Raw genomic sequence first — 969,219 nt, 5'->3', positions numbered from 1 at the left:
GCCACTGCCTAGGAAGCTGCCCTGTAATCAGCAGATGCCAATGTGCCCTAGAATGGCCGCCGAATGCCGATTCACTCAGGTTTATCCTACGCGTTGTGCTTGCAGTTGGGCAGACGTGGCCACATCTCACTCAAACAGCTTCTATGTTCTACATTGGACTCTTTTTTCCTGGTTGCTTACTTTATTGAACAACAATTTGTATTTGCTAATAGTATGTGCTGTGTAAAATGTGGTAGGAGTTCTTCCAACCCCATTCCATGAATCAGTTTGCATCCACTTCATAAAATGGCGAAGAAGTCTGTGAATGCGCCATACCTACTTAGATATGGCGCATTGCTGCTCTCTCCCTGCACTGGCACATTGAGTGCAGCAGAGTGCCAGCAGAGGCACCCTTGCAGCAAAGTCCAATTTTGCCTGTGTACAGCCCCTATTGTTTCTGTGTAGGGAAGGACGCCTTCCTGCACAAACACCATCCTCTGAGGCTTTTTCCTCTTTCTACATGTGCTGCAGAATGCAGCAACCTGAAAAAAAAGAAAAAGCATGAGAGGAAATCAACATTTCTCCTTTTTACACCTCGCATGGAAAAGCATTTTGACTCATACCCAGGTTTATTAGTGTTAGGAAATCTGGGAATGTGCCAAAAACCATGGGTGTAAGCGTGTGGGACACCCATGCTTAACCCCTGGAACGCCTTCCCAGCATAGATTAACGCAACGCAGCGACTTGCGCAGCCTTGCATTTCTCCAGATTCACTATGCCATGCAGAGCCATGCCAGGTGGCTTTGCCTGGCATAGTGAATCTCACTGAAGTACTTGCATTGCCTTGAGCTGCCTTAGGTGGTGCAGTGGCAAAGCAAGGCCTTCAGAAATCTGTGCCAGAGTTTGTTGACCTTTAAATAACTGTTTAAAGGGGCATTGCCCGTACCACTGTACCACTCTTCAGGGATTCCCCACCTTGTACTATAGCAGAGGCGGGCATGTGTATATAGGGCGCAGAGTGTGTTGCTTAGTTCAAAATGACACTTTATTGACGCGGGCAAGATACATTGGGGACTAAGCTGTATATTTGTAATTGTGGGTTGATCAGTACCTATCGAACTCTTGTGTGGTCAATAAAGATTAGAAAGGTGCCAACCAGTATTTAAAGGAATGACTATGCTTTAACCAGTTGTCGGTCTGACATCTGAGACTGGAGCCTAAGAAATGTACATTAAACAGAAAGCATGTTCTTTCGCCTTCTCTAGGTCCCTCTTCGGGGACTTGGGGCCATATGTACAAAAGGATTTTACCCATTCTGTGTCTATGGGAAAAAGCTTTCGTACATATGGCCCTTGGTCGCTTCCATGATGAACTACAATAAATTATTGACTTCAGTGTTGCAAAAGCACAGCAAATTCATTAGAACTCTAGGACAGTCAAGGAATAGACAAGAAGAAGACAATTCAAGCAGCCCCCATTAACAACGACTTTTAGGGTTGTAGTCAATTTTATGATCCAGAAAACTTTGGGGAGAACAAACTAGTTTTGGGTTTAAAATGGCTGAATGATTATGTGCAAAAAGCAAGCAAAGTTCAAAATGGTGTCTCTTCAAACAATAATCCAGTTGATCACCTCAAGGAATTTTCTAACTACAATAAACTTGAAGGACACATACCTGTACATTCCTGTCATCCGGACTTTCAGATGTTTCTCACGTTCGCACCAGAAAATAGCCAAATCCAGTTTGTATTCCTCAGTTTTTGGGCTGCCATTAACTCCCAGTACCTTTACAAATGTTTTGGCTCATTTAATAGGTGAATTACAATTTGGGGCATTCAATTATTTTCAGACTTGAATTATATTCAAGAACTGTTTCCTCTTCTTTAAGGCTCAGAATGACACAAAGATTCTGTTTCAAACACCACAGTAGTTTGGATTCATTCTAAATCTAAACTAGTCAAATCTGGTTCTTGCCCTGGACCATGTTTTCATCGGGATGATATTCAAAATGGACCTTGGGCAGGGTGTTCTTGCTTCTGAATCGTTTAGCAACACCCTACGGGAGCCTATGACGTTGCTGTCAAAAGACTGGACTCAAACAAGTGTGTCTTCAGGTACAAGTATTTATGTCAGTCGCAACCGCTGTGGTTCCATAGCCTCGTCTGTTTTGGCACATTCTAATGCTCTAGAGTACAACAACTATGAATTTGTGGGCAGAGATCCATGTTTTACCTCAAAACAAACTCTGGGTGTGTTGGTTGCTGGAGGAGGGCAATCCATTTGGGGGTGGGAGAGTGTTCCTTTGCCTCTTATCAGTTCGATAGTAATCGTGCCACTGCTGGGGGTAACCGTGGAAACACTCCAGGCCAAGGTCACTATTAATTGGAGGAAACTGGAAACTAAGAGACTTCCAATTGGAAGGAGTTGAAAGTAGTGTTTCTAGTACTGCAAACTTTCACAGTTGCAATTCAGGGTCAAGCGGTGCTCATGGGGACAGACAGTCAGGGAGTCAGTTCGTATGTGAACCATCAAATAGGGATTCTTTGATAGTCTCTCACCAAGTTAGCTCATTCAATTGGGATATGGGCAGAGAAGAATTTAAGGCCCATATTTATACTTTTTTTAGCGCCACATGTGCGTCGTTTTTTGACGCAAAATTGGCGCAAACTTACAAAACACAATTGTATTTTGTACGTTTGCGCCGATTTTGCATCAAAAAACGACGCACATGTGGCGCTAAAAAAGTATAAATATGGACCTAAATTCCCTTTCGGCATGCTGCTATCTAAGAATAGAAAACACTAAGACCTTTGAACTGGGCAGGAATTTCCCATCATTCACACATTTCCATCTGCTATGGGTGTTAGACCTGGCAGTCTTAGGGTGGTTGCCCCCAAAACATTTTGCCTGCTTGCCTCACATTTTTTCTGGTTTCTATTTGTTGGCCTTTGGGCTCTGAGCACTTTACCACTTCTGGCCAGCGCTAAAGTACATGTGCTCTCTCCCTAAAATATGGTTTATTTTGTATATACCTAAATGGCATATTTAATTTACTTTAGTCCCTAGTAAAATGCACTGCATGTGCCCAGGGCCTGTCAATTAAATGCTGCTAGTGGGCCTGCAGCACTGCTTGTGCCACCCACTAAAGTAGCACTCTAAAATATGTCTCAGGCCTGCCATTGCAGCCTGAATGCAGTGTTACACTGCTATGTTGACTTGGCATTTGAAGCCCTTGGCAAGCCTTAAACTCCCCTTTTATTACATATACGACAAGGTAGATCCTAGGTAGCCTATAGGATAGAGGTGCCTTATAACCAAATGTCAGGACATATAGTTTCATGTTTTACATGTCCTTGTAGTGAAAAACTCTCAAATTAATTTTCCACTTCTGTGAGGCCTACCCCTCCCATAGGATAATACTGGGGATTCCTTATTACATTTAAATAACTCCAGATTGGGAAGGGGTAAATCTGTCATGTTTAGTACCTATGGAATTGTACTGATAAATCCTTTTTTAATGTTAAAGTCGGATTTATTGTTACAATTTTGAAAATGACACTTGTAAAAAGTTGCCATTTTCCTGCTCTTAGCCCTATGTGTCTGCAGCCTGTCTCCAATACAGGTCTGGGTTGGGATGACAGATTGACTTGTCCATTCCCTCTAGACAGCCACACACAAAGGGAGCTTAGGTGTGACTAATGGGCCATTAAAATCCTGATGTCCCATCCTGGCAGGATGGGAGAGAGGAGCTGGCCACAGACTCACGCTTACACCTGAATAGGCTGTGCCCCGACCCCACACTAAGGACTGCATATTCCCTCTGTAGTGAGTCTGGAGCTAGGGCAAGAAGGGAGAACCTCTGTGCACTTCAAAGCCCTTCTTTGAAGTCTCCCCCACTTCAAAGGCAACACCGGGTATAAGAACTGGACTTCTGACCCTACCAACTCAGTGCACTTCTGGACCAGCAGATACTCTGCCCAGAAGAAGGACTGCTGTGCTACTACAAGGACTGCTACTCTGCTGGATTGCTGCTCTGGAACAACTGCTTTCTTGCTGACCTGCTGCCCTTCTTGCCTGGGTGAGAAGGATTGGACCCACAACACTTGAACCAAGAACCAAAGTGACTCCAAGTGCTTGCTGGCTTGCCTCCTGTCCTTCTGAACTCTCAGGGACACAAAAGACTTCCAGCTCATCATGACAGCACCTGTACTTTGCCATCTGAGAGTCTTGCCCTGCCAAGTGAGGCAATCCAGTTCTGGACCCTTGGAAGTGGGTATAAAGTGCTGCTCCAGAACAAAATCCATGCATCGACACTGTTCTGCCTCTCGGAACTGGCACAACCCTATTGATGCTGATGCATCGACGCTGCTGCAAGGATCGAGGACACCGCATCGCCACCGACCCATCACTGCTGTTGCGAGGATCAGGAACACCGCGTTGCCGATTGCGCAATCCATTGCCTTCATTCCCTATGCATCCCCTATTTTGTGCGGTTTGAAGCTAATGCATCACCTACATCTTTGGGATCTATGCTAATGCATCGCCTCCTTTGCTCCTCACATCTTGTTCTCAAGGTCGATGCAACTCCGAACTAAGGTACTGTTTTAGCAGGCCAAGACAGGTCCCTGTATCCAACCTGCGCTCCATTGCGGTTGCCCTGATTTTTCAAAGTTGACCTGGTCTAGCGCAACCAGATAACCCCAGTTGACGCTTTATGCTTCTAAGCACTACAACTATGTTTATTCTTTAAAAATTCATATCTCAACTTCTACTTAGGAATTTTTTACATTTTGGTCTTATTTTGTTCAATAAATTAAACTCTATTTTTCTAATCAGGTGTGGTATCTTTTTGTGTGATGTTCTACTATTTGAAGTGTTGCACAAATACATAACACACTGCTCTGTGCCAAGCTACCAGGAGGTGATCACATGTTAATTTAGGGTGTGTTTGAGACTTACTATAACTAGGACTGTGGTTCCTGCTTGAACAGGGTGCATTCCTCTGCCAACGAGAAACCCAATTTCAAACAGATGGGGAGTGGACGCCATGGCGGTATCTGTAACCTGGAAGTAATAATTAATCTATACCTGTCTTAGCAACCTAGATAACAGCGCTGGTATTCTGAGTGCTGAGAACCCTCCTATCCTCCCGAGTAGTGAGCCGACACTGGTACAATTAGCAAGTCCTGCCAATTTGAGCATTAAAGTTAATTGCTGAAAGGCTGTCATTGTCAGCATAGCTCGACAGCACACTTGGTAAGCTGTTACAGTGAGGGCCAGATTTAAGAGGCCCTAGCACCACCTTAGCGCCACAAGAGTGTCATTTTGTTTACCCTAAAGTGGCTTTTAACACACAACATATTTACAAAGTGGCACAATGCATGCATAACACCACTTTGTAAACCCTTGCACCACATTATCCCTGCCCCAGGCATAATGTATGCAATGGGGATATTCCCCTGTTAGGGGGGGCCAAAAAAATGGTTCAAGGAAATCTAAGAGATTTCTTTGCGCCTTTTTTTCAGCACTCTTAATGCCTGCTCAGAACAGGTGTTTAAAGGGGGCATGCAATTGAATACAATGGGCCCCTATGTACTCTGCAGGAGTAGTGCCAAACTTTTGGCGCTACTCCTGCAGAGTACATCAAAAGTGTCAGGAATTCTGACCCTATTGCCCCCTACCCTGCGCCATGGTGTGCCATATTTTAAATATGGCACACACGTGGTGGCGGTAAGGGGTACAATTAAAGTGGGTGCAGCGCCACTTTCCTTAAATCAGGCCCTGAGTATCTTGTTATTAGCACAATTCTGGACTATTTTAGTTGAGCTCTAAAATGCAATTGTTAGCACCCAGGAATATTTGAATACCTCTCTTGGCTGCTTTTGGAATACCTAGGTATAGGACAGCAGCATCCTGGAATATATAAAGAGCAATTACAATTATTAATCTGATACATACATTTCAAAGTGCCATTAACTAGCACTGCATCATTGATATATTATGCTCCGAGTGATGTCACTACTTCTCACAGAATACCCACACGGGATCAGATAGCAACTGCTTGCCTGAAAAACAAATATATGTGCTTGCTATAGCCTCATTGTTTTCCAATAGGGCTCTCCCCCAACAGGTACATACATCCCTGTGTGCTGCGGCAGTTGTGGAAAAAAAAAAATATATATATATATCCTTACTAGAGCTGCTCACCTAAACTTGGGAACTTCCCAGTGTTCTCTATTCTTTTTGTGTATATATATATATATATATATATATATATATATATATATATATATATATACAAACATAACCTTCTTAACATAAAGAAGGGTCCGGACTCCCTGGCACTGCCAAATATAGTTTAATACAAAAATAGATTTATGGCAACCACACCAATATATATATATATATATATATATATATATATATATATATATATATATATATATAGAGAGATATAGATATAGATATGAAACACAGATTCCTTTATCAAATTGAAGGAATAAACCGCACTCCCAAGTTGCCTTATATGCTGCTTCTTTATTTTCTGGGCTTCAATTCGATTACATGCAATTAATGCTGCCTTACGCTTTTCGGTCTGCCAAGAATTTAAACATGCTCAACACTCCTCTTTTTAACCTAAATTTGCATATACACGTTTATAGAGATTACACATTAGGCAAATAAACTGCTTTCTAAACCCTAAAAAACATGTAAAAACAAATCAAAATTAACCATGAGTGAGCACTGTGTTTCCCATTGCATTGTGGATTTAGTAGTTGCCACCCATAAGCTATGTTTATGTGTTTCTGTTTATCTTTTACCCCAAATTTCTTCATGCGCTTGTTATCAATAACACCTTATGTTATATTTCACAATATTATTTCACAAAAGGGAGATATCCACCGCATTTTTGGGGTAATTTTCACCGTATCTGACATGCTTTATGGTTATAAGGGTCCATTGTACACTATGCATAAAAACCTATATCAAAAAGACCAAATGTGAAAAAACACATGTATCAAGGTAAAAATAAAAATAAATGGAGTCTATGTTATTGGCTAAAAATTGTACGACCATTCACAAATGTACAAATAATTCTTCATCCAGATTCATTACCCAAGGGGTCAAGGTGTGAATCTCTAGAATGTATCTTGACTCTAACTGTCGTAATTTCCTTTCCCTGTCCCCTCCTCGTTCATTAATGGGTGCTTGATCAATTGCATAAAATGTCATCGTTTCCCATTGACTGCCATGTGCTTGTTCCATGTGTTTGCCCGTGGCATAGCTTCTGTCTACATTAATGATTGCACGAATGTGTTCCAGTATCCTTTTCTTGGTCTTACAGATGGTACTCCCCACATATTTCAAACCACAGGGGCATTCAATGACATATACTGTGAATCAACTCTTACACGTGATATGGTGTTTGATAAATTTTTTACCACCATTACCTATAGTATACTCTTTTCTGATCTGTATAATGAAATGCACAATTGCACCTCAATGTTCCCAAAACTCTCTTGGGGAGAGTTATTCAAGTCCCTGTCCCCACCCTGTTACAGGGATAGGATATCATGGCTAGGTCCTTGCTCAAAGAAATGTGGCCATTTGGTGTATGTGCTTGGCGAAGCTACCATATGTGGGATTATGACTGAACGCCTCTAAGTCAGAATACCCCCTAAACCGTAACGATACCGCAGTGCTGTGGAGCCTCGGTTGGCCTGGGATAACCGGCCTCTTGGTCCGGTGCGTGGAGCCGCTCGCTTGGGGACCGGAGCGCGGACGGAAGGGGGCCGCCTCCATCGCCCTTAGTAAAGCGCATGTTCGTGGGGCACCCGGTGCTAAATCATTTGTAGACAACCTGATTCTGGGTCAGGGTTTTGTAAGTAGCAGAGCAGCTACCTCGCTGCGATCTATTGAAAGTCATCCTCTGAGCCAAGCGTTTTCTCTCATTTTTGCATCTAATAAACTTGTTAAATTTTGTGCAGCTGAACGGAGTGCGCGGAAATTATTTTTGTCTACAAAATATATATATATATAATCATGGAAGTTTCAACAGTATAACAACTGATCTGTAAAATGAAATGCACAATTGCACCTCAATGTTCCCAAAACTCTCTTGGGAAGAGTTATCCAAGTCCCTGTCCTCACCCTGTTAAAGGGACAGGATATCATGGCTAGGTCCTTGGTCAAAGAAATGTGGACTTTTTGTGTCATTTTGGATGTGTGTTTTTTGCTTTTGTGCCGAGCCCAGTCCTCGCGCCTGCAATGCGCTGCACCCTGCATGACCTATACGCAGGGAGCTGCAATGATGAGCACCAAGAGTTGAGTGACTCTTGAAACATGATGTACATTTACCCTGTTCTCCTCTAGTGCTCTTTCTTCATCTCTGAGCCTCTTATCCTTCCACGATTTCTCCAAGCTAAGGATATTTTGGGGCAAGGAGGAGCCAGGTCACTGGCACTTGAGCTTCTGCAGCATTTCCACTTTACAACTACCCACACCAATGAATCCACATGATCAACGCCGTACAGCAGTGCCTGAATCCTGGGGAGGCTGAAGTTTGCTAAGAAAGAGTAGTTTTGTCCCATTCTGGAGGTAGGGATATCGGTTCTCTGCTGGCATGGTGCCACACCACTCTAGAATTATTTGGTGAAGATTCTGCATCTTTTGAGTGGATACGAGTCCTTCGCACCATCTGTTAAACTGTGTGATTGGTCCATAATGTGTTCAACTTGGCACGTAGATGTTTGTTCATTTTTGAAGATCCCTTTTGGCTCATGGGCAGTGAATCTGTGTACCAATCCTCAAAGCATGAAGGAGATATTGGCTCACTTTGTTGCAAATGTATACAAAGCCACTGGGTGAGAAGACTACAGACAAGGATGGGTTCCTGTTTACTGGAGGGCCAATTAGCCCTTGGTTTGATCATGCACTGGCAGAGCTTTAAATGGGCAGGTACTGTCCGGTACTGAATACCTGCAATTCTTTATTTTGAAAGGGAACTACCTGCACTTCTCAGCACTGCTGCGATAGATCTAATGGGAGAGTACCACCATGTCTCAGGAGCAAATAGGTACTCTAAATTGTGAGTACCTGCACATCTAACTTTCCATGTGAAATATAGGGGGCCAGATTTACTAAGTCTCTGTGTTACCCTTGCATTGTATAAGCAACTCAAATGCATATTTGGGATTTACAAGGCATGCAATGCATAATATGCATGGCATTGCGTGGCTCTGTAAACAAATTTAGCGTGACGCAGTGGCCTGTGCGGTGTTGCGTTATATTTCTTAGTGGTGGGCATTCCAAGGGTTAAACATGGGTGATAAATCCACTTAAGGATTTTAAACAATTCCAGTTGCATAGAAAGAGGAAATACCCCTTTGGACTCTTTTTGTGCCGGAAGGTATCTCTCCCAGCACAAAAGTAATCCTGCCTGTAATGTAGCCACCCTTGCAGCCTGGTACAAGGGTGCCTGCATTGACATTGGGCCACCACAACTGGGAGAGAGCTGAAAAGCACCCTGGGGCATATTTATAAGCTGCTAGCGCCATTTTGCACCACAATAGTTCATTTGTTTGTATGCCTACGTGGCCAGGGGCCAAAATCCTCACGCCATATTTACAAAGTGACACAATGCATGCATTGCGCCACTTTGTAACCCTTTGCGCTACATTATGCCTGCGCAAGGCATAATGTATGCAAAGGGGGCATCCCCCTGTTAGGTTGCCAAAAAACATGACGTCATTTTTTTGGCACTTTTAAGGGGGCTTTCATTATTTATAATGGGCCTCTATGTACTCTGCAAGAGTAGAGCCAATATTTTGGTGCTACTCCTGCAGAGTACATCAATAGCGTCAGGAATTCCGACGCTATTGCCCCCTATCCTGCACCATGGTGCACCGTAACTTAGATACAGCGCACACATGGTGGCAGTAGGGGGATGCTAAGGGGCGCAAGGAAAATGGCACTGCACTAGGTGCAGCTCTACTTTCCTTAAATATGCCCCATATCTTTGTAAATATGGCCCTCTTCAGCTCTCATTCACTCAACGCAGCACAGCAACCTGCCTTGCTGCACTACGTTACGTGAATTCTTAGGGCCATACTTATACTTTTTGACGCAAAACTGCGCCAACGCAGTTTTGCGTAAAAAAAAATTGCGCCGTCTAACGCCATTTGGAAGCGCCATGCGGGCGTCAAATTTATACTTTGACGTACGGCGGCGCAACCAACAGGTGGGAGTCATTATTTCGTGACGCACACAGCGTCGGTCTGTCGTAAAGGAAACCAACGTAAATGCGACGCACATCACTGTGGGTTGATTTACGACAGCGCAATCGTGAAAACGCCGTTTTTTTTCACGCTATTGCGTTACATTTTTGCGCGAAAACTGCCCTTTCAGGAGAGGAGACCCAAAATGGATCCTAGATGCCCCAACAGACCCCAGGAGGATGAGAGCAGACCAGGAACCAGCCAGGAGGAAGCATACAGGAACCAGGACATTTAAAAAAAAAAAAGAAAGTGTCGCTTCAGTGCAGAGGAGCAGGAAATCCTGGTGAAAGAGGTGACGGAACACCAGCACCAACTTTTCATCTCCTCAAAATTGCCACTCAGTAGGAGAGAGGCCATCTGGAAACAAATTGTGGACAAGATTAACAGTGTGGCTGAAGAACGCCGGACATTCACCGAGTGTAAGAAACGCCAGCATGACTGCAAACGTAGGACCAAAGAGAAAATGGCCAGGAACAGGAAGGCAGCAATGCAGACTGGAGGGGGGAGTCCAGCACAACAGGAGGCCCTGGACCACATGGAGGAGATGGTCGCAGCCGTCATCCCGGAGGAGATCGTCACATGGATTCAAGGACTGGACAGCGCAGACTACCACGACGCAACGCACATGCAGGGTAAGTCGCATGGGGAATTCAAATGCAATAATGAGGATTGTAAGCAGGGGGGGGATACCTACTACACAATGCATGTAAGTCAGCACATATATGAAGTGGCATGGGGAAAGGGGCACGGCAGGGGGGCATGCCCAGTACTGACCGAAGCTGGGGCACGACAAAATACAGCAACAACAACAGTCCCACGGGGACATCCCGTAATTACAACAAGAGAGCCAAGGGAAAGCAGTGACAGGTGGGAAGGACACTACCTCAAATCCACATCCAGGCACTTGTCTTGCAAAATCTATTCCCCATCAACTAGGTCCCTACCTGTAATGCTGTAGCAAATACAACAACTGCAACTTAACTGCCACCACAGTTGACAATAACACCTCTCATCTCTGTGCAGCTATAGTACCAAATGGCAGGAACCCCACCCTGGAACATACATACCTAAAATAGGGGGTGAGGATGACATCTGCAATTACTCCTAGAAATAAGACAAAGGTACCAGTACACTCAAATGCCGAATGTCCATAACTGACACATACATAACCCTAAGTAAACAGCAATAGGAGCCACACAGCACTAACGACACACACATGCTGCATACGTCAGGGTCCCTCACATGCCTGGCTAACAAGGCTACATCACTAATGTCATACTGCTCAGACAACAACATTGAGGAGGGGACACAGGCAACTGGTCACTGAGACACATCTGCACAGTCTTACAAAAAAATAGGACATTCATACGATAAACAGGCCAATCCTGTAAGACACACATTATACCCCATCATATACAAACATCAACAATGTTTACATCCATACCACATCCTAACATTGACATGCATAGGTAATGCCACGTAACATGTACAGTTCATGCAATGTGAATAAAAAGTGTATGGGGCAGGGCCTGAGAGGCAAGTGTGCTGGCAGGGCAGTCACAACACCCACAGTCAGTCAAAGTGTAGTGTGGCAAGTGAAACGTATACTTTGCGCATTAGCCTCAGGCTGGAGGTCTTTGTGCATCTTACCCTGAATGTACTAATACTCATTTGCTCACATCTAAGAGCATCAGAGCACTTTGCACTAAATGATTCTCATTGCCCTTCCTATCAGTTAATGTAGCAAATAGTCAGTCCTAGGGTGTTGTTAATTAGTAAAATCACCCTGTTTTGCCTACTTCTGCACTGGAGTTTGCCAGAACATATTCACTCTGTGCCCCAGTCAAGGATACCGTCTGGTACGTTGCTGATAGATGTGGTAGGGTTGAAGGTTTGGCATTCCTGCGTAGGGAAACCTTGTCATCACCTTGACATATGTCTTTTAAATTCACTTCCTCGTCCCAAGACACGCATGGGGGAGTTTCCAAACAGAAATTCACAACTAGATGCTGCCTGCCTTGCTGCTGATGCACAACCAGATCCCAGCCCATTCCTCTGATATGAGGGATGATGTCTCCCCTGTGATTCAGACAGGCAAGCTCCAAACTTAACATGCTGTGCTATACATAGAACAAGCAGAGGGAGAGTAGAAACTGTTAGGCACCATGATAGTTGTGTACTAATGTATTAGTCTCCTGCAGACTATTTCAATTCTAACAGTGTGTATTGTTTGGGTTATTGGGGCTCACACCTAAATTCCTACAAGTCAGTTGTACAATGAAACTTCATATCAAACAAATACTGTCTTTGTCATTTGTGTATGGGAACATACCGGAAAAGATAGAAATGTGTAGGACCTGAGTGACCACCACTTCCCTGCGAAGTTCCAAAGATGTCATGCGCTCGGATGTCTAAACATTCCTTTGATGTGGGAGACCAGAGGCACTGCTAGTTAGTCTGAGCTAAATTGAATATCTGGGTGACAGAGTTATATACAAGTGGGTCAAACTTAGTCCCCCACACCATTAGCTATCCTGCTGCCTAGAAAGCCAAGAATCACATGTAGGATAATGAGAGCCCACCCAACAAAATGTCCCTCCATAACAATAGTGAAACACTGAGTGAGGAGTAGGACAAAAAAACGCCTATTTCTAAATAATTACAAAGCAACACCTAGAGGCGACCTGGCAGACATGTCTGAAAGATCCATATCATACATGTGACACACAGGTGGGCCATAGGCCTACAACAATGCCCTATGACGGACAGCAGATACCAAGACAAACACAGAGTACAAAGTTAAGGCATCCAAAGGCTTGTATCTTAAAGCAAAATTGTCACAACACAGACACACTAATTGTACCCTGTTTCATTGCAGAGGAACACGGATCTCATGCCGATCTGCCTGTCCATGAGTTCCCTGATGACATGGATGACGAGACCATCAACCTCCCACAAGAGACCCTTGACATGGTCCTTGAAAGCCTCCAAACCCCACCTTCAGTCACAAGGAGGAGCACAGAAGAAGCAGCCACCACAGTAGAACCACCCGCCACCCCAATTGTAAGACCTGCCAGCTCCAACACAGCTGAGGACTCTGACGACACTGGCACCAGCTTCGAAAGAACTGTCGTTGGGGTCCAGCGGGAGCTGGCCAAGGAGGTGCGGGTGGGGATGCAAACTATGGCAGCCAGCCTTGAGGGGGTGCGTTCGTGCATGTTGTCAACTGCTGATCAGGCAGCTGCAATGCAAGCCAGAACATCGCTCTTGGAGGAACTTTTAAAAACACAGAAGGAAATCTGCACAGCTGTCATCCAGTTGACACAACAACTCCAACTGCAAGCCAGTCAACGTGTGCACGAATGCAACATAGAACCCCTCAGGGCCGACCTGGCTGCCTACCATCGGGATGTGGCTGCCATTCTGAAAAACCAGCAGGCCCTCCTTGCTGCAGTACTGCCCTTCATTACTCGACAGGGATCAGCCCCCGGGATGTCTGCCTCCATGTCTTCTAACACTGAGGTGTGTGTTGCCCCTTCACAACCAACAACAACAAGGATACACCAGGCAACACACACATCAGAAGAAGAAGACATGGAACAGATAACATTCACACGCAAGAGTACCCGGAAGCCCTAGTCCCTGCACCATGGCCTACTCTGACCAAGGTCCTACGTTTTGACACATGCCAGTCTCACTACAACTACCCTCAATGACTGTTCGGCAATCCACTGTATGACTTGTCCCCATTGGCAGTGAATGTTTCTCTCCTACCATTTGGCAATTCATGTTCCTCTGCACCGTCTGTGACCTCACCCCAGCATGTCAGGAGCATCATCCACACCCCGTCTGTAGGATCACCATGTAAGAATGCACCAGAACGGACTCAGCTAACATTGTGAATGGACATTTTGCATTACACCACCTACAAATAAATATCACTTGCACACCTATTGTGTCTCTGTGTCATTTCACACTTCAACTGTGCAGTAGATAACTCCAAAGTGGCTGTGTGGCAACCATGTCGATTCTCTATACTACTGTCCTGATTTCATGTATACTGAAACATCTGTGCAGTGGCCAGGATTGCATCATAGCTTTACTATACTGAGGAAAATAACTGATGAAGGGACTAAGCACACACAATCATGCTGTGTTGGACAGAATGATGCACCATCTACAGCTATTCTAGACAACTAATGGTGGCTGAGAAATGTAGGCACCATGCGATACTAAAATTGGAAATTATGCTGTAAAATGAAAGGAATGATAAACAAATTACACTGCATCAATCACCCTTACGGCGTATACTTCCATGAAGGAAAGTCATGCTGAATCAGTACACACATGATGTAGGTCAGCAATGACAGCAACAAGACAAGAGTGTGAACAAATCCTCATCTACAAAGCTCTCCCTGAACTTCACAATGCTGTCCGACCTATCTATTTACCTACAATAACAAGTCGGGAAGCACTCTTTGTGAAGTAGGATACATACCAACCCCAAACCTTGATGATCAATGCACACTACCAATGTTGGCTCTCCCACATGGTGGATACTTACCAAGTTAGCACACGGGTAGCTGGCATGTTAAACCTCATTAGCCTGGGGATAGCGAGCATGGAACACAAATGTCATACTAAAACTTTCTGCTACACTGATGTCAAGGCTATGAAAAGGTAGCAACTAACGCATCAGGTAAAGGGTTAACAAATTTTTTATTTCTAAGTAGTAATAAAAGAGGCAACTAAGGGAAAGGTAAACCTACACTAATCTAACCTGACTACTACTAACCCACAACTGTCCCTAACTAACCTAAGCTAAACTTACTCTACACATGTAGCGAAACGATCTAAACATCAACCCCCCACCCACCATTAAGAGACAAGACACATGCAGGACAACACTTACTAACCTACACACATACTATACTATCCTAAACAAACATATATTTTTTTGTATTTTTTTTTTTTTTTTTTTTTTTTTTTTTTTTTTTTTTAATTAAACAGGAATCACAACATTGCCCCCCACCCACCCACCCACACAAAAATATTAGATAGAAAGAATAAGGACCCCCAACCCTCTTACCTAACACTAACTAAGCTAATTTCCTATACTTATCCTATAACTAACCCCCCAAACCCAACTAACAGTATGAAAAAGGAAAGAGGTGAGAGGGGAGGGGTAAAAGTTCAGGAGGGCAAAATGACTACAGATTTGCCCTCTGTAGTGTGCGCCGGATGGAGCGCACCTTCTTCTTCACCTCATTCATGTCCTCCGCAAGGTTGTCAACCTTGCGGATCAATCTGTCCAATTTTCTGGACAATGCCTGGAAGGCTGCAGGGTCAATAGGAGGGTCAGTGCTGGTCTGGGTGCCGGTGGAGGTGGAGGTTGTTGCTGGAGTGGAGTGGCCACGGGACAGCCCTGCTCCCAACACACGGCTGGGTCCAGGTCTGGATGAAGATGCCTGGTCCGTTGCTGTGTCCCCTTGGGCAGACCTGGTGGATGTAGTGGCGGTGGTTGTTGGTGGCACCGTTGGGGGAGCCTGTGGTGTGGCATACCACGCCCCGGAGGCCCGATCCGAATTATATCTGCGGGCCATCCTCCGATACCCACACTGCACCTGCAGGATGTGCCTGTACCTCATTGCATGGCGCTCTAAATGGTTGCGCTCTGCGGCACTCAGGTTTGCAGCTGTGAAGAGAAAAGGCAAATATTGAGCATTGAATTTACAGTGGGTTGAATACCACCATGGGTCATTTGTCCATTACTAGAAATGTATTTTTGGCAGCAATTGTTACAACATAGTTCACGGAAAGGCTCAGAGGAAGTACATGTGAATCCTGCATACCTATGGGCATATCACACCTAGCATATACATGTCTCTACATGATGGATGACATCACCCTAAACTACTCAACCAAATCATACCTAAGGCATGAGACATTATGGCACCAGCTCTTCCGCATACTGACTTCACTACATATGTCATTCTATGTGATAACAATCACACTCCTCACTCAATGGCATTTGGAATTAGTTGTGTGCTAAGATTGAACCCCTGGCCCAGAATCATATGTCCACACTAGGGGTCAGATGTAGGACTCTTGAAATAACAACTAGCAATTATGCAAAGCAGAACGGTGTCTCTGACACCGTCTGCGAGTCGCTATGGGGTCCCGAAAACCCACCTCATGAACATCAATGATGTGGGTTCCAAGTTGCCCCACCGTAGCGACTATGGGCACTCACGGGGATGGAGGCCTGCTGGGACCAGCAGAAATCCATAGACGTGACTGCTTTTAAATGAAGCAAGTAATTTTTCCCCAAGTGTAGGCCGTTTACCTGAAAGCAAAATGAGCTGCAATTAGTTTAAAAACACAACAATTCAACTTGGAAATTTTCACAGTAATTATTGGTCCCTTAGACCACTGGCTGTTTTGTGCAGGATTATTTTGGTCCACTCACAAAGGTGAAGGTTTACAATGAGGACCCCTTCCAGTCAGCAAGTTGGTTACCATCCACTTCAAGTGGATGATAACAGCTACTCACTTTGCAACCACGTACTCGGTTGCAAATGGGATTGCCTACCACTGTGATTTGCAAGTAGGTCTGGTAAACCCCTTTATCATTTCCATTTTGAAAAGCATTTTCCTAATATGTACATGACCACCAAATACATTTTGGAATAGGAAACAGACGTTTGCAAATCACAAACATATATTTATGCCATTTGCAACGTGTAGACATTTTTCTCACTCTGGCCCTAGGTACTAACTCAAGTCACAAAAGGTGTTAAGTACGTGTAACATACTGGTTGCTACAGTCCTAGGTACCCTGTTTCACAGTAACATCCCAGTCTTTGTGGGTGGTGTGGGAAGAACAACCAACAATCCCATGTTCAATGCACACCCAGGAGTGTACAGAAAGTTCAACAAGTATGTGCCTTCACACACAACACCTATGAAGGGCTAGCAACACGTTGTAGTCAGCCCAACCTTGTCACATCCCAGGTCCACACATGTCAAAATGATATGACTTAGCCCAACATAACATACTATTAGTGAGGCATGTTTAACAACACACACAGAGGAGGTAGAACACCCATTCACATGATTCAACTGAACACCTAGGCCATTGCACTCAAGTCACATACACTTCGAGTTCACCTTGTGGAAGTACATGGCCCCGGAAGATCCGACCTACAGTGTACACAGTCCATCCTCAACTAGGAAGAAACACTTGTCATCAAAGCCATGTGCCTAAGCTATCTGGGAGACTGTCAGTCTGATATGCAGACTCAGTTGATGGCAAGTCCCTGACCAAGTCTAACATTGACCAGTGTATTCCAAATGAGTCATACCATTCCCAATTGCCGCCCTAATTGAATGGGCTACAACCCCTCAATCTGAGAGATGACTAGGTATTGCTTTACAGAAACATTATTAAAATTTGATATCACACTAAAACAACAAAGCCAATGAACGGCCAGCACATCAAATCATGAATTCTCTTGAACACACAGTAATCCATCATGCTTCATTACCAAACAATGTAAATAGCACTCAGGCGACACTCACTGTAGGTATCGGGGTCGTCAAAATGGGCCACCTCTCCCACGGTGTACGGGGCTGGTCCACCTGTAAAGCATGAAACAAAGATTATACTCAGACTGGGTGAACGGACAAATAATTTCTGTTACAATGACACTGTGTGAATATGACATGGTAATGATAGACTTTCACACATGCTCATCCTGCATGGATGACTTTGTATTCAACATTATCATTGGATGAGTCTCCTGCTCCAGTGTCACACCCTACTACACTCATGCAGTGGCCAGGACAGTCATGTGTCGTCCAAGTTAATCCTCCATTAGTATGCCCCAACAATAATGTTAACCATACATCTCAGCATGTGCATCCCAGAGAGACATTCCAAAACGGGTTCCATGAGGACTGCATGACCACTCACAATCAAACAGGCTATGTGGACAGGTTCAACACACAGCAACCAGACACACATGTGACATATGTGTGAACAACATGACTAACTTCATGTGACGTGAAGGCAACACACATGTATAGCATCATCATGTGTTTCCAATTTTCTGTCTAGCTATGGCGTCTGCATATGTAGGTATGTTGTTTCTACATGACGTACTCACTGGCCATTATGACCAGTGGAGTACAAATAGAGCAGTTCACGTGTTGCTTTTCTGACACAAATGCAACACTACATTACATGCAGCTACAGGCATCTGGTATGTGTTGCAAAAATGAGCCATCGGACTGGTAGCATAGGTCTTCATACACATTCTGCAACAAATACACATTAGGACACATATGTATACCTTTGTAGCGCAGCATTTGCAACATTTTGTGACGCAGAGAGGGGGCGACTTAGCAAAATACAAATAGATGTTGGATTTTAATGCTGTTATTGCGTGTACATGTGTTGCAAAATATGGGGATTTATGTGTATAACCATGGGCCTAGGTTTCCCTAGCATTACACACAGTCAGCTACTTATTTTGCAGATTGGCTAACAATCATCACATGTTCACACACAGATTTCTATCATTCCCATTTAATTGATTTTTACTCACCAACATGGCCACCAATCCGGAGTCCCAGGTGGTCCAGCAGGTCCTGTTCCCTGGTGATCAGAGCTGCCCAGCGGTGCTTGAGTTGGTGTACATTTCTCTGACTCCCGTAGACCCTGACCAGGTGATGGCGCACCTTCTCCCACCGGATTTTCCTCGCCTCCGTGTGATACCCCTGTATCACACGGCCCCCAGCTTCCAGCATTAGTGGGAGGAAATGGCTTACTAGCCATATGAACCCCCTCAATTCGTCTTCACCCATCCTGGACAGGCGAGGCCTACCTGACATATTGAGAGGACTAATAATGGACAAAATAAATATGAAAGTAAAAGTGGGAAATGGGGAAAGGTAGAGGTGTGAAAGAAAAAGAAGAAGGAGAAAAATAGCCCAACTAACCCCCCAAACTATGCTACCTACAACAGACTCCCACTGACAATACAAACTATCACAGGTATAGACAAAATAACACTAAACAGACTGAGACAATGTTATACAACAATAATAGATTGACACTAAGACAAAATACAAGGCACACAGGACACAAAAGCAGTAAAACACAGGACAACACCTTTCACACAACCACACAGTCTAGATAAATCTGAGACTGCAAAGTGAAAGTGAAAGTTAACTCCCAGTACAGATTTTGTAAACAGGATATCCTATTACATCACTTCCTGCAGAAAATGGCCGCCGTTTTTATTTTCCCGTTATGCGTCATATTTTCACGCATACACAGTTGTGCGTCATTTTTTGTTGACGCATTACAGTGCACATGATGCGGAGTGAAAAAATATGATATGAATATTAATAATTTATAATGTACATGAGATGACCAACATATTGTCCATGTAGCGTCAATTTTACCACGCATACAGCATGGGCGTCATTTTTTTTACACGTACAGTAGTGCACATGATGCGGAGTGAAAAAATATGATATGAATATTAATAATTTATAATGTACATGAGATGACCAACAGATTGTCCATGTAGCGTCAATTTTACCACGCATACAGCATGGGCGTCATTTTTTTTACACGTACAGTAGTGCACATGATGCGGAGTGAAAAAATATGATATGAATATTAATAATTTATAATGTACATGAGATGACCAACATATTGTCCATGTAGCGTCAATTTTACCACGCATACAGCATGGGCGTCATTTTTTTTACACGTACAGTAGTGCACATGATGCGGAGTGAAAAAATATGATATGAATATTAATAATTTATAATGTACATGAGATGACCAACATATTGTCCATGTAGCGTCAATTTTACCACGCATACAGCATGGGCGTCATTTTTTTTACACGTACAGTAGTGCACATGATGCAGAGTCAAAAATATTGTGGATGTAAATTATACTTTGAAGGCGAAATATTAAGACACTTTTGGATACATTTGTATTTGACTCTGCATTGTGTGCACTCATGTACGTGAACAAATTATGACGGCCATGCTGTATGCGTAGAATATGGAGCAAATTTATCCTTATGTCTTCATGTTTTTAGCTTTGGAAAGGTGATTTGTCATGGTCAAACGGTGCGATGTGATACACATTTGTGTTTGTATATGACACATGTCCGTTGTTTTATGTATAGAAGGCATTCACACTGTAATGTTTGGGATACGTTAACTAATGTATTGACCATATTTGACTACATATTTGGTGTAATTGCTGATGGCTATTTTGAAATGATGGATGGGATACCATTATGTATTCCGTCTCCAAAATGTGTCCACATTTATGATGGTGATGCTTTTATCTGTAGTCCTAACGGAGTGGGAGAGTCACTTTCAGTTTTTATGGGGCTGAGCATGTCCCATTATGATTTTGTGTTTCAGATTTGTGTTGGACTTGTGACATGGAGGCCACACATGTGCCTTATGCATGTGTTTAGTTCACAAGTACATGATTCTTGTATGTTTTGGGGGCGGTAGAGGTGGACTTAGGCCCCCAGCACCCTAGGATTTGACCATCCAGAATAGCTACTGTATCCATGGAGTATATTTATTATATCATGGCAAACCTGCAGCAGCGGGCTAATGTAAGGCCATATGGTATGAATGACTGTTGACCATTCATTGATCTCATTAGCCCATTTGACGTTTGCAGTAATGATGAATTGGAGCTAACTTGCATACCATTTTCCTATGACTATGTTTGCAAGACTCTCAGCGTTCCCGATGTGATAATGAGAAGAATATTTTGGTTGTCTGTGTCCCTTTCTGCATAAACTGGTTTAGTGTCATGTTACAATCTTCCTGCTAGGTTCAAACTGGGACACAACTGTGATGGTCTACTTTCAAATATTAGATTGATTGTATGACATATGTGTACATGTGTGTGGGAATGTGGATCCACTATCACCTGTCTGGGTGTATGTTGTCACTGTAACTTCAAGGTCTCCTCCTGAGTTAGTGGCAGCTGATGTTGTAGCTATTGTGTATTGCTCATATCACACACTTGAGAGTAGCCATTGATGACATGGTCACGTACACATGGATGGTCCCACCCAGTCTCTGAACACGTGTAATGTGACTTTCAAATGATCTCCAATTTTGGGCTGGATGAGAGACTGTTTCAGTTGTTTGGATCCGGCATGTGTAATTGTCACATTTGTACTCTTGTTGGGCTCTGTGTATGGTAATGTATCATGTCACATCCTACCCTCTGTGCATACAGTTGTGATGTTTATTTTTGGTGTGATGAATTTTAATGGCATTCTTGATCAATGAGACGACATTCATCTTCAGCTATTTCAAACTAAAGGTGGTCAGAAATGAATAGGCCAAAGCATGATGTGGTGTTTGTTATCTGTGTTTATTTACAAGTGTGGAATACAAGTGATTATAATAACTTAAGTAAAAAGATTGTTCACAAGCTGTTGGCGCCTACGCACTCCTGCTGCCGTGTTAGGTTGTTCCCCCTCCTGTTGCAGGCCAGCATCCTCCTCATCATCATCCTCAGGCATGTCTGGGTCCGGTTCAAGGAGGGGAATGTTCCTTTTTACACAAATATTGTGTAATATGGCACAAGTGAGTATGATCTTACAGACCATCTCTGGGGAGTATAGTAGGCTACCGCCAGTAATGTCAAGGCTGCGGAACCTTAACTTTAGGATCCCAAAGGTCCGCTCCACAATGCTGCGTGTCCTCTTGTGGGCGTCATTGTATGCCCGCTCAGCAGCAGTATTTGGGTTCCCATATGGTGTCATTATCCAAGGCTGGATGCCATACCCCTGATCAGCTGAAAGAGAAACACAGAATGGTATCAATTAGATGTAGGAGGCACTGTTGTACGTATCTTTGATGGAAGTAGTTGTGTTGTGTTGTCTGTGACTATTTTGTGTACTAATGTGACAACCTATGGCTGTTGGTGGAAACTTTGGCATTGTTTTTTTTCCTTGGCTGAGCAAGTGTTTGTTGGCTAACTGTTTGTCAGCAGGATGTATTGGTTTCTCAAGTACAGTGTGCCCTCCCTTGCATTGTGACTTGTGACACAGGTGTCCGTGTGTCCTCACTGGGGGTGTGATGATAGTTCCATGCAGAGTTGAAACATGAAAGTGTATTAGAAACGTTCAATTGAACATACCCAGGCCATCCCATCCCTTAAAACTTATGCATTGTATTAGTGTACAGGTTATTGTGAGACTTCCAATTTGCAAGGTGACATTTAGGCAACCACAGTCATGAATGTCTTCACACTAAGCTGTAGAGTAAATTCCAATGTGTGAGAGGTTCAATGGTGACTTGTGAAACATGGCTAGTGATGTGAGTACCTCAGTGTGTTCCTGTCTAGGTGTTGCTATTGTGGTGTATGGGTTGTTTATCCTAGAGAGTTTCTGTGCAGTGAGTATATAAGTAGATTTTTGTCCTTACCAACAAGTAGTCCATTGCCATACCGTCCATCCTGGAAGTGTTGGTTGATGGTGCAGTGACGGAAGATGAATGCGTCATGTACACTCCCAGGATATTTAGCCACAATGTTGCTGATCAGTCCTTGGTGATCGACTATGGCCTGCACGTTGATGGAATGTGTGTGCTTCCTGTTGCGGTAGAGGTGTTCACTCGCAGCAGGTGGCACAAGGCGTACGTGTGTGCAGTCGATTGCACCAAGGACGTGCGGAAAGCCACTGATGGCATAGAACCCCTGTTTAGTTTCCTGCTGCTTCTGCACTGTGTTAGGGAAGCAGATGTGGCGGGGTGTCAGTCCAATGATGGCATCCAGTACTTTAGGCAGGAATGCAGAGAAAGATGGTTGTGAGATTCCACCAACCAGGGCACCAGTTGTCTGAAAGGAGCCACTTGCCAGCATGTGAAGTACGGCAAGCAGCTTTGTTTCTGTTGGGATAGTATGTGGAGTCACTAAAGTGGGGGCCAATTGCTGTTCAATATTTGTCAGCAGCTGCTGAATGGCCTGCCAGTTCAACCGGTACCTCTGGATGATGTCTCGTTCCCTGAGGCCATGCAGGGTTGTTCTTGGGCGGAATATCCTCTCCTGCCTTCTGCGCTGTCTTTGGGGTCCCTGCTGTTGTTGTTGTGGCTGCTGTTGTTGCTGCAGGGCTCTGCGTCTACGTGCACGCTGAAGAAAAAGCACCTCCATGTCTCCCTGTTGCTGCTCTGCTGCTCTGCTGCTCTGTTGATTGTTCTGTGTGTTCTGATTAAGTACAGGTGTGTTTGCCCCATTTTAACGCCTGCCCTGACCCAGGCGTTAAAATGTCACGATATTCGTGCTTTGCGTGATTTTTTTGCGCCGCCTGCCGCGCGGGAGTGATTTTTGCCCGGAAGCATAAATACGACGCACCGCTAGGTGCGTCGGTTTTTGGACGGGAACGCCTACCCTGCATGTCATTAACGCAGGGCGGGGTGCCGCTTCCAAAAACTGGCGCACATAGCGCCATTTTCCTGGTGCGCCGGATCGGGCGTCAGGGTTTAAATATGGGGCAACGTTTGCGCTGAAAGTGCGTCAAAATTTTTGACGCACATTCGGCGCAAACGGAGTATAAATATGCCCCTCAGTAACTCTGCCCCTGGGTGTTGGGTCAATGCATCAAATGGTCACAGGTCCTTTGGCTTTCTGTAAGAGTCTCAATATGTATAAGAAACACAGGGTTAAATTGACTCTGTTCTAAGAATCAGCTGTGACTTGAAAGTCACAAAGGTGCATAGTGATTCATAATGTTCATTACGAATGGCACTGAACAGATGGCAAACAATTCAAACTTGCATGGGAAATCGGACAGCAAAATGGCGTTACTCTCTTTTTGCTCACAATGTGACTTTTACGACCGCTTATGTAGTCATAAAGCGATTTATGGACAGGCTGCAATCAGTCCCAAGCTGTAAGCGGACATTGTCGACAGCTTGCACTTTGGGTGTGCAGGATGTGGACATCAGCAGACAGCAGTCCCACAATCCACCCCAAGCACCCACCGATGATCATTTCCTAACGTGCAACTGTTTGTGCCATTGTCCCCGTCCCTGTACGAAACAGGCATTGCAAGGTCAGAACATCGTGCATCCCATTCATTTTAATCAGGTGGGCAGTTTATGCCTAATGGTGAACAGTCCCTTTCTGCTGCAAAGGACTGGAAGATCCTTTGTGGCACAAGGGAGAGGCTGGCGGCGTCACAATACAAAGCGTTGTGCCATGTTAAGCCTCTTTGTGTATCGGGCCCCTCAGTGTGCAGGCCACAGTGCTTAGACAACAGTGTAACATGTGGCCATCTGAGCATTCCAGTGTCTACACGGGACTTCAACACGACGATGCTGCCTGGTGCAATAGACTGATGTTTTGTAATTTGGCGGCCTTTGTGTCTCCCACTCAACCCCACGTTTTCATAATGTAGTCGGAAATGAATCAGCGATCCTTCGACTACAGTATTGTAAAACACATCTGAGGTGCTAGTGGGATCGACTCACTCAAACACGAAGACCACAACTCCCAGAATGCACTTAGCTGTTTTCGCAAGTGTTTAGTACCAAAAACTGCATTATAACACAATAAAATGAAACACTTGTGCAGAAATGACACACGTGAAAATCGTTGCTTTGGTTGGATGTGTATTTATTGCACGTTTTCAATACAATCTGTTTGTGTCTCTTGCCCGAGGGTGCTGCTGGCGTTTACATTTCTCATACAGGTCGGTGCTCGGACAAATACAATTAGCCGAGTCCCCCCCCACGGGCTGCATCCTGGCACCGCAGGTGACCGGATCATACCCAGGGCCGTAGCTTGGGGTGGGGGTTGCGGGGTGTTACTCCGCCCCATTAAATGTATTGTCTTATAAATAGCCGGGTCATGTGCTTTCAGTCAGGTTTTGTGAGATGTCACAACACAAAAGGATGATGGACGGAGTGTTGACACTTTTCAAACACTCACCCCCATCACAGATCTGGGTTTAATCCGTCGTTATTTTGCTTTGTGAGATATCGGTTGGATTTCAGCAGGTATTTTTACATTTTCATCCTTCGCAGGTCGATGCGCCTAGTACCCCAGAGTTAAGGTAATAGTAACAGTTGATAGTAAAAAGAGATGCGAAAGTCCCGTAACTGTGGCAACAAGCGCTACATACAAGGAACAAGCTATGGAGTGACCCATGCCTTCAATGCAGGAACGAATGTGCCCCAGCAGAGGAGTACAGAAACAGGGAATGGATTTACATTTTTTCTGAGAGGCAAGATGGACCCAGGGAAGAATCAAGTTGGGGGCGCAATGAAAACACTGGGGGGCCGAAATCCAACAATTACCAGGTGAACAAAGGTAGTTTTGCCTGCGAATAGTATAATTGATTCATAAACCAGAAGAGGGTTGAAAATGAATTTGTGTTTTACAAGGGCTGACAATTCATTTGTGTTTTAATCGATACATTAACATGGACGAATAAACAATATTAAGTCAAACTATTAAGGACATAGTCAAATAAATATACATATAGATATCGCAAATAAATTAACCTTCTGAACTGGTCCTCGCATGACACAATATATAGTTAAGTGGAATCATAAATAAATAACGAGGGGGCTTCAAGAGCCTGCCAGGCTGACGCCGCACTGGTATGAGGCTTTTTAAAGTTCAAGAGACAGTCTTATTCAAGTGCCTGTGCAAAGCGCTTCGTTCAGCTCGACGCGCTCGATCAATGTCCGAGCCCCTGCTTCCTTCGTTGGCACTCTGTCCCGACTTGGTCCGTGAGCAGTAATCCAGTTCACGTCCTGAAGAGCAATATCTGAAGAAAGAAAAGACGGGGTTAGATAAGTATCAGGGCTCAAACAGCACTTTCCGGAGTTCATTTCACGCATGCGCACTTGTGAAGAGAAGGGTAGGGTCCTGCCTCAGGGTTCTGAAGTGCTCGACTCCGGAGCCCAGCTACGCGGAAGGGAGGCCCTTCGTTGCCTATGGTTTATACCAAGGCCATGCCTGGCATTAAGCTAAGATACCCCCATCTCCCAGTACAAACCGAGACCTCTGTGAGGATGTGATGCTTACCGGTGGCCCCGGGCTTGCAGCTCAGCAAGCACTGGTCCCCATGGTGCACCTGAAAAGCACTGCTGTTTGCCGCTTAGCGCAGGAGTCACCTCACACACATTTTTTAGGTTATTCTCGTTTGTTTGAGGCGTCTTCTGTCCTGCCACATTAGGTGCGTGAGCGTCAGGTTTCTAACCTGTCCACAGGAAGACACTGGCCAGCATTTCTTACAGGCTGAACAGCCCTTACATTCTTGGCTAATGCTGGCAAAAACCCTTTAAATCTGAAACCGGTGCCTTATGATGATCAGGAAAACCTTTGGGCCCATATTTATACTTTTTTACCGCCGTATTTGCGCCGCTTTTTGACGCAAAAGCGGCGCAAATTTACAAAAGCCAATTGTGGGCCGTATTTATACTTTTTTTAGCGCCGCATTTGCGCCGCTTTTTGACGCAAAACGGCGCAAACCTACAAAATACAATGGCATTTTGCAAGTTTGCGCCGTTTTTGCGTCAAAAAACGACGCAAATGCGGCGCAAAAAAAGTATAAATACGGGCCTGTATTTTGTATGTTTGCGCCGCTTTTGCGTCAAAAAGAGGCGCAAATGCGGCGCTAAATTAGTATAATTATGGGCCTTGGTGTATACAACGTGTGCGCGAAATGTGGGTTAAGGAAAAGTGTGGAGATAGCCCTCTTAGTGGCTACTTTTTTCTGAGAAATGCTAGTGAGCGCTGCTTCAGAAAATGTTTAAGACACCCCTGCTGCGAGGTGCTGGCACTCTGAGGCCCACAGGTACTCAGTGATCATCAAAGAATCCTAGGGGCAAACCATTTCAGTCTGAGGGCACTGTAACCATCCCGGGTTGGCGTCAATAGTACTAATTCTAGATTATACCGTGAAGTCCGGGCCTTTGTTGTACCAGACTGGGCACAGACACCTGCTCGTTTAAAGTCACGTTTAAGCACTCTACAATGTTTAGCTAGCAGGAATTCAAACAGGTAACGTGCCCCCACCTGATTTCGCCATGAAAGCTTCCCCATAAACCATGTATGTTACCCCGCACTAACGACCTTCCTATACCCACACCTTCCCACGTGATTGTACAATCGGAGGTAACCTGCGGCCACAGGACCAACACGTGGTCAGCCCGGATTCTCACACTTCCAAGATTTAAAAACAAGCAGGGCATTGAATTGGGAGATAAGAAAGCCACAAACAAATTTTTCAAGTACTTTACCCCGACTATAACTGTGATAACATAAAAATATAGATGTTACAGCTCAAAGGAACCCCCTTTTCAATTCAAATCCCTGTGTGTCCGTGGCACCATCCCAGGAGATAGCCACACCACACCACCACAGCCCCGGCTCCCTTCGGATGGTACCCTCGCGCCCCCTTTACTCTGACAGATGCTCACCTCCTGGTCCTGGCTCCCAGCGGTAGGGCCCGGGTGGCTCACACGCACCTCGCCGTGGGCCGCTCCGTGCTGCTGGGGCGCCTGGCGTGAGAGCCCTGGCGGGCCCTGAAGTGCTGGATGGCCTTCTTGTTCTGGAAGTCGATGAGGGCCATGGTGATGGCTGCGTTCCAGCAGCTCTGCTCGGAGCAGCGGAAGTCGATCTCCTTGTTTTCTGTGGTCACGATGGTGAAGTAGATGTACTTGCCGGTGCGCTCCACGCAGTCCAGCTTCTTGATGGAGTGGAAGGGGAGCTCCTTGCAGCGGGAGCGCCGCTGGCCGTCGGCGGAGATGGACAGGCTGTCCTTGGTCAGCACGCACACCTTGCGCTTCCACAGCTGCAGGAGGTTGTCGCTGCGCTTTTCCAGCTCTCCCTCCATGATCACCTGGGACCCCTCCGCTGGCATCCTGGATCTCCCGCTGCGGGAGTGCGCCCTGGAGCGCGGAGTGTCCGCAGCGGAGGGCTGGGAAGGCTCAGGCCCCATAGGGGACCGAGAAGCCAGCGTTGACGGGGTCGAGCTCCCGAACTGGGGGCTCATCTGATCCTTGCAGTCCAGGGGCGGGTGGCACAGCACTTGCCAAAAACTTTGCTTCTTCACTCTTCGTCACAGGTCTTCTGTAGCCCTGGGCTCTTTTTCAGTCACAAGTATTAGCCCTTTTCCAAGTCCGGCAGGTGTGTTCCCTATTGTGTGAGGGCGGGACTGGTGCTGCTGCTCCCTGGCTGCGGAATGAATGAACCTCTTTCTGCTTTCGCTCTTTATTCAAGCCTCTGACAGGCACCGGCTCTTCCGGACCCATCCTCGGCCACTCCCTGCTCTGACGCCGGGGCGCAGGAATGCGGTCCCCGCCCAGCGCTGACTCACCCCCGGCGGCGGCAGACACAGACATCCCGAGCCCTGGAGCGGGCGTGGGGCTGGCAGGCAGGGCGAGCCACCTGCGCAGCCTGGACCATTGGCACCGCCCCGGTCGGGAGCGCCCATTCATAACCGTGAGAGGTGCCCGAGGGCCCCGGCAACAGTGGCTATTCCGCCGCCGCTGCGCTCTGCTCTTCTTTTCTGCTCTCCCTCCCGGCTCCGTCCCTTCCCTTGTTTGCCCACAGACCTCATTTCCAGTATTTTCTTCGCTCAGAAATGGCAGGTGCGGTACGACGTGCTATATAAAAATAGCTGATCGCCCCAGGCACTGTTTACACCCACTCTTTTATGCGCTATGGTAATGAATGCTGGAGTTGGAGTATTTCTCTCCATCGATTGAGCTAATTACACTTGCACTCGTCCTAAGAAACCTTGATAGGTTAGAAGGTTAGGGATGGAAGCGGCGTCTGTGATGACGTGGGGTGAGGTGGGTATCCCCACTCGCCACCTGCGCCCGCCGAGTTGCCGGTAGTCCCCTCCTTGGCTCTCCCTGCGCTGCTGCGTTCCTGTTCAGGCTGGCCTCGGCCTGCATAAACTGGTCCAGAAAGAAAGGAGGCGAGGAAATCCCTGTTCTGATCCTCTCAATGTGAGTTTCTTTTCTTGTTTTCTAAAAAAACACCCACTTGTCCTTCATCGGTGTCTCGTAGAAGTATCTCGTGGTGGCAGACATCCAGCTGGCCCCTGATACTGCCCCCCATCTCTCATCAATTCGCCCAGAAATGTGTTTTGACATGTAGATTAAGTAAATATCCACTGACGCATCCCTTCCCAGTTAGCAAGGTTCATTCGGGTACCTGCAGCCACACTCGGGGTTATTTATATTAAACCTGTACGGCTGTAGATCTGCCAAAGAAGCTGCTACATAAACTCCAAGTGATGCTCAGCGCAGAAGTTAAAAAAAGACTACATTCGGCCATCTCTGTGCCAACTGCATAGATTCTCGTTATATGGACGAGTCGGGCATAACGCTTGAGGACGATTACAGATAAGGCAAAGAGCAAACAAGGGAATCTTTCAGACATTTGAAAACCACTTACTCTGGTTCTTTATTGGATGGTGGAAACACACTCCCCGCACATAGATATGTGAAGAATGTATCACATAAGAGTTAACACATCACTCAAGAGAAGGCGTACAACCAAAAACATTTAAAGAAAAGGGACTCTAAAAGTATGATATACAAAACGTTTCTAAATAAAGGAAGAATGTGTACAGTTTCCCAGCTACCGGGACATACATATCCATTTTGGCAAATGCGCCTTTGAGAACCTCCATTGAGATGAGGCCTGCATGTACTAGGTCCACTCTTGTAAAAGAGAACTATTGCATCAACCATCCCTTAGAGTGGAGAGTGGGTGATCAGGGACTTGATAAATATAAAGCCTCTGTACCTTAGGTATGGAACTGGTGGGCTAAAGCGGCGGATGCACTGTGACTCCTAGATGTTTTGTAATACAGATGATTTCTGGCCAATCAAGTGCTGTTGTTGGGCTTTTGCCTCTCCAACGGAGTTGGATAAATGATGGTTCCCTTGGCAACAGTGCTTGTTTAGGTGTATCTCCTGGTAGGTCAAATGCTGACCTGCTGGAACTGGTTTAGTCCAAGTCTAGCGGGCACAGGGGATCCTTCCTGCTTCATTCAGGGACCGTGATCTGAAATGCAGTCACATGTACCTGGCTTGTGGATTCTACAGGCATGCGGAAATGAGCGACCAGCATGCGGTGCACGCGGGGAAAGATAAGCAGTACTGTCACTAAACCGTAACAAGCATCATATATCCAACCTGTATACAGCCACTTTAAATATTGCGCTACAAAAATTCCGACATTCAAAATCTTGACAAGATAAGTTTAAGTGTACTATACATAACGCCACATATATGTACCTTGATGTCCATTTCTTCAAGGTGAGTAGATCTATAATTACGAGTAGTAAAGATACAATATATACTTAGCTCTACAATATTTTGCATGTCAGTCCTTTCGCTGTGACATTCTTATACCACAATACTTCTGTAGCCGATATTCTGACATACAATTCTGAATAATTCCATGGGCTCCCAACATGTGTAACCCACCTGTTGCCATGCACTGCGCTTTGGAACAATATTTTAACAATGCTATGGCAGCTTGTGGAAAAAGTGGCATCTGTGATTCTGCAATTCAGGCCATTGTCATTTCTTTGGATAGTTTTCACTCACTTTGAAAACCATGTCCTATTTTAAACTACATTTGAACTTTACAATAGCGACACCTCATAGTACACATACACGCGCCAACCTGCACGATAGTGTTTACAAATACATTTTGCTTTTGTTCTTTTATAATTGTTGTTTTGTACTGTAATTTAAAACAGACTTAATCCACAGCTAAACTATAACATTCCAACAATACCATGCAATGCACACAACGTATATTCTTCGTACAAAGCTTTCCATTCCGAAGATTGCACGATCCAGGTTTTATGTCCTCACCATTACATTTGAATTGTGTGCCTTGTTGCCGAGAAGAGTACTCGGGCAGGGGGGAGGCATGACATAATTTCACTCAATCTTTCTAACTTGACCACTAATTGGTTTTGCCAGAAATGTAATTTCCTGGGCAGTGTAGTTAGTCCAGGGCGTGCCATCCGCCTACCCACCGCAAGCAGACAACAGTGCGTTTGTTCCTGCGCTGCTGATTTCATAGGGGGAGGCGCCTTGGGATGGCCCCTGAAGTGGCACCGCACTCTCTCACAATAATTCGGGCCACACAAAGAGTGAGGCTTTAAACAGGTGCAGCCTCGGTCATACTTGCAACAGCTCCATCGCACCCAAGATTAGACATGAACTCGATTCATATAAATCTACTTGGCTGACGTGACTCGGCCCCACCCTTCTCCAAGCAGCGGCCTGGTCACGGGGGGAGCAGCGATACTCACTCCTGGCCAGTATTACCACGGCCTTCACACTCCAGCTTCACTCCTAATTCCTGGGAAGGGGCAACACAGAGGCTTGGCATGTCGGTTACCACCTTCCGAGTGCCCGCTGGCTTCACTGCTGTGTGCTGCGCTGGTTTGTGACACAAATAACACTTCGGGGTGCTACAACTTTCAGGAAATCTTCCAGCTGCGGCTTCATGGGGGCAAATGTACTGTTATTAATGGCCCTACTCTGTTGTGTATGACCGACCGGCCAGGGAGAAGAAACAATGGACCCGACACACAGGAAGAGAATTCCACGCACACCAGGGCCAATGTTTTTATTATCATTATCATTCTATGATAAAACAAGAAACGGATACTTGCGGGGGTGAAAGAAACCTGAACCCCGCGTGGCTTTTTTTTTTTATATACCTGTACACAGTCCGCCGCTCAGATGCCCTGAAGTCATAGAGATGGGGATCGCTGAATGTGGTGGGCCAACAAACTTGGCATGGCGGTGGGCTCCATGCCAAATATTAAATAATACCCTCATGGTATGTACATGTTGGTAAATGTGGGATATGGTATAAAAAAGCTGTACGGCCTATCTGCCAAACCCATGCCTCCCCTCCCCTGAGTGGGATCGATTCACCGCTATTTTAGCAAATGTTGATCCCTTTGAGTTAGAAACATTTTTGTTGTTGTTAAAATCTGGAGATTACGCAGCCGATCTTGATTATGTGGCAAACGCGGCCTAGGCCAGTGTGCAGAAAATGCAACAGCCACATAATCGCACAATTTCAGTAGCCCTGATTATATTCAGTCAGTAAAGTGAACAATATGAAACACAACTAAATACATTATCAACACATTACACTGTCTCTGGTCAGCAGGAGGCCAGAACCGAACAGTGCACTGCCGGATATTGAAAGCCCATTTTAATGTTACCATTCAGGATTTCAACTCAGAAGATTTAAGCAAAGAAGACACATCTCGGCAGCAGCTATTCCCACAGCTGCCACAGAGGGCGCCCCTTGCTCTCAAGCTGCTGCGTCTCATCCCACGAGGAGGCCTCGTTTGATGAAGGCAGTAAGTCTAAGCCGGGCCTGCGCTGTACATGTAAGGGCATGTTCTCTAGCAGGCGTTTACCTCGGTTTCTAAGTAAATATTTCTGCTCGAGTCCTGACTGCCTCCCCCAGGCTTCCCAGACCAAACATGCCACAAGGGATGAATGTTTCCACCTCTCTAATGAAGCAAATGTAAAAATAACCCTGGTTTGAATATGGAGGACGCTTAACCAGACTCCCGCTGATCCCCGGAAAAAGCTGTTTACTCACTGATTGCATTAACTCCGTTTATAGAAACCGCAGTGAAGCCATTGGAGTCGTCCCATTATTCTGGACAGAATTAAAAACGAACACGTCTAAACAAGAGGAACATTTTAGCATGTATTTAACAGCAGAAGTATTTGCATATGCTGCCATTTATTGGGGCGCAGAGGGCTTATTTTGAATCGAATTGATCACCATTATGTTGTAAATCGACACTTTAAAATCCTCAAGAAAGCTCTCAATAGAATTTCTGCCCCAGAATATGCACCGTGAGCATTCAGTACTGCGCAAAATAGAAGGCATTTTGTGCTAGCAAGGTAGTAATCATGCAAATCAGCATTGACAAAGCCCACCTTTGGCATTTCCATAGTGCTGCAGGAGTATCTTGTACATGTGGTCTGAAGACAAGCCATTACATCAGTAGCATTACCTCGGGAGTCATTACATTGCAGATACATATATGAATGTATATCTATCCCTCTCTATGTATAAATCTCTCTCTCTCTCTCTCTCTCTCTCTCTCTCTCTCTCTCTCTCTATATATATATATATATATATATATATATATATATATATTCTGTCTTTAGTGAAATAAACATCACAGTACTCGAGGATCTGGTGCTTGACAAGAAGCAGTCTCCCCTCCTTCTACCAAAGAGACCACTCCTTCGTAACAGTAACAGTCAGCCCTCAGTTTTTAGGTTGAAATATATTGGGTTTTCTAGGGGGGTAGGGTTTTGCGTGGGAAGTGTTTTTTAGGGTTTAGAGGTGAGTAGTGATTTGGGGTAAGTGTTTTTTTAAGGTTCAGAGGTGGGTGGTGATTTGGGGTGTCGGTCTTTTTTAGGGTACTTTAAAAGGATAGATCTGCAAAAAGTAATGAGTGTATAAAACAATGTTAATTATTAGTTATATTACACAATTAGAATTTTTATTAAAGTACTATTAATTAATTCACTGTAACTGGGTGAATTAGTTACTCTGCAATTATGTTATAATAATTAAATAATTGTTTAGCAATATAATTTTAATCACATCTAATTTAAAGTGTATTCATTTAAAAAATACAATTGTAATTTAAAATATTAATTACACTTTCTTTATTCATATAGATGTACACACAGATAAGCGTGCCACACACAAGTAGGGATTAATGAAAATAGACAGTAATGTTTAAAAACTGTAACTAAACTAATTGCATTTACATATAAATAAAAAGATTAGCTATTCAGAGGGCCACAGGGCAAGTAGGAGCTACTGGGCCCACCCAAGGGGTTTGAGGCCTTTTACTCCTGATGTCCCTGGGCCAGGCCTACCATGGATCCTGAGCAACTAAGCAAAAAAAAAACATTCAGCGCTTGACTTTCAGTGGTAGCGTGGATCAAGCAGCCCAAGGTTTCTTGTGGGGAGATAAAAAAGGGGGGGGGAGGGGATAGAACACAGGCTCACAACCCAAAATGCACACCACAGCAGCAAGAACTGATTGTCCAGTCAAATACTTGTTTTTATGAAAAAAGCAGTATTTATATACAATCACAAATCAAAATATGACATTCACAAATAATACAGTCCCCCAAGGTCAGGGCTCTAGTGTTTCGTAGGCAGGTCCTCGAGTGTCACTGCCCTCAAGCTAACCGTAGTGGTTATTCCCCATTCACTATAGGGAACACTCAAATTAAGCTCCATTAGCAGTCCAAGTATCAGGAGTCCCACTCCGACTCCATATTAAAGTTAAAAGTGTTCTAGCATCAAAGTGCTATCTAGCAAGCAGGTTCTCCTGTGGCCACCTGGCCCAAAATCAGACTTACCCACACCAGCAGGATCTGAGCTATTGGAGACTCTCAGCGCACCCACTCTGTGCATGCTGGAGCTGCACAGCAGGTGGTCTTGGATTCCCTGGGTGATGTCTCCTCACCCATCTGAGAGACTAGCAAGCCTTGGCTCCCAGTCCTGGTTACAGGCTGAAGTCTTTCACAGCTTCCCTTTCTCACACAGTCCGAATGGCTGACCATTTTTGGGGTCTCTAGCCAGTGGTGTAACAAAGGCCCCCACAGACCCCACAATGCGGGAGGGGCCCAAACTCCAGGTATTTTTCAGGGCCCCCCTTAAGTTTTGTTAAATCACTGTCTCAAGCTCTCTTTACAGTCCATTTGCAGACACCAAATGTGATTTAGAGTCTGAGCCTGTGAAGTTTATGTTGGGGGGTACGCCTCCTTTTGAAGAGCCCACTTTTCTGTTCTCTCCACCTTCAGAAAGCTGTCTGTCATAGCAGGAGCAATTCCAAACCTGAAGAGCCCCCCAACACAGGCCTTGGGAGTGAGTAGAGGTTGACACCTGGATGTCAGCTACAGTGATATGTGTATCGAAAGGTTACCCCAGGGTCCCAGTTCTACTCTTCATGATTCTTTTTTCAGCCCAATCTCCTTCCTCAGATGTGGCCAGGCTCATTCCTTGTGACCTCTCTCTGCATCCAAGAGCACCCTTTGAAGTATACAGGAGTGCCTGCCTCTCTCTTCCTCCAGTGTGTCCCACCCAGCTTACAGGAATGCAGCAATACACAAAATCTGTCTGAAGGGATTCCTCTATCTCCTCTCCTCATGTTTCTCCATCCAGCCCTGGGTTTTCCAAAATGGGACCCAGGGTTTTCAATGTATTGTATCATTCACAGGCATACATACATTCCAGCACATGCATATAGCATACACACACTTAAGCCACTTCTCCCTTCATGTACTGTACCATTTGCAGGCACACATACACCCAGCACATGCGTATAATATAATGCACTGCACAGCATCCTTTATGTACTGTACCACTCACAGGTACACATAAACTAAGCACATGCAGACAATGTATACACACTGCACAGTACTGCATTATCCCTGTATTGAACCATTCACAGGCACATACACATCCAGCACATGGATACCACACATGCACTGCACAACACTACACAACAAACCACTGTAGACTAAGGGTGACTTAAGCACACAACAGTGGAACTTTAAAGGAGTGATCTTGTAGGTCTCACTCCAGTGGCACACGGTAAAAAGAACCTGTTCACTCCTACTGATTACAACATGGTATGCTGCCACAATGGCACTCGTGCTGTTTAACTCCTGGTAAAGGCAGTAGCTTTTCATATCTATGTGGATTGACCTTTAGGCACCTCCCGGTCCAGCAAGACTTCAATCCATGAGACAGGCCTATGTCAACATGCATTCACATGATCCGTATTTGCCTATGACAAGACAATTTAGCATTAGCGATCTGGACATCATTACAGTTGGAGCACTCAGGGCAGGGGGGCACATCTATCACCATGCAAGGGACTTTTCTGTCCCAAAAGACACCCCTCCCAGATAGAACACCTCAAACCAACTCCTAACCTGGAGAAGTTGGGTGGTCAGATCAGTAAAATGAACAGGAAAGTCTATCATCATTCCTGTGGCTCAATCCGGCTCTTTGCTACGCTGCAAAGTCTAACCCTTGCAGAGAAATGTACCATTTCAACAACATGGGATTCTCTCCCTTCATAGCCATCAACCATTTCAGTAGCTTATGATCCGTTTGCACTACAAACGTAGCACTAAACAAATAAGGACGGAACTTACACAACATCTGCCCCAGTCAAAGCACTGCTTCTCAATAGCTACCCAGTTCTGTTCCCTGGGTAGTAATCTCCTATTAATAAATCCTCTCCCTTTGTCATCCAGTTGAGCTAATCCCACTCCAACTCCTTTGTCTAAGGCATCTGTACAATTAATGGCTAACTATAGTCATGGGAATCAGTTTTGGTTGCCTCATTGAGGGCTCAGTAGTCCACAAAGAACCGCAAGTCAGTAGGCCCTTGCTTTGGTACTAGCACCACAAGACTAGACCACGGACTATGAGATCTCTCAATGAACCCAAGGTCCAATATTTTGGCAACCTCTGCTTAATTCATCACCGAACACTGTCAGACATACTGTACATCCTGCCCTTCACTGGCAGACTGTTTTCTGTGTTTATGTCATGCACACCAACAGGTGTCAACCCTGAGGTCAATGAGAAGTGGTTGGCAAAGTGCCCCAACAGCTCTCTACATTCCCTCTGCTGCGCAGGGGTTAACTCATGAGCTAGCTGAACCCCTTCCACAGTTCCATCCTTCATGTCACTATGTAGCAAGTCAGGAAAAGGCTTACTGTCTCCCTCTACTGCCTCTGGCATAGCCATGACATTCACTGCATAATATCTCTGGAGGTAATGCTTCAGCATTTTCACATGGAACACCCCTTTGGTTACCCTTGTGGCACCTGTGTCCACCAAGTACTTGACTTCAGAAATCTTTTGAACTACCTTTTATGGCCTACACAATTTGTCCTCCCAAGCCCTGGAACAAATAGGATTTAACACCAACACCTCCTGATCTTCCTGACAACCAGACAGCGTAGCTTTGTGGTCATACCAATCCTTCATCAGCACTTGGCTGGCCTGAAGGATTTTCTTTGCACAACTCCTGTATTGCGCCATCAACTTCCTGATGCCGATCACATAGTCCATCACATCCTTTTGTGTAGACTCTGAAGTTCCTTCCTACCCTTCTCTGACTAAGGTGAGTGGATTCCACACCCGGTGTCAATGCACCAGCTCAAAGGGACTGAATCCTGCCCCCTTCTTCGGAAACTCTTGGTAGGCAAACAAGAAACATGGCAGGAGAAGATTCCACTTCGTCCTGAGGTTCTCTGCCAGAATTCCTATCATGCTTTTCAGTGTCTTGTTAAACCTCTCCACCAAACCATTAGTTTGTGGGTATTAAGCTGTGGAGAAGTGGTATGTCACAGCACTTTGCTCCCACATCTCTTTCACATAAGAGAGGATAAAGTTGGTTTCAGGTTAAAAATTAGGTCTTTGAAAATCCAACCCTACAAAAGATACCCAGAGGAGCTCTCACTACCACCTGTGCAGTGAGGTAAATCTTCCAGGTAGCTGGTGGCATGATCCACCACTATCAAGATTATACTTCTTGCCTGACTCTAGGGGGGGTTGAGTGGACCAGTTATGTCTATTCCCACCGGATGAAACAGAACACTTACAGCTGGTAGAGGCACTAACAGTGCCTTAGTTATCTCTCCTATCCAACCGCTCATCCGGCAAGCGGACGGGTTCTTCAGAAGCTCTTTGTGTCTCTGAATATCCTTGGCCAGTAGAACAGCGGGTCCAATCTATCCTGGTGTTTTCTAATCCCTAAGTGTCCTTCTAAGGGCAGTTCATGGGCCAGGTACAATAGGAAATTCCTGGAATCACTAGCCCCTTGTTAGTTCCTGGCTCAGAATTCACCAGCTCACTATAAAGTATACCCCATCCTGCCAGCCAACAGAGTGTTTCCTGACCACTCCTTTGCTGACCTGTTCCTTATCTTTCTTCTGAAGTCCCACAAGCATATGCACTTTTCCTGTGCCTTGCGGAAACATTCATGGGTAGGTTCTCCAGCAGCTAGCAAACCCTGCAGGTCTGTAAGCGACCCAGATTCCAGCAACTGGTCTGCTTCAGGATCCTCATCCTTCCCTCCCTTTGGAGCAGAAGCAATGACCTCGAAGGCCATTGTCTTTCCAGAATCTGCCCTTTCCTGCAAACAACCTTGTCCTGATCCTTGCAAAACAGGAATGTTCCCAGTCCTACTCTGAGACTCATGTTTAGCCTGTGCTCTGGTCAGAACATCTGGCATCCAAGGCATAAAGGCTTCTGGTCTGGGGTCACTAAGCCAAGGCAATCAAATCATTGCCCAAGAGACATCCAGCACCTTGCTTTTCCCTCACCCCGACATCAATCATGGCCACCTTGCCATTGAGCTCAATCTCAACTCTTACAAGTGGATACTCCATTCTCTTTCCACTGGCTACTAATCCTCCATTCTTGGTCCCAAGGAGGATTTACCCAGGCTTAAAGTGCCTCCTCTCAAACATAGTGTGGAAGGCTCCAGTTTCCCTCAGGGCAGGCACTATCCTCCCATTGACACTAACTTCCTGCACAAACCCTATTGTTTTATGTGAATGTGGATCAGAGCATCCGAGACCCTCTCCCAGCTGTTGATAGCTATTGGGTTGAGTGCACCCATGTGTAACATGCTTACCATCATGGGTGTTGCTGGGTCAGTGTCTTTCACCTAACATTCTCTCTTAAAATGTCCCACCTTGGGTCAGTTAAAGCACGTCATCACCTTGGACTTGAAAGAAATTCCCTGCCCTCCCATTCCTTCCTGGACACAGCATTACCATTCCTGTTCTACCTGGGCCCACCTCAAGTCCAATGGGAGTAACCCAGAGACACCATTACCATTCCTGTTCTTCGTGGGCCCAATTCAAGTCCCGTGGGAATTACCCTGACCCTTACCTTCTGGTTTGGAACCAGTCTGTCGAGAGTTCCTCTCCCCCTTTGGTTTAGAACTATGTGGCTATAGCCCTTTGTAAACCCTGTTAGCTAGCCACTTGTCAGCTCACACTGTAAGGTTCTCTGGATCCCTCTCTGTCAAATCAGACAGGTATTGCCTAAGAAGGCGCCCCTCCTTGTGTTGCTCTTTCCCCATCAACTGATTAAGGGACATTTTCTCAGTGAAGCGCTCTTCAAGCAGTTTCACTGTGCCTCAGAAGTGCTCACTGATAATTTGTAGCATCATATTGTGCGGACGACACTCACACTCCATTGCTTCAAGCAGTGGCAGCTGGTGACATTTCAAAGAGCTGTGGCGTATAAGTTGGAGATAAGTGTTACGTCATAAGCAAGCAAAGCAAGCATTAAGCACTGTAAAGACAAGAGAGCATTTATATCACACAGCATACATACCATTCTTTTATATTCATGCCTTCAGACAGTGGCAGCAATACATAATACAATTAATTCTTCAGTTAGGTATGTTTTCTGTTAAATAATGTAACGCATCACTTGCACAATTGATATTTCTCTAAATGAATTATGATGGCTGCTTGTGAATTCTGATGGCTGCTTGTGTATTCAACGAAAGGCCGATAAAGTTAAAATATGTATTTTTTTCAGGGAAGTTCAAGTGTGCGCCCCAGTAGATTACGACTGGAGATGCCTTGATGCAAATGAGGGAAAGTTAGTAAAGTCGCGCCTCGTCTCACATTTAAAGGGCAAAATATTGGGACTAAAATCTTTGCAGTGAAGATTTTAATTGCGGTGTTTCGTTGTTTATTAAATATGAGAGGCGGCACACCAGATGATGGGCCGGCTTTTGGGCGGTGGGAGGGGTGCAGCGGCACAGGGCGCTGACCTCAGGGGGGCGCTGTGTTTAGCAATAGCTTTAAAAGCACCTGCTGAATAGTTCCACTTGCGTCCAGCCTCCAGGAAACAATTAAAGTGTCAAAATATCTCTTGTGATTAATGTTCCTGCTAGGGAGAGGGATGGGAGTTTTGCCTAGGGCAGCTTGAACTCAACGTAAAGTAGATTAGAGGGTTAATATACCTGCTGCAAAAAACAGAACTTGGGGCAATTTAAGAAAAGTGGTGCTGCACAAAGTAAGTGGCACTGCACAAAGTGCAGCGCCACTTTTCTTGCACCCTTTAGCGCCCCCCCAACACCACCATGTGTGCGTGATATTTAAAATATGGTGCACCATGGCGGTAGTTAGGGGACTAGCGTCAGAATGTTTTATGCTAGTCCGGCGCTTTGCAGGAGTAGTATTAAAAATGTTGACGCTAATCCAGCAAAGCACCCAGAAGCCCATTGTAACCTGTCAGATTTCTTTGAGCCATTTGTTTGGCCCCCCCTAGGGGGGAATGCCACCTTTGCATACATTATGCCTGGCGCAGGCATAATGTACCGCAATGGGTTACAAAATGGCGCAATGCATGCATTGCGCTACTTTGTAAATCTGGCACAGTGTTTTTGGCCTCCTAATGCCACATTACCGTAAAAAAATGACATTAATGTGGCATTAGAATGGCTTTAGGGGCTCTTAAATATGTGCCTATGGGGCATATTTGAAAAGCGTGGTGCTGCACACAGTGGTGTGCCACTTTTTGTGCACCGCTTAGCGCCCCCTAACGCCACCATGTGTGCGCTGTATTTAAAATACGGCACACCATGGCGGTAATTAGCGGACTAGCGTCAGAATTTTTGACGCTAGTCAGGTGCTTTGCAGTATTAGCTAAAAAAGTTTGATGCTAATCCTGCAACGCACCCAGAGGCCCATTGTACCTAACGGAAGCCTCCTTTTAACGCCTGCCCTGAGCAGACATTACAAATGCCGAAAAAAATGACACAAAGAAATCTGTCAGACGGGGGAATGCCACCTTTGCATACATTGTGCCTGGTGCAGGCATAATGTAGATCAAAGGGTTACAAAGTGGCACAATGCATGCATTGTGCCACTTTGTAAATATGGCATGGCGTTTTTGGCCTTCTATCGCCATATTAGCGTAAAAAAAATGGGGATCTTAAATATGCCCCTACATTTTATGTGGATAGCTGAGTGGATTAGTAAAGCCAGCCTTTACAAATGCTTTAAAACACATCAATGTATGTGAAAGGGGAGCTATGGAGAGATAATGGGGACATATGTCGGGTGGTAGTTAGTGAAACCGAGGAAGAGGTCATGGGGTGGGGGGGTGCCAAAATTAACTGTAGCACAGGGCACTACCAGTCCTAAAGCCAGCCCTGTGTGAAGCTGTCTTTTTTTGCAGTGTAATATAGCTCAAATAACCGAAAGGTTTACGCCTTACATGAGCACAAATTGCATTGGAGACGGACACATTCATTCTTAGGCAAGGAGAGATTGAGTGATTTGCCCAGGATCACGGGATGTTGGGCCTCCTGCCTAGACTCAAACCCGGTTCCCCAACTTGAGGGGCATCCTCCTCCCCTGCTTTACAACTACAAGCAACTCTACAATAGTAAATTTAAATGAAACAAGAAACGTCCGATTATCAAGCAAATAAAACCGGCCTGCTCAATTTTATTTTTTAATGTCTTCTATACTTTGTTTGGTGACTCAAGGGCCCTAACTGTTACCGTGAAATTTGTGGCTGCTGACGGGCGGATTGTAAAAAGCAGAACTGCGGGTCCCAGGCAAGGCTGGCCTCGCTTCACACCCACTAATGTGCTCCCAGATATGGGACAGCAGAAGGATGCACATTACATCTCTCTTCCACGCGTGCGCAATGCCATTACTGGTGCTAGGCACGAATGGAAGAGAGCAAGGGACAACAAGCAATGCAATGGGTCTCGCGTTTTCTTGAGTTAGAGCTATTAGTGCTTTAAACTCCTAACCGGACTTTTCTTGCCACATAAACTGGAAAGTAAAACAGTTTCACATAAGCGAGCCGGCAGCCGCCATGAGCGCGGAGCAGACACACAAAAGGAAACAGAAGATCGCTCGCAGTGAAACGTGTTGGCAAAAGTGCAATTATCCATGTACCCGGCAAAAGTGCAATTATCCATGTAACAGGGTCAATGTCATGCAAAGCACTCGATTACTGCCTAGCGCGATCGCGCTGCCTATGAAATAAAAATAAAAAGTAGTTAAGAAACCATACGGAAAACATCAAGCCTCGTATGTTTTTAGTAGTTGGCCGGTGCACTCGAGGAAGGCTAAACACCAGAAAAGGCATGACGTGTGCAGGCCTTTCACTAATGAAATCAAGCTCATTTTAAAAGCCAAGCCCACAAACCAACCAAACTGATGACATGACATGGGTGTGGCTAAACGCTCATAGAGAGATTACATCAGGGACAGAGTGCTTTGCGAGCTCAACCCTAAAAAATGGCCAATCACTGCATGGATTCAAAATAAAGTCATACAGTGATTGGCAATTTATGTGAAACTCCCTCCCCAGCTCTCCCACATGTGTGCCTGGACTTAAGGCCTACTCGCATCTCCTCCTGAGCCAATCCTCATGCTGCTCCCTTGCTGTCTTAATTTAGAAACCGCATGCGAGCAGCACTGGGATTGGTTGGGGCAGGCAAACCCAGCATTCCTTAGGAGCCTGGGAGGCTGTGACTGTGGACTCACAGCACACTAACGTTGTGCACGTAGGGAAGCTCTAACGTGCACATGTTGGGTCGGCCACAGAAAGGCACCTGTCCAACCCAAAATGTGCACTTCACTACAGACTGCTTCCCTGCTCAGCCTACAATAAGCCCCACCTTCACCCTCACCCTCACAGCAAGGCACCCAACCCGGCCTGTGCTTTGACTGACGTAAGCGTGCCATGAGCAAAACATTAATTTTACATTTCAGTTATTTAGGGACAAAAAATATAGAGGACGATGCTCCAACGCTCAAATAGAAGGGTCGTCCCTGGCTTCAGGCATTGTGTATGTTGATAAAGGATGTGTATTGTTATCCTTCACTTTATAATCCTTTTCTTCTTTACCTCAGGAAGAAAATGAATTTCAATCCAACCTTACGAACTCAGTAGCCTTGTCTGCTCACAGGGCACTGTCAAGCTTAAGCAATCATTTGCCAAAGCAGTTCTGGTTTCAATGCAAAGAGCTTTTTAAAAATGTGCTGCCAGCTCCTCTAGCCCCATCACTCCTTTATTTTCACAGTCTGCTTGTACAGCAAAACATTGGCTAAAATGAAAATATGTACAGTCTAATAATGGTACGAGACCAACTTTTTTTTAAAGATGTGACTGAGCCGTGCAGCTCCTATTATGATAATAAGATTGCATGTTTAGGGTGGCAGCACCACCGAGTGTGGGGTACTGAGTCAACTCCACATTGTTTGGAAACTGTCGACCTGACTCTTGCACAGCCCGCAGTGCCTCAGCCAACCCTAGGAAGGAACAGTGATTTGTGGCAACCTAAACCTGACACTCTGACTCCTCAAGGAAGTTGTGGTGAACAGATCATATCCCTTTTGCTCAGTTACTCGGAGACTCACACATGTCAAGGCAGAACACAAGATGTGAACTGGATTTCAATGCATTTAGTGAAGCAATTACATCCTAGTATAAAAAGCATGAGCTGCAATAATAAGGCAGATGAAACATAGTACAATAATCATTACAATCAGAGTAAAGAGAATAAACAACCCAATCATGCTGTATGATTCTAGAGAATCTAGAGATTCTTTCTTACATCCTATGTCTAAGTCTCAGAGCATAGCGGCGCTAACCCTTCCGCCTATCCTTATCTAATAGAGTAACCCCAACTGCATACCTGAATGTAATAGCAAGGGTCTGCCTGTTGTCTAGATGGCAATCCTCTTGGGAAGCTGAAGAGTCAGCGTCAGAATCAGCAAAGCTGTCAGTGAATTGATGTGCATTCCAGCACCGCCATGACTGGAATGCCCTCTGCCCCCCATAGGCCTATGTATTGTTTATATAATAATTCATACAGCGTTCTAAGAACAAGCCTGACATATTGACGTGTCTAGAAAAAGGGGACGGACTCCTAAGCTCCTGGAGTGGCAATACAAGTTAGAATGTCATGTAACGAACATGACAACTTGAGCAGGGCACAAAGTGCATTGTGTACAAATGGCTGATAAAATGTGCAAGGCAAACAACTATATCTTCTTGGAAAGAGCAGCCAGCTAAAATCTTGCTGTGCTAAAAATATGAAATGAATAAAATGTGTACAAATTTAAAAGGCACAGGCTATGGGCCTAACTCTAAAATAAGGGCGCTAGAGGCAACCCACAACACTCTGACTCACGGTTCTGTTCCGCATTCTAGGCCCTTCAGAGAGGTAGACTGTCCACATAATTCAAAAACAAAAGTTATTGCAGTTGACACTCAGGCACATACTAATTTTACTTCTCATCACCCTACTACAGATTCAGATGTTGACAGTGATTCGGTCCTCGCAATGGTTTGGTCCTCCAAAAAAAGGCCAGACAATTCATTCCTCAAAATGTAAAACCTCCTCAAAACCTATGAAAGCACCACATTTTTGATCTGGTGAGGAATATAGGGGATCATTCTGACCTCGGCGGTAAAAGTCGCTTACCGCCGGCCAGAAGGCCGCCATAACAACGCCGCGGCCGCGGTAAACCGCCACGGTCATTCTGACCCGCAACAGGCAAACCGCCAAAAACCCGACATCCTCAAAAATCCGCCACACCAAAGGTCAGCGAAAAAATGGCGCTGACCAAACCTCCACCGTCACGCCAACAGAAATACGGCCATACCATTCCGACCCACAAATCCACGCGGTGGTCTTTCAAACGCGGTATTCCATTGGCGGTACACATCGCCGTGGTCAAAATACACACACCCATAGAAAACTCAGCCACATTGGTCAGTTCGAAATACACACACCTGATACACATACTAACACCACTCCCACACACCCAACACAATATAAAACACACACCCACATCACCCACAAGCCCCTACGACCAGAAATCATTGATGAAGGCTAGAGACAGAGCACAGAATAGAGAATCCCACAACACAGAGGCACACAACACCATCACCCACACAGAATCCACGCACCAAACACCACACACCACCACACGCACCACACTCATCACCACAAACGCCACCCCACACCTCAACCACACTACCCCATGGCACCCCAAAGACACCCCAGGTTCAGTGACGCCGAACTCAGGGTCATGGTGGAGGAAATAGTCCGTGTAGAGCCCCAGCTCTTCGGGGCACAGGTGCAGCACACCACAATTGCCAGGAAGATGGAGCTATGGCAAAGGATAGTGGACAGGGTTAACGCGGTGGGACAGCATCCACGCAATCGGGAGGACATCAGGAAGAGATGGAACGACCTACGGGGGAAGGTGCGTTCCATGGTATCAAGGCACAACATTGCGGTGCAGAAGACTGGCGGCGGACCCCCACCTACTCCCCCAGAATTTACCGCGTGGGAGGAGGAAGTCTTGCACATCCTGCATCCTGAGGGCCTCGCAGGAGTAGGTGGAGGAATGGACTCTGGTAAGGCAAATCTTCACTACTGCTTCCCACCCCCACCTGCATGCCAAATCATACCCCCACCCTCACCCCCTCCCCCATCACACCAACCCCTAGCAAAAGGCTCACCATCACAACCCACCCATCCCAACACCAAGCCCTGCATGCGACCCCAAAGCATGGACACCCATCACCAAAGCATGCCCACTGCACACACACATCACCCCCACAAGCCACCCTCACAAAAGCCCCCACAAGGAAATGCCTGCACATGGGTACACGGACACCCACCCATCACACCAAATGCCACACACAGAAGCAATAACCATACCTTTATACCCCTGCAGGACCCGAACACCACCACACCGCCACAGAGGGTCCAGAGATGTCCATCCCACCCCCAGAAGAGGCCCCCAGCGATGACAGCAGCTCTGTCTCCCTGGAGCCAGACGACCAGCCCGGCCCATCGGGGACCTCTGGACAGTCGGTTCCCCACAGACAGCCACAGGCTACACCAGACCCAACCCCCTCTGGGTACACCAGCACAGCTCCCACCCAGCGGGCCCATGCCTCTGTCTCCAGGGCACGTAAATCAGCGGTGTGTCCACCACTACAGGGCACCCAGGTTGACCCACCACCCCAACAACAACAGGGACCTGGGGGCAGTGGTAGTGGGCACACCGTCCAGGGGACAGAGGAACCAGGAACACAGGGGAACTGGGAGGGCTGCTGTGCGACAGGGGGGGGACAGGCCCGGGGAACCGACTCTCCAAGAGGCCCTCTCCTCCATCATGGGAGCATACCACCGCTCCCAGGAGACGATGGCGACGGTACTGGTCCGGTTCCAGGAGATCCAGGAACTGCAGGAGGAACGGTACATGGGGTTCAGGGAGGAACTGAGGAACATCGGTTCCGCAATGGGGACCATCATCCTGGCCCTTACCCAGATCGTCACCACATTGCGGGACCATGTGGCACCCCAAAGGGCCCCTGTCACTAGCCCAGGCCAGGAACAGCCTACCACCTCCGCCGGCGCTGGTGGACAGGAGGCCCCCACACAACGACAGGCCACCAGAACCCCACCTCCTGCAGAAGAAGAACCACCCCGCAAGCGGAACCTGAGATCTCACAAGAAGACAGAGTAGGATTGCAAGACCCCTGTCAGCCTAAAATACCCCCTGATGTCATCCCACTGTCCCACATTGTCACCCTGTCCAACCTTGAACTGCCCCTGCTCCATCCTTCCACAGGCATATGGACAATGCACCTGTGCGACTGAGAACTGGACTCTGCCATGGACATTACTCCACCCCCACCCATCCCCGCTTCCCAATCATTTACCTATATGTAGCACTTAAAATAAATCACTTATTCCACTTAAATAAACAGGAGTCTGCTTGTATTCTTAACAAATGTATTACACATAACGGTTCAATAATGTCCAGTTACTTTGTGCTGACAACATACCAATTTCAATAAGCTTTAGTCCATGGGCAAACAAAGCTGAAGTCAGGCAGTGGGTCATACAGCTCTGAAACACAGACAGTGGAGATGCATGAGGCCTCAAGTAAATGTAAATTGGGGTGGCTGTTTCTTACCTGTGTGCTACTGAAAGTATTGTTGTATGACTGTATCCCTGTTGTCCGTGTCGTCCCCGTCGTCTTCCTCCTCTTCACTCTCCACAGGCTCCACAGCTGTAACAACACCACCATCTGGACCATCCTCCTGCAGAAAAGGCACCTGGCGTCGCAATGCAAGATTGTGAAGCATACAGCAGGCCACGATGATCTGGCACACCTTCTTTGGTGAGTACATGAGGGATCCCCCTGTCATATGCAGGCACCTAAACCTGGCCTTCAGGACCCCGAAGGTCCTTTCTATGATCCTCCTAGTTCGCCCATGGGCCTCATTGTACCGTTCCTCTGCCCTGGTCCGGGGATTCCTCACTGGGGACAGTAGCCACGACAGGTTGGGGTAACCAGAGTCACCAATTAGCCACACACGGTGTCTCTGTAGCTGTTCCATCACATAAGGGATGCTGCTATTTCGCATGACATACGCGTCATGCACTGACCCAGGGAACTTGGCATTTACATGGGAGATGTACTGGTCAGCCAAACAGACCACCTGGACGTTCATCGAATGATAACTTTTTCTGTTTCGGTACACCTGCTCACTTTCATTGGGGGGAACCAAAGCCACATGGGTCCCATCAATGGCACCAATGATGTTGGGGATATGTCCAAGGGCATAGAAATCACCCTTCACTGTAGCCAATTCGCCCACCTCAGGGAAAATAATGTAGCTCCGCATGTATTTCATCAGGGCAGACAACACTCTGGACAAAACCTTAGAAAACATAGGCTGAGACATCCCAGATGATATGGCCACTGTTGTCTGGAAAGACCCACTTGCCAAAAAATGGAGTACTGACAGAACCTGCACCAGAGGGGGAATCCCTGTGGGTTGGCGGATGGGGGACATCAGGTCTGGCTCCAGCTGGGCACATAGTTCATGTATAGTTGCTCTGTCAAGCCGGTATGTAAGTATGATATGTCGTTCTTCCATTGTCGACAGGTCCACCAGTGGTCGGTACACGGGAGTCTCCTCGCAAATCCCAGCAGACGGTGCCTAGGAAGGACAACATGGAGCACAGAGTCAAGCAACCCACAGGTTAGTTCACACTGCTTGCACAGTACACGAATCGCTATGCATGGAACGGCTTGTATGAGTGGCAATGCAAGGCCTAGGCCTGTGTGACGCAGTAGAAATCATGCCATGTGGGCCCTTGAAATGGCGGCTGCCTGACCTGTGAAGTGTGACAGTGGGATGTGAGGTCACTGCGCTGGCTTGGCACACCGTGGCGGTAGGCGGTCGAAGACCGCGGCGCAAAGCAGCATTGGTTAACATTGAACCCTATGGGTCTCAGGAGCCAATGACGATGTGCGCCGGCGGTCGCGGTACGCACCGCCGCGGGCGTGGCCGCCATTTTCTATCTGATTAATCACTCGAGACCTGATCATCCACAGGAGAGGACCTATACTGCAAGTGCTGCTGTGACCTCGGTCTGGGAGATACAATGGCTGCTGCGACTGGGGAAAGGGCCCCTGCCTTGACTGCCGAAGAATTGGAGAAACTTGTTGATGGGGTCCTCCCCCAGTATGCGCTACTCTACGGTCCTCCAGACCAACAGGTTAGTACACAGGGTGCACGTTGAATGGGCTATGCCTGTGTTGAGTGGGGTGTATGTAAGATGGTGGGGAGGGGAGCGAATGAGGAGTGCAACACACGAAAGATGAGAGCATGTGCCACATGGCAAGGTTGGGGAGGGGGGGGCCACTCACATTGACCAGGCAGAAAACTGATGCGATTTCCTTTACCACCCTGTACATGTCACATAGGTCAGCGCCCATCAGAAGATCGACATTTGGCGTGCCATCGCCAAGGACGTCCGGGCCCTGGGAGTCCACAACAGACGGGGCACCCACTGACGAAAGAGGTGGGAGGACATCCGCCGCGGGACCAGAAAGACCGCCGAGTCTCTGCTGGGGATGGCCTCCCAACGTAGGAGGGGTGCCAGCCGGCAATTGACCCCCCTGATGTCCTGGATCCTGGCGGTGGCCTACCCCGATTTGGATGGGCGCGTGAGGACATCACAGCAGACACAAGGGGGTGAGTATCAGCACATTCTGCTATCTTTGCGTGCAGTGAAGGTGTCTGGGTGGGGGAGGAGGGCTGTGACTATCTCCAGGCCAGGGCGCATTCTGTAGGCTAGGCCCCTCCGTTAGACACGGCCCTATGCCCTCGCCCCCCACCTCTGTAGGGTGCCAAGTACAGCTAGCCATGGTCCGGCCCCACCCATGTGTGCATTTGTCGTCCATAGACACGTAGGCCTAGTCACAATACCTGAGTAGTGTACCCCCATTGCGCGGCCTAGTTCAGGGGGCTTCTGTGTCTGTCCTCTCCGCCAACGGTGTTGCCAATGCATGCACTCAACCTGTCTTCATTTCTCCCCCCCCCCCCATTTTCTTTGTCTTCCTGTTCATGTGTGCATTAGCATCATCAGGCGGAGGAGAAGTGGCATCGGCGCACGAGGGAGCTGCATCTCACATGGCCCCGGAGGGCCATACAACAGACTCCGAGTACACCAGTGAGACGGAGGGCGAGTGGAGCTCCACAACGGGGACCCGTGGAGACGTCAGCGACACCGACACGTCCTTGGAAGGGAGCTCCCTAGCGGTGGCGGCAACATCTGTGCCCACCGCCACAACAGGTACAGCTGCCACCCAGAGCACCAGCCCCGCCCTCCCAGCAGCCCCTCAGCCTTCGCTCTGTGCCCGCTCGCCCAGGAAGGCGGGCATCTCCTTCGCCCCAGGCACCTCAGGCCCTGCCCCAGTTACCCCTGCTGCCCTCAGTGAGGAGGTCATTGACCTCCTCAGGACACTCATTGTTGGGCAGTCTACCCTTTTGAATGCCATCCAGGGTGTAGAAAGGGAGGTGCATCGGAGCAATGCATACCTGGAGGGCATTCATTCGGGTCAGGCTGCCCATCAGCGATCGTTCAACCCTCTGGCCTCAGCACTGACGGCAGTCATTGTCCCTGTCTCCAGCCTCCCTCTTCTGACTCCCTCCACCCAGTCCCAGTCTCCTGTTCCTCTGCCTATCCCATCCACACCATCAGACCAGCCTGCACACACCTCTACACCCAAGGGCAGCTCATCCAGACATAAGCACCACAGATCCCACAAGCATTCACCCAAGCAACATCCAGATGCAGACATGCCAACAGTCACTACCACCTCTGTGTCCCCCACCTCCTCATCTCCCTCCTCCCTCCCTGTGACGTCTCCACTCACACCTGCATGCACACCAGCATCAGCCAGTACTTCCATCACCAGCACACCCTCCATTACAGTCCGCACACGTGCAGTCACCACCCCCACTGCCATTTATACGTCCCCTGTGTCCTCTCCCACTGTGTCTGTCACCCCCTCTTCCAAAGCACACAAATGCAGGCAGCCACCCACCCAACAGCCATCCACCTCACGACAGCCTCCGCCACAAGCACCTGCACCCAAAGACAGCACACTTGACTCTCCTACAACCACATCCTCTTCCTCCACTCCCATACCCACTACAGCTACCCGTCCCTGTCCTTCCCAAGTCATTTTCCTTTCCAACCTTGAGCTCATTCCAATCCCTGACCCACCCCCTCCATCTGGTAAGAGTAAAAAAAGCACCTCAGTCACCACCAGCCCTGCATCTACTGTGACCATAGTGCAGGGCTATTGGAGTCCACCAGATCCTAGGGCAGGAACATCGGCCAGCAGCAAGGGGACAGCCAGCCCCCCCCCTGGGAAGAGGACAAAAAAGAAGAAGGCCCGGCGCGACAAGCCTGAGACGGCAGCCACCAAGGACAGTAGCATTGCCCCGTCACCTGCCACATCATTCAAGGGAGGCAAGGGCCACAGAGCTCCAGCGAAGGAGGGCAAGGGCAGCAGGGCGGAGAAGTCAGGCAGCAGGCGAACTGCCCAGGAGGGCCCCACCAGCCCCATTCCGGGTGTGACGGATGACACCCACGGGCCCAGGACTCCATCACAGGAGGGCGCCGCGACCGCAAGTTCGGATGGTGAATGAGCGGGAAGTCTTGGCCAGGTCTGGCTCCCTAGACACACAGGACAAGCACCGTTGAACCGGGCCCCGCCGGGAGGAGCACCGCTGAACAGGGCCCCGCCGGGAGGAGCACCGCTGAACAGGGCCCCACCGGGAGGAGCACTGCTGAACAGGGCCCTGCCGGGAGGAGCACTGCTGAACAGGACCCGCCGGGAGGAGCACCGCTGAACAGGGCCCCGCCGGGACAAGAACCGCTGAACGGGCTCCGCCGGGAGGAGCACCGCTGAACAGGGCCCCGCCGGGACAAGAACCGCTGAACGGGCCCCGCCGGGAGCAGCACCGCTGAACAGGGCCCGCCGGGAGGAGCACCGCTGAACGGGCCCCGCCGGGAGGAGCACCGCTGAACAGGGCCCCGCCGGGACAAGAACCGCTGAACGGGCCCCGCCGGGAGGAGCACCGCTGAACAGGGCCCCGCCGGGACAAGAACCGCTGAACGGGCCCCGCCGGGAGGAGCACCGCTGAACAGGGCCCCGCCGGGAGGAGCACCGCTGAACAGGGCCCGCCGGGAGGAGCACCGCTGAACAGGGCCCGCCGGGAGGAGCACCGCTGAACAGGGCCCCGCCGGGACAAGAACCGCTGAACAGGCCCCGCCGGGAGGAGCACCGCTGAACAGGTCCCTGCCGGGAGGAGCACCGCTGAACAGGGCCCCGCCGGGAGGAGCACCGCTGAACAGGGCCCCGCCGGGACAAGAACCGCTGAACGGGCCCCGCCGGGAGGAGCACCGCTGAACAGGGCCCCGCCGGGAGGAGCACCGCTGAACAGGGCCCCTCCGGGAGGAGCACCGCTGAACAGGGCCCCGGCGGGACAAGAACCGCACCGCTGAGCCTTCCTGTCAAGCACCGCACCGCTGGGCCCTTCATCTCAAGCACCGCTCCGCTGGGCCCCGCATCTCAAGCACCTCTCCGCTGGGCCCTTCATCTCTAGCACCGCTCCGCTGGGCCCCGCCGTCTCAAGCACCGCTCCGCTGGGCCCCGCCGTCTCAAGCACCGCTCCGCTGGGCCCTTCATCTCTAGCACCGCTCCGCTGGGCCCCGCCGTCTCAAGCACCGCTCCGCTGGGCCCTTCCTGTCAAGCACCGCTCCGCTGGGCCCTTCATCTCAAGCACCGCTCAGCTGGGCCCTTCATCTCTAGCACCGCTCCACTGGGCCCCGCCGTCTCAAGCACCGCTCCGCTGGGCCCTTCCTGTCAAGCACCGCTCCGCTGGGCCCTTCCTGTCAAGCACCGCTCCGCTGGGCCCTTCCTGTCAAGCACCGCTCCGCTGGGCCCTTCCTATCAAGCACCGCTCCGCTGGGCCCTTCATCTCAAGCACCGCTCCGCTGGGCCCCGCCGTCTCAAGCACCGCTCCGCTGGGCCCTTCCTGTCAAGCACCGCTCCGCTGGGACCTTCATCTCAAGCACCGCTCCGCTGGGCCCTTCATCTCTAGCACCGCTCCGCTGGGCCCCGCCGTCTCAAGCACCGCTCCGCTGGGCTCTTCCTGTCAAGCACCGCTCCGCTGGGCCCTTCATCTCAAGCACCGCTGGCCCATTGACAGTGCCGGTTCTGTGTCGAGCAGGGCTTCAGGAAGCACTCTGGGCACCATGCCTCCTCCAATAACAGTGGAGTCGGTAATCCATCTGATGGACTGTGGCTTTGCACTCCCCAGGATGGTCCAGTGGGCAAGCCTCCCACTGTAGACACTTGAGAGACTGTGGCTTTGCACTCCCCAGGATGGTCCAGTGGGCAAGCCTCCCACTGTAGGGACTTGAGAGACTGTGGCTTTGCACTCCCCAGGATCGTCCAGTGGGCAAGCCTCCCACTGTAGGGACTTGGGAGACTGTGGCTTTGCACTCCCCAGGATGGTCCAGTGGGCAAGCCTCCCACTGTAGGGACTTGTGAGACTGTGGCTTTGCACTCCCCAGGATGGTCCAGTGGGCAAGCCTCCCACTGTAGGGACTTGTGAGACTGTGGCTTTGCACTCCCCAGGATGGGACAGTGGGCATGGAGGCCCCTCGTGGATCTGGCGTCGTGGACTCATGTGGCTGAGGTGCCCCCCCTTCCCTTCCCCCTGAGGTGCCTGTAGTTTTATCATCTGATGCCCCTGCAGTGTTCTCTCAAATGGTATCTGGTCTCCTGTGTGGGCTTTGCCCATGTGTTTGTGCACATTGGCCCACGGACTATGGAACTTTGACGGAATGTGCAGGACTTTTTGACCAAGGATATATTGTTGACTATGTTCAGTCCTTATTTTTGTATCTTTTATATGGCATATTTGCCATTCCTTCAATGGAGCTATTTATACATATATTTTATAGATCATTTAAATTGTGTCTTTGCATTATTCCGGGGGGTTTGTGTGGTGTCACTCTGACTTGTTGCTCGGCATTGGGGTGTAGGTATTTGTGGTGGGGGGGTGAGTGTATGGCACATGTGTGTGCCCGTAAGCTTTCCTCCTCCCCCCTCGCCTGTGTCGTAGGTGCAGTACTCACCGTTGTCGTCTGCGCCGGCGTTCGTACTCCTGGTAGATGAGCAGGTAGACAATAGCTGGTAGGATGTGTAATTCGGGCTCCATGCTGTCCTCCTTCCTCGTGGAGTGTGTAGAGGTGAGCGTTTTCCCGTTCGTAGTCTGTTTCCGCCGTGTTTTTATCGGCGGGGCTCCCGCCCCGGAAAAGGTGGCGGATTGGTGAGTTGTGATAGGGTGGGCGGTACATTGTCTGCCACCTGCCTGTTGGCCGTGGCGGTCGGAGTGTTAAAGTGGCGGCCTGTGTTGGCGGTTCCCGCCAGGGTTAGAATTCCATTTTCTTTACCGCCGGCCTGTTTGCGGGTTGGCCGCCACTTTATCACTGACCGCCAGGGTCCGAATGACCCCCATAATGTTCAAACTGGATCAAATACAGCACCTCTCTACCTTTGATTGGCTCCCCATGCCTCAGCTAGCTATGTTCATCACAATACCAGAACACCTCTTGACAAACTTGTGATGGTGGTGGTGAGCCCAATGTTAGAACCAAGAATATATTAATTTATGGGCATGTCTGGGAAAGACCACCAAAGGGGTTAGAACATATCTGCATGCCTTTCAAGGATAAATTATTAAACCTAACAGGGCACCTGATGAAAATACTAGACCTGGCGGTGGAAGCCAGACTTTGAGGTATTCCAGTGAACATAGGCATATTATTTAACTCGGCCCAAAGAGCCATCTAAATGTTAGGCGGGGTGAACTGTTCTATCAGCACAGAAAGGAGGAAGGGACTATAGTTCAACATGTATTTAAAATTGGGTGAGCTGACCTCAACAGAGGTTGGACCAGATGCACAAGAACTCCTCTTCAGGCAGGCTTTCATAAAATAGATTGCCAAATATTTTTCAATGTTTGCTTCCTTTCATAAGGGACAAGTTTCACTGAGAAAGCTTTTCAGACTCAATCGTTTTAATAAGGACTGTCAGAGGTTGAGTCCAGCCTGCAAGTCATGTCCCACCTTTCTTCCCATGATCTCAAGTCTACAATAAATTTAATATAATCATATAAACAACAAACAATTAGTCTCACAACCTCGAAACAGAACTCCTTGTCAACGATTCAGAGGCTAGTGAAGATCAGTTTTCAGTGGTAGTGATTACGTCTTTGCTTTCACTTCAATTAGGAGGCAGGGCATTTCACTTCTTACAGAACTGGCCAATATTCACAGTTTTCAGAATATTGGATTCTGCAAAAAGATGGTGCATGCTCTAATCTTTCATGAGATAACAAATCTGAAATAGATCCTTGTGTCTTTCAATCTTCAGGTTTCTTTAGAAATATTTTCTAGTTCACCAAAAAACGGGAAGATAAGACCAATAATATTAATGAGACATGTCAGCTCTTCCATCCTTTATCATCACTTCAAGATGGAAACAAGATTCCATCTCTGAACAGTCTTGTATCTCGGACTGATTCCTGTCCTCCAAAATCACAGATAGTTTCTGCAATTCCAGTGGGATAGTCATGCGTTTACGTTTTCCTCCCCACCTTTCGGTTTCTCTGTGGCAACCTGGGACTTTATTAAGCTCCTAAAATCTTTGACAGTTTTTCTCAGGGAGAGAGGAGTCATCACCAAAAAAAGAAAAAAAACAAGGACCTCAACAAACACCATCCAGAATCCAGGCTCCCTTTTCTTGCCACAATTCTAGAATGTTATGTCACCATTCAATTAAAACTATTCATGAAGGACAGCAACTTGCTTTATGTCTTCGAATCTGGGTTTAGAGACAGTCAGAACATTGAACAAGCCATTTTGTAAACAACGGACGATGCTCTCCGCATCATGGATAATGGAGACTTTTTCCTGCTGATTCTACTTTATCTCTTAGAAGATTTCGTTCCTGTCTACAATGAAACCCTTTATCATAATTAAAAACAATCATATGAGCTTTGAAGAGAAAGATCTGAAGTGGTTCAAATCCTACATACAGAACTCTCACAATTAATTAAAGTGGATCACGTGCTGCTTCACACAGCAGCCACCTCTAAAGGGGTACCGCAAAGAGCGGGCATTTAAGATGTTTAAGTGAGCTCAAATTAGCACGCTGCACCATAGTGTGGCATAGCGCAGTTTTAAGACGCACCAACATTTTAGAAGTATGTTTTGTATAGCGCCCAGTCTAAAAAAGATAGGGATGCATGTTTTCTTTTACAACACCAGTAGAAGCACTAGTGTGGGGAGTGGTTTGCAGTGTTTCACCTTGCATGTTCACCGTATAGTTCCAATGCATATTACAACATAGTTTGTCTTCACGTTTCTTGACATGTTATATAGCTCTAATAGGTTTTTAGATGACTATTGCCACTCAGATGGGACCTGAGTGTGTTCTTTCTTTTTTCCAACCACAAAACACTATAGGTGAGATTCCACTACGGTACAAATAGGGATTAATTGTCCTGATTAATGCTCCATACCAGTACAGGATCATTGTGCAGGAGGATACATGTTGGCTGTCTCAATGACGAGCTGAGTCATCACATTCATGCTTAACATCGACCTTTGCTTTTAACCATACCAGCGGACACCCTTATTAAAGGTAAAATTACCAGTAGAGCGCTAGATATTTTTAGTGACCTGGATCCCAGTATTATCCAGAAAGCTTTATCTAAGAACTTCCTCTGGTAGATCTGAACCAAGAGGTCGAATCCGCCCTGGTGGCATTGTCCTACCAGGGTGGGAAGAGGTGGTCTATGATGAAGCATGGCACAACCAAGTGTCTGAGACCACCTATTCCAAAAAGGAGGAACTCAAATATTATCACTAACACAAGATTGCCAATGAAACTATTATTGGTGTTAGGGTTAAGACTCAAAGGTGCGTACCCACTACAATCAAGCATTCCCCCTCCACACCTTTTGTGTGTATTGATCTCATCAGCAGTCTGACATATTGTATCACACATATGCTGATGATACCCAGCTATACTTAAAAGCTTCATCCCCTGATGACATACCTGACTGGCTTCAATTCTGGATAAAATGCAGTTTTGGCTAATGAAACACCATCTGAAGTTCAAGCCTTAAAAAAAGACCAAGTTTCTTCTCATGTCATCACAGTCATTGTAGGAAGCTGGCCTGGTGTGTGGTGGACACCTATGGTGTTATCTCCATATACCAGGTCCAGGTATCCCCTATTAGTGAAGTGCAGACAGTGTCTAGGAAGCCAGCACTCTCTAGAGGTAGTTGTGGATGAGCAGCCAAGACTTATCTAGGAGACAAACAAAGCTTATGCAATACCACTATAGTCACACAGCACTATCACACATGAAAGAACTACACAGTGTTACAAAAATAAAGATACTTTATTATAGTAACACAAATACTAGAATACTGAATAGGCAGTCTCCCAACTGGAGGAAAGCAAACACACTATTGTACACACATTAGTAATCAGTAAAGAGCATAGAAAGCAATAAGCATTGGCAAAAGCAATAGCAAATAGTGAGGGCCCTGGGGGAGGGCCAAAACATATACTAACAAAGTGGAATGTGAAAGGCAATCCCCCACCCAAGGAAGTGGAGTCAGTAGAAGGGAGCTGGAAGAACTAGGAACCCCAAGAGGTGAGTATCAGAGTGACCCCCAGTGACCAGGAGAGGAGAGGCAAGTACCTGGTTTCTCCAAAACCAGCAGGAGGACTTTGGAAAAGGATTATGTAAAACCCAAACAGGACTGGAAGAACCCAAAGATGGATCCTGGCAGAAGAGAACCTGCAGAGGAAGGGGACCAAGTCCAGTTTGTGATGGAGTGTCCGGTTATGGCAGGAGCCTCTATCCACCCTTCTGTGGATGCAGGACCAGGTTGACGAGGAACGAGGAAGACCAGCAGTGAAGCACTGGGGATGAAGAGGAGTCCCTGAAGTGATGCAGAGGTCATCTATCGGGTTGCAGTCGGTCAGCGGTGCTGTAGAACCACCAACAAGCCTTAGCAAATGGAAAAGAGGAAGAAGACGAGTTGCAAGGCTGAAGAGGACCAGCATGGCCCAGGGGACTCAACCCAAGGAGGGGAGTCCGAATTGACCGTCAGCAGTTGGGAGAGTCACAATAGGAGAAGTCAGCCCAAACAGGCAACCCACTGGCAGCAGGCACAGCAGCCGCAATGAGGCCCACTTAGCACACCTGAAGAGGAGTTCCACATCGCTGGAGCAGCAGAAAGAAGACTGTGCTTTGCTGGAAAAAGTGCTGGGGGCCAGGGCTACCAGGAGCCTCAAGATCCATTGGAGGAGGAGCAAACAAGCCTTGGTAGCTGCAAGAGTTGCAGTACACAGGGGTACTGTCCTGCAATGAGAGGTAAGGACCTATCATCTTCCAAGTTCAACAGCTTGCAGAGAGGTCCAAGGGGACCACTCAAAACCACCACTGTGATGCAGGATCCCTGGAGTTCCGGAGGAGAGCAGATCCAGGCAGCCAGTTGTCATTGCAGTTGGTGCCTGCAGATGCAGCGGGGTGACTCCTTCACTCCAAGGGAGATTCCTTCTTACTTCTTGTGCAGGCTGAAGACTCTTCATCCTCAGAGGATGCACAGCCAGGAAAATGTTGCAGTTGCTGGAAGGAGCCAGGGAAACAATATTGCAGAGCGGAGTTGTCGGTGAAGTTGCAGATTGTCGGTTCCTGGAGGATCCAGTTGCAGTCCCAGTGGCCAGAAGATGAAGTAAGTGATGCAGAGGAGTCCTGCTGGAATCTTGCACGTCGAATCTGAGGACCCACCTAAGAGAGAGACCCTAAACAGCCCTAAAAAGGGGTTTGGTCACCAGCAAGGTGACCACTTATCAGGAGGGGGCTGTGACGTCACCTACCCTACCTGGCCACTCAGATGCTCCCAGGGGCTCTACACATCTTGGATTCAAGATGGCAGAATCAATTGGCCACCTGGAGGAGCTCTGGGCACCACCCCTAGGGTGGTGATGGACAGGGGAGTGGTCACTCCCCTTTCCTTTGTCCAGCTACTCACCAGAGCAGGGACCGGGGTTCCTAGGACTTGTGCAAACTGGTTTATGCAAGGAGGGCACCAAATGTGCCCTTCAAAGCATACCAGTGGCTTGGGGAGGCTACCCCTCCCAAGTCATGTCACACCTATTGCCAAGGGGAGAGGATGTTGCCTCCTTCTCCCACAGGAAATCCTTTGTTCTGCCTTCCCCTGCCTGAGCTGGTGAAGCAGCAGGAGGACAGAAACCATACTGGAGTGTGGCAGCAGCACGGGCTGCTTGCAAAACCCTGAAAGACTAGTAGGAACAATACTGGGGGGTCCTCTAAGGAGCCCCCAGAGCACATGCAATCATGCAACCAATTCTGGCAACAGTATTGGGGTATGATTCTGGCATGTTTGGTACCAAACATGCCCAGGTTTGGAGTTACCATTATGTACCTGGACACAAGTAGTGAGTGACCTGTGTCCAGTACATGGGTAAAATGGCTTCCCCGCCAAGTCCAGTGCACTGGAGCCTGGAGTTCGTAGGGGCACCTCTGCTCATGCAGGGGTGCCCTCACACACAGGTACCAGCACCCTCCCCTCTGGGCTAGGAGGGCCTACCATAGGGGTGTGTTACAGTGACCTGGTGTAGTGACCTGTACTGAAAGAGTGCATGCACCTTTTCACGCAGGCTGCAATGGCAGGCCTGCTGACACATTTTGCATGGGTTCCCATGGGAGGCACAATGCATGCTGCATCCCATGGGGAACCCCTGGTGCCCCCAATGCCCTGGGTACCTACGTACTATATACTAAGGGCTTATATGGGGGCATCAGGATGCCAATTATGGGGCGTGCAAAGTCCTAAGCAACCAAATTTAGAGGGAGAGAGCACAATCACTGGTGTCCTGGATAGCAGGATCCCTGGGAAAGCAGTCAAAGCATAGTGATAGTAGGCAAAAAGTGGGGGTAACCATGCCAAAAAGAGTGACTTTCTCACAGTCATCATACATGCCAGTTCAAGAGTGGCTAAATTCAACAAAAGTACTGCTCCCCGCCTTATTATTGATAACACTAAATCCCTAAGTTGCACTGTAGACAGTAGGCCAACTTTCCGCAACCACACCAACTAGACAGCAAGAAACTGACTCAGGGGATCGAATCCCTTTAACCTGAACAAAACCTAATAGAAGTAATTCAAGTAATGGTCTTATCTGGACTTGACTACAAGAATGTTTTTCTGTCTGATATTCCCAAAACACAGGGCCTCATGGGCCAACCACTTGGATTGCATCACCCTGTCTTTGATTTCCTTAGGTTGGCTACCAATTGAAGGGAGATCAATGTTTTAAGTTGTCTGCTTGGTTCATAAAATTATCCACACTAATATATTGCACTACATACCTAAGAAGCTTTGTGGTGGGTCACCTCAACTTTAGTGTTCCGCTGCTCCACTACTACGCAAAATCCCACCCTTCAGAAACAAAATACAGCCTTGAGTAGTCCTTCTAGATTGCAAAGAATATTCTAAGATGAGACACTATAATACATGCTAATATAATGAGACATAGACCAAAGTGGTCAGGGGGTGTAAGAAAATATTGAGAGATGTGGCAAATTGGCCACACGTGGCTGTTTGCCATCTTCATATTAAGTAACGTTCTACAGCAGACAAAGTGGTAAACGCTGTTTTATGTGTGTCATGCAGTCTGAGACTAGGTCATTGCAGGTAATATAAATCCTTTGTCTCGTCAAAGAGCAGAAAACATTCTGTGGTGTTTCATAATTATCTATGCATTATGAACACTGTCAGTCCAGAGCTGCTCAAGTTAGTTCCATCCCTATTCAAGCATTCTAGAATGTGAAGCCTGTGTTGAGGCTGAATTCTGTGTCAGGACTGAAGGCTTCACAATATGCTTCTCGTTCTTTGTTGTTTATTAATACCAATTCGACAGCAGGCAATCAAAACAGACTTTTTTGATAAACCGCATGTCTCATAAACCATAGCATCACATCAAATCTTGTGCACAAATCCCAATGTCTCTGCACGTATAAATTGCATTGTCGCCATATTGACGTTGTATTTTAATATTCCTTGTATTTGTTTCTATTTTATGAATACTTTTGAACTTTTCTCCCGACTGTATTACATTGGCACCCGAAGGGGGTGTCCGGAGGCAGGTAGGCAGCTCGCTGAAGTGCATACGGTTTCTATCCTGTTTTGACCTTGCGCTCTCTGAGTTTCCTGACTTGTATCGGGCGAAGCGAGTAGGCAGGGGGCTCCGCAAGAGTGAGCTCGGCTCCCGCTCTGTGCGTGAGGTGGAGCAATAATCGCCGCCCCCAAGCCCGCATGCCACGACAAGTAATTCGACTGTAAGGTTCTCCTGAGGGTCTGTCAGGAACCGATTCCTCTGACATCTTGCCTTCACCCACAGCCATCGTAGGGTTGCCCCCACCCCTTTGCCTACCACGGCTTTTCACCGCACTTTCTGTTTGACTGGTTGTTGTTTTTCCTTAAACTTTAGCAGCACCTCAGCACTGTTCTCCCTCATGGCCAGTCGCTGCGCCACTTCAGAAGGATCCCATGACCTCGAGGCTGAACTCAGATGGGCAGGTAATACTGTGGAAGCCTTGGACGCTTCCGTGCCCTAACCCGTCAACGTTGCTGTTGCAAGCGCCTTAAAATAGAAATAAATTGAGGCTGGCCAAGCAGGATCCTGTGAAGAAGTTCTTTAATTTGCCTCAAAATAGGAGCTCACAACCAACATGACATGAGCACAGGTAACAAGGAGAAAACTGGCCAACCGATGTCACACTTACATTTTCAAAACCGGTTGTGCCATTCAAAATACAACATGTTGCCTGCAAACGAGCCATCAGCTTCAACAACCAGATAACAAACTGAAACTCACGAGACTCTCATCAAAGAAAACACACACTATTGAAAATAAACAGAACGTGCTGCTGCAGACAACCTAATGACGTAAACATGCAGCAGACGTCACAGCACGCGCCAAGCAGAGTGCACAACAGCAGGAGCTCATGCTGTGACAGCTGAAACTAAACCAACAGTAACACCTATACAACAGTGGCCTTAGTAGAAGTTCTACAGCCATTCGCCTGATACCTTAGGCAGTATGCTATGTCATGCCATGTCCAGGCAATCATCAGGTCCCACCTTGGTCATCCCGACAGAACACCACGCCCCCTAATAACGAATGATGGCTCAATAGGTCCAAAGCCCTGCCTTATGAACATGCTCACCTCAGGGTCAACCCTTCCACTAGCTTCATCCCCTTACTCCTCCAAACATCAACACTGACAGTTTTGACTCCTCTCCCTCTGATTCAGGCGACGCTTCCACCCTAGGTCACAAACGAGGTTGCTGGAATTCTCAGGGCCAGTCCCAGTCTGCTGCTTTCTACACCCCTTCTGACCCTGACACCTCCTTGGACTTCGATCCTGATGTGTTCCTACATCCCCATTGTTTGAACAGAGTGCCACTGACAATGATATGGATGTCCTTAACAGACTCCACTTCGAACAGACAACCCCGATATGGTAGCATTTGACCCTAATTTGGCCACCCTTTTAAAGCACCCGCTGTTCAAAATACTTGAGATGGTGGATCTCATCAAAGACGCAGATAACTTGGTGGATCCTGACGTCCTTACAGGATGGGCCCGAAGTGCATTGTGTCTACTGGGCTGTGACCATTGTGTACTATCTTCAGAACACTGTTGATGGGTGTTAAACTGCAGTGACTCTTAACTGGCAGAGTTTGCTACCGCAGAGACAGACACTTTAACCAGCAGGGTGCTATCAGGAAACAAGTCTGCCAAAGAGCTAGAAACGCTGGACCACACATTTACGACCCTGGACAAGACCCAGTCGCCCCACTAAGAAATATCAATACAACGTCCTTTGCCATGGCCAGTCGTTTTCATGGGCAACCAACTGGCTGCGCACACGTACCTGGTCCCCAGTCATACCTTCTGCACAAAAGACCGTGGTCCTTCCACTCACACCAAAAAAAACTCATATCTCTATAGGAGAAGTTCCTTCTGATCCCAGGACAACAACACCGGAATAGATTACCAGGGTAAGACTGCATTAAAATTCCTTGTTGTCTTTGGAGGCAAACCTCAGTGTTTTATTTTCCACCTCGACTTCTCTAATTGCTGACCCTTGGGTCCTAGAAACAGTGACAGGATACCAGATAAGGTTCTTCAGTGGAGGAAATTCACCACCTCTGAGATCTCCTCTAGGGAACACTTTGGAGGCTACACCTCGGCTCAAACGATACCTATCTCTTTTCTGATAATTTCCCCTCTAGATAACTAAATGCACAGGTTCAAAACACTCCCCTTCGGCATATCCTCCTCCCCAAATATTTTACTATCATCATGTGTCCGGTAGTCAAGACCCTTTGCACCAGAAGGGTTCATCTGACTATCTGACTTGATGACATTCTCCTTATTGCACAAGATGAGCAGTTTCTGCTCCAACATTGTAGGTATGCAGTCCAACTCCTTCAAGACCTGATCTTCCTGGATCAACGAAAGGAGATCTTTTCTCATTCTCTCTCAATGCATGAAGTTTTCTTTGCTTTCAGATCAACTTCATGTCAGCCCAGTTGCTCCTAGCGCTACAAGGGCTTATGCACTGTCTAGAAGGTAATTCGCTCCACCTTTCACAAAGGCAAGGTGTCGTTGAAAGTATTGGGCAGGATTATCTCTCCTTGGCCCTTCACCATGTCATTCTCTCGGCCCCTCTCTGCTACAGGCTGATACAACGCCTAAAGATACCTCCTTTACAGAAGAGAGTAATTTGCGCAGAGCTGCTTGATCTGACTCCACATATTCGGTCTGGGATTCAATGATCAGATGTCAGTGTGTGGGGGTGAAATTTAAAAACGGAAAGATCTCTACCGGAGTTCAGTGGTCCTCGGAGCTAGCCACCCTTCCCATGAGTTTGCTTGGAGATGATAGGGATCAAGGACAAGAACGCTCTGGTTCCTCTTTTCAGTTGGTGCATTTGACTGAGAATAGACAATATCCCAACTGTCCACTACATAACCAAACTGAGAGGGTCGAGATCCTAGTTTTTAGCAGTAAGTGCTGGTCAGTTGGGCATTATTGCCTTCAAACTTCGGTACCACAGTTACAACAGAATACCATCCAAGTCAGAGCAATGTGGTAACCAACTGGAACCCGACATTTCTCCAAGATTCCAGCAGGTGACAGATGCAGCTCATGAAGTTCAGGAACTCCAGAGTATCTGGGGTTAGTGCCACAGGGATCTAAATTGCATGCACCTGTCCACTCAATTGAGGAAGCTCTTCTCTTAGATACCAGATCCGATGGTCCTAGACACGGATGCCTTCCTTCAGAATTGAAGCATTTCCCTGCATTATGCTTCCGCTCCATTCCTAATCATCCGGAGAGTATCAGCATGTACTCTCCATCACAAAGCGGAACTGATACTAATTACTCTGCTAAGGAAGGCTCACAATGGTTCCCGGTCTTTCTGGGATAACCTTCAATAATCCAGTCAATTTCCTTACTCCCCGATTTTCTTTTTTGATCCACCTGCCCTACAACTCCCATTTTTCTACAGGACCATCTTCATTTCACAACATAGCTCATCCCACGAGATGCTGATTCTTCCCAGACCTTTCAGATCAACAACTCTATGTCCCTTTTATTCAAACCCGGGTCAGATTATACTCACAAGCGGTATACCTCAGCCTGGAATGGGGTGGGTCTGGTGCGACAAACGGGCTTTGGTTCCATAGAAATCCCAGTTGTTTCTTTCATCAACCTCCTACCGGAATTGGCTTCCATTGGATTAATCTAATTTTTCTGTGAACAACCATTGGTCTGCAAATTCAACAAGTCTTTCTCACACAGAGGGTAGACAAGTTGGCAGACTTCCTCTAGTCAATAGAGTCATGCGGGCTACTAGTTTTGCCACTCTTTTCCCTACCAACATATCTGTCCTCTAAGATGTCAATGTCATCATCGGGTTCCCTTGGAGATGGTCTCCCAACTCTAATTTATCCAGAAAACAATTTTGGCAAAATTGACCATTCTATTATGTTTAGTTTCCTGCATACCTGGATACCTAATTCCTGATCACCCTAGGTAGGTTGTTTTTTTCCCCAGACATGGCATCTTTCACCATTACAAGAGGTTCAAAGACTCTTTCTAAGCAGACTATTTTCCTAATTTCCACACAACTCCAGGATGTGCATGGTGTAATGTCAGAAGAGATACGAAGACAATACTAGGGTGTTTCAGAAATAAAATTGGGGTCTCTTCTCAATGGCCCATTAGATATCCTTCATTTCCGACCCTTCTGCTACTTCAGCATGCCAGGTGAACTAGTTTTTCTCCAAAACAGCTGATGATATTTCTAATTCTAGAGCTTACTCAGTCAGAGGTAATATGGCCTCAAAATACTATGGTCAAAGTTCTAAGATACAGGTTATCATTTGAGTAGCAACTTGGTTAACTGGTGAACTTACAAGCGGATCCTGGATGTTGCCTCAATAGTGTTACAAACACCATTGAGGCCACATAAACCTGAACAAACATAAACCAAAGCCTCTGGTGCTGACACAGAATGAAAGAATTCTAGCTAATGCATCAAAACTTTTCGATTCTTTTGAGGACATTAAGGCAAGGATTATCCCACCCTCACTTGTTAAATAATGTTGTTTATCATACTGAAATGTCAGCATGTTGTTTATATTATCTCTCCCTCAGGTACTAATGTCTTCATATGTGTTGTTTTTAATCCTACATGACATTGGGAATTATGTACTGATATATTCATGGCGATGGTGTCAAGGTATTCCTACCCTGCCCCCTTTTCTTTTGTTAGCCAAGGCTGTGCGTGGCACGAGGTTGACTGGTTAATGGGATGTTGGCTGTAGGGCCTGGCCGCAGTGGCTGCAGTGGCAGCCAACACCCGACTCACATGGCTGAAGATCGTGCATGGCACATGGCTGAGTGCTTATTCAGGGTTGGCCGCTGGGCCTGGCTGCAGGCGTACGCAGTGCAGGGCTGGGTGCGTTTAGGGTAGGTAGCAGAAACTATAATTCATGCTCTAAGATATCTATAACTCTCACCATCGCCATGCACTGCTAATTATCCCAAATATTACATCTCTAAAGACATCTTTGATAACATCATTGATAATATCAATGTAACATTTGCAGTAAAATCATTGAGAAGAAAACTGTGCCTTGTGGGGGCGCAACTTATAGTTATCTTAGGGCATGAGTTATAGTAACTTGAGATAACCGTAACTATAACTGCTAAATTTCTATGGTTTTGTGCAAGTAAATTCAGAACCTAACTATAATGCCCTGTAACCTTTGGTTTTTTTAAGTGAATTTCTATGTTTTTCAATTCTATTTCCTAACTATAACGTCCCTGTAACCTTTGATTTTTTCAGTTAATTTCTACAGATCCCTCTGGGACCCCAGCACCAGAGCTAAGAGATCAGTGTGTCCCTACCATGGCTTCTTTTGGGTTTTTTAAAGGTTTTTTTCTGGGACTCAGCTGAAGCTGAGTCCTAAGATGCCTGCCAACACTTCCTTGTTGACGCGTTGGCAGCCAATCAGATCTCAGCACAAGATTGGGAGGCTTTGTGAAGCATTCACGTCCCTTTATATATAAATGTGGATTTTCTACTGAACAGATTTACACCAAATAACAAAAAAGGAGCTTTCTGGACCAAGAGCTACCTTTCTGCTAAATTTGATGTAATTCCGTCCAGTGGTTCAGGCGCTATCGCAGTTCAAAATCTCTATAGAAAATGAATAGGGAAAGCAAGTTTTGGGACCCCCCCTTTTTCTCTCCCCTGCTTGACAGATCACCCCGAAACCTTGCAAACAGATGCTGAAGTGAGTGTTGTATTCTCTTGGAAAATTTAGTGAAGATTCATCAAACGGCACCAAAAGTATTAGCAAATCAAAAAACGTTGTTTCTATAGGAAATTAGGCCACTAGGTAATCTATATATATATATATATATATATATATTTATTTATTTTATGTTTATATACTCAAACATACATATATCAACATACACTATGCAAAAAAGGAAGTAGAAAACTCTGGATAGTTTCATTCTACCATTGCCATCCACGCCGAGCTAGCAGAGGTGAGCAGTTCTCCACCTAAATGTTGGGAACTCCCCAGAGTTGTTCTCACTCTCTCTTTATTTTATATATATATATATATATATATATATATATATATATATATATATATATTCACTGAAAAAAAAAAGGTTACATGGACGTTATAGTTAAGTTCTGAATTTACTCGTACAAAACCATAGAAATTCAGCAGTTATAGTTACCCGAGCTAACTATAAATTGCGCTCCCGTAATACACTGCTTATGACCTCACATATTACATCACTCATGACATGGTCAGTGACATCACTGATGACATCACTAATGACATCTTATATGACATCACTGATGACATCATTCAGTGAGTGTAAGTGGTTGTATCAATGTGTGAGTGGGTGTGTGAGTGTGCTTATGGGTGAAGGAGTGGTTGAATCATTCGTTGTATGGGAGACTGAATGGATGTGTAAGTTGCTGTATACGTGAGCAAGTGACTTTGAGCAGCTGCAATTCATTTAGTGAGTGGGTCTGTGGGTGGCTGCATGTGTGAGTGAGTGGGTGTCAGAGTGGTTGTCTGGGTAAGTGAATGGGTGTCACTGTATTGGTGAGTGACGGTGAGTCACTTGCTGTATGGATGAATCAGTGAATGTCTGAATGGCTGTCAGTATAATTCATTGGCTATGTCAGTGACTGTATAGGAGAGCCTGTTGGTGTATGGGTGGCTGTATCGTAAACTGAGTAGGTGAGTCCGTTTTATATAGGATAGTGAGTGGGTGTGTGAGAACTTGTGTTGGCCAGTGAGTGGCATGGCTGTATGGGTGACTGAGTGGGTACATAAGGGTCTGTTCAGGTGAGTGAGTTGGTGTGTGAATAGTTGTATAGTTGAGTGATTGCGTGTGTACATGACCGTAATAATGAGTCAGTTACTGTGTCAGTGAGTGTATGGGTGAGTGTGTGGGTGTGTCAGTGTTTCTACAGCTGATTAACTGGATGTGTCACTAGAATAGTAATCTATTAATGGACTGCGTGAGTATGAGTGGGTGTGTCAGTGGGTGTATGGGTGTATGAGTGGGTGTGTAAGTAACTGTATGAGTCTGTGAATACCTCAGTTAGTAGCGTATGGGTGAGTGAGTGGTTCTGTCAATGGCTGTTTGACTGAATGAATGTCTGTATATCACTACTTTTATGTATCTCTGAATAAGTATGTAGGTAGATGTGTGTGTGTGGGTATACAAGAGTTTGTATCAGGAAATGAGTCGCTGAATGACAGTTTGGGTGGATGATGTCCTCAGTGATGTCATCAGTGATATCATATGAGATGTCATGAGTGATAAGCAGTGCATGCGGGAGTGCAAGTTATAGTTAGCTCAGGTAACTATAACTGCAGAATTTCTATGGTTTTGTACGAGTAAATTCCGAACCTAACTATAACATCCCTGTAAACTTTGTTTTTTCAGTGAATTTCTAAGTTTTTTAAAATTATTTTTCCTAACTATAACATACCTGTAACCTTTGTTTTTTTCAGTGAATTTCGAAGTTTTTTTTTTATTGTATTTCCTAACTATAACATCCCTGTAACCTTTGTTTTTTTCAGTCAATTTCTTTGTGTTTTTTTTTAACGTTTAGTAATTTTAATTACTATAAATTAATGCAACCACCACTGCACATGGCCTTTGGCCGTGTGCGGCGGCGGTTGGCCACAGATAAGCACCCAGCCATGCACTGCCATCTTCCGTGTGCACTATCGGTTGTCCGCAAGGGCTGGCCTGCAGCCAGTGCCTGCGGCCAACCCCCCTAACCACCCAACCCAATGTTGTGCACAGCCCTTTGCACATGCACATGAACGGCAGAAGTTAACCATGGCCTCTGTGGGTGTGAAAATAGGCGTTAGAGGCTGTATCTGCGGTTAAGAGTGGCTGTCAGAGTGTCTGTCTCAGTGTGAGAGTGCGTACATCAGTGTTTTAGTGCGTGCGTCAATATGTGCACAGGTCTGTGAGTGTGTGAATCAGGGTGTCAGTGGGTGTGTGACAATCTGAGTGGGTGTGTAAGTGAGTGCGTAACTGTCTGAGGGGTCTGAGTGGGTGCATAAGAGTCTGACTGGAGCTGTGAGTGAGTGCATGAGAGTCTGCGGGGGTCTGCGAGTGGCTATGTGAGCGTCTGAGTAGGTCTGTGAGTGGGTGCATGAGTGTCTGATAGGTCTGTGAGTGGGTGCGTAAGTGAGTGGGTGTGCGAGTGGGTGTGTGAGTGGGAAAATTGATTGAAAGAGAGAGAAAGAGAGAGAGTTTTTAAGGCTTTGATGTCTGATATACTTAGAATGAGTTATGTGTCTCCAATTTAAAATAAAAATGTATTTGTTTTAAAAAAAAATATATTTGTTTTCTTATTTAAAAAAAATGGAAATGAGGCCGGCTGGACTCGAACCCCCCATACTGAGCTATGGCGGTTTATTGTTTTTTTAATCTTTTTTTTAGCCCTTTATGGGCTTTCATATTACTTATGTAAAATAAAAATAAAAAAAATAATCAAAAGCCCTTTATGGGCTATCTGGCACCGCGCTGGAAGCCTTATGGGCTCCCCCGCGGCCCCTATATATATATTTTTTTTAATTAATTATTTTTTGTTTTTCTTTTTTTTAAATAAAATGCCCTTTCTGGGCTATGTGGGACCCCGAGGGGTCCCTATTTTTTTAATTTTTGTTTTATTTTAATAAAAGCATTTACAGGCTACCTGGCACTGCGGGGAAGCCTTAAGGCTTCCCTCGCAGTGCCAATGCTTCAGCAAGCACAGAGCTGCTTTGATAGCAGCTCCGTGCTTGCTGAAGGATTTCAACTCTGTCCCCTGCATGCGTGCAGAGGACAGAGATGAAACTTTGGATTTTGACAGCGGGACTTGCTTTAAAGGTCCTGTTGTCAAAACCCGAAGTGTTTGCGGTGGCTTGGCTACAGCCAAGCCACAGCAAACAGCTATGTCCTGGGCATTGGCACCCCCCAGACATAGCAGGAGCCAGCTCTGGGGGTGGCTCTGGGGGTCCCCCACCACCATCAGAGACTCCGTGAGTCCCGGGCGCGGAGGTCCATAGGGACCCCCTTTCTTTTTTCTACACTTTGCCCTAGGGTGTGTTGGTCCCCACGGTGCAGGAGGGCCACGGGTCCCCCGTATTCATTAAATTGAAAGCCCTCCACTTACTTACTTGAAAAAGAGATGCTGCATGCTTCCAGTTAGTGTGCAGTGTTTTAATCATCCACAACAAAGAAGCTCAACATGTTTCAGCTAACAAATTAGCCTTAGTCTTGAGCGAGCGCCACTTTGTAAAGTGCTTTTATCCTCACAGTCTGTTCAAAAACATAAAAGAAAAACTTCACATATTAATTTATTTGAATTTATTAACTTGCCTCGAATACATTAACTTTTCCTCAATAAAAAAGCAAAATCCAACTTCTTTAATAAATTCACGATTTTCAAAAAGAAATCCAATATTGAAATCCCTCCAACACTCTCATCATCACTTCAGATATTGGCAATACTGCTCTTGTAAGCTGGGTTTACTAACTCAAATACTGAAAGAAAAATACTCAAATCAAACATTATCTAATCAGTTTCTTATTTCACTATACATCAAGCACCAGTGGTCTATGTTGTCCCTCTGAAATAAACTACTGCTTTAAATTAATTCCTTTTTCATATGCAAACTTCATGATTCTTTAAAATATGAAAAAAACACAAACAAATCTTTGTCGTGTCCAATTCCAAAATATATTTACTTTCAAGTCTTCTTAGTAGGTTTTCTCTGCCCCTCACTGACCTAGGAATCTCATCCACTGCACTACGACTCAGTAATGTTCCATTCCCCTCGTGCTGGCTTAAAAAATGCTTGGCTACTGGGTAAGAGTTGTCTCTATTCTCAATAGCTCAAGATAACGACAGCATTGATAACAGAATGGTGTACCTCTAAGTTGGTACTGCCTAGGTATCGTTTTGGATAGTGACATGTTAACATTTATACCATATACTCTGTCTTGCTTGTATGGTGGCCTTCTGGTGGCTTTCTTCCCAATGTACTGGGATTCTCCAATATTTTCATATTTACTCAATGTTTACATGCCTTACATTTCAAGCACTTATAAAAACCTAGATCTTTCCTTATCCAGCTCAACTTGTCAACCTCCCCTAATTCACTATGAACTAATCTCTTCCAAAGAGGCTGGTTTCCTAAAAGTTATCACGGGTCTATTGCAGATTTTGCTGCCCAAAATGGGTTATTCCTTTTAAATAGGCCAGTACTTCTGCAAGGCCCTAGAAAACTAAATTAAGTTCAGAATTACATGTTGTGATAAACCTCACATTCCCTTTCCCTACTTCCCTTGTTGTCTTAGATTCCTTGAATAAATAGAATGTCCTCTTTTTTACAGCTTAACCCTTTCTACTACTCGATTGAGCAGAATATATTTGTATCCCTTCTAAACCTTTATATGGTCCCATTCATTTCTTTTGAATATGTAATTTCCGAACTCGTTTTTTTTTTGCACGTAATAATTCCCCTTAGGGGATACTTTCTTTCAAAGCAGTAGGAGGGCAACTATGGGCGTGTAAAATACTGTATAGCTTGAGTCCTGTGAAACAGGGAGTACGGGACCCACATCTTGGCAAAACACTTGAGCTAATGTCGTCACACTGAAGAAATCACAGGAGATAGGTGGAATGCTGGCAAAAGGTCTCAGCCACTGGCAATCACGCTGCTGTCTTTCAATCCATCAATTTACACTTGATACAATGTTGTATGTAACTCCTCATGGTCTTTGTAAAACACACTAATACCACTCGGTGAAGTTGGCACAATAAACAACTTTTAAATAAATAAAATAGATAAGTTTGAGTGTATACGTCTACGTCTGTGTTTGACTCTACCTGAAGCTGTGCCTTGGCTTTTTTGGATGTGTCAGAGCACATGTACTTATTGCAAATCATTATGAAGCAACTTAAAATGGCAGATAAAATGGTGGTAAAAATAAGAAAATGTAAGAGGCAAAAGAAAATAGTGGTTTCACACATTGAAATCAGAGGGCATGGTTGAAGGTTATGCCTTATGGGCTCAGTGTTTAGGCCATTGTACATGGTTTGTGGCCGTGCCTAGTGCCCAATAAACCACAGGGTAACCAACAAAAAAGCACCTCCCTAGTTTTTTCAACAATTGCTTAATAAAAGAATCAATGAGGTGTTCCAATGAGAACAAATACAAAAATATTTCAGATAATAAAAGGAATTTACACTTAATGCTCAGGGCTTAACAGAAAATATATTATATTTTTGGATAAAAAAGGCAGACATCTCAGGTTTATCATTAGCACAGAAAGGATTAACATCAACCCTTACATGACCATCCCAATCACCTCTTTAAATAGACATTTTTCAAAAACAGTTGACCAGATTTACATCATATCATGAAAAGCATGCTTTCTGGGTAAAATGCAAGCTAACTGCCAAATCTGGTGTTTTTCCATTCAGCCACTTTTTTCTGTATCGTCTCAAAAGTTCCTATGGTAATTAACATGGAAAAATCACATTTCTCTCCTGCCCTTTTTTTCTCAGTCCTCGCTTGACAGATCACCCTGATACTTTCCGGGAAGGACAGTGGCATATAAAGAATGCACACCTGAGACAGTTCTTGCAACACAGCCCATGGCATCTAAAATCCTCCATCCATTTTCTTTTAAAATATCACACTTCTTATTCCTCTGCACACTTTTATCATCAAAACCAACTTCATCCAAATACGTAGATTGTAATTGGGGGGAATAGCACCTATAAGCTTTACATGTGCACTGGGGACCTACCATATACATCGAAGGATTGACCGCAAATAAACAGAGGGATTTAGCAACAATGTGAACACTATTCAGTCAGACCTAGTAAGGGGGATATAAAAATATTCTTTAAATGTCTGTTTCGTGAATGATTAAGAATCTATAAAATAAGTATACCCGCAATTCACGTATTTTGTTGTGACGCGGTAGACATCTTTTAATGGAGTCTCCAAAACGTAAGAAACCACTGTGGTCCACTGTGAAAGCATGTGCCTGTACGGTGCACACTTTGAAATGGTTTCGGCTTTGCTGGTGCTTTTGAAGCAATTCAGCAAAACCAAACATAGATATTTTTTGTTTGCCCACGGTGATAGTTTAAGACTATAGGGGCTTGGGGGGAGCAGAGGGCCTGCCCGGTCTCCCCCCGGGCTTATCGGGCGTCAGTGGTACAGTCCACACCCCGAGTTTTTTTGATTGGTAGTAGGGACAGGATGGGCGGGAATTGGACAAGGGGATAAAGGGCAGGGGCTGGGTGTGGGCGGCCTCTTTGGCCGTTGTCACACCCAGTAGGCATGTTGTCCTCGTGGTTCAAAGGGGTAGGCGTTGGTGTAGGCGTTCCTTAAATTTTAAGGCGTTTTATTGGAGACTTGTTGAAGTGATTAGTTTAAAGTTAACTTTGACTTTGGGTTAAAGTGAATTGTTCTTATTGAAAGGTAGTTTTGCATTTGGTAGTTGTTTGATCGTTTTTGCTATGGAGCCTAATAAAGTAGTCCAAGCCCTCAAGACACTGCAGGATGAGGGCAGAGAGGACCTAATTAAGGAAGGGGTTCTCGAGGAGGCTTGGGTGGGCTTGAGGAGGCCTAAGAGGCTTTCTTCAAGAGGCGTGAGCGCCGCGGTGATTGCATGCTCATCGCCGCCTCAAAAATGTAAACATTTTTAATGTAAGAGCGCGGAGGGCCGCAATGTAACACGCTCACCTGAAGTGTTCAAGGAGCGTTTGCCGATGGTCTCAGGGAGTGCGGCGTGGGTAGCGCGTAAGCGGGGGCTGGGCGCTCATCGCAGTGTTCAGACGGCTCTCTGGCGCGAAGAGTGGCTGCTGGTGGGAGAGGGGCGGTCCTTTCTGGTGCGGAGGCAGGTGTCGGGAGGCAGGGGGCGCAACAAGAAGGAGCGCGCGTTGCTGGAGCAGCGCGCGGCAAGCGGGCAGTACAACAAGCCCAATTGCCGCGCGAAAGCATGGTTGAGCCTCAGGCGGCCATTTTAAAGGAAAGAGAGTTGGGAGACACTCTCAAAATGGCGGCGCCCACCGGGAGGTTTTATCCTTTGCCAGTTTCATTTGTAAAAAGACAGTGTTTGGCAAAAAAGGGAATTTCAGCGCAGGAGGGATCTTCAGAAGACATCATAGTTATTTCTGATGAAGAACAGGAGAGAGGTGATACCTTCGGTATAGGCGATGTTGAGGTTGAATTGCAGTCTGTTAGTCAGTTTGATGGGGGTCTGGGAAGGGTGGGTTATTGAACAAAAAGTTTAGATGGGGGTTTGTGTAGGGATTTTAGGGAAGGGAGTTTTGGTTCCCAATCAGCGTTGGAGTTAGGTGAGCATGTGGAATTGGTGGATCAGGATGGTGTTATATTTAGAGGAAGGTTTTGTGGTCAGGCAAGTGGAGAGGTTTATAAAAGTAGGTTTCGAGTATTTCAGGATGCGTGGCAGCGAAATGTTGAGGATGATGGTACTGGGTGTGACGCTCCTCGGTTTTCGGGCGGACTGAGTGGGGTGACGGTGCATCGGGAGGCTGGGCGGCCTTCAGATGGTCAGAGTTTGCCGGTAAAGGTCAGGGCGCCTTTAGTACACCGAAAAGAAGGGAGGGTAAAGTCCGGAGCGGTTTACCCGACAGCGAGGGAGTCAGCGATGCCTGTTTTAATGGGTCAAGGTGCTGGCTCATTTTTAGATGATATGCCTTCCACTAGCTGGGGCGCTATGGGAAGGTGGGAAAATCAAGATGATGAAGAACTGGATTATGAAGATGAGATTGAAGAACAAACTCTTCCGGCTTCTACGGCTCTTGTCAAAGAAGTTACACCAACGGTTTCGGAGGTGGTCCGGGGCGATCGCTCTGAAAATCGTCACCAGGAATTAGCGGGGAATCTACCAAGAGGTGAGGATGAGATGGGGATTGCTATGAATATCAGGGGTGCTAGTGGGGGGCTCATATCAAAGGGTGGAGTGGATGTATCAATTCAAGTGGATTCGGTGGCTGATTCTGGGGCAGGTAAGTCGGAGGTGGTGGAAATGGCTGTTGGTGGCGTACGGAAAGAGGATGACTTGAGTGTTTCAATGGATGCTGTAAAAAACGTTGGGGTTGTAAACTCAGGAGTTGCAGTTAAGGGTAAAAAATTACCTTACATGGGAGTGGCGATGCCTTTGGGGGCGCATCTCACTCAGAGTCTAAAGGAGAGGATCTGGAAAGGGGAATTCGTAGATGTATTTAAATTACTGCATAGAGAAGTTCAGGCAAAAGAAGGGTCGAAAGAAGAAGAATGGGAGTTAGCTAGGAGGCCTAGGGTGCCTACCAATATAGAGAACTGGACGTCAGCCTTTCTGATTTATGCGAGTGTATACTGCGAGCGTCATGTGGATTCTTGCGTGGCTTTGTTTAAATACATGGATGTAGTGCGACGGGCACAAATGGACTATGGTGGTTTCGGTTGGTTTCGTTACGACGAGGAGTTTCGTGCTCGGAAGGCGATGGATCCGTCCAAGGCATGGGGCGAAATTGACAATGAGCTGTGGATGCAGTGGTTAAGGACAGCAAGGTATGCTCCTACCACGCATACAGCCAGTGGTTTGCCAGTGCAATATAAGCCCTTTCAGGGGCGTCCCACCCAGTTTGGGGTGGGGTTTGGACAGCGCAGCCAGTTGCAAGGGAATGGGGCTTGCTGGGCTTTCAACAGTGGTTTCTGTAACAGACAGCCGTGCAGAATTTGACATGATTGCTCCCACTGCGGTGGCAGGCACCCAGCTTATCAGTGTTTCGGAGGCATGCAGTGGGATTGGCAAGGACAGCAGTTCCGAGGTGGTAAGAGAGGTAGGGGTCAGATGCAGCATGTTGTGGGAAAAGGGGCCTACACCTATTAATTGGGAGGTCATTGCGTATTGGTTGCAGTTTTATCCTCGGGTTGAGGAGGCAAAAGTGTTGCTGTATGGCTTTAAGGAAGGTTTTCGTTTATGTTATCAGGGCCCTCGGTTGCGCAGGTGGGCCAATAATTTTAAATCTGCGAGACGGTACCCGGACGTTATTGAGGTGAAATTGAAGAAGGAATTGCTTTTGGGGAGGATTATTGGCCCCTTTTTTGAGTGGCCGTTGCCTAATTTGACGATTTCACCCCTTGGAGTTGTCCCTAAGAAACAGGCAGGAGAGTTTAGATTGATTCATCATTTGTCATGGCCAGCAGGCGTTTCGGTTAATGATTTAATTGCGGTTGAGGACACTGCTGTGCACTATGCGTCGGTGGATGAAGCTGTTGCTTTGGTGAGGCGATGCGGGGGGTGTGGAGATGGCAAAATCAGACATTCAGTCGGCTTTTCGATTATTGCCGGTGCATCCAGACAATTTTTCTTTGTTGGGCATTCAATTTGGGGGCGCAATATTTGTTGATCGGATGTTGCCAATGAGTTGTTCGGTTTCTTGTTCATTGTTTGAAATGTTTAGCACTTTTTTACAGTGGTGTTTTCACTCTCTGAAGGGAGAGTGTTTGGTCACTCATTATTTGGACGATTTCTTTTTTGTTGGAAGGGCGGAGTCTGGCTCATGTGGCAGGTCGTTGTGGGAGTTTGAGAAATTGATGTCGGAATTTGGTGTTCCACTGGCAAAGGAGAAGACAGAAGGCCCATCAACTTGTATTAGTTTTCTGGGCATTGAATTAGATTCAGAGAAGATGGAGATGAGGATACCTCAAGATAAGGTGCAGCAGTTGATTGTGTTGTTAGAAGATGTGGTTAGGAAGCATAAGTTGGAGTTGCGGCAAGCTCAAGCCTTTTTGGGCCATTTGAATTTTGCGTGCAGAGTAGTGAGAGTTGGTCGAGCTTTTTGTAGGAGGCTTGGTTTTTCGATGAGGGGCGCGTTTTTGCTGCATCATCATATTCGGATTAAGGCCCAAGACAAGGAAGATTTGAAAATGTGGATTGTTTTTTTGCAGGATTTCAATGGGGTGTCTATGCTGGTGGAGGATTCTGATTGGTTTTGGCAGGTTGAGATATTCTCAGATGCGTCTGGAGCGAATGGTTTCGGGCTGTTTTGGGACGGCCATTGGGTGGCGGAAGCTTGGCCAGTCAGGTGGAAGGATGCAAAACATAGTATTGCGTTTCTGGAGTTTTTCCCATTGGTGGTGGCTTTGGTTGTTTGGGGATCTCATCTAGCTAATCGGAATGTGGTTTTTAATGTTGACAACCAGTCGGTTGTGGCATTGGTCAATTCACAGAAAGCTAAGAATGAGAGGGTGTTGAAGTTACTGCGAATTTTCCTGTTACATTGTTTGAAATTCAATGTTATGTTTAAGGCTAAATACATTCCATGCATTAATAATGATATTGCTGACGCCCTATCTCGTTTTCAGTGGCAGAGGTTCCGTGGTCTGGCACCGGGTGCGGATTTGCAGAAGACTTTCGTACCAGGGGAATTGTGGGAGATAGGAGATTGAGGCTCTTGGAGCTGGTTCAACTGTCTATAGCTCCGTCAACACGAAAGAGTTATTGTCAGGCCTGTTTGGAATTCTTGGAAGCAGGTGCGGTGAAAATAGTTGGGGGGAGTGATGTCATTGGGAGGAGAAGAGATGAAGCGGTTTGTTTTATCATGCATCTCATCGAGAAAGGTTTGTCTGCGGTTACGATTGCTGGTAAGTTGGCAGGGATCGCATTCTACGGTAAGTATTTTTGGGGTTATGATCCAGTTGAGGGGGAGATTTGTAGGCGGGTTTTAGCAGGTTGGGCTCGGGTGGGGGGTGCTAGGTGGGACAGAAGACGGCTGATTCCGTCACAGCTACTACGGGCCATTTTGCAGTCTTTGGAGAAGGTTTGTTTTTCAGGCTGGGAAGTTCGTTTGTTCTCCTTATGAATGGCGTGGCTATTTCATGGGGCTTTTCGCATTTCAGAGTTGCTGGGGGTGAGGGGGAGAGAGGGTTTATTGCTTTCGAATGTACAGGTAAGTGGTGGGGAAATTGTTATTTGGTTGGGTAAATCAAAGGTAGATCAGTTGGGTAGGGGTCAGGAGGTGGTTTTACGACACATGGGTTCGCAAGATTGTCCGGTTGGGTTGTGGAGGGTTTTTGCAGGTACACTGCCGGAATCTGCAAGGTTGGTATTTCTACATCAGGATGGCTCTGCTTTAACAGCGTCTCAGGTTTTGGCTGTGTTGAAAATGTGCATTAGGGGTTTAGGTTTAGATCCAAGATGCTATGGGACTCATTCTTTTAGGATTGGGGCGGCGACGGAAGCAAGAAGACTGGGGAGGAGTGATCAGGTAATTCAGGAGCTGGGTAGATGGAGGTCTCAGTGTTTCCAACGTTACGTTAGGATTTTTAAGTAATGGGTGGTTTTGGAGATTCTTGGGAGGCTAGTGGCTGTCTTTTTCTTTCCTTATCTTTTCTCAATTCACGCTTTTCCTTTCAGTATTCTGCTGTGGGCTGTTGGCTCTACTTTCTTGGGGCGTAAAGGGTAATGTGTTGGTTTGGAATAACATACTTTTTTCCTTATAGGTTGCGTTGGGGGCCCGGACGGAGTATGTGCGGTTTGGATCGTCGGGCATTCATTTGTTCGCTGGGCGGAGAAGCAGGCAGCTACAAGACATTTTGGTCGCCAATTGGGTTTGGATGGTATAAGGATTAAAGTTAATTGGGTGGGGAAGAGTGGGATGAGGTGGGGGGAGTTATTGTATGTTCTTTCACAGAGGCTGCGGCAAGGGGTTTGTCCGGATTTGTTGGTCATTCATTTAGGTGAGAATGATTTAGTGGCACTCTCTGGTTTATTGAAGACGATGAAGGTGGATTTGCTACGGATTAAGGAGAGGTGGTCGGGAACACACATTGTTTGGACTAGCTTGGTACCTAGGAGGGTCTGGAGGGGGGCCAACTCTTTTAAGGGTATTGAAAAACAGCGTAGGAAAGTGAATAGGGAGATGAAAAATGTTTGTAAGTTGCATGGTTTTTCAGTTTTAAGCCATGATAACATTATTGCTTCATAGGTAGGTCTGTTCAGGCAAGATGGGGTCCATCTTTCCTTTTTGGGCAACGAGCATTATTTGCTGGAGTTGCGTTTGGTTATTGCGGACCTGTTGGGAGTGAGGCTCTGGGATAGATAGAAGGGGTGGGGTGGGGCAGGAAAACGCCTACCGGGTTTTCCTGTGTGGCAGGGGTTTTTGGCCAAGAAGCAGTTCGGGTGGGGAAGGGGATCGATATAAAGATGAGTGGACAGGGATTTACACAGGCAAGGGTAATTTTAGAAGGGATGGGTAAGGGGTAGGTCAGGTCAAGGTGGGATAGGTTAAGGGGTAGTGTTGAATGGGTTTTAGAGGGAGGGGGAGGGGATAGGAGGAAATTAGGGGCATATTTATACTCCGTTTGCGCCGGAATTGCGTCTTTTATTTTTGACGCAATTTCGACGCAAAACTAACTCCATATTTATACTTTGGCGTTAGACGTGTCTAGTGCCAAAGTCCATGGAGTTTGCGTCATTTTTTTGCGTGGACACCTACTTTGCGTTAATTATATGCAAGGTAGGCGTTCCCGTCTAAAAAATCGACTCCGAGGCATGTGCGTCGGATTTATACTCCCAGGCAAAAATCACGCCCGGGAGTGGGCAGGTAAAAAAAAATGGCGTACGGCCGCTTTTGCACCGTTTTTTAGCGCCTGCAAAAGGCAGGCGTTAAGGGACCTGTGGGCTCTGAAGGAGCCCAGAGGTGCCCTCCCATGCCCCCAGGGACACCCCCTGTCACCCTTGCCCACCCCAGGAGGACACCCAAGGCTGGAGGGACCCATCCCAGGGACATTAAGGTAAGTTCAGGTAAGTATTTTTTTTTAAAAAAATTGTGGCATAGGGGGGCCTGATTTGTGCCCCCTACATGCCACTATGCCCAATGACCATGCCCAGGGGACATAAGTCCCCTGGGCATGGTCATTGGGCAAGGGGGCATGACTCCTGTCTTTGCTAAGACAGGAGTCATTTCTATGGGGGCTGGGAGTCGTAAAAAATGGCGCAAATCGGGTTGAGGCGAAAAACTTGCCTCAACCTGACTTGCCCCATTTCTTGACGCCCAAGCTCCATTTTCCCCTACGCCGGCGCTGCCTGGTGTACGTCGTTTTTTTTAACGCACACCAGACGGCGCCGCCGGCTAACGCCGGCTAACGCCGGCTAACGTCATTCAATAAATACGGCGCCCGCATGGTGCTTCAGAATGGCGTTAGCCGGCGCTAATTTTTTTGACGCAAAACTGCGTTAGCGCAGTTTTGCGTCAAAAAGTATAAATATGGGCCTAAATGTATTAGTGAGGTAAATTAATGTATTAGTGAGGTTTACGTAGTTTTGTGAGGCTTTTGCCAAGGTTATTTGTTTTGCCAGACCTGTTCTATTAAAGCGGCCTTTTACCCCTTAAAAAGACGAGTGTTGTGGTCTGTTCACGGTTATGCCCGATTCTATCTTCTGCATGACACTAAAAGCAAATGATTACAACAGCATAAAGCTGTGGGTGCCCGATTAAGAAAATTAGATAAATAACGTTTCAGAATGCCTAGCACACCACTGCCCTCCAAAATGAATTACCATGCAGTGTGCAATGTTGTGTTGAAATTACTGCATTGTTTAATAACATTCTATGGTGCGCGATTTTCCTACCTCCAAAGAGCGAGTAGCCGGTTACTGGAGATACAGAATGGAGCTGAGCCTAAAACTTTGGCCAAGAGCAGATCTCAAGAAATAATGGGAAACGTGTGCCGAAAGATGCATGTAGGTTAGTAGAATAAAGGTAGTGTCGATTTAAAGACACCACAAACACCAGAGTAGTTGAGCAGCAAAAACAAAGCCAATGAAAAATGAGAAATAATCAATGAAGCGTGCACTCTTTCTTTGGAAAGCTCCGCCTGGTGCCACGAGGAGGTGCAGGTTGAGGCGGTTACTGCTATGGGAAGATGGCTGCAGTGGACAGGAGCATGTGGGTGTGAGGGAGGAGGAAGCGGTGCTCGCAGCTGCCTCCCACTACCAACCGCTCCAGGACAAAGTCCCCCACCCGCAGTCAGGACCTGACCTCACGGCCGACTAACGATCCTTCGAGAGTGTCCGTGCGAAGGTGCCAAGGAGTGGTCGAACTGTTCTAGAAATGCCTCGTGTTCAATGGCATCAGTCACAGACTTCCTCAGCCCACAACTGCGAGGCACAGGATTCAAAGAGCGGGAGTTGCACCCCGTTGTCCCCATATGCCATTAGGAACAAGCATTCACAAAGTCAATTTATTGAGCCTCTGAAATCTATTGACAAAGTCAATGCGTTCCTCCCCCTTAGATGACAGTCGTGAATGTAAGTGCTTCGGTTGTGGCCATCTTTGATTGTTTTTTTAATGTGTTGAGAAAGTACAGTTAATAATGTGTTCCGATGACTTGCATTCATCCCTGAAGCCCATCTATGAATCGGGCGTCTTACAATATAACAGAGTGGGTTCAGGCTGCTGGTCTGAGGTGTGAGAGTGCAAGGTGTACGCTAGTGTCTCAGGTGTGTAAGGCGGTGTAAGGTGGGAGATTATTGTGTTTAAATTGTCCTCTAGTCTGAGATGGGACAATGGTTTAAGGTGACTGTGAGGTTTGAGTACTGTGTGCAAATCTGAGGTGTGCGCGTGCTTTGCGTAATGTAACTGCCAGTCTGAGATGTGAGAGGTCTGTGACTCAGTGGCAGCGGCGTTGTGCGCGTGAAAGTGTTGTGTGTAAGGTGACTGTTAGTCTGAGGTGTGAGTGCTGTGTGTGTATATTGGCTGCTAGCCTGAGGTGTGTAAATTAAGTGACTGCTACGTTGAGGTCTGAGAGTCCTTCGTACAAGGTGAGTTTAAGGTGACAGTCTGAAGTGGGAGAGTGCTGTGTGTAAAGTGACTGCTAGTGTGATATTACTACAGTTTGACTGCCAGTCTGAGGTGTGGCAGTGATGTGTGTAAAGTGATTGCACTCTGAGAGGCATGAGTACTGTGTGAAAGGTGGCAGTTATTCTAAGGTGTGTGTGTGCTTTGTGTAGGATAACTGCTGCTCTATGAGGTTTGAGAGTGCTGTATTTAAAGTGACTGGTAGTTTTTACTGGGAGTGTTGTGTGTAAATTGGTTGCCAATCTGAGATGTTTAGGTGCCGTGTGTTAGGAGACTGCTATTTTGAGGTGTGACAGTACTGTATAAGGTGATTACTAGGGAGGCATGAGAATGGGATGGGTAAAGTGACTGCTAATCTGAGTTGTGAGAATGATGTATGTAAGGTGACTGCTAGTCTGTGAGGAGTGGGAGTGCTGTGTGGAAGGAGACTGCTTCTATTGGACATGTGATTACAGTGTGTAAACTGATAGTCTGAGATGTGACAGTGACGTGTTTAAAGTGGCTGCTAATCTGTGAGGTGTGTAAAGTGAGTGTTATTCTGAGGTGTGAGAGTGCTATATGTAAGGTGCCTGCTAGAGTGTGAGGTTTGGGAGCGCTGAGTGTAAGGGGACTGCTAGTCTGAGCTGTGACAATGCAGTGTGTAAGGTCGCTGCTACTGTGAGGCGTGAAAGTGCTGTGTGTAAAGTAACTGCTAGTCATTGAAGTTTGAACGCGATTTGTGTATAGTGACTACCAGTTTGTGGGACTTCAATATGTAAGGTGCCTGCTAGTTTCAAGTGTATGAGTGCAATGTGGAAGGGGACTGCTGGTCTGAACAGCGAGTTTGCTGTGTTTAAATTGACTGCTAGTCCGACCTGTGAGAGTGGTTTGTGTAAGGTGACTGCTAGTCTTTAAGGTACAAGTGGTGTGTGTAAAACGACTGCTAGTTTGGTAGTTCTGTGTTTACGGTGACCACGTGTCTGAGGTGTGAGAGTGCTGTGTGTGAGGAGACTCCTAGTCCGTGAGGTCTGAGAGTGCTGTATGTACGGTGACTGTTAGTCTTAGAGGCTGTGACCTCTGTTTGTAGACTGTTTGCTTGTCTAGCTTGTGAACGTTCTGTATGTAATCTGTGGGTGCTTTCGATAAAGCAATTGCTACTCTGAGCTGAGACTGTGTTGTGTAAGGTGACTGCTAGATTGGGATGTGAGTGCTGTATGTAAGGTGAGTGCTAGACTGAGACGTGAGCGTGCTCTTTGTAATGTGCCTTCTAGTTTGAAGTGTGACGAGTGAGTCGGTGATAATAGAGTGAGAGAGCCAGTGGGTGGAGCAATTAGCAGGCGACTAAGTGAATCCACCAGTCAGCTTGGGAGTGACTGGCTTTGTGAGTCAGTCAGCTAGCATGTGAGTGAATGGGACTGCCAGTACCCAAGTGAGGAAATCAGTTATGCAGCCAAAGGGCGAAGTTACCTAATGCAATTGTGCAGTGGATCCTAAAGAAGTGAAAATGCAAGCACTGCTCTCCAATAACTAGTCCAGGGGACAAAGCTGACAAATATGTATTTATCAAAAGAATATATGTTATGTGTTATTTAGGCCCATATTTATACTTTTTGACGCAAAACTGAGCCAATGCAGTTTTGCGTCAAAAAAATTAGCGCCGGCTAACGCCATTCTGAAGCGCCATGCGGGCGCCGTATTTATTGAATGACGTTAGCCGGCGTTAGCCGCCGGCGCCGTCTGGTGTGCGTTAAAAAAAACAACGTACACCAGGCAGCGCCGGCGTAGTGGGATATGGGGCTTGGGCGTCAAGAAATGGGCAAGTCAGGTTGAGGCAATTTTTTCGCCTCAACCCGATTTGCGCCATTTTTTTCCACTCCCAACCCCCATAGAAATGACTCCTGTCTTAGCAAAGACAGGAGTCATGCCCCCTTGCCCAAGGCAATGCCCAGGGGACTTCTGTCCCCTGGGCATGGTCATTGGGCATAGTGGCATGTAGGGGGGCACAAATCAGGCCCCCCTATGCCACAATTTTTTTAAAAAAAAAACACTTACCTGAACTTACCTAAATGTCCCTGGGATGGGTCCTTCCAGCCTTGGGTGTCCTCCTGGGGTGGGCAAGGGTGACAGGGGGTGTCTCTGGGGGCATGGGAGGGCACCTCTGGGCTCCTTCAGAGCCCACAGGTCCCTTAACACCTGCCTTTTGCAGGCGCTAAAAAACGGCGCAAAAGCGGCCGTACGTCATTTTTTTTGACCCGCCCACTCCCGGGCGTGATTTTTGCCCGGGAGTATAAATCCGACGCACATGCCTCGGAGTCGATTTTTTAGACGGGAACGCCTACCTTGCATATAATTAACGCAAAGTAGGTGTCCACGCTAAAAAATTACGCTAACTCCATGGACTTTGGCGCTAGACGCGTCTAACGCCAAAGTATAAATATGGAGTTAGTTTTGCATCGAAATTGCGTAAAAAAAACGATGCAATTTTGGCGCAAACGGAGTATAAATATGCCCCTTAATTCTAAGACTCTTCTCGCTGGCTGATGAGGGAAACTGAATTTAAGAGACCGCTTTGCTTAATGCTTCCTGACCTCTGCTCAGGGAGCCAAGTTTGGTGCCCCCTTCCATTCCTCCTCTTTGTGTGTTGGAAAAAGTTTGGAGGCGCAGGGGAAAGGCAAGGGGCCAAAATAAAGGACAGCAATGAGAAGTCAAGCAGGCAAAACCAAGACACAGTCACCAGCAGCCTCCAGAAATAGTGTTTAAATGACGTTTCTTTGGGGCCAACTCGGGAAAAGAGTACTAAATGCAACGCCTGCACCCCGGTAAAGGTCTATGACCTTGGCATGGGCCAAGCTCGCACATGCTAAATGCTGGGCCAGGTCATTTCAGACGAAAGAGGAAATGGTGATACCTCATGTTACTTGGTTTTTCAAAGCGCACGTTCACCGGGTTGGTTTCTTGGCGCCAGGGAACAGAAACGACATACTGCTCGCAGAGGCTAAATATAAGCTTGTTTGAAGAGCCAAGTCTACAGAAGTTTCCAAAATCTCATGTAGTTGGAGGTAGATCTGATTTCTGGGGGAAATGCGTTCCAGATTCAAGGGGCAAGAATGGATGCTCCAGACTTAGGCCCATATTTATATTTTTTAGCGCCGCGTTTGTGTCATTTTCTGACGCACATGCGGCGCAAACTTACAAAATATAATTGTATATTGTGAGTTTGCACTGCTTTTGCGTAATAAATTACGCAAATGCGGCACTAAAAAAGTATAAATATGGGCCTTTAGGGCTTCAAATGTGCAGGTACTGAACTGAGTACCTGACTTCTCAATACTGCAGCAATACGTTTAGTAGAAGAGTACCAGCACTTCTCAGGAGCAAATAGGCAGGGCTTTAATAGGGATGAAAAAAAATGGGGGGGGGGTTGGGCAGGGTGGGGGAGTCTCTTAAAGGGGCATGGCCCTCATAATTACAGACGTGGCTTGAAAACATGTAAACTAAAAATCTGTGCTTAGCTTAATGTGCTGCCCGAATGGTATTTTGCCACTTTTTTCTGTGATTTTATCCAGATATATAATACAAGTGACATTACAGCTAAAACATGGCATGGCTTTTGGCTTTGTCATAATATATCTGCATAAGATAACCAAGTACAACAATGGCTTTGTTGTATATAATATTAAAAATGCTTTAGTTCTGAAATGATGAGACTGAAGTAACTATCACAAGTCTCTTTGAAGTTGCATCAAAGGCAGCGAAGGGTGGCACTGCTGAAGATTTAAGATTTTTTTTCATCCTAAGGGTGAGGGCAGAAATGGAGAGCCCAATAGGGACCCGTCTTAGCACCTGTTTTTTTTTAGGACCCAGCCCACTTAAAGCACTGCAAACAGGTACTCTAAAAAATGAGTAGGGCTTTAAGCCGTGACTGTCACTAGCTCTTATTGTGGCGCATGAGACATTACCAATAGCAGGAGAGGGAAAAATACAAAAGCAAAAAGATGGAGGAAGAAAAAGATGGACTAACCATCACAAAGTGAGAAAGCAGGAACCTGCAAGAGTGAAATAAAGGGGAAGAGACATCTGGTAGTGGATTACAGAGGCCTGAGGTGAATTGAAGACTACACAGCTTTGGTATTTGTCGCGCTGACATTTATTTGTACCAGCCGTGGGCTTCTGAGCAGAGCTTTGAGCACTGGCGTTCATTCTGTTACAAGTGAAGCACTGAGAGTGAGTACTGCACATCTATATTTCCACTTAAAGAACTGTGACCAGACTGTAGATCAAGAGTTTATCTATTAAGTACCAGCATTAGATGTGACCAAGTGCGTGGAATTCCGTTCACATAGGGGATGGAATGACATTGTGTTATTCGTATGGGAAGCATAACACCGTACAGCACTTGCCAAATCATGTGAAGCCACTTCTGGTTCCCGGGCGATGGCGACTAGGTATGGGTCAACACCTAGGTCCTCATTTCAAATTTGGCTATTTTTTGTCAAGACCGCATCGAAGCAGGCACCAAAAGACCACCAGTGTTGGCGGCCCGAAGACCATCATATTACGAGGCACCTATGAATTTCTGCCCATAAACAGGTGGAAATCCGACACCGTCTGCCTGATAGATGGCACGTGACAGGCAGTTCCACCACCAGCACTGCCACGTCGAAAGGACTCCGCCCACCATATTACAAGCAGTAATATGGCACGTGGTCCTTGCATGGCGGTGCAGCATTGGTGGTGGAACCACCGACATCCACCCCCTCGCAGACGACCACCGCGACCTGGGCTGCTGTGCGGCCCAGACAGGTAGGTGGACCGACAGGAAAGGTGTGTGTGTGTGTGGTAGGTGCATGTGTGTGGTGTGTGCCTGTATGTGAGCGAGTGTGTGTGTGTGTTGGAATGGCTTTGCGTGCGTGTGTGTGACTGTATGCATGCGTGGTTGTGTGTGTGTGACTGTATGACTGCGTGGTGGTGTGTGTGACTGTATGAGTGAATGGTGGTGTGTGTGCATGAATGTGGAGGTTGTGTGTGTGCATGAATGCGGAGGGGGTGTGTGTGTGTGAATGAATGTGTAGGTGGTTGTGTGTGCATGAATGAGGAGGGTGGGGGTGTGTGTGCATGAATGCGGAGGGGGTGTATGTGCATGAATGCAGAAGGGTGTGTGTATGTGCATGAATGTGGGGGGTGCATATGCATGCGATCGAGTGGGGGTGCGTGTCTGTGTGAGAGCAAGTGGGTGTACATGTCTGTTTGTGTTCAGTTGGGTGGGGGTCTTTGGATGTATCCATGCGGTCTGGTGGGGTTGTGTGTCTGCAAGGGAGTGGACTTGTGCTGGTGACAAGAATGGGGATTCCTGTCACCCGGTGCGTTACCGCCAGGGTTTTCGTGGCGGGGCAACCGCTGCAAAAATCCTGTCGGTTTGCTGCCTCATAATATGGTTGGTGGACTTAGGCATGCCGCCGGCCCGGAGGAGCTCACCGCCAGCCGCGCCGGTCCGACCGCACCGGCAGGACTTGCGGTGTTGTGGCGGTTTGGCTTTGGCCAAACCGCTGTACTTGTAATGCGGCGGCCTTTACTGCCGGGTCAGTGGTGGTAAGACTGCCACCGCGAGTGTGGCAGTCTTAAGATCACCACACTTGTAATGAGGGTCATACTCTCCTTAAAGTGTCTGGGGCTCTAGCAGAGGCCGCCGGTCAATTTCTGTTAAGGGGTGTAAAACTACATGAAGGAAATCTCTGTGAGCGTTACACTCGGTGGGAGCAAACGCAGGCCTTGTCTTTTTGACACACCAGGGGCAAATGGAGAAGCCTGAAGTAGGGGGAACTGGGAAGGGATTAACCCATGCTCTATGCAGCCTACTTAGCAGAAGCTTGCTCAAATTGAGTGTGCATCCTGACATAGGAGACTGTGCAATGCAAAATGATACACTACCATCTCTGCGAAATTCCGTGAGCTGACCTAAAATGTGGCAGATAGCTCATGAAGCCTATGCCTGAACGGGCTTGCTGAACAAGCCAATGACTGAAGAGGGCTCATGGAGCAAATGCCTGAAGGGGGCTTGCTGAACAAGCCAGAGATTGAATAGTGCTGACCAAAACCCTTTTCTACATTTATGCATATAGTGTATGTCGTGCGTGGGGTGTGTGTGTAGTGCCAATAGGTCTTACCTCTAAAGCTGTCTGTTGCAAGACCTAAAAATGTCAGTATGTGAAGAAACCTAAAAATAAGGTATCTGGAGAAGTGGGAGGGAAGGTGAGGGGAAAATCAGTGCACCCCTCTACCCCAATAAAGGGAATGCTGGTGGGGAAGAATGAAACCTATTGAGAGCATGGGGTGCAACGAAGCAAGGATAAAATGCCAGGAGGGGTCCACACACAACACATATGCACGGAGTATACAACCCCTTAAAATATGCTTAAACATTAGTACGTTTCGGTCACTGAATTAGGTATTAGATGACTCAATGTCAGGAAATGGCTGTGCTCTTGTTCTGGGGTTTGATTTAACAAATGAACTCATTCTCTGTGTTATCCTGGTTTCACTTCAATTGCCTATCTCAACTAAAAACAATGATTTGTGAAAGGACGCTGCAGGTCTGGAGCTTTGTGTATTTGGTGTCTTGTAGTCGTCTGAAAACCTCACGCAGATTGATGGTCCACATTTAAAAAAACACAATACGCTATTATTTTACATTAGAATGATATTACAGGTTAACTCAGAGATTCATGACCTTTTACGGCGCTGGACCTGAGCAACAGCGCTGAGTAGCGATAACGCCATGGAGCACTGCAGTGAATTGCAGCATCCACATAATGTGCAGTATGTGGCATTGTATGCCTTATAAAATATCCCATAAAATATCCCATTACACATTCTCAGATACTTTGACGGTTATATATAGTATCAACTAGATACATTTTACGATGTTTGAGAGGCTGCCAGTTAAAATTAGGTACGTTTCAAGATGCATTCTGCTATACATTTTTTTAAGTGGCAGATACTTGGAATAATCAGTTAATGCCTCTCTACATTGACTTCTCAGGTTTAGCGGTCTGTCCGCGACAAAGAGTTTACAATAAAAGAAATGATGAAACAATGACTGTGCCTTTGGCTCCAGCAATCTATGTACTTACTGATGTCACATCCTGTGATAAGGGACCCGCTGTTCATTAATCATCGATGAAAGGCTCAGCAGTGCGCTGTAGCCCTTCCCCAATACCGCAGATGTCAGCTCGCACACCTGCCTCTCAGTGTTTTATGGGGTTTCGGCAGTATGAGGCATGGCCGAGATTACGGAGAAGTAGCTGAGATATGGGACAAAGGTTCAACATCCGAGGGCTGTGGCGGCCGTTCAAAGGAAAGGAGCGGCCCTGGGCAATGGCGAAACATAGAAACGCGCCGAAAAATAGTGTGCACGATTACAGCGTGGTGAGTCGTCAGGAAGAGCTTGAAATAAAAAAATGTGTTGGAGAAAATAACATCGCATTTGCCTGATAAGTGAGTAGCACCTTAACGGTAAGAAAACGTATTGTTAAGTAACAATATGAAATAATGAATCCACGCTCTGGTTAAAATTGATAGATTTAGGGTGGCCTCCCCCCAACATTTTGCCACCTTCTCCACTTTCTGACTGCCTTTTTGATGGCTTTAGGAATCTGTACACTTTACCAGTGCTAAAGCGCTTGGGCTCTCCCTGTAAAACTTGGTGACATTGGTTCATCCCAAATTTGCATATTTGATTTATTTATAAGTCCCGAGTAAAGTGGTACTACATGTACCGAAAGCCTGTAAATTAAGGCCCGTATTTATACTTTTTTTAGCGCCGCATTTGCGCCGCTTTTTGACGCAAAACGGCGCAAACCTACAAAATACAATGGTATTTTGCAAGTTTGCGCCGTTTTTGCGTCAAAAAAACGACGCAAATGCGGCGCTAAAAAAGTATAAATACGGGCCTAAATGCTACTAGTGGGCCTGCAGCACTGATTGTGCCACCCACTTAAGTAGCCCTGTAATCATGTTGCAGGCCTGCCATTGCAAAGCCTGTGTGTGCAGTTTTACAGTGCTATATCAACCTGGCAAAATGACCCTTTTGCCAGGCCCACACCTTTGTGTTTTATACATATAAGTCACCCATAAAGTAAGCCCTGGACAACCCGAAGGGCAGGCTACAATATATCTAAAAGGTTGCACATATGCTTTTGAGTTTTAACTTATTACATCTTATAAGTGTAATACACAATCTGGGAGAGATAAAGGTTTCGATTTTGGTGACTATGGAATCAAAACTTTAAATCACAATTTATGGTGAAGTTGGATTTTAAAGTGCAATTCTGAAAATGCCACTTTTAGAAAGTTAGAATTTTCTTACTTTAGCCATTTGGTGCCTGCTGCCTGTCTCTGATCGCTTGTCTGGAGTGGGGGACAGCTGGGCTTTGTATTAACCAATAGACAGCCACACACAATGGGAGCTTAGGTGTCACTTGATGGGCCATCCTGGGAGGATGGGAGGGAGGAGCTGGACCCAGTCTCACTTACACCTGAACAGGCTGTCTCCTGTCCCCACACAAAGGGCTGCAAACATCTCTGTAGTGAGTTCAAAGCCAGGGAAGGAAGGGCAAGACGTCTTTGCACTTAAAAGGGCTGTCTTTGAAGTCTCCCCCTCTTCAAAGGCCTCCCTGGGTATAAGTACTGGCCTACTGATACCGCCACATCAGTACACTTCTGGATTTGTGAATACTCTACCAGGAAGAAGGGCTGCTGTGCTGCTGAACGACTGCCACTCTGCTGGACTGGTACTTTGCTGGACCCCTGCCTTGATGTACTGCCCTGCTGCCTGCTGTTCCCCTGCCTATGTGAGAAGGACTGGACCTGCATCACTTGAACGCAAAGTGACTCCAAGGGCTAGCTGGCTGGCCTCCTGATGTGAAGTCTCAGGGACATAAAATAGGTCCAACCATCCTGCTTCTGCACCTGGACTCTGCCATCTGTAAGTCTGCCCTGCCGAGTGGTGCCACCCCAGTCCTGCACCCTAGAACTGGGCCGAAGTTTTTCTCCAGCAGAACCAACACATCCTCTGCAGAACCGAAGCACTGTCACTTCTGCGTGATTCAAACCAATGCATTGCCTTCGGAACTGCCACTGTGCAATGTTTTCTCAGGTGCAAAGTCCCCGCAACTCTGTCGATGGCAGCATCGATGACAACAGCAAAACTAAGCATCACAGCTTCACTGCTCAACACATCCTTGACACAAGTCTTTGCATTGCAAGCCCTGTAGACAGAATCCTCCATGTCAACACAGCAATAGTTCACACCGCAACCTTGCAGCATGCCGGAACCGGTGCATTTCCTCTGCTGCACCATGCATCTTCAACCTGAATCCATGCAATGCTCCTCAACCTAAGATGAAGGCCCTTTTATTTAGTGGGTCTAACTGGGTCCCTGTAGCCGGACCATGCTCCATTACAGTCAGCCTGAACATTTGACTTTTTCCTTGTCCGGTGCAACAAGATAACCACTTTTAGTGCTTTACGCTTCTTAGCGCTATTTTTACCTATAATAAAAATCAATGTCTCAATTTATACTTATTGGATTTTTGTCATTTTGGTCTTGTTTTATTTATGTATCTTTTCATGTGGTGTTTTTACTGTTTTGCTGTTTGAAGTATTGCACAGATACTTTTCACACTACTTCTAAGTTAAGCCTGACTGATCTTAACCTTACTAGTGGTAACACGTCCTTTTATGTTAATTTATTACACATTAGGACTCGTTTTAGGCCAATAAATCTTTTGACCCAGTTGAGAGACACCATAGGACGAGATAGCTGATCAATATGTCAATCAATATATCAATAATGTCATCAATATTTATCACCACAATACATTTCACTTTGGTCAAAGACATTAATCAAATTGACAACGCAACCATGACCTTTCAGCCATAAATAACCACACCTTTTAATAGAATTTAATGAAGTTCATTCCCTATTAGTTACAGTCTAAAAGTAAGTGCGTCAATCTCAATGCCAAGAAACACAACAGCATAGTTACGATATGGCAACTTTGGTAAGATTTCAATAAGGCAAGAATCATAAACATTAGAATATAACACGGCGCAAACATAGATCAGAATACAGCAAAGTATCAAATACGCGTCAGTTCAACATAGCATAATGTCGGTCGTTTGTCTATTTGCGTCAATTTGATGATCACCTGTCCTAACCACTAATTAGCATCGGCATGTTGGGCTTCATGCAAAACAATTTAGAACACCAATTTGAAAAACATCTAGCTATGGTCTCTATCAAAATTAAGCAGTTGGTACCTAGAAAGGAAAAGCAAACAGACAAATTACAAATTGCATTTTCATAATTACCCTCCAAGGATTAGGTCAGCACACAGGATCAGTCTTCGTCTTCAGGACATCAGTCAAAACGCCATCAGTCTAAACTCGACTAAAAGACATAGGGACACTTTCCTCTTAAGTAGGAAAGTGTAAAATGGGCAGTCTATGGGTGAGGATGGTTTTAATAAGTCTCAAAGTCACCAAACAGAGTGACAGTTTCTGGATAAAATCAATAGCATTCCCTACCTAGTTCTAATGACCCTTCTGTGACATGGGTTTTTATCCCTTTTTCATAGTACATTCCCCCAAAATTCTATTGGACATTTACTATACCCCACTATCTTTAACCTATCAACTCTAGCATTAGGTAATCCCAATTGTCACCCAACATTAATTCATAGCACTTTGATTGGTCTTCATAATTGACGTCTTCGGAGGTGGCAAGTCCGGTGTTACTTCACTCTTTGGCACGTCTTTTGGGTCAGCAGATCCATTGTCCATTGGTCTAAGCGACCTTGTACATTTTATTAATCTACATTTGTTTCAATTTGCACATATCCTTTTAAACAAAGGCACCAAATATGCGCTTGGGAACGGAATCAACATAGATACATTTGTCTTCAAAGTTGAAGAAAAAGAACATTTGCAGGGTCATGGCTCTTTGCGAGTCAGCTCACTGGAAGACAGAAAAATGCATTTAATATGAGAGCTGGGCAGCTAAAACCCGCAGCTCACGCTAACTTAAGGCCTATAAAGATTTTCAATACAAATGTAATATAAATGTTAATATAAGATTAATTAAACATAACATAAATGTTTTATTTATCACTATTAGTCTGTGTATACATTGGTGGTCATTTACCGTGATCACAATTCAGGTGCACGTTTAAGCAAAACCGCTATTATTATTGTTTTCTACGCAGCATCATTACACATTGATATAAGCATTTTATTTTAATATAGGTTAAGTAAGCTAAGCTCTCTCAGTCCCTCCTCTGATGACGCTTGTCATCACACAAACCTTTCCCTTTAACCCCTTTATTTTAATTTTTCACTTTACGCATAATGCGCATTTCAACATCTTGTCCTTTATGTGAACTCTCCCAGATTTCATTGAACATTTTCTCTCTTTCACTTTCTTCATTTCTCCTGGTTCTTTTGGTCCAATTTCTCTTTATTTTGTCATTAATTTTGCATGCCCCCCATAATCCTAATAGACAGGCCAGAACAATTAATAGACCCATTAGTATTTTGCAATTACCCCATTTACAAATGTTGGTAAACCAGCTCCATACTCTGGCAATTCCTTTTCCAAATTTCTCCCAAACTCCAGGTTCTTTCAGATCCTTCAAATCTGCACTATCTCTAGTTAGGTTAGTAAGCATACCTCTAATCTTTTTACTATTGTCCGGAATGAATGAGCAACAATGGCGCTCGTTGAGCATCTTGCAGACCCCTCCACTCTTTGCTAAAAGAATGTCTAAAGCAAGCCGATTTTGAAGAGTCATAGCTCTTTCTGCAGCAAGTTCATCATCCATCAGGAGTATAGCCCCTGTAAAATTTGTCAGCATGTTATCCACAATAGTAGACAACCTTTGAATCTTCATAGAATTCAAGATAACCCCTACTGAAGGATTATAGCTCCAAATATATCACCAATGACATCAGCCACTGATTCTCGTTTTTGTCTAGCATGTTGTAATTCAGACGTTTTAGGTATTTGTTTTAAGTCATCAATCTGGTAAATCTTTCGGAAGACTATTCCCAAATAACATGTCCCATACCATCCCTTAGGGAGATGGTAATAAGCATTAAGTCCACAGATGTAATAGATCCCAGGGATCGCTGGATCCTGTCCATTCAACATAAATGTCCACATACTCTGAAACAAAAACACATGTCTGCATTCACTCGTTCCCACAAACAAATTATCCTGTTCGGATTTTGGCCTATATATACAAAGCCTACCTACATGCAATGCATCTACAGCTAGTTTGCCTTGTGTTTTGATCGCGGTGTAAGCATAATCATTTGCATATGTGCATTTCTCTAACCCTTTTTCTAATCTTTCTTTCAATGCTTTGCGTCTATCATCAGTGTGATCTAAAAAGCTTTTCTCTACAGGTGACAGTAAGCAGGTCAGATTATTGCGATGTGCATAAGCAGTTCCAAATGTAAGTGTCGGCTCAAAGAATCCTCTAACTATTTTTATATCATGTTCCTTAGCTAGCTTGTTCAGGAATTCAATCACAGGCACAAACGAAAACACAACATCCAGATTTGAATAAAAGTATTGCACATGCTCTTGATTATACAATCTGGTTAATAGCAAGCTACAACTAATCCTGTAAGTTAGCGGTAAACTATGATAGGTGACCCCTTCTTGCACTGATGAAGGAATCTTTGTACACACATAACAGTCTTTCGCATCCATGGTTTCAACGTACTCATTCAGCAAGCGATAGAAGACATTAGTAGAGAGCTCCCCCTTTGAATTAGTCCCCTCATGCAAGTGCCTTGCATCCTGCTCAAACTTTTCCCACGGTGTTAGTGTTGTAGTTTCAGGTTTTGAAGTAGCATTAATAGTCTTTTCCTCCAACCACGGCATTCCCACAATCACTCCCACAATTATTATTGCACACACAATACCTATTATAAGACTTAACCAACCACACACCTTACTTCCCTTGTTTCTACCTCTATTATAAGCCATGTCTGTATATAATCAGATAGCAGAATAACAATCAACTAGAGGATGATTTAGAACTCTTTTCTCTCTTGCACTCTGCATGTATTTACAGCGTTTTCACTTGCTCCAGGACCCCTTTGTCAAATCAGGTTAGCAGCTTGTCGTAATCAGGTTTCTCAAAGTCAAATCTGGTTCTAATGCCACATCCGGTAATTTATAGGTCTTTTTCTTAGTTTTCAATTTCGATTTTAACAAAGTCTTTTCTTTGAACTGATTCAGGTACCGTAATATTGACCTGGTACTTCTCGATCAAAACAGAATGCTAGGAATTCTTTTTGCCATTCAGGTGTTGTAGCATACGCCCATTCAGGACCTGTATATCATCTGTTTGCGACTCTCTTTCTCTTCAGTCTGCGTTCACCTTTAGTTCTCCTTCACTAAGGTCTTCCACTCGGGATGTATCAGTTTCCTCTATTATTGCTTCATCTGGTATGCTTCTTATCCTTAAAAGTGGTTTCTCTGGCCAATTATCACCTTTATGCGTCTTTTTCCGATATACCTTTTCAGGACGCTGGACAGTACCCTCCTCTTGTGATATGGTGTTTTCACTTGATGGATCTGCAACTGGCTCAGGGGATGCTGGTACACTCTGATCTCATTCTATTATTTCTCCTTCTTCTTCTCCTTCTTCTTGATCTGTGATGGGCTCAAGTTCTAACCTGTATCCGTCTACGTCTGGGAGAACCTCTCCTTGGCTTAGCTCTCCTGCCGCCTCTACTGAGATAGGCACTCTGTCACCTCTCTCGAACTCATTCACTGGTTGAGGGACAAGGCTGTTCTCAGTGGGCTCTCCTGCAGTCTCAGTTCCTTCTTGGCTGTTTTCTGGACCTGAGACTTCTCTTCCTGGAACTGTTGTGCCGGAAACTTCAAGTTCCTCGTCAGTTGGGCACGTTACCTTCTTTGTGTGACTGGCATGTATCCAGTTTGGAATGCCCGCACATTTCACAGCAGTGGTTGTTGTCAAGATTACTTGATATGGCCCTTTCCAACGTGGCGCCAAACACGACTTTCTCACGTGCTTCTTGACAACCACCCAGTCACCGGCTTGTAGAGTATGACCTGGATCTCCAATCTGTGGCAATGTGTTAGCCTCTACCTGGTGAGAGAAAGAGCGAATCACATCAGCCAAACCTTTGCAGGAGTCCAACACCATATCATCTGTGATATGCACTAGAGCATTCGCAGGTACTGCTGGCAACCTCATAGCTCTGCCCATGAGGATTTCATGGGGGGACAGTTCTGTTTTCTTATCAGGGGTGTTCCTCATTGACATCAGCACTAAGGGCAATGTATCTGGCCACTTTATATTGGTAGCTGCGCACATTTTTGCCATTCTTGATTTCAGTGTACCATTCATTTGCTCTACTAGTCCTGATGCTTCAGGGCGGTAGCTACAATGCAGCTTTTGTTCGATGTCTAGTGTGGCACACAAGAGTTTAATCACCTCATTGTCGAAGTGTCTGCCCCTATCTGACTCTATAGAGACCGGGAACCCGAACCTTGGTATTGGTTCCCTAAGCAGCAGCTTTGCAACTGTGAGACTGTCATTTCTACGCGTGGGGTAGGCTTCAATCCAGTGACTGAAAACACACACAATCACCAACACGTACTTCAATCCTCCACAAACAGGCATCTCAATGAAGTCCATTTGCATTTTGCTGAAAGGACCACCAGCTCTCCCAATGTGGCTCAAAGTTACCACAGTCCCTTTTCCAGCATTCATCTGTTGACAGATGATGCACCTATGACAGGTAACCTCTGCGGCATGTCTGAACTTTGGGTTGAACCAATCGATTTTAAATGACCTGATCATTGCATCTCTCCCAAGGTGAGCCTGTCCATGGTATAGCCTGGCTAACTGGGACAGAAGGCTGTTTGGCAAGACTAATTTCCCCTCTTCTGAAACCCACAAATTATCAGCCCTCTGTACACATTGCATTCTTTGCCAGGATCATTTTTCCTCTTTGCTAGCACGACCCTGTAATGTTTTTAACTCATCTAGGGTATCGACCACCCTTAATGCAAGGTTCAAGCATGTGTCATTTTCAGTTTGCGGTAACAATTCCCACTGTTCCTTGAACGATATACAGTTCAATGCGCAAAACCTTGCGACTTGATCTGCATAACCGTTTCCCATGGACACAAAGTCTTGTGACTTAACATGAGCATTGCATTTCACCACGGCAATTTCAAGAGGTAACTGAATTACATGTAACAAATCCTTTATTTGTTCACCATTTTTCACAGGAGAACCAGAAGAGGTCATGAAACCTCTCTGCGACCACAGTTGGCCGAAATCATGTACAATTCCGAATCCATATCTGCTATCAGTGTAGATAGTAACTCTCAGATTCACAGCTGCGTGGCATGCCTTAGTAAGGGCAATTAATTCTGCCACTTGTGCGGAAAACACTTTCTCGAGCCAGGAAGCTTCAATGATACCAGCTATGGTACATACAGCGTAACCAGCCCTCAGTGTTCCGACAGAATCTCTTAAACAAGACCCATCAACGAACATAATGCAGTCATTTTCTTTCAGCTGTGTGGCTTGAATATCTGGTCGAGGTTTGGTACATAATTCCGTTACCTCAAGACAATCATGTTCAAATTCTTCCTCATTGTTGACTTCAGTTCCCTCAGCAGGAAGCAGAGTTGCCGGGTTTAACACAGTACAACGTTTCAGCGAAACATTTGGTGACCCCAGTATGATTGTCTCATATTTAGTAAGTCAGGCATTTGTCATGTGTTGAGTTTTGCTTCGAGTCAACAAAATTCAAACTGAATGAGGAACCATTACTGTTAGGGGGTATCCGATGACTATGCCTTCACACTGCGTAAGGCTTTGACCAACTCCTGCAACTGCGCGCAAACAACCCGGTAAGGCTGCTGCGACGGGGTCCAAGGTAGCTGAAAAATACGCTAAAGGGCGATTTGCACCTCCATGGACCTGTGTTAAGACAGACAAAGAACAAGCATCATGTTCATGACAAAACAGTAGAAAAGGTTTCGTATAATCAGACATTCCTAACGCTGGTGCCCTGCACATGCACTCTCTCAATTCCATGAATGACTCAAGTTCTTCTTTGGACAAAGCTATGGTGTATAGCTCATCCTTGATCTCTTTGCCTGTCAGTCTTATTAAAGGTTTTGAGATGATCGAGAAGTTGGGTATCCACTGGCGACAGTAGCCCACCATTCCCAGAAACATCCTGACATCCCTTTTTGTCGTTGGAGGGTTCATTTGCAAAATGGCTGTTATTCTTTCTTTCGATATTCTCCTGGACCCTCTTTCAATTAGATGCCCTAGGTATTTCACTTCTTTCTGACAGTATTGCAGTTTCTTGGGTGACACCTTGTGTCCGTTTTTTCCCAAATGATTCAGTAAGGCAATTGTATCGTATTTACAGTTATCCCTTGTTTTGGATGCAATCAACAAGTCATTGATGTACTGCACTAGAGTCGAATTAAAAGGGAGTACTAAGGATTCCAAATCCTTTTTCAATATCTGATTAAAGATGGACGGTGATTCGGAAAACCCTTGAGGAATTCTGCACCAACTGTACACCTTATCCAGGAATTTTAAACTGAACAAAAATTGACTGTCTTCATGAAGAGGTATCGAAAAGAATGCTTGTGACAAATCTATAACGGTGAACCATTCAGCATCACACGGAACCTGAAACATGATCACTGCCAGATTGGGCACTATGGGGCAACATTTTACCACAATCTCATTTATTTTTCTCAAATCCTGCACAATTCGGACTTTCCCACAGGGCTTTTTCAGACCCATTATTGGAGAATTACATGGACTGCTCAAAACTTATTTCAAGACTCCCTGTTTCAGAAAATCTGCAATTATTTGTGACACTTCGATAAGAACGTCTTGTGCCATATGATATTGTGGCACCTGAGGAAACACTGCATTTGTCTTTACTTGAACTTTAACTGGTTCCACGCCTTTTATTAGTCCCACTTCTTTTCCTGTCAGATCCCACACTCTCTCTGTCACTGTTCCCTGTAACTCGACAGGTAGATCAATCATTGTAAGCATTGGAAACAAGGTAATCGTGGGATAATCCTCATTTGCTGTCCCTTTCTCTTCCTCTGAAAACTGACCTTCGTCTCCCTCATTGTCACTGTTTGTCTGTACTTCGATCCCATCATTGGAACAGGTAATCGAACATTTTGTCTTGCACAGTAAGTCCCTCCCCAGTAGGGATACCGGACTTGAATCACAGACCACAAATCTATGCAGTCCCTGGAAGTTGCCGATCTCAACTTGCACTGGGTCTGTAATCGCGTTTGTCAGGTACTGGTTTGCTACTCCAACTACCCTTATGGTACGCCCCGAAAGTGGTAGTTTCGGAACCTCCGCTCTCCTGACTGTAGAGCGTGTAGCTCCAGTATCGACCAAAAACAAGACTTTATAACCCATCACCTTCCCTCCCACATAGGGACCCCTTTGATCCACCTCTAAGGATACTGCAAGCCTGCACTCTTCACTATCTGAGCTATCATCCGACCATTCTTCATTCATGCCATTTTCACCTCGTAATGGGAATTGCTGCACTGTATCATTTTGACTCATTACCTGACCTGTGACCTGTTGAGGAAGCATGACCTGTTGCTGTCCCATCGGAGCCATTGGTAATTGCATTTGCTGTCTAGGTACCATAGGAACCTGCTGTTGTACTTGTTGCATCTGCGCTGGCTGGAAACGCGGCATTTGTATTTGCTGCATGGGCTGTACCCCTTGCATTTGTACCAGGTTATTTTGAAAATTTGGATTTTGATGTCTTGGTTTCGGACATCTTACATTTTGCAATGTACCAACATTAGTGCTTTGTTGAACGACACCATCCTGCACCACATTCGGGCATTCCCGTTTCCAGTGCCCCACGCCCCCGCACGCGTGACATGGTGACATCTTTTTCACCCCTTGTACGTCATTTTGAACCACAACGGTATTCAAGTCTGGACCACGATTCACGAACCCTCGGCCTCGACCTCTCGGTTGCGCTTGAAACACACCATTCATTTGCGGTAGCTGCTGTATCATCTGCTGGATTCCATTTCCCTGTATTCCTGCCTGTGCAGCCCTTATCTGCATCACCATTCAGCTTTTTCTGCTTCAACTCAATTTCGTCACTACAGTATTTCGCATACTGCAACACTTCAACAATCGGCTTTACTTGCCAACAAATCAAATGATTCTTAATCATTTGACTAACCTCTGGTCTTAACCCTTCAACAAATCTGAACACGAGATGGTTCATGTCCTTCGGCTCAATTGTCTCAGTACCACTGTAGTGTTTGAATGCCTTTAACAACCTTTCATAGTAAGCATGTATGGATTCTTTAACCTCTTGCGAGGTCCGATCGATTTTCTGCCTATCAGTCACTTTCGGCGACACCTTTTGTTTAAAAAATTCAATGACCTTATGATAGTACTTCATCACTTCCTCAGAAGGAGCTCCGGTCACCTTATCCCTTGCCGGTTCCTTCGTTGGCCAGTCTACCCCTCTTTTGCACTCAAGCCACAAATCAGGCGGAACAATAATCTCAAACAAAGTATTCAAGTCTTCCCAGAGACACTTCGCAAGCTTCACGAACCTATCTGTTTGCTGATACCACTCGATCGGTTTCTCCCTCAATCTGGGATAATCATTAGTAAAGGATAGGATGTCTCCTCTGGACCATGGTACATGTACTAAAACACCACCAGCTGTTTCTCTCATGGGTAGTATTTTTACTGATTCTGTATCGGGTGAGGCTTTTGCTTGACTTGACCCTGGACTGTCACCCTTTTCCTTATCTCTTTTCTTTGCCCATCTGCCTTCCCATTTTTCTAATGCACCCCAAATCTGCGCACTTTGCAATAATTCTTTTAGATGCGCTTTCATTCCAGCCGACCTCATGTGCTCAAATCTTTCTAATCAAAATCTAATCTGTAGCTTCTTTTCAAATGTTTAGTGTTTTCAATGTCAATGTTGTACTTGTCGGCTAGATTCGCCAACCTCTGATGCACTTTGCCTACGTCTTTAGTAATCTTGGGGCACAGATACCTCAGCTCTGCTTCTGTGTATGACTCTAATCGGTTTACCCCCATTGTTCCGTTCACTGTTCAGCAGCTTCCACTCCCAATCTTACAAAATTCAGGTACTCGTCTTTTTCTGACCTTTCCGGTTCTACTGCTGTTACTGTAGTCTTTTGCGAAGCATAGGTCTTCTCTAACCACTCATTCAACTGCTGTACTGTAAAGCCTTGCAGTGAAATGTTCCCTGCATGCATCATTGGCAATTGTGAAACATTCGTACTCATCGTCTGTGGGGTCAACAGGCCTAGCCCTGCCTGACGCATTGTTTCCAATGGTGCTTCCACTGGGCTAAGATCTATTAAAGACCTCGGCTTTTCGACTGCTTGTTCTCCAGGGGCCATTAACTGAGGGGTTCCTATGGACCCTCCTCGTATTGCATCTTGGGTCATTACCCACTGATCACATATGCCAGATTTACCTTGTGCATATAGTGGCACTGGTGGACCAACAGTAATTGGTAACGATATTGCGGCAGGTGTCTGACCTGGTCCCAAACTCTGTGGAGCAGTTACTCCATAGGTCTGCTCCAAAGTACCCGGAACAGGTACTAATGGAGGACCGGCTACTGGGTTGTACCCTGGTATCAGCTGTGGCTGTGGCTGGGACAGCAATTTCGGAGTAGACTCAATCTGTACTAACCTTGATTTTGTGTATATCGGGTCTGGCGGCACTATCAGGTTTGTAGTAGTCTCAAGTATTGGGACGTCTGGATAGATTCTCTGTATCTGCGGTGGAGGTTGCAATTGTATCTGCATGTCTGGTGCGGTGGGTACACTGACACCATTCTGTATCGAAGCCGTATCACTAGTCCGTACCGTATCATTAACTCCCTTCTCCTGCGTCTGGTTCCCAAGATCCACGCTAGTGCTTGGAACACTGTCGCTCACCGCATAAGGTGGCGGGCGATCATGTAATAATCGGTCCATGAACTCTTCATCGTCTGAATCATCTTCCTCTTCCCAAGGTCTCTTATTCTCCTTAGGCTTACTAGAATCCTTGTCTGTTTTACAGGAGGCTTTCTTTCCCTGCGTCTCTTCTCCCTGTGCAATTGCTGGGAACAATTTTAATCTGTCAACTATTCCCTGTCTCCGCATTTTGTTCTCATTATCCCACCTAGCTTCTGCGTAAGACTTTTCTGCCCTTTTGAGTCTTCTCTGGCATCTTTCTTGTCTATGTTTAAGAGCCATTAAATCCCAAATCGCTAAAGCCTCATACTGAGCTGGCCTCGGAGGTGGTTTTTGTGTACTTAACATCCACCTTAAATTCTCTAGCACCTTCGGATTGAACGTTCCATGTTCTGGGAATGCTAAACATCCCTCCTTTTCTGTTAATTTGCGCCACTGTTTCATCCATAGACAAGGTGCAACACCCTTTTTCTCCATAACTATATAAGCTGGAGTACCCTCAAGCGGTGTAGGTTCCCCATCAGTTGCCATAATGTATGCGTCTCCTTTCAGAGCACTTTTAAAAGCCTTGACAAAATTCATCTTTGCGTTTTCTCTTATTTGTATTTAATCAGAAATCAGAAAGTGACTTTAATTCCCAGGACACTCTTCACCCACCTTTCTCAACCTATTGCCTCTCACGGACGGCAGCCAATCCGTGCGCGATCCCTCTCGACAACTGACCTATCTCAGCGCGGCACCACTGACGTCACACTCACACACTGCAGCTGACAAAAGTCTTGCGGCTCGTCCGCCCCTCACTGAATTCACACAAAACGAATGCAAAATTATTGCGAGCACCTTAAATGACAACACAAATTTGCCGGTTTACTACAGGAAGGGTAACACATTTGCTTCGGAACTTTACAGAGATTTCACTTGAAGCCTCGGCCGCTACTCTCTCCTTCTCAGTTCCCGCATACGCAAGCAGAATTCGACCCGTAAATCCTACTCTCGACTTGTCAATGGCTCGTCCTAGTGCACTTGAGAACTTGCCAAATCTCCATCTAAGGTTTTCACACATACGTTTTCAACTCAAACTTGATTTGTCAACCACCCCCGATTGACCTATTAAACTGCACAGATTACAACATAAACCCAAGTGTCTCCTACACTTGTCAATATACTCCGGAGTCTTAGACCACGACGGGACCGTACAAAACAACCAACCACGTGGATAATTTTGAGCACAAAGCGCCACACTCATTTGAAGTACGCCAACTTCCCTACTCTCATACTGCGGAGTACGCCCACTCCTTCTAAAACAACATTTACTTGACCTAGATACACACAAACGTCACAATTCACCTGCAGAATGCATAAGCTGAGCAAGCGCAAAAACCCTATACCACACACATTATGACACCGAGAACATCCCCAACTCACTTAGGCAGGCTCCGAGATCCCGGGAAAGTCATGGTAAATTTAGAAACACATCATACCTCCAATTTGCATTATCACAGAAAAGCAATTTAAACAATGATTCTCCGTCCTAGGGCCCCAAAGGGCCAAAACCGTTGCTCTGCTACCAGAACTGGTAACGCGTCCTTTTATGTTAATTTATTACACATTAGGACTCGTTTTAGGCCAATGAATCTTTTGACCCAGTTGAGAGACACCGTAGGCAAGATAGCTGATCAATATGTCAATCAATATATCAATAATGTCATCAATATTTATCACCACAATACATTTCACTTTGGTCAAAGACATTAATCAAATTGACGACACAACCTTGACCTTTCAGCCATGAATAACCACACCTTTTAATAGAATTTTATGAAGTTTATTCCCTATTAGTTACAGTCTAAATGTAAGTGCACCAATCTCAATGCCAAGAAACACAACAGCATGGCAACTTTGGTAAGATTTCAATAAGGCAAGAATCATAAACATCAGAATACAGCAAAGTATCAAATACGCGTCTATTTGCGTCAATTTAATGATCACCTGTCCTAACCACTAATTAGCATCGGCATGTTGGGCTTCATGCAAAACAATTTAGAACACCAATTTGAAAAACATCTAGCTATGGTCTCTATCAAAATTAAGCAGTTGGTACCTAGAAAGGAAAAGCAAACAGACAAATTACAAATTGCATTGTCATAATTACCCTCCAAGGATTAGGTCAGCACACAGGATCAGTCTTCGTCTTCAGGACATCAGTCAAAACGCCATCAGTCTAAACTCGACTAAAAGACATAGGGACACTTTCCTCTTAAGGAGGAAAGTGTAAAATGGGCAGTCTATGGGTGAGGATGGTTTTAATAAGTCTCAAAGTCACCAAACAGAGTGACAGAGTTTCTGGATAAAATCAATAGCATTCCCTACCTAGTTCTAATGACCCTTCTGTGACATGTGTTTTTATCCCTTTTTCGTAGTACATTCCCCCAAAATTCTATTGGACATTTACTATACCCCACTATCTTTAACCTATCAACTGTAGCATTAGGTAATCCCAATTGTCACCCCACATTAATTCATAGCACTTTGATTGGTCTTCATAATTGACGTCTTCGGATGTGGCACGTCCGGTGTTACTTCACTCTTTGGCACGTCTTTTGGGTCAGCAGATCCATTGTCCATTGGTCTAAGCGACCTTGTACATTCAACCTACAACCCATTTTCTATTATGTATATTTCTGAACCCTGTGGATTCAGGTTTCAGTCATAGAGGTGGCTGAGCCAAGATCTTTGTTTGGAGCAAAAAATACGAACTGAACCACCAAACAATTTGCTGCGTCAATGATAGGAATGAATATGAAAAAGTCTCTTTCACATCAAAAATAGGCTATTTCTAGAACACTTGTTTAACTATAGCACATTTATATGACTGCGTTGACTGCCCTGACAACACTGCCATAAATAAACCAAGAGATGCCACTTTGTCATGCGCACTGCATAAATGTCCCATATTGTCCTTGCATGTGAAGCAAACAGTGGCGGCTGCCGCAAATATCAAGGGGAGGGGCAGTGGGGATGATGGTTCGGGGAATAAATAAAAAAATGCAGCTCGTCAGCGGCGCTGCCATCATCTCCTCCTGCCTCACTCGTCCTCCGTGCCTGTTCTGGTGTCCCATCATTTGCTGGGACGCCAGAACAGGCTCCCAAGCAATCCTGGTGCTGTTTATATGCTAAACATAGCATTTAAGCAGCACCATAATTGGTCTGAGCGGCAGTGACTGCCACTCAGACACAAACCTGGGGCCTGTGCAGTTTCTTCAGCCCAGTTTTACAAAGCTGAGCTGGAGAATCCTAAGTGCGCATGTGTGTTTGGACGGTCGTCTTAGGCCATCCAAACACACATGTGTACTCAGCGCACTCTCTCCTCATCCCTCTCCCACCTTCCAAGGCCCAGGCCCGTCCCTCACTGCACATGCTGGCTGAGCCAGCAGCAGAAAAATAAAACAATATCCAAGTATTGTTTTATTTTTCTGCTGCTGGCTCTTAGCCAGTGGGGCGATGCTCCTCTGCCATTGCAGAGGAACCACCCCTGGAAGCAACATTATTGTTTGTTAAACAGTAAGTGAGGGTTTTATATAATGCACCCCCTGACCTGAGTTTCTTTCAGATCATCTCAGATTTGGCACTCAGTTAAAATTCAACAGCAAAGTAAATTGGTTGCCATATTGTGCTACAATAAGAAACACATGCTCAGCCCTTGTGAAAGCAACTGAAATCGTAGAGTTCCTCACTGAAGAAAACAGACGTCCTTGCCATAACTGAGACTTGGTGTACAGAATCTTAATAATTAGCATTCCTTCTGGAAACAAGGCAAACTACAAAAGCGCTCATCTTGTCATACTGAATAAAGGGTATAATTGATTAAAATGGGTAACTGTTTAACTTCATTTGGGCACTTTACTCCCCTGTCACCCCAGTTAACGGCATTTACCCATGACATCGGCCAATAAGTTAATCTTTGCAATAGAAACGTACATCCTAGTTGATATCCCGATTCTGATGGCTCGGAATGAGTATAATGCTGTCTCTTTCCACATTCTAGCATTCTAATGATGCTCTGGCAGTTGTGCAGGCGAGCAAGTGGCGGCTCCTCCAGTATGGCGGAGGAGCATCGACCCCTGCCAGCAGCAACCACTGAAAATCCTTTCACAAGGATAATTATCCTTTCTTTGTGAAAGGGGCAGGGCATTGAGGATGACGAGCAGAAGAGAGTGCACTGTGCACTCCCCTCAAAATGCATGTGTGTTTGGCCAGCTGTCTCGGGCTGGCCAAACACACATGCATAGTAGGCTCTTTCCAGCCCAACAACACAGTTGCCGGGCTGGAGAGAGCCTGCACAGGCTCCCAGTCTGCCTGGGAGTGCCCTGTTTTTTTGTTTTTTTTAAATTGTTATTCTCTCCCTCGTGCGCCACCCCACCCCCAATAATCCCCGCGAGCTGTGACTGAGGCAGGCTACAAGATTCTGGAAAAGGGTCACCGGCAACTGATTGTTTCTTTTGTGGATGGAATTGTTTTGGCTGCTGATCAAGTTGTACCTCTCAAACTCATCTCCTTTTTCTACTCCAAAAGACTTAAAAAAATAGTTCTCCATCTATCTGCATAGTTGTCTAATATATCTGCATCATTATTGAACACATGAACCCTAGATGAGAGGGTAGCTAAAAATACACACATATCATCATGATACTTTTGGTTCCAGAATTTCTGAGGGAATTGTTCTGTGTGTGATGTGAGATAAGCAACTCTTAGGTTTCTCGCCCTCAGTCAACAATTTGTTGATACTCTGTGAAAGCCACTCTAAGCATTCTCACCACCATATTTTAATCCTAACATCTTTTTCCTTCTTTTAATCCCGCAATCGGGGAAGATGCCAAATGAAGCCTTTGATCTAGGTCAGCTCTTTGTATGTGTGTGTGTCTGTGGTTTGGGGGGTGAGGGGTTACATTACTACTATCGAAATATCACACTGCAAAAGTATTGCATCCACAAAATAAATTATCACTATGTGATCAAAGGTAGTAGATGTGGAGTTAGGAATAGTAAATCTGTATACTTCCCCTGTGTATACTTACCATAACGATATAGCGATAGTCAGCAAGAGGGATGCAATATCTTTAGGTCAATATTTTGGAACCAATATTTTTGAAGGGCAATATTTCCACTGCAGTTTTGTGACATGCAACCATTCCATTTCTCTTTTCACAATTATCAGTTGTTGAAACTCACTTACTTTGGTGATTTGTGGATGAATTTCTGGAAATAAGCAATTTAACTTTGCTGACAAACAACTCATACGTGAACCCTACAGATTCTTCTTACGTCAGATTGACCTCAGACCTGGAATGTGTGGTCATTCATGTATCAGGCAACATTTCTGGAGAGCAAGCATTATGGAAATAATCTTTGTTAAAGCAAATCAATTGGCCTTTTAAGGAGGTTGCCGGATGTCCATAATGAATCAGCTTGTCTGTTCCCTGGAACAAAGAAAAACATATTTCTCCTTCATCCCTTTACACAGGCTACAGGTAGAAGCAGTGGTGGCTCGCGGGAGGGAGAAAGGGTGGGTTGGGGCAGTGCGTGGCGGGGGAGAGAAAAAAATATGACCCAAAAGAAACCTTACCTTGATTGCTGCTCCACACTGTGCTGATCCGCTCCTCCATCCTCGACTGCAGGAACAGGCTCCCAGCCTGCCCTGCATCCAATCCTAACGCTGCTTTCATGCTGCTGTCAGCATGAAAGTAAAGTTAGGACTGGACGGAGCGCCAGCCGGGCGCTCCGAGGCAGAGTGCAAGTCTCTGCCTGCTCTCTCCAACCCACCAATGCAGTGCCTATGTTGCTGGGTTGGAGACAGCCCCATGCGCATGTGTGTTTGACCGGCCCAAGACAGCCGGTCAAACATACATGCGCACTAAGGGGGAGTGCTGTGCACTCCCCCTCGTCTCCATCACTGCCCCACGGTTGTGCCCATTTTACAAGAAAACGATAATAAACATAGGCCCATATTTATACTTTTTGACGCACAACTGCGCCAACGCAGCTGTGTGTCAAAAATGTTACCGCCGGCTAACGCCATTCCAACGCGCCATGCGGACGCCTTATTAATGGAATTACGTTAGTCGGCGCTGCGGACTGGTGTGCGTAAAAAAAAATGACTTACACCAGGCAGCGCCGCCGTATGGGAAAATGGGGGTTGTGCATCAAAAAAAGGTGCAAGTCAGGTCTGATGCAAAATTCAGGCCTCAAACCGTCTTTGCGCCATTTGTTTTGACGCCCAACCTCCATTGACATGACTCGTCATGCCCCCTTGCCCAATGGCCATGCCCAGGGGACATGTGTCCCCTGGGCATAGTCATTGGGCATAGTGGCATGTAGGGGGGCCCAAATCAGGCCCCCCTATACCACAAAAAAAAAATCTGAACAAAATACTTACCCGAACTTACCTTTACTTCCCTGGGATGGGTCCCTCCATCCTTGGGTGTCCTCCTGGGGTGGGCAAGGGTGGCAGGGGGTGTCCGTGGGGGTAGGGGAGGGCACCTCTGGGCTCCTTCCAAGCCCACAGGTCCCTTAACGCCTGCCCTGACCCAGGCGTTAAAAAACGGCGCTCATCAGGCTGTGCGCCGTTTTTTAAGGCCCACCCCCTCCTGTGCGTCAAAATGACGCCAGAGTATAAATAAGGGGCACAGGCCTTAAAGTCATTTTTTGGAAGGGAATGCCTACCTTGCATATAATTAACGCAAGGCTGGTTCCCCCTTCCAAAAAATTACGCACATGGTGGAATTTTGACGCCTGCGGGGTCGGGCGTCAAAGTATAAATATGGGGCAGGGTTTGCGCAGATTGTGCGTCAAAATTTTTGACGCATATTCAGCGCAAATAGAGTATAAATATGCCCCGTAGTTTATTATAATTTTCTTGTAAAAGTTTTACAGCTGCTGCTGCTGGCTGGGGTGAGGGGGGCGATGTTCCTCTGCCATAGCGGAGGAGCCACCCCTGGGAAGAAGAACATATTCATGCCTTTGTATACTGACCTTTCGCCTTCCTGAGTTTATTTACAGGGCAAGGGTCATAGGGGCAGGCATACAAGGTTGGAGGGGGAAGGAGTGTCGGGACAAGTGCGAGTAAAGAGGACAGGAATGTGGAGACTCATGTGAGTCTCATGTTGAAAGACTCGGATTTATTATACCCACATGAACTGTTTTGAAATTTAACATATAGCCTACTGTCCTATTACAGTTTATGTAGTATATTTCAAGCAGATAGTATGTCACTACAATGACGATGAAGGTGGTCCTCAGTCACAGTGACATTGACTTTGATGACACACAACTGGGGGAAGGTGTGCACAAGGATAGCAGAATAACAATGAACACCCACCGAACAAGTAAAACATGCCAGTGGAAGATTCATCTCTCGGTACACCGGAACGCCAAAGGCCTTGGTGATAACAAATGTTGGAACCAAAGACAGGTAAGAAAGTTAAAGAAAAGCAAAACCCCCAGTCACCTCACACTTCTCAAGCAACACAAAGGCAACTAATCACATCAGCCAAAGCCAAGTACTACACCAACACCGTCAATTAAGAATCCAAGAGAAGCAGAATGCTCTACAGGATAATCATGTATCAAAAAGAGTGATTCCACAGTTAATCAATAATAATAAAGAACTGGACCCACTGATTAAGTGTTGAAAATATAAAATTAACTCAAAAATCGAATTTCAAACAGATGCTCTGTACTCATGTGTTTACACAGTGTGTAAAACTAAACAAATAAAAAAAGAGTGTGTAACATAAAAAGGCAGTTCATCAAACTAATGGTTGACTGAGCAGGATGTTCCAAATGAACGGCTACTTTGAAGCATTCAAGTGATCCATGATTTTTGACAGGCAGCTTTACTTTAACTCACAGTTGTGGTGGCTTGATTTAATCACCATCGAATTTACTCATTGCTTTTTCAAGTACTTCACTATGGTATTTTTTGAAGCTTTTCTAGTTCTGATGAGGACCCGTTATTCACATTGGGTTGAAACGCTGTTGACACTGTGCACAATTAGAACATTAGATTGGTGATTTATATTGCCAACTATACTTTAGGACCTATGAATTGTTCTGACCTCTGAAATTGTCATTATTGTTGTATTGCCTTTTTATGTTATACACACTTACCTTTGTAGTATATGCTGTGTGCGCTGTGTGATCACAAGAGTCCAGAGCACCTGTTTGAAATTCCACTGTTGAGTTAATTATATGTTTTTTAACACTTAATCAATGGTTCCAGCTCTTTCTCATTAACAGTGGAAAGATGTGAAATTATCCCCATCCTACTAGGAGCCATTGATTTTGATACATCTATATGCCACTGGCTCTAGGTGGTTATTGGGCAGCCCCTGTTCTAATTAACTGCAAGATAATCAATACCTGGCTTGACCTCTCTATCCCACGCTCCACATATAAGTACAACAACATCAACCCCATCTTTTTGAAAGTATATAGAAGATCCAACAGCATGTCAAAAACATCAAACCTACTTCTTCTCTTAGACCTTATCCATATTACAGCATCTGGCAATTGTCCACCTTAAAAGCCCCATGTCTTTTAGGAACAGGAGGAATAGGGTCAAGACTGATTTGCATATGGCTGGGTCCAAACTGGGGTGGCATGGTGAGCAAAAGAACGATGGATTAAACCCAGATCTGTGACAGGGGTTGAGTGTTTGCATTGTTCAGCACTCCGTCCATCATCCTTTTGTGTTGCTAAAGTTGCCCTAAGTGGGAAGGGTATACCCAGACGTGGGTCCCTTGCTCATTGTGCCACTGGATTCAAGCTAGCCTGGCTGATGAAGGGTGAAACCCTGAAACCAGTCCCAGGATGCTTGTTTCTGGTCCAGGGAGGACCTGGCTTGGCAGTTCGGGCTGGACTGTTCCCATGAGGAACAGGGTCAAGACTGATTTGCATATGGCTGGGTCCAAACTGGGGGGGCATGGTGAGCAAAAGAACGATGGATTAAACCCAGACTGGGGGTGAGTGTTTGCATTGTTCAGCACTCTGTCCATCATCCTTTTGTGTTGCTAAAGTTGCAGATCGCGCTGACATACTTAACTCCCTCAAAGCCCCCTCATTTGAAAGTGATGTCTTCCACTCGTCTTTCATCTAAGTTGTCTCCTGAGAAGTTCTTTCATACCTAGTCACCACTATCATCCAGTGTGGATGTAATGAAGGTGAGTAGAACAATTAGCAAGCAGATGTGATAGCAAGATTTTGACACAGTGTTAGTTAAGAAGGAAGGAGAATGATGAAGACATTGCCCTTAATTACGACTTTGGCAGTCTTTTCTCAAAACCGCCAAAGCCGCGGCCACCAGATGACCTCCTTATCACGAGTGCTGAGGGATTTCTGCCAGAAATGAGGCAGAAATCCATCGGCAGTTGTGCTGGCGGTCGCGCTGAAGAGGCGGTCCCACTGTTGGCACCGCCACGCCAAAAGGACGCCACATGCCATATTATGACCAATAATATGGCCTGGCAGTGTCCTGACAGTGGGGCGATGCCAGCGGTGAAAGCGGCGAGACCTGTCCCCTCCCAGACGACCTCCTCGACGAACAAGGTAAGTTGATTGTCCGTCAGGGGAGGGGGGTGGGGTGTGTTGAGTGAGTGTGTGTGGTGTCTGCATGTGTGTTGGAATACGAGGTTGTTGAATGCGTGCATGTGTGAGTGCATGTTTGAATGTATGAATGTGGGGCTGAGTGTGAGTGCATGTTTGAATGTATGAATGCAGGGCTGAGTGTGAGTGCATGTTTGAATGTATGAACGCGGGGTTGAGTGAGGGTGCATGTATGTTTGAATGCGTGAGTGAGTGGGGGTGCGTGTATGCCTTGTGGAGGGGGAGTGTATGCGTGCGTGCAGCAGTGTATGTGTGAGTGTAAATGGGCATGTATGTTGAGTTTGCTTGCAGGAGTGTTTGAGTGCATGTGTGGAGGTATGGTGTTGTGTGTGCAAGTGTGTCCTGGCAACAGGAATGTTTATTCCTGTCACCAGGATGCAAGACTGCCAGCATTTTGCTGGCGGTGCGACCACCATGAAAATGTTGGTGGTCTCCCGCCTCGTAATTCCTCTGGTGGTATTGCGTGGTCTGTCATGCTGGAGGTGCTCACCTCTAGCATGGCAGACCGCAGAAAGGCAGCGGGACTGGCGAGGATTCGGAGGTTTGACTTCTGCCAAACGCCTACCTCCTAATATGAGACCGCCACCGCAGCCCTGGCGGTCTTCGGAACACCAGGGTCTTAATGAGAGCCGTTAAGTATGCCAGTATGTGTTGATGAGTATGCTTGTGTATGTCTGTCTGCGTGGAGTTCTGACTTAGTGACTGCCCTCTGTTGTGGGAGGTGGGGGTAGAGACACTGTTTGTATGTGTTCGGTTATGAGCGTTGTTTCTCTGTGCACCTGTGTTTTTTCTTGCCTGTATGGGGAAGAATGTAATTCTGAAGATGTGTCCTGTTTGTGTGCAGATGTGTGATGGGGGACCCTAACTGTATGTGATTGTTTGTGAAAGGGAGGGTGCTCTGTGTGTGTATCATTTCAATACATTTTCGTGAAGTTTTATAAAGGTCTTTGCGTCCCCTCTGATTACTACAATGTTGATAATATCTTGCAGGGGTTTCTGATGGCAATACCTGAAAATGTGAGACTGTACCTTAACGTATAATAATTAAACCTGGGAAGTAAAAGTATAAAGTCCTAGTCACAAAGGTAAATCTACATCTGTAAGTTTACTATAAGTACAGTTACTTTAAAGCTTTTGAGTAACTTTACTACTTTTGGGGATTTACCATTTAGGAGTGTAAAGTTACTCAAAAGGGTAGAGTTAATTGTCTCCTCCTTCTAAAATAGCGGGTGGAGTCTCTAAAAATGCCAGATAGGACTGTATAGTTACTACTAGTAGTGGTCAGTAAGTCTGACTGACTACTACCAATAGTAGTGACTTTATGACTTTTTTTGATGTCTCACAATCGAAAAAGAAATTTACCAAAAGTGTAAGTTTATTGAACTTTAAAAAATTAGAAGAAATACTTTTTTGTTATATAATAATGTTAGTTAGTCTTATATATTTATTTTAAACATAGAACAACATAAAACCGTTGCAGTATTAATAGTTTAATTTTAAATTACAATTTTAATTATTTAAAATATATTAAAATAAAATTATAAGTCTGAAGTTTAAAGTTTAGATTGAGAAACGAAATTCCCATTTAAAGTAAAAATGTACATATTTTTATTATGTTTCAACAATCATTGAAAGTGATGTTTAGAGCCCTTCCTCTACAGAGGTGTCTGGAATTTGCTTTGTCCTTGACCGGACCCAGCTTGTCTGTGGACTCTAAAGACTAGTACGAAACCCTTTGTGAGTATGTTAAGGCAGGGCCTTCGTGATGTGCAAGTGTGGTAGGTGACAGCTCCTCCACCTCATCGTGACAGAGATGGCCTATCCTGCCATCACCTATTCCCCCTTTGTCTCACTGTCTGGGAATAATACACAAAGACCAACTCCCAGCTACACCTATTCATGTGACACAAGATACAGAGTGCAGGCACCAAATGGTTTTGACCAGAAAAGGCCAACTTTCTAGATGTGGCATTTTCAGAATTGTGACTGAAAATCGAACTTTACCATCAAAGTGGGTTTTAAATGACAATTCTTAGGGGCCAAACTCGACTTTCCTATCTGTTCCCAATTGAATGTTATCACTTATTAAATTTAATAAGGTAACCCAATGTTGCCTATGGAAGAGGTAGGCCTTGCAGTAGTGAGAAACACATTTAAGAGTTTTTCACTACCAGGTCGTGTAAAGGTTAAAATTATATGTGCAACATTTTAAAAATACTGCACACTGCGCTATGGGCTGCTTAGGGCCTACCCTAGGGATGAATCTGATGTTTCAAAAAGGAAGGTTTAGGCTTGGAAAAGCGGTTATTTTGCCTAGTCGATAAGGTAGTTTAAAACTGCACTCTAGGCTGCAATTGCAGGCCTGGGAAAAGCTTTAGGGAGCTATTTTGGTGGGTGGCACAATGAGTGCCCTAAAGTTTCATAGGGTAGGGTGCAGGGTATCTGAAGAGTAAGACATGTATATTTAATATGTTACAAATTCTCGCAGGGAGAAGCCTCCAAAGTTGTTTTCACTGTGGGAAGCCTGATCTAGACATACACTGGTTTCCTTTATTACATTTACTAAGTGCTATGTTCAGTTTAGGAACAGCTAGAAATACTTCTTCAATTTGATTTAATTGTAATTTAAAATCCTCTTTAATGGTAAAACACATTTTAAATTTCTATTTTGGAAATGACACTTTTAGAAAGTTGGGCATTTTCCTGCCTAACAAAAATGTGCCTTTCTGCTAGTGTCCAGGGTGACTGTTGATGGCTCCCCACTGGGAAATTTGTATTGGAACCATACAGTGGACATAGGACCTGGGTGTAGAGGGGAGCAGGTGTCACTGACAGGATGGCCGGGAGGAGCTGTGCCCCTGCCCTGATTACACTTCAAAGAATAGCCTGTGGGCTGTACTCAGCCCTTTCTAACTTCAGAAGAAGCCTACCCTGTCACTGGCAATGCAAGGAAAGGGAAAAACCAACCAGAACTGTCTTGGGGTTAGACAAAGTGGGTGTCCCTACCCACAGTCTGGCACTGGGCATAAAAGAGGCATCCCCAGAGCCTTAAATGAGAACACTCCTGGTACTGTGAAGATCAGAAGTACTATCTTGCTGCCTGAATCCTGAAGGAAGTCTGGACCTGCTTCCCTTGAAACCAAGACCCCAGAGGTGACACCAATGGTCAATTAACTAACCTCCTATATGAGGTACAGGGACAGAACAAGCTTCCAGAGGCGTTTCCTGCTTGGCAGCTGACCAGACCTAACTCATCCTACCCTAATCGCCTCTGCTGGCCTCTGTGGGGTGACTACTGGCCTCCATGTGCTGTCCTTAAGGTTCTGGACCCTTGCCTGGAGTAAGAGTACACTTCTCCCTGCTTAACAGACCAATGCTAATGCAACGCAACTCAGAACTCCGCTCCCCCTGAGCCCCTTGATTGGAAGTCTCACTGGAATTGACACAGTGTAATGTAGAGCAATGTATAGCCTTGCAGAGCTGCCCCACACAGCGCCACACCAAGGCTTCATCTGATCCAGCACTGAGTGACACTGAGTCATGCAGATTCAGACTGAAAGCCTCACTGTAAACAACACAGCATGATGCAGAGTCCTGCAGAGCCACACCTCACTGCCTTCGCCTCAAAGTCAGAAGGCAAAACTTCCAGCCAGACAAATCTGGTCCTGTATTCGCCCCTTGCTGCATCGCAGTTGGCCTGCATTTGTGACTTTGTACAAGTCCAGTGCAACCAGATACCTCCAGTTGACCTTTTGTCACACTTTAAAAACTGATAACTTTGGTTCTACTGATTAGGTCTTTCTCATTTTTGTATCATTTTACTTGTTAACATACTTTGATTTTCTAAATAGTTTTGAGATTTTTCTTGTGTTGCTTTCTCACTTTATTACTGGTTGAGTGCAGCATAAATACTTTACCCATTGAAACTACATTTAGCTTGACTGCTTGAGGGCCAAGGAAACAGAAGGGGAAGCATAGGTTTAATTAGTGACTTTTGTGGTTCACCCTGACAAAGATTGTGATTATACATATGAACCAATAATCCAATTTCTTACATGATGGATGTTAGACCTGGCATCCATGGCATGATTTCCCTCTAACTTTTTGCCTTCAGACCTCCAATGTTTGCTGACTTCATTTTTGCTGTCCTTGGGAGTGCCTATGCTCTCTGCTCCAAACATTGTAACATTGGCTTATTTCAAACTGGCATATTTAATTGACTTATATGTCCATAGTAAATTTCACTACATTTGCCCAGGGCCTGTAAATTAAATGCTACTACTGTGCCTGCAGCACTGATTGTGCCACCCACTTAAGTAGCCCTTTAAACATGTCTCGGGCCTGCCATTGCAGAGCCTGTGTGTACAGTCTTAACCAGCCATGTCACCCTGGCAAACTAAACCTTTTGCCAGGCCCAAACCTTCCTTTTTAATACACACAAGTCACCCCTAAAGTAGGCCCAAGACAGCCTCAAGAGCAGGGTGCAGTGTATTTAAAGTGTTGGACATGTACTGGTAGTGAAAAACTCTTTAATTCATTTTTCACTTCTCTCCCATAGAATAACATTTGAGTTGTGTTATTACATTTTAGAAGTGTAATTTCCAAATGGGAAGGATAACCAGTTCATGTTCGGCGTCTCTGGAATCCTAATTTAAAAACCTAATTTATGAGTAAAGTTGGATTTTAAAGTACTATTCTGAAAATGGCACTTTTAGAAGGTTTTTTTATGGACTAAGGGGTTGGGTCTGTTATCTTAGCACATTTATACCACATAAAATTATAATTACACCATAATACCTTACTGATAATTATTTAGCTAACTCTGTCACTTAATTCTGAACAGGTTAAGAAATGTAATTAACTTGACCCCATTTATTGTGAACATCAAGACTTAAACATTCATTTGTGTAAATGCAATATCCAATAATACATCATAGACATTGGATAACATTACCAAAGTTGTATGAACTATTTAACCAACACTAATCAGATCAGATCAACAAAAGAATAATTTAACACACATAAATATTTATATTACACATAAAATACATTTATACCAGCCTTGAGTTTCCAACAGGGGCAGTATGCTGTTGTATCCTAATTATCCAGACTCCTAGGTGTGTGGCATATAGAGGGGTTGTGACAACTCTGTGCCACTCTGCTGGACTGCTGCTCTAAAGAAACTGCTGCCCTGTTGTGCTGACCTGCTGCCTTCTTGCCTGGGGAAGGAGAACTGGACCTGCAACTCCATCTTGAATCCAAGACCCCAGAGTGACTTAAAGGGCTAGTCCGTGAACCCTCTGATCTGGTTCTCAGGAATATAAAAGGCTCCCCAACAGCTCCTGGATCCATCTTCAGCTAGTTCCTGATCACCAAGTGGTGCCTCCCAGGTGCTGAACCCGTGGTGCAGTTCTTGAGCTCTTGACATCAAGCTTTTCCACCTTTCATGACATCACATGGATCTGTTCACACCACAACTGCATCACTCACTCTGAAAATCAGCACAAGGCACTGCCAGCCCATCACTTCACACAGAAGGATATTCTAATTTGGAAGCACCAATGTTGAATTACACCCCTGAGGGCAGTTATGGAAAAAGATGAGGACTGTCTATCACAAGGGTGTATAATTTTGAAATTAAAGAATAAATAGAAATACTTCTATGTTATGTGACATGTACATTTGCTTTTTGCCTTTTGAGGGGTCTACCATAAAATACTAATTGGTGTTTTAAGTTTTTTTTAGCACTGCTTTCAAATTTTGACATTGGATTGCGTAAGGGTATAAAAATGGAAAATTGTGGTGAACCAATTGTGCAAGGAAATTCACCATGAATGGCAAGCTCATTTCTGTGGTTTCTGTCTGTTTTAAAGAACTATTGATAATTGGTTGACTCTAGGATAAAATAAGTGATCCTGCGGCCAGGCCCTGAGCACAGCCCCTTGTTGGAAGCCAGCCCCCACTGATACGGCCTTTTGATGTGTGGAGCAGAGTTTGGGCTTAAGGCCTAACCTACTGCTAGGCCCTGATCCCAATCCCTTGCTATGAGTCAATCTTGGTTGTCCAAGGCCTTAGGCCCTGCACCCAACATGGTGCTGGCAGCCATAAGCCATGTACACCTCTATGTCCCTATCACCTGTTCCATGGGGTCAGACAGTCATCAAAGTGCCTTCCCTTGCCTTTGGGATTGTTTTCATACCACACAAAAGCAGTGAATCACAATCGATTTGCAAATCATTCACAAAATAGCAGTTGTGGGATCACAATCGTTTTTTGATTTGCAAATATCACACTACAATGTCTTTTCTTGGGATGAGAATCATGTTTTCTAGGCCTCTTGCTACCTCTAAGAATTTCCTTGGAGTTGACACCTCAGTTTAGGGGATTATGAGTAAAATAGTTTCATCTATTGGAAAAGAAAAGGTGGTTAGCCCCCAATACAGTAAAAAAAGAGCAGTTAAGCAGTTTACCCCAAAAGAGAAAGACAATTATTAAAAATATTTTATATATATACATGGCACTATTTTAATAATGAAGTGCAAATAGTGTTGAATGGTTTCAAGATGATGTAACATAATGAATTTGTATAATTTTATTGAATTAAAGTGTATGAAATTGTTTATTGTACTATTTTATTGTCTGCATTTCTACAAGATGTATGTTGCAGAAACAAGGGGATTTATTCAATCATTGTTTTTCTAAGCCATACATCTGATAGAAATATACATCACACATTAATAAAATAAACAATTTCATTTACTTTCATTCACTAAAATCATACAGATTCATTATGTTACATCTTCTTGAAACCATGCAACACTATTTGCACTTAATTTTTAATATAGCCCATCCACTCTTCCTGCTCAGGAAGACCCATCATTACGCAGATGCAGCTGAGTGTCCTGTGTTTATGGCTGTCTGGGTGGTATGCACAAGGGGAGATGTCAACCAGCACATACCAGATGTGGATTGGAGACAGGCTCTAAGGCACAGATAGCAGTACGTGCAGAGAAATGCCTACTTTCTAAAAGTGGATTTCTGAAATAGTAATGTAGAATCCAACTTCACATCCAACTTCACCAACAAGTAGGATTTCTCACTACCATTCCAACCATACCAAACATGACAAGTCTATTCCTCTCAGATCAGAAATTACCACTTAAAAGCAGATATGAGAATTTCTAATGCTGGCCTATGGGAGGAGCAGGCTTCACAGTACTAAAAAACGACTTGGTTTTATTTTTTATTTTTTTACTATCAGGACATGTAAAACTTATGAGTACATGTCCTGCCTTTTACTTACATAGCACCCTGCCCTATGGGTTATCTAGCTCAACCTTAGGGGTGACTTATGTGTAAGAAAAGGGGACATTAATGCATGCCAAGTCAAAGTGGCAGTGAAACTTCACACACAGGCCTGGCAATGGCAGACCCGAGACATGGTTAAGGGGCTACTTATGTGGGTGGCACAATCAGTGCTGCAGGCCCACTAGTAGCATGTAATTTACAGGCCCTGGGCACATCTAGTGCACTTTACTAGGGACTTATACGTAAATTAAATATGCCAATTGGGTATGAGCCAACATTACCATGTTTAGGGGAAAGAGCACAAGCACTTTAGCACTAGTCAGCAGCGGTAAAGTGTGCATAGTCTGTCATTTGGACTCTTGCATTATAACAAGGCTGCTGTATTTGTCGGGCAGCACCTCTGCGTTGTAGGTGGCTGAGTCACTCCCACACCAGTCAACTGCTGTGGACCCAACCCTCCTGGCTCTAAAAAACACCTAAAATAAACAACTGTTAAAGGTGATTTGTGGCAGCCTAGCATTTAAATCTGAAGACCCCTCATGGAAATTATGGTGAAACTAGCCTTACCCTTTTCTCTCCACATACAAGTCTCTTACGCACACATATGCAAGAAAAGAAATGCAGGACAGGTTTCAATACATTTATTGAAAAGACTGCAATCTATGATAAAATAATTGAGCTGCAAAGACTAAGATAGTGAGGAATAACAAAATCAGGATTATGAAAGTCAGAGATGTAAATATGAACAACCTCAACATATTGTCATAATATGAGCACACAATTCTTACCTAAAAGCCTAATCTCTAGCCCTTAGCGAAAGCATGGCAATGTAAGCCAAATCTGTTCATCCAGTGTCCAGGAGAAGCAAACCCCACCCCATTACTTTGGTACAATATCAGACCGCCAGTCTCCAGATCAGGATCCATGGAGACACAAAGGATGAGGTCAAATGAAAAATCGGCATGCTGCATGGATGGAAATTCTGGCTGGAAGCACCTCTAATGCCCTTTATCCTACAAGCTGTTTTTATAGGGGACATGTTTATATTTATGCACAGAAGCCTGACGCAGGTATGTATCTAAGTGCTGGACTGTTTATGTAGTCTTGGGGCTGGCAATACAAAATATTATTCTGTGTGCCTTGCATTCCATTCTTATAAGTCCGAGGAAAATAACATAATGCAAAGTATGTCATCCATAGCACTGATAATGATGCTTTCGCAAAATAGCAGCTGATAAGGAAATTAAAACAATGCCCCTAAAAGAAGCAATAATAAAATGAATAAAAAATGAACACAGGAATACAGAGCATAATAACTAAATAAAAGGGCACAGGCTGCAAGCCTAAGCTAAGCTGTCACTGTGCCCAAGCGTCTAAAATGGACCCACAACACCCTCCCCTACTGCCAGAACAAGGGTGCGAAGTCCAAAGCCTGCTATTAAAAATGCTCTAATTTAAAATCATAACACTCTAAAAGCATAACTAAAATCATACAGTAGAGACAAATGTCTAAATTGATAAGTCAAGTAGGCCAACAGACAGGACAAAAAAAAAGGCAATTTGGTGTTGCATTTTATATTTTAGATAAAAAACTCAATGGTCAAATTTTTAACAATAATCATGTTCTTGTAAAAAATCTCCAATGTCACAGGTGGCATGTTGATCAAGGAATTGGCAGAAGGATCCATGGAGCAGAAGTGTGCAGAAGCCACCAGCGCAGAAATAACTGTGCAGGTAGCAGTGTCCATAGTGCCAGATGTCGCTGGAGCCAGCAAGTCCACAAGCGGTGGCTCATAGGATGCCTCACAAATCAACTGGTGGATGGAACCAATTGTGGTGGTTCATAGTAAACAATGCCATCTGTCTGGGTCAAATTGGAATAATAGCTTTTCACATTTTGAACAGTAATCATCAATGAAGTATTGAAAGGAATCAGCAGAAGCTCATTCTCTGCCCTCCCCTTGCTCAAGGAGGCAATTGTAGCATTGGTGCTGGCTGAAACATTGTTTACTGCTTGTGGAAGTATATCCTGTTGGGTAGTGAGAGGAGAGCGGGTACTACCTGAAGGACCTCTGTGTCTACTGGGCAGGACCATCCACATGGTGCAATTTGATGTTGTTAATAAAAACAAATATGTTCTCTCTGGAACCAGGCAGTGGTGGTATGATGACAGTTCTTGTACCATGTATTCCCAGGACGGGAACTGGTGCTCTGAAGGATGAGCCAAATTCCTTTTTCAAAGCAATCTTTCACACACTAAAACCCCAACTTTAGGAATCCCGCCTATAGATGTTGGTGGGGAAAACCTTATTCCCAAGGTGGCAGCACAGGAAGATGAATTTTCATCACAAAATAGTTGTAGCTTCTGTAAAACAGCGACACATTCATTTATGTCAAATGGTGTATCTGCCACCACCACAACAGAACCATCAAGATCAGGGACATACACAGGCATACCGAAAAGGACCTCATATGGGGTGCGACTCCCCAAGAACCTTTTGGGCAGATTATTTAGTGCTCTCCGGACCCCATATAGGTGATGAAGCCAACTATGGTCTGAACATATAACTCTTCCTGCTAAGGACTGCTTTAAGTCTTGGTTCTTCTTCTCCACAACGCTGTTTCCCTCTGGATGAAAGGGGGAGGAATAATGGAGTTGAACACCCATCGTTCCCATGGTATCTCTGAATGCCCTAATGCTAGGTATCTGGTCCGAGTGGAATGCTGCAACCACATAGATACTGATAAAGACTCGCACATCTTTAATAACAGTCTAAGCATCAGCTGAACGTTGTGGCCATACCCACAGGAACCTAGAACAAGAATCAACAGCAACTAAAATAGATTTGTATGCACTATCAGGTTGTAAGGAACCACAATGGTCCAGGTACACACATTGTAGTGGTTTGTTGGAAATTAGAAAGGATGTCTGCGGTAGGTGTTTAGTGGTAGACCCTTTACTTTGTTGGCAAATGTCACAACAAAGGACATAATGCCTGGTCTGTTTGTAAAGACCTGGCCATCAAAAGCGTTTTTGTCATAGTGATATTGTAGCCGCCACACCTGCGTGAGCAAAGGTGACACCCTAATGCGCTGCTTTGATGAGATCTACTCTCTGGTGTTGTTTGGGGATCATATAATCTCCTACCCCTGGAATGGTTGAAAATGCAATGATCTGGGCACTAAGATGGAAGGAATAGTTTGCAGGGTATGTTTTTGGTAAAGCCTTACCATCAGCTGAAACTTTCACAGCAGCCAGTGCCTCATTCTCCAATCTTATCTGAGAGTGAGTTATTGCAGCAACAGAAGCCGTAGCTACTGCAGATTTAGCAGCTTTCTCAGCCAAAGTGTTTTATACAACATGTACTCCTACACGTTGATGGCCCAATGTATGTACTACATGAGCTTTTAGTAGTCTGTCCCAAAGGTCAGCTACCCTCCACTACACGTTTCTGTGTTTGATAGTGTTCCCTTTAGAATCTCTGAAGCCATTCAGGCACCAGTGATTTAAGTAGTCGTTATTGGACTGAATACAATAATACAAATCACACACAATAAGTGTTAGTTGGTCAGGAACCGTATGTTCCAGTGCCAGGACAAGAGCCTTAACCCCTTCAACTGAGCAATGCAGTCCCCTAGGGTCTGTGTGTAGGTATTTTGAGGTTAAAATGTACCATCCCTCATCACTCCACTTACGACAGTGCAAATGACTGACTATTGATGTTTACTACCTACAGCTGGTTGTGCTGAAATATTAGTGAAAATGGCAGTTGTTCTGCATTGGAATACGTATGTGATTTGTATGCTTGGCTACTGTCACCTTCATTGAATGTGACATTGGTGAAGCCGATGGCACCAGCAATTATTCTAATGGCCTTGTTTGTTTTGTTGTCACATGTGGGTAAATGTTTTGCTTCTACCATGTCCTACTGCAGTTCTCTGAAAATGCTTGTGTGTTATGTTGTCCAGTGTTTGCTTGAAAAATCTGGAAGAATTAAATCATAGAGTGGTTTTATGCATTGTGCATAATCAGGTCTGTGTGTTCTGCCAAAGTTAAAGAAACCCAGCAATGACTGCAGTTTCTTAATGATATTTAGGGGTTGAAGTTGAGCGCATTTTTCTAGAAAATGTGCTGCCACGCTCTTTCCTTCACCTGATAATTTGTATCCCCAAAATATGACACTTAAGAAAGAAACTTTCGTTTTCTTTAAATTGAATTTGTAGACCTGAGTGGCAAATCCTAACACGATTCGATCCCTCCTGGCCAGATGTATGTTGAGGTCGCCATCTGTGAGATAAATATCATCCATATAAGACAATGCCTCAGGATCAATCTCATGATGTATTGATGTTACGTAAGCTGAAAACAACCTTGGGATGTTCTGATACCCTTAAGATAATCAACAAAAGCACTGCTGTGAGTCTAATGAGTTAAAGGTGCTAAGATCCCAGCACTAGATTTTGGCAGAAAAAAACATTTGAAATATCCAATGTTGTTTTGTATTTTGTGCACTCTATGTTGTTAATTAGTGCTGTGCTCTTTGTGTTTTGTATTGCATAGGTGCATGTGTGACCATTTAAGTGTCTATAATCTAAGACTATTCTATATGAATGATCTGGTTTGGGAACAGGGAATAATGGGTTATTCATTGTAGAGACACAGGGCTCAATTACTCCTTGGTACTCAAGTTGTGTGAGAATCTCCCTCACTAGAGCTTTAGCCTTGTATATAATAGGATATTGAGGTTGAGACTGTGGTGAAGATCTAATTGATATTACATGGTAGAGGAAATCTTTATCCAAATCCACCTGGTTGTGGTACAGGGTGGGAGCCTGCGCTAGAGCCCAATCGGTGGCCGAGGCTTCCTTTACTCCATCTGGAACCAGGACTGAAAAAGAAGGCAAAACTACATCTTCCCCATGTGGGATCTTGCGGACAAATTCAGGTGGCCAATCTTTTTCTGCCAATAGAATATCACAGTTTAAATTTTCCCAAAATATGACTTCAATCGTGTGCTGTATGTCTCCCCCGTTTAGATATTTAATTCATAAACCCTGTTGGGTGGGGAGACGCACCTGTCTGCTGTCTCAGTGACAAGAAAGCCATTAGTTGCTGTCACATCCAGATGATCTATTAGATTTTGGTGACAAATTGTGACCTCGGCCACGCTGTATAGCAAAATCACTGCCCACGTCCTGTTCTTCAACAGTGTTCTCTACACGGCTGGCATTTTTGATTGAAATAGCAGCCACCTTTTTCTTCTTAAATTGGGGTTTTTGTTGAGGGGAGTTGTCCTATTTTTTAATGAAAGCTTCTGAGGAACATTGTAAGTTCTTCTTCTGCTCCGTGTAGTCACTTCGTGTTTCAGACCGTCCCACTCTCTCACTCCGTTTGCCCAGTGACTCCTGAGAGGAATGAGAGTGACATGCATCAGTATATTGGTATCTATCCGGAGTTTTTAAAGTTTCTCTATTTTGGAGATTATGGCCCTTATTATAACATCAGCGGTATTCACAGAATACCGTCAATGTCACAAATGCCAGAAGACGGCCAGTGCTGGCGGTCTTATGCCCACCATATTATGGATACTTCAGGATTTGCGCCACAATAAGGGTGGAAATCCAGCAGTAGCCATGCTGGCAGTTGAGGCGCCTGGGGGTGCTACCATCTGCACTGACCCTCCAGTAGAATGCTGCCACCCGTATTTTGACCCAAAAGACAGCCCGGCAGTATCCTGCTGGCAGGGCGCTGTTAGCGGTAGCAGCACCTCTTCCTGTTCCCTGCCGGACGACCTCCTCGCTGAACAAGGTAAGTCAGGCATCCGATAGGGGAGGGGGTTGGGAGGGCGGGGGTGTTGTGTGTGAGTTTGTGTTGTCTGTCTGTGTATATGAATGTGTGTTAGCGTGTGTAAATGTGTTTGTGAGTGTTGTGGTGCATGCATGGTTGTGTGCGTGTGAGTGAATGTGTGTATTAATGGTGAAGTCAGTGCGTGTTTGTATTTCTGTATGAATGCATGCCTGAATGCGTGTTGCTATGTATGAGTGAATGTGCGTATGGTTGAGTCTAAATGGATGAGTGTGAGTGGATGCGTGTATGGGAGTGTAGGTGAATGGGTGTATGTGTGGTGCATGTGGGTGTCTGTGTGTGCGGAGAGGGGGTTCGGGGTGCTGTGACTATAGGGTGTTAGGGGAGTATGGGTGATGTGAGTGTGTGTGGCTGTGTGTGTGTATGGCTGTGGGGGTGTTGTGTGGTGGGTGCGTGTCTGCATGTGTATGACTGGGTGTCGTGAGTGTGAGTGTGTCTACGAGTGAATGCGTGTATGGGGGGCCGAGGTGTTTGTGGATGGATCGGGGTGGGGGTGTTTGTGAATGGATCGGGGTGGGAGTGTGTACATAGGAGGGGGTGGGGAGTGTTTGAATCAGGGAGTGGGAGGGTGAATTTGGATGTGGGTAGGTGCTTGCTGGGGTGGGGGCTGGGGGAGCCATCTACCGGTGACAGGGAAGGAATTGATTTGCACACAAGCACACAGGAATCCGAGACATGCTGTGACTCGAAAGTACTTTACAGTCTATTGTTTTCTTCTCTCTGAGAAAACTGCCTCACAGTGAGGTCTATGCACATCCCACACACCCTACCTGCCAGGCTCTGTGGGCCGGTTAACTGAGGCACTAATAAAACAGGACCACATGTTACCCTGAAGAGCCGGCCCATCGGCAGTTCCCGACTGCTGGCCTTCCGTATCCGACCCTGTGGAGGGGACCCCCTCCGAAACTCACTCAGGCCAGGTGCTGCGGGGTCCTTTGTTACACCAGTGCAGTGGCCATGACGATTAGGTTTGTGCACCTGCCCTTCTCAAAATGCTGGACTGCGCAGTCATTGCTGGTGAACATCAGAAGTTGCTTCCATCATTTATCGAAGCCATATAAGGAGACCATGGGTCGAAAGGGAGCACATGCAGCAAGGGTGATGTCGAATGTTTGTTTGGTCACTTCGACGGCGCCACGCGCACGTGCAGCCAGCTTGGCGCCTGCCATTCTGGCTCCCCTTATCGACTACCTTTTAAGATTATTGTCTCACTACAGTACTCTGGTACCTGAGGCTTGAGCCTGTAAGACTGTTGTAACCTAAATGATATGTTCGTTATTTGAATGTGTCCAAAAACAGTTTGTCATTGTAATATCTAGACTTATTTTAAGTCAATTGCTTTTGAAAATTGTCAAGCGAAATGCAGCGTTTTTGGACACTCGTCTCCCTATTTCTTCGGGAGTGGGGCGGGGGACTGGGATGGCTTCCCAAAATACCTTGGAGCATGTTTGTATCCCTAGACAGATGTTATAGTATTTGAATATTTCATGAATGCCATTTTGAAATTATTGTAATATAGAATATGGCCTCATTTCGTTCAAAGTTTTCTTGCATGGTGAATCCCTTCCTGCCAAAATATCCTGCGGGGGATCAACTAATAGGAGCTGAAGTCTCACTTCACTGAAAATTCACCCGTTACCACTACACTTTGTTCCCTACATATACATTTACAAAGTAGATTAGTTACCGACATTGTGCATTCGGAAACGATATTCTTTCAAGCATACTCAAAGAATGCTGTTAATGACACCAAGTGCACATTGGTGTACAAGCATGTTCCTGAACCTTAAACATGTCTGGGGGATACTAAGATCCCTGTGTGTAGGCACGAATATAAGCAATGGCTAATAGGACCACGTTTGTCTCTGCCAGTCACCCTATATCAGATATGGCGATTGTAAACTCCCAGTTGTGACGTGGGTAATCTGTGTGAAACCACACAGGTGTGAACACAACTGAAGCTGCGCCAATTCTACCACTTGAGTGGCTTTGGCGCTCTGAATATATCAATAAAGGCAATACTCAGGCCCTTCTCTCGTGGCCAAAGTGCGTAACTGGAGGTGGGTAGGGAAATTTCATATTCCATGTAGATATATGCTTATGTATCACAGGTGCACACTATTTCAAGTGTCCTTGTTTTGTCTGAGTGAAGGGTTGGAGAATGCAAACTTGATGGGCAGTGCGCCCCAAACGGCAATGATGTGGCCTTTTCTTGCCAGTACACAGAAAATTACTTGTCTTTCAATGAAATGAGACACTTACTCCATCTTGCTTGTTAAGTTAACCATTGCAGTGACGGAGTTTCTTCTGATCGTAGTACTGTTTCTTTGTACTAAAAGGATGGGTCATTTGAACTGCTCTGCGTCGCAGTGTCTTGATATAAGGACCCATCTATAACAAACATAGACACTCGACCAAACGCTTTTCAGAATGGGATTCCTAGTAGAATAATCTTCCACTGCCTTAATGGGTCTTTGAAAAGCCCTCCGTACTCAGATCAACGCCAATGTAAGAATTATATGGGGTCACTGGTCACAGATACATTCTGGGGCCCCTGCAGGGCATAATTAGTGGTAGAAATGGTATATTTGAATGAGCTCACAGTCATCCACGCATCTTGACCACGATCGCACGACAAACCCACTACAATTAACTCTATCTAACTGCTCCTTCGTCACTTCCCCCTTGAAGCCCCTGGGACTACCACCTTTCACTAGATCTGCAGACCAGACTCCAGGAAAATGTTCATCGAATAAATCAGACCTCACCAGAATTTGATCCATCCTCTAATCCAACAATATTATTTCTTGGAATTCAAAACTCCAGCAAGACTTTGAAAGAAGCTCTATTTAGACAACACAACATCACGGAAAGCAAGTAGCCCTCTGAAACAAACAGTTAATCTCGCCTTCACCAGGTAGACTTCCAAACGACACTGAGCACTCCAAGCTGCCATCTCAACAATCACTCCCACACTAGCCACACACCACTGTCATTCAAAACCCAGCAAACCACAACGTTCTCAATCAAGAACTCCTCGCACTGGTGGCAATCGCAACTAACCCAAAACCAAATGTCAACTTCATTTTACGCTTACCCAACCTCTTGCCCAAAACAGATATCCACACTCACTTCCCTTGAAGCAGTGTTTAGAAAACCAAATCTGTCGACATCGGGTATGACTAACTATTCTATATGTCAATCTCAGAACCATGAATACATTTGAAAGTAACCCCAAGGTAATTAATTGTGGATCCCTATATTTAATTGTTTTTGCATTATTGACAGATGGATTTAGCCGCATTCAATCGATGTTTATATTCATTTTAGCCTCTAGAGGACAATGTTGAGCCATCTACAAGCATTGTTTCCCGTTTTTTGTCACTGCTAAGTTTTCCTGCTTTTTTCTTTTTTAGTACTTACGAGAAAAGGCACTCTTAACCTCACTATATCTTTTTTTGTCTGGTTCCTTCTCCCCTTGTCAATAATCGTATCCATTTTTATTATTTACCTCCTAACAAATTTAATTTTACTTGTACAGTTCAGTTCCTCTGATTTAATTACACCGAGATATTTATATCCTCAGGTCATTAAAACAAATGAACATGTCAAGAACTTAGTTACAGTACGTTAGCTAAAGGCAAAAAAATAAACGTCACAAAACCTAAATCTGTGACTGAAATCTGCTCCGCGAAATAGAAACCTTTATCTCCACAGCCAAATCCATCTGTAAAAAGGCAACCGTTATGTTGCATCTCCAAAGCCCTCAATGCCATCAAGCATTGCCTCAAGTTGGTCTTAGACGCCAATAATACTATCAGCTGTCAAAAGCAATGTCATCATCCATTCACCAAGCCAACTCTCAAGCCAGCATTACTTCAATGGCACAGTTTAAATTCCTGCTGTCCCGCCGGTCCCTTCATACAGTATACCGAAGTGGACCTCCTTAAAAGTGTCTAATTACAAGGAACCTTCTAGCAACGTTACAACCCTCAAGTCTACCATACAGGGGAACACATGCTCTGACCCCCTCTGAAGAAACACTCACATCCCCCAAGCTCGTCACTACGTCTCTCACACCACGGATCTTTCCTTATGCAATTAAATCTGAACATATCTACCTGTTGATGAAAAAGCAAACTTTAACCCCAAAGACGGTGTCAGCCACTGACCGATCCCAAACATGACATTGGTCAAAATCATAGGTAAGTAAGCAGTCCTTATGAAACCAAAAGGCCAAGTTAACCAACTATATCCTAATGAGCACCGATTAGATGGCATCTACCTTATGGTCAGCATCCTCATTATAAAGCAGAACCCCTCCTGGATCCACTGGTCCCACTTAATCTCTCGCTACCTTACGTACCCCCAACCATCAACCAGATCAATAATCTCTTCTCTGACTGCAAAATTAGGGGGGTTTGTGAAGTGAACCGGTTGACAAGCCTTCAGTCAGCACATTTTCATTGAAATAGCCACAAAATGTGTCATTGACATCCAGTTTTACTGATAAAATTATATAGCATACAAACATAAATGTGTGGGATTCGAGTTTCAGCAAACATTTATCATTTGCATATCACCAAGTAAAATATTCTGTTTAGTTTTAATCCTATTAAAATCTTTGTTTCCATCACACTTTGAATTAGAAAAAATATTCTTTCTGAATTGCTGATGTATTTTGAAGTAGCTGTACTGTTAATTTACAAGCTATTTAAATATGTTGTGTGTTAGACCAAACCTTTCCTATCACAACGATTGTAAAACAGTCCACTTTAAAAATCCTCTAACTTCGCATTCAGAGAAAGAAAGGTAAACGCCAATCTCCACTCCAAATAAAATAAGCAGCAATTTGTAAGAAGACAGAAGCTAACATTTGACCCCTCTTTCAACACACAGCAAAAGTGACATTTAAAGGCATCTCCCATGCTCATGCACTTTCCAAATGAACAGAACTCCTGTTCTTCAATTAAAAAAAAAGAAAAAGACAAATCTGACTAACCCTAGATAGTGGGCAGAACATGCAACAAGGCCATCATTCATTTGATGCTCCAACTAAAACGTTTAACCTCTCGCTTTCTCCAGGTAATGCCTCTACAAAGGAAAGGATTTACTGTGCATCGCTCGAGAAAACATTTAGAGAGGTAAAATAGTCCCTAATGCAACACATTCAGGGAATACTCCAATTGTGCTGCCCGATATCCCCCCATGGCAGGGTCATGTGGTGTAGCTAGGCATGTATAACACAGATTTTGTCATCCTTTTTGGTCATTAACAGGACTAGAATTAAATCAGCTGGGGCTGGTAGCAGTTTAAAGAGATGAGCCATATATATGTGCTTCCCTTCCACTCTGGCCACAGCACCCCTGTGGGGATACAAGTGCATGGTAGTGTAGAGGTAATTTGGGGTGCATTCCTAGCAGAATTCAGCACCAAGAAAATGAGTGACAGTCTGCTTGGATAAGCATATAAACCAGGGCTGTTGGCTCCTTAGGAATGATTAGCAAGGATGCGTCATGTTTAGACTTGTTTTAACAAGGCCAGGAAATGTAAGGTGTTGTGCTGAGTCTAAAAATCTTGCATCTTCTTTAATAAGTTTGTCCAAGCAGAGCAGGTTCCATCTAATTAAAAGCATAACTAAATGGGGTTCTTTTCTTATGTATAAGGGATTACCACAATTCTGGGCTTAATGATGGACAAAGGGTACTAATTTGGAGTGTACCACTCTCCACAACACTGTATGAGTATGGGAAGACGATTCTATAGCCTTTTGCAATAGAAAGACAAATGGAACAGTGCACATCTACTGTTAGAAATCAGGACTCTAGTAGGCAGAGGTTTGCACTCCGCCCAAGTATGGACCACAATCCGAGTCAGGGCAAGTACGATACACACTAAAAATGTACCTGTGCTTACCCTCTGGTAGCTTGGCACAGAGCAGTCAAGCTAAACTAAAGAGGCAATGTGTGAAGTGTCTGTGCACACACAGTAACACAGTGAAGACACCACAAAAGGACTCCACACCAGTTTAGAAAAACAGGCAATATTTATCTGAGTCAAACAAGACCAAAATGAAAAAAATCCAACATACGAAAGATTAAATCAAAATGCAGTGCATAGAAGGCAATAACTCCATTGGAACTATCTGGTCGTGCAGGACTGGGGCAAATCCAAAAGTGTAGTCCGACCGCAATGGAGCGTGGACCGGGCACAGGAGTCACACAGACTCGCTGATAGTACCTTTGTTGCGTCGATGCTCAGTGACGATGCATTGATCCAGAGGAGGTGATGCGTTGCGCTTGCAGGCGATGCATCATTTCCTGATTGGGCAATGTCAGTGATGCGTCGAGGTCAAGAAGCAATGAATACTGGTTCTGAAGCATCGGTGCTGTGTCGGCCAAACTGGGTCTGGAAGTGGGGATTGTTGCGTTGCACAATTGGCAGGCGGTATCCATGGTTTTAGTGCAGGCAGCAGCAAAGCGGTGTTTTTGCAGCAGGATGCATCGGTTCTAAGTGACACGCCAGTGTTGTTGCATCAGATCTTGTGTTGCAGCACCACACTCACCTCTAGGGGCCCAGGACTGGATTTGGCACCACTTGGCAGAGCAGGGCTCTCAGCAGAAGAGTCCTGGTGAGGGTTGCAAGATGCAGGTGAAGGCTTTGATGTCCCTGAGACTTCAGAAACAGGAGGCAAACTCAGTTAGGCCCTTGGAAAAACTTTATATTGCAGGATGTAGAAAGTTACATCCAGTCCTCTCACTCCCAGGCAAGAAGTAGCAGGCAGCAGGTCAACACAGCAGAACAAACAGCAAATTGGCAGTCCCTCCTGACAACACTTCGATCCTTCTTCCTGGTAGAAGTGTTCCTACTGTATGTTGTCAAATGGCGAGCACTTATACCCAATTGTGCTTTTGAAGTGGAGGAGACTTCAAAGAGTGTTTTTGAAGTGCCCTGTTCCCTTTCAGCCCAGTCCTGTCTGCCAGGACGGTCTGTGAGTGTTATCAGTCCTTTGTGTAAGGTCAGGCCACTACCATTTGAAGTGTGAGGGCCCCTCCACCCTTTCTACCTAGGAAGACCCATTGGTATGCAGCTGGAATGCAGGGGCAGTTGAGTGTCCTGTATTTATGCCTGTCCTGATGGAATGCGCAAAGGTAGCTGTCACCTACTCTTACACAGACCATAAGCAGATTGGAGGCAGGCTAAGGCACAGGATGATTAAAGTAAGAAAATGACAACTTTCTAAAAGTCATTGCATAGCAATGAGGTAACCCAATGGACCGCAGGACCTGGGTACAGGGCAATACATACAAAAAAAGGTCCTGACGAGTAATTGCAGGATATAGCAAATAAATTGGCCTATTCAGACTCTCTATCAGTAGTCATACAACCTCAGCCCAAAAGAGAGGGAAATAACCAATTTTTTCACAAAAGGAAGAGAATACATACACATTACAACACAAAACACAAATTCTCAAATGACATTAATACAAAACTGTATTAAAGCTGAATATATCCATATACATATTTATCATAAAGAAGTTGCTCCAAAAATAAAATAAAAGTGATTAGAAATACGTGCTTGTGCATAAGTGAAAAGAGATCAGAAATAATACAGTATAACTTGAACCATCTAAAACCTCAAATACATATCATATTAAGCCTCAGATAAATCAGAGTCCATCCATAATGTACAGGCACAGTGTTTGAATAAATACTGTCCCTCCATGGAAGATAAGGCAGTCCAGGCTGGGGGGGGGCAGAGTAGTCGACGTTTCAACCCAAGATGGAGGAAGGTCACTTGCAACCTTAATGGCGGGTCTTCATCAGGACAAAAGGGAGCAACTTGGGAACGCAATAAGTCACATGGAACGAAGATGCAATCAAAAGTGATTAAACAGCAAAGCCCACCAGCTTTTAATCTGTTAGGGTTCAATTGTGTCAGCCTTACAAAGGTCCTCAATACACTTGTGTCTAAACAGGGGGTCTTCTTTATATATCCATTAAATAAAGTGTATGAGCCATCCAAAAATTTCACCGCCTGACTCTCTGTGCCTCAAAGCATCAATGGAAACATCTCGCCTTTGGAAGGCCAACACGGTTGACCCCTAACAGATTAAAAGCTGGTGGGCCTTGCTGTTTAAACCAATTTGATTGCATCTTTGTCCCATGGGAACTATTGTGATCCCAGGTTGCTACCTTTCGTTCTGATAAAGACCCGCCATTGAGGTTGCAAGTGAGCTTCCTCCTTCTTGTGTCAAAACGTTCACTACTCTATCCCCCAAGCCTGGACTGCCTTATCTTCCATAGAAGGACAATATTTATTCAAACAGTGTGCCTGTACATTATGGATGGACTTTGATTTATCCAAGAAAGAGGGTTGTCAAACAGGCTTAATAGCCTATATATTTGAGGTTTTAGATGGTTCAATTTATACTGTATTCTTTCTGATTTCTTTTCCCTTATGCACAAGCACGTTTTTCTAAGCACTTTTATTATACACATAGGAGCAACCTCTTAATGATAAATATGTATATGGATATATTCAGCTTTAATACAGTTTTGAATTAATTTCAATTGAGTATTGGTGTTTTTTCTGTTGTAATGTGTATATATACTCTTCCTTTTGTGAAACAAATGGGTTATTTCCCTCTCCTTTGGGCCGATGTTGTAATACTACTGATACAGAGTCAGGAGAGGATAATTCATTTTATTTGCTATATCCTGCAATAACCCGTCAGGACCAAGTTTCTAAAAGTGGCATTTTCAGACCTTCAATTTAAAAACCATCTTTACCAAAAGATATGTTTCTGAATTGAGAGTCCAGAGATACCACAATCCATTTTCCTACCTTTTCCTAATTGGAAATTACACTTAAAACACAGTCAAAACAGGAGGTCAGAAAGCAAAAAGTCAGGGGAAACTATGCCAAAAGATGCCAGGATGAACATGTACTATTAAGGTTTAGCCTTCCACCACCTGTTTAATTCTGAATAAACAGGGTTTGGGTAACCAATTTCAGTCTTCAAAGGCAAGGCCAACAATGCTGTGTACAGGCAACCAGCACTGAGGGTGCATTTTCAAAATCATACTTGATCAATGCGCCATGAATTGTACCAATGTGAAGGGCAGTAGCAATCTATGAAGCTGGTGATGATAACAGAGGCGCCGGAGAAAATGAACGCTAAGAAAAGAAATGCAGGTCTAATAACATAGGTAATGGTGGGGGGCCTCAGGGCTGGCACTTGCCACCCCTGAGCTTTGGCAGAGTTACTGGGCTATCCAAAGGATTTTGGTGCGGAAGCAACCACAAGAAAGAGCACGAAGGTGGGGGGCTTCATAATAATACCCTGAGTACTTACGGCAGGGCCTCGGGTTGAGATAGAATGTGCCCGCTATCCCAAGGGCAATTATAAGCGTGAGCAAATGGAGGCTTGTCTGGTAACACTCCACCTCTGGCGTGAGTTCATTTTCCCGGTCCAGGTGTTGTATATTCTTGGTGCTTTTGGCCAATCAAGCAGGCAGCCAGCTTAAGTCATACCATCTCTGGCTGCCCTTGGATTGCCCATAAGTTAACCTGTTACCTTATCAAATAAACCTGTAAAATAATGTGCTCCGAACAAAACTGAAGTAGTCCCAGTTATTTGATTGTGGTTTTCTGTTATTGCATTTATCCAGTGTATTAAGTGCCTGTGCACCTTCCTATGGAATATCTGTGCAATGTGGTTGTCTGCGTCACTCCATGTGTCAGGTTCGTGTTCTGGAATGCTCTCAGAGATTGACTTTTCTCTGTTTGAGTTAAAGAGGAAAAACAATTGCTAAAATAAACTATACCCTCTATTCTTTCCCCAGAGACTCACCACCAATAAAAGTGGCCATCATGTAATCCTCTGTGTGGGGGTTGTTTTTGTGTGTTGGGCACACAAGGGTCTGTTTAACGCAGGAACAGCGAGGGGGTGGGAAATTGTGATGTTGTGTGTCTGCCTAGACCACAGTGGGCATTTATGTGTATTGTCAGGGATCCCCTAGGGTGGTCTGGTGTCATTGTCAGGGTGGGTTGTGAAATCTTGGAGATCATATCCCAATGTGAGGGAAGGGAATATTTCCTTAGATTGCAACGGGGGCTTTGGCCATTTCCACTTCATCACCACAGACAGTTTTTCTAGGAGGAGGGAGAGGCCCATAAAGTGAGTTGTTTTTTTATTTTATTTTGGGGTATGGGAACAGACCTAGGTGGCATTGTTGTGTCCAGTCAATCACTTCCTGTTGCCCCAGATGAACAAGTTACTTACCTTCAGTAACACATTATCTGGTAAAGACTCTATCTAGCTGCAGATTCCTTACCTTAGAATTTGCTGGCATCAGCTTGGAATCTGAATGTTTTGCTGAGCAATACCCTTGCGTGTGCCATCAGGTGGCATTGTTCAGACCCGCGTGACGTCATTGGCGTAGTTGGAGCCGTTTGTGATGTTACGTTCGCCTATAAAGGTACCACCCAGGCGCACGTACATCAGTTCCTTTTCCACAAACTTTCACGCCAGAAACGCAGAGCCATGAAAAGAACCAACAGATTGTCTGTGCAAAAACTAGGGCCCTGAAAGGGACAACCTCTGACCCTATTAGATGTGTCCGCAGAGCAGGGAGGCCTGGGTGGGTGTAAGGAATCTGCAGCTAGATACAGTCTCTAACAGATAATGTGTTACAGAAGGTAAGTAACTTGTTCATCTCATAGAGACTTCTAGCTGCATATCCCTTACCTTAGAATAGATACCCAAGCCATAATCTCCTGGTGGTGGGCTCTGGACAGATCTTCTTCACACTAAAAAGTCCTGCAAGACCTAACAGGCAAAGTGTCCATCTCTACGGACCTGATTGTCCAGGCAGTAATGTCTTGCAAACGTGTGCAATGATGCCCACATTGCTGCCTGACAGATATCCAGTACTGGGACACCTTGTGCTGCTAGCCCAGTGGTAGCAGCCTTGCCCCTGGTGAAATCAGCCCTCAAGAGGCTGCTTCTTGGCCAGTGCGTAGCAGATCTTAACGCAGAGAACAACCCAGCATGAAATGGTTTATTTTTGCACTGCCCGACCCTTCTTTGCTCCCACATACCCCACAAAGAGTTGGTCATCCACCCGGAACTCTTTTGTGGGGTCAAGGTAGAACGACAATGCTCTATTTGGGCCCAGTTGGTGGTGTCGCTCCTCTTCCTTAGAGGGATGCCGTGGAGCGAAGAAGGCGGCACGGGTGATGTTCTGACCCAGGTCAAATAGGGTCACCACCTTGAGGAGGAAAGAGGCACAAGTTCTTAGTACCACCTTGTCTGTGAACATGGTGAGGTACTGCGACTTAGATGTGAGAGCCTGCATCTCACTCACCCTCCTGGCAGATGTTATTGCCACTAAGGAGGCTGTCTTTACGGTGAGCAACCAGAGGGGACAGTTATGTACTGGCTCAAAGGGAGCACACATCAGAAATGTGAGAACTAGATGCAAGTCCCACTGAGGCATAACAAAGGGCTTAGGGAGAAACATATGTACAAGCCCTTTGAGAAATCTATGTACAATAGGAGACTTGAATAATGAAGGCTGATTAGGCAGCCGAAGGAACGACGATAGGGTGGAAAGATAGCCCTTGAGAATGCCCAAGACAGAACCCTGTTGGGCAAGGGATAAGATAAAGAGAAGGATGTCAGAGAGAGAAGCAGACAGAAGATCAATAGATCTTTCTGTTTAATAATATACAAAGCGTTTCCAACAGCAGGCGTATACCGTCTTAGTGGAGGGATGCCTGGCTGCCAGAATAACCTTACAGACTTCGGGAGGAAGGTCGAAGGCTGTTGCCACACAATCTCCACACATGAAGGCGCAGAGTTGACAGGTTCAGGTGGAGAACCTTCCCCTGCTGCTGTGACAGAAGATCTTCCCAAAGAGGTAGCCTGATCGGAGGATTGATACTCATTTTCAGAATCTCAGGATACCAGACTCTCTATGCCCAGTCCAGAGCCACCAGGATTACTTGGGCCCAGTCCTTCTTGAGAACTCAGGGCAGAAGTGGTGTGGGTGGAAATGCATACAGGAGGCCTGAACTCCACTTGCGACGAAAAGCGTCACTGAGCGAGTGCTACCTTGGAAACTCCAACGCGCAATACTGCTGACATTGCACGTTCTCTGCGGAGGCGAACAGATCTAACCAAGGATTTCCCCAGTGCTGAAAGAGCCCTTGTGCTGCCTATGGATGGAGACACCACTCGTGATTCGTGAGGCATCAACGGCTGAGTTCGTCTGCCCTGGTGTTCAGAGAACCTGCCAGGTGTTGAATCAGCAGGGTAATGCCCTGCTGTTCCAGCCATGTCCAGGGACGCAGGGCCTCTTGACAAAGGGTCCATGACCCCACACCGCCCTGCTTGTTGTAGTACCACATTGCAGTAGTGTTGTCCATGAACACCTGAACCATCTTCCCTTTTACAACAGAAAGAAATGCTTTCAATGCCATTCTGATCAGCTGGAGCTCTAGTAAGTTGCTATGGAGTTCCGATTCCGCCGATACCAGAGGACTCTTATCTCCACCTCATTCCAGAAGTGACACATCTGTCACCACTGTGAGATCTGGTTAGGGAAGGGAGAGGAGTCTGCCTCTGACCCAATCGCAGTTCACTAACCACCACTGGAGATCTTTTACAGTTCTCTCCAAGATCTGAACCGTGTTGGTGAGATTCCCCTGATGCTGTGCCCATTGGAACTTCAGGTCCCACTGCAGAGCACTCACATGCCATCTGGCATATTTGACTAACAGGATGCAGGAGGCCATGAGGCCCAACATCCTCAGAGTCTGTCACACCGAAATCCAGGATAGAGGCTGAAACATCGGTATCATAACCTGAATATTCTGGACTCGCTGCTCGTGAGGATAAGCACAAAACTGCACTGTGTCCAGAACAGCTCCAATGAAAGGGAGCTTCTGAAAGGGAGTCAGGTGTGACTTTGACTTGTTTATAGTGAACCCCAGTAAATGCAGGAGGTTCGCCGTAGTCTGAAGGTGGCTGACGACAGCCTGGGGTGAAGGAGGCTTCAACAGCCAGTCGTCGTGATAGGGGAAGGCTGGAACCCCTAACCTGCGCAGATGAGCTGCTACCACCACCATTACTTTGGTGAACACCTGAGGGGCACTGGTGAGACTGAAGAGAAGCACGGTAAACTGTAAGTGCTCATGGCCCACCTTGAACCACAAGTAACGCCTGTGGGCAGGCAGAATGGAGAAGTGAAAATACACACCCTGCAAGTCCAGCGCTACCATCCAGCCTCCTTGGCCTAGGGCAGACAAGACCTGAGCAAGAGTGAGCATCTTGAATTTCTCCTTTTTGAGGACGAGATAGATGTCCCACAAATCTAGAATAGGGTGAAGACCTTTGTTCTTTTTGCATATCAGAAAGTAGCAGGAGTAACAACCGCTGCCTACCTCTGACATCAGGACCCTTTCTATGGCTTCCTTGGCCAAAAGAGCTGTAACTTCCCCGCAAAGCAAGACTAAGTGATCCTCCCTCAGCCGTTCTTTTAATGAAAGCATAGAGGGGAGAAAGACTGGAAGGGGAGGGAGTAGCCCTTCTGTATGATCTGCAAGACCCATTTGTCCAATGATATGGACCGCCAGTGAGGAAGATGAAATTGAATCCTCCCGCCAACTGGATGCGTGTGGTCTTGCAGAATCACACTAGGAAGACGACTTGGGCCATGTGGAGGAGGGGGGCTGGGTGGTGGACAACTTCTGGCCAGACCCTATAGGTCTAAAGGTACCACAACTTCATCCCCGCACATGATGCTGACCTGATGGAGGACAGTGGCTGGCCTGTGGATGTCGTGGTACCCTGCCCCTTCCAAAGCCTCAAAAGGGACGAAAGACAGACTGTTGGTGAGGGGTTGCCGAGAGGCCCAAGGACCTGGCCGTAGCACGAGAATCCTTGAACACTGGCAACACTGAGTCTGCCTTTTCACCAAATAGGTGGGACCCATTAAAGGGCAAGGTGTGCCTGGACATCCCCCAAAAGGCCAGATGTACGATGCCAGGAATGGTGACATAGGGTCACCGTTGATGAAATCGCTCTATCCAGCGAGTCAGTCGTGTCCAAACCACACCTAATAGTAAACTTGGCTGAATCCCTCCCATCTTTGACTGCTTGTGAGAGAGTGTCATGCACGCCCTCTGGCACCTGAGGCGGCACCTGCGCCACTGTATCCTATAAGGTATGGGAAAATGGCCCAAAAGGCATGAGGTGTTTACTGACCTCAATGCCAGGCTGGAGGAAGAAAACATTTTCTCCCCAAGTTGGTCCAGCATCCTGGATTCCTTATCCAGGGGAGCAGAAGGGAAGGCAGCATGGGAAGTGGAGTCCTCAACCACCAAGCGCTCTGGGATGGGGTGTTGTGTGAGGAAGCTAGGATAACTAGGACCTGGGTGATGGCAGCGGCCAGTTGCCCTATTTACAGGTGCCTCTGTGCTGGGTTTGGACCATGTCCCCAGCAGAACATCATTAAAGGGTAACATCAGTTCTGATGTGGAAACCCCTGGCTGAAGCACCTCAGTCAGGAGGTTAGTCCTGACCGGCACCGTAATTAGATCTAGGTCCAAGACCTCAGCTGCCCTACGCACCACCACAGCATACGATGCTCCCTCCTTCGTAGCCACAGTAGGTGAAAGCATGCCAGTATCTGGAGAGGTGTCCAGTCCACTGGCTTCACCTAACTCCTCATACCAGTCCATATGCTTCAACCCATACTCTAGAGGTTCTTGACACCCCTACCATTCCTTACCAATGCCTTGTTGAATATAATAAGACTCAGGCAATGATCTGACCCATGTTGGCGCCATCGCGTCATACAACGCCGTTCCGGCTCCAGGTCATCAGGGATTAGAATGAGGCTCGTGCTACCAGTGGGCACCGGTGGCACGGGGAGTGTCGTTGTCAGGAACGACACCAGAGGAGGCTGACTGTGTGGACTCAGTGTCATTCCGGATCTGATATCGGATCCAAGAGACTCCATTGGTGCTGCAGCTGCCGGCTTGGAACCTGATGGGGCCTCTGCTGACTCCACGGGGCCCAAAACGTCAGTGGGGCCAGCCCGATCAAATACGAAATGCATGGCCTTGTAAAACTCTTTGAGCTGAGCGGGGGTTGCTCCGGCTCCCGGGAGAGGGGGAGAGGGGACTCGAAGTCGGCCCTGGCAATGGCTCCACAGAATCGTGCCTGGAGCGTCGACATTCCCAACTCGCTTCGTCAACTGACGGGCAAAGTGAAGTCAAAGTCCGCTCGGGCTTCTTCTTCTTGTGCCTCTTCCCAGAGTGGCCAGAGGACCTTGAGTGAGATGAAGAGGACTTAGGGCTCCTGGAGCAGTCCCACGACCTCCTGCTCGACCGGGACCGTGACCTCGGAGGAGTTGCTCCAGCCAGTGTTGACTGCCAGGCCACCATGAGCTTCAGGAACTGCTCCCTTAAAGCCTTCAGAGCCATGGCCCGGCAGTCAGAACACGTCTTCGAGTCATGGTCTCGGTCAAAACACCAGAGACATACCTTATGGGTGTCTGACATGGCGCGGTGGCAGGTGCCGCATCACTTGAACCTCGTCTTCCTAGATGTCATTCTCTCACAGACTTGAAAGAATCTTCGACAAAAAGGTTGAAAAAGGCCTGTCAAAAAAAAGACAGAGGGTAGCTCGAGTCCAGATCTGCGCAAACCGGAGGGGAAGGAAAAGAACTGAGGTACGCACACCTCACCTGGATGGTGCCTTTATAGGCGACCGTGCTGTCACAAACGGCGTTGACGATGCCATACGGATCCCAACGACGCCACCCAACAGTGCGCGCAAGGGTAGTGCTCAACAAAACTTCTGGATTCCAAGCTGACCCCAGGAATCTGTAGCTAAGACGTCTCTATCAGATATATCTAACAATACCATGCACCAGTAATTCCTCTGTAATCTGCATTTCCAGGATTTATGTACAGCATTTGCTTATTTTACAGCTGGGACTTCATATGGGTTTAGGAGGTAGCTCCGTTGCAAACACTGGAGGGTCAAGTAGGCCCTGTGCAGGATACAAAAGTAAATATATTTAAAACAGGGATTTTGTGGTATCTCACTGGGCTTTAAGCCATTGTGAATTGTGTAGTGCTTGTCCCAGGGAATCCTCCCAGCTAGATCATAAGTTGGTCAATGCAGACTGCGGGTCTTTCGAAAAGGTCCAATATTGCCACGTCGCCAGGTGCCTGCCATGTCACACTGACAGCAGGATGTGTATTAACAGGTCTTAGGCTGGTTCTGGACCCCAGATTAACCAGTGTTTTGTAGTGTTGCCTTGAATGCTCCAGATATCAAGAAGGTTCGCTAGGGAGTTTGGTGTAGAGGTCACAGAGAGTAAGAATGTCGCCAGTCTACCTTAAGAGTGCGTCTGTTAAGAAGTTGGCTATCTATTGGTAACTCCCTCTGAGGTACAAGCGCGGAGTAGGGTCAGACAGCCGTGGCCTGGGGGAATTCTCACTTCAGGTATTCCCACACCGTCCACAAAAGGAGTGGATGTTGACCCTTCTGTTGGTGATCAGGGAGTAATAAGTGATTGAGGTGGCCCAGGTAGATAGTTGTTGAGGGAATCCCTACCTTGTCAATGTGATGTCCGGCCAGTAAAAAGGCCACCCATTGGAGCTGGGCAGCAAGGTAATATTGTGTAAAGTTTGGGGCTCCGATTCCTCCTTTTGCAGGGGGAAAGTTGCCAAGTACATAGTGCCACCTTTTTCTGTCCCGTTCTCCAGATCAGAGTAAGTAAGAGTGAGTCTAAATCCTGAAGGATGCATGTGGGGATAATTACCGGGAGTTTGGAGAAGAGGTAGAGTAGTCGGGCAGAATCACCATTTTTGACAGAGCCATGTGGCCTGCCTCAACAAATGGCAGGGTAATCCAAAATGCCACTTGGGTTCTAAGGGAGCTTGCCAAGGTTTCCTTCCAAGAGGTCCTCCTCCTTGTGGTAGCTCTGTATCCTTAGGTATTTGATCATCTGTGGGGCCCACATCAGTGCCTCATTCCTCAGCTGCACACGTATCTCAGGAGGTGCTCTCTAAATGCAAAGACAATGGATTTATTGTAATGGATTCGGAGGCCAGAGACATCTCCATACCTGTTAAAGGCAGAGGTAAATGAGCCCAGGTCTCAGTAGACATTGTGGAGATAAGGGATCATATCTTCTGCAAAGAGCAAAATGGCGTGCATTTGGAGTCCCACAGGTACTGGTGCTTAGGAAAGGTACCAATGACTCCATGGTCAGCGCAAAAAGCAAAGGGGAAAGGGGGCATCCCTGCCTGGTGCCTCTGACCACCGGGTAGGTATCCAAAATGTTAATGACACATACGGACCCTGGCAGAGAGCTTTATGAAGAGCAATCTAATCCAACCAGCAATATGGGGACCAAAGCCAAACAGGAGAAGTGCCCAGAACAGTTCAAAGAAACAAAAACCTGTTACAGATCACGGGAGAGAAAGGCCGCATGAGCCAGTCTCACGATGCTAGCTCCTTGAAAGGGTAGAGTTGTTGGATGTTCAGTGAGGTATTAAGCCGCAAAATAAAACCATTTTGTTCTGGGTGGGCCAGTGTTGGTAAAAGAGGCTGGATATGGTCTGCAATAATTTTACTGATGATTTCGTAATCAACAGATTGAAGAGAGGTCGGGCCGTCCAGTCACAGCATCTAAAGCACTCCATCAGAGCACCACATGCCTTACTTTCTCTCTCCAAGTCGTGTTTTAGGGCAGGGCTTGTCATGGTCCTAGTCTCCCAGCTCGTCAATGATTTTTTGGCATCCCAGAATTGGTTAACAATGGTCTGGTGGGCTCCCACCATGGGGGTGATGTAAGTCCCTTGTAGTACCACTTCGCTAAAGAGGAAGACGTGGAGCCTGCATTGTCGTGAGGTATGATTTAATTGCATCTGACAATATGGACTTAAATTCTGCATCTTGTAACCACAAGGGTTGGAGTTTCTGTGTGGGGACTGGTATTGGCACTGTCTCCCAGTGTAAATCTGCATACAGTGGGTTGTGATCGGAGTAGGTCTTGCTTAAGTATGCTGTGCACGTAGTCTGTGTGATAAGGTCAGTGGAGCATACTATGCAGTCAAGGCAGACATGTTAGCTTGTGAGGCAGAGAGAAAAAGGAGTATTCTTAGATGTGAAGGTGCTGATCTCGACATGTGGCCACTAGGAACAAGTGCTGCAACCAGTGTGTGAGAGCCTTTGTATTGCTGGTTACCGGGTGCCAGTGAGTGGGGGATGGGACCTGTCCAATGTCGAGTTGAGGACACAGTTAAAGTCACCCCCAGTATCTAGAGGATGGCCACCCACTGGACGATAACAGTGGAGAGGGAAGACAGGAACAAGTGCTGGTCCGAATTTGGGGCATATAAGCTCACCATCATTATTGGTTGACCATCGAGTCATCACCATAAAAAAGCATATCGCCCATCTTTGTCAATAAGGGACTCACCAGGAATGAAGGGGATCATGGGGTGCTCCCAAATGGCTGCTGTCAGAGAAAAAGAAGAGTAAGAGGTACGGAAGAGCTTACCTCGCCAGCGGTGGTGTAGTTGGACACCTTTCTTCTGGTCAAGGTGGGTCTTAGCACGTCTAAGTTGGGAGCGGATTTTGTGCCATTTGCTGGTTGTCGCCATTCCCCTTACGTGCCATGTTATAAATCTTAAGATCTCCCCATGCATGCTAAATAGGGCTTAAAGTTAGATGCAGGGAGAAGACAGTGCCTAGTGGTGAGGATAACACAATGGAAGTCTTGGAACCCCCATAGCACTGCGGTGTGGGTATGGTGGTGGGAATCTCTCACATTAAATCACTTAAAACACCCCAAAATCGCAAAACATGAAGAACGGAGGCCAACAGGCCATCCAACCAAACATTGGACGTTGCGCCCAGTAGAAGACTTCTGGCTTTGTACCATCTCTATTTTGCGAGTCTGTAAATTGTTACCAACTCGCAAAATAGGCATTGCAAGTCGCTATTAGTAAAGGGCGTCTCTTTCTAGAAGCAAGTTGCAGGGCCACGTAAGAATGTTTTGTGAACGGGAATGCGGTCACAAAACATTCTCAGTTACCACCAACTTCATATTGGTGGTAACCCATTCGCAAACAGGAAAGGGTGCCCAAGGGACCCCTTCCCCTTTGTGAATGGAAGCAAAAATATTTTTTCAGAGCAGGTAGTGGTCCCACAGACCACTGCCTACTCTTAAAAAATTCAAAGAAAACTTTTCATTTTTTTGTTTGAAATGCATCCCGTTTTCCTTTAGGGAAAACGGGCTACATTAAAAAAAACTGCTTTATTTAAAAAGCCGTCACAGACATGTTGGTCTGCTGTCCTCAGCAGGCCACCATCCCTGTGAATGCGGCCTTTCCCAATGGGGTCTCAAATTGCAACCTACGTCATGAATATTGATGAGGTAGGTCATTTGCGACCCCATTGGGAATCACTAAATGTATCTGAGACACATTTGTACATTTCATTTATCAAGGCTCTAATTGCAATTCACAATGAGAGGCTCGTACAATGAAATGGTCGTAAATCTGGCCCGGTATACCTGAAAACAATCCTGAATAAATGACTTAATTGAATCTGGAGTGTCGCACATAGTTAATAAGACTCATGTCCTGAGGTCCTTATGCATCATCTTAATTACAATTTTACGTAGTCATATGACATTGCTGACTACTTTGACATCACCAACTTTTACACGTTTTCACTCATCTTGTCTTTTAAGCAATATGGTTTAGCAATAAGGTAAAGGGTGTTGGTGAAGCTAAAGCACTGTTAGGCCTTGGAGTTAGTGTTAGTGGTTTGGGGAGCTGACATTAAAAATAATTTGATATTGAATTGACAATAGTAGTTTTGTGGTGACATAGATTCCTCCCACTACAACCTTTCAGTTTCCAGAATTTGCCTAATGGGCTTTGGTCTTCTTGTGGTATTTTGAAGAGACGAAGACTTGAAATCTTCAGAACCGCAAATGAAGAAGCAGTGGCTTGATGCATCTTTCTTAAGGTAAAGTAGGTGGAAAGTAAATGTGAAAAATCCAGTTTGGAATTTCCCAGGGCAATATGAAGTGTTTTGGCCCTAACTGTGTCAACAGAGGCACCTCGCCTCTAATGTCCTGGGACATCCCATACTGTGGGCCCTCAAACTGAGGACCAAGTATCGCTTTTAGTATATGGCTTCGGTTAATGAGACAGAGTCAAGGTTGACTCATGGAGGTGCTGTGGATAGAAACTCAAACTCAGCAATACACTCGGCTATTGGTCAGTCAGTGTATTTTAATTTAAAATAGAAAATATTTTTAATGGGTACGCAAATTAATGCCATGAACAAAAGTGCACATACGTACACTTTGGAACCCCCTTCTAAATAGATCTAGCAAAATAACCAGGATGCAAATATCGTACCCTAAAGAAGTATCATTGGGGTAAATTAACCCCCACAAATCTAGTATTTTCCTTCTATCTCCAAAGTACTGTGTGACAATTTGAGCACCAGCAAGCCCTAACTCTAAAAAAGCATTACTCCTATGTAAGCATATGCCAAAAACAACACGACTTTTCACTAAATAAAGATCATGCCTACGGGCTTTGTCAGGGATTTTACAGTTAAATAGAAATTCAAAAGGAAACGCTGGCAGTCTTTGACAATTCCATTCAATTCAACCATCACAAGCATATTGGCTTTAAGTGAAAGCTTTTCACCATACAAAAATAAGACCCACATGCATTTATAGTCACCTTTCCCTTTGTTTACAGGTTGTCTAACAAGAGAAGGGACCAGTTGCAACCATAGAAAGTGGTGTACTTGCTGTATGGCTTCCTCTGAGAAAGTGCAGTCATATCTCAGGGGCACCCGCTTCCTAAAATGTGATATTCTTCTCAATCTATGGGAAATTACGGTGCACTCTGCTATTTTTGTTCCTGTCCAGTTCTTTAATTTTATCACTTTTTAAGTTGCAGCCCTGGCGGCCAATTCACTTTTTAGGTCAAAGGCTACAGACAGTGCAGCTGTCTGGGTGCAAAGACATATTGGGGATATGCTGGAAGCTGACCTAGAAATGCATTCCACCCATTTCTAACCATGGGCTTTGCCTTTTGTTACTCACATCTGTATGCTTAATGTTCGCTGGCTTTATTTGTTTTAGCTGTCCAGCTTTAGTTAGTCCCTCATATGGAACATAGCCTTTTAACTACCTCCTTTATTGGTTTCTTCTACTCTTCCATGACTGCTTGCTTTTTGGGAACTCTTTTTCTCTTTTTTTGTGAAGCACTTCAGGAGAATGCATGTTTTAAAGCTGTCTCTCCTTTCAAGGTTCTTCGCCCAAGATAAACACCCCCTCTCTCGCTGTTTTGGTTGTCGCCTCAGTTTGTGAGGTAATTTTGTTTTACAATAAAGTGTGTGTTTTGTTCAGAGGTTGCATTTCACAAGTTATGCTTCACTAGCCGCCACAGTATGTCTTCCACTGGGATGCTAGAAACTGTTATTTTGTTTTAACAACTGCTAAGATTTGTAGGTCAATTAGCCAATGACGAGAGCATGGTGTTATCTTTATGGCACTCCAACAAACTTCCTTGGCTTATTTGCTGCTTGACCAGGGGCCTGAACAGACAGTGAAATATATAAATTGCCTGCTGGTAATGAAATGTGCTACTCTAAAAGGAAGCATCTGAGCACACATTTCTATTTCTTTGGGCAATCTATCAATACTTTGCAGTGATTAACCGTTCAGTTTAGTTTTTTTTTCTATTCTGATGTCTTTCTGTTGGATGCTTATGTACTGTGAGAAAGCACTAATTTAATCTCTTGCAATGTGTTTAGCATAAATTGGATAACTCAATTACTTTCATTTAGTGTTTGGCAACTGAATATGCGGAGTGTTGCCCTTCAGCATTTAATACAATAATAGTATAAATACATATTGTGTTGTTTTCATAATACTAGCTTCTTTCTCATGGCACACGTTGTTGTACATTGTTGTGTGATAAAAACATAATAAAACATTGATCTTTCCTGGAGGGCTTTGGACCCATCATGTAAAATAGACCATGTATTGTTTTTTCGAACACCCATGTTTTTCTTAATAAACACAACATGAATTGATTAGGACCCTTGTATAAAACAGAACATGTTGTAGGTCGCGGGTGACAAGAGCCTGCAGTAAACAGCAGCTCAAGGTTCACATCTGCCTCAGTAATCTATGCAGGTTTATTACCTCGCATAATCCTTTACCATGATGGTAAGTATATTTAAGTTAAATGCAGGGAAAAAGAACAAAGTTAAAATCCCATTTTGGGCATTATGAACAGAGGAGGAAACACATTGGTAAGACCTTTCAGGAAACTACCAACAATAGGAGCTTTAAACAAAGAGGGTTGGTCAGGTAATCTCAGGAAAGTCGAGATGGCAGACTAGTAACCCTTGAGGGTGTTCAAAGTTGAGCCCTGCTGGGCTAGAGAAGAACAAACAAAAGGGCCTCCAATAGAGGGGGAGAGAGGGGGTCAACAGACTTGTCTGTACACCCTGCTACAAATTTGTTCCCACAACAGGTGTATACCATTTTGGTGGAGGGCTGCCAAGACAACTTTACAGACTTTGGGCAGCAGGTCAAAAGCTGTCAACAGCTGCTGCTCAATCTTCACGCAAGAAGTCGGAGACTGGACAGGTTTGGGTAGAAAACCGTCTTCTGCTGCTGCGACAGAAGATCCTCCCAAAGGACATGCTCAAGAGCTCGGGATACCAGACTCTTCGTGCTTAGTCCAGAGCCACAAGAATTACTTGGGCCCAGTCGTTCTTGGTCTTCTTGAGAACTCTGGGTAGAAGTGCTATTGGTAGAAAGGCATAAAGGAGACCTGTGTTCCACTCGAGACGAAAAGCATCACCGAGCAAGTGGCACCCTGGAAACTTTAATACGCCAAACAGATCAGACTGCGTGTTCTCTGCGGAGGTGAACAGATCTAACCATGGCTCTCCCCCCACTGCTGAATGAGACCTTGCGCTACCTCCGGATGGAGATGCCATTCGTGATCGACCTGGCTTTGAGGGCTGAGTTTGTCCGCTCTGGCGTTCAAAGAGCCCGCCAGATGTTGGACACCCAAGGTTATGCCCTGATGTTCCAGTCAGCGCATAGCCTCCTGACAAATGGTCCATGACCACACCACACCCTGTTTGTTGCAGCACCACATAACTGTGGTATGGTCCATGCACATCTTCACCACTTCCCTTTCAGAGACAGAAGGAATGCTTTCAAAGTTAGCCTGATCGCCATGCGCTCCAAAAGAGTGATATAGAGCCCGGACTCCGCCGGAGACCAGACGCCTGTGATCTCTACCTCTCCCATGTGCCCTCCCCATCTCAGGAGTGACGCATATGTCACTTCTGTCAGATCTGGTTCGGGAAGGGAGAGGGATACGCCGCTGATCGAATCACGGTTCAAAAGCCATGACTGCAAAATCATGCGCAGTTCTCTCCTAGAACTGGACAATCTCGGTGAGACTCCCCTGATGCTGCAGCTACTGGAACTTCAGGCCCCACCCCACTGCAGAGCCCAGATATGCCATCTGGCATGTCATAAGCAGGTGGCCATGAAGCCCAGCAGCCTCAGAGTCATTCTCCCCAAAATCCAGGACAGAGACTGAAACATCGGTATTATAGCCTGAGTATCCTGGACTCCCCGCTCGGGAGGATAGGCCCGAAACTGCACTGTGTCTAGAACAGCTCTGATGAAAGGGAGCATCTGAAAAGAAGTCAGGTGTGACTTTTGCACGTTTATAGCACACCCAATCGAAAGCAGGAAGTCAGCCATAGTCTGGAGGTGGAAGACGACACCATGGGGCAAGCCTGCCTTCAACAGCCAGTCACTGAGGTAGGGGGAAGACTGAAACCCCAATCCTGCGCAGAGACCACCACCCCCATCACTTTGGTGAACACCTGAGGGGCACTGGTAAGGCCAAATGGAGCACGGTAAACTGAAAATGCTCGTGGTCTACTGTGAACTGCAAGTAATGTCTGTGGGCAGGCAGCATGGGAATATGCGACCTGCAAGCCCAATGCTACCATCCAGTTTCCTGGGTCCAGGGCTGATAGGACATGAGCCAGAGTGAGCATTTTGAACTTCTCCTTTTTGAGGAAGAGATTGAGGGACTGGAGGTCTAGGATAGGGCGCAGGCCCTTGTCCTTTTTGGGCACCAGAATGTAGCAGGAATAGCAATCATGACCTACTTCTGGCACAGGGACCCTCTCAGTGGCACCCATGGCTAAGAGAGCCGTAACCTAGTCGCAGAGAAGGGCTAGGTGATCCTCTCCCATCCGACTGTAGGATGGCGGCATGGATGGAGGTAGAGAGGTAGTGTCGAAGGGGAGGGAGTAGCCCCTTTGGACTATTTACAAAACCCACCTGTCTAACGTGATGGATTACCAGTGAGGCAGGTGATGGCGAACCCTGCCTGACTGGTCCCTGATGGGGACGCATCAGACTGGGAAGGTTTGGAGGCTGCACCAGGAGGGGTGGTGGACTGGGCCAACCACTGGCCCCCGGATCTACGAGGATGTTGGATCCCACGTCCCCAGCCATGCAGAGGTTGGGCAGCATGTGCAGCATGTTGGCTGGAGGGAAAGGGACGTGGTTGAGTGCCCCTTCCATAGCCACAAAAGGGGTGAAAAGCAGACTGAGGGGGGGCGAGGGGCGGCTGCGAGGCCCAAGGACTGAACCGCAGCCCAGGAATCCTTAAAGTGCTCGAGCAGAGACTCTGCTTTGTCTCCAAAGAGACAGGTCCCATCGAAGGGCATGTCCATAAGCGCAGCTTGGATATCCCCCGAAAAGCAAGACATCCTCAGCCAAGCATGGCACCTCAAGGCCACTGCCTATGCAATGTATCTACCCAGTAAATCTCTTGTATCAAGTCTACATGGTATTGTGAACTTAGCCGCGTCTCTCCCATCAGCAACAGCTTGAGAGAGAATGGCCTGGGCCTTCGCCGGGACCTGTGGCAGAACCTGCACAACCATGTCCCGTAAAGAATGGGAGTAACGGCCCAAAAAGCATGCAGTGTTCACTGACTGCAATGCCAGACTGGAGGAATAAAACATTTTCTTCCCAAACTGATTTAATCTTTTGGATTCTCAATCCGGGGGTGCGGAAGGGAAAGCACCTGGGGATGTAGAGGCCTGGATAACCAAGCTCTCAGGGTTGGGGTGTTGGATCAGGAATATTGGGTCATTAAGTGCAGGCCTATGGCAGCGGGCGATTGTCCTATTAACAGAAGCTCCTGTGCTGGGTTTGGACCAAGTCCCCAGCAAGACACCAGTGAGGGCCTCATTGAAGGGCAAGAGGTGTTCGAAGAAGAAGCCCCAAGGTTGAAGCACCTCAGTCAGGAGGTTGGTCCTGATAGCCACAGAAGGCAGCTCGAGGCCCACGACATTGTTCGCTCTCCTCAATATCATTGAGTACGATGCTCCCTCCTCCGTAGCTACAGTATGGGGAGAAAGCATGCCAGTGTCAGGGGAAAAGTCTACACCACTGGCTTCATCCAGGTCCTGTGCCCAGTCCATGGGGTCATCAAGCTGGTATTCTAAAGGTTTCAGCGAACCCTACATACTTTCACCATACCCATAAGAATGAGGGTCAGGATACAAACTAGGGTGCAAGGTCCCCGTTAAAGTAAGAATCGGCATCTAGCGGCACCGGCCCAGCTCCATGTTGGAGTTGGCAATAAGTATGGGATCAACACTGACCGTGGGCCCAGGTGGCGTCGGGGGCATTGGTGTCTGCACTGTCGTCAAGGAAGGTCGCAGTGGCAGAACAGATGCTAGTGTGGATCTGGAAACGGATTCCTGGGTGCCCTTCAGAGCCGAGGCCAAAGCAGTTGGTGTGGAACCTGCGGGAGCCCCTTCTGACCCCTTGTGGCCTGAAGGCAGTCAAGCAGGGTCAGACTGCCCAAAAATTAGGCGCATGGCCTCACAGAACTCACAGAGTTGAGCAGGAGTGGCTCCGGCTCCTAGAAATTCTGGGAGGCATGGAGCTGACCCAGAAGCAGACTCCTAGGATGGCAGCCTAGAGCGACAACGCTTCTTTTCCTGCTTCGCATCATCCAATCAACGGAGTGAAGTCGAAGATAGTTTGCTCTTCTTTGACTTCTTATGCTTACTCGAGCATCCCGAAGATTTTGAATGGGACGACCAAGAGTGTGGGCTCTGCAAGCAATCTCGGGACCTTCCTCACGACCGGGAGTGACGTGGAGCCGTGCGCCAGGCCACAAGAAGTTTTAGGGACCGCTCCTTCAAAGCCTTCTGGTACATGGCCCGGCATTCAGAGCACGACTTCGGGTCATGGTTGTGCTTCAAACACAAAAGACACACGAGGTGTGGATCGGTTACAGACATCATCCAATGACAAGAGTTGCAGGACTTGAAGCCTGTCTTCCGTGACAACATCTTGACACACCAGAATGTCAAAAAATCTTTGACAAAAGTTGAAAAAGTCAGTCAAAAAGTGACTGTGGAGCGGCGCTTCATCAGATCTGCGCATAGGCTGGCGCATTAAGAAAAGAACGGATGTCAGCACGCCGGGGTGGTGCCAATATACAACCTGTAATCTCAAATCTATCAAACATAACGCCAACAACAGACAACTGATGCCACCTAATGGCACACAGGGGTACTGCTCGAAAAAAAACATCTCCGGATCCAATTTGCAACTAGAAGTCTAGCAGATATTCTTATTAATATGAAAGTCTGAAACTACCTTTGGAAGAAAGCTGGGGTGAGGTCTCATCACCACTTTATTAGCATGAAAAAACGTGTATGGTTCTTCAGAACATAAAGCCTGAATCTCACTAACTCTACGTACGGTAGTGATGGCCACAAGAAAAACTGCTTTCCATGAGAGATGTTGCAAAGAGACATTTTATGGATAGGTTCAAATGAGGCACCCATTAATGTCGAAAGGGCAACATTAAGTTTCCAGGGGGTATGGTGACCTAATTGGAGGGAACACCTTCTTAAGCCCTTCCAAGAAGTATTTGATCACTGGAATTTTAAAGAAAGATGTCTGTAAAGAGAATGTGCTATAGGCTGTAATGGCTGCAAGATGCACCTTAATAGAAGAAAATTGTAGGCCAGATTTAGCTAAACAGAGAAAATAAGGTATAACCACATCTGCTTGGCAAAAGAATGGATTGTGTTGTGTTCCGAATGTACCATAAATAAAACCTCTTTCACTTAAAAACATATGGGTTGCTCACAGAAGGTCTTCTTGCCTCCCTTAAAATGTAATGAACAAAGACAACCACAGCACTCATATAGCGTATTGCTCCGTTACAATAAATATGCAAATTGCATGTCGTAAATCCACAAATAAGTAATGCAGAGTCCTTCGTTGAGTTCCAGTAGACCATTTAATTGAACTGTAGTCATCACTTCACAGTTACATCCAAATAGGTACAGCCAGTACAATCCAAGTAGATACAGCCGACAAGTGTTTCGTCACACCTGTGACTTTATCAAGGCTATAAAAGTTGTACAATGAACGGTAACTCCCAAGAGTATGTATGAGACATATCAGGGAAGGCTGTAAAAAACTGGTGTACAAAGTATATCCAAGTCATAGGAGGATCCGTAGGTAACAGGGAAAGTAACCCCGGGGGTGTAAACAGGCAGTAGTCAGTGTACAGCCCCAGGTTCAGGAAGAGGCGTGGACCCTGGTAAGTCCGAGCGACCGGGATATTCAAGCAACAGTCCGGAGTTATTCACAATATAAGGGCTGTACATTTTGCTTTTACTTATGTGTATGTGCTAGCCCTGTAGTTATGTCACCATGATAAAGAGAATGTTGTGATGGTTCTGAGAACTCCTGTGGGAGATTCTGCCTGGAGTCCTCGGAGCCAACCGGCTGTTCTCTGATCGTACGTTCGTTATCTGAAATATTCAGAAATAAAGAAGTTTTTCCTTCCTCCAACCTTCCTATATGGGTGTCTTTTGTCTACCTTCACCCACACTACATTTTGGTACCAGGAGTGGGGTGTGATTTTGGTGAGGCGAGCCCACGGACGGACAAAAACGTAGTTGTTTTGAAGGAGCTTTTATTATTTCTATTGGTGGGATCATCGGAGTTTCATCGGTGAAGGATTATTCTGAGCGGTGAAGATTATGCACTGCCCTGTGGCAATTTTTAGGAGTGCGACAAGTAAAAGCGTAGCGGCGACGAGAAAAGCACAGCAGATTTGTGAGAGAAGCTGTCAGGCGGTGAGTTTACTTGATCCTCATCGGCAAAGTGTTTTGGTCATAGTGCCGAAGACTGTACATTGCCCAGGTGAGTCTACAAAGCCACGTTGAAACAGTGTGCTGCCTATATTGCCTGATGCATCCTTGCAACTGTTCCTGACTCACTGTCATCTTTTTAAATTTTCTCTCAGCAGCGTTCGTGTCACGCAATCATCTGTGCATCGTACATAGAGTGACGTTTGCACTTGTCATCAGAATGCTCTGCTATCAAGTAAGAAGCTGCTGTGCCTCAATGTGACTCAAGTAGCCTGTCCTCATGTCGGCGGCCTTCTTAAGTGTATTTTTCAACACTTTCTTTGCCGCTTTGCACTCAAACTGTGTTTTTCAATACTTACTTTGTGTAATAATTTCATATTTTCAGATTTGGCACTAAATATTGACAGTGAGTATTATACATATTCGCTACATTTCCATCTGCATTTATAATTTTTAATTTTGTTATCTGCATTGGATTGGAGCTTTCACAAGACTCACAGGTGAGATTCCTTCATTATGGCAAATGTGCAAGGTGCTGTGCAGCCTCCCCCTTTCTTATAAAAAAACAGACAGTAAGTGGAGGCAATGGCTTTGCATTTTTGAAAATTATATTGATGCCAACAATGATCCACCTGCCAGGAAAAAAAGCACTGTTATTTAATTATTTGGGCGTGGTAGGTCAGAGTGTATTTGACAACCTGCCAACAGTGCTTGCGCCTAATGTAGAAAATACGCCATGGAATGTTTTCATTGATGCAAAAAAGTGCATGCTTAAACAATATTCTGAGAAGCCCAGTGATGTCCTTGAAAGGTATAATTTATTTAAATGGAAACAGGCAATTGGAACGGTAGAAGAGTTTGTTGCAACACTAAGAGTTTTAGCTTCAAAATGTGAATTTGAAAATAATGTGGACATCTACATCAGAGACCAATTTGTTTTTTACTGCTAGAAGATTAAAGAACCATTTTGCCAAGCGACTATCAATGGCAGGATTATTTCTTTCATGGCAGACTCTGGGGCACCAGTCACATTAACAGCGGATTCTACATTAAGTGGTGGCTGAAAACACACGATTGATAAAAACAGATATAAATCCCAAGGCATTTGGTGAACAGGATGTGGATTTACTTGGCTATTTCATGTTGTCTCTTCAGTGTCTTGGCAGAGAGATTAACATCAAAATGTATGTAGCAGTTAAAAGACGCTATATTGTAGGGTGAAAAGACTTGGACAAATTAGGAATTTTACCACACCCAGGTCATGAAGAACCTACAATATTAGGAGAGATGCCTATTCTCCACATAGATACGATCTGTGACGTGAAACACTTAATGCAACTAAAATTTCCTGAAGTGTTTTATCAACATTGGTACAGTAATAGGTTTCAAACATGTAATTCAATTGAAAGAGAATTCCAAACCAGTAATACATAAGGTGAGACTGGTTCCCATGAGTGTAAGGGAAGATTTAACAAAACTGCTAGAGAAACTTACTTCTGAGGGTGTAATTGCCACTACTGACTCATCCAAATGGGTTTCTTTCATTGTTCTTACCAAGAAATGTTCTGGTGATTTAAGATTGTGTGTTGACTTAAGTTCACTCAATCAAAACATACTCGTGGATTGCCATCCTCTACAGTGCATCCAAAAAATGATGGCAAATATTGGCGAGTACAAATATTTTTGGACCATTGATCTTCATGCAGCTTTTCAACAGATCGCCCTCAGTTAACATTCGCAATCTCTTACAAACTTTGTCACACCTTACGTGCTTATAAATACTTGATACTTTGCATCAGCTGCAAGTGTCTTCCAAAACTAATGGACAACTTGTTTTGTGAGGAATCTCATGTGTGAGCTTTTCAAGATGACATCTTGGTGTATACTACATCCAAAGAAGAACATATGGTTGTATTGGAAACAGTGTTCCAAATTTTAGAAAAAAGGGACATGACTGTAAAAATGGACAAGTGTACTCTTATGGCACAACAAGTTGAGTATCTTGGTCACAATATTTCAGAAAATGGTATAAGACCAAAAACCTGCAATTTGGAGGCTATTGAAAAAGCTCCACCACCCCACTGATAAAGATGCTCTCAGATCTTTCCTAGGCCTTTGTGAATATTATGCCAGATTTGTGCCTGGTTATGCTCTTCAAGGACAACCCTCACGTTCATTATTGAAGAAAGGGGTAACATTTGTGTGGTCTGCGCAAATTAATCAAGCATTTGAGAACATCAAAGATTTAGTCATCAAAGATTCCACTTTATAACCATATGATCCTTTTGGAAAAGCTTTTGTTACTGTTGATGCCAGCTTAAGAGGTATAGGAGCGGTGTTTGGTTAATGGGTAAATGGGAAAAAGAATACTGTAGCTTTTGCCTCTATGGCTGATTCACAGAGACGAATCACAGTACCATTGAAAGAGAGACACTAGCCTGTGTATAGGCAGTGGAAAAATGTAAAACCTAAGTGTGGGGTACTTCATTTCACCTGTAAACTGATAACAAACCTCTGGTTTACCTTTTGTGTGGTAATGGTCTTGGCAAAGCTTTTTCATGATTGGTTTGTTTGCTCTCTAGACTGCAAGAATATACTTTTGAGATCAAATGTTTAAGGAGGCAAGAACTATTGTGCAGATTGTTTATCACATTTAACATTATCTACCACCGACAAGTTGAAGGATAATGATGAGGAATGCGTAGTGGCAACAATGGATGTAGTTACTGTGTGTGAAGTTATTATCAAAGAGGATGAGTGTGTTTTGGCTACACAACAGGTTGAGATTCTACAGAAACATTTTCATTTTTTAAAGGTTGGGTGGCCATCTAGGAAATCGTTGCCACAGGAATTGAGATGTTTTTCACAAATATCCAGTGAACTAATGTGTGAAAATCACATCTGTTTGCTAAACAATTTACTCGTTCCACCAGCTAGCGTACGTGAGTGCATCATGCTGATGGCCCACACTGATCACCATTTCAGCAACTTGCAAGATATTTTAAAAATATTTCTGATGGGCTGGTATGGACAAATGCGTATCTAATTTGATTGAAAAGTGTCCTCAGTGCTTAAGTGCAAGTACACCCTGTCTAAATGTATTGCCGATTGGTTTAGCCATGATTCACATATTAGATTTACTAGTACGTCCCTAGTAAAGTGCACTATGTGTGCCCAGGGCCTGTAAATCAAATGTTAATAGTGGGCCTGCAGCACTGATTCTGCCACCCATATGAGTAGGGAAAACCACACCAAGAGCTGACAGATCTGACACTGTACCATATGTCTCAGACCTGCCACTGCAGTGTCTGTGTGTGCAGTTTTAAAATGCCATTTCAGTGCAGTGCAGTGCAGCTGTCTGGGTGCAAAGACATATTGGGGATATGCTGGAAGCTGACCTAGAAATGCATTCCACCCATTTCTAACCATGGGCTTTGCCTTTTGTTACTCACATCTGTATGCTTAATGTTCGCTGGCTTTATTTGTTTTAGCTGTCCAGCTTTAGTTAGTCCCTCATATGGAACATAGCCTTTTAACTACCTCCTTTATTGGTTTCTTCTACTCTTCCATGACTGCTTGCTTTTTGGGAACTCTTTTTCTCTTTTTTTGTGAAGCACTTCAGGAGAATGCATGTTTTAAAGCTGTCTCTCCTTTCAAGGTTCTTCGCCCAAGATAAACACCCCCTCTCTCGCTGTTTTGGTTGTCGCCTCAGTTTGTGAGGTAATTTTGTTTTACAATAAAGTGTGTGTTTTGTTCAGAGGTTGCATTTCACAAGTTATGCTTCACTAGCCGCCACAGTATGTCTTCCACTGGGATGCTAGAAACTGTTATTTTGTTTTAACAACTGCTAAGATTTGTAGGTCAATTAGCCAATGACGAGAGCATGGTGTTATCTTTATGGCACTCCAACAAACTTCCTTGGCTTATTTGCTGCTTGACCAGGGGCCTGAACAGACAGTGAAATATATAAATTGCCTGCTGGTAATGAAATGTGCTACTCTAAAAGGAAGCATCTGAGCACACATTTCTATTTCTTTGGGCAATCTATCAATACTTTGCAGTGATTAACCGTTCAGTTTAGTTTTTTTTTCTATTCTGATGTCTTTCTGTTGGATGCTTATGTACTGTGAGAAAGCACTAATTTAATCTCTTGCAATGTGTTTAGCATAAATTGGATAACTCAATTACTTTCATTTAGTGTTTGGCAACTGAATATGCGGAGTGTTGCCCTTCAGCATTTAATACAATAATAGTATAAATACATATTGTGTTGTTTTCATAATACTAGCTTCTTTCTCATGGCACACGTTGTTGTACATTGTTGTGTGATAAAAACATAATAAAACATTGATCTTTCCTGGAGGGCTTTGGACCCATCATGTAAAATAGACCATGTATTGTTTTTTCGAACACCCATGTTTTTCTTAATAAACACAACATGAATTGATTAGGACCCTTGTATAAAACAGAACATGTTGTAGGTCGCGGGTGACAAGAGCCTGCAGTAAACAGCAGCTCAAGGTTCACATCTGCCTCAGTAATCTATGCAGGTTTATTACCTCGCATAATCCTTTACCATGATGGTAAGTATATTTAAGTTAAATGCAGGGAAAAAGAACAAAGTTAAAATCCCATTTTGGGCATTATGAACAGAGGAGGAAACACATTGGTAAGACCTTTCAGGAAACTACCAACAATAGGAGCTTTAAACAAAGAGGGTTGGTCAGGTAATCTCAGGAAAGTCGAGATGGCAGACTAGTAACCCTTGAGGGTGTTCAAAGTTGAGCCCTGCTGGGCTAGAGAAGAACAAACAAAAGGGCCTCCAATAGAGGGGGAGAGAGGGGGTCAACAGACTTGTCTGTACACCCTGCTACAAATTTGTTCCCACAACAGGTGTATACCATTTTGGTGGAGGGCTGCCAAGACAACTTTACAGACTTTGGGCAGCAGGTCAAAAGCTGTCAACAGCTGCTGCTCAATCTTCACGCAAGAAGTCGGAGACTGGACAGGTTTGGGTAGAAAACCGTCTTCTGCTGCTGCGACAGAAGATCCTCCCAAAGGACATGCTCAAGAGCTCGGGATACCAGACTCTTCGTGCTTAGTCCAGAGCCACAAGAATTACTTGGGCCCAGTCGTTCTTGGTCTTCTTGAGAACTCTGGGTAGAAGTGCTATTGGTAGAAAGGCATAAAGGAGACCTGTGTTCCACTCGAGACGAAAAGCATCACCGAGCAAGTGGCACCCTGGAAACTTTAATACGCCAAACAGATCAGACTGCGTGTTCTCTGCGGAGGTGAACAGATCTAACCATGGCTCTCCCCCCACTGCTGAATGAGACCTTGCGCTACCTCCGGATGGAGATGCCATTCGTGATCGACCTGGCTTTGAGGGCTGAGTTTGTCCGCTCTGGCGTTCAAAGAGCCCGCCAGATGTTGGACACCCAAGGTTATGCCCTGATGTTCCAGTCAGCGCATAGCCTCCTGACAAATGGTCCATGACCACACCACACCCTGTTTGTTGCAGCACCACATAACTGTGGTATGGTCCATGCACATCTTCACCACTTCCCTTTCAGAGACAGAAGGAATGCTTTCAAAGTTAGCCTGATCGCCATGCGCTCCAAAAGAGTGATATAGAGCCCGGACTCCGCCGGAGACCAGACGCCTGTGATCTCTACCTCTCCCATGTGCCCTCCCCATCTCAGGAGTGACGCATATGTCACTTCTGTCAGATCTGGTTCGGGAAGGGAGAGGGATACGCCGCTGATCGAATCACGGTTCAAAAGCCATGACTGCAAAATCATGCGCAGTTCTCTCCTAGAACTGGACAATCTCGGTGAGACTCCCCTGATGCTGCAGCTACTGGAACTTCAGGCCCCACCCCACTGCAGAGCCCAGATATGCCATCTGGCATGTCATAAGCAGGTGGCCATGAAGCCCAGCAGCCTCAGAGTCATTCTCCCCAAAATCCAGGACAGAGACTGAAACATCGGTATTATAGCCTGAGTATCCTGGACTCCCCGCTCGGGAGGATAGGCCCGAAACTGCACTGTGTCTAGAACAGCTCTGATGAAAGGGAGCATCTGAAAAGAAGTCAGGTGTGACTTTTGCACGTTTATAGCACACCCAATCGAAAGCAGGAAGTCAGCCATAGTCTGGAGGTGGAAGACGACACCATGGGGCAAGCCTGCCTTCAACAGCCAGTCACTGAGGTAGGGGGAAGACTGAAACCCCAATCCTGCGCAGAGACCACCACCCCCATCACTTTGGTGAACACCTGAGGGGCACTGGTAAGGCCAAATGGAGCACGGTAAACTGAAAATGCTCGTGGTCTACTGTGAACTGCAAGTAATGTCTGTGGGCAGGCAGCATGGGAATATGCGACCTGCAAGCCCAATGCTACCATCCAGTTTCCTGGGTCCAGGGCTGATAGTACATGAGCCAGAGTGAGCATTTTGAACTTCTCCTTTTTGAGGAAGAGATTGAGGGACTGGAGGTCTAGGATAGGGCGCAGGCCCTTGTCCTTTTTGGGCACCAGAATGTAGCAGGAATAGCAATCATGACCTACTTCTGGCACAGGGACCCTCTCAGTGGCACCCATGGCTAAGAGAGCCGTAACCTAGTCGCAGAGAAGGGCTAGGTGATCCTCTCCCATCCGACTGTAGGATGGCGGCATGGATGGAGGTAGAGAGGTAGTGTCGAAGGGGAGGGAGTAGCCCCTTTGGACTATTTACAAAACCCACCTGTCTAACGTGATGGATTACCAGTGAGGCAGGTGATGGCGAACCCTGCCTGACTGGTCCCTGATGGGGACGCATCAGACTGGGAAGGTTTGGAGGCTGCACCAGGAGGGGTGGTGGACTGGGCCAACCACTGGCCCCCGGATCTACGAGGATGTTGGATCCCACGTCCCCAGCCATGCAGAGGTTGGGCAGCATGTGCAGCATGTTGGCTGGAGGGAAAGGGACGTGGTTGAGTGCCCCTTCCATAGCCACAAAAGGGGTGAAAAGCAGACTGAGGGGGGGCGAGGGGCGGCTGCGAGGCCCAAGGACTGAACCGCAGCCCAGGAATCCTTAAAGTGCTCGAGCAGAGACTCTGCTTTGTCTCCAAAGAGACAGGTCCCATCGAAGGGCATGTCCATAAGCGCAGCTTGGATATCCCCCGAAAAGCAAGACATCCTCAGCCAAGCATGGCACCTCAAGGCCACTGCCTATGCAATGTATCTACCCAGTAAATCTCTTGTATCAAGTCTACATGGTATTGTGAACTTAGCCGCGTCTCTCCCATCAGCAACAGCTTGAGAGAGAATGGCCTGGGCCTTCGCCGGGACCTGTGGCAGAACCTGCACAACCATGTCCCGTAAAGAATGGGAGTAACGGCCCAAAAAGCATGCAGTGTTCACTGACTGCAATGCCAGACTGGAGGAATAAAACATTTTCTTCCCAAACTGATTTAATCTTTTGGATTCTCAATCCGGGGGTGCGGAAGGGAAAGCACCTGGGGATGTAGAGGCCTGGATAACCAAGCTCTCAGGGTTGGGGTGTTGGATCAGGAATATTGGGTCATTAAGTGCAGGCCTATGGCAGCGGGCGATTGTCCTATTAACAGAAGCTCCTGTGCTGGGTTTGGACCAAGTCCCCAGCAAGACACCAGTGAGGGCCTCATTGAAGGGCAAGAGGTGTTCGAAGAAGAAGCCCCAAGGTTGAAGCACCTCAGTCAGGAGGTTGGTCCTGATAGCCACAGAAGGCAGCTCGAGGCCCACGACATTGTTCGCTCTCCTCAATATCATTGAGTACGATGCTCCCTCCTCCGTAGCTACAGTATGGGGAGAAAGCATGCCAGTGTCAGGGGAAAAGTCTACACCACTGGCTTCATCCAGGTCCTGTGCCCAGTCCATGGGGTCATCAAGCTGGTATTCTAAAGGTTTCAGCGAACCCTACATACTTTCACCATACCCATAAGAATGAGGGTCAGGATACAAACTAGGGTGCAAGGTCCCCGTTAAAGTAAGAATCGGCATCTAGCGGCACCGGCCCAGCTCCATGTTGGAGTTGGCAATAAGTATGGGATCAACACTGACCGTGGGCCCAGGTGGCGTCGGGGGCATTGGTGTCTGCACTGTCGTCAAGGAAGGTCGCAGTGGCAGAACAGATGCTAGTGTGGATCTGGAAACGGATTCCTGGGTGCCCTTCAGAGCCGAGGCCAAAGCAGTTGGTGTGGAACCTGCGGGAGCCCCTTCTGACCCCTTGTGGCCTGAAGGCAGTCAAGCAGGGTCAGACTGCCCAAAAATTAGGCGCATGGCCTCACAGAACTCACAGAGTTGAGCAGGAGTGGCTCCGGCTCCTAGAAATTCTGGGAGGCATGGAGCTGACCCAGAAGCAGACTCCTAGGATGGCAGCCTAGAGCGACAACGCTTCTTTTCCTGCTTCGCATCATCCACTCAACGGAGTGAAGTCGAAGATAGTTTGCTCTTCTTTGACTTCTTATGCTTACTCGAGCATCCCGAAGATTTTGAATGGGACGACCAAGAGTGTGGGCTCTGCAAGCAATCTCGGGACCTTCCTCACGACCGGGAGTGACGTGGAGCCGTGCGCCAGGCCACAAGAAGTTTTAGGGACCGCTCCTTCAAAGCCTTCTGGTACATGGCCCGGCATTCAGAGCACGACTTCGGGTCATGGTTGTGCTTCAAACACAAAAGACACACGAGGTGTGGATCGGTTACAGACATCATCCAATGACAAGAGTTGCAGGACTTGAAGCCTGTCTTCCGTGACAACATCTTGACACACCAGAATGTCAAAAAATCTTTGACAAAAGTTGAAAAAGTCAGTCAAAAAGTGACTGTGGAGCGGCGCTTCATCAGATCTGCGCATAGGCTGGCGCATTAAGAAAAGAACGGATGTCAGCACGCCGGGGTGGTGCCAATATACAACCTGTAATCTCAAATCTATCAAACATAACGCCAACAACAGACAACTGATGCCACCTAATGGCACACAGGGGTACTGCTCGAAAAAAAACATCTCCGGATCCAATTTGCAACTAGAAGTCTAGCAGATATTCTTATTAATATGAAAGTCTGAAACTACCTTTGGAAGAAAGCTGGGGTGAGGTCTCATCACCACTTTATTAGCATGAAAAAACGTGTATGGTTCTTCAGAACATAAAGCCTGAATCTCACTAACTCTACGTACGGTAGTGATGGCCACAAGAAAAACTGCTTTCCATGAGAGATGTTGCAAAGAGACATTTTATGGATAGGTTCAAATGAGGCACCCATTAATGTCGAAAGGGCAACATTAAGTTTCCAGGGGGTATGGTGACCTAATTGGAGGGAACACCTTCTTAAGCCCTTCCAAGAAGTATTTGATCACTGGAATTTTAAAGAAAGATGTCTGTAAAGAGAATGTGCTATAGGCTGTAATGGCTGCAAGATGCACCTTAATAGAAGAAAATTGTAGGCCAGATTTAGCTAAACAGAGAAAATAAGGTATAACCACATCTGCTTGGCAAAAGAATGGATTGTGTTGTGTTCCGAATGTACCATAAATAAAACCTCTTTCACTTAAAAACATATGGGTTGCTCACAGAAGGTCTTCTTGCCTCCCTTAAAATGTAATGAACAAAGACAACCACAGCACTCATATAGCGTATTGCTCCGTTACAATAAATATGCAAATTGCATGTCGTAAATCCACAAATAAGTAATGCAGAGTCCTTCGTTGAGTTCCAGTAGACCATTTAATTGAACTGTAGTCATCACTTCACAGTTACATCCAAATAGGTACAGCCAGTACAATCCAAGTAGATACAGCCGACAAGTGTTTCGTCACACCTGTGACTTTATCAAGGCTATAAAAGTTGTACAATGAACGGTAACTCCCAAGAGTATGTATGAGACATATCAGGGAAGGCTGTAAAAAACTGGTGTACAAAGTATATCCAAGTCATAGGAGGATCCGTAGGTAACAGGGAAAGTAACCCCGGGGGTGTAAACAGGCAGTAGTCAGTGTACAGCCCCAGGTTCAGGAAGAGGCGTGGACCCTGGTAAGTCCGAGCGACCGGGATATTCAAGCAACAGTCCGGAGTTATTCACAATATAAGGGCTGTACATTTTGCTTTTACTTATGTGTATGTGCTAGCCCTGTAGTTATGTCACCATGATAAAGAGAATGTTGTGATGGTTCTGAGAACTCCTGTGGGAGATTCTGCCTGGAGTCCTCGGAGCCAACCGGCTGTTCTCTGATCGTACGTTCGTTATCTGAAATATTCAGAAATAAAGAAGTTTTTCCTTCCTCCAACCTTCCTATATGGGTGTCTTTTGTCTACCTTCACCCACACTACATTTTGGTACCAGGAGTGGGGTGTGATTTTGGTGAGGCGAGCCCACGGACGGACAAAAACGTAGTTGTTTTGAAGGAGCTTTTATTATTTCTATTGGTGGGATCATCGGAGTTTCATCGGTGAAGGATTATTCTGAGCGGTGAAGATTATGCACTGCCCTGTGGCAATTTTTAGGAGTGCGACAAGTAAAAGCGTAGCGGCGACGAGAAAAGCACAGCAGATTTGTGAGAGAAGCTGTCAGGCGGTGAGTTTACTTGATCCTCATCGGCAAAGTGTTTTGGTCATAGTGCCGAAGACTGTACATTGCCCAGGTGAGTCTACAAAGCCACGTTGAAACAGTGTGCTGCCTATATTGCCTGATGCATCCTTGCAACTGTTCCTGACTCACTGTCATCTTTTTAAATTTTCTCTCAGCAGCGTTCGTGTCACGCAATCATCTGTGCATCGTACATAGAGTGACGTTTGCACTTGTCATCAGAATGCTCTGCTATCAAGTAAGAAGCTGCTGTGCCTCAATGTGACTCAAGTAGCCTGTCCTCATGTCGGCGGCCTTCTTAAGTGTATTTTTCAACACTTTCTTTGCCGCTTTGCACTCAAACTGTGTTTTTCAATACTTACTTTGTGTAATAATTTCATATTTTCAGATTTGGCACTAAATATTGACAGTGAGTATTATACATATTCGCTACATTTCCATCTGCATTTATAATTTTTAATTTTGTTATCTGCATTGGATTGGAGCTTTCACAAGACTCACAGGTGAGATTCCTTCATTATGGCAAATGTGCAAGGTGCTGTGCAGCCTCCCCCTTTCTTATAAAAAAACAGACAGTAAGTGGAGGCAATGGCTTTGCATTTTTGAAAATTATATTGATGCCAACAATGATCCACCTGCCAGGAAAAAAAGCACTGTTATTTAATTATTTGGGCGTGGTAGGTCAGAGTGTATTTGACAACCTGCCAACAGTGCTTGCGCCTAATGTAGAAAATACGCCATGGAATGTTTTCATTGATGCAAAAAAGTGCATGCTTAAACAATATTCTGAGAAGCCCAGTGATGTCCTTGAAAGGTATAATTTATTTAAATGGAAACAGGCAATTGGAACGGTAGAAGAGTTTGTTGCAACACTAAGAGTTTTAGCTTCAAAATGTGAATTTGAAAATAATGTGGACATCTACATCAGAGACCAATTTGTTTTTTACTGCTAGAAGATTAAAGAACCATTTTGCCAAGCGACTATCAATGGCAGGATTATTTCTTTCATGGCAGACTCTGGGGCACCAGTCACATTAACAGCGGATTCTACATTAAGTGGTGGCTGAAAACACACGATTGATAAAAACAGATATAAATCCCAAGGCATTTGGTGAACAGGATGTGGATTTACTTGGCTATTTCATGTTGTCTCTTCAGTGTCTTGGCAGAGAGATTAACATCAAAATGTATGTAGCAGTTAAAAGACGCTATATTGTAGGGTGAAAAGACTTGGACAAATTAGGAATTTTACCACACCCAGGTCATGAAGAACCTACAATATTAGGAGAGATGCCTATTCTCCACATAGATACGATCTGTGACGTGAAACACTTAATGCAACTAAAATTTCCTGAAGTGTTTTATCAACATTGGTACAGTAATAGGTTTCAAACATGTAATTCAATTGAAAGAGAATTCCAAACCAGTAATACATAAGGTGAGACTGGTTCCCATGAGTGTAAGGGAAGATTTAACAAAACTGCTAGAGAAACTTACTTCTGAGGGTGTAATTGCCACTACTGACTCATCCAAATGGGTTTCTTTCATTGTTCTTACCAAGAAATGTTCTGGTGATTTAAGATTGTGTGTTGACTTAAGTTCACTCAATCAAAACATACTCGTGGATTGCCATCCTCTACAGTGCATCCAAAAAATGATGGCAAATATTGGCGAGTACAAATATTTTTGGACCATTGATCTTCATGCAGCTTTTCAACAGATCGCCCTCAGTTAACATTCGCAATCTCTTACAAACTTTGTCACACCTTACGTGCTTATAAATACTTGATACTTTGCATCAGCTGCAAGTGTCTTCCAAAACTAATGGACAACTTGTTTTGTGAGGAATCTCATGTGTGAGCTTTTCAAGATGACATCTTGGTGTATACTACATCCAAAGAAGAACATATGGTTGTATTGGAAACAGTGTTCCAAATTTTAGAAAAAAGGGACATGACTGTAAAAATGGACAAGTGTACTCTTATGGCACAACAAGTTGAGTATCTTGGTCACAATATTTCAGAAAATGGTATAAGACCAAAAACCTGCAATTTGGAGGCTATTGAAAAAGCTCCACCACCCCACTGATAAAGATGCTCTCAGATCTTTCCTAGGCCTTTGTGAATATTATGCCAGATTTGTGCCTGGTTATGCTCTTCAAGGACAACCCTCACGTTCATTATTGAAGAAAGGGGTAACATTTGTGTGGTCTGCGCAAATTAATCAAGCATTTGAGAACATCAAAGATTTAGTCATCAAAGATTCCACTTTATAACCATATGATCCTTTTGGAAAAGCTTTTGTTACTGTTGATGCCAGCTTAAGAGGTATAGGAGCGGTGTTTGGTTAATGGGTAAATGGGAAAAAGAATACTGTAGCTTTTGCCTCTATGGCTGATTCACAGAGACGAATCACAGTACCATTGAAAGAGAGACACTAGCCTGTGTATAGGCAGTGGAAAAATGTAAAACCTAAGTGTGGGGTACTTCATTTCACCTGTAAACTGATAACAAACCTCTGGTTTACCTTTTGTGTGGTAATGGTCTTGGCAAAGCTTTTTCATGATTGGTTTGTTTGCTCTCTAGACTGCAAGAATATACTTTTGAGATCAAATGTTTAAGGAGGCAAGAACTATTGTGCAGATTGTTTATCACATTTAACATTATCTACCACCGACAAGTTGAAGGATAATGATGAGGAATGCGTAGTGGCAACAATGGATGTAGTTACTGTGTGTGAAGTTATTATCAAAGAGGATGAGTGTGTTTTGGCTACACAACAGGTTGAGATTCTACAGAAACATTTTCATTTTTTAAAGGTTGGGTGGCCATCTAGGAAATCGTTGCCACAGGAATTGAGATGTTTTTCACAAATATCCAGTGAACTAATGTGTGAAAATCACATCTGTTTGCTAAACAATTTACTCGTTCCACCAGCTAGCGTACGTGAGTGCATCATGCTGATGGCCCACACTGATCACCATTTCAGCAACTTGCAAGATATTTTAAAAATATTTCTGATGGGCTGGTATGGACAAATGCGTATCTAATTTGATTGAAAAGTGTCCTCAGTGCTTAAGTGCAAGTACACCCTGTCTAAATGTATTGCCGATTGGTTTAGCCATGATTCACATATTAGATTTACTAGTACGTCCCTAGTAAAGTGCACTATGTGTGCCCAGGGCCTGTAAATCAAATGTTAATAGTGGGCCTGCAGCACTGATTCTGCCACCCATATGAGTAGGGAAAACCACACCAAGAGCTGACAGATCTGACACTGTACCATATGTCTCAGACCTGCCACTGCAGTGTCTGTGTGTGCAGTTTTAAAATGCCATTTCGACCTGGCAAGTGCAACCACTTGCCAGGCCCAAACCTTCCCTTTTACTACATGTAAGCCACCCCTAAACTAGGCCCAAGGTAGCCACATCCCTGGGCAGGGTGCAGTGTTTTTAAAAGGTAGGATTTGTACTGTGCGTTTTACATGTCCCGATACTGAAATACTGCTAAATTTGTTTTCTTCACTATTGCAAGGACTATCTCTCCCAATTCCAACTCCATCTCAGGCACAAGACCACATCGGAGTCTGTCATGTCGTGTATGCTAGCTCCATGTCGACACTGAGTTCTGATGATGGTCACGTGGACTGCTTTAGGAGACCGAAACGTTGACTACAAGTCCTCCATGACTGAACTGTTAGCATAAAACTGCGTTAGTCCATTTCCAGGTGTCTTGAATACTGTAAAGACTGAAATGAATGGGACAGTTTGATTTATACTTTTATGTCAGGGGGAAGTTGTTTACCTACTGATCTCCTGGAAAAAGGCTGTGGGATATCCGAGGTGATAACAGTGCTGTTTCTTTACAATATTATTATGTATGGTTTCACTAATGTTTTGAGGGACTACAAGTCCGCCATGACAGAAATGTTAGCATAAAATTGCATCAGTCCATTTCTAAGTGTCTGGAATACGGTGAAAACGGAAATTAATTGGACTGTTTGATTTATACTTTTATGTCAGGGGGAAGTTGTTTACCTACTAATCTCCTGGAAAAAGGCTGTGGGTTATCGGAGGTGACAACAGTGCTGTTTCTTTACAATATTATTGTGTACAGTTTTACTAATATTTTGAGGGGTTTTTATGTATAAAATGATTTATTTTTGCAGATAAAAAACATGTTTGTTTTGCCGATTGTGGTCTTCCTCTCTTCTATTTCATACATTAATTCTATAGTTTTTTTTCATTAGTTATTAGTTTGGTAATTAATTCCTCCGCAAACGTTTGTCCTTTGAATATATTGTGCCCAGTTCTGTGTTATGTGGGGGTTTAGTGGTTTACCCTGTAATCTTTAACACTTTTAGAAAGTGGGCATTTTCTTGCTTAACCATTCTGTGCCTCTGCCTGTCTGCTGAATACACGCTTGGGTCAGTTGTGCTGTTTGTGCATCCACTCTAGGCAGTAACACAAGGGGAGCTGAGGTGTGCCATGCATATACTCAAGGCCCATCACCAGGCAAATAGGTCTTCCTGAGCTAGAGTGATGGGAGGAGCTGACAATTTCACCTGAATAAGGCTGTGCCCATCCTCACACAAAGCCGTCTCCAACCCCCTGGAGTGTGTCTGGGCCCAGGGTAGGGAAAGGCAGGGTCTTGTGCACTATAAAGGCACCTCTGAAGTTTGCCTACTTCAAAGTCAGAAATGGGTATAAGTACTGGACCTCTGACACCACAGAATCCTTCTGGACTGAGGAAATTCTGCCAGGATGAAGAGCTGGATGCTGTAAGAGGGACGGCCACTCTGCCTGTTGCTTTGTTGTGCTGGCCTGCTGTTTGCTACTTCTGTCCTGGGAGTGAAAAGACTGGATTTGCATTTCTACATCCTGCTTCCAAAGGTTCTCCAAGGGCTTGGACTAAGCTTCCCTCCTGTTAAGAAGTCTCAGGGACATCAAAGACTTCATCTGCCAGCACCTGGGCTCTCTTGCTGAGAGTCCTGACTTGCCAAGTGGTGCAAAATTCAGTACATGGGCCCTTGGGAGTGAGTTGTGGTGCCACAAAGAAGAAACTAGTCCACTGACGTCCAGAATGACTATGGAACTGGCACCGCTGTCTGACTCCATGACGCTGCTTGCACCAGAGCAGTGGTCCCCAATGAGTCCAACGACCATGACCTACAATGAAGGCCCAATGCCACTGAAGTCCCCCCACAGTGTGAGTCCAGAGTGGGGTGTCACCGACATCCTTGGCACTCAACTCCACCACAGCACTAGTGGCCACGTGGTGTGGTCACAGAACAGTGAAGTCAACGCCTCGCGTCGTGACCTGCTGGATTCATCGACCCAGTCTTGTTCCAAGGAACCAACACCTCGCCACCAACACCCATCACCTACTCTGCAACAGTAAGGAACGAACGCCACACGAGCTCCAACAACGCCTCACCTTCCCGGCTCCATGCAACATCTTTGTTTCCTTATTGTTTTCCAAGATACTGTAACCAGGCTCTATACGACTCCGTGGCCAAGCACGCTCCCTCATGGGTGGCACCAGACTGTTGGAAGCGACTCCATTAAGCCATTTTGATAGTCCCACTTGGAGCTATTGTACTTCTAAGCACTATACTACAGTTAATATTTGAAAATGAGTATTGTTATGTATGTTGGATTTTTGTCATTTTGTTCTTGTTTTACCCAGATAAATATTGGCTATTTTTCTAAACTGGTGTGGAGTACTTTTGTAGTGTTTTCACTGTGTTGTGTGTGTGCGTGTGCAAATACTTTACCCATTGCTTCCGAGATACGCCTAACTGCTTGAGCCAAGGGGGTGAACAGGGGTTAGCTTAGCTGTGACTCCCTTACCCTGACTAGAGTGAGGGTCCCTACTTTGAAAGGGTGCAACCCACTGCCAACTAGAGACCCCATTTCTAACATACAGGAGATCCTGTCTGCATGGCAATCTCCTGTGTGGCTGTTCTGACGGGTGTAGAAGGTCTGTAAACCACCACAGACGAGGCCATTCTGTTGAAATCAGTATCATCCTGGTTTTGGACCTCTACAGTTTGACAATCAAGGTTGGTAGGAGAGGAATTAGGGAAAAATATGTTGAGAAATTTCACTGACTAATTTATGAAAACACCATTCTCATTCGACCCTGTTTGGATGAACCTGGATGCGTAATCTTGGCATTTTTTGTGGGTATCCCCAGTCTTGAAAAATGCCTTGTAAGACCTCATCACTTAAGATCCGTCTGAGTTTCGTGGAATAAACAACAGAGTCTGATTGGGTATTTTGAACCCCTGGAAAATGAATGGCTGTTATTATTAAATTCCTGGCTATTATCCATTTCCAAATGGCTTGGGCCTCAAGAGATAAAGGACGAGAATGAGTCTCTCGCTGCTTGTTCAAGTAGTGTATTGTTGTCATGTCGGTTTGAACAAGGAGAGAGTTTGTTATTATCAATGGGAAGAAGGGTTTTAGGGCTAAATGAACTGCTCTCAGTTCCAAATATTGATGTGATTTCCTTTCCTTGTCCGACCAAACTCCTTGAGTCTTCAGAGACCCCATATGAGCACTCCATCCCTGGAAAGAAGCATCTATGATTAGTATCTGACTTGACTCATTCTGATGGAATGATACCCTTACCAACAGGTCCTTCCATTAAGATCACCACAGGAGAGAATGACTTGCAGCTTGTGACAGAGTCAGTTTGTCTTCCCAGTGGTTGGAGAGTTGATTTCACTGATCTTCTAGACATTGCTGCAGAGGTCTTATGTCTAGTCTTGTGTGAGGGGCTGTGAAGATGCAAAAGGCCATTGTTGCTAGTAGAGATGCAATTTGTCTCGTTGATGGATGGCAAGCCTGTAGAAGATTTTAACACTTCCGATTGATTGGTAATAGTCTCTCTTCCGAAGGATACACTTTTGTGGATTGTGGATCCAGTATTGCTCCCTGATACAGCAGCTTTTGGACTGGACATTTCGTAGAATTTCTGAAGTTGATCTGGGGACCCAGATAGGTTGATGTTTTGACACCAATGTGATAATGCTTCTTTGCCTCTATGGGCGAAAAGCTCTTTATCAGCCAATTGTCCACATAAGCATAAAGAAAGATCTTTTGTTTCCTAAATACGCTGCAATTACGGTATACATTTGGCGACCGTTTGTGGAACTGATTTTAGGCCGAAAGGTAGGACGTTGTATTGATAATATTGAGAACCTACTTTAAAATGGACAAACATTCAAGGTTTTGTGGAAATTAGGATGTGAAAGTAGGCATCTTGAAGATCTATTGCATGCAGTCTCCTTGATGCAACTGTGGGTAGATCTGGTCCAGTGGCAGCATCCTCAACTTTTCTTTTTGTATGTATTTGTTCAGTACTCACAGATCTAAAATGAGTCTGAATTCTTGCTTCGGTTCATTCTTTCTCATATGAATAAACCTCCAGTCCTTTTTGGTGATGTGGAAAGTCCTCTACAGTCTGCTTTTGTAACAGAATGTTGACTTCTTTCTGTAACCGGTCTTTCTGTGTTTGCCAGTGGAACAGAAAGAGGAGGGGGCCTAAATCGAAGAGCATATCCATTCTGAACAATATTCAAGACCCATTTATTTTTTGTTAATGATTGCAACTCTAGTAGATGATTTGATGTACTTCCCCCCCCACCAGAGCTGGTAACATATGGGGGAAGTGACAGCCCATTGCTTAGCAGGAGGCCTTCTTGTGGATGCAGGCTGTTGTTGAGATCCTCTTCCACTAAATGGTTGGCGAGGATGGTAGTGTTGCCTTGCTTGCTGCTGATGGTGTTATTGAGAGCAGTGAGGGGTTTGGACTTACAGAGGAAAAAATTGACTTTCATAAGGTCTGTATTCCTTAGGATACTCTTTTTTTCTTTTCCAGACCAACAGCTTTGAGTGTGTCCGTTTTGCTCTTCAATTTGGACATCTCCTTGTCAGCGTGAGTGCCAAAAAGCATATTTCCTGAAAATTGAAAATTCATGATACAATGTTGTGCCACTGGTTTAAGGCTGATGAGTCATAACCAAGATGCCCTTCTTGCACAGATGTCATAAAAATAACCATGTGCAGCAGGATCCGATGCATCGGCTGCTGCACTTAAAATGTGATTAGATACCATTCAAGATTTCCTGGAAATTTTGCCTGTCCTCCTTCTTCAGTTTCTCAGTGAATCTGCTGAGTGAATCCCATTGGGACCTGTCTAACCTCCCTAACAATGCAGAAGCACATGCTACTTTCATGTATGATCTAGGTGTTCTACACATCTTTTTGCCAATGGTGTTCATCTGCTTAGTTTCTTAATCTGGTGGTACAGAAGAGGACAAAGCCACAGTGTGGGATTTTCTTGTCGCAGCCGCTATCACTGGATCGGGAGGGGGTCAGCCCTGAGAAATAATGAGACCTGGCTTGTAGCCTTATATTCTTTTAAAGAGCCAAGGTGGAGCAGACTTTAAAGATGCTGGAGTCAGAAATAACTGCATTGTAGGCTCCAAAAGACCTGTCCCCAGAGGAAGGAATTGTCTTGATTCTCCTCTATGATGTAAGGCCTCAAAGATAACAGACAAAGAGGTTATAGTAAATGGAATATCTGTGTTCAATTTGATTGCACCTCTGATCAGAACGTCACTAAAAGTCAAGAAATCATCCACTGGAGACACTCTTGAAGGATGTCTGTTAATACAGGAGAATAGTCTCCTATGTCTAGACCTAGAACCATGAGACCTGCTGGGGACTTCTTGATCTCTGACGAGACTTATATGTCGCAGGTTGTAGATGCTGACTCCTTAAAGGCCGTGAAGGAGTTGTAGGGGGTACAGATGGAATGCCTGGCAAGAACCTAGGAGATGGTGTTCCTCTAGGAGATGGAGTGCCTGGTGTGACTCTTGAAGGGGAGTATGTCTGTGAATAGTAAGAAGTATGAAGCACAGGTATTCGCTGTAGACTTTCTGCCAATGAAGTGAAATGTGTAGTGGAGACTTTGACCTGGCCCTAGATGGAGAGCGAGGTCATGATTCAGCCAGGTCTGTTGGTAAAGGCTGACACTCTCTCGACATTGACTGTGGCCTTTCCACAGTATGAGATGTTGAATGCTTGTCTTTCGGCGTCAATGGGTGTGTATGTGATGTCAACAGAATTTTCTCCACCAACCTAGACGTTGGTCCATGTAACTGGCTTCTTAGCAATCAACGGTGACTTTGCCAGGGTTGCGAGTCTTTACGTCAAATGTTGAGTGAGCTTTGAAATCGATGCGCCAACCCCACCTTCAACTGTGTCTTTGATATCAATGGCGAGCATACCGGGATCTTCTCAGTTCTCCATGTCATACCTCTTGAGTCGACCAGGAACATATCATTTTTTGATTGATGTCTCTCAGAAGATCTTCCTCTGCAGGGGTTCTTGGAACAAGAAGAGGGATCTTTGGAGGAAGACTGACATTCCCCAAGGCCTCTTGATGAGCCAACTGTTCCACTCGGAGTCCATGAAGCCTGATCTTCTCTCTGTCCTTGAGAGTGCACCTGGATAACTTCTAGCAGTGAACACAGGTCTCAGGATAGAGGGATTCCGGTAGGCAGACAATACAGATGCATTAGGGTCAATCTGAGCCTTTTTCTTCCCACAGGAAGGGTACTTCACAAAGGGAGAAGACATTCTTCACAGAAAAATATAAAAAAATTCTGTTAGAAATTTTGAAGGTTTGAAAGAGAATTCTCTGACTAATTTGTCAAAAAAGACAGAGCTTAGTGCTCCAGGATCTTAACAGTAAATGCTGAAAAAATGAACTGACCTTACTATCACCTGTGGGCATGATGGGATACAGGAGGTACTGTGGAGTTCTTAAAGGCACAGAGCCCATTTTTTTCTTTACCATTGCTTTGAATTGCAGCCTACTGGCTAATAATGTTTCAAATCCCTTTCCTTTTTCTTTTGTGAAAAATTCTCTATAGTCATTTTTGACTGATGACATAACTACCTACGAATAAACTATTTTACATATATATATAATATAATAATAATATGTATATGTATGTCAAATGTAAAGCACTACATGAATATTATATATATCAGGAGGGGGTCAGCCCTGAGAAATAATGAGCCCTAGCTCAGTATATAGTAACTGTAGGAAGTTGGCTCTGTATGTACTATTTCAAAGTAAGAAATAGCATGCACAGAGTCCAATGGTTCCCCTTAGAGGTAAGATAGTGACAAAAAGAGATAATTCTAATGCTCTATTTTGTGGTAGTGTGGTCGAGCAGTAGGCTTATCAGGGGTAGTGTTAAGCATTTGTTGTACACACACAGGCAATAAATGAGGAACACACACTCAAAGATAATTCCAGGCCAATAGGTTTTTATATAGAAAAATATATTTTCTTAGTTTATTTTAAGAACCACAGGGTCAAGATTTACAATCAATACTTCAAATGAAAGGTACTTCACTTAGGTATCATAGGAACTTTGAATCAGCAAAATAGCATGTATAGTTTTGGCAAAAATGGCAATAAGCTATTTTAAAACTAGACAGTGCAAATTTCAACAGTTCCTGGGGGAGGTAAGTATTTGTTAGTTTTGCAGGTAAGTAAACCACCTACAGGGTTCAAAATTGGGTCCAAGGTAACCCACCGTTGGGGGTTCAGAGCAACCCCAAAGTTACCACACCAGCAGCTCAGGGCCGGTCAGGTGCAGAGTTCAAAGTGGTGGCCAAAACGCATAGGCTTCAATGGAGAAGGGGATGCCCCGGTTCCAGTCTGCCAGCAGGTAGGTACCCGTGACTTCGGAGGGCAGACCAGGTTTTTTTTTTAGGGCACCGGGGGGTCCACAAGTCAGCACAAAAAGTACACCCTCAGCGGCACGGGGGAGGCCGGGTGCAGAGTGCAAACAGGCGTCGGGTTTGCAATAGGTTTCAATGGGAGACCCAGGGGTCTCTTCAGCGAAGCTGGCAGGCAAGGGGGGGGGCTCCTCGGGGTAGCCACCACCTGGGCAAGGGAGAAGGCCACCTGGGGGTCGCTTCTGCATTGGAGGTCGGATCCTTCAGGTCCTGGGGGCTGCGGGTGCAGTGTCTTTACCAGGCGTCGGGTTCTTGGAAGCAGGCAGTCGCGGTCAGGGGGAGCTTCTGGATTCCCTCTGCAGGCGTCGCTGGGGGGGATCAGGAGGGTCAACTCTGGCTACTCAAAGGGTCGCAGTCGCCGGGGAGTCCTCCTTGTAGTGTTGTTTCTCCGCAGGTCGAGCCGGGGGCGTCGGGTGCAGAGTGGAAAGTCTCACGCTTCCGGCGGGAAACGTGCAGTCCTTTAAAAGTGGTTTCTTTGTTGCAAAGTTGTATCTTCTTTGGAGCAGAGCCGCTATCCTCTGGAGTTCTTGGTCCTTTTAGATGCAGGGTAGTCCTCTGAGGCTTCAGAGGTCGCTGGACCCTGGGGAACGCGTCGCTGTTGCAGTTTTTCTTGAAGTGGGGAGACAGGCCGGTAGGGCTGGGGCCAAAGCAGTTGGTGTCTCCGTCTTCTCTGCAGGGCTTTCAGGTCAGCAGTCCTTCTTCGTCTTCAGGTTGCAGGAATCTAGTTTCCTAGGTTCTGGGGAGCCCTTAAATACTGAATTTAGGGGTGTGTTTAGGTCTGGGAGGGCAGTAGCCAATGGCTACTGTCCTTGAGGGTGGCTACACCCTCTTTGTGCCTCCTCCCTGAGGGGAGGGGGGCACATCCCTATTCCTATTGGGGGAATCCTCCAAAATCAAGATGGAGGATTTCTAAAGGAAGGGGTCACCTCAGCTCAGGACACCTTAAGGGCTGTCCTGACTGGTGGGTGACTCCTCCTTGTTTTTCTCATTATCTCCCCTGGACTTGCCGCCAAAAGTGGGGGCTGTGTCCAGGGGGCGGGCATCTCCACTAGCTGGAGTGCCCTGGGGCATTGGAACACAGAGCCTGAGCCTTTGAGGCTCACTGCTAGGTGTTACAGTTCCTGCAGGGGGGAGGTGTGAAGCACCTCCACCCAGAGCAGGCTTTTGTTTCTGTCCTCAGAGAGCACAAAGGCCCTCACCACATGGGGTCAGAAACTCGTATCTCAGCAGCAGGCTGGCACAGACCAGTCAGTCCTGCACTGAACAATTGGGTAAAATACAGGGGGCATCTCTAAGATGCCCTCTGTGTGCATTTTTAAATAAATCTAACACTGGCATCAGTGTGGGTTTATTATTCTGAGAAGTTTGATACCAAACTTCCCAGTATTCAGTGTAGCCATTATGGAGCTGTGGAGTTTATTTTTGACAAACTCCCAGACCATATACTTAATATGGCCACAACTGTACTTACAATGTCTAAGAATAGACTTAGACACTGTAGGGGCATATTGCTCATGCAGCTATGCCCTCACCTGTGGTATAGTGCACCCTGCCTTAGGGCTGTAAGGCCTGCTAGAGGGGTGACTTACCTATGCCACAGGCAGCATTTTGTGTGCATGGCATCCTGAGGGGGATGCCATGTCGACTTTGCCTTTTTCTCCCCACCAACACACACAATCTGCAATGGCAGTGTGCATGTGTTAGTTGAGGGGTCCCTTAGGGTGGCACAACATATGCTGCAGCACTTAGGGACCTTCCCTGGTCACAGGGCCCTTGGTACCACTGGTACCTTTTACAAGGGACTTATCTGTGTGCCAGGGGTGTGCCAATTGTGGAAACAATGGTACATTTTAGGTGAAAGAACACTGGTGCTGGGGCCTGGTTAGCAGGGGCCCAGCACACTTCTCAGTCAAGTCAGCATCAGTATCAGGCAAAAAGTGGGGGGTAACTGCAACAGGGAGCCATTTCCTTACTGTCACTGAAAAAAACAAAGGTTAGAGGGGCGTTATAGATAGGAAATAGAATTAAGAAACACCTTAGAAAGTCACTTAAAAAAACAAAAGTCACAGGGACGTTATAGTTAGGTTCTGAATTCACTTACACAAAACTAGAGAAATTCAGCAGTTAAAGATCAGGAGTTATTTCAAGTAATTATAACTTGCGGCCTGAGGTAACTATAACTCGCGCTCTGAGGTAACTATAAGTCGCACCCCCGCCATGCACAATTTTTTTATTTAATAATTTCACTTCTAATTTTTCATTTATATTTTTATTGACATAATAAAAGTTGCCATGAGTTCTGTAACATCTGGGGTAATTAGCAGTGCATGGCAAGTGCGCGAGTTATATTTATTTTAGGCCGCAAGTATAGGTATAGCTTTCGGCCCCCGAGACATGGCAGTCTCTCCTGGGTGCCCTCTATGGCACCCGGTGTGCAATGGAACCACAGGGGGAGGCTTAAAACCACTGAGGTCCTAGCCGATTTCCCTCCTCCTGTGGGAGCTGGCATTCCTGTCACAGACAGGGAGCTGCTAAAGAAACAGCTCTCTGTCTGAGGGCAATTGTTTCCTCCGTTTCCCTACCCGCATGTCTGCTGTCACTTGCAGCGAGCAGAGTGCTTGCTTTGACTTGGCGGGAACTGTCAGCTACTGCTAAGTTAGAGCAAACAACTAGCCCGGGTGGCGGTCCCCATGGCCATCTATGGCTCTTCACGAGGGCTATGCAGCCCCCCTTCAATGTTAAATAGCCCCAGGTGGATGGTGGCCCCTACCACCGGGGCTCAGCGCGGGACCCCCTTCATTATTTAAATTCAGCCCTGGGGAGGTGGCGGTCCCCAGGGCTGTGCGGTCTCCCGCACACGTAATTTCTTTCACCCTGGGAGGTGGCAGTCGCCAGGACTGTGGGGCCGCGGGGGCAGGGTTGGCAGCCTCCCACATATATAATGTCTATAGCCACAGGGAGGTGGAAGGCCTGAGGGCTGCAGGGGGCCACATTCATAGTGTCTTTAGTCCCGGCGAGGTGGCAGTTCCCAGGGCTGCGGGGGGAGGGAGGGGAGGGAGGTTTACGCGGACCTGCTGCATAATTTCTTTAGCTCTGGAGAGGTGGCAGCCCCCAAGGTGCAGTGGGTTGCATTTCCCTCCTGCATAAAATGTAAATGAAGCCCCAGGGAGGAGGCGGTCCCCTGGGAAGCGATGGGGGGGGGGACATTGCGCCCCCAGCATACAATGTAAATGAAACCCCTGGGAAGCGTCGATACCTGGAGCACAGGAAGGCCTAGCGGGCCCTTCCAAATTATAACATTAACAAGCCCCTGGAGAGGTAGTAGTCCCTGGGGCATAAAAATGCTCTAGGATGGGGGCCCTTTGTGCCTCCCTCCTTTATTTTTACATGCCCCCGGGACCTAGCCTACAGGGGGCTTTTGTCAAACAAGCTCTGGAGCCCACGCTATGAATTAAAAAAAAAAAAGAATCTGCAAATTTGTGTTGAAGTGCTTTCTAACCCTGGCGGGATCCTTCTGAGACCTCAGCACCAGAGCTAAGGGGTCAGGGTGTCCCTATGCTGGCCCCGTTTCTTTTTTATCTTTTTTTCTAGGACTCATCTTAAACCGAGTCCCAAGATGGCTGCCAACACTTCCTGGATGAAGTGCTGGCAGCCAATCAAAGCTCCGCAGATCTCTGCACAAGCTTAGTATTCACATAGTCGTTGTTGTCACAGAGTTGGATTTCCTTAAATTTCTCAACAACTACTGAACAGATGCACACCAAATTTTAAAAAGCGTAATCTGTGTACTGAAAGCTACCTTTCTGTCAAATATGGTGTAATTCCATCCAGTGGCTCGGCCTGTAGTTGTGTTCAAAACTCCTATGGGGATTAATATGGGAAAAGCATGTTTGTTTGACCCCCTCCCTTTTTTCCTCGGCTCCCGTTCGACGGATCACCTTGAAACTTACTGTGTACAACAGTACCAAAGGTATACGCATTTCAAATGATTCTTTTTCTATGGAAACATGGTCCTAACTATAACTACCTATTGGCGACCACCAGGTGATGGATATATATATATATATCACTAAAAAAGTGCTCTGGGTTCCCCCACATGTGGGCAGGACTATTCAGTATTTAGGACTATTTGAGAACCATTGACTACAAAAGGCGCTTTGCTCTTTTTTGGTCACTTAAATCTTGAAAAATTCATATACTTCATTCTCCCTTTTTGATTGGATTACATTTTTTCTCTTATTTTTATAACTGGTTTACGAATTTTATTGCTTGGTGTCTTTACTTTATTACTATTTGGTAGTGCATAAATACTTCATACATTGCCTTAAGTTAGGCCTGTCTGTTCTGTGCCATGGCTACCTGGGGAATGAGCTCAATGTAATTTTTGTGACTTTAAGGGTTCGCCCTAACAAGATCTGAGATTGTTTGAGGTGGCCAGCCACTCACCCCAAATAACAATCCAGTTTCTTACACGCACTCAAAAAATAACAGCTTACTCATTTATCAAAGACTACCTTCAGCATTATTACTTTATTGTCAAACTCCTAAATAATAATGAAGACCAAAAAAAAAAAAAAAAAAAAAAAACAATCTCCACTTAAAGGTGCCACTTTGTGTGCAGCTTGAAATAAACCCTTTCCACATTCCAATAAATTAATCTTGTCTCTTTATGCCATAACCTCTCTCCTATAATGCCTTTCTCTAGAGCAGAAAATACAATTTTGGGAACTCATTTTCGAGACTGACTGCTTCTTTAAACCAAGGCCTCTTGCTATCTCGCAACTAAAACCTGGTCCCATTATACCTCCCATCTGCAAGGACCCTTCATTTTTCTTTGACACTGTGATTAATAACAAAGAAAATATTACATGCCGTAATTCACATTCTTGAGGAGAGCAAAGCATGTATCCTAGTACCTATTGATCTTTTGGCAGCCTTCACAGTAGGGCATGTGTTCGTTTTTGAAACCTAAATTAGCATGTTGGAATCAATTGTAGCATTTTCAAATTTTCTCCTTTCTGCTTTAGAAGCTCCCGCTTTGTAAAGGTTGACGTTACATCGCAAGGCTAGATCATAGCTGTGTTTTTTTAAGAACCTTGGATCACGGTGCCATGACTTCAGTATGCAAATGACACCAAACTCTCTAGGATTGTCAACCCTAAAACCGCTGGTTGAAACTTCTCGACTGTGCAGATATGTTGAAGTGCACATCCTATAGAAAGCTAAATCCTCACCAGTCGTCATTTCACCCATTCATAATCACGGAGCTGAAAGTGAGATTCATGCAGGCACTCACTTGACACAGAAAGCCCACAATGCTTAGTAATCAAGACTGCCCCTTATCAATTACATCTGCTATGGAGGAACACGCCACTTGTCTCTGGCAAACAACTCAGATTAGTGGCACATGTACTAGTCATAGCCTACAAAATACATTTAGTGTACTTGAGGTTCATTTCACTCTCTGCAGCTTGCCTCGTCTAGGGAAATCATTCAGTCCATCAAATCAGTTGTCTATATCTCACCCTATTGGCTCAATCTCGAAACTTGCATCGCCCTTAAAATTGCTCATTTCACATTTGAAGCCCTACAGCTCTCTCAATCTCTTTATCTATGTGAATCCATTAATCTGAGGTGGACTCCCCACTAGCAACAACAAATCAAGTCTCTGCCTAGAAAATCTATAAAGACAAACTATGAAGCACGCATATTGCTAAGCCACCTCCAGGATTTTAAATAAAGTGGCAGCAGTTCTAAACTACCTGACACCCGATTTGCTGCATCGCCATACTCCCCCTATTACGGGTTTGAGGTCTATTTTGCATTACACTGTATACTTTGTAGAAAAATGCATTCCTGCCACAGTTGCTCAGAGCTATGCTCCAAGTTATAATATACATGTATTAACATTATTATATAAATAAAGAGAAAACAACTAAGCACAAATAAAAGCAAGCCACCATTGACAAACAACGCTTCCATTATGAAAGTATTATTTCAGAAACAACAGAAAATTCATTCGTTTAACACAGTAAACACGTTTTACTTGAAAGGAGAGTGTGCTTTATTGAAAACCAGAATATCCATTTATTTAAATTAGCGCTGTACAATTCAAGGTCTCCCAGAAAAGATCAAACTTAAAATGAACATGGTGTACTTTAATTATGAGCCACGTCATCAAGAGCCTGCTAGTGAGGATGAACTTCTTGAACAACTTCTGGGCAGGGATCCAAATGTTTACTAAAATGAATTATAAAATCACACTAATTTAGTATCACTGTTGCTTGCATTCAGCCGGTTGGCCGGATTCTTTCTGTTATGAAAAAAATAATAAAAAGGAGAGTTTAGTGTCTAATATTCAAAATATATTGTTCACAAATTTTAGAAGCGATTTGGTCTAACTTTTGACTAATCAGTGAATAAGCGTGTCTTAACAGTTTAACGCTTTCTTTTAAAGAGCTCGAACCACATACCAGCTCGAACCACTTTCGCAAATGTCAGAAGGTCGGGAAATTCTCTACTTGTGGCTAAGTGCAACCGTGTTCTCAAAATTACCTCCCTTTACCCACCGGGACACTGTTTATGTAGACAGTTTAAATTCTTTAAGTTTAACAATAATCACTCTCCAAATCATATATTTCTCATATTTCATTTTGATTTCAAGTTGTTCAGATCAATCTTTTAATCACAATTATTAGACCCTTCGCACCTTGTTACTCACATCACTCCTTCAGTTACATTCGTTAACCCCTTAAATGAGGTCGTACTCCTGGAGGGCCTTGAGGGAAGCTCTGGTTCTCTGACCAGGGGCTTCCCCGCATGATGACTTTAGTGGGAGCTTCCGCATGAGCCTACGTCTGTCAGTAAGTGGGGCACACAGACAGCATAAATCCCACCTTACAGTGCAAAGAAGCAGGTAAGAAATCTCCCTGCGTGTCCGGTGGGTTTTTGAACCTCGCGCCTGCCTTTTAAAATCTGAGAGAGGCATCGCTGGAAAGGGGACCACTAGACACCAGAAAGAACATTTTAAAAGTGGGGGAGATGGTTAACCTACCGGCCTCAAGGGGGGCACAAACACCACCAACCCCCACCACCCCCTTCCCCAGGGAAGGGAGAATTCATCCGCCATTTTGGATTTAAGTTTTGTGCTGCCCAATGCTTTTCCACCTTTCCCAGGCAGCGCAAAAGGTGTAAAGGCATTGTTGGGAACGGGAGAGATACCACCTTCCAGTGACACCTTTGTGAAGTAGTTCCCTGCTCATGGATCGTGACTGCACTGCAAGCCACAAGCAGGGAATCTACTAGACACCAGGGATGTCCCATCCTACTCTTTGTAGTGGGGTCAGCACCCCAGCCGCAGTCAACCTTTACTTCTATATTTATTTGTTTTCCTTTTTCTGGGGAGGGGGGGATGGGTGGTGCCATATCGGCCCCCCAAGGTGGAACCCGATTCACCCCCCCCCCCGCCCAAGAAAGGGGAATTTGGCTGCCATTTTTTATGTACTCAGTTAATGTTTCTGGTCTCTCGCCACTCACAGGTGGATCCCTGCAAGGGTCAATATATTACATTTGGCTGGTTTCCCTTCCATAGAGGACTGATTGGGCAGTCCTTTCACTGATTAGTATGGCATTCACATTTTATCTACATCCAGCAAAGCTTAGATCACGAGGTAGTGGTGAGCCCACTTCAGCCAGTGATCAGTTATTATGTCATTCATTCTTAGTATGGCCACAGTATTTTAGGAGGCCAAGGAGAGTGGGCTGATTCATTCCCCTATATTATGGGGGTTGGGCGGGGCAGAAGCATAATGTGTATGGCTGAATAACTTAGCAGCGGCTGAAGTGGGTTAGGTCTCCTTGGGTAGACTTACTATATGAACAGCACAATTACTGATAAATGGCTGAAGTGTGATCACCCATTTTCATAATGATATGTGCTGTTGGAAAGTAAAATGTGAATGACACAAGAAATGACTAGTGCTTGATGTGGGCTGTGGCGGGTGGAAGCAGAGGGGCACATAGTGAAAATGACTAACTTCACTGTGAGTCATCCACATTCTGTCCTTTCACAAGGAGCATGTCTTGCAAATAAATTTCTCCAGGCATCAGGGACAAATGTAGCATAATGTGCTTTTTTATTATTCTGTGTGTTGCAACATGAACTCATATTTTTCTCATCTTTTTCTCTTAGTTTTGTTGGAGTGGTTTTTGACAGTGTTGGATATTTGGAGAAGTTTTTCTCAGTGCTGGATGTTTGGAGAAGTTCTTTGTGTCAGATAAGTGTGAGTTTGAGACTGTTGTTCTTGTGATGACACTGTATTACAATCTCACAGCATTACATTCTTACACTTTATAGCATACTCCCCCCCCTCAACACTCATGTCTACAAGTACCTCTGTATTCAACCTAGGTCAAAAGGTTTTAGTTAGAAAACTGAGATGGCATCTTGCTGGATTGCTGCTTCTGGGGATCCAACATGAAAAACGGAGGAAAGCTTTGAGGCAGGGTCTGATACTGAGACAGCATTAGAGGGAGAAGGTCACGGAGCAGGATCTGGGAGTGCCTTTTCAGTCACAGTTCCTTCTGATGACAACTCATCTTCCAATGATTTGTGATGTCCCTTTGAAAGCACTAACTGTGCAGCGAAGAGCTAGTGGCAGTGTAGAGTGCAGGCAGATAGAGTGATGAGCACAGAATGCTCACTTGGCAGAATTTTAATTTAGTTCAGCCAGCAATTCCCCTATTCACCGGAGATGTAAGATGTAAGGTCAACACAGCAATTTTTTGCCTATTCACTACTTTCATCTTTTTTGGGATGCAAACTTCCTTGAGGAAATCGTGCAGCAAACAAACGTTTTATGCTGAACAGTTTCTGAGGGAGCATGGAGGCACTCTGGAGCCTCACACTAGAGCACATCTATGAACTCTAACTTCACTTGGGGAGCTGACAAAAATTCTGGGCCTAATGCTGAAAATGGGAAATAGTCCACAAACTAAATGTACAGCCTACTGGTCTACTCGTGCGGTTTGGGTAGCAACGTGCTTCACATTGGTCATGAGCAGAGACACGTTTTTGATTTGATTGAGTGCCTGCAACATGAACGGATCAAACCAAGGTCAGAGGGAGTTCTACTGTGGGACTTTCATTGACCCTGGTTTGATCTGTTCCTGTAGGACATACTAGGCCCAGTCACAGAAGTGGGGCAGCATTTTTATCAGGACAAGTGGAGTAAGGCTGAGTGGTAGGAATTTTGTGGGTTCCTGCATATTCCAGAAGTTTCCTTCACAAAGGGAAAAGAAAATGGGTGATTTCAGACAAAGTTTGAGGTTTGCAAGGTATTGTGGGTAGGAAAAATGTGTGGGATCCACACAAGGCACACCACCCTGAAATCCCCTGGTTGTCTACTTTTAAAAAATGTCTGTGGTTTGTAGGTTTGCCTAGCTGGCACCACAGCACAGCCCCAAATACTGCAATGACCCCTATTGCTTATCTCTCAACAAAGCGCCTTTTTGGGTTTGTGGTCTCTTGGTCCACCCACACAAGTGGGGTATCATTCTTATCAGGAGACATGTGGGAACTATGAGTTGTAGGAAATGTATGGCTTTCCACAGTTTTCAGAACTTACTGTTAAAGAAATGTGAGGAAAATGTGCGTTTCTTACCAAAATCTGACATTTGCATGTGCTTCTGGGTAAAAATATCTACTAAGAGCAATGCATGTCAAGGAACCCTGGATTCTCCCAGGTGTCTAGTTTTAAAAAGATTGCTAGATTTCCCTAAGTGCTGGCTGAGCTAGGGCCAAAAATCTGCAGCTACCCACTTTACAAAAAAAAAGGGTCAGATTAGAGTAGGAAAATGTAAAGTGTCCATGTTGCGTGCTGGGCCGTTCCCTGTCCAAGACACTAGAGGCCTACCCTCACAAGTGAGGTACCATTTCTTCTTAGGGGAATGCTGGGTCTAAGCAAACTTGTAGCTCCATACATATTCTCGAACTTTCAATCACAGAAATGTGAGGAAAAAGTGTTTTTAGTCAAACTTTAAGGTTTGAAGGGGATTCTGGTTAAAAAAAAAAACAAACAGAAAAAACGGTGACAGCTGCGTAAGGACACCCCAACCTGTATTTCTTCAGGTGTCTAGCTTTTAAAAATGCACACGTCTGCTAGGTTTCCCTAGAGTCAGGCTGAGCTGGAGTCCAAAATCCACAGCTACCCACTTTGCAGAAGAAAAAAAAAGTCTGTTATGAGTGGGAAAATGGGATGTATCCATGTTACATTTTGGGCGGTTTTCAGCCGCGGGCAGTAGGCCTACCCACAAAAGTGAGGCACCATTTCTTTTTTTTGTCAGGGAACATGGGGGAATGCTGAGTAGAAGGCAATTTGCGGCTACCTGCAGATTCCAGAACTTTCCATGACCGAAGTGCAAGGAAAATGTGTTCTTGGTCAAAGTTTGAGGTTTGCAAGACATTCTATGTAATCAAAACCCTAGTGAGAACCATGCAAATCACCCTACCTTGGTTTCTCCTATGTGTATAAATGTTCAAGTTTGCTAGGTCTCCCAAGGTGCCAGCTGAACTCTGGTCCAAAATCCACAGCTACCCACATTCGAAAAAAGGGTCAATTTTCAGCAGAAAAATGTGATGCATCCATGTTGTGTTTTGGCCCAGTTTTTGTCGCTGACAACTCAGCCTTCACACACAAGTGAAGTACAATTTTTATTGGAAGACGTGGGAGCACAGAATAGTTGTACATGTGTTATTACCAATTGGATTTTGCTGCTTTTGTGCCTTCCAAATGTAAGCCAGTGTATAAGAGAGAAGACATTTTGGAAAATACCCTCTAAATCATACGCTAGTACAGGTACCCAAGAATTCTGAGATGTACAAATAAACACTAATACTAAACTTCATATCTTGTGCCCATTTCAGAAATATAAAGGTTTCCTTGATAACCATTTTCCACTTTACATATTTCATCATCTGAATTGGTCTATCCACAATACACAATGAGTAATTTATTGCAATTAGACACCACGCTAATCAAAAGTCACATGTTATCAAATAAAAGCACTGGGTCTAACAAACAAAACCAAAGTCTGAAAATCATTATGACAATGAATACTCAAAAGTGCAAGAAAATGAAAGGACAAGATTCACACTTCGGCTCTGTTTACCGATGCACCAATTAGAAATTGCTTATTAAAATCAGTTGAGACAACACAAGCCAGAAACAATTCCAAAGTGCATTATCAAACGTAAAGTTAATGATTATATACACACACACATTTTGTGAAAGTGTCCGCTATAGCTGCACACTAAAGCGCAAGGTAGAGCACCAGGCCTGTACACGCTAGCTCACATAGTGACAAATGGCGGGCTCTAAAAGCCATATGGAGCCTGGGCTTATAGTGTTTGAATTAGGAGCCACTTTCTAGCTTGCAATTGAACCTATGTTGTCATGCATCTATCGATAGTCACTAGGCTGCCCTATAAAACATATGATTAGAGGTTAGACATAAGTTAACAATTTACAAAAATAGCAGCTGTAGCGAAAATAGTTCAAAAGGCATAGGGGGCAATAGGGGCCTGGCCAGGTTTGCTTCCAGTGTGGAACTTGGTCGTTTGATGAAAACGCACCCACACAAAATAGAAGAAGGGAATGTTGGATGGGAGCGGAGATGTGGTTAACAAGATATGGTTGTGGGCTCCAGGAGGTGTAGGACTAGAGAACTTTCCATCCATGCCTCTTTCGGGCCAACTTGGCTTTGTCTAATGTCCAAGAGTAAACTTTAGAGGCCTTAATGGTAATTATTTTAAACATGATAAAATCGATTTTTTAGTCCCATGCACTGGCCATATTTAAGTTGGACAATGCTTGCTGGATTACAGTTGGCCATGATTTTTATTTTTTCTTGCTGGGGCTGGGACCGAGACTCCACTTCCAACCAGCACTGAGCGGCCAATGAATCTGTTGATGCCGATCTAAGCTTCCAGCCAGTTTAAAAATTGCTGCCAGCACTAACCGGGGCTGGATGAAAGAGGTCGAACTCCAATCTCGCCTCTGCTTGCGAGATGAACGGAGGAAGGCAGAAGATGTGTTTAAACAAAACTGATTGAAGCTGGTTTAGGATGGATGCATCCCACCCTTTCAATAATCCAGATCCATAGGTGAGGGAGGGAGGACATTTGGGCCTGATAACCTCGAGTAGATATTCCAGAGATGTGCTTCCAAGCTTATTTTGTAATAAACTGAATGCAAATCGTAATTTCTGGGCCAGGGCTCTCCTTTGGAGTAAATGTTCCTTATATATTAGACTTGCATCCAGGACAACTCCCAGGTATTTATAAGTTTTAACCATCTCCAAGTGATTTCCGGCCACATACCATCTATATTTGTCATGATGAACATGCGATTTGGCTGAAAGGCGGATTACTTTTGTTTTATTATAATTAAGTTCCAGGCCCAGTGTTTCAAGGCATTTGGCCCACCTGGAAATTAAACAGTGGAGGCCGATAGGTGTCTGGCTTAATAGCACAATGTCATCTGCATATTGTAGGCATCGCACTGATTCCCCTGCTAGCTAAGGTAGATTGCTTACAACTTCCAACAAACATGTGTCTAAGTCCGCCATGTAGATGTTAAATAATATTGGTGCAAGAACAGACCCCTCGTTAGGGGGAATATGCATTGCGATCTTATGGGTGGTTCTGTCGCCATTGCCAATTTAAACCTGTACCCAGGTATCTGAGTAAAGATTAATCACAACCTCCAATAACTTAGGTGGAACTCCCTAACTGGCCATCTTTGCCAATAAGTGATGTCTCGGGACCCTGTCAAATGCAGCTTTCAGATCAACAAAGCAGGCATGAAGATTAGAACATTTGGTTATGGCTTTTTGGTCAAGAAGAGAAACTGCAAATAGATTGATCATTGTATTAATTCCCGGCCTGAAGCTTGTCTGCGTTTTTGGAATGATATTTTCAGCTGTTGCCCAGACTTCCAGGTCTACAAATAAATTGGAAGCTAAGATCTTAGCCTCAACATCAATAAGGGCAATTAATCTATAGTTTACAGGGTCAGACAGTGTGCCAGATTTGAAAAAAAGATGCTGACTCTAAAATGTCAGAATGGAGTTGGTGGACACTGCCTGATTAAATAGGGGAGTAAAGTAAGCGGTCCAAAGGTGTTGGTTGTGTTTAAACAGGGCATTGGGAAGGTCATTCAGACCAGGAACCCCATCGGAACTCAATTTCTTGAGGGTCAGTTGTACTTGTGATTCTTTCAGCCATACGCCTTCTGTGGATGTTGGTGCGGGAACTGCTACGGGAAAGCTGCTGACATTTAGGTTGGCTATCGATGTTGTATTTTTTTGCCGGATGCCCTGAATAGACTGCTGTGATGTGATCTATCCAATCTGTTTCAGAAATACCTACAATGTGGTGATAAACTCTACTATTTTAGAGTGAGTTGATTTCAGCCCAAAAGGGCTATTTTTCATTTTAGTTGACTGAAAGAGTTTTAACCATACGCATGCCAAATATGCTTGCTTTTCTGTCCAGATGGCCTTCCTATAAATTAACCTGAAATTTGCTTCCTTGTGGTTTGGCTGAGTATCAGCTCTGATTTCCAGACTTTCTGATCTCTCTGTTTTTTTCCAGAGAGAGCGATGTTAAATACCAGGCTGCCCCTTTCCTTTTTTTGTAGCGGCTTTGGATGATGTTTGCTGAAAACTTCGCTATGAGTACAGATGTCAATTTTCCCCAAGACTGAAACGGAGAGTATGGAACTCTGTTGGGCAATGAGGGTTGATGTAAAGTGATAATAGACTCCACCCCGATTCCGTTCCAAACGAGGCACTTCATGTTATAAGCACTCAATTTCATGGACAGGCCATTTGCTTGGGGGGCTCTAGGCAGACAAGGCAGTAGCTCCACGTGCCGGGGAAAGTGATCACTCTCCACTGTGGCTGTTATAATATAATGAGTGACCATGGGAAACAGCTCTGCATTAAAAAATATATAGACCAGAATGTAACTGGATTTGTTAGATATCCTGATGAAGGCTGCCGGTTGATCTTGCAGGAGGCATCCATTAAGCGAAAAAAGACCTATGTGCACTAGAGCCATGGCACATGCTTTCCCAAATTGGTCAACTCTAGGGAGGGTTGTAAATACTGGTGGGATTTTTGAAGTAGGACTCATTAAGGAATTTTGGCTTAATTGGGTGTCAGTTTGCAATAAGTGTATGTTCAAATCCCCTGACAGGACCAAGTGAGCATGAGGAAAAGTAAACTGTACTGTCAGCACACAATGAAAAACCACTGTACGCTGCAGCTAGTTTGTTGGCTCTGAGCATCTTGGGTTCTTGGAAAACCTACAAACTCTATGTATCCTCAGAACCAGAAGGACAATGCTTTTGTAAATCGGACACATGACAAAAAATTACAGACGAAAACGGCCCAAATGGCCATTTTTTCCTACTTCTTTTAAATATTTCTTTATTTCAAGTTATATTTCATTTGGGAAAACCTTGATGGAGCTACACATATGACCCCTTGATGAATCCAGAACTTTGCAACACAACAAGATGATGGACAGGGTGCTGAAACTTTTCAAACACTCATGCCCAGTCACAGATCTGGGTTGAATCCATCATTCATTTGCTCACCATCCCACCACCGTTTGGACCCAGCCATGTGCACATCAGTCTTGACCCTGCTCTCCATGGGAACAGTCCAGCCTAACTGCCAGGCCAGGACTTCCCTGGACTGGAAACAAATGTCCTGGACCGGTTTTAGGGTATCACCCCACATCAGCCAGGCTATCTTCAATCAAGTGGCACAGCGAGCAAGGGATCCACGTCTGGGCATACTCTGCCCATTTAGGGCGAGCATAGCCACACCAAAAGATGTTCGACACTGGTTTCCACCGCAAACTGGAAGTAGGTTTGGAGCACAAGAAATAGGAAAAACTGGTTACTTCTTTGAAAAATGCCAACGCTGTGATAAAAAAATATTTTTTTGATTCAGCTCTGCATGTTCCTGAAAGCTAGGTAGATGGGGACTTTAACAAAGTAAACCATTTGTTGATGCTATTTTTAGGGGAAAAACACAGAAACCTTTACCCTGAGCACTTTTTTCCTATTCTTCTCAAAAAACCTCAAGGGGTTACTATATTTTTCCTCTTTTCTTGGTCCCCTCCAAGGGAATCCACAAACACTGGGTATCTTTAGATTCCCTAGGATGTTGGAAATAAAGGACGCACATTTGATACTGATCCAGACACCTGATGTGTAAAAAAGGGCTCTGCACTTGGGGGCAGTAGTTAAGGGGTTAAAACATACACCAGCGCGTAAACACATAAAAACGTCCAACAGACCTAGCCATGAAAACTGAGCCTAATGCATTTAAACAACCTTCAAAGTATTAGCTGAATGACACCCGTTTGTCGGGTCTTAAATATGTTTGAGTTCAATAGAGATGTCTTAAAAGAAGATTATGAAACAGCAGTGTTTTCAACCTCATTTTGTAACCCAAAACTGATTCCAGACTAGTGTCTTTCGGAATATCCAAAACGGCAGTCCAAACTGAATCTTGAAGACAGGACTTGTGTATTAGACTAACTCGTTTTGCAGGTTGACAGCTTTGAAGACCACACAGACCCCCAAATTACCATGTGACGAAGGTGATCATCTGGTTTTGAAAGCCAGCAATGTAAAATGAGGGATTAGCTATTTTAGTTTTGCTAGGACAGTATACATCATACTTCTGAAAACACCAAAGATGCCCAATAAAGGGTGAAAAGACAAAACCTCACTTAAGAGCAAGATGAACATGTATCTAAGTTTTAAACTCAAAAACCACAGATCAGAAGCACTTACAAAATAAATGTTATTTGTAAAGCTTGATGTTTTCCATCTGTGATTCTTTTATTCAAGATAGAGTAACTCGTCAATCTCTAACTGTGGCATCTCTTCAGGTGTCTAGGTACAATTTCACAACATTGTGGGCAAGGGCTCTTTGTGAGATCTTAAAATGTGCCTTAGTTACTTCAGTCTTTGACATGCTTGAATCTAGGAGGTATTACATTTTGCCTCTGGGTCTTTCAACGAATAGAACTAGCACTGAAATAATTTCATTGGACTTACTTTCACTGAAAAATTTGAGAAAATGGGCACATAAATGCATGAAATAAAAGTCGTAGGAGGCATTTCCCCAAATGGTTTCCTCTCCGTCTATCCTTCACGTCTGTTATCTAAGAGCCACAGCAGAGCTGCAGGGGAGGGCGAGTTAGGAATAAGAAGAGGAAGTCTCAGCAGAGTTACATCAAGGTGTGAAGGCAGCTCAACAACAAGAATCACATAGTAATAAAAGAACCTGCAATAAAAGATGGAAGGTGTAATAGAAGAAGTATAGGCAACCTCTGTCATTCCTACATAAAATCAGAAAAAAACAAGGGAAAAAACTGGAGACGTTAATATAGATTTGACTCCAATAAAAAAAAATGGTAGAGCCAAGACATGATGCATTAAGTACAGTCATCTTCCCTTCATCAATACCCCTGGGTTGACCAGAGTTGGCGGGTGTAGGAAAGTGCCACTGTTGGCATGGTTACCCCCCCCCCACTTTTTGCCTAATGTTGACGCCAACTTTGACTGAAAGTGTGCTGGGATCCTGCCAACCAGGCACACCCATAGCACACAGTTAAGTCCCTTGTAAAAGGTACCCCTGGTACCAAGGGCCCTCTGGCCAGGGAAGGTCCCCAAGGGCTGCAGCATGAATTATGCCACCCTGGGGGACCCCTCACCAAGCCCATACACACTGACCCTACAGTTTGTGTGTTCAGATTGGGAGAAAAAGACAAAGTCGACATGGCACCCCTCTCAGGGTGCCATGCCCACAAACCACTGCCTGTGGCATAGGTAAGCCACCCCTCTGGCAGGCCTTGCAACCCTAAGGCAGGGTGCACTATACCACAGGTGAAGGCATAGCTGCATGAGCTTCACTTTTGACCACTGCACCTGGCCGGCCTCGTGTTGCTGGTGATGGGTGTTTGGGGTTAACTCGAACCCCCAGCGGTGCACTTCATAACCCCGGAGACTGGAACTGCAAGTCAAGTATTTACCTGTAAAGCATTCTAACTTTTCTCCCCCCCAGGAACTGTTTCTGAAAATTGCAGTGTCAACTTTTAAAACAGATAATTGCCAATATTTCAAAAACTGTATAACTTATTGATTTCAAACTAAGTACTATTGATACATATGTGAAATACGAATCTATTGAAGTACTTACTTGCAACTTGAATCTTGTGGTTCTAAAAATAAATGAAGAAAGGGTATTTTTGGTATACAAAAATCATTGGTCTGGAGTTAAGCCATTGAGTGTGTGCTTCTTCTATTGTCTGTGTGTGTACAACAAATGCTTTGCACTACCCTCTGATAAGCCTAACTGCTTGACCACACTACCACAAAAGAGAGCATTAGTATTATCTACTTTAGTCTCTGTTAAGCCTCTAGGGAACCCCTGGACTCTTTGCATGCTACAACTCATTTTGATATAGTATATACAGAGCTAGCTTCCGACAGCAGGCAAGGCATCAGAGCATAGTTTGCACAGCAGGACTTACAGTTTTTTTCATTCAAAGGCAGTATCTTAAACGGGATAAAGGTTCCTGAATCACTACAACCTAGATATACAAGTTCCTTGAGAAAGCTACGTTTTCGTTCACAAGTTAATATCCACAGTGTAATGCTTACAGGGTGCATGACATTTAACCCATGGTCTACTTTACACAAATCTTTGCAGGGGCATAAGGCTGAAAAATGACATGCGCTGCTTCTGTTCTCCCTGTAAGCATGTAAACAGGAAGTCCAGTAACAATGTCCTTTTGTAAGATACCCATCAAATGAGCAATACATACTTTGTAGGTCTACTTTCCAGAAAAAAGGACACCATACGCTGAGAAAAAACGGACAAAGTATTTTCTACTTCTAGTAATGTCCCGGTCCTCTCAGCATTAGATGACAGAGGAGAGGAAAAAGAAGAGAACACATTCTTTAGGCAAATATGAAAATCCTGCATTGGTCTAACAATGTCATTAGGAATGCGTATGAAAGAATCCTAATGAAAATAACAGGGGCATGTCCCAATCAATCAATCAGTACACTTGTAAAACGTGCTACTCAAACGTGAGGGTCTCAAGGCGCTGAGGGGAGGGTGTGCTGCTACTGCTTGAACAGCCAGGTCTTGAGTAGCCTCCTGAAGGTCAGCAGGTCTTGGGTCTGTCGTAGGAGCAAGGGATGGGTGTTCCAGGTCTTGGTAGCGAGGTGGGAGAAGGATCTGCCGCCGTTGGTCCCTCTTCGGATGCGAGGGACGGTGACGAGGGCGAGGTCGGCTTGGCGGAGTAGAAGGTGAGTCATCTGTTGAGGTAGGCTGGACCGGTGTTGTGGAGTGCCTTGTGTGCGTCGGTGAGGAGCTTGAAGGTTGTCCTTTTGTTGACGGGGAGCCAGTGTAGGTCTCTCAGGTGGGGAGTGATGTGGCTGTAGCAGGGTATGTCAAGGATCAGGCGCGCAGAGGCGTTTTGTATACATTGCAGTCGTTTGAGAAGTTTGGCCGGGGCTCCCACGTAGAGGGCGTTCCTGTAGTCAAGTCTGCTACTGACGAGGGCCTGGGTGACTGTTGTTCTTGTTTCTGTGGGGATCCATCTGTAGATCTTGCGGTACATGCGGAGGGTGTTGAAGCAGGAGGAGCAGATGGCGTTGACTTGCTTGGCCATGGAGAGTGTGGAGTCGAGGATGATGCCCAGGTTGCGAGCATGGTCAGTGGGTGTCGGGGCTGCTCCCAGTGAGGTCGGCCACCAGGAGTCGTCCCAGGCTGAGGGGTTGGTGCCGAGGATGAGGACCTCCATCTTATCCGAGTTCATCTTCAGTCTGCTGTTCTTCATCCATTCGGCGACGTCCTTCATTCCTTCGTGGAGGTTGGATTTGGTGGTGAGGGGGTCCTTGGTGAGGGAGAGGATCAGTTGGGTGTCGTCGGCGTAGGAGATGATGTTGAGGTCGTGCAGCCGGGCAACGTGGGTGAGTGGGGCCATGTAGATGTGGAATAGTGTCAGGCTGAGGGACTATACTTGGGGTACGCTGCAGATGATCTCGGAGGCTTCGGATCAGAATGGGGGGAGGTGGACGCTGTGAGTTCTGCCAGAGAGGAAGGAGGTGGTCCATTCCAGAGCTTTGACCTGGATCCCTGCATTGTGGAGGCGTGCAAGTAGGGTGCGGTGGCAGACAGTGTTGAAGGCAGCAGAGAGGTTCAGGAGGATGAGGGCCGCGGTTTCACAGTTGTCAAGCAGGGCCCTGATGTCATCGGTGGCGGCAATGAGGGCAGTTTCGGTACTGAGGTTGGTGCAGAACCCTGACTGGGATGGGTCCAGGATGTTGTTCTCTTCGAGGTAGTGGGTCAGTTGTCTGTTGATGATCTTCTCGATGACCTTAGCCGGGAGCAGGGAGATGGGTCGGAAATTCTTGAGGTCTCTCGGGTCTGCCTTGGGTTTCTTGAGTAGGGCGTTGATCTCGGTGTGCTTCCAGCTCTCTGGGAAGGTCGCGGTCTAGAAGGAGATGTTGATGACTTTGCAGAGGTGGGGTGCGATAGTGGCGCTTGCTTTGTTGAAGATGTGGTGCGGGCATGGGTCTGACGGAGAGCCAGAGTAGATAGTGCTCATGGTTTTGATGGTGTCGTCGACGTTCACGTTGGCCCAGGCAAGCAGGGGGTCGTAGTCGATGGTGGATGGGGAGTCCTAGGCAGCAATGGAGTCGGTCGTCTGAAGCTGAGCTCATGGTGCTGAGAGACTGCTGGTGCAAGGATCCTGCCTGCCCTAGCGCCTAGTGGTCCCCCAACTGTTAGAGATGTGGACCCCTCCAGGCCTAGCCAGTTGTCTGTCTGTACTCAGCAGCCCGTTGGGAGGCGGGGGAAGTCGGCGATGGACCTGCACGGGCAACAGTAATAGTGGCTGCCAGGGACGTGTAGCCCATGTGAGAGAGGCTATGTGCCTGTGAAGGCAGTCTTTGCGCCTGGTGGCCATTCGGTGGTTGGTGCTGTCAACACCTGGGGGCCAGAATCCGCCTGCACTTTGGAGGGGGCCACAGTGGGCCCATTAGAGAGGTAGATTAGCATTAGAATCGTGCAAAATGGGATACCAACATGACACTTTGTACAGGGCTTAATCATAAGGTAAAAAATGAGTGATGAAATAGACCACACAAATAGTATGGCTACTTTGCCCATATAACGCCATAAAAGAAAATTGCTGCCTCTTTTATTTGTTTATAAATTATGAATCTAATATTAGGCATCTATCACTTCATTTCATACGTTTTTCAAGTCGGGAATGCAAAAGTGGAACAGAATCTGCATTTTAGTTGACCCCTGATGATGTATGAGAAATTTATAATGGATCCAGTAAGTAAATACCTTATGATGTAAATAAAAAAGTATGTTGCACTGCCCTTGTCAACTAACAATCCGCTGTCAATGAGTAGAAATGTCAACCAAAAGAAGATGTGAATTTGTAAATATTAAAGAAGAGTTTATATCTAGTACACAAAATGTTGGAACTGGGATTGATTGGGATTTGTGTGTATTGTGTCAAGATTTACCAAAAGTTTTAGTGTGTCCAGCTAATAGTAAACGTTGTGATAAAGGAATTGGGTACAAAAATTTGCTTGACGTTCTGCTAGCTTTTGACGAAATAAAAGGACTTACAACAATCATCAAGACAAAACTGTTTAAAAAAATAATTTAGTTGAACAACTCTTAAATGACTACAGTGGAAAATTCCACAAAATGTGTATAAGCAAATTTGACAAACTCAAACTTGCAAGGTTATCAAAAACACCTATACTAATTCAAGACAGTTTTCAGGAGAGTACTTCAAGGTGTACGCATGCTTCATTTATAGTTGGTGAGTTGAAAGATTCGTGTTTCTTCTGTGACAAAGAGTCAGGGGCAGAGCTTATAAATGTGTGTACACTTGAATTGATTAATCGAGTTTGAGATGCTGCAGTTGCATTAAGTGACTCAAAAGTACTCGCCAAATCAAGTGGTGGTGATATGGTTGCGACCGAAACGAAGTATCACAAAAGTGTCTTGTTAGTTTTTATAACCAGCTTTGGCAAATACATAAAGAAAAAATCAAAGACAACAAATTGACAATCTATGGCATTGCATTAGGTGAAATTTTAAACTATCTCGAAGATACACTTCAAAATTCTTAATTATCGCCTGCATTTACTTTATCTAACATCAAATCACTTGTGGCTCATCGTATGACAGAATTAGGTTTAGAAAATGCAGACAAATATGTACACAGCACACAATTAAAAGAAAAGATTCTTGCGTTCATACCTGAACTTATAGCTCAACCAAAAGGCAGAGCCATTCTTCTCATACACAAAAACGATATAGGAGAAAATATATTCAGTATCTGTACAAAATGCCATTCCGGATCCTGTCTGTCTGGCCAATGTAGGATCAGATCATAATCTCATGATCAGATGCATGAACAGTGTAACAAGGATATAAAATCAGACGGCGGGGCAGTTGGTATTCTTGATAATCCTAGTGCAGTGATGAAATGGATGGTGTCTGGACCTGTAATTGCCAACTTACTGGGACAATTCCATGAAGAAATGGGACTCAGTGAAAACAAAAATAACTGTGTTCATCATGAAGACGTCGCTTGCAACATTTGATTTGTTAATGATGTTAAGGAAATTACACAAGTGTTTTCACACGATAATAGAAATTCTTATGCCTGTGGTATAGGAGAAAATCTTATGAATATTGCATCCAACTTAATCATGAGTGACAATGCAAATAAATCTGTGTGTGTTGCTGACGACGTAGGTAGAACTCAATACGGAACATATGTTCAAGAATGCCTGGTACCCTGCAAAAAAAAACTATTTTTGAACCTATTCCTAGAAACAAGCTCTGTTTATTTCATAAGGTAGTCTCAAAATCAGTGAACCGCAAAGTATCCATCTTAAAAAGTGACTGTTCACTTTTCACTAGACTGTATATTGCTTACCAAGATAGAGAAGGAGATTTAAAGGAATTTTTTGCCCATGAGAATCTTGATTCTCACCCATCACTTTCTGAAGGAGGATTGCTAAGAAAAGGGACAAAGTCTGACACCATCTCTTGTTTGGAAAAGCTTAAATATGTTGTAGGTAACATGAATAACATACCAGACACTGCAAGTTGTGCTATTATGGATGGATTGGCAATAATCAATTTCTTAAAACCCGACAATTTACGCAAATTTCAAGACTACAGCACATATATATTCCAGCCTTATGTAATGAACATATTTAACAAATCGAAATTAGTAGACATAGTATTTGACCATTATATAGAGGAGTCTCTGAAAAAGGAAGAAATGAATAGGCAAGGCTTTGTCCCACGCTATTGTGGAAAAGGTTCAACAATGATACCAAAAAACTGGACAACCTTTCTACAAAATGAAAATACAAAAATGATTTGTTCCAATTCTTGGTTTCTAACTTTTTGAGTGTTGAGATACCAGAGGGTAAAATTGTAGTACTGACAAAGGATGATAATGTGGTGAATAGTGCCTAAAATCAGAATATATATGAGCTCAGACCATCTTATCAAGAAGAAGCTGATACCAGAATACTAATACTTGCAAAATAATGCTAGTGAAATTGATGAGAAGTCTATAACTATATGTACTGTTGATTCGATGTAGCAGTTATTGCTCTTTATGCATTTAGCAGCTTAAATCTTTCAAATTGGTGGATTGATTTTGGTATTGGGAAACATCAAAGGCTACTGCCTATCTACAAGTATGCTAATAAACGTGGCAAAAGCTTTTGTGATGGTATTTTATTTTCCCATGCCCTTACAGGTAGCAACACTGTATCTGCATTTGCAGGTCGTGGCAAGAAAACAGGTTTAGAAACGTGGCAACATTTTCAGACTGTCACCGAAACATTTATTGAACTCTCTCATTGCACACCAGGTATTTAAAATAACAGTTTCAGTCAGCTTCAGCAATTTGTAATTAGATTATACAATAAGAACATTAAAACTGATTCTGTTAACCAGTGTGGAAGAATTATGTTGTCCAAACTTAATTGCTCTCTAGAAAATGTGTCACCAAGTGAGGCTACACTTTTACAGCACAGCAAGAGAGTTATTTTCCAAGCTGGTTATGAGTGGTCTCAGTGGTGGAATGTGTATCCTGATATACCTGATCCACTTCCGTGTGGATGGCAGAGGGAAGAATCTGGATATGAACCCCTAACAATTGTCTCTTCCATGTACTAGTCTTTGTGTTTGGGATGGGCAATGCAATCAGGAGGACATGTTTTAAGATGACTGTCAAAATTGTAACCTTTAATAAAACTGTTGACTAAAATAACAAACATTAATAACAATATAATTTGAATCTTCATTCTTTTTCAATAATAAATGTTTTAATAGTTAAATGTTAAAAAATCTGTTTTTATATTATAACAAAAAATATAGCAAAAATATGCAGGTTGTAAATTAAAACATTTTTATAGACTTTTGGTATAGCCTGTACAAGGGGCCCAAGTGCCCCTAAAATAGTAACAACATAAACTAGACATTTTTTGATGAACCATGATTTTTGCTTGAACTTTCTATCTTTAGTCGTTCAAAAGATAAGGCGGGTGAGCAAGTTATGTGGCATACCCTGCATATCTACCATATAACTAAATACTTATCATAGTGTACTATGAGTCAATTGAATTGCAACATCCTGGACTTGAAAATCATTACAATTATGTGCTGGAAGACTAATACAACATTTATGATAACTTACTGTGGTGGCCATTTTGTATTATGACATCACATGCCTAAATATGGGTGGCAGGCAGATTTTTGGGCTCTATATAAAAAAAAAAAATCAGTATTCATATGACTACCTAACATTGAACCAAGTGCCATATTAGTATCACATTTTGCACGATTGTGGTGGATTTTGACTCTAAGCTACCTCACTACAAGCAGATTGTGGGGAAGGTGGCCGCTGTAGGAGTGTGGACCACCAAGGAGAGGCTGCAAGACTATGGTGGATGCTCTCCCACACAGCTATGCGGCGGGGAGGAGGACGCTGCACCCGCACCTGTTTGTGCCTGGCGGTGGGTAGTTTTGGACTGGTAGTTCTGGGCAGCACGAGGTAGCAGGGTGGGTAGGGTTTGGGGATTGTTGTAAGGTGTGTCAACTGCAACATATTTGGGTGTGAAGGGTGTACTAGGAGACCTGTTTATGACTCCCTAAGAGCATCCAGTCTAGGGAGTAGGCATTTCTCTTAAAATCCTATCCTGGAATGTTAACAGGCTAGGCAATAAATTGAAAAGAGAGGTAGTGATGAAATACTCAACACAACAGTCCCTGTCCAATCCAGTCCAGTCCAGACCTTGTTCTGCTGCAGTAAATACATCTAATGGATAATAACTGTAGATTTCTGGGCAAAGGGCAGTATGAAACCGTGGTCTATGAAAGATACCCTACGGGATATAGGGGAATTGGAATCCTAATACATAAGTCCCTACTGTTTTGAGTGGTTAGAACATAAGTTGATCCTCGAGGATGCTGACTGGCTGTGGAGGATGTCTGGAATGGAGAAGGGTTGTTAGTAGCATCTTGGTGCGTGCCGCCAGGTCTCCAGGGGGTGGGGCTGAAATGGTTGAGGGACTGGCTAGTTGATATTCTTGGTGGTGGGTGGGGACCTCAATCTTACTTTACAAGAGGACATGGATAGAATGCTTCACACAGGGGGGACCCCCAGAGAGGATACACATTGCTGCAGGTTTATGGAGGCCCTGGGGCTAGTTGAAATCTGGTGGGCTGCCATTCGCTCCCTTGCATGAATGGATTATTTTCTAGTGCCACTGCCATACCAGCATAAGTCCAGAAATATGTTTTTTCGACTGAAGGGCATTTCAGGTCTCTCACCATTGACAACAGAACTTTGGTGACCAGGCAGGCAAGCACATACTGACTAGTGGTTAGATCCCTGGGAGTTCACAGACTAAGCTGCTCAGAGATGTGTGCATGTAGCAACAACTGATTAATTCTGTGTCCATGTGGGTTTAGTGGCCTCAGTGGCAGTGCTTTAGAAGGCCTATAAAACAGTAGTGAGGGGCTGTATAAATACCCACCTAACAGGAAAGAAGTGGGACAGACTGTGGGCACTATGGGAATTGGGAGGATAAATTACAGCACTGGGAGGAGATGTATGTGGTGGCACCAGATCCTGATATGGCAGGCCTATACCCGCTACATGAATGTTAGACAGGTGTTGCACCATGAAGCCAGAACACTTTAAAGGGTGAAACAGAGTATGATTTATGCACAGGGAGATAAACTGTTGGCCTGATTAAGCAAAAAGTGCAAGGCCAGAGATAGATACCCATGATATGTGCTCTGGTGGTCTGGTTCAGATGGCCAAGAGCATAGCATAAGTGTTCATGGAATATTTTCATGGAATATTTTCATGATCTATATGCCCTACGCCTCTCAGTGGAGGCCAGAGAGGTCATGTGCAAATTTGTGATGGACCTTCTTGTCACACACCTGAAGAGGTCTGACAGAAGAGGCTGTTTATAGAGCAGGACATCTCAGAAAGGGATATCATAGAGGCCTTTTCCCAACTGAAAGGTAGAAGTCGCCCAGGCCCGACGGGTTATAGGTGAATTAATCAAATGTGAAATGTCCTGAGAGATCAGACAAGCTCACATAGTGCTTATCCCTAAACAGGGCAAGGACCCGGAGGAGTGTGCTTTGTATCAGCCCATATCTCTCCTAAACAAGGAAACCAAACTTTGGCTAAAATGTTGGCGACCCGTATGTTGCAGGCAATAGACCGCACAGTGGCTCTGAACCAGCCAGACTTTATGCCCTGCATGTCCATAAGGTATACCTTCTATGCCTATATGGCTGACTTACCCATAGACATGAAATTCTGGAACTCGGGGTGCTCTTGCCGCTAGATGCTGGCCCTATCTAATTAAATCATTGAGCGATGGGCTTTGGGGCCTCGTTCTTATCCTGAGTACGCTTCCTTTACTATAAGCCAACGAGAATTAGGGTGAATGCAACACACACTGGCGAATTTGAACTAGGCAGGGGCACCATTCAGGGGTGCCTTCATTGTCTTTTCTATTTGCAGTGCCCATTGAACCGTTGGTAAATCTAATCGGGGAGACGCACAGATGCGGTGGCTGAGTTGGTATAGCAACTAGCAGAATGTAATTTCCCTATATGCGAATGATGTCCTACTGTACATCGCAGACCGAGACAAGTTCCTTCCAAGGATCTTAGTGATCCTCAGAGTCTTTAGCTCCTTCTTGAGTATCATGTATTAACGGGGGGAAATCAATTCTTTTTACCCTTTCATACTGGCAGCGGAAGGCGGGAGCACTGGCCCATTGATATAGGAGGAGACAGGGGTTTACATATTTGGGTATCAACATGACACGACCGGACTCTATTCTACAGGAAAAATTCAGGTCGGATCCTGACAGACTTTCGTAGAGATGTGAAGCACTGGCGTTGTCTCTCCCTCTTATCATTGGGTAGTGACACTATTCAAAATGATTTACCTTCCTACGTTCCTATCCATCCTGCAAAATGCATTCTTTGAGGTTCCCAACCACTTCTTTAAATCAGTAGAGGTTTGGATGAGGACCCCGCTCTGGAATAGAGGAAGCCACCATGTGGCTCTCTACCCTGAACAATTGTGGTGGGGGGCATATGGATGGGGGTAATTGCACTTTCCGATCTGTGCCTCCATTACTGGACAGCCCAATTGTTAACAGTTAATGATTCGTCCTTCACCGACCAGAAGACACCATCTTTAAAGGCAGACTGGAGGGCAATGGCCCTCTGAAGTTATGAGGAGCAAATATATGGACCAGGCAGGGTTTCGTGCCTAACAAAGCCTAAGGCAGTGGTAATCCGGACTTGGAAGCGAGCACTGGGTGAGTTGGGTTGGGAAAATAGGTTGACTTTGGACACACCGCTGTGGGAATCTAGCACTCTCGCAGAGCTATGTAGGGTGATGGGACACCGGCAGTAAGATCTTTTGGGAATTTGAAAACATTGAGACTTGACATGAGAGCAGGGATGGCTGCCCATTGAAGAACTACAGGGGCAGTACAAACTTATGAAGGGTCAGTTCCTCCACTACAGGCAGGTGAGGGTGATCTTGCATAGAATTGTCAATGATGTGCAGGATATAGAGGAGGAGAGCCATCTAGCATACAAGGCGCTGCCTGTCCCTCTACACAAATACACCATATCTCATATATATTTCTTATATATATATTTCAATTTCTTGGTGCAGTGTCAACTCTCCCTCTAAGCTACTACATACAAACACACCTGTATGTGATGGGAGTGACCCACTCTGACCGCTGTAGAAGGGATGTTGTCGGCAGGACCCCCTCTGACAAACATTGTGAGAGTGCCCAGGACTACTTAGATTTTGGATGGGTCTACAGACTATTCTCGCAGGTGGGGGATGACTTCAAGGAATACTAAGGTTTTACCCAACTTACATGGGAGCAGATCTCCATACCTTTCCTAGAACCACTCCTGCTCTCCATGGATCAAATAGAGGTCAGGAGTCCTCCAAGGAGGGAAAAGGGGGAGATAATAAGAGACTGTCTTATCTGGTCTTCTGGGTTCTTGGGTGTTTATCTCTACTTCTGGTCTTATTATATGGCTGTGATGAGCCTGAAACTGCAAATAAACACATAACTTATTTCTCTAAAACTTCCTATTTCTGTGTTACCTTTTAAACATATGTGTACTCAGTCATATTAATGCTATTAATTCTACATACACCTTGAGACAATGGCATTGGCTTCTCTTCAAATAAGTGTGCAAATAAGCCAAATAATTCTTCTTTATCAACTCTTATAAAAATCACACGCTTAGGTCTTTCTTTAAATGCCAAAACGCTAATACTCTTCCCTGGATTCGCCATGTGGCCCATTGGCTTCGGCTATTGGGTCTGGGTGATTATTGGGAAAATCCCCATAAATTAGAGAGACGGCATAAAAACGTTTTAAAGTTAACCTATTGGTCTTATGTTAAGGATAACTACATAACCCACAAATCCCATGGTCGCTTAACTAATTCCTTCATTGATATTAAATGGTCCCCAAAGTTTGAATCCTATTTGGATGTTATACCGGATTTGCATGGCAAGAGCTTATATGCAAGGTTTCGTTTTGGCTCTTTGCCCCTGATGTCATTGATTCATAGGTGGGGGTCGATTAATCTTCCCGATATATGCCCTGCCTGTGGCAGTACTTTCGAAACCATTGAGCATTTCATGTTCTTCTGCCCAGCCTATGCGATTCCGCGATTAAAATGGATCCGCAATATTTGCAGGGACATGGGATTCAAGAACTGCTCTTTGGCTCTACGGGTTCTAAAAAGCCATAATTCAGCCGACGTAATTCTTTCAGTAAGCAAGTATTTAGCAACAGCTTGGCGCATACGATGCCATCTCCAAAAAGTAATTTAAGGTCTCATCTCTTTTATAGATAAGTTTTAGAGTCATATGTGCAATTCAAGTTATTGTTTTAATGTTTTTACACCAATTTATAGATGTGTATTTATTTATTTACTTAAGAAATATTTATTATCTTGTTTTATGTGCTTTTATGGTCATTGATCGAACAAAGTTGATGATGATGATGATGATGAATTATTGACCATGTGGTTTGGACAGGACTTTGGAATAGATTTTTCTCAGACAATATGTGGGTAATCATCCTGTGTTTCTGCTATTTTATCACTAGTGTTAGCCGCAAAAAGTTATTTTTATGCACCTGTCTGGTATTCGTGCCATTTTAACATGAATCCGATATCCGTTTTAAGTTATTATATAAGCTTTTTATCACACTGTGCTTGTGTCTTAATGACTTGACAGTGCCTAAATTTGCCTATATGATTGTGCCGGTAGTAGGCTCTCTTTGTCAAAGTATGTTATCTAAATTATCAAGAAACTGTATCACTATGTAACATCAAAATAGCACTTTAAATCTTTAAATCTTGGGTCGGATAGTTTGCATTTATCTTGATGATGGTATTACCTGGGAAATTTGAATCTGAAACCACCTCATATTGTTTTAAGAGCTTTCAAATATTTGTATTATTCTAACATTATGAAGCAGACGTTTTAGAAACCTTGGTATCTAAATGTTAAGTTATGTACCGGGAATAATGGTGGACTATAGTAGGCCACGGCCTATGACTGTTTTTTTATTTTAATTGTTAGAATTTGAAGGTTTTAGAGAAGCTATTTTTATTCTAAACTTTATTTTAAGCCAGTGTGAAAGCATAATGAAACAAACGCACCTTCTTTTGTACAATTTAATGTGTAACTTTTATGACCTATGGTCGAAATAAAGTATATTGTGAATTGCTTTTCTAGTAAGTTCTCAATCTTCTGTACCAATTGTAGATTGATATTAAACACGTAACTGTACATTTCTTTTAAACTTTCATAGATGCACTTTTAACTCTTTAAACTTTTTCTCTTCTGAACGGGAATACTTGTGTGACTCCAAACTTATTCCTGAGAAAAAGTCTTAGGAGGATGAACACCAACTCTAGAAAGAGACAGTACAGGCAAGTTCTGCTTTGCATAAATGTCCTCCTTATAGTCTTTTTGTACTTGAGCTGGTTTATTTTCTTTCAGTTGCTGAAAGAAAATGAAGCGTTCTAAACACTAGACTTTTACTAGGAAATTCTCTTAATTGGAGCAGAGGGTTTTCCAAAATGCTAATCCTTCTGAATAATACAAACCCTAAAACAAAGTATTTGTTGTGGCCAGAGTCGATGTGGCATGGAGACACTTCGCCTTACATAAGCTGGCACAGAGAAGAGACACTTCTCCTCACAGGTGCCGGCGCGGAGAAGAGAAACTGTCCCTTTCAACAAACTCACCTTCAAACACTACCTGAAAAATGGAGATGGGCAATCGACAATGTTTACTCAGCGACACCACTACCCTAAACTATCTTTCAGGACGAATGGAACGCTCAGTTGAGAGGAGTTTTAAGGTCAATCTCTTCAGTGAAGTGCACCACTTCAAGGACAGCCTTCACTTCAAGTTCTATTTTTAGAGGAATAAGGGAGAACAACTAGTGCAAGTCATTAACGTGCTCAATGGAGGCCACCTTGAAATGCCTTTGGTGTAGTCCTGTTCTCCAGCTAGGTGACTGTTTCTTTTGGGCTGGAATAGTTTTCTATATTTAATTTTACCTACAGTATGGTGCTTGTGTTAGAGATTCTCCTTCTGGATCCTGACAATGATGTTGTGACACTCACCCCTAAAATTGACCTAATGGGCATCTTGGGACATGGGACACTGGACAAATATTTACTGCCTCTTTGCCATACCGCTTTGGCAGTGGCAAGACGGGATATAGTCGGACCTTGGGAGGAGGAATTGAAACAGACACATCCACTGTACAGAGTGGCTATCCAATGTGGAGTGGTGCAGGCAATGGTGAAGAACCTATACACCAGGTGAGGGTCCGCCCTCAAAAGCATGTAAACATAGTGCAACGGCAGGAATGTTCGAGGACTGAGAGGGGGTCATCCTGTGACCCCCAATCCATGGTGTATTTCTGGAGAACATGCCCTGTGGGAGGCCAGCATGGTCTCAGGAACAGGATGGAGGGCTCAGGGCACTGATGAGAGGGACAGGACCCACATATTATTAGGTAACTCATCGTCTAGTACACCGGAGTGTTATGCTGTATCTACACACACAAAGACACCCAAGGTGGATGCAAATGTTGTTTTTGTTTGTTGTAATGGTTTTAACATGCTCAATAAAAGACTTTAAAAAAGTAAATAATTTAAGGCTCCAAACAAGAAATAATCTAAATTTTTCATACTATAAGAAGAGAGAGAATTACAGCCAAAAACACAATTTCTTCAGGATGTTCTTTCTGCAAAGGCATTTCAGATCTTAAAGATGCCATTGAGGGAAGCACTGGACTCAGCACCCTGATGATGGTATTACCTGGGAAATTTAGTTTTACTGTAGTGGGGTACCATCTTTCAAAACCTTGTCTGCCATTACAGCCTGAGGAGGCGATGAGGAAGGTGTTGTAGGTGAGAGTTAAACGTACCACGTTCACCAGCACAAGAGTACAAGGATTTTGATGTGTGAGAGACTGTAGCGCGAGTGCCAGAAAAGTGATCAGTAAGTTCCAGAAAATATGTTGAGCAAGTTGAAGGAAAGGACCAACATGGTGAAGCCAGGTATATGTTTTGAATAAGGGCCTAGAAAGTCCCTTATACGCTGAGGCCAAATCTTTAGAAGGGTGCTCCCTAATATGCTTGAAAAGTCCCCAACACAGTTGAGAAGGCGCTACTTGAGTTTGGGCTGCTCTGGTGGAAGTGTCCAGTCTGCGTCACTGTTCGTATACATGCTGTGACTATCCCAAAGAAAACAACTGCATATTCTGGAATCTCAGTAATCGGGGTTACCAAGTTATGTTATGCCAAATATAATGACAAAAGGTGATCAGCTGACAAAATCTAACATAATTCACTTGACTGAGATTCATTTAATAGGGTGTTAATATGGGGAGAGTAAAAAAGAGGGAATGGTAATCATCTTATAGCAATTCAAACAAAGGCAAGTATTAGTTCTAGCAGAGTTTACTCAATCTACTTGGTTCTGGGTGCGAGGTGAAAAGAAAACCAATATAGCAAAGATGTTCCAGAGAACTGTCCCGTAAAATAAACTAACATTAGACAAACCCACCTCCCCATTCTAAATGACCAGCTTCTCTAGGAACAACATACTTCCTCAATTGGATTCCTCTTGTCAGTCATTGCAAAGACCCAGAGACAAGGTTCAGGTCAGTAGTACAAAGAGAACACATTAGTTAGAAGAGTTATGCAAGGAGGAATGTATTATTGAAGTTAGATTGAAGCCCGATTCCAACAGAGAACCCCTAGTACGAAGATGAATCTGATCAAATGCCTTCTAGACAGACGTTTGAGAAGTAGAAGGCTGTGGGCAAACAGCAGAAGAGTTGGCAAATAGAGCAAAAGGAAGAGAAAACATCTTTGGTAAGTTGGACGAGAATAAAAATACATAAATTGTACTAGATATAGGAGAGGTCAGAGGAGATCTTCCCCAGATGAGTTTTGTGAGTGGTACTGCACTCTGTCAGCAGTCCTCAGTTCTTCCTCACTCTCACTGTTGTAATAAGTACTGATCGAACTCTCTGCCACACAGGTGTTCAAATGTAAATGCTGTTAATTCTAATTCACCCCAACATTAGCAGGATACCCTTTGGGAACTTGCTGCCGAGCACAAGACAAAGATTTCTAATGCACAGCTGAATCTGGGCACCTGGGCCAAGTGCATGGAAGAGAATGAACATACTAAGAGAGTGGCACTGTGTAAAGGAATGTTAGCAGACAGGTTTAACTGCAGTGGAAAGGGACATGCCTCATCTGACTCACATCAAACAAATTGGAAAATGTAATCTGTTGTGCAGTGAATAAAATACAGATCAAGTTGACTGCATCCTGACCACAGGCTGAGAAAACGTCCCAGCCGGGGTCCATGGAAAAAACTATGTCCCAAACAAAAAACGCAGTCAAGTGGATCTAACTATATCCAGAGGTACCTAATGAGGACCAAATCAGTAGAAAATGAAAATGGAACAGAAACATCTAAGACCATAACCACTGGAAGCCTCATTCTATCTAGAATCCAGGGACCTTGACCAAGAAACAATGTATTGTAAGGATCAATCCAAGTAGCAGGAATCTCATACAAATATACATAAGCCATCAAAAATAGACCCCTAAGATTCCTTGAAAATTAAAATCATTGAGTGGGTTTTTGCAAGGTATATTAGACCAGATGATATTCAAAATGGCCACTGGATAAAGTTAGAAAGGGTGGTGCACTATAGACGACCCGGCATGTATTATTGTAAGTTTGGCAACAGAATGGCTTGGAATTTGCGAGGACTTAGAAGTACTGCAATTGGTCAAACTGTGAGCCAACAGATGGCAAAGAGTATGAACTAACTGAAACCTGTCATGGACACATTAACTAGGTGTAAGATGTTAATATTTTTCATCTATTGATCAGGCATCATCCAAAGAATCAGCCCAAGCCACCCAACCATTGGGCGTTTAAGAATCGAAGCAATGACAGCACCATTTTAAGATCTTGACTTTAATGCAACACCATTATGAACTTGAGTTTTGATGATCCTTCATATCCAGGTGTTTAGATTGCTATCCACCCTTAAATATTCAGAAGATTAATTGAGTGGTGACCCCTTAACATATGTGTATTCACCTTTAGCTTTCGAATTCAACCTTGAACTAGATTACATTAAAGCCTTGAACAATTCCCCTCCTCAAGACCCACATACAGGTACGAATTCTGTATTTTATGCTCAGGACTGGAACTTTGGCAAAGCAGTGCATATTCTATATGTTAAGAAGTGTCTCTGTTATATGCAATCGTAACTGCATTGCATAAATACGATGTTAAGCTGATTTTTGACTCTGTAGATAATGGTTTGAATACTTGTAACCCATGCCACGTTGCCGTCATAATGTGTTTCATTCTGTTAACATTTCTCAGATTGTAAATTCTTTGAATGAATTATCGCAAAAAATGTATTTTTGCACTAGGTATCCCTCGGTAAAAAAAAAAACGGAGTCTATATAAAAACATGAATAAAAAACAAGAGTGATAAATTGTGAAATTGTATTTGATTCTCTTCAATACACAATTATACTAGAAAACCCCAGTTATAATGGAACTACCGCCAATGCCTATAGTTGTGAAAATCTAGAGAAGCTCCTACGTCATACAAAAGTAACAAAAGAAGCACTGAATACATTGTACGGTAAAGTACGGTAATGTAGTTTCAAACGTTTACTGACAGTACAAAAAGAAATAGTCAATTTCTGCATATATGTGACAAACTGCACACTCAGCATAATTCTTTACTGAAGCAGTGGTGCTTAGGAGGACAGCAAACCCGAGAGCAAGTCCTAATTACAAAGAACATTTTAGACTTAATTCCGGAAAAAAGACTGCAGACACTATTGGTAAACTATCCAACGCATATGTTAGAACTGCCTAATAACGCACCACTGTGTAGCAAACCTACACGGTGTAGTGAGACGAAATAGATAGTGGGCTGGATAAAGTGTTCAAGTTTTTAATTTTCAATTGTATATATAATGCACGGACTTCAGCATTTAGCTGGAAATAAAAAAGTATATTGCTACCCTTTAACCTAGTCAATCCAGAAGAGCAGCGATTTGAGATAAACAGCACATAGAATTTTACACTGTGACAGAATCATGAGATCATTCCGATCATGATGAGAAACAATTCACATTATTCAGTGATTCATATTGACCTATTCCTTGATGTTAAATCATGGACCATTCCAGCTAAAATGTCCTCTGTTCTGGATGAATAGTGCATCATGAGAGGACATTTGAGTCTGGCATTAAAAGGAAGCATGACTAGACAAAAGAAGATAAAAGAAGAAAGACTGAAAACCAACATTACGTTACATGACACATTATTTAAAAAAACAAAGGGCTTACCATTGTCATTTCAATGGACAGCAAAGATGTCGATGCTATCAAATTGTATATGTAGAATTGAGAAGACACCGCTTACAATAGTAAATCTTTGAGAGCTGTTGATCAATTTTGCCTAAATTGTTATTGGGTGGCAAATACCCAATGATCAGCATGACAAATGTGACAATTTGCTGCCAACATACGCATGCCAGTCCCAGATACATAACTTTATTTTATGGCTGCTCCGTTACAACTTGCAACTGCATCCCTGACATGGGTATTGCTTCAAATCCTCAGATATGATTAGCTTGTGTCTGGCACATTCTAGATCCCTAGAAGTACTGCAAATATATGAAGGCAAACCTGTTGACTGTATTTTACCTACCTAAATAAAGATCCCGAGACCAATGGGGGGGGATGGCCCATTCAATCAATAAGCCATACTAATGGAATGAGTAGTCCCTAAAGTAATGAATAATAGTGCATTCACCGGTTTTAAGGGGGATGGTATTTATACCTAGATGTATTCCCTAGCTGCAGGCTCAGCAATAAAGAGGGTGTAGATGTAATGTTGAGCTATTTGGCTGTGCATTCTTTACCTTTGTCCAGGTCAGAGCACTGTCACGTCTACATGCCCTAAATTCCCAAACAGCCCAACTCTGTACCCGTTAACCTACTTCTGGATTACTTATTTAAATTAGAGTATATGGTAAGTTACTAATATGCATGTGCTATTTCAAGATTCTCTGAGCGTTATTTCCATCTCCATTAGAGAAAGAAATGGCAAACACAGTGAAGTCACTAACACTCAGTGGGTGCCGCCTTGCAGATTTCTTAGAACACATGACTCCAACTGATACATTTTATGGTCATTCATCAGAAGCTATATTATACTACCACTTACTCACAAGGTCAATCCAGAGACTGATCTAAAATGTCCAATCTGTAGTGATCGTAACACTACTACATCTTCTATGGAGCTGTCCAACTGTTCTCAGATACTTTTCTCCTTCTAGTAATTCCTTAAAATTAGTTATATAGGTAATAATATACTGGCTACTTAATTGAACTGCATCTAATACATACATTTTCTATAGAAAGTAATCTACTGCTCTTCAGAGCAAATGTAACTTCGGAGCAAGTTATTAAAAAAACAGAAATACATATTGCCCCTGCTCAGTAAGTATGCATGGGGCACTATATAGTTTGCTTTCTTTGGCGTATGCAATTCTTTTTACTAAAGTCATTACTGAAGTACACCTTCCATTTTTGCAGGAACTCCTTAAAGGCTGTCATTGGGTATATTAGCATTACGCTTCATGCACCTCCTTCTTGAGCATTTTCCTTTCATTGGTACATACACAATGCGCTGTGTGTAGAGCTCCATGAAAGGTGCAAGTAGTTACTGCAATAATTCTTCTTACATTGGCACTGTGCAGCTTCTTGCACCACAGCTTCACAAAAAGTTGAAGCACCACATTTATAAATGGACACAGAGACACCCTGAAAGAACCACTTAGCCATATATCTGCACTTTTTGCTTTCACCAATGCAGAATTTTACTACTCATTACAGTAAGTTTTTCACAGAGAAGGCAAGTGAACCCGGTTCTCGCATAGCCCAACCAGTGCCGCTCCTCACAGCCCGCCACTGGCCACTCCTATTCACCTGGTACTGGCCGGAGTGTACTGTCTGCCTTCGACAAATACTGGAGGTCGACAATACCGATAGGGTCTTTATGAGAGGAGTAAATGGGTTAATGGGAGCAGGTCAAACATTTAGCAAATGTATTCTATGCCAATTATTGATCATAACTGCACATTACTTTTGCACACCAACATGATGATGATTCCTTTTGAATGAGGAAATGAAAATATTTGTAACATATTTTGTATATATGAATATATATATATATATAGTAAACTAAAACAGTATTATGTTCTTGTAATCAACTTCAAGCAAAGAAAACTAAGGGGGAAGTAAAAGAAGAGAAAACGCATAAAAAATTAAGGACACTCAAGAAAAGATGTAAATACACATTTAGTTCAACCTTACCTAAAAAAGCATGAATGATAAACTGACAATTTACTCCTAAATGGGGAACAAAATAAAATGGAATGATCAAAACGAACAAAAAATTATTGTGCAAAATCACAGAGGAGTTATAAACCATAATAATGAAAGAAGATGGTACTGTCAAGAAGAACACTACTAGATATTTCTGTTAAATAGTGACACGTTCCATACGGTTTTAGAGTAATCTTAGATCAACAAACTGCTAACCATGTAACGATCAGAAGAAAATCTTGAATAAGGCTTGCAAGATAGCAAAGTAAAAAAAAAGTTAGGATACGGGACCTGATTGTCAAAACAGGCACTGCAGTGCAATCATCCTCTCCAGTGCACAGGGATTCTGCATAAAAAAATGGACAGTAGACAAAATGTTGCAAACATTCTGCTACGGTGGGGGTTAATGGGTTTATAACTACTTCCGATCGGTTGTAAATGCCTGGACAGAGGTTTACGTGGGACAAAAAAATCTCCATTCCTGCATCCTTTGAGGGAACAGGGAGGTCAGAACGCACACAACTGTGACACACCGCGAGTCTGACATTAGGGAGTGCTGGGGATTCGTGGTGCACTATTTACAGCTTCCGATGTCTGCAGCCTGCACAAGATGCGTGTAAGATCCTACACTTATAAATCCACAGCACCCGCCCTTCGCAGGCGCTAAGCACACTGTGATTTGTGATCCTAACCCACTGTGCATACCTCTGCGAATCGTAGGGGAAAGTAATCCCTCTTGATTTCCCTCTTTGTCTTGCGATTAACAAGAGACTGCAATGTGTCATTTGCTATTCTTAACTGTAACTAAAATCTCAAAGCACTTGGACATATGATTTCAAAATTTCCACTTGGAAAGACAGATTCCCTGACTTTGCAAATGCAAAGTCTTTTGAGACTCAGGCCCATTTTTTGCAAACATCTGCACTGGGTTAAAATGTCAGTATTAATTTCAAGGAAATAACGTTAAACCACAAAATGATTAATATTTCGAAGTATAAAACACAATACTTGTATTTTTATTAATAAAGATACTAAATAAGCATGCAATTTAAAACATTCATAAACTGATTAATCAACATTAAATTCGTCAAGCACAAGTGAAACGTTGTCTGTATTTAAAACAAAAAGAATTAGCAGGACAATTCCAGCTAAATGAGCAATAAACTGGCACGTCACTGCCTCCACAGATAATTCCTTTAAAGCATTCTGCAATTTGAAACGAGTTAATAAGCAACAATATGTTTATTTCAATAGGCCCAGTCAATTTCTTGGGCTAAAAAGCATGTTTTTAACGCTTGTAAGTTGGGAACCTAAACCTGCAAGAGGCACACAGTGTTTATCTGTAGTTCTGATCCCAAATGCAGAAGCCTACTTTTCCAGGTATTCCAAAATTCCACTGCATCTAGATAAGATTTGAAGGAAAGCAAACATAAGGTTACTTACCGTCAGTAAATATATAATCTTCCCACATATTCCTAAACTAACGCCGACTTCTGAGGGGTCCCGAAAACATTTGGCGCCATGCAGTCTTAGCCGCACCTCCTCCTGTGGTTAGGACTACCCCAGAGTACATTAAGTGCCATCCGGCAAAATATGCAAGGATGTCCAGGTAGTCGTATGGCAGATGTTGGAAACCGGAACATCTCTGGAAGGGGGCCATGGAGGCAGCCATGGCCCTAGTGGAATGCGCACAAAGGTGCTACACAGGATCTTTCTTTAACAGATTGTGACACAGAGCATGGCTCAACACAAAATGGTGCTGTTTTGCCGTTTGTAGTTCCAGAGAAGCCCATAAACAGCTGATCATCTGCTGTTGTGTGCGGTTAATGTAATATGACACTACAATTCTGGAGTCCAGTCAATGCAACCATTACTCCTCCTTGGTTAGATGAAGAGGCAGGATTGAAGATGGTAGGGTATAAGACTGGCCCATATGAAATGTAGCCACAACCTTTGGTAAGAGAGATGGACAGGTGCGAGGCCCAACTTATTTGGGTAAAAAACTATGAGGGATGGACAAAATTAGAGGGCCTGTTTTTCTCGGACCATATGAGGTCAAGTTATTGCCAGAAAAACCAAAAAAAACTATCCTCAAAATAAACAGCATAAATGAGCAGGTGTGCATCAGATCGAATGAGGATGTCATCAAGCAACTTAACAAACAAGTTACTTACCTTCAGTAACGCATTATCACAGACAGGATCTAGCCGCAGATTCCTTCCTTTAGAAACTTCCCCGGGCGTGAGCCTGGATCTGCAAACTTTTTACCATAGCACGTCTGCGCTTCAGTAGAGGGCCTTTCACAACTCCATAGTCACATTGTCCACCAGATGTGACGTCAGCCAAGTCCAAAATAACCCCCTTGCCACCATCAGGTTCTTCCATTACTATTTCCCGTGTTCAAAACTTGGAGCCACACATAGAAACTGCCTATTGACACCTTTGTGTCAAATAATCACTGAATTTTAAATTCTAGGTGTTAATTTGTATTAAAAAAATCTTCTGAGACCAAAAAGGACCCAGTTCGCAGAGCGGGGAGGATGAGAGGGTTGTTAAGGAATCTGCAGCTAGATCCTTTCTCTACCAGATAATGTGTTACCAAAGGTAAGTAACTTGTTCATCTGATTCCTTACTTTAGAATCAGATACCACAGTCACAGTAACTCAGGAGGGAAAGTGAACTGAGACCTCCCAAAAAAATCTCTAAGTATCATAAATCCGTTCTAGAAAAAGAGAAAAGGACTGGAAAATCATAATAATTAAGTTGAGTATCAATATACTGTATGACATCAAAACCTGTGGAAGGAACAGCAGTCATAGAAAACCTGAAGACATGAAAAACATGGGAATAAGCTCATCCATGTTAATATGTCAAATGTGTGTCAGAATTGACCCAACAACGCAGAACGTCTCTAACAACACGAAAACCGGCCTAGTATTAAAGAGATGGAAAATGCATTCATAAGAATATCTATGAGGAAAGACGCCCTCATTAGTAAAAGAACTGTGTAAAGAACCACAGTAGTAAAAATAAAATCACAAAAACTTTAATAGCATGGAGATAGCATCACCCATGATCGATACTCAAAAAAATCTGTCCCTAAAACAAAACTAGTCAAGAACAAAGAAAAATACTGGGCATTCATAATAATGTAGGTGGAGCCATTACATATTTCATGACCTAAGACCAGTGGGAGGAATCACCTGTGAGGAGTGATGAACATTCAAGAACATGGAATAAGGAAAAAAATATGTTAACAATACTAATCTGTGTTAGAGGCAATCTAACAGAATGAATATTAAACTAATCGCTCTCCTAAGGGGATGTGAACCCATGCACGAACACCTCATCAATACTGTAGAAAGGACTACAGTAATGATATCACAAAATTTAAGAAAATATGATTAAAACAACTCTACCCATGACTGTAGGACAGTACTGCCAAATGAGGTCATGAATATAAATGTAATTGTTCTTATATGTAGATCAAAACTGCATGTCATACCCTGTTAGAACACAGAGCAGCAAAGCATACTACTGAACAATACCTCTTACCATGTAAAGGTATATCTTACCAGATACACACTATAAGACACAGTTGGAATGTTTATCTCTTGCAGAAAACACATACTACTATCCTCTTTAACAAGGAGTTGAAGACAACAATAGCAACCATTTGGCATATAAATATACTTTCCTCCATGAAAAGTAGCTATTGATGATAAAACATACTACTGACATAGGAATATGATACACAAATACCTATGTAGTAACCAATGAGATATAGATATATATATATATATATATATATATATAAAAATGTTTTTTAAAAAGGACCTTGGTAAAGTGGCGGAAACAAAGGTGAATATGTGAATCTTATAATAAATAAGACTCATCCACAGATGAACTAGAAAAGTTGTTAATGACACAAAATTATTAAATTGTCAACGTAATCTACAACAAGTAGAGTTAGGTCACGATAAAAACAGGTGTACCTAAAGGAGGGCATTAACACCAAATTGCACAACAGATATAAATATCTTCATAGAGAAGAACAAATAACCCCGAAGAAGGTAAAACCCTTCTGATAAGAAGGAAAACTTTGGATGCAAACACAAAAACGCAGAGTAACTCCTAATATATACAATAGAGTGCAGAGACATGTCTCAATGAAGACCAATGATAGTCTGACGTACGCCAGGAAAAAGAAGAATCATTTTCAAAGATCATGCCCATACAAATGTGTACACCACAGTGTAGAAAATCCAACAAACTAGGATGGCTATCTGATATAAAACCTTTAAGACTAAAACAAAGAACGACTTAGGAAACAGACACCTTTAGTGCTGTATAATCCTTGAAGAACCCTCATGTTGCCCTTTACCAGTTAGAAGAATTTTTCACAACAATCCTGTTACTTAAATAATCTACTGACACACCTATGGAGTTGTTAATATTACAAGTTCCCTATAAGGGATACTAGATGTTATGAATCGAAAATCTCACCTTCAGCAGAGGGAGCAACTCTGCCCCCCGCCCACCCAAATGAAGGTGTTATAGCCACAAGCTAAGGGATCTCACTCTGTGTGTGTGTGTGTGTGTGTGTATATATATATATGTATATATATATATATATATATGGAAAATGTCACTTACCCAGTGTACATCTATTCGTGGCATGCAGTGCTGCAGATTCACATGCTTTGCATATTCCGTCATCTAGTGTTGGGCTCAGAGTGTTACAAGTCGTTTTTCTTCAAAGAAGCTTTTTCGAACCACTAGATCGAGTGACTCCTCCTCTCTGTGATAGTGCGCATGGGCATCAAGTCCTTTGTTAGATTGTTTTCCCACAGGAGGGTAAAGTAAAGAGTGAAGAATTGTATATGTACACATATATAGTAAGTAAAGAAGATGTCCATGCAGAGTATATAAATATTTACATAAGAAAGTACGACAACGGCTACAGGCTTCCGGTGAGGAAAGAGGGCGCATGTGAATTTGCAGCACTACATGCCAAGAACAGATGTACACTGGGTAAGGGACATTTTCTGTTCAATGTCATGTGTAGCTGCAGATACACATGCTGTGCATAGACTGAAAAGCAGTCCCCTCCTAAATAAGCGGTGGCTAGCCTGTAGGAGTTGGAGTAGTTTGAAACAGTGTTTTATGCACCGCTTGACCAACATTTGTTTGCTGGCAAGATAGCACATCCACACAGTAGTATTTAGTAAAGGTGTGTGGTGTGGACCATGTGGCTGCTTTACATATGTCTGCCATTGGTATATTTCCCGAAAAAATGCCATTGAGCTCCTTCCTTTCTAGTAGAATGTGGTTTAGGAGTTACTAATAGTTGCCTTTTAGCTTTAAGATAGCAGGTGTGGATACACTTTACTATCCATCTAGCCATAGGGTTCCCTTTATGAGGCTGTTGGAAAGCCACAACAAGTTGTTTAGATTTTCTAAAATCTTTTGTTTTGTCTATATAATAATTGAGAGCTCTTTCAGCAACTGAATCTGGCTGTGGAAAGAAGACTGGCAATTCCACTAACTGATTGATGTGAAATGGTAAAACCACTTTTGGTAAACATTTTGGATTTGTCCTAAGTACTATTTGATGTTTGTGAATTTGGAAGAAAGGTTCTTTTAAAGTGAAGGCTTGAATTTCACTTACTCTCCTTAAGGAAGTAATTGCTACCTGGAAAGCAACTTTCCATGAGAGAAACTGAAGAGCGCAAGAATGCATAGGTTCAAATTTTGGACCCATAAGCCTTGCGAGCACAATGTTAAGATTCCAGGCAGGTGCTGGTGGAGCTCTAGGGGGGATAACTCTTTTAAGCCCTACCATAAAAGCTTTTATGACAGGTATTCTAAACAGAGAAGTATGCTGTCTGTTTTGGATGTAAGTTGATATCACTGCTAAATGAATTTTAATAGATGAAAATGCTAGATTTGCTTTTTGTAAGTGAAGCAAATAAACAATATCCTGTACTGATGCTTTAAGTGGATCAATGTTTTTAGGTTGACAGTAGTATACAAAACGTTTCCATTCAGCTGCATAGCACTGTCTGGTTGTAGATTTACATGCTTCTTTTAGAATGTCCATACATTCTGATGGAAGCTGTAGATATCCAAATTCTATGACCTCAGAAGCCAAATGTCCAGGTTGAGTACACTGGGATTGGGATGTCTGATTTGACCTTTGTTCTGAGTCAATAGGTCTGGTCTGTTTGGAAGCTTGCGATGTGGTACTACAGACAGATCCAACAGCGTTGTGTACCAGTGTTGACATGTCTTCGTAGTAGCTATGAGTATTACAGTGAGGGAGGTGTGGCGGATCTTGTTGACCAGAAATGGAATTAGTGGGAGAGGGGGAAAAGCGTAAGCAAATATCCCCAACCAATTGATCCATAGAGCATTGCCCTTGGATCGAGGGTGTGGGTAGAGGGACACGAAGTTTGGGCATTTTGTGTTTTCGCTTGTTGTGAAGAGGTCTATGTTTGGTGTTCCCCACATGTGAAAGTACCATTGAATTACTTGTGGGTGAATCTCCTATACGTGTATTTGTTGCTGCCTCCTGCTTAAGAGGTCTGCTAGCTGGTTGTGTATCCCTGGGATGTATTCCGCTAGCAGGTGAATGTGATTATGAATTGCCCATTTCCCAATTGTTTGTGCTAGGAGTGACAATTGAAATGGGTGCCCCCCCCTCTGTTTTTGTAGATAATCCAATGTTGTCATGTTGTCTGTACTTATTAGGACTGTTTTGTGTGTAATTAGTGGCTGGAATGCTTTAATTACTTAGAACGCTGCCAGCACTTCCAAGTGATTTTGTGGTAAGTCTGCTGGATTGAGTCCCATTCTCCCTGCATTGTAAGATTGTTGAGATGGGCTCCCCAACCTGTCATTGATGCATCTGTTGTGATCATAGTCTGTGGCACAGGGTCCTGAAATGGCCGCTCCTTTGATAGGTTGGTGTGATTCCACCATTGCAGAGAGTTGGAAGTCCAGCAGTCCAACAACACTAGATCGTGAAGTTGACCCTGTGCCTGAGATCATTGTTGTGAGAGGCACGGTTGGAGGAGTCTCATGTTTACACGTGCATTTGGGTACTATTGCTATGCATGATGCCATCATTCACAATAGCTTCATGATAAACCTTACTGTGTAAGTTTGATTGACTTGTAATTGGAATATATAAGCGTGTGGAACGCTTGAATTCGTTGTGGATTTGGGTAGGCTCATGCTGATTGAGTGTTCAGAATTGCTCCTAGATGTGGTTGAATGTGTGCTGGCTGAAGGTGAAATTTCTGGTAGTTGATTGTGAACCCTAGCTTCTGTAGGGTACCTATTGCATATTGTGTGTGTTGATGACAGCTTTGAATGGTGCTGGCTTTTATGAGGCAGTCATCCAGATAGGGAAAAACATGTATGTACTGTCTTCTGAGGTATGCTGCAACCACTGCTAGACATTTTGTGAATACCCTTGGTATTGTTGTTACTCCAAAGGGTAGCACTTTGAATTGATAGTGCTTGCCTGCTATCACAAACCTTAAATATCTGCGGTGTGCTGGATGGATAGAAATGTGGAAGTAAGCATCTTTTAGATCTAATGCTGTCAAGTAGTCTTGTCTTTGTAACAAGGGAATGGAATCCTGTAGAGTGACAATGTGGAAATGCTCTGAGAGAATGTACTGATTGAGAGGTCTGAGATTGATGATTGGCCTGAGAGTGCCATCTTTTTTTGGTATGAGGAAGTATAGAGAATATACTCCTGTCCTTGTTGGTTGATGGGAACTTCCTCTATTGCACCTTTGAGCAGAAGAGATTTGACCTCTTGTTTTAACAGAACAATGTGTTCGGGAGAAAGCTTGTGTGAACGAGGGGGAATGTTTGGTGGAGTGGAGATGGGTTCTAGGAATTACCATTATGGGTAATTGACAGTACCCACTGATCTGATGTAATTTGTTGCCAATGCCGCTGGAAATATTGCAGTCTTACTCCCACAGGAGATGTGTGCTATGTGGGGATGCAGGGGAAGTCACTGCTTTGATGAGGTGGAGGCACTACTTGTGGCAGCAGATTTGCCCCTAGTTCTGAGATTGTGTCCTCTATGGGAGCCCCTGAAAGATCCCCTGGGATAATATTGTTGTCCCTGTTTTTGTTGGGACTTGAGGCCTGTGATGTTTGGGGTTTAAAATCTCCTCTAAATTGAAGTTTTCAAAAAGTGCCCCGAAAAGGTGTGGTGTCAAGGGCTCCCTTGGCCTTTGCTGTATTGAAGTCCTTTTTCAACTTATCAGTGTTGGTATCCACCTCAGGTCCAAATAGTTGTTTTTTATTAAATGGCATATTAAGGACTGCTTGTTGTATTTCAGATTTAAATCCTGAGGACCGTAACCAAGCATGCCTTCTGATCATGACACTTGTGTTAATTCCCCTAGGTGTGGTCTCAGCTGCGTCTAGTGCAGATCTAATCTGATTGTTGGCAATAGCTCGTTCTACTGCTACTACCTGCTGTGCTCTTTTTTTGGTGTTCCGAAGGGAGGTAATGACGGAAACTCCTGCATCTCATCCCATTGTGTCCTATCATACCTGGCTAAAAGCGCTTGTGAGTTGCCAGTTCTCCACTGATTTGCAGCTTGAGTTGCCACTCTTTTTCCTGATGCATCAAATTTGCGGCTTTCTTTATCAGGGGGAGGAGCATCCCCTGTGGACTGACTGTTTGACCTTTTCCTAGCTGCACTGACCACAATGGAATCAGGTGGCAATTGTTGTGATATAAAAACTTGATCAGATGTTGCAGTTTTATATTTTTTATCCACCCTAGGTATTAATACCCTAGCTTTTTCTGGCTCTTTAAAAATGTCATCAGCATGTTTTAACATACCTGGTAACATTGGCAAACATTGGTATTGCTTATGTGTAGAGTGTTGAATAAGAAATCCTCGTCTATGGGCTCAGAGTGCATTTGTACATAATGATATGTGGCTGCTGTGGAAATGACCTGCTTATAGGCCGTGGTGTCTTCAGGTGGAGACAGCCTTGTGGGATACAGATCAGGGTCATTAGATGGAATTGGGTCAGAATCATATATATCCCATGGGTCCATGTTATAAGTATTGTCACCCATATAATCCCCGTGTGAGGAGACATGAGATTGTGTGGAAAACTGTGTGGGTGAAGGTGGCTGTGTGGGTGAACAGTCTGTGTCTGTTCCTCACCGAAGATATCGGGGGTTTGTTCCGCTGACTTCGATGACATCTCTAGCTGTCTTGCTCTCCGACCCCGCAAGGTCTTTTTGGATCGGGAAGATTGGCACCCCTTGCAGTTCTCTTCTTTGTGGTCGAGAGAGGCAAAGGTTACACACCGAGTGTGGGTCGGTGTAGGGGAACTTTGCATGGCACTGAGGGCAGAATCGAAATGGAGTCCGATCCATGAGCATGGCACGCAGTGCGCCCAAAAGGTCATTTAATCGATATCAATGCTAAAATCAGATAGAGCGTAGTCAGAAACGCGTTCGAAAACGATACCGACGTTGAAAGAAAAAGATAGAGAAGTTCAGATAGTACAGAACCGAGATGTACCGGAGCGAGAGGGAACGCGGCCGAACCCGACGGCAGAAAGAAAACAATCTAACAAAGGACTCAATGCCCATGCGCACTATCACCGATAGGAGGAGTTACTCGATTTTGCGACACGAAAAAGCTTCTTTGAAAAAAAACAACTTGTAACATTCTGATCCCAACACTAGATGGCAGAATATGCACAGCATGTGTATCTGCAGCTACACATGCCACCGAACATATATATATATATATATATATATATATATATATATATATATGTGTACATACACGCTCATCGGACATACAAAACAGTAGTCTACTTAGAGTAAAGTACACACAATGAAGGTATCATCTATCAAGCACCCACTCCTCTACAGAGTTAAGTAAACAGCATTACCTTTTATCAGGTTCAAAAAGAGATAGACAGCTAAGAAGCTGTCATTGACAAGCCTGAAGTGGAGAACTATCACTTTCACACCATATAATAAAGAATAATAATAAAAGTAGCCGTGAAACATCAGGCATGAAACCTCTTGCATAGGGTTCTAGAATAACATCCCAATACTTTACACTTAACAATTTAAAGCAGGAATACCCAACTAGGTGCCACCATTATGTGGAATAGAAAAAGTCTCACAACACTGCCAAAGCATGTCTCATCTTCTAGTACAGGAGGTATTAACTAGACCAAAGGATAGAGATGAACAAAGCTAATTCAAAGTTCTACCCCTACTGTCACGAAAATGTCTTAAAGGGGAGCCAAACTGTGCACCAAATAAACGAGCACCATCAAAAGGCATGTTAATTAATGTGGCTCGTACTGCCTCTGAAAATCCAGAGGTGCGTAACCATGCACGGCGACGTAGTGCAACTAAAAAGGCCATGGCCCGAAGTCAGTAGTATCCATACCGCAGCCAAATGATTAGTTTAGGTGCCTGCTGGCCATCTTTAATCATAGGGGCAAAAGAGTTCCTGATATCATCTGAAAGCTTAGGCAAGATACTATCAAATGAGTCCCATATTGAATGTGAAAACCTTCCCAGAACGCAAGACGTATTCACAGAACGTAAGGCAGAACTCGTGGAGAAAAAATGTCTTACACAAACTCCTGGATTCTCCATCAGATGGGACATGTGGTAAAGCCTCAATATTATGCAAGGCTATAGCAGCCTGTACCACCAAACTATGGTGAGTAGGATGTCTAATTAAACAAACTGGATCACTTGCGGCTGGTCGGTGCCTATGAGATATAGCCCGATCAACAGGGGCCCCTGTATCAGGCTGAGTCCAAATCCCTAACAAAACATCTTGTAAGGCTTCACTGTATGGATGCACAGGCTCAACTCCCAGTTGTCCTTGATGGATAGCATCAATGAGAGGATCAGAGAGTAATTTCACTGAAGGAAATGCCAAATCTAAAGTCACAGCAACCCTTCTCAACATATCAGCTAGAGAAGTACTCGCCTCCGTAGCAAGGCCAGGGGGTGAAAGTAGGCCTGAGGCTGGGGAAGAATCCAAACCACTAGCCGTAGCTAGGTCAGCTATCCAGCTGTCCTCTATAAAAGGCTGCTCCACATGGCCCTCAGAAGTACAATCATGAGGGGAATCCCCAGAATAAGGAGGGCAGTCAGAGATAACTGATATGACTGGTGATGTACCCAATGTCGAGCTGCACAGAGAAGGCGAATCCTCGATATCGATGTTGACTTCAGACAGGAAAAGGGATGCAAGGTCGATCAGCGCCTCCAGTGATTATATATCGGCGCCAAAGGTGTGAACCCCGAAGGGCTGTGTACCAGCGCCGTAAGGGTTTTGTCCACTGAAGCCCGAGGGTGAGCCCGCCAGCATGGACACAGTTAAGACCTCTTGCACCTCCTCGGGGCCAACAGAAGCTCCAGGGGAAGGTGATGTCCATAACAGCATGATGGGAATTGTAGAATTCACACATCTGGGTCATAGTCTGCCCAGGCCTAGGAAAGGGAGGGAAACGCGGGGTTGACTCAGGCCTCAACTCCTCAGCCGAGGAATGGTGAGAGGCCGAACACTGGGAAAGGCGATAACTTTTGCGACTTCAACCACTTATATTGGGACTTACCGCGTGATGTTGATGGATTAGGACGTTTATGAGAACTACTCCTTGAACGGGCCCAGGACGGACCTCGGTATGCAAAAAAGTATGAGAAGGAGACCGTGATCGACGTGAAGAATGGGACGGCTCTGACATCCGCACTGTTGGAAGCTTCATACGGCGCTCTCGCAGAGCCTTTGGCCTGCGACGCCGACAGGAGTTGCACTCTTTGGCGTCATGCTGATCTCCCAGGCACCACACACAAACAGAGTGGGTGTCCGTAGCCGATATTTGTCATCTGCAGGACCCAGAGGGCTTATAGCATAAAGACAAGGACCGTAAAAGCACACTGTTCCATCGTCGAAAACCACAAAGTAGGCCGAAAATGGCCTAACAAACTGTTACCTGATCCACGTTGCAAGTGCGGAAAAGAGGGAACTGACGTTGGTGCCTCGGCGAGGGGGTTATATTGGACTCTGCTGACGTCACATCCGGAAGATGATACGGAGTCGCCCAACGCAATCTACCAATGAGCAGATGTGCTATGGGGAAGATTCTAAAGTAAGTGATCTGTGGCTAGATGTCTCTATCAGATAAACGCTTCAACTACTACTGAAGAACAATACATGAGGTAGGAGGAAACAAGTAAAGCAAACCTTTTGGGAAGCGCTACTAGTGGTGACCTAAACAAGGATTTTTGATCAGGGAAACACATGAAGACATATATAACACCCAAATGGCTCTTAACTTTAGCCCCATGCCTTGCTGTGCAAGGGACAACAGGAAGTGCAGGACAACAGGATGTGCAGGACATCAGAGAAGCAAGACTTGAAATGATCTAGGTTTACCAACTTGCACCATTTAACAAATTTGTTACAGTAGCCAAAACAGAATCTTCCTTCTTCATCAGGCAAGCAAAGTTTAAACTTCACAAGCACAGTAGCAGCGTTTAGGGACTGAGGTGGAGAATCTGAGCACCCTGCTATGGAGCAGGTCAACACTGTGCGGAAGAGGAAAAGAGGACGATATGCTGAGTGCTAACAGATTGGCATACCAGATTCTCCGTGTCCAATTTGGAATAATCAATCTTTCTGAATTTTCCACAGGACTTATAATAGAAGTGGAGTCAGTGGAATCTCATGCAGCCATCCCGGAGATCAGTAGTATCTGTAGGTACCCCCAGGGAACCATTCCGAACAAGAGTAGGGCACAAAATCGAGAGCTCCACTAATGGAATCCCCAATTCCGAAAACAATAACCTCCATCACTCTGTGGCCAACACAACACCTGCTCTTGTTTTAATTTATTTTCACCCTCTTTACTTCTTTTTGTATCTTGGGGAAGGCTGGCCCTTGTAATGTCAATTGTTTTCTTTCACTATTTGAGTACTAAGCGCCAATGCACTATTATAGGTTTAGCTAATTTTAACTTCATTGTGTTTTTTTCCTTTTTTTTTTGGTTACATAAAATAATGTTTCTGTGTAGCAGTGGACTGTGGAAGTAGCTTGTGGCCACTAATGGAGATGCCGGGCTTCACTTTTTCTTTACTTGTGGTACCTTGATTCTATTTTCTTTCTTGCTCGTTCTGCCTTCGGAATAAAGCATGGTGCTGAATACTTAACACCCATCTCGCCTATAGCTTCCTTCCATGGCCTCAAGAAAAGAGCTGCTTCAGTGGACTCAGTGCACGGATGTGCAGTAGACACACCCAAGAGAGGCCAAAGCAAGCCCTGTCCCTTTCACTTCACAAACTATAACAATTCAGTACTCCAGATCTGACTTGACCCAGGTAAATGTGACAGCCACCATCCCTCCTACTGACTGTGAATCATGCCTTCTAGAAATTACCACAACCCAAACAGACTCTCAATCTTAAAACAACTAGTACAAACACTCTGGCTTAAAAAAACACAAACCACTGTCTGACCAACCTACAGTCTAAACAGCCTCAATTAAAGTTAGGTCAGTACCTAAATATACTACTTAAATTCATGACTAAATCACTGATTATTAAAATACTTTTTCTTACAAAGACTTGGATTGGCAGTACCTCTTCACAGGATATTGCTAGGGTAGTACCTAAATGAAAACACTACTTTCCTTCAGTAACAAACTTTCTGGCTGATGCTCTATCTACCAGCAGATTCCTCACCTGTTGAATATCCCCAGGCACCAGACTAGATCCGAAAACCTTTCCACAGCTTTCCCACGTTAGTAGGGGCACTGGCTCCATCTTGAACCTGGATGCAATGCCAGGGAGATGTCAGAGCCATATAGTGTCCATCACAGTGCCCTAAAGTCAGTTCTTTGACAATTTCTTCTAAGCCCTTAGATGCAGAGAGAAGGTAACAACGTCAATCAGTCTGAGGCAGTGCAGCAATCTAATGTGGAACCTTTTTAATGTGGCCTGTGAACATCCTTTAAGAATGAGGAAGAGGACGGGATCGGGGAAGAATCTGTGGGTACAGTATCCACCCGAAAGAGTGTTACCAAAGGCAGGCAACTTTTTATTTTGATTCAATACTTCTATCTGTACATTCTTCAACAGTTGAACAGATTCCAAAACAGTACCCCTCCCAGGAGGCAAGTCTGAAGGAATGGTCAGACGAGGAAATCCTGGAACACTGAGTGTGCAGAACAACCATACTTCTCTCTGCTGGATTCAAGCAATAGTACTTAGTGAGGGTATAAAGGGGCACCCACGTCACTGCATGACAAATCTTAGTCAAGGGAACAACCCTGGCAAGTGCTGATCTCTCTGGCACTTCCTTTTTGGCAGGGGTGCAGTAAATTTATATACAAAGTATTTTCCAGTGAGACCTAGCCCACAGTTCTTTTTTTGAACTGTATTGTCTTTCATGCTACCTGCATGCTCCACGAAGAGCAGGTTGACACATCTGATCTTCATGTTGTTGTAAATATAAAAAAATAACTGCTCTCCGGGGGTTTCGCTGGTGTAATCTTTCCTTCTTCGTGCAGAGAGGCAGAGGGTAAAAGATAGGAAGGGTGATGCACTGCCCTAAGAGGAAAGGGGTCCTCAACTTTGAAGTCGCTTTAGTTCTCAGAACTACTTTCTTTGGGAAGAAGCATGCGATGATGGTTGAAAGTTGGAACAGGGGTGGGGGGGTAAATCAGAGGTATTTTAAGGCAGCAAAACCTGCAGAAGATTGCAAAGACCTGAGGTACTGATGTTGTTGGTGATGATGTACCCTATAGAGAAAGTTGCAGACATAGGAGCAATAAAGCTGCTTTGGCGTCTCAAAAGGCTGAGAAAGTTTTCTTGATCAGGACTGCATACCCACAGATTAGCCACAAAACTTTCTATATAGTTAGTGAAACTGTCACTCTAGCGAGAGTAGACTTAGCACGCGAGTCGTAGCTCTCTCAAGTGTTCCAGGGAGGAGCCTGCTTTCTCTCCAAAAAGCTTCTTGCCATCAAAGGGTATGTCCATGAGTGTGAGCAGGACAATGGAGTCCATACCACACTTAAAAAATCTGCTTGGATGCATCCAATCCATCACTGACCAGGTATGTAAATGGCTTTTTCATAAGGTATGGAAAGCTGGTCGCAGTAAGTTTCACCAATTTCCGCAAATTAACATAAAGATCAAGGAGGCAGGTGGCTTTAGCAGTGCAAAGGGGCCAGGCTGCTGAAAGCAAATCATGTTTGGCCTACAGAATGAAAATACCTTGACTCTGAGGGGCGTGGCCAGAGGGGCTATGATGGTGGACGCTCCTTAACTGAGCTCCGCTACAAATCCCCTGTAATCCAATAAAAATCCTGCACACCCATCAGCGCTGCTACACATTCTGCAGTCGCATTGAGCCTCGCAAAGAGAAAGGAGCAGAGAACCATGAAATCCCAACTCCTTGGGCAGCCGGAGGCCCGCTGACGGTGCTCCGTGGCACTCAGGAGACTGAGACGAGGGCCGTGGCGAGGCCTGGGCCGATAAGACGACGGAGCGGGTCGCCACCCGCGGCCTCGCCACACTAGATCCCCGCAGACGGTGAACGGGCCCTGAGTGAACCCCTCCCTGCCCAGAGAAGGGGGAGATCTGGGGCATGGCAATCCATGGTGCTGCCCACGGCCGACACAGACTCAGAGGCAGGATTCGTACCAGTGGCCGCACCACTCCTGATTAAGGTAAAGGCTGTCAGCGTGTGGGACCAGGGCGGCACTGGAATGGGGCATGACCCCGCTCCCCCTCTGTGGCGTGTTAGAAGGAAGCAGAGAGGAACGGGCGGTGAGGCCTGTGAGGAGAGAGAGCGGCACCAAGCCGGCAGCGGGTGATCTCCCTCTACATGCCTGGGGGGCCTGAAGTTCTTTGAGGACTTTATCAAATTGGACGAGCCCCAACTTCCTCCCACTGTGCTTTTTTGGGACACTTTAGGACCCCCAGCTTTCTGGACTCTTCAGTGGGGGAAGAAGCCTCCCCCCCACCAATTGTGCAGTGACTCTTCTGCTTCCCCTTTCTCCATGCCTGTTGAGGGGGAAAATCACGGCACGTACTCTACTGGGGAAAACTCCCCAACAGCGATTGGCTCTGCCCCCGACCTTGGTACTCTGTAGTCTGAGCGTCGAAGGGGAAACACAGCTTCAGTACCCTCTATATGTAGGGGGGATCCAATGAACACAAGTACTTTAACCCCTGACACTAAACAGGCTAGTGAAGTTTGGAAGACTACAGCTTGGTGGAGCTCATCAAGAGACCAGAAATACCCCCCCACCAAGGCTTCGCCCAATAACTAAGTTCCCCTCATACGCCAGGACCTCTGGAAGGTATCTCAAAGAGTCACCACAGCAGAAAATAGAATTTGAAAGATGGAAGAAACGACCAGTGGCCTCAGGAGGGAAGTTACAGAGCTCAAAGCCATAACGAACAACTTGCACTGGAGAGTGGAGGATGCTGCAAATCGTGCCAGAAGAAATAACCTGTGCTTTAGGGGCTTTGCAGAGGGGGTAGAGGGGCCCTGATTCGGGGGCATTCTTAACTAAATGGCTACAAGCTTCCCTCACAACAGGGCAGTTCTCTCCATACTTCATTATAGAACGAGGCAGAGAGCGCTGGCTGCCCGCAACCTCTCCCCCCGCCCCCGGGAGCTCCCCCCCAACCGATAATTGCCAGATTCCTTAATTTCTTGGACAGAGACATGATCTTAAAAGAGAATCGCCGCCTGGGGGGGGATCAGTTTTGATAATACTAAAATTATGATGTTTCTGGATTACTTCAGGGAGGTTCAGAAGCAACACCGCGCCCTGAAACTTAAGTATATGTTGTTATTCCTGGCAAAGGTAAAGGTCTTGTACCAGGTGTGGGACTTCTTCCAGTCCCCGGAGGAGGCTTCAGAGTGGCTGGAGGAGCGTCTGCCCCTCAGGAAGACGCAGGAAGGACGATCGGGTGGGGGGCTCCTTTCTCAGGGGGTGCGAGACCCAAGACACCAAAATCAGAACGAAGGAGGAGTCGGGAGGATGGCACTGGGCAAGGGGGCACCCCACGGGATAACCGAGGACTGGGAGAGGACACAGCACTATCCTCAGACACTGAGGGGGGCACGTGCTAACTAAAAAGTCTAAACATACCTGGAGACAGAGTCTCAGCCCACGCTGAGAGAGATCACTCTTTGGAAATCGATGACCCCCCCATCCACTGATACAAGAGATTACACTGATGGAACTAGAGCAGGGAAACACAGTCCCCCCTGGCAGAGGATGAGAAGGAGGAAAAACTTGGGCCAAGCAGCTGAATGGTGAAACTGAAATTAATTTGAAACTAAGGGGGGGGGATGGGAGCTCCCTACACCAACTCTAAACAGAGTTAGAGGGGACTGAAGCGAGTGTTGGAACTCTGACATTTTGTTTTTCCTTTCCAGCCTCACTCTAACCCTTCCTGGTTTGTGGGTTAAGTTATCTCCCATTGTTCGTATAATTGCAGAACTGTAAGTAATTGTTGAGGGGGGGGGGTGGAGGTTGTGGGGCTACAGACCTCACACGATTTTAGAGGTGTGGTTCAAGATGAGGGAGAAATTTTGAGAGGTGGGAAAGGGGATAGTTGTGGGAAATGAAGTTTAATAAGTTCATTTTTTGGGGGGTTTGTTTCCAAGACACGCAATCACAACCTTGTTCATAAAAGAACACAGATAGACAGGCACAGACACATGGACCAGCCCCCTCTAGTTGGTGCAGTTTGACACATTAGAAGATAGATCAACCACTCACGCTACTGACCTGGAACACCAATGGTCTGGGGAATAAAATCAAAAGGGGACTGGTTGCAAAATTTATTAAACAGATGCAACCCGATGTAGTTTTCCCTCAGGAAACTTATTGACAGGGTTCACACTGCTGATTCTTGGGGCGAGGGCATACACCACCCTTACTCATGCGGGATTCTCTAACGGGGTCAGAGAGGTCTCTATACTGTTGAAGAAGAATCTCCCCTTTTGCGTGACTCAGACCTGGGTAGACCCTAGTGGTAGATATGTAGGGGTGCGAGGCTACAGGGACAGCTCTGAGATTACTTTAATGAGCGTGTATGCCTCTCCAAGACTTCAAATACCCACACTGACCAAGGTAACGGAGCTCCTACTAGAGTCGACTTCTGAACTCCATATTGTGGCTTGGGACTTTAATGACGTTAATATCCCCCAAGCTAGACTGCTCCTAAATACACACAATACCCTCACAGGCTACTGCCTTAACCAAGTTCACAGACATAGTGGGGTTGGTGGACCTCTGCTGAAACATAGGACGCACATTCAACTGGCTAACCATGAATCAGACAAAGAGAGCCCCCCCATGTATTTATTTCCTTAGATGCAGAGAAAGCGTTTGATGCAATACATTTGCCCTTCCTGGATCAAACGCAAATTAAATTCGGATTTGGTCCTCAACTGCGAAAATGGGTGGCCTTGCTGTATAAAAACCAGATGGCAACAGTAAGGGTTAACGGGCTAACATCAGCGATCTTCCCAATTAGAAGGGGCAAGAGACAGGGATGCCCTTTGTCCTCCCTCCTGTTTGCTCTGACGTTGGAGCCTCTGGCATGTGCAGTGCGGATACATTCCAACATCAGCGGGTTTCAAATCTCCAAGGCAGATATGCAGTAGGAAAAAAATCTTGCTATATGCTGCCGATGTCCTCTTATATGTCACTAATCCAGAGACCACCATCCCAGCATTATTTAATCTTTTAAGTGAATATGGGGCCCACTCAGGATAAACAAACAATTGTGATAAGTCAGTGCTTTGTGCCCCGGAGGGACTCAAGGCCCAATCGGCCCTACCACCTGGGCTCCTTGTGACCAAAACAGGTTTCAGGTATTTAGGGATGTTTATCACAACTAATAGAGAAAGGTGCGCAAGGCAAAATATAGAGAAAGTCCTTGCTCAATTCCAAACTGACGTGATGAGATTGAGGGGGCTCCCGCTCACTCTGATGGGAAGGGCGGCCCTATTTAAAATGACTGTTCTCCCCAAGTTTCTCTACGTATACTACAGAAAACCTACTACCTGGTGTCCCAAACCATATTTAATAAAATAAATGGGGAATTGAGGAGATTGCGAAGGGATGGACCCACCCCAGAATATCGTTAAAAACATTACAGCAAAACTCATCTAATGGAGGGCTCGCCCTTCCAGACATCGAGAGTTCCTACTGGGCAGCCCACAATTAATACCAACGGCTGGATGTACAAGTTACTTACCTTCGGTAACAAAATATCTGGTAGAGACATATTCTAGTTGCAGATTCCTTACCTTTGAATTTCCCCCGGCGTCAGAACGGATCCAGAGATTTTTCTTCAAGCAGTAACTCTGCGTGCCGTCAGTTGGCGTCTGTCGACTCCGCGGGCGTCGTTGGCGTTGTGCTCACTGTGATAACATCGTATATAGGTGCCAACCTGGAGAGTTGCCGTCAGTTTCTTTTCAGGACTTTCCACGCCAGTAGCGCAGAGCCATGAAGAACACAGAGTAGTGCGCCAAAACTAGGGCCCTTAAGGGAAAGTTCCTGTCCCTAGAAATCAGTTCGCAGTGCGGGGAGGATGGGCAGATCGATAAGGAATCTGCAACTAGAATATGTCTCTACCAGATATTTTGTTACCGAAGGTAAGTAACTTGTACATCTGATAGAGACTTCTAGTTCCAGATTCCTTACCTTTGAATAGATACCTGAGCAATACCATCCCCGGTGGTGGGCTGCGAACCAAGATCACACCAAAAAGTCCTGCAGGACCGAACGGCCAAAGTAGCTGTCCCTTCGGACCCGATTGTCTAGGCAGTAGTGTTTGGTAAAAGTTCACAGAGATGCCCACGTTGCTGCCTGATAGATATCTAGGACTGGAACGCCCCGTGCTAGCGCTGTGGTAGCAGCAGTAGCTCTGGTGGAGTGAGCTTGCAAACCTTCGGGAGGTTGCTTTTTAGCCAGAGCATAGCACATTTTGATGCATAAGAGTACCCATCGTGAAATGGTCCTCTTCCGCACCGCCTTCCCCTTCTTTGCACCCGCATATCCCACAAAGAGTTGATCGTCCACCCAGAAGTCTTTAATACGATCAAGATAGAATGTCAACGCTTTTTTTGGGTCCAGATGGTGGAGTCTCTCCTCTTCATGAGAGGGATGTGGGGGTGCATAAAAGGTAGGCAAGGTGATGGACTGTCCGACATGAAAGGGTGTCACTACCTTAGGTAGAAAAGAAGCCCTTGTGCGAAGCACCACTGTCAGGATGTATGGCAAGAAAAATTGGCTTAGGTGACAGAGCCTGGAGTTCACTAACTCTGCGGGCAGAAGTAATGGCAACTAAAAAGACAGACTTTATAGTTAAGAGCCGTAAAGGACAGTTGTGAAGCGGTTCAAATGGGGTACACATAAGGTATGTTAAGACCAGGTTCAGATCCCATTGGGTCATGATGAATGGGATAGGAGATGTGTGAGGCCTTTAAGAAATCTCCCAACTATGGGAGATTTAAATGAGGAAGGCTGATCTGGTAACCTCAAGAAAGCAAAGATAGCAGAGAGATATCCCTTAAGAGTGCCCAAGGTGGAACCCTGCCAGGCAAGGGAAAGAATAAAGAGAAGAACGTGAGAAACAGGAGCAGATAGAGGATCGACAGCTTTGTCGATGCACCGTGCCACAAATTTCTTCCAATGACAGGCTTATACAGTTTTGGTTGAGGGATGCCTGGCTGCCAAGATAACATCACAGACTTCGGGTGGCAGGTCAAAATACGTCAACTGTCGCTGCTCAATCTCCACGCATGAAGCCGCAGAGTTGACAGGTTCGGGTGGAGGACCCTCCCCTGCTGCTGCGACAGAAGGTCCTCCTGAAGGGGTAGTCTGATCGGAGGAACTATGGCCATGTTCAAGAGCTCAGGATACCAGACTCTTCGTGTCGAGTCCGGAGCCACCAGTATTACTTGGGCCAGGTCTTGCCTGATCTTCTTGAGAACTCTAGGCAGAAGTGGTATAGGCGGAAAGGCGTACAGGAGGCCTGAATTCCACTTGCGACGATAAGTGTCGCTGAGCGAGTGCCGCCTTGGAAACTCCACTGCGCAAAACAGCTGACATTGCGCGTTCTCAACAGAGGCGATAAGTCTAACCAAGGTTCTCCCCACCGCAGGAAGAGACCTTGCGCCACCTCCGGATGGAGACGCAATTCATGATTGACCACTCATCGTCGGCTGAGTTTGTCTGCTCTGGCATTCAAGGAGCCTGCCAGGTGTTGAACCACCAGGGAAATGCCCTGATGTTCCAGCCAAGTCCAGAGGCGAAGGGCCGCTTGACAAAGGGTCCACGACCCCACTCCGCCTTGTTTGTTGCAATACCACATGGCGGTGGTGTTGTCTGTGAACACCTGAACTGCTTTCCCTTTGAGGGAGGGACGAAGTGCTTTCAATGCTAGTCGAATCGCTAGGAGCTCCAGATGATTGAAATGGAGCCCAGTTTCTGCCAGAGACCAGATGTCTCTGATCTCCACCTCTCCCATGTGGCCACCCCTTCCCAGGAGTGACGCATCTGTCACAACCGTAAATCTGGTAGGCGAAAGGAGAGGGATCTGCCCTTGACCCAATCATAGTTTGTTAACCACCACTGCAGATATCTCGCAGTTCCTTCCGAGATCTGGACCTTGTCGGAGAGATTCCCCTGATGCTGCACCCACTGGAACTTCAGGTCCCACTGCAGAGCCCGCATATGCCATCTGGCATTTTGAACCAGCAGGATGCAGGAGGCCATGAGGCCCAGCAGCCTCAGAGTCATTCTCACCGAAATCCAGGACAGAGGCTGAAACATTGGTATCATAGCCTGAATATCCTGGACTCGCTTTTCAGGAGGATATGCCCGAAACTGCACTGTATCCAGAACAGCTCTAACGAAAGGGAGCTTCTGAGAAGGAGTCAGGTGTGACTTCGACACTGATAGTGAACCCCAGCGAATGTAAAAGGTTCACCGTAGTCTGGAGGTGGCAGACAACAGTCAGGGGCGAGTTCACCTTCAACAGCCAATCGTCGAGGTAGGGGACCGCTAACCTGCGCAGATGAGCTGCCACTGCTACCATCACTTTCGTGAACACCTGAGGGGCCCTGGTAAGGCCAAAGGGGAGCACAGTAAACTGAAAGTGCTCGTGACCTACCACGAATCGTAGGTAACGTCTGTGGGCCGTCAAGACTGGAATGTGGAAGTATGCGTCTTGCAAGTCCAACGATACCATCCAATCTCCGGGATCCAGGGCAGATAGGACCTAAGCCAATGTCAACATTTTGAACTTCTCCTTTTTGAGGAAAAGATTGAGGGACCGAGGATCTAATATAGGCCGAAGACCTTTGTCCTTTTTCGGAACCAGAAAGTAGCAGGAATAGCAACCACAACATACTTCTGGCAATGGAACCCTCTCTATAGCTTCTTTGGCCAAAACGGCTTGGACTTCCTCGCAAAGAAGCGCCATATAATCCTCCGATATCCTATTGTATGAAGGTGGCATGGCTGGAGGAGATGTCTCGAAGGGGAAGAAGTAGCCCATTCAGACAGTTTGGAGGACCCACCTGTCCGAGGTAATGGATTGCCATTGGGGCAGGTGATGGAGTATCCGCCACCCACTGGCTCCTGATGTACCTGTGGACTAGGAGGGCTTGGAGGCTGAAGGGGGGGGATGGTGAGGGATGGTGTACTGGGTGACCCGCTGGCTCCCTGATCCCCGGGGCGTGGGATTCCGTGTCCACGCAGGGGCTGTACAGCATGCGCAGGTCGGTGGGTGGCCAGGTGGGAAAGGACGAGGTTGGGTGCCCCTTCCGTAGCCACAAAAGGGGCAAAAGGCGGACTGCTGGGGTCTAGGTGCGGGGGGCGCGAGGCCAAGGGACCGGGCCGTGGCTTGGGAATCCCTTAAAGCGCTTGAGCGCCAAGTCCGCCTTGTCTCTGACGAGACGTGTGCCATCAAACGGCATGTCCATCAAGGATTGCTGGACATACCCTGAAAAGCCAGATGTTCTCACCCAGGCGTGGCGTCTCAATGCCACCATGGATGCAACTGATCTGCCCAGAGAGTCGGTCGTATCCAGTCCACAACGAATCATGAACTTCGCTGTATCCTTCCCATCATCGGACAGTCCGGGCCTCATCCGTAACTGCAGGCAGCACTTGCGCGACCGTATCCCAGAGAGAATAGGAATAGCGCCCCAAAAGGCATGCGGTGTTCACGGACTGCAGCGTAAAACTGTTGGAAGAAAACAACTTCTTCCCAAAATTATCCAGTCTTTTTGATTCCCTATCCGGGGGTGCGGCAGGGAATGCGCCAGTTGAAGAAGAAGCCTGGATGACAAGGCTCTCAGGCATGGAGTGTTGGGTGATGAATTTTGGGTTTGACGGCGCAGGCCGATGGCGGTGGACAATCGTCCTATTCACAGGAGCCCCTGTAATGGTTCTGGACAAAGTACCGAAAAGGACATCTGTCAGTGCTTCATTAAAGGATAGAAGGGGCTCAGAAGAGGAAGACCTTGGCTGAAGCACATCGGTTAGGATATTAGGCATAACCTCCACAGAAGGTAGCTCGTGGTCCAGGACCTCAGCCGCCCTTCTCACCACCATAGAATAAGAAGCACCCTCCTCTGTAGCCACACTAGGAGGAGAGAGCGTACCAGTGTCAGACCACTGGCATCACCCAAATCCAGCATCCAGTCCATTTGGGGGTCAAGCTGGTATTCTAAATGCTATAGTGTCCCCTCCATACTCTCCCCGTATCCATACCCACAAGAATAGAGGTCTGGATCAACCCTGGGCCCAGGAAAGCCCATAGAGAACAGAATCGGGGTCGTGCAACGTCGTTCTGGCTCTGGGTCGTCGGGTACGAGGCTGGGATCGACGTCGATTGTGGGTCCAACCGACGTCAGGAGAGTCGACGTCTGACCCGGTGCTGGGGAAGGTCGCCTTGGTACAAGAATCGTCGGGACGGATCCGCAATTGGATCCATAGAGGCCCTCCAGAGCCGTGGGCGAAGCCGACGACTTTGAAACCGAGGGAACCCCAACTGACTCACCTGTGCCTGAAGGCGCCAAAGGTGGGTTGAACTGCCCAAAAATGAGGGGCATGGCCTTGTAAAATTCTCTAATTTGGGCAGGGGTGGCTACGACTTCCGGGAACTTAGGGAAGTGCAGAGCCGACCCAGATGAAGGCTCCGTTGATGGAGGCCTAGAGCGTCGACGCTCTTCCCAAGTCGTATCATCCGATCGACGGGGTGAAGTCAAAGAACGCTTGTTCTTCTTCGTCACCTTCTTTTTGTGACCCGAATGTCCCGATGACTTGGAGGACGAGCAGTGGTGGTGACTCATGGCCGGTCTTAAGACCTTCCTCTCGAACGAGACCGTGAGCGCCGCGGAGTCGAGTGTCGGACAGCCATGAGCATTAGGGACCGCTTCCTCAAAGCTTTCAGGTTCATGGCCCAACACTTGGAGATTACTTCGGGTCATGATCGCACTCCAGGCACCAAAGACACACGAGGTGCGGATTAGTCACCAACATTGTTCGGTGACAGGAGTCGCAGGGCTTGAATCCAATCTTGCGGGACATCCCTCGACGCATCCACAAACTCGTCAAATACTTCGACAAAAGTGTTGACGTAGTCAAAAAATGACTGAGGTAGCTCTCTCTGGATCTGCAAGTAGGCTGGCGTGGAAAGAATAGATCTAACGTCAGCGCGCCAGTGTGGCACCTATATATGGCCGCGACGGCATCACGGTCAGCACAACGCCAATGATGCCCGCTGAGTTGACCGACACCACCTGGCGGTGCACAGAGGTACTGCTCAAAGAAAAATCTCCAGATCCAGTCTGATGCCTGGGGAAATTCAAAGGTAAGGAATCTGCAACTAGAAGTCTGTAGCAGATATATGCCCCACTAGATCACCCCACGTTTCAACTTGAACGTGCCCTCCTAGAAGGTAAATCACACTTGCACTATTTATAAGGGGGGAAAGGAGCCCAGTCGTTGCTGCCGGTATCACGAGTAGCGATTGAAGTGTGGAGGAAGGCCAGAAACACAATGGGCTGGCATCACAAAAGCCCCAGAGAAACACCCCTGTGGAAGGGGGCCTGGCTCCGCGAACTGGAAAAACTGTGCGGATTTGACCCATGGGATACTACTGGCATCTCGAAGATGGGGACTTCATACTCTTTGCCACATTGCAAGATGAATACCATTTGCACCCACTCCAATTTTAAAAGTACGCACAGCTTAGACACGCCTGGTTGGACAGAAGGACTGATAGGGAAGGAGCTGCTGGAGTACACACCACTAGAGGGACGACTACTGATGGAAGAACTGGGCAAAGGGGCAATATCCAACACACACAGAACACTCAAAACAACATGTCAGACACTCTGGGTTCCCTGAGAGAGATGGCAAAGAGATGTAGGGAGCTAGAAGACACTGACTGGGAGGCAGCACTGATGCATCCGTGGGAAGTGGCCATATAAACACGTCTTCGGCTCACACAGTCTAAAATACTGCACAGGATCTACTATGATTGCTCCAAACTACATAAGATGTGGAGGGCTACCAGCCCTCACTGCCTCTGTTGCAAAGAGGCCATAGGGACCTTCCTTCATACGATATAGGACTGTCCTCATGTTAAAACATACTGTGCCACAATCCTACGGGAAATCTCTGCTATAGTGGAGGTCCCCCTGCCACACAAACCGAGGTTTGTCCTGTCAGGCATCGCAAATGACGTGTATATACTGCGCTTCAAACTAATTTTTTGCTCCCTGGTTTGGATAGTGGCCAAAAGACACTCAGCCGGCTTCTGGGGAGCACCGGAAGTGCCCTCTATGCGAGAATGTCAACAGGGGCTAGATCTGTTATGTTATGTTATGTTATAGAGGTTTATATAGCGCCCAACTGCCAACGGCCTCGTAGCGCTTATACAGCCATAACGATGACATACTGCTTAAAAAATTCTTCAAGGGATTTAAGTTTTAAATAGCCAGGTCTTCAATTCTTTTCTGAACAACATCTCTTGAGAGTTAGTTTTCAACTTGAGAGGAAGGTTATTCCAAAGTAGAGCGCCTTGATATGCTACCGATCTTCCTCCCCATCTGGCTTTCCTCATGGTTGGGACTATAGCCAGATTAGCTGAGGAGGATCTAAGAGGCCTGGCTGGAATATAAGCCTGAGCAAGAGTTTTCAACATTTCAGGTCCCTTATCAAATATAGATCTGTGAAAGTGGCACAGGGTCTTGAACTGAATCCTTTCTGCTACCGGGAGCCAGTGTAGAGAAACAATTCCTGGCCGTATTGAATGATGTTTAGGGATATTTAGTAGCAGACGAGCCGCTGCATTTTGTACTCTTTGCAGTCTCTGAATTACATATTTCGGGGAGCCAATAAACAACGCATTTCCATAGTCAATCCGGGCACCAATCAGTGCCTGGACAACTATTCTCCTAGCTGTGAAAGGTAAAATAGTTAAAACCTTCCTCATGGTCCTTAGCAGAGCAAAGGCAGTTCCTGCTATTCTATTTGCATGTTGGGCCATGGAGAGGAGGGGGTCAAGCCATACCCCGAGGCTTTTAATCAGACCTTTAGGGGGGGGGGGGGGGTGAGGGGGGGAGGGGGGATATTCCTCTCAATATGCTGGAATTTAAAGGGGGAATTTTATTTCCAAAAAACATAACCTCCGTTTGATCATCGTTGAGCTTTAGTTTACTATCAGCCATCCAGGTTGCAACTGCCTTTATACATGGACCTAGGGCTAGGCCCATATCTGGGTGGGAATTAGAAAAGGAAACTATCAGCTGCGTATCATCGGCATAAGAGACTATGTTCAGTCCAAAAGGCTCAACTATGCCTCACAATGTCTCTATAAGGCAGCAGAGAAAGTGACATACAAAAGTTGAGGCTGCCCCCGTTGGGGCTGGTGGAGAACTTACTATGGGCTGGACTCCCAGGAGGATGACAGAAATGGGACACCGAGTCAGACCCCACAATAAGTAGTGATCACCACACATTAAGTCACAGTATCTACTACGTATGGGTTATTATGTGGCATGCTTGTGTGTTTAATGAAAGATTATACCTGTTTGATAAGATCATGGGGTGTTAATGGAAAATTCAGTCGGAAAAGAAAGTATATGGAAAAGAATTGTACTGTCTTGGCGAGTTGGTTTAAGAAAAATTAAATATATATATATATTTTTTAAGAAAATACCTTGGCTCCATATAAAGAGACGCAGTGGGTAAGGCATCTGGGTTTTGCTTCAAAGAGCACAAATTGACAACCATACATTCTAGTACAAAAGTGAGGGACACAGAGCAGGCCTATGGCATCTGCCATCTTATGGACTGCTGGAACCAAAAATTCCAAGCAACTGTAAGAGGGTTTAAGAAGAAGAAAAAGAAAGGCAAGGTCGAACTACTGTTGCAAAGTAGGAAACTTCCTCTGAAGATAGGTGAGAAGAGAGAAATCCATCCCCTTCTAGTTACGTGTCCAGGCCACTTGCATTTTTAGGTCCAGGTAAAAGTAACTATCAGTATTATAGTGGGGAGGAGGTTATTGGTCTCTGAATAATTATTGTCTTTGCAACCTTAGTCCAAATCAGTCATTTTGAGGGCCTGAGTGTCAGAGATGAACTCCTCCTCCATTCAGGGGAAACTCTGAGCTCTAGGATGGTGCACTGCATAGGGAACATAATTGAAACTCACCTTAACTTTTTCACTCACCAAATGGTCAGTGTCTGTGTTGCAATGAATTCAGGGTACAATCAAACGGGGGATGGCACATTAGAAGGCTTTCATCACTTTATCTTCATTACCAGGAGCTGGGGCCCATGCAGGAGTTCTTATTGGGAGGCAGTTGGGTCAGAGCTGCCAGAATCTTCAAGCACCCAGGTACATGGTTCCCCTAAAAGGGTGGCCCAGAGGGTGACAAAACCATTCTGAACAGTTCCAGCATAGAGCCAGCTGATGGACCTGGACATTCCGGTGCCATTTTTTTCTATGTCAGGATCTTGTTCAGTGATGAAGAGGAGTCCAGCATAACTTCTCTTTCCTATTAGGTACAATCTAAGGAAAACATTTCTAGGAGAACATTCCTGACATGTGACTTACTCAGAGATGGGGTAAGAGTGCACTGATGTTGGCCTATAGGCCTTGCCAAAACAACTCTCGCTCTGACTCTGTGATGGCTTTTCAGTGCATGGAGGCAAGCGGATCTCAGACTTCTGCACTGTGGCCTGATTCCAGACACCAGATGCAGATGTCAATTAAGTCCAAAAAGGACATCTTCTTGCTGCATTTGCAACATGGCTCAAAGCCTGAAACTTTCAAAGAAAGACATTTAACCCAGTCACTGGACAACTGCTGAAAATGCCATCAGTGACCACCAAAAGAGAGCTTGGGACTGTGTGAATGAAGTATTTAAAAACAGAACTGAGACCAGTGAGGAGGATGGTGCCCAATATATTACAGTGTCGTCATATATGGAGACAGTTGTGGCTGAAAACACATAGCACCAGCTGCAAGGACTCGAAAGATATTGTTGGACAGCTTATAAGGGGAAGAATCTGCAGGGAGATTCACATCATTTAAATCACTAACAAGCCATACGATAATGGGGAGCACTAAAGATGATGGTAAAGACAGATGTTTTTCTAAAGGAATTGTGTAGAGCTATTGGAGACTCAGCAGCAGTGGGCTACTAGGACAAACGTATAGAAGGGGACCTGAAATGGGATAGCCAAGACAAGTAGTTAAAAGAATGGTATTTGGAGGACAGGGTGTTCAGAATTATGATGTATGGATTATGGCTGGGACAATGATATAATCGTACAGGAGGTAGTGACATTGAAGTGCTTAATTAATGTAGCGAAGGACAAATACAAACATGTTCTACCTTTTTCATTGGTAAGAAGAATTGGTAATCAAAAGGTTGATGACAGCGATGAGCGCAAACAATAACAGCAATCAGAGTCCCCTTTTATGCTACTGGCAGAGATGCCTTCCATATTGCTACAACAAAGGCGAGTGGCATGACGGTCTGATGAACAAGTTACTTAACTTTGGTAACATTCTTTCAGGTGAATACTCTATTTAACTGCAGGTTCTGGTAGGACCAGGCTGGTCGCTTTGATAATATTAGCGGGCCCTACATCCGGAGAACTTCAGCTACCTGTGCATTACGCCCCTGAAGTTTCCCAATACAGGCTTGGATTGCTTTATGGTTAATTTTTCTTTCACTAATACTGTTATTTGTTTGAGCATTGCGGGCTAGGAGCACGTGGCTCTACTCCCTGGGTGGGGGTGTTATGTTTTTCTTTTTTTCCTTATTGTATTGCACGTGGAGTCATTTACACACAGTACAGCGGGAGGATGTCAGTGGTCATGGACCCTTAAGCAAAGGGTGACAGCAGAAAACTCTACCCCACAAAAGCATGTGGAAAGCTGGCTGCATACACTATATCCCATTGGTACTCCAACACATTACAATGTCCCACAATATAAGTTACTGACATGAATATGCTGCACAAGATACACGCGTATGTCAAATGGTGCCACATTCACATCACGATTGTCCAGGAGACAGACCTCACACTGGGGGAATTACACAAGGTGTGTGCGCGATGCAGGGGGCAGGCATATGGAACTATATCGTTGGATTATGCAGGAGGGACTTTGTTATGGATAACCCCAGGGTCTCATACGTGGTAGACTACCAAAGCGTAGATGACAAGGGCAGATTTGTGATCTCAGTGGGCTACCTGCATGGATCACACCTCACAGTAGTGGGCATTTAAACCCCCAAAATCAATCGATCAGCTTTCTTCGAAACACTAACCCTGGCACTCCTTTGGGACTCACCTACACCTGGGTTATGGGGTGGAGACTATAAATGTGTCCAAGAAGTAGATATAAACCGCTCTGTCCCTTGGGCTTCATGTGTCCAGACATCGCAACACTTTCATGAAAGGATGGAATGTAATCACCTGCATGATGTGTGGCGCCAGGGCACCCCACTGAAAGCAAGTTCTCATTTTATTCCCCGGTTCACACAATTCACTCCGACTGTCTCTCTTCCTTTGGAGTGAGTCCCTTGGTGAACAAATTGTGGGGGCAGAATACCTGGTGGGCATACTGTCTGATCATTGCCCACTATTGGTGATGTTCAAATGGGGAAGATCACTCCTCAAGAACCCCACCTGGTAGCTCCAGACTGAGGCCCTGCTAGACCTCCCCTTTCGAGAGACCCTATTGACACATTACTACCTACTTTGATCTGAACAGAGCCACTACTCCAACTAGAGCCCTAGAATTGGATGCACATAAGGTGGTTGAGCGGGGCCACTGCATGTCAATGACATGGGGATCCGCCAGGTTTTGAACAAAGTGTCACTCACATTAGAACAGGAGATGCATGCGCTCAAAACTGAGGTCGTTCAACGTCCTGCCAGCTTAGACCAGCTTAAATTGCTGCACAAAGAACATAGGGAATTGGAGACACGACTGGGGGAACATGATTACAGGCACCACTTGGCCCTATTAAACACAGAGGGGGACCGATCAGGCTGGTGAAAGAGGACCAACACCAATCGCCAACAGGGGAAATCCGCCTTGACGACGGCACAGTGGTGAACTCCAAATGCCCATCAACACGGCCTTTCTGGAATACTATAGCTCCCTATATGAAGCAGTAAACGCTACATCTCGCACCTGTATACAGGGATTCTTACATGACATACCACTGCCCCAGCTGACGCCAATTCAGCAGGCTGAACTGGACGCACCTCTCCAATTTGAGGAAATCCAGACTGCCATTACCCAAACTGCCTGCAACAAAACTTTGGAAACAGACGGACTCGCAATCAAATACTATGACCCTTTGACACGTACCTTGCCCCAAAACTATTTGAGCTCTTCAATGAATCTAGGACCTAGGGACAACTACCATTATCCCATCGCGAAGTGCTGATCATGGTCCTTCCCAAACCTGGTTGAAATCCACTAGATGTTCGCTCCTATCACCCGTTATCACTATTAAACCTTGATTACAAGGTGCTGGGGAAGGTGCTAGCTGGCCAACAGACTACTGCCCATCATTGTTATCCTGGTACATGATGATCAATCCGGGTCTATGCCCGGGTGCACTACCTTTTTGAACATCCGCAGGCTGCTGCATATGATGGAGGCGCCTGACACCAGGGAGCAGGTCGCAGTATCATTGGATATCGAAAAAGCATTCAACACCTTAGGGTGGGAATACTTTATGACCATCCTGGATACTGTAGGTACAGGGCCGAATTACCTTGGTTGGATTCGCCCCCTGCACCATAAACCAACAGCGAGGATGTGAACAGGGCTGACGATATCCGACATCTTCGATATCCAGAAGGGTACCAGACAAGGAAGCCATCTGTCCCCTCTGATCTTTGCCGTGGCCGTGGATCCTTTAGCCTGTGGATTACGAATGCGAGCGCAACGATGGAGGATACCGGCAAACTGTGCACATCACATTATGTTCCTCTATGCAGACGACACACTGGGGTAACTATAGGAGGTGTCCACAATGATCCCGGCCCTGATGTGACTGCTGGAAGTATTTGGGGAGGTGTCTGGCCTCAGGGTTAATTGGCATAAGTTGTGTCTGTTCCCACTGTCTCCAGACCCTGGCCCTGAACAAGGGGCAGTCACTGGGAAATGACTGCAGTGGTGTCACATGACATTCAAGTACCTAGGTGTCCAGCTTGATCATAACACCAACAACATTACATAGGGCAATATTGACAAGGCCCTGGCCCACAAATCCCTTTCTTTTTGGACATCGCTGCTGTAGGAAAGGGCCTCTTTTGACATGGCCACCACCCACCCACTTTTTGCCTGGTTTCTGGTGCAATTCGGACTGAAAGTGCACTGTGTCCCTGCTAAATAGGGCCCCCATGCCAGATCTATTTCTCTAAAACTGCACAGTTGTTTTTCCCAATTGGCAAACCTTTAGCTACCAGTATAAGTCCCAAATAAATGACACCCCTGGGTACCTAGGGCATAGGGTACTAAATAAGGGCCCTTGAGCGCTGCAGCACGAATTGTGCCACCCTCAGGGATCCCTAACTAAATGCACAGTGCTGCCTTCGCAGGCTGCATGTCATGGTGCAGAACGAAAATGAAAGCATGACATGTCACACAGGCTGTGTGCCCTGTCTACTTTGCACTACATGGAATATATGTAAGTCACCCCTCTGGTAGGCCTTCCAGCCCTAAAGGCAGGGTGTATTATATTACTTGTGAGGGCATACCTGCATGTGCAGATATGCACCTGCTATGCCTCTGTCGATTCCCAGACATAGTAAGTGAACAGTGCAGCCATTTTAAGTACATGTGCTGGACACTGGTCATTTCGAGTTCCCCAGCTACATGATGGCTTCACTGACGATAGGGATGTTTGGTATCAAACATCTTGAATTAATAAACCCGCACTGAATCCAGTGATGGATTTATTAATATAGGCACTCAGAGGGCACCTTAGAGGTGCCCCCCTGCAATACCTACCAACTCTTGGCATGGGCACCGACTGGTCAAAACCAGTACAGCCACTTCAAGATAGAGTTATGGCCCCCTGCGGTGAGAGCCAAGGCTCTCGAGGGCTCAGAACAAAGGCCTGCTCTGGGCAGAAGTGTGACCTCCTCTCCCAGGCAGGATGGACATTTCAGGCGAGGAGCTCAAATGCCTTACCATCCTTGAAATGTGACCAAGGCCTCTCCAAATGGTGGCGGACGCCAACCCCTAGTTCCCTTACGCCACTTATGGCGGCAGGACTGGTGGGAATATTAGGTAAATTAGGAGGAGGGCCCATTTCATGGCAGTCCCACCCCTAGGGTGGGCGAGCTGAGGTGGGCACTACTTTATAAATTCCTCCATCTTGCATGGAAGGAATTAGGCCAATAGGGTTAGGGCTATGCCAGTTCCTGAGACCGAAAGGAAGCATGGTAAACTGAAAGTGCTCGTGGCCCACCTTGAACCGCAGGTAACGCCTGTGGCTTGGCAGGATAGGAGTATGGAAATACGCATCCTGCAAATCCAACGCTACCATCCAGTCTCCTTGGTCTAGGGCAGACAAAACCTGAGCAAGAGGGGGCATCTTGAATTTCTCCTTCTTGAAGAGATTGACGTCCCTTAAATCCAAAATAGGGCGAAGGCCTTTTTTCTTTTTGGGAATCAGAAAGTAGCGGGAATAACAACCACTGCCTACTTCTGATATCGGGACTCTTTCTATGGCTCCCTTGGCCAAAAGAGCCGAAACTTCGTCGCGGAGCAAAGCTAAATGGTCCTCCATCAGCCATTCCTTTGTCGGAGGGATAGAAGGAGGGAAAGACTGGAAGGGAAGGGAGTAGCCCTTCTGTATGATCTGCAGGACCCACTTGTCCGTGGTGATGGAAAGCCAGTGAGGGAGATGAAAACAAATCCTCCCTCCAACTGGACGGACGTGATCCCGCAGAACCACACTAGGAGGGCTTGGGTGCAGTGGAGGGGGGCTGTGTGGCTGTTCACCTCTGGCCAGACCCTCTGGGTCTGATGGTACCACGACCACGTCCTCTTCCGGGATGCTGTGAAGCCTGAGGACGGTGGCTAAATTGTGGCTGGCGTGGCACCACACCCCTCCTGAAGCCTCGGAAGGGAAGAAAAACAGACTGCTGTCGTGCCGGCGTTGAAAGGCCCAAGGATCTGGCCGTGGCTCGAGAATCCTTGAACCTCTCAAGCGCGGAGTCTGCCTTTTCGCCAAAAAGGCGAGAGCCATCAAAGGGCATGTCCATCAAGCTGGACTGAACATCCCCTGAAAAACCAGTGGAACGTAGCCAGGCGTTGCGACGAAGGGCCACTGACGATGAAATCGCTCTGCCCAGCGAGTCGGTCGTATCCAAGCCACACCGGATTGTAAACTTGGCTGCATCTCTCCCATCCTTTACAGCCTGGGTGAGAGTGTCCTGCACGCCCTCTGGGACCTGGGGCAGCACTTGCGCCACCGTATCCCATAAAGTATGGGAATAATGGCCCAATAGGCAAGAGGTGTTTACAGACCTCAATGCCAGGCTGGAGGAAGAAAACATCTCCTTCCCAAGCTGATCCAGCCTCTTGGATTCCCTATCCGGGGGAGCGGAAGGGAAGGCACCACGTGAAGTAGAGGCTTGGACAACCAAGCTCTCAGGAGTGGGGTGTTGTGCTAGGAAACTAGGGTCGCTGGGAGCGGGTCTATGGCGGCGGCCGACCGTCCTATTCACAGGAGCCCCAGTGCTGGGTTTGGACCACGTACCCAGAAGGACGTTTGTAAGAGCCTCATTGAAGGGCAACAACGGTTCCGATGTTGACACCTCCGGCTGAAGCACTTCTGTCAGGATATTTGTCCTGACTGGCACCGTAGGCAAATCTAGGTCCAAGACCTCAGCTGCCCTACGCACCACCATAGCGAAAGAAGCCCCCTCCTCCGTAGCCACATTAGGAGGAGAGAGCATACCCGTATCTGGAGATGTGTCCAGTCTACTGGCCTCCCCTCCAAGCACCAAAGACAAACTCGGTGCGGATCCGTCACCGAGATGGTGCGATGACACGCACCACAAGGCTTGAATCCTGTCTTTCTCGAAGACATGACTCCAAACAGTCAAAAAAGCGTTGAAAAACCGTCTAAGCAGGGTAGCTCTTTCCAAAACTGCGCTTAACCGTCGCGGAAGGAAAAGAACTGACGTACATGCGCCGAGACGGCGTCTATATAGACAACCGTGACGTCATAGACGACTCCAACGACACTGACGACGCACGCGGAGCTGGTCGACGCACGCGGATCCGAACGACGCCGTCCGACGGCGCGCGCGCAGGGTACTGCTCACAAAAAACTCCGGATTCGAAGCGGACGCCAGGGAATTCTAAGGTAAGGAAGCTGCAGCTAGAAGTCTCTATCAGATAAATGTTTTCAATGCCCGATTTATTGGAAGATAAAAAAGTATAGATGCTAAATTGATTTTATTGGGTTTCTAATAGTGCTCATGGCTATTTAAGCGATTTAACACTTTGGATGTATTGTAACTGAGAATAGGAGTTATAATAATTTAATCCCATGGTGCCTGTGTGGAATTTAAATGCTTCCTCCCATTTTGGGCATTTAATCTGGATTTAAGATGGCGCCTATGTAGAACAGCGTGGGGGATTGTGCCTCTGTACGGATACTGAAGGTAAGGCTCCAACACTAGACACCCTAATGAATATGACCATGGGTTATTATTGTGTATATAGTATACTGCGAACTGAGATTGTTTAATTTATATAACACCTGAGGTGTAGCAAAACACGTGCATACGGCTGTCATTTGAAAACGAGGGACGCACAACTAGAATTGTGTTTCTGGATGAATGACTTGTCAGATTTGTGCTTTAATGTACATGCAGCAGGAGTACGGGATTGGGGGTGACGTGGAATTTTGCAATTAATAGTGCATCACATCGGCTATATAGAATTTGAATATATCTTGATAGAGTAGGGACTGAAAGGAGAAACTTTAGTATGAATTAATTTGGATTTGAATACCTCTGATGTGTAGAAGTGAGCGGGTTGTGTAGAGGTAAGCGGGCTGTTTATAGGTACACTAATTCTGTTCTGCCTTGTACGGTCACACGTGGAAGGTGCATACAAGTTATGAGTGTCAAATTGATTTTATATGGAAAATAACCTGTTTGTTGTGACACAGTGTTTTTTGTTTTGCGTATATTTTTGAAATTTGATGGTATAGAGATGGGTGGTTTAAGTGCAGATAAGTTTTAATATTTTGCAAATTAATTGATGCAATGTCCTGGAAATGGTCTTTTGGCATGAAGATATTGGTGACTGCGCCTTGGTAACGGGTACCGTTTCTTTTGTGAGAATACAGTAGTAATTCTGGCATATGTTATATCGCCTTCTATCACTAGGGTAGTAGCATCAATACAAAACACGTGTTGGCTACAGTGGAGGTGTAATAAAAATGAATCAACGCCAAAAGAGGCCAGGGTATTGTGTTTTGGAATACTGGAAAGTTAAGTGCTTGAGTGACAATCACTGAACCGTTTGGGAGTTCATGTTTCGTTTGGGAAGTTTTTGGTGGCCACTTCACTCCCTCTGGAAGCACACTGCTGAATGCAATTACTAGGTAGAGTATGCCTGCATTTTCCTAATCTATCAACTTTGTTGAATTAACTTCGGGAAGGAGGTCAAAACCAGTCAACTGGTGCTGCACAGTCTCCAAGCAAGGAGATGAAGTCTGTGCAGGCCCGGGTGCAATGCTCTGCACTGCTGTTGCGACAGAAGATCCTCTCGAAGTGGCTGCCTGATCAGAGGATAGATGCTTATGCCCAGAAGTGCTGGGTACCACATTCTCCTTACCCAATCTGGTGCCGCTTGGATAACTTGGGCCTGTTCTCTCATGATCTTCTTCAGAAAGTGAGGCAGCAAGTCCTGATATTCACTCTTGATGGAAGGCACATCCGAGAGAGTGCTGCCTTGGAAACGACAATGGGCAAAATGAATGACATTGCTCATTCTTGACAGTGCCAAAAAGATCGAGGAAAGTTTCTCCCCTTTCCTGGAAGATACCCTTTGCCACCTAAAGGGTGTATCTTCCACTCATGATCTGCTAGGAATTTGACAGCTGAGTACTCCTATCCTGGTGGTCATCGATCCCAGCAGGTTGTATGCCAGCAGGAAAAGTCACTGGGGATCCAGACACTTCCAGAGGTGCAGTGTCTGCTGACACAGGGCCCATGACCCCACCCACCATGTTTGTTGCAGTACCACATGACAGTGGTGGTGTTCGTGAACACATGAACCATTCTCCCTTTGTGGAAAGGAAGGCTGGCTTTCAATGACAAGTGGATGGGCCACAGCTCCTGTAATCTGATGTTGAGCCCAGCCTCCCCTGGGGACCAGATGCATCATCTCCACCTCTATCTGATGCGCTCCCTGCCCCCTCGCCCAGACGTGATGTGCCTGTCACCACTCCTTTGGATGGTGTGGGGAGGCCGCATCTGCCACTGATGCAGCATCTGCCACTGACCCAATCACGGTTCAGCAGCCACCACTGCAGGTCTTTTGCAGTTTCTGCCGATATCTAATCATACTTGGACAGATCCCCTTATGTTGTACCCATAGGACTTCTGATTCCACTGCAGAGCCCACTTATGCTCTCAGAAATAATTCACTACCAGGATGCAAAAGGCCAGTAGCCCAAGCACACTCTCAGTCACCCTCCCTGAGATCTAGGACAGAAGCTGAAACATCTGGGTCACAGTCTGAATGTCCTGAACTCCAGGGGGGAAGCAAGAAACTGCAGAGTCCAGAATAGCTCAGATGAAAGAAAGCATCTGCAATGGAGTCAGGAGTAACTTGGGCACATTGATAATGAACCCCAAAGAAGTTAGGAGCCTTCTGTACTCTGGATGTTTGTGACGACTGCCTAGGGTGGGCACACTTTCAACAGCTAGTTGTGAAGGTATGGGAAGACTGGGAGCCCTGACCTCTGACGATACACTGCAACCACTGCCATCACCTTCATGACCATCCAAGGGGCGCTGGCGAGACCAAAGGGGTGCCCTGCAAACAGAAAGTGCAGTTGTTCCACTGTGCACCACACATGGCACGTGTGGGCCTGGAGGAAGGGTGTGTGGAAATAAACGTCCTGCAGTTCCAATACTACCACCAATTTCCAGGGTTGAGGGGAGACAAGACCTGGGCCAAAATGAGCATATTAAATTTGTCCTTCCGCAGAAAGGCACTGAGAGGATGAGGGTCTAAATTAGGATGAATTTCTACGACCTTCTTTGGCATCAGAAAGTAGTGGAATTAACAGCCAGTACCCACTTCTGATGCCGGTACCCTCTCTATGGCTCCTCTGGCCAGAAGGGACAGTACTTCCTGCTGCAAAATGGACAGATGGTCCAGTGCCAGCTGTTCTGAGGGTGGTGGAAGGTGCACTGGGCAGAGATAAATGGAAGGGCGTACACCGGGTGGACAATTTGCAGGACCCAGTTGTCTGCAGTGATTGCTTGCCTCTCTGGGAGAAAATCTTAGATCCTTCTTCCGGAAGGGTGACTCAGGAACGGAGGCCTGGGCAGCACACTCTCCCTGTTGTCCATTTTGCCTATTGACCTATTGCTTCCCTAATGAAATGGCTTGGATGCCTGTTGGACTAATTGCACTGGCTGATGTTTGCGTATTGATATACCCTACAGTAGCCATGGAGGGGACCAAACTCCTGGTGAAACCCTCTCACTGAAGCAAACAGACCTAGGGAGAATGCTGTGGCCCTGCTATCCTTAAATCACTAAAGGGCTGAGTCTGCCTGCTTGCCAAAAAGGCGAGACATATAAAAGGGAATGCCTATTATGGAGGATTGGATGCCTTCGAGAAGTCCATAGGCCACATCCAGGCTTATCTTCTGAATGCCACACTGGTGCCTACTGCCCTATCTAGGTAGCTGGGCAGTCCGAATTGTCACGTCTGCATTTTATGGCAAATTTTGCTCCATCTCAACAGTCTTTAATGGCCTGCATGAGAGATGGTTTGATGTCTTTAAGAACAGCAGGTAAAGACCTAGGCCACAGAGTCCCAGAGATCATGAAAATAGCAGCCAAGATGCAGCATGCATTGACCCAGGACAGGGCAAGGCTGACTGATGAAAACGTGCTTGCAGAAAGTCTCAATGCACATGGACTCATAATCCGGCAAAGAAGTGGAGAACACATTTGGGTTTATCCTGCTGATGGACACCTGTACAACCATGATTTCAGGGATCAGCTGCTGGGTTGGAAAGGCCACATCACCTGTAGAAGGCTGATGGCACTGGGGCATTTGCAAACTGACAGGATGTCCAGAACATGGCTTTGACCCTGCACCCAGGAGAATGTCCGTTAGGGTCTTGTTATAGGGTAACATAGGCTGTGTGAGCGTCTAGCCTGGCTGAATGACCTCAGTCAGTACATTTGTTTTCCTCTCCATGGTTGGTAATTAGAGGTTCAGTACCTCTTTCACCCTCTTCAGCAGGGTCAGGAGGAGAGTCCAATCCAGCATCTAATGAAGTGTGCAGACCACTGGCATTGTGTAAGTCCTCATACACATGGTTCTGTTTTTTTCTGAGACACTAATTTGTCATCGTGTTAGTTGTCATCATATCGGTTGTCATCCGAGTTTGTGTTGCAAAGGTTCTTCTGAAGAACCTGTAACAGGCCACAAGGCACAGGTATTGGGTCGATGGGCTCATGAAACAATCTCTGCTCAGTTTGTGATAAGTTCCTCCATTAGTCCTTGACACAATATTTTATTGAAATCATGATAGCACAACATGCACATTTTAAAGAAAACAGATATAATAACATTGTTTCATATGTTATTTAAGACCAAAAGCTATTCTTCACTGGGTTACTTTTTCCTTCCGTCTACCTTCGTGTGTCCCCCAATGCAGCAGAACACATCACATAGAGCCCACATTGCACTAGAAGATTCAACTTAGTAAAAAATACTTCTAAGTAGTCATTAAATAACCATGTGTCTTGCTGTTATCACTTGTATTAGATCAAATAAAATACTAGGTGTTGAGTTCATTCCTTCAATGAAAGGCAACATTAGCATCATTTGAAGCAAAGTGCATTTCCACTAGAGGAACAAAAGCTGCACCAACAATCTGCACTTCTCATCAAAAAACTCCTTCACTAGACCACTCCATACCCTTTAAGTGCTGCTTCAACAATACTACACCTTCCACACTCACCACCATCATGTTCCAAGCTATACGTAATAGGTCCCCCTTTCCACACATGCAGCAAAATAAAATGCAACATTAAAATACAACACAAGGACTTCCAATAAAAATGAAATCCAACCCAAAACAACCTCTATTAATTTATCATTCTCTTACATATAAAATTAAATTGTACCATTATCCTTACATATGCAATCTTGTATCCATTTTGGGGGCGCCCTACACCTTTTGGGATGCTCCTCCATTATAGTTTAATCCAAAAGTACATTATTGTCTGTATAGCTCATTTTATCAGTCACAGAACGACTAGACCCGGAGTTCTTGCTGAAATTGTAATTATACTTCAGGATGTGACTCATCTGGGGTCACTGTATTCATTTTTGCCACAACTTGTGGAAATTCCACAACATCCTCCATCCTCCTCATTGTCCGATTGCTGATCCTTTGCTTTCTCTACATGTTCTTTCCAAAAACTTTAATTGCCCACAATGACATCATTTAAATTCTAAACCTTAACATCACTTAAATGAACAGAATTCACCAAATGTTCAACAACTTACTTAGGTTCATAAACTATCTTCTCCCCTTTACACACCTAAAGGGTTTCTTCACAGGAACCCATTTCCCAACTTTTAAATTTACAGTATTCCTTTTATTTTTAGCATCAAAATATATTTTAGATTTTTATAACATTTTCTTATTTTACTCTTTATTTCTTCAGTCATTATAGGAATCATCCCCAATTCAAATAACCAACCAGGATTATTTTCAACCCTAGGATTACGTCCTCTCATATTCACATATGGTGAACATCCCGTAGCTTTATTCTATGTCACTCTGTAGGCCCACTGAGTCTTTGCCAATTGTACTTCTGAATCTGTTCCAATCCATAGCAAATTGATTGGTATCTTTCAAAAGTCAATTAAACCTCTCAATCATTTCATACCATTTGGGATTGTACAATTATGTGATTTTGTGTTTGATCCCCAATCTCTGAAATTGTGTATTACATGAATTGCACCCCATTATCGCTTAAGATTGATGGGATACCTTCCACTGTAAATGCCTTCTCAAGAATTCTAAGATTGCATCAGTATCCACCCTTTCCCTTATCTTAACCACAGGCCAACACAAAAAACATGCCCATGAGAGATATTGCATACTTTTATGGAACTATCACTGGTTCTAAGAGATCTACAGCAATGTATTCCCATAGATTTCTAGGAACAATACAATCCGGCATGAGAGGACAAAATGTTTTAAGAGTTTTATCAGCCAGGGGGTGTGGCCACACCAGAGACCAAGATGGCCGACTGGCTGTGAAGCTCCAGCTGCTCCAATTAGCCGGATTGCTGGCTTCTCTCACCATCTAGCCCCATCAGGACTGGCCGAAGAGATGGATTAACGGAGGGGGCACCAGTGGCCCTGGGGCTGATTATACTGCAGCGGGCTGGTGATGGCCCAGCACACATCTCGGAGGCGACAATGGCCGCAGGTGAGCCTAAGGTAGGTGTTACTGAGTCTCGCTGGGACACACCCAGTGCCAGTCTATGCCGAGGATACTTCAGGGGCAATCGTCATGAAAGAGAGAAGACGGACTGCGGCGGCAAAGACAGCGAGGCAGCTGCAAATCACGTGGCCTCTCTGCAGCCTTTGGCGGGTCTAACATTATTGTAAGGTGCGTCCCAAAAAAACAGATGAGAGCCTCACATGCCATCAATACTGCCCGACTGTTGGTAACATGGCCCTACAGCTGCTAGACTGCTGAAATTCAAATAGGTGACCCTGCCCTTGTGATGGCTCACAACCCTGGGGCCAAGCCTATGCATCAGCCCTCCTGGCACTTTGCGGCCTATGACGGTATTTTGCTGCTTGCTGGGGGCCAACCTACCCTTCCTCACAACCTTCGTTTTCCCAGCCGCTTTATGTGCCCTGCTGTCCTGCAACTGGACCGAGAACTTAGGAGAGATCCAATGGACTGAGAGCGGAATTCAATAGTGGAACCTCCTTCCTTTACGCTCCTCCACCCCCGGTACTTACCACTCTACATTTTGCATACAGAGGAGACGCACAGTTAGCCCTTCATTCCTCGGACATCTAATATATATTACCTACCAACATGCCTGCACAACGGAGACACTGATACACTGAGTAACTTTATAGGAGGCTTGCTTCTTGCAGCCAGTTAACTCCTCTATACTGTGACTGCACACCCCAAGATTGCTCTGAGCCCAACAGGGGACTCCTCTCTCCCCATTCTTCTGAGGCACAATGAGTCGGGCAACCCTAAAGAATTCAAACTCCTTTTTTGAGCAACCCTAGGCTGCCAGACATCATGGCTCTTTATTGGACGCAGAGGATGGTGCAATGGGGATACAGGTTCGGAATCTTCGAATGGCCAGATCGCCAGACTTGACTCCCTCACCAGCCGGACTGACCGCATAGGCGAACGATTAGACCGCCAAACCACCAGATTAGATGGCGCCAAGGAATGCAACTCGGGCCTGGTGGACGGCGCTATGACTACCACAAAATGCATCGTAAAGATGGAGTGTCTCTTCGTAGATGTTATGAATGAGGACCTGGAAGCAAGGTTTCAACGCACAAAATCTGCATCACTGGGGTGGCAGAGTCAACAGATGTGGGCCACCCAGACCGGTTTGTAGAGCACCTACTAACTGAATTTTTGATCAGCAGAGTTTTACAGACACATTTGTAGTTGAACAGGCACATCGATCTCAAGTCCTGTGCTCGCCACTTAGTGCACCTTCAAGACCTCCCATCACTCACCTACTAAGCTATGGAGAAAGACATACAGAGCTATGACTGTCACGGGGGCGAGTCCCTCTGCAGTATCAGGGCTCTGCCATGTCACTCTTCCCTGACTTCACCACAACGGTACAGAACAATGGCCTAAGTTTGCGGATGTTGAAAGCGCTCTCCGCAAACAAGATTTGAAATATGGCATGTTGTATCCGGCCCGGTTGCGCGCTGAGCTTAATAGAAGACTCATATTTGCAATAACCCAGCAGAGGCCACTGTTTTTAGCAAACAACTTGGTAAAGAGAAGGTCTCTCCCCACCGCAATACATCAGAGCGCTCTCCCACTGATATCCCCGCTGCCACAGACACAGATCACCTCACGCTTGGGTGAATGAAGATTCCCATCTCCTACCTTCGGCCTTATCCACTTGATTTCCATAGACTGCCTCACACACTACCATTACCATTTGAACTGGGCCCCATGTCCTGATGTGACCCATTTCACGACAATTATGCAACTGAAACCTGCTTCTATGTTTACTATACAGATAACACCCACCTCACCATACCTGTCAGCCACAGTATTGCCCACCCCCTGTGGTGTACATCATGTTACAAAAGGTTGGGCTATATGTTTGTTTATCTTGGGATTTGCCGAATGCTTTGCCATCCAGTTTGGGTGGAGGGAAGGTGTTGTAAATTTATATGTTTTTTGTTTATTTTGCTTATGCTTGTCTGACAGGTACTATCCTTACTCCTGTACACGCCAGCTCATGCACGCACACCACTCAATGACAGCAACCCAAGCTGGGGGGGATTGAGTGGCTAAACTCACCTTCCTGACATGGATTATTAGGGACTGCAATAATCTTTGCAAGGGTAAGCTGGTGCTCTCATAGCTGACATGGCATGGTGTACAAATAGCATTTCTTCCGGAGACTCACCTTCTGCCACGGACTACACACTAATTTGCTTCTTCTTGGGAGAACAACCAATATTTTTTATGCTACAGCACATATTCCTAGGGGTATGCATGTTAATACACTGAAGTGTACCCTTTACACACACAACCAGCTTTATCTATGTATAAGGCAGATATGCGATTTTTGTCGGCACTATGGCGGAGCAACATATCCTATAGGTTAAAATTCATGCCCCAAATGTAGACACACCTGATTTCTCCCAGGAACTTTCAACCCTAATGGGAGGAACTGAAGCAGACCTGATCATCATGGGTGGGGACCCTAACGTGGCACATGACCCCCTGATAGATTCCACGGGATCGACTATGGGTGGTAAACCACATTCTCTACGAGTCCTCCGAGACACTGCTGAGACTAACGCTTTGACTGATGCATGGAAGCTGTGGCACACCACTTCGTCTGAATACACAATATACTCTGCCCTCATGGAGAATGGACATGCATTAATTATTGTTTCACTTCCGCATACGCAGCCCTATGGCTAGGGGATGTGACCTAACTGCCACACACGTTATCAGACCATCACCCAGTGTGAATGGCACTGAGGGTGCCCTATGGGGGTGGCCTGGAGTGTCAGGGCCGTTTCCCGAATAACACTGTTCATGATGAGGTGAACACAGACTTGGATGCACAACAGGCCATACTTTGGGAAGCCTTTCTATTTTCAATGCATGCCGAAGTATTGCGGGATACGCACCTACTTTCGCTGAGTAGAGACCAAACTACACAATACAGACCGTGAGGAATCCCAGATGCACTAAGGACCCCAGCTACACTGCCGCTCGGTCCTGCTGGACAAGTTCCAATACCTTGCCGACAGGTATACGTCATACTTGTGCACACACGTGAAGGACAGAAGGTATGGCGAGGAGGAGCACCCGGGTCGCATGTTGGCCCAACTACTATGCCCCAATAACCAGAATGGATATATCACTACTCTGCTGGTGAATGGGGGCGGACGGGTGACAGACAATGACGGGCTTAAGAGTGAACTCTTACGCTACCATAGGCAGCTATATTCCTCCTGGTTGGCTGCCGACTCAGCTGCAACAGCAGAATACATGGATGAGATTGCAATGGTCTGGATCACAGACGGAGAGCGACAATTCCTGAGTGACCCATCTCATGTAAGGAGATAATACAGGCGGTAGATGCACTTGAAGGGTCTAAAGGTCCAGACCTAAACAGACTCACAGGTGCATTTTATAAGGCATACAAACATCTGCTTGCTCCACATCTTCTAGAGATGTATGCCGAAGCCCTGGAGATGGGAGTCCTCCCGCCTTCGCTACGTGAATCGGTAATTATGCTGTTATTGAAACCCAGCAAGGAGCCTTACTTGTGTACTTCATACTGTACACTCTCATTGCTTAACCTCTACATTAAAATCTTGGCCAAAGTTATCACAACAAGGCTGTCACTTCGGATGGAAAAGATTATATTGTCCATAGAAACAGGTTTTGCCCCACATATGTCTACCTCCTTAAATTTACGTGCACTCTTTGGGACTGCCCTGGGGATACACTGGTCGTATCATGCTGCACTACTCAAACCCAATGGCCCGACTGAGGATCAATGGCTCCCTCACGGAGCCCTTCCCAGTAGCAAGAGGGACTAGACAGGGTTGCCCTTTGTCGCTGCTCCTTTTTATTATAGCTAAGGACTACCTGGTCCGCCACCTCCAAGAAAAACACCTTCATTGTGGCCAATATTTTAGTCCTGGCTCTCTACTTATGTCTATGTATGCAGACGACATTCTGCTTTCCATAAGACACCCTATAGATAACCTTCCCCCCATTATACAGGAAATTATTAGATATGGCGGCATCTCGGACCTCAATATTAACTGGGCCAAATCAGAGATTTACCCTCTCACAGACATCACATCACAAATGCCCACTGAGTATCCCTTGACCTGGTGTAACTGATCTATCAAATACTTGGGAATCATATTGCACCATGAAAAGGAACAAGTGATCTCGCTGAACTATGGTCCAGCCATTGATAAGCTATCCACGTGGACTGAGAGATGGATTAAACTTGCCCTCTCCATGGTAGGCCATATTGCCAAAATGAAAATGGTTATTCTCCCTTGTTTCCTGTATCTATTCTTGAGTATACTCATCCCCTTAACTAATAACCTTTTGGCTACATTAAGGAGCCTGCTCCTGCAACTCATATGGGTTGGATGTAGACCCTGGATTAAATGGACACATTGGTGCTTCCCTATAAGCAGGGCGGGTTTAGTGTACCTGACTTTCAGCTGTATTACTTCATAGCGCAATGTCAATTTGTGTATCATTGGTATCATGGAGATGTTCGCCTCCCCAATGCTAAGCCTGAATGAGACCAAGTGGGTTGTGTCCCACTTCCCTCCATACTCCCTAAGGGTATCCAGATGGATCCCACGGATATCCAGACATTGTCAACCACAAGCAGGGCGTGGAGGAAACTCCGCCAGTTCCTCTGTGGGGGCACCCTCTATTCATCTGCTCTCTCACTAGCAAATAACCCCTGGCTCACCCTTACATGGGAGAAACTGGTCCAAAACACCCTACTGCTTCACAACTTACATACGATCGGGGACCTTTCCCCGGACGACCATGTCCTTACACACTCAGATACTACCCATTTTTTAGACCTCACACACATGGACCATTTTATACGCTGGTGCTTACAAAACACTTCGCACACACGTCCCATCCTGTTCATTAGCTCCTGATGATTTGCCCCCTCTGACATTAGTCACCACTGAAACAGGAGGGGCTGGGACTGATTTCTAGACTATATCAGGCCTGTGTTGCCATGAAACCTGAACAGTCTGGGAGCATGATCCAAGAAACAAGCTGACAAAATTTGTCACTACTGTTGCACCCAGATGAAACTTGTCTCCCCTAACCACAGACACAAACTACTCCACTACAAATTGTTACACAGGGCTATACCACACTGCGCGCCCTGGCAAGGATTGACTCCACCCGATCATCCCAGTGCCCCAAATGGCATATTCACAAGGCAGAGTTTACACATTTGATATGTACATGCTCTCCCATTGAGGCATAGTGGCTGAAGATCTTCTCAGTAAATTCCGCTATGATAGGGGTTGTACTCACACCTGACCCCCTCCTTGCTCTTTTGGGATGTCAATGATGTTCCAAAAGGGGTGTGCAGATTTGCCACCATTACACACCTGCTTGCTAAGCGAGAACCGGCATTACATAAGGGCAGGAGGATTCGCCCTTCTGAGACTGTGTGGCTGAAAATCATGATTTACAGCAACAAAACCAGTGAAGTGTATGCTATTCTACAACCTCCCATCGCAAGACCTAAAGCTATATGGCGGCTGCTTCGGGATTACCTGATGACACTGGACTCTTTCCTAGCAGATGCCATTTCAGAGCCTGCCTCTCATGTCTAGTGCCCGGTAAGCTTCCTAGCCCTATGCCCCAGTGCATGATTCCAACCTTCCCCCCAGCACCCATTCCCTGTTACATGTAAATGGTTAAATCCATCTTTGTCATACTTACCAGACTGTTGATACGTGGATGTTACTTGACCATGTACGATCTGGCAGGGGCAATTTGTTATGTGTTGGTATGACAAGTAAAATGACAAACTTTTAAAAATAAGAGTTTTATCTGTCATACGGCAATATGCACAATTCCTTACTGTTCTTTACATCATTAAAAACTGTCCCTGGGCTCAAGAACTTTTTAAATAACCAGTGCCAAAATGAACAAGATATATCCCCAAGAAACAACGTCTTTCCTCAAGTGGTATTGCTCTATCACCTCTCATGATGCTATTATGGTCTATAGACAATTATGATCTAACTTCTCAAAAAGGTTTAACATTATCCTCCAACAACTCTTTGCAAGGCCAAAACTATTCATTAACTGACTTAGGCTCTCATTTAGAACATGGTGGGATGACCCGCCGTCAACCGTACTTACTGTTGACGGAAGACCGCCAGTGGCGGTGGAAGGCATCCCGCCATAGTATGATGCCTGGAGCCTCACTGCCATTGAGGGTGGTGAGGGACGCCATGCTCCATGCTGGCGGTCGGTGGCGGGGGTGGATGCTGCTCCACCCTCACCGCCACGTCAGTCCACACCTATAATGATGCAGTCATAAGCGTGGCAGTGCATTGAGCCGCGGTAATGCCGGCGGAGCAGAATCCTAAGAGCCCGTTCGCTCCCAGAGCAGCGCTACGGAACAGGTAAGTGAAGCCTGAGAGGGAAGGGGGGGGGGGGGGGGTTGTGTTGAGTGAGTGTGTGGGGGTGTGCATGTGTGTTTGTGATGGGGGAATGTGTGTCTGCGTGTATGAATGTGTGTGTGTATGCCTAAGTATGCATGCATGTGTATGTGGGGGGTTGGCCTAAATGGAGGTGGGGGGAGGATGGTGTGGGGGGGTTGGGGAGAACCTACAGGGTGATCAGGGGGAGGAGGGGTAGGGTGGAGGATTTCGGGGTTTAGGGTGGTGAGGGGGTATCCAGGGGCCTGGGGGGGTATATGGGGGTTATGGCAGTTTTTGGGGGGTTGAAGGGGGCCTAGCATGTCACATACTGGTGACAGAAATTAGTATTCCTGTCACCAGTATACTTTTTGCCAGGGATTATCTGGCGGGTTACTCCACCAGGAAATCACTGGTGGAAATGGGATCATTATCCCACCGGTGGTCTGGGCTCCATCACCGGGTCGAAAGTGGCTACCGTCAGCCCAGCAGTCGATTCAGGCCTGGCGGTGGGTAGTAGGGAACTGGCGGCTTTGCAGCCAGTTCACTACTGTTATCATTATATGGCGGTCTGCACCATCATGCCGTCTTCAGTAAGTACCGCCGGCGATGCAGGCATTACCACCATGTTCGTAATGACCCCCTTAATTTCTTCCATAATCCTTTTCTCTTCAGGCTATCATCCCATTATTGCCTACGAACAGCCAGTTATCCAGCATCTTGGACAAAAGCAACATTTTTGCCACTTCTCATCTTCACATTCCTTCAAATGTAGAGGTAAACAAGACAGAAATCCTGCGGTCAAGTTTTCCTTATGAGGCATACTGGTTTGTAAGCAAAATCTTGAAAGCACACTGAAAACCTTGCTCTTCTAGCAGATGCATTTATAGATCCTTCCATAGTTAAAAATTTCAAAAAAGGCATATGCTCACATCTTAAAGTAAAATAATTCCTTAAATAAAACATTTGAAGTCTTCTAACGCACAAACACATGCCAGGGTCTATTGTAGAATATTGTTCCTCCAGTGGTCCTAATGACCTAGATGCATATGCAATTATGGATTCACTCTCCAACTGAGAAAATACAGCTCCAATTTGCTTTTACTCACGTCTGTGGTAACCGCGCTCCCCAACCTAGGATCAAATCTTTAAAAAAAAAAAAGCATGAACAATGGCTTCTCTAATTACATTAAAATCTCTTTGACACTCGAGTCCACTCCAATTTTACATTATTCTTTAATAACTATCTTATGTGGACTGCTTTGTCAGAAAAGAGTCCAAAATTTCTCGAATAGAATTATGCCAGTCCTAACAAAGATCTAACCTTATCTTTACTCTCTGGTGCCAATTTTATAGCCTCTACTAAATTCGGTTTAGATCTAACACCTCCTTTATACAAAACATGTCCCAGAAACCACATTTTGAAAATTCTACAGTACAATTTTCTTCAGAGTGTTAATAATCTTCCTCATTTTCAACTCATGCTCTTCCTTGGTCATCATGAAAACACTTTATGCCACTATTTTTCCCAAACAGATAGAACATTAACTTTTGAAAACACAGCCAAAGCAGAACGAAAAGGCATTCTTTTCAATTGGAACAGACCCTCGTGGTTAAGGAATGCCATTTATTTTTGCTTTGTGTTTCAAGCTGTATCAGATGATCAGCAGAAGACAGATTCACCATTGAAAATTATTTCGCTCCCTTGACCGTGGGTGACATCCCATTAATACAAAGTAATGGAAACCTATCCACTATGATGTGCTTATTTAGATGCCGAAGATCACTACGTATCCCAAATTTTCAGAACAACATCATACAATAACCAATGGAGAGTCTCAATAAACCTCTATTTGTCCGTTTGTTCAATTTGTTATTTGTTCAATAACATCAATAACATCAGACTTAACCAATCAGTCTAACTCAAACCTTCCTCTCTCAATCACATAGTAACATTTCTGATTTTATGAACCGTGGGCTTAACATCAGAGTTTAACAAAACCCTATGTGCAAACGTGCATACATTTACAAAAAATATTAGGAAATTCTTTCAACACCAGGAACCAGTATCTTCTCTCTTATCCATTATCAAAACTTGTTACTTACTGTTAGGGTCTAACACAATATGTAACCATCTTCACCACCATGTATAACTTTCCCCCTAGTTTGTTGTCCTTTAAACCTACTGACCAATGTCCTATATCCCAAGATATCAATTTTCGAAGTACTCTTCAGGATGTATATCAGTAACCAAGAGTTTATCTCCTATATGGTTCACAAATCTCTATCAACCCTTTTACATTCATAACTGTATATAGTGGTCCTGAATCCATTTAAAGGGGCATTACCAAACCACACCATACATACTGGGTTTTTCTTCAATATGCTCAATTCCCTATATTTATAACAAAACTGTTCCTTACATTCATTAGCCAATCATTAGACTCATCAGTGTTCTTCTATAAAGGTGTTTCCTACACTACATATTCTTCCACACACAACTGTGCCACCTTTCATTTTTCCACAAACCTTTGAAAAATGGCCCATGTTACCACATCTTTGATTTAATACAGAACATGTTGTGCTCAATGCAAGATATGCAGAATTATCATACCGGCGAAATTTGAGTGTTTTTCCCCCATTTAGGGCTTTTTATCTTTCATTCTTGAATCAATTCTTTGGCCAAGTGTCACAAGTATTCTTGGCTCTTTCTACCACTAAGTTACCACACTCCTCAGACTCTCACTTTAATTCATATGCACACCTTTGACATGTCAGGTTTATGTACTATCAGTAATATTTCTAGTAAAGTAGAATTCTTATTCACCCATAACCTCTCCTAGACTGAAGATTTACTCGTACACACCACAACTTGGTTTTCTAATAAACTCCTCATGAAGAGATTCAAATTTGCAATCAAGCACTCATTTTTTAGGAGCAGTAACATAATTGTCTATGAACTACTACTTTCTTTGTTTCCTTTGCAAAAATTGGTAAAAATCACTCAAAACCATAGTATCCCTGAGACTACAGCTTTAGGCATATGATTTAAGACTTTAGGTCATGGAGGACCCATAGAATGCCACTAAATTATTTTCTTTTTTTGTTCAGGAGACATTGTTTTTTGTTCATTTAAAGCACTAATATAATTAAGGAAATACTCCTTCCATTTAATAAATTTCATTGGCGACTACTCTCCACTGGGCCAAAATGCCTGAGGAGAACGGATTGTGAAATTCTCATCATTCAGTGTAATACAGAGGAATTGTCCAGTGTCGTTACTTCATCCAGCTACTCAAATTGTCCACTGTTCACCATCTAAAAGAAGTAAGGAATACTTGACTTCAATGCACTTTCACTACTTCAGCTGGAATGCAGTGCAGTAAAAAAACTGCTAGATCTCTGTAGTGGCTATTATCGTTGCAGACCATTTGTGCCACAAATCTTAAAATCGGTAAATCTACAGGCGTTCCAGAAGGGTGTGCACTCAATATTTCAATATGCACACTGGCCACAATTTAGTAATTATATTACAAAAGTTAAGAACGGTTTCACACTGCATGAATGTGGATGTTTTAAGGACCAACTAAAGCATTAATGCAGTTAAAATCAACAGTTTGAATGAATAAGTGAGCTTAAATACTGTATGCCAGAAATGGCTAAGTTCAGAACAAATTTAACATGAAAGTAATGATCCAACTTCAAAAGGCTGAACGTGATTCATAACATTACGATATACTTATTAATGCCCAAAAAGGTTTTGTACTGTGACCTACATGTATTCTGCACATACTGACGTGATGACACATTCCCAAACGTCACCATGCTAGAGGTTCATTCTCTCGCAGTCACAGCTGTAAAAGCCTTCCTTACTGTGCTGGTAGATCATGCACACTAAAAATGGAGAAGGCTGTGCGTAATTCCAACAAATGGACAGTAAGCAAGGTGGCAAACTTAGCCCACATATAGTTTGAGCTTCCGCAACACTGATATTGTGCCTCCACGTTGATCATTTTTCCCAGTACTAATTCAAACAACTCTTAATTCTTAAAGAGAAATTTCCTTTCACACACATGCAGTTGCTTCTCTGGGATTAAGCTTGTCACAAAAATTGTGCTGATTCTTTCAATGAAAGATTAGATTATTTTAATTTGAAGCAACATTTATTTCCACAAAAGAAGCATAGAATGCAATTGCACTCAGCACTGCTCACCAACTGCCTTCACTAGAACACTCTATACCTTTAATTACTCCATCAACAGCCCTTCACTTTACACACTCTACATCCACTCACCACCATCAGGTATAAAGTTATACAGAAAACTAGGCCCAGGTGAAATTTTGATTACGCTAAGTATTCTTGTGTAATTTCCATCATGTTGCATTATGGTTACTGCGCAATGTTCCCGAAATTATACCATTACGCCATATCATGTAATTTGAAGTGTGTTTGAGAATAAATCTTATCGTAGGAGCAGGGAACAATGTTAATAAACAGAATATGAATGTCAGCTTTTGTGGCACTTGTGTTTTACGTGCTATTCTTTTATGCAATATGCATCCTTGCGTTCAAATTTGACATGACGACCAGTGCTGGACTAGAAGTTCGGCCAGTTTGCCAATGCCACATGTGTGGGCTAAAAAAGGCCAGTGTGTGTGCCATTTTTTAATCCTGTAGGCCGTGACAGGACCAAGAAAAAAGTCCACATACCTGTGATTTCAAGCTGGCATATCTGGCAGTGCCAGACTGCCAAAGTTCCAGTCCAACTCTGACAAAGACTCATTTAGCACTAAAACATAGTGCTAAATGCCAAGTTTGTAGTCTCAGTAATTTTTCAGAATTGCATATTTCTGTAGCAGGAAATTATGCACATTTTGCACTCCACTAGAAAATACCCAATGAGAGTTTTGCTGCTGTTTAATTTGTTCTTGAGTGCGTCATGAAACAATCAAAACATATCCATGTCAGCAACAGAGCACAAGTGCTACTGGACTATTGAAAAACACAGAAACAATCAGTTGTGAAGGAATGCTTTCAATAGCATTGTGGAGTCATGAAAATGGATGGCACTAATTATTGAATATGTAGCTTTCTGCTGTGGCCAAGTTAATCTGCTTGTGAAAGGAAAAGGTTACTTACCCAGTATGCATCTGTTCGTGGCATGTAGTGCTGTAGATTCACAAATTGTGCATAATCTTGCCATCTACTGTTTGGCTTGGATGTGTGCAAGTTGTTTTTCTTCAAAGAAAGTCTTTTGAGTCACAAGGTACTATGACTCCCTCTTATGTTGGTAATGGGCATGGTCATCAACTCCATTGTTAGACTGTTTTTCAACAGAGGGCGAGGATGAAATGTAAAGCAAGGTGTAGAATAGAGAGATGTCCATGTTGAAGGAGTTCTTGAAAAAGAAGTGCAAGTTATTGCAACTAGCAAAGGCATCCAGGTAGAATGGTGGGCGCATGTTAATCTACAGCACTACATGCCACGAACAGATGTTACTCAGTAAGTAACATTTTCCGTTTGAAGCAGGCATATGCATAGACTGTAAGGCAGTCCCCCTCTATAAGCGGTGGCTAGCCTGTGGGAGTTACAACTGTTTAAAATAGTGTACGTAGAAATGCCTGGACCACACTGGCTTGTTGATGGGCCAGCACATCTACTCAGTAATGTTTTCTGAAGGAATGTGGTGTAGACCATGTAGCTACTTTACATATGTCAGCTATAGAGATGTTTCCTAGGAAAGCCACTAAAGTCCCTTTTTCACGAGTGGAGTGGGCTCTAGGAGGAATAGGTAAAGTTCTTTTTGCTTTAGCATAGCATGCTTGGATGCATTTAACAATTCATCTTGCAATGCCTTAATTAAAAATGGCTGTTCTATTGTGGACCTTGGAGAAAGAAATAAAAACGGTTATGTCTTCCTAAATCATTTAGCCTTGTCAATATAATACATGAGAGCTCATTTTACATCTGAAGGTATAGAGCCGGTTCTGCAACTGAGTCAGGTTGGGCAAAAAAGACAGGAAGCTCAATAGATTGATATAGGTGGAACTGTGACACTGTCAACACCAGGGCAGTGCGCGCTCTATTGGCGACTAGAATGCAAAAACCCAGCACTCTCAAAACAACGTAATTTATGCATTGTGCTGATATGTTGTTGTTTAACCTTTTGCATTGCAGAGTTCAATCCTGAAGACTTATTTTTAATGTGCTTACAAATGCTGTTCATTTGCAATCTTTTGCTGCAGGCTTTCAGAGTGTGTTAGGGTGTGGTCCCTTTCCAGGGCTTTCTAGAGACTTTCCCTGCAACATGCCTGGGTGTGGTTGTGGGCTGGGCCAAGACTCTATAAAAAGGAGCCAGCCCAGCTCCAAGTGCTCACTATTCAGAGGTCCCGGTGCAGAGCAGCAGCTACTTCCTGAGCTCCTGTCCCAGTGGCCTATTTGGTCTTCCAGACATCTGACTTTCATTCTTCATTTGGAGATTCTTGTTCTGGGCGGTAAGACGGTGGTTGGGCTGGCCTCCCGACGCCGTTATCGAGAACTCTCATGTTCTTGGGCCTAATTCTTTTATGATTTGACAGAGTACTTTGCGCGTGTGAAATATGCGCTTGAGTGTTTGTGACATTTGCAGGGTGACTTGCGAATCGGCAAGACGCGCGATTCGTTTCATGATAATTTAATCTTGTTATTCATTGCACGCTACCATTTCTTGACAGTTGCATGGTGGCTTAAGAATCGGTAAGACGCGCAACTCGTTTTATGGTGTTTTAACTTTGTTGTTCATTGCGCGCTACCATTTCTTGACATTTACATGTTGGCTTAAGAATCGGCAAAAGACGCACAATTCGTTTCATTGTACTTTGATCTTGTTATTCATTGTGAGCTGTTATTTCTTGGCATTTACATCATGGTTTACGAATCGGCAAAACACGCGATTCGTTTAATGATGATTTGACTTTGATATTCATTGCGTACTACCATTTCTTGGCTTTTTACATGGTGACACTCGAATCGGCAAGACGCACGATTCTCTCCTCAAGTTTAATTCATGTTATTTATTGTATGCCACTATTCTAAGATATTTATCATGTAATATTCGAGCTGACAAGTTATGTGATTTGTTTTTCCTGAATCCATATTGTGTTATTCATGGTGCACAATCCTTTTATGGTGTTTACTATATATATATATATATATACATACAATATGCGCAATTTGTGTTGAAACATTTTAAGAGTACACAGAAGATCAGAGTGTTTAGATGCAATATTGTATGGTCCTAGTATGCATTCTCAAAAAAGGATTTATATGACTGGTTTAAAATTTAGTCAGAATGTTTTTCTGATTCTCATGTAAAGGAAAGTACTTGAATAAGAAAGTTTTCATTTAATCCATCTTGATTCCCTTACAGGTATTCGGCCATGTTGAAACTTAGTCATTTTAAACTTAATTCTTAGATTGTTCATGTTTTCAGAATGACTATGCTTAGAGTCATAGGGCCTGATTCTAACTTTGGAGGACGGTGTTAAACCGTCCCAAAAGTGGCGGATATACCACCTACCGTATTACGAGTTCCATAGGATATAATGGACTCGTAATACGGTAGGTGGTATATCCGCCACTTTTGGGACGGTTTAACACCGTCCTCCAAAGTTAGAATCAGGCCCATAGTCTAGTATTGATTTCAGGAGATATAATTTTCACATTGTGTGTTATAACCTTTTTTCTTACTACAGGTCTCCTTCCCAGCTGTTTCCCTTCCTAATCCCCTCTTCCCCTCTTGAACTCTCTTAGCCTCTGTGATTTATCTATCAGAGTCTTGGAGCTGTTCAGTGGTGGACGTGTTGGGAACGTGCGCAGACCCCGAGGATCTGGTGACTGACAGAATAGTGAGCCCACTAATTATTTTCCTCCTGGTTTGTGTATGTTCTCAGCATGGCCACGCTGGACGAGTTAGTCAAGGCTATCACCCAGCTCCAGGCAGAGGTGGTATCATCCAAAGAATTGACAACTAGCTTAGCTGAGAGAGTGAGTCAGTTGCAAGATAAGGTAAAGAAGAAGGAACAAAGTCCCACAGGTGTGTCCTGGCCAGGTACTTCTTCTCAGGCTTCTGGAAGAAATCCGACAAACATTTCCCTAAATGTTCATTCCGCAATTCCTTTTGCTCCCCCAGAACGTTTCTCAGGTGACCCTTTGAAAGCGCAATCTTTCCTGGTTCAAGTGGGACTACACTTCACCTGCAGACCACATACTTTCCCCGATGCCCAGTCCAAAGTAGCTTTCTTGTTATCATATTTGGCTGGGGATGCAGCTACTTGGGCAATTCCTCTTGTGCGTAAAAATAGTCCCTTGTTGTACAACTGGAGAAATTTTGTTTGTGAGTTTGAGAGAGTTTTTGATCGTAGAACTGTAACAGTCAGCAGATCGTGAATTATTAGATTTACGCCAAGGGAATCAAGACCTAGTGTCGTATTTAGCCAACTTTAACCGGCTGGTTGCCGAGACATCCTGGCCTGAACAAAAACAAGCGGTCTTGTTTTACAAGGGACTCAAAGAGGAACTAAAAGATATCTTAGCGCAAATCGACCCACAACCTACAGACTGTCAAGAATTAATAAACCTTGTCTTGGGGCTTGATCATCGTTTAGCCGAACGTAAAGGAACGCGCAGCAAGATTGAAAAATATTCATGGCGTGTTCATGATAACAGAGACTCAAGAACTCCGAAAGAGAGAACGCCGGAACTGATGGAAATTGGAACCATCAGAAGACCTTTGACCAAAGATGAAATGGACCTACGCAGAAAAAAATTGACAATGTCTTTATTGTGGGCGGAAGGGTCATTTTGCCAAAGATTGTCCAATCAAACCAAAGAACAAGCAAGGTCCAGTTCAGAAGGTAGCAGCCAATGCACCAGTCGAATTGGAAAACTAAAACACCCAAGATGCAGAGAAGGGTTGCTCTTGGGTGTTACCGTGGACCCTTCACAATCTAGACATCTTAAACTGGAAATAAGAGTTCAGATCAAGAAAAAGATCTATTTCAAAAAAGCTCTAGTCGATTCTGGGGCTACTGGGAACTTTGTTGATGTCCAGTTGGTTCGTGCATAGGGGATCCCATGTATTGAAAAGAAGACCCCAGAAATCATCCAGGCAGTCCATGGAAAACTCTTGACTGGAGGTCCAGTAACTCTTCAGACTATCCCCTTGTCGATGATTTGTGAAGATAAGAATCAAAGAAAGAAACATAAAGAGAAAATCATTCTTGACGTGATCCATGCTCCCCAATATGGGATTATCCTCGGCTTGCCATGGTTAACTCATCACAATCCAGAGATCAATTGGGCAGAACGAAAAATCATGTTCTCATCTGCGCTATGTAACGAACAATGTCTCCAAAAGATTCAAGTACCAAAAGTTTGTAACTCTTACATAGCTACTGCCGCGGAGAAAGAAATTCAGCTGCCCAAACAGTATTCATCTTACAAAGATGTATTTGATGAGAAAGGAGCAGAGACTCTACCTCCTCATAGATCTTATGACTGTCAAATTGATCTAGCCCCAGGTGCGATACTTCCCAACTGTCGTGTATATGCCCTGTCAGAACATGAAAATCAACATTTACGAAAATACCTAGATCAATTTTTGGAGAATGGCTTCATTCGCCCCTCTAAGTCTCCTGCAGCTTCGCCTTTGTTTTTCGTTCCAAAAGCTAATGGAGAACTTCGAGCTTGCATCGACTATAGGGGTTTGAACAAAGTCACCATCAAGAATAAATATCCTTTACCTCTAATTCCGGTATTATTGGAACAAGTAAAGAGAGCAAAAATCTACATGAACCTTGACCTTCGAGGTGCTTATCATTTGGCCAGAATGAGAGAGGGTGACGAATGGAAAACAGCGTTCAAGACAAGATATGGCCTTTTTGAATACACCGTCATGCCTTTTGGTCTGTGTAATGCTCCAGCAGCATTTCAATTTTTCTTGAATGACGTTCTTAGAGAGTACCTCGACATATTTGCCATAGTCTACATCGATGACATTTTGATCTACTCTGACAATGAAAACGAACATGTCCAACATGTCAAGAAAATTCTTGCAGTCCTTCGAAAGCACCATTTATATTGCAAACTAACCAAGTGTGAGTTTCATGTTACCACAGTTGAGTTTTTAGGGGTTATTCTTTCCCCTCAAGGTATGGTGATGGCAGAAAAGAAAGTAAAAGCTGTATCTGATTGGGCCACCCCAAAGACTGCTCGTGATGTACAATTTCCTGGGGTTTGCAAATTTTTACCGGAGATTCATAAATCATTTCTCCCAGACAGTGGCTCCAATCACTAAGCTATTAAGAAAGAAAGAAAAGTTTGTATGGTCCCCAGAAGCTGATCAAGCCTTCTCGACTTTGAAGAAAGCTTTCCCCACTGCCCCAGTCTTGACTCATCCTGATGTGAATCGACCTTTCATAGTGGAAGCTGATGCTTCCGATGTAGCAATAGGAGCCGTCTTATCACAACGAAATAAAGACACTGGTCAACTTCATCATGTAGCTTATATGTCTCGGAAGTTGAACGAAGCCGAACAGAACTCTGTCATTACTGAAAAAGAGCTTCTGGCGATTCGTGACACCTTTAAAGAATGGAAACATCATTTGTTGGGTGCCAAATACACTGTTGCAGTATATACTGATCATCGTAATCTTCAATTCATGAGTTCCGCCAGACTTTTGACCCCTCGGCAATTACGCTGGATGCTGTTTTTTGCCTAATTTGATTTTGTAGTAACCTTCCGGCCTGGTAACGATAATCGCAAAGCTGACGCCTTGTCCCGTCAAGAGTCTACCACGTTGCCTGCATTTCAAGCCTCCAGAGCTATCATTGCTCCTGACAAGGTTCTATGTATCATAAAAACTGAAGATTTCTTTGAAGAAATTCGCAACTCTTTCACTGTTGAAAAATGGCAAACATGGGTCCAAGCAGATCCCAAAAGGTCAATCAAGCAAGGACTACCCTTTCATGACGCTTGTTTGTTCGTACCCACTACCAAACTTCGCAGGATAGTGTTTCATTGGTTGCATGTTATACCGACGGCAGGTCACCCAGATATTCCTAAAACTCTTGAACTGATCCAACGCTATTTCTGGTGGCCTACCCTAACAAAAGATGTAAAAGCAATGGTAAACAACTGCGAAGTTTGTGCTCGCATTAAAACAAGTCATTCAAAACCAAAAGGGTTGTTACATCCACTTCCAACCCCAAGTCGGCCATGGGAGTACATTTCTTTAGACTTTATTACCGGTCTGCCAGTGGTTCAACAGAATTCAGTAATTCTGGTGGTAGTAGATAGTCTCACGAAATATGGACATTTCATTGCCTGTAAAGAATTGCCCACTTCTAGTGAACTGGCAACTATTTTACTGAACAGAGTGGTTCGTTATCATGGACTGCCAAAAGTTATCCTCTCCGATCGGGGTCGCAATTTGCCACCAATTTCTGGAAGACATGGTGTAAAACACTCCAAGTGACATCTACGCTATCTACTCGTCACCCTCCTCAAACAGATGGTCAAACGGAGAGACTAAATCAGACTTTGAAACAATACCTACGTGCCTACGCTGAAAAGGCACTTAATTCTTGGACATCTATGCTCTGGTTAGCTGAGTTAGCTTACAATAACTCATTCCACACTTCTATTGGCGTTACACCCTTTTTTGGTTTATTTGGCTATCATCCGGACACCCTGCCCATCACAATTCCTCAAGAAAGTTCTCTTACTCCAGCTGTGTCAGAAACCATTCAGCATTTGCATCAAACCCAGAAACTGAGACAACAGCATTTAGAAAAAGCCAAAAATACAAAAGACATTATGACAAGAAACATTGTGAGGGACCGCAATATCAACCAGCTGACAAAGTGTGGCTTTCCACAAAACATATAGACTTTAAGAAGAAGCACATGTTTAATCCCAAATTTATAGGTCCTTACACAGTCCTTCAGCAAATCAATCCGGTAACCTATAAACTACAATTGCCCAGATCCTTACAGATTCATCCAGTGTCCAAACTTCCCTATTGAAAAGGGCAGTCCAAAAGGTCCACCCTCATCCAGCTCCTGTTCTAGTACAGGGAGAAGAAGAATATGAAGTTAAGAAAGTGTTGGATTCTAAACTACGAGGGCATAATCTATGGTACTTAATCTCATGGAAAGGTTATGGTCCTGAAAGTAACTCATGGGTTTCCGCATCTGATGTTCATGCTCCAATACTTGTGAGACGCTTTCATCGTCTTAATCCAGGCAAACCAGGCCCTAGAGCGCGTCTGGGAGAGGGGAGTACTGTCAACACCAGGGCAGTGCGCGCTCTATTGGCGACTAGAATGCAAAAACCCAGCACTCTCAAAACAACGTAATTTATGAATTGTGCTGATATGTTGTTGTTTAACCTTTTGCATTGCAGAGTTCAATCCTGAGCCCTTATTTTTAATGTGCTTACAAATGCTGTTCATTTGCAATGTATTGCTGCAGGCTTTCAGAGTGTGTTAGGGTGTGGTCCCTTTCCAGGGCTTTCTAGAGACTTTCCCTGCAACATGCCTGGGTGTGGTTGTGGGTTGGGCCAAGACTCTATAAAAGGAGCCAGCCCAGCTCCAAGTGCTCACTATTCAGAGGTCCCGGTGCAGAGCAGCAGCTACTTCCTGAGCTCATGTCCCAGTGGCCTATTTGGTCTTCCAGACATCTGACTTTCATTCTTCATTTGGAGATTCTTGTTCTGGGCAGTAAGACGGTGGTTGGGCTGGCCTCCCGACGCCGTTATCGAGAACTCTCATGTTCTTGGGCCTAATTCTTTTATGATTTGACAGAGTACTTTGCACGTGTGAAATATGCGCTTGAGTGTTTGTGACATTTGCAGGGTGACTTGCGAATCGGCAAGACGCGTGATTAGTTTCATGATAATTTAATCTTGTTATTCATTGCACGCTACCATTTCTTGACAGTTGCATGGCGGCTTAAGAATCGGCAAGACGCGCAATTCGTTTAATTGTACTTTGATCTTGTGATTCATTGTGAGCTGTTATTTCTTGGCATTTACATCATGGTTTACGAATTAGCAAGACGCGCGATTCGTTTAATGATGTTTTTACTTTGATATTCATTGCGTACTACCATTTCTTGGCTTTTTACATGGTGACACTCAAATCGGCAAGACGCACGATTCTCTCCTCGAGTTTAATTCATGTTGTTTATTGTATGCCACTATTCTAAGATATTTATCATGTAATATTCGAGTTGACAAGTTATGTGATTTGTTTTTCCTGAATCCATATTGTGTTATTCATGGTGCACAATCCTTTTATGGTGTTTAGTATATATATATATATATATATATATATATATATATATATATATATATATATATATATATATATATATATATATATATACATAAATCTACAATATGCGCAATTTGTGTTGAAACATTTTAAGAGTACACAGAAGATCAGAGTGTTTAGATGCAATATTGTAGGGTCCTAGTATGCATTCTCAAAAAAGGATTTATATGACTGGTTTAAAATTTAATCAGAATGTTTTTCTGATTCTCAGGTAAAGGAAAGTACTTGAATAAGAAAGTTTTCATTTAATCCATCTTGATTCCCTTACAGGTATTCGGCCATCTTGAAACTTAGTCATTTTAAACTTAATTCTTAGATTGTTCATGTTTTCAGAATGACTATGCTTAGAGTCATAGTCTAGTATTGATTTCAGGAGATATAATTTTCATATTGTGTGTTCTAACCTTTTTCTTACTACAGGTCTCCTTCCCAGCTGTTTCCCTTCCTAATCCCCTCTTCCCCTCTTGAACTCGCTTAGCCTCTGTGATTTATCTATCAGAGTCTTGGAGCTGTTCAGTGGTGGACGTGTTGGGAACGTGCGCAGACCCCGAGGATCTGGTGACTCTGACAGACACCACTTTTGGGTGAAATTTTAAGTTTGTGCGGGGTACAACCCTGTCCCTATGTATTTGGAAGAAGGGTTCTGACAAGGTTAGTACCTGAAGCTTATTGAGATGTCTAAGTGAAGTGATAGTGACGAGAAAAGTTGCCTTCTAGGATAGAAATTGGCAGGGGCAGGAGTGGAGGGACTCAAATGGAGGGCCCATTTGTTTTGTTACTGCATCACTTATAATCCATGTCAGAGCTGGTGGCACCCAAGGAGGAATAACTATTTTATGACCTTCCATAAAGGCCATGTGTCCATGCATTCTGGTGGAAGATTAATGTATCCTAACTCTAGGACTTCGGGAGCCAGATCTCAAGATTGAGAGACCTGGGATCCGGGTGCCTGACCTCTCCATGGATCTGCGTGAGAAGGTCCTGCCTGTTGGAGAGTGTCTCATGTGAGACCACAGAGTTCAAGAAGGTTAGTGAACAATGGCTGTTGTGCCCATGTGGGAGCCACCAGAATCAGGGTGAGAGATGGCTGCAAAGTTTGCGAACCACAAACAGAAGCAGAGGGAGAGGAGGAAAAGCATATGCAAATATCCCTGACCAACTCATCCATAGTGCACTGCCCTTGGATTGTGGGTGTGGGAACCTGGAGGCGAAGTTTTGGGCATTTGGCGTTTTCTGCTGTGGTGAAGAGCTCTATCTCCGGTAGTCCCCACCGCTGGAAGTAGTGGTGGAGGACTTGCGTGTGGAGTTCCCACTCGTGGACTTGTTGCCGCATCCTGCTGAGGAAGTTTGCAAAGTTGTTGTCCACTCCAAGCAGTTTCCACTAAGAGGTGAATTTTGTAGAGCTGAGAGGATCTTGTGCCCCCTTCTGAATGTAATACGTGGCTGTCATGTTGTCCGTCTTGATGAGGACTACCTTGCCAATTAGGTGGTGAAGGAAAGCTTTCAATGCTAGGTGAAGTGCTAGTACATCTAGGTGATTTCTGTGAAGAGTTCATTGACTGGGACTCCAGTGACCTTGGACAGTCAAATTCTGTGAATGTGCCCCATCCCATAAGGAAGTTCATTGTTATGGTCCTCTGCAGAACTGGGTCTAGGCATGGTCGCCGATTAACAAGTTGTTGGTGTTCCACCGTTGTAGACAGTTGCAAGTTTGACGGCCGACCAATGATAGATCTTCCTATTGACCCTCCGCTTGAGATCATTGGTGTACTAAGCACTCTTGCAAAGAATGCATGTGTAACCAGGTGTGGGGCACTAAAGCAATGCAAGAAGCCATCATGCTGAAGAGGCTAGTACCTGTCTTGACTGAAACCTGCTGATTTGGTTGGCATAGAGAAATGATTGCCTAAAAGGATTGTATCCTGGCGACATTTGGGTAGGCATGCCCATCTCTGAATTGAGAATTGCCCCTAGATAAGGTTTGATCTGAAGGGGTTGGATACAGGATTTGGAAACGTTGATTGTAAACCCTAGTTCTTGAAGTATGTTGATGGTGACCAGAGTGTGTTTGAGACATTTTAGATGGGTGGCACTTTTGATGAGCCAATCGCCCATATAGGGAAAGATGTGGACACCCTGTCTGCGTAAGTCAGAGGCCACCACCGTGAGGCACTTCGCAAAGACCTTGGGCACGGTAGTGACTCCAAAGGGGAGCACTTTCAAATGGTAATGCTGTCCGCTCACTACAAATCTGAGGTACAGGCGATGTGCAGGATGGATTGGACTGTGGAAATAGGCGTCCTTGAGGTCAAGTGCGGCCAAGAAGTGACCTTGTTATAGTAGTGGGATGACATTCTGAAAAGTGATCATGTGAAAGTGCTCTGAGAGAATGACTTTGTTTAGGGGCCTGGGATCCAAGACTGATCTGAGGGACCCGTCATTTTTGGGAATGAGGAAGAATAGAGAGTAAACTCCAGTATCCTGCTGATGGTGGGGGATAAGTTCTATAGCTCCTTTTTGGAGGAGGGCTTGGACGTCTTCCCGGAGTAACCTGTGGTGTTTGTACTTGCGAGGTGGAATATTGGGAGGTGTGGAAGTGAGCTATAACCATTTTAGATAATATTTAACACCCACTTGTCGGAGGTGATGTTCCGCCAAGTGGGAAAGAACTCTTGGATGCGACCCCCGACTGATGTTATGTGATTGGGGGGGATGAGAGGTGAGTCAGGGCTTACTGGGGGTGGAAGATCCTTTGGGAGACCCACCTTTACCTCTGCCTTTTGACTGTTTCCTCTGTAGAAGCCTTGGAAATAGTCTCTTGGAGAGGTGTTTTGGGTTTGTGGACACTGGTATGATGTGGCAATTTCTGAAGTAGTCTTGGAACTTAAGTGGTAGGATGAGTGGCGAAAAGCGACGTGGTGGGCTTTTGCTGTTTCATTGTCCTTTTTAAAATATTTATATGTTAGCCAAGAAGATGTACCCCATCAGAAGGCTGTTTAAGCAAGTTTTGCTGGACTTCTGGTTTGGACCTGAAACCAAGCATGCCTCAGTAGCAGGACACTTGAATTTACGTCCTTAGAAGCAGTATCTACAGCATCAAGGGCACAGCATATGGTTGTGTTAGACATTAATTTGCCTTTAGAGGCTATTTGGTAGCCTCTTTTTTTGTGTTCTTCTGGGTGGCATTGGAGGAGCTCCTCCATTTCATCCAGTGGGCCCAATCATACCCTTAAAGGAGGCAAATAGCATTGGCAAAGCGCCAATTATTGGCCTATTGGCGGCTACCCTTATGCCTGCAGTGTCTAGTCTCTTACTCGTCTTATCAGTTGGAGGGGTGCCACCAGTGCTTTGAGAGTTGGCTCTTTTCCGTGCGGTTACTACAACTAAAGAGTCAGGAGGAAGTTGATCCCATATGTAGAGTGGATCATTAGGAGATGTTTTTTCTTTCTTATCCAACCATGAAATTATTAATCGCGCTCTTACTGAGTATCTTGTAGTGAGGCCCTATTCTAGCTTTATTTTCTATTTTTACATTTCACATGTTTTAGCTGCATCACTTTAGTAGTGACATTTTATATATTTTTCTTCCATGATACTATTCTAAGAATATATTATACAAGTTGCTTGTTTTAGTTAGCCTTTTCTCAACATACAATCAGTACATTCCGTTCAAGGCTAGGAACATAGTACACAATATCCAAGTGATTGCATTGCTCGTTCGGAGACAGCTTCTAACACCTAGACATATCACTGCATCAGAGCTGTGCCTCTAACAGTGTGGTTTTTATGTAAAGATGCAGTGGCCGTGGGGTGAGTAGGAGTTAATCAGAGGGCCCTCCAGCCGTGACCGTCCTGGGATGAATGCCATGTTCGACATGCAGCTCTGCTGCCGCTAATCTACCAACTTCCTAAAAAGATTGCCACTTATACTACAGGCTGACTCCTGACACTGTTCTACGGGTATGGGGCTAAGGCTAACCTCTTAGATCGAGCAGAGGGTACAACCAATATGCTCTCAGAACAGGCTTAAGGCCATGTAGGAATATCTAGAAATCATTTACCATGGTTGAATATTTATTTTCTTTACCATGATAGAAATGCTGATAACATTGCTTTGTTTCATCTGTCTAATTGTTACAGTTCATTCTCTCTGTGCAAGACTACGTTTGTTTCAATAAATGTATTGAAAACGTAACCTTCCATCTCTCTTGCGTTTTTGCTTGGGCATGCATATGGGATACAATGAAAGTATAAGATCTGTTTCCATGACTTTATTGGGAGTCAGAGTGTCACGTTCAGGTTGCCACACTTACTTTCGACCCCAGAAAAGGTAGGGGTGTAGGTGAGGCACTGTGAGCTAGCCAAGAATTACGCTGATAGCTCCTGATGGTATGGACGGGCTTTGTCTTCAAATTTCTGAAGTTCTGTCATCCGAATATGCATTCCTGTTGTTTTAGTAGGAACCGTATAACAATCTGGTGTGTGGTGGAGCATTCACGTTAACATTGGGAGGTACTGGGCCGAGCATTGTGTGGAGAAAAGAGTCTTGAAGAGGAAGTCCTCCTCTAGGGGCTCCTTGTGTAATTGTACCTTGTGGAAGCTGGCAGTCCTACCAATAAGGTCATGATAGGAAGTGATATCATGGGGGTAGAGGGGGTTTTGCATGGTACAGGTCAGGGTCTGTATCCGCTGGTGGATCAGTGTTGTATGTAGCCCATGGGTCATCTTGTGGCTGTCTAACCAAAGGTGTCCCCTTATTCTTGTCCCCCATGTATGAGTGAGGTACCTCAAGGTGTATATGGTGTTGGGTCAGCTGGCGAAGCAGGAGGTGAATGATATGCAGCAGGCAGGGGTGGTGGACTAGCAATGTGTAAAATGTTTGTGGCCTTGTCCATCCTCTTTTTCTGCTTAGGAGGAGTTGGAATGTCCAAAGACTCCTCAAAAGATAGTTGCCCCTTGGAAGGTTGAGCAGCAGTTTGAGGAGAACGGGTGATTATCTGGCCTGTCTGTGGGTGGATCTTTTGCCGGGTGTCGATTTCCTCTTGTAGTCTTTGAAGAAGGGTTCAGCGGTCCCAGATCTGTAAGCGTCTTTGCTGCTGGTCTCTGATGATCTTGGCTATAACGCCGATGTTTTCGACTCTGACTGTTTCGGCACCAACTTTTCGGCTTTGAAGCTCGACTCTGAAGCCGGAGTGGCTAGTTCCGAAGCAGTCTCCTTCGATGCTACGGCTTGGTGTTTCCAAATGTATTGGTCGGTCCGACCATGGCCCGAAGACAGTGGCGGCCAAGCAGTCCGTTTTTTATATTGACCCTTTGTGGTTGTCTGCTGGGGTCGCTGGGATGGGTGAGGCACAGTGCTCACAGCTGGTTGAGCTGCAGGCAGATCATGAATCTCCAGAATGAAGCCAGAGCTGTTGTCATGGGAGAAGGTTCCTTTATGTGTGGTTTTGTTAGTCAACAGTGTATTGATGAGTGAGTGCACCAGTTGATGTTGGGCCACTCTTAACCTCAGATTTTTGTGTTATATCTGATGTAACAACTATGAAGTACAACCCATTGCTTATTCGCCTACTGTGCCACTCTAGACAGAAGCCCACCTAATGCTAATAAGTACTGACCCTGTTCCTCATGTAAACAGCCCAACCGAAATCTTGGTCATCTCAGCCCTCCATCCTGCAGCCCATTGTTTTTGTTTTTTTAAAGAAATTTAAGATTCACACACTTGTAAGCTCAGTGCGCCTAAGCTATGCCCTTGAATGTTAGTCACTTGTTGGAAAAAGGCATGTTCAAACATTTTTGGACCATGAGTGAGAAAAATATCCTCACTTTGGCAACGTGACAAAGAATTTGGTAAAAGGTTCTCAGAAACTGTCACTGGAACCTTAGATTTAGCTGCTTTATTTGGTACAAATCATGGTGTTTGAAATAAAGCAAAGGTTTACTGTTTAGTAGTACTGTTTTTTTCAAAGTTTGCCAACGACTCTCAAGTCTTTTTGCGAATACCACTGTTGATTCCTTGCTACCCTGCAAATCTCAGTCGTATCTCTGAATCCTGATTTCAAGTTAATTGCCATTTTCAGAATATTTAGCAATTTTTCCAAGACAAAAAGTGTTACCTGTAAAAGTTATAGTGTGAACTCAGCTCTTTTATGACGTCAGTTTTATTTAGCGCAAATTTGGCCCAAGAGCATTACAGCACTACACATGAGCACCAGATTGCATTACACAATGCTATATATATATATATTTTTTTTTAATGAAGGGAGAGATAGAGTGATTTGCCCAGAATCACAGGATGTTGAGGTGACGCTGGGACTCGAACCTGGTTCCCCAGTTCCAAAGCCGACAGCATTGACTGTTACACCACATCTCCTCCCCATTAAGGTAAGTTTTGCTACATTGATATCAGCAGGCACTACAATGCAGGGGATATTACTTCAGAGGAAAGTACTAGTAGTAAATTAAATGTTTGAATGTAATCAATTAATTTATATGTGTGTGTGTCTATATATATGTTTATATATATATATATGAACATATATATATATATATATATACACACACACACACACTTACATACTAGTATAAAAATAAATATTTTAAAATATATATTAATATATCAACCCACCCCTCCAACCGCAGTCCATCAACCCCACGCCACGCACAGTGAAAGGTTGCCCTTTTGTCCTTAGGGACCCCATACCTGGGGCCAAAATATACATTAATGGAAAGTGGTGTGCTGCCCCCCTCCCCGAGCCGTAATTGGCAGAGCGACCCCATTGCTTGAATTCCATTCAAGAGAGGAGGCGGGACCTGTGGCCCCCATCGTGAAGCATATTGTGGCCCTGTGGAACTAATCCCTTGGGGCCTCTCTAAATTATAGGTGGGTGCACCCACCAAGCAACACACATTAAGGGGAAGGTGGTGCGCAGCCCCCTCATCAAGCCTCATTAGGCCCCATAAACCCCACCCCCAAGGACAAATTCAATTGAAATAGAGGGCAGGCCCCTTCACCAAGCCTTATTAGCCACTGGGGACCCCATCTCCCGGGACCACAAGTAGGTGCCACGGTGCCCACTCACGGCACCCACAAACCATGTGTTGGGGGCACAGGGGAGCTCCAGTGCCCCTAGGACTCAAGCCTGCTTCCTGCATGGTGAGGGAGCAGGAATTGTGCCCACCTGGATGGAGTAGCTGTTTTTTTGCATGCTTCCTCTGCGTAGGAGCATTGTTTGTTCTGTTGCCCAGCCCCAGGATTGCAGGCAGGGAAACAGAACATAAGTCTACTCCCACTGGGACAGTTAAAACATGCTCCTGCCAAATGGGAGCAGACTTGCCTTCCCTGCTCGTTCTCCTGCCGGCAGGTAAGACATGTTTGCTCCCGCCTGACAGGAGAATTAAAAACTATCCTGCTAGGCGGGAGCACACATGTTTCCTTGCCTGCATCAGTGCAGGCAGGGAAACTACTGTGTCCCGGGGTGTTCTCCCCGAGACACAGTAATTGAGGCGGCCCAGGAGATGGGGTGCCTGGGCATTTAAAGGTTCTGGGAGAGAAGCAATACATCCCCAGGAATTGGGTCCCCACGGCCTTTTTAAGGCTCAGGGGGCCATGCTGCTTCCCTTCCATTTTATTAGATATTTCGGCCCCGGAATGGGGTCGTGGGGCATACTTAGGCTCCAGGAGGGGGACAGTGCCCCCACCCTTCATTTATTTATTCAGCCCCAAGGGATGTGCTCCCTAGGGCCGTTTTAGGCTCGGGGAGGGCCCTCCTTGCCTTCCATTAGACATCAGTCCCCGGGATATGGGATTTGCAAGGTAGCCACATGCCCTGCCTTCTTTTATTTACTGCGGCCCCAGGGTATCGGGCCCCCGGGGCCTCTCAGAGCACTCTTTCTAGACCAAGAATCAGCTTTCAGCCAAATTTGATGTCAATCCAGTCAGTGATTTGGGCTGTAGCTGTGTCTAAAGTTCCTATGGAAAAATGAATGAGGAAAATGTGTTTTGGGACCCTCTCTTTTTCTTGGCCCTGCTTTATGAACCCCAACACTCCTGGCCATTGTAGGTGTGTTCCAGAAGGTCAAATTAAAAAAAATAAATTGCAGCACTACAGTACTATTGTGGGGCTCAGTCTGCGGGTACTGCAAGAAACAAAAATGTGACGTGGGGTCCTGCAGTCCCGCGGGGGTTGGCCTGCAACGAGGTGTTGGTCGCCTCTGGGGGGTTGAGCGTAGGGACTGTCTGCAGGCCTGGGCGTGCACCCAACCCCATGCTGTACATGGTCAAAGGCAGTCCCCAGAAGGCCCGGCCCTAAGGACAATCCTACGCTAAGCACAACCTTTGGGAGTTGGCTACCCTTGAGGGGGATGGGCTTAGGGCCTTGGCAAAGGCCGTGAGTGGCAAGGGGATGGCCACCCACAGGGTGCCCTACAGTCAACCCCACGCTGCACATGGCTAAAGGTGATGCTCGACCAGGGACTGGCCACCAGCTGGCCTGGCTGTGGGTTCAAGACAGTAGGAAATCACCTAATACAAAAAGTATATAGATTAAATACACACACATATACAGAGGTTAAGCTTCACTGTTGAAGATGTCACAAGACCTGTGGTTATAATTTATTTTTTTAAATGTATTTTCTGTATTGGATTGTTTATATGATTAACATTAGCCCAGAAGGCATGGCTTGTATTTGTATCAAGCAGCTGTTTATTTGAATAGCAATTTGAGCACCTCACTTGAAAGTTGATAACGGGTGTGGTTAACCGCCTGTCTATATTGCACTTTCACTGAGGTGATTTTGATGTTATTAAAGCGTCTTTCAATGTATTTGTAGAGTACTATTTGTAATAATAGTGTGCCTTTCATACTGACTCCATAGAGCGAGATAAACTCTGACACAGAAATTTAGAATTCATTAATGTATGAGATATGTAATGTGGGTCCACGTAGTAGCTTCTCTATTTTTATTTTTTGATATGCACCGTCAATTGATCGCACTACTACTCCAGGGAAATGGATCATGTCGGTGACATGGAATTAATCTAGTGATGCAAATTCATCATCACTAAACTCAACAATAAACTTACATATTATACACATAATATGGCATCTGTTTAGAGCTTTTTCAATCCTGTTTGGTATGCAACAATTTGAATTATGCGTTGGTTTGTCATATTTATTAACTGTTTTTTTTCTATGTTTAGCACATGTGCTGCACTGCGTCACCTGTCACTTTAAATACATAAGAATAATGATGGCCTTGCACAGTGAAAATGCACGTGCCAGACAAAACGTGTTGAAGTGTTCTGCTCGATAAAGTATTTTGGCATTTCACGAACCTCTCCAAAACGCGACCTCGGTTCTATGGACGGGTCGTTTCTATCTATCTATATATCTATCTATCCATCTATAAATATATACATAATTTATGATCAAACATAAAAATGATAAGAAATGTGACTTTAGTTATCTGACTTGAAATTCAATTTTGAAGTATACATTTAAAATGTGTTTGGGCACACACAATATATATACATTTAATATTACTTATTTGCAAAGTTACAACGTAAGGGTACTCCTGATGTAGTGGCTGCTAAGTAATGATTTCTGGGCCCATTTAAACAGGTGTGCCAGATGCAAACAGGGACAGTGCACCCTATTACAATTGGCCAGTTGCCCCCAAGGCAGCTGCAAACTCTTGCTCGCCTTGCGGACAGTGCACTTAGTGACATGCATTGAAGTGCATTTTGCTGTGCATGCGGCACCTGGTGTGTCCCCTGGAGACAGGTGCAATGAGTGACTGTACTCACCTGCAGGGGAACGCCAGTGGTGACGGTGGGGGTGAATCAACAGGGCCTCCTCTTTCCCTTCAGAGGGGCAGCCTAAGGGAGTGCAGACTGTGTGTCACCTTTTTTCAGGGGCACAGTCCTTGTCCCTCCAACGGGCTTTTTGCCTCTGCGCCCACATTCATAACACAGTGCGGGTGCAGAAAAAAAATGTTGCATAATTTGCATGAGACCACACCTCCATGCAGATGAGGAAACACCTCCTTAAGGTAGCACGGGCGCCGTATGTGGGCTGACGCTAAATGCATCACAAAAGGGGCCACACAAGTGGCTGTGGTTCCTGTATGCGGCCCTTTCTGTAATGCTACTGGGTCTTGGGAGTGCAGAAAACAGGTGCATATGCCTGTCGCACCAGCACCAACAGGCCATCCGGCCTGTATGTACTACAGACCTGCTGTACTTACCTGCAATGTAATGACTAACAACCCGTTACAATGCCCGAACAAAATCATCTCTACTATGTTTATGAGCAGTATTTGTGGCTTGAAGATGGTTCAGGGTCACTCATTTGAATCACACCCAGGTATGCACTTAGGTAGTACTGTTAGGGCTCATTACTAATGTTATTTTTACTAGGTCAAGATGGGTGAAGATGAAGTCAGATTACAACTAAACATATCTGGAAAAAAAAACTACAGTAATATTTTTAAAGTATTAATTTTAATGCACTATAATATACAAATGTAATTAAAAGTATAAGGTAATGTAAACGGTATTGTCTTGTTAATAAATAACTAACCTTAAGGTCACAGTTGGCATCGTCGTCTTCGTCTGCTTCTTCACCTTCTACTTCCTACAAATCAAAATAAAGCAGAAAAAAACTGGTTCGTAAGAAATGTAAAAATGTAAAGGCCAGAAAATATATATGCTATTATTTTTCAGAAATTCAGATAACCTGGAAAGGAAATGAAATCAAAGTTATTACTTCTAAACATCAATGTTTATTTGGGAAGGAAGGTGGAACTCCCACGTTCTTTCTACGATTACCAAATACTAGCTTGAGTGGCACTGTTAAAATATCATATACTTGCAATATGATTAAAATGCTACATCCATAGAGACAGAAGCAGAAAGTATAATAGAATCAGAATAAACTTTATAGTTCTTTAAAACCATGTCAATAAAATAAAAGCATAGAACAGATTAAATTACAAGTCCGCCATCTGCAACAGAAACAGAAACTGAACACAAATATTAAACATTAAACAGTTAAAATGTCAAAATCAGCAAGAATCAATTAGTTAAAAAATACATAAAACTATGATTCATGAATTTTACGATTACAAAAGAAAAATATTAGTCACAGATTGATTCAAAAACATAAAAAACAACAGTTGGTTTCCATACTACCAAACTCTTGAGTTTTACAAACCTGCTGGGAAGTGCGCAATCATTACTATTAAAAAAGATCAGTACTGCTTTCTTGACTTTGGAGATGTCCAACCTACGTAAAGATGAAATTAAATAACACTTTTGTTGGGACAACAGAAAATATGCTCGCACGGATGCGTGGTGTGGGGTGGCCACATCCCCTTAAGCATAGCGCCACTCTTTTTGTGTGTGCCACTCTGCTGATACAACGGAGACTGAAGCTGGGTGGTCGGCAGCCGCGTGGGCGTAAGGCAAGATGGTGGTCATGAACTATGTCGGGGACTGAGCAAGGAGCAGATGAGACCGGAGGAAATCTGTGTGGGACATACAAGTGGTCCAAAAGGCAGCTTCCTTTGCCTTCGAGGTCAGTCAAACACTGCTATTTGTCCAGGGGACAGGCTTGCATTATGTGTTGCCAACAACTATGGTCAGTGTTAATGAAGACTTGCCGAAAACTATGATAATCACATGTGGGACGTAACAGGGCTGCCTCCTCTCACCATTTCTTTTAGCGCTGGCTGCTAAGTTGCAGCAGGACTACTCGGGGCAAAAATTGATACATCACTGCACAATGTGCTACATCAGCTGACCTATCCTGGTCTCCATGTATGCCAAGAACATGACCCAATATCTCAGGAAATCATGATCCAATAACATTATGAGGAATACATTAAATTTGGAGCCCTCACAGGCAACAAAATTAACTGGAATAAGACCCAGATTTCCCTCCCAACCGGCAACGTCAAAGTTCCCTCTAGAATGTTGGGGAGGATTTTTAAAATATCCAGAACAGCTCTAAGTAAGATAAAGGAGCAGATTACACATTGCATCTCCCTTCTGCTCCTGCTCGTTGGCCATTTAGGGTTCATGAAGAAGATAGTTTTCTCAAAGCTGCTTTAACTCTTTCCGAAGATCAAATTACTTACCTTTTGGCAAAACCTTTTCTGGTAGAGAGACTAACTGCAGATTCCTCACCTTGTGAATTTCTCCAGGCACCAGACCGGATCTGGAGCATTCTGATAGCATTTATTTTGCACACTGATAGGTGGTAACATGCAGGTCCACTTCAGATCTATTCCACCCCAGATATGATTTTGGGCCACTATTTCTGTACCACCTCCACGCACCTCTGTCAGTTTCTTTCTGATATCTGTCCACATCGCCAGACGAGGACCCTGCAGAAATCAGAATATGCCAGTGTGCAGATCTCTGGATATGGGATCTTATTAACAGACTGTATGGACTGCATGAGTCCATTCCACAAAATTGGGAGGAGGGTGGGTTGGTCTTATTTCTAACTGCAGATTCCTTATCTTATGAACGGATACCAAAACAACGCCTCCCCAGGTAGTGGGAATGTGGAATAGCTCAGACTAGCAAATCCTGCAGGAGAGATCAGGCAAACACCCCATTTCGCCAGACATGGCTGTCCAGGCAATAGTGCATTGCAAATTAGTGAAGGGATGCCTATGTAGCAGTTATGCAGATGTACAAGGCTGGCACACCATGCGCCATCACAGTGGTAGCAGCCCTGGTTCAGGTGGAATGGGTGCACAAGCCTTCTGGGGGTTGCTTCTGGCTAGTCCATACCAGATAAAAATACATAAAGCAATCTATCTGGAGATGGTTTTCTTTTGCACAGCTTTATCTTTGTTTTGCATCGGAGATGCCCACAAACAGTTGATTGTCCAAACTATTATGTCTGGTCCAATCAATGTTAAACCTGAGGGCCTTCTTAGAGTCAGGACAATGCAGGCATTCATCCTCAGAGTGGTGAACAAGATGATGGATTACCCGATGTGGAAGAGCGTAACTACCTTTGACAGGAATTCCACTTTTGCAAAACAAAAGGATGATGGACGGAGGTCTGAAACTTTTCAAACAGTCACCCCCAGTCAATGATCTGGGTTAAATCCATTGTTCATTGGCTCACCATGCCCCTCCCCCAGTTTGGACACAGCCATATGCAAATCAGTCTTGGCTCTGTTCCCCAGGGGAACAGTCCAGCTCGAACTGCCAGGCCAGTTCCTCCCTGGACCCGGGAACAAGCATCCTGGGACCAGTTTTGGGGTATCGCCTCTCATCAGCCAGGCTAACTTTAATCCAGTGGCACAGTGAGCAAGGGACCCACGTCTGGGCATACCCTGGCCAGTTAGGGCAACTGTAGCAACACAAAAGGATGATGTACGGAGGTCTGAAAGTTTTCAAACACTCACATCCAGTCACAGATCTGGGTTAAATTCATCATTCTTTTGTTCACCATGCCACCCCAGTTTGGACACAGCCATATGAAAATCAGTCTTGACCCTGTTCCCCATGAGAACAGTCCAGCCCGAAATGTCAGGCCAGGTCCTCCCTGGACCACAAACAAGCATCCTTGGACCGGTTTCGGGGTATCATACCTCATTAACCAGGCTAGCTTGAATCCAGAGGCACACAGAGCAAGGGACACACATATCTGGGGTGTCCTGGCAGTTCGGATCTTTTTAAAAGGAAGGGAGATACCACAGAACAGGGAGGTGTGAGGGCAGGGAAGAATCCAAGGTCCGATAAAGTATCCACTAGAAAGAGTGTTACCAAATGGACACTTCTAACCGCAGATTCCTTACCTTCAAAACAGATAATAAAGCAGTAGCTCCCAGGGGTGTAACAAAGTCCCCAGAAGCCCCTGCAGTGTTGGGGGGGGGGGGGAGAAAACCTCCCAGAGACCACTTGAGCACAGCACCTGGCCTGAGTGAGTCCAGAGGGTGTGCCCCCTTTATGTTCTTTGCAGGGGCCCCCTCAAGTTTTGTTACACTACTGGTACCTCTGAAAGTGTGTGTTAGAAATTGGGTCTCTAGTTGGCAGAGGTATGCACCCTATCCAAGTAGGGACCACAATCCAAGTCAGGGTAAGTCACATACACTCCCTAAAATAACCTGTGCTCACCCTCTGGTAGCTTGGCATAGAACAGTCAGGCTTAACTTAAGAGGCAATGTGTAAAGTATTTGTGCAACACTTAATACAGTAAAAACAGTGAAGACACCAAACCAAAATCTTAAATACAACAGATCTCGCTTAACTTAATATTTTCCTTTCAGTGGAAATGAATACTAAGTCGCCAGACCCATATAACAATCTACATCACTTTACAAAAAAACGTTCTTATTTATTTTGATTTTTCTTTAACAATTTCCATAAAGCTTTTCTCATTACTTAATGTTTCTGTTTACTGTTACTGTCTTAATCACATAGTATCAAAAGAGAAACACATGTACAACCTCTCCGCAATAGTTTTATCTTAGTTTCTGAGTACTATACACAAACTAACAAAATGTACAAAAACAACAGTACAATGTAAATAATCCTGACAAATAGGGATATGTATGTATGATATGCAAGGCCCTTGAACTGCACAAAGTCCCTGTCCTTCCTTCCCTGGCTCCAGACACACCACATGGGGTTATGCAGCTCTTTGTGTGGGGCAGGTACAGTCCTATTCAGGTGCAAGTGTCAACTCCTCCCTCCCGTCCAACCCAGGAAGACCCATTTCCTGGTGTTTTCATACACTATAGCTGTCGCAATCACGGGCAGTGTTACAGAGGGAGGGGCCCCGCACCTGATGCATTAGCAGTGGCGTTAGCCACCTCAAGTTGGGTTAACAGACCTATGCGAGTTGGGCAAGTTGGTTAAATCACAGGACCGCAAAGTTTCTTTAACCGACACACCACAACATCTAAAATTATCTGTTGATACAGGTTTACATATCTCCCTTCTGGCTAGCAACACCATATAAAACAGCAGGGACCTTTGCGGCCTCCCAAGGAGGCGACATGTCTCGGTATCCACTCCAAGCAACACCATGGTGGGCTTAACATAATCTGGTGTCCCTGAATTTCAGCAATCATTTTACCCACCATATTCCAATACACACTAATCGCTAGACAAGAGACAAACATATGTTTGTCATTGGCGTGCACAGGCTGCATCGCTTACATCTTGGATTTGGCGGTTGTGCAAACTTTGCAATATTCTGGGGAGTCTAGTTTAGTCTGTTAATAGTAAATAATTTATTTCTCTTTAGATTAGCCAGTTTAACTGTGGAATACAGTAATCGTAAAGAAGTTTACCATAACTGTGGGAACTTTGATTCCTGCACTATCCCTTCCCATACCAAGCCTGGTGCTGCTAAAGTTTTGTCCTCTGCTTTCAGGAATTTACAGTACCATAATGATACCACCTTGTTTAAAGTAAGTGTTTCCTGTATAAGTGATTCCGCTTCCCAGTCCCCACCGAAATCCTGCCTGGCACTTGCAAACCAAGAGGAGAGCTGCAGGTATTTGAATTAAAAGCTCCTCGGTTTTTCCGTTCAGCCCTTCCCAAAAAAGTAACCCTTGCTCTGTAGTTAGGTCCCCCTAACTTGTTAACCTGGCCCTCCTCGAGGGAAGACCCAACCCATACAATAGGCACTCTGGGGTACCTGGGGAATCCGATACAGGCAAAAAGCTGGAATAATAAATGATGGCCAAGGACTTCCTGAATTTATACCACAGCCTGAGAGCTGTTATCAAGACTTTCACACTGACTTTCTTTTTTTTTTTTTTTTTTTAAAGAACTTTGGAGCGCCAAATTTATACAGGAAGCCTCAAGCTCCCGCCCGAGGTGATTTCCAAAACGATCTCCCCCACTTTGAATCATCTGGGACCCCCAACAGCACCCTACTATTCCTAAACTGAAATACCTTACAATATAGATTCAAATCAGGGAGAGCCAGCCCCTGTTCATTCAACCTCAGTTTTTTCCAGGAGGGCTTGCCCCATAAGAAACTTATTATTTTCCCTTGTATCTTAGCAATATCTTTTTGGGGGAAATCAAGTGGGATACAGTTAAAACGATACATCAACTTAGGGAGGACTGTCATTCAAATCAAGTTTACCCTACTGTAGATGGTCAGTGGCAGATTTTCTCCATCAAGAAGGAGCCAATCTATCTCCCTTAGCCACTCTCACTAGATTGAGTGCTGGAACTACCCCCTGTGATTGGTCTCATGTGATGCCTAAAGATTTCAGGTCTGGAACCACTCTTTCCCAATTGTGTATATTCCAACACAATTTCTGATTGAGCTGTGTTCACAGATATCCAGATAGGGCAACAAACTCACCCGTTAATTCTTCCACCTGCGGATGGTCCGGGCAGGGTCAGATGTATAGATTATCAGGTCGTTGGCATTGTGCGCAACCATAACCTATAATTGATTTATGGTAAAGGGGACTACTTGCTGATCTTTCCTAAGGAGTTGGGCAAATGGTTTGATAAAAATGTTGAACAAAAGGGGGATTAGGGGTTACTGCTGCCTCTAACCGTGGGAGATCCCAAAGCTCTTCGTGAACTCACCTCTGAACAGAATTCTGGCAGTGGAATTAGCATACAAATTCTGTAAAGTTGAGATAAAACATGGGTTAAAACCTAATACCACCAACACCTCCTACAGGAAAACCAAACAGACCATATTGAGAGCCTTGGCAGCATCTATTGTATCAACTGCCAAAGGGACCGACTGATCGGTAGCATACAGCCAATTAATTGCGGCGTTATCTCATGGATTTGGCGTTTAGAAACAAACCCCTTCTGATCTGGCCAATCTTAACATATATTATTAATCAATTTCCCCCATATCGGCACAATAACCACTTTTAGCTTCTTACACAATTCTGAGTGGATAGTATCTGGCCCAGCAGCCTTCCCATTCCTGGCATGATTCGAGTATTGGTGATCTGTGCCGCAACTGCCTCGCTCCTTGTCTTTGTGAGACCTGGGAGACCCTGTCCCCTAATCATTTATTTAGATTTCTCATATCCGGTAGGACTTTCTTTGTAATAATGCTGCAAGATTGCTCCTGCATCTCCCCTGCCTTCTCAGAGCTGTCCCCCGGTGGGTTAATAATTAACTACTTGATGTTGTACCTGGATCGCTCTGATCTTGCTTTTCACGCCTGGCGTGCCAAAGATCTTTCCCCATACTCAAATGGACTTGTGCTCTTGCCAACCATTTCTCCCTGTACTTTCTTTCCAGAATAAGTTTGAAGTTAGGCTGAGCCTCATCTATTTTATTTTAAACCCATGCCTTAGTCTGGGATAGGTTCTGCCCTTGCAAGATTGCTTCCAAAGCACAGATTTTGTGTTCGATGGCCATCCGACCCACCTTTTCTAGTCTATTCTTTAGACAAGCCATTCTACTCACGTCCCGCGTATGAAGGCTTTAAAAGTGTCCCAAACTATAGCAAGGGAGGCGGACTCTGTATTATCCATAAAGAAGTCCCAGCTAAACTTCTCCAACTTTTTAACAATTTCTTCATCTAGCAGGATAGGGCGAGTGAAAGTCCATCTTACATTCTGCCTACGTACAGGGCATTTGAAAGTCGTGCTCACAGCCGCATGATCAGAAATATGCCCAGGGAGATGGGAGATCCCTTAAATCCTATCTGTTATATTACTGCCTACAAAGAAAAAATGTAGCCTAGAAAAATTACCATGTTTCTTACAGTGGAACGTGTACCCCCCTAGTCTGCCAAATCATATAACACCTTCCTTCCACCATCCCAAAATCCTGTAACTCCTTAGTGCTTACATGATCTTAAGTGTATTAACACAATCTTTCCTAGTAGATCTATCCAGGATGAGATCCATCGGAGAGCTAAAATTACCAGCCAGTATCACCGGCCAGGGGGACTCTATCAGATTCCATTCCAGGTTAGAGAAATGAGAGGGATCACCTGCGTTCAGGCCATAAAACCCTATGCAGATGAATTCATAATCTTGACATCCGAAACTACAAAGCTCAGTCCACCTACATTCAGAGTAAACAATTCTGCGCTCCGGTCGCCGTTAAGCGGGTCTCCTGCAAAATCATTACCTGAGCCCACTCTCCTCAAGATACCACAATACCAGTCTTTGCCTCCTCTTTAACCTAAGGCCATTGACGTTCCACGTTAGGAAACTTACCTCTTTACCTGCCACCTGCCATTTAGTAATGAAGTGTTTTTAAACCATTTTCCCCCAGCTTATAAGTCTGCATATGTGGCAAACTAAAGTAAACAAAAACAACAATAGTGACAGCTTGGAGATCCTGAGGACTATTCCCCCATCCCCTCGCTCCTCACCCAGTGTTCCTCCCCAACCCTCTGTCTGCTAATTGGCATTTCTAATGCCAGTGGGCCACCCTCCCGGGAGGGACTTATGTGTACTCAACTCTACAACCCACAGTGTACAGAGCCCAACCACCTCCCCAGCCGCCGCGCACCCCCTATTCATGAGCACCCCATAAAGGAGGATAGAAAAAGGAGCCTCAATAATTAGGCCCTCATTATGACCCTGGTGGTCCGAAGATCACCAGAGCCACGGTGGCAGTTTCACCGCCCACGGTGAAGACCGCCACATTATGTGTGTGTGACGGGTTGGCCTCTGGCAACCCACCACATCCCCGCCTGTACCGCCAGGACGGTTGGACAGCCGGGCAGGAGATTAGCATCTCCGACCCGGCGGTCCGCTGAAGACTGCCGGCGGTATCACGAGTCAGCTTTCCACCAGGATTTCCGCAGCAGTATCACCACCACAAAAACCCTGGTGGAAAGGCTCCGGTGACAGAATATTTCTTTCCTGTCAATGGCAGACGACTCCCCCCAACCTCCCCCCGCAATCCCAATACCCCCCACCCCCTTCCCATATCAGAACTCCCACCCCCTTCCAGTACAGCACCCGTCTCCCCCCTTGCAGTACAGCTCCCCCCACTCCAGTACAGCTCTCCTCTCCCCACATATGGGCACAAACACACCCACACGCACCCGGCATACACTTATTCACTCACACGCATCCATACACGCATTTACACAAACATTCAACACGCAGACGCTTCAACAATCATACACGCATTCGGACACCTACACACATGCATTCAAACACCCATACACACACGCATTCAAACACCCTTACACACACGCATACAAACATGCATACACACTTAAATTCTCACACGCAGACAACACCCACACACACACAACACCCACACCCTCCTAACCACCTCCCCTGTCGGGCGATCAACTTACCTTGTTCGGCGAGGAGGTGATCCGGCAGGGAACGGGAACAGGCGCTTCCAACGCCGGCAGCGCCCCACCATCAGGACACCACCAGGCCATATTACAGGTAATAATATGGCTGGTGGAGTCCTTTTGGCGGGTGAGGCCGGTTGTGGAACCGCCCAATGCGCCTCCAACCGCCAGCACGACTACTGGAGGATTTCCGCCCAAATTGTGGCGGAAATCCCTCAGTACTCGTAATATGGTGGTCGGAAAACCATCAGCACTGGTGGTCTTCTGGCGCCCGTGGCTTCAGAATGAGGGCCTTAGTGTGCTTCTTAATCGATCTATCAACTCATCGACATCCTCCGGAGCCGATAGTTGCACATTCGATTGTTCCACACAATGCACAACATTGCCGGAAATTTTATTTGCACCTTTGCCCTTAGTTTGTGTAGCTCATCCATCCGCCTGCCCAGCTCTTACTGCCGCTGGTCAGTGGCCTTAGAGACATCTGACCTTATGAGAAAGAGTACCCTTTGATGGTAAAGGGGCCGTTCTTAAGAGCAGCATCTAGGATAGCTTCTTTTACTACATAAGAAAGGAAGTTAACTAAGATCTTCATGGGTTTTGAATGATTCTGGCTCCTTTTAAAGGGGTCCCTGTGCACTCTGTGAATCTCTGGCTCTAAATTTATATCCGGCCTCAGTTTAAGGACTGTGTCCCGAATTAGCAATATAATAATAGCCTTAATATCATCTCTTTTCTCCATGTCTGGGATGTTCAGAATCCTGAGATGATTCCTCCTGACAGGATTCTTGACCCCTTCCAGAACCCTCCCTCGGGTTCTTGATTCTGCTTGGACGGCTGGGAGATTCCTTATACATTCTACTTGACGTTTTGCTTAATCTGAGCCACTTCTTCTCTAGTATTTTACTTTGTGCAGCAACTTCATCCATTTACAGAGTCAAAGCTGAGCAAGAGGCTTGGATTCCAGATTGATTGGCCTCTGAGACCTCAAACCTTGTTTTCATCTCGGCCCTCAGATTCTGTAATATGGCTCTTAGGGAGTCCTCAGAGGTCCCTACTTACCCAGACCTGTATGGCCTACCAGTCTCACCCCCAGAATCCAGAAGGACGCTGTTCCTATATTGAGGGCCCCGGGCTACTGGGTCTGATCTTTCCACCTGTTCTGGATCCTCTGTGAGAGCCAGCGCCTCAAACCTATTCATAATGGCTACCCGTGGGGTATGCAGAATAGCTGTATTTGAGGCCGTTTCCAGGTCCTCTGCCCCCTTGCATGACTCTTTGTTGCTTACAGAAACCCCTATCTTGTGAGGGGGGGGGGGCTTGGATCGTACACTTGATGCTGCTGCAGCCATCACTTTAAAGAGGGAATTTAGCAAGGGGGTTACTTGGGCTGTGGTACCCTTTTGACCCTTGCTGCTGGATCATTTGTTGGCCTGCTTAAAGGGATTCACAGGCTTCACTTTCTGCCCCTGAAGAGCCCCTCCAGTCACTCTCTGTACAGGTACTTTTAACTTGACCCTGCGCCCCAGGGTCAAAATCTAAGTCTGAATTTACCACCTACTTGTTTGGAGGGTGTACTCGTAGCGCATACCTTGATTTACCTCCCGGCCTACCTCGACTTTTCTGTATAGATATTGGGAAGAGCTGTGGGATACGCCTCTTTTCCAGCAGTGCACGTTCAAACAGATCCCTCTCCACTCGGTCCAATAACTCTCCTTCTCCCCTCGACACCCCTGAAGCCGGGGGGCATCACTGCAGATGTTTGCAGTAACACTTGCACCCTGGACGAAGTTCCAAGCAAACGCAGGTTTCTCTGTGCTCACCACAGCTCGTCTGCTCTGGCACCCGGCTCGCCTCAAGCAACTTGTGCTGACCCTTTCCTTGAGAATCCAGAAGAGGATCAATCCTGTGTGCTACATTTCATGAGTCGCATATTCCCACCTGGTTACTCCAACACCATCCGGCAGCGAGACATGACACAGGATGCCCAACCTCGACACTGGCAGGGGGTGAGGCACTGCAACCCCTGATTTGCATGGGGGAACATGTCACCCCAGGTATGGGTTCAGGTACTATGTTCCAGTGCAGGGTAGATGGGTGTGGGGGCTTGGGGACCCCCCCCACAATGCCTGAAACAGTCCCTCCTCCAGAACCCACAACAGTCTAGCACGCGGCCACCATGTTCCTCAGAAAGTGAAAAAAGATTAAGGCCCTCACCTTTCTTTGTGTGTGATTGTCTAGATGGAATGCATAAGAGCTCAGCTGTCACTCACCCAGACGTGTATTCAGAGACAGGCAGAGGCACAGAATGGTTAAAGTAAGAAAAAGCCAGCTTTCTGAAAGTGGCATTTTCAGACTTGCAACTTAAAATCCAACTTTACCATAAGTTGGGATTTTAAATAGTGAGCCCAGAGACACCAAACTCAAAATATCTATCTGGTCCCAACTGGAAATTACACTAATAAAACGAAATAAGATAATCCCAATGTTAATCTATGGGAGAGATAGGCCTTGCAGTAGTGAAAAACAAATTTAAGAGTTTTACCCTACTTGAAAATATAAAACTTTAAAGTACATGTCCAACTTTTTTAAAACACTGCTCCTTGCCAACGGGGCTGTCCAGAGCCTACCTTAGGGGTGCCTTTATTTATTAAGAAGGAAGGTTAATTTGCCATGTCGACATGACCGTCTAAAACTTCACCCACAGGCTCTGCAGTGGCAGGCCTGAGTCATGTTTAAAGGGCTACTGAGGTGGGTGGCATAATCAATGCTGCAGGCTCACCACTAGCACTTACTTACATGCTCTGGACACATGCAGTGCACTTTACTTTGGACATACGGTAAATTAAATATGCCAATTGTGGATAGGCCAATGTTACCATGTTTTAGGGACAGGGCACATGCACTTTAGCACTGGTTAGCAGTGGTAAAGTGACCAGAATCCTTAAGCCTGCAAAAATGAAGTTAGCAGAACAAGAGGTCAGAAGGCAAAAAGTCGGGGGGAAATCATGCCAAGGATGCCATGTCTAATAGTGTGGGTCTGTGGAATGGTTGAGACTGAAAGGTACTACAGGACCAACTGGACAAGATGTCAATCTTTACAGACCTGACTATCAAGGTCATAGCTCTTTGTGAATGTGTGCACTGATGCCCATGTAACTGCCTGACAGATATCCAAGACAGACAATCAGAATGTCAATGCAGTTGTAGAAGCCTTGGCCCTTGTGGAGTTATTCATTAGGCCTTTTTGAGGCTACTTGGTAGTCACTGAGTAGCAGATCTTAATGCAGAGGACTATCCATTGAGATATGTTCCATTTTGGCACTACCTTGCCCTTCTTTGCCACAGAGAGCCCAACCAAGAGCTGATTGTCCACTCAATGTTCTTTGGTGCACTCAATATAATATATCTTCTGTGGTCCAAACGATGGAGTGTCCCCTCCTCATTCGAGGGGTGAGACAGAGTGAAGATGTTCAGGAGGGTGATGGATTGTCCAACATGAAGACATTACAACCTTTGGTAGGACTGCAGTTTGAGTCCTCAACACCAGTTTAACCAGAAAAAAGGCAGTATAGGGAGGACAGACAGAGAAAGCCGAATGTTCACGCACCTGGTGTGTGGATGTTATTGTAAGTGTGGATGTTATTGCAAGTGTTGATGTGATGATGTGATTGCAAGTGTGGATATTATAAGGACAACTGTTCAGTGGTTCAAAAAGAGTAAACTGTGGCATCACAAAGGGCTGAGGTGGATTACAACCGGTGATCTGAACAAGGATGTTTGGTCCGACAAAACGTAAAAATGCCAAAAGGGTCAACTGGTAACCTTTAATTGCGCCAAAAAACAAGACCTTGCTGGGCCAAATACAAAGCAAAAAAACACTAAATCTGACGGCTTTGTCAGCATCAAATCCAACTGGCAGGTACCACCCCAAACCACAAGTTTGTCTCAGAGCAAGAGGTACACAGATTTAGAAGGCTGTACAATCACAGTGGATCATCAACTGTTGCTGCTCAATCTCCTAGCATGGAGGTGCAGGTTTCAGCCCTGCTTCTGTAACAGGAGGTCCTCCCAAAGTGACTGCCTGATCAGATGACAGATTCTCATGCCTAGATGTTCTGGGGGCCATACTCTCCTGGCCCAATGGGAGCCACTAGAAAGGCTTGGGCCTGGTCATTCCTAATCTTCAGAATGCAGGACAGGAGAGGTAGGGGCAGGAAGGTATAGAGAAGTCCTATGCTCTATTTTAAACGGAATGTGTCTCCAAGAGAGCATTCTTAGGACCTCCAGCACATAAAAATGCTGATATTGCTCGCATTTGGCAGTGACGAAAAGATGGAGCCACAGTTTTCCTCATAGTCGGAAGATGCCCTCTGCCCATCTAGATGTAACTGCCATTGGTGATCTACTAGTTGCCGCAGTTGTGATCTACTAAATGCCGCTGGCTGAGTTGCCGCAGTTGTGATCTACTAAATGCCGCCGGCTGAGTTTATCTGACCTGGTGTTTAAAGATACCACCATGTGGTGTACCACCAGGGAAATCCCTTGATGATTCAGCCAGCCAGAGGCATATTGTCTCTTGCCATAGGTCCCAAGCCTGCAACCCTTCCTGCTTGTTGCATTACCACACAACAGTGGTGTGGTCCATGAGAACCTGCACCAGCTGTCCCTTGACAGAGAGAAGGCATTCAATGCCAAACAAATTGCCTGCAACTGCAGCAAACTGATGTGCAGATGGGTTTCTACCAGAGAAGAGAGTTCCCTGATCTCCACCTCACCCGGATAACTTCCTCATCCTAACTTTAACACATCCATCACCACCATCATATCTGGGTGTGGACGAGAAAGGGGTCTGCCGTTGGTTCAGATGAAGTCTAGCAGCCACCACTGCAGGTCCTTTGTAAACTCCTTCGACACCGGGATGTAATTTGACAAGTTACCTTGGTATTGACTTGGTGGATATTTCAGGTACTACTACAAAGATCATATGCCATCTGGATACAGGAAGCTAGGAGGCCAAGATATCCCGGAGCCATCCTCACTGAGACCCAAGAAAGAGGCTGAAACATTGAAATCATAGTCCAGACTCTGCCCGGTAGGAAAGGCTAGAAAGAAGACTGTATCCAGGTTAGGTGCGACTTCAGCAGCTTGATTGAGAACCCCAATGATGTCAAGAGGTTTGCCATTGTCTGGAAGTGGTTTGCAACTAACTGTGGCGAGCCGGCCTTTAACAACCAGTCGAGGTAGGGGAAGACTGGAACACCTGCCTTTCAAATATGAGCAAGAATCACTGCTATCACCTTTGTGGATATACCCAAGGAGCACTAGTTAGGCCCAAAGGGAGCACGGCAAACTGAAAGAACTTGTGGCCCACCTTACATTGCAGGGAGCATCTGTGGGCCTGCAGGATAAAATAAGCATCCTGCAGGTCCAATAGCACCACCCAGGCTCCTATATCCAAAGTGGGAAGCCTGGGCCAGGGTAAGCATGTTGAATTTATCCTTGTTCGGGGAGGTGTTGAGAGTGTAAAGATCTTTGATAGGATGGAGGGCTCCATCCTTCTTTGGCACATAAAAGTAGCAGGAATAGCACACACCCTACTTCTGAGGCTGGTACCCTCTTCTATGGCTCCTTTGGCCAAACAAGCCTGCACTTCCTGACATAAAACTGTCATATGGTCCTCCAAGAAGTGGTCTGATGTAGGGGGGCAGGGGGCAGCTCCACTGGACAATCTCCAGGACACATTTTTCAGATCTAATGTGTTGCTACCTCTGCAAGATTGACTGATCCTGCCTCCTACTAGATGGCTGTGAAATGTTAACAGCGCACAAATGGGGCTTAAAGGTTATGGTCAGAAGAGTGGAATTTTGATCCAAACACTGCCCCTGGCAACCAGATTTTTTGTCTTTTAGGTCCATGGCCCAAGTGCCAAAGGCCTGGGAAGCCAGCTGTGCAGGTGATGGAGTTTGATCACACGTCAAGCCCCTGGCATATCCCGGAAAAGGGAAACATTGTGGGGGAAGATCTTTTCGGCTGTCATGGGGGTATCTGTGCTACCCAAAAATTCTCCGGTCTGCCAACTTAGATTGGAATTTGGTTTAATCAATTAATCCATACAAGCAGACACCCAATTTATTAAATAATACTTTCAATAAAAAAATGCACGGCAAAACTCTCTGAAATATTTCATTCGGGAGGAGCAGAAAAAACATCCCAAGATCTATATAAGAAAAGGAATTAAAAACTTGGCCTGAGTTTGGCAAGATGTAGGCCTATTGAAAGCTTGGGAAGAAGGGACAGATTATAGTTATCTCAAAGCTCAAGTTAAGACAGTGGCATGGTTGGCTTCATATAAGAAAAATATCGAACCTTCTAGAAAACTGTCCAGAGCCAATTAATTATTATCATCATATGATTCTCCGTATTCTCAGCCATATCTCTCACAAAACATTAAACAATCTGAACAAACTAAATTTATCTGACAACGCTTCTTGTTTCTTCTACTGAAATCATTAGGACCATAGAAGAATCCCTCTGACTGCAAGTTTTGCTATGGATGTTGGTATTGCATGGAACCACTGCCATATAGAACATGCATCTATCCACAACTCTTGCGCCCAAGAATTTGCACCCATGTGCAAATATTTGCACCCATGTTTCAAAAGGCTCAATGTAAGATCAGTGGAGACCGCAATCAAGGTATGCCTGGAGAGACACGATGCACAGCTTTCTAGTCTGCTTCTAACGTTTCTGGACCAAGTTGCAGAAAACAGCAAAGGTAAAAAATGACTCTTTTTGTCGTAATTTCTGAATAGGAACCTGAAAGCTGTCAGTGATAGGCATGCACAATAAAAGGGTGTCTTAATGAGGGACATGCCGCTAGTCCTCAGAATATGACTGTGGACTCCCAGCAGTACAATGATTCTTGGATGGGGAAATAGAAGGACCGTTTTAATGAGAATAATGCTACCAGTCCTCAAGAACACTGGTATTGATTCCAGCATATTTTACTTTGAAACATTCACTGTCTTTTTGTGACTTTTAGCCCTATGGGGCTTTATGTATAAATGATACCAACAATGTGCAATAATTCAATTATTTGCTATAGGTTCTAGATTTTAGATAAATTGTTTCAATTCCTGAATTTATTTTAGTAATCTATTGAGATACTTGTAGTTCCTATTTTAATATTATACATGTGTTCTATTGGAAAATAGTTTTAAAGATATGTTTTATGAAGTATATTATAATGTTTTTTTACTAACCAAACAATAAATATTGATTGATTACATTGCTTTCTCTAGACACAAAGGGGCACCCATAATAAGTGCAAACAATGCCCTATGAAGAGTACAGTTCTGTATACATTTTGCACAAAAAAAAGTGGGGACCCTAGTTAGTTCGAAAGTTTTAGGTAGCGAGCATCTTCCTTATATTGCGCACTCTATAACACCATCAACACTCTAAATCTGCTGAGGTAGTTGGACAGGGTATAGGAAATATAATGGTGCCAGTCTAAACCCCTGGAGGCTGTTTACGGCACACAAATTCAGAATCACTGCAGGACCATATATTGGTTTCTACGACCTTCTATAATGTTGACCTTTGCAAATCTCTGTAGGGTACTTTCAGGTACGTTTGAAACCACAGGAGTTGGAAAAAACAGGTGACACTTTCAAGACAGATTTCTTCAACTAGAGAAACCCTGCATACTATTTTGTTGCAAATGTTACCCAACAGGAAACCACAGGCCTAATCTCTTGCAAAAATGGGACAGATCTGTCTAACACATGAGGTCTCACCTCTGAGAATACCACGGGATTGTTTTCCATATTGAACTAAATTTGCTTTTATGAAATCTGGAAGACTCAGGCTGAAGAAACCTCATAAACCTTGTTTCATATCCTGAAAGCAAAGTATTGAGTTGACCTCAACCATGTTCTCTTTGTGTTGGAGCACAAAAGATGCAAAAAAATAAAGGGCTCAAGCAATTACTTTATTTTTTACTACAATACAGTAATTCACACACTTCTTCCCAGACAGATCAATTTGACTGCATCTTTATGGGATGTCAATTGTACACAGTAAGGTTCCAACCATTAACCTCCAACCTGAGACACCATTTCCCCAACCTTAACGCAATCTTCAGAACATATGTCATCATTCTTGCCCTTGATTATGCTCCTTGAAAAGGTTGCCAACATGTGTTAACAATGGTCCAAAAAGTATCCTCTGGTAAAAGGACACTGTTCCATTACTTCTTTTCATGATAATCTCTGACTGTGTTTCTACTAGAATTCTGTAATCCCATCAATTACCACGAGATATCTCCACAGACTGGCTCTTGTTCTGCTATCACGTATTTTTTTTCTTCCAAATATTAAGGTATTTATGAAATACAAAAAAGCAATACAGAAAACAGTGAAAAGATATATAATAAAATAAATCAGAGGCCAAAATGGACGTAAAAATGCCAAACACAATAAACTAAGGCAACAATAGTAAATTAAAGTATATGTGAGGTACGGTTCAGAAAGACCCATAAGGCCTCTAGTAAGGAGTGCAACTTATGAATGTTAAACAATCGTAATAATCTAAGTGTATGTACCAAATTTACGTATATTGATGGAAGATAGTGCAAGGGCTTAATGGCAACAGCAGTAGAAACTGAATATAAGGGAAAGGGCATACCAGAGGGAATTATAAACAGCAGATCGTAAGGCCAACAGAGTGGTATCTCCGTAAAATAGAAAAGAAGAAAGGAGATAACTAAGAAAAATTTACTGGGGGAGGGGTGGATAAGGAAAAGGAGTAAGTGCGATGGGGGAATAGCTACTATAATGGGAACTGTTAACCCCTTCCCTGCCAGGCCTTTTCCCCCTCCTGTGCCAGGCCTTTTTTTGGCTATTTGGGGCAGTTCGCGCTTAGGCCCTCATAACGTTTTGTCCACATAGGCTAGCCAAGCCAAATTTGCGTCCTTTTTTCCCCCCAACATCCTAGGGATTTTAGAGGTATCCAGACTTTGTGGGTTCCCCTGAAGGAGGCCAAGAAATTAGCCAAAATACAGTGAAAATTTCGTTTTTTTCAAAGAAATGGGAAAAAGGGGCTGCAGAAGAAGGCTTGTGGTTTTTCCCCTGAAAAGGGCATCAACAAAGGGTTTGTGGTGCTAAAATCACCAGCTTCCCAGCTTTCAGGAACAGGCAAACTTGAATCAGAAAACCCAATTTTTCAACACAATTGTGGCATTTTACTGGCACATACCCCATTTTTACGATTTTTTGTGCTTTCAGCCTCCTTCCAGTCAGTGACAGAAATGGGTGTGAAACCAATGCTGGATTCCAGACACCTAAACATTTCTGAAATGTAGACAAAATTCTGCAAGGGGTAATTTGTGTAGATCCTACAAGGGTTTCCTACAGAAAATAACAACTGAACATTTTTACGTTTTACTCTGCAACCTTTTCCTGCAATGTCAGATGTTTGAAAGCAATATACCGTTACGTCTGCTGGACTCTTCTGGTTGCGGGGATATATAGGACTTGTAGGTTCATCAAGAACCCTATGTACCCAGAGCCAATAAATGAGCTGCACCCTGCAGTTGGTTTTCATTCTATACCAGGTATACAGCAATTAATTTGCTGAAATATAAAAAGTGAAAAATAGCTATCAAGAAAACCTTTGTATTTCCAAAATGGGCACAAGATAAGGTGTTGAGGAGCAGTGGTTATTTGCACATCTCTGAATTCCGGGGTGCCCACACTAGCATGTGAATTACAGGGCATTTCTCAAATAGACATCTTTTTTACACACTCTCTTATATTTGGAAGGAAAAAATGTAGAGTAAGACAAGGGGCAATAACACTTGTTTTGCTATTCTATGTTCCCCCAAGTCTCCCGATAAAAATGATTCCTCACTTGTGTGGGTAGGCCTAGCGCCCGCGACAGGAAATGCCCCAAAACACAACGTGGACACATCCCATTTTTTGACAGAAAACAGAGGTGTTTTTTGCAAAGTGCCTACCTGTAGATTTTGGCCTCTAGCTCAGCCGGCACCTAGGGACACCTACCAAACCTGTGCATTTTTTAAAACTAGAGACCTAGGGGAATCCAAGATGGGGTGACTTGTGGGGCTCTGACCAAGTTCTGTTACCCAGAATCTTTTGCAAACCTCAAAATGTGGCTAAAAAAACATGTTTTCCTCACATTTCAGTGACAGAAAGTTCTGGAATCTGAGAGGAGCCCCAAATTTCCTTCCACCCAGCGCTTCCCCAAGTCTCCCAAAAAAAATGATACCTCACTTGTGTGGATAGGCCTAGCGCCCACGAAAGGAAATGGCCCAAACCACAACGTGGACACATCACATTTTTTCACAGAAAACAGAGGTGTTTTTTTTTTTACAAAGTGCCTATCTGTGGATTTTGGCCTCTAGCTCAGCCGGCCCCGGGGGGGGGGGAAGAAATAGCCTAAAATAAATATGCCCCCCCGGCCCTCCCCACCCCTGGGGAGCGACCCATGCCTACAGGGTCACTGCCCCTGCATGACATTGGCGCAAAAAAAAAAGATCCCCGGTGCCTAGTTGTTTCTGCAATCAGCCGATCTGCCCCCAAGGAGGGCAGAAATGGTCTAAATACAATTTGCCCCCCAAGGTGAGCGACCCTTGCCTAATGGGTCGCTCCCCATCTCTAAAAAAACTAACGAAAAAAAACACACAAAAGAAAATTTGCCTTGGCGCCTAGAGGTTTCTGCCCCCGGGGGGGCAGAAATGGCCTAAAATAAATTTGCTTCCCACCCCCCATGACCCCCTAGGAGTGACCCTTGCCTACGGGGTCGCTCCTCTTGCGTGACATCGGCGCAAAAAAACATCCCCGGTGCCTAGTGGGCAGATTGACCTAAAATCGACCGATCTGCCCCCAAAGGCGGCAGAAATGGCCTAAATACAATTTGCCCCTCCAGGGGAGCGACCCTTGCCTAAGGGGTCGCTCACCATCTGTAAAACAAAAAAACAAAAAAAAAATCCCCGGTGCCTAGTATCGGCCTAATTAAAATAGGCTGATCTGCCCCCCAGGGGGGCAGAAATGGCCTAAAATAAATTTGCCCCCCAGGGAAACGACCCTTGCCTAAGGGGTGGCTCCCCTTGCGTGAAATTCACGAAGAAAAAAAAAACTCCCTGGTGTCTAGTGGTTTCTGTCCCCCTTGGGGGCAGATCGGCCTCATAAAAATAGGCCAATCTGCCCCCAAGGGGAGCAGAAATGGCCTAAATGTGATTTGCTCCTAGGGGAGCGACCCTTGCCTAAGGGGTCGCTCCCCACCTCTAAAAGAAAAAACGAAACAAAAACAAAAAAAATGATCCCTGGTGCCTAGAGGTTTCTGCCCCCAGGGGGGGCAGAAAAGGCCTTCCCAAAAAAATGCCCCCCCGGGAGCGACCCTTGCCCAAGGGGTCACTCCCTCATGCCAGTTTCCATATAAAAATAAAATCCCTGGTGTCTAGTGGGCTTTTGAAATGCTGAGAGAGACTTCAAAGGTAAGGAAATACATTTCCTTCCCTTTGAAGCCTCTCTCGGCCTCCTCCACGTGGGAAGAGAAATGCTTTGCATTTCTCTTCCGAGCGCGCTGGAAGCTGAGCTTCCAGCGCGAAGGAGGAGGCCTCTGTGATGGGTGGGGGGCATATGGGGGGAGCGCTAGGACCAGGGAACCGGTGCCTTGGACGAGATCACCTCGTCCAAGGCACCGTAGGGGTTAAGCAAACTTGTTCGTAGTGTAATTTAATAGTGGATGAGGGGGCCTATGTTTTAGACAAAGTTTCCAAATCGTCTGTGAGGGGACAGCAGAACCAGGGGAAAGAAAGCAACAGACTTTTATTAATGCTTCGGAGGTAAGTAACCCATGCCCACCATGTATGAAAGGAGACGTTATTTAGGGCTTTCCATTCTAATAAAACAACGTTTACAACCACAGTCAGCAACAGATCCAATAAAGCCAAATATTTGTCAGATAAATCGAGAGAATGACTGAGTGCACGTGGATCCGACATAGTAACAGGTACAATTGAATGGAAAGGAAACTTCAAAAATAGTAGTGAACCGATCATTAACCTCAGTCGAAGAAGTGGAGATCCTGCATGTCAGAAATATATGTTTGTGGTAGCTTTGTTACAGGACCAGCAAAGATCACAGTCAATAAGATTTAACTTGAGTATTTCAGATGCTGTCCAATATAAAAAATGTGCAAGATAAAAACGTGTCTCAGGGGGCGTGGCCAAGATGGCGGCAGCATCACACGCGCTGTAGCGAGCTCTGGCGCAACAGCCTGCAGACATCAAGGGCCACCCGGGTCAACCTTCCCCGAGGGGGGCACAGTCCAGTGGAGGAACAAGGACGAGGACTACCTGACTTCGGAGGCCCTGAGGCGGGAGCTTCAACAGCACCAATCTGCTGCTATCATGCCTGTGTCGCACGGTGGAGACACCTGGTAGGCTAACGTGCGTGTAGCACAGAGGGATCGGTCCGACAGGGAAGAGTCGCCCGTCGTGCCCGGCCTGTCATCAGCTCCCTTCCTGCTCCCTAGAGCCCCCCCGCTGCCCTGGCCTCTGACTCAGCCTACGACAACAGCCGTGAAGGCATACATGGCTTTGGGTTTGGGGGCAGCTGTACTGTGCCCGGTGATTCCCCCCCCCCCACCTCCCCCAGGGCCCTGGATCCTAACCTGCCTTACTACAACAACACAAGGCAGCCAAATTGTAGTCGGGCCACTGCTGCAGCAAAACTCACACATGTGGATCCTCACCAGAGGGGTAATTATTAAAGCAGAGGACACACTACCCTGGAACCTGCACAAGGAGGTCCCATCCGAGCTGAACACAGATAGGGCCCCTAACTACCATTGACCTCCTGCTTGATCCTGGCCCAACCCTGAAGCAGCCCACCTTGGGGAAGGCAACGGATTGAAGGAGGAGTGCAGAAACTATGCCTTGGGTGAACACGGCCAGCCGGAGGGCCCCACAGCACTGACACCCATGCAGGTTGGGCACTTCTGAAGACTAACCACACAAGGCCCCTTGCTGGCAGCTCCCTACTGCTCCCCTTGGCCACGGACTCTCACGCAGAAGGGATGCACGGAACTGCACCCCAGAGACCCACGATGAGTCAGGATGCCATCCCAAAATCGAAAGAGGCTACCTGACCTGTGCTGTGGTCCGCCCTGTTATGTACTGTTGACTGAGGGAGCCCTTTGTTGCTTCCGTGCGCCTCTGTGAGTTGAACCAGGGGCCACCACGTGCTCCCCTGAGACCTGACTGGACATTTTGGGCGCTGGAGAACCTGGAGGGCCACAGCAACTTGCACAACCTTCATGAGGCAGCTGGCATTGCCATATCTGACAGTACCATAAACCCACAGATGCCAAGAACCTGATTACGGGCCTCAACGGTATTATGTAGCCCCCTGCCTCTGCAAAACACATGCTGGGTGCCTTGAGCCCCCCTGGCAGCATCTCTCACAACACAACCAATTTGAAAACATGTTACAGGCGATTCTGGACACTACAAATACGCTGGAGGCCAAAAACTGATGCGGTCTCTCAGGATGTGAACCTACTAAGGTCAGACCTTTGAAAGCTGGATGACACTGAGTCTGTTCTGACCTCTATGAGACCCACGGCACACGATCTTCAAACACAACTGAAGGTCATGAGAGAGGAAGTGGCCTCACTTCACCGCAGAGCAGAAGAGGCCAAAGGGTGCTCGAGGTGAAACAACATTCGCACCTGGGCTTCCCGGGACGGTCAGAGGGCCCCAGCATAGAGCTCTTCCTCGAAGATTGGCTGATGAGCACAGTATTGGAGAACAGAGTCTCCAAATTCCTTTCAGTGAAGCGAGCACATCATATATGGCAGACCGCCACCCCCAGGAGCCCCATCACGTCCATTCATTGCCCGTCTCATTAATTGTTATGATTGAGACCTGGTGCTACAACTGTTCCCGAAGCAAGGGACCCTGGTACCATAAGAACACTATGCTCACAGCCTACCCAGATTTCACAGCGGAGGTACAGTGTCTCCAGTGGCTTGATGATCTTACTAGAGGAATTCAGGGTTGTATAGGGACTCAGAGTCAACTATCACAGCTCGTGCCTGTTCTCTTTGGCCTCGACTCCGGAGACAACCAGGGATGCTGTGCCTGGACACCTGCTTAAATGGTTCTATGACATGCTTAGGCACCTGGACGGGCAGCTATATCATGCAGAGAATGACATTAAAGAGAGCAATGTAGCTAAAGCACTGGGGTCGATCTGTAAATCCCTCCCCTTCTGGCTATCACTGCCTCTTTCCCCACTAGGATGAGTGGCAATCTCCAAAATGCTCATACTGCCCGCTTACTATATTTTTGAACTCTCGCTTCCCGATGCTTTTTACGAGAGGTGAATGGTCACTTGCTAGAATTTATATGGGGTGCGGGCAGGGGATGAGCGTCTCTCACCATTCTCCAGCAACACCTGATCGAGGGAGGAGTCAGAACACCTAACTACAAATTGTATTACGCAGAGGTGCTGCTACAATGGCTGGGCATGGCTACTTACCGTAATAGGGTGGCTATCTGCGCGATCCTTGAGGGAACGAGAACTTACACATAGCTGACTGACCTGGGGATTCGCCCACCTATGTCATCATTCATGCCCTAGATTTTGCTCCTCGCTTTTCATCCTTCTGATGAGCACCGCTAAGGAGATGAGATTCCAAGAGACACAGGTCAAAACAAAACCACGGATGGTGATAGTCATAAGCATCTCACAATCTGGGCAAATGCAGTTATAACAAACGGCGATGATTATCAGGAAAATCATGAAAAGGAAGTCCATGCTCCAGACAATGGTAAAAAAGTCAGAGCAATAAAATAAGAAAAAAAAAGGAGAAATAATTTTTAAAAAAGAAAGAAAAAGACATCACTGGAGGAGCAGCACATCGTTAGCACCGATTTCCTATAATAAATATGCTTGTGTGTGTCAAAAATCTGAATCCAAAAGGAGTCAGGTGTGTATCCAACCATAAAATCATGTTCCAAGCACAGAGTCCATAGCATGGATTAGACCATCCGTGTGAAGAGTAGTGATACGAACAAAGGGAATAACTTAGACGGCCCCATCTTGGGGGCCACCCATTGTCCCTAGGATGCTCCCGTGGTTGAAAAAAGGCATCCCACTGGCTGCGCGTCCTTCTCCAGATATCCCCCAGGACCCCCACGTTGCCCTCGCATCACCAATCAGGGCATGAGCACCGGAATAGCAGAAACACAGCAGATGACAGTGGCTCTGCAGTGTTGGCAGAGATATGCAGACGGTAGGGGTCCCCACATTCCTTACTCCCCACTGATAGAGGCATGGCACTTGTTGGGCCTCTCGGGGGCGGCACCGAGATTCAACGTGGAACCGTGGAGGCAGGTGGGATCAAACACCTGGGAGACCTCTTTCACGACAGTGCCCTCCTGCCCTTTCAAGATGTCATGGACACTTAAGGCATAGGGGCGGGCCATTTCCTAACTAATCATGCCAGGTATCAGCAAAGCAGAATCAACCCTATCACCAATGTTACATGCTCTTCTGGCAGGTGGCGGCATATGCTGTGCCATTTCCACACTTTATACTGCACTGAACTCCAAATCACAGGGAGTCACCGATCAGATGTAACGGTTCTCTCCTGCAACCACTGACCAACAAATCTAGGTCCGGAGCACTCTAGCATGTGAAGGAGGTGTCCCGTAACCCACAATTTACACAGTTTACTTACTTACATCAGGCCTTCCCTGTGTCCCCACCACACATTAAACGTGTGATCCCTGCATGGATCCCTTATTGCTTCAGGTGGTACTGATATCCTGGAGCAAGGTCACAAGTATTTACCGCTGAACTCGCAGAACACACACTCACACACACTTCTGTGTCCTGCCTACTGGGTCTCTGCCCCAAGGCAAAAGGGGAAAAACACATGCACAGACTTATAGATCTCACGTTTATCCTCTCTGAGCGACAAATTGCAATGTGCTGGAAGGCGCCCGTGGCCCCTGATGTCCAGTGCTGGCTGTCAACACTGTTGAAATGGGCTTGTGCAGAGGCAGGTGCTCTCATGCTGTTACCCACAAGGTGGGAGGTGACAGGGGGGTGTTGGGAGACCTATTAAACCAGACATGAAAAATTACAGGCAGAATCTCATGTTCCCCCCAGCTGCAGAGGAACATTCCCAGTTAAAGCTGGTGAGCAGGATGCCCAGGGGCCGGACCAGGAAACCCTCGGGGACACATGCACCCGATGGTTAACACATTGCCTGGGGCACCCCTTGGGGCTCTTGAGGCTGGGATCCTGGGGGGAGCCAACGGGGAGTCCTCAAATGGACAGCACAATCCCAAGATGCCTGCCCCCACTGCATTTCTGTGTAACAAACCAGTCCCGGCAGATGGACACACATGCTTCACCACCCACAGCTGCACCTTGACATCCTTGCAGCACCACCGGGCAGCCCGAACACCTAACAGACACTTCTGCAACCTCATGAGGATTGATACACTCATATCCTTGGCATATACCTCTGTTCATGTTGTTATTCTTGTCCTTTTTGTTATGTGACATTGTACGAGATGCAGAGATTTTCTGATGTTTCATTTCTACCATTGCTACTTTGAATGTCACTCGACAATGTCATGCCTTAAGTAAAAATCAATAAAACATATATTTAAAAAAAGAAAAACGTGTCTGAGATAAAGATGGGATCATTTTATTACTAAGAACATTGTTGAGAATAGGTGTTAACCTGGAGTCTGGAACTGGTAGAGATTCAGCATTTGAAGGTAATTAGACCACTATTTATGAATGAGAGAAGAAGATTTAACTAATGGGCTATGCAGACCCTTAAACATTTTTGACACTACATGGCCACCTCTACTCATTTGTTGAAGAAATGGAAGGAGGCATGAAGGAGGCAGTGTGCCCAATTTATAGAGTTTTGCTTTGAGTTTTAGAAAGCTGTAGAAGTGCACATTTGATAGAAAATATCTCTTCTTGAGTGATGCAAATAATAGAGGAATGCCATTCACCAACAGGTTGGATACTACTCTAATGCCTTTAGTGGCCCAAGCGGGGCTCACTTTGGCTAAGAATGTAGTTAATGTTTGTGGATTATTCCACAGACAGAGAGCTGAGGATATAGATAGGGGGTGGGACAAGGATTTATCCACCATCATGAGAGCTCGATTTGTATCAAGGAAGGTACGGATGGAGTGAGACAGCGAGTTTTCATTGTCAGCGTTGCAAGCAATAAGAACCAAGGGACTGCTACAACTGACTATCAAACCATTGAGTGCTGCTTGCGACAAGGAAGGCTGTTTGGTAGTCATACCAGTTGGGAAGACCACACCCTCTTATCAAATGAGGCAGTATGAGTTTCTTTAGGCTCATTCTGGTTTTTTTGTTATTCCAAAGTAAGCTTGAAGATAGCTTGTCAACTGTAGAGTTAAAATTTGGAGCTAAGCGTACAGAAGTATCATGGCCAAAACATTCACAAATAGGGTAATCATCATTATGAGAGTTTCCAATCTCTCCCACTACAATATAAATTTTGGTGACCAAGAAGATAGAAGATCTTTAATTTTATTTAGGGTCTTCTGCTCCATTGACTCTATGATATTACTGGAGAACCAGATACCAAGATATTTTGCCAAGTTTTTAGTTTGCTTATGTGTAACATTCTCATGTGTGTAGTGCGTTTACGTGTGGAATTGCAAGGCTTATGTGTAACACTGAGTGACACTTTACTGTGTGTGAAGTAAGATTGATGCATCCATGTCCAGAGATAATTTTTAGAAAAGACTCCCTTTTCTCTTATGTCACGGTCCTTAATGCATGAATTGACCTAGTGGCGCATTACATGAGAATAAGATACATATTTATTTAGCACAAGTAAGTTACATGGTTTACTCCGAATTACAGAATGTTGAGTCGAGTCTGGGATTCAAGGACTCTTCTACGGTTCTAAAGTAGACCGTTCTGGCCCCTAGGCCACAGCTCGTCCTGCCTCCTCATTTGTCTTGCTGTACAGTTCTTCTATCAGGCCCTTCTTTTACCAGTTTAGACTGAAAGATTCATTTTGTGGTTGGACAGCCACATCTGTTTGATTCCATGGTTTGAGCGGGGTGCTTTTGTACATTAAATAGGCAGGTGTGTGGTTATGTATTTAGGTCTTCAAATCTCTGTGGTTTGCTTGGCTGGGATGAGTTTCGGTGACAGTGTGATATTTCTTGTAATATAATATGAATCCTATACCTCCCGTTGTACACCAGCTCACAGTTGTGTCCTTTGATAAGCAGTACTCTGAACTCAGCTTTTTTTGGGTCCTAGCAAAGTGAGAAACTGGAACTACACAGTTTTATCACACTTCAGGACATGGTTCTTTTGCATGACGATCACAGGCATTGCGGTAATGCTGGAAAATTACAGAAAATTACAGAAAATGTGTTATTCTAACGTGATATGTGTGGCACTTAGCAGGGCTGATTTTATCATCTTTGGTTGCCGAAGAAGACCGGACTGTCCAATACAAGAAGAGTGGCAATGGACATTGAGAGGCATAACCTCCATCTTGTCTCTATTTAAGGTGTAGCATGAAAATTCTGCAAAAGATTTAATCAGAGAAATTACCTCAGAGATCGTTGTGACCGGGTTCCCTGAGAAAATAAGCATGCCATCTGCGTAGGCAGCTGTCTTGAATGTGTGCGATCTAAAAGTGATAAAAGGAGATAAAGGACAACCCTGACGAGTGTCCTGATGTAGAAAGAAAGAAGAAGAGAGCCCTGTTAATTCTTTTTTTATGAGTGGGAGCAGAATTAAGAGATATTGAGGAAAAAGAGTCCCCCAACCTATAACCATGCAGAGACACTTTGAGAAAGGGCCAATAAGCTTTATCAAAAGCCTTTTGGGAGTCCAAAGTAATACCTATAATAGCAGGAGGTAAGGGAAATTCAGCTTTCTCTAGTATGTGGTAAAAAAAAGACGTGTATTATTGCATGCCAGTCTACTGTTGGATTAGTTTAGGGAGCAAAGGTTCTAGACATCTCGCTAGGAGTTTTGCGCATATGTTTGCATCCATATTCAGAAGGGAGATGGGTCTGTAGTTCTTGGTGTCAAGGTGGTCTTTGTCCACCTTGAAGAGAACAACTATAGTAACCTCAGCTGCAGAGCCAGATACGTTACCGGAGGGACAAAATGATGGAACAGTGATTCCAGAGGATGCAAGATCGATTCAGAGAGGCCCTTTTAAAGTTCGATCGGGAGTCCATCAGGGCCCAGGGCCTTGCCCCCGTGGATGAGTTTGATTGCTTGAGCGATCTCTTTGAAATTGATTGGTTTGTTAAGGAATAATTTCTCGTCATCTAAAAGAGAAATCATAGAACTATTTTTGAAAAAAGATGCACAGGCAGCCTTTGGAACTAGAATTCAAGGGATGTAGAGAGAGGATTAAAATGTTTTAAAGATCTCTAACATATTTCGGGTTTTAGTCTTAATAGAGTCCTGGGGATCTCGGACTGCTGTGATGGTAGAGTTTTTGTGCTTAAATTTCAAGTAAGTTGCTAAAGTTTTGCCAGCCTTATTTAAATAGAATAGTTTCTTGCTTTTTTGTGCCTGTACTGCCAAGTGTGCTCTCTTACTGATAATAGAATTATACTCCTACTTGAGTCTCTTAATATCTGTGATCAGAGAGGGATATCTTTAGAGAACCTAAATAAGGATGTCTTGTCTTTAATTGCCTTATCAAGTTTGAGCAAAGAAGTTTTAATATCTTTATTCTTCTTAGGCATCTGGCTGATGTAAAAGCCCCTGGTAGCGAATTTAAGACCACTGGAGAGAAACCGACCCAGTATTTTCCTTTAAAAATTGTGAGATTTCTCTATCAAGCCACATTCTGTCCTCTTGAGAATCTAGGAGCTCAATGTTTATGTGCTCAGCACCTCTCTCAGGGCTAGTGGGGGAGATTTTAAAACTGTGGTGGCAGCGTGATCAAGACTAAAATGGATTTTAATGGGGAGCCTAGAGAGTGCTGAGATAAACCAGCGCTAAGCTGACTATAGTCAATACTAGAAAAAGAATTACGAGGGGGAAGACAAAAACGTGAAGTCCCATCCAGAGGGTTTTTGCAGGCGCCAGACGTCTAATAGCTTATGGGTCGTGCACAAATTGAGCATGGCTTTATGTGGTTTGGGAGGACTATATTGGAATGCTGATGGCCTGTCAAGAATAAAATCCATGGGTAGATTGAAGTCTCCGCTCATAAGAGTAAGTGCCGATTGTGGTGAAGACGTGAGCTTGGAGTTAACAGTGTGCCACAAATGGGGGTCGTCACCATTGGAGGCATAATCATTAATAGCATGCAGTTCCATAATCACTGAGAAGCTGGCTATAGACCATCTGCGCCTCGTCGTCCTGCTCCACTGCAATTATAGAGAGGCTAGATTGTTTTGTGATGAGTGTAATCACACCATTCTGTTTTGAGTTCGCAGGTGAACAGGCCAAGTCGGATATCAAGCTAGTGCAAAATGATAAAGTGTGTTTGAAACTGATTTTAGTTTCTTGGAGGAAAATTAAATTACCTTTGAGACAAGTATAGTAGTTTAAGATGTTTGTGTTTTACTGGGCGATTTCTGCATATAACATTGAGAGATACTCTTTTTAACATATAAGCTAGATAAGGCTTTAGAAATAGATGAAGCTGCCAGTCATACTTGTAGGCAAATGGGGGGGGTGGTCATTGAGATGAAATACCTGTTGGAATGAGAAAAATATCAGTTATGGGAGATACAATGTAAATCCCCCCAAAAAAACAGATCATATTCGCAAAATTCAAATGTAAGCAAATCTGTATGAGGCCATATGAAACACAAGGAATAACAAAAAACAGTAATTCGAACATTCGATCCAAAGAAGACAGGAGACACATCCAGCAACCAAATAAGAAAATGCAACATGTAGTGAAACAAACAAATAAAAGCCCAACACTTTACACCCATGCTAGGGAAGCAGATTTCAAAGTAATCTAGCATCCACCATTCAAACCCCAGCTCTGTGAAGATTAAGAATAAGGTAACTAACACATATGTTGTCTTGAGGCATTCGTAAAACAATATAGAGATAAAAATAAAATAACTGACAATTGTGAAACATCTCAATTATGCACTGGAAACTGACCACAACATAAGCGAGCATGAACATGTGGCAGTATATCACTATAAAGCATACACAGCATGTTTCGTGTAGGTCGGTAAATCAAGGGTAATAAGGACACAGTATGAATATACATATGAACAAGATCAGATAAATAAGCAGCAAATGCATCAGATACACAATTGGAAGAGTCAGGTGGAAGGAAAGGTCAAAGGACCAGTGACACCCTCCTCGTTCATATGAGTCTAAAGGTATTATCCAAGAAAGTTCCAAGATTTGCAGGTTCATTCAAGATTTGTGTTCTACCTCTGAAGATGATTTTGAATCTTCAGGGACCAACAAATGAATATGGAATCGCTCTATCTGTAAGTCCATTTTGTAGAGCCAGAAAACCCTTCCTCATAGTCACAGTATCTCTCACAAAAACTTGAGAAATGTCAATTTTATTCCCTTGCCAAGCGATTCCCTTAGATTTTCTCAGATGAGCCAGAATAGTGTCAGTATGCTGTTGTGGTAGAGGCTTAAACAGATCAGATGTGGAATCGTAGAGTTTTTACGTTGGAAGGTATAGATCTGGTGGGCACGCTCAATCTTAAATTCTCTTTGAAAAGGAATTTGTAGTGTGGCCAGGATCTAGGACTCTAAGAACTTAATCATGGAAGGGGTTTTCTCTTCAGTGCCTTCAGGAAGCCCAAATACTCTGAGGTTACCACACCTCCTGCAGCCCACCATATATTTGTTATTCTCCTTTGAGGGAGGAAATAACCTGGTCAGACCTCCATAACTGTTTCTCATGTGCCACAGTGCAGTCCTCTACGTTACTTATTCTAGATTCAGCATGGCTGAGTGTAATGCTCAAATCCTTAGGTCTGTCCTGATACCTGTCATCTCCACTTGAAGAAGATTAGTTTTTGTCTGAGCAGTGTCATGTACAGCACAGGTTTTTTAAAAGTTTTTTTTTAAGATTGATTCCATTGTTGTAGAATCCTCAGACTTATTCTTTATAGGGTATTCCAGGAGCAGGGGTTCCTGTTTGGTGCATTTCACTTTCCCTTTAGCATCTTTATTCTTGGAGTCTCTAGGTTCAGACATGATGTACTATTTGTGTGTGGCAAGTGGGTCTAAAGGCAGGGTCACAAATATGGATGACAAGGCACTGGTTGCTGCAGAGGGAGGAAACTTTGTAGGGCAACCGCTGCCTGGTACTTAGTTGGAGCCAAGTCTACAGGCCCAGATACCTTCTGATGAGCACCGCCAAGGAGAGGAGATTCCAAGAGACACAGGTCAAAACAAAACCGCGGATGGTGATAGTGGTAGGCGTCTCACAATCTGGGCAAATGCAAAAAGATGCAGGTGCAGTTACAACGAAAGGCGAAGATTATCGGGTGTTAAGCAGGAAAAACATGAAAGGAAGTCCATATTCTAGACATTGGTAAAAAAAGCCAGAGCAATGTAATAAGAAAAAAAGGAGAAAGAATTTAAAAATAAGAAAGAAAAAGACATTACTGGAGGATAAGTCTCGTTAGTACAGATATCCTATCATAAATATGCTTGTGAGTGTAAAAAATGTGAATCTAAAAGGAGTCAGATGTGTATCCAACCATAAAATCATGTTCCAAGCACAGATTGCATACCATCGATTAGACCAAAGTTTGATTACTGCCACAGTGCACTGCGCCTCACCGTTTAAATCAAAAGGAGCCTGATTGAGGCCTCTTCCAAGGGAGGCCTTCGATGCTCCTGGCTCCCAAGACTAAGAATTCTTTGTGCACGCCGGCTCATGAGTCATTCGTGTAAACAGCAGCGCGCTGAACAAAGGGAATCACTTGGAAAACAAAGGTTGAAAACCCACTTCAGTCTTTTCTATAGATATAATGGACAGACGATGATCCAATACATTTCTGTGATTTTTTATTCAAATGGAGATAACAATTCCGAACATGGCAATTATTCTGAAAATGTCAGAAAAAGCAGCCAACACGTGTTCACCTAGGGCTTTTTCAAGGACAGATATCAATAAATCCAACCCGACGTCAGATGGAAGATCACTTGGGCGGCACCATTTAGGGGGGGCCACCCGTTTTTCCTGTGATTCTCCTGTAATTGAAGAAAAAAAAAAAGGCATTCCACGGGCCACGCGCCCGTCTCTAGATATCGCCCAAGGCACTACGTTGCCCCTGCATCAGGGCATGAGGACCGGCATAGCAGAATACACAGGGCCACCCCAATCATGGAGGTTCCGCTTATGGCGGTGGCACAGCGCCAGAACGTGGGGGTGTGGGTCGGAGAGCGGCAGGCTCCCTGGCCCCTGCCCATCAATAAAAACACAGCTGATTGGCTGCAGAGGGGCCCGTGGCCCCAGAAGCACTGTTTGGCGGCCCCAGAAGCGCTATTTGTGCTTCTGGGGTCGCGCACAAGAATGACGTCACGCGGCCGGCCTTATATAGCGGCTGCAGTTGGAGAGTGCGTCTTTCTCGCGCTCACCGATTGGACCAGGGGGGCCCAGTGGCCGCAACAAGAATTATCCACCGCCTCCCCCTGTTGTTGGGCATCAGTCTCTATGGAATTAGTTCCTCTTCTTGCAGTTAGATTGAATGTTCTAAATAGCCAACTGTGGTCTACATGCTAACGATTTATTTTTCAGGTGACTTGATTTGTGGTGAGTGGACAGTTATAGTTTGTTAGTTTGTCATATTTTCGGTACGATGGTGGGAGGGGTGAGATCATGACTGGGAATATAAATGGGTACCTTCTTATTACAAAACTGGGTGACAAGCTAATTGGACCCTCCAAGGGCTGCAGGCTGGGAAGTGTGGATGACACACAGGGGCGCCGGGGTTGCGAGCGGTCGCTGGCATCTGGCCCCTAGGTCCAACCACCCGCGTATGCGCAGAAGGTCTGAAGCGAGCACTGGCCGGGGGGGGAGGGGGAGGGGTTTGGAGTCTCAGGGTGGTGGGGGCACCCGAGGTAGGTATCTTAGCGGGCAGCCGGGCCCCCTCAACAGCAATCCAGTCTGGAAGGTATGAGAACACCCTGATGGAGGTCCTACCCCTGGAATTTGTAAGGTTTGGGGTATGGGAAAGCAGTCATAATCTCATTCACAGCCACCAACATTGGGTACGTAGGAACGAACGGTTTTAGTCAGTGACAGGAATGTGGATGTATTAGCATACTCTGTTGAGGCTAGGCATCCCTTGAACTCTGTAAATACTTTGTGAACATGATTGTGGTTACTGCGTATAATTTTTGATAATGATTAACAATATTTTGTCAATAAAATACGGCCGGGGGTTTACGACCCCTAATCCCAAAGTGAAGTGCATCTAAGGTTTTAATTCAAGCTTACTCCAGGGGTGGGGAGTGAGTGGTGTTTGGTGGTAGGAGGCCTCAGCGATACCGGGCCATATCTAGGTGTGCCGGTGAGTCTGCAGCCTGGCGCAGCTCATGAATAAGCCACCACCCGGCACAGCACTTTTACCACGCCTGTATCTGCTATCACCCAATCATTGCAGAATGGTGAGCTTTGACAATGATGTATTATGGTTTAAATTAGCAGACAGCTCATACTAGAAATAGATACGTATAAGCTTTAAATCATATTGGATAGCAATAAACTGTGTTCAGACCATGGCTCTCAATGTTTCACAAAGAAATTAAAAGCGACTGCTGCATAGAAAAACTCACCTCTTCTTCCCCTTCTTCAAGTTCTTCGAACTATAAAAACAAAATAAACATTTTGAAGCAACTACTTAGCACTTTTTTGGAAAGCCTGTACATGCTCAACATGTTAATTTATAAGATACTTACACTGTCCTCATCCTCTATGGCTTCCCCAGTGAAATATAGTACAGCACGAGGAACAATTCTTTCACGAAAAAAGTGTCCAATTTCAAAATCTGTGGCTAACGTAAACTCAGAATCTTCATCCTGGAAATTAAACAAACAACATACCTGATGCAATATTTTGGTTTGTAAGTGAGGAGAACAGAAGCAATACTGAAGAGCAAGAAATAATCATATTGAATGTACTCACTATGAAGCAACATTCATACTTTGGAAAACAAGGGACGTATTTACTTTCTAATTTACACTGCTGTTCTAATTTTTCTCTCAATAATATTTGGTTACAGTGCAATTTACAGGAGAGTTTGTATGTTCACTCTTGTAGATATAACATTTGCTTCACTTGAATTTTCTACGGTTGTCAACCTATGTGAATATAGAGGGGCAAGGACCTTCACAGTTGCCTCTTTTTAACATGTATGTACCCATTTAATTTTACAAGGTATCATAGCTGAATTTAGCTTTTTTGTCCAGTATCATAAAATGGAGTAAGGTGTAGAATCTGGGTTTAGCCGTGGTGAGACACTAGTCCTTACAAATATTAGCAGGCCATTCAGATCAGGAGGCGGACATGTGAGTATTTTATTGATCAACAGACACTTCATTCATAAGTCTCATCCGGTTTAAAAATTAAAAAATCTAAGGGAGTTCCTTGAGTGATGGCCGAATACAGAATACAATAATAAATCAGTAGATGTCCTGCTCGGTCCACCTCGTGGTCCATTGAGTGGTGGCAGAATACAATATTAAATCAGTGGATGTCCTGTTCTGTCCACCTCGTGGTTCAGCTAGCTCATTTTGTAGACTGAACCTGTTTGGTTTTGACAGCAGTGCTGCTGGCTATCTGGTTCCAGAAAGGCCACCTTGCCGATTTTTACTTTTGGTAACCACGAAGCAAAGCATAGAAGTAACTCTTTAAGCAAGTAGATAACTCCCAGAGATTTGACATTTTTGTTTTTCAGAAACAAATCTTCCACATTGGGGATTTGCAGGTGAAAACATGCTGCCTAGTGCTGTACGGCACAGTGGCCAGGGCAGCATTCTGTAGTACTGAAAGTGGTCTCTTTGTGAGGGGGTACCTTCTGTGAAAATTCCTCCCACGTGGTGGTGGGGAATTATAACTTTGGTGGGGAACTATAACTTTGGTAAATGACCAAAACGGGGCTGGAAGAGGAGGGTCATTCTCTAGTGGTTTGGCTGCCCCGTCGTCAGTTTTAATTAACAGCTGGGTGATCACTTCTAGGTCTACTGTACAAAATTATGAGATGTTGAGAACTTGTGGAAAACGTTAGAAATTAAGAGTGGACAGTAATAATCACTGTGATCGGTATGTGGTGATAATAGTGATTTAGTAGTTGGATGCATACTGAGGGTAATGAATCAGGATCAGAACCATGTGTTGCAGGATGGCAGAGGCTGAAAGGAAGAGCAATGCCTGACAATACTTGAGTGCTAATGGATTCAGGGCCAAAATCAAACATGGCGTAGCACCTAATTTCTGCAGTGGCACAAGCATGACCTGGTGGTGTTCCAGGAAATCAGTTCAACTGGCAACGAAAGGGCTATTTCATTGGTAGGGTGAAATACGCACTCTTGGCACTTGAGGGCACATTGAGCAGATCAAAGAAGGTGGCAGTATAAACTGGCAAGACTATCCAAGTCATAGTTGATGAGATGCATCTGTAACCATGGACATCTTTGAAGATGAGCTGGGAAAGTCACACTCTTGTTAGATTAGACTGTTCACCCACCACAGGAGACATTGTCATTTAAGATGTTACTTAGATTACATAATCCCAAAGCCATTGATTTTAGAGTTTCAGACTGTAGCATTTTTACATTTAAAAATGAGTTTTGAGTAAGGCAAAACAGGTCAAGGAAGTTACCAATATGGATATCCCTTAGTGGGGTATTTAAGGGTTGCAGTACATACCTTCAAATCATACCACCTTGGAATGAGGCAAACATGTGGATTTGGCACTTATCACAACAAAAACTGCATGTTTTGCCTTTTTACTAGGAATTGTCCTACCAATACATTTCACCAGGGTGTACCTGGTGAATTTTGAACGAGGAAAATTGGAGAGATCCAGGCAATTCTAATATGCGATTCCTGAGGAAACAAAGTTTTCAACATAATTTGGATTTACACCTGAACTCTGAATCAGGGCCTTAGCATGCACAAAATAATTAACATAATGGAGGAAAACATAAGAGCCTGTACTGTGGTATTGAGCAGTTTTGAGTGAATTGCCTTCCCTTTTACATCTATTCTGTAGGCTTTACAGCACTTTATTCTGCTCCAAAAGTTTGCCAAAAACAGAACTAACCTTTCACCATTAACTATTAGTACAAGTTAGTATTATTGGCTGGCAAAACTAATTACAGAGCACAAACGTTCAACGTTTGAAAGAGATCTTTTTAACACTTTAGGAAACCATTACTAAGCACCCAGCTTATTAAGCAGCCAGGTCCTGAGGTAACAACAAAACCAAAATATTATTTTTCTTTTAACTGAAAAGGAACCGCATTCTACACTAGTATCCTTAAAAAAGAAAGTCCTACCTCATCATATGAACAGCTAAAATGTAGGCAAAGTGAAGAACTGCATCACATCACATCAGAATAAAGAATTACCGAAGACTGCAGAAGAGAGAATCTCAGGGCTACACAAAAATGTAGGCTCTGATGGAATATAAGCTGCATACAAGATACCACTTTTACTATCTGGGAGTCAGTGCAAACGCCTTATCTTAAAAGAAAGCAACATAAATGTGTTCTTGCCAAAAATTGGTTTTTGCTGCTGAATTCTTGTTGTTCCTCAGATGAGACATTGGCATTTCAGGTAGGTCCAGGTGTTCAGATGGACAATGAGCTGTCCTTATATTCGTCAGCTTGGCCCATAACTAAACCTTTTTTATCATGTGATTTGTTGCATGGTATTTTACTATTTCTGAGTTAATCAGAAAAGGATAATGAAATCTAATTCTTCTGTACACTCTCGCCTACGTAGCTTTAATCTGATACACTCAACATTCTCACTACATCAATGGGAAGTGAAAATGGGCCCTTCAACTTTGGGCATAATGCCACGTCTCAGGAGTTACCTTCATCCCTAAAAACAACTGGGACTAAAATAATGTATTTTTAAGAAAGTTTTCATTATCCAACTATGAATCAACACCGAGTCAAGAGTTTAGGAGCCAGGATCTCCCCTCTCTCTGACATTCCCCAGAATCTGGGTATCATCTCCATACAAGAATAGGGAATTTTCCAATAGATGCATAACAAAAGTAAGAGGAGAAAGAAAGAGGTTGTGGAAGGGATGGTGTTGAGCTATGCGGAACTCCTTTTCCCCACCCCCACTGCAGACTTTAGGTGTGAGTTAAAAATGCTTATCAGGCATGCTGGAGATCCTACTCAGTAAAGCAACACCTTTACAGAGAGTTTAGATACCTGAGTTGCACAGCTGAACATGTTACTTACCTTCAGTAACGCCTTATCTGGTAGAGACATATTCTAGTTGCATATTCCTTACCTTAGAATTTCTTCCAGGAGTCAGTCTGGACCTGGAGATTTTCCTCAAGCAGTACCTCTGCGCGCCATTTGATAGCATTGGTCTGCTCCACCTCCTTGGTCATGCGCGCCCGATATGACATTTCACCAATATAGGCGCCACCCCAACGCGATGATGCCCATTTCTTTTCACGACTTTCCATGCCAGAGGCACAGAGGCATACAGAACACTGACCACAGGTGTGTCAGAACTAGGGCCCTGAAATGGAAGTCCCTGTGCCTAGAAATCAGTTTGCAGGGCGGGGGTATGGGTGAGACGGTAAGGAATCTGCAAGTACAATATGTCTCTGCGAGTTAAGGCATTACCGAAGGTAAGTAACTTGTTCATCTGATAGAGACTTTTAGCTGCATATTCCTTACCTCAGAATAGATACCGAAGCCATACCACCCCCGGAGAAGGGTCTGCGAATCAAGATCTTACTAGGAAGTCCTGCAGGACTGAATGGGCAAAGTACCTGTCCCTATGGACCCGATTGTCCAAGCAGTAGTGTTTGGTAAATGTGTGCAAGGATGCCCACGTTGCTGCCTAACAGATGTCCAGGACAGGAATTCCGTGTGCTAATGCAGTGGTTGCAGCGGTTGCTCTGGTAGAATGAACGTGCAACCTTCCGGGAGTTGCTTCTTAGCCAATGCGTAGAACATTTTAATGATTTTAACAACACATCTAGAAATGGTGCTCTTCTGCACTGCCCAACCTTTTTTCACAACCATATAACAACAAAGAGTTGATCATCCACCCGGAACTCTTTGGTACGATCAAGGTAGAACGCCAACACTTTTTTTGGGTCCAGGCGGTGGAGTGTCTCCTCTTCCTTAGAAGGATGAAGGGGTGCATAAAAAGTAGGCAAGGTGAAGGACTGGCCTACATGAAAGGGCGTGACCTTTTAGGTAAAAAGGAAGCCCTGGTGCAAAGTACCACTTTGTCAGGACAGATGGAAAGGTAGGGAGGTTTAGATGACAATGCCTACAGCTCACTCATCCTACGGGCAGATGCTATGGCCACAAAGAAGGCTGTTTTTTATGTCAGAAGCCTGAGAGGACAGTTATGGAGTGGCTCGAAGGGAGCGCATATTAAGAAAGTAAGAACCAGATTTAAATCCCATTTGGGCATTATGAATGGTGATTGAGGAAACATATAGCAATATCTCAGCACACTCTCAGTCAAGTCCGCATCAATATCAGGCAAAAAATGGGGAGCGGTTTAGTGCAACAAGGGCCAGTTTCCTACAAGACCCTTTAGGCATCTAATAACATTAGGAGGTTTAAACAAAGAGGGTTGGTCAGGTAATCTCAGAAACGCAGAGATAGTAGGCAAATAACCTTTGAGGGTGCCCAAAGCAGAGCCCTGCTGGGCCAAAGAAAGTATAAACAAAAGGACCTCAGAAACAGGGACAGAGAGGGGGTCAAGAAACTTGTCTGTGCACAATGCCACAAATCTATTCCATCGACAGTGATTTACTGTTTTGGTGGAGGGACGCCTTGCTGCCAAGATAACATCACAGACTTTGGGTGGAAGGTCAAAAGCTGTCAACTGCCGCCATTTAATCTCCACGCCAGAAGGCGGAGCTGGACAGGTTCAGGTGGAGAACCTTCCCCGTTGCTGCAAGAGAAGATCCTCCCAAAGGGGCAGTCTGAGCGAAGGATCGATGGCCATGCTCAATAGTTCAGGATACCAGACTCTTCATGCCCGGTCGTTCTTGATCTTCTTGAGAACTCTGGGCAGAAGTGGTATGGGCAGAAAGACATACAGGAGGCCTGAGCTCCACTTGACACGAACAGCATTGTCGAGCGAGTGCCACCTTGGAAACTTCAATGCACAAAACTGCTGCCACTGTGCGTTCTCTGTTGAGGCAAACATATCGAACCAAGGTTTTCCTCACTGCTGAAAGAGACCTTGTGTCACCTCCTGACAGAGATGCCATTTGTGATCGACCAGGCATTGAGGGCTGAGTTCATCCGCTATGGCGTTGAGAGAGCCCACCATGTGTTAAACCACCAGGGAAATGCCCTAATGTTCCAGCCATGTCCAGAGGTGCAGAGTCTCCTAACAGGGAGTCCACAACACCAGCCACCCACCATGGCGGTGGTGTTGACTGTGAACACCTGCACAACTTTCTCTTGGAGAGAGGGAAGAAATGCTTTCAATTCCAGTCTGATCGCCCTGATCTCCAAAAGATTGATGTGGAGCCCAGACTCCGCCAGAGATCAGATGCCTCTGATCTCCGCCTCTCTCATCTGGCCTCCCCATCCCAGGAGTGACTCATCTGTCACTACTGTCAGATATGGCTGGGGAAGGGAGAGGGATCTGCCTCTGACCCAATCGCAGTTCAAAGCCACCACTGCTTTTCTTGTGCAGTTCCTTCCAAGATCTGGAACACGTCTGAGAGGTTCCCCTAATGCTGTGCTCACTGAAACTTGAGGTCCCACTGCAAAGCCTGCATATGCTATCAGGCATGTGTCACTAGCAGGATGCACGAGACCATGAGGCCTGGCAGCCTCAGAGTCATTCTCATCGAAATCCAGGACAGAGGCTGAAACATCAGTATCATAGCCTGAATATCCTGGACTGGCTGCGCGGGAGGATAAGCCCGAAACTACACCGTGTCCAGAACAGCTCTGATGAAGGGGAGCATCTGAGCGGGAGTCAGGTGTAACTTCAGCACATTTATAGTGAATCCCAGTGAATGCTGGAGGTTTGCCATAGTCTAGGGCCTAGGGGCGAACCCGCCTTCAATAGCCCGTCGTAGAGGTAGGGGAAGACTGAAACCCCTGACCTGCGCAGATGAGCTGCGACCACCACCATCACTTTGGTGAACACCCGAGGGGCACTGGTAAGGCCAAAGGGGAGCACGGTAAACTGAAAATGCTTGTGGCCTACCATAAACCGCAAGTAACATCTGTGGGCAGGCAGGACGGGAATATGAAAATAGGTGTTCTGCAAGTCCAATGATACCATCCAGTCTCCTGGATCCAGGGATCATAGATCCTAAGCCAGAGTGAGCATTCTGACCTTCTCCTTCCTGAGGAAGAGATTGAGAAAGTGCAGGTCTAGGGTAGGGCGGAGGTCTTTGTCCTTTTTCGGCCCCAGAAAGTAGCAGGAATAACAACCACAACCTACTTCTGGCACAGGGATCCTCTATGGGTCTCTTGGCTGAGAGAGCTGTAACCTCCTCATGGAGAAGAGCCAAGGGATCCTCTGCAATCCGATCAAAGGATGGCAGCATGGATGGAGGAGTAGTCTTGAAGAAGAGGGAGTAGCCCCTTCAGACTATTTGCAAAACCCATCTGTCTGACGTGATGGACTGCCAGCGGGGCAGGTGATGGCAAATCCTGCCTCCGACTGGTCGCTGGTGGGGAAGCGGCAGATTAGGAAGGTTTGGAGGTTGCAGCAGAGAGGGGGTGGGCAGTGAATTGGCTAGACTGCTGGTTCGCCAATCCACAAGGACGTTGAATCCCACATCCTCGACCACGCAGAGGTTGGGCAGCATGCGCAGCAAAGTGGCTGGAGGGAAACAGATGTGATAGGACGCCCCTTCCGTAGCCACGAAAGCGGAGAAAGGCAGATAAAAGGGGGCGAGGGGCTGCTGTGAGGCCCAAGGACCTGGCCATAGTCCAGGACTCCTTAAAGCACTTGATCGCAGAGTCTGCTTCGTCTCCGAACAGATGGGTGCCATCAAAGAGCATGTCCATAAGAGTGAATTGGACATCCCCCAAAAAACAGACGTCCTCAACCAAGCATGGCACCTTATGGTCACAGTCAATGCATCTGATTTGCCTACTGAGTCAGTCGTATCCAGCCCACATTGTATTGTGAAGTTAGAAGTGTCTCTCTTGTCAGCAACAGCTTGGGAGAGAATGCCTGGGCCTCCTCCGAGACCTGTGGCATCACTTGCACAACGGTGTCCCATCAGATATGAGTTTAACGACTAAAAAGGCATGCTGTGTTCACTGACCACAATGCCAGGTTGGAGAAAGAAAACATCTTCATCCCAAGCTGATCCAGTCTTTTGGATTCCCTATCCAGGGGGTGGAAGGAAATGTGCCTGAGGACATGGAAACTTGGATAACCAAGATCTCAGAGGTCAGTGTTGTGTCAGGTACATTGGGTAATTTGGAGCTGTTCTATGGCAGCGGGCAATTGTCCTATTCACAGGAGTCCCTGTGCTGGGTTTGGACCAAGTCCCCAACAGGACATCAGTGAGGGCTTCATTAAAGGACAAAAGGAGTTCAGAAGAAGAAGCCCCAGGCTGAAGCACCTGGCAGGAGGTTAGTCCTGGCAGCCACCAAAGGCAACTCGAGGTCCAGGACCTCGGACGCTCTCCTTACCACCATTAAGTAGAACACTCCCTGTCTTCATAGTCACGGGAGGGGAAGAAAGCATGCCAACATCAGGGGAAGTGTCCAGACCACTAGCCTCACCCAGGTCTGTCCGCCAGTCCATGGGATCTTCAAACTGGTATTCCAAAGGGTCCAGCAACCCCTCCTAATCCTCACCAGAGCCCCACCGAAGGAAAGAAGGGTCAGGATCCGACCTAGCAAGCAAGGCCCCTGTTGAAGTCAGAATTAGCATCACATGACGGCAGTCCAGCTCAGTGTCGGAGTCAGCAAGGAGGAAGGGGTGAACACTGACCGTGGGCATGGGCGACATCAGGATCGTTGACGTCGAGAGTGTCGGGGAAGGTTGAGGTGGTACGAGAGGTGCCGCTTCGGATCCAGGAACAGATCCAAGGGTGTCCTCCGGACCTAAGGCCGAAGCCGCCGGCATGGAACCCAAAGAGGCCCCTGCCGACTCCGCAGGGCCTGAAACCGCTGCGACAGAGTTGGACTGCCTAAATATGAGGTGCATGGCCTTATAGAATTCGTAGAGTTGGGCAGGGGTCACTCTGGCTTCCGGAAACTCGGGGAACCGCAGCACCGACCCAGAAGCAGGCGCCAAAGACAGAGGCCTAGGTCAATGACGCTCATTTTCCCTTGTTGCATCGGCTGATGGATGGAGTGAAGTTAAAGAACTTTTGTTCTTCAACTTTATTTTGTGCCTCGACTTACTTGATCGTCCCGAGGACTTGGAGCGGGACGACGAAGAATGTGAACTCTGCGACCATTCTCAGGACCTTCCTCTCGACCAAGATCGTGGGCCACGCAGAGGGGTGCACCAAGCCGCAAGTAGCTTTAGGGACTGCTCCCTCAAAGCTTTCAGATTCATGGCCCGGCACACAGAGTACAACTTTGGGTCGTGGTCACGCTCCAAACACCACAATCACAAGAGGTGCGGATCCGTCACGGACATTGTCTGATGACAGGATCCGCAAGGCTTGAACCCGGTCTTGTGTGACGACATCTCAACGCACCAGGAGTGAAAACACTCAAAAATCTTGACAACATGTCAGAAAAGATCAGTCAAAGTGTGACGGGGTAGGTTTTCTTCAGATCTGTGCTTGGCTGGCGTGGAAAAAAAAGAACTAGGTTCAGCACGTCAAAGTGGTGCCTAAATAGGTTCTGTGACATCATATCCGGCGCGCACGACGCCGACAATGGACGCAGAGCCAACAGAAGCCACCTAATGGCGCGCTGTGGTACTGTTCGAGAAAAACGTCCGGCTCCAGACCGACGTCTCGGGGAAATTCTAATGTAAGGAATCTGCAACTAGAAGTCTCTATCAGATAGGTGAATGACAATGGATTACTCAGCAATAAATGAAGTTTTGGGGTCTGTTCATGTGTGCATTTTAGGCTTCAGCCTATATAAGCCAGATGACTGCCACACTTCAGCCCTTTTCCCACTTACATCCAGGGGCAAAGGCAGCGGGGAGGATGATATTCAGATTGAGAGAAACAAACAAGTTACTTACCTTCTGTAATGATCTTTCTGGTGGATATTCTAACCACAGATATTTTGTGTTTGAAATATTATCCAGGCATTAAACTGGATCCGGAAACGTTGAAGTAGTACTCCGGTCCGCGGTAGGTGGCGTTGTGCTATTGCGTACCATCATCTTTCAGCTCTGGAAGTGAGGAGCGGAGCCGCATACAAGTACCATCCATGCGCACTAAAGTCTGTTACTGTCTTAAGCTGTCCACGCCCCCAGATGTGGAGCCTACTTAAAGATTGATATGAGCAGCATGCAGATCTCTAGATTGTTACTATTTTTAGATGGAAAAAGTCCACAGAATAGGAAGGTGGGTGAGGAATCTGTGTTATACAGATTATCCACCAGAAAGTTTGTTACCAAAGGTAAGAAACGTCTTCTTTTGATGGACACTTAACAGCAGATTCCTCACCTTCAGAATAGATACCAAAGCAGTGCCTCTCCAAGTGGTTGGTCTCTGAACTGGCTCATACCAAAAAGTCCTGCAGGACGGAGTGGGCAAAACACCTCTCTCAACGGATCTGACTGTTGGAACGCATTAACCAACACCCATGTACCACCTGACAAATGTCCAAGACAGGTAACTCTGCGTGGGTGCGCTGAGGTAATGGCCCGTGGCTTTGGTGGTAGGAGCCTGTAAGCCCTTTGGAGGATGCTTCTTTGTCAGTCCTTAGCCGATTTTTATGCAGAGAACAATCCATTAGGAGATGGTCTGTTTTTGCACTACCTTGACCTTCTTTGTCCAGGAGAAACCCACAAAGAGCTGATCATCCAACTGATGTTCTTTGGTCTGAGCAATATAAAATATTAGAGACCTCTTAGGTCCAAACCATGAAGTTTCTTCCTTCTTTGAGGCATGATGGGGCAAAGAATGGCAGAAAGGTTGATAGCCTATCAGACATGAAATGAAGTCATCATTTTTGGTAGAAAGGAAGCTAAGGTCCTCAACACCAATTTATCAGGAAAGAATGTTGTATAAGCTGGATTGACAAAGAGCTTGCAGCTCGCTCACACATCAAGCCAATGTTATGGTGATGAGAAATACTATTTTCAATGTCAAAAGTGTTAAGGCACAACCGTGCAGTGGCTCAGAAGGGGTTCACATCAATAAATAAAGTAAGAACTAATCTCAAGTTCCACTGCATTATCACAATGGGCTTTGGTGTAAATAAATGTTGCGAATGTTTTAAAAAATCTCATCACACCAAGTGATTTAAATAAAGAAGTCTGATGCGACAACTGTAAAAAAAAAAAAATAAAAAAAAAAAAAATGCAGAAAAAGCTATGAAGTAGCCTTTAACAGTGCCCAAAGCAAGTCCTTACATGGCCAGGGACAAAATGAACAACAGAACCTCAGACAGCCTGGCTAGTAGTGGTTCAATCTGTTGGGTGCCGCAACAAGCCACAAACTTACACTAAAGACTGGCGTACATCAATTTTGAGAGTGACACGGAGCCACCAAGAAGACATCAGTAACCTTAGGAGGAAGGTCAAAGGATGTCAACTACTGACACTCAATCACAAACACAAACAGAACAGAGATGCAAATGGTGCAGGTCCTGATGCGGCACATAAGATCCTCCCAATGCAGGAGCTTGATGGAAGAACAGATACCCTGACCCAGCATTTCTGAGTACTACACTCTCCTGGCTCAATACTGTGCCACTAGGATGGCTTGGGCACAGTCGATCCTGATCTTCTTCAGAACACGTGGCAGGAGAAGCATACAGGAGTCCCGAGCTCGTCTCTAGAGGGAAGGAGTCTCCAGGAGACAGCTGACTTCAGAACTTCAATGTGGAAAAGTGCTAACATTACATGTTCTCTAAAGTGACGAAAAGATCGATCTGGGTTCTTCCCACTGACGGAAGACGCCCTCTGTTACTTACGGGTTCAACTGCCATTCGTTATCCACTAAGTGCCTGCAGCTGAGTTCCTCCACCCTGGTGTTTGGAGATCCAGCTAAGTGGTTTACCACCAAAGAGATGCCTTAGAGGCACTTCCAAAGGAGCAGAGCCTCCCGAAAAAGGACGCAGCCCCTACCACATCCTGCTTTTTGGAGTACCACAGTACTGTTGCAGTAGTGTTGTCAATACGCACCTGCACCAGTCTTCCTCTGATGGTATGCAGGAACGCCTTCACCAGCAAGAGAATCAACATCAACTCCCACAAATTGATGTGGAGTAGAGTCTCCCACCTCTCCTAGACCACCTCCCAACTCAGTAGCAATGCATCCGTGACCACTGTTAGCTCTGGGTGGGGTAAAAAGAGGGGCCTGCCACAGACCCTATTGCATTCCAGTACCAACCATTGCATGTCTTGCGTAGTTTCCTCTCATATTTGGATACAATCCGATAAATTCGCGAGATGCTGTGCCCTCTGGGATGTGAGGACCCACTGCAGAACCTGCATATGCCACTTGTTATGTTTGGCCAGCAAGATGCAAGAGGCCAACAAGCCCAGCTGTCATTTGCACTGAAACAACCACAGTTTGAATGTCCTGGATTCTCAGCTCTGGGTGAAAAGCATAAAACCATACTGTATCCAAACTAGCTCCGATAGCTGGAGTGTCTGGGAAGTCAGTTGTGACTTCAGCACATTGACAGTGAACCAAAAGGATGTTAGGAGGTTTGCTGTTATCTGTAGCTGACTGATGCTTGCCTGGGGTGAACCTGCCTCCAGCAGCCTGTCATCGAGGTACAGGAAGACAAGTACCCTTGACCTCTAAAGGTGAGCTGTGACAATTGCTATCACTTTCATAAACACCTGGTGAGGCTAAAAGGGAGCATTGCAAACTGAAAATGCTCTTGGCCTACAATAAACGGCAGGTAGCACCTGAAGGCCTGCAGCATGGGGAAATGTAAATAAGCATCCTACAGATCCAACACCACTATCCTGCCTCTTGGGGCTAAGCCAGACAGAACTTGGAGTGGCAAAAGTATTTTGAATGTGTCCTTCTGCAGTAAGGCATTGAGAGAGCGAGGATCTAAAATAAGATGAAAGCCTCCATCCGAAAAGTAGCGGAAGTAACTCCCAGTTCTTGCTTCCAAGGCTTGAACCCTCTCCATGGCCCTTTTGGCCTAAAGGGTCTGTGCTCCTTACAGCAAGATGGACAGATGGTCCTGCTTCCCTTGTTTGTAATATGGGATCCTGCACCAACAGGGTGGCTCTGTGTCAGCAAGGACAGACAGAGCGGTTTTGCAGCTGCTGATGCAGGAAAGGCGGGGAACTGAGATGAACACTGCTCCTGCTGTCCTGGGTGTTGCCTATGAGAACCACAGACCTCAACCACATAAGGGTTGAAAGGTCTGCTGGGCTGCTGAATGGGTCTAGCACTGACAAAACTGAGAACCCAGACCACAGTCAGGGAGGTGGCAAAATTGTTGGTGTAATTGTCTGCTAGGAGCAGAAAGACCGCCAGGAATGTGCTGTGGTCCTAGACTCCTTAAACTGTTGCAGGACTGAATCTGCTTTTTCACCAAAATGGTGAGGCGTCAGATGGCATATCATTAAGGGATGCCTGGTCTTCTTCAGAGAAACGTGTAGACCTCATCCTCATCCAAACTGGTGCCCATCACTCAACCCAAGCAGTCAGAGTGTGTTATGAATTTTCCTGCACCAAAAACTTTCTGAATATCTTGAGTAAGGGACTCCCGAAGGTCATCAGGACCAGTCAGCAAATGTTATTGTGACCCAAAGGCATGGGAGTAGTAGCCTAGAAGGCAGCTGGCATTCACCAACCTCAGAGCAAGGCTCATGGAAGAGAAAATCAATATGCCAAATATCTTTATTCTTTGTGATTTATGATCAGGAAGAGTGGTAGGAAAAGTGTTGAGAATGACTTTCCTGAAGCCTATGCCAAACTCCCTGGCATCGGATGCTGTGTAAAAAACAGGGTGAGTCGCCAGATGTAGGACGACAGCGATGAGCAACCTGTCTATTAACAGGCAGAACACGGTTTCGCTAAAGTCCCAAAAAGGAAATCCGTGCAGGCCTCATTAAATGGCAATAGATGCACTATAGGGGCCTGACTTAGTTGAAGTGCCTAAGTCAACACAGTTTTTACTTTCATAGTGGGGAATTGTAGGTCTAGGACGTTTGCAGGCATTCTAATAACTGCAACAGAAGCAGCACTTCCCTCCTTAGCAGGACCAGGGGGAGACAAAAGGCCAGTATCTGGAGAAGTATCCAGACAACTGCCATCTTTGAGTTCTTTGTATATAACTTTTTCTCATTATATTGTGGGACATAATCATCCCCTTCACAGTAATTTTTCAGCCTGAGTAAGTGCCAAAAAGGTTGTGTAAAGTTTGGGTCCTATCACGTGGTACAGGTATGGTGTGGGAATCTGAACGGTTGCCTGTTGGCTGCATGCCAATCAGAGTTGGGCTTGATCTCAGATGAGGTAGTGGTGAAGTATGCTCAGACTCCATAGCACAAAGGGCTGCAAATTCTCCTTGGGTGTTGAAGCTGATGCAAATAGAATTAATGTATGGGATGGCACCCAAACCAAAGTCAGCACCGAAAACAGGGCTGATCCGGATACAGGTTCCCTACTGGTGGAAGTCCAACTGGAGGTCCCTGTGGATCCTTGGGGACAGAAGGCATAGCGGAGGGAAATGGTAAAGGGTAAAAAATGTGCAGCATTGCCTCTCAGAAGGTCATTACTTGCTGTGATTCCAAAAATCCAGGGTGCTTCGGAACTCATCTCAGACATGGCTCCTGGAGCGAGAAAAGGAGGCATGCACATGTCTTCTCTGGAGGTTGAGAGTGGCAGGAAGGGGCTGAATCCCACTTCAATGTCTTGTGTTTTTTCTTGGATTTAATCGAAGATTTCACCTACCACTATGATCTGCAGCTGGAACGACTTTGGAAGCAGGACTTTCGTATTGGACCGGTCATGTCGTCAAAACTTCTTGTGTATAATTACATAAAGTTTGGTCTCGGGGTCCCTGATGGTCTTCAGATTTCACTAGCTACAGTCATCACAGGACTTCGAGTCATGTTTGGACCCCAAGGCACGAAAGAAACCCTTTGAGAGGGTCCGCCACAAACATCTGTTTACGGCAGTCACTACACGGTTTGAACCCTGTTGTCTTACACGCTGACATTTTGCCTTGCACCATGGTAAAGTCTGTAACAAAAATTTGGTCTTGAAGACCAAGTAGAAGCTCTCGATCAGAATCAGAAGGCGTGGAAAGAAAGCATACATGCATGGTGCTTATATGACACTCCGCTTGTCACTTTTTGGAGCACAACAACTTCAGCACGGAGCCAGACGACACCACCTACTGGCATGCAAGAGTACTGCTTTAAAGTTTCTGGTTTCAGTCTGACACCTGGGGCATATTCTAAAGATGAGGAACCTGCAGTTAGAAGTATACATCAGAATTATAATTACTGTACATCCATCCCCTTTCGTCTAGACATAAGGGATGATTAAAAAGCAATTAAATACTACACCAGACCAGCCAAACAACCTCTGAAGATCATGCCCAAACACAGCACCAGTAAGGGAATCAATATCCTGTGCATAATGTTTATGGAGAACATGTGGCATAGGCCGTTGCTGCCGTGCAGCAGAATTTCAAGTTGACAGTAATGAAAAGTGAAAAATACTGTCATGGACCTTGGTACATTCACATGTACGCCATCAAGAGGAGACAGACTAGTAACCGTGTGGCGTTCTAATGTACAAGAGGCCACCAAACAAGCAATGGATGACTTGGAGGCAGGTTCTCCATGAAAAAAGGTACCAGAGGTAACTGAAACCACTCAGAAGACCCAATGCTTTATAATGTGTAAAATCAACTTAATGAATAGTTCCCATTGAGTTAGAGGAAAGATTATGCAAAAAAAGAAAAGAGTGCATTCTCCCTTATGACATGAAAGTACACAAGGACCTTAGAAAGGAACAGGTCATATGAAAGAAGAACAAATAATGCTTTAAAAAAACACGGGGTAGAGCTCAGAGACTGTGATACATTGATTATAAGCAGTAGTACTGGCAAGCAACAATCTTCCACATGACCAGCAGAAGGTTACTGTTAGTTCACTGTCAAACTGGCTTGAAAGCCAAAGAGGAGTTGAAAGGCATATAGGAACAACCTCAAACAGTTCAGGAACATGACATTCCTCCATGTGAAGGTAATCACTGTTTGTCTAGGTATCTAACGATAATCACACTTGCAGTTATGTCTGAATGCAAAAAAATCTACATTTGGTTTGAACAGAAGGGGAAATTCCATTAGGTACTGCTTATGACGAAAAGGTGGATGAACAGCCTAAGGCCATCTGCCCTAAGCTAGAGCCCGCAAGCTGATTCTTCTTGTTGCTATAAAACATAACTGTTGTCTTGTCAGTGAGTTCAACACACTTTTGCCATGCGTAGGACAGGGTGATTCATATGGGCAGTTCTTCAAATCAAACATATTGATGTGGAGGAGAATTTGTAGACCTAAGTATTCCCTTAAAGGCACCCACAAACTGAACTGCAGGAAGGAAAGATTACTTGTGACTTGAACATAGATGAGGACCACATGACTACTCAGTCTGACACAGTTTTTTAAATAAAAAAAATCATTTTTATTATTTTAACAAATTTAGAGTATATTGGATCACAGTGAGTAGAAATCACATAAGGAACACCCCGATTTGCAACACATCACACCGCAAGCAAGATGCCACAACAGTAGAAAATAGTTATACATTACAAGTCAATATGAATCAGAAATAACCCAAACTACCAGAGGCCGCATAGCACATTTGTATGCCATGTTGGAGAGCTTGTGTCACCTGGTTAATGTAGTAATAACAAACAAAGCAGGCAGAGTTCCTAGATGGTCGAGCATAACACGTGCTCATTCATTAGAATAGCATTGTATATAACATAATTTGCAGAGATGCTTCAACAAGATCCCTTTAATTGGTTCAGGTGGCCTCCTCACAAACATAACTATCTGTCACTCTATGCTAGTCTTCACTTTGAACATTTTGTGGTGTCTGCAAATTGCCCACTTCGGTTGATAAATGGGCAAGACTCCACTATTTCATCCCAGGCTTGGGGTATGTGAATAAGACGAAGACCCCTATTCGCTTCTCGCTTGAGGACCATACTTGTGCATTCAGCCCAGGTTGTGAGCTATCCTCCTCCACCTCCCTAGAATTGGGCCCTCCGTGCTCTTCCATTTCAGAGCTATATAGGAAAATATCTCTAGAGGCATATCATTGGAGTGAAAGGAACATTATAGTCAGAGCCACCCTTAATGAACTGGAGTATTTTGGTCCAGACTCTGTAAGCGAAGGACTACTGCAGACTATATGAAATAATTCAGCGTCATCATCCATGCATGTGGCACCTTGCCTGCGCACCGGGGAACATGTAATTGATTCTCTTAGTAGTAATGTATACACAGTGCCGGTAGTAATACTGGATTAATGCAAACCTTGAATTTCTGGAGACCTTATAGGACAGCTTCAGTATAGAAGTCCAGTCATCTTCGCAAAAGGCATACCTTTATCCGCACCCCATTTATAGTGCAATGCCGATAAATCGCTTCCACCCACTTTTAAGACAGAGCAAAATTAATGTAATCACTCGTATTCTGGCATCAAGCACAAGCATGTACTGCAAGCATTTATGCTCGGAGTGTTCCTCTAACCCCATTTTCCACAATTTCTGTACCAGTACCATAAGGGCCCCTTTCAGCAAAAAATGTCCTTGTGACAAGTCATATTATTATTGAAGTTACTGGAAGGCTGACTAGCGCCCCCAGTAAGTAGAATACCCACTACCTCAAGGACTTTCCCCTCCCGCCCACGTATCCCCCTCCAGTTACTTTGGTGTGGTCAGACCGCAAGGGAAGATACATGTATCTCTTTAGTACAAGGACAGCATGCGTGTTCCTCTTCAGCACCCGTGCCCAGACAACCTAAGAGGTCCCTGCCAGTATGCTCTCCCCTTTGACAAGCGATTTCTTAAAGGGGTCAAGCAGCAATTGTGTTAGGAGGGCATGTCAGGATCCCTCATTACTGCACTGTTCCAGCAGGATGCACGCCACCTGCATACCCACTGCAATTCTGCAGCTAAGTAGTGTAGCTCTTTGATGGGGTAGCCCTCACAGGTGTTGGGAGAATTAGCTTTAATACAGCTACTCTGCGCTGTCTTATGCCCCAAAGTAAGGTCACTAACAGATGATCCATTTCTCAGAATATTGTACTAGGAACATTTACTGGGAGGGAAGTGAAGAAATATAACAGTCTCTGCAGCACGATCATTTTGACAAACCTCTTTTCCCCAAGACTGAAGTTAGGAGTGTATTCCAGACAGGCCAAGAGAGCCAAAGAGAGGCCAGAGTCGCTGTGATGTTCAACTCCAGCAGCCTACTTTCAGAACTATACACATGGATGTCCATATAGTTCATCACTGTGGGTTCCCACTATATGACTGTGCCGAAAGCTTATGGCCTAGTAACTTCCTCTGTCTCCTTAATAGAGTATCCACATGTTTTATCCCAATTTACACTTAATCTGGAGAGGTTCCCAAATTCCTCCAGTGCTGTGACTGTGACCCTAACATTCACCTCTCCTCCATGCAAGTAAAGCAATATGCCATCTGCATACAACATGATAAATAAAGAGCGCCTGTATCGTCTGGTAACACTGACCATGCCGAGTCATTAGAACTAATGGTTCCACTGCCAAGACAAATAGGATAGGAGAAAGAGGGCAGCCCTACCTTATGCCCTTGCCCACGATGCAGGGATCTGAAATTACTGGACCTATTTTAACCAAGGGGCTGAGCTAGTGTATACTTATTTGGTCCATCTCAGAAAGCCCTGTCCAAGCTCTATGTCCGCCCTTTTATGAAAAGTCCTACTGTAGTGAATCAAAAGCTTTTTCAATGCCAACAGACAACACCAGGGGAGGTGGTCAGTCAGTCATAGAAGCATCAAGGTTCTGGATCAGTTTTTTAATATTGGACATTTTGCTACATTTAGGGATGAACCCGTTTTGATCATGGAGAACAATTTTGCTTTCGTTAGGGACTAGTCCATTCACCAAAATGTTACTTAGGATTTTGTAGTCAATGTTGAACATTAACAATGGTCGGCAGCAGGTTATTTGTGAGCATCTTTGTCCTTTTTGAGAAGAGAAGCATTACGCATCTCCCTCATCGTCCATGGTAAGGTTCCTACGCTCCATGCCTCGTTCAAAACCTCAGCTAATTTGGTGGCCAGCACTTCTAAGTATGCCACATAAAATTCTGTCCGTAGCCACTCAGATCTGGGCACCTTCCCTCTAGCCAGTTGCTTCACGGCTAACTTTACCTCCTCCTTTTTTATTTCAATTCTGAGACCAGCCCTTCTTCCGGTGTGATCCTAGGGTGCGAGGTTCATCTCACATAATTAACTATCGCTACAGTGTAGGTGGAGTCTCAAATTGAGTTTCAAGTTTGGTGTAGATGTGCATGATCTGGGCAGTCCAGTGTTCATGGTGGATCAACTGCGCTAGCAGCTGTCATGCTCTGTCGCTCTCTTCATGGGCTTTCAAGATATAAAGTCTATATTCATAACCCCCCCAGCTGCCCACCAACAACTTCACCTTATCTCTTGCTACTCTGAGATGTTTAAGAAACATGCCATCCCCTAGTCTCCATCTCAATAATATTTACTATCTGTTCTTGTTCAACAATGCCAGCATGTAGGGAATTCTCACCCCATTCTGACAGCATTACAGTGTCGCTGCATCACTATCTTGAAGGCCTCCCATTTCACCATACATGAAGACGCCGTGCCCGTGTTTTCAGCAAAATAACTGGTAATTACTTCCCCTTGAGAGGCATAAGTATAAATGAAGTTTCCAAGTTTAGATACAAGTTCTTAGAATAATTCACTGCAGCGTTAGAAACAGCAGAAAATGGTTGCAGTATGTCTTGGCCAGGCATTGAGCGCTTTTGTTTTTTACTTGCATTTGTGGACAACAAAGAAACTTATCCAGCTGGACGTGTAAATCATGCAAACCTGAGTAGTAGGAGTATTTCCGTCCCCAGGGTTATGGGGTCTCCAGCTGTCCACCACATCCAACTGTGCCAACCAATTACTGAAAGCCTTAGCCACCCTGTGTGCTCCAGACGCACATCTGTCATGCTACTGAAGTGCTCCCCCACTCACCCCTCCCCAACTCCCTCCAATATAACTTATGGGAAGCCCAATATCACTGGAAAATGGGAAGAGAGCCTCTCTAGGAATTCTAGCTGGTCTATATTAGGGGAATAAATATCGATCAGTGCTGTATCTATATCTTCCAGTCTGCCAGTTACTACAACATGCCTCCCTTCAGGGACAATTATCTCTGCCAAGAGTTGGAATGGCATGCTCGGTCTTATGCAGAGTATGCAGTAAAATACATGAAGTCTGCCAACTTTTGTGTAGCACCTGCCCTACTGTGTGAATGCAATGTGTTTCTTGGAGGAACGCAATCTAAGCTCCACGCCTCTAAATGTATGCTTGGAACACTGTAGTGTTTGCTGGGGGAACTGAGGCTACACACATTACATTTTATTAGTTTAATGTGCCTTCCGTCTGGGTCAGCATGGGCATCCATCAATAATGGAAAACCAACACAATGGGGTTCCCAACACCCAAAAGAGCACGTGTCCCTTGCTTTTCCCACCTCTCCAGTATGAACATACAACACTCAACAAACTTAGAACAAAAACAGCAACTGAATGTTTCCCCCAGCTTAACCCTCCCAGAACTGAGATGGTGACCCATCCTGTGAAAACTAATAAGCAACAAAACTATCTCCACATCGCCGGCATACCCCATGTAGAACTTACTAGTAGATGCTATGTTTTTGGGTAGAGGGGTGGGGTATGTGATGGGATATGGAGTCACCAAAGTCCTTTGTGGCCAGCTGCCCCAACTCAATCCATCCCACAACACTACACATGAAAATGATATAAAGCAATCCGGACCACTCGGAGTGTATAAAAGATGCATGCCCACTGAGATATGCAATTATTACAGTCTTATAATATTTCGTCCGCCACACTGCTGATTACTTTAGCAGCGTGACATCCGTGTCAGGGTCTCCAGAGGCACAGCCCTCGTTCGTGTTGCACCACGCTGCCAGCAATCTGCTAAAGTTACTCAGGCTTGCTGCCACGACTCACTCTTTCTCTGCTTCTACCTGGAGCCTTGTGGGCTGTGCTCCCCTTGATCGTCTCAAACACTGTCTTTTGCGCGCTTGGGGTTTGCTGGATCCCTCCATCATGCTGTCCGGATCCCCAGAATCACAGCTGTCAATCCATGTACAAGGCTTAGCAGAGTGAGGGACGAAAAGCAACTTTCTTTTAACCAGAACCCTGAGGCGGCCTAGAAACAACGTGGTATAATATCAAGCCACACTCACATAAGTGCTTCTTTGCATCCATGAACAACTTGCACTGAAATTGGACTAGTATCAAGTAGCCTCGGCATATGGGTACCTTTGAATTTACCACTATGGAAGGCTGAGCAGATCTTGCCGAAGGAGATAGTCCCTGTACTCAAAACGTAACAGTCTTGTCACCACAGGCCGTGATGGGGTGCTACTTTTGGTGGCCAAAGCAGGTACTCTATAAGCCGATTAGAGCGTGCAAAACTTAAAGAGGTCTTCCAGCAACAATGTTTCGTGCAGCCAATCATCCAGAAAGAAGACCATGGAGTTTCCATCTATGTTTTTGGACAGTCCAACTATCCTGGCATGGTATTATTGATCATTTATCAATTTTCCAGCCGTTGAGCCTTTACAGTCCTGGATGTCAGTTGCTGCCTAATGTCTATCATTGTTAGGGTGAGCTCCACCACCGTCTCCTCCACTTTAGTTACACGTTCCGACATTCTTCTTTGGTCATTCCTTAGCAAACCTATGGCCACTAGTGTGTCAACCTTACTATTCAGCATGTCTCTGCTGGAGCTTATGGTCTCTAAAATAGCGTGAAGTTTGTTCGCAGACATCTGTTAATCAAAAGCCGGAGTTGATTTAAGTGCTTTCTAGCACACGTCCTGTTACTGCTAATATGTTTGTCCCTATGTTTTTTGGTCCTCCCCATTGTTCCAGGGCATGCACGGTAAGGACTCGGAAGGAAAAAAGATTAAAGCACTACCAATTGCGAATTCCGAACAGTGGGTGGGGTACAACTATATGGGTCAAATGGCCAACCACTCCTGCTGCATCTAACAAAGGTCCGAGTGAGCAATTTGTGATTGTAATGCTTTCAGGAGACTGGTGGGACACCAACTAATACATTCTAGAACAAGGTGGGGTCAATCACAAGAGCCAGGGTGGGTTTTGGCTCGATCTCACATTACCAGTGTGCGACCAAGATTCCATTGACCACGACTCAAAGTATTCCAGGGCCCCCCGCCAAGCTCCAACACAGTTTACAGTGTAGACATTACCCATTTCACTCTGAATGTGGCAGTGGTAAGTCATCGCCTCAATGTGGTTCATGCTTCTCAATGTGGGCATATAATGGACTCCCCAGCAGTTTTATGCCCACCAGAAGCACTCCTAAGTCATGTCTGTATGAAGAGAGAACAGCATCGTCTAGCAATCTATCTGGGCCCTGTATGCAACAGATCCTTTTACCTAATTTGAGCACCACACCATGTACAGGGTTGCCGATCCTTTCCGCTGCTCAACCATAGTAGATCAGGATCGGCTCACGTTCCAGCAGGGCAGCTCCTCAGTGGGGTGAACAGAGTCAGCCCCAGCAGTGATACTGTGCCACTGCCCACAAAAGGAGGTAGCACCCAAGCCGGCAATGGGTGAGATGTCGTTCTGCACCTTTACCAGGATGCGAACACCCAGCAGGCGGCTGCCACATCACAATCCTTTGTGTGGCACTCCAGGACTCGGCCACTATCATGTCTAAGCAGCCTCAGCCACAATCTTATATACACAGGTGCCACTTACCGGCAGGCCATCATAAGGAGAGCCCCGGGAAGCAGCCGTGCTCGAACTGACAGGTTCCCTGGACCTTCATGATGTAACAGGGCCCCTTTCTGGCACTCAAGAAAGCCTGTGGGTGGCCGTTCGGATGCTGCAGGTACAGGACAGCTTGAGAGTCACCTGATTAGCCTCCTCTCTGGGAGGGTGCTAGTACACACCCCTGCTCAGTCTGACACCTGATCACACAAAGAGATGGAGTGCCTCTAAATCCTGTGCCTCCTCCACTTGACCATATATCATACACGTCACATGGTTATCTGGAACCATAACATTAATGACTGCATGGTTGTAGTAGAACAGTCCTGAGTTTCATAAAGGATGTGAATTTTATCAAGGGTAGGAGGGTGGCCATTCATCTACATTTCCAGGGGCTGCATGTATGTCCTCATCTGGACAACCAATTCTTGAAAGATGCCTCCAGGAAAAGGTATTGCTATAATTTCCTACAACAAATACCCTACTGTCTGATCTAGGATTTCCGCTTAAACAAGCAAAATCAAAACTCAAACCCAGCAATTTCTTTCCACCACTTCTGTGGATAAGGGGAAGAATGGAGCACAATACACCCCTTGATCTATTACTGCCCCACCAGCACACTACTAATAATGGGATTATTGAAGGAAATGTGTGTGTGGGGAGATGGTTCAGGAGGTTGCTGGCACAGAGCCTGTGACGGTCTCATAGGACAGCATTTCTGTAGAGTGGGCAAGTGCAAGGAGGCTGTTCGAGCACTGCTAAACATCCATGGGGCTAAGGACAGCAAGAGTTTCTGAAAGTAGGACGAACACTCTCCTGCCCACTTAACTTCTTCTATAGTGGTTCCACTGACACTGGCAGGTATAGCCTAGAGACACAAAATTAACCTTTTATGCCCCCAGACTACTTACTGGTGCTCCCGCCATTCTCCAACATTTTTCTCCACAAAGTAAACCTCCTCTATACACATCAACTTTTGTTATTTCCTAACCTGTTAGGTATGCAGGTTTGACGAGACATGGAATCTGTGGCACCTAGCCTTTCTAGATTTCTTCACTGACAGTAGTTCACATTGTTAGGCTTTAATAAAATTGCTAGTCATGTGAAAAGTATCAGTATTACACCAAACTATTACCAGAACCTCTCCCATGTACTGGGCATACATTAAAGAAATAGAACAAATAATATTTGTATAATGCAGGAGAGGCATGAAAACAATTGCTCGAGTATAATATTTATAGGCCATAACATTAACAAAATCGAATAACTTATTTAAAACTTACCAATGCTTCTCCCTCTTCACATGCTGCAATGAAAAAAGACAGATTTAGTGAAAGTGTTCACTGTAAAAATATGGGCCTGATTTACTAAAAAAAAAATGCATTGGTCAGTTATGTCACTACTATGAGCTATTTACAGTTACAATTTAAGTCCACTAAGTAGATCAGGTTGATTCATTTTAAGAGCTGGGTAACAACATCTAAACTGCATATTATAATGAAACCAAATTTATATTTGAAACGTTTAGGCCCCCAAATGACTGCTTTCTCACTCCCCATTCAAACTGGTCAATTAATCAGATGTCAAAAAGATACAACACTATGATGCAGGCAAGCATGACCAGATTACAGTCACCCTAATAATCTTCTTCCAATTCCCATTATTTATTTGCTTGATTATCCCTCGGTATTAACCAGAACACCTAGCGTGCAAAGCAACATTTGTGATGTAACACATTAATTCTCTGTGGCAAGCCATCACTTTGCACTGCAACTGAGACAAAGAAGTAACGTACTTTGGAAAATATTACTACTACTTGTAGAGAGCCATCCGGACTCTCCCAAACATTGTATCCGGTTCCGCGCGTCCGGGCGGAGCGCGGAACCAAGGGTATATAATAAAGTCGGGAGCTGCGCTGACGCAGTTCTCCCCAGCACCACTAACCATTGAGTGCGAGTGTTATTTTATATGGTACCACACGGCCCTCTACATTGGCGACGAGCGGGCCTTTGAAACCCTGCGTCGCACGACAAACACATGAGCAGGTGAGTGGCGCTGACCGGAAGGAGCTCGGAAGCCACGGCAATCCCGTGCCGCACTGTCCAGACCTTTGTGGAAAAGCAGTAAACCAGCCCAGGAGTATCGGGACGGGGGGGCTCGTCGTGCGTCGTACTGGTAAGGTGAGCCCCACCTCCACGGTCGACAAGAGCAGCCCAGCGAGGGTGGTCGCTGCCTCACTTCAGCTGGCTGGGTGCCCGTGCCTCGTGGTGTCCCGCCGTGGCCAGTGAAGAAAAAAAAAAGAAGGTTAGAGCAGTCCTGCCTCCAGCGCTCAACTCAGCGCATAGGACTGAGGCCCTGAAATACCACGTGGGGAGGTGCGCACTCAAAGGCACACGCGCACACCCCGTTGCCGCAATGGCAACAGGGAGCTCAGGCTGCGTTCCGTGGTGGAGGGAGCGCGGCACGGAGCCGGAGGGGCTGGAGCTCCAGATTAGTAAGGAACGGAAACGTGGGGGAGGTGCCCCAGAGAGAGAAAAAGAAAAAACCAGCACAAAACAAAGAAAAAAAAAAAAAAGAAAGAAGTCACACATGAATAGTTGTAAAGAAGTCTCACGTGAAAAAAAAAACATTTTTGGTGACAAAGCAACATAAAATAGCCTCTTCAAAGACAAGACATATAGGAACAGCCTTAAACCACCCTAACAAAGGACATTTTTTTTTTTTTTTTTGAAAGGCACACAAATAGCTTGTGAAAACCGTATTGGGAAAGTAAGGGACGACAAGAAGGTAACCAGCAGCAAAGTGACCCCACAAGACAAGGTACAATGAGTGTGCCACCACAGGAAAATCCCCAGCTGCCCGTGCAGGTAGGCGCCAGTGCTCACTCCTCAGTCACTGCGCTGCCCCCATTTAGTCAACTGATTGAACCGGCCACAGCAGCCTCAAGATGGCGCCTATGGTTAAATCGCTTAGAAAACTATTTATGCGCCACTAGAGAAACAGATGGGGAAGTGCGCAGATCCCTCATTCTACTGATGAGAGGAGACGAGCTGCAAGAGCTATTTGATTCACTCCCAGACACAGGAGAGAAGTCGGATTTCAATGCAGCAGTTGAAGCCCTAAATAAACATTTTGATCCACAGCTGAACTCAAATTATGAACGTTTTAAACTCCGACAGGCGCAACAAACGGATGTCGAGTCAGTGGACATGTTTTATGCATGTCTGAGGAAGTTAGCAAGCTCGTGTGTAGGGCTCAATCAACAAGAGGAGATTAGAGCACAGATTATTCAGGGGTGCCGGTCAAATGTATTGAGGAAGCTCACCTTACGCCAGCAAGGCATCTCCCTCGAAGACATCCTGGTTCTCGCACGTTCACACAAACTATCAGCGGTCCGGGCGGACGCCATGGCGGCAGTGAGAGGACAATCATTGGCTGCTGCTTCAACCACACGTCCAGTCCAGGTGAAGGAAGAACAGATAGACGCCATTCAAACCCGACAATCGCAAGCATGCAGGCCGAACTCGTTTAGGCCGGGTGAACACACATGCGGAAGCTGCGGGTATGAACACAAAACAACAATGGGGTGCCTGGCGAAAGGAAAAACATGCAATAGATGCAGCAAAAATAATCACTTTGCGAAAGTGTGCAAGTCAGGGAGAGGCAGGCAAGGAGACCAGAAAGGGAAGGACGCCAAGGTCAAGAGTGTAATCAAAGAAACTGATGACTCCAGAGAAAATATGGCCCAAGGAATCCCAGTCTTTGAGGAAGACGAGGACGAAGACATCTTTGTAATCTGATTTACTGGTGGGAGACAACAAAAGAAGCGACCGCCACCCATGAGCAACATACAGATCAACGGCAAGTCTGCAACAGTGCTCATAGATACAGGAGCATCAGTCAACGTAATGGATGACACCCTATTTCGACAGTTGACCCCTACCCCGTCGCTTACCCCAACTACCACCAAGATATACAATTACGGAGGCAGAGAGCCGCTTCCTCTAAAGGGCACGGTGGAAGTGGCAGTAACTAGTGGACAAGTATCGACACAAGCAAAGTTCTACGTGGTGACCGGAGACCGCGGCACCCTGTTGGGGTGTCACACAGCGGAAGAGCTGGAGTTGGTATTTTTCGCACAACAAGTATATGACTCCCATGTTGAACATCTCATCAGCGAGTTTCCGCAGCTCTTCAAAGGGTTGGGACGACTCAAAGGTAAAAGCATCAAACTGCACATAGACTCAGGTGTCACTCCAGTCGCCCTAAGACACCGACGTGTACCGTTCCACTTGCGGTCGGCAGTGGAAAAAGAGTTACAAATGCTTGAAGACCTGGGAGTGATAGAGAAGGTGGAGGGACCAACACCGTGGGTTTCACCTTTGGTGATAGCACCAAAGCCCAAGCAGCCAGGAGCCATCCGCCTCTGCGTTGACATGCGCATACCCAACAAGGCCATCCGGAGGGAGAGACATATAACACCCACGATGGATGACATTATAGCAGACCTGAATGGGGCGCAGTGGTTCTCGAAATTGGACCTCAATGCTGGGTATCATCAGCTGGAGTTGGATCCCGATAGCAGGAACATTACCACATTCTCAACGCACGTGGAGCTCCGGCGGTATAAAAGGCTGAGCTTTGGGGTATCCTCGGCAGCAGAGGTATTCCAGAATGCAATCAGAGAGACGCTGTCAGGCCTGCCGGGAGTGATCAATTTAAGTGATGACATCCTCATACACTCAAAAACCAGAGAGGAACATCATCGCCATCTCAGGGCCACGCTTCAGCGGTTAGCAGAGGCCAGGCTAACACTCCACAAGAAGAAGTGTGCGTTTTATCAAACGTCGGTGGAGTTCTTTGGCTATGTCTTCTCCAAAGATGGTCTACATGTGGACCCGCGTAAAGCTGATGCTATTCGTCAAGCACCGACTCCTAAAAATCCCACGGAGGTAAGAAGTTTCCTGGGCATGGCGACGTATTGCGGAAGGTTCATCCCGCAACTTACTACAATGGCGGAACCCCTCAGACAGCTCACCAAAGGAGGGGCCCGGTGGGAATGGAGCACAGAAGTAGACAAGGCGTTTAATGCCATCAAAACAGCATTGCTGGATAAGTCAACCATGGCCTACTTCAACCCTCGCCGACGTACCGAGGTGGTAGTTGACGCAAGTCCAGTTGGCCTTGGTGCCGTTCTTCTCCAGGAACAGAACCAGCAGGAGTGGGATCTGGTTGCGTACGCCTACATGGCGTTGTCTTCAGTTGAAACATGATATGCCCAGATAGAGCGGGAAGCTTTAGCGATTCGTTGGGCGTGCAAACATTTTCATTTGTATCTATATGGACAAGAATTTCAAGTGGTGACTGATCATAAGCCTCTAGTCTCACTATTCGCCGGAAGTCCGCGTCTGGCGCCTCCCCGAATAGAGCGGTGGACTGTTCTGCTTCAGCCATACCGATTTACCGTAGTCTATCGACCAGGGGTGAACAGCCCAGCTGACTAATCTCGTCACCCATCCCCACTAACGACTGATGATTTCCAAGAGCAAGATGAGGAGAGCACTGAAGTGTTTGTCAACATGGTCGTGCAATCTGCGTGCCCCAATGCCCTTTGTGTAATAGACATGTTGAATGCTACCAAAGCGGATGTGGTATTGAACCAAGTCAAGGAAGCGTTGGATCACAGAAAGTGGAAGCATTTCCTGGAAAAGACAAAAGTGTCCAACCATGAATACAAGGCAGCGATGCAGGGGATGTGGAGAGTGCGCGACGAGTTGTCAATGGATAGTCAAGGACTGGTTCTTCGGGGCAGGAGAATTGTACTGCCTCAGAGTCTGTGGGCTCGAGTGGTGGAGCTAGCACATCAGGGTCATCAAGGTGCTGCAAAAACCAAGGCGAGGTTGCGAGCAAAGGTGTGGTTCCCTGGCATGGACAGTCAGGTTGACGATTTGGTGGGGAAGTGTCATTCATGCGTCATCACATCTGGAGAACCCCCCAGCTGCCCAGTTATCACTGAGCCGGCTGGTCAGATGCCATGGGCAAAAGTCAGCATGGATTTTGGAAGTTTCCCGGATGTGCGGCTGACTGTAGTCCACATTGACTCATGCACAAAATTCCCTGTTGTCGATGTTGTGTCATCTATGTCATTCGAGAATGTAAAGCCAGTACTTCAAAAGGCATTCGCCATGTTTGGGCTCCCTGATGAGGTCAGGAGAGATAATGGGCCACCATTTCACGGACAAGAGTTCCGGTCTTACCTGGATGGGCTGGCCATACATCATCGCAAAGTCATGCCCTACTGGCCTCAGGCTAATGGGGACGTTGAGAGGTTCATGCGAACTCTAAACCGAGCCCTCAGAATAGGTGTTGAACAACGAGAAGATAGTGAACAATGTCTGCAACAATTTTTGAGTGCCTATCGCCAGACACCCCATAGTACTACTGGGTGTGCACCTGCTGCGTTGATGTTCAAAGTTCCGCCTCAGGACTGTATCCCGGCTGGTCCCCAGTGGGTGGCGCCAGAACTAGATATCGAAGCCACCCAACGTCGCCGAGAGCTCACAAACCAAAAAGCTACTGAAAAACGGCAAAGTAGATTTAGAGATTTTCAGGAAGGAGATGTGGTGGTAGTAAAGAGTCGCCGGCCAGGAGGAAAGTTTCAAACACCTTTTGAGCCTGAACCGTGGAAGATCAGCAGCATTAGAGGTGCCATGATAACGGCAGCCCGAGGTAGGCAGAGGGTTACCTGGAATGTGTCACACTTCAGGAGAGCAGGAGCCTCATTCCCATCTGGAGAGGAAGGAGAGATCGACGAATCGGTGGCCACAGCTCTGGGTGAAGATGGGGGGACGGAGAGTACTCCGGTAGCGGTGTACAGTGCATGCGATTCACTGTGCGAAAACGTTGGTCAAGAAGGATCACTCACGAGAGGGGGGAGATATCATCTGCACCCCAACCCTGTGCCGAACAGCCAGCTAAGAGATTTTGTCTATACTCTGGGCTGGTAAAGGAGATATCTCGTTGGAGCTGGATGTCAGCCAGATCTCGGAGGGTCTCACGTTGGATGTTGTAGAACTACTAAGGGTCCAGGGTGACCAACCGGCCACTACTAACTGGCCGGGTGCGTGATACCTGAGGGCCCTGTGTCCATTGACATTTTGTGTTCATATTTTCTTTTTTTTTGTTTTATTTAAGCGTCAAGCACTCCAGTATTGGATTCTTTTAGTTGGTTGTGTTATAGTGTGTGTATTCCTTTACTCATCTGTGTGAAGTAAAACATAGGAGGGATGTAGAGAGCCATCCGGACTCTCCCATACATTGTATCCTGTTCCGCGCTGAACCGAGGGTATATAACAAAGTCGGGAGCTGTGCTGACGCAGTTCTCCCCAGCACCACTAACCATTGAGTGCGAGTGTTATTTTATATGGCACCACACGGCCCTCTACACTACTGTTGTTCACTGCACATTTTTTGTCGTCTCCACGTTATTCAGACATATTTGGGCTTTTGATTCTTCTTTGTTTGGGAATCAAATGTTTATCTAACTGCTATGAGCTACTCTTTCTGCAGTCGTCAGATATTTTTATTAGGTTAATGGACTAAGCTCTGGGGAAGGCTGGGGTTTTGTGACCAGAGCCCATCTGGATGCATTAGTGAATCCACAAGGCCAGACTGGCACTGAGGGCAGACCGGCAGGCCGGAATCGAGTGAAGGCACCTGCTGAACCTGTGGGGCCTGAAGGCGATCCAAAGGAGGTCGCCCAGCCCAATTATGAGGTACATGACCTCATAAAACTCTTAATTGGACATGGGTCGCTCCGGCTCTGGAAAATTCTGGGAGGCGTGGAGCACACCCAGACTGAGGCTCAGCGGCTGATGGGTGGTAGCAGGGCCTAGATAAGTATTGTCATTACTGCGCCTTATCCGAAGACTTGGATCAGAGTGGTAAAGTCAAGCGCACTTCAGATTTTTACATTTCTTGTGCGACTTACCCAAAAATGAGCACAATGACGAGTGCCAGGAAAGGCTCCATGAACAGGCGAAGTTTCTTTCGCATGACCAGGAACTGGATTGACTGGTGCTGGGTGACTAGAAGCTTCAGGGAACGCTCAACTGCCTTTGGACTCATGGTGAAGCAGTCAGGGCAGAGCTATGAGTCGTGGCCTAGCTCCAGGCACCAGAGGAAAGCCAAATAGGGGTCTGTCACAGACACCTGTCTAGTACAGGAACCACAGAGTGCAAACCTCACAGGTTTTATTTTTAGAGTACATCCCTAAGCACATTAGGAGAGAAAAGCTAAAAAAGAATCACCTTTTACAGATCATTTTATCAAATAACTGAGAGCCCAATGTGTACTAACCCCGAATGATGATAGAGGGCGACCAAACAAATTAATAGGGCAAGCTGAGTCACAGCCGGACCATGGGTCTGACTGGATTCTAGAAGTCCATGCACAAGTCCATGCACAAGCCAAGCCCTGAATACTTGGCATGTATAATGTAGAAAAATTACACAATCCCTTCATCATTCAAAAAAGTGTATTCTTTACCATGCGAAAGCATTTTTTTTTTTTCAAATCAGTGACTTCCTCCACAATGACAACACCATTCATGAACTAAGGGGCAAGTAAGTAGTCATATAAACCCAAAATGTGGCATAGATTCTAACTATGGCTGGTGCAACATCATAGTCTATTAAATCAAACATAAGAGGTGCTTGTACAGCGCACATCCTAAACTCAAGTATTTAAAAGTGCGCTAAAATGTGATAATAAAGAAAAAAGAGGCTCTGTGAAATTAGACAAATCTAGGATCGCACAATTTCGGACTCTCTCCCGTTTACATCAAAGGTTACTATTGTATTTTTCGTTCTTGGCTCACAACAAGAAAAGCTGACACACAGAGAGCAGACCTGACTCAGGGCCATTAAATCCAACTACCAAGCCAAGAATGCTTTTATTTGGGAAGTGCCTGGTGAAATCTTTGCTCTCATGTGTAGGATTGTCATTCAGGGCCATGGAAAGGAAGGGAGGCCAATAAACACTGACCCTGCATCAAAGCTAATATTGGCATTATGGAGCAGTTAGACAGCGTGTCAGTATAATATCTCAGAGACTAATTTTACATTTCATAGAGAATACAACTAATGATATCATACTATCAGTGCACTAGCTCATTTATTTTTAGCCTGCTGCTGTGCTGGGCACCATGTTTTTTCTAAAATCAGAGTGAATACGGGTACTTCATCCCGTGTGTGAACCAGACATCTTACAGAAGGGAAGAAAAGAAGGAGCTGAAAATCATTAAGTTAAATGGATGACATTTTATTTTATAAGTGAATATTGCCCAAACTTCAAAATAATACACAACCTCTAATTAGAGAGGTCAGCTTCAGGTTTTCAACCAGACACCCACTGTACATTTAGGCCCTCATAATGACATTGGCGCCAACATACCATCGCCATGGCTACCAGCCGCCCTCCTGCATTATGACCGTAGATGGAATTCTGCCAGAAGGCTGTCGGAATACCGTCAACGGTCATGGCAGCGGATGGCGGTAGGGTGGCGCTGCTGCCAGCAGCAGCACTACGCCAGCAAAACACCACCTACCATATCATGTTTCATGATACGGCCTGGTGGTGTTTTGCTGCTGGCAGCTGTGCTGCGTCCCGTCTCCTGCCGGACCACCCCCTGCAAGAAGGTAAGTTGGGATCTCGGACAGGAGAGGGGGTGGGAGTGGGGGACTGTTGTGTGGTGGGGGGTTGTGTCTGTGTTTGTATGCGTGCATGCGGGTGTGAGTCGCGTGGAATGCGTGCGTGAATGACAATGTGAGTGTACATGTATGTTTTGTGTTGTGAATGCGTGTGAGACAATGTATGTTAGTGTGTGTTGTGGTGTGGGTATGTATGTGTGCATGCGCAGGTGGATGTGGGTATTCATGTGTGTATGAGTGCGCGAGTGGGTGTGTAAATGTGCGGGAGAGGGAGGGGAAGGGCGGGGGAGGACTCTTGGGAGCTGGAGACCCTTATCAGTGTCCGGGGAGGGATTCCCTGGCACTGATAGTGCCTACCACCATGGTTTTCGTGGCGGTATGCTTACCACGAAAACCATGGTGGGATGCGGGGTCATAATCACGAGGGTGGGATTGTGATGGCCGCCTGCCTGGAGACCGAAGTCTCCAGCCCAACGGCCATTACCACCTTGGCGGATGGAGTGGTTCATTGGCGGTTTGGCTCGAGCCTAACCGCCAATGTCATAATTTGGGAAAAGATACCACCAGCTTGTTAGCAGTACCTTTCCCCAAATTACCGCCGTCCGCCAGGGTTGTAATGAGGGCCTTAACGTTCCACAGTAGAGAGCAAGGTCTGTGATTTATTTAATGGACAATCCAAATAGCACTGCATTCCCATTTTTCCGTTTATTCCAGAGCTTAATATCTAAGATTTGAAAAGGTATGATTTGAAGCTGTGGATAGCATTTAGTGTTGGAGATCACAAATCAGCAACAGTCAAGGAGAAGCCCTGCTTCTTTCTCCCTTGATGGCATGCATGCACATTATTTCACCCACATACCAGTGAAACATTTATGCAAGAAAATATTTGGAACTTAGTGCTCTTAGTGGATGATGGGCAGCAGGAGAACGTTACGCTATGCACGTATTTCTGGTGCTGATATAGTTCAGCGTGGACGAACTACGTGTTTCTTTTGTTTGCGCTCTGTGGCAGCCATGTAGCTCACATCGCAAACTTGTTTTTATTTCTTTTCATTTCCCTGTGGCGGTCTGCGTTTGTCTGTGCTCCATCTCCTTACCTGCCATAGCGCTCCAAGCGTTCAGAGCGTGAACTCGTTCTTTTTTGTTTTTTATATCTCTTAGTCTCTTTCCGCACATCTTGTGTCATGCCGCACAATAACAGTTTGTTTTTATTGTTGGCATCACCTGCAATATATGCAAGCATCTAAACTGTCTGCCTTTCAAAGTGTAGTGATAGGTCCTTGAAAAGCTGGTCCATCGTGAAATTTACCTTGAAGTGCAGCGGGCTCGAAACACGTTGTGGAGACGGCTCACAAAGGGGCATATACCGGTGTGTTTTTTTATTTACTAAAATTGTCGCTTCACCTCAGGGTAAAGTTAAAGCTACGGCCTCCGAGGCGTTACATAGTGACTTTGAAGTGAACAACTCCAGCGGTCCTTGGTATGATATTTTCTTGGACTATCCCTCCCATGACATCCCACAGTTTTCTCTCTCTCCTCTATTACTCTGAATTACCAATGCAAACATGCCGCTCATCGTGGCTCAGATATTGCGTTCTGCAAACAGTCCCCTCCCCTGTGGAATGTCTTTCACCCGAATGATGTGTTCCACTGAATAGAAGAAAATTAGTTACTTACCTGTAACTTTAGTTCTCCAGTATTGGAATCTTTCATAGATTCACATGCTTGAATCATTCCCCGTTGTTGAGATGGGAGCCCTCTGTATATTTAACCACATAGTATTAACAGAGGTTTAAACCTAAAGGCCCTTAGGCCTCTCAGTTTAACACTCTATCAGAGTCATTATAAGAAAAAAAGGACCAAACTTCAGGGTCCACCAATCAGGCGACACCACCTTTTAAAACCTTCCTGAGAGAAGCTCCAGCACCTCAAATTTTCTAAGTGTATAAAATGTAAGAGAAAAGAGAGGTGAAGGTGAGCTGCTCCGGGGAGGTGGGCACTATAGGCAGCCCTGTAATGAGAATTTAGCATGCATTTCAAAAGTCTTTGTTATACGCAATGTGCATACCTGAAATTAGGATGGTGGGATGAAAGATGTAGCCCACCTTCACTGGAAAAGATTATTGAGGACTGCTTGTTCCACCGCTACCTCTCCCTGAGATAATGCTTCCAAGCAGTAATGTCTAGTAAAAGTACGGCAGCTTTTCCAAGTTGCTGCTCTACAAATGTCTTGAAACGGTACACCTGCAAACAGCGCTGCTGAAGAGGAAACTGCCCACGTTGAGTGCGCACGCACAGATGTTTGCAGTGGCTTGCCCGCCGCCTGATGGCAAAATTGGTTTGCTGAAGAGATCCATCCAGAAATGCTCTGTTTAGAGAGCGGTTGACCCCGTTTGGGCGCGCTGAAAGCCACAAACAGTTGGTTGGTTTTGCGAAATGGTTTAGTCCTGTCTAAATAGAATTTGATGCATCTTTTAATGTCTAAAGCAGTGGTTCCCAACCTGTGGTCCGTGGACCCCTGGGGGTCCGCAAAGCCTCCTTAGGGGGTCCGCAACTGCTCAGAAAATTAACTAAAATTAACAGATTCGGTCCCCAGCTTTCAGTAATGGCTTAGAAGGGGTCCCAGGATTCCAATAATGATTCAGTGGGGGTCCCCGGGTTCCAGTAATGATAAAGTGGGGGTCCACAGATGTGAAAAGGTTGGGAACCACTGGTCTAAAGAATGTAATGCTCGCTCCGCTGGAGTAGTAGGATTTGGAAAGAATGTCCTGAAAACTAAGGGATCATTCAAATGAAAATCCGAAGGGACCTTTGGAATGAAATGCGGATTAGTGCGCAAGATTATTCTATTCCTTTTAATCTGTAAAAAATGGCTCCTATATGGAAAGTGCTTGTATCTCACTGACTCGCCTGGTTGTCAGGGCAACAAGGAGGGCGACTTTCCAGAAAAGGAATTTCGTAGAAGCTCTATGGACTGGCTCAAAAGGCTGCTTCATAAATTGCGCGAGTACAATATTTAAATTCCAGGAGGGAGGAGGAGGTCTCAATGGTGGAAACACTCTGAAAAGCCCGTTTTGAGCTTTAGCAGATTGATGTGCATAGTTTGCAACTCCAATGGCCACTTGCCACTTATCTGTAGGCCTTGTAAAACCGCTCCCCAACCCTCCAGAGAGGCACCTGTGGTGATTGTCCACAGTGCTGGGCGATGAAGAAAAGATAGACCAATAGAAAGATTATGTTTCTGAGACCACCAGAGCCTTGGTGATTGCTGGAGTAATTTGTATCTGATCTTCGAAGCTTCCTGAAACCTGGAGCCATTGCAGATTGATCTGCTCTTACAGGGGGTGCATTTTGAGTCTGCAGAGAGGAACTAGAGGTATGCATGAGGACATCATCCCCATTAAGGACTTTCTTAATGGGGATGTATTCTTTTCTTTTATTGATTTTGCTAGAGATAGCAATTTCTGTTGTCTTTCCACAGTGGGGCAGGCCATAGTGGATTGAGTGTCCAGTTTTTCCCCTAGAAAAGTGATCATGCGTGATGGGTGAGGTTTGGATTTTTCCCAGCTGATAGTCAGGCCTAAGCTGCTGAGCAAGGCAACGCACTTTCTTGACCTGCATGCTGCCGCATAGGTGCCTGCTTTTATCAGCCAGTCGTCTAAGTATGGGAATACTTGATGTTTTCTCATGAGAAAGGCTGCAATAGGAGGTAAGCACTTCGTGAATATTCTGGGAGCTGACTTTAGGCCAAATAGAAGGACTCAAAATTGAAAATGGCTTCCGGCTACCATGAATCTCAGGTATTGTCTGTGTGCTGGGTGAATGGGGATGTGGAAATATGCATCCTTTAGGCCTAGGGTAGACAAAGTCTCCCTGGTTCAACCGCAGAAAGACGTCCTGCAGGGTGATCACCCGGAAAGACTGTTTTCTCAAGTAGGTGTTTAATTCTCTGAGATCGAGGATCGGTCTCCAGTCCTTCCACTTTTTGCAAATGGGAAAGAATCTGGAGTAAAACCCTTTTCCTTACTGTGATGGGGTACCCTTGAGGAGCATTTTGTTGATCTCTCTCTTGAGTTGTTCTGGATACTTCAGGGAAGTTCTGCGAGGAGGATTGGGAGGAGACATTTGGACAAACTCTAGTGTGTGTCCACACTTTATCAGCTGTAAGACCCACTTGTCCGATGTTATGGTTTACCATTGCTGGAAAAACGAAGATATCTTTCTGCCTAGAGTTGGGGGGGAATGGTTGGGGGTAGTCGGAGCCTTGGAGACATCATGCTCTGCAAGCCGACTCTTTAGTTGGACGAGCTGACCGTCCCCTGGTGGCAGATCTGCTATACGCTGCTTGTGGCGGCTGTCTTTGGGTATAATAATGACAAAATTGCTGAGAGGAGGAAGGATACGACGGATATCTGAATTGCTGGTAGCCTCCCCTATATGAAGGCAATCCACACCCTCTCGTGGCTTGAAAGGAAGGCCTCCGAAACTGGAGTGTCCTCAAAGAACTTGCTGTGTGTGTTTGATTTAATCGACTGCAATGCCTCGTCAATATGCCTGCCAAACAGTGCTTGACCATCAAAAGGAAGATCCAGGATCTTATTCTGCACTTTCAGTTGGAAAGATGTGGCCTTTAACCAACCTTGCCTTTGTAGGACAGCCAAACCTGCAAGTTGATGAAATGCAGTAGTGGCTATGTCCATTGCACAATCTATTATCTCTGGCGAGGTGCGTTCTCCCTCATGCAATGTCTTTTTAGCTTCCAATTTAATGTCTACCAGCAACTGATCAAGATATGGGATGATGTCTGCCCATAATTGTCTATCACATCTGGCTAACACTGCCAGGGAGTTAGCCGCTCTTCTAGTGAGACTAGACATTGATGAAAATCTCTTACTGATGTTGCCTAATCGTCTGCTCTCTTTGTTGGGAGGTGCGGAAATTGAAGCAGAGGGATTTTTGGAACTTCTCTGTGCTGCTTGTGTTACCACCGAATCTGGATGGGGGTGACCAGTCAAGCATCTTGGGGCATCTTCCGGTGCTTTGTACTTCTTATCCAAGTGAGGAAGTACTGCTGTGACTGTAGCAGGGTTTTGCATAACCTTCAAACCCTCCTCCCATGTGTAACTGACCACTGGTATGGAGCCTACTGACTTCTGGAATGGTTCTTTAAAATCATACAGAAAGCAATCAGTTTGCTTGGATGGCATTGGAAGTGCAAAATGCATAGCTGCTCTTTATAAAAGATTATGGAATCCTCCAATGTCATCTGGAGGTGAATCTACGTATGGATGAGAAGGAGGAGGAGGAGCTGGAATTATATGTTCATCCCACTCCAGCTAGTTGTCAAGGAACTCACCTTCCTCTTGTTCTCCCTCTGAAATGTCAGTGTCCTGTGGTATGATCATATCCGGTGTGGCCACATTCGCTACTGGTACAGTGGTTGGCCTCTGACGTGGGGTGGTTACACTTGAAACAGGCGATGAAGGAGGTTGCGGCTGCACCTGTTCTGGAGGAGGAAAGCGCCTACCGTAGTCGGCTAGCATTGCTCTGAGATCAGATAGTAATGAGCTTGGCATATACACATCCTCCTGATATGGCGGATCCCCTGCGTAGTACTGTGGATCATAAGTTTCACCGTACTACTCAACGTCATTCAGATACTTTAAGTTCAACTGTGAGGGGCTGTGTGCTGCCCCAAATGGTCCCTCATCATCCGAGTCGTCATCACCCTCCAAAATATGTATTGGAATTAGAGGGGTTATCCTACTAGGAGAAGTATGATCTGGAGTAATTCTTGCTGTTTCCTGACTTCTGCAGATTTTTTCCCTCATCGACGGTGTCGTTTACGGAGTCGTAGACGCCTTCACAGACGGTGTAGTCGTCGATGTTGTCTGCATGGAAATTTTAACCGTCGACAGCTTCAAGGTGGGAGATACAGTCAACGGAGTTGTCGATGACGAAGACAGCAATGAGGAGACCGTGGTCACTTCATCGACGATGATGACATGTAAGTCTTCGTCGATGATGACGCCGTCTACGTTGTCCTCGTCGACGATGTCGTCGTCAGCACGGCCGTCGACAGTATTAATGTAGAAACCGTCCTCAACAGTGAAATGGCACTCACCGCTGTCCTCGACGATGAGGCAGTCGTCGACAGTATAGTTTTTGCCAATGGTCTGTCAACCGTAGGAGCAGAAGAGGGCCTTTTAAAAGATTTAGCAGACTTAGATGGAGGCACAGAAGATGATTTTCTAGGCCTTTCGGAACTGCTGACGTCCTCTTTCCCCTTTTCTGTAGAATTTGTGAGGTGATGAAGAAGGGCTGTGGCCTTTGTAAGACCCTGAGGTGGTCTTTTTGTGGGCCTTTCTTGGCTGCTCTGAGGAAGAGCTTGAATAAGATCTAGGTCTCTTAGATGACTTTCTGGAAGATGTGGAGGAATCATCGCTGTCTGAATCAGAGACTGGGTAGTCTCTAGATTTAAGTTTCTACAGCCATATTAATAATCTGTACTCTTTATCCTTCAGGGTCTTAGAAGAGAAGGTGTGACATACCTTGCAGTCCTTGGCAGCGTGGTCTCGGTAAAGGCAGTATATGCAGTCCTGATGAGGGTCTTCAGAGTGTAATCTCTTTTTCACACAGGTCTTGAACGATCTGACCAAACCTTTCCTTTCCTTGTCGGACATGTTGGAGGCCTTACCTACAATCAGTCAGAACAAGTTTTAAAGAGTATAATCTTGAAGCTATCCCAAAAGATGTGAAGAATAGAGCAGAGCTCTGAGGAGACTCCCTAGCATGACGTGCGGTAGAAAATCTGAGGTGCTGGAGCTTCTCTCAGGAAGGTTCTAAAGGGTGGTGTCGCCTGATTGGTGGACCGTGAAGTTTGGTCCTTTTTTCTTAAAATAAATCCAATAGAGTGTTAAACTGAGAGGCCTAATGGCCTTTAGGTTTAAACCTACGTTAATACTACTTGGTTAAATATACTGGGGGCTCCCATCTCAACGACGGGGAATGATTCAAGCATGTGAATCTATGAAAGTTCCAATACTGTAGTAAAAACAATGATCTACAGGGGGCATTGTTTCTCCTGCTGTCGCCAGGAGCAACTACAAAAACAAAGGTGTCTGGAATAATAAACAACGTGCTGTGAAATGGCACTTGTAAAAAGAGCCACTCAGCGGGGCAAAGGCGCTTATTGGATCTCAGCAGGAAGTGCTACTTGATTTACACGACAGACCACCAGACATTCTGACAAAACATTGGGGCCATGGACATCGTGAGGGTTACATGTATTGTTAACGAGTGTCCTCCTTTCAGCCTGTACCATTACTATTTTATTTTAATCCTACGCCGATTGAATTAGCGGAAACGGATCTCAGCATGCACAAACACTGTCAAATACATATAGGGTGCCCACAGAAAATGTGATACATAAGCTGCCACTTTAAAGAAATTCACAGCAAATTTGGCCGGACATGCCACACATTTCCTCCATTAGTAAAGATGTCTATGCTTCTTTGTGCTCACCTGGACAGGGACATGGTAGGTATATGATATACTGAGGTGATGCCCCTTCCCACAGCCCTGGACATTCACAGGTAGAATAATATAGAACCGAGACACCCCACATTTCAAACTAGGCCATAAAGATATTTTTTTTGTTATCCTCATTGGAGTGCCCAAAATGAAAACTGTTCACAAGCCAAACAACACAAGTTCCTAGATAGCTTCAAATATAAATCTAATGCTGACTGACAGGCCAATTAGGGGCATCTTGCTTTTCCCACTTGATGACGGTATGCATCAGGCTGTTTGACGTTTGTTATATGTTATATTATGTAGAGAGCTGCGGGCTTAGAGCAGCTGTCGGAAATACAGAGCAAGGGTAGACAAATAATGCAGGATATTAAGCGGTAAATGATTAACCTTAGCACAACGTGCCGTGACACTTTTCTAAAAGTATTTTAACATATGGGCATTTATAAAATAGTGACCCAATGCTGTATAGAATGTTTGAGAAAGCTAGCATTCTGAGCAATAGTTGAGTAATGTACAGTCACTGACCATCCATGGTTTAAGGCTTGAGTAAAAGTTGGGTGGAATTTGAAGATCAACCGTTTTCTGGAGGAAGTGCTAAATACAGAGGACCATCACAACCACTGTATTTTCCTTCATACAGGGATGAATAGGAGGGAATTCCACCAATGGAATGTCCCTCAGATTTATATGTGCAGAAATCATAGGATTTTTTGTTACCATACAGCTCTGATTCAAGTCATTTTAACAGAATCGCAGGAACAACATTTTATTAATACAGTCTGTCTTATATCCAAGAGTAAATTCATTTTTTATTCAAGTAAGCGTTGCATCAGTAGAAAGTGAACTTGTACATATTTAATTATAATATTGCATCCCTTTTAATCTGCACATTCCAGACAGTTTTTAAAATCTGATTTCCTGAACTCCAGTTCATGTTTACTCAGCAATCACTTTATTTTAAGTCATAATCATCTCACAGAACTTGTAATTGGAGTTCATAATAACGATCCAACAAAACAACAAAGACAATGTGGACATACATTTATACAAATATTTTTAAAATCGTAAGAACATTTTTTAACTAATGAATCATTCTAAGCATTTATTGTAAGTCATCACAAATGGCAACATTTTCATTTTTTGCTGCAGATAGAGGAAGAAGATAAATGAAAGTGCTCTAGTTATAGGCAGGGCCACTGGAATTGTATGGCAGGAAAAGACATTTATGAGGCAAGGTTGACAAATTTATGTGGCAAGAAAAGTCTAGTTATGAATTTACAATGCCAATATCTCTAACTCAAGCAAATGCAAGACCTATTGAATTGCAAATTCTTGTCTTTATACTTCAGTCCCCAAACTATCTAACCTTTTAACTCATTCCCAACTTGAGCCAATATAACAGCGGCCATTCTGAGGACTTAACAGTTCAATTAGATTATATAAAAGAGACAAGTCAAATGTTGGGGTATCTGTTACTACTGCAAAGAAATCCACACACGTATGAAAGGTATACACTAAATACAGTAGGAGATAAATTACATTCTTGTTTAAAGCCACTGATAGTGTGTATATGCTTAGGGCAACCACCAGAATAACCCCTATAAACCTCTGCCCAGATATCTATATCGAATAATCTCAAGAAGAATACTTCTAGAGTTTGGCCCATTCAACATCCAAACATAGAGCTAAAAGTTGCTTTAAAATAATAATTAAAAACAGATCCAGAGTACATCACTTCCCCGGGCCAAAAACTTTCAGACCACTTCTGAAGGTGCTTAGAAACTGTGTTTGAAAGATCTTTGCAGGGGCTTTTTAGATACATTCATATAAACAGGACATACTGATTGGCTTGTTAAAGCAGTAAAGAAACAAACAAAACAACCACTGGCAAAGCCAATGGGTTTTGGTTATGCAAGATCTATTGGCTCTGTCCATGTTTTTAGACATGCTGCATAGCAGCACCGGCTGCTCAACAACATGGCTTAAAGTTAAAAAAAAAAAAAAAAAGGGGGGGGGTGAAGCAACACAATTGAAGACAGAGGGGAGTACATGAGAGCAAGCAATACAAGGAGTGTGTGAGGGATGAGGGAGAGAAGAACAACACAACGGACAGGGGAGTGGGGGACAAAAGCACAGATGGTGACAGGGGCTGGAGACACATGCACTCATATAGAGTCAATGTAAAATGATTTTTTTTTTTTTAAACTACCTACAGGAGTGTGTGGCCAGTGGCCACAGACAGGAAATTGTAATTGGTCCATGCTCCAAAACATGGAGATACACTTGAAGACCCAGCAGGAAGTAGGAGGTGGTGACCAGTAGAAAGCAAGTAAACAAGAGTGACGTGGAAGCCAACCAATGGTAAGTAATGGGTGTGCCCACTATTTTCTTGACAAAAGAATTCTCTGACAGTGCATGCACGCTGCTCAGGTAAAACCTAAAAAGCAGACTGAATATGTCATCATTACATTAACAGAATAACCAACTCTTCACTTCCAGCCTAAACAAAGGCACTTAGGGTGTAGGAGGCAGAGGGTAGACTCAAGGAGGAGAAGAACAGCAAATCTATCCAAAGGGAAATTACCCCTGGCACAGAGGGCTGCCAACATAATACTCTGCAAGGCCTGTACAAGGGCTGGTAACCTGTTAAGGTGCTTAGGGCTAAAATGTGCAAGCATTTAAATGCTAATGTCAGGATCTTGGACTTCACTGCGCCGATAGCCAGCACGATTGTTAATGCAGCTGAGTTACAGAATCCATTACTTCAAGTGAAAAATGATTTCATATCCCAGAATTTAGGGCCCTCTGTAATAATATTTCTGATTCAGACTACCCTCATAGAGGGCACTGCTGTGATTCAATATGGAATTAACTAAGGGGTTCACCATCACATGGTGGGAATAGCAATGTAGGAATGGAAGTGTTCGCTATAACTGACAAAGTTTAAAAGTTCAGTCTTTCACCACTGTGTCAACTTATGTCTTGAGAGTTTTCTCCGACCTGCAGGCAGGACTATGTTACCTTGTAAGCATATGTACTTATGTGTAGTGCTTTAGATTCACATGTTCTGCATACTCCACTCCTGTCATCCATTGTTGGGCTTGGAAGTTTGCAATTTGTTTTACTTCTAAGAAGTCTTTGGAGTCACAAAGTGTATTCACTCCTCCTTTAGTGGGTAAATCACATGGGCATCGGCTCCACTGTTAGATTGTTTTCTGCACACGGGGTGGGCATAAAGATGGAGGGTTAAATAGGAAAGAGTGATGAACATGCAAGAAGTATGCACCAGGAATTTAAATAAGAGAAATTCACTTTTGCAACAACCAAGGGAAGTAACACATTCCGTTTGTAACCTGTGGCTGTAGATTCGCATGCTATGCATAGATAGTAAGTGGTACTACCCCAAGTGGTGGCTAGCTGGAGGATGTTGCAGAGGACTGAAACCAAGTTCTTAGAACATGTTGGCCACCACCCACTTGTTGGCATGCTAAAATATCCACACAATAGTGTTTGGTGAATGTGTGTTGAGTGGATCCTGAAGCTGCCTTACATATGTCGGCTATGGGTACATTTCCATAGTCGCTCCTTTTTTGCATATGGAATGTGATCTGGGCAGGGCAGGCAAATTCCTTTTAGCCTTATTGAAGCTAGTTTGGAAACATTTGGCAATCCATCTTGCTATGACAATTTTTTAAACAGTGTATCCTTTTCGTGGCTTAAAGAAAGCAACAAAAAGTTACTGCGTCTCGCAAAAAGGTTTGCTTTCATCAATGTAACACATGAGGGCATGCTTGACAACAAAGGTGTGAACAGTTCTCTTTACAACAGAGATTCATTATGGGTAGAAGACCGGGAGTGCAATGATTTGATTATTGTGGAATTGAGATACTACCTTACGAAGAAATGTAGTGTTGGTTCGAAGCACAATTATGTCATTATGAACCTAAAAAGGCTCTTCCAGGGAATAAGGATGTGATAGCAACTAGAAAAGTAACATTCCAGGAAAGAAACTGCAATGGGCACAAGTGTAAAGGTTCAGTGTGGTAAGGACAACTTTAAGGTTACAGACAGGAGGGTTGGGGGGAGGAGCAGAGAGCCGGGCTGCAAAATGGCTGCATTCTGGTCGGGCTCTGTGGGCCAAGGTTATAATCCGTCATTTATCTTCTAATAGACTGCCCAAGCTCTGTCTTAAACCTTTGATTCTGGAGGGGCGATGGGGCTGCTTTGCTTAACAATAGACCCCTGGAGTCAGCCCGACTGGTGAATTGGTTGTGTGTAGGGATACGTGGCCTATTTCACTTAAGCGGACGGACTGTGTTGGTACAGGTACATCTGTTGGCGCTACCGGGTACTGTAGACCACACCACCATTTGACGGGCATCCCAGGGGCACGGACTCCGACCGACATCGTAGCCATTTGGAGTGGCCCAGGTGTGGAGGTGAGCAGCAATGTACTGTGAGGTGAGGCGGGACAGGCTCATGCCTCTGGACGAATGCCGCAGAACCGGCCCAGAGCTGAGTGCAGTAAGCCTGCACTGGAGGAGGCTGCCAGCGGAAGACACAACCAGCGGAGATTGTGCAGGTGATACGCAAGCTCTGCCCTCCTCATCTGTGCTGGGAGCGGAGCCGCAGCAGTGCTTAGTTGGGTGGCAGCCCCATTGCTCCTGAGGCGCTGTGTTGTTGGGGCCCCTGTACCAACCATGTATCATTGGTCTGCACGGTGAGCATCTGAATACTGCCTAGTCATAACTGCTGCCTCGGTTCATGTCTGGCAAAACCCCACCACAGTGATATTGTGGAGCAGTCATCCTATCAGCTGTGCAAGCCTTTGATTGTGCAATACTGGCTGTGTGAGATTTGCTATCCCAGCAGTTGCCTGGGTGGTCAGCTGCTCTTGTGACTGTTGGTCTGCTCTGCCCCTCAGATTATGCGCAACTTACTCCTGAGGTGTGGTGTGACTCTTGATGTATCACAACACCACGACCACCTGTATGATGCAGAGAGGCTGTTTATTATCTGGCAACTGTGCTCCCAAAGGGGACACCACCATAAGCAATCCAAACTATCCTTTTAGAGTAAGAGACCTACTAGGTCAACAGGCAATGGCCCTGGGAGAGGGGTGTCACCATCAAGGTCAACTTGCGACACTCCACTGGACCAGGACATCAGGAGTCTCCTCACTGAGATGCAGCAAAGTATTCGTACAATTGATGCCACAATTGGCGACCTCACAACTAGAGTGGACCACATGAAAGGGAGAATTGATAAACACAATGATAACTTGGACTAGTTGCAGTGCCAGGTGTTCGACTTGGAGGACACTGCTACAACCCAAAACGAACAACTCTTTGGCATAGAAAAAGCCCTAGAGATCATAAATGCTAAAGATGAAAATTTGGAGCCGCAAACCAGACAAAATAATGTGCACATCCTGGATCTCCCAGACCAGCTATGGAATAAATGGAAACATACCTTGAACCATGCTATGATCTTTGTTTAGATAAGCAATTACACCCATGTTCTCCATGGAGTGAGTGCTTCACTGTTTGGGACTAAGTCCTCCCCTGGGAACTCCAGCACAGCCAGTTATTGGCCATCTTTTCAATTACAGAGAGCAATGCTCCATCTTGCGCATCTGGCCAGGGAGGGGAAAAAGATCAATTACTAGGGGAAACCATCTGTCTAGCTACCCAGTCTACACCCTGGCTGTACAGGATGTCAGATGAGAGCTCCTAATGGCCTAACGCACACTCATGAAATCCGGAGTACAGTATGATTTGGTCTATCCTGCAAAGTTGCGGTTCGTTGTAAATTGACAACTACGCTTTTTCAATGAACCCAAGCTGGCTGTCCAGTTCTGTCACAAATATGCCAACACTACCTCTGAGGGAGCAATCACCCCTGATGGAGACACCGAGGGCCACCTTAGTCATAATGATTAGCAGCTTGAAAATACGAGGTACTCGCAATTTGTTTTTGCTTGCTTGCATGAGACTGTGGGGATACATCAAAAACAGAAAGCTGCAAGACCCCCTTTGTCCTCTCTTACCGGGCACACTGATTGTGCATCTCTGGCCGTCATCACTTTGGAACTTTGCTGTATGGCACCTTTGGGCATCCTGAATACGACTGCCTCAGCCACACATTTCTTAAAGAGAGGGGGTGTTTACCAGGACACTTGCCTAACCCTAGGGATAATTCCAAGAGAATGTTCAAGAGTTTTCTTTGTTTGTTGCCTTGGCTGGGATGTTGAGCTGGGAGGAAGGGGACCTAATTTTTTTAAACAAAATTAGGATGCAGGTGTGGGTGGGCAGTGGGACAGTTAAACACAAATTATACTGGTACATTATTGTTGTTCTTGCCTGCATGGATTGCAAATGACAAACTCAGTCATGAAGCACTGCGCTACACTGAGACTCTGAGACCCAGCCCCCGGAAGACTACTGGGAAACATCATCACTGCTTAGTTGCATAGAGTGAACTTTCTGCCTTGGACCAGCTGAGGACTGAAAGATGCATAAAAAGCCAGACAAGTCTTTGCATCCCTAAACCGCCACCACATAGATATGGGCCTTCTCCAGAAACTACACGACAAATCACACAGTTTAGAGCACGAGAAGGATGGCTAGGAGAGGTCCGCATTGCCCCTTACTCAGCTTTTGGTCAAGAAGTGGCAGTGGTGATCAGCGGATTCCCTGGCACATCAGCACAACAGAGAGGGCAGGTAACCGATTGTAAGTGGGATGCTCTATGGACGGACTCTTATGGTTGCATCTGTGTACAGGCCAAACACTGACAACCCAGATTTTTTTCTAGAGCTCCGGAAACATACCCAGCCTCAGCCCTGGCCCTATAGTGTGGGATGGAGCCAGAAAAGTAGAGGAATTCAATGTCATTCTAGATCCAGTACACAACAGCTCTAATAACACCAGATGGCCATAGCCACAGGCTGCGCTTCAGCTACATAATACTTGACAGTAACCTAGTGGAGGTGTGAAGACAGACATAGGGATGGTAGTGAAGGCACGTGTTTTACACAAGCACACACTATGTTGTCCGGCATAGCCTACTGGCTGGTTACCAGAGACATCTGTACTCTAGGACAGCACAGGTGGGGCAACTTCCTAGTACGCTCTCCGACCATGACCCAATATTATTGGAATTGATATTCGAAAGTGAGCAAGAGTAGGCGTTCTTGTGGAAGTTGCTATGGGGTGGGCTTTGGGATTGCGAATTTAGAGACAAAATCTGCACTGAAATTCTAGAATGCTTCTTCCTTAACTCGCCATCAGTGTCCTCGACAGGCACACTATGAAAGGGTTTTTAAGTTGTAATACGGGGACTAATTGATTGACTAAACTGCAGGGAAGTCCTAAAGTCTTTGGGGACACCACTGGCCTCACTGGAGAAGGATATCTGAGCACTAGAATTGCAATACTTTGCATCAGGTGACTCAACAATATTAGGGAACACGAAGTGCAACTTACTGAGTATTATGGCTACTAGAGAAACCAACTACCTCAGTAAAGAAGCAGCTGCTAGGAAATATGGTTATGGTGACTGGGCTTGGAAATCATTGGCCCGGATACCTTGCAAGGTGTGGTCCGGAGCATGTGTCATCCAGCTCATAGATTTATTCTAATACTAACGGTATTGCTCAAACATTTCTATGCTTTTCCAGCATTCTCTATCAAACTACAGCCATGCCTACTTCGGAAAAAATACATAGCACTTCAATACATCGCTTTGGTTAGATGATGCACACAGAAAATACTTGGACGCCCTCTTCACAGCAGAGGACATAGAATTAGCAGCATGCCGGGAGTCAAAGCACTGGATTAGATGGATCACCACCCTTTTTCTATAAACAATATGCACACGCACACTGGCACCCATCTTGCTGGCAGTCTATGTGGAGGCTATATGTCTTGGTAGGCTGCCACCCTCCCTTAAAGAGGCTAAGATTGTCAGCATATTGAAGCCTGACAAGTCCAATGAGCAATTTGGTTCTGACAGACCATTATCCATGATAAATGTGAACAATACGATTGTAGCTAAATTGCCCATAACCTGCATACTAAATTTGCACTCCTGCACACTCTAGATCCCCAAGCTGCAGGCCATCATGATCTTCCTCGATGCTACTAAACTGTCTGATTTGCTTGAATGGAAGTACTCCTTCATGCTTCTAGAGAAAATTGGCATCAGTCGCAAATCTTACAATGGATTTACCTGCTCTATGAGGAGACTACGGCAACTCTCCATATAAATGGAACAGTGACTCCCTTATTTCCCATCACCAGGGGCACCAGACACAGCTGTCTCCTTCTGCCATTACTATGTGCAATAGCTGTGGAGCCTCTGAGGGTCTGCCTGCGCCAACAATACTCACATTGTGGCTTTGACTTTACTACTAGTAGGTTAATGATATCTACGTATGCTGACGACATCACGTTGTGTTACGGCACCCCATGAGTAATGCTTTATTCGTACACTGAGAATTCACTGAATTTGGCTGCATCCCAGGGATAACGATAGACTGAGCCAAGTCAGTCATGTTTCCCCTCGCGATGACCGGCAGGGTCTCCACCAAGTTCCTGCTGCACTGGTTGCACACCACTGCCAAATACTTGGGGCTATGGAAAAGAAGGGACTCAGATGACATATGGCACAAGAATTATGGGAAGACAATACCGTGATTGGAAGAAAGGGCACCTATCTGGATCAATTTGCCTCTATCTTTGGCAAGCAGAATTGCAATCGCGAAGATTTCTATATCTCTTTGTGAAAATGCCTATTTCACTAATTCAACATTTCTTTAATTGCACATGATCTAGTTCAATCAGATTAGCGTTGGCGGGCAAGCAGCCTAGATTATCGTTAGAGGTGCTGACACTACCATTTTAGCAGGGTGCATTGTGTGCACCAGATTTGGAACTATATTATTACTATGCCCAGGCCCAGTTCACTCATTACTGGCACTACCCCCCATTTTCCCAGCTACACTGCTGAAACTGATAATGCTGCTGCCTGCCCATTAAATATGGCTGTATGTTTACCAATGAAACAGCCCAGCACCAAAGTGGACACAGTGAGATGCACAGTACGGGCATGGAACCGCCTTCAGCAGCAGGCAAAACTAGATCATCTATGTGCTAGAACGATTCCCACTATACAGAATCTGGCTTTGCTTCTGAGTAATACAATACCCCACAAGACCTGTATTTCTTCTGTGTTTGCTACAAGGGCCAGATCCGGAACCAAACCCAGCAATTCAACTATATATTTACATCTTTATTCGCTATTTTTCAATACACATTTTTTTTTTTTTTTTTACTTATGCACATATTATCAAAACATTCTATATATTTATGTACAGCAACGTCATTACTTTTCCTTTAGTTCTGAGTGTTTATACACCACTTTTAACATAAATATATATATATGCAGTAAACAAACAAAAAAAAAACATAACCTCTATAAATACACCTTAATCCACTCTCAGCCATCAATCCACTCATTATCTTTCACACCGCATCCTCTCTCATTCCACATTCATATATAGAACGCAGTGGGAAAAGATCTTCAAATTTCAACCATTGTTGTGCTGCGGACTAGGAACACTTCTAAAAGCATTCGACGCACGTTTTGGTGGGTATCAGAATGCTTCTACATCCACCTTCTTCGGGCACCCACTACCTGTCGAATATTTTGATTTGGTTGACCGGTGGGAGGGTTCTCTGCAAGTAATATTAAAAAATTACTGCAGAATGCTAGTATAATATCAATTCCAAAAATTATTTTACCTCTAATTAGAACCCCCATTGCGTAGGGGACATCAAAGTTTAACAAAGGTCTAGACCTTTCTGTGTGCACAATCGTGCACGCATGCTTACAAGAGTATGCTCACATATCCACAGATCACATGTGGGGCATACCCATTGAAAGCTTGGTGAAGCACGCAACATTGTTGCACCATGATTTCACGTAGGTCACCTCAAAAGGGTGGGATTTAAACTGATGGGACCCAGATTTTTTTGTACCCTGATCCTCATTTTAACACCCGTAAAATCAACTATAATTAGTGCACATGTAATTACTGGATACACTGTGCGTATACATGTACTCAGGCCCTTCACCATGTGTCCACATCTATACTTGTCACTCACTCAACAAAACAGCTTATATAGTTTAGTTTAGTTTAGTTTTTATGCATTTATAGAGCGCGTAGCTACCCTAGCGCATCACAGCGCTGAAGGTACAGGAAAATTCTTGAAAGAAGCAGGAGGGAGACAGGCTAACGATTAAAAAGAATGGTTTTCAACCTCTTCCTAAAAAGAGATTCAGAAGGTTCATGGCGGAGCTCAGAAGGTAGGGCATTCCAGAAACGGGCAGCCTTGATAATAAAAGTTTCCTCCCCATGATCTATAGACACGGGGCATATGACTCTGTCAGGTAGGGGATGATCTCAGATGTCTCAAAGGAGCGTAAAGGGAGATTCATTTCCTGAAGAAATGTGGACCTCTGATATGTAAGGCTCTATGAGTGATACACATAGATTTAAAATGTATGCGCTGTTTGATCGGCAGCCAATGGAGAGCTGCAAGAGCCGGCTTGGCAGATTGATGTCTGGGACAGTTCGTAAGGAGCCTAGCTGCCGCATTCTGCACAATCTGTAGTTTCCTTACTACATATTCCGGGGAACTAAGATAGAGAGATTTCCCATAGTCCAGGCGGGAAAGAACTAATGCCTGGACCAGAATTCTTCTGGAAGACACAGGAAGAAGATTGAGAATCTTCCCAAGAGATCTAATAAGACCAAAGCAGACAGAAGAAATTTTCTTTGCTTGTAGTTCCATTGTAAGATGGGGGTCTAGTACAAAGCCTAAGCTTTTTACCTGTCCTTTAGGTGGAGGCAGGCTGGTAAAGGCCTCTGAGTAACATGTTAGAGGGGATGCTGGAGAGCCATTGCCTAAAATGAGTACTTCGGATTTGCCATCGTTAAACTTGAGTTTGGATTGAAACATCCAATCGCCGATGTCCCTCATACAGCTGCCAAGGTTGATGGAGGGAGAGTTCCCAGTACTAGAAAGGGAGACCACTAGTTGGGTATCATCAGCATAGGTGACCAATGAAAGATTATAGGGAGTGACTACTTTAGCCAAGGAGGATAAATAGATATTAAAAAGAGTTGGACTTAAGGAGGAACCTTGAGGGACTCCACAAGTTAGGGGAACGATGTGCGAGAGAAAAGAACGGTCCAGAACTTGGAAGGTTCTTCCTGTGAGAAAGGAAGATAGCCAGGAGAGCGCTAGGCCTCCCACGCCTGCCTTGGAGAGTCTGTCACAAAGGAGAAGGTGGTGAACCATATCAAAGGCTGCGCTAAGATCAAGGAGAATAATGGCCGCATGTCCTCCCTGGTCTAATAGTTGACGGGCAGACTCAGTCACTGTTAGGAGCGCAGACTCAGTGCTATGTTGTGCTCTAAAGCCCATTTGAGTGGGGTGAAGGAGTGCATTACTCTCAAAATAGCTCATCAGTTGCAAGTTTACGTGTTTCTCCAATATTTTAGCTAAGATGGGAAGAAGAGCAATGGGTCTGTAGTTATCCAGGACGGAGGGGTCAAGTTTTGGCTTTTTAAGAAGGGGTTTTACGATGGCATATTTGAGAGATTGGGGAAGAATGCCAGGAGTAAGGGAATTATTAAGTATTCTTGTCAGTGGAGAAATAATGATGTCAGCGGCCTTTATCAGAATAGCCGGAGGGGCAGAGTCCAAAGGGGAACCTAATTTGATGTTAGTAAGTAATTTAAGAGTTTGCACATCTGTGAACGGTAGAAACATAGTTAGCGAGGACCCAGTCGGTAGGGAGTTAACTACCTGCTTATCAGATGACTTCTGGGGAGGAGACCAAAGAAAAGCCGGTATATAACTTTGTAACCTTGTCCTGGAAATGAGCTGCTAGAGAGTTACTATATATAGTGGAAGCTTCTATTGAAGAAGCCGGCATAGGAATAATAGTGAGTTCTTTGAAAATCTGAAATATTTCCTTCTGGGAATTGGAGGGGTTCTCTATTCTGTTGCTATAATAGATAGTTTGAGCTGACTTGATATTCTGATGATAAGTTCTGATGGCTTGCTTGTAATTTTCTTTAGCTAAAGGGCTGTAGTCCTTTCTCCAAGTCCTCTCTAGTTTTTTGCAGTTTTTTCTAAATTCTAATAATGAGGACAAATACCATGGCTTAGATTTGTGATAGGGTTTTTTTAATCTTAATTTGGTGGGCAATACTAGATCTAAAGTGGTAGAGATCCAGCTGTCGAACCGATCCGGAGTGTTCAAGGGGGGATCGTCGTTGATCATGGTGGAAGCACAAAGTGCAGTATGCCAGAGACTAGGTAGGAGCTTTGACCAGGCGCGCCCGGAGGTGGTTAGCCTGGGTTGAGGGTCTCTGGGGACGTCATAGGGAAAATTAAATGAGAGGAGGGAATGATACGTCCATAATAAAGGCAGCGAGGATGAGATGATAAGATCAGGGATGTTGCTAAATAGCAGATCTAGGGTATGGCCTTTCACATGAGTATGGCCCATGACAAGTTGGGTCATATCTAACGCAGTAAAGGAGGTTAACAGGGATTTTGCCGAAGGGCAGTCAGGATTGTCCAGATGGATATTGAAATCCCTGAGGACGGTTAGATTCGGAGTCTTACCTATAAGACTAGCCACAGCCTCGGTGAGCGCTTCTAAAAAGAAGGCACTAGGGCCAGGTGGGCGATAGAGAAGAATTCCTGAAAAGGTAAAAGTGGCTGATAGATATAGGGAGAAGGTCATTCCGTCACAGTCTGGAATCCTAAGTGGCAGTGTCCGACACTTAATGGAGTTTTTGTAGATAATTGCTATACCACCCCCTCTATTCTGCAGTCTGTCTATATGGGTTATAGAGTAAGATGGGGGTAGAGACTTGCAAATATCGACTGAAGAATCTTCATATTCTTGGGGTGCCAGCACACCATCACATATGTCACAATCCAGATGAAGGAAAATGTCAGCAGGTGAAGATCATCTAATATTCAACCAACAGGGATTCCTAACAGGTGAAATAATACATATTATTTTACTTGGGAGATTGGCCAAGGGCATGATAGAACTTCCCGACCTCGGTTTTCTAACGACTATAATTTAGATTACCTGATAATTTATCGCCCGTCCTCTCAAAATATTGGGTACAGTCACTATGCTTTTTGCAATTTCTTAAATGGGGCAATATCCCACGTGCTTAAAAGTGCATTAAACGTAGAAATTCTAAAACAGAACAGAGAAAACTTCCTCAACATCTAATTTATGATGATAGCGGTATCAGTGTCTCATTAAACTGGATACCCTAACCGTCTCACACAGCCGTTCATACGCCCAATTCGTTGTATATGGGCCCCTATAGTAACACTTATGTTTACCAGTATTGGCTTTGACTTAACACTCTCTCAATAAGCCTGTCTTATTAGGCCTCTAACAATGAATGGTATCCTTGATGACCTCATTCATGGATCACATGTAGCACCTGTTAAAGATATGTTTCAGGTTTTTCATAAAGAGAATTAAACTTCTACACCAGACCACCCCTACCATTAGACCAGCATTAAGAACCTCCAGATGGCCAGCCGATGCCACCTTTTTACCAAGTTGCAAAAATTAGACTATTGTTGATACCCGTGTGTGCACGTAAAGTCACTGCTCTAACAGCAGGAAGAACAACAGCCCATATCTGCGTTGATCTTTGGTGACACCCTCCTTTTGTCAGGCCCAGCATTAACTTCGAGTGGCCAGACCAACTATCTACTAAGTTGCAACAAAATTGGGCTGGTGTTTATACTCATAGGTGCGCACATGGTCTCTGTCCTAAGGCCAGGAAAGGCGGCATCCCAAATTTCCATTAGCCTCCAGTGATACCTTAAACTACTGCTGTGCTAGCACAGATGTCGGTGCATGGAGTAATGCGTTAAGAACATCAAACCCACTACTTTGTTAATACCTTTAGACCGTCGCCCTCAGGGTCGGCATACTTTTATCATAACCAAGCACAGCATGTTCCCGAACAGCTACCCGTTCTCAGACTGGTGCGCGCCCATACCATCCATGCATCCTTACCTTAGACTTATCTATTTTTCATCATGCCATGGCCCGTTCTGCAAGCATCCGTCCGGGTTGCAGAGAATCTGACACATAGCCCATCTGGAATCCTCGTTTAAATATCCTGAGAAGACCTGACGGGGACCCAAATGATGACGTCACATGCCCATGCTGCTAACACTAGAGGGAAAACTGAATGCCACTGCCGTTTGGCTTTCCCAAATTAACAAGCTTCATCATAGAGAGTGTATCTATTATTTAAATATAGATCCCCGTTAGATGTAGCGTGTAGGAGATGTCCATGGAGTGCCCCGGAGTGCAACAGTGATATATATATATATATATATATATATATACTGCACTCTTGACATGTTAAAATAGCTTTTGATTTCAAAGTAGACCCATCAGCCCAACGACCATAATGACTGCACAGGCTTGTCAAACTGACTTGCATAATAACATGAATGTAACTCAATGATATGAATAAGAACAGACTACCAGCTATTTGAAGGTTAAGAATAGAAGCTCATGTCTAGCCCAGAAGGACATCCTAAACGAGGGCACTGTATCCAAACTAATAGGTACCTTTGAATACTTTGCTCTAGTGGATAAGCAATATAAATGAAAATGAACTCCCTGTTCCACCGTGGGGCTCCTACGTGGTAGTCCACACAATCTGTTCATTGAGACCCACCTTCACTGTATTAAATGTGAATATCCAAAAGATGTCCCGTTCTTTTCTCACTTCTATCATTTGTTTTGCTTGCCTATGTTTAACTTTCTAAAAAAATGAGCCATCTCAAGTCCTTCTCTGTATGTTTATATTCCAGGCAATGGAATACCAAAAGTGCATGGAGCTTTTCTTTGTTCTTATAGCTGATTTGTGCTCTCCATTCCTGATCCTGAACTCTCTCCCAGTTTCTTCAATATAGCTTAGGTTGGAGGGACATATAATCAAATATACAACATTACAATTTCTACAGTTAGTCAAATCCTTAAGAGGGATAGTCCGCCCCCTGTATGCTCAATGTTCAGTTGTTTTGGCTGTAGGAAGCTGGCCTGGGTGTGTGGTGAGCACCTATGGTGTTATCACCTTCCAGCAGGCCCAGTACCCCCTATTAGTGAAGTGTAGGCAGTGTCTAGGAAGTCAGGGCTCTCTAAAGGTAGCTGTGGATGAGCAGCCAAGACTTATCTAGGAGACATGCAAAGCTTATGCAATACCACTATAGTCACACAGCACTATCACACATGAAAGAACCACACAGTGCTAGAAACAAAATGAAGGTACTTTATTAGGGTAACACAAATACTAGAATACTAATAGGCAGTCCCCCAACTGGAGGTAAGTAAACACACTATTATATACACATTAGCAAACAGTAAAGAGCATAGAAAGCAATAAGGATTGGCAAAGGCAATAGAAAATAGTGAGGGCCCTAGGGGAGGGCTAAACCATATACTAGGAAAGTGGAATGCGAGCTAACGTCCCCACCGAAGGATGTGGAATCATTAGAGGGGAGCTGGAGGAACTAGGAACTCCAAGAAGTGAGTACCAGAGTGACCCAAAGCAACCAGGAGAGCAGAGGTAAATACCTGGTTTTCCCCAAACGCAACAGAAAGACTTGGGGAAAGAATTGTGCAAGATCCAAACAAGACTGGAAGAACCCAAAGGTGGATTCTGGCAGAAGAGGACCTGCAAATGAAGGGGACCAAGTCCAGTTCGTGATAGAGTGTCCGGTCGTGGCAGGAGCTACTACCTACCCTTCTGTGGATGCAGGACCAGGTGGAAGAAGGACGAAGAAAACCAGCTCTGCAGCACAGGAGATGAAGAGGAGTCCCCGAAGTGATGCAGATGTTGTCCCAAGTAGGCTGTTCGGTTGCAGTTGGTCAGTGGTGCTGGAAGACCACCTACAAGCCTTGGCAAATGGAGAAGATGGACAAGAGGTGTTGCAAGGCTGGAGAGGACCAGCAAGGCCCAGGGAACTCGACCCAAGGAGGAGAGTCCGGGGTGACCCTCAGCAGTCGGGAGAGTAACCAGAAGAGGAGGCAGCCCCCAGAGGCAACCCCCTGGCAGCAGACACAGCAGCAGCAGTGAGGCCCACTCAGCACGCCTGAAGAGGAGTCGCTGGAGCAGCAGAGGAGACTGTGCTTGGAAGGAAGAAGTGCTTGGGGCAAGGGCTATACGAAGCCTGAAGATCCCTTGGAGGAGGAGCAAACAAGCCTTGGTAGCTCCAACAGTCGCGGTGCACAGGGGTACTGTTCTGCAAGAAGAGGCAAGGGCTTACCGTCTCCCAAGTTGGACAGCTGGCAGTGAGGACCTACAAGTCAACTCCAGACCACAATCTATGATGCATGACCCATGCAGCTCCGAAGGAGAGAAGATCCACGCAGCCGGTCGTCGTTGCGGTTGGTTCCTGCAGATGCAAGGGAGTGACTCCAAGGGAGATTCCTTCTTGCTTCTTGGTGCAGGCTGGAGTCTCGTCGACCTCAGAGGATGCACAACTGGGGATATGTTGCAGTTGCTACAAGGAGCTGGAGAAACAATGTTGCAAAGCGGAGTCGTTGCTTAAGTTGCAGATTGCTGGTTCCTGCAGGGTCCAGCAGCGGTTCCAGTGGCCAGAAGACAAAGTAAAAGATGCAGAAGAGTCCTGCTGGAATCTTGCACGTCGAATCTGAGGACCCACCCAAGAGGGAGACCCTAAATAGCCCTAAAAAACACCTATCAGGAGGGGTCTGTGACGTCACCGGCCTCACCTGGCTACTCAGATGCTCCCAGGAGCCTCTGCGCATCTTGGTTTTTAAGATGGCACACTCAAGTGCCCATCTGGAGGAGCTCGGGCACCACCCCTGAGGTGGTGATGGACAGGGGGAGTAGTCACTTCCCTTTCCTTTGTCCAGTTTTACGCCAGAGCAGAGACTAGGGGTTCATGGACTGGTGCAAACCGGTTTATGCAAGGAGGGCACCAAATGTACCCTTCAAAGCAAACTGGTGGCTTGGGGAGGCTACCTCTCCCAAGCTTTGTAACACCTATTTCCAAGGGAGAGGGTGTTGCCTCCCTCTCCTACAGGAAATCCTTTGTTTTGCCTTTTCGTGCCTGAGCTGGTCAAGCAGGAGAGCAGAAACCTGTCTGAGGGGTGGTAGCAGTGCGAGCTGCCTGGAAAAATCCAGAAGACTGGTAGGAGCAATACTGGGGGTCCTCTAAGGAGCCCTTAGTGTATGGAATCATACAACCAATACTGGCAACAGTATTGGGGTATGATTCTGACATGTTTGATACCAAACATGCCCAGGTTCGGAGTTACCATTATGTAGCTGGACACAGGTCCCTGACGAAGTCCAGTGCAATGGAACTGGAGTTTGTAGGGGCACCTCTGCTCATGCAGGGGTGCCCTCACACAAAAGGACCTGCACCCCGCCGTCTGGGGTAAGAGGGCCTACCATAGGGATGACTTACAGTGACCTGTGGTGAAAGGGTGCATGCACCTTTTCATGCGGGCTGCAATCGCAGGCCAGCAGAAACACCTTGCATGGGCTCTCATGGGTGGCACAATACACGCTGCAGCCCATTGGAACCTGGTGCCCCAATGCTCTGGTTACCTAAGTACCATATACTAGAGATTTATAAGGGGGCACCAGCATGCCAATAGAGGGGTGTGCAAAGTCCTAGGCAACCAAATTTAGAGGGAGAAAGCACAATCACTGGGGTCCTGGTTAGCAGGATCCCATCGAAAGTCCAAGCATACTGATCGCAGGCAAAAAGTGGAAGCAACCATGCCTAAAAGAGGGTTCTTTCCTACAACGCACCAGCCTGTTTCGTGGGTCATTTAAAGGTGGATTCTGTACTTACTCAAGTGCCACAACGCTGCTCCAAAAATCCATCAACACCTTTTTGGGCACCCCCTGATAAGTAAGGCAGGAGCCTAGATAACATAGGGAAAAGTTTCATCACAATGTCTGCAGTTACAGTGAGAGCAGCCAACACTCTAGCTATGCTGGCGCGTTATGATAGACAAATAAGGTCAAATGTTGGGGATTTTCTCAGACTAATTTTAGAAGAAAAAAGATCAGACGCAAGGATATCGTTGCAAAGAGAGAAAACATTCTCCGAAATCACTGACTGCCTATGAATATAGCATCAACCGGATTCCGGTAGCTTGCAGGGGTTGCAGTCTTACGAAGGAAAGGATGGTTAAAGAGTACCTTTCTTAGACCGGAAGTCCAGATAAAGATTCTGGATCTGGCTTTCAACTGACAAGAGCTTTTTGGGAATCACGTCGATGAGGCGCTACAGTCGATAAAGGCGCACACAGAAACAGCCTGGTTGTTGGGAACGCTAGTTCAGAAAGGCTCCCTTCAGAGCAGTTAGAGGAAGAGGCCTCTTATCATATAGAGGTAATTATCAAATCAAACTTACCACCAACATAGGCCTTATTTCCAACAGCAAACATATAGACAGCCACGTTCAGCTGCTTATCACAAACAAGAGCCTTGTAGAAAACTGGTCTCTCGCAGAAAGGACTCTAACAGAGCAAAGTATGCTGCATCGAGTGTTGGCTACCAACACTTCCAAAATAAAACTGGGGGCAAATATTTCCAACAACTATCACCATTGGCGGAGCACAACATCGGACAAGTGCGTACTAGACTTTATCGCCCATGGACATACTCTGGAGTTTATCCAGCAACAACTCTTCCGTCAGATGTACACCCACCTCATCTTCATTTATTATGTCAGGAAGCCTGCATCATGCTAGAGAAAGGAGCACTAGAAAGAGTTCCTCCGTCCCTGACGGGAAAGGGTTTCTATTCCTTGTTTTTACTAATAAAAAAAAACAAGGGAATGGAGACCCATTCTAGACTAAGGGAACCTGAACGAATTCCTAAAGGGACAATCTTTCCATATGATTGCTCTTTCAGATGTTCTCGAACTCTTGAACCACAAGTATTAAATGACCACCATGGATCTGCAAGATGCATACTTTCATATCCCCATTCACACCAAACATTGCAAGTTCCTCAGATTCAGATTCACGTTTGCCGACACTCACTACCAATTCAAAGTTCTTCCATTTGGTCTCAAGTCGGTGCCATGTATTTCCACAAAGTGCCTATCCCCAGTGGCTGCCGCGCTGAGAAGTTCAGGACATCGAATATTCCCATAGCCCGACAATTGGTTGATCAAGGCACCAGCAGCTCAGGCAAAGGAAACCACCTCAGCCCTCCTGAAACTTTTCAAAGACCTCGGTTTAACGGTCAACCACCTAAAGTCCTCGACTGTACCAACAACGTAAATCCTATTTATGGGAGCAATCTGAGAAACCCAAAAAGACAAAGCATACCTGTCACAAGACGGACAACAGAGGTTACAACATCTAGCAGAAAAAATTCAAACAAGAAAGTGCATTTCAGTACACATTTACAAATTGCTTTTGGGGATTATATATTCTATACATCTCCTACCATTCACTCAGCTGAAGAAGAGACCCTTGCAGAAAGAACTTAGGTAACAGGATAGTTTGAGGATTTAATCAAGGTTAAACCTCAAATTATATTGCATTAACTTGGTGCATGGTTCCGTACAATCTAGGCAAAGGTCTCTCATTCATTCCTCAGCTCCTCGATTACGTTATCACCACTGACGCATCCCTGGAAGGATGGGGAGGACACTTGCAAGAGTTAAGAGTTCAAGGGAAGTGGACTGCAAATCAAAAAGCTCTTCACATCAACCACCTGGAACTTTGGGCAATTTACCTCAGTCTTCGAGCCTTTCTGGCAATAATGAAGAATACTTTAGTCCTCTTGCGTACAGTCAACACAAAAAGCATGTTGGACATAAACAAGCACGGGTGGTACCAGATTGTTTCCCCTATCATCGTAAGCACAGAGGATTATTTACAAATTAAGCACTGACTGCCAGTAGGCATTAGGGGATCCAAGATGGCGGCCGGCAGATCCGGCTGATTCGGACCAGCTTTCCAGCCCGCCCTGTCCGTTTACGGCTGCCACGGCGACTCTCACCATTCAGCCGCGCATGCCGCGCGGCATGATCACAGGCAGTTTCGGAGCAGCAGCCGTGTTTTCGGGGCGGTGCGCGGCCCAACTGTTTGAAGGGTGGTGCAAGGAAAGGAGTATAGCAGGGGGTGCTGCGCACTGCTCAGCTCAGCTTGCGGCTGCCCGAGCTTTGCTGGGGCGGTCGCGGCCCTGCTGGTTATTTACGGGCTGCATCGGAGGCAAGACTCTCTGTGGCTGGTTTTTAATGGCACCGAAAATTACAAAGACTCCCCGGACGCTACGGGGGAAACCCAGCCTGGAAGCCACCGGCGCGAGGAGAGAGAACAGCCCGTACTCCCTCTGAAGGATCGAACAGGAAAAGGAGCACAAGCAAGGTGCGCCGGGGATGCAAAAATCTTTGGGGAATGCTGTACAGGTCCCTGCAATATTCACACAAATAGTAAAGGCAAAACGGACACCTCCCCAAAAAACTGAGAGAGACCAGTAGTGGTGCAGGGACCTGCAGCTTAACCCAAAATTAGACATTACAAGAGATCGAGGATGCACCAAAAACTCCCGTAATATCTGATTTCAAAGCATAGAGCCCCAGTTATAGGGAAAAGGAGGATAAGCTATTGGGGGTTAAAGGTGATTGTGGACTTGCAGACACCGCAGAGAGATTTTTTCCCCTATCTGACCAGTCAAAGGACTCGGATGAAGAGATCCCATTAACGGATATTGTCTCAGAATGCAGCTCGTCGGCCTGTATTTGGGGGGGGTCGAACAAAGTGACTTGCAGAAGGAAATCAATTGAACGGCTCGGTACTGGGGGTAACCTGGGGATAATGCCTAGGGGGGGTGCAGCCAAATTATCAAGACTGTGTAGACGAACTTCAGTGGGACTATGCGGCCACCCAGCAGGCATTCTCAAAGATCGACAGTTCTAATGATATCCCAGCAGGATCTATAATGGGGATCTCAGAGCAGGCCGAGGCCCCCTCGCTGGAACTTATTTACCGCACCATGATACATAACCATGAACAGGCTCAGAAAGAGAGCAGGAAGGCTGAAATCGCAAACGGACAACTGCAGTCTTCTATTAAAAAAGTGGTAAAGTCCTGTCAGGATATAAGTACCCGTATTGCCTCAATGGAGACTCGTACTAAGGAGCTGGAGACAGAGGTTAAGGCTACAGTTGCACAAACAGCCGTGCAGGGACAGCAGATTTTGGATATGCAGTGGAAACTAGAGGATGCAGAGAACCGCCAGCGGCGGAACAATCTCCGGATTTTGGCCATAGCAGAAGGCCTAGAGGGGCAGGACACCAGGGCCTACATAGTGCCATTATTTAAGAAAGCTTTTCCAGATCTTCTTGAATGGAACTGGGAGACAGTGATTCAGAGAGCACATAGATTTCCACTGTTTAAAAAAAAAAAAAAAATACCTGATGTTAGTAGAGGACTATCCAAGGGCCATTATTATATATTTTGGCAACTTCTTGCTGCGGCAAATAGTGTTTGAAAAAACTCGACCCAATTCAAAGATAAGTGTAGAGGGAGTATCATTTTTTTCAAGACCAGATTTTGAACATGCTACGGTAGAGAGGCGGTGGAGGTAGAGGCAGCTGATTGCTCTGTTCCAGGAGACAGGGGCGGAAGCGTATCTTCTAAGCCCCGCACGGTTAAAAATTATTTATAAATTAACAACGCAGACTTTTGTATCGGAAATAAAAGCAGGGGAATAATTGCAGCAATAGCTGTGGAAATTAAATTGATCTATGTGTCTGGGTGACAAGGGTGACTAGGGGAAGGGGGCTGAAAGCTCATGGAAGTATGTTTCTTTTGTCTAAAAGGAGGCCCTCGCTCAACTTAGCTGCACGTGTGTGGTGTGTGCCCCTCTTTTTTTTTTTTTTCCCCTCTTCTACCGTGACTGTTGCTGGGGACAGGCAGGAGCTGTGGTGGTGGCGAAGAATTTTGATTATGTTAGCTTTATTAACGGGCTGGGCTGGTGGGGTGGACGACTTCCATCTTACAGGCCTAGGGGCCTGGCGATCCTATTTGTAGGGTTTTGGGTGGGAGGGTGGGATAGGGAGGGGAGGGTTGGTTCTAGTTTTGAGGGGAGGGGGTCGGGACTGATCAGGGAAGGGGACGGGGGAGAGGGTGTAAAGGGACACACAGTAGGAAGGATGGTAACAATGTGAGGGTTTTTTTAAATGTAGAAATTGAAAAGATTATATGGCCGGCCCAGGTAGGGTATGAGAGAAGAAAGGTAAAAGATGGGACAGGAAAATAAAATGTGTATAGCTACAGTAAATGTCTGTGGGCTCAATGATGGTAAAAAACACCAGCTAGTAAGGGAAGCCTTCAAGGCCTTTAAGGCCGATATCATTTGCATGCAGGAGACACATATTGTAGGCGTGCAGAAGCATTTGATGGAACTTCCTGGATGGAAGCTAGTGGCATGAACAAACCAGGATACTACTACCAGAGGGGTGGCCATACTCACATGAATTGTGTCTCTAGTGGTTGGAAAACAGTTTATGGATAAGTCGGGCGGGTGGTTTTTCTGGAATGTTTTGCTAGAGGGTCCAAGTTTACAATATGCTCAATTTACGGATGAAATGTGGATGATCCGGAAATTTTTGACTTCGTTAACATGGAACCTGGACAACCCCGGTTATATTATGTGGGGACTTTAATATACATTTGGATAATGAAACCCCCATTCAAGAGCAGACGATGTACCAGTGCAGAAAAAGCTAAGTTTTTCTGGTACTCCAGACATTAGTATTGAACCATGGGCTGACTGATGTTTGGCAGAAGTGCAGGCCGCTAGAACCAGGTCATACTTTTTTTTCCTTTCCACATAATAAGTCAGTCAGGTTGGATTATTTTTTGTGTGACAGCATCTCTGCAAAAGGGATTAAGGATTGAGAGATATCCCAGAATCATATCGGATCAAAACCCGCTGGCTTTGGTAGTGGAGTTAGGGAAGGAAGGGCCACAAGTCAAGTCTTGGTCTTTTGATAGAGCATTACTAGCGGACCCAGTGTATGTACAACAAATAAAAGTCTGGATCCCGGGGTTCTGCCCCTTCCCATATAGTATGGGATACATTTAAAGAAGCCGTTAGAGGAGAAACGTTGAGGTATACAGTGAAAAAGGAGATTGCGTACTGAACAATTAAAGTCAATACAGATAAAGTTGACTGCAGCTGAGCAACTATTAGGGGAGATGATGGAGAGTAAGGGAGAGACTTCAGACATTCTACATGAATTAACCACTACAAAAGCAGAGGCCTAAAGATCTATAAGGAAATGGCAGATGCAAAATTTCTGGCACATCGGCAGGAATGCTATGAATATAGTGAGAAAGTTGGTAAGCAGTTGGCCTTAAAAATAAGGCAGAAGCAGACGTATGGTAGCATCAGTACACTTGAGAATGAAGAAGGGCAGTTAGTTAGTAGTGGCCCTGAAATTCTAGAAGTATTTAGACGGTTTTATCAAAAACTATAATCACAAGAAGGGCAACCCCAGGAGGAGGAGATGCTCTTAAATATGGGGAATACTCAGTTGGGACAGCTGGAGGACGGAGAAAAGAGTGAGCTGGAAGCCCCTCTGACGGCCAAGGAAATTGTCATGGCAATTAGCACTCTGGCAAGTGGCAAAGCAGCCGGGGTAGATCAGATTCCACTTGAGTTCTACAAGATCTTTTTCTTAGAATTGTAAAAGGAACTATTTAGCTTATTTCTTGAAATACAGTCAGGATCCTCTCAACTGGCTTCATGCGAAGAGGCCAAAATAATAGTTTTTTTTTTTTTAAACACAAGGAGCCCCATTTTCCTGGCTGATATCGCCCCATTTCTTTAATTAACAGTGACGCCAAAATATATGCCAAGATACTGGCTAATCGATTAAGTTCAGTGATTTCTAATCATGTTTTTCCGTGGCAGCACGGGTTTATCCCAGGAAAAGGTACAGCCGATCATGTTAGACGTGTTATCGCACTGTTGGACGCCAGGGCAGTGGCTAAGCTTCCAAAGGCAGTTATTCTGCTTGACGCGGAAAAAGCATTTGATCGGGTCCACTGGCCCTTCCTATGGATAACTCTGTGTAAAAATAATATTGGCCCCGGGTTTATTAAGGCGATTCAGCAGCTTTATCATAACCCTACCGCCACTATGGAAATAGCAGGGCTAAAATCAGCTCCCATTATTATTCAGAGAGACAGACGGCAGGGCTGTCCATGTTCACCTTTGTTGTTTGCCCTATATATCGATCCTTTGATAAGGAAACTGCTTAACAATAATCAGATCAGCCCAGTGGAATCGATAGGGGGCAGCACAAAAATACTTGCCTATGCAGATGATATTGAGGTCGTTACAACCGACCCCATGACCACTCTACAGGAAATAGATTATGAGGCTGCACGGTTTGGAATGGTGTCCGGTTACTTATTGAATAAAACTAAATGTCAAATATTAGTTAATGACTAGGCAGCCTTTGAGGATGAGCGCAAAAAGACCCATGTGCAGTATTCAGGAGTCAAATTGACGGCTAACATTGATGAGATAGTAAAAATAAACCTGGCCCCGGTTTTTACAAAGGCAAAGAAGGATCTGTACCTTATCAATAATTTGCATCTCTTACAGATGGTACGCTGCAATATGATTAAAATGACCTTTCTACCTAAAGTGCTTTACTTTTTTAGAACTATACCATTAGAAATTGGACAGGAATGGTTTAAACTAATGGAAGGGCTGACTAGTAATTTTATATGGTCTTATTCTAACGCAGGCTTTTTGCTTTTTAACGCTTCCAAGGGAGAAAGGGGGATGGGCACTCCCTAACTTCAAAACTATATTATCTGGCGGCTGTATTACAATATGCACAGACATTATACGTTATGGATAGAATCTTGTGCAAGGAGGCAGATGCAGTCTTTCTACAGATTTTGGAACCTAGTTATTAGAAGGTTAAATTCAAGACGATTAGATCCGCTTTTAAGGTATGGGTGCAGGCTAAGCGCTAGATAGGGATGGGGCGGGTCTGCTCTTACACACCGCTTTGGAGCACACCTATGTTTCCAGAGATCTTTAAAGATAGCTATTGTATAAGATGGGCTAGTCGTGGGATTCAGAAAGTGGGGGACTTTTTTTTTTAGGGAGGTCATATAAAGACATTTGAGGATTTAAATGCAGAGTTTGCCTTAGATAGTAGTGACTTTTTCAAATTTTTACAGATTAGGATTTTTTTTATTAACTACCTTTAAACACAACCCATGCGGGGGTAAGATCAAGCTGATAGAGGCTGTGGGTAAAACCATAGGCTGTACTATGAGGAATTTGTACCCGCTCCTTCTAGATTTAGCACAGGACGATGTGGCATTGCTTGCCAAGAAGTGGGAATTGCGGGTAGGCACTAATGAGTCTGCAGTGTTTGATTCTATAGATATGGCTCAGAATGTTTTATTGTCGGCCGGCTCGCAAGCTCAGCATTATATAGTCTTGTATAATTTATATTATACACCGGCCAAGATTGCCAGCTGGGGAAAAAGAGTGGGTAATACCTGTCCGCAATGTGGAAGCTTGGAGGCAGATCTTTGCCACATGTTTTTTAATTGCGGGTAATTGTCAAGGCTTATTTACAAAATATCTGAATTTTTGAAGAAAGCTCTGAAACAGAATGTTAATTTAACACCTCAATTGGTGTTTCTGGGGGTTGATGATTCTGTCTGTAAGAACCAATCAAGATCTTTTTTGTTCTTGGCAATGTCTGTATTACGTGGATGTATTGCATCTGATTGGCGGGAATCTGTCCCTCCATCTTGGAATCAATGAGTTACACTGCTCCTATCTGCATATCATCTGGAATACAGTTTATATTGTATAAAGGGTGCTGCAGCTAGGAAAAATTAGTCCAAAATCTGGGCACCATTGTGCTCATGGCTTCAGGGCCCTGAGAGTGGACTGATAAAAAAAATTAAAAAAAACTAGACTACTAATGAATTTTTCCGCTCTCCTAGCATGAATATTTTTCTATTCTATTTAGAAAAACAATGTTAATAACTGATATTTGAGATTCATGTATGGATTATGATGACATTTTATACTGCTGTGTGTCCAATAAAAATAAAATATAAAAAAAGGAAGCGCAGAGGATTTGGAATTGGACAATGAAGCACAGCATCACTCTCAGAGTGGAACACGTTCCCGGACTCAACAACACTTTGTTGGACAGCCTTAGCAGAATGACATCAATCTTTCACAAACGGGAACTGGATCAAACCACCTTGGACCACATATTGTCTTCATGGGGAAAACCTACACTAGACCGGTGTGCGACACCAAAGAACAACAAATGTCAGTACTTTGCAAGCTGGCATCCCCATCCAGGATCATGGAGGAGTGCATTTTTGATAAGATGGTCCAGGATCTTTGCTTACGTTTTTTCCCCTGTCGATTCCTGAGGTCCCGAAGGTTCTAAGAAAAATCAGAGAGGTATCGGATCATACCGATAGCTCCCAGGTGGCCCAGACAACACTGGTTCATGGAGCTTCTCATACTATCCAAAGTGAACGATTTCCGCCTCAAAACAATGCCTCACCTGTTGTCGATCAACAACGGCCAAGTACATCATCCGGACCCAACATCTCTCCACTTGTGTGTATGGCTCCTGAATACAATGAATTCAAGGACCTGAACATCTTGCAGGAGTGTAGAAAGATTCTATCTAAAGCGGTGGTGCTAAAAGTCCAGCGTACCTCCTCTTCAAATATCACTGGAATAGCTCTTGCCTTGCCTGCTTTCTCTGGCTCAGTCGGGTCTGGCTTATTCTTCGATAAGGGTGCATCTGTCTGCAATATCCAGATATGCCCATTCTCATGGCTCTACTTCCCCATGCTCCAATTAAACAATTTCTTAAAGTCCACTTTAGAGCTTTTTCTCCAGTGAAGGTTCCACCACCTGAATTTGCATCTAAACATAGTCTTTGCACAACTAATGAAGCCACCGTTTGAACTCATTCAAAAGGCTGACCTTAAGTTCCTCATCTGGAAGGTCTCTGTGCTGTCAGATCTTACAAGCACCAGAAGAGTAAGTGAAATGGAGGCCTTTACCACACAAGAGCTCTTACGCTTCACAGATGATGCCGTCATTCTTTGAACGGACCCGAGATTAATTCCTAAAGTGCCTTGTGATTTCCATCTTAACAAACCTATAATTCTAAGAACTTTCTTTCCGAATCCAAGTTCACCGGCAGAAAGGTCTTTGCATACCTTGCATCCAAGAAGATTCCTCAAGTTTTATTTGCATCGTACACAAACCTTCAGGAAGACTACTCAATTATTGGTATCCTATAGTCAAATGCGTATGGGAACTCCGGTGACTAAAGCAACAATAGCCAGACAGATTTCAGCCGTCATACAGTATTGTCATTGTAAAGCTGGTCGACATTTGTTGAACAAGGTTAGAGTGCACTCAACCAGGGTAGTCTCTACATATACAGCCCTCTTTGCAGGTGTGTCTTTGGACAAGCTATGTCACGCAGCAACGTGGAGAAGTGTGCATTCATTCACACAGCACTATTGCCTTGAATCGCTCAACACTCTGATGCTGCAGTTGGTCAAGCAGTGCTAGGCCATCTCTTTCAATAAGGTGAGCCTCCATTGTTTATGCTTCTAGATCTATATACTGAAATAGGTTTTTCACTGGTTGATCTTTACCATTATTATCATGATTATAATTGTCATTATTATAATTGTTACCTGTAACCTCAGTTCTCCAGTATTGGTATCTTTCATAGATTCACATAGTCCCACACTCCTCCCCTGAGAGGCTCCCCTTATATCTAGGGATAGAAATTCCAAATTGTGCTAAAATATATGAGGGTATCACCCTCTCTTGGGAGGGTTCTAGAGGGTGCTGTCGCCTGACTGGTCATAAGCCAAGTTTGGCCTTTTTTTAAAAAGGACATGGATATGTTATTAAAGAGACTGTTCCTTGCCAGGGTCTATGGTAATGATATATACTGTTATGTTAATGTACTCCCACTTCGACGGTGGGGGTGATTCAAGAATGTGAATCTATGAAAGATACCAACACTGGAGAACTGAAGTTACAGATAATTAACTCATTTTCTTTTATGAGTTTTGGGGGCTCCATATAATGCTTGGATAACTAGATTGTCCTTATTCAGGAATACAAATTCCGTTTTGCAAATATCGGCACTCTCTACGGTAGTTAAAGTTCTTTGCACTACATGATTTTTTATGGTGTCAAATACTCCTGGTTTCATACGCTTATAATACTCTGGGACCTCTAACATTCCTTGCACTTTGTCAACATACTTGCTGGTGTCCATAACAACTATAACCCCTCCAGTGTCACTCGGCTTTATAGTGATCCTTTAATTTTCTTGTCTTTTTTTTTTTTTTTTAAAGCATTCATTTCTTCTTTACTTAAGTTGCCTGGTACAGGAGGGATAAACTTTGTTATGTTGTTCAGATCTCTTAGTACTGCTTCTTCAAATACTGCCACTACCAGGCCTAGCATCTATAAAGTAGGAGTAAATGTGGACTTTGATTTACAACCTGAGCGGTTAGTCTGTTCATGCACTGTTGCATTAATCATACAGAATTTTTTCAATCGTATCTTCCTGAAAAAGGGAAAACATCTTGGTTCAGTTTAAACATATTGGTTTTCGTACTGGAACAAATGAGTCCTCTAGGCAGTAGTGCACATTCTTCACCGCCAATCTCTTCGGATGACAAATTAAAGAAGGGAATTATCTCATTTTTCCCAACTTCGCATTGTTCTATGCTCCCTGACAGAGGATCAAAAAGCTTGCTCTCAACTAAGACGATTGTAGCTGACCACACAGAGGAAGCTTTTCCCAGATGGTTCTTTCCTCAAAACGCAAGCCATAAGAGAGCATCCCAGTTGTACACTGCTGCATGTCTTCATGGTTCATAGACTTTATGACACTTGTAGATCGATATACCATACATCACCGGATGTCCCTCCACTGTTCAATGCTTTTAAAACAATATTGAGATTGCCGTTCCTTGATTAATTGATTTGTGTGCTCCCAGGACAGTGGCGCCCATTACAAACGGGTTGGGGAGCTCTCTGGACTATTACACCGAGAGGAGAGCTGAGGAGCTTAGCATCTGTGACACACTATCCAAGCAATTAGAATACATCCCACTATACTATGTCACGAAACCTCAATTATATACTGCATGGATGTTTGACCTTTGTTACCATGCCATGACCAGCCTAAAGAAGGTTCACTACACTGAATAAGAATCAAAAAATGAATTAAACAAAACGATTCAGACAGGGCAGCGGGTAGCCAAGGTGGTAACCTTCCATGAAACACTTGCTAACAGGGATTTTAAACAAAGAAGGGTGTTCTCTTTTCTGCATGTAAACTGTATTAGCAGTTAAGTGAAAATGTATAAAAGTACAAGTGAGTCCAGATTTCTGTAGATGAAGGAGGCAGCAGATGATATCCTGAACTGCAGAATTAAGCAAATCTATGTGCTCAGAGATGCAGTAATGGATAAAGCTCTTCCACCTGGCAGCATAGCAGGCTTTGAGAATAGACATACACTCTGGAAGGAGATTAAGATACAAACTCTAGGACCTCTGGAGACAGATGGATAGATTAAGTTGTCTTAAGTTGAGGGGTCTGACTGAGCTTCTCGTGGCAAACCAACATCTCCAAAAGCGTTGAAAACCATGATTGTCTGGCCCAAGTAGGAAGGATGAAAGTATAGCCTGATATCTCTGACCTATTCATCCATACACCATTACCCATGGGTTCTGGGTGTAGAAACCTGGAGGCAAAGCTTTGGCATTTTGCTTTTTGGGTGGTGACGAAATGGTTGATCTTTAGGACATGTGGGTGGAGTTCCCACTCATGGACTTGTTGCTTCACCTCCTGAGCAGGTCTGTAAAATCATTGTCTGTTCCCAGAAAGTACTCTGCCAGCAGGTGTATCTGGTGGTGGGGTGCCCAGTGCCAAATACTTTGTGCAAATGCTGACAGTTGTAGAGTGTGTTTTGCCTTGCATTTGGAGATAATGTACAAGTTACTTACCTTTGGTAACGAAATATCTGGTAGAGACATATTCTAGTTGCAGATTCCTTACCTTAGAATTTTCCCCCAGGCATCAGACTGGATCCGGAGATTTTTTCTTCGAGCAATATCCTTGAGCGTCGGTAGGTGGCATCGGTCGACTCCGCAGGCGTAGGCGTAGTGGTCACAGTGATGACGTCGGGAGTAGTACATAGACGCCACCCTCGCGCAGGGACGTCAGTTTCTTTTAACAACTTTCCACGCCAGAGCGCAGAGCCGCCAAGAACATTGATATTGGTGCGCCAGAGCTAAGGACCTGAAAGGGGGAATCCCTGTCCCTAGAAATCAGTTCGCAAGCGGGGAGGATGGGTGGGCGGTAAGGAATCTGCAACTAGAATATGTCTCTACCAGATATTTTGTTACCAAAGGTAAGTAACTTGTACATCTGATAGAGAATTCTAGTTGCAGATTCCTTACCTTAGAATAGATACCCAAGCAATGCCATCCTTGTGGTGGGCTGCGAAATAAGATCATACTAGAAAGTCCTGCAGGACCGAACGACCAAAGTAGCCATCCCGACGGACCTGACTGTCCAGGCAGTAATGTTTCGCAAACTTGTGCAGGGATGCCCACGTAGCTGCCTGACAGATATCCAGGACAGGAACTCCGAGTGCTAAAGCAGTGGATGCAGCAGAGGCCCTGGTAGAATGAGCACGCAAGCCTTCAGGAGGTTGCTTTTTTGCCAAAGCGTAGCACATTTTGATGCAAAGAAGCACCCATCGAAAGATGGTACGTTTCTGCACTGCCTTCCCTTTCTTCGCACCCACATAGACAACAAAGAGTTGATCGTCCACCCGGAAGTCTTTAGTACGATTGAGATAGAATGCCAACGCTATTTTTGTGTCCAGACGGTGGAGTCTCTCCTCCTCATGGGAAGGATGTGGAGGTGCGTAGAAGGCAGGCAAAGTGATGGACTGGCCTACATGAAACGGTGTAACCACCTTAGGAAGGAAGGAAGCTCTAGTGTGTAACACCACTTTGTCAGGGTGTACGGACAGTACGGAGGCATTGAAGAAAGGGCCTGAAGCTCACTCACCCTGCGAGCAGAGGTGATGGCGATAAGAAAGACAGTTTTGAATGTGAGGAGCCGTAAGGGACAAGTATGCATAGGCTCAAAGGGAGTACACATCAAGAAAGTAAGCACAAGATTAAGATCCCACTGAGGCATGATGAAGGGAGTGGGAGGAAATAAGTGGGTGAGCCCCTTTAAGAACCTACTCACAAGAGGAGATTTAAAGAGTAAGGGCTGATCAGGAAGCCTAAGAAAGGCGGAAATGGCAGAAAGATACCCCTTGAGGGTGCCCAATGCAGAGCCCTTCTGGGCTAAGGAAAGAATGAATAGAAGAACCTCTGAAAGAGGGGCAGATAGGGGGTCAACAGATTTGTTGGTGCACCATGCCACAAATTTAGTCCAACGACAGGCGTATACAGTTTTAGTCGAGGGACGCCTGGCTGCCAAGATAACATTGCAGACTTCGGGTGGAAGTGCAAATGCCGTCAACTGCTGCCACTCAATCTCCACGCATGAAGGCGGAGGTTGGACAGGTTCGGGTGGAGGACCGTCCCCTGCTGCTGCGACAGAAGATCCTCCCAAAGAGGCAGTCTGAGTGGAGGATCGATGGACATGCTCAATAGCTCGGGATACCACACGCTTTGAGCCCAGTCCGGAGCCACCAAGATAACTTGGGCCTGGTCGCTCTTGATCTTCTTGAGAACTCTGGGCAGAAGAGGGATAGACGGGAAGGCGTAAAGGAGGCCGGATTTCCACTCGAGACGAAAAGCATCTCCGTGTGAGTGCCGCCTTGGAAACTCCAACGCGCAAAATAGCTGACATTCTGCGTTCTCTGCGGAGGTGAACAGATCTAACCAAGGCTCTCCCCACTTGAGAAAGAGACCTTGCGCCACCTTCGGATGGAGACGCCATTTGTGATCGACAGTGCTTCGGCGGCTGAGTTTGTCTGCTCTGGTGTTGAGAGAGCCCGCCAGATGTTGAACTATCAGGGTAATGCCCTGATGTTCCAGCCATGTCCAGAGGCGTAGTGCCTCCTGACATAGGGTCCAGGACCCTACCCGCCTTGTTTGTTGGAGTACCACATGGCGGTAGTGTTGTCCGTGAACACCTCCACCACTTTCCCTTTGAGAGAGGGAGGGAATGCTTTCAACGCAAGTCTGATCGATCGGAGCTCCAGGGTGTTTATGTGGAGTCCCGACTCCGCCGGAGACCAGAGGCCTCTGATCTCCGCCTCTCCCATGTGGCCGCCCCAACCCAGAAGCAACGCATCTGTCACTATTGAGAGATCTGGTTGGGGAAGGGAGAGGGATCTGCCATTGACCCAATTGGGATTCGAAAGCCACCACTGCAGGTCTTTCGCAGTCCCCTCTGAGATCTGGACCATGTCAGAGAGATTCCCCTGATGCTGCGCCCACTGGAACTTCAAGTCCCACTGCAGAGCCCGCATATGCCACCTGCCATGTGTTACTAGCAGGATGCAGGAGGCCAAGAGGCCCAGCAGCCTCAGAGTCTGTCTCACCGAAACCCAAGACCAAGCCTGAAAGATCAGAATCATAGCCTAAATGTCTTGGACTCGCTTTTGGGGAGGATAAGCCTGAAACCGCACTGTGTCCAGAACTGCCCCGATGAAAGGGATCGTCTGAGAGGGAGTTAGGTGTGACTTCGGCACTTTGATAGTGAACCTCAGCTGGTGCAGGAGATTCTCCGTAGTCTGGAGGTGTGAGACCACTGTCTGTGGCGAAGGCACCTTCAACAGCCAGTCGTCTAGGTAAGGGAAGACTGAGACCCCTAAACTGCGCAGATGAGCTGCAATCACCGCCATCACTTTCGTGAACACCCGAGGGGCACCTGTAAGGCCGAAAGGGAGCACGGTAAACTGAAAGTGCTCGTAACCTACCACGAATCGTAGGTAACGTCTGTGGGCAGGAAGGATGGGGATGTGGAAATAAGCATCCTGCATGTCCAACGCTACCATCCAGTCTTCTGGGTCTAAGGCAGACAGAAACTGAGCCAGGGTGAGCATTTTGAACTTCTCCTTCTTGAGGAAGTAGTTCAGGTCCCGAAGATCTAGGATAGGGCGCAAGCCTTTGTCCTTCTTTGGTATCAGAAAGTAGCGGGAATAACAACCACGACCTACTTCTGGCACAGGGACCCTTTCTATAGTTCCCTTGGCCAAGAGAGCCGCGACTTCCTGGCGGAGAAGCACCAAATGATCCTCCGAAAGGGGATGGAAGGATGGTGGCATGTGTGGTGATGCGGATTCGAAAGGGAGGGAGTAGCACTTCTGAATTATTCGCAAAACCCACCAGTCCGTGGTGATATGTTCCCAGTGGGGCAGATGATGGTGGATTCTGCCTCCTACTGGGCGGGAGTGAGGGGATGGACTAGGAAGGTTTGGAGGCTGCTTCGGGGGCAGGGGTGGACTTGACAGAACTCTGGTTCCCTGTCCCACGACCACGTGGGATTCCGCGTCCCCAGCCACGTATAGGCTGTCCATGGTGCATGGCCTGGTGGCTGGGTTGAGGACGCGACAGGATGCCCATTTCGTGGCCACGAAAGAGACAAAAAGCGGACAGTGGGGGGCGTGTGGCGCCAGAAAGGCCAAGGGACCGAGCCGTAGCCCTGGACTCCTTGAACCTCTCCAAGGCCAAGTCGCTTTGTCTCCGAAGACATGGGTGCCATCAAAGCGCATGCCCATGAGTGACTGTTGGACATCCCCCGAAAAAACAGAAGTACGTAACCAAGCATGGCGCCTCAAGGCCACTGTCTTAGCAACCGATCTGCCCAGAGAGTCGGTCGTATCCAGCCCACAACGGATGGTGAACGTTGCCGCGTCTCTCCTGTCTTTGAATGCTTGGGAGACGATAGCACGGGCCTCCTCCAGTATCTGCAGCAGGACTTGCGCAACCGTCTCCCACAGGGAGGGGGAATAACGGCCCAAAAGACATGCGGTGTTCACGGACCGCAGCGCGAGGCTGGAGGAAGAAAACAATTTCTTACCAAACTGTTCCACCCTTTTGGATTCCCTATCCGGGGGTGCGGAAGGGAACGCGCCAGAAGAAGAGGACGCCTGGATAACAAGACTCTCAGGCGCAGGATGTTGGGACAGGAACTTCGGGTCATTCGGCGCAGGCCGATGGCGGCAAGCCATCGTCCTGTTCACAGGAGCCCTTGTTTGGGTTTGGACGACGTACCCAAAAGGACGTCAGTGAGGGCTTCATTAAATGGAAGAAGGTATTTAGAAGTAGAAGCCCCAGGCTGAAGCACTTCCATCAGGAGGTTAGACCTGACTTCGACAGTAGGTAGCTCAAGACCAAGGACCTCAGCCGCCCTACTAACCACCATACTATAGGTATCTCCCTCCGACATAGCCACGGTAGGAGGAGACAGCATGCCAGAGTCGGGGGAAGTATCAAGACCACTGGCTTCAACCATATCCTGTGCCCAGTCCATAGTAGGGTCTTCCTGGTATTCATAAGGGTCCAGGGACCCCTCCAATTGCTCCCCATATTCGTACCCATAGGAAAATGCGTCAGAATCTGACCTCGGGTGAATAGGGCCACCGAAGCCGATGGCGGCGTCGACCGAAGCCGATGGTGGCGTCGGCCGACGCCGCTCCGACTCCTAGTCGTCAGGGATGAGAATGGGGTCGGCGTCGATAGTGGGCACTACTGACGTCGAGAGCGTTGCTAAACGACCCGGCGACCTCGGTTGCCGGGGCCGAAGCTGCCGGCACGGATCCCAATGGCCCCTCGGCCAAGCTCCTTGGGCCCGAAGGTGCCGTATCGGGGTCGGCACACCCAAAGATGAGGCGCATGACCTCGTAAAACTCTGAGTTGGGCGGGGGTCGCTCTGGGATTCTCGGGGAAGCACGGAGCCGACCTAGGCGTAGGCTCCGAGGACGGAGGCCTACTTCGTTGACGCTCGTCCCGCGTTGCGTCGGCCGAGCGACGGGGTGAAGTCGGAGAGCGATGGGACTTCTTCGACTTCTACTTTTTCTTACCGTGACCCGACGATTTCAATGACGACGAGTGGTTGTGGCTCCGCGACCGATCGAGACCTTCCCCTCGAGCGAGATCGGGACTTACGCGGAGTCGAGTGCTGGGCTGCCATCATCTTTAGGGACCGCTCCCTCAAAGCCTTCGGATGCATAGCCCAGCACTCGGTTCACGACTTCGGGTTGTGGTCGCGCTCGAGGCACCATAGACAGACACGATGAGGGTCCGTCACTGACATCATGCGGTGACAGTCCTCGCAGGGCTTGAACCCGGTCTTCGCGGACATCCTCGACGCACCAAGTTCGCAACAAAAAAGTCAACAAAATGGTCGAATTGGGCCAAAAAATAGCCAAGGGTAGCTCTCTCTCAGCTCAGCGCGTGGCGCGGAAAGAAAAGAACTGACGTCACTGCGCGAGGGCGGCGTCTATGTACTACTCCCTACGTCATCACTGCGACCACTACACCTACGGAGTCGACCGACACGCAAGGGTATTGCTCGAAGAAATAAATCGCCAGATCCAGTCTGACGCCTGGGGGAAAACTCTAAGGTAAGGAATCTGCAACTAGAAGTCTCTATCAGATACATGGCTGTCATTTTGTCTGTTTTTTATCAACAAACTTTCTGCTGAACCTGATGAAAAAGGCCTTGAGAGCTAGCTGGATGGCCAGGACCTCAAGGTAATTGATGTGAAGGCCTCTTTCTTGTGACAAACACATGCACTGATCGGTCACCTGCTGAGAGTGAGATGCCCATGGTGATGGTCACCTGCAGAGCCGGGTCTATAAAGGCCGGCCCTGCAACAGACTGTTTTTCTTCCACCACTGTAGAGAGCAATGGGTGCTGGCCTGTATCAACATTAGATCCTCCCAGTGCCTCCCTGCTTGTGACCCTTGTGTTGGCAGGCATTGTTGGAGCGCACACATGTAAAGCCTGGCATGGGGAGCTATGGCTGAGTATTAGGCCAACATTCCAAGAATTTTTCTGTAAACTGACAATTTGGATGGAAAAGAGGCAGCAACTACTGGAATGATTGAATGCTTGTCTGACGAGGGTGTCGCTGGTGACTGTATTGAGCCCAGCTCACGGGAAGAGTTGAATCTAAAAGGGCTGAAGGTGAGACTTGATGGAATTAATGGTGAAGCCCAGACTGTGGAGGAGGGGCTGCTGTTTCGGGGAGGCACTGCTGTTCGATTGCACTCTTGATCAGCCAAACGTCAAAGTAAGGGAATGAGTGAATTAAGTGAATGCCACTCTTTCTGAGATGGGCAGCTAACACAGTGAGGCATTTTGGGAGCACACTGGGGGCAATGGTGACTCTGAGTGGCAACACTTAGAATTGATAATGCTGACCACTAACTAGAAAGAGTAGGTAGCGGCGATAGGCAGGGTGGATGAGTTTCTGAAAGTAGATGTCTTTCAGACCATTCATGAAGTCGCCTTGTTGCAGTAGTGTGATGAAATCCTACAGACTGATCATGTGGAAATCTTCTGAGATGATCTATTTTTTGATGGTGCTGACTTTGAGTACTGTCCTTATATACCCGTCCTTGTTGGGTATGCAAAATTACCGGGAGATCATCCCCTTGTCAAGGTTCTGTAATGGTTCTAGAGGAGGCAGTTCCTTTGGCTCTCCCTCTATTTTTGCTGCCTCTATACTGTTCTCTATAATACCCCTAATCCCAACTGGTTTGACTGCTGGTGACCTTGCTGTTGCTGCCTTTAGCAGGAGGCAGAAAAGTGTGTGGAAGTGGTCTTGCTACCTCCCCTGTTTTGTGACCCGTGAAAGAACACTCTGGGAGTGACTTTGAGAAGGGCATACATTCCATGGCCATATCCATGTCTTTTAAGCCCTTCAAGCATCTGGTCTACCTGCAGTCCAAAAAGGTGTTCACCGTCTAACAGCATGTTCAGCAGATGCTGTTGTACTTCTGGCTTAAAGTAGAGACACAGGGCCAGGTGTGATGTCTGACCAGGAGTTGTTAGCACCCCTGGCTGCAGAATCAGCTGCATCAAGAGGGCAGTAGATGGTGGCATTGGAGATGGTTTTGCCTTTAGTAACCAGGCCTTGCCACGCTTTCTATACTGTTCAGGGAGGTGCTGGAGAAGTTCCTCCATCTCACCCCAGTACAAAACAGTCATACCTAGAGAGTAGAGCAAGGGAGTTGGCAATGCTCCAATGTGTTGTTGATTATGCTGCCACCCTCTTACCTGCTGCATCAACCTTTTTATTCACCTTGTCCAGAGGTGGGGAGTCCCCTGTAACTTGGAGGTTGACGTGTTTCTATGCCATGTGTACTGTGACAGAGTCTGGGGGAACATGCCTGCAGATTCGGGGAGATCTTTAGGTGAGGATTTGTACTTTTTCTCAACTCTCTGTGTGATGATGCGAGCTTTGATTAGCTCTTTGAAGGTTTTAGGTGCTGTCTTGAGCAAACCTTTCAGCATGAGAAAGATCAGCAGGGTGCATTGGGTCTTGGAAAGTGCTTTGACCAGGATATCATCCTCATCCTGAATGACGTGCATATCTACTTTTTTAAATATAATTTTTATTGATTTTCAAATGGACATCATAACAATATTTAACACATTGTATCATAGCATTCTAGAACTGTATGATAATAGTCACATAAGCAAACAATTTTTTCGTCAACATATTACCCAACTTCCCCCTCCCCTGTCGCTGCTCAGTATCAGGTATCGCTTATCTTATTTGTGCTGCTAATTCTCAGTGCACAGGTCATGCTGTGAAAGTACCTTACTTTGTGTTATTGTGCTGGTGTTGTGGATGAACTTGCTGGTCTCCCTGATGCCCTATTCATGTGAGTGCCATCCCAACCCTTGTGGGGTCATGTCAAGATCAGTTAGTTTCAGCCTGCCGCCATATCCTTGCAATGTGTGCATTTATAACTCAGTGTCTGTTTCAGCACCGGCTATGTATTCATCCTGAAGGTCCGTTAGCATTTGTCTCCACGCCATCAATCATCCTCCAAGTTTTCATACGGGCCTCCCGGCCACTTCCCATTCAGACATGTCACACCACCACTTGATATCCCCATCCATTTGATAGCAATACTTCTTTTAGCTAGTACTAATCCTAGCATCATAAACTTATGGCAAAGATTTTGTTTTAGATGGGGCAGGAAGAAAGTCCTGCAACACTTCCCTAGGGCTACACGGGACCTCCCAACCCATTGCAATTTTTAAGCTATGTAGGACTTTGTTGCAGTAGGAGTCTATCAGAGAGCAGTTTCACACCACATGTGTGAAGTCCACCGCTGGTGTTCCCGCACCGCGGGAATCTGTCTGTACGGTCAGCATAAATGTTGTGTAGAGTCTTGGGTGTAAGATATACTTGGTGTATGTAGTTATTTTGTTTATGTTTAAAGTGTGCATTAGAGCTGGCAGTACATGCCCCCATATGAGCTTTTTCCCCAGTCCCTTTCTGTGATTTCCTCACCCATCATTTCTTCCTATCTGGAATGCACCTTCAGTGGGGTTCTCAGTAGATCCTCACTGAATGCGCGGTACAAGTGTGCGATCAGTCTATGGCTCCCCGATAGGTCTAGCGAGCTAGTCAATGTTTGTGAGGGTACAGGGTGGTCCAGAAAGTTGGGCCAAATTTCATGTATTGCAGTCGATATCTTGGCATATTGTAAATATTGTCCAGGGCCTAGCCTAAATGTATCGATCGCCTCCTTACGTGTGATAAACTTGCAACCAAGATACATATGTCCGAGGACCTTGGAGCCTCCCTCCTGCTACCTTTTGACCAACATCATTTTTGTTATGTCTACAAATGGCTTCAATGCCCATATCGGCAGGTTACGCGTGCATGTCGAATCACTTTCGCAACTGCATGTTCCCAAACACTAAACACCTGTCGTATCAGAAACAGGCTTGTTGCTGACACTCATTTTCCACACATAAGCAGTTCTGGGAGTGTACATTACCCATGGGTCCCCCTCAGAAGATGTTTTTCCCCAATTGTCCTCTTCATCTAGCCATTGCACAACGTGCTGCAGGTGTGTGGCAAAACAGTAAAGCTCCAGGTTTGGAAGCTCAATGCCGCTCCATTCCCATGTTTGCCTGAGCGTAGTTAGCCCTACCGGTTTACGTTTGTTGGTCCAAAGAAATTCTATAATTAAGCTGTCTAGCTCTCTAAAGGACCTCCAGGGGATCTCCTGTAACGTGTTCTGTAGTATGTACAAATTGAGTGGCAGTACCACCACTTTTACCAGGGAGGCTCTGCCCACTAATGAGAGCTGGAGCTCTCTCCAGAAGCGCACTGACGCACACAACCCCTCTACTACCCTGCCACTGATGAGGTCTAGGAAGTGTTGGCTCTCATAAGCTATTCAAATACCTAAATATCTAAGGCATTTGGGTTTCCATGGTATTCCAGTGTCCGGAAGTAACCCTGGGTCTTTTCCAGTCAGCTTACCCAGTGGTAAGAGGTGGGATTTTTGTTGTTTTACCTCCAGGGCTGACATTTCTCCCAAGACTTTCAGGGAGTTCAAGAGTACTTAGGTCGACTCTCTCGGGTCGTGTAGACACACCAGCACATCGTCTATGTACAGAGACACCACATGCGTGGTGTCCCCCACCCAAAACCCCCAGGAGTCCAGATGGCTACTCAAGAGCATTGCCAGTGGTTCCATCATGAGTACGAACAGAAGGGTTGACAGGGGGCAACCCTGTCGGTATCTTGCCTTAGCTGAAAGCTTAGGGATAGAATCCCTCCTGTTTTGACTCTAGCTCTCGGTTCCACATAAAGAAGCTTAATCCAGGAGATGTATTTTGCCCCAAGGCCCATTCGGTCCAGGACTTACCACGTAACTGAGTTGAATGCCTGCTCAAGAAATGCTAATGTGTAATCATCCTCTCGTAGGGTTGGAGTTTGGAAACAGATAATGCAGATTGTACATAGTACTTCTTTGGGGGATAAAGCCACATTGGTCTTCATGTATCAGAGTTGGTAAGTATGGAAGCAGCCGAGCAGCCAAAAGAATACTCATTATTTTGGCACCAACATTCAATAGTGAAAGCGGCCTATAGGAGGATGGTTTCGGCGGATCTTTACCCTGTTTCGCGATCAGAACCATCTGAACCTCAAGCATTTCGTCTAGAAGGCTGCCACTCCTGCGTGCCTCCTGATATGCTTTCAGGAGCCTATCAAACACTACGTCTGCGTATTTGTGGTAAATTTCAGCTGGTAGGCCATCACCTCCTGGTGTTTTTGCTGGTTTCTGGTGACGTGTTGCTGCAATAATTTCCTCCCTTGTCAATCTTTGTCTAAAGTCGCCCTTACCTCTTCGAGGTGGGCCCTGAACACTTCATTAATGGCCATCTATGAGTTAACCAGTGTGACATTTTTGGCATGTAGCAATATAAGCAGGTCTCTAGATTCCTGGTGCCTCACCAGATGTGCTAATAGTGCACCGTCCTGTCCCCCTCTGCATGCAACCTCTGCTGGTATGCCATATGGGTGTATTTTTCTAATCTCTGACAGTCCCCCAGGATATCACTACATCTACAACGCCATTCCCCCATTCTTTGGGGTTGAGAAGGGAGTGATCAATCTATGTCTCGCAGACGGGACTCTTTGTCAGTCAAGTCACAAATCAGTTGCTGTCGCACCCCATAACAGGCTTTTAGACAAACGCCTATTAGCACCACCGTCATGGGATCCCAGACGTGGGCTTTGCTACTCAATCTTCCCCAGTTTTCTTAGAAGTAGTTATCTAGTTCCTCACATACCTAATAGGCAAACTGTGGGTCTGTCAACACCTAAGGGCACTGCAGGACGAGTATGGTCACTTTGCTAACCCACCAGGAGTGGGGAGTGATCTGATATATACCACGCCAAATAGGAGGCCTCTGAACCCATTGTGCCAGACTCTGGGTCATCAGACAGTAGTCTAAACGGCTATAAGTGCTGTTGCTGGGGTGTAGCAGAACAATTTACAGCTCAGATGTCTTTCCCCCCATATATCGAGCGGCCTAGGCCTCGCATCAATTCTTTCAGTTGAGTGGTCATGTGTGGCTTTGTTACACCCTGGGGGGGGGGGGGGGGGGGGGGTTGGGGGGGTGGCTACAGTCCAACACCACATCCAGCACACAGTTACAGTCACCCATCATTATCATCTCAGATGTTAAGCATGGTGTAGGAAAGTACCTTCTTTCTTCGCATGGTTACCCCTTTTTCTGCCTGGTGTCAGTGTGTTTCACTGGGTTCACTGGGATCCTGCTGACCAGGACCCCAGTGATTATGCTGTCTCCCCCAAAAGTCTGTATTTCACCCACAATTGGCACATTGGTGCCCCATTATAAGTCCCTAGTATATGTTACCTAGGTACCCAGGGCATTGGGGTTCCAGGGAATCCCTTTGGGCTGCAACATATATTTTTCCACCCATAGGGAGCCCAAGCAAGGGGTTCTGCAGGACTGCCATTGCAGCCTACGTGAAAAGGTGCAAGTACTCTTTCACTGCCACTTTTAACTGCACTCCACTTTTATAAGGTCACTTATAAATTCCTATGGCAAGCCTTCCAGCCCAGGGGGCAGGGTGCAATGTACCTTTGTGTGAGAGCACCCCTGCAGTAGCAGAGGTGCCCCCACGAACTCCAGGTCCATTTCCCCAGACTTCATGTGTGTGGGGACTCCATTTTACGCATGTACTGGACAAAAATCAATACCTATGTCCAGCCACATAACGGTAACTCCGAACATAGGCATGTTTGGTATCATGCACTCTGGGGGCCCCTTAGAGGACCCCCAGTATTGCCATTACAGCCTTCTGAGGGTTTCCAGGCACCCAAATTTGCTGCCACCTCCCAGACAGGTTTCTGCCCCCCTGTTGCTTGAAAAGCTCGAGCCCAGGAAGGCAGAACAAAGGAATTCCTTTGGGAGAGGGGTGTTACGCCCTCTCCCTTTAGAAATAGGTGTTACAGGCTTGGGAGGGGTAGCTTCTCCAAGCCACTGGAAATGCTTTGAAGGGCACATTTGGTGCCCTCCTTGCATAAACCAGCCTACACCGGTTCAGCAACCCCTAGTCCCTGTTCTGGTGCAAAACTGGACAAAGGAAAGGGGAGTGACCATCACCACCCCAGGGGTCCCTGGGTTTTGCCATCTTGGATTCAAGGTTGGCAGGGAACTCTGGGAGTATCTGAGTGGCCAGTGGGTGACGTCAGAGCCCCCTCCTGATATGTGGTCACCCAGCTAGGTGACCAATCAGGGCTATTTAGGGTCTCTCCTTTGGGTGGTACCTCAGTTTCAGATTGCAAGACTCCAGCAGGAATCCTCTGCACCCTCCACTTTGACTTCTGAACGAAGAAACTGCATCTGGACTCTTCAGGACCCTACAAGCTGCAACAAAGAAGCAAGACGTCTTCTGCAACACTTTATCCATGGCTCCTTCCAGCAACTTCAACATTTCCCCAGTCGTGCATCCTCTGAGGTCAGCCCGTCTTCAGCCTGTTATAGAAGGAAGAAGGAATCTCCCTTGGGGTGAAGAAGTCACTCCCCTGCTTGTGCAGACATCAACTGCAACGACAACAAGCTCTCCTGCTGAACTGCGTGGATCCTGCATTACGGGTGGTGGACTTAAGTGGTCTCGACAGTCCTCTCTTCCAGCTGTCCAACTTGGATGGAGGTAAGCCCTTGCCTGCCAACGCACGACAGTACCTCCATGCACAGTGTCCTTTGCAGCTGCCAAGGCTTGTTGGCATCCTTTCCTTGGGATCTTCAGACATCCTGAAGCTCCGGCCCCCAGCACTCCAACCTGCGACGCACAGCTCCCTGAATTGTTCTCCGGCGGTGTGGGAGCCTTTTTCAGTGTTGCGCTGGGCCACTTCTGCGACTTTTGTGTCCCTGTCCTGTGGGACTCTTGTGAGCGCTGCTTGGTCTTCTGTGGACTCTGTGTTGCTGAGGGCCCCGTCTGACTATGCCTCCTTGGTAGAATCCACCTGGTCCTTCCTGGTCCCGGGCAGCGCCATTTTCAGCTAACCGTGAGCTTTGGTTGTGCCATGGCTTGTTGGCGGAATCCGATGATGCAAACCTGACTGCAATCCTCTTTCCAGCAAGGGACATCACCTGCATTTTCCAGGAACTCTACTTCGTCTTCTTGGATGCAGTGCTGACTCTTCTTTATGGGTGGTTCACTTCTTGCACCTTCATCCTGGTGGGTAGGGGCTCCTGCCCTTCCTGGACTCTGCTGTGCTTCTTGGACTTGGTCCCCTGCTTCCACAAGTCTTCTTGTCCAGTAATCCACTGTTGGCGTCTTGCAGTCTCTTCTGGGTTTTGCAATATTCTTCTTTATTTCTGTATGTATGTGTGTTCTGGGAAATATACTGTGATTTACTCCTGTTTTCCTGGTCGCTGGGGTGGGTGGTGGTACTTACCTTTGGGCTTTCCTAGTACTCCCAGCTCCCCTCTACACATTACACTCACCTAGGTGGGGGACAGACTTTCACATTTCACTTTCTTAGAATATGGTTTGTGCTCCCCCTAGGCACATTTCTCACTATTGTGATTTTCACTAATTGCACAGTTTTCTGTTTTTATGCCTATTACTGCATACTAGTGTATATAATTTGTGTATTACTTACCTCCTAAGGGAGTATAGCCTCTAAGGAATTTTTGGTATTTGTGTCATCAAAATAAAGAACCTTTATTTTTGTAACACTAAGGGCCTGATTCTAACTTTGGAGGACGGTGTTAAACCGTCCCAAAAGTGGCGGATATACCACCTACCGTATTACGAGTCCATTATATCCTATGGAACTCGTAATACGGTAGGTGGTATATCCGCCACTTTTGGGACGGTTTAACACCGTCCTCCAAAGTTAGAATCAGGCCCTGAGTGTCTTCTTTCATGTGTGTAAGTACTAAGTGGTATTGCAAGAGCTTTGCATATCTCCTAGTTAAGCCTTGGCTGCTCATCCACAGCTACCGCTAGAGAGCCTGGCTTCTAGACACTTACTACACTACACTAATAAGGGATACCTGGACCTGGTATAAGGTGTAAGTACCACAGGTACCCACCACACACCAGGGCAGCCCCCTACATAAGCGGTCACAGCCGCTGACAGTTTGGTAAAGAATGGCGTGCAGTCATTCTTGGGGGCATACACATTCAGAAAACACACCTCGGGTCCATCCAGTGCACCCAACAGGATAATATACCGGCCTTCTGGGTCCACTAAATGTTCCTTGTGTTGGAAAGGGACCCTGGGAGCTACCCAGATTAAGGCCCCCCGCGTATAGCCAGAGTGGGACGTAGCAAACAATTGTCCCCGCCATCTCTTACGTAAACATGGGATACAGTCGCCCCCCCACGTGTGTTTCTTGCCAGAAGGCCACAGATATGCGATATCGCTTGAGGCAGGTAACTACTCGGCTACTTTTTTCCAATCTTGCTAGTACCCGGACATTCTACTTCAGGAGTTTAAATACCTCATCTGGCATCGTTCACATCCTTTAATGGTAGCATACGGACAAAACACCTGCACCACTTCTTATATCTATCACACCACAGCATCCTCTGCTCAGAGCAGCCATTTCCCCGTGTAACAATTTGAATGACAAAATATCAATATCCCCAAAATTCCCCCACCCCCTGGGCAGTAACACAAACTTATCCCTCCACTCAGTTGGCAGTGAACGCTTCCGTAGTCCACACGCCATACCCATACTTCTGTGAGTTTAACTGATCGAGATTAAAAACCAGAAAAAGATGCGCTTTGTACCCTGTCGCAGTCGCATGGCAGCCCCCTGCATCACCACCTCAAGTCCTGGACTCCTGATTCCTATGACCCCTCACCCCCCCAATCTGGCACCCCACTCAGCGCATGGAGTAAATAGTTAGTGATTGTATTGTTGCACCCACATGTAAAGAGGGAGAGTATTGAGGCTCAGGAAAATAAAACGAAGTATAGAAGATTCACACTTTTCCTATATCCAAAACTCAAACACACAAACCACCTCCTTTTTTTTGTGTCTGTACACCGGTCCAGGATATGAAGCCTGCCATTTAGAACAGTGTTACTAGGATAAGATTATCAGTCTAGATACTCAAAAATACAGAATAATATGTGGCCCCAAGGTCTCTCACATTATTGCAGCGATGCAGCATTGCACCTAACTCAAGGCGGACCCCCATTCGTGCTGTTCGTGCCATCGACCAGTCGATCATGTGCGTCCAATTGCGGGCCTTCCAGGTCTTGCAGGGTTTCAGAGGTTCTAAGTGTCCTGTCTGCACAAACAATGATGCGGCCTGTTAGACCCACTGAGCGCGCCCGCCTGTTTCTTCCCCAACTCTTCCGAAGATGAGCTGACTGTCTCTGTGTCCTGAGAGACTGTGACTTAGTCCAGTCCGACCTTTGAGAGGAATCAGCCGCTGTGTGGAAAAAATGTACCTGACCACCATGGACTACTCGAAGCTTGGCTTGGAACATTAAGCTGTACCACATATTGAGATCTTGCAGATGCTTTTTTACCTGTAAAAACGTTTTGAGCTGAGTTTGGACCTTCAAAGTATAATCTGGGAAAATGAATATAGGGCTGCCTTCAACATTCGGGGGGCCACACATACAAAACTGTTACAGTATAGCACCATAGTCTCTGTAATTAAACAGGCGTACAATGAGAGCCCAGGGCGACGATCCCTGTCTTGGCGTGCTCTTTCCACCGTAAAGAAGTTGGACAGCTTTTGGGGGTGCATAATTTTAACAAGCTATTTCCTCCAAGAAAAGCTTCACAGATTGTCCCTCCGCCTTCTAAGGGAAGCCCACGCAGCATAGGTTATTCCTCCTTGACATCTCATCTACGTCTTCAAAACGCTCTTCAAGTTGCACTGCTAATTTCTGAAGCAAGGCTACGGTTTCTCAAAGAGTAACCACCACTTGCTGTAGCTTTTCAGTTTGCTGCTCCGTGTTTGCAACGTGGTCTGCTACACCACCGACGTCTGTCCTAAGCAGGTTCACATTAATTTCCACTGAATCTATTTTTGTGACTAGTTCCGTTCCAAAGTTTTGAATGGCGGTCGTCAGACCTACCAGGGATGGGTCATCCAGGCGGTGCTCCCCGGGTTGGGCCACCAATGGTTGTGTCCTTCCTTCCACCGACTTCTGCCATCGTGATCGCCTGAGTATAGCTGTCTATTTTATTCCTGGGGTCGTTTTACCCCCTTTGTCTTTCACCATGATGTATCCGAACTGTACGATTACTCTAGCCAGTAGCACCTGCCGACCAATCACATCTGGGTCCTAGTTCAGCAGATGTATACGAAGTTGGGGGTGATGAGGCTCCTGTTTGGCTATGAGTTCCCTGTGTGCTTCCCAAGGGCAATATATTAATCGGTATGGGCAGGGCCCATGGGTGCTCAATGCACAGGGTTTAGTAGGTTCCACAGTGTTCTGTTACAAGGTTAGGCAACCCCCGGCCAGTAGTCCTCCTTGCAGTGTCCATCGTCAGGTAACCACAGGCGCCCTATCAGTAATGCCAGGGGGCGACTCAGGCGCCCACATCCCGCAGATATTTTTCCCCGGGCACACCTCTATCAATATTCAGTCATTATGTATTGGGCCACTGGCACATCAACAACTCTGTGGCAGGTATGGGGGGTGGAAGTTCAGATGAGCATTCTCCCATTCACAGGTAGTATGGCGAGACTCAGAGAGGGGAGGTCCATGATCAGGCGCCGCCCCGGACCGCCACTCTAGCATTCAACAGAACAACTCCGGTGCACCTCTAGTGCATCTCCATCAGTGGTGGTGTTAGGCTCTGGGGCGAGGGGGAGGGTGAGGTGGGGGGGGGCACCACAGCGATGGCACATGCCTAATGGAACAAGGTAGTTTGATATTAAGTGAGGTAGATTTCGCCGGATAGAGGTCAGGGCCTGTATCACCCAGGGATCAACATCATAGTCATCCCACGGCTCATCCCTAGGTTTAGCATCAGAAGGTTCTCTCTAAATACACTGGGCTATCCTCCCCAAAAGAAGAGTACTGTGATCCCTCAGGTGAAGCTGGAGAAGATGTTATGTATGGTAGGGAGGCAGCGCAGGAGGAGGAGGGAGAGGCCTCTGCTCCTGTCTTCATGTACTTTGCGGTTTAGAGTGGTTTGGGCTGCAGGGTAAGTTGCTCCTCAAACCAAAAAACAACTTCCTCTTACTTGGCAGGGTCTCTTGTGGCTTAGGTAACAGCTTGATGGAGATTCTGCTGGTTTGCGGGTCTATACAATGCAGCTTTTCGCAAGCATGCAACTCTTCCTGCACTTGCTGGAGAATAGGCTGCTCCGAGCCAGCTGTTAATGGCACCTTCGGCGTCATTGGTGTTTTTGATGTCCATGCCTTCTATGCAGGCCTCAATATCTATGCGGACTTTGGTGCCGAGATCAGGAACGACAGCTCCTTTAATGCGAAAGTCAAGAAACTTTTCTGCTCAGAGGAAGACTGTGGCATATACAAGGCCTTTGCAACCGACAAAAAGGAACAGTGTCAGCTCTAAAATCATATTCCGTGCTGACCATTGCCTGAAGACAGTAGTGGGCCTTTAGGTGAGACTGTTGTTGAGTCTTTGGGCTCGACACCTGACCTCCACTGTGGTGGTGCTCTGCCTGTCCACAGTCTTACTGGCAGCCATGGGCTCTAACTGGGTAGTGTCCACAGTGGCAGTCGAAGTCTTCAGGGGTTGTTGCACCTCGGAATCTTGATGCTGCTCCTGCTCGGATTCAGGGGGTGAAATTCTGAACGGGAATGCACCTGCTGGGCCTCAGAAGGACCTCTTCCTCCAACCTGAAGTTGCGTTCCGCGAATATTTCAGGGGTGTCATCTCCATCTCGCCTTTACATTCTTCAATGGTCCCACCTCTGCTCACATCAGTATTGAAGGTGCTTTACCAAGCAAAATGTGTGGCAGGCCAGACACGTGGTCTTGTCGTGCTCCGGAGAGCGGCAAAGATAGAGTTGATGGTAGTCAGTACATGGAAACTTGGGAGTGACATTGAGGCAGTACTGAAAGACCCTGGCGGACGGCGTTGAAGTGAGCATGGGTGTTGAAGTCCTTCAAACGTCTATGGAGCGGCATCATTTGTGAAGACTGACCCACGGTGATGGGAGTCAGAGTTGAGGAGAGCAGACGTTAAGCAGAATTAGGCACCGGAAAAGGAGGCCGATCGGTACACATCCAAACCCAATGGTAGAAAAAAACAATCTAACAATGGAGCACTAACAACAAAAGGAGAAGTCCTTATACATCCTGAGACTTGGAAGACTTCTATGAACAAAAACAAGTTTCAAAAGTATGAGCCCAACAATATATGGCAGGAGTATGCCGAGCATGTGTATCTACAGTTACACATTATGAACACACAGGTTTCTAACTCTATACCCAAATTTGATAGGAAGACCGAACAGCATCAAGGGCCTGGGATGAGTAATTGGACTAGGGATGAAATGATGGGCAACCACCAACTTCATCTCTGTTTATCTGAGTGAAGTTTAAACCCACTGTTACTCATACAAGAAACCCTTCTCTCCAGTTTCAGAGATAACTTGTGAGAATCTTCAAGTGGACCACTGACAAGCAGATACATCAATGAAGATTGGAATTCCTTACTCAATTTTTATAATATTTAACAGTGTTAGATTAATGTTAAAAAGGTAGGAGCAGGGGTATCTCACAGACAACTGACAGAGAAGATGTTAAGGGGTACAGCACAACTACGATATGACCTCTTTTTGGCATGATCAAACTACTTTAAGGGATGACACACACAATCACCGCAATCTCAGATACTGTACCAAAAGGGCAGGATTCACAATAACAGATACAACAGAGAGATTTAACTCAATCAAAAAAGGTGCCCTTGTCCACACGGCTAAGAACATTATCCAGAACAGAGCAATACTGTCTTGATTTAATGCAAAGGGCAAAATCCACACTGCTAGGCACAGAATAAATCATGCAGATCAAGAGACTGATCACCCTTCACTTACCGAGTGAATACGATTTGTGGTTCACACTTTAATTTAAAATGGCCTAGTATCCAAACTGCAAAAGTAGAAATCTAACTAAATTATTGACCATACAGTACTAAAGCTATAGGTTTCACCCTTGGCTGGTAATACCATCACACACAAATCTCATAATAAATATATACAGATAAACGGAAAATGATTTAAAGATCAGTTCACACAAATGTACTACCTGCCTTTTTTACACTTCCAAGAATTCTAAAATGTCTACTTTAATCCATTAATTTGTTTGCGTCTCACTAAATAATCTGAAATAACTGAACTGCTATCTTACAAAAGCTAAAGTTAAGAAGCTTATCATCAAGATCACAGTATAGTTAAATCTTGCATCCTCTGCCAGATATTTAAAATACAAAAAGTTCTATTAAAAAGTAGTCTTTGAAACACTGAGTAAACAATAAGTAAAGTCATCCACTATTCTTGCTAGTTCTCAAAGGGACACCACCCAAATCTTTTATTAATTGCTTTTGAAAATGAAACATGGGAATTAAGCTTCTCTACTGGCATACTTTTCTTCATGAATTGATGTTAAAGTTGCAGGTACCTGAGCATTAAACCATATTTGTCTTAGAACCTTGCGCTGTATACCACTTGCACAGCGAGGCCCTGCAGCCTCATCCTGTATTTGCCTGCCAAGGCCCAATGGAATTTTGCACGCCATGTGTACAGAATCACACAGCACATTCCTGCAAGAACCCATAATTCTACAGGTGTTAGACTGCATCGTCCATATGACTTCCCCAAACAACCAATTAGAGCACAGCTTGCATACGTATATGACAGAATCGATTGAAATACTTCCTAAATGTCACAGCCTAATAATGTTGATTGTACAGATCCGCAGTTTGAGCTGTAAGACGATGAAGTGCTGAGTTGTGGGAGGGTATGGGTATATGTAATGCCCCCAAGGTAACTAGTTTGCACTGAAACTTAAAGACTGATAGTCCTGTGAATGTAATGCAATGGCATGTCATCATACTGTACATTGAACAATGTAAAGATAGTGAATGCACCTAGGGGAATGTACTGTCTTGATTGCAGTTATTAAAATTCTATAAATATAAAAAAAATGGCCAATGATATTCCATTAAATCAGCTTATTGTTCTTCCCACATTTGCACATCTACCTGGCTTAGCTGGTACTTTTATAGAACCAGGTTTTTTTAACCAACAGGATCAATGAAGCATGCTGAGCTGTTATTATGACTTCCGTTCCAAGATGAATTGCTTCATGAATCCCCCATCGCTACTCTCTGTATGGCAGAGAACTTGGATCTCCTATTTAAACACACTCCACAAAACCACCTCAGACTGTAGCACAGAGGCTAATGAAGGAGCACAAGGTAAAAGCCATACTCCCATACACCCTGATCAGCTTATTTTTTTTAGGCAGAGTAGGAAAGAAAAGGAGACGAAATAGAGCTGAGGGAGAGCTCAACAATCGGGAGGGATATAAATCCTAAGGAAGATATACAGGCAGTAGCTACAGCAGAAATCCCGATCTATACAGACTCTGAAAAATCCCTTCTCACTAAAGGCTTGTCTTTTGTACCATCTAATATACAAGACCCCACTGAATTCAAAGTACAAATTTCGAAATTTCTTAGAAAGATTTGTTTAAATATTTACTTCTCAAATAAGGAAGACATGAGCCATACCACTACTACAGGTCTTAAGAACAAATCTAGCTTTTATCCCCCCCGCCTCCACCGATACGCCTTAACAAATGACAGTTTCTGAAGAAATTATTCTTCGAGAAATAGATCCGCTACATTAAAAAGCTGGTCTGTTCCAAAAAATCTTACACATGACAAATAACAAAGGTTACAATCTCTATCTAGAAACTCCCAAATTATAAACAAACCCACGGGCAAAATCGGAGGGTATTGAAATACAATAAAGTATTGAGACAACCCAATAATAAGGAACACTACCGACCACTCTTCATTAACCCCACCAAACCATCAGATTCTATCACAGAAGAGGCATCAGCAAACCTTTGGATCAGTAACAAGAATTACAATTTGTCAATATAAATCTTCCACGAGTCCCAATGATTCATGTGTTAGCAAAAATCCATAAATGTTTGCAAAACCTCCAGGCCATACCATCATCTTGGTGTGTGGATCATTACTCGAGCCAATTGCTCAATGTATTCATTTTTTTCTCAAACCCTTTGTGCAAGAAAACCAAAGCATATTACACAGCCTCTACAGATTTCATCTCAAAATATGAGGGCACACCTTTGACCCTGAACAGGAGATGTCTATGTAAATTGAGCCCATTATCACATAACATACCTAGAGATGAAGCTTTAGCAGTAGTGGGAGATGATCTGGAAAAAAGACCCCATCCAATAACAGTTTCAACGCGAATGTTGGTGTCATTGGCCACTATTTGTCTTAAAAATGATTTCTCTGCCTTTAAGAATGACCTTTATTTACAAGTGACAGAAACAGCCATGGGTTGTTCATTTGCTCCTGAGAAAACAAATATTTTCATGGCCTACCAAGAGGATACATGGATTTATGGTGACAGAAATGTAAACATTGACAACATAAAATCATGGCACAGATATAGAGACAATATTTGTCCTTCATTTGGGAAGGTCCTGTGTCTGAGTGGACTAATTTGCATGAATAGTTAAATGGACGCTTACTAGACTTACATTTTACTATGACATCCAGTAAGGAGAGACTGCATTTCATAGACCTTTGAGTTATGGCAGAGGATTGACCATTATTTGTCAACCTGTATACTAAACTACCAGATCATAATACTCTCTTACATTACAGTAGCAATCACCCAAAATATCTAAAAGATAATCTGCCCTAGAATCAGTTCCAGCATATTCGGAGGAACTGCAGTCACAAAGTAGACTATTTAACTAATGGAGCCATACTTTGCACAAACTGATAAATCAAGACTATCCAAAGAAATTGGTGAAGAATGCCCTCAAAAGAGCCTGGATTACCTCGAGGGATAAAGACATTGCTTAGAGAAAATAACAATAACATCCCTTAAACTTGTGTGCCCACATTCTCATCAATGGCCAACAAAATGTAGAAGATCATTAAGATCAACTGGAAAATAGTTGCCTAAACTTCTCTTTTAGGCGGAAAGAGTATAAAAAAACATTTGGTCAAAGCTATTAGGAAATCAGAACCAAAAGATCTGAAAGCACTTTTAAACCCCTCCCCCAGTGACAAGTAATTATAGGTGCGGCCATTGCACGGCCTGTGATTTTACAGCAAATTCTAAAGAGGTTACAATCAATGGCAATGTAAGTTCTCCAACTGCAACACCAAACAAGTTGTATATTACATTTGGCTCTCTGTGACTAACCATATCTTGGACAAACCACCCAACCCGTAAAAAATAGAATCTTATAACACAGATTATGCATCCAGTGCAAAACATCAGAGCACCTTTAGTCCAGTACTTTGAAGATAAAAAACATTCTGAGAATGAGATTAGGTGGACAGTCTTGTTTATAGCCACAGCTGATGTAAGATGTGCTTCAAAGCAAAACATACTAAAAAATTCCAGGCATGTACCAATGGTTTAATTTAACAAGATTAAATCTGGTCATTAATTAAAATCTAAGGGTCACAGACTTCGGTATTGGAGTAGACTTTTAGTTGTTTCTCTGTATCTGAGATTAATATTTTGTTTCATGATGATTTCCTCTAAATGTGTGATCATATATATATCTATATATATATATATATAAAATGTCACTTACCCAGTGTACATCTGTTCGTGGCATGTTCCGCTGCAGATTCACATGCTGTGCACTGTTCCTGCCATCTAGTGTTGGGCTCGGAGTGTTAGAAGTTGTTTTTCTTCGAAGAAGTCTTTTCGAGTCACGGGACCAAGTGACTCCTCCCTTTCGGCTCCATTGCGCATGGGCATCGACTCCATCTTAGATTGTTTTCCCGCAGAGGGTAAGGTAGGAGTGATAGAGTGAGAATAGTAAAGATGTCCATGCAATGGATTAGAGATGTATGTACATAGTTGAGGTAAAGGAATGTTTATTTACATATGTACAATTTCTAATGGCAACTTAAACGGCTACAGGCCCCCGGGGAGGTGGGAGGGCGCATGTGAATCTGCAGCGGAATATGCCACGAACAGATGTACACTGGGTAAGTGACATTTTCTATTCGGTGGCATGTGTAGCTGCAGATAAACATGCTGTGCATAGACTACAAAGCAGTAATCCTCCCCAAAGCAGTGGTCAGCCTGTAGGAGTTGAAGTTGCTTGAAATAATGTTCTTAGTACAGCCTATCCTACTGTGGCTTGTTGTGTTGCTAACACCTCTACACAGTAGTGTTAGGTAAAAGTATGAGGTGTGGACCAAGTGGCTGCCTTACAAATCTCTGTCATTGGTATGTTACCTAGAAAGGCCATTGTTGCTCCGTTCTTTCTAGTGGAGTGTGTCTTTGCTGTAATGAGTAGTTCTCTTTTAGCTTTTAGGTAACAAGTTTGTATACATTTCACTATCCATCTGGCTATGCCTTGTTTGGATATAGGGTTACCAGTATGGGGTTTCTGGAATGCGACTAACAACTGTTTAGTTTTACAAAATGGTTTTGTTCTGTACATTAGAGCTCTTTTTATATCTAATGTATGCAGTGCTCTTTCTGCCACTGAATCTGGCTGTGGGAAGAAGCCTGGGAGTTCCACGGTTTGGTTTAAATGAAACAGTGAAATGACTTTTGGTAGAAATTTTGGATTTGTGCGGAGAACAACTTTGTGTTTGTGTACTTGTATAAAGGGTTCCTCAATAGTGAAAGCCTGTATTTCACTAACTCTTTGTAATGAAGTGATTGCTACTAGAAATGCCACTTTCCAAGTTAAGAATTGGATCTGACAAGAATGCATGGGTTCAAAAGGTGGACCCATGAGTCGTGTAAGTACAATATTAAGATACTACGAGGGTACTGGTGGAGTTCTTGGAGGTATGATCCGTTTTAGTCCTTCCATGAAGGCTTTAATGACTGGTATTCTAAATAGGAATTTTGTGTGTTTAATTTGCAAATAAGCCGAAATTGCAGTGAGGTGTATTTTGATGGATGAAAAGGTTAGATTTGCTTTTTGTAGGTGTAGTAAATAACCTACAATGTCTTGTATGGACGCATCCAACGGTGTGATGTGTTTTGCTTGGCAGTAGAAGACAAATCTTTTCCATTTGTTAGCATAACAATGCCTGGTGGTAGGTTTTCTTGCCTGTTTAATGACTTCCATACACTCGTTTGGAAGATATAGATAGCCAAACTCTAAGACTTCAGGAGCCAGATTGCTAGATTGAGCATTGCTGGATTGGGGTGTCTGATCTGCTGTTTGTGTTGCGTTAACAGATCTGGTCTGTTTGGAAGCTTGACGTGAGGTACTACTGAGAGATCCAACAGTGTGGTGTACCACGGTTGGCGTGCCCACGTTGGTGCTACAAGTATTAGTTTGAGTTTGTATTGACGCAGTTTGTTGACTAGAAATGGAATGAGTGGGAGAGGGGGGGAAAGCGTAAGCAAATATCCCTGACTAGTTGATCCATAGAGCATTGCCCTTGGACTGAGGGTGTGGGTACCTGGACGCGAAGTTTTGGCATTTTGCGTTTTGGTTTCTGGCGAACAGATCTATGTCTGGTGTCCCTCATTGGCGAAAGTGTTTTTGTAGTACCTGGGTATGTATATCCCACTCGTGAGTTTGCTGGTGATCCTGACTGAGATTGTCTGCTAATTGATTGTGAATCCCTGGGATGTATTGAGCTATTAGGCGAATGTTGTCGTGATTTGCCCAATGGCAAATTTTTTGTGCTAGGAGGCAAAGTTGTGATGAGTGTGTTCCCCCCTGTTTAAGTAGTACATTGTTGTCATATTGTCTGTTTTGACAATAATGTGTTTGTGAGCCAGAAGAGGTTAAAAAGCTTTTAGTGCTAGAAAGACTGCTAGCAGCTCTAAGTGATTTATGTGTAGCTGTTTTTGATTGTTGTCCCACTGTCCTTGTATACTGTGATTGTTGAGGTGTGCTCCCCACCCAATCACTGATGCATCTGTTGTGAGAATGGCGTGAGGCACAGGGTCTTGAAAAGGCCACCCTTTGTTTAAATTTATGGGGTTCCACCACTGAAGCGAATATTGTGTTTGGCGGTCTATCAACACTAGATCTTGGAGAGGACCCTGTGCCTGAAACCATTGTTTTGCAAGGCACTGCTGTAAGGGCAGCATGTGTAACCGTGCGTTTGGGACAATTGCGATGCATGATGCCATCATGCCTAGGAGTTTCATCACAGATCTAACTGTGTAATGCTGATTTGGTTGTATTTTTGGTACCATGATGTGGAATGATTGTACCCTTTGTGGGCTTGGACTTGTAATCGCTTTTTGAGTGTAGCTCCCAAGTATTGCTGAATTTGGGATGGTTGCAAGTGTGATTTTTGGTAATTTACTGAAAACCCTAGTGTGTGTAGGGTATCTATTACGTAACGTGTGTGATCTTGACACTGCTCGAGTGTTGGCCTGTATTAGACAATCGTCGAGATATGGGAATACATGCATGTGTTGTCTCCTTATGTATGCTGCTACTACGGCAGGGCATTTTGTAAATACTCTGGGGGCTGTTGTTATCCCGAAGGGTAATACCTTGAATTGGTAATGTTTTCCTTGTATAACAAACCTGAGGTATTTTCTGTGAGATGGATGGATGGGTATGTGAAAATACGCATCTTTTAAATCCAGTGTTGACATGTATTCTCACTGTTTTAGTAATGGGACTACATCTTGTAGTGTCACCATATGAAAGTGTTCTGATTTGATGTATAGGTTGAGAATCCTGAGATCTAATATTGGCCTTAGTGTTTTGTCCTTTTTGGGAATAAGGAAGTACAGGGAATAGACCCCTGTTCCTTTCTGTTGATGAGGTACTAGTTTTATGGCTTGTTTTGTTAATAGTGCCTGCACCTCTGTTTGTAACATTGTTAGATGTTGAGACGATAGTTTGTGCGCTTTTGGGGGAATATCTGGAGGAAAATGTGTGAATTCTATGCAGTAACCATGTTGGATAATTGATAATACCCATGTGTCCGTTGATATGTTTCACCATTGATTGTGGAACATTTCCAGTCTTCCTCCCACAGGGGATGTGTGTTGGGGGAAGGTGATGGCAAAGTCACTGCTTGTTGTTAGTGGCTTCCTTTGTAGGTTGGAATTTTCCCCTGGATTTGGGAAATTGCCCTCTGAAGGACCCTCGAAACCCCCCTCTCTGATACTGTGATTGGTATGAGGGCTTTGTCTTTGAGGTGGATGGTTCTGATGGCTGTGGCCTGAAACTCCCCCTATACTGCGGTTTTCTAAATGTCCCTCTGTATTGGGATGAGTAAAGCGCTCCCATCGCTTTGGCTGTATCCGTATCCTTTTTCATCTTTTCTATTGCTGTGTCCACTTGTGTGCCAGATAGCTGTTGCTGGTTGAATGGCATGTTGAGGACCGCCTGTTGAATCTCCGGTTTAAAACCTGATGATCTAAGCCATGCATGGTGTCTAATTGTCACTGCAGTGTTTATTGTTCTTGCGGCAGTATCAGCTGAATCTAATGCAGACCTTATTTGATTATTAGTTATTGCCTGTCCCTCCTCTACTATCTGCTAAGCTCTTTTTTGGTATTCTTTGGGGAGATGTTGAATGATGTCGCTCATCTCATCCCAATGAGCTCTGTCATATCTTGCGAGGAGGGCCTCAGAGTTCGCTATGCGCCACTGATTGGCTGCTTGTGACGCTACCCTCTTTCCTGCCGCATCAAACTTTTTACTCCAGATCACTGCGAGTTGGCCCTCTGCCTCGCCGCACTAACCACTACCAAATCTGGGGGCAGCTGCTGGGTGATAAATACCGGGTCAGAAGGTGGTGGTTTATATTTCTTTTCTACCCTTGGTGTTATGGCCCTTCCCATAGCCGGCTCCTGAAAAATCTGTTGGGCATGTTTGAGCATGCCTGGGAGCATGGGTAGACTTTGGTAAGATGTATGTGTGGAGGACAAGGTATTAAAAAGAAAGTCGTCCTCTAGTGGTTCGGTATGCATGCTTACATTGTGGAAAGCAGCAGCCCTAGCCAAAACATGTGTGTAGGAGGTGCTATCTTCAGGTGGAGAGGGTTTGGACGGATAGCACTCCGGGCTATTGTCTGACACAGGGTCATCATAAAGATCCCACGGGTCTGTGTCTTGATGTGACTGCACAGTGTGTGGGTGACTGTGCAGTGGGTGTAGCAAGAGGAGAAACAGTTCTTTGAGGAAAATGCAGAGGAGAATGTGCTGGGGAAAACTGGCGTGGCGGAGATTGCTCTCTTGGCACTTTAGCCTTTGGCTGGTCTGTGTCCGAACGTCCTTGGAAAGCCAGTTTCCTTTTAAATTTAAGGGGAGGTGCTGTGAGGATCTTTCCAGTATCCTTGTGGATCTGTATCCTGGCTTGTCTCTCATCAAATTCCTCTATCTGTAGAAGTTCCTCCTCAAATCTGTGGCTTTCTTTCATCTGTTTAGAAAGTCCATGTTCCTCAGTATATGAGGCTTTTTTCGGCTCCAAAGCTGTTTTTTTCGGTACCGAAATGCCCATGGTGATAGTAGGCCTCCGTTCCGAAAGACTCTTTCGGGGTTTCGATTTGACGAGTCGATGTCGAACTTTTTCGGAGACTGTGTCTCGACTCGAGTCCTAAGACTTCGATGCGGGTGTGGGCTTTTTCGGTGCCGAAGGTGTTGCTTGGTCACCGCTTGATTTCTTCCGGGTAGAGCCATGGCCTTCCGGCAGTGGCGTCCTCGAGGCCTTTTGTTTCGTCTTGGACTGGCTCTGGGTTTGGGTTGGGGCAGGTGTACTCACGTGTTGGCCTGCTGTCGGTGGTCGGTCCACATCGGATTCGTCCGAATCGGATCCTTGAATGGAGATGGCCATCTCCTCTTCTTCGACGTTGAGGTGTTCGGTACTTTTCGACGCCATTTGTAGTCGTCTCGCCCTTCGATCCCTCAAGGTCTTCTTGGAACGGAAGGACCTGCAGGCCTCACAAGTATCCTCTCGGTGATCTGGTTGCAAACACAGATTACCGACCCGATGTTGATCCATGTATGGATACTTTGCGTGGCACTGAGGGCAGAATCGGAACGGGGTCCGGTCCATGAGGCTTCAACGCTTCCTGCAGTCGGGCCAACTAGGCCCAGGCTGGGCGCGGGTTCCCTGAAGGGCACCCGAAGGTGTGTTTCGCCAGTGCCGAGGTGTCGATGCAAGATGGTTCGCGATCAAAAACAATACCGACTATTTTCAGGGTTTTTTGAATTTTTCCGAATCGAATAACCGGAGCGAAGAGGAACACATCCGAACCCGATAGCGGAAAGAAAACAATCTAAGATGGAGTTGATGCCCATGCACAGTGGAGCCGAAAGGGAGGAGTCACTCGGTCCCATGACTCGAAAAGACTTCTTCGAAGAAAAACAACTTGTAACACTCCGAGCCCAACACTAGATGGCAGGAACAGTGCACAGCATGTGTATCTGCAGCGATACATGCCACCGAACATATATATATAAATATATATAAATGGAAAACAATAGGCTGCAACATTTTGTTTTGCTTTTAGAACATAATGCACTGCACTTTCTCACTGCTTGTACAATACATCTTGTTGGGCACAAACCTCATTCGTCCTGCTTTCACCAGGGTGGAAATGCAAGATCAGAATCTGGTATCTAGCACCTGGCGGCCCCTGCGATTAATGTAGGCATGTTCACCAACATTTTTGTACTCATAAAAACCAGAAAGGGAGCACCCTGCCTCACACTCCAGCAACCCCACAGACAAAGATGCTCTCTGCTGATGAAGGGCTTACCCAGAAACATGTGTCCAGAGATTTACAGCACTTGCTGCACCCAGTGCTTTAAATGGAAAAATAGAGTACCTGCTTGTTTCTGAGAAGTGCCGATACTCTCCAATTAAAAGTATTACGTTTTTCTTGAGATATGCCGGTACTCTCCCTCTCAAAATAAAAAAGTGCTGGTACTCAGTACCGGAGAGTACCGGCCCATTTAAAGCACTGGCTGCACCTACTAAGGTGAAAAGCTTTAGTTTAATTTAAGGGTAAAAAAAACGAACTTGTACTGTATTTACCATCATGCACTGAGGCTGACTGCATGCTGGAGTGTGAGGCAGGATGCTCCCTTTCTGGTTTTCATTTTTGTACTCATGTTGAGCTACACAAAGTAGACAAGCTGAATTTACAGCTGCCAACTCTACATTTTGATAATGTCTCTCAGAGTGCTTGTAGTACACGTTCAGGCTTTCATTCCAAGATGGCGGGTTTTTATTAGAGTATCCCTACGAGACCTGATTCTCCCAGCCCCTCCGCTTTTTCTTCTCATACAGAGCCCAGCCAGTCACCCTCATATGCACACTCTGAGTGAAGCTTTTCCCCTGCGGCGTTCCACACGATCACTGGCGGGTTTTGCTGATTCATTCAGCTCTTGTCCTGAGGAAGTAAGGACATACCGTCAGTGCACATGGCGAGGAAGTTCTAGTTTGAACACTTATTTCCTCGGTATTGCCTACCTTCAATTACCTTTCTTAACTAATTTAATTTCCTGTTCTTGCAGATAATAGCGAAATCTGCAAACTTTTGTCTGAAGACGGTATATGTCTGGAAGTCGATAATTTTTTCCTGGTCTGGGCCGATACATGTGAGGCTCACGAGCAAGGGTTCACACCAGTTCGTTGAATTGTGCACACTTTGACGAGGCTTCACTTTTGTCCCCGGCCCGTAATGCGAGCCCCGGGTTCTAACTGGTTTCCATGCATGTTTTGATGCCATCGTTCCCAACCACACTAGCAGTTTTCAACTGAATAATGCACTGCATCATGGTCACCTCTATCAATGGAGAACACTCAGAGGTGTTCTTAAGTATTTAGGTTCGGGACTGCTTTTTGTGATTGTGCACTGGTCCTACGCACCAACATAATAATCACACTGTGTGTCTCACTATGTTGTTAGACTTGTTCTTTACAACCCTTCGATCATGCTATTGTAAATATTTTATTTTTAAAGCAGTTGTACAAAACTTGTTTTGTCCTGAGGAGGCCTTGAGCAAAAGATCCTAAGAAGTTAGCTACAAAGATTTATGTGAATCAATTGGATTGTGGACCGCTGCTTTCAATATTTAGTGAGGTTGGACACATACTTTATTTAGGGTGGTCTACACCTTGAGCGGACTACCCATCAACTGATCAGGATTGAAAATTTGGGAAATGACATCACCGTTTGGAATTATGTTTATACAAGGATTGTGTTGCAACAATGAATTATGATTTTTTTGAATGTGCTTTTGCATTTGTATACTGATGATATATGTATTATGTTTGCATTAAAAATGTTGTGGTGTATATGCTTAAGGGTACACAAAAAGTGATATCCATTTCATAAGTAAACATTTTGAACTAATGTATGTTAGAAGGTAACAATATGGCCAATCACAATTAAGAGTGTTATTGTTGACAACGAAAGTTCCTCTTATGGTTTGATTTGTGTCTTAGTGGTACCTTAGGCTCTAAAGGGAGTACATAGGCTCCTCTATTTGTTCTTCCACCAAAGATAAGTCCTTTTACATGCACACTAGTTTGAACTGGCATATACTGTTATATCAATTGGCAGAAAGTGGAATAAGAGTTTCTGGAGGAGTGCAGAATGTTGTAATATAAACAAAAACACTGTAGAAGAGTTTGCCTTTGTAGATGGACTGTTATAGAATGAAGTCTGCTCAATGTGAACTGCCCTGCCCTGAAATGTGAAGTGACTGTTCTTAGAAACACATTATAGGAAAGCACCCTGAAAATGAATAAACAATATTACTCACACTGTTTTACTTCATATGAATTTAAAGCCCTAGCAATGTATTTATAGTTATGAAGGAACATGTTACTTACCCAGTAAGCATCTGTTTGTTGCATGTAGTGGTTTAGATTCACAGGCTCGGCATACTTCTGCCACGTAGTGGAGGGTCTGGAAGTTTGCAAGTTGTTTTTCTTCTAAAGGTTTTTCGAGTCACGAGGTGTAGCAGCAATTCCTCTTGCTGGTAAAGCGCATGGTCATCGACTCCACTGTTAGATTGTTTTCTCGCAGGGGGGTGTGAATGGAGTGTAGCGTAAGAGCAAAGATAGAGATGTCTGTGCAAATATACCTATAAAGGTAAATAAACTGCAGCAGCCTCAGGTATCCAGGGAAGAGAGTGAGCGGATATAAATCTAAAGCACTACATGCCACAAACAGATGCTTCCCGGCAAAGTAACATTTTCCATTTGACGGCATGTGTGACTGTACATACACATGCTCTGAATAGACTGTAAAGCAGTACCCAGTAAAAGCGGTGTCTAACCTGTGGGTGTTGCAGTTGTTTGATAAAGTGTATGTAGCACTGTTTGTCCTACATTAGCTTGCTGGCGTGCTCAGACATCCACACAATAATGCTTGGTGAAGGTGTGTGGTGTGGACCATGTAGGTGCTTCAGATATGTCAGCTATGGGAATATTTCCTTAAAAAAAAAACATGGTTGCTCCTTTTTCACAAGTGGAGTGTGCTCCAAGAGGAGCAGGCAATGGTCTTTTGGCCTTTGCATAGCAAGTATGAATATATTTAACAATCCATTTTGCTATGCTGGATTTAAATATAGGGTTGCATTTGTGTGGTGGTGAAAAAGCAGCAAAGTGTTGTTTAGTGTTTCTAAAAGTTTCAGTTCTAACAATGTAGAACATAAGCGTTCTCTTAACATCTAGAGTGTGAAGAAGTATTTCTGCAACAAAGTCTAGTTGAGGGAAAAAGACTGTCAATTCAATGGATTGGTTGAGGGGAATTGAGATACTACACCTTTGGTAGGAATTTAGGGTTGGTTCAAAGAACCATTTTATTTTTGTGTATCTGAAAAAAATGGTTCTTGTAAGAACTTCCCGTCCCTATTTCCCGACTCCTCCGATAGCTTCTTATCTCCCTTAAGATTTTTAAGTCCATATTTTTGATTTTCGCAACTTATCTTTCTCCCTTTATAATTGGGAACTCAACCGAAAACGTCTGCCCGTGCTATGTTGCGAGTCCTCTTCTTGTAATTACCGGAGGAGTTGGAATGGTATGGGGAGGTCTCCAACTCCAACTTGAATCAAAATGGTATTGTACAGCCTTGATAAAGTCATTGGGTTATTTCCCAGACAAAAACTGTGAAGAATTGCAACACATTGCTGGACATTCAAAGACGTGTGCCTTAATATTTATTGTTGGTTTTCAACAATCACTGATTGTTGATGTCAGGGGTTGTGGGTGTGTTGCCTGTTAAGTGCACCGTCTAGCAATTGATTACATAGTAAAATATACTACAAAACTTGCATGACAGTGAGCGCCAATTTCCCATGTTAACCACCCATTTGTATAATAGTACCTCTGCCTTAAGCCTGATATGTCTAACCACGCATGTCGACGTATAAGGACACTTGTATTGGTTCCTCTGGCATCTGTGTTTGCAAAAATGATGGCACATCTAATAAAATTATTAGAGATAACCCGCCCATTGGTAACTATCTAATGGCCTCTCTTCCTATGCTCCTCTGGGAGGTACTGTAGGAGTTCCTCCATCTCGTCCCAGTGGGCACAGTCATACCTGGCTAACAATTCCATAGTGTTGGCTATACACCAGTGATTGGTGGCTTGAGCTGCAACACGCTTACCAGAGGCATCTATAAAGGTTGCTCTCCTTGTCAGGAGATGGAGTGTCGCTGGTAGCCTAGGAATTTGCCCTCTTACATGTATCATCACTAACGAATCGGGTGGGATTTGCCCTCTGATAATTATAGGGTCAAAGGGCGAGGCTTTATATTTTTTCACCATCCTTGGTGTGATAATGTGTGCCCTAGCAGGATCTTTCAAAATATCGTCAGAGTGTCTTAACATTCCCTTTAGCATAGGAAGGTACTGTGAAACCATATGTGAAGTAGAGAGGGTTTTGAATAAGAAGCCATCCTCAATGAGCTCTTTATCTAAGGGTACTTGACGATAAGTGGCTGCCTTACCAATGAGCTCTTGGAAAGAGGTGGTATGGTCTGTAGGAGATGGCCTAGCGGGGTATATGTCTGGGTCAGTGCCAGGTTGTTGATCAAAGTTATAAGCTGACCAAGGGCCAGAGGGCTGAGGTGAATCTTTGTTCCCTGGTCCCCAGTGAAAGAGCGTGGGGACCCCTGAGGGGTGATATCAAGCGGGTCATCCTGTGAATGAAGGGGAGAGGGTGAAGATGGTGGAGGTGGTGTTGGTGATGGATGAAAAGCTGGTAGAGGAGGATGTAAAGTGGTAGAGTCTCTATCAGTCCTCTTTTTCTTGGGAGCAGGTACTGGCAAAGGAAAGTTGTTTCTTTGATGAAGAAGGCGGGCTAACAATAGTCTTTACCAAACTCCGACCAGTTTGAGGTTGTATGTCGATTTGTTTTGGTTTGCCATCAAGTTGTTCCTTCATTCAGTGAAGAATGTGTTCTACCGAAACACTCTGTTCCGATTGTGGTGTTGGTTTAATTTTTTTCAGTGCTGTGAAGATTTTGTGCCAAACTGTTTTGACACTGAAACAGTCAATGCCGACTGTGAGGCAGAGGTGGTCTGTGTCGAAGGTGGAGCTGGTTGGCTTGGCACCGAGGTGGTCAGCTTAGTTTTGTGCTTCGGTTCCAAGACTGAGGGCGGAGCATCCGAAAGTGATTTTCGGTGCTGACCATGGATTGTTGGCAGTGGTAGCCGGTAGCCTTTGTTTCAGAGAAACTTGGGTGGTTTTTTTCTGCAGGATGGGGATATCTGTATTTACAGTATGCTGCGCCAGTGGGAGATTCTGCATTTCAAGGTCTAACTCTACTCCAGATTCGGAATCCTCAATGGAAAAGGCCTTTTCTTCAGTCGCAGAGAGGAGTTCTTCCTCCTCCTCTTGCTTGACATCTTGGTGTTGAAAGATATCGGGTGTATCTTTGACTTCCTGCCTCTGCATTTCTCTATTCTGTAATCTTCGGTCCCATAGAGTCTTTTTTGATTGAAGGGACTGACAGGCCTCGCAATCCTCCTCTCTGTGCTCAGGAGGCAAACAAAGATTGCGGACCTGATGTTGGTCAGTCTGTGGCAACTTTGCGTGGCACTTTGGACAAAAACGTAAAGGAGTCTGTTCCATTAGCTAGTCATTATCAAGTTTGATGAAATTGAGAAAATGGAGTCCCAAAGGGCCTCTGACCAAGCGCGTCAATCTGACGGGTGACGTTTTCTTGGGACTGAAAAGGGAGAGATGGGGGTAAATGTGTTCGCAACAATATCAACAAAAAAGGGTGAATCTCGAATAGAAAGAGTCTGAAAAAAGTCTCGACTCAGACCTTGGTGAAACACAACCAGACCCGACGGTGGAAGAAAACAATCTGACAATGGAGTTGATTGCGATGCACATTACCAGCAAAAGGAAGAGGCACTACACCTCGTGACTTGAAAGAAAAGACAGAAAAACAACTTGCAAATTTCCAGACTCAACACTAGAGGGCAGAAGTATTCAGAGCATGTGTATCTACAGGCACACATGCCATCAAACATATGCAACAAATGCACTTTAGTAATAAAAGTTTATTAAGCTACATAAAGAACGAGTTACTTACCTTCGGTAACGACTTTTCTGGTGGATACTTTAGCTACCTGTGGATTCCTCACCTAATGAATACTCCCATGGCGCCAGCATTCGACGGAAATCTTCTTCCTAGTCTCTGCACGTCGACGAGGACGTCACTCTAGCCCACGCGACGCCGTCTGACGTCATACAGGCAATAAGAGGTCCTCGCCGACGTCAGTACCAACATTTTTTACGTGCATGAGAACAACAACCCAATGCAATGAAAGAGCAAGGCAACATCCCATAACATTGTAAAATACACAACATTGCAATAAAATGGCTGTAGATTTAATATAACTTTTTTTTTTTTTTTTTAAACCAACAAATATATGCAAATCATGTATATACACAAAGATATATACATATATATATATATACATATAAATATATACAAGTATCCATATATACAACATCTATTGCAATCTTGAAGACCAAGAGGAGCGCACTCAAGGATTACTTGTTAAGACCAGAAAGGCAACGGGGAGGCGGGTGGGACCGTGAGGAATCCACAGGTAGCTAATGTATCCACCAGAAAAGTCGTTACCGAAGGTAAGTAACTCGTTCTTCTGATGGATACAACTACCTGTGGATTCCTCACCTAATGAATAGAGTCCTAAAGCAGTACCACTCCCGGTGGTGGGTGCCGAAATGGTCAAACCAAGAAATCCTGCAGCACTGACCGTGCAAAATGGCCGTCCCTTCTGACCTCAGAGTCCAAACAGTAATGTTTCGCAAAAGTGTGAAGGGACGACCAAGTTGCGGCCTTGCAGATGTCGACCACAGGAACACCCCTGGCCAAGGCCGAAGTGGCCGACTTAGCTCTGGTGGAATGAGCTCTAATGCCATCAGGAGGATCCTTCTTTGCCAAAGAGTAACAGATTTTAATGCAAAGAACAACCCACCTGGAGAGTGTTCTCTTGTGGACTGCCTTTTCTCTCCTCTTGCCCACGTATCCGATGAACAGCTGATCCTCCAGCCTGAAGTCCTTCGTTCTATCAATGTAGAAGCTTAACGCCCTCTTTGGGTCCAATCGATGTAGTCTCTCTTCCTCCTTTGAAGGATGAGGCGGAGGATAGAAGGTGGACAAAGTAATTTTCTGGGCCAAATGGAAGGGTGAAACAACCTTTGGGAGGAAAGCAGCCTTGGTCCTCAACACCACCTTATCCCCATAAAAAGTTGTATAAGGGGGTTTTGCCGATAAGGCCTGCAACTCACTCACTCTCCTTGCAGATGTTATAGCCACCAGGAAGACTGTTTTAATAACCAAATACCTTAAGGGGCAAGAATGCATAGGCTCAAAAGGGGACCTCATAAGGAAAGTGAGGACCAAGGACAAATCCCATTGAGGCATAACGAATGGTTTTGGAGGATATTTATTTAGAAGACCTTTCAGGAATCTGAGAACAATAGGGGATTTAAATAACGATGGTTGATCTGGAAGACAAATGAAGGCTGACAAAGCCGACAAATAACCCTTAATGGTAGCCACTGCACAACCCTTCTGCGCTAGAGACAGAGCAAAAGACAAAACGTCCGACAGATGAGCATGTAAGAGATCAATCTGTCTCTCCCCACACCACATAACAAAATTAGACCACCTATTAGCGTAGATAGATTTAGTGGAGTGTCGCCTGGCCGCTAATATAACATCCACTACATCAGGCGGGAGAGAGAAGGAACTCAGGTTGCCCCGTTCAATCTCCAGGCATGTAGGTGTAGACTCTGGAGGTTGGGGTGTAAAACCTGCCCCTGCGATTGCGAGAGGAGGTCTGCCCTGAGAGGGAGACGGAGCGGAGGGCACAGTGAGAGTTGGAGAAGGTCGGAGTACCACACCCTCCTTGGCCAATCCGGAGCCATTAAGATGACTTGGGCCCGGTCTTGGCGAATCTTCCTTAACACTCGAGGAATCAAGGGTATGGGGGGGAAACGCGTAAAGCAACTGGTCGCACCAGGTTATCAGAAACGCGTCCCCCAATGCTCCCTGCACCGGATACTGGAGGCTGCAGAATAACGGACAATGCGCGTTCTCCCGAGTGGCAAACAGATCTATCCGAGGAAACCCCCACCATCTGGAAGATTAAACGGACTTGATCTGGATGGAGACGCCACTCGTGGTCGGCCGAGAATTGGCGACTGAGACTGTCCGCACGTACATTCAAGACCCCAGCCAAATGATTTGCTACCAAGCAAATCTGATGGTCCTTTGCCCAGGACCATAGTCGAAGAGCTTCTCTGCAGAGAAGGTACGACCCTACTCCTCCCTGTTTGTTTATGTACCACATCGTGGTAGTATTGTCCGTCAGGACCTGTACCGACTGACCACGAAGGGAAGGGAGGAAGGCCTTGATAGCCAGACGTACAGCCCGTAACTCTAACAGATTGATATGAAACATCTGTTCCTCTGGAGACCAAAGTCCTTTGATCTCCAGATCCCCCAGATGAGCTCCCCACCCTAGAGTGGAAGCATCCGTTATGACCGTGGCCACTGGTGACGACTGCGCGAACGGCTTTCCTTGTGAAAGATTGTTGCTCGCAATCCACCACTTCAAGTCCACAGCAGCATCTCTGGAGATCTTGACAGCACCTTCTAGATCTCCCTTGTGTTGAGACCACTGCCTTCGGAGGCACCACTGAAGAGCCCTCATGTGCCAGCGAGCATGCGTGACCAACAGTATGCAGGAGGCAAACATCCCGAGCAGACGAAGGACCTTGAGGACTGGAACTACCGCTCCATTTCGAAACATTGGAACCAATTCCTGAATATCTTGAACCCGCGGAGGCGGAGGAAAGGCTCGATTCAATGTTGTATCCAGTACTGCCGCTATGAACAGGAGGCGCTGAGATTTGGGCACATTCACCGAAAAGCCCAGGTCGAACAACAACTGAGTTGTTGACTGCAGATGATACGACACAAGCTCCGGGGACTTGGCTTTGATCAACCAGTCGTCCAAGTAAGGGAATACTGCTATCCCCTTCCTTCTGAGCTCTGCCGCAACCACTGACATCACCTTCGTGAAGACTCGAGGTGCTGAAGTAAGACCAAACGGAAGGACCGCAAACTGATAGTGCTGCGACCCTACCACAAACCGGAGATACTTCCTGTGTGACTTGAGTATCGGAATATGAAAATAAGCATCCTGCAAGTCGACAGACACCATCCAATCTTCTTTGTTCAACGCCAAAAGCACCTGTGCTAGGGTCAGCATCTTGAACTTTTCCTGATTGAGGAACCAATTCAAGATCCTCAGATCCAGGATCGGTCTCAACCGACCATCTTTCTTGGGAATCAGGAAGTACCTTGAGTAACAACCTCGACCCCTTTCCTGCTCTGGAACCAACTCCACCGCGCCCTTTGAAAGGAGGACTTGAACCTCCTGTTCTAGCAACAGGAGGTGTTCTTCTGAACAATAAGATGGGCGGGGCGGGAGGGGGGGCGGAAACTCCCAAAAGGGAAGGGTGTAGCCTTTTTCCACAATACTGATAACCCAAGTGTCCGTTGTAATAGTCTCCCACTTGTGGAGAAAATGCCGTAATCTTCCCCCTACAGGAGAGGAGTGAGTGGGAAATGGTGGAAGCCTAAGGCTGCTTTCCCTGCTGCACCCCTCCAGAGGACGAGGAAGAGGCAGAGTGCTGTTGAGAGGCTCCTCTGGTGCGGGCCCTACCTCTCCTTCTAAATGATCTATAGGGGTGAGAAGAGGCGGGTTGCTGGAACCTCCCCCGAAAGGAAGAGGAGGAAGAGCCACGCCCAAATCCACGAAACCTCCTGAAAAAACTGGAAGAGGCAGAGGAAGAAGGAGCTTGCAGCCCTAACGATTTGGCTGTGGCCCTGCTCTCTTTAAATCGCTCCAAGGCCGAATCTGCCTTTGCTCCAAACAGTTTGTCCCCATCAAACGGGAGATCTAATAGGGTCGACTGTACATCCGCAGAAAACCCTGAATTACGGAGCCAGGCCTGTCTCCTTGTCACCACAGCCGTGCCCATCGCCCTAGCCACCGAGTCGGTCGTGTCCAGCCCAGAGTGGATAATCTGGGTTGCGGCAGCCTGGGCGTCTGAGACAACATCCAAGAGTCCCTGGGGAAGCTCCGTAAAAGAAGATGAAATATCATCCATAAGAGCATGGATATATCTCCCCAGAATGCAAGTTGCGTTGGTGGCCTTCAACGCCAAACTGCAAGAAGAAAATATTTTCTTGGATTGCGCATCCAGTTTTTTGGAGTCCCTGTCTCCTGGTACCGTCGGGAAAGATCCAGGCGCTGATTTTGATGAACAGGAGGCTTGCACCACCAAGCTCTCCGGCGTAGGGTGTCTTGAAAGAAAACGAGGGTCAGATGGTGCAGCCCGATATCTTCTGGCCACAGCCCTATGAACTGCTGAGGAAGATACAGGCTTCTTCCACACCTCCAACACCGGATCAAGCAAAGCCTCATTAAACGGCAAGAGAGGCTCTGCTGCAGCAGAGGCCGGATGCAGCACCTCCGTCAATAAATTCTGCTTCGCCTCTGCCACCGGCAAAGGCAGGTCCAGAAAGTTAGCCGCCTTCCTCACCACCGCGTGAAAGGTAGCAGCCTCCTCCGTATACTCCCCTGGAGATGAAAGGTCCCACTCAGGGGAAGTATCCAGCCCACTGGCCGTATCCAGACCATGCAGTCCATCACCAGAGTCCTCAACCTCTCCTTCCTCCAGGACTCGCTGGTACTCCTGCTCTTCCAAAAGACAGAGAGCACGCCTCCTTGAATGTAGTCTCTGCTCAATACGCGGAGTCGACATGGCCTCTGCCGAAGTCGAAGATCGGCGCTGATCTCCAGAAGCATCCGACGCCGCATCCGGCGCCACAGGCAGCTTCGGCGCCAATGAAGGAGCAGGACAAAGAGATCTTGGAGCCGATGGACCCACCGGAGTCACAGGACGAAATCCCCACGTCGACGGGATGGAAACCTCCAGAGCCAATCCCTCTGAAGCCACCGGAGCGGGCACCGGTGCCGACACCGGCGCCGAGCCCACATTCCCAAAAGGGAGAAAGGGCATAAAGGGTGCCGGCCGAAGAGGCGCAGGATCACCCAATGAAAAGGCCAAAGGCCCCGAAGGACCAGCCGGAGCACCTCCTGGAGCCATCTGCTGAAAGATGGTATACATCGCATTCAGAAATGCGGTACTATCGGCTCCAGGGGCGGGAAAAGCCGGATACTGAGGTGCCTGGATCGAAGGCGACCCCAACGCCGGCCTCGACGTCCGCGACGCCGGAGACATCACAAGAGGCTGCATCACCTCAACCACAGACGCTTGTCCAGGCGAAGTCGGTGACGCCGGAGAGGGCAACGGCGTCGATGGATGCGGCGTGACCGTGGGACTGACCTCCCAAGTCCTCCGACGCCGAGCCGAAGGCGACTTCGAACGAGTCTCCTTGCTGGAATGACGCCGTGAATCTCTACGGCGCCGGGAGTCTCGATGACGCCGATGAGACCTTCGCGAGGAAGACTTTTTGTGATGTTTTTCCTTTCTCTTCGACTTCGCCAGGAATAGTTTAGCCTCACGTTCTTTCAGGGCCTTCGGATTCATGTGCTGACATGAATCGCAAGTCATGACGTCGTGGTCGGAGCTCAAACACCAGAGACAGTCGGAGTGAGGATCTGTAACGGACATCTTGCCCCCACACTCTCGACAGGGCTTAAAACCCGACTTTCTCTGAGACATTGTTACCACAGAGAAGAACTACGCAGCAGAAAACACACTGTAACTACTAAAGTAACAGTAGCTCCCTCGAAGATAACCGTTTCGAATGCACGGAAAAAAGGGAACTGACGTCGGCACGTCGGCGAGGACCTCTTATTGCCTGTATGACGTCAGATGGCGTCGCGTGGGCTAGAGTGACGTCCTCGTCGATGTGCAGAGACTAGGAAGAAGATTTCCGTCGAATGCTGGCGCCATGGGAGTATTCATTAGGTGAGGAATCCACAGGTAGTTGTATCCATCAGAAATTAATGGTTTTGACTGTGATTTTGCTCAACTATGTCAAATACAAGGTTGAACCATATGCCCTTCCTAAATGTCGGTGCACATAGCAATATGTCTTACCTTTTATTGGACTAAAGAAATTAAAGAATGAATCATTTGGAACTTGTTTAGTGATTGTACGAACAGTGCCTCGACCTTTATGTTTCTGTTTCTTCTTTATTGTTTTAACTGTAACATTTTTTCCTTTCTTCCATTCAATGGTACACCTGTACAAATAAAGGACACTATATAACTGGTGTAGTGAACAACAGGGAATAAATAAACCAATAGTAACATTAGAATTCATACATTTTAATCACATCATTTAAAAAAGATAGAACAAGTACAAAGGTAAGATTGCATACATTTTAATCACATCATTTAAAAAAAAATACAACAAGTACAACGGTAAGAGTATCACATCTTGCAGCACACATGCTGGTTACCCCATATGTAATCTAAAGATAACAAGCATTGTCAAAGCCAATAGGTTTAGCCTACGTGAAATCTATTGGCTTTGTCAATTTGTCAATGTTTTTTTTCACATGTTGCACAGCAGTGCATTTTAAATTGAAAAGACCATGCTGGGAAAATTAATAAACTCTGTGAGAGGACACACAACTAGTACCAAAATAAACACATGCACCTAGCTACTGAGATGAAACTCGAACACTAGTCATCATTTCCGAAGTCAGGATTTCTGACTGGGAGTACGATAGAATTGCAACAAAATGTTGTTTAAAATAAACATTTGCATACAGAAAGCATTAGACCCGCCTGACCAAAGATCGGAACATGGCACGGAGACTCCAATAAACATTTGCTAGAAGCCACTGGTACAAAATACATTAGAAATCAAATAAAAAAGAAATAGTGAGTGGCGGCGGGTGCTAAGCAACGATGTGGGAAGAGAACCAGGGAGGAGAGAGATGGCCTGCAGATGCTCTTGTATGGAGTGATAGATAGCGAATTTAAAAAAATAAAAAATATCTTCCTAACTGGGCTGCCAGTGGAAGGACACTGGCCAGTGGGCAGATACCAGAAGCTGAACTTGGGCCATGCTCCATGGCACGGGCAGGAAAAGCAGGAAGGCATCCATAGTGAAACCAGACGGCATGCTGACCACACCGAAGCAGTTGACTTCAAGCAATGGTAAGTAAAGGGAGGATTCTAAATGCCTTTCAAGGTTTTTTCTCTTTAATACAAAAGATTTAGCAAAAAACGTAAAAAGAGCTTCACAAATCAATCTTTTAGGTTTCAAAGCACCAGCTGATCAAATGGTGTCATACTAAATGATGGATGAGGGCAGGTGCTCAAGAAAAAATACTTTTTACTTTTACTTATGTGTAAGATGCTGGCTCTTTATATGGTGCACTAAAATGAAGTACACCGTGCAGAGAGCCCAGTGGATCCCCAAAGGTTGCAGAGGCAGAAATAGATAGGTCTAATACTCTATTTGTGGTATTGTGGGCCAGCAGTTAGGCTTATCAAGGAGTTGTGTCAAGCATTTGTTGTACTTACATAGGCAATAAATGAGACACGCTCAAAGAATACATCTGAGACCAAATCAGAAAAATAACAGTTGACTTACAAATCCAGTATTTGGGGGTTTTGGTCAACACCAGGCAAGGTTCAAATTAGTACCAGAAACAGCGGCGGCAGGGTGCAGAGGTCAAATTCGGAGTTGGGTGCTCAATGTTAACCAACAGAGGCTGGGGGTGAATGAAGACGCCCTGCTCCCAGGTGAGTAAAAGCAGTGCCAGAGTTTGGTCTCATGGCGTTAAGGTAAGAACCAGAGGGCCACAACGCAGCATCAAACTTACACCCTCAATGGCATGGTGGGTCAGGTGCAGAATGCCAACACACCACTGGGCGCCCAATGTTAACCAATGGAGACAGGGGGTAACCGAAGATGTGCTGCTCCCAGGTGAGTAAAGCAGGGTCATGAGTCGATCTCCTGGAGTTGAGGAAAGTACAAGTGGAGCCACAAGGCAGCATCAAACTTACACCCTCAGCGACACAAGGACGGCCGGGTGCAGAGTGCCAACACAGCATCGGGCAACCAATGTTATCCAATGGATGAGATCGGTTTCAGAAAGAGGCTGCAGGCTCTGGCTGATCAAAGACAACCCACAGCTGCCCAGATAAGAAGAGATGCTGGGGGACATAGAAGCACCACTGGTCATGCTCCCCAAGACCCAGGGGCTCTGGGGACAGGGCTGTCAGAAAAGTCTTATCGGGCAGGTCGCAGTAGGGGAGGGGGGAGTCTCCGAGTTGAGGTTGCAGGCGTCGCTGTGGAGTCCTGCAGGAGTCAGCAGACGGTGGACTCTTGCTCAGAAGCGCTGGGGAACCTTCACAGGACTGGCGGGCCACTTGGACTTGGGCCATGGGCGTCAGATGTAGTGGTGGGCCCGGAAGCAGTTTGGCGGTTCCTTTTCTTTAAAGGTGGTTTCTTTTGGAAAGGTCTGCTGTCAATGTTACACCCTGCTTTTTATTGAGGCAGGCAGTCCTCCCAAGGCTTTGGAGGTCGCTGGGATGCAGAACAAGTCGTCTTCTGGAGCAGGATCTTCAAGGGCTACAGACAGGCCGGTAGGGCTGGGCCAAGTCTTTGACTTTGTGGTGTCCGGCTCCTCTTAGGGTGTGCCATTTACAATACATGCCTCCTATACAGTTGGTTCAAGATACTAGGAACTTATAGATACGTTAAATAGGCCAATTAGGAGTGCAGCCACCTTTGACATGTCTTAAAGGATCATAGCATAAGCACTGGTGCCAAAAACTGAGGAGTCAAAAAAAGCATCAGTCCAAAGAAATGCGGAAGACCATTCAAAAACAGAGGCATTTTCTTACAGACATCCGTAAATTTGTTCACTCTATATAGATGAGCAGATGTCTTTGGTGTTGATGCATGCTTCTTCTTTACTGCCGAGACTATTACCAATTGTGGGTTACACTCCTGAATACGGCGTTATGCTCTGGTGGTTTATATTTCTTCTGTTCACGTATTGCGATCTTAACCATAACTACAGAGCGGAATTTCTCTTTAGCCAATTCTACAAACATTCTGCTAAAGGCAAAAAGGTCTCAGTAAAGAGCAAGACTGCAGTGTGTCCATTATACCAGAGATGAGGTCTGGGGTTTTTCAACTAGTATATTTAATTTTGCTGCACTCCTCAGCAAATCATCCTGAAACGTTCAACCTTATTGGTAAATGCAGAGGAAGAACAATGCAACAAACCTGATAAACCAATGTGACTTGGAGAAACAGATAAAGATCTCTTCCTCTGTGTCTATGAAGAAGCTCAAAAGTAGGTGGCTGAACATTTGGAATGTTATCAGATGAAACGATGGAAAATCCAGGAAAATTATCTTTCTTATTGGTGACAAAGAGGTATGTCTTTGCACCATTCGCAGCTTTGGAGGAAGGTGCTGGGGTTTCAATGTGTCGTCCGCTTGAATAATCATTCCTGACAGCAAAAGAGATGCCCCTGGACATGTTTAAAAAGGCTTCTATACAGAAGGACAATGTGACAGTATTGCCAACACTGAATCCACTGACGTTGGTCCTCTTGATTTCCTTGAAACAGATTGTGTGTTTTGACATCGAACAATGAGATGAGCAGAGTTGTGAAGCTATGTGTTTTGATGGGAAACACTGCAGTGGTGTATGGGCCAAAGGCTTTAACACTGACAGCTTACAAGGTTTCTCCTTCGACATCAATGTATAATTTTGTTTTGGCATTAACATCTAACCTGCAGCAGTTCCAGTCTTCTATGGCGAACATGTCCGTATGGTGCCCTGCTTTGACATTTAAAACCTCCAACAGTAAACAAGTCGTGAGAGTGGCAGCAAGGTGATAATGCCAATGTTGCCTATTCATCTTGGTAGGTCACCCAGAGCAGGAGTCTTCTGTAGGAGAGATTCCAGAATCAATAGAAGGGGCTGTCCTTGCTAGAATGCTTTTTCTTCACCTCGTTCATCTTCAGGGCTTCAAGCTTTCCTCTGATGCTGAACCCTTCTATGTCTATAAGTGTCCTTTAAGACGAACAAGTCACTTACTTTTGTAAAGCAGTATCGGGTAGAGACAATATCTAGCTGCAGATTCCTTACCTTTGATTTTCCCAGGCATCAGAATAGATCTGGAAGATTTTTTGCATGAGCAGTACCCCTGCACGCCAGACATCACGGTCACCTATAAAGGCCTTCCTTGGCACACTGACATCAGTTACTTTTTCATGACTTTCCACGCCAGAAGCAGGGAGCCATGAAGTGCACTGACACTGGTGTGTTCCAACTAGGGCCCTGAAAGAGGGTATCCTTAGCCCTAGAAATCTGTCCACAGAGCAGGGAGGATGGGTGGGTCAGTAAGGAATCTGCAGCTAGATATTGTCTCTACCAGATAATGCATTACCGAAGGTAAGTAACTTGTTCATCTGAGACATCGAGCTGCAAATTCCTTACCTCTGAATAGATACCCAAGCAATACCGTCCCCAGCAGTGGGCTGCAGACAATTTTTCTAAACTAAGACGTCCTGCAGGACTAAACAGGAGAAACGCCTGTCTCTGCAAACCTGACTGTGCAAGCAGTGGAGTTTGGTAAACATGTGTAGTGCCCACGTTACTGCCTGGCAGATATCCAGGTCTGGGACTCCATGTGCTAAAGCAGTGGTCGCAGCTTTAACCCTAGTACAATGAGCACATAAGCCCTCAGGAGGCTGCTTTTTGGTCAATGCGTAGCAGATTTATTTGCAGTGAACAACCCAACATGAAATGGTTTGTTTCTGCACTGCCCAACCTTTCTTTGCTCCAACATACCACATGAAGAGTTGGTTGTCCACCCGAACTCTTTTGTGCAGTCAAGGTAGAACAACAATGTTCCTTTTGAGTTAAGACAGTGGAGTCGCTGCTCTTCTTTGGAGGAATGTGGAGGAACATAGAAAGTGGGCAAGGTGATAGATTGGCCCACGTGAAATGGTGTCACCACTTTATGGAGGAAAGAGGCCCTAGTGTGAAGCACCAGTTTGTCTGAGAAAACAGACAGGAATGGATGCTTGGATGACAAAGCCTGCAGCTCACTCACCCCCTCAACAAATGTTATTGCCACTAGAATGGCTGTCTTGATGGTGAGCAGCCAGAGGGGACAATTATGGAGAAGCTCGAAAGAACCAAATTAAGGACTCACTGAGGCATAATGAAGGGTGAAACATATGTACAATCCTTTTAGCAATCTATTTATAACAGGGGACTTAAATAAAGAGGGTTGGTCAGGCAGCTGCAAAAAGGCAGACAGAACGGAAAGGTAACCCTTAAGAGTACCCACAGCAGAGCTCTAATGGGCAAGAGCAAGAATAAAGAGAAGAACATCAGACAGAGGCAGGAAGATTGTTCACAGACTTTTCTATACAATAATTTACACATTTTTTCCAACAGCAGGCATATACAGTCTTGGCGGAATGATGCCTGGCTGCCAGAATGACATTACAGACTTCAGGAGGATGGTCAAAAGCTGCCAACTGTCACTGCTCACTCTCCATGTAAGAAGAAAGAGTTGACAGATTCTAGTGGAGGACCCTCCCCTGCTGCTGCGACATAAGACCCTCTCAAAAGGGCAGCCTGATCAGAGGATCGATGCTCAAGTAGCTAAGGATACCAGACTCTCTGTATCCAGACCGGAGCCACAAGGATGACTTGAGCGTGGTTGTTCCTGATCTTCTTGAGCACTCTGGGCAGGCGTGGTATGGGCGGAAAGGCGTATAGGAGACCTGAGCTCAACTTGAGATGAAAAACGTCTCCAAGCAATAATTCCAAGGTGCAAAACTGCTGACATTTCTCATTCTCTTCGGCGGGTGAACAGATCTAACTAAGACTCTCCCCACTGGTGACAGAGACTTTGTGCCACCTCTGGATTGAGACACCACTTGTGATCAGCTAGGCACCAGCAGCTGATTTTGTCTGCTCAGGCGTTCAGGGAACTTGTCAGATGTTGAACCACCAGGTATTTGCCCTGCTATTCTAGCCATGTCCATATGCAGGGCCTCTGGCAAAGGGTCCACAACCCCCACCCGCCCTGTTTGTTGTGGTACCACATGGCGGTTGTGTAGTCTGTGAACACCCGCACTAACTTTCCCTTGATGGAGGGTAAGAAGGTTTTCAATGTCAGTTGGATCGCTCAGAGCTCCAGAAAGCTGATGTGGAGTCTGGAGACCAGAGAGAAGAGTTCCAGCAAGCTGGCATGAAGTCCGGAGACCAGAGACCTCTAATCTCACACTCTCCCAGATGGCCATCCCATCCCTGGAGTGACACATCTGTAATTACTGTGCGATCCAGGTGGGGAAGGATGAGGGATCTGCCTCTTACCCAATCACGGTTTATTAGCCACCACTGCAGGTCATTTGCAGTTCCCTGTGAGATCTGGACCATGTCGGAGAGATTCCCCTGATGCTGCACCCAATGGAACTTCAGGTCCCACTGCAGAGTCTGCATATGCAGGCTCCAGGATGCAGGAGGTCATTAGGCCCAGCAGCCTCAGAGTCATTATCACCGAAATCCAGGATAGAGCCGGAAACATCAGTATCATAACCTGAATATCCTGGACTCGCTGCTCAGGAGGATAAGCCTGAAACTGCACTGTCTCAGGTGTGACTTCGGCATGTTTATAGTGAACTCCAGCGAGTGCAGGAGGTCCAAAATAGTCTGGAAGTGGGAGACACAGCCTGGGGCAAGCTCGCCTTCACCAGCCAGTCCTCGAGCTAGGGGAAGATGAACATCCCTAATCCCCACAGATGTGCTGCAACCACCACCCCATCACCTTGATGAACATCCAATGGCTGCCGGCAAGGCCAAAGCGGAGCACGGTGAACTGAAAGTGCTCATGACCGACCGTGAACAGCAGGTAATGTCTGTGGGCAGGCACAAGGGGAATATGGAAATACGCGTTCTGCTAGTACAGCGCTACCATTTAGTCTCTTTTGTCTGGGGCAGATAAGACCTGAGCCAAAATTAGCATTTTGAATTTCTCCTTTTTTAAGAGAGTAAGGGTTCGGAGGTCTAGGATAGGCTGAAGATCCTTGTTCCTTTTGTGTATCAGAAAGTAGCGGAATTAGCAACCACTGCCTACTTCTGATATAGGAACCCTCTCTATGCCCCCCTTGGCAAAGAGAGACGTAGCTTCCTTGCGGAGGGGGAGGGAGTAGTCTCTCCAAATTAACTGCAAGATCCATCTGTCCGATGTTATAGACCGCCAGTGGTGGAGATGATGGCGAATTCTTCTACCAACTGGATGCCCATGATCTTGTAGGACAAGATTAGGAGGACTTGGAGGCAGCTGGGGTGTTGGTGGTTGTAGCAGACCACTGACTACCTGACCCACGGGGCCGGTATGCACTGCGCCCTCACCCATGCATAGCTTGGGGAGCTTGTGAAGGACAGTGGTAGGCATAGGGTTGGCACGGTGGAATGCCCCTTCCATAGACACGAAAGGCAGACCAGGGACACAGCGCTCCAGCGCCGAATCTGTTTCTCTCTGAAGAGACGGGTACCATCAAAAGGCATGTCCATGAGGCTGGCCTTGACATCCCCCGAATAGCCAGATGTTCTCAGCCAAGTGTGGCATTGAAGTGTCACCACAGAAAAAACTGCTTTGCCCAGCAAGTTAGTCATATCCAAACCACACACAATGGTGAATTTGACTGCGTCCCTCTTGTCCTTAAATGCTTGAGAGAGAATGGCCGAGGCCTCCTCCAGAACCTGTGGCAGCTCCTGCGCAGCTGTATTCCACAGTGAGTGGGAATGGTGGCTCACCGACCGCAAAGCCAGGCTGGTGGAAAAAAACAACTTTTGCCTAAGGTATCCAGGCTCTTGGATTCCCTGTCTGGGGGAGCAGCAGGGAACGGGCTTTGGGAGGTCGAGGCTTGGACAACGAGTTCTTAGGGGTGAGATGCTGGGTGAGGAAAGATGGGTCCCCAGGTGCACAGCGATGGCGGCAGGCAATTGTCCTCTTCAAAGTAGCCACTGTGCTGGGCTTGGACCAGGTTCCCAGTAAGATATCAGTCAGGGTTTTACTAAAAGGGAGCAGGGGTTCGGAGGAGGAAGCTCCTGGTTGAAGCACTTCTGTCAAGATGTTGGTCTTGACTGCCACTGAGGATAGTTTGAGATCCGGAACCTAAGCCACCCTCTTCACCACCATAACGTATGATTCTCCCTCTTCTGTGGCCAAGGTAGGGGTAGAAAGTAAACCAGTATCTAGAGATGTATCCAGTCCACTTGCATCACCCAGTTCCTCACCCCTTCCATTCTTCCCCAAGGCCTAGCCCTTCAGAATAGGTCTCAGGTGCCGACCTAGGACACATGGGTCCTGTTGGCGCCAGAATCGGGGTTGGTTGACTCCGTTCCAGCTCCGTGTCGGATTCGGAAATCCAAATGGGGCTGGCACCGGGCGCATTTGTGTGGGGACCGGGGCCAGGGAAGGTCTCGGTAGCATGACCAGAGCCGGTTTGGATTCGTGATCGGATCCACAAAGGCCCACTGAAGCCTAGGCCGAAGCCGTTGGCGCGGAACCCGATGGGGCCCCCCCCTTGACCACTGCTGGGCCCATAGGCTCTCCTGAGGGGTCGGCACACTTAAATACGTGATGCATGGCCTCATAAAACTCCTTAAGTTGAGCGGGACTCACCCTGGCTCCCTGGCTCCCAGAAAACCAGGGAGACGGGAAGTTGAACTTGACGACAGCTCTGCAGAACTGTACACTTCGACGACTTGTGCTTCTTGTGCCTCTTACCAGAATGTCCTGCGGGTTCAGAGTGGGACAAAGAGGTTTTGGTGCTCCTTGAGGGGTCCCACAACCTTCCCTCTAGATCGGGACCGAGACCTCCTCAGAGTCACGCTACGTAGCATCACCTGCCGGGTTGCTAGCAGCTTCAGAGACAGCTCCCTCAAAGACTTTGGTGCAATGGCCAGGGAGTCTGAGCATGATTTGGAATAGTGCTCATGTTCGAGACACCACAAACAGACTAAATGGCAATCTGCCTCTCTCTATGACATCCTCAACCCACCAGGAGATAACTCGAAAAATAATTCCTCAAAATGTCTAAAATAGCCTGTCAAAAAATTATAGAGGAATAGCTATTCTCTGGATCAGCGCTAACTGGTGCGGAAAGAAAAGAACGGACGCCAGTGCATCGAGGTGGCGCCTATATACGTGACCGCTATGTCACGTGTGGTGCAGACAACGATACTGCCACACAAAGCTGATCGATGCCACCTAGTGGCGCGCAGGGGTACTGCTTACACAAAAACTTCCTGATCCAGTCTGACACCTGGGAATTTAAAAAAGTACGAAATCAGCAGCTAGATCTCTCTATCAGATATCATTTTGCAGAACTCCCACACTCTTGTCGAATAAGAAGGTGGTACACAGACCACATATACATTATTTGGGACTGAGGCAGCCTTCCTATCACAGAAAGGGCACTTCACAAAAAATGAATACAGAACAGTAAATTAATTCTAAAGTAATCAAAATAAAAGACGAAAAAGCTTCAGATGAGAATTTTTTTTACATGAAGTCAATTGGTTTTAGAAAAACTGGGGCTAAAAACCTCACAAGTTTAAAAAAACTGAAATGTGTTCTGAGATACTGTTAGCATGGTCTATAGAAACAGCTGAGTCTGTTAAGTAACTGCCAATACATGGTATAGATTTTGCAGAGCAGAACCTGGAAGTCTGTCAGTAAATTCAGGGAATCCTCTGTTGGGACTCAGGTGGGACTTCATGGGAATACATATGTACCCATCTTCAAGGATGAACTGCGACCACTGCCATCACTAATGTGACACCTGGGGGACAGATGAAAGGCTGAAAAGCAGTACAGCAGTACAGAATATTGGATGTGTTTCAACTCCACCGTGTATGAAAATACATATCCTGCAAGTGGGAGGATGTGATTCACTCACCACGACACACTGAAGAGAGAGTTTACACTAGAATAAGCATTTTGAACTTGTGCTTGCTCAAGAAGGTGTTCAATATTCAGAGGTCCAGAATAGGTCCTTCTGTGATACAAGAACGTAGCAAGAGTAGTGTTTCTCGCCTCTCTCACAGTCCAGCACTTGTTCAATGGTACTCTTCAACAAAAGGAAATTGACTTTCTGCAATACAATGAGGCATGGCTACACAATTCTGTCCTGGTGTGGGGTGTAGCCTCTTAGAACATTTTTTTTAATTCATTGGTCTGACATAATTGAATGGAGCAAAAATGCATTTATGTCCCTACCAGCTGGCTGTGTGAATAAAAGGGCAGATCAAAGTGGCTTGGGGGACACTGCAGTAGGGGAGGAGGAAGTAAAAGATGGCTGAGCCTGCAGTTGTGAATAGTTTCTAAAACATTTGGAAGGCAGTCATCTGTATGCTAAGACTTTTGAGTAAACCCCAAACTTTCTATATTGCTGATGGAACTGGTGGGCAGGTGAAAATAATCCCAGGTATCATGCTGTTGCGCAACTATCTTTACATTTCTTTAGCACTCAATCAGCCGTATCCCTTAAGAGCCATCTTAGCATTTGTCTATGAGCGATGCCTTGGCATCCCCAGAGAATCCAATTATTCACATCCAAGCGTGTTGTGTAAGCACTACGCTGGTAGCAATATAGGGGCATATACAAGTTTGAAGTACATGTTTTGCTGCATCCTGAGTCACTTGAGCAAGTGATGCCCTGACGTCCTATTGGATGGCTGACAAGAGTTAGCTATCCATATCCCATGATGCGAGTTTAACTGCCTAGAAGACATACAATGTTGAAAGATTGGAGGGTCAGGTTGGTTGAGGAAAATGTCTTCTTATCAAAAGCATCAATACAGTTGAATTCCCTGCCTGGGAGATTAGAAGGAAAAGCATGGGGTCAACCGACAGGACAGGCCGAGCATAGCTTTGACCAGGTCACCAAGATGACGTTGATGAGTGCTGCATTACAGGGCAACAGAGGCTCTGAGGAAGCTGGCCCTAGATGGAGTATTCCAGATGGTAAATTAGACTTTGGTGACCACAATAGGAAGTTGCAAATTTAACTCAGTTGCTATTCTGAGCAATACCACTATGAAAGAGCCACTGATGTACCAGGTGGTGAGTCCCAGTCAGTTTCGAGGGGATGGGGGAACTTAACAGACTAGTATACCATAGGTCCAAGCAAAGTCCTGCATCTGTATAGTCATGCGCGAGTAAATAGTCCTCCTCCTCCTCGTCATCATCATCAGTCTTGTTGAAACATTTTAGGCCTTGGACCCTGTGAGACACTCAGCCTAAAAGGGCTTCAATCTTCTGGTAATATTGGCTCTGTTAAAGAAGCTGAGGGTTTGATTTAGTCACTACTGGCTGAGTCATGGTAATTTCATAGCATGACATAGGCCTCGCCAAGGCTGATGTACGTTTGGTGTCAGAGTCTCTCTTTGAAACCTTTTCCAGTGCAGACACAGTTGCCATTAGCTATGGCACTGAATGAAGGGGGATCAGTGTTGATCTTGGAACTGTAGTGAAGGCCTCAAGGCAGTGTCAGTATGTGCCCGGGTATGGGCTCCCAAGGGCAGTGGTGGGCAAAGGCATGCCCACTGCAGTCCAATAGCAAGCCTCTGTGGCTCCATTGGTCCCAAAGGCACTTCGGAGGGATTGGTAGCATCTTGAACATATGAAGCTTGGCCTCCTTAGAGGCCTCAACCAGATGTAGGGTCGGCAATGGCCTGGAGAACTCAGGGTGTGCTAGGATCAGCTTTGGAACCAAATCGGAGTCATAAATATCATGGAAACGGGCAGCCCCTGGAGTGCTGTCCTCACAACTTCTCACTGATTTTGAGTGGTGAGAAGGGGTCGAATCCCGCTTAGCTTTCTTGTGTTTATAGGTGTTTTCCACAACAACTTACTTAAAGACATTGAGCAGAACAGGACCAATTGTGACCGACAGCAGGAGCGTCCCATGACTTCAAGCAGGAATTAGACCAATGCTTCTACTGCAACCTCTTCATTTCACACTCATTGATCAGTTTTAGGTGCATGAGGGCACATTTTTCATGTGACTTCGAGTTGTGGCCACAGCCCAGCACCAGAACCAAATGCTGTGAAGGCCCATAACCAACATCTGTTTCCTACTGTCACAGTATGGCTTGGAGCAAGTTATTCTCAGGGGTGAAATCTTCCCTAGGACACTGTCTGTAATTTTCCTTGGGAGTCATTCGAAGGCCGACAAAGTTAGGAGGGGAGTGCTAAATCCACCTCAAAGTGTATAGAAAGAAAGGAGCTGATGTCAGAACTCACGGTTGAAGCCTATATGTGGTCCCACTCTGTCACTTCTGCGGCAGTGCGAGGTCACTGTGGATCCCCATGGCACCACCCAGGGGCACATGGGAGTCAATGATGGGACAATTCTCCAGATTCAGTCTGGCATCTAGGATATTCTAAAGGTGAAGAATCTGTTGTTAGAAGTAGCAATCAGAATCAGGATCACAAGTAAATAACTCTTCCTTATATTTATAATAAGCTAGCAAACTATTTAAAGCTCTTAAAAGGACAATGTAGATCCTTATAGCTTTAAGTATCAGGCAAAATGAATCTGCCCAACCAATATACTTAGAGGTCTATGCACATATTTAGAGCATCCTGTACATCATATGCAAGGTTGGCGATTTTTAAGCCCTTTGCAATGTTAGTACTGTGATGTATGAAACATTTCAATGCCTTATAACCATTTGATGTGATCAACAAGTCCAGTGTTCCACCATAAATTGATCACATTTATAAATCTGTGATCAATTGCTGGAGTTAGTAAGAAAGGAAATTGGAAAGGATTATCGGAGTCTCTGAGTGTAAACAAGGCATTTTGTGAGTCTTGAAGACTATAGTATTACACATTCTGGAATGTTGCTGAATCTAAGTTCGGTTTTAAGAGGTTGGAAAAACAGTGGCTCGTATGGATGCTCTTTAAGATAGGTATAAAATACCTACCAATAAAATTCGCAAGAGAAGATTAAACTAAGGTCTTCATGCAATACACAACTGAGAAGTAATAAGAAATGTAATTATTATAATACACTTTATTGGATGTTGAGGGGACTTGGGTCAGAAACAAGCTGAAGCAGTAATTTGATTATATTTGAAAGTCATAGAAGTGTATGTTATGTTTTTCTAGTTACCAGTGAATGGGCAAGACTGGATGTATCGCCTTTAAACACACAAGCTAAAGCAGAGATATGGAGTCAGAAAGGATATTTTCTTGTCAGGCGAGTCCAACATGATTTGCAAGATGGTGAATGGAATTGGGGACATGATTTGTACATATAGTTATATTCAGAGGCTACCTTCTAGTCTAGAATAATCCAGCAAGATGTGCATACATTGTACTTCTTTTAATGTATGGTGTATGTTTCATAAATTCTGAGAAGAGAGTTTGTTATAAGGAAATGTTTTCTGATCATTTGAGGCTTTTTATGTGATCTTTTGTCGGATGAGAAGTTATAAACCAGATTGTTAATAAAACAATATTAACTTTATGAATAAAAATAGCACAAAAATATGTAATTCATCTACAGAATAGTTTGTAAGGCAACACCACCCAATTTCCTAAACTTATATATTTCTTACCCTTCACAATCAACAATTTCTGGACCTTCAAATGAAAAAGGATCTAACGCATCCGGCTCTGACTTCATCTTGTAGGTTTTTGTCAAGACAGGATTAGTAAAGTATTCGTTAGACTCAAAGTGGAATTCTAAAGAAAAAGACTGAAAAAAGGTAGCATTAACAATTAAGGGTGATGTAGCTGATTTCACAAGTATAATTTACAGAAAAATTTAAACAAACAACATTGCTTCTAATTAGTATAAAACATGCAATAAGATTAAAGTGAATAATAAAGTGCCTGATTTAAAGTTCTGCGTTCGCCTGCAGTCCGTCAGGCTGGCGGAAGATATTAATTCTGCCGCCCAGAGGAATACCGCCCACTATATTTAGAGATTACTGCCTGTGCATCAGTGATCGCTGCACCTACAAAGAAGCCTATGCAATGGCATTTCCTCTATAAGCACTGAAAATTTCATGATCAGCCGCATGAACAGCCTTTCGGAGTAGGAGACTTTTGATACGGATTTTAAACAACAATTGGCCTGGGTAATAATCATAACCTCCACTTTAGGGCAGGAATTGATAGCAAGTGTGAAATGTAGATGTCATGTAAGATCGCAAGGAAAGCAATGAGGTATCCCACACCCAGCTAGATGCAGGTAGTATGTTTTATACTATGAGTTTTATTTTGTGACTCATGGAACTTGATCAGTAATTGACTAAGCAATTCCAAGAATGTGGTCTATGAAATCAAGGTTGTGGGGATAATATTTTAGAATTAAATGGGGAGTTCGGCTCTCAAACATTTGTGTAGTTTTTAACATCCTCTTCACATTTAAATACGTATTGTGTTAGTATAAGTTTATAAAGTTGTGCTTTGTTATATTACTGGGAAGCGGTTAAACTGTTTGATTTCTGACTAAACAAATATTGAACTCCAACAGACTTTTGGATACATTTATAAACAATAATAATTCTAGGCCTCAGCAGTCTGTGCGTTGTTTGTTTTCATAGTGCTGTTCGAGTGGAGATTAAATAAGGTCCCAGAGGTGCTTCTCTGGTAATCTATTGGGAACAGGAGGCTCCACGGGAGTAATCTTTACGAACAAATCTGAAGAACATTTTATAACAACAAAGCAAAACCACATATTGGCAAACAAGCAGAAAAGTGCATTCCAAAATCCATGGAAACATCTATCAGACAAGATGTAAGAATGCTTAATGCTGGACACATTCACAATTAAAGTTGCACATGTTTAAAAATCCTCTAGTCAATTGGCCTGCAGGAAACTAACATTTTCCATGTCCTTCTGTTCATACAGCAGATATTTGGACAATTCCTGTGACGTTGGTTAATCACCTTTTAACAGACACTCCTTCAAAATAGTAAAAAAAAAAAAAAAACACGAACCCACTCGTTTGCATCTTTGCAACTACAAGCCGAACAAATGATTGTGGTAAGTTAATAGTCACACATTAGGATATCTTTCTTCAGAATGTAAAGTATCAGCAAATAATAATATGCCTTACCTTGAATGAAATTCAACATATTTTTTATCCTTCAGATTCACTTCTTTTTATGTGTAGCACATATATTTGGGACAATACTTAACAGAATGAATGATATGCCCGGCCCTGCCTGTTTACCCCATGCCACCAGTTTTTCTGTCCCATCGAACATGGCAATTCTTTTCCTGCCCCTCCTTACATGTGCCACTGATCTTACTGCAGTTTTCTGCCTTTCCCTCGGTCCTTTGACAACCTTAAGCACATGTATTTCTGCTCCTTGTCAGCGGCAACTCTTAACCTGCCCTGTCCCACCTCTCCCCACTGTATAACACATCAATCTTGTTAGGTCGAGCCTAGATGGCGCTTGCGCTGTTTCAAGCCGTGGAGTATCTACTCTGTGGGCTTACAGCCGCCTCTTGCTTTTTATTTGTTTAATGACTCCTTTAAAAATCCTTTCTTCATGTGGTTAATGATTGTTTTTTGTCCCGCCCTTTTGTTTTTTGTTCACGCCTATGGAGCAGCGACCCCAAAATTTTCACCTTCCACTTGATTTAGTCTGCCTCAGGGACTCATTTTTAATTGGTGAACTGGATTTCAGTGGAGTATTCATGTTTTGATTAGTGTTTTCAACGATCTCAGTTACCACAACACCTCATCAGCACTCGAGAACCTGGACACAATTGGGCTTAAGCAACTGGTCACCTCACCAACGCACACCACTGGACACACCCTCGACCCCATTTTCTCCGCCAGCAGCAACGTCATCATCGCCAACTCAACCCCGCTACACTGGACCAACCACCCCTGCATTCACTTCTCCATCTCCACACCCACAGCGCACACTCACACAACGTGCCCCTCCTACAGAAAATGTAACCAGACCTCAGAGGAGCAACTCATGCAGGAGGCTGAAGAAGAAGTGGAGGTAAAGCAAAAACCTTGAAGACCTTGCAACTTTCAAATCCGCCACAAGATCCCACCATGGCCTCATCAGGTCCAACAGGAAAACAGACCTGCAGGACCGAATCCACACCACCACACACAACCCTAAAGAACTCTTCAATGTCATCAAATAATTTTCCAAACCACAAGCAGAGACCACCAATATCCCTCCATCTTAGGATCTTTGTGACAGATTGCCACCTTCTTTCATCAGAAGATCAAGGGCATCTATGACAGCTTCGGACCCCAAGATTCATTAAACTCACCAAAACCACCCCTGCCAGAACCCTCCGAACCCAGAAGACTCCTACACACCTGGATACCCCTCACGACTGACGAGACCCACTCAATCATGAGCAGCATTCACTCCGGAGCCCCTACCGATCCCCTGCCCCCACTACATCCTCAACAAGACCAGTGCCTCAATTGCGCCCAAACTCTGCAATGCCATCACCTGCTCCTTAAAGTCAGCACCTACCCGGAAGTTTGGAAGCACACTGAGATCTGACCACTTCTGAAGAAACCCACAGCCAACCCAATAGATCGCAAGAACTACAGCTCCATCTCGCTGCTGCCCTTCCCAGCTAAGGTCACAGAGAAAGCAGTCAAAACTGAGCTACATCAAACATCGAGAACAACAACATTCTGGACATCTCCCAATCATGATTCAGAACTAAGCGCAGCACTGAAACCTCCCCTGCTCGCCGCCACAGATGACATCCACTCCCTCCTCGACCACGGACATACAGCAGCCATCATCCCAAATGATCTTTCAGCCGCCTTCGATACAGTATCCCACCACACTCTATGCGATAGACTCCACGCAGTAGGCATACAGGGCAAGACCCTTTGATGGATACACTCCTTCCTGATAGGCAGAACACAGAATGTCAGGCTCCTGCCACACTTGTGAGAACCTACAGACATCAGCTGCGGAGTACCCCAAGGATCATCGTTGAGCCCCATGCTGTTCAACGTCTACATGACCCGACTCGCCCCTACCGTCAGGAACTACAGTATGAATATCGTCTCCTACGTAGATGACACCCAGCTGATCATCTCACTGACAGAGAACCCCTCAACAACCAAGAAGAACTTCAGGGATGCGATGGAAGCAGTCTCTACTTGGATGAGGGAGAGCTGCCTTAAGCTGAACTCCGACAAAACTGAGATCCTCATCATGGGACCTTCCTCCTCAGCCTGGGATGACTCCTGGTGGCCCTCAAAACTCAGCAGGCCCCACAACCTCACAGACCACACATGAAACCTCAGCATCTTCCTCGACTCAACGCTCACCATGACCAGACAGGTCAACTCCGTTGCCTCCACCTGTTTCCACACCCTCCGACTCCCACGGAAGATCTTCAGATGGATACCAACCATCTGCCGGAAAACCGTGACACATGACTCATCACGAGCGGACTTGACTCCCGCAACGCCCTCTATGCTGGAATCGCCAAGACGAACCTGAGCAAGCTGCAACAAATTCAGAACACAGCCGCCAGACTCGTCCTAAACATTCCCAGCCGAGAGCACTTCACAGGACACCTGAAAAACCTCCACTGGCTCATCGTGGAGAAGAGGATCAACTTGAAACTCCTTGTGCACGCACACAGAGTTCTCTAAGACAGTGGACCCAGCTACCTCAATCACTGCATCACCTGGTACACCCCTTCCAGACCTCTCTGCTCATCCCAGCAGTCACTCGTCAATGTACCCCGCACAAAGAAGTCCTCGGCTGGAGGAAGATCTTTCACATACCTAGCAGCAAAAGGTTGTAACACATTACGTCTCCATCTCAGACAGACGGCATCTCTGCCTCAGGTCAGGAAGGACCTCAAGACTTGGCTCTTCAACTGATCTCTGAGGACACACCCCTCAGCGCCTTGAGACCCTATGCGTGAGTAGTGCACTTTAAAATACTTGACTGAGCTCTCACTGGTCTCTTATTTCTTTCCCCGTCCCCAACCAGTCCGTGCCAGTTCCTTCTTTAACCCTACCCTGCTCATTGATATTGCAGACTAGCTTGTTAGCAGTATTTCAAATCACTGCTTTCAAAACACCCAGCTTTATCCATGCTCCACACAGGCCTCTGGGACTTTGCTCGAGGCTCTCCTGTCTGTCTCCCAGGTCTGCAGCTTGTGGGCTGCAGCAGCCATCCTGGTGCCAAACCCAGGGCCTGACATCCAGTACAACTATCTGGGCTATGCCATCTTGTTTAGTCAGTAATCAAGCATCCACAGCACTACATTTAATCGCAGTCCACAGGAATATGAAAGCACCCCGCTCCTTGTCCGCGTTGCTTTCACATACACCCCACACCCATCCCTGTGTTGCCTCTGAGCTCAATGCCAAACCCTCCCTTTGTTTTCTTTTTATTCTCCAACTAGAGTGTAGCCTCTTTGCCGTCGTGAAAACTGTCCAACTCTGGTCCGAACATGCTCTGCGCAAGCCACATGGGATTTTTCTCCAGGCTTCCTGCTATGCAAAAAACGCTTTCAAACTCCCCAGCCTTATCCACGTTCCACACAGGCCTCCTGGGACTTTGCTTGAGGCTCTCCAGTCTGCCTCACCTGGTCTACAGCTTGTCAGCTGCAGCAGCCAACCCGCTGTCAAACCTGGAGTCCTTCATCCAGTACAACTTCTTGGCATTCCACATCTGGGATATGCCACCTTGTTTAGTTAGTAACCGAGCATTCTCGGTGCTACATTTAATCGCAGTCCGTAGGACCTTGGAAGCAGCCTCACTCCTAGCCAGAGTTGCTTTCACATTCATCCCCCCACCACCCTTCCCTGTGTTACCTCTACTCTCACCACTCAACCCTCCCCCGTGTTTTTACTCTCTGACCAGAGGCCAGCCTCTCACCCGCAGAGGAAACAGTCGTACTCTGGTCGGAACATGTCTGCCCAGACCTCGTGCGACTTTGCTCCAGGCTCTCCTTTCTCACCCGGTTCGTAGCTTGTCCCAACGCTGTCGGAACGAGCAACGCCACTGCTCCTCATGCCCTGTCCACATATCAACAGGCCCCCAGTGCTGTACGGTTCTGCAAAGAGCAATTGTCAAAGCTAATAGGTCCCGAAGGCGAGACCTATTGGCTATGCCAATGCTTGTTTTTTCCTCCTTCAGCACCTGTTATCTGCTTCCAAAACCATAGCAATTATTTACTTTGGCCATGACCCTTACCAATGCAGAGCCTGTTTTTCTGCTTAATCCTCCGTGGCAACCTTTTTCCAGGTCCTCCCTCCCCCATGCACCTTATCTTCCACTGTAGCAACTGTTTTCCACCCCTGCTATCATCCACCAGAACCCCTCCCTCTGGCAGTACCCGTTTTTCTGCTCCTTCTTCCATGGCATCTCTTTTCTTGCTACCCCCTCTTCCATATTAATCATCCTGTCCCTCCCCTCCTGCATCACCTATTTTTTGCCCCATCCACCTTTGCTTCGCCTCCCTTCCTCTGCGCGACTCATTCTTCAGCCCCTCCAATCAGTGCATCTGTTTTTCTTCCTCCTTCTCTTAACATATATAACGAAGAGTGGGGAAGCTGTTAATTTAATCCCCTATGAACTCAGGACGGGTGGAGGAGGCTACAGTTACTGCTCCCTCCCGCACCAGGTATTTTGTGATAAGAAGCATGTCGTCAGGGTAGTGCCAGAGCCAGTGAAGCTATCAAATTGAAATCTGTACTTTCTCTTACACCAACCCTGGCACCTCTGCACAGCTACCTCCTACAGCATGACGGGTGCTGATTTAATAGCTCGGCATGTGAGCCATGGTATTTTTGTGACAGGCACATATTGTAACTGTTAAAAAATACCACAAATTTTGCTCTTATGGCCACAATATTTTTCTTGGCAACGAGGACACCATTATCCAACAGCCTATAATTGCCCATCTTTGTTAATTGTTCCATAACATATTTAAAAAAAACACACACAAATGCTACTTACTGTGTAACTATCTGTTTAGAGTGTGTAGTTCTGTAGATACATATGCTCTGCCTACTCCTTCCAACTAGCGTTGGGCCCTGAAGTCTGCAACTTGTTTTTCTTCAAAGAAGTTCAAGTCACAAGACCAGTTGTGTCATCTTCCTTGGTCCACAATGCAGCGGCACACTGGCTCCACATTATATTGTTTTCTGCACAGTGAGTACTGTGGCTAAATGGTGTGCTGTGCTTAGTAAAGTAGAACAAAGTAAGATATAGAAACATCTGTGATCATTGCTTGCTTCCATAGAGGAGGGTGGGCACATGCGAATCTATAGCACTACATATTACAAACCGATGGTTACCGGGTACGTAACATTTTCCTTTTCCAGAATGTGTGGCTGTAGGAGCATATGCTCTGCACATACAAAGCAGTCCTGCTCTCAAATGGTGGCTATTGAGCAGATGATGCAGAAGTTTGAAAAAGTGTTCTTAGTAAAGTTTGGCAAACTCAAGCCAATTGATGCTCCAGAACATCTACAAAGTTATGTTTGCCGTCTATCATGTAGCAGTCTTGCAGCTATCGGTTTAGAGTAATGCTACCCAAAAAAATCAAATGCATGTGTAGTGGACTCTAGGAGTCCTAGGGAGTGTGGCGCTTAATGTAACAGGTTTGAATGCATTTAAATATCCACCTCGCAGTGGCATAACTGCTGTGAGGTTTCGCGAAGGCTATAAATAGCTGACTAAACTTCCTAAAAGGCTTAGTGCTCTTAACATTCAGAATGTAAAGGGCCCTTTTTGCTACAGATTTTGGTTGTGGAAAGAAGAATAGTATCTTAAAGTTTTGGTTCCTGTGGAAAGGTGAGACAACTTTAGGCAGAAATTTAAGGATGGTACAAAGACCTACCATATCTTTATGTACCTAAATGAATGGTTCCTGTACTGTTAAGAGCATGATGCTCACAAATGCATTTTAGGGAGGTCACTGCAGCTAGGAACAACACCTTCCAAGAAAAGAAATGTAGGTCACTTGACTGCAGGGGCTCAGAAGGAGGGCCTAAAAGGTGTGTAGGGACCATATTCAGGTTTCAAATAGGTCCTGGTGGTGTCTTACGAGGTATAATTCTCTTTCAACCCACCATAACGGCTACAATTCCTGGAACCTTAAAAGATGAATGTTGTCTCTTGGAAGGTACGCTGCAACTGCAGTTTGGGGTAAGCCAACGGAAGTGTAACAAGGTCTTCCTTATAAAGTTGAAGGAAGTAAGAAACAATGCCTTGTGCAGAAACTTTTAAAGGGGCAAGTATTTAGAAGTGCAGTAATGCATGAATCTTTCCCACGTAGTGGCATATTAGGCACAGGTGGTGGGCTTTCGTGCTTCTCTTAGGATAGCTGTGCATTTATTTGGAACATTAAGGTTCAAGGTGTTTGAGATCTGGGTGTCTTAGCTGACCCTGATGCTAAGTGAGACAGTCTAGTTTGAAGGGAAGCATTTTGTGGGGACTGACTGACATCTCCAGCAGCATCAAATACTAAGTCTGCCTCTCTAAGGTTGGTGCCACTAAGTAAGATAAGGTTCATAGACATCTGCCTCATTTTCCTTTCCATGTACGGGATGAGGGGGAGAGGCAGAAAAACATGGGTAAATATCCCTGACCAATTCCTCCATAGTGCATTGCCCCTGGACTGTGGGTGCGGGTACCTGGAGATGAAGTTTTGGCATTTGACGTTTGCTGGATTGGCAAACAGGTCTATTGTGCAAGTCTCACACCAGACAAAGTACCTTCGAAGGCATGGACATGGATGGGTCTTGCTGAGCAGGTTCACTAAGCCGTAATACCATTGCATAGCGATCGTGCTGTAGAAATGCCCACTACACACCAGGGATTTTTTTGGTTTGTGTAATTGGCATGACGGGAGCGGCCTCTTGGGCAACGGGCACTCCCCAAGTTTTCAGGGGGAAGGGGGGGTGGGGAGGGGGGGTGGAGGTGTTGGACATTTTTTTTTTTTTTTTTTTTAATAAGGCCAGATCAGCCTATTTTCATTAGGCCAATCTGCCCCCAAGTGGGGGCAGAAACCACTAGACACCAGGGATTTTTTTTTTGTGACAATTTCATGCAAGCGGAGCAACCCCTTAGGCAAGGGTCGCTCCCCTGAGGGGGTAATTTATTTTAGGCCATTTCTGCCCACCTTGGGGGCAGATATGCCTATTTTTCTTAGGCCAATTTGCCCCCAAGGGGGGCAGAAACCACTAGACACCAGGGATATTTTTCTGCACCAATTTCATGCAAGGGGAGCCACCCCTTAGACAAGAGTCGCTCCCCTGGGGGCAATTGTATTTTAGGCCATTTCTGCTCCTCTTGGGGGCAGATCGGCCTACTTTTATTCTGCCCCCAAGAGGGGCAGAAACCACTAGACACCAGGTTTTTTTTTTTTTTTTACCGATGGGGAGCGACCCCTTAGGCAAGGGTCGCTCCCCTGGGGGGCAAATTTATTTTAGGCCATTTCTGCCCCCCTATTTCTATTAGGCCCATCTGCCCCAAGGGGCAAAGAAACCACTTAGGCCCCAGGGATTGGTGTGTGTGTGTTTTGCTTGGGGGGGCAGCCCCTTGGGCAAGGATCGCTCCCCATGGGGGCAGATCGGCCTATTTTTGTAAGGCCATACCCCTAGCCCAAATAAATGGGGACAAAATTGTTCTGCCCACCAGTGGGCAGATGGGGCAATTACTCCTGACCGAACCCCGGGGGCAGCACTGGATGTGATGGTGGCTACCAACCAGTATGAGCATTGTTATGCCCCCATCCCAACTAAAGGGGGTAACAGTCTTTCAGCTCCCCCCGCACACTAAAAGACCTTATCCCAACGCCAAGCAAAAGGATTTTTGATTATTTTGGGTTTTCAATTTACATTTGGGCCATGAGAGCTTGGCTATCTCTCAAAATCGTCCCTCTTGGAATGGTGAGGGCTGCACTTTTTGGGTTTTGGGATGCTACCATGTAGAAAAATCTACAAGACCTAGACACATCTGAAAACTAAACATCTGGTGAGTCTAGGGTGGTGTGCTTCACATGCACCCTGCACCATTTTCTTACCCACAATACCCTGCAAACCTCAAACTTTGCTTGAAATCACACATTTCCCCCACATTTTTGTGATGGAACCTTTCGGAATCTTCAGGAATCCACAAAAACCCTACCACCCAGCATTGTCGCATCGATACAGATAAAAATTCTGCCCCATTTGTCAGCCTAAAAATGTTTTTTTGCAAACTGCCCTTTTGGACCCGCTTTGGCTCCCCCTCAATTTCTACAACTTTTTGGCTCCTCCCTGTCACAGGCACTTGGCCCACCTATATAAGTGAGGTGTCACTTTTATCCGGAGACTGAGGGGAAGGTTGGGTGGTACGAAATTTGTGCAGGTGCGGTGATCCCACACAGAAATGTGGGGAAAATGTGATTTTTATTTAGCTAAATTTGAGGTTTGCTGAGGATTCTGGGTAAGAAAACACTGGGGGATCCACACAAGTCACACCTCCCTGTACTCCCTCAGGTGTCTAGTTTTCAGAAATGTCTGGGTGTGGTAGGTTTCCTTAGATGGTCAAAAACACAGGTGCCCCCCCCCCTTGCAAAAACCGGTAGTTTTGTAAATGATAATTTTGATGTATCCATGTAGTTTTTGGGGCATTTCCTGCCGCGGGTAGTAGGCCTACCCACACAAGTGAGGTACCATTTTTATCGGAAGATGTGGGGGAATGCTGAGTAGAAGAAAGTGTGTGGCTCCCCCTCAGATTCCAGAACCTTGCAGCACCGAAATGTGAGGAAAAAGTGTTTTTTGCCACCTTTTGAGGTTTGCTAAGGATGCTGGGTAACAGAACCTGGTGAGAGCGCTTCAAGTCACCCCATCCTGGGTTCCCCTAGGTGTCTAATTTTCAGAAATATCCAGGTTTGCTAGGCTTTCCTACGTGCTGGATGAGCCATAGGCCAAAATCCACAGCTAGGCACTTTGCAAAAAACAGGTCAGTTTTCATAAGAAAAAACGGATGTGTCCATATTGCGTTTCCTTTCACGGGCACTAGGCCTACCTACACAAGTGATGTACTATTTTTATCGGGAGACTTGAGGGAACACAGAATAGAAGAACAAGTGTTATTGACCCTTCTCTTTCTCTACATATTTTCCTTCCAAATGTAAGACAGTGTGTAAAAAAGAAGTCTATTTTAGAAATGCCCTGTAATTCACATGCTCGTGTGGGGACCCCGGAATTCAGCGATGTGCAAATATCCACTGCTTCTCAACACCTTATCTTGTGTAGATTGTGGAAATACAAAGGTTTCCTTGATACTTATTTTTCACTCTTTATCTTTCACCAAATGAATTGCTATATACCCGCTATACAATGAAAACCCATTGCAAGGTGCAGCTCATTTATTGGCTCTAGGTACCTAGGGTTCTTGATGAACCCACAAACCCTATATATCCCTGCAACCAGAAGAGTCCATCAGACTTAACGGTATATTGCTTTAAAAAAAATCTTCCATAGCTGGAAAAAGTTATAGAAGAAAACGTGGACAGAAATGGCTCTTTTTTCACCTCAATTTCATTTTTTTATTTATTTTAGCTGTTTTGTTCTGTAGGACACCCTTGAAGGATCTACACAAATGACCAGTTGCTGAATTGAGAATTTTGTTTACTTTTCAGAGATGTTTAACTGTCTGGGATCCAGTACTGGTTTCACACTCATTTCTGTCACTAACTGGAAGGAGGCTGAAAGCACAAAAAATAGTAAAAATGGGATATATGTCCCAGTAAAATGCCAACATTGTGTTGAAAAATGTGGTTTTGTGATTCAAGTCTGCCTGTTCCTGAAAGCTGGGAAGATGGTGATTTTAGCACCACAAACCCTTTGTTGATGCCATTGTCAGGGAAAAAAACACATTCTTTCTTCTGCAGCACTATTTTTCCCATTTTTTTGAAAAAACTGGAAATTTTAGCTGTATTTTGGCTAATTTCTTGGCCTCCTCCAGGGGAACCCACAAGCGCCGAGTGCCTCTAGAATCCCTAGGATGTTGGGGAAAAAGAGGATTAAATTTGGCGTGGGCAGCTTATGTGATCAAAACTTTGAGAGCCTAAGCACGAACTACCCCAAATAGCCCAAAAAAAGGCTCGCCACCTGAGGGGTGAAAAGGCCTGGCAGCGCAGGGGTTAAATTCATTTGGCATTACGTTGTTTCAAAGGTATCTCTCCTTGTAAATGGTATCAAATTCACGGAGGACCGTCTTTTCAAATATGATCATCTGGGGGGAATAACAGCTGCTCGTGGGCAAAAGGCGGACTTGTTCTTAAGTCCTGAGACACTATCCACAGACTGATCGTGTTAAGAAAAAAATAGCTTGAGTCTAATTTTTCTAAAAAAGAAAACAGTGATAAAGCACCTTTAACTTCCACTGTATCTGGTAACGATGAGGGTATAAAAGATAAGCCTATACTCTGAACTGCTTGTCTGCTATTCAAAGTTGATGTCTACACAGACTATGAACAGGAATTACCCTGTTTTTACCATCTGTATTCTGTTCTAGGTGTCCTGATTTCCTCAGACTGTAGTGGTCTTCCCATGCCCCCATTAACCCCTCTCCCCCTGTTGCTTGGGTCTGAGCCATCTGTGTCTGGTTCGGGGTCAGAAGATGTTTGCGAAAAGGTGATGAATCTTTCTTTGATACAGTAAATTAGAGTCAATTGAAGAGTTATGTTTGAAGTAATCATCCTTCAGATACGGTTCAGGTTCAGATACGGGTACGCTCTTCATGGTTATAGTTCTTAATTTCTTAGGCCACTTTAGTTTAGTTTTTTGCTGACCCTGAATGTTTTGAATTTGGTAATCTGATGTGGCCGCCTTGAGAGCGGAAAGGGGTGAGAACCTTTGACTAGGAGTGGAACTTGTGAGAGGTATACTGCTTTTGGTGTTTGGAGAGTTACAGTACCGGATTGCCTTCAAGTGCACAAGACCACATTGTTCACACAACCTAGGGGTTGTGCCGTGAGCCCACTCACCAGAGGTACACCTAATAAAGATCAGTCCCCAACATCTGTTTCCAACTGTCACAGAATGGTTTGAACGCTGTAGTCTACAGAGGGGCCACTGTTTCCTTGCACACTGAATAAAGGATTAGAAAGAATGCGGCAACCTACGCAAAAGGGAGCAGAGCGCTGATCTGTATTTGAAGGTGTGGAAAGAAAGGAACTGACATCAATGAGCAAGGGTGGTGCTTCTATGCAGCTCTTCTCCATCACTTCAGGAGCAGAACAGGCTAACATGAAGCCAGGCAGCGCCACCTAGGGGCACGATGCAGCACTCGTGTGAAAATTTGATAATCCTGTCTAGCACCTGCTAAATATTCTAAAGGTGAGGAATTTGAAGTCATAAGTATATATCAGAAAGTGCCATTTGATGCTGCTCCTGATCAGCCAATCATCTACGTAAGGAAACTAAGGCCCTCATTATGATCGCTGCAGTAAAAACCGCCGAGATCAGCGCTGGCGGTCAACAGAACACAGCCAGCGTGACGACCCACCCGCCGGCCGCATAATGTTTTCCCTGCTGGGCCGTAACATTGACAGTGGCTCCAAATGGAGCCGCCGCCAATGTTGGTGTGCGGCGGGTGCAGCAGCACCCGTCGCACAGATCACTGCCTGTAAATCTGGCAGTGACCTGCGCGACTGGGCACTGCACGGGGGCCCCCACACTGCCCATGCCAAGTGCATGGGCAGTGCAGGAACCCCCAGGGGGGCTCGGAGCACCCCTTCCGCCAGCCTTTCTCTGGCTGGAGTAAAAGGGATTATTATCCGAAGGGCAGCGCTGCCTTGTCGGATAATGATTTCCTCCATAGTCAGGCTTCTTCTCAGCAGTAGCCCGACGGTGATCATTATATGGCAGTTCAGACCACCGTGCCGGTCTTTCCCGCCGGCACGGCGGTCTGAACCGCTAGGGTTCATAATGAGCCCCTAAGTTACACAACTGCTATGCACTCCATAAACACCCTTGGGGCTGTATTGACCTGAAGGGTAAGACCTTGAACTGGTAGTGTAATCTACTTACCACAAACCGAAAGTACTGCTATCGTGCTGGGTGGATAGGGATGTGAAAGTATGCATCATTGAAATCCATCACTGACAAAGTTATCTTGATGGAGCAGTGGGATGTCATCCTGCAAGGTGACCATTTAAAATTGTTCGGAGAAGATGAACCTGTTTAATGATTTAATGTGGCTAGAGTGAGCCGTCGTTTTAGGGGATTTAAAAATAGAGGAAGTACATTCCTGCCCTGGGATGGTGTATAGGTATTGATTCTATAGAGCCCTTTGCAAGAAGCACTTGCACTTATTCCTACAGAACGTAAGTGGCAGAGAGGGGGGTTGTTGAGACAGGTTTTGCAGAATTTAAGGCAGAACTATTCGCTCTCAACAGAGAGGACCCGCTGACCTAGGGAAATTGTTTGCCACTGTGATAAGAAGTGACTCAGTCTTCCCCTGACAGGTGTAATGTGTTTTTTTTATTTTTATTTTATTTTGGAAGGAGGGGGGAATGAGTGCAAGTGTCATCACTGATTTTGACCTCTGCAGTTGCCTCTATAGGCTCTTTCTATGAGAGGACATAGCCTCCTGAAAGAACTGTTGGCATAAGGGTCTCTGTCCTAAGCCATCTGGTTTGGTACCTTCCGTAGTTTGCTGCTTACAAAAAATAGATTTGGGACAATAGGGCACCCATAAACATGGCTATGTTGCTGTTCTTTAAAAAAAAATCTTTTCAAGCATCTTGTGACTAGAGGGCCGAACAGAGCCTCACCATCAAAGGGGACATTTATGAGGTGCTGTTGCATCATGGACCCAAATTCTGACACCCTAAGCCAGGCATGCCAATGAGAATGCTTGTATTGATAACTGTGGCAGCTGTGTCTGCTGCATCAAGGGCACATCTGATATTAGCACTGCCAATGTTCTTGCCCTCAGCAACAAAATCCTACCCCCCCCTCCTACAATGAGCCTCTGGTTTGTGCTTTACCAGCTCCTCCATCACTTTCCAGTTGCATCAGTCATACTTAGAGGGGAGTCTCACCCAAGTTAGCAATGCGCCAGTGTGTGGCATCCCCAAGTGCTATGTGCAGTGTCAATTTTCTTGAACTTGTTGTCAGTAGGTGAAACATCTTTTGTGGGCTGGAAAAGGCCCTTTTGCAGACAACGTGTACTACGAGGAGTCTAAAACAATTTGTCCTGGTATGCAAGCCAGATTTTCTGGAGCAGGCTTATATTTCTTGTGACCACCCAAGTTTTCACCGTCTCCCTAAAGTTCAATGGCAGACTTTAGCAATGGTAAGTAATGCACTGTGTATTCTGTTTTAGAGAGAGTTTCGACCATGCAGGCTTCCATTTTCTCTCCAGTGCCTAATTTCATGTGGTGATGATGTGCAGCTCTATGAATTAATGCATGATAAGCAGTAGTACTGTCTGCTGGAGATGGCACTGTAGTGTATGGCTCTGAATCTGGGTCATCTTGTGGATCTACCACATACTCTTCCCAGGGATCATCTCCCTGTTGCAACCTAAAAGGCACTTCCTAGGGACCCTGTAGATAGGAGGGACTGCCTGGGTCCGAGTCAGTATTGTGTGACTGATGTGGAGGAGAATATGGCATTAGAGGTGGCTGTGGAAGAGGAGGTGTGGCCAGCAATGGGGAGAAAAATGTAGAACTGGTGGTTGAATCTCAAACCCTTTGGGGATGACAAGCCCTGGTACTCCCTCAAAGTTAAGCCATCGCCTTTTGGGGATACAAAAAAAATCCTGCAGCAGGTCGTTTAGCAAGCATCTTGCCTGTGTAAGGATGAATTAAAATGTTTTTTGTTACTCATCGATAATACTGGTAGTTTCTTAAAGACAGACCTTCTTTGGATTTCAGTGTTGACACTTAGATGGGTTGCAGTGCCGGTTTTGATGCCAGTTGTTCAGGCCCTTTCTGAGTCGATTATGGCTCCAAATGCAGCCAGCACTCAGGGACCAGTATAGTGGTGGTTTTGGTGCAGAGTGTGGCTTTTCGTGACTGCAACCCTTCTAAGTGTCAACACTGAAATCCAAAGAAGGTCTGTCTTGGTGTACCAGATGGAGATTCAGGCCCCACAGATTTATGCTGTTTCTGACTGAACTCAGGACTTGACGTCTAACTCCGTGGGACGGTGCTCTCTCTCAGTCGATGTGCTCTTATGGGCTAGAGACTGACCTTGAAGTGCACGAGATGCGCATGGCATTAATTTATGTTTCAGTCCTATAGATGAATTCTGCTGCACGAATGACTCAAGACTGTACCTCTTCCTCAATGTCTGAGTCCTTGGGGAAGTTTGCCTCTGAATAGTCTCCTTTTTGGCCCAGAGAAATTCCCAAAGGTACAGCATCTTCTTCCTCTGTGCCCAGCACATCTTTGGGCCCAAAAATATTGGGTGTCACCATCAAGGACTCTATCTTTATCGTGTAGTTTCTTGCAATACCACGGGAGGCAGGCTTTGCAGGATGTCTCAACATTCTCCGGAGAAGGGCAGGAGTTACACACCTTGTCGTGGTGCTTCCAAGAACTCAAGAGTTACACCCAAGACAGAAGTGGAAGTGAGTCCACTCCAAAATCACTGTTCTGGATGCATCACTGAAGGAGCCACGGCTAGGACTCAAGAAAACGGCAGCCCGAGGCAGTGTGTCGGGGTGCCCCAACTGCTGATCATCAGATCAAAGTCCTGGCAGTGCAATCTGAAGCTATTCTTGGTGCAATATGTTGTTTTCATTGCAGGGATCAGCAGGGGAAGCAATTGAACAGAAGGAAGAACCGAGAAGAGAGACCTGGTGCGTATTAACACATTTACCCGGCGAAGGAGTGTTCCCAAAAGCTTGAGCCTGATGGCGGAAGAAAAACAACTCAGAAGTGGAGCCAGTGAGCTAGTGCACTGTTGACAAAGGGAGGAATTACAACAGGTCTTGTGACTTAAACCTCTTTGAAGAAAAACAAGTTACAAACGCCAGAGCCCAACACCAGAAGGTAACAGCCACACATGACTGATATATATATATATATACACACACACACACACACACACACACACACACACTGAAAAAAAAGGAATGTAACATGGAAATACCCCTACGAGAGAACTGGAGTTACAGGTAAGAAACCATTCCTTCTCTCGTAGGGGATTTCCATGTATAGTCATAAGCACTGAATAGACTAGCAAGCCCATCCCCATAACCGCGGTGGAGTAGACAGAATAATACTGAAACCAAAGATCATGCAAATAATTTCTTGAGAGAGGCATGTCCGACCTGCGCAACTGCCCTAGCATCTGAATCAAGGCAGTAATGCTTAGTAAAGGTATGGACCGATTTCCAAGTGGCCGCTTTACATATTTCTGCCAAAGGAATATTTCTCATCAAAGCAGTGGTAGCTGCCTTCTCTCTAGTAGAATGGGCTTTTGACCTGCAATCAAGAGATTTATTTTCTAACTGATAACAAAAAACTATACATGAAACAATCCACCTGGATAAGGATTGTTTAGACGTGGCCAACCCTGTTCTAACTGGGCCATAGTTAATAAAGAGCTGCTGTGATTTACGCAAGCATTTTGTCCAGTCCAAGTAAAATTTTAAAACCCTCTTTACGTCAAGAGAATGCAGGGTTCTCTCGGCAGGGGTAGTTGGATTTTGGAAGAAAGTCGGTAATGAAATGGTTTGGTTCACATGGAAGTCTGAAACGACTTTTGGTAAAAATGTTGGATGTGTCCTCATCACTACTTTCGAAGAATGAAAAACTGTATAGGGTTCTTGAGCGCAAAGGGCTTGGATCTCACTGACCCTACGAGCTGATGTGATTGCAACCAGAAAAGCTGCTTTCCACGTAAGATGTTGGAGTGATGCTTTATGGATTGGTTCAAACTGAGGTAGCATCAGACGTGAGAGGACAATATTCAGTTCCCATGGAGGAGATGGGAGGAAAGACCTTTTTCAAACCCTCCAGGAAGTCCTTTATGATTGGAATCCTAAAGAAAGAGGTTTGGGAGGGGCTCTTTCTATATGCCGTTAGAGCCGCCAGGTGAACTTTTATAGATGACAATTGCAATCCAGACTTCGCCAAAGCTAATAAGTATGGCAGAATAGTCTCCTCTCCGCAGGATATTGGGTCGACATTATTGTCCAAGCACCACACGCAGAACCTTTTCCACTTGCAGGCATAAGCTGTCCTTGTGGAAGGGTGCTTTGCTTCCTTTAGGATGTTCATGCAGTCCTGAGGTAGATTCAGGTGACCATATTGTACTAACTCAGGAGCCATGCTGCAAAATTCAGCGATGAGAGATTGGGATGAGATATCTGGCCTCGGAACTTCGAGAGAAGGTCTGGGCAATAAGGTAGCTTGATGTGTGGCTTGAGTGACCGGTGGAGGAGGTCTGGAAACCACCACTGGCGTGGCCATTCTGGGGCAATTAGAATCATCTTGGCGTGAGCATTGGACAGCTTCAGGAGGACTGCCGGTATCAGGGAAAGCGGTGGAAAGGCGTAAAGAAATGCTCCTGACCAGTTTATCCACAGGGCATTCCCCAGGGTCCCTGGATGGTAATATCTGGAGGCGAAGTTTTGGCATTTTTTGTTTTCTGGGGTTGCGAATAGGTCTATAGAGGGGGTACCCCACATGGCAAAAATGGAACTGACGACGTCGTCGTGCAAAACCCATTCGTGGTTTTCGTCCATTGCGCGGCTGAGGGCATCCGCTTGAACATTCTGTATGCCCGGAAGGTGAGTTGCCACTAGCGACAGGTTTCTGGCTAGAAGCCAGTGCCAGATTGTTTGAGCCTCTGTCGACCGGGTCCTGGACCTGGTGCCCCCTTGTTTGTTTAAGTAATACATGGTGGCCACGTTGTCCATCTGGAGAAGCAGAGTTTTCGTCTTCAGAGATGGGAGGAAGGCGTTGAGCGCAAGATGGACTGCGCGAAGCTCCAACAGGTTGATACGATACAAACGCTCTCTCTGCGACCACTTGCCTTGGACTCGAAGGTGACCCATATGCGCTCCCCATCCGAGCAGCGATGCTTCTGTTACGATGGTTTGAGCTGGAGGCTGTTGTTGGAATGAAATCCCCACTAGAAGATTGTTGGGTGAACACCACCACTTGAGGGATTGTAAGGCGTGGAGAGAAAGAAGGACTCTGCTCTCCCAATCGTCCACTAGTTGACACCATTGATCCTCCAGACATTCCTGTAAGGGTCTCATATGGAGGCGAGCATTGGGAATGAGGTGGATGCAAGACGCCATCGAGCCCAGAAGAGAGGATATCGCTCTTGCAGTGGTCTGAGGTGTTCTCTCGAGCTGCTGGCATTTTTGGAGAATTGATAACCGTCGTTCCTCCGAAGGAAACACCTTTCCTTGTTTGGTATCTATGATGGCACCTAAGTAATGCAGCCTCTGAACAGGTGTTGCTGTGGACTTGGGGAGACTGACATGAAGGCCCAGGCTCTGGAGGAGCTGCTGAGACCAGTTGAAATGCTGTTGAGCCTCTAGATAGGTGGAGGCTTTTATGAGCCAATCGTCTAGATAGGGGTAGACGAATATTCAATGCTTCCTCAAATGGGCTGCCACCACCGCCATGCATTTGGAAAAAGTTCTCTGTGCTGATTTGAGGCCGAAGGGTAGAACCGTAAATTGGTAATGGCTTTTTCCGACGATGAACCTTAGAAACTTTCGATGCTTCTCGCTCACCGGAATGTGAAAGTAAGCATCGCGGAGGTCTATCGCGCAGAGCCAATCGCCCTGACGAAGTTGAGGGTAAATTTGATGGAAGGATAGCATCCTGAATTTTTCTCTGCGAATCCACTTGTTTGCTACCCTTAGGTCTAGAATGGGACGAAACTCTTGTTTGTCTTTCTTTGGTACCAAAAATTACCTCGAGTAGATTCCCTTTCCATGCTGATTGATCGGGACGGGTTTTATTGCTCTCTTTTGTAATAGGGTTGTTACTTCTAATTGAATAGCTTTGAGGTGGTGACTGACTGGTTTGGGTGGAACAGACGGAGGAGGACTGATGAACCTGAGAGCGTAGCCATTCCGCACAATATTCAACACCCAGGCGTCTGATGTGATGCGTTGCCACTCGTCCAGATGATTTGAGATACTTCCCCCTACCGGAGTGGGTAACGGAGGAGGGGGAAGCGAGGATTCAGGGCTTAGACACTGGTGCCTGACGAGTTGTCTGGGTTTGCGGTGTAGAAAGACCCCTTGCCAACTTTCGTTGTGTCGAGAAGGTTCTTTGATGCGGTTGCTGCTGCTGGGGTCGTGAAGACATCCACTGTGGCGTTTGATATCTGTGAGTAAAGAGCCTTCGTTGGTAGGGACGGAATGTTTTCCGTTGCTCCCTCGGTCTCTCGATGCCCACCGCTTTCAGAGTGTCTAGTTCAGACTTCATTCTCGACATCTCGTCATCGGCATGAGAGCCAAACAACGTGGAGCCTGAGAAGGGCAAACTTTGAATTCTCTGTTGTGCCTCTGGTTTGAGAGACGTCAAGCGTAGCCAAGCGTGTCTTCTTAAGGCCACTCCATGAGCATAGTTATGCGCAGATAGCACGGAAGAGTCAGCAGCAGCACTTATCACTTGGTTGGAGACCATGGCACCTTCACTCACGATCTCCAACAAATCTTCTCTTTTCTCTTTAGGTAGATGTTCCGCGAACTATAGTACATAGTCCCAAAGGGCACGATCATATCTGCCTAATAGCGCAGTAGCACTGGCTGCTTTCATTGTGATGGCTGAGGTAGAGCATACTTTACGACCTGCGGCATCGATCTTTCTACTCTCCTTGTCCGGTGGCGAGGAGGAAGACGGAGATGTAGAGTGCAACTTTTTCGCAGCCACTATGACCACCGAGTCAGGCACTGGATCCGACCTTAGGAATAGAGGGTCCTGCTCCGGTGGACGATACTTCTTTATAAGCCTGGAAGGAGCAGTTTTAGTTGTGGCCGGTGTTAAAAATATATCCATTGCCGGTTCGAGAAGACCCGGGACCAGTGGCAGTAATGGCCTTGAGGATGTCCTCTGATGTAATGTCTCGAAAATCACCGAGGTCGTTGGAGCGGGTACCGCCAGCGGGATGTTTAATTTGGTAGCACCGCGCACTAGGACCTCTTGGAAAGTGTTCACGTCGTCTATGGGAGAAACTCTCGGAGACGGTGATTTAGATAGGGTTGGAGAGTAATCCCTTGTGGAAGAAGAGGAATGTCTATGACGTGAATGAGAGGATCTTTGAACTGATTCATGTCGACGATGGTGTCGAGAAGAAGAAGAGCGTCTTGAAGAGTGTCAGGAATATCTTGTGGATTCCACTGGAGTCACTGGGACGGACTCTGAGGGAGGAGCCGGAGGAGGGGCTGTAGGTGCCACAGGTGTCTGTGGCAGAGGTGACGGCTGAGGAGACGGCTGAGGTGAAGTTGGTAGAAGAATGAGAGAAGCCGAGGATTCTGAGGTGGTATAAACCCTTCTAGGCCTCTTTGAATGCCTCCTCGACGTCGACACACTTCTCGACGTCGAAGTACTATGACGGCGAGTACCTCTCGGCGTTGACTCCTCTCGTCGCTGAGATCCTCTCGACGGTGATCTTCCTCGACGTCGATGAGATGACGCCGAGCACTGCCCCCCGACGTCGATCGTCTTCGTCGCGTCGACGGCAACCAAGACTTTCTTGACGGCGAGCGTCTGCGCCGTCTCGACGGCGAAACGGCTGTCGACGGCGAGCGATGCCTCTTTCTCGACGGTGAGCCGGTCCTCGACGGCGAACATGTTGGTGCTGTTCCCGGTCTCGACGTCGATGCTCTCGACGTCGTCGGCGACCTATGGCGTTTGTGAGCAGGTCTGGCAGCCGCTCCAGAGGACACAGGAAAAGCCCTGGTAGAAGACTGACCTTCTCCTCGCTCTGTGGTAGATTTGCCACTTCTTCTCCTGTCCTCTCTTGCCTGAAGTCGAATTTTCTCCCTGTCGCGAAGTGTTCTTCTGGAGAAAGTCTTGCAAATGTCACAGGCATCAGGTTTGTGACTGTATGGTAGGCAAATAATACAGACCTGGTGTGGGTCTGTTTTGGCCTTTTTCCTGCCACAACTAGGGCACTTGTCAAAAAGTGAAGGCATTGTAAAGACAGAAAAACTTTAAATTTCTGTCAAAATTTGGCAGGAAAGGCTAGCATATGTTCACTCAAGATGAAAAACGTCGAGTGAAATGGAAATTCAAAAGATTTTAATTTAATTTTCTGTCAAAAAAGGCTTTGTAAGGTAGAGCTCAATGCTTCAGGGTCCTGACAGAAAGAGCCGGAAAAAAGAACTGAGGCAACTGCCTTTTGCTGTGCATGATGGGATACAGGAAGACTTTACTTTCTTAAAGGCACAGCTCTATTTACATCCTGTATAATGGCAGCCTATGGGCTACACTGCCCTGCATTGTTTTATTCTCATTTGGAGGTGTAAATAAAGTGTGAGAATGTATTTTTTATTACATTTCTAGAATAAATGTGTGTTATATTTATAATACAGCTGTCTTTCTTTCCAACCTCAAGAATGAACAATTTGGCCTGTGTAGCTCTTCACATAGGCTGCACAATGTTATTCTTAAGTGGTTTTAACAGGCCTTTTTTCAAGAAAGGCTGGTATCTGCACTTAAGAATATATTTCAGATCAGTGCTCCGGGGTCCCCGCAGGCGCACGGAACTATTCAGTGCTTACGACTATACATGGAAATCCCCTACGAGAGAACAAAGGTTACAGGGAAGTTATAGTTAGGAAATATGTTGCTGCCTGGCTGCTATCCAAGACCGGAACTCTGCATGCTAACGCAGTGGTCACAGCTTTTGTTCTGGTGGAATAAGCTCACAAACCTTGAAGAGGTTTCTTCTTGGCCAGTGCATGGCAAGTCTTGATGCAGAGTACGACCCAACTAGAGACCTTTCCTGATGTTTCTTCACACACACATACCCCACGAAGAGTTGGTCATCCATCAGGAGCTCAAGGTATGGTCAAGGTAGAATGGCAATGCTCTTTCTGGGCCCAGGCAGTGAAGTCTCTCCTCTTCCTTAGAAGGATGTAGAGGTGCATAAAAAGTAGGCCCGGTGATTGATTGGCCTTCATGAAAAGGTATGACCACTTTTGGCAGAAAAGAGGCATCTCACGCACATGGCCGCTTCATCCCAGAAGTGATACATCTGTCACTACTGTCAGATCTGGTTGGGAAAGGGAGAGGGGTCTGTCTCTGACCCAATCGCAGTTCATTAGCCCCCGCTGCAGATCCTTTGCAGTTCCCTATGAGACTGGACCATGTCGGAGAGATTCCCCTGATGCTGAGTCCACTGAAACTTCAGGCCCTACTGCGGAGCCCGCAAATGTCATTTGGCATGTGTCACTAGCAGGATGCAGGAAGCCATGAGTCCAAACAGCCTCAAAGTCAATCTCACCGAAACCCAGGGTAGAGGCTTAAACATTGGTATAGTCTGAATATGATGGACTCGCTGCTCAGGAGGATAAGCCCAAAACTGCAATGTGTCCAGAACAGCTCAGATGAAAGGGAGTGTCTGAGATGGAGTCAGGTGTGACTTTGGCAAGTTTATAGTGAACCCCAGCAAATGCAGGAGGTTCACCATAGTCTGGAGGTGGAACAAATTGGCCACAGCACACAGAATATATTGTCCAATCATGTGGTGAGGATAAGGGATCCCGGGTGGTGCGTTGAAGGTTTTGAAGAAGTATGAGGTAAAGAGAAAATCTTGAGTCTTGTTATTAGATGGTGTCTTTAATTGTGGAAATTAGAAATCATGATGTCATCAAAGATATACAGCCTCCTAGTCTGGAGGTGGGAGACAACAGCCTGTGGCCAACCTGCCTTCAACAGCCAGTCGTTGATAAAGAGGAAGATTAGAACCCCTGATCTCCACAAATGAGCTGCAACCACAGATATTACCTTGGTGAACATCCGAGAGGTGCTGGTAAGGCCAAAGGGGAGTACAGTGAATTGAAAATGCTTGTGGACTACCGTAAACTGAAGGTAGTGCCGGAGGGCAGGCAGATGTGAAATTAAGTGTCCTGAAAGTCAAATGCTACCATCCAGTCTCTTAGGTCCAGGGTAGTGCTGAGCAAACATCAGCATTCAGAATTTCTCCTTCTTGAGAAATTGACTGAGGGCTCGTAGATCTAGAACAGGGCAAAGACATTAGTCCTTTTTGAGAACCAGAAAGTAGCGGGAATAGCAACTGTAGCCTAATTATGGCACCAGAACCCACTCTATGGCTCCCTTGGCCAAAAGAGATGGAGAAGGGACAGATAAGCAGCCGTCATGAGACAGTGGCATAGGTGGAGGGGTAGTCTTGAAGGGGAAGGAGTAGCCCCTTTGGATAATCTGCAAAACCTACCTGTCCGATGTTATGAACTGCCAGTGGGGCAGGTGCTGTCGAATTGTGCCACCAACTGGGTGTCCATGGTGGTAAGGGGCAGACGAAGAGGGTTTGGAGGCTGCTGCAGTTGTGGGGGGGGGGGGCAGCAGACGGACCAGACAGCTGGCCCTCTCTCCCAGGAAATCTGTGGGTACTGCACCCTCGTCCACACAGAGGCTGGGAAGCATGCACAGCACTGTGGCTGGTTGGGAATTGGTGTGGCGGGAAGCCACGTTTGTAGCGACAAAAGGAGTAAAATGCACATTGGAGGGGGATTGGAGGCCGCCGTGAGGCCCATTGATCTGGCCGTAGCCCGAGAGACCTTGACACTCTCGGGTGCCGACTCTGCCTTATCTCCAAAGAGATGGGTGCCATCAAAGGGCATGTCCATAAGGGAAGCTTGGACATCCCTCGAAAAGCCAGACTAACCTCAGTGAGGCATCGTGCCTCAAGGCCACTGTTGCGGAAAACTCTCTGTCTAACGAGTCGGTCATGTCAAGTCTGCAACAAATTGTGATCTTTGCTGCATAGCTCCCATTGACAAAAGCCTGAAAGAGTACAGTCTGGGCCGCCTCAGGAACCTTTGGAGGCACCTGCACAACTGTGTCCCAAAAGGCATGCGGTGTTCTTGGATCGCAATGCCAAGCCGGCAGAAGAAAACATCTTCTTAACAAATGATTCTAGCCTATTAGATTCCCTTCAAAGGGGAGCAGTAGGGAAAGCGATGTGGGAGGTGGAGGCTTGGACCACCAAGCTCTCGGGATTAGGGTGGTGCGTGAGGAAAGTTCGGTCCACAGGTGCGGTGATGGCAGCATGCAATCGTCCTATTCACAGGAGACCCTGTGCTGGGTTTGGACCAGGTACTCAAAAGGACATCCTTGAGAACATCAGTGAACAGGAGAAGGGGTTCAGAGGTGAAAACTCTTGGTTGTAGGAACTCTGTCAAGAGCATAGTCTTGACTTTCTCCAAGGGTTGCTGAAGGTCTAGGACCTATGCATCACCACTGTGTAGGAACCGCCCTCCCTTGTCACCCCGGTAAAAGAAGAAAGCATGCCAGTATCTGGAGAAATATCCAGTCCACTGGCTTCACTCAGATCCCCAAGCCAGTCCATGTATTATTCCACATAAGGCTGGTATTCTGAAGGGTCCAGTGACCCCCTCCCAGCCTTCCCCAAAGCCTATCCCAAGGGAATAGCGCTCAGGCTTTGATCTAGGAGACAAGGCGCCTGCCAGAGTCCGAGTCATGTCAGGTGATGCCTATCCAGCTCCAGATCGGAGTCGGGATCACAATAGGGATGGGGCATGGCGCCACAGGGAGCCTCAGCATCGGCACCAGCACCAGGGAAGCTTGAAATGGTATGACTCATATAGTCCGGATCTAGGACCGGATCTTTGGGGCCCATCAGCACCTAGGCCGGAGCTGACTGCGTGGAACCAGACAGACCCCCCCACCCCCGATTCCGTGGAGCCCTATGGTATGCCGATGGGGTCGGACTGCCCAAAAACAAGGCGCATGGACTCGTAGAACTCTAAGTTGGGCAGGGAATGCTCCAGCTCCCTGAAAGTCGGGGAAATGCGGAGCCGGCCCAGGCGCAAGTTCCGAGGAACATGGTCTTGCATGGCGATGCTCCCTTGACGCATCGCCCGACGGACGAGGTGAAGCCTAAAGACCGCTTTGACTTCTTGCGCCTCGACTTACCAGATTGTCCCGAGGACTTGGAATGAGACCAAGATGCCTTTGGGCTCCGTGACTAGTCCTGCGACCTCCCCCTCAACCAAGACCTCAACATGCACGGAGTCGCGTGCCGGGCCCCCGTTGGCTTTTTGGGACCGCTCCCTCAAAAGCCTTCGGATGCAAAGCCCTTGGGTCGTGGTCACGCTCTTAACACCGTAGACAGAAGAGGTGTGGATCCAACACCGACATCAGCCGGCGACAGGCTCCACAGGGCTTAAAGCCCATCTTCCATGATGACTGAGGGGTAGCTCTTCTCCGGATTGGTTTTGGTGTAGAAAGAAAAGAACTGACACCGACACGTCCGGCACCTATCTAGGTACCGTAATGTTACTTCCGGTGCAGACAAAGCAACCTATGGAGCCGATCAACACCACCTACCAGCGCGCAGGGGTACTGCTCACAAAAAATCTTGCAGATTCAATCTGACACCTTGGGAGACTTCAAAGGTAGGAAACCTGCAGCTAGAAGTCTAGCAGATGAGTACTGTTACCTTGCACCCTCTCTGATGTGTTATTAAGAATATGGTTTAAGCAGGGTATCCTATTTTCAGTGCTTATTTTTTGTGAATTATAGTGGATAGTTTCTCATTTCTAAATATAAGAGGTTCAATCTATATTTAAACGCACCAAAAATTTGATGCAGGCAGTTTTTTTCCGGTGTTAAAATTGGCAATGCAGAGTATAATGTTTTTATTGTCATTACATTTTTGGTTAATATAAAGATGTGTGGAAATATCAAAATTCAGCATACATTAAGTGGTAGAAAATAGATTTTAAAGATCACAACATTTATTTCTCCTTCCACTGGCAAACATGCAATGGCCCCTCAGAGGCACTTTACTCAGCTTTTCATCACAGATTCCAAATCTGAACCACTGACATTCTGCGGTGCAACTTGAGGCTTTTCAGTCAGCCTTGTAATTTTTTTGTTTTGTTTATCCTCTTGATTCATCAGCTGCTCTAATCAGAAAGGTTGTGACTGATAGATAAGGCAGTGCCCACAGACAAGGGAGACAGAGGCAACAGTGAGGCAGGAATACCAGAAGGGTCAAACTGGAGCCTGCAGGGACCCAGGGCAAAGGTCAACTGGGGAGATGGAGAAGGAAAACAATAAGAGATTAGCAAATGTCTGGTTAAGCAAATTATTTTGCAATATAAAAGCAGCAGTTAAGAACTATGTAGATGGGCTATTGAAGTGTCGGTGATCCTTTAGTTGTTTCTCCTGCATGAGCTGTAATACCATTGCATAGCGATCGTGCTGCAGAAATGCCCACTAGACACTAGGGAGTTTTTTGTTTTGTGTAATTGGCATGACGGGAGCAACCCCTTGGGCAACGGTCACTCCCCAAGGGGGAGCATTTTTTTTTATAAGGCCATTCTGCCCCCACTGGGGCAGATCGGCCTATATTGATTAGGCCAATCTGCCGGTGAAATTTTACGCTATGGGAGTGGAAAGAAGAAATTCGCAGGTACTTCATACTGGCATTGTTCTTCTGCCTTATATGTGATCCATTATACACTTTTGGTATAGACCAGGCAACCCTAAGAAGCTATAAAGACTCTCACAATATGCATTGAAAACCCTGCAAAAAAACAACAAGGATAATCGCCAAAAAAGTCTCCAAGGCCCACTCCGTTTGCTCTCACACTCATCTAGCCCCCTACTGACTTTCACAATTGGTTCCACGTTCCTAAAAATTCAACCTACCGCAAGCAGAGCAGCAGATGATGGATGATACTCTGGAGAGCAATAGAGGCACAGATGTAAAGAGTTTCACAGTGTCACAGAGGTGCCTATTTGAAACATAATCTGCACTAAGTGCAAGGGCAAAGAAACAATTTGCTTCTCTTAGTGTTGTCCACAAATCAATGACACAGGCTTCCACTTGGACTGGGACACAAGGTATCCTTTGTCCCCATGCTCCCAGCTACTACAACACAAAGAGCTTGCAACAAATCTAGAATATAAACAGGAAGATTTAAAATACAGTTCTGGATATCAACAATAAGAGGTACTCACTCAAGCATGTCTTAAATTACAATAATCCGTGCAGATAATTCAAACTGAGATAGGATACATCTTCCAGTACATGGACTCAGTTGTGGTTAAATCAACCCTTTACTGTGCAGAAAATCTGACGAGGGTTAGGCTGTCTCTCTCTTCACTCGCTCTAACCAGCAGCCTTTTATTAAACATTGAAAGAAATGACAACAACAAAACTACATGTCCCATGACTCTTCACGCAGGGGTCAGCCTATCCAGGAACAGCTTCCCCTTGAAGAGCCTCTCCTGATGTTCCTTCTTCCTCTTTCTTCGCAGCTCCAGCAGCCGATAAGTACCTGATTGCTTGCGTTCTTCATATAATTAAACTGAGTATTGTGGAGTTTTCGAAGTGTGTGCTTTAACAAATGATTTTTTCTACAGCGCGGCCGCAGGAACGCTTGTCTCTCCTTCGCGGCCGCTACCTTAGAGGATTCTGGGCTCTCGGGCGCAACTCGGTCAGCGAGCCGCTAGAGGGCCGCGCACCCCTGTTCCCGCCTAGCATATTCTACCCCCCCCCCCCCCCCCCCCCCCCCCCCCCCATCGCAACCGGCATCAATTTCACCCGTCAGTTTCGGAGTGAAAGACGCAGGTCGCTCGTATTGGTTATCGGACGGTAGTTATAGTTCCCTCATTTGTCACAGCCCGCCTGGAGTCTGAACACCTGTAAGAACTAGATCGTGATATTTAAAGGGATACGACCCAGGCAAAACATATATATTTTAACCCCTGCAACTCCAACGGGTTGCAAGTGTCCCAAGGCCTTCGAAACTGATCCTGCTTGGCTTGGTACCAGTTTTATTGCCCTCTCCTGTGGTGCACTGCCAAATATTATAGTTACATGGAGGTCCCTTCTGACTATTTGGGTGATGACTCCCAGGAATATTTGGAGGAGGAAGAGATTACCTACTTCCCCATTGATAGAGAGCTCTGCCATATCATGGATATGTCCATTTTTAAGGCAGTGTCACAAGTCGTGGCGCACTTAGAGAGGAAAATCCTCAAATTACAATCAAAATGCCTGCAACGCCTCTCTAAGAGGGAAGATCTCTCTGGCCTCTTCACCTCCAGGGCAGCCCCAGGCCTCTTCAGACATGGCGCGCAAATGGCCTCATGAACCATGCCTGGACGCATTTTCACGGCTCAAAAAAGCCTTTAGGGAGTCCCACTCTTCCCCTAGACCTCCCTCTCCTCTTTCAAGCATCTCTAAGGCCTCCTTCCAGCTGGAGACTGGGCCAGACTCCCCTTCAGCCGTGGACGGGGAGGGTGGCGGGAAATTTTCTAGGCCTTGGCGACCATCTCCTACCACTTCCTCCAGTTCGGAGGACCTAAAACCAGATACGGACCAAACTCCATCACTCACGGATATGCTAGATCTGGACGAGCTCTTACACCCTTGCTCTACCCAATGGTCGCTGGCCCCAAACGTTGCGCCCTATATGGCAGGCTGCCTCTGGAAGGCCCTAGATAAGGAACTGTTTAAGAGCAGAATGCCCTCGTCCCACTTTATAGGGTAAGGTCGCCACTACTCCGGACATTGACCCGAAGATGGCCACCTTCTTGGCGAAATTCATGAGAGATCCCCATTTCTGGCATTCATATCAGGACAAATTGTAGATATGGCAGAGGATGCCAGGACCTCCAGCTCTCTCATATCTCCAGAGGCTCGTTCCGGTTGGGCATAACGGACCATTATGTTTTTTAGGGAACACAAATCGCGTTATATCCACAGAGAGTTGGCGTTCCCTTCTAATCAAAATTGATCCAACATTGGGGGAGCTGGCATCTTTGGAGGCTGAACCAGTTGCCCAAGGTTGTAAGAAAGGGGAGCCCTTCATTCAAGAACCAGGGAAGTTCGTAAATACCTTTACTTCCCTAGATAAAGCCCAGACATCGATGAAGCGGGTCTTCACACCTCATGTTTTTGCCACTGCCAGTCATGGTAGGGGGCGCTCTACCGGCAGAGGTACCTTCCATGCCTCCAATCAAGGAATTTGCCAAGGGCAGGGGCAAGATTCTGCCCATTTTGGGGCCTTCTATCCCACCTGGGGATATCCATGCCAGAAAGGGTCCAGGAGAGGCTTCAAGAATGGGGCCTCCAACAACTCTACCCAAGGTGAGCGTTCAATACCTTTCAGGACTCAGGTTGGGGGGTGGGGGGGTTGGCAATGTTTCTCCACAATTTGGAACAACTGACGTCAGATGCATGGGTTTTGCAGACAGTGCAGGAGTTCCAGATAGAGTTTTATGGTTCTCCAATTCAGATGTCGAGACCACGTCCTCTAAATGTTTCTTGCTTGCAGGAGACTTTGGTGGAGACTGAAATATCCCAACTTTTGAGAAAAGGGGCGATTGTTCCAACCTGTTTGCACCCCTGCAGATTCCTCAGCAATCTCTTTCTTGTGGAAAAGAGAGATGGGGGACAGCGCCCGGTAATAAACCTCAAAGAATTCAATGAGTGGCTAGTCTTTCGCCACTTCAAAATGGAAGGGATTCACCTCAGAGATCTCTTGCAAGTGAACAATTGGATGGTGCGGCTGTATCTATCTAGAGGACGCCTACCTGACAATTCCTACTTTTCCTCCCCACCGGTGATTCCTTCAATTCAAGTGGAAGAGTCAAACCTTCAAATTCACCCCCCTTCCTTTTGGCCTATCCTCCGCTCCGTGGTGCATCACCAAGGTGTTGAAACCGGTGGTGGAACATCTCCGATCTCAGGGGATCAGGATGCTTGTTTATCTAGACGACATCCCTTTGTTAGATCAGTGTCCCAGGAGACTGGTGGGACATCTGCAACAGGCCATCTCCCTGCTGGAGTCCCTCGGATTCGTGGTCAACGAGTCCAAATTGTCCCTTTCTCCAGTTCAGTCCATACAGCTCCTGAGGTTTGTGGTGGATTCAGTCAAAGCCACCCTACGCCTTCCATCTCGCAAAATGACCAAAATCAAACACGAATTGAAAAGGACTTTAGCCAGACACCAATGAGACAGATCGCTCGATCGATTTCTAACACTGTAGGTGTTAGAAATGGGGTCTTTGGTTGGCAGTCAGGTTACTCCCTGTCCAAACAAGGACCCTCACTCTAGTCAGGGTAAGTCACACACAATTCAAATTATCTTGTGCCCACCCTCTGGTGCTTGGCACTGAGCAGTCAGGCTTAACTTAGAAGGCAATGTGTAAAGTATTTGTGCAATAAATCATACAATAACACAGTATAACACCACAAAAATACACCACACAGTGTTTAGTATAATATTTATCTGATAAGATGCAGGTCAAAACGATTAAAATGCAATAAGTATATGTCGAGATATCACTGTAAAAGTGATATAAAGTGTCTTTAGCCTTTTAAAAGCAATAAATGTCTCTTTCAAACACAAAGTACCTGGTTCGCATTCAAAATCTCTGCAAAGAACCGCAGAGGAGGTGGTGCGTGGAAATGAAGGGGGTGTGCGTCGACTTCTCACGCCGCACACGGCAATGCGATGTTTAGTTTTCACCCAGGGACGGCTGTGCGTCGATTTCTGGCGCTCGGTCGTGGATCATCTTCGGCTTGCGGGGTTTTTAGGCGCCCTGGGGACGACGCGAGGATTTCCTGCGCTGACAGGACGGAGTCATAGGGGCTGTGTCGATCCGGTGGGCGTTGTGTGGAAATTTCTACCGCACAGCAGGCGCTGCGTCGATTCCTCTCTAAAGGTCAGGCTGCATCGTTCCTGCTCAGCTGTGCGTCGATCCAGTGGGCCGTGCGTCGAATTTCTGGATGCTACACTAGTGCTGCGTCGATCTTCTCGTTGCGAAGTCGGGCTGCGTCATTCCGGTTCAGCGTGCGGTGAATTTTTCACTGCTATGCAGGCTGTGCGTCGTTTCTGGCAGGCTGTGCGTCGATTTTCGCAGCGCAAGGAGTCCTTCTTGTAGATATGAAGTCTTTATGGTCCTTAACAGTAGGCCTCCCATCATCTTCCATAGAGGCTATTTTTCCGGGCTCACTCCACTATCGCGCCATCCAGAGACTCAAGATTTCTCACCTGAAAAAGGGTCTGACTTATTCGCAATCTGTTCCTCTGTCGGAGGAGGCCAAAGAGGAGCTGAGATGGCCGCACCATTTTCAGATCCCAACTGGATTGGGCCATAGAATCTGATGCCAGCGGCTCGGGTTGGGGGGCCCGATGCGGCGACTACTCTACAGGAGGAAGCTGGTCCTCCAGGGAAAAAGATCTTCACATCAACTGCCTCGAACTCATGCCGGGGTCCTTTGCAGTGAAAAGCTGGACCAAGGACAAGGCCCAGTGTTGCGTGTTGTGGAAAATGGACAACATGGCGGCAATCTGCTACATAAACCATCTAGGGGGAATTGAATCGGAAATCCTATCAAATCTGGCAAGCGCTTCTGGGCCTACTGCCTAGACAACCAAATTTCAATGATGGCGGAACACCTTCCGGGGAAGTCAAGCCAAGAGACAGATTGGAATTCCAGTCACTGGAGAGGCGTCAGCCTCTGGCAACTTCACCCACAGGTGTTTCAGGAGATAGAATCCCGTTGGGGTCCTTTCTCAATGGATCTGTTCGCCTCGCGCCTGGTTCTCCAGCTAGCCAGATACTGCACCGGGAAACCTGACTTGTTAGCGACGGCGATGGATGCATTTGTACAAGATTCGAGCCAGGAGAAGGGATACGCCCTTCCCCCTGTCGCAATGATCATAAGACTAGCAGCTCAAACTCAGAGGCAGAGGACGGACTTGATAGTGGTCACCACCATTTGGAGATCTCAAGTTTGGTTTCTAGTCCTGATGGAACTTTCGTGGGATTTTCCAATCCCTCTAGCCCTCTTTCCAGACCTCGATCCAGAAGGAAATCGTCATCACCTGGTGACGGAAGGATGACTCCATCACATCGCCTGAGGATTTCCGGGAAGATGGAAAATCCTGGGCATTTCTTGCAAAATCAAGAGCGGATAGTACCAATAAAAAGGTACAGATCGGCCTGGACACGATGGCTTGGTTGGTGTCATCTCCGACATCTTGAGCCCATTGGGATGGACATTGTCCATATCTTAAATTTACTGGCATCCCTGGCTTTGGATGGGTTAGTCTATAGATCGATCAATATCGGTCCGCCATCTTGGAGGGACAACCAGTAGGTGAACATCCCTTTGTCTGCAGACTCCTCAGAGGCATCAGGTTATCTCTTCCTCCCGGCCCAAGATAATCCACACTTTGGGATGTTAACAAGGTACTTTAGTTATTCAAATCATGGCCATCTAATAAGTATCTGTCAAGGAAACAGATGTCGGCAAAACTGGCTACCTTGCTGTGCTTGGTTTCATGTCACCAGGTTTCCCATGTTCGAAGATTGGATATTACTGGGAGAGTTTTTACCCCGGATGGGGTGACATTTCATATTTCCAGGAGGACGAAGTTTAATTTTCAGAACTGTTTCTGATGCCACTTTCCAGACAAACCCGAAGTGGGTGTTGTCTGGGCTCTGAAAGCTTATGAGTCCATGATGGCAGAGATCAGTCCCCATGGGGAGCGACAACTTTTGATAGCTCTCACTAAACCACACAAAGCTGTGTCTTCTCCCACCATTGCCAGATGGGTCAGGTGAGTATTACAGGAAGCTGGAATTGATGTCTCTGTTTTTGGGGCTCATTCGGTGAGGTGGGCTATGGCCTCAAAAGCTTTTTCTCTAGGAGCCCGTTTGGAGGACATCCTCAATGCGGCGGACTGGTCATCGGATTCTACCTTCAAGAGATTCTACTTCAAGCCAGTACAGAATCTGGCAGCTCTAGTTGGGGATAAGCTTTAAACCAACTTAATCCTCACCTCTGGTCCTGACATAGAATGAAAAATGTCCTTGCTATCGTAGCGGAAAGTTTAAATTCTATTAAAGACCCGGAGGCGAGGATTAGTCCACCCCCAACATATATTCATTCCACCCAACAAGGGATCAGAGTTTCCTGATACTGTTTTCGAGTTACGTGTAAGTAATTTGGATAACACTCATTGTTCGGATTAATTGCATACTGGTAAGTAATTTTGATAACACTGATTGCTCTGATTAATTGCATACTTGGTTACTTATGAATCTCAGGAAGGGAATGACAGGACTGTAGGGATTTTTCTACAATGATGGCTTTATTTAATGATATTTAAACCAAATGATGTATTGAAAAGTTAATAATTCTTGATAAGTTCTGATCTCAGGAAGGACAACATTAATCTCTTTTCAATTCTAAGATCGGAATCTGGCAAACATGACTAACCTAAGGGTGTTCGGCTGAGGTCGCAGGAAGAAAGACGAAGAAGGAATATTGGGAGAGGCTCTTCAAGGGGACGTTGTTCCTGGATTGGTTGACCCCTGCGTGAAAACTCATAGGGCTTATAGTTTTGTTGTTGTTATTCTTTTTGATGTTTAATAAAAGGCTGCTGGTTAGAAATAAAGTGAAGAGAGAGACAGCCTAATCCTCGCCTCCGTGACCTTAACAGAATTGAAACTTTCCGTTACAATAGCTAGGAATTTTTTAATTATCTGACAAAAATAGGTTAAAATACAACCTAAAACACTTGCAAAAAAACACAAAATGTAGAGGGGACTGAGGAGATGCATCACCGCACGAGCAAACCTGCGGGCTACTACTAATTACATCAGGCCCAAGTGAGGAACTTAATATCCGCCAAACTGTCCCAGCCCTAAACCGAACTAAGATGGTCCTTCCCCAACTGTTAAAGGGAGATGTAAACACAGAATTGTGGCACTAATTCCCCTGAGGTGGATATATTCCTTTACAGAGATCTTCACTGATTCATCTGTTAGCCTCTCAATCTGACTAAACTCCAAAAAAGTAAGAGTGCCCAACCGTTTGTCTTAGAAAGAGACTCTGGTGTGAAAAAAATTGCAGGCGGCCAATCTTACTTAAGGAAACCTTTAGATAGACAACTCATGATAACCTAAGTTCATGCTTACAAGCTAAGTAGTCATTGATGATCTCCCTATTCAGGCCTGTTTCTGGTGAGGTCCAAACTGATCCCCAAAGCATCAGAGGTGCCAGACGCACTAAATCCGATACGTACTGCAGTGACAGCTCCATGTGCAGAATATAGTGTGAGCTGGCTTGCAGAACTGAGGAGTCGCCTGCAGACTCGGTTTTCCTCCTACTGGAGCAATGAGGAATTAAGAGTAACCCCACACACAAACCCCATGTAAAGCGGATGAAACACACTGAGCTTTATAAATTGAAAGTAAAGGCAGCATAGTAGTGAGGCCTTTAGGCTGTGGTTAAGTTAAGCATGGCTCCTGCAGATTTGAACATCCTTAGACATGCACTTGAAATATTAATGCACCAAGTACCAGAAGAGTATTTTTTTTTTTTTTAGGTAGACAACACCGAAGCAGCCATTTTGGTAGCCTGTTTCCAGAGTGGTTAGTGCTCCAGCTGTACTGCCTAATTCAGTGGAGGCCGCCCAAATCTCAAGGGGATGGAGATGGGACGGATGGGAAATAAATAATAACAAAAAATCAATAATAGTATTTTTATTTTATACATACCTTTCCAGATGCCGCCAGTCACCTCAAGCTCCTTATCTGATGGTGCCCCAGCATTCCCTGGGACACCAGCACAGGCTCCCCCACGCAATCCTGGTGCTGCTCTCATGCTATACCAAGCATGAGAGTAGAGCCAGAATTGATCTGAGTGGCTTGGTCTGCCCTTCAGACACTGGGTTGGAGTCTGTGCAGTTTCTCCAACCCAGCTGCGTAACACAGCCGGGTTGGAGAAACCATAGTGTGCATGTCAGTTTGGGCAGCCTAAGATGGCCGGCCAAACTAACATGTGCACTTAGTGCACTGACGTCACTCCCCCGTCCGTCTGCACTCGAACGGGTCCAGGAACACTGATTCTTTTAATCTAAATAAAGTAATTTATTAGTTCAGTCAACTTATTCTAATCAACTAGAAATGCTGCGTACCACTATTCCAGAGGTGTGTCATTCATGAATTTAACTACGGGTACTATGAGGTGTAGCCAATGTAATTTTCAGCTCTCAACTCAGGATTATTTGAAAACTTGGAGGTCTATGCCCCACAGGCCCCCACGGTGAAGGCTTTAGTTGAATTAAAACTCTAATCCCAATCTTTTTTCGTTTCTTTAATATTAATTGCTGCTCTCTGGCAAAGAATCAGTCAGATATATTTAAGTTTCTCTTAGACAATCTCCCAGATTCAGTGTTTTTAAATGGGAACTTGGTCCATCAGGCCTCAACCTCGGATATTATTGCAGTCCTCTGGAAATAGTCTGGTTAGACTAGACCGTGTGGTTAGGAGATGCAGTGGTATCGCTATTGTTTTTAAAGCCATATTCAGTATAGAATTCAAAATCCCTCACTCCCTTACTGTGAGGCCTAGCTATTTTCTCTCCCATAATTTTACTCTATCAGGAGCACTGATTTATCGCCCTCCAGGATATGCTGGCATTTGGAGCGCCTAGCTATCGGATGTCCTATCTGCTCATAACCTCAAATGTACTCATTTTAATGTGCTAGGAGTCCTAAATATTAATTTCAAGGACCACTCTTGTAGTATTGCCTCCTCTTCGATAGAGGATTTCAGAGCTCTAGATCTTCTTTAAATGCATAATGCTCCCATGTATAGTGGCAGACATCACCTCGACCCCCTTTTTCAAACCTTAAGTGTCTTGTGGTAGATTGTATGACTCCTTTAACCTGACGGAATAATTCTTCTGTAACATTTTGGTTTGAGTCTTCTCCACAGTAACAACACAATCCCTGGTTTCAGCTACTCTTTCCAGAAGTTGATCCAAGCTTAATCTATCTGCTCTCAACACTACATTACAAGTAGTCAGTTGATTCTGACTTTCTCAAGGTTGACAACTGGAATTGGGATTCTTTAGGCTAAGTTCTTACACTTAAATGCACCATTCAGTCAAGACTGCATCCTCCAGCTCCAAGGTTCAGTGACACTCTTCAGGGGATTAAAAACACCATAAGCACCTAGAAAGGATTTGGCATAAATCCGATAATGAAAATGACAAATGCAGAAATAAATGAGCCTGAAAAGAGTACCCCAAGGACTGCCAGCCTACTTGAACTACTTTTTACTCTGACAAAATCACTATGGCTCAGAAATTTTCAAAAACACTATCCCGTGTGGTTAAAGAGTTATCTGATCCTGGAAGGATAGCCCCTCCTTCCTCGCTCTCACAGTTATAATATGAAGAACTGGCTGTTTTTTGGGGGCAAAAACATGGCAGACACTCAGGCCTCTAAATAAACCTACTCAAAAAGCAACCCCCCCACCACCACATACACACAGGTGGCTAACCCTGTTATACATGATTTTCAGAGAAGAGGAGCATGGGTTCCATGCAGGGCATGGTCTTCAGCCAAGCCCTGCACCCTACCCTTTACCGGTTGTCAACTCCATCTACAGTTGGCCTTTGGTCTTGTGTAAAGATGCCATAGCTAACTATCTCACAAACAGCAAACTACCAGTTGCAGATGCAGTTTGCAGCCAGACTGTTGCATCTCTAAACAAATTGTCAAATGATGCCCACAGAATTAGCAGATTAAAGCATCGCTCTCCCCATGCTTTCGGTCAGATCTGCATGCAATCTCAGATTAACCCGACATACCAAGGGAAAACTAAACGTACATTCCAGACAAAGTTTGTATGCATTAGACAAAGAGTGCCAATGCTGTTAGCAAATGAACACCTTATGCCCTGCACCTTTTACAAATTCCTCTTGATGGACCTGTGTGAAATTCAACATACTACAAGTATGTTTAGCATGTTAGGTTTCTGCCAGATGTCATCCAAATGTTTGAAATGGCACTAAAAGTATTAGCAAATTAAAGTTTGTGTAGATTCATTAAACAGCACCAAAGCTATTAGCACATAAAAATGCCTCCCACCCCATTGTTGGATCATCATGGAGTGTGTGGTACTCTCAGAAGACTAAATATGCTGAATGGCTGCCAAATGTCATGTGGATTCACAGTTATTAGTAAATTAACACTTTTTAAACCCCCTCCCCCTTAAACTCCCCCTTAAACTGTACATCCCTTTGAAGGAGTTCTACAAATTTAAAAACAAAAAGATTAAGATAAACATGTAATGCATCGTCAAGTGTTGTGCACTCTCTTCACATGGTGCCAAAGCGTCAGGCAAATAAAAAACACCTTTTTGAACTTTGAGATACCTCTAAGCTTCTAACCCAGTGAACTTTACCCAACACGTTTTTGTAACACTAATTTCTCAAAAACAACTCAACAGATTTACACCAAACCAAACTAAAGCACTCTTGTGAGTAAAGTTCTAGTTTCATGGCAGGTTTGGGAAATTCTGTTCAGCGTTTTTGTCTGTAATGGAAAGCAAATTTCTATAGGATGCAAAGTAGGAAAAAACACTTTTTTGACTCCTGCCCTCTTTCTTATTATGCATGCGCGGACAGATTTGCTTAAAACATGCTAATCAGTACCTACACTTTTTTATTCTAATTGTATTTTTATACTGAAATTTTATGTCATTAAAAAGGGTGTATAACTCGGGAAGAATGCCGGGTGGATGACCATATTCCAGCTGGTCAGAACCTTAATAACCTGGCAGCCACCTTTAAATTCCAGTACTGACACTACAAGCTGTCAAAGGAGAAACCACCAGAAATGCATAAGATTTACAGCACAGTTTCAGAACTATGAGAACCAAAACATGTCACGAGTTGCACAGTCTTTTGTAGATCTGAATTCTCCGAAACATGAAGATGGAATGCAGGTCTTGAAGTAAAAGAGCTGACAGCGCAGTCATTCTATGTTACAGGAGGCAGCTGTCACTGGAGGAAAATACAAGCCACTGACACTGTCAGCTGGATTTAGAGCACACACTGAAAAATACTGACCAATGGAACAAGTTACTTACCTTCTGTAACACCTTATCTAGTAGAGACTCTATCTAGCTGCAGATTCCTTACCTTAGAATTATCGCCAGGCATAAGACTGGATACGGAAACTTTTCGAGCAGTACCGCTAGGCACCAGTAGGTGGTGCTGCCCGGCTCCACATCAGCAGCGTTGTTTGTGCTGAAAGTGGCACGCACATTGCCTATATAGTGCCACTCCAGTGAGCTGGCTTCAGTAACCTTTTGTGACCTTTCCAAGCAAGAAACGCGGAGCCATGGAAATTCTGATGTACTGGTGTGCTGCATTAAGGGCCCCATTAGGGTAGCCTGTGTGAAGGAATCTGTTCGCAGAGCGGGGAGGGTTGGTAAGAAATCTGGAGCTAGATTGAGTATCTACCAGGAGTTACCAAAGTAGTAACTTGTTCATGTGATAGAGAATTCTAGCCACAAATTCCTTACCTTAGAATAGATACTCAAGCAACAGTGATCTAGAGGTGGGTCTGCAAACAGATTTTAACTAGGAAGTTGTGGATACTGAACGAGTGATGCGCCCGTCACAACGGATCTGACTTTCCAGAGATTAGTGTTTGGTGAACATATACAGACACTCACGTTGCCATCTGACAGCAGTCTAGGACAGGGATGGCATGAGGTAACGCAGTGGTTGCATCACTGGCTCAAATAGAAAGAGCATGCCATCCCTTACATATTGCTCCTTGGCCAATGCATAGCAGATTTTAATGTAGAGAACTATCAATCGCGAGATGGTCGGTTTCTGCACAGCTTTTCCTGTCTGCTCCTTGATGTACCCATGGAAAAGATGATAGTCCATACGTAACTCTCCGGTATGATTAGTGTAGAACAGCAACACTCTTTTTGGGTCCACTGGGTGGAGCCTCTTCTCCTCTTTGGTAGGGTGAGGCGGGGCAAAGAAAGCAGGTAAAGTGACATGTTCACCTGCATGAAAAGGTGTCACCACTGTCAGGAGAAAGGAGGCATAGTTCTCAATACCAGTTTGTCTGGATAGTATGTTTTATATGGAGGGTTCATGGAAAGTGCTTGCAGCACACTCACCCTCATACTGATTTTATGGCCACCAGAAAAACTGCTAAAGGAGAGGAGAGCTGTGTAAAGACTTGAAAGGCACATACATTAGAAATGTTGAGACCATATTGAGGACCTACTTGGGCATGATGAATGGTCGTGGAGGGAGCAGGTGTGGGCGTTCCTTTAGAAAACGTGTCACAACAGGTGACTTGAAGATAGAAGGTTGGTCTGGAAACCACAAGAAAGACAAAATGGCTGGCAAGTAACCTTTGACAGTGCCCAAAGCAAAGCCTTGCTGGGCCAGTGAAAGTATTAACAACAAAACTTGGGATAGGAGTGAAGAAAAGGGGTCAACATTCTTGGAAGCAAACGATGACACAATTTTTTCTCAATGGAAGGCGTATATTGAGAGACACCTAGCTGTCCAATTAACATCACAGACTTAGGGAGAAGGTCAAAACTGTCAACTGCTGCTGTTCAATCTCCAAATACAAAGGCAGAGCGTGCACAGGTTCTGATGCAAGACCCTGCCCTGCTACTGTGACAGAAGATCCCCCCCGAAAGAGGGGTCCGAGGGGAGGATTGATGCTCATGCTCAGGAGCTCGGGATACCATACTCCCAGTGCCCAATCCTCAGCACAAGAATGACTTGGGCCTGGTTGCTGCTGATCTTCTTGAGAACTCTGGGCAGAAGTGGTAGCAGCAGAAAGGTGTACAGGAGGCCTGAGCTCCACTCAAGATGAAAAGAGTTTGCAAGTGAGAGTTGCCTGGGAAATTCCAGTAAGTTAAAGTGCTGACATTGAGCATTCTTGGCTCTGGTGAACAGATCTAACCAAGGTTCTCCCCATTATAGAAAGAGACCTTGCACCACCTCCAGATGGAGCTGTCATCCGCTAGGCATTGACGGTTGAGTTTGTCTGTTCTGGTGATCAGAGAGCCCTCCAGATGTTGAACCACCAGCGGAATGCACTGACGTTCCAGCCATGGCGAGAGACATAGGGCCTCTTGACACAGGGTCCACGACCACACCCTGCCCTGTTTCTTGCAGTACTACATGGAGGTGGTGGTGTCTGTAAACACCTGCACCAGCATTCCTTTGACTGACGGAAGGAAAACTTTTAATTACAGCTGGATCGCCCTCATCTCCATCAATTTGATGTGGAGCTCGGACTCTGACGGAGACCAGAGTCAGTTCTCGGTGGGGAAGGTAGAGGATCCTGCTGACGACCCAATCAAAGTTCATCAGCCACCCCTGCAGGTCTGTTGCAGTTCCCTCTGAGATCTGGACCAGGTCGGAGAGATTCCCCTAATGCTGTGCCCACTGGGACTTCAGGTGACATAGCAGAGCAAGTGTATGCCGAAGGGCATCTGTTACAACCAGGATGCAGGAGGCTATGAGGCCCAACAGCTTCAGAGTCAGTTTCAATTAAATCCAGGAAAGAGGCTGAAATATCAGAATCATAACTTGTATATCCTGGACTCATCATTTGGACGTAAGGCCTGAAACTGCACTGTGTCCAGAACAGCTCCAATGAAAGGGACTTCTGAGAGGGAGTCAGGTGTGACTTTGGCATGCTGATAGTGAACCCCAGTTAGTACAGGAAGTCTGCCATGGTTTGGAGGTGGGAGACAACTGCCTTGGGCGTGACTGCCTTCAACAGCCAGCCGTTAAGGTAGGGGAAGACTGGAACCCCCACCCTCCGCAGATGTGCTGCAACCATCGCCATCACCTTGGTTCACACCCAAGGGGAGCTGCTAAGGCCAAAGGGGAGCACTGCAAATTAAAAGTGCTCATGGCCCACAGGTAATGCCTGTGGCCAGACAGAACAGGGGTATGGGATCTTGGTGGAACCAATGATGCAATCATTCTGCTTTGTGAGTCAGTCGTGTTCAAATCACAGTGAACAGTCAACTTTGCTACATCTTTGCCATCTCTAATTGCCTGTGACAGTATGGCTTGGGCCTACTCTGAGAACCATGGGCAGCACTTGTGCAACCGAATCCCAAACTGTTCGGATGTATTGGCCCAAAAGGCACGCAGGGTTCACCAACTGCAATGCTAGGCAGAAGAGAACATTCTCTTGCCAAAGATATCCCACCTTTTGGATTCCCTAGCCGGTGGAATTGTAGTGAATTCTACACTGTTGACTTTTAAGGTGGAAGTTTGGAACACCAAGCTCTCTGGGGTGGGGTGCTTGGAGAAAAAACTGGGATTCCCCAGGCACAAGGCCATTTTCGTTGGGCAATTTTCCTGTGCAGAGGACCCCTTGTGCGGGCTTTGGACCAGGCCCCAGGTGCGACATCAGTAAGTGCTTCATTAAATGGGAGGAAAGGTTCAGACCAGGCAACTACTTGCTGAGGCACCTCTGTGAAGACATTTGTTTTGACTGCCACTGAGGCCAGCCAAAAGTCCATGACCTCTGTTGCCCTGTGCACCACCACTGCATAAGATGCTTCCTGTTCAGCCATGGTGGGATGAGGCCAAGCCAGTGTCTGGTGGAGTTTGCAAACCACTGGCAGCCGCCATAAGGGTCCTGAGACACCACCCCACCCTCCACCAATTGTCTTCCTCTCCAGGTCAATCAATGGAAATAGCACTGGCTCTGACTTGAAGGGCGTGGTTCTGGCCAGCACTGGAGATGGCATCGGACACTGGGCCGCCATGGGGCATCGACGGCACCTGGAACGACGGCACTGGAGCAGGCTCTACTGAAGGTCATGATCTTGTGGCCAGAGCTGTTCCGGATCGGATACTGGATCCAAGGGGCCTTACTGATGCCAAGGGTGAACCCACCGTTGGGAATCCAGTGGTGGTTTCCTCTGAACCCATGGGCCCGAAGGCGCTCCAGAGGAGTCGGGCTGCTGAAATATGAGGTGCATGGCCACATAGAATTATTTGAGTTGAAGGGAGGGTTGCTGTGGTTGTGGGAGGCGAGGAGCAGACGCAGGCACAGGCTCTATGATGGACTGATGGGAGCTGGGGCCCTGAATTGTGTTGGCATTCCCCCCTCATCCAAACAATTGGACTGACTAAGTGAGTGCTTCGACGTCTTGGACTTTTTCTTTTTGTGGGACTTATCCAACAACTTTGACAATGAATGTTGCGAGCAGCCCTGCGAGCTGCACTGGGACCTTTCATGCAGCCAGATCTTGATCGGCATGGGGTCGTCCAACATCGGGCAGCAAGAAGCACTCCCGCAATATCTTTGCTTGCATGGCACAGCAGTCCTTGGATGCCTTGGAGTCATGGTCCCGCTCCAAGCACAATAGGCAAACGAGGTGTTCGTTTGTCACAGACATCTGCCTGTGACAGGCTCTACAATGTTTGAAACCCGCTGGTTTCTTAGGGGAGATCCCTAGCACACTAGGAGGCAGTTTCAAAAAAGGCTTTGCCAAAACGTTGATAAAGTCAGTCAAACAGGGACTGGAGGTGGCTCTCCCGGATCTGCGCTGACTGGCAAGAAAGGAAAAGAACTGTGCACTGAGATGATGCCTATATAGGTACCACGCACATCACTTCTGGTGCGGACGATGCCATGGCAGAGCCGAACGACGCCACCTACCACTGCGCAGATGTACTGCTCAAAAAGTTTCCAGGTCCATTCTGAAGTGTGGGATTAATTCTAAGGTAAAGAATCTACAGCTTGAAGTTTCTACCAGATTATCAGCAGTATTGTAACAATAGTAGAACTGGCCCATTTACAATGTGGGTGCAAAATAATGGTGCGAACAGTACACCCACTAATTAGTATTAGCATGGGGTGCGCCAACTAGCAGATGTATAGTTTATACCAGATTCTGAGTTTTAGACATCAGAATGGTGAAAAGTTTACTAATAACATGTAATGCCCCATCAAGAGGTGCACAAACTAGAACTGTAAGTTATTTGATCCCACAATTTATATATATATAAATGGTAAACATCGCAGGAGCAAACACTCTCAATTTGCTTTTGAGTTTAAATTACATTTTGGAAGCAAACACAACCTTGTGCCTAAAGCAGATTTGCTGCTCTGGATCCTAATGGTGTTACTTTCCCAGCTACTCCCTCTGCAGCAAAAGAAGGTGCATTTATACAACTCTACTTGCAGGACAAACGATAATGCTGTAGAGCACTTGACCAATAAATACTGATGTGTGCCTGTGTTGGACTTTTTTGCTTATGCAGGGTCATCCCCAATCTTTTTGCCTCCAGCCTGCTATTTCTTCTGACCTGTTGCTGTTGGCTTTTGAACTCTGAGCACTTTACCACTGCTAACCAGTGCTAAAGTACATATGCTCTCTGTGTAAATTGTATTGTTGATTGGTTTATCCATGATTGGCATATTTGGTTTACTAGTAAGTCCCTAGTAAAGTGCACTAGAGGTGCCAGGGCCTGTAAATCAAATGCTACTAGTGGGCCTGCAGCACTGGTTGTCCCACCCACATAAGTAGCTCTGTAATCATGTCTCAGACCTGCCACTGCAGTGTCTGTGTGTGCAGTTTTAACTGTAAATTCGACTTGGCAAGTGTACCCACTTGCCAGGCCTAAACCTTCCCTTTTCTTACATGTAAGGCACCCCTAAGGTAGGCCTTAGGCAGCCCCAAGGGTAGGGTGCAGTGTACGGTTAAGGTAGGACATATAGTCATGTTTTATATGTCCTGACAGTGAGATATTGTTAAATTCGTTTTTCACTGTTGCAAGACCTGTCCCTCTCATAGGTTAACATGGGGGCTACCTTTAAATCTGATTAAAGTGTAGATTCTCTTTGGGAGCGGATGGACATGTGGAGTTTGGGGTCTCTGAGCTCACAATTTAAAAATACATCTTTTAGTAAAGTTGATTTTAAGATTGTGTGTTTGAAAATGCCTTTTAGAAAGTGAGTATTTTCTTGCTTATACCATTTCTGTGACTCAGCCTGTTTGTGGATTCCCTGTCTGGATCAGTTTGACAGTTGGGCTGGTTGCACCTCACACTAGACAGTGACACAAAAGGAGCTGGGGTGTAGTCTGCATTTCCTGATGAGCCACCTGTGCTAGGAGGGAGGGGAGGAGTGGTCACTCGCACCTGAAAGGGCTGTGCCTGTCCGCACACAATGCAGTCTCCGACCCCTTGGTGAGTGTCTGGGGCCTGGCCTGGGCAAGGCAGGATTTCACATTCAAAAGAGACTTTACTTTGAAGTAGGCCTACTTCAAAGGAGAAACTGGGTATAAGAAGGGCACCCAAAAACACAGATTTTAGAACACTTCTGGAAACAAGAGGAACCTCTGCCTGGAGAAGAGCTGAGGCGCTGAGGAAAAAGAGTTGCCCTGTCTGTGACTGTGCATTGTGGAGCTATCCTGCAGTTGCTGCTTCTGCCAGAGTAAGAGGGCAAAGACTGGACTTTGTGTGCCTTCCATCTTGAAAAGAAATCTCCAAGGGCTTGATTTAGAGCTTGCCTCCTGTTGTTTGAAGTCTCAGGGACAGCAAAGACTTCTCTCTGCCAGCACCTGGAGTCTCTAAAGAGACTCCTGCTCTGACAAGTGGTGCCCTATCCAGTCCCTGGGCCCTTCAAAGGAAAGCTGGTGGAAATCCAAGGAAATCGACTTCGGACCGATGACGCTGCTCAATCCGGTGACGCCACCTGCAACCAACTCCATGATCTTCGTTGGAACGCGACCACCTTCGTAGGCCCGACGCCGATGCAGCCCAGCTGAAGTCCGCGACTCCGGGGAAGTCACCGAACCACGTCGTGACCGACGCCGCTCGAAGTGCGCAGATTCAACGTTTCGCACAGATCCCCGCCTTTGCGCATCGACTTGTTTTCACTCTTCACCAAAGGTACTGCACTTGGGGGTCTACGCAACTTCGTGTCCGGCGCCGCTGGTGTCGGCTTGTTGGGAACGACTCCGTCACGACGCAGTGTTAACACCTCATCGAAGCATTTTGTGTTTCTAAGCTCTATTTTTGAGTTTAATCTTTAAAAATTCATAACTTTACTTGTGTATGTCGGATTTTTGTTGTTTTGGTCTTGTTTTGTTTAGATAAATATTTCCTATTTTACTAGACTGGTGTTGTGTCATTTTGTAGTGTTTTCATAAAGTTACTGTGTGTGTTGGTACAAATACTTTACACCTAGCACTCTGAAGCTAAGCCTACTGCTCTGCCAAGCGACCAAGTGGGGTAAGCAGGGGTTAGCTGAGGGTGATTCTCTTTTACCCTGACTAGAGTGAGGGTCCTTGCCTGAACAGGGGATAACCTGACTGTCAACCAAAGACCCCATTTCTAACAGCCTGACAATATTGTTCAACTGTTATGTTACTGAAACATTGGACTTCAATAATTAATTTCCATGAACAGTTAAAGTGCTCTAAAATTTGATAACGAGAGAACAGTGGCCGCTACAATCTCAAGATGTCAAAGTAATCTCTGCAAGTATTAGGACAAAAGCAAATTAAAGAAGATGATGAGCAACAAACCCTAGCCTATTCTGACACCTCACACAAACTAGCTAGGGAGAAACTACATACTAAAACTCTGCAGTCATTGAAGCTACCACTCAAAAATATACTAAAAAAAACTATAGGTCAAAGCATCTCCATGAGACTCCTAATTTTAATTACACCGCTCACAGAAGCACCAAAAGCAAAACAGGACCACCCTGCCTTGACAAAAACCCAAAGAGACACGCAAGCCAAAAAGGAGTTGAAACAAGTTGACTAACAATTGAGAAAATGGACCTATGAAGACACAAGTCCTAGAGAGAGCTGAGGACTAAAGGACTGGCTGACTAAAGGATTGAACTCACTTCTAACAGAACAGGTGACCCTCAGAGGTCAATTCACAGAAGGAAACTGGAAATGGACTTCTGAATTATCAGCACCAAGCTATCACCTGTGGTTCTTAGTCTAACGTAATAAAAAAAAAAAAGGAGTATTGTGTACCCAAATTCACATCGTTGCTCAAGAATGACTGACACATTTTGAAATCATACGTAAACATACATTTTAGGTGAGGCACCAGAAACCATACACGCAGAAAAGAAACAAAATTTCAATATGGCAAGATCACAGTAAATGTATTTTTAAACATCTTCTGCAGGGGTGAATTTGATAAACCTGTTTAAAAGATTTGACACAAAATAATCATGTTGATCAAGCAAAGGAACAAACTGAAGCAAACTGTTTGAAAATGGCATGAACAGGGAAAAAGAACAGTTTGAATTACATGAATAAATTTTTTATCTGTAAATTAAAAATAGATAATATTAATGATTGGTTGATGAAAATGTCCCGGTTCTGTTAAAATTAACTTGAACACTTATCAAATCCTTTTTAAACCCAGCTCCTACACATCTGTTGTTGCACTTCCCTTGCATGAGGTGTTTCAAGATCTGTAATAACAATACGAATAAGGCTAGTTGCTAAACCTTAAGGTCATTCATGTCCACTTATTGATGGCATGCATGTAGTACTGTAACTACATGTTAATTTAAAAGTAAACTTTTTTTTCGGTCAGTGCCTTGATTTTTGCTTCGTGTGTGGTTGTAAAATGTGGGTGCACTAAGGTAGGTGTGTGGACGTACCACAGTGAGTGGATGGTAGGTGGGTGGAATTATAGTGGCTGTGTGCACGTATAATGGTGGTTGTTTTGACGTATGATGGCGGCTGTAAGGATCTATGGTGAGGGGTGCGAAGGCGTATGATGGTGGGTATTTGGGTTTATGGAGATGAGCTTATTACATCTAATGATGGTGTTTGGGCGTTTGACAGCAGGTGTGTGGCTGTATGATGCTGGTAGTCTGGGCGTATGACAGACACTGCACGGTTGATAATGGGTGTGTGGCTGTCAGGTGGGTGTGTGGCCGTCAGGTGGGTGTGTGGCCATCTGGCTGGTGTGTGGATGTCTGATGTGGGTGTATGATGGGTGCTGGCTGTCCGAGGGCATATGGCTCACGGACATTTAGCACTGTATTTTCACGTTTGCTAAAACAGCAATTTAACAGGCAAAAGTGAAAGCAGTCCCAGCACTTCTACATCCTGAAAAACACAGGGTGAAAGAGGGACAGCACAGTTCATATGCAAAATGTCACCAGGAAAGCAGGGCAGCTTTCAGCTCTCATGGTCTTCTTTCAATCTCGTGGTGAAGAAAAAGTAGACACATCACAGATCTCCCTCTGGCTTTTTCACACTTTGCAAACAGGTCAGAGAGGCTGTTATGTACTGTGACAGTGTCCTTTCACCATTATGAGGAAGGTCTGATAGCCCATTGTGGTCCCATCGGTCTCGTAAAACTTTGGATATAGTCTAAAGAGATGGCACAGTACTGTCCTCTGTCCTGTACCTAAACTGTGAACTGACCATATGGGAAGCTATTAGATAACACTAAACAGAGCTCTGCTTATTCCAGATTTCACCAGTCCAGCGATGCAATCCTCCGTCTGCAATCCTTTCATTTTTCAGCTCGGTGTGGATGACAAGCAGCTAAATCTATACTTAAGTACTTTTAGTGGAAAAAAGACAGAAAGGCTTTGTCACCTTTCTAGCTCGGTGTCAATAGCACTGTTCAAATCCAATATGCAACATCTCTGTTAGGAAAACAGACACCCGGATGGGCAGATTTACTGTGCGCTAGTGTTTAAGATGTGCTCCACAAACAGGAGCCAGCTCTTCACCGAAACCTACAGACAGTGAACAACCCAGAATTCTTACCTTGTGCGTTTCTGCAGTTATACTGGGAATCACTTATTTTTATCACTCAGAAATCTCTCACCCTCATGACACAGTGTTTTTTTTTTTTGTTTCTTTTTTTTTTTTTTTTTTTTTTTTTTTTTTTTTTTTAAGAAGTCCCCAATCCAGCTATGAGGCAGATAAACAAACCAAAATAGCACAAAATATCTTTCACTTTAACTCACCATGGGTTGCCCTGGGTCGGAGAACTTCACTTTAATATCTTGTAAGTGCTTCAAAATTGGTTCATCATATTCCTTGAAAGAGAGAGGATCCCAAGTGTTGAAACATTAGTATTGACAACACTAACACATGCTGGTAAAGCCATTTACAAAACATTTTAACCTGCATAAAGCTGACCATTTGCAAATCTTGGGCCTGATTACGACCTTGGTGGATGGGATACTCCGTCACAAACGTTACTGATATCTGCCCGCCATTTTAAAAGTTCCATAGGATATAACGGAACTTGTAATACGGCAGACAGGAAATCCGTCACATTTGTGACGGTGTATCCCATCGCCAAGTTCGTAATCAGGACCTATGTCTCTTGATTTGGGGGTACCACATGCACAATCATCTGAGTGATTACTGTTGAGAATTGAAGCCAAATAGAGTAACATTCTATAACAAACAGATGTCCAGTAACGTTGGTTCAAAGAATAGGTGTATATTTCTACACACAATGCCAGTTTGCCCACAAAGTGGGGGATGAAAAAGGATGCCATTTATCACTACTCCTTGTTGAAATATTCCTAGAACGTGTTGAAAAGATCTGAGACAAAACAATATGTTTGTAGTAATCGAGTGAGGAGTCAATGCACAAAAATCTAGAAATGGCAAGACAAGAGATTAATGCTTAGTAACAAGTTTGGGCTCTGCTCAGGGTGTTCTTACTGGGGTCTGCAGTGGTGCTATCAGCCATTCCTGTAAATCAGCCATTAGCTTCGTTATGGTAAACGTCAATGCAAAAGAACATTTATCAGGCAATCCCTTATTTGCACATTACAGGGTTTTTCAAAACATGACAAAATGAGCCAAAAACTGTTTTGTTCTCTTAATGTCAACTGGTCTATCCATTAAATACAGCCCTTTACACTGCCAGTGCGTGCAATGAGTTTTCCAATGGAGAAAAAGTATGCTGAAATAATCTATGAATATTTATAAATTAAGACGCCCATCCGACAAGATAAAAAAATCTAAGTTAGGGCTCTTTGATCAAGAATATTTGAATCTCACTGACCCACCTTTCATGGTTATTGCAAGAGCAAATCCCATTCACACCGGCTTCATGAATGTCCTTGAAGGAATGCCCTTTGAAATTGACTAACACTGTATTAAATCCTGTCAACAAATTCTTGATGTCTCAATGCGCTGAATTTGGTCGAATTTACACTGGATCATTACAACTGAAATCAGGGAGAAATATCAAGGCTGAATGAGGTAAGGGCAAAATGCAGAGTAACACTGGATGCATACGAGTTGGCAAAAAGGTGTAGCACAATGGCCTTGCACCAGAAGCTAAATTACATCCACATCTTACATTACGGCCAAGGGATGAAAGAGTTCTGGGCAATTATGCATTCTTCTTTCTGTTGGTGAGGAATGTCTACAGAGGTAAAAATGTGGATACTCAAGAATCATGCTCTTAGACTTTCACAATCATGTAAATTGGGTTATGATCCAAGAATCGATAATGACCTGAGTTGTGAAGTGTGTGTGTATTCTCAACTTGCAAGAATTCATGATCGACAAGTTTGTGAAGAATGTCTGACAGACCCCCAAAGGAGCTATTCAGATCATTTTGCAGCTCACCCATCATATTGGACACAAATTCGGAAATCAATGGAAAGACGCCTGCAAATATCCCTGACCAGAGAATAGACACTTTCACCTGCATTCCGAGTTACTATCTGCTACGAAAGCTCTGAAAATGTGCATTCTTTATGAGAATAGTTATTGTATTTTAAGGTTATTACAGTCTGCTGCGCCTGAGACTCTCTCCTACTCCCTAATGTGCATGATTTAAACTCTCTGCTCAAAGCATCTGCTACTTCAGTCGCCACATTCGCTAGTTGTTTCAAGATGACATAGAGCACACTTCGATTATTTTGAGATTTGTTATTCTGCTTGGGGAAAATAGGGAGGAACAAACTTGGTGTACTTAACACAAAGTTTAAGGGCTTAGTTGGGAATGGACATTTAACAAGAATTGGAATAGGCAAAAGTATACCAGGTATTTGTTTTGTAGCAATGATCATACCCAGGATAAATAATATTTTCTGTTTTGTGCCAATTACAACGAAATGTGAGGAGGCACTTGTTCCTACCACTCTTAATGGAGTTTAATGTCATATGGGTGGAAGGGGCGGTTAGCCCTTGTAATTTGACAGACTCACAGGCATGTTCTTTTCAGTTTCCAAATACTTATTATCGGTCCGAGCAACTCGTGTTAAATTGATGGCAACTTAAATAAAAACGTTTAAGTGGAAACAGCTGATATTGCAGGACAGGACGCTCACTGGATCTGATCCTTGCTTTAGCTGCTGATAACCAAGAGATAAGTGGCGAATTGCAAGGGAGCTGGGGTTCTAGTTTTTCCAAACCCTTGGAATTTATTTAATTGTATTGTCTTCGACAGGTGCTAGCTCCCATTGGATGTTCAGGGAACAATATAATACACAGCTGAATGCCACTTTAGGAGCCAATCTCAATGGGTTTTATGGGCTTGGACCATGGCTCAGATTCAGCCAGGGTAATAAATTATTGTACGTTAGGGATGATGTAGGTGTGTTGCACAAGACATGGTGTATTATTTTAAATTTTTATAATTGGTGCCACTGTCAGAATCTGTTCGGGGCCATGAGGCAAGCAGGTGTTACTGGGACATGAAACTTTGTAATGGGAGCTTTTTTCAACAGACGTCCCGGGGCCTGACCTATGAGACAACAAACTTTCTATATCTGACTCTCAGTGAATAATCAAAGGTTTATCAAGGAGGCAGCATGGGTTTAGAGATTCAGAACTCTGGCGCATAGCCAATGGGAGGGGTGCTATACAAGAAGCAGGAAGTCTGTCTGGGGGTGAGCACTGAAGAGAGAGGAGAGTGCGCAAAGACAGATCTGTGACTGGGGGACCTGGAAAGAATGAGGTAGTCAGCCATCGTTGGGCCTTGTGACAGTATGCAGATTAGCCCAGTCGGGTGCCTAAGGTGTGACTGCTGAGGTGCCAAGTTACATTTCGGACAAGCGTATACTGCGGAAGGAGAGAATTGACCCTGGCTTCCTAAATGCTGGCCCTCCTGGGGGTGGGAGCCTAGCTCCACCCAATCCTACTGCAGTAGAGCGGCACAACACTATAGTGAATTGCCAGGGGAAACAGCATACTAAAGGAATTGATGGTGGGGTGCTGACCGACAAAGTGGTGGGAAACCGGGGCTAATGTACAGACTTGAGACACGTGCTGGCTTAAGAAGATGGACCACAAAGAAGTCATCAATACCCCCCAAGGAAAGGGCATATTATAAAAGCAGTGGAAGAAGGGAAATCTGGAAGACCTCAGGCCACAAGAAGAGATGAGCCTTAACTGGTGGGCCTACATCAATCATCTCCCTGGCAAGCAACAGTGAATAACACCAAACTGTTCCATTAGGACCTAGAGACTCCTCCCCCCTCACAATATCCACCACATTGTGTTGGAACAGCACGTAAACATGCCAGGAAAAATAATAGAGAAGCCTTGTTAGAACCACGTAACAGACCCAACGCTGATGCACTTACATGTGTCATCACCTTTACACCAGACTCCAACACTCTACGCAAAATTATCAGAAAACATTGGGCCATCTTAAAAATTGGCAAGCATACATTCCCTCTCCCTCAGTTTGCCTTTAAATGCATTACCAATCTGGAGAACATGTTGATACACAAAAGACCACGTAAAAACATGGCTAGTACAACCATCACTATGGGATTTACCTCGCGTAAGTGGCCAATTTCTGTGTGGTTATTGTTCAGACTGTGATCTCACTGAAACTACATAAGAGATTAGACTGGACACCACCAAGACCGGGAGACAGAACACATACACCAACTGCAATTCCAAACATGGCACCTACATGACCAAATGCCCACACTATAAAAGATACACAGATATGACTATTAGACCATATTCTCCAAAAATGCAGCAGAAGGCTACCAGGTTTTGCCACATAAGGCTTACCTTTTATCGCGATCACTGCACTTGGACACTGTAAGTCACCCCTCTAATAGGTCCTTCAGCCCAAGGGGAGGCTGCAAGTGCCTGACTGTAAAGGTACTCCTGCATGAGCAGAGGTACCCCTACAAACCCCAGACTCCATTCCCTGGGCTTTGTAAGTGTGCAGAAGTCATCTTAAGGTATGAAGTGGAAACTGGTCAACAAGAGTGGTTCAACTACATAATGGCTTCTCCAAACCTAGGCATGTTTGGTATCAAACATGTTGGAATCATGCAACTACACCAATTTCAGTGTTAGTTTCATGATACTATGTACTCTGGGGGTTCCTGAGAGGATCCTCCAAATCTGCCTGAACAGCCTTGCAGGGTCTGCCTGCTAGCCTGCGCTGCTGCATACCCCTAGGCACTGTTCTGCCCTTGTGCTGCAGAGCCTATCTTGAGCAGGGGTGGCAGAACAAAGAATTTCCCGTAGAATGGGGTGTATGAACTCCTCTCCTTTAGAAATAGGTGTCTCTGGGCTTGGGTGGCCTCTCTGCACCACCAGACTGCTTTGAAGGGCACAGTTGGTGCTCTCCTTGCATTAACCGGTTTGCACCAGTACAGTAACCCCTGGTTCCTGCTCCGGCGCGAAACCACGCAAAAGACAGGGGAGTGACCAACCCCCTTTCCAGCTCCTCCCTTAGGAAGGTGCACAGAGTTCTGCCAGGTGGCCACTTGATTCTGCCAGCTTGAAAATAAGATGTGCAGAGGCCCCTAAGAGCACCTGATTGGTTAGGCCTCTGATAGGTGGGTCACTGCAGATAGTGACCAACCCCCTTTTAGGGTTACTTAAGAGCTCCCTCGGGTCCTCAGATTTGTCGAACAAGACTGTGCATGACATCTCCTGGCAGCGGTTCTGGTCTCCACAACCGCTGCTGGTCTGCTTTTGGAACTGAAACAAGTCTGTATCCAGATAGGAGGGCTCCCGCTGCAACATTGTTTCTCCAACTTCTGCAACATCTGTAGCTGCTGTGCATCTTTTAGGGTCACAAGGACTCTGTTTGCATCCAAGAAGGATTCTCCCTTGGAGTGAAGGAGTCACTCCCCTGCATCTGTAGACACCTCAAGATGACAACAATCGGCTGGTGGATCCTGCTGTCCCACAGACGTCGAAAGGCTCTGCAACACAGATGGTGGTTCTATGGTCCAATCCTGTCCAACTTGTCTTCTGACCAACTTGGGAGACGGTGGGCCCCTGCTGCAGCCACTGGAACGGAACCCCTGTGCACCCCGACTGTTGCTCTTACCAAGGCTTGTTGGCTCTTCCTCCAAGAGATCTTCAAGCTCCAAGAGCCCCAGCCTCCAGCACTAATTCAAGTTCAGCTTCTACTCTGCAGCTCCTGCGAAATGGAACTCCTGTTTTGTTGTGCTGCTGAAGCCTCCGTGCGACTCCCTGTGCCTGCTGCCAGTGGGTCACTCGTGGGATGGCTTTTTTCCCTGCTGAAGGCCTGCCCTGACCCTCCACCATGAGTCGAGCCACTAGGACCTTGCTGGTCCTCAAAAACCTACAATCTTCCTTGCAACTACTATTTGCATTTGCCAAGGCTTGTTGGTGGTCCTGCGGGCCACTGACCCTCCTGCAATCCGGCAACTGACGTGGGACAGCTCTTGGGTGACTCCCAGGATCTCCTACATCCCCTGGACTACACAGCTGGAATTCTTCCTTCACCATCCTGCAGGAACCTCACCTCCAAGAGGGTGGGCATTGCCTACCTTCACCACCTGGACATATCCGAGTGGTCTGGACACTGCCTCCTTCTTTTTCAGGATGTCTATGTCCGTAATACACCTTTGGGTCCCACCGACCTGGTCAGTTGGTTGTGACAGCAGCTGGACAACCAAGGCTCCAAAGAGGATTTCCGATGTCACTTCACTCCTATGCACCTGGGCTCCCTGGTCTAGGTACTCGAATCTTCTGAGTATCCATGGGTGGGGGGTACTATACAACCTTTTTTTGTGCCAGCTGGTTTCCTCGAGGTCCACTGGAAAGGGTCCTGAATCCATAAATATTCAACCGCATGGTATTGTGTTAGCCTATGGGACACCCGGTTCAATAACTACTCGGCACCCAGGGTCCTGTGGGATTTTTAATATTTACCTCTGGTAATTACTTAGAACCCCAGCCACTGAGATTCTAACACACTTACCTTGGTTGGGGATCTCCATTCTTACACCACTTTCTTAGTATACTGTTTGGCCCCTTCTGAGGCCCCCATATATTTCTATGCTTTTCCTGCTTGTTGCTAAGTGTGTATTTTGTGTGCAGATATCTCCAAGAGGAGATATACAAATGTTAGTAGAAGTAGTGTTGTATTAAAGAATACTATATTTTTGCAACACCTTATGTGGTTCTTTCTTGTGTGACAATCACTGACTGACTAATGTGGTATTGCAAGTGCTTTACACTTCTCCCGGATAAGCTTTAGCTGCTCCCCACAGCTACCCCTAGAGAACTTATGCTATCTGGACACCTAAACACTACCAATAAGGATTGCCTGAACTCAGTATAGGGTGCCACACCATAGGTATACACCATAAACTGAGTCAGACTCCTAAACTTACCTAAAAGAAAGACTACCCAACTACTGCAGGTGACAAATGGTCAGATGAGAGCCACACTTAAAGTAAAAGGAATACCTCCTTTAACAGTGACTAGAGTTTAGATAGTTGGAGAAACTTTCCACCCCCTATGTTTGGCTACAGCATGGCCCCCTTTCAAGCCCACCATTATGGCAGTACCCAATGTTCCCTCAAGACCCCCTACAAGCTTTTCCACAAACTTTCAAATCCCCTTTTTAGGTAGAGTCTGGGGCAGATGGTGAAGAAGGAGAGGCGGCCACAAAAATAAAGTACAATGGCAGGAACCACCCCCACCAATGACAGAGATGCAACTAAGGAGCCACTCGCGGAAGAAAAATGTATTGTGAATTTATTCACAAGGAACTTACTGAGACAGAGACTAGGGCCCTACAAAAGGGTTTAGGTTCTGTACTAACTCCTAGGACAGACAAGTTTTAGACTAATTGTGAGTTAAACAATTTCTTCAACAAAATACGCCTGAAGGCTTTTTTTCATGACAAGCCGATTCTGGAACAAAACTATTCTGGCTTACATAACCCTTCCAACTTTACACCACTGTCTAGCATGGTACCTAATGAACTGTTGACTTTGGAACAGGTGCACTGCATGAGAGGCTCTGCCCAGGTGGGATCTGTCTTTCATATCCTTTGAACGTGTCCCAACATGCAGGGCTACTTGAAGAAGATTAGGAGTTGTATGGAGCAAGTAATAAGGACCACAATCGAGGTTTCTGCTAAACTGTTTGTGCTGAATATTTTAGCGGCGGAGCACTGCCCCCCCAAAAATCCAAAGCTCTGGATGGCCCTGGGCGTGACAGTGGCAAGGAGAATTTTTGCCAGACTCTGGGGTGCAAGGAGGTGCCAACTTTGCAGGATTGGAAGAAGGACATTGATTGGTGTATGTTGGCAGACTTAACAAGTGATAATTTATAAAGCGTGCTACTCACCCATAAAGGGTCTCAAGGCGCTGGGGGGGGAGGGGGTGTCAGTGCTTGAAGAGCCAGGTCTTGAGCTGCCTTCTGAAGGAGAGGTGTTCAGGTATGGTGCGAAGGTGGCTGGGCAGAGAGTTCCAGGTCTTCGCTGCCAGGAAAGAGAAGGATCTTCCTCCGGCGGTGGCTTTGCGGATGCGGGGTACGGCTGCCAGGGCCTGTCCGGCGGATCGTAGAGTGCACGGAGGAGTGTAGAAGGAGACGCGGTTGTTGATGAGTTTGGGTCCGAGGTTGTGAAGGGCTTTGTGTGCGTGGGTGAGGAGTCGGAAGGTGATCCTCTTGTTGACGGGGAGCCAATGGAGTTTTTTCAAGTGTCCTGAGATGTGGTGGTGGCGAGGGATGTCCAGGATGAGTCTTGCGGCAGCGTTCTGGATCCGTTGGAGTTTCCTCAGCAGCTTGGTGGTGATGCCCGCGTACAGGGTGTTCCCGTAGGCCAAGCGACTGGTGACGAGGGCGTGGGTGACAGTCTTCCTGGTGTCGGTGGGGATCCAGCGGAAGATCTTGCGGAGCATGCGTAGGGTGTTGAAGCATGCTGAGGTCACCGAGTTCACCTGTCTGGTCATGGTGAGGGATGAGTCCAGGATGAAGCCGAGGTTGCGTGCGTGGTCGGTGGGTTGGGGAGTGCTGCCTAGGGCGGGGGGCCACCAGGAGTCGTCCCATGCGGTGGGGGTGGGGCCGAGGATGAGGACCTCCGTCTTGTCGGCGTTCAGTTTCAGGCGGCTGTCTGTCATCCAGTTCGCCACTTCCTTCATTCCTTCATGAAATCTGGTCCTAGCTGAGGTGGGGTTGTTTGTGAGGGATAAGATGAGCTGGGTGTCGTCGGCGTATGATATTAGGTCGAGTCCGTGTTTGCGTGCGATGTTCGGCAGGGGGGTCATGTACATGTTGAAGAGAGTGGGGCTGGGGGAGGATCCTTGAGGTACGCCGCAGATGATCTCCGTGGCTGTGGATCTGAAGGGGGGCAGGCGGACTCTCTGAGTCCTTCCGGAGAGGAAGGAGATGATCCATTCGAGGGCCTTGCCTCTGATGCCGGCGTTGCTGAGGCGTCGTATCAGGGTGCGGTGGCAGACCGTGTCGAAGGCTGCGGAGAGGTCCAGGAGTACGAGGGCCACGGTCTCACCCTTGTCGGTCAGGGCTCTGATGTTGTCCGTGGCTGCGATGAGGGCGGTTTCGGTGCTGTGGTTGGTCCTGAAACCGAACTGTGTGGGGTCGAGGGAGTCGTTGGTTTCCAGGGCGTTGGTGAGTTGAGTGTTGACAATTTTCTCAATCACTTTGGCGGGGAACGGCAGGAGAGAGATGGGCCGGAAGTTTTTGAGTTCGGTGGGGTCTGCTGTGGGTTTCTTTAAGAGGGCGTTGAGCTCTGCGTGTTTCCAGCTCTCCGGGAAGGTGGCGGTGGTGAGGGAGGCGTTGATGACATCTCGGAGGTGCGGTGCGATGATGTCGTCGGCTTTGTTGTAGATGTGGTGCGGGCAGGGGTCCGATGGGAATCCGGAGTGGATCGAGTTCATGACGCGGGTGGTCTCCTCGGTGGTGGTTGGGCTCCAGGTGAGGATGGTGGCGATGTCGGTAGCGGGTTCCGGGGGGGGGGTTCGCGTCCGTGGTCGGGAAGCTGTTGTATATGTCGGTGATCTTGTGGTGGAAGAAGGTCGAGAGGGAGTCGCAGAGGTCCTGTGATGGAGGGATGGAGTTGTTTTCTGCGTCCGGGTTGGAGAGCTCTTTGATGATGCCAAATAGTTCCTTGCTGTTGTGGGCGTTGTTGTCAAGTCTGATCCGGTAGGCTGTTTTTCGTTCGGCGCGGAGGCGTTGGTGGTGTTGGCAGGTGGCGTCCTTGAGAGCTGACATGTTCTCTTCGGTCTGGTTGAGGCGCCACGTCTTCTCGCGGGCGCGGCATTCTTTCTTGGAGTCCTTGAGGTCGGGGGTGAACCAGGAGTTTTTCTTGTGGTTGTTGGTGCTGGCTTGAGTTTTCAGGGGGGCCAGGAGGTTGGCGCAGTCGGAGATCCAGTTGGTGAGGTTGTTGGCGGCTTCGTTTGGGTCGGTGGTGCTGGTGGGTCGGTTCTGGGAGAGGGTTGATGCGAGCTGATCCGTGGTGATACGATTCCAGTGTCTTCTTGGTGGTTGCTGGGTGTGGTGGAGCACAGTGGTCTTCTTGAAGATGAAGTGGACGCAGCTGTGGTCCGACCAGGTGAGTTCGGTGGTGTGGCTGAAGGTGATGTGTTTGCTGGAGGAGAAGATGGGGTCGAGCGTGTGTCCGGCGTAGTGGGTGGGGGTGTTGACTAGCTGATTCAGTCCCAGGTTGGTGAGATTGTCCAGTAAGGCGGTGGTGTTGTTGTCGGTAAGGTTCTCCAGGTGAAAGTTGAGGTCTCCTAGGAGGATGTAGTCGGTGGACGAGAGTGCGTGAGGGTTGACGAAGTCTGCGATGTCTTCGCTGAACTTGGTGCGGGGTCCTGGTGGTCTGTACATGAGGGTGCCTCTGAGGGTGGTCTTGGGGTCGCTGTGAATCGTGAAGTGGAGATGTTCGGCGTCGGGGAGTGAGTTGTCGGTGTCGGTTGAGATGCGGATGGAGTTTTTGTGTGCGATGGCGATGCCTCCTCCGATGCGGTTGGTGCGGTCTTTCCGGATGATTTTGTAGCCGTCGGGGATGGCTATGGCGATGTCGGGTGCCGAGGAGGGATTCATCCAGGTCTCGGTGAGGAAGGCGATGTCCGGGTTCGTAGAGTTGATGAGGTTCCACAGTTCGATGGCGTGCCTGTGGACGGATCGGGTGTTGACCAGGATGCAGTGGAGATTGCTTCCGGGGGAGTCGTTCTTGACGGGAGCGGTGTTGGTCCGTAGGCAGGTGAAGTGACAGTTGCTGCAGGTGAAGGGTCCGTGGGTCCGTTTGGGGGGGGCGCGGTAGCAGCCCGGAGTGCGGCCGGGGTTGAGGTTGACGAGGGTGGCGGAGTCGTAGGTCAGGCGGGGGGTGTGGGGGCCAGGGGTTCGGGCGCTGTGCGCGGTCCAGGCGCGGACGGGCGCAGACGGGCTTGCCTTAGGCGTGCCAGCGGCGCGCCCGCTGCACGCGGCCGCCATTTAAGGGGTAGCCGGGGTCAGCTGGGAGGCGGGAGGAGGGCGGGTAGGGCGAAAAAAGCGGCGGGAAAAAGGCTCCGAAGGCGAGGAGGCCTAGAAAAATGGCAAAGTGCCGAAAGGCGCAGAAAAACAGGAAAAACAAGGGGGAGACGGCGGGAGGGCAAGGGGGGACGGCACTCAGAAGATGCAGGCACTCGGGGATACAGAAGAAAACCAGGGGAGCGCGATCACACAACACAGGCACTCGGGGATACAGAAGGAAAAAAGGGGAGCGCGATCACACAGCACAGGCACTCGGGGATACAGAAGGAAAAAAAGGGGAGCGCGAACGCAGACACACGGCAACACAGACACTCGGGGCACAGGCAGCGATGCAGGCAAAAGAGAAGGCAGAACAGGGGATCTGGATTTGGTGGCGCTGTGAGGACAGGGGAGCGACCTACCCTGGAGTCAAGGGTCGCTACTACTGCCTCGCAGCGGCCGCCATTTAAGGGGTAGCCGGGGAGGCGGGGTCAGCTGGGAGGCGGGAGGAGGGTGGGTAGGGCGAAAAAAGCGGCAAAAAAGCGGCGGGAAAAAGGCTCCGAAGGCGAGGAGGCCTAGAAAAATGGCGAAGTGCCGAAAGGCGCAGAAAAACAGGAAAAACAAGGGGGAGACGGCGGGAGGGCAAGGGGGACGGCACTCAGAAGATGCAGGCACTCGGGATACAGAAGAAAACCAGGGGAGCGCGATCACACAACACAGGCACTCGGGGATACAGAAGGAAAAAAGGGGAGCGCGATCACACAGCACAGGCACTCGGGGATACAGAAGGAAAAAAAGGGGAGCGCGAACGCAGACACACGGCAACACAGACACTCGGGGCACAGGCAGCGATGCAGGCAAAAGAGAAGGCAGAACAGGGGATCTGGAGGCGCTGTGAGGACAGGGGAGCGACCTACCCTGGGGTCAAGGGTCGCTACTACTGCCTCGCAGCGGCCGCCATTTAAGGGGTAGCCGGGGAGGCGGGGTCAGCTGGGAGGCGGTAGGAGGGTGGGTAGGGCGAAAAAAGGGGCAAAAAAGCGGCGGGAAAAAGGCTCCGAAGGCGAGGGGGCCTAGAAAAATGGCGAAGTGCCGAAAGGCGCAGAAAAACAGGAAAAACAAGGGGGAGACGGCGGGAGGGCAAGGGGGACGGCACTCAGAAGATGCAGGCACTCGGGGATACAGAAGAAAACCAGGGGAGCGCGATCACACAACACAGGCACTCGGGGATACAGAAGGAAAAAAGGGGAGCGCGATCACACAGCACAGGCACTCGGGGATACAGAAGGAAAAAAAGGGGAGCGCGAACGCAGACACTCGGGGCACAGGCAGCGATGCAGGCAAAAGAGAAGGCAGAACAGGGGATCTGGATCTGGTGGCGCTGTGAGGACAGGGGAGCGACCTACCCTGGGGTCAAGGGTCGCTACTACTGCCTCGCAGCGGCTGCCATTTAAGGGGTAGCCGGGGAGGCGGGGTCAGCTGGGAGGCGGGAGGAGGGCGGGTAGGGCGAAAAAAGCGGCAAAAAAGCGGCGGGAAAAAGGCCCCGAAGGCGAGGAGGCCTAGAAAAATGGCGAAGTGCCGAAAGGCGCAGAAAAACAGGAAAAACAAGGGGGAGACGGCGGGAGGGCATGGGGGCCGGCACTCAGAAGATGCAGGCACTCGGGGATACAGAAGAAAACCAGGGGAGCGCGATCACACAACACAGGCACTCGGGGATACAGAAGGAAAAAAGGGGAGCGCGATCACACAGCACAGGCACTCGGGGATACAGAAGGAAAAAAAAGGGGAGCGCGAACGCAGACACACGGCAACACAGACACTCGGGGCACAGGCAGCGATGCAGGCAAAAGAGAAGGCAGAACAGGGGATCTGGATCTGGTGGCGCTGTGAGGACAGGGGAGCGACCTACCCTGGGGTCAAGAGTCGCTCTTTGAGAATCTGTTGTAATTAAAATCTGGAAAGAAAGGGAGAGGCAAATACTTGTGTCAACTATATATGGACAATGGAGATGAGCACCCCACTTTATAACTGCCTAGTGAGTTATCTATTATAAATCTCGGTGCTAGTGACGTATGGCTGTTTATGTTTAGAAAACTCAATTAAAATATTTAGAAAAGAGATTCAGAACTCAGTCTGTTATACAACAGAGGTGATAAATTCTGTCCACACCAGCGATTTTCATTACGGAAAAAAGAGTACTTTTATTACACACCAAAAAATAACTATGTAAAGTAAGGTCAACCAGGAACAGGGTTGTAAAAACGGATGTTGTGAGATTATAAGCAAACAGAATATGCCTAGGCGAGATTTGACAGAGGTGCAAGCTCACTATGGCATGTGCAAGCTGCCATAACGGCTTGGTAACTTGAAGGTCATGTCAATTGTATCTCACTACAAAAAAAGTTATCTCAGCGGTTCACCGTGTAAATAACAAAATACTCATCAGATTTAGCATTAGGTTCACCTGGCTGTTTTACCTGAAGTACCAAAGCTCAGGAACGTCCTTTAAAAGTCTCTCAGTACCTTCTCTTTGGAAAAACCTGTTACTTTAATTGTGTCAATCCCACTCTTGTCACTTCATTCTAGGCATTTCAACCTCCATATTGGAAGCAAACTAAGGGCTCAAGGTCTTCCTCTAGACTGCTTAGTTCCTCTCTTTTTTCCCAATGCTGGAAACTCGATTTTCTGTAAGGTTTTATATCTTCTTGGTGTCCATTAACAAGAATGAAAACGGATAGGATGATGAATTATAAGTCCATTTTAAGTGCACACCCAAGGTGTCTCAAATGTAAAGCTCATTCACCCCACAGGTTCATGCAACAGTTGATTGTTGAGAATTAATGTAGCTTATTGGTCAAAAGCAGGAAGTAGAGCAACATGGTATTGTTGAAGCTTCGTCCCCAACAATCCTTAATGGCAAACTCTGTACTGCAGGCCCTCCAACAGGAGCATCCAAAACACAAGCACATATGCAGAGGCACCCATACGATTACGGACCCAGACGTAATTGCCCCTCCTTAGCCTCCTAACTCCTCACTCCCCCTACACTGTATTTACCAATTTGAGTGCCCTGAGGAATGTGCATGGCCGCATTTTGTTCACGCACTGAAATGCGCATCAGCGTAAAAAAATCTTGGGATTTGAAGATTGGAATATACACAAGATGAAATGATCATTATCCCTTTGGTTTAAAAGTCATATTTGGGTATATTATATACAGAAAAGAAATGAAACATTAAAGCACTATGTGCATACATATATGAATTTTGTCTAAGGAAACGCTTGAGCTATGAAGTGGAGATCTCCTGTTGTGGTCCCTTATGGTTTTTAATATGGTGTGAAGGATGATATAAAGTGGTATGGTGTATGAATGTTTTGTGATACGAGAAAATAGAGTATGATTCTAATATTTTAGTGGAACTTTGTTGGGCGAATGGTGATGAGGGTAGGATTAGCCTTGTGAGTGAAATATGAATAATGTTTCCGAAAAAAGTGGTATATTTGATTGTACTTATGTATAAAAAGGAAAAATATATGAAGTATGAAAGAAATATGGTTTGAGAAAACAAATGAAAAAAGTAAATGAAATTTATTTTGAGTACTTATATTGATAAATTGTCTCAACACATATATACTGAAAAGTAATAAAGTCTTACTAGTCGGTAACAAATTATCTGGTAGAGACATATTCTAGTTGCAGATTCCTTAGAATTTCCCCCAGGCATCAATCTGGATCTGAAGATTTTTCATTGAAAAGTACCCCCAAGCGTGGTTACGTGGCATGGGTCGACTCCGCACCTGTCGTCGTATATGACATCGCGGGTAGTATATAGGTGCCACTCCAGCACGCTGACATCAGTTTCTTTCCACAACCTTCCATGCCAGAAGCGCAGATCCATGAAGAACACGAACTCTGGTGTGCCAGAACGAGGGCCCTGAAAGGGAAGTCCCTGCCTTGGGTGGGTAAGTAAAAAATGTGGAACTAGGATATGTCTTTATCAGATAAATTGTTACCGGGTATAAGTAACTTTTCATCTGATAAAGACTTCTAGTTGCAGATTCCTTACCTTGGAATAGATAACCAAGCAATTTCATCCCTGGAGGAAGGTCGGCGAACCAAGATCACATTAGGAAGTCCTGCAGGACCTAACAGGCAAGGTACCCATCCCTACGGACCTGACTGTCTAGGAAGTAGTGCTTGGTAAATGTGTGCAAGGACGCCCACTTTGCTGCCTGGCAGATGTCCAGGACTGGAACTCCGCATGCTAACGCAGTGGTTGCAACTGTTGCTTTAGTAGATTGAGTGCACAAACCATCCAGGGGTTGCTTTTTAGCCAATGCGTAGCACATTTTAATGCAGAGAACAACCATTCTAGAGATTCTTTTCTGGAGGACCCGACCTTTCGTCACACCCACATAACACACAAAGAATTGATCATCCACCCGGAAACTCTTTGGTGCGATCAAGATAGAACGCCAACGCTCTTTTTGGGTCCATGCAGTGGAATCTTTCCTCTTCCTTCAAAGGATGTTGGGGTGTGTTAAAAGTAGGCAAAATGATGGGTTGGCTTACATGAAAGGACATGACTACCTTAGGTAGAAAGGGAGCCCTGGTACAAAGCACCACCTTGTCAGGATGGATGGCGATGAAAGGTGGCTTCGAAGAAAGAGCCTGCAGCTCACTCTCTCTGAGGGCAGAGGTGATAGCCACAAGGAAAACTGTTTTTAGAGTAAGTAGGCGAAGTGGGCAGTTGTCTAGTGGTGCAAAAGGAGCACACATCAGAAAAGTAAAAACTAAGTTCAAATCTCACTGGAACATTGTGAACGGAGAAGGAAGAACCAGATGAGTAAGACCCTTAAGAAATCTTCCAACAATGGGAGATTTAAATGAGGCAGATTGGCCAGGCAATCGGAGAAAAGTCGAGATGGCAGACAAACAACCTTTGAGGGGGCCCGGAGCAAAGCCCTGCTGGACCAGAGAAAAACAAACAAAATAACCTCAGAAAGACAGGCAGAGAGGGGGGCAACAGAAATGTCTGCACACCATGCCACAAATTTGTTCCAACGGCAGGCGTATACCATTTTGGTGGAGGGACGCCTGGCTGCCAAGTTAACAGTACAAACTTCAGGCAGAATGTCCAAAGCTGTCAACTGCCACCACTGGAGACTGGACAGGCTCGGGTGGAAAATCATCCCCCGCTGCTGCAACAGAAGTTCCTCCCAAAGGAGCAGTCTGATCAGAGGATCGATGGCCATGTTCAAGAGCCCAGGGTAGCATACTCTTTGTGCCCAGTCGGGAGCCACAAGAATGTCTTGGGCCCGGTTGTTTTGATCTTCTTGAGAACTCTGGGCAGAAGTGGTATTGGAGAAAAGGCATAAGAAGGCCTGAGTTCCACTTAAGACAAAAAGTGTCCCCGAGCGAGTCCCGCCTTGAAAACTCCAACGTGCAAAACAGCTGACATTGCGCATTCTCTGCAGAGGCAAACAGATCTAACCAAGTTTCTCCCCACTGCTGAAAGAGCCCTTGTGCCACAGCCGGATGGAGACGCCATTCATGATCAACCAGGCACTGACAGCTGAGTTTGTCCGCTCTGACGTTCAGAGAACCCGGCAGAGCTTGAACCACCAGGGATATGCTCTGATGTTCCAGCCATGTCCAGAGACGCAGAGCCTTCTGAGAAAGGGTCCATGATCCCACATGCCCTGCTTGTTGCAGTACCACATGGCGATGGTGTTGTCTGAAAACCTGCACCACTTTCCCTTTGAGAGAGGGAAGGAATGTTTTTCAACACCAGTGTGATTGCCCACAGCTCCAAAAGATTGGTATGGAGCTCGGACTCCGCCAGAGACCAGATGCCTCTGATCTCTGCCTCTCCCATGTGGCCACCCTATCCCAGGAATGACACATCTATCACTATGGTCAGAACTGGTTAGGGACGGGAGAGGGATCTCCCTCTGACCCATTCGCAGTTTGAAAGCCACCACTGCAGATCTTGCGCAGTCCCCTCTGAGATTTGGACCATGTCGGAGAGATTCCCCTGATGCTGCGCCCACTGGAACTTCAGGTCCCACTGCAGAGCCCACATAGGCCATTTGGCATGTGTTACTAGCAGGATGGAGGAGGCCATGAGGCCCAGCAGCCCCATTCTCACAGAAATCCAGGATAGAGGCTGAAACATTGGTATCATAGCCTGAATAGCGTGGACTCGCTGCTCAGGAGAATAGGACTGAAATATCACTGTGTCCAGAACTGCTCCGATGAAAGAGAGTGTCTGAGAAGGAGTCAGGTGTGACTTCTGCACGTTTATAGTAGATCCCAGAGAACGCAGGTCTGCTGTAGTGTGGCGGTGGGGGACGACAGCCTCTTGACAAAGGATCCACAACTCCACCTGCCCTGTATTGTTGCAGTACCATTATGCAGTGGTGTTGTCCGTGAATACCAGCATTAGCCTTCTCTTGATGGATGACAGAAATGCTTTCAATCCCAGTCGGATCTCCAACAGGTTGATGTGCAGTCTTGATTCCTCCAGAGACCACAGGCCTCTGATCTCTATCTCTCCCAGATGGCCAAACCATCCCTGAAGTAACTCATCTGTCACTGCCGTGAGATCTGGTTGGCGAAAGGAGAGGAATCTGCCACTGACCCAATTACGGTTCAGCAGTTACCCCTGAAGATCTTTTGCAGTTCCCTCTGAGATCTGGCCCGTGTCGGAGAGATTCCCATAATGCTGTGCTCATTGGAACTTCAGGTTCCACTGCAGAGCCCGCATATGCCAATGTGCATTTGTCACCAGCAGGATGCAGGATGCCACAAGTCCCAACAGCCTCAGAGTCTGTCTCTCGGAAATCCAGGATAGAGGCTGTAACATCAGTATCGTAGCCTGAACATCCTAGACTCGCCGCTCAGGAGGCTAAGCCCAGAACTGCTCTGAATCCAGAACAGCTTAGATGAAAGGGAGGGTCTGAGAGGAAGTCAGGTATGACTTCAGCACATTTATAGTGAACACTATTGAATGCGGGGGTTCGCTTGAAGTGGAAGAGGACAGCCTGGGGCAAGCCCATCTTCAACAGCCAGTCATCGAGACAGGGAAAGAGTGGCATCTCTGATCCCAGCAGATTAGCTGTAACCACCACCATCACCTTGGTGAACACCCAAGTGGCTCTTGTAAAGCCAAATGGGATCACAGTGAACTGAAATGTTTTGTGACCTACCTGACCTACCGTCTGTGGGCAGGCAGGACGGAATGTAAAAGTATGCATTCTACAAATGAGCATTTTGAATTTCTCCTTTTTCAGGAATAAATTGAGAGGGCGCAGGTCTAGGATAGGACAAAGGCTTCCAGGCACCAGAAAGTAGCGGGAACAACAACCACAAAGTATTTCTAATGCCAGTATCCTCTCTACGCCTTCCTTGGTCAAGTGGGTGCCACTTCCTGGGGGAGTAAGGAGATGGTCCTCCGTAGGCCTGTCGCAAGTGGGTGGCATGGGCAGAGGAGTAGTCACAAGAGGGAGGGAGTAGATCATCCTGACATTCTGATGAACCCAGTGATAGGATGTTATCGACCTCCAGGGGTGCAGTTGATGGCATATCCTGCCTCCTACTGGATGTGCATGATGGTTGGAGAGCAAACTAAAGAGGTTTGGAGACTGCAGCTGCAGGGGAGGGTGGTGGACTGGCCTGACCTCTGGCTACTTGACCCATGAGGTCTGTGGGTACCACGTCCTCAGCCACCCAGGGCCTGGGAAGCTTGTGCGCCATGGTGGCTGGGCAGATAGAGATGCAGCTGGAGGCCCCTTCCGTGGCAACGAAAGGAGAGAAAGGCGGACTGGTGTTGGCAAAGGGCCATTGGAAAACATCAGGACCTGGCCGAAGCTCTACTGCCCTTGAAGCCCTCGAGCGCTGAGTCTGCCCTGTCTCCGAAGGGATGGGAGCCATCAAAGGGGATGTCCATGAGTGAGGCCAGAACATCCTCTGAAAACCAAGTGGTTCTCAACCAGGCATGGGCCACAGACGATGAAACTGCTCTGCCTAGTGAGTTGGTTGTATCCAGTCCACAGTGTATGGCAAACTTAGCTGTGTCCCTCTCATCAGCTATAGAATGGGAGAATAGGGCTCGGACCTCCTCTGAGTCCATAGGCAGCACCTCTGCAACTGAGTCCAAGAGCGAATGGGAGTATCGGCCCAGTGGACACGGGCTGTTTACTGACCACAGACAGAAGAAAACATCTTCATTTCCAAGGTGGAATAGAGTGGAGTGGTAGAGAATGCACCAGGGTTTACTCTAGAAGTGGAGGCCTGGACCACCATGCTTTCCATGGTCGGTGCTGGTTAAAGAAGTTGGGGTCCCCTGAGGCAGGGCAATGGCATTAGGCAATTGTCCTATTCACAGGAGCCCCAATTAGGACATCCATGAGGGCTTCATTAAACAGAAGAAGTGGTTCGGAAGGGGTGGCTACAGGCTGAAGCACCTCCATCAAGAAGACATTTGTCTGGACAGCCAAGGTGGGCAGGTGAAGTTCAAGGACCTCGACCACTCTCCTTACCACCATACCAAATGAGGCTTACCTCTTCCATAGCCACGGTAGGAGGAGAGACCACACCATTATCTAGTGACGTGTCCGTCCACTGGCATCTGTCAAATCCTCACACAGAGTGTTCTCAGTGACATCTAGGGTCTGGTATTAATCAGAGCCCAGTAGCCCCTCCCAGTCATCCCCAAGTCGTAGCCCAAATGAATAGGGTACAGGCTCTGACCTGGATGGAATGCCTCCAGTCGGCCTACGAGTTTGCGTTGAATGACGCCCCTCCAGCTCCGTGTCAGAGTCAGGGACGAGTATGGGTCAGGGTTGGTGACGTCGGCAGTGGGGCCGGTGCAAGGTAAGGTAGAAGTGGCTTGACTGGCGCCATCCATAGAGGCAAGGGGCCCGAATGGCACCATGGACGAACCCTCCAGTGGAAGACCAAATATGGAAGACCAGTAGGGGCTACTCCTGAGCCCGTGAGGCCCAAAGGCACACCAGCGGGGACAGGCCACCCACATATGAGGTACATGGCCTCATAAAACTCACGGAGTTGGGTGGATGGATGCTCCAGCTCCTGGAAACTCAGGTAGGTGCGGAGATAGAGCAGGCTCACCGGCTAAGCCAGGCCTGGAATGCAGACGCTTCCTTGTCTCAGCAGATGACTTCGATGGATGGGGAGAAGTTGAAGACCTCTTTGACTTCTTGATCTTCTTGCACCCGAGGGACTTACTGTAATGCCCCAATGACTTTGAGCATGACGACTAGCACTTAGAGTGTCTTCGCAACTGATCCGGGAACCTTCTACTAGACCGTGATCAAGACCGTCGAGACATCACATGTTGAGTGGCAAGAAACTTGAGGGACCGCTCCCTCAAGTCTTTGGGTGCATGGTGCGACAATCGATGCATGTCTTAGCATTGTGGCCGAGCTCGAGGCACCAGAAGCAGACTAGGTGTGGGCATACACTGACATTTGCCCGTGGCAGGAGGCAGAGGGCTTAAAACCAACCTTCCTCTCAGACATCTCTGCCACACCAGGAGACAATGCCTCAAAAATATTCAACAAAAGGGTTGGAAAAAGGTCAGTCAAGAAGTGACTGGGGAAGCTCTTGTCGGGATCTGGCACAGAAAGAAAAGAACTGACATCTTTGTGCTGGGGTGGTGCCTATGTTGGCACCGTATGTGTCACTTCCGGTGCGGATGATGCCGATGCCACGCAGAGCCATACGACGCCACCTACCAGAGTGCAGTGTTACTACTCAGGAGAAAAAATTTCCAGATCCTGTCTGACAGCTAGGGAAAATTCAAATGTAAGGAATATGTCGCTAGAAGTCTCTACCAGATACAGAATTACACTCCTTTCTTTATTCCAAAGAAAGAACAAGAAAAATGTCAAAGATTCATATGATGTCTCAAAAAATCAGTGCAAACTTTCAGACAACTTCGGGGTGTAACTGGAAAATGGCCATTGGAAGGTAATATCATGGGAAGCATTAAGTAACAAATCCAAAGATAATTTAAATGTGGCTACCAAAAGAGTTCCATACATACAGTGCTACAGGACCTTATCTAACACATTTGAGACATTTAGCAAGAAAGATTTAGAGGTCCCTTAGGACAGTTCGTGGCCATGTTCCACCTTGGGAATGTAAGAAGAAGCCTATTGGTAGCAATGAGCCAGTGGGACGAAGACCAGGCATGGTGGATAGTGTGTTTCATGTCTCTTTGGTCCTTCCTTTAAGTTGCTGCCATAGAACTGTGCTGGATTAAAAATGATTTGGAGCTGTCAGATCTACCAGTTTTCAGGGGTACTACTCAGGAAACATTTGCGGATCCAGTCGGACGACTGGGAAACATTCAAATGTAAGGAAAAGGTGCTAGAAGTCTTTATCAGATACAGAGTTACACTCCTTTCTTCATTCCAAGGAAAGAACAAGAAAAATGTCAACGATTCATATGAAGTCCCAAAAAATCGGTGCAAACTTTCAGACAACTTCAAGGTGCAACTGGAAAATGGTCATTGGAAGGTAATATCATGGAAAGCATTAAGTAAAGAATCTAAAGATAATATAAATGTGGCTACCAAAAGAGCTCAGAACATACAGTGTACCCTATCTGACACACTTGAGACTTTTAGCAAGAAAGATTTAGAGGTCCCTTAGGAGAGTTCGGGGCTGTGCTCCGCTATGGGAATGTAAGAAGGAGCCTATTGGTAGCATTGGGCCAGTGGGATAAAGGCCAGGCGTGGGGGACAGTGTGTTTCCTGTCCCTTTGATCTTCCTTTAAGTTTCTGTCAGAAAACTGTGCTGGGTTAAAAAAATTAATTGGAGCCGTCAGATCTGATATGCGACTCAAACCACTCTAGTATTATCTATTTGCAGGAGACATGGTCGTTAAACGTTTCCATCAGTAGATTATTATAGATGCCATCTGGGATGCCGCTGGGCACTTTGTGGGCACTCACGAAGGGGTTGGATATTTGTCTAGAATATTGTTTGTATGAAACCTTTGAACTGAAGATTTTATACTTCCAATTTTCAAAATACTTTATTAAATAATTGCCTGCTTAGACCACTGGGAGGTTCAGTGATTTTAACTAATGTGTAGCTACCTCCAAATTGACCTTAAGTTGCCAAATAAACTACAGATTTTATAGCACGTCTATAATCCCTTGGAGGTTTTTATGCTAATGCTTCTTTCTTAGCTATTGAAATTCAGAAGTATCAAAATGCTTACTGCTGCATTCATATAAACAGCATTCGGATCCAAGGACACAATATGCAGAGAAACCCCCTGCTCCTTCCTCTCCTGGATTTGGAGCTTAGACTTCTTAATGGCCACTACAGCTCAGATCCTCACATGTATTTGGTAAGAGTTTCATGCCCAAAGAGCTTAGCTGGGAGACATGTTTGTTAGCGTAGAATTATTTCACCACATATGCGACTTTTCCATTATCCCACCAATAGAAAATGGTCAATCGATTCAAACTGCTGTACTATTAACACAAGACCTGCACTGAATTAGAAAAACAGGTTGTCAAGCAAAGAAATACACCTAAATTGTGCCAGGATGAATCGTTGGCATGACCACTTGATGGACTGTCCACGCAAGACTGTATGAGACACAAACCGATCACAGGATAGTTGCAACAAGAAATAAAATTATCTGGAGCTAAATGGATTTAAGGAAAGAAAGGATAACTATATTTAGCACAACCACGATCTCTCTATGCGAGAGGCACATTCTTGCTATTTAGACTCTTAAAAGTACTTATAAAATGTTTCAGAAATCACAAGTTAATTCGATGTTTTGCTAATACTGCCTTGGTAACTCACCCAAGAGATAAGCAAGGATTCACACAACCGCAAACTGTATTCCCTTTTTTTTTTTTTTATAGCAACAGCTTTTTATTTTGTGTTGAACTGATGATATTTCTGTTTGTTGTGATCAAGCGTTTGACAAAATGTGACTTTTACTGTAAGTACCATGTGAAACACGAAGGCCTTGGATGAATTATGTTTTTTTAAAAATTTCTATATGTTCAGGTGTGGACCATTATATTTTAATCAGCATTTTATGATGGCTAGACTTTTATTCATTAGATCAATAAACACTCAACTTACAATAAAAAACATTCTGCATAATATCAAAATTCTATAGTACCATACACAAATGTCTAGATTCCAAATATGCAGAAGGCGGCTTAGTAAAATCATGCGAACCTCTCAGCAAATCCAATATTCTTGAACAGCACAAAGCCTATGGCCCACTGCCTTTACCTCCACTTGGTCATCAAAGTGAGAAATTAAAGAATAATAAATTGTATAAACAGATGCAGCACCAGAGACAGGAGGGACAGGAAGCACACTGGCAAACCATAATGTCAGGGAACTCTGTCACCCACTTAAGCCTTTGCTACGACCAAGGCAGCAAACTGAACAACCATTTGTAATGCAACGGGTCTCGCATTTCTCCGAGTTTGAGCTATTAGCAGTTGTAAACTCCCAACCGGACTTGTTCCTGCTACATTAAATGGAAAGAAAGAGCGCAATTGCGCTGCTACAGTTCACTCGTAGTGAAACCTATCGGCAAAAGTGCAATTAACTATGTAACAGGGTCGATGTCATGGAAAGTGCTCAACTTCTGCCAAGCGAGATCGCGCTGCCAAAAAAGATAAAAAGTAGTCCACAAACCGGATGAAAAACAGCGAGCCTAGCATGTTTTCAATACTTAGTTGCTGCGCTCGAGGAGGGCTAACCACCGGAAAAGGCATGACATATGCATGCCTTCCACTAATGAAAGCAAGCAGATTTTAACAGGCAAGCCCACGAACCAATGAAAGACACTGACGTAACATGGACGGGGCTCCGAGCCCTTTACTAACTACTAAAGCGTCTCGCAAGAAACGACCCTAAAAATTGCCAAGGCGTATAGCAGCAATACTCGTGCATGCACGGAGCCAAAACCTAGGGCCTGCCTAGGTCTGGCCGACCAGAAGCTGGACAAGTCTAGAATGGCCCGAGTCTCTTAACCCGGTTATTGAGTTTTTGTGAGCTTTGCGTATTTTGACTTTAGTGTCACAAACATCAGAAAGCAGAAGGGTGCCATTCCTCTTACAAAATGTGACAGGTAATAAACATTATTTGAAACATTACCTGTCTCTTACTTTTAGAATTTTTTTATTTTACTTATTTATTTTTAGAACACACGTTGTGTGCTATAAATCAAATGCTTGCCCAAACCTAACACTGCATTAATGTTGCACAAGGGAGCTGTATCACAAACCTTCTCCACAACAGTATACACAACTTCATCTGAAAGAATTAGATTTGTTGTGGAGGCCATCATGTACATAAACCATCACAATGAGATTCAGCCACAAACGTAGTCGCACCCAACCCAACATTGATATCATATGGCTCCCAAAAGTGGTCTCCAACAAAAGTAGAAATAGTAAGGATGTATGAATCTGCAACATGGTACAAATATTTTAACTTGAAAAAAAATCTATCCCAATAAGTGCAAAAAGCATAGCGACTAAGGTGGACATTATGATCCTGGCGGGAAAGAATACCCCGCCGGCGGTCGCAGTAACTACCGCCAACAGGCTGCCAGTCCTGACCGCCATATAATTAAGCACATGAGAAGCCAGCAGTCCAGCCACTCACCGCCACTTTGGTAGCACCATCGAAGACAGCGGATGCCATCTTCAGCCGTGCGGAAAGGCCCTACCCGCCCAGCATATAATGATACACCACACCTCCATCAGTTCCAATGCGGGAACCACTGCCACGCAAAGCTTGGCGGAAATAACCCATATAAAGGGAAACACTCACCGGAGGGACACAGAACACGCCGACATGAAGCGAGAGTTGGAAATATTCCCAGTACTTCTCCATATTGCCATATTTCCCCAGGACTGTGACCGCCGACGAAGACAACGGTAAGTACTGCAGCCTAGCATACATGGTAGGAAAGGGCACAATTACACACCCACCCCACCCACACCGCAACGCAACGCACACCCACCCCCTCCCACCACCCTAAGCCATACAAACCCTAACAATATGTACTTACCAGACACAAGCCAACAAATACCTGCACACACCTGTGCACACACACCCCCACAGTGAAACGCTGCACAACAGGTCAATATTGCACCAACATGTCTGCTGGGCACAAAAATTTATTTTAAACAAATAATTATTAATGTCCAAACAAGGCCATAGGCCAGTCCATATTGAAGACCCAAAAGGAAAAATATAGCCCACACTTGACTCCTACGATGACAACAATCCTCCATTGAGAAGGGGCATCATTTGGGCAGCCAGACACCTCAGGGATCAGGGGTAGGGGTGGCGACTCAGGTTTGGAAGGGGATGTCTTGGGCTTATGTTTTGGAGGTGGAGAGGGTTTGGGCTTGCCCTTGGAAGGAGGAGTGGGCCTGGACCAGGGGGGTGGCAGAGGGACCAGGGGCAACACAGGCCTTCTTCCTTTCTGGGGAAGGGGCACAAGAATGGGAAGGGAGGACTGGGGAGAACTTTGAAGAGGAAGGAGTGGACTTGGGGAGGCCAATGGAACGCTTAGGGACAAGACAGGGTGGGTCAGTGGGTTCAAACAGGTCAATACAGGAGAGGAAAAGCTTTTTAGGTGCAGCTAGAGGGGTTTTGGAGATAGGTTTGGGAGTGGAGGTTGAGGGGGTGATGGTACTAGGTGTAGGTGTGCTGGACATGGATGCAGGTGCCTGTTCGGTATGCTTATGTTTGGTGGATGTGTGTGGAGTGGATGAGTGTGAGCCTTTGTGTGTTTAGGGTGGGGGGTGGACACAGGGAGAAGACAGGCTGTCAGTGTATATGGCTGTTGTATGGTTGTCTGCAGGTCTGGTGAGTGTGCTGCAAGTGTCTGTGAATGTAGTCTTGGGGAGTGCAGGTGTGGTGGTGTCTAGGGTGCATGACTGGATGTCAACTGTTGTGGTGACTGCAAGAATGGGGGAAGCAGCAGTGACTTGACTGAGGATGCAGTGCATGTGGGTGTGCATGGTGAGGTGATAGACAGGGAGGAGGGATAGAACGACACAGTGGTGAGAGGTGGATGCTGGTGTGTCTGCTTTGGTATGTTGGATGTGTGCCTGCATGTGGTGGGATGTGTGGTGCTTGTGTTTCTCTTTGTGTTTCTGTATGTGTGCTTGGGATGGGTGAAGGGAAAGGGGTGCTGGAAGGAGTAGAGGTTGTGAGAGGAGGGAACGGAAAGAAAAAGGACAATGGCTGCTGTCAAAGAGGAGACCAGAGTCTGAAAAGATCTCTGTAGGACAGACATGGCACTGTGAATGCCTTCCAGGTAGACATTGCATTGCCTTCCAGGTAGGCATTGCATTGCTACATCTCAGATGCCAGCCCCTGGATGGCATTCACAATGGTTATCTCACCTACAGAGATGTTTCTCAGGAGGTCATTAGCCTCCTCAGTAAGGGCAGCAGGGCTGATGGGGGCAGGAGAAGAGGTGCCTGGGGTGAAGGAGACACCCACCCTACTGGGTGAGCAGGCACGGGCAACTCGATGGGGAGCTACTGGGAGGGCAGTGATGGTATGGGGGTGGCGGAAGATGGCAAAGAATGGGTGGGCCCTGTAGGGTCCACCACCATCAGGGAGCTGCAATTGGAGGAGGTGTCGGAGTAACTACCTCGAGTGATAGTTGCCTCCACCATGGTACTCCCCTCGCCCTCCTACCCACTGGTCCCCTCAGCATTGGTGGACTCTGCCTCCTGGGTCCTGTAAGCTGTAGCATCCCCACTGGCCGGTGCCTCAGCTCCCTCACCAGATGATGCTAAAACACACAAGGGCACAAGAGCATGGGCGGTGGGCGGGAAACAAAACAAAAAAGAAGTATGTCAATTCCAGGAAAAGTATACATGTTGGGACACATACACTCCCACCCATCTCAGGCACTAACCCTCAGCAGACACAATATATGATATGAATGTGCCCCTGACTGGTAGGCATGATCCCACAGTACACTACATTACCATCCTGGCCCTCTACTCTGCTACACTTTGCAATGGAGAACAATGAGAGACGATGCCAAGACAAAACATCAGCAAATCCACGAGGCTACATTAAAACCAATAGCCCAAACATTGGACCCCTCACAGGCCTACATTTTGAGCCATATCTACCTAAGTACACTATCCCACGGATGTAGAGGAGGCAGAACTGCAGGGACATACCTGTCTATGGGCCATGCACCCCATAGCACCTCACTACACTCATCATAGTAGTATCACAATAGTGTTGGTACTCACCCCCTTGTGGCTGCTGTGCTACCTTCAAGTGCCCATCCAAATCTAGATAGGCCACCTCCAGAATGTGGGCCCTTAGGGGGGGGGGGGTCAGGGACCGATGGGCACCCCTCCCTCGTTGGGAGGCTGTCCCCAGCTGGGCCTCTCAGGTCTTCCGAGCCCAGTGCCTCAGGTCCTCCCACCGCTTCCTGCAGTGTGTGCTCTGCCAGTTGTAGACCCCCCAGGATCCGCACTTCCTTGGCGATTGCTTGCCACATTTCTTTCTTCTGATGGGCGCTGACCTGCATGGGACACACAGTGTAAAGAAACAGATGTCAGTGTGGGTGCCCCGTACACAAATGCCATGCCAGTTCAACCTGACATAGCCCATGGAGACATACATATAGACAATAGCCAAGCCAAAAACTGCCAGACACTACGGGTAAGCATTTACACAGCCATAAAAAATGCATATAAGCATCTGCCACATTCACACACATTCAAGAAGGACAAATAGCAACTCACCTGGTCCTCTGGTCGCCCATACAGCTTTGCATACAGGGGTAGGACCCCGTCCATCAGCTTCTCCAGCTCCTCCGTGATGAAGGCCGGGCCGGTTCCCCTGAAGCACGTGCCATCTCAAGGACCAGAGTCAGGACACAGCAGCACACGCACTGGAGTTCTTCCCTACTCTAGGTGCAGGAGTCAAGGGGCAAGGGCATGGCAAAATAGCGGTATATACCGCAGCAGTGTGCACCATCACCGCCGGCGGTGATCATGATTGGCCTTGCTTCCCCATTGACAACAATGTTATCCAATGATCAGGTGCACGACGGTAAACACCGCCTACCGCCATGACAACTAACGCCAGTGAAATGAGGTCACTTTGAACACTACACTACCTGTATGGCAGGGGGCTGCCATTTTGCATCCACCACGCCTTCATAGTCTGGCCTGGGTCCTAGTCCATGGCTCCATTCCCTCTGCCCTTCGTCGAATACTATTATAATTACTGGTCCTCCTCATATTATCATGGTGGGAAGTGTGCCTACACTGTGATGCAATAAAACATACACACCTCACCACACATTACCCTGACAAGATTACCACGTCCTTTGTTTCTGTGTGAGGGACAACTGTGTTTCATGTACAACGTAAATAGAGGAACCTTGTTATGAAAGTGCATGTCCCAACTCAATGTGTCTCTCTTCCTCCCCCATAGGTACAGACCCATGTGGCGAGGGAAGGCCCCATCTGTTTACAGACTCCTGGTAGATCTGGCCACCATGGAGGAACATCACATCATTATCAATTACCGCCCGAATCGAGCCACAATCCAGGAACTCGGTGCACAAATAGAGCCTGATCTGATGCCAGCTAATAGGAATCCCCATGCCATACTTACAACTGTGAAGGCACTATCTGTGCTACATTTTTTGGCCACAGGCTCATTCCAAGTGACAGTGGGCATGGCAGCCGGTGTATCTCAGCCAATGTTTAGCCACATCCTGTCTCATGTTTTGAATTCATTCGTGCAACATCTGTAAAATTATGTCCAGTTTCCCCAAAGGGCCGATCTCACCATCATCAAATCAGGATTCTATGCATTTGCAAATATACCTCATTTGATAGGTGTCATTGATGGGACCCACATAGCCCTCATACCCCCAAGAGTAAATTAACAGGTGTTCAGAAATTGTAAAAACTTTCACTCCAGTAATGTCCAATTGGTGTGTCCTGCGGATCAGTAGATTTCTCATGTCAATGCAGGGTTCCCAGGGTCAGTCCTTGATTCCTTTGTCCTGAGGAACAGCAGTGTGCCACACATGATGGGACAACTAAAGGGGGACAGAGCTTGGCTCATAAGTGAGTGTGTATGACACTGTATTAGTTACATGCCTGACAGGCTGGCTTGTATGCAAGTAGAAAGTGTGTGTTTTAAACCTCTTTCACCTACTTTTCCAGGGGATTCTGGCTACCCAAACATGCAGTGGCTCCTGATACATGTGAAAAATGCCAGGACAGATGCACAAATCCATTATAATGAGGCACAGGAGGGCGACTGAGCAGACTATAGGACCTAGTTGCCTGCATCTCTCTGGAGGATCTCTGTGCTATTATGCAAATGGGTTTACTGCATTGTTTCAGGGTGACGTATGTACTAAGTACCAACACAGTGCTGTGTGTCCTTGGGTATGTTTCACTAAGGATTTGGGGAACCACCCATGGGCACATTCCTGTATTGTAGTATGTGTAATGCTACGGAGGACACCTCATAGTTACCTGTTTGCAGCGCTGATAGTGGTTAGAATCAACATCCCTCAGACAGGGTACTTGTCTGGAATAAGTCTGCATGCTTCATTATGAGACATCAGTGTTGTTTGGACAGGGGCACACTATTCTTCTGGCATATTGCCATGTATCTACACTCTGGTGATGGATGCAGAAAGCACTTTTCAGGTGCCAATCTACATCACTGCATGATAGAAACTGTGCTAGGTCACATGTTGATAATATTATTGATGACCTAAGTTATACTTGTGCACTCTCCCCTATGTTGCAATTGGTGAATTGTGTGTGTTTGTACATCAGAAATGGAAATTGTGAAGTACTGTGTTTGAACAGTACAGTACTGATTTGTAACATGTACCTTGCAGACAGATGCTGCTGTGGTGTCCCTTACCAGTGATGTTGCAACTTTATGAATGAAGAAACAGATGTGTGTTAGAGCAATGGAATGTACAGTGTGACATACTTCAAACACTACAGTCTGTTAGACCCCCTACTGTAATAAAAGGGGCATTATGATGGAAACTGGCTAATACATACACATTAACATTTGATTGCTTATATTAAATAAGGACAGATATTTATTTGAAGATAAAACATACGTGAGTGATGGGACAGTGGAAGGGAGTGGGCACATGGTGAACAATATACTCAAGTACATTTCCAAAGCTGTTGGTAGCACAGGGGCAGAGTCCATGGGGCCACTGGAAGATGGTGAAATGGCAGTGGCATGTCAACAAGGTAGCTCAGTGGCACACAAGGGAGACAGTTCAGGGCAGAGTCACTTCCTGGTGGTGGGCTTGGCCTTGGCTGGTGTTTCACTGGGATGTCTGGGTCTGAGGCCACGTTTGCGAGGGGGAACCTGGGCTGCAGGGGAAATTGTGCTTGTGTCCTGTGAGTCCTCTGGCAGTGCCACCAGTCCACTAGCTGCTGCAGATGTAGATGGCCGGGTAGCGTCCTGGCAGGTGTGGAAGGGGCCCGCAGGTGGGTGGAGAACTCAGGCTGGATGTTGGTTTGGCACTGCAGCACCCCTGCAATGGAGGCCATGGTAGCATTGAGCTGTTTCCATTGCTCCATGGCCTCCTGGTGGTGTGCTACCTGCAGCCTCTTATTCTCCTCCAACATGGTCAGGATCTGAGCCATCCTGTCTTGGGAATGGTGATATGCTCCCAGGACCTGAGCAATGGACTCCTGGGCAGCAGCATCCCTCCTTGGGCCACCCCCCTGGACAACTGATACCCTCCCACTGGCCCTAGCCCTCTGTGCCTGTGTCCCCTGCACAGCTCTGGTAGTCCCACTTGCACTGGGCCCTTCATCATCCTGCCAGGTGGTGGGTGGAGACTCAGGCCCCTGTACAGGTGGTCAGAAAGTCTGTGGCCTGGAGACACTGGTGTTGGGGCGTTGGGCCAGAGCTGATGGTGGTGGCTGAGTGGTAGGGGTGTCAGTGGTGTCCTGGGTGGGGGTTCTGGAGGGTGATTGTCCAGGACTGTGGGATGGCCCAGGGATTTCCTCTGTGTCCAGACATCCCTCTGCACTCTCCTGAGTGGGGCCTTCATCATCAGGTAGAGGACTGGCACTCCTTGACGTCTCCGTCCTGGTGGCATGGGTGGTGGTGCCTGTGCGTGAGAGAATATAGATGTGGGTGTCCTGCACTTCCTTGTGCATAATGGTGTGTGTGTTTGTGTAGTGGCAGTGCTGTATGGGATATGGCATTGGCAGTACTGACCCTTGGTCTGACAGGGGTAGTTTGGGTATTTGTCTGGGGGTTGACTGCATTTGTCTTGTATGTCTCCTGTCTACTGCTCCCTATACAGTCATTGCCAGATCCCTTCCAGCACTGGTCACCAGTAACTGGTGGTTACATTTCCATGTAGTAGCATGCAGGGCCCCTTTGTGTTCTTTTTGATGCATTTAGTGAGGAGGTGGTGGTGCCTTCTGGGTATTGTAGTGCTCCTGAAATTACATGCAAGTGTTGGTGGCTGTGCACAGGGGGCTGGATAGTGATTTGTATGGGGGGTTGTGGGCATGCAGGAAACATGGATAGGAGTGCCTGGGTATTGTGGGCTGGGTAGGGGATGGGGGCATGGTGGTAGTGAGAAGGATGGGGTGATACATGCATTACAGATGTGGTGACTGTTAGGGTATTGTAGTTCACTTACCCGAGTCCAGTCTTCCAGGTAGTCCAGTGAGTCCCTCTGGGTACAGGATAGCCAAGACCTTATCCTCCCAGTCGGTGTATCCGAGGGGAGGAGGTGGGGGACCACTGCCGGTCTTCTGTACCACGATGTTGTGTTTTGATGCCATGGAACGCACCTTTCCCTTGTGTGTGGATGGTTTCCCACAACGTTGACCTTGTTGACTATCCTCTGCCATAGTTCCATCTTCTTGGCCAAGTGCGTCTGCTGCACCTGTGCCCCGAATAGCTGTGGCTCGACCCCGAGTATTTCATCCACCATGGTCTCTAGCTACCTGTCTGTGAAGCGGGGGTGCCATGGTGTGTGTTGTGGGTGGTGTGTTGTAGGTGAGTTGGTGATGGTGCAGTTGGGTGTGTGGTTTGTGATGGTGGGTGTGCAGTGTTTGAGTTTTGGTGATGGTTAATTCAGTGTATGTGTGTTGAGGTGTTAATATCTGTTGTGCTATTGGCGTTGCAAAGGATTGTGGGGTGTGGATGTGTTTGTTTTATAGTGGTGTGGGTGGCTGTGTGAGGTGTGTGGATATGTGCCAGGTGTGTGCTTTTCAAATTTGCCAATTTGTGCATTTGTTGTTGGCGGGTCCCATTGCTGACCGCGGCAGTCTGTACCGTCAATGGTCGTTCGACATTCACTGACTGCCGCGATGATTTGAGCATCATTATTTGGTGGGCTGGGGGGTTTGTATGCGTGATGGTGGCAGGGTGATGTGTACTGTGTTTCCCCAGTCGTTAGCCCTGGTGGTGGGTGAAGGTTGTAAATTTTTGGTGGTCTTTCTTTTTGACATCATTATATGGCGGTATGCAATCCGCCGCCACTGGCGGTCTTTTGTCGGCCGTCAGAACGGCGGTCAGCGGTGTTTGCCGCCAAGTTCCTAATGAGGGCCTAAAACTATTGAAATGGATTTCACACTCTACGTGACTCAATATCCAAGAGACATTTTCAACAGCTGAAGAAAACTATATTGCCGACATATAGACATAAAATGGATTATGACAAACAGATCTAGGAGCACTACCCAAAAATGAAAGTGTCAATTCATTTAGCAATAATGTTCCTCAAAAAAGAATTATGACCCTATTAAGGCAAAGAAAAATTGACTATTTAAGAATTAATGCATTGTATAAGCATAATCCACATTACTGCATAAAGATGGACATATAACAACCTTGCAATCCAAACAATAAAGGATCATGATGTTAAAAAGTTTTAATAAATTCCCAACACTTGAATTGAAGGGAAGATGGCTGAGTATTGCTTAAGATAACAGACGATGTTGTCTGTGCATAACAAATTTGGAAACATTTGTTCATCTTGTTTCAATGTAAAAAAAAAAAAAAAAAAAAAAAAAGCAGCATTCCACGATAACTGTTTTAAACTGTATATTTTTTAATTATAATAAAATGAATGAACCGGAGTTAACAGAGTTCTTCTTGAAGCGAAAACACTGCAGCATTTTAAGATATTTTTAATGTTTGATCAATTAATACTTCAATGAAGTTTATGCATTTGTTTTGTGAACTGAAATAAACATACCACTACACAGAGGAAGTCAAACGGGAAATTTAGACAAGTCTAGGCTTAAGCAAGCTGTATAAGCATTGACAAATATTTGGAAGACATAGAGGAAAAAAAATAAGATCTGTTTTTTCCATCATTTGAAAGTAACAGATGAACTAAAGCTTCACAAAATGAGGATCACCTAATTGGGCGGTCTTGTACATTAACAGGGGTAAACATTGATAATTCCAGCTGACCATACTGCACAAGGTGAGAAGGACACCACAGTTAACCACATCACAAATCAAATGAAACCCAGCTGCAAACCAACCAAGCACCACCCATGGAGAATGTGTGAACTAGAGAATAAACTAGCCCCTTGCCCTGTTCTACAGTTGCCTCCTGAAATTACCCCTTACTTCATGATTCTTCTTCATGTCCCTACATTAAAAGAAGCTTAGCATGAAAGTCTGGACCAATTGATAAGTAAAACCATCCTTTGATTAAATGCAAACATGAGAGGTGAGAAAAAAGGTGTTTGGGAGATTAATATGATCAGATCAGTTTCAAAAGTTGGCAAGTTGCCTAAACCGGTAAAAAGTGAGTGGACGGTGATTAATTTTCAAAGGCCGTGTTTCTTGAGTAATTTGTTTGAGTGGGTTAAATCGGAGAATGGAAGTCAGCCAGCCATTCAGGCTGTGCTGTTAGGCTTTTTTTAAAGACCAACGCCACAAACGCAGTGAGGGGATGAACCTCGCTAGCAAAAATGTATACTCTACTATGCGAGCCATAAGAGCTTGTAGATTTCAAATAGGTTCTACTGATGAATCAATGAAGGATAACAACTGACTACTTATTCCAAAAGAGGCTGCCCAGACATTGAGCAGATTGCTTTAGATAGGCATGGGGCAGATTGCTTTGGACTTGAGTGGAGCAGATTGCTTTAGACTGGAGTGTGGCAGGTTGCTTTAGATTGGAAAGAGGCAGATTGCTTTAGAGTGGAGCAGGAAAGACTGTTTTGGATTGAGTGTGGAAATTGCATTAGCCTGGAGTGGGGCAGATTATTTTGGGTTGGACTGGGGCAGGCCACACTGAAGAAGATTGTTTTGGATTGAAGAGAGGCAGATTGGAGTGGGCAGTTTGTTTTGGATTGGCGTGGGGCAGATTGTTTTGGTTTGGAGTGGGGCAGATTGTTTTTTCATTAGAGTGGGGCAGATTGGAAGGACTGGAGTCTGGTGGACTGGAGTGGGTTGGGGTGAGTGGTTTGGTTTGGAGAGGGGTGGACTGAATTGGGGTGGACTGGATTGGTCTGGGGTCAACCAGATTGAGTGAGGTGAACTGGAGTGGGATGGGGCGGATTTGCGTGGATTGGTGTGTGGCGGATTGGGGTGGGGTGGATTGGGGTGTACTGAACGACTATGCGTTAAAGCTAAATTGTGGAAATTACACATAGAAAGAAACAATTTTGCTTTGCAATATTTAGAACATGATCATCACCATCTTTTGATAACAGCGCCTACATACAAAAACCAGAACAAGTGTAAAATAAGAAAAGAAGACTTGGCAAAAGAAAAGAGGTAAAGATAGAAAATAAAGCTCTGCAATTTTGCTTGTCTTCTGGGCCCTAGAAGTTAAAAAGAAATACCTCAATCATGTCAGGAGCAGCGGAAGGGCACTGATTAAGTTTAATCAATCAGTGCTTGGTCCCTGCTCCACAGGCAGGAATGGATTCTAGGATGAGGCACTGCTCCACCATTCCTAGACCATGCCTGATATTGAGTTTCAGCTAGAACTCCTTTGTCCTGTGCCCAAGACTGGATTTACAAAACGGTAAGGGTGCCAACAAGGGATATTATTATGAAAATGTTATGTATTATATAGTTATTTAGCAATGTATACCACTGGAATCTGAATTCAATTCAAACAATGATATAATGAATCATTCATTCTGAAAGTGCACTTACTGTTCTCTCATAGGATTCTCTATATAAGTGTAGGAATCTGGGTTCTGAATATAATCTTATCTAAAAGTAAATAATTGGGAGAACCTCCGTTCATAAAGACTGCTATCAGTCCCTTAGCTCAAACAGTTCGAAAGATCAATAAATCCAATACTTCCAAGTTTTCGACGGAACCCTTCAACAACTTCCATATAGGATATCTTGGAATAAGTCATAAGCTTAAGCAAAAAGTCGTTACTTAGAATAGATAGAGCTCCTGTGCGCAGCCAGTCTACAATAGAAAACCCGCAATGGAGAAAACGGGTCTGTGTCATATAATGTTATGGAGTGTGGGGACATAAAGTAAATAGTTATACCACTGGCAATTTAAATTTTAAAAGAGGGGAAATAATTGTGTTGTGACCCGACTATAAATTATGTACGACAGAGAATACATTCTGAAAAAAACATCACACCAGCTACGTGAAAGGAACACTGTGATTAGTGATATGACTTACAATTGAAATAACCAGGCACGTCCTCGGGTACAATGTGCAAACCCGAAAAAAACAAATTTGTTGTTCGAACATAGAAATAACAAAGAGACCAGCTTCTTGTTTATAGCAAATGAGGGATAAATCCTGACTTGTTTCTTAAATAAATGCTATAGGCCACAAGATACAAATCAAGCGTGGTGACGGCATCGGTCCAAATGAGCGCTACGAAGTAGCCCTTCTAACAGCCATTGAAATACCTTTTTCAGATGCAAAACACTAGACCGTCATCAGGTGTCCGCTATACTGGAAGTACGTTTTGCGAGTATGGCAGCAGTCCGGGGTACTGTTAATGATGCGATCAGGTTCGGAAAAGTGTAATTGTATAGGGTAATGGATGGCATCTAATCCTTTATACGCTCTGATTATCCACTTTGATATGAGACATTAGTGTGGTGTAAGTAAAAAAAAAACTATGAGTATCTCCAGGAGAACATAATCACTTCCAGAAGATCGTATAAAGAGGTCAATTAGAAAGGTAGAGGGTGAGACATTTTAGTGAACACATACAGTGAAGATGCATATCTTTGATGTGTGCCAGAAGTTGCCTGTGTTTCAAAGCAACGTTATATCTGTTCTGCTAACATTCTTCAATTGACATACTTTATCAACAACTTGGGTACAAACACAAAGTGATATATCAGAGCTTCATATATGAAACATGAGACGTTATTCTTATTATATAACAGAATCAATCTTACAGAAGGATATGACAGGTGTATTAGATACAAAGATGTGAAAAGTGTTTACTACCTAGTTTTCTTAACAAGCATACAAATAAATTAGTGCTTTCAACTATTCGCATAAGGACACTTAATCCTTACATACTGGTATTATGATGTCCCTCACACGGAACTTCAAGAGTCTATCTTGCAAAAGGATAGGTGTTTGAATATGAATTCAGATGTTAGTGATACGCACCACTAAATAACTATAAAATACATACCATTTTTATAATAATATACCTTGTTGGCAGACTTACCGGTTTGTAAATCCAGTCTTGGGCACAGGACAAAGGGGTTCTAGCTGAAACTCAATATCTAGCATGGTCTAGGAATGGTGGAGCAATGCCTCATCTTAGACTTGCTTATAAGTAAGTGTTGGGGCTGAAAAGTCCTCTGCATGGTAAGGGACATGTACCCCTGCCCTGAATGCCCAACTGTACTGTTGTCTGGATCCCGAGTGCTGATTTTTTTTGTCCTAGGTGAACATGCATCATGCATGTGCGCCATGACATCAACCTGTCTCACGTATTGTGATATTGTTGGACCGGCCTCATAATGGTGGAAGGCAACTGCCTTCATCAGGAGTTAAGTAGCACAAGCACAGTGGTGGCAGCCTACCGTGTAGTGATCAGTTGTAATGAACAGGACCTTTTTACCCTGTGTCACTGAAGTGAGGCCTACAGGCTCACTCACTTTTTAAAAAGTTCCTCTGCTGTGTGCTCAACTCTCCGCTGGCCTACATCAGGTAGACGTGGAAGGGCATATATGATGGAAATGTGCTGTATGCATGTGTGCTTGCAAGAAGTACACTACACAAGGGGTAATAGTGTGGTACACTTCACACATGGCAAATGTGTGTATAACAGTGTATATTTTTGAAATAACACACTCTGGTACAATATATAAAGAATGAAGTACTGAACAGTGTGTGCAGACTGAATGTGTTTGCTGCATGTAGTTATGCTTGTGATGGCACAATAAATGAGGATAACAGTGCTGTGCAGTGAGTGTGTTATAAATGTGCACGGTGTGCAGTGAGCCTGCACTGGTACATTACATGAAGGACCTTAGGTCCCATTTTGGGAAGGCCACACTTGCCTGGTAGAAAATGTGAGAAGAATCCCCCCTGACAGATGTGTATAGCTGCATTCATGTAAGCTGGGAGTGACACAATGGGAGAGGCAGCCTCTCTCTGTGCATTTCAAAGGGCTCTGATTAAATGACAGATCACAAGGAAGGGGCCTGGACACATATCAGGAAGAGAGAAATGGGGCTGATAACAATCATAAAGAGTAGGACTGGGAGACCAGCATCAAACCGTTGATGCACATATCACTACGGCTGACATCCAGGTGTGAACTCTGGTCACTCCAATGAATCTTATTGTGGGTTGATCAGCCTCAGAGTCCTGTCTGCTATGACAGACGTCCTTCAGGAGGAAGAAAAAAAAAGGGGGGAAAGGTGTCTATTTCAAAGAAGCAGAACCCCAACCTAACATTTGAAAGACTCAGTTACTAAATTACATTTTGTGTCTGGAAACTGATTATAAGAAGGGGAGTTTGAGACCTCAAACTTGATCATCTGCAGAGTAGCTGGACAGTCTATGTAAGGAGGGGAAGCTCTGCAAGCCTTCTGCAGTGATCAGGCCTGAGGGCCCAGGCTTGCTAATCTCCCTGCTGGGGGAGGGGACATCACCCAGGGAAACCAAGACCACCTGCCCAGGAGTCTGGTGCACCAGTGGCTAACTGCTTGCCAAGACCAGTGTGCCCTGTGAGGAACAGGACAGAGTTGGAAGGAGCAAGATCCAGGGGGAGCCCGTTGGTGAGGACTCCCTGTGCGAGGAATCTGCTCTTGCACCGATCGGGCCATAGCCAGTGTGCTGGATTGATTCGGTGAACCCAATGTTCCAGGATGGGCTGCCGTGGAGTGAGCTGAGGAGCAAGGGTTGTGTGAAAGGCGCCAGGCCTGCACAATCCCATGGTGGGTGGCCCCAGGTGCCAGAGAGTGGGCCACCATGAACATCAATACTAGGTCAGCGTGACCGGACCTTGAGAGTGCTGTGGCTGCAACCCCTTATGCCAGGAAAGGCCGCTGGAGATGCTGAAGCCAAGGGTTCGGGTCGTCACCTGGGACTGAGAAGCTGCTGTTGTGTCCAAGGCGGGTCCAGTCCGCATACTGCGATCTGCACCGGAGCCCTTTCGGAGGAAGGCGATCAAACCCCACCACACCCTGACAACTGTGAAGGGAAATGCGACTAACCGTGCAATCACCAGAGCGGAAACAACCAGGGCGCTAGAACCAGGCAGTAGTGTGGCTTGGAGGAGAGAGCTTGCATCTGATGGGTGCTGCTGCTTGTGACTGAGTGCAGCCTGCTTTGCTGATCCGGACGAGGACTTCACTGTGCCACTGAGGGGTTTCATACCACTGGAGTGAGTAAGCCATGAATTGGGGATTTGGGGCCCCTGGGGACCTATTGCCATCAGTACTGCACTCTGTGGATTTGTGTGACTGAACGTCCCAAAAGTGTCCGAGGGGAGAACTCTTGAGTACGGCCAAATGTTTACATTGCTGGATGGAGCCATCAGTGAATGGGGAATAACATCAAACTTGTTGCACTAAAGTTAGTGGAACAGGGAGTGGCCTGACAAATACTAGAGTTCCAACCTCAAGGGGGATTGTGTTATTGCTTTTGAATGTTGTTTACCTTTGCATGTGTAGAATTAGAATTAAAATACTTTATATAAAAACAAGCATTTGACTGGACACTGATTTATTGTTTGCTCTGCTTGCACGTTGTTATGAGTCATGTTCACTGATCTATATCTGAAATCCCGCCAAAGGAGCATTGACTGCTCACCCGATGCTACCTAACTGAGAGTCAGGTGCATAGCCCAGTTGAGCAGGATCTCTAGTAGGCCAGATGTTGGCACATAAAGAGTTAAAGGCTTCAGCCACCATGGTTGGGCCCAGTAATTCCTGCTTGCCCTGTGGCCCTACGAAAGGGGCTCTGACAGAAAGCATTCAGAAGACAACTACAGTTTTCTGAATTTAACTTTTATGGACCTTAGCAAGGTATTTGACTATGTAATGGGTCCAAATCATGGCCTGTCTTTGAAAGAAGGAGTGGACCGTGTCTTAGCAGGGTTATTAATGTGCATGTGTAGCAATCTAAGTGCACAGGTGAGAAATGGCTCAAGTGGATAATGTAGTCTGGCACTTGAGAGGTGGGTTCACCGTCCTGACATATTACTCTTAAATAGTACACACGACGTTTTTTGGATTTTTTTGGCCTTATTGCATGCCAACTAGTTTGAAAATGGTTTGAAGGAACAGATTGACAGCTATGTGCTATTTATGGATGATACAACACTGGGAACTAATCCCAGGAAAAACATATAGTCAACATGAGTTCGAAGTCCAATAGACAGGAACTTTTTCTGTGAAGAATAAATGATTGGAATAAGTGCCTTTCAACATTTGGGAATATATTTGAAAACTGTAAAGGTTGGTCTCAATTGCCAAAGGACAGGAGACAGAAATGCTTTTATTCAATCCACTGGAGCAGTGTTTGGCTTCACCTCAAGACCCGGAGGTAAATCCTTAGTGCATATGGCTACTATTTTAATAAAAAGTGCATATCAACATTAATATAAAAAAACAGGAATATGAGGAACTTTGGACGCTACCTCACAACAATTAGAAGAGACCAGGTTTTTTTCACATGAACTTGGGTTTACTTTCAAGTCTCATTTCTCTTGAGGAGCTTGACATTGCGTATCCTGTGGTTGAATTCAAGATGGTCCACTTATCACTGTGAACTATCTGGTATTTCTCTACCACTTCTTTAAGTCTAGAATGATAAGGGCTGGGGAAAAAGAACAAGTTACTTACCTTCAGTATCACTCTTTCTGGTGGATAATCTATCTAACTGCAGATTTCTCTCCTTAGAATATCCCCAGGCACTAGTAAGGATAAGGAGCTTTTTGTAGCGGTGCACCGGCGCATCACTAGGTGGCAATGTGCAGCTCTGCGTTCAATCCATATCACCTTAGAAATCATGGAGCAGAGCTGCGCATACGCACCACACCTGCGTGCTGACATCAGTTTCTATTTTTTTTCCTTTTCCACGTCCTCAGAACGCGGAGAGTGAACAATTGTTGGTTACATCGTGCAGAGTGCTAACTCAGCACAAGTCCACAGAACGGGAAGGTGGGAGGGCAATTAGGAATCTACGCTTAGATAGACTATCTCCCAGAAAGAGAGTTACCAAAGATAATTATCCTCAACTTGGAAAAGGTACCGAAGCAGTACCTCCCCAAGCTGAAGGGTCTGTGGAGTGGACCAAAAAATCCTATAGAACAGAGGAGGTGAAAGTGTCTTTCCTATCAGTCAAGGCAGTAGTGCTTTGTGAATGTAAAGACTGATGTCTACGTTGCCATTTGGAAATGTAAAAGACACGCACCCCTTGCGCCACGGCAGTATCAGAGGCCTGGCACAGGTTGAACAGGCTCTCAGACCTTCCAGAGAATGTTTTTTTAGCTAATGCATAAAAGATTTAAATGCAGAGGGCCATCAATCTCGACAGGGTCATCCCCTGCACAGCCTTCCCTTTCTTCATGCCATAGAACCACACAAAAAGTGTACTGTCCACTTGATGGTCTTTGGTATGATTTCTGTAAAAGCTAACATTCTGTTTGGTGTCTTACCATCAAGCTCGGCCCCCTTTAAGGGGCAGAGGGAGGCACAGAACACTGGAAGAGTGACAACCTGCTCAATGTTGAAGCAAGTCATGACTTTTGATGAAGCAGCAATTTGTCTAGAAAAACGTGGAGTGGAGGATTACAACAACAGTGCCTGCGGTTCACTCATTCTACAAGATGACGTGATCACAATGAGGAAGGCAGTTTTCATGGTCAGGAGATGCAGCGAGCAGGTATGCATAGGCTTGAACGGCTGACACATAAGGAATGTCAAGAACAGCTTAAGTTCCCATTGTGTCATCACAAATGGCTTGGGAGGAAACGTGTGTAAACCTTTTATAAATCTCATCATAACACGCAATTTAAACAAGGACAGTTGATCCGGCAAACATACAAAGGCAAAATAAATAACCTTTTACAGTACCCATTGCAAGACCTTGCTGGGTAAGCCACAAAACAAACAAAAGGCCGCCAGGCAGTTTTGTTATGTTAAGTTGATTTGTACAGCACACTAATCACCCATGAGTGTATCCAAGCACTTGATTAGGTGTGTAGGCGTATGGTCAACATAGGGTTATTCGAAGAGCCAGGTCTTCAACTTCTTGCAGAACTCCAGAAGTGAGGCGGAGACTCTGATGTGTTGTGGGAGGTTGTTCCATGTTTTGGGTGCGATGTAGGAGCACTGTTCCTCCTGCTTTGCTTCTGAGAGTGCGGGAGAGGGCGCGAGTGAGGCTGAGTGTATGTATCTGGCAGGCTAGGGAACGCAGCCTTCTGTATGCTGTCACAGTGTTGTGAAATACTTTTTCTGTGTGTGTGCTGAGTTTGAATTGGCTGAGTTTGTGAATAGGAAGCCAGTGGAGCTGTCTGAGGTGAGGGAGATATAGGTGCGGCATGGAAGGTTGGGTATAAGTCTTGCAGCGGTGGTCTTGACGGTCTGTGTTTTAACTGCTTGGAGATCCTGGCATAGAGTGCGTTGCCATAATGAGTCTGCTTGTGATGAGTGTTTGTGTGATGTGCGTCTGGTGTTCTGTGGCAACCACTTGAAGATCTTTTGTAGCATATGCAGGATGTGGAAGCAGGTAGCACTCACTCTGTTGACTTGTGCCATCATTTTGAGCCCCAGATTTCTTGTGTGGTCAGTGTGTGTGTAAACCCTACCTCTGTTAGTAATAGGTGGAGTCTCACAGGGATGTCCTGGATCAGAAGACCAGTACTCCGATCTTGTTGAAGTTGAGCTTCAAGCAGTTGGTTCTCACGCATTCTGCTACCATGGTCAAACAATTTGGTGATGTTGGTTCTAGTGGTGGTTTTCTTGTCTGTCAGAGAGAGGATGAGTTGTGTATAATCGGCATAGGAGATGAGGGTGAAGCCTTGGGATCAGATGGTGCTGGCGAGCAATGTCATGTTGATGTTGAACAGGTAGGGCTGAGGGACAATCCCTTGGAGAATCACAGATCAGGCTTTTGGTCTCCAATGTGAAGGATGGCAGTCTGATTTTTTGGGTTCTTCCTGTGAAAAAGGAGACGATCCAAGTACGTACAGGTGCTTGGGTGCCGAGCTCATGGAGTCTTGTGATGATGTGTTGTGGGAGCCAATGTGGAATACCACAGAGATGGTCTAGGAGGCTCAGTGCCTCCTTCTCCTCATTCCAGGAGGGTCCAGATGTCGTCCATGGCTGTGATGAGTGCTGTCTCAGTAAGAGCTGTTTCAGCGTTGGTTTTTTTTCCGAATCCTGATTGAGTATTGTTGAGTAGGTGGTGTTCGAGGTGGGCAGTGAGTTGCTTGTTGATGGATGCTTTTAAGGAGTGTGTGTCCCAGGCACTGCTCAGCTTATGAATTTTACCAGAAGCACCTCATAAAAAGGTTTCATAGAGGAGCATTAGTGGCAAGAATGGCATCCATCATCTCATGTGGCAAGCAGAATGCAGTCAATTGCTGCAGCTCAATCACCATGCAGAGGAGGTGATAATTACATAGATTCTCCCTCCTGGTAAGACAGAAGGGCAGCCTGATCAGAAGACAGATGTTCATGCTCAAAATGTTACAGGTACTACACTCTCCTGGTCTCGTCTGGGGTCACCATAATGACAAGGGCTATTCATTCTTAAAGAGAAGTGAAGAGAAGGTGCAAAAGAAACTTCCATTCCAGTCATAATGTGTTTTCTAACTAGCATTCTTGCAGAAACTCCAACATGCAAAATTGTTGACAGTGAAAAAAAGGTTCTAGCCATGGTTCCTACCACTGGTGGAAGACATTATGCTCCACCTCAAAATGTGAGGACCACTCATGATCTGCCATATAACGTCTGCTTGTTTATCCGTTCTGGCCATATTCCAAAGGGCATATGTGTATTGGGCCAATAAATAGACTGTGTTTAAGGATTTTAGTGCCCGACTGGGAGAAGAAAACATATGTTTGAGAAATGCATCAATCTTCTTGAATTCTGTATCGGGAGGTTGTGGTTAGAAAGAAGTTAGGATTCGCCTTAAGGCATCATCAGTATAATGGGGAGAAGCAAGCCATCATCATCAATATCCTGTGGTGCACCTTGCTCTAGCACAAGATCAGAGGAAGAACTAAAAAAAAAAAAGATAGTAGAGCCTCTATTGATAGCTTTAACCCAGTAGAGGCACAGGGATAGAGTCCCAGTGCAGTGCAACTGGTTACACTTTTATAATTTCGTAGCACGGCATGAGTCTATCTTGAGCTGATGTTGATGTTGATTCTTCACCTGACATGGGCATCAGCACCATATTATCCACCTCTGTCCGTCCCAGTGTTGGGGCTGCAAGAACTGGTGTGGATCCTTGAGCTGGAGTGGATGTCTGTACCTGCCTGGTAACACCAGGGCAGAGCATACTAGTGGTAACCCAAATGGAGGCCCTTGCAGTCCCATGGGGCAAGAAGGGGAGACAACAGGAGAAGGGCACTGAAGACCTGCAGTATGGCCTTTTTCAAAGCCTTGATCTTCCTTGGGGTCAACAATGGTCTTAGGACGGTTTGATGCATCAGGACCAGCCAGGGAATCCTTCCTGTGAGTAATGACATCATCAGAGTCAGACTTACATTTTGATACTCTTGCGACTTCTCTTTGGAGTCAGAGTGGCAGGATGGGGTCAAGTCAATTTCATTTTTTGATTCTTGTGTTCAGATTTGGACTTCGAGTTACCAGATGTCTTTGAGCAGGAAGTGGAATGGCCATGGGAACTGCCCCACAGCTGGGACAGAGTTTGGGCCCACAACTTGGAGCGGGTTCAGAGACATACAGTTTCATCTCCCGGTCTCGGATCGCCTTCATGTGCACTTATCACAAGAGTTGTGACCAGGTGTTAAAGACATACCACGTGTGGGCCTGTGACCGACATGTGCTTTCTGCAGACACTGCACAGCTTGAATCCTGATGTTTGTGGAGGGGACACACTTTGCTAGCACACGTTTGGAAAAGTTTGGAAGTCCTGGGGAAAAAAACTAATTTAGAAGCTGAGCTCCGGATCTGTTTTGGGAGGTGCAAAAACAAAGCAGCTTCTGCCGGTGTGCAGAGATGGCACTTATATATCATCACTTCTGGGGTGGTATGGCATAACTACTATATAACATTTCCGAATCCAGTCTTGCACTGGGGATATTCTAAGGTGAGTAATCCATGGTTAGTATTCATCAGAAAAACGTTTCTAGATTAGTTAGACTACATTGCCCCGTAAAAACAACCTTAACCATAGAACCATAATTAATGCTGGTCTTCTCTGGACACATTTTCACACAAGATTCAGGAGGAGCATATGCTAGTCTTTGCCCTTGTGATAATCATCCCTTAGAGAAAATGATGCACTTTATGATCTTGTGCTAATCTATGCAAATCTGTGTGTAACAAATATCTTAGACCAATACTTGAAAGCAAGTGGAAAACTTACTTAAATATGGTAACAGTATTTCTGATGGAAAAACTTCCTGCTGATTCCTTACCTTATGAACATCCTCAAGATGCCAGATATGTTGGGAAATCTTTTTTTCCCCAGCAACAGTGCTCCTGTATCGCCTTGTAACATCACAAAATAAAATGATGGACGGAGTGTTGAAATGTTTCAAACACTCACCCCCAGTCACAGATCTGGGTTTAATCCATCGTTATTCTGCTTGCTACGTCACCCCAGTTCGGACCCAGCTATATGCAAATCAGTCCTGACCCTGCTCCCTATGTGAGAAGTCCAGCCTGAACTGCCAAGCCAGGTCCTCCCTGGACAGGATTCAATCATCCTGAGACTAGTTTCAGGGTATCACCCTTCATCAGCCAGGCTAGCTTGAATCCAGTGGTGCAGCAAGCAAGGGACCCACGTCTGGGGATACCCTAGCCACCACTGACTGGGGGGTGAATGTTTGATTGGTTCCGCATTCCATCCATCATTTGTGTTTGTTTCTTTTGTTGCCACAAGTGCACCGGGTATGACTAGACGTGGGTCCCGGACTCACTTTGCCACTGGATTCAAGCTAGCCTGGCTGATGAAGGGTGAAACCCTGAAACTGGTCCCTGGATGCTTGTTTACAGTCCAGGGAGGATCTGGTCTGACAGTTCAGGCTGGACTGTTACCATGGGGAACAGGATCAAGACTGATTTGCATATGGCTGGGTCCAAACTGGGGTGCCATGGTGAGCAAAATAATTGATGGATTAAACCCAGATCTGTGACTGAAGGTGAATGTTTGATTGGTTCAGCATTCTGTCTACCATTTGAGTTTGTTTGCTCCTGCATCGCCTTGTGGCACCATGCAGCTTTAGCAACAAATCTGCCCAGAGGGTTTGATGGCATTGGAGTAACTTAGGCAAAAACCAAGTGGGCTGATGATCTGGTATTTTTTTTCCACACTCCACTGAGGTGTGTGAAGAGGAACCGAGAAAGCATCAACATCAGTGAGAATGTTAACTTAAATTCTCTGTTACAGTAGTTTATGTCCTGTATAGCATGGTGGTTACTCAATTTCCAATATTTGTTTTCCTGAGCTCTAAGTGATTTTTGTGTGGAATAACTATTCACATTTGGGAGTTTACGTATGTATTAATCACTAATTCAAATTTATCGGGCTGTTGTTATCTTGAAGACTTCGTATGCAGACTTAGTACCAAGATGTTAAATCGATCATGCATTATAACAATCAATCAATCAATGATTTGTTAAGCGTGCTACTCACCCGGCAGGGTCTCAAGGTGCGGGGGGCTGTGCTACTGCTCGAAGAGCCAGGTCTTGAGGTGCTTCCTGAAGGTCAGGAGGGCCTGGGTCAGACATAGGTTGACGGGGAGGGAGTTCCAGGTTCTGGCGGCAAGGTGGGAGAAGGATCTACCCCCAAATGTGGTGCGGTGAATGCGGGGGACGGTTGCAAGGGCGACGTTGGCGGAGCGGAGCTGGCGTGTAGGGATGTGGAAGGTGAGACACTCGTTGAGATAGGCCGGTCCGGCGTTGTGGAGAGCTTTGTGAGCGTGGATCAGGAGCTTGAAGACGATCCTTTTGTTGACGGGGAGCCAGTGGAGGTTTCTGAGGTGGACTGAGATGTGTTCATGGTGAGGGAGGTTGAGGATGAGTCGTGCTGAGGCGTTCTGGATGCGCTGGAGTTTCTTCTGGAGCTTGGCCGTTGTTCCCGCATAGAAGGCGTTGCCGTAGTCCAGTCTACTGCTGACGAGGGCGTGTGTGACCGTTCTTCTGGTTTCCACGAGGATCCATCTGAAGGTCTTGTGGAGCATGCGAAGGGTGTTGTAGCATGAGGATGAAATGGCGTTGACTTGCTGGGAGAGAGAGAAGAGTCCAATATGAAGCCGAGGCTGCATGCGTGGGTGGTGGGCTTTGGAGCCGACCCCAAGGTGGCAGGCCACCAGGAGTCGTCCCATGCTGATCTGTTGGGGCCGAAGATGATCTCAGTTTTCTCCGAGTTTAGCTTGAGGTGGCTTTCTTTCATCCAGTTGGCAATGGCGTGGAGTCCGGTGTGGAGGTTGTTCTTAACGGTTGCGGGGTCCTTCGTGAGTGAGAAGATGAGCTGAGTGTCGTCTGCGTAGGACATATGCTTTTGCGCAGGACTTTCACTTGTGTAAATGTGACAGTGCTATTGCTGCTTACATCACATAGTTTCTCGGACCTGGTATCCATGTGCACTGTTCATAGGGTCTGCCAGTCCTGCCGATTGTTTCACAGAATTAAGCATGTGCTTTAATGATGTTAACAGACACTTAAGGGTATAAACCTGATGCATATTAACTCAATATCCACAGCCACACTTTGCACTACTAGCGGCACCCTGGATAGACAAGATACAATGTGTTACTCCCCTACAGCCTACATACCGACCTGTTTGTATTTGGGCTCATCCCGGCAGCGCTGCTGCCGTTCAGTCATTCCTGCAGGTGTGAGCACAGACCTAAGATGCTACAAAGGCTGTTAGTCTTGACTTACTCACAGGTATCCCCAACACAATAAGCAAGTAGTAATAGGCTCTTTTCAGGCTTTTTAGAGTCTTCCCCATGGATGCCAGAAAATTTGGAAAGTGATTCAAAGCACCACTTTTGGGATTTTAAAAGATAGGTGAGTGAAAAGTCTTGGCTCTCTCTCACTTAGTAATAAGGTTGCGTTTGTCCCCCCTAGCAAGACAGTTTGCTTATATGTTCACTTGTTTTTACACTACTTGTTGGAATTCTACTACAAAAAATGGACAGTGAAGAGATATCATTTTGAGTAGATAAACTCCTGTCTTACTTCAGGCGAGTTTGCACTGTTCTTGGTCAATAGTGATGGCCTTAGACAGTTGTTTTACCAGTATCTATGACACTTAAAAAAAAAAAACAACAACATACTTCTTCGCCATTAGGGTGACCCAAAGAAACCCGTAGCACCTATTTCATGAATTTAGGCGAGTGCTTGGTCTACATGTATAAGTGACGCTTTAGTAAGGACGGACTCTCTCTCTCTCTCTCTCTCATGAATATTTATTCTAACTCGTAGGAGGAGGGGGGGTCTACATGTGTTGCTATGAGGAAGATCCCTACTGATGAACAACTATCAATGCCGATTTGAGACCAAACTTCGACGAAATATCCGTCTGTAACACAGCTGGGGGCAGGCACAAAAAGAAAATGGACTTATGAGATGAGCCAGCTCTGAACTTTTGTATATTCTATGATGGTCAGTTTTGTGCAACAATTTCGAGACAATATATATGTGTACAAATCAAATTCATATTTTTGTTAGTACGTTTGTATCTCTGAAAAACAACTGGGCAAAGGAGAGATTTGTAATATGGACACCCCTAAAAGTTAAAAGCAAAACATTGAGAATCTATCAGACAGAACCACTGTTCTGTTTTTTTTTTTTGTTTACCATGATCAGGGTTCTGAGGACCAAAGGGTGTGACCCCAATATTTTGTTGTGGGTGACCTAAACAAAACAACATACCTTTGGGTCTTAATAATCATATCACTAATTTGGGGGAAGAAGGAAGGTGAGGCAAAACAGAAAACACGTTTGGATGAAAAGATGGACAGTAAATTACGCTGGACAAATACATGCGGGTAGAACACAGTGAAAGGAAGTCAAACAGAAAGGGACTGAGTTTCACCGAATACGTTAGCTAAACCTATTACCAAGAACAACACAGTTTTTAAAGTGAGAAGTCTAGCTGGGCACTTGTGGATCGTCTCCAATGGGGGGTGACGGGAGAACAGTTAACACAAGATTCTTCATCTGGGCTATTACTGTAATTATCTGGGGAAGTCATCCCAAGCCATCCTAAAGTATGCCTATAGGGCGAAATATTTAAATGAGATGACTCTAGAGCCATCACAGAAACTACTCCAGGATGGATTCCTGATAACGTCAGTGAAAAACATGTGATGATCATTTACTGCTGCAGGATGACCCCAGGATGATTTCTGGATTAGGCTGGATTACTCAAGGATCGGTTCCTGATTACTTCAGTGGAAAACATGTGGTGATCATTTATAACTGTAGGATGATTTCAGGATTAGGCAGGATTAGCCCAGGATGATCCTAGGAGTATTCCAGGATGGGGCTGTATTATTACAGAATGATGTTGTGACAACATAAAAATGAGGCTGCATTACTCAAGGGTGGCATCAGGATAACTTTAAAATGAGGCCATATGATGACTTAATGATGGAGATGAATTACCCCCAAGGTGGCATCTGGCTGTATTACTCCATGATGATTTCAAGATGGGGATGTATTACTCTGTGACAGTGATTCTCAACTTTTTGACTACTGTGGAACCCCCACTACTGGAACTCGGGGAGCCAACTGCATTATTGTTGTAATACCAGCCCCCCCCCTCCTATCTCCCACCACCAATGAGGCATCACTGGAAACCAAGGTCCCCAGCTAAGCATTTCCAATTTAAACCACAAAACAATACACAGCAAATACAGAAACAGGAATTTATTAAACACACAAATGATAAACTTTATTTTACCCCCAAATAAACAAAATCAACATTTTAATAGGAATATGGGTGCTTTCCCAAAATCAATTTAGGTCACTCATTGACCATACTATACTATATTCCATTTGATGCACTTGTAAAGCTCCCACAAATAAATCAGAGGATTTACAGTTGTACATTTTGCTTCTTTATTTAAATACATTTTATTAGTCTGTTAATATTCAGTTGTTTTTTTTAAAGTTGCCGCAGAGCCCCTGACTAAAATCCCCCGTCCAACTCCCTAAGAACCACTGCTCTAAGATGATTTTGAATATAAATGGGTTAACCCTGTGTGACATAATGTGGAAGTTAAGAATTATGTATATTTTTTTTAACATTTTGTATGTAGAGCGGTTCATGGCTACAAAAAATTCAAATAACTGCTTCATGGCTGTCCCCAAATAAAAATAAAAAAGAGTGGATTTATAGTCTGAACAGAAGAAAGCCACACAAACTGCTCAATGGAGGCATGCTCTGCCCACATCCAACAAATTAACACAGAGGGCTGAATTACATGTTGGCTCACCCCCTTAAGGTCCCGTGCATGATAGGAGTCTTGACTATTTAGCATGTCAGCATGCATAAATGCCAATACACCCGATTCAGGTGGGAGACTCCCAAATTTTGAAGCCAAAAATGCCTTTATTTTGGCTGTCTCCCGCCAGAAATTGCCTCGCCCCAAATAGAAGTTAAATGGCTTTTTATTTAAAAAAAATCTCTCATTCCCACTTCTAAAATATGGGCATGTATGAGCATGTAACAAATATTATGTTAGAATAGAATAAGGTGTCTTCAAAATGCAAGACAATATATTGTTCTAATATGCTGAAGCGTCTCGCCTTAGTAAAACAGAATACTTTCTGTATATTAAAAGCGCATATTTTAAAGCATGAACTGAGAAACATTCCTTCCGGTTCTGATGATAGTTCTTTTACTAAACTGAGAGGCATGTCAAAGTAACATTTTAGGCGTTTAAATGAAACATGAGATATTTTTCTACAGCACACATAAGGAACCCATATTGGAAAGTGGAAAGTATGCAATACTGAACAAACAGGAGCTTCTCAGATACAAAGAATTTGCCTAGGATCACACAGTTTGGGCGTTAAGGAAAGCTAGGCTTGTTCCCAGGATTTCAAGTTTCAAACTTTGAAATTCAGCCATTAGGTAGGTGTTTCTTTCTTTTTGTTTCTTTCTTTTTACTCTGTTTAATAAATGAGTACTAAAAACTCAAAATGACAATAAAGGAATTATCAAACTCCCTAACAGAGACAGGTGAATTTAAGCACAATCATTTACATTTTTCAAATGCAACACACCTATAGCCTACTGTCATTTGTAAAGTACTTCCATAACAACCAGGCTCAGCCAGCATAGGTAGTCATATAGAATTTGTCTATTCATTACTGTCATAAGGGAATCCATAAAGGACCTCCCCATACTGCAGATTCTGTTATCCCAAACTACTATACTCTATAGTGTCCTTACCAGTATCGGACATTTCTAATATATATCTTCTTTGGTGTGCCCAAATATTTCTGGATCGAGAAGTGTAAGTCAAAACAAAGGAGTAGACCTGGACCAAGTTATTACAGTACACGTAGTTTCCCAGGTATGTGTGCTGTGCTGTTTCAGTACAGGTTTTTTCTTTGAATTCTTTTGGTAATAGTCCTGTTTATTCCATTTTAAAATGGGACTACATGTCCCAGAATTCAAAGAAAACCTAGATTCGATTAGCACATCATGCATAGACTTGCAAACCTTGCAGATATTCCTTCATGGCAGTCACAGGATCCCTGTCCCATCAAGTGGCTACCCTCCTTTTAGCCAGGAGGCAGCTATAGCCATAAACCTGTTACCGCTTTCAGGGACACCATTCGCATGACCTAATACTGTCACTAGCAGTGAAGGGTTCATCTGTCAAGCTTCCATCTTAGATAGTATTTCTAACGTTCTGAAACTATTTTGAAAGTAGAATAGAAGATTATAAATAGCATGTTTCAAAATTGTGTTAATGAAAAGCAACCTAACTGAAACGCACATCTGTTGAATATGCATAGTTTCGGCATATACTTTGTATTCATAGCTCTGTTCACCAAAATGGAGAAACTTTAACTTCTGTGAAGGAGGGCAAAGATTCCCAACTATGCCTGAGTTCACATAGACAAAGTTTAAATCCCGTGCAGAGTGAACACTAGACTGTTTTCCAGCTGCAGGTTATCCCACTATGTTGCATTTTGAGGTATACGACTGGACAGGGATGGTGTTAATGCAGGACCTGGAGTATGTGATTCTAACTTTGGTGAAGGTGGATGGGCTTTGCTGGGGGGGAAAAAAGGTAGATGGGTCAGGCTCTGATAAGAGGGCATGCCAGTGGTAGGCTCACTAACTGGGGCAGCTGGCAAGTGACATCAGTTCACCAATGAAGCTCATAGTAGAAATATGTTTTTGATTCCTCAAAAGGACATTGAAGTTACCCGTTTTAAACTTTAAAATAAGAAGCGAAGTTGGCAGTTAATAGGAGAAGGTTACTACATAGCACAGAACAAAAAGCATGATATGCCTTTTCATGCCACATGCCACCTAAATCTAAAGACCCTGCATATAATGCTCAATGTATATCTTTATTGATAAAACATCTTGCTAATTTAACACAGGGTGCTTGCTTCTATTTTATTTTTTTTATTATATTTTTATTAACATTTTGTTATTATACATTTGTATTTCTATTCAAAGTAATAATTAGTACTCGTTATACATGATCGTTGAAACAAACCGCACTTGTGGTGTACATTATTCTTGCTTCTTTGTATATTCCTGTGGTGCCCACATTAGCATTTATGTGCTTGTCGGATTCTAACTCTAAAACTCCAGCCCAATTGACAAACTGTGCAGTGTAGACCATTGATTTACAACATTGTTCTGTGTCATGCATTTGATTAACAAGTTAAGTAGGAAAAGACCCGTTCCAATCTACAACTTGGAGGAGAAATCTTGAGGAGAGAAGGAACGAGAATAAGGGGAGGAAATGAAGGGAAAAAGGGAAGAGGAGGGAAACTGTGGGGGGGGGGGCAGGAAGGGTATGTAACTAAACAGAGGGTCAACTTTACAGCATTGTGTGGGTGAAATTTAACGTTGATAGTCTTCAAGGAACTAGGCACAGTGACATAAGTGAGAAGGCCTTGCCCAGGGCGCACCAGTGAGTGTATGGGGCAGTAGTTCACCCACTCCACCCCCGGGGCGTTGTGACTGGTAGTGACTTGTTCGTCTCTTTTTCACAGTTCCCGATGAGGTCTAGGTGTAGATTCAGGGATCTCAAGGCACTGCTTGGATGACTTCCTCCCCGGGACCAACTGCCATCGCGTGCAACCCCTCTCCCTCTACCACTTCTGTGTTTGATGTTCTCTTGGACAGCCCATCCTATGACGTCACCAGGTCTTCCCTGGTTGGGGCAATAGGGACCTGTCTGATGCCCTTGGCCTCCTCAGCCTTCAGGACCTGCAGTTCGGCCCTGGACCATTTCATAACATCCCTTTTCCAGTCAGCTAACGAGGGATGGACCGAGGACTTCCAGCCCTTTGAGATCAACCTCTTGTAGAGGGCCAGCGTTAGGTCCAGGAAACGTCCGCTTACTTTCCCCTTTAAATCAGGGGGCCCGAGACCCAGCAAGCACAGATCCGGTGTGGGCTGTAGCTCTGCTCCGATTAACTGCGAGAGGACGGCCAGTGCCTCCTTCCAACCAATTTGAAGTACCGGGCACTCCCACACCATATGGTCAAAGTCCACTTCGTCCCCCCAGCATCTTGGGCATGTTCTGGGGGTCCCCCCGTATATACGAAATAGTCTGTGTGGCGTGAGGTACGTTCTGTGTAGGTAATTATATTGGGTGTATCTTAATCTTGTGTTACAAGAAATCATCCGAGGGTATGCAAGTGCTTTGGTCCATTCTGAGTCAGTCAGTTCCCGCCCAATAGGGCCTGCCCAATGCTCCCTCAAGGATTGCAGGGGGTCTAATACAGCTCGGGCCTGAGCCTGGTAAATTTTAGCTAACAGATGGGGCTCCCCCCCGACGTCAGCAGGAGGTGCAGTACCTCATGGACTGCAGGCTCTGCATTTATCGTGCACCAGTGGTCCTTCAGGGTGTGAATCAGTCTCCTGAAAAGTAGGAATTGGCCCCGGGGGACACCCACTCTCGATAGGGCAGGGAATTCCCTCAGCATTCCCCCGTCAAACAGCCCACCCACCGTCCCAACCCCCGCTCCCGTCCATGGGCCAAGCCCGAGGTTCCCCGGGCCTTTCCCCCCAGATTCCAGAACCAGCGTCGAGAGCGGCAAGGCTGGAGAATACGGGGGGCCCACTCCCACTCTTTACAGGGTGCTTGCTTCTAACCATTATAAAATCAATATAAAAGTAAAAAAAGAAGTCAATAAAAATGTTAACTTGTGACAGACCTTTCTAAAGTTCTCCAAGAACATTGTATGCTTATTTGTGTCTAAAAGGAAATTTGTGAAATTGCTAAACGGTGTTCATTGTTCACTAATCAACAAATAGTTGTGAAATTAAGAATAAAGCTTAATGTTTCTAACAAAAATAAAACCAAAAAAGAGAACGGCTCTTGAAGTAATGAGTAAGTCCTCCTCAAATCACCAGGGCCAGTTTAATCCTGTTGGTGCCTATGAAGTAAATCAGACAGTCATTTTTAAATCTTCCTCAAATCATCAGAAACAACTCATCTTGAGAAGTAATCAAGTGCTCATCCTCTGATCATCAGGAAAAATCACATCTTGTGGTGTCATCAGATACTCGTTCTTAAATCATCCTGAAGTCATCATGCAAATTCACACTTTGTGAAGTCATCAGATACTAATTTTCAAGTCATCCACAAATCATAAGGCTCATGTTTCTAAACTCTGCGGATGACTTCAAGAGCTTGATGATGTCTGATGATGTGAAAATGACGTCTACAGTAGTTGGATGATGATCCAATGACTCTGGAATAGCTTATAAAGTAATCCTGTTTGACCTGGGTAGTTAGAGGAAACAAGTAAAGCAAGCTTTTCAGAAAAGAAACCACTATAGCGCCTTGAACAAGGAAGACCCGTTGGTGTTGCACATGAAGTTGGACAGAGCAACCAAACAGACTTTTACAAAAGAGACTTCTAGGTACTGCTGAGCAGAAGCCAGTGTGAACCACAGAAGATTGAAAAGGCATGGCTGAAAATAATTAATGCCTTCTGACATGCAACACTGAACAAACGTGTAGCAGTGCTCGCCTTAAGTGATTTTTTTCCAGAAGATTTCCTGGCCACTAAGATGATCTCCACGACTTGCATCAAAGAAAAAAAATTCAAGCTGTCACCAACTCCATCTTCTAGCACGCTGCTTCTGGGATCTAGAATGGAGGACCTCTTCATCCTGATACGATAACAGGTCCACCTTGTGAAAGAGGGAGGAAAGGCTTAATGCTTAGAACCATTAGATTGGCGTACCAGATCTTCCTTGTCCAGTCTCGGTCATCGGTACCTGATTCATCCTTTACCTTCCGCCGATTCTTCAACATCACCCACCATAGCTGAATCGCGTTTCAAGACAGGGTCCATAATACTAAACTACTGTTTACTGTAACTGTATTTATGTAGCGCTCACTATCCTTGACGAGTCTCTGAAGTACTTCACAGAGAGTAGCGCGCTGCTCTGGAACCCAAGGTTAGTAGTTAATCTTAGCCATGAGCTCTGAAGTAAAAAATGCATGCATTTATTTCAGTTACTTTGTGACGGATTATACCGATACCAGTTAGGGTTTGTCATGAGTGGGGCTTGGGTGGTTTCAGGTGAATGGTTGGTGAGATAGGCTGGCAAAGATTAGGTGCTGTTAGGTTGCAGGGATAAGTTTTTTTTTAAAAAGGAGAGGTTGTAATCTATGAAATGAGGAGTCAGCCCTTTTCCAGAATTAAAAGATAGATGAGTAATTATCATACCCATCTTTTTCTTAGCGGCACTACCTGTATGGTCTGCTTGTTCAGCAGGGCAAGAAGGTATGCCTCCAAAATTGCGAGCTAGGGTTATGTCCTGGGAGAGGGAACTGGTCCACAGGAAAGAACAGAAAGGGTAGGGTAAAGCTCTTCCAGATTTCAACATACAAACATTCAGAAAGAGTAGGCACCATATTGAGGAAGCATGGTCAGTGAACCAGTTGTTGGAACCATGTGCAGGCCTTGCAGGTACTATATTAACCCACTAGCAGTGCGTCTCTGGTAAGACTACTCTGCTACTTAACTGGTGCAACTTTTCATCTGTTTTTCACATTTCAGTCGATTTTGTCAAATTACACTTGCACTTTCTAGGCAGAGATTGGAATGTGGACACTTTCAGGAAGAGCCAAGGAGAGGATATCTAGAGGCTCATGATGAACTGGAAATAAGATCAGCTGCTACACTGATGGGTGTAAGGAGCAATCCTGCTAATTCACAGACTTGCTCAACAAACACATTCAAAGATTCAGGGAGAGAGGGCGCCACCAGGAAGAGATGGTGCAATATTGAGAATAACAGGTTTCAGCGCACTAGATGTCTGACTCATACAGAGCATGTATAAGTTTGGCAGGGACACTGTTAACTTAGTTGATGTGCACCCAAAACAAAAGCATGCCAAGGGCAATCCTGTCTGCACCTGTAGCGCAATGGGATCCCTTGGCCTAACAACAGTAAATTTAACGAATTTCCCAAATAATATCCAACTGTCCAAATTAGGCAATTTGAAGTCCCCATTACAATACAGGAATCTGCCTCCAACTATCATCTAAATTGGATTAATTAATGCAAAACCGGAGCCCAAAACACCAAACAGAAATCCATGAATTTACCCTAATTTACAAGCTTATCCTTGATTGCTATTTATCACTGAAACATGGTTAATGTATAATTCAAACCTGGACTTAGAATAGACCTTCGAGAAGGATACAAGATTTACGATGTTTTACAGTTAGATATGAAAGGAAAGAAGGTGTGTGGTGTTGCTGTAATATATTAATCAACATTAACTACAACCGGCATAAATCTTGATCTTATTAAAACAGCAGAATTTCTAGCTATTAATTTAGTACTTACCAAATACTATAAATAACCTACATTATAACTTACCAACTTTCAAACTTGGCCTCAGTTAATGAACTCACCCATGGGTTTAGGCAGCTGACTGCCCCAGTTGCACTCTCAGCTATCAAACTGATTGTCCTTGGGGACATCAACATTAAGATAACCATGAGATATTTTTAGAGACACAAAGTATTTTAGAGAAATGTAAGATTATGTCAATGTGTGGACTGACCACCATTTTATTTTGGCTGTGTTAAACTGCAGTACTGTTGCAGCCAAGCCCCACACACACTTTTATTAACACTTGCGGTGCTCCTGCCATCCTCACCAATCACAAGGCAAGAAAAATATGCTAAGAAAATTGTTGAGGCATTACAGCACTCTCCCAATGAGACGCAGTGAATATTTTATTAGTGGCTCTCCTGCTGGGCTGGGTAGAGGTGAGCAGCTTTTATTATTTGGTTTTAGTTTTCTTTCATTTTTTTGGGGCGTGCCCAGTCCCACACTGGCACCCCAAAGGGCACCCACTTTGGGGCAGCACAGGGAACTCACCCCTGCTGGCTCCCTGCCCAGTTGGATTCCAGCTTTGCCAACACAGGAACTTGCACTTGATGTTTCTCCTTCCCACCCCATGTTGACAGTGTCTTTCCTTTGTGCAAAAGTTTTTAAAAGGGGGTGAAAGGTTCTAGAAGCAAGGCACCCCCAGAGGAATGTATGATGGAGCAATGCATGCGGGAACCACGCATGCCTTAAAGCGGTCGGAACAACAACCGCGTTGTTTCCACTCATGCCTTTACAACGGTTTTTCATTGTAAAAGCATGCCTAGTAAAGGCATGTGTGGGAGCGGCATGCAAGTTTCTATCATGCCGTAAGGCCCAAAAGTACCCCACCCCTAATATTTAAACTACCCTGACCCCCCACCCACCCTAAAAACAAAACTACCCCACCCCCCCTACTCTTGCTCCTAAAAACAAAACTACCCCAACCTCCCCACCCGCCTTAATGCCCAAAAGTACCCCACCTCTAATACTTAAACTACCCGACCCTCACCCGCCCTAAAAACAAAACTAACCCCACCCCTAAAAACAAAACTCTCCAACCCCCCACCCGTCTTAAAAGCAAAACTAGCCCAACCCGCCCTAAAAACAAAACTACCCGGACCCCCAACCCTAAAAATTAAACTACCCGACCTCCCCACCCCTAAAAACAAAACTACCCTCACACCCCTCCACCCACCCTGAGCCCTAAAACCTTCCCTGATCCCCCCCACCCACCCTATAAACAACCGACCCCCCCACCCCTGCCCCTAAAAACAAACCTACCCCCACCCCCTAAAAATAAAACTACCTGCATTCCCCACCCCTAAAAACAAAATGACCCGACCCCGTCCCTAAAAACTGAACTACCCCAACATAAGACCCAAAAGTACCCCACCCTTAATATTTAAACTACCCTGACCCCCGCCCACCCTAAAAACAAAACTACCCCACCCCCCCTACTCTCGCCCCTAAAAAAAAAACTACACCTACCTCCCCACCCGCCTTAAGGCCACAAAAGTACACCACCCCCAATACTTAAACTACCCAACCCCCACCCCTAAAAACAAAACTATCCGACCCCCCCATCCGCCCTAAAAAACAAAACTAGCTCAACCCGCCCTAAAAACAAAACTACCCGGACCCCCAACCCTAAAAATAAAACGACCCTGACCTCCCCACCCCGCCCGTAAAAACAAAACTACCCTGACACCCCTCCACCCACCCTGAGCCCTAAAACCTTCCCTGACCCCCCCCACCCACCCTATAAACGACAGACCCTCCCACCCCTCCCCCTAAAAACAAAGCTACCCCCACCCCCTAAAAACAAACCTACCCGCACCCCACCCCTAAAAACAAAACGACCCGACCCCGTCACTAAAAACAACTACCCCAACACCCCCCAACCACCCTGAGCCCTAAAACCTTTCCCGACCCCCCCACCTGCCCTAAAAACAACTGACCCCGCACCTGCCCTAAAAACAAAACTACCCCAACCCCTAAAATGAAAACTACCTGACCCCCCCACTCTAAAAACAAAATTACCCCAACCCCGCCACCCCAAAACAAATAGCCCAACCCCCACCCCAAGCCCTTAATCCACCCCACCCCTAAAAACTACCCCCAACCCTGTCCCAACCCCACTTACCTGACTGCGTCCTCTCCCGATCCAGTCTGCCTTTTTCTCTGCCTTCACCACACACATGCGTGGTGAAGGCAGAGAAAAAGGCAGTTGTCGTTCCGGCAAGCGGGGTTATGCTTGCAGGGGAATCGTCTGCGTTGTTCAAGACGTTCCCCCCTTCCCCAACCCCAGAGAGGTGATGTGGCACCTTGGTCAGTCTTAGGGTGCCACATCACCTCTCCATCTCAGTCCCAACCCCCCCCTCACAGCATTGGTCACATCTCATCCGGAAGCCCCAGCTCTACTCCTTGCTGACATCACTGCCAGAGCCTTTTCCACCAAAACTTCAAAGAGAAGCCTGTGTTGTCTACGGTTGTCTGAGCTTCTGCCTTTGTTCAGTGGGCAGTGGGTCTGGCTGTCATAAACCCTGGTACAGTGTGACAGCTAATTAACAGATGCAGATTTTCTTCCCGACTCTTCCTCCTCTGGAGCTGAGTGAAGCACCGTTCATTTCTCCTTTTGTGTGGGGAGGGCTTTGATCTATCTGCTGCAGAGCAGAGTAAATAATTTGGCCCAGCAGGGTGATAAAAGGCCTGGGCTCTGATCCTGAGCTGAGCCAGGGAAATATGAAAATTCTGGACAACCCATAAAGTTTACAAGCATGATCATGGGACTTGGGGACTTGAACTGGGTGTACACTTTCCACCCCAGTTTCAAACCTCCTGGGACTTTGTATGCCTAAAGGACGCAAACCTGCACTCTAAGGCAGATTTCCCCCTAAGCTTATAATATAGCGTTACTACAGACAAAACAGTAAATCATACTACTCCGAGTAAATATCTAATCCTACAGAGTTCCCTCTTGCTGGCTACTTGTGTGCAGCTAACGGGCTGCACACAACAGTAGTATGACATCCACAGCCCTCACACATATGAGCATGTGTTTGCACGTGTTCACTTTAACCAGCTAAGCGCCCCTTAACCTAGCTGCGTCACAGCAGCTTTATTTTAAAAGGCAGACACTGGCTGTAAACCCGTGAAGTCCGTTTACTGTGATTATCATGGGTGAGACACAAGTGAGACTCACCCACAGCTAACAGTCCAAAACAGAGAGACTAAAAAAACAAGAAATCCAGACACACTATATGGGAAGAACACATTTTGTAACAGACCTTATACCATAAGCTGCCACCAAAATGTACTTTCTCATAAATTACAAAGAAAAGATCAATGCTAAACTTGACGAATGTAATTTAGCTAATTTAACTAAAAAGTAACATTTAGCCACTAAAACAACTAAACACCGGCTATCGGAAGCCATTAAGAATAAACCTCACAAAAACATTAAAGTCTTTCTGTTAGAATCCAAATGCGGTGTGGTATTCACAAGAACTGAACAAAACCAGAAGGTAAAGGTTATAAAGAATATGGGGCAGAAACTATAGCATGAAAAGCAAAGCTAATTACTCTGTAGCCCTTATTAGGTGCAAATAACAGGAATATAAGGCAATTTTCTACTCGATCAGAATTCTATCGTAAAGGGTAGGTCAAAGAGATTTTTGAGATTGTAGATGATCAATCCAATCCTGATTGCCGCACCATCGCAGAAATTCCAAAACATGAGTTCTGAAGTCTTGGCATAATTATTTCCATAAAAAATAATAACTATCTACAATTCCTTTTGAGATAGCTGGTAGGAAACACATAGTTTCTAGTGGCTCCTAAGCAGAATTAGCAGGGATGAAGTGAGTAGACTCAATTACCCAGTTTGTACTGGTAACATTTACCATCTGGCATTAGTGAAGTTTGCATCTAAGCTGAAAGAAATCATAAATTGTTCTTTTAAAAGAGCTGCGGTCCCTCTGGATTGGATAAAGTGATTGTCAAACCTTTTTAGAAGGCGGCAACAGCTGGCCCAGCGATACATGGTAATTTGATGCCATATACGTCTAAGGTAGCAGAAGAAAAAAAACAAGCAACTAACACAATTGAGTGACAGAGGTAACAGCTTGGATAACTACTCAGCAGGATTCAGACCATAGCACAGAACAGAGTTGGCGCTCTTTGCAGTGATGTCTAAGCTGTGGACAGTCCACAATAATAACGGAGTAGTGGATTTGACTTTACTGGACCTATCCACAGCTTCTAACACTGTCTTACACTCCATACTTGTCAATCAAATTAGTGAGATTGGCTTAAAACAGTCAGCACTAGAATGGTCAAGTACGTTTCACAGAATCACAGGCAAGTAGTTGTTATACCTTTATGCACTTTTAGGTATTCTAACCTGGAAATATTATCATTATTATTAGTTGGATGACACAGTGATCTGTTGTGAAGCTCTCCTAAATGGTGGAAAAATAGGAGACCTTTCCCCTCCATCACAAGATGGTGGCTTGGGGTGGTGGAGAGTAGTGAGTGACAGGTTTTGAGTCAGCAGAGGCATCGAAAGCTGGCAGGCACTGCTTTACTGCTACTGTTATTAGTGATTAGGTCTTCTAGATCCACCTTTGCCTCGAAACTGGTAGTAATCGGTTGGGGTGTGTATCAGGAGAGAGAGCTGGTGCAACCGGGACTGTTGTGCCCTTAACTAGTCTAAACATTTCCTGCACTGTTGTTGGAAGTTTCTCACTGGCGAGGCTAAGTCCAGCAAGCTAGTCTTATCTCTACTGTCCTAGAAGCGCTCCATGGAGGCCATCCAAAAATATCAGTGTAGCTTGGACATCTCCAGAGAGGCTTGGAGAACACATCAAAGTAGAAAATTTGGAGTGACAGTGTGCCCATGGTTTGAATCACGGTGTCAGGATTTTTTTGGATGTGCCCAACTCATTGTTGACCAGATCATACAAGGGGCCATTCATGTGGTCCAAAAGGCTAATAACAGTTAGTTTTGCCATCTATAAGAACATATGGAAGTAATGACCTAGCAGGGACTTCGCCGTTTGGAGGGGACGCTGCAAGGAGCAGACTTTTAACCCTTAAGAGTCCAGTCTTTCAGAGACTCTTTTAAGAGGGGGCGTGGGAAATACATTTGGATTCAGTTTTGCCGAGTAAGCTTTGACCAGCAAAGGGCACTAAGACAAGACCATAGTATCACTTTAAACACCTATCTACAAGTGCCTTCTGCGGAGAGACTAGAGGGGTAATGGATATCTCCTTACGGTAAGGTATCTTAACGTTGTTAATGTTGATTTGTTTAAATCTTACTCTCCATTGTCAGCTCTGTGTGCTTTTATGAGCGATTTATCTAAGTACAGGTAAGCAAATGACAGATAAACAAATATCCCTTGACAATGCAGATTGGCTAGGACTACTGTCATGCATTTGAAAAACTTCAAGGATTAGACTTCAGAGAAAAAGGCAATATGGCAAATTGGTAATGTGTGTTTCCCACAAAGAACCTCAGGCATTTCCTGTGTTTTATTTACTGACTGTGGAAATAAGCATCATAAAGATCTACTACACACAACCAGCCATTTTGCTGAGGTGAATGGGAACATGTAATGATTAGCTTCCATTTGAAACCTTTCCTCTTTGACCAGCTTGTTGGAGCTTATTTCATATTGGTCTTAATTATACATTCAGGCCTTTCTTTTGGATCGGACATTTCTTGAAAATAATCCTGTCCATTTCAAAGAAGGAGGAACTGGTTTGTTTGCTCGCCTCTTTTAAAATATGAATTTCTCTGTTTGGAACGCTGATGTGTTTTTGGTGGAACTGCCAGTGGGTTTGCCTTGAATGAAAGCAATTAACCATGCTTGACAATAGTTAGCACCCACTTCTCTCCTGTGATACTTTCCATTCACCTGTATAAAAGGATACTGCCCCCTCCACACCATGAGTGGAGAATGGAGACTGTGTTGGAGGGTAGATGCCAGGAGGTGGCTGCAGGTGGTGTTTCTGTTTTCCTGGCTTTTGACCAGTTTATAAGAGAAAAATCTCTTGCCATGTCTTTGTTGTTGTTGCAAGTAGGTCCAGCGAGGAGACAATCCTTTGTAAGTAGACAAACGCTCCTTGTATTTATTATGGGATTTAAAGATGTTCTTCCCTTTCTTCCAAACATATTGTCTCAGGGTTTCAGCTTCATTTTACATTCTGGCTTCTCTTCATTGGTATTTTGGCCAAACAGAGAAGAGCCAGGGAAAGGCAGGTTGAGTATTTTCAGCTCTTGGTCTAGTTTTCATGTTGTAAGCCTCAACAAAAGAGGAGCACGTGAAGGTGACACAATGACTGTAATGAGATGCCACCAATTCTGTTGCTTAACAGCTGCACTGTTTACCATGTTAGAGACTAGGGGAACCGCTCATACCATCTCTTCAAAGTTTTCCCTTCGGTAACAAGGCAGGTCTTGGGAAAAGCCATAAGTCTGTCCCATATTTGTCTTCTAATGCCCTGGGAGTGCTGCGACACTAGTATTCTTTATTACAGTGGCTGAAATTCTACACAACTTCCTCCTTACTATTTAAATCGCGAGGCATAGAGGTTTCAGGTGCCGCCGCATGCTCTTCACATCAAAGAAACAATGATGGCACCAGGTTTTGTGTCTGCTTTCACAAATGTTATTTCTGCTAGTTTCAAGAAACCTAGGACTAATGAGAGGAGAGGCTTTAATGTGGCTCTTGGCTATACCGTCTGACAGACTTTGTTGTGGTGGGGGGAGCGGGGCGCGCCAATGAATGTTCAGGTAAGTTCCCCATCTTATTACTGCATCATGGACTGTCATTAAAGTGTTTTATGTTGATTTTCTCACTGGGGATGCAGCAGGTGGTGTTGGCGTGTAGGAGGACAATGACTCTTTGTCAGGAGCATAAGAGAGACAGTCGTATTTCTTCAGCATCTTTTGGGTGCTTGTGGTGTGCTTGACTCTATTTTGTAGGATTGAGGATCCCGAGGACAAACATGTTGTCCTGGAGGGTGCCAAGGTGATAAGGTTGCATTCCTCAATGGGCACATGGATGTAGGACAAGACACCATTTGCGGAAGCAACAGTAAGTCAAGTGTTTGCATAGGTACTGGCAGAGTGACCTCTGCTTGAATGATGGACCATGAAGGTCACAATGCTTCTGTAGGCAATTCCAACATGGTAGACAGGCTTAGCTTCTTTTTAGGAGGAGGTTAAAACATCAACTTCAAAAACCTCGACGCAATATGGGGGACGCTCAGAAAGGCCTGGACACCGGTGGCACCTTTTAGGGTAGCTGTGACAAAGTGAAACGTATCAATTATATTGACAGCAATTGGCACCTGGAGTGCCCCAACATAGATGGCACTGACATCAGGTGCTTCTACTTCGACAACCTGGAGAAGTAGTGCTGGTGATGCAGATGGCTTGTCACCTTCAAGGCTTTTAACTGTGAGCATGTCAGCACGGATGATCTTGACAGCAACACTGTGTTATTTGATAGCAAACCTTTTGGCCTTTTCTGTCTCTGCATCACACTATGTGGGGATCCTTGGATAATTTTGCCACTGTGCACATAAAACAACATTTTTCTTGGGCAGCTTTTCCAATCTTTTCATCTCTTGAGCGTTCAGGTCTGCCAGCTTGCATCTAAGCCTTACTCCTTCTCTGCTTTTTACCGTCCTTTGGACGTCTTAAGTGAAAATTCACACTTATTTACAGAATTAGAAGGAGATAATCATACTAGATGCACTTTGTGTGGTTCTGGGTAGGTTTTCGTCCTCTTAGATGAGGGACACTTCATGAAGAAGGAGGCATTCTGACAGAAAGAAAACCCTCAAAAGTGCATAGAAAAGGTTTCACACTCTAACTAGATCTTAAAAACACAAAGTGAAAGTAAAATAAATGAGGTTTTTAGAGAAAATTCTCTGAGAACAATGTGTGAAAACACCCAGTGTTCCCAAGATCCCAGACACACGAGCCAGGAAAAGAACTGACTCTCTGAGGCAACTGCAGTACAAAGTATCATGAGAAGGGGAAGCTCTGTGAGCCCAAATGGCCATTACACAATTTCAACTCCTTCAATGCAAGCCTATCAGGCTGAACCTTTTGTCACTGCTTAGACATTGGACTCATTTTTTTTTCACATGCCTACAATGTAGTCTGAGAAAAGGCTATTTTTCTCTAATGCTTTGAAGTCTAAAATTCAGAAGACCTTCACTCTGATATGCACTTCAGAAAGTGCTGAGCAACATATGAAGATGTTGTGTTCTTCCCCCTTTCTGCTGATATGTGGGCAACTTTATGACATATATTGTTGAAGAAGTGTTCCATAGTCTCCAAATACTGCAAAGAATTATTCTAACTAATAATGGAGATTCTAGGGTGCAAAGTGTGTGCTTCTTCCACTATCAAAAATATCTTGGTAACAGGCTTGACATATCCAACAAGGGTGCCAGGCATTATAAATTCCTTTCTTCTGATCTCTGGAGTACTTGATATGAAAGTGATTATATGCATGTTCACTTCAGAGTAATCATAACTTTTCTTTTAAGGTCTCCTCTGCAATATTCAGCATTCAAACAGTCACACATATATCAATCCAGAGATTTAAGCATTCTATTTTGGAAGGATACAGACAGTCTGGAGAAAGACCTCTTGGCTAAGGACCGGGCCTTAGGATTGCTTCAAGTTTGAGCATAGTACCTTCTAGTTTTTTCTCAATGGGGTACAACCTTTGGTGGGTGAAAACAGGTGTCAGGTGATTCATCCTGTATGTGCAGGCCCTGCAGCCTTATGGAAGCAGCCTACAATGGGGGAGCATGTATGATAAGAGCTGTGATGTAAGTTGCCATAATTGTCTGTGGGAACTACAGTGGCATATTCCATCCAGTTTTACTTATAAACTTCTTTATAGGGAGACTGAGTAAGCAGGGTCAATCCACTTCTTAGAAAAGATTCTCTTAGCTTACCAAACAAACCTATTGACAAGCTGAAATCAGGTAAATGACACCAAGGAATGTGAAGGAATAGGGCTTGGCTTCACCTTTTCAGTAATACTTCTTAGCACCACAGTTCAGAATACCAAATCCAAGGAAGAAGGTTGATAACAGACACCACTACAATCACTAAAGAAACCTTTGTATGACTCAAAACATATGGGTGAGTCTCTCACTCATTGGCTGTGTATACTCTGATTATTCATCACACCTCAAGGGTTAACAATACGTGTTGTACCGGTTGGGTCCCAACAAGAGCTGCGTAGCCCCTAAACACTAAATGAAATTGTGTCCATCGTCACCCTCCATTCACTAGTATGCCACTTAAAACATCGTCCCCATCCCTGCTGCTACTTATCGTGGCACACCAAGAGAAAGCTCAAAGGGGCGCTTCTTGAAAACAAGTAAAACTGTGCATTGTGTGTGCTAAACTAACTTTAATCAGCACACCAAACACAGGTTTAAAAAGGGCACACTCACCCTATAGGACTTTTTATTTGAGACACAAAAAGGAGGAACTAGCTATTGAGCGTCATTTCCTCTTGCTGGAATGTGATTACAACCCATCATGCCAATTCTGCCTCCAAAATCATAGGGGTAAAAACCAGGCGCAGTCTTGAGTCACAAAGTCTGAGGATTTAGTCTTGGTGAGAAAGTACTTGATCTAGTCCTACTTGTAGCTAACATCAGCTCATTCAAGGAATAGGTCCAATGGCATCTGAGATAGTTCTATATACTGTGCCCTCAACTGATGTACCCAGAAACCTGGTAAAGCTCTGGACCAGGGTACCTTTCTGAAAAAAATATTTCCCAAAACTCTCATGTTTCCCAAAGCTCCCCTAGTGTTAGTCAGCACTTTTTCCAATGGGAATTACAGTGCATGGCAATAAACGTACAATAACAAACTGCTGTGCAACTTGGCACTATATTTGCTTTAGTGGCTCTCGTCAGAATTTTGGTAACGTCAATCACATCTTATGTCAGTACACATAAGGGAAAATTACTGAGGCAAGGATCCTGAAAATAAATAGGAGCATGGACTGCTGACTGTTGTTAAACTGTTCAGCCTGGTTTACATGAGGGAATTTATAATAGTATAAGATCCTCTGAATGTAATTGTGGAGCGCTCCCAGTAGCAATTCTTACTATGGGTTGGCACATGGGTTGTTCACTTCAGCCTTGGAAGGTGTTAAAACACTGGCAGTGAAACTGCAAAGGGGGCCCCAAACTCTGGAACATTTCAAAAGGTTACCAGCACTGACAATCGAGCACTAGTCAGAGGTTCTGCTTCTTGCAGGTAGAAGCCAAACACCCGAGAATGCCAAATGTCAGGGAAGCTGTAACAGCTTGCCAGTAGGAACTGTGCCTCTAGCACTGTTTGAGATTGGATGCAAGAAAAACACTCACACTTGACTTGGACAAATGAGCAGGGAGCTGAATTAGGGGAAGAGGGCTGGAAGGTGAGAGGAAGATTCTTGGTGCAAGGAATATCATCTACTAAAATGTAAGCTCTTAAGTACTGCACAGCATTCTCACAACAAAGTATAAAACCTCAATTTACTACATGGTAATAGCTGGACAGAAACAAATAAAGAGCGCTGACACAAAGCATCTTTTTCTAAATCATGTTTTTTTTCTGATATGGGAGGTTAGCAACACAGTTACACCGGTCTCTGGGCCAGACCTAAAAAATTACTATGTGTGGCCGAGCAGCAAACCAAAAGGATGTTTGTATGCAAGATGCTATAATGCAAGGATAGGCCATAAAGGGAGCGGCTGAGATCCCACATTTTTAAGACGGATTCTCTATGCTTTGATAGAAATTTTAACACTTACCTGTTAACATTTTAGGCACCTGAAATATTAGCATAGAAGTATACTAAGCCTTTGGTTTTGCAACATAAGTTGGCTTTGCAACGTAAGTATATATCTCACTCTCCTACATCGCACCCAAGACATGGCACAACCTCCCTCAACAAATCAGAGCCTCATCTTCACGTCTGGAACAACACATTTACACTCCTGCCCAACCACCTGGATACCCTCTCAGTTCGCTATACAAATTAACATAACAAAGAAACTGTTTGCGATAACAGTAACATAATAAACAAACTGCTTCACATCCTACATACAGGCCCTTCCTTTTCTAAAATGTTATTGAAGTGGACAGTAGTGGTAATGTTTTAAAAGCATAGTTACCTGAACTAATGCACATAGTATATCTACATTTCGAAATATAGTTAGCCAGAAATCTGGGACTCCTTTGTGATGCGTCTCGTCTTTTGTTTCTTCTGTTATTGATGCCTTTGTTTTTAATGATTCCTGTAAAATAATATGTAAAATCTACGTTAGAAGAATGTACATGATTTTTACATACATTTATTGGCTAAATCGTAAAGTAAGAGTTTACAATCGCCTCAAACTATTGGAAAACATAACTGTGAAAACAAGAATTGAAGATGTCCAAAATATTCACCTCTTCTCTATTATTACCATCCTGCCAATATAGAAGATATAGAATCCACTCCTAGCACATGAAAAGTCCTCTGTGCAAATGCACTTTGCACAATAGTTTTAACATTCAAACAGTGATAGCTTTTAGCAATTATCAACGTAGGAGACGCACAATCCTCTTTTATTACATTTTATAACTAGTAGCGTAATCGTGTTTAACAACATAATACAAGAGGAACAATATTACAGTAAATAAATATTAAGTTCAAACAGTAAATGTCAATTCTCAGTATCATCTACAACTTCAGTAAGCTATCACAAACATATACTGATGCCTGCGAAAAGGAACTAGTTACTTTTAAGGGAACTGTGCCCATTAACTTCAGTTTTCTATTTTAGTGTGTGCGTTTATGATGCACACACATTACTTTAGACTTGTACACCATTCCTTACGGGAACATGAGATAACCAAACATGAGTCACAAGCCAAGAAACAAGCATGGTAAACACCAACACACTTAACGCTATTCAACACATATAACACTACGTACCTGGCAGCTGCTTGGAGACACTCTAAAGCGCAAGCTGGAAAGTAGACCTCTGTATCACAGGATGATTGTAAGTTCTGCCTGTCTCCCCCGCCTGCCTCTCAACGAGGAATAAGACTCAGAACACCACCATAACATTAATGTTGATACCGCCTCTGTCTTTTTAAAGAACAAGCTACTTACCTTGTGTAATGCCCTGCTATGGTGGATGTTCTATGCAGCTGCAGATTCCTCACCTTTAGAATATCCCACAAGTGCCAGACTGAATCCAGAGGTTTCCGCAGCAGTACTCCTGCGTGCTGCCAGGTGATGCAATTCGGCTCCGTGTTGACTCTGTACTGTCCCAGAAGTGGTTAAGCATAGCTTCATATAAGCGTCAACTATGTGCACCTATGTCGGTGTCTTGCTGGACTCCTTCTGTGTCCTCAGATGTGGAGCACAAAAAAAGTGGAGGTACCAGAAAGCAGATCTCCAATTCTTTAACTTTTTGTAGCGCAAAAAAGAGACCATCCCACAGAAAGCACCAGTGGGAGGACAGTGGGGTATTTGCATTTAGCTACAGTATCCACCAGAAAGAGCACTACTGACGCTTCTTTTGATGGATGCTTTTGACCATAGATTATTCCCCCAAAAAACAGATAAAGAATTACCCCTAAGATGGAGGATCTGAAGAGTGGATGCAGACCAAAAAGTTCTGCAGGACCGAACGAGTGACATGCCCTTCCCGTCGGACCTGGCTGTCAAGGCAGTAGTGCTTTCTAAACTTGCACGGACGCCCATGCTGCAGCCTGACAGACATCAAGAGCAGGCCGCCCATGTGCCAGCAAAGTGGTGGTAGTCTTGAAGTATACAAAAAAGTGACAGATGGAATGGCTTGAATTAATCTCAAAGGAATCACTCACACTGCTTCCCAGTCATCGTTATTTTGCACACCACAGCACTGCAGTCTGGCCCATGCCATACGCAAATCAGTCTTGACCTGTGCTGAACCAGAACACAAGCAACCAAAGAAGTGTATTGCCCTACTGTCACTGGAATCAAGCTATACCTTACTGATAAGGTGGGTGAAACTGGTCCTGGGTTGCTTGCATTCCGGTTTAGGACCTAGCCTGACAGTTCAGGTTGGACTGTTCCAACTGAAGCAGGGTCAAGACTGATTTGATTTGTATATGACTGTGTCCAAACTGAGGTAGCCTGGTGTGCAAAATAACAATGGACTGGGATATGGCCCCAGTAATTACAAGTGGCTAAGATTAATTAAAGTGTTCCACTCATCACATTTTTGTATACTTCAGTGGTGGCAGCCTTGTAGTCTTGGTGGAATGAGCAATCAGTTCCTCCAGAAGTTGCTTATTTGCAAATGCATAGCAGATCTTATTACAGATGATTATTCACCTCTACATAGTCCTTTCTCCATTGTCTTACCTTTCTTTGCCCTAGAGAACCCCACAAAAACCTGTCAACTCAGTTGCCTCTGGTGGAATCACCGTAAACCCTTACGGCAAATTGATACTCTCCTCCTCTTTTGAGGGGTGAGGCACAGCAAAGAATATTGGGAAAATGTTGGATTGACCAATGTGAAAAGGAGACACAACTTTACAAAAAAACAAAAGAGTAGCCCTCGTCCTCAACACTAGTTTGTCTGGAAAAAAACATGGTGTAGCGCCGCTGCACCAAGAGAGAGTGGCGCTTACTCATGTGACGAGCTAAAGTGATAGCAGCGAGGAAAGCAGGTCTGAGAGCCAGATGCACTAACAGGCAGCTAACCACTGGATCAAAGTGGGTGCACATGAGGAACGTCAGGTCCCAATTGAGATCCCACTTTGCCATCACAAATGGTTTAGGAGTGAACGTGTCAAATCTTCAATAAACTGCATCACAACAGGTGACAAACAAGGACGGTTAGTCAGGTAAACACAAAAAGGTCTGAAAGGGCCAACAGATACACTTTAATAGTGTCCACTGCAAGACCTGGCTTGACAAAAGACAAAACAAACAATAAAACATGCAACAGTCTGTCTTGCAAAAGTTCTGTGTTGCAGACTCCAGACCACGCTACAAACATGTCCCAGGGCCCAGCATAAACAGACTTTGTAAACAGGCACTTGGCAGCAAGGATGACATCCACAATCTCAGATGATAGATGGAATGCAGTCAACTACAACTGCTTAAGTGTAGATTGCACACGTTCAGGTGCAGAACACTGCCCTGGTACTGTGAAGGAGATCCTCCCAAAATCGTAGCCTGATCGGAGGACAGATGCTCATGCCAAGAAGTTCTGGGTACGCACACTCCTGGTCCAATCCGGAGACACTACGATGAATTGGACCCAGTCGTTTGTGATCTGCTTCAGAATTCAGAGCAGGAGAGGAAGCAGCGGAAAGGAGTCAGACTACAGAGAACATCCTTGGGAACTACAACATGCAGAAGATTTGACAAAGTGTGTTGTCGATGGTGGAGAAAAGATCCAGTTGGAGTTCTCCCCACTGGTAGAAAATGCTCAGTAAAACCTCGGAGTACAAATGACATTTCTGATCCGCCAGGCATCACTGGCTGTGCTTACCTGCCCTGGTCTTTTAAGATCCAACAAGGACCATACAAGATCAGGGAGATCAGTACTGCGGGCTTACAGGCATCAGTGACCATCTGAAATACTTTCCTATTGTCAGTAGCAGACAGGGTTGCGTTGGCCAAGATGGTGTTCCTGCCTAAGTGTCTCTACGTGCTCCAGAACGCAGTATGTCCCATAGTCCGCCATTGGTTCCACAGACTGGATAGTCTATTGGTAAAGCTTATATGGGCCAGTAAGCATATCAGGGTTGTCTTGATAGTTTTTAAATTTGATCTAGAGGTTGAGGGGTTTGGGGGGTGGCTATGACCTGGAGAGAGGGTGGTTGCGAGAATCTGTACCCGGAAGAGCAGTGCATTACTTTTGCGCTCAGGACACATTTGTTGTGGGTCCGGGTCAGTTTTTACACTTTGCCAAGTCTGACCAAAACAGCCAGCGAGATATGGACTGGCTTTCAGAATGCACCTGAACTGTCAAGAACGCTCAAGGTGCTGCTTTATATGGGTTTTATCAGGATATCCTGATTACATAGTGTACTCAAGCAAGACGCACTGAAGTTTCCACTGCTGGCACAGTGGGCTGGGACAGAGATCTGATTTGGGGGACACTGAGTGGGCCAAAGCTCATGCACTGGTGAGTCATGTCTCCTATAATGACTGATCCAAGTTGGAACATTTTTACATCTTGCATAGAGCTTACATAACGCCAGTGCAAATCCATAGAATTTGCCAGGCTACGCAGGATAATTGCCCGAAGAATGGTGTGAGTTTGAGGGGTAGGAGGGGGTTGGAGGTAGATTCCTCCACATGACTTGGGGATGTACAGGGCTGACAGCTTATTGGGATACCATCACACGCAGAGTGAGACAGGTGACCAACCTCACCATTGAAAATACTGTACATCACTGCTTTTTACATCTCATACCCAGCCCCGACGGGAGCAAGGTGTATTATAGATTTGTGTTGTTGGAGTTGTTCCTGGCAACAGGCAGATAGCTATTAGATGGTTGTCGCCCACAGGTCCCACATGTGCACAATGGCAAACAAAGATAGGTGAATGGGCGTTAGTTGAAGAATGCTGCATACAAAAGGTTAGAATGCACGATAAGCTGGAGAAAGATTGTTTTGAATGGGCACGAATGCTGCAGGAACACATGGCCCTCGAATGGGAGAGAACAGAGTACTCGAGCTGCTTCTACAACACTATGAACTTCTGCATAGGTGAGGTTTGAGGGAGCTAACACAGATGAACAAACTTACCCGTGGAAGTGTGGGGGATGGTGGGGGAGGTGGGTAATGACAGCTAAATCTGCTTTGTACTGCCTGATACTGTGCCAGTTGTACTGAGGTTCCTGCACATTGTATTACTGTATGCTTTTTATGACGAAATTGAAAATAAAAATGTTAAAAAAAGGATCATGGAGATGGCCTGATGCTCAGACCAACTCCTGAGGTGCAGTACCTCTAGAACAGTACTAAGGACCCCAATCTGCTTTGCGTGTTGCAGCACCACATGGAGGTGGTGTTGCCCATGACAACCTGCACCAGACTCCATTCGATAGACGGCAGGAAGGCTTTTAACGTCAGGCGGACAGCCCATATCTCCAAATGATATATGTGGAGCTGGGTTTATGCCACAGACCAAAGACCAGAGCCCTCTGATCTCCACCCCTCCCAAATGGCCTTCCCAAACTAGCAGTGATGCATCAGTCACAACTGTCAGATCTGGGTGGTGCTGGAGGGTGGTCTGTCACTGGTACAAATGTGGATGAGCAGCCACCTGTTGCAGTGACATCAGAAACCTGTGTAATGTCCACTACGTTCCTTCAATGCTGGGTCCACTTTTACTTCAGTTGCTATCACTGAAATTCAGGACTTAGACTGAAACATCTGGATCACAGCCTCAATGTCCCACACTCGTTAAAACAGAGGAAAGGTCCTGCAATGAACCATGTCCAGACCAGTTGCTATAAAAGAAAGCCTCTGTGAAGGAGTCAGGTGTCACTTCAGCATGTTGACTGAGAACCCCAACAAAGTCAGGAGGTGTGCCTTCATCTGCAGGTGCTGTACAACTGACTGTGACAAGCCTGCCTTCAACAGCTAAGCTGTTGAGGTAGTAGAAAACTGCTATCCCCAAACTCTCAAGATGTGCAGCAACCACCACCATCACTGACTTGAACATCTAAGGGGCACTGGTAAAGCTGAAGGGGAAGCACAGCAAACTGAAAATGCTCAAGGCGAACTTAAACCACAGCTAACTACTGTGAGACTATAGGACAGAAAAATGAAAGTCCATTCAATTCTATTCAGAGGATTTATTAAGCGTGTGGCAACCCGACGGGCTTCCCAGCGCTAGGAAGGTAATGCTCAGATAAGAAGGTAAAGCTCAGATAAGAGGTCCTAATGAAATAGGTACGTTTTAAGTTGTTTCCTGAAGCTAAGAAGATAATTATTTGATCTAAGGGAGAGAGGTACAGCATTCCAGAGCTTGGGATCAATAAAGACAAAAGAACACCCTCCACATTTGGTCCTTTGTCCAGTCCATGCCTATAACAAAAACAGGTTTCTGCAATGAAATAGAGTTCTTGAAACCAAATGTTGTTTCGGATGCGTTAGTTTGAGAGTTTCTTTATTCCAATGATTTGTACCGAGGTTACATTTACAGTTTGTGTATGCTTGTGTTGATTTTCTCTTCCGTTACTTTGCTCTTTCCTTCCTTTTAGACTTAAATTTCAGAAGGCAGTGGAGTCCCTTGTTAGAAAAGAGACAAATGGTAGGTACATTTCTCTTCTGATTTATCACTAGGTAACCTTCCCTGTTGTTTTTTTTTTCTTTCCTTTTCCACTTTTCTTCAGTCCCTTTTTCTCCTTTTTGTATATTACTTTCCTGCTAACCTGTACACCAGTTCTTCTGGCTTATTATCACAGTCACTTACTGGCTTCCGCTAAAGAAAATCACATACTCAAAAAACCACCACATTTTACCAATAAATAATATAATATAGTTTGTCAAGATTTCTTTTGTTTTCTTTAGACTTTCTCTTCTATTACAAACTAACTTTGTTCAGTGAATCAAAGTATGAACCATGACACAAGGGCCCCATTAATCTTAATTTCCTTCACTTTACTGGTCCCGTCAATACCCAATAACACCTCCTTATGTGTTGTTGCCCGAACAGTCCTTCAGGGAAGTTTTCTGCTCTTCACTCCCCACTAGCAGGTTTGCTTCTCCACTTGCGTATACAAGCATTCACCGGAGTGAGGTATGCTCTCTGTTGAGAGTGGCTGGAGCCAAGCGCGTCTTTAATCCCCCTGTTCCTCGGGAGGCCAGGCAGCCTGCCTTCAGTTCTGTGTATTCCTCTCTGACAGTGGCTGGATTCCTCCTCTGTGTCCGCTCCAGGAGACCACTACCCCACGTCTCCTCTCTTGCGTCGGTGCTCCCCCTGCTCTTTTTGTGCCTCTTCTGTTATTTCTCCTTTGATGCCTGACTTCTGTTTCCCGTGTACCTCCTCTTCCTGTTTCTCCTATTGCAGAGAGGAAATCATTTTTCTGTTTTCATGTTTCTATTTCCGTCTTTCTCTGTTACTCATTCTTTCATCTCTAATCTTTCTTCTGTTTTGTCTATTCTAGTTGGAGCAAGGGGTGGCCGAACCAGCAGAGCTGACAGAACCACAGGTAAGTAACCTGCATCATCCACATTGGTCCCCTCGCAATGTCCTGTAGGTCAAAGGCTACTAGCCAGTCACCTAGATCCAGAGCAAACAAAACGAAAATCAACAAAATAGGAAGGCCACTGTTGTCCTTTGGCATAAAGAAATAGCAGGAGGAACAATCAATTCTTACTTCCAGGGCCGGCATTCTGTCATTGGGCTTTCTCACCAGTAGAGCCTGCACCTCTCGATCTAAAATGGATAGGTGCTCCTCCGAGAGCTAACCTGATCTGGAAGGAAGCTGTGATGCGCTGAAAAGAAACAAAAGGGCTGAAAAGAAACAAAAGGACATAACCCTGATGCATTTTCTGGAGGACCCATCCATTGGAATTGATGGATTGCCACCCTAGGAGAAACCTTATGATCCTACCTCTGAAAGGGTGGTTGTGTGGTGCTAATGACAAAATAAAGCAACTTGGGGGCTGATGTCTCAGGGGTGAGACCCTGAGAAGAACAGTATCCTAGGTGATTTGTGTGATATCTGCGTGATCCCAATCTCTAGCCTCGAAATGGCTAGGGAGACTGCTGCAGTGGTAACGGGGCCTGGATTTGCCCATACTCCAAACCTCTGGAGCAGCCTCCGGAAGACTAAAACTGATGGAGGAACAGTCTGAAAGGGGTCAAAATGCCGAAATAGTAAGCCTTGGCCTGGTGCTCCACAAAGCACTCCAGAGTGAAATCAGATTTTTCTACAAAAAAAGTGGGATCCATCAAAAGGCATATTCTTGAGGACGCCTGGACACCTATAGAATAGCCTGTGGCTCTAATCCATGCTTGGCGACGCTGCACTTTACTAGTGCTGACTTCTCAACCCACACAATCAGAAGTATTCAAGCCAGTCTGAACTATATATTTGGCTGCAACCTTACCATCCTGAATGGTTTGAGCCAAAGAGACCCTGAACTCTTTCAGAACTGTGGGAAAATCTCACAGGCCATGTCCCAGAGGGCATGGGATAACAGCCTAGTAGGCAAACTGGCACTAACTACCTCAAGACGTACCTGGCTGAAGAGAACAACTATTTCCCAAACGCCTCAATGCTTTTCAACTACCTTAATGGGGGCAGGAGGGGCATTTGGCCACCTGGTGGGTCAACCGTAAGGTTTAGACCAAGTGCCCAAAAGGGTGTTGATTAGTGTTTCATTGAACAGAAGTAAGGCCTCAAAAGAAGATGGCCCAAATCGAAGAACTTCTTTAAACACATTTGTTTTGACCTCAAAAGAAGGATGTTTTAAGTCGAGGACCTCAGCAGCACGTCTGATAACTAAGGTAAAGGAAGCAATTTCTTCATCTGGTGGCCCAACCCTGCATCAGGGGAAGTAGCAAGTCCACTGTCGTACCAAGTAGTGGTAAACTCTGGCCAGAGTCTGAGCCGAAAATCTTGTGAAACAATTGAGGACAGCTCAGTGGGAGAGGGGAGGTTTTGTCTGAATCAGATTCTATGGTAACAAAGTGCACTGGAGTGGAGCCAGGGATTGATCTCAGTTGAGACTGAGGCTGATACCGCTTGGGGTGAGACACCAGAGTCGGCAAAGGGTCCACATCCAGCATCGAAGAGGAAAGAACCACCACAGATGTTGGCGCAGGGAACAGAAGTCTGTACTAAAATCAGTGTAGAACCAGAGACAGGTTCTAGGGGCGCAGAGGGCACAAAAGACAGATCTACCAGCTGGTACCCAACCAGATGCCCCTGTCGATCTTTTGGGACCCTGGAAAGCGTAATTCCCCAAGAGAGCATCAGAATAGACAGAGAGTACTGTTCAAAATTAAAACTGTTTAAATCTGCATCCAAGAACGCCATAGTATACAGAATGCAACCTTAGAATTTTCATTAGACCATAAACCAAGAAGAGTGATATTCTTGCTAAGTTCAGGGACACGGGTGGACTTACCCCTGATTTGACCTATTTGCGCTGACGGGGCATGGATCTTAACAAATTGGTCACTTCACTGCTCCAGTCGAGGGACATTGCGTATAATGTTCTAACCTTGATCATTTTTTAAGAATAATATCAAGTTGCTGAATGAGATTTGTAATGTTCTGCTGTCTCCTCCTAATGAGCAATAATTACATAGACAAAAATTAAACACAAAGGACTTGTGGTGAGTTCTGGACTTTTCGCGCAGGCCTGTTGAAGATGAGTTCAACTGTACATACCAGAATTGTTAACTGACCTTACAAATAAACTGTTGCATCACGTTATACTAGAAATGCCCAGCTTAATAAGTACATTTAACAAGATGATAGAAACTTTTACAGAGAAGGTGGCAGCATGTCAGACTACTTAAGTAGTACTGAGATGTTGCTGTGAGAAACCTGATACATTGGCAGGATCTAAGAATATGAGAGATGAACGAGTTACTTACCTTCGGTAACGACTTTTCTGGTGGATACATTAGCTACCTGTGGATTCCTCACCTAATGAATACTCCCATGGCGCCAGCATTCGACGGAAATCTTCTTACTAGTCTCTGCACGTCGACGAGGACGTCACTCTAGCCCACGCGACGCCGTCTGACGTCATACAGGCAATAAGAGGTCCTCGACGACGTGCGGACGTCAGTACCAATCATTTTTTACGTGCATGAGAACAACCAGGCAATGCAATGAAAGAGCAAGGCAACATCCCATTACATTGTAAAAATACACAACATTGCATGAATAACTGTAAATCTTTTATATATATATATAACTCTCTCTTTTTTAAAATATATATCTACACATCAAGTATATACACAAAGATATATACATATATACATATAATATATACAACATCTATTGCACCCTCAAAGACCAAGAGGAGCGCACTCAAGGATTACTTGGTAAGACCAGAAAGGCAACGGGGAGGCGGGTGGGACCGTGAGGAATCCACAGGTAGCTAATGTATCCACCAGAAAAGTCGTTACCGAAGGTAAGTAACTCGTTCTTCTGATGGATACAACTACCTGTGGATTCCTCACCTAATGAATAGAGTCCCAAAGCAGTACCACTCCCGGCGGTGGGTGCCTAAATGGTCAAACCAAGAAATCCTGCAGCACTGACCGTGCAAAATGGCCGTCTCTTCTAACCTCAGAATCCAAACAGTAATGTTTTGCAAAAGTGTGAAGGGACGACCAAGTTGCGGCCTTGCAGATGTCGACCACAGGAACACCCCTGGCCAAGGCCGAAGTGGCCGACTTAGCTCTGGTGGAATGAGCTCTAATGCCCTCAGGAGGATCCTTCTTTGCCAAAGAGTAACAGATTTTAATGCAAAGAACAACCCACCTGGATAGTGTTCTCTTGTGGACTGCCTTTCCTCTCCTCTTGCCCACGTATCCAATAAACAGCTGATCCTCCAGCCTGAAATCCTTTGTTCTATCAATAAAGAAGCTCAACGCTCTCTTTGGGTCCAGACGGTGCAGTCTTTCTTCCTCTTTGGAAGGATGAGGCGGAGGATAGAACGTGGACAAAGTAATTGCCTGAGCCAAATGGAAGGGTGAAACAACCTTCGGGAGGAAAGCAGCCTTGGTCCTCAACACCACCTTATCCCCATAAAAAGTTGTATAAGGGGGCTTTACTGATAAGGCCTGCAACTCACTCACTCTCCTTGCTGATGTTATAGCTATCAAGAAGACTGTTTTTAAAACCAAATACCTTAAGGGGCAAGAATGCATAGGTTCAAAAGGGGACCCCATAAGGAAAGTCAGGACCAAGGACAAATCCCATTGCGGCATAACGAATGGCTTTGGAGGATATTTATTTAGAAGACCTTTCAGGAATCTGATAACAATAGGGGATTTAAATAAAGATGGTTGGTCTGGAAGACATATGAAGGCTGACAAGGCCGATAAATAACCCTTAATGGTAGCCACTGCACAACCTTTCTGCGCTAGAGACAGAGCAAAAGACAAAACGTCCGATAGATGAGAATGCAAAGGATCAATCTGCCTCTCTCCACACCACGCAACAAATTTAGACCACCTATTAGCGTAGATAGATTTAGTGGAGTGTCGCCTGGCCGCTAATATAACATCCACTACCTCAGGCGGGAGAGAGAAGGAACTCAGGTTGCCCCGTTCAATCTCCAGGCATGTAGGTGCAGACTCTGGAGGTTGGGGTGTAGAACCTGCCCCTGCGACTGCGAGAGGAGGTCTGCCCTGAAAGGGAGACGGAGCGGAGGGCACATTGAGAGTTGGAGAAGGTCGGAGTACCATACCCTCCTTGGCCAATCCGGAGCTATTAGGATGACTAGAGCCCGGTCCTGGCGAATCTTCCTCAATACTCGAGGAATCAAGGGTATGGGAGGAAACGCGTAAAGCAACTGGCCGCACCAGGTTATTTGAAACGCGTCCCCCAACGCTCCCTGCATCGGATACTGGAGGCTGCAGAACAACGGACAATGCGCGTTCTCTCGAGTGGCAAACAGATCTACCCGAGGAAATCCCCACCTCTGGAAGATTAAACGGACTTGATCTGGATGGAGACGCCACTCTTGGTCTGCCGAGAAATGGCGACAGACTGTCCGCACGCACGTTCAAGACTCCGGCCAGATGGTTTGCTATCAAGCAAATCTGATGGTCCTTTGCCCAGGACCATAGTCGAAGAGCTTCTCTGCAGAGAAGGTACGACCCCACTCCTCCCTGCTTGTTTATGTACCACATCGTGGTAGTATTGTCCGTTAGGACCTGTACCGACTGACCACGAAGGGAAGGGAGGAAGGCCTTGAGAGCCAGACGTACAGCCCGTAACTCTAACAGATTGATGTGAAACATCTGTTCCTCTGGAGACCAAAGACCTTTGATCTCCAGATCCCCCAGATGAGCTCCCCACCCTAGAGTGGAAGCATCCGTTATGACTGTGGCCACTGGTGGCGACTGCTGGAACGGCTTTCCTTGTGAAAGATTGTTGCTTGCAATCCACCACCTCAAATCCACAGCAGCATCTCTGGAGATCTTGACAGTACCCTCTGGATCCCCTTTGTGTTGAGACCACTGCCTTCGGAGGCACCACTGAAGAGCCCTCATGTGCCAGCGAGCATGCGTGACCAACAGAATGCAGGAGGCAAAAAGACCGAGCAGACGAAGGACCTTGAGAACTGGAACTACTGCTCCATTTTGAAACATTGGAACCAAATCCTGAATATCTTGAATCCGCTGAGGCGGAGGAAAGGCCCGACCCAATGTTGTATCCAGTACTGCCCCTATGAACAGGAGGCGCTGAGAGGGCTCTAGGTGAGATTTGGGCTCGTTCACCGAAAAACCCAGGTCGAACAACAACTGGGTTGTTGACTGCAGATGATGCGACACAAGCTCCGGGGACTTGGCTTTGATCAACCAGTCGTCCAAGTAAGGGAATACTGCTATCCCCTTCCTTCTGAGTTCTGCCGCAACCACCGACATCACCTTCGTGAAGACTCGAGGTGCTGAAGTAAGACCAAACGGAAGGACCGCAAACTGATAGTGTTGCGATCCCACCACAAACCGGAGATACTTCCTGTGTGACTTGAGTATCGGGATATGAAAGTAAGCATCCTGCAAGTCGACAGACACCATCCAGTCTTCCTTGTTTAACGCCAAAAGCACCTGTGCTAGGGTCAGCATCTTGAATTTTTCCTGCTTGAGGAACCAATTCAAGATCCTCAGGTCCAGAATTGGTCTCAAACGACCATCCTTCTTGGGAATCAGGAAATACCTTGAGTAACATCCTCGACCCCTTTCCTGCTCTGGGACCAACTCCACCGCGCCCTTGGAAAGGAGGGCTTGTACCTCCTGTTCTAGCAACAGGAGGTGTTCTTCTGAACAATAAGAAGGGCGGGCGGGATGAGGGGCGGGAACTCCCGAAAGGGAGGGGTGTAGCCTTTTCCCACAATACTGAGAACCCAAGTGTCCGTTGTAACAGTCTTCCATTTGGTGAGAAAATGCTGTAATCTTCCCCCTACAGGAGAGGAGTGAGTGGGAAATGGTGGAAGCCTAAGGCTGCTTCCCCTGCTGCACCCCGCCAGAGGATGAGGAAGAGGCAGAGTGCTGCTGAGAGGCTCCTCTGGTGCGGACCCTACCTCTCCCCCTGAAAGATCTATAGGGATGGGAAGAGGCAGGTTGCTGATATCTTCCCCGAAAGGAAGAGGAGGAAGAGCCACGCCCAAATCCACGAAACCTCCTGAAAAATCTGGAAGAGGCCGTGGAAGAAGGAGCTTGGAGCCCTAACGACTTAGCCGTGGCCCTGCTTTCCTTAAAACGTTCCAAGGCCGAATCAGCCTTGGCTCCAAACAGTTTGTCCCCATCAAACGGGAGATCCAACAATGTGGACTGTACATCTGCAGAAAAGCCCGAGTTACGGAGCCAGGCCTGTCTCCTTGCCACCACAGTTGTGCCCATTGCTCTGGCTACCGAGTCAGTGGTATCCAGTCCCGTCTGGATAATCTGGGTCGCAGCAGCCTGGGCATTTGAGACAAGATCCAAAAGACCCTGGGGAAGCTCTGTAAACGATGAGGAAATGTCATCCATCAGAGCATGAATATACCTCCCCAGGATACAGGTTGCATTGGTGGCTTTTAACGCCAGACTGCAGGACGAAAAAATCTTCTTCGACTGCGCCTCTAGCTTCTTTGAATCTCTGTCCCCAGGCACCGTCGGGAAAGAACCAGGCGCTGACTTGATGAACAGGAGGCCTGCACCACCAAGCTCTCCGGCGTAGGGTGCCTAGATAGAAACCCAGGGTCAGTCGGAGCCGCCCGATACCTCCTGGCCACGGCGGCTCTGTGAACTGCTGGGGAAGATGCCGGCCTCTTCCACACCTCTATCACCGGATCCAGCAGAGCGTCATTAAATGGCAACAGAGGCTCCGCCGCAGCTGAGGCCGGATGTAGCACCTCTGTTAAAAGGTTTTGTTTAGCCTCCACCACCGGCAAAGGCAGGTCCAAAAAACTAGCTGCCTTCCGTACCACTGCATGAAAGGAAGCAGCCTCCTCAGTATATTCCCCCGGGGACGAAAGATCCCACTCAGGGGAAGTGTCCAGCCCACTGGCCGACTCCAGTCCACGCAGCCCATCACCCGAGTCCTCTAGCTCTCCTTCCTCCAGGGCTCGTTGGTACTCCTGCTCTTCTAATACACGGAGAGCACGTCTCCTGGAATGAAGTCGCTGTTCAATACACGGAGTCGACAATGCCTCCGCCGAAGTCGAAGATCGGCGCCGATCTTCAGAAGCCACAGACGCCGCGTCCGGCGCCACAGGTAACTTCGGCGCCGACAAAAGAGCAGCTGAAGCAGATGGACCCACCGGAGTCACAGGCCGAAATCCCGACTTCGACGTCGACGGGATGGAAATCCCCGGGGCCAATCCTTCTGAAGCCACCGGAGCGGCCACCGGCGCCGACACTGGCGCCGAGCCCACGTTCCCAAAAGGGAGAAAGGGCATAAAGGGTGCCGGCCGAAGAGGCGCAGGATCACCCAAAGAAAAGGCCAAAGGCCCAGCCGGAGCACCCCCTGGAGCCATCTGTTGGAAGATGGCATACATCGCATTCAAGAATGCGGAACTATCGGCTCCAGGGGTGGGAAAAGCCGGATACTGAGGTGCCTGTCTCGGAGGCGACGCCGGCCTCGGCGTCTGCGCCGGAGAAAACACCTGAGGCTCCAATACCTCAATCACCGACGCCTGTCCAGGTGAAGTTGGAGACGCCGGAGAGGGCAACGGCGTCGAAGGATGCGGCGTAACCGTGGGACTGATCTCCCATGTCCTTCGGCGCCGATCCGAAGACCTGGAACGAGTCTCCTTCGAATGACGCCGAGATTCTCTACGGCGCCGGGAGTCTCGATGACGCCGATGTCTTGGAGAAGAAGACTTCTTGTGATGCTTCTCCTTCGATTTAGCCATAAACAGCTTCGCCTCACGTTCCTTGAGGGCCTTTGGATTCATGTGCTGGCATGAATCACAAGTCGAGACGTCGTGGTCGGAGCTCAAACACCAAAGGCAATCGGAATGAGGATCCGTCACCGACATCTTGCCTCCACACTCACGACAAGGCTTAAATCCAGACTTTCTCTGCGACATTATTACCACAGCGAAAGACTACGCAGCAAAAATACACTAACCAAAAAAGTAACAGTTGCTCCCTCGAAGATAACCGTTTCGAATGCACGGAAAAAAGGGAACTGACGTCCGCACGTCGTCGAGGACCTCTTATTGCCTGTATGACGTCAGACGGCGTCGCGTGGGCTAGAGTGACGTCCTCGTCGACGTGCAGAGACTAGTAAGAAGATTTCCGTCGAATGCTGGCGCCATGGGAGTATTCATTAGGTGAGGAATCCACAGGTAGTTGTATCCATCAGAAATATTCCCTAAAAAAATAAAGCTGAAGAGGGAGCTAAGCTTGACAAATACATTAACAGTGGCTCTGCCACAAACCCAAGAAAAGCATGTAATTAAAAAATGAACCTATTACCATCTCTTAATCTCCCACTCCTGCCATACTAACTTAAACTTAACTCCTACCCCTCTCGAGTTGTGAAAGATGGAAAGGAGATGCAAATTAAGGAGGGAGTGTGTATGTTTGAGTATGCATGTATAAGTTTGATTGCATGATTAAGTTACTACAGTAAGGCTGAATACAATGGAAAATTGTGGAAACATTCTATTTCTGCAAACTTTTTTTGTCAAAGCATGTACCACTAAGGACATTATTGGAAATTGCATTAAATATATGGAGTTATAATGGTGCTGAAATGCTATTGCTGGATACAAATGATTGCACATTTGTAAGTGTACGTGTAATATGTGAGTATTATATTAGATTGCTACTTTGTATGCCCATTGGTGTATTGATGGTGTGTTCTAAATGGAATGCAAATAGTGTTTTGGCTAGACGATCTGACAGTTTTTTGACTCTGGAGCTGGGATTATGTGGGTGGATTTCCTCTTTACTTCAATAAAGAACCTCTCACCTTTAATTGGCCTCTTGATGTTTACTGGGAGATGTATCTCACTTCACACTGGCGACAATCTCTACAACCTGCTCCTGCTTATTGGATTGTGCAGAGTAACTTCAACACATCATCAATATCCCTAGTTGGTACTCTGGATTCTTTCAACACCCCTGTGTGACGCCCCAACTAGCCTGTAAGGTACTATGAATGTTTTTCAACCTTCTAATGTTAGAGGATTTTCTTTCTAAGGACATATGATTTTGCTTCAACGTTTGACTCTCGCTTATTCTAGGAGCCTCTACAGCTCGTGTCTGTTTTCTCATTATTTAGAGCTGTTTTCCCAGTCCTCGCTCAGCAGCCCTCACTCTGTGCCTTGCGTCGTGCTTTCATTCACAAGGCTGCAGCCTGATGGAAATCGGTCTAGCGTTCCCTACCGCTCTTTCTCAAGCGTATTTCGAGTTTCTTCTGCAGTTTATGACCGTTTTTGCTCACTTTCGGATTCTCTTACCTCAGTATTCTCTCCAGTAAATTACAGGTGCACACTCCAGAATCTCTAATAATTTACCCATACTGCAGTTGTACTGACTCCACCTCTTGTCAAAGAAGCAAAGGACAGACTATTCTATTCTTTGCCTGATGTAATACTGCCTGTTACTTCATTAACAATGGTTTCACTCTCAGGAGAATTAATAGTAGTACATCTGCCTTCTTTCTTTTCAGTTTTTCTTTTTTTTTTTTGCTCTACTTATACTTTCTTTCCCAGTTCCTCTACCATATATGCAAATGTATTTTTTTCTTCTTTTTTCTTCCGTCTTTCTGCTAAATTTATATATTTTTATTTAATTTCTACTTCTAGTGCTAAAATGCAAAACGTTTTGCCAACCCCGTTTTTTCTGTCCTCACCTGGAGAACCTGTTCTGCATTGGGCCAATTGGTAAAAGGTATTCATAAACTACTTACAAGTGCATGGCCCAGTTAAGTCTCCTGACAAAAAAAAAAAAAATTACTCCACTGTTTAAGGGCAGGAAATATTTTTAAATGTACCTGATATTTTGGGGGATGGGGTAGGGGTGGGCGTGGCCATGTAGGCCAACATGGCAGCCGGATTTTAGAGTGGCTCTGTGGCCCGCCTTTATCCTGCAACCATCCTGCCTGACAGCGCGGCCTCTGGTGGACTCGGAGGACAGCGAGACCGGAGCCAAGCGTCTAAGGTCGGGAGGTCTCCAAACAGGCCTGCCTGTGGTGCCTGCCTGACCTCAAGGTGGGAGCCGCGGGAGGCGAGTCCGAGGTGATCCCTGGAGCCGGGGACTCCGTCGTGTGCGTGGCCCATCCCTTGGTGCCCTGGGATGGGTGTTCCTAGAGTTAGATCCTGTGGCCTTGGGGCCTGTCTGGCGGAGGCTGAGACGGTCGAGGCGGCAGAGGACTGAAGGTGAGGGGGGGGGGGTCTCAAAACTTATGTCCTTGATGGCCAAACTGCACGAGCGAGCGGAGGATGTGAAAAACCGGGCACGGTGCAACAACTTACTCCTGGTTGGCCTGCCCGAAAATTTGGATGACCCTGATCTAACCATGGCATTCGAGACATGGTTTCGCTCCTGGGTGCCCGCAAAGAAACTCTCTCCCTCATTCATTATCGAATGGGCACATCGCTCCCTGGCACCTCGGTCGCCTGGGGGTGCTCCAACTCGCCCAGTGATCCTGAAGATCCTGAACTTTAGGGACTATGATGCAATCCTACAAGAGGCCAGAGCCCAACCTGATCTCCGCCACCAGAACTCTAGAATCAGGAAATTTCCAGATTACTCTAGGGCAGATCAGCAAAAGCGCAAATCCTTTGAGGAGGTTAAGCAGAAACTGAGGGCGCTGTATCTCCAAAACATGCTGCTCTTCCCAGCCAGCCTCAAGGTAATTTTTCAATCTACCATGTACTTTTTGTAGACTCCAGAGCCGGCGTGTGAGTGGGCAGCAGAAAAGAGCACCTTGCGGACCCTGGAGTTGAAAGAGGGGCTAGTGAGAGGGCCTAGAGATCCTGGGGGGACCTCCTTGCCGACCCGATCATGGAGGAAATCTCCTGCTCACGGAAGTCACAAGCTCATTGCGGGGAGCAGAGCGGACACCCGTAGGCCTCGCCATTGCTTGAGGCGCAGGCAGAGATGGACCCAGATGCCACCTTGGTGGCCACCTCCCACCCTCTTCGGCTTAGTGGAGGAGATACTGAATCCTTTGGACTGATCACGAACTCACGAGGGGGATCGGCTGAGCCCAACACTCATATACAACCCAGAGCCATGCTTATAATGCTCTCTTGGAACGCGAACGGTCTGCTAGACCGCATTAAGAGATCAGTCGTCCTGCTAAAAGATTTGGTCCTAGTATTGCTCTCCTGCAAGAGACCCATTTGGCGGGAGCCCAGTGTACTTTTCTGGTCTGTTTTCGCTACGATCAGGTGTACCGTGCTGGTTTTTCCAGAGGCTTTGGGGGGGGGCAGGGTAGCCCTCTTTCTCCATAAATCCCTGCCCATGTTGGTGGCCAAGATCCACGCTGACCCTCAGGCATAGAAGGCTGCATGGCCGGTAAGCAAGTCAACTTGGTTTCTTATTATACTCCTCCACAGATGCTAAGTCCCACTCTTGCAAGGCTGCAGACCCTACTGCTGACCCTCCCACAGGGTTTACGGTTATATGGGGCAACTTTAATGCGGTTCCAGGCCCTAACCGAGACACTTTTACTGACTCTCACCCTGGCTGGTGGTCCGAATCGACATGCTTGTCAGTATGGGTGGACTCCCTGGGCCTCTGAGACTTGTGGCGTTCATGGCATCCACAACTGAGAGCGTTCACCTACCAATCCACGGCCCATCACACATAAGCACGGATACACATGCTATGGCTCCCGGCGGTGGACCTCTTGGCCTTGACCTCGGTCATCATTCTCGCTTGCAGTATCACTGACCACTCTCATCCTTATGAGATGGGGTCCCCCCTCACAAACTCAGTGCCGGCCGTGGAGTTTTGGCGCATGGTACTTGAAAGATCTTGAGTGCGTAGACCTCATAGACCAAGAACTAAAGAATTATTTAGGGAGAATTCTGGGTCAGAATCGTCCTTTGGGTGGCCCGTAAACCCTCCTGGGTTGGGGTGGGGGGGTGGAGGGGAATTATTAATGGATATGTCAGACGGCGAGAAGCCCAGCAATCTCAACATATAACTGGGTTGGAGAGCAGAATAGCAGACCTGGAGGGTTGGGTCCTGCAGTTATGTGGGAGAGAGCTGGGGAGATAGTTGGCGCTCTTGCGCCAAGAGCTTCAACAGGTGTCCCTTGCGGAGGCTGAGGGGCCTCGAAGCAGAAAGTGTATGAACCAGGTGATAAGACCGGGAAACTGCTGTATTGGTTGGCGACATGCGACGTATCAGCCTAGGTCAGCAGGTTTCATGCAGGAGGAGCTGCAGGTGATCGCCCTCACTTTTGCCTCCTATTACAAAGACTTTTATGCACAGGTCCCCCAGCCTCCGGAGAAACAAAAGAATGTCATTCTTGGGGATATTCCACTGCCCTCCATACCATCCTCATTGGCTAAAGAACTAGATCTAGAGGAGGTGTATGAGGCCATTGCAGACCTTCAGTCTGGGAAAACCTCTGGCCCTGATGGGTAACCCATTGAATACTATAAGAAGTTCCGCTCACACCTGGTGCCCCATATGTTGAATGCTAATAAAGAGGTGCTCCAATGTGGTTCCTTTGCCCCGGGCCTTGACTGTGCAACAATCGTGGTTATACCCAAGGGTGACCTGCCCCAAGACCAATGTTCATCTTATCGCCCCATTTCGCTGATCAACGCAGATTTAAAAATATATGCTAAGATTCTGGCAACCCAACTGGCCTGCTCGTTGCCCTGTTTGATCCACCTTGATCAATGCAGGTTTATGCCCGGCAGGAGCACGCATCACTGTGTCTGACAGGTCCAGGTGGCACTCTTGCAGAAGGAGATACGCATGGCGGGTTGACACTCCTGCTGGTGGACTTCCACAAGACTTTCAACACCCTTGCCTGGAACTTCAGTGTCCTGATGCAAATGGGCTTTGGCCCGACATTTCGGAAAATGGTCCATCTTCTTTACCATAACTTAACAGCTCAGGTGCGGGTCAATGGCATTAAGTCCGACCCCTTTCCAATTCGACGTGGGATGCGTTAGGGGTGGCCCCTCTCCACTCCGCTGTTCGCCCTGGCCATCGAGCCACTGGCCTGCCTTCCACGCAGTGACCCGTTGATCAGTGGCTGGAGATGGGGGATCGGCCAGGAGGATTGTGTGTCTTTATACGCTGATGATATCCTGGTATTCCTGGGAGGGACCCAGAGCTCTGGGCCCCGTTGCCTTGAGCTCCTGACCTTATACAGAAAGGCCTTGAGTGTGTGGCTTAAGCCCAAGAAGTCGCTACTGGTTGAGGTGCAAGGAGGTGCTGGGAGCAGGATCTGGTGTCCGGATATCCGGGTGAGGCAAAATGAATTTAAATATTTGGGAACACACCTTCACCCGCTTCCAGATCGGGCCTGGCAGTTTAACTTTCAGCCCCTATCTCAGGCCCTGCTTCGGGACCAAGCCCGCTGGCGTGGCCTGCCGCTGAATCCACTAGGCCACAATGCCCTCTTCAAAATGATCTGTCTCCCTAACTATCTGTATATGCTGATGAACTTCCCATAGTCAGTGCCTCGTACCGGTCCCTTACTTCTAAACTCACCTCCTTTATATGGGCGGGAGGGGACACAGAGTGACTTTTTGTCCCGCAAGGAAATCTCCCTACAAAGGTGGATTGGGGATATCAGACTTCTACATATATCATCTGGCTGCCCAATTGGTACCAGTCAATGAATGGTTCACTGGTGGGTGGAATGACCTGGCTTATCGACTAGAACTCTACCACCTGGGATTCAATGGCCTATTGGGTCTATTCTACGGTGGTCCACTTTTGCAGGGCACCCCTGACTGCCAGCGGAAAATCAGGAAAATTAACACTTTGGCTATAACATCTGATGATTTTGAGTGAGAGTTTCCCAAGGTCTTTTCAAGCAAGATGGGGTGTGTGTGATATTATGTGCACGGTATTCATTTGAAAAGAATGCGGTTCCTATAGTCTATAAAGTCAGAAATATCGCTTTAGCCTTGCAAGAAGCAGTAAAGTTGGAACTGGAGCTTCTGAGTACAGAAGGCATAATTGAAACAGTGAAGATTCCGAATAGGTTGACCCCACATCCTGATACCTACTAAGAGCTCTAGTTGTGCACAGATCTCAGGAATCCCAATAAGGAGGTAGTGGAGAATGGATTTCTGCTGCCAAACATAATGGAAATGTTAGGTATCCTGGGGGGAGCCAAGTTTTTTTCCCACTCAGGATCTCACTTCAGCCTGCCACCAGGTGCGTCTGTGCGAAGACTCAAAGAATTTCACGGCATTCATAATGCCCTTTGGAGTGTATCATTTTAACAGGATGCCTTTTAGTCTCTGCTCAGCTGCCTCAGTATTTCAAAGGTTGATGCATGATATGCTAGGGAATGTTTCAGGAGTCAAATTTTTTCAGGATGATGTCTCGATATCCAGTGACAGTTTATCATCTCACTTGAGCAAGATCAGGGAGGTGCTAAGAATTTTCAGTTCAAAAGGTATTTCCACAGAGGGAATTAAACAAAAGATAACCTCGTGAAGACTATTCCAGTTTAACCCTTCCAGAAAAGGAGGAGGATATTCAGGCATTTTTGGGCGTGGTTGAATTTTCTAGTAGGGTTGTTCTTAATTTTGAGAGTTGCACATGTGCTGGTCCAGGACTGGTTAAGAAAGGAGTGCAATCTGACAGGGTAAGGAGTGTCAAAAGGAGTTTGAAGATATTAAAGAAGGATTGTCATTAGCACATCATTTGAAGAGTTTTATCCCTCACATGCCATGCTAAGTTGTTACTGATGCTAGCCATGTTGAAGCAGAAGCAAGATGAAGGAATGGTCATTTTTGCTGTTGCCTCCAGGTCTTTGAAGGGGGTGGAGTGTAATTATTCCATGATTGAAAAGAAAGCTTTAGCAGTGTTTTGGGGAGTGAAGAAATTCAAATATTGTTTGTGGTGATCTAAGTTTGTAGTACAGACAGACCACAAACCATCACAGGAAGTTTTACTTAGAAACATATTTGCATTTTGTCCTGGATCAGAAAACAGCTGGTTGTGATGCAGGATTAAAATATTTCCATTGAATACATTCCAGGGGTTGAGAATAAAACTGCTGTTTGCCTCCCTGGCCTTGAGAAGGGTGGTCAAGATTCAGATCAGAATGAGGGTTGTTGATGGAAGGAAGAAGATAAGGTTTGCCTGGTTATTGGAGGATGCGCTTCTGAGAGTGAATGGTTGGAGAAGGTACAGAAAGATGATATAATCAAAAAAGTTATTAAAATCATCGCAGAGAGGGGAACCTGGAGTAGGCAAGAACTTGGAGTTTTCGAGAGAGTTAGAAGTGACGTCTCTATATGCAACAGACTTTTGCTGTGGGGTGGCCATTCGATGAGTCTGGCACAAAGGATACCAGGGTATTTGTACAACAAAGAAACGGTTGAGAAGTGTGTATTGGTGGCCAGGCATGGATTTGCAAATTGAAAGGATTGTCAGGGAATGCTGTGAAAGCAGAATGAGTGAAAAGTCTTAAAAGGTGAGGACAGAACCCATGGTTTGTTGGAAGATCCCTGATGTCGTGTAGGAGGAAATTGTTCAGGACATTGCAAATAGAATTATGAGCAAGTATGTGCTGGTGCTGATGGATGGTTTATCCATGTGGCCAGAAGGGTGGTGCATGACATCTCCACTCGCTCAGTGTATAAGGTTTTAACAGAGTTATTTGCCAGAGAAGGCAATCCCTGTTGCATTCTCATTGATAACGGGGTGCAATTCACATTTGCTGAAATAGAAAAGTTTTTGTTAAAGAGGGGAGTTCACAAGAAGACACACATGGGATGGTAGAAAGGCTCAACAGAATGTTAAAAAAGAAAACATTCAAGTGGTAAGACTGAACGGGATGGATTGGGTCAAGATGATGCAAGGAAGGGTGGAGGAGTACAGGTTCACACCACATTTGATTACAGTTCTATGCCCTTGTGAGGTGTTTCACTAATGCATATTTAACACCCAAGTTTGTCCCTCTCGGGTCAGAGCTTACAGTAATCAACCTCCTACAAATGAGGAAAGGATTACTGAAGGACAGGATAGAGAGGCACTGCTGCAGAGGGATAGAAAGGTACAGTATGACGCTCCCAAAGCTGCCAAGGATGTAAGGTTGGTGACATTGGTAAAATGAAATCACTTAGGAAAACGTGAGGAGGATCCCATCATAGTGATCGTCATTGAGCTATGAAGGTGTTCAAGGGAGTTGTGAAACTGGATGAATGGAGAATGGAGAACTTGGAACTTTAACAGAATAGCTACAAATAGTTAGTTCAATTTCTTTTGTGTTTTATTTGGTCTGTGTCCCCCCCCCCCCTTACTTAAGTTTTTTGAAAGGTTTTAATTTTGTGGCGGGGTGGTGATATATGTGGGTATTATATTGGCTTGCTCCTATGTATTCCCCTTGATGTACTGCTGGTCAGTTCTAAATGGAATTAATTGAAAACTTGCAGATCTGAGAGTTACTTTGACTGTGGAGCTGGGCTTATATGGATGGAGTTTTTCCTTCCTCCAATAAAGAACCTCTCATCTCAAATTGGCCTCTTAATGTTTACTTAGGGATTCATCCCACTTCACAATACAACAGCACTTACTGATTTGTAGGTTGTTTCAACAAGCTTTTCTACTTTTGAATTTGCTTGCTAGAATACATAATAATTATTATATCTTAAATACTAGAACTGTTTTTGTGAGAAGGTATATGAAAACATCTGATGTAGTTTACAGTATATGTAGGTAAATAGGTGTGAAAAAGTGGGTGGGTGTGAGGCTGGCAGATGAAGGACATGCAGCAGTATGATGAGAGCATGTGTAGAGTGAGTGAGTGCATGTACATCTGAAGGCTAGTGTGTGGGTGTAGGATGTAGGGTGGCTGTGTGGGAATTTCATGATAGGTGCACAGACCTACGTTGGTGGTTCTGGGCTTATGAATGTACTGAAAGGTTAGCTGAGGCAATATCGCCACCTTCCCCTCAGCTAATATTGCTGCCTCATAAACCGGATATTGAACAAAGGCTACCGTAGCTCCATGACAGGCTCACAGAGCTACTGTTGCCTTGGTTCAATCTCTCCACTCTCTATGTACACAACTGAGGGGCAGAAGGGCGGCGCAGAGGTGGGGTCAGGGCAGCAACTGTCCATGGTCCATACATGCAGGAGTGGTACATCCTTGCTCACTGCAGTCAAGGCCTAGGAAGGGTGGTCGACCACAAAAATGGCCAGTAAGTGCACATGCATCCTACCCAGGTGTGGTACACAAAGAGCCAGAATCGGTCAAGAGCACCCAGTTGGCTTGTGCTTGTCCCTGAAACTGACAAAAGTAACGGCTACATTGCTGCTGTTTTTGGTACTAGTGTGCAACTGCCACAAGCAGGAGCAACCATATTACAAACAGTGCCCCGGGGGTGCAATAGGTGAGTGGAGTCTTGGGGCACTATACTATAATAGAAGAAGGCGCAGACATTTGTGCACCCTCCTCTGTAATACGGATAGCACTGGTTCACACAGGGGCATACCTTCTTTAACATGGGGTCCCGGTCCAATGCTAATGAGGGAAAACTTTGCCTCTGCACCCACACCCTGTTATGGACGCCAGAACAAGGGCAAAGAAGCCATCAGAAGGAGCACAGTCAGGGAGACGCCTACAAAAGGGGAAACCACCCCAGACATACCTTAGCAGGAGGGTGCATTCACTCCCTGCAGAGCACCTGCCTGCACGAGAATCTCTCTCTCCTCTGTGAAGAGGGGTGGGGGTACCACTTGCACTGTGAACATTGAGCTACTTCAAGCAGTCGACTCATCTTTCACCGAATGCGCTGCTCCCAGGGTAGGTGCAAGTTTGGTGCTGTCCTGGGGGTGGTGTAGTCATTATAAGAGAGCGCACTAATCCAAAGAATCATTGTTTATTATCAACTATTAGTATATTAACAAATGAAACACCAGGAGCTGGAACTAGACTTTCACTGGCAGCTAATGTAGCTAGACAAATATTTTTAAATATATGTTGTGTGCATGTCTGAGGGTGAGAGCTTGTGTGACAGAGACAGAGACAGAGTGTGCATGTGTGAGATTGCTTGTCTATGTGTGAGCGTGTGTGATTAAGAGTGAAAGTGAGTGGGCAGGAGTCAGTGACAGGTAGTGAGTAACAATGAGTGAGACTGAGTCTCAGTGGTTATGAGTGAGTCAGAATGAGTGATAATGAAAGAAAGTAAGAGTGATTGCAAGTTAGTAAGAGTGGATGAATGAGAATGAATGACTAAGAATGAGTGTGAGGTAGTGTTAGAGTGAGCAACAATGATTGAAGGTAATTGTGAGAGAATTTGTGAGAGCAACAGTACGTGCAAGTTATTTTGAGTAAAGGACAAATTATGCGTGAGTGAGACTGAGTGTGAGTTTGAATGAATGAGGGAGAATGAGTGAGTCAAACTGAGAATAAGTGAGTGCGAGTGAGAATTAAGGAGTTGAGAGTATGAGTGAGTGAGAAAATATGAGTGGCAGCTAAGGGTCAGCCATGCCATATAGATGGCACTAATGGCAAATTCTGGCACAAGCATACTAAATTTCATTGTTGGCATACGGGTAACCCTTCGCATATAAGGAGCACCCATGGCAAAATGCTGCCCAGGAATAACTGAGGTAATTTTCAACATATAAGGGCATCAGGAGCACATTTTGAAAAAAATTGGGTCAACTCTTGAAGATCAGATTTCATTGGCTCGGTACCCCGTTAAAGATGTTGAATATTTAATGAGAGCCATTTCAGAGCCTGTGGCTTTGTATCAAATTTATAAGAAAACTGTGATTTGATTTCAAGGTATGACCTAGTTTTCTTTCTGTGTGCTCTTATGGAGAACCCTCTTGAACTCTCCTAGAAGAGGTCTGGTTCACGTGCTTCACTACAAATCAGGGCAAGTATTATTCTCCACCACTATCAAAGATCATTTCAACACCCTAATATAGGTGAGACCTAAAACAGACGTTTGTCTGTATTGTGACATTATATTAATTGTGCAGGTATTTTGGTAATTCAGCAGTGTGAATTATCATGGTGCCACCAGAGTTAAGATGAATTCAGTGGCGGCCCGTCCTTTAGGGCGGAGGGGCCACGCCCCCCCACCCCATGAAGAGTGTCTGTCAGGCTGAACAAAGGTCTGCCTGACAGACACTCTTCATGTTCAGGTCAGGCAGCCAGGAGCAGACATGCATGATTTGCGCTGACTCCTGGCTGCCTGAGCTGAACTTTGCTGGGCTGAGGAGATCACAGCTCCTATGGGCGTGACCTCCTAGGCCCAGCAAAGGTGCCTCGAGGCCCTCCCCTGGGTGACGAGGAAAGCGTCACCCATTGACACTCTCCCTGGGCGCTTCAGGTTTAAGCCCTGAAGCGCCCAGGGCGAGTGTCAATCAGTGACACTTCGTCAGCAGTCTCACTGACCCCATCCCACTCTGTGACGAGGCTGGGACTGCTGCCTTCCCTCATTGGCTAACCTAAGGTCAGCCAATGAGGGAAGGCAGCAGTCCCAACCCTCCTGGGACCTGGAGGCTGAAGGTAAGTGTGTGTGTGTGTGTGTGTGTATCTGTGTGATCTTGTAAAATGAATGTTTGGTGCATGCGTGCATGTATGAATGGTATGAATGTTGTTAATGGATGTGCGTGCGTGAAAGAATGAGTGTGTGATGCTTTAAAATGAAAGTTTGGTGCGTGCGTGCATGTTTGAATGGTATGAGTGTTGTTAATGGATGCGCGTGCGTGTCTGTGTGTGAAAGAATGAGTCTGTGTGTGTGTGTGCCCCGCCCCCCTCCCTCCCTCCTAAAGCTGCTGGCTGCCACTGAAGATGATGTGACATCATGTTCTGCGAAGTGTCAGGTCATGGGGTGTCACTTCCTGTGAGGTCATTAAGGTTAAAGGGTGTGTGGTGTCACTTCCACTACTCCTCGCATCTTGGGTAATTGACAGTCAGAAAATTGGCAGCAGTGACTCTCATTTGACCCACAAGCTGTGCTTTTGACTGTCTGATGTGATAGGTAGTCTGTGGAGTCATGCAATTGCTTTCAGCTTGTGATCTTTATTAAAATCCCACTATTAAATTAGAAAACGATTCTGTCCTCATTTAACTCTATAGCTTCATTTATTATTTTTCAATTAGTACTGTCAACTTTGCCATATTTTGCCTGTCCAAAGTCCCCTTTGCAGTTAAATGTGTGGTTATTTTGTCCTGAACATATGCATCCTAATATGGGTTTTAACTACTCCTTGCTCATTCTATCATGTGCCAAAGACAGTGACACCCTCGCAGGTGTGAGCAACTGGCAGTATAACTGTTTCTAAGTTCATGGTTACAAACTATCCATTGAAATAAGTACAAGTCAATGCAGTGATATAATCGGATGTATTAATGTGAAACACTTTCGCACTGTTTTGAGTTTTAAAGAATTTTAGGTATATTTAGATAACGTTTGTTGCATGATTTACATGTCAAACATTGGTTCCAGTATAAAGCTTGTACACGTACAAAATGTAACACTTTGAGAAGTAGCACTCTTCTCGGTGCTTCCTTCTGGTGAAGTGTTTTTACTCATTAGGGTTAATGCAGAGGGGCTGAGGAGGACTACGCTTTGAAACATCGCTCCTACTGGCTACAACTACACAGGTCAGTGCTGCTTGGCTTTCTACTTTTCCGCTGAGTTGTCTGACAAATCCATACTAGGACTACCACTTAGTACCCTGCAGTTTGATTTCCGGCAAGATGGTAAAAGCAAAGCCTTGCTAGAATCCAAACCCTAACATTATATGTGCATATGTACCTTGGCAACATAAGAGGCTATTGTCAGATCTCTGATATAATAAGAACGCTGCGATAATTTATCAACTCACTGCATGCTACCAAAATGAGTTTTTTCCATCCAATACAAATACATTTCTGAGGTACCTCGTCCCTTCGATATTTTATAAAATTCCACAATCATGTGTAGTCACTTGTCAACCTCCTCCACCCTTTCTATACCTCTGTACACCAAGGTGTAATGCCACTCTTCTGTAGCGCCTCATGCATCCCTTCTGTAAGAACCCTGCTAGTGCTTTCCGTGCCCTTGGCTGCCTCCAGCCAATCTTTATAAAACTACAACTTCTTGGATCACCATGAATCCACAGCATCTGTCTTGTCCGCTGTTTGTGCCCAACCCCCTGCAGCCACTTTGTGACTCTCCCCCCTGCAGGCCCACTGCATCGCCCAGCCCACTCACCGGCCATCATTACAGCCCTTACTACGTGCAACCCTGCTTCTACTCTCAGAGCCCAAGTCCCTTGGAACCCGGATGTATGCACCTTACTCCCCCTGCTACATTTGTGTCTCTCTCTAAATCCACAGTGTGCCCCCTTCCCCATGCAGTCTGCATGACTGTCATCCCCTACTGTTTGTGGCCACAGTCCTTCTTTAGGTTGAGCATAGCAGCGCGCAAGCACTGCTTTTCCAACGTCTTTGTATCTATGTGGGCTTTAACCATGCCCACCTCGCGCCCATCACTTTCACTCATTCGTGGGCTTGCCTTTCAAAAATCCTTTATCATTGGCAAATGCTTTACATTTGTTCCTCCTTGTTTTTGTTACCGCCTTGGGGACCGACCCTGTTACATGGACAATTGCATGTTTCCCAATATGTTTGACTGCGAGCAAAATTCTTTTTCATTTTGTGTGTCTCCTTCGCGCTCATGGTGGCTTCAAATGGATCCCCCTCGACACGAGAAAAACTGTTACCCAGGCCCTCATCACCAACAGACTCGACTACGGGAACGCCCTCTACTCAGGAATTACAAACAAGCTCCTGAGACAACTCCAACGCATCCAGAACGCCTCGGCTCGACTCATCCTCGATGTCCCCCGCCGCAGCCACATCACACTCCACCTGAGAGGCCTGCACTGGCTCCCCGTCAACAAAAGGATCACCTTCAAGCTCCTGATCCACGCACACAAAGCACTGCACAACACCGGACCCACCTACCTCAACAACCGACTCAGCTTCCACACCCCCACCCGAAGCCTCCGCTCAGCCAACCTCGCCCTCGCCACAGTCCCCTGCATCCGAAAAACCACTGGCGGCGGCAGATCCTTCTCCTACCTCGCCGCCAAGACCTGGAACACTCTCCCCACCATACTACGACAGACCCAGGACCTGCTGGCCTTCAGAAGACTCCTCAAGACATGGCTCTTCGACCAGTAGCACCCACCCCTCCCCAGCGCCTTGAGACCCTCGCAGGTATGTAGCGCGCTTTACAAATGCAGTGATTGATTGATTGATTGGCCGTGGTGCTTTGAATTGGCTCGCTTAAGCCAACTGTTTTACTTTTCATTTTCAATGTATGTGGCAAGAAAGGTCCAGTTAGGAATTTTCAATGCTAATAGCTCTAACTCGAGCAAACACAAGACCCATTGCATTGCAAATGCTTGTTTTTGTATTTCTCTAAATGTTTACAAACAGTGGGGTCTTTTAAAATGCAGTACAGGTGGGGGTGGTCTGTCCCGTTAACCACATGCTTCAGGATGAAATCTGGGTTTTCTGGGGTTTGGGGTGAGGGGGAATAACACGAGCTGGAGTGTGATGGCTGATGAGGCCTACAGGAAATGTATGTGTGTGACAAGGGATGGCGGGGTAGAAAGTCTGATGAGCAGGATGTTCTTTTGATGAAGCTTTATTGTTTATAACACTATTGGTTCGCAGTGCCAGTGTCGACTGTGCTGTTAAGCGCAATAGAGTATGTTCCAAAAAATATTGCAGCACAGAGAGAGGGGGTTTAAATAGCCTCAATCCCAGGAAGGAGTGGATATAATAGGATTTTAGCACCTCTGCATTGTCTGGGTGGGAGGCTCTTCGTTAATTCCATGGGCAAGGGGACTTTACCACTGCACCCTGTCCCTAAATGGGAACAGGAAGCAAGAGTGGGTGCAAGCTGATCTGCTAATCTGTGAGGATCACTTGCCAGCAACCCTTGTGCAAGATGGCCTGTTGCTCCAGGGCTGGACTAACCTGTAGGCCATGTAGGAGCGGATCACTAGTCAACTGGCCGGCACCCTATTTCTAAAGAACAGGGCAAAAGGGGGTACCCTGTTAATGGGGAATAGGATGCAAAGGTTTGTGCTTTCCCTAGAGAACAGGGTGCAAGTGACAGGTGAAATGCTCCTATATGGGCTGCTGCACGTTTGTGCCACAAAGGGGTAGGTTGAGTTGCCACCTACACCAGCTCTAGACTAGGAACAAGAATCGGTGGCACCTTACCCACTGTTTTTTTTATCTTCTACACTTATTCTTGGCCTTCAGCAAGGTGAGGAACTAATTATCACCCCCTTGCCTTTGGGCAAGGTGATCAGCGTAACAAGTATTATCTGCCCTCGCATGGCGATGTGAATTACTGTTAACCCTCTCTTCCTTAAGCAAAGCAGGTGGAGTTAAGGGGCAAAGAACGGCGCAGTGGTAAATGTCTTCAGAGCAAGGTAAAACTATCTCCCCACACTTGGGCAAGGCAGTAAGGCATGGATTGCACTGTCTACTCCAGACCCCTCAGGCGAGCCCTGCCTTGAGAGGAAATTAATTAACTCCTTCTACCCTTAGGAAAAAAGAAAAGATTGTGAGTAGCTCCTGCAGCTCCTCACCAGGACAATTGGGGAGCCAAGGTAAAAGGCTTCTTTTTTCATCTCTCTCCTCGTACAATATTATTGAACAAGCACAATATTCTTTATACTCCAGAATCACCAGAGAGTAATTGTTTAATAAAATAGAGCATGGATGACCAAATAATCCTGAGATTGAATGTTCTTATTAAGAATTTAGAGACTCAGCATAATGGATAAGGTGTGTGACTTTAGAACAGAGTGACCTGGGTTTGAACCCATATCACAGACATGGAATGATTAATAAAATACAGTTTTGTTGGAATACTTTTGTAGCCAGCTGATATTGGCATTATTCAATAGCTTATACAAACTGGATATTAAACCTTGTATGCTTAATCTGGTAGAGGCTATCTAGCTGCAGATTTCTTATTTTAGAATTATCTCCAGATGTCAGACTAGATCCAGAAATTTGTCATGAGCAGTACCCCTGCATGCCGGTAGGTGGCATTGTTTGGCTCTGCATGCCACTGTTTGCGTCGGACGCACCGCAAGTGACGTGCGCGGTGCCTATACAGATGACACCCCAGCGCACTAATGTCAGTTTCTTTTTGTGTCTTTCCACACAAGGAGCATAAAGCCATGAAGAACAGTGTCTACTGGTGTGGAAAACTAGGGCACTGAAAGAGGAACAACCCTGTCCCTAGAAATCAGTTTGCAAAGTGGGGAGGAAGGGCGGGCCAAAAAGGAATCTGAAACTAGATGGCATCTCTACTAAAGCATTATGGAAGGTAAGTAACTTGTTCATTCGATGAAGATTTCTAGCAGCAGATTCCTTACCTTAGAATAGATTCCCAAGCAATACCTCCCGGGGTGCGTCTGCGGACCAGTTTCATACGAGGATACCCTTTAGGACCGAACAGGCAAGTGCCAGCCCCAACAGACCAGACTGTCCAGGCAGTAGAGTTTTGTGAACATGTGCAAGGAAGCCCATGTGGCTACCTGGCAGATGTCCAGGACCAGAACTCTGCATGCTAATGGAGTGGTTGCAGCTTTAGCTCTGGTGGAATGAGCACACAAACTCTCAGGGGGTTGATTCTTGGTCAACACATAGCAAAGCTTGATACATAGCACGATCCATCAGGAGATGGTCCGCTGCTGCATAACCTGTCCTTATTTAGCTCCAACATATCCCACAAAGAGTTGGTCCCACCCATACTCTTGTGTATGGTCAAGGTAGAACAACAGCACTCTTTTTGGGTTCAGACGGTAAAGTCGATCCTCCTCCTTCGAGGGATGAGGCAGAGCAAAGGCTGAAAAGAAAGAAGTGACCACTTTTGGCAGAAAGGAGGCTCTTGTACGAAGTATCAGTTTGTCTGGGAAGCTGTAGTAAGGAGGATTGGATGACAAAACCAGACGTTCACTGACCCTTCGGACAGGTGTTATCGCCACGAGGAAGGCTGTCTTGATGGTAAGGAATCTGAGAGGACAATTGGGCAAAGGCTCAAAGGAGCACACATAAGAAAGGCAGGGACAAGTTTGAGGTCCCACCAAGGCACAATGAAAGGAGTGGGTGGAAACAAATGTTGCAAACCTTTCAAAAATCTATTTACAATATGGGATTTGAAGAAGGATGGCTGATCAGGTAACCACAGGAAAGCTGAAATAGCAGAAATATAGCCCTTCAAAGTGCCCAGAGCACAGCCCTGCTGGAAAAGAGAAAGAATGAAGATAGTAACCTGAGAAAGGGGGCAGACTGATCAGAAGACAAATGGCCATGTTGAATAGCTCAGACTCTCTGTGCCCAATCTGGAGCCACAAGGATGACTTGGGCCTGGTTATTCCTGATATTCTTGAGAACTCTTGGCAGGAGTGGTAGGGGCAAAAAGGCATACAGGAAGCATGAGCTTCACTCAGTGAGAGCCTCCTTGGAAACTCTAGCGTGCAAAACTGCTGACTTTGCACATTTTTGGCGATAACGAACAGATCTAACCAAAGCTAAACCAAGAGACCATGCACCATCTCTGGATGGAGGAGCCATTTGTGAGTTGCTAGGCACCTTTGGCTGAGCTCATCCACCCTGGTGTTTAGAGAGCCCGTCAGGTGTTGAACCATCAGGGATATGTCCTGATGTTCCTGCCATGTCCAGAGACACAGGGCGTCTTGACAAAGGATCCAGGACCCCACCCTGCCCTGTCTATTGCAGTATCGCATGGCAGTGGTGTTGTCCGTGAACAACTGCACTAACCTTCCCCTGATGGAGGGTAGAAAGGCTTTCAATGCCATTCAGGTTGCTCGGAGTAACAACAATTTGACGTGGAGTCTGGATTCCACAGAAAACCAGAGGTCTCTGATCTCCACCTTTCTGAGATAGCCAATCCATCCCAGGAGTGACTCGTCTGTCACTACTGTCAGATCTGGCTGGGGAAGGAAGAGGGTTCTGTCGCTGACCCAACTGAGGTTTGTTAGCAACCAATGTAGATCTTTTGCAGTTCCCGCTGGGATCAGCACCATCTCGCAGAGATTTCCGTGATGCTGTGCCCACTCTAACTTCAGGTCCCACAGAAGAGCCCGCCCATGCCAGCGGACATGTGTCAACAGCAGGGTACAGGAGGCCATGAGTCCCAGCAGCCCCAGTCACTCACACAGAAACCCAGGATACAGGCTGAAACATCGGTATCATACCCTGAATATCCTGGACTCGCAGTTCGGGAAGGTAAGCCCGAAACTGCACCATGTCTAAAACAGCTCCAATGAAAGGAAGCTTCTGAGAGGGAGTCAGGTGTGACTTTGGCATAATGATAGTGAAACCAGCAAATGCAAGAGGTCCACCAAAGTCTAGATGTGGGAGATGATAGCGTGGGGGGCGAGCCCACCTTCAATAGCCAATTGTCGAGATCAGGAAAGACTGGCACACTGATCTCCACAGATGATCAGCAACCACAGCCATCACCTTTGCGAACACCCAAGGGGTGCTGGTAAGGCCAAAGGAGAGCACAGTGAACTGAAAGTGCTAGTGGTAGACAGTGAACTGCAGGTGGCACCTGTGGGGAGGCAGGACGGGGATGTGGAAGTATGTGTCCTGCAAGTCCAACCTCCCAAAACAACACTTTTTGCCTAATCAGGATTCACAGTCACAAAATTTGCTTGGCAAAAATGGGCAAGAATGTTTAGCACAAGCTGAAGATCCACACCAGTAATGTTTAATAGCACTACATTATCCCCGTTCTGAAATGAGAGTTGGCAGCATCAAGCTGGATACTGAAATCGGTGATGTATAGGTTGAAAAGTAGCAGATCAAGAATGCAGCTTTGTTAAAGGCCTCTGTGTGAGTAACGTTTGGCACAAATGTTCTGATTTATTCCCAATCTGACCTTGACCCAGGTGTCTAACTTTAGTAGCTGGATTGTAAGTAGGAGGTATGATGGGATGTGACAGCTACCCAGATTTTTCCAGAGGTGATTTCTATTAACATGATCAAAGGTCATAGTGTAATCTACAAAGCAGATGTACAGGACCCTTTTCTTTGTATGGACTACTCAATAAACATGGATAGGGCAACACAATTGTTGGTGGTGCCTGGCACGGCTTGAAAGCCCGATTGATTAAAAGGAATCAGGATGAGGCTCCAAGCGCAGGCCTCTAGTTCCTTTAATATACAGGCTGTATGACGGAGGCATGCCAAGAGAAAAGACAGCAAATGCCTTCTGCCCATGTCTCAGTGTCATTTTTATGTAAGGCACCTGGCAAGTCGGTCACGCCTGAAACACTATTTGTTCTATTTTTCATTATATTAGCCTTTATTGTTCCATATAAAATTTGTTGATAACCATGAAAAGTTCCTTCGTATTTTGTGTGGAGGAGATAATGCGTTCCTAAAGTGAATTTTTTAACGTTTTTTATGCGTCGTGGTGGATGGCGGCTCTGAAAGAAGGCAAGGTTTTTGCTGGTTTTGCTGTTTCTCTATTTCTCCTCCAAGCGCCTGCAGGTGTGCTTGGATTCTTGGAGTTCAGTAATGAACCAGCAGGCTTTCTTTGGGATGCGCTTGGCCGATGAACGGAGGGGGGTTAGGGTGTCGGCGCATTAGGTGATCCAAGAGTTGAGGTTGCGTGCTGCGGTGTTGGCGTCGTCGGAGGGAGGCTGGATTATGTGGTGAGCTGCTCGTCGGTGATTTCATTCCATTTCCTGTGGGGGACTCTGGGGGCACAGATGCGGCTGCTAGGTGTGGAGATGGTGTAGGCAGTGGGGGTCTGTCCAGTCGGGGGTGGTGATGGTCTTGATGGTAATTCGGTTGCTTGAGGTAAAGATGGGGACCAGTGTGTGTCCTGCAGCGTGCGTGGGAGCAGTGATCATTGTCTGAGGCCGAGAGTGGCGAGGTTGTCGAGTAGGGAGGTGGTGCTTTGGTCGTTGAGGTCCTCGAGGTGGAAATTCAGGTCGTCAAGGAGGAGGTAGTCAGAGGTTGCCAAGGCCTGGGGGGTGGCAATGTCTACCATGGCATCAATAAATACTGGGCGGGGACCGGGCGGTCTGTAGACCAGGGTGCCGGGGATGGAGGAGTTGTGATTGGTGTGGATTAGAAAGTGGAGGTGTTCTATTGTGGTGCAGTGTTCCTCTGTGTTGGCCGTGATGCGTAGTGATGACTTGTGTACAATAGCAAGTCCTCCGCCCAGGCGGGAGGGCTGGTCCTTCCTTAGAATTCTGTAGACGTCTGGGATAGCAATGGGGATGTCTAGTCCGGAGGTGGGGTTGGTCCAGGTCTTGGTAAGGAAAGCAATGTCTGGTTGGGCGGATTCGATCAAATGCCAGGAGTTCGGTGGCATGCTTATGGCGGGAGCGTATATTCAGGAGGCAGTTGATGAGGTTGTGGTGGGGGTTGGTGTTTCCGGGTGTGGGGTGTTCCTTTTGGCTGATGTGGTTGAAACTGAAGTTGCAGTTCTATCAGGAGAAAGGCCCAAGGGTGTCCTTGGGGACTGCGGCGCAGCAGTCGCTGACACGTCTGGTTTTGAGGCAGTAGAGGATCTGGGCGTCGTAATGGAGGGTGGCCTGGGGACGGCTTGTCGGAGATCCAGGGTCCTTGGCGCTGGGCGCAGTCCAGGCACAGTCTTTCCTCTTGCATGGGAAGGCACACACCTTCGTTCTCAGAGAAGGTGGGTAGATTTCTTGTCTCCACTGGCAGACTCACAGCTAATCCAGCAGAAATGTTGACATCAGGTGATGTCCCTAACTTCTGGGAGACTGACTGTTAGGCAGACACCAGCTCTGGCCAAACAGCAGTACTTTGAGTACTCTGAGGAGCATTCTTTTCTCGGTCAAGAAAAACATGGGGCTGGATCAAAGTGTGGTGGTATGGATCCTATTTTTATACGCATATACTAGACAGGAATTGTGGATCCACCCTCCCATGCGTCAGAACCAGTCTTTGTTGGTTCTCTTTCAAGTGTCCTTCTGATGCTGCTCTCCACACACTCTTTGTGTAAAGTGATGCTTCTCACAGCAGGTACTACTGGGTCTGGCTTTAAGCCAGAGCACCCACAACACAGGTATAATTGTCAGTTTTCTGCACCTGGATGTCATCAACCTTCCTGAAGCAGTAATCAGAGAGAGATGAATGGGCAGGCCTGACTAGAAACATCCTAACCTTGAAAAATAGAAACATCAGTTCCATCCCTCTACCTTATGATCTACCAATTGCCAGAGTTCAGGAAGAACCAATCAGCAGCCCTTTGGTAACAAAGGCTTCATGGCATTTTTAAAGGTAGCCTGTCTGCACCCTCTTCATGTCAGTGTCTGTGTCTCCACACTCCAGCAACAGGGATGCTGGATCCCACTGGCTTCAATACTCAAACTCCAAATATCATACATGTAACACACATCCACTGTCAATGTACACAGAATGTCAGTGCAACATCCTGGGTACCACATAAGAGCAGAATTTTACATGAGAGGGGTCAATAGACCACAGTCTTACTGACACAGATAAAAAGCCACTCTAAAGATTTACACAATACAATATGCTGCCACCACCGCTTTATGTGCTACACCATCCCGGACACGGCACTGTCAGGGACAGGCCTAAGTCACTGTGTACATGATTAGTGAGGTGCTAAGGCTAAAAATAAAGTGTCAACATATCAGTTTCACTTCCAATCAGGAACCCAGGGCAGGATAACATGTCTATTTACCATAAAGTGGACATTCCTTACCCAACAGCATGTTTTGTGGACACAGAAGCTCTGCACAGCAAGTCAAGCAACCTCTTGACCCTCTCCTCTTCAGACTTACCCCTCCTCCCTACCTTCAGGGCCCTGGCGTCTCCAAACAGCAGCAGCTGAACATGCAGGAATGCCTTGTCATTGGGGGCTGAATTAAAACACCTTCATGGAAAGATGCAAAAAGATGCACAATGCTACAGTCACAGCTCACGTTGTTCAAAGAGTTGATGCTCTGACACTAAATTGAGATGGGTGTGGAGGCTGCCATCCAGTCGACCACAGTGTTTTGTGGACAGAGAAATCTTCCCTGGAATCCCAACTTTCCTCATCAGATTCCTAGTGGTCTGCACTCCCTGAACATAAATGGAGGTGTGTGGGAGTAGGTGGATGTACAAGCTCCTTGATAAGGTGAATAGTAACAAAACATCTCTCTTAATCAGAGGCCTTCAAAGGGAACTTAAGGTCTCATACAAAATGAAACAGCAATTCAAAATGGAAAATGGATCTGTAGGATGCACAAAAGGGATCACAACAATAAATAAGATAGAATTCAAGTAAGGTTGGTCAAAAACAGTCAGTCACATTTCCGACATCCTCACTCAATATGTTTAAAGAAATCATTGGCATCAGGGCAGCCTTTCAATACAGCATATTGTGAATTCTAGAAGAAACAAATGCCATCTATAATCTGAATACTTGGAGACTAGATTTATGTTAGAGTTCCTCTTCAACAACAGCAACATCTCGCTAAATTGTTAATCTGGGAATGAAAACATGCTGCAGAGTGACTAATTACACAGAAGCAGGATATAAATGTTCTTACAGCCAATTTCTCCTCATCTTCCGTTTCACTGTGCCATTCACATTCTTCGTCTGTTGGTTCAACGTCCCCATTGACAACCTCTCGTCTCTGTACAAATAAATTCACAAATAAAATGGCTTTCAAATTTGTACTACGCAATAGTTTTTTTCTACCTTCGACAACGGCCAAAATACCAACATTAAAAAACACAAAGCCCACCATAATTGTGTTCTACTCTAGACATGACCAGCAGACTCACAGTGGCGGTCCCACCACCAAGAGGCTGGTGGTGGGACCACCACATTATGACCATGGCGGAGCTGCCACTGTTGGACCACCGACGCCGGCAGCCTGGAAGTCCCAATGGTTTTCATCCTCCAGGGCAGCGCTGCCTTGGGGATTACAAGTCCCCATCCGCTCATCCTCCAGGGCAGCGCTGCCTTGGGGATTACAAGTCCCCATCCGCTAGCCTTTCTATGGCGGTTTCCACCGCCATGGAAAGGCTGGTGGAGTGTGGGACTGGGGGGAGGGACTGGGGGCCCCTGCATTGCCCAAGCACTTGGCATGGGCAGTGCTGGGGCCCCCCATGCACAGTCCCGTCGCGTATTCCACTGCCCGAATTACAGGCAGTGGAAAGCATGACAGGTGCTGCTGCACCCGCTGCACCGCCACATTGGCGCCAGCTCCATTAGGAGCCGGTGTCAATGTTAAGGCCCTGTGGTGAAAACCTATTAGGGCCGGCGGGGTTCATGCCGCCCAGGCGGTCTGAAGGCGGGAAGAGTTTGGGGGGCGGCCTCTACCACCCGCCAAACTCTTAATGAGCGCCACTATCTTAACTGGTGAGAAGCAGGCGACTCGTACAGCATAAAAGACAACAATTTAGAGACTGACAGCCCAGCCGTGCACCCAAAATATTATAATCAATTAGTTATTTCAATCTGAGCAATCCAGTCCTACCGTGAACAGAGAGAGAGAGAGAGAGATAGAGAGAGAGGGAGAGAGCGAGAGAGAGAGAGAGCGAGAAAGCGCGTAAGATGACTGGTTGGTCGGTCTTCTGAAGGAACAGCTGGGCGACTGAAGTGCAAAAGAGTAACACTTACCAGTAAATATAATTACAGCTGATCAAACAGTCCTCATGACATTTGATGCCTTCGTTTTGAATTATTAGATGAAATATGGACATTTCATACCTGTATGTCTTACACACAAACACAGGAATTGCCTGCACCACTTTTTCAAAAAGAAAAATGCCACATTTTCTTGGTTTATCCCTCAGTTTTTAGGAGTCACTAAAGTTCGCCCTAAGTAATCTTCTCTTTCAATATTTCTGCCTGTAAGTTGTTCCTTTTACTGAAAAGCTGATGTAAAGATTGGCAGCCTAAAGCCACGGATTCAATGTTTCTAAGGAAAGGCTGAGATACACCGAACAGTTTTTTAATTAAATCACTATGTACGTATCAATACCAACCCCAAAAAGACCCGCTTCACCCTCAAAATATATGTCGCAACTGTAATGATGCTGATTACACCTTACCAGTAAATAAACAAATGCACACTTCTGCAGTGCGTACTACACTCCAAAGAGGTCTCATGTCACAGTAGGAAGAGAAAAATTGCTAATCCTCACTGCTAGACTAACACAAATAATCTCGGTCAAACACATTTTTGTGTTGTTTCCTGAGGGAAGATTTTTTTTCTCTATCAGGAATGGATGCACACTAACGTAAGGCATGTGAAGCCGACAATTTGTTTTGAAGAGAAGATAACACTAAAAACCACTGAGCTCGACCGAGGATGGCATTTTTAAACAGCGAGTATAAACTTGTTCAATATGGATATGAACAGACAGCCTACCACTACGGCTCGCAGGTATGCGCAGGTTCCAGCACAATAAGACTCAGCTTTGGTATTGAGCAGGTTAGTTGCTAGGAGTGGTGTGCTCCAGATGTATATATCCTGTTGCCTTATTCTGAAACTTTAGAGATGGGCTTTTTATAGTCAAAAGCTCCTCCATCAAAGGTGATATTGTCCAAGGTAATGTTGTCAAAGGGTCAGTTGTTGATGGTCTCGTAGAAGGCTCAGTCATCAATGGTTTCTTCATCGATTGATTGGGGTTTTTGATGAATGAGTCTTTAGTGGTACTGTCGATGGGCTCGTCGGCGAAGTCTCCTTTTTGGACTTTGCATAATCAGGTGTTTCTTCAGTTTGGTTTGCGGTGTCCATGAACGGTCATTGACAACAGTCATAGGTAGTGTCGTCAAAGAATTTGCCATCAACAGTATGACAGACTTCGCTGTTTTCGCCAGAGGAAAGGAAAAAGGAGGGGTGGACATAGGGGAGTTCCTCTTTTTGCGTTGTCTCTCAAGTGAAGTTGGTCTAACAGTCTATCAATCTATCTCAGTGCTTTTTTATTGCACTTGTCATGTGGTTTGCCAGAAGCATAGTTTCAGGCACTGTTTTTGCCGTTGAAGCCTGAGGAGTTTCTGGCTTTCACTGCTTGTTTCTCCCTAGATCTTAGTTAGTCTCAGACTTACTCCCTGAGGAGGGGTGTTCAGCAGCTTTCATTTTCTGAAGCAGTCTAAACAGCCTTCTCCTTCAGAGGGGTTTTGCTGAAAATGGTCTTCAAAATCTTGAAGTATGGATGTAAGCAATAAATGCACCTTTTGTGTAGGTCAGCTGTGAATACCATCCTAGGGATCACATGCCTCGAACAGGCTTCCCCTAGGTGTTTCCATTCTTCAGTGTTTTTTAATTCTCTAACTCTTAATCAAAGGTTTTGGTGATTAAATCTACACCCCACCGAAAAGTGTTTTTAAGAAACTATCTCAATTTATTGATTTATCTGAGATGAAGAGCAAAGTTATGGACCTCCCTTCCATATGACATGCAGTAGAAATCAGAGGTATGATGAAATATGGGAGAAGTGAGACAAAGAGCACGCTCACCTTAGTGACTGAAGTTTGGCCCCTTTACAATGAGGTGAATGTGATAACAGAGAATTTAGGCATAGACAGGCAGGGACTTCCTTTTACTGCTATGTTAAAGTTGCTGAGGGACTCCCACTTCGACAAAGAGGAGGAATTAACTCAGTCTGTGAAGCTATGAAAGAACCACTGCTAAAGACTATAGAAATTCCAGAAAACTGGTTATCACTACAGTAATAGTTTGCTTGTCTGTATGAATGGGAGACTAAAAAATACTTGAAATGTCTTTACATTTTTGTGGATGTGATAGCTGATTACTAATGCTAGTGCCGATATTCATTCACTTTGCTAAAGACATCACATGTTTTACTCAAATCTAAAATGCAGCATAGTGGTCTCAGACGTGTAGTAGCACTGTCATTAAAACTCTCACAGTAAATAGTTGAATGAACATTAGGCATCGCAATTACTGTGCTTCTAGCTGGACAAAAATAATCTGACTGCAGATAACATGGTTTGGGATATGCTTCTAAACAACTTGAGGATGACTAGTGCCTGTACTTACAAAACAATGTTTAGAAGTAGAGGGTTAGAAGGCTTCAAAAGAGATCCATTTAAGGAGTGGAGTCACCAAGACTTATTTCATGGAGTTTAGTGAAATCTGGAACTAAAATGTCTACAAACAAAATTAACTATTGGCAGAATCTATCAATGGTGATTCCTTATACTCAGGGCCAATAGAATTATGCAGCAGGAGACAGCCAAATTATGTGACAGGGTTTGGTAAATTATGCAACAAGAAAAGGCAAATTATGCGGCATAATGCAGCACATTTTGAAATAGTATTACTTAATTATTTCATCATTTTGAAACTTGGTAATACTGTCTGGGAATTGGTTGCACCTCATTAGTACCATGTTAATGTCCAAGTATAGCAATAAGCAACAAAAAGGTGACAAGTCTAGCTTTGCAAAGGGCTTTTCACTGCACGGCAACATGTTGTTGCATGTTTACTAACTTTTAAACAGTATGAGCTAGAAAAAATATTTTTTTTGTTAAAATCTGCAGATTATGTGGCACATGCAGCAAATCCATAATAATGCGAAATTCGCAGCAGCCGCACAATCACATAATTCCATTGGCCCTGTTCATGCTTTATATCAATGCAGGTGTTTCCCACATTGACCAAAGATCAGAATTTTGTCACTGGATAACACATCACCCCATGAAATCACTCAACTGAAGAAAAGGAATTGTGCAACCAAGCATTATTATTTGAAGATAATACCAGCATCAGGGACACTTCCACAAAATGGCCTCAAGATTGATTATTTCCCACATGCTTTGCATCTTATTGAGAAATATTTGTGACATTTGTTTCACTCTTTGTGGAAAAATAATCCATAGTGATGGTCAAGTTGGAATTTAGCACTGTGAGTTTTAAGTGAGGTTTCCTGCTTCTCACATTTCTTGGCAAAAAGTAATTTTTAAGAATGCTGACATACATTTCCAGCATAGTTACATTAATTTCTTCTTATCCTCAGCTGGGTTCTTCAGCCAACAGGTTTGTTGAACCTTTATTTTATTTTTTTTAATCAATAGCAGTCGTAAGCTGGTTGTTTTTTCTACTTTGGCGGAATCATGGGTTAGGTATTTAGTTGACGACTTAAAAGAGGAACTAAGTATTCTTTAGTCAACAATCTAGTGTTTCTTTTAAGTTTAAGAATAAGATTTAGATAAAAAAAGGACTCCTGTTCGCAGAATTATGAGTTTAAAACTGATGGCATGACCAATGGACTGGCCACATAAATATGCTAATATCTGTGATGTTACAAACTGTCAGGAAATCTGATATGTGGTCTTCCTCATAAGCAGGCTGGAAAGTTACAGAGTAAAGCCTATTTCTTACAACACTTCAAAGAGGATATTTGATAAACTAGGTAAGGGTTCAAAAATCATTAATTAATTAATATTAATATTGCAGGCTAATGAGAGAATTAAATGAAATACATTTTCAAACTGGTATCCCCTCTTTGCTGCATGGTAAGACACAAACATTGTAATACTTTCACTGGGGCATAAAAATACACCCTTAAATAAGAGTATTAGGAAATCGACACACAAGATGAAATGTGTGCTGAAAGGTTTGAACTAAAAAGGCACAAGATATAAAGATATACACAGCAAAATACTGCGTACTTAATGTTTGCGAAAGGCCTGTTGCTCATAATGAAGCAAGTGTGGCTGCACATCTCCATTTTGTAAACAATAAAAGCTGGAAATCCAACAACATGTCATTGTGAAAGCAAAGTAAAACAAATAAATGTGCAAAGGTTATTAGTGAATGACACTGTGACAAGCTCGGCCACCCACAAGCAAGCACTTAAGCTTTATATCAGAAATTCAAATGTCATTGTACCAGTAAAAAAACATTAGGAAACATAGACATTGTCTCATTTCCAAATTTCAAACTAGATGTCATATCTGTAGTTTAGCAGAAGGACTACTTCATACCTTTACTGTTAGAAACGGTGTTTCTAGTTGGCAGTCAGTTTACACCCTGTCGACGTGGGGACACTCATTCTAGTCAGGATAAGGGGGACACCCAGCTCAAATAACCCCTGCTCACCCCCTTGGTAGCTTGGCATGAGCAGTCAGGCTTATCTCAGAAGCAATGTGTAAAGCATTTTCACATAACACACAGTAATACAGTGAAAACACTACAAAAGGACACCACACCAGTTTTAGAAAAATAGACAATATTTATCTGTGTAAAACAAATCCAAAACGAAAACAAATCCAACATACAGTAATGAAGTTATGAATTTTGCAAGAATTAGCTTAAAAATACAGTCCCTTGAAGTCGATAGCTCCATCTGGGGTTATCATGGCATCATGGACGACCCGCAAACAGTACCTTGGAAATGTATGGCATCGTGATCCTCGCGATGAGATATGGAGTGTGGCGTTGCTGTCATCGGTTCTGGAGGTCGGTGCAGGGGTCGTTGGGCCCTTGAAGTCACACGTGTTGCACATCGAACTCCGGACTGATGACGAAGTCAGGAGCGCCGGTGTTTGTGGCATCCAGGCTGCAGTGCGAAGTGGGACGATGCAACGTGCAGTGCCCACAGGTCCTACCGTTCTTGATTTCTTAGGATTAGGAACGCAGGCTAGGAAACCTGATGAGGAGCGAAGATTCATTCTCGGGACATATCTTGAAAAATGATTCTGATGAGAGACTGGTACAAGTCCATGTAAAGCTTTAAAAACAATACATAAAGATTTGAAAGCAGTTTTCTGCTTAGACGGAAGCCAGTAAAGCTCCTTTAATGCATCTGAGGCTTAGGACCTTCTGGCATGATTCAGGGGTAGCTTTGCCACAGCAGTCTGTACTCTATATAGACTGTTTAATAAATATTCTGCGGCACCAAGCAGGATAGAGTTGCAATAGTCGAGTCTGCTCAGGATCACACTACGGATAGTTAAAGTTTTCACATCAGCTGGCACCATAGGGAAAAGTTTCCATAGGCCTCGCAGAGCTAGAAACAAGTCCCAGCTACTTTTGTGGTATGAACTTCAAGGGACAGTTATTGCCAAAGAAGACTCCCAAATTACGAACTAAGTCAGAGGGAATTGGTACATCCTTTGCAGGAAGAGGCCAGAAATGTATGGGGATATTTATGAGGACTTTGTTTGCCAAAAAACAAAAGCACTTGGTCTTATCCCCACTGAATTTAGAGGAGCTGGAGTTCAGCCATATCACAATGTCCCTAATGCAGTTGTAGAATACCTTTACGGCACTCTGATGATCACTGTCCAAAGACACAAATCAACTGAGTATCGTATGTGCAATAACTCTGAGGCCGTGAGATTTAATAAGACGGATAAGAGATCTCATATAGAGATTAAACAGGATGGGACTAAGGGCAGACCCTTGAGGAACAGCATTTTCCACCTTCCTGAAGGCAGATGCAAAAGGTGGAAGGGCGACTGCATCGCTGCATTCAGATAAATAGGAATGCAGCCATTTTAAGGCAGTTCCTCCTACTCCAGATGAGGCAGGTCTATTTAGCAGGATGCTATGACTGACCATGTCGAACACGGCAGATAGATCAAGAAGAATCATGATCGCAGACTGGCTGCGATCAACTAGCATCTGTAACTCATCCAAGGGTAGAAGTAAGGCCGACTTGGTTCCATGTCCCAGTCTGAAGTCGAACTGTTCCTGTTCTAAAAGATCATGTTGCTCAAGGAAGTTAGAGACCTAATCTAACCCTCCAAAAAAGGTGCCGATGGACGTCTCTATTTTTCATTTTGGAATGACAGAAGACAATTCTAAATACCACAAGTAAAAGTTTCAGACAAAAGCAGATTTATATTTGGAAGAGTTTGTATGTATGGCTGTATTGGTATTTTTATAACACAAACCTAGGTAAGACGCAATGGAGTGTTGTACAGTATGTGGGGTCTCGGGAAACGCGCTCACAAAAACTTACACCATTCCAGAGAACTTATATATTACTTACTGACTGTCTACCTGCAGGGTCCAGCTCATTCTATCATTCCAGACCCCTTCATCAGACTCTTTCCCAACCGTTAAGGACCACTGCTCTGATGAGGTTCTAGTCTGGGCTATAATGCCACTTTTCATGCCCACTTCCGCAGAACTCTCCTCTACATAAACATACTATGCACATCTGAATGGCTAAGCAGGCATTTTCTTTTTTTTTTTTGTCCAGCTATTACTCCTGGGGTTTGACAGGGTAAAAAGAGGGGTGCATAAGCTACCCACCAAGTGGGGTAAGGAATGAAGACACTTTAGGTACAGGCCTTCAACAAATGGGCTGTGTCCCAAACCTGTTGTATCCATCCTATGGCCATCTCGTGCTATGCAGATAAAAGCTGCCAAATGCATAACAAGAGTTAACACAAAAAGTAAAAGTTGTACAATGTTGTTAGGTGCTCACTCAGATAAATAACACTATTCAAAGGAAATCGCTCTGCAGTGGCCATGAATCAGGAAAATAAGTGCAACGTAATTGAATCTCACAGTTAGATACAGAGGGCACAAAAGAACATTATTTTCTTACAGGTTGCAGTTATCATCCCCAGTGATGCAATAAGCAAGTGAAAACATGATAGGCATTTAAAGGTCTGCAAAATGACATTAGCGGCAAACTAAGGTAAATCCCCAAAGAAACTGAAGTTTGCTATGAACTGTTCCTGGTATAAGCTACTTATGCAAGCAAGCAATCCTACCTTTTCCAAGAGAGGCTGGTACAGTGTTGCATATTTTCTCTCCAGCTCGTGAACCTCTTCATAAAACTTTGCTTCAATGTGGGCACATTTCACTTGCAGTTGTTTCAGTGCATTAATTCTTCTCTTAACTGCTTTTGGTAAACTAGAAATAAATAAGCCTTTATTTCAGCTACAAGACCTATGACAACAAAACAAACAACGGCAACGAAATACTGCTCAGCAATCAAAATTACAGTGCACCTCAGATGCACAACCTTACAACTACACCATACAATATCTTTATCTGTGCTGTGTCTGCTGAATTTATTTGTGTTTGATGTTTTTAATAAACAGATAAAAAAAAATTGTAACATAAAATCTCAATTTAACTGAGCAAAATCAAGGAACACTGATGAATTTGACTAAATGCATATAAAAAAATGAGCTTTCAAAATATATGACAAAATACATCAGAGCAGCAATGAAAAACACTATACAGAATAAATGTAATTCTGCCTAACCGAACACATTTTTAAATAACTGTTTACTCTCATATAGTCTATCACAATAGAATGATGTTGGGCCTTAGATAAAAATACAATTAAACTTTTAATAATTTTTATAACAATACTTCTCTCAAATATGAAACATCTCTATGATAAATCATACATTTAATACATATACACATACAAAGAAGATCTGCACTTGTTGGTAACCCTCATAGGAAGTGTGGAATATTGTTTGACCAACTGTAATTTCATGTATATTTATAATTTTCTGAATGTACAACTATGGGCTGCCTTGTGGGAAAGCTTATGTAGAATTCTGTAGGCCTCAACTGGTTATGTTGACAAGTCAATAATAAAGGCAATACGCCTGTTGGTTCACTGGAAAATTTTCAAATGCTATAAGTTTGATCACTCTATTATAAAAAATTACCACAAAGGCAGTATATGCCTGACCAATTTTTGTCAGAAGAGTTTGGAAAAGCTAATACCCCTTTAAGGGTGGATTATTAGATAAGACTCTTGAAGCTGTCAGAAATCAAGGCTCATCATGGTTTCTGAAGAGCAGGGTTAACCGCCTCTCTCCTTAAGACAGAGTACCCTTAGGATGACAAGTAACACACCTGAAGGTAATGCTCCCCAGTGAAAAGAAGGGTCAGGATAGAGAGAAAGACGGGCACAGTCCTGATGGCAATGAGGCTGAACAAACCTCTGAAATTCAAAATGATCAGCCTTTCATAGCCTAGAAGTGAAACCAGTAGTTGACTTTGTTGGCCTAAGATTTGCAGCCTCTGCCATAAAGGACTGTCCCAGTTCTCAACTTCCCATTCTCCAAAACTTCCAGGCCTATTAATGTTTATGCCATTGCTCCAACGTGCTATGATCCATGAAAAAAGATGCCCTAACTGACTGGGTATGTTTTTGTGTTGGCCTGGCACCTGGACAACCCAGAGTCTGAGACAGATTCCTGATAGTACCTCCTCCCAGATGCTTCCACCTTAAACCCTGTGTACGTGGTTTCCACATTAATTGTTTCTGAAACACCTTGACTACCTTAGGGGATCTTTCAAATGAAGCACGTTCCCGGGATCTTTTGGAAGAGTTATAGCTTTTGAGACACTAAAGAGTGCAACTTGCCCCATACTCGTCCTGAATCCAGCAACTCCTCCACTTTGTATGCAGGAATTCATTAATCAAGACAGGGGTGGTGTGGTGGCTGATGTATGAGCTCTTCTGAAACCAAGAAACATGAACCACATCATGAATACACAGTGGGAGGGAAGGGCTAATCTGATGGCTCAGGAACAGCCTAACTCTGTTATCTTAAAGGGACCCAAAAAGCTAGGACTAACTTGGGATAGGACCCAGGGATGGACTCATTCTTAGAAAACAGTCAAACTAGGTTGGTATCTTCTGTGTGCAGAGGGTGACATTGTCAGTGCAGATCTCCCAATTTTGTATATGCTGTCTTTGCTTTCCAAAGCTATTGTAAGGCTATCTGCTTGTTTGAACGTTATGCAGCAAGGACTGTACTGTGCAATTCTCTGGGAGGACAGGAACTAAAGGCCAGATACAAGTATATAAATCTCATGTATGGTAAAACAGGGAGTATCCTACTGCAGAGTGCAAAGAGTTATCATAGGTTAACTAAGCTAAAGGGTAGGTAACTAATGAAACCACTCTGGTATTGCATGAGATAACACCTTATGATTTGTTCTAAAGTTGGGTTTAGTCTCCCTGCCTGACCAATGTTTGTGAATGGCAACTATTGGAAGTAAATGAACAAATATCCAACTTTTTTAATCAGACTTTTAAAAAATTAACAATGAACTGCCCCCCATCCCCCCCCCCCCCATCACTGATGGTTACCACAGGTAACCCATGTAACCGCTAGATCTCCTTTAGGAAAATCAGTGCAAGCTCTGGGTAACATGCTTAATGGAATAGAATGAATAATGAGTTGCCTTAGTGCAGTAGTCAACCACCACCACAATTACCTTTCTTTCCTCAGATTGTTGGACTTCCACAATTAAGTCCATCACAATTTGGGTAAAGGGCTGAACAATGGCTGTAATAGCCCTGCTGAGTTACTGTGCATATTTGTGGTCGGAACAGGGGTTCAAAAAGTTTTACATAGGTTGTAAGTGTTGATTAATTGTGGGCCTCCCCAAATAGTCTCTGGACCAGTTCAAAAATGTCTTTTTTTTATTTTATTGGATTTATGTAATTGGATATGGTTACAAACACTAATAAATAATATCTCAGCATTCAAGGGCAACATATTCAGTATGATCAGGAAGGTAGCCTCTTTCTAGCCTTGTTACCCCCACTTTTGGCCTGTTTGTCAGTATATGTCAGTGTGTTTTTACTGTCTCACTGGGATCCTGCTAGCCAGGACCCCAGTGCTCATGGTGAAAACCCTATTTGTCAGTGTGTTTTATATGTCTCACTGGGACCCTGCTAACCAGGGCCACAGTGCTCATAGTTTGTGGCCTGAATGTGTTCCCTGTTTGGTGCCTAACTGTGTCACTGAGGATCTGCTAATCAGAACCTCAGTGCTTATGCTCTCTCTGTCTTTAAAATTGTCATTGCAGGCTAGTGACCATTTTTACCAATTCAGATTGGCACACTGGAACACCCTTATATTTCCCTAGTATATGGTACTTAGGTACCCAGGGTATTGGGGTTCCAGGAGATCCCTACGGGCTGCAGCATTTCTTTTGCCACCCATAGTGAGCTCAGACCAATATTACACAATACTGCCACTGCAGCCTGAGTGAAATAACGTCCATGTTATTTCACAGCCATTTTACACTGCACTTAAGTAACTTATAAGTCACCTATATGTCTAACCCTCACTTAGTGAAGGTTAGGTGCAAAGTTACTAAGTGTGAGGGTACCCTGGCACTAGCCAAGGTGCCCCCACATAGTTCAGGGCAATTTCCCCGGACTTTGTGAGTGCAGGGACACCATTACACGCGTGCACTACATATTGGTCGATACCTATATGTAACTTATCAATGGTAACTCCGAATATGGCCATGTAACATGTCTACGATCATGGAATTGTCGCCCCATACCAAATCTGGTATTGGGGTGCCAATCCCATGCATCCCCGGGGCTCCAGCATGGACCCCGGGTACTGCCAAACTAGCTCTCTGGGCTTTTCACTGCAGTTACCGCTGCTGCCAACCCACAGACAGGCTTCTGCCCTCCTGGGGTCCGGGCAGCCCAGTCCCAGGAAGGCAGAACAAAGGATTTCCTCTGAGAGAGGGTATTACACCCTCTCCCTTTGGAAATAGGTGTTAAGGGCCTGAGAGGAGTAGCCTCTCCTGGCCTGTGGGAATGCTTTGAAGGGCACAGATGGTGCCCTCCTTGCATAAACCAGTCTACACCGGTTCTGGGATCCCCCAGCTCCTGCTCTGGCGCAAAACTGGACAAAGGAAAAGTGACCACTCCCCTGTCCATCACCATCCCATGGGTGGTGCCCAGAGCTCCTCCAGTGTGTCCCAGACCTCTGCCTTCTTGAATGCAGAGGTGTGAGGGAACAATGGAGGCCTCTGAGTGGCCAGTGCCAGCAGGTGATGTCAGAGACCCCTGCTGATAGGTGCTTACCTGGCTAGGTGGCCAATCCTCCTCTGAGGGCTATTTAGGGTCTCTCCTGTGGGTTTCTCGGCAGATAATGAATGCAAGAGCTCACCAGAGTTCCTCTGCATCTCCCTCTTTGACTTCTGCCAAGGATCGACCGCTGACTGCTCCAGGACGCCTGCAAAATCGCAACAAAGTAGCAAGAAGACTACCAGCAACATTGTAGCGCCTAATCCTGCCAGCTTTCTCAACTGTTTCCTGGTGGTGCATGCTCTGAGGGCTGTCTGCCTTCACCCTGCACTGGAAGCCAAGAAGAAATCTCCAGTGGGTCGACAGAATATTCCCCCCTAACACAGGCACCAAACTTCTGCATCACCGGTCCTCTTGGTCCCCTCTCATCTTGACGAGCGTGGTCCCTGGAACACAGGAGTTGGATCCAAGTGACCCTGACAGTCCAGTGGTCCATCTGTCCAAATATGGTGGAGGTAAGTCCTTGCCTCCCCACACCAGACAGTAATCCTGTGTACTAAGTGAACTGCAGCTGCTAGGGCTTCTGTGCACTTTTGCATGGAATCCTTCGTGCACAGCACAGCCCAGGTCCCCAGCACTCCGTCCTGCACTGCTCAACTTGCTGAGTTGACCACTGGCTTCGTGGGACTCTCCTTTGTATTGTTGAGATGACCGCCGTGCATAGTTTTCTTGAACCCCTGTTCAAGTACTTCTGTGGGTGCTGCCTGCTTCTGCGTGGGCTCTCTGTGCTTCTGAGCACCCCCTCTGTTTCCCCCACCAAGGGGCGATATCCTGGTCCTTCCTGGGCCCAGGCAGCACCCATTTTCTTCAACCGCGACCTTTGCAGGTAGCAAGGCTTGTTTGCAGTCTTTCTGCGTGGAAACAACTCTGCATCCTCCAGCATGCTGTGGGACATCTTCTGTGCAAAGGAGAAGTTCCTGGCATCTTCCGTTGTTGCAGAATCTTCAGCTTCTTCCACCCGGAGGCAGCCATTTTGCACCTTCATCTGGGGTTTAGTGGGCTCCTGCCCCCCCTGGACACTTTCACGACTCTTGGACTTGGTCCCCTTCCTTTACAGATCCTCAGGTCCACGAATCCGTCTTCAGTGCTTTGCAGTCTGTTGTGGTCTTTGCAGAATCTCCTATCACGACTTTAGTGTGTTTCTGGGGAAGTAGGATAACTTTACTCCTACTTTTCAGAGTCTTGGTGTGGGGTATCTTGGACACCCTTAGTGTTTTCTAACACTCCCAGTGACCCCCTACACACTACACTAGGCCTGGGGTCCCTAAGTGGTTCGCATTCCACTTTCTTAGTATATGGTTTGTGTTGCCCCAAGGCCTATTGCATCCTATTGTATTCTACAATGTTTGCACTACTTTTCTAACTGTTTACTTACCTGATTTTGGTTTGTGTGTATATTTTGTGTATTTTACTTACCTCCTAAGGGAGTATATCCTCTGAGATATTTTTGGCACACTGTCACTAAAATAAAGTATCTTTATTTTTAGTAACTCTGAGTATTGTGATTCTTATGATATAGTGCTATATGATATAAGTGGTATAGTTGGAGCTTTGCATGTCTCCTAGTTCAGCCTAAGCTGCTCTGCTATAGCTACTTCTATCAGCCTAAGCTGCTAGAACACTACTAATCTACTAATAAGGGATAACTGGACCTGGCACAAGGTGTAAGTACCATCAGGTACCCACTATAAGCCAGGCCAGCCTCCTACAATCACTCATAATATTAGAAAAGTACCTGGCAGTGCTCAGGGTAAGACAGAGAACACAGAATAAAAGCACAAATAATTGTGGCCCAATATGATTAAGACAATTCTCATCCTCATTGCCTTTGAGCTTTTAGAATAGCAGCCTCAGTTTCATACATCTGTAAGAAAAGTACCCATCATTTGCCCGATGTGGGAGGGGGTCCCACTAATCTATTCTCTGGCAATACTGAGGTGGGCCACTATGATTGCAATATAAATTATTATAGACAATCTGGCATTCAGTTTAAATCCCAGCATAATAATTTTTATGAATAGCTGAACATCACATTCTAAATGCTAGGATAACAACAGAACAATGTCAGACCAGTAGCTATTTAAATGAGGACAGCTGGTAAACATATGAATGATATCCATGGCTTATAGCCTGTGCTTCGGATATCTGTACTTATTACTAGTGTTATTAGCCCACTTATTAATCTTCTCTGATGTGCAGTTCAAAATACTGAGGGGATTTTAAGTTATTGGATGATTAGACTGAGATACCTGAAGTGTTTATCATATCAAAAGTATCCGAGATGTTCTCTGATTGAACTGTCTGATTAGTCTTAAGGATTCACTTGTGTGCTAAATTAGTGATATATTGATCCGATTGTTAACTTGCCATCTATAGTGTGCAAATATACCAGAATGTCGGGTGATTTATAGCAGAGTTGGAATTATGATTATGCAGCAAGTAATCACAAATTTGAAAATACTTAAAGAATAACAGCTGTGGGAGATTATATAATGTTTGTAGTGTAGCAAACACACATAAACCATGACTGTCATATAGCTGCCTGGCTGTTGTCTCTCCATGGAAATACCATGTTCTAGCTACTGTGTCTTGAAATATAAAAGGAGTATTTGGGTTACCCCAGAGTGGTGTGTAGGAATGGATATTAGGTATACAAATAAGCAGCACACATTTTACCTCAAATGTTATGGATAGTTATGAGTCTTAAAAAGTACCAGCATTAAATAAGTCAGATCAGAAAGTCTGGATAGCAAATATTTCCCATCAGCCTCAACGGCCATTTGAAATTCTGAAACGTTAGAATCAGGGCTACAATCAGTTAGGACGCACCTAATAGGTGTACGGCAATGACCATTCTCCCAGATTAGGAGGGAACCTCATAAATCGAATATCATGTCTAGTTGTCTTGAACCCTCGGATAAGACTGCTCATAGCTCAATCTAATTATACGAATAGAGAGCCGGGGACATGCAGAAGGACTGCATTAAAGCAAGTACATTTAGGACGGATTGTCATTTTAACTATGTTGGACGACCCTAATATACTGATTGGCAGCCTGTTCCAGACACGCATTTTAGCTATACATAAATTCAATATCTGCTTGTAATTTAACTGTACAACCTGCTCTAGCCTACTTGTAATCCTGACCCCCTAAGTGGCTACTGGGACAACCCCGGAAACTTTTTTTATCCATCACAAAACTAAGTAGTTTGTTTTTAGTACGTTCGGTCTATTTTCATCAATAGCCCCTAACATCTCAGCCTCTAACATCTCAGCCTCTATTGAGAATGTTCAATGGCTTGAAATGGATCCAGTGATTACACAGATACATCATCCGCAAAAGTGATTTTTTTTTTCTTTCAACCCCACGATGAGTAGAATCTGGGGCTGTTTTCTAAGTTGGCAAAAATAGGCCTATATATACAAAACAAAACATTGCGGGGATAACATGCACCCCTGCCGCGTACAAATACCCTGTGTCAAATAAAGCAATAGCATCCTTTATCTGATTGGTGGTATCTCTTCATGGTATAAATCTATGCTGTTGTGGGGAAACCAGATGTTTTATGTCTATGGCAAGCCAGGTAGCCAGCATCTTAGTATATATTTCAGTGTCTAAGTTAATTAACCCCTTGGGTGATACAGAAGGCCGGGGCCATCTGATGCTGTGGTTGCCATGTGTGCTCCAGCCGTCCTAGCACCAACCTCCAGGGCAAGTGCTGGAACTCCCCCTGTGGGATGCCCCACTTTAATTCCCCACCAGGGATGGCAGCAGAAGCGCTTCCACTGCCACCCCGACCTCCCCATCCCGGTTATCTGATGGCATCAGTGTGCACCCCGCACGTTGACATCATCTCAGCAGGCCGACGGTGCTGGAAGCCATTTGCTTCCAGCATCAGAGAAGATAACAGGTACGTTTTGCTCTCCTCTGGCAGTGGGGGGGGGGGGGTTCAAAAAGGCACCATTGGGAAAGGAAAGTTTTTCTCTTCCCTCAGTATCTCTTTGAAATGGATTCCTGCTGCACGATCGTGCATGGGGTGACGATCGTGCAGCAGGAATACCACTGTGCCACCAGGGATTTTTGTTTGTGTGTGTGTGTGTTTTGATGTATGGGGAGCAGCCATATTTTTGGGGTGATCTGCTCCAAAGAGGGGCAGAAACCACTAGGCCACCAGGGAGTAGTATATTTTGGCGATTTTTGGGGAGCAACCCCTTGAGCAAGTGTCAATCCCTTTAGGGGGCATATATTTTGGCCATTTCTGCACCACTTGGGGGCACATCGGCCAATCTTTTAGGCTGATCTGCCCCCAAGTTGGGCAGAAACAACTGGACACCAGGGAATTATACATTTTGGTGATTTTGGGGTGCAACCCCTTGGGCAAAGGTCATCCCTTGGAGGGGCAACTATTTTGGCTGTTTCTGTCCCCCGCTTCCCCAAAGCAGATCTGCCATTTCTTTTAGGCCCATCTGCCCCCAGTGGGGCAGAAGCCACTAGACACCAAGGATTTAAAATGTTTGCAATTTTGAGAAGTGGCCCCATGGGCAAGGGTCGCTCCCCTTAGGGGACAGATATTTTGCCCATTTCTGCCACCCCTCCCCTGGGGGCAGATCGGCCTCTTTTGTTTAGGCCCATTTGCCCCCAAGGGGGCAGAAACCACTAGACACCAGGGATTTAAAATGTTGGTGATTTTGGGGGGCAGCCCAGTGGGCAAGGGTAGCTCCCTTTAGGTGGCACATATTTTGGTAGTTTCTGCCCCCCTTGGAGGCAGATCTGTCTCTTTTTTTTAGGCACATGTGCAGAAACAACTAGACACCAGCAATGTTTTATTCACTATGTTGCTGCTGTTGTTGTGGGGAGTGGCCCCTTGGACACAGGTTGCTCCCGTTTACGGGGGAATTGGGGGGTGGAAGTTTTGGTAATATTTTTAGGCCCAACTGCCCACCAGCTTGGTGTGTGTGTGGACTGGCACATCATTTGCATTTGTGATCATGTTTATTTCTCCTTTTTATTCCTTTGCTGTGGCTCCTGCTTGCGGTTTCGGCAGTGGGAGATCTGCAGTTTGCGTAGCTGCTTGTGTTTGGTAAGAAAAACTTTTTTCTACAGTTTACTTCAATGAGCATCGTTATGCATGGATGAGTTTTTTTTGTAAATGGTGTAATAATAGCAGCATAGTTAGGTTATTTTTTTTTGTGTGCAAAATTCTCTGATTTGTCACTATGTGTACTGGGTTGTCTTATGTGTAATTTTATTTAGTTTTTCTTCTTAGTGGGATATTGTTGGCGTTTGCTGTGTCTATGCAGAGTAGATGCTGGTGAGTCTAGCTGTTTCTGGCAAGTGAGTGGTATAGTTTTTGAGTATATAGCTCTTTGTTATAAAGCCACACTTTGGTTGTTACTTATTTTACACAGTGTTGGTTGTTGTTGACATATTTGCCAAGTTGATTTTATTCGGAAGGAGCATAACTAGCCACAGGATGACCGCTCAGCAGGTTGTTGGTATGCTTTTTGAATCTTCCTCTGACCATGATTATGAGGCTGACTCTGCATCTGAGGCAGAGGATGAAGTGCAAGATTCTGGTAGTAAATTTCCTGTCCAAGAGGAATCATCTGATGATGAAGCCACTCTCAGTGCGGATGTAATGCCTGTTTTAGACTGGCCGATAGTGCAGCAGCCTGGGGCTGAAAGTCTTTCCATTGGACGATCTGAACACTGGGTTGCCCTAAACATGACGCAGTCGGCATTGCCTGCCTTTACTGGAGTTGCAGGTTGTAAAGTGAATACTGAAAACGTTTTGCCTATACATTTCTTTGAGTTGTTTATGGACAATGTATTTTGGGGTGAGATTATTGAGCAGACTCATTTGTATGCTGAACAGTATTTGAAGGACAATAGTGTCAGACTTGGGCCCCACTCCAGAGCTACCTGGTGGAGTCCCACATATCTGGAAGAGTTGAAGAAGTTCTTGAGTTTAACTTTTTTGATGGGCTTGATAAGGAAGCAGTCGCCATCTTCATATTGGTCTTCCAGTCCCTTGATAGCAACGGCCATATTTCCTACAATCATGAGTCGTGATCGGTATTTGCTTCTGCTTTAGATGCTGCATTTTGCTGATAATGCTTTAGCGTTGCCACAAGATCACCCTGTCATTTTAAGATTCAGTCTGTCCTTGATCACTTTGTAGATCGATTTTCAGAGATCTATTTTCCAGGGAAAGAAATAGCTATGGACGAGTCTCTGGTCCTGTTCATGAGCTGTTTGTTTATTAGGCAGTACATTCCTAGCAAGAGGGCACGTTATGGAAATAAGATGTATATAATGTGCGAGAGTAGTACAGGATATGTCTATAATTTCCGGGTCTACGTTTATAGGGATTCCACTATTGCTCCCCTGGTTGTCCATACACTTTTGGAGTTAGTGAGAAAATTGTGAGGGAACTTAGTAGACGACTGTTTGACAAAGGTCGCCATTTGTACCTAGATAACTTCTAAACTGATGTGCCATTGTTCAGTGATTTGTTCAAAGTGGACCCTTTGATTGTGGCACAGTCCGCTCTAACCGTAAAGGTTATCCAAAGGAGCTTGTGTGTACAAAACTTGAAAGGGGACAGTGCAAAGCCTTGAGTAATGACAAACTGCTAGCTGTGAAAGTTTCAGACAGGAAGGATGACTACATGCGGACTACCATCTATGATGAAAGTACCTCACCTGTGACTGTTTGGGATCAGGTTGATGAAGTGCGCAAACCTGTGTTCAATTTAGACTACAATAAGCACATGGGTGGTGTAGATAGAGTAGATCAGAGGTTAGAATCTTACACTGCTGTTCGTAAGTCTTACATTTGGAAACCTCTAATGCTTTTGATGTGTTCAAGGAATGTTCTCCATTGTCAAAGATGACATTTGTCAGTTTCAGGAATCTGTGATAGGCAGCCTTGTTTGAGTGGAACAGGCAAGCATTCCTACAGTTGGACAGGTGGAAGATGTGTCTGATCACATTTCTCCCACCCCAAAAAATAAATAATCCCTGTAAGCGATGCAGAGTCTGTATGCAAAGAGTTATGCGGAAGGAGAGTTGTATACACTGCCCTGATTATCCTTCTAAACCTGGGCTGTATTTGCCCGTTTGTGTTCAAATGTACCACATAAAAAATACTTTTTGGAAGCACCTGTGAGCGTTGCCTGGTCTGTATCGTTTTTTTTTTTTTTTGTTCAGTTTCACAGTTGGCATTAGTGTGGTGTATTTAGTTAGAGCTGTTGTGTTTGTAGTTGCTTCCAGCTGGTTTGTGTGTGTTTTTTTTTTTTTTTTTTTTTTTAAACATGATGGCGATGTGCATGGGCTGGCACTTGGCTGGTGGTGTGAGTGGGCTGATGCTTAGCTGGTGGTGAGAGTGAGCAGGCACTTGGTTGGCGGTCAGAGTGAGCTGGCACTTGACTTGCGGTATGTGAGTAGTTACTTGCTGCTGGTCACTACACACACTGCTAGCCAGACATAGTCCACACACACACTGCCAGCTGGTGTGATTGCTGTGGGTATGTGAAAGTGATAGGCCCTTGAATGTCGCTAACAGTTGATGTGAGTGTTGTAATGTGCTGGGCCCGCGGCTGGCGGCATGAATGGTCTTGGGTGTGACAGATATGAAAGGTGTGTCACAAGCTTTGAGTCACTGGTTCAGATTTTTGACCTTTCAATTATTAACAGCGCATTTCATTTTTGTGAAATCTTTTGTTAATAAAATGTGATCTATTAAACCATCATTCACCGTTGTGCCAAATCCAACCAGTATGTGTATGTACCTGATGAATATATGGTTGTGCAGCAATAATTGTCTTTTCTGTCTCTCTGCCAGGGTGCACATTGTCTTTTGTTGTAAATGTTGTAATGTGTTGAGCCCGCAGCTGGTGGTGTGAATTGTCTTGTGAGTAACAGGTATGAAAAGTGTGAATGGACAGTAAAGCAGTTGGTGCCTTGTCATGGCTTTACAGCTCACAAGCTGAGTCATTGGTTCAGTTTTCTGACCTATCAATTATTAACAGTTGCATTTCATTTTTGTGAAATCACTTGTTGGTAACATTTTATATACTGAACCATCCCTCACCCTTGTGCCAAATCCACTCAGTATGTATATGTTGTTACGAAAAGAACAGCTCTGCTATAATCAGGCATCGAAGCACACCCTTGACACGCTACATATCTTGGGTGGGACCCCAATGAAACAGCATGCTATTAACTAGGTTGGTGGGTGAGGGGTCTTTTTAACAAACCCTAAGGGCATTTTTTTCACAATCTGAGTGTTAGGGACATCACAAAAGTAAGAGACTTGGTAGCATGCTCGCCTTTTGTGTACGGAAAATCTACCAACTCTAGATATGTTCGAAACCTAGACACCAAGGGGAGTAGAGGGTGGTGTGCCTCACGTGGTTCCCAACAAGTTTTCTTACTCACAATGTACTGCAAACCTCAAAATGGGACTGCAATCACATATTTTCCTCGCAATTCTGTGCCATATTCTTCCAGAAACAGAAATAAGCCAGAAATGTTCTACCACCCTGAGTTCTCCTTGGTCCCCGGATAAAAATGCTACCTCAGTTGTGTGGGTGGGCCAAGTGCCCACATGACAGCGAAGAGCACAAAAACACAACATGGACACATCAAAATTATCTATCACAAAATAACCTGCTTTTGCAAGGGGGAGCACCTACGTTTTTGGTCCTGGGCTCGGCGGCCTCTAGGGAAACCTATCAAACCCAGACATTTCTGAAAACTAGACACCCGGGGGAGTAAGGGATGTGTGCACAGGGCAGGTCCTCTAGCCTCAGCCCACTTCGAACAGGCACACACCCAGGCTGTAACCAAGGGTGGAAGTTTTAGACTTCCAATGAGAGGTGATCTCACGTTTATCCAGTGAGAGGGATAAGGTGGCCAACCTTGAGGCAAGAGGCAATGGTAAGAGAAGTGGGCAAGCCCAGAGCATATGAGAAAAATTAGCGTTTGAGGGAAAACAGCAGGGACAGGCCCCAATGGTGTAGGGGAAGCATTAAGAGACAAAAGTGAAAGGTAAGCCCTGTTCAGTATAAAATACTGAATCAATTCAAATTTTGCATTGCGGGACATTAAATAAGGCATTTCAGTGGTTTGGACCCATTCCTTACTGAAGAATGCTCTGCTGCCATCTGTGTCCTCTAAAGTCCTCATGACTACTCTCCAAATACCCACCTCTCTAATCCAGAGGGTGTGCATAACTGGTCCTCAAAGACAACAAGAATCCTCAATATTCCATATACGCATCTCCTCCTTTGATCTTGGCCAGTCTTTTGGATTCCATGGTTGAGTACCACAATCGTCAAATCAAGTGGCATCTTGTGCTCATTTTATTCTATTTACCTTAGTCACACACCCACTTCTCTAAAGCATTCAATTTCTAGCTACCTAGAAATTTACCTTTTTACCTACCTCAATAATACAGTCTTGTAAAGGAAAGAATTTACTATGTTCAAACAATGTTTTCTAGTACCCAAATCCAACAAGAATTTGCAATGCAATAGGGCTCGCATTAGTGAGAGTTAGAGCTGTTGACATTAAATGATGATGACAACCTTGCATTTGGGGCCTTATAAATATTTAGCCATGCAGCACATTAACCTTTATCAGAAATGAACTGTGTTTGTGCATTTCTTCATACAATTAGCATTAGACTGTAATGGTCTGAACAGCCCCTACAGAGCACCACAGTCAAAATAGCATTTTGAAGAAACATAGTCAAGTAAACATATATTCAGCCCCTAGACAGCATAATCATAAAAAGAAGAATGGTAAAGAATATTGCAATGTGATCATATAATCAGTCCCTTGAGAGCATAGTGTATTTTCAGGCCAAGCAGGCCTTTTTATTACCATATAACTGTGGAGTCAGTGGCGCACAAGTGCAGTGCTGCAGGTCGTTACTAGATGTCCCTGCAGAGTCAATAGCAGAAGGTGCAGTACCACTGGTCGTGGCTAGATGTCCCTGCAGTCAACAGCAGGCGGTGTAGTACCACTGTTTATAGTTAGATGTCCCTGCAGAGTCAACAGCAGAAGGTGCAATACTACTTGCGGTGGCTAGATGTCCTTTGTCAAGCCAACTGAGTTAGTAGTGCCTTGGAGTAATTACCATCCTTCAGCCATTTGAGCATAGCGCATTATCCATTTGCAGACCAAGCAGGGATGTCAGAAGGCCCTTATATTATAAACTCCTCTTGGCAGTAAAAACTAAAGTTTTAGCTAGGAGAGAATTTAAATATATAATGAATGGTGAAAGAGGTTATAATTTGTGGGCCCCCTTTCACCGAGTGTGACCCACAGGTCTGCCTGAACAGAAATAGCACATAGTTCTGAATGTTTTGGGGGTGGTCCCATTGCCCTAGGTCGATTTCATGCAATATAAAAACAAAAAGTACAAAACACAGGTACAACACAACTACGTGTAATTACTGATTATGTAAAGTAGGGACCAAGCGATAGGCAAATGGGGAACATGAACTGTGTGGGTGAACACGAGTGCTTACTGATAAACATGAGAGACAGGAAACAAAGAAAAATAGTCCGTCCAAACAACAGAAAAACATTCTAGGCGTAAATAAAGTGTACTTGGCAGGTGCTCCTCAGCCAAGCACAGAAAGTGACGTATTGGCTGCCAAACCACTTAGGAGGCAAAACAACAACAGCGATACTGCCTTTAACCTATTGGAAGTGGCAGGCAGCAGCAGGTTGGAGCAAATGCCTATACTCTATGAAACAGGTCTTCCAGACAGCACTTGTGCGCTGTCTAGGCTCGACCTAAAAAGGGGGCTATTAAATTTCTCTTGCTAATACTGTTGCTTTGCTTAAATCTAAACTTTCCTCTAATCTACATTTCATAAATGGACAATACATCAAGACTTCATCAGTCTCTAGGTAGCAGGGTGCATTTGAGTCCTTGTTAGGCGACAGTTCATAGTAGAGAAAACTACATCATTTACTTTCAAAGTGGACAACCCTAAAAAATACTCAATACTTTGTGGAGGAACCTTAGCCCTGCCATAGTTGAATGAATGTGAGGATTCCTCTGTTCAGATTGATAGATTTTGCGATTATTGCAAAGTAAGAAACGTTACGTCAATATTAGGAAGGTGTGCGTATGACATGCATAGGATTTCTGATGAAGAATGGATTTAAATTAGGAAGATTTCTCAGATTCTAAGCCAGAATGGCAGCCTTGATTGAGTGCAGTGGCAGCACGGAGTCCACTATTGAGAATTTACATGATTGACTTGTGGTGTGTATTTGGAGGCCTAATATAAGCCATATATATATGTGTGTGTATATATATATATATATATACATATATGTATATATATATATATATATATATATATATAGTGGCTATCCTGAAGAAGGCACTTATGCCGAAATGCACACAGAATAATTACTATAGCCACACAAAAACCACCAAGATGATTGTATATAATAGTTGCATTTTGTGACAAAATCTGTTCAAGAGAATATATAGTAACTATGTTTGTAAGCTGTAATTAATTGATCTGTTACATGAGTTTATCTTTTGAAGAATCAAAAGAATGTATGTTTTATGAGTATAAATGAAGGGATTGAAAAACTGAATGTGTGATTTGGAAGGATTTCAGTGATTGGAACATATGGAAAATGTCACTTACCCAGTGTACATCTGTGCGTGGCATGTAGTGCTGCAGATTCACATGCTATGCATATCCATTCTGACATCTAGTGTTGGGCTCAGAATGTTACAAGTTGTTTTTCTTCGAAGAAGTCTTTTTGGAGTCACGGGATCGAGTGACTCCTCCTCTTGGTTCCATTGCGCATAGTCATCGACTCCATTGTTAGATTGTTTTCCCACAGAGGGTGAAGAAAGGAGTGATAGAGTGTGTAAGAGAAAAGAGATGTCCATGCAAATGTAAATATAAATACATATGTACAAATGTTAGTAACTTAAACGACTACAGGCTTCCGGGAGGGAGGGTGCATGTGAATCTGCAGCACTCCATGCCACGAACAGATGTACACTGGGTAAGTGACATTTTCTGTTCCATGGCATGTGTAGCTGCAGATACACATGCTATGCATAGACTACAAAGTAGTTAGTCCTCGCAAAAAGTGGTGGCTAGCCTGTGGGAGTTGAAGTTGTTTGAAATAATGTTCTTAAGACAGCTTGTCCTACAGTGGCTTGTTGTAACAAAACATCAACACAGTAGGTTTAGTAAATGTATGAGGGGTTGACCATGTAGCTGCTTTACATATATCAGTCATTGGTTTTCTAAAAAAGTCACTGTTGCACCCTTCTTTCTTGTAGAATGTGCTTTAGGAATGATTAAAAGTTGTCTTTTTGCTTTGACATAACATGTTTGTATACTTCTAACAATCCTTCTTGCTAAACCTTGTTTTGATATAGGATTGTCTGTATGAGGTTGTTGGAAGGATACAAAAAGTTGCTTTGTTTCCATGAACTGTTTAGTTCTGTCTATATAGTACATAAGAGCTCTTTTTAGAATCAGGGTATGGAGAACTCTTTCTGCCACAGAATCTGGCTGTGGAAAGAAGACTGGCAATTCCACTGTTTGATTGATGTGAAAAGGAGATACTACTTTTGGTAGAAATTTTGGATTTGTTCTTAGTACCACCTTATGTTTGTGTACTTGGAAAAAAAGTTTCTTCAAGAGTGAATGCTTGTATTTCACTAACTCTTCTTAAAGAAGTAATAGCCACAAGGAAGGCAACCTTCCATGTTAAAAATTGAATCTGGCAAGAGTGCATGGGTTCAAAAGGTGGTCCCATGAATCTTGCAAGTACAATATTTAAATTTCATGATGGAACTGGTGGTGTTCTGGGTGGAATGATGCATTTTAATCCCTCCATTAAGGCTTTGATAACAGGAACTCTGAATAAAAAATATGTTGAATAGTTTGTAAGTATGCAGGTATTGCAGTAAGGTGTCTTTTTATGGAGGAAAAAGACAAATTAGATTTTTGTAAATGAAGTAAATAACATGCAATATCTTGTATCGATGCTGTAAGTGGATCTATGGTCTTAGACTGACAATAGTAGACAAATGTTTTCCACTTGTTTGCATAGCACTATCTAGTAGTGGGTTTTCTTGCTTGTTTAATGACTTCAATACAAATCAGATGGAAGATTTAAATATCCAAATTCTATGACTTCAGGAGCCAAATCGCTAGATTGAGAGCATTGGGGTTTGGATGCCTGATTTGACCTTTGTTTTGTGTTAACAAATCTGTTCTGTTTGGGAGTTTGGAGTGAGGGACTACAGATCGGTCTAGTAGTGTTGTGTACAAAGGCTGACGTGCCCAATTTGGTGCTAGGAGTATCATGTTGAATGACGTCTGATGCAACTTGTTGACCAGAAATGGAAGGAGTGGGAGAAGGGGAAAAGCGGCAGCAAATATCTCTGACCAATTGATCCATAGAGCATTGCCCCTGGACAGGGGATGTGGGTGTCTGGATGCGAAGTTTTGGCATTTTGCATTTTTGCTTGTTGCGAATAGATCTATATTTGATGTTCCCCACCTCTGAATGTACTTTTGAAGTACTTGGGGGTGAATCTCCCATTCGTGGGTTTGTTGGTGATTTCTGCTAAGGACATCTGCCAACTGATTGTCTATTCCTGGAATGTATTGTGCTATTAGGTGAATTTGATTGTGAATTGCCCATTTCCAAATTGTTTGGGCTAGAAGGGACCGTTTAAAAAAAAAAAATTTTTTTATTGATTTTATGTTCCGGATATGCAATACAAATTGTTCAATTTTCAACCACAGGATAACCAGTGCAATATCTAATATCTAAACCATTTAACAATCGCAAACCCCCCCAATAAACACGACACGGAACACTTCCAGTTTTACAGTATCATTTCTAGCTGCATCCGCCATGGGTTTATCATTTGTTGTTTATCTTATAAAGGTGTTCGCACGTGACCAGTGTGGGTCCTATTTTGCGTGTGTAAGTTCTCTAGCTGACTAATGGGGACTCCATTCAGATTAGTGAGTGTGGGCAGCTACCCAGGTTTTCTACTCCTCGTGTGTCGCTGATACTGCAGTATCGGAGAGTTGACGGGTTGTTGCTACAAGAGGGAGAGTAAGGGGTGATGTGCGTGTGCTGTGGTGCCTGGGCACCCTATGGGCTTTATTTCTGTAGTGTGGGAAGCAGGGAGGTTTATATCGTGGTTATTGCGAGTATGTGTTCCCCAATTCAAGGGGGCATCTCATCGTTTTTGGCCTCCAATTTGGTTACCAGATTTTCCCAGGTAGGACACTCTGTGTGTTGTCGTCCCTCGCGCACCATTCTTTTTAGTACCTGGTATTCAGTGTGAGACCAACGTAGTATTAGAGAATGCCAGGATTTCCGATCAGGAGCTTTGGGGGCTTTCCAGTGTATCGCTATTAATCTTTTGTACATTAAAAAGGCTAGGTCTATGAACTTGTGTAGGTATCTTTGTTTTCTTGGTCTCTTTCTCAGTCCCAGCAGGCAGGACCCGGGGTCTGCTATCAGTGCGAGTCCCGTTAACTCGGATATCTCCCCTACTACCTTCGCCCAGGCAGTTTGTATATTAGGACAATCCCATACCATGTGGTAGAAGGGTGCTGACGGTGCTTTGCATCTTGGGCATACTGGCTCGGAGTCGGGGAACATTCTCTTTATCCTGGCTGGGGAGAGATATGTTTGATGCGTGTAATTGAATTGAGTGTACCTAAATCTGGGATTCCTTGACACGCCGTGGGTGTGGGACAGGGCCTTTGGCCAGTCTGCTTGTGGGATCGGGGTGGGGGAGTACAGCATTCCATCTCCCCCAGGCTTTCTCTGCCTGTGGTTCGGGAGTCTTGTTGAGGGTTCTGTATAGGCTGGATATTATTTTTATTTGGTCATTGTGTTGAAGAAGTTGGTGGACCACAGGGGAGATCGCTGGTTCCAAGATACCTGCCCCCCCATGTTTTCCTAATTTCGTGACATACAGCATGGTATGTCAGGAACTGACTGGGGCTTATCTCCGTGAGGGCCTGGAGAGCCTCGAACGTCATTAATTTGCCATCTTCAAAACAATCTCCTACTGTCTGTACTCCTGCTTCACTCCATACCCTCGCAGCTTGCATTCCGGCTGCGGTCCCCGCCAGTAAATAGTTTAGTGGTATGTGTGGGGAGTAAGGAAGCTTATCCATTCCTTTTTGCACATATTTAGCCCAACACACGTGTGCAACTGCAAGCAATGGGTTGACCTGTTCCGTTTTGGAGAGCTTAGATGCCAGCCAATTTATGAGGGGGATCCCGTTCCGCCGGGGCTCCAGGCTCATGGGTTCTGCCTGCTCTGGTCTGTGGATCCAGTATTGGACCCACTGAAGTTGTGCGGCTGCGTTATATCTTTCAAAGTTGGGAGTTCCCAGGCCGCCATTGTCTAGCGGGCGTTGCAGTGTGGTTAGTGCCACCCGCATTCTGCCACCACCCCAGATGAGCTGCAGCAGAGCTGTGTTTAAATTGCCGAAAAAGCTTTTGGGGATAGTTATCGGTAGAGCAGCAAAATAATATAGCAGCCTAGGTAGGACCAACATATTGGCAATCGCCACCTTGCCGGGTGGCGAGAGCGGGAGCTTGTTCCAAAATTGCAAGGAGCCTTTTATGGAGGTTAGCGCCCTCCCTAGATTCCCGTCTCTTAAGTCTTCTGTGTCGTGGTATATGTTTATCCCAAGATATTTAATTGTTGTCGGGCACCACTTTAGGTGCCCTAACTTAGGAGCATCTTGATTATTAGGAGCCCTCTTTACCAGGGGAAACACACAGGACTTTTCCCAGTTTACCACAAGGCCTGACAGACCACCAAACTCAGCCAATAAGGATATTACAGAGGGGATAACTGCGCGGCCGTTTCTGATATATATTAAAGCATCATCTGCGTATAATGAGACCGTGTGGTATAACCCGTTCCTAATTATCCCCCATTCATGCTCCATGAGGCGTATTCTTGCCGCTAGTGGTTCCATTGCTATGGCAAACAGTAGCGGGGATAGGGGGCAGCCCTGCCGTGTCCCCCGGGAAATCAAGAAGCTGTCAGAAATCACCCCGCCCGTCTTCACCCTCGCACTTGGGTTGGAATACAATGTCCGGACCCAGCGGATATAATTGGGGCCTATTCCCATGCAAGCCATTGTGGCCAATAGGAAATCCCACTCCAGCGTGTCGAAGGCCTTTTCTATGTCTAATGAGAGCACCATTCCCTCTTGTGCATCACGGGGGGTGACCCCCATTATGCTTAGTAGTCTGCGAATATTCAGGAAGGTGTTACGCTTTGGGATGAAGCCATTTTGGTCTGCGTGTATCAGTAAATGCATGAGGGGGGCTAATCTATTAGCTAATATTTTACCTAATATTTTGCAGTCTGTATTTAGAAGCGATAGTGGTCTATAGGATTTGACATCCGTAGGGTCCCGGCCTTGCTTGGGGAGTACCGCTATCATAGCTTCCCTTTGGGATGAGGGTAAGCTTTCTTTAGTCCACGCTTCTGTGAACACTCCTAGCAAATGAGGTTTCAGGCTGGGTAGGTAAGCTTTATAATATTCCGAGGGGAGGCCGTCTGTCCCAGGCGTTTTATTCCTGGGCAGCTGTACAAGAGCTAGTTCTATTTCTTCTGTTGTTATGGGGGATTCGATTATATCTCTATCTGTTTGTGATAGTTGGGGCAGGAGGGAGTCCGCAAGAAAAGCCTCAAGTTGTGTAGCTGTGCATGAGGTGCGTTTAGTGTATAAGTTTGAATAATAATTCCAAAACACCTCGTTTATTCCTACTTGTGTGATAGCCATATCTTGCGCGCCCACTCGGATGGCACCTATCGGAGCTTGCTGTCTATCTTCGCGGACTAGCCATGCTAGCATTTTGCTTGATCTATCCCCTTCCGTTTGCAACCTAGTTAAGTAATAGTTGAAGGTACAGTTGAGATGAATGGGTCCCTCTTTGTTTGTTGAGGTAATACATGGTTGTCATGTTGTCTGTCTTTATGAGAACATTCTTCTGTTTGAGAAGAGGTTGAAATGCTTTTAGGGCAAGGAGCACAGCTAATAATTCTAAGTGGTTTATGTGTAGCTGTTTCTGTTTGACATCCCATTGCCCTTGAGTGGTGTGATTTTTTAGATGAGCTCCCCAACCAATCATTGATGCAGCTGTTGTAATCATGGTCTGGGGCTCAGGGTTTTGAAACAACCGCCCCTTCATTGAATTGCTGCGATTCCACCATTGAAGGGACATATGTGTTTGGCGGTCCATCAACACTATGGGGGTTATTCCAACTTTGGAGGAAGTGGTAATCCGTCCCAAAAGTGACGGTAAAGTGACGGATATACCACCAGCCGTATTACGAGTCCATTATATCCTATGGAACTCGTAATACGGCTGGTGGTAAATCCGTCACATTTGGGACGGATTACCACCTCCTCCAAAGTTGGAATAACCCCCTATATCTTGAAGTTGACCGTGTGCCTGTGACCATTGCTGTGCAAGGCACTGTTGTAAGGGCCTCATGTTTAATCTTGCATGTGGGACTATTGCTATGCAAGATGCCATCATTCCTATTATCGTCATGATAAATCTTACAGTGTACGGTTGATTTGGCAGTATGAGTGGAATTACATTTTGGAAAGCTTGAATCCTTTGGACATTTGGATACGCTAGAGCTAGTTGAGTATTTAGGATAGCACCTAGATACGGTTGTACTTGTGCTGGTTGAAGGTGTGACTTTTGGTAGTTTATAGAAAATCCTAGTGTGTGCAGAGTTTCTATCACATAACGTGTATGTTTTTGGCATTGTGTACGATTGTTTGATTTTATTAGCCAGTCGTCTAGATATGGAAAGACATGGATGTGCTGTCTTCTTAAGTATGCTGCTACTACCGCTAGACACTTTGTGAACACCCTTGGAGTTGTTGTTATGCCAAAAGGTAACACTTTGAACTGGTAGTGTTTTCCTTGTATGACAAACTTGAGGTATTTTCTGTGAGCTGGGTGGATGGGTATGTGGAAATACGCATCTCTGAGGTCTAGAGCAGTCATAAAATCTTGTTTTTGTAGCAGTGGAATAACATCTTGCAGAGTTACCATGTGAAAATGTTCTGACAAGATGTAAAAATTGAGGGGCCTGAGGTCTAATATTGGTCTGAGGGTGCCATCTTTTTTGGAAATTAGGAAGTATAGTGAGTATAACCCTGTTCCTTGTTGGGACTGTGGAACTAATTCTATTGCTTGTTTGAGTAGTAGAGATTGAACCTCTTGTTGTAACAGAACTGTATGTTCTGTGGATAACTTGTGATATCTTGGTGGAATATTTGGAGGGGTGTCTATCGATTCTAGGCACTAGCCATTGCAGATAATTGATAATACCCAGTTGTCTGTGGTGATATTTTTCCAATGAGAGTGGAACTGCTGACGATGTGTGGAGTGGGAGGGAGGGAAGGAAGTCACTGCTTTGGTGTGTTGTTGGTAGTTTAGTGGTTTGGAATTCACCTCTATTTCTAGAGTATTGACCTCTATATGTTTCTCTAAACCCACCTCGTTGATAATGGGTTTGATATGGTTGCTCTGTTTGTGAGGTAGAAGCCTCGGAGGATTGTGCTTTAAAACTTCCTCGAAACAGAGGCCTGCAAACTGACCCCCTATATGGTGTGGTGTACAAAGCACCCATTGCAGTATCCAAGTTTTTTCTTAATTTCTCAATTGTAGTGTCCACTTCTGGGCCAAAGAGGCGCTTTTTATCAAAAGACATGTTAAGCACAGCCTGTTGAATTTCTGGTTTAAAACCAGAGGAGCGTAGCCAAGCATGTCTTCTGATTGTTATGGCTGTGTTAACGCTCCTTGCAGCTGTATCAGCAGCATCAAGGACAGATCTTATTTGATTGTTACTAATGTCTTGCCCTTCCTCTACCACTTGTTGTGCCCACTTTTGGTGTTCTTTTGGGAGATGCTGTATGATATCCTGCATCTCGACCCAATGGGCTCTATCATAGCGGGCTAGCAGTGCGTAAGAATTAGCAATTCTCTATTGATTTGCTGCCTGGGAGGCAACTCTTTTCCCTGCAGCGTCAAATTTTCTGCTCTTCTGGAGGTGCATCTCCTGAAGACTGGCTATTTGCCCTCTTACATGCTGCACTAACCACCACTGAATCTGGAGGTACCTGATGAATAATATAATCTGGGTCAGAGGGTACAGGTTTATATTTCTTTTCTATTCTAGGTGTGATGATGCTAGATTTCACAGGCTCACAAAAAAGTTGGTCTGCGTGTTTTACCATGCCTGATAACACTGTGAGTCACTGGTACCTAGAATGTGTTGAAGATAATGTATTCAATAAAAAATCTTCTTCCAATTGCTCTGAATGCATTGTTACCCCATGATAAGATGCAGCCCTGGCTATGACCTGGTTGTATACTGTGGTATCCTCAGGTGGAGATGGTTTGGATGGGTAAGTATCTGGTCATTATCTGGGATGGGATCAGGGTCATAAAGATCCCATGTGTAAGGAAATGCCTCCTTGGCATGGTTACCCCCTGACTTTTTGCCTTTGCTGATGCCAAGTTATGATTTGAAAGTGTGCTGAGGCCTGCTACCCAGGCCCCAGCACCAGTGTTCTTTCCCGAACCTGTACCTTTGTCTCCACAATTGGCACACCCTGGCATCCAGGTAAGTCCCTTGTAACTGGTACCCCTGGTAACAAGGGCCCTGATGCCAGGGAAGGTCTCTAAGGGCTGCAGCATGTCTTATGCCACCCTGGGGACCCCTCACTCAGCACAGACACACTGCTTGCCAGCTTGTGTGTGCTGGTGGGGAGAAAATGACTAAGTCGACATGGCACTCCCCTCAGGGTGCCATGCCAACCTCACACTGCCTATGGCATAGATAAGTCACCCCTCTAGCAGGCCTTACAGCCCTAAGGCAGGGTGCACTATACCATAGGTGAGGGCATAGGTGCATGAGCACTATGCCCCTACAGTGTCTAAGCAAAACCTTATACATTGTAAGTGCAGGGTAGCCATAAGAGTATATGGTCTGGGAGTCGGTCATACACAATCTCCACAGCACCATAATGGCTACACTGAAAACTGGGAAGTTTGGTATCAAACTTCTCAGCACAATAAATGCACACTGATGCCAGTGTACATTTTATTGTGAAATACACCCCAGAGGGCATCTTAGAGATGCCCCCTGACAACATACCCAACTTCCAGTGTGGGCTGACTAGTTTTGCCAGCCTGCCACACACCAGACATGTTGCTGGCCACATGGGGAGAGTACCTTTGTCACTCTGTGGCTAGTAACAAAGCATGTACTGGGTGGAGGGGCTTCTCACCTCCCCCTGCAGGAACTGTAACAGCTGGCGGTGAGCCTCAAAGGCTCATCCCCTTTGTTACAGCGCCACAGGGCATTCCAGCTAGTGGAGATGCCCGCCCCCTCCGGAAACGGCCCCATTTTTGGCAGCAAGGCCGGAGGAGATAATGAGAAAAACAAGGAGAAGTCACTGGCCAGTCAGGACAACCCCTAAGGTGTCCTGAGCTGAGGTGACTCTGACTTTTAGAAATCCTCCATCTTGCAGATGGAGGATTCCCCCAATAGGATTAGGGATGTGCCCCCCTCCCCTCAGGGAGGAGGCACTAAGAGGGTGTAGCCACCCTCAGGGCTAGTAGCCATTGGCTACTAACCTCCCAGACCCAAACACACCCCTAAATTGAGTATTTAGGGGCCCCCAAAACCTAGGAAGATAGATTCCTGCAATCTAAGACGAAGAAGGACTGCTGACCTGAAGCCCTGCAGAGAAGACGGAGACACCAATTGCTTTGGCCCCAGCCCTACCGGCCTGTCTCCCCACCTCGAGAAAAACTGCAACAGCGACGCGCTCCCCAGGGTCCAGCGACCTCTGAAGCCTCAGAGGACTACCCTGCATCTAAAAGGACCAAGAACTCCCGAGGACAGCAGCCCTGTTCCAAAGAAACCAAAACTTGCAACAACGAAACAACTTTAAAAGGACTCCACGTTTCCTGCCGGAAGCGTGACGCTTTCCACTCTGCACCCGACGCCCCCGGCTCGACCTTCGGAGAAACAACACTACAGGGAGGACTCCCCGGCGACTGCGACCCTGTGAGTAGCCAGAGTTGACCCCCCCTGGAACCTCTCAGCGACGCCTGCAGAGGGAATCCAGAAGCTCCCCCTGACCGCGACTGCCTGCTTCAAAGAACCCGACACCCTGTAAAGACACTGCACCCGCAGCCCCCAGGACCTGAAGGATCCGACCTCCAGTGCAGAAGAGACCCCCAGGTGGCCCTCTCCCTTGCCCAGGTGGTGGCTACCCCGAGGAGCTCCCCCTTGCCTGCCTGCTTCGCTGAAGAGACCCCTGGGTCTCCCATTGAAACCTATTGCAAACCTGACATCTGTTTGCACTCTGCACCCGGCCACCCCTGTGCCGCTGAGAATATACTTTTTGTGCTGACTTGTGTCCCCCCCCGGTGCCCTACTAAACCCCCCTGGTCTGCCCTCCGAAGTCGCGGGTACTTACCTGCTGGCAGACTGGAACCGGGGCACCCCCTTCTCCATTGAAGCCTATGCTTTTTGGGCACCACTTTGACCTCTGCACCTGACTGGCCCTGAGCTGCTGGTGTGGTAACTTTGGGGTTGCCATGAACCCCCAACAGTGGGCTACCTTGGACCCAACTTTGAACCCTGTAGGTGTTTTACTTACCTACAAAACTAACAAATACGTACCTCCCCCAGGAACTGTTGAAATTTGCACTGTCTAGTTTTAAAATAGCTTATTGCCATTTTTGCCAAAACTGTACATGCTATTTTGCTGATTCAAAGTTCCTATGATACCTGAGTGAAATACCTTTCATTTAAAGTATTGATTGTAAATCTTGAACCTGTGGTTCTTAAAATAAACTAAGAAAGTATATTTTTCTATTCAAACCCTATTGGCCTGGAATTGTCGGAGTGTGTGTTCCTCATTTATTGCCTGTGTGTGTACAAAAAATGCTTAACACTACCCTCTGATAAGCCTACTGCTCGACCACACTACCACAAAATAGAGCATTAGAATTATTTATTTTTGCCACTATCTTACCTCTAAGGGGAACCCTTGGACTATGTGCATGCTATTTCTTGCTTTGAAATAGTACATACAGAGCCAACTTCCTACACCATGGGTCTACTATGTATTCTTGTGAATGTTGGAGAAGGCATTAGTGGAAGGCTGGTGTGGGGGGAGACAGACAGTTGTGGAGAATGAGGAGGAGAAGTATGAGGAGGTATTGGCTTCTCCTTTTGCACCTTTGCTAGTGGCTGTACAATATCCAGTTCCTCTTGGAAAGCCAGCTTTCTTTTTGTTTTTAAAGAAGGTGCAGTAACAATCCTTCCTGTCTCTTTATGGATGTGTATCCTGGATTGTTTTTCATCCATAATTTGTAGAATGGGCTCAATGTCCGACTCTTCCTCAGAGGTTGTATGGCTTTCTCGAAATATTTTTGGAAAGTCCTTGCTCCTCTGTACAGGATGTCTTCTTCTGTTCCGAATTTAGTTGTTTTTTCGGTACTGAAAATGTTGTGGAAGGTCTCGGGTCCGAAGCCGACTTTCAAATTTTCGTCTCCGAAACTTGGGGTTTCCTGCTGGAATCCGAAACGGAGCCCTTTATAGTTTTACTCGACTTTGAAGTAGACGGAGGAGTGGCCTTTTTCGGCGCCGATTCCAAAGCTCCGTAGCCGACAGTCTTTTTCCGGGCCGAACCATGGCCTTCCGGCAGTGGTGTACCCAAAGCCTTAGAATATTTTTTGTGTAGGGGTGTAGGGGCAGACGTACTCACATGCTGGCCAGCTGTGATGGGTCTGTCGTCCTCGGATTCCTGTTCTGAGTCTGTGTGTCGGATGGAGACTGCTGTCTGCGCCTGCTCTTCTTCAGTGACGTCGAGATGTTCACTGCTTTTCGACGGCATTTCAAGTCTTTGGGCTCTGCAATCTCTGAGGGTCTTTTTTGAACAAAACGATCAACAGGTCTCACAGTTTGCCTCCCGATGGTCTGGAAAAAGTCACAAGTTGCAACCCAAATGCTGTTCTGTATAGGGGTACTTCACGTGGCACTGAGGGCAGAACTGGAATGGAGTCCGATCCATCAGGTTTTCCATGCAGTAGGCCTGAATAGGCACGAGTTGGGTGCGCATGCCCCGAAGGGCGAACAAAAGTACGTTTCCGACGGTACTACCGGTTTGATGCTAGATGGAGTACCGACGAAAAGGAAGGTTTTCTAGGGTTTTCAAAATCAAAATCTCGGAGCGAGAGGAAACACTTACGAACCAGACGGCTGAAAGAAAACAATCTAACAATGGAGCCGATGCCAATGCGCAATGGAACCGACAGCAGGAGTCACTCGATCCCGTGACTCCGAAAAGACTTCTTCGAAAATAAACAACTTGTAACACTCCGAGCCCAACACTAGGTGTCGGAATGGATATGCATAGCATGTGTATCTACAGCTACACATGCCATCGAAAATATATATATATGGAAAATGTCACTTACCCAGTGTACATCTGTTCGTGGCATGAGACGCTGCAGATTCACATGCTGTGCATTATCCTGCCATCTAGTGTTGGGCTCGGAGTGTTACAAGTTGTTTTTCTTCGAAGAAGTCTTTTCGAATCACGAGACCGAGGGACTCCTCCCTTTCGGCTCCATTGCGCATGGGCGTCGACTCCATCTTAGATTGTTTTCCCCGCAGAGGGTGAGGTAGGAGTGGTGAATATACTAAATGTGCCCATGCAATGGAGTAGGTATGTATGTACATAATGTGTATTAAAATAATATTTACAAATTTAAAATTTTCATCCAACTTATAACGGCTACAGGCTCCCGGGGAGGGCGCATGTGAATCTGCAGTGTCTCATGCCACGAACAGATGTACACTGGGTAAGTGACATTTTCCATTCAGTGGCATGTGTAGCTGCAGATACACATGCTGTGCATAGACTAATAAGCAGTAATCTCCCCAAAAAGCGGTGGCTTAGCCTGTAGGAGTTGAAGGTGTCTGAAATAATGTTCTTAATACAGCCAGTCCTACTGTGGCTTGTTGTGTTGTTAACACATCTACACAGTAATGCTTTGTGAATGTATGAGGCGTAGACCAGGTGGCTGCCTTACAAATTTCTGTCATAGGTATATTTCCCAGAAAAGCCATTGTGGCACCTTTTTTCCTAGTGGTATGCGCTCTTAGTGTAATAGGTAGATCTCTTTTTGCTTTAATATAGCAAGTTTGAATACATTTAACTATCCATCTGGCAATGCCTTGTTTGGATATAGGATTACCTGCATTAGGTTTTTGGAAGACTACGAACAATTGTTTTGTTTTACGAAATTGTTTTGTTCTGTCAATGTAATACATTAGTGCTCTTTTTATGTCTAATGTGTGCAAGGCTCTTTTGGCTACTGAGTCTGGTTGTGGACAGAAGACTTGGAGTTCCACTGTTTCGTTTAGGTGGAATGGTGATATAACCTTTGGTAGGAATTTGGGATTTGTACGGAGAACCACTTTATGTTTATGTATTTGAATAAAGGGTTCTTGTATAGTAATTGCTTGTATCTCACTTACTCTTCTAAGTGATGTGATAGCTATTAGAAAGGCTACTTTCCAAGTTAAGTATTGCATTTCACAAGAGTGCATGGGTTCAAATGGTGGTCCCATGAGTCATGTTAATACAATATTAAGGTTCCACAAAGGTAGTGGTGGTGTTCTCGGGGTATGATTCTTTTTAATCCCTCCATAAATGCTTTCATGACTGGGATTCTAAAAAGCGATGTTGAATGTGTAATCTGCAGATAGGCAGATATTGCTGTAAGATGTATTTTAACTGAAGAGAATGCTAGCTTAGACTTTTTTAAGTGTAATAAGTAGCTTACAATGTCCTTTGCGGAAGCATGTAGTGGTTGAATTTGATTATTGTGGCAGTAATAAACAAATCTTTTCCATTTGTTTGCGTAACAATGTCTTGTAGTAGTTTTTTTAAAAATATATTTTTTTTATTGACATTTTTAATGCAGATCCATACAACATGAATATGTGATTACATTGATAGGATTTTGTGAATCTGTTGTATCTATGCTTCCTCTCATAATAACAAAAGAGAGGAGGGTACAACAATATCAAAAAACAAAAGGAGAAAGAATAAAATACATATACAATATTACAAACAAACGAAAACCCCACCCTACATATAACATAATTTAGGTCTTATTATTGCTTACAGTATATATATTTGACTGCCGGGCAAAATTGAAGAAGCGTTCCTTGTGGCACCTGATGGTCCCGTCTCAGGGCCCCTAATTGATGGTATACCCCGATAACACTTATTGGATGTATTGGGGAGGAGGGGGGCTGAGCCTATTACGGATTGTTTAGTGTGGCATGATAGTGTACGTTGTGCACGTGCTGTTTGTGTGTTCCTCCGTGAGTGCTAATTATAATGGACACCGACCTCTGATGAACGGGTGTGTACTCCCGGCACTTCCGCATGATGTTCTGTGGGTATTGTTTAGGTAAGCTGCCGCTGAGTGAGTGCTGGCCGGGTCGGCGCCAGCACTAAGTTTCTGTCTAGTTCAAGGCGGCCTCTCATCGTTTTTTGCATCTAGTCGGGCTACCAGTGTTTCCCAGGCTTCCTTTCCCGTGTGTTGTTGTCCCGCTCGTGCTAATTTGCTCAGTACCTGAGATTCTGTCCGAGTCCAGCACAGTGTGAGGGAGTGCCAGGCTTTCAGGTCAGGTGCCCTTGGCGCCTTCCAGTTCATCGCAATCAGCCTCTTGTACATCACGAATGCTAGGTCTACAAACTTATGTAAATGTCTATGTTTCTTTTCTCTGGTTCTCAGCCCTAGCAAGCAGGATTTGGGGTCTGCTGCAAGTGTCAGACCTGTTAGTTCCGCTACCTCTTCTACCACTCCTCTCCATTTCCTATATATGTGTGCACACTCCCATACCATATGGTAGAAGTGTGCTTCTGAGGCATCACACCGCGGGCAGGCAGACATCGAACCAGGGAACATGCAGTGAATCCTGGCTGGAGATAGGTATGTTTGGTGCGTGTGATTGAATTGCGTGTAGTGAAACCTGGGGTTTCTGGATACCCCCGAGTGTGATAGAGGGCTTTCGGCCAATCCGTTTGCGATATCGGGTCAGTGAGGACTGCATTCTGTCCCTCCACTTGTCCCTCGTTCTCTCCAAGTTAAGCTCAAGGAGTTTATTCATTGTTTTGTACAAATTTGTCACTATTTTTGTTTGGTCGTCGTATTGCAGCATGTGGTGTAGTGTGGGAGAGTTCAAGGGTTCCCTGTCTCCAGCCGCCCACGTCTTTTTGATTAGGTGACTTTTGGCGTAGTAGGACAGGAAATTCCCAGGGTTCACTGCCGTGAGGGCTTGGATGGCTTCAAATGACATCAATTTCCCTTCTTCGAAGCAGTCCCCAGCCATTGTTATTCCGGCCTCGGACCAAATCTTAAGTGAGTGTGATCCCACTGCATTAGCCCAACCCGGTATTAATCCCAATGGGAGGAGTGGCGAGTTTGGGAGTGCTTTATAGCCCTTTTGTATGTACCTGTGCCAGCACGAGTGCGCCACTGCCATTAACGGGTTGCCAGGTTCCCCCTTGGTATTTTATTTGTTAACCATGTGATCAATGGTGCCTCATTAAGTCGCACCCGAAGCCACGTGGACTCCGCCAGTTCAGTATCCACTGTAGCTGTGCACCAGCACAGTAAAGTTCAAAGTTGGGAGCCCCCAGTCCTCCAGCGGCGAGCGGGCGCTGCAGTGTGGTGAGTGCGACCCTTATCCTGCCACCGCCCCATATAAGTTGCAGTAAAACTGCGTTCAGATCTCTGAAAAAACTCCTGGGGACCCAGAGTGGCAGCGCCACGAAGTAATATAATAACCTAGGCAGCAGCAACATATTTGCCACTGCCACTCTGCCCAGGGGCGATAGTGTGAGTTTAGTGCAGAACCGTAGTGATCCCTTCATAGAGGCTAGTGCTCTCCCTAGGTTCCCATCTCTGAGGTCTTAATTTTGTGGAATATATGCACCCCCAAGTATTTGAATGTATCGAAACACCATTTCAAGCGGCCAGCCGGGGCGTTCTCTTTTCTTGCCGGAGACCATCTAGTTAATGGAAATATACACGATTTATCCCAGTTCACCACCAGCCCTGATAGGTCCCCATACTTGGTTAGGAGTGACATTACTAAGGGTATTGTCTCGCTTCCGTTCCATACATATACTAGTGCTTCATCTGCGTACAGTGATATACTGTGGTGTAGCCCACTCCTGACCACCCCCCCATCTCTCTTGCATAGCACGTATTCGGGTAGCCAGCGGCTCCACTGCTATGGCAAACAGCAAGGGGGACAAGGGACAGCCCTGTCAAGTGCCTCTTGTGATCGGGAAACTCTCAGATATAACCCCGCCTGTTTTTACCCTGGCTTGTGGTTTGGCGTACAGTGTCTGTACCCATTGTATATACGTAGGCCCAATTCCCATGCCTTGCATAGTGGCAAACAGGAAGTCCCACTCCAGGGTATCAAATGCCTTCTCAATATCTAGCGATAGTGCCATCTCATCATGAGCCTCCGGGGGAGTGTCCCCCAGTACACCCAGGAGCCTACGGATATTTAAGAAGGTGTTACGTTTTGGGATGAAGCCATTTTGGTCTTCATGTATCACAGTATGTATTAGGGGGGCCAACCTGTTGGCCAAGATTTTGCCTAGGATTTTGCAGTCTAAGTTCAGGAGGGATAATGGCCTGTAGGATTTAACGTCGGCGGGGTCACGCCCTTGTTTAGGGAGGACCACCACCATTGCCTCTCTTAGTGTTGGAGGTAGAGTTTTGTTAGACCATGCCTCCTCAAACACTTTCAGCAAGTGCAGCTTCTAATGTGTCGAGTATGTAGTGTAGTATTCTATTGGGAGTCCATCTGTTCTTGGGGCTTTGTTCCTAGGCATCTGCAACACTGCTCTATCTATTTCTTCCAGTGTTATTGAAGCCTCTAGTATCTGCCTGTCTGTCAGCGATAATTGCACCAATGGGGAGCCCTCCAGGAAAGACCCCAATTGTAGAGGTGTGCATGTTGTGCATTTGGTGTATAGGTTTGTGTAATATTCCCTAAACGCCCCATTAATCTCATCCTGTGTGTTGTACATTTTGCCTGTGTCTCCCTTTATAATCCCAATGGGGGAGTGCTGTCGATTTTCGCGGAGGAGCCACGCCAGCAGCCTACCAGACCCATCGCCCTCTGTGTGTAAGCGCATTAACCGGTATTTGTGATCGTGCCGCCAAAGGCGAAAGTCTGCTTCGTTATATCTTGTTCGTACCTCTTTTAGCGCTGTGTATGGAGTCATATTATTTGCCACCGCTTTTTCCATTTCTCCCAGTTCCTTTTCTAACTTATTTATTTCCGCGTGTTACGTGCGCCTAACTCCCCAGCTGGTTGAAATACAGTGCCCTCTAACTACGACCTTGTGTGCTTCCCATTCTAATGCTCTGGAACTGGTAGATTCCTTATTAATTTCGCAATACTGCTTCACTACTACATTTAATCCTTCACTGAACACCTGATCCTGGAGGGCCTCCCCCTGCATTCGCCATGTAGGGATCTGCGAGCTTCCCCTGCCCCAGTTCAGAATTATTCTAAGTGGAGAATGATCGGATAGTGTTTTAGCCAGGTATTCTGACTTATTTGTCAGGTCGCAGATATCTCAGGTCTCCCATATTATATCTATTCTTGTGTATACCTTGTGGGGTATTGAGTAAAATGAGTATTCCCTCTGCTGAGGGTGTTTTTTGCGCCATAAGTCAAATATTCTCATATCTGCCGCCCAGGCAAGCAAGGGGCTTCTAGCTGTTCTATTTAGTTTTGCTTTCGGGGTAATGTTTGACCTGTCTAATTCTGCGTTCGGGATGCTATTGAAATCGCCACCCCAAATAGCTGGGGCTTCGGGGTTTACTAATAATGCTGGGGTGAGTGTGCCCAGAAATTCAACTATCGCACTGTTGGGGGCATAGATGCCGATTATTGACAGTTGCTTCCCGTCTAGGTGCCCCTCTATTACCACATATCTACCCCCTTGATCTATTGTCTGTGAGGTTTGCACAAAGGGGACCCCGCCTGCTATCCAAATCAGCACTCCCCTGGCGAATGCTGAGTACGTTGTGCCCACCACCTGTCCGCCCCATCTTTCTCGTAGTTCCCACAAGTCTGACTCCAGGCAGTGTGTCTCCTGTAGAATAGCTATGTGTACGCCCTGCCGTCTGCGGCGGTCATATACCAGGATTCTTTTGCTTGGAGCACCCAGGCCTCTCACTTTCCACGTGATTATATCATATTGATGCACTGAGAGGTTTGCATTTAACGCCATTTTGCGTAGTGTGTAGCACCCGCCCGTATCTCCGTACTGTTGACTGTGTCCTCGCTAGTCCCCTCCAACCCAATTAGGTGTGCCCTCAAATGTATCAGCGCTGGCAGTATTGCCTGTGTTTTGTATTGACCTTTTGAATTCGACTTAACTATTGATCCCCCTGCATTCCCACTACCGACACCCAACACCGAACTATTAACTAATATCAAACTACCAAACACACTAATACTTAACGAACTTTGTGTCCATGTGAATACCTGTGGGACAGCCATGTTAGCCACCAGATGCGGCTCGCGTATGGGGCACACATCTTTCCGCAGCCATGGACTGCATGTACAACTGGGCGTTCCCGGGCTGTCTTCCCCCACCTGAGCGCACGATCAATGACATTAAACAATACTTTCAATAGAAGCAGTTAAATAGACAAAAGATACACGTGGTCAGTAGCACCTTCCACAACGCGCAGGTGCACATAAAGTTAGTTTGTATCTCCTTACATATTTATCTTTCCTCTCGGCGGATGGGGGGGGGGGGGAGGGGAAGGGAAGGGGTGGGAGGTGCCCGGCGTCCTTCATCTACAGTTCGTCCACCGTTCGAGGCGTGAGTTTCGGCCCCGTAGGTGATTCTGTGAGCGTGGAGGCCGAGCCGGCCGAGTCAGAGTCTGGGCTGTCCACTGGGGCCTCCCGCAAAGCCTCAAAGGTATTTTGCGTGTACAGAGGAGTTTCTTTCAAGGCTTTTGCCCTTTCCTCAGCTGCCTGTTGTTCAGTGGGCTGACCCTTGGTTCTTTTTTTGGGACGCTTAGGCAATGGAGTGGTCAGCCATTCCTCTCCTTCATCTGTTCCGGTCTGGGGTCGCGCCAAGCCTTTGGCATGCAGCCACGTCCAGACACCCTCGGGAGAAGTGAATACATGGGTGCGCTCGTCTGATATTACTCTCAGCTTTGCGGGGAACAGCAGGGCATATTTAATATTGTGCTCACGGAGGCGTTGTTTGACTTTCACAAATGAATTGCGCTGTCTCTGCACTTCCTGAGTGAAGTCTGGGTAAGCGTTGATTTCTGAGTCCTCGTGTCGGAATGGGCCTTTACTGCGGAATTGCTGCAAAATTAAGTCGCGGTCCCTGTAATTTAAGAATCTCGCTATTAGAGGTCTGGGCGGTTGACCCGGGCCGGGGGTCTCACCGGTACCCTGTGTACCCTTTCCACAGAGAAGAACTTCGACGGGGTCCCACTTAGCACCTCCTTGATCAGCCATTGCTCCAAGAAAATTTCTGTATTCTGCTCTGTTAGCTTTTCGGGGAATCCTAAAAAGCGTATATTATTTCGCCTGGATCTACCATCCGCTTCTTCGGCACGACGGCATAGTGTTTTTACCTCTGCATCCAGCCGTTGTATTTGTTTTTGATTAGCCAAGACCGAAGGGTTCCGTTCTTTTAGCTCTGCTTCCGTTGACTTCACTCTCTCCGCCAAGTTACAGTGATCCACTCTGAGCAAGTTTAGGTCTTGTGATACTGAGTCTATCCTGTTCTCCAGCGAGGTTTTAGTGTCCATTATTGCTTGTAGTACTTTTTCAAATTGGGTAGAGTGGGCCTGCAGTGTGGTTTCCAGTGCTTGTAGAACCGGTGCTAGCTGCTGGTCGCTTGTTGGCTGTCCCTGTGTAAGTCGGTCTTGGTTTTTCGCGGATTTAGTTCTTCCAGCCTTGGTGTGCAGTGGGTAGGATGCTCGCAATGAGCGGGGCAGTGTGACTGTGCACCGGTGGGCGGTGTGGTCCTCAATGGAGACCCCTGTGTGCCCTAGTTGGGCCTCCCCCGCGCCACAGCCAGCCCGGCCCGCGGTGCCCACTGCGCAGAGAAGAGGAGGGGGGGCAGCGGTTCAGCGCGGTCCGCAGGCTCCCTTTGCCTGCAATACTTCTAGGCCAACAGACATTAATAGTCGCATAGGGGCAGTAGTCCACCTTGGTTCCCCATAGGGGGTGTTGCTATATAGTATGTTATGTTACACAATCCATAAGTGAGTTGCCCTGTTCCTCGGCTCCTAGCAGTACCAGCTTTCTGGCAGGGATTTCCACAGTCTGTTAGGCTCTCTACTTTTCAGCCGTTGGCTGCTGACGGACCCAGTCGCTTTGGCGCACTCAGGGGTCCTGGGCCTGTCCCCTCCTCTCCCCATTGCCGCGCCTTGCCCCTCCCCTCGATGGGTACAGGGGGGGAGCCAGAACGACCCACAGTGTAGCCGACACCCGGGGGTGGGGGGGGGGGCGGTGAGGGAGGGCCCACCTCCACCGGGGCCGCCCCGCGATCCGCCGCAGCAGCTACCTTCACCTCCACAGGGGGAAGGGGGAGGCACCCCACGACGGCCGCTCCCAGCCACCTCCGCGCCACCACCTAGGCAAAATCAGGTCCAGGTGGGTCTTCGTGCCCTCCCGGGCCAAAAGGTGAACTCCAGGGCGCTCTGCCACTCCTCCAGCAGGGAGCGGCAGCCGGCGGAGCTCACAGCCGGCAGCTGGGACACCAGGGGGAGGGGTGGCCAGCGCGCGAGCCCCCCCTCGCAACGAGCTCCATGTACAAGGGGGGGGGCGTCTCCACAGCCTCGCCCCCCACTTCAGGTCGGGTCCTTCCGGGATCCTGTCATGGCGCGACTCACTCCGTCTCCGCACGCCGCTCGGGTTGGGCAGACAGTCTCTCAGCGGTCCGCACTTCAGGTCATGTCGTCACAGTCAGGCGTGCACAGCTCCCAAGGGCTGCCAGGGGTTCCCACCGGCCCCCCACTCGTTTGCACTCCGCACGACAGCCCGGGAGCGCGTTCAGGATGTTTTTATGTGGGCTCGGGTCAGAGCTCTAATTTAAGCTTCCGTCCCGGCTGCCATTTTGGCTCCTCCCCCATGTCCTTTAGTAGGTTTTCTAGCTTGTTTAATGACCTCCATACATTCTTGTGTAAGGTCTCAGTGTCCAAATTCTAAGACTTCAGGAGCCAGATTGCTATATTGAGCGATGCTGGATTCGTGTGCCTGATCTGTTGTTTGTGTTGAGTTAACAGATCTGGTCTGTTTGGTAATTTGATGTGAGGTACTACAGATAGGTCCAGCAATGTTGTGTACCACGGTTGGCGAGCCCAGGTTGGTGCTATGAGAATTAGTTTGAGTTTGTTTTGACTTACTTTGTTTACCAGATAAGGAATGAGTGGGAGAGGGGGAAAAGCGTAAGCAAATATCCCTGACCAACTGATCCATAACGCATTGCCCTTGGATTGAGGGTGTGGGTACCTGGACGTGAAGTTTTGGCATTTTGCGTTTTCTTTTGTTGCGAATAGGTCTATTTTGGTGTCCCCCAGCGTAGGAAGTAATTCTGCAGGATCTGGGTATGAATTTCCCATTCGTGTGTTTGCTGGTGATCTCAACTGAGATTGTCGGCCAACTGGTTCTGAATGCCTGGGTTGTATTGTGCTATTAGGTGAATGTGATTGGGAATTGCCCAATGCCAACATTTTTGGGCTAAGAGACACAGTTGTGACGAGTGTGTCCCTCCTTGTTTGTTGAGATAATACATTGTTGTCATGTTGTTGGTTTTGACAAGAATGTGTTTGTGGGCTATTAGTGGTTGACATTTTTAATGCTAGAAACACTGCCAACAGCTCTAACCGATTTATGTGGAGTTGTTTTTGTTGATTGTTCCATTGTCCCTGTATGCTGTGCTTGGTGAGGTGTGCTCCCCACCCCATCATGGAAGCATCTGTTGTGATCACATCTTGAGGCACTGGGTCCTGGAATGGCTGCCCTTGGTTTAAATTTATAGGGTTCCACCATTGAAGCGAGAAGTGTGTCTGGCGGTCTATCAACACTAGATCTTGGAGTTGACCCTGTGCTTGTGTCCATTGTTTTGCTAGGCACTGTTGTAAGGGCCGCATGTGTAATCTCGCGTTTGGGACAATAGCTATGCATGGAGACATCATGCCTAGAAGTTTCATTACAAACCTTATTTGGTAGTGTTGGTTTGGCTGTATATATTTTGGAACGCTTGTACCCTTTGTGGACTTGGAGTGGCAAGCGCTTTTTGTGTGTCGAGTGTTGCTCCCAAGTATTGTTGTATTTGGGATGGCTGCAGATGTGATTTCTGGTAATTTATAGAAAATCCTAGTTTGTGTAGAGTTTCTATAACGTATTGTGTGTGAAGAAGACACTGTTGTTGAGTGCTGGTTTTTATTAGCCAGTCGTCTAAGTATGGGAATACGTGCATGTGCTGTCTCCTTATGTGAGCGGCTACTACTGCAAGGCATTTTGTGAATACCCTTGGGGCTGTTGTTATCCCGAACTGTAACACTTTGAATTGATAGTGCACGCCGTGTATTACAAACCTTAAGTATTTTCTGTGGGAAGGATGTATGGGTATGTGAAAGTAGGCATCCTTGAGATCTAACGTTGACATGCAGTCCTCTTTTTTTTTTAGTAAGGGCACCACGTCTTGAAGTGTTACCATGTGGAAGTGATCTGACTTGATGAAGAGATTCAGTGTTCTGAGGTCTAATATAGGTCTTAACGTTTTGTCCTTTTTTGGAATTAGGAAATATAGTGAGTAGACACCTGTTCCTTTCTGATGGTTGGGTACTAACTCTCTTGCTTGTTTTTGTAATAATGCTTGGACCTCTGTTGTTTGGACATATTGTGTGCTCTTGGGGGCACATCTGGTGGCAAATTTAGGAATTCTATGCAATAACCATGTTGGATAATGGCTAGGACCCATGCGTCCGTAGTTATGTGTGTCCAGTTTTGGTAGTATGTGGGAAGTCTCCCCCCCCACTGGTGTTAAGTTTTGGGGTTTTGTGACACTGAAGTCACTGTTTGGTTTGACTTGTCTTAGGTGTTTGGAATTTTCCCCTTCCTCTTGAGAATTGTCCACCTCTGTATGAGCCACGAAACCCTCCTCTCTGGTATTGTCCCTGATAGGTAGGTCTGGTTTGCGAGGTGGAAGGCTCTGGTGTTTGCATTCGAAACCCCCCTCTAAATTGTGGCTTTCTAAATGTGCCTCTGCTTTGTGGGGAGTAGAGCGCGCCCATGGCTTTGGCCGTGTCCGTGTCCTTCTTTAATTTTTCAATTGCTGTGTCCACTACCGGCCCAAACAATTGTTCCTGGTTAAAAGGCATGTTTAAACACAGCTTGTTGGATTCCTGGTTTGAATCCCGAGCTTCGTAACCATGCATGCCTGCGAATGGTTACCGTAGTGTTGACTGTTCGTGCTGCTGTGTCTGACGAGTCTAATGCGGACCTTATTTGGTTGTTGGATATTGCTTGTCCTTCTTCCACAACCTGTTGGGCACGTTTTTGGTGTTCTTTGGGCAAGTGCTGTATAATGTGTTGCATCTCTTCCCAGTGTGCCCTGTCGTAGCGAGCCAGCAGGGCTTGTGAGTTTGCGATCTGCCATTGACTGGCTGCCTGTGCTGCCACTCGTTTGCCCGCTGCATCAAACTTCCTACTCTCTTTGTCAGGCGGTGAAGCGTCTCCTGACGATTGAGAGTTTGCCCTCTTTCTTGCTGCTCCTACAACCACTGAGTCTGGTGTAAGTTGCTGTGTTATAAACACAGGGTCCGTTGGGGGAGGCTTGTATTTTTTCTCCACCCTAGGCGTGATAGCCCTTCCTTTAACTGGGTCTTGGAAGACCTGTTTTGCGTGCTTGAGCATGCCCGGGAGCATTGGCAGACTCTGGTAGGAAGTGTGGGTGGATGCCAAGGTGTTGAATAGGAAATCATCCTCTATTGGCTCTGAATGCATTGCTACATTGTGGAACGTAGCTGCCCTTGATAGTACCTGCGTATATGCAGTACTGTCCTCTGGAGGAGACGGCCTTGTTTGGTAACAGTCTGGGCTGTTGTCTGATACTGGAGCATCATATAAGTACCATGCATCCTGATCATCCTGTGTCATCCCTGTATGCGTAGGTGACTGCATTGGAGGTGTTGTTACCGGGGACAGCTGTGGTGAGTGTAGTGGGGAAGGTTGTGGCGAAAACCTTGGTGGTGGTGTTTTATCTATCACCATCTTCTTCTTCGGCTGCATTTCTGACTCATGAAATGCCAGCTTTCGTTTGGTTTTGATTGGAGGAAGAGTTTGTATTTTTCCATACTCTTTCTGGATATGCAACCTCCTTTGCGTATGGTCTGGTTCCCCCATACTTATTTCCTGCTCAAATCTGTGTTTTGGATGGAAAGTCCTTGCTCTTCTGTGTAAGAGCTTCTTTTCGGCTCCGCAGGCCGCTTTGTCCGGTACCGATGCTTTCGATTAAGTCTTTTTTGGTTCCGAAGTTACTTTTCTCACCTTGGGTGAGTCGAACTCTCGGTGCCGAGGTCGTTCGGAGCCTGAAGCTCGACCGGAGTCGGATGTCTTCGGCAATTCTTTGGGCTTTTTCGGTGCCGATGTTTGGCCACCTTCTTTTCGATGGGTTAAGCCATGGCCTGCTGGCGGTAGCATCCCCTTGGCCTTAACGATCTTTGTGTGAGTCTTGGATGGGGCAGTTTTACTCACTGCTTTCTGCATCGTCGTGGGTCGCTCACTCTTGGAATCGTCTGAGTCTGTCCCCTGGATGGAAATTCTTTCCTCCTCTTCGACATCGAGTTGTTCTCTCGGTGTCGACGCCATTTGTAGTCTTCTGGCCCTTCGATCACGTAGGGTCTTTTTAGATCGAAACGCCCGACAGGCCTCACAAGTATCCTCCCTGTGTTCTGGTGATAGACACAGATTACAGACCAAGTGTTGGTCTGTATAAGGATACTTCGAGTGGCACTTCGGACAGAAGCGGAAGGGGGTCCGGTCCATTAGTTTCATCGATGGATGCGGTCGGGCCGACCAGGCCCCGCTGAAGAGCGGAAGCCCCGAAGGGCCGCCATAGCACTTCTACTATCAGTGTTGATACGCTAACACTAAACCGGTACCGAGCACGAACAATACCGTCAAACTTTTCGATATTTAGCTAACTTTCCCGATTCAAAATACGGAGCGAAGAGGAACACGTCCGAACCCGATGGCAGATAGAAAACAATCTAAGATGGAGTCAACGCCCATGTGCAATGGAGCTGAAAGGGAGGAGTCCCTCGGTCTCGTGACTCGAAAAGACTTCTTCGAAGGAAAACAACTTGTAACACTCGGAACCCATCACTAGATGGCAGGATAATGCACAGCATGTGTATCTGCAGCTACACATGCCATCGAACATATATATATATATATATATATATATATATATATATATATATATATATGGAAAATGTCATTTAAGCAGTGTACATCTGTTCGTGGCATGTTGCGCTGTAGATTCACATGCTGTGCACTGTTCCTGCCATCTAGTGTTGGGCTCGGAGTGTTACAAGTTGTTTTACTTCGAAGAAGTCTTTTCGAGTCACGGAAACAAGTGACTCCTCCCTTTCGGCTCCATTGCGCATGGGCATTGACTCCATCTTAGATTGTTTTCCCGCATAGGGTGAGGTAGGAGTGGTAGAATGAGAATAGTAAAGATGTCCATGCAATGGAATAGATATGTATGTACATAGTTTGCTCTAAAGGAATGTTTATATACATATATACAATTTCTAATTGCAACTTAAACGGCTACAGGCTCCCGGGGAGGTGGGAGGGCGCCTGTGAATCTGCAGTGGAAAATGCCACGAACAGATGTACACTGGGTAAGTGACATTTTCCGTTCGATGGCATGTGTAGCTGCAGATACACATGCTGTGCATAGACTACAAAGCAGTAATCCTCCCAAAAGCGGTGGTCAGCCTGTAGGAGTTGGTTGTTTGAAATAATGTTCTTAGTACAGCCTGTCCTATGGTGGCTTGTTGTGTTGCTAACACATCTACACAGTAGTGTTTGGTAAACGTATGAGGTGTGGACCAAGTGGGTGCCTCACAAATCTCTGTCATTGGTATGTTACCTAGAAAGGCCATTGTTGCCCCTTTCTTTCTAGTGAGTGTGCCTTTGGTGTAATGAGTAGTTCTCTTTTAGCTTTTAGGTAACAAGTCTGTATGCATTTAACTATCCATCTGGCTATACCTTGTTTGGATATAGGGTTACCAGCATGGGATTTCTGGAATGCGACGAACAATTGTTTAGTTTTACGAAATGGTTTTGTTCTGTCTATATAGTGCATTAGAGCTCTTTTTATGTCTAATGTATGCAGTGCTCTTTCTGCTGCAGAGTCTGGCTGTGGGAAGAAGACTAAAAGTTCCACTGTTTGGTTTAAATGAAACAGTGAAATGACCTTTGGTAGAAATTCTGGATTTGTGCGGAGAACCACTTTATGTTTGTGTACTTGTATAAAGGGTTCCTCAATAGTGAAAGCCTGTATTTCGCTTACTCTTCGTAGTGAAGTGATAGCCACTAGAAATGCCACTTTCCAAGTTAAGAATTGGATTTGACAAGAATGCATGGGTTCAAAAGGTGGGCCCATGAGTCGTGTAAGTACAATATTAAGATTCCACGAGGGTACTGGTGGTGTTCTTGGCGGTATGATCCGCTTTAGTCCTTCCATGAATGCTTTAATGACTGGTATTTTAAATAGTGATTTTGTGTGTTTAATTTGCAAGTAAGCTGAAATTACAGTGAGGTGTATTTTGATGGATGAAAAAGCAAGATTTGCTTTTTGTAAGTGTGAGGAAATGGCTCCCTATTGCAGTTACCCCCAACTTTTTACCTGATACTGATGCTGACTTGACTGAGAAGTGTGCTGGGACCCTGCTAACCAGGCCCCAGCACCAGTGTTCTTTCACCTAAAATGTACCATTGTTTCCACAATTGGCACACACCTGGCACACAGATAAGTCCCTTGTAAAAGGTACCAGTGGTACCAAGGGCCCTGTGACCAGGGAAGGTCCCTAAGGGCTGCAGCATATGATGTGCCACCCTAAGGGACCCCTCTCCTAACACATGCACACTGCCATTGCAGGTTGTGTGTGTTGGTGGGGAGAAAAAGGCAAAATCGACATGGCATCCCCCTCAGGATGCCATGCACATAAAATGCTGCCTGTGGCATACGTAAGTCACCCCTCTAGCAGGCCTTACAGCCCTGAGGCAGGGTGCACTATACCACAGGTGAGGGCATAGCTGCATGAGCAATATGCCCCTACAGTGTCTAAGTCTATTCTTAGACATTGTAAGTACAGTTGTGGCCATATTAAGTATATGGTCTGGGAGTTTGTCAAAAACGAACTCCACAGCTCCATAATGGCTACACAGAATACTGGGAAGTTTGGTATCAAACTTCTCTGAATAATAAACCCACCCTGAAGCCAGTGTTGGATTTAGTAACAAATGCACACAGAGGGCATCTTAGAGATGCCCCCTGTATTTTACCCAATTGTTCAGTGCAGGACTGACTGGTCTGTGCCAGCCTGCTGCTGAGAGACGAGCTTCTGACCCCCTGGGGTGAGAGCATCTGTGCTCTGTGAGGCCAGAAACAAAGCCTGCACTGGGAGGAGATGTTTAACACCTCCCCCCCCTGCAGGAATTGTAACACTTAGCAGTGAGCCTCAAAGGCTCAAGCTTCGTGTTACAATGCCCCAGTGCACTACAGCTACTGGAGATCCCCTCCTCCTGGACACAGCCCCCACTTTTGGCGGCAAGTCCAGGGGAGATAATGAGAAAAACAAGGAGGAGTCACCCACCAGTCAGGACAGCCCCTAAGGTGTCCTGAGCTGAGGTGACCCCTGCCTTTAGAAATCCTCCATCTTGGTTTTGGAGGATTCCCCCAATAGGATTAGGGATGTGCCCCCCTCCACATAGGGAGGAGGCACAAAGAGGGTGTAGCCACCCTCAAGGACAGTAGCCATTGGCTACTGCCCTCCCAGACCTAAACACACCCCTAAATTCAGTATTTAGGGGCACCACTAACCTAGGAAATCAGATTCCTGCAACCTAAAGAAGAAGAAGGACTGCTGACCTGAAGCCCTGCAGTGAAGACGGAGACGACAACTGATTTGGCCCCAGCCCCACCAGCCTGTCTCCCTACTAAGAAAACTGCAACAGCGACGCATCCAACAGGGTCCAGCGACCTCTGAAGCCTCAGACGACTACCCTGCATCTAAAGGACCAAGAAACTCCAGAGAACAGCGGCCCTGTTCAAGAAACTGCAACTCTTTGCAACAAAGAAGCAACTTTTAAAGACCACACGTTTCCCGCCGGAAGCGTGAGACTTTCCACTCTGCACCCGACACCCCCGGCTCAACTTGCAGAAAACTAACACTACAGGGAGGACTCCCCGGCACCTGCAAGCCTGTGAGTAGCCAGAGTTGACCCCCCCTGAGCCCCCACAGCGACGCCTGCAGAGGGAATCCAGAGGCTCCCCCTGACCGCGACTGCCTGCTTCAAGGAACCCGACGCCTGGAACCAGCACTGCACCCGCAGCCCCCAGGACCTGAAGGAACCGAACTCCAGTGCAGGAGCGACCCCCAGGCGACCCTCTGCCTAGCCCAGGTGGTGGCTACTGCGAGGAGCCCCCCCCCTGTGCCTGCCTGCATCGTTGAAGAGACCCCCGGGTCTCCCCATTGATTCCTATCAGAAACCCGACGCCTGTTTGCACTCTGCACCCGGCCGCCCCTGTGCTGATGAGGGTGTACTTTCTGTGCCTGCTTGTGTCCCAACCGGTGCCTCACAAAACCCCCCTGGTCTGCCCTCCGAGGACGCGGGTACTTACCTGCTGGCAGACTGGAACCGGGGCACCCCTATTTCCATTGAAGCCTATGTGTTTTGGGCACCACTTTGACCTCTGCACCTGACCCGCCCTGAGCTGCTGGTGTGGTAACTTTGGAGTTGCCTTGCCCCCTCCTACGGTGGGCTACCTTGGACCCAACTTTGAAACCTGTAAGTGTTTTACTTACCTGTGAACTTAACATTTACTTACCTCCCCATGAACTGTTGATTTTTGCAGTGTCCACTTTTAAAATAGCTTATTGCCATTTGTGTCAAAACTGTACATGCTATTGTGATTATTCAAAGTTCCTAGAATACCTGAGTGACATACCTTTCATTAAAAGTATAGTTTGTAAATCTTGAAACTGTGGTTCCTAAAATAAACTAAGAAAATATATTTTTCTATATAAAAACCTATTGGCTTGGAATTTGTCTTTGAGTGTGTATTCCTCATCTATTGCCTGTGTGTGTACAACAAATGCTTAACACTACCCTCTGATAAGTCTACTGCTCGACCACACTACCACAAAATAGAGCATTAGAATTATCTCTTTTTGCCACTATCTTACCTCTAAGGGGAACCCTTGGCCTCTGTGTACACTATTTGTTACTTTGAAATAGTACATACAGAGCCAACTTCCTACATTGGTGGATCAGCGGTGGGGTACAAGACTTTGCATTTGCTGGACTACTCAGCCAATACCTGATCACACAACTAAACTCCAAAAATTGTCATTAGAAACTGTTTTTTGAAATTTGAGCTATTTTTCTAAATTTTTAAAGTCCTGCTAGGGCCTTGTGTAAGTCCCTGTTAGCATTTCTTTTAGAGTTTAAAAGTTTGGATTTAAGTTCTAGAAGTAGTTTTTAGATTCTTAAAAAGTAATCCCAACTTTTAGAGAAATAATGTCTAGCACAGATGAGATGGTGGTGGAACTCAACCTCACCCCTTACCTGCATCTAAGGATGTCCGAGTTAAGGTCTCTCTGTAAGCTAAAAAAGATAAAAACTGGGCCCAACCCTACCAAAGTAAAGCTCCAGGAGCTTTTGGCAGAGTTCAAAAGGGACCACCCCTCTGAGGATAATCATTCAGATGGGGAAATTAGTGAACAGGAGGATGACTTTCCCCCTCCTGTCCTAAATAGGGAGAACAGGGTCCCTCAAACTCGGACTCCTGAAAACCTAGTCAGAGAGACTGGTTCGTCCATAGGGGAGTCCAGTATCTATGAAAACATTGAGGGCAGCCTCAATGAAGATGACCTCCTGTTAGCCAGGATGGCCAAAAGATTGGCTTTGGAGAAACAGCTCCTAGCCATAGAAAGGGAAAGAAAAGAGATGGGGTTAGCTCTCATCAATGGTGGCAGCAACTTAAATAGGGTCAGAGAGAATACTGACATCCTAAAAATCCCCAAAGGGATTGTAAAAAAATGTGAAGATGGTGATGGCATCACCAAATGGTTCACAGCTTTTGAGAGGGCTTGTGCAACCAGAAAAGTAAACAGATCTCACTGGAGAGCTCTCCTTTGGGAAGTGTTCACTGGAAAGTGTAGGGATAGACTCTTCACCCTCTCTGGTAAAGATGCAGAATCCTATGACCTCATGAAGGCTACCCTGATTGAGGGCTTTGGATTCTCCACTGAGGAGTACAGGATTAGGTTCAGGGGGGCTCAAAAATCCTCGAGCCAGACCTGGGTTGATTTCGTAGACTACTCAGTGAAAACACTGGATGGTTGGGTAACTGGAAATGAAGTGCATGACTATGTTGGGCTTTATAATTTGTTTATGAAAGAACACATTTTAAGTAACTGCTTCAATGAAAAGTTGCATCAGTATCTGGTAGACCTAGGTCCAATTTCTCCCCAAGAATTGGGAAAGAAGGCAGACCACTGGGTCAAGACTATGGTAACCAAAACTTCCACTGGGGTGACCAAAAGAAAGGGGTTACAAAGCCTCCCCAGGAGAAAGTGGGTGACACTAGAAACAAAGAGAAAGAGTCCTCTGTAGGCCCCCAAAAACCAGACCATGTGGGTGGGCCCCAAGACACAACCCAAAACAAAGGTGGGTACCAGGGTAAGAACTGGGATGCCACTAAGGCATGGTGCCAAAACTGTAGACAGACAGGGCACCACACCAAGGACACTTCTTGTCCCAAAAACAAACCCCCTAGCAAAATCACAGGGGTGACCAGTGTAGCCATTGGGGATGACTCCTCAGATGAGGAGGTCTTCATAGCCTTCAACTGGAAAAAGTGCCCAACAGGTGAGTTGGAGATTCCAGAGGGAAGTAGACACTTCCACCACCTACTGGTGAATGGAATCCCAGCCACTGCCCTGAGAGACACTTGTGCCAGTCACACTATTGTGCATGACAGGCTGGTGTTCTCAAACCAGTACATCCCAGGTGAGACTGCCAGAGTAAGAGTTAGCCCAGACAGGGTCACTGATAGGCCTGTGGCTTTTGTGCCCATAGAAGTGGGTGGGCCTTTTAGCTGGAGAAAGGTGGTAGTCAGTACAGACCTCCCCCTTGATTGTCTCCTTGGAAATGACTACCCAGAGGTTAGTCAGAGCCCAAGAGAGGAACTGGCCCAGTGCCAGACCTCTCCCAAGGATTCTGGAGGTGCTATCCCTGCAGTAACTGCAAGTAGGCCCCAAAAGAAAAAGAAAGGAAAACAGAGTAGGAAAGGTGGACAACCTTTAGCCAAGGTTCCAGCAAGCCAAGGGGATTCTGCTCCAGTAGGGGAGAACTCCAAAAATGGCCCTGGTAAAGTCCAACCTGACCCACAAGAAGTCCTGGCTAGTCAGGCAACTGTTAAACCTGAGTGGGTGTCTCCTCAGTTAACAGAAGAAAGAGTGGAAGAAGGGTGTTTACTACAAGATGTAGTAACCCCCCACTCTTACACAGCAGACAGGCACCCTGAACCCAAAGAAGCCTGTAACGTAGCTCCTTCCCTTGCAGGTGAAGAGCTAAAGGTGTGGTTCTGGGCACTGACAGCTGCCAGTGGCCTCTGCTGGGTGTTAGCCTTTAAGGCTGCACTATCCTTGGCATGGTGGTCTGACCCCATGCCAAATAGCAAGTTAGGCCCCCTGACCCTGTTAGTCATGGTGGGGTTACTCCAGCTCTGGGTAACCTCTTTGGGTAAGCTAGGGGTGACCCTGGCTAAAATAAGATTAGCAGAGGTGGATACCTCTAACCCCAACATAGAGAGAATGGGTGAAGACATTAAAAGCACAGACATGAGGCAATTCAGACTAGGTCCAATCACTGTGGAAGTGGGTCAGTTCCCCAGAGGGAATGTCCTGAACAGGAGGATGTAAGGCAGAGTAGGCCCTGCAACAAACCAGCCCATTTCCTCTACTCTTCCTCGCCTGACAGACTAGGAAGACTCTCCCAGCTTTGGCTGAGTCTCCTGGCCCTTGGGCTGGGGGGGGGGGGGGTGCTGACTTGTGTAAGGAAATGGCTCCCTGTTGCAGTTACCCCCCACTTTTTGCCTGATACTGATGCTGACTTGACTGAGAAGTGTGCTGGAACCCTGCTAACCAGGCCCCAGCACCAGTGTTCTTTCACCTAAAATGTACCATTGTTTCCACAATTGGCACACCCCTGGCACACAGAAAAGTCCCTTGTAAAAGGTACCAGTGGTACCAAGGGCCCTGTGACCAAGGAAGGTCCCTAAGGGCTGCAGCATTAGTTGTGCCACCCTAAGGGACCCCTCACCTAACACATGCACACTGCCATTGCAGATTGTGTGTGTTGGTGGGGAGAAAAAGGCAAAGTCGACATGGTATCCCCCTCAGGATGCCATGCACATAAAATGCTGCCTGTGGCATAGGTAAGTCACCCTTCTAGCAGGCCTTACAGCCCTAAGGCAGGGTGCACTATACCACAGGTGAGGGTATAGCTGCATGAGCAATATGCCCCTACAGTGCCTAAGTCTATTCTTAGACATTGTAAGTACAGTTGTGGCCATATTAAGTATATGGTCTGGGAGCTTGTCAAAAACGAACTCCACAGCTCCATAATGGCTACACTGAATACTGGGAAGTTTGGTATCAAACTTCTCAGAATAATAAGCCCACCCTGATGCCAGTGTTGGATGTATTAAAAAATGCAGACAGAGGGCATCTTAGAGATGCCCCCTGTATTTCACCCAATTGTTCAGTGCAGGACTGACTGGTCTGTGCCAGCCTGCTTCTGAGAGATGAGTTTCTGACCCCTGGGATGAGAGCCTTTGTGCTCTCTGAGGCCAGAAACAAAGCCTGCACTGGGTGGAGAAGCTTAACACCTCCCCCCTGCTGGAACTGTAACACCTAGCAGTGAGCCTCAAAGGCTCAAGCTTCGTGTTACAATGCCCCAGGGCACTCAAGCTAGTGGAGATCCCCGCCTCCTGGACACAGCCCCCACTTTTGGCGGCAAGTCCAGGGGAGATAATGAGAAAAACAAGGAGGAGTCACCCACCAGTCAGGACAGCCCCTAAGGTGTCCTGAGCTGAGGTGACCCCTGCCTTTAGAAATCCTCCATCTTGGTTTTGGAGAATTCCCCCAATAGGTTTAGGGATGTGCCCCCTCTCCCCACAGGGAGGACGCTCAAAGAGGGTGTAGCCCCCCTCAAGGACAGTAGCCATTGGCTACTGCCCTCCCAGAGCTAAACACACCCCTAAATTCAGTATTTAGGGGCACCCCAGAATCTAGGAAATCAGATTCCTGCAACCTAAAGAAGAAGGACTGCTGACCTGAAGCCCTGCAGTGAAGACTGAGACCACAACTGATTTGTCCCCAGCCCCACTGGCCTGTCTCCCTACTTCGAAGAAAACTGCAACAGCAACGCATCCAACAGGGTCCAGCGACCTCTGAAGCCTCAGAGGACTACCCTTCATCTAAAGGACCAAGAGACTCCAGAGAACAGCGGCCCTGTTCAAGAAACTGCAACTCTTTGCAACAAAGAAGCAACTTTTGAAGACCACACGATTCCCGCCGGAAGCGTGAGACTTTCCACTCTGCACCCGACACCCCGGGCTCGACCTGCAGATGAGGACTCCCCGGCGCCTGCGAGCCCGTGAGTAGCCACAGTTGACCCCCCTGAGCCCCCAGGGCGACGCCTGCAGAGGAAATGCAGAGGCTCCCCCTGACTGCGACTGCCTGCTTCAAGGAACCCGACGCCTGGAACCAGCACTGCACCCGCAGCCCCCAGGACCTGAAGGAACCGAACTCCAGTGCAGGAGCGACCCCCAGGCGACCCTCTGCCTAGCCCAGGTGGTGGCTACCCCAAGGAGCCCCCCCTGTGCCCGCCTGCATTGTTGAAGAGACCCCAGGTCTCCCCATTGATTCCTATCAGAAACCAGACGCCTGTTTGCACTCTGCACCCGGCCACCCCTGTGCCGATGAGGGTGTACTTTCTGTGCCTGCTGCTTGTGCACCCCCCCCCCCCCTCCCGGTGCCTCACAAAACCCCCCTGGTCTGCCCTCCGAGGACGTGGGTACTTACCTGCTGGCAGACTGGAACCGGGGCACCCCTATTTCCATTGAAGCCTATGTGTTTTGGGCACCACTTTGACCTCTGCACCTGACCGGCCCTGAGCTGCTAGTGTGGTAACTTGAACCACCAACGGTGGGCTACCTTGGACCCAACTTTGAACCCTGTAAGTGTTTACTTACCTGTGAAACTACTTACCTCCCCCAGGAACTGTTGATTTTTGCACTTTGTCCACTTTTAAAATAGCTTATTGCCATTTTTGTCAAAACTGTACATGCTATTGTGATTATTCAAAGTTCCTAGAATACCTGAGTGAAATACCTTTCATTTAAAGTATTGTTTGTAAATCTTGAGCCTGTGGTTCCTAAAATAAACTAAGAAAATATATTTTTCTATATAAAAACCTATTGGCCTGGAATTTGTCTTTGCGTGTGTGTTCCTCATCTATTGCCTGTGTGTGTACAACAAATGCTTAACACTACCCTCTGATAAGCCTACTGCTCGACCACACTACCACAAAATACAGCATTCGAATTTTCTCTTTTGCCACTATCTTACTTCTAAGGGGAACACTTGGACTCTGTGCACACTATTTCTTACTTTGAAATAGTACATACAGAGCCAACTTCCTACAGTAAGTGTAGTAAATAGCCTATGATGTCCTGTATGGACGCGTCTAACGGTGTGATGTGTTTTGCTTGGCAGTAGAAAACAAATCGTTTCCGTTTATTAGCATAGCAATGCCTGATAGTAGGTTTTCTTACCTGTTTAATGACTTCCATACACTCGTTTGGAAGATTTAGATAGCCAAACTCTAAGACTTCAGGAGCCAAATTACTAGGTTGAGCGTCGCTGGATTGGGGTACCTGATCTGTTGTTTGTGTTGTGTTAACAGATCTGGTCTGTTTGGAAGTTTGATGTGAGGTACTACTGATAGGTCCAACAGTGTGGTGTACCACGGTTGGCATGCCCACGTTGGTGCTATGAGTATTAGTTTGAGTTTGTTTTGACGCAGTTTGTTGACCAGAAAAGGGGGAAAAGCGTAAGCAAATATCCCTGACCAATTGATCCATAGAGCATTGCCCTTGGACTGAGGGTGTGGGTACCTGGATGCGAAGTTTTGCCATTTTGCATTTTGTTTTGTGGCAAACAGATCTATGTCTGGTGTACCCCACTGGCAAAAGTAATTTTGTACTATCTGGGGATGTATTTCCCACTCGTGAGTTTGCTGGTGATCTCGACTGAGATTGACCGCTAATTGATTGTGAATGCCTGGAATATATTGCGCTATTAGGCGAATCTTGTTGTGAATTGCCCAATGCCAAATTCTTTGTGCTAGGAGGCATAGTTGTGATGAGTGTATCCCCCCTTGTTTGTTTTGGTAGTACATTGTTGTCATATTGTCTGTTTTGACAAGAATGTTTTTGTGAGCCAGAAGAGGTTGAAATGTTTTTAGTGCTAGGAAGACTGCCAGCAGCTCTAATTGATTTATGTGTAGTTGTTTCTGTTGACTGTCCCATTGTCCTTGTATATTGTGATTGTTGAGGTGTGCTCCCCACCAGATCATTGATGCATCTGTTGTGAGAATGGCATGAGGCACAGGGTCTTGAAAAGGCCGCCCTTTGTTTAAATTTATGGGGTTCCACCATTGAAGCGAATAGGGTGTTTGGCGGTCTATCAACACTAGATCTTGTAGTTGACCCCGTGCCTGCGTCCATTGTTTTGCAAGGCACTGCTGTAAGGGCTGCATGTGTAGCCGCGCGTTTGGGACAGTTGCGATGCATGGTGCTATCATGCCTAGGAGTTTCATGACAAATCTGACTGTGTAGTGCTGATTTGGTTGTATTTTTGGTACCATGGTGTGGAATGATTGTACCCTTTGTGGGCTTGGACTGGCAATTGCTTTTTGAGTGTTGAGTGTTGATCCCAAGTATTGTTGAACTTGGGCCTGTTGCAAGTGTGATTTTTGGTAATTTATAGAAAACCCTAGTGTGTGTAGGGTATCTATGACGTAACGTGTGCAATTTTGACACTGCTGTCGAGTGTTGGCTTTTATTAGCCAATCGTCGAGGTATGGGAATACGTGCATGTGTTTTCTCCTTATATGGGCTGCTACTACTGGGAGGCATTTTGTAAATACTCTAGGGGCTGTTGTTATCCTGAAGGGTAATACCTTGAATTGGTAATGTTTTCCTTGTATGACAAATCTGAGGTATTTTCTGTGAGATGGATGAATGGGTATATGAAAATACGCATCTCTAAATCCAGTGTTGACATGTATTCTCCCTGTGTAAGTAATGGAACTACATCTTGTAGTGTCACCATGTGAAAGTGTTCTGATTTGATGAATAGGTTGAGAGTCCCGAGATCTAAAATTGGTCTTCGTGTTTTGTCCTTTTTGGGAATAAGGAAATATAGGGAATAAACCCCTGTTCCTTTTTGCTGGTGAGGTACTAGTTCTATGGCTTGTTTTGTTAAAAGTGCCTGCACCTCTGCTTGTAACATTGCTAGATGTTGCGACGACAGTTTGTGTGGTCTTGGTGGAATATCTGGAGGAAAATGTGTGAATTCTATACAATAACCATGTTGGATAATTGACAGGACCCATGTGTCCGTGGTTATGTCTGACCAATGTTTGTGGTAAAATCTCAGTCTTCCTCCCACAGGTGATGTGTGTTAGGGGAGGCTGACGGGCAAGTCACTGCTTAACATTAGTGGCCTGCTTAGTGGGCTGAAATTTCCCCCATGACCTTGGGAACGGTCCCCAGAAGGACACACAAAACCCCCTCTCTGATATTGGGGATGTTTCTGAAGTCTGTTGTCTGAAACCTCCCCTATATTGCGGCTTCCTGAATGTCCCTCTATATTGAGATGAGTAGAGCGCGCCCATGGCTTTGGCCGTATCAGTGTCTTTCTTCATCTTTTCGATGGCTGTGTCCACTTGTGGCCCAAACAGTTGTTGTTGGTTAAATGGCATGTTTAAGACCGCTTGTTGTATCTCTGGTTTGAAGCCTGAGGATCTCAACCAAGCAGGACGTCTAATCGTGACAGCAGTGTTCACTGTTCTTGCGGCAGTGTCGGCAGAGTCTAATGCAGATTGTATCTGATTATTAGATATTGCTTGTGCCTCCTCTACCACTTGCTGAGCTCTTTTCTCATATTCCTTAGGGAGATGTTGGATGATATCGCTCATCTCATCTCAGTGAGCTCGATAATAACGTGCAAGAAGGGCCTGCGAGTTTGCGATGCGCCATTGATTGGCAGCCTATGACGCTACCCCCTTTTCCTGCTGCGTCGAACTTCCGACTCTCCTTATCTGGAGGAGGTGCATCTCCAGACGACTGTGAGTTGGCTCTCTTTCTCGCAGCTCCAACCACTACAGAGTCCGGGGGCAACTGTTGTGTTATGAACACTGAGTCCGACGGTGGTGTCTTGTACTTCTTTTCCACCCGCGGTGTGATTGGTCTCCCTTTCACAGGCTCCTGAAAAACTTGTTGGGCATATTTAAGCATGCCTGGGAGCATAGGCAGGCTTTGGTAGGAAGCATGCGTTGTGGACAAAGTATTAAAGAGAAAATCGTCCTCCAATGGCTCTGAATGCATGCTTACGTTATGGAATGCAGCAGCCCTAGCCAAGACATGGGTGTATGAGGTGCTATCCTCAGGTGGAGAGGGTTTCGAAGGGTAGCATTCAGGGCTGTTGTCCGACACAGGGGGATTGTAGAGGTCCCAATGGTCTGCATCGTCTTGCGACTGCACAACGTGTGTGGGTGACTGTGCAGTGGGCGTGGCAAGAGGTGACACTGTTCTTTATGGTGAATGTGGAGGAGAAAGTTCTGGTGAAAAATTACGAGTGGGTGATTTTTCTCTGGTCACTTTAGCCTTTGGCTGTTCAGTCTCTGATCGTCCCAGGAAAGCCCGTTTTCTTTTTAATTTGAGAGGAGGGGCAGTTTGGATCTTCCCAGTATCCTTATGGATCTGTATCCTTGCCTGTGTTTCGTCAAACTCTTCCATTTGAAGTTCCTCCTCAAATCTGTGTCTCTCCTTTAGTTGTTTAGATAGTCCATGTTCCTCCGTGTACAAGGCTTTTTTCGGCTCCGAAGTCGTTTTTTTCGGCACCGAAATGCCCATGCTGATGGAAGGCCTCGGCTCCTAAAGGCTTTTTCGAGGCTTTGTTGACTCGACGCCGAGTTTTTTCAGTGACGGATTCTCGGCTCGAGTCCGAAGACTTCGGCACGACTTTGGCCTTTTTCATTGCCAAAGGTGTAACTTGGTCACCGCTTGATTTTTTATGGGTCGAGCCATGGCCTTCCAGCAGTGGCATCCCAGAGGCCTTATGCTTCTTAGGCTGACTGTGGGCTTGGGTCGGGGCAGGTACACGTGTTGCCCTGCTGTAGGCGGTCGGTCTGAGTCGTCCGAGTCCGATCCTTGGATGGAGATATCCATCTCCTCCTCTTTGAGGTCGATGTGTTCTGAACTTTTCGAAACCATCTGCATCCGCCTCGCCCTCCGATCCCTCAAGGTCTTCTTCGCTCAAAAGGACTTGCAGGCCTCGCAAGTATCTTCCCTGTGCTCCGGTGACAAGCACAGATTACAGACCCAATGTTGGTCTGTATATGGATACTTGGCGTGGCACTGTGGGCAGAAACGGTAAGGGGTGCGGTCCGTTAAGCTTCGACGTCTTCTGCAGTCGGGCCGACCAGGCCCCGGTTGGGTGCAGGAGCCCCAAAGGGCCACCGAAGCTGTGTTTCGCCGGTGTCGATGTGTTGATGCAAGATGTTTCCCGATTGAAAACAATACCGACGCTTTTCGGTGAAATCTAGTCTTTTTCCGATTTGAATAACGGAGCGAAGAGGAACACGTCCGAACCCGATGGCGGAAAGAAAACAATCTAAGATGGAGTCGATGCCCATGCGCAATGGAGCCGAAAGGGAGGATTCACTCGGTCCCGTGACTCGAAAAGACTTCTTAGAAGAAAAACAACTTGTAACACTCCGAGCCCAACACTAGATGGCAGAACAGTGCACACAGCATGTGTATCTGCAGCTACACATGCCATCAAACATATATATATATATATATATATATATTTGTGGTGAAACCTGCAGAATACTATTGTATATACTATACAATTTTATATAATTAATCTTTAGATGAAAAACGAGGAGAAAACAATCTGTATTTTTTAATTTTATGAAATGTATATTCAATAAAACATTTAAAGAATTAATTTTTCTGAGCATTAAAATGACTACTGGATGGTACTGAATGACAAGACTTTTTATTTTCCTTTACTATCAACCCTGAAAAATACACATATGACATAGGTATGTCTCAATATTAATGAATCCGGAGTCTTAAGAAAGCTCTGATTGTTTGGGCACTGGTCACCATCAAATAGCAAAATGCTTGACTTGCAGGTAGCCACATCATTGTGGCACAGTCTGAATTCAGAAAAGGGCATGGAGAATAAAAATGTGCTATGATGTTGTTTTTTTGGAACTTTATATTTATTAGCATTGACAGTATATAGAACATGGGCAAGAGGCACTGAACAAGGGGCTATACCAAAATCACAATATTCCACAAGGCTCACCTCTGACAATAATTACTGCCAAATGAGGAAACCCTGGTGGGTGTCACTTTCTCAAGCAGTAGTCCTCAAATAAATCTGTGCTTCTAGGTGTTGTCAGTTGTGTTGCGACCTTCAGTTGCAGAACAGGTAAACAGTTAAGGTAAACCAGCAACAATGAGGTGTTACCTCAAACGCTTAACGCTATAACACTCCAAAGTTAGGCGAGAGACCACAGAGATTTCTTCCCCAGCATATTGATTGGCAGCTCTATTTGATTCATGGCATTTACCATATCCTCCGTATCTGCATCATATGGGGTTTCTCTCCCTCATGTCCTTCAAACCAGCTGGGACACTGTTACTTTTCATACTGTACAGTTCAAGCTTAGTGCCATGAAGCCTCGTATGTTGATCCTTCCTCTAGGGCAGCATAGCAGGGATTCAGACTAGATACAATATTAGAAGACAATGTGCCTGGAAAAAAACTTAACACCCATTCATTTATTTATTTAAGAAGGCAGTATGGAAATGTTCCTTACTTGAAATCCAATTTCTGCATAGCAGAAATCATAAAAGGAGAATATTCCAGTCTGTAGCCAACATATTGCATAGGAGATAACAGCTGTTATTCAAATGCACGTCCACCTCGATAGCCTAAACCGGCCAATTTATTTCTAAATATTTCTCTATCCATCACTAGTATAAAAAAGCCACACAAGGCAACATTGTAGAACCAAGCCTAACGTGCAGCAAAAAATAGTAAATCAAACCTGTCTGTGAGAAAGAGGAACACAATGAATAAAAGAACCTGCTAGCCATTAAATGTACACAGGAGTGAAAAACAGGTATAGCAACTTCCATCTACTAATAAGCCTTGCACTGGCATTTGTCTCACAGCCTCAGTTTCTTTTACAGCTCATACTGAGAGGCTCTCAGAACACATCACAGGTTTTGCACCCTAATATTTTGAGAGTTTTGTTTTTTTACGTCCGAATTTTATTGCTTTTTCTTATTCAACAACATTCACATGCATGAAGCTTGTCCACCTTTGTTTTTGCATCTTTGAAGAGGATTTATTTTCCCATAATGCCTTCACTTTTTGTGAAGTGTTCTTTGTGTGGAATGAAGAAGGCTACCTCTGACTCGCATGCTCTATGTGTGGTCTACTTGCTTCCTTTGGATTTGGTAAAACAAAAAGTGCAACTTCTGACAGAAAAGGACAAAAAGAGCACCATAGAACCGCAAGAAAATTCACCTTAGGGGCAACATGGAAGATCTCAGGATATCACCACCAATCAGGCCCTTCCCAACACAACCACTCAACAGCATATGTCTCAATCTCAAAGCACCAATGTGCTTGCCATGGAAATCTATTTCAGCCATACAATGTATTGACATCTGTGACCAAGCAGCTAACACACATCTTAAACTTTGTAAAGGGAAACACAACAAATATTTCAAGAAAGCCACAGACTGCCTACTGGACAAAGCCAAAATTTCATTTATTTATTAAAATAAGTGACATTCCACAGAATAATATATTTTCTGTCAACATCACACAAAGGTAAATCAAAAGCTTAAAAATGTTTAAAAAGGCTACATCCATAAACATCGTTTGTATCAAAAGGTTCCAGACAAAATTGTAATGTTATGTGTGACAAACATTGGTATAATATAGAACTTCTTGAATTGGGTGGATAAAAAGGAAAATGTTACCTACCCAGTCAGCATCTGTTCGTGGCATGCAGTGCTCTGCATGTCCGGAGTGTTGCAAGTTGTTTTTCTTCGAAGAAGCAGTTTGCCAAGTCACAGGATCAAGTGACGACTCCTTCTCGGAGATACTGCACATTGGCATCGACTTCTTTGTGAGATTGTTTTCCCAAAGGCAGGTGAGAAAAGGAGTGTAGAGGACGTATAGAGAAAGAGATGCCCATACAAATATAACAACATATGTACAAGTATATACAAATATAAAGTAAATGTAACGGCTAGAGGTGTCCGGGGAGGAGTGAGGGCGCACGTGAATTCACAGCACAACATGCCACGAACAGATGCTTACTGGGTAAATAACATTTTCCGTTTGATGTCATGTGTGGCTGTAGATACATATGCTCTGCACAGACTGTAAAGCAGTCCATCCATAAAAGGGGTGACTAGCCTGTGGGAGTTGCAGTTAACTGGAAAAGTGTTTGTAGCACAGTTTGACCTACATTGGCTTGCTAATGTGCTAGTACATCGACACAGTAATGTTTTTGTAAATGTATGTGGTGTAGACCATGTATCTGCCTTACAAATGCCAGCTATAGGTATGTTTCCAAGGAAAGCCATAGTGGCATTCCTGGTAGAATGGGCTCTAGGAATAACAGGTAACTGCCTGTTTGCTTTCACATAGCAAGTTTGCTATTGGACTGCCTTTGGGAGGTAGCGAAAAAGCTAGAGTGGTTTAGTTTTCATACATTCTTCAGTTCTGTCAATGTAAAACACAAGTGCTTGTTTAGCATCTAGAGTATAGAGAGCTCTTTCTGCAACCGAGTCAGGCTGTGGAAGGAAAACTGGTATGTCAATGGATTGGCTGATATGAGAATTGGGAAACCACCTTCGGGGAGTACTTCGTGTTTCTGTTAAGGACCACCTTATCTCTGTGAATCTGGAAGAAAGATTCTTCCAAGGTGAAGGCCTGGAGCTCACTAACACATCTGAGTGATGTGACAGCGACTAAGAACTCCACTTTCCAAGAAAGATACTGAAGAGGGCATGAATGAAGTTGATCAAAAAGAGGGTCAATGTGCCTGGTAAGCACAATATTGAGGTTCCAGGATGGTGCAGGAAGCACTCTGGGTGGAATAACCCTTTTAAGGCCTTCAATTAAAGCTTTGATGACTGGGATTCTGAACAAGGAAGTATGTTGTCTGGTCTGTAGATATGTAACTACAGCTGCAAGATGTATTCAAATAGAAGTGTAAGCCAAATTTTCGTTCTGTAAGTGGAGTAAATAACAAACGATGTCTTGGACAGTAGCTTTAATGGGATTAATATGTTTGTGTTGGCGGCAGCATACAACACTGTTCCATCTTGCAGCGTAACATGCTGTGGTTGTGGGTCTACAGGCTTCCCAGAGAATGTCCATACACTCCGCAGGCAATCCTAAATAACCAAACTCTATGACTTCAGGAACCATATCACAAGGTTGAGTGACTTGGGGTCTGGATATCTGATCTGTCCTTGATTTTGAGTGAGATGGTCTGGCCTGTGGGGGGAGCTTCTCATGGGGCACTACTGAGAATTCCAGAAGTGTTGTGAACCATGGCTGACGTGCCCAAGGGGGAGCTAAAAGGATCATGGTGAGAGATGTCTGCCTAATCCTCCGAACTAGAAATGGAATGAAAGGGAGAGGTGGAAAAGTGTAAGCAAATATCCCTAACCAGTTCATTCATAAAGCGTTGCCCTTGGATAGAGGGTGTGGACACCTGGGGTAGAAGCTTGGGCATTTTGCATTTCCTGCTGTTGCGAAAAGATCTATGTGAGGAGTTCCCCACTTTAGCAGGTATTTATGAAGGACTTCCGGGTGGAGTTCCCATTCATGGACTTGTTGCTGCATCCTGCTGAGCAGGTCTGCAAAGTTGTTGTCAATCCCTGGGAGATACTCTGCCACCAGGTGAATGTGGTGGAGAGCCCATTTCCATATTGTCTCAGAGAGCTGTAACAATTGGGACAAATTTTTCCCCCTGGTCTAACAACACTAGATCTTCCTGGTGACCCTGTGACTAAGACCACAGATGAGACAGACCCTGCTGTAGGGGACGCATGGGGAACAATGGCAATACAAGAGGCCATCTGTAATGCTATTTGTATTTAACCACCGACTCCATCTTGACCATTAATTCCATTTTGTGCTTAGCTTCAGATGCCGTCACAACAGTGGCACAGGTATTTTTCCACAAAGCTTGTTTCCTACACTGAATGTGTTTTCACTCTTCTCACCAGAGCAGGGAACATATTGTGGTGGATGCGAAGGTGATAAGAGTGTTCCAGGGTGGGACTGTTTTCAGCAGAGAAATGTACAGCTCTGTCTCAGGAATGTGTACTGGGTACAGCCAGCGCTTGAATTTCATAACCTAGTTGAAGGGAGAGGGAAATTGCCAGAATCTTCCTCTCAGGTTTGTTTGAGGTATATAAGATGTGGAAGCTTGGCACTGAAGTAGAAGGAGCTCGCCTAAACGTGGACCCATAGTTCAGGAACACCCAATGTTGGAAAAACCTCCTGCCTCAGCCGTCCAGGGTTCCTCGCCTTGATGATGCTGGCAAGGATGAAAAGTTCAACCCCTGTGCTGATGAATTTTTATTCTTAATTATCCAGCTTGGCTGTGCAGATCTATATCTATATAATCTCTGAATATATTCATTATTGATGTACTGAATTTTTATGTTAGTCATTGTTTAGCTGGTGGATGTTCATGCTGTATTTCTTGGTACTGTTTCCTCTCAGTTTAAAGTAAAGCAGAACACCATCATACCTAACAGGCGCATGATGGACCTGACTGTGTATGTACGATTCTCCTGAAACTGGGGGGTAGAAGAGGCTGAAAACTGTGAACCCGAGCAAGACTGTGGTATGATAGCCCCAATTCTGCACTGAGAACAGCTCCTAAATAGGGCTATATCTGAAGAGGTCAGAGATGGGATTTGACAAGGTTGATAGTAAATCCAAGCGTGTGAAGCAGGTCCACTGTCATCGGAGTGTGATACTGACATTGAGGTATTGTGCTGGCTTTGACGAACCTATTGTTTAGGTAAGGGAACACATGTATGTTTTGTCTTCTGAGGTGTGTGGTGACTACTGTTAACCTCTTAGCTGCTGGGCCTTTTCCCCCCCAAGTGCTGAGCCCTTTTTTGGCTATTTGGGGTAGTTTGCGCTTAGGCCTTCATAACTTTTTGTCCACATAACCTATCCACGCCAAATTTGCGTCCTTTTTTTCCAACATCCTAGGGATTCTAAAGATACCCAGATTTTGTGGGTTCCCCTGGAAGAGACCAAGAAATTAGCCAAAATACAGTGAAAATTTCGTTTTTTTATCAACAAAATGGGTAAAAAGGCTACAGAAGAAGGCTTGTGTTTTTTTCCCTGAAAATGGCACCAACAAAGGGTTTGCGGTGCTAAAATCACCATCTTCCCAGATTTCAGGAACAGGCAGACTTGAATCAGAAAACCATATTTTTCAAGACTATTTTGGCATTTTACTGTGACATACTTCATTTTTACTATTTTTGGTGCTTTCAGCCTCGTTCCAGTTAGTGACAGGAATGGGTGTGAAACCAATACTGGATCCCGGACAGCTAAGCATTTCTGAGAAGTAGACAAAATTCTGAATTCAGCAAGGGGTCATTTGTGTAGATCCTACAAGGTTTTCCTACAGAAAATAACAGCTGAAATAAAAACATATTGAAATTGAGCTGAAAAAAACAGCCAATTTTCTCCACGTTTTACTCTGTAACTTTTTCCTGCAATGTCAGATTCTTTAAAGCAATATACCGTTACGTGTGCTGGACTCTTCTGGTTGAAGGGATATATAGGGCTGGTAGGTTCATCAAGATCCCTAGGTACTCAGAGCGAATAAATGAGCTGCACCTTGCAATGGGTTTTCATTCTATACCGGGTATACAGCAAATCATTTGCTGAAATATAAAGAGTGAAAAATAGGTATCAAGAAAACCTTTGTATTTCCAAAATGGGCATAAGATAAGGTGTTGAGAAGCACTGGTTATTTGCACATCTCGGAATTCCAGGGTGCCCATACTAGCATGTGAATTACAGGCCATTTCTCAAATAGACGTCTTTTTTACACACGGTCTTACATTTGGAAGGAAAAAATGTAGAGAAAGACAAGGGGCAATAACACTTGATGTGCTATTATGTGTTCCCCTAAGTCTTCTGATAAAAATGGTACCTCACTTGCGTGGGTAGGCCTAATGCTCGCAACAGGAAAGGCAACATGGACACATCACATTTTTACATTGAAATCTGACGTGTTTTTTGCAAAGTGCCTAGCTGTAGATTTTGGCCGCTAGCTCAGCCGGCACCTAGGGAAACCTACCAAACCTGCGCAGGTTTGAAAACTAGACACCTAGGGGAATCCAAGATGGGGTGACTTGTGGGGCTCTGATCAGGTTCTGTTACCCAGAATCCTTTGCAAACCTCAAAATGTGGCCAAAAAAACACTTTTTACTCACATTTCGGTGACAAAAAGTTCTGGAATCTGAGCGGAGCCACAAATTTCCTTCCACCCAGCGTTCCCCTAAGTATCCCGATAAAAATGGTACCTCACTTGTGTGGGTAGGCCTAGCGTCTGCAACAGGAAATGCCACAAAACACAATGTGGACACATCACATTTTCCTAAAGAAAACAGAGCTGTTTTTTTGCAAAGTGCCTAGCTGTGAATTTTGGCCTCTAGCTCAGCCGGCACCTATGGAAACCTACCAAACCTACCAAACCTGTGCATTTTTTTAAACTAGACACCATGGGGAATCCAGGATGGGGTGACTTGTGGGGCTCTCACCAGGTTCTGTAACCCAGAATCCTTTGCAAACCTCAATATTTGGAGAAAAAAATGTTTTTCATCACATTTCGGTGATAGAAAGTTCTGGAATGGGAGAGAAACCACAAATTTTCTTCCACCCAGCATTCCCCCAAGTCTCCCGATAAAAATGGTACCTCACTTGTGTGGGTAGGCCTAGTGCCCGCGACAGGAATAGATCACAAAACGGACAATGTTGGTCCTTACATGACATAACTGTTGACCCTGGGGTGATCCATTCCTGACGCAGGCGCTAGGTATAGGCACTCGACTGGGGTAGTGTTTTTATCAGGACAGGTGAGGAATCACTGGGTGGTAGGAACATTGTGGATCCCAGCACATTCCTGTAGTTTGTGTGACAGAAATGCAAGAAAAATAGAGTTTTTATTCAACATTTCAGCTTTGTAGGGTATTCTGGGTAAGAAAACTTTGGGGAATCCACACAAGTCACAACTCTGTGGACTCCCCCGGATGCCTAGTTTCCAGACATGTTTGGGTGTAGTCTGTTTCCACATATGGTCGCCGAACCCAGGACCAAAAACACAGGTACCTGCCTTACAAAACCAGACTGTTTTGTGATTTTGATGTCTCCACAATACGATTTGGGCAGTGGAGTTTGGGGCTGAACTAAATTGGGGAGCTCCCAAGAGAGCACCCTCTCTGTGCTTGCCGCCGCATTCACCTGCTCTTTGGATTGGGCTAACCCATTATTGCCCCGTTGCATAGGCTGTGCTTGCGAAGGGACTGTCCTCATCACCTCCCTCATAATTTACTGGAAGAGGAGTTATCCAATGGGACTTCTCCGACTGAAAAATCACTCCCAGAGTCTGCGCCACTGTCCTATCCCTCAGATGCTGTCTCAGTCTTTGATCCTATTTCAGAGCTGTCCTCTATAACCAGAGTGACGGCGTCAGCAGCAGTCACCCATCAAGATGCCATCTCTGCTATTGGCTAAACTGTTGCTCTAAAACACTGGCCTACGTAGAAAGTCACAATTGCTGGGGTGTGTGATACGTGCAACAGTAGAGGCCACCTTACCTGCGCATCTTCCCTCAATCAGCACGTTCTTTCAAGTCACTCAAAAAACACCTTGTCACATACCAATTGTCACAGTCTTTGGCACCTCCTGTGCCCAGTCCAACAATCATTATTGGTGCTCTCACTCCCATGTCCCCCTCCTCAGATTCCCTCATTACCACCCAGCAAAAGTGCCCTTCATCTCTCCATAGCCGCCCCCCACCCCGCACATACATTTCATTTGTATTATAGCACAGGTAATGGCTGACTTAACTAAAGTACTCCACTATTTCCATAAAATACAGATTTGCTCTTTGCAGTAGGCATATAAACCTTCTGCGCTTCTTTATGGCACTAAAACTGCCACTACACAAAAGTCTGATCTTTTTGTAGCAGAAACATAATCACAAGACTTACTTGACTTTTTTATTGCTGCCTAAAAGCTACAGTTGAAAGGTGTCAGTTGAAGTATGTGCACTGCTTTGAAGACGCAAGCTGCAACTGCAAGGCAACTGGTGTCAAAAAAAGAAAATATATATATATATATATATATATATATATATATATATATATATATATATATATATATATATATATATATAGAAAATGTCACTTGCCCAGTGTACATCTGTTCGTGGCATGTTGTGCTGCAGAGTCACATGCTGTGCACTGTTCCTGCCATCTAGTGTGGGGCTTGGAGTGTTACAAGTTGTTTTTCTTCGAAAAAGTATTTTCGAGTCACGGACCGAGTGGCTCCTCCCTTTCGGCTCCATTGCACATGGGCATCAACTCCATCTTAGATTGTTTTCCCGCATAGGGTGAGGTAGGGATGGTAGAATGAGGATACTAAAGATGTCCATGCAATGGAATAGATATGTATGTACATAGTTTGTGGTAAAGGAATATTTATTTACATATATACAATTTAAATGCAACTTAAACGGCTACAGGCTCCCGGGGAGGTGGGAGGGCGCATGTGAATCTGCAGCGCAACATGCCACAAAGAGATGTACACTGGGTAAGTGACATTTTCTATTCGATGGCATGTGTAGCTGCAGATACACATGCTTTGCATAGACTACAAAGCAGTAACCCTCCCGAAAGCGGTGGTCAGCCTATAGGAGTTGAAGTTGTTTGAAATAATGTTCTTAGTACAGCCTGTCCTACTGTGGCTTGTTGTGTTGCTAACCCATCTACACAGTAATGTTTAGTAAAGGTATGAGGTGTAGACCAAGTGGCTGCCTTACAGATCTCCGTCATTGGTATATTACCTAAAAAGGCCATTGTTGCTCCTTTCTTTCTAGTGGAGTGTGCCTTTGGTGTAAGGGGTAAGTCTCTTAGCTTTGAGGTAACAGGTTTGAATGCATTTGACTATCCATCTGGCTATGCCCTGTTTGGATATAGGGTTACCAGCATGGGTTTTTTGGAAAGCAACGAACAATTGCTTAGTTTTACGAAATGATTTTGTTCTGTCTATGTTATACATTAGCGCTCTTTGTATGTCTAATGTATGCAGTGCTCTTTCTGCTACAGAGTCTGGTTATGGGAAGGAGACTGGGAGCTCTACTGTTTGGTTCAGATGAAACGGTGAAATGACTTTTGGTAAAACATTTGGATTTGTACGGATAACCACTTTATGTTTGTGTATTTGTATAAAGGGTTCTTCGATAGGAAACGCCTGTATTTCGCTAACTCTTCGTAGTGAAGTAATGGCTATTAGAAAAGCTACCTTCCAAGTTAAGAACTGGATTTGGCAAGAATGCATGGGTTCAAAAGGTGAGCCCATGAGTCGTGTAAGTACAATATTAAGATTCCACGAGGGTACTGGTGGGTTCTTGAAGGTATGATCCTTTTTAGTCCCTCCATAAAGGCTTTAATAACTGGGATTCTAAAAAGTGACTTTGTATGTTTAATCTGCAGGTAAGCAGAGATTGCAGTGAGATGAATTTTGATGGAAGAAAAAGCGAGATTTGCTTTTTGTAGGTGTAGTAAGTAACTCACAATGTTTTGTATGGAGGCCTCTAACGGTGTGATTTGGTTTGCTTGGCAGTAGAAAACAAACCTTTTCCATTTATTAGCATAACAATGCCTTGTTGTCGGTTTTCTTGCCTGTTAATGACTTCCAAACACTCATTTGAAAGGTTTAGGTAGCCAAATTCTAAGACTTCAGGAGCCAGATTGCCAGGTTGAGCGATGCTGGATTGGGGTGTCTGATCTGTTGTTTGTGTTGTTTTAACAGATCTAGTCTGGGAGTTTGATGTGAGGTACTACTGAGAAGTCCAACAGTGTGGTGTACCACGGTTGGCGAGCCCACGTTGGTCCTATGAGTATTAGTTTGAGTTTGTTTTGACTTAATTTGTTGACTAGGAAAGGAATGAGTGGGAGATGGGGAAAAGCATAAGCAAATATCCCTGACCAACTGATCCATAGAGCATTGCCCTTGGACTGAGGGTGTGGGTACCTGGATGCGAAGTTTTGGCATTTTGCGTTTTGTTTTGTTGCAAACAGATCTATGTCTGGTGTCCCCCAGCGGTAGAAGTCATCTAGTAGAATCTGGGGATGTATTTCCCATTCGTGAGTTTGCTGGTGTTCTCGACTGAGATTGTCGGCTAACTGATTGTGAATGCCTGGTATATATTGCGCTCTCAGGCGAATTTTGTTGTGAATTGCCCAATGCCAAATTTTTTGTGCTAGGAGGCATAGTTGTGACGAGTGTGTCCCCCCGTTTGTTTAGAAAGTACATTGTTGTCATATTGTCTGTTTTGACAAGAATGTGTTTGTGGACTAGAAGGGGTTGAAAAGCTTTTAGTGCTAGGGAGACCGCTAGTAATTCTAAGTCATTTATGTGAAGTTGTTTTTGTTGGTTTTCCCATTGACCTTGTATATTGTGATTCTTGAGGTGTGCTCCCCACCCAATCATGGAAGCGTCTGTTGTAATAATGGCGTGAGGCACTGGGTCTTGAAATGGCCACCCTTTGTTTAAATTTACAGGGTTCCACACCATTGAAGCGAAGAGTGTGTTTGGCGGTTGTAGGAAGTTGGCTCCATATGTACTATTTCAAAGTAAGAAATAGCATGCACAGAGTCCAAGGGTTCCTCTTAGAGGTAAGATAGTGGCAAAAAGAGATAATTCGAATGCTCTATTTTGTGGTAGTGTGGTCGAGCAGTAGGCTTATCAGAGGGTAGTGTTAAGCATTTGTTGTACACACACAGGCAATAAATGAGGAACACACACTCAAAGACAAATTCCAAGCCAATAGGTTTTTATATAGAAAAATATATTTTCTTAGTTTATTTTAAGAACCACAGGTCCAATATTTACAAACAATACTTTAAATGAAAGGACTTCACTCCGGTATCTTAGGAACTTTGAATCATCACAATACCATGTACAGTTTTGGCAAACATTGCAATAAGCTATTTTGAAAATGGACACCGTGCAAAAATCAACAGTTCCTGGGGCAGGTAAGCAAATGTTAGTTTCACAGGTAAGTACAACACTTACAGGGTTCAAAGTTGGGTCCAAGGTAGCCCACCGTTGGGGGTTCAAGGCAACCCCCAAGTTACCACACCAGCAGCTCAGGGCCGGTCAGGTGCAGAGGTCAAAGTGGTGCCCAAAACGCATAGGCTTCAATGGAAATAGGGGTGCCCCGGTTCCAGTCTGCCAGCAGGTAAGTGCCCGCGACTTCGGAGGGCAGACCAGGGGGGTTTTGTAGGGCACCGAGGGGGACACAAGCAGGCACAGAAAGTACACCCTCAGCGGCACAGGGGCGGCCGGGTGCAGAGTGCAAACAGGCATCAGGTTTGTAATAGGATTCAATGGGGAGACTCGGGGGTCTCTTCAACGATGCAGGCATGCAAGGGGGGGGGGGTCCTCGGGGTAGCCACCACCTGGGCTAGGAAGAGGGCCGCCTGGTGGTCGCTCCTTCACTGGAGTTCAGATCCTTCAGGTTCTTTGAAATAGGCAGTCGCGGTCAGAGGGAGCCTCTGGATTCCCTCTGCAGGGGTCGCTGTGAGGGCTCAGGGGGGTCAACTCTGGCTACTCACAGGCTCGCAGTCGCCGGGGAGTCCTCCCTGTAGTGTTGGTTTTCCGCAGGTCGAGCCGGGGGCGTCGGGTGCGGAGTGGAAAGTCTCACGCTTCCGGCGGTAAACGTGTGGTCTTTAAAAGTTGCTTCTTTGTTGCAAAGTTGCTAGTTGGTTGAACAGGGCCACTGTCCTCTGGAGTTTCTAGGTCCTTTTAGATGCAAGGTAGTACTCTGAGGCTTCAGAGGTCGCTGGACCCTGGGGGATGCGTTGCTGTTCTTCTCAAAGTGGGGAGACAGGCCGGTAGAGCTGGGGCCAAAGCAGTTGGTGTCTCCGTCTTCTCTGCAGGGCTTCAGGTCAGCAGTCCTTCTTCGTCTTCAGGTTGCAGGAATCTAGTTTCCTAGGTTCTGGGGGCCCCTAAATACTGAATTTAGGGGTGTGTTTAGGTCTGGGAGGGCAGTAGCCAATGGCTACTGGCCTTGAGGGTGGCTACACCCTCTTTGTGCCTCCTCCCTGAGGAGAGGGGGGCACATCCCTATTCCTATTGGGGGAATCCTCCAAAATGAAGATGGAGGACTTCTAAAGGCAGGTCTCACCTCAGCTCAGGACACCTTAGGGGCTGTCCAGACTGGTGCGTGACTCCTCCTTGTTTTTCTCATTATCTCCCCTGGACTTGCCGCCAAAAGTGGGGGCTGTGTCGAGGGGGCGGGCATCTCCACTAGCTGGAGTGCCCTGGGGCATTGTAACACGAAGCTTGAGCCTTTGAGGCTCACTGCTAGGTGTTACAGTTCCTGTAGGGGGGAGGTGTGAATCACCTCCACCCAGAGCAGGCTTTTGTTTCTGTCCTCAGAGAGCACAAAGGCCCTCACCACATGGGGTCAGAAACTCGTCTCTCAGCAGCAGGCTGGCACAGACCAGTCAGTCCTGCACTGAACAATTGGGTAAAATACAGGGGGCATCTCTGAGATGCCCTCTGTGTGCATTTTTTAATAAATCCAACACTGCCGTCTGTGTGGGTTTATTATTCTGAGAAGTTTGATACCAAACTTCCCTGTATTCAGTGTAGCCATTATGGAGCTGTGGAGTTCGTTTTTGACAGACTCCCAGACCATATACTCTTATGGCTGCCCTGCACTTAAATGTCTAAGATTTGGCTTAGACACTGTAGGGGCATAGTGCTCATGCACATATGCCCTCACCTGTATTATAGTGCACCCTGCCTTAGGGCTGTAAGGCCTGCTAAAGGGGTGACTTACCTATGCCACAGGAAGTGTGAGGTTGGCATGGCACTCTGAGGGGAGTGCCATGTTGACTTAGTCATTTTCTCCCCACCAGCACACACAAGCTGGCAAGCAGTGTGTATGTGCTGAGTGAGGGGTCCCTAGGGTGGCATAAGACATGCTGCAGCCTTTAGAGACCTTCCCTGGCATCAGGGCCCTTGGTACCAGGGGTACTAGTTACAAGGGGCTTACCTGGGTGCCAGGGTTGTGCCAATTGTGGAGACAAAGGTACATTTTAGGTGAAAGAACACTGGTGCTGGGGCCTGGTTAACAGGGTCCCAGCACACTGCTCAGTCAAGTCAGCATCAGTATCAGGCAAAAAGTGGGGGGTAACTGCAACAGGGAGCCATTTCCTTACTGCGGTCTATCAACACTAGATCTTGAAGTTGACCCTGTGTCTGCGTCCATTGTTTTGCTAGGCACTGTTGTAAGGGCCGCATGTGTAGCCGTGCGTTTGGGACAATAGCGATGCATGAGGACATCATGCCTAGTAGTTTCATTACAAACCTGACTGTGTACTGTTGGTTTGGTTGTATGCTTGACACTATGGGGGTCATTCTGACCCTGGCGGTTGACTACCACCAGGGCCGGGGACCGCGGATGCACCGCCAACAGGCTGGCGGTGCATCCATGGCCATTCTGACCGCAGCGGTACAGCCGCGGTCAGAAACGGGAAACCGGCGGTGTCCCGCGGGTTTCCCGCTGCCCTAGGGAATCCTCCATGGCGGCGCTGCAGGCAGCGCCGCCATGGGGATTCCGACCCCCTTTCTGCCAGCCTGGTTCTGGCGGTTTTAACTGCCAGAACCTGGCTGGCGGTAACAGGTGTCGTGGGGCCCCTGCGGTGCCCTCCGCCGCCCGCCAAAGTCAGAATGACCCCCTATATTTTGAAACGTTTGAACTCTTTGTGGGCTTGGAGTGATAATTGCTCTTTGCGTGTTGAGTGTGGCTCCCAAGTATTGTTGTATTTGGGTTGGTTGCAAGTGAGATTTTTGGTAATTTATAGAAAACCCTAGTTTGTGTAGAGTATCTATTACATATTGCGTGTGACTTTGACACCGGTGTTGAGTGTTGGCTTTTATTAGCCAATCGTCGAGATATGGGAATTCGTGCATGTGATGTCTCCTTATATGAGCTGCTACTACAGCAAGGCATTTTGTAAATACTCTAGGCGCTGTTGTTATCCCGAAGGGCAATACTTTGAATTGGTAATGTTTGCCCTGTATGACAAATCTGAGGTATTTCCTGTGAGATGGATGGATGGGTATGTGGAAATACGCATCCTTTAAATCCAGTGTTGCCATGTATTCTTCCTGTTTTAGCAAGGGAACTACGTCTTGTAGTGTGACCATGTGGAAATGATCTGATTTGATGAAGAGGTTTAACGTCCTGAGATCCAGAATTGGTCTTAGTGTTTTGTCTGTACCTTTTTTGATGGTTTGGTACTAGTTCTATGGCTTGTTTTGTTAATAGTGCTTGCACCTCTATTTGTAGTAGGTCTAGATGTTGTGCTGACAGTTTGTGCGTCCTTGGGGGAACATCTGGAGGGAAATGTGTGAACTCTATGCAGTAACCATGTTGGATAATTGATAAAACCCATGTGTCCGTGGTTATGTCTGACCAATGTTTGTGGTATTTTGTTAATCTTCCCCCCACTGGTGATGTGTGTTGGGGAAGTGTGACATTGAAGTCCCTGCTTGTTACTGGGAGTCTGCTTGGCAGGCTGAAATTTTCCCTTTGCTCTTGGGTATTGTCCCCTGAATGAACCACGAAACCCCCCTCTCTGGTATTGAGGCTGGTAGGTGGGTTTTGTTTGGGAGGTGGATGGCTCTGAGGGATGCTGTCTAAACCCTCCCCTAAACTGTGGGTTCCTAAATGTTCCCCTATACTGGGAAGAGTAGAGCGCGCCCATGGCTTTGGCCGTGTCTGTGTCCTCCTTAATTTTTTCTATTGCAGTGTCCACCTCCGGCCCAAATAGTTGCTGCTGGTTGAATGTCATGTTTAATACCGCTTGCTGTATTTCTGGTTTGAAACCAGAACTGAGTAGCCATGCATGCCTCCTGATGGTAACTGCTGTGTTTACAGTTTGTGCTGCTGTATCGGCAGAGTCCAGTGCAGAACGGATTTGGTTGTTGGAGATGGCCTGTCCCTCCTTCACCACCTGTTGAGCCTGTTTTTGATGTTCCTTTGGTAAATGCTGAATAATATCGTGCATTTCGTCCCAATGTGCTCGGTCGTAACGGGCGAGGAGGGCCTGTGAATTGGCGATACGCCACTGGTTGGCCGCTTGCGACGCCACTCTCTTCCCTGCCGCGTCGAATTTATGGCTTTCTTTATCAGGGGGTGGCGCATCCCCTGATTGTGAATTTGCCCGCTTTCTTGCGGCTCCCACTACAACAGAGTCCGGAGGGAGCTGCTATGTAATGAACACAGGGTCCGATGGTGGGAGGTTTATATTTTTTCCTCCACCCGCGGTGTAATGGCCCTTCCCTTGACCGGTTCTTGGAAGACCTGTTGTGCATGCTTAAGCATGCCTGGTAACATTGGCAGGCTTTGATATGACGCATGCGTGGACACCAGTGTAATGAAAAGAAAGTCATCCTCCACTGGTTCTGAGTGCATAGTGACATTATGGAATGTCGCAGCCCTGGCTAGTACTTGCATGTAGGATGTGCTATCCTCTGGAGGACATGGCTTTGAAGGATAACACTCAGGACTGTTGTCTGAAACTGGTGGGTCGTATAGGTCCCAGGGATCTGCATCGTCCTCCGTCTGCACAGTATGTGTAGGTGACTGTGCAGTTGGTGTGCCAACTGGTGACCTTGTCCCTTGTGGCGAGTGTGGTGGCAACATCTCTGGTGTGAAATGTGGAATTGCTGACCTTTCTCTAACCACCTTTGCTCTTGGCTACTCAGTTTCAGTCTCTGCATGAAAAGCCAATTTTCTTTTAAACTTGAGCGGAGGGATGGTTTGAATTTTCCCAGTGCCCTTCTGGATTTGTAACCTTGGTTGAGTTTGGTCAAGCTCCTCCACATCCAGCTCCTGCTCAAACCTGTGCCTCTCTTTAAGTTGTTAGGGGAGCCCATGTTCTTCTGTATAAGAAGCCTTTTTTGGCTCCGAAGCCGTTTTTTTCAGTACCAAAACACCCATGGTTACGGTTGATCTCGGATCCGAGAGGCTCTTTCGAGGCTTATTCGATTCGACCAATCGATGTCGACTCTTTTCGATGGCGGTTTCTCGACCCGAGTCCGAAGACTTCGGCACTATCTTGCCCTTTTTCGGTGCTGAAGATGTTATTTGGTCACCGCTTTTCTTGTGGGTCGAGCCATGGCCTTCCGGCAGTGGCGTCCCTGAGGCCTTCTGTTTTTTCGACTGACTTTGGGGCTGGGTCGGGACAGGCGTACTCACTTTTTGTCCTGCGGTGGTCCGTCTCGGTCGGAGTCATCCGATTCCAAACCCTGGATCGAGATAGCCATCTCTTCCTCCTCGACGTCGAGGTGTTGTGTTGATTTCGATGCCATCTGCAAGCGCCTTGCTCGTCGCTCTCTCAAGGTCTTCTTCGACCGAAAAGCCTTGCAGGCCCTCACAGGTATCCTCTCTGTGTTCCGGTGACAAACACAGATTACAGACCCGATGCTGGTCTGTACAAGGATACTTGCCGTGGCACGTCGGACAGAAACGGAAGGGGGTCCGGTCCATGAGTCTTCGACGACGGGTGTAGTCGGGCTGACCAGGCCTCGGTTGAGTACGGAAGCCCCGAAGGGCCGCTGAATCGGTGCCGATGTATCTATAGAAAACCGGTGCCAAACGCAACAATACCGATGGCTTTTCGATGATTTGTTAAACTTTCCCGATTCGAATCACGGAGCGAAGAGGAACACGTCTGAACCCGATGGCGGAAAGAAAACAATCTAAGATGGAGTTGATGCCCATGCGCAATGGAGCCGAAAGGGAGGAGTCACTCGGTCCCGTGACTCGAAAAGACTTCTTCGAAGAAAAACAACTTGTAACACTCCGAGCCCAACACTAGATGGCAGGAACAGTGCACAGCATGTGTATCTGCAGCTACACATGCCATCGAACATATATATATATATATATATATATATATATATATATATATATATATATATATATATATATATATATATGGAAAATGTCACTTACCCAGTGTACATCTGTTCGTGGCATGTTGCCAATGTCGTAATGACCCTCCCTGGTCTGTTTGGGAGTTTGATGTGAGGTACTACTGAGAAGTCCAACAGTGTGGTGTACCACAGTTGGCAAGCCCACATTGGTGCTATGAGTATTAGTTTGAGTTTGTTTTTACTCGATTTGTTGACTAGGAAAGGAATGAGTGGGAGAGGGGGAAAAGCGTAAGCAAATATCCCTGACCAGTTGATCCATAGAGCATTGCCCTTGGACTGAGGGTGTTGGTATCTGGATGCGAAGTTTGGCATTTTGCGTTTTGTTTTGTTGCAAACAGATCTATGTCTGGTGTCCCCCAGCGGTGGAAGTAATCCTGTAGAATCTGGGGATGTATTTCCCACTCGTGAGTTTGCTGGTGATCCCGACAGATTGTCGGCTAACTGATTGTGAATGCCTGGTATATTTTGCGATATCAGACGAATGTTGTTGTGAATTGCCCAATGCCAAATCTTTTGTGCTAGGAGGCATAGTTGTGACGAGTGTGTCCCCCCCTGTTTGTTTAGATAGTACATTGTTGTCATATTGTCTGTTTTGACAAGAATGTGTTTGTGGACTAGAAGGGGTTGAAAAGCTTTTAGTGCTAGGGAGACCGCTAGTAGTTCTAAGTCATTTATATATAGTTGTTTTTGTTGATTGTCCCATTGACCTTGTATATTGTGATTGTTGAGGTGTGCTCCCCACCCAATCATGGAAGCATCTGTTGTAATATTGGCCTGAGGCATTGGGTCTTGAAATGGCCGCCCTTTGTTTAAATTTACAGGGTTCCACCATTGAAGCGAAGATTGTGTTTGGCGGTCTATCAACACTAGATCTTGAAGTTGACCCTGTGCCTGCGTCCATTGTTTTGCCAGGCACTGTTATAAGGGCCGCATGTGTAGCCGTGCGTTTGGGACAATAGCAATGTATGAGGACATCATGCCTAGTAGTTTCATCACAAACCTGACTGTGCTGGTGGTTTGGTTGTATGCTTGACACTATATTTTGAAACGATTTAACTCTTTGTGGGCTTGGAGTGGCAATTGCTCTTTGCGTGTTGAGTGTGGCTCCCAGGTATTGTTGTATTTGGGATGGTTGCAAGTGAGATTTTTGGTAATTTATAGAAAACCCTAGTTTGTGTAGAGTATCTATTACATATTGCGTGTGACTGACACCGGTGTTGAGTGTTGGCTTTTATTAGCCAATCGTCGAGATATGGGAATACGTGCATGTGATTGTCTCCTTATATGAGCTGCTACTACAGAGAGGCATTTTGTAAATACTCTGGGCGCTGTGTTATCCCGAAGGGCAATACTTTGAGTTGGTAATGTTTGCCCTGTATGACAAATCTGAGGTATTTCCTGTGAGATGGATGGATGGGTATGTGGAAATACGCATCCTTTAAATCCAGTGTTGCCATGTATTCTTCCTGTTTTAGCAAGGGAACTACATCTTGTAGAGTGACCACGTGGAAATGATCTTATTTGATGAAGAGGTTTAACGTCCTGAGATCTAAAATTGGTCTTAGTGTTTTGTCTTTTTTTGGGAATAAGGAAATATAGGGAGTAAATCCCTGTTCCTTTTTGATGGTGTGGTACTAGTTCTATGGCTTGTTTTGTTAATAGTGCTTGCACCTCTATTTGTAGTAGGTCTAGATGTTGTGCTGACAGTTTGTGCGTCCTTGGGGGAACATCTGGAGGGAAATGTGTGAACTCTATGCAGTAACCATGTTGGATAATTGATAGAACCCATGTGTCCCTGGTTATGTCTGACCAATGTTTGTGGTATTTTGTTAATCTTCCCCCTACCGGTGATGTGTGTTGGGGAAGTGTGACACTGAAGTCACTGCTTGTTACCGGGGGTCTGCTTGGCAGGCTGAATTTTTCCCCTTGCTCTTGGGAATTGTCCCCTGAATTAACCGAAACCCCCCTGTAAGGAAATGCCTCCTTGGCATGGTTACCCCCTGACTTTTTGCCTTTGCTGATGCCAAGTTATGATTTGAAAGTGTGCTAAGGCCTGCTAACCAGGCCCCAGCACCAGTGTTCTTTCCCTAAACTGTACCTTTGTCTCCACAATTGGCACAACCCTGGCGCCCAGGTAAGTCCATTGTAACTGGTACCCCTGGTACCAAGGGCCCTGATGCCAGGGAAGGTCTCTAAGGGCTGCAGCATGTCTTATGCCACCCTGGGGACCCCTCACTCAGCACATGCACACTGCTTGCCAGCTTGTGTGTGCTGGTGGGGAGAAAATGACTAAGTCGACATGGCACTTCCCTCAGGATGCCATGCCAACCTCACACTGCCTATGGCATAGATAAGTCACCCCTCTAGCAGGCCTTACAGCCCTAAGGCAGGGTGCACTATACCACAGGTGAGGGCATAGGTGCATGAGCATTATGCCCCTACAGTGTCTAAGCAAAACCTTAGACATTGTAAGTGCAGTGTAGCCATAAGAGTATATGGTCTGGGAGTCTGTCAAACACGAACTCCACAGCACCATAATGGCTACACTGAAAACTGGGAAGTTTGGTATCAAACTTCTCAGCACAATAAATGCACACTGATGCCAGTGTGCACTTTATTGTAAAAATACACCCAGAGGGGCTCTTAGAGATGCCCCCTGAAAACATACCCGACTTCCAGTGTGGGCTGACTAGTTTTTGCCAGCCTGCCACACACCAGACATCTTGCTGGCCACATGGGGAGAGTGCCTTTGTCACTCTGTGGCCAGGAACAAAGCCTGTACTGGGTGGAGGTGCTTCTCACCTCCCCCTGCAGGAACTGTAACACCTGGCGGTGAGCCTCAAAGGCTCACCCCCTTTGTTACAACGCCGCAGGGCATCCCAGCTAGTGGAGATGCCTGCCCCTCCGGCCACTGCCCCCACTTTTGGCGGCAAGGCTGGAGGAGATAATGAGAAAAACAAGGAGGAGTCACCCCCCAGTCAGGACAGCCCCTAAGGTGTCCTGAGCTGAGGTGACTCTTACTTTTAGAAATCCTCCATCTTGTAGAAGGAGGATTCCCCCAATAGGATTAGGGATGTGGCCCCTTCCCCACAAGGAGGAGGCACAAAGAGGGTGTAGCCACCCTCAAGGACAGCAGCCATTGGCTACTGCCCTCCCAGACCTAAACACACCCCTAAATTGAGTATTTAGGGGCTCCCAGAACCGAGGAAGATGGATTCCTGCAACCTAAAGAAGAAGAAGGACTGCTGAACTGAAGCCCTGCAGTGAAGACGGAGACGACAACTGATTTTGCCCCAGCCCCACCGGCCTGTCTCCCTACTTCAAAGAAAACTGCAACAGCGATGCATTCAACAGGGTCCAGCAACCTCTGAAGCCTCAGAGTTCTACCCTGCATCTAAAGGACCAAGAAGCTCCAGAGAACAGCGGCCCTGTTCAAGAAACTGCAAATGTTTTAAACAAAGAAGCAACTTTTAAAGACCACAGATTTCCCGCCAGAAGCGTGAGATTTTCCACTCTGCACCCGACTCCCCTGGCTCAACCTGCGGAAAACTAACACTACAGGGAGGACTCCCCGGCGACTGCGAGCCCGTGAGTAGCCAGAGTTGACCTCCCCCTGAGCCCCCACAGCGACGCCTGCAGAGGAAATCCAGAGGCTCACCCTGACCGCAACTGCCTGCTTCAAGGAACCCGATGCCTGGAACCAGCACTGCACCCGCAGCCCCCAGGACCTGAAGTAACCGAACTCCAGTGTACCCTCTACCTAGCCCAGGTGGTGGCTACCCAGAGGAGCCCCCCTTGTGCCTGCCTGAATGGTTGAAGAGACCCCCAGGTCTCCCCATTGATTCCTATTAGAAACCCCACGCCTGTTGCACTCTGCACCCAGCCGCCCCAGTGCCACTGAGGGTGTACTTTCTATGCCTGCTTATGTTCCCCCCGGTGCCCTACAAAACCCCCCTGGTCTGCCCTCCAAAGTCACTGGTACTTACCTGCTGGCAGACTGGAACCGGGGCACCCCCTTCTCCATTGAAGCCTATGCGTTTTGGGCACCACTTTGACCTCTGCACCTGACCGGCCCTGAGCTGCTGGTGTGGTAACTTTGGGGTTGCCTTGAACCCCCAACGGTGGGCTACCTTGGACCCAACTTTGAACCCTGTAGGTGGTTTACTTACCTGTGAACTTAACAAATACTTACCTCCCCCAGGAAGTGTTGAAAATTGCAGTGTCTAGTTTTAAAATAGCTTATTGCCATTTTTGCCAAAACTGTACATGCTATTTTGCTGATTCAAAGTTCCTATGATACCTGAGTGAAGTACCTTTCATTTAAAGTATTGATTGTAAACCTTGAACCTGTGGTTCTTAAAATAAACTAAGAAAATATATTTTTCTATACAAAAACCTGTTGGCCTGGAATTGTCTTTGAGTGTGTGTTCCTCATTTATTGCCTGTGTGTGTACAACAAATGCTTAACACTACCCTCTGATAAGCCTACTGCTCGACCACACTACCACAAAATAGAGCATTAGAATTATCTCTTTTTGCCACTATCTTACCTCTAAGGGGAACCCTTGGACTCTGTGCATGCTATTTCTTACTTTGAAATAGTACATACAGAGCCAACTTCCTACAGGCAGCTTTCTACTTTTTGACCTAAAGTCATTCATCATCAAAACGCATATCCAATAATTAGACTGTTATAAACCTCCATGGGAAACCCATCCCTGTGGAGGGTTACAGATGAACTAATAGGCGTAAACACAACTTAGTGTCTAATCCAGCTTTAAGGATATACTTACAAACTACTTGTCCATTTTTAGTCACTTCCAGAAAACTGACCTCTAAATGATCAGGTAAGTTAGGTGCAACCAAGGCTGCCATATGCCAGAGCTCATGCGTGTAATAACTAAGAAGACAAGCCACATCAACTGATATGAGGGCAAGACTTCCTGATTAAAATGACTTTTTACCCACAGTCTCCATTTTTCGACTCTCTATCTGGATGATGAGGTGGGAATGCACATGGGTTAAGTTTTGAAAGAGAGGAACTCTGCACCACCTAACTTTCTAGGGATGGGTGAGTACACAAGAAAATAGGATCACTAGGTGTTGGTCTATCCCTGCTAGTGATGGTCCAATGAGCCAATGGAAACTTTGAAGGTTTCAACCATTGTTCCTCTAAAGCATCCATCAATGCTTCATTAAATGGAAGCAAGGGGGTCACTGGTTGAGGAAGTCATCGGTAGTACATCCGTGAGGATGTTAGGATGATAGATCACTGTTGTTAAAGGCAGTTAAAGTACCTCTGCTGCTTTTCTCAAATACATAGTGGATTAAAGTAATTTTAGATGGAAGGGGAACTGGAGATGGATCCACGTCCATGTCTGGGGGTGTGCCCAGCCGCTTGCATCTTGCAGAGCTAAAGTCTCAGATGAATGATCGTCAGTATCATCACTTTGCTGATCTTCCAAATTTATCTATGCCTTGAAGGAATGCTCATCAGTCTGTCTTTGCTCCAGTAAGCGTATGGCTTCTCTTCTGGATCTGGCTCTCTTTACAACTAGGAAGGTGCCTGATGAGGCTTGTAGGAGAGGGCGCCACTCAAAAGTGTTGTTTGTGATGCCAGATTCAAATTCACTTGAGGTGGCGAGCCAACTGACAGCACTGAAGTCAATGCCTTTGTGGGTCTCCATCATGGTTTGCATGAATCCAGATGGATCCACTCCTGGAGTCAGGTAATCTGGACAGGAAGGTACCAATGTCAGTTGGGGTGGAAAACACAAAAATGGAGGAAGAGTTGCCTATGTCAGATCCAGGGCTACCAGGGACGGTGCTGGTAAAATCTCCACCAACTCTGGTGTGGTTGGGGCCAGGAGACTTACTAGTACTTGTAAACCTATGAGGAGCAGAAGTGGTATGGCTTTTCTCATGACAGTGCTTCTTCTTTCAAGACTTGGTAAGGGGTGTCATGTCTTGGATAGTGGCACAGGCCCGTGATGGACATATGACCATCATAACAACTACAGGACTTAAGCCCAATCTTTTGGAGGGGAAATGACCCTATTAGAACCAAAGAAAATTTAAACTGTGAGAAATCTCTCACAAGACAGCAAGTTTCCAGACAGCATTGATAAGTGTGGAGAAAGTGGAACTGCTTTTGGCAGCTCACAAAGCTTTATGACCCTGATGATGGCATCACAATTTCATGTCTGATGTTGCAGCAGAGTTGATGCCACCTGTCTGCGCCAAAGAGATATAACATAAGTTTTTCTGGAACCAGTCTGTATCATGGAATATACAGAAGTCGGGAATCTCTGCCCTTCAGAGTTGCTGAAATAACTTTGTTCATCAATATTTAAATACATTTTAGATGCAGGGATATCAACTAATGGTTGTGCTCTGGTTTTAAAATTCACATACAATGCTGATACCCGCATTAAGGTTTTCCCCTCAAAACACATTTCTCCTGACACACATGCTTGACATTAATGTGTCTTTAAAGATCAGTGTCTGAGTTCATGCTCTAAGTTTCATCGTTACAAAATGTCTTTAAGCCACCTTCTCAATTCTGAATGGGAGCATTTTTGCGTGCGTCTCCTCTTCAGTATTTCTTAAGCATGCCAATGGGCTACAGAAAATTTGATTGGAAGACTGCTAAGCAATAATAACTGAATTAAGTTCCTCAGTCATCAAAGATTTCTAAGTATTTGCTGAGAGGATATCCCATGATCTGGTTCATGGTTCTCTGCGTCACCTACAAAGTCTTCTTGGGGGGGGAGGTGGGGGAAGAAGGTCCCAATCTCCTGCAGAAACTAGTTGCACGTAACGGCCCATCTAATAAACTTCACTCAACAGCTGTTATCGTGATTGACCAACAGTTGTTCAAATGGATGAAACCTGAGGAAGATCCCAAAGTGTCCAAGGCCTGAGACTGGGAATACACTCAGCCTCACTTTGAGAGACAAACATAATAATGTACACTTGAGGAAACTCTTGAAATCCACATTGCTAGGGATTTAATTCTAATGTAACTGTCATATGAATATAGGTAGCTCAACCTGAGAAGAGGCCTTGCCTCCCCTTGCTAGCTCTTTTCTTACAAAATGTCTCTGTAACCTACGCTCTGAAGTAACTGAAGGTCGCAAAACTCCAAAATAAATAAACAAAGCGATATAGCAAGATTCAACTTTGACTAAATGCTTGCATGTCACATCTGTTTCAGCATACCTAATATTCATAGCAAGTCAGAATGTTTTTTAGTGTGACATTAAGGCCCTCATTCTGACCTTGGCGGGCGGCGGAGGCCGCCCGCCAAAGTCCCGCCGTCAGGTTACCGTTCCGCGGTCGAAAGACCGCGGCGGTAATTCTGACTTTCCCGCTGGGCTGGCGGGCGGTCTCGTTCAGACCGCCAGCCAGCCCAGCGGGAAAGAGGCTTCCACGATGAAGCCGGCTCGGAATCGAGCCGGCGGAGTGGAAGCTGTGCGACGGGTGCAGTTGCACCCGTCGCGTATTTCACTGTCTGCGCAGCAGACAGTGAAATACATGTAGGGGCCCTCTTACGGGGGCCCCTGCAATGCCCATGCCAGTGGCATGGGCACTGCAGGGGCCCCCAGGGGCCCCGCGACCCCCCCTACCGCCATCCGGATCTCGGCGGTCCGACCGCCGGGATCTGGATGGCGGTAGGGGGGGTCAGAATCCCCGCGGCGGTGCAGCAAGCTGCGCCGCCGCGGAGGATTCAATGGGGCCGCGGTACACTGGCGGGACCCCGCCAGTGGTGCCGGTCCGACCGCGGCTTTACCGCCGCGGTCGGAATCCCCATTGAAGCACCGCCGGCTTGTCGGCGGTGCTCCCGCGGTCCTCCGCCCTGGCGGTCAAAGACCGCCAGGGTCAGAATGAGGGCCTAAGTGTTCTGCAATCCCTACAGAGATAAAGCGAATCATTAGGGGTAGACATGAGTACAAATGGAGTAGCACAGGTAAGACTGCAAGAGAGAGGAGGACTGGGGCATATTTGATGTGCATAATGACAAGGCTTCTGCACTGTTGGTCAAAAACTGTTTTATTGACTTGTACTGTTGTAATGCTATCTGTATTTAACCACTGATTCCATCTTGACCACTGACTCCATTTTGTGCTTAGCTTAGCTTCAAATGCGGTCACATCAGTGGGTATTTTTCCACACACAGCTTGTTCTCTACATTAAACATGTTTTCGCTTTTCTCACCAGAAAAGGGATCATAACATGGGGGATGCAACTTTGCATTCTTTACCCCCCTTCCCTCTTAGTTTGAAGCTAAGCAAAACAACTGCCTAACAAAATGTCTTATTTTCAGCAACAGCTAATTTATGAATGAATGAACAACTGCCATTGAACTGTTGGTGGTGGAATGCCTTTTATAAAAGCATCTATGGAAAAGGTGGTACAGTAAGTGGATGTAAACATCAGTTTTTTCCTCCTAATTCAGAAAGGGATATAAAAGGTACAGTCAAGCCATGCCAGCAAAATCATTTTAGCTTAGTTACGTCAATTCAATAAACTGAATAATTTAAATACAATTAATTTGGCACAGCATAGTCAGTTATCTGCTATTACATAGTATAGGTTCTGTACAGGTTTAGCAGTTTCTAAGTAGTTCCATGGTTTTGCATATGTAGGAGCACACAAAGGAAACGTATTTGGGAAAATCTGAGTCCATATTTCAGCAAAAACATATTTTGTTCAACAGCCCTGTCAAAAGCCTACCTGCTTATATTCCAAAACAGTAACTTTCAAAGAAAGTGTAGAAGGCTGGCTCAGTATATGGTGTACACCTATAGGTGAGGCAACTTGTAATGAGTCCAGGCAAGCCTTAGTGATAGTGTTAGTAGTTCCAAATAACCAAAGCTCTGATACAGTAGCTGTGGAAAGCAGCTAAGGCTTATCTGAGAGGGTGTAAAGCAATTGCACATACCACAAAAGTCACACAAGAAACTAATCACACAAGTGTTAGAAAAATAATGTATTATTTATAAAATCACAGGCGCTAAACTAACATTGGTATATCTCCTAACTGGAGATATAGACACATAAAAATATACTTAGAAACAGGTAAATAAAAGCATAAAATAACACTGTCCCCTGTGGGGGGACCAAACCATATACTAACAAATGGAATGAGAATGCCACAACTAACCAAGACTGACACCCAAGGATCTTCGGGACTGGAGAAGTACTAAAACACCAGAGGTTTCTCCAGGTGTCCATGTGCAGAGATGCCCATAGGATAACATGGAGAAGTTGCAGTTAGAGTTTTCGTGTTTAAGGACCCTTCCCAGAGGACCCTGAGGAAACCTGTTGGGACAAGGAAGGTTAGAGAGTGCCCCCACCTGTGGATACCCAGAGAAGTGGAGTACCTACACCAGGGAGCCCAGGTGTATAGGGGTGAAGTCGTGTCAGGACCTCCCATTGAAGTCAACGGGGGCCTCCGCTGTCCAGCTGCTACAGTGACCCGTGGACTAGGTTGATGGAACCCAGGCATGGATTCCAGACAAGGAGTACCTGTAGAGAGAGGGAACAGAGTCCAAGCCACCAGGAGTCACCCGGGGGTGCAGGAGGGCAATGCCCACACTTCTCGTGGATACTTGACTGTACGACAGAGATCTTGAAGATGCAGCTATGAAGTCCAGGCAATGCAGAGGGATCCCAGGAGTCGTCCATGAGCTGTTCCATGCCAGTTGTTGAATTGCAGAGGGGTCATTTGCCAGCAGGACCACCAACAAGCCTTGGCAAATGCAAAAGAAGTGATGCAAGAAGAGCTGCAGGAGTTGGGACCAGCAGGGTCCAAGGAACTTAACCTTTACAGGTAAGTCCGGGCCAGCCTTCAGTAAGGAGAAAAGCCAGCAGGAATCGATGGAGACACCATGAGGACCCTGTAGCAGCAGGTACAGGGAGTCGCAAGGAGGGCTTCAGCAGCACAAAGAAGATGGATGCCCACGTTGCAGAAATTGCAGGGAGGGCGTCGGTCTTGAAAACTGTGTGATGCTTAAGGCTGGGGTTTCTTGGAGCTAAGAGGTCTTTGGACTGAAGAGACAACAAGCCTTGGCAACGACAAACAGACGTGGTGCACAGGGGTTTTGTCCAAGTAGCTCTAACGAGGGACCACAATCTTACCAGTTGCAAAGAAGATAGGTCAGACCTCTGGAGAGCCACAAAACCACCACATGTGTTGCAGAGCCTTGAAGAGTCTGTGGGACAGCAGGATCCACAAAGCAGAAGTCAACACTAAGGTGCCTGCGGAAGCAGGGAAGTGACTCCTTCACTCCAAGGGAGATTCCTTCTTGCTGTCCTAAGTGCAGGCAGAGTCATTGTGACTCTGGAGGATGCACAGCCGTGGAAGCTGCACAGTTCTTACTATACCCGGGGACAAAGTTACAGTAGGAGCCTTCCTACCAGCTGCAGTCTTGTCTTGTTTTCCAGTCAAGTCCAGCAGCAGAATCCAATGTCCAGGTCGCGAAAGTGTCTTGAAGAAGAATATTGCAGACAAATCTAGGGTCCCACCCCCCGGAAGGGAGTTGGACAGCTTCTGCAGTGACCCACCTATCGGAGGAAGAGATCAATGACACTACTCTGCTGGACTTACCAGTTAGACACTCCCAGGGGGCTCTGCTCATCTTATTTCCAAGATGGCACAATCAAGTGGCCACCTGGCAGAGCTCTGGGCACCTCCCTATGGGAGAAGCTGGACAGGCGGGTGAACACTCCCATGTCCTTTGTGTGGCTTTATGCTAGAGCAGGAGCTGGGGGGACCTGCACTGGAGTATACCGGTTTATGCAAGGAGGGCACCAAATGTGCCCTTCAAAGCAGTCTAGTGGCACTCTGGAGCACCCCCACCCCAGAGCAGAGACAGCTATTTCTAAGGAAGAGGTGGTAACACCTCCCCTCTGCAGGAAATCCTTTGTTCTGCCTTACCCTGCCGGAGTTAGGCTCAGCAGCAGGAAGGCAGAACAGTGTCTGGAGTTGGCAGCATTGGCTTGCACATAGACCCAGCAAGGCTGCACTAACAGACATGGGTGATCCTATAAGGAACACCCCTGAGTACATGTTATCATGGAACTCACACTGGAATTGGTGTAGTTGCATGATTCTAACATGTTTGATACCAAACATGACTAGGTTCGGTGAAGCCATTATGTAGTTGGACAACTCTTGATGACCAGTGTCCATTACATACCTTAAAATGGCTTCCCTGCACTTAGAAACCCAGCAAAGGGGTCTGGGCTTTGTAGGAGTACCTCTGCTCATGTAGGGGTACCCCCACACTCAGACCATGGACCCTGCCCTTGGGCTGAAGGGCCTACCTTAGGGGTGACAGCGTCAGAGTGAAGTGACCTTGATATAAGGTAAACCTTATATCTAGGGTGAAAGGGGCATGCACCATTTCACACACAATGCAATAGCAGGCCTGTAGACACAGTTTGCATAGGCTCCCACAAAAGCAATATACATGGTTCAGCCCATGGGGGACCCCTGGTGTACCAATGCCCTGGGTACCCAAGTAACCTATACTAGGGACTTACAGGGGTAGACCAGTATGCCAACTGTGGGGTGTAAGGAGTACTTACCAACCATATTTAGGGAAGAGAACACTGACATTGGGGTCCTGTTTAGCTGGATCCTAGTGTACTGCAGTCAAAACACACTGACACCAGACAAATACTGGGAGCAACCATGCCAGAAAGATCCTACTTTCCTACAGAAAGTACCTTGTGTGGTACAATATTTTCCAAAATACAACCCATAAGTTGTGTTGGCTACCTTTCTAAAGTTAGTGGAGTCTTTAAAGTCCAATAATTGTGTTTTATAGCATGTTTATGATGACTGGGAATACATGTTTTTTGCTAGAATGAGGTTCAATGTGCAAGCTGCTTGTTTATTGGGGTAAGTTGTTTTTTTCATCCATTTGCTGTTATTCCCTTAAATTTGAGTACTTACCATCCATGAGGGCCAGCCAAAGCTTGCATAATTTTTCAATTAATGGTAAACACCTCCATTGCTGGAATTACGTTTAAATAAACCATTTGTTCAGGAACTTGCTGCTCGAATTTCCTCCTGATGACTAGAGAACATTGCAAGTATTTTATGTGAAAAACTTAACATTCCATTTATCACTAGCCTTTTGCTAACAGTCATAGATCTGTTAGAAATGTATAATTTCTATGATGCTTCCAAGTTATCTTAGGATAAAACCACTCCAGCATTCTGAAGTTGAATGAACAATTACCTAGCTATCGTAACGAAAAGTTTAAATTCTATTAAGGACATGGAGGCGAGGATTAGGTGTTATCTTTCTTCACTTTATTTTAATAGCTATGTTAAACAAGTATTTAACCACTCATTTAACTACAATTCCCATGAGACATTGGGAAAAGCAACAACGAAGAAGAATCAACCAGCAATATCCAATCAGCAGTCGTCAGGAGACTGAAGAGCCCCGAGTCAACGTTCTTTCTTCCTGCGACCTACAACAGTATGGTTTTCCTCACTCGTTTCGAGGTATCTGTTCCTAAAACAACATATCATTGGTTAACACAAGCTATCTTTAATGAAAACTATAACCAAACATTGCAAATGAGCCTGGTCAAGGTTTCCAAAACAGTATCAGCGTCTGCAGAAAAACATGCATGTATGTAAAAGACATTAAAAACCTTCATCATTAGCACTTTTGTACAGGATGTAAAAGCCAATTAAATTACCCACCTGATAGGTCGGACGGGATCCCTGATCTAAAGGGTGGGCTAATCCTAACCTCTGTGTCCTTAATAGAATTGAAATTTTATGTTATGATAGCTGGGAAATTATTCATTCTATGTCAGGACCGGAGGTGAGGATTAGGCTAGTTTAAAGCTGAGCGACCACCAGCGAGTCCACGGTTTGAACAGGTCTAAAATAGAATGTCTTGAACGTGGACTCTGAAGGCCAGTCGGCTGCATTAAGAATTTCTTCCAAATGAGCTCACAAGGAGAAAGCTTTAGATGCTAGATGATTCTCGCTGAATGGGCGTAACATATAGAAAGGTCTATTCCTGCCTCACTCATGGCCCATTTAACCCCTCTGGCAATCGTAGGGGAGGAAACCGCTTTATGGGGTTTCGTCAGGGCTATAAGAAGTTGATCTTCTCCATGTGGTCAGAGATCACTTGGCATGGCTTCATAAGCCTTCCTCGCTCTGACTATGCACAGTCGTGGAGCCGATGAGAAATGAGGATTTGAGATTGTCCAAGAGTTTATATTTTGTACGCCTGTGGAAATGGAAAATCACGCCTTCAGGAGTAAATACTCTACCTGTTAAATCCAATGCCCAGACATCCAAAACTCTGCGACAGGATATGAGGGTTGTCAGCTTAGCCGACATTTGTTTCCTGGAAAGGTATTTATTAGAAGGCCAAACGCGGAACAGAGCAAGAACCTTATTCACATCCCAGAGGGAAGAGCAGCAAGGCTGGGGAGGAAAGGATAGTCTAACGTCTCTCAACAGTTTGCACACCATAGGATGTTGCCCTGTGATGAGCCCTTCAATCGGGTGTTGACCCACGGAAATGGATGAGCGGAAGGTACAACCGACCTATATGCCATCCCTTCAGATGCTAGAGATGCTAAGAAGTTAATTTTATTGACAACTCCTGCCCCTATGGGATCCAGGTGTCGTTGAAGGCACCAACCCAACCAGCGGTTCCATGCGTAATTTTATCTTCTGTTAGTGCCCTCTGACCAGGCTTTGACAAAGAGAAAGGCAGCCTCCTGCAAAACTCCCAGGACTTTTAAACCTCCACACCATAAGACTGAGACAACCCTTCCCTATCAAGGGATGGGGATAACCCAAAGGATCGAGCAGGAGATCCGGGAGAAGGGGTAAACATATTGGAAAATCTCAAGAAAGTTCCATCAGAACTAGAAACCAAGCTTGAGACTTCCAGATCAGAGTGATCAGCACTAGGTCCGCCTTCTGCCTCCGGAGGTGGGATGACGCAGTCATCATGGCGAAGGGAGGGAATGCATATCCTTGATTCTGGGACCAATCTTGGAGGAACGCATCAGTCCAGATCACCCCGGGGTCTGGCCTCCCAGCTACAATATCTGTTGTGTTTTTGTAAACAAATGTTATTGAAATTTTGGTACTAATACATTTCTCCTCTGAAGCTTGGTATATTTCTACAATTACATAGTTGTTACCATATCAATTGTTAGTTTTCAGCAACCATTAATAATTGCGGCTACTTTATAGAATAGAATCATTAGCACCTAGCAAGTAGGCGCGTTTCGTCCACCCCACATTACGTGGCCTGGTAATATGTATGGTGCTTCTGTCTGTAGGTATTTCAGATTCCCTGCCATCTGTTTAAGCCAAGTTCTAATGTGTCTTCACATGTTGTTAGGGCTAAGGTAAAGCTTCCTCTTTTCACTTAATAAGCATGGTATGTAGAATAGTGCCGTTCTGACTCCCCCTTTCCCTCCCTCCAACCCCCGAACAATAGTCTGTTCAATTCTAGATGTGCAATTGCATGGGGTGTGCCGCTGCGCTGTTTAGGGTTCTGGTAATTTAAAGCTTGTGGGCAACTTGTCCAATGGTCTACCTGTTCTCCCTGTTGTAGGAGCAGTGCCTTCTCAAGCGGTGAGTAATGTTGCGGGCTCATTAGATTCAGTAAGGGATGTCCTAGTTTCATCTTTCAAGGTTGCAACCAACAGTTCCCAAATGCTCTTTATTTCTGGGGAGCCCCTGCCCTGCTGGAGTTCTCGTTTCAGCATTAAACGTTTGTTTTCTGCTGAGCGCTCGATTTCCCTCTTCCAGCAAAGGAGGTTGGGGCCTAGCGGTCCCTTCCAGTTCTTTGTTATCTCTCTTTTAGCCAGGGTGTATGCAAGGTCATGTAGCTTACTAGTGGCTTTGTTCTTGTGGGCATGGGGGAACCAATGTAGGAGACAGTGGCCTGGTGTACAAGAAATTTCGCCATCTATGATCTCCCCTACATATGACGTCACTGCTCTCTAGTAATCGGCTAAGTGTGGACAGGCCCACATCATGTCGATAAAGTCTACTGCTTCTTCCCCACTGTAGGTACACTGCGCGTCTGTCACCCGGAAGTGGTCGCTGAGCCGTCTCGAAATAAGATATGCTTTGTGTAGTACATAAAAGTGCATTTCTCTACACCTTTGGTGCCTTCTCCAGTATCTGCTCCCAGGATTTTTCCAGTATTGGGATCCCAAGTCCGCTTCCCACTTTTCTCGCAGGCCGTTCAGGGGGCGCATTACTCCCTTACAGATTGACCCATATAAGGCGGTTATGGCCTTGCATGTGCCATCCGAGGTAAATATATAGCTGCTCGTCTCGTAAGGTCTGGGTTCTGCGCCTCCCATCTGCCAATGGGTGTGGATGGCGTGGGTGACCACTAGGTACAGTAGGAAGTGGCCCTGTGGGAAATCATACTCCTGTTGGAAGTCCTCGAATGGCAGTAGGTTCCCATCACTGTACAGGTCCCCAATCCGCGTGGCCCCTGCCTCTTCCCAAGCCGCCAATGCCCCCCCCCAATCGCCTGCATGTGGTATCCATTTGAGCCATGTCATTTGGATCTCAGGTGTGTAAGGCGTACTCGTGCCAGTCTTCTGGAGGCATCATTTCCAACATCAGCAAAGGACCCGGACCTCCAGGGTATCCAATGGGTCTTCCCCAGTGAACTAAAAGAGAAGGCCAGTCAGTCCAGAGAGGGGTGGAACCGCGGTGGCCTCTTCGTCCGTTCGGATTCTGCGCGTTGCCATCCACCAGGTTAGCCACTGCAAGTGGGCCACCAGGTAATACGATTCGAAGTTCGGGACCGTCAGGCCCCCCTCCGCTCGTGGTCTTTTCAGAGTGGCAAGTGCCACCCAGCACCTCCTGGCCCCCCATATGAACGCTATTACCAAGGAGTCCAGCTCCCTGAAAAGCGCGACAGGGATCCACAGCGGTAAGACCGCAAAATAGTATAAGAGTCTTGGTAGCGTCACCATCTTAATAAGTGCTATTCTCCCAGTTACTGATAATGGAAGAGTTTTCCAGAATCCTAGATTGGACTTCAGTGCTCTTATGGCGCTCCCTATGTTGCCTTCTAGTATATCAGCCCTAGTGTGGTAAACCTCGACTCCCAGGTAGGACATGATCGGGGTTCCCAGAAGATATATGTCCCAGTTCCTTGGAAGGCCACCATTCGCAGAGAGCGGGTATAGATGGGATTTCTGCCAGTTCACCCGTAGCCCTGCTAATCTACCAAATTGTGCCAAGAGTGCCTGAGCTCCTTCTAATTCCAGCCCCATGTCCCGTAAGAACAGAATGCAATACCTGTCAAGTTGATGGTCCAATCTGGAGGCAAAGAGGTCTATGGAGAGAGGACCCTGTTAGTCCTTGATCGCTCTAAAGACCTCCTTGTGGATTTTCCAGAGGCTTGTATTGTTCCAATGACACAAGTGTCAATCCACCACCTAATTGGAAGTTCCCGGTAGATGTTCTGCCACCACCAAGATTCGACTGTCGAGGCAATACTCCCAGAAGGATTTCGCTAGGTTGGAAAGAGCCTTCGAGCGGGTGCCTCCCTGTTGGTTGATGTAACGGACTGCTGCCACATTGTCCATCTTTAGAAAGACGCAGCACTGAGGCTTGTCTCTCGTCCAACAGCATACTGCTAGAGAGCCCGCCAAAAGTTATAGGCAGTTGAGTTGGAGGGAATGTTCTTCAGAAGAACACACTCCACATGTGGTAAACTCCCCACATCGCGCTCACCAACCGGATGCACTGGCATCAGATTCTATGACCAAATACGTCAGAGCAGAAGATGCCACATCCGTTGCATGCCTCCATGTGTGTGATCCACCATGGAATTCCCTCCCTGGCTTTGTCCGAGAGGGAATCACTTGCGAGTCCTTAGGTAGAAAATATTCATCCGTTGCTGAGCTCGATAGTGGAGGGGGCCCGGAAAGATCGCCTTGATGGAGAATGATAGGAGGCCCACATTGCGAGCCACATGGCGAAGGGAGATAGTTTCCTTGACCTGAGTTTGTGACGTATCTTGGATAGCTTGCGAGAAGGGAGGCGGACTGTAGCCCTTACTGAGTCCACTACAAAGCCCAGAAACTGGAGGGACTGGACAGGAGTCAGAGCTGATTTCATCTTGTTGATAAAAAAACCTGGAGACTCCAGGAGATGAATGGAGAACTGGAGATGTGTGGAGAGTCAGTGTGGGCATTGATTCATAAGGAGAATGTTGTTGAGGTAGATGATGAGTCTGATACCCCTGGACCTGAGGAATTCTACCATGGGTCTTAAGAGCTTGGTGGAACACCAAGGAGCGGAGGAAAGGCCGAACAGCAGGGAAGTAAATTCGAACATCTGCTCTCCACTGAAATTGGAGGAATGGACGATGTGGGGAAAAAACGGGCACTGTTACGTAAGCATCCTTTAGGACGAGGCGCACCAGCCAGTTGTTCCCCTCCAGGAGGTCTCACAGGAGACGGATGCCCTTAATTTTGAGGTGCCAGAATACCACCCATTCGTTGAATTCTTTCAAACTGATAATTTGGTGGTGACTCCAGACCCTCTTCCCACCAGAAAAGTGTTGCTGACGAATCATGAGGGATGGGGAGGGACTGGAACGATAGACACCAAAATCTTTAAAATATTGGAGAAAAGGGCTATCAGGTCCATTTGGGCTGTGGAGACCAGTAGAGGTCGGGGTCTCCTTGTCTGCACCGGGGAGCCGTAGAACTCTATATGAAACCCTTTCACTGTCTGCCGAACCCAGGCATCTGAGGGAAGGTTTTCCCAATTGTGTGAGAATTTCTCCAATCTGCCCCCCATCCCATAGTAGGAGGTGCACTCACTTTGGGGTTTGAACATGTTATTGCCTCTGCCGGTGCCTCTAGATCTGGGTGCCTAGGGTATCGTCGGGTCGGGTAGAAGGAACCAAAGCAGGATGCGTCTTGCCACTGTCCTCGTCTCATAGAGGCGTTCTGAGGCAGACAGCCCCCGTCCTCGATTGGCCAAGGCAAAAACCCGGGGGTGAAAATGTTCTTCATGGATGTTTGCGCCCTATCCAGGGACGTGAAGGTATTGACAAATCTGTCGGGTTCCAGGATAAAAGGCTCTCCAACGCCTTGAGCCACTGGGCCCACCTCTGACGTCGCCAATTCCCCCAATTTGGGGACTACCTTGATGAGTAAGGACCTGCGTCTCTCTGTTGAGTGTGTGCAATTGGCGTTGCCCAGGAAGATAATTGCCTGTTGAGCCCATCCTGATGGCCCTTCCGGGAAGATGAGGGCGCCCAAGGACTTATCGTCTTCTGCCATGTCGAGGACCTTTGTGAGAAGCCCTACTATATCCAAGAGCCTGTCCTGGCAGGCTTGCCAGAAACGGTCGTTCCCCTTCTTGGGGTCCTTCATGAATTTTGCTAGGAAGGTTGCCATATGGGTATCAGTCTCGGGGGTGGATGCCACTTTATCCTCGAGAGAAGGGCGAGGACATTCCGTCTTAAGACTGTTTCTGACTTCCTTGTCTAGCGGTTTGCGAAGGCGCCCGCCACGCAGGAGGCCACTTCAGATGCTGGGACCCATTTGGTCGAATGCGGATGAATCAGATCTTCGGGATCTACCATGTTAGAGTCTTCAGGAGGAGTGCTGTCTGCTTCCTGGACCTTTTGTGAGGAATTGGGGGGGGCCTATGGGGCACCCAGGTCTGTCTGGTTCCATGTCTGTGTCAGAGGAGAGTGGAGAATCATCGGGTTTGGATGGGTCAGACAGGGGGTCAGGCGATTGGGGGGTCTCCCTACAACCTTTTATGAGGCGTGCAAAGGCCTCTAGGTCAACGCCGTCCTTCCCTGCACACTTTCGCTTAAGATCCAGACTTTTGGTCTGCCCCGGAGGTGAAAGGCCTGAGGGTCCGGCCTGGTCTTTGCTTGGAAGGGGTAAAGGGCATTGGGATGCCATCAAGTCTAGTTTCTTCTCCAGGGGGGCCATTAGTTGGGTGATGACTTTATGTATGGAGGTATCCATTATTTGGCAGAAATTGTTAGCCTCCACATAGTCCCCAGAGGGGTCTTCAAAATGGCGTTTCCCAGCCATATAGGCAAACTGTGGTAAAAAATGGGTTAGGAGTTGAACGCAGCACGCACTGACCACTGAGGGCAGGTAGGTATCAGGTCAAGCCCTATATAAGAATGTGCCAGGGTACTTGGAAAAAAAAAAAAAGGCAGGACGCTATTACTCCCTTTGTTTTGTGAGGAAAGGTAGGATAACGTTGAGTGTTATCGTGCCTGGGTCACGTCCCTTGTAACATGAGCGGCCTTACCCACGTCAGGTGTCAGGCTCCAGGCCAGCTCCAACTGTAGTAATTGGCCGCTTCCACCAAGAGTGGGGAAAGAAAAACCCTCCCAGCAGTAGCAGACTGCGGCCATCTCACTGCACTTGAAACTGACACGCACCAGCCTCAGGGTTCTGATGCGCGTAGCGCAGTATGCCAGAAATGTGAGGAATGCGTGGAGCCCTCTGGTGGTCGGAAGACCGCACCGCGCTCGGAGCCCCTATGTGTTGCTGCGAAGGAGACGGGAAACATTCCTAGGGCCATGAGATGGGGAAAGGTAACCTAAGGCAGCAAATACACGTCAGCACAGAACAAAAAAAATGCACAGAAAAGTCAAGCAAAAACGACGAGTGGTACTTATCTCACTGCGTGAGCATTGAAGATAGAGGAAGAGAGGACGTTGACTTGGGCTCTTCAGGCTCCTGACGACTGCTGATTGGATATTGCTGGCTGATCTTTCTTCGTTGTTGCTTTTCCCAATGTCTCATGGGAAATGTAGTTTAATGAGTGGTTAAATGCTTGGTTTACGCTGCTGTTAAAATAAATCGAAGAAAGATAAAGCCTAATCCTCGCCTCCGGTCCTGACATAGAATTATGTTTTGATAAAATACAGTGTGAGAATTTAGCATAGAAAAAAATGTAAACTGGAATTTTTTATGCGGGCTTCATTCTCCTTCAAACATTCATTTAAATGTTTAACTTTTGGCAGTGGGATCCCCTACACAGAAGGATCTAAATCCATTCAACATTAAATTTTCCTAACACATTTATATGATTTACATTAACAGGTTAACTGCTATGTTGGCATTAACACTCTATAAATGTTGCAAAAAAATATGGTGTGTATGCATATTATATATTCATCATTTCTTATTTTTTTGTTTTGGTGTGCATCTGATTAGTTGCTCAAATCTTATGTTTATGGTTTACCAAAATCACTAAATAAACAAAATGTATCTCACTTGGTCTGTATTCAGTTCCCGATCACAATCCCAAAGACATACATTTAAGGCTCACCTTGAGTTAAAGGAATGGCTTCAAATTTGCTACTAGGTGGCTGAAGTCTCTGTAGGTGAGAAATAATTTTTTCTGATTTATTACACAAAAAGAAGAGACTGTAAGAAGTAGGACATTCTTACGTTTCAATGTAACTTGAAGGTGTTTGAGACACATGTTCAAGACGAACTTGAGAGTTCTGCGAAACTTTTTCTGCCAGCTTCTCTATAAAATAATACAAACAAAAAAAGTAATTTACAATTCAAACCCACATGAATGTGTAGAGGAACTGAGATAAAGAAGAATAGCTCCTGCTGGAAGAGTATATACATCAAAGGCAGGTTTTTCTAGAGCTGTAGCATCCTGAATATGTATTGAATCCTGGAAGAATGTGCTTTCTATCTTTTCAGTTGATTTACAATCAGGTACAATATTTTGGGCAAAAAGCACTTGGTGCTTGACAGTCATCTTGGCACATCAAAAATTGTAATTAAACTATTAATAGAGTGATAAAACATTAAAAAATGAAAGCAATCTGTATGGATAAAGGAGAAGGTAACTTTTTATGTATATGTAAAGTAAGATCAAGTTACTCACTATACTAAGTGCACCATTTATAACCTATTAAATATTGTGGGTGCAGATATACTTAATACATCTGTAGGTGTTGAGAAATTCTGGGGCCCATTCACAAACTTCTTTTTGTAGTACATAAAGAAGAAATAAAATAGTATTTCTCGCGTACCACATAATGCCAATAGCATACATGTGTGTAGAAATCTATGCCTCACCAACCTTTCCGGTACACATGTTTTTGTAGTAAATGTGGGGGACCTGGAAGAGTGGCTGGAAACTGAGGCTTACTTACTACTCAATGAAGGGGATTTAAGGAAATTTAAGGAGTGGAATGGTATGGAGGGGTTTAGGGAGAGGCAAAACAGTAAGACCATTGCTATTCACAAACAACACTTCCATAGTTACTACAGCTGTAAAGGTCATAAAACTGTAATGAATGTACTCCATTCTAGACCTGAATTACGCTTAGCACCACATATGACAATTCACAGGGTACTGTAACACACATCTACTGACAATAATGGGAGACGGTGACTTCTATATTAACACCCCATAAGAAATGAAAGATTTATATATATATATATATATATATATATATATATATATATATATATATATATATATATATATATATATATCCATCCAAGAAAGAAGATGGACTGAACATCACTGACAATACCACTTGATTTCTGCATATCTGAAGAGTTCTCAGGACAGCATTGATTCCACATTCCAATTGGAATCTTCACTCATGATGCTTTTTGTAAATCCACCAGTGTCAGCTGTGCAGCCACTGAGCAAACAATCTTGTACTACCTGAGGAAGGCGGAAGCTGAAACGTTGTAGTAGAAATATATTTTTGTTCTTTAGTGAGCTCATCTGTTTGAGTCACTTCTTTCTTGGATATTACATTTTCTGGTGACTCATTGTATCCTTTGGGTTCCAGATTTTTGCCCTGGCTGGCTGTTGTTTTCTTGTGATCCTGCATCTTCCAGTATGTATGTGTATATATATGTGTATATATATATATATATATACACACACATACATACATATATATATATATATATATACACACACACCAGTAATGTCTTAAATATACAAAATAACTCATTATTTTACAAAACTAACACTTATTTTAAAAACATTAAATATTTAAACGATATTACAAATATTTTATATTACTTAAACACAACTTTTAACTACATTTACCAAATGGTGATTAAACAAAATGCTATTGAGGGTGATTTTATTCGGTTTTATTTAAAAAATAATATTTATAAAATAAATGCATATGCTGTAATTTCTAATAAATGTTAATTGTGAAGCATTATTTTGGAATATCATTTGATTAGTTCTAGAGTGAAAGTAACTAATTTATATTTTACATGGAAATATTTTATTAGTACTAGTAATAATTTGCTAGTAGTAACATTATACTCAGATTCAGTCTTAAATGGTACATGGAAGGCTACGCCTATGTGTAAATCTACACGCAGATTACAGCACAGATTCACAACTAGGTGCAGGAGTGGACTTACACGTGTGTAAATCTACACATGGCAATTTGAGAGTAGGGCCCTATTTATGTATAGTTTCAGACCACATTTACATCATCCTAATGGCAACTGTATAAGAGGTGTATTTGTCTGATTAGAGATTTCATTCTTCCTTAATTCTTTTCCTTTTACTTTACATTAAACTTGAATCTTCTTTTCCTCTTTCCTCATATGTCATCTATGTCAATTATTTTCAGGAGACCGAAATGTTGCTATATCATAGTACTTTGTAATAATACAAATGAAGATATGCAAGTTCTGAGGAGCAATGTTTATAATACAATGAAGACATGCATACATCTAACTTGAAGAATCTCCACCACCGACACACACAGACCCAACAAAATGCCTCCTAAGCCTGCTGGACGAGGAACACAATATAAAATAACAACAATATGGTGACCCTCAAACAGTTAATATCAACACTAATGACACACTGACTACAAGTTCAAAATAAACAGATAATTCCTCTACAAAACAAAATCACACCATCGCCACAACACAATTCCTCAACTGCTTACTCATAAATGCTCGATCACTCTCTAAAAGCAAGTACCACATCAATGACCTACTCACTGACAGTTCGTCTTCATTACTGAATCAGGGTAGGGAGATGAAATTCCCCCAGTGTTGCATGAAGCCATTCCTCCAGGCTATCAAAGGGTCACACAAAACCGAATAGGTAAAAAAAGGAGGTGGACTTTGTGTTATATTTAAATCAAGCAGTAAATCTAAGCAAAACAGATGACATCTCCACACAAGGCTGTGAGGCTCTCCTCATTAAATGCAACCCTGCACCAACTTCCCCCTGTAACTTCCTCCTCCTTTACAGACCACCATCAAGCAATTCTACATTCCCAGACACATTTGTTGACCCAGTTACAAACCTTATAACACTATACTCCAACCTATGAATTCTTGGGGACCTAAACATTTCTTTTGACAAACCCAATATGCTCCATCCAAAAGCCACATTGCTGGACACATCCTAAATGTCATTTTTGCAAACCCAGAATTAGTTGTAGTTCAAACCATCACACCAGTCACATGTTCAGACCACCATTTGGTAACTTTCCAACATAAAGCACCACACCCAAGACCTCCTTACACATCCACCTATTTACAATGGAACAAACTGAATTTTGAACACTTACAAACTTAACTAACAGAAAATACAGATCTAGAAACAAAAAAAATATGTTGAAAAAAACTTTATGAGTGGCTACAGGACGCTTTCGATACCCTAATGCTACTAAGGAAAACAAAACCTGGTTCAAATCAAACAACATTCAAGACAAAATTCAGCTATGCTAACTTAACAGAATATACAAATCATCAACCAAAAAAGCTAAACAAAGGTACTATTCAGACAGAATTCAAAATTCTATATCTGCAAATAATGATTTTAGAAAACTCTCAATGAATTTCGAAAACCTAAATACACAGTAGGAACTCATCCCATTACTGAAGATTTGACAGACAAACTGGCAAATCATTACACAACCAAGGCAGACACATTTGACTCCTATTTAAAACAGAGGGAAACCACCAGCACTAACCTGTTTCCAAAAATCCCCTCCAAGAGTAAGCCAACCCAGCCTCAGCACTCTTTCAAACAAATATCACATAGTGAATTTATGGATCTAGTTAAAGCAAGCAGGCTGCCCCCGCCTGGAGCCCCACCACAGTCGGTTGTGGTAAAACTCAATTTTTACAAAGATCAGAATTATATTCTGCCTAAGGCCTGTTGAAAGGGAGACTTGCTGATAGACAACAGCAGAGTGAAAATGTTTCGTGACTTCTGTAGCAAAGTACAAAAATGGCGTTCTAACTTTAACGAAGCTAAAAAGCAGCTGCGTCAAATGTCAAGTAGCGGTTGTAAGGAAATGCCTCCTTGGCATGGTTACCCCCTGACTTTTTGCCTTTTGCCTATGCCAGTTATGATTGAAAGTGTGCTGGGATCCTGCTTACCAGGCTCCAGGACCAGTGTTCTTTCCCTAAACTGTACCTTTGCTTCCACAATTGGCACAGCCCTGGCACTCAGATAAATCCCTTGTAAATGGTACCCCTGGTACCAAGTGCCCTGATAGCAGGGAAGGTCTCGAAGGGCTGCAGCATGTCTTATGCCAACATTGGGACCCCCCACTCAGCACATGCCCACTGCCTCACAGCTTGTGTGTGCTGGAGGGGAGAAAATGACTAAGTCGACATGGCACTCCCCTCAGAATGCCATGCCAACCTCACACTGCCAGTGGCATAGGTAAGTCACCCCTCTAGCAGGCCTTACAGCCCTAAGGCAGGCTGCACTATACCACAGGTAAGTTCTTAACTTACCTGTGTGGAGTACCTTAATTTTATGTATTTACTTCAAATCTTGAACTTGTGGTTCTAAAAATAAATTAAGAAGTGAAAAGAAATGATATTTTTCTATATAAAAACTATTGGCCTGGAGTTAAGTCTTTGAGTGTGTGTTCCTCATTTATTGCTTGTGTGTGTGTACAACAGATGCTTAACACTGCTCTCTGATAAGCCTCCTGTTCGACCACACTACCACAAAATAGAGCATTAGAATTATCTAATTTTACCACTATCTTACCTCTAAGGGGAACCCTTGGACTCTGAGCACACTATCTCTTACTTTGAGATAGTATATACAGAGCCAACTTCCTACAGGGGTGTAATACGGCATGTTGTTCCTGGCACGTCTCCAAGTGGTGACAGCTGAGGGAGTCCTATTTTTCCACTCTCTGGTGCTGAATTGACAACCACCCACAGCCAGGAACTAGCAGAACGTAGAGAGCACCTCGCCCCTCGGGGCCCCGGAGGAAGGAATCCAAAACCCAAAGGAGACGAGCGGTTGAAGCAGTTGCTCACATGAGACTCTGACACTTGATCCCAACTTGTGAGGCGTGAAGTTCATGCAGAAGAACTGGAATCAGACTCAGCCTCAGATGGATCGAGCATCTCCAGCACGCTGCTGCCTCATGTCACCCCTGGAACCCCCAGCTGACATCATTTAATGGCCTGTCGCACTACAGAAAAGTGGCTAACACAGGCTAGGGGTCTCTGATGACACCGCCTTGCACTTGTCTGGGGCAGAAATTCCCAGGCGAATACATCTTAAGGAGGATCGACTTTGCCTGTCCCAAGCTTCTAGTTGAGGCTCTGGTTTGGGGGCTCAAACTGGAGCCCCTAGTTTGTTTACACATGCATGTTTTGTGGGACTGTCCACATCTTTGGTTGGGCATGACCCGATTTGGTCTGCGGGCTTTGCCCAATTTGTCCTCGGGGAGGGGGTTTGGGAATGTTCGTTGAGGGTTGGGGAGTTTGTTTATTGGGGGTTAAAAAGATTGCATCAATGTATGATATGCTATAACACTTCCGGGTGCACTGGGGATACACACAAAGGGGATGGGGACAGGGTTTGGGTGCGCTCATATTATAGGTAATCCGCATGGATCGTCAAACGAGCTATAAGATCATTTCTAGGAACATCAGAGGTATGCACACCATTTCAAAGAGATACAAAGTATTTTCTTATGTGAACAGGCGGGGCCATACACAACGTTTCTCCAGGAAACCCACATTACATCTCAGGAAGGGGCGGCACTACAGCGAAGATGGTGAGGACAGACCTATTATACAACTTACTCTGCCTTTGCGAGGGGGGTCCTCATTTGGGTGAGAGTGGGGGTTCCTTTCCAGTATGTGGCACATGTGTCATGCCCTTAGGAGAGAAATGTTGCAGTGAGCGAGCGGTTAGAGGGTAGGGACCTGGGCCTTGTCAACATCTTTGCTCCAAACACGGATCAGGGCTCCTCTATTACAAACCTCTCAGGGTCCCTGGCGCACTACATAACCCAGTCTATAGTGGTAGGGGGTGACTTTAATTGTGTGGTGGACATAGGGATGGACAGATCACATCCCCGCTGAGGGAATCTCCAGCACTAAGGTTGGCAGCGGGCCTGTGGCTTAATAGACACTTGGTGACTGGCACTTCCCCCACAAAAGGGATTATTCCTATTTTTCCAGCCTATATAATTTGCATGTGCGGCTTGATACTTTTTTGTGTTTCCCAGATGTACACAGCATGGTAACAAATGCAGAATACTCAGCCCGCACAATCTCAGACCATAACAAGATACTCCTTAGCTGCAACAGGCACAGTTCTAGACCTAGGATACCCACTCAGAGGCTTAAACCTGGAATGCCAGAAGACCAGGCCTTTAGGGAGGAAATCAGACATAACATAGGCCAATTTTTTTTTTTAACTAATGAAGGGACAGCTTCGAACAAGCAAGCGGAGTGGGAAGCATTCAGAGTAACGCTAAGGGGCCAATGTTTGGCAAAGGGTATGGGTGTGAGGGGGACACTGTTGAAGGAGATGCTGGTTACGGACGAGGAACTTCACCAGATTGAGAGGAAGAGACCAGAGAGTCCAGACCAGCAACAGCCCCTGATGGAAAAGAGAGAGGCGGTAGGGGCTAAGGTAGAGAGACTTTGCTGCTTTGATTATAAGGGATACATGGTGCGTGTACACAGAGAGGGACAAGATCGGCACTTTGCTGGCTTGGCTGGCCAACCTCACAAAGAGAGGGACTCCAATTTTAGAATTAGAAACAGAGAAGGGGACGAGAATATAGGCAGGAAGAAAATAATGACTGCTTCCTCCAGTATTATACGCAACTGTACTTGAGAGCATACACCCATGATGCAAACACAGTGAGGGCATATCTGTACCCTCGAGAGCTACCACACCTTACTTTTGAGGAGGCAGAGGAGCTTCGGGCGGTTATCACCTAGCAAGAGATTAAGGCGGCAATAAAGGGCATGGCATGTGGGAAGACCCCAGGGATGGATGGGTTTCCTGCAGAATGGTACATGACTTATGCAGACCAGCTGGTATCTAGACTTGAAGCATTGTATAATGAAGCCGTGCAACAGGCTACCTACCTGACACTACTCGGTAGGGCCTGGTGGTGCCACCCACTATTAAAACCCGGCAAACCCCCCAGCGACTACAGGGCCTACCGAGTCTCTTTCGATGCTGAACGTCAATTATAAAATTCTCAGTAAAATACTGGCTACACGACTGCTCCCCACATGCCTCGGCTTATACACCCGGATCAGTCTGGGTTAATCCAGGGGCGTAACGAAGCTATCAATATTAGGCGCCTTTTCTCAATCTTAGAGTATGGGGCCCCTGACCATGATGAGGCAGTTGTTATGGCTGTTGACATATAAAAGGCATTTGATAGCCTAGAGTGGGAGTACCTATATGAGGTAATGTCACACATGCGCCTGGGGGACGGTTTCCTGGCCTGGACCAAATTACTCTACACGGGCCCAACAGCACGAGTAGGATGATCTCACACAGTTATAGGGTGGAAAGAGGGACACAAGAGGGGTGTCCTTTGTTCCCCCCGCTCTTTGCTTTGGAACCACTGGCGGCCCAGGCTTGCCTTGGAACTCACTACCGGGGTCTGAGGATGGAGAAGCATTGGCACAGGATAGCCTTTTATGCTGAATAACCAGCTGTTATTCCTGCAGAATACTGGGGGGGCGCTACATGAAGCTAGGGCCATGGTGGATGCGTTTGGGCGGCTGTCGGGACTTAAAGTGAACTGGCAGAAATTCTGGTGTTCCCAATAACCGTGGAGCTATCACCACCAGATGTTCGGGCCCCCCTGCAATGGGCCGCAAGGTGTATTTCCTACCTGGGGTAACTGGGGGTTAAGGTCTACCACGATCACGTAGATCCCCTTGACGGGAATGTAGGCAGTGCGCTGCGTGCCCTGAAATCTAGTATAGACCTTTGGAAAAACCTCCTGCTGTCAGTTATAGGCAGAATAGCACTGTTGAAAATTATTGCACTGCCTCTTATATTTCTCTGGGGTACTACCATTATGGATACCTAGGGCGCCCTTTAGAGATCTGGACTCGACAATTGTATCATTTATCTGGGGCTCAGACTGTAGGTGGGTAGCACTGGCCACCCTACAGCGACCGGAGGGGGGTTTGGCAGCACCGGCTTTTGTGAGGTACTACCTGGCAGCCCAGCTCCAGTGGTTGGCAGGCAGGCAAAGACCAGAGTGGGAATTAGGCCCATTTGTACCTGGGATAACTGAATTACGGCAAACCTTGTTGAGAGCTAGGCACATCTCCACAACAGACACTGAGGAATTCAGGGTGATTGCATCTCCACAACAGACATTGAGGAATTCAGGGTGATTGATAAATGCTGGGCTAGGTGCCTAATGAGGGTACATACCAAAGTCCAATATTCACCAGACTTACCAATAACCATGCTGAAAGCCCCACATGGAGGGGATTGGAGAGGCCTAACGGACTGGGCGGGGGCTTCTACCCTGGGAGACCTTTTAAAGGAGGGGGAGTTACTCCCATTCAAGGACTTGAAGGTGGAATTTGATGCCCCAAAAGGGCATTTCCTCTTGTACAGAGTGGTTACCTCAACTATAAGTCGGCACTAGGGAAATGGTACTGTTGAGCCCCCGGCCCTAGGTAGCTATCCCTATATAGCCCTTTCCTCAGGTACTGTCAAAGTGGTTTTCTGCTTGCATAGGGCCCATGGGAGAACGGCACTGCCCGCTTGAAAAACTGAAGACTACCTGGGAGGAGGATTTGAGAACCCCGTTATTATAGGAAGCCTGGGAAGCCATATTCAATAGGATGCCTGTGTGTCTCGCAATGCCTGCTTCATGTTGATTAATTTTTATGTGCTGCAGCGAGCACACATAACCCCCAAACGTATTCAGAGATACTTTCAGGTTGCAGAGGCAGGGTGTCCCAGAGAGTGGGAGAATGGGGCAGGGCTAATACATATGTTATGGAGCTGCCCTTGGATCCATCAATACTTGAAGGGGATCACAGAACTACTGCCCACTGTCCTAGATAGGACAATCCCATGCACACCGGGGCATGGCCTGCTAAGCTGGTTCCCGCACACTTCGAAAACTGAAGTTACCAGTAAGTTCCAGGATATAGCATTCTTATTGGCGAAGTGCAAAATAACCCAAACTGGAAATCAGAGGGGGGGGACCCCAACTACTGAAGTGGCGTAACGAGTTCGCAAAATGGGGAGCAACAGAGAGAGAAGTATTGCTGAAGGAGGCGAAGAGAGGGATTGGTACACTAGAGGTGGTGCATGCATGGAAGACCCTGGTGGCTGTCCTTCAGGCAGCCACCGCAGAAGATGCTGCATTGCCTTGATGGGCCTGCTGAGAGAATCACATTACCAACCGATTTTCCCCCATTGGGCCTATGGTTAGCTGACTCCCCCTGCATCAGGAATACTCTTGGATATTGGAACTGGCAACTGGGGTCTGAACGCTGTTTGCAACCTGGAGGCATACCCGGGATGTCACTGTTTTTTAAGATCAATGCAGATGCAATCAATGGAGGGTGGTGGGTGGGGCTGGTTGGGGAAGGCTGTTTTTGCTGATGTTTACTGGAGGCTAACAATGGAATCATGAGTAGCAGATGCAGCAGTAGAACTAGAAGTAAATGATTTAGATAATATGCTCATCGTAATATTGCTCTTACCTGTACGATGGAAAGATGTTGCAAGACTGAGTCCAGCTGCGCCTTCGGTTTTATTAAAACTTAATAAAACATATTTAAAAAAAGAAAAAAGAACACTGAATCTGCCCTCGTCACCATCTGACTTTATCTTAAAAACACAATAGACCACAATGGAGTTGCTGCACTACTTCTCCTGGACCTCTTAGCTGCCTTTGACACAGTTGACTATGACAATCTAATACAAATATTCTATGAAGTCGGCATAGAGGAGACTGCTCTCGACTGGATCACATCCTACATTCAAAACAGAACTAACGTCATCCATACTGCGTCCATTACTTACTGTTAACGGCATTACTCCTAGTCGTACTCCACCACCTTCCTTATTAACCAATGAGGCCCCTTTGCCTCACCTAGACCCCTCCTTTCCCAACTTAAAAACTCTCCCTGCACCAACCCCGTCCTCCTGTACAGAAACAAGACAAACAGAAACTCAATTGTCGTGTACCGGGAGGGCGGGAAGGAACTGTAAGGAAGGCGATGGAGTAGAACTAGGAGTAATGCCATTAACGGTAAATAATGGATGCATTACCTCCCGTCCCTCTCATCCCTCCCTCGCCTTCCTTATTAAACAATTAGATTACAAGTAAAGAAGAAACAGGTACTGAGTTGCAACAAACAAATCATTTCATAAATAGTTCAGGAAAGACACAGAAACACCTCTATTTCTTCATAAAGGACAACACTCTGTGACCCAAAACAGCAACCTAACATTCCAACTCAGCAATCAGATAGTAATGAACAAAGGCGGAGGGAGTGGACCAAGTAGCCACCCTACACATCTCCACCACAGAAGCCCCCTGCAATTCAGCTCCCATAGCCACCATACCATGAGTGGACCAGCCCTGAATCCCCGGAGGAGGTACCACAGCCTTTAAATCATAAGCCAACAACACCATAGAGCGAGCGGATCCACCTATTCAAAGAGGCAGCAGAAGGCTTCTCCTCCTTTCCGAGCAGGATCAATATTTACAAACAAGGAGTCCCCCTTTACAGAACAACCTTTAAGTACCATACAAAGTCCGCCTGATGTCTGAAAAATGCAATCTACACTCCTCCTCAGAGGAAGGGACAGGATAAAAGGTAGACAGGATCATTTCTTGGCGAAACATGAAAAGCAGAATGGACTTTAGGGACAAAAGAGGGAACCGGAACAGGGACAACTCTATCCTGAAAAACATTACAAAAAGGGAACTTGCAGGACAAAGCCCCCAACTCCCCCAAGCGCCTGGCAGATGTAATAGCCACCAAGTGTAGTAAAGTACCCTCTTTTTGGCATGGTTACCCCCACTTTTTGCTTGCTGTCAGTGTTTTGACTGTGTTCATTGGGATCCTGCTAACCAGGACCCCAGTGACTGTGCTCGCCCTCTCTAAATTGGGTTCCTTAGGACTTAGCACACCCCACAATTGGCATACTGGTGCCCCCATATAAGTCCCTAGTATATGGTACTTAGGTACCCAGGGGATTGGGGCACCAGGGGCTCCCTATGGGCTGCAGCATGTATTGTGCCACCCATGGGAGCCCATGCAAAATCTGTCTTCATTCCCGCCATTGCAGTCTACACCCTTTCACTACAGGTCATTGCACCAGTCACCCCTATGGCACGCCCTCGTAGCCCAGAGGACAGGGTGCAGGTATCTGTGTGTGAGGGCACCCCTGCATGAGCAAAGGTGCCCCTACGAACTCCAGCCCCATTACACTGGACTTCGTAAGTGCGGGGAAGCCATTCTACCTGTGTATTGGACACTGGTTACTACCTGTGTTCAGCTATATAACAGTAACTTGGAACCTGGTCATGTTTGGTATCAAACATGTCAGAATCATACCCCAATATTGTTGCCAGTATTGGCTGTATGATTCCATGTACTCTGGGGGCTCCTCTGAGGACCCCCAGCATTGCTCCTACTAGTCTTCTGGGGTTTTCTGGCTAGCCTGCGCTGCTGCCACCCCTCAGACAGGTTTCTGCCCTCCTGCTGCTTGACCAGCTCAGGCAGAGGAAGGCAGAACAAAGGATTTCCTGTGGGAGAGGGTGGTAACAGCCTCTCCCTTGAAAATGGATGTTATATGGCTTGGGAGGGGGAGCCTCCCAAAGCAACTGGTATGCTTTGAAGGGCACATTTGGTGCCCTCCTTGCATAAACCAGTTTGCACCAGTCCAGGGACCCCTGGTCCCTGCTCTGGTGCAAAACTGGACAATGGAAAGGGGAGTGATAACTCCCATGTCCACAGCCACCCCAGAGGTGGTGCTCAGAGCTCCTCCAGGTGGCCCACTTGATTCTGCCATCTTGAATCCAAGAGCATCTTCAGCCTGCACAAGAAGTAAGAAGGAATCTCCTTTGGAGTGAAGGAGTCACTGCCCTGCATCCATAGGCACCAACTGGAACGGCGACCGGCTGCGTGGATCCTCTCTCCTCCGCAACTTCATGGATCCTGCATCACAGGTGGTGGTCTAGAGTGGTCCCCTTGGTCCTCTCTACCAGCTGTCCAACTTCATAGACTGAATGTCCTTGCAGAACAGTACCGTGTGCACCGTAACTCTTGCAGCTACCAAGGCTTGTCCAAGGGATCTTCAGACTCTGTGTAGCCCCGTCCTCTAGCACTCTTCACTGCAAAGCACAGTCTCCTGCCTGCTGCTCCAGCGACGTGGGACTCCTCTCCAGGTGTGCTGAATAGGCCTCACTGCAACTCTTGTACCTGCTCCCTGTGGGTTGCCTGTGGCGGCTGCCTCCTCTTCTTGTTGACTCTCCCAGATGCTGAGGGTCACCTCGGACTCCCCTGGACCTTGTTCTCCGACTCTTTCATTTCACAATGCTTGTTGGTGCTTTTCCAGCACCACTGATTGACCACATCCCGACCACCGATGTGGGACATTACTTGCATCACTTCTGGAACTCCTCTTCTGCTCCTGTGCTGCACTGCTGACTTTCTTCAGCCACCGTCAACCTGGTCCTGCATCCACAGAAGGGTGGGTAGTGGCTCCTGCCACAGCCAGACACTCCAACTCGAACTGGACTTGGCCCCCTTCTTTAAGAGGTCCTCTGCTGTCGGGATACACATTTGGTTTCTTCCAGTTTTGTCTGGGTCTTGCACAGTCTTTTTCCAAAGTTCTCCTGTGGGTTTGGAGAAAAACCAGGTACTTACCTCTTCTCTCCTGGTCGCTGGGGGGCACCCTGGTACTTACATTTTGGGATTCCTAGTTCCTCCACCTCCCCACTACTGATTCCACTTCCTTGGCTGGGGGACTGCCTTTCACATTCCACTTCCTAAGTATATGGTTTGGTCTCCCCATAGGGCCTTCACTATTTACTGTTGTTTTTACTATTGCTTTCTATGCTAATCCCTGATTTCTAATGTGTACATAATAGTGTGTTTACTCACCACCTAGTGGAGTACTGCCTATACATAATGTTAGTATTTGTATTGCTATAATAAAGTTCCTTTATTTTTGTAACACTGTGTGTTTCTTTCATGTGTGTAAGTGCTGTGTGACTGTATTGGTATTGCATAAGCTTAGCATGTCTCCTAGCTAAGTCTCTTCTGCTCATCCACAGCTACCTCTAGAGAGCCCTGGTCTCCTAGACACTGACTACACCTCAGTAATAGGGGATATCTAGACCTGGTATAAGGTGATAACACCATAGGTGCTCATCAAACACCAGGCCAGCTTCCTACGCCACAAAACAAGTCTTGAAAGTCAGAAACTTCAAATCAATCTCCTCCAGAGGCTTAAAAGGTGGCTCAGTCAAGAAATCCAACACTAATTGGAGATTCCGACTAGGAAAAGAGCGAGCAGGTCTCGGAAACAAGTTCAACAGACTCTGAAAGAACTCCATCAAACCTCCCTCATCCTTCAAATTCTGCCAAGGACCCCGAAAAGCCTGATTCGCTGCCCATTGCAGCCCCAAGATGGCCACAGACAAACCCATGCAAGCCCCATCCTGCAAAAACAGCATAACCAAAAACAGAGAGGTTATCGTAGAAGCCACATGTTTTCCCAAATACCAAGAGGAAAACACCTTCCAATGACGGGCATAAGACTGCAAATTTGACGCCACCTAGAAGCTTGTAAAGACACAGCAAGGTCTTCTGGCACCCCCAGAACAGTCAAATCCCTCCGTTCAACCTCTATGCCGTCAAATGCAGCCTCCTCAGGGACCCAAGGGATAGGCTCTGAAAAACCAGAGGAGAGGTGTGGATTGGAAGAACCCACTCCGGCTTAGTCATCATCAATTGTAGAAAAGGAAACTAATTTGGCTGAAGCCCACGAGGAGCGATCAGTATCACCTGAGCTCTTTCCCGCCAGATGCGCACCAGAAAGACCTAAGCAACGGAAAGGGGAGAAATGCATAGAGGAGACCCCGTGGCCATTGACAAGTCAGCCCGTCCACCACCCAAGCCAGAAGACATCAAAACCAGGAACAGAATCTCTCCACTTTCACATTCCCTGGGGAAGCATACAGGTCCAATACTGGATGACCCCAGTTATGCACTAGAAGGGTGAACAGGGACGGCAGAAATCCTTGGAGTAAGGAATTCCCCTGCTCAAAAGATCTGCCCTGACAATGTTCACCTCCGAATGTATAGGGCCCGAAGAGAGGGAATGGAGACCTGAGCCCATGAGAAAATATCCCATGCAATCAGATTCAGAGTCCGTGACCTGTTCCCCCCTTGTCTGTTGATGTATGCTTTGGTGATTAAATTGTCTGTCTGCACAAGTACTGCCTTTTCCCTCAGGAGCCCCTGAAAATGCACCAGCGCCAGAAGAACAGCCTTCAATTCCCTCCAATTTGAGGATCTCTGCAACTCCCTGAGGGACCAAAACCCTTGAACCAGCTCCAAACCCAGCTATGCCCCCCACCCGGAGAGGCTGCTGTTTGTTGTCGCAATCACGGGGGCCAGAGGAGACGGAGGAACCCCCTGCAACAGATGTCCCATCACCAGTCACCACCTCAATTCCCTGCAGAAAGATGCTGACATGGGAATCCGGCCCTGAAGACCGCGAGGTCTCGGAGACCAATGGAAGAGAATCGACTGACCAGACAAAGCAGATTAAATCTGGCCCAAGGAACTAGAAACACCACTGAAGCCAAGTGACCCTGCAGTCTTAACCACAGTAGAGCCCGGGGAGTCACCTGAGTCATCAAAGAGCCCACTTGCTCCTGCAGGCAATACAACTGCCTTTCCAACAATGTCACCAACACTGGAAGTGTCAGAAAGCAAGCCTTGATGAAAACCAAGTACTTGGACGGATCTGATTTCCCCCAGTTTATCAAAAACCTGTGATCCTGGAGGACCTACAACACTCTTACCAGATCAACCCATAACTGGACCTCCCTGAGAGCCTGCACCAAAACAATGCCCAAACAAGGATGCACAAACACCCCTTCGGCATAAAGAAGAGCCATCAACGGAGCCAACACCTTTGTGAACACCCTGGGAGAGGACTTGAGGCCAAAGGGAAAAGTACAGAACTGAAAATGATCATCCTCTATTACAAACCTCAGGAATCTGAGAGGTTTCTGCGACAAGGTTGTGAAGTTAGGCATCCTGCAGATCCAGGGACCCCAAAAAATCTTCCCGACCAATCAGAGGATAAAACGCTTGCACAGTCAACATCCTGAAATGAACAGTCCTGATCCAGGAATTGACCCACTTGATATCCAGCACTGGGCGAAAACCCCCAGACATGTTCTGAACCAGAAACAGGACTGAATAAGCCTCTCCTCCAGAGGCACTCTAGCAGGGCCGATCTCCTGACACAAGAACTGGTGTCGGCCGAACACCAGTATCCGGAGGAACCCGAGCAAACTCTATGGAGTAGCCATTTGCCACAATGATCAGTACATGCAATCCTCCTGCCAAGTTGACAGAAAATGCGGCCACTGTCCTCCAAGCAGCCAATTTCCCACAGAACAGTGATTATCAGGAGTTCTTCTTGGAAGCCCCCTTTTTAGCTGGAACAGAACGTTTAGGAGAAAAGCAGGGCTAAAATCTATGCTTCCTGGAGGAAGAAGACCTGGGCTCATATTTAGGAGAAGACTTAGCAGGTTTCTTCCACCCTCTGCTAGCCAAGGAACACCCTTTATAAGGCAAAGCATGTTTCTGCTCCTTAAAAGCCATAGAAATCATGGCCGGTGTAAGGAAATGCCTCCTTGGCATGGTTACCCCCTGACTTTCTGCCTTTGCTGATGCCAAGTCATGATTTGAAAGTGTGCTGGGACCCTGCTAACCAGGCCCCAGCACCAGTGTTCTTTCCCTAAACTGTACATTTGTCTCCACAATTGGCACAACCCTGGCACCCAGACAAGTCCCTTGTAACTGGTACCCCTGGTACCAAGGGCCCTGATGCCAGGGAAGGTCTCTAAGGGCTACAGCATGTCTTATGCCACCCTGGGGTCTCCTCACTCAGCACATGCACACTGCTTGCCAGCTTGTGTGTGCTGGTGAGAAGAAAATGACTAAGTCGACATGGCACTCCCCTCAGGGTGCCATGCCAACCTCACACTGCCTATGGCATAGATAAGTCACCCCTCTAGCAGGCCTTACAGCCCTAAGGCAGGGTGCACTATACCATAGGTGAGGGCATAGGTGCATGAGCACTATGCCCCTACAGTGTCTAAGCAAAACCTTAGAAATTGTAAGTGCAGGGTAGCCATAAGAGTATATGGTCTGGGAATCTGTCAAACACGAACTCCACAGCACCATAATGGCTACACTGAAAACTGGGAAGTTTGGTATCAAACTTCTCAGCACAATAAATGCACACTGATTACCAGCCTGCCACACACCAGACATGTTGCTGGCCATATGGGGAGGGTACCTTTGTCACTCTGTGGCCAGGAACACAGCCTGTACTGGGTGGAGGTGCTTCTCACCTCCCCCTGCAGGAACTGCAACACCTGGCGGTGAGCCTCAAAGGCTCACCCCCTTTGTTGCAGCGCCACAGGGCATCCCAGCTAGTGGAGATGCCCGCCCCTCCGGCCACTGTCCCCACTTTTGGCGGCAAGGCCGGAGGAGATAATGAGAAAAACAAGGAGGAGTCACTGGCCAGTCAGGACAACCCCTAAGGTGTCCTGAGCTGAGGTGACTGACTTTTAGAAATCCTCCATCTTGCAGATGGAGGATTCCCCCAATAGGATTAGGGATGTGACTCCCCCTCCCCACCGGGAGGAGGCACAAAGAGGGTGTAGCCACCCTTAGGGCTAGTAGCCATTGGCTACTATCCTCCCAGACCAAAACACACCCCTAAATTGAGTATTTAGGGGCTCCCAGAACCGAGGAAGATAGATTCCTGCAACCTGAAGACGAAGAAGGACTGCTGACCTGAAGCCCTGCAGAGAAGACGGAGACACCAACTGCTTTGGCCCCAGCCCTACGGGCCTGTCTCCCCACCGCATCCCCCAGGGTCCAGCGACCTCTGAAGCCTCAGAGGACTACCCTGCATCTAAAAGGACCAAGAAGCTCCCGAGAACAGCGGCCCTGTTCGACAAACCTGCAACTTTGCAACAAAGAAGCAACTTTTAAAGACCACACGTTTCTAGCTGGAAGCGTGAGACTTTCCACTCTGTACCCGACGCCCCCGGCTCAACCTGCGGAAAACTAACTCTACAGGGAGGACTCCCCGGCGACTGCGAGCCCGTGAGTAGCCAGAGTTGACCCCCCTGAGCCCCCACAGCGACACCTGCAGAGGGAATCCCGAGGCTCCCCCTGACCGCGACTGCCTGCTTCAAGGAACCCGACGCCTGGAAAACACACTGCACCGCAGCCCCCAGGACCTGAAGGAACCGAACTCCAGTGCTTGAGCGACCCCCAGGCGGCCCTCTTCCTATCCCAGGTGGTGGCTACCCCGAGGAGCCCCCACCCCCTTGCCTGCCTGCATCGCTGAAGAGACCCCCGGGTCTCCCCATTGATCTCTATTGAAAACCCGACGCCTGTTTGCACTCTGCACCCGGCCGCCCCTGTGCCGCTGAGGGTGTACTTTCTGTGCCTGCTTGTGTCCCCCCCCCGGTGCCCTACAAAAACCCCCCTAGTCTGACCTCCGAAGTCGCAGGTACTTACCTGCTGGCAAACTGGAACCGGGGCACCACTATTTCCATTGAAGCCTATGCGTTTTGGGCACCACTTTGACCTCTGCACCTGACCGGCCCTGAGCTGCTGGTGTGGTAACTTTGGGGTTGCCCTGAACCCCCAACGGTGGGCTACCTTGGACCCAACTTTGAACCCTGTAAGTGTTGTACTTACCTGTGAAACTAACATTTGCTTACCTCCCCCAGGAATTGTTGATTTTTGCACGGTGTCCATTTTCAAAATAGCTTATTGCAATGTTTGCCAAAACTGTACATGGTATTGTGATGATTCAAAGTTCCTAAGATACCGGAGTGAAGTCCTTTCATTTAAAGTATTGTTTGTAAATCTTGGACCTGTGGTTCTTAAAATAAACTAAGAAAATATATTTTTCTATATAAAAACCTATTGGCCTGGAATTGTCTTTGAGTGTGTGTTCCTCATTTATTGCCTGTGTGTGTGTACAACAAATGCTTAACACTACCCTCTGATAAGCCTACTGCTCGACCACACTACCACAAAATAGAGCATTGGAATTATCTATTTTTGCCACTATCTTACCTCTAAGGGGAACCTTTGGACTCTGTACACACTATTTCTTGCTTTGAAATAGTATATACAGAGCCAACTTCCTACAGCCGGTAAGTGGTCCCCAAAAAGAGCCCGACCCTCTAAAGGAAGTCTCATAAGGGCAGTCTTTTCCCCAGCATCCGCCTTCCACTGCCACAACCACAGAGACCGTCTGGCTGCAATCAAGGCCCCTGAAGCCATAGCAGAGATGCAGATAACATCAGAGGATATGTCCGCCAGCAACCTAGCCTGCTGTTCTATTACAGCCAACAAGTCGGAACACTCCGAGCCCTCTTGCACCGGTACTGCTAATTTATCAAAACCTTGAAACCAAGAATTGTGCAGAATAGGCTAAATTAAGACGTGCCCATAAAGCCAGATTTTCAGCCACAAAAGCCCTCTTAAGTCCTGAGTCAACTGTCCTCCGGATTGACTGCTGTCTTCCCATTCAAAGTAGCCAGCATGGAATCTAGCCGGACTGAAGGAGGCAGAGCGCCCTCTCCTTCTAGCAAATACAGCTTCTGACGGAAACGTGGAACCTAAACCTTGTGCACATCCTTCCATTCTCGAAATACCATTTCCTTGACAGGTCCCTGGAATGGCACAGCAAAGTGAGAAGGTGTACCATACCAGGGAAACAAGTTCGGCTCTGCTGGCTGAAAGGAAGGAAATCCCAGTCTCTCTCTCACATGCGCCAGGATATCCCACATCTCTTCCCAAGACACATACTTTCCACCCGAGGATGTAGAAGGAGCCTCCACATCTGAGGATGAGGAACTCCCCTCAGCCAATGATTTCCGCGACCTGGATCGCTTAGGCTGTGCAGCCCTTGCCTGAAGGGCCCTAGACACCACCACCTCAATCATGTCCTGCACCTCCTCTATAGTCATGAGAGGCACACTCCCTCCTTCAGAACCGTTGGGGGGTCTCAGATCTCTTCTGGGGTACCAGAACATCCTTCCCATCTGAAGAACGCAAGGTGGACAAAATGCACCTCCATTGCACCTCACAAATGCCTACACCAGACCGGTCAGCATATAAATAGGAAATACAACCACGACAAACACCAATGGGGACTCAGCAGGAACGTCCAACAATCATACATCAACATGATTCCCCCCTCCCCCCCAAAACAAAAGTAAAGAAAAACGGGCCATAAACCCATGCTCCACCCATAGAACAGAGCCACAGGCTGCCAAGGATGCGTCTGGCACAGCAGAGGCGCTGACCCTGAAGCACAGCCCCAGCCGTCCTAAACTATCCAAACCATACTTCACAAAAGCAGGGGTCCCTCAAGGCTCAATCATCTCACCCATGCTTTTCAACATCTACATGATATCATTACCGACAATGATCAATGAATTTCAACTCACATGTTATAACTATGTAGATGACAAACAAACACTCCTTAAACTGGAATGCCTCAAAGGCATTAGAAACTGACAAATCTTCATTTGCTTCAGAGTCGTTGATCAGCGGATGACATGGAGCCATCTCAAACTGAATGCTTCCAAAAGAGAAATACTCACATGTGGCAACTGGAAAAATGATGACCCACTCTGCTCCTCGCCTGAAGATCTGGGGTAATCACTACACTATCTAAGGCAGTAAGAAACCTTGAAATTACCATGGGCTCCAAGTTAAGAATGAGTGTTCAAGTGGACAAATTTGCAAGATCAACCTTCTTCACCATGAAAACTCTGCAATGAATCTTCTCCCACCTCTGAGTATCCACAAGGTGCAGGCTACCATGTCTCTTCTAGTATCTAAACTGGATTATGTCAATAGCCTCTACCATAGATCATCTCTATCTACTATGAAAAAGCTATAACGCATTCAGAACCCGACTGCCAGACTACTCCTCCATGTAAAGCCACTAGCGCACATTTCCCCTGCCTTGAGGGCCCTACATTGGTTAACGGTTGCCAGAAGATTCAACTTCAAGCTGCTTTGTACCACCCACAAAGCAATACATGGAATAGGACCTCTTTTCATTAGGAACAAAATCACCAAATACATTCAACAAAGGAACCTCCACTCAAGAATGCCACCCCGCCTCAAAACACTACGATACAAGAAAAAGACAACAGGTGCTCTCTGTTCAAGTGGCCAAACTATAGAATTCATTACCCCCAAATATATGATCCACGGATAACTATCTTATCTTCAGAAGGCTACTCAAGAGTTGGCTCTTTCCTACATTACCACCATATTCAAACAGCAATGGACTGCATATTCCTGTGTATATAAACATGTTGTACAAGTTACTTACCTTTGGTAATGAAATACATGTAGAGACATATTCTAGTTGCAGATTCCTTACCTTAGAATTTTCCCCCAGGCGTCAGACTGAATCCGGAGATTGTTTCTTCAAGCAATACCCTTGCGCGTCGGTAGGTGGCGTCGGTCGACTCCGCAGCCGTCGTGGTCAGCATGATGATGCCGGGAGTAGTACAGAGACGCCGCCTTCGCGCAGTGAAGTCAGTTTCTTTTTTAACGACTTTCCATGCCAGAGCGCAGAGCCGCTAAGAACACCGATATTGGTGCGCCAGAGCTAAGGACCTGAAAGGGGGGGATCCCTGTCCCTAGAAATCAGTTTGCAAGCGGGGAGGATGGGTGGGCGGTAAGGAATCTGCAACTAGAATATGTCTCTACCTGATATTTCGTTACCGAAGGTAAGTAACTTGTACATCTGATAGAGACTTCTAGTTGCAGATTCCTTACCTTAGAAGAGATACCCAAGCAATGCCGTCCTCGGTGATGGGCTGCGAACTAAGATCATACTAAAAAGTCCTGCAGGACCAAACGACCAAAGTAGCCGTCCCGACAGACCTGACTGTCCAGGCAATAATGCTTAGCAAACGTGTGCAGAGACGCCCACGTAGCTGTCTGACAGTTATCCAGGACAGGAACTCAGCGTGCTAATGCAGTGGATGCAGCAGTGGCCCTGGTAGAAAGAGCCCGCAAGCCGTCAGGAGGTTGCTTTTTCACCAAAGCGTAGCACATTTTGATGCAAAGAAGCACCCATCAAGAGATGGTACGTTTCTGCACCACCTTCCCTTTCTTCGCACCCACATAGCCAACAAAGAGTTGATCGTCCACCCGGAAGTCTTTAGTACGATTGAAATAGAACGCCAACGCTATTGCTGGGTCCAGACGGTGTCTCTCCTCCTCATGGGAACGATGTGGGGGTGCGTAGAAGGTAGGCAAAGTGATGGACTGGCCTACATGAAACGGTGTAACCACCTTAGGAAGGAAGGAAGCTCTAGTGCGTAACACCACTTTGTCGGGGTGTACGGACAAGTACGGAGGTTTTGAAGAAAGGGCCTGAAGCTCACTCACCCTGTGCGCAGAGATGATGGCGATGAGAAAGACAGTTATGAATGTGAGGAGCCGTAAGGGACAATTATGCATAGGCTCAAAGGGAGTACACATCAAGAAAGTAAGCACAAGATTAAGATCCCACTGAGGCATGATGAAGGGAGTGGGAGGAAATAAGTGGGTGAGCCTGTAGGAAGTTGGCTCTGTATGTACTATTTCAAAGTAAGAAATAGCATGCACAGAGTCCAAGGGTTCCCCTTACAGGTAAGGTAGTGGCAAAAAGAGATAATTCTAATGCTCTATTTTGTGGTAGTGTGGTCAAGCAGTAGGCTTATCAGAGGGTAGTGTTAAGCATTTGTTGTACACACACAGGCAATAAATGAGGAACACACACTCAAAGACAATTCTAGGCCAATAGGTTTTTGAATAGAAAAATTTATTTTCTTAGTTTATTTTAAGAACCACAGGTTCAAGATTTACAAGTAATACTTCAAATGAAAGGTATTTCACGTAGGTACTTTAGGAACTTGAATTAGCAAAATAGCATGTACAGTTCTCACAAAAATGGCATTAAGCTATTTTAAAACTAGACAGTGCAATTTTCAACAGTTCCTGGGGGAGGTAAGTGTTTGTTAGTTTCGCAGGTAAGTAAACCACCTACAGGGTTCAAAGTTGGGTCCAAGGTAGCCCACCGTTGGGGGTTCAGCGCAACCCCAAAGTTACCACACCAGCAGCTCAGGGCCGGTCAGGTGCAGAGGTCAAAGTGGTGCCCAAAACGCATAGGCTTCACTGGAGAAGGGGGTGCCCCGGTTCCAGTCTGCCAGCAGGTAAGAACCCGCGACTTCGGAGGGCAGACCAGGGGAGTTTTGTAGGGCACTGGGGGGGGACACAAGTCAGCACAAAAAGTACACCCTCAGTGGCCCGGGGGCGGCCGGGTGCAGAGTGCAAACAAGCGTCGGGTTTGCAATGGAGTTCAACGGGAGACCCAGGGGTCTCTTCAGTGAAGCAGGCAGGCAAGGGGGGGGCTCCTCGGGGTAGCCACCACCTGGGCAAGGGAGAGGGCCACCTGGGGGTCGCTTCTGCACTGGAGTTCGGTTCCTTCAGGTCCTGGGGGCTGCGGTGCAGTGTGTTTTCCAGGCGTCTGGTTTCTTAAAGCAGGCAGTCGCGGTCAGGGGGGAGCCTCTGGATTCCCTCTGCAGGCGTCACTGGGGGGGGCCCAGGGGGGTCAACTCTGGCTACTCACAGGGTCGCAGTCGCCGGGGAGTCCTCCCTGTAGTGTTGTTTCTCCGCAGGTCGAGCCGGGGGCGTCTGGTGCAGAGTGCAAAGTCTCACGCTTCTGGCGGGAAACGTGTGGTCTTTAAAAGTTGCTTCTTTGTTGCAAAGATGTTTCTTCTTTGGAGCAGAGCCGCTGTCCTCAGGTGTTCTTGGTCCTTTTAGATGCAGGGTAGTCTTCTGAGGCTTCAGAGGTCGCTGGACTCTGTGGAACACGTCGCTGTTGCAGTTTTTCTTGAAGTGGGGAGACAGGCCGGTAGAGCTGGGGCCAAAGCAGTTGGTGTCTCCATCTTCTCTGCAGGGCTTTCAGGTCAGCAGTCCTTCTTCATCTTAGGTTGCAGGAATCTATCTTGCTAGGTTCTGGGAGCCCCTAAATACTCAATTTAGGGGTATGTTTAGGTCTGGGGGATTAGTAGCCAATGGCTACTAGCCCTGAGGGTGGCTACACCCTCTTTGTGCCTCCTCCCTGAGGGGAGGGGGGCACATCCCTAATCCTATTGGGGGAATCCTCCATCTGCAAGATCCCCTCGGCCAAGCCCCTTGGGTCCGAAGCCGCCATATCGGGGTCCGAGTTGGGAGGGGGTTGCTCTGGCAAACTCGGGGAAGCGCGGAGCCGACCCAGACGTAGGCTCCGAGGACGGAGGCCTACTTCGTGGACGCTTGTCCTGTGTCACGTCGACCAAGCGACTTGGTGAAGTCGGAGAGCGATGGGACTTCTTCGACTTTTTCTTCTTACCTTGACCGGAAGATTTAGAAGAAGACGAGTGGTGGTGGCTCCGCGATCGATCTCAAGACCTTCCTGTCAAGCAAGATCGGGACCTACGCGCAAGTCCCGTGCCCCATCAACTTTAAGGACTGCTCCTTCAAAGCCTTCGGATGCATTGCCCGGCACTCGGAGCACGACTTCGGGTCGTGGTCGCGCTCGAGGCACCACAGACAGACACGATGAGGGTCCATCACCGACATCATGCGGTGGCAGCCCTCGCACAGCTTGAACCCGGTCTTCGGGGACATCCTTGACGCACCAAAGGTCGCACCAAAAAATATCGATTGAATTCGGCCAAAAAATAGCCGAGGGTAGCTCTCCCTCGGATCAGCGCATGGCACGGAAAGAAAAGAACTGACGTCACTGCGCGATGGCGGCGTCTATGTACTACTCCCGACGTCATCACGACGCATACGACGCATGCGGAGTCGACCGAAGCCACCTACCAACGCGCAAGGGTATTGCTCGAAGAAAAAATCTCCGGATCCAGTCTGACGCCTGGGGGAAAATTCTAAGGTAAGGAATCTGCAACTACAAGTCTCTATCAGATATATTTTGATTATGTGTATATATATCTAGCTATGTGCATGTCTTTGAACAAATACATATAATAACTATTTTATCTTAAAACATATACAGACTGTTTAGGCCTGTTAAACAAATGTATATTTGACTTCAATTAAATGTATATATGTGTGTATTTGTATGTGCAGGTGTATGTATGTGTGTATGTTTCTATGTAAATATATATGTATGTATATTATTCTACACTCGAAATGTTCATAGGTCATTGCATTGTTTCTATATAATTTGCTCGATTAGGTGCTTATGAGTCTCTGTTTTTCTTTTATCTCTCACAATACAGGGAGTGCAGAATTATTAGGCAAATGAGTATTTTGACCACATCATCCTCTTTATGCATGTTGTCTTACTCCAAGCTGTATAGGCTCGAAAGCCTACTACCAATTAAGCATATTAGGTGATGTGCATCTCTGTAATGAGAAGGGGTGTGGTCTAATGACATCAACACCCTATATCAGGTGTGCATAATTATTAGGCAACTTCCTTTCCTTTGGCAAAATGGGTCAAAAGAAGGACTTGACAGGCTCAGAAAAGTCAAAAATAGTGAGATATCTTGCAGAGGGATGCAGCACTCTTAAAATTGCAAAGCTTCTGAAGCGTGATCATCGAACAATCAAGCGTTTCATTCAAAATAGTCAACAGGGTCGCAAGAAGCGTGTGGAAAAACCAAGGCGCAAAATAACTGCCCATGAACTGAGAAAAGTCAAGCGTGCAGCTGCCACGATGCCACTTGCCACCAGTTTGGCCATATTTCAGAGCTGCAACATCACTGGAGTGCCCAAAAGCACAAGGTGTGCAATACTCAGAGACATGGCCAAGGTAAGAAAGGCTGAAAGACTACCACCACTGAACAAGACACACAAGCTGAAACGTCAAGACTGGGCCAAGAAATATCTCAAGACTGATTTTTCTAAGGTTTTATGGACTGATGAAATGAGAGTGAGTCTTGATGGGCCAGATGGATGGGCCCGTGGCTGGATTGGTAAAGGGCAGAGAGCTCCAGTCCGACTCAGACGCCAGCAAGGTGGAGGTGGAGTACTGGTTTGGGCTGGTATCATCAAAGATGAGCTTGTGGGGCCTTTTCGGGTTGAGGATGGAGTCAAGCTCAACTCCCAGTCCTACTGCCAGTTCCTGGAAGACACCTTCTTCAAGCAGTGGTACAGGAAGAAGTCTGCATCCTTCAAGAAAAACACGATTTTCATGCAGGACAATGCTCCATCACACGCGTCCAAGTACTCCACAGCGTGGCTGGCAAGAAAGGGTATAAAAGAAGGAAATCTAATGACATGGCCTCCTTGTTCACCTGATCTGAACCCCATTGAGAACCTGTGGTCCATCATCAAATGTGAGATTTACAAGGAGGGAAAACAGTACACCTCTCTGAACAGTGTCTGGGAGGCTGTGGTTGCTGCTGCACGCAATGTTGATGATGAACAGATCAAAACACTGACAGAATCCATGGATGGCAGGCTTTTGAGTGTCCTTGCAAAGAAAGGTGGCTATATTGGTCACTGATTTTTTTTTGTTTTGTTTTTGAATGTCAGAAATGTATATTTGTGAATGTTGAGATGTTATATTGGTTTCACTGGTAATAATAAATAATTGAAATGGGTATATATTTTTTTTTGTTGAGTTGCCTAATAATTATGCACAGTAATAGTCACCTGCACACACAGATATCCCCCTAACATAGCTAAAACTAAAAACAAACTAAAAACTACTTCCAAAAATATTCAGCTTTGATATTAATGAGTTTTTTGGGTTCATTGAGAACATGGTTGTTGTTCAATAATAAAATTAATCCTCAAAAATACAACTTGCCTAATAATTCTGCACTCCCTGTCTGTAAATATTATCTTAACTTTTATTTATAAGCATTTCACAATTGAAATATCAAGGAAAGGTAAAATAATGTTATAAAAGTACACAACTAAATTAACTTCAAGTACTGTAACTCTTGAAAGCGTGTGTTTATAAAACTTTAAATCTCAACATCTTATATTCCTTTCACATTTATTCCCTTAATTAAGTAATAATGTATCTATATATTTACTACTCTAATCCTATTGTACAAGAGGAAAAAAAAATTAATTACTCTCTCAAAAGCTTTACTCTGTCTATCACACTATAGTTCTCTCAATATATCCTGCATCTCCACTCTTTTACTCATTTTGAAAGCCCTTTCTACTACCATGATCTAAAAAAGAAAAACCTTCCCCGACTCCTCCCTCCTCTATCCCTCCTGGCTCACCCAAACCTCAGTTTACAACTATGTTCTCCCAAACAACCCTACTAAATTATCCCTCATTTATCTCTCCTTTTACTGATCCAAAGACCCATTTAACTACTACGATCTCCCTTATCCCTTTCTACAGACACTTCCATCCTCCACCTCTTCTTTACTCACCCCAAATCTCATCTTACCACTATGATCTCCCAATTAACACTTCTCGATCCTTCCCTCCTTTGTCCCTCCATTATTCTATTCAAACCAAGTAACAGACTCACATGTACTATGCTCAAATTAACTCCTACCTCCCTATACTAATACTGTACTCCTATTTCCCTATACTAATCCACCACTAATTCTTTTGGGTTCTGGAGTAGCATGCTACTCGCCGAAAAGCACTTCGCCACCTCGTCAGGGGTAGTAAGCGCTATATAAATACAATTACAATGAACAAGCACAGTAATGGTATTACATTCATTTTAATTGGCATAGTTCCCTTTTGTATAATGTAAATTGACTAAAGAACACTAGAAATTGATTTATTAAGAAACATGTAGTTTATGGAGTTCTTTAATGTTTATTTAAATCTGTTTGGTTTAAGGTGTTCTCTTGGCTAAATTTTTTGTGGTTGTGCTAATTTTTCACAAATGTCTAGCGTCAGACACATGCTGGATGACTGACAACCTTTTCAAGTTGAATGCAGCTAAGAAGACCACTGTCAAGAATGCCACACTGAGAGAAAAACAATTATTTGGAATGGTATAAAGAGTAACTGTTGGTGGTTTAGACCAGCTATTCTTAACCTTTTGACTTCTGTGGACCCCTACTTATTCATTACTGGAAAACAGGGACCCCACTGAGTCAGGCAGGGATCCCGGCCTAAGCATTTTCGATGATTTGAACCAGAAAAAAAACACACAAAAATAGACAGTTATTCATATAACAAATACAAAAACGATGTAACATATTATTTGATTAACAAACAAATACAAAAAAATAAGAATTTTAATTTTAATGGGAAGGTTGGAGCTTTTTTGAATCCAGGCCTCCTACAAATCCATCTAACTATACTGACTTAGGGCCTCAATATGAGGCTGGCGGTCCAAGGACCACCAGACTCATGGTGACGGTCAGACTGCCTCAACAGTGGCGGTCCGACCACCACATTAAGACTGGCGGTTGGACAACCAAGGAACCACTGTATCCGCTGGGAACATGGTTCCCAACAGTCCGAAGGCGGTCTGAGTTGTACTCAGCCAGGACGGCGCTAAGTTCAGCGCTACCTGGCTGATTACAACTCTACTCACCGCCAGTCTTTTCATGGCGGTCTGACTGCTGTGGAAAGGCTGGCAGCAAACCAGTGCAGGGGCCCCGCTGCCCAGCACCATTGGAATACACACTGTCTGCTCTGCAGACAGTGTGTATTCCGAGGGTGCTGGGGGTCTGGCGGTCGGCTTGTCCAGGTCCCAGACTCGTAATGACCCCTTTAATGTTTAGCCTCAAATTTCAAATTACTTCTTCTAAATTTGAAGAACGGTTTCAATTTCCAATGTTAAATGTTGCTTATTTATTTATAAATATTTTATAAATCTGTTAATATTATTTCACCTTCTAAGAGGTCACAGATCCCCCTCAGTAGGCTTCGCAGACCCCGGAGGGTTCCCGGACCATGGGTTAAGAAACACTCTTTGATGGCACTGCAACAGATAAAGAAAAACAATCTCTGTGTGTAGCCACACCCTTGAAGGGCTGGTATGTCAAGCCCAGAACAAGTGAGATTCTGCTCTCAATGTACAACTCCCCTCGAGACTACAAGGTCACATACAGAGAATGTAGTTTGAAAAATACACCTGTCAAGAAAATGAAACCTGGAAGCAAGTGAGGCGGTCTTCCCCTCACCGACGCCCTCTGGCCCCGTGAGGCACTGCTTTGCAACCTTCTCTTCAACTTGTCCACTACCATCCAAGACACTCATTCTTACCCCCAGGTCACGCCAGAATGGGCCACTTCCATCCCAGCCTAGTCATGTGAGGGAGAGTAGACTGCCCACGGCACCAGTGGGAGTCATGTCAGCAGCAGCAAATGTATGGAAAAATATGACTCATCTTGTGGGGGGTGTTGTGTCCAATAAGGTTGAATGCTGGCCTGGGTACAATGATGGCAATTTTTGCCAACTCGTGGGCATTCATGGGATAATATCCATAAAGACCCCTAGTAGGGCTAACACCTTTTCAAGATGGAAATACGGGTCATTCATTTTTGTTTAAAAGTCTCCAAAGGTCTGGATGGTGGCAATTCTTGCCAACTTATGGGCATCCAAAGGATGATATCCCTTCACACCCTTAATAGGGCTGCCATCCTTCTAAGAGGAAAAATACCGGTCATTCTTTGTTGTTTTAAAAGTTTACAAAGATCTTTGTTTAATTTAATTATTAGCTATGGATCATTAATGCACCTCTAGTACACATTCAAAAGTGTTTCTATTTACATTTGCTGTTTGAAATATATACAAATCAAGGCTATAGGCGGTTTTTGCTTATGTTTGTACAAGATAAGACATCAACATACTGGTGGTGCCCGAAGAAAACCGGTCAGGTGGCAACCCTAACCCTTAGTAAAATTATGCTGTTGCCTATTATTAGTACTTCTTGGCAACTTGTGGGCATCCATGAAATGATGCCCTTCACCTTTTGGTGAATGGTGGACCTGGCACAAAAAACGTACACCTTGGCATACTGGTGATAGCCGCAGCATGGTGAAAACAAAGCATGATAACTTTGAATACATTAAAGTTCAAGACGGGTCATAGAAAAACTGAACGGTGCAACATGTATACTAGCCTACTTTTTTCAGCCAACCGTTTCTCAAAAAACAAGGAGAGATTCGTCTTTGCCAATTAATGCCCTGGCTTTGGACAGATGGTTGGGAAAAGAGAAACCGCCTGCATCTGTAAATGCTTCTTGCTTATAGTGCTAGTGTCCCTGTTCAGAATATGTCCAACGATGTTACTTTGTATGAATGAAGAAGTAAAAGGAGCGATAGTCCTTGAGCGACACGATGAACACTTTATAAATGCATTTGCTGTACGATATTAGACGTTATTTCATTGCTGCATTTGTAGATGGCACATCAGCTTAGCAACCTCACTGCAAACAGAGGCACTTCAGGCTGCTTTTTAATCACATCAGCAGAGGCAGGTCTGGTAGGCAGAGTCTCAATGCATACTGTTTTAATGTTATTCCTCGCTTCCAAATTCACCAAAGCTTTGAGAACGGTGACAGTGTCAGTGTAAAACACACAGATAATTTCAGCTCTGTGGCATTACCTGAGCACGTGGACTCGTTTTACTAATTTTCTAAAGGAGTTTCCTCCTTCCAGCCCCTGCATATTCAGTTATGCATCAGTCATGACAGACTGTTTAGAGTTTAGCCGAGGTGGTATTTTGGTTCTGTAGGGGCCAAATACAATCTGTGTCGCATTCTGGAGCCCAAAGTCATTTTTTAGCTCCTAGGACCCAAGGGCAAAACAGCATCAACTGCTAACAAGGGCATTTTGAACTGAAATTTACTGACCATGCCTTTGATTTGGGCACCAAGAGTTTCTTTGGAGTTGAGGGAGATTGCCACGGTTCAGACTCCTTCTCCGAGCATCAGATATAACTCGCATTTACCACATCAAAGACACTTTAGGCGTCAATGCTGGGTACGACCCTGGAACAAACATTGGTAACTCCAAGTCCTGTATCTTTGGTTTCACGTTCAAGGAGTGAGCTCTAGTTGGTCCAGCAACATCCTTTTAAAAGGAGAAGAATATGACGGCCGATTTAATGGGCAATAATGCGCATCCCATGGGACAACACATGCACCAAAAGGACAACTAGCTCAACTTGCATGCTCAAGCAAGGTTCTGTGGAAACATAACAGGTTAGCAAATTGGGTTAGAGAAGTAAAGAGATTAAGGAGGGCAGATGCAGTGAACAGAAACACTGTCCCATCAGGAGAAATGTCAATTTACAATTAAACAAATGAACACTGCAAAAGCAGATAATTCCGTTGAAGGTTATTTATTGGTCCATTGTGCACTGTACACAATGGTCCGAGTGGCGCTGAAAAGATAAGGCCTCGGTGAAATGATACAGAACTTATGGGATGACATAAGGGGTGGGATAAAAGGGTAGCAGTGGAATATATTTGGAACATTAGATCACAGGTTATCAAAATATTATGCAGAAACTTAACACATTATATAGACATGTTCATTCTCAGTCCACAGCTTCCCTGTCAGTCACCCACTAAAACGCTTGGTATCAACGAGAAAGTCTCCATTACCATTCAGAACAATAAAACTATGGCGATTGTACAGTTTGAAAATGTGACCCAGAGATTTATAACCGCAAATTCCATCTATGAAATGATAGGGATTTTCCTTTATTTCTTCTTTGTAAAAAGAGGCAATTATGCTGTAATTTAATAGCAGTCCTTCAATATCCTAAAGACAAGTCCATTTTGTGACACAATTCCTTACTTTCACCTGATCAGAACAATTCAGTCAGTACACGTTCTGACAAGAAACAAAACCTTGTCACCAAGGCGCTATCAAAAAACAAGCTTCAAGAGAACCAGCGAATTTCTCATATATTTTCATGATACTCGTTTTCTAGATACCCCATGCCGTCATCTCTAAAGGTAGATAATGTTACGCTTGTGAAGGTATCCCATGCAATAGGAAAATATGTATACAAGATCCTTCATGTTCAGTTACAAATGAGAATCAACAGATATTTTAAGGGTCATAATATTTTACCTTGCAAATAATAATACCATATTAAAATAAAAAATTTTTTTTGTCTTTTCTCACCTTTTTTTTCACTTGTGTTTGTATCTTTTTCCTTTTTCACTCCTGTGCTGCTAACACCTTTTTTGTCTACTGCATTCGTATTGTCTTCTTTTGTTTCCCCTGCGACCACATTGTCATCTTTTTTTTCTTCTAAGTTAGTATCCCCTTCAATGGGTTCTGAATGATTATCTTCTGCTTTACTGTAAGATTACAAAAACAAAATTATATTCTGCCGAATAAATGTAAAGTCAGACAGGAATCATCATGAAGAGATATGCATATACATTCTGATAATTCTGCAAACTGGGAAAGTTGTCAAGTAATGAAGGACTATAACTAAAAAGGCACTGTTACTATTTTTCCAGTTAATAGACAATAGGGTCAGCTACAGTTTGGCGGTGGGTTACCAAATTGCCCCAGTGGCAGAGACCCGTCTTGAGCCAACCTAGCAGAAAGCGTTTCAGTAGAAACTATCTAATATTTTGAAGGTGAAAGATCATTTTCAAATAGGTCGCCATATCTTTGTGGCCATCTCAACAGTCTTTTTATTTCTTGGACCTACACAGTCTAAAACATGTCCTCTAACTGTCTGGAATATTTCTGCTTTTTCCAGTCTAGGACCACTATAATTTGCTTTGCAGTTTTTGGCAGGAAAAATTAACCCTGGAAGGTCCGCCTTCAATTTTGGGGCCTTCTGAAGTCTATTAACTAGATAACTGACGGTGTAGGCACCACTTGCTAAACATCTCCAAGGGCAGTTAGCTGAGACTCCACAGTCAGAAAGCCGGCGATTCCCACCCTCTGGTTGAGGAGGGGGCGCAAATTTGAGGAGTTGGAGAACATCTCCGCTAAAACCTTAATAACCCACTAAATCATTCATGACACACCTACTGTGCTCCATTCGAGATGGGCAACAAAAGCAACAAGTTAATATCCAGTGACAGCAGTAAATACGTCTTGACTGATTGAGGTGTGATGCCATAGTGACAATTTTTGGCTGGAGAGAAGCAAAGGCCTGTGTAAAGTAGTTGACGTCATAAGCTAGGGCTAGCGAGAGTTTGAAGATAAGTGGTTAGAAGGAGAATCAGTCCAAACGGAGCTGAAGAGATCAACTCCACCCTTCCTTAGCATCAATGAGCCAGACACTGAATTGGTTGAATGTGTTTAGGTGAAAGCTGCGCTGGGGACTGCTCCCTGCTACTTAGTGTGGCTCTGTGTCTTACATTTAAGCAATGGCGCAGCTCAACTATGGAACATAAAGAGGATAAGCGCTGTTAAAAACCCCCTTCGCAAATTCAATGCTCATGACCTCAAAAATAACATCCATGACTTCCCTTTTGATATTACATATCATCTTAACATTAGCGATGGCATCACTATTGATACAGGATCATTTATTTAGATGGGTTGATATTCAATGACGTGGTGGTGCTAAGCTCTTTTACTTATGGTATAACTATTTGTGAGGTTATGAACATTACATTTGGGTGTGAGCTACGGTTTGTTCGGTGTAGGAAGTTGGCTCTGTATGTACTATTTCAAAGTAAGAAATAGCATGCACAGAGTCCAAGGGTTCCCCTTAGAGGTAAGATAGTGGCAAAAAGAGATAATTCTAATGCTCTATTTTGTGGTAGTGTGGTCGAGCAGTAGGCTTATCAGAGGGTAGTGTTAAGCATTTGTTGTACATACACACAGGCAATAAATGAGGAACACACACTCAAAGACAATGCCAGGCCAATAGGTGTTTGAATAGAAAAATATATTTTCTTATAAGAACCACTGGTTCAAGATTTACTTCAAATGAAAGGTATTTCACTCAGGAATCTTAGGAACTTTGAATCAACACAATATCATGTACAGTTTTAGCAAAAATGGCAATACACTATTTTAAAACTAGACAGTGCAATTTTCAACAGTTCCTGGGGGAGGTAAGTTTAGGTTAGTTTTGCAGGTAAGTAAAACACCTACAGGGTTCAAAGTTGGGTCCAAGGTAGCCCACCGTTGGGGGTTCAGGCCAACCCCAAAGTTACCACACCAGCTGCTCAGGGCCGGTCAGGTGCAGAGGTCAAAGTGGTGCCCAAAACGCATAGGCTTCAATGGAGAAGGGGGTGCCCCGGTTCCAGTCTGCCAGCAGGTAAGTACCCGCGCCTTCGGAGGGCAGACCAAGGGGGTTTTGTAGGGCACCGGGGGGGACACAAGTCAGCACAAAAAGTACACCCTCAGCGGCACAGGGCCAGCCGGGTGTAGAGTGCCAACATGCGTCGGGTTTGCAATTGGTTTCAATGGGAGACCCAGGGGTCTCTTCAGCGAAGCAGGCAGGCAAGGGGGGGGGCTCCTCGGGGTAGCCACCACCTGGGCAAGGAAGAGGGCCACCTGGGGGTCGCTCCTGCACTGGAGGTCAGATCCTTCAGGTCCTGGGGGCTGCGGGTGCAGTGTCTTTACCAGGCGTTGGGTTCTTTGAAGCAGGCAGTCGCGGTCAGGGGGAGCCTCTGGATTCCCTCTGCAGGCGTCGCTGTGGGGGATCAGGGGTGTCAACTCTGGCTACTCAAGGGCTCGCAGTCGCCGGGGAGTCCTCCCTGTAGTGTTGGTTCTCCGCAGGTCGAGCCAGGGGCGTCGGGTGCAGAGTGGAAAGTCTCACGCTTCCGGCGGGAAACGTGTGGTCTTTAAAAGCTGCCTCTTTGTTGGAAAGTTGCAGTCTTTGTGGAACAGGACCGCTGTCCTTGGGAGTTTCTTGGTCTTTTTAGATGTAGGGTAGTCCTCTGAGGCTTCAGAGGTCGCTGGACTCTGGGGGATGCGTTGCTGTTGCAGTTTTTCTTGAAGTGGAGAGACAGGCTGGTAGGGCTGAGGCTAAAGCAGTTGGTGTCTCCGTCTTCTCTGCAGGGCTTTCAGGTCAGCAGTCTTTCTTCGTCTTCAGGTTGCAGGAATCTAGTTTCCTAGGTTCTGGGGAGCCCCTAAATACTGAATTTAGGGGTGTGTTTAGGTCTGGGAGGGCAGTAGCCAATGGCTACTGTCCTTGAGGGTGGCTGCACCCTCTCTGTGCCTCCTCCTTGAGGGGAGGGGGGCACATTCCTAATCCTATTGGGGGAATCCTCCATCTGCAAGATGGAGGATTTCTAAAAGTCAGAGTCACCTCAGCTAAGGACACCTTAGGGGTTGTCATGACTGGCCAGTGACTCCTCCTTGTTTTTCTCATTATCTCCTCCGGCCTTGCCGCCAAAAGTGGGGCCGTGGCCGGAGGGGGTGGGCATCTCCACTAGCTGGGATGCCCTGTGGCGCTGTAACAAAGGGGGTGAGCCTTTGAGGCTCACCACCAGGTGTTACAGTTCCTGCAGGGGGAGGTGAGAAGCACCTCCACCCAGTACAGGCTTTGTTCCTAGCCACAGAGTGACAAAGGCACTCTCCCCATGTGGCCAGCAACATGTCTGGTGTGTGGCAGGCTGGCAAAACTAGTCAGCCCACACTGAAAGTCGGGTATGTTTTCAGGGGGCATCTCTAAGATGCCCTCTGGGGTGTATTTCACAATAAAATGTACACTGGCATCAGTGTGCATTTATTGTGCTGAGAAGTTTGATACCAAACTTCCCAGTTTTCAGTGTAGCCATTACGGTGCCGTGGAGTTTGTGTATGACAGACTCCCAGACCATATACTCTTTGGCTACCCTGCACTTACAATGTCTAAGGTTTTGTTTAGACACTGTAGGGCAGAGGTCTTCAAACTGGGGGGCGGGCCCCCATAGAGGGGCCTGAAGTGAGCCCAGGGGGGGGCCCAGACTCTGGCCAAAATAAATATTATACAGATAACAGGCCTTTGTTTTAAGCAGAAGCATGTTATTGCAGTTTTCAAAAGGTAACAGTACTTAACTGCAATGTTTAAATAGGTTTCGACATATTTAAACATTGATATGTTTATAAAATAATGGTAAAAAATTCTGAAGGGGGGCCCAATTATTTATTTTTTTCAACTGGGGGGGCGCAGCATTAAAAAGTTTGGAGACCTCTGCTGTAGGGGCATAGTGCTCATGCACCTATGCCCTCACCTATGGTATAGTGCACCCTGCCTTAGGGCGGTAAGGCCTGCTAGAGGGGTGACTTATCTATGCCATAGGCAGTGTGAGGTTGGCATGGCACCCTGAGGGGAGTGCCATGTTGACTTAGTCATTTTCTCCCCACCAGCACACACAAGCTGGCAAGCAGTGTGTCTGTGCTGAGTGAGGGGTCCCCAGGGTGGCATAAGACATTCTGCAGCCCTTAGAGACCTTCCCTGGCATCAGGGCCCTTGGTACCAGGGGTACCAGTTACAAGGGACTTACCTGGATGCCAGGGTGTGCCAATTGTGGAGACAAAGGTACAGTTTTAGGGAAAGAACACTGGTGCTGGGGCCTGGTTAGCAGGCCTCAGCACACTTTCAAATCATAACTTGGCATCAGCAAAGGCAAAAAGTCAGGGGTTAACTATGCCAAGGAGGCATTTCCTTACATTCGGCTAATCATAACTATCCAATTTCAGGATTTTTAAACCATATATTTATGTATTTTTTATGATATGCGTCACATACCGTTGTTGAATCAGACAGTGTGCAGCCGGATTTCGTTGCAAGCCAGGCTTATAGACTGCACCCAATCTCATGTGCGCTACCATCACAAGACCACAGCAAGAGTTAGTGCCACGGTCTGGCCTGTGACTATGTCCAAAGCCTAGTCTCCAGGGGATCCAACTTTCGGTCTGAATAGGAAGGCCCTTGGCACCACCGTTTCCCAGGTAAACTCACTTTCCACAGCTGAATCAACCACAGGCTGGCATGGAAACATAGGTGCACACCTCCATGTATCAAAAGAATTACAAACAGTATCTCATACGACTTGATGTCTAGGAGGAAGGGAGGCCACTTAACAACTTTAGAGAGACCACAATTTTCCACAATTACAAAATCTCCCGAGCAGTCACAATTATTACAAAAAGATCAACAATCAAACTCAATAGTGTTTATGAATTTTTGTTTCAGTCTCTATTAAATCCACAGGCTTCTTGCAGTCTTTAAGCCCAAGTTTCTGAATCAAATATTTAATAACCACATACTAATGATATCTTCACCAACTCAAATAGTGCAATGGGCATGATAATATGATGAACAGGCACTGTTTTTCAAAATAATTGTGATTGACATGTTGTGGTAACACAATAGTGACAGACCTCAACTTGTGTTCCCATCCACTTACATTAATGGAAGATCTATCAAACAACACAGTGAGTAAAGTGCACCAGCCTAAATACACAAAAGAAACTACTAAAAGTTGATAATGTTATTCCTGTAGACACATCACATCTGATAACATAAAATCGTTATTAATCCAAGTATTCACCAAAACTAGTGATTCTGAATGTCCGCAATGCATCCAACAGCATTTTACCTAATCCAATTATCAGTAAATGATTGATTTCTGTTTTTCATATAGTCGAGGGAATAATGTGCCAACAGAACCTGTTAATTATATGCTCATAAAAACACAATGTAAGGCCACATTTCACTGCTCATATAAGAACAGCTTACTCGCACCTAGTCAAATCTTGCTTGATATTATTTCCGGGGTCTCCTTATAAAAGAATATCTGTACAAACAATGTGTACTTATATCTCAGCGCCAAACAGTCCCACTGTGCTATTCGGAACTAATCAAGTTAATGAAAATACCAACATCAAATCCAAATAGCATAAGAAAAAAACAAATAGAAAAAAACAAATAAAGAAAATCCACAGATTCTCAGAATATTACAATTACAAGGCTCGATGGAGGAATAGAGTATTCCAGCCATGTGCAGCTGGCGTTATAGTCGGCGGTCATATACGAACTCGTAGATTTAAATAAACAAGGAGTCACGAACAGTACACTACTATTCACACTTATACCCATTCGGACTTACAATACCAGCGTATCAAGTGGTAAAACTGCTCTAAACAATATATTATTATCCACAAAGTCATAACTATTTACAAAATCAAGAACCGACAGGAGAGTTCTACTTTCCCGCCACGTATATATACGTCTGGTGTTATGGCTGGGTGCAATATTAGGAATTGTTTATATACAGACGTTGGACATTAAAACAGACTAAGCCGACCAGTATTAAGACCTCGGTCTTATCTTAACTCACTATATTATCAAGTCTATACGACACTTTACACAGCCTTTGTCCATATCTAGACAAGACTAGCCACAGGCTGCCGATCTAACCTCTTAAAATACCCAACCCCTACTGCGCAGGCTCGGCTCAAAGTTAAGCTTTCCACCAGCCCCATACCACTGAAACAGCAATGGAAACCTTTTGGCCATGCACTGGGTGCTGCGGGCACTGGGCCTGGCTACAGGCCCAGAACCATTTCCAGGGACTACCATGTTCCCCAGCTTTCTGTAGTTTTAACTCAAACAGTAGCCACAATCCTTGCCAGGAAGAACCACAAAATGTCACTAAATTAAACTTTGCTTCAGGAACTGAATAACGTTTTATTCAAGGTCTTGCAAAAAACAATAAAGGCTATAGAGTTTAAAAAAACGCAAACCCCACACAAAGACTGGGGTTTTGTTTCTTCAGGGCACAATATCTACCACATTTTGAACTCCACTTATCCTATTCCCTGGGATAGGGCGGTGCACTCCCAGCCTCTTTAGACATCCTTTGGCAGTTATTTTTGGGATGTGCACTTCGAGCCGAGCATACTATAATAGCCACTGCAACTAAAATGTTCCATTGCTGAAGGCAATGAGATCTTACAGATCCACGCACATTCGTCAAACAGCGCCAAAGAGTGAACCAAAGACAATATTTTTGCTGCAATTTGCACTTCATGCGGCAAATCATGTGGCAAGTGATGTACATCTACACATTTATGGTGAATATAAGAAACACAGATTGCATAACTCCACAGTCCCCGACTATTGTCTATTGTTTACTCATTAATCTGTTCCTGAAAATTAAACAAAACCTAAACTTTCTAACTCCAATCAGCGCCTACTGCTAGTTGTAGCTTGAATTTGAAGTCTCTTTATTATACAAATAGAATGAGGTCTGTAACAATGCAAAGGGTGTTTGTTCTTAAAGAGCAAGTTACTGTACTTCGGTAATGCTTTATCTAGTCGCAGAATCCTTATCTTCGAATTATCCCCAGGTGTTAGACTGGATGTGCAAACGTTTTGTGAGCAGTACCCCTGCGCACCGGTAGGTGGTGGTGTTCGACTCCACGTGGTATCTGCGCCAGAAGTGACGTGTATGGTGCCTATACAGGCATCACCCCAGTGCGCTGATGTTGGATTCTGCTCGTGACTTTCCACACCAGAAGCACAGAGCCATGAAAAAACACTAACCATTCGTGTGGAAAACTAGGGCCCTGAAAAGGGAGAAACCCGGCCCCCAGAAATCCGTTCTCAAAGTGGGGAGGATGGGTGGGTCGGTAAGGAATCTGCAGCTTGACAGAATCTCTACTGGATAATGCGTTACCGAAGGCAAGTAACTTTTTCATCTGCTAGAAACTTCAATCTGTAGATTCCTTAAATTAGTATAGATACCCAAGCAATACAGAGGTTGGTCTCCAAAACTGTTTCACACTAAACAGTCCTGCAGGACCAAATGGGCAAACCGACCAGACTATCCAGATAGCAGTGCTAGGTGAACATGTGCAGAGTAGCCCATGTTGCTGCCTGGCAGATGTCCAGGACAGGGACTTTGCATGCTAATGTAGTAGTTGCAGCCTTAGCTCTGGTGAAATTAAAATGCAAACCCTTGGGCCAGTGCTTAGCAGATTTAAATGCGGAGTAAAATCCATTCAGGACATGGCATGTTTCTAAACAGCCTTCCCCTTCCAGGGGTCAACATACCCTACGAAGAGTTGCTTGTTCACTCAGAAATCTTTTGTGTGGTCAAGGTAGAATGAGAATACTCTTTTTGGGTCCAGTCAGAGTCGCTCCTCTGCTTTAGAGGGATGCACTGAAGCAAAAAGGTAGGCAGGGTGATGGATTGGCCTACATGAAGGGTAGTGACAACGTTTGACAGAAAGGAAGCTCTATTGCGAAGAACCAGCTAGTCTGGAAAGATGGTTAGGTACGGAGGGAAAAATGACGAAGCCTGGCGCTTACTGACTCTCCAGGCAGATGTTATCACCACTAGGAAGGCCGTCTTGAGGGTAAGGAGTCTGAGAGGACAGTTGTGTATGGCACATCAGAAAAGTGTGAACGAAACTGAGGTCCCACTGAGGCATGATAAAGGATGATGGTGGAAACATATGTTGGAGAGCTTTCAAAAACTTTACAATACGGGATTTGGGCAGGAGTGGCTAGTCTGACATTGGAAGAAAGGTTGAGATGGCAGAAAGATAGCCCTTTAAGGTGTCCAACGCAGAACCCTGCCAGGCAAGAGGAAGATAAAGTAGACTGAACTGAAAAAGGATATCAGAAAGAGAATCAAAATGATTTTCTGTACATCAAGCCACAAACTTGCTCCAATGGTAGATGTATACCATCTTGGTGGAGGGATGCCTGGCTGCCAAGATAACATTGAAAACTTCGGGCAGAAGGTCAAAAGCTGTCAACTGTTGCCACTCAATCTCCATGCATGAAGGCAGAGCGTTGAGAGGTTCGGCTGGAGAACCTTACCCTGCTGCTGCAATAGAAAATCCAGCCAAAGGGCCTGCCGATCAGAGGACTGATGGCGATGCTCAACACTTAGAGATACCTAACTCTATGAGCCCAGCTCTGAGCCACAAGAATGACTTTGGCCTGGTTGTTCCTGATCTTCTTGAGAATTCTGGGCAGGAGAAGTATGGGCAGAAAAGCGTGCAGGAGGCCTGAGCTCCACTCGAGACAAAAAGCGCCTCCGAGTGAGAGCCATCTTGGAAACTCCACTGCGCAAAACTGCCGACATTCCACATTCTGGGAGGTGGCGAACAGATCTAACCAAGGCTCTCCCCACTGCTGAAAGAGACCTTGCACCACCTCCGGATGAAGATGCCATTTGTGATCCGCTAGGCATCTTCAGCTGAGTTTGTCCGCCCTGGCGTTCAGAAAGCCCCTAGTTGTTGGATGAACTGGGATATGTCCTGACGTTCTAGCCATGCCCAGAGGCGCACGCCTCTTGACAAAGGGCCCCTCACCCCGCCCTGTTTGTTGCAGTACTACACTGCAGTGGTGTTATTGTGAACACCTGCACTAGCCCTCCCTGATAAAGGTTAAGAAGACTTTCAATGCCAGCTAGATCGCCGGGAGCTCCAGTAGGTTGATAGGGAGTCCAGATCTGCAGGAGGCCAGAGGCCTCCGATCTCTTCCTCACCCAGATGGCCATCCCATCCTAGGAGTGACGCATCCATCGCTACTGTCAGATCTGGTTAAGGAAGGAAGAGGGGTCGGCCTCTGATCCAATCGCGGTTTGTCAACCAAATCTTTTGCAGTTCCCTGAGATCTGGACCATGTTGGAGAGATTCCTCTGATGTTGTCACAATAGGGTGGCAAGGGCGGAGGCGAGAGACACAAAGGGGAGGGAGGAGTACCTTTGGACACTCTGGAGAACCCAGTGGTCTTATGTTATCGACCTCCAGTGGTGCAGACGTGTATCCTCTCAGTGTGTGTCCATGATGTTTGAAGGGTGAACTAAAGAGGTTTGAAGGCTGCTGAGGGGTGTGGCAAGCTGGCCCGGCCTCTGGCTGGCAGATCCCCAGAGCCTAGGAAGCTTGCGTGCCGTGGTGGCTGGGCTGGTAAAGACGCAGTTGGATGCTCCTTCCCTATTACAAAAGGCAGACGCGAGTTGCTGGGGGCCATGGAAAGGCCCAAGGACCTGGCCGTAGCTCTGCTATCCCCGAAGCACTCCAGCGCTCAGCCTGCCTTACCTCCAAAGAGATGAGGGCCATCAAAGGGCATGTCCATAAGCAAGGCTTGGACATCCCCTGAAAAGCTAGTTGTTCTCAGCCAGGTGTGGTGCCACAAGCTAACCGATGAAGAAACTGTCCTGCCTAGCGATTCGGTTGCCTCCAGGCCACATCTGATCATGAACTCGGCTGCATCTCTCCTGTCTGCCACAGCCGGGCCTCCTCCAGGACCATGAGCAGCACGTATGCATCCGGCTCCCATAGTGCACGGGAATAATGGCTCAAAATGCAAGCAGTGTTCACGGACCGCAGTGCCAGGCTGGTGGGCGAAAATATTTTCTTGCCTAAGGTGTCCAGCCTCTTGGATTCTGTATCCAGTGGGGTGGTAGAGAATGTGCCAGGATTCACACTGGAAGTGGAAGCTTGGACCACCAAGCTCTCTAGGGTAGGGTGTTGTGTGAGGAAGCTGAGGTCCCCTGGTGCGAGCCAATAGTGACAGGCAATTGTCCTGCTCACAGAAGCCCCTGTGCAGGGCTCAGACCAGGTCCCAAGCAGGACATCCATAAGGGCTTCATTAAATAGGAGAAGCAGTTCTGAGATGGTAACTCCTGGCTGAAGTACCCCCATCAAGAAGTTAGTCTTGACTGCCACTGAAGGCAGGCTAAGGTCCAGGACCTTTGCCGCCTTCACACCAGCATAGCAAAAGAGGCTTCCTCATCCGTAGCCACGGTAGGAGGAAAGACCGTGCCAGTATCTGTGGAGGAGTCTAGTCCACTGGTTTCCACTAATTCCTTACAACAGTCCATATTGGGATCTAGGGGCTGGTAATCTTCAGGGTCCAGCAGCCCCTACCAATTTGGATGATGAGGGTATGGTTCCAGGCATTGTGTCAGTGTCGGACATCACCCCTCTAGCTCTGTGTTGGGTTCTAATATGATCAGCAGTGATAAAGTGCTCAGAGTCCTAGAGCCAATAAAAACAGGTCAGAAAAAATAGGAGGAGGAAGGTAAAAGGTTTCGGGATGATCCTGTAAGTATGGCCCGGTCCAACACACACATTTTAGACCTCTTCCACTCAGCACAAGGGAGAACACCTGCAAGACTTTGATAATTAGAATTCTGCAGTCTCTTGCCTAGGGTGTATTCAGCAATCTTGGGTGACGTCAATGGAGGATTATTTAAATATCTATTGTATAGTAGTGGTAAAAGGTTCACCTATTACATGATAGGATAACACAATTCACAACATTTAGAATGTCATAGATGAATCACAGGACAGAAGCACTCTGCATCTTCCAGCAAGTTTTAACCTTACTTAATGAAAGCAACAGAATCCTGACTTACCTATCATCTGCCATATTTATGCTGGTATGAACCTAAAAATGAAAAAATGATGGGGTCAGATGTTTTATGTAATCCTCGAAAGACTTTAATCATAAATTTATCATTTGACTTTACATTTTAACAGGCATAGGCGATTTCTATAGGTCTGGCATATGAATGAAAAGGACTCTTGTGTCACTGATGGATTTAGTACTTAATAGCTGCAATGTACTCTACCACAGATCTTGGTCCTCATATATCCATTTATTCATCCACGGACTGACTTTTGCATTCACCTTCTGACCCAATTACAAAAACGCACATAAATTCAACAACATACAGAATGCAGTGCATTCCACGTTGCGCCTCTCCACCCATTGGTGCGGTCACCATACATTATCTAGTTATCCAAGACACTTTTACATTATTAAAATGTCAAGTGTGCCCCTGAAGGTTTAAGCATAGGCAGCTTGATAAATAAACAAAATGATCACAACTGTGTGAAGGGCACAACTTCTGCTCAATCAAAACATGTACCCCTGGCTCCCCACATGTGGGCAGAGTCAAAGCCCCTCTCTAGAGATGATCACATAATTGTCTGGTGTCAGCTCCGCTGTCAAGCCAGACCATAAAAAGTATTAAAAATATTATGAATACTAAAAGTAATCTAAGGTACATTTATGGAAAAACAGAACTCAATAAGGCCTGAGGATGAGAAGCTAAATTAAAACAAAATACAAGCCAAGTGATTTAATTGGAAATGACACGGATACCAATGGCTCATTTTGTCTTTTAGACAGTCAGCAATCACTGGATGGGTTGGTTAGCATTATTACCAACATTTTGAGCTCGATCAATTCAGGTAATGTGGGGAGGAGGGCTACACTCCAGTAAAAGTCATCCCTTGATAATTGCAGAGCTGCATGTCTCTATATCAAAATGTTATATCTGTAGTAGCTGTAATATTTTAAGTTTTCCCAGACTCTGTCATGTGTACTCTATACACCCACCTCTGTTCTTAAGTGCTAAAACTAGTAGGTCCAGGGAGACACAGCTCAGGCAGTGTTTTTGAATATTGGGGATCATATTACAGATATGGTGACCTCTCCCTGTTGCATCACGGCACACCTTTAACTCGGTGCGCCATATTACAGTAAAAGCTGTGTTCCCAATGCAGAAGCAAAGTCGTGCCTGCCTGGGGAACAAAAAATTTGTTAAAGTGGTACGGGCTCATCGAAACGGCCACTCAACTTTTCACTTGGCAGGTGGAAACCTGGCCTGTATTTGAAAGTGGGGCAAGTGGGTGCACCTGACTGGAAAGGGATCCTGGAGGGAGTCCCTTGGACCCTCTCCCCCACTTCCAACAGTACACCTCTGGGCAGCTTCTTTCTCTCTATGATCACTTCTGTAATATGGCAGTGGCAGAAAGGCAATTGATTTCCTCATCTGCATGTGGCCACACCCCATGCAAATGTGGGCCCACTTGAGACTATGCTGGTGCACATTGGGGGCCTGCTAAATTCGTATTACACAAGGCAGATACAAGTGTCTGCGGCCCCTTCTGTAATACCAAAGTGCCCCAGGCACAAAAATGATGTGCACAAGTCTGTAGCACAAATATAACGTGCTCACATCTGTTGCACCACTAGGGAATTATCTATATTATCCCTATAGTTTGTAAATAACAGATTGCCTGAACGTGGCAGATACCATGAGTGGCATACGCAAAAAATAATGAGTTGTGGAAGGAAATAATGTGTCAACCCTAAAAGTCACCCCCTGCTAATCAACCCACTTGGGACAAACTCTACAGGTATGACTAAGAGGCTCCAATAGAGGGGTGCCCCAGATACTGATTAGTAGCATGGAACTTAAGCACTGGCAAACCCAACAAGTCTGGCTTGCAATCTGATTTTTAACTGCAACACTGAACAAAAAACCTGTAGAAGTGAAAAACAAAAAAAAACAAAGATTGTTTTCTGCATGCAATGCAAATATGAGTTAAATATTTAATGTGTGATGATTCATTGTAGTTTTGAGATATTAAATACTGCTTTGTGCATTTCCCTGCAAGAACTCCACAGAATAAGGAATGATACCCCAACCAACCAATATTTTGAGGTAAGAGAGGAATACTCCTCTGAGAATAGCCAATACCCACATCATATATATTTTAAATACCAAGTAACAATAGGTTTTCAGCCAGCTGTACAGTCAAGCCAAATCTAAAAACAATTGCAAGTGCCAAAGGATTAACAAGAGAAGGAGAGCATCCCTTGCCCTGTTAATGGAAAATTAAGATCACTTTTAGAATTTGAAGTGGCCAGTGCCTCAACAATCCTAATGAAATGAGTACTTAGAAACAAGACTGGGAAAATTATGGGCCTGATTACAACTTTGGAGGAGGTGTTAATCCGTCCCAAAAGTGACGGTAAAGTGACGGATATACCACCAGCCGTAGCCGTATTACGAGTCCATTATATCCTATGGAACTCGTAATACGGCTGGTGGTATATCCGTCACTTTACCATCACTTTTGGGACGGATTAACACCTCCTCCAAAGTTGTAATCAGGCCCTATGTCTTTGTGTAAAGGCAAATCATCAGCAACTGTTACAATGAAGGATATTGCGGTATACATGGTTGTAGTGCTCTGTAGAAACCTATGAGGTCACAAATTCTTCTGGCTGATGAAACAGACACCATGACTGAAGACTTCTACATCAAGAGATACATATCAAAGAGACTATGTCGACTTTTTAGCGCCCACTCATCCAGAAAACGCAGGGCTGATCTTTTAACATTTTCTTGTAGACAATTCACATTTGCCAGAGTGAAACATGTGTGTAGCTTTTCCTGAGGCAACTCTGGGTATATTTATAATCATCCCTGAGCAGAAAGATGACTAATATGTGACCAAATCAAAGACATGATTATGTGCATTAAAAGAACAGAGTGGATGGCACGTAGACTATCTACCCAATGTGAGCACCTTTTTGTAAAGACTAGGGGTCATCTAGTGTTGAAAGTTGGTGAGTCACTAGAAAGGATGATCAAGTTTGGACATTTCTGACTGGGTCTTGCCGAACTACAACAAAGAGCAGGGACGGTGCTACTGATCTTCTGGTTTAAAGAAAAACTGAAGGAAGGATCCACTGGGCCAATAAACCACTAGTTCCCGAACTCAGTGGCTGATGCCGCTCAGCATAACAAAAATCTCCAAAGAGACAAGCAAAAGTGTCTGTAGTTAAAAACAGACTCTTTCTGAAGGAAGCAACTTTATCAGCAAAGGCAAAAAAAAAAAGAGACCTCTGTGCCGTGAGAAGCACAACTGAAGATCAAAACATCCTTGTCAAAGAGGCACACAATTAAGCTGAATCTAGAATTGAGCAGAAATGATCTGCTGATCTGATCGAAAGATCTGATCATTTAGAGTAGGCAGCAGAGGATCCTGAAGAAAAGCAAGAGGCTGCAGAAGAAAAGAGGTTTTCACTGACAAAGTCCATGATGTGATGATAAGCAGCTTAAGACAAAGTGATCTAAAAGTGTAACAAAGATTAAGGAAAAAAGGCAGCCCTGTGAGGTGCTGAACCAGAGATCAACAGCTTTGTAGAACACAGCCAAGTTTAATGAACATTAGTAAAAAAACAACAGGGGAAGTATCCTCAAGACAAAGGCAGACTCAACACATGCTTTTTTCTATAATACTGCAACTACACATGGTGTATGTATTTTTAAAAGGAACGATGAAAGGTTTAAATGTCCAAAATAGCAAACGACTGAGGCAAAATCATGGAGGCAGAAATTCTAATCCACCTTAGGGGATACTATAAATGAGGGTATTTAAAATAGGAAATATGAAAGGGAGGTGAAGAACAAGTTACTTACCTTCGGTATTGCCTTATCTGATAATGACTCTATCTAGCCGCACCAGTGTGCAGTGCTAAGGGCCTCAAAAGGGTAATTCTACACAGAAATCAGTTTGCAAAACAGGGAGGAAAGGAATCTGCAGCTAGATAGAGTCTCCATCAGATAAGGCATTACCGAAGGGAAGTAACTTGTTTATTTGATATTGACTTCGAGCTGCACCTTCGCTTACCTTAAAATAGATACCCAAGCAATACCACTCCAGAGAAGGGTCTGCAAACAGATTAGACCAAATAGCCCTGCAGGACCAAACAGGCAAAATGCCCAACACAACAGACCTAACTGTCTGCACAGTAAATACTGTTTGGCGAACACGTGCAGGGACTCTCCCTTGCTTTCTGACAGATGTGCAGGACGGGGAGCCCGTGGGCTAATGCAGTGGTCATAGCCTTAGCTTTGGTGGAATCAGCGTGCAAGGCCTCAGGGGGTTGCTTTTTGGCCAATGTGTAGCAGATTTTTATGCAGAGCACCAGCCACCCTGAGATGGCTCATTTCTGCCTATTCTTTTCCTTATTTGCCCGTAAGTACCCAACGAACAGTTGATGGTCCACCTGGAACTCTTTGGTACGATCAAGGGATAACAATGTTCTTTTTAAGTCCAGGCAGTGGAGTCTCTCCTCTTCTTTAGAAGGGCGAGATGGAGCAAAGAAGGTAGTCAAGGGGATATTCTGGCCTACATGAAAAGGTTTTACAACCTTCAGAAGAAAGGAAGCAAGGGTCCTGAGAACTAGTTTGTCTGAATAGAAAGCTGTGTACAGAGGGTGCACAGAGAGTGCTTGCAGTTTGCTGACCACCTGACTGATGTTATGTCCACCAGAAAAACTGTTTTGATGGCGAGTAGGTGAATTGGGCAATTGTGCAGGGGGTTTGAAGGCACGCATATGAGAAATGCTAAGACCAGGTTGAGGTCCGATTGGGGCATGATGAATGGTCTTGGAGGGATTACGTGTTGAACTCCCTTCAGTAAGCAGGTCACAACAGGTGACTTAAACAGAGAAGGTTGGTCCAGCAACCACAAGAAAGCTGAGGTGGCTGACAAACTACCTTTAACAGTGCCCAGGGTACAGCCATGCTCAGCCAGAGAAAGAACAAACAACAAAACTTGAGGAGTGCAGAAAGAGTCCGTATTCTTGGAGGCACACCACATCACAAACTTAACCCAACTGCATTGGTATGCTATCTTGGTAGAGGGATGCCTGGCTGACAGGATATCACAGACTTTGGCAGGAAGGTAAAAAGCTGCCAACTGTAGACGCTCAGTCTCGACGTATTAGGGTGGAGGGTACGCTGGTTCGAGTGCAGGACTGTTCCCTTTTGCTGCAATGGAAGATCTTCACAAAAGGGAAGCCTGGTCAAAGGACCGATGTTCAGACTCAGGAGTTCAGGACACCTTACTCTCCATACCTAATCGGAAGCCAAAAGAATGACTAGGGTGCATGGTCCCGGACCTACTTGAGAATTCTGGATGGGAGTCGTATCGGCAGAAAGGCTAAGGAGAGGCCGGAGCTCCACTTGAAAAGAAAAGCGTCTCCGACAGAGGGTCGCCTTTGAAACTCCACCATGCAGAACTGCTGACCCTGCGTGTTCTCTGCAGTGGTGAACATAGCTAACCAAGGCTGTCCCCAATCTTGAAAGCGACAATGCACCACCTCGAGGTGGAGATGCAATTTGTGCTCTACTAAGCATCAACGGCTAAGTTAGTCCACTCTGACGTTCAGAGAGCAGACAAGGATTTGAACCACCAGAGCAATGTCCTGGAGTTCTAGCCATGGCCAGAGGTGCAGAGTCTCTTGGTAAATGGTCCATGACTCCATACCACCCTGTTTGGTGCAGTACCACAAAGAGGCGGTGTTGTCTGTGAACACGTGAATTAGCCTTCCCCTGATGGAAAGAAAAAAGGCTTTCAATACCAGGAACCAGAGTCCTGAGTACCACTTATTTCCACCCTCCTTAGTATCTGCTCTGGTTGGGGAAGGGAGAGGTGTCTGCTGGTGACCCAATTATAATTTGTCAGGCACCATTGCAGGCCTTTTACAGTTCCCTCCAAGATATGGGCCAGGTTGAAGAGATTCCCTTGATGCTGTACCCACTGGAGAGTCCGCATATGTCAATGGGCATGTGTCACTAGCAGGATGCAGGAGGCCATGAGGCCTAACAGCCTCAGTCAGTGACACCGAAATCCAGGATAGAGGCAAAAACATCTTAATCATAGCTTGAAAAGCATAAGCCTGAAACTGTACTGTGTACAGAAACAGCTCCATCTGAGAGGGAGTCAGGTCTGACTTCAGGGCGTTGTTAGTGAAACCCGGCAAATGCAGGAGGTTCACTGCAGTCTGGAGGTGATCGGTGACTGTCTGGAGTGAGTCTGCCTTCAACAGCCAATTGTCGAGGTAGGGGGAAGACTGGAACCCATGTCCTCCACAGATGTGCTGGCACTACCACCATCGCTATGGTGAACACGAGAGGCACTGTTAAAGCCAAAAAGGAGCAGATTAAACTGATACTGCTCTTGGCCCACCATGAATTGCAGGTAATGTCTATGGGCAGGTAGGACGTGTATGTAGAACTATGCGTCCTGCAAGTACCAATGGTACCATCAAGTCCAGGGCAGAGAGAATCTGAGCTAAGGTGAGTATCCTGAACTTCTGTTTCTGCAGGAAGAGATTGAGATGGTACACGTCTAGAATAGGATAGAGGCCTCCGCCCTTTTTGGGGACCAGAAATTAATGGAAATGGCAACCACGACCCACTTCTGATGCCAGCCCTCTCTTTATGGCCCCTTAGGCCACAAGGGGTGACACTTCCTGATGGAGCAAAGCACGATGATCCTCCATCAGCCAGTCATAAGTGGGTGGCATGGATGAGGCGGTTTCCAGGGTAGAATAGCCCAACTGGACGATTTGTAGAACCCAATTGTCTAATGTTAGGGACTGCCAGTGGGGCACATGATGGTGAATCAAGCTCCCCACTGGACCCCCCATGCAAGTATAAGGGCGAACTAATGATGTTTTGAGGCTGTATATGCCGGGGAGGTAGAGAACTGGTCCAATCTCTGGCTGGTGTTCCAACAAGGTTTGTGGCAACCGTGTCCATGGCCACTATAAAGCCTAGGAAGCCTGTTGGCCTTGGTGGCTGGGTCACAATGGATGCAGTTGGTAGCCCCTACAGTAGCCACATAAGGTGAAAGGCAGACTGGGGTTGGCGGGGGGCCACGGCGAGGCCCAGAGACCTGCCTGTATCTCTGCTGCATTTAAAGAACTCCACAACTGAATCTGCCTTTTCGCCAAAAAAGGAAAGAGCCATCAAGGGGCATGTCCATGTGGGAAGACTGAAAATCCTGTGAAAAGCCAAGAGTGACGTTGAAGGGCCACCAACGATGCAGTATCTCTGCCAGTAGGTTGGTCATCTCAAGCCCACATCTGATGGTGAGCTCTGTCTGTCTGAAATGGCTTGGGTGACTATCGCTCTGGCCTCCTCTGAGACCTTATGCAGCACTTGTGCAACCGAACCCCACACAGTGTGTATGTATCGGCCCAAAAGGTGCGCAGTGTTCATGGATCACAGTGCTGAGCTGACAGAAGAGAACACTCCTCTTGCCAAAGGTATAAAGCCTAGTGGAGTAGAAGGGAATGCCCCAGGGTTGATCTTGGAGGTAGAAGTTTGGATCACCAAGCTGTCCGGGGTGCTGGATGAGGAAAGCAGAGTCCCCAGGAGTGAGGTAATGGAGGCGGACAATCGTCAAGTGCACAGGAGCCCCTGTGCAGGGCTTGGACCAAGACCAAAGAAGGAAATCAGTGGCTTTGTTGAATGGGAGGACAGGTTCTGAAAGGGAAACTCAAAGCTGAATCACCTCCATCAAGAAATTTGTCTCGACTGAAGTGCCAGGAGCTCAGCTGCCCTCCGCACCACCATTGCAAAGGTTGCTCCTTCCTCCACACCCACGGTAGGAGGAGAGACCAAGCCATCGTCCATAAGGTGACTAACCCGCTATCATCTGCCCGTGCCTCATACCAGCTGTCATCTGGTTCATCAAATCCCTCCAATCCAACTCCGTCTTCAGGCCTATCAAAGGTAAAAGGCACTGACTCAAGGGCATGTTACCGGCCGGCATCAGTGTCTGTTTTGACGTCAATCTGGCCCTTTGTCAAACTCAAGAATATTGATGATGTCAGGGGTATTGCAGGGGTCGCAACGGTGCTGCGAATGGCGTCACTGGAGTATGCTCCAAGGAAGGGTGTAGTCTAGCGCAGTGATTCCCAACCTGTGGTCCGGGGACCCCTGGGGGTCCGCAAAGCCTCCTCAGGGGGTCCGCGACTTCTTAGAAAATTAAATAATGTTAACAGATTAGGTCCCAAGTTTACAGTAATGTCTCAGTGGGGGGGTCCCCCAATTTTCAATAATGATTCAGTGGGGGTCCCCGGGTTCCAATAATGATAAAGTGGGGGGCCACAGAAGTCAAAAGGTTGGGAACCACTGGTCTAGCGGGTGGAGTTGCTCCGGATCCAATCCCCCGGATCCATGGAGTACTACCGGAGCTGATGGCAAACCCGGCGAGGGAAAACCTGACAGAAGCAATCCAGTAGGGGTCCACCTCTGAACCCCCAAGCCAGAAGCCGCTCCAGAGGGGCTGGGCCACCCAGGTATGAGATGCATGGCCTCAAAGAACTCCTTGAGTTGGGAAGGGCAAAGCTCCGGCTCTGAGAAACTCTGGGAGGTGTGCAGCAGACCGAAGCACAGGGTCTGCAGAGCAGCGAGGCCTCAAACAGTGTTGTCATTCCTGCACCTCATCAGTGACTTGGACTGTCGCAGAGAAGTTCAACACTTCAACTTCTTGTTGGACTTACCCGATCATTTGGACTGCGACGGCGATCGTGACAAGTGGAGTGACTCGCACTACAATCACTGGAGAAGGAAAAACAGCCATTGGAGCCACAACCTTCAAACTGAAACAAGCACAAACCTCTGAGCAGCACTGACAAAAATGTAACGATACAGTCATAGATGGATAGGGAAGATGTACTGAAGAAATTGTGAAGAATGTATGAGACAGAAGAGCATATCTCTCAAGTTGATCATACGTCAAAGATAAAGGGAAAATGTTCGCCTCCAAGCATTAAACAGATGGAGCATCTAAGACATATGATTCAGGTCTTGCAGCATTGCAGATAGGAAAGGTGGGTAGCCTTGTTGCTAGTTAGGATGCTTTTCTTAGTTCGCCACAGATTCAACAAAGAGAAGATGTTTATGAAACTGACAAAGTGCTTGTAGGCTTAGGAAGAGAGCCTGCAGTTTAAAAGATAAAGAAAAACATCTAGATGGAAGTGACACGACATTGTTTTCTAATAGAATTTAGCAACAAATATCTTTTTCCAGGACATAATATTTGCAGAAACCCATAAAAGGAAAAACCCTGGATAAGTGTTTTTTCATTATGCTTTTCAGTGGTATCCTTGAGGTTCTGAAATTTGAAATCTCAGGTCTTATCCACATCACAAGATATTCTGCAAAGCTGAAAATCAACACAGAAGTCTCTCCAATCATTGTGAGAAGAAGCGAAAGCACAAGCCAATCTATATAGCGGTTTGTAGTGACTTAGGGTTCTTTCTTGACATCTCCTCATGTCTGCAGGCAGGGAAAGAGCATTTCGACAGCTCCCGCTTGCTGGTAGCAGAGTGTTTACTTTTGCTAAGCGGAAGATGTCACAGCTCCCGTCAAGCAAAAGCAAACAGCTATCTCCCAAGGTTGGGCATCTCAGGAGATACCAGGAGCCGCCCTAGGGGTTGGCAGTCCCCAGGGCCATATATGGCTCAAGGAGAGGGTCCTTTGTTCGGCACAGGCCAGCCCCAGGAAGGTGGTGGCCCTTCAGGTGATACATGGGCCGGGTGGGAGGTCACGCTGCTCCCTCCTTTTTTTTAAAAAAAGGAACTGGCCCTGGGGAGCTACTTTTTTTATTTGTACCCCGGGGAGGTGGTGGTCCATGGGCTCCTGTTGGGGGGACATGAACAGTCATCCCCAGTTGATTTTTTATTTATAGCTCCGGAGAAGTCATAGTACCCAGGGCCTGTAGGGGTCCGCGTAGCCCCCCCCACCCACCCCAGTAATAATAGCATTAGACCCGGGGAGGTAGTGGTTCCTGGGGCATTATTATTTTTTTAACATATGAACTAATGCCCCGGGACATGGCCCATCTGGGGCTACAATTATAACAAACACGGGAGCATGCAGTTTTTTTGTTGTTTTTTTTTTAAAATGCACAGCGATAGTCGTGACTCTCGATATGAAGTTTATAAAAATATGCTTTTTACCCCTGGCAGAGTCCCAAGGGAGCCACGGACCAAGGCTGTGGGGGTTGGGGTATTTGAACCCTGCCCCCTTTCCTTTTTTTTTTTTTTGGTTTTTGCATTTTGTTTAGGACTCTGCTTCAGGCGAGTCCCAAAATGACTGCCAACACTTCCTGGTTGAAGTGTTAGCAGCCAATCAGGTCTCTGCATGAGATACAGACTATTTGCGAATTAGACGCATACTTTAGATATACAAATTTGGATTATTTTTTTTTAAATATATTGAAAACTACTGAATGGATTCACACCAAATAAGAATAAGCGTGTGTTAGAAATGGGGTTTCTAGTTGGCAGTGATCTGCACGCCGTTCAAGTAGGGACCCTCAATCTAGTCTGGGTAAGGGAGTCACATACCTAAGATAACCCCTGCTCACCACCTTGGTAGCTTAGCTCAAGCAGTCAGACTTTTCTCAGAGGCAATGTGTAAAATATTTGTACACACACACAGGAACACAGTGAAAACACAACAAAAGGACTCCACACCAGTTTAGTAAAATAGCCAATATTTATCTCAATAAAAGAAGACTAAAACAACAAAAATCCAACCTACACATGAAGGGTCTTAATCCAAAGGAATCAATGGTTGTTTTTTTTATTTTTTTAAACACACAGTAACTGCTATGCTTCAAAGACAAAAGATGATGTGGGCCGCAAAGGAGGTGCCGGAAAACAAAACGATGAGTAAGTTCCTTACTGCACAGGGAAGGTGATGCATTAGTTCCTTACTGGCAGGGGAGGTGACGCGTCAGTTCCTTATTGGCAGGGGAGGTGCTGTGCTGGTTCTTTCCCCGTAGGAGAGAGGATGTGTTGGTCTCCAGTCATGCAGTTTCAGCTCCTTGCTCCTGTGGTTGATGCAAAAATGGCACCCAGGGATGATGAGTGGGAAACTATAGACACACTGTGACGATACAGCTGCAGTGGAACAGGTGATGCGTCAATCCTTCCACCACAAGGCAGACGCTGCATCATTTCCTCGACTGCAAAGCAGGCGCTGCATCGATTCTTCTGCCGCCAGCCAGGTAGTGCGTTGATTTTCAGCCATGGCGATCCAATGCATGGATTCCTATCCTCAGGACACCAATTTCCACTTCCAAGGGTCCAGGGACTAGATTTTGCAACACTTTGCAAGTCAGGACTCTCAACAGAAAAGTCCAGGCACTGGAAGGTCAGGTCTTTGATGTCCCTGGTACTTCTTAACAGGAGGCAAGCTCAGTTCAAGCCCTTGCAGAACCTTGGAAAGCAGGATGTAGAAAGCAAAGTCCAGTCCTTTCACTCCCAAGATAGAAGCGGCAGGCCAGCCCAACAAAGCAACAGGCAGAGTGACAGTTCCTCCTACAGCATGCACCTCTTCTTTGTAAGAATGTCCTCAGTCCAGAAGTTGTGGTCTCAACTGCCCAATACGTATACTAATTTCTGCCTTTAAAGTAGGAAACCTTCAAAGGAAAGTCTTTGTAGTGCACAAGACCCCGCCTTTTCTGCCCTGGCCCCAGACACACACCAGGGGGTTGGACACTGCTTTGTGTAAGGACAGGCACAACTCTATTCAGGTGCAAGTGTCAGCTCCTCCCACCACTCCAGGAAGACCCATCAGGATATGCAGGGCACACCTCAGCTTCCTTTGTGTGACTGTTTAAAGTGAATTCACAAACAGCTCAACTGTCATCCTGACCAAGACGTGTATTCCACAGCCAGGCAGAGGCACAGAACGTTTAAGCAAGAAAATTTGGCATTTTCAAACTTACAATTTAAAAACCAAGTTCACCAAAAGATGTATTTTTAAAATGTGAGTTCAAAGACCCCAAACATCACAGCTCTATCTGCTCCCAATGAGAAAGTACACTTAAAAGATATTTCAAGACAATCCCCATATAACTCTATCGGAGAGATAGTCCTTGCAGTAGTGAAAACTGAATTTAGCAGTATTTCACTATTAGGATATGTAAAACACACCAGTACATGTCCTATCTTTTAAATACACTGCACCCTGCCCACGGGGATGCCTTGGGCCTACTTTAGGGGTGACTTACATTTAGTAAAAGGGAAGGTTTGGGCCTGGCAAGCGGGTACATTTGACTGGTCAAACTGGCAGTTCCAAACTGCCCACACAGACATCACAGTGACATGTTTATTCGGCTACTCATGTGAGTGGCACAATCAGTGTTGCAGGGTCACTAGGATAATTTGATTTACACGCCCTGGGCACCTCTAGTGCACTTTACTAGGGACTTACCATTAAATCAAATATGCCAGTCATGGATAAACCAACTACCAATACAATTTAAACAGAAAGCACTTGCACTTTAGCACTGGTCAGCAGTAATAAAATGCCTGGAGTCCTAAAGCAAGCAAAAATGGAATTCAGCACAGGATCAAAACAAGAGGTCAGAACCCCAAAAAACAGAGGAAACCACACCAAGAGCTGACAGGTCTAACAAGTGTCCTCTCCCTCCCCCCAGATGAAACGGGGGAGAACTGCCCAACCTCGTGGGAGTTCTCATCACTAACTTGGAAGAACCTGAACAGACCATTAGCACTGGTGTGTTCTGTGTCAGGGCGGTGTTCCACAGTAAAGACTGTTCCCTCTTGGGAGATGGACCACCTCAACAGTTTAAGGTTCTCACCCCTCATCTGCATTACCCATCTCAGGGGAGTGTGGTCTGTCTGAACACAGAAGTGAGCCCAAAATAAGTAGGGTCTTAGCTTCTTCAGCACCAAGACCACAGCAAAAGCATCCCTTTCAGTTGTGCTCCACCTCTGTTCCCGGGAAAGTAACCTCCTACTGATGAAGGCTAAAGAGTGATCTAGGTCCTCTTCATTAAGCTGAGAGAGCACGGCTCTGAAGCATTTGTCAGCCTCAAAAATTCTTTAGAAATGTCAGGAGCCTTGAGCACGGTGCAGTGCCCATGGCCTCCTTCAGTGTCAAAAGCAGTCTGGCATGCCTCTGTCCAGATCACCTAATGGGGCTGCTTCCTGGAGGTCAGCTCTGTCAAGGGCGCAACAATGGTGCTGTACCACTTGACGAATCTCATTTAGTACTCAGTGAGACCTAAAAGGGCTCTCACCTCTGTCTGGATGTTGGACAGTACCCACGTCAGAATAGTATCAATCTTGGCTGTAGGGGTGTCACCTGGCAGCTCCCTGCCTGGTGTCCCACGTACACTACAGACCCCTGCCCTATTTGGCAGCTCAACACTTCCTGGGCGTGGTACAAGTGGTCTTCTCAGAGCTGAAGAAAGCAATGTCATCCAGGTAGGCCACACTTAAGTAAGTTCCAACCCAGCCAGGACCTGGTTGACCAGCCTCTGGAAGGTAGCAGGGGCGTTCTTCAACCCAAAGGGCATAACACGTAATTGGTAATGCCCTCTGGTGTTGAGAATGCCAAACTCTCTTTGGCAACCTCAGTTAAGGCAATTTACTAGTATCCAGACATTAGATCAAATGTGCTGGGGAACTTGGCAGCTCCCAACCTGTCAAGGAGCTCATCAGCTCGGGGGATGGGGTGCACATCAGCCTTAGTGACAGCATTGAGCCCCCGGGAGTCAACACAGAACCTCAGTTCAAGTGTGACACAGGGTGGAGCAGACTTGGGGACCAGAACCACCGGGCTGGACAGAGGATTGTTGGAGTGCTCAATCACCACTCACTACAGCATCTTAGAGACTGTAGGAAAGTAGCATCTTTCTGTCATAGTTATCCCCCCTCTTACTTTTTGTCTGGGGTCAGTGTGTTTAGACCGTAGTATACTTGGATCCTGCTAATCAGGACCCCGGTGTCTGTGCTCTCTTCTAAATTTGGTTGCTGGTAAACGTTTACACCCCACAATTGGCATACTGGTAAACCAAGATAAGTCCCTAGTATATGGTACTTAGGGACCCAGGGCACCTGTACACCAGGGATCTCCCATGGGCCGCAGTATGGAATAAGCCACCAATGGGAGCCCATGCAAACGGTGTCTGCAGGCCTGCCTTTGAAGCTTGAATGAAATGGTGCATGCACCGTTCACTTTAGATATAAGGCTTGCCTTATATCACGGTCACTGTACTTGGATACTGTAAGTCACCCCTGTGGTAGGCCCTTTAGCCCAAGCCCAGGGTGCATGTTCCTGAGTGTGAAGGTATCCCTGCATGAGCAGAGGTACCGCTACAAACCTCAGACATCATTCCCTGGGCTTTGTAAGTGCAGGGAAGCCATCTTAAGGTATGTAGTGGACACTGGTAAACACAAGTAGTTTAACTACATAATGGCTTCTCTGAACCTAGGCATGTTTGGTATCAAACATGTTGGAATCATGCAACTACACCAATTCCAGTGTTAGTTGTATTATACCGGGTACAATGGGGGTTCCTTAGAGGATCCCCCAGTTCTGCCTGTACAGCCTTGCAGGGTCTGCATGCCAGCCCGCGCTGCTGCTGACCCTAGCCACTGTTCTGCCCTCCTGCTGGTGAGCTTAACTTGAGCAGGGGAAGGCAGAACAAAGGATTTCCTATAAGAGAGGTGTGATCACCTCTCTCCTTGAAATGGGTGTCTCTGTGCTGGGGTGGGGTAGACTCTTAGCGCCACCAGACTGCTTTGAAGGGCACTTTTGGTGCCCTCCTTGCATAAACAGGGTTGCACCAGTGCAGGAACCCCTATTTCCCACTCTGGCGCAAAACCACACAAAGGACAGAGGAGTGATTACCCTCCTATCCAGCTACTCCCCAAGGGAGGTGCACAGAGCTCTGCCAGGTGGCCAGTTGATTCTGGCAGCTTGGAAACAAGGTAGGCAGAGGCCCCTATGTGCATCTGAATGGTTAGGCCCAGTAGATGACGTCCCTGACCTCCTCCAATAGGTGGGTCCCTGCAGATAGTGACCAACACCCTGCTAGGGTTACTCCAGGAGATCCGCAGATTCATCGAGCAAGACTTTACAAAGAAACTCCCTACAAGACTCTTCTGCTCCTGACCCCCAGAACCGCTGCTGGTCTGCCTCAGGAACTGAAACAAGGCTGTATCCACTTGGGAGGGCTCCCACTGCAACACTGTGTTTCCAGCTCCTGCAAGATTTCTGCAACATCCGTGGCTGTGCATCCTCCAGGGTCACAAGGACTCTGTTTGCATACAAGAAGCGAGAAGGAATCTCCCTTGGAGTGAAGGAGTCTCTCCCCTGCATCTGGAGGCACCTCAAGACAACAACGACCGGCTGCTGGATCCTTCCATCCCACAGACATGGAAAGGCTCTGCAGCACAGGTGGTGGTTCTTTGGTACTCTCCGGGTCCAACTTGTCTTCTGACCAACTTGGGAGATGGTGAACCCTTGCTCTAGCTTCTGTGCACCGCAACTGTGGCTCTTGCCAAGGCTTGTCGACTCTTCCTCCAGGAGATCTTCAGGCTCCAAGAAGCCCCAGCCTCCAGCACTCTGCAACTCCAAATTCAGCTTGCACTCTGCAGCTCCTGCGACGCAGGACTCCGGTTTTGTTGGGCTGCTGAGGTCTCCCTATGACTCCCTGTGCCTGCTGGTCACTAGTTTGGGATGCTACGAATCTGGCTGGCTGTCCTTCCTGCTGAAGGCCTGCCCCGACTCCCCTACAAGGGTTGAGTCACTAGGACCTTACTGGTCCTCAAAAACCTACTATATTCTCTGCAAACACTATTTGCATTTACCAAGGCTTGCTGGTGGTCCTGCGGGCTACTGACCCTCCTGCAATCTGGTGACAGATGTTGGATAGCTTGTGGATGACTCCAAGGGTCTCCTGCATCCCCTGTACTCTGCAGCTGGACTTCTTCCTTCACTGTCCTGCAGGAACTTCACCTTCAAGAGGGTGGGCATTGCCTACCTGCAGCGCCTGGATATCTCTGAGTGGTCTGAACAGTGTCCCCTTCTTTTTCAGGTTCTTCATGTCTGGAATCCACCCTTGGGTTCCACCAACCTTGTCCACGGGTCACAACAGGAGGTAGGCAATAGAAACTCCTTTAGACTCCAACAAAGGTTCCCGACATCACTTCCCCTTATGCACATGGACGCCCTGGTGTTGGTACTCAGATCTTCTAGGGATCCACAGGTGGGGCTACTATCCAACCTTCTTTGTGCCAACTGGCTTCTTCAGGTTCCACTGGGAAGGGTCCTGAATCCATAAAAACGCAACCGAGACAGTCCTGTGTTAGCCTATGGGACACCCGGCTCAAAAACAACTCTGCACCCGGGCGCCTTGAGGATTTCTGCTACTTTACTCTGGTCATTTCGTACTCCCCCAGTCCCTGGGATTCTAACACACTCACCTCGGTTTGGCACCTCCATTCTTATACCACTTTTTTAGTATATGGTTTGCCCCCACCTCAATACGGCCCCATTTATTTCTATGTTATTCCTGTTTGTTTCTGAGTATATATTTTGTGTGTAGATATCTCCAAGGGGGAGATATACCAATGTTAGCATAATCTTTAGTGTTATAATAAAGAATACCTTATAATTATTACTATTATAATTAGTGTGATTCTTTCTTGTATAACAGTTACTGACTACCACTGTGGTATTGTAAGTGCTTTACACTCCTCCTTGATAAGCATGAGCTGTTTTCCGCAGCTACATAGTGTTTTGGTGCCTAGATAACCAGAGCTCTATCATTAAGGGTTGCCTGGACTCAGTACAGGGTGCCACACCATAGGTGTGCACCATAAACTGAGTCAGCCTCCTACATTGGTGGTGCAGCATTGGGATAAAACACTTTAATTGTTTCACCGCTTGGTCATCAGTGACGTTCCATAAGAAAGATCACTTCTGACTGTTGGGTATATGCTGCACTTGTGACTTCAGAGACTTCTAAACTTTTTGCTTTGGTAGTCAGGGGTCCAGCACAGCCCTTTCTCCAAACTTTTTAAAAGTTTAGAACTTTAGAGTATGTAGTTGCACCCCTGATTCTACTCTAACACCATGTCTTTAGTTAAGGGAGCTGACCACACTCAGGAGTCTAGGTGTGGGGTTTTAACTTCTAGGAACTTAGGACTCTATGTACAGCTAGGAAACTTAAGACAGGTAGGAATCCTACCAAATCTACACTCAGAGTTGCTCATCCAAGATGACACCCAGAACCCGGACAGGGAGAGAGTTAGATGAGGAAGGTAAACACCAGTGCTGGACAAGGGGGTATCGGGTACTTCCTATGGTCACACTGGACAGGATTTTGAGGATTGAGAAGAACCCTTTGGGCTGTTAGGGGGCATTGCTGGTAGTACTAAGGGGGTCGTAGCAGTAGGCCCACTTTTTCTCCCCATGGGGTAGTAAAAAGGGTTTCTTGGAGGAGTACATACTCCTCATCTTCCTTTGCCTCAGCATCTTCTGCTGGGTCCATCCACTCTACCTCAGAAGAGCGATCCTTAGATGGAGGTTCAGCTTGCTGAAACTTGAGAAAGCCAGACTCAAGTTGAAAAAGCAGCAGCTGGCTCTTGAGAGAGGGGCCCTAGAGATGGAAAGGGAAAGAAAGAATTTGGGGTTAGAACCTCATGGTGGCAGCAAAAGAACGTCCAGGGTTAGGGAAGACGCAGCAGGATAGACCCTCCTTATAAGTCTGGGGATGATATCCATAAGTTGATTACTGCTTTAGAGAGGGCCTGTAAAATCAGAAGGATGTCAAAGGCAGTGGGCAGCTATCCTGTGGCTCTACTTTGCAGACAAAGGAATAGGCAAACATTTGGCAGTTAGAGTAGAGAATGCAGACAACTACCAAGTCTTGAAGGAGGCTCTGATTGATGGGTTTGGGCTCACAAGTGAGGAGTATAGGATTAAGTTCTGGGAAACTCAGAAGGAGTCCTCTCAAGACTGGGTAAACTTTGTTGACTATGCAGTTAAGGATCTGGAGGGCCGGTTACATATCAGTAACTTGTATGTCTATGAAGGGCTGTACAATCCAATCATGAGAGAGCACATCCTTAATGACTGTGTGTCTGACAAACTGACCTGCACCAATACCTGGTAGACTCTGATCTGACCTCTCCCCAAGAACTGTGAAAGAAGACAGACAAATGGGTTTGCACCAGGGTGGGTATGAAATCCCACGGTGGGGGTGACCAAAAGAAGAAGAATGCTTCCAGGTCTCAGGAAAAGGATGGGGAAAAATCTAAAGATAAGAAGAAAAAAAGTCTTCTACAGATCCACAACATTCTTTTGGGGAGGAGTACAAGTCCTCCTCCTCTTCCAACAAGAAATCTAGGTGCTTTCTGTTTAAGGACAAAAGGCCATAGGACAGGTGATAGCAACTGTCCTAAGAAAGGCATCAAGAATAGGTCTTAGTCTACTCCCCCTAGTGCTCCTAGCAATAGCACTGCTAGTAGTACTTCAACCAAGGGTGTAGCTGGGTTCACCTAGGGTACTGCAGTGAACTCTGGCCCTGTCAGAGAAACCACTGAGGTTGTCTGAATATCAGAGAGTGGCACTGACCTTGCCACTCTGGCTGCCTGGGCTCCTAATAAGGGGAAATATACTATAGTTACCACCCTCCCCATAAATGGTATTTAGGCAGAAGCTTACAGGGACACATCTGCAAGTGTCACAGTGGTGACTGAAAGACTGGTGTCACCTGAGCAAATCCTACTTGGTCACAATTACCAAGTAACCAAAGCTGATAACATCATTAAGTGTCACCCTGGCCCATAAAAGTTGTGGTGTCCTCTTCTATTTCTGTAGCGTGTCTCATGGGCAACGGTTTGGACACTTCAGCATGGGCTTAAGTGGAGTTACAGGTCCATGCATCAATGCTGGGTATCCCTGCAAATGTCTTGGTGACTACAAGAGCACAGGCCAAGAAGCAGGCAGAAGAAGGAGCACTGGAGGCTGGCACAATGGCCTAGACAGCTCCCAAGAAGAGATGTAGGAAGGGTAAGAAATAACCCTCTGCCCAGAATTCATGTGAGGATCAGTCTTCCCAATGAGATGATCTTAACCCTTGTGAGGAACCTACACCAGAGGAGCTTGGGCCTGGCATAGCAGAGATCTTGGGTGTGGGGGGGCTCCAGGGAGGAATCAAGACAAGGGCAAAAATCCTGCTCCTCTCTTGAAGGCCTCAGACAGCAAGCTGCTGCAGAAGAGGCAGGGGATGTCAGTGGACCTCACCTGGTCTATTGTGAAAATAGGCTCCTATACTCTGACGCTGGGGACCCAAGTCTGGTGCTACCAGGAGGTTGGTCACACTGCAAAGGTTCAGGGAGTTCCTATTGACCTTAGCTCATGACATTCCCCTTGCAGGACATATTAGGCAAATTAAGACTTGGCAAACTCGTTCCACACTTTCACTGGCCCCACATGTCTAAAGACACCAAGTAGTTTTGTTGCTTCTGTGCCACCTTCCAAGCCAGTGGCAAGACAGTTTAAGGCCCCCTTAATTCCACTATCTGTGGTTGGGGTTCCCTTTGGGAGGGTAGGGATTGACGTTGTTCCTCTTGACCCGCCTACAGCCTCTGGAAACAGATTTCTTCTGCTGGTGGTGGACCATGTCACCAGGTACCCAGAAGCAATTCACCATAGGTCCAACAGAGCTCCTGCAGTGGTCAAGGCCCTCCTGGGAATCTTTTCCAGGGTGGGCTTTCCTAAGGAGGTGGTATCCGACAGAGGTGCAAACTTCATGCCTTGATACCTCAAAGCAATGTAGAAGGAATGTGGTGTATCCCACAAAGTCACCACTCATTATCATCCACACGGAAATGGGTTGGTTGAAAGATTCAACAAAACCCTAAAAGGTGTGATCATGAGACTCTCAGACAAACTAAGGAGAAGATGGGATGCCCTATTACCTTGCCTTCTTTTTGCCTACAGACAGGTTCCACAGAAGGGGGTTGGTTACAGCCCATTTGAATTTTTGTTAGGGGTCCTCTTGGTCTTGTGATGGAGGAATGGGAGCAACCTTTCAAGCCCTCCAAACAGGACATAGTTGACTATGTGCTTGGTCTGGGTTCTCGCACGCCAGAGTACATGAAGAAGGCTTCCAAAAACCCTGAGGCAAGCCAGGGGCTTCAGAAGCAATGGTATGACCTAAAGGCTGTGCTGACTGTTTAACAGCCAGGGAAGAAAATGTGAGTCTTGGAGCCTGTGGTCCCAGGAGCACCACAGGACAAGGGGCCCCCACACAACTGTGACAAAAAAGGCGAGGTCACCTATTTGGTTGCCCGGGAAACTCCAAGAAGCCCCCAGGGTGCTTCCTGTGAACCGCCTCAAACCTTACTTTGACAGGGCTGACATGAGCTTACTCATGGCCACTGATGAAGGCCAGGAAGCAGAGAGTGACCCTCTCTCTGACCTTCTCAGCCACAACCCTGTTGATGGTTCAGTGGATAGGGTAGAATTTACAGATTGCCTCTTTGAACAGCAACAAGCTGACTACAAACACGTTCTCCGTCAGTTTTCGGTTCTCTTTTCCCTTACACCCAGTCTGACAACCTGGCGTGCACATGATGTAGACACAGGCGATAGTCTTCTTGTAAAAAGTAAAATCTACAGGCAGATTGACCATGCAAGAGACTGCCTCATGGCAGAAGGCGAAAAGATGCTGGAGTTGGGTGTTATTGAGCATTCAAAAAGCCCTTCAGCTAGTCTAGAAGTATTTTTCCCAAAAACGGATTCCCAGGGCGGAAAGAGGTTGGTGAGGGTTTGTGTAGACTACAGAAGTCTTAATACAGTCACTATGACTGATGCCCATCCTATCCCCAGGGCAGATGAGTTGATTGATACTTTGGCTTCAGTCACGTATCTTAGCACTTTTGATAAACCAGCAGGCTATTAGCAGATCAAATTAACTGATGCTGCTAAGCCTAAAACTGCTCTTTCCACTCCTGGTGAGCACCATCACTTCAGTCATGCCCTTTGGTCTGAAAGATGCACCTGACACATTCCAGAGGTTGGTGAATCAAGTTCTGATGGCCTTGAAAACATTTGTGCAGCTTATCTATATGATAATGCTGTATTTAGCCCCACCTGGCAGGAACACCTGGTCTACCTCAGGAGTGCACTTGAGGCCTTGAAAATGGCAGGCCTTACTAGCAAGGCTACCAAATGGCAGATAGGCCAGAGCAAAGTGGTTTACTTAGCCCACCTGGTAGGTTGAGGCCAAGTTCAACCCCTACAGAGCAAAATCCAACCATTATGGGATTGGATTGCTCCAACTACCCAGACTTAGATCAGAGCCTTTCCAGGCCTCACTGGGTATTCCAGGAGATTTGTAAAAGGGTACGGCTCCAATGTGCCCCTTAAATGATCTCGCCTCTAAAAAGATACCTATAAGGTACAATGGACAGTTAGTTGTCAAGAGGCCTTTGGTGTGCTGAAAAAAGGGACATGTGCTCAGCTCAAATTCTTAAAAGCCTCAACTATTCAAAACAATTCATTGTCCAGACAGATACTTCAGAAACAGGAATAGGAGCAGTATTATCTCAACTTAATGAAGAGGGCCAAGATTAACCTGTAGGTATTATCAACAGAAGATTAACCCCCAAAGAGAAGTGTTGGTCAGCTATTGAGAGGGAGGCCTTTGCTGTGGTATGGGCCTTGAAGAAGCTGAGGCCATACCTCTTTGGCATTCACTTCATGTTCAAACAGATCTCAAGCCCCTCTTGTGGCTTAAACAGATGAAGGGTGGAAATCTGAAACTGTTGAGGTGGCCCATTTCCCTTCATGGGACAGACTTTTCAGTGGAACATACACCTGGGAGTAACCATACCAGTGCAGACGGACTTCCCAGATATTTCCACTTGGAAAATGAAGACTCACCTGGGTAAGGCTAGTATTATCCTCTTTCGTTTGGGATGGGGTTATCTAGGAAAGTAGCATCTTTCTGACATAGTTACCCCCACTTTTTGCCTGGTGTCAGTGTGTTTTGATTGCAGTACACTGGAATCGTGCTAATCAGGACCCCAGTGTCTGCGCTCTCCCCTCTGAATTTAGTTGCTGGTAAACTTTTACACCCCACAATTGGAATACTGGTGCACCCAGGTAAGTCCCCAGTATATGATACTTGAGTACCCAAGGCATTGGTACACCAGGGGTCTCCCACTGGCTGCAGCATGTATTATGCCATCAATGGGAGCCTATGAAAACTGTGTCTCCAGGCCTGCCATTTTAGCCTGTGTGAAATGGTGCACGCATCTTTCACTTTCAATATGAGGCTTGCCTTATATCACAGTCACTGCACTTGGACACTATAAGTCACCCCTCTGGTAGGCCCTTCAGCCCAAGGGCAGGGTGCATGTTCCATAGTGTGAGGGTACTCCTGCATGAGCAGATGTACCCCTAAAAACACCAGACTCCATTCCCTGGGCTTAGTAAGTGCGAAGAAGCCACCTTATGGTATTTAGTGGACACTGGTCAACAGGAGGGGTCCAGTTATATAACAGCTTCTCCCAACCTAGGCATGTTTGGTATCAAACATGTTGGAATCCTGCAACTTTACCCATTCCAGTGTTAGTTGCATGATAACATGTACTCTGGGGCTCCTTAGAGGATTCCTCCAGTTCTGCCTGTACAGCCTTGCAGGGTCTGCAGGCCGGCCAGCGCTGCTGCTGACCCTAGACGTTGTTCTGCCCTCCTGCTGATGAGCTTAACTCGAGCAGGGGACGCAGAACAAAGGATTACCTGTAAAATAGAGGTGTGACCACCTCTCCCTTCTAAATAGGTGTCTCTGGGCTGGGGAGGTGTGGCCTCTGAGCACCACCAGACTGCCTTGAAGGGCACATTTGGTGTCCTCCTCACAAACTCGTTTGCATCAATGCAGGAATCCCCAGTTCCTGCTCTGGTGCAAAACCACACAAAGGACTGGGGAGTGACCACCCCCCGTCCAGATCCTCACCTAGGGAGGTGCACAGAACTCTGCCAGGTGGCTGGGTGATTCTGCCATCTTGGAAACAAGGTAGACAAAGGACCCTGGGAGCATCTGACTGGTTAGGCCAGGTAGAGGACGTCCCTGACCCTGTCTGATAGGTGGGTCACTGCAGATAGTGACCAACCCCCTTTTACGGTTACTTAAGCGCTCCCCCGAGTATGGGTCCTCCGATTCATTGAGCAAGACTCTACAAAGGAACTCTCTGCAAGACTCCTTTGAACCTGGCTTCTGAACCGCTGCTGGTCTGCCTCAGTAACTGAAACAAGACTGTATCCACTTGGGAGGGATCCCACTGAAACGTCGTTTCTCCAGCTCCTGCAAGATTTCTGCAACATATGTGGCTGTGCATCCTCCAGGGTCAGAAGGACTCTGTTTGCATCCAAGAAGCAATCTCCCTTGGAGTGAAGGAGTCACTTCCCTTCATCTGCAGGCACCTCAAGATGACGACTGGCTAATGCATTCTGCTGTCCCACGAACATTGAAAGGCTCTGCAACACAGGAGGTGGGTGTGGGGTCCTCTTCGGGTCTAACTTGTCTTCTGACAATCTTAGGAGACAGTGGGCCCTTGCTGAAGCCACGGTAACGGAATCCCTGGGCACCGCAACTGTTGATCTTGCCAAGGCTTGTTGACTCTTCCTCCAGGAGATCTTCAGGCTCCAAGAAGCCCCAGCCTCCAGCACTCTGCAACTTCAAGTTCAGCTTCCATTCTGCAGCTCCTGCGACGTGGGACTCTGTTTCTTTGTGCTGCTGAGGCCCCCTTGCGACTCTCTGTGCCTGCTGCCATTGTGTCGCTCGTGGGGTCTCATTTGACTCTGGCTGGCTTTCCTTCCTGCTGAAGGCATGCCCTGGCTCCTACCCAGGGAGATTCAGACCTGCAATCTTCCATGCAACAACTATTTGCATTTGCCAAGGCTTATTGGTGGTCTTGTGGGCCACGGACCCGCCTGCAATCCGGCGACCGACGTGGGGCAGCTCATGGGTGACTTCAAGGATCTCCTGCATCCCCTGGACTCCGCAGCTGGACTTCTTCCTTCACAGTCCTAAATGAACGTCACCTCCAAGGAAGTGGGCATAGCCTACCTGCACCGCCAAGACATCTCTGAGTGGTCTGGACACTGTCCCCTTCTTTTTCAGGTTCTTCATGTCCAGAATCAACCCTTCGGTTCCACCGACCTAGCACATGGGTCTGGACAGCAGCTGGGCAATCAAGGCACGCATTGACTCCAACAAAGGTTTCTGCCGTCACTTCACCCCTATGCACCTGGGCTCCCTGTTGTAGGTACTACAATCTTCTGGGTATCCATGGGTGGGGGGTACTATCCAACCTATTTTTGTGCCAACGGATTTTCTTGGGGTCCACTGGGAAGGATCCTAAATCCATTAAAACCCAACTGCAATGGTTCTGTGTTAGCCTATGGGACACCCAGTTTGATGATAACTCTGCACCTGGGCGCCTGTGGGATTTCTGGTACTTACCTCTGGTAATTTCTTACTCCCCCAACCCCTGGGATTTTAACACACTTAACTTGGTTGGGCACCTCCATTCTTATACCACTTTCTTAGTACATGGTTTGCCCCCGTAGGGCCCCATGTATTTCTGTGCTATTCCCGTTTGTTTCTAAGTATATATTTTGTGTGTCCAAGGAGAGATATACCAATGTTAGTATAGTCTTTAGTGTTACAATAAAGAATACATTATTTCTGTAACAATTGGGTTTGGTTCTTTCTTGTGTAAGTTACTGCTTACTACTGTGGTATTGTAAGTACTTAACACTACTCCTTGATAAGCCTGAGCTGCTCTCCACAGCTACCCCTAGAGAGCTCAGGTTATCAAGGCACCAAAACACTATCACTAAGGGTTGTCTGGACTCAGCATAGGGTGCCACACCATAGGTGTGCACTATAAACTGAGTCAGCCTCCTACAGAGACTTCCTCCTTGATGCCACATGCCTTCAACATGGCCTACATGTGAAGTGACATGAAATTGGTACCCCTGTCATGTACCACCTCCTTGGGGGAACCGCACAGGGGTAAAGATCCCTAACAGTGCCCTGGCCACAGAGGGTGCAGTCACCATTCTCAGAGGGATAGCTTACGGGTGGCATGGTCCACCAAGACCAGGATAAACCTGGTGCCAATGGCTGTTTTGGGATCCAGAGGCCCCGAAACGTCAATGCCCAGCCACCACTCAAGAGTGGTGCTCACAACAGGAAACGGATGAAGAGAAGCATTGCATCTCCTCTTCCCAGATTTGCCACTCTCCTGGCAGGTCTGAAAGGTCCGGCAGAACTCATCCGAGGCCTTACGCATTTGGGGCCAGTAAAAGTGGGTGTCAAGTCTGCACAAAAGGTCATGTCTTGCCCCAAATGACCTAACAGTGGCACATCATGAGCCAGACCCAGTAGGAAGGCTCTAAGACACTCGAGTACCACCAGCATACAGGCTGTCCCAGGCTCAGCAACCTTAGACTCACTATACAGGAGATCATTCTCCCAGTAAATCAGGTGAGATCCAGAGGTGCCACCAGCTGCCTTTGTCTCGGCCTGTTTCTGAAGGCCCTCAAGCAGGCCTAAATAAATCATAAAAATGTTACTAGACCTGCAGGTCGAGTAGCTTGAATAATCTACTCGACCTAACTAATGTACTTGACCCTGATACGGGTCTCACATTGTGTGATCATAGGCAAATATTGTAGATTACAGTTACCTTTTTCTACATTCTCACATACGAGTGCACCTTCAAATATGTGAGCTCACCTTTCTGCTGTAAATAAATCCTCTTTAGTTTGATTAAACACACTAAACGTTTGCGCCATATATTATAAATCAAGCCCACATATAGGGTACACATGATCCATGCATGACTTCACTCTTAGTTTACTAACAGCTTTGCCATCAGGGCAGGAGTGTTTCTCAGTTTATGTTTAAACACTCACTTTAAATAAATATATTACTAAAGCATGATGTGGTAGCGCACTGTCATTTACAGACAGTAAATTTCCAAGAAATGTCCAAAAACCTTCCACTAACTTGCAGCTTTACTGATAAAACTACATAGTGTATTAACAATAATCTGTGAAAATTGGGTTTCAGAAAAAACATTTATCACTTGCACATCACCAAGTAAAGTGTTCTGACATTTTTTACATCCTATTAAAATATTTTTTTCATCACACAGAAGTACAAAAAATGGTCTTTCACAGCTACTGAAATATATTTTGAATTGTTTGTAAAGTTGACTTAGTTACATAAATGTTGTGTGTTAGTAAAAACCTGATACCAAAAGCCTTTCATTTCACATAGGTCAGACAGTTCACCTTACAAAATTCTGGAACTCTGCGGTCACAAGGAAAAGTATTTGCGTTGCAAGAAGACAAACTGACTTTTGACCTTTGTCTTTGAACACAGAGCAAATGTGACAAGAATAAGATTTAAAGGCATCTTAATTGCTAATTCAGTTTCTGACTAACAGAACACCTCTTTTTTGCCAACTCACCAGAAGGGTCAAGTGGAATCTAAAATAGCTTGATGTCATAAAATAAAACTCGCCATAGCGTGTGGTTAAGTAGATTTTTCAAGCCCTGTCAAGCGTGGAGCATGCTTTCTGCGCTGCGCAGAATTCCTCCCTGGTGAGGCCTCCATCCCGCTGCCAATGGGTCAGCTCAGGCTTGTCCCCCAGTTCGGCCACTTCTTTCCCTGTAGGTTCCAGGGCGTCCCCTCAGGTTCAGTCTCCTCCCAGACTGTGGGAATCTCAGGAGTGCGTCTCCCACGCCCGCCGCCCCTCCTCCTCCTGGTAGGTAACTGGGCCATTCTTTCAGGTGCTTCTGATTACCCTCTCTGGCGGTCATGGACCTTTATGGTTATGCACGCCCACTCTGGCAATCCTAACATTTCCAAGTGGGACCCGAGCTCTACCTCCTTCCGGGTGGTATGCTCCAGGTCATTCTCTAGCAGACAGTCATCAGGCATGGATGGACGAACAGCTACCCTCAAGTAGCCCAAGGCCCCGCCCCACTCATTCAAAGGGAACATGAGCTACCAAACATTGGCGCTCACTGTGGTCTACTGCTTCAACTTGGTGGACATAGTAGGGAATACCTGCTTTTGGGACCAGATGAGAATGGACTGTCGTCATACTGTGTCTCTTTGAGCCTCCACCCGCCTCCCATTGATGGCCACCCACTGCCTGTACTTTTTAGTGTTGTCAGGCATGAGGGTTCTCTGGTCCACCTCACTCTTACCCTCACCCAGGGAGACTAGGGTCAACTTAGCTGGCTCCCCCACCTCTAACTAGGGCCAACTCCTCCCCAAGCATTACACTCACCACCCCTAGGGTCTGCCCACCAGTGGGGTGGAGGGGAGGGGGGATAGAGTGCTGTGTCTGCTTGGGACACCTGAGTCTCCCCCTAAAATGCTCTTCCTGGCCACAGGTGAAACGCTTCAAGGGTCCCTTCCGTGCAGGCTTACCAGAAGGGAACCAACTTTTCTTCTCAACAGGGGGTTGGGAATCCCCACCCTGGGAACTAGTTTGGGGGCCTTATGAGAACTCCTTATTTTAATCCTGGTCCCTCCTCCTTCTCTGTAGGTTGAGTCTCCCACCTACAACTTCTTTTGGACACTGGTGCTAAGCCAGTGGTCCGCCTCCTTGGCAAGCTTCCTGGGGTCAGTAAGCTTGCAGTCAATCAAGTGCAGGTACAGCTCTGGAAAACGACTATGCAAGTGCTCCCATGTCTGTTACCTCGCTCCCCGTCACTCAAAAATCCAGTGCACTGCAGAAAGAATCAACATACTCCACCCAAGTTTGTAACCCAAGTTTAGCACTCTCCCTAAACTTGACCCTGTACTCTCTGTGGTGAGACCACACCTCCCGGTCAGGGAGTCCTTCATGGCAGGGTACCTCATCTGATCTTCTACTTCTAAGGCCAACAAGGCGCTCCCCCCCTCCACTGAGAAATACGTCCACATGCCTGCCTCCCAATCTCTCTCAGGGACCCTGTTCATTCTCAGTGCCACCTCATACCCCCTGAAACACTGCTCAATGTCATCACCTACAAAAAACTCTTTCACCACATCTTTGGGTATATGCACCTTCCCCTCAGACCACACTGGAGAACTGCTGCCACATCTGTGCTGGTCTTGCCTTTCAAGGCCAGCTCCTTTAAGCTCAGCTCGTGAGCCAAGATAATTTTTGTTTCTTCTATGGCTAGTTTCTTTGTCTCCATTTCTAACCGGAGCCCTTCAATCTCCAAAGAGTGCTTTCTAGCCTCCCGCCTGTCCTCCAGCTCCTCTGGGGTCAGACCCTTTGAAGAAATACTACTTCCTGCCTTGTAGGGTGCCTTCCGCTGAGGCAAATCCTGTTGTGCTACAAAATCACCATGTAGACTCTGCTCCTCAAGACTTAAACTGTTCACCTCTGCATGCTCACCAGCCTCCCTGGTGGCCAATCAGGCCCTCAGTGCCTTTACTAGCGCCTCCTTTCTAGTGAGGCCTCTAAAAGGAAAACTGAACTCTTTGCAGAACATTTTAAAATGAGGCACCGTACAAATTTCCAGCCTCTCTTGCTCAAATATCAAATCTGTAAAAACTGCTGCTGGCTCACCAGACAGACATGATTGTGGATGAAACTTTGAGGTTGCACAAAAACTCCAGAAGGCAAAAAGAAAAAGGTCAAAAAAAAGAAAAACAGTATGTGGTTGCGTAATGGTCAGCAATATGGAAGTAGTATACGCCATTCATTGTATGTCAAGTAGAAATACAAGTCCTATCCTCACTGATGATCGCCAATGTTAGAAATGGGGTCTCTAGTTGGCAGGAGTTTGCACCCTGTCCAAGTAGGGGCCCTCACTCTAGTCAGGTTAAGGGAGTCACACAACTAACATAACCCCTGCTTACCCCCTTGGTAGCCTGGCTCAAGCAGTCAGGCTTATCTCATAGACAATATGTAAAGTATTTGTACACCCACACAATCACACAGTGAAAACACTACAAAAGGACTCCACCCCAGTTTAGAAAAATAGCTAATATTCATCTGAATAAAACAAGACCAAAACAACAAAAATCCAACATACACGAGTAAAGATATCACTTTTTAAAAGCTGAAATGAGACGTAATCCAGAGGAATCAATGGTTGTATCTTTTTAACACACAGTACCTGGGATGCGTCAAAAAGAAAGACGATGCAGGACGCAGAGGAGGTGAGCGGCCAGAAAGCAAAGCGATGCTTAGGTTCCTTACTGCGCAGGGGACGTGATGCATCGGTTCCTTCTTGGCAGGGTAGGTGATGCATCGGTTTTCTACTTGCAGGAGAGGTGATGCATAGCTTCCTTACTGACAGGGGAGGTGATCCGTCGGTTTCTTACTGGTAGGGGAGGTGATGCGTTGCTTCTCTCTCCGCAGGAGAGGGGATGCCTCAGTTTCCGGTAACGCAACCTCAGTTCCTTGCTGCGGTACAGGGTTGATACAAAAATGACACCCAGAGACGATACGTGGGAAAATCCAGACGCACTGAGATAATACTGCTGCAGTGGAACAAACGCTGCATCGATTCCTCAGCCGCGAGGCATGTACAGCATCCATTCTTCTGCCGCCAGCCAGTCGCTGCATCGATTTTCAGCCGCAGTGATCTGATGAGTAGTTTTTCTTCCTCAGAACACCAATTTCCACTTCCAAGGGCCCAGTGACTGGATACGGCACCACTTGGCGAGTCAGGACTCTCAGCAGAAGAGTCCAGGCACTGGCATGGGAAGTCTTTGATGTTCTTGAGACTTCTTAAAAGGAGGCAAGCTCAGTTCAAGCCGTTGGAAAACCTTGGAACGCAGGATGCAGAAAGCAAAGTAAAGTCCTTTCACTCCCAGGACAGAAGCAGCAAGAAACAGGCCAGCCCAACAAGGCAGATCAGATTTTCAACTTTCATGGATTGATAAGAAATTTCAGAAGTACGCCTGTAAAAGTTGCAGGTTATTTCGAGGCATTCTCATAGCAAACGTTTGTGAACTCCATTTTTGCATGAGCAGATATACATAAAACTGACATAAGTAGATTTGCTCATGCAAAAGGCTTCAGAGAAAGTGCAAATTCACTTGTTAAAACGTTTAGATGTCTTTTCTCCAGGTGCAAAAAAAAGAAATTCCCCAATCAAGAATCCCCTTTCCCACCATAAAAATGTTTTAGTACTGTCCTCGTAAGAAGTACATTTCTGACTCTTCTTAGGGTGGGAAGGTAATGGAAAGGAGTTGGTGAATATCCAGTACCATTCAATTTTTCTGGGGTTTACAAAGTCATATGGCATTCCAGCCTTGGAATGCCCACTTCCAGCTAACTCCATCCTCTGCGAGTAGATTCGCTTACATGAAAACCTTCATGCCATTACATCCTTTTTGAGTAGAAAACTAACTTTTGTTTGTATAAGTAAAATTCGCATGTGTAGATAAACTATAACAATTTATCTAGGACAAGTCGTTGAAGAGTTTATATAGTTTTAAACATGCAAATATACAGCTACTGAAATAGCACTTAGCATACTCTCCCAGTTGTGGGAAATAAGGAAACTATGGCACAATGTGATGAAGGGACCTTCCTAAGACTTATAAAATGTCAAGTGGACAATGTCACACTTGGGGTGACTTTTTGATCCTCAATTGGCATTCTAGGAACTAGGCCACAAGTGGAACTTGAGTTTATATACCATGACATTTTGAAAAATTATTTAAATGCTAAAAAGCAATTTTGCCTAAGCGCAATGCTCCCTCAGAAACTAAAGTACGAAAGAGGATTCTGAACTCTGCTACAATCAGAAATCTAGCATACTTAAAGTACTGTCATTTTAAGAGCCCTCCTGTGATCAGAAAAGTACCCTAAATAGAGGCCATTCATTAACAGAGACTCTACATGTGCATTGTCTGTGAATATTCAAAGATTTGAGATAAATAGATTACTGGCAAATTCAGAGTCTGCCATAATTGGAAAGAAGTATAATCAAAGCATTGATAGAATCCAAACTCTGACACAATAGGAGCAATGACAATCAGAGTGGCTATTATCACAGATGTGAGGTAACGAGAATGCTGCAGTAATTGGTCACCTCATTGTGTGGCACCAAGTCTGGCAAAGTGATTTTATTTACAGCACAAGCCGATTTATGAAGCATTCAGTCCCTCAGGTTAGTAAAATTCATAAAGTTACATACCTCTGGGTTTTATCCACATTGCAAGGTCTTGGTCATGTGACTGAAAAATCTGAGCCTGTAGTGTTCAAATTATGTCCACTGCTGAAATGTGTGAATGTATTGTGCCTTTTATATTCACCCTCATTAGATTCCAACTGTATGAGACTGCATAATGTAAGATAAAATTGTAGTAATTATAATGATTCTTGAAATGAAGTTTCAAAAAAATACTCCAGCGATCTTGCTGAAATTTGGGAACTGAAATAAGTGATGCATAAAGAGAGCGAAGGGACCTATTTGGGATAAAGATCTTGAACTTTTTCCTAAGATAGTGTGGGCCAGAATTATGTATGGAGCGGTGTAAAATACGTGAAGATTTAAAAATAATCCTTTTAGCCACTGGAAGCCATTGTAACATACAAACTGCAGAAGAAGATGACACATCCTATGGCAAGCCAATAGCTAACTTGGCTGCCTAGTTTTGAAAACGCTGGGGCTTATTCAGCACAGTCTGTGAGGTATCCAAGAAAAGACAATTACAGAAATCGAGAGGGCTGAGAATACTTGCTTGAACCACTAACCATTGAGTCGATGGTGGTAGGAGCAGCACAATTTCCTGAGAACCCTCAGGAGGAGGAAACAGGAAGACGTTAAATGATTTGCCTGCTTCATTAACGTCAGGTTCCATAACATTTCACAGACTAGACTGGAAGTGAGGAGTAGGATCCATTTGGAGGCCAAAACATAGGAAGGAAAGGTCTGGCCAAAGCGAAAGAGAAACCCACAGAGCCTCCGTTTTGTCAGTATTAAACCTCAGCTCATTAGAGTAAAGCCAAGTGGATACCTCTGACACAAACTGATGGAATGCTTCCAGTGAGACTGCTTGTACCCATCCAAGGTAATGATCAGATGAGTGTCGTCCACTTAAAAGTAAAACCAAATGACCTACTTAGAGTAGCCAATGGACATATATAAATATTAAACAGAGTGGCAGAGGGTAGATCCCTGAGGACCTTCTTGTCCCAAAAGCAGTAAAATATGACATGAAAGGAGGATGATAGGTAACTTGGCATCTATCCTCTAAATAGGATTTGAACAAAAGAAAGGTTATTCCTCCAATTCCGATCTCCCGAATCCGGTGAGGGGAATGGAATGTGAAACTGTATTGAATGCCGCAGACACATCCAGAAGAAATAAGGCTACCGGATCTGTCTGATCAGCCGACAGCCTGAGGTCATCTTAAAATGCCAATAAGGTGGTTTCAGTACTGTGGGCCGTACGGAAGCCTGGCTAACAGCTCAAGGATATGGTGTTGTCCCTGAAAGCCAAAAGCAAAGAGATGACGTACTTTTCCAGGATTTTAACCACAAAGGGAAGAAAAGAGATGAGACAGAAGTTGGCAAGAACATTGTGATCTGCATTTGGATTTTTCAGCAGAGGGACAATTAGTGCCCTTTTCCACTCTGTCTGTACCAAGCATTGGTTAAAGAATTAATATAGACAACAGACAGTGCAAGAGTCGACTTCATCATATTCCAAAACATAGGGAGAATAGAATCTAAGAGAAAGCCAGACCTGATAGTTGCTGTGCTTTATTTCAGGTGATGGCCAAAAACATTACTAACCAGCTGGGCCTTTCCTACTGAGTGACCTTCCATGTATCACAAGTTAAGGGGGTGTAATAAATGTAAGTAAGTCTTTAAATAGGCGTGCAAGCTACAAAGCAACTTCAATCAGGGCTCTCTGACCCCACTGTAACAAAGCACAATTCAAGAAAAGAGGAGTGATGCAGTTTCAGTAGGGAGTCCAAATCTGTTACATGGAAACACTGTGTACCATACAGATTTCAATTAAAGTAATCAGCAAGAGTGCCACGCTTACCTATGCTTTATGAACATCAGTCTAAACACAAATAAACGAGCTTCAATTAGCAATCCTGCCTGTTAGGAACAATGTAATGGCGTGCAGCGTCTGTCGCCACCTGCCCGATATTGGTTGCAAACCATGACAGGTCGTGGACACCACCCGAAGCTCCAGCACACGTCCTGAGTTTGCTGCTTGGCAATGTATCTTAATAAAGTGTGGGCTCAGGCAGATAGCAGGCGATGCAGGACAATCCTTCTTGTCCTGCACACTTAGCCACCACTGAGAAGGCGTAGCCACATGTGTGGGATTGTGCACTCAAATTCTCTGTTCCCACAGCCCCTAATTGCCTGTCTGACACCAGTGAAAGACCTCGACAGGCCGCAATCCACAGTCATGCCAGGCTCGTGGGTGCACTCGTAAGGAGCCCCCTTCTGTAGCATTCTGCAAGCGGCAGGCGATGTGGACCAAGCTCCAAATTATATTGGGAGCTCCACAAACCTGGGCAATCAGCAGGTGAATGCTGAATCATGGGCAGAGGGGCTGGTAATTGCAGCTTTAGTACTCTGACGGGTAAAGCGCACAACTTAGGTAGCCATGTTGATGAACAGCTCTTTGGCATCTATAAGAAAGTGGATTATTATTTGGGGTGGGTGACTGCCCACGTCAAGGAATAATCACAACCCTTATCAGGGTGAGCCTTTGAAGTCACTTATTTAATGTGAGCTCAACCTCCTGAAAGCGATGGGAGACAGTAAACAGGCTTAACTTAGGGCAATGTGTAAAGTATTTATGCAGTACCACAACAGTAAAAGTCAAAATGCAAAACAATAAAAATCCCAAACCAAGAAATAAAATGGCAACAATCCAATCAGGGGAATTGGAGATACATTTTTAAATGTTTAAGTAAACAGCACCAAAAAACATAAAGTGTCAATAATAATCAACAGTGGAGGAAGAACAGAACCTAGGTGCGATTTGTGTCAGACTGTGATGGACCACGGTTCAGATATACCAACCAGGTTTGCCCTTGTCAAAGATTCACTTCATGATTTATTCTTTTACACCAAAATCAACCACAAAAATATACTTCTAAGGTCATCCAGGACCTCAGAGAAGGCACTCAAGAGGCTCACAAGGTGGCAGGCAGAGGCTAGCGTCAGGATAGGGTTCAGTTCAGGTCCCATTGCCACTGGTCAGCTAGATACCAGAACGGTGAACAAAAACGTTCTTGAGACTCAAAAATTACCACGCAAACCCAAGACAGTATTTACTAAATGCGGCGACAGGGAGAAAAACACTGTGGACTGCACCTCAGCCCTGCCCTGTCTCTATGGTTTTTCTCAAATGCCCATTTATAGTCAGGCCCTTTTATACCCATCAGTACAATACTTTATTACAAATGATAAGTAATAGGTAACTTTCAAGTTTACAGATAAAAAAAGGAGGAAAAACACGCAAAAACATGTGGCTACGTCATTACTCGCTCTTTATTATAAGTTTAACAAATGTTTATGACCGAGCATTCTCTGACCTATGAATGCGTACACGCTCTTTTGTCCGGGACTTCAGAGTGTTCAGAATTTGGTTTCTTTCCTGCACCCATTGTAAGTCGTCCACCTGTGTGCTTTGGGCTAATTCAATTATGTACCCATTGTCTAATCAGTCTGCAATCTGTTCGTAAGCATGGAGAATGTGCCGGGGACTCGTGTGCTGATGTCGAAAATACTTGCAGGTTGGTTAGACATGAGTTGGCCTTTAAAAGATGACCCTTTCATGTTCCTTATTTCCCTACATCCTTGAATGAACCATTCACCTTGCTCGTGTCAGTGCTGGGGTTAGGCCTAAACTGTTTACTGATTGTGAACAGTGGTGTGGTTTCTACTTGTGCTTGATGTTGTGCAATGTTTTCACATTTCATATTTACGGTAGTGTGCTTATTCTTTACATTTCCTACAACAATACTTCTAGGAAAAGACCTCTGGTAGGTGGTTGCCTCCCGGGACTCACATAGGAGGTAACCCAGCTGACTTTTGGAAGCCTCTTCTTTGTTCTGGGTAACAGGAAGCAAGCACATTCATCTTCTCATCTTCTGCAGGTCTAGAACGTATTCTGAAGTGGGTCCCTGGATGTGACACATTTATATTTGGCACTAGCTAGCATGAAGGCTAGCGAGGGTGAGGAACCTTCTCCTCAACCTATATAATTGAGAGAGCTGTCAGAGGAGTGAAAAAAGGCAAAGGCTTGTAATCAAACGGCACAAGATGGGACAAAACTGGAAGCTAGGCAAACAACCATGGATGGCATTGCTCTTCTCAAAGAAAAAAGGGGTCAAATTGTTAGAAACAGCTTGGGTACAGAAAAACACATTTTGACACTGCCAGATTAGTGAGATTGGAGACTGCCAGGAAAAGAGCCCTATAGGAGCTGAAAGCCTGGAAAACAGATTTTGAAATAAAGAACTTTTAGTAGCAATAAGAGGCAATATGCAATGCTTGATTAGTTAACATATTTGTGATGTTTTCAAAGTCTATTGTATGTGTGTACATATAGGTTCGTAATTTGCTGATCAGGATTGCATACTTTTTTTTACATACAAAGGTGGAAGGGTTTACATACAAAGATGGAAGGATTGCAGCCCTGTTTCTCTTCTTCTCAGCAGCAGCCCGTCTATACGGGCTGAAGGGCTCCGCCCCCACCTTCTTCCAGGAAAGAAGAGTATCTGTCAGGCTGAACAGATGTAAGCCTGTCAGACACTCTTCAGGTTCAGGTCAGACAGCCAGAAGCTAGAAATGTGCTAAATGTGCAGGCTCCTGGCTGCCTGGGCTGAGCTTTGCCAATGCTGAAGGAGTCACAGCTCCTGTGGATGTGACCTCTTCAGTCTGGCAAAGGTGTCTTGAGGCCTCCCCCGTGTGACGAAGGGTAGAGTCACAGATTGTCTCGCTTCAGTTTTAAGCCCTGAACGGCCCAGGGCCGAGTGTCATTCAGAAACACCTCATCACAAAGTGGGGTGGGGTCAGCAGTCTCACTGACCCCATCCCATTCTGAGACGAAATTGGGACTGCTGCCTTCCCTCATAGGGGAAGGCAATGAGGGACAGCAGCAGTCCCAACTCTTCTGGGACCTCCGAGGCTTTCCTGTTGGAGATGCTGTGGCCCGTTTTTTTTGTTTTTTCATGTTTGGTGCGCGAGTGTGTGCATGCATGTATGTGAGTTTGTTAGTGAGTGTTGTGTGTGGGTGTGAGAATAAATGGGTGTGAGCAAGGTCTATATGTGTGTGTGCGTCCCACCACCCTCCTCCCTCGTAAAATTACTGTCCATCACTGCCTTTTCTATCCTCAATCGGATATGCTTAAAATACCTGTTTATTAGATCACTTTGGGAGTTTTCTTTACCGCTATATACCACATGCTGGTGGATCCAAGACACCAGGCACCAACGTACAGGACCAAAGACAAAAGTGAAGACTAGGACCTAATTTACTGTTTGTGGGAGTTGGAGCACTACCACAACTCTGCAGTACTTCTGCCAAACAATTTTGTCATTCCTCTGCTCTATTTAGTTTTGCAAGAAGAAGAATGCTTATTCTAGTAGAACCTCCACCATCTCTACTGGTAAAAACCTCTGATCTAGCTGCTTATCAGCCAAGGAACTGCAAAGTCACAATTCTTTTAAGGGTGGGGCTGCTATAACCCTTTCTCTGCCTAAGGCATGGTGGATACAGGCATTGAAAATGTAGAATGGCCGGAGGTGAAGGAAGAGAGTTTCCTTCTTATCAGGTCATCTCTGTTTTGTATTAAGAAAATAAAATCCTATTTTTAGAGTTTATTTTTTCAATGCAAAAAGTTTGCCAAGTGGGTGCTTTAAAAAAAAAAAAAATTATGCCCATTCAACAAGCCTGTAGTGCTCTCAAGTAAGCGCTGCTGGGGTGACTGCCCTTACAACACAAAAATGCCAGCCAACCAGATGGGGGTCTCTAAATAGGGTGGACGGTTATCTCTCTGAGTGACGGAGGCCATTGGTTTATCCCCCGTCAGACCTGCTGACTGTTCAAGTTTTAAATATTGACCCTCCCAAGCATGGTTTACAAGGCTGTAGTAGGCAGTGCATTTAACTTGGTCTTTGTGTATCATCTATTTCTATGCATTATCTAAGTAGGCGTTCTCAATGATATTACCATAGTGCAAGAGCAAAGACAGAGCTGGTGACTCAAGGAAAAGGGACAGAATAGATGGCTCCAGTCACTATCCCCGCCCCACAGAAACATACATACCCATATCCCATGCTCCTCTCTTTATAATATGAAAGCACAGATAAGCTGTGTCAAAAGAGATTTGCCAAGCTCTGTATTGCCATTATTATGGCCTCACAGTGCTGTAAAATTTAAGTATGCTTTATTTTATTGTAGCTGTATTTATACAATTCTTCATAACATAGCAAGGCATCAAAGCACGTTTGTTGTGGGGTAGCACACTATTCAGAGGTGAGCCATAGATGAACACGGTGTATTTCCAGTGAGGCCTATCTGGGGAATATTTGATCGAATACGTCAGGGCCAGAACTATGGTTTTAATAAGGTTTGTGGCTATACCTCAGCTTGAATTTGAAGAGACAATGACTGTGAGATAGGCTCCTTAATCACTCAATTATAATTAATGGGCAGAGGTGTCAGGAGACGTTTCCTTTCTCCAATTTTTCTCTTTTTTCCCCTACAGTTTTCAGCAGAGAAGGGTAGACGCAACGCTTTGACAGCTGTAAATGTCTTGCACGGACTAAAACGTCTTATATGTTAGTTATTTGTATTCTGCAAACGGAACTTGCTTCTCTTTTCCTCTGGGAACATGTTCCATGTTGAAGTGTTTTTTTCCGTGTATCGCTTGTTATCAGTGAACTACCGTGGCACATGACAACATTTTTGAATATGTGACGGAGCTATTTTTTTTATATATATATAAAAATAAAAAAAAACACAGCCATCAACTGCCACTAGTGCAGCAGTCAAGCACCAACATTTCATTGACATCACTATATTTTGTGGTGGGAACCGAAGAGTAGAAAACTGTACAAGAGAGAGAGATCGAAGTTAAGCAACTGACTCAGCGTCAGGCAACGTGATTACAATAACAGCTTTTACACCAACACACCCTGTGAGACACTGGTCAAAATTACTTTGTCTCTAACATTGTTGTTTTTTATTGAAAGCTCAAATAGGTGATCTGGTTTGCAGTGTGAGCTAGAGAGGAACATTTATTAAGAATTAACATTATTCAACCACGTAGCAGGAATAGGATACAAAAACAGCAACAAGGAAACACGAACATATAAGGAACACGTCGCAGAAAGCTGTTTTTCCTTCACTTGGCTGATCAACGGTCCCGTTTCCCAGTTCTAATGCGTTCCTTCGACTAACTGGTTAGTATGCTCTAACTCAAAAAAAGAAATAAAGTATGTTGACATAACATCGAGGTAAAATTATAATGTTTAAACAGCAATTCCACATATGTAAGGTGTCTTTTTTCAGAATTAGCAAGACACATCTCCTTTTATATGATTGTGATAGGGATTTGATACAGTAACTTTGAACTTGCAAACAAAAGTTTCGAGTTTGTGATGTGTCACTGCTGCAAATACGCTTGCCACAAGACTGAAGTTATAACTGAAGTTTCAAGACTAAACACAGTCAAGTCCTATCAGCTGTTGATTTGTGTAAGAAAACCCACTAGTTGTTGATTGAAGATAACCCAGACAGGGGCGTAGCTTTGCGTAAAAATTATGGGAGTCGAAGCTTCAGGTGTTCCAACAACTATGCTGGCATATCATGTTGCAATACATTATAAGAGAAGTAGTGCAGAAGCGGTGCTTAGTGGGCGGTGGAAAGGGAACGGGGTGCAGATTATAAGGGGTACTTTGAAACACATTTTATTTGTATAATAACCAACAGTTTTTAAGACCTTCTTACCAGACTGAAAACACCTGTACCCAAATATTTACTAAACTAGACAATAGCTTTTTTTAAGGGGGTGTAATGCCCCCAACCCCAATACTACACCCCTGAGCTTGCAGTTTTAACAAAATCCAGGAACATTTGGCATCGGGCTCCTTATTTAAAACTCGCTTAACGGCTGTGACGGACTAGGCTGCCTGTGAGGAGACCGGCGAAAGTAAAAATGTTTGATGGTGTGTACTGCCAAAGCATGCCACCATACATGGGAACAGAGGTCAGTCGTGAAGGGGCTGTCAATTGGGACGAAGACGGTAACTACTACCGCAGCTCGTGTCTGACTGCGCATGGCTATGCACTATGCGGACAGGATCTCAACACCTATTCTGCACGGACCTACGCGACGTAGGCTTTTCCCTTGAGTTCTCGGGCAGCCTCTCCCTGTGCCCGCTCTCTCTTCGTTAGCTTTTCTGGCGCCCCTCACACTGACACCACTCTCTCCCTCTTACCTGTCACTGCTCTCCCTTTCTCAGATCGGCAGCACCCCTCGAGCCTCCCCAATACGAGGAATCCTATTGGACAGTGACTTCTCAGTAACGCCTCAATCTATTGGTTAGGTGGAATTGTAGTGCACGCGGACGTTTGTTGTCTTTTCAGATTTCTTTTCTGACGAGAGCGAAGTCAGAGCGTTTACGTCCGGGGTGCACGTCATTGTTTCCTATGCCAACTGTGTGCTAAGGGGTAGTGCGGTGACCAGATTTCAAGTATTCCCTGGGAATTCCGTTTTAACGAATTGTACATGTGCGCTTAAAACTTTCTCTATTTTTCCGTAGATTACTTCTCTAACCAGCCAGCATCTTTTATTGGGGTGTTCTTGTTTCGGCCACTTTTTTCCGTGCGGTCGTGCTTGTTCTCCTAGTACACCTTGCTCGGCCCCTTTCACAGCTGTTCCAAAACCATGTGGTAGTTTTCTATCGTCTAAACATCCTCGTCTGTCCATGTCTCCAGAGTCCAGAAGGTATCTTTATTGCACACGAGGCACAAATTAAATATCCCAAATATTGGAGGAGAGGATGATTTACTATTCCGTGTTGTATATTTCCTTTTTAGGTCGAAGCCTTAGTCATGGACGTTGATTCTATGTCAGGATCGGAGGCTTCTGATTATGCTTCTCTTTCTTTACTATCAAAATTATAGCAGCCAATGAAAATTAAAACTACATTACCCATGAGGTCACAGCCTCGACATCACCCCAATCAGGGTCTATCCCTCCCTATATATAACCCCTTCTGTGCCGCGGATTTAGTGGTTACGTTTTGCATCACAGTGCTTCTGTGCCGAGGACGTAACCATTACGTCTTCGGCACGGAGCCCGGAGGGAGCGATATCGCTCCATCCGTGGGGTTCCTCCCCAACCCCCAAGGCGGGGATGGAAGGGGAAGAACTTCCCCTTCCACCCCCGTCCCCACCACCCCCCTGTAATGAAATCAGCGCGCGATTGCGCGCTGACATCATTACCCACTGCCGGTCGCACTGGAAGCCATTTTCTTCCAGTGCCGGCGCAGAGAGAAACAGGTAAGTTTCTCCTCCGGCGGGTGGGGGTTTTGGGCCAAAGAGGCATCGGGGGAAAGGAAAGGCCTTTCCTTTCCCCCAGTGTCTCTTTGAGCATTCCTGCTGCCCGATCGCATTGCGATCGGGCAGCAGGAATGCCCACCAGACGCCAGGGATTTTTTTTATTTTTTAAATGTTTAAGTGTTTGGGAGCGGCCCCTTGGGCAAGGGTCGCTCCCATTTGGGGGCATGTTTATGTTGGTCATTTCTGCCCCCCTTATCGGCCTATTATTTTTAGGCCGATGGGCAGAATCCACTAGACGCCAGGGATTTTTTGTTTTTATTGTTGTGATAAAATGTTTACGTGTTTGGGAGCGGCCCCTTGGGCAAGGGTCGCTACCTTTTGGGGGCATGTTTATTGTGGCTATTTCTGCCCCCCACCCAGCCTATTATTTTTAGGCCGATCTGCCCCAAGGGGGGCAGATGCCACTAGACCCCAGTTTATTTTTATTTTTTATTTACTGTGAAATGTTTTGCGTTGCGGAGCGGCCCCTTGGGCAAGGGTCGCTCCCATTTGGGGGCATGTTTCTTGTGGCCATTTCGGCCTATTATTTTTAGGCTGATCTGCCCCCAAGGGGGCCAGAAGCCACTTAGACACCAGGGATAGTGTGTGTTAGTGGGGGGGGGGGCAACCCCTTGGGCAAGGGTCGCCCCCCCTTTGGGGGCACGTGTACCAAGGTCATTTCTGCCCCCCTTGGGGACAGATCGGCCTATTATTTTTAGGCTCATCTGCCCCCAAGGGGGGCAGAAACCACTAGAACGCCAGGGATTTTTTAATATGTTTATTTATGTGGGGGGGGGGGGCGTCCCCTTGGGCATTGAACTGTTGGCCATTTCTGCCCCCTTGGGGGCAGATGGGCCTATTTTTTTTAGGCACATCAGCCCCCAAGGGGGGCAGAAGCCACTTAGACACCAGGGATAGTGTGTGTGTGTTAGTGGAGGGGGCGGCCCCTTGGGCAAGGGTCGCTCCCCCCTTTGGGGGCGCGTGTACCAAGGCCATTTCTGCCCCCCTTGGGGACATATCAGCCTATTATTTTTAGGCCCATCTGCCCCCAAGCAGAAGCCACGTAGGCACCAGGGATAGTGTGTGTGTGTGTTTTTTTTTGTTTGTTTGTGGGTGGGCCCTTGGGCAAGGGTCGCTCCCCCTGGGGACACACTACTAAAGGTATTTTCTGCCCTCCTTGGGGCAGACAGGCCTATTTTTTAGTAGGCCCATCTGCCCCTATGGCAGAATCCACTTAGGCACCAATTTCTAAATGCTTGATGGTGGGATGTTTGTCAACTGATGAAGTATTTGCATTTGTGATAATTTTTTTCCTCCTTTTTGTTCTAGTTCAAAGCTTTTGCATTCTTTGCTGTGGCTCCTTGCGGTTTTGGATGTGGTTGACCTGCGGTTTGCATAGTTGCATGTTTTAGGTAAGTAAAAACAATTTACTCCAAAGGAGTATTGTTGCCATGCATGAATGACATGTTTGTAGTTGGTGTACTAAATGCAGGTTTGTGTGAAATTGTCCTTAGATTTGTGCACAATGATATTTGTGTTGTCTTATTTCTAATTTGCTTTTCTTTCTTTTTAGTGGGATATCATTGGTGATTGCTGTGTCTGTGCAGAGTAGTTACTGGTGATTCAAGCCTTTTCAGGCAAGTGAGCGGTATCATTTTTGAGTTTATAACTCTTACTAATAAAGCTACACTTTATTACTTATCTTACACAGTGCTGGTTGTTGGTGGTGCATTTGTCCAGTTAATTTTCGTAGGAAAGATCATGGCTAGCCGCAGGATGACCGCTCAGCAGGTGGTTGGTATGCTTTTTGAGTCATTGTCTGATCATGATTATGAGACGGACTCTGCATCTGAGGCAGAGGAGGAAGTGAGGGATTCTGGCAGTGAAGTTTCTGTCAGAGAGGAATCTTCTGATGAGGAAGCCACACTCAGTGCAGATAAAGGGCCTGTTTCAGAGGAGGACACTGATGTGCCATTAGTGCAACCACCTGGGGCTGAAAGGTTTCCCGTTAGAAGACCTGAACTCTGGGTTGCCCCAAACATGGAGCAGCCAGAATTGCCTGCCTTGACTGGTCTCCCAGGGTGTAGAGTCAACACTGAGAACTTTTTGCCTGTCAATTTCTTTGAGTTATTTGTGGATGATGTGTTTTTTGAAGAGATTGTTGAGCAGACTAATTTGTATGCGGAGCAGTATTTGAGGGACAACGCTGCTAGACTTAGGCCGCACTCTAGAGCTGCCCAGTGGATTCCCACAAATTTGGAGGAGATGAAAAGCTTTTTAGGTTTGACTCTTTTGATGGGGTTGATAAGGAAGCCGTCACTGGCTTCTTATTGGTCTACTAGTCCCTTGATGGCAACAGCTATATTTCCTGCAACAATGAGTCGTAATCGGCATTTGCTGCTTCTTAGGATGCTGCATTTTATTGACAATGCATTAGCCTTGTCACAAGATCACCCTGATTCTGACCGTCTTTTTAAGATTAGGCCTGTCCTTGATCATTTTGTAGATCGGTTTTCAGAGGTCTATGTTCCAGGCAAAGAAATAGCTGTGAACGAGTCTTTGGTCCTCTTCAAGGGTCGTTTGGTTTTTAGGCAGTACATTCCTAGCAAGAGGGCACGATGTGGAATTAAATTGTATATGCTGTCTGAAAGTAGTACAGGATATGTGTATAATTTCCGTGTCTACATTGGTAGGGATTCCAGTATTGACCCCCCCTAGTTGTCCTCCCACTTTTGGAGTTACTGAGAAAATTGTGTGGGAACTTGGTAGACGACTGTTCAACAAAGGTCACCATTTGTATGTAGATAACTTTTACACTGGAGTGCAGTTGTTCAAGGAATTGTTTAGAGTGGACACTGTTGCTTGTGGCTCAATTCGTTGTAACCGGAAAGGCTATCCAAGGGAGCTTGTCTGTAAAAAACTTCAGAGGGGACAGTGCAGTGCCTTGCGGAATGATGAGCTGCTAGCTTTGTAGTTTTCAGACAGGAGTGATGTCTACATGCTAAGTACCATCCATGATGAGAATACTTCCCTGGTGACTGTTTCGGGCCAGGTTGTTGAAGTGCGCAAACCTGTGTGCATTTTAGATTATAATAAGCACATGGGAGGTGTAGATAGAGTTGATCAAAGGTTGGAACCTTATACTGCTATTCGTAAGTCTTACGTTTGGTATAAGAAGTTAGCAATTCACCTCTTCCACTTAGCAACTTTTAATGCTTTTATTGTGTTTAAGGATAGGTCTCCAGAGTCAAAGATGACATTTGTGAAATTTCAGGAGTCAGTGATAGAGAGCCTTATTGTGGTGGAACAGGCCAAAGTTCCTAGAGAAGCAGTGGTGGAGGATGTGGCTAGATTGAAAGATCGCCACTTTGCTGAGCACATTCCTCCCACACCCAAAAAAGACTTTCCAGCTAAGAAATGTAGAGTGTGTTTTCAGAGAGGTATCTGGAGGGAGACTCGAATGTACTGCCCAGATTGTCCTTCAAAGCCTGGGCTGTGTGTGGGTGGTTGTTTTAAAAATTACCACACCCAGAAGAATTACTGGGAACAACCATGAGTGTAAACTCATGTCTGTTTTGTATTTTCATGTGTTCAGTTTCATGGTTAGCATTTCTGTCATGTACTTAGTTAGAGCTTTTGTGTTTGTAGTTTTGTAATTATTTCTAATTATTTAGGGGTTTCTTTGTTTAAAAAAAAAAAAAGTGATGCTATTGTGTGTGGAGTGGGGCTTGGCTGAGGGTGTACATAGTGTACATATTGACTTGCTGTTGGCTACTGCAACACACTGCCAGCCAAACACCAGTCCATACACTCCCATCAGCTGGTGTGATTGTTGTATCAGGCATGTGGGCGTATGTAAGTGATGGGCCCTTGAGTGGCGCTTTCTGTTGATGCGAGTGTTGTAATGTGCTGGGCCCGTGGCTGGCGGCGTGAATGGTCTTGTGCATGTCATGTATGAAAGGTGTTTGAATGGACTGTAAAGCGGTTGGTGCCTTGCCGTGGCTTTACAGCTCACGAGCTGCGAGTCATTGGTTCAGTTTTTTGGCCTTTCAGTTATTAACAGTGCATTTCATTTTTGTGAAATCTCTTGTTAAATTTGATCCACTGAATCATCACTCACCTTCGTGCCAAATCCAACAAGTATGTGTGGAAAAATGACAAAACCTGGTCAGCTGTAATCAGGCGTCGCAGCACACCTGTGACAATCTAGGTGCCTCGGGTGGGACCCCAATGATGAAGCATGCCACCAACTTGGTTGATGGGTGAGGGGTCTTTTTCACATTACCTAAGTGCGTTTCTTTTCACAATTTTAGTGTTTGGCACATCACAGACGTATGTGGATACATCAAAATGATATATTACAAAATTACCTGTGTTTGGGGGGAGGGGGCGCCTATGGTTTTGGTCCTGGGTGCGGCCTTCATCTAGGGAAACCTACCAAACCCAGATATTTTTAAAAACTAGACACCCCAAGGAGTCCAGGGAGGTGTGGCTTGCATGGATCCCCCAACATTTTCTTACCCAGGCTCCTCTGCAAACCTCAACATTTGCTTAAAAAAGTATATTTTCCTGACTTTCGTTTGTACGATCACCGCTCCAGCACAAAATTCCTACTCCCCAGCGTTCCCCTCAGTCTCCCAAGTAAAATGACACCTCATTTGTGTGGGTCCCCAAAGCAGAGTCAGCCTAAAGATGTATAAAAGAAGAATATGTCCTTATCAACTCGCTGTGCTATCCCCTCTATCTCTACAAGTTTTTGGTCTTATCCTGTTGCAGGCACCTGGCCCACCCACACAAGTGAGGTATCATTTTTATCGGGAGACTTGGGGGAACGCTGGGTGGAAGGAAATTTGTGGCTCCTCTCAGATTCCAGAACTTTCTGTCACCAAAATGTGAGGAAAATGTGTTTTTTTAAGCCAAATTTTGAGGTCTGCAAAGGATTCTGGGTCACAGAACCTGTTCAGAGCCCCACAAGTCACCCCATCTTGGATTCCCCTAGGTCTCTAGTTTTCAAAAATGCACAGGTTTGGTAGGTTTCCCTAGGTGCCGGCTGAGATAGAGGCCAAAATCTACAGGTAGGCACTTTGCAAAAAACACCTTTGTTTTCTGTCAAAAAATGGGATGTGTCCACGTTGTGTTTTGGGGCATTTCGTGTCGCGGGCGCTAGGCCTACCCACACAAGTGAGGTATCATTTTTATCAGGAGGCTTGGGGGAACGCTGGGTGGAAGGAAATTTGTGGCTCCTCTCAGATTCCAGAACTTTCTGTCACCGAAATGTGAGGAAAATGTGTTTTTTTAGCCAAAGTTTGAGGTTTGCAAAGGATTCTGGGTAACAGAACCTGGTCAGAGCCCCACAAGTCACCCCATCTTGGATTCCCCTAGGTCTCTAGTTTTAAAAAATGCACAGGTTTGGTAGGTTTCCCTAGGTGCTGGCTGAGCTAGAGGCCACAATCTACAGGTAGGCACTTTGCAAAAAACACCTTTGTTTTCTGTCAAAAAATGGGATGTGTCCACGTTGTGTTTTGGGGCATTTCCTGTCGTGGGCGCTAGGCTTAACCACACAAGTGAGGTATCATTTTTATCGGGAGACTTGGGGGAATGCTGAGTGGAAGGAAATTTGTGGCTCCTCTCAGATTCAGATTCCAGAACTTTCTGTCACCGAAATGTGAGGAAAATGTTTTTTTTTAGCCAAATTTTGAGGTTTGCAAAAGATTCTGGGTAACAGAACCTGGTCAGAGCCCCACAAGTCACCCCATCTTGGATTCCCCTAGGTCTCTAGTTTTAAAAAATGCACAGGTTTGGTAGGTTTCCCTAGTTGCCGGCTGAGCTAGAGGCCAAAATCTACAGGTAGGCACTTGGCAAAAAACACCTTTGTTTTCTGTAAAAAAATGGGATGTGTTCATGTTGTGTTTTGGGGCATTTCCTGTCGCGGGCGCTAGGCCTACCCACACAAGTGAGGTATCATTTTTATCGGGAGACTTGGGGGAACACTGGGTGGAAGGAAATTTGTGGCTCCTCTCAGATTCCAGAACTTTCTGTCACCAAAATGTGAGGAAAATGTGTTTTTTTAAGCCAAATTTTGAGGTCTGCAAAGGATTCTGGGTAACAGAACCTGTTCAGAGCCCCACAAGTCACCCCATCTTGGATTCCCCTAGGTCTCTAGTTTTCAAAAATGCACAGGTTTGGTAGGTTTCCCTAGGTGCCGGCTGAGATAGAGGCCAAAATCTACAGGTAGGCACTTTGCAAAAAACACCTTTGTTTTCTGTCAAAAAATGGGATGTGTCCACGTTGTGTTTTGGGGCATTTCGTGTCGCGGGCGCTAGGCCTACCCACACAAGTGAGGTATCATTTTTATCAGGAGGCTTGGGGGAACGCTGGGTGGAAGGAAATGTGTGGCTCCTCTCAGATTCCAGAACTTTCTGTCACCGAAATGTGAGGAAAATGTGTTTTTTTTAATCAGATTTTGAGGTTTGCAAAGGATTCTGGTAACAGAACCTGGTCAGAGCCCCACAAGTCACCCGATCTTGGATTTCCCTAGGTCTCTAGTTTTAAAAAATGCACAGGTTTGGTAGGTTTCCCTAGGTGCCGGCTGAGATAGAGGCCAAAATCTACAGGTAGGCACTTTGCAAAAAACACCTTTGTTTTCCGTCAAAAAATGGGATGTGTCCACGTTGTGTTTTGGGGCATTTCCTGTTGCGGGCGCTAGGCCTACCCACACAAGTGAGGTATCATTTTTATCAGGAGGCTTGGGGGAACGCTGGGTGGAAGGAAATTTGTGGCTCCTCTCAGATTCAGATTCCAGAACTTTCTGTCACCGAGATGTGAGGAAAATGTGTTTTTTTAGCCAAATCTTGAGGTTTGCAAAGGATTCTGGGTAACAGAACCTGGTCAGAGCCCCACAAGTCACCCCATCTTGGATTCCCCTAGGTCTCTAGTTTTAAAAAATGCACAGGTTTGGTAGGTTTCCCTAGGTGCTGGCTGAGCTAGAGGCCAAAATCTACAGGTAGGCACTTTGCAAAAAACACCTTTGTTTTCTGTCAAAAAATGGGATGTGTCCACGTTGTGTTTTGGGGCATTTCCTGTCGCGGGTGCTAGGCCTACCCACACAAGTGAGGTATCATTTTTATCGGGAGACTTGGGGGAACGCTGAGTGGAAGGAAATTTGTGGCTCCTCTCAGATTCAGATTCCAGAACTTTCTGTCACCGAAATGTGAGGAAAATGTGTTTTTTTAGCCAAATTTTGAGGTTTGCAAATGATTCTGGGTAACAGAACCTGGTCAGAGCCCCACAAGTCACCCCATCTTGGATTCCCCTAGGTCTCTAGTTTTAATAAATGCACAGGTTTGGTAGGTTTCCCTAGGTGCCGGCTGAGCTAGAGGCCAAAATCTACAGGTAGGCACTTTGCAAAAAACACCTTTGTTTTCTGTAAAAAAATGGGATGTGTTCACGTTGTGTTTTGGGGCATTTCCTGTCGCGGACGCTAGGCCTACCCACACAAGTGAGGTATCATGTTTATCGGGAGACTTGGGGGAACGCTGGGTGGAAGGAAATTTGTGGCTCCTCTCAGATTCCAGAACTTTCTGTCACCGAAATGTGAGGAAAATGTGTTTTTTTAGCCAAAGTTTGAGGTTTGCAAAGGATTCTGGGTAACAGAACCTGGTCAGAGCCCCACATGTCACCCCATCTTGGATTCCCCTAGGTCTCTAGTTTTAAAAAATGCACAGGTTTGGTAGGTTTCCCTAGGTGCTGGCTGAGCTAGAGTCCACAATCTACAGGTAGGCACTTTGCAAAAAACACCTTTGTTTTCTGTCAAAAAATGGGATGTGTCCACGTTGTGTTTTGGGGCATTTCCTGTCGCGGGCGCTAGGCTTAACCACACAAGTGAGGTATCATTTTTATCGGGAGACTTGGGGGAATGCTGAGTGGAACGGAAATTTGTGGCTCCTCTCAGATTCAGATTCCAGAACTTTCTGTCACCGAAATGTGAGGAAAATGTTTTTTTTTAGCCAAATTTTGAGGTTTGCAAAAGATTCTGGGTAACAGAACCTGGTCAGAGCCCCACAAGTCACCCCATCTTGGATTCCCCTAGGTCTCTAGTTTTAAAAAATGCACAGGTTTGGTAGGTTTCCCTAGGTGCCGGCTGAGCTAGAGGCCAAAATCTACAGGTAGGCACTTGGCAAAAAACACCTTTGTTTTCTGTAAAAAAATGGGATGTGTTCATGTTGTGTTTTGGGGCATTTCCTGTCGCGGGCGCTAGGCCTACCCACACAAGTGAGGTATCATTTTTATCGGGAGACTTGGGGGAACACTGGGTGGAAGGAAATTTGTGGCTCCTCTCAGATTCCAGAACTTTCTGTCACCGAAATGTGAGGAAAATGTGTTTTTTTTAATCAGATTTTGAGGTTTGCAAAGGATTCTGGTAACAGAACCTGCTCAGAGCCCCACAAGTCACCCGATCTTGGATTTCCCTAGGTCTCTAGTTTTAAAAAATGCACAGGTTTGGTAGGTTTCCCTAGGTGCCGGCTGAGATAGAGGCCAAAATCTACAGGTAGGCACTTTGCAAAAAACACCTTTGTTTTCCGTCAAAAAATGGGATGTGTCCACGTTGTGTTTTGGGGCATTTCCTGTTGCGGGCGCTAGGCCTACCCACACAAGTGAGGTATCATTTTTATCAGGAGGCTTGGGGGAACGCTGGGTGGAAGGAAATTTGTGGCTCCTCTCAGATTCAGATTCCAGAACTTTCTGTCACCGAGATGTGAGGAAAATGTGTTTTTTTAGCCAAATCTTGAGGTTTGCAAAGGATTCTGGGTAACAGAACCTGGTCAGAGCCCCACAAGTCACCCCATCTTGGATTCCCCTAGGTCTCTAGTTTTAAAAAATGCACAGGTTTGGTAGGTTTCCCTAGGTGCTGGCTGAGCTAGAGGCCAAAATCTACAGGTAGGCACTTTGCAAAAAACACCTTTGTTTTCTGTCAAAAAATGGGATGTGTCCACGTTGTGTTTTGGGGCATTTCCTGTCGCGGGTGCTAGGCCTACCCACACAAGTGAGGTATCATTTTTATCGGGAGACTTGGGGGAACGCTGAGTGGAAGGAAATTTGTGGCTCCTCTCAGATTCAGATTCCAGAACTTTCTGTCACCGAAATGTGAGGAAAATGTGTTTTTTTAGCCAAATTTTGAGGTTTGCAAATGATTCTGGGTAACAGAACCTGGTCAGAGCCCCACAAGTCACCCCATCTTGGATTCCCCTAGGTCTCTAGTTTTAATAAATGCACAGGTTTGGTAGGTTTCCCTAGGTGCCGGCTGAGCTAGAGGCCAAAATCTACAGGTAGGCACTTTGCAAAAAACACCTTTGTTTTCTGTAAAAAAATGGGATGTGTTCACGTTGTGTTTTGGGGCATTTCCTGTCGCGGACGCTAGGCCTACCCACACAAGTGAGGTATCATGTTTATCGGGAGACTTGGGGGAACGCTGGGTGGAAGGAAATTTGTGGCTCCTCTCAGATTCCAGAACTTTCTGTCACCGAAATGTGAGGAAAATGTGTTTTTTTAGCCAAAGTTTGAGGTTTGCAAAGGATTCTGGGTAACAGAACCTGGTCAGAGCCCCACATGTCACCCCATCTTGGATTCCCCTAGGTCTCTAGTTTTAAAAAATGCACAGGTTTGGTAGGTTTCCCTAGGTGCTGGCTGAGCTAGAGTCCACAATCTACAGGTAGGCACTTTGCAAAAAACACCTTTGTTTTCTGTCAAAAAATGGGATGTGTCCACGTTGTGTTTTGGGGCATTTCGTGTCGCGGGCGCTAGGCCTACCCACACAAGTGAGGTATCATTTTTATCAGGAGGCTTGGGGGAACGCTGGGTGGAAGGAAATTTGTGGCTCCTCTCAGATTCCAGAACTTTCTGTCACCGAAATGTGAGGAAAATGTGTTTTTTTAGCCAAAGTTTGAGGTTTGCAAAGGATTCTGGGTAACAGAACCTGGTCAGAGCCCCACAAGTCACCCCATCTTGGATTCCCCTAGGTCTCTAGTTTTACAAAATGCACAGGTTTGGTAGGTTTCCCTAGGTGCTGGCTGAGCTAGAGGCCACAATCTACAGATAGGCACTTTGCAAAAAACACCTTTGTTTTCTGTCAAAAAATGGGATGTGTCCACGTTGTGTTTTGGGGCATTTCCTGTCGTGGGCGCTAGGCTTAACCACACAAGTGAGGTATCATTTTTATCGGGAGACTTGGGGGAATGCTGAGTGGAAGGAAATTTGTGGCTCCTCTCAGATTCAGATTCCAGAACTTTCTGTCACCGAAATGTGAGGAAAATGTTTTTTTTTAGCCAAATTTTGAGGTTTGCAAAAGATTCTGGGTAACAGAACCTGGTCAGAGCCCCACAAGTCACCCCATCTTGGATTCCCCTAGGTCTCTAGTTTTAAAAAATGCACAGGTTTGGTAGGTTTCCCTAGTTTCCGGCTGAGCTAGAGGCCAAAATCTACAGGTAGGCACTTGGCAAAAAACACCTTTGTTTTCTGTAAAAAAATGGGATGTGTTCATGTTGTGTTTTGGGGCATTTCCTGTCGCGGGCGCTAGGCCTACCCACACAAGTGAGGTATCATTTTTATCGGGAGACTTGGGGGAACACTGGGTGGAAGGAAATTTGTGGCTCCTCTCAGATTCCAGAACTTTCTGTCACCAAAATGTGAGGAAAATGTGTTTTTTTAAGCCAAATTTTGAGGTCTGCAAAGGATTCTGGGTAACAGAACCTGTTCAGAGCCCCACAAGTCACCCCATCTTGGATTCCCCTAGGTCTCTAGTTTTCAAAAATGCACAGGTTTGGTAGGTTTCCCTAGGTGCCGGCTGAGCTAGAGGCCAAAATCTACAGGTAGGCACTTTGCAAAAAACACCTTTGTTTTCCGTCAAAAAATGGGATGTGTCCACGTTGTGTTTTGGGGCATTTCCTGTTGCGGGCGCTAGGCCTACCCACACAAGTGAGGTATCATTTTTATCAGGAGGCTTGGGGGAACGCTGGGTGGAAGGAAATTTGTGGCTCCTCTCAGATTCGGATTCCAGAACTTTCTGTCACCGAGATGTGAGGAAAATGTGTTTTTTTAGCCAAATCTTGAGGTTTGCAAAGGATTCTGGGTAACAGAACCTGGTCAGAGCCCCACAAGTCACCCCATCTTGGATTCCCCTAGGTCTCTAGTTTTAAAAAATGCACAGGTTTGGTAGGTTTCCCTAGGTGCTGGCTGAGCTAGAGGCCAAAATCTACAGGTAGGCACTTTGCAAAAAACACCTTTGTTTTCTGTCAAAAAATGGGATGTGTCCACGTTGTGTTTTGGGGCATTTCCTGTCGCGGGTGCTAGGCCTACCCACACAAGTGAGGTATCATTTTTATCGGGAGACTTGGGGGAACGCTGAGTGGAAGGAAATTTGTGGCTCCTCTCAGATTCAGATTCCAGAACTTTCTGTCACCGAAATGTGAGGAAAATGTGTTTTTTTAGCCAAATTTTGAGGTTTGCAAATGATTCTGGGTAACAGAACCTGGTCAGAGCCCCACAAGTCACCCCATCTTGGATTCCCCTAGGTCTCTAGTTTTAATAAATGCACAGGTTTGGTAGGTTTCCCTAGGTGCCGGCTGAGCTAGAGGCCAAAATCTACAGGTAGGCACTTTGCAAAAAACACCTTTGTTTTCTGTAAAAAAATGGGATGTGTTCACGTTGTGTTTTGGGGCATTTCCTGTCGCGGACGCTAGGCCTACCCACACCAGTGAGGTATCATGTTTATCGGGAGACTTGGGGGAACGCTGGGTGGAAGGAAATTTGTGGCTCCTCTCAGATTCCAGAACTTTCTGTCACCGAAATGTGAGGAAAATGTGTTTTTTTAGCCAAAGTTTGAGGTTTGCAAAGGATTCTGGGTAACAGAACCTGGTCAGAGCCCCACATGTCACCCCATCTTGGATTCCCCTAGGTCTCTAGTTTTAAAAAATGCACAGGTTTGGTAGGTTTCCCTAGGTGCTGGCTGAGCTAGAGTCCACAATCTACAGGTAGGCACTTTGCAAAAAACACCTTTGTTTTCTGTCAAAAAATGGGATGTGTCCACGTTGTGTTTTGGGGCATTTCGTGTCGCGGGCGCTAGGCCTACCCACACAAGTGAGGTATCATTTTTATCAGGAGGCTTGGGGGAACGCTGGGTGGAAGGAAATTTGTGGCTCCTCTCAGATTCCAGAACTTTCTGTCACCGAAATGTGAGGAAAATGTGTTTTTTTAGCCAAAGTTTGAGGTTTGCAAAGGATTCTGGGTAACAGAACCTGGTCAGAGCCCCACAAGTCACCCCATCTTGGATTCCCCTAGGTCTCTAGTTTTAAAAAATGCACAGGTTTGGTAGGTTTCCCTAGGTGCTGGCTGAGCTAGAGGCCACAATCTACAGGTAGGCACTTTGCAAAAAACACCTTTGTTTTCTGTCAAAAAATGGGATGTGTCCACGTTGTGTTTTGGGGCATTTCCTGTCGTGGGCGCTAGGCTTAACCACACAAGTGAGGTATCATTTTTATCGGGAGACTTGGGGGAATGCTGAGTGGAAGGAAATTTGTGGCTCCTCTCAGATTCAGATTCCAGAACTTTCTGTCACCGAAATGTGAGGAAAATGTTTTTTTTTAACCAAATTTTGAGGTTTGCAAAAGATTCTGGGTAACAGAACCTGGTCAGAGCCCCACAAGTCACCCCATCTTGGATTCCCCTAGGTCTCTAGTTTTAAAAAATGCACAGGTTTGGTAGGTTTCCCTAGTTTCCGGCTGAGCTAGAGGCCAAAATCTACAGGTAGGCACTTGGCAAAAAACACCTTTGTTTTCTGTAAAAAAATGGGATGTGTTCATGTTGTGTTTTGGGGCATTTCCTGACGCGGGCGCTAGGCCTACCCACACAAGTGAGGTATCATTTTTATCGGGAGACTTGGGGGAACACTGGGTGGAAGGAAATTTGTGGCTCCTCTCAGATTCCAGAGCTTTCTGTCACCAAAATGTGAGGAAAATGTGTTTTTTTAAGCCAAATTTTGAGGTCTGCAAAGGATTCTGGGTAACAGAACCTGTTCAGAGCCCCACAAGTCACCCCATCTTGGATTCCCCTAGGTCTCTAGTTTTCAAAAATGCACAGGTTTGGTAGGTTTCCCTAGGTGCCGGCTGAGATAGAGGCCAAAATCTACAGGTAGGCACTTTGCAAAAAACACCTTTGTTTTCTGTCAAAAAATGGGATGTGTCCACGTTGTGTTTTGGGGCATTTCGTGTCGCGGGCGCTAGGCCTACCCACACAAGTGAGGTATCATTTTTATCAGGAGGCTTGGGGGAACGCTGGGTGGAAGGAAATGTGTGGCTCCTCTCAGATTCCAGAACTTTCTGTCACCGAAATGTGAGGAAAATGTGTTTTTTTAATCAGATTTTGAGGTTTGCAAAGGATTCTGGTAACAGAACCTGGTCAGAGCCCCACAAGTCACCCCATCTTGGATTTCCCTAGGTCTCTAGTTTTAAAAAATGCACAGGTTTGGTAGGTTTCCCTAGGTGCCGGCTGAGATAGAGGCCAAAATCTACAGGTAGGCACTTTGCAAAAAACACCTTTGTTTTCCGTCAAAAAATGGGATGTGTCCACGTTGTGTTTTGGGGCATTTCCTGTTGCGGGCGCTAGGCCTACCCACACAAGTGAGGTATCATTTTTATCAGGAGGCTTGGGGGAACGCTGGGTGGAAGGAAATTTGTGGCTCCTCTCAGATTCAGATTCCAGAACTTTCTGTCACCGAGATGTGAGGAAAATGTGTTTTTTTAGCCAAATTTTGAGGTTTGCAAAGGATTCTGGGTAACAGAACCTGGTCAGAGCCCCACAAGTCACCCCATCTTGGATTCCCCTAGGTCTCTAGTTTTAAAAAATGCACAGGTTTGGTAGGTTTCCCTAGGTGCTGGCTGAGCTAGAGGCCAAAATCTACAGGTAGGCACTTTGCAAAAAACACCTTTGTTTTCTGTCAAAAAATGGGATGTGTCCACGTTGTGTTTTGGGGCATTTCCTGTCGCGGGTGCTAGGCCTACCCACACAAGTGAGGTATCATTTTTATCGGGAGACTTGGGGGAACGCTGAGTGGAAGGAAATTTGTGGCTCCTCTCAGATTCAGATTCCAGAACTTTCTGTCACCGAAATGTGAGGAAAATGTGTTTTTTTAGCCAAATTTTGAGGTTTGCAAATGATTCTGGGTAACAGAACCTGGTCAGAGCCCCACAAGTCACCCCATCTTGGATTCCCCTAGGTCTCTAGTTTTAATAAATGCACAGGTTTGGTAGGTTTCCCTAGGTGCCGGCTGAGCTAGAGGCCAAAATCTACAGGTAGGCACTTTGCAAAAAACACCTTTGTTTTCTGTAAAAAAATGGGATGTGTTCACGTTGTGTTTTGGGGCATTTCCTGTCGCGGACGCTAGGCCTACCCACACAAGTGAGGTATCATGTTTATCGGGAGACTTGGGGGAACGCTGGGTGGAAGGAAATTTGTGGCTCCTCTCAGATTCCAGAACTTTCTGTCACCGAAATGTGAGGAAAATGTGTTTTTTTAGCCAAAGTTTGAGGTTTGCAAAGGATTCTGGGTAACAGAACCTGGTCAGAGCCCCACATGTCACCCCATCTTGGATTCCCCTACGTCTCTAGTTTTAAAAAATGCACAGGTTTGGTAGGTTTCCCTAGGTGCTGGCTGAGCTAGAGGCCACAATCTACAGGTAGGCACTTTGCAAAAAACACCTTTGTTTTCTGTCAAAAAATGGGATGTGTCCACGTTGTGTTTTGGGGCATTTCCTGTCGCGGGCGCTAGGCTTAACCACACAAGTGAGGTATCATTTTTATCGGGAGACTTGGGGGAATGCTGAGTGGAACGGAAATTTGTGGCTCCTCTCAGATTCAGATTCCAGAACTTTCTGTCACCGAAATGTGAGGAAAATGTTTTTTTTTAGCCAAATTTTGAGGTTTGCAAAAGATTCTGGGTAACAGAACCTGGTCAGAGCCCCACAAGTCACCCCATCTTGGATTCCCCTAGGTCTCTAGTTTTAAAAAATGCACAGGTTTGGTAGGTTTCCCTAGGTGCCGGCTGAGCTAGAGGCCAAAATCTACAGGTAGGCACTTGGCAAAAAACACCTTTGTTTTCTGTAAAAAAATGGGATGTGTTCATGTTGTGTTTTGGGGCATTTCCTGTCGCGGGCGCTAGGCCTACCCACACAAGTGAGGTATCATTTTTATCGGGAGACTTGGGGGAACACTGGGTGGAAGGAAATTTGTGGCTCCTCTCAGATTCCAGAACTTTCTGTCACCAAAATGTGAGGAAAATGTGTTTTTTTAAGCCAAATTTTGAGGTCTGCAAAGGATTCTGGGTAACAGAACCTGTTCAGAGCCCCACAAGTCAACCCATCTTGGATTCCCCTAGGTCTCTAGTTTTCAAAAATGCACAGGTTTGGTAGGTTTCCCTAGGTGCCGGCTGAGCTAGAGGCCATAATCTACAGGTAGACACTTTGCAAAAAAACACCTCTGTTTTCTGTCAGAAAATGGGATGTGTCCACGTTGTGTTTTGGGGCATTTCCTGTCGCAGGCGCTAGGCCTACCCACACAAGTGAGGTATCATTTTAATCGGGGGATTTGGGGGAACGCTGGGTGGAAGGAAATTTGTGGCTCCTCTCAGATTCCAGAACTTTCTGTCACCGAAATGTGAGGAAAATGTGTTTTTTTAGCCAAATTTTGAGGTTTGCAAAGGATTCTGGGTAACAGAACCTGGTCAGAGCCCCACAAGTCACCCCATCTTGGATTCCCCTAGGTCTCTAGTTTTAAAAAATGCACAGGTTTGGTAGGTATCATTTTTATCGGAAGACTTGGGGGAACATAGAATAGCAAAACAAGTGTTATTGCCCCTTGTCTTTCTCTACTTTTTGTCCTTCCAAATATAAGAGAGTGTGTAAAAAAGACATCTATTTGAGAAATGCCCTGTAATTCACATGCTAGTATGGGCACCCCGGAATTCAGAGATGTGCAAATAACCACTGCTCCTCAACACCTTATCTTGTGCCCATTTTGGAAATACAAAGGTTTTCTTGATAGCTATTTTTTACTCTATATTTCAGCAAATGAATTGCTGTATACCCGGTATAGAATGAAAACCCACTGCAGGGTGCAGCTCATTTATTGGCTCTGGGTACCTAGAGTTCTTGATGAACCTACAAGCCCTATATATCACCGCAACCAGAAGAGTCCAGCAGACATAACGGTATATTGCTTTAAAAAATCTGACATTGCAGGAAAAAGTTACAGAGTAAAACGTAGAGAAAAATTGCAGTTTTTTTCACCTCAATTTAAATATTTTTTTTTCAGTTGTTATTTTCTGTAGAAAACCCTTGTAGGATCTACACAAATTACCCCTTGCTGAATTCAGAATGTTGTCTACTTTTCAGAAATGTTTCGGTTTCTGGGATCCAGCATTGGTTTCACGCCAATTTCTGTCACTGACTGGAAGGAGGCTGAAAGCACAAAAAATCGTAAAAATGGGGTATGTCCCAGTAAAATGCCAAAATTGTGTTGAAAAATTGGGTTTTCTGATTCAAGTCTGCCTCTTCCTGGAAGCTGGTGATTTTAGCACTGCAAACCCTTTGTTGATGCAATTTTCAGGGAGAAAACCACAAGCCTTCTTCTGCAGCCCCTTTTTCCCATTTAAAAAAAAAAAAAATGAAGTGTTCACTGTATCTTGGCTAATTTCTTGGCATCCTTCTGGGGAACCCACAAAGTCTGGGTACCTCTAGAATCCCTAGGATGTTGGAAAAGAAAGACACAAATTTAGCATGGGTAGCTTATGTGAACAAAAAGTTATGAGGGCCTGAGCGCGAACTGCCCCAAATAGCCCAAAAAAGGCTCTGCACAGCGAAGGGGATAACATATTCCACCAAAGTTTGTCCTCTTTCTTTGCTGCTCAGCATAAAGTTAAGTCATTACAATCTTTCCTATTTGTTTTGTGTGTAACTGACTGGAGTGCGGCCTTGTGCCTGTAGGCGCCTTATTTTTTTATTTATTTGTATTTTTCCATGTGCATTTCTATTTTTATCGGTACGATCAGCAAGTTGTGTCAGGCTTACGCGCCCGCTCGCACGTTGTGTGTTTCAAGCCTCCGAAAATTGTACGATTAACAAAGTGTGTGTCGGGCTTAAATGCCTGCACGTGTGTTGTATTTTAGCAAATTGAAAACAGTTTATTAGAGTGTTTTTTGATCGCGCTCGCGTCTCAGTTCAAAGCCCCGCCAGCGAGGAGGCCTGAAGCGTTCAGGACCTTTCCTTTAATTTGCCTCTCTCGCGGGAACGCGTACATGCGCACAAACACATCTGTGCAAGCGCGTGTTTCCCGGCGAGAAGACGCGTCTTTTCCCACCGGAGTTCTAATTCATTGCCTGCATCGCTTCAGCTACGCCCGGAGGGGCTGAAATAATAGTATGGAGCCTGGCTCCAGAGAAATATTTGCCTCACAGTGCCTTCCTCTTCATTTATCCGGCACACTTCTGCTCCAATACAAAGCACTTGGGTTTTCCCCTCACTCTACATCGGTGCATTGGGACCTCTCAAATATATTATAGCACATAAATATGGTCCTATTTAATGATGACCAATATGGGGAATATGATGCTGGACACTATGATCAGCACATGGAGGAGTGCCCTGTTGAAGCCCTTGACCTCCATGTGCAGGACTCTGCTAACAAGACCTTGGTCAAAGCCTTACGTCCTTTTGCGCAACCTATTTTTAACTTCAGATTCAGGCGCTTTGGCAGAGGCTCGGGGAACCCCACCCCAGTAGAGATCAATATTTCTGAGCCTGGCCGGTTATCTGATGACCTCCTTGACCAGACCGTTAATTCGGACTTAAATGACCATGAATATGGGGCTTTCCAGTCTCTCTCAACACCCTCTGGCCAAACTAGCCAACATTCTGACTCAAATTCTTCCACTCCAGATAAGTCCCCTGTTCAAGACAAAATTCAAGGTAAACGCAAGTACAAGACACACCATGCCGATGATCTCGAGACACCAACTATGGGAAACACTGGCAATTTGACCCTGATTCCATCATTCATCCCCATTCCACTCGATGGGTTCCACATCAGGAGGTGGCAGAGTATGGCAATCTAGATTACAAAAGAGTTTTGAGAAAGATGTCAGGAATACCCTCTGCTCTAAATGCCCCCATCCAGCGCTATCAGGCAAGGTCGAGGAGAAGCCAGAACTAGATCCACACATGGTGACTTTCCTAAAAAAGTATGCAAAAGACCCCAAGAAAGGTATTGACAGGGCCTGGGTAGGTTGCCAAGACAAACTGTTAGGTATTTCTGGCCCTCTTACTAAAATTTTGGATTTGGCAGTCCACGCCAAAGAGTCACAAGAGACTGTTGATCCTGAAGTTTTACTAGAATGGGCCCAAGAAGCCATGTGCCTATTAGGGAATGCCAACTGCGCCATCTCCACGGAACACAGAAAACCCTTCCTTTTGCACATTTTACCCCAAACTGACCGAATTGGCTCCGGCTGATGCAGGTCCTTCAGATAGCAGACTCCTATTTGGTGACAGGTTTGTCAAAGACTTAGCCAAATATGTGGCTACCTTCTCACCACTAGATAAAGCTCAGACCTCCATCAAGAAAGTCTTCAATAGTGGCCTTTTTCACAGGGCCGGGCGTTTTGGAGGTCGAACGTCAGGCCGGTTTAGTCCGCAGACTTCCAGACCCTACTACAGGGGCAGAGGCTCCTCAATTTATCAGACCAACACCAACTTCTACCCGGCGAGAGGTCGTGTTTACAGAGGACGTAACCCCAGAAGACCACATAGAGGAGGCCAATATGGTCAGAACTCCTCCCAAGCAGGTAATTCTTCCTTCACAGGAAGTAGTTCTGGGAGGCAGAGTGTGTCTATTTATACACAATTGGTCTTGCATCACTCAAGATCCTTGGGTATTGGAAACCATTCAAGGTTATCAACTAGAGTTCTACTCAAAGCCAGAACAAATTTCCATTCCCCCTCCTCTCTTTTTTTTCCCAACAAGAGAGTTCTTTCATAGATATGGAGGTCGAAACCTTACTTAAGAAAGGGGCAGTTGTTCATTCTCTTCCCCAACCCAGAGGCTTCATCAGCACAATCTTTTTGGTCTAAAAGAAAGGGGGAAGGGGGATCTTGATTAGTTCTCAATCTCTGACATTTCAATTCTTGGATTGTCTATCGACATTTCAAGACGGAGGGCATTCATCTCCTTAAGGATCTTTTGTTAGAAGGGGATTGGATGGTCCGGTTGGACCTCAAGGAGGCTTATCTAACCATTCACATTTTTGCCCCTCATCGACGCTTCCTTCAGTTCTTTTGGCGAACAAACTGTTACGAGTTTGCCGCCTTTCCCTTCGGGCTGTCTTCAGCCCCCTGGTGTTTCACCAAAGCAATGCACCCAGTTGTTCAATGGCTTAGAGAAAAAGGCGTTTGGCTTATCATTTATCTGGACAACATTCTAATCATGGCTCAAGAAAAAAGCCTAGTACTTTTCCATCTCTCCTGGACTATTCAGTTGCTCCCAGACCTGGGGTTTATTATAAACGCAGAGAAATCCCAACTGATTCCAGCCCAACAGATAGATTTCTTGGGATTAAAGATAGATTCAGTTTCAGCCCAATTGAAACTTCCTTTGATGAAGAGACAGGCCATCAAGAAGGAGTTGAGGAGAGCATTATCTGCTCCTTCGATTTCCTTGAGGGTTCTAGCCCGATTGGTGGGCTTCCTAGCGTTTTCTATTCAAGCTATTTTTCTGGGTCCTCTACATTATCGAGCCCTGCAGAGAATGAAGATCTTACATCTTCAAAAGGGTCTTTCTTGCTCGGAGCAAGTGATGCTGTCCCTGGAGGCCGGAACAGAAATCCAATGGTGGTTGACTCATATGGATGCCTGGAATAGCAGAGCAATCTTTGCTTAGATTCCAGAGATAGTCATAGAGTCAGATGCCAGCAGATGGGGCAGAGGGGGCCAGATGTGGACAAACGGAGACGGGAGCTCAGCCTGCACCTAGGGAAATGTTAGAAATGGGGTCTTTGGTTGGCAGTCAGGTTACCCCATGTCCAAGCAAGGACCCTCACTCTAGTCAGAGTAAAAGAGAATCACCCTCAGCTAACCCCTGGTTACCCCCTTGGTAGCTTGGCACGAGCAGTAGGCTTAACTTCAGAGTGCTAGGTGTAAAGTATTTGTACCAACACACAGTAACTTAATGAAAACACTACAAAATGACACAACACAGGTTTAGAAAACTAGAGAATATTTATCTAAACAAAACAAGACCAAAACGACAAAAATACACAATACACAAGTCAAGTTATCAATTAAAAAGCAAAAAGAGTCTTCGTGTAGTTTTAAACACACACTAACACTGTTAGCATGAAAATGTACATGGGGTGCGTCAAAAATAACCCTGCATGGGCGAGCGTCTGTCAAAAAGGGCTTGCGATGCATCGATTTCACTCACGAGGGAGACCTTGCGTTGTTTCTCCTTTTGTCAGGGTGGGGCGCGTTGTTCCTTCTCTCCGCAGGAGAGCGATGCATCGATCCGGTCAGCACTCTCGGGTCCGGGCAGGCTTTGCATTGTTTTTTCACGCCAAGCGGTGTTTGTGTCAGAAATCCTGCCGCACGATGATTTGAAAACCACGCATCGCGGGTTGCGATCTCACCAGCCTCCGCCAGCGATGCTGCACGTCGTTTCTCCAGCTCCTTGCATTGATCTTCGGGTCACGTTGCAGGTGAGCGTGAATTTTCAGCCGCGAAGCTGGCGGCGAGTCGATTTTTCAGCCGTAGATTGGAGACGCATCGATCTTTTCCCCGCACGGCATTCTGTGTGTGGATTTCTTCCTCTTAGGCTGCCAGCTTCTCCTTCAGGGTCCCAGGAACTATAAAACTACATATAAAAGTATAGGAGGCAAGCTCTAAATCAAACCCTTGGAGATCTTCACAAGATGGAAGGCACACAAAGTCCAGTCTTTGCCCTCTTACTCTGGCAGAAGCAGCAACTGCAGGATAACTCCACAAAGCACAGTCACAGGCAGGGCAGCTCTTCTTCCTCAGCTCTTCAGCTCTTCTCCAGGCAGTGGTTCCTCTTCGTTTCCAAAAGTGTTCTAAATTCTGTGGTTTTGGGTGCCCTTCTTATAGGCAATTTCTACTTTGAAGTATGCCTACTTCAAAGCAAAGTCTCTCTTGAATGTGAAATCCTGCCTTGCCCAGGCCAGGCCCCAGACACTCACCTGGGGGTTGGAGACTGTTTTGTGTGAGGGCAGGCACAGCCCTTTCATGTGTGAGTGACCACTCCTCCCCTCCCCCTTAGCACAGATGGCTCATCAGGAAATGCAGACTACACCCCAGCTCCCTTTGTGTCACTGTTTAGTGTGAGGTGCAACCAGCCAAACTGTCAAACTGACTCAGACAGGGAATCCACAAACAGGCAAAGCCACAGAAATGGTATAAGCAAGAAAATGCTCACTTTCTAAAAGTGGCATTTTCAAACACACAATCTTAAAAATCAACTCCGCCAAAAGATGTATTTTTTAATTGTGAGCTCAGAGACACCAAACTTCGCATGTCCATTTGCTCCCAAAGGGAATCCATACTTTAATCAGATTTAAAGGTAGCTCCTGTGTTAACCCATGAGAGGGACAGGCCTTGCAACAGTGAAAAACGAATTTAGCAATATTTCAATGTCAGGACATATAAAACACATTACTATGGGGGTCCTTCCGACCCTGGCGGTCATGGACCGCCAGGGCCGGGGACGGAGGAAGCACCGCCAACAGGCTGGCGGTGCTTCAGGGGCAATTCTGACCGCGGCGGTAAAGCCGCGGTCAGAAAAGGGAAACCAGCGGTTTCCCGCCGGTTTTCCCCTGCTCCAGGGAATTCTCCACGGCGGCGCTGCAAGCAGCGTCGCCATGGGGATTCCGACCCCCTTCCCGCCATCCTGTTTCTGGCGGTTTTCACCGCCAGAAACAGGATGGCGGGAACGGGTGTCGTGGGTCCCCTGGGGGCCCCTGCAGTGCCCATGCCACTGGCATGGGCACTGCAGGGGCCCCCTAACAGGGCCCCATTAAGATTTTCAGTCTCTGCAAAGCAGACACTGAAAATCGCGACGGGTGCAACTACACCCGTCGCACACCAGCAACTCCGCCGGCTCCATTCGGAGCTGGCTTCATTGTTGCTGGTGCTTTCCCACTGGGCGGGCGGGCGGCCTTTTGTTAGTCGCCCGCCAGCCCAGCGGGAAAGTCAAAATGACCGCCGCGGTCATTTGACCGCGGAACGGTCTTTTGGCGGTCACCGCCTGGCGGGTGGCGCCCGCCGGTGTAGGAATGACCCCCTATATGTCCTACCTTAACCATACACTGTACTCTGCCCTTGGGGCTACCTAGGGCCTACCTTAGGGGTGTCTTGCATGTAAGAAAAGGGAAGGTTTAGGCCTGGCAAGTGGGTACACTTGCCAAGTCGAATTTTAAGTTAAAATTGCACACACATACACTGCTGCAGTGGCAGGTCTGAGACATGATTACAGAGCTATTTATGTGGGTGGCACAACCAGTGCTGCAGGCCCACTAGTACCATTTGATTTATAGGCCCTGGTACCTCTAGTGCACTTTACTAGGGACGTACTAGTAAATCAAATATGCCAATCAACCATACACTTTACACAGAGAGCATATGCACTTTAGCACTGGTTAGCAGTAGTAAAGTGCTCAGAGTTCAAAAGCCAACAGAAACAGGTCAGAAAAAATAGGAGGCAGGGGGCAAAAAAAGATTAAGGATGACCCTGCAAAAGTGCAAAATCCAACACGACCCCCTACCAGCCTAAAGCCAGGGGAGAACAATCAATACCTTGATGTACTTCCCTGATTGGGGCGATAGAACAAGGACCCAGGCCCACAACAGCAGGGGCATGTTCCAGTTCTACATCTTCCTAACTCCAGTTGGATCCCTCTGTCCATACTCTCAGGGCCCACTAAGCTAACCCATGGGGAACCCTTCTCCACATCTGCAGAAACCATCTGTGCAGCACCTAACTTCACTTTGCTCACAGATGTATCCCAATGGGCAGATAGCACCACCAGGGCTAACACAGTGGTGTTGCCCAGCCCACCCCCGGGGTGTAACTCTCGCCCCCCCCTCCCCCAGGGGCAACTCTGTCCACCAGGACAGCAAGCCACAGTGACCCCTGACAACTGTCAGGGATGGGAGCCCTACCTCAGGCCTCTCCAACCACTGTGACTCTTTAGAGTGGGGCGGTAGCCCCAGGTGCCTGGCACCCCTTTACCACTCTCCCTTCCACCGTGTCAGTGATGACAACCTGACCCTGGTTCTCCCATCTGGGGCACTGTACCCTCCCTACTGGAGCGTCACCCCCAGAGTACAAAATTGTCAGGGTGCTTGTAGAAACAGTCCTGCGCAATTCTCCTGCAAATGCAGGGATGTTAACCTGCAACTGGTCTTCCAACCTGGGGTCTGTACCTTCTGCTTGGGCCAGGGGTGAGGCTTCCCTCCCCCTACCCTTCCTTCTGGGGTCCTGCACCCCCCAAATAGGAGTGGCCCACCAGAAGACAACATTGTAGGGGCACTGTTAGCAGTAGCCCCTTCCTCCAGGTCAGAGGGGACACCCTGAACCTGGCCTTCCAATCCAGGGTCTGTACCCTTAGATTGCACTGGGGTCAGGGGTGAGTCTCTCTCTCCTCTACCCATACTCTCAGGGTTCTGCACCCCCCCCTCGGGAAGAGTACCCCTAGAAATCACACTAGGGGGGGTGATTGGGCAAACCGCCCCCCTTTCAGGTCAGGGTTTACCCCTGCACCTGATCCTCCAGTCCAGGGTCTGTACCCTTAGACTGGACCACTGCCTGGCACACCAGGACTTCCTGGGAGGCACACTTACCCCCCACAAGGGACACACCGTCTCCAAGGGCCACACAAGAGTCTGGCTGGCCAAGGTCTCCTGACCCCTGCCCATCTGGCAGAGTCTGGATTCTCCCCAACCCAGAAATCGTCTCACCAAGGTCATTTCTGGGGGCTCTGCTCTCAGAGCTGACCCCTGACCTTCCAGGTTCTCCACTGGGGTCCGCAACCCCCTCTCAAACCTCTGTCTGGACTTCTGCACCCCCTCACTAGGAGTGGTACTGCTAGACACCAGAACTGGTGGGATGCTGGCTACAGCCGCCCCTTCCCCCCCCCTCCAAGTTCTCATGACACTGTGGGGTCTCCCTCAGCAGATGGCCCTATGGTACAGACTAGGCTTCCCTCCCTCATGGAACCCTCCAGGACCTGGGACTGGATCTCTGGCACCTTGGGCCTCCGCCCATCCCCATTCCCTCTCCTCTGAGACTGGACATGGGGTCCCTCACCCATCCCACTACACTGGGACCTACCTGGGACACTGCAATGCTTCCCTACCTCAACTGGTTGGGAAAAACCTAGACCACCCCCCTCAGGAGCACCCCCAAATGCCTCTTCAGACTCTCCAGTACTCACCCGGAGGTCTGCCTCCAGTGTAAGTTCCCTGCGTTTAGAGAACTTACACTCCACCTGGTGTTGGCGTAGCTCTGGAAAATAAGGACTAGACATATGCTCTTCAGCAATTACTTCTCTCAGCCCCTCATGTGAATTAACTAAAGTACCCTTCACCCAACCATCCAGTGACCCAGCCTTGAAAAAGTACCCCACATCACCCTCCTGAGACTGGTGAGATAGTACTTGACTGTCCCTGACACTCAACCAACACTTTTCTGGGATGTCTTCACACTCCATAACCAGGACTTCTACCTGGGGTAACCCCTCTCCCTGTCACTCTCACCTAGAGTCTGTAGAGTGTCCCTCCCATTAGTAGGAATATTACTCCTTATGCCAGTTCCCCAATCCACCTCAGGGACCCTGTGCATCACTGGAGTTGTCTCATACCCCTGAACCTCCTGATGTGTGTCAACTCCCTCCTTAAGTAGGGCACCAAGTCTCTGGTCATGTGAACTTCTTCAGCAGCACTGGATATAAAATTGTTGCTGCCACCATTCCAGCTGGACTCAGTCCTCCTGCCTTCCAGCTCTTTCAGTTTTAGCTCCTAGGCCAAAATCATCTCCTTTATCTCAAAGTCCCTTTTCCACTCATCAAACTCCCTTTGCATACTCAACTTTTCTGACTTCACCCGGCAAGCCCTTTCTACCTGTCTGTCCTGCAACTCTTCAGGAGTCAATCCCTTAGGGGACCTACTGCTACCTCTCCTGGAGACCCTCCCTCCACTACACCACTGTGTAGACTCTGCACTGTCGCATCCATATCCTCTGTGTGCTTCCCAGCTTCCTTGGCTATCACCCAGGCCCTCAGTGCCTCTTGCAGCTCCCGCTTCCTGCTGGAGCTTTTAACGGGACAGGCAAGATCTTTACAGAACTGGTTCAATTGAGCTACTAAGTACCTTTCTAGTTTCCCTAATTTGAAAACAGCTCCAGCCGTTGCATCTCCTGATTGAGACATGATGGCAACAAGTTCAAAGTTCCAAAGGCAGAAAACTAGTTCCCAATGAAGTAAAAAGAACCAGCAAAGGGATCAGCAAAATCATAGAAGTAGAACAAAAAGGAATCCTTAAGAGAAAAAAGCTAAATCACAAGACAAGCACTATGTGGTCACGTAGTGGTCTGCACTAAAAAAAACAGTGTACACTTAGGCCCTCATTATGACCCTGGCGGTGTTGCACCGCCAGGGCCAACGGGGGCGGGAGCACCGCCGACAGGCCGGCGGTGCTCCCTTGGGCATTCTGACCGCGGCGCTTTGGCCGCGGTCAGAAATGGAAAACCGGCGGTCTCCCGCCGGTTTTCCGTTGCCCATTTGAATCCCCCATGGCGGCGCAGCTCGCTGCGCCGCCATGGGGGATTCTGACACCCCCTACCGCCATCCTGTTCCTGGCGGTTCGCCCGCCAGGAACAGGATGGCGGTAGGGGGTGTCGCGGGGCCCCTGGGGGCCCCTGCAGTGCCCATGCCAACGGCATGGGCACTGCAGGGGCCCCCGTAAGAGGGCCCGCTAGTATTTCACTGTCTGCATAGCAGACAGTGAAATACGCGACGGGTGCAGTAGCACCCGTCGCACCTTCCCACTCCGCCGGCTCGATTACGAGCCGGCTTCATGGTGGGAAGGTCGTTTTCCCCTGGGCTGGCGGGCTGCCTTTCGGCGGCCGCCCGCCAGCCCAGGGGAAAAGTCAAAATACCCGCCGCGGTCTTGCGACCGCGGTACGGTATTTTGACGGCGGGACTTTGGCGGGCGGCCTCCGCCGCCCGCCAAGGTCCGAATGAGGGCCTTAATCACTGTATGTCAAGTACAAATACAAGCCCAATCCCATCCGCTGATCACCAGTTTAGAAATGGGGTCTTTGGTTGGCAGTCAGGCTGCCCAATGTCCAAGCAAGGACCCTCACTCTCGTCAGGGTAAAAGGGAATCACCCTCAGCTAACCCCTGCTTACCCCCTTGGTAGCTTGGCATGAGCATTATGCTTAACTTCAGAGTGTTAGGTGTAAAGCATTTGTACCAACACACACAGTAACTTAATGAAAACACTACAAAATGACACAACACAGGTTTACAAAATAGAGAATATTTATCTAAACAAAACAAGACCAAAACGACAAATATCCACAATACACAAGTCAAGTTATCAATTAAAGAGCAAAAAGAGTCTTCATATAGTTTTAAACACACACTAACACTAACACTTGCGATGCGTCGATTTCACTCATGAGCGAGACCTTGCGTCGTTTCTCCCTTTGTCAGGTCGGGCGTGTCGTTTCTTCTCTTCACAGGAGAGCGATGCGTCAATCCGGTCAGCACTCTCGGGTCCGGGCAGGCCTTGCATTGTTTTTACACGGCCATTGGTGTTTGCGTTGGAAATCCAGCAGCACGATCATACGAAAACCACGCAGCGCGGGTTGCGATCTCACCAACCTCCGTCAGCGATGCTACGTGTCGTTTCTCCAGCTCCGTGTGTCGATCTGCTGGTCACGGTGCAGGCGAGCGTCGATTTTCAGCTGCGAAGCCGACGCGCATCGTTTTTTCAGCTGCAGATCGGAGTTGCGTCGATCTTTTCCCCTCACGGCGTTCTGTGTGTGGATTTCTTCCTCTTAGGCTGCCAGCCTCTCCTTTCAGGGTCCCAGGAACTGGATGGGCACCACTTGGCAGAGTAGAAGTCTCTCCAGAGACTCCAGGTGCTGGCAGAGAGAAGTCTTTGATGTCCCTGAAACTTCCAACTACAGGAGGCAAGCTCTAAATCAAGCCCTTGTGGATCTTCACAAGATGGAAGGCACACAAAGTCCAGTCTTCGCCCTCTTACTCTGGCAGAAGCAGCAACTGCAGGATAGCTCCACAAAGCACAGTCACAGGCAGGGCAGCTCTTCAGCTCTTCTCCAGGCAGAGGTTCCTCTTGGTTTCCAGAAGTGTTCTAAACTCTGTGGTTTTGGGTGCCCTTCTTATAGCCAATTTTTCCTTTGAAGTACGCCTACTTCAAAGCAAAGTCTCTCTTGAATGTGAAATCCTGCCTTGCCCAGGCCAGGCCCCAGACACTCACCAGGGGGTTGGAGACTGCATTGTGTGAGGGCAGGCACAGCCCTTTCAGGTGTGAGTGACCACTCCTCCCCTCCCTCCTAGCACATATGGCTCATCAGGAAATGCAGACTACACCCCAGCTCCCTTTGTGTCACTGTCTAGTGTGAGGTGGAACCATCCCAACTGTCAAACTGACCCAGACAGGGAATCCACAAACAGGCAGATTCACAGAAATGGTATAAGCAAGAAAATGCTCACTTTCTAAAAGTGGCATTTTCAAACACACAATCTTAAAATCAACTTCACTAAAAGATGTATTTTTAAATTGTGAGCTCAGAGACACCAAACTCCATATGTCCATCCTCTCCCAATGGGAATCTACACTTTAATCAGATTTAAAGGTAGCCCCCATATTAACCTATGAGAGGGACAGGCCTTGCAACAGTGAAAAACGAATTTAGCAATATTTCACTGTCAGGACATATAAAACACATGGCTATCTGTCCTACCTTACCCATACACTGCACCCTGCCCTTGGTGCTATCTAGGGCCTACCTTAGGGGTGTCTTACATGTAAGAAAAGGGAAGGTTTAAGCCTGGCAAGTAGGTACACTTGCCAAGTCAAATTTACAGTTAAAACTGCACACACAGACACTCCAGTGGCAGGTCTGAGACATGATTACAGAGCTATTTATGTGGGTGGCAGAACCAGTGCTGCAGGCCCACTAGTAGCATTTGATTTACAGGCCCTGGCACCTCTAGTGCACTTTACTAGGTATTTACTAGTAAATCAAATATGCCAATCATGGATAAACCAGTCAACCATACACTTTACACAGAGAGCATATGCACTTTAGCACTGGTTAGCAGTGGTAAAGTGCTCAGAGTTCAAAAGCCAACAGAAACAGGTCAGAGAAAATAGAAAGCAGGAGGCAAAAAAGATTAGGGATGACCCCGCAAAAGGGCAAAATCCAGCACAAAACCTACCAAACTTGCACATTTGTGAAAACTAGACACCTGTGGGGCTCTCACCAGGTTCTGTTATCCAGAATCCTTTGCAAACCTCAACATTTGGGCAAAAAAACACTTTTTCCTCACATTTTGGTGACAGAAAGTTCTGGACTTTGAGAGCAGCCACAAATTTCCTTCCCTCCAGCGTTCCCCCAAGTCTCCCAATAATGATGGTACCTCACTTGTGTGGGTAGGCCTAGCGACTGCGACAGGAGATGCCCCAAAACACAACATGGACACATCACATTTTCCCAAAGAAAACAGTTTACAAAGTACCTAGCTGTGGATTTTGGCCTCTAGCTCAGCCAGCACCTAGGGAAACCTACCAAACCTGCGCATTTTTGAAAACTAGACGCCTAGGGGAATTCAAGATGGGGTGCCTTGTGGGGCTCTCACCAGGTTCTGTTACCCAGAATCCTTTGCAACCCTCACAATGTGGCCAAACAAACACTTTTTTCTCAAATTTCGGTGACAGACAGTTCTGGAATCTGAGAGGAGACACAAATTTCCTTCCACTCAGCATTCTCCAAAGTCTCCCGATAACAATGGTACCTCACTTGTGTGGGTAGGCCAAGTGCCCGCAAAAGGAAATGCCCCAAAACACTATGTGGACACATCACATTTTCCCAAAGAAAACACAGCTGTTTTTTGCAAAGTGCCTAGCTCTGGATTGTGGCCTCTAGCTCAGCCGGCACCTAGGGAAACCTACCAAACCTGCACATTTTTGAAAACTAGACACCTAGGGGAATCTAAGATGGGGTGACTTGTGGGGCTCTCACCAGGTTCTGTCACCCGGAATCCTTTGCAAACTTCTAACTTTGCCCCAAAACACTTTTCCTCAAATTGCGGTGACAGAAAGTTCTGGAATCTGAGAGGAGCCACAAATTTCCTCCCACCCAGCGTTCTCCCAAGTCTCCCAATAAAAATGGTACCTCACTTGTATGGGTAGGCCTTGCGCCCGCAAAAGGAAATGCCCCAAAACACTATCTGGACACATCAAAATTATCAAATACAAAACCACCTGTTTTTGCGGAGGGCACCTGCGTTTTTGGTCCTAGGCTCAGCAGCCATCTAGGGAAACCTACCACACCCAGACATTTCTGAAAACTAGACACCCGAGGGAGTCCAGGGAGGTGTAACTTGCGTGGATCCCCCAGTGTTTTCTTTCCCAGAATCCTCAGCAAACCTCAAATTTAGCTAATAAATCACATTTTTCCCACATTTCTGTGAGGGATCACCTCATCAGGACAAAAATGTCCTACCACCCAACGTTCCCCTCAGTCTCCAAGTAAAAGATACTGCACTTGTGTAGGTGGGCCAAGTGCCTGTGACAGGGAAGAGCCAAAAACATGTAAAATTGAGGGGGAATCAAAGCCAGTCCAAAAGGGCAGTTTGAAAAAAAAAAACATTTTAGGCTGACAAGTGCAGCAGAATTCTTATCGGTATAGATGAGACAATGTTGGGTGGTAGGATTTTTATGGATTCCTGCAGATTCCGGAAGGTCTCATCACAAAAATGTGGGAAAAATGTGTGATTTCCAGCAAAGTTGGAGGTTTGCAGGGCATTGTGGGTAAGAAAATGGTGCTGGGTGCATGTGAAGCACACCACCCTGGAATCACCAAGATGTTTAGTTTTCAGATGTGTCTAGGTCTTCTGGATTTTTCTACATGGCAGTGTCCCAAAGTCCAAAAAGTGCATCCCTCACCACTCCAAGTGGGACGATTTTGAGAGTTAGCCAAGCTCTCATGGCCCAAATGTAAAACCAAAACCCAAAATAATGTCCACTTGCTTGCTGTGGGATAAGATGTTTTAGTGTGCGGGGGCAAGAGCTGAAAGACTGTTACCCCCTTCAGTTGGGGTGGGGGTATAACCAGGTCCATACTAGTTGATAGCCACCACCCCACTATTTTTAATCCCTGGCATCTAGTAGACTTTCTGTTCCCCCGGGGTGTGGATCGGGGGTAATTGCTCCATCTGCCCACTTGTGGGCAGAACAACTTTGGCCCCATTTATTTGGGGTGGTGGTATAGCCAAAACCCCACCCACTTATTTTGAAAAAAAAACTTCTTCCCTGGTCTCTGGTGGGCTTTCTCCCCTATCTGGGGGACAGATGGGCCTTTCAAAAATAGGCCGATCTGCCAACAGTAATGTACCCCCATGGGGTACCCTTGCCCAAGGGTCTGCCCCCCCAAACAAAACACATACGTACACACACACCAAACCCTGGTGCCTAAGTGGTATCTGCCCTCCCGGAGGCAGATCGGCCTAATAGAAATAGGCCGATCTGGCCCCAAGAGGAGCTGAAATGGCCTAAAATAAATGTACTCCCCAGGGGAACGACCCTTGTCTTAGGGGTCGCTTCCCTTGTGTGAAATTGACGCCAAAAGAAAAGAATCCCTGGTGTGTAGTGGTTTCTGCCCCTCTTAGGGGCAGATTGGTCTAACCAAAATAGGCCGATCCGCCCCCAAGGGGGGCAGAAATAGCCTAAATACAATTTGCCCCTGGGGGGAGAGACCCTTGCCTAAGGGGCCTCTCCCCATATATTAAAAAACAAAAGTAAACATTAAAAATATATATATCCCTGGTGTCTAGGGGTTTCTGCCCTTTTAGGGGCAGATTGGTCTAACCAAAATAGGCCGATCCGCCCCCAAGGGGGGCAGAAATGGCCTAAATACAATTTGCCCCTGGGGGGAGAGACCCTTGCCTAAGGGGCCACTCCCCATATATTAAAAAACAAAATTAAACATTAAAAATATATATATCCCTGGTGTCTAGGGGTTTCTGCACCCCCTGGGGGCAGATCGACCTAATTATAATAGGCTGATCTGCCCAAAAAGACCTACAAATATTCACCCCCCACCACTGGGGAGCGTCCCTTGCCCAAGGGGCCACTCCTTTCATGTCAATAACAAAACAAAAAAAAAAATCCCTGGTGTGTAGTGATTTCTGCCCCCCCCCCCCGGGGGCAGATCGGCCTAATTATATTAGGCCAATCTGCCCCCAAGGGTGGCAGACATGGCCTAAAATTTATTTTGCCCCCACCGGGGAGAGACCCTTGCCTAAGGGGTCGCTCCTCTCATGTAAAAAAAAAAATAATAATCCCTGGTGTCTAGTGGTTTCAGAAATGGCCTAAAATGATTTTTGCCCCCCCGGGGAGCGACCCTTGCCTAAGGGGTCGCTCCCCATTTATAAAAAAAAAACAATAAACAAAAACAAATTATTTCTGGTTTCTAGGGGGTTTCTAATTAAATTAAGCCGATCTGCCCCCGGGGGGAGGTGGGGCAGAAATGGCCTAAAAATAATTTGTCACCCTGGGGAGCGGCCCTTGTCCAATGGGCCGCTTCCCTCATGTCAAAATCACAAAAAACAGACTCCCTGGCGTCTAGTGGGCATTTCTGCTGCCCGATCGCGATCAGGCAGCAGAAATGCTGCGAAAGACATCAAAGGAAAGGAAAGGCCTTTCTTTTCCTTGGATGCCTTTCTCGGCAGGCCTCTGATGAGGTCAGCACGCCATTGCATGCTGACGTCATCAGACGCCACAGGGGGCTGTGGGGGTGGGTGGGTGCGGAAGGGGACTCGATTCCCCTTCCATCCCTGCAGTGGGGATGCTGAGCCGGTACCAGTACGTAACGGTTACATCCTTGGCGCCTCAGCGCCGCGGCCAAGGACATAACCGTTACGTCCTTGGCTGTCAGGTGGTTTAGGTCACGAGGTGAGGATTATTTTTCTCTTTCTATGCTTTATTATTCACAGCAGCCAATAAAAAGAGAGTTAACAAAAAACTACATTTCCCAGTAAAACATACTGATCACATGACCAACCATAACTTATAAAACCTTGCAACCTTAACAAAATACATAACAGACTCAAAACCTGAACAACCTGAACAGGTCTTTTAGTGCATCTGACCTTATTTGATTTCTTATCTTTAGTTTATAAGGGGACGCGTTGGAGGTTCAATTGACCTTTTGGCTGCGCTTCGAGTAAATCCCACCATAGGACTCAATTTCAGTACCAATCAATAGCAATATCAATCGATAAAATCATCAATCTCGGGAGTCAGTAATTTCCCCACACCATGACCCCTTGGTCCATGACCTTTTTGTAAAAGTTATAGGTGGTCATTACAACCCTGGCGGACGGTGTTAAAGCGGCGGTAAGACCGCCAACAGGCCGGCGGTAAAAAAATGGGAATTATGACCGTGGCGGAAACCGCCAACAAAGACAGCCACTTTAACACTCCGACCGCCACGGCGGTATGAACAAACAGCGCGGCGGTCACCGCCAACAGACAGGCAGGAGAAAAAGTACCGCCCACAGTATCAAACCCACCTTTTCCGGGGCGATTCACCACAGATAAAAACACAGCGGAAACAGCCATTTCAAAGGGAAAACGCTCACCTCTACACACTCCTCGAGGAAGGAGGGCACCATGGAGCCGGAACTCCATATTCTACCTGCAATAGTCTTCCTGCTCCTATACGACGATCATCAACGCCGGCGGCGAAGACAACGGTGAGTACTGCACCTACGACATAGGGGAGGGGGAGGCAAAAGACAGGGACACACACACGCAACACCCCCACCCCAACCCTCACCCACTACAACACACACACCAATTCATATCCAAACATTACAGTAACAACCCCCAACCCCCCCGGAAGAATGCAAAGACATGAGTCGAACCATTGTAATATATCAAAATTCTGTAACCAAATATCTACATATATATATATATATATATATACACATTCAACAAAATATACACCACGATTAGTAGTGCAGGTAATGCACAAGTCATAGTCCGTGGACCACTGGGCCCAAAATGCATGGGCGAGGCCCACAACAGATACCTGATCAAAACAGAGAGAACACTGCTGGGGCATCAGATAGAAATACAACAGGCACCTCAGGGGGAAGGAAGGGGGGGCACCTCAGCCGGATGAGTGCACCACGCCAGATCCACGACAGGGCTCCATGCCCATTGATGTATCCTGGGGAGTGCAAAACCACAGTCTCTCAAGTCTCTACAGTGGGTGGGTTGCCCACTGTTCAATACTGGGGAGTGCAAAGCCACAGTCTCTCAAGTCTCTACAGTGGGTGGGTTGCCCACTGTTCAATACTGGGGAGTGCAAAGCCACAGTCTCTCAAGTCTCTACAGTGGGTGGGTTGCCCACTGTTCAATACTGGGGAGTGCAAAGCCACAGTCTCTCAAGTCTCTACAGTGGGTGGTTTGCCCACTGTTCAATCCTGGGGAGTGCAAAGCCACAGTCTCTCAAGTCTCTACAGTGGGTGGGTTGCCCACTGTTCAATACTGGGGGGTGCAATGCCACAGTCTCTCAAGTCTCTACAGTGGGTGGTTTGCCCACTGTACCATCCTGGGGAGTGCAAAGCCACAGTCTCTCAAGTCTCTACAGTGAGTGGGTTGCCCACTGTACCATCCTGGGGAGTGCAAAGCCACAGTCTCAAGTCTCTCCAGTGGGTGGTTTGCCCACTGTACCATCCTGGGGAGTGCAAAGTCACAGTCTCTCAAGTCTCTACAGTGGGTTGTTTGCACACTGTACCATCCTGGGGAGTGCAAAGCCACAGTCTCTCAAGTCTCTACAGTGGGTGGGTTGCCCACTGTTCAATACTGGGGAGTGCAAAGCCACAGTCTCTCAAGTCTCTACAGTGGGTGGGTTGCCCACTGTTCAATACTGGGGAGTGCAAAGCCACAGTCTCTCAAGTCTCTACAGTGGGTGGGTTGCCCACTGTTCAATACTGGGGAGTGCAAAGCCACAGTCTCTCAAGTCTCTACAGTGGGTGGTTTGCCCACTGTTCAATCCTGGGGAGTGCAAAGCCACAGTCTCTCAAGTCTCTACAGTGGGTGGTTTGCCCACTGTACCATCCTGGGGAGTGCAAAGCCACAGTCTCTCAAGTCTCTACAGTGAGTGGGTTGCCCACTGTACCATCCTGGGGAGTGCAAAGCCACAGTCTCAAGTCTCTCCAGTGGGTGGTTTGCCCACTGTACCATCCTGGGGAGTGCAAAGTCACAGTCTCTCAAGTCTCTACAGTGGGTTGTTTGCACACTGTACCATCCTGGGGAGTGCAAAGCCACAGTCTCTCAAGTCTCTGCAGTGGGTGGTTTGCCCACTGTACCATCCTGGGGAGTGCAAAGCCACAGTCTCTCAAGTCTCTCCAGTGTGTGGTTTGCCCACTGTGCCATCCTGGGGAGTGCAAAGCCACAGTCTCTCAAGTGGATAACAGTCTCCACTGGTTCTGTAGGGGGACTGGTGCCCAGAGTGCTTCATCCTGTGAAGGACTCAGGTAGTGGATGCAGTTCTCCACTGGTTCTGGAGGGGGACTGGTGCCCAGAGTGCTTCATCCTGTGAAGGATTCAGTTAGTGGATGCAGTTCTCCACTGGTTCTGGAGGGGGACTGGTGCCCAGAGTGCATCACGCTCCCCGTGACGGTCCCAGTTCCGTCACTGTCCCAGCTGCACATGGGCTAACGATGCTTGCCATGGCGGTCTTTGCCCTGTTCAGCGGTGCTTGACTTTGCAGTTTCTGACCTGTTCAGCGGTGCTTGCCATGGCGGTCTTTGCCCTGTTCAGCGGTGCTTGACTTTGCAGTTTCTGACCTGTTCAGCGGTGCTTTCCATGGCGGTCTTTGCCCTGTTCAGCGGTGCTTGCCATGGCGGTCTTTGCCCTGTTCAGTGGTGCTTGACTTTGCAGTTTCTGACCTGAGCAGCGGTGTGTGGCATTACGGTCCCTCAGTGCCCAGCGGGGCTGTGGCTGCCGGGGCCCTCCAGGGCACTGACGCTGGCAGTGGTCTCCGGACCAGTGACGATAGTGCTGCCCTCCTGGGCACTGACTCTGGCGGTGGTCTCCGGACCAGTGACGATAGTGCTGCCCTCCAGGGCACTGACTCTGGCGGTGGTCTCCGGACCAGTGACGTCCGGACCAGTGACGATAGTGCTGCCCTCCTGGGCACTGACTCTGGCGGTGGTCTCCGGACCAGTGACGATAGTGCTGCCCTCCTGGGCACTGACTCTGGCGGTGGTCTCCGGACCAGTGACGATAGGGCTGGCGGTGGCGTCCTGGCCAGCGGGGAGGATGGTGGCCTTCTCCGCTGTGCTGCTCTTACAAGACTTTGGAGACTTCTTCTGCCCCTTCACCACCTTGGGAGAAGTCACAGCTGACTCGGCACTCCCCCCGGGACCCTTCTGAGCGGCTTTGCCGGCAGGAGTCTTCACCCTCTCCCGTCGGGCACTGTCCAACTTCTGGTGCTTTACACGGGGTGGACTGGCAGTGCTTTGGCTCCGTGTCACACTGGCTGCCCTGGTGCCTGGTGCACTCCACATACCTCTAACACGCACCACTGGAACCTGACTTTTTTTGCCTGAGGTGCTAGTACGGGACCTATGAATTGGAGGGCGGGGTGGTGGTCAAGGTTGCTCAGGAAAAGATTCTGACGAACACTGGGTTGGGTAGCTGGAGGGGATCTGGGAGTGGAGGAAGAGGAGGTGGTTGTAGGAGGTGTAACTTTAGATGATTTGGGTGCAGGTGCATGTTCTGGAGGCTGTCGTGAGGTGGATGGATGTTGGGTGTGTGGGTGCCCGCGTTTGTGTACTTTGGGAGGGGGCGTCACAGACACACTGGGAGAGGACACAGGGGACGTGTAAATGGTAGTGGGGATGGTGAGTGCAGGTGAGCGGGGTGTGGTGCTGGGTGTTCTGGTGTGAGTCCTAGTGGCTCTAGATGTAGTGCATGGAGGTGAGAGTGTAGAAGACACTGGGAGGGAGGAGGGAGACGACGAGGAGGGGGACACAGTGGAGGCAGTGGATGTTGCTGTGTCTGTATGTGGGTGAAGCTTGTGTGAGTGCCTGTGGGATGTGTGGTGCCTATGTTTGCCTGAGCTGCCCTTGTGTGGTGAGGTGTGTGCAGGCTGGTCTGTAGGTGTGCTTGGGATAGGCTGGGGTACAGGGGATTGGGTCTGGCTGCCATCAGTGCTGAGGTCAGAGATTGCAGGGTTCGATGAAGGGCAGCCTGACCAGAATGAATGCCCTCCAGGAATGCATTACTATGTTGCAACTCCCTTTCAACACCCTGGATGGCATTCACAATGGTAGACTGCCCAACAGTGAGTGACCTGAGGAGGTCAATGGCCTCCTCACTGAGGGCAGCAGAGGTGACAGGGGCCGGGACTGAGGTGCCTGGGGCGAAGGTGATGCCCACCCTCCTGGGTGAGCGGGCACGGAGCGAAGGCTGAGGGGCTGCTGGAAGGGCGGTGCTGGTAGGGGGGGTGGTGGCTGTACCTGTAGAAGTGGGGGGCACAGATGGTGTGGCCACCACAAGGGAGCTCCCATCGAGGACGAGTCCGTGTCGCTGTTTGCTGATCCGGTGACCGACGTGAAGCTCCCCTCGCCCTCCGTCCCACTGGTGTATTCCTCCATGGCCATGTGGGATGCAGCTCCCTCGTGCTCCGGTGCCACTGTACCTCCACCTGATGATGCTGATGCGCAAAAGAACAGGGAGAGCACAAAAAGGAGTGGGGAAACTGAATAAAGACAGGTTGAGTGCATGGCTTACCGCTACCGTTGGCGGACAATACAGACACAGCAGCCCCCTGCACTACGCCGCGCTCTTGGGCTCTACAGATGCAGTTCCTGGGATATGGCCTACATGGCTATGAGTGTCATCTGTCCACATAGATGACACAGGGGCATGTATACCTGTACTTGGCACTCTACAGAGGTGGGGTGGAGTGGCACATGGCCTGCATTCTGGAGGGGCCTAGCCTACGGAACTCGCCCTGGCCTAGGGAAACCCACAGCCCTCCTCCCCCACCCAGACCCCTCCACTGCGTGCAAAGTCATCAGAATGTGAGTGTACTCACCCCCTTGTGTCTGCTGTGATGCCCTCAAGCGCCCATCCAACTCAGGGTAGGCCACCGCCAGGATCCGGAACATCAGGGGGGTCATGGTGCGACGGGCACCCCTCCCACATTGGGAGGCCATCCCCAGCTGAGCCTCCGCCGTCTTCTTGCTCTAGCGGCGAATGTCCTCCCATCTTTTACGGCAGTGGGTGCTCCGTCTCTGGTGGACCCCCAGGGTCCGGACTTCCTTGGCGATGGCACGCCAAATATCCTTCTTCTGGTGGGCGCTGACCTACATGACATGTACAGGGGAAGAAGAGAAGTCATTAGCAACAGCACCGTCGAAGTGAGTGGCCCCCATCCCTGCCCTTGCCATGTAGCGCATGCATTCACACTCCTTCATGCTCGCATAACTCTGCCCCCTTCCTACTTACATCCAGCCCTTTCCACCCAGGCATAGCCCATACAACTTGCACCCTATGTACTCACCTGTTGGTCTGGAGGACCGTAGAGTAGCGTGTACTGCGGGAGGACCCCGTCCACGAGCTTCTCCAACTCCTGTGCAGTGAAGGCAGGGGCCCTTTCCCCAGACGCACGTGCCATTGTCTCTTCCAGACCGAGGTCACAGCAGCACTTGCAGTGTAGGTCCTCTCCTGTCGAAGATCAGGTATCGAGTGATTGAACAGATAGAAAATGGCAGTCACGTCCGCGGCGGTGCGTATCATCACCGCCGGCGCACTTCGTCATTGGCTCCTGGGACCCATAGGGTCCAATGTTAACCAATGCAGCATTGCGCCGCGGTCTTGGACCGCCTACAGCGACGGTGTACAACGCCAGCGCAGTTACCTCACATCCAACTGTCCCACTTTAGAGGTCAGGCAGCCACCATTTCAGGGGCCCACATGGCTTCATTTACAACTGCGTCACACATATCTAGGCCTGGACTCAATACACTTACAGACAACTTTTTGGATTATGTTTCGTGTACTGTGTAGCTGTGGGTACATACCTCTGAGTTGCTTGACTCTGTGGTCGCTGTTGTCCTTCCTAGGCACCGTCAGCTGGGACATGTGAGGAGGTGGCGGAATCCTCCGGTGTACCGACCGCTGCTGGACCTGTTGACAATGGAGGAGCGACATTTAATCATCACCTACAGGTTTGACCAGGAACTGTGTACCCAGTTGGAGCCAGATCTGATATCACCAATCCGCCATCCCACAGGAATCCCCCCTCAAGTGCAGGTGCTGTCAGTACTCCATTTCCTTGCAAGTGGGTCATTTCAAACAACAGTGGCCATGGCATCAGGGGTGTCCCAGCCTATATTTTCCAACGTGTTGTCCAGAGTGTTGTCTGCCCTGCTGAAACACGTGAGGAGCTACATCGTTTTCCCTCAGGTGGAGGATTTGGCTACAGTTAAAGGTGACTTCTATGCCCTGGGACATATCCCTAACATCGTAGGTGCCATTGATGGGACCCATGTGGCTTTGGTCTCCCCCCCCCACAGGAGTGAACAGGTGTACAGGAACCGGAAGAGTTATCATTCGATGAATGTACAGATGGTATGTTTGGCAGACCGGTTCAAGGGTGTTTATTGAAGTGCTAATTATTGGAGGTGGTGGCAAAATGGTGATGGGTGATGGTGGAGGAATGTTCACGGCAAAGTCCAGTCTATTAGTCTCACAGGTGCACTGCCCATATGGGCATAAGAAGTGGAGCTGGAACAGTTCCAATCTGGACAGGGTAACAAAGTGGGACAGTGGGATGACAATCAGGGTGGTCTCATTTCCTGGCGGGGGTCTTGCCATCTTGCTCTGTCCTGTTCCTGGATTTCAGGGACTGCTTGCGGGGTGGTTCTCCGTCTGCAGGGGGTGGGGTGCTGGTGTGCTGGTCCTGTGGTGGGGCGTCCTGTCCACTAGCGCCGGCGGAGGTGGTGGGCAGTTCATCGTCCAGGCTAGTGTCAGGGGCCCCTTGGAGTTCCACGGTGTCCCTCATGGTCTTCTGTATGTCCTTCAGCACCCCTACGATGGTGCCCAGGGCGGAGCTGATGGTTCTGAGCTGCTCCCTGAACCCCAAATACAGTTCCTCCTGCATGCGCTGGGTCTCCTGAAACTTGGCCAGGACCGTCACCATCGTCTCCTGGGAGTGGTGGTATGGTCCCATGATGGAGGAGTGAGCCTCATGAAGAGTGGGTTCCCTAGGCCTGTCCGCCCCCTGTCGCACAGCAGCCCTCCCAGTTCCCCTGTGTTTCTGTGCCTCCATCCCCTGGACCGTGTGCCCACTGCCACTGTCCCCAGGTCCCTGTTGTTGGGGTGGTGGGTTATCCTGGGTTCCCTGTAGTTGTGGACATACAGCTGATTGACGTGTCCTGGGAATGGAGGTATGGGCCCGCTGGGTGTGCCTGTGCGAGGGGAACCGACTGTCCCGAGGCCCACGATGGTCCGGGCTGGTCACCTTGATCCAGTTGGCCAGAGCTGCTGTCATCACTGTAGGCCTCTTCTGTGGGTGGGGTAGAGATGTCTGGACCCTCCTGTCTGTTGACGTTAGGTAGTGGTCCTGCAGGGGTATAAAAGCATGATTATTGCATCTGTGTGTGTCATGGTGTGCAATGGGTGGGTGAGCGTGTACCCCAGTGCTAGCATTCCTGTGTGGGGGCTTGTGTGATGATGGTTGGGGGGGTGTTATGGGTATGTGCAGTGGGCATGCTTTAGTGATGCTTTGTTGTGTCATGCAGGGCTTGGTTTTGGGATGGGTGGTTTGTGTTATTAGTACATTAGTGAGGAGTTGGAGTGATAGGGGAGGGGAGGGGGTGTGGGTGGGGGTGTGTGATAGCATGCAGGTAGGGTGGGGGATATGATAGTTAAGATTTGACTTACCAGTGTCCCATCCTCCATCGACTCCTCCGAGGCCCTCTGGATGCATAATGGTCAAGACCTGCTCCTCCCATGTTGTTAGTTGTGGGGGAGGAGGTGGGGGTCCGCCGCCACTCCGCTGAATCGCAATGTTGTGCCTGGAGACCGCGGAACGCACCTTCCCCCGTAGGTCGTTCCACCTCTTCCTGATGTCCTCCCGATTTCTTGGGTGCTGTCCCACTGCGTTGACCCTGTCGACGATTCTTCGCCATTGCTCCATCTTCCTAGCTATGGAGGTGTGCTGCACCTGTGATCCAAATAGCTGTGGCTCTACCCGTACGATTTCCTCCACCATAACCCTGAGCTCCTCCTCCGAAAACCTGGGGTGTCTTTGGCGTGCCATGGGGCGGTGTAGGTGATGTGTGGGGTGGTGTATGTGGTGATGAGTGTGGTGATGTGTAGTGGTGTGTGGTGTTTTGTGCGTGGATGTTGTGTGGGTGATGGTGTTGTGTGCCTCTGTGTGGTGGGGTTGTCTATTGCTGTGCTCTCTCTGTCGCCTTCGTCTCTAATATTTTGCCGTAGGGGTTTGTGGGTGTGTGTTTTATAATGTGTTGGGAGTGTGGGAGTGGTGTGTGTATGTGTATCAGGTGTGTGTATTTTGAATTGTCCAATGTGGCGGTGTTTTGTAGAAGTGTGTGTATTTTGAGCGCGGCGGTGTGTACCGCCAATGGAATACCGCGGTTGAAAGACCGCCGCGTGAATTCGTGTGTCGTAATAGCATGGGCGTGTTTCTGTTGGCGTGATGGTGGAGGTTTTGTTTTCGCCAGTTTATCACTGACCTTTGGTGTGGCGGACTTGTGTGGGTGTCTGAATTTCGGCGGATTCTGAGATGTGGGTCATAATAGCTGTGGCGGAATTCCGCGGCCGCGGCGGTGTATTGGCGGTCTTCTGCACGGCGGTAAGTGGCTTTTACCGCCGATGTTGTAATGACCCCCTTGGTTCTCCGAGAAATGTAAAAACATACTCCTTCTGGAGAAAAATGCCTGCTGTTGAGATCCAAGGCTCTAATGTAGAAAAGTAGGCTCTTTCTAGCTTGGTTACCCCCACTTTTTGGCCTGTTTGTCAGTGTGTTTGACTGTGTTAACTAGGATCCTGCTAACCAGGACCCCGGTGATTATGCTCTCTCATTTAAACCTGGTTGCTGGAACCTTTTTCACCCCACATTTGGCATACTGGAACCCCCATGTAAGTCCCTAGTATATGGTACATAGGTACCCAGGGCTTGGGGCACCAAGGCATCCCTATGGGCTGCAACATGTATTATGCCACCCATAGGGAGCCCATGCAAAGTGTTCTGCAGGCCTGCCATCGCAGCCTGCCTGAAAGGGTGTGTGCACCCTTTCACTACCAGGTCACTGTAAGTCACCCCTATAGCAGGCCCTCCTAGTCCAGCGGGCAGGGTGCAAGTACCTGTGTGTGAGGGCATCCATGCACTGTCAGAGGTGCCCCCTCGAACTCCAGTTCCATATTCCTTGACTTCGTGAGTGCGGGGATGCCATTTTATGCATGTACTGGACATAGGTCACTACCTATGTCCAGTTACATAATGGTAACTCCGAATCTAGGCATGTTTGGTACCAAACATGTCAGAACCGTACCCCAGTACTGTTGCAAGTATTGGAAGTATGTTTCCATGCACTCTGGGGGCTCCTTAGAGGACCCCCAGCATTGTCACCATCAGTCTTACAGGGTTTTCTGGGCAGCCCAGCTGCTGCCACCCCTCAGACAGGCTTCTGCCCTCCTGCTGCTTGATCTGATCAAGCCCAGGAAGGCAGAACAAAGGATTCCCTTTGGGAGAGGTAGGTAACACCCTTTCCCTATTGAAATAGGTGTGACTGGCTTGGGAGGGGTAGTCTCCTAAGCCACTGGTATACTTTCAAGAGCACATTTGGTGCCCTCTGTGCATAAACCAGTCCTCACCGGTTCAGGGACCCCCAGTCCCTGCTCTGGCACGAAACTGGACAATGGAAAGTGGAGTGACCACTCCCCTGTCCATCACCACCACAGGGGTGGTGCCCAGAGCTCCTCCAGAGGGCCCCTGGGTCCTGCCATCTTGTTTTCAAGGTTGGCAGGGAACTCTGGGAGTATTTGAGTGGTCAGGCCAGGCAGGTGGCGTCGAAGCCTCCTCCTGAGAGGTGCTTAACTGGCTAGGTGACCAGTCCCCCTTTCAGGGCTATTTAAGGTTTCTCTCTTGGGTGGGTCCTCAGATTCCGCTTGCAAGATTCCAGCACGACTCCTCTGCAACCTCTGCTTCGACTTCTGGCCTCTGGAACTGCGACTGGAACCTCCAGGACTGACAAGCTGCCTCCAAGAACTCTTCTGCAACATTGTTTCCAGGGCTCCTGCCAGCAATTGCAACATTCCCACTGGCTGTGCATCCACTGAGGATGGCATGTCTTCAGTTTGCACTAAAGAAAGAAGGACTCTCCCTTGGAGTGAAGGAGCCACTCCCCTGCATGCACAGGCACCTGCTGCAGCAACAACCCACTGCGTGGATCTCCCCTCATCTTGAGCTGCATGAATCCTGCATCATGGGTGGTAGTCCGGAGTAGTCCTCTTGGTCCTCTCTGCCAGCTTTCCAATTTTGGTGGAGGTGAGCCTTTGCCTTCCCATGCAAGACAGTACCCTAGTGCACTACATCTCTTGCAGCTGCCAAGGCTTGTTTGCATTTCCTCCAAGGGATCTTCAAGTGATGTGCAGCTCCAGTCCCCAGCATTCCTTCCTGCGACGCACAGCCCTCTGCATGGTTCTCCTCCAGCATGGAATACCTTTCTGTACTGCTGCATGGGCTCCTTCTATGACTCCTGTGTCTCCATCCTGTTGAACGCTAGTGGAAGCTGCCTCTACTCCTGTGGACTCTCTGCAACGCTGAGTGTCCTCTGTGACTCCCCCTCCTGGGTTGAGCACTCCTGGGCCTTGCTGGTCCCCAGCAGCACCTCTTTTCTACTAAACGCGAGTTTGCCTTTGCCAAGGCTTGTTGGTGGAATTCCTTCATCTACACTTATCTGCAGTCTTCACTCCAGTGTGGGATATCTTCTGCATCCATCGGGAACTCTCCTCCGGCTCCAGGGCTGCAGTGCTGACCTGTTCTTCATCATTGTCGACCAACTCCTGCAAGTATCACTGGGTGGTCAGTAGCTCCTACTCCTTCTGGACTCCACTGTGACTTTTGGACTTGGTCCCCTCTCTCCACGGTCTCCTGTCTTTGGGAATCCACCGCCTGTTTCTTGCAGTCTTATCTGGGTGTCTTCTTTTTCTTCTTTTCCTCCTTTTGGGTGATTTGGGGAAAATCCAGTGTTTTACTCCTACTTTCCTGGTCGCGGGGGGAGTACTGTGTTACTTACCTCTGTGGTTTTCTAGTACTCCCAGCTCCTCTTTACATGTTCCACTTACCTAGGTGGGAGCCATGTGCTCTCATTCCATTTTTTTTGTGTATGCTTTGTGCTCACCCTAGGGTCACTATTGATCATTACTATTTGCACTGTTTTCTAACCTTTGCTAGCCTATTTCTGATTACTATTGTATATATTTAGTGGATTACTTACCTCCAATTGGAGGGTTGCCCTTCTAGTATTTTGTGGTATTTTTTTCCAAAAATAAAGTACCTTTATTTTTGTACAACTGAGTGTTTTCTTTCATGTGTGTAAGTGCAATGTGACTACAGTGGTATTGCATGAGCTTTGCATGTCTCCTAGATAAGCCTTGGCTGCTCATCCACAGCTACCTCAAGAAGCCTGGCTTCTAGACACTGTCTACACTTCAGTAAGAGGGGATACCTGGACCTGGTATAAGGTGTAAGTACCTTGCGTACCTACCACACACCAGGCCAGCTTCCTACATCTAACATCTGAAACCCTTTGACAAGAAATCAGACACAATAACATAGTTAATTTGGCTGGTAGTTGTATACAAGACAGGTACTGATTATCAGGCCATGCCCTCAAGAATATGAGCACTATATACACATCTCATAAGGAGGTTTGTTTAGATTGAGGAGGTTTGGAAAAATGAATACCCCTAAATAATTTGCATACCAAAGGATCTTTGCCGACTCGTTAACTGGAATATGACCTGCAGATATAGCCGATCTGTAATTATTCACTGATCTATAGGCCAATCCCACATCCGCTAAAGAGGATAAGAAATTGATCACAAAGCATACATCTGCCTGAGAGGGATCCAAACCTCTTTTACTACACCAATTAGTCTATCTCTGCCATGCCAAAGCATATAGTTTGTGTGTAGTACTGGACCAGGATTGCTCGATGTAAGCAGAAGCTTGTCCAAATGTCTGGCAACTTCAATCTACTCCTGAAACCCTCCAGACCACTAAGCGTAAATGCTCCGGGAGAATCAGAGGATGTGGAAGGCCTACTCGGTCCAGCAACAGATTCTGATGAAGAGGAATGTGAAGAGGAGACTTGAAGGACATCTCCAGAGCCAAGGGAAACCAGGGCTGAGCCGTCCACAGAGGGTCACCAGTACTAGGCCGGCTTCTGACGCCATACCTGTGCCAGAACTCAGGGAACCATCAGGAACGGTTAAAAGCCATTTCCCGGGTGGGGTGACAATTCTGCAAGAAAGCATCTGTCGCTAGGGCTTTCGGACGCCATTTGAAAAAGACAGGAATCTGCCGATTGAGCTGGGATGCAAATAGATCCACTGAACATGGTGTAGGAAAGTACCATCTTGCCTGGCATGTTACCCCCATATTTTCACTGTATATATGTTGTTTTAGTGTATGTGTCACTGGGACCCTGCCAGCCAGGGCCCCAGTGCTCATAAGTGTGCCCTGTATGTGTTCCCTGTGTGATGACTAACTGTCTCACTGAGGCTCTGCTAACCAGAACCTCAGTGGTTATGTTCTCTCTTTGCTTTCCAAATTGTCACTAACAGGCTAGTGACCAATTTCATAAATTCACATTGGCATACTGGAACACCCTTATAATCCCTTAGTATATGGTACTGAGGTACCCAGGGTATTGGGGTTCCAGGAGATCCCTATAGGCTGCAGCATTTCTTTTGCCACCCATTGGGAGCTCTGACAATTCTTACACAGGCCTGCCACTGCAGCCTGAGTGAAATAACGTCCATGTTGTTTCACAGCCATTTACCACTGCACTTAAGTAACTTATAAGTCACCTATGTGTCTAACCTTTACCTGGTAAAGGTTGGGTGCTAAGTTACTTAGTGTATGGGCACCCTGGCACTAGCCAAGGTGCCCCCACATTGTTCAGGGCAAATTCCCCGGACTTTGTGAGTGCGGGGACACCATTACTCTTGTGCACTATACATAACCTATGTATAGCGTCACAATGGTAACTCCGAACATGGCCATGCAACATGTCTAAGATCATGGAATTGTCACCCCAATGCCATTCTGGCATTGGGGAGACAATTCCATGATCCCCCGAGTCTCTAGCACAGACCCGGGTACTGCCAAACTACCTTTCCTGGGGTTTCAGTGCAGCTGCTGCCAACCCCTCAGACAGGTTTCTTCCCTCCTGGGGTCCAGCCAGGCTTGGCCCAGGAAGGCAGAACAAAGGACTTCCTCAGAGAGAGGGTGTTACACCCTCTCCCTTTGGAAAAAGGTGTCAGGGCTGGGGAGGAGTAGCCTCCTCCAGCCTCTGGAAATGCTTTGATGGGCACAGATGGTGCCCATCTCTGCATAAGCCAGTCTACACCGGTTCAGGGATCCCCCAGCCCTGCTCTGGCGCGAAACTGGACAAAGGAAAGGGGAGTGACCACTCCCCTGACCTGCACCTCCAGTGTGCTCCAGACCTCTGCCATCTTGGAAACAGAGGTGCTGCTGGAACACTGGACTGCTCTGAGTGGCCAGTGCCAGCAGGTGACGTCAGAGACTCCTTCTGATAGGCTCTTACCTGTGTTGCTAGCCTATCCTCCTTCCTAGGTAGCCAAACCTCCTTTTCTGGCTATTTAGGGTCTCTGCTTTGGGGAATTCTTCAGATAACGAATGCAAGAGCTCATCAGAGTTCCTCTGCATCTCTCTCTTCACCAAGGAATCGACTGCTGACTGCTCAGGACGCCTGCAAAACCGCAACAAAGTAGCAAAGACGACTACTGCAACCTTGTATCGCTGATCCTGCCGCCTTCTCGACTGTTTTCCTGGTGGTGCATGCTGTGGGGGTAGTCTGCCTCCTCTCTACATTAGAAACTCCGAAGAAATCTCCCGTGGGTCGACGGAATCTTCCCCCCCTGCAACCGCAGGCAACAAAAGACTGCAACACCGGTCCTCTGGGTCCCCTCTCAGCATGACGAGCGTGGTCCCTGGAACTCAGCAACTCTGTCCAAGTGACTCCCACAGTCCAGTGACTCTTCAGTCCAAGTTTGGTGGAGGTAAGTCCTTGCCTCCCCACGCTAGACTGCATTGCTGGGTACCGCGTGATTTTCAGCTGCTCCGGCTCCTGTGCACTCTTCCAGGATTTCCTTTGTGCACAGCCAAGCCTGGGTCCCCGACACTCTAACCTGCAGTGCACAACCCCCTGAGTTGTCCTCCGACGTCGTGGGATCTTCTTTTGTGACTTCGGGTGAGCTCCGGTTCACTCCTCTTCGTAGTGCCTGTTCCGGCACTTCTGCGGGTGCTGCCTGCTTCTGTGAGGGCTCCCTGTCTTGCTGGGCGCCCCCTCTGTCTCCTCACGCAATTGGCGACATCCTGGTCTCTCCTGGGCCACAGCAGCATCCAAAAATCCTAACCGCGACCCTTGCAGCTAGCAAGGCTTTTTTGCAGTCTTTCTGCATGGGAACACCTCTGCAAGCTTCTTCACGACGTGGGACATCCATCCCCCAAAGGGGAAGTTCCTAGTCCTCTTCGTTCTTGCAGAATCCACAGCTTCTACCATCCGGTGGCAGCTTCTTTGCACCCTCAGCTGGCATTTCCTGGACATCTGCCCAATCCCGACTTTGTCGCGACTCTTGGACTTGGTCCCCCTGTTCTACAGGTACTCTCGTCCGGAAATCCACTTTGGTTGCATTGCTGGTGTTGGTCTTCCTTGCAGAATTCCCCTAACACGACTTCTGTGCTCTCTGGGGAATATAGGTGCACTTTACACCTACTTTTCAGGGTCTTGGGGTGGGCTATTTTTCTAACCCTCACTGTTTTCTTACAGTCCCAGCGACCCTCTACGAGCTCACATAGGTTTGGGGTGCATACGTTATTCGCATTCCACTTTTGGAGTATATGGTTTGTGTTGCCCCTATACCTATGTGCTCCTATTGCAATCTATTACAACTATACACTGCTTGCATTACTTCCTTTTGCTATTACTGCATATTTTTGGTATTGTGTACATATATCTTGTGTATATTTGCTATCCTCATACTGAGGGTACTCACTGAGATACTTTTGGCATATTGTCATAAAAATAAAGTACCTTTATTTTTAGTATATCTGTGTATTGTGTTTTCTTATGATATTGTGCATATGACACCAGTGGTATAGTAGGAGCTTTGCATGTCTCCTAGTTCAGCCTAAGCTGCTCTGCTATAGTTACCTTCTACCAGCCTATGCTGCTAAAAACACCTCTGCTACACTAATAAGGCATAACTGGACCTGGTACAGAGTGTAAGTACCCCTTGGTACCCACCACAAGCCAGGCCAGCCTCCTACACATGGTCCCTAGAAGCGATGAAGGAGAGCCAAGATCTTCAGGTGCAACCTCCAATCACTGAAATTCCAGAGATGGCGGGAGTACCAGTCCACCACTGAATTCCTGGTCCCAGGAAGATATTCTGCAATCTCTGCTAACATCAGAGACCTCGTGCCCCCCAGTTTGTTGACATACCGGACTGCTGACACATTGTCCATTCTCAACAGTATGCAACAATCAGACCTGACCGGAGACAGATTCTTGATAGCAAAGGAACCTGCTAGTAGTTCCAGGCAATTGCTATGGAGTTGAAGCTCAGACTCCTACTAACAACCTTCCATGAGAGGTGACCACATCTGGCACCCCATCTGCATCTGCTAGCATCTGACTCTAGAATGACATCAGGGGCACTGCCAAATATCGCCCTGCCATTCCAGGCTTCCATGTGGTTCAACCACCAACTGATCTCGGTCTTGGCCTCATGAAAGAGTTGAAACTGGTCTGCATACGCTAACCCTTTTTGCAGGTGTTGAATCTTGAGCCTTTGAAGAGCTCTGTAATGGAGGGTACCCGGGAATATTGCTTGAATGGATGAAGCCAAACGGCCTACAATCCGAGCAACTGATATCAACGATATTGTCTGGTCTCGGAAGGCAGACCTCAACTCCCTCTTGATATTCTGAATTTTCTGATGAGGAAGGATCAACTGGAACAATACCGAATCTATCTGGAACCCCAAGAATTCCATCCGTTGGGGTGGAATCAGACAGGACTTCAGTTGATTGATGACAAACCCCAAGTCCTGTAAAAGGTGGATTGTCCAAGATAGATGATGAGAGACAGTCAGAGAGTCCTGAGCCATCATAATTACGTTGTTGAGGTAGACAATCAGCCTGATGCCTCAGGCACGGAGAACCTCCACCACGGGCCTCATCAGCTTGGTGAAGCACCATAGGGCAGATGAGAGGCCAAAAGGAAGGACTTTGTAATCGTAACATTGATCCTGCCAGAAGAATTCTAGAAAACACCTGTTGTGGGCAAAGATAGGTAATGAGAGGTACGCATCCTTGAGGCCCAAACGGACCATCCAGTCGCTCTGCTGACGCAGATCTCTCAGGAGATGGATACCCTCCAACTTGAAATGGCTGTAAATTATCCAAGAATTGAAATTCTTTAGGTTGAGCACCAAACAAGATCCTCCATCCCTTTTGCTGATCAAGAAAATGGGACTGATTAAACCCTTTGGATGAGTGCTGGACAGGCAGATTTCATCTTTCTTAAGCAAATAAAACATTTCTCCTGTTATGAGCTTTCGATCCTGAAGGGAAAAATACATCTATGGGGAGGGGAAGTCTGGACAGGTAACCCTGTACCGACTCTAGGACCCAGGGGTCTTGAGTCAGAAGTGCCCAATTGTGAACAAAATATTGGATCCTTCCCCTCAATATTACCTCTGAATAAGGTAAAATGCTCACCTGAATCCTGGGGTCCTCTTTGTTGACCTCTGACGTAGCCCCTGAGGAATCACTGACGGCCTCTACGAGGACGGGTGGGGTCTGAGGTCTGGTCAGAAGACTAATCTTGCCAGGAACCGCGGTTGTGTTTGAAAGTCTCACGAGGGGAGCCCTGATAGAATCCTAGGCCTGATGAATGGGCCCTAAATCGTCCGGCCCTTCCAAAAAGTGTGTCCTTTTTTAAGGAAAGGTGTGCCTTGTTCAGCATGTTGTAAGTTACAGCAAATGTTGCTAAGTCCATGACAAATGGACCTCCAAAGAGGAGACCCTAAGCCACCGGACAGACCAAGGAGGACACCAAATCATTCAATTTTGGGTCAATGCACATCAAAATAGACCTTCTTCTCTCCGTTGACATGGCCACATTAGCGTTACCCAACTGGCAGACAGAACGCTGCGCTCAACCAATTAAAATGTCAGGATCAACCGCTATTCTGGACTCTTTGGACTGACCTCCTTGTTGAACTCCTACCGGAGGTGGGATTGAACATAGTTAGCTACCGCCGGAAGGGGAACCCAATTGGTGGAACGTGGATGCACAATTTCTGTAGGGTCGAACATGAGAACCCTGGGAGGGCTTGGGCCCTGATCTGATCCACGCTCGGTACACTTTTTCTTGATGGGGCCCGAAGCTTCATCCTGATCGCTGGCGGAAGAATTATCAGAGAGTCAGAACCTGTAGGATCGGGAAGTTTGAAATACACCTCAGGAGTAGAAGTTTGGGGTTGGGAATGGCTATATCCATGCTCCTCCATGACAGAAGCTGAGAATTGTTTGAAGGCATTGGAATGCCAGAGCCTCCCCTTGAACTTTACTTTTGCCTTGCTCCCAGAAGGATTAGGAGACTGGGAAGAGGCAGGAAGAGGAGGGAGCCAGCCCTTTTGGCAAGCGAAACCTTTTAGATGCGAGGTCAGGGGGCAAAGGGCCTTAGCTAAAGCCTTGTTGACTGATAGCTGGACATTGTTATCTAAGGCTTCCATTAAGTTTTCCTCAAAAGAAGGAATTAATTCCTGATATTCTGGTGTGTCCTCCTCATATGGATCATATTGTGCCACGATTAAATACCCAGCAGTATTTAACAGGACCAAATGCACCAATAATAGCCTATGCCACTATTTTACAACCCTGGGCACACTCTGGTGTTCCAGGGTGCCAGGAGCCAATTATATGGTGAGGAGAGGGAAAAGGACACCCAGGGGGTGAAAACAGCACTTGGAGCGGTAAAGCGCAACGCTCTGCAATATCTCCGGACTTCTCGAGATTAACCTCATTAACGCGCATGCGAGGTGCTCTGGAATAGAAATAAGGCGCAGAGAGATTTCTATTCTAATTGTGCCTTGCCAGGCATATTTATGTGTTCGATTTCAGAGGCCTGGGCAAATCGCCCTGGTGTTCTCGGTTGATTACCTCATTGCGTAGACCAGCAGTGGAGTGGAGAGGAGATTCTGAGCAGATGCTCCACTTGCCTTGAGGACCGTGTCCTCTTTAATTTTCTAACGCTGTGCATGCACACAATCCCGATCAGAGCATTATTTTGTGCTCGGTCAGCTTCACATGCTTCGGAGGTGTCCTGAAGTTGCTCTGTTCCCTGTAAAACGCCCGACGGGTCTGCCTAAGCATATCAAGGGCTTTGCCCTAGGGGAACAATACAGGTGCTCCCTCCACATTTTATTTGGCTGACAGAGACAGTGTTGTCTCAATCACGATCTATGAGCCTACATAATACCTGTGTAGAGGCTAATTTCCTCCCTGAATTCTTCTAAAACTCACTGCCATGGCATACTACGCAGAGGACCTTCCAGAACCTTCTCCTTTCCAAACTCACAAATAGCAGATGTGTTTTCCCCACCCTCCTCTCAGTCCTCTGATTCCGGTCATTCTCAGGAAGATCCATAACTTGCAGTGAAGCAGAAACAAAAAACTCACTACTTTAATGCTGAGGCCCGCAAGCCACAAACTTTTCTCTGTGTCCCAGAAAATATTGTGCAACCACGTTCCACCAAATGGGTTGTGTATGGAGGTGGCACACTATGTTCAGGACAAGCTAAGAAAAGGTTTAAAAAGGAAAGTGCTTAACACTTTAAGGTCACTGTGAAGTTGCCCCTCTCTCCTTGGTAAGGTGGCAGACATGCCAGAGTTGGACCCCAGTATGGCAACCTTCCTTAAACAATTTGCAAAAGATCCCAAGAAGGGTCTCGATAGACCGTGGCATGGATGCAAGGATAAACCTCTGGATCTTTCCGCTCCAATTATGAAGATACTTGAACTTACTGTTCAAGCGAAAGAGGCGAATTCCCAAATGGACCCGGAAACGGTCATTGAATGGGCCCAAGGAGCTATGTGCCTTTTGGGTAGTGCTAAGTGCCATATCCACACACTGCTGTAAGTCTTTTCTCGTGCGTATTGACCCGCAACTGGCAGAATTGGCCTCTACGGAGGCAGGCACCTTGGTGAACGACCTATTGTTCCGAGACAAGTTTTAGAAGGATGTTTGAAAATATGCCTCCATTTTTTCTGTATTGGACAAGCCCAAATGTCCATGAAAAAGATGTTTAATAGTGGCCTTTTTGCCAGGTCTAGATGCTTCCGAGGCAGAGTGCTGGGTCGCGTTTCAACTAGGCTTCAAGAGGCTATTCACAGAGAGATCGGGGTACCTATTACAATTCAACCAACTTCAACCCCAACCGCAACAGAAGAGGTTGTGGCTGTGCCCACCAAGGTGGATACCGTGGAGGAACCAATGCCTCAGATTCCACCTATTTGGGTAAAAGTGATACCCTTGTCAGAGGTTATTTTAGGGGGAAGGGTAAGGTTTCACATGCATGCATGAGATTTAATCACCCAGACCCATGGATTTTGCAGAGTGTGCAAGGGTTCCAACTAGAGTTTTATTCCGCACCTCTTCAAGTGAATCACCCCAACTCTTTTTTTCCCAAGTAGAGAGCAATTTCACAGACAATGAGGTTCGCTTTCTACTTTTAAAACAAGGGATAGTGGAGACTTCACTTAATCCTCTGGGGTTTGTCAGTACAAAATGTTTGGTTTAGAAAAAAATGCGGCAGTTCCGGCCTGGTCCTGAACCTCAAACCTTACAACTCATGGATAGTGTACCTCCATTTCAAAATGGAGGGCACTCACTTGCTTCAAGACCTCTTGGAGGAAGGTGATTGGTTGGTGCGTCTCAACCTCAAATATACATACTTAACAGTTCCCATTTTTTCTCTCTATTGGTGGCTCCTTCAGTTTTGTAGGGGAAAACGTTGGTACAAATTCACCACCCTTCCCTTTGGTCTTTCGTCAACCCCATGGGATTTCACCAAACTATTACACCCAGTAATAATCTCAAGGAAAGGGGTTCGACTCATTATATACCTCAACATTAGTCTGATCATGGCACAAACTAATGACATGGTCCTTCTGTACCTTTCTTGGACTCTCCAACTATTGCAGGATCTCAGTTTGTCATTGTCATCAATTCGGAGAAATCAGTCATGACTCCTTCCCAAATCATAGAGTTCTTATGTTTTCAGATGGATTCCCTTAGGACCCAGCCTCGGTTGCTCCTGACAAAACGGAATTCCATCAAGAGAGAGTTGAGGAGACCCCTTGCCTCTGCGACTATATCATGCGACTATGAGGATTCTAGCATGACTGGTGGGTCTTTTGTCATCTACCATCCAAGCCAATTTCCCGGGTCCCCTTCATTATCAAGCTCTTCAGCCCCTAAAAATCTTACATCTTCAGAAGAGGTTATCTTACCAGGGCAGAGTGGTTTTATCACATGGATGTGTGGAGCGGTAAGGCCATTTTCACACTGATTCCAGAAGAATAGGATGCCAGCCATTGGGGCTGGTGGGGCTCGGTGTGGTTATGTTGTGTTATGTTAAGAGGTCTTATATAGCGCATGCCTACCCAACGGGCCTCGCAGCGCTAGTACAGGAGACTTCAAAACACCAGCTACAGATCACGATCAAAATAACCAAGTCTTAAGTAGGTGGCGAAAAGAAAGTTCATGGCCTGTTTGTCGTAGATTCATCAGCAATGAATTCCACAACTTTGCTCCAAGGAAAGCCATTGATTTTCCCCCCCATTTGGCCTTTTTTTATAAGGGGAATAATGACAAAAGCCGCTGAGGAAGACCTGAGATGCCTAGTAGGAATGTGAAAAGAGGCAAGGGTTTGTAGGAGCGGGGGGGGGCTTTGTTATGGAGGGCTTTGTTATGGAGGGCTCTGTTAATACAGCACAGTTTCAAATTTTATCCGCTATTCAACTGGAAGCCAGTGCAAAGTAGAAAGGGCAGGTATAGCCGATTCATATCTGTGAACATTGAAAAGGAGACTGGCCGCCGTGTTCTGGATCACTTGTAGTTTCCTTTTTACATATTTTGGAGCCCCAAAGAGCCTGGACTATGAGCCTCCTCACGATGAATGGAAGTATTTTAACTACCTTTCTAAGGAGTCTTTGTGGGTCATTCCGAGTTTGCACCCATCGCGCTTTTCACTGTCTGCTAAGCAGACAGTAAAAAGCATACTGGGGCCCTGTTAGGGGGCCCCTGCACTGCCCATGCCAGTGGCAGGGGCAGTGCAGGGGCCCCCAGGGGCCCCAGGACACCCGTTACCGCCATCCTGTTTCTGGCGGTGAAAACCGCCAGAAACAGGCTGGCGGGAAGGGGGTCGGAATCCTCATCAGCGCCGCCATGGAGGATTCGCCCAGCCGGGGCTAATCCGGCGGGAAACCGCCGGACCCGGTTTTCCGACCGCCGCTGTAATGGGCAATGAAGCACCGCCAGCCTGTTGGCGGTGCTTCAGTCGTTCGTGGGGTCAGAATGACCCCCTTTGTGTTCCAAAGCAAGAGAAGTAGATTTTCTTAGCTTGGTGATCCATAGTTAGTCCTGGGTCCAGCCATACACCTAGGCTCTTAATATGTTCCTTAGGAGGAGGCAACTCTCCTAGAGTGTGATGTAGAGGGGGAAAAGTGTTAGGTCGAAAAGAATGTCCTAAAAACATAACCTCTGTCTTTTCTCCATTCAATTTGAGTTTACTATCAGACATTCATTCAGATACTGCCTTTAAACAAGGAGTAAGTGCTGTATCCAATTATTTTTTCTCGGTCGTCAGGGAGACTACCAGTTGAGTGTTGTCCGCATATGAAATTATTGAAAGACTGAATGGTTCTACTATCTTTGCCAAAGGTTGCATACAAATGTTAAATAGGGTGGGGCTAAGTGAAGAGCCCTGAGGCACTCCCCAGCTGCTGTTAAAGTTTCTGGAATAGTGTGAGCAATCTAGTACCTGAAATGATCGAGCTTCTATGAAAGAGGAGAACCAACTGAGCGCATTGCCTGTGATTCTGATCCCCTTCAATCTTTGGCAGAGGATACTATGGTCCACAGTGTCGAAAGCAGCACTAAGATCCAACAGGATGATAGCTGAGGCCCTCCCTTGATCAAGGTGTTTCCTGACCTCGTCCATGATACCGATTAGTGCTGATCTGGTACTGTGCAAAGGCCTGAAGCCCATCTGAGGAGGGTGGAGGATGTTGTTATCCTCAAGAAAGTTAGAAAGACAAAAATTAACATGTTTCTCCAGTATCTTGGTGAGAGCAGGCAGCATGGAGATAGGCCTATAGTTATTAGGAACAGACGCATCTAAGTGGAGTTTCTTAAGCAGAGGTTTCACAATTGCATGTTTCCACTGGTGAGGGATAGTACTATTGGTCAACGACATGTTCAGTAGGTCAGTCAGAATAGGGACTATGATAGATGAAGCCTGAACTAGGATGGAAGGAGGTGAAGGATCCAGTAGAGAGCCTGATTTAAGGGTCTCCAGTAATTATAATACCCAGTCTTGGGAGAGCAGTGGAAGCTGCAAAAGCACCACTGTATAATTAATGCATTCCGCCCTATGGGCCTGTGTACTAGGGGCCTTCATCGGAAAAGTTGAGTAGATGTCTAGGATTTTTTCCTGAAAAAAAAGATCCAAATTATTGCTGTGTTCATAAGATGCTTCCACAGAATGAGTATACAAGTGTGAATGTGTGATTTGTCTTAAAAGATGAAAGATCTCTTTAGGCGAATTGGAACTCTGTTATATTTTTGTGGAGTAGTATGCGTTTTGTGCTAATTTTATTTCTGCATGAAATAGCCTGATGGCTTTCCTGTACTCTGCTTTTCGTAAAACATCATAGGTTTTTCTCCATCTCCTTTCCAGGCGCCTACAATCCCTCTTTAATGACTGTAAATGAGGGGAAAGCCAGGGAGCACCTTTCTCTACCTGGCCTCTTGCCTTTGTTCTATAAGGGAGGACAATATCCAAACTTTTCATGATCCAGTCATTAAATGACTCTAGGGTATACGTCAAATTTCCCCTTAGGACGGGTTTTAAAGATTCTAGGATATTTATCCAATCTTTGGCTTTAAGCAAATGCCAGCGCCTATGGGCTGAGGCGGGGATTGGGAGGGGTTGGCTACGGCCGGGACAAACAGGTTAAGAGTTATTAAATAATGGTCCGACCATGCTAAAGGGATAGGGGCAAGGCCGTTAGGCCAGCGACATTACTAAAACCTAGGTCTATAGTATGACCTTTATTATGTGTGGGACCTTCGATTAGTTGCACTAGGTCCAGGGCAGACATGTCAGACAAAAAACATTTACCAGCCACATTATTTTGAGTTTCAGCATGAATATTGAAATCACCAAGAACAGTAAAAGTTGACTTATTACAAATTAGTTCAGCAATTTGTTCCGGAAATGTTTGTAAGAAGCGGAGCATTGGGCCAGGGGGACGGTAGACTGAAGCCCTGAAAAGCTACACTGAGGGTTTAAAAAAATAGTGAAGGACATACTCTCACAGTCGGGGAGCTGAACGGGGTGAGAGGTTACCTTAACTGAGGCCTTAAAAATAATGGTGATTCCACCTCCTTTAGCAGCGTCTCTGTGTAACCTAATTATGGAATATTCTTTAGGAAGAGCGAGGGCTACATCAGGAGCCGATCCCTCATGGAGCCATGTTTCAGTGAGAAAGAGGGCTGTTGGTTTATAGTTACCCAAAAGGAGGTTTATGTCCAATTTGTAGGCAGCCAGTGAACGACAATTGGCCAGAAAAAATTTGGTTAGAGGGGGTATCTGAGGCCTACTGTTGATCAGGGGTTTTATCTGAGACCCACTGTCAGACGGTGGAGTTATCAGAGGACACCACTGACAGAGGGTACAGGTTGCGGTTCAGTGGAGACGGGGGACAGATTGTCTACCAAGGAACTCAGCCTATTCATCAACTGCCTCGAATTAATAGTGGGAGCATTTGCAATCCAATCTCTTTCTTTCCGCAAAGTGAACTGCTACATTCTACTCCGAATGGACAATGTGTCGGCGGTACGCTACATAAATCAGTTAGGGGGATGAAATCACATATTCTGGTCGGGATTGGCAAGGACTTTTAGCACTATTATCTCCAACATCAGATTTCAGTGACCGCAGAATATATTCTGGGACGCTTCAATGCAATAATAGTCTGGAACTCTCACTTCCTGCAGGATGTCAGCAACTGGAGGCTCTGTCCTCACATCTTTTTAGCCCTGAATCTACACTCAGGTCCATGCACAATAGAGCTGTTTGCATCTCGTCTGAATGCACAGCTCCTACTCTTTTACAGCTGGAGCCAGGAATCCATAGCGATGAGCTTGGATGCCTTCCTCCAGTCTTGATCGAAGGGACTCCAAAATGCGTTTTCACCCTCCTCTATGATTCAGAGAGTACTCTTTCAGGTGCGGAGACAGTCGTCAGAGATGGTTTTGGTTACCCCATGTTGGAAAGCCCAACCTGGATTTCCAGTAGGGATGTTGTTGTTTTGCACTCCTTCAATACGGATTCAATCCTTCTCAGATGTCCTCTCCAATCCCATGGGTCTTCCTCATCAGTTGTTGATTCAAGATCGCTTCCCCTCATGGCATGGAGACTTTCCAGAGATGTTGGCAAATGTCGGGAGTTTCAGAGACTGCAATGTTCTTCTTGTCATAATCTTGGACTCCCTCCACTCATAAGCGATACGAGGCGGCCTGGAAGAGATGGACACATTGGTGTAGTGAAGGGAGTATTGATCCCTTGGGGTTGGGATTCATATGTGAATTTTTTATCTGCTATTTCGGAAAGTCACCCACATTTGGATGACAAGCCTGTAGGGGAACATCCTCAAGGGTATTAAGATGGTTCACCCTTCACCGTTCACAACCAAAATACTCAGGCCCTCATTACGACTTCGGCGGTCTGTGGACTGACACGGTGGAGGTGGCGGTCGCACCACTGTGGCCCTGGTGGAGCAGACCACTATATCATGAGCACAGGGATAGAACCAACAGAACACAGCCAAGTCATCACTGGAACCGCCACTGCGGACAGACCGCCGGAGATGGTGGCAGGCTTATCCAGGCCGGCAGTGAGGCTGTTTTCCACGACCCTATTACAAGGTTGCACACCGCAAGGATTTCTGGAGTGTTCACACCGCCACGAAAAGCCTGGCCGGAAACGATTCACTAAAAAAGGAACACTCACCTTCAGGAACATAGGCATGTCCGCAGGTGCCACGGCATGTGAATTGCAAGCCTTCCCAATACTCCTGCTGGCTGTTGAACTCCAGGACCAGCGAAGTCGACAAAGTCACCAACCGTTAGTACACCCCCCCTAGCACACACTGGAGGGAAGGGAATTAGTACACACACACAGCATGGCAAACCAAGTCCACACACACACACATGCAAACAAACTCTGGTACCAACACACACACAAACACACATACATACACACACTTGCACACGCCCAATTGCATATACACCACACATACACGTGGAAGGGAAGCCAGGACAAGGCAGTTACCATCTACACCAACGGTGCAGTGCTGTATAAAATATATATAAATATTAAAACAACATAAGAAACAAATTTAAACAATGTACTGTGGGGCCCAAGGCCCAGTCCATCGAGTCCATTGTGCCCCTTGCACACTGGGCACAGAATGAGGGCCCAACTTGACTCCTGACTAAAAACTGCTGGCCTCCACTGGGAAGGGGCAACAATGGGGCATGCAGGCATCTCAAGGGTGGGGGGGGGGCAGGGCTGGTGGTTTAGGTTTGGAGGGGGGGGTCCTTAGGTTTGTGAGGGGGTCCTTAGGCTTGGAAGGGGGGAAGGTTTGGGCTTGGACTTTGATTTGGGTGGAGTGGGTTTGGGTCTGGGAGTGGTGACAATTGACTTGGTGGGAGTGGAAGTCTTAGGCGGGGGAGGGGCAGGATGAAGACCAGGGGAGGACTGGGAGGTGGAAGGCAGGGGTGTGGGGAGGGTAACAGGGCACTTAGGGGGGCAGGGACAAGGTCACTGGTGGGGAACAGAGAAAATTATCTTAGGAAACGTTTCTTAGGGGCACGGGAATGGTCATGGGATAAAGGAATGGGAGTGGAGGTAGAGGGAGTGGTTGAGAGGCGAGTACGTGGAGGTGATTTGGGTGTAGGTGTGTGCTTGGATGCCATGTGTGTGCTGCGTGGCTATTGGGTGGGTAACTGAGGGCGTTTAGATGTAGTGATAGGAGGGAGGAGGAGATGCAGGGAGATGGCAGGGGGATGTGTGAATGTATGTTGTGGTGGTGCCTGCAGGTAGGGTAGGTGTGCTGGATTTGGGGGTGTTGACATTCGTGCTGAGTACCCAAGTGGTGTATGGGGTGCATGTGTGCAGGTCTTATTTTGTGGTGAGGGCACTCATGGCAGGGTCTGGGACTGATGAGGTGGTGACTGCAGGTATGAGTGGTATAGTGCTGGTGAGGGGGCAGTGGTATGCCATAACTCAGTTTTCCTTGCCACCGATGTTTGCTGGACCTAGGCCCTGAAAAATTGTGGCTCTACCCTGACAATTTAATCTACCATGACCCTCAACTCATTGTCAGTGAAACGTGTGCTTTTGAGGTGCCATTTTGGGGTGTGGGGGTGTTTGGTTGTGGATGCAGGCGGGTTGTGGTGTTGGAATGTGTGTGTGATGTGTGCCTTGTGCAAAATGTGAAGTTGTGTGGTGTGTGCTGAGTGTTCAGTGTGAATATGCCTGTGGTATATGGGTTCTGTGTAACTAGGTCGGCGCTATGTGTGCTGTTCATTTGGTTTGCAAGGGATTGTAGGTGTATGAGGGGCTGATTTATAGTGCCGTGAGCAGGTGTGTGTGGTTTGTGTATATGTCTCAGGTGTGGGGTATTCTATCTGGCCAATGTGGTGTTGCCTATTATTGGCAGTACCTTTTTTGAACCACAGCTGTGTGCACCGCCAATCATGTGCATGGTCCGCTGGGCAGGGATCTGACATTTGTTTGCCGTCGTTCGGCCTGGTGGTGTGGCATTTATGGCTGAGTTTGGGCGGTCTTCACTTTGTGGATCGTAATACGGCGGTCACTGTACTGCCAGCACTGACGGTATGGTGGCGGTATTCTGCACGGCATTCTTGCACTGATACCACTGATATCGCAATGAGGGCCTGAGTCTTATGAGATGTTAACATGGTACTGCTCTTTATGAGAGCTTAGCCAGCTACGAAGATCTTTCTCATGAACAGCTGCCGGCTAAGCTGACACTTCTTTTGCGTCCGATTTCCTGTAGGCATGTTTCGGATGTGCGTGCCTTGGTTATAGCAGGTACAGTATTTACTCCATCTGGAGTTTCATAATCCATTTCCAGAGGTACAAAAACTGCATGACGTTGTGTGTCGTATCCTGCTCTCCCTCATAATCAGAAGTTAGGTGTCGTAAAATGTCTGAAAGCTTATGAGGAATGTACATGGAAATTTTATAGACACTCTGCTGGTCAATTGCTCATTTCTTTACAGAAGATTTTTCGTCCGGTTTCATTGCCAACTTTGGCCCGTTGTGTTAAATGGTTGTTGGGAGAAGCTGGGGTTGGGCTCACTCTGTGCACAGAGCCATGGCATCAAAGGCTTTTTCTACTGGTTCTCGTTTAGAGGACATTATGACCGCAGCTGATTGTTCTTCTGATTCCATGTTCAAAGTGTTCTATCACAAACCAGTTATAGACTTTGCATCCATGGTGGTGGCTCAGCTTTAAACTAACATAATTTGAAACCTCTGGTACTGACATAGAATAAAGTAATAGTAATTTTTAGCTGACACATCAAGAATTTTCAATTCTATTAAGGACACGTAGGCAAGGATTAACCCCACCCCCCCATAAGAACATAATATTGTATTTAAAATATTTCATATAATTCAGAGTACTATGAGTGTTGATTAAACATACAATGGTTTCATCAGGATGTTGTTTGAAATTTCCACCCGAGATTGATGTAGCATACATGATTCTTTATTATTCCTTGCTTTATTTTTTTTTTCCTCAGGAATAGCTAATAAATCCATGCAACTTTGTCAAATTGACTAAAGGTGATGTTTTGTTGAATTGCCATGATGGGAGTTTCATCGACTACTGAGTTGACTTTGTTGTTGTAGTGGACAAGTTGCTGTTCCAAAAGGTTCTTCATTGGATTCTGGTTGTTAAGCATTATCCTTGAGGTTCATAAAAGAAAGAGGAAGGACTATGGTGGCAGGAGTATATATACAGGGAGCCGGCCCATGATTGGACAGGACATTGGACTACCGGGGCTCATGAGTTATGAAGTTTGAGTTTCAGGTGTTGTAATTGTTCAGTAAAAAAAAAAAGAGAAGTATAATCCTCACCTCTGTGTTGTTAATAGATCTGAAAATTCTTGACGTGTCAGACAATTTTTAATTCATCAAAATCCCAGGGGTAGGGGAAGTAACATCACATGCCCTTTGCCCCTTATGATGTCACAGGAAGTGACATCACCGACCTTTTACCTGGTAACATCAGAGGAAATTACATCAGGATACATTTGGACAGCACTATGTCACAGGAAGTGACATTGCACAGTGTTTTTACTCAGTGCCATTACAAGAAGTGACTATCTGACCTTTAAAGTTAAAAAAACAAAGAGGCTAGAAAGTCTTTTCTAGGTACTCTATGAAATACTCTATCCTAAAACATATTTTATTAAAATCCTATTGAAAACAGAATCTTTAGGCACAGGGTTGAGGTCATGCAGCATTATTTAAGAACATTTTTAATCGTGTACAACAATGGCAAACATGCTGTTGAAATCACTCAATTTCAAATACATATTATGCAGTGGGTCAATAGGCATATAATACTCAGCACATGTGTACTTTGCAATTTGTTTTAGCAACAAAGAGTGCCATGTAAAGAAAGCTCAGGCTTGGAAAGTAGGTCACATTGCTGTTTAATGCAGGTCATATTCTCCCAGCACACTTTTTCCCACAACATGGTTTAAGTCTTTCCCAGATGGAAATCCATTACACCTTTCCAGCTTTACCATAAGTGATTTCTTCAGATAAAAGTGCGCACCATCAGTAGAGTACTTGTGTCAATCAATAGTATGCTTGTTCCCCATTTAGTGTACAGACAATATTTTGAGCGGAGAAGTGTTGGCTTGACAAGAGTTGTCTAGCAGTAAAAAGGAAGATGTCACTCACATGGAAAGAGATACTGGCTACTGTTCCAATGCTGAATGGCAAATGAGCAGAGACTAGTGGGTGTCAAGTATTACTTTGATGACTGGAAATCAAGATGCTGATAGACATAGCTATTATGATACTGCTGCTCGACTTCATTCAAAAGGAGAAGGTCTGAACTAGTAGAAAATTGTTGCTTAGGTGACAGGTAACAAAGAGGGCTATTGCTCATTTGTCCCAAGACAGAATATTGTCTGCTGCCATGAGTAGCTGAAGTGCTGATGATGTTTCAGCATCTTGCTGTGAAGAGACTGACCCAAGGGTACGTTGCTGCTGGACTAGGATGAAATGAAGATGGTGGATGACAGCGCAGTATACAGAGCCAGAAAATTCCCATTGGAACCCCCGAGACGAAGCATGTGCTTTCCAAAGTATCAGTTTAGGGAGCAGGAACGGCTCAGGGGCCGCCAACAGCCCAGAGGCACAAGTGCCATGTGGCTCAGGGCGGACTAGTTGCAACTGCCCGCGGAGTGTCAATAAAGGGGAAATGGCAGGTCCCTAGGTTCCAGAGTGGCAGATCAGAACAGAGGGTGAAATGTTGACACCAGGGCCATCACAGCATCTCTGGCCAAAATGAAGGAACATCCTGACAAAGAGGGAATATCGATGCAGCAACAAGACAAGGAGGGTGGAGCTAATAAAACCCCCACAGACCCACAAGTAGGGAATGTAAGGTCATCTGTGAGGGACACAGCTAAGCCCAATAGACAATGTCAAGCCTAGTGTGAGTATTAGAGGAACACAAATCAAGAAATTCCTTTCTGAAACCTGCGTTCAGCAATATGCAGTAAAGAGAGTTAAGACTGGACCCCCTCAGGTCAGCCAGGGATTGTTAAGACTTTATTTGAGAAAATTCTGATGAAAAGTCGGGCTTTGAAACAGCAACATTTTCGAGGGATAGAATTAATCATTCAAAGGTTGTCAAAAATTTAGCAAACTTTGTCACAAGTACCACAGAGATTGATAGAAGCAGAGCAGACAAATCTGTGATTTAGAGGCCAAGTTGATGTCGGTGGATAAAGAGGCTACAACTAATCAAAAACTATACAACTACTAGAAAATTAGCTGGACAAAATGGAGAATCAGGCAAGACGCTTGAATCTCAGGTTCACTGGCATACCAGAAGGTAGTGAGGCTCAGGAAATGCCCAGAATGTAGCTCAGTTAATGGACTGCCTGATATGGAAACAAATTCTGCCAGATGCAGCTCCAGATTTGGTGATTATGAGGGTACACAGGATCTCAGGACATCATTCTGCGCACATGAAATATCCTTGGAAAACAATAGTAAACTTTACGGACTATAGGTTAAAAGAATGGACATTGACGACGGCAATTTAAAAAAAAATCTTTTACTCTGGCAGGCAATAGTCATATGCAAGTTTTTTCAGATCTGTCAATCACAGCAGCTTGAAGATCTTTTAGGAGATGATCCAGAAATTCCAATCGATACGAGCTCAAGCCTCTTTAGTACAGCAATCAAAGCTCAAAGTTCACACTGATGGCCAATTTCATATAATCATGACTGTGGGAGAGGCACAGACCTTTCTGGCAAAAAAATCTAAACAATTGCCTAAATTGAATGTGCGATGAGATACTCGAATGCTTGAGCTTGACGTACCACCTTGAATGTATTTGTATAAGAAGTCGTCAGTGCCAAGTGTGCAATAATGTTTGGTTTTCATCTGATTGTTTGAGTACCTCGGTATTCCAGGGGGAGCTTGGGGGGGGAGGGGTGTTGCACGCAAGGCACGTGGTGCAAAGAGATGGCAACTATTGAGGAGGGATCACCATGGTGGTGGATGGTGGGTAAATCCCATAACCAAGGACAGGATGGGAGAGGTGGGGAGCATAGGGTGCAGGAATAGATGGGATGGGGATAACAGCAAGCAGTAAGAATGATCAGGTTGTGGGGAGGGGCTTTTGTTTTTCTTTTGTTACAAGTAGCAAGACATTGGCGAGTAGAAGTCTGAGTTCAAACTCAATGTATACCCATTGAGATGGATAAGATCTAGCAGAGGAGACGCAGTGTTATCGTATAGCTGAGCAAATGGGCCAACATATTAAAATTATCACATGTAAAGTGAATGGGCTGTTAAATAAGCAGAAGGCTGGGGCTTTATTGAAATGGCTCACTACATTCAACCCTGAGGTGATTTATCTTGAAGAAACACATTTCAAAAGCAATGTGCCTAGAATGCATATTCCCAAGAAACACTCATTGGCGGCAATGTCTGGGGTAGCCATACTGCTTTCTAGCTCAATTGCCTAGTAGATTAAGTCAGTTTCAAGTGTTCATGAGGGCAGGTGGATTTAGGTTAAAGCAAGTGTGTTAGGTGAGGTTCTGAATTTTAGCAACTATTATTGTCCCATTTTAGTTGATATTGACGCTTTACAACAAATTTTCAATTTTCAATACAGACTGAGGTTGCTTTGGTAATGGGGGAATGTAGGATGCTGGCTCTTTATATACTATGTCCAAAGAAGGGGGTTATATAGGGTAATTGGCGCTCTCTATCCCACAATTAGAACCAAATCTTAATATCTCAAGTTGCTATGTAAAAGCTATACCCCCGCAACAGCCCAGAACGAAAACCACAGTTATCCAAAATATCATAAATCAACCCTAGCAGCTTTCTCTAGTCTCCTGAAACATATTAAACACCATAGTTTGTTGGTACAGTGCGTAAAAGTCCTCTTTCAAAACGTTCCGTTAACAGTTTCAAATTTTAATATTGTATTGCGCAAATTTCAGTTCCATCAGCAGTCTTATTATAATGTTCCACTTCCCATTATAGTATCATCCACAAAGTTTTCAGTTTTCTATAATTCAAGTCCTCCTTTAATAATCAATATTCACATCATCCATTAAGCCAACACGTGTTTCGTCATGGGCGTGCCCATTGACTTCCTCAGGACTTCTTGATATCTGTTTTATACACTCATTGCTGCTTCATTTTTTTGCACTGATTCCTCTGTATTTTCCCGTTAATAGTATAATTTTACTGTTTCTCCGGTAATATACCATCAGTTAACTCTAAAGACATGCTGCTGCTGCGAGTACGTCCATCCCGGCCTCTTTATATACTATATCAAAATGAGATATAGGGTCTCATTACGACCCTGGCAGTCATAAGACCGCCAGGGTTGCGGTGGTGGTGTCACCAACGACGGGCCAGCAGTGATTACCGCCAAATTAGGAGTTTGGCTGAAACCAAACCGCCGAGCCTCCACCCGTCCCGCTACATTACCGCATTCCGCCTGGCTGGAGATGAGCACCTCCAGCACGGTGGATGATGTGATACCGCTAATGGTATCACGACGGGGGAGACCGCCAGCATTTTTCTGCCAGTCACACCACCAGAAAAAGCTGGCAGTCATGCACCTTGGTGACAGTAGCATTCCTGTCGCTAGAATACACACACACACACATCCACATACCCACACACATGCACTCACATACTCCCACACACAAACACCCCTCACTCACCCACACACTTGCGTCTTACACCACCATTCAGACTAACATACATACACAAACACTGCACTCATGCATGCATTCACTCCCCCATCCCCCAGCGCATACATACATTCACTCCATCTGCACTGAATACATACATTAACACCCTCTACCCCATGCACCTCATACATGCACTCACCCGCTCTCCCATTCACTTACACAAACACTCACCACCTCCCTGTCTGCTTACACAAACACTCACCCCCTCGCAGTCCACTTACACCAACATTCCCCCCTCCCTGTCCACTCACATAAACATGCGCCCCCTCCCCGTCCACTTACATAAACACTTACCCCCATCCACTTACATACACATGCACACACATACATCCACTCACCCCTTCCATCCGCTCAATCGCACTCACACACTCAATCGCTCACACCCGCACACATGCACTCACCCCATCCACAAACACTCACTGACCCCCCTCCCCATCCACACTCACTCACCCCCATCCACAAACACTCTCTCACCCCACCCCATCCACAATCACTCACACACGCCCCCACAAACACCCCACCTCCCCCGCATTCAAGACATTCACACATGCACTCACACACGTAGACACGCACATACATACACACACCCTCCCCTGTCGGACGATCCACTTACCTCGTCCTGCGAGGAGATCGTCCGGGAGGGGAAGGATCCTGGTGCTTCCACTGCCGCCAGCACCTCGCCATCTGGACACTGTCACACCATATTACGGGTTGTAATAAGATGTACGATCTCTTTTTGGCATGACGGTATTGCCTCTGCACCGTCGACCGCCAGCACAACTGGTCTCGGAATTCCATCTGATTTTGGATGGAATTTGGAGATCAGTCGTATTAGGGCGGTCTTAAGACTGCCAGCACTGGTAGTATTTCGGCAGTGGCGGCTTCAGTGGTCTTTGGAAAAGACCGCCGAAGCCGTGATGAGGGCCATAGTGTGCACAGAGTCCAGGGGTTCCCCCGGAGGCTTAACAAAGGCTAAAGTAGACAATACTAATGCTCTCTTTTGTGGCATTGTGGTCATGCAGTTAGGCTTATCACAGGGTAGTGCAAAGCATTTGTTGTACACACACAGACAATAAATGAAGCACACACTCAATGACTATCTCCAGCCCAATTATTTTTATAAAGCAAAATATATTTTGTTACTTTATTTCTAGAACCACAAGATTCAAGTTGCAGATAAGTACATTTGCAAGTAAGTATCCAACATATGTATCAAACCAATTTGTTTCAATTTGGCAAGTTAAATGTTTTTCAAGAAAATAGCAAATATCTGTTTTAAAAGTTGACACTGCAATTTTTAGAAACAGTTCTGGGGAAGAAAAGTTAGTACAGTTTTGAGGTAAGTACAAGACTTACAGTTCCAGTCTCCGGGGGGTAGGATGTCCACAGGTTGGGGTTCAAGTTATTTCCAAACACCCTCCCCAAGCAACATGGGCTGGCAGGGTGCAGAGGTCAAAGTTGATGTAGATTTAAAATTGACTCTTATGGAGACTGGGGGCACGCGGAATCAGGCCTGCTTGCAGGTAAGTACCTGCGTCTTCAGAGGGCAGACTTGGGGTGTTTAAGTGAGCACCTGCGGGGGGGACAGGTCATCTCCAAACACACACCCTCAGCAGCATAGAGGCAGCCAGGTGTAGGGTGCAAACTTAGCGTCAGGCTCCCAATGCTTTTTAATAGGGGACCCGTGGGGGTCACAAAGATGCTGCCGACTGGGTCCAGGGGGTCGGTTCTGGAAAACCACAGGCTGGACAAGGAGGAGGGCCGCCTGCTGAACGTTGCTGGGCTCGTGGTCAGATTCCCCAAAGTCAGGTGGCTACAGGTGCAGGAGTACCTTTAGGCGTTGGGAATCTTCATCCGGTTCTCTTGCGGCCTGGGGGGGGTTCTCCGGATTTAGGCTGTAGGCGTCTTTGTGTTGGACAGGAGGGGTCAACCCAGGGTGGACACTAGGTCGGAATTGCCTGGGGACCAGCTCTAGTTGGTTGGGACACCTGGACACGCGCTGTACGCATGGGGTGTAGAGTGGGCAGGACTCGCGGATCCGGGGCGGTTCTGGAGTCCTTTGTTGGAGTTTCTTTCTTGACAGCGTTGCTGTCCATGGAAGATCTTGATCCTCTGGGGTGCAGGCAGTCCTCTTGATACTTTTAAGAGGTCGCTGGCCCTGCAAGATGTGGCACCTTTTTGTAGCAGGTCTCCAGAATCTGGACAGGCCTGTAGGGCTGGGGCCAAGTCAGTTGGTGTCTTCAGTCTTCTCTGCTGGGGGTCACCTTAGCAATCCTTCTTCTTTCTTCTTGTCATCTTCTTGAGGTCGCCAGGAATCTGACAAGGTAGGTTCAAGGGAGCCCTTAAATCCTGGATTTAGGGTCATTACAGGGGTCAGAGGGCAGTAGCCATTGGCTACTGTCCCTTAGGGTGACTACACCCTTCCGGTGTCTACTTGCTTTGGGTCTATTGGTCTCTGTCTTCCAAACCAAGATGGAGGACTTTGCAAGGAGGGGTTCACTTCAGCTCTGGACACCTTAGGGGTGGTCCTAGCTGAAGTGGTCTCTCCTCCTTATTTTTTCGAGGTTTCCTGCCAGACTTGCCACCAGAAACTTGTCTCTTAGTGGCAGACTTGCACAGACTGGTCAGCTCTGCACTAAAGGATTGGGTAAAATTCAGGGAGCATCTCTAAAATGCCCTCTGTGTGCATTTTATAATAAATCCAACACTGGCATCAGTGTGGGTGTATTGTGCTGAGAAGCTTGATACCAAACTTTCCAGACATCGGTGTAGCCATCATGTAGCTGTAGAGTTTGTGATGACAAACTCCCAGCCCATGTACTTAATATGGCCACACAGCACTTACAGTGTCTAAGAATGGACTTAGACTCTGTAGGGCATATAGATCATGCAGCTTTTCCCTAACCTGTAGTATAGTGCACTCTGCCTTAGGGCTGTAAGGCCTCACTTACCTATGCCACAGGTAGTGGGTTGTGGGCATGGCACCATGAGGGGGATGCCATGTCAACTTTACCTTTTTCTCCTCACCAGCACACACAAGCTGCATTGGTAGTGTGCGTGTGTTTGATGAGGGGTCCCTTAGAGTGGCACAATATGTGCTGCAGCCCTTAGGGACTCTCCCTGGTCACAGGGCCCTTGGTACTACTGATACCTTTTACAAGGGACTTAGTTGTGTGCACAGGGGTGTGCCAATTGTGGAAGAATGGTTGAGTTTTGGGGAAAGAACGCAGGTGCTGGGGCCCTGTTAGTAGGATCCCAGCGCACACTCAGTCAAGTTAGCATCAGATATTAGGCAAAAAGTTTGGGGTACTGCAAACAATGGGCCAGTTTCCTACAGGGGGATTTCAATTTTATATAAAATTTGAATCTTGATATGTCTAAGAGAGACAGGAGACAAATGAAACCAAAAACTGCCAAGCTCCTTAGTATAATTAAACAGGATCTTGCAGTGGAGGATCCCTGGCAGGCGGCCACCCTAAATGTACCTACTATTCTTCCACATTTCAGTCGGCTTCACGTTTAGATTTTTTTCTTGTAGCACCATTGTTAAGGAAGGGCAGCATTAGGAAAGGAGCCAATCCTTTTTCAGATCAGTTGATAGTCTTCTTAACTATCATTTTCAATATAAAACTGAGAGTAAGGCCAAGATGACAATTCGACAGGCTGCTGCTCATGTACCAAATCTGTTTGAAGTATACCAAACAATTTATTCATGAATTTTTCACAACAGATATTAATTCTGCTACGCTTTTTACAGTTTAGGAAGCATTTAAAAACACATTTACGGCCCACGTTATCCTCTATAAAGCTAAACTAACTTGGGCTAGAGCAGATAGGATCCAGGAGCTCCAAGCTATATTAGAGGATGCCCGTAGCCAACTATGGGGGATCGATGGGGAGCCCTCTTCTTACACTAAGTCGTCAGGCTCTTCAAGATCGGGTATCCAAGGCAGAGTGGGAACTGAGAGATTTTCTACTTCTAGAGGAAATAGTGGGTGTCAGGCGCAGGGCATACCAGCAGAAGCTTTACAAAGAGAGCCAATAGGTGTGGACATTTTTGGCCTGGTGAGTTAAGACTTAGAGAAATAAACAATTGATTAACAAAATTAGAACTCCTGTAACAGGTATATTGGAGAGGGAAAACACAGAAATTGCTGTAGTCTTTTTTAAACATTATAGATCTATTTATGAGGAAGCAGAGCCGGTTTCAGAATACAATTTAGAACAGTATTTTGAGGGGCTACATCTTCTGCAAGTTTTAGATACTCAAACAACTAGCCTAAATAGTGAAATAGAGTCTTGTGACATTGTTACAACCTTAAAGAGTATGGCCAACACCAAGGCTACCGGAGGGGATGGAATCCCTACAGAAGTGTATAAAACCTTTTAGAGGAACTTCTCCCATTTCTTTTAATTCTTTTTCATAGCATAAAAGGCGGAGCTGAAATACCAAAAAACATCAAAGAATTAGTCATGGTTAGCTTTATAAAGAAAGGTAAGGATCCCACATATCCCAGTACATACCATCCCATAAGTTATTGAATAAGGACTACAAATTAGTTATGAAAATCTGAGCAGATAGGCTTGCTTCACGCACAAACATTGATCCATTCAGATCAAAAGGGCTTTCTACCTAGAAGGTCGATGTAACTAATAATCAACAATTGATGCAAGTCATTGATTATTTTTCTGTTAATAAAAAAAAAAAGCAGTTATTCTTATGATGGACGCAGAAAAGGCGTTTGATCTGTGTAATTGGTCAGCCCTTTTTTTTTATTTTGGGTAGGTTTGGCATCCCCCATCTAATATCGATATGATTAAGTGGCTTTATCAGGGGCCGAGGCTAAGATTATTATCTATACCTAGGAGGCAGGGGTGGTGATGATTAAATGGGGCACCTGTCAGTGATGCCCTCTTTCACCGCTTTTCAATTTTTTGTAGAGCCCTTGGCCTTCAGGATTTGTTTTAATTGAATAATTTTACTGCCTAATGAAGGGATGACTAAAATTAAGCTACTTGCTGGTGACATTTTTTTAGGGTTGACAATTTTAATATCTTGAATGCCATGAATGAAATCGTTCTGAGTTTCCTCTGGTCTTGTGGAAGGCTTCAAAGCATCTGGTAAGATATTTAGGATTTTTTTGTGACAAATTAATTTATAAAATTATTTTCCTTAAATTACAGCGCAACTCTTGCCAAAACGAAACAGTTATTGGAAAGGTGGGCTTTATTGGCCCTCTCCTTGGTTGGCAGAGTCACATTGATTAAAATGTCTATTCTCCCTTTGTTTTTATTTCTCTTTTTAAATCTTTGCTTAAAAATCCAGAGTGCCTTCTTCAAAGAACTTGATGTTATAATTAGAATTTTTGTCTGGGTGAAGAAACAACCCTCGTTTAGAATACCAATATTACAACTGGACCCTATGCCTTGCCACATTTCAGAACGTATTATCAAGCTGCCTTATTAGATCTTGAGGTTCATTTGCTAACAGATACCTCAGTCCTTGATATTTTCCTATTACACTGTATAACAGGGGAAAGTCTGGTACGCTTACCTGTTTTTCTCCGAACCACTAACGTCCCTAAGAAAATGTGGTATAAGACCCTGTTAGTTTTTTCTTCATTTACAGACGTTTTTTTAAATCTTGGGAAATCCCTCAATGTCATGTATACACAACGCTGCCGCTCTGTGAAGTCTGGGGGATGGCTGTTTCTAAAAAGATGGCTCAGTCACTGCAAGCTTTAGGCTTTTTACAATTAGGGGATTTTTATAATGGGCCAAATTTGATTAGATAGGACTCATTAATCCAACAATTTGGCAAACAGGTTCCGTTTTTATGCTTTAGTTTTATTCAGATAATCACTTTAAGAAAATGATGATGTTGTAATCGGGGAGGTGACGCGCTACATGGTTTCTCGTTTATATGAAACAAAGTTGAGGGGAGGAGGTAATTGGTATCAGCTGTTACACCATTGGACTAGCAAGGCTACACTTCCCGCTCTTTTGCTTAAGGTCCATCAGCTAATAGGTAGTAGCTATAATATCAAAGAATGGCACTGCTCCTCCGAGGTAGGGTATAGATCTCTTTGGGTAGCCAGTTTTAATAGAATGGCGTTTCTATCTCGATGGTCCGCATATTTATACACCATAAAGGCTGCATAATAAAATCGCTTTGTATCCAGACCAGTGTTTTGATGTAATGCAGTTAATGGGGGTCCGTATTTTTTATGAGTGCCCAATGCTTCAACCGTTTTGGGAAGAGGTGTTCCAGGCAATTAGCCAATTTTTGCGTGTGAGAGTTCCTCCTTCTTTGATGCTGATGCTCTTTAGCACATTTTGTGAAGTTCATCATAGTTCATATCTTATGAAGTTTATCTACATACACATCAACAATATTTTTTTCAATAGCAGTGGCTTGATTGTTGATCCTTCAAATTTGGAAACAGAGATGGTGCCTGCATACTCGCATTGGCATAACATGGGGTCGTTTCAGCTAAATTGTAGTTCTACTCATGGGAAGATCAGCTCCGGAAGGTCTACTATGCTCTTATTTGTGAAGAGTTTCTCTGACTTTCTTCAGATATGGTGACCTATACGTCAGATAGTGACATCCTGAAGATATGCTGATTCTTGGATTAAGGTAGTGCCCACGGAAATTGGCCAGCTCATTGTATTGGACTGATAAGCACTTTTGTGCACTGTAAATATTTGCTGGTTAATGTATTTGATTGCTATATACAAATGCATTTTAAATATCCGCTGCTATCTAAATGGGGCTGATATGCACTTCAAATATCTCTGTTACACAAGATACTTTGGTGTTTTTTCTTTTTCTCAGCACCTTAATATTTTGCTGCTTGGTTATTCAGGGAAATTGCTTGTATATAACGTTTCTGGCTGCTGTTGTGTTCATCTTAAGCGAAAAAATGGTTTTGTTTCTTTATATATATCCCTGTCTTTTGAACGCCTGTGGGACTGATATTTTGATTAAGAAAAACTGTTGAAAATGAATTGGTTTGTTGCTTTCCATGTAATGTATGCTCTCTACATCCTGTTCCAATAAAAATATCGACAAAAAGAGAATGTCACATCTAAGTACTAAGGTTAAGATAAAGAAGAGGAGAATGGATGAAATATAAAGAGTAACTGGAAAAGGCGAGCCTAAGGAACAGAAAAGTAATGAATGAGACTAAAAATACAATAGAGAGAAAAAACTGAGAGAGGCATACATTTTGGAAAGTAGAACCGAAGGACAAATGGGCATTGCAGAGCTGCAGACATGGTAAAACAAAGAAAGAAAGAGTTTTGGACACAAGTGTGAAAAAGGGTATGAGTTAAAAGAAAGGAAGTGTGTAGGGGCAGAAAAAGAGAGCATGGACAATCATGGAGAACAGAGGAAGAAGGAAGAGACTAGAGACAGAATGGATGTCAAAGCTGTGTGAAAGTGAGAGGTGAGCGAGAGAGAAGGTGGGAGAAACACCAGTGACAGAAGAAAACAGAGAAAAGGGAGAAATAAAAGTTGGTGTGAACGGTGAGAAAGGCCAAAAACGCTGGACAGAGAAGCTGAGAGTGAAAGGGGAGATGGAAGTAGAGGGTGAGACAGAGTACTATAGTATGACACCCCGGGATCACACATTGAGAGTTATTACATTTCTGGGGTCATGTTGTAAAATGAAACAAAAGGGGAGGTGCCTTTATTTGGAGCATGAAACTAGTAATTTCCGCCCAAACATAAATTGTGTTGCTGGAGGTATTCAGAAATGGATCTGGAAAGAAGGTGCGGGGACATTCCTTTCTTGTGAGAGACAGACACACCTATTTCCTCAACCATCTTCCAATATATCAGCTTACTAATTTGTAAGACACGTGTAACAAAAGAGCATCACTTCCAAATTCTGGTATGCTGAATACGTTCAATAGGGAATTTAGAATTCTCCCTTTCAACCGATACTTCTGAAAAGGCCGTTATGGATATTTGGATTAATTAGCTGGAGTGCGGTACTTCCAAGGAAACAATGCTTCAAATACATTTTCAGCTTTACCAGCAAAACAATGCCTCATAATGAATGTGCCCAAACATCTTTTTACTTAAACCAATTCCCATTTCAAATCAATATGCTGTTATTAATTTCTTTAAGCACACACTGGTGGGCTGGGTAGTGAAGAAACAACAGCAAATTTGAAGCAAAAATGCTCCACACAAGTCAAAGGTTTCACAACTTTAGTAGGGCAGGGCAGGCTCTCCAGCAGGCTCTTCATGCTGTCAGGGGTGAGCACAGAGAGAGAGGAGGACAGTAAGGGGCATATTTATACTTTGTTTGCGCCGGAATTGCGTCGTTTTTTTTTACGCAAATCCGACGCAAAGCTAACTCCATATTTATACTTTGGCGTTAGACCCGTCTAGCGCCAAAGATCTTGGAGTTTGCGTCATTTTTTAGCATGGACACCTACCTTGCGTTAATGATATGCAAGGTAGGTGTTCCCGTCTAAAAAATGACTCCAAGGCATGTGCGCCTTATTTAAACTCCCGTGCAAAAATGGCGCACGGGAGTGGGCGGGTCAAAAAAATGACGTCCAGCCGCTTTTGCGTCATTTCTTAACGCCTGCTCAGGGCAGGCGTTAAGGGACCTGTGGGCTCGGAAGGAGCCCAGAGGTGCCCTCCCATGCCCCCAGGAACACCCCCTGCCACCCTTGCCCACCCCAGGAGGACGCCCAAGTATGGAGGGACCCATCCCAGGGAACTTAAGGTAAGTTCAGGTAAGTATTTTTTTTTTAATTTTATTGTGGCATAGGGGGGCCTGATTTGTGCCCCCCTACATGCCACTATGTCCAAAGACAGGAGTCATGTCAATGGAGGGTGGGAGTAAAAACAAATGGCGCAACACGGGTTGAGGCAGATTTTTTGCCTCAGACCGACTTGCCCCATTTTTTGACGCCCAAGCTCCATTTTCCCCTACGCCGGCGCTGCCTGGTGTGGGTCATTTTTTTTGACGCACACCAGTCAGCTCCGCCGGCTAACGTCATTCCATAAATAAGGCACCCGCATGGCGCTTTGGAATGGCGTTAGCCGGCGTTAACATTTTTGACACACAACTGCGTTGGCGCAGTTGTGCGTCAAAAAGTATAAATATGGCCCTAAATGCCCACATGCACCACAATACCTACGACTTGGTCACTGTACTGGAAAGCTATTGTCAAGCCTGAGCGCTGCAACCACTTAAAAAAAAAAAATGCTGTATTCTGACTTAACTCCTTTGGTCAAACATGTTGTTTTAAAGTGAAGTTGTGGATCCAGTGTTCCCTGCTGTGTGATCCGCACAGAGCCTCTGGAGAGGAGACTGAAGGAATTGATGTATGCATGGTATGGCCTTGCTCTGGCACATGCCTATCCATGAAAGCGTCCCAAACCAGCATGATCCAGCAACCAAATGGACTTGAAGTAGCCTTTGAGATCAGCTAGTTTGGTCTGGGCCGGATTACCATGGGTGTGCTTGTGGACCTCTGCCTCACTCACTTATTAGTGACCAAGAGACAACAGCCGTTCTATTTACCTTGTCATTTAGTACCACCATTTACATACCTCCAAGTTCACCTACTACAGAAATCCCTTCAGTGCACCTGCACCATACAATAAGATGGCATTGGTACAATTGGATTATAAAGGTGAGGGAGGTCTCTGAAAAGAGCATGGCCAACGAAACGTAGCAAGGCTTCCACGAAAAGGAGCATGGCCCAGTTATTTCAAGGTATTGCTTAAAATATGTGAACGAAAATCCTGCAAGTCATACATTTGGTGACCTGACCAATATTTTGGGGAGGGGGTGCTCTCTCCAGGAACATATGACAACAATAGCCCTACACCTAAAACAAGGCAGGCTTATTGGCTTTGCTTATAGTTGTTAGCAGTATCAAAATAATGAGCAACGACAATGATTTTATTGTGAAAAATTCTGAAACTTTGAACTGAGCATTATTGAGCTCTGTGTTGGAAGTAGCGGTTTTCGGAGTGTCACAGTCATTTCTATTCTCATTGAAACACCATGGGGCATATTTATACTCCGTTTGCACCGATTGTGCGTCAAAACATCTGACGCACAATCAGCGCAAACGTAGCCCTGTATTTAAACTTTGACGCCCGCGGACGACAAAATTCTGCCGTGTGCGTAATTTTTTGGATGCAGCAACCCGCCCTGCGTTAATGATATGCAGGTTAGGCATTCCCGTCCAAAAAATGACGCAAACGGCCGTGCGTCGTATTTATGCTTTTGGGCAAAAATTACGCACGGCCGGGAGGCGGAGCCAGAAAATGACGCACAGCCCGCACAGCCCGATTTGTGCAGACGCAGAGCCCAGCAGCAACAACAGCAGCTACAACAACACCAGCAGGGACCCCAAAGGCAGCGCAGAAGGCAGGAGAGGATATTCCGCCCAAGAACAACCCTTCAGGGCCTCAGGGAACACGACATCATACAGAGGTACCAGTTGAACTGGCAGGCCATTCAGCAGCTGCTGCGCAATATTGAACAGCAGTTGGCCCCCACTTTGGTGACACCCCACACCATACCAACAGAAACAAAGCTGCTTGCCGTACTTCACATGCTGGCAAGTGGCTCATTTCAAACAACTGGTGCCCTGATTGGCGGAATATCACAACCATCATTCTCCGCATTTCTGCCCAAAGTACTGGATGCCATAATTCGCAAGACACCCGCCACATCTGCTTCCCTAACACACTGCAGAAGCAGCAGGAAACTAAACAGGGGTTCTACGCAATCAGTGGCTTCCCACACGTCCTTGGTGCAATCGACTGCACACATGTACGCCTTGTGCCACCTGCTGCAACAGAACACCTCTACCACAACAGGAAACACACACATTCAATCAACGTGCAGGCCATAGTCGATCACCAGGGATTGATCACCAACATCGTGGCTAAATATCCTGGGAGTGTCCATGACTCATTCATCTTCCGTCACTGCACCATCAACCAACACTTCCAGGATGGACGGTATGGCAATGGACTACTTGTTGGTAAGTACAAAAACCTACTTATTTACACACTGCACAGCAACCCTCTAGGACACACAACACATACACCACAACAGGACCATGTCAACAGGAACACACTGAGGTCTTGACATCACTAGCCATGTTTCTTAAGTCACCTTTGAACCTGTCACACATCGGAATTTACTGTACAGCCTAATGTGAAGACATTAATGAGTGTGGTTTCCAAAATATCACCTTGCAAATTGTAAGTGTCCCAATGACCTTTACATTAATACACTGCCTAAGTCTAAAGGTATGGGATGTCCAGGGTACTTTCATATGAACGTGCTAACAACACTTATAAATTAAACTCTACATTGAACTATCTACTCACCCCAAGTGAAGACACAAGGACACCTGTATCACAAGTCACAATGTTAGGGAGGGCACACTGCACTGAAAATCACAAAACATACTGATGACAAACTGTTAGCAGACAAACACGTGCTCAGCCAAGGAAAAAACTTAATGCAGATGGTATAGCCTACAAGTATAGGATGTCACATTAGTACACTAAATAGTCACAGACAACACAAGACAACTACTGCTATTGAAGGTCTTTTCAATAGTGCAAGCTACATCAACATGATCCCATTCTTTTTCTCTTTCAGCTGATCAGGGGTATGGCATCCAGCCATGGCTAATGACACCATATGGCAACCCGAGTACTGCTGCAGAGCGGGCATACAACGACGCCCATAAGAGGACATGCAGCATTGTCGAGCGGACCTTCGGCATCCTCAAGTCAAGGTTCCGCTGCCTCGACATCACTGGTGGTAGCCTACTATATTCCCCCGAGATGGTCTGTAGGATCATCCTCACATGTGCAATATTGCACAACATTTGTGTCAAAAGGAACATTCCCCTCCTCGAACCAGACCCATACATGCCTGAAGACGAGGAAGAGGAGGATGCTGCCCTGCAACAGGAGGGGGAACAACCAAACACGGCTGCTGGAGTGCGTAGGCGCCAACACATTGTTAACAATTTCTTTTCATAATTATCACCATCACCACTTAATGAACTATTGTAAATAAACACTGATAACAAACACCACATCATGGTCTGGCCTATTCATTTCTGCACACCTTTAGCTCTAAATATCAGAAGAAGAATGTCGTCTCATGGAGCAATAATGATATAACAATCAGAACACAGAAAAACACACTACAATGTAATGCCTATCATACAACCGTCACATACACACACAATGTAAATGACTGACATCCTGTACAGTTCACCTTTGAAGGGCAATAGCTGAGGACCACACCTATTACACACATACATGTAGGAAACATGGTTCATCGCAGCAGATGGCACACAACTAAAACACCATCACTCAACTAGGGGAAAACAGGCCTCATACATCAGGCAGTTGACATGCTTTTGCTTCAGGAACAGGAATGTATTACCAGACTCTTGGCAGCAGTAATTCCAACTACTTACAATCTTTGCAATGACTATCTGTCACTAGAGTTACACATAAGCAGAACATACACAGCACAAGTGCCACACATATGACAAGCATCCTGCACATCACATCCCATCTACATGTCAGCCCTTTTCTAAAAACCTTATACACCCATGCGGCTGGTCACACCCCACTTGTCTAAAGAGGTCCCTGGAATGTTGATATGTGTACCCTGAGATTCCCTCATCTACATACACACACTCACAAGAGTCATTCAGTGTGCCACACCCTTTCCTATGCCTACCATTGTCATAGTACTATCTCACTGCATGGAACTCAGCTCATATAATACACTGGCTTGGAGTTTTTAAGGCCTGGTATCACCTGTAGATTGATTCTCGTGTGAAAGGTACTGTAGGCCATTTTTAAGCAAATCTCATCCGACAGGACTTGTGAGACACTGATGGAGGCCACACCAGTGATCCCCTCCATGCACACCACCCAAATGTACATGCACCGTCCCTGCTGATGCCTCCTACAGCATAGATGTAGACATTAGGGCAATAACACCATTAAGCATTGCTACTAATGTTGCAGTGTAACACTTTATCAGGGTTCATGTGTCACCTTCAAGACAACACAGGACATACACAGTGTGACATGTCAACTGTCTACTCCTCCCTCTGACCAGTCTTAGTCAGACCACTGATCATGTAATTTGTGAAAGAGCTGGCTCCTGATTGACCCAGCATCCTGTCAGCCTGACTGGCACCTGTCCATGGGTCACCCTGAAGATACCCGGTGTCCACCTATGGACCACACTTGCTGTCCAATGCTGTCCAAAACCTCTCGTACCTCAGAAGCTAATTTGTCATTTGCCTCATCAATGTATACTCAAATACATCGTATTGCATCATCTGACTGTTATTTGTATCATATTGTTGACAGTGCCCTTGAATAGCTAAATCATGGCCCTTCCGTTGTCTGGGCCTCATTAATGCCTAAACTACAAAGTGTGACAGTGGACCTCGCCCATAGCGTTTGATGGTGTACGTGGCCTCCAGCAGAACCAGCAACCTCAGATAATGTCCATGAAAAGTCAACACATATGAGGATCCTGACAGGTCACACGCTGAGTCGTGTGTGCTGAATACCAGCCATTTACTTCTGCACAGAGGCTATTATGTTTCCTGATGCATTTCCATCCACAGAGGCCAACTTCAGTACAAATGTTGCAATGACACATGTCGGATCCAGACACCTGAGACATTCTCTCACTCAGCACACCACGGTTGCCCAGTTGAAAGTCTCATTACATGTCTTCAGTGACAGCGTGGGACCATCCACGTGTAGGTTACCATGTCCTCAATGACTTTTGTCACATTTAGCTACAAACGATGCTCATTAGATACACGATTAGCTGCCAAATAACTCATGATGAGACGTGGACGTTACAGTGACAACATACACCTTAACAGTTGATACTGGATCAACATTGGACCACACACATGTACATGTACCATCCAATCAACAAAATGGTTGCAAGCAGCCTATCACAGTGGTGTCCCAGTTGTAACCTAGCAGGAAGAATGAAACATGCCACTAAACCAGGTAAGCATAAAGGGCCACATACATCAACAACCTATTTGCTAACATGACATAACGAAAGCTGAGATTTTGCTAGTAAATCAATGCTAACTGGTATGTCAGAATTCTCCAAAGAATCAATAGGGCAAACGTCAAATGGGCAAATGGGATTACAGATTAGCAAACAGAGAATCATACTCAATTTGCTTCCATGGGCCTGCTGCCAATGGTTTAGCATTACTGAATTTGGGAAAACCTTGGATAAAGTTGCAAGTCAGGAACAGCAAACCCCAGGGTGCTGGGGGCCTAAGTCCCCCTCTGCTGCACGACAAATATAAATTTTTTATGCACATGTGAAGCACACACATGCATAAGGCGCATGTGTGCCCTACATGTCAATAGTGAAACACATTTTAGATACATTAACTCGTAATTAGGACATGGTTACCCCCAAAAAAGGTTTAGGCGACAATTGCATTACCTAATTGGCCTTTATGCAATTTGGAATAGTTTGATACATGTGCTCACATTTTTGCTAAAGAATACACCCAGGTATCTCTTTCATATTTAGAAATTTACAATCAGCAATTACCTACATATGTGCACAATTATGAGTAATATCCATTCTGGCCAATCATTACTATTGCACTGTGAATACCTGCTATACATCCTATAAGGGACATTTGCTATAGCTAACCCCAAAGTTTATCACTTAGCACCATTTGGTCATGCAAAATTACATTACTCATTTGGACACAGGAAATACATATTTGTCACAATGCGTCATATGTTCACGCATACACCTTGTGCGTCAATAATGTTGACGCACAGGAGTGCAAATAATGCAGAGTCAACTTTTTTTTTCATAAATAGACATCATATTTGGCTGCAGCTTAATTTTCACCTCTAGAACTGTAAATTATGCCGCAAACAAATAGTAATAACCAAATATGAAAAATATTTTGACTCTGCATTATCTGTACTCCTGTGCATCAAAAAATATGACGCACAACCTGTATGCATGAAAATATGACGCATAATGGAAAAAAACGGCGGCCATTTTATGCAGGATGTGATGTAATAGGATATCCTGTTTACAGATTCTGTACAGTGGGTGTACTTTCACTTTGCAGTCTCTGATTATTCTAGACTGTGTGGCTGTGTGCAAAGTGTTGTCCTGTGTATTAGTGCTTTTGTGTCCAGTATGCCATCTCATTTGTTGTTTTGTCATCATTATCTTGTTGTAGAATACTGTCTGAGTCTGTGTTGTATAAATTTGTCCAGTCCAGTGTTGTATATATTATCTGTGGGAGTCTGTTGTGGGTGCTGTGATATAGGGGATAGTTGGGCTCTTCTATTTGTTAAGTTTTCTTTGTATTTCCTCACTCTAACTTTCACCATTTCCCCCTTTTCTTATTTTCTACTACTTTTTCAACATTTTCAGTGCTTAAATGTCTGGTAGGCCATGGCTTTCCAAGATGGGTGAGGAGGAATTGTGGGGGTTTATATGGCTTGTTTGCCATTTCCTCCCACTTATGCTGGAGGCTGGGGGTAGGGTGATACAGGGGTTTCACACGGAGGCCCGAAAAGTCCGGTGGGGGAAGGTGCGCCATCACTTGGTGCGTCTGTATGGGAGCTAACGGAATGACCATCAATTGAAGAACCGCTGGGCTGACCTGATCTCCAGGGAGCAAGATCTGCTGGACCACCTGGGAATCAGGATTGGTGGCCATGTTGGTGAGTACAGATCATGTAAATGTGCACAATTTAAAGCTGTGTAGTGACATCTGGTGATTGTTACCCAATCTGCCAGATAAGTAGCTGACTGTGTGTAATGCTAGGGAAACATACAGGGTAATTGATGCACTATGTGAAGGATGACAAATGCTAGCAGTCAGGCAGCTCAGGTTTTCCACACATACAGGTTGCTTGTAGCAGAATGTAATGTAGTGCTGCCTTTGTGTCAGACAAGCGACACATGAATGACGCAATCAGGACTCTACAGGTCACAATTGCCAGTGAAGTATGGATGTAGTAACATCATACCTACATATGTTGACGCTATAGCTAGACTGACATTTGAAACCCTACATGATGCTGAAAATGAGTGCTGCCTTCACGTCAATTGAAGTTAGCAATGTGGCCCACACATATGTCACATGTGTGTCTGGTTAGTGTGTAGGGAAAGTGTTCACGGAAGTGCCATGCCTGTTAGGGATTAATGTGCTCCTTCACATTTTATTGCTACATGCCAGATCTGAGCATGAACCATATTTGTAAAGGACTCAGGTGCCCTCAGCTAACATATTAGACAGGTATTTATTGTCACTTGTGCCAAAATCAGAATAGGGATGGCAGTCCAAAGGTATGGACTAGGGTACAAACATCTATGTTTGGTGCCAATCACCATTGTTTGGACACATCAATTTATGAAACTGTAACAACATGAGGTATTGCCAAAGTACCTGGCCCTCTGTACCATGTACCTATCTGTCACAAATGTGTCATGACCACATAGGCTGTTTGACAGGTCATGCAGTCCTCAAGTAACCAGCTTTTGGATGTCTCTCTTGGATGCACATGATGAGATGAATGCACACCTATATTGTTGCTGCATACTAATGGAGGTGCATGTTTGCCACCACATGACAGTCCGGGCCACTGCATGTGTGTAGAAGTGTGTGTAACTGTAGCACATGAATTATTCCATGCAGTATGAGCATGTGTGAAAGTGTTTCATTACTCATGTCATATTATCACATTGTGTCTGTATTTGAAATTGTTTGTCTGTGCACGGATTCTGAGTATATTCTTCCTTCCATGCTTTACAGGTGGACCTGCACCGTAAACAGTGGGAGAGGTGGCTCATTTTGAGGACCCCGACACCTACAGTGAGTGTTGCATGTGTGGTATGTTTTGTGTTTGCTGGTGATGTGTGATGGACTACTGTGTGTTGAACACATTGCAAGGTTTGATGCGCTGCCCAATCATTAGTCTTGTTCCATTTGTGGGATTTCAGTTATCACTTCATTTTGAGTTGACCTATGCTTATCCATTTGTCTGATCTTGGGTCTGTAGGCCATTCCTGTAGGGCCCACTATGGGAAATGGGGTGAGTCATGTGGAATACATTAGTTAATGTAAGAGTTGCACTGGGACTCGTCTCGGACTGAGTCTGCATGTCAGACTGACATTCTCCCAGATAGCTTCTGCAAACGGCTTGTCTGAAATCTGCTGCTTCCCTAGTAACCGATGTACTGAGTACACTGTAGGTTGGATCTTCCGGGTGCATGTACTTCCACAAGTTGTACTAGAAGTGTGTGGGACTAGAGTGCAACGGCCTAGGTGTGCATGCTATTCATGATCATGGGTGTTCTTGCTCCTCTGTGTCTGTAGAAAAATATGCCTCACTGGAAGTATGCGATGTTGGCCTAGGTCAGTACATTTTGACATGTGTGGACCTTGGATAGGACAAGGTTTAGCTGACTCCAATTTGTTGATAGCCCTTACTGGTGGTGTGTGTGTGGAGGCAAAAACATGTTGAGCTTTCTATACACTCCTGGGTGTGCATCTATTTTGGGATTGTTGGTTGTTCTTCCCACCGCCCCCTCAAAGACAGGCATGGGTTTGTGAATAGGGTACCTAGGACTGAAGCAACCAGTTTGTTACACATACTTGTGACCATTTGAAAGTTTGTTTTGAACCTAGTGTACACACTCAGTTATGGCACATGAGTTCTATACTAGCAAATCCCATTACAAATTGCAGATCTTGAGGTTTGTGATTGTAATCACATACACTGACATATGTAGTCCAGGCAATAGGCGGAGGAGGTGCAGCATGATTGTTAGCTGCAACTGTAAGTATTTTGATGACAAGTTATTGACAGTTGTTGCCCATCATGTAGATTATTGTATATGCTATGTGTGAGATGACCTTTGTATGCAGGCTTCCCATGTACTTCCTCTGAGACTTTCAATGATCTATATGGTGATATGAGCTGTTACAAGTACAGTAAATGTATTGTCAGATTGACCACTTGTGCTATTCCACACAATGCAGTTCCTATGGTAAATAGTTGCCCTTTGTCTTCACAGCTGCAAACATGAGTGCCGCACAGAGGCATGAATTTGAGAGGCGGGCCATGAGGTACCGACACATCCTGCAGGTGCAGTCGGGGTTCCGACGGATGGCCCGTAAATACCAGTTGGATTGGGCCTCCGGAGCATGGTGGGCTTCACCACAGGGTGGCCCAACGTTGCCCACTACAGCCACCACCACCACAACCACTGGTTCTCCCCAAGTGGCCCCAGCCACAGCGGGGACATTTGTCCCTGCCTCTGCAGCACAACCAGGACCCAGCATTATGACAGCTGCAGGGCAGTCCAGTGGGCTAGGTTCAACACCCACACAGAGCACCTCTGCCGGGACCCAAACAGCAGCAGCACCTCCAATTGACCCTGCGGCATTCCAGGCTTGCGAACGCAAAATGGACAAATTTATGAGGAAGGTGGACAAGCTGAGCCAGGATGTGGCCTACATCAAGAAGCGGGTCAGGTCTATCAGGCGGACCCTCCGGAGGGCCAACCTCTAGGACTGATATGGTCAATGTACATAATTCCCTCCCCTCCCTTCTCTTTCCTTGTTATCATGATTAGTGGGCTTGGGGGATTAGTGTTAGGTTAGTATAGGTTGTTAGCTTAGTTAGTGTTAGGGAGGAGGGTGGGGGGTCCTGATTCTTTCTACTTTTCATTATTAAGTGTGTGAGTGTGTGGGTAGGGGTCAATGTTGGGGTTCCTGTGTGTTTAAAAAATAAAAAATAAATAAAAAAAATAACAAAAAATATATGATTGTTTAGGATAGTATAGTATGTGTGTAGGTTAGTAATGTGTTGTCCTGCATGTGTCCTGTCTCATAATGGTGGGTGGGGGGTTGATGTTTAGATCGATTCGTTATATGTGTAGAGTAAGTTTAGCTTAGGTTAGTTAGGGACAGTTGTGGGTAATGAGTAGTCAGGTTAGATTAGTGTAGGTATGACTTTTCCCTTAGTTGCCTCTGGTGTGATTACTTAAGAATAAATATATAGATAACCCTTTGCATTATGTGTTAACTGCTACTTGATCATGGCCTTGCCATCAGTGTAGGTGATTGTTGTTCTATGACATTTGTGTCCTATGCTACAAACCAAACAAAACTGAGGTTTAAAATGGCAGCTACCCCTGTGCTACCTTGGTAAGTATCCACCATTTGTTAGAACCACCAATTGGAGTTTACATGGATCACAAAGGATTTGTGTCGATGAGTATGTTTTCTACGTCACAAAGTGTGCTTCCAGACTTGGTATTTTGGGGACATTTTTAGGTCGGACTGCAGTGTGATGTTCAGAGACATCTTTGAAGATGAGGTCTTGTTAACACTCTTGTCTTCTTGGCTTCATAACTGACATTGATCATTTGTGCTAAAATTCAGCATGATTACCTATTTGGATGTTTACTCAGAAAGGTTGATTGATGCTGTGTTTTGTAGTGTTTGCTTAGATTAGACTGCATAATTCAATGAGTTAGTATTGCATGGTGACAACATTTATCAGCCACCATTAGTTTACTTTGATTTCTCTTGATGAAGCATTATTCTGTCCAACAAAGCATGATTGTGTGTGGTTTCTCACTTCATCAGTTATTCTCCTCAGGATGGGCAGGCTATGATGCAATCCTGGCCACTGCACAGATGTATCTGACTACATGATGTCAGGACAGTTGTATTGACAAGCTACATGGTTGTCACACAGGCACATTTGTGTTATCTACTGCACAGTTGATGTGTCAAATTACACAGAGACATATTTGGTGTGCAAGTGCAATTTATTGATAGGTGCTGTAGTGCAATATGTACATTGTCCATGTTTGCTGAGTCCGTTCTAGTTCAATCTTACATGGTGATCCTACAGAAGGGGTGTGGATAATGCTCCTGACATGCTGGGGTGATGTTACAGACAGTGCAGAGGGACAGGATTTGCCGATTAGTAGGAGAGAGACATTCACTGGCATTGCTGACAAGTTATACAGTGGTTAGCAGAACAGTCATTGAGTATAGTTGTAGTGAGACTGGCATTTGACAAAACGTAGGACCTTGGTCAAAGTAGGCCATGGTGCAGGGACTAGTGCTTCCAGGTACTCTTCCTTGTGAATGTGATCTGTTCCATGTCTTCTTCTTCTGATGTGTGTGTTGCCTGCTTTGTCCTTGTTGTTGTTGGTTGTGAAGGGGCAACACACACCTCAGTGTTAGAAGACGTGGAGTCAGACATCCCAGTGGCTGCTCCCTGTGAAGTTCTTAAGGGCAGTACTGCAGCAAAGAGGGTCTGCTGGTTTTTGAGAATAGCAGCCACATCACGATGGTAGGCAGCCAGGTCGGCCCTGAGGGAGTCATGATTGCATTCGTGCATGCAGTGGAAAGTTTGGGGTGCGAGGTGTTGTGGCAACTCCCTTACTGCAGTGGTGAATTCCTTGACAGTTACTTGTAGTCCTTGCAGTATGGATGTTGGGGCTTGCATAGCTGCAGCCTGATCTGCAGATGACATCGTGCACGAGCACACCCTCTCAAGGCTGGCTGCCATAGTTTGCATCCCCACCGCACCTCCTTGGCCAGCTCCCGCTGTACTCCAACTACAGTTCTTTCAAAGCTGGTGCCAGTGTCGTCAGAGTCCTCCGCTGTATAGGAGCTGGCAGGTCTTGCAATTGGGGTGGTGGGTGGTTCTTCTGTGATGGCTGCTTGTTCTGTGCCCCTCCTTGTGACTGAAGGTGGGGTCTGGAGGGTTTCTAGGACCTTTTGGATGGTCTCCTGGGGAATGTTTATGGGCTCGTCATCCATGTCATAAGGGAAATCTGGGACAGGCATATCGGCAGGTGATCCATCTTCCTCTGCAATGAAACAGGGTACAATTAGTGTGTCTGTGTTGTGACAATTTTGACGTAACGTGCCTGCCTTTTGATGAATTCACTTTGTGATCTTGTTTGGTATTGGTATCTGCTGTCCTTCAGATGGGCATTGTTATAGGCCTATGGCCCACCTGTGTGTCACATGTATGATATTGAGTTATCAGACTTGTCTGCCAAATCGCCTCTAGGTGTTGCTTTATACCAAATAGAGAATAGCCACCTTTTTGTCCTACTCGACCCTCCGTGTATATCCATTCTCATGGTGAGACCTTTCACTGGCTGTGGGTGTTCTGATGGTCCTGGCAGCACAATTGACTCTCAGGACCTGCCCCAATCCCTGAGCGTTCACATTGAGTTTATTGTAATTGACATGTAGCATATCCTATGCATGGCAATGTTATGATGTGATATGGATGTTGATATTGTTAATGTGTGTTACATTGGATTGCCCTGATAGTAGTATCAGTGTCCTATTTCCCCCTCTGACTGTGCAGGTGTATTTCAGTGACCAGTTCCATGTGTCCCCTCCTCAATGCTGTTGTCTGAGCAGTATGACTTTTGTGATGTTGCCTTGTTTGCCAGGCACGGGAAGGACCCTGACATATGCAGCATGGGTGTGTCCTTAGTGCTGTGTCACTCCTATTGTTGTTTACATTGGCTGATGTTTGTGACACCTATGGGCATTGACATTTGCGTGTACTGGGGCCTTTGTCTTGTTTCTGGAGATTGTTGCAGATGTCATCCTCACCCCCTAATTTAGGTATGTATGTTCCATGGGGAGGTTACTGCCATTGGCTACTTGAGCTGCACACAGATCAGAGGTGGTAGTGTCAACTGTTGTGGCAGTTACATTGCAGTTGTTGGTTTGGCTAGAGGATTGCTAATAGGGCCCTAGTTAATGTAGGAGATATGTTGGCTGACGAGTGCCAGGATGTAAGTTTGACGTAGTGGCCTTCCCTCCTATCGAGGCTTTCCCTTTGCTCCATTGTTGGCATGACAGCATGCCCCCAAAGGACTGTTGTTGGTGTAGTGTAATGTTGTGCCCCAGCTTCTGTCTGTGCAGGCCATGCCCCCCTGACGTGCCCCTTTACCCATGCCACTCCATGTATATGATGACTTCCATGCAATGTGTAGTAGGTATTTCCCCCCTGCTTACAGTCAACATTATTGTATTTTAATTCCCCATGCGACTTACCCTGCATGTGCGTTGTCTCGTGGTAGTCTGCGCTGTCCTGTCCTTGAATCCCTGTGACGATCTCCTCAGGGATGACGGCTGCGACCATCTCCTCCATGTGGTCCAGGGCCTCCTGGTGTGCTGGACTCCCACCTCCAGTATGCAGTGCTGCCTTCCTGTTCCTGGCCATTTTTTCCTTTGTCCTACGTTTGCAGTCATGCCAGCGTTTCATACACTCGGTGACTGTCCTGCGTACTTCAGCCACACTGTTGATCTTGTCAACAATTTGTTGCCATATGGCCTCTCTCCTACTGATTGGCAACTTTGAGGTGATAAACAGTTGGTGCTGGTGTTCCGTCACCTCTTTAACCAGGATTTCCTGCTCCTCTGCACTGAAGCGACACTTTATTTTCTTTCTATAAATGTCCTGGTTCTTGTATGGATTGTCCTGGCTGGTTCCTGGTCTGCTGTCATCTTCCTGGGGTCTGTAATGGCATCTGGGATCCATTTTGGCTCTTCTCTGCTGAAATGGCAGTGCTCGCGGGTATTTTTTACGCTATTGCGTAAAAAAAAACGTTGCATATCCTGTTTGCGGTGTCGTAAATCGACCCACAGTAATTTCCGCCGCGTTAACGTCATTTTCCTTTACGACTTGACACCGCGATGTGCGTCAAAAATAATGACTCCCACCTGTTGATTGCGCCGCCGTGTGTCAAAGTATAAATTTGACGCCCGCACGGTGCTACGAAATGGCGTTAGCCACCGGTACATTTTTTGACGCAAAACTGCAGTGGCGCAGTTTTGCGTCAAAAAGTATAAATATGGCCCCATGTTCATTGCAGTCTCTCTGTTAAACACATGTAACTTTTTTCTCCCCAGATTTTTTAAAAATCCTTTATCTGCACATCTCACACGTAATCTCTTTCCTTTTCACTCTCTCATTCTGTAAGTACTTACTTTCACCTCTTCCATTTTACCATTCTCGATGTAGACAGGCCGCCCTCTCACCTGTTGAGACTTCTGTTTTTTGTTGTGTACCTCCTTCGTACACTTTCTCACGTTTACAATTGACACATATGTGACCACTGCTCTGTGTGCTCTGTAGAAAGGCCGAATATTGGGTGTGCATGTTTTGATCCACTGACAGGCATTGTGACAAACTCAGTCTGCACTCATCCCGCTCCCTAACTCTCACCCAGACACCTGGCAATGACTCAGTTCAAAGTATGCACTATAAAAAAGGCATATGTTGCATGAAAAAAACTATATAAATATAGCAGCTGGAAAAAGGAAATACTTAGTAGGAATGGGAGGTAAAATAAAATGTGAACGTGACTTCATTGCTGACATTAATTGCCTTAAAAGTTGTTATAGTTACTGTTGGGAAATTGATCAACGCTTTTGCCTATAAGTTTAGGATATGAAAATATGGCCTGACAGGGACCCATTTCAAAGTTGCTGCACAACAAGATCCTTACGTTCACATGTAGACCCCCCACACTGTGCAGTATGATCACCCATTCTGAACAGAGGTAGGCATACACTTAGGCAAAAGGGGAGCTTCTTGTGTAAATATTTCTTCTAAAAGCATAAATCTTCCTTTTAAAAGCAGACATGCTAACGCACACTCAAAAATAAGCAATTGCGTACTTGAACCCAAATTAAATCACTTTATATTTTCCTTCTTAACACTAATGCCTTACTTTTGGACTATGGAGCTGTCCTGGGCATCTGTGACCTGCCCCCACTGTGATCTGTGCTAAAATAAATGTTCCACACCACTTCGCAAAGCTCGTCAAATTGAAGCCAGTAGGGAATGCCCCACCACCCCCACAGTGAATGATAGTCCAACCTAAACTCCATATTTATCAAGCATTTACAATGCAACAGGTCTCGTGTTTGCTCAATTAAAATTATTAGCATTGTAAACTCCTAACCGGACTTTTCTTGCCACACAAATTAAAAATGAAAATGGAGGGTCCCGTGGAGAGCAGACGCAGTCTAGTCTCTCCGCGGGATCATTCGGGAGGAGGAAGTGGCGTGAACGGGACAGGATTGGTGGAGGGGTGCTTGGGGGAGGGATGAAAGGAGGTGATATGTATGGTAGGGAAGGGAGGGACCGGCCTCTTCCGCACCAGCCTGTTACGCTATGGGAAGTTTTAGCCACCCACCCACCCTACATATGTAAGGTAGACACATGGGGGCTTTTGATTTGGGGTATGGATGTTGGGGACGCCAGTTAGAGAAGGTTGCTGATGAGGGTAGGTGTGGCAGTAGATGGGGGAGGGTGGAGAGTCAGATGCGGGCCTGGCCACCCTTCCTGGGAGGAGAAAGAAGCAGGTGAAGGATGATAGTGTGGGGGATGCCCGAAGAAAGCAGGGGATGAAAGGAAAAGGGGGAATTTGTGGGTGAATGGAAGTGGAAGATGAGTGAACGGAATGAGTGAAAAAGAGGAATGGGGAGAAGTTCAATGGGTGGGGGTTTTAAAGTTAAGAGTTTGAAGTTCAGTATATACAATGTTTATGTATAATATGCAATCCTGTCCTAAACAAATGGTATTTTGCACTAAGTAAATCAGTGTGTCAGTGACTGTGTCCTGAGTAAAACTTTTTCACAAAAGCGAGATGATTCACATCGCCACTGGTGCCATGAGCATTAGCGTGAAGAGACACACAAAAGGAAAAAGAAGTTTGCTCAGTCAAACTTATCAGCAAAAGTGCAATTAGCCATGTAACAGGGGCGATGGCCACGGCAGTAACAAAACCTTCCCAAGGAGGGACAAGCATAAAGCATCTACCAATGTCATCAAAGGAGTTTTGAAGAGCAAGCCCACGAACGAGTGGTAGTGATGGGCGTCGTTAAAAGCCCAGTTACATACCAACATGTCGGAAAAGCAGTGTTTGCGCGCTGCTATGCTCAACCTAAAAAGGAGGTCATAAATTAGTTAATGTGACAAAAAACACATTTTGTTCAGTTAAAGAAGAAAGGAAAATCTAGGCCAGATCCTTTAATGTAATACAATTTGTGCTGTGTAATTTAATTTTCAACATGACAGGAGAGAATGTACCCCATACAACAAGGTATTCAGACTTGTCGACATTAAACTCAAGACGTATAATACAGCTCTGCTCATTGACTCGGACTTCCTTTTAAAGGCATGTCTGACACATCCATTTTATATGTGTGCAGCGCAGTGCGGACATCCATAGCCAGGCGCTGGGACACTGGTACACAGCCAGGATTGGGCATATACCATGTCATTGTCACCACCGTGCTCCACCTCTAAAAGTGGCACTGCAAATTATAAATGTCGGGGGCGACCGCAGAAAGTCCCGTGCTCAAGTCTGAGCTGAAGATGTTCCGACGACTGCCTCGCCGTGCAGGCACAAACAAGTGCACGCTGCAAGAGCACGCATCAAAGTTGCCCTATTCACATTGGCATAGCCTCTGGCCACCGAGTTTGATGACACCCCACTCAGCAATTTAATAATTTATAGCAACGAAGTAGACATATTGGCTATTCCATTAATAAGACTAATGAACTTAGTAATCGCCTGCCAAGAGTCAATCGAAGTCAGGGGTCGCAAGCCAAGCATTTGAGGTCACAATATAATTGCTAGGGGTCACAGATGCGACCCCTAGTTAACGCCCATGGCTTTCCTTGTGAAAAGTCGTCTTGTGGGCATTCTGAACACTTCTCTGGGAATACATTCCACCCACTGCTTACAACTGGCTTTCTGTTTGATGGCGCTATTTGTTTTAGGCAGTCAGGCATGGCTTAGTCCCTCCTGAGGAGCAAAGCTTGTTCAGCAGCTTTCCTTGCATTCTCCCATGAGTCATGCCTTTTGTGAACAGGTGCTGTAGAATGTTCCTCCGTATGAATATGCCTGAAACAGTCAATTAATCTTTTGCCAAGCATAAGGTGTGGAGCAAAAGGCATCAGACTACACAATAAATTAATTCCAATATAACAGTATGACCAATGTGGCTACACAAGGAAAATTTCGGTCTGAAAAAGTCCAAGGGTGTTTATTACAACTTAAGACTCATAATAATATAAATGATTCTCAAGTCAAGACTGTAAAGGTACAGAATACGGAATCATTATAGGCTGTTCAAACCTTCTGAAGGAGTTCAAACAAACTAACATCAAGAAAACTAAAAACTCTAGAGAAGCAAAAGGAATATTTGGAAAAGCGGGAACAAATGTTGCCTGATTCTGTTAAACATTTAACTATTAAAACCAACAATTTAGAAACCTGGACAAGGGACAACCCTATGAATTAGCAAATTCAAGTAACATGTGCCAGGCTAAACACGTGGACAATAAGGCAAAAATAATTTGGAAAAAGGAAATCTGGGGTAACATAGTACTAACTAAGGTGGGCAAACAGATAAAAGGAAACCGGGAAGGTGTCAGCATTTCAGAAGCTCGGTCAAGAGTCTTCTTCTCTTGGTCAGGGAATAATTTCTACGTCTCAGCAAGGCATTTCAAAGAGGCAAGGTTATAGAGGACTGTACCTCTCAAAGTCCAAGGGGTTCAGCAAATGACAAAAAGTGGGGAACATCTGACCAAAATCTAACTTGGGATAGATATATATCAAAGTTCATTGTGCAAGATGGTTTGTCCATCCTATCACTCCATATGATGCAGAAGATGAAAATGCCCAATGGCAAGCAGTTATATGAAATAGACTGAAACATCAGTAAAAGTTCTCAGGTTCTTCATGTGAAACAGCTTCCATCTGAGCTCATCCATGCAAATTGAAACAAATGTATGCATTGTCAGCTCCACAGTTCCTGAATGTACTGTGCTCAAGGTTGGGTTCACAAGCTTTCTATGCATAGAACAATACAGCATATATTACCAAGCTAACTTTCTCATGACAATTAAGTCTGAAAGAAAAGTTCATGTTAGCAATAATGACTAAACATGTTCTGCACAGTCAGGACACAGGGCCTTGCAGGCCTTACTGAGGCTAAACAAGTGAATTAAAATGGCACATTAATTTATGAAATTAGTACATATTTAACATTCAAATTATGAATTCAACTTTTAATAAAATGTGTCAGTGTTCATGTTACAGAAGATTTAAAATAACATATCTATTAATACATTTCTATGAATATGGTGCAGAGCTACAACTTTGACTATTACATCTAATATTTCAAACATCTCTTCTAAAAATCATTGTCGTTTTAGTGCACACTATTAATTCTGCTGGTATACCCCATGGCTAAAACACACTGGCAAAGCCAGTAGCTCTTGTGTAGGTGAGACCTATTGGCTTTGCCGATGCATGTTCACTTTATTATTCAGCAGCCAGTTACCAGCTCTGGCAGATACAGGGAAAGATGTTGCTTTCAATCCACCAACTGCCCACAGTATTCCATCAATACTGTACTGTTATCAAATGTAACACACAGGACAATCTATGGTAGTGAGGAAGCTTTTGATAATTAATCAAAATGTATATTACTAACAAGTGAGCAGAATCTTAACTTACACATGGTTTCACATGTACATGTTAATGTGATGCTGTTATTGAAACAATTTTGCTATGACTTGTTACACGTTAAAGTGTGTTCTTCTGGCTTATGCTAACAAGGCCTCAACACCATCTTGATCAAAATGGATGTTCATGTTTGCAAGAAATTGGGTTACTGGTTGATGGGGTGAAACCTTACTCGAGCAGAAACCAAAATCCATGTCAGTGTGAACTCACAAGCAAACCCTAATTTAACTTGTGCCCAACCCTCAGGCAGCTTGAAACAGAGCAGTCTGGCTTAACTCAAAGGCAATGTGTAAATTTGTTCGACACTTCAGACAGTAACCCAGTTGAAATACACCACAGAAGGATCCCACACCAATGTGGAAAAATAGAGTAATTTTTAATAAATACAACAAAAATCCAATCAGTGGAATCAGAGTTGTGCAGGTTTAAAGATTTTAGTGAAAATAGCGCCAAAAAGCACAAAGTGACAACTGTGGATGTCTGATCATACCAGATCGGGACAAAGTCACAAGTACAGGTTGACTGTGATGGAGCAAGGGCCCACTAATGGGGCAAAGTTAGGCATGCTGAACAGAGTACCTTAGATCTTGGTTGCAGAGTGTTGCGAAGTCCAGCGCAGAGGATGCTTCACACAGCCAAGCAAATACATTGGTTCCAAGGAGCTGCAGAACTGTGATGTGAGGTCCTGTGTCGTCCTTGAGGATCACATCAATGAGGGCTTGTGATGCAAAGTCTGGTGTTGTGGATGTGTTGTGCAGTTGAGGGGATGTGTTGGTTCCGAGGAGCTGTGGGGCTGTGGTGCGAGAACCTGCATTGTCCTCGAGGTTGCCGTTGTGAGAGATTTGCGATTCAAGGGCCTGTGTCGCAAAAGCCACACACAGGCGGCAGTTCTGATGCAACTGTAAGGTCAGTGCTGAGGCTTTTATGTCTGGAGAACACTCGAAGCAGAGGTGATGTATCAGTTCCGCTTGGTTTGTGCCACACAGAAAAGGAGATGTGTCGGTTCAGCTAGGTCCACAGATGGGCTGGCAGAGCAAATTCAGGCCCACTTGCAAGGGTCCAGGACTGAGGTGGCACCACTTGGCAGGGTAGGAACACAGGCGGCAGAATCCAGGTGCTGGGTTCAAAGTTGTTGGAGCCTTCTGTCCTTGAAGCTCAAGTAAGGAGCCTAGCCAACTAGCCCTTGGAGTCAGTTTGGGGTCATGGGGTAAATAAATGTAGGTCCAGTTCTTCTCACCCAGGCAAGAGGGCAGCATACAGTAGGTCAGCACAGCAAGGCAGCAGTCCAGCAAGGCAGTTGTCCAGGCAGCAGTTCAGCAGAGTAGCAGTCCTTGTAGCAGCACAACAGTCCTTCTTCTTGGCAGAATATCCATGGGGCAGAAGTGTATTAAAGACTTGGTGTCTGAAGCCCAGTTTTTATACCCAGCTATGCCTTTGAAGTAGGAGACGTCCCTTTGAATTGCCCTGACATACTATCTCCCTGCCATGGCTAAAGACTAACTATAGGGAGTATGCATGCAGTCCTGTGTGGAGGGACGACACGGCCTATTCAAGTGTAAGTAGGGCCCTGCCCAGCTCAGACAGGTCATCCAGGGTGTAAATGTCCTCCCCGGTAGGCTCAGGAGCATGTTTTCCAGGTGGCCCATCAGCCTGGACCTTAGGAATGTTGGGCTGGTTTCCCGGACCCTTAACCCTTATTCTTCTTGGCAGCTGACTGGGCTATTGTTCCAGGCTTCATGCACCCTAGACTTCCTTGTCAGAAAGCCATGGACCTTGTGGTCATACAGACTCATTTAGGCAATCCCAACATCTCCAAGTGTGATCTGAGCTCCACTTCTTTCCAGATAGTGTGCTCCAGGTCACTGCCCAACAGAGACTTTACATACATGGCAGGGTTCACAGCTACTTTTAGTGAACCCAAGACACCCTACCCCCACTCAAAGGGTACCAGAGCCACTGGTAGATGACTCTTTCCTTTGTCTGCCACTATGACTTGGTGGAATGTGTTAGGGAGGTCCTGCTCTGAGGACACCAGCTGACACCGTACAGTTGTCATGCTGGCACCTGTGTCCCTCAGAGCCTCCACCCGTTGCCCATTGATGGTAACAGACTGCCTATATTTGGAAGCATTTGCAGGCATATGGGCTTTTGGCATCATCTCCTTACTAACCAGGGATACTAGGGTAACCTGCCTGCGCCCCAAAGCTAACTGGAACTACCTCCTCCCCAAGCGCTACGCTTACCAACTCAGGTGTCTGCCCACCGGTAGGGGGGCTCTGCCCTCTGGGGCATTTGGTGTCTCCCTTGTAGTGTCAATACTTGTAGCACTCAGTACACTGGGGAGCAAACCTCCATCAATCAATCCCTTTTTCCTGGGTTAAGATTGGGACTGGTTACCGTCTGTTCCCTTAGCAATTGCTTTGGGGGCCTTTTAAGAACTCCTTTAACTTAGGTTTTTCTCCACCCTCTTTCTTCTGATAGAACCCTTGACCACCCTTTTAGGACTACCCCCAGATGCTTTTTTGGACATTCTGGTGCTGACCTAGAGGTCTGCCTCCCCAGCAAGCTTCCTTGGGTCAGTCAGCTTGCTGTCCAGTAGGCACAGCTCTGTAAAACAAATATTGAGCAGGTTCTCCCCGAGAATAAAGTTGTACAGCCCATTGTAATCAACAACCTTGCTGCCCTTCACCCAGCCATTCACTGCCTTGTTAGAGTAAACCAAGAAATCCACCTAAGACTGACTGAGGAGTTTGTGACTGTCCCTGACACTCTGGTGATACTTTTTAGGGTTCAGCCCAAATTTAGCTAGAAGAATGGCTTTCATGTGGCTCTACCTGGTTTGGTTCTCTACTTATAAGGTCAGAAGAGTGTCCCTCCCCACTGGACGCATATGGGATCTTGTGTACTCTCAGGGTCACCTCATAAGCTGAAAACCATTTGTCAATGTCATCTTCCACTGCATAATTGGGTGCCAGACCCTTGGGTATATGGGCCTGCTTGTCTCCTACAGACATGAGTGTATGCTGCCATCGATGCAGCTAGAATCTGCCTGCTTTTCTTTCAATTCCAGTTAGCTCCTTAAGGCTCCACTCATAAGCCATTTGTTTCTCTTCAGAGCCAACTTCCTCTTCTCTATTTTGAGTTGGGCCATGTGTAACCTGATCTTCTTCTCTGTCTTCCTGTACGCCAGCTCTTTTGGGACAGGATGTGTGAGGAGACACTGCTTCCTGGTCAGGCAGGGAGTTCTAACTCAGGAGTTGGGTCATCCTCCTCCACCTGTTTCAGGGCTGATGCCCAGGTCCTGGTCCTGCTCATCCATATCATCCTCATTATCCTGCACCTCTGGGGCTGGCACCAGGCCCTCAGTGCTTTCTGTAGCTTTATCTTTTTGCTACCCTTCTTGGCGGGGGTTCCTTTTCCTTCCAGGAAGCTCTGTTTGAGCTCAGCCACAGTGTCATTTCCCAAGTTGACCAGCTTGAATTCCATTGCTGCAGGTATAGTCACAGGCAGTCAGGTAAAGGTAATGAGATCAGGTTTGGAAAAGCAAACAAGTTCGGCTAAAGTGAATAAAAAACTGAAATGGTCTCAAATGTTTTATTTGGGATGGTAGTGTAATACACAATTACTATATGACACTGCAGACACACAAGTCCAAATCTTCACCGCTGAACACCAGTGTCAGAAATACAGTTACTGGCAGAAGGGTGACACCCTACTCAAGCAGAAACCACAATCCTTGTCAGGGTGAAGTCAAAGGCAAACCCGAAATTAACCTGAGCTCAACCCTTTGGTAGCTTGTCACAGAGCAGTCAGGCTTAACTCATAGGTAATGTATAAAGTATATGTGCAACACATCAAACAGTAACACAGTGAGAACACACCACAAAAGGACCCCACATCAATTTGGAAAAATAGAGTAATTTTGAATAAATAAAACAAGACCAAAAGGACAAACATCCAGTCAGTAGAACTGGCGACATGCAGATTTAAAGATTTCAGTGAAAATAGCGCCAAAATGCACAAAGCACCAACTGTGGATATCTGGTTGTGTCGGACAACCACAAAGTCACAAGTTCCCGCTGACCGTGATGGAGCACGGGCAGTCTACCACAGGGACTCAGGCCTGCTGAACAGATTACCTTAGATCCTGGTTATGCAGCGTTGCGAGATCTTATGCTGCGGATGTGCTGCGCAGTGAGGAAGTGCATGGGTTCTGAGGAGCATGCAAGGTGAGGTCCTGCATCATTGTTGAGATTCCTGTTGATGGGGGCTTGTGATGCAAAGTCTGGTGTCGGGGATGTGTTGTGCAGTCAAGGCAATGTGTCAGTTCAAAGGAGCTTTGGGGCTGCGATGCGAGAACGTGTGTCATTGTTGAGAGTGCCATCGATGAGTGATTTGGGATGCAAGGGCCTATGTCCGGTGGTGTTTCTGATGTGGCTGCGAGATTGATGCACAGATCTTTGAGTCAGAGAACACTTGCAGCATAATCAATGCGTTGGTTCTGCTCGGGTGGTGATGCACAGCAGAGAAGATGCATCAATTCTGCTAGGTACACGGAGGGGCTGGCAGAGCATCTTCAATCCCACTTCCAAAGGTCCAGGACTGGGATGGCACTACTTGGTAAGGTAGGACCCACAGATGGCAGAGACCAGGTGCTGGGTTCAAGGTTGTTTGAGCCTTTTGTCCCTGAGGTTCAAATCAGGAGCCCAGGTACCCAGCCCTTGGAGTCACTTTGAGGTCCCACGGTCATAAAATGCAGCTTCAGTCCTTCTCATTCAGTCGAGAGAGCAGCAGGTCAGCACAGCAATGCAGCAGTCCAGCAAGGCAGTTGTCCAGATCAGCCATCCAGCAGAGTGGCAGCCCTTTCAGCCGTACACCAGTCCTTTTTCCTGGCAGAGTCTCCAGAGGTCCAGAAGTGTACTGAATAGTTGGTGTCTGCAGTCCAATATTTATACCTGGTTCCTTCTTTGAAGTGGGAGTAACTTCTAGAGGTTTAACTTTGAATTCCAAGATTTCCTGCCTTTCCTGCCCTGGCTCAGGACTAACAACAGGCGGTATGAAGCCTTTTGTGTGGAGGCAAGACACACCCTATTCAAGTGTAAGTAGGGCTGTGCCCAGCACCGCCCTCCCATCCTGGCAGGTATAGCCCATCCAGGCACATCTAAGCTATCTATTGTGGGTGGCTGTCTAGGAGGTATACACAAAGCCCAACTGTCAGATACACCCAGTCATGTAACCCAGACACAAATGGCTTTGGCAGGAAGATGCTAACTTTCTAAAAGTGTTGTTTTCAAAATTGTAATTCAAAATCCATCTTTACCATAAGGTAGGTTCATTCAGTACAATTCCAAAGACAACAGATATGAACTGGTTACCTGTTCCCATTTGGAAATTACAGCTTTATAAGGTCAATAAGGTAACTCCAGTGTTATCCTACGGCAGGCCTTGCTGTAGTGAAAAATGAATTTAGGAGTTTTTCACTACCAGGACATGTGAAACTTAAAAGTGCTTGTCCAGCCTTTCAAATACACTGCACCTTGCCCTCTGGGCTGTCCAGTACCTAACCTAGGGGTGATTTATATGTATTAAAAATGAAGGTTTGGGCCTTTGCCAGGCCAAAATGGCAATTTAAAACGGCTCACATAGGCTGGAGGGGCAGGCCTGAAACATGTTTAAAGGGCTACCTAGGTGGGTGGCTCAATCAGTGATGCAGACCCACTATTGCAAAAAAAACAGTTGATGGACGGAATGCAGAACAAATCAAAAATTCACCCCCAGTCACAGATCTGGGTTTAATCCATCAGTTTCTTTGCTCGCCATGCCATTCCAGTTTTGGATCCAACCATATGCAAATCAGTCTTGACCCTGTTCCCCATGGAACCATCCATCATCCTTTTGTGTTGCTAATGTTGCCCTAAGTGGGAAGGGTGTGTCCAAACGTGGGTCCCGTTTTCACTGTGCCACTGGATTCAAGCTAACCTGGCTGATGAAGGGTGATACCCTGAAACCGGTCCCACGATGCTTGTTTCCGGTCCAGGGAGGACCTGGCGTGGCAGTTCGGGCTGGACTGTTCCCATGAGGAACAGGGTCAAGACTGATTTGCATATGGCTGGGTCCAAACTGGGGTGGCATAGTGAGCAAAAGAAGGATGGATTAAACCCAGATCTGCGACTGGAGGGTGAGTGTTTGCATTGTTCAGCATTGCGTCCATCATCCTTTTGTGTTGCTAATGTTGCCCTAAGTGGGAAGGGTATGTCCAGACGTGGGTCTCATGTTCACTGTGCCACTGGATTCAAGCTAACCTGGCTGATGAAGGGTGATACCCTGAAACCGGTCCCAGGATGCTTGTTTCTGTTCCAGGGAGGACCTGGCGTGGCAATTCGGGCTGGACTGTTCCCATGAGGAATAGGGTCAAGACTGATTTGCATATGGCTGGGTCCAAACTGGGGTGGCATAGTGAGCAAAAGAAGGATGGATTAAATCCAGATCTGTGACTGGGGGGTGAGTGTTTGCATTGTTCAGCACTCAGTCCATCATCCTTTTGTGTTGGTAAAGTTGCCCTAAATGGGGAGGATATGCCCAGAAGTGGGTCCTGTGCTCACTGTGCCTCTGGATTCAAGCTAGCCTGGCTGATGAAGGGTGATACCCTGAAACCGGTCCCAGTATGCTTGTTTCCGTTCCAGGGAGGACCTGGCGTGGCAATTCGGGCTGGACTGTTCCCATGAGCAATAGGGTCAAGACTGATTTGCATATGGCTGGATCCAAACTGGGGTGGCATAGTGAGCAAAAGAAGGATGGATTAAACCCAGATCTGTGACTGGAGTTGCGTGTTTGCATTGTTCAGCACTCCGTCCATTATCCTTTTGTGTCGCTGCAGACCCACTATTAACATTTAATTTATAGGCCCTGGATGCATGTAGTACCACTTTACTAGGGACTTGTAAGTAAATTAAATATGCCAACTGGGGATAAACCAATGTTACCTTAGCATTGATTAGCAGTGGTAAAGTGTTCAGAGTTCTCAGGCCAGTAGAAATAGGGTCAGCAAAAAAATGGAGGAAGGCAAACAGTTTGGGGAAGGTCCACCCTAAGGCTGACAAGTCTAAGAGGTTGGTGGAAATGAATACTGCAATTCAGATATGCAGGACCTGTGATGTAGAGTGCTTGTAGGTGTGGATGAGGAATTTGAAGTATGTACACTTGTGCATCGGGAGCCAGTGGAATTCTATAAGGTGTGGTGTGATGTGGGTTGAGTATGGGAGGTTGAGGACTAGTCTGGCTGCTGCATTTTGTATGGTCTGTAGTCTGCTTGTTAGTTGGTTGTTTATCTTTGGGTACAGTGTGCTCCCATAGTCTAATCTGCTGGTGATAAGGGCTTGAGTGATCATTTTCCTGGAGTTGTCTGGTAGCTACTTGAAGATTTTCCTGTTGAAGCAGGATAAGGCCACTGCATTGACTTGGACGTCCATGTCCAGTGTGTTGTCTATGATGAGACTGATATTTCTTAATAGTGAGCAAGACGTGTGGTTGGGTCTGAGGTCTATGGGCTACAAGGTGGAGTTCCATGGTGAGGTGTCTTTCCCAAAGACCACCACTTTGGACTTGTCCAAGTTCAGTTTGAGGAAGCTGGATTTAATGTAGGTGGCCACTTCAATCATGCATGTGGTGAAGTTGTTCTTGTTACTTGGTGTTTTGTCCAAGAGGGACAGTATCATTTAAATGTCATACGACCATATGACCTGAGCCAGTGGAGTCAAGAAGTTGTTGAAGAGCATCGGGCTAAGTGAGGAGCCCTACATGACTCTGCAGCTGTGTTTTCGTGTTTAAAGGCCTAGGGAGGATTGTTGACAGTTTGGGTTCTTTCAGTGAGGAAGGAGCAGATCCATTTGAGGGCATATACCTGGATCCCTGTTTTGTGAAGTCTTCAAATTAGAATGGGACGGAAGACTATGTTGAAGGCTGCTGATTGGCCAAGGAGAATGAAGGCTGCATTTTCCTCCTGTCAAGGATCATTCTGATGTCATCCATTGCTGCTATGAGGGCAGTTTCCGTGCTGTGGTTGGTTATAAATCCTGATTGTGTGGTGTTTAGAAGCTGGTGTTTATTCGTTTGGGTAGGGCCACTTTGAAAGCTTCTTTTCCCACGTCCCCTTTGCTGGTTCCCCATTTCCATTCTAATTGTTTGCAGTGCTGCATTGTCGTTCTGAGGTCTTCTGTGTACCAGCTGGCTTGTGTTCTAGTTTTTGATGTGCAGTTTTGTTTCTTGGAGGCCAGTGTGTCGGCGTAGTTGGTGATCCACTTGTTGAAATCTTCAATATTGAGTGCTAAGAGGCCCGTGATTTACAGTTTGTTCTCATTGGCAGCGAACATCAAATCCACCTCTGTTAGATTGTTCTTATGTCAGCGTACAGGCCCACTGTGGAGGTTCTTCTGTGTTGATGGATGTTGTTTGTGAATCTGACTGTGGCATGGTTTGTCAAAGTGACAGATCTTGGTGTGTTGATTGTGATGTTGTTGAAGGAAGTGAAGACAGGATCTAGGATGTGTCTGGCGGTGTGGGTGGGCTCCATGACACATTGGGTTAGTCCTACATTTCCGAGGCTGTTGCTAAGGACAGCTGAGTTTGGGTCCGTCCAGTCTTCTAGAAGGAAATTGAGGTCTCCTAGGAGGATGAGTGCTCTGGAGTCGAGGATAAGGGAGGTAATGAAGTCTGTAATGTTACTAGCAAAGTTGGGTCAGGGGCTGGGGGTGGTAGATTAGGGTTACACCCAGAGTGAATTTTGCTGTTATATGTAGTTTAAAGTTGAGGTGTTCCATGTAGTTTGATCTGGCTTTAGAGCAGGTGGTGCAGCTGAAAGTGTATTTATAGACAATGTGGTGATTCCTCTGCCCCTTTTTTCGGGAGTCTTGCCAGGTGATCTTGTATCCAGCTGGGATGGCAGCAGCAATGTCTGGCGTTGCAGCTGTGGTCGCCCATGTTTCCATGAGGAAGAAGAGGTCCGGGACATAGTCTTCCAGCAGGTCCAAGATTTCTATTGTGTGCACGATGAGCAAGCAGGTATTGAGGACCATGCATGATATTGGTGTGTGAGGGGTGCAAGTGAGTTTTTGGTAGGTTCTTGGTTAGAGTTGAGGGGGCGGTGGTGCAGTTGAAGCGGCAGAGGGAACATGTGAGGCTCCTTCCGTTTTGCGTTGTGCCAGCAGAGGGAGGTGTGAAATCTGGGGTTCAAGGTGTGAAGGAGAGTGCGCAGGTAATGGTGGGTCGGAGGAGGGCCAGGGTTTCTAGCACTGGGTGCGGTTGGGCTTGCCATTGGCACAGGGGGCAGTGGGCAGGACAGTGGAGGGCATCAGTAGGGAAGGAGAGAGGATCAAGGAACAGTTATGGAGTGGAGGAGATGAGCGAGGGTGATGAAGAGAGGGTGGGAAAGTGGATGGGAAGTGTGCATGCAGAGTAAAGTCACAGACCAAGAGAGAGAGAAAAAAAGGTCAGAAAAGAAGCAAGAGGCGAACAATGAGCAATATGACAAAGAGCAAGAAAAGACAAAACGAGAATCGAAAAGGCACAAAGACCAAGAGAAGTGGTTATAGATTTTCGATACATCTGACACCACTATACTTATACCACTATGAGTGTCTCCAATCATTTTCAGTTAACTCACTATGCTACATATTAAGCTTTTAAAAATAATGTCTCTGAACACAAAAGGGCTAATTACCTTGTCAAAAGGAAAAAAGGTTTTGATTATTGACATAAACTCATGGGTGACTTTATCATTCTACAAAAGACCAGAATCGGAACAAAATAAATTTAATCTATACATGTTCATTGATTGCAAGAGTTAGCATGTTCCCCGGTAACAAAAAGATAAACAGGGTGATAGCTAAGGATTCTGACAGTGAAATAGCCTACTGAGTCCTAAAGGCAGAGTGCAACTTATGACACAAGCAGGACGTGTACTTTACATGTCTCGATAGTAAAACATGCAAAACTACTGTTTTTTATTGCGTAACGACTCGGTTGCCTAATTGGCGGATACAGAGCTACACCTGACCCCTCAGCTATGTGGACTCCTGAATGGTGCTACCAAAGTAGGCTCTTCAAAATATCAAACAACGTGTTACATTAAGCCCGACTTGTATCTCAAGTTGAATTTAATGTAATTTATTGCAGTGTGCAGCTTTAGCAAAGTTGCCACTTTTTTGCCTTTAAAACTCCTGTGCCTTCCCTTTCCCGGACACACATGGAGCCTATTCCATGAGACAGCTTTCTGCCCTTTCAGAGATATGTGCCAACGGCTCTCAGGAAGGAGAGCAATGAGGATCTGCAGGCCGGGGGAAGTCACCTCTCTCCTGCAGATAGCCACTTTGGTGGTAGCCCCTAAAAGTAGGTTTCAAAGGAGAATATAGTCTATTTTTATAAATTTGTGTTGAATTTCTTGAGTGTTGTGTCAATTTCTTCTTCAATTGTTATGGTGCTGTTTAAATGCTTTACGCTTGTTCCTCTGTGTAAGCTTTGCTGCTCAGTGTCACAGCTACTCATGATTGAGCTGAGGATTTGACAGATGAACCTAAGGGTCCTAAAGTGGTGGGTAAGTGTATTACATGGTAAGGTTACACAACCACACTATATAATACACTCCCTTTCCTCACCCCAACAAATAACTGAGATTAAAGACGCAAAAAAAAACACACAAACAGATCCTTCTAGTCTTTACAAGAAATTTCAAAACTTCTATTTAGAATACACGGATAAGGTCTTCCTTACATCTGAAGAACAAGGAATGATAGAGGGCCTCTGAAGCAACGACAGTTTTCATACACAAAAATGATAAAGACCCCTAGGGTACAAAAAAGTATAGGTTATCTCAATACTTTACGCATGCTGTAAAATATACACAAAAATATTAGCTCTCAGACTAGAAAAAGTTCTACCATCACTAATACATAATTTTAGACAGGTCTTTATAAAAGGTAGATAAGCTGCTTCCAATATTATAACAATTTGCCATGTAGTAGTAAAAACAAAGGAAATTCCAACCTGCACTATGGCTTTGGTGCTGAATTCAGAGAAGTCATTCGATACATTTTTGTTTACCTTTCTGCTTTCAGTAATCAAAAACTTGTACTTAGGGCACAGGTTCGCAAATATGATATTTTCCTTATACTTCCAACCCTCGGCACATATTAAGAGTTATTGGTCAATAAGGAAAATAAAAACTGCACACTCATCAGATTATTAGGGACACAGGTCTTGCTCCTAAAACACTAGACCACAAACTTAAAAGGCTCAAATCAAGTGTGCTTATAGGGAGCTTCTCAAATCAAATTAGATGATAAGATTCTAATAAGGGAAAAATGGGTAGAAAAAGGAGTTCTCCAAATTAAGTATTTGGACTCCATAGATAACCTACTATGTTTTGCCCAGCTACAATAAGGATTCCACTTATTCAACACATATATCCACATCTTTCTTAACCTCGATGATACAGTAGGCAAGCAAAATAAAGTACACTCATCTGAAGTTATACTCTTGCTTAAAAACCATACCTACAAAACCATGCAGCTTGGAAACTATATAAAAAAGCAACTACAAAAAAGTTTATGCTTCTGCCCAGCTAAACTGGGACGAATCCTGCTTAACAATAGCAATGCAACATAAAGAGTGGTCGCAAATATCCAACAGAGACACCAAAACGACAAAATCACACATTCTAAAGCAATTTAAACTATGGACCCCCCATAGAGCCTGTTCGACTTCAAACTCTTTAAATCTGGCCTTCTTGAGACAGCCAAATGTTGAAATTGCACAGAAACAATAGACACTTTTGAACATAAGATATTCCAATGTTCAAAACGCAGAATCTTCTGGTTTGAAGTAGAAAACACTTCCGTACTTAAAATACTTTAAATCATATTAACATCACTACAGGAAATTGGCACAGTATACTATCAAAGACTATTGAAAATTGTGATATTTTCCTCCTAGAACTCTTAAGAACGTTGGGTATTAAATCTATTATCTGTGAAAAGAAGAATTCCAACACCATCTCTTATCACGCATGGTTGTCGTGGGTATGTTTATTTGGAGTGCAGCCAATTCTGTTTATAATGAAGAATACAACACACACTCATCACGCAAGCTATGGCATCAATTGAATTTATGCATGTACAAATCAAAACCACCATATAAGAATATATCATCTCAGATCAATGTACAGTTGCTTTTCCTGCATAGTATAAAGCATACATAGTCATTACACTTTTCATTTCCTTATTTGTTTTCTACTTTCTTTATTCTAGGATATACATATGTATACATAAATCTTCTAAAGATCTTCAGAACGTGTAATCCCAAATTATAGTATTCTAGTAAACGTATTACTAACTCTAAATATGTATTGTTTTGGTTTTATAGAATCTCAAAAAAAGTGTAAAGGAAAAATTAATAAAAGAAGACTGAGGCCTCACCACTCTCTATTAGCTAAATCAAAATATGCCAATCTTTGGAGGTATTGGCCACGAAGCTGCTTTATTTCTGAGCTCCGTGTTGTGCCTTTTACCCCGGCTGGTGAGCCGCTGCTTAAGAGCAGTTCTTGAGGGGTGCGAACAGTTTTAAGAGGAACCAAAGTCGAGTCATTTGAGCCTGTATGTTGCTTTGGAGAATCGCCAAGCTCCGAGGTTGGGACCTCGAATTGTAGGAGTTACCGTGGTGGCGCCGTGGCCCGTGCATCTAGTCTTTGAAGGAGGAGCGCTGGTGGAGGAAAGAGGCTGCCTGTACATCGGAGGAGCCTGCAAGGAAAGTGTGTCCGAGCCCGAGCTGGCAGGCTTGGACACAGAGATGGGGCTGGCATTGCGGTGGCAGATGACTGACACATACGGGAGTTACCTCCCATTCTAGTCGGGCGAGGACCCTTCTGCTCGCCCACTTCAAAGGGACCTAGGGAGACACCAGAGTGGTCATTAACTGTGACCCCCAGAAGGAGGCTACAACCAAGGTTTGTAGCCGTACATTTCCTCCCAATGGTATATTGCCAGTCCAGTAAGAGTAGCCCTTATGGAGAGGATATCGTTTCTACAAACAATAAGAAAGGCCTGAAGCAGCTAGATACTTATCTTCAATCCCCACATGATCAGTCTGATGGGTACCTTGATTCCAAAAGAGTAACAGATTGTGAGCCCTCTCTGTAGGGTAAACGATGTAGACAACCTCTTTCAACCATCTCCCCAATTAGGTAAATGGTAGAGAAGAACAATTTACTTATCTTCTATAACGCTCGTTCCTGTGGATAATCTATATAACTGCAGATTCCTCACCTTAGAATATCCCCCAATGGCCAGCCAGACTGTGCCCGACAACTTTTACAGCAATGATCCTGCATGCTGATAGGTAAGGGCATTCGGCTGTGCACGGACTCAACCTCCCCGACGTGACAGAGCAGAACTGCACATAAGCATTACCACTGTGTGCTGAAGTCAGTTTCTTGTGTTTTCCTTATCTGCACCCACAAACACAGAGCATAAAACAATTGTAGGTGGCAGTGTACTGATCACCAATTAGGGAGTTTTTTCAATGTTAAAAAGAAGCCACTCCATAGAATAGGGATGTGAAGGGGCAGCAAGGACTCTGCGGCAGAGCATTACTGAATGTAATGTAACAGAATTGTTCTTCTGATGGATTTGAACTGCAGATTCTTTACCACAGAATAGATACGGATGCAGTATCTCCCAAAGGTGCAGGGTTTGTGGAGTGGCCTCAAACTAAAACGTCTTCCAAAACTGAGCGGGCCAAGTGCCCTTCCAGCCAGATCTGGCTGTCAAGACAGTAGTGTTTTTTTTTAGCGTAAGGACCAGCACCCATGTTGCAGGCTGGCAGATATCCAGGACAGAGACCCTTCATGCCAAGATGGTGGTAATGGACAGAGCCATTGTAATTTGGGCTCTTAGACCCTATGGGGCTGTTTTTCAGCCTCTCCATACCAGATCTTTGTGAAAAGGGCTATCTTCGACAGGGTCCTCTTCTGCACAGCTTTCCCTTTCTTCATGACAGAACCCTTCAAAAAGCTGCTTGTCCACTCTGTAAGCCTTGGTACGATAATGAAAAAAGACAAAGGGGGTCATTTTGACCTCAGTGGTCTTTTTTAAAGACCGCAGAGGGACCGCCGTGCGGAAGACCACCAGTGGTGGCGGTTTGCCGCTCGGCCTATTATGACCGTTGGCTGTCCATACTGGTGGGCGGAGGGGAAGTGGAGGTTGCTCCACCTCCACCGCCACGCCAAGAGAACACCGCCCAGCGAATCACGTCCTGTGATTCGCCGTGGCGGTGTTCTCTTGGCGGTGTGGTGTCGGCGGAGCTGCCCCCATGGCTCCCGTCCCCTCCCGGAGGATCGTCAGACCAGGTAAGTCGATCGTCCGTGAGGGGAGGGGGGTAGGGGGCTGTTGTGTGTTTTGTGGGTGCATGGGGGTGTGCGTGTGTGTATGTAGAGGGGGTGTGTGAGTGCGTGTATGCCTGCGGGGGTGTTGTGTGTATGGGAATGAGTGCGTGTATGTCTGTGGGTATGTCTGTATGGATGTGTGCGTGCATGTTTGAATGTGGGTGTGCGTGTATGACTGTGTGGATGTAGGCATGTATGTCAGCGTGTGTGCGTGTAAGTATGTAGGTGGTGCCTGCGTGCGTGTCGTGTGGGTATGGGTGAAGTGATGTTGGGGGTCGGGGTGGGGAGGGGGGCCCTGCCACCTTTGGGGGGTGGCATGGGTGGTGGGGGGGTAGGGGTGGGGGAGACCCCTATCAGTGCCAGGGAAGGAATTCCCTGGCACTGATAATGCTTACCGCCATGGATTTCATGGCGGTTCAAACCGCTGGAAATCCACAGTGGTAAGCCGGGTCCAAATGCCGCCGGTGGTATAGTGACGGCTGCCGGGCTGGAGACCCAGGTCTCCAGCCCGTCGGTCGTCTCCGCGCTGGCGGGCGGAACGGAGAACCGGCGGATGACGCATGGTCATAATTCCACAAAGCAAGACCACCAGCCTGTTGGTGGTCTTACCACTGGTTCTCCGCCTTCCGCCAGGGTCATATTGACCCCCAAAGTCTTCTTGTAGTCAACTGATGGAGTCTCTGCTCCTCTTTTGAGGGGTCAGAGGGAGCAAAGAATACCAGTAGTGTGTTGGACTGCCCAACAAGGAAGGGACTCACAACTTTAACCACAATGTCACCTAAGTCCTCAACACAAATTTGTCTGGGAAGAAGGTGGTGTATGGCAGTTGCACTGAAAGGATGCAGTGCACTCATGCCATGAGTTGATGTTATTGCGATGACGAAGACAGTTTTCAATCAAGAGATGCAGCAAGCAACTATCCTTTGGCTTGAAGAGCTCACACATGAGGAATTCCAAGACCAAGTTTATGTCCCATTGGGTTATCACAAATGCTTTGGAGGGAATGTGTGTCAAACCTTTAAGAAATATAATAACAAACAGTGATTTGCAAAAGGTTGGTTGCTCTGGCAAAAGTAGATTGGCCATAACGGCAGACAAAGAACCTTTTACAGTGCCAACTGCAAGGCCTTGCTTTGCCAAAGACAGAACAAATAAAAGAGCATCTGACAGCTTTGCTTTAGGGAGTCCGTGTCATAAGACAACGTAACAAACTTGTCCCAGCATCAATAGAATTTGTGAAAAGGTGTCTAGCAGTGAGGATAACATCCACCACTTCAGATGGCAAATCAAACTCAGTTAATTATGGCCGCTCAGTCTCCACGAATGGAAGTGTTGTAGGTTCAGGTGGAAGACTCTGGCCTGTTGCTGAGCGGGAGGTCCTCCCCAAGTAGTAGCCTTACTAGAGAACAAATGCTAAAGTAGTGGCTGGAAGGCTCAGAGCAGTCCCTTGTCCCAATCAAACCGGAATGCACCTTCTAAGAAGTGCTTTTGCAAAAACTCCAGTGTGAAAATCTGTCGACACTGCATGTTCTGTGGTGGTGACCAGTATTTTCTGGGCACTCTGCATTAATCAAATATGCTCTATGGCACTAGTGATCTGCCAGATGACATCTGCTCAGGTATTCAGAGACTCCACCAGGTGGGTGGTGACCAGAAATTTGTCCTGCAGTTCCAGTTCTCTGGATTCTCTCTCCTTCGAGACCTGGATGGTGTCAGCAAGGTAGGCATGATGGTGGGCCTCCCTTGAATTTCGGGTTCCACTGCGGGGACTGCAGACATAATTGATAAGCTGGATGCCAAGGCCAAGGCCAAGGAAGCCTGAGCCACCCTCACCTGAACTAAGCCCGAAATACTGGGATTATTGCCTATATATTTATTTACTGAATTTATAGAGTGCAACATTCATCCCTGAGGGAATATCACAGTGCTAGAAGGCGCCCTATACTTTCAACCTTGAGACCTAGACTGAGATTTATGATCATATATAGAAAATATATTATCCTCTGAAAATCCATGTTTTAGGTTGTTTTTCCAAACCAGAGATGGTTGTTGTAGGAAGCTGGTCTGGTGCGTGGTGAGCACCTATGGTGTTATCACCTTATACCAGGTCCAGGTATCTCCTCTTACTGAAGTGTAGTCAGTGTCTAGGAAGTCAGGGCTCTCTAGAGGTAGCTGTGGATGAGCAGCCAAGACGTATCCAGGAGACATGCAAAGCTTATGCAACACCACTGTAGTCACACAGCACTTACACAAATGAAAGAACCACACAGTGTTATAAAAATAAAAGTACTTTATTATGGTAACACAAATAACAAAATACTGTATAGGCAATACCCCAACTGGAGGTAAGTAAACACACTATTATGTACACATTAGTAGTCAGTAATTAGCATAAAATATAATAGAAAACAGTAAAAACAATAGCAAGTACTGAAGGCCAAAGGGTGGTGGGGGGGGAAACAACCCATATACTAAGTAAGTGGAATGCGAAAGTTGGGCACCCACCGAAGGATGTGGAATCGGTAGAGGGGAGCTGGAGGAACTAGGAACCCCAAAAGGTAAGTACCAGAGTGCCCCCCAGCAACCAGGAGAAAAGAGGTAAGTATCTGGTTCTCCCAAAACCAAATCAAAATGGCTTCAGAAGAGGATTTTGCAAGACCCAGTAGAGGAAGACCTGTAAAGGAAGGGGACCAAGTCCAGTTCACGTTGGAGTGTCCGGTTGTGGCTGGAGCCACTACCCACCCATCTGTGGATGCAAGACCAGGTCGACAGTGGACAAAGATGTTCAGCAGTGCAGGACCGGAGCAGCAGAAGAGTTCCTGAAGTGATGCAGTTGATGTCCCACGTCAGAGTCGGTCAGTGGTATGGAAAAACCACCAACAAGCCTTGACAAAGGCAAGAGTTGTAGATGAAGAGATGCAGGGCTGCTGGGGACTAGCAAGGTCCAGGGGTACTCAACCCACAGAGGGGAGTCCGGGTGACCCTCAGCAGTGAGGAGCGTAAGCACAAAAGTCGTGGTGAGGCCCATGCAGCACACCTAGAAAGGACTCACACGTCGCGGAAGAAGCACGCAGAGGGCTGTGCATCGCAGGGAAGAGTGCTAGGGGCAGACACGCAGTCTGAAGATTCCTTGGAGGAGATGCCAACAAACCTTGCTAGCTGCAAGAGACTTGGTGCACAGGGGTACTGTCCTGCGTGGAGAGGCAAGGGCTTACAGTCTCCCAAATTTGACAGCTAGTAGAGAGGACCAAGGGGACCACTCCAGACCACCACCCGTGATGCAGGATCCACGCAGCTCTGGAGGAGAGGAGATCCATGCAGCCAGTCATCGTTGCAGTTGCCGCCTGCGGATGCAGGGGCGTGACTCCTTCACTCCAAGGGAGATTCCTTTCTGCTTACTGAAGACTCGTTGTCCTCAGAGGATGCACAGCTGGGGAAATGTTGCAGATGCTGGCAGGAGCCAGGGAAACAATGTTGCAGAGCAGAGCCATTGCTGTGGATTTAGATTGGAGGTTCCTGGATGGTCCAGTTGCAGTTCCAGTGGCCAGAAGGTGAAGTAAATGATGCAGAGAAATCCTGCTGGAATCTTGCTCTTGTCGAAACCGAGGAGCCACTCAGGAGGGAGATCTTAAATAGCCCAGGAAGGGTGATTGGTCACCTAGCAGGGTGACCACCTATCAGGAGGGGTCTGTGATGTCACCTGCCTGTCCTGGCACTCAGATGCTCCCAGAGGCCTCTGCCCACCTTGGATTCAAGATGGCAGAATCAAGTGGCCACCTGGAGGAGCTCTGGGCACCACCCCGAGGTGGAGATGGACAGGGGGAATGGTTACTCCCCTTTCCATTGTCCAGTTTCGCGCCAGAGCAGGGACCGCAGATCACTGGACTGGTGCAAACTGGTTTGTGCAAGGAGGGCACCAAATGTGCCCTTCAAAGCATACCACTGGCTTGGGGAGGCTACCCCTCCTAAGCCATGTAACACCTATTTCCAAAAGGAGAGAGTGTTGTCTCCCTCTCCCAAATTAAATCCTTTGTTCTGTGTTCCTGGGCTGGAGCTGGTCAAGCAGCAGGAGGGCAGAAACCTGTCTGTAGGATGGCAGCAGCGGGGGCTGCCCAGGAAAACCCTACAAATTGGTAGGAGCAAAGCAGGAGGTCCTCTAAGGAGCCCCCAGTGTGCATGGAATCCCACAATCAATACTGGCAACAGTATTTGGGTATAATTCCGACATGTTTGATACCAAACATGCCCAAGTTCGGAGTTACCAATATGTAGCAGGACACAGGTTGTGACCTGTGTCCAGGTACACAGGTAAAATGGCATCCTTGCACTTACAAAGTCCAGGAAAATGGAGCTGGAGTTCGTAAGGGCACCTCTGCTAATGCAAGGGGTGCCCTTACACACAGGTATGTTCACCATGCCTTCTGGGCTAGGAGGGCCTGCCATAGGGGTGACTTACAGTGACCTGGTGCAGCGACATAGTGAAATGGTGAATGCACCTTTTCACACAGGCTGCAATGGTAGGCCTGAAGACACATTTTGCATGGGCTTCCATGGGTGGCATAATACATGCTGCAGCCCATGGGGAACCCCTGGTGTCCCAATGCCCTGGGTACCTAGGTACCAAATACTAGGGACTTACATGGGGATACCAGTCTGCCAATTGTGGGGTGTACTAAGTCAGGAACAACCAAATTTATAGGGAGAGAGCATAATCACTGAGGTTCTGGTTAGCAGAATCCCAGTGAACAAAGTCAAAACGTTCTGAAATCAGGCAAAAAAGTGGGGGTAACCATGCCAAAAAGTGGGTATTTTCCTACAGTTAACAGAAAGATGAAGATCTGGTGGTAAACTATTCCAATAGTTAAGCTGCCAGATGAGAAAACAAGTGGGTGCCACTTTGCTTTAGCAAATGCTAGGTTCCGTGACATCAGATCACACGCTGGATTATAAAATTTCACTTTGGCTTGTAGAATTTCAGGCTCATTGTTATATGGTGCCTTGTGTGCTTGGCAGAAAAGCTTGAAGCTGGCTCTTTTTCGCACTGGCAACCAAGGTAAGGCTGTCAAGCAAGATGAAGCTGAGCTGTATCTATCCATATTGCAGACAAGCTGGGCCGCAGCATTTTGAATCACTTGCAATCTGGTGAATAGATAATTAGCTATACCCACATACAGGGCATTGCCATAGTCCAACCTGCTAGATATAAGAATTTGGACTATTGTTCTTCGCCAGACAATCAGTATTCACCTGAACAGCCTTCTGAGGAGTTTGAGGATACCAAAGCATTTGTAGCAGGTGGCAATGACTTGTTGCTGCATGGAAAGTGAATCCTCAATACTGATTGCTATTTTTTGTTGATTTCTTGAGTTTAGGGACAGGTTCTAGTGAAGTAGGCCACCAGGAGAAGTACCAGATCCCGTGGGCCCCACCGAAAAGTAATATCTCTGTTTTATCAGCGTTTAGTTTTAAACAGTGACCTGACATCCAACTTGCAGCTTCGGAGAGGCCTCGGGTTTTGTCATGTTTCTCCCCAACTGATATTACCAGGTGGGTGTCATCTTCCTACAAACAGATCTCGAAACCCCATTTTCTTACCATTTTCGCTAAAGAGGAGACATAGATAGTAAAGAGAGTCAGACTCAAGGATGAGCCTTGAGGAACTCCTCATTTAGATACGTGGAAGCGCAATCTAAAAGTGCTCAGCTGAACTGTTTGTGTTCCATTCTTTAGAAAAGATCCAAACCACTGTAAGGATTTAGAATGAAGGCCGATTTCATGGAGTTTTTATAAGCAACAGGCTAAGGGAGATGGTGTAAAAAGGACGCGGACAGGTCAAGTAGAATCAGGAGGCGGCCTTGCCCTGATTAACTACTGACCTGTTATCGTCCAGTACGGCTAGACGAGTGGACTCAATGCTATTTTTTACTTGACAGACGATCTGAGATGGGTCCAGCAGTTTTTTTTTCTAGGAAATTAGTTAGCTGGACATTCACTAACTTTTCAAAGATTTTGGACATATATGGAAACAAGGATATTTCCCGTTTTTTGGCTAGGGGTGGTATTAAAGCTTTGCTTCCATATGTCTGGGTTAGGTGCCTCGGATAGGGATTCATTAAACATTTATGTAAAGTGGGTACTCAGTACGTGGCTAATCTAGAGTAGATGAAGTGTGGGCAAGGGTCAAGAGGGAAGCCAGACTTGACCTAAGCCATCTGTTTCACTATCTGTTTTTCCGAAAGAACCCAAGTGGGTGACAACATACTCAGCCATCAGCTTCACTACCTGTTCTTCCGAAAAAAAAACAAGTGGGTGACAACATCCGGATGGGGGCCCAATAATTCCCACCGCAGCTCATCCAGAGAGGGTTGAACCTCAAAGAGCGAATACATTTTCTCAATTTTGTCATTGAAAAAATTTCCGATTTCCGCACAGTGCGCTGCTGTGAGGAAAATCATTTGGGAAAGATATGTTGGCTGGGCAAGTTCGTTCACAATTATGAATAGTTCTTTTGAGTATCTGCTTTTCTCTTCTATTCCCTAAATAAAATAATCCTTCTTGGTTCCCCTCAGTGCCTTTTGGTATTTTTTCAGTTCCTCTTTATAGGTATGGCGATCTATTTTACTTTTAGAGTGTCTCCAAGTGTGTTCAAGATTTTTACATTTCCTTTTTGCCGGTCTTAAATTGGGAGAGTACAATTTTTCTGAGAACGACCTTCTGGCTGATTTATTAACCATCAAGGGAGTGCAGCTGTTTAAAGAATTTAGGGCCAGATGTATCAATCGTTTTTGCATTCGCAAACGGTGCGAATGGCCGTTTGCGAATGCAAAAGTGCCTTTCATTATGTATGAAAGGCATTCGCTATGTAATTTTAAGGAATCGCTAAAATAGCGATTCCTTAAAATTGGGAGCCCGTTTAGAGAATCGCAAATTGCTATTCTCTAAATAGGAAACCGCAAACAAGGAATCCCTATTTGCGATTTCTGAAGCACATGTATCAAACTTTTCCTTAATGCAAATTGGGCATTAAGGAATCGCAATTACCACCAGGTAAAACTTGGTGGTAACCATGTGCAAACTTTAAAAATGCATAAAAAAATAATTTTTTTAATTTACATGTAACGCACACATGCTCCTTTGGCATGTGTGTGCTTTACATTTCCTAAAAAATATTTTGGGGGTGCAGCAGAGGGGGCCTTAGGCCCCCAGCACCCTGGGGTTTTGCATTTCCTGAATTAGGAATTCCAGTTAGTATGTGGGAAATGCAAATAAATCGCAAATAGTGGCCTACAGGCCCATAGGTGCGGATGGGCTCAGAATCACTATTTGCGATTCGGTAATAGCATTTGTGATTTTTAAGAAATCGCTATTACCGAATCGGAAATATGATACATACCATTCTGCAAATCAGAAATAGCGATTTCTTAAAAATTGCTTTTAGAGAATCGCAAAGTGGCCCTTAGAAAGGCAGTGTTAAGATTTTCAATGTGATTGATAAGGGGTTTCTCTTGTTTGTAAGATAATGAAATTAAGTGTTTGGAGAATGTTTCACAATTTATACGGCTCCAAGACCTTTTAGGGGCTAAGGACGGGTTTGCGGGTATTTTTTTTTTTATCAACTGCCAGCGAAACGGAAAAGATGATTAAAGAATGGTCTGTCCAGGTTAATGGAGCAATGTCAAGGATTTTAGGGCCTCAATATTTGAAAAAAGATGTCTATGTGGTCAGCTCTGTGAATGAGGCCAGTAATCCATTGTTTAAGTTGGAACATTCTCATATTGTTGTCCAATATCCTAGGCTCAATGTTGTGGAAGAAAAACGTTGATCCTCACCATATCCCAGATCACCCCAATAAATGGAAGCTTCTGTGAGGGAATCAGGTGGGACTCTGACTCATTTATTGTGAACCTCAACATTGTTTGGAGTTTCGCCATCATCCGGAGGTGGTGTACGACTGACTGCGGTGAGCCCGCCTTCAGCAACCATTTGTCGATGTTGGGAATACGGGAACATCTGACCTTGAAAGATGAGCAACGGCTACTGCCATAAATTTCATGTGGGACAGAGGTGAGGCCATAAGGGAGCAAGACAAATTGAAAGTGCTCCAGGTCCACCTTGAACCCCAAGTAACGCCAACTATTAAAGTACCCTCCCTTAATGGGTTCACGTCAGTACAATGGCAAAGATACTGATGTTTAACCTTGTATTTTATAAGGGTGCGCCATTCATTTGTAGTGGCACTATTGTGAAAAGTCTATACATGTTTTTGTCTTTTAAGGACTTAGGGCCATATTTATACTCCGGTTGCGCCGAATGTGCGTCAAAAATTTTGACGCACATTCAGCGCAAACGATGCCCCATATTTATACCCTGACGCCCGATGCGGCGCACAAGGGGAATGGCGCTATGTGCGTGAGTTTTTGGAAGCGGCACCCCGCCCTGCGTTAATGACATGCAGGGTAGGCGTTCCCGTCCAAAAACCCACGCATACAGCGGTGCGTCGTATTTATGCTTCCGGGCAAAAATGACTCCCGGGCCGTAGGCGGCGCAAAAAAATTACGCAAAGCACGAATAGCGTGAAATTTTAACGCCTGGGTCAGGGCAGGCGTTAAAATGGGGCAAACACACCTGTACTTAAGCAGAACACACAGAACAAACAACAGAGCAGCAGAGCAGCAACAGGGAGCTATGGAGGTGCTTTTTCTTCAACGTGCACGTAGACGCAGAGCCCTGCAGCAACAACAGCAGCTACAACAACAACAGCAGGGACCCCAAAGATAGCGCAGAAGGCAGGACAGGATATTCCGCCCAAGAACAACCCTGCATGGCCTCAGGGAACGGGACATCATCCAGAGGTACCGGTTGAACTGGCAGGCCATTCAGCAGCTGCTGGCAAATATCGAACAACAGTTGGCCCCCACTTTAGTGACACCCCGCACTATCCCAACTGAAACAAAGCTGCTTGCCGTACTACACCTGCTGGCAAGTGGCTCCTTTCAGACAACTGGTGCCCTGGTTGGTGGAATATCCCAACCATCATTCTCTGCATTCCTGCCTAAAGTCCTGGATGCCATCATTCGCCTGACACCCCGCCACATCTGCTTCCCTAACACACTGCAGAAGCAGCAGGAAATTAAACAGGGGTTCTACGCCATCAGTGGCTTCCCGCACGTCCTTGGTGCAATCGACTGCACACACGTACGCCTTGTGCCACCTGCTGATTCAGAACACCTCTACCGCAACAGGAAGCACACACATTCAATCAACGTCCAGGCCATAGTCGATCACCAAGGACTGATCACCAACATCGTGGCCAAATATCCTGGGAGTGTACATGACGCATTCATCTTCCGTCACTCCACCATCAACCAGCACTTCCAGGATGGACGCTATGGCAATGGACTACTTGTTGGTAAGGACAAAAAACAAACCCATACACACACCGCACACAAACCCTCTAGGACAAACAACACATACACCACAATAGCAACACCTAGCCAGGAACACACTGAGGTACTCACACCACTAGCCATGTGTCAGAAGTCAACATTTAACCTGTCACACATTGGAATTTAATCCACAGCCTAATGTGAAGACATCAATGAGTGTGGTTGGCCAAATGTCACTTTACAGATTGGAAGTCTCAAAATAACCTGTACACTAATACAATGCATAAGTCAAAAGGTATGGGATGGCCTGGGCTCATACACATGAAGGTGTCAAATACACTTTCACGTTTTAACTCGGCATGGAACTAACATCACACCCCCAGTGAGGACACACAGACAACTGTATCACTAGTCACAATGCTAGGGAGGGAACACTCTACTGCAACAACAAAAACAGTCCTTCTGACAAACGGTTAGCCAACAAACACTTGCTCAGCCAAGGGAAAATATATCAAAGCAAACTTTTCAACAACAACCATAGGTTGGAACATTAGTACACAAAAGAGTCACAGACAACACAAGACAACTACAGCCATCAAAGATCCGTACAACACTGCCTCCTACATCTAATTCAATCCATTCTCTTTCTCTTTCAGCTGATCAGGGGTATGGCATCCAGCCTTGGGTGATGACACCATTCGGGAACCCAATCACTGCTGCAGAGCGGGCATACAATGACGCCCACAAGAGGACCCGCAGCATTGTGGAGAGGACCTTTGGGATCCTAAAGTCTAGGTTCCGCTGCCTTGACATCACTGGCGGGAGCCTACTCTATTCCCCAGAGATGGTGTGCAAAATCATCCTCACTTGTGCCATATTGCACAATATATGTGTCCAGAGGAACATTCCCCTCCTTGAACTGGACCCAGGCATGCCTGAGGATGACGAAGAGGAGGATGCTGGGCCGCAACAGGAGGGGGGACAACCCAACACGGCAGCAGGACAGCGTAGGCGCCAGCAGCTTGTAAATAATTTTTTTGCTTAATGTATAATAATCACCTGTATTACACTATTGTAAATAAACACAGATATCAAACACCACATCATGCTTTGGTCCATGCATTACTGAGCACCTTTACTTATAAAATGCTGACGAAGAATGTGGTCTCCTTGACCAACAATGCCATAACAATCATCACAACAAAAAAGAACATTTCAATTGTATGCACAGAGGGTAGGATGTGACATGATACATTGCCATACACAGAGGCCCACATGAGTACAAATGTGGCAAATCCACATGCTACATCAAAACACCTGAGACAGTCTTGCACCCAGACAAAAAAAGTAGATCATGTGAAAGTCACATCACATGTGGTCAGAGACAGGGTGGGACCATCCATGTGTACGTCACCATGTCATCAATGGCTTCTCTCCAGTGGGTGATATGAGCAAAACACAATTGGGACAACATTAGCTGCCACTAACTCAGGAGGAGACCTGGATGTCACAGTGACAACATACACCCAGACAGGTGATAGTGGATCCACATACCAACACACATGTACACATATGTCATACAATCAACCAAATTATTGAAAGTAGACCATCACAGTCGGGTCCCAGTTTGAACCTAGCAGGAAGAATGTGACATGCCACTTAACCAGTTAATGCAGAAAGGGACACAGACACCCACTAAAGAATATTCCCCAGAACATCAGGAACGCTCAGAGTCTTCCAAACATAGTCATTGGGAAATGGTAGGCATGTCAGCTCAAAATCATCATTACTGCAAACTTCTAATGGGCTAATGAGATGAATGAATGGTCAACAGTCATACATACCATATGGCCTTACATTAGCCTGCTGCTGCAGGTTTCCCATAAAATATTAAGCCAAGCCATGGATACTGTAACTAATCAGGATGGTCAAATCCTAGGGTGCTGGGGGCCTAAGTCCACTTCTACGGTCCCACAAACATACACAAATCCTGTACTTGTGAGCCAAACACATGCATAAGGTACATGTGTGGCCTACATGTCAAGAGTAGAACACAAAGCACAAACACAAAATGAGGCTAGGACATGGTTAGCCCCATAATAACTGTAAGTGACCATTGCACTCCCTGTTAGGACTCCAGATAAAAGCATCACCATCATAAGTGTGGACCAAATTTGGAGAAGGAATACATCATGGTATCCCATCCATCATTTCCAAACAGCCATCAGCAATTGCCACAAATATGTTGACAAATATGGAAAAGACATTATGTAACGTATCCACACCATTACTGTGTGAATGCCTGCCATACATACAACAATGGACATGTGGCATATCCAAACACAAATGTGTATCACATTGCCCCGTTTGACCCTGACAAATCACCTTCCCCAAGTTAAAAACATGAAGACGTAACAAAAAGATTTGATCATAATTCTACGCATACAGCATGGGTGTCATATTTTGGTCACGTACATGAGTGCACAGAATGCAGAGTCAAATCTGAATGTATACAAAAATTTCACAGATTTAGACAGCAAAATATAAGTTACATCATATTTCAGATTTGACTCAGCAGCATGTGCATTCCTGTACGTTTCAAAAATATGACGCCCATCATGTATGCGTCGGAAAAAATGACGCAACATGCACATATTTTTGGACATCTCGTACAGTAAATAAATATTAATATTCATATCATATTTTTTCACTCAGCAGCATTAGCACTCCTGTAGGTGGATAAAATATGACGCCCATCATGTATGCGTCGGAAAAAATGACGCAACATGCACATATTTTTGGACATCTCGTACAGTAAATAAATATTAATATTCATATCATATTTTTACACTCAGCAGCATGTGCAATATTATGCGTCATAAAAAATGACGCGAAATTATGTATGCGTGAAAATACGACGCAAACCGGGATTAAAAAACGGCGGCCATTTTATGCAGGAAGTGATGTAATAGGATATCCTGTTTGCCAAATCTGTATTGGAAGTTGACTTTCACTTTCACTTTGCAGTCTCAGATTTTTCTACACTGTGTGGTTCAGTGAAGAGTGTTGTCCTGTGAATTACTGCTTTGTTGTCCTGTGTAGCTTGTCTTTTGTACTTTGTTCAGTCTAATATTGTTGTGTATCATTGTCTCAGTCTGTTAAGTCTAGTTTTGTCCATTCCTGTATTTGTTTGTATTGTCTGTGGGAGTCTGTTGTGGGTAGGGTAGTTATTGGGGTTAGTTGGGCTATTTTCTCCTTTTCTTAACTTCACACCTCTACCTTTCCCCATTTCCTACTTTATTTTTTCTGTTAGTCATCAGTCATAATGTCAGGGAGGCCTCGCCTGTCCAGGATGGGCGAAGATGAATTGGGGGGATTTATCTGGCTAGTGTGCCATTTCCTCCCGCTGATGCTGGAGGCTGGGGGCCGTGTGATACAGGGGTATCACACGGAGGCCCGGAAAATTCGCTGGGAGAAGGTGCGCCATCACATGGTCCGGGTCCATGGGAGCATGCGGAATGTCCATCAGTTGAAACACCGCTGGGCCGATCTGATCACGAGGGAACAGGACCTGCTGGACCACCTGGGAGTCAGGATTGGTGGCCATGTTGGTGAGTAGCAATCAATTACATGGACATGATAGTAATCTGTGTGTGAACATGTGATGAATGTTACCCAATCTGCTAGATAAGGAGCTGCCTATGTGTAATGCTAGGGAAACCTAGGCCCTTGTCAATATATATTGATATCCCCAAATTGGCTACACTTTTTCTCCCTCAAACAGCAGAAACTTAATACATATATCTGTATTTGGCAGGTGTGGCCCATCTCTGCGTGATGCAATGATGCAAATGCTGCCTTACTAATGTTTACATATGTGCCCTAATGTGTACGTGTTGCACAATGTGTATGAAGACCTATGCTAGCAGTCAGATGGCTCAGTTGTTCTACACATACCAGATGGCTGTAGCTGTATGTAATGTAGTGTAGCATTTGTGTCAGACAAGCAACACGTTAATGGCTCTATTTGTACTCTACATGTCATAATGGGCAATGAGTAAGTCATGTCGAAACAACATACCTACATATGTAGACCCCATCGCTCGAAATCTGATTTGAATCCCATGATGATGATATACATGTGTGTTTTATACACGTCACATGAAGTCAGATATGTTTTCCACAGATATGTCACATGTGTGTGGTTGCTGTGTGTTGAACATGTCCACATAGGCTGTTTGACTGTGAGTGGTCATGCAGTCCTCATGGAACAAGTGTCTGGATGTCTCTCTGGAATGCACATGCTGAGATGTTTGGATAACAATATTGTCGGGGCATAATTATTGTGAGTAAACTTGGACGACACCTGACTGTCCTGGCCACTGCATGTGTGTAGTAGGGTGTGTAACTGTAGCAGGAGAATCATCCAATGTTAATGTTGAATACAAACTCATCCATGCAGTATGAGCATGTGTGAAAGTGTATCATTACCATGTCATATTCTCACAGTGTCATTGTAACAGAATTATTTTGTCAGTCCACCCAGTCTGAGTACATTCTTCCTGTCATGCTTTACAGGTGGACCAGAGCCTTACACCGTGGGAGAGGTGGCACACTTCGACGACCCCGATACCTACAGTGAGTGTTGCCTGAGTGCTATTTGATATATTTATTTGCCAATGACGCAAAATGGACTACTGTGTGTTCAAGAGAAATCATGATGTGATGCGCTGGCCGTTCATTGTCGTGTTAGTGTGATATCAAATTGGACTTATGTTTCTGTTAAGCAACACCTAGCCATCTCTGAGATTGAGGGGCTGTAGGACATTACAGTTGGGCCGCAATGGGGAATGGGATGAGTTACTTAGAATACACTGGTCAAAGTAAGACTTGGTCGGGGACTTGACATGAACTGAGTCTGCATATCAGACTGACATTCTCCCATATAGCTTAGGCACATGGCTGTGATGAAAAGTGCATCTTCCTAGTTGAGGATGGACTGTGCACACTGTAGGTTGGATCTTCCGGGGGCATGTACTTACACAAGCTGAACTAGGAGTGTGTGTGACTTGAGTGCAATGGCCTATGTGTTCTGTTGAATCATGAGAATGGGTGTTCCACCTCCTCTGTGTGTGTAGTAAAACATGCCTCACTGATAGTATGTCATGTTGGCAAAAGTCATATCATTGTGACATGTGTGGTCCATGGATGTCACAATGTTTGCCTAAGTCCAACGTGTTGCTAGCCATTCATAGGTCTTGGGTGTGAAGGCACATACTTGGTGAACGTTCAATACACTCCTGGGTGTGCATTTCACATGGGATTGGTGGTTGTTCTTCCCACACCACCCTCAACGACTGGGATGTTAATGTGAAACAGGCTACCTTGGACTGTAGCAACCAGTATCTCACACTTACTTGACACCTTTTGTGTCGTGAGTCAGAACCTAGGGCCAGATGTGCCAAACTGTGTACAAGTTGATAAACTCATAATTATTGTGTGTGAGTTGCAAACATCTGTTTCCTATTCCGAAATGTATTAGGTGATCATGAAAATATATGGGAGATTTTATTCCTAATCCTAAATATGAAGGCTTTTTCCAGTCCTATTTGCAACTGACAGTGGTATGCAAGTCCATTTGCAATGGAGTTTGTGGTTGCTAAGTGAGTCGCAGTTATCATCCACTTGAAGTGGATGGTAACCCACTTGCTAGCTGTAAGGGGTCCCCATTGTAACCCATCACCTTTCCGAGTGTACCAAAATAATCCTGTACAAAACAGGCAGTGGTCCAAGGGACCACTGCGGCCCGTATTTATAATTTTTTTGCACCACATTTGCGCAGCTTTTTGACGCCAAAACGGCGCAAACTTACAAATTACAATTGGAATTTGCAAGTTTGCGCGGCTTTTGCGTCAACAAGTGACGCAAATGCGGCGCAACAACAAATATAAATACGGGCCTAAGTGCCTTAAATTATTCAATATTGAAATTGTCGTAATTTATTTCTAAGTGCTGCTCATTTCCCGTTGAGGTAAACGGCCTACACTTGGGGAACATGTTCTGCGTTATTTCCAAGCGGTCACGGACATGGAGGTCTGCTGTTCCCAGCAGGCCTCCATCCCCGTGAGTGCCCATAGTTGCAAAGGTGGAGCAACTTGCAACCCACATCATTGATGTAAATGAGGTGGCTCTTAGCAACCCCATAGCAACTCACAGACGGTGTCAGATACCCCATTCTGCATTGCAGATTGTTCGTCCCATTTCCCATCTTCCTACATCTGGTCCCTAGTGTAGACATTGGGTTATAGCCCATTGGTTCAATCTTAGCACACAACCAATTCCAGATGGCTTAGAGTGAGGAGTGTGATAGTTATCACATATAGTGACATATGTAGTGAAGTAAGTATGCGGAAGAGGTGCAGCCATGATGTACAAAACCGTAGGGATGATTAGGATGAGTAGTGTAGGGTGATGTCATCCATCATGTAGAGACCTGGATATTCTAGGTGTGATATGCCCTTATGTATGCATGCTTCACATGTACTTCCTCTGAGCCCTTCTGTGAACTATGTTGTGACAATTGCTGCAACCTATACATTTCTAGTAATGTACAAATAACCCATTGTGCTATCCCACCCAATGCAAAGCCAAAGGTAAATATCTGCCTTTTCTCTTCACAGCAGGGCGGCCGATCGCATCCATTTTGAGCGGCGTGCCATCCGTTACAGGCACATCCTGCAGGTGCAGTCTGGGTATCGGCGGATGGGCCGCAGGTATCACTCCGAAAGGGCCTCCGGGGCGTGGTGGGCCACACCACAGCCTCCAACAAGTGTGCCACCTACAGCCACCAACGACACAGCCACCAGGTCTGGCCCAGTGGTCCCATCTGCTTCGGCTGCCATGGACCCGCCGCATGCAGCACGACCTGGACCCAGCCGTGTGCTGGCAGCAGGACAGTCACATGTCCCACCAACAGCTGCCACTAGCTCGACCTCTGCTGGCACACAAACCCTCCCCACAGACCCTCCCGTGGACCCTGCAGCCTTCCAGGCATTGTCCCTGAAAGTGGACAATCTTTTGAGGAAGGTGGACAACCTGACTGATGACATGAACTATGTAAATACCCGGGTCCGCGACATCAGGCGCACACTAAGGAGGGCAAACCTCTAGTTCGTTTGCCCTCTTAAACTTTTATCCCTCCCCTCTCACCTCTTTCCTTTTTTTATCCTGTTAGTTGGGTTTTGGGGATTAGTATTAGGATTAGGATAGGTATGTAGCTTAGTTAGTGTTAGGGAAGAGGGTGGGGGGTCCTTGTTATTTTTCTCAAATATTTGTGTGTGGGTGGGTGGGTGGGGGGCAATGTTGGGATTCATGTTTAATAAAAAAAAAAATTAAAAAAAAAATTAAAAAAATACAAAAACCAAAAAAATATCTGCTTGTTTAGGATAGTGTAGTATGTGTGTAGGTTAGTATGTTTTGTCCTGCATGTGTCCTGTCTCATAATGGTGGGTGGGGGGTTGATGTTTAGATCGTTTCGTTACATGTGTAGAGTAAGTTTAGCTTAGGTTAGATAGGGACAGTTGTGGGTTATTAGTAGTCAGGTTAGATTAGTGTAGGTGTACCTTTCCCTTAGTTGCCTCTTGTAGTACTAGATATAAATAAATATTTTGTTAACCCTTTACTTGATGCGTTAGGTGCTACTTTATCATGGCCTTGACATCCATGTTGCAGAATGATTTAGTGTGACATTTGTGTCCTATGCTCAGCATCCCCTGGGAATGGATGTTTAACATCCCATCTACCCGTGTGCTCACTTGTTAAGTATCCTCAAATTGGGAGACTCCCCATTGGTAGTGTGCATTGTACACCAAGCTTTTGTTATGATATGTGTCCAACTTCACAAAGAGTGCTTCATTACATGTCAATGTGGGTTAATTGTTAGGTCGGACAGCAGTGTGAAGCTCAGGGAGATCTTTGTAGATGAGGAGTTGTTCACACTCATGTATTGCTGCTTTCATTGCTGAGCTACATCATGTGTGTACTGAAGCAGCATGAATTTCCTTCATGGAAGCCTACTCTGTAAGGGAAGTTAATGCAGTGTGATTTGTACACGATTCATTACATTAAGCGGCATCCATTCTTATTTAAGTCTTGCATGGAGCCTACATTTCCCAGCCACCATTTGCTCTCTGGAATAGCGATAGATGGTGCATCATTCTGACCAACACAGCATGATTGTGTGTGCTTAGTTCCTTCCTCAGTTATTTCCCTCAGTATGGTAGGGCTATGATGCAATCCTGGCCAATGCACAGATGGATCTGAATATATGACATCAGGACAGTAGTATAGAGATTCAACAGGGTTGCCACACAGCCACTTTGGAGTTAGGTACTGCACAGTTGAAGTGTGAAATGACACAGAGACACAATAGGTGAGCAAGTGCGATTTATTTACAGGTGTTGTAGTGCAAATTGTCCATTCAACATTTTTGCTGAGTCCGTTCTGGGGCATCATTTCTTGGTGATCCTATAGAAGGTGTCAGTGCAGAGGGACAGGATTACCAAATTGTAGGAGAGAGACATTCACTGGCAATGTGGACAAGTCAAACAGTGGATTGCCAAACAGTCATTGAGTGTAGGTGTTCAGAAACTGGGCTTTGACTAAACGCAGGACCTTGGTCAGAGTAGGCCATGGTGCAGGGACTCGGGCTTCCGGGTACTCCTCCGTGTGAAGGTTATCTGTTCCACGTCTTCTTCTTCTGATGTGTGTGTTGCCTCCTCTGTCCTTGTTGTTGTTGGTTGTGAAGGGGCAACACACACCTCAGTGTTAGAAGACATGGAGGCAGACATCCCGGGGGCTAGTCCCTGTGGACTTAGGAAGGGCAATACTGCAGCAAGGAGGGCCTGCTGGTTTCTCAGAATGGAAGCCACATCCCGATGGTAGGCAGCCAGGTCAGCCCTGAGGGGTTCGATGTTGCATTCGTGCACCCGTTGACTGGCTTGCATTCTTAGTTGTTCCGTCAACTGGATGACAGCTGTGGCGATTTGCTTTTGTGTTTCTACAAGTTCCTGCATGTGCGATGTTAGTGCTTGCATCACAGCTGTCTGATCAGCAGGAGGGATCATGCACGAACGCACCCCCTCAAGGCTGGCTGCCATAGTTTGCATCCCCACCCGCACCTCCTTGGCCAGCTCCCGCTGGACCCCAACGACGGTTCTTTCAAAGCTGGTTCCAGTGTCGTCGGAGTCCTCAGCTGTGTTGGAGCTGGCAGGTATTACATTTGGGGTGGCAGGTGGGTCTACTGGGGTGGCTGCTTCTTCTGGGCTCCTCCTTGGGACTGAAGGTGGGGTTTGGAGGCTTCCAAAGACCATGTTGAGGGTTTGTGGGGAGAGGTTGATGGGGTCGTCATCGATGTCATCAGGGAAATCAGGGTCAGGCATATCGGCAGGAGATCCATGTTCCTCTGCAATGAAACAGGGTACAATTAGTGTGTCTGTGTTGTAACAAGTTTGCAAACAGTTACAGGCGTTTCGATGCCTTATCTTTGGTCTCTGTTTTTTTCTGGGTATCTGCTGTCCTTCATATGGGCATTGTTGTAGGCCTATGGCCCACCTGTGTGTCACATGTGTGATGTGGAGCTACCAGACTTGTCTGCCTAATTGCCGCTAGGTGTTGCTTTGTAACATTTTGTGAATAGGCATCTTTGTGTCCTACTAGTCCCTCCGTGATTAACTATTCTTATGTAGAGACATTTTCGAGGGTGTGTTCTCATTATCCGACCTGAGCTGACTTGCTTACGAGGCAGCAGGATAGCTAATGGTGTGATGGACTGAGTCTGACCCACTTTTAATTGACTCTGTCACCCTGATTCTTTCATTTTGCTCTAGCTAACTAGCATTGGCTCATGTCTCCCACAGCAAAGGAATGATTATACATCCGAGCGCATGACATCTTTGGAACTTTTCAGGGAAGTTGTGGTCACTCAGATCCCAACATCTTCACTCTTTTCCAGTATGAACTCATACACAAAAGTCAAAGACAGTATTTGTTTCATATGATGATCTCTTTGAACAACTGACTTGTCTATATTTAGGTGTGAGCCACAATAACCCAAATACTTCAACATGGTAGACTTGAAATAGTCAGCAGGAGAGTAAGACAATGGTCGAAAACTATCATGGTGCCTAACAGTTTGTACTCTCCCTCTGCTTGTTCTATTTATAGCACAGCATGTTAAGCTTCTAGCCTGCCTGTCTGAATCACTGGGGAGACTTCATCCGTCATATCTGAGCAATGGCCTGTGATCTGGTTTTGCATCTGCAGCAAGGCAGGCAGCGTCTGGTGTTTCTCTGTTTGGAGACTCCCTCTTGTGTGTCTTGGGACAAGGAAGTGATTTTATAAGTCATAAGTCATGGTGATGAGATAGTTTCCCTACGCAGGAATGCCAAATCAGAACCCCTACCCCATCTATCCGCAAAGTACCAGACTGTATCCTTGACTGGGGCACAGAGTGTATCTGTTCTGGCACACTCCAGTGCAGATGTAGGCAAAACAGTGTGATTGGACTTATTAACAACACCCTAGGACTGGCTATTTGGTATATTTCCTGATAGGAAGGCCAATGAGAAGCATGTAGTGCAAAGTGCTCAGAGGCTCTTAGATGTGAGCATATGCGTAAGAGTACATTCAGGGTAAGGTGCAGAAAGGCCTACAGCCTGAGGCTAATGCGCAAAGTATACATTACACTTGCCAGAATACACATTGACTGACTGTGGGTGTTGTGAGTGCCCTGCCAACACACTTGCCTCTCAGGACCTGCCCCATTCACTTTTGATTCACATTGCATGCAGTGTACATGTTCCGTGCCATTTCCTATGCATGTTCATGTTTGGATGTGGTGTGGATGTAAACATTGTTGATGTTTGAAGATGAAGGTGGGTCATGTGTGTTTGATTGTATAAGCCTGTTTATCGTATGAAGGTCCGATTTGTTTGTCAGACTTTGCAGGTGTGTTTGAGTGACCAGTTGCCTATGTCTCCTCCTCAGGTGTTGTCTGAGCAGTATGACATTAGTGATGTAGCCTTGTTATCCAGGCATGTGAGGGACCCTGACGTATGCAGCATGTGTGTGTGGTTGGTGCTGTGTGGGTCCTATTGCTGTTTACTTTGGCTTATGTATGTGTCAGGTATGGACATTGGGCATTTGAGTGTACTGGTGCGTTTGTATTTTTACACTGACTTGTTGCGGATGTCAATGTCACCCCCTAATTTGTGTATGTATATTCCATGGGGAGGTTGCTGCCATTTGGTACTGTAGCTGCACAGAGATGAGAGGCGTTATTGTAAGGTGTTGTGGCAGTTACATTGCAGTTGTTGCTTTGCCTACTGGGTTACTGATAGGGACCTAGTTGCTGTAGGATAGATTTTACAAAACAAGTGCCTGGATGTGAGTTTGCTGTAGTGGCCTTCCTACCTGTCGCTGCTTTCCCTTGGCTCTATTGTTGTACTTACAGGATGTCCCCATGGGGCTGTACTTGTTGCTGTGTTTGGTGGTGCCCCAGCTTCAGTGTGTGCTAGGCATGCCCCCCTACTGTGCTCCTTTACCCATGCCACTCTATGTATATGCTGACTTACATGCATTGTGTAGTAGGTATTCCCCCCCTGGTTGCAGTTAACATTAGTGCATTATAATTCCCCATGCGACTTACCCTGCATGTGCATTGTGTCTTGGTAGTCTGCACTGTCCTGCCCTTGAATCCCTGTGACGATCTCCTCGGGGATGGCGGCTGCAACCATCTCCTCCATGTGGTCCAGGGCCTCCTGTTGTGCTGGACTCCCACCTCCAGTCTGCATTGCTGCCTTCCTGTTCCTGGCCATTTTCTCTTTGGTCCTGCGTTTACAGTCATGCCAGCGTTTCTTACACTCAGTGACTGTGCGGCGTTCTTCAGCCACACTGTTGATCTTGTCCACTATTTGCTTCCATATGGCCTCTCTCCTACTGAGTGGCAATTTGGATGTAATGAAAAGTTGGTGCTGGTGTTCCGTCACCTCTCTCACCAGGATTTCCTGCTCCTCTTCACTGAAGCGACACTTTCTTTTCTTTTTTTGGTTATCCTGGTTTGTTTGTGGGACCTCTTGGCTGGTTCCTGGTCTGCTGTCATCATCCTGGGCTCTGTTGTGTCCACTGGGATCCATGTTGGCTCTCTGGTAACACTGCAGTTTTCGCGCTAGAATTTGACGCAATTGCGTGAGAAAAACCAGCGCTTTCACGATTGCGCTGTCGTAAATCGGCCCACGGTGATGTGCGTCGCCTTTACGTGGTTTTTCCTTACGACTTGACGCCGCTGTGTGCGTCACAATATCCTGACGCCCACCTGTTGGTTGCGCCGCCGTACGTCAAAGTATAAATTTGACGCCCGCACGGCGCATCCAAATGGCGTTAGACGGCGCAAAATTTTTTGACGCAAAACTGCGTTAGCGCAGTTTTGCGTCAAAAAGTATAAATATGGCCCTTACTTTCTCGCTCGTTTAGTAGCCACGCTGGCTTATGTGCTGTTCACCATTTTTAACGAATGATAGAGATGTGAATCATGGTATATCCCCCTTCGATTCTGGTTAAAGTTGTGTGGTTCTTTTAGTTTTTTTTGTTTATTTCATATATATATGTATATATATATATATATATATATATATATATATATATATCTGGAACTGACAGTGCAAAATACCCATGGAATTGGAGCAATGAATTTAAAAACCCACCTTTTATGGAGGGGGAACTGAATTGAAAGGAAAAGAAGAACTATGAAATAATCTGGAAGTTGTTTTCTCTACTGAACAATGCCAGAAAGATAAGAAACATAAATGGAAAAGTCTTATATTGAGTAATTCCATGCCGCTGCCTTTACAAGTTGGAAGTCAACACACAGGTTTGTCACTAAAATTTAATGGTGCATTAATCCTTCCTTCATTTGTGGCATCTGCAATTTATGAGGAGAGGCAGTTCAATTCTGCTGTATATTTTTCAAATTGCTGCGGGAAAAGAAGTTAAAACCTGTGGAACCAGTGAAGAATGTTTGTTTTTCAGACCAATGGCAAAATGATGCTGAAAACACTTCTAACTGCATTTGGTTTATTTATTTCCAGCTTTCCTCATAATGAGCTTATTACAATGTAGGGCTTGCTTGTCAACCTAGAGCCTATGATTCGGCTACAGTTTCTGAGTCCTGAATATCAGGACCTCTTAGGTCTCACCCCTGCATTCATGTCACATGAGCCTTTGTCTACCCTTGTGTCAGGGTGTGTGCACCTTCACACACCTTTCCTTAGGGCCTCCTTTGCACGGTTGGGTACCTAACATAGAAGTGCTTGCTGCATTCTATTAAAGAGTATCAGGGTGTGTTAGCGTGCTTGACCTTATGTGGTTTCTTTTCTTTAATTTATAAGGGGACGCGTTAGAGGTTCAATGGACCTTTTGACTGCACTTAGAGTAAATCCCACCATAAGACTCAATTTCAATACCAATCAGTAACAATAATCACTAATATTCAGAATCTTTGGAGTCAATAATTGTACGCACCATGACCTCCTTGGCTATGAATAACCACACTTTTCTTGTAAAAGTTAGATTGTTTATTTCCCTTTATTAACAATGCCAATATCACGTAACTTGGTCCCAAAATCAGATGATACACATACAGAAACAACACTGGCTGACCAAATCTTCTAAAGAATCTCAATTTCACCAATGCATGGATCACTACTCATTCTAGAGTTTCAGTACAAATCAATATCAAGAACAACTGCGCAATAGAACTAGCATACATTTAGATTCAGCAAAGAAACAACATCAACTGTTGTTAATAATTAGCAAACATCTTCTGTGGATCTCCTAGCTAACCTTCTGATTAGAATAGCATGTTTGGGCTTCATGCAAAACAATTTAGTCAACACAAATTTGGAAAAAACATCTAGCTATGGCTCTATCACAATTAGCGGTTGGTACCTAAAAACAAAAGGCATATTACATCAAACAATAACATTTGATTAATACCTCTCCTCGGAATGGATCAGTAAGCTGTAACTGTCTTCGTCAATTGGACATCTGTTCGGTTAGCTTCAGCATTGGACCATGAAAGGGAATGGTTCAGAATCTGGGGACTCTAACTATCTAAACCATTTACAAAGCATAGTCTAAAGATCAGCATTTGGCATCGAAAGTCTAAGCAATAAAGTTAAAGACAGACTTATCTAAGTAAAGGAATCAAATAAGAATGAGCATGAAAGATGAGAATGATCAGAATGGTGTGCCTCTCAGCAAAGGTATTAGGAAAAATTAGCACAACTCTCTGTGTAGTCGGGCTAAGTTAAACTCATCTAAAACTCTTACCACCTTGCTACTGGTCAAAGAAACTTACGTTTACATTTAGTCCAATGAAGTAGAATTTCAAATCTAAGATATAACTAAACTGTCTTTCACATGTCGATGATTGGCTCCTCTTATCCTGTTCCCATTGTTGGACTCGTCAGGTAACAATTTTGTATCTCTCTGTCCTTCAGTCAGTGCATCCATTGTTAGCTCGATGGAACATCACTTTCACACACACTGAACTTTACAATGTAATGATAACTAATACAGCATATTCTAGCAAGCAGTTCTCAGGGGAAAATAAACCATCTACTAGCGTTTGGTCAACTCAGTGAAACAATGCAAGTATTGATGTCTCTAAGCAGCCATTTTATGTGAATTATTTAAACAGTGCAAATTAACATGAGGCTGTGCAACTAGGCCCAAGACCTCACTAACTTAAGGCCTACAATTTAATAAAGCAAATACATAATATGTAATCATTGATATAACATACTACTACATTAATCTAAACATTAGCACGTCATTTCATTTTAATAAGCCGTTAATAATGACACTTCGTGATTACACTCAAGTAGGTGCATTTTCCAAGTTGTGTATTAGTTTCTATATTAATTCATTTTCTATGAAGATTCAACATTCAGAATACATTAATATTTATTAGTAAACATTCAGCGTTCACAATCCCTCCTCTGATGACTATTTTTGTCATCACACTTACATCTTCCCACACAAAGTTTTACTCTGCTAAAATTTGTCTTCCCTACAACTTCTTTTTCTTTTCAAATGTTCCATAAATAATTTTTCCATTTTAATTTCTTCCGTCCTCTGATCATTTTTCATTTTCTTTAATTTAATCACATGATACAATTTACATATTCCCCATGCTCCAATTTTGCAAATCACAATAATCAATATCCCTTGTATTATTTTCAATATTATCCCTTTTCCTAGATTGCCAAGCCAATTTTCCACGGAAGCAAATCCTTTGCCAACCTTTTCCTAAACTCTTGGTTCTTTCAGCTCTTTCAAATCAGCACTATCGTTATACAGATTATTAATCAAGCTTTTAATTTGTTTCCTATTATCAGGAATATATGAGCAACCATGCCTCTAATACAACATTTTGCAAACTCTGCCATCCTTTACTAAAAGAATGTTTAATACAAGGCGGTTCTGAAGAGTCATAGATCTTGCTGCAGTTGTTTCTGTATTTGTCGGCATGTTATCCACTATAGTAGACAACTTTTGAATTTTGGATGAATTCAGAACAACTCCTATTGAAGGAATAATTGCTCCAAATATGTCTACAACTATGCCAAAATATGATTCTCACTTTTGTCTAACATGATATAATTCAGTCATTTTTGGTAATTTACTCAAGTTCTCTATCTGAAATATCTTTGGGAAAACTATCCCCAAGTAACATGTGCCATACCATCCTCTTGAAAGACGGTAATACGCATCTGGTCCACAGATGTAATAAACTCCAGGAATTGCTGGATCCTTTCCATTCAACATGAACATCCATTTACTCTGAAACAAAAACACGTCTGCATTCACTCATTCCCACAAACAATTTATTGATTCTAAATTTAGGCCTATAGACACAAAGCTTTCCTACGTGTTCCACATCTAAAGCTAACCTTCCTTGTGTCTTTATCTCACTAAATGCATAATCATTTCTAAATGTCCTTTTCTCTAAGCATTTTTCTAATTTCTCCTTTAGTGCCTTTCTCCTGTCATCTGTCTGATCTAAGAAGCTCTTTCTCTTTTCTATGGGTGTAAGCAAGCATGTTTAATTGTTGCAGTGTGGGTATGCTGTGCCAAGGGTCAACGTAGGCTCAAAGAATCCTCTCACTAATTCTATAGCTACTCTACTCAGGTATTTAATTATAGGGACAAATTAAAATACAACGTCGTATTTGGAGTCAAAATACTGAAAGTACTCCTGGCGATAGAATCTTGTTAGTAACAGACTACAACGTATCCCGTAAGTAAGGGGCAAACTATGATAAGTAACTCCTTCCTCGACTGATGAAGGAATATGCGTGCAAACATAACAATCTCTCGCATCCATCGTCTCAACATACTCACTCAATAAGCTATACAAAACGTTAGAAGAAAGTTTTCCTTGTGTGCCATCTACGCACAGATATTTCTCATCTAACCTAAACTTCTCTATCTCTGTGAATGTAGTAGTTGTCTCTGAAGCTAAGGTATGGCTGGCTTTACTTTTGTCAAGAACAGTCATACCCACAATCAATACCAGGCACAATATCATGCACACAATCGCCAAACCAATACCCATATATTTACAGCACCTATTCTTCCTGCCCTGATGGCTAAGGTTACTCATGATCTGTAAAGAAGCAGAATGTAGAAGAGAAAATTATAACTATGCAACAAAAATCAAAAACAAATCTTCAATCTTCTTTAGAAATTTTTTACAGCTTTCAGTCTTTCTTCCAGGATCCTTTTTCAAAATCGGTAGTTTGTCAAAATCGGTTTAGCAGCTTGTCAATATAAGGTTTTAAAAAAAAGTATTTGCTGGTTGCTTTCAATAGTCTCTTTCTTGCACTTTCTCAGTTTACAGTTCTCAACAGTTCAGTTCGTTTATTTCCTTCAAGTGCCAAAATATTGACCTGGAATGTCTTGATCAAAACAAAAAGACAAAAATTATCTCTGCCATTCACTTGTTTTTGCATACGCATATTCAGGACCAGTGTACCTTCGACTTGCAATTCTATTTCTTTTCAATCTTCGATCTCCATTTAATTCTCCATCACTCAAATCTTCTTTCCTTGTTGTGTCTACTTCCTCCTCAATTGTTGTCACTGTAATTGCTTCTTTTCTCTTTGCTTGTGACTTCGGCCACTTATATCTTTTCAGTTGACCTTTCGTTAATTCTATTTTCAGTGGCGGACTTGTAATTTCTCCTTGCTCTGCAGGATTTCCTCTTAACGGACTTGCAACTGGTTCAGTATGAGCTGGACCACATTGGCTTTGATCTGCCTCAACTCCTTCCCACTCAGGGTCTGTCGATTGCTCTGTTTGTCTCTCAAGACCATCTGCTTCTGGGAGAGCCCTCCTTTTTACTAGACTCTCCTGTTGCCTCAGTTGAGGTTGGTTCATTTTCACTTTCCTGTGGATCTTCTCCTTCGTCTCTCAAAGGGGTGGGTGAACCACTTTCAGTTTGCTCAGATTCAGTCTCAGTTTCTCCTTCTCCCCTCTCCAGTTTTGGAGTTGGTCTGGACATTGTTGGTACTCTCAACAACTCTTCATTGTCCAACAGACATGCCACTTTCCTTGTATGGCTTGCATGGATCCAGTTCGGAACTCCAGCACACTTCACAGCTGTTGTACTGATCAGCACTACTTGGTAAAGACCCTTTCACTGAGGCTCCAAACATGTCTTCCTCACATGCTTTCTGATCACAACCCAGTCACCTACTCTCAAGTTGTGTCCTTAGTCTTGAGACGGTTGCAGTGTGGTAGCTTCCACCTGATGAGAGAAAGAGCGAACCACATCAGCCAGACATTTGCAATAGTCCAACGCCATATCATCTGTTATGCTCACATGGGCATTTGCAGGAACCGCTGGCAACTTCATTGCTCGGCCCGTAAGGATCTCATGCGGTGACAGTCCTGTCTTCCTGTCGGGTGTGTTCCTCATTGTCATCAGAACTAATGGTACTGCGTTGAGCCATTTCAGATTCATGGACGCACACATTTTTGCCATTCTTGATTTCAAAGTACCCTTCATTTGTTCCACAAGTCCTGAGGCTTCAGTGCGGTAGCTACAATGCAACTTCTGCTCAATGTTTAAAGCTGAACATAGTAATTTTATTACTTCATTGCCGAAGTGACTTCCTATATCTGATTCCAAAGAGACTGGAAGCCCAAACCATGGTATCAGTTCTCTAAGCAGTAATTTCGCTACTGTAAACCTGTCATTTCTTCGTGTAGGGTAAGCTTCAAATCCAATGCCTAAAGATGCAGACAATCACCAACACATAGCCCAATCCTCCACACACATTCATCTCAATAAAATCCATCTGCATTCTGCTGAATGGACCTCCTGCTCTTCCGATGTGGCTCAAATTGACCACTGTCCCTTTGCCCACGTTAATTTGTTGACAAATGACGCAACAATGGCAAACTGCTTTGGCAACCTGTCTAAATTTTGGATTGAACCAGTTTTGTTTAAACACTTGGATCGTAGCATCCCTCCCAACATGTGCTTGACCATGAAAATACCTTGCCATTTGAGTTAGCAAACTATTTGGCAGGACCAATTGACCCTCTTCTGAAACCCATAGTTCGTCTTCACGCTGGGTACAAATCATGCACTATTTCAAATCCATACTGGCTGTCTGTATAGATGGTAACTTTAAGCTGTGCAGAAACGTGGCATGCTCCAGTAAGGGCTACCAGTCCTGCCACTTGTGCAGAATATATTCCTCGAGGCCAAGTCGCTTCAAGTATACCAGAAATTGTGCACACGGTATGTCCTGCTCTCAGTGTTCTCGTGTTGTCTCTTAAACAGGAACCATCAACAAAAATAATTTGGCCATTTTCCTCCAATCGGATATCTCTAATATCCGGTCTTGGCTTTGTGCTCAGATCAGTTACTTCAAGACAATCATGTTCAACTTCTTCCAATTTGTCAAATTCAACATTCTCTTTCGGGAGTAAGGTTGCTGGGTTAAGCACTATACACCTTTTCATTGACACATTTGGGGACCCCGGGATGCTCGTTTCATAGCGAGTCAGCCTAGCACTTGTAAGGTACTGCGTTTTGGTTCATGTAAGTAAAGCTTCAATGGAGTGAGGGACCAAAACGGTCAGAGGGTGTCTGTTGTATCTTCATATGTTTTATATATATTTTGTTGTGTTTCTATATTTTATGTATTTTATATGTTATACTGTATATCTATTGTAGTTTGTATATCATTGGTATGTTCTGTCTTCCCCTCCTGCATTGGCTCCCCTTGGTTCTTCTGGAATGCTCTGGGATTCTGGGCAGGACAGTTGGAGCAGGGAGAGCTGCGTGCTGGTGTGGCTTAAATTTCTACTGTTGCTATCTTATTGAATAGAATTTCTTCAACTATAATTTCTCTGCATGTGTTGTGCTTGAAGCCTTCACACTACCACAGTGTCCCATCAAAATGCTCTCACTCTGAGTGAGGCTCAGTCCAACTGCAGCGACTGAATGCAGACAGCCTCATAAAGCTGCTGCAACTGGGTCCAAAATAGCTGAAATATATGCTACTGGGTGGTTTACACCACCATGGACTTGAGTCAAGACAGACAATGAACATGCATCACGCTCATGATAAAACGACATAAAGGGTTTTGTGTAATCTGGCATTCCCAAAGCCAGGGCTTTCCACAGACTCTTTCTCAACTCCAAAAATGCTTTCATACAGGCTTGATCTAACACTAAAGGATCAGTAACTTCTTTGTGAGTCAGCTTCTGCAATGGCTTTGAAATGACTGAAAGGTTGGGAATCCACTGGCGACAATAGCTTACCATTCCCAAAACCATCCTGATATCTGTGTGGCTGGGGGATTCGTCTGCAATATGGCTGTGACCCTTTCTCAGGATATTTTCCTAGTTCCCTTCTCAATTAGGTGACCCAAATATTGCACTTCTTTCTGACAGTACAATAATTTTGCTGGGGACACTTTATGTCCATTCTTCACTAAATGGTTCAGTAAGGCAATAGTATCAAACTTGCATGCGTCTCTTGTCTTTGATGCGACTAACAAATCATCTATGTATTGTACCAATGTCGACTGGAAAGGCATTTACAATGACTCCAGGTTCTTCTCCAAGATCTGGTTGAAAATAGAAGTTGACTCTGAAAACCCTTGAGGAATTCTACACCAACATTAAACTTGATACAACAATTTTAAACAGAAAATAAATTGACTATCCTCTTGAAGAGGAATAGAAAAGAATGCTCATGATAGGTCTATTACGGTAAACTATTCAGCATCGCATAGGATCTGAAACTAAATTGCTGTATATGGCACTACGGGGCAACATTTAATCACAATGAAATTTGCTTTTCTCAAACCCTGAACTATTCGGAGTTTTTCACAGGGCCTTCGCAATCCCATTATTGGTGAATTACACGGACTGCTCAACACTTCTTTCAAAACTCCTTGGCTTACAAACTCTGCAATTTGGGTGCAATACCTTCAATTGTGTCCTGCGTCATGTGATACTGAGGAATCTGGGGAAAAATCACGTTGGGCTTAATTGGGAGCTTAACTGGCTCAACTCCTCTTATCAGACCAATGTCTTTTCCTATAAAATCCCACACTTTAATTTTAACTGTTTCCTGTAAATCAGAAGGAAGATCTCTCACTGTGAAAACCGGAAAGAAGCTTATCAAAGGGTACTCCTCATTCACTGTCTCACCATCTGTCTCTGGAGCCGGGTCATCCTCATCATCAATGTTTGTCTGAATTCCAATTCCATCATTTGAGCAAGTAATTGAGCATCTTGTTTTACACGGCAAGTCCCTTCCTAGTAAGGATACTGGACTCAAGTTACAAACTACGAATTTGTGTAATCCTTTAAAGGTGCCAATTTTAACCTGAACTGGTTCTGTAATTGGGTTGGTCAAATACTGATTTGTGACTTCTACAATCTGGACTGTTTTCCTTGAAAGGGGCAAGTTTGGAACTTCTGCAGTTCTCACTGTAGATCGTGTAGCTCCTGTGTCAACCAAGAAGGAAGATTTATGACTCATTACTTTTCCCTTTACATATGGACCTTCCTGATCTACTTCAAGGGAAACTGCAAGCACACATTCTTCTTCATCCGAACTCTCACTCACCCAATCATCTTTTATCACATTCTCACTGTGTAAAGGGAATTTGTGCACTGTTATTACTCTGATTAAACCTTTGACCTGTGACCTGCTGAGGAAGCATCACATGCTGCTGCTCCACTGGGGCTTGAAGTATTTGAATTTGCTGTCTAGGTACCATTTGAACTTGCGATTGCATTGACTGCGACTGGGGCATCTGCAAACATGGCATTTGTATCTGTTGCATGGCCTGAAAACCTTGCATCTGATTCACATTGTTTTCAAAATTATGATTATGACCTCTTATTCTCGTTCCTATCATGTTTTGAAAAGAATTGATGTCACTTGTTTGCTGAACAACACCTTCCTGTACTAACATCGGACACTTCTGTTACCAATGTCCAAGCCCTCCGCAAGCTTGACATGGCAACAATATCTTCATTCCCTGCACATCATTTTGAACCACCACAGTGTTCAAATCAGGACTATGATTCTCATTTCCAATTCCTCCACAACCCCTGCCTCTGGTTTGATTCTGGAACACTATGTTTTCCTGCTGCTGCTGTGGCAGAAAACTTACCTGTATTCCTGTTTGTGCCGCTTTATTCTGCATAACCATTGCCTTTTCTTTCAACTTTCTCAGCTTCAACTCAATTGCATCACTACTGTATGTTGCATACTGCAATACCTCATCAATCGGCTTTGCTTGCTAGCAAATAAAACAACTCTTAATCATTTGGCTAATTTCAGTTCTCAATCCTTTAACAAATCTGAACACAAAATGAATCATGTCTTTTGGCTCAGTTGTTTCTCTACCACTGTAAGGTTTGAATGCCTGCAACAATCTCTTGTAGTATGCATGTATTGGATCTTTTGCTTCATGGGCTGTCCTGCCTATTCTCTGCCAGTCAATGTTCTTGGGCGAAACACTTGTTTTCAAAAATTCTATCACCTCATTATGTCAAGAGATGGTGCACCTGTTCCTGGATCTCTCTGAGGTTCTCTCATTGGCCAATCTATGGTCCTCTTGCATTCAACCCATCAATCTGCTGGAACTACTATTCTAACAGGGTTTTTTGATCCTCCCACAAGCATTTTGCAAGTTTCACAAACCTGTCTGTCTGTTGGTACCATTCTAGTGGCTTCTTAACCCCTACGGTGCCCTGGATGAGGTGATCTCTTCCTGCACCCAGGAACTGGGGGGAGCACTAGCGCTCCCCCCATGGGCCCCACACCCACCCCACCGGTGGTGGATGGAAGGGGAAGCCCTTCCCCTTCCACCCCCCACACCCCCGACACCCCCCTCTGTGACGGCAGCGTGCATCGCGCGCTGACAATCACAGAGGTCCTCCTCCATCGCATTGGAAGCTCAGCTTCCAGCGCGATCGAAAGAGAAATGCAAAGCATTTCTCTTTCGATCACGTGGAGGAGGCCCGGAGAGGCTTCAAAGGGAAGGAAAGGAATTTCCTTCCCTTTGAAGTCTCTCTGAGCGTTTCAAAAGCCGGATTGCAAGCAATCCGGCTTTTGAAACACCCACTAGACACCAGGGATTTTTTTTATTTTTTAGAAATTGGCATAAGGGAGCGACCCTTTGGGCAAGGGTCATTCCCAGGGGGGGCATTTTTTTGGAAGGCCTTTTCTTCCCTCCCCCCACCCCGGGGGGAGATCAGCCTATTATTAGGTTCATCTGGCCCACGGGGTGCAGAAACCTCTAGGCACCAGGGCTAAAAAAAAATGTGTTTTTGTTTTCGTTTTTTACAGGTGGGGAGCGAACCCATAGGCAAGGGTCGCTCCCCTAGGGGGCAAATTATATTTAGGCCATTTCTGCCCCCGGGGGCAGATCAGCCTATTGTTATTAGGCCGATCTGCCCCCAGGGGGGGCAGAAACCTCTAGGCACCAGGGATAATTTTATTTTTTTTGTTTGTTTTTGTTTTGTTTACGTTTTTTACAGGTGGGGAGCGACCCCTTAGGCAAGGGTCGCTCCCCTGGGGGGCAAATTTATTTTAGGCCATTTCTGCCCCCCGGGGGCAGATTAGCCTATTTGTATGAGGCCAATCTGCCCCCAAAGGGGACAGAAACCACTAGACACCAGGGAGTTTTTTTTTTTTTTTTTTACGTGATTTTCATGCAAGGGGAGCGACCCCTTAGACAAGGGTCGCTCCCCAGGGGGGGCAAATTTATTTTAGGCCATTTCTGCCCTCCTGGAGCAGATCGGCCTATTGTTATTAGGCCGATCTGCCCCCAGGTGGGCAGAAACCTCTAGGCACCAGGGCATTATTTATTTATTTTTTATTTATTTTTTGTTTGTTTGTTTTTTAGAGGTGGGGAGCGACCCATTAGGCAAGGGTCGCTCCCCTGGGGGGCAAATTGTATTTAGACCATTTCTGCTCCCCTTGGGGGCAGACCGGCCGATTTTAGGTCAATCTGCCCCCAAGGGAGCAGAAACCACTAGGCACCGGGGATATTTATTTTGCGCCAATGTCACTCAAGGGGAACGACCGCATAGGCAAGGGTCGCTCCCGGGGGGGGGGATTTGGGGAGGCAAATCTATTTTAGGCCATTTCTGCCCCCCCGGGGGCAGATCAGCCTATTGTTATTAGGCCCAGGGGGGGGCAGAAACCTCTAGGCGCCAGGGCAAATTATTTTTTTGTGTTTTTTTTTATTTATTTGTTTTTTTAGAGCCAATGTCACGCAAGGGGAGCGACCCCGTAGGCAAGGGTCGCTCCCTACGGGTTTGGTGGGGTAGGGGGGCAAATCTATTTTAGGCCATTTCTTCCCCCCTTGGGCCGATCAGCCTATTGTTATTAGGCCGATCTGCCCCCAGGGGGGCAGAAACCTCTAGGCGCCAGGGCACATTTTTTTGTGTGTATTTTTTTGTTTGTTTTTTTAGAGATGGGGAGCGACCCATTAGGCAAGGGTCGCTCCCCTGGGGGGCAAATTGTATTTAGACCATTTCTGCTCCCCTTGGGGGCAGATCGGACGATTTTAGGTCAATCTGCCCCCAAGGGGGGCAGAAATAACTATGCACTGGGGATTTTTTTTTTGCGCCAATGTCACACAGGGGCGACCCCGTAGGCAAGGGTCGCACCCTGGGGGGAGGTTGGGGGGGCAAGTTTATTTTAGGCCATTTCTGCCACCCCCCTGGGGCCGGCTGAGCTACAGGCCAAAATCCACAGGTAGGCACTTTGCAAAAAACACCTCTGTGTTCTGTGAAAAAATGTGATGTGTCCACGTTGTGTTTTGGGCCATTTCCTTTCGTGGGTGCTAGGCCTACCCACACAATGAAGGTATCATTTTTATCGGGAGACTTGGGGGAACGCTGGGTGGAAGGAAATTTGTGGCTCCTCTCAGATTCCAGAACTTTCTGTCACCGAAATGTGAGGAAAACGTGTTTTTTTAGCTACATTTTGAGGTTTGCAAAGGATTCTGGGTAACAGAACCTGGTCAGAGCCCCACAAGTCACCCCATCTTGGATTCCGCTGGGTCACTAGTTTTCAAAAATGCACAGGTTTGGTAGATTTTCACAGGTGCCAGCTGAGCTAGAGGCCAAAATCTACAGGTAGGCACTTTGCAAAAAACACCTCTGTTTTCTGTAAAAAAAAATACGAGATGTGTCCACGTTGTGTTTTGGGGCATTTCCTGTCGTGGGCGCTAGGCCTACCCACACAAGTGAGGTATCATTTTTATCAAGAGACTTGGGGGAACATAGAATAGCAAAACAAGTGTTATTGCCCCTTGTCTTTCTCTACATTTTTTCCTTCCAAATATAAGAGAGTGTGTAAAAAAGACGTCTATTTGAGAAATGCCCTGTAATTCACCTGCTAATATGGGCACCCCGGAATTCAGAGATGTGCAAATAACCACTGCTCCTCAACACCTTATCTTGTGCCCATTTTGGAAATACAAAGGTCTTCTTGATAGCTATTTTTCACTCTTTATATATCAGCAAATGAATTGCTGTATACCCGGTATAGAATGAAAACCCACTGCAGGGTGCAGCTCATTTATTGGCTCTGTGTACCTAGGGTTCTTGATGAACCTACAAGACCTATATACTCCCACAACCAGAAGAGTCCAGCAGACGTAATGGTATATTGCTTTAAAAAATCTGACATTGCAGGAAAAAGTTACAGAGTAAAACATAGAGAAAAATTGCTGTTTTTTTCACCTCAATTTCAATATTTTGTTTTTTCAGTTGTTATTTTCTGTAGGAAACCCTTGTAGGATCTACACAGATTACCCCTTGCTGAATGCAACATTTTGTCTACTTTTCAGAAATGTTTAGGTTTCTGGGATCCAGCATTGGTTTCATGCCCATTTCTGTCAATGACTGGAAGGAGCATGAAAGCACAAAAAATCGTAAAAATGGGGTATGCCCCAGTAAAATGCCACATTTGTGTTGAAAAACTGGGTTTTCTGATTCAAGTCTGCCTGTTCCTGAAAGCTGGGAAGCTGGTGATTTTAGCACCGCAAACCCTTTGTTGATGCCATTTTCAGGGAAAAAAACACAAGCCTTCTTTTGCAGCCACTTTTTTTTAAAAAAAACGAAATTTTCACTGTATTTTGACTAATTTCTTGTCCTCCTTCAAGGGAACCCACAAAGTCTGGGTACCTCTAGAATCCCTAGGATGTTTGAAAAAAAGGACACAGATTTGGCTTAGCTAGCTTATGTGGACAAAAAGGTATGAGGGCCTAAGAGCGAACTGCCCCAAATAGCCAAAAAAAGGCCTGGCACAGGAGGGGGAAAAGGCCTGGCAGCGAAGGGGTTAACCTGGGATAATCATTTGTAAATGACAGAATGTTGCTTCTATTCCAAGGCACATGGACAAAATTCCCTCCTGGGATCTCTCTCATTGGTATGATTTTCACTGGGTCCTCAACCTGCTGCATATTTGCAGTAAGATTTGCAGAATCCCTTTTCTTCTTGTCTCATTTGTTCATCCATCTACCTTCCCACTTGTCTAATGCCCCCCATGTTTGAACGCTCTGTGTTAATTCCCTAAGGGAATTTTCATTCCTGGTATTCTCATGTTTTCAAAATCTTTCGAATCAAAATCTAATTTGTAACTCCTTCAAGTGCTTCGTTTTCTCAACCTCTATGTCATATTTCTCTGCTAGGTCTGCCAATTTCAGATGCACTATTCCTGCTTTGTTAGTAATCAGCTTGCATAAGTAACGCAACTCGTCTTCCTTGAATGTGCCAATCCTGTCTTGCCCCATGGTTCCCTTAATTAGGTCTTCTGACTCTAGTATAAGCCTGGTCAAATTCAGGGCACTTCCACCCGTTACGATCTCCTTGAGTAGCACTCAACCTCTCTAACCATTCAGTTAATTGCTGAGTTGTCAACCCTTGTAACGTAACGTTGTTGTGACTCACACCTTGCACTTGGTGTAATATCAGATTCAGGGTTTCTGGTGTCACCAAGCTTGGATATGGTCCTATATATGATCTCACCTCACTATTTGGAGGAGTTCTGAAAGGACTTAATTCAATTAACGGACCTGTTCAATCAAATGTAGGTCTCCTGGGATTTGTCATTCTTGCATTTGCGTTGTATCTCTCCCTTTCTACACTCGGTCCAGAGACTTTAGCTCACTGTTCTCGCTATTTTCCTGGGCAAACAATAGTATGACCGGATCTATGGTAAATGGTACTGACACTGCATCTGGGCTTGGTCTGACATTTGGATCTTGTGGGTGCACTATTCCTGTATTCTGATTTGTCAATGTGAACATTTCGGTCAGTGAACCTATTATGGGGGTGTATCTTGGAATTGTCTGTAACTGTATCGGTGGCATCAAATTCGGGGTGGACTCTATCTGGACCAATGCTGGCTTCTGGTAAACTTGTCCTGTTGGCACCATCAAGTTTGTTGCAGTATCTGCAATGGGAACATCAGGATAAATTATTGGAATATCCTTTTGCAGCATAGACCTTTTAACTGCCAAAGTAACTGGAGAATTATGGCTAACTTGTATCTGGCTCTGAGTTGATTCAACTGATATTGGGGCTATAGGATCTACACTGGTGTTTGAACTTCTCTCATGCGCTGCATATGGCGGGGGACGGTTTCTCAATAACTGTAAAATGAAATCTTCATCACCTGACTCTTCATTGTTTGTCAAAGACACCCTAGATCCTATGGATTCCTGCTCTGTCTCATTAGAAGGATATAAATCACTCTTTCTGGTGCTTTTCCTAGCTTCGTTCTCATTCTCCTAATTGCAGGAAACAACTTAATTCCCTGTAAAGTCTCGGTTCTCCAAAGTTTTTTATAACTATCCCATCTAGCCTCTGTAGTGTCTTTTCAGCTTTTCTCATTCTTCTCTCGGATTTCAATTGCTGTTGCTGTCTGGCTACTAGTTCCCAAATAGCTAAAGCTTCGAACTGTGCTGGTCTCAGAGGAGGTTTTAAATCATATAGTACTCTCCTCAAATTCTCTAGGCTCCTCAAATTAAATGTTCCATGGGCAGGAAACGCTAAGCGCCCATCTTTCTCTGTCACTTTGCACCATTGTTTCAGCCAAAGACATGGCACTTTACCCTGCTTTTTTAATACAATATAGGTGGATGTATCTTCTTGCGGTGTAATTTCTCCTAGTCTCTTTGGAATATAAGTATCTCCCCATAAGGCACTCTTTAAAGCTTTGAAATTTCATCTTCATTTACTTTACTCTATTTTCAATCAAATCAGGAAATTACTTTCAATCCCAAAATCCTTTTTGCCGACCTTCTCAACCAATGACACTTCACTGTTGTCCTCCAATTCATGCACGACCCTTCTCACTAACCAACTATCCCAGGGCGGCTCTAATGATGCCACACTCACAATAACAGCAGCTGACAAAATCTTTCGGCTTGTCCTCCTAAGCGCGGACTCACGTGAAACTAATGCAAAATCATTGCAAGCACTAACCAAACTCAAAACCCAATTTGTCTGTTTACTACAGGTAGAGTAACACAATCGCGTATGAGTTTTTCACTGACGGCCTTTTGCTCGAGCAGCTACCCTTTCTTCCTCGGTTTCCCTGATCCGCAAGCGAAATTCAACCCGCAAATTTTACTCTCAACTGATCAGTGGGTCTGTCCTAGTGCACATAGGACTCGCCAGATCGCAGCCGAAAAACCTTTCACTCACTAACACGCACTCTTGAGTGTGTCAACCACGCCCGACTGACCTACTAAAATAGACAAATTACAACAATAAACCAAGTGTCTCATACACTTTTCAATATACTCCGGAGTCTTAGACCTCGCAGGGTCCGTATACCAACCACCACTTGGACAATTTTTTAGCACAAAGTTCCACACACATGTGAAGTCCGATGACTTCCCTACCCTCACATTTCGGGGTACGCAAACTCCTTCAACTAATTCATTTGGACTACGCAAACTCCCTAAACCCTTACAAGCATCACAATTCACCTGCGATTTGCATAAGCTGTGCAAGTGCAAAACCTATTCTATTCACACTGTCACTAGAACGCCGAGAACATCTTTGAACAATCTTTGGCAGGCTCCAAAGTTCTGGGAAAGTCATCCTAAGTTCTTAGGGACAAATTTTCTCTCCACTTTGTATCATCAAATCTGAAAATCTTAACTTTCACCAATTTCTCTTATCCAATCAGTGAATTATTTTATCTCTTTAGGAGATTAACCATTACCCTACTAACATCCCTGGGTACCAGCTTTTTCTCAAGGAGAAACTTTTTGTAGTGGCCTCTTAAGGACACGCAACCATCCTACTCTCTTACCTTCTCTAGAGCGCGAACACAATTTGACTGACCCTATGATGATGGGCTTAAGGAGACAAATCATGTACCGGGCCTTTATGATGGGCTCGTAAGGAAACAAACCATCCTCTGCTACCATCTCTGTTAGCGCGTCTGACCTTATTTGGTTTCTTATCTTTAATTTATGAGGGGACGCGTAACAAGTTCGATGGACCTTTTGACTGTGCTTAGAGTAAATCCCACCATAAGACTCAATTTCAATAACAATCAATAACAATATCAATCAATAATATCCATAATCTTTGGAGTCAGTAATTCCACATACCATGACCCTTTTGGCCATGAATAACCACACCTTTCTTGTAAAAGTTAGAATGTTTATTTAGTCTCAAAATCAGATGATACACATACAGAAACAACACTGGCTGACCAAACCTTCTAAAGAATCTCAATTTCCTCAATGCATGGATCACTACGCACTCTAGAGTTACAGTACAAATCAATAGCAAGAACTGCGCAATACAAATAGCATACATTTAAATTCAGTAAAGAAGCGACATCAACTATTGTTGGTGATAAAACATCTTCTGTGGATCTCCTAGCTAACCTTCTGATTAGTATAGCATGTTTGGGCTTCATGCAAAACAATTTAGTCAACACAAATTTGGAAAAACATTTAGTTATGGCTGTATCAAAATTAGCGGTCGGTAGCTAGAAACAACAGACATATTACATCAAACTATTAACATTTGATTAATACCTCTTCTCAGTGTGTATCAGCAAGCTGCAACTGTCCTCGTCAATTGGATATCTGTTTGGTCAGCTTCAGCAACGGACCATAAAAGGGAATGGTTCAGAATCTGGTGGCTCTAACTATCCAAACCATTTACAAAGCATAGTCTAAGGATCAGCATTTGACACTGAGAAGACAAAGTTAAAGACAGACTTCTCTAAGTAAAGGAATCAAATAAGAAAGAGCACAAAAGATGAGAATGAATGGAATGTCATGCTTCTCAGCAAAGGGAGTAGGAAAAATGAGCACCACTCTTTCTGTGTAGTCAGGCTCAGTTAACATCATCTAAAACTCTTCCCACATTGCTATTGGTCAAAGAATTGTAGGTTTACATTTAGTCCAATGAAAGTAAAACTTCAAATCTAAGATATAACTAAACTGTCTTTCCCATGTCGATGATTGGCTCCTCCTCTGTTCCCATTGTCGGACTTATCAGGTAACACTTTTGTATCTCTTTGTCCTTCAGTCAGTGCATCCATTGTTAGCTCCAGGGAACATCGCTTTCACACACACTGAACTTTACAATGTAATGATAACTAATACAGCGTATTCTACCAAGCAGTTCTCAGAGGAAAAGAAACCATCTACTAGTGTTTGGTTAACTCAGTGAAACAATGCAAGTATTCATTTATCTAAACAGCCATTTTATGTGAATTAGTTAAACAGTGCAACTTAACATGAGGCTGTGCAACTAAGCCCAAAGACCTAGCTGACTTCAGGCCTACAATTTAATGAAGCAAATACATAATACATAATCATTAATATAACATACTACTACATTAATCTAAACATTAGCACGTCATTTCATTTTAATAAGCCGTTAATAAGGACACTTCATGATTACTCGCGGCCACTCAAGTAGGCACATTTTCCAAGTTGTGCATTATTTTCTATATTAAGTCATTTTCTATGCAGATTCAACAATCAGAATACATGTGTTGGACTCTTTTTCCTTATGCAGGGTCATCCCCAGTCTTTTTGCCTCCTTCCTCCTGGTTTTTCTGACCTCTCGCTGTTGGCTCTAGGACTCTGAGCACTTTATCACTGCTAACCAGTGCTAAAGTGCAGGTGCTCCCCCATCTAAAGTTGGTATGATTGGCTTATACCTAAGTGGCATATTTAATTTACCTATAAGTCCCTTGTACAGTGGTATCTCTATACCCAGGGCATGTAAATTAAATACTACTAGTGGGCCTGCAGCGCTGCTTGCGCCACCCACTGAAGTAGACTTTCAAACCTGTCTCACGCCTGCTAGCGCAGAGCCTGTGTGCGCAGTTTTCTGCCACAGGGACCTGGCATCTAAATTTACTTGCCAGGATCAGAACTCCCCTTTTACTACATGTAAGTCACCCCTAAGGTACGCCCTAGCTAGCCCTATGGGCAGGGTTCCATGTATGTAGAAGGCAGGACATGTGCTAGGTTGCGTGGCCTGTCCTGGTAGTGACAAACAGCCTAACTTGGTGTCTCACTGCTGTGAGTGCTGCCTTCTCATAGGATTGCATTAGAAATGCCCTGTCTTATGTGTATGGGGTATTGTCTGATTTATAGGCGTGTTTGGTATGGTTGTGATGGTGATAATAAATGCTGCTGGCTGGTGTAGGTGTATTGTTTATTCCTATCACAGAAATGCCACTTCTAGAAAGTGCACATTTATCTGTTCTTATGACTCTGGTGTTTTGCAGCTTGACTCCAATTCACGTCTGTGACAGTTGGGGCTTTGTGCATACTTTTCAGACAGCCTATACACAGGGAGGGTGGAGGTGTCATAGAGGTGCATCTGCATACTGAATAGTCTTCCTGGGCTGAGAGAAGGGAGAGGTGGGGCACACCTACATTTGTAAAGGCTGTGCCCTGGCCTCACACAATAGGGTCGTTAACCTCCCCACTGATGTTTGGAGCCTGTGCGGAAGGAGAGAGGGGGCACTCCCAGAACCAGTTGTAACTGGCTGGAACCTCCTCTCCCTACCATTGAAAAACATTGTAAGGACTGAATATAAGTACAGGGGAATTTTCCCTACAATTTGGAGACTCTTGGAATCATCTTTGAACTGGACACAGAAAGGCTGGAGGAACTCACCAGGAACTGCCATGGACTACTGCTGCTGCTGTGATGACCTGTGACCTGCTTGGTCACTGAAGAGGACTTTCCACTTGCTGCATATTCCTTGTGTTGGCCTGTTGTTGAGCCCTCCATCTGTGGGCCTTTGCTTACCACTTTGCTCCCCAGGGGCAGGGTGCTGTGGCCCCTGACCCCTGAATTTCACCCTGAAGCACGAGGGGTGCTTCACCTTGTTGAAAAGCTAAGCGTTCCTTAGGGGATTCTCTTAGCGCTTGAAAGCGTTTTCCCTTGCTGGTGCTACACGCTGTTGACATCGTTTATTCATCTTTCTTTTTCTGGCAAGAGGAAATCACCGCCGGAGCCGGGTCCTGTGAATTACTCAACGCGTCGGAGCACGCTGTGTTTTAGCCCAGGGCACTTCAGGAAAAAGAGAGGAGCAGGTGTGCTCCTCTCAATGCCCCTGGGGACCCGACGACTCGAGCAGTGCCCCCGGGGTCCACGCCAGCTCCCCTGTTGCCAAGGGGATCACCGCCGCGATGCGGGAAGGCACAGGTCCGGCTCCGGAGAGGAGCCTAGCACATGTGGGAGAGGCGTGGCCTCTCCCAGCTTTTCCTAGGCAGCCGCACCGGGGACGAGGGCGGCTGCCTCCAATCTCGCAGGACTCGGGGAATGCGTGAGGAGCACCCCCTTCCCCAGTCTCTGCAGTGGGAGCAGGACACTCCGGATTTTCTTAATAAAAAGCGGGCGATTTGGAGACCGAGAAGGGAGACCTCAACGGAAGCCCCCTTCTCCTTGCCGCTGACTATTGTTGGGCCTCCCCTGGCCCCCAACCCGAGGACAGGGTGTGAGGAGGGTGAAGCAGGCCCCCATCCAAATCGTGGGTCACTGGAGGGGCCTGTTTTCTGCAAGGAGAGGGTGCCTACTGCCCCTCTCCCCCAGGAGCACCGTGTGGCCCCGTGGTGCACGCAGGAGCGCTGGGGGCCCCCTCATGCTCTTCTAGGCACTAGAGGTGCATGCATCATCAAAACCAGGTATTTCCTAGGGATATAAGATATATTCTAAGTTCTTCCTACAGACTGGAGTACATATATTGCCTACCTGCTTGATGAAGTGTTTCATATATGTACGTAAATGTTCCTATTATGGGCATAACATGCTAACATGTTTTTCTAACTTGCCATATGTTTTCTAATGTTCCTACTATGGACGTTTATGATATTCTTATGACAAGTGCTTTGGTTTAATAATGTGTTTCCTAACTAATGCCTATCCCCTTCGCTGCCAGGCATTTTCCCCGTCCTGTGCCGGGCCATTTTTTGGCTATTTGGGGCAGTTCGTGCTTAGGCCCTCATAACTTTTTGTTCACATAAGCTACCCACGCCAAATTTGCGTCCTTTTTTTCCAACATCCTAGGAATTCTAGAGGTACCCAGACTTTGTGGGTTACCCTGAAGGAGACCAAGAAATTAGCCAAAATACAGTTAAATATTTGTTTTTTTTAAAAAAAATTGAAAAAAGGGCTGCAGAAGGCAGCTCGTGTTTTTTTCCCTGACAATTGCACCAACAAAGGGTTTGTGGTGGCAAGATCACCATCTTCCCAGCTTTCAGGAACAGGCAGACTTGAATTGGAAAACCCAATTTTTAAATACAATTTTGACATTTTACTGGGACATACCCCATTTTTACTATTTTTTGTGCTTTCAGACTCCTTCCAGTTAGTGACCAAAATGGGTGAGAAACCAATGCTGGAGCCCAGAAAGCTAAACATTTCTGAAAAGTAGACGAAACTCTGAATGCAGCAAGGGGTCACTTGTGTAGATCCTACAAGTGGTTCCTACAGAAAATAACAGCTGAAATAAAGAAATATTGAAATTTAGGTGAAAAAAACATACATTTTTCTCCATGTTTTACTCTGTAACTTTTTCCTGCGATGCCAGATTTTTTAAAGCAATATACTGTTACGTCAGCTGGACTCTTCTGGTTGCGGGGATATATAGGGCTTATAGGTTCATCAAGAACTCTAGGTACCCAGAGCCAATAAATGAGTTGCACCTTGCAATGGGTTTTTATTCTATACCGGGTATACAGCAATTCATTTGCTGAAATATAAAAAGTGAAAAATAGGTATCAAGAAAACCTTTGTATTTACAAAATGGCCACAAGATAAGGTGTTGAGAAGCAGTGGTTATTTGCACATCTCTGAATTCCGGGGTGCCCATACTAGCATGTGAATTACAGGGCATTTCTCAAATAGACATCTTTTTTACACACTGCCTTACATTTGGAAGGAAAAAATGTAGAGAAAGACAAGGGGCAATAATACTTGTTTTGCTATTCTGTGTTCCCCCAAGTCTCCCGATAAAAATGGTACCTCACTTGTGTGGGTAGGCCTAGCGCCCACGAAAGGAAATGGCTCAAAACACAACGTGGACACATCACATTTTTTCACAGAAATCAGAGGTGTTTTTTGCAAAGTGCCTACCTGTGGATTTTGGCCTCTAGCTCAGTCGGCACCTGGGGAAACCTAGCAAACCAGCGCATTTTTTAAAACTAGACACCTAGGGGAATCCAAGATGGGGTGACTTGTGGAGCTCTCACCAGGTTCTGTTACCCAGAACCCTTTGCAAACCTCAAAATTTGGCCAAAAAAACACTTTTTCCTCTCATTTTGGTGACAGAAAGTTCTGGAATCTGAGAGGAGCCACAAATATCCTTCCACCCAGCATTCCCCCAAGTCTCCCGATAAAAATGGTACCTCACTTGTGTGGGTAAGCCTAGCGCCCACTAAAGGAAATGGCCCAAAACACAACGTGGACACATCAAATTTTTTCACAGAAAACAGAGGTGTTTTTTGCAAAGTGCCTACCTGTGGATTTTGGCCTCTAGCTCAGCCGGCCCCGGGGGAGGGTCAGAAATGGCCTAAAATAAATTTGCCCCCCAAACCCCCCGGGGAGCGACCCTTGCCTACGGGGTCGCCCCTGCATGACTTTGGCGCAAAAAAAAGATGCCCGGTGCCTAGTTGTTTCTGCCCCCCTTGGGGACAGATTGACCTAAAATCAGCCGATTTGCCCCCATGGGGGGCAGAAATGGTCTAAATACAATTTGCCCCCCAGGGGAGCGACCCTTGCCTAATGGGTCGCTCCCCATTTCTAAAAAAACAAACAAACACAAAAAAAAACACAAAAAAAAAATTGGCCCTGGCGCCTAGAGGTTTCTGCCTCCCTGGGAGCAGATCGGCCTAATAACAATAGGCCGATCTGCCCCCAGGGGGAGCAGAAATGGCCTAAAATAAATTTGCCTACAGGGTCGCTCCCCCTGCGTGACGGCGCAAAAAAAAAGATCCCTGGTGCCTAGTGGTTTCTGCCCCCCTTGGGGGCAGATTGACCTAAAATCGGCCGATCTGCCCCCAAAGCGGGCAGAAATGGCCTAAATACAATTTGCCTCTCCAGGGGAGAGACCCCTGCCTAAGGGGTCGCTCCCCATCTGTAAAACAACAAAAAAAAATCCCCGGTGTAATTAAAATAGACCGATCTGCCCCAGAAATGGCCTAAAATAAATTTGACCCCCAGGGGAACGACCCTTGCCTAAGGGGTCGCTCCCCTTACGTGAAATCCACGGGAAAAAAAACTCCCTGGTGTCTAGTGGTTTCTGTCCCCCTTGGGGGCAGATTGGCCTCATAAAAATAGGCCAATCTGCCCCCAAGGGGGGCAGAAATGGCCTAAATATAATTTGCCCGCTATGGGAGCAACCCTTGCCTAAGGGATCGCTCCCCACCTCTAAAATAAAAAAGAAAACAAAAACAACAAATAAATTATCCCTGGTGCCTAGAGGTTTCTGCCCCCAGTGTGGGGCAGAAAAGGCCTTAAAAGAAATGCCCCCCTGGGAGCGACCCTTGCCCAAGGGGTTGCTCCCTCATGCCAGTTTCATTTAAAAAAAAACATCCCTGGTGTCTAGTGGGCGTTTCAAAAGCCGGATGACTTCAAAGGGAAGGAAATTCCTTTCCTTCCCTTTGAAGCCTCTCTGGGCCTCCCCCACATGATCGGAAGAGAAATGCAAAGCATTTCTCTTCCGATCGCGCTGGAAGCTGAGCTTCCAGTGCGATGGGAGGAGGCCCTGTGACAATCACCCTGCGATCGCGCGCTGATGTCACAGGGGGGGGGGAGTAGGGGGTGGAAGGGGAAGGGCTTCCCCTTCCATCCCTGCCTTGGAGGGGTGCAGGGGAACCCACAGAGGGAACGCTAGCGCTCCCTCTGGGCTCTGTGCCCAGGACGTAATGGTTACGTCCTGGGCACACGAGCACTGTGCCGTAGGACGTAACCATTACGTCCGCAGCACAGAAGGGGTTATGTTGCAGAATACTGATTGACCTGTGTGTTATTTGAGATTACTGCTAGTTCTGCAGAGTAACTAATGTGTAACGTTCTGACAACTGCTAAGGTAGCAGGATAGTACTGATATGTGATGTTTGGTCTAATAATTGCATTGCGTACAATACAGTATATTTTCATATAATCTGGTGTTGTGTTTCCTTTGTGGTGAGGATATTGTGTCACTTGTGTTGTGTGTTTTCTGCAAACGCTTTACACATTGCCTCTGGGATAGGCCTGACTGCTCATGCCATGCTACCAAGGGGGTGAGCAGGGGTTATCTTGGACGTGTAACTCCCTTGCCCTGACTACAGTGGGTGGGTTCTGCCTGGCTGAGGTGCATACCCTAACCAACCAGAAACTCAATTTCTAACAACATGAATATTTATTAGTGACAATTCTGCGTACACAGGGTGACTAGGCTGGATAGCTTCTCTGCAAAGGCTTGACATGCTGGTCCCCTGCTCCACCCACCATGGGACTCTTACAACTGAGTGCTTCAGTCAACGCCTGCAGTGGTACTAGTCTGTATTAATAGTTGACACTCTTGGCTGCAGTCATTCCTCCTGCCTTTCTGGTGTTTCTACATGCTTTTCCTCTGCTGTTCAGATTTGCTGGTATTTTTAAAAGAATCTGCAGAAAATGAGATCCCAGCTGGGAAGAGGAAAGGGACAGGGGCAACTCTGACCTTCTGTGAAAAGAAGAGTGAGGGCTATGCTTTCCAAGGGCTCGAACAACAACACCAGAATGAAACTGTAACACTGCAAGCTGAACCTTAATGCTGCACTGGCAATTTTTATTTCAGTGCACACTTTTTGAAAAGCTGAGAACTAAGCTAACTACGAAAAAGTGAATAGTTAAAGGTGATCCAGTTCACAGTAGGTGTTGTATTATTTGGTTATACATTCTCTATCTATGACAGTTTTTTTCCCTATCCCCCCCTTTATTTCATCTTTTTTTTGTGTGCGCAGTCCATAGGATGTTTTTTTTTCTACAGACTGCTGCCACAGCACTGCAGGGCTCCAGCTAAAGGATTACTCCAAGTATACTGGTGGACTTTTTCTTGCAATGAGCTACACAAAACATCTTAATTCAGAAAATAAACATGAAGCTGCAACCCAGAGGTCTTGACAGATCCAAACATGCAGAAGCATACTTGCGATGCAACGCCCACTTCACATTCAACCTACTAAGCAAGTCTGGCTTTTCGGACCACAAATAGTAGTTTGCATTCTGGGTCTTGTAGTTTCAATCTTTTGTAATTATACGCATGCAGGATTCAAAGTCTCTACTAGACAAGAGCTCTTTAGTTAAATAGCATTCATAAACTGTTCTGCGACGGGCGTAAAATCGCTGACCCAGGAGTCATTTATTAGGTCGAGCCTTGGGTATGTATGGCCGTTCACCAGTGGCATGTGAAGTAACAGTAGACGTTGTAGCACGAAGGATAATGTGCTACATGGCTAAATACTTATAAGGCCCCAAAAGCTAGACTTATTGGCTATGCCAATTCTTGTTAATACATGTAAGCCGCCCCTAGGGTAGGCCCTGAACAGCCACCAGGCAGGGTGCATTGCATTTAACCGCTTCTGTGCCTGGGACGAGGTGGTCTTGTCCTGCTGTGGGCCCCCGGGAGAGCGCTAGCGCTCCCCCCGATGGCTAGGCACCCCCCCTCCCCTGGGCAGGGATGGAAGGGGAATCGCTTCCCCTTTCACCCCCAACCCACCACCCGAGACCCTCCCCGTGAGGTCTGATGACGTCATCAGGGGCCTTCCCTCCGGTGCTGGAAGCTCAGCTTCCAGCACCCGTTCGAAGGAGAACTGCGATCACGTGGAGCGGGCAGAGAAGCCTGAAAGGAGAGGAAAGGCCTTTCCTCTCCTTTCAGGCTTCTCTGAGCATTTCTGCTGCCCGATCGCAATGCGATCGGGCAGCAGAAATGCCACTAGACACCGGGGAATATTTTGGGTTTTTATGTACTTGACAAGGAGAGCGGCCCCTTGTGCATGGGCCACTCTCCAGGGAGGCAATTTGTTTTTTGGCTGTTTCTGCCACCCCCCTAGACACCAGGGATTTTTGTTTTTGTGTTTTTTATTTGTGGGGAGTGACCCCTTAGGCAAGGTTCGCTCCCCTGGAGGCAAAAAAAATTCTAGGCCATTTCTGCCGCCTTTGGGGGCAGATCGGCCTATTTTTATTAGGCCAATCTGCCCCCCAAGGGGGCAGAAACCACTAGACACCAGGGATTTTGTTTCTTTTGTTATATGTACACATAAGGGGAGCGGCCCCTTGGGAAAGGGCTGCTCCCCAGGGAGGCAAATAATTTTACGGCAGTTTCTGGCCCCAGTGGGGGCAGAAACCCCCTAGACACAAGGTATTTTTTTTTTTTGTTGTTATATGTGGGCAAGGGTCGCTCCCCTGGGGGCAAAATTAATTCTAGGCCGCTTCTGCCCCCCTTGGGGGCAGATCGGCCTATTTCTATTGTGCTAATCTGCCCCCAAGAGGGGCAGAAACTACTAGACACCAAGGATTTTATTTTTTTTCAGTTTCACTTGAGGGGAGCAACCCCTTAGGCAAGGGTCGGTCTCCTGGGGGGGGGGGCAAATTAGTTTTAGGCCATTTCTGCCCCCCTTGGGGGCAGATCGGCCTATTGTAATTAGGGTGATCTGCCCCCAGGGGGGGCAGAAACCTCTAGGCACAAGCGATTTTTTTGGGGGTTTTGGTTTATTTTTTTATATGTAGGGAGCAACCCCTTAGGCAAGGGTCGCTCCCCTGGGGGCAAAATTATCTTTTGGCCATTTCTGCCCCCCTTGGGGGCAGATCGGCCTATTTTTATTAGGCCAATCTGCCCCCGGGGGGCAGAATCCATTAGACACCAGGGATTTTTATTTTTTTGCGAAAATTTCACGCAAGGGGAGCGACTTCTTAGGCAAGGGTCGTTCACCCTTGGGGTGCAAATTTATTTTAGGCATTTCTGCCTCCCTTGGGGGCAGAGCTGCCTATTTTTATTAGGCCGATCTGCCTCCAAGGGGGGCAGAATCCACTAGGCACCAGGGATTTTTTTTTGTGCCAATTTTACGCAAGGGGAGCGACCGCTTAGGCAAGGGGAGCGACCCCATAGGCAAGGGTCGCTCCCCTTGAGGGGCAAATTCATTTTAGGTAATTTCTGCTCCCCTTGGGGGCAGATCGGCCTATTTCTATTAGGCCGATCTGCCCCCGGGGGGGGGGGGCAGGAACCACTTAGGCAACAGGGATTGGCGTGTGTGTTTTGTTTGGGTGGGCAGCCCCGTGGGCAAGGGTAGCTCCCCATGGGGGCACATTACTATTTCCCATATCTGCCCCCCTTGGGGGCAGATTGGCTTATTTATGGAAGGCACATCTGCCCCCAATGGGGGCAGAAAGCCCACCAGAGACCAGGGAAGATTTTGTTTCAAAATAAGAGGGTGGGGGTATGGCCATACCCCCACCGCAAATAAATGGGACCAAATTTGTTCTGCCCACCTGTAAGCAGATGGGGCAATTACCCCCGAACCACACCCCAGGGGGCAGGAAGTCTACTAAATATCAGGGAATTAAAAATAAAAAAAATAGTGGAGTGGTGGCTACCAACCAGTATAGGCATGGTTATGCCCCCACCCCACCTGAAGGGGGTAACAGTCTTTCATCTCTCTCCCGCACACTAAAACATCTTATCCCACAGCAAGCAAGTGGACATTTGAATATTTGTGGTTTTGGTTTTACATTTGGGCCATGAGAGCTTGGCTAACTCTCAAAATCGTCCCACTTGCCCACTTGGAATGGTGAGGGCTGCACTTTTTGGACTTTGGGATGCTGCCATGTAGAAAAATCCACAAGACCTAGACACATCTGAAAACTAAACATCTGGGTGAATCCAGGGTGGTGTGCTTCACATGCACCCGCACCATTTTCTTACCCACAATGCCCTGAAAACCTCCGACTTTGCTGGAAATCACACATTTTTCCCACATTTTTGTGATGGAACCTACCGGAATCTACAGGAATCCACAAAATTCCTACCACCCAGCATTGTCTCATCTATACTGATAGAAATTCTGCCCCACATACCAGCCCAAAAAATGTTTTTTTTTCCAAACTGCCCTTTTGGACCCGCTTTGGTTCCCCCTCAATTTTGACATGTTTTTGGCTCATCCCTGTCATAGGCACTAGGCCCACCTACACAAGGGAGGTATCATTTTTACCGGGTGACTGAGGGGAACGTTGGGTGGTAGGAAATTTGTCCCAGTGCAGTGATCCCACACAGAAATGTGGGAAAAATGTGATTTTTCTTACCCAAATTTGAGGTTTGCTGAGGATTCTGGGTAAAAAAAACACTGGTGTATCCACGCAAGTCAAACCTCCCTGGACTCCCTCAGGTGTCTAGTTTTCAGAAATGTCTGGGTTTGGTAGGTTTCCCTGTATGGCTGCTGAGCCCAGGACCAAAAAAGCAGGTGCCCCCCCCCCCCAGCAAAAAGAACGAGTTACTTACCTTCGGTAACGACTTTTCTGGTGGATACATTAGCTACCTATGGATTCCTCACCTAATGAATACTCCCATGGCGCCAGCATTCGACGGAAATCTTCTTACTAGTCTCTGCACGTCGACGAGGACGTCACTCTAGCCCACGCGACGCCGTCTGACGTCATACAGGCAATAAGAGGTCCTCGACGACGTGCGGACGTCAGTACCAATCATTTTTTACGTGCATGAGAACAACCAGGCAATGCAATGAAAGAGCAAGGCAACATCCCATTACATTGTAAAAATACACAACATTGCATGAATAACTGTAAATCTTTTATATATATATATAACTCTCTCTTTTTTAAAATATATATCTACACATCAAGTATATACACAAAGATATATACATATATACATATAATATATACAACATCTATTGCACCCTCAAAGACCAAGAGGAGCGTACTCAAGGATTACTTGGTAAGACCAGAAAGGCAACGGGGAGGCGGGTGGGACCGTGAGGAATCCACAGGTAGCTAATGTATCCACCAGAAAAGTCGTTACCGAAGGTAAGTAACTCGTTCTTCTGATGGATACAACTACCTGTGGATTCCTCACCTAATGAATAGAGTCCCAAAGCAGTACCACGCCCGGCGGTGGGTGCCTAAATGGTCAAACCAAGAAATCCTGCAGCACTGACCGTGCAAAATGGCCGTCCCTTCTAACCTCAGAATCCAAACAGTAATGTTTTGCAAAAGTGTGCAGGGACGACCAAGTTGCGGCCTTGCAGATGTCGACCACTGAACACCTCTGGCCAAGGCCGAAGTGGCCGACTTAGCTCTGGTGGAATGAGCTCTAATGCCCTCAGGAGGATCCTTCTTTGCCAAAGAGTAACAGATTTTAATGCAAAGAACAACCCACCTGGATAGTGTTCTCTTGTGGACTGCCTTTCCTCTCCTCTTGCCCACGTATCCAATAAACAGCTGATCCTCCAGCCTGAAATCCTTTGTTCTATCAATAAAGAAGCTCAACGCCCTCTTTGGGTCCAGACGGTGCAATCTTTCTTCCTCTTTGGAAGGATGAGGCGGAGGATAGAACGTGGACAAAGTAATTGCCTGAGCCAAATGGAAGGGTGAAACAACCTTCGGGAGGAAAGCAGCCTTGGTCCTCAACACCACCTTATCCCCATAAAAAGTTGTATAAGGGGGCTTTACTGATAAGGCCTGCAACTCACTCACTCTCCTTGCTGATGTTATAGCTATCAGGAAGACTGTTTTTAAAACCAAATACCTCAAGGGGCAAGAATGCATAGGTTCAAAAGGGGACCCCATAAGGAAAGTCAGGACCAAGGACAAATCCCATTGCGGCATAACGAATGGCTTTGGAGGATATTTATTTAGAAGACCTTTCAAGAATCTGATAACAATAGGGGATTTAAATAAAGATGGTTGGTCTGGAAGACATATGAAGGCTGACAAGGCCGATAAATAACCCTTAATGGTAGCCACTGCACAACCTTTCTGCGCTAGAGACAGAGCAAAAGACAAAACGTCCGATAGATGAGCATGCAAAGGATCAATCTGCCTCTCTCCACACCATGCAACAAATTTAGACCATCTATTAGCGTAGATAGATTTAGTGGAGTGTCGCCTGGCCGCTAATATAACATCCACTACCTCAGGCGGGAGAGAGAAGGAACTCAGGTTGCCCCGTTCAATCTCCAGGCATGTAGGTGCAGACTCTGGAGGTTGGGGTGTAGAACCTGCCCCTGCGACTGCGAGAGGAGGTCTGCCCTGAAAGGGAGACGGAGCGGAGGGCACATTGAGAGTTGGAGAAGGTCGGAGTACCATACCCTCCTTGGCCAATCCGGAGCTATTAGGATGACTAGAGCCCGGTCCTGGCGAATCTTCCTCAATACTCGAGGAATCAAGGGTATGGGAGGAAACGCGTAAAGCAACTGGCCGCACCAGGTTATTTGAAACGCGTCCCCCAACGCTCCCTGCATCGGATACTGGAGGCTGCAGAATAACGGACAATGCGCGTTCTCTCGAGTGGCAAACAGATCTACCCGAGGAAACCCCCACCTCTGGAAGATTAAACGGACTTGATCTGGATGGAGACGCCACTCGTAGTCTGCCGAGAATTGGCGACTGAGACTGTCCGCACGCACGTTCAAGACTCCGGCCAGATGGTTTGCTATCAAGCAAATCTGATGGTCCTTTGCCCAGGACCATAGTCGAAGAGCTTCTCTGCAGAGAAGGTACGACCCCACTCCTCCCTGCTTGTTTATGTACCACATCGTGGTAGTATTGTCCGTTAGGACCTGTACCGACTGACCACGAAGGGAAGGGAGGAAGGCCTTGAGAGCCAGACGTACAGCCCGTAACTCTAACAGATTGATGTGAAACATCTGTTCCTCTGGAGACCAAAGACCTTTGATCTCCAGATCCCCCAGATGAGCTCCCCACCCTAGAGTGGAAGCATCCGTTATGACTGTGGCCACTGGTGGCGACTGCTGGAACGGCTTTCCTTGTGAAAGATTGTTGCTTGCAATCCACCAATTCAAATCCACAGCAGCATCTCTGGAGATCTTGACAGTACCCTCTAGATCCCCTTTGTGTTGAGACCACTGCCTTCGGAGGCACCACTGAAGAGCCCTCATGTGCCAGCGAGCATGCGTGACCAACAGAATGCAGGAGGCAAACAGACCGAGCAGACGAAGGACCTTGAGGACTGGAACTACCGCTCCATTTCGAAACATTGGAACCAAATCCTGAATATCTTGAATCCGCTGAGGCGGAGGAAAGGCCCGACCCAATGTTGTATCCAGTACTGCCCCTATGAACAGGAGGCGCTGAGAGGGCTCTAGGTGAGATTTGGGCTCGTTCACCGAAAAACCCAGGTCGAACAACAACTGGGTTGTTGACTGCAGATGATGCGACACAAGCTCCGGGGACTTGGCTTTGATCAACCAGTCGTCCAAATAAGGGAATACTGCTATCCCCTTCCTTCTGAGTTCTGCCGCAACCACCGACATCACCTTCGTGAAGACTCGAGGTGCTGAAGTAAGACCAAACGGAAGGACCGCAAACTGATAGTGCTGCGATCCCACCACAAACCGGAGATACTTCCTGTGTGATTTGAGTATCGGGATATGAAAGTAAGCATCATGCAAGTCGACAGACACCATCCAGTCTTCCTTGTTCAACGCCAAAAGCACCTGTGCTAGGGTCAGCATCTTGAACTTTTCCTGCTTGAGGAACCAATTCAAGATCCTCAGGTCCAGGATTGGTCTCAAACGACCATCCTTCTTGGGAATCAGGAAATACCTTGAGTAACATCCTCGACCCCTTTCCTGCTCTGGGACCAACTCCACCGCGCCCTTTGAAAGGAGGACTTGTACCTCCTGTTCCTGCAACAGGAGGTGTTCTTCTGAACAATAAGAAGGGCGGGGCGGGATGAGGGGCGGGAACTCCCGAAAGGGAAGGGTGTAGCCTTTTCCCACAATACTGAGAACCCAAGTGTCCGTTGTAACAGTCTTCCATTTGGTGAGAAAATGCTGTAATCTTCCCCCTACAGGAGAGGAGTGAGTGGGAAATGGTGGAAGCCTAAGGCTGCTTCCCCTGCTGCACCCCGCCAGAGGATGAGGAAGAGGCAGAGTGCTGCTGAGAGGCTCCTCTGGTGCGGACCCTACCTCTCCCCCTAAAAGATCTATAGGGATGGGAAGAGGCAGGTTGCTGATATCTTCCCCGAAAGGAAGAGGAGGAAGAGCCACGCCCAAATCCACGAAACCTCCTGAAAAATCTGGAAGAGGCCGTGGAAGAAGGAGCTTGGAGCCCTAACGACTTAGCCGTGGCCCTGCTCTCCTTAAAACGTTCCAAGGCCGAATCAGCCTTGGCTCCAAACAGTTTGTCCCCATCAAACGGGAGATCCAACAATGTGGACTGTACATCCGCAGAAAAGCCCGAGTTACGGAGCCAGGCCTGCCTCCTTGCCACCACAGTTGTGCCCATTGCTCTGGCTACCGAGTTGGTCGTATCCAGTCCCGTCTGGATAATCTGGGTCGCAGCAGCCTGGGCATTTGAAACAACATCCAAAAGACCCTGGGGAAGCTCTGTAAATGATGAGGAAATGTCATCCATCAGAGCATGAATATACCTCCCCAGGATACAGGTTGCGTTGGTGGCCTTCAACGCCAGACTGCAGGACGAAAAAATCTTCTTGGACTGCGCCTCTAGTTTCTTTGAATCTCTGTCCCCAGGCACCGTCGGGACAGAACCAGGCGCTGACTTAGATGAACAGGAGGCCTGCACCACCAAGCTCTCCGGCGTAGGGTGCCTAGACAGAAAACCAGGGTCAGTCGGAGCCGCCCGATACCTCCTGGCCACGGCTCTGTGAACTGCCGGGGAAGATGCCGGCCTCTTCCACACCTCTAACACCGGATCCAGCAGAGCGTCATTAAATGGCAAAAGAGGCTCCGCCGCAGCTGAGGCCGGATGTAGCACCTCTGTTAGAAGGTTTTGTTTAGCCTCCACCACCGGCAAAGGCAGGTCCAAAAAACTAGCTGCCTTCCGTACCACTGCATGAAAGGAAGCAGCCTCCTCAGTGTATTCTCCCGGGGACGAAAGATCCCACTCAGGGGAAGTGTCCAGCCCACTGGCCGACTCCAGACCACGCAGCCCATCACCCGAGTCCTCTAGCTCTCCTTCCTCCAGGGCTCGTTGGTACTCCTGCTCCTCTAATACACGGAGAGCACGTCTCCTCGAATGAAGCCGTTGTTCAATACGCGGAGTCGACAATGCCTCCGCCGAAGTCGAAGATCGGCGCCGATCTTCAGAAGCCACCGACGCCGCGTCCGGCGCCACAGGTAACTTCGGCGCCGACGAAAGAGCAGTTGAAGCAGATGGACCCACCGGAGTCACAGGCCGAAATCCCGACGTCGACGGGATGGAAATCCCTGGGGCCAATCCTTCTGAAGCCACCGGAGCGGCCACCGGCGCCGACACTGGCGCCGAGCCCACGTTCCCAAAAGGGAGAAAGGGCATAAAGGGTGCCGGCCGAAGAGGCGCAGGATCACCCAATGAAAAGGCCAAAGGCCCAGCCGGAGCACCCCCCTGGAGCCATCTGTTGGAAGATGGCATACATCGCATTCAAGAATGCGGAACTATCGGCTCCAGGGGTGGGAAAAGACGGATACTGGGGTGCCTGTCTCGGAGGCGACCCCGACGCCGGCCTCGACGTCTGCAACGCCGGAGAAAACACCTGAGGCTCCAATACCTCAATCACCGACGCCTGTCCAGGTGAAGTCGGAGACGCCGGAGAGGGCAACGGCGTCGAAGGATGCGGCGTAACCGTAGGACTGATCTCCCATGTCCTTCGGCGCCGATCCGAAGACCTGGAACGAGTCTCCTTCGAATGACGCCGAGATTCTCTACGGCGCCGGGAGTCTCGATGACGCCGATGTCTTGGAGAAGAAGACTTCTTGTGATGCTTCTCCTTCGATTTCGCCATAAACAGCTTCGCCTCACGTACCTTGAGGGCCTTTGGATTCATGTGCTGGCATGAATCACAAGTCGAGACGTCGTGGTCGGAGCTCAAACACCAAAGGCAATCGGAATGAGGATCCGTCACCGACATCTTGCCTCCACACTCACGACAAGGCTTGAATCCAGACTTTCTCTGCGACATTATTACCACAGCGAAAGACTACGCAGCAAAAATACACTGTAACCACAAAAGTAACAGTTGCTCCCTCGAAGATAACCGTTTCGAATGCATGGAAAAAAGGGAACTGACGTCCGCACGTCGTCGAGGACCTCTTATTGCCTGTATGACGTCAGACGGTGTCGCGTGGGCTAGAGTGACGTCCTCGTTGACGTGCAGAGACTAGTAAGAAGATTTCCGTCGAATGCTGGCGCCATGGGAGTATTCATTAGGTGAGGAATCCACAGGTAGTTGTATCCATCAGAACATGTAGTTTTGTATTTGATAATTTTGATGTGTCCAAATAGTGTTTTAGGGCATTTCCTTTCGCGGGCACTGGGCCTACCCACACAAGTGGGGTACCATTCTTATCGGAAGACTTGGGGGAACACTGGGTGGAAGGAAATTTGTGGCTCCTCTCAGATTCCAGAACTTTCTGTCACCGAAATGTGAGGAAAAAGTGTTTTTTTGGCCAAGTTTTGAGGTTTGCAAAGGATTCTGGGTAACAGAACCTGGTGAGAGCCCCACAAGTCACCCCATCTTGGATTCCCCTAGGTGTCTAGATTTCACAAATGTGCAGGTTTGGTAGGTTGCCTAGGTGCCGGCTGATCTGGAGGCCAAAATCTACAGCTAGGCACTTTGCAGAAAACACGTCAGTTTTCAATGTAAAAATGTGATGTGTCAATGTTGTGTTTTGGGGCATTTCCTGTCACAGGCGCTAGGCCTACCCACACAAGTGAGGTACCATTTTTATCTGCAGACTTGGGGGAATGCTGGGTGGAAGGAAATTTGTGGGTCCTCTCAGATTCCAGAACTTTCTGTCACCGAAATGTGAGGAAAAAGTGTTTTTTGGCCAAATGTTGAGGTTTGCAAAGGATTCTGTGTAACAGAACCTGGTGAGAGCCCCACAAGTCACCCCATCTTGGATTCCCCTAGGTGTCTAGCTTTCAAAACTGTGCAGGCTTGGTAGGTTTTCCTAGGTGCCGGCTGGGCTGGAGGACAAAATCTACAGATAGGCACTTTGCAAAAAACACGTCAGTTTTCAATGTAAAAATGTGATGTGTCCATGTTGTGTTTTGGGGCATTTCCTGTTGCGGGTGCTAGGCCTACCCACACAAGTGAGGTATCATTTGTATCGGCAGACTTGGGGGAACATAGAATAGCAAAACAAGTGTTATTGCCCGTTGTCTTTCTCTACATTTTTTCCTTCCAAATATAAGACAGAGTGTAAAAAAGACGTCTATTTGAGAAATGCCCTGTAATTGACATGCTAGTATGGGCACCCCAGTATTCAGAGATGTGCAAATAACCACTGCTCCTTAACACCTTGTCTTGTGCCGATTTTTGAAATACAAAGGTTTTCTTGATACCTGTTTTTGACTCTATATTTCACCAAATGAATTGCTGTGTACCCGGTATATAATGAAAACCCACTGCAAGGTGCAGCTCATTTATTGGTTTTGGGCACCTAGGGTTCTTGATGAACCTACAAGCCCTATATATCCCTGCAACCACAAGAGTCCAGCAGACGTAATGGTATATTGCTTTCAAGAATCTGACATTGCAGCAAAAAGTTACAGAGTAAAACGTTGAGAAAAATGGTTGTTTTGTTTACCTCAATTTCAATATTTTTTTATTTCAGTTGTTATTTTCTGTAGCAAACCCTTATATGATCTACACAAATTACCCATTGCTGAATTCAGAATTGTGTCTACTTTTCAGAATCGTTTGGGTTTCTGGGATCCAGCATTGGTTTCACACCCATTTCTGTCACTGACTGGAAGGAGGCTGAAAGCACAAAAAATCGTAAATCAGGTATGTCCCAGTAAAATGCCAAAATTGTGTTGAAAAATGTGTTTTTCTGATTCAAGTCTGCCTGTTCCTGAAAGCTGGGAAGCTGGTCATTTTAGCACCGCAAACTCTTTGTTGATGCCATTTTCAGGGCAAAAACCACAAGCCTTCTTCTGCAGCCCTGTTTCCCCATTTAAAAAAGAAAAATGAAATTTTCACTGTATTTTGGCTATTTTCTTGGCCTCCTTCAGGGGAATCCACAACGTCTGGGTACCTCTAGAATCCCTAGGATGTTTGAAAAAAAGGACGCAAATTTGGCGTGGGTAGCTTATGTGGACAAAAAGTTTTGAAGGTCTAAGCGCCCTGCCCCAAATAGCCAAAAAAAGGCCTGCCACCTGAGGGGGAAAAGGCCTGGCAGCGAAGGGGTTAAAAAGTTGGACATGTACTTTTAAGTTTGACATCTCCTGTTAGTTAAAAAAAACCTCCTAAATCCGTTTCCCATGTTACATTATTACATTTAGTAAGTGATAACTTTTGTGTGGCAGGGAATAGGAATGTCATGTTTGGTGTCCGAAGAACTGTAATTTAAAATCCCTCTTTAATAGCAAAGCCAGCTCTTAAGTCACAACTCTGAAAATTCCAGTTTTACAAAGTTGCAAACAAGTAAGTAAATGTATGGTATGGTTACTTAAAATCTGTACAATGCCATCAAAGTACCTACACACAATATCATTGTTAAGAACAAATTAAAACATTGTGGAAAATCCACTCTAAAATGTGCCATGATTGCTTAAAGTGTTTACAAAGCCATCAAAGTAGCAACACAGAATATCTGTATAAAAACAAGTTAAAAATACAATCAAATCACAGTGGGCTCAAGACAAGGAGAGATAGCATAACCAAATTCAAAGTCCCACGCATCATAAGTCAAATAAGATGCAAAAATACAAAAGTTGTTACTTGTGCTTTGGAGCAGACGAAAATTGTGATGATGGGCTGCTAATAATATGTGTCACTGGACATTTAAAATACATCAGACATAACTATTCACACAATTTTAAAAGACAATCCAGATCTTCAAGGTGCAAGTGCAAAGTCCCACCAGGACCCAGCAGAAGAAAGATTAGCAAATAAAAACAATGCATCACTGGGAATCTAAAATACCTCAGAAATAGTTGTTCAGGTGGGTTTGAAAAACAAGCATGGTTTTCAAAGTGCAGGTGTAAAATTCAAAGATCCACCGGGACCCAACAGAATGGAGAAGAGTGACTTACAAGGGACACATCTAATATGCACTCTCTAGGCATTAAAGGCAGCGCGTCATGGCATGATCTTAAAGTACAGAGTGCAGAGTTGTCAAGACAAGCATGATTAACGGACTGAAAGTGCAAATGCATGCATCATGGTGGCTTAAACTACATCAGGAGTGCATGATTAAAGTGAGAACAGGTATGATCTTAAAGTGCACAGTGCCGAGTTGTCAAGACATGCATGCTTTACAAAGTGCAAGTGCAAATACAAAGACCCACAAGAAACCAGCAAGGGAAGAACTGTGAATTGAAAGCAATGTGTATAGCACAAGATCTCCAGACAAAAGAAGCAATATAGGAAACAATTCATCATGGTGGATTGAGGCAGCATAAGAGAAAGCACATCACAGTAGTTTGAAACGCATCCGGAGTAAACCATTAATGTGAAGCAGGCATGATCTTCAAAGTGCCTTGTTGTCAAACCATGTCCTTTGGCTAAAACAGCTTTGAACACCCTTAAGCCAGCGCAGTTTGAAAAGAGGCATGCTTTTCAAGGTGCAGAATGCTGAGTTCACCAGTCCTGTCGATCCTGTGTGCTAGCAAACATGCTTAGGTTCAAGTGATTTCTACCTTGGTGCTATGACAGGGAAGCACCCCAAGGCGGACTGGCATCTTGCAACATCCTTCCAGCTATAGCAAAAAACTTGCCCAACTGTGCTAGTTCAATCAGAATCAGATCTCAGATGTAAAATGTGAGTCACTGCCTCTTTGCATATTCTTATCCCATGATGCAGAAAAATTGGCCTTAGAGAAACAAGCCTCTGAAGGAGCAAGCCTGGGCAGCAACCTACTATGTGTGCAATGAACGCTATGGAATATGAGCATAGCCTGCACTGCCTATGTTCCAAAGGGGTTCTTTTTCCAGTCTCCTCTCTATTCCCATAAAGGCAGTGTCAGCAGCCTAGTCAGCAGGCTGTTCTTTGGAGTTTGTCTTCCCATGGCTGCTCTCAAATATGGCTGGCAACTAGTGGCTTCATATGAGTTATCGAGACCATTTGCCCCTGAGATATGTTTGATGTCTTTAATATCCTGTTCCCATGATATGCGCTTGCCCTCTTCTTTTAAGGTCCTCTTTAGGTGCTGTGCTGATACGATTAGATCACTTAAGCACTCCTTAGTTTGTTAGGTTAGGTTCAGTGTGTCTATCGTGCTGCCAAGATAACTTGACCAGGTGCACTCATGATCCTGGAATATCATCCCCAAAGCACTTTTCATTGAATTAGAGTCGCTCCGGCAACTTGATGGTAATATTTAATGAGATACTTTTTACATTCAATGTCCAGTTTGACTAGACCAAACTCTAATCGAATCAATGGGCGCCTAGTCGTTTTGGGGAGAATGAATATTATCCTATATTCCGTTGAGTGGCAGCGCTCTAGTGTCTTTGTAAGCACGCCAGGGAAGGGAAGGTGACTGTAACTTATGGTGGGTAGACATTTGGCCCGCGTTACCTTTTGGATCTCCTCGATGGTAAGACTCTGTAGATTATAGTGGAGTTTGTTTAAAAAATATATGCGGTTTTGGCTGCTTTATCTTCCACATCCTTCCCATGCAAGAAGGATTTCCCTGAGGCCAACAACCACATACCTGAATAGTTGTATTTGCATATTGTGCTTATGCTGAGGGGGCCCAACAGTTGATGTTTCTTGGTCCTTTGGCCAAAACCCAAAACTTTAATTTCTGCAACCTTTGCACACAGGTTGTTCTTTATGTTGTATGAATGAAGTATACCCAAGGCCCTCTTCATGCCGATTTGTGTCTGGTCCAATAGCACCAAATCATCCACATACTGAATGATAGGTAATGTGACATGGCCTAGCTTTGGTGGGAAAATCTTTCCTTTCATCAATTCTGCACCTAAATCAGCCATATCAGAGCTCGAAAAATCATAAAATTTTTACTAGACCTGCAGGTTGAGTAACTTAAATAATCTACTTGACCTAACTGTAATGTACTTGACCCATAACCGAGTCTCAAATTGTGTAATCCTAGGCAAATAGTTTACAGTCGCCTTTTTCTTCATTCGCGCATATGATTGAACCTTCAAATATGTGAGCTCAGCATTTCTGCAGTACACAAATAACCTCTTTTGCTTAATTAAGTAGACTAAAGTTTGCTGCATGGATCACAAGACTGTAGCCCACATACCCATGACATCTAGCCCACATAACCCAGGACTTCTTTTAGTTTACTAACAACATTGCCATCAGGACAGGAGTGTTTCTCAGTTTGTTTAAACACTTAAATTGAATAAATATATTACTAAACCAGGATGTGGTAACGTTTGTCATCTACACACAATACCTTTTCAAGAAATGTCTAAAAACCTCTCTACTAACTTGCAGCTTTACTGATAAACCTATATAGGATATTAATCTTTGAAAATTGGGTTTCAGAAAACATATCTGTGACAGGTAAGTACAAATGGATAAGTAAGTACACAGATTAAGTTTAACTTTTCCTTTTATTTGGTCTTTTCCAACAATTCTCTCCTTTTTATTAAATTTTTCTTCCTCTATTTCTACTTGTCTGTATGTCTGTAGACTGTATTCTCCCTTTCTTTTTTCCCTGTTCCTTATTCCCTCTTCTCTGTTTCAGGTTGGCGTCTCAGGAATCCAGAAGTTCGTCCACCGTGAGAGGGAGAGAAAAATAAGAAGCCCTTTTTAAAAGGTACGTTTGTCTTTTATGGTAGGTATTGCTCTTTCCTCTCTCGCTATATTTTTTCTCTCTTTCTGTCTTCTTTCTTGAACTTTTCTGTGCCCCTTTCATTCCATGCTTTTTAGTTTCTTGGTGAATCTGTTATTCTCTTTCTCTGAAGCCCTCTCACTCTAGTTTATTCTGGCTTCTTACGTGCCTTCTTTTGTGGTATCCTGTCTCTCTTTTTACGTTAGTCCGGCTTTTCTTACACCCAGTGCCTTTTCTTATTCTGTCCTTTCAGTGGTTTAAGTGGTCTTTTAATAAATGGAAAAATAGTGATAGCAAACAGATAGTGCTCCCCGTATTTGTGACTTTCATTTTCTTTTACTCTCCTTCCCTCCCCCAGCTCGTGGGACGTACCTGGTGGTGCTATGCTCCTCCTGGAACGTGGCTGGCTCCTTCGCGCGGTCTCCCTCTCAGTCTTCTGAAAGTGAGGGCCACGTGGGTGCTCCCTGCTGTCGGCCTCCGATTTCCGTCTTCCCCTCCGTTGTCATCGTCATCTTGCTTCCAACCTCTTCGTCCTCCTCGGTGTTTCCTCGTTTTCCTTTCTTTCATCCTCCTCGTCACCTCCTCCGACCTCCTTCTCCTCATCTCCCCGCTGCCATCCTTTTTTTTTTCCTGTTGGCGTCTTCTGGGTTCTTGAGGCTCCGCCCCCTGCGATGCAGGGCTGGCCTGACGTAAAGGTTTGACCTCTACTCCGGTACCCTGAGCAGTGCCCCCAGGGTATGTCCGGTACGGCGCGGCTCTTTGCGCCCCGTCACATTCACTCACCCTTGCGAGTGGCTGTTGGAGCCACACATTGGCAGGATATAGAGATAGAAAGTCAGCATTGGAGAGCAGGGATCCTGGTGAATTTTTCACCTGAAATAGAAACGGTTGTAACAATAAGAACCATCTGAGTACTCAGGAATTAGTGTCCTTGTGTTTAGATAGTCAGTGGGGCGTGGTCCGTAAGGAGGGGAAAGGACCTTCCTAAGAGATAGTATTGGAGTGATTCAATTGCCCATCTTATCACAAGACACTCTTTCCCCACTGTGGGATAGTGTTTTTCTCTAGGTAGAAGCTTTCTACTGATGTATATAATTGGATGGTATTGGCCGTCTTCTCCTTCCTGGGATAGTACTGCGACTAGAAGCATCGGTTTGTAATTGAAAGGGTTTGTGAAAGTCCGGGCAATGTAAGATCGGCTCGGTGGTTGTAAGGATTTTAGATGGAGGAACCGTTGCTTTTCTAGTTCAGTCAACTGTGGTATTTTATGTGGCCTTCTCTTCTCCAAGAGGGGGGCCGTAAGAGGAGTGACTATGTCAGAAAAGTGTGGAATGAATCGCCTATAATAACCAACCATACCCAGGAAGGCCCTTATATCTTTCTTGTTCTTTGGGACTGGTATTTATGTGATGGCTTCCACTTTCTCAATCTGTGGCTTGATTGTTCCATTTTCTATTACATAACCCAAATAGTTGATTGTATTCTGAGCTATTTTGCATTTTTCCGGGTTAGCAGTCAGTCCAGCTTGTTGGAGGCCTTCTAGTATGTTTGACAAGTGATGTAAATGTTCCTCCCATGTTTTACTGTATATTACAATATCATCTAGATATGCTGCCACACAGTCTTGATAAGGCCGCAACACAATATTGATTAATCTCTGAAAGGTTGCTGGAGCGCCATGCAACCCAAAAGGTTATACTGTGAACTGATATAACCCAGAGGGGGTTGCAAAGGCTGTTTTTTCCTTATCTGATGCTTCTAGGGGAATCTGCCAATAGCCTAAATCCAATGTAGTAAGGTATTTTGTGTGTCCTAATCTTTCTATCAGATCATCTATGCGTGGCATGGGATAGGTGTCGAAGTGTGATAGGGAATTATGTTGTCGGAAGTCCATGCAAAACCTAATAGAACCATCAGGTTTGGGAACTACTACTATAGGGGAACACCAGGGGCCGGAAGATGATTTAATAACACCTGCTTTTATCATTTCCCTGACTTTTTTTTCTACAACTTGCTTTGTAGCTTCTGGTATGCGGTAGGGTTTTTGTTGGGAGACTCTTCCATCTATGGTACGTATGAGGTGCTTTATGAGGTGGCTTCTACCAGGTTTGATTGAAAATACCCTATTGTGGTTATGGACTATCTCTTCTAGTTGATGGCCTTGAGATGGTGTGAGGTCAATACCAAATTGTGGCTTAGTTTCTTGTTCGGATTCAGGAGGAGTAGGGAATACTGGTATCTCGGAGTCTGGAGAAGTAGTAATAAATAGATCTACATTATGGTCTTCTTTCTCATACCATGTCTTCAACAAGTTAATGTGATAAATTTGACTTTTATCTGATCCTACAGGTATTTCGATCCTATATGTTACCGGGGTTACTTTTTCAAGGACGGTCCTTGCCAACAAGCCAACAATTTATTTTCAGTCATAGGTAGGAGTATTAATACTTTTTGTCCTATGGTTAGGTCCCGGGTCTTACTTCTAGTATCATACTGAGCCTTCTGTCTCATCTGGGTCTCTTTTAATTGGGTGTGTACGTACTCCCAAACTGTATGTAAGCTTTCTTTTAATTCACTAGTATAGGTGAGAATGTCTTTTATCTATTCTTCTGTTTCCTCCCACTGCTCAGCCAACATCTCTAATATCGTCCGAGGTTGTCTTCCAAACAGAAGTTCAAACGGACTATGTCCAGTGGAAGACTGTACATGTGTACGTATGGCATACAATACCAAGGGTAGTTTTTCATCCCAGTTCCTACCGGAATCGTTTATGATTTTCAGTAGGAGATTCTTGATGGTTTTGTTATAACGTTCCACAAGGCCATCTGTTTTTGGATGGTAAACCGACGTCCGTATTTGCTGAACGCCCAGAGTCTGACATATTTCGGACATTAACCGGGACATGAAAGGTGTTCCCTGGTCGGTTAGGAGTTCTTTAGGGAATCTGACTCAGGAAAATAATTCTATCATGGAGCGAGCTACGCTTTTCCTCGTCATACTTGACAAAGGTATGGCCTCAGGCTATCTAGCTGCGTAGTCCACTAGAACCAAGATATATTGGTGACCTTTAGATAATGGTACCAATGGGCCCACCAGGTCCATACCCACCCATGTGAAAGGGGTCTCTATAACAGGTAACGGAAGGAGGGGAACCTTGGGATCCATGGAGGGATTAATTAATTGACAGTGGGACATTGTTGGCAGTGTTTTCTTATATCTCCATATACCCCTGGCTGGCCAATAAAACCTCCTTGTTATATACTCTTAAGTCTTCTCTTTCCCAAGATGACCTTCCCCGTGTTGCCATGTGCCAAGTGAAGTACCTGGGCTCGGTAGTCTTTGGGAACTAGCAATTGGGGTTTCCTGTTCCCTTATGGAGTGATAGCTCGATACAATAAATTATTTCTTATGTGGAAATAAGGACCTACCATGGGATTATTTTTGGTAAGAGCAGCATGCCAGGCTTGCTTTAGAGTAGGATCATCTTGTTGAGGCTGCCAAAATTGTCCTGCAACCAAAAATATCAGCTTCCTGGAATTAGGTTTAGATCCAATAATATCATTATCCTCCCTGTAATAGGTTTTCTTTTGCTTTCGTTTTGCTTACTTTTCTATGCTCCTTTTCTTCCATACTTTTTAGTTTTTTGGTGAATCTTTATTATTCTCTTTCTCTGAAGCCCTCTCACTCTAGTTTTTTCTGGCTTCTTACATGCCTTCTTTTCTGGTATCCTGGCTCTCTTTTTACGTTAGTCCTGCTTTCCCTACAGCCAGTGCCTTTTCTTATTCTGTCCTTTCGATGGCTTAAGTGGTCTTTTAATACATGGAAAAATAGTGATAGAAAACAGATAATGCTCCCCGTTTTTGTGACTTTTGTTTTCTTTTAATCTCCTTCCCTCCCCCCAGGCTTGTGGGACGTACCTGGTGGGGCCACGCTCCTCCTGGAACATGGCCTGCTCCTTCGCGTGGTCTCCCTCTCAGTCTTCTGAATGCGAGGTCCACGTGGGTGCTTCCTGCTGTCAGCCTCCGATTTCCGTCTTCTCTGTTGTCACCATCGTTTTTCTTCCACCCTCTTCGTCCTCCTCGGCGTTTCCTCATTTTCCTTTAGTTTCGTCCTCCTCATCGATTCCTCCGACCTCCTTCTCCTCATCTCCACGCTGCTGTACTTTTACTTCCTGTTGGTGTCTTCTGGGTTCTTGAGGATCCGCTCTGCACTGCGGGGCCGTCGTGACAGAGGTTTGACCTCTACTCCGGTACCCTAAGCAGTGCCCCTGCGGTATGTCTGGTCCGGCGCGGCTCTTTGCGCCCTGTCACAATATCCTTTGCACATCTACACAAAGTATTCTGATTTGTTTTCATCCTATTGAAATATTTTTTTCATCACACAGAAATATAAAAAAAAGGGCTTTCATAACTAATGAAATATATTTTTAAATGTTTGCACAGGTGACTTGTTGCGTGTTAGGAAAAACCTGACACCCTATATTTTTTATTTTACATTCTAAGTAGCAGGTCACACAGTTCACTTTAGAAAGTCCTGGAACTCTGCAGTCAGAAGGAAAATTACTGACCTTTGACCTCTGTCTGTGAACACTGAGGAAATGTGACATAAGAACAAGATTTAAAGGCATCTTTAAAGCCCCTCCACATTTCAACTGAACGGAACACCTGTTTAGTTTCAAATCGCTAGAAGGGTCGAGTAAGTATTAAGAATAGCTCGATCTGACAAATAAGGCTCACCAATGCGAGTGGTCGAGTGGATTTTTCAAGCCCTGCATATACAGATTAAACAAGGTGGGTGCAATGATGCATCCCTGCTTAAACCTTTATTAGTGTATACTTTTGCAGTGGCGTGGGTTTGAGTTATGTTGATCCAGACCCAGGTGTCTCTATACAGTGCTGTAATAGCTGCCAGGAGTTGCCTTGGTAGTCCCCATTCCACATGGTATGGCTCAAAGTGTGTTCCGGTCGATTCCATTCAAGACCGCACTGTAATCAATAAAACAGGCGTAAAGTAGAGTCACAGATTTTTCAATAGCTTTGGCCCCAAGGTAAGAAAGATCTATCACGTTGCCCATTGTAGAGGTGTTCGGTCAGAATCCTGTCTGGTAGAGTGGGATGATATCACTACCAATGATCCAGTTCTATTGCTCATGTAGAAGTACCTATGCAAAGGCTTTTTCATTCACATCTAATAGTGCTATATAAGCCTGTAATTTTTAGGTATGTTGTTGACCCCTTTTTTGTGAATTGGTCAAAGGATGGACACTTTTCATGATTCCGGGATGGCAGAAAGCAGAGAGCATTTGTTAAAAAGGCTATGCATTTAAGAAGCCTAAAAGACCAGATATTCTTTGAAAATGCTCCCAGGTAGGCCATTTGAGCCCAGGGTTCTATCCTTTCGGACTAACTTCAGGAAATTTACTGTCCCCTTTTTGGTGACTACAATTGGGTCAAGTGGGTATAGTGGATTACAATACAAATAGTCTATGTGGTGCTGGTCAGGTATACAGGCCCTACTACGCAGAGTCGACAGATCAGTGGTCCAAAAGGGAACTTGCTACACACGCCACCCCGGATATACTTTTGGAGACTGACAATACCTTTTGAATTACTTTCTGATTTATCCTATATTCCTTTTGGAAGACCAGTTGGAGACAGCTTTCTCTGGATTTCTCTTTGGTTCGGGACATTACGACCAAGCTTACTGCTAGCTTCCTGATTTCAGCAATCTTGGTTACAGACGTGTCATTTTTTAATTTTTTCGTACATAGGACTGATCAAGGTTGTTTGGACATAATTATTAGACTTGAAAAAGTTACAGAGGTGACAAAATGTGTCAGCTGTAGAGGATTAACATTATGGCCCTCATTATGAACATGGCGGTAAACACTGCACCATCGGTGGTGGTGGCAACTACTGCCAACAGGCTGGCGGTCTGGACCGCCAAATAATGAAGAACATGAGAAACAGTCAGCGTGAAAACCACACACCTCCAGCATAGAGTGTCGACATCGATGGAAGAGGCCGCCCGCACGCCGACGGAAAGGCCCCACCTGCCCAACAAATAATGAAGCACTAGACCGCCGTCAGTTTCGAGGTGGGAACTACCGGCACGCAAAGCGTGGAGGAAACGAACCAAATAAAAAGAAACTCTCACCGTAGGCACACACAACATGCTGAAGCAGACATGGGGAGAGAATTGGAAATCATGCCAGTGCTGCTCCTTGCCATATACCTCCACGACCGTGACCGACGATGAAGACGACGACAGTAAGTACCGCAACCTACTAAACAAGGGAAGAAGGGGCACAGTTACACACCCAAGCACCCTACCGACCCTGCAACGCACTCCCAACCCCTCACACCATTACAAGCCAAACACACCAGGACAAGAGGTACTTACCCAACACAAGGCCAATACAAACTGTCCAAAGCACACACGTGCACACCACACCCCCACAATGAAACAATGAACCACGTCTCCAGAGTGTGCCAACAGCAACACTAGGCACACAAACTTTAATAAATAAACAAAAAATGCAATGTCCAAATAAGGCCATTGGCCAGTCCAACTGTAACAGGCTGAAGGGACCAAATGGCCCGAACTTGACTCCCACATGTGCACATGGTACTCCACCATAAAGGAACATCAATGGGGCAGCCAGGCACCTCAGGGAACAGGGGCATGGGGTGGTGGGGTTGGGGACTTACATCTGGGATTGGGGGGTTCGGGCTCACATTTGGGAGGTGGAGGGGGCTTGGGTTTACCCTTGGAAGGTGGGGGAGTGGGCTTGGACCGGGGTGGCAGATGGACGTGGGGCAGCATGTAGCTTTTTGCTCTGTGGGGAAGGGGCACGGGAATGGGAAGGGCTGACTTAGACGTGGAAGGAGTGGACAGGGCAAGGAGGTGGGCATGTTTAGGGATGAGACAGGGTGGGCCAGTGGGTTTTAAAAGGTCAACACAGGACAGGAAAAGTTTTTTTAGAGGCAGTTGGGGTGGACATGGAGGAAGGTGTGGGAGTGGAGGTAGAGGGAATGTTAGTAACTGATGTAGGTGTGCTGGATGTGGATGCAGGTACCTATGCAGTATGCTGAGGTGTGGTGGATATGTGTTGGGTGGGTGTCTGGGAACGTTTGAGTGTTTTGGAAGGAGGGGTGGTGGACACAGTGGTGCAAGATAGGCTGCCAATGATATTGTCTGGGTGTCTGCAGGTCTGGTGAGTGTGCTGCATGTGTCAGTCAATGTTGTTGTGGTTAGTGCTGGTGTGGTGTCTGGGGTGGGGTGGATGACTGGATGTCTGATGTTGGGGTGACTGCAAGAATGGGGCCAGCAACAGTGACTGAGGGTGCAGTGCTTGTGGGTGTGCATGTTGAGGTGACAGACAAGAAAGCGGGAGAGGTGGACACACTGGGGGAAGTGGATGCTGTTGTGTGTGCCTTTGTATGCTGGCTGTGTGTATGCCTGTGGTGGAAAGGTTGGTGCTTGTGTTGAGGTGTGTGCTTCTTGTGTGTTGAGGTGTTTTGCATGGCTGTCTGAATGTGTGCTTGTGATGGGTAAAGGGAGTGGGGTGCTGGAAGGGGCAGAGGTGGTTGGAGGGGGGACGGAAAGACCAGGGACACTGGCTGCCGTCAATCAGGAGGCCAGAGCCTGAAAAGATCTCTGTAGGCCAGACATGGCACAGTGAATGCCTTCCAGGTATGCATTGCATTGCTGCTTCTGGGATGCTAGCCCCTGGATGACATTCACAATAGTGGTCTGCCCTACAGAGATGGTCCTCAGGAGGTCAATAGCCTCCTCCATGAGGGCAGCAGGGCTTACTGGGGCAGGGGATGAGGTACCAGGGGTAAAGGAGACACCCACCCTTCTGGGTGAGCTGGCACGGGCAACTGAGTGGGGAGCAACTGGGAGGGCGGTGATAGTATGGGGGTGGCGTAAGATGACACAGAATGGGTGGGCCCACTAGGGTCCGCCACCACCATGGAGCTCCAATCAGAGGCGGTATCAGAGTCACTACCTCCAGTGGTAGTAGCCTCCCCGTGGTACTCCTCTCACCCTCCAACCCACTGGTCCCTTGGCGTCAGTAGACTCTGCCTCCTTGGAACCGTGGGCCGCTGCATCCCCACTCGCCGGTGCCACTGCTCCCTCATCAGATGATGCTGATGTACACAGATAACACAAGAGTACAGGGGTGTGGAGACAAAACATGAGAGATATCTGTAAATACCTGAATGGATGTACAAACATGGTGAAAACACACTCCCCCCCCCCCCCCCAGCTTACACACATACAAGCAGCACCTACAAATATAGTCATGCCTATGCCCCTGGCTAGTGGCCACAACCCTAGCATAGAACTCTTCTCCCACATGACACTACGACCTGATGAACTGTCAGACCTGCCCCTAATCATCTCAGTGCCCATAGGGGCAGGACTGCTGGTAGACACCTGTCTGAGTTCCGGGCACTAGACAGCATACATACTACAGCACCCTGACATCCATCAAAGAGACATGAAATGGTGTTGGTACACTCACCCTTGTGGCTGCTGTGCAGCCTTTAAGCGCCCATCCAATTCTGGATGTGCCACTGCCAGAATGCAGCACATTAGGGGGTCAGGGTCTGACGGGCATCCCTTCCTCGTTGGGAGGACTTCCCTAGCTGGGCCTTGCAAGTCTTCCCAGCCAGCGAAACATGTCCTCCCACCGCTTCCTGCAGTGGGAGCCCAGCCGGATGTAGACCCCCCAGGCTCCCCACCTCCTTGGTGATGGCCTGCCAGAGTGCCCTCTTCTGATGGGCGCTGACCTGTATGGGACATACAGAAAAGGAAAACTGAGTTCAGGATATGGCCATGTGATACTGCTGACTATACTTCCCCTATGGGACGGACACTTCACAAGATCATTTCACCAACTCACTCACGGTACTTGCCACACAATCTATGCCTGTGAAGGTACATACCGACTACACATGGATACAGGCATCCGCCACCATCACACACATCCATGCACGTTATCCGCCTACTCACCTGCACCTCTGCTCGCCAATATAACTTGGCATACAGGGGTAGGAACCCGTCCACCGGCTTCTCCAGCTAATCCGTGATGAAGGCCGGGGCCTTTTCCCCTGTGACTCGTGCCATTTGAGTAACCAGGATCAGGACACAGCAGCACACTCAGTGGAGTACTTCCATGCATGGGATCCGGGAGTCAAGTGAAACTGGGGTGATGACATGGTGTACGCTCCGCGGCGGTGGGCAACGTCACCGCAGTGGCAATCATGATAGGCCCAGGTTCCCCATTGACAACCGTGTGAACCAATGAATGGGTGCACAGCAGTGAACACCGCCTTACGCCAAGACAACAACCGCCAGCGGAATTAGGTCACTTCCATCCCTACATATTTGGATGGCAAGAGGCTACCATTTTGCTAGCACGACGTAGATATTTCCTGGTCATGGGCCTCATTCAGGCCCTATGAACCCCAGCCCTTAGTTGCATGAGTGTTTGTTCCCCACATCAGTCCAGACGTATCACTGCATACATGTCCCTACAGTTGTACATCAAACATCGCTTGTGTGTGTAACCTACATATTGTACAGCTGTTATTCATACACAACATGTTTTGCATGCTTATGTGTGTCCCTCATATGTGTTCTCTCCTCCCCCTAGGTACAGACCCATGTGGCTAGGTACAGACCCATGTGGCGAGGGAGGGCCCCATCTGTGTACAGACCTCTTGTTGATTTGGATACCCTGGTGGAACGTCACATCATTGTCACCTTCAGACTCAATCGTACAACAATCCATGAGCTATGTGCATTACTGGATCCTGTACTAAGACCGGCTAATTAGAATCAGCATGCCATCCCTACTGAAGTGCAAGTGCTCTCTGTACTCCATTTTTTGGCTATGGGCTCATTTCAGGTGACAGTGGGAATGGATGCAGGGTTCTCACAGCCAATGTTTAGCCTCATCCCGTCCAAATTCCTGGATGCATTTGTACTACACCTGCAGACATATGTTAAGTTTCCCCAAAGGGTTGAACTCCCTGCCATCAAGTCAGACTTTTATGCCTTTGCTAACATTCCCCATGTGATAGGTGCCATCAATGGCACCCATATAGCTCTCAACCCCCCCCCCCCCCCCCCAAGAGTAAATGAACAGGTGTACAGAAATAGGAAGAACTTCCACTCAATGAACATATAATTGGTGTGTACTGCAGACCAGTACATTTCACATGTGAATGCCATGTTTTCAGGATCAGTCCATGATTCATTTGTCCTGAGAAACAGTAGTGTACCACACATGATGGATCAACTACAAGGGGACAGAGGTGGCTCATAGGTGAGTGTGTATGACACTGGATCAGTACATAGCTGACAGCCAGGCTGTCTGCAAGTAATGGCAGTTTGTTACAGTCCTGTTTCAAACACTTTTGCAGGTGATTCTGGCTACCCCAACATGCAATGGCTCCTGACACCTGTGAGGAATCCCAGGACAGATGCAGAGAGGAATTACAATGAGGCCCATGGACTTACTAGGAGGGTGACAGAGCGCACTATAGGTCTCCTGAAGGCTAGATTCCATTGCCTCCATCTCTCTGGGGGATCCCTGTGCTCTGGCCGAGAAGGTGTGTGTTGTGACGGGGCCACTGAAAAGCAGGATGTCTGCAGGGACGATGGTATGCCCCACAACCTCCTGAATCACCCCTCTGCACTTCCTGGTGGACACAGAAACCCCGGCAGGTGTCACAAAAGGAAAGGGGGAGTGGAAGAGAAAGAGACAAAACACTGCCATGTCTTGCTGGTCCAGCCAGACACCCTGTATCCTCGGGGGGAGCAGGTCGTTGTTGACAGAGTGATAGTAGAGTTAGTGCACTCAACTTCCTTGAAACTGAATCTCTCTTTCTGATATGGGCACATGAGCGGTAGAAGAACACTGGGATGCTCCAGCACTTTTCTTGGATAATAATAACTGTTGGCACAATTACTAACACTGCATTACCAAAAACCCAAACTGAGTACCATAACAATAAGTACTGCAACACTAGGACTGGCTTCACAGAGATTCACTGTTGCACACTACAATTAGAACTGTGGTTGCACTCATCATGTACAAGAAAGACAAACAAGGGCATTAATTATATCACATATAACTTTCCTGCATGCATAGGGTTAAACTAAAAGGAACAAATCCAATCCAAAAAATACAAATGTCCACTCTGGGTATAAATAGTTAGGGTGGCACAGTTTGGTTTAGTTTCACTGTGTGTGTGTAAAACCCTTCAAAATCCTTCAGAAACACAAGCATGAATGACAGAATTTAAATTCAAGAGTTATGCTATTAGAGAAAGAAAAGTCACATAAATGCTGTTTTAAAATTGCACTGTCACTTTTTGTAGTACTTGAGCTCAAGCAGATTTCCTGAAGCACATTTAGGCAAATAACTACAATAATAATGTAGAATTCTCAGAAATGCATTTGTCTCTTTAAGATAAGCACTCTGCCAAAATACGAGGTCTGAAATACACCAGCTGTTCTAGGAAAGTGCGGCGCTCAAAGAATAAACTCCCTCGAGAATACTAGTCACGTAGCTGCAGTCTTTTCCGGAGTGCTGGAGGAATGCCTGGTGTCAGCTGGTACAGGAACAAAGAAAAGAATTGCCTCAAAAGTTCTGAATACAAGGATGACAGCAGGGGCTGGACTGCCAAATCAGATGCTGAGATCAGGAAGCAAAACAAAGCCAAGCAGGGAGGCATGCTTCACTCTGCTATTTATAGCCAATAAGGAAAGCAGTTGAGTTTCCACAAATGGGTGAGTCACCACACCCAATTAGAAGCACATGTCTACACCACACCCAATTAGAAGCACATGTCTACACCTGCTCACATTAGCAAACAAGCATTGGTAAATCAAGTGTTGATAAAACCAATTGTGTAACACAGCACATTGTGTTTACTTAGAAAAATGAAGGTTTAACCAAGAACAGAGATATGATTTAACCCTAATCCCTGGGGATGCTGACAGATAACGCAGGAGGCACCTTGGGGATTCCTGACAGTGTGTAGAATAGTGGTGGCCTGCTGCTTGCTGCACAACGTGGCTGTGAGGAAAGCTATCGCCTTACTAGAAAAGGAGGGTACTATATATCCAGACCTGCTTCCTCTGAGAGGGGATGAGAGTGATGGTGAGGATGATGAGGGGGAAGATGCCCACTCCAGGAACCAGCTGATCCAACTATACTTCCAGTGACTATAAGGTACTGTTCACTGATGATGTTGTCTGCACTGTATAATGTCTGTCTGACATATTCATTATGGGGATGTGTGGTCTGTAGTCATTGACACTGTTACCTAAAGAATAAGGTGGCATGTGCCATGGAAACAAACATGGTTTACATTTATGTTTACTCCAGACAATGTTGTGCGTGGGGTACCATTCCTGCAATAAAGGTCTGATTATGGAACTGACTGGCAACTCCATTCACATTTACAATTGATTCAACGTTATGACAGGGGACATACAAATTGGTGTACATGTGTTTTATTTGGTGTCATGCATTGGTGTGCTTTACAGAGATAGGGAGTGGGCTAATAGTGGATGTCCGTACTAGGTACATGGGCTTAGCAATTGATGGCAGTGGGTATACGTCCATCTGTCCCTTGCAAGTTGTTAAGTTGCTATTGGCGGGTGAGGATGGTACCACAGTGGCACACTTGGGAGAGAGTCCATGTCAGAGTCACTTCTTAGTGGGGGCCTTGGTCTTGGCAGGTGCTCTTGTGCCATATCTGGGTCTGAGGGACTGTTTGAGTGTCTGGTGCTGGGCTGCACAGGTAGGGGTTCTGGTCTCCTGTGTGTCCTCTGCCAATGCCACCAGTCCAGTCGCTGCTGCTGATCTGGGCTGGTCTGTGTCCTGGGCAGTGGGAGGGGCTTCCAGGGTTGTGGGGGTCTCAGGCTCAGTTAGGTAGTGGTGCAGCAGCACCCCTGCCGTAGAGGCCATGGTGGCATTCGGTTGTTTCCACTGCCCCATGGTCTCTTGATGTTAGGCTATCTGCAGCCTTTAACTCTGTTCCAGGGTGGCCAGGATCTGTCCCATACTGTCTTGTGTATGGTGGTATGCTTCCAGGACCTCAGAGATCACCTCCTGGGCTGCATCCATCCTTTGGCCTTCCCCCTGGGCCACTGATACCCTCCCACTGGGCCTAGCCCCCTGTGCCTGTGTCCCCTGCACAGGTCTTGGCAGTACCACTTTCACGGGGCCATCGTCATCCTGCCTGTTAGTAGGTGGAGACTCTGGCCTCTGTACTTGTGTTCCACCAGTCTGTGACCTGGAGACACTGGTGTGGGGTCGTTTGGCCAGAGCTGCTGTTGGTGGCTGGTTAGTAGTGGTGTCCTGGGTGGGGCTGCTGGAGGATGACAGTCCAGGACTGTGTGACAGGCCAGGGTATTCCTCACTGTCCACACTTCCCTCTCCAGTGTCCTGAGTAGGTCCTCTGTCTCCATGTGGGGCGCTGGCACTCCTTGGCCTTTCCGTCAGGGTGGCAAGGGTGGTGGTGCCTGTGAGGGGGAATGGACATGTATGTTAATGTACTAATTCGAATGAGATTGCACAGCTCTGCCCTTTTGTGCTGTTTATTCCCCTGTTGGGCCATGCAGGCACCTATTGTGAAGTTGCGATTGCATTTTGCATGGGATGTGGAGATGCATTGTTGGTGGTGTAGTGCCATTGTGATTCCTTGCAGGGGGAGGTGGCTGTGCACAGGAGGAGGGATGTGGGCCTGTTGATGGGTTTGTGGGTATGCAGGGTGACTGGATGTAGTGATTGTGGTCTGGGTGGGGTAGTGGTCCTGGTGGTAGTTGGAGGGGTGGGTTGGTGCATGTATTACAGGTGTGGTGGATATGGAGTAATTGTAGATGACTTACCCAAGTCCATTCCTCCAGTGAGTCCAGTGAGGCCCTCAGGGTGCAGGATGGCCAGTACATTTTCCTCCCAGTCGGTGTAGTCGGGGGGAAGGTAGGGGTCCTCTCCCAGTCTTCTAGACCACAATGTTGTGCCTGGATACCATCGACCTCACCTTCCCACGCAGGTCGTTCCATCTCTTGCGGATGTCGTCCCTCGTGCGTGGATGGTTTCCCACTGCCTTGACCTTGTTTACAATCGTCTGCCATAACTCCATCTTCCTGGCGATGGGTGTGTGCTGGACCTGTGCCCTGAAGATTTGTGGCTCGACCATCAGTATTTCATCCACCATTGTTCTTAGCTCCCTATCTGTGAAGCGTGGTTGCTTAGGGGGTGCAATGGTGTGTGTTGTGTGGATATTGGTGAGGGTGCTGTTGTGTGGTTGGGTGTGCGACTTGTGTGATGTTGCTTTCAGTATATGCGTGTTGTGTTGTCAGTCGTCCTATTGGCGATGCAAAGGATTGTGGGGTGTGTATGTGAGTGTTTTATAGTGTTGTGGATGTGTATCAGACGTGTGGGTTTCAAACTTGCCAATGTATGCATTTCTTGCTGTTGGGTCCACTTGCTGGCCTGGCGGTCCGTACCGCCAATGGGCGTTCAAAATACACAAGCCGCTGCAGTGATTTGTGCATCATTATTTGGAGGGCAGGGGATTTGTCTGCTTGGCCGTGGCGGGGTGGGGTGTGCAGCCTTTCTGCCATCAAGGGCCCTGGCGGTAGCAGAATTTTGGGAGGTTTCCGTTTTTGGCATCATTATATGGAAGGTTTCTGTTTACCGCCAATGGCGGCCTTCTGTTCGCCGTCGCCACGGCGGGCGACGGTGTTTCCCGCCATGTTTATAATGACCACCTATATGCCAATAAAAGGCTTGAATATCACCTGCTTTTCTACGGGATTATTGACTGGAAGTGGACTCTATTATATGTGTGCGGAGGGTATTTTTTGTAAAACAATGTGGAGATCTTATAGAGGTCTGTGGGATGAGAGATGCAATTGAAGTTCCTGAACTTCGGTTTGTGGACCAGTTCTTTCAGGGACGTAATGCCCATTTAGTAGCAGTAAAACAACAGTCAGCCTTGTCAGCCACAATATAAAAAAAACACTTGTAGTGCTCAAAACATAGGGCCATGGTGGTATCAGGTACCTGTCATGAAACCGATCAATGGCGTACAGTGACTGTGGATTGTGAGGAAAAGTCCTCTGTGTAGGATTCAGCTTTATTGTCTCAAAAAGGCATCACTGATGTTGACTCATGCTGAGGTTCGGGGTAAATCAGGACAGTAGCTAAGATTCCAAAATTGCAGAAATTGCAGCAGAAGGTACCTCTGTGGAATCTCAAACTTGATGTAAACGTGGAGACATAGTAGGATCTGCAGTCCCTGGATTAGGACTCAGGATACCAGCATCACTGTACTCTTCCTGGGGTAGATCCTCCAGAGTAAGGAGAGTCTGGGAGGCTGTATTATGAAGGCACTTTGGTGCCAAGTAGAGGTCTGTTAAACAGAATGGGACACAATGCTTTTTTATGAGCGAATGACACCTTTTTTTCCCCTTTGAATCACACAGTGTAAGCAGCATTACAGTCCTTGTGCCTTCTACCCCAAGAACTGGAACAGGTGGTCTGTAAGATGGCTTATATATCTATTTACCAGGAATCTTTTCTTGAATTTTGATGAGACACCTGTGAACAGCTTCGGAAACTTAACTTCACAGGTGGCAGAGCTGGAACATCACATTGGATAGTTTAGTTATGACTTCTTGAATGTCTTGCAACAGTTTGTGTTCAGTTTCTGGGTCGGACAATTTTGCTCCTGCCACCTTTCCAGGGAGATCCAGAACAACCATATAGGCCCTCATTATGACCTTGGCGGGTGGCTACAGCCGCCCGCCAAGATCTGACCGCCGGGCGCCCACCAATGCAGCTGCACCCCCGCCGCAGTCATTAGGAGATCCCCGCTGGGCCGGCGGGCGGAAACCTGGTTTCCGTTCTGCCGGCCCAGCGGGGATCTCGGCCGCAACATAGGAGCCGGCTCCAAATGGAGCCGGCGGTGTTGCAGCTGTGTGACGGGTGCAGTTGCACCCGTCGTGCTTTTCAACAAGCCGCATGGGGCCCTGTCAGGGGGCCCCTGCACTGCCCATGCCAGTGGCATGGGCAGTGCAGGGGCCCTGCGACTCCCAGTACCGTCAGCCTTTTCCTGGCGGTTCAAACCGCCAGGAAAAGGCTGGCGGTAGTGGGACTCGTAATCCCCTGGTCAGCGCTGCTAGCAGCGCTGCCCTGGCGGATTACTACCGCCGGGGCCATTGTGGAGGGAAACCGCTGGCCCCGGCGGTGCGACCGCGGCGCTTACGCCGCGGTCGTAATGTCCAGGGAAGCACAGCTAGCCTGTTGGCAGTGCTTCCTTCATTTCAGCCCTGGCGGTCCTGTACCGCCAGGGTTGAAATGACCCCCATAGTCCGGACAGCATATACTATGAAGTGCAACCACATAATACTCCTCTAGGCAAACTATTTAATGCTCTCTAGATTTACTACGGATTATGCAACCAACTCAGTCCTGCATTTAATACCCCAGCAGTCAGGAGCTGTTGTACCCCAGCAGTCAGGAGCTGTTGATCATATCAAACTCACTCACCTAACTAACAGTTTACTAGTCAAACTACATTGGGAATTGCAGAAAAACACCCAGAGTAGATTTAATATCCATGTAGGCCTTTGATTGTCTGAAGGAGACGTATAAAAACTACTCTAGTGGCTTTGATACTACAAGTCTTTTCGACCGTCTAACCCTATCAGTATTTCTTTGTGGCCCAAACCCATAACAACCTGGAGCATTATGCAATACAAACTAATTAAACATAATATTAGTTACATATTTAATTAGCCCTGACATTGTCAGGGGAAAGGTCACCATGAAAGACCAATCAAAGTAGTGTGGGGAGTCTGCACAAGTCTTAAAAAAATAAAATGTGTCCTTTATTGACAAAAACATTGCATCATTGCTCATATTTATTTTCTCTCTAGTTTGTTTAATTGAGGATAATTTTCTTAGATGCCAGTTTCGGTGATTTAGCTTTGACACTGCAGATTTGATGACAGCATGTGCAGACGCATTAACCCCCTGAGCTACTGCAAGTAATATAAAATAGCTCGCTCATCTAAGAGCACATTTCTCCTTCCATCCCGGTTCAAAAATCATTAGAATGTTATATGAATTGAGGATGTAGGAGTGATCCAAACACTCCCTCCTTTTGATGATGTTTCAATCATTGTTAAAATATCTGTGCCAATCTTGGCTTGAGAGGTTACCTGCAGATTCCTTTATTGACTTCCCTACTGAATCCATTTAGGTATTAATTTATGCAATACACATTGTATGCTTAAAGGGCATTAAAATGGAATCCTACTGTGGGAAATGAAGGTGTAGGAAAGTCACTCTTTTTGGCATGGTTACCCCCATTTTTTGCCTGTCTGTCAGTGTTTTTAGACTGTTTTCACTGGGATCCTGCTAACCAGGTCCCCAGTGATTATGCTCTCTCATCCAAAGTCGTTAACCTGGTACCTTTTTACACCCCACAATTGGCACACTGGTATACCCCTGTACGTCCCTAGTATATGGTACTCAGGAACCTACGGCATTAGTACACCAGGGGACCCCCGCATGTGCCGTAGCATGTATTATGCCACTCATGGGAGCCCATGCAAACTGTGTGCATGCACCCTTTCACTGCTGGTCACCGCAGCAGGTCACTGTAAGTTCGCCCTATGGTATGCCCTTTCAGCCCAAAGGCTAGGGTACAGGACCCTGTGTGTAAGGGGTGCCCTGCAAGAGCAGAGGTGCCCTACTGACCTCCAGTTCCATTGCACTGGACTTAGTAAGTGCAGGGAAGCTATTTTATCCCTGTACTGGCCACAGTTCACTACCTGTGGTCCAGCTACAAAATGTCAACTCCGAACCTAGGCGTGTTTGGTATCAAACATTTCGGAATCATACGCCAATGCCAATGCCAGTATTGGTAGCATGATTCCATGCACTCTAGGGGTTCCTTAGAGGACTCCCCCAGTATTGCCCCTACCAGTCTTCTAGGGTTGGCGGGCAGTCCATGCAGGGTTCTGGTCTCCTACTGTTTGACCAGCTCAAGCAGAGGAAGGAAGAACAAAGGACTTCCTGTGGGAGAGGGGATGCTACACCTTGTTACAAGGCTTGGGAGGGTTAGCCTCCCCAAACCACTGGTTTGCTTTGAAGACCACCTGTCCGAGCTCTGACACGAAACTGGACAAAGGAAAGGGGATAGACCACTCCCCTGTCCATCATCACCCCAGTGGTGGTGCCCAGAGCTTCTCCAGATGGCCACTCGATTCTTCCATTTTGGAAGCAGGATATGCAGAGGCCCGGGGAGCATCTGAGTAGCCAGGTCAGTCAGGTGACGTCAGTGACCCCCTGTGATAGGTGATCACCATGCAAAGTAACAAAACCCCCTTTTAGGGCTCTTTAGAGACTCCCTTGCAAAGGGTCCCCAGATTCGGTGTACAAGACTCCAACAGGACACCTCTGCATCGACCTCTTCTGCTTCTGACCACCGGAACCACAACTGGACACTTCAGGAGCCAAACAAGGCTGCAACTTCCAAGACAATCTCGCCTTGCAACATTGTTTCCTTGGCTCCTTCCAACAACTGCAACATTTCCACAGCAGTGCATCTTCTGGGGCCGGCAAGAGGTCAGGTGCACCAAGAAGCAAGAAGGAATCTCCCTTGGAGTGAAGGAGTCACTCCCCTGCATCTGCAGGCACCTAAGGCAACAACATCTGGCAGCGTGGATATGCACTTCCTCTGGATTCTGCAACACAGGTGGTGGTTATGAGTGGTCCTCTTGGTCCTCCCTGCCTTCTGTCCAGCTTGGGAGACGGTGACCCCATGCTTCTACTTGTACGACGGAATCACTGTGCACAGCGACTCTTGCAGCAACCAAGGATTGTTGACTCTGGGCATCTTCAGGCTCCAAGTAGCCACGGCCTCCAGCACTTCACCCTTGCAAGGACAGTCTTACATTGGCTGTTCCAATGACATAGGACTTCTCTCCAGGTGTGCTGACTGGGCCTCAATGCAACTTATTGTGCTGCTACCAGTGGGTTGCCTGTGAGGGCTGTGACTGCTTCTCTGGCTCTCCCGACTGCTGAGGGTCAGCCTGGGCACCCCTCCAAGGGTCGAGTCCCCAGGATCTTGCTGGTCCTCCTCAGCTCTGCAACTCCTCTTCTGCCCTGGTTTGTATTTGCCAAGGCTTGTTGATGGTCTTTCTGACTGCTGACCTCTCTGAAATCCGACGACTGGCATGGGACATCTTCTGCATGATTCCACAGACTTCTCTGCAGCTCCTGGACTCCGCAGCTGATCTTCATCATCCTCTGTCGACACAGATCTTCATCCAGGGTGGGCAGTGGCTCCTGTACTGCCTGGAGACTCCATCGAGGACTGGACTCTGTCCCCTTCTTTTGCAGGTCCTCTTCTTCCAGAATCCACCTCTGGGTTCCTCTTGTCTGGTCCTGGTCTTGCAAAGTTCCTTTTCTAAGTCCCCTTGTTAGCCTAGAGGAAAACCAGGTACCTTACCTCTGCCTTCCTGGTCGCTAGGGGCCATCTAAGTACTCACCTCTTGGGGTGCTGAGTTCTCCCAGCTCCCTACTCACTACTCCACATCCTTGGGTGGGGGACCTAACTTTGCATTCCACTATTTTAGTATATGGTTTGGCCCTCCCCTAAGGCCCTAGCTATTTTCCACTATTTTTTGCCAATGCTTGTTGTTCCTATATGCTAATTCCTAATTCTGAATGTGTGTATATAGTGTGTACTTACCTCCAGTTGGGGGACTGACTATAAGTAATCCAGTTTACTGTTATTATAATAAAGTACCTTTATTTTTGTTAAACTGTGTGGTTCCTTTCATGTGTGACAAGTTACTATGTGACTAAGTGTGATATTGCAAGTGCTTTACACTCTTACTAGATCAGTCTTAGCTGCTCATCCACATCTACCCCTAGAGAGCCCTGGCTTCCTAGACCCTGTTACTAATAGGGAGTTGCCTGGACCTGGTACAAGGTGTAAACACCACAGGTATCCACCACATACCAGGCCAGCTTCCTACAGAAGGATCAGCTTTACATAATGAAAGTAACAGGGATTAGGAATTTTTGTTCAGGGGAGATACCTTTACCATTTTGAAGTTTCCTAGCAGCAAATGTTTCCTGCACTGCAACACAATCCAGCTAATAGCTGTGAAGCTATACACGGGGAACAGCTCTGTTGTATTTGGATTGGTAAAAAATTTAGGAGTTGTTAATGATGTATAATGATTTATTAATGCCAGCGTTGTGAAGGCATTACAACATAAACTGCTGTTTGCACTGCATGAGATGAGCTAGTGAACAACGTTTAGAAGAAGAAAGATGCTGCACCACAAAATTCTATGTGAGGGAGTAAAACTTGTTTTCAGCTGTGAAGATTGGATTAGTACAGGAATGGAACTTCTACACCACCTTTGTGTGAATTATGTGCATGTAGCCTAAAACATTTGTTGATTTGTTTTGTCTCAAACATGTTAGTTTCTAGTTCATGTGAGATAACTGTATGCACGCCAATGTATTTCAGAAAACGTGAGAAAACAAAGGAATAACAAAGGGTTCACTTGCTCAGCCTAATGTAGAAAGTAAACTCATGAAAGTGTGAAATCCTCAGCAGGTATATATATATATTTTCTTAGCATAGACTGTAAAATAATTATGTTGCGTGGTGCTGGATAAATCTCAACGAAGCGAAATTACATTAGAATGTATAATACTGCATTTTTAAGTGTTAATTTTGTAACTGTGTGTGGTCAGTAATGTTCTATTCTAGTCAAGTGTTTACAGAAGCCAATTATATTTTGTGATGTAAATGTTTTATGGT

The 969,219-nt window shown here is 45.8% G+C and overlaps 2 protein-coding genes across 4 annotated transcripts; both read right to left on the bottom strand.

Moving 5' to 3' along the window:
- Positions 1-24,922: 24,922 nt before the first annotated feature.
- On the bottom strand, positions 24,923-29,207 carry PHLDA2 (pleckstrin homology like domain family A member 2). The gene is made up of 2 exons (XM_069223017.1): positions 27,756-29,207; positions 24,923-26,098 (listed from the first exon to the last, which is right to left on the bottom strand). Exon 1 carries the CDS (start codon positions 28,328-28,330, stop codon positions 27,794-27,796), a length of 537 nt encoding a protein of 178 aa, XP_069079118.1. The 5' UTR covers positions 28,331-29,207; the 3' UTR covers positions 24,923-26,098; positions 27,756-27,793.
- A 151,423-nt stretch (positions 29,208-180,630) lies between these two features.
- Positions 180,631-778,143, bottom strand: NAP1L4 (nucleosome assembly protein 1 like 4). 3 transcript variants are annotated; one of them, XR_011201382.1, is made up of 17 exons: positions 778,040-778,143; positions 738,480-738,511; positions 727,312-727,490; positions 696,056-696,137; positions 603,267-603,408; positions 595,105-595,191; positions 557,305-557,427; positions 489,570-489,641; positions 441,134-441,273; positions 427,593-427,738; positions 340,571-340,593; positions 316,838-316,957; positions 316,715-316,744; positions 283,125-283,178; positions 211,302-211,337; positions 191,877-191,898; positions 180,631-180,903 (listed from the first exon to the last, which is right to left on the bottom strand). XR_011201382.1 is itself a non-coding variant. In XM_069223016.1 (16 exons), exons 2-15 carry the CDS (start codon positions 738,491-738,493, stop codon positions 211,332-211,334), a joined length of 1,218 nt encoding a protein of 405 aa, XP_069079117.1. In that variant the 5' UTR covers positions 738,494-738,511; positions 778,040-778,142; the 3' UTR covers positions 180,631-180,903; positions 211,302-211,331. The 3 variants fall into 3 exon arrangements, 2 of the variants coding, with proteins under 2 accessions (XP_069079117.1, XP_069079116.1); XM_069223016.1 differs by lacking the exon at positions 191,877-191,898 and having other exon boundaries at positions 778,040-778,142; XM_069223015.1 differs by lacking the exons at positions 191,877-191,898; positions 211,302-211,337.
- Positions 778,144-969,219: the final 191,076 nt, after the last annotated feature.

This window comes from Pleurodeles waltl, chromosome 3_1 (assembly GCF_031143425.1).
Source record: "Pleurodeles waltl isolate 20211129_DDA chromosome 3_1, aPleWal1.hap1.20221129, whole genome shotgun sequence".
Taxonomy (NCBI): Eukaryota; Metazoa; Chordata; class Amphibia; order Caudata; family Salamandridae; genus Pleurodeles; species Pleurodeles waltl.
Note: the sequence above shows the minus strand (reverse complement) of the source record. Positions and strands in the feature narration are given on the sequence as shown.

Bases quoted from the DNA above. Each gene is read 5' to 3' on its own strand.
- PHLDA2 (XM_069223017.1), bottom strand. From the start codon at position 28,330: ATGAGCCCCCAGTTCGGGAGCTCGACCCCGTCAACGCTGGCTTCTCGG.
- NAP1L4 (XM_069223015.1), bottom strand. The intron at 441,274-489,569 runs GTGAGTTAAAGT...ACCTTTTTTCAG, and splicing joins CCGACCCAGGGCAACCCATG to TCTTTTTCTTTAGAATTCCA. The intron at 427,739-441,133 runs GTAAGAAATATA...TTATTTGTACAG, and splicing joins GAAATTGTTGATTGTGAAGG to GTGTACCATTGAATGGAAGA.